The following is a 1,036,519-nucleotide window of genomic DNA, read 5'->3' on the forward strand; positions in this document are numbered from 1 at the left end:
CGTTTGCACAGGATAGGGTACTTTGGGTGAAATGGCTTTCTGGGACGGGGTACACTGCATGATGAAATACGCAAGTGGATTGAAACCCTGCTGCTTGCAGGGACATCATGCATAGATAGATGGGGACACAGAATACAGTTTTCTTTGTCATGATGAAGCAGTTTCAAACCCTCCAGCAGCCTGTTGTTAGGCTGGTGGAAACAAAAGCCTGAGAGACACCTGGTCCTCACTTACGCTGTGCTGTAAAAGGCGCAGCACTAACTGGGTGCCCAGCTCCTTCGCCGCCTCCTCGCGGCACCTATCCTCAGCCCGACGCCTGTCCCCAGGCATCTCTGAGGCAGCACTGCAGGCCAGCACAGCTGTTTGTTAGCACTCAGGTGGGGCTAACAGACCCAAATCAGCAGTGACTTGCTAAAAATGACAATTTCAGCCCTCTTTCGAGGGAAGGCAGCCTGGTAAACCGTTACCATGAAATGCGTTATATCCACACTTAGCACAGTGTGCTACTGTGACTATTTTGATTTAGCTTTCCCAGCCCTGAAAACACAGGCAGCGTCTGGCGGTGCAACAGCCATGCAAATTTGATGAGTAGGGAAACAGCAAATTTACGCACTTCACACCGACACTGGCTTAGTGTATGCTCTTGCTTGAAAAAAGGCCAGAGACAGAGAGATAGGAAATCCAGATGCAGCAAGCCTAAGGTAGGAAATCCAGAAGCAGCAAGCCTAAGCAGACTGGAAACTGGCATTTTCTGAATGATATGAAATAAAAAGATCCTATCACACCTTTGCCAGTGACATACAGCACATAATTACAGACAGTCCATAGGGTACTCCTATGTGGCATATCTCCCCAAGTAGTGTAATTGGGGATGCTCCAGTGGATGCCTGTGCCTGCAGGTCCCTGAGGTCGGCCATTCAGGTCCACATATATAATCCCCCATCTTCTGTCTAGACCTGACTCTACACAGTAGCAGACCAGGCTTTTGCCAGTTGATTTTGTGATTAATGATGGTGTTGCAGAGTGATTTACTTAGCCAAACTCATTAAAAAATAAAAGAGCCTATGAGAACATGGTACTACATAGTATAGCATACCTGTGAATACGCACCGTGACCAGGCAGTATATTAATGTAATTATCTTATTATGGCAATATTTTTTCCCTCATTTACTGATTGGTATTTAAATTTGTGAGAAGTTTACAAGGACCTTTATCTAAGTGCTCATAATACCCTTCCTAAAAGCTTCAGATGACAAAAGAAAAGAGAAACCAGACATTCGCAGGGCAGAATTGTTCCTTCTATTTTACAGCTGAGCAGAGGATTGATTGGGCGGCTTGCTCAAGGCCAGACATCAATGCTATGGCTGTGAGTTGTTGTAACAGAGGTCTTGTGAATTCCTATCCAACGCAGCCGCATCCTAGACAGTCAGCAATAGCGTACAAATGTATACAACAATTCCAAATATTATCCAGGGCAGCGTGTGTGCACAGAAATAGCAACGCTGTGAAGCCTGTGGAGATACCAATGAGAAAACCAGATTTTAAAAAAAGAAAACCCTTTGCTTTTTGTGTTCTTCATTTTTATAAGTCAGGGTTTATTTGTTTTCTTTTTTTCTTAGTTTGTGTTTTCCCTGGAGTACTGTCTTTTCATCTTTTCTCTCTGCAACCGAATATTTAGTTTTCAATAGTCTCCAGTATGCAGTTCCATCGATAAATCTTTTTGCTCTCGATGACTGAAAAGTGTCCAACAGCAACTCATCCATCCTGTTTGTGCATGAGAAACTTCAGAGTACTGATCTTTCAGGGCACAAGTAGTTATTATGAAAAGTAAATACTGCTCCTAATTTGGCCTTAACTTTTTGTAGCATCTGTGCCCAGTTACAACTTCCGGAAAAATATTGGCACCTATAGATTAAAACCTAATGATCTTGGGGAAATTTAGAAAGGAGGCTGATGAGATTCTTACAGGCTTTTTTCTTGTACCGAGACCACAGAAGTGCTGTAAAGGGTCCGCAGCTTTTAGCTCTGCTTTCCTTCACTGTCTTTAGTATTCCTGTCAGAAAAATACCATTTAGCATTTCTCTTCTCTTACATGTCTCATTTATTTGCCAGCGTTTTTAGTGATGCAAGTCTTGTTGATACTTGTGAGAGGAGAGCAATTTGAAGACTGGTGCAGAAAGTACAGTTGTAAATGATGTTCATGCTTTCCATTAGGCTGCCTTTAGTTCTGTCAATAAACATTAGTTATGGAGAAAGATAGCACACTTTCCAAAATATATAAAAAGAGCTGCATCAAGGCTACACCCTACTGTGCTGTTCAAGCAGTGAAGGGTATCGTCAGTAGGGGCTGCTACCTATGGAAATGGATTGAGCTCCTCAGAAGAAGCAGAAATGACGTGCTGCAAAACCATAGGAATGCATGCTTCCTTCTATTTTTGCTGTCTCTGGGGCCTTTGTGCATACTCTGAAACAGTTATAATAATAAGTAACTTGAGTCCCAGTATGCCTCATAGAGAAGGATAATGAAGCTGGCTGTTTAAAAGCTCATCCAGCCTTTAAATAGCTCCGCTGCAGAGCCAAGCACACCCTGCCCCAGGAAGGAACAGCCTTGTACACGTTTGGCTTTCCACCCTGCTGGGTGCTGGTCTGGGTGCCGCTTGCTTACACGTCCCCCCATGCAGACATCTCGCCAATGCATCTGAGGTCCCCAGGGCAGCACCATGGCAGCCCAGGGGGGACTGCAGCGTAGGTGGCACCAAGGAGGGCTGCACAGAGTGGTCAGGGTCTTCCCTCATCTCCTCTGACTTGGCAGCTGAACACTGGGCACATCTTTTGCTTAAGAGTTTCAGGGAACAACTTCCAAAGGTCCTTGGACTGAAAAAAACCAAACACCTGTAGAGGTCTCTCTTCACTTGGTCAGAGGAGATTTATCTCCGCTCCTCCAAGGCACTTGCCTAGAGAGCGTGCTCTGTGCTCCTCTCCAGCAAAAGCATGCACCGTGATAAAGCTTTCAGAAATATCATTTTGCAAGTTGAGTCAATTCATACAGAATCCTTACTATTCAATTTCTTCTGCCATTTTTGGACTGATGAATTCACAACATCCAGCATTAATCGTCAGGCAGCTACATCTAGACCATGTAATAGCTAGATGCTCTAATGGGAATTGACAGCTGACGTGTACCAAAAGTGTTACTTACCATGGCCTGAAATTGAGGGAATTATGTGACAAAATTAAATGCTTGCATGCTTCCAGGCAGCAGCTCCGATTTTAGTAAGGAACAAAGAAATACAATTACTGCACAAAAGATTTACTGTAGGTAAGTTTGATCAGGATTTTATACCTACAATATACCACTTCAAACTATGTCACCAGGTATGCAACTAAATACATTCATCTTGATGGATGTCACAACTTGCTTAACACAACCAATAATACAATGCCTTACAGCAGCAGTATCTTTGGGGAAAAAAACCCAACCACCCAGCTTTCTTATTCTTTTAACAGACAGCCATTTAAAAATACTTCTTTGTAAAATTAAGTTTAATTAAGCATACAGGATTCACTTAACAGGATTTTTCTTCCATCACAAAGATTTTGAAGGCAATTTTATCACCCTAATTTGGTAGCTCTGATTTTTAACTTTTTTTTTTTTTTTTTTTACCCTGTAAAGGCATTAATTTGTCAGATTCTACCAAATGGAATCTGCAGCAATCCTGTGCTCTGTTGCATGACAAGTATATTTTGTAGGTAAAAACGGTCTGTTTCTTTAAAAGGGATTCCTGTAGGTGGACTCCCCAGTAACTGAGCTGAGAAAGTGGAGGAATTCAATACGTGTCAGTCTGTTTTGCTTTCCAAACTGCCAGGTTAGCAAGGATCAGGTGGTGGTGTAATGCCTTATGCATACTCAAAATATCTTTCCAGCAGGGGGATGTAGAATTCCAGTTTTTTAATGTGTTGCAAGAGTGGCGGGACAATTATTTTCCTGTGTCAGGAACACCAGAATGGATCTATTTCAAAGACGAACAAAGTAAGAGCAAACAAACAAGCAAGCTGGTCTGAAGAATTCCCAAATCTGAGCAATTGTTAAATTGCTTCCCTGTTTGTAACCTGAATAAATGATGACCATGAACGCTTTTGAATCACTTGCCAGATCACTGCCGGGGAAATGACTGAGGCAAGTATTCCTAAATCTATTCAGAGTAAATTATGGATAAAAAGTGAGATAGCATCTGGATGATTTAGAAACTATTTGGCCGGTACGTGGCTGGCTGAGAACAATGCAAACTGGATCTAGCATTGCTCTGGAGCATGTTTTTCCCTGGTGTGAATCAAGTTAAAAATAAGGTAACATTAAAAAAAAAAAAAAGGTGACTAGGCACCCTAGAGCCTTTAGACCAACAAATATCATTTCCCTTGTTAAAGTAGCTAAACGCCAGTCACAGAGAGAAACCTGAGCCCAGGGGCCCAGTCCAGAGAAAAAAAATTTCCTTGGATTTTGAAAGACAAATTGAACATTAGCACCTGCCATTGAATCTCATCTGGACATCTGCAGCCTGCTTCTGTGGAGCCAGCCAGGATCCCTTCTCTCCAAGAGGACCATAGCATCTCCCCTCCTCAGGAACTTGCAGCTATGCCATGGCAAGGGTACTTTCCTGCCTGCTCCCCTGTTCTGATGAGAGAATGAAGGCTGGCTTGTCTTTTAGGGCATAGGACTTAAATCTGATTAATTCAATGAGGAGATCAGCCGGAGCAGCTCAAGGCAGGTGGGAGCTGAGCCAAGGGCTATTCCAGCAAACCGTGAGTGGGAGCTCCTCACCTGGTACCTGTGAAGGACCTGAACTTCAGCTTGGGTAGCAAATGTCTTCTGTTCACCAGCCTTCGTTTGTCCATCACTGGCTGGTGTAAGCCAACTGCATTACATTGAATCACACAGGCTTCAAGAGTACACACCTGTGAAGTGGACATCTGCCCAGAGCGGGGAGCGTAGGTGCAGCCTTTTGAATCCTTTTTGTTTCTACCTGAGCCGCAGACTTGGAAGAGAAATAGACTGGGTTAATTCTTCTTGAACTCCCAGTTCCCAGCCTGAATTCCCTCATCCTTGCATTTCCCTCCATCCAGTCCCTCACCTGCCATATTTCCTTCTTCACCCAGAGATTCCTGGCGCATGAAAAGATGCTTTTGCAGCATGCAAGTTGGAATTTGTCGTTTTGCTCGAAGGCTGCGTACTGTTCTCGTTGTATGTCAATTGAGGAAGGAAGCATTTCCTATTTAATAATAGAAAATTACATTCAGATACAGAATCATCACACAAAACAAAGTGGCCGGTTAAGCCAATTAAGAGATTCTAAATTTAAAAAAAAAAAAACAAAACAAGCTGTTGTCAATATACCAATGTCAATTCTCACCAGAGCTTTGAGTTATCCAATAATAAGGCTCTTTCAGGGGGTCTAGTCCTACTTCCACTGAAGTCAATGGCAGAACTCCCAATGATACCAGGGGGAGCAGAATCCAGTTAATAATCCGCAAGCTGCTGGTTCAGTAAGAGTCATAGTAATTACACAGATGGCCATATAAAGAAGTTCAGCTGAAAGTCATTTAGTGTTAAAAAAAATTAAAAAAAGATAAATATGGAATAGAAATTCTGTTGTAACAGAAAATTACTGAAGGCTTAGATTTCAGAGATAGAAGGTGATAAGTCATTTGACATTATAAAACATGGTGGACAAATTGTAACAGAATTCCATAACAGATATCAAGATGGGCATAAAGAACAGGTCTGTATGAAAGTATACCTTTATGTCGGTATTAAGATAGAATCTTACAGGTTTAATTACATGCTGAGGTTTGCACTGTTGGAAGCAACTGATTTCAGTAGGGCTGTGAAGAGTATAAATTAGTATATTACTGACTTATTCAGATTTGTGTTCCTTGAAATAGGGAGCTGGGTTCAAAAGGAGGGGAATAAAGAGAGGGAAATGTTTTTAGCCCTTAGATCTTAGGGTTAGAAGGAACCATTTTAAATTGCTGCAGGGGAATTTCAAGTTGAATTGGGAAATAGTTTGTCTCTAGAGGCTGTGAAATCTTTATTAGTAGCAGTCTTTAAGAGTAGGTATTAGATAAACATTTTCCAAGAATATCAAAAGAAGAACTTGGGAAGAGATTTGGGAAGAACTTGGGAAGAGAAGGCAGACTAGAGGATCTCTGGAAATCCCTTCCAGACATCTTTTCTATGATTCTATTTTTTTTTTTTTTCCTCCCAAACTGATGATTTCCTCTAATCTATAGGTCACATCATTTTACACACTGCTGCTGTGCAGATTGTAATGACTCCTATTTGGCTTCGCGTTTGGTTTTAAAAGCATTATAAAATAAAGATTGCCTTCATCACATTTATTACAGCAGTGCCTAATGACCAACTAAGAATGGTGCCACTGCACTAAGTGTAATACTCAGTGAGCATTAGGGGCTCAACGCCTCTGAGGCTTTTGGACTAAAAAGCCTTTGGTAGCTTGTTCAAGCGGCGAATCACCCTCACAGCACACAGTCTATGCGATGTCTTTCTGCTCCATTTGGAGAACTCTGTTGCACTTCCTATTTTCTACCTCTGGAAGTACTTACACTGTAATAAAATCAGTGCTTTTGGTCAGTGATGCAGGTTTGACTCTGTTCCCTGAGCATATCCCACTGGAACTGAGATGTTTATGTTGAGAGGTTCTTTACCTCCTCTCTAGATGAAAAGAAAGGGGGAGGTACCTTCAGGTGATGGTTTAAGGCTTGTGAGGCCTTGCAGACACGATTCCCCGCCTCCTGCCCCCTAGGGAAACTCAGATGTCAAAACCCCTAACCTAGGAATTTCAACCTGGTGTTAGGTTTTTAGATGGATTTATTCTTTAAATTTCCTCTGTAATATGTTTTCTCCATTTCTTCAACAGGTTATGTGGCTTCTTTCTTCACAGGTGATGTTTCTATTCTCAGTTTTTTCTTAGCAATGTCAAGTGCAGACCTTGTTTTTACCATGCCTGTCATGAAGACCCCACCAATGGATGCAACAACTGTCTTGAATCATCATCTTTCCACTCACTGCCATTTACATTCACTTTTACATGCACATCCTTTTTGGGTCTGGTAAAATTACCCAGCAGGCAGGAGCATGGACACTCTACTGCCATGCAGGTGTAAGATACCAAGAAGAGATTTTGCTGCCAATGGGGCCTTATCCCCATGTTAATGCCAGCAATGTGCCATCAATTAGGCATTTTCTTAGACGATAAAAAGTTGTGTGGGTCTTCCACTATTGTTTTGATATTCAGAGTTTGCTTTGAAGAACTGGGTTTACTGTGGGAGATGGTTCAGATCTAGTCCAGTACATCTATCAAATTTGATTCCTTGCTTGGATGTTTCCTTTTAGCATCCCTCCTTTAATGTTTTGAAGGAGGGTTCCCAATCTAGGCTCAACTTTTCTGAAATTATCCATTTTGCCTCTTGTGATGCAATACAGTAACGCTCATTGCACAAACTCACATAAATTAGTCTGCCATGAAACATGAGAGAACTATTTAATCTGCCGTGAAATGATTCATGGACATCTTACGAGCTTTTAGAAATTCAAGCCCGTGGGAAAGAACATTTAAGGAATTGATTAGTACATCCAACAGATTAAATATTTTTCTTCATTTTTTTTTCCCATTTTGTTAGAGTAAAGCTTCTGAAAATAATGATTTGGTTAAAAACAATAAAAATCTAGTGATGCAAAATTTTATTTTGCCTGCTTCCTAGTACAAACTTGTGTACACACACTGTGCAGTACAGCACCGATCAATCACCTGCAAGCTGATTCCAAATCAACCTGAAAAAATCTGGAGAAATGCTTGGAAACCATGGTATTCACCATTTGCCACAGCAGTTGAAAGAGAGAACTGTGAAACATCATGGCCTCAAAGAAAATAAAACCAAACCTCTACTGGAAGAGAGTCAGTGGGAGCAAAATAAAATACTCACAGCAGATCAGTTGGTTTTAATAAATACCAGCAAAACTGTAGTGGGCTTCTCTTGCTGCTAATGCACATCCAGTCAAAGCTTGGCCAATGCAGCCTGTGTTGATATGGTTTCACTGCTCTTAATGCCTGAGCTTGCAGTAAAGATAATGCAGTAATAACTATCCATGCTGGAATCACACCCTCAAATGCACCATAGAGCCTTCTAATGATAAAGATAACGAGCCATCAAAATTGAGTGGCTGGAAATTGTGAAGCCTCTTTTGTTGAAGGTCTTTAAATGGAAGCTGAATAAAAAGCTATCTGGAATGATGTAGTTACAGATGATCTTGCCTTTGGGCAGATAGACAAAGTAATTGACCTCTTGATGTCCTGGCCAGGCACATTTTTTACTTTATAATCTTGCATTTTCATTGGGTAACAAACCTTGCTAATCTGTTTTTCTGAGGCTCTTATATTGCCTCAGTGCAATGTTGATTCATCAATCTTCAGAGTCACATCTGAGCACTAGTAATGCCTGCTATTAGGTTTGCTTGCAAAATTCATTTCTAAAATGACATTATTCTAAGATTGCTCTGAATGTAGCAAGTCACCTCCCTTGTGCTGCTAGGGTTTGTAGATCTTTGGCTATCCTTTCATCCAGAGAAAGCCTTAAAATGTGAAGAGCTATTGTCAAGGATGGCAGCTCCATACTTTTTGATTTTAATAGGGGAAATTTATCTCTACTGTATAGAATTTTGTAGGCTGGTTAGGTGTGCTGACTGCATGTAAAGAATTCCTTGCCTTTTAGATTCTGCATATCCCTCTCTCCAACCTACCTACAGAATTTGCCTGGTTGCTTCATTTGGTTTTGTAACAAGAATGGCAGTTAAAACGATTGTTAGAGTATGACTCTAACAGATTTAGCTTTACCAAGTTCCAAAGCACTTGTTCAACTGGGTTTCTTTCTGATTGCTATTATAATTAATTAAAATGTTATTTGGCTGGCAGTCTGGAAAATGCTTCTATAGAACAATTCAGACAGAATAGATCCACACTTTCCTCCTGGACTCTGTTTTCTTTAGGTGTAGTGATCCATACATGGACCTTGACATGGCAGTGAATTCCTCCTGATTTCCCTGGGAAGAGTGGCAAGTCTGAGAACATTATATGATGATGTCTTTGAAATAAGTTCCATGCAAATAGACAGATTTTGCCTGCATGGGGCCCTGCTCTAGATAATGAGACCCAGGACCCTCCTATGCATTTCTTTCTGTGAGAGTGTATCTTCTGTTTAGCCAAACAAGTTTGAATTTATGCTTCGTTATGTCTTCTTATTAGGCAAGATATTCATTACATTATGTGATTTAGATGTAGCCTCTGAGTAGAGAGAATGTATTCCTACCTCAGACTTGTTCTTTCCTTGGGCATTTTAAGTAACTGTTAATATACAAATTTAAAATTTAAGTTAATATGGTATTTAGAATGTAACACTCCTTTGTGGTTTAACCTGTCATTATGTCTGATTATTCGACTACATTATGAGCTTACTCAGAGTAGAAGAGAAAAACATCTTGTCTTCCTGACAAGGCGAAGGAGAAGAAGAAAATGATTACACAAAGGAGACAGTGGGTCCCATTCTGATTGTGTTACGCTGCATTTGCATCACTGTTATTCCAGGCATTTCAGCAAAGTTATTCTGAATTTGCATCTGTGTCACCAAGGGCAGGATTTGGCCCACACTGTGTAAAGGCTGCATCCGGTTGTTATGGCAACAGGAATTCTAAAAATTGTGGAAGAAAAGAACACCAGGTTGTTGTGATAAATGATGCATTAAAAGTGACTGCTTTCTTATAGTCTCATAGTTTTAATTGATGCCTTTTTGTGTAGAATCCATTTTTATTGATGGATGCAATTAGCCAAAATGCTGCTGTAGTGGCTTTAACATTCCAGTGGCCAGATATCACACGGGAGATGACCAGGTTAGATTTTATAGCAAGATGAGTGATTGGTTAGCTTAAACTTATATGACAAACTTATGTTCTGTGCATTCCAACTGATGTCTGCACCAGCTGTCATGCAGCAGCAGGAATCAACCTAAAGCTAATGTTATCACAGTGACAAGAAGGAAACCACATTTTTAACATCTGAAGCATTCTATATTCTGAAACAGAAATAGTTTTTTGGGAAAAAAAAAGTTTCTGTGAGCTCTTTTACTTGTTTCTTTCAACATCCTTGCATGGATATAACACATACAATGCTTCCTGATGATCTTCTCTCTGGTCTGTGCTGGGCTGAACTTTGAGGTCTATAAATGTATCCCAGCCAGCCCTCTGAGTTTACAAATCATTGGCCTGGATTTGCTGATTGACTCCACCAGCCCTTCCCTGACAAATTAGCGTGCCAGCAGTCATGTCCTTGGGAGGAGAGACCTGGCTCACATCCTCCTGGAGAGTTAAGGGTGGCACCGATTAAGAAGCAGGCATAGAAAAGGAACACTGGGAGGCTAAAGGCAACAGTGAAATAAAGGTGAATTCAAGTTTTAATAATACAGCATATTATTATGCATATAAAATGGGATGCACTTCTGTTCCAGTTGACAGGCATCAAAGTTCAGGTGTCTGCGTATGGGTGTCAATATGTGCCTAAGCTTCCAACATAGCCAATGATGCCCAAGTCCGTGGTGTGGGACTTCTTTACTTAAATGTGTCACCTGCTGCCATATAAGATATTTTGGGGTATCAAAGACATCTAGGACTTCTGGGAGGTCCGACCATTTTTGAAGCAGTAGCTGGATATATCTAACATGGCACCAATATTTACGCAACTGAATCTTCCCATTATCTAGACTGGACAATGATATAGCTCAGATATTCAGCTGACACCAATGTTAGTCTTGTTTTATTTAAGCTGTATTAATCTGTTGTCCATTGACGGTAATGAGAGCTTAAACACCAACTCGCACATAGATACCTATACTGTAGACATCTTACAGTCTAAAAACTCGTGCTGAATTTTGTACTTGATTACTGTTTTCCAGTCATAACGTTAACACCAAATGAAACAAGGGAAGGCAAGGGTTTGGGTTTTTTTGCTTTTAATTACAGTCATTTCCCATTAGCTCAATTGAAATCAAAATAAAATTTCTACTGATGTCAGAGGGCGGAAGACAGAATGCATGTCATTTAGAAATATACCTCATTAATGATAACATCTGGGTGACTGTGGTTCCCAGTCTTCATAGCCTTGTTTTGTTTAAGTTGTTTAAACATAAAGTATCTAAAGTGGTATCTAGACTCTTTCTATTGTCACTGGAGGGAGAGAGAGACACCTCCACAGGGTCCCCTTCCCATTATTAACTAGTGAGCCTCACTCATGAGACTCGTGAGGCATTGTTTATGTCCAGAATAGCTTCTAGGTGACAAGAGTCAAGTGAGATTAATTGCCCTGAATGATTGCAACTAACTGGTACAACAGCTATTTGGGCGCTCCAGTAGCACCAGTCTGTAGGTAACTGGGAGTGAAACACCATGCTTACACCTGGAGAAACAACTTTGAAATATTCACAGGAATTTCTATTGAGAGCTTTTATCAGAGATATATAAATATGGAAAATAATTCATAGACTAAGTTTTCAGATGAAATCACTGTTGTGGCTCTGATTGATACATATTGATGATTAGAAAAGGGACATGAACCTTCTGTGAGGCTGGATTAGGCTCTGTGTGCCACACTCCTGCAGTGAGTGTGATCAGCAAATTTCAGGATACGTATTGATCAACAGGAAAAAAAGTCACTAAGATTCAAATTCAGCAGGATACTTGAGCATACAGATTGTGTTTTACTGGAATTTCTCCTGTGCTAAAGGTTAGGCACTTGCTAATCAGAGCCTAGGTTGCTGCAAATTATAGTTTGAGCCATAATGTTGTTCTGTTTTTCAATTACTCTACTTAGCTCGTTCCCTGGAGCTCATAGCAAAACATTGCTGAGATAAAAGGAAAGTTAACTCTAGTAAATTCTCAGTGCACCTCAAGCACTGTCTTGGAGAAAGTGTCTTCTTGGAAGTCAGGATTTGAACATCCCTCAACAGGCTATTGTGTCTGCGGCCAAGCTCCGGGGGATTCATGGATGAAGCTGCCACCCCGCCTGTGCCCTTGCTCTCTGCCAGAAATTACTGCCCTGTTGGAGGAACTGCAGAAACCAGCATGTCCTGACTCCTCAGCTCCTGCAGGTCCCTGGTGCGGTCACGGGAAAGTAGCCTGCACACCACCTCCTCCCACCATACCATGGTCTATGCACCAGGCCCAGATGGGGCAAAATGGCTGGGAAAACCACAGCAGCTCAGGCAGGAACGTGAATGAGACCAGCACGTGGGAGTGGAGCCCCAGAAACATGTTGTTAATAAATCAACCAACACCTTTAAGTTAAACTGTTGGATTCGAGCAGGTTTTTTCTGTGAGACAATGTGTACGTTCACACATATTCAAAGCAGTAACTCATATCTTAGAAGGCAACAAAGATGAAAACTACATTCCAGTGAAAATAATAATGGCTGGGGGCTGCTATAGGATTATCATCTTTATGTCTTAAACAAACAGTGACAGTACTTTCTATGCTGTAGAATAGTGAAGGTAAAATGTAAGTCTTGCTCAGATTAAGGTGCTGGGAAGAAAATACATAAATCTGCAGCTTTAACAAAAAGAAAAAGCAGAAGTGGTAACAGTCAGAAAAACACAGGGTCTTTTTTATTTATTCTGCTGAAACTATAGGATGTAGATTGAAGAAGTTAAATCTCACTGTCCTTGACTAGACTAAAGCTGCTTTCAGATTTGCAGAGCAGGTGATGGCTAAGCTTATTTTTAACTCAGGGAACTCCAAAATGGCATGAAATTAAACAAAACCCAGAGAGTGTACATAAAGCAAAAGAACCAACTCCTGCACATTCCTCCTGTCCTCACACTCAATTGCATAGATTCTGATAAAATCTGAGGTAGCATATTTACCATCTGATGTGTTGGTGGGAAGCAGTTTACTGTCTCAGGTGCTTCAGATGTAGCTCAAGAGAGGGGAGAGGGAAAAATGAGCAAGACTGGACTTAGCTAAGACAGCAACCTGCGAGCCCCTCAGCAGCAGCAGTTTAGCTGAAGTTTTGTTTTTCAAGGATCTTTGCTCTGAAGACAACAAGGAATCCAGGTAGTCTGGAGTAGTCAGAAAAGTCATAATGTTCCCTTCTCCTCTGGCAAACAGTCAGAAAGGAAAAATGGACCTGGAGGGTGGACATCAACCTTTCTTCTGTTCTCTCCATAATGGGAGGCGTTGACTGCAGCAGCAGTGTGAAATACTGCCTTGGCATGCAGAGTAAGCATCTGAGCTGGTGAGATCCCTCTGTGGGGAGCACAGGGACAACTTCATTCATCAAACTGTGTAGAAAAGAATAAAAAGAATATACATTATTTGCTTTCACGTTTGTGGAGTTGTTAAAAATTCATGGCCCCATTCTCCAAGAAATTCATCAGGCATGAACTGAATGAACTGAAGTGTGTTTTATGTTGCACATGTATACCTGGAGGGGAAGTGGAAAGTGGTCATAACTCATGAATTAAAACGAACTTTGGTGTGGCCAGCATACTACAATTCTGCATCCATTTCCATGGAAGTATATGTGAAGATTAAGCAAACAGAAGAGCCTTTATAAAAGCCCTTCCTGTCCCCGAGGGATGTTGTCAACAAAGATTAGGTTTAGCTGACCTGTTGCTTCACACGTTGGGTTAGAGCCACAGACCAGACTGGGGGTTTGAGGATGAGAGATGGGGTATGCTTATTTATTGCTCTTCATCTGTGGTCTGCAAAAATACACAAATAGGAAATTAAGCTAGATGATTACTGAGATCCTCAAAGGGTGTCCGCTTACACCTGCTGGTGGATTTTGTGTCTCTGAAATGAAAATGGTTGATTAAGAACAAAGCAGCATCATGACAGAAGCTGATGTAACTTCCTCTTCCTTGCTGAGAACATGCATTGTGACACAGAAATCAGGGAATTAACAGCACACGAAAAGGTACTTTCCATAAGGAAGTATATTATGGCCATTTAGCAAAGTTAATCACTGATACTATTAAAATACATAAAAGCAGACCATGGAATATATTAAATTTGTGCCATTTCAAATTTAAATTTCAAGACAACATAATGGGACCAAATATTTTGCTGCCAAAAATAAAAAGAATGCAAAATGTTACAAAATACCTGGAAATTTGTATATCTTACTAAGTTATGTCTTCTCCAGTAAATTTTGGTCAATGAAAATATTATGAGCATTAAATATTAAAAACGTCAAACTCATAAAAGCCTAAGATTGATACTTTTGAAAATAAATATAGAAGCACAAATTATTTTGAAAATTAATAAGTAGTAAGATGTTACTTTCAGTTATTTCAATGAAAACCTTTAATCTAACAATTGAATTCATTTTGCTGTTTGTTAGTTACCAAGGACATGATTATCACAAACTTGTTTGGAATTTGATTGCTCCTTTGTTGGCTTTTGACTATATTTTTTATTTGTGTTTTATTCATGCATTCTTTAGATATTTTCTGATTGTGTTCTTTTCATTTATGGTAAAGGGGGTCCTGCGTCTGAAGCCACTTCAGAATAGATATTTTGTAGAAATTTCCTTTAACTCTCTTTTTATTCCACACTAATAGCCTCCTCTTATTAATTTTCTTAATCCACCTAATGGCTGATTTGCTAATCTGAAAGGATGTCCTATTCCAACCTTCTCCAATCTTCTGAAAAATAGTCTTAAGACTTGGCTTCACCTAGAAGAAAGTGGTGTTTTGGAGCAATCATGACTGACTCTTCTTCACTCAGAACTTATGTTTCTGAAAGGTTTTAATCACAAGCTGTTTGGCCCCGGGTATCAGGATGAGAAAGTCATCCACCTGATAGTTGGCATACATCTGCTCTTCTTGAAAGAAAGAGCACAACATTTCTGTGAACAGTTGTGTAGACACTGGCAGTCTGGAGAGGGAATACTCTATTAAAATTATCTGTGGTCATAGGAAAAGTTAAGAGAGTCTCTGAATAGCATGCCAATTACCAGATAACAGTTAGGGCTTTTTCCTTGGAGTTTTCATTTTTAAAGATTTACTTGTATGTTTAAGAAGGTCTTGAGGACAATGTTGTAGTATTGGAATCCAGTGCTTCCACCAGGAAGGTCCATCTCCCCGTACAGCAGCAGCGGTCTGAAATTTGCATCACCTTGTTTCTTCCTGCACCACAAAGTGTCTCTTCTTTTTCTCTCACAGAACTGATTTTATCATTCACATATGTCAGAGACTGACCGTTGGATCCATCATCTCCTGCCAGTCAGAATTTCAATGATCGTGTTTGTTTAATTTAATTTATTCTGAGACATAGTTAGAGAGCACCATCCAAGATTTACAGTTTTCTGCTATTTCCTTCAGACCTGACGGAAAACATTATCCTCCTCCAAGCCCCGGATCAGACAAAAAGGGTGAAATATCCAGGGAGAAAATGTTGTTAGGTGGACTGGCAGAAGAGGCTGCAGACAGGTATCCTCATTGCTTCATAGGAAAAATAATAGCTGCTTTATGTCCTGCAATGGGACTCTGGAATGGTGGAAGGAAAGTGGTGGAAAGAGTGGCAATAAGATTTTGTGTCTGGAAGTGAGGGGAGAAAAGAAGAGAGAGAAGGTGTAAAGGAGCTTTGAAATCCACGCCCCCAGCACCGATTCAGCTGGGTGCCACCGCAAGGAGCTTCCTCGCAGTCAGCCCAGCTGTCCCGGCACGTATTTCGCCCACGCACCAGCTGGGAGCCAGGCTCCCCCTGCCCTACCCTCTCCATCTGTCACTGCTGCTTGGGAGGAGGGATGGGCACTCCTTCAAATGTGCCGCCAAAATGCTTTTTATTACTTTTAGTCATTTTCAGGAGAAAAAGTGGGGTGCTGGGAAGGAATATTCTGTTGTGAGGGGAGCTGGTTCAGGCTTCCTGGGGCAGCTCCAGTCCCAAGGGGAGCCCCAGCGCCGCCGCCTGTGTTGCGGGAAGCCAAAACCTCTGGGCAGTTTTATGGAGAGGGTCCTTGAGGAGAACCAAATTGTGTTCCTCCTCCCGTTGCCATGGGGATGGGAAATGCTCCTCTGCAGACATGGCAGCACACCGGCGACCGGGGAGAAAGATCTGAGGCTGCTCCTCTTTCCCAGACACAGCACATGCTCCTCTAAAAGGAAATTAGAAGTTTATTTTCAGCATATTCCTTAAACACTAGGTGAAAACATCCTGAGAGTTGTATGTTTCTTCTCCCAGATATCCATCCTGCTAATCAATAAATTCTACAGCTGGTGTTGGAAGGATGATTTATGGCACAGTACAGTATCAGAGTTACACTGCTTTGTTCATGTATTGATGCAATATATTATGGAGGCAATATCCTGCAGTGATACATTGATTCAAAACACGGTTGTAACCAGTAGCAGCATTATGAAATAGCCTACCTGTTTTTCTTTCTTTTTTATGTCCGTCAGATGAAAATGTTCAGGGTGATGTCATTATGGTATTGCCAGTCTTCTCAAAAAGAAAAGATCCTCATTTTTCTGAGAGTCACACTTAGACCAGCTGCCCCCTTCAGCTGGTGCACTGAAGATGTTGGATTATGTCCCCAGTGAGGGCAACCGAATGGTGTAGAGAGGCTCTGGCCACCACCTGCTTCACAGCTGGATGGACCAGGTAGCATTTGCAGCCTGGTTAATGGGGGGCTTCCAATGCCTCTGAAAGAGAAGAGGCTGCCTGACCCATCCTGTTGTATCAGCATGGTCTGTGTTTACTTGCTCCTTCTTCTCCCCATCAATGATGAGCAGTGTTTGTTTTCAAGTGGTTTTGCTTTGCCGCATTCCCAGTGAGCTAAGCGCATTGCAACCACCGGAGTATATCAAGCAATAAGACTACATTAAGAAAGCCTGCTAGGGAAGCCAGCGCACCGCGGTGTTGAAATTAGACAACATATTGTACAACACAGCCTCAGATATTCAGATGAACATTTTTCCTTGAGGTCCCGTAGGCAGATCCAAGTTTGAGCAGTGAAGAGTACAAACAGCTGCAATCCTCAGGAGCCAGTGGGCACACTGCTGTCACCAGCTACTGAAGTGTAAGTCAGTGACTTTGGCACACCTTGAGGAAAAAGTCTGGTACTCAAACAAAACATGATTTCTCATCAGGGAGTAGAGAAGTGGCTTGGAGGAGGAGCAGGATCTGACTGCAGAGTGCCACAAGGAGATTTGCAGAGGGGAATTAACTGTTCAGGTATTTTTCTTTGAATGTTTTTTTGTCTGACTGTCAGCACAGATGTGCTGGCATGCTCTGATGTAGTGTATTGCCTGCTAGAAAATTATAATAACTCCTTTTTTGGGAGAAAATAGCAATGAGGTATATGCAATAACTATTCAAAGCTTGTCGTAAATCCAAAGAGCCATCAAATAACTAGACTACCCATACATCTAAGTCCTCAGTGTGCCTCTCAGATAGAGTGATTTCTTTAGAGCAGATGGAAAACTGAGAAGACACCCAAAGCTAAAGGGAGCACCTGGCATCCTTTATAGGGACAGCATAACCAAGCATCTTTGAACTATGTACTTGTAGCTTGTCAGGGAGCCTTACAGGATGCAGCTAAAGGCATTAATGAATTCCCCTTCTCAAAATGCACACCTTACAGAAGAAGAAGCCAAGAAAGAGGGTCTGTTAGAAATCTTGTTTCTTGAGTAAGACACAAAGACAAAAATCAAACTGTGGTCTAGAAAAGGCCACATTCAGGCTGCTTACCATGTGTACCTGGCAAGTGCTGCAACTATTGTCACTCTCAGTTTCAAGGGGGTGATAAGAAATTCATGTGGTTCTAGGCTGAAGGGTCTCTACACCAAAAAACCGGGAAAGAGCACACATTCCCTATTTTCCACAAACTGAAAGTGGATCAATGAACTGAATGCTTCTGTGGAGGGTGATAAAAAGATCCGTAGTAGCCTGGATTACTAAGGAAACATAGAAAATGGAACAAAGGAGATGAATTAGATGTTATTAAGCACCTGCAATTTTTTTCAGTGAAAAGTGGTCTAGCATCCAGTTACCAAGCAGGGAACCACATACAGTACTATTCACTTGTTGGAAATTTTCAGACTACCTAAGAAATTCTGGTGCAGGTGTCACTACCTGTGTCTATTTCTGGCTATGTTGCTGTGCAATTAATCTAGAACTCTTTTTTTCTCATCTGAAGGGTAGGGTAGCAATAAGTGAAGATAACTGTACAGTACTTACTTCTATGAGGACATTAGCACTTGCAAAACATTTCCTTGCTGGAGTCTCAAAATATAATTTGATGTTAGTTATCATCTTCTCAAATGAGACAAAGCTTAACAGCAAGAAACTGATTTGTGGCTGAAGTTTCATCTTATTACCTTAAAAGTAGTGACAGAATCTGGCACAAGATAGTGTATATCCTTTGCAGCATGTCTTGATAAAAGTTTCATGTTGATTAGTTACTTGGGCAACTGGCCAGTGCTCTCTGCTAATTGTAGAAGACAGGACATTTATTTTGTAATAGACTGAAGAAATCCCTCCAACTTAAATTAGAAGATGCTAAATGAGAGTAGGTCTGACTTGTGTTTTGAAAGAAGAAAAAGAAAAGACAAAGCAGTACAGATGCTTCAACTTCAGAAGACCTGTATTTTCCAATACATTTTACGCTGGTTTCTTTAGATTTCCAAACCAGAGATCAGGGAAAGAATTTATCACTTTTCTGAATGCTTCTATTCTGGGGAATAGCCCTTAGTGGTAGAGCACAGAAAAGAAACATTGCTGCCAATATGTGCTGAAAATGATTTTTAACCAGACAAGAAATCATTGCAAAGTTTCTTTTTATGCAGAAAAACCACTGAAGGTACTGCTTGTCTTGGCACATTTGTGTAAAGTAGGTTTTTGCTTGTACACTTTTGCTTGTTTTGATTTACAGCTCTCTAGAGCTCTATGTACTCTGAATTTTTTTCCACAGTAAATCCTGCTTAAAGTAGAGCAAACTTAGATCTTCAACTGTTAGAATTAAAGATTCTTCTTTGTTCACTGGAGACTTTTTCTGGAGTCTTTGTTTCCTTTGAGCAAAATCTCAAAGATCAGACTCTAAATAGTGGGGCTACCTAGTTAAACACTGATACAGAGAAGTCTGCCCACATCCTTTACTAAGTGCTGTGCTGGAGTGTGGTGGCAAAGAGCAGCATCTTCTGCCAGGAAGGCAGAAGGCTGCTCACTGAGGAGGATTTTTGCCTTTGCTATGGCTGATTCCACCAAGATAATCAGCTAAAAGAGGCCATAAGACAACCCTGATTACGTCTCAGTCATTGACAGCCATAACAGCTTGTATGTACTATTAAGCAGTTTGTCACACATCACAGTATGCACTGAAAATATTGTGATAGATGGAGCTACTAGTGTATATGGAGCTGTCAGAAAATGGGAGATGCAGGGATTGTGCCTTCAAAAATACAGAAGTTCCCAGGCCTATTTCATCTAGCATGTTACTTTTCAGTTGAGGAGGAGTGTAATTCCTATGAAATTGTTCAGTATTCTTCCCCTCACCTTGCTTTTCCCTTACCTTAAGAAGGAAAGAGTAATCATCTAGCTCACTAAATTCACCTTAGTTTTAAGAGAAAAAGGTCTCTTGTACACAAGTGGTCTTCAGAAAGTCAGGATTATGGTAATGAACAAACAGTCAGTAGCAGGACCACGTAAAAGAAAGCTTGTTGAGGGGTGGGTTGTTGCAGAAGAGGAGTGCCGAGCTATGGACTACAAGAAATGACCCAGATTCAGAACAGCAGTCCTCAATTGAACCTTGGAGGATGATATAGTCCATCCCCATCCCAAGGCAGGATCAAGTACGTGTACTTTGTTTCTGATTAGTATATGTCTAGCCTACAAAGATGAAAACTCCACTGTCTCCTCAGGCAACCTGTTCCACTCCTTTGCTGTCAATATCATTAGATAGCTTTTTAGCAAATCTAACTTGTATTTTTCCTACTGCTAATAAGGCCTCTTACTTTTTGTCCTGTCCATCACATCTATAGACAGAACATTCTCCTCCTGTTTGTGCAGTCCTTTAAATATACTTAGACTGCTCCTCTGACTCTTCTCGTCTGTAGGCTAAACAACCCTGTTTCTTTCAGTTCTTTCTGCCGGTGTGGTTCTCTTGACCTATGATTATTTTGTAACTCCTTTCTAGACTCTTTCCATTTGATCTGTGTCATTCTTTAAGAATACCTATGGAAACTGGATACCTTACTGTTAAAAGTGTTTCCTAACAGAAAGTAGAGCAGATAGACATCAGCTGTTCAAAGCCAGGGAGCAGCAAGGGCAGCTGCTCCTCAAGGGTAGGGGAGGCAGGAGCTGAGCCATGGCCTCAGTCACAAACAGGGGGAGCAACCCAGGTCTGGCAACACTAATAAGGGTCAGGTCACCAAACAAGTCATGGTGATGAGGCAGGTCAGATGTCAAGCTGGGAAGTTAAGCCTGCGGGTCAGGATCATCAAGGAACATGGCAAGGCACAGGCATGGCTATAACAGAGCTTATTGCAATATGCAATATGTCTACTGATTCTGCTTTTTCTGTTATCTTTTTGTAGAATCTGTTGGTTATCACCAGAATAGGATGATAGAAGATTTATTCATGCAAAAATAGCATACTTTGTTCCAAGGACCGATTTTTAGAGAGCACCATTGGAGAAAGAAGTGTTCTCATTTAAGCTTAGAATATGAAAACTATTTGACTTAAACTGAAAATCTTCCATTTCTCAAATGCAATGATTATACATATGCCTCCATACAATCACTCAGGAGCTCATGTCCTCTCCCCAGCTTTCCTCCAGAACAAAATGCCCGTAAATGACTAGTATGACATGGAAAACACATTAAACAGGAGTCAGACTTTGGAGATTATTATTTAGAAAACACAAATCCATTTAGCCAAACAAACTGATGTTCCTGTTGGACTAGTCAAGTGAACAGGATTTTATATCTGGCAGGCTTCCTCAGATCTGCAATTTTAAAGTTTGTTTGGAAAGGCATGTACCCTGACTATGCTTCTTTGTATTTTTCTTCCAGACAGACCTGCCACTCCTAGACTGTCCTGCCCTGCTAAATCCTTACAGTGATGTGGGATGTGTACACTTAACACAGCGCTTGTTTTCCATTTTAGCAAATAGGTAGAATCATAGAATTATAGAACCATTAAGGTTGGAAAAGACCCTTAAGATCATCGAGTCCCACCGTTCACCTATCACTGCCAATTCCACCACTAAACCATATCCTCAAGCACCACGCCTACCCTTCTTTTAAATACCTCCAGGGATGGGGACCCAACCACTTCCCTGGGCAGCCTGGTCCAGTGCCTGACTACCCTTTCGGTGAAGAAGTTTTTCCTAATATCCAACCTAAACCTCCCCTGGCGCAACTTCAGGCTGTTTCCTCTTGTCCTATCGCTTGTTACTCGGGAGAAGAGACTGACCCCCACCTCGCTACAACCTCCTTTCAGGTAGTTGTAGAGAGCAATGAGGTCTCCCCTCAGCCTCCTCTTCTCCAGACTAAACAACCCCAGCTAGATCAGTCCTTGCAGCTCTGGCTCAAGGCCTCAGGTATCTCCTCATTCCTTCTCAGTGATTCCTCATTAACTTTCCTTTGTGAGCTCTTCCTCCTAGGAAGCACTCCCTGCTATGTCCTCAAGCAGCAAATTCAGCTGTATGATGCCAAATTTATGTGGCATAAAATCAACTGGTGATCTTCAGAAGCTGCTAAACCAACCTGAGCCTTTACCAGCAGGCTAATGCCTTTGCACCTGAATTTGGCAGGAGCATCAATATGCCCATCTACCACCTTGTATCATGAAGACATTCTCAAACTTTCTACAAATACCTCATTCTTTAATTCAGAGGTAAGTTTGTCTTGTCCTAAAATTATCCTACATAAACTACCTTAGAAGAAACTTCAATGATTCACTGCTGTGCTCTGAACTGCAGTTATCCAGGTACTCAAAGACATAGTTGATAATGACTTGTCCTCAAAAATGTTAGTGCTGAATTTATTGGCGTGACTATCAATTGATAGTCCCTAAACCAAATAATTTTTTCTTGTCATTCTTTGTGTCTCCAAGTTAACAAAGACACTGAAAAATAGTATAGGATTCAGAGGTAAGTTACAAGAATGAATCAAAATATGGACAAATGATGTTCAGTGAGACACTAAAAAGGACACTACGAGGCAACTTAATCACCTCCTATAAACATCTGCACTGGAACATAATACACTAATTGTCTTGGTTTCAGCTGGGATAGAGTTAATTTTCTTCCTAGTTGCTGGTATAGTGCTGTGTTTTGGATTTAGTATGAGAATAATGTTGACAACACACTGATTAGTTGTTGCTAAGTAGTGCTTCCACTAGATAAAGGACTTTTCAGCTTCATATGCTCTACCGATTGAGAAGGCTGGAGATGCACAAGAAGCTGGTAGGGAGCACAGCCAGGACAGCTGACCCAAACTGGCCGAAGGGCTATGAATTCATGCTCAGTATATAAACTGGGGGAAAAGTGGCTGGGGGGCCACTGATTGGGATCTGGCTGGGCATTGGTCAACAGGTGGTGAGCAATTGCATTGTGCAACACTTATTTTGTATATTATTTTATCATTACTATTATTTTCCCTTCCTTTTCTGTCCTATTAAATTGCCTTTATCTCAACCCATGAATCTTCTCCGCCCCCCCCCAATTCTCTCCCCCATCCCACTGCGGAGGGGAAGTGAGTGAATCGCTGCGTGGTGTTTAGCTGCCTGCTGGGCTAAACCACAACACTAATGAAAAAGACATACCGAGAAAGCAAGACTTGTTGCAGCTAATGGAATTTAAATGGATGTGATTAGAAAGGTGGGGTACAATTGCCATAAAACGATTTGCCAAGGGATATAGATATATTCTCAGTATTTTTGAGGTACTTTCTAGTTCCAGCACGGATTCCCAGGCTCTGCATGGGACCTGTGAGATTCTGTTGGCAAAGCAATGAAGGTCGTCAGGTTTGGTGTCCTGTAACTGTCCTCTTCCACTGTCCCATTTTAATCCATTAATCTTCATTTTTACCTGGCTTTAGTCAGTCTGTACCACTGTAAGCAGTGAAAATAACTAAATTTTCAAGTCTGGAATAGTAACACTTTTGGATATTCATTCTTGGAGAGAATATTGTTCTATCAGTGTCCATTTCACTTCAAGATTTGTGAGATTTAATAGGGAAGATGATTTATAAGGAGAGCTATTCCCACAGTGAAACCAATTTGTCCTAAATGCTCACCAGAGTCAGAAATGATTATGAAAAACAGCAGAAGATGATATATTTTAGACTTCTTCTAAGTCATAAGCAGAAGATAGGCAGGTGGTGTACGACTGCCAGAGGAAACATGGATGTGCATGTAAGCTGTTGCACTGTAGCTAACAGGAATATAGGAAAGGAATGAAACAGCCCTGCAGACACCAAAGTGAGAGAAGAGGGAGGGGAGGAGGTGCTCCAGGCACCAGCACAGAGAGTCCCTTGCAGCCCCTGGAGAGACCACAGTGGAGCAGGTTGTCCCTCTGCAGCCCACGGAGGACCACACTGGAGCAGATATCCACACTGCAGTCCGTGAAGGACCCCACACTGCAGCAGGTGGATGTGCCTTTTATCTTGACCCTGTCCTGTCGAAGAGGTGGATTGAGAGAGCAGCCGGGTGGGCATCCAGCAGTCAGCCAAGGTTAACCCAACACATTTAGCTAGCACTTTTAAGTTCTACCTGTAGATGCCTTTTACTGTAGGGTGTTGCAACATATATAATTTCCACAGGTGTAGTCAAAATAATTGCAGTTATCAATTCTTTCCATACCTTTACATGTTCCTGTTAGTTCAGTGTGTTAAGGCAAATCACAGCAAAGAGACCTTTAGGAAAAAGCCTAGTAGGATCAATTTGTCCTTGCAGTATATCTGTAAATATTAGCCAACTTCCCAATTCCCTCACATTGTGCTACATGGTTGCTGTGTTTAATTACAGACATTAATACATTTCTCAGTATGAAACACTCTTGTGACTTTTACCTTAGACACTAATAAGTTGAGTTTGATAGCAGGAAAAAGAAAAACCCCAAACACTAACATCGTTAAGGTTAATAACCCAGTAGTTTACCAAAGAAGCTCCATACCCTAATTTGAATTGATTATCTAAATAGTTTCATTACAGGATGCTAACTAAATCAAGCCCATTGTTTCACAGTGACCCAGAGAAATGACTTTGCTGTTCTATTTGTGAAGGTAAAACATCTGTACACTTTGAAACTTGCTTGTGACTCCTATCATTTTGTTAGGTAAATTATAAATGTGCAAAATATTTAAAATAAAGGTAGAAAAAGAGCCCAAGGACATAAATGAATCTTTACAATTAACAGGAACAGAGCTTCCAATTAGCTAATTCCCTCAAATGAATTCAATTTAGACGTAAGTACACCCTCTTACTGAAAAATTCTTGTAACCCTGAATTTGGTGTAGAATTAATTTTGCAGTGGCACGGGAAAGCAGGTAAATGTAAGGACGGTTGAAATGTTGAGGTCTTTTTACTGAAAAGTTAAAATAAATATTTCAAATGTCTTTATGTTTGTTTGTTTTTTGTTTTTTTTTTTTTTTTTTTTTTGCATTGAAATGCATGCAGATATTTCCCACACACTGTTTGGTAAAGTCTGTCACAGGGGGAGGATAAAACTGCTGTCAGAGCAGAGTGCCTGCTTGGCGCTCAGTGTGCGACCCTGAGCCGAGGATAAGACAGTGGGGAATGGGGGTCACCTGAAAGCCTGGAAGGAGATGTGAGGCTCACAGCACAAGGGGCTTCATGGTGATAATGTCTGGATCAGCCAGCATTTATACACTTCTGGGTTAACACATGGGGGGAAATTACCTGCCTGTAGGGATCAGACAGAACATAAATTTACATGGGGGAGAAGTCAGGTGGTGAGGCAGTTTTGGGAGAAGATAGAGAGGGCAAAAGAAGATGAAAATTACATGGGCTAAGCAGTAGGGCCACAGCAATCTCTAACCATTCTTCACGTGAATAAATCACTCCTTTCATTGAGTATTTTTTGTAAAACGTGGGCAAGTCCCGTGCAAGGGGAGAAGCTATGGGAGGGAGGTGAGCAGAGAAGGGGAGGCAGCGACGGCAGGTGAGACAGGGACATCCCCAGTGCGCTGCTGGGGTGGTGCTGGAGATGATGCAAGGAAATGTCCTTCTGTTTTCTTGCTACAGTGCCTTGTCCCTTCCTCAGAAACCTGTTCTCAGGTGGCTCGTACAGATGTTAAATACTGGCTGGAACCTCAATGTCTCTGCAAGTGCAAAACTACATGTGTTAAAATTCAGTGGCTGAAGCTACTGTCAGAAAAACACCAGTGCTCAAGTTCACTGGCTCTGAAATAAGCACTATCGTAGCCTCCTTAAAACCATCCTTGTATAAAATAGGTCTTAATTATGCTCCGCTCACTGGATTTTACAACAGACTCCTCCGGTAGTCCTCGCGCTAGACTGTAACAACTTCATGCTGTTTACGAAAACGTTGCCTGCTGGGAGGGCATGTGAAAACCGAAGGCATTTAATGAAGGGTCTCTAGCAACCTCGGAACAACAGAGTTTTTGTCTGCTTTAGATCACATTACACAACCTTCTTTATCTCGTCTCCATTTGCATCAGGGAGACACCAGCCTGAAGCGTGACCTACTTTCCTTGCAATATTTGCCTTGCTTTTAATTATAGCAATTATAGCGCCCTGATCACTGGCATAGTCCCCAGAATGTTGACTTTTTTTCTTAATGTTATTGTTATATAGATTACACAGACTCTTTGCCAGCATGTTGCCTTCTAATTATCCAGCTGAAGATGTTGCCAGTGCCACAGACAAGCAGGAGAGCTTTGTGTGGGATCTTTGAAGATTTCTCAGGAGGCTGCTGTGCAGCAATCGTTATGCATAGACTCCTTCAGGGGACAGGTAGGGCTGTATTTTGTTCCTAAACACCCTCTTCTTCTCATATTGTTCTCCCCTCACTTTCAGTGCAGCCTTTTTAGCAAAGGGTATTACACAGGTAAAGCAGCCTCAAAACCATCAAATGGTTGGCACGTCTCTCAGCCTACATATCACAGAACAATTTTTTACTGTTTTTAGATAGGTGCATTAGGAAATTTTTTCTTTATGAAGTTATTTTATGTCTTTTTATTAACTAGCTTATTAACTTTTTTCTGTCTTTATTCTGTCTTTATTAACTCATTTAACCTGAGAACTAACCTAGGCTAATTATATTATTATTCAACAACAGAACAATTTGTATGCAGTTCGAGAGATTAAGAGGGTGAGGGTGAACCAAGCTGAGCACAGTAAAACATGGTATATAACACCAGAGAAGAAAGGAATAATGCTTTATTTTCTGCTTCATAAACTGACCCAACATTTCCTGGTTTCAGAGTAACAAATATTTGGGCTTAGAAAAAAAGATAGTAGTAAAGATTACTTTTGCCAAAAATATACTAAAGAGGGAAAATATTCTTACATCACAAATATCATAGGAGTGATTGTATAACTTGATTAATTGGAAACTGTTTCAAGAGCTTCGCTCTGGTAGAAAATGTCGTTGTTACTGCATCAGAGCCCTCCTCCTTCCCCAGTCTCAGTCCTTGCACCTGCTCTGTCCTGATTCCTTATTAAAGGACCTCAATTAAACAATGAACCAGAGGCTTTTTGCTGAAAGCTGGATAAGATCTATGTTGTGTCCTGGTCTGGACAATCAGAAAGCCACTGGCGAGCCCAGGCAGGGAGGGCACAGCTAGTCACTGTCTGATTTTACAGGGGCCTTTTCTTATTGTCCTTCACTGAAGGAGACTACGTATGTGTGTGAAAATCCTTGGTCTTCTACTTCAACAACATTACTGGGCAAGAAACAGTTAACTGAGAATGTTTTAATATTCCCAGATGTAATTGAAAGATGTAGTAAATACATTATTGAAGCCAGAACAGAATCACTGGTACCTCTACACTGTCTAATAATTTAGTTCCCCAGTTCGCGCTTGTCCCATAATTGCACGTGCTGCAGAAATGTTAATTTGCTTATGGGAACTCTCTTTTGGAATGAGCTGATGTGTTCCCATTAATAAAAACAAATGAAAACACAAACCTGGGTTTGCTTCTGAGGGAAATTGAGCTCAGGGACTGCTGCCGGTGGGCAGCGTGGAAGAGTCAGTCCCAGGCTTGGCTCCCTCTACCCAACCTACCTCAATGCTATCATAGCAATTTTTGCACCTCCAAATACCCACCTGCCCTCATAACATGCCCCAGGGTATACATTACATACCCAGTATTTCATGCTATAAAAATATCATTCTGGTGGGCTGAAACACAGCCCATGTCATTTCAGAAATTTGCATCTGCAATAAACTGCACATAAAAAAATATCTGTGCCTGATGGCTAAAAGGATACCCCGCACAGCCCAGGAGTGACCCCAGCCTGTGTGCTTTACAACATGGATGTGACTGCTTTTGTCTGGAGGGGACTCCAAGGCACTCTGCTCTGAGTTGCTCCATGCCACTTGGCCAGGAGCTGAAAATCATTTCTGAGAGCAAACAAATTTTGTAGTGTAGGCGCAGGCAACAAGGAATCCCAGCTGTAACCCTGCCCCTGTGCCAGCTCTAATTCTTAGGCGACATGAGCAGGCCCTGCTCGTATAATGCTATTCTTGTTCTGGCAGCCCCTGGGATGGATCTCAGGTGCACCAAAATATCTTGCTTAGGGAAGGCGGGTGGCCTAAAACTGCCAGGTCATGTAGAGCTAGGTTCCTCCTGACAAAACCCTTCAGGTCCTTCCTTAAAGGATGTCCATGGCCACTCTCATCCCTTGCCCACCAGTGTCCAGGCTTTCACAGGGAGATGAAGGGACAGTTGTGGTTAGTATGAGCTGCGCCACCAAACCGTCTGGTTTTATGACTTGTCAGACTTCTGCCCCCTCTCCCTTCCTTTCATCTTAATTTGCTTTTATTGCTATAAATGCATGCACATTTCTCTACGTGTACACACCATGCGACATGTTTCCACTCATCACTGCACTGGCACAGCCAGTCCCTTGGTTTTTAAGTAACGATGTTATATAATAAACATTCAAATCCCATGAACGCGGCAGGAGGCTCCTGACAGTTGTAATTATATTCCACAAGGCATGAAGTTCTCATTGTGCTCTGCTCATGAATTTTTTCTTTTTTTTTTTTAAGCTGGAAAGGCAATTTTTTTGGTTGATTTCATCCATTTAAAAGCCCAGGAGGTGTATTCCTTTGGGGTGCTCTGAAAGGTTGACCGCCTATGCAGACATATACAGGGTGTGGGGATTAACAGGGGATTGAGAGGACATGGCTTTCTGTAAATATAGCAGAGCAAACACCAATTTTAAATAATGCTTTTCTTCACAAGGTGCTTAGGTAATGTCACAACACACATGTACAAAATAGGATAAATTCTGTTTGTCTCACAGCTTTCTTGCCAGAAGGAAAAAAAAGAGCCTCTACGGATACAGACCCCACTGTTACCTCTACACATTAACTAACTGTAAAAATGCAATGAAGGTAATCAGCATAGCAGAGGCTTTTCCCAGTGTTAAATGTTAAAATGTGTCAAATCTAAATTATTAAATCTCCATCTATACACACAGGTTTGGTCTGGTTTAAGTAGTGTGTGTGTCTGTGTGTGTATCATCTTCCAATTTAATGGTCATTTCCCTTTCCCTGCTTAACCTGTTTATGAGTTATTTAAGGACCACTGAAGTAAATAACTTTCAAGACAGTGCAAATGTCTTGTTTCAGTTTCACTAATCCAGTCTAAATTTAGCCCATATTTGAAATACTACAGTGCTCTTTTTGGACAAGCCTTATGTATTTAAGTGGGATAGGCCAATCTCTGCTTTATTTATGGATATGATTTCATTTGCTCCTAAAATAAAGTTATTTTAGACAAGCACTTGTAGCCAGACATACTTGAAAGTGTTATTTAAGGTGGGGACATTTCAAAGAGATAGGAAAAGTCTGAACTATGGCTCTGTTCCTTTCGTTCCAGGAACATTCTTCTGTGGAAGATCTTGTTGTTTCTGCCCCTTGATGGGGAACTTCACCACTGCCAGAGTCCCTGCTCCTCATCTGCTTTACCCTCGTGGGCTCACCTGGGCTTGACTGGTCTAATTTCTCATCACGGGAAGCCAAAGCAATTTCTTTCAAAACAGTGCAGTATTTATTCAATGGCAGAGGGAGGGTATTCAACAGTGTCGCTTTTGTATTTCTTTGCAATTTGGGGAGTTCTGCTCGGTTCAAATCCAAATTCCCTAACCCCAGCTAGGAAGAGGTAGGAAACCCCTGGAGCTGTATGTCAGTGTCTCTCTGCCTCTGACTGCTGTTGCCCACACACTGGTCTTTTTTCACTAGACCAGAAAATCCGATAGATTAGTGACCCTCTGACTCCAGGCATTGGCCTGGAGAGAAAAGAAAACTTTGTTAGCCTTGGCTGGGCTAGCTGACCAGCTCCCATTTAATAGCTATATTGTAAACAATAATAGATAACATTCTCGCTGGATGTACTTCATCTCGGTTATTCTTTTATTTCTTTTTTTTTCCCTCTCTCAAAGTCTAAGAGCCTACTTTCATTTCACTTTATGCTTTATACTTTTATAAAAGTAATAAGTTGCTCTCAGTTGGCACAAGAGTTATGGAAAAAGCAGGGGGAAAAAAGAGAAAGGGATGAAAACTGGAAGGGTCCTGAGCACAGCCTGGGAATGCTGAGAAGCTGTAGCTCAGCATGCATTCAGAAAATACAGCCCTTGATTGACATGGCACCCAAAAAACAGAGAACAGTGTAGATCCTGAAGCAGCTTTCAGAGAAAAAATGGTGGCTACTGAAAATTGTTGGAGAGATCCACCCCTAAGAATTGTTCTCCACACATCTGACAACTTAATTTTGACAAGACAATTCAAAGACGGTTGGAACATCTCATTCCTTCCTCACTGCCTCTGAAGTTTTAATGGAATCTCCAGAAGGAATGAAACTATGGGAAAGGAGACAGGGGAAGTTAGTTTCCAAATTAGTTAGATAGCATGTCCTAGTTTGCATATTTCTTAGCTCTGGCCTGGCTTGTGGCTGGGCTACAACAAATGCTCTGCAGGCTATTTGACACTCATGGGCTCTGTTAGCTCCATGTTGAAAAGCATCCTCAAGTGTGTTTTCCGACCTGAAACAAAGATGAACTTCCTCTGTGGCAGGTTTCCATTTCAATGGAGCAGTAACTTCCATTTGGTGTTTAATGATCCTGCTACTCTTGCTGCACGGCGGAGCCGGAGGAGAGAGAGGTTAAGACGTCTGTCGGGGATGGCGGTGATTTGAGTCAAGCCTCTCAAGTTCCAGTGTTTTTTAAGACAGCAAAGCATATATCCAAGCAGGACGTTTCCGAGCTGCCTCCCCACTGTGTGCAATGATTTCTTCCAGTCAGTATCTGCTAGCATGAGACTCCTAAATGGTACCCAATTTCTATAAGCCCACTTTTTCTAAAGCCTCGGTGTTGGCAGACAGTTTGAAGAACTATGGATAATATGTAGCTAAAAAGAACCTATAATAGTATGGGTTGCTGTAAAAATTTTATTACAAGTTTGAGATGGATGCATTACTCATTAGTGACAATTCTTAGACCAGTAGCTGGAAAACTTTTACAGCCCTTCACATCATCATATAATGTCTGTCCCCACAGGTTTTTGAAACAGGCATTAAAATCCAGTAAGGCCAGAGTTTTTGTCATTCTTTTCTCTCATTCATTTCTTAACTATTTTGGAACCCTTACTAATCCAAGGCAAGGGATGGTCACCACTGTAGTATGAAGTTACTGCTGAAAATGATGAATGCAATGGCCATTCTCTGGGAAATAAAGGTGTTCCTCGTGCTTTTGATGGGAACATACACTGTAACATAAGTAAACTTGACTAAAAATAAGAGCTTCTCTCTTTCTGGACAGAGTTTGAAATAAGTCATGGAAAATACCTTTTTATGTCTGGCTTTCTTCTCCCCATTCAAATTAATGGTAAGTTCATTGACATTGGTCAACTTTTACATTCTTCATACCTCCCCATCACCACTCATAGTAAATAGGGGACAATATAACTGTTCAGGGAAAATGGTAACAATTTAAAAGCTTTGCAATGCAGACACTGTGAAGGGAGGGGACTTGTCTCTAGCAGAGTGATAAATATTAAGATTAGTTTAGGAAGGCAGACTGATAGCCCTTCAGTTGACACCTCCTGCAGCCCACAACACTTTGTCCAATTTGCTCTCATCATCAACTCCGTTTATAAATGAAGAAGCCACATGCCTCAATATTTATAGGTCAGAGCTGCAGGTCTATTTAGTGACATTATGAATACTGTAAATCAAGTCATATCATAAACTATGAAGGAGACCAATGGTATAACAGTAAAAACAGAGGGAATTTATTGCCAGGTAGCAAAAAAAAATCTTTTAGATTAGTTTTTTCTCTCACCTAAAATGGATGTGTTGAGAGGACAGGAGAAGTGAGATTAACATCCTCAGATGAAGCAGAGCCTTCTGTGGGCAGCCAGGAGTGACGAAATGAACCATTGGTGTGATTCATTTTGACCATTTTTTTTTCCTGTCTATCTGGTAAACCTGCCCTGGAAATAAACAGTACAATGCCATCCATTTTTGCTAGAGGACACAGAAGGCAAACACAGCCAAAAGACCGGAGTGCCAAGCACTCGTGAGCTGCGGTGTAGCCCTTTTGGAACAGTTTCTTGCAAGCCCCTTAGCAGTTGACTATGAGCTCCTGTTTTAGGCTCATTTTAGGCCATTCGGTTTTGCTCCAGCACTTGCCAACTTCACCCATCAGCTGCAGCAAAACGGGTAATGTTATATGGGTCTTCCCCTATCTCTGAACTGTGTGTACCTGCACACTCTGAGCTACAGAATCACTGACAGTAACATGAACTACTGGATTTGAAGGAAAACTTAACAAGCCAAAATGGTCTGATTGATGCCTCCCTTTCCAGGTAGGAGTTTGTGAAGAAAGGGGACCAGCTAACTTGAAGCATCTCCTGAAAACTCCTTTTCAAAGCTCCTTAGGAGGAAACAACTCTCTGCAACAACACAGATGGTGCCTGAGGGAGGAAGAATAGCATTTGCTCTAGATTTTTCACTTGCAACTGCCTTTGTCAAGTTGACATAAACATGTGTAAGGCATGCACCTGGCCCAGGTGTTTTGTCTGAGGTAAAATGCTACGTGAGTCATCCTGATTATAATTTGTGCTGTCTGGATTTCTGGGCCACTTTTATTGCTAGGGGTCCTTTGAATTCAGTATTGCTCTTAGTTTTATTGCCCTGATTTTATGTTTGGCTTCCTGTGTCAGCATTCCCTGCTGTTGATAGGTATGAAAAGTTAGCCGGAACAGCTATATGACTTACTTACCAGATGTCTGCTGGAAATGCAATACAGCAGAGAGGAAACAGTCTAGGAGGCTCCTGGAGTGTGTGGAAGATAACTGCCTGACACAGCTGGTGAGGGAGCCAACCAGGGAAGGCGCCCCGCTGGACCTGTTGTCTGTGAACAGAGGAGGCCTGGTGGGTGATGTGGCGGTCGGAGGCCGTCTTGGGCATAGCGATCACGAAATGATAGAGTTTTCAGTTCTTGGAGAAGTAAGGACGGGGGTCAGCAGAACTGCTGCCTTGGACTTCCAGAGGGCAGACTTTGACCTCTTCAGGAGCCTGGTTGAGAGAGTCCCTTGGGAGGCAGTCCTGAAGGGCAAAGGAGTCCAGGAAGGCTGGATGTTCTTCGAGAAGGAAATCTTACAGGCACAGGAGCAGGTGGTCCCCATGTGCCGGAAGATGAGCTGGTGGGGGAGAGGACCGGCCTGGCTGAACAGAGAGCTTTGGCTGGAACTCAGGAAAAAAAGGAGAGTTTATGAACTTTGGAAGAAGGGGCAGGCAACTCAGGAGGACTACGAGGATGTTGTGAGGTTATGCAGGGAGGGGATTAGAAGGGCCAAAGCCCAGCTGGAACAGGGACAGGGAGCAGAATGAAGCTCCATAATCCAAGGGGAAATGGTTAGTGACCTGCTACACCATGTAGACACGCACAAGTCTATGGGGCCAGATGGCATCCACCGAAGGGTACTGAGGGAGCTGGCAGAGGTGCTCGCCAAGCCACTTTTCATTATCTATCAGCAGTCCTGGCTAATGGGGGAGGTCCCAGTGGACTGGAAGTCAGCAAATGTGACGCCCATCAACAAGAAGGGCTGGAAGGAGGATCTGGGGAGCTACAGGCCTGTCAGCCTGACCTCGGTGCCAGGGAAGGTCATGGAGCAGATCATCCTGAGTGCCATCATGCGGCATGTATGGGACAACCAGGGGATCAGGCCCAGTCAGCATGGGTTTATGAAAGGCAGGTCAATCATTGGAATAATCTCCCCAGGGAAGTGATTGACTCCGATATGCTGAACACGTTTAAGACTCAGCTGAACATGGTGCTGTGCCATCTCATCTAGACTGTGTAAATTCTTGCCTAGAAAGGTTGGACCAGATGATCCTTGAGGTCCCTTCCAACCTAGTATTCTATGATTCTATGATTCTATGATTCTACGATCAAATGCACCCTCAGTAAGTTTGCAGATGACACCAAGTTGGGTGGAAGTGTAGATCTGCTGGAGGGTAAGAAGGCCCTACAGAGGGTTATGGACAGGCCAGATCAACGGGCCGAGGCCAATGGTATGAGGTTCAACAAGGCTAAGTGCTGGGTCCTGCACGTGGATCACAACAACCCCATGCAATGCTACAGGCTTGGGGAGGAGTGGCTGGAGAGCTGCCTGGCTGAAAAGGACCTGGGGGTGCTGGTCGACAGCCAGCTGAATATGAGCCAGCAGTGTGCCCAGGTGACCAAGAAGGCCAATGGCATCCTGGCTTGTATCAGGAATAGTGTGGCCAGCAGGACTAGTGAAGTGATCGTCCCCCGGTACTTGGCACTGGTGAGGCTGCACCTCAAATACTGTATTCAGTTTTGGGCCCCTCGCTACAAGAAAGACATTGAGATGCTGGAGCATGTCCAAAGAAAGGCAACGAAGTTGGTGAAGGGTCTAGAGCACAAGTCTTATGAGGAGTGGCTGAGGGAACTGGAGTTGTTTAGCCTGGAGAAAAGGAGGCTGAGGAGAGACCTTATTGCTCTCTACAACTACCTGAAAGGAGGCTGTAGCGAGGTGGGGGTCAGTCTCTTCTCCCAAGTGGCAAGCAATAGGACAAGAGGAAAGAGCCTGAAGTTGTGCCAGGGGAGGTTTAGTTTGGATATTAGGAAAAACTTCACTGAAAGGGTAGTTGGGCACTGGAACAGGCTGCCCAGGGAAATGGTTGAGTCCTAATCCCTGGAGGTATTTAAAAGACAGGTAGATGTGGTGCTTGAGGACATGGTTTAGTGGTGGATTTGGCAGCACTAGGTTAATGGTTGGACTTGATGATCTTAAAGGTCTTTTCTAACCTAAATGATTCTATGATTCTATGATACTTTATCCTGGACGCAGCATCATCCCTAAACCTTCTTATCACTTCATGAGCCTTCACGGATAGCTGTGTAGTAGCATACCTGTGTCTTGCTGATAGCCGTACAAAAGTGAGTCCCTTGGGAATCCTATTGTTGTTTTTGTGGCAGCTGTATTGTATGTTTTTAGAACTGAGCCTGCTTCTATTTTTTGGTATTCCCTTTATAGAAAGGGATTTAATTGTCATGGGCATGGTAGTGCTTATATCACCCTAGAGAGTAATAGTTGTAGTTAGAAGTGTACCGTGCCTGGAAAGAATAGAAACTGAAGCTTTCCTTCTGTATTATTTCTCCAAAAATGATTAATTTTGGTTAGTTTAGACTCTACATTTTTGAATACTAACTGCTGCTGGCGATGGTTAGTTTCAGAGCATGTTGAGGTCTGGGAACACTTAAACATCGTATTTGTTTATTGAATGGCAAAGCCAAGTTGAGGAATGTCATCCTAATTGGTCACAGTGGAATCATGAGACATTGTGGTTTTCAAAAGGAAACTGAAAGTTGGTGAAGTTTAGCTAAATATGTGCAAGTAGGGTGTGTTCTGTCTTTGTTTAATAAGCAATGTATTGAGCATTAAATACAAGGTACTGAGTAGCCTTTAAGGAAGGGAGCCTTCTGTTTCCAAAGTGGAGCATGAATTTCATAGCTAATTACATGTTATTTATAGAAAGATCCTTAAATTTAAATTCATGTCTGGCTAAAAGTAGAAATTGTTTATGTTTGTGAAATACAACTTTGCAATAAGAGCTGCTGTGTGGTTATAGCAGAACTTTACTTCAGGTACTTAGCTAGCACATTTGAAAGATCCTTGAACTTTCTTGCAGACCATGTCAGCATTGAGCCAAAAAATATATCAGAAGCAACTGAAAAGTTTAATTCTTTAGTTTTAGTATATTCTTGCATTTCTTGGGCACAGAGCTGTATTATGAATACATTGGGCTTTGAGTATCTGTGTAACGGAATGTAAACCCAAAGGTGCAAACAAAGGGGAAAATTAAAGTTTTAGGGTGACGCAAGGCAAAACTAAAGAACATTAAGCAAAAGAAGAACCAAGACAAATAAAAATTTTCAACAGTGAGTTCTCCTAAACCATAGAATTTTCTCCCAAGTGAATCTGGGAGGAGAACACAGTGCTGAAGGCATCCAAAACTAGGCTGGACCTGTGTATTTCAATGCCATAGTGTTGCAAAGGTACCTGAGTAGGCAGTCAAGATACTTCTGTTCTGAGCACGCTCTCAATTTACAAAGAAGGAACTGTCCGAATATTGGACCTCTGAAATTAAAACTGGAAGATATGTCTGGCAGAAACTGAAAGCTATTATGTGCTGATTAACAGCAGTTGATACTGGGACAGACAGTGTTGATGATCTCCATAAACAATCTGGGCACTGGGAAGCAATGGACACTCACTAAGTCAGCAGATGACACCGTGCTGGGGGGAGATTTTGATGTGCTGTGCGGTAGAGTTGCCATTCACAAGAATCTCAACAGGGTGTAAGAATGTGCTGAAAGAAGCTATGAAATGCAACAAATTAAAATACAAAATCCTGCACCTGGGACAGGAAAACTCCATGCAAGAGTACAGGCAGGGGGTGAGAGACTAAGGAGCAGCTCTGCCCAAAAAGACCCAGGGAAACCTGATATACAGCAGGCTGAACTTGAGTCAGAATCATGGTGGTGAAGACTACCACAGACTGGGCTGTATTAGCAGGAACACAGCCAGCAAGTCAAGGCAAGCGTTTGTTCCCTTCTATTTGGCATTTTTGAGGGTGTGTGTGGGATACTGTGTGCAATTTTTTGCTTCCTCATGCAGGAAGGACATCAATAAGCAGAAGTGTGTGTGGAGGGCCACTGCCATGGCTGGGGAGCACATGATGAGTGGGAAAAGACTGAGGGGCCTGGGCTCATTCAGCCTGGAAGAAAGAAGGCAGAGAGAAGTCTAACAAATTTCCTTCACTATGTAAAGGGAGCTTAGAGGAAAAGAGAGAGGGATGCTTTCCAAAGGTGCAAGGACAAGAGGTGGTGGTCACAAGCTGTGGTAAGGGAAAGTTCACTCAGATATAGAGGAGAAAATTCTTCCCATGACTGTGGTTCAGCACTGCACAAGGTTGTCTCAGGATGTCATGGAACTGCTTGGAGACTTTCAGCGCCTGGTGGGAGAAGTCCCTGAGCCACCTCACCTAACTTTGAAGCCAATCAAGAGAAGAAATTAGAAACATGTACCAAATAATGACAGTCTAAGGAAGATGGATAAGGAGCTTTTCTCTTCTTGGTCTCATAACAAAAACAAGGACTGTCAATGAAATAAAAGGTGGTAAACTCAAAACTGATAAAAACAGAGTTTTTTCCTGCATTATGAATTATTAGATAAACCACTAAAGTTGCAGTTTTAAAAGATTGATATAGGTGTCTGGAGAGTTACAGAAAAGCAGAATAAGAAGAGCTATATTAGGTAACAGTGCCAGAAAAGGGAGATTTGAAGAGAGATAAACTCCACATTTTGGTTTTAAAGAAGTTCTAACCACCTGCAACTCGCATGAAGTTTTTATCAGGGCAACTTAGTCCTCAGTTGTCTGCTGTAGGATGTCTTCAGCAGTCCCAGACAGGAATTTATGCCTTAGGAAATCCAAAGCAATCCCTTCCAAAGCAGTGGAAAAATTCACACAATTGTTTATAAAACAGGATCAAGCTTTTCCTGTAGAAAGAGATGATATTCACATCTATGGAATATGTAAAAACCTAAAAGTATTAACAATGGCATCATCAAGTAACAATCAAAGAAATTTTCTTTTCTTACTTGCTAACAGCCATGCTCAGGAATTTTCCTTTTTCCATTAAATAATTGATTAATATGAAAGGACTGAAACCTCTCTGTTTCTCTTAAGGCCATGCTGAGACCATAAACCTTTGCTAGGAAATATGAACACAGGGATGTTGCCAAACCATCAAAATGTCATGTACTACTTGCAAACATGGCCAGCAGTGACATTTGAGTCTACGTCAGCATGAACTTTGCCCTTCCCAAAATGAACTGAGTACCTTCTCCTCTGAGAAACACTTCTGCTGACTCCACCAGAGCTCTGGGGCCTGGGAGTGCTTCCCAGTCCTGGATGGGGTTTCCTGACCCCAGGACATGTGGATGAGATCTGGGTCCTCAAAGCTCTCCAGGTTTTTTTAGCTTGAATTTTCATTAGGTGAAGCCCAGGTGTGGGGGCAAGGAAGGACAGGGGCATGCTCCTGCAGGTGCCCCAGTCTGCAGGGCTCCCCAAGACCACCACCAAGGGAGCACCCCCTGGAGCACATTTGCCTCAGAGGTAACAGCAGCCATTGTGAATTATTCCTTCCTCCAATATAAATATAGTGCAATTATTACTCAGTTTAGCAGAGAATTTAAACACAGCAAATTTATGTATGCATTTACATCTGAAGAGAGCATGAGAGGAATTTAAATGTAGACTAGGGCCATTCGGACAATTGATGTACCATTGCATACATGGACATTTCTTCATTTTTTCGTGTGCAAAGAACTGTATGAAAGAAGTATCAAAACAGAAGCCATTAACAAGTAATTTGATTAAAAATTGCAGGCTATTAAAAGCTGATAGGTCACAGTGCTAGATTCCAGATATATCTGAACAAGAAGACAGACAGTTTTGTTCTACTGATTTGCCACTACTACAAAAGGAAAACTAAAAAAAATGAAATTGGGTAGGCATTTGACCTGCAGCATTGATGTTCATAATTGCCCTCATGATGAAATACCACAAAATCTTATTGAATTTCATGACATTTCCAAAAATTCTACCATTATCTACTTATTTGCCTCAGTGAAAATTAAAAATGATAGAATTCAAGACTCACATTGGTATTTGGACCTTTTGCTCTGATGTTTGGACATATAGTACTGGTTTAATTAGCTATCTAACAGCAATTTCCATGCTTTAGCAAAGAGAGCACTTCACAAGAAACAGGCAAGAAGTTTGCATATGCACTTATGAAGAACTGCAAACATGTCTGGAAATTAATCTGTGCACTCCGCCACCTCCCCTACAAATGCTGTCTGTTCAGTCATACTACAACCTTGAAACCACTTCCTTTAGATTTGCCACATACTTCACTTCACTTGAATGAATGCATCTTTTCATAACTGGTGACTCATTTGTTTCCCATACATATTGTTGTTAAAATATCAGTTTTAGGGAAACACATAGCATTGCTTCAAGCGGAACAAACTTTCTCTGATTGTTCTGTTAGTGAATGACTCTATAGTAACAATGTTAGCTCTACTGAAAGATAAGGCAATACATCAGTTAATTTTATAGCAATTTCTTCAGCTTTTTTGCTTAATAGTCATGCAGAATTCTTTCACTTGTAGTTTCTTTTGCCCACCAATACGATAATCTAACATACACTTGTTTTATTTCTGTCATGTCCTCATTTGACCCTTATCAATATTCTTTTATCATTCAGTTTTGATTCTCATTGACTTATGAGACCTTTGATAAACTTCAGGATGCCAAAGGTTCCCAGTTTTTACTGAAGACGCTCTTATTTTTACAGTCCCTGTCCTTGTGGTGAGCATTCCCTGGAGAGAGATGTTTCGGGCAATTGGAAAGCTCAACATTAGGACATGCAAATGTTTAAATTATGGCTTGCAGATCAATGACAAGAAATAGGACATCTATTTCTGGTAACATTGTAGATTTATAGTTATGAGTCAAGGCTAATGCAAGGTGAACTCCTCCCTTTATGATCACTGCCACAAATGCATTAGCTCATCCGTGAATTTAAAAATCGACCTCCAGACAGTTAGTTGGCAATTTGGCACCTTGCTTTGATTGTATACAATTTAACAAAAGAACATCCAGCACTAATTCAACAGTAATATTGCTTCTGCCTTTCAGGAATGATTTATTCATTTGGATATGATGTACAAATTACATTTTCTTAAGGAAGGGTGTTTACTTTGTTTGTTTGGAGTTTATTGTATTACTTCTCAAGGACATGGCAAAAGTAAAATTGTTGCTACTGATTATTAGGTTAAATGTAAGTATGTCCTGAACGATGCTCCTCTGTACAGAAAACCCAGGGGGTGGATGGGTGGGTGGGAGGGCAGCTGTTGCACAATGCTTTCTGGCACTTTACAACATACCTCATCTGGAAGCTACTGTCCCAACTGTCATCTCTATAAAACAGACAGGGGTCTCGAACACCAGCATTGCAGTCCCCAAAGGATTCACCAGATCTTTGTGCTGCCTCATTCTTGCAGCTGTAGCATGAGCATCTCAGCACTTCTCAGGGATCACCAGGAAAGGAGCTTTGCCTTGCCTATGTTGAGCTCCCTTTTAGTGCTAAAACTGCAGCCTTGTGCTGTTGTAGTGTCACAGCTGCTGTTCGCCAGTAAAACAGGTTTGGGTTTGTCTAACCCCTTTGGTAAGCAGCTGCCCCCAGCTACACTGATGTACAGAAATGTATTGTACTGTATGTATTTCTGTGCAGCGGATCCCATCCTTACTCTTGTCCTAGAGGAAAAGGCTTGCCATTTGTCACCATTGCCTGCAATGGTGATGTAAGGCATGACGTACTATTAAGTACAATGTTTTTATTGTCAAGGCATAACTAAGAATTCAGACAGTGGATCGTTGTACTTATATTTTCAAATTGACAGTATGGTAACTGTTATTTTTAAATCACATCATAGTGTAAGTGTTTAAGTGTTGGAGACTCCCTACATTACTGACATTTCAGATGAACTATATCTTCTTAGTTATTAAACCTCTTCTCAGCTTACTTTTTCTGGTGAGGATTTTAACTGGGTTTAGCCACTTGCTGCCTAAATTGTGGAAATTGTTGCCTAAATTTCCTGTGGAAATTCATGCCTATCTGGTCAATGCCACTAGGACTGTCTTGGATGTGGGCACCCAAGTATGAGCTAACATTCATTCTTCTTGTGCTTTCTAGCCATAACCTTGCGGATATATGGTGGAGAGCATTTCAAAAGGATATTCTCTGAAGATGGTTACCTGCCCTACTAAGGAGGTCATGCAGCTGTAGGTCTAAGATGTAAATATCCCTGTAGCTGTGGATCTCACATCTACTCAGTGAGTGCTCAGCTCTCCCACCATTGTGTGTTGGGTCTGCATAGCCATCTGGACCTGAAACAACCAGCTGTGACTGCAGGTATACTTGATGAGAAAGGATATCTTCTAGGACTTAGTTATCTCCCTTTGTTTCCAGATCAGGCAGATAAGTAGCCCTATCAGTGAAAAAAAGCAGGTTAGTATCGCTATCTGACTCCAGCAAATCAGCTGTCAGTGCTGGATGATATAAGGTGGTCAAGCAGGCATGTTGTTATTTAACCACAGGCAGTGTTAGGGTTTCCAGAATAATAGCAAACAGCACTCCAGAGGTCTGCTGGGGCTATCACTGTGACACATGACTTGAGAGCCCAAGCTATAAATATGTCAGCTAGACATATTTATGCTCATTAAGTAAGCCTTGATCAATCAAAGAGGGGAGCTAACAGACATCAGTGTAATTTGGATGATGTCTCATGTTTTAGTGTCTCACGATGCTAAGGTGATCTAGCAATCTACTATTTACAGTGTGAGCAATCTGAGGCTTTCCTTCCACTGACTTCCACAGGCAACCAGTGGGGTATCTCTGCCCACTGGCCTTTCATTTGGGCTCATTAAGCATTTGATGGGAGGCTAGCTGGCAAGACAGTTTAGCTACCAACTCAGCTGGATAACTAAACTAACAGTTGCAGAGTGGTGGCAGATAGTATTTAGCTGGAAGAGTAACAAGATACTACTGCTCACGCACCTCTTTGAATGTCAGTCTGTTCAATGATGCTCTCATTACAGGGAAAGCTAAACACTGCAAGAATTTTAGTCTGGAGCAGACTGATATTTCTGCTGGTTTTGCAGGGCTGGTGTAGGTAACTAGCAAGAGGACATCTGAAAGGATACTGTGTCTGGGACAAAAAGGCAATTCCTGTCCTGGAATTGCACTGTTGCTGTACATGTTCTCTTTCGCCAATGGCTGCATGTGAATAGAGAAAAAAAGAATGTTTTCATCCAGGAGCACTTTTGTTTCCGTGGTGCATTGACTAGCTCCTTTCCCACCAATGCTGCTTATGTGTCAAGGTGGAGGAGAGTCCCATAAGGATAGTGATAATGTTTCATTTGAATCAGCTGAAAGACAGATTCAAATCACAGATAATGATACCAACAAATTTCATAATACTAAAATTTTCAGAGAAGGGTCATTGTAATTTTTTTTTTTTTTTTTAAAGGAGATTAGTGCAGGGCTCTCTCTTTCCCTGTCTTTCTCTCTCCTTTTCTCACTAATTTTAATTCTTTGCCCTTGGCTGAAAATCTGTGGGGGATTTCCATCTTGAAGGTAAATAGCATTGGGGATCATTCTCTTTCCCCTTTCTGCTCCCTGCCATTTCTCAGGATACCCTCTTTTACTCTGTAGCCTTCTAGTATCTGTAGCCTTCAAGTATCCAAAGCCTCCCCCTCCCCATAATGTGCATAATAAATCTGCATTGCTCAAAACTTGACTGGGGATATGTGAAACATCTGTCAGACAGGGGAGCAAAGAAAGACTGCCGCTCGCCTCGTACCCACTTTATTACCTTAGCTAGGAATCTTATAAACTACTTACTTACTTACATTTCCTCCTCCATAAAAATTCTTCTAAGTCATTGCACAACAGAAGATGGGGAACTCAGATGCAAAAGCTTTGCAACAGAAGTGCATTTGTAACACCCTGCCTTTGCCTTACAGTTCCACCAGCAAAAAGTAGAAAATGGACCGACAGTATCAGAGACTCTTCAAATATTATGGAATTGATACCTTGATTCCCTCTTCCACAGTTTTAAACCTAAGACCAGTGTGAAAAAAAAAAACACTACAATATTTCCATCTTCACTTTTTCTGCAGATGTCTTTTTATTCCCACACATTGCTCAGCTTTATATTGGCAAAGCCACTTCTGTGGCCACAGCCCTTGGGCCAGGCACAAAGAAGGCATCTCTGCCCTGTCCACCTCCTAAGGCAGAACTTTCTCCTGGATCCTTTCGGGTGCTCTCTTGAACAGGTCTTGAGGCTTCTGTATGAAATTGCACTGAGCTTCCTTGCCTTTGGCAACCACAGTAACTGCTATGAAGGTCTTTTGGTTCCAAAAACTCATCTCAAAAGTGTGAGAGGAGTGAGAGTAGCAGAGAGAACTCTCTTTCTCAGAGAAAGGGAAGATTTGAGAGGGAAATCCCAAGCTTGACTTTGGACTTTGGAATTGCAAGTATGTGTTCTTCAGGTTTGTTATTGATTTTGTGCCCTGAAGCCCAAACGAATGAAAAATTCCCTTCTCTGAAATCTGTTGGAGAGGACCTTGAGCTGATTTCAGGAATAGGACCCTAAATTATGCTCTGAATAGCCTCATGGTAAGGGTATACTAGGGATAATTCCACCTCCCAGGCACTTACTATGTGCCAATGATAATCTGGATTTCCTAGAACACGGCTTCTGTGTTAAAAGCTAACTGTAATGCTGAAAACATTTATTCTCTGCAAATTTAGTTAAATTTTGTCTTCTTGGCATGGATGTTAAATTTCCAGCCTCCATAATCAAGCATTTATTAGAATTGCAATCGGGTTATTTTAACCTAGAAAGGGATTTAGTAGACTATAAAAATTACTCTTCTCCTAAAGCAGAGCCAAAGATGACACTGTCTTTCATATTCAGGTAAAAATCCTGCTGAAATGAGAAGGAATATTACTTGTGTAAGGATTACAGTGTATGCTCAGGCTCTGGCAAAATGGCACCATTACTAGGCTGCTGGTTTAAAAAGGTGACCTGTCTGAAGGGGAATTAAAGTTCAAGTCCCTAAGCGCCCAACTTATGTGGCATGCAAGAAGGCTGTGCTGGATAACACTCTTCTCACAATGTTTTAGTTTTTTTGGAAGGTAACTCATCAAATAGTAGTTTGTTATTAAATCATTTGACTGTCATTTCACTGGGGACTGCACTAATTTATAAATTGTAGCGGCTGCATTTTTGGATTTGCCCAGCTGCTACCACGTATTATATTTGAAAAGCCTCTGGCACAAGTGAAACCAGTGTGTATTTCTTCCTAAGAACATTAGGTAGGCAAAACTAAAGTTTGTGTTTTAAGGAAAATGTGCTAAACAATCTTGTCACTCTCTCATTTATTCAAAGGTAAATCTTCTTTTGTATTCTACCATTGGTTCACTCTGAACATCACAGCCACGTCTGAAGATCTTGGTGGTCTTCTCAAACATAATACATTTGCTAATCTCACCACTATTTTTAAGTAATATTTATTGTAAAAAACTGCATTGGAGTAACAGTAGAAGTCAAATCTATTTCATGGATCATGAGGCTGTAATACAGAGAGCCTCACTATGCTGCTTGGACCAAGACCTCTTGTGTTAGAAGTCTTGCTGTACAGAGAGGACAGGAAAATGGAGCAGTTGAATTGATTCTTAAATAAGGTGGAGAAATGCTGTGTCATATGTCATCATTTTAGTAGGTAAATTCACTGTCCTCCCATAGCTTCATTTTCTTGCCTGCCATCTGTAGGTGTACTTATAACACAAATGTCGACAAAACTGTTATCAGAAAATATATCTAGATATTATTGTCCTTTAATCCTAGCAGGCTGCACTGCTATAAAATCAAATGTCTGTCTAATCAACCAAAACGAATTAAATAGCAACTTTAAAAATCATATTGATTCAACTTTACAGTTCCCCCACTTTTGTAACAAGATAATGCTAAGCTTAACTTTTTATATAACTACAGAAAAAAAGTGCTTCCAAGAGCTATAATTAAGTCAAAATAAGAAAATCCAGCTAAGCCTTTTGCTCACTTTCAGAAGGCCAGAGGTGCAAGTATAGATGGAGAAGAGCATTTTCTTCTCCCTCAGGAAACTTCGTGCCTAGAGTTCCCTCCACTGTTTGAAATAAAGTTTCATTGTAAATTGTGATTAGGTGGAGTCTGAAGTTGGCACAATGCTTGGGAAATTTTTAAGCCTGTTTTCTCTGGAATGAAAATCCACCTTTACCTTGATTGCAGCCATTGTTTCTTGGGATGTAACTACCAAGGGATACTGCCAGCTAGCAGAGGGAACAGAGCCTGATCGAGCGAAAATTCACTTTAGACCCCTGACATTGTAACAAACCCAGGACACCCTCTGGCTGCCATACGGGTTTGCTGGTTTGACAGGTCAACACTGCAGAGGGCTCAGCGGCAAAAGAGTGCCTAAAATTTCTACAAAAATGTGTGTTGTCACCTTAAAACTGGAGTCAATAGATAGGGGCAGGCTGTGAAGCTTATGCACAAGCGGTCAGCTACTTGCTAGCTTGTGTAAACAGGGAAGCTCTGATGATGGTGGTGCAATAAGGGCTGTTACTTGCATAGGGTGTCAGCAGAGCAGGATGGCTGAAAAGATCAATTCTTCCCTCACCCTAATAAAGATTTTCTTCATGCTAAGTGAAAACAGCTCTGTGATTCTTGACTCTGATTGACTTCATGACTTTGTTTCCAAAGAGGTTACTTTTTCAAATAGCAAAAAATGAAGAGAAACATCAAAGTGCAAGTCTCTGCAACTTGCATTTTTAGAAATATAACTAACACATAAATATACAAATATGTATTAAATAATATACAATATAATATGATATATAGCATGTATAATGTATATTGTGTATTCTGTTATATGATGTACGATTATATAATTTATCACGTATCATACCTCTTATATCATATTTAAAATGTTAATAATATGCAACCACGGGGCTCATTCTACACCTGATGGAGACAAGCTGGGCTGCCTAAAGGTGAGCCAAAACAAAAGCATAATATGGACGATGTAAATTGTTCTCTGGAAAAAGCTTATTTCTCCCCTTTGGAGAGAAAGGAGTGCCTTTCATTTCCTTCATACCTTTTTAAAGGTAAGATTTCCTTTTTACCAATTCCTTTTTAAATCAACATTTACTGGATATTGGAGAATTTAGTCCAAATTCAATCTGTGCTTGAAGGGAGATGGATGTTTCAAGGAATGCCCCAGCTTCTATCTAGTAGTGCTGTGTCGGCTAAAGGGAGTCTTTTTTTTTTTTTTTTAAGCCTTTCTGATTTATACCATGTACTTATACACTCATTAGAGTGAAGCCCAGGATGCAAGTCCTCCCCCCCACTGGATTGCTTTAACAATTAGCCTGTAGAGGCATCCACCCGTTCTCACTTGAGTATGTCAGTGATTCATTTTGTATGGTAGTGGGGGAGCTACAATGAGCAGGGTGGACACACACACCTCCCCACACACAACCAGGTGCCCCCAGCAGTCAGCTGGCAGAGCCCCGGCTCTCTCCAGGGTCCACCCCAATACCTGGCTCCTGAGCCCCTCGCCTCTTCACCGGCCTGTAATTGCCTGTGGTTGCATCTCTGCATACACACCCACAGCCCGCACCCCCTCTGTGTATCTGGTGCTGGCCCCATGGTCCTGGCCCCACAGCAGGGCAGGCACTCAGCCCTCCCTTGCATGGGCGCAGGGGATGGGGAGCCCTTGCCCAGGGAAACCATCAGAAACAGAGTTTAATGAGGAGACAGGAGAGGCTGTGCTGGCCAGCACAAACATGGCTGGACATATGGACTGACTAGCACTTGCTTACACGCCACCAGCCCCTTTTATCCCATTTTTACCTCTGTTTTCCCATACTTGTTCCTCTCCATTACCTCTTGATCCCTCCCTTTCACCACCTTTATTCCCTCCTCTAAGCATCCCATCCAAAATGCTCTTCCTCAGTACAGAGTCTTGTGCCTGCAGGCAGTCACCCCCCTACCTGTCAAGTGCCGTGGACAGAGCCTCTCCCATGGACTCATCTTGATGGGTCTCACCCAGCCCATGGGGTGACTGCTCCCAGTGACACCCCAGAGAGGCCAGGGCAGGGGACTCCACTGGCCCCTGTGGGCTTAATGGGGCTCACCTCCACACCCTTGGGCCTCCCTGCTCCTTTTGCAAGTCTTTTTTTATCATACAACTTTAGAAACTTTTGAATAGACCCAGTAGATGGTGGAAGCATGCCACGGCCAAGTTTATTTTGGCAGGTCCTCAAGGAGTTTTACGCCTCATTAGTCTGCTCTCTGGAAGCAGGCAAGCAGGGACCTGGAGACTGAGACCCCTTCAAGGAGTGGGGAACATGTTGTGCATGCCAGTCATATGTAGATGTTTGAGTTAGACACAAGGAAGCATTTAGCCCGTTATGGTTCCCCTGGGGGATCTAGAGCAGTTTGGGATCCCTCTGGGTGCAGGAATGGGAGAAGTTCCACCGGAGCCAGGAGACTGCATGGGAACAGGGTGGACTGCCAGAGGGAGAAAACAAGGCTCCAGAAGAAGGCAGTAAAAGCACTAAGGAAAAGCATGTTTTTTTGTATAACTGAGAGAAAATAAAAGTCCTTGGGCATTGTGAAAGCCTGCTATCAGGAGGCAGGTTTTGATAACCTTTCAGTATTGATTAATCAGTTGCTGTATTCATTTGAAACACAGCCCACGGCTTGTTTAGGAAGTGGCAGCATTGCAGCTTAGTAGTGTCCAAAATACCATATCGCTATCAAGGCTAATTTAACACTGATGAGATCAATAGGGTTCCTAGGGCTAGGAGTAGATGAGAAACATGGCTCATTACATGCTGCTCTAGTTCTCTGTTGGAAAGAAGAAAAACATGCAGTAGGATGAGAAAAAAGGGACTTGGAAACCGTGGAGTCCTGCAAATCAGGCAGGTACTTTGGGCTTGCTCCAGTGAGTCACCTGAAGTGAGGTCTCTCTGAACAGAAAACTGGGAGAGGTTCCTTTCTACATCCGACTTACTTAGGTGCGCCCCTTGACTGGAACATCCTTTTTAGGCTGCTGTTGTCAGTGCTTGCTCACTTTCCCTTCTTTCTCCCCCTCTCTATTTATTTAAGCTGCCAAACACACAAAATCCGAGTTTTCTCTACAAAGGTAAATCTCCATGCAATCCCATAATCTTTGGTGGTACCAACAGAAGCAACACTTTTATACAGAACTGCTTCTAGATATTGTCTGGTAAATATTGCCTCCTGGTATGAAGCTTTAGAGTTAGACACAAAAAAGCACCTGGAGTCTTGAAAGAGGGGTGTGACAATGCTTACAAAGTACAGCACAGCCCAGCCCCCTGGATGGCGTGCCACACGTGCCTGTGCCATGCAAGGCGAGAGACAGAGATGCCAGAAGAAATACAGGCAGCAAGCTTTCTGTAGCAGGCCTGCAGTCAGCATGATCAGTGGACTGGGAGTTAGGTATCTTTGCCAGCCCTGGAGGAAAGCACAGACCCCCGAAGGCAGTAGATATATTCTTTTGTTCAAAGTATCAAATAAGGCGAAGGGAGAGTGTGTAGCTGATTCCCTCGGCTTTTCACCGTTTAAAAAGGGAGAACCTCTTTGTATATCAGTTTAATAACTGAACTAGCAATCTATATAGCAGACTAATAGAGTGCTCAGCAAGAAACTGGGAGCAATCAATTCCTTTTCCTCCCTGTTGGAAAGACTTCAGCTTCACGTCCCAGCAGTGTGGCCAACCAACAGTGACAGGATCACATTCCTGCATGTCCCTTGTTCCTCCAGTCTTGAATTTTTTCTTGCAAGTGGCACCACTATGGTAAGACAGATTGGGAATTGCTCTTCCTTCCGTCTCCACCTCTAGTGCCATCCAAGAATAATCCATGTAGTCCTTACCTCTTCTTGCAATCACTAGGCTCTGTGACGTTTTGAAGGCTAAAGCTTCCTTGAATTCTAGTACCTTCTAGGTTAGACAAGCAAAGATGATCAGGAGGACAGCTTAGGTCTTCTGGTCTTTGTCGGAGGATGCTGGCACTTTCTGCACAGGTCCAAGGGTATGATAAGTTGACTGCCAGGCATTGAAGGGATTCACACAGCCAAAGTATTCCCTTCTGGGTTGCAGGTTTGTACCCAGCCTGTCATTGCAGAGATGAAGAGGGAACTTCAGATGGCCACTGAGTGATTTATTTGGGAAGTGTTTATTTATACATTCCTATCTGGCACATACATCATCGACAGTCGTATTTCACGGTGATGGGAAAGACACTGTGTGTAATTATCTCAACCAGGCAGTCATTTCCTCCTTTTAGAGAAAAGATGAAGAGTTCTGAAGTCAAAAGCATAGCAGGCCTTCCTTCCCAGAAGCACTACTCCTTTCCACGGTAAAAATTTATGTAGTTCATGTAAGAATCTTCCTGTCTGAGACAGCTAGCTGAAAAATGCATTTGGATTGCAATTTCTTTTCAATTGCCAAACACTCTAGCATGCAATGGTGGCAGTTCCAGGCAGTATAATATGATATTTTTGTACCTTGTTAGAGATGCTCTGTTTAACGAATTTTTTTATCCATCCCATTTAACTTCTCAGCAATGTCACACACTGACCCGGAGACTGGACTCAGTGACCTCAAGATCCTTTCTAGAAAGTTAGATCTACCAGGCTGGGGATGGGCACAGCACCAGGGCTTTGCCTCCCCCATTAACCCTTGTTTCCCCACTCCTCCCAAAAGCTTTGGAGCTGTACTGGAAGTTGCGGTGGTTCTTCCCATAGCCACCTCATGCCAAAGTAGCCCCACAGTCTCTGAAGCTCTGGGGCAGAGCCCCACATCAGCATCAGGGAAGTTGCTGTCAGCTGAATTACGCCAGGAGTGGCCAACTGCTGCATGCCACCCCCTGCTCCCAGTAATGCTGCCTCACCAGCTGTCAGCCCACAGGATCCTTCCCCACATCGAACCTCTGGCTGAAAAGGGGCTCAGTCTCCCCATTCCCACCATCCTGTGTATGTGACTGCTTTTTGAGTCTTTCCTCCTAACAGCAGCTCCTTTTCAGACCATAAGCATAAATATAGTTTAGAAGAGTAGGGTCCTAGGGACTGCCAGGGCCTTCTGAACACTGCAGCCATGGCACAGTATCCTGAAAGAGAAAAAATGTCCCACAAAAGTTAACATCAAATTGAATTCAGGGATGTATGCAGGAGTATAAGGCCTCATCCTCTCAATAATTTCCATGGAAGCTAACTTTCAATCAAATGGCACAGTCAAAGTTCAAGCCAAAGAAAATGAGCTCAAATAAAAAATGAACAGAGCTCAGCTAAAACTAGAATCAATACAGTAACAAACTTAATGACCTGTTCATCTTAGTATCATGTAATTGAGCCCAAATTATATTTAAGCAGAAAGAAAACTGGCCTTACCGTCTGTTAATAATTACTCACATTCCAGTAACAAGGCTACAGGAGTGTTCCTTTAAATGCATCTCGTGTGTTAACATTAGTACTTTACTCCAAGTAAGGGTAGCTGATGAACTCCAGCCATGAGAAAAGAATCAAATACAAATTAAATATTTAATGGCTTTAGCAAATGCAGTGGAAGTAGATACATAAATTACAGGGAAAAAAAAGAATCCCCAAAGTAAGGAGAACTTAATTCAGCAGCAGCCTGGTTTAAGGGTTTCCAGGCTCTTTTATTTTAGAGAGCTGCAGAACAATGACATATCCAGTGCAGCAGCTTGTGAGCCCACATTTATCAGTCAGTTTTCATGAAGCAAAAGTGTAAGTAACATTAAACAAAGATGCATTGCACTTATACAGTACAGTTTACATGCTTTTGGTCTGCAAATAATTTCATATACAGGTTTTAAGACTCACGATAGCTTATTGTAATTAGCCAGTAATACACAAAATTATGAAGCATTGTATCAAGCCACAGAAGGGTATTTCCTTGTTTAATCAATAGTGATTTTCAATGAAACTAACCAAATAATAATGCATGAAATACATAAGACTGATTAGGAAAAGAAAAAAATGTTTTAATTTTTGAAGAAAACCTATGCATCTGTCTAAGATGATCCTTTTCGTGATGACATCCTGCTTATTTCTGTCTTTGGAGGCTAGGAAGATAATGCTGAATCATGGTGCAATGGGAAGAATTACTTAAATTGTAGTAGAGTGGGGTTCCCCCCCCCCTTTTTTTTTGAGCAATGAACAGGTTTCTGTGTTTAGTTAGGACCAAACTGAAGCTTTCTGAGGTTAGCAAGCCTTTGGATTGATTCCAAGGAGGTTTCTGCCAGGGATTAATTCTGCAATTTCATTGTGTCACTGATTGAGCTTTCTTTCCCCTTTTTGAAGAATAACCAAAGTCTCCGCATATAGGGGCATGCTCAAAAGTAATCAAGATACAACCCCATAGCTGGAAGGCACTGTTCCCTAGCTGAGATGTAGCAACTGACTATGTTGGCCTTCAAAGCCCATTGGAACATAAAGTAAAATCGATTATTTAAATCAACAAGAGTCTTAATGGAACTGTTAGTGGAATATCAGATTTCAGCCATCTGTGACATGCAACATTTTGCATTTTGAATCACATTAAAAATGTGTGGTAAGCAAAATAGACGTTGTGACACGAGATAATCAACAGCAAACCATTTTACTTCACAGTGCTGCAGCCAAGGAAAATAGTTGGTTACCACTGAGGAAAAACAAACTTCTTGCAAGGAAAGCAACTTTTTTGGAAGTACTAATTCAATTGCTTGTGCTTATGCTAATATACCCATACCAAGGCATCAATATTTTCATTACACCGTGGACCTCAACAATCAATCATTGTATCTGCAGCACAGTTTCTCTTTTAAACCGTCTTTCAAGGTCTCCTTTCTCTGTTTGTCATATAGATTAAATATAATTAAAAGATAATGCTGCAGAAATGAGATTGCAGTTGCTTAAAAGTGTTATTCTATTAGTATCTGTATTCCTTTTCTTCAGCTGGTCTTCATGAAATTCAATATATGGAGGACTGATTCAAAGGACACGTAGTTATTAAACAGAACTAGTCTTATCAAATCAATTTTCTATTACACTTGCCTTTCAGTATGCTGGAATTTTATACAATGTTCATTTTGAAAGTCTTCACATTCCCGTAAATATTCTGATTGAGGCATGAGGCTAAGTCATTGTTACTTATCATTTGAACAATTCTCCATGTAGAAAGAACTTTGTTTATGTCTCCTTCATTTTATTATCCTGGATTTTCAACTTTGTATAGTATGGACAACAGCCAACAAGAGTGTTTTTCAGCATAGCTCTCAAATACAATCCTGTCTCTATTATGAAACACTTCTGTGGCAACTTTATTAGCTGAAAAAACTAATAATAGAGAAGTACTGAAGAACCTTCATATCCAAAACCTGGGGGGGAGAAGCTACCAGCAAAATGGCTGCTCTGATTTTAGTCTGAGTGACAAGGTGGAAATGAATGAGAAACTATATGTGGCATGTAATTTGGCTAAGTGAGACTGTGAAATGTTGGAGGTCACTGTTCCCAGGAAAGAAAGGCCTAAGGTCAGCAGAAAAACGTTAGAGAAATTCACATCTTTTCTGAAGATATGCAGAGAATTGGCTGGTAGACTGGGTACTTGGAAAGATCATCTGAGCTGCTTGGGAGTTCAAGTCCAGTTCCCAGGAACCAAAGACATCATAATAAAGCAGAGCAAGACATCTGAATTTTACATTGAAGGCTTATAGCTTACACTGTGACAAATTATATGTGTTGGATGAATTATTATTATATTTTATTTTATTTGAGTTAGTAGTAATAGGTTTTGTTTTCTTTTGCCTTGTTTTAAGTACAACCAAGCTAGGCCCCTTTCTGGCATTTCCTGAGTATTTCCAGCTCCTCTCTTGACTGGTGTCCTTGACAGAGGCTTTTCTTTCCTGTCTTGTCCAAAGGCATCAAAACCAGCTCCTTGTTCTAAGCTAGCTAGTACTGGACTGGAGAAAAAAAGTTGTATTTTGCTTACATAATATGTCAAAAGTCTGTCATGGGTTTTTGTTCCAGGAACTTTTGATGTGTAGAGGCCCTTGTCAATAGTCTTGTCATTAGGGCTCTTGCTAGCAGTAGGTTATATATTAAATAAGTATATTTAACTTTTTTTGCAGCATTAGGTTATGGAACAAAATCTTGCAGTTTCTGCATTGAGACGACTACTTTTTTATCAAAATCATCCAGTGTTTGTTCATTATAGTGGACCTAGGAATGCTCTCTGACATATTTTTGTCCAATATGTCACATTTCTATAGAAAGAATCTTTAAGTGAATCAACATTTGCTAGTGGAAAAAAAATCTTGTTTTTGAAAAATTCCAAGCTACAGCTATTTCCACTTTTCTGTAGACACTTTAGACATCTGCAAAACCATCTGGAAACAGGGAGAAGCAGGTGTTTTGTGATGAGTTCTTCTGAATAACCACAATATAATTGAACCATCTATTTTTACTGCACAACCTTCATAATCTCCAAAAGTGTGGGTGCTCCCATCAAGCACCCATGGTCCACAAATCACAGGGATTTGAAACAGTTGTTTAGGTAAACTGGTATAATTTGTAACATCTAATTCTTTGTAGGAGCCTTGAATTTATGGTGGCATTCACAAAATAAGCAACCACAATAGGTTTGCATATTATGGATGACTAGAAAAGGTGTCACACTGAACCTTATTTGAGTCATAATGCTGCTGGGGGTACTGGCAAAGATTTGCTGTAGAAAAGTTATGTAGCAGTGGAAGGAAAAGTACTGTACTTCTCCAAATCTTCCTATGTTCCTAGGAAGAGTTAACATTCCCTTTTTCAGGTGCTGCGTATAAACACGGGATCTGAAATCATGACCCAGCTCAAATCACTGGAAATGTCATTAACCAGGACGGAGCTCATATTCAGAGTTGAAAATGTATGTCCATCACTACCAAAATGTGCAGCTTTTCTGCCCAGCTTAGCTCATTAGTTGCACTAATCACAACCTGTCGGGCTAATATTGCCCTAAAAACAGGGAGGACCTGGACATGCCGAGGACTGACGGAAGTTCTGTGTCTTGATACTCAGCATGCTAGTGGCCCTGAAAAGCTTGCCTTAAATGGAAAAATCTGTCTATGAACAAAGCTTGAAAAGAAACAGAAAAACATTAAAAGTTAGAGAGGGAAGTACTGAAGATGCTTGGGCCTTGATTCAGCAGTCCGTTTTTATTGAGCAAATCTGTGAGTGCTAGTGCAGTGGGACTAATGAATGCATCGATGTGTTATGCTCCTTTGTGGCCTGAAGGAGATTCCTATTGCAGCATGAAATGAAGGCTGTGTTTGAAAAAATGTTTGAAAACATAAGTGGGTTCCGTGGAGCTGGATTTCTGCCCTCCAAGGGTCCATCCCACAGATTCAGCTCCATGGGAAGTGACTCTTACTTTTGGTGCTTCTGGAAAATGCTTTCTTGCTTTCTTCTGGAAATAGCAAGGAAGTGCTTCTGCTCGTCTCCTCCATCATTTTTGTGGCTTTCACTTCCGGCTGCATTTCCTCAGTGCCAGAGAGTAGGTATGAATCAAGACATCAGTCTATTCTGCTGACCAAAATGGAGGTGTTTTCCCCCCAGAATTTCCGTTCTCCCCTATCTAAACAGTCAAAGAAACAGTCTGCCTATTCAAATTGCAAAAGATAAAGTAATGGCTCAGGAACCATCCTAACTTTGACAGCACCCAGCATGATGGGTTATGGTCTGTGGCTTGGATTTAGGCATTGTCCTATTGCAAACAGTAAATGTCATGGAAAGTTGACTAAAATAGAATGAATTTGGAAAAAAAAACCCACCTCAACAGCATCTTTTATTTGTCCATAATGCATGAAGAAAGATTTTTATACAAATAATTTACTATAGGCATAAATTAGTGTCTAACACTCTTGTCAGGGAGAGAAAACAAATTTGCATGAAGCACTTTGATGTATTTGTTAACTGACCCGTTCCTACTTCCTTTAATTAGAATTTCATATCTAGCAAAATGTATCATTTGTTTCTGATTGCTAAGTACTGAAAGAGGAGGGGCAGAGTCATTTTAGAACAAGCATTCACACCTGGTCTATATATAGCTAAATATTCTACATCTATTTCATAGCTAGCTTGCAGAGTGGATTAAAAAAAAGATAAATTGCTGCACCATTTATCTGACTTTTCAAAACAACCAACACCTATTTCCATAGTGAGAAGGAGATGGAATAAGAGAAATGTAAGTCTAATTTGTTTCTCACTCTGTTTTCCTTCTCACATTGTTTCTCTAAAGACCTTCTGTCATCTTTGTACTATTAAGAAAATAAACGGGGAATTAGAGTTCATATGTATTACTTCCTTCTCTAGACACAGTTCTAGAAAGGGAATGAAAAGCCACAAGAAGGGCATGGACTCAGCATTGCTGCTGTCTGTCTCAGTGAGATGGTGAGTCGAGCAGACACTAGTGCTGAGAGGTGTCCTTCCTTTGTGCCACAGTGTCATGCTGTCTTAAAACCGACTCATGCCAGCTGCACAAGCCCCCTGTAGGGTGTACCTTGCTCTCAAAGAGCTGAGGCACCCTCCCACCTGCCTGCCTTGCTGCCTCCTTGCACTTTCTCCCTGCAGTAAAACCATTCACTATTGTGGACCATTTCATTTGATTATTGCTATTTGTAGCCCCAGGTTACTTCCAAATATACTTATTAGCCTGAGATGTGTTATTCTTAAGAAATAATGGCTGCTTCCATATCCCGTTTTTTCCTGGTTCCCCTGGGCTCTGCTTGGTGGCAACTGAAACTCAGCCCTCCTGGAAGAGGTGGAGAGAGGTTCAGGACACCTCAGCAGAGTATATATAAAGCCATTACCATAACACCTCTTGTTAAGCATAAACACTTAGCACAGGTCTTTGAAGGCTACCGGCAACCTAGTGCAAACAGGACACCTGTGAAGCCCATCTGCCATCCACTGAAGGGTCAGGAGCAAAGTTGCTATCAGATGGACCAAGCACTCAGGATAAAAACAGCAATGCAAGCTGTAATCAGCATCAGCCCAAACTGTCTTATTGCCTCTTGTAGGTAAGTCAGCCAGGAAAGGATTAAGGACAACCTGTCTTGCTGGCAGCCCAGGAGAAGTCGTCACAATGGAGACTGTTGAAATGATGAAAAGAGTGATGGCAGAGGCTATTAGCTCATGTTGTTTAGAGATTTTGCTTTGTTTTCTGCATCTATGGGCTCTGTCTTTGCTTGAAGCACTTTGAAGCAACTTGAAACAACCCTGAAATGGATGAGGGTTGACTTCTACCTCTTGGCTGGACAGTCATGTGCACTCTCACACTTACCAATTACCCACCTCATGATGGCAGTTTAACATGGAGGAAAAAAAGCAAGGAAAAGGGTTTCTGTGAATCTGTTTTGCTCAGCTAATAGACAAGAGTACTGCAAGATTTTAGCTTATTGGAAATACAAAGTGCTCTTGACCGTGTGCTTCTCCTGAGAAATCTTTGCTAGCTTTCCAGCACCAGTTTGTACCACTTCATAGCTGGTTAAATAGGTCTTGCAGAGTTTTGAGAACCTGTTTGGGAGTTTTGTCACCAGTGTGGTTCCTCTCCACCTGAGGCACCTGCTGTGTCTCTCTCTGGATGCTACTTACATCACATCACCTTCATAGAATCATAGAATCATAGAATCATTAAGGTTGGAAAAGACCCTTAAGATCATCGAGTCCAACCGTTAACCTATCACTGCCAAGTCCACCACTAAACCATGTCCCTAAGCACCACGTCTATCCGTCCTTTAAATACCTCCAGGGATGGAGACTCAACCACTTCCCTGGGCAGCCTGTTCCAATGCTTGACCACCCTTTCGGTGAAGAAGTTTTTCCTAATATCTAACCTAAACTTTCCCTGGCATAACTTGAGGCCGTTTCCTCTCGTCCTTCCAACATGTTACCTGAGTCTCATCACAATACTTAAAATGAACCAAGCCATACCAGGTATTGCAATATTTACCAGGAATGATGGCTCAGATCTCTGCAGGACTTTGTATCTGCTTTACTTGAGGCTTCACATCTCAGACACTCCACAGTGACATGAGGACCTTTCCAGGGGAAAAGCAGCATCCTATAAATTGTATTCACAGTCTTTCTGTTCTTAGTTAAGAGGACACATTTGTGAGGAGATACAAGGGTACACCAAATCTCACACAGCACACACAGGGCAAGAGCAGAGGGAGGGAGAAGAATTAATTTGACCTCTGAGTTAATTTCCCTCAGCTTTTGGCATGCCCAAAGAAAGATGGGCATTCACCCAGGCTCACTGGAGGGTGAATCAGTTCCTAAGTGCTGAACAGCCTCTGAAGGAGCTAATTTCTTTTAATTGGCGATACTGCGAGGCTGGGCTCCTCACAGAGGAGACAAAATTAGATGTCCAAAGATAAGTGGCGTGGGAAATCTGAGCCAAGGAGCCTGAGGACAAAAGCTTTATCAAATGATGAGGGAGGGAAAAAAAAAAAGTTGTATGAGGTTTTTGTAAAAAGCTGCCCATATGAATGGGTTTGGGGACTATGAAGTTAGACTGTAGAGATGGCAGTTCCTCTGTTTGAACCAGCTGTCTGTCTGATAAGGCTTTTATGTGCCTTTTATCTCCCTTACCTCCCAGTCTCTAGCAGTTGCAGTGCCTAGAGCTCAAGTGATGCACATACATTTTGAAGTTTGATGGTCTCATAAGGTGTGTGAACAGAAGATTAGGCCTTAGGCCCTGAAATAAGACCCAGCACAATCTGAGGATCAAATATTTTGGGGTCCTGGTTGTAGATTTTCTGTAAATCTTCTACCAAACACTCCCAGGAAATCTTTTCCAGTGGTGTTAACAAATGCCTGTTTTAGAAAGCTGGTCAGTTGACCCCATAGATATATAGATGGCTGTAACACAACAATATGCAAATAACCTTTCCTGCATTTTAAGATCTTTAAGAATATTTTGAGTGACCCTGTCATAATGGTGTAATAGACACACATTCACAATTACAATCTTTTAACTTTTTTGTACTCCTATTTATTGCACAAAGACTTCTCTTTTCAGAAATATTTACAGTGAGATTTTTAAATCCAAATTACTGCTTTGCCAACATTTTGTTGCATATTCATAACCACTTATGACATGATGCCAACTGCTGAATTAATTATTTAGTGAATATTTAGCGTGACACTTGAAGGAATGTGATGAAAGTGCTGGCTGTAGACCCTACTTTAAGAACTCTTGTTAATGAGTGCTAGAAGTACCTCAAGGTATGTTGCAGTCCTGGAGATCATGTAATACAACAAAAGAAAGTGGAGCAGCAAAACATTAAATTCCTTAATTTCCTTGCAAGATGTTGAGGAACCGAACTCATTTGGAGGGACCTTTGCTAGCTTGCAATAAAGAAAACTTTTTAGTCTATCCAGAAAAAAAGTAAATACTCCACTGACACATCTTTACACCAAGTCTGGAAATGTTAGATGAGAGATTCCACTTTTCAACCACGCACTTTCTACTTCATCCTTTCTTTCCTTTCCTCATTCCTTCTATGGACTATTTCATCTAAGTTTTGCAATTAGATATTGCAAAGGCTTATTCAGTCATCTAGTCCAAAGCCTTGCTAATTCTGCGTTCCCTACAATAAAAGGCATTTTCTAGAGGATCAAAGTTTAGTTCACTCCAGCACCAGGTGTCCTAGAGAGTAGATCTTCCACCATTTCCCATAGGAATCCATGTCTCAGTCTAACAGACCTTCTGTGATGTGCAGCTTAACTTTTCTCCCTCTAATTTCAGCTCACAGCTTCTGACTATAAACTTTCACAGCTTTACAGAATCTCTCTTCAGACTTACTGTCTTTACACTGCCACTGTTCAAAACACGAAGGGTTGATTTCTACTTGTCCAAGGCTCCTTATATTTAAGACAAGATTTTCTGAATGGGATATGTTAAGATAGGATTTTGAGATAGGATAGCTGGTATTCTCCTAAGTGCTCAGTATGACTGCAGGCATTGCTTGAATCTCAACACTGTAATAAACTCAGCAATCAGCCTTTGGCTGTTAATTATTTTTAGGCAGCCACATAATTTTCAGCTTTCCCTCAATCACATCTCTAGGGACTGATACTACAAAAGTGGACATCAGAGGCAAATCTTCTACCAAGTGAAACAGAGGGTGAGGGCCACTGTCATTTTTCATGCACTTTCTTGAGTTTCTTTGTGCATCCCAAACTTTTAGCTCTCTTTGAAAGAGAGAAACTCAATTTGAAAGCATTACTTAATTACATTTGGGAAAAAGTCTCTTGACCTGGTTGCTCGTTTCTTTCCAGAACTGATACTTTCCTTCCAACAGATGTCATTCATAACTAGAAGACAAGTGCAAAAAGCCACTTTTCATCCATTTTCCCATTTTCAAGTTCTGATGAACTTTAGTTTCATAGCCTTCATGGGTGTTTCTCTTGCTCCTGAGGGTTTTCTGCCACAGTCCAAAAGGGAGAGTACTTGAGGTTGTGATGTGAAAGGTGCTTAAGGCAACTTTAGAAACATACAGTAAGATTAATGTAATGGATTTATGCATACTTTAACTCCTTTGTGGAAGAAAGAGGGTACTATTTTAACAAACAATTTTCTTCTTTCAAATCTTGACATTTGAACACCTAGAAGTTAAAAATGTGTAACAAGATGTGTAAAATTAAAAGGTAAATCTTAATACAAATAGATTTTGACCTCTGTGTAAATCACTATCTGGACAAGCTCCTCCTGAACTGGGGTCCAGACAGGGTGAGGAAGAGAAAGAAACAGGACACTCAGACAGAAGACAGCTGTGAAATTCCCAGCATTGAGTATTTTTAAATCAACATTTGTATCAGTTCCACTGACTTGAATATAACTTTAAAATATAACTTTAAAAATATAACTTTAAAATATAACTTTAAAAAATAGGTTTGAAGAATGTAACTTGAAAGGTTTCTGCATCCTAGGAAGAAAGATGTTTAGAAACAATCTCAGTAGCTTAGCTTGAAATCCTGCGTCTGCAGACATCTGGAGTGTGAACAGATATTTTTGAAAAGTCAGGAATTTGAAACTTCTGGTAAAAATATTCTTCAAAGGTGATAACAGCAACTGTAAATGAATACGTAGAGATTAAATCCTGTCTGCAGCCACTAGCACTATTCCTTTAGCAGTCATTGGTATCTCAAAGAAAACTAAGTTTTTCTCTGTGACTGGGGGTGAGATCCTCCAAAAGTCCAAAGAACGATATTGATCAAGAAAGACAAACATACACACACACACACACACACACACACACACACCAAGTCTTAAAAAGGAACTGGTAGCTTGCCAATATTAGATAAATCTCTGTAAAATTTTCCGTCTCAGCTTTTTGCAGTCCTAAAAGAAAACGACAAGTTACTTTGCCTGGCACTGTCCCTCTCAAAACATCCTCCGTGTTAGACAGCTCTTGGGTTCTACTGGTCCGAAAGGTGTCCTGCACACCCATGGTCTTGGCTGTACCATGATGACAACATCCCTCCACTTAGCATGAGCCATGATTTCCCCCAGGTACTGTGAGCTCCCTGCTGGTTACAGGCAGTGAACCCCACTGGAGAGTTTTCAATGCAATCTTTGCTTCTCGGCATCTCTCTTGCCATGTCTGCTGGGCCTTCTCTGTTCCTGTGACTTGTCAAGATGATTGATATATTAAATAGCTGGTTAACTACCTCGCTGATGTTATACAAATAAAGGAAGGGAACAGGGAGAACATAATTTCCCAGGAAGCAACCTGGGACGATGTTATTAACTCCACATTATTATGGGCGAGCAACAAGTACTTGTTGCTTAATAAAGCAGGGGCAAATATTAACAGCTGCTACCAGAAGAGCGTACTGCTTGACATAATCAGAAACAAGCTGCTGATGGGCTGTGTAATAGAATTACAAATCAGTAAAGAAAAACTAGCACTCTCTCTGACAGGTTGGTGTAGGTAGAGATGAGATAATTATGACCAAATAAATACCACAACAATAAAAATTCACAGGGAGGGCAGTGTCAGGCAGAGACAGGCCACAGTGCAGAACTAATGAGCAAATTGTTGCTAAAATTCAACCCTCTTTAGCTGCAAAATGGAGATTAAATTGCTTTGTTATAAGGCACAGCTATTAAAAACCTCACAGGCCTACAAATACATTGCAGTGCAGAGATGGTGAAATGAGATTTCTATGTCAGATTTGTACTCTTACAATTATGCATGAGGCTTTTGCATATAATTTGAGAGGCTGAGATTATTAATGGTTAAGAATCATTTATATAGCCTTCGAAGTTATATCCTCTTTTACAAAATTGATTAAGATGTGCTTGCTTTCTTCTTTTCTCCCTCTCATCTCTTTCTCTCTCCTTCCAGACATGTCAATTAATGGACAAATATTGTTTCCTCCATTCATGACAGTATCCAATTGCATTTTTAGGGAAGTGTAAAAATCATATCAAACTGCCAACCTTTTGAGGTCCACTCATTATCAGACCAGATCATCTATGTTTAGTTATTACGAGGTGTTCAGAAATTTTTCAGAAATATTGAATGTACTTTGGGGCAAGAGAGTCAGCTACATAGGATCTGTCAAATGAAGAAGGATTGTATCTCAATGTCACATTGCCTTCCCAAGCCTTTGCCATATGGCAGACCAGGCTGGCAGACCTTACCAGACAGGCTACCAGAATCACAGGATAATTTAGGCTGCGAGGGATCCCCAAAGGTCATCTGGTCCAGCCTCCACTCAGAGCAGCGCTGGTTTCCATGTCAATGCAGATGTTGCAGGCAGCAATTATTTACAGGATCTCCCACATGAGGTTCAAGCCAGCTGCATCTGCATCTGGATGCTCCCCCCCACTTCGTCCTTGTGTCCAGCTATTCTTCTTGAATTCTTGGCTTTTTTTTCGTCTTCTTTCCTCACCACTTTATTTCACTGTATACCAAGGTTGACATCCCTTTTTGCTCTAGTAGCATTAAGTCTACCTTGATGCCACCTGCTTCTTTCAAACCTTTCGTGGTATATCGGCCACAGCTATTATAAATGTTAGTTCTGCTCCATTCCTTTGCCTTTCTTTGGTGTATTTCCTTTAGACTCTGTTTAGACAGGAAATAATCTGGGGCAGTGTCTGTCACATCTTAAAACCTCTGTAAAGTGTCATAGGATATCATGGTGTCATCCGACAAGCCGATAATAATGAGGATAATGACTTCTTTCATAGCTGTCAAACTTACTTTGTCAAGAACTCAATTTTTAAAGATACAGAAAATGAAATGTTTGTCTCAACTTTCTGTCAAAAACATAAAATTTCAAGTGGGTATGAATTTCATTTATCATCATTATTTTCACTCATTTATGTAATCAATCTGCAAAAATGTTAGATATGCAAAAGCACATTAAGTGACATGTTGTCAGTTTATAACTAGTTTCATACTGTTAAAATAGTGATTTATACTGTGTCTGCTGTAGCTCTCACGTTGTGGTGTCTCACTAATGCCTGCACTTAACTGCATTAGCTTAATAGCATTGCCTGCTGATTCAGGACTTACCTGTTTTCTCTTTGAAAGGTTTTTGTTCACATCAGTTTAAAAAAAATATTAAATTTTGTGAAAAAAATAATATCTTTCTTTTTTTTGCACTTAACAAAGTATTTTTGTTTAAGTATTTGTTTTTTCATAATCCATTGGGGGATAGTTGGGTGTCCCTAAGCTGAGGCAGTTTCTGGGAGCATTTAATTATAGGAATATACATACAGAAATATCTCTTTGGCTTCATGGGTGTAATTTCACTGAACTTCATGAGTTGGTTCCTATATAATTGAGAAAATGATATGGTCTGTAATATATATACATGGAAAATAAGCTTGAAATCATGAGTAAGACTGTTTACTACTCAAATAAACTGACAGTCTTCACAGAATCATTTGAACAGCTTGAAGAAAAATTAACAAAAGCTGAAGTACAAACATTTTGTAGCCCTTAAGGATGATTTTGTATAGAAGTGGAACACAATAACATCTGCCTAATAATTAAACATTCATCATTGTACAAAATACTGAGAAATAACTTCAAACATATATGAGCAATGGCTTATTCTAGCAGATGAAAACAGATTTTGCTGTTTTCACATATCTGATCAGCCATAAAGCATCTTACATAACAGGATGTAGGTACATTTCATTCTTTCTTCTGTGATTAGACACAGGATCATCTCATTATACAGCTGAGTGAAACCAGAAGAGGCTCTTCACTTCATTATAAAACTCACAGTAGGAACGCTTTTTTTTTCTCCTCTTGTTTCCAAAAATATATGTAAGCACATTACAAGAGACCTGGAAAACCTCTCTGCAGTCCTTACGCAAAAAATAGTATGTATGTGCGAACTAGGTATTTGGTGACTTTGCAAGTTATGAGCACTGTTAGAGTTGTACACACTACCTGTTCGAAGGCCTTCAGCAAAGAGCGTCGCCTGCAAACCCATTTCAGGATGACAGTGTTCTCGTGGTCTCGTCTGGTCTTAAAAAGTTTAACATGATTTTTGTATTGCTCAGGAGTTGTTCTAATCACAATCCTCCCACTTCATTATTTTGTTGTGTGACTAGCCACATTAATGAACTTGGTTCGGTCCTTCCAAGACATTTAGGTATCCATTTCTAGGCAGGCTTCAATCTAATCTACTGCAACTTCAGAAAAATGAGGCATCTAGATACAGGCTGGGGAATAGGCTTCCTGGTGCCTAATTTGATGAGGGGCTGAAACTGGAGGTCCTGACTGTCAGTGATGGAGTGACAGAGTTGGGAATGGAGAGAAGAGCCTTCCAAAGAGTATACTTCCTTCTTTACTATCTCTGGTCTACAAAGCTAGTTCTACATTATCAAATTAATCGGTGCCAGAAAGCATTGCCAGGCCCTGGAATGACACTTGGTGTACTGACACAGTCTCTGCCAAATTCCTGGGCACAGCTCAGATCACAGCATGGCCAAGCAACCATTCCCGAAGGGTGGTTTGCATGCAAACACTGTATTTTGGGAAGTAAGAGCGTTAATAGTGTGCACTTGGGCCACTGTGCCATTTGGCCTCAATGCCTGAGGGTGGTCCTTAGCATATTTATCTACTAGTATAGACATAGTCCAAATGAAACATAATCAATGGATTGAGCACCAGTTCCTTTTCCTTAGCCCAGCTTCTTGACCAGTTAACCAGAATTGAGTAAGAGCTTGCAACTGGTCTTTGCACCATTGGTTTCTAAACTGGTTACCTAACTCTTTTCTTTAAATGTTCCTTGGAGTAATATCAGAAGAACTGTACAAGTCATTCAGTGCTTAGACCATAAACCAATTCAGAGATTCCTGATATCCTATTATTTACAAATGAAAACTGACCAAAGCTAGATAGCGAACTCATCTCTCATAATGTTGAGAAATTACTCACTGAAAGATCCTCTTTGATTTCAGTGAAGCTGGTAAGGGAACAGGGACATGTTAAAATAAAGAATTTTTCACTCTTATTATTCTTACTAAAAGTTTGTGCAGCCCCTGCATATTAATTTAATATGACCCAGTGCTAAACTACAGATGAAATTGGCATTTTAATTAATACTACTTGTTTTGAAAGGCATATATGTAACCCTTTATATAACCTCTGAAAACAAATGAACACTCTGTTCAAGAATTAAAGCCAGCAATGTCAGATCTGCCCAGAAACTAAATAAAACCAGTGAAAGCAAGAACATTATGTGCCTTTTAAAACATAGGCAAGTTACTAGAGCATTATTGGATGAAATTTGAAGCCCAGCACTCTTTATATATACAACCTGGTTGGCAATTAAGTTCTTTTATTGGCTGTGTGTCTAGAAAAGCTTCCACCACTTATTTGTTAAGCCAAACAAGTTTTTTAGTGTTCCACATCCTTTTGAAACTGAATGTGTTGAGCCCCATCAGTCAATATTGACTCCTCTACCATTTATTGTGCTTACAAAAGCTGCTCTCGAAGCTGTCTCATGCTGTAGCAGAAGAACAACTTCAGCCTGTAAATCTCTTGCTAGCTCACTTTTAAGACTTACATATTAATATATTATGAATTATGCTTCTGGATTGCATTGTGTACTGCTCTCCAGTACAAAAAATAATTTATCAGCTTCTGTAGCCACCTCCATAATCTTAACCCAGATGTGATCTGCAGTATATTTACTTGTCTTATAACTCACTTGCAAACAGACAATCAATCTTGGTCCAACAGAAAAGTCTGAAGGTGCACTAAAGGCAATGCAAAGATTCTCCATATAATATTATATGCCCATTTTGTGCTAGATGAGAACATTAGGGAACAAAAAGTGTCCCAAGGTCTTTTTGGGTACTTATTGCAGGATGGTCGGTTTTGTTCTTAAAATGCCGCAAATATTTGCATGTAATAAGTCTATACCCTTTCCCTCGGAAATTTCTGGACTATGCTGTGCCTGTAGCTGGAAAAGATGATTTTTGCAAGAGCCATTAATCAGTGTCTAGCACCCACCCCACCTCATGCCCTACAAATTGAGCTTTATGGCTGCCTAAAAATCTCCATGTGATTGCTAAAGTCCCTTGCCTGCTCCTGTGCTTCACCATCCCACTCCACCAAGGCCTTCAACCTGGATTTGTTTTTTCTGGGTTCAGGTTTTTCTGGAAGTATTCTGCTGCACCATACACACACAAAATGTTTGTGGAAATTTGAACTTTTAAACCTAGAGTGTGTATCCAGCAACGGTTCCTATGAATGCATACCTCCAGTGAAGGGAAATCCATGAAACAGCTTCTTCAGTCCATTGAAACTGCTTTTCTCTTTCTTTCCACTGCTCTGGCTGTCACTCCTCCCCCTCCTCTTGCCTCCAGCTTCTTTGTGAATTTGGGATTGATGGTTACTCAATAACGAAGAATTAGGTGCCTTCAGGAAATATGCCACCTCCTTTATGAATTTGTTTTCACATGTACTATAACATTAAGTTTCCTAAAAAGAAGACATGCTGGAAAATAAAGGGATACAGCACAAATTTTAATTGCATTTAGCTAGTGCCCCAGTCCTGAGTGGATGGCTGGACTAGTCCTGCTTTTGGCACAAACATATGCTAACATCTTTGCAGGATCCTAGAGAAGCAAGCAGTGTGCTTGCATTACAAAATGTGTCCCAATATTGTATTATAGATTTGACTCTTAGCTTCTTGGCAAATCTGTATTTCCTGCTTCAGTTACATCAGTGTAAGTAAGAGGAGTGAGCAACAACTTTCCAGTGTTTGTTGAACCTTAGCCTTTTTCCTTCCTCTTCCTCACACCCTTCTATAAGGACTACATAGTCTTTATCAGGAAAGGGATCTTTTATATCAAGTCTCTCTTAATATCTTTATCACAAAAAAATCTTTACCATATTTCATAAGAAATATGTGAAAATTATGGAAAACCTTGTATGTGTTGGCTCATGAGTCATTACTATACACAACTGTACATAGTACCATTGTGGCACTTCAAAATGTTGCTGTTCAAGTTGGAAAATGCTCTTGGAAGTTACAAATCAGGTAAACAGAAAGTCAATTTTATACATAATTGTTAAAGCAGGCTGGTTTTCAAACTAGTAATTCATCCATAAAATGTATCCTAGACATGCACCAGAAATGTTCTCTTGTTATGATAGGGGTCTCTTGGCAGTACAGCACAGTAGTTAGCTGGGAAAAAAGCTATGCTTCATTTCTTTTCAACCAAGGGAACTGCAGCAGAACCTTATTTAAGTATCAAGATCAGCCAGAAACCAAGCATGCTTGATGTTCTTTCCATTCCCATGAACAAAGGCTCAAGTAGCAGCACTGAGATGCAATCTGTGCCAGGACACCTTCTTCACCTCCATTCAAAATACAAGCTGCACTTGGAATTTCATCAGCTGTATCAGTTTTCTTTCCTGGAGTTTGGTTGTAAGAGACCAAGAAGATGGGTGACTTGTTTATGTATTTCTGATTTTAAGCGTATTTAAATATAAGAATCACACCTGACTAAATAGAATCACTTTCCTCCATTATTAATCATGATGGAGGAAATAATACATTATTAATCATTATGTAGCTATATACAATATTCTATTCTCTTATTTTAAAAGTAACAGCTGAATTCTCACGTACAATAAGACAGGTTTGCAAAGTGGCCTAGTAAACGCAATATATGTAAGTTCAAAGGGTCCAGCAACACTTACATTGTTCTCTACAACAAGAGAAATGTTAAATTACCAGTATTAAACTAAATTATTTTTTAAATTTAAAGTTAAATTTAAATTTCCTTCTCTGCTGGGAAGTAAGAGGCCCTTCCCCTGAGTAAAGGAACAATAATCCCTCTTTAGAATTAGCAAAATAGGAATAGGGGATAATAAATGGGATAATAGCATTTTGGTTTAAAGATTTTTTGTATTACTGGACTGTCTACCTAGGAAGAAGTTCAGCTTATTTGTACACAGATGATGCATGTTTACCTCCCTTTTTCTTGTGATGCCATATGGCTCCCTTATGAACATTATGACTGCTGACACAGTCTGAGGGACTCAAAAATGGAACAGATGACTACTGGAAAGTAGAATGTATTTGTAACTAATTCTTGAGCTCCTGGTGGAGTTGTGCCACTGTAACTTTCTCTCCACCCTCACCCATCTCCTAAAAGAGAATATAAATGAACAGGAACTATAAGTTTTATGGGAGACAAGTTTATTCTGTTTACCACAGAGTTGCTGCATGAAGAGAAGACTGTAGAAATAAATTACTGTTGAGAGTGACTCTTGAAGTGTAAAAAACTAAAAATATTATTTCATCAAATAGTATACTTTGCATTTCTAGTGTTTGAACCTTTAAAGTTCACTCATAAACACTGCTTTTCACAAATGTCATGGGGGCCTGTCAATAATTTTTATTTCAAGACAAGGTAAACAGTTAATGAATTCAGTTGGTAGTTGTTATTTCAGATAAGGAAGGCAAGCAGACACATGTAAGAGTAAAAGCATGATCAATAGCAGTAACCCAACATGTAAGTAAAAAAGGCAGTGCTCTTGATTAGCAAGAATTATGTAAAGATATTGAAATCAACTTGGTCTTTTATTTGCACGTCTTGGAAAGTGGTGGGAAGAGACAACAACATGTTGTCACACAGAATTGTCCTTGGAAATCTCCTAACTGCTCCTGCCTTGCAGAAACATGTAACCCAGGCAATGCAGGGGTAAAGTCACAGGGTAAACTCTAAGCAAGGATATAGGGGCACAGCAGAAAGAGGCTTTACCCACAGCTTATATGAGAATGGTGAAAGAGTTGATTTACAGATGTAAAAGACTGTTTTCTCTCATCAGTGACCGGCTGCTTGTCTGCACTCATAATATATGGTGTACGAAATGTTCCTTCAGAATTAATTTTCTAAAACCAGACCATTACTGAATGAATAAGTTCATGTGGGCAGTTCCAAGGGGACAAGGATTTTGCCACCTCCCCAAAAAGATGCTTGAAAGGCAAGGAGTTTCTTAAATCAGATCCTACCACACTCATGAACCTTGCCCCTGTTGTTGGCAGATGCAAACTCTTCCGGAGTTGCACTGGAAAAGACAGCATCAGGTAGATGTAGTAGAGCCTGAGGACAGAAAAAAGACAAACTGGAGGAGACACGGTAGGCAGAACTACCGGTGATGCATTGAAATCAATAACACTGTAAAGGGAAAACATGCATCCAGCGCAGCTTTTAATTGTCAAAAACTACAGCTACTCTTATTATCAAGACTAAAATGTTGTAGAAGAATGATTGTAGCTATAAAAACCTACAGGAGGCTTACTGCAATATTTTTGGCTGGTAGTGAATAATGCTATAATAAATTTATCAGGCAAAAAAGGACACCCAAAGAAAACAGCTTTAAAAGATTAACGAGTTCAGTATCATATAGAGTAACAAACATCCGAAAAATATTCACACTTGATATTGAGACAATATTATGTAAGTGCTTTTGTTTCCACTATGGGAAATGAATGTTTGAGTTTATTATATTCTATATAGATGGTATTTATAGGGTTTTGCATCTTTCACTGAGTAGAACTGTGTTCTGGCATGCTCCAAAACATGCAGCATGTCAGTTCAGTGCTTTCTGTCTTTTTTTTTTTCCTTTGGAAAATGGAGCTTTAAAGTCTATTGCAAGACTTATCATTTTGCCTTGGGTTTGTAAAAATGATGAGATTTTTTCTTTTTTCTCTCCTAAGAGTTTTAAAAGATAGCTTATTTGAATGGATGTTGCTACATTTATTTGTGCCATTTCTTTGGTTTGCCCAGAATAATAAATAGGAACTTTTTTAAACAACTGTTCATACAGATACAGAATAAATGTATGGCGACTCTAGTCGTCTTCTTATGGTAACAAGGCTCCTGAGCTGCTTCTTGGTGGGCTATCCATCTCTCTTCCTATTACACCTCTTTGGTCCAACTGTCTCCATCCATGGTAGCACAGTTCCCCAACTCTGGGGCAGCAGCACTCCATTTTTCTTATACTACTGAGGCCTAGAGGTGGATTTGGGAGTGGGGCATCAATTGCCTCCCATTCTCCTCCTTTGCCAAAACCTGCAGGGCAGCAGCTAGATGTTTGTTCTTACTGCAAAGATCAGTTTACGAAGTTTCCATCATGAAGAACAAAATAAGCCTTAAACCAACAGTGATCTTACAGCTTCAGAACATGCTCAAAGGTGAAAGTAAAACTGAACCATTACAGGCGAGAGACCATAAAAGAGAAGCAATGAAACAAAGATGCCCATTCTGCAGGAGGGCCAGACTGTATAGAGGAGCCAGGAAGGATTCAGACGACATTAGAAAGCCAATTACTGGATCCAGCCTCTGAAACAAGCTGTGTAATTTTAATCAGATAGGACAAGACTGGAAAGGGAAGGACATCATGCAGTTAAAAAAAAAGAAAAAGATAGATCTATTAAAAAAAAGACTCTAGGAAAAAATGCATGGCGGAGCAGATTTATCATAGAACTGAGTCACAAAAGACTGAAAATGAAAAGAGCTTCTTGAAAAAGATGTCTTAGTTGGTCTTTCCAAGAAGATGACCACAGAGAGGATGGGAATGAACCGTACTTTAAAGAACTTCTGTAGCCACATGGAAAATTTTGCAAAATGATTTAGAGGTCTTTGATGTGCATTATCTTAGAATTTGAACACTCTAAGGCATGCAGTTTAATAGTAGGATATTCTCACAGAGTTCATCTCATGGATTACTGCTTACCCTCACCGGAAAGGGTGGTAACATAATAATGAAATAATTAATAATGAATTAATAATGAAATAATTAATTAATGAAATAATAATGAAAGCCTGAAGAGATGTGGAGTCCTCCTTCCCAATTTCAGTGCAATACATTCACTTGTTTACCTATTACCCCACATGCAACTCGCACTTGCAGCAGCAGATTTGGAAGTCATCTCTATCCCTAGTCTTGCTCCATAATGGACGTAATTAAGCTGCTTCAGAAGGAGCTGGTGTGCCTACACTGTCCATGTGCCACAATGCCAGTCAGACACTGGCTGGAAGCAGTGTATTTGTGCTTATAGATAGCATGATGCTGTCCTGCTTAATTAATTAATCCAGCTTCCCAGCAGAGGTATGGGCTTGGATTCTGAAGTCCACATGCTTGAGGGACTGCAAGGTGCCATGCCCATGCCTACCAGCAGGCACAGATGTCTCCCACTCCTCTGAACATTGAGGTCTTCACTTCAGGTTGTAAGCACTGGGGAAGAGTCTGAGGTCATCTAACCCAAACAAATAAACTTCATCTGACCAGATTTGAGACGTCTAAATTCTAGATGTCTATTTCAGAACAAGTAACTCTTTCTTATAAGTGGAAAGAAAAAGACATCTGGAGAAAGTGGTTCATCTGATCTACTTCAGACACTAAAGATGAGATGAACTGTACTGTGGAGGAGGTCTGCTTCTCTACAGTGGCCATAAAAAGAGCAAAGGGCAAGCAGGTCAGATGTAGATCAACCTTCAGATGCTTCGATCAGGACAGATGACTCATCTCAAGAGCCTATTTCTATAGTCAGTGAGGAAAAAAACAGGCACCTCCAGAAGATAATTCACCTCACATCTTAGAAAGGTGTTTTTTGTTTTCCTAAATGCTAAAACAGGGACCCAAAACCAGGTTAAAATAGATGCATACATTTTAGATAGCTAAAATGAGGTGAGATGACTCCTAGGGAAGGTGAATACATTCTTTTGTCCCTCTATACCAAAAGGTATAGTGGGAATCTAAGACTTTTCTTGTGTTTTTCTCAGGACATTTATAAAACTTGCATGTTCAAATTAACAGTTTTATACTCTATGACCAATATGCAAGCTTTAATAAATATGAAGTGATTGTTACTTACTGCAGATGCCTGCATGGTTATAAACCTAATGGCATAACATTACTTTTCCTCCTTACTTCATATCTTCATTCACCCACACTTTAAAATGTAATTCTGAAATATAGTGAGCAGTATAACCATAAGTTTCAACATAAATATTCTCTGTGTGAGAAAAGACATTGGAGTGCTTTAATGCTGAAAGATGGAAGGCAGTAGTAAGCAGAGATTTACACCCATGTCTCTAATGCAATATGATAGGATAAAAATCTAGTGTCATTTTGGAGATGGGTACCCAGAGGATTCATGAAGTAGGAAAGAAGCAGGCCTTTCATCTATTGCACCTTGACTGCTTTCTAATCAAATACCAAATTGCCAGAAAAATGTTGACAAACTGGAGGGGTTTCAGAGAAAAGGGCTAGAAAGGGTGTGAAGGAGTTAGGTGCAGTGTGGTAAAACAACAGAGGGAAGACAACAGTAGCAATCTAAGGAGGAAAGGAGTAGTAAGCTGTATGACAGATCCATGTTGTCTAGCGTTAAGTGTCCTATCAAGCACATTTTTCCCTGGGACATTCCACTCCTGAAAATTAGCAAGAACAGGCAATAAAAAGAAAGCAACTCTCTTTTATAAGTAAGGACAACCCAAATCTCTATTGGGGCCACAAGCTACTGCTCTGTTATCTGCTGTCTAATGTGATTTCTTCCTGTCAATGAGGTAGCTGGTTTATGGCTTTCTTCTTTACTCCAGTGGAATGACTGGGCTTTCTGCCCCGCTTGTTTCTCCAGTCTCTATACCTATATGACACATGCATCAGCAGCTGGCTAACTCCTTGCTTGCTAGAAAATAAGTAGCACTTCTCCATCTTTTAACATCAGTATGGTTAAAATCATACTCTTGCCCATAAGGCACAAACACAGTCTAAACTATAATAGGCAGGGTGGAGATTTTGGGTGTTTCCTCGAGGCAGATTAAGATGTCAGATTTTCCTCCAATGAAGACCAGAAACCTTGAAAAACTTGAGGATAAATTGCATAACTTAGTGAGCTGAGGTCAATGCAATACTACCAATATTAATTTTGTATTTTTCAGCCTTTTTTTTCTAGAGTTGAAGTTGGAGTGTCCTCCACACTTAAAACCTGGGATTGACAATAGGGCGGGGTTGATAAGTACTAAAAAAAGAGAAGAATAAACAACCCCTCTGGAAGGGAACTAAAAGTCAAGTTTCTAAGGACAGTCTCTTGCATGTTGCTACAGAACATAAATATTTACCAAACAGGACCAGTAAAAAATACTGGAAGGAAGCCAGAAACACAGGCTGCAAATATTTACAAAAATGGATATGCATCTTAGCAATCTGAAGTCATTGACCCTTTTCTCAATACAGCAAACAGTGTCTATATAAGCATTTAAGACTTAAGCCTCTTGGAAGATATGCCTAGACTTAAATATGATTATTGGTAAGAATTACCTAAAGAATTACCAAAGTCATTGTCCTGTTTTTGGCTGGGATAGAATTAATTTTCTTTCTAGTAACTGCTATAGTGCTTTTTTTTTTTTGATTTAGGATGAGAATAATGTTGAGAGCACACTGATGTTTTAACTACTGCTGAGCAGTGCTTACACAGAGTCAAGGCCTTTTCCTGTTTCTCACCTCACCCCACCAGCGAGGAGGCTGGGGGTGCACAAGAAGTTGGGAGGGGACACAGCCAGGACAGCTGACCCCACCTGACCGAAGGGATATTCCATACCACATGAAGTCATGCTCAGCATATAAACTAGGGGAAAATCTGACCAGGGGTGCACTGCTTGGGAACTGGCTGCGCATCAGTCAGTGGGTGGTGAGCTATTGCACTGTGCATCACTTGTTTTGTATATTTTTTTATCATTATTATTATTTCCCCTTTCTTTTCTGTCCTATTAAATTGTCCTTATCTCAAGCCAAGGGTTTTACCTTTTTTTTTTTTTTTTATTCTCTCCCCCATCCCGCTGGAGAGGGGGGGAAGTGAGCAAATGGCTGTGTAGGATTTAGCTGCCTGCCGGGTAAAACCACAACAGTCATTATAATGCACTAATTTACATAAATGTCACATGTCGCATGGTTTATGGTAAGCTGTGAAAAAAAGTCACATAAAACATACGTCCAGAGAATCATTTAAAAACATTGCTAATGCGGAACTGATAAACTGCAGTGGTAAGAACAAGACAAAACTTGTGACAGAAAGGGATATCACAGCAACACATGCACATAGATGCTGATGAATGTAAAGGATCAAGAGAATAGATGCCTGGGATAGGATTCATCTTGCTTAACTTTGGTGGCTAATTTTGAGCTCTCTTAGTTCCAATTAGTGCTGACAGAGATCTAGTAAACATAATCAGTGATATATAAGGGCTGGTGTACCTGGTGACTATTTTAGACTGCAATGAGTTGCTCTCTAGACTCCATTGACTGGTGTTGACTAGATCACTATTGAGTGGAGTGGAGCCAAGTCAATTGCTCACATGTAGGCATTCACCTTGTAGCTAACCAGGTTAAGACGAGATGAATTCAGTCCCTAATTTGAATGAATGCAAAAAAATGAAAGGGAAAGGCAAAGGTTGATATTTTTAAATTATGAAAATAAGATGAGAGAAAGTGTGAAAAAAACCACTTGAAATTAACTATGCTGGAGGAAAATAAATATTACTGTCTATTTGACACCTGTCTGGAATGCCAACTCCATTTTACTCATCAAGGTTATTTTAATGGAGATGTGATTATATGACTAGCTTAGCCATCAATTTTTTATACAATTTTGCATTTATATAATGTGCACAATTACATTTTATATAATTATAATTAGATACTTTTATATTTCTTTTTTGTCATTGGCTATATTTTATTAAAATTGAAGTAGTACCACAGCTTCATAAATCTCAGGAATTGTTCTTCGCTTTGATTTGCTTTTTTTTTATCCCAACACATTAAGACCTTATGCGTTTTTGTAGCTATTCAGAAAGGAAATAGAATCTTTGATGACTTAATAAAATTAAATCAATCATAATTACACCATTAGGCTGCAGAGTAGACAAGTATTATGAAGGTAACTTATCTTCTAAAGATAACGTTTCCTTTATATGGCTTGAGGTTTCAAAGACCAAATTCAGACCTCCTCAGGTGTCTGGTTGATGACCAATAATTTTCCTGCAAATTCTAAGGATGGTTAAGTTTAAAAACGTTTCCTTTGCATCATGCCAAAAAAGAAGCAATAAGAGAAAATATCTTATAATCTGGTCAGTAATTCTGAGGCAAGAGCTTTTTCCTTGAAAGGTGTTATGAGGAAGAGTATGGGCAATGAGTCTGCTCTGTGGGGTTTGTACACAAGGGGTACCCTCACACGCACACAACGAGCAGGGTGTTATTCTGCTGATGGAAAGCATAGCTCAACTGGTTCAAACCTGCCTTTTTCACTCCCCAGGGAAGTATAGCAGCCAGAAGCCCTGGACATGAAAAAGAGGTGAGGAGTATTCCCTCTGCCATCCAGTTCAAGCTGCATTTCTGTGCAGCAAACAATTTAAGAACTGACTCCATGAAGTAAAGTGAAGATGGCTCAACAGGGAGGTGGTGAAGGCTGCTGTCTGACAGGACCTTCTCAGGCATTCAACCACCTAAAGCATTTTCATGTTTTGCCATGAGGGTCAAAAAGAGGAAAAAGAAAAATCCAGTGCCTGCATGAAAGCTCAGAAAGGAGGTGGTTCCAGTACCACTTACAATCAAATATACAAACATGCTCTCATGAATAGCTGAGTATTTTTGACAGCAAGGCTGGGCACTATTGGCACCACAGCTATCACCTTCCAGGTCAGTCTATAAGGAAATCAATAAGGGAGTTTTGTTTGGGAAAAGGGGATTTGCACTTTGTGAGACTGAGAGGTCACTGAACCCATGCACACTGTTTCCTGGGTCATCTCACCAATACAGGTTCGCTGTTAGAGAAAAGATCACATATTTTTGAAAATTATGTTATAGCACTGTATTTCATTTTTGTGCCATTCTGACCGCTGTCAGAGTGAATTGTGTGTGTGTATATCAAACCCTGTATCATGGGCTGACTTCAGATGAGGTCAGATGTGCCTTGTAAAGACCTCAGCACCCATCACCATTACAAACTGTGTCTACACTAGTAAATGGTGTAATCCAAAAGGAACTGATTTGTATAGTGAGATAGGTGGTGTGGAGGACCTGATATCCATACTATATATAAGTTCTTCCTTACACTCGCTCTAGCCTCAGCCCATGGACCCAGTGACCATTACCAGCTGAAAAGCATTTGGTACATTTTGGGAATACATCTCCCAGTTTAATTCGTCTGAAAAGAATCTGCCTTGAGTGCCGTGAGACTCGTCCACAGTGAGAGGCACAGCCAGGAGATCACCTTCAAAAGTGCACCCCTGTCTGAGCTAATATGCTAATATAGATATACCCACAGAAGAAGAGGGTTACACCAAAAGCAAGCTTGGCCAGGCAACACCTCAGCCCCTGCAGATGCCAGAGAGGTTAGGTGGGACTTTATAGGTCACAGTTTTAAGCTCAGACATCTACATGTAGTCGGAGTCTGTTTTAAGTACCTCAGTATTTCAGCAGAGCAAGGACTCAGCCCCTCTGGGCCTTTGTTCCTCAGGTGTAAGGTGGAATGATGGCACATCTCCCTCTCCAAGGGAAATCATGAAGATGAGGAAAAAGACTGTGAAGTACTTTAGATGCTACGGTGATGAAAAATAAAGGTAGACGATCTTTTAGAACAGTACAGAAAATGCTTCATTAATCATTTTTAAAAGGCTGTCCAATAAAACGTTCCAGTACTAATAAACTAGAAAAAAAGACAAAGTGTAAATTACCTGGGGTGGATGCAATACACAAGGAAGCTGAAGAAGGTTCGCAGTGTTGCAAAGCTCAGGGAAGAGCTGTGATCTCCATCAGCAGTGCTAGCAGCACGAGGGAGAAGCTTTGGGTAGCGCAGGCAGGTGAGACCATGCTATTACTCTGCTTTGCCTGCTGAGAGGGCTGCACTCTTGGTAGCTCTGAAGGTCCCACATATACATATTGATAATTCCCCACTGAGAAAGATATGAGGCCACAGTGCAGAAAACTGTTTACTTAGACATTGCAAGAAGTGTGTTTTCTTTTGAAAAGACTGAAAAATTTCAGTACAGTCTAATTTGTGGAAAATAATTTTCAAATTCACCTTCTCCCACATGGTTGATTGATTAATCTTATCCAATATAGACGTGTACCATCAGGCCTTAGCTAACCATTACAACAGCTTCAACAGCTTACATAGGAGCTAGTGACCAAGACTCATGCTTAGACATTGCTTTACAGGTTCTGTGAATAATGAGACATTTAAGAGAGTTTCCTTGCAGCTGATATATCAACAACAAGCAAGATTTAATTCCTTGAGCTCTCAAAGTTACATCACAGACCTTACAAGTCAAAAACTTAATTCTGCTGGAGTTATTTCTTTCACTGAGATATTTTTGAAAGCAATGTGCCCTTCACTCAGAGATTAAAGCAGACAGCCTCTCTGTTAATTTAAATTTACAATACTCATTTGCTAGGCTATCACTTGTTTTCATTTTTCTAGACAAGCAGCTACTGTTCACCAGCCCGTGCACTTGAACTGCAGATTGTATCTGCATGCAACTCATAATTCAAACCACAACAGCATGCAAGAGCCCATTTGGAAAATGATGCCCATCAGGAAGAGATTCATTTCTCTGCATGAATTTTTGGCAACACTCTGTTCTTCATAATTTGTACTGCAACTGCTCTCATTTACTGGCACTACAGGTGTACCTTTGTGTGTTCATTTTTAACTGTACGTGACTAAGGAAAAAAAAATCCCTCAATGATAAGTCATCTGTTCCATCTTTGTCAGATTTCCTAGTGCTTGACTTACTTACAGCTTTTTCAGTCTGAGTCAGCTTGACTATGGTATTAATGAGAAAACCAAGCATCATCAACCCTAGATCTTGAAAAGATCATCAGACTGTCATTTGGATGAGAAATGAGTACTAGGGTCTACAACTGGATGTGACCAAACCATGTACCATATCTTCACAGCACATAACTTTTATGAAATAAATGCAAAACCAAATACATTTGCAAGAGTGGGACTTCTTTATCAAAAAACTTGTCAGTCCTCCTGGTCTCCTTAAACAGGGTTATTTAAAGATTTTGTGCAGGCTGATTTAGTCACACTTCTTCAGTGTTTTCACTCAGAGATTCCATATTTGAAAATAATTAACATGTCTGAGAAAGAACTTTTCCTTGTGTTGCATTCCAAGAAAAAGAAAAAAAAAAAAAGAAAAACCAGAACACGGAACTAAATAAATACTCTTTACTATTGATTCCTAGTAACTTATTCAAATGGTGTCATGGGGGATCAAAAAGCCAAATTCAAAAGGCACACCAGCATGTGGGGAATTATCATGTTATTCACAAGGTTATTCGCTGAGGTTAGAGTTCTCCTCTGTTGAGTGTATTTCTAGAGGGTCCAGCAAAGACAGAGTCTCAGGATGATGAGAAAAAATGCAGGCCACTTCTTTCTCTGAAGGTCTTCTAACCAAAATGTAGGCAAGTATTTAGACTTCTTTTGATCCAGTTATTGTGAGTGCTTGCAGTAAGGCAGCAAATATCTCTTCATGTATTCTCATTGCAGAAATGTAGAACTCTTGAGAGCTACCAGTATGATAAAAACTGATTATAATTGGATGTGTATTAGCAAACGTGAATTGGCACCTAAAGTAAATGCTGGCACAGCTACATTGACTAGCTATAGTCACCTGGGGAAAAAAAAAGTCATATCTTGTGAATAGATTATGTTCCTATCCATCCCAGCTACTTGTTGCTGAAAGTCTTTGTTCAGTTAGTACCCTTCCCTCTTGAAAAGGACAGATGTTTCAGGTAAGTGCAATTATACAAGTTAGAGAAGGAAACCCGTAAAAAGAAACTCAATATTCAGAGAAACGCAGCATAGATGCAGAGTATGGAAAAGATAATTCAGACCTGCATCCAAACCAAGCTTTTTCAAGGCTTATTTGGATATTTCATTTAAAGCAGAAGCTTCATTGAATCATGTACAATTTGCATGTTCTCTTTACATCTCATAAATTTTGTTTTTCTCATGGTAGAAAAGGAGTAGAAGTCTTAGCAGCAAATTACTTTTTGATGGAAATAATGCACTGAACTTCACTTCAAAACAGTGATTTTATAATACCTTATGAGCATTGTAAGTAGTCACATGTGAGGCTAAGTCACAGGTTATGTGACGGAAGGTTTGAGGGAAGAATGGGGAAATCCATCTGGATACATGTGGCTTGACGAAGACCTGCTAACTGGCTTTGAAGCGTAGCGGCACGCTAGTGCAGCCACACCGGCTTTGCGACCTGAGCTGACATCTCTGCACAGCGCTCTGCTATGCATACTCCTTTCCTTGGAGAAGCTCAAGAACTTATGAGGGGATGCAGCACCATAGCTTTGATAGCTTTCCACGCAGACATAGCTATGATTCTGGATGGAGCTTTGAACATGCTTAGACAAACTGACAGCAATAGAGGGTGGGATTTAGTTGCCTACTTGCCTTATCATGCCTGGCCTCCAGCAGGCCAGTTTAGACACCCTGATGTAGCTGTGACATCTGTGCAGCACTGGCAAATCTAACACAGGAGATGCTTTCCCTTTGGAGTGGCAACTGGAGGACAAGGGGGTTATCCCATGGCACCTAAGTGACATTAAAGACCTGTGACTGGGTCCTGGAATGCTTCCGAAAGTGTCAGTGTGCTTCAGAGCAGTGACTTGCTTTGAAATATCTCTAAGAACTAGCAGGAGAATTGGAGAAATAAAAGCACTATTAGGGTGCACTTTTTATCTTGCAATTTTGTACTTCTGTCATTATCATAATTCTGGGAAATGTCAACTTTTAAGAACATGTTGTTTTGTCCTTTTAAATTTGTCTTCTTAACTACAAGACAGGTTTTATTTTAAAATATTGGGGAACAGAAAAAGAGCATTATTAAAGACTGTCTTACAATGATTTGTGTTTTCTTTTGCCACCCCTCCCTCATTAATCTTGTACTATTCACTTCATAGTTACAAATAACCTGTGGAAGATTTGAGAAATCTCATTGTATATTTTGGCCTGTGTCCCAATGGACAGGACATGCTTGCGCAAGGAAGTGAACTTGGGTTTCCACTTCATAATTAATAGCTCTAACTACTTGGTTACGGTAAAAAAGGGGATCTGTAGCCCCTGCCACTGAAAGCACTGTGTCTTGCCCAGTTCTTTAGAAAACTGCTGGTAGCAGCCTGCTCTTACGAAGAAATCTGGGCTCTGGACTCTACATGAACAGAGCTCAATAATCCTTACCTAGGGTCAAAATGTGATGTTTAGGCAAATATTTGTGCTCGAAGGCTTTCCAGGTGTTTGCCAGTCTCGGGTACCCAGCTCCTCCCATGCACTCAGGCAGGACCATTTGCAGACAGCACAGTCTGATAACAGGAGTCTGAACAGTGAAACTAACGTGCAGTTGTACCTCCCTTTCACACACTTATGATCTTGACTGGACTGGCTCCAAATCCTCAGCAAGGGTCGGTCTTGTTCCCATTAAAATGAGTGAAAGTTTTCCCACTGAAATCAATATAATGAGAATCAGAGTAATTCTCATTAAGTACAATTCCCATAGATTTAAGAGCCCATCATTTTATACTGACTGCTTATCAGTCAGTATAAGAAATGGACCTCATTATGGAAAAAAACAGCATTGAACTTTGCATTTTCAAAGCATGGTTTAAATATGAACCAATTAACTTCAAAGTTTTCACCTGATGCAGTGACAAATCATGATGACAAACATGCTAGTGCTAGTTATGAGTCTCACTAACCCAGTCTCCATGCCTTGGAGTTAAGTCTATAAAAAAGTTTTGAAGAACCAAAGTTCTACAGTCATGGTTTATAAGGGAACATGAATCATTTATACAAAGAAAAATAATGAAAGGATTTTACTCAGAAAGGTAAGCCTTTATGTACCTTGATGTTAAAGCACCAGTAAGTTTATATGCTGCTACGAGAAATGAAGGGAATAGGACAGTTACTGTGGACATAAAAGAAGCTTTTTCTTATTCTCCTATAGCCGCCAGAAATTTTGTCACTGATATTTTGTAAGATGAAAAAAGAGAGAAGAAATCTACAGGTATCTCCAGAATTTACATTTTTTTTTTTTTTTCTATTTGATTTGTAAATGATATTTCATGTTTAAAATGTCTTCTCCACTGCTTGTAAGGTTGAATCTTCAGGGGGTTTTTTGTGCATGTCCCCCAAATGTCACCATCTTTAATGTAGAATGAGCATCCCTGGTCATTCCTTGCTTTTCTCAATGTTTTGGAAGCTGGATTAGGAAGAAGTAACTTCAGTGAATTGAGAAAACCAAACTGTAAGAACTAGGAAAAAACAGACACTTTTGAAAACAAAACAAAACAAAACAAAACAAAACAAAACAACACCCTAAAAAAAATGAGCCAAGACTTTCACTACCTCTTTTCCTAGACTAAGTTAAAGCTGGTCACTTATGTGGGAAGATTCCTGATGACTAGAAAAAGTCAACCATCACAGTCATTTGCAAGAAGAACAACATGTCAGCCTCACCTTAGTTCCGGGGAAGGTGGTGGAGCAAATCCTCCTGGAAGCCATTTCCAACCGCATGGAAGGCAAGAAGGTGACCCAGAAGAGCCAGGGCAAACCATGCCTGACCAACCTGGTTGCCTTCTGAGCCATGGGCAACAGGAAAGCAGTAGATATCATTTATGTTGACCATGGCAAGGTCTTTGGTGTAGTATTTTAACAGCCAAATTGGTGAGACATCATTTGGATCAGTGGACTATAAGATATATGGAAGACTGGACCACCCAGCTCAAAGGATTGTGATCAGCAATATAAAATCCAACTGATCACTAGCTACTAGTGATGTCTTCCAGGAATCAGCACTTGCCCAATGCTCTTTTAAGTCTTTATTTGAGATCTGCACAGCAGGACAGCATGCCCTCTCAGCATGTTTGTGGACAATGCTAAATTGGGTGGAGTGATTGGTACACCGGAGGGCAGGGCTGCTATTCACAGGCACATTGACATGCTGGAGATACAAGCTGATAGGAAGCTCACAAAGATGCTGAACGCTGAGTTTAGCAAAGCAAAATGCAAAGTCTTGCACCTGGAGGTGAATAGTCCCATGTATCAGTATAGGCTTGGGGCAACTGGCCGGAAGGCAGTTTTGCAAAAAAGGACTTGAGGGTCATGCTGGACAAGAAGTTGACCACAAGTCAGCAGTGTGCAGAGATCATAGAATCATAGAATATCTCGAGTTGGAAGGGAACCATAAGGACCAACGAGTTCAACTCCCTGCTCCTCACAGGACTACCTAAAACTAAACCGTATGACTAAGAGTGTTGTCCAGATGCTCCTTCAACTCTGACAGACTTGGTGCCATGACCACTTCCTTGGGAAGCCTGTTCCAGTGACTGTCAATTCTCTCAGTGAAGAACCTTTTCCTAATGTCCGATCTGAACTTCCCCTGACCCAGCTTCGTACTATTTCCATGTATCCTATTACGGTCACCAGAGAGAGGAGATCAGCACCTCCCTCTCTGCTGCCTCTCTTGAGGAAATTGTAGAGTGCAACAAGGTCACTCCTCTTCTCCAAGCTGAACAAACCAAGTGATCTCAGCCACTCCTAAGTCTTGGCCTCGAGACCTTTCACCATCTTGTTTGCCCTCCTCTGGACACACTCTAGTAGTTTGATGTCCTTCTTATATCAAAGTGCCCAAAACTGCACACAATACTTGAGGTTGGGGCCACACCAGTGTACTGTAGATCACCTCCCTCGACCAGCTATCTATGCTGTGCCATCTAGCTATGCTAGATGAAGGCTAACCGCATACTGGGCTGTGTTAGCAATACAATTGGCCAGCAGGTTTAGGCAAGTGATCCTTCACCTCTCTTCAGCATTTGTGAGACCACATCTGGAGAACTTTGTGCAGTTTTGGGCTCCTCTGTGCAAGAAAGACTTTGGCTTACCAGGACAAATGCAGTGGAGGCCACCAAGATGATCAGAGGCTGGAGCACCCAACAAATGGGAAGAGACTGAGGGAGAAAGGCTTCTTCATCCTGGAAAAGAAACTGTTTTGGGGGAACTTATTACTGTTCTTACTGACCTGCTAGGAAGGTGTAGAGAAGGCTAAGCCAGATTCTTCTCAGAGATGCACAGGGATAGGACAAAAGACCATGGATGCAAGTTGAAACATAGGAAATTCCAGATATAGGGGAAAAATTTTAAAGAAAAGGTAGCTAAATTTTGAAAGAAGTTGCCCAGATAGGTTGTTGAATTTCCATCCCTGGTGACATTTAAACTTCAGCTGGACACAATTCTGAGCAATATGGTCTGACTAGACCTGCTTTGAGTGGGGTATTAGAGTAGATGACCACCAAGCGTTCCCTCCAACCTAAATTATTCTGTGATTCTTTGGTGCTATGAAAAGAGGGCAGAAGATTGGAAAGGGATGGAGCACACCTTTCCCTTGAGAATAGTGCTGGATAGAGTAAACTCTTGTACCTAGGAACTGGGCACAACTTGCAGTTGAGTTATTGAGTTACAGTCCTACCAACTAATTTCCCCTACTTTTAGTGCATATCCCCTTCTGTTGACAATTAGGATTCTCTGGTGAACAAGCAGTTTGCAATGAAAACTGATTACACTGCTTCTGTGCTTCTATCATTAGTTTTTTCCACTTTGCTTTATCTCGTTTTCTCTGTGTTCATTCATTTTTGCAGCTCCATAAGAACAAAAGGGTTTGCCAAAGTACAATTTTCAGTTTTAGGTCTCTCTCAACCCACATTTTAAAGACCCAAATAAACTGCAAAGTGGCAAATAGACCTAACAAAGAAAGGGTTACATATAGCAAGATAAGGCAAATAAGAGGAAATGCAGGTATTATTACAGTGACAAGTTCTGAATGGCACCCACGAAAGCAGGCTGACAGAGACTGTGTTCTTATTTCCCAGAAAAGGAGCAATAACTTTATATTGAAGAGCAGAACAATCTAAAAAAATGAGGGCTCCTGTAATTTTACATTTCAATATGGCTTAAAAAAAATGCAACACAGAAAACCTGGAGCCTTTTTTGTTCCTTAAATTATAGCTTGTAAAGTCATTACCATGAATATCTTAATCTTTCTAAATGATCATTGTCTTCTTAATATTCCTTTGCGTAATGCACCATCAAAATTGAAATTCAAGAGTAAATTTTTCAGCTGTGAACCATTTTCCTGCCGAATGTCATGATCTGCAGTCTGTATACGCACCATTTTCCTGCTTCTTTCTCTCTTGCAGATGTGTAGGTGAAATGTAGTAATCCTTACTTTGCAAATAGTGATGTTTTTCTACTTGCAAAACCTTTTTTTCTCCACTTGGGCTTCCCAAGAGAAGCTGAAAACTTTTTGTAAATTAATATAATTTGACTTTGTTCTCCAAGGGGCTTCAGACATTTTAGAGCCTGGAGGTGCCACTAGGCTTGCTCTGTCTTGGAGAGAAGGCTCTTATATCCCATCCCTTTATCCCCAAATTGAACACTACAGTCTGTATTTAACTAAACTATTTCTTCCAAACAGAAAAGGCTTGATCTGCTAGTCTGAAAGGGTCCACCATTTCTTTTGGTACTTTCATCTCACGATTAAAAGTTTGCACCTGACTTCTTATTTAAATGTGTCTGATATCAGCTTTCAGCTACTAATATCTCTTACTCTCTATTAGATTAAGGAATCTTTTAATACATAACATTTTTCTTCCTGGGGTAGATCTTAAATACTGCAATCAAGTCACTTTTTGATCTCCTTTATGACAAATTTTTTGTCATATGCCGTATTACTGTGCACTTCTTTTTTTTTAAAATCTCACCCTAACAGGCCTTTGCTTCAGTCTCTTGAATAATTTTTTTCTCAGAATTCTCCAGTTCCTCATTGTATTTGACATCAGAAGTGGAGATTTTTTTTTTGATCTTACTCACATTTAATGCCAAGAAGACTGCTTCTATATTCTCGTTCATTTCTTCTTATGTATTGATATGAAGATCACATCAATCCTTCACTCACGTTACACAGTGATTTTGCCTGTACTCTCCCCAAAGTCTTCTGAGAATACTTACTTTCTACAGCAGCATCTCCCCTTCCCTATATTGATTTATCTTTCTTCCTAAATGCACAATCTCAGGGTGTATTCACCTGACCAAAGGTATTCTGATCAAATCTATATTTACAATGTACATGCCCACACTTGAACCACTGCTTACAAGATAAAGGTACAGACATTTCTAAGGCCCTACCACTCTTATCCTGAGGAAGGTGTTTAAAGTAGGCCAGGTGAAATCATGCCCTAAATGATGTATTCTCTATGTTGACGATAAAGGCAGCTGAGGTGGCTAGCTCTGATGTAGACAAATAGCAGGCATCTAAAATGAGGTAAGCGTCACCCATCATGCTTGCTTGCATGCACCTCACTAAGGAACCATCTTATGCTATATTACTTCTCCCCCTTCTTGTGCTTAAATGTGTATATAATATATATATAATTAATATATGTAAAATGATACTCATTTTCTCAGTGGTCTACAACACCCACAAAATGCAGTGGCAGTGATGTTATCCTTGCTTCCAGATGAAGCAGGAAAATTTGAGTACGTGCCTGAAGAATCACTGTGTAGCTGGGACTGCCCCCTGTTCCCACCAAATGTCATCAGGTCATGACCACAGGTACCGGGTACCCACCAGTCCCCCAGTCCCTCATGCAGTAGTGAATTTACTTTTACCCTTCACAAGAAGGTTTGGAAGACTTACCTTGTGTTGTGTGCAATATGTTTTTGACATGAAATGTAATGTCTTTCAGAAATTCATATGAGCTACTGGCTATATAAAATTGTCAGTATTCATCTCCAAATTGAAGCTCCAGATGAAGTTCATGTGATTTTTTTCCATGCATTACAAAGGATCGTTCAACCTCATCCCTGATTTATACAACACCTTTGCTGTGCTCCAGTACACTCAAACTATGAAACAAGAGCCTGGCAATTTACAAGCTCCCTATCCCTATTTAGGCAACAAAAATAACTGGCTCTATTTTAAAAGGTGATGACTCTTTAAATATTTAACCTAGTGATTGGTATAAGACACACATCTCTAAAGGACAGAGATAAAGAAATCTACAGTAGCAAATTTAGTGCTAGGAGATCAGACAGCATCTTTCCTGGTGAAGTCACTGAGACTTCTGTAACTTACACTCTTATTTATATGATATCAAGGGATAGTAATAGATGGATTAGTCTGAATGTTGCTTACATTTTTCTGGTGTTCAAATTGACATTGGTCACCTCTGGAGCACCACCGAGACTTTCTTTTTATCTGTTAAATCCTTCGTTCCACCATGGTGCTAATTTATGTGAGCTGCAGTGGGTTGACATTGTGGGTTGGAGTCATCTCACCTAACTTTTTAAAGCCTGCAGTGTCAATGTCCACACGTGACCATGTCTTCCCATGCTCAGCTTAGAGTCATTGGAGCTTGGTTCATGAATTAAATCACACATAGAAAAGCCTGCTTCTCTCTGCTGATGAGAAGTCCAGGACATGAAAGTCTACTGTGTAAATCTGGACATCTGGTTAGGTGAGTCCCACACAGCATGTCTGACTGTAACTGGGGCTGGCTGAAAGCTTTCTATCAGTGCCCTGCCCTGGGTGGTAGTGGGGACAACGGGAAGAAAAACACAGAAGAGGTTGCTTTGCTTTGAAATACTAACTAAATGCAGCAGTGAGTCAAAACAAACCAGTACAAACACATTCTCAGTGGAAAATGAAAACTATTGCAAGTCATAGCAAAAGTCCTCTCAGCTACTGAAACCAAAGGCTGTTCAGTTTTCAGATTCAGTTTAGAAGTAACATTTTCAGTGGCAAGTTTTGATTCAGGTAGAAGTCTGGGCTCATGTTATGTTCAGAATAAAAAAGTTTTCAAGTGATTTATTTAAATGTTAACATTTAGAATCCAAATGCTCTAACTATACAAAATGACTTTCGTGTATTTCCAAAATGTCTCTGAAAAATGGAACTGAAAAAATTCAGAAGGCAGCAACAGAGCTAAACCAGGCTATTCAAGCATGAATTATTCAGTTTAGTTCTAGGCGAAAAATATTTGTAAAACAATAGATATCACAGTGAAAAAAGCACATTGCCAGCATTTACTATTGCATAATCTTCAAACATTTGTATTGCTCGGAAGTGAAAGATAAGTTATGCCATCAGGCATGATCATGCACACATGGCCCCCGTTTCCCATGGCAAATGGCCTGGACTACAACAGCAGGTAAGACAGAAATGTGACAGTAAATAATGTGTGTGTACATGCATGTGTGTGTGGGTCTAACACCCTAACTATACGGAGGGCATTGTGCTAAAGAGGACAGTCTGCTGGATTAAATGTTAACCAGGGAGCTGCACAGACAATTTTGAAACAAAGAAGCAGGGTTGAAAATTACTATAAAAGAAGCATAAAATACTTGTATCAGAGGAGAGGGTGCTTGGGGTGGGAACAGAGCATCAGTGAAAACCTTGGTGGCCCTGCAGCTCCACAGCCCCTGCCCAGGCAGCTTCCCTGGGGGGACAGGGGATGGGGATGCAGGCAGCACCCAGAGGGGGTGACCGTGTGGGTGCAGTGCAGAGGGACCCACACCTCAGGGTGTGCCTGTGGACCCACGGGGGCTTCCTCACCATCATAGAGGTCTGTGGGGTGTCGGGAGCAGCGGGGGTGACATGCAGCCAGAGCAGCCGCGTGGGTGTGTGTGTGAGAGAGAACTTCCTGGGATCAGCTCTAGAAGGGCATTTAGAAATTTGTAGGTGTTTATTAACATTTTGTAACTGCCTAGTTTTGTGGTTTATCTGTTACTTTACCAATATTGATTTTGCTTATATGGTTCATGGATTGTGAGTCAATGATCTGTCATTAATAAATCAATAAACTGTTTCAATTCTGATCTAATTCAAACCATGTGAACTGAGCAGTTTTCCCCTGTGGCATCAGAAAGGTCTGCAAATAAACATTTCAGTCTATACTGCCATCTCTACAGTGTCTTTGTGAGCTGTTCCAAAATAACACTCTTGGCTCCAAAGTAAATGAGGTCCTTTTTTTAAAAAAAAACACATTAGAATTGCAAACATCATTAGCCCCGCAGTAGAGACTGTCCACAGAGGGAAACAGTGGGCTGCAGCTCCTGGAAGTGCAAGCAAGCAGGTGCATATTTACAAATGACTGGAGGCAGGTAGCTCTAATCTATCTTTCTGCCCTGTGCTTCTCTATTGGTTTGCCAGGGAGCAGCTAGTACAACCCAGCGTTGCCCAGATTCCCAAGGACTCTAGGAAGTATTTCTCCCCAGACACACTTGGTGTCACCTGGAATGACTCCTTCCACCAAGCCTGGACTGCTACCACAGAGCCTTTATGGTTGCATAAACTGTGGCCTTGTCATCAAAATGATCTACATAAGCAACTGAAAGCAGCGGTTTTGAAAGCATCCTGGGTTGGAGGATGCATGTGTATTTGGGATGGGGAGGACCCAGGCAGGGAGCATTTCTGGTGTCTCTGTACAGATGCAGCATCCTCCTGGGATGAATCAATTACAAGCAGAATCCCTTTTGCTTTCAGTAAAGCACTATTAACAGCCACTGCTTTAACATTATACTTATTTTTTGTATTCTTTCCTTTCTTCATTTCTTTTGTGACTGTAAGTGATTTTGAAAGGAAAAAGGAATATCAGCAGGACTCACTTTGCCCTCCAGCTATCTCTATAATGGAGGTAAGTGCACAGCCAGCAGCTAGTCCAGCACCTCACAGCTACATTAATAGGTAACAGCTTTTTCCAGGAAAAAATTATGCTACCACTAATGAAAAAAAAAAAAAACAAACTGTGGAAATACAGGAAAATTACAGCAGAGAAGCAAGTCAGTCCTGTATAATTCTGTAATTTGCAAAGGGAAAGCCTTTTGTCTTGTCTGGCATTATTCTGGCAGATCTAACCTCCAGGACTATGCAAGAGCTGTTTAAGGAGACCTGCTTCGAGACAGCCAGCGCAATGACCTCACATGATGGCCCTCTTCTCCAAGTGCAGTCCTGAAAGAAAACTCCAAACTTTCATAGCAGCACAGCTGGTGCACAGTCCCTGCATACACAGTGCCTACCAAACGAGCAGGGTAACTGACCCCTGCATTTGTCAACCAAATATAAGCAGTTGCATGCTTCTCTGTTGTGAGGATGTTTCTTCATTCTTCTCCCATAAGCATTTTCATGAAAGTAGTTGCAAGACCAAGGCTGCCCGCCTCGTTTCATACATATAGCTGTGCTGTTCCCAGCCTCCCCAGTCCTGGGGATTCCCAGGTTCATTTAAACCAGTCTAGATTTCATTATAACACAATGGCACCTATGTTATCTAGGTTTGATCAGTATCATCCAGAGTAAAAATTTATGGGTTTGACTCTAGGTGTTCCCAGCGGGAAGAGTAGGCTGCCAGGTCTGGGCAGTACACAGTCTCTACAAGCACAGCACACCAGCTTCTGTTCTGGTGAAACCCAGCAAACTCTGTTGATATCAGTGGTGCAAACTGACCTGACCAGAAATACACCGATACGAGTGCACAATTTGTAGCAATATTTGCTTTTGTCGCTACCTGGCTTTTCTGTTGCAGGTAAATTGTGCAGATGATGAAATCCTGACTTTCAAATCAGAGAGAAGAGAATGACTTTGTGGAAGCTGGTGGAGCTACTTATCTACACCGCGGAGAGCAGGAGAGGGGCTAGGACGTGTAAACTGGAGCACTGATGCAAACTGGGGCCCAGCTGCAGCTGGTTGGTGCATAAAGACTATCCTAGAGGTGCAGAGTTTAATATTCAGATGCTATGCTTCCAAGATGCCAGGCTCATCAGGGGAGATTAAGATGTCAAAAACTGACAGTCTAGACAATTAAATGCTTCCAGTACTGGAGCCCATGAAGTAAGAGGGAGGTGCAGATGGGGGGAGAAAAGGGAGGAGGAAGATTTAATGATTTCTTCAGGGAAATTAATTTCCAACATCACCTTTTGTATTTTTGCCAATTTCCGGTTGACAAATGCATGCACGAAAAGCAGGAATTTTAATAACTGTTTATGACAACGTTCTTTTGAATGAAGTTAATCATATTAACCTCTTGTGGACCCTAATAAAGGCTATAAATCAATAACCCTTTGTAAGTCTGTAAGGTAAAATAGCTGCATCTGGAGTGGGAGAAAGAGCATAATGCCTGATACACGAGAGGACTCACAGCACTGCCTTGATTATCACAGTGGCTGTCCAACAAATGCTTGCAAAAGGATTCCCCTTGAGACACATTTGCGAGTTCCTTAAAATGTGGCCTGAGTGTCTACTACAAGTCTTGTGAAATTGAAGTCTGTGCTAATTTTCCTTACTCCCATGAAGCACCCCATGGTCTGACAGGTATTCCAGTGCTGACTTAAATGGAGGCAAGATATTACTGAGATACTTCCCCACAGATTTACAGTGAAAGCTTTTTTCTTTTTCTTAGCATGTATTTTTTTTTGCCAAAACATATGTGCTTTTACTATTCTAATGTCAGGTTGGTGCTGCATTTTCTGAACAATTTAGTGTGAGTTTTGTGGTTTGATTTCAGGTTGCTTTTCTGATGTCCTCCGAGGCCTGCAGATCCCCTCTGGATGTCTCAGATCCTCCTCGCTGACCTCCCAGGAGAGCAGGCTCAACACCGTGGTGCAGTTTTCCACAGCATCTTCCTCTCACCCTCTGCTTGCAGTCTTTCCACTCTGTTCAAAGCACTTGAATACACCTAGGACCATCTATTCGCACCACAGCAGCCCTCCAGCTGGCTGCTTAGGGCAGCACCAGGGACACAGACCACCTGGGTTTCAGTCTCAGTGCCCTTGAAGAGTTACACATTTTGTGCATAGCTGAAGGGCTTCAGCAGAAGTGAAGAGCATGCTCCATCCTATATACCAAGCTGTCTCAGGATAAGGCTCTTTTCCTGGGGTGTGAGTTCAGGAGAAAGGAAGATTTGTGCTGGGGAGGCTGAAGAGTTTCAGCTGAGCTGAAGCTGTTCTCCTGGTTCCCCTTCCTCCTGGTGAATTATTTAACCTTGTGGGCTAAGGAAAAGTTAATTCTTTGCTTTGCTGTAACTAACAGTGGGGCCTGACTCCTATCTTACACCAACATTACCAGATTCAAAAGTTGATAGCTTTTTGCACTTAATTTCAGCCCTGTTTTTCTCCACGTCTCATGATCAAGAAAAGAGAAATAATAGAACAAGGTTAAAATGTTCATCCAATAATAGTTACATTTCTCTGACAAATTTTGCCATGAGGTAGCTATTGAAGTTATCTTTAAATGCAGTGATAGCCATTGCAAACATTATGTAGGAAAAAAAATCATATCTGGGGGCTCGAAAAAGATTGTTTATGTATCCTTTTTATCTATGTACTTGTTTTAACACCATTACCCCCCAAAATGCCAAAGTCCATTTTCTGAGATAGGGAATTCTCAAAGAGAAGGGAAAAGTAATTAAGGATGAGGGATTCTACACTGGAAATTAATAACTTCTCATTAACAGTGCCTAGTGAACCTGCATGGATCATATTATTTGGACTACATCTGTATTATTATTGTTATTGTTATTGTTATTGTTATTGTTATTGTTATTGTTATTATTACCATTGTTTCCTGGTCCAGGTTAGGGTCACCTAGCTGGGTGACAGAACAAAATCAGGCACATGTACGCCCACTTGCCTCATGATGTTGGTCCTTACAAGGAGGAAAGCCTAGTGTGGGGGCTGAGCAGATGCAATGGGGTGCTCCAGGAGATCCTTGGGGTGTGGAATCAGCGGGACAGAATCACAGAGAGCGTTGGAGTGAGCATCAGTAAAGCCAGGTATGGCTTTTGGTGCTAGCCACAACACTTGGAAAATGAGAATTACTGCTAGACAGTACAAACCGGAAGATAAGATGGATCAGCAGGGTGGTGGAAGTAGCATAAAAGTTTATTTATTGAATGATATTTATGGAACAGTTCTACAGATGTGGTAAGCCAAACGGTGGCAGGTGGCAGGACAAGCAAGGATTTCATTGAATTGCTGCAGTCGAGGGTAAATGATATTCTGAAAGCAAATATTTATAAAATAAAAAAGGAAATGGTTAAAAGGAACAGGTTTAAATTCATCATCCCCTTACACATGTAAAGTTTGTTGAATGGAGCAGGACATAACTACATACTGTCAACAGTTAAATCCTAGCCATGGAAGAAGTAGGTCATTGCATTTTTAAGTATGGACTCCTTCCCCAATATATGAGTGGATTAGCTGACTTAAGAACAAGTATTACCCTTTCGTTCAAGTCACCAGCCTGCAAGGGATCTGTGTGTACTTGACTGATGCAGGGTCATAGCCACGTAAGTTACGTGCTTTGACTTTCACTGGCTCTGCTGAGGTACAGATGGAAAGTAAGAGCTTGCAATGTGTCATACAGTGAGGCAAAGCACATTAGAAGGGAAGATTGAAGTGGAAATGTTGGTGAGTGGCTTGCTAGCTTGCTCGTAGAAAGGCCTCAGCCCCATAGGAATCTTCATAGCAGCTGTGGAGAAAACAATGGGAGAAAAATTGCAAGTGGCATGAAAGCTCTGGTACTAACAAAATAAAAAAGGAAAAAAAGAAATTTAGGGATACAAAATGAACCGCCAGCTTCTCAGTATAAGCCTGCCAGCTTTGGTGTATAGCACACATTGCACTGCCTTGGCTGCCTCAGACCAGGTACCATGGGGGGAAGCAAGGCCAATGGCCAATGGCCAATGGCACACACATTTTATTTGCTACAACTTTTGACTTTTTGTCATGGTGTATGTGCAGTTTTTCAAAGAGGTCATTTTATAAGCACTCATTCACTGGACATGTTCATGCAAGACTGTGGTTTGCTAACATCTCCCCCTTCCTAAAAGTGTTTCAGTGTCTAAGTAAGGTATCAGAAGTTGTTCCACGCACCTTGTGTGGTCACTGAAGGTGAGCCAGGGAGCAGCTGAAGTGGGTGAGACTGAACCATCTGCCGGTCTCCTCCCTTCTGGCTGCATCTCACCATTGCGCTGGAGAAAGGCTCGGCTTGGCCTGTCCTACGCAGCGGAATTCTGAATTCCTGCTTTGCTGTGGCACACCCTTAACAAACAAACTGGATACCACAGAGGGATCTCAAAGCAGATCTTTTCCAAATGGACTTTTTTCTCCAGCCTGCTAGCCTGGATAAGGTGCTGTACAGTCACTGCGCTGCTGAGCTGTGTGTCCAGCATTAACTATGCCCAGTGAAGGAGCCACTTCTCCTAACACATTGTTCATGTTTTCAGTCTCAAGAGCCACGTACCTAAGTCACGTGTACATAATTGTATTACAGCTCTTACTGTGGCACATAGATCCCTTTTTTAGGCTCAGACCTTAGGAGTTTAAGTGTGATTGACTTACAAAGGTACTTACAATCTGAATAGACTATTGAAAGTTTTAAACCAAGACTTAGAAGCCTAAGTTGTTTAGATGCCCTTGAAAATGTTACTGACAAATGACTCTGTTGATGTCAACAGAAGTTGCCAAACTGACACAAGTCTAAAATCAGACCAGAAACACAAGCATTCAGAGGATTCTCATTTTATACTGTCTCCCTTGTACTATTTTACTTCCCTAAGAAGAAAAATAGCAAAGAAAACTCACTTAACTCTATACTTGTTAAACAAGTATATATATATATATATTATTTTTTTTTACAGTACAATGGCACTCGTTGGATCTTTTTCTCTTCATCAGCTTCTCACAGATGTACCTGAATGTTGAGTGTGAACTCAGGCAGTTAGCGTCTCCTCACTGCCTTCTTATAGGCAAGCTGATATTGCCAGGCCCTGAAAAAAGTCAAGTTTTCATTGCAAAGAAATATCTTTAGTACAATATCACTTCACTATGTCAGCTTAGGTGCAGTTCCACTTGAAGTGTCAGAGTTAATTTTAATGGGCATCAGGTTCCCTTTAAATTTCTATTTAGAAAAGAAAAGAACAGCAAAAATTCACAGTCAGCGAGCAGCCCTGAGAGAGAGTGAAGGAAATCTACAGACCTGGGCTGGCAGTCTGAACCTTTCACATTGTGTCTTGCTGGCCAACCACACTGAACATTTTTGTCTCCTGACGAAGAAAGCCGTCGTCACAGCTTCTCTTCAAACCACTGCACCCCTCTCTTCAGACTGGAGCTGTGTGCGTGCAATTGTCCATACCTCCACAGCTTCTAGAAAATGAGGCTTTTTTTCATGATCAGGAGCCAGGAGGCAGTAACTGGAAGGAATGCAAAAACCTTTATGAGAAGCTGAATTTCCTATCCCCCAAATTTCTAAGCCTGGCATGCAGTAAAGGCTGTGTGGCCAGAACTGCCTCTGCTGTCAGGTTAAAGCTTGCAGATTTTGCTCAGTGTTTTACATTAATGAACCGGGATTAATTTTACTGAAGAAAGTATTAGTGGTATTTAGAGATCTCATGGGAGCAGTCATGTACTGTTCTTGGCAGAATTCCTTCATCATCTAGTTAATAACTTTAGTTTCCTACACTGTTGACCCAGAGATATCTTTGAGGGGAGATGGATGATGAAATTAATTTTTCTTCTAATCTTTGATTAAACACAACAATGGCTTACTTGGATGATACACATATTATAAGACCTGTTTCAAGGGACGAGGCCATGGGAAAGGATGGAATATCTTTCACTTACCAAGCTTTTCCTTATGTGCTCATGGTGAAACAAATTTCTCATTGTAGTAAGTAGTTACTTCAGGCTCTTACTCTAAACTGAATGTTAGCTTCAGGACCGAGTTTAATCAATAAACTACTTTGTCAAAGAAGTAAATCACAATTAATTCTCGTAAGTAGATTTTAGTAGTTTTCAGGAGTTAATACAACCTAGTGTAAGGAACTTCATGAAGTTACATGACAATAGGACTATTGTCTTCTACATGCAGTCTCTATTTTGAGATTGCCAGGTGCTAAGTTTGAAAACGATGTGAATTCTGCCTGGCTGAAGCAGAAACAAAAGCAATAGCCACTGGACACAAATTTTTGATGTGTTCTAAATCTGCAAAATGTCCTTCAGATGGTAAAAAAGCACTAAGAACTAGGATCATTTTACTTCTTTCTCTCTCTCTATATAAAATCCCTACACATCTGAAATACTAAGCAGGGCATTGTGCACAAACTCTATAGTAGCAGTCCCATCTGTTCCTCAGAGCTTACACTGAAAATTCATGTCAACTGAAGTGTCTGAGTGCAGAGATCCAGGTGACTCTGATCTTGCCTTTGCTGTGTTGGAATAACCTCTACTTTGGATAGACAGTGTTGGCCTGTTGGACACAATCATTCAATAAATTTGTCATAGGGAAGAGCTATAAAGGCTCTTCTTCTTGGGAAATTCTTAACCAATTATTATTTTTTATTTTGAAATACTGAATTTATTATATTTGTACCCTTTTTCTTTGCAATATAGAGGAGAATTGAAAGGATGTTACAAAATGTGTCCACTATGTTGTAATTTAAGTTTTCTGGTTAGCTTCTGAAGGCTCAGCCCTACAAATATATATTCTTGATCATAGAACTTGTAATGCAGAAAAAACCTGACAGATTGGAAGTAACATAAATGACCAACAGGATTTTAATAACCCTCCAACATCCTCTCTGCTTAGCATTAAGGATCGATTACTCTCCATTCAGTGGTGATTTGTCTTGCGTAAGTCAACACTTAAGTGAGCCACCTAATCTTTCAGAATCAATCCTTCCCAAATACCCAAATCTTCCCAAAACTAAAATGAAACAAATCTCAAAAATTCCCATGATTTCTGAAAGAATGATTAAAAATCTTCTATTAAGATTAGATCAATAAATGTATTAATCTTTGTACACTTAAAAGAAATGCCTAAAAAAATGAAAGTCCTTTCCAAAAAGATTGTAATAAGTTGCATCAACCTACTTTCCTTTTTTATTTCAGAAATAAACTTTCTTATTTTATTTCACAGATGCATTCTCCTGTACTCCTCTACATATTTGCTGTCTGAAAAGATTCACATTAAAGGTTTTATGTTATATTATTAGGCCCTTTCACTGCACTTTCTTACAGATAACATGTGATTGGAATAAACAATTCATGTCAATTAAAACTAGGGATAAGGACATGCAGGAAAGGTAAAAAACGTGTCTCATTTTTGTTTACAAATCATTGGCCAACACATCCTGAGACAGACACATGGTATTCTTAAAGCTGTCAGAATACTCTATGTGAGAAAACATTGGCACAGGTGTATATATGATTTATGTCATGTTTCATTTAAATCCTATTCTATTCTCTGCTTCTGGTTTGTGTAACTGTTGTAGGTTTTTTGAAAGCAAACCTACGAATAGTGGTTAACAACACAATTTGTTGGATGAACTCTGTATTAACTATTAACAATTTACAACCTAGAAAGATTTTGGAAACCAAACTAGGGATTGGTGAGTATTCAGGCCAGGTGCATGAAGTTAGATAGCTGCATTTGTGAAAATGTTAAAACTACATATTTTAATATATATGATAATTTCTTACAACAAAACTGGAGTGTAGGAGTCAGCGTGTGAAAAGCAGAAATATTTCAGGCATAGGGAAAATATGTGTGCAGAGAGAGATGCTTTACGTGGTCTCATTCACATGGCTGAGCAAAACCCTGTTGATGGCAGCTGGTTTCATTCCAGAATTGGCCATTACTCTCAGGCAAGGGCCTGAGCACAACAGCATTTTCTGCTGGAGCACCTCTGGGCACACACTTATCCCCACAACAGCTGGTCTTTTGAGGGAACATCTTTTGTAGCTTCTTTGTTCATTTTATAACAGTATAGAAGGGGACTTTTGGCCAGTGTAAGAATCTGCACCACCGCAAAACAGAGTAAAGGTCTGCCTGCCTGTTGTCCTATCCCCGCTTCGGTCAGGGTCAAATGCTTAAAATGGACGTAAAATGTGATTCTTTTCCTGTTACTTATGCCCAACTTTCAGCAAGAAGCACTTTACGAAGGGGACATGTTGCAAGAGCTCCCAAGGTACAATCCATTAGTCAGTCTTTATGCAAGTTCTTCTACAGCTCATAGCATTTCAGCAGAGAAAAAATTCAGAAAAGGGACAAAATACACTGTTGCTCCCTTTTCAGATGTCATACATTTTCCATAAAGCCCTTTCCCTTCCAGCATTTCCAAGAAACCCTGTTAAGTAGAGCAATATCCAATACTTCTGTTCTTCTGTATGCTGCTCTTTGTTTTGCTGAGCAACCCTCACCTTTTCTCTCAGTGCTTGCATCCTAATTAAGAGGATGTAGGGCACTTTTGGCCATGGTTTTAAAAACAACACGGAAAAGCCTTAGGATATCCATTGAAATGAGCAGGACAGTACCAAATGTTATGTTTGATTTACTTCTAATGGAGTACCTTTTATCATACATTTTGATCAAGAAGAGAACAATCATGGCAACAGAGCCTACTTAAATCTGTTCTGAGTGTATTTTACATCGGACACATGGCTGAAAATATTTTTTAAAATTAACATTAGCCAGAGCATTTACTTATGTTCAGAACCTTGCTCCAAGAATAACAACTGGGGAGAGAACAGCTTCTGCTCCTGAGACTGAGACAAGGAAACAAATGTAACTGCAAGAAGTCAGGCCATCTCACTGTGCTTTCTGTTTTCTCGCTCGCTTCATTTCAGTCACACAGAGTTTTGTGATGTCACCCAAATAATGTTACCAACATCAAAGCAAACAAAGGCAATTTCCTTATCTGATAATTGTGGCCTTTCTCATTCCCTGTTGTGTGCACTTCTTAAATAACCAGTGTCATTGACATCAGCAGCTACCAGTACATGTTGTCTCATTTGCACACCACATGAAACAGAGCTGGTAAGAAATGTTCCCAATAACTAGGAGGCTATTCATCATCAATTAACAACATACTTTAATGGGTTTCTTAGCAACATCATTTACTTTAAGCATACGCCCCTAAGGGATGTGTTCTGTGTTGTCAGACAAACAGCAAATGAGGGCAATTATTGAACCCTACCCTGTTGGGTGCTGAATTACAACATACAAGAATAACTATGTCAAAATGACATTTGGACTCAAAATGCTTATAGTGCTAGATGTTTCCATTAAGAATGAAATGTCCCTTCCATTCCCCCAGTGGGATTCACATCTAAAAGTATGATTTACTGAAGGGATTTCAATCAAAATTTGCCAAAAAAGTAAGCCAAATCTCCAGTCTTAAAGTTATAGAAACATAATAAAACTCCAATGCCTGCTGGAGAAGAGACTGGAGACCCAAGTGGTCCCCAAAGCTAGGTGAAAGCATTTAGTCAGAGTATTTTTAGGGAAAATACAGAAACAAGGCCTTGAAAAGCTTTCAAGATGCCATCAAGTTCTAAAAAAATTTACATTCTGGAGTACGCATAGTTCCAGGACATAACTGTTTTGCATGATGACAAAGTTTCTCCTGATGCTTCACATAATTTTACATCTAGTATTTGCATTTTCATCCATTTCGTATTCAGCCACATGAGCATGGAGGACTTCTCACTCTCTTCTTTTTTTTCAGGTATTGTTTTATGTTTTTGAAGAATACCACTTTTCTGAACTAAAAAATGCCATTCTTGCAATCTTTCCTCATGCAGCGTTTTCTAGACATCTAATCACTTTCATTTCTCTACTGAGCATTTTCCTTCCCCTTCATATTTCTTGAAGATGTTGACCAAAGTAGATCTAATACCCTACTGAGCCGTGACTAGGGTGAAAGCTTTGACTTACTACTGTACCTTAGAGTCAAAAACTCCTGTTAGTGTAACAACTGGGGCTCTGTGTACACCAACAGGCTTTGTAACCTCTTCCCTCTCCTCAAGGTCTGGCGGCATGTGCTCAGGCCAGCTCTGCTACGGCTTGGCTGAGTAACCTGGGACCAGCCTGCTTGGAAAGAGCTGAGGTGGAAAGAGCTGAGACAGAAAGAGCAGGGAGAAGTTTTGCCAGGGGCTTCCCTTTCTTGGAGCTGCATTTGAGCTCATGTCCTCTCTCCTTGTCCTTGCCCGTGCTATTGCTGTAGGTATGGCTACACCCAGACATGTACCTTATTGATCCTGACCTAAAGACTTGACTTCCCAGCTGGACCTCAGCCCTGCCCTGACACCATGGCCATGCCGAACAGTCACAAGGTTCTGGGTTTACCCTGGTCACCGTCCCTGGGCTTGCTCCTTTGCTGGGCCCTACAGGACAGTCCCTGGTGGGTGAGGGCACAGCCCTGCTGGCCTCCTGGCCACCCTGGGTGCCCTGCCTTTGTTGGGGCAGCTGGTCCTTGCCGTGCCCTGGCAGCCGCTCAGGACATTATTAACCCATGGGCCCCTTTTAAACACAATCTATCTCTATCTATCTATCTATCTATCTATCTATCTATCTATCTATCTATCTATCTATCTATCTATCTTCCCTACATTGTATGATGTAGTTCGCTGTTCCAGGTGCAATGCTTTTCCCGCTATTGAACTGACTAAGTTCAAGATACGCTAGCTGATATTTCTTCCCAGTTTTTAGGACCACTGTAACAGAAGGAAGTTACACAGATTTTCAGAGTGCTATTTTAAGGGGAAGTTGTTGTTATCTACTGCCCAGGCATGAAATTTCAATTAAATAAAATACTCATTTCAGCTAGTTGATGTTATTTGCTATATGCTTAATCAGAGGGTGTTACACATCTCTGACAGGTGATGCTTACTGGATCTGCCTTGTTCTCCAGGCTTATTCACAGGTGTCAGCAATGTTAAGCCTCATTTCCAATATTTCTTAAAATAGCAGTAGTTGTTTGGGCACTATTTTTGTTAAGTTTCAACTGTCCTTTTTCATGAATGCTAAAAGGTAACCATCAAATGGTAATGAAAATAAGCCAGAAATTGTCTTTAGATAAGTTCAAAACCAAGAATCATGAATCGACAACTTGTCTTCTCACAGGTGGATTCTTTTTTCAAGAAGTACTTCTTGAAAAAAAATGTACAATACAGTTCTGTACAAAAACTATACAATACAATGCAATTTCACTTAAAAAAGTGTACAATACAATCCATTTTAATGTTCTATTCATGTTTCCATTTTTGTCAAGTAGGTATTCTCACCAGGGTAGAAAACTGAGGTTAAAAAACAAATATGAAGGAGATCACAGCCAGCATCTACTTTGGTTTATTTTATCTTTACACTTTCTGGGCCAGTGCCAGGCCCTTGAGTGTCCTCACAGACCTCACTGTCCCTGCTGGCCATTCACTAAAACAAATAATTTAAAAGAATCTCTAAGTAAGTTAAGCATCTTAACACCACACAGAACAGTTATCAGATTATTCCTAAAAATGTCATGTAGGGTTCTTGTGGCTTAAAATACAAAATTGATCTGTGTGATTTGGCAAAGATTGCACAGTAGAATTGCCCTTTTTTCTGTGCATGGATGTCGGCATTATTTCAACTCGCATGATGTTAGCAAGTGTGAGTACACAAACTATTTCACTCTCAGTCTATTTGATAGTCATTGCTTCAGTCCCTTCCCAATAGTCTCCTCTTTTTTAATCCAGTGCCCCTGTTCCACTTTTTTGCCAGTTGAGAACAATTCTGGAACTTGCCACAGAGTTATTTTTTTCTTTCCAGTTAATGTGTAAAGTCTTGATTTACCCTTTTCTGTCACTCTCACTGGGCAATGAAGGGGAAAAAAAAGGTAAAAAAATGCAGAATTCTTGCATTTTGTTTATGTTCTTTAATTTCATCTTACAGCTCAGCAAATTGTATTTTGACCAAAAAAACTCTGTAAAACAAAGAAAGCTTCTTCTGAACAATGTCTTCTAAACATTGTCTTTCAAGAACCTTCCTCAAGTTATGAACGATATTTTGTTTTTATGAAGAGATGGAGTTATCCATCTCCCCACAAGTTCAGTTTACAAAACGGTTCTATTTCCTAGGGAGAGACAGAAAAAAACTTTCAAAGACAGTCTGAAGAAAACGGATCATGTTCTTTGAGTTATGAATCATTTCAGAAAGTCATGAGCTTTTGAAATTCTGATTTCTGCCTCTCATTTTGGATTTGTATTGCTTACAAAGTGAATCTATATTTCCCATTAATTTAATAATCCAGAAGTCCCTGTATTCTATGCATTTAAAGTTTTAGAGGCTGCAGAGCATATCCCCAAGAGACAGAAGTCAGCATAGCTCCAGGAATGTAATTCAAGCTCTATTGATTTATACCTGCTGAGGATATGCTGGTGAATGAGATAGAAAAAGGAAATACACTCTTTGAAAGACAGAAAAATCCTGTTAAGAAACCTGTTGAAGTTGCTACTTGCCAACAAAGTCCTTTTCTATTGCATTCATAGATAACAAGTATTTAAAAGATAAAGAAAATGCCACCTGGGGATATTAGAACCCTTGTCTTTTACCCTCAAGCTGCCATATGTATTTTCAAATATTTTTTAAATGATCCTTTGTGCCATGTGCCTGATTACTATGTTTGTGCCTGATTAGAAACATCTTAAAGCGTTTATTTTCAGAAAGCTAATCTTATAGTTTGTGCCCCCATCATCAAAAAAATCGAAAAATGTTCTAAGGGTATCTCTAGATTCTAAATCTGACTTCAGAAAATCTTGGCCATTCAGCTTAAATTATGGACATAACCATCAAGAAACAGGAGTCTGTTGGCTCTATCCTCTTCTCAGCTTCACCAGTCTTGTGCCCCTGAGCTTAAGAATTACAAGGGCATGGAAACAGAATTTGGCAGTCTCCCTCTTTGCCACCAAATCTGAAGGGTTTTCCTAACTCCGTTAGACCTTCAGCCTCAGTGGAGAATACACCCCACCAGCTAACTGAGGGAGCCCACATTCAGCATTGCCTTGCTCTGTTCATAGAAACTGCTGTGTTCGATGAATACCTGTGAGACAGGAGATTAGCAGGAAGAGAGTCTGAAAAGAAGTGGGGACTCTTCCTCAAGGCCAATCTGCTCCAAGAAGCTTCACAGAGGTAGAGAAGGAACGAAAAATGTGTCAATACGAAGGCATAATAGAGTATGTAAAGAGAAAGCATAAGGCATTTCATGTATTAAAGATGTGTGAAGAAAGAGAAGTATCAAGAAAGGCTGAATACAGTACTGAGCCTCCCTCTCAGATAAATACATGTTTGTTTCATAAGCTGGCCTCAAGACAGTGAATACAGAGGTGAAGAGAACATGACAGAGCCTCCTGGTGATGGGAAAAAAAAAGCTCATCTGAGTTTGCGTAAACTGAATTGAACTGGATGGAAGCAGTTTAATTTATGGCATGTATTTAACTGATAATCAGTGAGCTATACATTCAGGATCAATATTAGCACCAAAAAACATATAAGATGTGCCTTATGACCATCAATGCAGTCTGTCATGCACTAGGACAGGTAGAATGCTCTGAAATGTGGCACCTGTTTACAAACAGGGAGAACCTCAGAATGTCCTGAAGTAAGATCTTGCTCCCCAGTGTTGTGCTTTGACTTCTTTCCACATGCTGTTCTCTGCTGGGTTTCTCCTGGCTGCCTCACGTTTTTCTCAGAAACAAGGGAACAGCATCTGAAAGCTGCTTAGCATGTGGAAACAGGAGAGACAGTGGTGACAGAGTACAGGTATGGAGTGTGGTTCCCTAAAAATAGATGTCCAGGGGCTATTGAAATGTTCAAAGTTATCTGGCTGCCACTGCAGAGTGCTATAAATCTCTTCTAGGACAGGTAACCTAAGAAGGCATTGTGTCATATCTGACAGCCCGTAAAGATTTCTTTCCCATGTCACTGGATTCCTTACGGTTAGGTGACAGCACCAAGCCCAATCGAGCACAGGCAGTGGAGTTTGGAGACTCATTCAGCTTTCCCTGAAGTCAGTGCTTATACTTGGTGAGTTTGGGAAGAAACCTCCTAGTAATGCTAAAGTGAAGAGAATGGGTTTACTCTGGTGTGAAATAGCGCAAGACAAAAAGTCAAAATAATATAAGACCTAAGATACAGTAAGTGCCTTATGGTGTTAGAAACACAGCGGTATAATTTCATTTGGGATTCAAATTACTCTGGGGAAGAGGGAGAAATTAGTAAAACCCATTCAGTATTACTGGAAGGATTGTAGCTTCAAGGGCCCTTTCATTCCCTTCCACACTGTGAAGTAAGGGTTCCCATTTGCTGGTGTTCCCAATATCTTGGCTTACAAGGGAATTGCTCCTGGTTACAACATACCTTCCTTATCCTGATTTAATATCCCTATTTCATACTAGGATATTTGATTTAAGTGTGCCGAGTCCTCAATGATGTAAACTGGCTGAGCTACTGAAAAAGTTAGTCTACCCCAACTTTGTCAGCTAAAGATCTAAGCTGGACACATGCAATACCTTTAAAGTTGGTTCAAAGAAAAAAGTGCTCCCAGAAATGACTCATCTTATCTTAAAATAGCTGTCCAAGACAGATCAAGTCAACCGTCTCTGGAGGAGCCCATTTTTCTCTAATAACTGCAAAAGAAGCCTGCTGTGACTGGCCCAAGCTTAGCCATCTAACTTTGACACCTCTAGGGTAGATGAGATGCCATCTGCCCTCACTGACTTTGTGGCCTCTAATGGTGTGAATGAACGTCAAAGAAGCAATAAAAATAAGTTGCCCGGGAAAAAGAAGTGCCAGGTTTGGATCCCTCATCCTGGTTATCAGAATCGTGAACAATACCACAGGCTCACAGACTTTGTTTTGTTGGAGATGTTTCTGTTTTGAAAGCAGAGTTTCTGTGAAATGTCACTCATTTTTACATTTCTTTTTTCTTCCTCAAATCTTCAGGTGTCTCACACAGAAGTTCCCTTCTAACACTCCAAATTTACAGCATTGCAAAAGGAGAAGTAATCACTGCCCAAGTTGCAGTGTAGTTTGTGTCTTAGTCCTAGGTAGCATACACACCTCATCCACAAGGGAGTATTTATTCTCAGCTTCTTGCTTTGCTAGTTCTGAAGAAGAGTAGCTCTTATGCTTCTTTAGCTCTGGGGATTAAACTCTGGTATTCCAGCCTTTAAAGAGGCCAGAGAGCAGATACTCATACCTTGGGTCACTCTCAAAAGTAGCATTTCTTCGCTTCCTGTTCCCACAAGGTACAGAAGGCTTATTTGCCACTTTAGTTTTTCGGTAGAAAAACTCTAAAAGCAGTGGGGAGCTGACTCTACCCCACGAGCAGTAGACCAGGGAAGTATAACAATACAGAGGCAACTGTGTGGAAAGCCAAATATGTGTAACCATTTTTTACTTTTCTCAGTTACAATCTATATTGGTTTTGTCTGTATGAGCTATTCACATTCCCAGAGTCTGCTTTGTTTATGAAAACAAACAAGATTTATTTTAAATAAAAAGGAAGCTGTAACTTTTTCAGTGAAATGTCTAAATCAATGAAACATATTAGAAGAAAAACGTCACAGGATTTTAGCACAACTCCACCAGTTATTATTGCTTTGAAATGACATAAAAACAAAGACCATCACTTAAGTGACAAAGTCTCATTCAGTAAGAATCCCATGCCAAATTACAGAGATTCAGCAGAGGGACTGCTGCCCCGCAACATTGATTTAACAGTAAATCCACATCTTAGTACCTAGCTGAGCAAGGGTTTTCAGAGCAAGCATTTGCAGATTCACTATCAGGTTTCATTGAGCCTTAAGCTCAGCCGTGCACCCACTGGAAGGAAATCCCTGGGGGACTGAAGAGGCAGGGTGGGGTTGAAGAGGACATAGCCATATTTCAGAATCTCCAAATCTGGCTTCCCTTTGGAGAGGGTTCTGCTGCTCTGGGAACTCTCCACAGCTCTGCAGAAGGGGCTAAATCCTCTCTGCAGCATCTGCTCCCTTCAGAGAGCATGCAGAGGGAGCAAACACTGCAAGGGTGGACAAAAGCTGACCGTCTGTATCCCCCAGTGAAAGACAGATACTCTACTACAGAGGACAGAGTGTAGGGGAAACTAGGAAGAAGTGGCTATCGTATAATCACTTTCTGCAGCTTGGAGATGGCATGGTATCAAACAGACCTTCAATTTGTTTAAATTACACCTGCAAGAGTACCCTAGAATTGCTCCTATGGGTATCAAAAGATGGCTTACACCTGAAGCAGTTTATATACACATTAGGTAGGAATGCTTAGAAGGTTGTCTCAATAAGGGTATATATATATTATAATCAATAATGAAATATGATTTGAAGTATCCACAAAAGACTTTGAATCAAATGTAGCTCTGTGAGTGACAACTTGGAAGCTAATTTTTACATTTCCATCTCTTGATTGTTAGGAAGTTAATGTTAAATGGTAATGTTTACAGTTTTCACAACTGTAATTGTGTTAATCATGGGTTTGTGTATGTAAGTTCAGGCTTATTATGACTGACATTTGAAATAAATTTGTTTAACATTCACTAAATTACAGGTTTTACTTGCCAAGTCTATCAAGAAAATAAAACTGAGATAAGTTCTTTCCCTAAACTTGTAGGCTGGAGCCTACAATCTGATTAAATTAAAATTTGAGTGCTTTGATTCCCATCAATGTTTAGTAAATACTTTGAGCCTTTTTTTTTTTTTTTCCTTTCACTTGCTTCTTTATGGAAATATCTTAGAGCTAGACAGTAAGGAAAAGCCTGGCCACTGAATTCAGCATCACCACTCAGAAAAGGTTTTGAAGGTTCAGTGCAAACTATTGAAAACACTGTTCTATCAAAAGAAAGGTAAAATGGAATGAAAATAACTATTTTCACTTCTTTGGGGTCGTAGCAGAGCAGATAATCTTATAAATTTTGATTATTCTGAGCATAGCGGTTCTTGTTCCCATCTACATATGTTATCTGTAAATGTGAATTTTGTCTCTCCACCTGCTGCTTACCTGCTCAGATGAGTCAAGAAAGTTTCAAGGCTGAAGAAGTACATGTCCTAAGGCCTTTTTGGTGGCAGAGACTCCTGGTGACCCCATGATCTCTTTGGATACATCACTGCCATTTAACAGGAGATCCCTACTTTACTACAGTTTCCTTCCAGGAGCAAACAGGGCATCTGTATGGTCTCTGTTAGCCACAGCTCAGTGTGGATTTGAGTCAACAGTGCCTGTAGGAGTGTGATCTGAGTTAAAGTCCAACCCTGTGCACAAGGTTGTGTAGCATGTGGGTTGCTCACATCTCAATAAATTGAGTCATTGTCTAGGTACTAAGGAGGATCAGGATATTTAGGTTCCACCCTAAGAAAAAAGATGACATACATTTGCAGACCTTCCTTCCACTAACATACCTAGTGAGCGTGATGTGTGTCAAGGCTTCCAGTGCTGCTGAATTACTTCTTGTTCTACTAATTACCCTTCTTCTACCTCCCTCCCTCCATACTACTGCAATAGTGCTAGTATGAACTCCATCTGAGGCAACTATCCTGCTTTTAATTTTCCTTTCATTCCTGTAGTTGGCCTGTTTGCAGTATTTCTGCACAGGGAAGTACAAATCTACCCTTTGCCACACATTAAGATAATTAGATGTCACAGCCTGCTTCTTTGTGAATAAGGTCTAATAGACTATGTCCACATCCTTTTAATATCCCAGGCACAAACACAGTAAAAAGAATATGCATATATTTTAACAAAACCTGATCTTTCTTCTGCTGTTGTCTGCTCCATAACACGTAGAATAAATGCCTTTACAGCTTATCCGCTAGTGAACAGCGGGCCTCTTCCTCTCTGGAAGGTGCCAAGAGACCGCATGTAGCTAGCACATTGTTTGAAGACACAGGCTTGTATCTGGCAGCTCCAGTCATCAGGTTAAGCTTATTAGAAATAAAATCAAGCTGGGAATCCACACATCTTTCCTCCGTGACAATGTTTCTCTGCCTCATTGTGGCCACCCCTACTATCTTGCCAGCTCGTCATTCAGTCGTAGTGTTTCCATTTTCTAGCTTTTCACATTCTGGTCATGGTTCGATATTTTTGATTCTTTCAACAGAAGTTCCTTTACACACTGTGACTCTCATCCAGGCTTTCACTATCTTACATCTTCATTAGTACAAAATTGTTTTCACCTGCTTTGGCAAATCCCTCTTCCTGCATATCCATTCAGACTGCTGCAAAGTGCTGTTCTATGAGTCATTAATTTTGATCATATTACTCTTGTCTTGGAAGCTTTTCACTGTTTTTTTTTCTTTTCTGTTTTATCAGACACAGGCCACTTGTCATCTCTTTCAGGGATCTTAATATCTTTGCCTTTCCATTTCAGGTCTGTTCACTATCAAAATGACTTCTTGCAACTATTTTCAGCCTATGGCATCACCCACATTTTCCACAGAGTCCTCTTTGCAAAGTTACATCAAGATTGTCCTTCAGTCCCTCCTTCACAGTCTCTTTCTCTGTGAAGACAGCAAAGATCTTGCTTGACAACATCTAGCCTGCTGATGCGCTGGAGCCAATACCTCCAGTACTTTTGCAGCACAGCTCTTTCATTTACCTGATATGTTAGCTGGTTTTCGGCATGTAGCGTGCAAACTGGGGAAAGGATTAGTTTTTTTGTTCTGTGCTTGTATTTCCCAGTCGTGGTAGACTTAGTCCTCTTCCATGACTGGACATCCTAAGCCCTGTGGATTACTGCCAGACGGCTGTGTGACTTTTTTAAAGCAACATATATATATGCTGACATAAGCCCGAATGAGAATACAGCTATATTGGTATACTTTCTGGAACGGTTTAAGCAATGCTGGCATAAATACTTGGGACAGCTGAAACTGAAGCTTTTATTGTAGCTAAATAGTCAAAGCTGCAAAATGTCCTTATTTAGAAAACCTGTAGGTCTCTCTGACTCATTTCACCATCAGATACTGTAAGGGTGGAGATGAGAATATACTACTGTGAGGGGCATCAATATTATGACAATGAGGGCTAGAAAATAAATATGTAGATATTTAGTGTACAAGATTATACAGGCAACACAGACGTCAAATCACCTGACAGGACTAAGAACATTTTCTGGGGGGACGGCAAGACTCTCGGTTACCGCATCACCATTCATCTTGGTCAGTTGCCATGTCTATGAAATCTTCCTCCCCATTTCCCCAGTGCATGCATGGATTGGAGCCCTCAGAGAATTATATTTATTGCAAAGAAGGCTAATATTTAGAGATATGACCTTGTCTTCTTTTATGTTTTAATATTATTCAGGCTTCTAATAGTTCGTCATCAATTCCTTCTCCCATTGGATTTTCTTCCAAAGAAGCATTCCCAACATCAATTGCTCCAGGCAACATTACAGGTGCTCACAGCTTCTTTGCTGTGACAATGAAATGCTAAGGCATTTTTTCCCACAGTTGCAGTAGGTTTAGGCTGCCAGGAACTAATTAAGTCTATTTGATCATATGCCCATCCCTTAAGTTTAATAAAATAGAATAATGCAATCAGTCAGATCTGTTTAAAGAACTGGATTAAGAGTTGTAACAAGCATGTTAGCAGTAGAAGGTAGCAGAAGATAATTTTGATCTATTCTAAATGCCCTAGTTGAAAAGAGTGAAGACTTGATATATCTGAAAATAAATCCCTTCACCAGATGTCAGTCTCGGGAGCTGAACTGATGCAGCAACAAGATTTAGGAAGAGCTCAGTTAAGGCTGAACTTGTGAGTCTTTGTTTTCACAGGGAGAGGTCCTACCACACATCCCTGCATAGAAATATAGTTGGGGCAATACTCCCTGTAGATTATATAAAGTAATCAAGAAGCTAAGGCCCTAATTGAGCAACTCCTCTGTTCCACTAAGCACATGTTCAAGTTATAGGCCTCTGCCTTTCTCATGTCATGTCCTAATTAGTTACATGACAAGAAATGATATACAGCAGTGGTTAAGGAAGTTGAGAATTAGAGACTGTCATAGGAAATGATTGATAAAACCTTCTGCAGGGGTTACTCCTGCCAGTGTAATGGGGAAAAACGATTGGAGTAAAATTCTATTTACAGCAGCAGCTCCAAGCCCTCTAATTACTCCAGCTCTAATAGTGACACATTTGCTGCGAAACTTGGCTAAATCACTGGAGAAAGAATTAAGCCTAAGGACGTGGATCCAGAGCTTAGTTAGATACTAGAATACCATTTTTTCCCCATATGCATATGGCCTGAGACAGACTGGTCCTGGAACCCAAGTCTTTAGATCAACATATGTTTGGAGCATGGCATCTTTTTTTTTTTTTTTTTTTTTTTTTTTTTCCCCAGCCTGAGTAAGTATTTGGATTTACTTTCTCCGGACAGTTGACAAGAAGTTGGGCACAAGGGTTGGTGTAGGCCAAGTCACACTTGCGGTGAATCCAGGACACTGTTAAAATGCACACCATCATGCAAGAATTCAGGATTTCTCCTGGCCCAGTAATGTAGCCATTCCTCTGAATGGACAAGCACAGGCAGAGTGTGTTTGATTGGTCTGTGGTCTGAGCCAGAGGAGCCATCTCAGTCTGTTCTTGACTGTGGTCTATGAGTGCAAGTGATCCTATACATATAGGTTGGGTTCAGTCTTGAACACAGCTCAGACCAACATACTTCATTCCCTCTTCCTATGAGAAAAGAGGAAAATCATGTCTCTGAATCTCGGGGCGGGGGTGTGTGTGATGTGGTAAAAACACATCACTTTCAACATCAGCTTCCGACAAGCACTTAATCAGATAGGGATAAGTAGATTGCAAAATCAAGCAATATAAAGGCAGCAGATGTTTTGACTCTAAATAGAAGTATTTTGATAGTCAAATAGTGAATGGCAACTGTCCATCCTTCTTTAATGCAGAAAAAAAAAGGTTGTTTGACAGCACTACATCATTTGTTGCCTTTTCAAAATGCTGTCGTGTAAATGCCACTTGCATTGCAGTCATTCACAAGAAATGTCACTTCAGCCAAGCAAGCTTATGGCTGAAGCTCTGTCATTTTCTGTCCGGTTTGCACAGTGAATCAGGCTCTGCGATAAAGGGGAGCAGAAGGCAAAGTGAGGTAAGTGGGGAGACAGCATGCTGAGAAAGCTTGGCAAGACAATTTTCTCTCAGCTTTAACCAAACTGCCAAATGCTAAGAGAATGCCATTTACATGAAAACCGTGATCAGCTTGCAAATAAAGTTTGGTGATTCACAAGGTGCCTCTGTCCTTCTGAAACAATATTTGTAAGGCTGTGAAATACTGCATTTTCAATATAGTGACATTTAGGATACAATAACATAGGGAGGTTCTTGTGTTAAAAAATGCCTGCAATTTGCACTAGCCTAAGGACACCCAAAAATGGTTTTGTCACCACAGTTGCATCCCTATTTGATGCTGTGACCCCCACTCATCTGCTCCAATACTGTCCACAGCCCTTCCAATGCAACTGGAGCTCCCAGAAACTGCTGCTCCATTTTCTGTGAGCCAGAAGTTCTGCTGAATGGGACAGGGATGTGTAGACATCAGCAAGATGACTTCAGCCCTGCCTTTGCAGCTACTAATAGCTAGATTGAGCCTGGTTCTGGCCTTATTGGTGAGCCCAACACATAAGAAGGATTAGAGACTGTTTGCAGCTGTCCAAAAGGAGTGAGAGTTGAATGAAATAAAATGCTGGCTAAGGTCTTTTCTACCTCCCGATAGCTTAACTGTAGTCTCTAAGAAATCTGAGAGAAGAGTGTGTGGACAAGTTTAGCTTGCAAGACTCACCAAGCCAGCAGATTGGTTGATTGTTTAGGCTGCCTTCAGTGTCAGGAATTTATTGCCCACATGGGTTAAGCAGACTTTCTGAGGTCATGTCAATCACATGCTATCCAGTCAAGCTTACAGAGTTCCCCTGGTTATGTAGGACATCATTGCTACGTTTGTCCCTGCAATACTATAATTCTATAAATAAACTCTGGCTGGCAAGTGGACTTTGGGGGCAAATAAAGATCCTGCCATCAGTTTTAGCAAGAACAGAAATTAAAATACATGTGACACTAAATCCCTTCTCCCACCCCACTCCTGCCTAGTTGCAACCATCACCGTAAATGGATTGGTGTCTACATGCAGATGGGTGAATCATCCTCTAGGACTGTGTCAAGGGGCACAGTGATGCTGAAGTGATGGTAAAAGCCGGGATACAAATGGACTCATCCCTGCTTTAATCATCTCTAACATGAATAATTTGGGGGGTCAGCATCTGAATTCCAAAGGACTCAAAAATAAAAGTTAAAACTAGCAAGTTAATTTTGGCTTTTCTTCTAACTAGTAAAAGCTACAAGCTGCTGCAAGAAGTTTAGAGTGGTGAATTAGATGCTGGCTTTGCCATGAGCATTCTCTGGAGAACCAGTGCAGTAGCAGCTTATATACATTTTATTCATTACCTGAGTAGAACTTATCCCAAGTGTGAGCATGATAGGATTTCACTGAATGCAGCCAGCTTTGCTGATCAGAAAATGAGAGCCCACAGGGCTCAGGAAATAGCCTATGAGGGTGAAAATTATGTAGATGTTAATGATGTGGAGATAATACGGACCATTTGGATTTTGTAAGGACTACATATTCTGTTTATCACAGTGAGTTTTAGCTTGCTCCCTTAGAGGTAAAACACTTGTTTCACAAGTGGCTTTCATTCCAAAATGTTTGTTTTATATTTCTGCCGTAACTTTTCCCAATTTAAATTTAGAATATAGCAGTATCTACAAGCTGAATCCAGTGAACTCTCAAGCTTAATTCAGTGAACTCTCCTGATGGTGATATTGCCAGGGTGGATTCAGTCTGTTTGGAACATATGTAATGGATTCTGACCTTCAGGACATATACATTGTTACACAACATCTGTACAAATTAGCAACTCATCCAAAAATATTTTTTCTAATAAAATAATGCCATTTTAACAAACACCATCCTCTTAAGCCAACCAACACTTAGTATGGAGTTTATTATCATGTGGTATAGTTGAATTCTACCTGAAATATTTTAAGAGTAGACAAAATATTTATTTTTAATTTCCCAGAAGAAGAGGGTGATAGCATTCTCTTTTGCATTCTCTTTAAATTACCCGTAGTTTATTGTAAAGCATGTGCATCTTCAAGCCATGATCCAGCAAAGCTGGTTAGTAAACACATTTTGAAAGTAGATCACAAAACTACTTCATCCATGGGCAAAACAAGTTATCTCAACAGCATCAGATATTGGATTAGTTGGACTATTCCATACGAACAGCAAAATTAATCAAGCATGATTATAAAGAAATTTACCAGTTACCATCATATATATGTCTGTAATGCTGCATCTTCATTGGAACTGCAGCCCGCCCCCACACAAGAGAACCATCAATGCTATTTGGTGTTTGGATTTCCCTTAACAAAGAGAAACTATCTATCTCACCACTGCAGAAAGAGAGGGGACTTCAACTGATTAGCCACACAGATCTGCATTTGCCCAAGTGTACTGTCTACACTCCATTTACCACTGCACATCTCAATTTTACTGCAACGTGAGTTGCTTGACAAATTTTGTTGAGAAACAGAGAGAGACTCGGGGCTGTTCTATCAAGACAGTGCTCCAGTTTTCCTGCAGGATAACAGACATGGAGAAGATGAATGTCTGTAGGTAAATTAGTAAGTAAATTCCTGCCTTCTTGTAGCTGACTGAAGTAGTCACATGATGAAAACTGTGGGCCAAAACTAAGCAAAAGCACATTTCATAACCCACTAACCTCTTTCCTTGGGAGAGGGATACATGGGTGGGGTCTTCATACTGTGTCTAGGAAGGGTCTTGTTCTGGTGTTGAATGGGAGCACTACAATGCCAGTTATCAGCAAAGCAGCTGCTCAGTGTTGGCTTGGGTGTGTTTCCACAGAGCCTGCTTCCACAACACCTCTGTGCCCAGCTGTCAAGTTTAAGATATTGCTTTCTGTCTGGGGAAACCTTGGAGCAGATCATTGCAAAGTCAGGAAAACCAAGTTTCTAGTTCCCAATGAGGGACTGAAAAAGGGCAGGGGGAAGGGGAAAATGTCTGGAATCAACTATATCAACTATCTAGCAGCAATAGCACCAATAGGTCCCTGAGATGCACAAGCAGAGTTTGTCTGACCAGTGAGAATGTAGGGAACCAGACATCAGAAAACCACCAGGCTTACTTTGTGACCATAAATATTACACATTATCTGGCAGCCAGGAGACTCGTGAAAAGGACTTGCAGTTACTCTAGGCAAATAATGTGACAATGCAGCGCATGGCGCTGGCCTGGGAAGATAGCACTTGTCAGTGTAACAAAGGCACATTTGACTCACAAATTAGCCTTCTGGTCCTCAGCACAATTGAAGCAGAACAAGCTCCTATTTGCACTATAAAATAAAGTGACTGCTTCTGTGCTCTGTAAAGCCATAAATACTGTGCTTTATTTGCTCCTGTTTCTCTGTTCTCCCAAACTGCTCAAACACACTTATTTTTGTTAAAGTTTCAAATTTGTACTCACCAGAGAGTAAGCAAAGCCACAAGAAATCTAGACTTGTGGATCTTCAGATAAGTTGTGTGGTACTTTCTACGGAAGTGTAAGGTTTTGAGGTAGAATTAAATGGATATATAATAACCTCACAGTTCTTCAGCTATAGGTCTTCTATAAGAGCTCAGGCAACAAAAATTAATCATGTACAAAGAGGTATACAAGACTTTCTTTGGGAGACAGATATAGAAAATACCTCTGCCGACCTCGGCTCTTTCCTGCAGTCACACATTTATCATAGTACTAATTTGCACAAGTTATAAATAAATCCAAACGTGCAGTGCTTCAGGATGTGCTGATCCTCAAAGTTCGACCTCTTCAAATGTGGTAATAGTTTTAACATAGCCTGAAATAGTCACAAAGACTGTATGGTACACCATCATATTTCAGTTAGGTCTGCCTCTTGTGCTGCAAGCAGGTTAAGCACAATCATCCTGGAAAAATAAATACTGGGAAGACTGAACACATCCCTATATCCAAGTGCAAGGTCCCGCACCTGGGTCAGGGCAACCCCTGGTATCAATACAGGTCAGGGGATGAAGAGATTGAGAGCAGCCCTGTGGAGAAGGACTTGGGAGTACTGGTGGATGAAAAACTGGACATGACCCGGCAATGTGCGCTCGCAACCCAGAAAGCCAACCGTATCCTGGGCTGCATCAGAAGAAGCATGGCCAGCAGGTTGAGGGAGGTGATTCTCCCCCTCTACTCCACTGTGGTGAGACCCCACCTGGAGTGCTGCGTCCAGCTCTGGGGTCCTCAGCACAGGAAGGACATGGACCTGTTGGAATGGGTCCAGAGGAGGGCCACAAAAATGGTCAGAGGGATGGAGCACCTCTCCTATGAGGACAGGCTGAGAGAGCTGGGGTTGTTCAGCCTGGAGAAGAGAAGGCTCCGGGGACACCTTATTGCAGACTTTTAGTACTTAAAGGGGGCTTATAAGAAAGATGGGGACAAACTTTTTAGTAGGGCCTGTAGCAATAGGACAAGGGGCAAAGGTTTTAAACTAAAAGAGGGTAGATTCAGATTGGATGCAAGGAAAAAATTTTTCACAATGAGGGTGGTGAAACACTGGAAGGGGTTGCCCAGAGAGATGGTAGATGCCCCATCCCTGGAAACATTCAAGGACAGGCTGGATGGGGCTCTGAGCAACCTGATCTGGTTGTAGATGTCCGTGCTCGTTGCAGGGGTGTTGAACTAGATGACCTTTAAAGGTCCCTTCCATCCCAAACTATTCTATGATTCTATGATAAATCCTTGAAGATTACTTCGATCCCGAAAGCAGGTGGAAAAAAGAATGAGAGAAAAGTCCTTAAAGTCTGTACATGTACAGGGATGACATCTTTCTCAGGATGCCCCTGTGTCTCAGCTTATTGGAGTTGGGAGACTCTTCTGTGGAGATACCTATCTGCATGCCTTGTTCTTCTGCTCTTGACTACCTGTGGAATACACATCCAGGGCTTGCTGGGCTTCTGTCTGAGCCATGATGGCTCCTAATACTTCTATATTTATGCTTTGTCTTTGTTGATGTTTGTGAACAAACCAGTTCCAGTCCCCATGCTTTCTCCTCCTCAGGACAGCACATGCTGCTGTATGCGGGCATCCGCTCTGCACTCCAATTCAGTAGTTTTCTAGGCCAAAACTTTGTCCTCTCCTTCAGTGTCTGCCTAAATTCCCCCATCACAAACACAACACCAGAACTGCCACTCACATTTGCTTTGTTTGGGCAATGTAGTCAGCAGCAAGGCAGCACAACATTTGGCAGATGGCTGGCCGAGCAATTACCGTTACAACCTAAGTGGGCAGCTGTTAGGCTTCCAAGTCTCCCAGCCCTGCGTCCTTTGCATAAAATACATATTCTGCCCCACTGCCTTACATGCCTACTAAGTGGCTTCAAAGCACAGTTAGGTACTTGGCACACATACACACTCACCAGTTTGTTTCCTGACCATGTGCTTCACGTGAACATCCTTGCCATATTAGGAGCTGTTCCGGCTTGTAGAGACACTGTGGTTGAAACTGAGGGGTATCTGAGCACCTTCAGTAATGACATGTATACCTGAACTATTACACACTTCAGCCTCTTTCTGCATTTTTGGTCCTTTGCTCCGCCTGTCTGTCCCTGTAAGCCACCTTCATCTTTATCACACTGTTAGCATGCCAAAATTGTCTAAACAGGAAACCAGAGAAAGGCAATTTAAGGTAAAATATAGCAGCATGAGATGATTTGGCCCTTCCAGTTTTCCTCAGTGTTTGGCAATAATTCATCTGATATAATTCTTCATACAAAATCTTAGCAAAACCCCCTCCCTTACAGCAAGGTGTTTAACAAGTATTTTGATACTAATCCATCACACCATGGATACATTTCTTGAGGTGGAATTTTTTATCACTGCTCTTCTAACTTAGTAGGGGGAGGTTTGCTGTGCTTGGGTTAGGAGATCTTTCTTCTTGGACAAGTGCCAGGATCTCTTTGGCTCTGGTGGAAACCCTTCTAAATCTCTCCCATCTAATTTCTCAGTTAATAATTTGACCCCTTCACTTACATTTATGCTACTTATGGGGCCTCAGGCATAGACTAAAGTGCACATCCCTCCCTTTTTCTCCCACATGCGATGACTAGGATTGCTTGAGGTTAACTAGTCCGCCAACAGACCTGGTCATGGGTAATTGCTGGGGTTTCCTTCCCCTAAACCTGGCTCTCTTTCTGCCTCTTGATTTTTATTTTGTGACTTTCTGTCTCTGTCTTTCTTACAGACAGCATGTTAAAAGCAATAGCAGAAAGTGCACCAGCTGCAGCTGAACCAAAGTGTCACCTGTCATCTCCTTACCTTTTGTGGTTCCCCACTTGTCAGTGCTTCCAGGCAGCCACAGCAGCTATGAATTCAGCAATTAATGTTTCACTTTTCAAAACTGTTACAAGCACTTTGCAAGTAAACTCCTTATTCTCCTTATGAGCTGCAGCAAAACCTCTCCCAGCAGCTCAGTTGAGACTTGAAGTTAGATCATGGCATATAAGCATTTCTGGCAGGAAGGAGGCACCTATGAAGATACTAACAGTTCAAGGTGCTCCTGCTTTGTGAATACTGATTAAACAATGTGTATCCTCAGTGGTCACACAGTTGCATGCAGCATTTTTGGCAGTTGTCCTAGTGTTGTTTAATTGCCACCTGTCACATCAACATGTCAAGTACTACGCCCCATGTTCCCTATCGAGAAAGGCTGATTCAGTGAGTTAGAACAAACATGCCAAGGGACATGTTTTTAAATGATTCACAAGAGGCTTTGTTACTGTGGCTTTAGGCATCTGGGGGGAGAAGGGAGCAGAATCTTGCATTACCCAAGAGAACCAGGTGTTCTGCCAAAGGAGGTGAGTAACGGTAGGAAAACTTGTTATATTAATGCCAAAACAACACACAATTCTTTTGGTCATGCGTACATGACCATGCAAATATGTATACAGGGATGAGGAATCAATTTAACTTAATATTTTCTTAAGCTTTTTGTTTAACTATTAGCTCATTGCCTAACCCTATTTTGACCTCCTCAGACCGACTGTCTTCAAAATAGTTTTTCTGTAAGGGCACTATAAACCTCCCATTTGGCTATGGCACCTGGAGTAAGTCTTTGTCCTGCTTTTATCTAGCTCTGCAGACATAGCCAGAGTGAGCTGGGCTTTGAGGCTAATTGCTCCACATTTCTGCCAGTAACAAGCTTGGGGGGCTCAAGCTTGCGGAGATGGTGGTGAAGGAATGGAGGAAGTTGTAGAGATAAAAGCACTGAGAAAGAGTACTTCACATTGCGCTCTCATAGAGCAGCTGGCTCTTTGCATGCTATAACACTACTAGTGAATTGGAACAGGTCATGGACTGATCTTGCCAGCCACAGTGAGAAATGTCAGAACAGTGTGTTTCAGTCCAATGTGGGGAATGGAGAGACCAGGAGACTTTTCACCTTCCACAGAAGTCAGTCAGAATGAGAAAAAAGTCTGATTGATGGTAAACTCTCCACAGATTTTGGAAAAAAAAAATCTGTTTCCAGCTTTCCGACTGTTTCTAAACCTCACAGGAAACCATGGTTGAACCTGGAGCATAACTGAGGGAGGAGAGGTTAGGATCACAATTCCCTGAAGAAAAAAGCATAGGGGGCGAAAAATTGCTTGAAAGGAGATCTACAGTGCAAACTGCTGTGCTTAGCATGTCAGTGGTCCTGTGGCCCCTCAGAGAGGCACATCCTCAGGGTGCTTGCTGCACCTCCACCTGCTTGTGAAGCTTCCTGGCAGCACTGGCCATCAGAAGAGTGTCCCAGGCAGTCTGCTTCTGCCAGACCGGCCGCAGAAACTTCTGTGGCTCTCTACGTGCTCCAGAAACCACACAGATTTATGAAAGATTTTGTTCAGTCCTGACATGCTGTGAGGAAACCAGGAGTTAGCACAGATCTATAAACATGCTCAGAGGGAGCAATTACTTCTGGCATGTGAATGATAGGATCAATACATACACATTCTGAATAGCTTTTGCCCCGCCTGCTCAGTGCATAGGGGAGATTATTTTTAGTAGTGCAAGTTGTCTGCCAAGGTAGATTTTTCTACCTTTGCTAAAGTTACTTTAGCCTGGGAAAGGCCAAGGGAGAGACATCTGGTGGAAGAGTATCGATGGAGAGCAAGCTTGCTTCTGAAAGAGAGAAAAAGTTTGGACCAAGCTTGCAAAGCCAAAAGCTAGGTTAATTAAAATATTTCATCCTGTCATTCTGATGTTCATGGAAGCAAACAGAAATACTTAATAGTGCCCTTCAGGGTCAGACCGTGCTTTGCTTCACTTCACTTCTAGCTGCCTCTCCCACTCATTGTTAAGTGCAAGCCTCCAGCTCACAGGGACATCAAGCTTATTAATCAGATTTCAGATGAGACCACATTATATTGGTCTGGGTCCCAGGATCACCAGGTATTTTCTGCTGAGGACTGAGTCTGATACTTAGCTTGATCGTCCATTTCTGGGCATTCAGTGGAAACCATTTATCACAGTAATACTGATAAGGTATCACCAAACGAGGTACATCACAAGCTGTAAAAGATTAGCTGGATTTCATATTAACAGAAATCATTTTGGACTAACGTACAAGCACACTGAATGGTGTAACATGGAAGAGGTGTGTCTTGAAACAAACTCTTCCAATGTCCACAAGTGACCAGCAGGGAGGCTGCAATATGGAGTGGCATTAGGCTTCTGCTGAATCTATAGAATCTGTGCATTAATTTCTTCAAAGTCCTTAGAAAATCTTAAACTGAATCTCCCTGAGAAGTCATACATCAAATGATAGAAGTTGAAGACTACATTTGTTGCGACTTGAAGCCAAAATCAGTACCGTGGTCTCAATGGCATGAGAAAAGAGCAGAAAAGAAGCAGGAAAGAGAAGACTGCTCCCCCCAAAAAAAAAGAAAAAGGAAGATCTATCATGCTTGAGGAGAAGGCAAAAACAATTCCTAAACCATTGCACATCACAGCCACAGTGACACACTCAGGAGCCCAGGTTGCTCTTCTACGTCTTCCTCCTCAGGTTCTCCAAACTGTTCTGCCTTCACCCCACAGACAGTGCTAGCAAGAGGTGACAGCCCCCAGTATATTTGTTCAGATTTAACGTGACCTCCAAGCCATTCTTGCTGTGATATTGTTGGTAATAGGAAGTAAGTGTAGCGTAGCTGGATATTCTCAAATAAGTGATAGCACTGGAGAGTGGGACATAGCCACATTGGTGAGCTGAGGTAGGCATAAAAGCCAATGTTGCACCATTTCCAAGAAATAGCCTCTAGGCAAAAATCACTGGAAATGGATATATGCCAGTCAAGGTTTATTTCTCCAGGTTAAGGAGGAGATTATCTTTTTCCTGGAACAATTTCAGGGAATACACAGGAAAAAGACCTGACCTACAACTGCCACAGGTTAAAGAAGAGGTTAAAAATCCAAGGATAGATACCATCTCAAAAGGACAGATACCATCTTCTTTGCTGCCTCTCTCTATTCAGCCTCAGGACTCTTGTCTCATTTATGGAGGTTGACTGTAACTACATTAGTCCTGAACACATTCTCTATCCACCCTGAAATTGAAAATCTGTCTCTCCTTATGTCAGAAAGACGATTTCTTGCATATTTCCCAGTCTGTGAGGCAAGCAAAGTAAGCTAGATCCTTTCCTGGGCCACTATCTCTCCCTGGCTCATCAGTTATCACTGAGAGTTGTGATCTTATGGCTCAGCTCTTCTCTGAGCCTCATTTATCCACTTCTTTGCCTTCTCCTACTTCAAATTCCTTCTGTGAGTCCCTCTCAACCACCAACGACGACAGAGCAATACTTCAACAGGTGTACTTCAACAGGGCACCAGAACAGATTTTTTTAAAGAAAGAAACAGGAGGATTTCAAAACCTTGTTCCATTTGGTTCACAGCTCCTTCTGAAATGACACGATGTTATTTCCTGTTGTTCTCCTCATTTTTTCTTTATTTGCCCCTATCATAAATTAAACTGGAAACTCATTTCTTCCTCAGAAAGTAATGGAGAAACAAGCAACAGAAGGAGGAGTTGTAGCTCCATTTCTTTAAGCCTTCACGTGCTTCAAAGGAACAAGAGCCAGCCTCTCCCCAGCTCTGCATTACTGGGAGGAACAACTGCCAGAGGCACAACAGGTTCCTCTAAGGCTTTGCAAACACCACTAGAAACAAGAAATCAAATGTGAGCCTTTCCTCAGGTCAGACTGAGTCCTCTAGAGTCTTCTCTTCTTAAATAATTTCCTTCTTTTTCGTCTCAGCTGTCTGGCTAGACAGTCTCCAAAACTCAGGCTGAGGGGCCAGTGCGGTGTGGGGGAAGGTCCTGCTGTCCTTTCTGCAAGGCAAGTTATTTCCTCTGATGGAGGGGGAGTGTATTTGCCAGCTCACAAAATTCTTCAGCGTGGTCCGTTTTACTGAGTATTAGTGTAATACTCAGTATTTTACTATTAACGCCTTTCAGAAGCCTTCAGCAATGTATAGGATTCAATGCTGCCAACCCTCATGAGTTTATCCCATTATTTGTAAGTTTGGTTTCTGAGAAAAAATGATAGACCATGGTTTTGTTACCCTTTCTCCTTTAGAAAGCACAAGTCTTAGAGCCCTCCAGGTGCATACATAAACTCGTTTAAAGTCAGTCAGGGATATTAAGACTGATGAGAAGCTGAGGTCTGAAGCCCAGCCAGAACTGGGAGGAGGGTCTGGGGCAGAGAAGGCCAACGGCCCAGACCAGGAGATGAGATGTCTCAGGGTGAGGAGGTGGGAAGAGGGATGGGGGGCTCACAGAAATGGAGACTGATTCAGAGATCTGGTTGCTGAATGGACTGTGGCTGCTGTAGGGACGGGGAAGAGGAGGTAGGGATGAAGAGGTCAGTGAGCAGAGAGCAGGCTTGAGGTAAAAACATGTTGATAGTTTCAGGCTTGGGGCTGACATATGGAAGGACATGGAGAATTATATCCCCAAACTGAGTGTTGGTCTTCTCCAGCTGTCAACATAGGGCTGTGAAATGCACCAACAGAGTGCGTGCCTTACCGGGTCTTGTGGGGGTCCCTGCAGGTGGGGACACAGCACCCTTGCTGTTGTGGGGGCCTCCTCCAGCCCCAGGCAAAACAACTAAAAGTGCCAACCCTGTGTATTGCCGAAACCCGCGTCAACAGGACGGTACCTAAAAGAGCCTTGGATTTCTCTTCTATTTGTTTTTTTTTAAAAAGCTATGAAGATTTTATGCAAAACTACTGTAAAAAAAATATTGAAAGAATGCTGTTTTCAGATTTAATGATCTCAAAGATAAGCAGTGTCAGAAGCAGGTGCAAACCAGTCTTTGATGACATATATACTAAATGTTGCCAGTGTCATATGGAAAAGTAGTGTCTGAATATGTAAAGACTCTCTCCTAAGACATACACAGTAGAGGAGAGGTGTTACATTCAAATTACACAAGCAAATTTTGAGTTTTCCCAGCTCATGAGTGCTTTTTTTTGCAATGATAGTAGTGTTATTTTAGCTTCATGAGTTCCATGTAAGCCAGTGCTGAAGTTAATGAGAGGCAGTATACACTGAGCTGCATAATGACATCTATTTTTACTGTAAGAGTTTGGAGCATTAATGCCCTTTAAAGAGTTTATAGATTTTGCTTTAACTAGGTGTTTATTGCTCAGTCTTTCATATGTTTGAATTTAACCTCTGCTAAGTCTATGTACACAGTTTGTGTGTGTATGTATGTAAGCTTATGTAGATAGCTACAATGAAACATTGTTCCATCGGCTTCCTCAAATGAATGACAAATGGAACCCTACTTGCTGGTTTGTATAGAGTATATGTATGTGAATGGCATATGTGTACCTATGCTAAAAACATGCATATGCAGAGAGAGGGCATAGAAGGTTTTCTCAAAAAATAGCATTCTGCTGTTTGTGTTGCTCTATACCAGGAATGCATGAATGTGGTAATGGTTTTTTTTGTAGCTAGGTAACTCATTTATCTGTTTCCACAGCATTTTGACTTCTAGGAACCCTAATTGGTGTTCCACTAGGCACAGTGCTAGCTTCCCTTCAAACGAATATACCAAACTCTTCCAGTATGCATCATTACTGACTGCATAGCACACAAAATCATTCTCCATGAAGAAAAGACAGATGGTTTCTTTACGTTTTTAATATTGCACACACTCAAATCTTGCAATTGCTTCTATTGAATAAAATCATTTTGTCTCCTCTGCAGTAAGATGTATTCTAGCCTTTATGGCCTTGCAACTTATTAGATAAATAATTACAGAATTTCCATCTATCACTGAAGGCACAGATATGCTATAGATACAGATGGGACTGGAGTGTGTTTATGAAACTGATAGATCATCTTTAATCAGTGGGTTCCTGAAGTGACCTTCAGAGATATAAATAACTATCATCAAGTAGAAAACAGAGTAGGTAAGGCATGTCCGGAGGGCAAATAAGAAGAGGAGAGTCACTAAGGTACTCTAAATTGTTCTTTGAGAGGAAGCATAACTCTGCAGATTAGGTACAGTGTCTAGCAAAACAGTGTGAGCACCTAAATAAAGTCAGAGTTCCAACAAATACTGATTGAACCCTGCCCTCTTCCTTCCTCTGCTCCAAGGAGAGTAGGAAGTATCAGAGGAGAGATTATCTTGGCAAGTACTTTGGTTATAAAAAGTCTTCAGCCCCAAGGGGATCCTGGGCATCTCCTGCCAGCCGTGGTAGCTCAGGATCACCCAAGCACACACTCAGCCTCTGTCTTGATCTCAAAAACCTGCTGATTCTGTGATATAACTGGAAATCCATTTTTTAAAGGACTGTTGGAAATGTATTTACAGGAAGCTTCTTATGCCTGAAGATGAGGCAGAGCTGGGTTGTTTTCTGGCCATTTTCCCACCCTGTGCCAAGCACTGGGATGACATGAGGAAGGTGAGGTGGTCACCTCTCCAGCTAGAAGTTAGTGATCTGCTGTAAGACATTTACCTAAGCTCCTCTGTGAGTCAATGAAGGCAAAGAAGTGATTCCCTCCCCCCACCTCCGACACTGAGACACTTCGGTGAGAGACAGCACATGTGAACTGAAACTGAGGGGCACGTTATACTTTTCAAATCTTGGGTGACCTGTTGCAGTCAAGTAGTCGTTCTCCAGACTGTTGAAGGGCAAAACAAAAAAATAAATAAATCACCTTCCCTACTGTCAATAACAGCAAAAGCAAGAAAATAAAGGATGACAATCATTGGTACCCTAAATGAGAAAGGAGAAATTGAAGCAAATCACTGCCCCGCTCCACGGAGAGCAGAAGACCCTCATTAGGGAAGTCTCATGCAGCCTCTCTTTTGGGCACTGGCTTTGCTGTGGAACAAAGTTATTTATTCCAGAGGGACAAATGCACAAGTGTTCTGCATTGATACTTGCACCACAGGTGGCCCAACTTCAGGCCTAACCAGTGTCCTTGGACGTCACTGAGAATGAGGGCATCAAATGCTCGTCTGACTGCTCTGATCCCAAATCAGAATCATTGCTTTCTTTTGCAGCAGTATAACATAGGCGTAACACAGTTGGGCAATTTTTAAAATGTTGGAAAAGGGCACAAGGAATTGACACTGCTATTTTTGCAGTGGATTCGTTTTTTTCTGTAATTTTTTTGCATCCAGAAGAAGAGGAAGCTCAGGCCATCTGTACTTTAAGGGCAGCGTGGACAACAGTTGTTTCTTTTACATCAGTGATGAACATTTTGTTCTCCTCTGTGATTTGTCACCTGTTTTTTGTTTGCTGTTTTTATTTTTTGCTGCTATATTCTTGCCCCATTATGTCTAATTTTTCTCTGAATTTCAGGGGTAGAAATCAACAGTGAGTCTAATGAGGTCAGTGGTGCTGTGCTGACATGCAGACAGCATTTGCTGAGTGGAGGGCTTTGGGCATTGCTTCCTAATGTTGTCACACACTCTTCTGTAACCGTGCATGAGCTGTGGAAGCTAGTAATTTTCTGAACCAGCAATTTTAATATCTAGTTACAAAATGTAGCCATATGGTCATTTGTCTCTTGGTCCTAACGGTCCATACATATATCTTTGCATGCTTCCTCCACAGGGCCACCACAGATGAAGAGCACTCTGGGGACAGAAAACAACAATAGCAACAGCAATGCTCACTTCAGCTGGGTGGGAACAGATTCATACCATTCCCATGGTATTGCTGAGATCTTTCACTCATTGGGAGGTTTATAATTTTCACATTATGTAAGAAAAGCATGTGTGTGAAAGGGAAAGAGACATACACAGAGGGAAAATTCAATGCCTTTGTAAAAAATGCATTAACTGGAAACGTCAAAAAATGCTGTTTTGCCTCAATGGTATAAAATGTCTTCTCCATCTTCCCCTTGATGTACAAGGAGGCATTTAGGAGTCCAAAGTTTATCTGAATGTGGAGCGGTGACCACCATTTTAGCAACATCTATCTCTTTCTGTAAAAAAACCTGTTATCCATTATCCATTCAATTACCCTGCTACTGGCTTTGTTTCATTAGCACAACCTGTACTTAGGATGGAAGCCCACCGCAAAACCATTCTCCAGGTCAGTACAGCCAGGCAGTGTCTCCTTACACAGTGTGGATAGGCATGATGACTGCCTGTGACCAAGAGGACTACCTCTATCCACCTTTCTCTTTACAGCACATCCCATCTTCCTCCTTTTCCTCTTTTAGATTTGATTCCTCTCTAATTACAGGTTGGAGTACCTCTGAATGCCAACAGGTAAAGGCAGGAGATTTGTGACCCTCTTGCTTAAATTTGAACAGTTTGGTCTGTCCATCAAATTGAAGATGAATGTGCCTAAAGAACTTACTTAAAATTCAGGAAGGGAGATTAATAGTAGGTGGCTTTTTGTATCACGCTTCTCAAGAAGTGCTGTGTGTACCTATGATCTTTATTTACCTTTCAATCACAAACAAAATTGCTGTTCTATTCCTCACATCTGCTTACAAAAAATCTCTCTGGGCGATGCCTGATGGCTCTTCTCAGATACATAATTGAAGAAAGGGAACCTCTGAGGGAAAAAAGAACTTAATCATGTTTAACTTCTTGAATTAGATGCACAGGAGTCTTTGACCCTAAGGATGATCTCAGATATATCCCAAACAAGATAAATATTCAGGAAGGCTCTTGAAAGTGTTGTTTGTCTGTTCTCTAGCCTTCTTGAATTTCCCTCCTAGCTCAAACTAGTCTGTGTCACATTTCATGCAACTCGTAATCTCCAAGGGAAAAAACCCACTTAACCATGCTGTCAGGCTCTTACTTCAGGCTCTCAACAATTTTCTGCTTCCTCTGAACACTAGTGTATATGTATGAGACTTATAGATATTGTCTGACTAAACAAATCAAACCACCAGATATCTCATGGGAACTCCTGAGGTAGCTTTACTCCCCTACTCTTCAAAATGTCAGGATGTCTTTTAAATATGATTGAAAGTCTGCTAGAAATGCCATCCAAGGTGTAGCAGCTTGAAAACAATCAAATGAATGTAGGTAAACAAGTTTGATAACTTTGCCCTAATTAGATAGATTTTAGTAATAAGATGTTAGAAAGGTATATATACACATTTGTGAAATAATACATATAAAATACATTTTTATATTGTGTATATAGCAAGTATGTACATATATTGCATAGCAATGTAACACAATAGCATACATGTTGTTTTCCTATTGTTATGTAAGTCTAATTTCTAGAGACCCTGAGAAGTCTGGGGACTCTAAAGGAAGGATGTTTGTGTGACCAAGAATATATTAAATCTTCCTGAATCGCACATGGAAAACAACCGGGAAGTTACTATGTCTTAAAATATTGTTAATCTGCACCTGAAGTAAAACATTATTTGATGGATGTTCCACAGACAAGCAGATTACCTGGGAAAATGATCCACAGAAGAACAGGCTGTCTGAAAAAGTATACATTGATGAATGGTACACAGAATGGATGGGTTATCAAATTAACAAAAACAGGAACCATAACTGGGAAAAAACAATTAACCTTTTATATGGATCACATAAGTAATGACATGAAGAATCATCAAAGTTGACCACAACTAATGTCTTAGGTTGTGTGTATCAGACTCCATCACATACAGCTGAGTTGTGCAGACACTGCTTTTCTTCAGACTTGGGTGTGCAGAATTGTTGCCTCTGATATCCCCTACTGTAACACCAGGTATGTCAGTATTAGTTTAGTAATATTAAAGGGAAACAAGTTTCTGTTGCTGGTGTTTGGTCTGGTACCCCACTCTTGAGATGTGTCGTAATTTGGATGCCACAGAGGGATTCCTTCTGTGTTATATTCACAGTTCTTGCAGAGTCTATGGAACCACACACAGCCCTACAGAAATATAAAGGTGTCTGGACTTATTTTTCTTCCTTTCTTTTTTCACTTTCTTTTCTTCCGCACTCAGTTTTCTAGCCATCACTGAGACGCAGCTCACGGTTCATGAAGAAGTCTCAAACAGCCTAACAAATGGCACGAGAACAAGCTCTTGATGTGGTACTCTTGTACTCGACATCTCTGCACTGGCAAGCGCTTGCAATTCCCCTTGGGTGTCTCTAATTATAATGTATGGTTCATTAAAAATGACAACAGAGTTCATCGAGCCTGCATTCTTGTGATTAATTGCAATGTTCTCCTAATCAGTTGTTGTTATTTATACCTCCGCCTTTATGCAACTGATTATACTGTACATTTGCACCATTCAGAGAGTAACAGAAGGGACATGAAGGGCATGTTTACATGATGCAATGGAGCATGGTGTAGATATGCCTGAACTAGCGGTGACCCAAGCCGTGTGCTGGCACAGCACAGAGCTGTACAGTGCTAGAGATACTAGCCTGGGTCTCCATCTCAGAGCCACAAGGAAGCTATGCCAAGCTCATAAGCTCTGCCTCTCAGAAGGATTTGTTAGACTCTGTGAAAAGCTGTGGAGTCATGGTTTTTCTGGTCTCAGTTTCAGAGCTCATGCTGTCTCCAGTTGGTGAAAAATCACAGGCAGCTCAGTGCAGGTATTTCTCAGGAACTCCCTTTGAGTGTTCCTGCCTGTATGTGTGTGTATATATCAGATTTCAGCAACCAGAAGAAATCCTCCTTTAAGCCTCCTAAAAATATCTTTAAAATATCCTAGATCCACTGACTAAGCACTGCCGTGTATTAAAGAACCCACTGAACAAAATCTTAAAAAATATCTCTGAAAATCGGCTCCTGTCCATCAGGAGGAACAGAAATTTTGAGGGTACAAAACTCCATGTTAAGTTGCTAATAAGAAGGCTATAGTTTGATTCACCTTGAGTTTATATTTGTGTGCAGATGATTTCTGGTTGTTCTTTTATGACCTCAGCTAAGGTAGTAAGCAATTTTGGGGGCCTGTTATTGGATATCCCAAACTGAGACAGACACCAGTAATCTGATTTTTTGAGAAATTGCAGAGCAGCTATCTCTGAAGACAAGTTAGTCCCTCTTGGGTACACTGGATGTGCATAAAAAAATGTGATGTGCTAGGTCGTTTTTCAGAGTATTTTTGCAGGGAAGCTGCAAACTTCCTATGTTGTAACAGATCTTTCTTACGTCCTCCTCTTCCTTTAGTTTCTGCTTGCTACACATCTGCTCTGAAATTCTCCTGTTCCTCAGTTTCAGGCTTTTAGTTGCAATCTAATGCTATTTGCACAGCGTTATCGCCTGGAGGCCTAAGTCAACTTTGGCAAGCCTCCTACTGGCATGTTATGTTAATAACTGATTGGTTTTGTTCTCAGCGAGAGCAATTTGTTCCAACAACTGGGATTCATCCCACTTCTTTAGCGAGCACACAGCTACATTCTAGCACAAACATTAAAGGCCAAGATCTTTAAAAATAGAAAGGGAGGGACGACCAGCATCATTGCATCCAATCCAACAGCTGCAGGCAACCATGGAGTAGCTGCCTACTCCAAACTGCACACCCACACCCGACCCCACCATCACAGAGCCTTTCCCAGCTCCTGAGGGCAAATTTACATTTTTAGATTTCTGACTGAAGTTTTTGAGCATCCAGGCATCCCCACCAACTTCAAATATTTAGACTTTTTAGCCAGACAGTTGTTAAATCTTTGGCCCACGCTGGTATGTTGATGCTGCAGGAAAAATCACATGGATGAGGACCTGCAACTTACTGCATTAATTCATATACAGTAATGGGAATTAAGGTTGCAGAGACCATGCTTATCTGTAATGTATTTGCTTTTCAATATGCGTGAAGTATGTCCCTAATATTACAAGCATTTGTATTTGTCAATAGGAGGATGTATCTCCATAGTTTAAGCTAGGCATTTTAACTGCCTGGGAAGTTTAAAAAAAAAAAAATCCCCAGACAAACAGAAAATGCTACTCATGAGCAACAAAAAATAGTTCATGAAAATTACTTTGTCATCACATGCAATTTGCATTTTTAAAATGTGTCTGTGAAATTTTGCAGTCATTTGCATTTCAAGTCAGCAATTAGATTAAAAAAGCCCACAACTGCAGCTGTGACAAGTACTCTGTTACGTGAAAAAACATAAACAATCCTCTTGTCCTCCAGTAACAGCTCTGATGAGAATGAATTTTAGCGTAGCACTCAACTTTTGCCTCTTCAAGGCTTCTCTCATCCTTGATACAGTATAACTGGAAAACCTAAAAGAATTGGAGTCCAAACAAGATATGTATTTCATAATACAAATTGCTCTTGGTATTGCGCTTGACCCTTTACAGAACATCTTTTCAGACACCGTTAGGATCAGCTCCCTTCTCACCAACTCCCTGCCCCATGCTCAGCATCCTCCTTGGAGGGAGACGAAGAGGAGATGAAGGTCTCTGGGGATGGACATCCATCAGCTTCCCTGGAGCTCGGAGCACATCATCCTGCAGGAAGGGGAGCCGTGGCCAGACGATTTCTTCCCCGCCTTCCCCACCTGCCTTGTTGACAAAGACAGAAACTTTGAGGCTTTATTTAGCAAAAAGAGATACAAAAGAGTAGGACTGCAAATATATATCACCTCTTTTCCCCAGCTTCCTCAGCCCTCTGTACCAAAACTGGTACCTTCCTTACAGAGGTGCCTCCAGCTCATCCTGAGCATTGGTGCACCCAAGCCCAGGCATAGCAGTCAGTCCATGACACCTTTGGGGAGTAACAGATATTCAGTGTAGAGAGGACTGACCCTGACAATTTCCTTATTCAACAGCTGCTCAGCGATCGAGTCTCTATATTAAACGACCTTTGTCCTTAGCTTTGTCTTCGGCTTCTTTCTGTCCCATCAAGCAAAGCATCTCCCCATTTCGCACTAGAACCAGCAGGTCACGACTGGCTGCGGGATCACAGCTTCTCTTAGGGCTTGAATAAGATCTGATTTTCGGCAGGGACATTTTGGAAATCAGGTCGCCGTGCAGCCCTGAAAGCGGAGTACCAAAAAAAGAAAAGGAAAGGGCAGGCAGTTTTAGTCATTTTAGAAAATGTCAGCTAGTATTCACTGGTGGGTTTTAAGACACATCTGTGCATCAGTGGGAAAGCTCCTTTGGCTTTCTGAAACACCCCTGCTCCAGTGGGCTGCTGGCTGTGCCCACAGGGCGTGACCCATGCCGGGCATCCAGAGACACCGGCAGTTTGTTATAAGCGCAGTGCACCGCTCTGCTCCATGCTTGCTTGTTGCCGTTGCTGCCTTTTTTCCCTGGGTGGTTATTGATAACAACATTTATGACCAGTTTTTATGGTCAGCTGAGCTGGTGAGAGTAGGTGCTGTGGTCCACCACAGCCCTGTCCCAAGCACCTTGTTTCACGTGTGGACAGTGGCTTCAGTTTCAAACCCTGAGATAATTCAGTGTTTAAAGTCTTTTCCCACCAGCATTGGTGTTCACGCCGTAACAGGGGTGTTTTAGGTCTGACCTTGAGGAGGAAATGTGACGCCTTGGAAAATACCCATCAGCTGTTGATGTCTGGATTTCTCTGCACTTCAAAACCTATTCTTGCCTTATTTGTCAGTGGAACTGGGTGAAAGACACAGAAAACTCGAGCGCTATTATTCGCCAGTGAGATGGAATGCAAGCTTTCCCTTCAGCTTTAATTCAGGGCTTCTCCTTCCCTGTAACACGTGTTAACATGAATTCCCTTCCTTAGATCAGAAGGCAAGTGGATAGCAGAGGGAGAAGAGAATTAGAGACACAGAAGACGACTGAAAATAAATGATGAGCTAAGGGCTGGGCAGGGAAAGAGACTGACACTGGTTATGAGGAGAGTGTGTCCAAATAACACAAGGGAAGACGTGATCCAGAGGAATAAAGACAGTAGGAACATTATATTATATTTTGGTCATTTATGATCCAGAAAGAGAATTTTTTTTTTTTTTTCTGCAACGGGTGAGAGAAAGACTAAGATGGTGGTCGGGGACAGAAGAGCATGATGCGACTAAAAGTAGCTGAACTTGTTTTAGCTCAGCAAAGTGAAGGTTGAGAAAGATGTGATTTCTCTCTAGAAATATATCAAAAGAGTAAATGCCAGATGGAGAAAGGCTATTTGAGCTAAAGGGCGATTTTGGCAAAAGAACAAAAGGGGGAGAAAAATCAGCCATAAATACATTCAGCCCAGAGAGCTTTCTAACCATCTGAGCGGTGGGAGTCTGCAGCCTCCACTCAGCTGGAGCCACTGGGGCAATCTCTGGGTCTTAAAGGTAGAGCCTGATCACTGCATGAAAAGGAGTGAGTGACAGGGCTGCCTGGCTTTGACAAGGCAGGATGCTCCTAATGTTCAGGTCTTGCTCTCGAAAAAGCCAACGAAAATGGAAATGAGTGCAGGATTTGCTGGCAGCCTTTTTGTTAGCTAGCAGATATCAATAGGACCAAGTGCACTGAAAATTTCCACAGCTAGCTATCACACCCTCACCCAGTCCGTCCCCTGAAGCTCTTACCTTCATGTTTTACAATCACTTTACAATGGAAAAAGGTGTGTATCTGTGAAGACAGTGCTTCAGCAGTTATCAACAGGTTTTTCTCATTACAGCTGAAGCTATTAAATATGCCTCTCAAGGTCATTTGACATGCCAGTCAGCATTGAACTCCAAATGGGCCACCTAAATTTTAAACAGAAATTCCTCCAAAATTGCTACATTATCAGCAGCGTGACAGTAGCCCCCCTTGCCTCCCTGCATTCGAGGTTCTCATCCTTTGCAGCTGTCGTGATTTCTCTGTCCTCATTTAAACCCGTAGTAACTCACCCTCAGACTGCCGGGCTGGGGTCAGAGGGCAGGAAGCAGCACAAGAATCAGGCCCTCTTTTTACTTTTGTACATCTGAAAGCAGTTTCTGGCCAAAAATTTTTCTCTTCCTAAGTGAGAGTTGTCTCATAGCCTTGGCTACAGTAACCTGGTTCAACATGGTCAGCTCTTAGATAAGGTTTCCTTTTCAATGAAGCATGTAATATGTCTATATTATTATTAAATAACAATAATACTATTAATATTATATCAGTGTTTGTAGTAATAAAAAATAATGAGAATACCTATCTGTTGCAGTAGGACGTCAGCCTGCCTCTGGAGGTGGGGAGAGCCATCTGACCTGCCAGAAGTGACTCGCTTCCATTTTTTTGGGGCAGTTTGGAGGTTTTTTAGTTGGTTTGGCATTTTGCTGCTAAAGGGCACGTCTGGGTTTTGTGAACACCCATGGACAATTGAAAATGCAATCTGGCTATTTGTCATCTTACCAGTCACAATGTACTCGATTATACTAAAATCGCACAAATTTCTATCCCCTGCGGCTATTGCAATTTCAGGTTTCAGACCTCTATTGTATTTTGATCTTTCCCATAGATGCCTTAAGTTCTGGAATTTTTTAAGTCTTGAATTTTATGTAACAGTTAAGATGTAAATTTTCCATCAGTCTGGCTAGTATTAACTTCAGGTGATATGCAAAGCCTGTCGAAACCTCTGAGAGCTTTTCATTTGACTATAATGGGCTTTGGATCAGGACTCTTAATAGCAGTCATTTGTTTGAATCTATTCTAGTTTAATGAGTGATTAGCAGATGTTTTCTCCACTCTTTACCTAACAGTTGATAAACCAGAATCTGTGAGGAGCTGTGTACTAAATAATGGTATGATTTTACAACCCTCAAATTGCTTTAGCAAATAGATTTATAAATCATGCACATAAAAGTAAAGGATATTGACAAATTCTCTGCTATAAAAGAGGAGGCTTGCTGTGCTTTATGTGAGTATCTCAACAATAAAGTCTTACCTACCATGGGACACTGGGAAAAACTATCAGATCTTTATATGTCTTGGTGTCTTGGGTACCTCTCCTTTCCGTTCTCTTTTATTTGAGGTAATTTACATGTCTTTGGTACTCCAGCTCAAATTCCCACATCTTTTAGGACTAGATTCTTGTTTAAACAATGTTTAAACTACTCTTCGTGCAGGAAGAGAGTTGTGCAAAGAAAAAAGCCCTTGATTTTCCAGTTACTTGTTATTATTTTTTAAGTCACCTTCCAATCCAAGCAACATTTCTAACACTGAAAGATACCAACTATCAGGATTTGTTCTACTCGACCTTTCATGATATTTAGGCATCTGGCTTTCTAGCTCAAGTAATCAAGATGATAATTAAACCTACATCTTTGTGAATGTCAAAACTGTCATCTGCATTCAGAATGTAACAGGTCTACAAGAAATTATGATCAAGAGAAATTTAACAGCAGTGAGGTCATTAGGAAATTGTTCCAGCATTGGCTTCACCAAAAACTGCCTTGTCAAAGCAATTCAGTTACATGGAAGTACGTTATATGAACTGCCCATAGAGAATACCTAATCAGTGTCATTGTAAACTAAGCATACTTTGCAAATGTAATTGTTGACAGTATTTTAGATAATGCCCAAGTAGTAATAGCAGGTTATGGGTATCCTTTAGATTGTTTCACTATTAATAATTTGCACTATGTGCAGTTGTATACACTTCCAGCTTAGAACAAGGCAAAGTCAGGAGTGTTAAGTTCAAAGGAAAATGTGTCTTGAAATTGTTCCTGTTTGCAAATGAAGTCATGTCATAGTTTTCCAATCCCAATAAGCAATCATAAGTTATTTCCCAACAGCCAACATGATCCTGAGTTTCCAGCCAAAGTTGTAAGCCCACACTTTGCTCTTACCGATAACAAAGGGGAGGTGAGTGGGACAAAGTTTCCCACAAAGTTTCCCACAGCATTCTACTGGAGAAGCTGGCTGCTCACAGCTTGGATAAGTGCACTCTGCACTGGGTTAAAAACTGGCTGGACGGCCAAGCCCAGAGAGTGGTGGTGAATGGAGTCAACTCCAGTTGGCGGCCGGTCACAAGTGGTGTTCCCCAGGGCTCAGTACTGGGGCCGGTCCTGTTCAATATCTTCATTGATGATCTGGATGAGGGGATCGAGTGCACCCTCAGTGAGTTTGCAGATGACACCAAGCTGGGTGGAACTGTCTGCTGGAGGGTAGGAAGGCCCTACAGAGGGACCTGGACAGGCTGGATCGTTGGGCCAGGGCCAACTGTATGAGATTCAACAAGGCTCAGTGCCAGGTCCTGCACTTGGGTCACAACAACCCCATGCAACGCTACAGGCTGGGGGAGGAGTGGCTGGAGAGCTGCCTGGCAGAAAAGGACCTGGGGGTGTTGGTTAACAGCCACCTGAACATGGTGCAGCTGTGTGCTCAGGTGGCCAAGAGGGCCAATGGCATCCTGGCTTGTATCAGGACCAGTGAGGCCAGCAGGACCAGGGAGGTGACAGTGCCCCTGTACTCAGCACTGGTGAGGCCACACCTCGAGTCCTGTGTTCAGTTTTGGGCCCCTCACTACAAGAAGGACATCGAGGTGCTGGAGCGTGTCCAAAGAAGGGCAACGAAGCTGGTGAAGGGTCTGGAGCACAAGTCTTATGAGGAGCGGCTGAGGGAGCTGGGGTTGTTTAGTCTGGAGAAAAGGAGGCTGAAGGGAGACCCTATTGTTCTCTACAACTACCTGAAAGGAGGTACTTCTCCCAAGTAACAAGTGATAGGATGAGAGGAAACAGCCTCAAGCTGCACCAGGGGAAGTTTAGGTTGGATATTAGGAAAAACTTCTTCGCCAAAAGGGTAGTCAGGCACTGGAACAGGCTGCCCAGGGAAGTGGTTGAGTCTCCATCCCTGGAGGTATTTAAAAGACAGGTACACGTGGTGCTTGAGGACATGGTTTAGTGGTGGAATTGGCAGTGCTAGGCTAACGATTGGACTTGATGATCTTAAAGGTCTTTTCCAACCTTGACGATTCTATGATTCTGTGATTCTAAGTGTTGACTGTGATATGGGATCACTTGCATTGCAGGATGTCTTTTGTCATCTGCAACCGAAAGAGTTTAGTCCAAAACATTATAAATCTAGGCAAGCGTAGGAATTACTTCCATTTCTCTGGCCTTATTTCTCTCTTGTGCTCCCTGCCACATGCAAACTTCAAGCACTGCAACTCCAGCCGCAGAGCACCATGCAGCAGCACTGCTGCGCACACAGTTCCCTCTGTCATCACTCACAGGTTTCTCTGGAGACCGGTTTTGCAGCTAGTCAAAGAATTAAAACTAAAAATGTCGGCTTGGAACTCCAGATGTGGGCTGTAAATAGCTCTTGAGATTATAGTATGTATTTCTGTTGGTTATAAATAGGGTCTACAACGACTGAGGCACTAACTGGGTGCCTCAGATAAATGTGCCATGTGAGATGGAACGAATTCAGCCCATGTTTAGACAGCTCTGAAGGGCACAACAGCACATCCAGTGGGCAATTGTGCAGGAGCAGCAGCAGGAAACACAGAGCTTAGGGAGAATCTATGCCTTGAAGGCACTCACACGTATCTGCTTGCACCCAAAGCCTTTTCATGATAGGAGGCTCCCCTCCGTTTAAGATGTAGATGGATGCAGTGCTTTTGTCAGCTCTTTACATCAGAGGCAGATGCCCAGAGCACTTGCCCAAAGGGTGCTCTGGGTCATGTCCTGGGACCATTCTCAGCTGAGCTGGGAATTTCCATCAAAACTCCCCAGCTGCTCAGCCAAGAAGGAAGACCTCTCAAAGCAAGAGGAGCACAAGCGCCTGACTCCAGCCTAGCTCTCAGGCTGCCTGCGCTGGGAGATTTACTGTGTGCCGATTCCTGCTCCCGCAATTGTTTGTGCCTTTCACATTAAATATCCCCGGAAGAAAAAAGACAGAAAGGCTTCATTGCTAGCAATTTTAAATACTTTTACATCTACCTACATTACTGGTGTTTTGGACTGCAAACTCTTAAGAGTAGCCCTAGGCAGGAAGAATTTTGTACCAAATTACTTCTGTCCCTGTAGATTAAATGTATAACCTGAAGCAAAATTTGAGCCTGGGTGTACAGAGAGAGGTTCTTAATTGCCTGACAGCCTGCAAATTCCCCTTTTTCTAGTAATTTTCAAAGGATGGGAAAATGGGGTCTCTCGTGGCAGTGCTGGCATTTTAGATGGAGCAAGTGTGAAGCAGCAGTTAGTTGTTAGACTAATATAGCATCTGATCTGTGAGACACTTTCTAACAAGCGGGAGAGCTAACGGTACAGCTGAGCAAGTCGTCACTTGGCAGCACACGTCTGCAGGCTTCAGCTCTCCGTAACCTGTAGATGGCTAGTTAGCCTAGTGCAGGGGTAATGTAAACTCTGACCTGTGATATGGATGAAGGACGGAGGAAACGCCCAGGGGAGTACTGCTGAACAGACTTAAAATCTTTAGAAATCTCCCCATGCTCTCTCCCAGGCTCCCAAGTACATTCATATAAAAAGCATCAGCACCTGGAGACAAGTGTGCTAACTCTTGAAGGCTAGAGCATAAACTGAAATATATTTAAATAAAATATTAGAATGAATAACCTAAAGATTACTATGATGTATCATAGCCCCGAGTACACATGCTGTTTGCCGGTGTGCCTTCTGCCAGCTAGGATAATAGCTACTTTATCTCCAGGTTTTTGCAGCAGGAGCAATAACATCTGAAAGAAGCCAACCACTGATGGTAAGCTGGGGGGATAATTCAGAGTTTAGCCTAAGGCTCCCTCTGGAGTCAAAGGAGAGAGATCGGTGCCTCCAAGGAGGGATTCAGAGCAGGGACCTGAGTGGCTTTGGGGAGCTTGGTCTAGGGAAAACCCAGAGGGGTGCTCTCCCTGTGCCTCGCTGGAGGTATGCCAGTGCGGGGGCAAACTTGGCCTGAGCAGCCACTTTCTGGGTTTTCCCTTGTTTCCAGGGGAGAGCAAAGCCTGCTAATCTAAATTAGGCTGCAATGCTGGGACAAAGGCATACTGCATAGCACATTGCAAAGGTAAGGGACATCAAGCAAATATTGTGCTTGCTTAAGCATTACCTAAAGTTCAGTTAATTAGGCAATAATTTAAACTCTGGCTGATTTTAAGGGCAGTAGTTTTTCTTTTTGTACTATTACATATCCCATCCACATGGCTTTAGTTTTCAAATATGACAAGTGATGCTGTATGTTGGATAAGCTGCCAGAGGGTTTGATTTTCAGAAGGTGTACGTCTAAGTCCACAAGTCAGGCCCTCACAAGCTATAAGAACCACATAAATTAAACACCCAAAATCTGAAATAATTTTAGAAAAGCTTAGTCCCTGCATTTGAAGGAGTTTCAAGGCACTTATGAGAGATTCTTTGTTCAAAAGCAGTTCAGAGAAACCTTGGGATTCCCACTGCTTTTAGTTCAGTTTTCAGCTGTCTGCTGTACTTCTTCTATCAGCAGGTAGCATTTGCTCTTTTGACAGTCATGACTATAAAACCAACATCTGTGGAAATAGTCTTGATACTAATAGGACTGTATTTATTTGGGAAAAACAGCCAATCATTTCTACTAGAACCTGAATTCCTTTAATATAATGAGTAGCACTTAATCCATTAATTGATAATGTTTATCCATACATCAGCCCCAAAATACACAAAGAAATATATCTCTTACCAGATATTCCCAATCACAAAACTAAGCTTGGTACATCATTAATTTTTCCTACTCACAATATGGGCTGGACTGGAATAAATAGATTATAACTGTTATGATCGGGGAAGCGTTGGTAAAAGTGAGCAGAAACATGCTGAAATCAGGAGAAGCCTTTCTGTTGACTTCAAAGGTCTTGCAATCACATCTACGGTGCTGAATATTTTATCTGCTCCTAAAAGTTGTGACATGTATCGTTAGCTACTATGAGATTTAAGCAAGCGTGTGACAGCTTGCTCCAATGCAAAGCATGGCAATTGGGTTTAAGGACGGTCTGCTTTCCAAATCATCAGGGTATTTTTTGGTTTTGGGGGAAGGGGTTGGTGAATTACTGTCAAGATGACTTTAAAAACCCCTCTTGGAATCTGCCTGTATCCTGACTCCTTTAAAATAACTTACTAATACTTTGCAATAAAAAGTGTAATGAACACAATTAGCATTCCTGATACAATTAGCATAGCTGGAGAAAGTTTTTTTGGTTTGGTTTTGAAATATTTATGACTTGATTAATGAAACAAATAAACAGGACACCACTGTCTTGTTTTGATATCAAAAGCTCTTTTGCCTCCTGGGTGGGTACAGCTTTCATATAAAGCAGAGGACAAACTTTCTGCTCTTAACAGGCAATGCCCCAGCTTGAAGAGAGGTTGGTTTGCCATTAAGAATCTCGCTAAGTCAATGGGTGTAGTTTTTCCCTCTTCCTTAATCTACCATAGAAAACACAAGGAAATATAATAGTTTAATGCTTAAGAATCCCTTTTGCTACTTGTGTGTCGGTAAGAAAATGCTTTCATGTTGTTTTTTTCTTTAAAATTGTGTAAGACTAACCATTACCTGATATTTAACATGTAATTAAACATTAAAATTTAGCCAAACACACAGTCGTCATACTCCCTCCATCCCCAGAAAAAAAGTAAGCAATTAATCTTTAAATCCTTTTTAATAAATGAATACTCATTCATCAATATTTTCATAAAGCATCTCTTCATCATTCCATTTTACTATTCTTTTTTTTTCACTGCTGAAGAATACCAAAAATACATAGATGCGCCTTAAGCAAAAAAGACTGGGTTTTAGTTTACCTTTACAATGGGATGAAATCAACTTAGAGTTAAACCACCATAATATTTCTACTGTTTATTGACCCTTTGGGCTATAACACAAGATAGTTTCAGTTTTCTTTTTTTTAATGCCTTTTACAAACAAATGATGTGTAAATGTTATTTATAGTAGTGTTGAGTTAGAAAGGAGTTAATTAGCTATGAAATACATTGGTGCAATTTGGTTGAAATTACCATTTTTAGTCTTAAAGCCATCTATGGTTAAAATCATACACTACAGCTAGCATAAAGGGACAAGAGCCAGAAAATGGGAGGTCAAGGCAAACACTGTTCTTAACACATGGTTATGTGTGTGTGTGTCTGTGTGTAAGAAGTGGTGCTGGGACTGGAAGAAGGGAATTGGCAAAAAAAGGCACAAAAATGCATGTTAAAGATGAAGTGTTAATCTTAAGTGAGAATTTCCTGGCTTTTTTCAAGTCAAACCAAGACCTGGATTTGTTCAAGGTTCAAGCTGCGTGTGCCCCATGGAACTCAATTAGACTGATGAACATGAAATCGCGTGAAAAAGCTGAAACGTGCAACTGCCCACTTTTTGTGATGAGAGGCAAGGTGGGGAGTACGGTTTCATGGAAGGGGCTGCAGTAACACACTGCCCTCCAGTTGTGTAAAGGGTAAGAGAGGGAGAGTACTCAGAGACTCCGTTCTCTTGCCCATGCAGGGTCCTGAAAATGCACATTGCCTCTTTGCTCTGGCCAGACAGTAATTTTCCACCTGCTTGAAAATCCTGGCTGAAGCCACTGCAGAACTGATGTTAGTGGGGTTTGGAGTACACGTTTCTATCACAACTAAAAAGTCTCATCTTCTTGTTGAAGATCCCTGCCTGACCACACAATTTCTAGGAGCTCGGGCTTGAAGAAAAAGAGAGAATGGTGATTAAATCCTGAGGGTCGGATCACTCTCTTCTTGAATCCCATTTTTACAGGGTAGTTCTTTAGGGCACTTACTGAAAGACTTGCTCGAAGATAATTTTATTAGGGTAATTTTTCTAAAGCAAAGCCTACGATTTTTAATTTTTATCAAAAACATTTTTATTATTTCATTATAATTTGTTATTAGGATAAAAACTTGGGAGGGCTTTTCAACAATTCTACCAAATATGTACTTTGGGAGGGTGTTAATTGTTTAGTTACTTTGATTATAATGATGACAATGATGTGCTCTATAATCCCTTCACACTCTGAAGAGATATTAGAGACCTCATAATACATTGTGGCTTACCAATGGGAGCTAATACTGAGGAGCTTTTAAAACCCAAATTTTCCTGCTCCAGATATATGATTTCCTTTGAGGCTCTTCATACTGTAGAGTTGTCTGCAGATACAGTGCTTAAAAACTGCAGTTACAGCCACTTTGCACCACTGCCAAGGATGCAGCAGGACTGCGGTGCTGATCCTGCACACGCCGGCAGCCGGGGTTACGGTGATCCCCCAGCTGGGGATCGCATTGCAGCTTTGCTGCAAGGCAACTGCGCGGAGCCCATTCCTGTTCAAGGAGCAGCCCTGAGGATGGGATTACAACACAGACCTTGCCACCCAGATTCCTCTATGCTGAATTTCAGCCCAGAGCAAAGTTTCACAGTTCAGCTGCAAATAGACAGGGGTGGGAACAGTAACGGACCGTACATGGCTGTGCTGGTTTTGGCTGGGGTAGAATTAATTTGAGGGGTTAAACCACAATGGCAGCAACACAAGTATCATTGCTCTACTCACAGATAAATCAAGTACTAGTGAGAACATGGGTCATTACAGAGCCCAGGCAGCCTTTTCAGTTTCTTCCCTTTTTGGTGTTTTTAATAGATGCATATCCACACATTTTTCTCCCATAGATGTCTCTAACTAGCATCCAAAGCTCTCTATCTGCCAAAAATTCCCATCGGTGTCCAGGGGAATTCTACATGCAGAGAACTGGCGGGGCCTTGCCGGAATATTTTTTGTTTTAGATCTATTTATGCTACTGTATCTGTTGTTATTTGTGAATGTACATGATAGAAACACTGCTTACAAAAAATATATCATCTTCTTTTCTTTAGAAAGGTTTAGTTCTGACAAATAACAAATTAAGTTTACAGATCTGAAATTGGCATACCTTGACGACTACAATCTACTAGACTGAAAAAAGTTGGAATCCCGGTGAGGGAATGAATTCGGATGGAAACCAAAGTGGTCACATTTGCACGAAGGATGTGTTTGAACATATGAAACAAGTGCTGAAAAAAACCATACTGTTTGCTATCTCTTGTGATCTGTGACTGCAGCACACTAGCTTGGTAAGTGTACGTGTATATACTTTCAGTATATAAATAAAATATGAAAATGCTCCATTACTGGATCAAAGTATCGGAAGTGCTCTATTTGCTCAGTTCTAGAGAATAAAAATTTGTAACATCACAGAAACAAAAATATGACATAGCATGCGGTCACGATAGCAAGCACAGGGGAGAAAAATATTGAGAAAATATACTTATATGCATATTATGCAAATATATTTTACATTAACATACAATGTTATAAGAATGTTAAATAATGTGAATGCGTGTTTAAAAAAGGCTACAGCTAGGTGGTTTCATGTCGAAGTAGCAAATAACCTGAGACATCCTCTATGCTTTCACTGGAATAACAATCTTTAAATCTACAGCAGATGTAGAACACATTGACAGTAGTTGAGTTCTCAGCTAAATTATACTAAAAATGTGCTGTTCTCTTTCAAAATGACATGGCAGCTGGAACCAGTCCAAGGGAAGGAAAATGTGCTGTACATTTACAGTACTTACAAAAGATTCGTTTCACTGTTGATGGACACTTAAAATGCTTGTTTGAAATATTATGAACATGTATATGTCTCCAAAGACCTAGAGCAACACTCCCATGATCAGCTTGCTTACTGCAGAAGAGAAAGCAAGAGATCGTTAAAAACGATGCCCATTCAGGACTGGGAAAAAACATATTATGACATATATAAAACCTAGAAATTGTAGCAAAGAAAAATAAATTTGGCTTGATGGATCTGCAATATAAATGACTTATTTTAAACTTACCAGTGTAACTCTACCACTTTATGATTAGTGTGTATGGCAGCATTTACAAACAATGTTACCAAATACTGACTTTATATACGATTACAGCTGTTTGTTTGAAAATTTCTATGACAATCAAAAGTTTTGTAGTGATAATATACAACACTTACTTTCTCAAAGCTTGTTGTTTTGATGACACCTGCCTTTCGATTTAAAAAGTTCCTCTGAAGTGCATTCTATGTTAAAGTGTCCATAACCTCAGAACGAATGTGTACATGTGTGTGTGCATACATATACTTCTGCTTTGCAGCGTGTGCTTTTATATACACACAATTCTTTGCTATATGTATTCACACATACATGAGTATGGTCTACATAGTAAAAGTTCATATATATATGTATTTTTATATATAAATATATATATAAACTCTGCAGGCAAGCAGTACTTCACTTGTTGTAATTGAAGTCCTTTAAAAAAGTTCAGTCACTCAGTTAACATAGTATAGCCAGTAAATTAAGTTGAAAAGAGAAAATGTGAATGGGAACACCATTCTTGACCATCTGTCGATGGCATTCACATCTGTTAGATCAGGAATTTTTATTTTCAATTGCGAAGACCTTCTTCGTAAATGGCCCCTCTTGCTGTGGGAGCCTGTTCTTTCTGACGAACGCCTTCCAAGGCTTTCGCGATGTGAGCTTTGTTTTCTGTACTGGATTCCTGAGTTGTCAAAGGATATTGTTGAATTTCTGGCATCTGTAACGCTGGTGGTGACCTCGTTGCTTGCCACCTCGTTGTGAATTTCAAGCGATGTTAGCAGAATGTTTCCATGGGTGTCCACCTAGGGTGCAAAAATAGAAGTATAAATTGTTTCAAAAGACTTGACATCTATCAGCAGAATGTGGGTGTATTTAAATCTCCAAACCCATACATATTTTAAGAAAGCATGTATTCATTTTAAGCATGTGATAATCTTAGAAAAAAATGGCAAAATTCAGCTGCTTAAAATTAGACAAGTACTTAAATACTTTTACAAACAGGGTTATCATCGTACTACCAACATCCAGTACAAAACCGTATTTGGCAAAACCAATCATTTTCCTCTCCTGCTAAACCAGCTGCGTTTTAAAGGATGGCGTAGTTCAGTAAAATCTCTGCATTGCTGGCGGTGGGGGGAGAGGGTAAGGGAGGGATTCTTTTTCTGCTACCTACATGTGAAATTTGCTAAAATCACAAGAATAGTTCTGACCTGCTGAACTCTTTGCATTTTGGAATCACAGAGCTTATTTACAACTTCTCTCTTTTAAACTTTTCCTTCCAAAGTCATTTGCACAGTTTTACAATCATGGCGCTGCTTAACTGTGGGGCTCTACCACTTGGATAAGCGATCTGAAAAAGCAATGACCTTAGGCAAGGAAGAAAGCTGCTGAACTGAGGAAACAGGTGGCACTCTTCCCTGCCACCTCCATGTCCGAGAGCCAGTGAGCACAGTGTTGAGCACAGGTGAGAAATGCAATGCCATTTCCAGTAAATAAGTGGAAGGTTATGATCATTTAGAGTCCTTAAATTCTGGTCCAGACTCTCTAGTCCCCCTGAGTACCGATAGAGGAGGAGCAGCACAGAGTTGGGTATGGCTCCTTCAATGCAGAAAAACTTCCAGTTCCTATGAGTGGCAGTGATGGGCAGTCCCAAACGATGCTGTCTTAGTATTTGGTAGCTTCAGTGGGGGGGCACCACATCCCCTTGTGCCCCATGCCCTGCATGCTGGAGGACAGGCAGAGAAGACAGCTGATGCAGGGATCAGCTCCAATTTTCCCGCCTGCTTTTGGGAAAGGAAAATAATGTCCGCATGTAAAATAAATGCTCTGTCCTGGGTATTTTCAGCCAGTTAATGCACGTGTGATTATGTTCAAGTGAACTCGGTTCCCCATGTCAGAAATAGATAGTGAATCATGGCATACAGGATAATTTCCAGGTTTATGTATACAATTTATTCATCCACAGTTCATCTACAATTCATATATTTTTCTAACCTGCCACATGATCTAGCTGTGTTAACTGTGCAGCAGTTGAACATCTCATCCTAAAAGCATCTGTTTAAAAGCGGTTGAGAAAACACACTATTGTCATGGCCTTTTGAAGTTTATACAGTCATCCGATACCACGTCCTTTGCAAGCTTTGTTCAATGCATTAAAAGTATGCATAGCTATGTGTCTGTCCATATGCATTTAGCTTTTTTCAATCCTGTTACAATTCTGTAAAATGGATATTTCTTCCATCAATTATTGATGCTACAGCTTATCTTTTCTCAGTGAAAACAATTATGATAGTATATCAGTAATGCTTTGCCCAGCTTCTTGCAAATGGAAAAAGAATATAAAATACTATGAATGACATACAGGCAAGTAGAAAAAAAATCCTAAGGTATCCAACAAATTCTGCTGTTGTAGGCAACAGTATATTATGCTGATGAGGGCCTATAAATAAAAATAAACAATGTGAACCAAAATAATGGGGTGGAGAAGCCTCAGTGGTGATTAAGAACAATTTATTTTCCCCACGGCAGAAACCCATTGGGTACAAAAGTACGAGCTTGAGGTTTGTAGAAACAAGTTCATGCTGTTGAGCAGTATCTGTAACCAGGGAATACACACAGCTGTAAAATACAGCCATGGATATCATCACTACTTATGGTGGTCTCTGAAAAAAACTGATTCAGTTTTCTATGTTTTTTTTTTTTTTACAGAGAGTACAAATTATGATCAGGATTTGTAACAGCATTGTGTAAAATACCTCCACAATCTGCATTTTCCTTATGAAGCTTAAAACTAAATCTCTCATCCAGGCCCCCACAGCGTCACATGTCATCTCCTTTCCCATCTCCTTCCAGGCTTTGAGAAATGTCCTTCAGCTTACTAAAAATGCCCCAGCAGAGACCATTTTGCTGGGCTCCACCCTGGCAGCACTGCCTTCCCCTTGCAGGTCTCTACTCCCTTTCCGTCCACCACCACAGATGTCAGCTGCTCTTTCCCTCAGGGCTTCCTGATCTCTCCTGATTCTGTCTGTCACCTACATGTATACAGACATTCGCCTGTCCACGGGTACTTTGTCCTTCTACACCACACCCTGGAATTTTGTAAGTGAGGTGTCAGCTGAAAGCTTGTATTCTGGAGGGTACATCTGTGTGTTCAGGCTTCTCCTGCCCAAGGAAAGTATTAATTTGATTCCACTTCTTTCATCACACTGCATAGCCTGCTTCACCTTATCTGCCAACCTGACACGCCACCCTAACGTAGCTTCTGCCTCTGATCTGCCAATGATGCTGCCACTTTTCACTGCTCATCACTGCATCTATAAATCAAATCAGAAAGGTGGTCAAGAAAGTTGCGACATCTGTGTAAATGCTTTTTCTGAACATACCATTATGTTCTATGAGGTTGTATGACATCATATATTTTCTCAAAATATCAAATGAGACATATTTGGAAACATTTGAAATGCATCTCTTTATTAATAGAGCAACAGACTTGCATGTCAACTACCAGGAAGGAGCAGATGGAGAGAAGAAGAGGTCTTGCAGAGACTGAAATCAAGCTTCTGGTCTGCAGATATTCTTGAGACCTATTCCTGCAAATTGTATTGATTCCTTCAGAGGTTTTGGATAAACCACCTAAGCTCTCAACGAAGTTAAAGCAATATATGCTAATGCTTTGTGACAATCTTAAGGTGATGTTGTGAAGTATGAATACTTAATGTAGGCAACATGTTAAAAAGTATTTGCACATAAGCATGACTTCTGAATGATTTAAGCAATGATTTAAATGACTTTGACAAATGTACACAAGCTCTTTCAATGAATAAAGCAGCAAACCAATAATGGCAGGGTATCCTGTGCAAGTCGACTCATGTTTGCCTGAATATACAGGTAAGGCAAAATCCTCCATGAGTCAACATGTGTGACAGGGATTTGGACTCGATGATCCTTATGAGTTCCTTCCAACTTGAGATATTCTATGATTCTATGAGTGCAGATCGGTGGCTCCAGGGAAATTGTTAGTCCAGGTACAGATACAGATTAAGAAAAGCAGCTGAACTGATTACAGTCATGACTACACATGACGAACAAGGCCAATGTCTTTGATAAAACTTTAGTTTTACTCCTTATGAGCCTTAGAATACAATTTTATCACCTGGCTCAGAAATGTCACTGTCTGTGCACTGGAAATTCTCCCCAAAGTGTTAACGCCAGGCTTTGCTCTCAAACCTTGTTATAAATCAGAGAGATGACATTGTGTATTCGGCCAATTTCCCCTCACTTCTTACGGCTTTAACCTAAAGATTTTCCTTTTCTCCCTGGGCCTCCGTGCTTCTTGTAGTCTTCTTTCTGCCTGACCATGGTTCCACATGAAGCCATTCATTCCCGTTTCCCCACTGTGGTCTCCACTGCCGGTGCTCCCATCTCCTCCCTGACACAAGCCAGGGCTGGTTGTTTCCATGGAGTGTTTCCCAGTGAGCTCATCAAAGCAAATGGAAACATCTGAGTACCAAATCATTAATTAAGTCCCTGCTGAATCAGCATGGATCCAAATACGCAAAACTGACGCTCTTATCCAAGAATCAATTTTAATCAAACCCCATCCCTCCCACCTCTGAACAACTACAGCTCCTGCACCAAAGTGAAGTTACAGAATCTCACATAGCTCTGTTTGGAGGCTGAGAAGCATGAAATGATGTGAGATGTTTTATACATGGAAAAACAGATTCACTTTTGAAGGTTCACCATTTCTGAACCATACATGTTACAGTACAAAGAAAAAATCCAAAGACTCTAGCAGCCTAATGTCATCACACAAAAATGACCATAACTTACCTAACTGAATCCAGAAAGAGAAGAATTAAGATAAGGCTCACAAAGAACCTCTGGTCCTTGCTGTTGGAGGAACACCATGTCTCCAATAGGCTCAACTTGGATTGTACATTGTAGATATGAAACTTCAACACCCTTTTTACACCTTGAAAGTCCTGAATCTACTCCTTAATTCTAGACAAGATACTGGCTCGTTTAGATGTTAAGTAGTATATTTTTAAAGAAATGCAAGCCAAGAGCTGCTATTGAATACCTTTCTCCAATCAAGATTCTTGGAAAACTTCAGCTTTAATGCCAGTTTGGAAACACTTTACTAGGGTCGGGAAACTACCATGAAGTTTGATTTACTATTAGGTAGTGTCTGAATTATTTCAGGTTCATTTAGTGCTCTGTTTAATATTCCATAAATTTTAAGGAGTACTTTACAATGAAATCTCTTTTTCCTCATAAGTCATTCGCTCTGCTACACAAAAAGAAAGAGAGGAAGCATTTTGCTCAAACCCCATAGGTATGTTTAGGAGTTCATCAATCCCAAATTTTTAAATACCATGTAAACACTTTCCATCATATGAAGCAATATAAATGCAAATAGCATGTTTAAATAACAGCATGAAAAGCTGTCTCTGTAGTTAGTCTTGCATTATTTTACATCAAAATTACTATTCAAGTGCATTATCCCACAAAATAGATCTCCCCTTAAAGTTATAATAAAATGGAAATTATTTTTGGTAGAGATTGTAATCTAGACTCCAGCTACCCGATTCTCACCTGATCTGCCCTGGTGATGCAAGGGGAAAACTACCTGGTAGCAGTTTTCATCTTCTTTACTTATGTATAAATGGCTTTCCAACATGTAGAACAGTACATGATCAGGCCCTAAGTGTTATCTGCGCTTAAAGCAAAATTCATTGACCACATTATGCCTTTGATATTTTTATAATAATTTAAAAATGCAAGCACAACAAAAATGATAGTGTCAAGTGTTCTCCCTGAGTCTAAAAGTTGATACTTCTCTCACTACCATTTTTACATATTTATATTAATTAATAAGCCCCCAAAAATGAAGGAGAGAATTATGTTACAGCAGCCCAGTAGATGAGCCCAGGGTAGCCAGCAGAACTGGGAAGATGGAAAGATCTTGAAAAACAAGGAAAGTATGAAGAAGAAAAATAATTAGGAACTTTCATGTTAATATCACTGTCCACCAAGTAAGAATGGAGTCTGACAATTAACCTTGATGTATTTGAACAGAGGAAAAAAAGGAAATTAAATGTATGGTCCTCCCTTGCCCTGTATTTCACTTTGTCTAGATTCTTACAATCTCTGGGCTGTACTATGCACTGCAAGTACAATCCCTCTTACTGTCTCTGGATTTGCACCATTCATACTTGTGCAAAGTGGCTGTAGAACAAAATTAGCACACGCATGGGTGTCCCAGTGCACAATGGATGTCCCCGTCCTAAGCACTACAGGACTACAGTTCTCCCCACACGAACTGTGCTCGTCACCCGTGACAGAGATTTTTCAAAACTTGGCACCTACTCATCACACTTATGTTTCAGAAATATCCCACTGTTCAAAACAGCACCGAAAAAAGTATCCAGGAAAGATGAAGATGCACAGGAGTATACTGCCAGCTTTGCTATTCTCATATTTTCCAGTTTAAACTGAGTGATAATTCTGCCACAGCAGGCAAGATATTCATTCTCAGAATAAAATCCCACTTGTGAGAAGCCTTGCTACAATTAACAATTCTTTAAAGGTGCTAAGTAGATGTAAGTGGCCTGAGCCTCTATTCTCAGCAATGCCTGGTGGGAAGCTGCTGCCTTGGCTGACAGCGGGGGCTTGAGCCGGGAATCTCTGGTGCTAAAAAAACATGCAGGAACTGCCTGACAAGAAGGGCCTTTTTATAAAGGGTTATGCATTATTTTTGTTCAAAGGAAGCTCTACCCACATGTCTGACAGCCACGGGGGGTTGAAGCTTGAATGAGCTTGTGTGATAGTTACCCTCCTGATTGATACCCTGGGGCTCAACTTCTGGTCCCACCAAACTGAAAACGTAAATTGCCACAGCTTGAACTAAGAAGCAATATTTTTAGCAGGGGACTGTAACAAATCATAACCTCTGTGGATTGGCCCAGAAGGAGCAATGTCCAAAACACATGCTCACCAGCTGATTATGCCAGTAGCCTCTATCACAAGAGTGAACAACAAGTGAGAACAGGATTGCCTTAGAGCTCACTCATGCTGATTTAGTTGTAAATTAGGCTGTATCTGAGCCTTATTTAAAAGAAACAATTTATGCAGCAAAACTGAAAGTGCACAAAGTGCTACAAATGCAGCCCGAATCTGCCAATGCAAACAGGAGAAACAGAATTGATCTGTAACAATGGTGACCAATTTTCAAGGGAAAACATTTTTACTGGCCACCTATTCTTTTCTGACAGTTTTTCCACAAACAGAGGACTTTAATTTAGGCACCGATACCGTGGGCAGAATAAATACTTTATGAAAAATCAAGATTCGGTTCTTCCTTTATCCTAGAGCTTGTCCATACACATGAACCAGTGTATCAAAGTTTTCAAGAAAGAGCTTTCAATCCGAAACGTACATGTACAAAAATTGGCTTACACAAAAAAAGGAGCATCCTATGTTCGTCTCCAGTAACTGTCGTTTACTGGGAAAAGGCTGTAAAAGTTTAGCAAGGAATACTATTTACAGTGCATTATCTGAAATAAAATGTGATGCAAAAGCAGTCAAAAGAAGAGATGGTTATGTGTGAAATTTTCTTTGTAGTCAGCTGCTGATCCACAGATGAGTCATTTGTAAAAGCTTTCCCAGGTTTCACCTCATCACCAGCTCTGAATCTTCTGAAACCATTTCCACAGATTCAGTTTAGTCAGACATGCCTCAGTCATCGTCCCACCTTCAGCAGTGCTACACGGGAGAATATAGGGCAGAGCTTTCCTCTCCCCACTGCTTTTCTTTGCCACCTCTGCAATGTGAGGACACTGGCTGTGCTGTTTGCATGCTACGAGGGCTCTTCTTTCCCTAACGCCTGGAGCTATTGGGCTCGTTGGCTTTAACACATGGGTAGAGCTGGACAGAAAGCCATAACGGGAGCAGTGAAGCCAACAGGCAGCTCAGCGGCAGCAGCTGGTGGAGCCCTCCTCAACACAGCAAGCCTCAGTGGCAGCGTATCAGGAACAACTCAGAGAGAAGTGCCTGAAAGCTTGGCGTTGGAGAGACACGTCCATAGCAGCAGCAGCAACATGGAGATGGCTGTGCCAGTTTCAGCTTTTCAAACCCGTAACCTCCGACGCAGGACAATGCAAATGCATGCATCAGGAAGCAGAGTTACTGAGCATGAACAGTGGCTGCTTTGCAAAGCAATTATCAAATAAAACACAAACATACCCACATCTGTGGATTTTGTGGCCTAGAACTTTTTTGTTATTAAAACTCTCCTGCTCTAGAATCGAATAAGACTAGGAAAGCATGACAAGCCCTTTTGCTGCTATAAGAGGAGTGTTTATAACCAAGCCTGCCAGCTTGCATGCCAAACATCAGTTCTCTGGCATGTAAAAAATGAACTACAATACCAGTGGCCACACTGGTTCTACTGCTTTCCACGGGCTAAAATGCTCCTGAGTGAAAATAACATGGCATTTCCCCTCATCCTCCTCTTGTTCCCTTTGCCTGAGAGACAGACTGCACTCCCAGTCTTGGGTACCATAAGAGCAATGCTCGAACTCAGGGCCTGAAAGCCAGGCAGTATGTTGTGCTGCCTCTGCTCTGCTAGTGCTGCCTCCCAACACAAACAAGCCATTTCCACAGTGCCGCAGCCCCTCCTGCCTGAGCACTGACTCAGGCTGGACCTGATACAGCACAGAGCTGTTCTGTCACTACACCCACAAGTTACAGCATCTGATGTGGATGATAACTGGACTAATGTTTATTTATTTATTTGGTTTGGTTTGTTTTTTGGTTGTTTTTTTTTTCTAGTGCCCTGAGCTAGCACTCTAAATCAATGACAGGGAGCTCATATACACACGGTTCGTATACAAGCAAATTCAATTACTAAAACAAAACAGCAACACAAATCACCTCAAAATGGTAGTCTTAGAGACAAACTAAAAATAATGCCTTCTTGCAGTTTTATATCTGAACCCTTTTCAATCTTCTTTCCAGCACAGCGTACATTTTGACAGTCATCAAATAGTGGCAATAGCTGCAAAGGGGGCTGCCTGTTTTTAGGTACTCTCCCATTCTTTAAAAATGTTGTTCAGTCCCAGGATTAGAAACCTTCCCTTTCTGAATGGAAATACACTCCACGGAAGCCTGAAGCCTCACCAAAATGAAAAAAAAACACATTAATTTCATTGAACTCACACAAGGTAGTCCCCATCTGTGGCTCTGAGCATCCCTTACTGTGCCGTATGCCCTCCAGTTTGTGAGCCTCTCCCAGGACATACAGCCCCTGAGTCCCAACTCTAAAGCAAGAAGTAAGCAAATGCTAAGCAGCTGCTATTTCCATCAGATTCAATGATCTTCAAGGGCCACCAAAGAACTGGTTGGAAATCAATGCCTCTTTATTGCCCCTGAAGAGATCAGAGCCAAGGTTGCAGAGCTTTCAGGTACTGTCTTCCATGGCAAGTACGTTAAAAAAGTCTGGCATGACCACCTGTCCTGCTACATCCATGGATGCCTGTACAGCATGGCACACTGTGGGCATGATCCAGAACCATGGAAACCATTTTTCTGCTTCAGGGCCATGGTGTTTGGAAGCCCTGGTAAACTTTGTCCAAAGTAGATCTGCTAGATGGATTTTCCCTGAGCTGCTCATCCTGAAAGCAATGGGACCTCCTACCTGCTCTGAGTAATCCTCTCTGCTTTGCATCTGCCAGTGTTTTTCAAATCAGAAATTCAGATTTGACATCCTACATCCACTGAATCTGCATTTTCTGTCTATGCTTTGTTTCAAAGGAAGATTTCTGGTCAGCTCTACCGAACGTCCCTGTCTTTTCCTGTTGTACGCTGGCACTGCTTCTCTGAAGGCACTGAATCCAGTGACTGCAATGAAACTCTGTTGGCTTCACCAGCTGAGGCCTGGAGACAAAATGTTTTCCACAGAGAATGGGACCATACCTCATTATTTATCCTAGATCATCTGAACAGCACATATTCACAGTTGGTATATGTGTTTCTATAAAGCATAGAGTTCCCCTTCACAGCTGGGACTACAAGGGACAAAGAAACACACTCTCTTTCAGCTCTGGTGTGCTGAATTTGGATCCTAATTTCATTTATGCCTGGTTGATATTAAACCAGCAGAAAAGTCAGAAAAGTCCACGATATTTTCTTAGGATGGTCCAGAAAGAAAAGGTTGTAAGTGAAAAGTGAGAAAAAACAGGGTTGATGATATATGGGATATAAGAATCGGGGATATAAGGTCTGGGATATAAGAATGACATGATCAGGGTATGAAAACCCCTCATTTTCATTAGTTAAGGTTCATATGCTTCTTTTGACGGTAGAGACCAACTGATCTCAAGATAGAACAGTCAGGCATGGGGTGCTATTGGGCCCACTAACAAGAATTGTACTGAATTATGTAAATCATTTAAATGGATGAGATTCACCAGATGGTTTCCATTGGGGGAACTGAACCTTGGCACATACATCTGCATTACCTGCTTGCAGCTAAAATCTTCTCCATTGCTTTCAATTCTGATATTCTTTTCTCCTCATCTGCATTTTTATTATTATAACTATTTATTTTTCCAGGAAAGGGAATTCATTCTTCCTGCTAGCTTAGTCCTAAACAGTGCTGCCAACTGTGATGAGAATTTAGTTTCATAATACAGTGGACAAAAATGAGTTTATTGGTTCAAAAATTATTTCACAGATATGAGTGTCAATAATTAGGTGTAGTTCTGCATTACATTTACTATAGCAGACAGAATCATTAGGATCAAAAAATACAGCTTGAAATTACTTCTATGATACTGGTATTTAATAAACAGGTAGTAGTTTTGTCACTGTGAACTCCTCTAATTTATAGCTGATAGAAAAAGCAGTCTTACTCAACAGAACTGAATGAAAAAGCCTCACTGGGAGCATTTTAGCAAAAAAACCCCCATGTTCTATTCAAACTGACATGGCTTGCTAACATCATACAGTGTTGAATGCCTTGAATTTTTCTTCCAAAGTGAAAAAAAAAAAAAAAACTCCAGGCAAGGAAATAGGCTGGAGCGTAATCAGCACAGACCATGCCAATACTGTGCTTCAGAAATCAATCTGAAAGTTTCTCTAGGAATTGTAATTTTCTGCTGGTCTTAAACAGCAGCAGATGACAATGCCACACACGGCAAGCAGTTCAGCTATGCTGGCCAATTAATTAGCATAGCAGAACTAATCCCTTATCTGTTCTCTCCCATTCTAAATATGTCTGCTCTAAGTGAAGTGAGAAAAAGTATGCTCAGATCCTGGATTCCCTTACATAGGTACTTAAACAAAATCACAATTAAATTATATTCGGTTTAAACAAATAAATGCCTTTGTAGATCTGGGCCTTTATTTTCAAGCTAGCTGCACTTCCATTGTTATCTTCTTGTTACAGTTACTTGTTATACAGATCATGCTCACTTCAATTTCTGCATGCCTAAATATATTCTTCTATGTAGGTTCTTGAATATAAAAATGCCAAAGTTTGCCCACAAAAAGGAGATGTCATTGGTAATGTTTTTACGCATGATTTTTTTGTTTATTTCAAACAGTTAGTTTTTGTAATAAAAGAGACGCTATATATAGATTAAAGAATCCTACCCGGTTGGCTTCAAACTTTGAGCGATCGTTGTTTGCCTTTGCTGATTTTTCTGCAAGTTTCTTCTGCCTTTGAGGGCCTTTTCCGAAGAAAATGTAGTTGACAAAGGCGTATTCAAGTAAGGCCAAGAAGACAAATACAAAGCAGCCCATAAGATACATGTCAATGGCTTTAACATACGGAATTTTAGGCAAAGTCTCTCGCAGATGAGTGTTGATTGTTGTCATAGTCAGCACAGTTGTAATTCCTACACGAAGGAAAAAAAGAGCACATATCTTACAACTCTAAGCAGATCACGCTTCAGTTTTATTTTCCTTTTTGGCAAATTTGCCTTGTCAGTGTGAAGAAGCTTAAAAATTTGAGAAAGATGTCTCACAGGTGACCTCACTGCGAATGACAGCAAAATTAAAGCTTGATGCATTATTATTCTGTTACAATATTTACTTCATACAATCAGGGGAACAGCTAAGAAGGGGGCCCAGCACCGCTGCTGTGAGTTACCATAGCTTCATGGAAGCCAGCGTAGCTGTACTGAGGGTCTCTTCCGTGACCCGAAGCGAAGGAGGGAGAGCAGCATTTTTATGGTGATCAACTGGACACTAATAAAGTACCTAGAAAATCTATAAGGTATGTCAAACCCTCATTTATTTACCTAAGGATGGACATACCACCTGAAAATATATTCTAGAGCACTGTTTTGAAAAGCTAGTAAGAAAAGCAAATTTATTGTCAGTCTGCTTGAATTCACAATAAACCACAGGGTTTGTATCTCTGCTGGAAATTTTATGGGAATTGCAAATCACAGGTGGCTGAAAACACTGATTTGTGCAGTAAGTCTACATCGGTAAAAGACGCAAGCCATTCTAGTAAGTCCCCTCCATTACTATTTTCTCTGATTCCATAATTATACCATCAGTTTGTAAGTAGTCACTAAAATGTAGGCAGAACAAAAATAAAGAACAAAAGAAAATTGCTGCCATATTAGAAAGCACAGCTTCTTTTACCTGAAGAGACAGAAATAGAGACAATATAACTCAAAATCAAGCTGTTGGTGTAAACAGTGTCACTCCAGGGAACTGTGGTAGTAGCCTATGAGGTTCTGTAACAGATATTTTGTGTATTTAGTAGGTCAGCATCATGCGGTTTTCAGTGTTTTTCCTCTAAACTGTGAAACAAGTGTGTGTTGATGTCAGATGTTTCACGGCTTGAAATACAGTGGAGACACACGCAGCACAAGCTTATTTAAAAATTGTATTGGGTATAACTCACCCAGCTCTGCAGTAGAATGAGGAGTACAGCTGACACATTACTTTTACCTAAAGAAACTTTGACAAAGTCCCTAGAAAACCTCCATGCCAGCACAAGGAACAGGGGTGAGAAGGGTGGAGGACTGCAGCAAACACTATCATATGTTTGCAGCCCAAGGGATTTCTCTAGCCTGAATTAGCTTCTTTCCTTGTAGGATCATCTGCTGCTGCTTCCCATAAGGGATTCAAAGAATTACCTAAGATCCAATTGATTCCTGCATCAGAAATCCCACAGATTCCTTTTAACACACCCTCGGCATCTCACTGTCATCCCACAGATGCTTACCAAAGCCTAGGTCAACAAGGGACTTAGAAGCCTGCCCCACAGGGGTTATAATGCCCACATTTTCAGTGCCTGTTCCCAGGCTGTAACCTAGATTCCAGAGATAGGTCCTTAAACACCACACAGGGAGAGTTTGGTGGCTCTCTTGGTGACCCAGAAGATTAAGCACACTGAACAGAAAGGTGGCTATCACTAACCAAAAGGAAATACGTCCCCTGGGAGATCCTGACACCCTGCAGGCAACTGCCCTTCTGAAGATCAACAATTTATTTTAAAGCACAGCTGGAGGAGAAGCAGCTGACACTCACCTGTCATATAAAAGTAGGGTAACCTTGTGATTACAGCCCTTCCCAAAAGTGAGAACTTTTGAGATTACTTTTCTCCCCACTCAAAGGACTGAATTTAGGAACTTCTAGAGCTAACTAGCAAAAACCCAGTTTTAAACAGAATTAATGGTTTTGAATATTTCTCTTGAGATCAGCCCTATATCAGCCTCTATCTGCAGCGTCTACAGCACATAGTCTCTAGAATGAGCTGGCTTTTGCTCCCTGCCTGGGTTTCTCTGCTGAGGGAATTACTTGCTTCAGTGCAGGCTGGAGCACAGACAGCACGTGCAGCGAGGGACCAGCGACAGGAGCAAAACATGGAAGTGAATGAACTAGAATCAGGCTCTTTCAGAGAACACAGGCTTCTTCCAGGGGTAGAGTAAAAGCTTGCCTCCATGTCTCTAAGGACTGCACAGGGAATTCTTCCTCTAACAAATACCTAAGCCAGCAGGCTTTATCCTCCCCTGAACTGAGCCTTTCAGAGCCACTTACATATGTCCAAAGGTGCTATATTGCCTTTAAACTTTGATACCATTTCATATCAGCTTCAGATTCATGAGTGGCTATAGAAAGGAACACAGGATTAGACCCATGGTACTAAACTTTATTATACAAACATCACAGACATAATCACCAAGGCACTAGTTGTTTTCTCAGAAGAACCATTTAGATGGATTTTCGTCCTCTCAAAAGGACTTTCTATCAATCGGAAATAGAACATCTGGGCTCCTGAGCTTGCCTTGAATGTACTGACTTTTGTTCTAATATTTGTGTTATCACAGTACGGTACTTGATGAACTTGTGCTACACAGAAATAGGCCACATGAGATGGTCCTGTTCCTTAAACAAGGAAAAACTGTGTGAACTCATTATAGAAGGGTGTGGAATGTCACCGGGTTTGGTAACTTCTGTCTGACCATCTGTTCTCTGCAGTCCTGGCCGGCATGTAAAATCTAGTTGCTGTCTGATGTGTTTGAAGTGCTCCCCTCACTTCGTCATAATGTTGCCAGGGTGGAACTTCAGTATCCAGTAGTCCATTTATGAATACATCAGAGCTGTTTGGACTCGATGTCCCACCTCCCATTAAGCTACTATTTAGCTGCGACCTGCTGAACATGCACTAGCTGTTGCGTGGTAATGCCAGATTGTGTCATGCCCATATGCACCAGCTAATCCACAGTTATCTGTAGAATTACTGTAGAGTAACTGCAGTTAATCTACAATATCCTCAGTTATCCAAGTTCAGATGCTAGGATGTAATATTATATTGCACAAAAAGGTATAGGTGTAGCTGCCCAGCCTGCTTTGGTATGGGGATCTTGGGAGGTACATGGTTCAGAGATGAGGAATCTCATGGGCATGGATTGGAGTCATGGTTTGCTGTGGTACATATCAGAAAAATAAGAGAACTAGGGAATATATTCCTGTTTTAAGAAGAGGAGAGAGCATAGCAGGAAGTTACACAGCATAGGCTTAATGTCAAGTTTTGGGAAGGAAGGTATGTGCTATTGGGAAGCACAGGGTTGAAGACAGGATTTGGGATGAGATGAGAGGCAGCAGTAGTCATAAGGATTATTTATGGGTCATTTAATATTCCTTGTCTCTAGCTATCCCTGAGTATGCTTCTGTAATAGATGAAATATTTCCTCTGAGATATTTTGAAGTCACCATCCCTTATCTAAAGGATACTTTGATCTGCAAAGGTCTTGGACTGGGATCACCAATCTGTGCTAAATCCGTGTTTTTCTGCCATGAGGTAAACGGCACTTTAAGCTGTCATAAAAATGCACTTAGCATACTGTGCATTTTGAGGGTGAGCCGTGATGTCATGGTCCGTAGCTGACGTGCCCCTGCGCTCTGAATGAGCACATGGTTCTTGAGGTCTGTTCCTGCCACTGTCTGCTAAAGCACCCAGGACCTCAGGAGGAGGCTTGGAGCCACACTTCTCTTCCCACGCTGAACTGGACTAAAAGCCCACGCTCAAGCCCGTGGAGTATGATTCTGGAGCTGGTCCCCTCGCTGAAGCTACTGACAACAACATTAACTTTGATGAGAACAAGGTGGGGACCCATATGAGCAGCTCATGTCAGAGATCTAGTGGCAGCTATGTTCTTGCATGCAGGGGAAAACTTATCACTTTCGAGGCAATACCGAATGACATTATTTTGATGTAAATGATTTTGGAATATCAAAACACTGACATCGCATTGCAGTCTCTAATGACCTCTGAAGGCTACATTCAGTCTGACATTTTAATGTCCCACTCATTCTTAGCACATACCAAGGGCAACTCTTGCTGCTGATGCATCATAATTGATCCAGAATGACACCCATGATAAAATGGTAATCAGTATGGAGGGCATGTAGGTTTGAAGAATAAAGTATCCAATATTTCTCTTCAACCTGAAGCTCAGTGAGAGTCTTGGATAGGCACCTGAGGAAAGGAAGGGGAAAACAGTGTTATTTATACTGAAGAAAAGACACTTGCAGATAGTTGTCTTCAGTTTCCGTAGAAAGCATGCACATTTTATGGGGTACTATGACATCTGCAGAACAGTAGGGAAAACGCCTTCACTGTATTACTGGTTGGTATTAAAAGAAACCTTGCAGTGAATATAGTGATAACCAAGCAATTTGTATTTGGGAAGAAAAGAGAGAGTAAATTACTCTAGATTATTGAACAGATGGGTGAGCACCGGTTAGTTCTTAAAAACAGATGCTTAGGTCTCCAAGTAAAATGCCTACCCGAATACACAGTTTTATGTATAGTATTTATATTGAGAGGATTAGTAATGTGCAAAGTTTTGTATTTACATGGAAGAGTTGTTCATGAGATGGAACTTCTTAATTACATCTGAACTATGCGAAACATGCTACCTGTGGTGTCAAAAATAAATTGTAATGACTCCCAGTGAGGAAAAGCCTTCAGACCAGATCCAAAGGCCTCTAACATCAATTAGAGCCGGACAGAATTTTTCTTCCGAAAATATTTTAAGCAAAAAACCCCGATTATTTTATATGTGCGTGTGTATATATATACAGTATACATATAGGATTCATGAATTGTTACAATTGGAGCAAATAAATAATGAAAAAAATTAATAACCTCAATGTCAATGTTTCAAACGACATTTTATTATTTAACTTCAAATTGGTGTATTTCAAAATTGGTGTTAATCTTACTGAATATATTTTATATATTTAGAAATCTCAAACAGTTAAAAAAATTGTGACTGCTTTCACCAAATGCAAAGAGGATTAAATCTGAGTATATCTGTACAAGAAAAAGGTAGTCATTCACACCACATTAGCTCCATGATTTCAGTGTTTTCATTACTAGTCTTAGATATGATACTTCTAATAGCTCATCTAAAAGCTCTAGTTACAGTCAACATCCTAAAAAACATTTCTGAACGTACCAAGGGCCCAACTAGATATCAGATCACATCCCACCCATTCTAATGCAAATATATGTGCAAGATATGAAAGACCACATCTAGAAACAAATAAAAAATTACAAACTTCCCTTTAAATTATGTTCATATGTTTGCATATGAGCATAAGAAATTACATTTGCCCATATACACAAGAATGATGGATTTCCTGAGAGAGAAAGCAAAAGAAGGAATAGAAAACTGCAGATTTCTTTTCATCACAGTCCTGATAGTTAGGTATACTTTGAGTCATATGGCAGAAAAAATGCTACACTGTTTCCAGGCAGCAGAAGCATCCAGGGAGTATCAAACTTTATGCAACTATCCTTAACTGTTTTATCAAACTATCTCAGAAGAACTATCACTGGAAAAAGACGTATCTGGTAGATGAATTTGGTTGCTGAGATTACTTCAATCAGTAGTAATTTTTTCCAGGATGAAATGCCTTCTAGTTTCACCAATAGAAGAATATTGGTAGAGTCAGAAGAATTTATTTCATCATGAAAATCAGACCAAGGTTTTCTGCAGTCTAAAGCAGTCAACATAGTTTTCAGCAAAGAACCATTTAGACTTTAGCTTGCTTAACATCTTCATTTTCCAATGAACAATGTTTCATTTCAAAAGACATATTCTCTCTTTGAAACCATGCCTGCTCTTTTTGCTAATAAAGCCTAACTTTTTCATTGAGCTACTTATGAAATGGTTTCCATGGCCTTGAGTCTGCAGACTATGTAAATAAAACAGGAGTATACCCTGCCATCATGAAATACATTAAAAATGTAGCAGACCTGATCACCTTTCTGCAATAAGAGTAGTGCATCAGACAGAAATCTTTATAAAGCTCTGTTGAGGAAAATTATTTCATATTACACACCACCCACATAAAGGATTCTCTATAAATCTCCTCCTTTCCAAAAGTCCTGTCTAGGTCTGTGTGTCTGTGGAATACCATTGATAGAGGTGATGACTGGAAAATCTCCCATAAAATACTGATTCTTTGATAAATAGGCTGAAGGATTCATTCAAGAAGGTTCAGTGGAACTGAATCACTGAATCAAAGCCTCTTCTTGGGCTGCTCCAGTGCCAAGGACCCTGGATGCATTGGGGAACCTCAGAGAAAGAAGAAAGAGAGCACTTTGCTGTTGATAAAGCAGGCAAAATGGTGTGGATGGAGGAGGTGTGTGTCAACAGTGGAGAGAAGTAATATGTCATGTATGTCAGTAATGTCCAGTAATGAAATCCTGAACTGAGAAACAGTATAACAGAGCAAACTTCAGACATTTATCTTGAATGCTTCGCCCGTGACCATCATCCATTACCTCATCATCATCTCCATCTAATGAGATAAGGTAATTACTGAAACTAGCGGGACCTGGCCTTAGACGTGGACTCTCCAGACAGGCTGTCTCAAGGCCAGAGACATCAACATGAAGTTGTTTCAAGCACCAGGTTCTTTGTCCTGAAGCTAGAAGACAGAACCCTAAGAACCATGCCTAGGGCCAGGGCTGTCAGTGCTGTCTGTCTTCCTGCTCTAGAGTTGGAGCTGGACTGGAACAGAGAGATTCAGTTGCGAATCTGAAGGTGCACTGTTCCTTTTGAGATGCCCCATGACATGTCAGACACCAGGCTGCAGCTGGTGGATATGACATAGCCCCTCTTTTTGATCAGCAGCTGGAGACTAAGACGACTGCCCTATGCCATCTCAAATAGCAATTGATAAAGCAACTCACTTGAACTGCATACACATGAGCTAGGTGTCTAAGCTCCAATTATATTTACAGGACAGTCAGTTCATCTTGTCAACCTAGTAAATGAAACCTAGAGAATTATCCATTTCCTCCTCAAATAGACTCCTACTGGTGGACTGAATTTGTCTGCAGACTCCGCAGACTGTATTGAGTAGATTCCCATCAACTAAGACACCTAGTTCATATGCAGACACTGAAATTATATTCACCTTAAATCAGAGCAAGATGAATCCCAGCCCTGCAAGTCTCAGGGTAGGTTTTGAAGGTCTGTGGCTCCTGGGCAATCTAACCAAAAGTCTTGCTGGCATCACAGCTACTTGCTCGACTTGACACATTGCTCAGTTTCATAGAGGTAAATAGAATGTCATCCTGTTTTGTGGTGATTTTCCAAGGTCAAATTTTATTGGGAGGTCTGGATCTCAGCAAATTTCAGAATAATTTTGTCTTTGCATAGTTCAGGTTGAAATTGAAACATGAACTGGTAGCTTTGTTTTTTCATACCATGCAGCCAGAGTTCTCCTTTAGGTAGCTCTCCCTGAGACTACCAAAGTTTGTATTACTTTCACCTGTATTGCTTTTATGCCTTCACAGATGATCTATTGGCCCTGTCTCCAGCCTGCCACCTCTGCTATAATATCTCACCTCCAGCAAACAGACCACAGGAATCTGTGGAAAAAAAGAATTAAAAGAAGGAACATTCCTTATTTCCCCTGCTTATTTCCCCCTCTTTGTCTGGATGGCTAAGGCTCAGTGAAAAGGATGGATCCTAACCTGCATGGAACAAAGATTGTAAGCCCAGATCTTCATTTATCTAAGAAGAAACCATCTTTTGTAATTTATTTAATAAAAATGGATTTCTTGGTGAGCTCAACAATTACATTGTTACTTGCCTGATTATGCTTGGATAATGATTTGTCAATTAAGGCTCAGTACATTTAGAGATTAATTACCAGGAAATTCTAGTTGTTAACATTCCATCAAAATTTGTTTTTTGCCTAAAGAACAGTGTTGCTGTTCAGGGACCAGATTTGTTACCCTTCCTCCCATCTCATATAACATGTTGATGTCTATGGGCTAATTTAAATATACAGGAATAACAGAATTTTGCCTGAAGTATTTAAATCTAACAACAGTATTGGGAATGCAGGCATGAAAACAAATACTTAATCAATAACTGAGCTCAAAATATTCCTCTTTCATATATTTGGGCACTTCGTAAAAAGTAATTACTTGTTTCTGTTTCAATTTCATTAAAAGCTAGCAAGCTGAAATATCTAGCTCCAAGGCTAAATTAGTCTCGTGCTGTTTTATCCAATATGAACTAAGATAACAGAGTTGGTCAGTTACAGAATTCTTATTTTAATCTGTTCTTCTGGGAAGGTTCTTTGGCTAATTGGAAATGTACTTTACAGATTGATCTTTCAGAATACAGCAAATAATTAATTTTCAAATCTTTCAAGACTACCCTTCTCTTACCAACAGGTTGCTAATCTGGCTCTGACTGCTATGCATCTTGAAGCTTTTAGGTGTTGTTTTACATATCCCCATTCCTGTTCAGTTTCTTATAATTTCTGGATAACAAACGTTTAGGATGCGGATGCAGGTCACAGGTCTAGGCACTTAATTTCAGGTGTTTGCATGCAGATATTTACACATGGATGGCGCATAAGCTCTTAGTGTAAACCATGGAGACCTAGACTTAGAGCCAGCTGATTCTAAGAGCGCGATTTAATTGCCTATATAGAGGTGTCTAATGCCATTTGAGATGCCTTAGGCTACTGAAGAGTAGAACTTATATAGTAGTTAAGTAACTAATACTGAAGCACTAGATTGGTACGTAGGACACAGGACTGTAAGACTCCGGAACAACAGCCTAACTGCTACGCAGGATGCTCTACAGCATCTCAAGAGGCACCAGAAACCTATGTTTAGGCAACTGAATAGTGTCCTAAGAGCTATTCACTTGACAGAATAGAGGTGTTCAAGAGCTGAATAGCTCTTTAGGCTCCATTGACAGCACTGATTTGATACCATTTGACTATGGGCTTAATTCAGTTACTGACACGTAGGCATCCAGTGCCATTTTACATGTCTTATGGCAGCCTGTATGGCCTTCAGCTGGTGTTAGAAGGATAGTCAAACCAGATTTTCCTTCTTCACAGCAATTTAAATACTCCTTTCTCTTCTTTCCATCATGCATAAAGAGAAGAGGCTATTTCCCATGATTTGCAGATGCCTGCTAGACACTTGAAGACTTTATTTCCCACCAAGTGTTCTCTTTTTTTAAACTACACGATCATACCTGGCTCTCTGGCAATCTCATGTGTTCCATTTTATAGACTTCATACTTGCTAATTTTCCCTAGACCCTCTTCTATTGCTCCACAACTGTCTTGAAGAATGCTACCCATGGCCACAAATATGCAGCTCAGGCCTTAGCAATGCAAGTCAGACTCCTTGTAGGATGTGTTTTTTGTTTGTTGTTCTTTTTTCCCCCAAAAGATGCTATTGGCTCATGTTCAGTCTGAGAACAATAGTAACCCCTAGATTTCTACACAAAGAACTCTGGCCTAACCTGGTATTCCCTGTCCTGAATTTGAATAGGAATAATTAGTTGTATAAATGTTGTATTTTGCACTTGTCCATACTGACTTTTATACTTTTTTTCAGACCCATTTTGCTAATTTGGCAAGATCATTTTTAACTCCAATGCTATGCTTCAACATGCATGCAGTTCCTCCAGTATTCTTGCAGCCCTGCACAGCTTTATGTCATTATCTATGGGTTTTTTCTCATGCTTACTGTTGCTTCTCAGTAGTAACTATGGGAACAGATTTTTCCATTTGCATAAGTTACACAAGATTATACAGCACTGTTCCTCATGGATGGAGGATAGGAGAAATGACTACTCCAAAAGCTGTTTATGGCATGACTCTGAAGTCTTCTTTTAGCTTTATACAATCAAAGCACACTAGTACTGAAATCTCTGAAATGTTCACTGAGATACTGAGCTCAAAGAACTAATATCTCCCCTTGAGACTTCAGTAACCTCAAAGCAAAAAAAAAAAAAAAAAAAAGCACGCCTGACTTATTTTCCACAAAAATGTAGAAACTGGCCCTAATTACTAGGACCATAAAGAAGTAGGGTCTTGAGAAGAAATTTGAAAAGAGTGTGCTGACTTTATCCATCAGATTCACTAGCATGCTTCAGACTTACAGTTAAATATGTGGTTTTGAGAAACAAATGTCATGTTTCCCCTGCATGGAAATACTTGTCACAAAATTCCACAATTAATCAAGTGTTTTCATAATGTCCTGTACCAAAATAATAGTAAATGCAGTATCATGTCTTCATCAGTGACATAAATTATATGCCTCTGAAAATGGTACAAGAAACATGGAGTAATCTGTTCTCTGTGACTGTCTCATCCTACTCCCTAATGTCAAGCTGTCTTAAACCCTGAAGTATGAGACTTTTTTACTCCTTCCACAAGTTTTTTTGGAACTGTTATGATTCTGAATATTTGGTCAGTCACATAAATGTCTACTCCTAGTTTTCATTCCCTCTCATATTTGCCTCACAGCTCTTTGGATTTCTCTTTTTCCTGAATTTAACAAATCTCTCTCATCTCTAAATTACTAAATCATCTCCTTACTGAAGTATGTCATACTGAACTAAAAGGTAGCTTTGGACTGTCATAAAAACTTCCCAAATAAGTTCTCTGTATTCTCACTGTTGTCCAAAGAGCCATTCCACAAAAGTATATCCAGTCTTGTGGCGGGGCAGGTAAGCCCTGGCTGCCAAAGGTGACACTGGCTGCAGAACGGAGGGATATAGGATTAGAGTATTGATTTCTCTTTAAAAAACCCCCACCCTTCCATTCACAACAATAAACAAGAACAGCAGCAGTTGGCAAAGCCCCTCATATTAATTTCAATCTCAGCAATATTTACATTTTGTTCTGAAATACAACTTGTGTTTCTGTGTACTTTGAAACAGATGCTGTGTCCAAAGAGTGGGTGAAGTGATGCTTACAAACATAATAGAGCTGTGCTTCATTTGTTCTAGTGCGCTGGGACAGACGGAACAGCACACTCCCGTGATCTGAAGAGTACTGAAAATCTGGAGGTCCCCAATAGTGGCCCCACACTTGCTGATGGCTTTCTGTGTTGCTTTGGTCTTGTCACACGTAACATTTTCCTATGTTGGCGTCTAACATTAAACAGGTACACCAACATTGTGCTTTGTCACCTGAAGACATCCAATGCTGTGAGTTACCAGTAACTTTTATTACATCTTCAAGGAAACAAGGAGGAAACCCAGGGATTTAATTTTAGCATCTTAACAATGATGACAAAAGCCCTGGCTATGTATACAGTACTATATACCCATCGGTGCAAATCAAGATATTAAAGACATTACATTCACTATACAACAACCAAACAGACATGCACTGAAAAGTTGCACGGAGGTGTTCATAAAAATGGTGGGGTTTTTTACCTAGTATGCCAAAACATACTTGTGTATGACCAGTAACCCTGTAGGCTACATTTAAACTGATGATTCAGAGGTGAATGACTTCATATTTATTTAGACCATAGATATTTAGGTGTCTGGTTAAGTATCTCACACACACACACAAGAAAAAGAAAGATAAACAAGAAATGCTACTTCATGGACTCCTGCCTCCAGGCTTTATCAAGTAAGTAATTTCTTTAGACAAACACACAACACAGACTATATATAGTTATGATTAATAATGATTAATTATGATTAATAAAACAGTAATTGTCATACACAAGGAAATCAAACAGTCAATGGGCAAATGACAATACTTGCCTGTGGCAAAGACAACATTCTTTGACACCAGTCTATATTCCACGATGGAGAACTGAGGAAGCTCAATCCTCTCCACCCCAGTGACCGCATTATCTCCACCTCTCCAGTAGAACTCTATGTCATCAGTTGTGTAGCCATCTGCAGGCAAAACAGGAGAATAACTCAGAAATAACAGCAGACTCAAATGTAGCTTCAAACACAGTACACGCGGTTTGTCATTTGAGACAACGAAAAGAATCAGAACATCTGGAATGGTGTACGGTATTTTGTTCTGTATGCGTGTGGGAAGGTCTCCCAAAGAGCTGTGCCATTACAGTTTGCACAGGAATCTGAGGCAATATACTCTGTTTTCTTTTTTTATTTTTGGTATCAGTCTCATAAAATTCATGTAAGGATTAATGGCCCCAACGAGACAGAAAATGCTACCCAATAATCTGCAAAATTGCAGATTAGCATGATTTAAGACATCATACGCATTTAGCACTGAAACCACGTGTATATTTATGCTGATGATAAGCACCAGAAGAAGGTAGATTATTCAATGAATACAGACAAACATAATTGGGGCAGATCTTTTCCACTCACACTAAAGAGTGTGAGTCACACCATTTCCATTAGCTGCTGTAGTGGAGAACTACAGCTGAATACAGAATATATACTAGTATTTTCTGTATATGGCCCACACTCTCCAGCCAATAGCAGAAATGGAGCAGGAACTATTGAAGTGCAAATATATATCTGAATATTGCAATCCTAGGACATGACTAGGTGGAAGAGAGAATCTGGTTCTGTTTGGAACACAATTGCAAATCATAAATGGGGCTGATCTGAAAGCCCAGGGCGGCTCCTGTGGCAAGACCATCCATGCGTAATAAAGCATACTGAAAGAAAATGATATCACAGTGTTTGCTCTCTCGAAAATGAATCTGATTAAAATATGAACATTCGTTCCCTTGTGTTGAAGATAAGCATCCAGTCACTGCCTCTGCCAAGTCAGGCTGGAGCAACAAATGACTTCATTCTGTCCTAAACCCATTTTTCTAGGATGTATCCATCCATCTAGAAATGGATGACCCCTTATATTTTTTTAAAAAGTCAAATAAACAAACAAACAAAAAATCCAAAGGGTGATAATTACATGATTCACATAGTGTTTATAGACACCAGTGTAAATATTACACGGTTCTATAAAAGGAAAACTGCCCTGCATCTGAACTAGGTTTTACATGCATTTTCTTATGTACATACAGCTTTCTATTTCCAGAGTACAGTTTTGTTCATCTAATGGGTATCTTCTCAAGTCCATCATACAAGCTGCAGTGGTTGTGATTCTGAAATGCAAACATCAAATAGAATTACTGTACAGCCAGTAATCCAGGTTTTGTTATTGTTGTTGTTTACTTTTCAAAGTGAGGACTCTCTGAAGAATAGCTTACGATAATTGAGAATCTGGTCCATAGTTTTACATGGAGCAGTAGCTGAACACAACAGCAATTACACTGACTGCAATGGAACAACTCACTGTGACTTACCCTTATGCAACCAGTCCCTTTGGGGTTCAATGGACCTATCTGCATATGCAAATATTACACAAACATTTGCTGAGATTAAAAAATATGACTTTATATCAGAAAATGTGAAGCAAAAAAAGTCTGCCACAAATGTCAAAATGATTAGAGCTGTGTGAATAACTGATTCCTTGGTTTTGTGGCAGCTCTAGAAAAAACCTGAAATGTTGAAACAATATGTCCTACATTCAGCAAAACACTTAATTTCAAAGTTGACTATATTTCTCTAGTTTTCAAAAGTAAATTAAAGAGGATTTTGTAATGAAGCGCCATATTAAATTTTAAATTTTCTCCCCAAATAACAATATATTTTTGCTTCTCCATTTCCAATGCAGGCAATTTAGCACAGTAAGAATTAATTTGCAAAACGTTTCACTATTGATGAATCTGCATTTTTCATCAAGCTTTTGCATATCAGGAGTGTCAACAATACATATGCACAACCAAAACAATTGTATTAACAGCTTCACACATAATCGGGACTTTATTTTTAAATTAATGGATTTATATATTTGTACTAACTTTTAGACAGATATAACCATATGCTCACAATTAATCTTCAGCATATTTCAGTGTTTTGCTGAATCACAGCCTTCATCAAGAGTATGTACATTATTATGCATAATTTTCTTTATAATGGCTTCATATAAATTTCACATTTAAATTATCTTCTGGGCCTGACTAGGTTCATTCCTTACTGATCCTTTTCTGATACAAAGAAGAGATGGACCTTGTACACAGTTAGTTCCTAAACAAAGAATATTCTGGTGATAATTTATGTTAATAATACAAGAGGGGAAATGCCTTAAATGTACCTCTAAAAACTGGAACCCTCAATGTTAAGGTTTTGTCCATGTGTTTTTTTCCATTTTGAAGCTTTCTCTTTAATCCTTTAACCTTCTGAAATTACAGCCTTCTAATATAATAAACTACTTTAAAATTCAGGGGCAACATTTCAGGAGGAGAAAAGCAGTTAGTTAGATGCTTTTCTTCAACTCTTTCACACTAAAAAAACCTTGCTGCTGTTATTATGAATGCCCTGTCCAATCTTCCAGAACAGAAGAATGCTTATCCTTAGCATATAGTTTATTTCAGATGGATAACCACATAATATCCAAAGGAAGGGATTAAGACCATTACAACTATCTCAAAGGACAGCAGGGGCCACCCTTCTCTGACTGAGAAGGTGCTTTTGCAAGAAAATGTTATGATTTCTTTGCACAGGGAGAGACAGTTGTATGAGCACGAAGGCAATGGATGAGCAAGGAGAGGAAAAAGCTCAAGGATCTGTTACTCAGCATATCTTCTCGCTTGTGTTCCTACCAGTAGTCAGTAAGAAAGGCACACAGCTGATCTTTGTCCTTCCCAGCCTTATCTATGGCATGATCATGTCTCTGCCACTGCTGTTCACTCTGGGTGTCCTCTGAATACCCTTATGTTGGTCCCACAGGCTTTCAGGTACCAAGTATTCTGTCACTGAAGGATACTTAGGTCAACCTTCCTCCAGATGCCTGCTGGGAGATGCTTTGGTTCCTCTGTTAACACATGTCCCAGTGGCCAGGAATACTTTACAAACAGCAATTCCTCAGCAGTTCAGAGGGACGTCTTCTCTGCAGTCAACATTTGCATGTGCCCTTCTGGACCCTCTAGCAAGGTGCTAGACACAGGGTTATTAATTATGGAGATGAATGTCTCCTCAATATGACGACTGCCAGCAGCTCTAGCTAAGCATATAAAACTAGGACTAGCCCAGGGTCTTAGAGGAGAAAACTTAGTCCTAAATCTGTGATCACTAATGAACATTTTAAATGACAAGGTCTTAGCAGTAATCAGCTTTACAAAGCCCTACTGATTGTGCAGTCAAATGATCTTGCTCCTGAGTCAACTGGTAACTGTAATCAAAAGTAAAACAAGCAGGCACACTTGGGCATTGCTACTATGAGGTTTCTATCCCACGTTTCAGTACATTCACCTACACTAATCTAGGGCTCATTTAAGATCCTGCAGCAGAATCCACATGAGCTAAGCTGATACAAGAGGGAGTGTGGTGCCAGGATCTTAACTATTATGTTGTATAACTAGCTTTAAATGCCAGCCATACAGAAAACATGCACTTAAAAATGATTAATTTGACAGAATTATTAAAAATTATGCAGCTGGCAAACTTTCATTCAACTTACTAATTGCCGTATGACTTTTTAAGGAACGTATTTTTATTTTGGCCTGTTCACATACTGTAATGGTTCTGTGTCACAAGTTCCAGTATGAGAAACTGCACATTCTTGCTCAAGTAACTTTTTCAACTACAGCAAAACATATGTTTTTAATTTCATAAATATCTACTAGAAAAGAAGATACAGCTAGATATAGATAGAAATAGATTTACCCCATTTACTCAAAGTAAGTTGAGTGCTCAGAGGTCCCTCCTGAATGAACATTCAAGCAACCAAATTTAACTTGCACAAATGCTCACCAAAAGCAAATGTTAATTGCTCAGGCTTATGCATGCTCCCAAGAAGAGCAGGTTTATTTTTTATGGGATGGGATGCTGCGTGACACAGCAGGACAACAAGGTTTCAAGAACTCATCATCACAGCAGTGATAGAGAAACAATTACAAGCCAGACAAAGATAAAGCGGTACACAGATACACATACATTTTGGGTGAAAACAATACACAAAGGGAATATTTTTAATTGTTTAAAATTCCCTACTCCTGTTATCTGTCCTCTGGATATAGCTCCTCTTACCCTTCCCCGCTACTTTATTACCGGGCTGATTGCCTTTGATTATCTGTGATGTGCTGGGAGGTGCTGCACAAACAACTGATGGATATTTTCTGTCCCCCAAAAGTTTACAGAATAAATCAGTCTAAGCAATATAAATACTTCTTATGTGACTAGGTCACAGTCCTGATGGTTAATTTGATCCTCTTTTCATCTTGACACAGAAATACGTTCATCCAAAAACGAACAGAAACAAGTGCAGTTGCCTTGTCTGACCGATCACAACTAACCTCTTCACCTTGCAAACATCCCTCATGTTTTATATACAGGTGGTAACTACATGAGTCCTTTCTGATAAAATACACATATTCCTGCATTCTATTTATTTATAACAGTTAGCATTGTACTGCCTGAGAACAAGAGGTGTATACATGGCAAACATACAAGCAGTCAGAAAGACTATTTTTGATCCCCAGTCTACAATGTCATATTTATTTTTCAGTGTACTATGAAAAAAAGCTGTTGTACCATCATATGTCTTGTATATTGTTCTGAACAAGGTAGAACAATGTCAGTATCATGCCCAAAGAAGAAAATTTCCCCAGAAATGGGTTGAACTTCAAAAAGCTACTGTCCCATTCCCCCACTCTCATAGGCTTTTGCTGCAGTAGCAAACTCTGAAGTAGAGAGAAACCTTGGATAACTGAAGGTCAAGTCTTTCGAAACTATGATAAATTCTACATTGTTCAGCAGAGAACACAGAGCCAGTGTGGCCTCGGGATCACTTTCGTTATATATTTTTTGAGAAACTGCTTTACTCTGTGGATATTCTATAATCGGTTGCAACCCTCCAATATTTCCCCTATTATTCTCAGTGACCCTGTGTTTTGTGGCACATAAAACTCCAGGTTCTGGTCTCAGCCCACAGGATGAATCATTGTCTCCAGACTGTGGCTTGAGGCCAATGCCGTCTGGATACTCTGAAGCCACAACACAAGAAGATAGGCTAGCGGTAGGCAACACAAAGCTCAAGTCTTTAAATCAATGGAGCTAAGGCTCAGGTGTTTTCTTCCTTCTGATCACAATGTCCTATATTTTTCAAAGATTTAATTTCAGACAGTTATCCTTCATTAAGTAACTCAGCTGCTTCACCCCATGGATATCTGACTCTGGATATTGCGTGCTTTCAGAGTAAAGGGAATGGAAAGAAGTCTGCCACACATGAGCCACTGGTGAAATCTCTTCTAAGCAAATATGATCAAGTGAAATGCAATCTGCTTGTGGACATTTACATCTTGCAGAAGAGGAAGCTAACTTATTCAAATACACTATTTTATGACAGATAATCCTCACCTGAAGCCAGTCAATGTAATCTTTTGGGATTTCAGTACAGCTTTCGATACTGTCTCTCACAGTATCCTCCTGGACAAAATGTCCAGCATACAGCTGGATAAACACATAATGCAATGGGTGTGCAATTGGCTGACAGGTTGGGCTCAAAGGGTTATAGGAAATGGGGTTATATCAGGCTGGCCACCAGTCACTAGTGGGGTTCCGCAGGGATCCATCTTGGGGCCAGTGCTCTTTAATGTCTTCATAAATGACTTGGATGCAGCACTTGAAGGACTACTATCCAAGTTTGACAATGACACAAAATTGGGAGGAGCTTTTGACACTCTCGAGGGCAGAGAAGCCCTGCAGAGAGATCTGGGCAAATTAGAGAGCTGGGCAATCACCAACTGTATGAAGTTTAACAAGGGCAAGTGCTGGATTTTGCACCTGGGACATGGCAACCCTGGATGTACATACAGGCTGGGGAACGAGAGGCTGGAGAGCAGCCCCGCAGAGAGGGATCTGGGGGTTCTGGTCGACAGCAAGTTGAACATGAGCCAACAGTGTGCCCTGGCAGCCAAGAGGGCCGACCGTGTCATGGGGTGCATCAAGCACTGTATTGCTAGCCAGCCAAGGGAGCTGATTGTCCCGCTTTACTCTGCACTGGTGCGGCCTCATCTTGAGTACCGTGTGCAGTTTTGGCGCCACAGTACAAAAAGGATACGAAGCTACTAGAGAGTGTCCAGAGGAGAGCCACGAAGATGGTGAAGGGTTTAGAGGGGAAGCCATATGAGGAGCGGCTGAAGTTACTTGGTCTGTTCAGCCTGGAGAAGAGAAGACTGAGGGGAGACCTCATCGCGGTCTACAGCTTCCTCACAAGGGGAAGAGGAGGGGCAGACGCTGATGTCTTCTCCCTCTTGACCAATAATAGAACCTGAGGGAACAGCAGGAAGGTATGCCAGGGGAGGTTTAGGTTGGATATCAGGAAAAGGTTCTTCACCCAGAGGGTGGTGGAGCACTGGAACAGGCTCCCCAGGGAGGCAGTCACGGTGCCAAGCCTGACAATATTCAAGAAGCATTTGGACAACATCCTCAGACATATGGTGTGAATCTTGGGGTTGTCCTATGCAGGGACAGGAGTTGGACTCGATGATCCTTGTTGGTCCCTTCCAACTCAGGACATTCTATGATTCTATGAATGACTCCAAGTGTTTTTAGAGCGTGGCAGAAAGACTTCTATACATTATTACAATCACAAGAGCTCTAATCTCCATCACTGTTTTGTTACATTGCTTGTGTGGATGGTTCTTGAGATAAAGGAAACAAAAATATCTTGCATCATTATTTGACATTTAACTACTTGCGGAAAGAATCCTAAACCTGCAGTGTTCCATATTGGGTCAATAGCATGCGAGATGAAAGCCTACTTTTGCTGAAAACAGTTAATTATAGAGACAACATTTCCTGAATATCTTAAACTTCTTTCAAGTTTCATAATAGGCTGAGTCTGTTCTTATTTTGTCTAGAAAGATTCGTCCAGCTGCAGTCCATACATGACATGTAATAGGAGCTAAAGAGATGAGAAGCCAAGACCCAAGTCAGGTGAAAAGTTCAACTGTTGATAAAAACAAAAGCAGGTAAACTAGTCATATAATCCATCTGCTCCACTTTTCAGATCTCATTCATTTTTATACTAGTGACTCTTTATCTTGCACTATGTATGTACAGCAATCTTGAGTTTTATCTATGCTTAAAAATACAAGAAAATTTTGATGATGGAAATGGAGCATTCACTGGCAAAGACTTATTTTGCTGGTACAGTTTAAACCACTGAAGCAAATGGAGTAACCTGTCCCAAGAAAGCAACTTTTTGATACTACTGAGTCTTCCATTAAGATTTTTGTTAGTGTAATTGTGTTTATTAAGGGAAGGATTTTTCAGCATTCCTAACCATAAAAGCTATGACATAAAACAAAGAAAACACAGGTCCAGCCTAAAATATGTAGAAAGTAGGATAATGTAAGGTCACTTTATACCTCTGGTTTGAAATATAACACATCGCAGTGTTGATCCCTGTTTGAAGAAGTCACTGAAGGTACCCATAGTCATGATCTTGACTCTGGCTGACTCCATTCAACCAGGGCTGCTTGTGGCTTTTTCCTTATAGACTACAGACACATCAAGCGACAACATAAGCACCCACGTTCAATCTTACCGCCTGTATTTTGGACAAAATTTTCAGGTTTACAATTAATGCTTTTCTGCTTCCTATAGCCACCGGGCTTTCCAGATATGGTGACTCTACAGAAACAGATAAAACCTGACTGAAGATGCTTCTGGCAAAATTAAGAAACATCGAGTGTGTCATTTGTTTTCTACGGGCATCTTTCGGAGTTACAGGGAAGGTTACATAATACACTACCCAATAACCTTGTACCAGGAAGCAAATATCAACAATACATAACGACAGTGATTAAATCTTCATCATGGAAGTACAGACCTGAGGCCGTAAAGCACTGTTCCGTCCGGGTGAAGGCGAATCATTCGATTCTTCACAGTAACACCATGCACAAATGATTTCTTGTCATTTAAGAAGTAAGTGTCAGGCACCCAGAGTTGGTCTGCCACTCGGTTATCAAGTGTGAGGTTGAGAGGTATGCCAGCATAAGCCAGCCTCTTATCTCTCCAGTACTGTTGAAAATACATAGTCAAAGTGTAATCCTGGTGAGGAAAAAGAGAGAAGCACAACAGTCAATCACACTTGGTGTAACTAGAAATTTTTTTTTCCTATCAATCACTAGCTTATTTTGCTGTTGGTTAATTTTAAATATTTTTTGGAAAAAAATGCTTAATAAAAACATTAAATATTCCTGTCACTTATTAAATAATTCTAATAATTCAAGTATCACTCTAATCAAATCTTAAGAAATTCAGCTATTATCGGTATGTTTTGTCCTGCTCCTCCATTTCTTTCATCTAGTCCCCCTGACAACTACCCAAAATTATGATGTTTGTGGAATGATAAAGTGGCAATAGGTAAATACTGCCATCTTCCCCGTTTTTAAAACTGATAGATGAATGGAAAAACATTCACAGTATTTTGAAGTAGTATGCAAAATTGTATCTGAAAACTAAGCTGCAAAGGTATTGTCTATACATGTGCCTTTGTGTGAGACTGCATCTTGCAGTGACATAAAGATTTTCTCATCAACAGGCTACATAGGTACTTAGAAGAACAGTAAATTGCAGTAAAATCCTACTAATGCCAATGTTTGGTTTTTATAACTTTGTCAGCTAAGGTTCATGGTGTCTGCTAAGTGCTGTGATCACTAACATAAGAGCCATAACATGGATCTGATCTGAATCTGATCTGAATTCTCTCAGTGCCAGGAGGCACACAAGGCGCGAACATCGTTCTTCCGCTTCGATCGGTCTGTGGCTGCGTGCTCTGGAGTCCCAAGGGCCACAGCGCAGTCTTCTGTTGGTTTTTTCCTCAAGACATGACCGATCCAGTTCCATCTCCTCCTCCTCACTTCATTACTGATTTTTTCCATCTCCGAGTTGATGCTCGTCGTTTCTGCAACTTTTTTTTTTTTTTTTTCCGGGAGGAGGTAGTTGGCCTCCTGCCCAACCCCCATGACTTGGAGGGCCAGCGGTTTTTCTGCCAGGGTGGCCTTCCCTTAGGCTGCGTTGGTTCGTGGCACCTTCTTCAGTTTTATCCGGTGCACCCTCCAGAGAGGGATCCCCTATCCACCACCCAGGGGACGCGCCTTCTAGCCATGCAGCCCCAGCCGAAGGCCATAACATGGATACAGAAGCCTAAAACATCCATTTTAAAATTCTTTATTTCATTTCAGAATTTGCTAACTTGACTTGGTCACATCATAATAATGCTATATTGAAATACTTTGAAAGTCCTATACAATAGGTCTCATTCATTAGCTTCATGGTATTATTAAAAAAAAAAAAAATCGGGAACCTTTTGAAGTTAAAAGTGACAACAAAATTGAAAAAAAAATATCACATGAAATATCAAAATTTCCTATTAGGAAAGAAAAGACAAAAGTTTTTCTTTCCCTCATAACTTTCAAAATGTGGAAGGACATTTTCATTTTTAGAAAACCTATTTTTATGCATGAAATAAAAAAGGTGAACAGACTTTCTCATTATATGGAAATAAATGTTTACAATTAAAGAAAACACTGGTTTTAGGTTTGATAATATTGCTGTATTTAACAATGAAAAAAATGAGACGGTAAGTACAGGCCATTAGAACTCTGATTTTCAAATTACAGAAGTGCTCTAAATGATAAAACTCTTCATGAAACTCTTCACAAAACACTGAGATATTTATGTGATCTCCAAACACATTTAAATATTTAGCAGCAGGTGTGCAAGCCACAGGATACCTGCATTTGCATCTGGTCCTACAAGCTGGTGATGCAAAACCCCTCAGGCTTACTGCTTGTTTGGGAAAAGGATGCTCAGGCTTTCTAAGTATGGCTGTTGGGAACAGTCCATTCTTGTAATGGGTTTCATGTGGAAACAACCCAATTTCAGGCACTGATCCTGCCCTGCTTCCCTCAAGCCCTACAGCCTTTCCCTGAAATCAAATGAAACTTGAGCATGACTTTTACGCTCAGAGCCTTTGCATTTTTTATTCAGTGATTCATTCTCTTTAACGAGGGAGCTGCTATAGCTTTAAGAAATCAATTTTAATTGCTTAGAAAAATAAATCATTATAGATATCAAGGACAAGCTGTTGCCATTTTAGGAAACTAGTAGGAGACTTTTTGAAAACAAAAGGGCCCGGTGATGGGAGAAAGGAGCCCGTGTGGACCTGCCTGGAAGGAAGCTCATTCTTCAAAACTCAAATCGAACATGACTACTCAGGAGAACATGCTCCGACCTTTTGGTCGGAAGCTTTCTTCGGTGGGACTAATCGTCCCTGCTCATCACTGAACGAGGTACATGCTACACTGGACGCACTTGCCTCGCTTCCACTAGCATGTCAGGAAGACCGCATCTCTCCTCATGTTCTCTGCAACCAATTTTCTGACACTGATGTATTAGAATGAATATCCTCTACCAGCTCCGTTTTGCCTTAATTAAAGCTTGTTTCTATTAACATTCAAAATTTGCTGTGTGCTTGACTTCTGTAACAGTTTGCACATCAGTGTCAAGAAATCCGGGATTATAAAAGCTGTGGACACATGAGCAGTACACCAAAAGCTCACTATGTATAAATGCACAATATATGCGCAAAATAATGCAAAACAGAAATAAAGAGATGGCATGGCACTGCACAGCATTGAAAGGAGTGAACCGGCCAGCCTTAAAATACAAGAGAAGCAGTACATCTGAGCAGAAGAGAGCTTTAGGCTAGGCTCCTTTTTACTTTGGCTTGAGATAAAATACATGCTAACAGCTATTGAATGGAGTAATTAACTAGCTAAGTGAAACATATGTAACAACACAAGCAGTTATTGTCATTTTATTTGTTTATTTAACTAAAATTTACTGTGGCAGGGAACAACGGAGAAAAAAGTTTACAAATTGCACACAGAAACAGCAACATCCAGCAAACATGAAGAACTTTCAGTGTCTTGACTGAAAGACAAACTTCCAAAATACATCCTTTAAGGTACAAATTTCATTAGTGTTTTCTCAATTAACCTTCACTTCTTATTTCATCTTAACTTTAAATAAAAAGAAACCCTTATCTATACATCTGCTAATGCATATGACTGTATTTGCATGTATTGAAAACAATGATACCCTGAAAAGTTATTTTTTAAAAAAAAGTACATTATTGCATGCAATATATCAGCTCATTCCCCGTTCTTCGCCTGGTATCTACTAAGGAAAATGCTCATGAAGCATCTTGTGCAATGGCAATATACTATCCAGATGCACCGACATGTCTGCCTAATCCCACTCTCTTCACTGAACAACAGACATAGCAGAAATAGGGTGCCCAAGAAAACATGTGTGCTACCACACACCTTGAAGGATCACTGTACATTTGTGCTCTGTCAGCCTGACCTGCTCTGAAGATGACGAGATAGAAAGGATGAATATGAACCATGCTTGTTCATTATCACACTTTTTATGATAAGCTCAAAGCAAAAAGCAGCAGCAAACTCATATTAGAACTGCACTGAAACTGCTTGGCTGTGCAAGCAGTGACAAAATGAGCAGGAAAGGCCAGTTCCTTAGGGCGGCTCTACCAAAGTCACCACCAGCAGAAACTAAGCTTATTAAAACCCATGAGGATGTCAGCTCTCATTCTTTGATTAGCTAATTTGCTAGGCTTTGTACCCATAAAAGAAGTTTTCCCCCTTTCTGTACTCCAGAGGAAAATGGTTTGAGTGTGGACTGGAAAAAATGTACTACGTATTAGTCAGGTAAAATGAAAAGATTGACTTCTACCCCCAGGTAAGTAGCCTGCAAAGTTTATTAAGGGCCACCTTCCTCCAGGGGAGCTCATGATGACTAGCTCTGATATAGAGGTCAAGAGGGTAGACGTCTAAAGCTAGAAGAGATTAATCCCACTACAGCTACTGTATTAGGGTGCTATTTTATGTCAAAGATGACACAGAGCTGCCAGCTTAAGAAATTCTAACTACCACACAGAGCAGCGGACAATTTCCTCAGCAGCAAATGCCTCCATAAATCATATTTTTTTCCCATACAATACCATGCCACATCCAAGGTCCCCCTTTCCCCTCTCCAGTTCCTCACAGTAATAGATGCTTCAGGTCAAGAATGGTGACAAAATCACTCAAAGCCCTGACAGAAAGACAAACATGGGGCTTCTGAAGTACGGGAGAAATGTCCTCAAAATGGGAGAAGCTGGAGTGCACAGGCAACATGAGCTTTCTTTTGTGTATTCAAAGACCATGGAACATCCTACAAGGATAAAGAACAGTGACGAGCATCCTTGCCTTTCTAGTACTGCAACGACACCACTAATGTAAGGAAAAGCACACATAAAGGTGTGACGGTGTTTTTTCAACATAGTTTTCCCTGGAGAAAAAAAAAAAAAAAGAAAAAACTCAAATAGTAGATAATACTTGGGAAGGAATTTAGATACAATAGTAAAGAGGCCTATATCACAACTTAAATAGAGCATAATATACCTGTATTCTTCATGTGTATTATCTGTGATTTCAAAACATCTTAAGCAAGAATTACAGAGACTCACAAATATTATATGGTGCTAACCACGTACAAAGAAATTTTTAAGTGTTTTCTACGTGATATTTGTCTCTCCACAGACTGAACATACAATGTGGGAAACACAACTATGATTTAACTAGAAAGCCACTTCAGAGAGGCAGAATGTACTATAGTATGCTACTGTACAGTACCTAAAGCACTGACTACAGGACTAATGAACAATAAATACTAATATGCTGTACTCTTAAAAGCAAATAATAATTTTTTTTCTACTACAGGATTTGTTATCTTTAGCTTTTCTCTCCTGCACTCAATAAAAAGGAAAGAATTTTTTTAAAATATAGTTTGTTCATCAAAATAAAATTAACAGCCTTATAGCAGCAATAATGCTCTAAAATTGACTATCACTGTTTACAGTCTTAGTGTGTTATGTATCGAGGATGTTAAAGTTTTCCATTAGCTGTAAAAATGTTGTTTCTTCAAAATGATGGCTAGATAGAGCACTATAATTAATAATTATGATGGAATACTGTTAATATAGCAATTAATAAAAAGAAATTATTTGTGCAAAATAAATAAATATATTGAAAATTACTGGAAATATTGGGAAAAGTTATGCAAAAAAGAACTATTCTACTGCTTGGGAGGACAGCCTTGTATCTACCTGATATGCAGATTTCTGTCTTAGATTTGCATTGGGATGTAAATTCACATCCTGGTTTTCTTGACCAACAGACAAATGTGATAATTACCATCGGCTTTTGGATTATTTTTTTTTGGTGAGTTAATAAAGTAATACTTATTCAGTGGATAAACAGATGTGTTGAAAATCCATGCCTTAGTCTCCGTATAACTTCATGATCCCTTCCCTCACCTTCCACATAATTCCAAAAATTAGATATGGCTGCTATAGTATAAGGAGCTATTTCTGAAGCATTGATGATTGAGTTACATTCTTCCCAATAAGCCCAAAGCGAGTTGCAAAGCCAAACTCATTAATCCTATGCTTTGACAACATAGCTGTAAATCTGTCCCCCTACTATACACAGAAGAGACCTGAGAAATGGATTCATGCACACATTAATTCACATAGTTAAATATGAATATAATAAAGACATATTCAAAAAGGCTGACCTTAGGAAGTTAGAATTTACCAGGAATACTAGTCAGTTGTGTGAGATGATCACTTAAACATTTTTCTCAGCATTCAAAAATTTCTAAAAGCTTCAGTAACTTTCATATTAAAAAAAAGGTTTTATTAAAGATTTATTACAGAAACTTTTATATTACATTTTACCTGTTGGCATTTTGATTTGCTCAATGCCTAAACTATACATTACTTATTTAATTGTCAGTGAATGGAGAAAATCACCAAAGTCCACTCTTCTGCAAAGTCTTTTATAAGAAAACTGCCTGATTAGAACCTCTCTGGTCGTAGAGGTAGTTCATGAGCAGCCTGAGTGAAGGAGATTTGTGCACACACACAGACACACACATATCCACCCTACCCCACCAAAGCACCTTCCTCTAACGTTTCTTGGTCTACCTGCTGTTATACTCAAGATTCATTTCACCCATAAGATCCTGATCCAGGCTTCTCTCTGGCATCACTCAAAAACCGTATAACAATGAACGGCTGAAAACATGGCACATATTTTCCCAAGCATGTGGCTAAAATACTCTTCTGTTAAGAAAATGCAATGCTAAAGCAGCTCAGTTACACTGGTTTCACTGTGGCCCTCCATATATCCATGTTGTCTTGGTATCCTTTGTACCAAATTACCGTGATTGTTTTCCTCTTCTACTGAAACACACAAGGATGGTGTTATAAATAGATAGAAGGAAATATTTAGCCTCCAAGAAACCATTTGATGCTACAAAATAAAATTTTCCAAACACATGTATGATTGCATGGGTCTTTCCTGCCCTCTCATAGCCTTTGGCACAAGAGTTTCCGTCTCCACCGCAACCACAGTGCCTTCTCCAAAGAGCTTGTCCCCCACCGAGCATCTCTGGGTGCTCCGAGGAGGGTTGCCATACCAACCAGCGCTCCGCTTTCTGCAGGCAAAGGGAGCATGGTTGACATAGCAACCGGCCAAAGCAGCTTCTCCCCAGCTTTTCAGGGACAGGTGGTGGTCACTGCAACAGAAGAGAAGCTTCTCAACAGGAATGAAGAGAGTAGCCGGGCACTCTTGGTGGGTACTGCCCCATGGCACCTTCCTGCCATGGCCATGGGAGCTTACTTTTCAAAAGCTGCATATTGGCTTTTCTCTTTATGTGCTCCTCTGCCCACAACAAGCCGATGGGGATGCCTTCCTGCTCTTCGGGTGTTCTCTCATCCGAACATCAGAGGACACCAGCTGACAAGGAAGCAAATGCTTGAGCTGAGCTTTGGTACGCAAATATGGAGAGAGACAGAAGAAAGTTCCTGCAAATATTTCAGTTCAGGGACATAAGTCAGGACAATAAGAAATCAGTCTGTGCTATCTAATCCCTGACAGATGCGGGTGGGGGGAGAATACTTAAATATTCCTTCTCTGATTCAGAGTATCACAGGTATTACAACAGTAATCAGGAGTTTCTATTCCCCAAGGACTGATCAAAGAAAAACTAACGTGCACCTTTACACATCAAGGGTATCATACTCTCTGATCCGGTGGCAGAAAGCTAGCTAAAGGAATTATAGTCTTTCACTACACCCCTGAAGATCTGTCCAAAGATTATGTGGCAAATTGCAATCAAAATCCACTTGATGATGGACAGATACAACATAAAATCCAACACCTCATGGAGCCTTCCTAAAAAAAAGGAATAGAAATGTCAAATGTTTAGCTGCTATACTTGAAAACTCTAAAAGAGTTCAAGTCAGAAAAAAACCCACCAAATATTCTTTAAAAAAAAAAAAAAAAGACTTATAAGAAAGAAAAATAATGTTAGGCTCAGTGAGGCACTGAACTTGCTTCACGAAGCACAAATTTATTTACTTTAGAGCTGACAGGACCTCAACAAAACAGGTACATTTAATTGCACTAATTGAAATCCTGCTAACAACCTACAGGGAAGAAAAAAAATCAACCTTTATCAGCTGTCAGCTGGTTCCCACGATTGAGGCAGCTGACCTGAGAGAGATGGGAACTGACAACTAATGGATTGTGCCTCCTACACAGTAGCGGGATGTGCCACCAGTGAATTGGAGAAACAAGCTAGTGCCCTAAAATCTTAAAGCTATGGGATTTTTTTTTTTCAGTTATGAGATATGAACAGAGGCTAAAAATTTGGGATCTACCAGGTACCCATTTTAGACAATGAAGGACTTCTCATACTTCTACTTTGGTCCTTCCACAAATATATCAACTTATATCTCTCTTTGGTATTACTTGAATTATCAATAAAAATCTGGAAGGAAAAACAAAACTCAAAGAAAGCCCTATAAGTTGATATTATTTGTCATATTTTTTCAGGTCTTCCTGTTTCTTAGACTATTGCATGCATAATTCTTTTAGTGTCTGCAAGGTGTTTGAGGACAGCAGTGATGGAGGTAGTTAAGAGTCTCCAGAGTTGGGTATACACAGATGTGTTTTAAATACTGTGACCATCCATATATAGCTCCATGCCCCTCTTATTTGCTATGCTTGAATATGAAAACCATCCAAAACAATTTCCAGTAAACCTGTATTTCAGACTGAAAAGACTACAGTCTTTTTGTCACCATAGAATTGTAAAAAGACCTTTCTAAAGGCACTCCAGAACTTGTGTGATATTTTTTTAATCACTCCAGAGGTAACAAATAAAACAAACCTATATTTAGGAACAGAAAACTAAGGGAAACATGCCCTTGAATGAAAACTGAAATACACGTCTGTTCCCATCCACACTTTTTGGTTGAAAAAAGGAATATTTACTCCACTGTGGTGAGAACTTTTAAAATTTTCTCACCTCCAAACCTATTCATTTGCTGACTCTGGGAGCCAGCCAATCACACTGGCAGTAGAGCCAAATTTCTACTTGCTGTCTGTGATTATCTGAACCACCAGATATTCTAACAGGAAATCCCATTCCAGACAGACACCATGAACCAAAAGCCCTTTGAGAAAGAGATAGCGAGAACACATTGGCCGTCAAATGCTTTTAAAACACGTAACTTGAAACATGACCTGTGTATTTTTCAACATCGTGGCACATGCCATTTGGGTGTGCCGGGCCTGGAGGGCACCCCCAGACCTTGCTGGTCCTGCCAGACCCTGGGGCTCCCCCCACCCTGCCCAGGGCCCAGGACCCCACGTCAGGGCTGTCAGCCCCTGTCCCAGCGATGCCACAGCAGGACCGGTCTCCAGCTCCCCACAGCGCTGCCCTGCTCGGCCATGGGCCCCACCGAGCCAAGCCCACCCGCAGGCCCATGTCCTGGCCCAGCCTCAGCCTGTCCTCGTCCCCAGGCAGGTGTCTGGTGCCCAGGGCTGGTGCTGCCCCAGCGCCCCCCAGCTGCCCTGCTCCTGGCTGGGGCTGGGACAGGCCCTGGCTGCCAGGCCCTGCCCTGCTGCCCTCCATGGGGAGCCTCTGCCACTACGGACACCTTGACAAGGTGTCCACAACAACTGTGGCTCTTTATATATAAATGGGCAGTTCATTGGGACCAGGATATTATGTGTTCATTTTTGAGTAAGGAAATAAATTAGAAGGGATTTCTCTGCAATGGCAGAGAGTTGGAAAGGTGATCAGTGAACTGCCCTGCGCAGGCTATTCCCTTTCCTCCAGATACATTACTTACGCTGCCAGCTTCCTTCACTTTGCCCTTTCACTCTATCAGTAACACTAAATCCAACTTACATCTTGCAGTAACAAAACTGGGATGCATGCTAAGTCAAAAGGAAAACAGCGCATTTTCTAAAAACTCATTACTGCGGGTAGGATAAACTCATCACGTGCCATAGCTATGCTCATAAAACTTGGTAAAGTGCACAGTAAATAAATGGGTAAAAAAAGCCAAACGCTGAATCCAAGAGGAAATATTACAAGCATACGCGATATTCAACCCCCACACATTCCTGTTGCTGTACAGAACTTACGAAAGAAGTGGAAAAGAGCATGTTCCCTGCCAGTGCCACTTAAAAAATTAGGCTGTGAGTGATTTTAAAGGGAAATGTCTTGCTGAGGGAATGTCTCCCCTCCTGCATGCGATCTGCTAATAGCTTGTGGAATCAAAATGTCTTGCAAAGATCTGCTAATAGCTTTTGGAATCAGGGAATCAAAACGTGTCACTGCATAAAGAAAGATGAGGAGGGTTTCAAACTGCAATGCTGCCCGACTCCTGAAGCCGCAAACAGGACGGTCTAAACAACCAACATGAAACATGTATTTAGCCACAAATCTTCCAAAACTTCCAGTTTCGGTAGCCAGATTTTTTAAAGCGCAGTTCTCTGATGACAGCGGGCACTCCCAGGGGTTTGTATCTACTTAGGATACATAGAGCAAAACTGATCCTGTGGTGGATAATGTGTTGGCTACTTTCCCCTTCGTGCAAACCTCATGAAGTTCAACAAGGCCAAGTGCAAGGTCCTGCACCTGGGTCAGGGCAAGCCCAAACATGGATACAGGCTGGGCGATGACTGGATTGAGAGCAGCCCTGGGGAGAAGAACTTGGGGGTACTGGTGGATGAAAAACCGGACACGAGCCGGCAATGTGCACTCGCAACCCAGAACGCCAATCGCATCTGGGCTGCACCAAAAGGAGCGTGGCCAGCAGGTCGAGGGAGGTGATTCTGCCCCTCTGCTCTGCGCCGGTGAGACCCCACCTGCAGTGCTGCATCCAGCTCTGGAGTCCTCAGCACAGGAAAGACATGGACCTGTTGGGAGTGGGTCCAGACGACGGCCACGAAGATGATCAGAGGGATGCAAGACCTCTCCTATGAGGAAAGGCTGAGAGAGCTGGGGTGTTCAGCCTGGAGAAGGGAAGGCTCCAGGGAGACCTTATAGCAGCCTTCCAGTACTTACAGGGGGCCTACAGGAAAGATGGGGAGGGACCGTTTATCAGGGAGCATAGTGATAGGATGAGGGTTAACAGTTTTAAACTGAAAGAGGGTAGATTTAGGTTAGATATTAGGAAGAAATTCTTTACTGTGAGGGTGGCGAGAAACTGGAACAGGTTGTCCAGAGAAGCTGTGGGTGCCCCATCCCTGGAAGTGTTCAAGGCCAGGCTGGATGAGGCTTTGAGCAACCTGGTCTTGTGGAAGGTGTCCCTGCCCATGGCAGGGGGGTTGGAACCAGATGATCTTTAAGATCCCTTCCAACCCAAACCATTCTGTGATTCTGTGATCTATGATCTACATATAGTAACAACACTTTCCTCAAGGCTATTGTAGGCTATTTTCTGACATCAACAATTATGTGCAATACAAGATACCTGCAAAGATGAAAAACTGTGAATGTATTTTGCCGTCTGTTCGCTTCAAGTAACTGAATGTAGAAGTGGTTACTTGTGTATTGCAACATTCCTCCTAATGTGGTACCAACTAGAAGGACAGAAGGCAAATATTTTTATTTCCTTGGAAATTTGGTGAAAACATTGAGAACTTAAAACTCAGTTTATATACTTCCCTCACACAAAGTGTTTTTCCCTCACTAGACAGTTACTCTGATGTATGTAATGCTTCTCCTGCAGCAAAATTACTTGTATAAATCTGTGCTAGGTGGACACACTGATTTCAAAGGCGCTCCTCGAAAACAGAATTAAAGACATAGACCAGTTATTTAAAGAACCGGAGTCTTCCCTACCACGGGTACAGGCTATAACCACTGCTCAATTACTTACCTAATTCATCTGCTATTGTCAAATACCTCAGAAGCAGCAAAGTGCATTTAAGAGACAAGAAATCATTTTCCCCACAAGGCCTTTGGGTGAACAAAACGTGGCTGAGTAAAGGAGCATGAGCAAGCTACATTATATACCATTGCTTTCAGCCAGAGATTAGTATTCTGCAGAGCACCTCAGTTATGATAAACAGATGGCTTCCTCAAATACAAAAATTATATCCTTGATCATCTACCTCTGCTCTTGCTCTGGCAGTGCTTTTTCATGATGGCTGGAGAATCAGTCCTTCAGACAATGGCATAGGGATGAAGGGTTTAGATTCATCAGGAACTGGACAAACTTTGTACAAAGTCTGTACAGCAAAAATAGGATTCAGGTAAAGCTGCTGGAACTAGAAACCAGGAGCGTTATCAGAGAAGGAGACTGAATTAAAGACTATAGGAAAGCCAACAGGTGCAGAAGAAAATCTGGCTTGGGGGATAAATCATGGAGGAGTGAAATTAAAAAAGCTTTATATCCCGGAGAAAAAAGTAAGACAGAAGCTGGTAAAACTCATTTAGGACACAAGTTAAGCTCATTCTGCACCCAAAAGTACCATTTAAAGATAGCATAGAAAAATAAGCAACCAGATCAAATGCATACATGCTACTATTGAAATGCTAGAAGTTTTTAAATAAGATGAAGGAACTAGGATACCTAGTTTTAAGTGAGAATATTGACCTAATAGGAGCATGAGAGACTCGACGGAAGGAAAGCAGTTGGTGGAAACCTGTAACATAAGACAAGCTACATATAGGCAAGAAAAAGAAGGATGTAGTGTATGTTAAAGAAAGCTTTGCATCAGATAGTTAACTGTACTGAATGTTACACATTATCTCTGTGGATTAAGATGCCAGGCATACATAAGTATTAGAGATAAGTTGTCACTGCCTAATCAGGATGACAATGGTGTCAGTGAGGTGCCAAGAGAGATTTAAGAGACAGCAAAAAAACAAATTAGTAATCAGAAACTTCAATCACCCCCACATAGACTGGGTAAATGTCAGGTTGGGGTGTGATGCGGAGACTAAATGACACCACAAATGACTGATTCATGGAGGAGCTATTGGTGAAAGCTGAAACAAGGCAAGACACTCTTGACTTGGTTCTGAGCAGTGTGCAAGTCATGGGTCAAAATGCTGTGACAGAACAACTGCTCCATAACCCTGATGGAATTGGGAAATCATCTTTTAAAACCGAGAAAAGTCTAAAATTACATACAAATAGTATTTAATTTCAAAAAGTACATTGTATAAAAATGAGGCAGCTCATTTCCAAGTTGGAGAAAAGATTGCTTATAGTCATCATAATATGAACTTCTGTATATCAAAAATAACTGTTGAGTAACAAACAAACAAACAAAACCCAGAATGCTTAAAATTTCAGGTAAACAATTTTATCAAAGGTAAAAAGATGCACTTCAAAAACAGAAAGTTACATCCAAAGGAGAAAAAAATAGAGAAGATAACCATAGAAAAGCAAGCCAAAAATACACAAGCAATAATTTGGTAAAGGCATAAACACTTACTATAAATCATCAAATGGTCTTAAAGAAAGCCTTGTAGAACAAGAAAGTAGTTCCTGCCAAGGATTAATGACCAGGTAAAAGACAAGAAGAAAACAAGAGAGCCTAGCAGTCAGTTTTCACAACAGCAGAGGTCACTTGCAGACCTGAATGGGGATCCGTGCAGGACTCCATTCTGGTCATCATCCTCACAAATGTCAGAGACAGGGGATGCACATTAAGGTGCTTATATTTGCTACAACATTTCCCAGAATGGTAAAAACGAAAGATGTGAGCGTGAGGAGGTGCAGAAGGACAGCAGCATTCTGAATGCCTGAGTGATAAAATAGGTAAAATTCAATGCTGATGCAAAGCAATGCATATGGGGAAAAAACAGTCCTAACTATGGGCCAAGTGGTAGGTCCTGAGCACTCAGGAAATAAAAAAATTGCAACATTAATCAGCAGTTTTATGAAGAGATCAGTTCAATATTCCGTACAGTCAAAATAACCAAACAGAATGTTAAGACTGTTTGGAAAAGAAATAGAAAAAAGGAAAAATCATTGAGCTGCACCATTTTAGTCTACTTAAATATTGAATACTGTGTGCAGTTCTGGTCCCCGTCCCCAACAGAGCATAACAAGGTACCAGGAACTGCAGCAGGGGGAAAGGCACAGAACGTCTCCCATACAAAGACAGACTAAACACACAAGGACTTTTCTGCCTAGAAAAGAAGCAATCAAGTTTGATGATCTTAAAGGTCTTTTCCAACCTGAACGATTCTATGATTCTATGATGTATTGCAGATATCTGTAATAATGTTGAGGTGGAGGCCAACAGCTATTCACACCTTCTCACTTGTAAGAAACAGCAGCAAAAGAACTTACCAGATGTTGGGCTCAAAACAAATGAAAGGATACTCTGTTTTCATGCATATGGGTATGGATGTGCATGTTTAAACTGGGCAGTTCTTACCCACTACTTGACACCAAAAATATGCAGAGGTCCCAGGAAGCCCCCGAGCAGTTTCATAGTTTGACATTGGGAGAATACCAAAGAAATACCACAATTTAGTCTCATTCTACTTTTATACTCTTCTTGAGCCTTCACCATTGCCCACAGTTGCAAAGAGGAGACCAAGAAAGATGGACTTCTGGTCTAACTTCATAACACCATTCTCATGTCCTTATCCTCCTGGAGTGCACTATGAAGTCATTTAGGACTCTGCTGCATTGTTGATGAGCTGATTGTGGTTGTCCTGTGGTATTAATAAGCATTGCTGTCGGGGCTAACAAGTTATCATTCCAGGGGGAAAGGAAGTAGAAGTTGTGGCCTGGAACACTTACACAATTCATTTTTTTATTCAACTGCATATGAAGACAATTTTGCACATGAGGTTTTTGCAAATAGCATAAATATGCCAATGTAGAATATTTAACTGCCTGTCAAAGTTCAGAAATTATTATAGAGTCACTTCTTTAATGATGTTGAGTGATAGTTATGTTCACTTTAATTTGTCTAACATCTGCTCCTGGCAAATGTAAGCAGATGTGTCTAATTATTACCTTCCGATACTTGTATATGCATAGCATGAATAAGAACATGAAAAAATCAGATTTTTGTGAAGTAGACGTAAAATGCCTTTGAAGCAAACGACATGGCAATGAATCAGATAGCTAAAATATCTATTTTATTGTTGGGAAGTTAGCAAATAAACACAAGAGATACATTATTCCAAGCGAAAATATTGTTTGAAGATGATACATACATTTAGTCTATGTGATATTTAAATTAGTTTGGAGCTCGAAGACAGAACTGTGTTCTTTCCAATTTGTGTTGATTGATAGGGCTAATACTCTTGACCTTATTTTCCAACTGCAACACCATTCACATTTTATTTGGTTTTTTTACACGTTGAAAGGTTTTTAAATTGGTTAAAACCCCAATTAAAGTGGTGCATTTACCCTTTTCAACACAACACAACAATTACATAGGTTTCTGGTCTATGTCAGGACACAGAAGTTTAACTATAAATCCCCTGCAGAGCAATTCTCCACTCAGTTATGTCTGTCTCCTCAAATTGGGACCTCCAATCCCACAGACCCTTGTTCAGCCTCTCCACCACTCTCATCTACGTTTGTAGCCCTGGATTTTGGGTCAGTTGTCGACAGCGCAGCTCTTGGGCTTGCTGCTGGGCCCAGGGACAAATTGCTGCCACCCAGCTGGCTGCCACTACCACGCAACTGCCATGCAAGCCTCCAGGCAGCCAACGTCGCTTGCCTGACGTGCAGGGTCTTGCTGCGGTGCAAGGAAGTAGCTGCTGACTTTACATTCGTAATTCTGACAGATTGCTGTCTGCCCTGACCCTGGCGAGGCTTCTGCTCCGCATGGCAGCACGCTGGAGAGTCTCTGGACTCTCTGGGGTTATAAAATGTATTGCAGAAAGAGGGCGCGATGGGTTTCTAGGGTGATTTGATCAGGAAAAGCTGAACTCCGACAACAGTTGCATGAGCAACAGAATCTCAGACAAATCAAGAAGTCGCACTATTCACACCATCTGCAAAGTTGGTTAGGTTATCACCTCTCACACACAGAGCACAGATCGTGCCAGTAAAGAAGGAAATATTTGACTTTAAAACATCTATTCAATCCACAGATAAATTCTTTTAGCAGTTTAAATTTTAAGAATGTTTGTTTCACTATTAAATTATCTGATTTTATTCACAGTATGTAGACAAAATGGCTCTGCTCATAACCAAATATCAAATTTTCTACATGGCACAAAACCTGTAAATAGTTCAAATTCTGCTGGATGAGAAAGACGTGCCTAAAACCATATTGCATGCCAATATAGATCAGTGGACAAGCTAAAAATAATTATTCATCCACCTTAGTGTGCTATAGTGAATTTTGATTCTGTTCCTATTTATGCAAACAGATACTTTTTCTACACAATTAACTGGTTTCTGTGATGACTATAATAAGTTTGTATTTTTTTCTAATTAGAATTGCAATTATCAGCTATTAGCGGAAACAGAATTACCAAATCATTAATTACATAAAACAACAACAAAAAGTAGACTGTATCTCAAACTCAGAAATGAAATGTTTGTGTGATTTGTACTTCAGGATATAACCGAGTTTTACATTATCTCTTTCATGTTTGTCCAGGTTCATCTCACAAAGAATTCATTCCTATATGGCCAGCTTTTCCACACAGACCCAATTCCAGCAGCTCGCCTTCAGACTAGAAGCTGCTGGACGCTGAGCACATTAAAACATCTGATGCTATACTGGGAAAAAAGCTCTTAGAATGCAGTCGTAATGATGGAAATGGATGCATTTGAAAAACATGGTTGATTGGTTATCTTTTACAACTAACTGTAACAAATGTGTTTACACTAATAAAAAAATTGACTTGCTTTGAATTCAGACCATGTTCCCCAGTGGAGTGATTTATTTTATGCTTAGAAAAAGCCCTCGCTAGAATTATTGATGTACGTCTGATTATTAGAATAACATGACATGGTAGAAATATTCCAAATGGATTCATAAAGTGGGTCCCTGATACTATAATAACTAAATACAAATATAAAGGATTGATTTTTCCTACCAGATACACAGATTATACATGCATTTGTATGTGCAGGCATGCAGGCTTTAAATCCTGGTTCCATGCTAGTGTACATGAGAGAAACATCCAGTGTCTTCATGTCACACTAACTCATATTTTCAGTAACACAGCTCCCCTACCTAGGCTTTAAAAAGCTAGTGGTTTATGGTTAATGTTACCATTTCAAAAAAGTAATTTCCTGATCATTCGCAAGCCATCTGAAATATATGAAGAGTCACTGCTTGGAGCTATTGTTTCAAAACCTTCACCTGAGGCCATGAATTCTAGAAGGCTAATTTAATTAAAATTGATTTTTAAAATATCAGTAGGTAATACTGCTTTTTTGGAGCACAAGAATTTCTTTTCCATACTTTGTGTTTTCAGAATTGGTTGACCTTCCTTTGCGGGAATATTCTTCAAATGACTACAAAATGTAATATCAGTTAGGTGTTTCCAGAAGTGACAAATACAAATTATATTGAAAAATGTAGGAAATTAGCCCCTGCCCTTCATAAGGCTAGAAATTCTTTGACTGTCATATGCTCAGGACACTCTCCAGTTACTCCTACTTAGTTAGGTCTCCTTTCAAAGGGGATGAAGCGGTTTGAAATTGGGGAACACAGAAGTGGAAAGTCATGCGCTTAGGGACTAAGAACAACAACAACGTTAGCTGATCAGTTGGTAGGAAGCGTGGAAGATGAAGCTGGGTATTTTGGGTGGTTGCAAGAGTACTATGAGTTGCTAGTGAAGCACATATGTGAAAGATACTATTGTAATCCTTGCATGCAGCAGCTGATGGAAGTAGCAGTGCCACTGCACAAGATATCAGTTATAATTTCACCTAAAATAATCTGTGAAGTTCCAGACACCTTTCCTCAAAAATTTAAACTGGAAAAGATGTAGAGAAGGGCTAATAAAAGTGCAAGGGAAGAGAGACCCTGTCTTATGAATAAAACACTGCCTTGTTTAGCTCAGTGACATGAAAAATGGAGTATATTATGACTCTCTCCCTGCACCACATACACCAATTTCTTTCAAACTGAGTAGCAGAAGATGAAGGGAACGTATGCACCTATGTCTTAGCACAACACGGTCAGGATGTATCTGCATTGTCTACCTTGATGCTAGGGAAGGAAATACTCCATGTTCAGATGTAATCTAGAACAGTTTACGACTGATTGCCTCGAGAACCACCCAGCCACACTCCTTCATCATTTAGCATTAACCTTTCACAGAAAGTCCTAAAATAAACTCCAACTTACGTAAAAATATAGGCAACAGGCCTTTTTTTTCAAAGGTGCCTAGGTGCAGTTAGGATGTGGGCTCCTAAATTACTTACAATCTTAAACTCCTCACCAAAGGTCTCATCAAATAAATTGTTCAAATTTTAATGGGAACTAATCAGAATAAATTAATCAGAATTTTTCCAATTTATTAGAAAAATGTATTAATTATATTTCGAAGCATCAGTTGCCTACTTAATGTTGATCTGATTTGTTGGTTGCTGTCATTGATTGTCACTAATGTAAGATTCAAAGTGTTTCTTTTAATGATTTACAGTGTTAAGAACAGAAAATCTTAACTAAACCTGAAGCTGTGGGACTTGTCCAAGTACACTTAGGGCTAAAGCCACAAAGCTATTTACATATCTTAATCCTATTCAAGTGCGTACTTCACACTACACACACACATCAGTGTGCATTTGGAAACAGAAACACGGACCTCAAGAGCACGTGAAACCATATGCATGGGGTCTTGGAGGGGTGACAGTGACAAGCTGCACCTCTGCAGCGTGTGGCGATGCCTGATGCCATCTGCTGATGGGCTGCCTTGTCAAAAAGAGATGTAAAGGCCCAGGAGTATGGGAAAGGGAGACAAGAGACTGCTTTGAGGGTGTAGTTTGAGTGACATGACAGGTCAGTAAATAGGAGTTGGCGACCTTGGTGCTTTTGTGATCTGAGCTTTGGAGTTTCCCAGGAGTGGACTGATGCCCCCGTATCAGGGTCCAAGCATGCCTGATGCACAGGGAAGAGCTCATGAGACAGGCTGATGGAGAAAGAAGAGACAAAGCAGAGGTAAAGCTCTGCTTTGGCAACCTGACACTTGGCAAAACCAGTGTGTAAGTTACAGCCCAGGTATAAGCAGTTGCTGCTTTCAGACTGTTTCCACATCATCATGTTAGTACTATCACAGATTTATTTTACATACGTTTATTCTTGCATTCAAGGATTATGTTCAATTTTGACTGGAAAAAAGCACTAAAAGGAGAAGATATTTATGAAAACCTGCAACAACAGTGACAGTGTGCAGTTTACATGTAACTACAGCTACTATTGTACTTAGGCAGGAGGAGGGCATATTCATAGCTTTAATGCACCAGACCTACAGCATGTCCATGCCCGGATAAGCATTCTCTAGAACAGAGTCATAGCAGAAGAGCTGCACATCTCAAAAGACTTCTGTTGTGTGATTCAGATTCTGGACTGAGCCCAGACGGACAATTTACAAACAATGGGCCAGGTGCAGCTAATGTGTTGCTATTAGAACTCTACAGGTTCTGATGGGGTTGTACTCCTGTAAAGGAGATTTACGTTTCTCCCAGTAAACAATAATATAATGATTCGTGTAGAATGCTATGATGCAAGACTAAATACAACCCAGAATTTAACAGGTATGCTTCCCTCCTTTCATGGCAAACACTGGCTTTTTCTGTTGGTTTCTGCCTGCAGAAAGAAAATTAAGAATTTCTTTCTCCTTCTATAAACTGAGCTTGTGCTCTGGCAAATTCTTAATTTATTGATTTTTTTTTTTTAGTATTCCACCTACAGTCATCCATTATATGGTCTACGCCACTGGAGCTTTATCCTCTTTGCCATATTTTTGTTTCTGAGCATATATGATTTGGTCTGTGCTTTTAAATGCATTCCTCCTTCCATGGAAATCGTATTTCTTCCTCTAAATGTATTCCCCCCATACTTGTTTCTGCCACTATGCACTTCTTAGATTACACTTGTTGTTACAATATTATCAGACCAGAGCAATAGATTCCTCATTATTTCTCTGCTGTGGATTTAGTCTGAATTCACGCAGATGTAACAGTGCAGAAACTGAAATAGAACTTTTTAAGATGTTGGAATCAGTCTTTTTAAACAAGCCAGCACTTGTATTAATGTGAATGTGTTTTAATAACTATTTCTCTTCCTTATAAATGTGCTGTGAATAACAGTCACGCAATTCTGCAGGGCTGGTCTTGGGAACTTTGCCAGTTGCTGTGTGTTGGCTCTTGCCATACTTCTGTGCATCAGCTGTGACTATTCACTGTTAGATGCAATCAGTTTAAACCTCACTAATCTAAACCTCTCCAAACCCAACAGGTAGCAAATATAACTCCTTGCCTTGGAAAGAATACAGATCATTGAAGCCACCTAAAAACTAACGATTTTATCAATATGCTCAGGTTTTTACATATGATCTGAGCCAGCCGGGCTCAAATTTACCAGGCCCACAAATTCAACAGACAGAAGGAAGAGGAAAACTGAAAGACTTGCAAAGTTCAGCCAAAAGCATTCTGCATTTCAGTCTAAGATTCACACGCAGGTAAAAAAAAGGTAACTTCGGCTACTGATCCCTCTTTTTCTGGCAGCTTCCACAGGCTGATATTGCTGTGTGTTTTAATGTTGCATTACAGAATGAAAGGCATTCACAGGAGAGACAGTTCATTCAGGTCTAACTACCTGTATAGTTATACCTAGGGCATTAAGGAAACGGCACTTAGTGATCAGGAGACTTTTCTCTTTGTTATACAGATTTCAAATCAGTTCCTCAAAGGGACCTCAGGATAACTGTTGAGAGTAATTAAAATAGTCATTAGCAAGGAGTGAATCACAATAGATTGCAACCAAACTCATCTGATGCAGTCATTGTATTTCCTTATTTGTTTCCCTCGGAAACAATACATATCACAACTTTCCCAGGATGCTCAAACTTCCTTCAGATGGATTAGCCAAACTATTTCTAAGCAAATCTTAAAACTCCCTTCTAAAAATAATTTTTAGAAATTTCTATTCTGAATATTGCATCCTTACTGAACATTTCATTCTTTTACTCTTCATATGCAGAGAAAAAAGCTCATACCTTTTACTCAAAACATACTCCTTAAACACAATACTTTAAAAAATATTCTGGAGTGTAGACACTTTCCCTTCACTGATCACTTTAACTGTGAAATTGTTACCAGAAAATTTTAATTAGAAAATCCTCAGCAATCTTGGTCCAGCAATGTTGTTAAACAAGCAAGTTTTTAAACTACTAAGTAACTTCCAAAGTTCTTTGCTCTTTTCTGTCTCAGAAACAAACTGGAACAATCATTAAAACATGCAAGTTCAGCCCTAACATTTGTTTAAATATGCAGTGCAGTTGTTAGTAGGGTCTCCAACCATACTGACGAAATCCCATTCATTTTGTGTAGCTATCACTCCACAAGAAGAAACAGCTTCGCAGAAAACACTACAACTGAGTTTTACCCTTTTGTACATGTATGATTTATTTACAGCGTAGAAATAATCCATGCAGCAGAGACGGAAACAATTTGGAAATACAAATGCTCTGTTGCAATGAAGTCAGACAGACTGGCTTGAGGGGTAGTGCTCTCCCTCGTTTGGCAAGAAAAGAAGTAAATATTTTGATTACCTATTACCATCACATGATATAGTGTCACTAGCTGATACATTTTAAACCAGTAAAAATAAAAGGAACACAGAATGACACCCATATGCAACAGAGATTGACACTAAAAATATTTATCTGTCATATACCTCTACTGAAGCCAAAGGAAAAAAAGCCCAAACCCTAATGCACCATCCTTAAGAAGCCTGGCAAGTACTTCAGTTCAAAGGAGACGCAATATTTGTGCAGGTATGCTTTTACCAGAGAACCCAGAGTTCCAGTGAAGGAACAGAAATAGCCAAAGTACCAGGAGGACAGCACCTTCCACATGATTCAGCTCAGCAAGAAAAGGTACGTATCATACCAGTGGCCAAGGGCAGTTTGAAAATGCAGATGCTGGAGATTTCGTTTCATTATAAAGATACATACGAAAGGAAGAAAGGACCACAGTAAAAACTGCACCATCCATGAGCAGAATGCTGTGTGTGCAGCCCTGGGAGAAAGCCAAGACCTGCAGGGGTTTTTTTGGGGGGTAGAGTGCTTCTGGCAATGACCAACTTATTTCTGAACACAAGGGAGATTCCTCTTGTTTATGCACAGTGTGACCAGGAAAATAAGACTTTGCAGATATTCTTGCCTTTGTGTGTTTCCTTTGTAAATAAACACCACCACTGGACGAAATAACACCAAACTCATTCATTTCCATTTCTCACCAAAAAGGTAACAAGACCCTGTATGTTATCAAACTGTGGGAACCTCAGCACAGTAATATCCACGTGCTGTTACAGTTTTAATGATTAATTAATATTCACAAAAACAATTTCATTATTTAGTATTTACAAAATTGATTCTGTCTGGAATACACATTATGAAGCACCAGATGATTGGAAAAGATGAAAGGAAACATGCTCAAAGGCTGATTATATATTAATGTGTTTTAATATGCCTGAAATATTTTTTAGTAAAACCTTTATTTTTCACTTCAACTTTGGAGATTTAAACCACTGTTGAAGTAAAAGTAATTGACACCCTGTGGATGCAGAACAAAGAAAGACATTGTTACTTTATACTTATGATATTAAAAAAAGGGTAAACAAATGAGTTCCCAATTGCCTGTGTATTGAACTCAAGGCTGAATCAGCTCATTTCTAGAGCTGCTCTGCCTTTCAGTGTTTCCAATTCAGGAAGACACCAGCCCATAACGAACTAGACTGTGTGGTTAAAATCCAAGATTTGCTCATTTCTTGCTCATACAAGATTTTATTATTATTATCTTTAGAAATGAAATTAATTTTAAAAAGAAGTTGTCTACTTAGAAATAGCAGGCCTCTTCAGCTTAATGCATTTGCTGGGGGTAGCAGGTGAAAACACCTCTTTCAGAATCAGTGACTGCCATTTCAGGCTGCAAAAAATAGAAAGCAGTAAAATGTCAGCTGACACAATGAATATCTGTATAAAAGCAATGATAGAACTCGGCTAACGCTAGGGAGATGTATGTGATAGCTGAAGACAGTAGAGCTGTCAGCCTGCTATGCAGATTTTATTGCATTTCTTGTAAAAAAAAAAAAACAGTAACACAGTTTATATTGTGCACTACAGATACAATATTTTTGCATTTGTTAGTGCTCACCTTCCTATCAGCACTTTTACTTTGTCACCGACATAAATCTGCAGTATTAGCAGCCACAGAATAAAGGTATGCAACAGGATGTAATGACTTTGTTAACTGGTATCTGTTTGTCCGCTTGTTCAGTTACATCAACTCAATGAAAATATTAAAGCAAACTTGATTAAAAAGTAACCTTATTTAGAAAAAAAAAAAAAATTACATTAATCAAACTAGAGCATCTGCCAAATTTCCATGATATCAGTTTTAGTGAAGAAGTAGCCCCAAACTCCACAGGCAGCCACTCCGATGCTTCTGAGGATATTTGATGTACACAAGTGGACATCATTTGCATCCTCATAAACATGAGATAAACACATTTCTTTCTTGCATCTGTCCTCTTCTGGTAGGTTTGGACTATTATGTGATCTCTGTCTACCAATATAATCTGGCTGGCACTAATTCAAAGAGTGTGTTCCTGCCAAATAGTTTTTCCTACGACAAAAATGCTTCATATTTTTCCCTTCTGTACTCCCACACATTTGCATCCATCTTTGATTGCCTGTGGACTGCTGGGCCTTAGAAAATGCTCAGAAAGTTTGCAGAAAAGAAACTATTTTAGCTGCAGAAAACCTATTACAGAACATTTTTATTGTCTTAGAAAACATTTTAATATTCACACTGTCCTCAGCAGTTGGTTTGCTGATGTTGCTCTCATTGGCAGTACATAAAGCCCGAGTGCTCACCAAAAAGAGGATGAAGATAAAGAGAGTACCCAAATGTCAAATAACTTTGGTAAAGTGGGGTCACCAATAAACACCATGGTGAAACCAGGATACGTTTTGCCGGTACACAATGCTGATCGGCCAACAGATACGAACAGTCAGACTGCTAGTAAATTACGTAAATCACTTACTACATCACAATCGCGTACTGCCAGTACAAGCTCTCCCTTTGTCTTTCATAAAACAAATGACAACGTATATAAACAGGATAGAAAACCAGTGGCAATGATTAGTAGAACACTTTATTTCCTTTTTGACTCTTAATGAAGAGACAGCACAACAAATTACAAATGAAAATAAAAAGGAAATTCTATTCAACAGACACTGTTTACTTATAGTCTGTAAAAATTTAACATAATTTCAGCTAGATCTATAATCCTTGCATTGTTGCTTTGATGTTTGTGTGTACACATCACTGGAAAGAATAGGTACATAAAACCAAAATTGTTTTTTTCCTGAAATCTATAGAGTAGTCATGGAAGCACATTTGTTCTGAAATACAAATATTACAAATATGAGAAAGCCTATTCAAATCTAGGAATGTAAATATTGATTATGAGATAAATTAACTTAGAAAGTGGGTAAGTATTTTTTTTTCCTTGCACGAACAGAATAAACAGTACTTATTTTACAAAGGATTTCTTAAGATTTTTTTCAGTGGCTCCTTACAAAATAATTCTAGTCCACAATATGGTCTTTCAGTGTGTTACTTATAGCTCATTTAGTGCTCAAGGTTTTGTTTTTTCAGAGCTCTCAGAATCTGGCACCCAAACACCAGCTTGTGACCTTGCAGTAGAGTAACCCATCTCACATCTTACAAGAAAAAGAACATTTTCACTCTACTGGATACTTGACACAAGATGACTCATGAACTGAACGCTTGAAAACTTTAAGCAACCAGATTAAAACAGCATTTTCTGAACCTTCTAGTAGCTTGCTGACTACTTAATAATAATTCAAATTTTCCCACTCCAAACCATTGCTTCTTTTTCCTTTACACTTGCCTTTTTCCTCTCCCCAATCCCTCCCCTCCCTTTCTGTAACCCCCGCTTCTCCTTACTCCACCTCTCCCCTTCCCTCTTTTTTCTTTTCTTATAAAAAATAACAAAAAGTTCATCATTTGAGCCATTGTGCAGTGAAGGCAATGAAAAGAAACTCAAGTGGATGTTGGATGACAACGTGAATGGTACCCCATGAGAAACTCACGCAGTATCCTCTGGCTGTATTTTAGTGCTAGTGTATCGCATTCTTAATTCTCCAGCCCTGGACCCCTCGCGAGCACAGACGCGTGATCATTTCTCAGCAGAAAGATATGATTGCATATTTCAGTTACAGCTTCCATATTCTGAACACTTGTGATCATTGAAAAATTCCTTCACAGCCAATAATACCAAATATGGCTGGATATTCAAGAGGCAAAAGCTTCCAAGGAAAGAAATACTACACGCTATAATAAACATCTGAAACGAAGCAGACAGTGTTTCTATATACAGGCTATATGACGACCACATTTTCTTTTTCATGAATGACACGAAACAAGAAAAAGAAAACATCTATTACTTCTTCAGAGCGCATAAGTCCTTAGGCCCAGGCTCAATCTATTGAATTTTAGGCACTTACATGAGTGAGATACGTAATTGCTCCAGGCCAGTGGAGAAAGACAAGCTACTCTAAAGGGCCATTTAGATCTTAGGCAAGGTGAAGCCTCTAGAGGTGCACTTTTTCTTTCTATTGACTGCATATGCAACTTAGGACAAATGCACTCATAATTTAGGCACCTCATGTGAACCCCAATTCAGTTTTCACAGGCAAGCTACTCAACTTGGACTAATTAGGGGTGAAACAAAGCCGCCTCTGAACTAACTACCTTAGAATCTATTTCAAATGTCTATTGCAAATGCAGTTTTAGCCTTGCTATTCCAATTTTCACCACATAATTGCAAGCAACTCTTGTCCATTTCAGCCCCCCATTATATTTCTAGAGCTGAGGAGCTGATATCTGTTTATAATAGGTTTAGAAAAAGCTTTATATTTCACTTTCCTGCTGCCTCCAAATGTTCTGTAAATAGGAGGGATCATCCATTGTCTACTCACTACTCAAGACAGTAAACAGATAACTAACCTCTTCTAGTACACCATAGGCCTCTATAAAAATTTCACATTTTCTTGTGGAAATAAAGCAAGAAATAACACACCTACATCAGCTAGAACTGGTTCTGGCAGTTACACTTGCCAGACAGACTCACAGACTACTGGACAAGCATTGGTGTGTTGCTGTCATCTTACAAAGACGCTCTAAATTTTCATCCCAAGGTGATAAATAAATTGTTTGTACACACAATCATTAGCTTAATTTTGTTAGACTATCATCTAAAGCTGTAATTTCACATTTATTAGAAACCGTTTTTTATTTACTGCAGGGAAAGAGAGGGTAAGTGAAAAAACAATAATAAAATAATTAACATTATAAAACAAATTTTGACCCACAGTCAGACCCTAAGCCCAACCTAGGTTTCTTTTTATTTCCAGAGAGAAATTAACTCTCAGTCTGGAGGACATATTAATCACAAGGCCAAGCAAGTATTTCCATATTAGAGGCACAATGTGGGGAAAAAACCTGTCTGCCAAGCAATTCACTACAATAGGTGTAAATATATAGAGGTGTATGGATCTCTGACACTTTTTGCACTCTGGTGGCTTTGGCAGATCTTGGTGTTATTTAGTCCTGTGCTTCACAACACCTCGTAGTAATGCCTTTGGCTGGCTTGGAAGCTGATTCACATGTCCCTTTGGTACCTGTGGGCAGGGTTCAGTTACCAAGACACACAAACCTACTCCTCTTGGGTATCTAAGATTTCTGCACAGGACCGCAGATAGGACACATGACCATCTGACGACACACGCCCTTCTTGGGACTCTACCTGGAGCCCAGATGGAATAACTGCAACAGCCAAAGGGACACTAGATACCTGTAATTGAGCAAAGGACTCCAACCCTCTCTACTACAAAATTAATACAGATTTAAAGAAAAATAAAGAAAGAAAAGAGATGAGCAAAAGTTGCAGAGACGTTAGACTGAAATAGCCAACCAAGTCACAAGTAGCAGGCAAAAGCATAGGCCACAAATTCTGATGTCAAACAAATTTCATGCCTCCTGTGTAACTTCTCCCACTTTCTGTTCTATTTTTCTAACTTAGTCATAGAAGAAGCCCCTGCTGTTTCTCTATCAGGGTTTCAATTTTTCTTTATAAATTAGTCAAAAGAGAAATGAGATAAAAGATGACAAGAAATACTTAACTGATTCAGCTCCTTTTCAGCCCATGTCTGTGATGTTCTTTTCCAACTTTTTCACCCAGACATCCTCAGAATAAGTTACCAGAATGGGAATTTCAACTCCCAGAGCTGTGAACACCTCCAGACAAACAATGCTTGACAATATATTCACTGACAGGGTAAATACTCATTTTCCTGAATGGCTCATTGCTAAAGTCTTCAAAGAGGGCAGGATTTTACCTTGAATAGGTAGACATATCAGTTCCTAATATCTCTATATGTACAGCAAATGACCAGCTAGAAACAGTATCTTCAAGAAGAATTAATCTTGCCGGTGTAGAATTAGTCTTTTAGAATTACATGCCTGGCATCTCTGCTTGTGCAACCGTAGTCTTCTTGTTCATGCACTCCAGCTTTTTCCAAGTACAAAAAGGAATCAAAATATAAATTAATCATACTGATATTACAGCTGCTACCTATTTTATGACCTAAACCCGATAAAAGTTATATGCTTAATTATTCAAGCATATGTATATCTGGAGAATACAGAAGCATTTATATCCTATTCATCTCTTGTGTACAGAAGTAATCTTTGAAAACTCACAAAGCAGAGCCAACAAGAACAGCAGGAAAAGATTCACTCATTCTCATTAATTCTACATCAAATTAATTAAGGAAGTTAATAGCAGAAATGTATCTGTCAGACATCACTCATTCTACAGTGTCATTAAAACTTGATGTAAGAAATATTGGATGGATAGCAGAAGAGCTGTATGATACAAGCTTTTAAACAGAACGGCAAAATCATACTCTATGCAAATTGTTGTCCAACTGAGGCAATTTTATATATTATTAATTTTTCGACAATAATTATTGAAGACCTGTTGAATAAACTTCTGGGATTTGAAAAAGGCAATATGATTGAGTTCTGGGACAAAGTATGACCCATACTATACCAACTGCACGCATCCTCATGAAGAAATCTAGTGAGCAGAAATAAAAAGAAGCCCATCCTATGGCAGCGACCTTTAGAAACTGGGAAAAGACATTCCAGCCATTCCTGATGGATTCCATATGTTAGCTAGGGGCATTTGCTCAGGATTAATGTACTGGAAGGATATGTCTGTGTTACAGAAGACAAGCATGAAAGCAACCCTCTATAGGCAAAGCTGCAGTACAGATTTTGCAAAAGATTCCGGCTTGCAACAGGTTCAGCACTGAGTTGACTTCTGCTGGTGGCTGCCAAGAGATTGAGAGAGAGACAGAGAGGGAAGGAGGGAAGGAACTTCAGTAAGATTCAGGCCATTGTAGCCAAGGAAATCAGAAGCTTCACGAAGTATTCCAGTGCCAGAGCTTAAAAGACTGTTAGTAATTCATCTCCTGTGGATGCAGGCCGATTTGGGTGACAAGCTGAAAATAATGGTGCCTGGTTTGGTGCTGTCTCACACTACAGCCACAGTATAACCGCTGCTGTACAACACTAGATATGCTTGACACAGGAAAGGGGAGCTTTCACTGGTTCTCTGGAGAGAAGAAGGGCTTAAAGCAAGTTGCTCCACCTGAAAACAAACCGAATGAGTATGCACAGAATCTATACATCAGAGTACAAGGCAGTTCTGGAAGAGCCCCCAAGGATAAGTCACACATCCCCCTGACGTATGCTTCTGCCCCTTTGCACAGGGTTCCCAGGCTGTCTGCAGTGCACAGAGCGGGCTGGCAGACAGCTGCCAATCTGGAACATTACTGTAAAACATGCAGATGCATGGGTTGCATCAGAGCACCTATGGACAGGAACAGCAACTGGCAGGACTGAATCTGAATTGTACCATTGTTTTCAAACACACAAGGAAAACCAAGACCAGCCTAAATACCAGCAGATGACTTTAGAACCTAGGATGCAATTTTAGCTCCCCAGGAAAACAGGTTAACATCAGAAGGCTTGCTATACTGACGCCAGATGGGCTTTTTCAAGCATCTGTAGATCAAACTGAAGGCTTCAGGCAAACCAGAGAGAAATACATGGCAGTGTTCATCATCCACTCATAAACAGTACCAGGGAAAACCAAACCAACCAAACAAGCAGATACAAACAAACCTGGAGGCAGGATTCCTATGTTTTAGGCATTAACTGAGAAGTGTATTGCTGTGATTTCTTTGTGGACAGCTACCCCAGCAGGGACATAAGGCAAAATTAATATAGCTAAGCAGGACTTAGAACCATTTTGATAGAAGTGTGCAAAGTATATGATCAGAAACAACCTGCTTTTAAGTAAAAACATAAATTTGTTTACACAGGCATGATTTCTAGACATGACCAGAAAACCATTTGTAAAATTATAAGTGAACATTTTTCTGCTCAGATTAGCCATGCTAAAGGGGTGATAGTTTTGCCCTTTCTCCCTACTTCCTCTTTCTTCAAAACTCGGAAGTTAACACAGTACCTCTTAATTCAGAAAAATATGTGAGAAAACGTAGGTCACTTGTGCTGAGGGACAAAAAAAAGAGACAACAATGGAATTAACCATTTTTATTAACAATTCAGCAAGAGAACCAAGAAATACAAACACTCTGGAAATGCCAAGATGGTACTTCAGAGCCCCACTTTGCCTTTTTCCATGGTCTACATATAAGGTAGTTATTTCAGGCTCAGGAAACATCCCTACGTATCACCTCCAAGTGAGGAGACCAGCAATTCCCAGCAGCAGGTGCTCTGCTGCAGACAGCTGCTTCTTGCTGCTCCTCCTGTGCTCCATCAGCCAGATGCCTGGGAAGGCTGGAACCAAACTTCCATCCACATCCTCCTCCCCACCCAAACTTGGGTGGAAGAGCGAGAGCCACACAGGTCTTGCTCTGCCTCTTTCTCTGTTCCAGTACCAAAATGTATGGGAGACTGCCCATGCCAGCATATAGGCCAGCAAGTTACATCTCTTGAATCTCCAACGGGGACTAATCAAACCAACTATAAAGTGATGATAAGAAAGGATGCTAATGAGACAATATCACCAGCCATTTCAAGCATTTTCAATACAAAGTAACAGAAGCAGGTAGCTAGACTTTTAACTACTCCTAGTACAAGAAAGAGGAAAGCAAAAAATGGAGGTGCTTTTTTATCCAGTAGGACATCTAACAGGGATGACAGCTGGCTTTAGCTGTAGATTTGAATTCAGATCCCTCAGACAAGTGTCCCTGCCAGGGGTATTCCGAAGGGTACTGTGAAATGTCTTTAAGCCACTCCTATCTTTAAGGCTTCTTGCTGTTCCACTAGGTTTTAAATACTCAAATACTCAGGGAGTCATTAGGAAGCAAACGTAAAGTTAACTCTGTCACCAGACGGCTAGGGCATTCACCTATACAATGAGCTCCTCGTCCTGCTCCAGTGAACACCGAAGTGTTACACACCAAGTACAACATTATCAAACGGGAGAGACTTGAAGGACCCCACGCGCGAGTAAGCTACGCTCATGGTTATGTCTTCCAAACATTAAATGAGTCAAATCCCACTTCAACAAAGAAAGGAATTGATCCTCAGATGTCCACACATAAGAGTGCCACTGAAGGCCTATAAAGTAAAATGAAACCTCTTCTATTTAATTATTCTGACTTAAATAGTCTTTTTTTTTTTCCTTTGGAAACTAATGAGTGCCTTCTGAATCAATCTCACTTTTTCCACACACACACAAAAAGACGAGTCTAATTCCAATATACCTAAAGAAGGAAAAAATCACCGCTCCAAAAGAAACCTATAGAGACCAAACCGAAAATTAGAAAGAAAATTAATCCAACTGGTTTACAAGTCAAAGGATATATTGGGAAAGACCATGATCCTCAATGGCCTTTCTTTCAAATCCCATAAAGAGCAATGTTCCACATCTGTTGGAAAACAAGGATTCTGACGAAAGGCAATGGCTGAAAAAGGCTCACTGTGGCATCTTCCTCTTTAACTGGAAGGTCCTCTGAGTTTATCTATGTATTTACACATATCAGCTAGTACTAATTCATGGTCTGCATTTGTTTCTCCCTGGTGTTGGGGGAGCGAAGGCAATTTCTGCCCAGCCAAACTGAGACCCTCTGTGGAAAGGAAAGTAACAACAGGCCAACTCTCTTACTTGGGGGCTGCTACATTATTTTCTGTAATTCCGAAAAGCTAAGTCCTCTCCGTCTCTGAGTTGCTGCAGCAAAATATAGTACTTCTGGAATCTGAAACAGACTCTCCAAGGAAAAAGATGTACCAGTTTCATGCTAGCCATGGAAGCGCTACTTCACCAGTTGTTTTCCAATGACACAGTCATAGTAAATCCCAAGCATGAGTCTTGCATAATCCTGCAGCTCATTCTCCCTTGTTTGTGGTTTTAATTATAGCTGGATAAGCTATTGCCCAGATAACTTAAGATACGGGAGAAAAAAAAAAAAACAATCTAATTTACACAGTAATGTAATTAAATTTCACAGTGCAAATGTATGCTGTTTGTTGCATTTGTTTAAAATCATATGCCAAACACTAACCTTCTCTCTAATAACTATCAACTACCAACACAGAAAATCTGCGAAGGATGTGCAGTTATGCTAAGTGCTATCTGGTTGAAACTTTAATTTGTGTGGAGGCCCACGTGCATGTTATGTAAAACTGTTGTTGAAAGGATACACAGGGCACAATGAAAGGAGGTAAAATGAGGCTCCATGGTCTGGGTTAGCTGTTTGTGTTTGGTACTCTGATGATGCTACAAAGTTGTTATAGCAACGGGCCAGAAACCTCTTGGGGAGAAAAAAAAAAAAAAAAACCAAAACACCAACACAAAGAGTTTACATGATATGTGGGTTACTGTGAATCTGTTTTGATTGACCAGGGATGGGGAACAGACACTGCCCCATTCTGATAACTCTGTACAGTTTTGAACTTCTCCTTTTGTTTAGTTTGGGACTTTATTGCCCGTTAGACTCCACAAACAAATGTGTACATCCTCCTTTAACCTAAATAAAATCCTACCTGGTCCAGTCAAGTAGAGGAAAACAGACAGCGATATTAACTTTTTCCTGACTGTTTCTCAACAGCTCTGAAATTCCTTAACTTTTCCTCTCCTGCCATTCATGCCTTCACCTTGCTTTCCTGCTTTTCTGACCGACAATAGCAGCAACCTGTAATGTAAGTGGTTTGAAAGGATTAGTGAGGTAAGGATGTTGATCTGACTTATATTGAGCTTGGAAGCACGGAAACTATTGAACTGCAAACAAGAATGTCAGACTCTTCATCACTGTTTTCTGCTATTCTCGTCTGCCTCCTTCTGACTTACCTTTGCTGGATTTTGAAACACTCAGCAAAACCTGACCATTCGTAACAATTTTCTCTTTCCCAAGAATAATAATTAGTGTCTGGAAATTTCAAGCAAATGTTTTTCTTTTTATCACTTAGTATTAAACAGTGATAAGGGAGAATTCCTCATTATACACCTATTTTTAATATTTAAATGATCTATATTTGTTATCTTTACTCTTTTTTCTAATTTCGTAAGAAAATGGAAAAATAAAGTCATTTAGCAATGCACCACAGGGAAAAAAAGTCTGAATTTTAATAACTTCAGCATCTTGAAAATAATCAAGAGAGAATTAAAAGGGTTATTCAGAAATGCATCCATTCTAACCATTCATTGCAGCATTGGTGGGGGGAAAGTCACACATCACCTTGATGTAGTATAGAAGTCTGGCTTATAAAGAACCAAAGCAACCTGGATAAATGTTTATGTTTTCACGTGTGGCATGTAGCATATGGCAATCTTTGGTTTATACTGTCAAATGTAGATACAGGAAGGGTAACATCAATTTATGACAACTACATTATTCAGATACAGCAAATCTAAGTTTCTAAAGCCTTCAGGGCTCTACAATATGTCAAATATAGTTACATTCTCGTGTTTAGTGGCCCTTAAATGTGTATCATCCTAATTATGTAAATACCTACATTTTACATAAAACTCCTCAAGGACTACTGGTAGGAAAGGGGACACACCTTTTGTATACACAAAAATACACCAGAAAGTGGAGTCCCCAATCTTTCAGCTCTTTTTAACCCAGGACTAGCAAAAGCCTGGAGGAAGAGATGAAGTGCTTGAGCTGCCATGAGCAGAGCAATGACTTTCCACTGATGCTTTTCACGCACTTACCAAATTCAAATAGGACATAAATGTAACTTCTTGCACTACCCAGGAAACTAAGATATTTTTGAAAACATATCCGGTTCAGCCTAGAAATAAATTAGCCACTGTACATTCAGCTACATGGGAATGTGCCGAGGATGACTAGCCAGCTGAGGATTATTCATGGCTGTGAAACCTGCTCTCAGCATTCACAGCTGATAAGCATACAGTACATGGCCTTTTGGCTGTCTATATTTGTACCATTCTGCTTAGAGGGCTTTGCATTCGCTTAGCATTGGTCAGGTCATTACAGCAGCCATCAGCGCTCCCCTGTAAAACAGAACGATTGCCTGAAGCGGTTTTAATCAGTTTGTAACTGGAAATGTTCCATACAGGTCAATGGCTATCAGTTGTTGGAGTGTGCATAATGTAATTAGCATGGGCTACAATTGCTATTTTTTACTTCAATAAGAGCCTTTTTGCTTCAAGTCCACAGCTTTATCTGAAAAGATACTGAACTGCCTCTTTCTTGTAGTAGTGGCACAGTCCACAGAGGCTTCATTCTCCGAAGCATGAAATTTGGACTGTTAAAGAAAACCATTATGCATAAATACTACTGGAGGGGAAGGGGGAGGAGGAGGAGGGGGCTGTTTGGTTTTCTTCAAGTTGATACTCTGCTGCCCTTCCTCTGCAGAATTTAGGAGTTGCCTTTCTCTTACTAATCAATATAGAATTTGTATTGATTAATACATGTTGGAGGGCATGAAAGTTGTTACTGCTGTTAGCACATACCTTGTAAAGCCCTCCACAGCCTGTTCCCGATTATGCCACGTTATTCACATGACAGCAATTTTGTCTTCTGAGTCTTTTGGACTCAGTTGTCTTCTTTCAGCAGAATGATGGAACAGTAGTTTCTGGGCTTCTAGGTGTCTACAGCCCTAAAAACGTTTGTGAGCTAAAAGGACACTACCTTTCCTTCAAGCTCCCTCCAAGCTTCAGGAGTTCCTGCAGCTCCTCCTCAGCTGAACCACTGGTTGGTTTCTGCAGCGCTCTCCTGTGTTTCTAGGTAGTTCGGTAATTAAACAGATCTGGCTTTGAGAGGCAGGCCATGCAATTACTCTGAGGCAAACAAGACAATTTCTTCAGGCTACTGATAGCGGCTGTTGCCCTCTCATTGCGTTTTACATATTTAAAGCCTAACTTCCATCACAAGGTAAAATCAGCACTGAAGCAGATAATTTTTTAAAGCATCAGTTCATAATGTTAAACAGAGCAAGTGACTTTCCCTTTGAATTTGCATGTTAACATCCATCCCCACAGTCTGTGTGTTCCTTGTTTTAAATGGCAATAGGGGGGGGAAAAAAAGCCAGGGAGGTAAAGCAGCAGCAAGCAGTAACAGTGAATTGAAATAGTATTTAGTGCTACAAAAAGTCTCCTTTTATTAAAAAACAACATTAAAGCAGTGCCTGAATATACTGGCTTAGGCTGTGTTTGGTAGGTCCTGTACAGAATAGACATGACTACAGTCTTCATTCTGTACAGTTTACGCTCTAAAAGACACACTGAGGTGCAAAAGGATGTTTGGGAAGAAATACAAATACAACCAATTCTACTGTTACACTAACCTCTGTGCATATTAAAATATTAGTCAATGATTCTTATGCCACCATCCTCTCAATGCACTTGAAAGCACTAAAACTTAGAGGTCTCTCATTGGCATTCCAGCAGAAATGGGTCATGAGCAGCCTGAAACCTTACCCATGATGGAGAATTGCATCAAAAAAGGTGTGGGCATTTTTTGTTTGAGTAGCAGAAGGGTGAGGAAGATGAGGATAGCTCCTGTTCTGGAGGGGTAGAGAACAATCTGATAAAATACAAAAATGAACCAGCCACGAAAGATACAGCTGTTTCCAGAAGATGAAACGCACAAAGTGAATGTGATAGAAGAGGAAGAAGGGGCAGTGGCAGGATTCCCAACGCGAGAGTTCTGAATTCAAACTTACTGGCAGAAAAAATTTGCTTGAGTGTCTCTACTTAAAAAAAGAAGGAAAAACGAGAAAGATGTGAGGAAAAACAGAAAAGGAAAGGCAACGTCACTAAAGGACAGTGAAGTAAGCTTGGATCACACAAGGACGTGTTTTAGAAACTTACTGTAGAGATGTATTAGCAATTACAAGCAGAAAGAGAAGAAATAAAATGAGTTGCAACCTTAAACAAACATGGAATATGAATGGAAAGGCAAGCCTGGGGCTACGTATTTATCTAAGTGTTGTTGAGTCTTGATTGAGGAAATCAAAATGTTTGGAATCCAAATGACACCAAAGATCAAATAAAAATATATTGACAATAGCTAGTGCTGGTTCAGACCGAGGCTAGAGAACTCATGAGAGGGTTTAACTACCCCATATGTACAAGGGGAATTCTTTGGTAATAATTATGGAAAGAAAGAAATTCAAGCATGGTAGCTTGTCTTAGTAAATGCTGAAGAAACATTTCCAGTCAGCGCAATTAGAACTTCAGGGGGGACTTGCTTGTTTTTGTTTGTGGTTTGGCTTTTTTAACTGCTGTGTCTCTGACATAATTATTAATTATTCAGTGCAGGGCTCTGTTGGAGAGAAATGTCAGTCTGTTTCAGATGACCAACCACTGGAATTACAGCCCATTGCTAATCATTTGTTCATCCTGCTTCTTTGCAGCCTCTATCTATTCCCTCTCCGTGATTTTTGCACACTCTTTTTGCTGTTCCCCTCTTCCCGTTCTTGGCAGAGAGGTGGACATTTTGATGGCCAAGCATGAAAGGAAGCAAGAGGAGACTACTTTGAATTCCCTCTTTCTCCCCATGCTAAGCTCAGCAGACAGTTTTAAGGCTTCTAACATGAATTCTCTACTTGCAACTTGGGGTACGCTCCCCTGTTTCTGGAAGGAAGAGGAGAGGGAAGGAGCCACTTGGACTGGTATCTCATGCCCATTCTCCTTATCTGTTTGTAGGCAAGGGTACCAGCGCGACGAACTTTAGAAATGTCTGCTGTTCACTGGCTCTAATGTCTGGGAGGGGAAAAAAGGGGATCTGAATAGCATTTCTACCCCAATAAGTCTACAGATATTTTGTTTCGGCTTAAATCTAAGTGTAAACTTTAAAAAAAAAAATCTAAACAAACAAAACTTAACGCCCTGTTCACAGTAGGGAGGCTCCACAGGAGTAATGAGTGTACTCCCAGATATCCTTGTTTATAATCAAGACCAAAATACTAAGCTTCATAGGCAAGGTCTATTATATAAATTAACTTAAACAGTTCAAGCTGGCTTAATTTGTATTGAAAAGATCCCATTAGTATGTACATTCTTCAAACAAGAAGAAATCTGTCTACAAGTGTAGGGTGTATTTATGTGTATAATTAGTGTAATTGTAATAGCTGCAAAATGAAAATCTGCAGAAACACTCTCGAAAACATGGAGTAACCAATAACAATTACCATCCCTACTGATATAATGTGCTAACTGGCTGAAGAGCTCCCTTCTAGAGACTTTTAAATGTCTTCAGTTTTAGGAAGAGCGTGAAAAAACGGACAGCTAAGATCCTTTGCACTGCAGGTCATTTGTCTAAATCCAATGCAGGCTACAAAAGCTAGACAGTCAGTCCCGTATCAAGTGTGGTTCAGAGCTTATATGAAATATTTCATTCCCCTTAATGAAGTCTTAAAGAGCACATCACAAACATGGTTAAGGCACCAACACTGAGAACTGATTAAGAACTTTTTTCTTAAGCTTGGCTAAATAAATTCATGCTGTCCAAAATATTTCAGTACATTCCTAACTTTGTGCTTGGGCAGAGGTCACACAGAAGCAAAGGGGACAACATACATGCTCCAGGTTGAAGACACACCTAAGTGAGCTGCTGAATAAGACCTAAATTATACCCTTGTGAGGAAGCTCAGCTGGGAGGCCAAAGTCATAGAGAACAAATTACCACTTTGCCCTCAGACATGCCTTCCTCCAGACACAAATAGAATTATATCAGCAGGGGCTGCAGAGAATTTTGCATTGGTGACAAGATAGGTGCGATTTTCTATCCAGCCTAGGGAGAGCGATAATACAGCAACCCCCTCCAATAGGCCTGCTGGCACTCCAGGAGACCTGGGCTTCTGAAATGAGCTCCTGAGGAGATCTCAGCCTGGCCCTCCAGCTCCTGTGTAATTATGCTGCTTTTCAGGATGCTAACGTCATGGTCCTTGATCAAATTAAAACTTGAAAATCCACAGACAAAATGCTGAATGTGAATTTTATTCTGGATTTGAAGAATTGTTTGCTGGAATTGGAATAATGTAGGAGGATAAAAACTCTCTCAGAAGAGCAGGATAACCTCTGCTAGTAAGACCTTTGGAAAGCACATACCATTCAGCCAAGTATCTAAGAGCTAAGGATAAAATTCTCAAGCAGAAATGATTGAATTGTATCTTGAGACGGGAATGCCACTCGCTGGCTACTATTTTCAGTGTAGCTGTTTCTTATGATGTGCTTACTCAAATGATATGGTGATCAATAAACTAACGGAGGTCTTCTTTAAATAAACTGGTTTTGGACATAAGGTCTTTTCAGCTAACAGTGTTCGATCACATCAGCAGCTGCAAAAGAATAAACCAAAGTATTTCCTCAGACATGATTCTCGCTTCAGTTTGGCCCCCAGCTGAGAAGCTGCTGATTCCCAGGAGAGCACAGTCCACCAGCAGATGGGTGATGCAGAACTGCTCTCGTGCTACTGGGGCTGAGCTGGCACCAGCGGGTCATACCCTTCCCTGACGCGGGGGTGGTGGACTTGGCTTCCAGGAGGAGAATCTTGCTATTCCTAGGAATCGGGCCCCTTCGGCTGCCTCCCGGCCTGGCACAGGACTGATTGCTGGTACCTGTCCGGCGCAGCAACAGGAGACTGCAACCCTCAGGGCTACCAGTCTGGTTCTGCTCCCTTCACAAGCAATGAAAATTGTTATTTTAAAACTATATAGATACATACTTATATATCCAAAGAAAATATGACTTTTTATGCTACTGATGAGTGGCCCATAGGTCACCCCACATCTTTGATATCTAAGATGACAATATCAATATTTCTATTATCTTTGAGAACCAGGGTACAGAGCTACCCCGAGGAGTTTTACACATTATTTTCTACACATTGTATTACTGGGTTTATATTCTAGTAGAAAACAAAAGTCATTCTTTTTCTGGCATACTCCAGCTTGTAAGAGGAGATCAAGCACATCATGTGAACAAGAATTCAGAGAAAAAAAAAGTAGTCTATCATCTGTTTGATATGATAATTAATTTACCATAACAAATAGAAAGAAAAAACATTTGGCAGGTGGCGATGGACTTAGTGTTGCTGCTAGCAAATTTTAGTTTACTTTCAGTAAGAGCACATTCACTGCATAGTAACCTTGAGTTCACTTTGCCAAAATCAGTGGAGAAACAGCCTGTCAACTGCAATAGATGTAGCTGGCTATAGGTAGCTGGCCTAGAGTACTCACTTTGAAGTGGTGAGTTGGCAAGGCTTGTCTTCCATTTCGGTGCATGGGACAGGGCACCACTGTTCATATTTGTCTTTGCCTCTACTCTGTGCGTTGTCCTCTATTCTTTACACAGGGCATATAAAATGCTAAACAGTAATCATCTAATTTTATCTGAACATTTATGTTTAATGAGGTCCGCATTGTTCCTTCCTGTACATCGAAACGTATCATTTGCCAAAAAAAAATAAATTCTTAAATGAAAAAAAGAAACAGGAAATGAGGGCTGAAGAGGGGAAGGGCTACAGAGTAAATATTAAAAGAAAAAGCACACAAATATGGCTTGATCATCTAAAACAATTCCCCAGCTGAGAACTCTTAGCTTCCCTACAAATAGAGTTGCTCCCTTGTAAGTATTTAATAAATCACTATTCTGCTGGCAAACAGTATGTAACCCGTTAAGCTCCTAGAGATGTTATATCTACATCAGAAAAGAATAGCTCTATTTTTAGCCACAAACATGTTCTGGTTAGAGAAAAGCAAAGTAAAGCCATGGCAATTAAACCTAATAGCTGTGCACAGCAGTCCTGTCAGGCTGCTTCTCTATAGGTGAATGGAAAATGCAGGGGGACTAAAAGCTCTGTAGCTGAAGGAAATTGCACAATTAAGATGCTTTTCTGATTTGGTGTTTTTAATCTGTTTTTTTGGGGGGAAAGAAGCTATGCATTTGAGATTTTCTTCTAACAAAGGGAACATATTTCAGTGAGATTTATTCCTTCGATCCTATACCTTATTCCTTCCAAGAATTAGAAATACAGTGAGTTTCAATTTCTTAGAGCATGTTCTGCTATAGAAGAGAGGAATGAAAGGAAGATGTAATCATTCACCATTTAGCTTTTGCTTTCCTTCCAGGGTTCTCAGCTCCACTGCTAGTCTTTAGATCCTCAAAAAAAACCCCAGGCAGACAAAAAACAACCCAAATCCAAAATACAAAAACAAAAGAAACCCCTAACATGACAAAATGCTCGTTTCTTTTTCAGATATTGCCAAGATTTGTCATTAGCAGACCTTTCTTTGGCCCAAATTTGAGAGTGCTTGGTAAAGCCACTTGTAAGATACAAGAATCGGGATAAATAGGTGTTAATTATGTTTTGAAGAGTCTCTTAGCACTTTTTGCCATGTTGCATCTCCAAAAATTGTCTGTTCTGGAAACTTCAAATAAACCTCATCTGAAGTGAGATGTAGCTGAAAAGGGCCATTAGAAGAAGCAGGAAGGCATTCTGGGATATTATTTGTTGGTAATTAGGAAAGTAAGAAGAATCTTACGAGCTTTGAAAGATTTTTAAAGGATGCAAAATGACTAAATAAGATTTGGAGTCCTAATCCTTATGCTTAACCACAGGTGAACACAACTTTGGAGGAAATAAGGGAGTAGCAAGATTGTTAAAATGGTGGAACTGAGCTCTCTTCCACCCTGTTGAGAGACATACATTTCTCAAGGCAACTGGCAAGGAAGTTTTACAGACAGCAGTGCCTTAAGAGGACATTTTCAGGATGACACTAGTGCCTGAATCAGAGAAGCTTCCTTCAGGTTTGCAGTGGAAAAATGTAATCCCACTGAACTGGAAGAGATTTAGCATGTCGAGGCTTGCATCCTATGCTGCATGGGGTATAGCGCATCCGGCCCTTTGCGTCTTATGTTTAAAGAGATGGACCAAAGAGCTCTTCCAGGTGATGCTACGAAGGCCAGAAAATCATCACGGCGCTTACCAGCTAGGCCCCTGAACAGGACGCTGGGGACCCGCGTCCAAGGCACGTCTTGGGAGTCTTTTCTCTGAGGATGAGCTATTGCAGTGCTTCTGCTCACAGACTTGTGATAAGGGTCAGCTGTACATTGAAAAAAATGGCTGATAACTGGCACATCTAACCGAGCTTGCAGCACCTGTGCAGGTTTTTCCTTTTTGGATCAGTAGCAAAAAGCTTCCCAATGTATGTTTATAGGGATGCTGGAACTGGATATTTAAAAAGATGAGAAAAAAGGATTTCAAAACGCAGCTAACACAAACATATAATCCCAAGATTTGCACGTTAGAGTTTCCTCTTAAAAAAAAAGGGGTAGAACCCACTTATGATTTCTGAACAAACCTAGGCTCTCTTTGAGAGTCTCCGTGCAGTCTTTTCTTTACACAACCACCTGTTCTTACATTCCAGCCAAGGTGAGCTTCATGGAGAGAAGCACCATTTCATATGACACTCTGTCTTAGTCAAAAGGTTCGCTTCCAAATCACTATCACAAAGATTTCATTTTTCTGCTCTTCAGAAGGCATATGCTCCTACCCAGTCAAACCCCGAGTCTGAAATATCTCTTCATCTATAATAAAGGCATATCACAGCAGTTACAGACACGGATGCTGTGTTAATGAACACCGAGGACCACAGCCTTATTTGTTACAGTTTTGTATCTCTGAAGGTCTGCAAGGAGGGAAAGCAGAAATCAATACATGCAGACGGCAGGAACACTGAGTAACTGCCAAGGTGGACATAAGCAGCTCTCCAAAGGCTGGGGGAGAGGCAGGGGAAATGGAAAATCATGAAGTCGTACACAGAACCCCTGGACCCATGAAAACTCCTCTTCAAATGTTTTGTCCCAGTGTCTTGCAGAGAAAATATACAGCAAAGAAGTTTTCTAGAGGAAAAAGTCTTTATTAAGCTAAAATCATAGTTCAGGACATATTTCAATAACTAAAGGTAATATAAAAGTATTTCACTCGCAGTGAAATAATCATTAAAAGAGGAGGAAATTGAGTGTTAAATACAATCAAAACTCAAAGACTCAAAAGCACTGAAAGGTGTGTTATTCAAACAGTTCTGGGTCTGTCCAAAAGCTATTCATGTGGAACAACAACACAATAAACAAACAACAAAATAAAACCCAGTTCAGTAACTCCAAGATATCCTTTTTCACCAGAACAAAACGGGCTCATTTTCATCAGCAATACAGTAAAATAGAACTATTTAAATTCAACTTTTAATTTTTTATACTAATACCAGCCTCTGGGATCCACAGAGAGCTCACAACAGAAGCTGTAACTTACATCAACTTGAGTAAGGGCTGAAGATGGAAGTCAACCTTCCACAACGTTTTACTGTGAACCCTTCCATTATGTTACAGAAGCTCAGTATGTCACACAAAGGCACTGAGGTTACGTGGAATAAGACTTGCACATATCTATAAAGCAGCAGAGGGAGAAAGAACCTGACCTTAAACTGTTAATTTAACAAAAATACAATTGTGCTTTTCAGCCTGAAGCCAGTGTTACATAAGTACAGTAATAGAGAAAAATGGTTTCCATGCAACATAGCTAGATAATCTATCTGAATAAGAAGCTATTTTTAGTTTTTAAGAAAAATTACTTCTTCAGATGAAAGCATCACTTTCACTATACTAAAAAATTACTTCTTGTAAAATAGTCGTAAGTATAATGTGTATCATTTATTTACATATTCTGCATAGATTTGATATTTTACCTGATACATTTCTTAAATGCTAAGTTCTATTAAAATACACATAATTTGTCCTTGATAGTAGAATTTTTATTAAAATGAATAAATACAAGGTGTTCCTTGAAGACAACTGCATTGTTATGTGCTGTGTATAGAAGTCAGTGATGTTTATGTGATACTAATTGTAATTTTTAGAGACACTGGTGTAATTTCCTTGTAAACCAATTTCTCACAACACTACCGTACAATAGCATAATAAAGATTTTTTTTTTCCAGCTTATCCTTTAAGGACCTCTCTTTGCCCATTTAAAAATTCTTTTGCTGTGCTGAATGCATGGCACTTACACGCAATGCTCATCACAACAGAACTCAGAAGACGCTATTAATTATGTCACTGATTTGTATTGAGGCTGCACTACAGGATTAATCTAAAACAGGACCCCACACCAGAAGTCTGAGCCAGTCCCTAAACCAAAGTACGTACTTACTACACCAAAAAAAGCTAAAGAAAAAACAAGCAGAGAGCACAACAGTGAGAGAAGTCATATTAGTGTCACACAGAGAGAGTGTCATGCTTTCTATATATAGATACATAAGGCAGGATGACAAAAGAAGTGGGAAGGCAAAAATGGCAGAAGAGGGAACACAACAGGAGAGGGAATGGTAGAAAAGAATAACATATGAAAAGCAATTAGCAATTGGCTTAGGCAGACAGTTAGTGGATGGACAGACGACTAAAGTCCTGCAATTCCAGTTGTAACTCAGCAGCTCAACAGTGATCACTCCCACCCCAACCCACTAGTGAAGTAAAACCATCTAGGACACCAGGCAAGTGGCTTTAACCAATAAAGTCTACTTCATGAACAGGAATGCAGGATTGTGAGTATGGTCACTTGATGCTGAGGTACCATCCAGCTTCTCATTTAGTGGAGCAGCTCCGTGTCCTCAGCAAGAGCAGTTGTTGGTTGGTTGAGCTAAGGACACAATCACCCCTGGTTTGTTCATGTATGCTTGTGTCTCGCGTTTACCAAGAGCTAGTGATGGCCACAGTGATGGTTCAGATTTATGTTTTTCCATGACGATCAGTTCTGCATGTGTGTGTTAGGAAAATCATGGACTTAGTTCATATATATTCAGAGGCAATAATGCAATTCAGCACTACCAACTAATTCTCCCAGAAAAAGGAACAGTTAGTTAGTGTAAACACTTTGTTTACAGCCCAAACTGAAAAATAATGCTGGCTAGCCAGCCGACATATGCCCAAAACATCTTTATGTGACAAAGGAAAACTCCCTCAAATGAGGACAACAACACAGTAACAAACAAGCAAATGAGATCTATTGCCCTCATAACACCATAATTAGGATGGGATTTAAAAATGGAAATACCTTTAAGGGAAAAATTGAGGGAAAACTTAAACCCAAGCAGTGACTATTTCTAGAAGGGAAAGCCAAAAACCAGAACTCCTAAAGATGGTGGATCCCAGTTCTGGGAAGCTTTCAGAAGGCTTTGCAAAGTCAGCAGGTTGTTCTCTTGTGCTAACTAAAACCCACCAAAAAATGAAAATTGAAATCATACTCCCATACACCTATAAAAGATTGTTTCAACTTTCTGTATCCATATTTCTCTGTCATTGCATGCCGTCCCTCGGCTGTGCCAATGCAATGGATATAGACCTGCTTTGTGAAGCACATTAGTTGAAAAAATAATCGACACAGCTGGAAAACACACTGCACTGCCATGACCACCGGCCTTGCACAGCTGTGGTGAAGGTGAGAGAAGTACTTGGGGCCACAAGGAGAAAGCAGCAAAGCCACCTTTGCCAATGGAGAAAATACCGACAATACAACATCCTCAGTTCCCACAGCAGTGCGTTCACTTTTCCCTGAAACAAGATGTCAATGTGTTGTCCTTAATTTTTAAATCTTTTGTGAATTCTGGTATTGCTTCACTAACACTAAATTCAGAAGGGCAGTATATGTTAAGCAATCAGGCCTTGGCTTCTGTTGAATAGATCACTAAGATAAATTATTATTTTCAATGGTTTCGATATCAAACACACAATGGAAGATTTTTTTTATCTTGCTTTCTGTTGTTTCATGTGTGCTTCAGAATAGAAATTCCTACTGAAGAAAATATCATTGATGCACCAAAACATTATAATACTTGTAATAGCAACATAATAAAATATCCAAGATAGATAAACCTTGAAGAAAAAGTAAGAAACAAAATTAACAAAAATACAAGTCGATTCATGAACAAGTAGAGAAGAAAAGAATAAAGCCTAAGGCTTTGGGGGTTGAGGTTTTTCTTCATTTTACAAAATAGCATTTAGAAAAATATGTAAGAAACAGATTAAATATGTAGAACACATACATTATCTCATCTGAAGAGTATTGCCTCCAGAGCCTTATCTTTAAGCATCAGTCTGGGATGAAGGATGAGCTCGACAAAGGATACATAGCTCTGCAACACAGAGGAGTCTGACTGCCACCTGAGACAGCAAGAGCCAGAAAACGCTGAATAACCATTTTGTGCATGTATGGGGAAATCTTTTTTTATGAGTAATGGGGCATTCAGGCAAAACCTTTTAGTGCCCTAACACCCCTGAATGCATACTAGGGTAACTAGTAGATGGGTAATGTGCTGGTCGCTGGGGAACCTCGAAAAATATGATCCATCTTTGTGGATCTTTCCCTGCAAGTCTTTTGCAGAATTCATAGCAAGACACTCCATCAAGAAGTGTGTGTCCTTATGATATACACAAACAAAACTTCAGTTAGTAGCTGTAAATTCTTTTTTGATTGCTAATATTATTCACCAGATCTTTATTTAAGGGCTTTCTGTTTGGTTTAATTCTATTTTTTAAAATTCAAACAGTACATCTTAGCTGTATTTCAGTTGGGGTCAGCCTGAATGCTGCTACAGCAATTGCTGGCACAGTTTTTGACCAAATGTGTTTGGACTGAAACAACGTGGTCATTTAATTTAATTAAATTTCTCTACTCTTCTTTCTTTTCCATTATGTATAATTTAAACCATGTGTAGAATCTTAGATTAATGCAGCAGTGAGAAAGCAAATCTTTCTACTGGCAATTTCTTCAAGCAAATCTTATAGTTAGCGTTAATAAAGCGAGTCAGGGACTGAATGAGAACAATCTTATGTTTAATAGTTTTTAAAACATTGTACATTTAGGGAATACTAAAAATTCTTTATGTTAGTATGTCAGTGGTGTTACTTTATACTATATACTCTTCAGCTGGCACAGTCCCCAAGCATATTGCTGATAAAGCACAATAGCTGAAATCATTATGCCACTAACACACTTAGGATGTTGGACTAAGCAAGCTGATTGCTATTATTAGCATTTGACTTTTGATGCAAAATAATAACTCAGAATATAATTCAGTGCTAGAGAAAAAAAAAACAAAACAAAACAATTTAAGCTGTGGCACAATTCCAGTGTATATACACGAGGAAGACTTTGGACCAATTCATCAACTAAATCTGTTGTATTACATATGTTCACTTAAGTGACAATGACTTTATTTTGAAAAGTGCTGAAGCTGCACAAAATAAGCAAAGAATCTGTATGCCGCAGAAATTGCAATTACCTGGGGCACTCCTTGAAGCTCCAAGTCAATCTTCTTTAGCTGTTGCACAGAGATTATCATGCAGGATTTTCTGATATTTTGGTCTTAGTAAAATACAAAGGCACACTGTGGGGTTTTGTGTTTGTCTGTGCCCTCCCCCCCCAGTTTTGAAGACTCCTATGTTCTATCATTCTGTTGTGATGTAAAAACCTTGCCTGTTGCTATTCTGCTATGTTTTGGGTTTCCTATTTCAGTCGTGGAGCAAATTAGTCTCCCTGCAACTACCCAGCTGGACTACACCTTTCTGATGAATACAGAGAAAATTTAGGGCACACATACATGCGTAATCACAGTAATCATGACAGCAGCCATTTTTGCCCACAACAAATCTTCTAGGGTCAAAGTTGTCTCCTTGCCTCCCATTTTTAAGGGTGGGAGTAATCTGTAAGCAGTATTCTGCATTCTGGCACAATTTAATTGGAAACCTATTGACTTCCTCTGCAACGTACAATTCAGTAACAAGATAGGCAGGCAGCATAGCCAAGGCTGAAAGGCTGTTCTTACAGTTCACTTAATTCCCTTGTGCACACATGTAGCCAATCCCAATTTACCCTTTAGAACTAAAAAAGAAGAAAAGGATTAGTCAAATACACACACATGCTTGTATTAAGAAAATAGAGAATGAATGTTACAACCAGTAGAAACAAATTCCATTAATATCACTGAATGTTTCTTAAAGTGTATAATTTTTACTATTCTATGTGTTAAACAACCAAAAGGATGTTTTAAAAAGAAAATGAAAATTACGCACTGTGCATTTATAGCATTAAACAGCATCAAATGCACTGAGGACATTCCAGCTCCGAAACAAGGGAAGAGCCCAAAACCAAAAAAGAAAAATCTGATCACCCATGATCTAACAGGCCCAGAAAATTTCATGGCAATATATGAAACTCTGTAGCTTTCAACACTGCTTGAGAAGAATTTCTGTCTACCAGAATGAAAAGAACAATAATTAAACTTATTACTGTGTCAAAAGTTTTCTATTTTTCATGCTATTGATTAACTGCTGGCAAAAATTAGTTTACATGTCTCGCACTTTTAAGAGCCATCTATGTCTACCGCCCTCTGGACAGTCTGGGTCTCTTAAATTACATCTACTGACTAAGAATTTTAATAACTGTTTCAGTGATTGATACTTTCTGGATCATTAGGATCTGAATACAAAGAAAGCAGCACTTCAGTGTTTACTATCAAACACTGGTTTTAAGTAAATATCCAAAAAGAGAAAGAAGGCTTCTTCAGCAGGAATTAAACTATCATCTGGGCAAAAATTATCTCACTTTTTTTTCTTTTTTTAACAAACCAGAAATTTCCTAATGGGATTTGGAAAAACTCTTCACAGAGAGCAACAGTCAAGACACTCTTTATATTCTGAACAGGAAAGCAAAGGTACACACCACAGCATAACGAAGTTTGAGAGAAGCAAAGTCTCTGATACAACAGTTTTGCTACCTGACATATACATTAGAAGGTCCTATAGAACTTGAGCCACCATAAGTATGAAAATCACAAAGTGATAAAGCTGAGGTAACAGAAACAGCAAAAAGATGGGTTAGAGCGATCTATCAACTGATCAGCAAAATACTCGACACAGATTCCAACACCTACAAAGGAACACAGCCTTGTCAAAACTCATGTTTATAATTTGAAAATCCGTCTTCATTTATGCAACTGCTGAGTTGGCATTAACTTCACCACTCCAGCTGGAATGGGATGCCTGAATCGCAGAAGAGTATGATTTACAGATTTTACCTCTTTTCTGGGTAACCAGAGAAGTTCCCCAGCTACAAGCTTGTTCTTGAGCAGGAATGGTGTGCAAGGTGAAGGATGCAGCAGCACACATTGGCTCATGCACCATGAAATGTTCTGCAAAAACTGTTTATTACACATAAACCTGTACAGGTGTCTGTGCATCTCATCAGCTTGACTCATTTACTGCCACACGGGCACTCTCAACAGCGAGCAGTCATTAAACAAACGTCATTCCTTACAGTTCACCCAGTGTTTTTCTATCATCTGTGGACTAGCTGAGAGCAACTACTGGAGGCATTTGCTACTGAAGATTCATTTTCCAAGTTGTACAGATCAGACTGATAAGCCAAACAAGCTTAGGAGAATTGTTTCTGGAATGGAAAAGCATGATTTGTATCAGAAGAACGCTTTAAAAACCTTGGGGTTTCCCTATGTGGCACAATATAATGTGTGAGGATAAACAATACACAAACAATCTCTAAAGAAACCCTAGCCTGGTTATTTGAAGATTACTTCAAGGCTACAGCTGCAGTTATAGGACTGTCTGTCTAGGCTAATTTAGCCTGCTGACATTTTGCTATGAAGATATTTTCAGCGTTTTGGAGTTCTGAGTCTCATGGGGGAAGGAAACAGTTTTCACGAGACACAGCAATTAAGCAAGATTAGCAAATATTCAAATAATTTCAGCCTGAATGCTGTTCTGTGCAGCCCTACCCCTGAAGGCTAAAACTATTATTTAACTCCTTACTGACCACATCCTCCTAACTTTAATCATGTTGCACACAGGGTATGGTGGAGTCCTTTACTCTGTAAATGGGTGAAATACTGCCTGCATTTAAATAAATTCACTGCAGATTTACGAACATAGGAACAGAGAATGGCAAAGTACCATCAAAGTTACTGAATGCCATCCCTTGCAATGGCAGAATTAGATGGAGTCACAATTCCATCTACTAAGGGAACCAAGAGTAAGTTACTAACCACTGGCATCAGAAGGGTAGAAGCAGGCTCTTAAATTAAGGTTCATCAGCCAAAGACTAGTAGAGATATTGTTTTTCCTACTGTACTACTAATCATCATGTAAAAGGCATGACTTCCAGTTTGCAAGCTTAATGTTCTTAAGCCCAGAGCATTTCTATGGACAAAACTTAAATTGCTTCAGTGCTTGTAGAAGGCACACACAGCAGGAGGATAAATACAAGCAATGCCTGCTCAGGTAAACAGTGCATCGCGGTAAACAGTGCCTTCTCCATGAGCTCAGGAACCTCACTTCTGATTTTTTTACCTTGGGATGGAACCATCAGCCTTTGAGAAGTATTTTAGACACCAGTTAAACTGCATCTGACATGGGCATGAAAATAGACGAAAACCCACTGTCATAACCAGAATCAAAGGTCTCGCATACAACGCAAACTGTTTGACATATTTTGGGCAGGCACCTCCTGATCAGCTTCAGGACTAAAATGATCCCAGATTCATCTCCTGATTGTGTGCCAGGGGTGTGTCTTTAACATCCCAGTAGACAGTCAATGAAAGCTGACAGATAAAATTTGGCAAATCAAGATCTGCTTGATTAGGTCATTTTAGTGTCTATATGCAATGTAATGCATTCCTATGTATTCAAGTTATCAACAACGTTTGAGTAGGTCTGTCTCCAAAAGTAATCTGATGGACTGCAAGAGAGAAATTGTTTAGACATGACAGGTTTTTCTGTGTGGTAAGTGACACACAGGAGGACTCAGTAAATCCAGCAAATACACTGTACAAATGAGAACAGAGAGTTAAAAGGTCCCGCAGACAGCTGTCGTGCCCATGGTACAGCAGTAGGGCTGCATCATGGCACAGCAGTACTAGCTGAGTCCTGAAAACACAACAGCTATATCGGGACGGCAACACCATCACTCCAATAAGCTCAGGCACTGTGTGTTTTAATATGCCCTTGGAAGCACCCGTCCCATTGAGATTAAACTTCACGGAGGAATACAGCCTGTTCCAACCAGTTTTGGTTTGGATGACTTGAGGAAGTTCACCATATTGAAATGGATGGCTGCAAACGTAGCACAAGCTATTTGCCTCCCAGGTTTGTTTTTGAATATGGGGTATTTGCAGGAAAGGGACATTAATGCTCTAGCATTTCTGGTTCAGAACAGTGAAGTCTGAAAAATTCTAGTAGAAAAACACTCTGGCATTTTACCAAGAGGGAGGAAACTGAAGAAACAAAAAGCAGAAAACTGCACTCCAGAAATGTCAGAGAAGTATTCTGGTGAAAGAAAGTGGATGATATGAGAAGGCGGAGGTGGCAAAGAAAATGAAGACAAAGATGAAGAAAAAGGGCAAGGGCCCTAGGGTCATTTTTTTAACCCGGTTTTTGTTCATTGCAGCAGAAATACAGGAGATTTCTCTTGAAACTTATCTTCTGCATCTATACTATTACTGCACCATTCATTTGGAGTGTCCTCTAAGCCAAAAGCTATTACAAGTACGAAACAAGAAACTATATCCTATGGAGTTAGGTAGCTGTATTTCAGCTGTGGAGGAAATTACTGAACCTTTTTATAATTACATAAAGTTTAAAAAGGGTTTTGAGATGTCTAGTACTGTAGGATAGTGGCTTGCACATAGTATCTACAGCCAAGAACTTCCAGGTTTTACCACAATTTTTTCATCATTCACTCCATTTTAGCAAGCATACCACTTCAGCCAACATCTTCCTAAACTGGACAGAGCTAGGCACTTAAATATATTTTTAAGAACATAGGTAAGTGGTTTGATGCCTCTCCCCTGCAGTACGCAGCAAAGTAAATAAGACCTGTTGACTAAACATTGAAACATTACTAAACATTTCAGGAAGAAGCTGTTGTGGTGCGGTGCAGCAGAACTGAGTACGCTCCACGTCACGGTCCACTGCCAGACTTCTCAAAAGAAGGCAGCTCAGGCTGAATGTTTTTGAAGGCAAACATTTAATACCTAATTACGTTTTATGAGGATACAAATGATGGCACCATATCCCAACATTACTAAAAGGAGTACAAAGATTATAGAATCATCTGTACAGCTCAAAGCACTCCATCCTTATTTCACACACTCTTTTGCAAAGGCAAAGTAGGCAAAGAAGACATTTTCATCTTAACTAATTGAAATTCCAGCCCGGCATAAGCAGGGTAAGTCAAAGCATTATTTCCATGCAGTCATTCAATAAAAGCCTACTATGCATCTCAGGAGGACTGAAAAAGGAGTTCTGTACTTAAGACCCAGGTGAAATATTTGCCACATTTAATCCAACTACAAAATTATTAAAATCATAAGTTGTGACAGGTATTATCATTATCATGAGTAATTCAGGTTGATGTTTACTAAAGTGGGTTTGTTCACCTCAGCATGTGAAAATCTGAAGTGGAATTTGTGATCCATCTTTTGAAAGTGCACAGCAGCACTGACAGGATCAGTAAAAATAAAGAAGGTTCATTTTACTTTAAAACTGGAGCATCAGTAATTGAGGTCTATGTTCAAGTTCTCTTCCCTAAACTGCAAAAGCAGCCTTAGTCCTGTACTTGGATCACTGAGATAAACTTTCACAGTTTGATCAGCTTAATATGTAGAAACTCACAAAGTTTAAAATAGTTTTTTCTACATTCTCCAAATCAAAGAATTTGTCCCAAATACAATCAATTACCTTAATTAAATATGCTAGAATCTATCAGGCTGTGAAGTGGTTTGGCAGCAGCTTTCCATATAGACTGAAACCTCTGCAAATGCCAAGCACAATCTTTTCCAGCTTTCCAGCAGCTATCATCCCATCCCTTATTTTTCAAAGAAATGGGGACGGACATCAAATAAATGGCTTGAAGTAGTCCTGGTAAAATTACACTCAGGCTCAAAGTGGCAGACAACCCAGGTCACATTTGTGCTCCCTTCCCTTAAGCTTTTCATTAGACAGCCAAGTTTTTCTTAAACATGCCTTGCAACCCCGATTCAATTTAATTATGCTTTAGCTGTTATCCAAATAACTTAAAATGAGTAATTTTTGTGATCAACAAATATAGTAGGATTGCAACTTCCAAGCCAGTTTCATTGCATATCGTATAATTTCAAATCTGTTCAATACATACACAATTAGTTACATCACTAGCAGTTCACTGAGTGGACAAACACTGAAGAGTCCACTGAGGGGTAAGCACTGACTCTAAATACGCATGACATCATAGGCATTTATCGGTTCTTAATCTGGTTTCATTGTCTGAAGAAAAGGGAGCCTATTGCACATATGCAAATAAAATTCTCAATTATAACAGAAGATGTCTTCAAACTCAAGCATGCCATGTTGTAGCCAGGTTTCAGGTAATAATGACACTAAGCTACTCTGTCTATACTCTTGATAAACACCATGTAGACATTACAACTTCCTATGAAAATACTAAACAGTGGGAGAATTATTTATTGTGTTTTCTCAATAATATATGGGTTAAAGGATTTCAGTGCAACCTGTCATGTTGCCATTCTCTATGAAGTGTCTGAAAAATTAAATGAAATGGCTGAGCTGTAGAGCTGTCTGGCCAGAGAGGACTCACTGGGAGAAGGAATAATGAACTATGGTATCTTTCAGATAATTTGGAGCCCTTCCTTCTCCAATGTTTTCAGATATGCTTATTATAGATACACAGCTACAAATACCTCTGAGAGCTATGGGCACATAGCTGGTAAGTAAAACAGCTACAAAATTAAGGACTATCCACTCCTATAATCAAATCTTTCAACCCCCTACCAGAAGGAAAAAAAATGAACTTTGCCTCATATACAAAGGCCTGGTGATAGACTGAAGAAACTTAGCTACTACTTATTTACAGAGCCTGTATAACGTGCTTCTTTCAGTCACTTACAACTTACTCACATTATTCCAAATTCATGTCAAGAAGGACTTTGTAGGGCCCTACATAAAGACTTTTTAAAGGACCAACCTCATAGAGAGAAGAATCAAAAATAATGTTTCCTTCACTAAAAATGCAGGGAAAAATAAATCCTATCAAAATCCTGTGATTTTTAGAAAACACTTTTTTTTTCCTTTCCTTTTTTATGTATGATGAACTCTTCCAAGTTCACCCCTGCAATGCTGCTTCTCAGTCCTGACTACCTCCCTCTGATTGCCTACTCCATCGATAGGCTTACGGGCATATAGTCTTCTGGACTAGAGAAGTTCTGTTCAGAGGTATGTACCTTTACAGGTAGGAGTTCAGCATAAAAAGGAAAGGTACAGGAAACAAACTGGTTTTGGAGTTATATAAATTACAGAAGAACTCCAGATTTTTCAGAAGTTTCTAGCCCTTACAGTTGCAGGGAAAAAAAAAAAAAAAAAAAAGAAAAAAAAAAACATTAAAAAAAGTGAATTCTCACTGCTCAAAACCCCTAAAACAACAAAACGCCTTACAAATTGGTTTTATATCTGACAAGCACTAATACAGTTCAGCTTTGTAATCAGTTTCAAGATGCGATAGCCATCATTAGACTTCGCATACAGCATCTGGCCATAAAACAGAGCACTGCCACCCTCCTGCTCAGCACTGAGCCTTCTGCCAGATGATCCCTGCCCAGCCCAGCCCTCCGCTCCAGTGCTGGCTCTCTCATTTAGCAGTGAATATAGATTTCACATTGCCCCAGTTCCACACTAATTCTTGGAGGTTAAGATCATATCACCAATATGATTTAGACCTCGATTCAAAAATCTATCAAAGACAGCAAGTGTTGGATCAATTCCTCAAAGGCAAATATTAGAGGTCTAACACTTCTACATTCTCAGTCATTTGGCAGTGCTCAGGATCACAATGGTGTTGAAAAAATATGTTTTACTCAAATGAGGTATGTACACCCAAAATTATATCATTCAAACTTACAAGGCGAGTTTAGAAAACAAAAAGATCTGAATGCTATCCAGTTTCAGACACAGCCCTGAACTGACCGCCCTAAAGCTTCAAATCCCTCCTGAAGATTTTTTTAAGGTGTCTGCTGCTGTTTATTTGATTTCACTCCCGATTTTAATAAATGGATGAAATTTACTGATGCCTCAACCTTGGAGCCAAAGCCAGCCAGAAGTGCAGACCACACTCTGCCTCACTTGTAACCTGCACACACAAACCAGTTGAAACCGAATGAAGGTACACAGGAAAAGAGCATGAGGCAGACTATCTTGTAAGGGCTGAAAGAACAAAAAACAAATATGAAAAATCCTGTTGAATGAAGTGAGATTTTTTGTTTGTTTGTTTACATACATATCTTGGAGATGGCAAAAGATACTGACTGATCCCGCTAATCCTGTCACTTAATGATTTGAAATTGCTTCTTCCTAAGCATGTTGGTATGCAATTTACACATGGAGACTTCCACTAGTTAACTGTAAATATTCTCCACAGCCTAACATATCCCACTGACCACCTCTCCCTCACATTTGTTCTAAACCACCACCCTATAGATTATTTGTATGGTATGTGTACATTGTGTCTCCTCTAACGACTCTGAATTGCTCTTCATTTTTTCAATATCCGTGCACTACAAGGAGAGATTATCTCAGGATTAGGGCGTTAATTTAGAGCGTATCAGGTGGTCAGAGAAACTATTCTTGTGCTTGATCTGATGTCACCTAAACCTTAAGTCAATTTGCCATTCCTTCATTAAGAAGTAAACAATTTCTAATTAATTATTAGCAATTATTTTTACTTTCTTTTCTGATCTTCCTACAGAATGTTCATTCTGGTTTTTAAATTTAAAATGTAAAAAATATTATGCAGCATAAAACAAAATGCCAGTTAATACTGTACACAAGAATGATGTTGCACTTGAACTAGCCAAGTATGAGAACAATGTAAAGCAAAAATAAGGCTTTACTCATAAAGTATGTTACTCTTTATCTTAAAGTATAATGTCATGTATCAAATTGTATTTTTAAATGGACCATGAATCTTGAAACTGTATCTATTAAACTCTTCCATAAACAAATCATTTACAAAGCATTTCTTCCCCAATTACAACACCCAGTCAGAAAAGCACGTTTATCCACTTTTATTTAGCAAATCATTTAACATAGGAGCGCCTTTAACTCTGCTGACCAGAGCATGCCCCACAGCGAAGCTGAACCTAGGCCTTAAAACATCATTGCCAGTTTGAACAACCCTGGCAAGGCTCTCCCCTTGTTCTCCATCCTTTCTGCATTGCTCTGCCGTAATGCCACTGCAAACCAAGTAGAAAGGACTCCTGTGACAGCATGACTGGAATAGCCAGGATGCTGTCATTTCCGAGGTGGTTTTCAATAGATGAACCGAAAGGAAATTCCTGCAGCCAGATTACAAATTGTGGGCCTTCGGGCTGCACTCCTTCAGAGGCTAAGCATGCTTCAGCAGAGCAGAGAATACTGACTACGCTGACCCAGAGCATTCACGATGTTTCTTTTATTTTTTCCTTCCCTTTGCAGTTGGCAAGCTCTCTTTGAAGCGGGTACAGGGGTCAGTGCTGTCAGCAAGAGGGAAAAAGGGTTAAAAGACCACAGCTGCTGCAACATCCCATAGCCTGCAGTGAGTGGCACTGGTCCCCAACGGCGGAGTGACCAGCTCCTACTGCGATTTCTCAAATGCATTAACTGGGAGAGTTAAGTAGTTGCAATTTGATTTAATCTAGTGGCTCTGGGGGGACGGTAAGTATTTCAAGCTCTATCTAATTTCTGGTGGAAGCAGTAGATTTAGGATTGAAGGAAGAATAATTTATTTTTTTTCCCTGACTTCATTTCTCTGCTACTTCATGATATAGAAAATAATAAAAATAGCAAGACAACTTTATCTTTTAAAATAGCTTCTATTCCCAAAAGGTGAAGCTGCATTTGCTCATACTTCCACTCAAGAACACGATAAAAACATTTACGCCAAAATGAAGAATTCTAGTCAGAAATCACCCACACTTCTAACAGATGACAACAAGGGATTAGGAATTTATGACTATAATCAAGGTAGGTTCTCTACAGTAAAGAAATCAGTTTTAATTAACTGAGCAGAAAACCTACCCAGAGCCTCCAGAGACTCTTTGGGTTGCTCTGGGAGTCTGGAAGTCACTCACAGCTTATTTAGAGGATTTTTCCTCCAGTGGCCGCTCCGCTGCATTACGATATACCCTACGTGTCACTACAGTACAAGAACTTGTAACAAACTTCATTGACACAAGCATTAGAAATTTATGATGAGCTCTCCAAGTATAAAAGACCATTTAGAACAACTGACAGAAGGGAGAAGGTTAGATTTGCTATTACCTAATTTGCTATTACCTCTAAAGTATACCTTAGAGTTTTAACTGCAATATGTTAATAAGTAAAAGTCTACAGCTGGTTTAAAACTTTAAATATAATAGTGAAATTGCATGAAGGAAAGGAAGAAATACTTTTTTTTTTTTTCAGTACTACTTCTCTACATTTGGCTTGCAGTCATCCAATTTATTATTAAAAAATACTTAGCAACTGTGGTATAAGGAAATACATATCAAAATTAACACATTTTTATCCTATAATCTTACCCAAGTAAGTACTTGGAAAAAAATGCTCACAGTGGGAATGGAAACAGGAGTCAGTTTTACTAGCACCAAAGGTCTGACAGAAGGATACCCTTTAAAACAGTATTATTTAATGCACAGGAACATAAAACAGTGTTGAGTGAAACAATACAACATTTAGTGTTGGTTCATCTTACTCCTCTGAGAACACAGAGTTACCCATGATTTTACCTTTCTAAAATGTAAACTGGATTTGCAGAAGACTGAGTGCAACACAGGACTGTACCTTCGAGGCAAATGCCTACCTTACAAGGAGAAGCAATTCAGACACTACAAAAATGCATATGAACTGTTCAAGCAGAAACACAATCTGTACAAAAAGCAACATGTCATTTTGAAAAACTAAATGACAACAGGCTACGACACATTTAGGTAAAATGTTCAAAGTCTGTCTTTGTTTATTTCTAAAATTACAAGATATCTTAAAGGAAAATAAAATGAAAACTCAGATGACTAATGTTCTATTAAGCAATCAACAAGTTATAAATAATTACGAGCTTGTCTATGCACTATTACATGAATAATTTTTACATTTATTTTTATCCTAACACGCACACAGTACTGGAAGTCTAATGCATCAGTTAAGACACAGTCAAAATTATACGAAATATTTTTTTATGTTAATGCATTTTTAGTAGCCACTACAGAGAGATTTTTGAAGTTGGGATTTTTGTCTGCCTATTTGACTGTATTCCTCTGTGAAATGATTCAAAAATTGACATGTTTGTAAAATATTGATCCTAAGATGTGTTTTGCAATTGTCATTCCAGTCAATTTAAACAAATTATATTCCCTATACATATCTCTAATAAAGGTTAAGTGATGCCATCCTGACACTAAATTATTTCACATGCAAAGGAAGAAAATGCAACACTTGCCAAGAAGAATAACCTGAACAAAACCTGGGCGTTCCACAGTGGGGTTGTTAATTAGATCCATAACTTTGTTCTACTGCATCGAATTTAAACTGAACTAGTGAAATGTAGCATAGTAAAATACTATTTTATTTTCATACAGCATCTTAAAAAAACCCCCTAATTCCCAATTGATATAAAATGTCACAGTACTACTAACTTCAGAAGTGAGGTATTGCGGATAGAGGCACGCATGCTGGGTCATGGGGATGATTTCAGCAAAGAAACGAGTTTGCCACCTGTATCAGGTGCATGACAGAGGAAGCAGGCAGCGTCTGAGACGCGTGTCACGTGTCAGCACCAAAAAAGAGGAAAAAAACTTTCTGCAGCAGTTCAGGACGTTCTTGCAAGAAGGCAGCTCATTGCTTGCTACAAGCAGTCTCACTGGAAGACATCACTGAAAATGCTGCAACTTCCAGTTTCAACTGGAATATTTACTTTCCTCCTTACTATAATTTACTACTATATATAGCTACATATGTTACTGCAGATATAAAATATATACCTTCTGTGATAATTAAAATGTAAAAAAAACTTATTAAATAAATCTATCGCAAAAATAAATGGGCAAATTATGCATCAAACAGGAGATTTGGTCTCTATTTTAGAGTAATTTTGAAAGCTGACTTGCTGCTCTGGTAGCAATCACTCTAATGCAATGACATGGTCTTCACAAATGCCACATCACTGCATGCACCTGGAGCGACTTTCCTGAGCTTGGACTGTAAGCATGACAACAGGATCTTGAGGAGTATGAAATTATCCCAGTATAGCCCCAGTAATAAGTCTATCCTGAGAATCTAGGGCTTTCTGTGATTTTTGTGATACCCATGGTCTTACCTAGGAATTAATAGCCCAATCTAAGCATGCATCAGCTAGTGACTTTTACAATCCCAGCGTAGAAAAACACTGAGTCAGACTCTGCTTCAGCTCAACCAGCTGACTGCGTGTTTGAGGATACACTGTTATATCTGGACACACACCGTTGGCTGGTATAACCAGTCCTAATGCTACACCTCTCATCCTAGACTTCGTCAGGCCAAAGATATTAACACCCCTTCACATCTGCCCCTGTCCAGAGTGAGAAGGACCAAATACTGACCCACACATTCTTCATATACTCATTCAGCTAACTTAATAGAGCAAATAATACTCTAAAATCAGTAGACCTTTTTTGAGCAGATTGAACTTTACACAGGATCATACAAGTCTGCCTGATAGGGTATATTCATACCCTATCTTTTGAGATTAGTTGGTCAGAATTGATCGTAACTATAAATCCTCAGAGAAATATTTAGTAGGTATGTAATGTTTACTTCTCTGAAAGTATCTGATGCAACTGGATCCCACTGTGAAGGACTGAACTGTTCCACAGAAGCCTCTTTGGCAAAAAGTTAACAAAAAAATAAACAAATAAATAAATAATGACCAAACATATCTATGCAATAAATTGATTTCAAGCAGAGATTTGCTAGACCATGACATGGAATATAGTTACAAAGCAAAGGTGTGGTCATCATGTGCTAAAACACTGGTGTTACCTGTGCTGTCTAAAATAACAGTGAAAATAAGAACTTGAAAGCTCAGGCTTCAATGCACTTCTGCAGACCTGGAGTTAGCTCTGCCGTTGCTCCTACATGGTAGTAAGTAAATAAAGGATATTTTAAGTCTTTATTTTCCCACTTGTACTAAAGTGATGCAGCAGGCACACAGATGCCAGTTTTGTTACACATGCACTTTTACTTTGCTAGGAGCGCTTAGCACCATAATGAGTAGATTCCAATAGCACTGTAGTTGTTTCCACATTGCTAAAAAGTACTATGGCATCAAAATTATACTTTGTCTGCCAGAATATACTGATTTTGACAAAATGTCAGTTAGAAAAAAAACTGTTTGAAGAAAATAAATGTTTTGTTGCGATATTTCAGTAAATATTTTAGTATAGCTTCATATTAAATTAGCACTACATTGAAAAAAAAATCAGCGTTATGATAAAAAACATTTTGACTGCTCTATGTTCTATTGAAAATATTTAAATATTACATTTTTATTGATTTTAAGCTAAAACAAATGTGTAAATAATAAAATTGCTATTAAGTGGATGGTCTGGTTCCCACACACCTCAATTAATGGTTGGCATCTGGAAGTGGCCTCAAGAGAAGAGTTCACATCACAGTAAGTCTACAACTTGGTGTCCTCTTCCCCTACACTCCAGACTTCTTTTGGAAGGCTTCTACAGGGATTCTTCATATGCTGCAAGAATAAGAGCTCTAATTCCTTGAGGGGCACCTTGAGTCTGTTGTCTGCCTATCTGATCGTAGCAGGAATCCACACTGGAGTCTGACAGCTCATGGCTGTTGCTAAGAAGGGGTGGAAAATGTATATGCACTTGTGACTTCTCTTGCACCATCTAGTCATTCTGCCAAAATAGTTTTGGAAGACCTTGAAACAACCCACTAGAGAAGAATTCAAGCAGTGTGCAGCACCACAACAGACTGAGAAAACTGTTGTGAGGATTAGCTTCTCCCTTTGCCCACTATCCATCCTCCTCTTGCTTGTCAGCACACCTGAGGCTACAATGATTGACTTATCTGGAAAACTCTATACCGGTTCCAGGGTCGATAACAGTGAAGAAGATGCTGAGGTGAAGAATGCAAGAAAGTACATACTGAGAAGTTAAGACTGTCGTGAAAGGTCTGTGTGTGTGTAGTGGGAACCACAGATTATGTCTAATCTGAGACACCTGGGAACTCATCACCAACTCCTGAATAAGGGTGTGTGTCTCCAGGCACCATACCTCAAGCATGCCCTGACCACAGGAAAAATATCCTGTTTTCCACCTTTTTATGATGTGAATAAAAATTATATTGCCCATTTCAAGAGATGCAGTATTTAATCCTGATCTCTATTTGATTTTCTGTCCTAGATTTCACAATGACTTAGTTCTGAAGCTTTATCTTTTTGGAAAGGGAGAAGTCATGAGCTCTTGAAAGAACACCGCATCCGCCCTCAATTCCTATTCTGCATTAAAAAATACAGATTTTAACAGCTTTCAAAATGTATTACAATTTCTTTTTTCAAAGTTTATTGAAGTCATCAGAAACTCTCATCTCAGGGATTACACACTCCTATACCTTACACTGTAGAACTCAGTATTGTAGGCAAAAGGAGCTTGAGGAAAAGTAGTCTCAGACATAAATTAATCCATGACTGAATATCCAAAGACATTCGTATTTTCTTCTTGAATTCCCAATAGCATAATTCAAACATTACTACAGAAAGATTTTTGAAGACTAGTGCAATTTAAAGCAAATGAACTGCTGATTTGAGATTTCAGGACTGGAAAAGTCCAGAAATTTGGGGGAGAGTTTACGGTTTTTCCCCTTTACAGTCTCAGACACACACTGCTTTATACTGTTTGTATATTAAAGTTTTCTGGCATTCAGAGGAAACCGTTGGTGAAAGCAAGGAACTTCCAGAAATCTGCATGAGTGCACGGAGGCAGAGTTCACTGCAATGTCAGTGATTAACATTGGACAGTTTTGGGGATTTAACAAGCACAACTAACAACGATGATGACACACTTTATAACAATATGTTGTAGAAAGTATGATCTACAAGGAAAAATGTCACCAAAAACTATATAGAGAGATATCCTTCATCTAGGTGCACATTAGCTAAATCAGCACAATCATTTATTTTAATATCCCTTAGCTTAAGCATTAAGAAACCAACTGCAACCACAAATACTCCTGAACTGAAAATCATGGAGGCTGGGAGATTTTTCTGGGAAAGTATCACTTTTTTGTGCTATTCATTAAACATCTGATACTAGCCCCAGTCAGAGATATGATACTGGGCTAAGAGACATTTGGTATGAGCTGATACAGCAATTCTTACACCTGTTTACCACTGTTTCTCATGAAAGGAAGACAAATGAGAATAAAGATAAAGATGAAGATGTCACTTCACAACCAGTTTCTAATTAAGTGATGAATAAATAACACATCAGATGGGAATGTGCTTCAGTGTCCCAAAATGAAATGACAATTCATTCTAAAAATGGGTCAGTATGGCTTTGAGTTATCTATATTAGCACTGTCGTTCAAATCGGGAATGTGCTTTTGAAGTCAATCATCTGCCAACAGCGCCCCCTTACTATACCTTGGTTCACGCTGCAAAGCTGTTTGGGAGCATGCCAACTTTACTCCTTTTGGACAGACCTAAACCAGAGGTGCTCTGCATAAGCACACCTGAAACTCCAACTGTAACTTGTTATGCAGCCCACTGAACCAAAACAGAACTACTTCTACAAAGCAAACTCCCAGCAGAAGCATTTAATGTGGACATCGGCCACCCAGCTGCATTCTGCAGATCTGCACCTACTGGGCTGCACGGTATCAGCCTTTGTCTCCAAAAACTGGACCAGTAACTAAGAAAAGCAGGGTCTGTCACTGGTCTGTTGAAGGATGTAGGACATGCTTCCTCTCTTGTCTGTGGCCCCACACCATAAGACTAACTCATTTAGATGGAACTTTGAGGCCTATCAATGAAAAGCAATTTCCACAGTTACTTCAAATGCATGGTTAACATGACATTCTGGTAATCAGTTCCCTTTTACAGACGTACGGTATTGTACCTTGGTTTTGTAAACCATCTGTCCCTGCCCACATCTCACTTGTCAGGCTCTTCACTGGAGAAGAGACGCATTTAGGCAGAATCAGACCCTCTGGCCCCCATCAGCGGCTCAAAGGTCCGCCTGCAGAGCACACAGGTAGCTCTGATCAGCTCAGTGCAGAGAAGGCATTTTTTAATGGAAATCTTACAGGTTGCTGCTATAAATGGAGATGTCAGTCAGCTTCATTCTCCACTGATGTGTTTCCAAAATAGACAGTTTCACATTTTTGTTAACATAAAGCCTGCAAAATAATTCTACCTAGCATTAAAAAAAAATTACCTGGTTTGATCATTTCGCATCAAACATTTTATCTGTGTTAACTTTATTGACATTTTCTCCCTCTTCTCTCACGCACACTGAACATCAAATATTTCTTTGGAGCACTACAAGGGAAAGTGGAAGGAAAAGTTTGCATCACAGAAAGGCTCTAATGGTGCCAAGGATGAAAAGTATAGGGTGATGGCATCCACACAGCTGGCCATCACACCCAACAGGGACAACCTGCCAGTGCAGCATCAACTATAGGTCTGAGGCTTGTTGAGTCTGGAATCATGCATTTCCTTCAGAAAAAAATTCTTTGGGAAAAGCTGTACTGCAAACATCACTGGAGCCTCCTGCCACAAAAAACTGTGGGGAATTTTCACTAGCTCTGAATTCCTGCTGAGAATTCACCTTCGTTTAAAAGTTCAACAGGTATGGCTTACTGAGGATGTTTAATAAGGCTCAATGCAGTACAGCCAGTACATCTGGTACAGAAAAAAGCTGACTTTATTAGGCCTACAGGTCAGTATATAAATTTCTCAAAGAGACTCCATGGCTATGTCTCTACTAGTGAATTAAACGTGACTAGAATATTAAACATATACTCTGGCACTGAGGCCATCTGGCAAGAACATCTCGAGTCCTTACTCTCAGACTTCCTCACCCTCCAAAGAGGGGTGGCTGTAGGCTAGCTGGGTATCAGAAGTGTCTCTGGCCCGTGCAGACTCCTGAGCAGCGCCTGGGAAGCCTCTGAGTGAGCACCAGCTGGCAGGGGCTAAAACCACCCCATGAAGCACTCCAAGAATTTATTGGTAGGGTTGGTTGGACTTCCAGTACTCAGGAACATTTTCCAAAACTGTTGTGAAGTAGCCTATCGGCAGCGGTGTCTGTGTGTTCCCCCTGCCTTTTTTGCGTAAGTCGAGAGAAGGAGCCAAGAGTCGTGGTGGAATGGCAGAAGAAACACAGACACACACACAGACGTATGCATGTCAGGGAAATTCAGTTCCTGGGGATATTTCTTCATGGTCCAACAGTAACTGTTGAACTGTAAAGTCTTTAATAATTTCTCTGGGATGTACACTAACTCTAAATGACACCGAGTCTCTGGAGATTATTGAATAATGAATAAAACATTTTTTCTCCCCTTTTATCAGTGTCTAATGTTCTAGTATGTTTCTTCCCATGAACGGAAACCAAGAAAAAAATGGTGTTGGACCTGCTGGTAGAAAGCAGACACTGAGTCAAACAAAACTTTTTATTCAGTTTCTGTATTTTTCACTGTTTTGCTTTAAAAGTATTAAGAAAACAATGTTTTGAAAATGCACTGATTGGATCTTCATCAGGTAGAGTTTAGAGTCAGAACAGCTGAAGGGAAAAATGGGAAAAGTTGTCTTAAATCAGCTTCTTGTTCCTCTGATCCCAAAGTGGTCAGACTGAGCCAGCTCCCAGCATGAACTGCAGCAGAGCAAGGACTACAGAAATACGATGCTGCCGAGTCATCTAAGTGTCAAATAGACCCCGTTGTACCCAAGTTCTGCCCTCTGCTCATCCTGACAAGCTTCTCTCCATATCCCACCTAGATGGAAAGGGGGCGTTAGCTCCAGGAAGGTATTTCCAACAGCATTTTTCTTCCCTTCTGCCCGAAGAGAATCCTCAGCTTCTTATTTACTCTCTTGCACTGAGACAACAACCAACAGCTAGACTCTAGAAAAGGATTTGGCTACTTCCTAGACCTCTGGATTAAAAAGCCCCTTTTCATACATAAAACTTACAGTACAACACTAGACAATATATCAGCATGAATCATGACTGGCATTACAGTTGGTGGCCACTAAAGAGAACACTTGATTAACAACAACAAAGATAAGCCGGAGAGCGATTAATGCAAAAGGTCAAGTTTTAGAAACACATCAGCATTTGAGAACGCCAGCCAATATTCTTGCAAAGCTAAGGAGTAAGTAATACTGTTTGCATCTGTATGAAGATGTTGAACTGAATACCAGCTGCAGTTCTGCTACGTGTTTTGCTGCTTTTAGAAACAAGGAGAGGGCAGAATGAGACCTAAAATTTGTACGGATGATGGGACGACCAACAGAGGTAACTTTGAAAGAAGTTTCTTCAAAGAAATGAAGATCCAAAGTATTTTTGGAATTTAGTCTTATAATTATATATAATTCTTCTGCTGCTTTTAACACACTCTCCAATATTCACAATGCTGTAGTCCTAGTTTTTTTGGGAATATACACATGATGGAAGGTGTGGCCACTTCTCCCCCTTTGAAGCACCTAAAAATTCAGGCTATGATACCTAACTGCTTAAAAATTCTAATCTTGGCATGAAGGTCTGTGTGTCTGTAGCTTTTGTGCCATCCTACGAAGACAAAATGGGATAAGCTGATGGTCAGGATATTGGCATTAGCACTGGATTGCTTTGCTTCTGCCAGTCTGTGTGACAGCTGATGGAAAATGGGCCAAAACCCCTTCCCTTTGACACCACCGAAATTGCACCTCTGCATGTAATAGCCAAATCTGACACTGTATTTTCCCTAGAAAGGAAAGAAAAACGTGTTGCTCGCAAGTCTGATATGACATAATATGCTAAAATAGCCTCCTCTGGAGTTTTTTCAGTCAATCAATAAGTGTCTTGGAGGAATATTGAATATATGGGTTTGATCACGTGGAGACTACAGCTCCTTCTGAATAACTGCCTATTTACCAACGGTTTTTGTGAAAAACAATAAACATACCCTGTCCCTGATGAGCAATGATAACCAAATAAAATCCAACTTGCTCTCCACTACAATCTTATAGTAATCTAAAAATTGAACAATTCCTTCCCGCCTTCCTTCCCTGTGTTCTCTAACTCCACTAGAAACAGTCACAGTTTATAGTATGGCTCCCTGCAGCAAAAGCACAGGTAGAAGTAAACTGGAGGATTTTTTTGCAAAGGTCTGGTCTCTCAAGTCTTCTAAAGATTTAACCCTTCTTATATTTATTTATATGGCACAAATGTCTGCTATTCAAGTAAAAATAAACAAACAAATAAGACATAGCATAACAGTGTCATTAAAAATAAACACTTTCTGTTTTCAAAGAAATTAACATGCCTGTACTGACAGCCATGCCACACTAGTAGAAAAGGAGGCACAGAAAACGATTTGAAGCCGAGCATTAAGCGATGAGGCAGGGCAGCCAGCTGTAGGCAAGGGCGTCTTGAAGAATATGAAAATGCCTAAGTGGTAGTGGGTTGGTTGTGCAGCAAGAACTGATGAAAAAATATTGCACTTCTGACAAAAAGATGCCCGGAGAGTAATAGACATGAAGATTCAGCAAGGGACAACAGGCAGAAAAAGATGGAAATATACTAGTAGTCTCAGTAGAAGCTAGGACAAAATCCGGTTGCAGTGATAGATGACCACAATTCAATGACAGATTGAAAAGCAACCCTGACACTTTCATCCTTTGATTGCCTTCACCAACATTACATCTAGTCAATTCTTCACACCCATTATTTCCATATATCTGAAGATTTATCACTCATCTTGGAAAGGTAGTATTTCATTTTGTGTCCTCTAGAAGCAATTAAATAAATCCATCTTCTGAATCTTCAGCATTGTTACTGCATTATTGCTGTGTTTTAATCAAATTCCTCCGAAGTGATCTGCCATTAACTATAGATTCATCATAACATTTTATTTCAGGTTTGCTTTGATTTTATCATTGTGAAGGAGGTCACAATAACATATCAATGTATAGAGACATAGGGGATTCAACAGTGCCACACATAGTAGGGTGCAGGTAACATTCAATATTGCTCTGTAAGTGTTATAATCAAACAGCATATAGTGTTGCAAAGAATTTTAGAACTCATTTATTACCATGCTATGCAGTAGCAAGCATCAGCTACACTCAAGCTGAGAAGGACTAGCTAATTGTGTGCCAGAAAATAGCAAGCTACATTTGTATTTAGCTTAATTCAGCAGTGTTTTCAGGGAGAGGGAGGGCTCTGGTTTTCCCACAATAGATTTTTTTTTTTTTTTTGGTAGACTGCACACCTTACAAAAAGAACTAGAAAAATAACCATCAGAAAATGCAGCCTCCTGCTTCAAAGCACAATAGATGGGGATAATCAAGAGTCAAAAAGGAAGAGAAAGAAAAATTGCAGAAGATTCATACAGGAGTCTCATGAGATTTGGTCACTTTCTTGAGCTAGTTAAAAAAACCATTCAGGGACTTTTAGAGAAAAGTAGTAACAAATTACTAGGATTTCTTTCTCAAAGACAGCTGTTCAGTGAGCACCAGCAGTCAAATTAACAGGTATACTTATGTGAGTGGAATAATTCTTTTTTCAGTCAAACCACTTTGCACATATAGAAGCCTTTGTGCCAGCAGGTTACCAAATGTCATTATACATTTGTCTCTGTGGGCAAATTAGAGGAATATAAGGCAAGATTATAAATTAGATCCTTTTGGATGTGACTAATGAAGGAAAAGGATAACATCACAAGTGTTAGGGCTAGATTATTTCTTTAGGAAGACTAAGCAAAAGGGATCTTCTTCAGAGGTTGAAATTTATTTTTTTTAACGTAAAGATGAAAAAATACTTCACTAATGGATAACAAGATTACTTTATGCAAATTTCTGGCTTCCCTTTCCAAATTACAGCATCAGCATCCAGTTCAAAAGGCACCTAATACCACATAAATGGGTATGCCGGGAAAGACGTACAGTATCAACCTTGATGCAGTACTTTACAATCAGGTTAATAATATATGAGCATGCGACTAAAGTGGGTCTACTGGAAAGATAAGCTGATCAACTATCTTAAATGCATCTTCTAATTCACTGCCCATTTTTTCCTTCCTCTTTTTTTTTCCTGTCCATTTAAGGGGGAGAGTTTATAAAAAGAATTGTAGGCAGATAATCAACATTTTTAAAATAGCTAATCTATTTTGAAGTTAGCTCAACCATTTTTCTGGAAAAATGGAAGAAATGCCAAAGCAGACACCATTTTTTGATTAAAAGGAAATGAAATATTTCCTCCTTAAAATTGATTTCTCTTAATCACCTCTCTTTCATCACGCAAACACACAGGTACTGCTAACTACTTCTCTTCACATTCCATAATCCCTTACTGCCCAAGGACAACCTGCTTTCTCTGCCACAAGAGGTAAAGGTGAAGTCCAGTCCACCTCCTCTACACAATTAACTTGCATTTACATTCTAGGTGCCTAACAAAGGCTGCGTAGGGGACTCTGGTACTTTCTTTAGTTTGTTTTCATGAAGAGAGGTAAGTACTCTGGAAATCCTCCACAGAAAGACCATTATCTACCTAAACTGAGGTGAACAACATCTCCATCTGAATTTAAGTGCATGTTAACTGCCCAGCATAGCTGGCTCAGATGCCACCTCAAGCACCTTCTTCTCTTCATCTGTAGCTGTCGCTCATCTACCAGAGCTTTCTACTCTGTGATGCAGCTCAACACGCACCTTTCAAACTGTGTGGGAAGTCACTGTCAACAGGTATGAAGCCACACAAGACCAAGAGACAGAGCTCATCCATGAGAAACAAGTTTGCAACAGCAGTTACCCAACATGCAGAGAATATTTGTCCACCTATTTTATCTAGAAAACACATTCTCAAAGAGAAACAAAGAACCCTTAACAGCAGGGCTGAGTCAAAAGGACATGCAGGTGGCATTCACTTCACCTATGTCCAGAATTGTAACAGACGGGCATTTGGCCCAAGCCATGCTCGCTGTACAGAGAATGGAAAGAAACAAGCTCTCTACAATAAGTTATATCTTCTAATACAGGCACTGCCAGTCAGATAGGATCTATCACCCTCCGGAGAGTCACAGCTCTCTCACTAGAAAGGGTGACTACATAACTTCATATGGATGCAATGAATTGCACTTTTTGGATATATCCAGCCTAGCAAATAAACTGAGTCAGGGAGTTTTCTGGTCTGAAGGACAAGTGGCATGGTGTGGCATGGCACAGCTTGTTTCTATCTAGATTAACTTATTTCCCAGCACAAGTAGCTGCATCCGAGCTGCCTACTGGGCAATGGACCTGGCATGTGCTAACCTCCAGAGAGTACCCAAGCATCACCTGGGAAAATTCTGGGCCAAATCCATGGCAACGATTAGCATACGATGGGTGCCTGCCTGAGCTCAGGTACCGTGCTCAAGCACAGAAGTCTTGACATTCTACAGATTATCAGGAGCATCTAACTCTTAAATCTAGCAGATCCATATCTTATGGGGTCCTTTCGAAAACAAAATCAAGGGTCATATCTATTCTACAAGTCCTGCAAACATTTTCCTACACAAAGTTTCAGTTTGTTTAGGAGATGTTTTTGTTATCCAAATAGAAAGCCTATTTTACATGATTGGAAAATGCTTAGAAAGGCCAAGTGTTGTTATCTGAATAGCCTAGGAGGTCAGAAGCTAAAGCAAATCACTGCTGATGCAGAGAAACACAGACATGTCATTGTGTTACATTACAAAAAAAGGCCTAAGTTCATCTTTTGTGAAAATGAATAACAAGACTTACTGCATTACTCAGTACTCCCATCTTGAGTTGGTCTATTTTAAAATTCAGAATTTAAATGCATTTTTGTATTGTCTATTATTTTCAACTTCAAAATTTCAGTGCATTTTAAAAGGCACAGCAGCATCACAAACCACCAAGAAAAATAGCTATCGGCTTACAAAATAACTTTTGGTTAAGTAGCAAAATGGTTTCCACTAGTTTACATCTTAGCATTCTAAGTCTGGCAGATTTGATTTCTTACTCTTCCAGACTTATCTCCCCACTGAAAAATGTGAGAGGGGCTCAGCTTCTCTGCATAGCCTAGCTCAGCTCCTGGAAGGGGAAGCCCTCAGCTCTTTGATTCTGCACCAGCCCAGTTCCAAAGAGTGGAGGACCCTGCCCAACCAAGCTCATGTGGTGTGTGAATTGGATTACACCTCAACATTTGAAGTTATAACTAAGCAATGAGCTCACGTGCTAAGCCTATGATGGATAAGTAACCATCTGAATGGGAGATGTTAAAATATCCCTCATGGGATCAGAAAATAGCCATGTGTGACTCAAGGGAATGAAGCTCTTCCTTTCAAGTAACTTTAGGGTTAACAGACCTGCAGAGTATGATAGTGGGGCTATCTTACATCTCAATTAAAAGAACAAGGGATGAGCTATTTTTAATCACATGGATTTGAGCTTGCTTGTAAAGGTTATCTTCTCTGTCCTACATCTATTTCAATTCAAGACTCATACAAAGTCTACCTGAAAAACCCTCCATAGTTCAAACTGTTACTTATACACTATTACTTAGTGCTGCTAACAATCAACTGTGTACCAGTTCAGCAGAGTCTTCTACTTACCTTCAAAAAGGCAGGTTAAGGAGGAACAACAGGTGGAATTCATCCCAACATTAACTAAAAACTGAGCATCTATCCTAGGACAGTCAACTCCGCTTATTGTCTCTTCCGTCCCATGACCCTGTTAGCACTTCTAGACAGGCATTCTGGAGGGCCAGACATCTGTACTGTCTTAAATACTTGTCTTGGAACAAAAAATATTGTCTTATGGAAGCGCTTCTCTCTGTTAAAGGGAGCTCTGATGATCAGCTCTGGCTGGATGCTGGTCATACACTGGATAACCTATTTAAAGCTTGTGAAACAAGCGGTATTCAAGGACCTAACTCCCACTGATACAACCATCCTGTACAGAGCTCTGTATTGACATAACTTCACAGGTTCCAGAAACTGTACTAGCTGCACCAGAGGTACCTCTGGCATCTCTGCAGAGTGCTGTATTGTGCCATGGAGACATACCCATGAACTAATGAAAATTCAACATTCATATTAGTATCAAGAAAAAAGTCATTAACTGCTATTGAACTGCCAATTATCCAGTGTAACTGCAGACCTCCCAGCACAGCTGTTTTACCTTCCCTCTCTGCTGTATGCAATATTACATTCATATTGCAGGTTACATTATCATAGCAACCTGTAACCGGTTCCTAACTGCTGAGAGAACAAATTATTTTGCCAAAATTATTGGTTCAAATCTGTAATGGTGAATAATGAATTAGACATGCCTAGACTTTGTATTTTTTCCTTGCAATCTCTGTAGTTATAAGGAACTGTGAAATTCAACTACAAATATTAAATGAACTTTCCTTTTGAAATGGTTCTTCTTCCAGCTATTTTTTATGACTCTGGGGGGAAAAAAGAAAGTAAGTTTGTCCTGAATAACTAAAACCCCTAACGGTAACTAAATATTACTCAACCTTTTCCACTGAAAGTTTTTATTATCCTTCAGTATTGATGGATTGCACTTGATACTACCAGAGTTTAAATTCTTTATATAATCAAATCTTTATTAAAATGAAAATTGTGGGAAGAAGTGTATCATTACTAAATGATCCTAATGCTCTGGTAACACTTAAACAAAAAGTACTCAGTGTCTTCAACTCAGGAAGTCTCAAGTTACTAATCATGGGAGGTTACAAGAGTAGACTAGAGAAGTATTAATATGTGTTTATTTTATTCTTCCCTAAGCGTCCACTACCAGCCAGTATCAGAGTCAGGACACTTGGCTGGGTGGACCTTTAGTCAGATGTGTCATGGGTGTTCCTGCGTTTGTATGTTGTCTTCTGCCAAGCATGAGATTGTCCGCCATGCCTTTATCAAATTGCTAATCTTTCTATATGACTACAGACATTAAATTACCTGAATAAGCACTCTGCATGAATAAAAATCATCACATAAATAACACTCTTTCCTTTCTTTCTTTTCTTCTGTCTTCAAAGGAATGAGAAAAATTGCTAGACATAGAGTAGGTATAAATCCATAAAGTTTCTGTGAATTTTCCACTCCTGTATAAGTTAAGTGAGTGCACTTCTTCATTATTTGGGCATGATGAAAGGCTGTCGACAGAAGTAAAAAAGTACTCATGGTTACATGCATAGAAATCCTGACCTTGTACTTTACGACTCCTTTTTTTATGACCAGTGTATTTCAAAGGACATACATGCGACGCCTGTTGCAATCAATGCAAAGATACTGAGAACATGATGAAGATACATACACAATGTTGGTAACTAATGACATCTCAGATGGCGTGGCATATCCTTATGACACTGGCATGTATTACTAACGACCTACAGGAGACTCCTTCTGCAGCATCAGCACAAGACCAGCAGGGGCATCTGAAACCACACCAAGACACGCTTGTGTGTACAACTCAGGGGAACACTGACAGAAATTATAATTAAATCAGAGCACAGATTCACAGAAATACAGTTCTTGAAAAGATCTCAAAGCACCAGCTAGCCCAGCCTCTCCAGAGGCAAGAGCAACACCATTGGAAGAGCTATTTTTTTAGTCTCTTCTTGAAAACCTGCAATAAAGAAGACGCTATAACAAAGGTAGTTAGCCGAAAACTAATCTGAAATCAATTAATTAATTTCTTCAGGTCTTACTTCAATTGGTTCTAAAGAGCAGCTCATCATCCTCCTCTCACCACCAGTTTCCTACATATTGGGAAATTTATGTCCTCTCTCCATCCTATTTTTCAGTGCTAAACAAATCCATTTACTTCAATATTGCCGCATACGCCCTGTTTTCTAATTATTTTAATTAGAAACATTTGTTTCCCTTCCTCACACCTCCTGTTCATTTCCATCTCCCTGCAAGTCAGTGCAAAAACACTGGACACAGCATTCTTGCTCAGGCTTCACTAATGGTGGACAGAGAAATCCCTGTGTCTCGTGAAGTACACTTCTATTTATGTACCCGAGAGTAAGATGCGTCTTTTTTCAATTGTATTGCACTTGTGACTTGGAATAACTTTTTCACTTGCTTTAGACTCTCATCCAGTAAAACCTCCATGTCCTTTCTTTCTGCACTGCTGCTTTGCCAATTCTTTCTCATTTTAAGTACTGGCTTCTCCCTTCCTTACAAAATCTAGCACTTTGTGCTTGCCCCTTCTTTATTTAGGGCCATTCCTCTAATTTGTAAACATAATTTTGAATACCTTTTTGTCCCCTGAAATGTTTGCAATTATTCCAGATTGATGTCATCACAGATTATATCTATTTCATCATCCAAGTCAGGATGATTCAACATTGGCAGCTGGAGTTGGCTTTTAAAAAGCCTATTTCCACCCCCCAGCAACATCACCTCCTTGTCTCTGCATAAGCAGGTATTTCTTCCCCTTCACAGCAGCCGCTTTCCTCTGCAGATAAGCAGAAGCCTGTCATCAATTCCCTTGTCCAAACAGGAGTCATTCTCCTATCATGCCGTCTGCTACAAGCACTTCTCTCTCTGTCAACAGGAACTATGAAACATGACAGGAGTGGAGAGACAGAGTGAGGCAGGCTGGGGGAGTTCACGGGTACTGTCCTGAGGAAGAAAAACGGATGGGGCCAAGACAGAGGATTGGAAGGAAGGATGCTCTTCTTGCCAGCTGGCAACTGGAAGGCAGGTAACCTGCTAAGATAGACTGTCCTCCAGGAGCAGTACTCATGCTGCCATCTCCTAGTGGATGGCTGCTGGCTCATCACCAGGACAGTGATACCACTCTTTGCAGGGCTATGTTGGCCTCAGGAGATGCTTCCCTGCTTGGGCAGTATTTAATTCTTCTTCTTTCTTTTTTTTTTCCCCCTATATTACCTGTCAAACACATACATACATACATACATATATACACAAAATGATTTATATGGTCTATCTGCTGTATCTATTTAGTATGATCTATTAGTCTCCCTACGTACATCAAATTATAAAATATATAAAAGCAAAAATCAGTATATAGTTATATACTCTATTTTATACTCTTGTGATCAAGTTATAAGCACTGCACACATGAATCTTCTAGCTAGAAAACTTGTGTTTGCAATAAAAGTGATTATGTAATCACTCTATTAGTACAACTCATTTAATTTCCCCATCTCAATCTTCAAAGCAAAATATGTCACAACTCAAGTCATGCTTTCCTGCATCAGGTAACTGAGATTCTTTTTGCAAAGTATTTAGAAAGTAGCTGTTTACGGCAGGAAATATAAGCTACATTTATAATAGAAAACATAGGTTACATTTCACCACGCCTAGCTGCAGCCACCCAAAGACTAACCAAGTTGCCTTGGCTCTCTCCCTAGCCACTCAGGAAAGATGGACACCTCCCAGAAAGATGAATTCTTCCATCTTAAAAATACCCCCCCCCCCCCACACACACACAGATGTCTAAGATAGCTCTTACAGATTAGCGTCTATCTCCTGATTCCAGAGGGAGCCTGGAAGATGAGATTTGGCTGGACACCTAGGGAACAATTCACTTACTTAAGCAAAGGCATCTGGTGCTGTTTTGGATGCCCTGGATTATGCAGGACCCTGGCACAGGGCTGGCAGGTACAGCACAGGATCTGTGGGAGTCCCCTACCCTCTGGAGAGGCAGCTGGAGTCCAAACGGGATACCTTGAGGCAGCTAAAGTATCTAAGAAGCACTATTGAAGCATCTTCTTTATTTTAAGAGAAATAGCTCTCTGGATTCCATCACCTGTATTGACAAGGATAAGACTCAGTTGTTTAAACTTCAGGATCTCGTGTCACATCTGACACACATACACAGAGCACACAGACATGGCAGAGGACTTGCAAGACATCTGCACCAACCTGGACTGGAAATTGGAGGGCAAGTATGATACCTTGAAACCGAAATGACAGTAGACACCTTTGCTTAAGCAGCCACATCCTGATCTAGGTCCCCATTAACTACTGTTGTAGAGCTCAGCAATCCAACTCACATGTAGACATCTAATTGTATACATCTCAATTAACAAGAACTGAATCCCACCCCATTTTTTAGGCATCTAAAGCTAAGACGTGACAAATCTCATCAACGGAAGTATGAAGGTTCTGCACCTTCAGTACTTCAGGTGAAGTACGAATTAATTCACCTAAAAATAATTATATATGCATCACTATCTAAGGAAGGTAGACAGTATTTGCCCTTGGTGAGTAAAAACTTTAGTTAACCTTAAAGCAGCAACTAAAACACAGTTTGTCAGAAAGTTGTCAAAATTGCTTTGAAAAATCAGCAGGCACCCAATGAAGTCCATATACATACCTGCAGTTTTATAATGGAACATACGCAAAAATAAAAAATTACAGTGTTAGCATAAGACAGATTACATCTTTTTCAGAAACAACTCCTAAGTTTTATGGTCTGACTTTACATCAAACTAATTTTCTGAGTACAGTATTCTCAAAACAGCAGGATGACTACACAGCCAACGATGCCTCCTGGGTTTTGCTGGTTTGAGTTTAATTTTACCGAAATTAGAGCCTTTGAAAAACCCTGGATGAACAGCTCTGAAGTCCCCTCTATACACAAAGAGAATGCAGACAGCACTTTAGAGAGCAGTAGCACAAGTTTCCTTTCTTACGGGAGATCGTACTATTCTCTGCAAAACATTATCTCTAAGGAGAAAGGTTCATTTTTGCACTGATCCCCTTGTTTTCTCTATCCACTTTATAGCTTTATACCTCCCATAAACGATAAAACACATCTTAAAATAATGGGAAAATGAAAGCAGAGCACCTTAGTCTTCCAGCTATAATAATGAGTTTAAAGAGGGGGTTATTTGGAGACTCAATGTATTGATTATTTAACTTCCTAAGGATAAAAAGCTACGGGAGTATTTGGGTGCTTGAAAATTATATGCCTGGAACTAACGCATTTGATTCATAGACCAAATGCTGAATAAGAATCGGACTATACAAATTCACAAATTGTGGATACTGTCTGATCAGAAATAGGATGACAGACTAGTAAAAAGCATGAGAACTATTTCTTTTTCAGTTCACATCATCCAAGCAAAACATACCTCTAAAACACAGAAAATACAGAACACAATCAACCTAAATCAAGTAAAATGATAAATTATAAACTACTGCAATCTGACAACTGTAATCTTCCATACTCTTTATTTGTAAAATGACTTACAGTATTTTCTCAGTATTACATCTGTTATTATTGATTAGTATTTTGTTTGGAGATGTACATTACTGTACATTTACAGGCATTTACAGCAGTTTTAAATGCAATTATTGGAAGTATGCACTAAAATAGGTAGGTGGTTAAGTACCCAATTACAGGAATAATTTGTGAAATAGGCAATTAATAATGGGAAAGCATGCACAGGTAAAGCAGGGAAATAAAGCACATGTGGAGATATATGTATATATGCATATAGAGAGAGATGTGAAGGTCATTAACAGACTGTAGCCCTTCCTTGAAAAATGCACTTCTTACGTTCAACTTCATTAATTCATTCTTGCTTCCATATATATAACTCCAAGTATAAATATCAAAGCATATTATTTTTACTTCATAAATGTTTAGTATTTTCAGTATGATGTAAACAGTATAGCAGAGTAACAATTTCAGTAATGCTACTCAATATTTTCAAGATGTTATGAGATCAGATAGAAATTGCGTGTTTAAAACTTTTCAGTAAAACAAATTGATGCTATGCAGTCTTGATACTTGCATCAGTCCTCCTGATCCAGCTTAGCATTTGAGCATCAAAAGTAAAGAAAAATGTTAACTGTTCCATGTAATCTGAGGAAGATGCACATTACTATTCAATAAGTCTATTCTCAAAAAAATAGCTACAGGTAGTCTGGATGTGCAGAGGGCAAAGGATTTTTAATAATTTTCAACAGAAAGACTAAAAATACACAAATAAATTTTTAAAATGCTGGAAAGCCAAATTAATAACTAGTAACTGAAGATTCATAGAGGAATATATTATATATAAGCCTACAGTTTGATTAAGAAAAAGAGTATGATACGAGCTGTAATTCTTGTTACAAAGAATTGTCATCATATCACTGAAAGCTACATTACAGGCTGCCTAGAAGGCAGTATAATAAAACGTGCTGTAATAACTTTTTATTTATATTCATAAAATTGAAGAATGTTAATTCTCTGGTTATTTTATTTTTAATATAGAGATGAATTTTAACAAGCTAATTTATAAAAGGTTACACCACTGTCTAGCTTTAAATCAAAGGAATTAAAGTCCATACTACCACAGTTCATAAGAGAGAAATTCTTGTAAGACATTTCAATAGTAGATGAGGCTAAAGGTCAACGCTCACAATATCTGCTTGGAATTAAATGAAAGAATATGTCAAAGATTAAAAGTTTAGTTGGTAACTAACACGAAGTTCAACAGCCATGCCTCAGGTCTTCAAACTAACTGTGACTTTTTTTCCCGTCCAAATTACTGTCTTAGAATGTATACTTCAGTAATCTTGAAGAGCTCCTTCTGTTCATCCTCATTCACCATTTCTTGATATTTACTCAAGAATCTTTGCAGATCAGTATAAAGTCACCTAAAATAAGTGGAAGTAATCAACTCAGGCAGTACTTCAATATAGTTGTACTTAGTCAAAGATGACTTCTTTCACAGGGAGCTCAGCTGAAACTCTGGTTGTACTAAGGTGTTCACCAACCAGAAGCCCTTTCTGCTCATTTTTCCTAAATTAATACAGTTTTTCTAACAATTTTTGTAACAATTTTGTAACAACACTTTAGCATTTCCCTTCAGAAACATGTATTTGTTTTTGTTGCAAGATCTGTATGGATATTTTTCAGACTTTGCATTGCCCCATGAGAGGGCACAGAAAAAAACTCTTCACTTCTTTAGAGCTCTGGCAACTAATGGGAAAACAGCGGGCACTGATTTGTGGGGCAGCTAGAAACTAAAGTAACTGTTACGCTGGCTCACTCTCTGGGAGAAACAGAGGGCACCCATCCTCTTGAAGAGCTCCTGTCTTATTCAAGATCTAATTACCCAGTCTAGCAGCACAACAAGCAATGTAATTACTTACTTTTCCTTATACCCCTGCTACAGTACGTTGGACAAGTTGTTATTTAAACCTAACAGGCTTTCCTGCAGCTGGGGGGAAAAAAAAAAAAAAGGCACAAAAAGCACCATACATACCCTCATTTTCTTCCCAATCTCAGTCTGCCTTTCATTGATATTTATTGCCTATGTGGCACTTCACACGCACAAAGTGTTATATATTAATTTAATGCATAATGTAGTGCTTGCCTAAGTGTGGAGCATAGCCAAAGGTGGGGAAGGTGGCAGTGGGGATAGTGAAGTCAGACTTTTCAATGACTCTTCAAAGACTCAGCTTCCATTTTTGAGAAGCAATCCTACAGAATCCTACAGAAAAGCCTGTGGAATATACAAGGTGTCTCTGCAGCTGCCTGAATTTACGGGAAGCCTAAAATAAATTCTTGTAAGTAAGAACTATCTCATTTGTCCCTCCTGAATTAGTAGAAAGGCAGATGTCAGGAGCACTTTTAACTGCAAACAGGTAACTGTACCTCTGTTAAAACCATTTTTTAAAAGATCGTGAGTAGAGCAAGAAGTTTCTATCTCAGAATTTTGGGTAGAGTGGGTGAAAGAAGGGGCAGGGTTAATGAAAACACAGAGATCATCTATAAAGCCAAGCTATGCCAGCTTCTAACACTGCAACAGTGCATTGAAGGAGGGGTAGTGCTGCCCTTAGTGCCATGTTTACTAAAAGAGAGCTCAGCTTCCAAACGTGCGGAATGATTTTTAATGCCATAAATGTAACTAACTACAGCATTGCAGAGTAAGCTGGTCTTTTACCTCAGGTTTGCAAAAGGAAGAATAGAAGGAAAAGATCCGAGATAGAGGGGGAACGAGTAGTTCGCTCAGAAACATGAAAAATCCACCTCAGATTTAGGATTAGGACAAGAAACAGCGATTCAACCTTCAAGCCCTAAACTACCAAACTGCACAGACCGGGGAACCGAACCGCAGAAACACGCTAAACAGCTCCCTTTTCCCCAGTGAACCTGACAGCTCCCGAACAGCACCACTTTGCGAAGCAAAATTACAATTCCTCCCAAGTCCATAGGCAATCGCGCCTGCTCCGATGCCCAACGATAATTAACACGCTCGCACATGTCAGAGTTTATCCACCGACAAGCCGCGCTGCTTTGTTTTTCTTTTTTCCCCCCTGAACCGCGCAAGAAGCGGGGAGATGCCGCCAGCCGCGGCCCTCCGCCACCGGCCCCGGGAACCCCATCGACCGCCGCCAGCCCGCTCCGCTCCGCACCCCGCCGGCGGCGGGGCCGCGGCAGGTGCCGGTGGCCCGGCGGAGCCCCAGCGAGCCCCGGCCGGCGGCGCCCGGGGAGGGGAAGGGGAGGAAGAGGAGGGGGTCAGGCGGCCCGGCAGCCCCGGGCTCCGCCGGGCCACGCACGCCCGCGGAGGCGGCCGCCGGCAGCGAGCGGGGAAAGGGGGGGAAGGGGGAAAGGGCGTCCCCGGGGAAATAAAGTTTTCAGGCGGAGAGGGCAGCGCTCGGAGCCCGGCGCAGCTCGGCCGCCGCTCGCCCAGGCAGCGGCGACTTCGTGCGAAGGGCGGGAGGGAGAGAGGGGGAACGGGCGGCTGTGACCCGCCGGGCGGCAGCCCCGGCCCCGGCGCCGGCCGGGCCCCCCCGCTACTCACCATGTTGACTTCGGAAACCATGTCGATGCTGGCGATGTCGATGTTCATCCCCACGCAGACGGGCGGACCTGCGGGCAGAGGAGACTGTTACCCGCCGCCGCTCCGCGACCTGGCGGCGAGAGGGGCCGCGGCAGCCGGCCCCGCCGTGAGGGAGCGGCGGCAGCCCCGGGGCGGGGCGGGGGAGAGCTCCGGGCGGCGAGCCCGGCCAGGGCGACTCACCTCCGAAATCCGGCCGGAGGCGGATGTCGTAGCCCTTCAACAATTTATCCACAGTTTCTTTCACGAAGGACATGTTGCCGGGATCGTTCACACTGTGGGGGCGAGAGACGGGGGGGGGGGGGGGGGGGTGTCGGGGCGGGGGAGGCAGAAGACGGGGTGCGGGGAGCCGGGGGCGACGGCGGGAGAGGGGAGCAGGGGCGGGGGGAGCGCATCAGCTTGTTCCCCTGGCGAAACGCATCCCGCCCTGCCGCCGCCGCCGCCGCCGGGGCACGCTGGCTCCTACCTCTGGGCGCAGCAGACCACGGCCACCAGGACGGGAGCGGAGAAGATCCCGAAGATCCTGCCTCCCCCAAAGCCCCACATCCCTCCGCTCCGCGCTCCCTCCGCGCAGCAGCAGCAGCAGCCGCCGCCGCCGCGATCCGGCTGCCCCGGCTGCCGCTGAGGAAGAGGCGGAGGCGACAGTCCCCCGCTCCCCTCCCGCCCCCCCCCCCAAAAAAAAAAAAATCCCCCACCCCCTGCCGCAACACCGCTGCCCGGCCCGCGGGAGCCGCCCGCGCACCCGGCTGCGCCCACCCCGCGGCCGGACGCCGCCGAGCCCCGGAGGAAGCCGCCCCCCGCCGGAGCCCGGCCGCCTGCCTCCCCTCCGCCCGCCGTCCCCGCACGCCGCCGCCCGCCCTGCCGCCTTCCCGCCAGGCGGGAGGGGAGGGGAGGGGAGGGGAGGGCGCCGCCGTCCCTCCCGGCGGGGAGCCCGAGGAGGGGCGCCGGGGGGAGCGGGGCTCGCCGGGGCCGGCAGCAGGGGGCGGTGGCTCCCCCGGCGCCGCCTCGGGGCACGCCCGCCCCGCCGGACCCGCACCCGGGCCCGCGGCACCCGCCCTGAGGCGGGGGTGCCCCCTCGCAGCCCCCCGCGGGGGGCTCCCCGCAGCCGGCTCCTTCTCCTCGGGAGGGCGAGGGGATCCCCGGGGAGGGAGCGGGGCCGCGGGGCCCGGGGACCCCCCTGGAGCCGGGTGGGAGGGGGCTGCCCGGTGCTGGGCTGGGCTGAGGGGGCGCGGGCCCCGCCTCAGCCCTGGGGCAGGCCGCCCTCCCCTGCCCCTCAGCCTGCCCCAGGCGGGGGGGACTGCGCCCCCCGGCCCCTTGGCGTGTCCTGGGGGCGATGCCAGGTGGGAGGCCGCTGGGGCAGGGGAGGGAGCTGGGCTGCGAGCCCGGCCCTGACCCGCACGGGGCCGGAGGGGGTCCCTGCCACAGCCAGGGCTGCGGTGTGCACGTACAGGTACTGGGCCCGAGGCTCCCTTCAGCCGTGCCTGCGAGGATGCCATCAGCACAGATCTAGACTGTCGTGTTTTGCCCGGCAAAACCTCCGCTGGCTTCAAAGCGTGTATAGCCGGGCTTGTTGTGCGGGACAGTGATGAAGGGAAACTGCACTGGTGCCAAAGGGACGCACAGTGAGAGCTGTCAGCTCTCTGCTGTGTTGCCTGCGAGCTTCTGGGTGCTCTTAACTCTGTATAAAACATTGGTTGGGGTGGAGACAGCAGAGTTGTTATTATTGTTAACCTCCTTCCAGGTTAATTAGTCCTTTCAGCAGGACTAATTGGCATGGAAACAGAAGCACGCAGACTTGGCTATATTGCTTTTGGTTCCAGAGCCAGCTCCTTCTTAATGCCAGACCTCTTCACCATGCTCTACCAACAGTGTAAACATGCCCTTGGCCAGCTCCTGATTTCTGGTTCCATTGCAATCGGTGGCCACTGCTCCATGACAGAGTACAACATTTCACTAGTCAAGGGAAAAAAGCAATGTCTTTTTTCACACTTTTTCCCTTACCACCTGTTTTTCCTTCTATATATCCTCTTCCTTTAGAGAAACTGCTAGGAAAAGCATGGACATTTGAGGAATGCTGTGGTGTCATGTACAGGTGAGAAAGCATGGATGGCTTTTCGTCTCTCCTCAACAAATTCTTGAAAAGACAGACAAGTGCAATCCATGGCGTACGTCGTGACCTTGTTGCTGTTGCAGTTAATAATAAAGCTCCAATAAAAGAAGGAGCAGGCTCAGTTTTAAAAACAATGTAAAACCCCTATAGGCAATGAAGAAAAATACAGAGAAACTGAGTGTTGCCAGATCTTGTGATTTCATTTTAAGTCTTGCAATATTTAGATTTTTTAATAGTGCCACAATTACTATGATTATAAAGTAAGTGAAAATCTTAGCTTTCATTTAAAAGCTAATAAGGCTTGTGATGAAAGGTTGAGAATTGTGACACAAAGCATACGTGACTCAAGGGCTCAAAAATGAAAAGTCAAATAATAAATACATATATATATATATATAAGTGATTTGAAGTCCCTGGATCCTGATTTTTTTTTTTTAATGCTATGGATTATAATTTGATTTGAAATTATTTCCATCAGTTCTATGAAATTATTTCCATCATTTATCAGCAGTCCTGGTCAACCGGGGAGGTCCCAGATGACTGGAAGTTAGCAAATGTAATACCCATCTACAAGAAGGGTCGGAAGGAGGATCCGGGGAACTACAGGCCTCTCAGCCTGACCTCGGTGCTGGGGAAGGTCATGGAACAAATCATCTTGAGTGACATTATGCAGCACGTGCGGGACAACCAGGGGATCGGGCCCAGCCAGCATGGGTTTATGAAAGGGAGGTCCTTCTTCACTAACCTGGCCTCCTTCTATGACAAGGTGACCCGCTTAGTGGAGGAGGGGAAGGCTGTGGATGTTGTCTACTTGGACTTTAGTAAGGCCTTTGGCACTGTCTCCCACAGCATTCTCCTGGAGAAGCTGGCTGCTCACGGCTTGGATAAGTGCACTCTGCGCTGGGTTAAAAACTGGCCGAGTCCAGAGAGTGGTGGTGAATGGAGTCAACTCCAGTTGGCGGCCGGTCACAAGTGGTGTTCCCCAGGGCTCAGTACTGGGGCCGGTCCTGTTCAACATCTTCATTGATGATCTGGATGAGGGGATCGAGTGCACCCTCAGTAAGTTTGCAGATGACACCAAGTTGGGTGGAAGTGTCGATCTGCTGGAGGGTAGGAAGGCCCTGCAGAGGGACCTGGACAGGCTGGATCGTTGGGCCGGGGCCAACTGTATGAGGTTCAACAAGGCTCAGTGCCGGGTCCTGCACCTGGGTCACAACAACCCCATGCAACGCTACAGGCTGGGGGAGGAGTGGCTGGAGAGCTGCCTGGCAGAAAAGGACCTGGGGGTGTTGGCTGACAGCCACCTGAACATGGTGCAGCTGTGTGCTCAGGTGGCCAAGAGGGCCAATGGCATCCTGGCTTGTATCAGGACTAGTGTGGCCAGCAGGAGCAGGGAGGTGATAGTGCCCCTGTACTCGGCACTGGTGAGGCTGCACCTCGAGTCCTGTGTTCAGTTTTGGGCCCCTCACTACAAGAAGGACATGGAGGTGCTGGAGCGTGTCCAGAGAAGGGCAACAAAGTTGGTGAAGGGTCTGGAGCACAAGTCTTATCGGGAGCAGCTGAGGGAGCTGGGGTTGTTTAGCCTGGAGAAGAGGAGGCTGAGGGGAGACCCTATTGCTCTCTACAGCTACCTGAAAGGAGGTTGTAGTGAGGTGGGGGTCAGTCTCTTCTCCCGAGTAACAAGGGACAGGACGAGAGGAAACGGCCTCAAGCTGCGCCAAGGGAAGTTTAGGTTGGATATTAGGAAAAACTTCTTCGCCAAAAGGGTAGTCAGGCATTGGGCCAGGCTGCCCAGGGAAGTGGTTGAGTCTCCATCCCTGGAGGTATTTAAAAGACGGGTAGACGTGGTGCTTAGGGACATGGTTTAGTGGTGGACTTGGCAGTGCTCGGTTAACGGTTGGACTCGATGATCCTAAGGGTCTTTTCCAACCTATTCTATGATTCTGTGATTCTATGATTCTATGATTCTATGATGGGCAGTATTGAAGACTAGTTCTTCCAAGGACTTCAGAGAAAATTAATTTAGGGAATGGTACCAACTCAGTTCTCTCCCCTGAAGTGCTGAAGGAAAATATTAACACTGAGGAAAATATTTCTTATGAAGAATTTAACATGGTTTAAAAGTGCATTTAAGCACTAAAAACTTTTCTTAAGTAGATTGTCATTTTTATAACAGAAATAAAATATTTTAGAGAACAACTACTACTGATTAATGCGCTATCCTGGTACTTTGGAAACACATCTGAGGTAGGAATGAATCAACAGTGCTGTAGAGTCTGTCACATTTTATCACTTCATTTAGGTATTTGTCTTCTTGATCTTTCAGAGCAACCGTTTCCATTTACTTGTGGGTAGTTTAAAGATAATCCATGTTGGAGCTGATGGGACAAGGAAGTAGTTAGGGGGTTATGGAGCATTTGTTCCTTGGGACTTTGGATTCAGTTAGGCTTAGCAGTAACTGAAAGACATTAAAAATTATAAATGATCAATGAATTTCACGAAAGGTAAAATCATCTCAACTTCTCAGTGATACGGCACTTACAGTGAAAATGGCACTTTGGGTTTTGTCTGCAGGAAAGACTTGGAACAAAGCTTCTGTGGCAACGGTCTGGAGGTAAGACCCAGCAAAGCCCTGCACAGTTCAGAGTATTTAAGGAAATAATGGAAGCAAAGACTTTTGGGGAGCTATTTGTTGTGGCCAAGTCTATCTCAACTCCTTGTACTGCCCCAAAATTCGCCACCCTGACTTTTCTCCTGGAATTAGTCTCCTAAACATCGCCTTTCAAAAAGCAAAGAGGTTATTTCAAGGCATGGCAGGAAGGAGTCTGGGCACTTTTGTTCACTGAAGCAAAGCACCCAGTCAGAACCTGCAGGTTCTCCATCCAAGAAAATCCCAAGGGTGTATCTCCTGAGATCAGCCCAGACTACAGGACCTCGGGGTAAGGTTTTCATCTCTGTTGTTTGAAATGTTCCACTTTTCAGCAAATAGTTAAGTAGAGGAAAGAGGGAAAGAGTTAACATGACTCTCTGGCCTAGTGGTTTGGCTCTTATCTATGAAGTACTGTTATTTCATAAATAATCCAGTAATTCATGAATTAATTGCTGGATAAAATAAACCAACATTCAGTGGTGTAAGGAACAGAACCCGATTCTCTGCTCCCCGTAGGTGCCTTCAGCATTCCTCATTCTCACTCTTGCTCTTTTTCCAACATACAGTCTTTCTGTCCCAGTAAAATTATCCCTGTAAAAGATGAGACTTCGAATGTTGTACTTCAGGGACTAAAATTCATCACTGTTTCTACTACTTTGGTGAACGCGCCAGCCTCCGGGCCACTGGACAGTTACGATCTATGCTCCCGATCCAATTTTGTTCAATAAGGTAAGCACAGCAATATTCTTTTCTTCCTTAGCATTGCCCGTATTGGTAAAGGCCACTTCAAAAATGGATAAGTCTAAACTGCAAAGGCAAGCATTATGTATGAAGGAGCAAAAGGACTGTCCTCGGGCCGATGTAAATACACGTGGAAGAATACTCCTGCCAAGTCTACACATGAAAGAAGTCCTTGGGGTGAGCGGGGTTACAATGGATTCATCGGCTATGTCTGGGTTAGCAAGCACTGAGGCTGGTCTGTAGAGCAAAACTGCTGTGCTGAGGACCTGATATCCACGCCGTACATATTTTGTTGTTTGGTTTTTTTTTGTCCCCTTAGGAAAAGTTCTAGTCTGGTCCCATAGACTAGATGCTCATTAGTGGTTCGACCACATTCAGTGTGCTTCTGGGGTGCGTTTTCCACCTTAGTTTCGTATGAAAGGAATCGAGATGTGAACCAAAGCACAGTAAGTGGGAATGATCAAATGATTTGCTTCACAAGCACAGTCCTGATCTGCACTAAAATGCTATGTAGATGCACCCATCATCTCCTTTCAGCAGGAGCTGGAACAGAGCACACGCAGCCTTTGTTAAAGGACAGAAACTGTTGAAGGCAGTGCGAGTGGAATGAGGAGCCACTCAAAATTTCAGAACAAATTCCAGTTTTCTTCATCATTGTCAGTACTAATGGAGATACAGAAGAAGAGGCAATGACAGGAAGGCTAGAGAAGAGGAGAGGTCTGCTCACAACTGATGCATTTGCAGTACTACCACTATCAGTCACCATACTGTAGGAGAAAGACTGGCTTGAGAATCAGGGAAGAAGTATTTGATCACACCATGCAATACATCACTGAGCTCTTGCACTGGAAAGTGGTACTGAGGGTTTGCCTGACAAAATGAACATAACCCAACTTACACGCTGAGGTCAGAATCACTTATCAGAACATTTTCTTTTTCATTTTCTACTCTGGATTGTCTGTCATTTAACTGATTTTGACAAAGATCCAGTCTTATCCTGAAGCAAACTGCAATCACAGAGGGTTCAGAGATACAAAAGAGAGAGAGACAGAAACTGGAAAAAAAAGTGGGAAGAATTGCTACTACAGCTGAAGTGGTATCTTCTGAGGAACACAGGACATTAATCTTACTAGGCTGAGATGCATGCTGCTGCTTACCTATTCTGCCTTGCAGCAATTTTAATAGCCTGCTGGTTTAACCTGCTGAGAAGGTGTAATTAATAAAACTGGCTGGGAAAAAATCCACAAGAAATTTTTCAACTCTTTTTTTTTTTTTTTTTTCCCCAAGCCTGACTTTTTTATTTACTTTGTGAAATCCAAAGTTGAGGACCATTTTTGCCAAAATACCATTGAACAGAAACCTAATATTTCCTTCAGAAAGCTCAACTTTCTTACTTGCTGTCCTACAGTATCTCAGCAGAAGCAGAGTTTTAGAGTGACAGGAGGATGCTGTAGAGCAGATCACGCGGCATCACGGCTTAGGGAATACTCTTGCACTTTGACAGTTTCATACACTGTGTTTTGCCTGTTCAGATAATGAGCAGTGGTTGCTGAACATACTACGTGAGGAAAACAATATTATATTTATCTACTATGTACATTTATCAGGAAGCATATGTAATATTTGCTAATGTTGAGTAATACTCAACAGTTTATGCTGAGCTTATAACTGACAATGAGTTTATACTCATTGTCCCCATGTCTGTCAGGCAGACTGCAAAGAGCGTTACATGAATCCATTTGCTTCAGTTGCATAATTTGCTGGGTTTCATTTCATTATACAGAAATACTAATGTTGTTATGTCAACAGTTCTGATGTAGTGGAGATCTGAATGTTTCAGTGGGCCACATAAAGAATAAGGTATTAATATGAATAATGGGGACAAATTTGCCTTTAATAAGAGGCTTGACCCAAATTGTTTTGAACTGTTGTTTAATTTTCAGATGGCTATTTTTCTTCATATTCAAGCAAATAGAACAAAAATTTGCATTATCTGAAAGAATTTAAAAGAGTATTCCTGCAATATTCCATTCTTTATGCGGCAAAACCTCTGGATTATGCACCTAATGAGTCAGAGACATCAAAATAAAAATCCATTGACACTTTGTCAGAGGAAGAAATAATCAAGGCTCTTTATAACTCACATTTTTTCATTATAAAGATTAATGATTATGCACTGAAATAACACAAATACATTAGAGAAGCCTGTGGCGCTTTAGAAGTACTATTCTTTAAGTCTCTGTCCTGATGCAAAAACAGCCTGTGTTTAGAAAAACAGACAAGTAATTGAGTTATGATTTTTTTTTTTTTTACTGTAACTGCAGTTGAGGAAGAGCTATTTTACATAGGACTTCTTTGTTAAGAGTTTCTACTTGAGTGTTTTCATCTAAATCCCTTTGTCAGGAGCACATTATTCTTAACAAAACAGTATGCAGCAGTTAGTTACCTTTTTTCTTTGAGGTTAGATAAAGATAGAAGGATATAGCCCATTTCTTTGTGTTTTCGTATTTATCAATAACTTCATGAACCTAATTTCTGATAATTATTGTTTATGCAATTTTTTACTACAGCAGCCAGAATTTCAAGTCAAGACCCAAGCCTCATTGCACAGGAGATTATACAGAGTGAAGAAGACAAGCGTGAGTTGTTTGAATTGCTTATATTTAGTATTATGTATATTTAAAGGAAGACCAAGTCAGGATCCTAACGGATGCGTGTGTATAAGGACTAGCTAAAACACCAAGAGATGTTGGTTCCTGACATTTTCATCCAAATGTCCCTTTGAATTTCAACAGTGGAAAAGTAGAAAGACAAAGAATAAACACTGGGGGGAAAAAAGAAAGCCATTTATACATGCAAACATTCCCACATAAAACAGGACAAGCAATGAGAAGGAAGTGCAGTGAAATGGTTTGGCATCAATCCTAATTTGCTAAGATTAGGAAGAATTCTGGAAGCGATAATCCAGGGTAACAAAGAAAAAGCTATGGGTAGAATAAAGTGAAGGTCTGATGTACGTCTTGCTCTTATCCTTTGAGTAGGTTTTTTACTTATGCTAAGGATTGCCCTTAACAGGAAAGAGTCCATGAAGGATGAGGGGAAAGGAAATGCTTCAGAGTGTGGAGGTGTGTTTATATAGAGGCTGTATCCACAGCCGTGCACTGCCAAGACACAGCGCTCTGCTGGTGGAAATGCCTCTTAGTCTTTTTAAATGCATCCTCTTTTCCCAGGGCTGTGCCAGCTAGCTCTTCGCACTCATTCCCCAAACACTGGCATCAGAAGCAGCCACGGTTAAGCTCATCATACTCAGATCAGGATCGTGGGCCATATTCCATCCGTGGAATAACATGTAAATTAAGCTGCCTGTGTAACTACATTTCTTTGTCATATGCACTGTATACAAAGGGAAATCACTATATATAAAGGGGAATCATTATTAGGTAGATACAGGATTTTGTGTACGATGTGCCTTAATTTAAAGATTACTTTGTGGCTGAGGAAAAAAAAATATTTTTAAATAGATGTTAATAATAATTTTTACCATTTTAAAGGGTTAACATTCCATTTACAGATAATAATCACGTACTTCTTGTTACTCACCTTGTGTCATAAATTGCATACAATTTTTTGTTTTCTTCAACTGCATTCCTAAAAAGAGAGAAACAGAGAATATCATTTGCATGCCCTGTGTCCATTGCCAAACCAAAACATCGTTTAGGGCCTTGAACATTTTCAGACCATCATTGTAGAATCTAGGGATGGGAAAAAAAAATCTATAAATTGACTTGTTCAACCCCTGACATGACAAGATTGTAATAATCTTTTGGAAATTGTCTAAGTGGGTTTTTAATTATAGATCCATGACTCTGTTGCCAAGAAATGAGAAAGGAAAAAAATAGTCACTGCTTTTGTGAAAAACACAATGCAACAATATGGTTTCCATAGAGCTATGTGAATAATTTTCAGAAAAGGTTTCTAATTGGTCCAGATGAACCTTATCCAATTCAGTTATTTCATTATTTTTTTAGAAGCCAAACTAAAAAATACATTGACGTCTAATGCAGTGTATTCAATGTAAAATGAAATACTTTATCTCTGATGTTTTGAATACTTTTATGTGTCTTTAAAGACTGAGGTTCACATAAAAAAGGCCTATTGGAAATTTGAAGCTTAAGTCTATATTTCTGAGCTTTTTCAGTTGAAATCCATGTGACTTTGCAGAATACATTTTTCATTTTTTAACTAGAAAAAAGAGATTTTTTCCTGAAAATTTTTGTCAGACTCTTTCAGAACATGTGGGAACAAAGGACTCTTCTGAAATAGTGCTACTGATTTAAAAGAGAGCAAGAGGAGCTGTTGTCTGAAATGTGTCGTCTTTGCTGGAATCAGCAATAAAATATAAGTTTTAGCTAAGTAGTTTCTGAGAAGGCGTGATGAATGTAAGGGGCACTCCATAATAAGTATTGATTTGTATCTTACAATCTGATTTATGTCTCTGTGCATTACTCTACCTGTCTGCTTAGAGAAGTTAAAGAGAAGCAACTAAAAGCATGGGGTAAATGATGGTGAGTTTGAATGCATTAAGCTCCACTTACATGGGAAAGGTAGATCCTGGGGTTTGGTTCCCATTCCTGGAGTGGTTATGCATTTTACATTAAATATGCACTGGCTAAAGGATGTTAACAGCTGAGTATTGTGAATGTCCGACTCCCTTGTGCACTGGGTAGGGAGATGTGGGGCCTCTCTCATGTCTTGGATCCCCTTGAAATAGCCAGCCACCTAAAACAGAACTGGTAGGGCTGGGTAGGGCTCAGGTTAGATGCCACCATCTAGTCCATTTCAGATGCCCTGAGTTACTGGAGACACTGCACAGAGCTGTCAGTTACAACACAGGACCTATGCGATACCCACGCTCTACTGGAGAGGTAACTGGAGTCCAAGGGGGATACCTTGGAGCGCCCCAGTGGCTCAGGATGCTTGCGTATGGGTACTCGGCTGAGGCTCTCAGGTCAGATTCCACCCAAGAGAAGGATCCCCAGCTTTCTATACATTGGCTCCATTAACTGAGTTGACTAGATCTCTGTTGACATAATGGGAGTACCCAGTTCTCATGTAGACCCCGACATCTAATCTTCAGATGAATCCTACTCCAAACTTCACAATATCTTATGTTCTTTTGATAGTTCTAGGCATCAGGATTCACAAGCCACATCATTGCTCTGGATTTAAAGATCTTAGTATTGCATGTCTGCAACCATGCCTGAACATGCTATTTTGTGGTTTGATTGATATTCTCAAGTACAGTTTTGTCTAGTGTCCACACTTCTTAGTTTTTTGGTCCACTGTGACTCAGTGGAGGCTTGGGGTAATTTCTTGAGCTCAGCAAAGGAGAGAGGAGGGGAGGAAGAGCAGAGAAGGGGCATCTGAAGCCTCAACACTGACCCAAATATATCCCCTGATTATAGTCATATATCTCATATCGGTAGAGTCACACAGTCAATATTGAGACGAGAAGATGGCTGGGCTCTTTTCTGAAGCGCGCATGGCCACTTGCTGCAAGGTATTGGACATCTGCAGAGGCTGGATATAGACAGTCAGGGAGCATGCTCAGCCTTCGTCTTCCTCTAGGACTGTGCTCCCAAACATAGACAATGATACCTGAGAGACAGAGTCAGCTCACCCTGTAACCATGACAACTGGCATGTGATTTATAGCAAATTAGCTATGGGTAGAAGAGGGCACCACTTCTAAATGAACATGTACAATATAGATGGAATAAGTGTCTGTCTTCAATCCCCTTACCTAAATATATCCATACCCATAAGATAAAAATAAACTTGCATATACTAACAGTTCCTGTTAATATATTTATTAAAATTTTCAAAAGAGTGAAAAACATCTTGTATAAACACCTTGTGTTTATAACTTTTGACATCCATCAGCAAAAATGCCAATGGCAGGATAGAATTAACTTAGCTTCTTTTTTGGAAGAGAGAGAACAGCAAAGGGAGATCAGGAAAACAATTAGGCAGATGTAACAGGAAAGAATCAATTTTCATCTTTTGAATGTTGAAGTTTCACAATGGGCTTTTATTCAGAGTGATAACACACTCAATTTTTTTCTTCTCTTACAAAAATGTAGACACATCTTGATGTTGAAATTCTCTTATTCAGCAGAGTGGTAAAATCCTTTGGTCTCTGCATTGAAAAATGCCTTCTTGTGAATGATGAGTAAATGGAGTTCATCTCTTACAGAAGTCTCCTACTGCTGCTGCCTGCCTGGCACCAACAGAAGACATGCTTCGGAAAGTATTACAAAAGTAATTCCCCCATCACAAAAGCGCCACATTAAAAGTACTTATATTAAAAGCACTTTGTTGTATATGAATATCATTATATAATTGATTATTCACATTAAAATGCTTTGCATCCTTATCACAACTTTAATAAAAGAACAAAACTGCTTTGAATATTATACATGCACTTGCCTAGAGCCACTATTAAGCAGAAAGGCTTTGTGTGCAGCCAGGCAGTCGTTGATGGTAAATCACATGGAGGACATATGGTTTCAGTATTGCTGCTGGTGGAGTTTTTGCTGCTAGAAAGAGCTAATGTTTTGCATTTAGAACTATTAAAGTAACAAAAATAGTAACTCATCTTTTCCCCCTTTTTTTCTCCCCAGTTGTCTTGAAGGCTCACTCAATATAACACAGGATAAGATACCATGAACAACCCATACTGGTATGTTAGGACTTTCCTGAACTGCAAAATAAGAACTTTGTGTGCTTTTCTAAAGCCTGCACAATTTCTGGATTATACCACGGCTCAGAGTATCTCTGGTTGGGATTCCTCCTTGCTGATGTAAGCATCAGAAATTAAATGTGTAAGTAAGTCTGAATCAGTTACCATAGGCTACTGTAATAATCAGGGCGGGGTGGAGGGGAAGCAAGTCCAAAGACTGAAAGAAACTCCAAACACTGAAAAAGACTAAAATAACATAGATGAATCACTCTCCAGAAGTACCTCATAACTATGAACATAGCCTATACCTAGCTAGATGTCTAACTTTCAGGTATGTATTGCATAAGATAAATATCATCCATGGTGATTTAATGGGAAGGAAGGCTAGATCTGTCTCAGTATATTGAGCATATTGCCCTCCAAAAACTCATCAGACAAAGATGTCTTATATGTCTTTAGGTTGGAGCTCCATGAAGAATATCTCTGCTAATGGAAAGTGGACAGCAAAGAAACAGGTAAGCTGTTAAGCTAGTACTATATTTCTGGAATTGCTAGTCTTTTAACTAAATGTAAGTTAAATTTTAAACATTGATCATCACTTTGTGTCACACATTTAAATCCTACAAGATCATGTAAAAGCAGAAATCAAGTTAAATATCATATTCATTTGAAAATAATCTGTAGGAGAGTGAAATATAATAGCCCTTTCTGGATTAAGGCCAGGACACAAAGCAATGCTAGTGAATCACAGAATGCTTAGCAAGTACTCTTGATGTTATGTATCTAACAAAATGATTCAGCATGAAAATATAGAAACAAAGGCTAATATTTATAGCTTGGAAGATAATGGTAACAATAAGAAAGTGAGATATTTCAGCTTCAGATTCTGAAAGCATCTGAACATGGAATGCCACTATTGAGAAAAAAATACTTTCTTTTTCCACTCTGGAAAGAACTCTGTACACCTCACACAAGCCATTTACAAACAGGAAGAAAAACAAATGTGATGCTAAACTCCTTCTCCACAGGCTTGGAGAATGCACACCTCATTATATCCGAGCCTTTTTCATTTTGAAGTGAAGAAAATACCTTTGTTGGTTGACCCAGCATACACAATAGAGACCAAATCAAGCCTGTACGACATGGCTTTGGTGCAATAACTATTGGTTGTAACAGCTAGATGCAAAACCTCAATGTAAATCTTCCTCTCTGGAACAGCTGCTTCTGGGCTTCTACCTCAAGATTGCTCAGCCCACCTTGCAAACCCTTCCTCCAGAAACTTCAGAAGCAGTGAGGCACCAATGAGTCAATAAAATTCACTTTCCCTTTTCCTAGGAGGTTCAGCCCATGCTAACCAGGTTAGGTATTCAAAGGCATCATTGTCACACAGTGTGATGGCACTAAGGAATTATTTTTAGTACCTAGAAGCCTATCAAGAAAAGTAAGAAAGTACAGACTGAAATGCCAAATGCAAAAATGGGAAACTGTGTTTAAAACTCCCAGGATATTATAGACACAGTTATTGAATTACCATTGTAGATCTGCTGAAACCTTGGTAAGCAGCAGACGATGGAGGTTTCTGCTATAAATATGATTCACATAGCTATCTCTTATTTTTTAAAGTATAAATTAAGTGGATGCAAGCCAAGTTTTCATAAATAATGCCAAAAATGTTTATGTATGAGAAGCTTAAACTACGTGGCTCTAGCTGAAATAAATGTTTCAGTGAACATGATTTTAAACATGATTTATTCAAATGTTATGTTAAGTAAGCATTCAATATGCTTTTATGTAATGCTGATGCCCAAGTTACATGTAATTATGATGACATTATAGCATCCTTGATCTTTCATAACCTCTCCAGAAATTCATTTTTCCCAGCATCAAGCTCCACAAAGAGTATGGAAGTGACAATGTCACATAGTATAAACAGTTACCAGAACAATACTTTTCAGGTCCAATTCTGTGAGGGCTAGCCAGTCTTGAATCCTTTTGACATCAGCCAGAGCTGGGAAGTTTAGCATTGCTCAGAAACATGCCAATGAATTAGTAAGTCTACAAACCCGTTTGTTGGCATTTAAGAGCAAGGTAGGAAGGATGAAGTGAGAATATGTCAAGACGTAGACACCTGTTTACTCACATTTTAAATCACTGATATTCTTGAAGGTGTCTAGTTCTAGTTCAGATCCAATAGGTTCTATGCCATTATTTTAGTCCACGGAATTTCTTTTCTTTTTCTTTTTAGTGCATTCTATTTCCAAATATAAACAATAATAGGCAGAAGGAAAGCTGTCAAAATACACACAACAGCAGTGCATAAATTTGCCATTATCCTTACAGTAAAGATCTCAGGGTCACTGCAGATAGACAGTTCAGTGAAGGTCCCAGCTTCAAGCTCAGCAGAGGTCAAACAGGTAAACAAGTGCTAAGAACAATCAGGGAATTAATAGAACAAAACAGGATCTGTACAGTATTGTAGAAATCTGTGGCCTACCCACATCCTGTAAACTTCATGCAGGTCTCTTCCATCTCAAAGAGCTTGCGAGCTAGATAAAGGTATAGGAAAGAGCTACAGGGATGGTTAGAAGTATAAAATGGCATTGGTAGGAAGAGAGAGACTTAGGCTGAGACTCTTAAGTCTGGAAAGCAGATGAGGGAGGAGAGAGATGATAGATGTATATGAAGTCATAGACTGCCTAAATGATTTTTTGTTAGTGCTCAAACTATAAAGAACAAAGAAGCACTCAGATGATCAGGCGGTTGGTTTAAAGCAAGCAATATGAAGTCCTTTTTCACACAATGTATAATTAAATTGTGGAGCTTCTTGCCAGAGGAAGCTGTGGAGGCCAAAGTTATAAAAGGGCTCAAAAATCCATTAGACAAATGCATGAAAGGAGCTCCATCAACGGCTATTAAAATCAATGTTGCGAATGCACCCTCTGGCTGAGGAAGTCCATAAACCTCAGACTGTTTCAAACTGAAAGGTTATACCTGGGGAAGAATTACTTTCTCTCTATCTCTCTCTCTCTCCTGTTTCTTATGCTCCTCCCAAAGTATGTGCTGCTGCCTGCTGTCAGAGGCAGGACAACTTTGGCTTGACTCAGTATGGGATTTTTTATGTTCAATGCGATCAGAAATACATGTTTCTGGTTTACTGTGACCCAGCACTATAACAATTTTCAGATCTTAAATTGTTCTGTTGTTTTCATTACTATACTCTCCACAAATAAACCACTGATTTTGCTTCTCTTCCTTCAGAGGAGGAAGCACTTGCATACATGCCAGGGTCATAAAAAGTTTGCCAGTGTCCCTTTTAACCCCCGCAAGCAACTGGAGTGCTGTTGTAAAACACATGCTTTTTTTTTCAGAAAGAAAAATTTTCAGATGCCGTTAGTGCTCATAAAATCCTGTAGAAGAAAACTCTTTACACTTTCACAGACCAGAATATATGTTTGATAAGTGTATCCATATTACAAAAGACATGAAATCTACTTCTTGGTACCAGGATTGTGCACCTGTAATGTATATTGGAGTGCATTTCAATTTTGGTGGCAGGAGAAATTATGGCTTAGAACGAAACTTACTCTCTCAGCCTCTTCAATTTCGTTTTATTCTTTTAAGTATTTTTTCATTTTCAGAATGAAAGTTAATAGTCTGAGTAAAATAAAAATTAATTCATGAAGAATAGTTGATGCCACTTCTGAAAGGCTCATGACTGAAAAGACCAGCTCCTCACAGAGGGATTTAGGTTTTCCCTGCAAAGTTACACAAGAGGCAGAAGAGAGCCTTGAGTTCTCAGCCTGGCATGCTAGTGGGCATTGTATATGTTATTCAATGACCTGTGCTGCAAAATGCAGAGGTCACCTTGGCCCAACATTATGACAGTTTTGAATCAAAGTAGGTCTCGCTAACATGCTCTGTGCTGAACTCAGTGCTGGGGCGTAATAGCCATGCCAATCAGCACATCTATTTGACAGGGCCCGTTAGGTACCCCTCAGGTACTTTTGCTGCAAAAATTTAAGGTGCCCTTGGTCTCCAAAGAAGTTAGGGTTTCTGTGGATCATTCCTTGGATTTTGTAGGCACCCACAGAAAACAAGAAGATACTTTCTTTTGTTTTGTTTAAAAAATAATATTCTAAAAAAAAAAAACCAGGAGAGAAGGCATTTCCACAAAACACTCAAGTATTTGAGTTATTTGAAAAAATATCATGAGGAAGAATAATTTCTTGATCCATTCTAAATTGTATATATTATTATACACAAATACATAAAAGAGGGCTAGGAATCCCCCTGACACACACACTCCCCAACTGCCTACTTGTACAGACAAAACTAGTCTCCAAATTGTGCATGGAAAAACAATTTTAAGATGATGAAAATATGTATGATCAGATGAAATAATCACCTCAGTATGTACATGGTAATACTTTCTCATGGGTTGCTACTGCTTTGTAAGTACAGATCAAAATAATTATTCTAAGTGATCTTTAAGCTCTTTTGGTTGTTTAGATAGGAAGTCTTTATAAATTCAAAGGCTGTCAGCCTGCAGTGTGTCAGGAAACTTGAATTTAAGAGCCCAGCCCTAACATTTACATTCCTAGGTTATGTTTCAGGGTTGGTTGTAGATGTTAAGAATATTGCCTTTGGGACCTTTAAGTGCATTATATCATAGCCTCAAGCTGTACTTTCTTTTATCCACAACTCTTCTTTAAACATCAGAAGTTTTGGTTTAAAAGAGAAACAAGCTGGTAGCAGAGCATATGCATCTCTGCATTTTCCCTACTTCACGTCAAGTCTGAGAGTGAGAGAACTGCAAAGTGTACTTAAGTAGTCATGGCAGTCTACGAAAAATTGGAAATGTTCTATGAGTTGGAAAACATGGAAATGTTCTTTGCTTTAAAAATGAATCAGGAGAACTAACACCATTTTTATTTTACAGGTTTTTGAGATGTGAATATGTACACTTAAACTGTCCTGAATATACTGGGACGTCCCACCGTCTGTTGCAGTAGTGCTTTATTCTAATTCAGTGTTTTTAATAGGGCTCGGTGGAACTTTGGGAGCTAAAACTTTTCTTTTTTTTTAATGCAAAATGAACACCCAGTGACACTGGAATACTCTCAGCTCTCCTCTTGACTTTGCTAAAAAAGAAAACATTGAGTTTTTAAGACTGAAATGGTTTAGATATTTTTATTCAAGTGATATTTCAAAATTCCCTCCACCTTTATTTTAACACACTGTGAAGTACTTAAGTCTGAAAAAAGACTGCTGAAATCCAAAGCACACGTTTCAACACCTCAGCTTATCAAGAATTTTATAAACAGTTTTGGATAAGCCTGAAATACTTTTCTATCACCAGTAAAAAAAAAAAAAAAAAAAAAAAAAATCTTTTCATACTCCTTTATTTATTCATATTCATTCAGTGTTTATTCATCCACTAGAATCTCCAAATTGCCTGGCTTTGTTCGTCATCATCTTTATAAATTGTGCTATGCATGCAAACTGTCTAAAAGGCTCTAATATAATTTTTAACTATATTTTGTGGTTTTCTTTCAAAGTTCTCAAATGTTATGTATACATATATTATTAGACAATGTAAAATTGAGGTATCTGAAACCTCAGAGAAGAGAGTAGTTATTCATCTCCATTTAAAAATCCCACTTGAGGAATATGGGACAAACACCATGGAATTAAATCATTTATCAATGTCATGCCGTGAGTCCTGGTTATAAGGTTTCCCTGGCAGGTAGGGAAGAGAATGTTAGTCTCCTAATACCCAATACTTTGTTGTAACTTCTAGGAAGCGTAAGTGCTATTTTCCCCTATTGAAAGCAGCTCTACGTGCAATGGTGCTTTAGACAAAATAAATCAGTTAGACATCCATTTTACAGTATTTCAGACATCCTAATACCCTTCATTTTGGCATGCATAACTCTTATTTATAGATTTATTATATATGATTAAATATAGATTAACTTTTAACTCTAAACTGCAGATTGCTGGAACTTAGGAGTTACGGGGGAGTTGACTACCCGCTGAACGTTGGGTGCCAGGAAATGCAATTTTGGCCCTTGAGCAAATGAGATACTGAGTCCTCTATCACCAGGAAGTTTCTCATTACTCCCAAGCTACCTCCTTTTTTTTTTTTTCCTTTCACCCTCCCCAGCCCCTTGAAATTTCGAAAAGTGGACCCCAGGCAGAGTGGGAACTCCGACAGAGACCCAGAGCAGACTGGGACCACGGTGGGAGGGACTGTGAGGCTGGACCCCTCTCACAGCCTTCTCAGCCCTTCATTGCTGCTAAGCACAAGGGAACTGCCCTCTCTTTTGGTGGCTCTGTAAGTACTTGCCCTCTTCTTACTCAGTTTCTGTAAGTTTCTATGAGGAATCTCTGAACAGGATATTTTGGTCTGATCCATTCTTATGTGCTTATAACTGTACAGGGATTTGCCATTTCACTAGGTGTCTGTACATTTAGCAGCAGTTTTAAATCTTAACAGAATCTCTCAGCAGAAATGTCTATAACGAAAATAAGCTATAGTTCACTGAACTTTAGAACCCATTTCCTTTTTGCTGTAGAAATCAACATCATATTATGCTTTACACATTTTCTTGCTTTTCATTCAATGCATACAATCTAATAACTTTCAGAAAGTTTAAAACCTCATTCTTTAAAACAGTAGCAAATTGAACAAAACACATACTTTGTCAACCTTTATTCCCTCCTTAATACGATCCCTTCAGTATGAAATGAAATTGCTACAAGTCCACTGTAATTGATGCTAGACTGAAAGAGGAACCGATGAAGCTGACAGCTTCTACGTTTCAATGTGGTATGTTCTGGTGTCTTTTCCAGTTTCCCTCCTGGAGAGATTAATCTAGCTCGTGTAACATAAATCATTTTTTAAAATCATATTTCTTTCTAATCTGTTTTCATTGACACTGATGCATACAATCCACTTAGAACAATAATTAAAAAGCAATAATCCTTAGAAAAAGAACACATCGTTCTGAGTAAGAACTTACTCTTTCTTTTTCTGCTAAATTAAGGGGATTATATGAAACTATGGGCCAGATTGTGCCTCACACAAACATGCCTACTCTGGAGGTTATGGCAAGCTGCACAGCCCGCTGGGAGCTCTGGAGCTCCATCAGGCACAGCAGACATGTGCCAGATGCTGTACCTTCTCAGGCCTACCACGTGCCCTCTTCTGGGGGTTTGTCCAGGGTAGAAGATGGATAGCTTTTATTTTCCCATCTTCGAGGATGGTCGATCGATAGAATGGGAGTGCAATGCAGACGCAGCCCTCAGTAAAATGCACGACTGCCTTGGAAGAGCGTGCGAGCATACACACAGGTATGCGTGTGCCCCCACACGCGTGCACACACCTCACGTGTTGTAGTCACCTTCCTTGTGCCAAGGGCCGGCTAGCATTACATCAACCTTTCCTTTAGGAAGTATCTCTTATGGATGCTTACGAATGAATAAAAGTGCTTGAGATTCCCATCAGCTTTAAACTGTGACAAAACCAGAGTGTTTAGGGCTTTATCCACATGAGGGTGGCACCATTTTTAAATTTGATGTGACTTCATCTGTTGATAGTCAAAGAACATCCCAGATTAAACTGAGAAGTGTCCTTAATACTGCCTCCCTAAGCTCAGAAAGCTGTGAGCCTGCGTAATGCCATGGGGTGCACTGTCGAATCTGGGGGCACACCAGGCCCCAAATCTTCTCTTCTTGTTCTCTAAAAAGTATTAAATGCCAGGACATGAATTCTGTGCTGCATCCAGCCTCTGAGCTGCTGCTTAGCCCTGAACTGCTGCCTAACACTTCTGTAATTAGAAGGGTGCTTAGGTATGAAGATACAGAAAACTCAGGCAAGGAGGAAGGGAACTGCTTGAGCACTCTGGCCGTTCCTGCATAGGGAGCTGGGATGAGAGAGGGTAGGGAGCTAGTGATATTCCAAGTGAAAGAGAATTTGGTGCAAGTCTCTATTTCATCTGTGCATCTCAGAGAGATAAAAGGGGCCAAAAAAATCTGCGTAAGTCCAGACTTCAGGAGAGCCAACATGGAGGAGACTGCATGATGGCTTAGCATGGGTACAAGAGCCATTTTGCCAATGAATTCAATGGATGGACAAATTTACTTTGTTTCTCCTTTGGAAAGAACCCCACCATACTGTGGTACTGGATAGCAGCATCTACCAACTACCGTAAATAAGTAGGTTAACCTGAGCTGTGGGGAACCCCAGTGGTCTTTGAAGACTCTCATGTACCATCTGATATGGAAGCTGGGTCATTTTCCTTACAATTAGATAACAGGAAAACTTCATAACATGGGCAGCATAGGATATTCTAGGGTTTTTATTTCATATATTCATTAGCAGAAGTCAGAAGATTTTACCAAGAACAGCGTTTATCTATCATGTAAGACAGACAATTTAAATTTTGTGCCCTATCAAACCACACAGCTATCCTTGTTAATATTTCCTTCCTATCACTGAGAAAGACTTGACCACATCACAGGGTGCTCTGAGGATTAATCCATTTGTTCTTATAAGGTGCTTATCTATTTCCATGGGTAGATGTGCACAGTTTACACCTGAGTTTGCTTTTTTCCCTCTCCTACTAATCTGCTCTACTAGCTAGCTATGTACTGCTACTATTAAAGGACATTTAGTTCATTATAACTGACATTTTCATTAGAAGGGTCTTAAATAGGGAGTGGATAATTCAATTTTCAGCTAAGAAAAATAATAATAAGTAAATAATGCTGAAGCCATCTTCTTGTTCTTCCCTAATGGAGGTTAATCATTACTCTTTTAGCCACTGGGGAAACAGATGCAAGGAAAGATTGGGGGGAAAATAATAATAAAAAAGACTGAAATGAAATTACCCACATTAACAAAGTTACCAATATCATGTGGTGTCTACATGCAATAGAGAGAATGGCAGGGAAGGCTTTAATTTTTTCTGTAGGCATCTGAAGGCCTAAGAGCCATGTAGTAGCAGCCATATCTATTAATTTTTTTAAAAGACAGGAAATCTTCTGAATGATTCAGGCCCTTTGTATAACATGGAGCATTGCTCAGGTTTCCATACTATCACCTGAGTCTGGCCTTGCAAACATGCTCAACTCTCTCCGTGCATCTCAACAAAAACACTTACATAGCAAAACATACAGCATGACCTCCTTCCCACATTAAATTCTTGTCTTTAAAACGTAAACCTGTGTGCCGTCATAGCTTGGTTAAATAAGCCACAATTGCATAGTTGCTGCTTGCCGCCACAGATTTTGTTGAGTTTAGGCATCATTCTTATTGTAATCTCACTTGCGGTGCTGGCTCACAGCTCTACATTACATACAACAGGTCCTGGCATGGCGGTAGATGGTACATTCTCCCTCCATTCCGGTTTTCCCCTGGTCTCATTGTGACCTTTTCAAAGTACATTCTGTGATATGAAAGATGACAGTGATCTCTCCTTCCCCTTAATCTCTTTCCCTGACACCAAGAAACAGACATCAGTGTTTCAAATTGGTTTTGATTACAAGCATCAGGGTGCTATTCCAGGAAGACGAGAGTTTTACGTTTAACTCCAAGTACAGCCAGGTTACAATCATTCTGATATATTCTAGCACTGAATTCTTTATATTTAGCATGGTCCCTGCTGAAATTCTGCTTGTTGCAATTATGTTCATCTCCTACCACTCAATAGTAGCGTTATTTCAGTGGCCACAGTTTTTGCGGGAGATCATAGGAGGAGACTTCTTCCAGTGAGCATCATCAGTGGTTAAAGAAAAAGGACATTTTCGACCGGCCTCTCTTTCATGGGGGAGCCTACATGAAATCTCACATTCAGATAACCACATTCTAGTTACTTGGCTATATTTTCTAATAGCTGGGTGTCTCAAAGATGTAGACCTAGCCAATAGGAAAAACTAAGCAAAAGATACTAAAAGAAATTTAGGCCATCGAATTCTGTCAGACAACAATGCAAAGGGTGACGTACTTCGGGCAAACTTTTACTGAGCAGCAAGGCTGCCGTGTTCACAACAAGCTAAAGATTTCTTCACTGAAATCTCTTTTACAGTCATTCTTTTATATGCAAACTATTTTTAAAATGTTTTCAATGTGAGACAGCAGATGTTTAATTCATAAGTGACTAGAGGTAACAGCCATCCCTGACAAAAATTCTGTGCCTATTGTTTGTATCCTGCTCATAGCCAGTAGCACTGTTTGTAAAGTGAAAAGTAAAAACCTGACGGACAGAGTGTTGCAAACATTTTTCTACTGAGTTAATCACTGCAATAACTTTGCATGTGGGTTCAGTTATGATGAATTCACATGCCCAGAATGAATCATGTGTGTAGTTACTAAGATCGGGGTCTAAAAAGAGACATTTGTGGAAGTAGTTTGCTCCAAAATATTTGCTCATGAAGGTTCTCAATATAAGTAGCAAGAAGAAATACTTTTAAGATATATTTTTAAAATATCCCTTGAGGTCATATATTGCTTTCTTTTGTGCAGCATATTCTTTTTATCTCAAGTAGACCTCACATGTCACAGATAAGAATATCAAGTAAATGTCTAGAAATGTGTAGAGTCAGAATACAATAAAACATGCTCCTTTATTAGACACATTAAAAGGCTGTAAGTATTATGCAGTGGATGATTCCCTTTTATGGCAAGACTACTTCAAATATCACGATTCTAATTCAATGTATCCTAATTTTAAATCTAGCATCACCAAACTGGGTGGAGATTAGACCAACAAATCTGGCATATTCTGTCTTGGCAGAGTTTAGATCTCCTTACGTATAGAAAAGTAGCATGACTCCAACTCTACTCAAATGAGCCCCGCCAGGGGACTGCTGCACTGACACATCGTACACACAAATACAAAATTGGGAATGACAATACAGATCTCTGAACAACGTAATTGTAAAGGGACATTTGGCAGCTTGTTTTGTGGATTGCGCATGCTTTTCACAGATGTGATTGCAATGGTCTAATAAGCAGTTAAATCGCAGGATAAACATGCTCAGATTACTCTAATAAAGTTTGAAGTGAAGTGTTGGCATAGACCACTGTGTACGGTGGTCTTCATTGTTTTCCTTGATATTTTCAATAGCAAAATCTGTTTGTCAAAACAGGAGCCCTTTGGGGGGATTTTATTTGTATACAAAAGAGAAAGCCACAGTGTGAACAAATTGAACAGGTTGCCTATGCTGCAACTAATATGAGAAGCCAGAAAACTGCAATATAAGAATGGGAATGTGATGGTGTGATCAGAACAGACATTAAAAAAAAGAAAGCAGATTTGTTCTTCCTGGTTTTCTGACAGAAATAATTGCACATGAAGAATGAACACATGTGCACAGTGAAAATGCTATTTCTGAGTAAAGCTCTTATGGCAGGGTGCAAGTTACAGACCTAATCATGTGCCTGCGCAGAAGACAATTGCCTTAGAAGAACATCATGATGGTTGCCAAAATCAAGTGCTTTAAAGTTGGAGAACACTAAAGCGTAAATGGACAAAAAAATCCTAATTGTGCTTTCCTGTAAATCAGTATTAAGATTTTTCTTGAAATGTGTCTTTGCCTCCCCTTTTTTTCCCCCGAAGAACCCTTTATCATTCATTACACAGGATAAGTAGGTACTGATTACACAATACCTACTGAATAAGCAGCTACTTAGAAAAGTAATCTTCACCAGCCAGTTAGCAGTGCCTTATTTACTGCATACCCAAAGCCTGCAGTAAATACAGAATTATTCATTTTTTCATGGTCTTTTCTGGGCCACTCATCACTGTAGTATTTGCATGCCTCAAGAACACAGATGAATTCATTGCTGCCGAAAGATAGAAGACCATTATTATTATTCCCATTTTACAGCTGAAGAGATAGGGACTTGCCTGGAGCTACACAGTGAATTAGTGGCAGAGCAAGGATTAAAATTCATGGCTTGCAACCCTGTGCACTGGAGACCGCACTGCCTTGCAGTCAGGTGCTGAGAAACCTCACCGACTTCATCTACCACTGCAAGTGCTCTATAAGCCTTGGGCAGCCCATGTTGGTCATCCATAAAAGAAGACACACAGTTAATAGTCCACTGCCAGAATATTGGGTTTATCGTCACATTCAGAGACTAATACTTGAGTCCAGTGTTTACAAAAGGGTCTTGAACCTGGTTCACCCATACCTGGGTGAATGCCTGAGCTACTGGGATGCTGGTGGTTCCAGGGTGAGTAATGTACTTGTCCGTGGTGTAGGTGCTGGAACTCAAAAAGCGGTGATAAAAGCATCGTAATCTGATTTCAACAAAATGGTACTTTATGATGAAACACATTTAGAGTAGAAAACTAACTGACAGGCTTAAGGTCTCTTCTCTTGGATTATTCACCTGAAGCTCATTCCCTCCTGCTGTCTTGAGCACACCCAGGATTCTGCCCCAGCCCTCTTCACACAAAAAGCATCTGATTAACATTTGATGGCTCTTGTTTTGTTCTTTTTAGTAAACTGGGAAAACACCAGTAGATCAAACTGCAACCATTCCAGCAGTTATATTTTATTTAAGTCACTTTTTTGTCTTTGAAGCTATCCTTTTTGATCATCTTCTGTGCACCTGAGATGCTATGTTCATTGACCGTTCCCACTCTTTGGCTGGTAAAATTAACATGGGTGTTAGCTCCCAGGATCCACAAGTGATACTGTTTAGACAAGCAGGTAAAGTATACAGCCCTAAATTTGAAACTAATCCACCAGGCTTCAGTAGCTGAAGGTGAAAGGTATGATGATAAACCCAGCTCATCTTACTTATGCAAGTAATGCTGTTTCTCCAAAATTTGCAGCCAATGGAGTTGATATGGACTTTAAAGAAGGACCAGACACAAGGAGTGTGCAGCCTGGGGACCTGGACAGAGTGCGCCGTGCTGTCCCTCCAGTCCATGTGCCTGTTTAGTTCCTTCAAAATCTACAGCACAGGTAGTCAAGGAAAACACTCTGCACCCAGGACTGAACTTGGATCTGCTACATCCTAAATATGCAGCTTGGAAGTAGGGTGCTTCCCTTCCCTCCAGGCAAAGGTTTCCTTGGCCAGGGCTGGCGCACAGGTATTCATCTCCACTGATAGCTGACCCACTCAATCAATTCTGTAAAACTGGAACAGTGTATGAGGAGAGAACAAGGAAAATCCATTCAAAGTTCCCTATATCCAAAAAGATAATGGCTGCCCATAGCAAAGAGTTAATCTGGGTTTCTCACAGCCAAAGGCAGTATCCAAAGCATGGGTTGTATCATGACTCCTCACAGCTGTTCTTAACTCTTTCTGCAGCTATATCCTCCTCTTCCATCCTACTGACTTTTTTAGAAATATTAAAACTAAATTGCTCAATATCGCTAGTGTTTTACCCTACTTTTTTTTCATTGACTAATACAAATTGCCAAATTTTAGCCTGCTCTGCAGTTGTTTTGTGAGTAAGCCACCTACATTTTTCATTGGATAAATTACTTACCAAAAGGAAAAAAAAAAGCCCCTACTTAATAAATAGTTGTGCCAAATCTCATTCTTCAGATTTAAACAAACTGTCATTGACTGAATCATAATTACTGGGTCACACTCGAGGCATAACCTCAGCTGATGTATGGGCATAGTTCTGCTGCCCTTCGCTTACCCAATTTATGCTACATGAAGATCTGACTTATTGACTGATATACATAATATATGTTATTATTTTTATCTTTCTGAATTCTACTGCACTGGGACTGGCAAAATATTTTCACACAAAGCTGTAGGACTGACATCACCTGCATTGGTGTGGTATATTATAATGCTTGCTGTAGTTCAATCATTAATATTTAATATTCCGTAGTGTTATCTATAGATCATTGTGAAACCTCCATCAACATCTTTTCCAAAACAGGGCATTTTCAGGTTATTTCCTTTTTCTTTTTCTTTTTTTTTTTAGCAGCTCTGTCCAATTTCTGTAAATGTTAATTCTAGATGGAACAATTTAAAAACTCATTTTTCTTGAAATTTTGTTAATTATAGCACTTGAATCTATATAACAGAAGTCCCATTTAATGGGATTTGGAACTGCCGAGAACATTTATTCCCACCTAACCCTTGCCAATAAATTCAGCCTGAAAAGCAGTATATTGCAAATCCTAAAATAAATGTAAGTTGTGTCTACAGCTTTCCAAATGGTATTTTTTGTAGCAGCAGCTGATTATTATAATGAATCATTACAGGGTGACTTGAAAGCATTTGTAAAATTTTACAAAAGTGGAAACAAATATTTGTTGGTATCTTTGACAGTTACCTGTGTTGATCAGAAACAGAAATAATGAGTTCTGTCAATATGCCCAGCGCACATGTAAACAACACAGAGAAATGCAGTAAATATGGAAACTATAGCAGCCAAAAAAGACCTGAGTTCATTGTAACAACTTCAAACGTGTTAATCCAATCTTATCTTAGCATTTACATAGCCAAAACCCAGTTGACAGGTAGACTTGATATGTACATACATGTATCAATAGGCATAAATATTTATAGCATATAACCTAAATATGAGAGAGATATATACATACATATGTATGTATACTAAAATTCAGAGATGTACTGTCAAATGGATTTTGGTACCTCTTGTCTGTAACCAATTTCTAAACTTCAAATACTCTGTCCTCTTAATACATCATTAAGTACATTAGGTTACTGTAGTCCGATATTGTCTATGGGTACAGTCACCTTCCATCTATTATGAATATTTGAATGTATACTTAATGAAGAATTTATCAACATCAATTCTTCCATCTTAGTTCAATGAATTTCTGTGTTGTTCCTTCTGAGATTTGTTCTCTCCTTCCTGTTATGAAGGAATTACATATACGGTAGCAGATGCATAAAGCCTTGAATATTGATGCAGAACTTGTATGCTCTCGTTTAAACCTGATTAATCTTTCTTTATGAATCATATGTATGAAACTGAATCATTGTGGTTATTCTCCACAAAGTGCTTTCTTACTTAGGTGCTTCAGAACACAGGGTAGGTTGTTTTTTTGCTCAGCTGTATCATTAAAGGTGTGCTCTGTCCTCACAAGGAGCACACCATGCAGTGTCGTACTTACTTATAGAGAAGATGCACCCAAATCACCAGACTGGAGGACTAAGGCCTTAAAGATCATATGACCCATTATTTTTCGAATATAGATATAACTGCTAATCTAGCTAGCTAAAATACTAACCAGTAAATGTAGCCTTTTTGAAGAAATTAACTAAAGGTATTGTATATATGATAGGATCATAAATTTCCAGTTTAGAGGTTTTCTGAGTTGGTGCTCACTTGTGTGCAATAAAAAACCCCTAAGTTTACACAGAAAACTGTAACATTTTATATGTAAGCATGTATCATCAGTGTTTAACATAGAATAATCTACTTGAACACATTACTTACAACTATCTTATGTGTTCAGAGAACACATGCATCCTTTACATTATTATTTCTTTCTATGCAGAAGTATGGTTTGTATATTTCATGTTGAAAAGTTAAATTCTGGAGAACTGGAAGATCCCCAGGCAATTGCCTGGGAATGTCAGGATACAATGACTGCCACCGCTGAGTAAACACACAGACTGAGAAGACAAAATGTGCTTCTCTTTGCTCCATATACATCTAACATTGGCTTTTGAATACATCTGCTTCTCACTGGGCCTGCTAAGAAGCTTAAGTACATCTATTTGCACTGTCATTCACATACTATTAGCACAATTTTTATGGTTGCAAAGCAGGGAACCTGTAATCGGTTCAGCTCAGAGATGGGCAATATGTGAACTTCACATCTGTATCCACTATGTCCATATAGGTACATGAAATCAATTTGTTAATTTGGCCCAGGACGTCAAATCTAAGAGATCTTCGGGTTATAAACGTTGATTGGGTGACACCCATATTTCAAATCTCCTTCCACTTGGAATGCCAATCTTACTAGTCCACAATCTGATTTCTGCTAAAAACACTGTGCCAACAAGAGAAGAAACCAGGGGCAGATCCAAGGTGAGAGAACAGCAGGCACTTGTTTTTGAGATATAACACTCACGGAGGAGGTGACTTGCTGCAGAGTTCATGGAGTTCAGAAAAAAACAGCCTGTATTTTCACAAAGCAGAAGGAAAGCAAAACAGAAAGTCACAGTTTATACTGCTATGGAAATTTGTGGACTGTGTGGTGGAGGAGGGACTGCTGCTAGGTAGCCCCTTCTGTCCCCCTGAGTCTAAGACCATGAACTAGCAGTTCAGGACGTGTTGCAAATCCCTTTGGCTTTCATAGTTTGTATCTCAAGGGCAGATTTCAGTAGACTCTGCAGGAACAGGGAGAAGATTTCACACCTGAACCTTGCAAGAATGTGAATAAAACCTAAATTCTTCCATGGGAAAAACATCTGTGAGCAGGTTTGGCCCCATGCTCTGACTTTGCATTGCTGTCCACTGGTGTAAAGGAAATTCTCTCTTTTCCGGGGCAGAGGAGAAAAGGGTTATCTCACTGGCAAGCTGAACTGATATGAGTGAACTATCAAAACCCGCCTGTGCTCAATGTTTCCATGCAAAACCACTGCAAGGGCAGTGCCAGGCCTGAACCCCAGCGTTGGCCCTGGCCCCGCGCTCCTCAGCGACCAGCTCCAGGCTTTCAACTCACCTCAGCCACACAGGTGGAATTTAACTGTGCAAATCTGGACGAGCTGGGTTAGCCTGTGGGGAGGACAGGATCCATAAGGGCGAAGGGAATTTTAAGGAGTCAGACAACATGGCGGGTTTGGGGAAAAAGATGGAGTGCCTTTATGTGCCTTTATGCAGAGAGGCAGGGACATTGTTGTAAGTAACAGACAATGTTTGCTTCAATGCTCTAATCCAAGGATTTAAAACCTTACACTAGACTGAAAAATGCTGAAAGTGTTCTCCACACCTTCGGGGGGATACTAGGTACCGTTTCCCTGGTCTAATGGGGCAAAGTGTCTAATACAGATCCAAACTCATTTAAATTTCCTGCCAGCCACTTTTGAGAAATAGGGCTGCCAGCACCCGAGGCTCTCATCTCAGAGTAGGGACCGCTGTAAGGTGCCTAGAGTGGTTTCTAGAAACACTGTGAAGCTTAGGGCATGCTATAAATCCATGACAGCAGTGTTCAGGCATACCCTCAATGTTCGCTCAGCTGTTAGTCCACTATGTGGAAATGAACTGAAGCATAGGTTGCCCATAACAGAGAGGATAAACTGCCAAACAGAAAATGTAGCCTTTCATTCATTTCTAAACTGAATGTGTGCAGAAAGCAACCTGCTCAGGATTAGCTTCGGATGAAGTTTTTAGACCTTTGAACCTGCAGATTTGGGAATCGCAACAAATGGCACGCAGAAGCATCAGTGTCGCTTGCTAAAGCTGTCGCTTTTCACAAGCAGCTGGAATTTTGCTGGGACGGGGAAGGCGGTCGCCTGCCTCTCTCTCCCAGTGGCACCACTGATGTATTCGGTGTCACGCAACAAGGGACCAGCTCTGTCTCTGAGCAATCCTTCCCAACGTTACTCTGCCCCCGGCCGCCTTTCACAAAGCTCCATTAAGTAGCTCTCTATTGCCGCCGGGATGCACAAAAAACCCCACCAAAACACCAGGTCCTAAAAGCAGTTCTGTCTGCAGCGTGGCCTGTCAGACAAGTGAAATGCAGGTCACTGGTCATGTTTTATGGGTGTCCACGACATTGTAGAGTGGGCACGCATGAGGGAAAGAAAAGGCTTTTAATATCCCTCCTTATCATTCAGAAATACAGCAAATGCTTCAAAGTCTATCAGACTCTAATCCCTCTCACATCAGCAAAGTTATTTGCATCATTTCACTACTAGATACAGTTGTGAAACAGTTTGGGAAAAGTAATACAGGGTTTCACAGGATGACACTGTTTTCATAGGTTAGAGGATCACAGGATGGCTGAGGCTGGAAGGCACCTCTGGAGATCAGCCGGTCCCACCTCCTCCTCAGGCAGGGTCAGCTACGGCAGGTTTCCCGGGATTGCTCCCCTTCAGGTTTTGAGTATCTCCACAGACGGAGACTTCACAGCCCCTCTGGGCAACCTGTTCCTCTGTTTGACCACCCTCAAAGTAAAAACCTGTTTTCTTGTGTTCATATGGGATGTCATGGTTTTTAATTTGTGCCCACTGTCCCTTGTCCTGTTAGTGGGTAGCACTGAGCACAGCCTGCCTCACTCTTCTTCATTCCCCCCCGCATCAGGTATTTATACAGATGGATTAGGTCCCCCTGAGCTTTCTCTTCTCCAGGCTGAACAGCCCCAGTGCTCTCAGCCTCTCCTCATAGGAGAGATGCTCCAGTTCCTTAATAATCCTCTTGTCCCTTTGCTGGACTCTCTCCAGTATGTCCATGTCTCATACTGGCGAGCCCAAAGCTGGACCCAGCACTGCAGGTGTGTCTCACCAGGGCTGAGTATAAGCCTCTTGACTGTCATCTCTACAAATACTGAGAGAGAAGGGAGTGGAAATGAGACTTCCACCCTTTGTTCAGATCCAGTCTCCGTGTTGAGAGTGGTCAAGCTGGTGTTAACTGGTGGTTAGGGATTCATGCAATGACTGATGAATTCAGACTGCTCTCTATTGGAAAAGGATTTGTGTCACCAAAATCACTGTCCCAAGCACTGCCTTTTGCAGAGTCTTAGCTAGGAGGCCAAAGGCAGAAGATTTCAAGAAAACAGGCAATCCTCTCCACCTAGATGCCAGAAATGAAATGTTTTGGCAGAAGAGAATGCCTCTGAAGAGCCACGGCTTGGGTCAACACCCACAGCACGTTGCACCTCCATGCAACCTCATGAACTTTCTGTAGCTCTCTTGGGAGAAGAAGGAATGGCTTGATCAATGACAGAGATGCCTTTGGCTGTGGGAGAAACAGGCCATTTTCCAACACGGAGCGTCACAGTGTTAGGACTTGGTGAGCATTTCCCAGTGAGCGCCCGAGTCCGTAAGTACTCATGTGTGCCATGGTAAAAATCACAGCCCGATTTGCCTGTACTATTGTTTCAGTCCTGTGTAGAGGAGGGTCTAGCTCAAATGCACTTATCTCTGCAAGTAAGCAACATAACTTAATGAAGCAGGGAGGAGAAATGTCAGAGAGGGACCATGCAAAACCTCCGAAATATGACACGGCTTCTGGTAGGCTGTGTCGGCTTTTGCTGAACACCAGCACAGAAAACAGCCAACCAACCAAACCAAACGTTTCCTTGACCACAATAAAAAGCAGTTGTTTGACACACTAAATTCAACACGTCCTCTACAACCGCACAAGGAGGGTAAGAATACAAATAGGGTAAGTGTGAATCACAAGGGAGCGCCTGAAAAACCGCACAGCGGAGGACACATGCACTGCAAAGATCTCTCTACTGCTTGTTGTAACTCTGCTATCACAGGTCGAAGCCACCATTCTACAGAATCATAGCATCATTTAGGTTGGAAAAGACATTTAAGATCATCAAGTCCAACCGTTAACGTAGCGCTGCCAAGTCCGCCACGGAAACCTACGCAATTAATGTCTGACAAGCTCTCAAGAAAGCACCTTTGCCCGGGAGTTAACACCTTGCATTATACACACCACGTTTCAGATCTATTGCGTCATTAGCTGTAATTAGCTGGCAGACAGGACCGGATCTCTATTCCGCTGCTACCGCACAGACGAGGCGACAGAAACCAAACCAACCCGAGGCCGCCGGCCGCAGCCACCAGATGCGCTGCCTCGCGGGCGCGGCCGCCACCAGCCGTCCCTCGGGCACCTTTTCCCCCCCGCCGCTTTATTGCCGCCCGACAGCGGCCTGAGCGGGCACCCCCCCTTCCCCAAATCACCCACCGGGACCCGCCCGCCCCCGCCACGACCCGGGGCCGCCGCCCCCGCCCGCCGCCCGCCCGGCTTGCGTGGAGCGGCGCTGCCCTCTGGCGGCGGCGGCGCAAACTGCAGCCCCGGGCCGGGGTCGCCCACCCGGGGGACGGGAACACGGGGGGGGTGAGCGGGGGTGTGGAACCAGGTGGGGCTGGGCGCGGCGTGGGCGCAGAGCGGCGGTTTTCACGGCGAGCGCGGCTTTCTGCCTGCCACTGGTGTTTATCAGCTCGCCGCTTCGCCGAGTAAATGCGCTTTCTCCTTCATTTTTTTTCCTTTAGGTTTTTCTTTAACATTTTCTTGCTATTTTGCTTCCCCGAGTCTTAAATGCTTTCTCCCTTTGGTTTTGTGAAGCGGCTCTGCAGCGTACGGCTTGGCGGAGAAGATGTAGCAAGGCGGGGGAATGAAGGGTGGGTTCTGCTCGCCGGAGCGAGCAGCCGGAGGGTGCGCAGCTCTCACCTGCTCGCACGGAAAGTCTAGGCCAAGAGAGCTACGGCTTTCTTTTGTGAAATTATTTAAAGGTCATATATTTTTACAACATCACCTATGCAGAGATATAAATAGTTCATACTAGAAATCAAAACGCTGTAAAAAATCTGATTTAAACACTCCTAGGCAAGAACATTATCATGAGGAACTACCGGCGCTTCATACTACTTTACTCAGATATTTTTAAGCACCGGGAAAGCTATTCTGATAGCAACATTCATTCACAACTTCGTATTTACTGAAGTCACTAAGGAACAACGAGGAACAACGTATGTCATTGGCTCTGCATTTCAGATCATAAATCATTGCTGGAAAAGCTGAACGCAGCTAAAGCACCACATATAACCAAAAACCTGAAAATTTAAATTCATAAGGACGAGGTTTCAATTCAAACCGTGCAGACCGTGAACTAGGCACACGTATAGCAGCACCCTCTATGGCAATGAGCTGCAGAATCAATATCGATTTCAGTGGAGGGATTAATTTCATAGAGCTTTTTTATGGATATAGGAAAAAGACAAATGCTTCATCGATCTGTAATGTTGCCTGAAAGACAGGCATTACCTCGTTAGATCTGTTAATTTAATAACTGAGTTTGGAGTATTATTTCGAGGTATGGTCACAGCAGTATATATTGAAATCATATTTATGACATGTAACATGCCGGTGTTACGAAGTGTTGCATGCATCTCAAGGAATCCATAGGAACTGGGACTATGCGACACTCCTTTCATCTTTTGAATAGTTCAAAATGCACCGATCCTTCCCCGCCTGCAAGCAGTACATAATAGATGGGACCTGGCCGTGCAGCAAGTGTAAGGCTCCCTACATTGAGGCTGGGAAGCAGTGCATCCATTTCTCTGGAATAACGCTATATACAGTCACAAGGAAACCTCGAAGTTATCGCAGGTCTCCTGGAATTTTTAATACCGATAAAAGCCATGGGTGTGTAATAATGGGGACGTACGAAGAGTTAACGTTGCGGGTACAAATTCCCGCTTCAGCATTTAGGAGTTTTAATGGCTTAGATCGGGTCCGTCGGCTGCAGAAGAGGAATATAGATGGGGATCTATGCGTGCATGGGTGTGCGTATATAGGCATGCTCACACGTGCGTGTGTAAGGGGTCCGCACACCGGGCAGCCTGGCCGCTCTTGGGGATGCCCCTGCCCCACGGCTCCGCGGCAGCTGCGCGGCCGGGCTGGGGCCGGGGCTCTGCCCGCGGAGGGTCGCTGCCGGCCGGGCCGGCCCAGGCCCCCGCCCCGGGGGATCCCGGGGAGCCGCAGGACCCTCCCGGGGGGCTCCGCGCTGGGGCCCCCCGAGGGGCGGGCGCGCCCCGCGCCCCCAGCCGCGCTCCCGGCCGCGGGGGCGGTGCGGGCGCGGGCGCGGGCGCGGCGCTGCGGCGGAGCCGCGCCTGGCAGCGGCGGGGAGGCAGCGCCGCCGCTCCCGCTCCGCTCCCGCTGCCGCTCCGCAACTTTCGGGCAAACACCGCCCCCTCGCCCGCGTCCACCCCGCCGGCGGCTGGTAAGCGCCGGGCTCCGGCGCCCGCCCGGGGCCGGTGGAGGGCGGCGGGGAGCCCCGTCCCGCAGCCCCCCCGGGGCGGCCGCCGCTGCGCCCAGCGCCGCGCACATGGCCGCGGGAAACTTTGGCGGGCGGGCGGGGTGGGGGCGAGCCCGGGGGCGCCGCGGGGACCCGAAGGGGAGAAGGGAAGGGGCGGCGGGGCGGGCAGGTGTCGCCCGGTGCGGGGCGGTGCGCGGTGCCCCGGTGCGCGGGCGGCGGCCGGGCAGGTGCGGGCGAGCCGGGGCCGAGCGTGTGCGGGCGGGAGCGGCGGCCCCGCGGTGCCCGGTGCGGAGCGGAGCGGAGCGAGCGGGACCGGCCGCGGGGCAGCGGGGCTGGGGCGGGGGCAGCCCCGGGGGGCGGCTTTTGGTTCGGGCTTTTCGCCTTGCTGCGCCGGCGGGGAGGGGAGAGTAAGTTGCTGAGCGGTGTAGCGCGGGGGGCAGAGGGTTCAGGTGGAAAATCCAGGCGGCTCCCCTCTGGGTGTGTTTTTGGGGGTTGTTCTTGGTTTTTTTCTTGGTTTTGGGGTTTTGGGTTTTGGGGTTTGTTTTGTTTTGTTTTTGTTTTTGTTTTTTTTTTACTAGGGCACAGAGGAAAACCTTAGTGCACAATGCTGAAATTGGTGATCTGGTCGCTGAGGCAGGTATCCGAAAAGCGGCAGTCGCTGGAGCAGCTACATTACTGTCATTCTCCGTGCTAGCGTGAGGTTTATGTGCCTTTGCGAGGAAGGTCACTTTTTACCCCCCACCCCCCCCCATCCCACCCTCTTTTTGCTAAGCCGTGCATCAGCAGCGTGAATTCCAAGAAGCAGTAGGTGTTTCTTGGCATTTCAACTGGGATTTTGGAAAGGGAAGCCGGGTATTTAATGGGAAAAAATCGCGATGGAAGGAAGGGATGCGGAGGCTGCACACAGCGTTGGGTTTGCAGGCGTGTGGAAGTTGTTGAAATAGGTAAAGGGTCGAAATTGGCATTTGGAAAATGGTGACGATTTCTTTAGTTACTTATATGATGGACGAATATAAGGGAAAACGGGGCCACTAAGAATTTTTCCTGTGTTGCAGTTTGCTGTCAGCAGAAGGTAAAACATGTCCTTGAAGATATACAATTTTACATAAACATCTGATGTTTACATAAGCCTAGATAAGTTTGTGAAAAACACAGATAGCAGAAGATGCAGTGTTAGCTGAACTCGGCTATCCTGCCGTTTGTTCCTGTAATAATTTATCTTTTTTTGGTATTATTGCAGCCTGAGAAGAAAGTGAGCAGCTGCACCTTTACCAAAGCAACCACCTGCGTTCCTCCTCTCCTCTGGAATGGACAATGGGATGGCCTCTGGCTTTATCATGATCAAAAACTTCTTCCTCTTCTGCGTTTCCATGAGTTTAGCCAGCCACTTCGGGTGAGTTGCCAAACGCCTTTGAATTTTTGCTCTGGGTTTTTTAAGGAAATGGAAAACCTGGGCTCCGTGTGGTGCGGAGCAGCCAAACAAAACAAGCGGGCTTTGCATTTCATCTTAACGTGGTGGTGTCAGGGGGAAGGGAGCCGTTCGCTTTCCTGCTCAAATTTACTGTCTCATATCGGTCCTTTACACCCGTAACGCTTTTGCGGGAAGGCTTGGGGGGCACGGGGAGCTCAGAGCAGGCCTACAGCCGCTGAGTGCTCTGACCTGGGCGCAGCGCAGCTGGGGGCTGCGGTGCTCCCTGCCCCTGTGGCTGCGGTGAGGGGGGCTTGCAACCTTCCCTCTCACCTGGCTGGTGCAGGCTATAGGCAGTAGTGCAAGACTGCAACAGCAGGGACTCGGTGCATGCTGCTAGCTGGTACAGGCTTTCCTAGTGAGTAAGCTGAGATCGTGACTGCTCAGAAGGATGGCCGGGTTTGAAACTTGCTAGAATATTTAGAAATTGCGTTTCCCTGAAGCATATAGCAAGGAATCGTGTTTCCTTATTTTTGCTTTGGATGCTTTCCTGACGGTGATATTCTGAAAACTGTATTGAAGAAGTACTCCTACTATAGCTCTTAGAAAAAAAACCCCAACAAACAGAAAAACCCTATTTATATGGTTTTTTTCTAAACCCAGAGATCTTAAGAACTTTCCAAAATCGGGCTATGCAATGGAGTCTAGAAAAAGCAGTTTGCAAGTGCTCTGGAAACGTAGGTTGATTCTTCTTTGTGGAGGAGAACAATTATTTATGATTTCACCAGGAAAAAATGAATCCTCCCAACGTGCTGATTCACAAGCACACCCATCAATCCCTTGCTATACGAAGATACAAAATGGAGATGCAAATCAGCTTCTGATTTCAGGCACAGTGATTTTTTCCAGATTGGAACGAGGAGAAAGACCAAACTTTGAGTGATGACTGTCTCTGCTGTAAACAAAACTTAGCCCCGTCTCCAGCATGTGTTCTATGTAGGCAGGTGGAAGCCTGTGACCACAGTGGCGTATATGAACGGTTGTAGGACTGCACTCTACAAAGGATACAAATAGCTGCACACTGATTTATTCACCTTGGAACAGCTTGGTCCTGCTTTCACCACGGTCTAAGGCAAAATTCTCCCTGGACTTTGTGATAGAAATGAAGTGGCCATGGATAGTGTGGGACTGGTTTTAAACTTGTCTTGAGGTGGTTGTAATTTGACAAAGTATTGCCACGCTGAGAAAATCTTGAGGACCATAACCTTAAGTCCTTCCTGATTGTCCATCAACCCTGCAGAAGGCAGCACGTTGCAATAGTTGAGCATGACCTGTTTGGTGTGGGGTCTTTTAACTGTGTTACTCCTCTAACAGAAGAATAGATAGGCGAGGCTGCAAAAAAAGAGAGGGTTTGACTCTCCCTTTCAACTCTGAAGCAAATACTGAATCTAAGTCCCAGGTAGGAATTGGTGTGACCTGTAACCTGGCAGATAATCAGAACAGGATAGTTAGGGAAAACTAGGACACTTGTTTTCTGCGAGTTACTCAAAAAGCTTCTGTGCACTAAAATGAGATCGTCACGTAACCTGCCCCCCCCTCGCCCCCCATTTCTGATCTAGTAATTTTAGTCTGGGCCTGCAAAGATAAGCAGCTCCAATTCGCTGCACCATTCACACGCTGCCTTAGGGCAGAGTTTTGACCCTGCTCAAAAGACAGAGGATGCTCCAGCGCTTCTGTTTCAGAGGCAGAGGCAGTTTCAGAGTGTAATTTGCTAAGTGCTTTGGGACTGACTCTTCAGGACAGAACGGTACAATTTACATGTAGGCTGGTATATTAACTGAAAGAATCTAATATGGATAATACTTGCTGTTGCTACTATGTTCTTCTTTATTAGCTTCATCCGTGTTTGGACTGCGTTGTTACATTGCAGTGCATTTTGCAATGTGCTAGATAAAAGTGATTGGTCAAATGAGCACAAATTAAAAAGCAAGATACAGTAGGATATTACAAATGAAGGCTGAGATTTGTCTATGATTCTCCATAGTCATTCCATATTTATATTAAATCATAAATACGGTTTTTGCTGACATAGCCCAAGCCACCTTCAGGGATTTTGATGCCCGATGCCTGGTAAAATAAACAGGAATTATGTATCTCAGTCTCCTCGGCTACTTCAGAAATCTCAGCAAAAGTCTGTGATTAATGTTTAACATAAACGTGGAATGACTATTGAGAGTTATCCACATCAATAGGCAGTAGAGAAGGACTGTAGGCATAGTTGGTAGAAGTTATTTAAAGAAAAATCACTGAATTAAAATTCAAAGATACAGATGAAAAGAGAAGAGGATGCGAAGGCCCCCACCGTTGTTGGTGTAACAGTTTTATGAGTCTACTTCTGCAGAAACAGTCCAGCACGAGTCAAGGCTTTTTCAAGCTTGCTTGAATTCAGCCTTGAGTGGTATAATGCTCTAACGAGTTACGGTATTTTACTGAAGCGTTTCAAGATCGTTCACAATAGTCTTGAAAGTAAACATTAATAATAGAGCTAGGGAATAATTAAAAGTCAAATATAACCGTGAAGAGTATTTTCAGGTGAGACAAGAGGCTGATTCCTCTCATTTGTTTTACATGAAGGACTGTGCTGAATTCAGTCACGGTTTCATGAGTGCAAGGCCCCCAGGGTCAGGCTGACAAAACCAAGCAGAAGGTGGGTGCTCTCCTGGCAGGGGGTCAGTGGAGATGCAAAATAATTCAGACTCTGCTCCCTTTCGACTGGTGCCCGCAAGAGCGACGCTGTGAGGCTGAGCGCATCAGTTGAGGAATGAAACCAACGTGCGCGGGGTCCTGTCCTGCCAGACTCCGCGGGTGCTGTGGCACTGCCCAGCATCTTGCCCTTTCTGGCCCTCGGGGAGCCCATGCAGTTGCAGCCCTGTGAGGGTCGGCGCGATGGGTGCCTGCCTGCACCGAGATCTCCCTGAGGTGAGGTAGCGCATGGTTGGCCCCGTGCCGGCCAACCTTACTGCATCCTGACTCTTTTTTGCAAGCCCCAGACTGTCCTCGGGGACATCTCTGGGGACATGCTGGTGACGCGCAGTCCCTGTGTGTTTGCTTTTTAGACGTGCAATTTCAGAAATCTGTCTGAGAGCTGAAACCAGCGCGAATGGATGTTGCTGGTGTGACCATAGTTTGGTTGCCATCTGCTAATAATACTTATAATAGTAGAAACACGGAAAACAGAAGATCCCAATTAAATGTAGCCAACGCAAGACTTCTCTGTACACTGTAAGAATTCAGTGTGTGGCGTGTCTGTAGTTTCACATACTTTTCCACTAGCTCACAGTCCTTATCACTAAGACTATAATCCTGCTATTTAGGCTAAACATACCTCTCCTTCAGGCTGTTATTTCAAGTTAGACTCTGCAGCCCTCAGCAGTTAGTTCTGCTGGGTTATCCCTTTCCACGTACTTGCAGATGCTAGGGAGTTCCTCCTCATGTTTTTAAGACTCATGTTGTAAGAATTATCATATGCTTATGCCGTCATGATTATCCATTTTTTCTTTTATTCTGTTTTCCTTTCCTTCTCCATGTCTCCAGATACCTTTTTGAGCCCATGAGACAATTTTAATAATTGGAAAACTAAGTGGGTACCTAGTACTGCTTGGAGGAGGCAGACAGGCATCAGTCGATCCCTCTGCCGAACAGAAAGCTACGGCTTCAGCATCTCTGTTTCGCTTGGCCTGCTGGCTGGCCAAATGGCAGGTGCGTTACCTGCAGGCCATCCAGCACGTGCTTGGTGCAGGATCAGCCCTGGCACACGTTGCCTCCTAGTGAAGCTGCAGGTCGGTGACTTGGGGAGCTAAGAGTACTGGGAGGTGTTTAATTACTGGGAGAAAGTCAGGATATTGAAAGGGGCGTTAAGGTGCAAGGGGGTGAAGACGATAAAGACGTCGCCCTATGAAAAACAGGCTTTCATTGCATTGCTCACAAATTGCTCGTTCCCAGAAGGCAGTAAAATACTGCTCTTGCTAAATGAAAGAATTAAAGTATTCTTTAAGGATCTGCCAAGACCATTAAAGTTTCATTATTTTCAGTCAGTCCTCTCCCCTATCCTAATGATGTGGAAGAATTGAATCTTCATTGCACAAATTCACAAAATATCAGCATTTTCGTATCTCAAGAATCTGTAAGAAAGGGATGGTAAGAAGCTAACTTAGAGAAGTAAATCCTTTGGTGTCTGGCCAGCTGACAATATCCAAAAGTGTGTAAGTGCGTTCTCCACTGTCTTTTCCACAAACTGTTAATTTGTCTGAAGTTCTGGTGTAATTCCAATCCTATTAAAGCAAGCTATTGGAAACTTTACTCTTAAGAGAGAAAGAAAAAAAATACAACTTTCAGTCACAAAATACTCCTCAGTTATTTTTCCCATGTCTCTTACTTTTTTTTTTTTTTTAAAGTTTTGGGAAAATCATGAGATACCTACCATACGTTTTCCTCTTATTTCAACTAAGCTATGAATAGTATCTGTCATGATTTTGACTAGATGGCAAAAAAGACAGTGATGTTTAAAATGGTAAACGATGAACTCCTCGGAAGAGGTAGCTGTGAATCTTTAGAGAGTTATTACATTTTACACTGATCAGCCCCTTCTGTGGCTTCTGATTTTTTCAGTCACCCTGAAATTGCAATATTAAATAAATGCGATGAGAAGTATTCCTGGTTGGTTTAGTTTATGTTCAGTAATGAGCTTTAAATGTAATTATCTTTGAATTTCCTTAGCGTTTTCCTAAGGTTCTTTTCTAGGTTTATTTTTATCCATAACTGAAAATGTCTGCCATAAAAATATTTTTGGTTGCAGAGAGGCAATAATGTGGTACCCACTAGTATGTTGATAAAACCTAATATTTAGCTGTGTGGAAATAATTTAGGTTATCACCTGTTTTCTGACTATTCATAAAGCTGTAGTATCTAATACATGCATGTAACATTGCAAGTACAGTTTAAAGGTCTCATGTCATAAAAGACAACCTCAGCACTTACTCCAAAATGTGAGTTACTATTTCACCAGCAATCTCAAAAATGTAAATTAAACGCTCACTTTTCTGTGAAAGAAAAAGTGTCGTTTGCATTAATGGCAAACAGTAATCCATCCACAAATGCAACTTCACATGATGCTGACATTTCTCCAAAATTCGGCATCAGATGCCTTCTTTTTTGGGTGAAGCGATCTGCCAAATCTGAATCGGATTGCAGTTTTGCAGATGAAGTGCAGACTTTTTATGAGTCTTCACCCTAGTTGTTTCTCCATCTTTTTCATCTATTAATTAGATTTTCTTGTGGAGATATAAAAGTATTTCAGCATTCGAGGTGTGTATACTAGTCTTTTGAAAGATGTACATAGCCGAGAGAGAAGGAAGCAGCATCAATTACTCTTGTTAGATTCAGAGGAGCAGTTATGAGAATTAAGTATATTTTGTCCCATCCCCACAAAAATAGTTCAATGGAAATCTTCCCTCTGAGTTCAGTTGGCTTTGAATTCAGCCATAAGCACTAAAAATAACAAGCTTTTTCAAGAGCAGAGAAACTAGTGAAGCTTTGTATCCCGTGCCCCCAGCACCGTACCTTTGCAATAATTCTGGCTCCGCATTTGGCATCCCTTGTTCCCATCTCCCATTGCAACACCTACATTTTACCTCTGCGGTCCTTTACTCCCAGGATCTTTCCTAATCACCCTGCAACTCTCTTCTATATCTCTTAATTAGCAGAGAGGAGGTGGGCTAGTTTTGCTGAGGCTGTTTCTGAGCTCCATGCGTGCTGACTGGCCCAGTCAGTGAGCCAGAGGGAAGAGATGACTGCTGACCTCACATTTTTACTTAATGAGGCACTAATTTAGATCGCTCTCCCCTTGTCTAGTCACTGCTTCTCATGAAGCTTGTAGGAATGAAATGAAGTTTGATCTCTCTGCTTCTTTGTGAGATGCACTGGAAAATGAAAATGGGGTCCTACGTTGATAGGGTGAAGGAGGCAGACAACACGATGCGTACCTCTTTCTCATGAAAGAAAGAAGCTAAAATAAATGAGAAAAGTTTAAAGTAATATTCTAGGATTTTACCAAAGCGTTAATTATGGTTGCTGCAGATGAAGAACCTCTGTAACTTCTGTCTCCTCCTTGTATTCACTAGGCTGCCGCTTGTAAATATTTACCTTTACATGGTGAATCGCTTTGATGATGATTGACAAAAAAGTATAGAGTCTTTTGTCTTGAATGGTGCGGCGTGCAAGGATGTCTAATGTTTCTGTAATCAGTTTGCATCTGCTGGATTAACTGTCTTTCATTACAGTCAAACATGTCTGCAATGTTTTTTCTGCCTCAGTTACTCACTAGAGGTTGTGGTCACAGCATAGAAAACAGAATTAACTTGGTCTTTTGACCATGGAGAGAGGGGATGGCCTGAAAAATGGTCAAGATTTGCAGCTATACCTCCGCCTGCAGCAAAGGGGAGCTCCCTGGTGGCCTTGGGCTCTCCAGGGTTGAGCTTGTTGAGGGTCACAGCAGTGCCAATGGCACTTGGGCTGCGAGGAGCCTCCTCGGCCAGGTGTTTGCAAGTGCTTCAGCATTCCTGGGAATCGGACCCGTGCTCCCACCGCCCGGCCTTGCTCCCCTTTCCTGAGGGGCTTTGCAATCCTTTCCTTTTCCAGCAGAAGCACACAAGCTGTAAAGGGAACAGGCGCAGGACTGGGGGTCACCATGTCTGTGAGGGGCTACGTGGCCACCAGCAGCTCGTCCTGACCCAGGTCTCGCATCACTAAAACTTCCAAACCCATTACAGGGGTGTCAGCAAGGTCCCATTAGTGTAAACCTTGTGCAGGTAAAACCAGGTTGAGGTCCCTTGTCTTTGTATAAATCCTGTTCTGTTAGGTAAGCCTGACGCATATGTTACAAGCATTCTGCAAGGCAAGCTGTTCAGAGGGATGCTTTGAGGTTCTCTATTTATTTACTGATTTATTTCCCTGGGGACTGGTAGTAAATAAACATGGATTTTTTAATTTTTTTATCTCCGGGTGACTGGCTCGCGTCGAGTTCAGGTTGTTGGAGTGTAAGTGATCCAGTCTGCTGGCAGGGTGCATGAGGCAGGGTACGGTTCCTAGTGGGGCGATGTGCCCTGTCGCAGCTGGAGCATTTGCTGGCGATTTTAGGAGAGACTGAAACTTGAATAAGCACTGAGTGTGAGCAAGCTTGCTGTCTTAAGAGATGCTCGTTGCTTGCTGCAGGTGAAACATGCTTGTGGAAACTTATGTGTCTGTTCTTTAGGTAAGCAAAGGCATTAGTAGGCAGGGGATTCTCCTAAGCATCTTTAAATGAAAATCAAATGGACTTAAAAATGCAAGTTATAGTTACGCTGTGAGCATGGGTAAAATGATGAAATAACAAAGAGTTCAGAATAAAAACAAATCTGGCCCAAAAGATATGGAATGAGGCCCACTACACATTGCTGTTATTTGCATACTACAAGGGAGGACTAATTTATGCAAAAGAGAGAGGAGGAATGAAGAACTGTGTTTTCTGTACTGCAGTATGTTTTTTCAGATACCCCAGTGATCTGGGGTGGGATTTTTGAATGCAATGGGAGTTCGTTATCCTCAAATAAGGTTAGAGTTCATCCTTTGTTCTGGCAATAAATTACATAAACTGTGGAAATTAGAAGCTGTTTGGCATGTAAGGATTAAAGAGTACCTTCAGGCAGGCTTGAAGGAGTGTCCCCAGGCAAACTCCTGCAGCTCCCCTGCCAGCTGATGCAGTTCCCAAAGACTGGAGAGCTAGCCTGGGGAAAAACCAGTAACAGCTTTTGCTGGCCCTGTGAGGTGACCTGGCTCCCTGCAGGGGACGGAAACATGCCAGCGCCGGGGAAGTGGTGGGGCTGAGGTGGGGCAGGGCAGCGTGGGGGACTGGGATCTCCCTGTGCATTACGGCAAGAGGGTCAATGGGCTTAGGTGTCCCCTGATCCAGTACCCCAGGGCTGTACCTCCATGGCATGGGCCCTTCCTTGGGTCCTCCTCCTCCAGGGAGAGCTATTTACAGTTGCTTATAGCAGTGATGAAATTGCCGTGGCTCCCCATGCCACTCAGTGGGAGCTGCAGGAGAGGACAGAGGCTCGGAGGCTCCGTCACAAAGTTCCCTTGAGACTGAAGCCCCTTGAGGCCAGCATGGCTTTTGACCTGTTTCTTTTCGTTTGCATAAAATAGCTTCTCGCAGACGCCAACAGCATCGGGAAAAGAGGACGCCAATGATAACATCACTATATTCACCAGGATCTTGGATGGTCTGCTGGACGGCTACGACAACCGACTGCGCCCGGGACTGGGAGGTAGGATAACACGTTCACTGTGGCTGGTCCCCTCTATGCAGAACCATCATCTACATGATGCCCTCCTGAATGGGTACCTGCTCTTGGCACGGGCCTCGATGATGGAGTTGTGTTTCGTTAGCTAAACGAAGCCCAGAAAGTAGATCTGTCTCCTGGCAAACAGGGCAAAATATAAAAGTCACTGAAAATCGTCTTCTTTCAGTCAATGAGGTCATCTGAGGTTGGGTTAGGAGAGCATGTGTGATGCATTTTTTCTGTAACTGAATACAGTTTGGGTTTTTTTTCTTTCTGGTACTCCCTAAGGTGAGTGAGACAGGGTGCTAGCAGGTTGCTGCAAGGTTCTCTCACTGGTCAGCATGTATAAAATTATGCCAGTGAAAAAAATCTCTGTTAAAAACAGATCTCCAAACCATCCATTTTTAGATAGCTACAGCAAATCTGTATTGATATGTCATTTTGATAACCTCTACAGCAGCTATTTTAAAACCATAACATGTGAATAGTTGCTTGCCATCCTAACCTTGTTGAGCCCTCCTTCAGCTCTCTATCCCCCAGATTTCTCTCATCTTCTACCCATGTGTAAACCATCTGTTATGTTTCTTCCTGGCCCTTTTTTAATCTGGCTACCCCCACCCCTTCCTCTTGTGAGACCAACACATTGCTTTCATCCCTTTCTCTCCTTCTCCTCTCACTTTACACAGAGATGCTTGAAAATAGGGCTCGATGCTCCTATCTTATGTAACGAACTTCTGAAATTTCTGCCCTTAAATTAAATTAGTCCTGGATTTGAAAAGATGCCAGAAGGACTTAGAATCTTGAGGGTAGAATTAATTTCACCTAACTTTGGACATCTATAATATAGATGCCTGAAATCGGGCAGATCATCCAAGCCAGCGGAGGGGAATAGGTCCTTCCAAGATACATTTCATCTCATCCTATAGTAGGTATCAAATATGAGCCAGCAATGGGCGCTCACAGCCCAGAACGCCAACCACATCCTAGGCTGCATAAAAAGGAGTGTGGCCAGCAGGTCAAGGGAGGTGATACTCCCTCTCTACTCTGCTCTTGTGAGTATTGTGTTCAGCTCTGGGGCCTCCAGCATAAGACAGACATGGACCTGCTCAAGCAGGTCCAGAGGAGGACCATGAAGATGATCAGGGAGCTGGAGCACCTCGCCTGTAAGGGCAGGCTGAGAGAGCTGGAGTTGTTCAGCCTGGAGAAGGGAAGGCTCCAGGGAGACCTTATAGCAGCCTTCCAGTACTTACAGGGGGCCTGCAGGAAAGATGGGGAGGGACCCTTTATCAGGGAGTGTAGTGATAGGATGAGGGGTAATGGTTTTAAATGGAAAGAGGGTAGATTTAGGTTAGATATTAGGAAGAAATTCTTTACTGTGAGGGTGGCGAGAAACTGGAACAGGTTGCCCAGAGAAGCTGTGGGTGCCCCATCCCTGGAAGTGTTCAAGGCCAGGCTGGATGAGGCTTTGAGCAACCTGGTCTTGTGGAAGGTGTCCCTGCCCATGGCAGGGGGGTTGGAACCAGATGATCTTTAAGGTCCCTTCCAACCCAAACCATTCTGTAATCTATGATCAAAACCTGTCAGTCAGAGGAATTGCACCCTTGAAGGGCCTGTTTCTTTCCACTGATTGTAAGAAGAGACCCTGGGCTGCTAAAGGTTGACAACTGCATTTGATCAGGGATGAAATTCCTCCTCAAACATCTTCTTAATTTTAGGCTTTTGGGGATTTTTGAGTGATTCAGAAATTGTTAATAGAGAAATGCATCACAAGCACGTATCTCCCTCTTAAAGCGATTACTAACGCAGAGTCTATATTTATTACAGAAAGAATAACTCAGGTGAAAACAGACATCTATGTTACCAGTTTTGGTCCTGTGTCAGACACAGAAATGGTAAGTTTGAGCACATCGCTGCCAACTCCATTGTATTTACTTTGCTAAAGTCATTTTTGGAACCATCGCTTCTATTCAGATCCTGCAATACCTCGACTGTTTCTTTGTGCCAGGAATACACCATTGATGTTTTTTTCCGACAAAGCTGGAAAGACGAAAGGCTGCGATTCAAAGGACCTATGCAACGCCTCCCTCTTAACAACCTGCTTGCCAGCAAGATTTGGACCCCGGACACTTTTTTCCACAATGGCAAGAAGTCTATTGCTCACAACATGACAACCCCAAACAAACTTCTGCGCCTGGAGGATGACGGCACTCTGCTGTATACCATGAGGTAATAACCGGGATTGGTTTCTTCTGATGCTGATTCCCAACCAGCTCTGCAAATACTTGTGGGGAGCGTTGCTTCCCCCACTCCTAGTAAAGCCAGGAAACCAATCTTTCACATATATTTACGTGAATATCAAGAAAAATGGAAAACATAATCACTGCCTACAAGTACCAATTAATTTGTAGCTTCTGAATACTGCTAGTGCTTAAATATTTCCTTTGATTAAATGGAAGGCATATTCTCAACAGATTTGATGATTCAGTCCAGCTTTTTTATGAAGATCTGTTCTCTCTTACTGTTTGTATTTGTAGCTGCAGTGCTGATTGCAGGGGAACAGTCTCCAAGGCCAGAAACTGCAATCTTGTTCTGGGGCAGTACATCTTGAACCCTTGGAGCTTTTGTTATTATTTTTTTCGATTTCACTAATAGTGCTAAAAGGCAAATCATCATAGGGATAAATGAAATAAGCTAGCAGCACTGTGAAGCTGCTTTAGCAAGTACTTTCCTGAAAACAAAGCTGGCATATTATATTGGCAGAGAAACAAATTGATGTCTCAGATCTTCAGGGTCATGCTCCTCATCTGCTTAGAGGACACTGTCAAGCTTCATCATTGCATAACCTAGATATAAGATATAATATCAGTGATGTTAGAGGATTGCCTGAAATTCTTCTCAGGCCAAATCCCACATCGAGGTACGGCAATTTGCTCATTAAAGGTAATTAGCCTGTAGTAATTAAGACTGCCGTCTATCTTCAACAGGGTTTTCTCCAAGAGCGTAATCATACGGACAGCACTTGAAAAAGAGATGAAAGGAAAAACCTACTGAGCAGCAAAGTGTTATTCTGAGCTTTTCACATACGAGCCCAGAGTGGTGCCTGAGACCCAGCCAAGTGCTCGGGAGCCGAAGTTTAGGTGCTGAGAGGCCTGAGTTTTCAGCAGGCAGCCACCAACGAAGCAAGGAGGGAGCTGAGGTCCCGCCAGCGCCCGGTCCTGCTGCAGGGCTGGCTCTCCCTGCAGAGCTGACAGACGCCCAGTGCCACATGTTGGGAGGGCGAGCCCCAGGCTTGCTCCTGGGCCCGGTGGTTAAGACTTGTTGGGGCTCAAGGAGATTATGCTTTCATATGCAGGCACCTGGAGCTTCCCAGATTTTATTTCAGGTGTTTTCAACCTGTTTTACTTATTTATTTATTTTGGCCCTAGCCTTAAATCCCTTCTTCTGAAAGGAAAAGAGATTTAGGAGAAGTAAGGTATCCTCATGTAAGTCCTCACAGATTTAGACCATCACAGTTGTAACTGCACTAGTGCTAAAAAGACTTAGAAATGACAGTCATGTTTAAAAGAAGGAAAAAAACCCTTCATTTTCTCTTCTGCTATGTGTATTGCTGTTCTTACTAGCCCCAAGCTAGTGATCTCCGCAATAATAAACTGAAACAATGTGAGGATACACATACATGCTTAAGTGAATAAAAGTCAGAATAACTATCAGAGAAACTGATTTGCACAAAAATACTTGTAACGTTGGCCTTAAAACCAGTCTCACTGCTGCTAGGACTATGCTAGTACCACTCCATAGACTGCTGCAGAGGCGATTCCTGATTATCTGTGTAAATTACGTGTGTAAGTAAAGTCCAGATCAGGCTCGCCGTCAGCCTGGAGCAAAACATTATGTCGTGTGGCGGATTCACAGCTGGCATGCTATTTCTGTGCAAGTACTGGGTTTTGCAGTGTTTTAAAGAAATGCAGCAAAGTACCGATTCATGAGGCAATGAGCTGAGCCATCCGAGGTAGCGAAGTGAGACCTAGGCGAGCTCACCACTGAATCTGAGTTACTCTGTCAAGTGCCTCTCCTGTGACCATGGCAGAGTATTGTCACATTACGTGCCACATATATATTGAGGAAAAGACAGTGCCCTGCTCAGCATATGCAGCTGGAGAAAATACTGGGTTTGACACAGACTTTCTCATCATCCCACTCAGTCCCTTTTCCCCTGGTTTTCACAGGGGAAAAGCTCTTTGGGGTTGATGTTTCTGTAGGCTACAGAAAGACACAGAATGCTTTTGTAACCTAAAAAACCATGCAACATAACTTTTTTTTTTTGGTAGAGTATTGTGTGTGGGTGTGCATGTGTGTGGAAATAAATTCCCACGAACCATGGTGTATGTGATAAGAAATGGAGCGCAAAGCTTTTTAAATAGCTTGCCTTCCACTATTGCAAGTAATAACTTTAAAAATAAACGAGTGTCTATGCTATTCTGTTTAAACACAAGTCAGGAGACTGCTTTTGTAACGTGCATGGCACTGTGCTAGTTTAGGGATAGCAGTTTTTCGTGATGGGCGTTTCAGCAGCATGAGTGATGCTCCGCCGCGAGGTGGCTCGAGGATCCTGTCCCAACCTGTGCAGAGGTGGCTGGGACATGCGGCCAGCCCCTTCAGCTGCCGCCCAGCCCTTGGCAAGTCCCCACGAAGATAACAGCTCATCAGTGCTACCTAGCATGGCTTTCTGTGAGAAGATAGGCAGCACTGGACTTTTTGAGGGGAGAGATGGTTATCGGCAGTGGTGCACTGGTTGAAGGTACTGGGTCTTAGCGGAGGCTTGAGCCCCATCTCCTGTAGCTCCCATCAGACTCATTTGGTTCTCAGGATCTGGAGATGTGGAGACAACCCTCTGTTAGCTCTGCATTCCCCTCGTTTCCAAGGAGGAATTGCGAGCTTCCCAGACTGTACGTAGGAGTAATCCGTGTGGGGAGGATTGGACCCTCTGTCATTGACAGAGATGCCTGAATTGCTTTTGCAACCTCGCATCTGGCTGCCTGAATGAAGAGGAGGAAAGCAGCCGAGCCGATGCTGACCCTCCATCTTATTTGACTTCCAAATATACCAAGTATGATCAGCTGAGCAAACTTCCACTTAGCACTTGTCAGTACATACATTTTCATGATACATGTGTTTACTTACAAAGAGAAATGTATTCTTGGCATGTTTCATTTGATGATATGTTGTCTCGGTCAGAAGTTGAGGGGGATATATGTTGCTAGGGAAATCTAATACATGGGCTTCTGTATATGTGCAGTATTAAAACCCTTCTTCATGCTTACAGGAACACAACATGCTCTTTAGACAAATCTCATAGGCAGCAGCGTTCTCTGCAGGGAACAACTTAATAATTCTGATTGTCTTGGATTTGGTAGGCCCTATTTGTTTTATTTTGCTAATGTGGTTTACAAATTGTACACTGATGAATTGAAAGTTGCAGATTCCGAATCGAAAGTTGCAAATTCTGTTTCTGCCCCTAGAGGGGAGTATTGTCCGCATCGCCACTTTTAAATGATTTATTTTTTTTTTTTTTTAGTAAGAGTGCTGTGATCAAAAACACTAGCAAATGTACTTCGTATTTCCCTAATCTGTATAGAAAATAGCTTTGTGAATGGAGGCAAAAAGTTGATTCTTTCCCTTTAAAAACTTAAAAGATACTTAGTTTATCCTATCTGAGAAATAAATGTTGTAAGAAGCATAAAACTTGTTTGTTCCATGAAACTATTCTGAAAAATGCGTTTAAGAAACCTTTTCAGGCTAAGAGAACCAAAATGTCTCGGTGAGCGGCATTTTTTCACTCAGTGGGAATTGGCTTTAAAGACAGAAGCTCTGATAAACTTTGCTGTAGGATGCCAGAAAAAAGCTGCGAGTCTGCCTTGTTTTTTTTCCCAGAACTTGTATGAAGTAGAGCGTGCTCACTGGAGCTAAACCTTCGGACCATAACTGAACTTTTGGACAGCAGATCATAGAGAGTTTTGATGATTTTCTATCAGTTTGTAGATACTGAAAAATCTTTTTGTGTCATCACAAGGGCTAGGCGTCTTGGAGGCGTGCTCTCACCATCATTTTGAAAGGACTCCAAGCCACTTTTGCTACCACTAGAGCTGCCAGGCATCTGATATAATTTGGGATTTTAAATATGACATGGTCATACATCTGAAGAGTGTACAAACAGATTTTTCCTGTGTTATTACAGCAAGTGAAGGTTGCCAGAGATCCTGAGAGTGTATACAGTTGAATTTGTGCCATTAATCTGCAAAAGCATAATTTATCAGCTGGAGACTGCAGACATTTGTTAGTACAGTGTTTAAGAAACTCCAAAAATTTTAGTACAGCCCTGAAATACAGTTACTAATGAAGCATTTAAAATTCAGCCATGTGTAAGATGGCTATCCACTTGATGGCAGCATAGCCCCGCTGCTTGCTGTCGGTAGCGCATACACAGGCTTATCTAGGCGGAAAATACTGCTTCTTACATTAGCACTGAGCATTAAAATTGTATCTGCAAGTGTACACATGTCCTGGGTGCATGTTAGCCCAAAGTGTGCTCTTACATGAAGCACTTCATGAGCAAGCTAACCATTTTATGCTGTAGAGCTATTGATTATAAAACCAGTTGACTGGAAGATACGGTGCTGTTTTCAAGATTTCCGTTGGGAAACCCAGGTTTTGTTTGCTTAGCTTTTTTTAAGGGAAAATTAATATATGAAAAATGTGTGGGTTCTCAAGTGCTGACTTTGCCAGAAGGCAGCCGTTCCCAGATGCAGGTTTGCTTGCGTGGCCCTGAGCAAGGAGTGACCAGCAAATCTACACTTCAAAATGAACCCTTAGTTTTCAATCAGCCAGCCGTCTAGATCGGAACATTTCTGTTCAGTTTGGAACATTTCTGTTCAGTTCTGTTCAGTTTTTTTTTTTCATTTCAGTTGTTCTTCTTTCAAAGGGAAGATTTCACTTATGCATCCATTTATATTTACAGAAAGGGATCTGGCAATGCTTTTGGGCATTGTATAAATATTGCAAAACTAATTAGCATCTATCTAGCCATACAAATACGCATTTCCTTTCCCCGTGTTAGTCTTGCTGCCTTTTCTTTCATATTCAAGCTTCAAATTGCCTGAAGCTGGAAGAAAAAAAAAAATAATTTCTTCACATTGGTCTGAATCTTGCAGAGTGATGAAAAACTGCCGTGGTGGCAAGGACTCTCAGCTGCTTTTCATCAATTCAGATTTTGACAGAGTGAGAGAAAATAGGGATATATGAAGTGAAGGGCCCTTCCCTGAGGATAGCAGCAGGATTCTTGTTTTAACACCAAGCCTAGCGGTTCCCGTCTCTCTCCTTTGATTGCATATTGCCCCATTTCGCAAAAGTTGTCCTTCAAGGAACCAAAATTTTTTGTTTTGAAAAATCCATGGCTGGAGTTACCCACAGAGAGAGAAAGGCATCAGAGGAGACTGTGGTGTAATACATTCAAAACAGGCAATTATGACCTGCTCAAATATAGTCCCTATGTAGAGTGCGTGACAATAGCCTATTCTGCTGGTAATAAAAGTGGGCAGAGCCCCGCAGAGATCTCCATCACAGAGACAGAAACTCGCACAGCAAGGGCAGAATTGATTAAAAGACAAAACCCAAACCAGAACCAGCCTGTCCTTGGATGAGGGAGATGTTTCCCTGGACTTTGAGGGGTTACAAAAGGTCCAGCTTTAGTTCCAGGTCTGTGCTGAGCAGACCCATCTTTCCCTTGGGGTTAGCTGGTACAACTTCTGCCAGATTCCCTTGTGCTTCCCCCCGCTTTATAACCACGAACCGGTCGAGGTATCATTCACTTCTGCAGACGGGCTGACCCGATGTCAGGTGTGCCAGGTGTGCACGGAGGGGATGGGGTGACCAAACAGAAACTGGAGGGAGGTGGTGCCCTGACAGGTACCCCCCAAGCACTCCCAGGAAAGCACAGCTGCATTGGTGACTCTATCTTTGCCCAAATTTGCAGATGGGTCGCTGGGGGCTTTGGAAGTACCTGGTAGATGCTGAAGAATTGTTATAGCTGTGCTATCTTTTTTTATTACCAGGGGAGGGTGACATTACAGTGAACTCCATAGTCATTTCACTTAAACTGAAATTAAAATCTTCATCTGCCTAATCAGAAATACCGTCCCCTGAACTACACTTATGTTTGTGCTGAAACATCAGACTGCCAAAGAGCAATCTAAAATATGCTGTGGTGGAGTGCATCAGGCAGGATGGGTGGGATTCACCTCAGCTAATTTTGCTCATCTGTAACGTTGATGGCTGCAGCTGAGCCTCTTGTCTCAGAATTGCTCCCAGTGCAGGGGAGAGACTTTCTTAAGGAGTGAGTTGTCTGCATTATTTCAGACGTCTACTTTAGTATGAAAGATGCTTATTTCTCTCTACTCCCACTTTAGGAGGTTCCTGTTTTTTTCACAGTTTCTTTTTCTCACATAGCCTGGAGATTGGTAGTGTGCGAGCTGCCTAAAGCTATGGGATGTCCTGGGCAGCAGCTGGTCCTGTAGCTGTGTTGTGGAGGACTTGCACAGTTTCTTCTCCATGCAACATAAAGCCCAGGGCTGTGCAAGAGCAGCACATGAGAGTGCACTGTATTTGGGTTCAGTCCTCCACTTTTGTCTAGGGGGGCGTAAGAGGGAATATAATGCACCTTAGGAGGAGTCAGGAAACCCCAATAAATTGCAATCCTGCCTTTGCTTGTTTAGATGAAGGGAAGAGCCCTTGCAGTGCATATAACACAAGAATTTTGTTGGCGAGGAAAGGGCAATCTAGCGAGAGATGCCAGAGGCCAACTAGCTGCTGGTGGGTGCCCGGTACCTGTGGCTGAGTCAAGAGCAGAGGATCATGAAGATGTATTTGAGGACTTGGTTGTGATAGGGTTTTGCAAGAAATGGGGGTAGAAGGGTTTTGGGGAGCAGGATACTTGATACTGATGATGGTCACTGAGGAATAACTAGAAGGTACTCCAGGTTGGGATATAAATATCTGAAGTAGTCAGAAAGTAAAAGCATGTGTGTGAGGAATAAAGGGCTTAGGGAGGCTGGAGAGCGGCACCAAGCTACTTCAGAAAAGAAGACAGGAAGGGCCTTGTCTAAGATGCTTCAGAAACGTCTGATCAGATGAACATATTACGGTGGGGTCAGAAATTAATCCTGTATTGTGTTATACCACAGTTACCCTGTAGGAAATTCTTGGTAATTTGCCCTTCTCTGAAAGCTTCATCAAATCAAAATACCGGTATAGCTGAGTAAAGATGTGCAATGGGCATGGGTAAGAATAGTCTTCATTGTCCCATTCCACTCCTTTCTGCTTGGGTTCTTCAGCCTTTCTACAGGAAAGTGTCTTGCTATGATGGTGCAGATGAAAAAAATGCACATGGCTTGTCATTTAATGAGTAGTCCACTGGCAGTGCCTGTTTCTAGTCTTTTGTCTACTCTGTTCTGTAGAAGTCTTAAGACATTGCCTTTGGAGACCTCAGTTACTTTCTAAGAGATCTTGTTATGTTAGCTTATCTTACATTGATGTTCAGCCTGACTTACTCCGTTTTCTACTGTTAAATTAAAATTTCCTGAAACCACATACACAAATTTGTATCTTACAGTCTCTTTTATATCACTCAAAAAATTCCAAACTGTTATTTGTATCTGGTTGCTCTAAATGATGAAGCAAGTCTTTTTCACCAGGCTCTAGCTAAAATCCTGAGGTTGTGTCCATTATATGCACTATATGCAGTATAAAAGCCTAGGAAGAATTTCTGGAAGGAAGGCTGGCCTTCCCTTTGCATACTCCTGTCAGGAATTTGGGCCAGGAAACTTTTGGACCAGAAGGGATGATAAAACCCTGGATTATTTCAATGGCTCAGTCAGACTTCATAAGGTAGTCTCTTTGCTCCACAGTCATCTCTTCAGTGGCTAATGCATTCATGTGTCCTGTCCATGTAAAAAAAGTAGTGTGTTTTGACTTGGGGGTTCAGCTAAAAGATAAGGAAAATTAGCAAAACCTCCTTAGTCAAAATAATACATACCTACTATGTTTTTGCCATTAACTGTATGTCTTAAAAACATCATTTACGCAAATTGATTTCAGCATCAATTAAACTCAAACCACTATCTCTAGGTTTGCTCAGTCCAGTGGTAGAATATGTATCATCTCACCCATTCTACCTGCTTTTGCTTTTCTGTCTCTTCTGAAGGTGTCACCGAGGTGACATGTCACTGAGGTTAGGCACAGCTCCATCGTCCCCATTTGCATGCAAGGGCACAGGGGTGCATGCCCTGGGGGAAATAGTACCCCACTGATCTTGATAGGAACAGGGAGCTCCCATCCAGCTTCATAACTGCGTCTTTGTCCTGGGGAAATCTGGGTGGAGAGAAGGAGCCAAGCACATTGTTGAACATGGTTTAGCATGGGGACAGTCAAATGTCACTAGGAGATTCGGCCCTTCCTTCTCTCAAGCTGCACTAGCAAACAGGTGCTTACGCTGTAGCAGATGCTAGTGCTGGTGTTGGCATAAATAGCAAACAGATGGTAAATTGAGGCTTGTTTAATGACTGTTTATGGTGTGAAACAGCTGAGGGATCAGAGGGTTCTTTCCCTGGAGCAGCGAGCACCCACAGCCTGCTGCTTTACCTGGCACTTCATGGCTATATTGATCAGGAGTGTGTAGCATTTCAGAGGCAAGGCAAAAAAAACAGATAATAATACCCTGCTTGGATGGCTAAACAACCTCTTCCATGTACCAACAGGGTTACATACAAATAGGCACGTGCACATGTTTCCCTGTGAAGGAGCATATCATCAAATCACTTGATGCATGCCCCTTTCACACAGAGGTGTGGAGGAGCATTGAAGTTACACAAAAGGCAGGACATCTTGATGAGAGGTGGACATAGAAATGTGAGGTAAATAAGAAGAGGCTGGGGTTAAATGCAAGTTGCTGAAAGGAAACTGTGGTGAGATGTTTTGGAGCTCTAGATTGTTCATCTGAACTGTGGAAAATAACCAAGGATGTCAGCTCTGTATTTAGGGTTGCCAGATCATAATCCCTCCTACCTACCTTCCCGTGTCTGCACATCCCAGCCTAGATGTGAGAGAGCCCAAATGGGCTGCTGCTGCCCAGCCGGTCCCCCCCACCCCTTATTACTTTCTAAATCCAGCTCATTTTTCTCTATAGAAAATACTGCATGCAGTTTTGTGCCTGTCTGTACAAATACAAAGGTTGTGTGAACTGGGAGGAAGGAATCGGATGGCTGTGCAGCCAAGTAACCCTCATCCAAGGGGGAACAGGTGCCATACTGACAGGCAGAAATAGAGGAACAAAAGCCCCTTTGGCCAGTCAGAAACCTGCAGTGATCAGATCGTCTAACAAGTGGTAGCAGAATTGGAGGACGGGTGCACTGTGCCGTGTCCATCACAGTCTTAAGCCTCCATCACCAAGGGTGCCTGCAAGAGCTTTCTGTGCTCGCTTCTTCCTTGTGTACTTGGGTTTTCTCCCGCTGAAAGTAAGGGTCGGATGACCCCCTGTGCGGTTGGGTGGCACCGGGCATTGCCTTCACCGGCTGATTCTGCCAGTAGCTGGGACTAGCCTCTCTTGAGAGCCAAAGAGAAGCCCATAGTTCAGTCTTACGCAGCACTGCAAGAACAATTGTATTTATTGCAGTTAGCACATAGTTGAACATGCCACCAAAAGGCTATGTTGGGAGGTCATAGTCAAAACGTGTAGCATGTGCAGACTCGGGGAAATGAGTGGCATGGCATAATGAAGTGTGGGCTGGTTGAGATGTTTCCCATTTTACCTGCATGAACGACGGCATCAGCTTCTCAGCATTGCTAGTACTAGTTAGATTTTCGGGTTTTAATTCAAGAATTCAGTAAAAATAGAAGCTACTGTGGAGGAGAGATTTGAAGGCCTTCCTCATGGGGTGTCAGGGAGGGTTCATCGTGTACAAGGGACCAGCAGGGAGAGAAAGCTTGGAGAGGTTTTTAAGTGAAACTGTCAAGTAGATGAGTGCAATATTGTGCTACAGCATTCATAGCTGCATAGCCATATTGGCCTAAAGTTTCTTTAGGAAAGTAAGGTTTGTAGGCAGAGAGCCTAATGAAGGAGTTGACTGCCAAAAAGCTTGTGTTTTTTACTGCATAAAGCTTCTTCCAGCTAGTTTTACCGTGCTCATGGACTTCATTAGACACCTTGCATGGCAAGAATGGATAAGCATAAACTCAGTGCTCCATCCATTGCTTTCATCCATATTAAGGAAATACTGTAGAATGAAAGGTATTACCTCTACTATAAACTTCTACCAGGAGCTGGAAATGTGATTCTTTCTATAACCCCCCCAAATCCCTATCAAAGATCAGATAGTTTAAGTGTCCTCTTGGCTATGTCATTGCCTTTCTCAGTTCTTCCTGTGTCTTGAGGCTGAACATCCCCCCTGCCCCCATCTAAGAGTGTGCTCTGGGTATGCCAAGGTACTCCACATGCAGGGAGGTCATTCCTATAGTGGTGCAGCTTTTGAGATCAATCCTGTCCACCTCAGATCATCTCAGGATAACCCACTCTTGAGCACCATTAATCTAGGCAATTAAAGTCTTGTTTTCTCACTTCAACATAAGCTATGCTAAGGGTTTGGTTTGCTTAAAATGAGAGTTTTGCTGTCAAGTACACCATGCTTCTGAATTATGTATTCACAGCTCACAAAAACATCAGTAACCGGAGCTCTTAGTCTTCCATAGCCCCTTCCCTGTGGGATTTTCAAAGCACGTTTTGGTGTCATATAAATGTAACACATCTCAGCGTCACAGGAAAGTTGGGAAAGGGTAGTATTCTTTGGCAGAGTGGTTATGAAGGAAAAATGGGCTAAGAGAGAAATTTTTGCACACCACCTCACTCCAGCTCCTAGCTTTAATTTCTATTCTGTGTTCACTTTGTATGGTGGATCCCAAGGAAACGAGCATACAACCAGCATTATAAGTAAGAAGCAGTGAACTGCCTCCACATCCCATGCAGAGGTGCAGAACAAGGCCTTGAGTCTGTATTTTGGCCTCTTATCCAACACAGTGACGGAGATTCTTGAGCAAGGCAGTGTTTGAGTTACCGAGAATAATCACTTCTCTCCCCTGAGCCAGGCTGCAGACTATCACCCAGCCAGGGACGGGTTTCAGGGTGACACTTACAGCCATTGATACTGTGACTGAATGTGTATCCACATCCTAACACTTCTGTGCTGTGTTAGGTAACCCACTGCCACTACCATCTACAGGGTTTGTTAGGACTGTATGGGAAGTGCTTCAGAACCAAGAAAGGTCTTTGCATATATATATATACACACACATATATATATGTATCTATGTGTATATATATGCTCATATACTTAAGGAACACAGGGAGACATCTGTTCATTGGACTACGCACTTGCTGTGCTGGGGTCTGAAGCAAGTCTTGCTTTAAAACCCTTTGAAAGGAATAACAGTTTGGTTATAAAAGTGCTCCCAAGACATTACAGTGGGAGAACAGAGTGAATAGTTGCGTCCTGAGTCAAGGCTAAATGAGTAATTTCACAAACCTAACAATGCGTTCACAGTTTGAAAAAAAAACAACCCAAACCAGCAACTCCCTGTTACTCTGTTATCCGCATGAGCATGTGAAAGTGCGTACTGGAGATGCCGCAAGGGCTCAGATTGTTCCACCGAGGTCTGTTGGAGCAGGTACCCAGGGAAGCTCCTCCTGGAGTTGGCTCCTGAGAAGGGTCTGACCGGACCCTGAAGTCTCCCTTTGCAGGGAGCCAGCCAGCCCCTTTGGGTGGGACACAGCTTGGGTAAGGCTGGATCCACTTAACTCTTTTTTGCCATGTTGGGGAGATGTTGAGATAGATTTGAGATTAGTTTCAAGCAAACATTTTGCCTTTTTTTAAGGAAAATGGTGATGGCTGGCCTCATGCTGGGAAGGGCACTTTGGCTCTTCTGCACCCATTCTGGCTTGAGCCCCACAGCAGGTACTGGTTGCCAGCACAGGTAGGGCAGGGCATTAAAATGGTCCCTTTAATCAGGGGCAAGAGCAGTGCACAGAAATAAACAACTAAGAAGATGCAGCTGGTTTGAGGATTAGGGCAAACAGGCAGAAGAGCTTTGTATCTCTCTGGCCCCAATACCTCAGAGCCAACAAAGCTTTCCTTGTGTCTCCTTCATCAGAAACTCTTGTTATTCAACACTTATCCTGAGTTAATTTCTCCCAAAAGCCACTGGTGACTCTGCCTTTCTGCTCCCCTCTCATTCTAAAGCTCTCTGTTTTAATTTGTTTGCATACTAAAGCTAGTAGCTGATAAGAAAAAGCAAGTTTCTGCAGCTGTCTGTTGGCTCCCCGGGCAGGTGACTGCCCTCACCTCCTGCCTGGCAGCTGCAGATAATACTCCAGAACATGTTTTCTGCACTTCCAGGGTAGCAGAGAGATGATAGCTTTGCTCAGTCTCCCAGCTCTTTTCCCATGAGTAGGAGCAGATGCTCCTTGCATTGAGGGAAATCATGGGAACAGCGGGGAGGTCCCTGCAGCCCCCTAAAACAGGCTCTGCCGGGACAGAGTGCCTTGTGCTCTCCTCGAACCACACTTGCTGTGGATGTCCGGCTCACAAACATCTGCATTTATTTCCTCGCCACATCTGTGACTTTAACACCTCCTTCTCCCCCCGCCTGTTAAAAAGCAATGGCCTCTTGAAAGCGTTGTCTTACTTAATTCTCCAGTGGAAATGGTTGAAGGTGACTTTTCTGGAGTGAAGACAAATTGCTGCTTGCATTGTTGTGCTTTTCTTAGATAGCTGTTCGCTTGTGTGTCTATATTTTGTTGAAAGAGAACATAGGTAATCACTTTATGTGCTTAAAGTAAAGGCTATACGTAATGAAGCTTTGATGAAACGGTCATGTACAATTATGGATGATAAGTGAAATAATTTGTAGACCTAACTTTTTTTCAGATAGTTAAGGTATGCTGTAGCATTTTGTTGGTTGATTAACATTTGGATAGCATGTATTTGGAGCATTATGAAAGTGAAATTTTGTCATTAATAATAAATCAGCAGCTGTAACCAGGGTTTGTTACATATTTTGGGTGAATACCGGCCCCACTGAAGTCGGGCAGAATTTTACCATTAACTTCAATAAAATCAGAGTTTCGTCCTCCCATTGTAAAGGACCTTTAACAGCCACTTATAATCTTGTCAAAAACTCTGTTTGAGTGAAACTAATCCCATAGGGCTTTTGTTAAGACAGAATGATGGTGGAGGAGGGAAGCTTTTAAATGCTTCTGTTGGAAAGAACTGCAGTTTGAGCAGTGCTTGTTCTGTGACAGAAAAATCCTGGTTTGGAGACTGTCTATAGATCAGATAACTGTGCTGCAATGAGCACAGCAAGATTGTTCTGGAGTGACCATACTAAAAGTATTAGGCAAAGGCCGTTTCATATATGCATGCCAAAGCCTCCTTTCTCTTCTTTCAATAAATGCAAACTGGGAGTCATTGTGTTATAATCAGTTGTGTAAACTAGGGTATGCAAAGGGTATCTAAGATTTGACACTGTGTTAAAAGCCAAAGTGTGCAAATATCACCCCAGGTGATATTTGAAGGAGCAGACCCAAATATCGATTTCTTTGTGACTCCTGGACCTATGATGTGAATATATAGTTTGTACTGTGCACCTAGGAGCAAATCTGTATGCAGTGACCCATGCTTCCAGCCCCCAGAGTGTAAGAGATGACTTCTGTGGTGCTTTTTTTTTTTTTTCTGTATGCAGTAGAAAATCAGTCTCTTTGAACCAGGAGTCAATTTAGTGACTCTGTTTTTCAGGTCCTCACACAGTAATGAAAAACAGCCACTGTTGGGCACAGAGTGCTCTGCAGAAATTCAGGGTGGTGACATTGATGCAGTGTATCAGAACCCACAGTCAAGTTTTCTGTTGTGTTGCCCCTTACAAGGTGCTTCACAAGCCTCAGGTAATGCACACTTCGTGAGAGGTAGCTAGGAGAGTGTTCACTGAGCATTTTAAATTTACGTAAGAGGCTCAGCTACATACTTTTTAAGAATAGCATGTAACAAATAGGTATAGCCAATTCATTTGTTCAAGATGGCCAGACTAGGAGTAGCCCTAGTACGGAGGCATGGGAAAAGGAAAGAAGCATGCAGATATCATTAATAACGAGCAAAAGGAACTTCTTCATCCAAAGAATTCATGTTAATGAAATGAAAGGCTATACCCAAGCACATTTGCAGCTGCTAAACTTGGTTCTCCCTACCCCTGGCCTAGACCCAGAAGACTGCACCAGGCACCCTCCTTTTAAGGGATGTGCTGCCTTTCACTGGATGAGGAATTCAGAGGGGGCACAGGAGTGGCCCTGCCACCACCAGGGTCTTTGCGGCTTCTGAGACAGGTAGTGGCAGCCAGGTGCCCTCCAGTCTTCTGCGCTACTCTTTCATTTAAGACAGGCAGAAATAATTTCTGAAGGGACTGACTTGAGTTCCACTGGATCACAGTCTCTGCACCTCATCTTCACTTCTCTTACACATTTATGGTTGAGGAATGTCTACAGCCTTCCTCATTGTGCACAAGGGTTATTTCCAGAGATGCAGGCAGCAGGATACAATTCATAGGACAATCAGATGAAACAGAAGATCTTATTCATAATTCTGCATTGAATCTTCCTTCACTTCCTGATTCCACAGCTGCTCTCTTGGTAAGATGGATATAGAGATCCCTTCCTCGGAGGTTTGCAGATGACAAGCATGCGTATTAAAAAGTTTTCAAGCTGCAGCCTTTGAAACAACGTACTTGAACTGTTGGTAGACAGACAGGAGATGGACTGCAGTAAAACATGTCAGCTTTCTTATGGCACTTGGAGCAAGGTTTTTGAATTTATCAAGAAAATTAAATTTGCAATACTTAGTACAGAAAATATAATGATGCACTGGAGGGTTGGCAGCCTTGCTTTAAAGTACCCATTAGAGTGATTTTTATGAAAAGGATGAAGGTTCTGGACAGGATGCTACTAGAACCAGCTTGTTAAATTCATCCATGTAGCACTCTCAGTGTCTGTGGCTTTGCTGGCTTTGATGTCCAAGGGCAGTTCTACTGCAGACAACTCCATATTTTAGTGATTTTAAAATGTCTTTTACAAAAATAAAGTCCAAGAACAGTTTTGCCTAAGGGCAGGTATCTCAGGCCTCAGTCATTTCTTTTCTATATTGTAGACTTCCTGTCTGTTCTTACCAAATGATACATTATCTCTGCTCTGAACTGAATTATTTTTTCTTTTGCTTTATATGTTGTATTATCTTTATATTTTCTATTGCTGTTTGCAATGTGCCTTTTTCCCTCCCTGTTTCCCAGCCCATCCTCATGATACAATCTCTAGCCAACGATACTATTGCATTTCTCTGTGCTTATTTTGCCATTTCCAGCTATTGGTAAAGCTCCAGAATTTCTGTGTGTTGGCAGAGAGTGGAGCTGTTTCCCCCAATTTGTTGTCCATGTAACTGGAGTGCCCCAGCAAGGCATCATTGTGTTGTATTGAATTGGACTGGCTGAATGCTGTGCCATCTGTACACGGACAGATTGTTACCCTTTATGATCCCTTTGGATAGAAGTTCTTGTAGCAAGAATACTCACTTTGGTGTGCTAATATGAAACGGTGAGTATATATAGCCGAGGAGCATGGCTGCGTGCAGCTGTTGTGATAGGAAGGGCTACTTTTGCATTCTGGTAGTAGGATGTTGTGGATTTCTTTGCAGATTTTTGCCCCCCAGGCAGCAGTTTGGTGAGGAACCAGGCTGCCCTCCAGCAGAACCCTGCATCACCCCAGCACCGGGCAGTCTGGGAGGCTTTGAGTGTCTCTGGTCTGTTGCCTCTGAGGCGGAATAGCAGCATAAAATGAGAAAGGCATAAGGGTATTCATAATGTAAAATGAGATTTGCATCCTCACTGTCCTGAGCGAACCATCTGTATTATGCAAATATCAAAACGGCCTAATCAAAACCAGGTTCTCATTGTGCTATGTGCTCCGTGCACCTAGAAAAGTAAGCTTTGGCTCTCTATATATTTGATACATTTGATGTCAATACAACTGATGTTGCACTGCTCAGAAATTTACCTTAGATTTTTCTTTGTGTTCAGCTTGATCTGTCTGTCATACAGAACATCCACCGGGTATGTCTGTTTTTTTTAAGAGTTTTTCCTTCCCTACCCCTATGTTCACTGTAGCTCAAGAATTTCCATATAGTGACAGTGCGGTCCAGGATAGAATTGTTTCCCCAGGCAATATGCTGGGGAAAATGACCCTGGTGTTTTTTCCTGACAAGGTGCCCAGGTAATTCACAATTGGACTGCCCTGATGCTATGTGGTTTCCACAAAAACTAACTGTAGTGTTACATAAAGTCATATATAGATGTAGATATAGATATAGATATAGATATAGATATAGATATAGATATAGATATAGATATAGATATAGATATGTAATTTACTTTGTATATGGCTTTTTATATAGATATAAATATTAATTTGATATACTTTTATTTATTTAAATATATTTATTTTTATGTATTTAAATAGTTACATCTATACATAAAGTCAGTGCTTCTTTATGTCTGTAACTGTGCTATACTCAGAAGTCAAATTCCTAGTCTAGTCGCAATATCTACAGAAAGCAGATAAGAATAAGATGCATGGCAGAAGCTCCAGCACAGGAGTTCCTTGACGTACTAATAAGAAAGAATGATCTTACTGAAGCAGCTTATATAAATAAAATCAGTTCATGTGTCTCAGTGTTACTAGATAAGGCCTGCAGCATGCACGCACAGTGGTCCACCTGGCTTATCTCACACTCAGTTTAACAGGGGGTTGCTGTGATTTCAGCAGGAGCAAGGAGCCTTCAGGAAAAGCTCGCTTGTGTCAGCACTCATGCATTGCGGTGAGAGGCCTAAAGGGAAGGTACCAAAAAAAATGATGTGTTTTCTTTTTACTTCCCCACAGATTGACCATCTCTGCTGAATGTCCCATGCAGCTTGAAGATTTCCCCATGGATGCACATGCTTGCCCATTAAAATTTGGAAGTTGTAAGTTGTCTTCTGAAATAAGAACTGGAAAAATCTGTTGTTATCTGGCTTTTCATGTTCAGCCATGTCTTGTACGAATCATTCACCCTTAACCCACCCCCACCCACCCCCTTTTAACATTGCTCATTAGAACCCCCAGTCTGCCACCCTTCCTGCTACCCTCCTGCTCGTTTTCCATGAGTGTGCTTTATCCGGCACTGCTGCTTTTCAGCTCATGCTTGCATGCTCTGTGATGAATGGTGAGCTGATGGGTGATATGTCTTATATATCCACATCAAGCGTAACAGCCACTGTTAGATGGAGTAGTAGATGCAGACATCTAAGTTGATATCTTGGTTTTATATTTGAGGAAGAATGGAGCTTTCTTTGGACAATATCAGATTGATGTGCTGTTGTGGTACTTAGGTGAATCAGGCTGCAGTGCAATATCTACATCGCATATATTAAAAGGGATCTAGAATATTAAAGGACGAAATATCTTTCCATTTGGCTTTAATAAATCCAGTCCTGTATCTTGTTACATCATGTTGCATACGCATGTATTTGTATATATGCACACATTATTCTAAACTGTATGCTGAACGATGATTTTTCCTCAATTCCAAGCCTCTAATCCACCACACTGCCGCCTTGCCAGAAGCTTACTTTAAAAATAACCTCAGAGGATCAGGTGGTTGTATCTAGATACAAAGCTCTTAATTAAAGTACAGATGAGGCTACTACAGTAGACATTTTTTATTTTGGTAATCAAATCAGAGGTGCCAGGTGCAATCAGTGTCTCTAAAGACTTTTGAAAATTACCAGGCAAGGCATTTTGCTAGTCCCTGAAGCCACCTAACTTCAGCATTTTTCAATGTTTTTTCAGTCGTATCAATTTAGAGTCACTAATCCTAGCAAGATTAAGCTTTGCCTTTATTGTCTGTATCTGCCCTGGTTTAATACTGGCTATGCATTGTCTTCTAGTGATCGTACTAAGAAGTAAAAACACTGTTTACAGTAATGATTACCAAATTACCAAACTTAAGATTAACTGCTTTCCCTTCCCTCTTCCAATCCAGATAGACCCAGTTTCATCTGAATAGCCACCAGTATTTTACAAGGTCACTGCAGGTTCAAGTGTATCCATTTACTTCAGCAACATCAGTTTACAGCAAAGCCAATATAAATCTGAAGGTCCATCCACCTTTACACTCAACTTAAAAAAATTATATGCAAACCATCCATTTCATTCCGGACTTTAAAATGGGAAAATGTCTCACAGGAAAGTGTAATTATTTGTATATAAGGTTAAACAAAAGCTACTGGAAAGAATTAAGATGAAAAAGAAAAATAAGTTGTCCTTCCTGGTATTACATATATTACATATTCTTTGCTGTATTGATAGATAAAGTTGAAGTCACACCTGTCGGTCTCTAGTGCAGACTGTAGAACTGGGATGTTGGGTAGTTTTATGAAATCTTGCAAAATATGCAATATAAAACTAAAAGATACATGTTTAAACAAAGAGCCTGATGCAGCAGAGATCTGAAGCTCAACATTAAAGTTACATGAACGCTTCAATGCATTAGTAGACTAGGTGCAGTAAGGTACAGGTTCTAACTCTCTATATAGTAAGACAAAAAAAAAAAACCCAACCGTGCAAGTGCAGAAGAGATAACATTACTAGTTAAGCTACAAATGCTTAGAAGGAGTACAGTCTTCAATAGCGTTGAAAAACCCCAACAATCTGTCTGATTGCAATTATATGTTCTGCTTGTGCCAAATGTGTTACCTATTAATCACCTATTAGCACACAGGTAATTTTCACCCAGGCAAAAACCAACACTGAAAAGTCATATTTTAGGTATGTGAGGGCTGAATACGGTTTTAGTTCATGCTCCTTGCCTGGCTCAGTATACAATCCTAGAGTATATTTTATAAGCTACTACAAGTCACCTTTAAGTTCTTCCACAGTGTATAGACATGGAGCCATTTGTCCTGTGCTAGTCCACACTGGTAGCCTCTGCAGTAAACAAACATATAGGGCCAAGCTATAGACAATCTTTCAGCCTTGGAATATCTGTATTACTGATCTGACAGCTCATTAGTAATATATTGTGATTTAATATGTAGGTATTTGCACAAGTAGCAGCCAGTAAGTCAGGATTTATTGAATTAGCCCAGATGTATTTTAGGAGAATACAATATTTATTCCCTATTTACAGCAATACGGGTTTGCATTAAGTCATCTTCAGGCTTGCAGCAAGACAAAGCCTACAAGGGTATATTTAACACAAGCACATGACCTTTCTGCTTTAGCTTTTCTCCCTGTCTTTCCCCAAAGGGTTTCTTTTTAATGGTCTTCTTTCCAAGAAGGACTTTGAAAAGCCTCAAGGAATACCATCAAAGTAAATGTTAAACACATTATCAATAGAGCTGGGAGGGGGGAGGAGAGACGAGTGCTAACTGGTCAGAGGGTGGAGAGAGCAGGGCAGTGAAACAAAGCAGCCAGTGCACGGGCGGATTGGCAGCAGAAAGGATGCCAAGAAGCGATCGGTGCCACATCAGTGGCAGGAGCAGGTTATTATTTTTCTGGATGCATGAGCGTTCACTGCACTTGCTATAATTCAGCAAGCAAAAGAGAAAAAGCCCTGACATTTCCTTCAGTATTAAAGAGGAGTGTTAATCTTGCTCACAGAAATAAAGGTAAATGCTGAATTCTTATGTCCCGTTTGACTGGTTTCTTGCTATATTAGAACTGTGGGAGATTTTATGGCCCTAGGCAGCATTATATGTAGCAACAGAATATTTTGTAGAAATAATTAAAAGCAAGGTCGAATATCGGAAAAGAGGTATTAAGTTACGTGCGCACACCACCAGCCTAGGTACCTGCTGGGCAGTTCAAATGCCAACTACAGAAGTAGTACTTAATGCCCTATGGCATGTCATGAAAAGCTATGCTGGCTAGAGGCCAGAAGTTCAAGGACGGCTTCTAATGAACTAAACAGAGTAGGTTTTAGTTGTCCTTCTCTTAAGTACAATGCCCCAGTGCTCAGAGATGGCAAGATCAGTTGGGTCTGCGCCAGGAGGTGCATGTACATGGTTACTGTCCATCCAAGCTTGCATCCTTGCTAGCGATAAGGCCACTTGTAGAAATCATCCCGCAGAAATGTCGTGCAGAGGTACAAGGGAACTAGGGATGGTGCATGAGCGCAGGCTCTCGGGTCTCTGCAAACAGGCTCCGCTCCCTTCGAATAAGGGGTGCTCAATGGGGATGGCCGTGGCAGTCTGTTCATTACCTGACGGTAGCATGGGAAGGATGCTGGTTTCTTCCATGGCCGAGTTTAAAATAAACTTTCCATCACAATTCTAGGGCTGACCTGTACTCTAAATAAATTTGCTGGTCAAACAGGATCTGATGAAGTTTCCTGATGCCTGCCACAGTTTCGCTAGCAGTGTCTTTGCCTAAGAAATTCCTCCTTACCCCCAAGCTATTTCTGGTGCGTGGAGGAGGAATTAAATAAGACAGCAAGGACATTAAAGCTAGGAAGCTTTACTGTTTCACCTCGTCCACTGATAGGCCTTAAGAGTACATTAAAAGTATCGTTTAGTACAGTTTCCAAACACCCATGTGTCACCGGGTAGGTAAGCATCATTATCTCTAGGGCAGCTGAGGCAGAGAAGTTAATTGACTTTCCGTAAGGTCACACAGCAAATCAATGTCAGAAAAAGGATTAGACTCAACTTCTTTGGCTGGAGAGACAGATGTCTAATCCACTAGACCATGAAGGCCTCTGCCCAAGCAACTGACTGAACTCCTAAATCTCATTTTACTCATGCGTTAATTGTATCAGTTTTACCTAGCTCACAGGGTTGCCCTGAAGATGAATTAGTTAATTGCTATTAGTGAACATTAACCAGTGCTTTGACAATGTCAAATACTGTAAGGTGGAGTCTATTTATGGCAACTGTCTCTTGAAGGCACAGTGTCTGAGTACATGTAGTTATCAGATCTTGTATTGTGGAACAGATAAATGCATGAATCTGCTGCCCACTAGTCACTTGGCTGAAAAAAAAACCCTACTATTTTTAGAGTAAGTAGAGAGTCTAATGAATATTCTAAAAATAATGACATCCCCTAGCTCATGAGCAGGGGAAAACCAGGCCTGGCATTTATTCCTGATGAATTTAATTCAGCCACGTAGATGGCGAAGGTTGATCACTGTAGATCAAAAAGGGAATTTCCTGACCGTTTGTGAGAAAACAGCACTAGGTAAAATTTGTAGCGTGTGAAGGAAGTAGTTAACATGGCTATGTACATCTTCCTCTTTAACAGCTCAGACTGAGTCATGGTGTCTGCTGTGGTCTTTGATAAAGGAAAGTGCACAGGCTATTTCTGTAGCAGGAGACGTGCCCAAATTATTTTCCTCTAAGACGACTGGTGAACTCAGAGTAATGAGGAGATAGTAACTTCACCAGTAGCCCAGAATTTTATTGCAACACTTAACATTAAGTCACTTGCTGTTCACCAACTATCTATGCACTTACAGCTACTGAGAAATTTCTCCAAAAAAACGTGTTTTAAGAAAATTCCCCTTATGGTGAAGTTTCTCTATAAAGCTGAGAATTAGCTGAGATAGCACTGAGGTGAAGGGCGTTTCTTGATTTTGTGCTTCCCCCGATTAGCACCTGTGAAGCTGGAGGAGAACTGCAGGTGGGGAGGCAGGACTTGAAAACAGAGTCCCTCCAAACAGACTCTAATTCTGGTTTAGTAAAATGTGATAAAGAATGTATTCAGCCTCTCAAAACGTGTGGGTAAAAATCTTGTGTAAGAATATAACTAAATGGATAATAAATAAAGACAAATTTTAATTTTGGGACACTTTGAAAAGGGGAAATGGCTCTTTGGTAGGTTTTCTTGAGTTGCTCCCAGGGAGAGCTGGAACTGCAGTCTCACATGTAGAGGCAGAGCTTTTCTGTTACTCATCTCTATCAGCTGGCCCGAAGAGGCTCCTGAGTCCATTCCTTGAGAGCAGAGACAGGCAGCACAGCTTGTTGACTCTGCTGGTAGGTGTTAGTGCCTTCTTTATGAAAGGGCACATGGAGAGAGCCAGGGAGGTTCTCTGTGAAATGCTGCGTGGCCAAGTTCAAGACTAAGTTGTGATTTTGCAATTTAAGGCAAAAGCCAGATAATATAGAAATGATAGGTTTGGCCTTTATGCAGTGTATAGAAGCTTTCCTTGAAGTCAAGGGAGGCGTGCTGCTTGCTCATGTAACATCTTCTCTTACATTTTCCTAAGGTTTATCACTGCTTACTTAGGCACCTCCGTTGCAATGAACATCTGAATGACTAAAATAAGGTGAAGCTAGGTGAATACTAAAATTCAATATTTCTAAGACGTTTCATATATTTCTCTGCTCACTTCTCTTGCCCCATGTTACCACCAGTTACCAACCACCACTTTGGTTAGAATTTTTCTCCCCTAATTTTTAGCTGTTTAGAAGCTAGGTCTCCAGACGTGCTGAAAGAGATGCTTGTGGCAGCATCAGACAGGCAGTCTAGACAACTAGCTTGGACCAGGGGTGTAATTTTACTTAAGTTTATCTAGTAGAGCATAGGCATCTAGCCTGAACTGATTTTCCATCCAATCCATAGAATGAGTGGAGGAGGTGGAGACCACCTAATGGTATTGCTGTTATTTGCCTCTAGTTTCCTTGAAATCATGAACACATGGCTAATCGTGGGGCTGCATTGTTTAAAAAATTAAGTCTTTTAGTTCAGAAGTCCTTAATACACAGACTCCTCACTGAAAACTCACTCACAAAATCATAGGGATTCACTAGAGCCACAAGGCTCCCCTAGACTCCCCCAGATCTGCTACGGCTCTTACCTGTTCTGGGACATGGAAATGCTCTGCTGCAGAATGAGCAGGGTGGTTTGGCCCATATCAAAAGCCTTGCATTGACAACAAAGACTTGGAAAATGGACAGGATGGATCTGTGACAATTTTAGATAAACAAATATGTCACAGTTAGTTATCTAGACTCCCTTTATGGCCACTGAAAGGAAATAAGTACTTCTGTAGTGTGGTTCATTAGAGCTATTTTTGATAACTGCCTAAAGATGAGATGAATAATATTTCAGAAGTTCCGATTTTTCTGCAATACTAGCTCAGATGTAGATGAGTATATTGTGCCCTGGTCAGAGTAACTTAGAAGTCTGTTTTTCTCTACATTGCTAGCTCAGAAATACGTACTTCTGTTGTACTTTGTTCAGAAGAAACAGTCACTGCTGTGGATGTCACTTAAGTTGGTGGCGAGCTTTTGTATCTCTTCTAGGTACTATTTTAGCTATTTCTGCTGGAAGTCCCATTTTTCAAAGGATCTTAATAAAAGTCAGTAGGGGTCTTCAGTATAGAGACAACATTACCATTTCTGCAAGAATCTTGTATGAGCTGTGCTGTTCCTCCTGCATTGAGTGGAGTGGGTTATACCAAGAGATACTTAAGCCATCTCACAGGTAATGCAACATAGCCTGTACTCATTTCAGATCTGCATCTATAGCAATATGGACACCTCCTTAGCCAGCATTCTGAGCAGTCAGTGCTGCCAGCAGCTTTATCCTTGCATTAAGTCCCCCAGTCAATACAAAGCAATGCAGCCTGGAGCTCCCAAAGGGCAGGAGATTCAGCAAGCATGGTGTGTAAAAGAAAATACTGTAATATTGAAGTATTTCAGAGATCTAAGATGCTTTCTTAACAGGAATCTACTTAGAAATTAAAATGTAGGATTCTGGGCCTGGACTGCATGGTGCGAGTTTCTGCAGCAGCTGTTGTTATGGGACCTGAGTCTGCATCAGAACTTGCAAATGAACACGACCCTAACTTCTCACTCATCTGGTAGGTTTCCCATAGAAGTGATACCTTTTAGTGTGACAAAAAGGAAAAGGGCCCTTTCTAAAAGCTCCCTAAAATTATCAGATCAGTCAGTTTTTCTTCAGCCATTACAATGACACATATTCAGGACTTTCCAGAAAAGGCTGGAGAAATTGTGTTAGTATCCTCTTTAAGCGTTTGCAGTCACTGTCATTAATTACCTTTTCAAAGACTTTGTCACGTATACATGGTTACTGTTTGCACTGAGATAATTTTAAAAATACATTAAAAGTGTGGCGTTTGCTACCGTCCTATCCTCTGGGTGCGTGATTGCTTCCCTGTGAAACACTGCCCAGCTCTGGGTCCGTCGCTTCCTACTTCTGGTCACCGCCTCTTCAGAAGTCAGTGAGTTTTTCCCCCTTAGTTCATAACAGTACAAAAAAGGGAAGTCAGAAAGAACAATTGCTCGCACAGGATCGCCATGTGATGCAAAAAAGCTGTCGTCTTGCAGCGAGAACTAACCCCAGGCTGCAAACTCTGCTGACGTGCAGCGGCCGAGGGCTTGGCTCCCTACCAGCCGGGAGCAGCCACCAAGCAGGCAGGATTGCCTTTAATTAAACCCTTTTTTGTATCAGTAAGGAGTGCTTCCCTGGGGCACTGGAGGTAGCTTTTGTAGCAGCTGCAGAGAGCCCCTTGAGCGGCCGTGGCTGAAAGGCTGCGTGCCGCCTGCCTGGGGAGCAGCCTCCTCGTCGGGAAGTGGTCCATGTGCATCAGGCTTTTCGGGGGGAAAAGCTCAACTGGTGGTGTTTGCGAGCTCAAGGAAAGAAAAGTTCAGGCAGGGGAAGGAGTTGGTGTGGAGATACTCAGCGGTGGTTTTTTTCTTTCGCCTGAAAGAGGTCTAGACATGATTGTGGCGGAGCAGTGTGGAGATCCAGGTGCTTTGCTGATGGTACAAACATCAGCATGTTTCCCACTCTGGAGATTTCAGCCTAAATTTAAAGGCTGTGCAACTGCTTGATTACGGGAAAACGGTGATTCACTTTGAATTGTCAGCAGTAGAAGACAAAATGGAGAGACTCTGTGCTTAATGTGCTTAAGCTTTCAAATGACCCTTGGGTGCAAACCTGCAAAGACATTGCTGGGCCTGTAATGCCCCAAAAGGCACAGCGAGGGCTTATGGTTGCCAGCCATGGATCACAGGTTTATGCCACTGGTAAATGGGATATTATTTGTAAATGCGACAAATGGGTAAATACTGCTCCGGTGCTTTACAAGCCAGGTTTTTAATGGGTGTTATTTTCTAAGGTGGCTGTTTCCATGGCTTGTAAGCATTTCATAAATGTTTCTGAAATCATTCTCGTGATGCTGGTGTGAGGTTGGTAGGTCTCTGCTGCCTGCATTTTGCAGGTGGGGATAAAGGAGGCAAAGAGCAATTACAGTCTCTTCTGAGCAAAGATAGAGTGGTTCATTACCTGCTTTTATTGCCTCTGTCATTATGGGTCCCTAGGTTCAATTAGAGCCTCCCAGTTCTACTGCAGTAGATTAATGACAAAATTACCTGCCTAGGGTTTTTTTTTTGGGGGGGGAAAGCTGCAAGACACTGCTGAAACTTGGATTTCAGTTTCCAGTGTGGCAGGTCTTTCACGACACTTCAGCCTCTGGTGGAGTCCTCCCTCTGCGTTGCTGGATCCCGCATTAGCCTCCTCCCCTACACAGAGAGCCAAGTTAGCCCCAGCTGTGATCTAGCCCTGCTGCAGTCCCAGCTCAGCAATCTTCTTCAGAGGAAACAGTTGTTTTGTGTTGTCTTCCATGAAGAAACATGAGGGAAGTAGGAGTAGGAAAAAGGAAAGGCTGAAGGGCCTTCTGTTTTTCCCCCATTCCTACATCGTATCCACTGAAAGTCTCCTCATGGCCAGCCTGTGCTAGCAGCTAGCCGTTTTGCTGAAAGCATCCCAGCAGTAAATCTGTCAGCAAAGCTGGAATTCCTCCCTCCTAAATTTATATCTCTGCAGAGTAAATATATACAGCTGAGCTGATCACTCTCACCCTCTTATAGTCAGGGGAGAGAAGTAGATATTTTTAGGCTCAGGTTAATCTCCTAAAGCAGACGGCTAAAATAGGTCAGCTGATGGCTGTAAATAAGAAGATGTTTTTACTTGTGCACAGGGAAGGTGAAAGCGTGCGCACCTTTGTGCCTCGGTCTCCGTGACTGGAAGGGGCCGGTTCCCAAAGAAGGGACATGTGCCTGAGTGCTGGGACAGGCAGCAGGCGAAATGGCACTGCCTCTGGTAAGCAACAGATCACCTCAGAGAGGCTCCTTCTATCCATCACTGAGGTTGGGCAGTCTGAACCGATGGCCTCAGGAGGTTTTGTCCCCTTAGCTTAAATACGGGGCTGCACTGCGACCCACGGCAGGAGTGTATAATCCCACTTCTGAGTTTTAGATGACTGCACCTCTGGTGTAGGGAATAAGTTCTAGTAATTGCAATCTCTGAGCAGTATTAAAGTGTTTGAATAATAATATTTCAGCCAGCTATCTCTACATACCTATGTATTACAGATTCACACAGTGTTATTAATGTAGCAGTACTTCTGAGAGTTGTAAATGTCTTCATTAAGGGACCAGTTTCAGAAACAAAGGTATATATTCAGTTCTGCAAGTAGTTCCAATCACCCTTGGCTGGTTTCAGGTCATACTGATTTATAAGTGAGGATGCTTTGAATGGTAGCTCAGCAGATAGGCTGGCTATGATGGGTAAGTTCCTGCTGCCACTCAGGTGGGTGGGAAGAATGTCTGTTGATTACGATGAGGTCACAGTTTCATTCTGTGATGTTAGATGTGGCTGAAAATGCCATGTTAGTGAAGGCACCCTTCACAACAAGATCAAATGGAGTATTTTCTAAAATTCACTCTGCATTTCTCAAAAGAAACTTCAGTGATACTCCTGGAGAGCTGATCGCATTAACTTTGCTGATATTAAGCGGCAGCTTGCAAAATGAGTGGACCACTGCAATCAAGATTGCTTAGAGAGTAAGATACTACGCAAAGTGAGTAATGGTGTCAGTCACACTTTGGAGGATACTTTTGTTTGCCTTGCAAAAAGTAAATTAAATCTCTAACATCTTCCTCATGACCATGCTGGTTTTTCTAATGAAGCAGTTAATATAGCTGCCTAATATTGTGATTGCAAATTTGAAGTTCATTAAATGTTAGTACAGCGCTCAAACTGGACGACTGATTTGGAATTACCCTATGCCTGGCCTACAAAGACCAACACAGGGTCAGGAAAGTCCCAGGATATTTCAAATTTTTAAATGTCATCCCAGCACATCCTACTGCTCTCTTGCTCTAGTCCTCTTGCAGCAGATATTTATACCGACCATAACAGAAAAAAAAGAAAGCATCAGAGGCTGGAATACCAGATTTTGACCTGTTCCATATGGAAAGCAATTGTGTAGCCACCATTAAATGTGGTGTAAAATCAATTCTCAGATTAGTTCTAGGTCGAGACAGCTACTGCTAAATCTGAAAATAAAGCAAGAAGCTGTGTTATAAATACTGACTGCAATGAGAGGAAGAAACGGGAAGAGGTGAAAGAAGGAAGGCATCACCTGCTCCCTAACGTCAGCTCTCAGATGAGAGCAGGGACTTTGGGAACATGAGCTGGTGCTGCCTGGTACCTCAGAGCATCTGGATGTGCCCCGCAGCAAACCCTGTTTAGTCACCTCGTTCAGTCAGCCTGTGGCAGGCATCCCACAGTGACGGGTGGCACAGTTTAGTTGTCCATACCTGCGCATCTGTTGCCGTTTGAGGTGCTCCAGGCTGCCCAATGGGAAAACTTTTTCTTTGCTGGTTTTTTTCTGTTCTTCTGAGTGGAGCCTGAGGACCTGCTATCCCAGGACACACAGCTCAGTCCGGTGTGCTGTGCCTCATTTTTAATCCAGGTGCCTATATTGTCAAATTTCACAGCAAGGAGTCAGTCCTAGTCACGGTGGTCCCAGTGCTTGTGGAACAGATGCACCGCTCTGATTGCTCCCCTGTGGCCACTTGGGTGAGCAGGATGGGGCAGGGAAGAGCTGATGCTGTCACCAGTGATACTGTTTGCGTGGTGGCAAATATGCACAGCTCTTTAAGGGGCATCGCTCAAATTGCCGTGCTGTCTCCACAATCGTCCTTGAGAGACATTCTGTATTACTCTGCACAGCTCCTAGCTCAGGGCTCTTCTTAAACAGTGTAATAGCATCCTGTGAAGGTACTGTGTCTGAGTGAATTATCAGGACAGCTGTTCATTAGCATTCATGTTACGTTCATCATTGGTATGACTGTGATTTACTGTACCAGCTTGCAAATAGTCAATTTATTGTATTAAAGCAGTCAGCAGCCTTGCCTGTGCTAATCATGAATCACACCTCCAAAATCACGAAGTTACTTTCAGGCAAAATCATAAGGGTTTTTTTTTTTTTTCCTTTGCTTTATATTTCTGAGCTCTAAGTCAGGTCACATTTAGAGTTTTCCCCCATGAACTGGAACTTCTAAAATTAAGCAGGACCTTCCACCTGTCGCTTGCTTTGAAAAGCTGAAGAAAATGGCTTTTACAAAACTATGTGTCTCAAAATCAATTTCACAGGCATCCTCAGTTCTGTATGTCTCACTGCCTCGTGGGTACAGTCTCTGCTTCCATTTCATTTCCAAGCCATAGACACTTCTATCACATTCCTATTCCCACCTTTTCCTGAGATGACTTATAAATTACATTCTGAAACAGAGTCATTTTGACCTAACTTAGGGCTTTATTTTTTTTAGTAATGATCAGTATAGTATATTGGTGTTGCTTAGTAATGAAGTCTCTTAAGACCCGTCTGGCACATTTTTCAGAACATCCTATTCTATTCTCTGTGGAATATGACAACAAGATCAAATAAAACTGTGTATCAGGAAAACATATAAAATACTGCCTATGTTAACAAATTATATTTTTATTTTAACTTCAGGAAAGACAGAAATGATCATTTTAGTAAGGCTGAACTTCCTACTGCCCGTTTCAGAGCCGATGGTGTCCTATTGTCTTTTGTCATCAGTTTTCATACAAGAATTGTTTCAAGTCCATGAACAATTTCCTCCTTGGATGTCCTCCATTGTACCATCTAGATGATAGTGTGCCATTCCAAAAACATTTCATTCTGAGCATTTCATTTCTACTCACATCTGGAGCACTGTGTCCCATTCTGAGCTCCCCAGTGCAAGAAAAATATGGACTTTGTGGAGTGAGTCCAGTGCAGGAACACAAAGATCATTTAAGGACTGGAGCATCTCTCCTATGAGGAGAGGCTGAGAGTGCTGGGGCTGTTCAGCCTGGAGAAGAGAAGGCTCAGGGGGACCTAATCCATCTGTATAAATAGCTGATGGGAGGGAATGAAGAGGAGGGAGCCAGGCTCTGCTCAGTGGTGCCCAGTGACAGGACAAAGGGCAGTGGGCACAAATTAAAAACCATGACATTCTATATGAACACAAGAAAACATGTTTTTACTGTGAGGGTGACCGAGCACTGAAACAGGTTGGTCAGAGAGGTTGTAAAGTCTCCATTGGTGGAGATATTCAAAACCTGACTGGACATGGTCCTGGAAAACCTGCTTTTGGTGTCCCTGCTTGAGCAGAGGGTGGGACTGGGTGGTCTCCAGAGGTGCCTTCCAGCCCCAACCATTCTGCAGTTCTGTGTGATACAAATTTGTAACCCCATGTATTTATACATGTTACACTTCTTGTCCATGGCACACATGTAAAATCATGCACACTGTTTATCCATATGCTGTAAGCTCATGCCAGTTTAAATGATCAGTCTTAATTCTGATGATTTCAGGTCCCTAAAGTAATTTCCATGACCCTCAAATTCTCCCAAGAACAGCAGAATTCATCACACTATGGCAAAGTCTTCATTTTAGGCTCTTAGTCATTGAATATATGAATACATTTCTCTTAGTATTTAAATTGCTATTTTACTTTAATAACTTACTGTTATAAAAAGCTATTTCCCCCTAGACCCAGCCCATGCATATTTAGAACGATGTCTTGTTATTTTTATATTGAAACTTACATTTTTACTAGATCTCTGTTCCACTAGCTCTTCCTATAGAGTGTTCTCATTTGTACATCGATTCATTCTTATCAACTCAATTTAATGGGAAATTCCAATTACAGAGCTCAAATCTGACCTCCGTTACATAGGCGCAACCATTGACAGATGCTTGGGTTAAAAAGTATTTGTGCATAAACCCAAAGAAACCCAGCCTGACTCTTAGAATTCAAGCTGGTACACGATGGCTTAGTAGCAGCACTGTTTTACTGCCTGCAGAAGTCTTTGGGGGTTGTAATCTGGATCTCTACTGAGTTGTCTAACAGCCTCTAAGTGAGTCAAACACATTAATGGATAGATAAGATAGAAAGATAGATATTTGTATGCGCATTCAGATTGTAATTAGAGCTGCTAAAAAAGCTGCCAAATTATGCACATCTTTCGCAATCAACAGGCTTTGATGGGGATTAGCAATGCTCCCAAGATTAGGCAGTCTGATGATCCTGTGGCATGTACTAAATATCACGATGATAAAGGCTAAGAATGTAACTGCACAATTGTAATGAATAAAACAGAAAACAAGCCAAAAGTCATCTTTCTACAGTATCTCTTTAAGTTAATTCAGCCTCTACCCAGCATAATTCTGAAAGAAAAGTTCCAGCCATGGTTTGTGGATAAACGGTTTGTTTAATTGTGGAATGCAACTCATGCATGCCAGGTGGGCACCTGTACACGCAGATCCCACATTTCACAGGTTGCCTTCACTTAATTATGCAGGTGCTTCTTTTATGGCTTTCTGTGAGGTCTGTCAAAGGGTTTGGGGGGTGTTTTGGAGGATTCTTTTTCCTAAATTATTTTATGCCCTGCCTTGCAGATATGGAAACTTACTGGCAGACATCAGCGTTGATCTTTTTTCATGGGTTATAGCTTCAAAAAATCAGTCCTAGAAATACATCTGGTTCCCACAGACTCAAAGTTTGGACTCAGCCATCTACATTTGGGTTTATTTGACTTAAGGAGCTAAGAAACACTTTTTTTTTCCTTTTTTTTTTTTTCCCCCTGGGGTTTATTCCAATGAGGAGGAGAAAGAAAGGCAAGAAGGGAGAGTGTCTGTCAGTAGCCACAGGCACCACCACTGCCCTGTAGTGGGGGCAGTGGCAGGAGAAGGCTCCCTGTTTGTGGGCTGCTTGTTGAATGTACAGGAGGATGCTGCACTGCTCAGACTGTTTCATTTGCAAATGAAAACAGGGAAAACAGGGCACCCCTCAATGCCAAGGCGAATGGCAGGGATCCTCCAGGTCTTACTAACTGGCTGCTCTGCTTTGTTGGACTTTGTCTTAATGTATTTTCTCCCTTTGGCTGTGGTCACTCCCCTGCCCTGTGTTCACTGGTGTAAGAAAGACCACGTCATGCTTTCCTTGCCAGGCATACAAGAGCAGGAAGAAGGTGGGAGAAGAGCAAGGGAGATCTTTACTGATTTTATATTGTGTGGTGTGTGTTGGATGTTAGAACGTAGAAAAATGGATCTGCCCATCAACAAACAGATATGAGAAGAAATTACTTATTTCATCATTCTGGCAGGTGATAAGCCTGCAGCCATTTATCAAGTGTCCACTAGAAATAAATGTCAGTTGTCATTTTCTCACTTTTAATAATGTTATACCTCTCTGTAATTTTAGCTGTTCATCTCAACTGCTACCTTTTTTCTTTTTTTTTTTTTTCTTTTTTGAAAGAGTGAGCTTAGAAGAGAAAGACTAATTTAATGAGGCTTCCCCCTTTCTTAGGCAAGCCAGCAAAATGATTGAAAGAACACCAAATTAATTATTTGGATTCATAAAAATAGAAGCAGCCCACTTGCTTAAAGTAGAATAAACACCAAGCAGTCTCACTTGGATTTTCAGTGGCTTTGAATTTGAGTTTGCTTTTACAGCAACACCAGCAGTATTCTCCCAGCTTGCTAACCCAAAGTCTCTGCTACATTTTTCTATCAATCACCCTTTGGGAGACTCCTTGTCCCTCCTGTGTGTACCAGGTTGGGGAGGTGAGAGCCTTATTCCCTTATCAGCTGTAAACCTTTCTTATAACTCTAGAAAGCATGAGCTGAAGTTTTTCAGTCCTTCAGCAAGCATGGCTGGTAGGCAACTTACTGGAAGCTTTACTTAAGTGGAGGAAGGTTTTTACACAATTTGGTATGACAGTGAATAATACCAACTCTTCATTAGCACCTGCTCTATCCCAATAGCAAAATAACATTATTCTAGACTACTCCCACACTTTCAGCTTTCAATATGACTGTGCCTAATTATACTGCATGGGTTATCAGCAGCAGAGCTGGAGCTTTTGGTAGTCAAGTTTGGGATTATTGGAGTTTGAGGTTTCTGGAGAGACATGGCAGAACGTTTGAGGTAGAAAGACAACTACCTGCTACACGTACACAGGTTTATCTGCCTGGAGGTTTATCTAGATGACCAGAAAAGAGATGATAAGTGGTTCAGCTGCAACACCAAGGTGCATGGGGTGGCCTTTTCCTGACAGAGCTGTGAGATTCTCTCGAGGGTGCGTATGGACTGAGGGGGTGGCTGTATCTTTTTACATTCACATTCATGTTTTGACATTTTCTCAATTCTTCTTTTTCTCCCAAGGAGGCTTAGACATTCAGAGCCTGGCCCATAGTGAGAAAAGGAGGCACTAAGCCAAAAATCTTACATTACAGCTTTTTAAAATACAGACCATGCTTTCTTACGTTTGCATGGAAAATAGATGAGAATCGTACCATATATGTGATCCTGCATAACAGATTATCTCTAGACTAGGGTAAATTCATATTATTCCTAATGTGAGAGACTTCTTTGGAGGGAGGAAAATCACTGCGGGCTGCATTGGTTTGGGGTGGGCTCCACAGGGACACATCTGTCACCCTACTGTGTCTGAAAGCCCTGGCTGTAACCATCCTGCTCCTGCACAAGAACCTCTTCTAGCTGGGCTGTCCTCCTTTCTCCCATAGATACTCTACTCCTGGCCAAGCAGTGGCACAGTTCTCTGTCTTGTAGCCTCGCAACAGATATTTTCCCATGAGAGAGGACCTGCAGGCTGGAAGTCCTCCTCCCAGGCAGGGACTGGCCTCAAGCTCTGCTCTTGCCTGCCTGAGTGCTCTCTCTTCTCACCAGCTGGCCTGGGGAGGACAGCCTCCCTTCCCTGCCATGGTTTCAAAAGAAAGCATCCTCATGAAGCATTGTTTGAGCATACCCGTGAGATCTGGGTGGAGTTTTGGCACCTTCTGGCCTCTGTCTGAATTACAGATTTTTCTTTTACAGGAGGAGGTGCTGGGCTTCTCCAGGAAAGGAGCCTCCAACCCTGTACCAGTGCATGTGTTTAAGGACCCATTAAAGGCTGCAATTCAAAGCAGAGGCACTGATTTATTTTAGGACCCCCAGGCAGAGCAGAGAACTAAAGCGTCTGACTACTTGTTAAGCCTTACAGGCGTATGTTCCTGTGTCGTCACAATTTCAGTGGCATTTGGTTACAGTGCTCTCACCGGAAAGCATCTAGTCGGGCTGAATTATTGTATATCACTGGCAGAAAACAGGACAAACCCAATTATCCCAGTGCCTGGGATCCTTGCAGTAAGAAGGAACTGCTGAGGTGGGATGCATCTGGATCATCCCAGCAAGAAGTCAATTTTTTTTTTTTTTTTTTGCATAGGAAGTAACATGGGTAAAAATCAAATTCTCTGAATCCCAAGTCTGCCTATACAAATCCAACATTAACTGGGGATATCAGCACATGAACAACATATACTAGATAAGCATTTAAAAAGGAGGCCTTTCTGCAGCACCTTTTTAAATGTACCTATCTCCTCCTACTTACCTTCTCCTGATCTGGCTTCAGAATTATTTACAACATGTTGTGAACTTGTAATCATCTCTGAGGTGAGAAATTAGCTCTAAAAGGAAGGTAAAATTCCATCACTTTTTATGATGCAAATATTTTGAACTAGGGAAGAAATTCCTTCTTAGCCTTTCAAAGTGGATCATGAGATGTAATTACAATAATTTTACTGCATAGATACAAATAAAAGCACATGGAAGGCGTGTGGGCAGTCCTGCATGGCTACATGGCTAACAAGGGATGGAGGATTTGTAGATCCTCAACTTCCAAACCCTGGATCAGCTCCAGCCCTGTCAGATATGTGACAAAAAAGGTCGCATCCCATCATTATCTTTCTAGTGATAGTAGTCCATATTTTTTTTCTCAGAAGGTTATCCACTGTTTAATTACCCCCCTCCCCCAGTTAGGAAATCATGTCCTGTTCGTCATCTGAACCTGCCTGAAACCATATTTCAGGCACTGAAGTTTTCCTTTTGTCAGTAGTACAAGAAATTTAGATTTCTATATGCAAGTACCTATACTCAGCACTTGAGTCATGTCTCAGCTTCTTATCAATAAGCTAAATAAGTTGAGCTCCTTAAGCTTCACATCATGACTTGTTTTCCAGTCCCTGGAGATACTTGTGACCCTCTTTTGAACTCTCTCACCCTCTCTGTCCTCATTATTTCCATATCTTTTCTGAGGTGTGGACAACAATGTATGAATAGCCATAAACAGCCAGACCAAAGGTGTATCTAGCCTAGTGTCCTGCCTCTGGCAGCACTTCCCACAGATGCCACGGGAAGATTAACAGTGAAAACAAGGTGCTGCTTTCTTCCCTGATACCCTCCAGCATCCAAGTGATCTGCAGCTCGTTGTGCCACACACATATGCTCTTAACCTGAACTGGGATCACTTCCCATTTTCTGCTTGATGTTCCTGGTTGTAGGGAGCCAGGGACCGCCTTAGCGTATTTCTTGCCATTGCAGTGCCTCAGAAGCTCATGTCTGTGAAATTTTTTAAGTCCTCCATGGAGCTGCAGCTTTCCAAGACACCTTACTACCTCTAGCAAACAAAACTTGCAGTCTGATGGAGCCAGTACACACAATCCTCCTGCCCTTGACTCTCAAGTCCTTATCTGGAAAGCCACCATGTGTTGCCTCCTGCACAGATTGCATTGAACTAGGATGTGAGCTTTTCCAGAAGGAAATATTCTGCGCCCCCAACTTATAAGTTACAGAGTGCAGAATGTGAGATATTAATATTTGACTTCAGACTGCTTCCAACTCTACATGCTTTTCACCTCCTATTCGGAGAGTAAGCCTTGCCTGCTTTCCAGAGATTTTAGAGCAATGGACTCCAGCCTACTGTAATACACCTGCAGTAATGTAACCTGAAAGCTTTCAATGATCGAGGTGTTTTAAAAAGTGAGAGCTACTTAAATTAAATAAAATATATTTAAATGTATAGTCGGCTCTTGGATTTTTTGAGACTACCTGCAGAGAAGACTTAAAAAATAAAACCAGCATTGACTGTCTTTCTAAAAGAAAACTGAGATTCCCTCATAATAGCATAATTACTCCAGGTGTTAGGGCATTAAAAATAACAGCAACATTATAGAGGAAGGAATGAGTTGGCAGTACTGCCGCCACCTTTATTTCCTACAACTTCCAAATGAATATGAGAGAAATCTTATCACATTCACATCTCCGCGTGTGCAGGTGTTTCCACACCACCACCCGTTCGCTCTGGTACGCCTACCCCCCTCACTCCTGCACTCCTTCGTGCAGTCTCACCCTTGAATCCTGTCTCTGCTCCTCAGTGTCACAGGCACAGGCAGACACAGCCCAGCTGCCTTTATCTACAGCCGTCGCCTGCATGCAAGACCTACCCCCTCATCCACGCGTACATATCCCAAAGTCAGCGCACGCGCACCAGACCCCGCACTTGCACACGGCATCACTTAGTGTTTTGTCCGGGAGAAGGGATGAGACACAGAGGGTCCCCGCTGTCCAAGCACTTAAGGTGCCCGAGTCCTTTTGAGGGGCGATTTCAGCAAAATGCCTTTTGCAGCTTGCTGGGGTTTAGGAGCTTCCAGATAGGTGAGTATGGGTCTGAGCTGCTCTTTCCCAAATTGAGTGGTTGTGGAGGATTATATTTATACCTCCACTGTTCCAGCCTTTGACAAACCATCCCACACATCTGTTATATTAGATGGCTTCAACCTAATATTTTTTGAGCTATGCATATGGGAACACAATTATATAATCTTTATTTGTTTTTCTCTATTCACTCTCACTCCTCCATTCTTCCCTCTCCCCACCATGTATCTTTAAGGATCCGCTAAAATATTACACAGTGTTTTTTACTCATCACCGTCTTTTTCTTCCCCTTGTCAACAGATGCTTACCCCAATTCTGAAGTGATCTATGTGTGGACTAATAGCACCACAACGTCTGTGGTGGTGGCTGAAGACGGTTCACGACTTAACCAGTACCACCTGATGGGACAAACTGTAGGAACTGAAAACATCAGTACCAGTACAGGTAGGGAGAATATTTCCACCCTATGGTTGCTGATCGCAGGAGCAGGAGGGGAGATCCACCAGCTCCAGTTATTTTGCAAGGAGGCTAGGGAGGCATCTATGGGACGTGTGGTGTTGGGGAGATCCTGTGCAGGTTCCTGGCTACTTAGCAAAGGCACTGAAACACTGAGAGGGTTATATACTGGCTGTTCGGTACATCGCAAGGCTGTTGCTGAAGATGCATCCAAGGCCCTGCTATTTAACGGGAGCATTGGAGAAGCTGCATGCAGCTTCTTGGCGACCGCCTTTGCTGAGGCTGCCAGCACTATTGCTGGCTTATTTCCCTGTGGGAGGAACCACCCCGGGAGGCAAACACCACCCACGCATTTGATCCGTTTCAATCATCGCTTTAAAATTATTTGCTTGATGAAACTGCACAGGGGGGAGGGAGTGGAGGGCAGGTGGGGGTTGTGGCTGTGGCATGGCTCTGCAGCGTGTCTGGGGAACCACGTGGCTGGAGAAGAGGTGCAAACCCCGAGGATTCCCATTTCCTCCCGGGCTGCAAGCGGAGGCGCCAGATGTGGCAGCATTAGGGAGGCAAAGAAGCTTTAATCCCAGGCTGGGCACCCACGTGAGCCGTGCCCCCCTGCTTCTTAAGGCTCCCACGCAAGGGCAGCCCTGGGCACGCATTGGCAGGGGGACTCCCGGGGGGGTCGAGGCGGGGACAGGGTTCACGTGGGCTCGGCAGGATGGGGGCTTAACCAGGTTACACAATGCACTCGTCTGGAGAGCATTAGTGGCACCCAGCGTTGAGGCTCCTCAGCCTGGAAGCAAAATAGCCTGCCGTGAAGGGAAGGGGGATTTCCACCACCGCTGGTTGCATGGGGCTTGGGGAGGGGAAAGGGGGCAGCCTGCAGCAACACGGCTGGAAGCAATTCCTGCTGGCAAAGCACAACAGAGTCTTCTGGTGATGCACTGTGTCCTTGGTGAAAAAGGATGGGCTCTGAGCCGAAAGCAGGATTGTAGAGGTCAAGGTGTAGATTGAGTTAGGAACCTGTTACTATCTGCAGGAAATTTAGGAGATTTGGAAACAGGTACACAAACACTCGCATACAAAGTTAGTTGGACTGAAACATGAAGGCGCGTAAAGCTTTCTGCTCAAACTGTCCAAACACAGCAAATAAAGAGGGAGGCAGCTGAGCTTGCCACTTGACTCTCCAAACAGGAGACAAAGTGAGGGAAAGCTTGCCTCGGGTAGCACAGGGGAGCCACCAACCACAACCGCCATCTCCATCCTATAGAGCTTCACCCCCTCCCTTGCCCGTTTCAGGAGACACAAAGCTGTTGCTAAAGCAAAGATACCTAAAGTCAAGAGAAGCATATAGGCAAAGTCAGAGCAGCCACTACTGCAGAAAAAGGATGAGTATGCTATCTCCCATTAAAGAGCAAAGACACTTTTTTCCTTACCAGTTTACCATCATAGCCGCGTTGTTTTCTGCAATGAATGGCAGCTCCCCTCTCGCCTTCATCATTGCCAAGAAAAAGATCCAGAGGATGTACCGGGGCATCTCCTACAAGCTCGTCCTCCTCCTCAGAGCAAGAAAACCATCCAGCCCAGGCACTGAATGCTCCAGCGTGTCAGCTCTGGGCCACTTCCAGTTTGCAGCTTTGCCTATGAAAGCTCCTTGTATTCCTCAGCCCAAGGAAACGGGACTCTTCAGACAAATCCCAAAGTTTCTGCCCAGTAACAACCTCCCTCCTGTATCCTAAGATTTAGGCTAATAAATGCTTGTTTTCCAATGTCAAGATTTTATATTAATGTCCCGGGTTACATCTGGGCTGGCTGGATTCTGATTGCAGGGTGGATCACAAAGAGCAGGGCACAGATTGTAACTGGGGATTAGCAAAATACAAAAATCCGATTTTGCACAGGGAAAGCATCAGTCAGCAATGGATTTTCTGGACTTCATCAAGCTCATAGGAGGCCAGTAATCAGGGTTACTTATGAACGGCCATCTAAGGCATTTCTTCCTTCTATTGAATTGTTGAACGTGAAAAAGAAAAAACAAATAGCTATCGCACAAATCCAAGTGCTTGGATCTTTTGTGGTTTTTTTGACACACAAGTCAAACTACACAGCCCTTGCAGTTGCATAGGCAAAATGTTTGTGTATGTTATAGGACATTTAAGCTCTCCTTTCTAACAGATTTTTTTTTAAATGGAAATGCTGGACCTGCACCAGTCCCTTGGGATTCTGCTGATTTTGTAGGCAAGCTGCTAAGTTTAGCTGTCTTCTCAGAAAAGATATCCTGGCACTCCCAATTCACTAACCAATCTTGAAATTGGGAATATTTTAGCCATGCCACAGAAAATATCTCTGACATGTGCCACCTGTTTGTTTGGTTTTTGTGCTAACATCCCCAAATGTCGTTCCCCCAAAAAAGAGGATATTTGACTACTCACACTGCTTCCAACAAGCCCAACATCTGTTATGTCCTGGTGGTGCAAGTGCTGAAAACAATCAGATACGGGATTTGGGTCCAAGTGGATCTTGCTGCTTTCTGCAAATGGTTGCCCAGTTCTGTTTCCCATACCCAGAATCTCTCATCGCTAACTTAGGATCTGCAGTGCCACAAAACAAAACAAAAACCCACTCTTTTATCTTCTACCAGCTGGAGCCTGAGCTCTGAAATATCCAAAGCCTAAATAATAAAAGAAGCATTCAGCCCTTCATTTTGCACCAAATAATTGTGATTTTTCCTTGAGATGAATCTTTCCCATGCATCACTATGAAAAGGACACAAACATTTCTCAGGGGCCAAAATATTCTGGGTGTCAGTGTGGTCAGGGACTGTGGTGTCACAGACCTAATGTTAGGATCTTGCCAGAACAGTTGTTGATACACCTGAGTCCAGGTATATCCAGTAAACAAACAAGCCTGGGAACTGGCTCATCCTCATTAAAATACTCTATTGAATCCCAGCCTAATGGCAATGGAAGAATGCGTGTAAGATCCTGGAAAATTTGTAAGCATGATCTCCAGAACTCCATCATCTAGATACCAGAAAAATACTGTGGCAGCTTTTAAAGCATAAAAAAACCTAACCTTAAGACCAGCAGCAGCATAGTAGCATAGCTCTGTGAAGAAATGCAATCATTCCTGCTCTAGGGCTTTTCACTAGTGCTAAATTTTTACTAAAACTGTTTTGTGCAGTAATGAGTGGACCCCATCAGGAACAGGATTCTCTTTTAAGTGCTACATAAACCTATAACAAAAATTAGCTGTTGCTCAAGAAAGCTTATGGTCTAAGGATAAACAGTGGCCTTACAGAAGTAAAAGGGAGCTTTGCAACTCCAATAGAGCCAGGATTTTGTTCTATATAAACAAAAGGCCAACTCAGGCAGCTTTTAGCTTTACTTTAAGCAGTGGTCTCAGGGCATTAAAAACCAAGCTGTGGGGTTTTCTTAAGCCCTAAGTCTGCTGGAGGAAGCATTCCTAGTGTAGGCATTTTTGAAAAGGACAGCATGGGAAATCAGAGAAGATATCGGTTGGAGGAAGAGCAAGTACAAAATCAAGGTGATATCATTATTTCAGTGGAGACAAGAGCTTTGATACGTTAAAGAAAATAATAAGGTAAAAATCAGCTGTGGAGGGCCATCAAAATGTAGGCATTCATTGTCTGCATTTACAAAAGGAAAAAAGAAGGATCCTGTTGCTCTGCTGAAGCTGCGTAGATTTTTTTTTATTCCAACTCTGAAAGCATACTGTCAAAATCAATAATGCACATCGTCACTCCTTAGTGCGCAGGGAAACTGTGACTCAAACACATCCCATTGCAGCAGCAACTCAGAAACAGATTACAGGCACATAGACCCTGCTGCTCCTGGTATATTTTATGGGTAATCCACAAACTGAATGCTCCTAAATAAAGAGCAAGTGGGGATCCTCCTGAGACCACAGCATGTTTAGCATCCCTGGTTCAAAATTACACTAAATGGAAGGGAATTAGATGTTGCTTCACAGGGATTTTCTCCCCAGTTTCACAGCATTGCCTGTCCATCTCCACATCCCTCTTCAGGGAACCGTTTCACCAGAAAATCAGACTCCAGAAGAAAGTCATAAAGATTGAGGCAGGCTGTCAGGTAAGGTATTTCTGTGCTATTCCAGTCTTTTTATCTAAAATCCTCAGCACGGACAAGGTCTGTAAACTTCATCCAGGATAATGGAGCTCCTCTAGCATAACGTATCAGTGCAGCTATACCTGCAAAAGCCCTTTCACTGTAGACCTGTTTTCTGCTAATTAGCCATATTGTCACTTAGAAATAATCTGCCAAATCTAACTGCTTAGCAATGCTGGCTGCAGCTCAACTCGGGCTATTCACTCAAGGCAGAATCAGTCTGTTATATATTTTCCTTTTGTGGCTGGTCTACAGAGACTAAGAGTCAAGTCTTGCAACAGAGATTATAGTTATATTTGTTTTCTTCTTGGAGCATATTATATATTTCAGAACAGGCATTACACTGATTCATCAGTACCCAGCTAAATGATACATGCTTTTAAAATAATGTGATATCAGTGTGAGTGGAGATCTGTTAGGGCTTGAAGGGGTTGGTGGTTTTTTATTTTTACATTTTGTTTTTACTCTTATTTCTCCTAGGCAAATAGTAGCCTGTTTTTAGCTAGCAAGATTTTGGCTTTGGGGAGCAGTTACCATCAATGAATAGCCTTCAGTAACAACTATGTGGTTTTACAGGAACAGTCTGAAAGAACCAGTTAAGTTTTGATTTTTTCTGAAACATTAGGGACGGTGACAGCTGGTCTGTTGATTTTGGAGTGCATTTTTTTAGGCTTTTATTGAAATTCAGAGGACCTGACAAAAGCCAGATTAAGGCAATGCTGTGAATTTGGCATATGAAAAAGACATGGAATTTAGCACTGCTGTGGCAGCTTTCAGTGAATTCTCCATACAGGCAGTACAATATTCATTGCACAAGTGAACAAGACATGGCACAATGTCTATCCAGAAACAAATTCCAAGGGCTAAGGTGATCCAAATTCTAGGAAAACTGCATGCACTAGGAGGATTTTTTTTTTCTGGAGAAGCAATATCTGATGGGTTTGGGTACTCAGATCAACAAGACCTCCCAGCACTGACACTGGGACAGGCAGTCCCTAAAGTGCGGTGCAGAACCCATTCTCATTCTTGAAAACTGATGGCTTGGCAGTAACAGTTGCCCTAATGAGGTTAAGTCCTGCTGCTAAATCAGGTTTCTAAGAGTAGATGTCCTTAATCGTTACTCTGATAAGACAGTTTGTAGAACTGAGTCAAAAACAGGCAGGACTTGGGCAGTGCCAGCAACCTGGATTTTTTTAAGCCTGTGAACATCAAGACGTCCCAGGTGCATAAAAGGACCGCAGCTTTTCAGTGCAATAGGAGCAGTCAGTCATTGTCTTCTGCTTTTGGGGACTGAATGTGAAGACTAGCAGGATCTAGCAGCACCTCTGTCTCAAGTCCTGGTTTTCCGCAGCACAGAAATCCAGACATTTTTCATGCAATTAAGAATGGCTGAACGGTATCCTCAAATGCGGGGGTGGAGCTGGCCTGCTTAAGTCCCTAAATCAGTAACCCTCCTTTATTTTACCCACATGCACATTTTTCTCCTTCTAGGCGAATATACTATTATGACAGCCCATTTTCATCTGAAAAGAAAAATTGGTTATTTTGTCATCCAGACGTACCTCCCTTGCATTATGACTGTGATCTTATCGCAAGTGTCGTTTTGGCTAAACAGAGAATCTGTCCCTGCTAGGACTGTCTTTGGTGAGTATCCCACTTTCTCCCAGCACACAGAAAGGAACGATCTGGCTTGTGGAAGTGATTTGCTGTAACAAAACCACAGTGCATTAATGCTTGTTTCTGCTTGAGATGTTCTAGACATTCCCTTGTTCTCTTCCAGTTTAAACTCAAAATCCTTTTAAAAGCACTGCCTGGGTTTTTTTGGTAAAGTTACGACAAAAATTGCTCAAGAATCAATTATATGAAGGTTAAGGACAGAAGACAGAAGAATCAGATTGGTGTGCTTGGTGTTTTTTTTTTTTCCACTCGGGTAAAATACTGGATGGTTTAAAACAAAAAAACATACGTATTATCATATTTAGTGTATACTCTAGCTAAGCATTTGAAACAGATTTCACTTCAAGACATTTTGTTTATTTCTATTTTAAGATGTTTATCTGGGGAAACCATGTAGAGGTTAATTAGTGACAATTATCTCTATTACCACCAAACAAATTAATATGATTTTGCATTTAGAAAACATATTTACTACAGAAGTTGTCATGGAAAAATCCTTCGGGGTTGCTTAAATTACTCAATTTATCACTAGAAGATTGCAGAAAATAAACACAGTCTTAAGTGAAGGTTGATGAAATACAAAATTTTCACTAGATGAAAAATGAGGGGAGCGGGAACAGTTTATTATGTAAAACTTTGTTCAGCTGTTCTTAAGAGAGTCATTCTTCTGTGCAAACCTACCAATATCAGTCGGCAGCTTCAATCAAAAATCAGTTCAGCAAGCTGGATGGGGAGAACACAGGTACCAGCATTGCTTTGCTGACGGGTGGCACCCATTCTAGGTTTACAAAGCTGTAACTGAGAGTTGAATTCTGTCCTATTGGGGGCATCCTTCCACAGATGAAAGTAGTGGCAGCTCTGTCATTTACTGACCTAGGTGAAAGGAGGAGCTGCAGTCAAGGAAATCAATAACAGCCAACAATTTCATACATAAAATCTCCATGTGAGAAAATAAAATCCATAACCCCACTTTTATTGTGCAAGTTACTGCTAAACGGGTTGCTTACTGTTTCTATAATGTACCACTTAATGAGGGACACTCTGTACATACTGTGCATCAATGTACAGGGATAAAATACCAGTAAGGTTTTGGTTTATGTAACAGCTGGGTTTGTGTTACTCTGAAAAATACTTATTTAGATACACTATAACTAGAGATAACCAGAACATCACAGAAGTGAACACCTGAGGGCAGAGGCATGTACTTTTTCTTAGTGAGCAAAGTATCTTACTCTTTTGGACCGTAATATGCAAACACTGACTGACTGCATGTGGCCTTCTTAGGTATTAGGCTGAATTGGGGCCTGCTCATAACTCATTAGGGATCTTGTAAGGGCTACCAAACTGATCTCTGCCTCTTTTGTTTTTTCCTCCTTTCCAGGAGTAACAACAGTCCTCACCATGACCACCTTAAGTATCAGTGCCCGTAACTCTTTGCCAAAAGTGGCCTACGCTACTGCAATGGACTGGTTTATAGCTGTCTGCTATGCCTTCGTATTTTCTGCATTGATTGAATTTGCAACAGTCAACTATTTCACCAAGAGGAGTTGGGCATGGGATGGCAAAAAAGCCCTGGAAGCTGCTAAAATCAAGGTGCTTACCTTACATTTTTTAAATACCTAGAATAAAAAGCCGTTACTCAGCATAGCTCAAATAACTGAATGGACAATTTTCAGCTTCTTCGTGAAAAAGGTATTTAATTACCTCATGACATACTTTCACCTTCCTATAGAGGAATATTTGCAAGGAAATACGCCGCCGCCTTTTCATGGAGATGGTAGACTATCAGTCTCCACCATCTGTATGGAGTGGACTGTTTTCAGAGGGCTATAGGGCATTGAGTGCACGTGGCATGGGATCTCAGTGACCAGACTTCTGATAATAGCAGACAGATACTATGAAATGTATCTCTGAAGAGCACTCCCTATGCGCTCTCCCAAATAAATGACAAAGCTCATGTTGAGCTCTATGAGTCAGGGTCCCACCGCAGTATCCCCAGTAAAAAAAGAGACAAAAGAGCAGTTCTGTGAAAATGCAAACTTTTGAGTATCGCGCTGAAATTAAAATTTTGGAATAGGACTGATTCTTAGCAAATGATCTCCTAGAGAGAGCTTGCAGGCATCCCAAAAGAGCAATACAAAGAGAGGAAGCTAGCAGGGGCAATGAGCCCTTCACCACACTCCTTGCTGCAGCCAGGAGGGTGAGGTTCGTGTCTTGGCAGCTGCTCGTGGGGCAGCAACCTCTGCAGGTGCAGGACCGCGTCGCCCTGACAAAAGGAGCTGCTAATGCACACGCCAGGTGGGATCCGGGTCCAGCCGGCCGGTCTTAGCTTTCTCTGGTGTCAGGGAAAGTTTCACCTGAGTAAGGGCTATAAAATCAGAGCAGAAACAGCTGTTCAGGAGTCAAAGTTGGAATAGCCAACAGGCATTTATTAGCATGATTGATTACAGCACTTAGATTTTTGGGTTAATATCTCAAGAACGTGTTTCCACTTTCTGTTCCTGCGGTCTAACATTTTGTTCTTTACCCTGCAGAAAAAAGAGCGCCAATTGCTGGGAAATAAATCAACTAATACTTACAGCACTGGGAAGATGACCCCTGCACCAAACATGCCAAAGGACTCAGGCCCATCTGTCATCTCAAACACTGCACCTGCTCCAGTGAAGTCTGCAGAAGAAAAGCCTGCTGAAAGCAAAAAGACTTACAACAGCATCAGTAAGATTGACAAAATGTCCCGGATAATTTTTCCAGTGCTGTTTGGAACTTTTAACTTAGTTTACTGGGCCACATATTTGAATAGGGAGCCTGTTATTAAAGGTGCCAATTCTCCAAAATAAACTGAAGGACTCTAAAGCCACATGTGAGCCATACTTACAAAGCAGATGCTACCAAGGAAAATTTGAGATCCAGATGACTTTCTACATTTGGGCAATATTCTTCAGGAAGTTTTTTGCATGTTTAATAATATGTACAAATAATATTGCCTTGATTGTTTCTACATGTAACCTCAGATGTTTTGGAGACAATTCTATTACTTACAGCAACAGATCTTTATAAAAGATCAGAAGACATTGAACATGGCTTCTTTGCTGCTGAGTATCTTGCGTTGATAGTTTACAAATAAAATAAGTTATATTTTTTAACTGTTAAAGTGTACTACATATCGTGGTTTTTATACTTCAGATGTACAGTCATACAAATGTAGGCTTAACCTATATTTTACAGAAGAGCTCCACTATTGTCATCTGATAGGTTACTGAGTAACGCCAGTTGTAAATGTGCCAAATTACTAAGTGTAGGGCTATGTTTGAGCACCTTTACTGGTTATAGGTAGTGCATTACTCCACAGATAAAACTGCTCACCCAATTTTCATTAGAAGTTAATACAATGCAGTAAATCCTAATGGGGCAATGCTGATTTTCACTGCTTGAGCCTCTAGCTTGCAGTGAAATAACATAGGGAGTAGGATGCTATTTGTGTAAATAAAGGTGGTGGAATTTTGCCCTTAAAAGAAAATATGAAGGTTTTTTTGATTTTGCATTCCAAGGAATTTTCTCGAATGATTCTCAGTATTTATTCCAAAAATTAGAGATATATTGCATGAAATTAACATAGATTAGGAACATACTTGTGCAAATAAAACTTTTAACTACAGCAGTAGACATTTTTGTTAGGGTAAAGTAAATGATGTTTGGATGTTTTCCCAAGAAGAAGATTGTGTTATATTACCAGAGATTAACAGTGAAGAATTACAGTAATTCTGAAAGAATTATTACTTGTTTCCCATAGTGAAAACCAATCAGCCAACACTAAGAAGTGTGATCAGTAAAAAAGATGTGCTTCATGACAGCAAGGTGTTTCAGTGACAATATTGACAGAAAGGTCTTTGTACTGTCCATCTGAAACTTTTCTATCAAACGCCTTGCTGCTGCCAATGTGTTTTGCTTTCACAATGAATGAGAAAATGCAATCTGAGTTTTCAGCTCTTTCCTCCTTGGCATCTTTTCTTTGTTCCAGAAGCTTTTGTAATTTAATCTGAATGTTTAAATAAAAAATGCATTCAACATTTGATTGCAAAATGTCATTCTTTTACTGGTTATCCTTTTAGAGAGACTAAAAAATCACCACAAGAGCTGGAAGAATTAATTGGAAAGCACGTATACAAGCACTCGATCACATCTGTGTGCATGACGCATCCTCACTGTTGCCCAGGAAGGTACATATTGAGTGAAGACAGTGAATCGGGGTGTTTCAGAATTAAGTGTTATCTTGCTATGGAGCATCAGACCCATGTTCTGTTTGGGACAGAGAGGAGAGTCCATGCTTCACTTTGAGGTGAGGGTCTGGTCCGGGACTGGGGAGCTGTCTGGGCTTCTTGTGTGTCTTCTCTTCATCCCCTTCATTCCTAAACATTGCCAAGAAAAAAATCTCACACAGCTATTCCTTTTTGCAGCTTTTCTTTTGGTGTTGTGGAATTAGAAATTTGCAAGTTCTCAGTGGCCACAGAGAAGGCACAGGACTGAGCGGGTGACTGGAAGCTGATAAAGAGGTGCAAGGGAGGGGCATGCCTATCTATTAGTTACAGTGCTATCCTGAGCCAAGGTGAGGATTTGGATCTCTGTTTTCATGTAGGCTTCCCAGGTGGCTTTGAGCAGCCACACACCTCCTTGTTCGTCATTTCTTTGTTTTTAAAAGTGGGATAATGGTATCTGAATGCAATGAATCTGGCCCTTTGGGGATCGAAAACAGTGAAAAATTGCAGAGCCTATTGGGAGGCAAAGTCCCATGGCTATTTCTTTTCTTGCATGCAGGTTATTCCCACCAAAAGGTGGGAGCCAACAAGACCTCATGTTTTCTCGGTGAAGAGCACATAGCTTTGCCCAGTCCAACAGGGATGCGGTGCAGTGAAGTGCACACGCATTGTACTGAGTGTCCCCAGTGATTCACTCACTGAGCACCTCTTAAACAGCTAAAAACACCTGGGGACTGGGCAGAGGTGCACAGATCTTTCTGCATATGCAAGACAGACCTTCTCAGTTGCAGCCTCTTCTACCTCTTCCTATGGCCATGGAGATGTACGATGAACGCAGTGCTAGGCTCCTGGAGGCTGAATATCCAGTCAAGGGGAGGTGAGCCCAACACACTGTCAGGGCTAGCAAACATAACAGTTCCTCTTAGTCAGGATGTGCACACCTGGGGAACTTTTCTAGTAACCATTTGGTATAGGTGCTCATTCCTGCCATGGCCAGGCAAAGTGACCATGAAATGAGTAGCATGGTAGGGTCTTACTGTTAGTCACTGAGGGAGACTGCCTGCAGATGAGTGTTTGCTCTCTGCCCTCAAATCTTTTCCTGTGGTTGATGATGATAAGGCCTGCCATTGACACTCATGGCAGATGGATGTGTGTTGGGTAACACATCTGGACAAGGCTTCTTGCTAGGAATCAATTTACTAACAGCTTGCTATTTCTACTCTCACCAGAATAACAGATGAGATGTAACTCTTGCAACATCAGTGACATAGCATAATGCATCAAACTAATCTTGCTCAAGCAGGTGTCTGAGGATGATGGGTGGACTGACGAGGACCCATCAGGACATAGTCCACGTGATGACTTGCCTTTTTTTTGACCACATGATAGCATGCTGCCATGCTGTTGGCACATGCTACCACGTTTTTGGCGGGTATGTGTCAGTACCTGTAAGCTCAATTCTCTTCCCAACCATTCTCGTGGCCTACAGATGGCACAGGCTCAAACTTCTTTATCACACATTTTTATTTATGATAATATTTGCAATTGGAAAAGGCACACTGGATTCTGTTCAATAAGGATATTCCTTAACGCTTCTTCCCCTCAGATACCAAACGTTCCAGTTACATGAAAAACATGCTGGTTTTGGTTTTGTTTTTTTCCCACAGAAAGATTAGGTAGTTATAGGGTTTTAAAATAAAAACAGTTATTGACCAATGATGTACCAAACATTAAGGAACTAATGGGACAGTCACTGACTAAGGCCAGGTTCTGTGGGTTCAAGTTCAATCTGGAGCGTGGGACTTTGGCACAAATCTCTAAATAGATTGAAAGTATATCAGGATCCTGAGACACTGATTGCTAGAGGAGTACTTGGGAGAAATATCATATATACATGCCCTGCTCCTCTTCCCAAAAATCATCTGCTTCTGGCCACTTTCAGAGGAAGGATACTGTGCTGTCCAGACTTTTTTCCTGACCCCATACAGCTACTCAGCAAATGTTCTTCTGCAGGAGAAGGCTGGAGCGCAGGAATGCCTAGTCAGACCCTAGGCTACCGAGCATTTGTGAAAGTGGCACCAGAGTGCTTCTGGGACAATATGGAAGCTGTATTTACCACACTGCTGAATACTATGAGCAACCTGTGAACCTCCAGAGCGCACCATGCATGGTAAAAGGATGTCTGAATACACATGAATCTCAAAACAAGAAAGAGAAATAATCACAAGAAGTTGCTTTACACTTCCCTCAAACTTCCACAAAAAGTCATCAGTGTGAGGCTTTTCCCTACATGGACAAGAAACTCAGAACCACTTTTACAGCATCATCTCCAGAGCTGTTCTGTCTGCCTCAGAGGGTTTTCTGTGCTTGTTTTATTTGCTTACACTCAAGTATGACTCTTACCCTGAATGGCTCAGCATCATTTTCTGGTCTCCATTGCAGGACTCAGTGCCAGGGCCTCTAAATCTGACCAATTTTACTTACATGGAGAGTCTCCTTGTCTTCACTGAGTATGGAACTACCTGCAAACAGTGGAGTCGCACGGTCACAGGATCAGGCTCTTTGCTTTATTTTGGTAAACAGTTTATTGGAGTTTATCTATTTGATGTGTAGAAGACCTGATAATTACCTGCCAAAGGCATATGGCACCACAGACATGTTTTACATAAATCACTTCCAGTTATATTGACTGTTGCTTTGTCTTTGAAGGTAGAGGCAGAAACTAATGATTAGAGCTCATTCTGTTATCGTGGATATGCTAAACCAGGTTGAAGTTTCCTGAATAAACTGTCTATCTTATGTTTCTTGGAGAATCCCACGCACTCCTAATCCTCGCTGAGAACTGCAACGACAGAAGAAGCAGCAGCCACCTCACAGCGTGTGCTCCTGCCTGAACAGTAGGTGTTGTCCTATAGTTTGGGAGATGCTTCAATAAGCCGATCGATTCCAGGCTAGAATACTTAAATGCCACTGCCTCGCACTACACAACACCTAACAATTTAAATCTCTCTGCAGTTAGTGGAACTGTTTGTGTGGGAGACCATTACTCATTGATGGCATCTGAACTGTGGGAGATGGGAGCATTTCCCAGATTCTGGCTCAAAGTAAACACCTTGGCTTTGTCCTGCTTGGCTGGGGCGGTATCTGGATGTGCATCAATCTCCTCTCGTTTCCCCTGGAAGGAGCCTGGGCCTTCAGGAGTGGGGTGAGCTGTGTCGCTGTCCCCAGTATGGGTGAGCTGGGACTCTGCGGGGCACATCTACTTCACAGCTTAGTCATGGCCAAAGAGAGTAATAAATAGGAATTGCTTCTCATTGTGTTTTTCCTGTATGCTTTCATGAAAAAAAGAGTTGAAAAGTGAATTACAACAATTCAGCATGGAGAGTAAGTGTGTGCAGTTCTACTGCCAAATTTCCTCACTTGCGCCCATTAAGAATAAAAGAACAAGTCAAATACAATGGCAAAGGTTTTTATTTCTGATATTTGAGCTATGCCAGCTTACTCCAAGGATGAATTTAGGCAACAATGTATTTTCTACAGCTTAGCCCTCTTCTGTTATCTCGAATTGCGTTCTGCTTTTTTCTAAATGGAATATGCCCTCTATGGAATAACTGAACATATTTGTACAAAACTGAGAAAGAAATGATTTTATGAAATAATCTTGTCTTTCAAAAATTCTTGCTGAACGTATAAATTAAACTTTCAAGAAAACTGAATGAAACTGCTTTGCTATTCAGTTTATGCAGACAAGATGAATGTAGCACTTGCACAGCTATTTGTTTTTTAAATCTGGAGATAAAGTTCTTTGTAATAAGGATATATTTCCCCTAACACCCTTCCTCCTCAGATTGGAATTGACACTGAAATGTTCAGAGGACCCTAAATTATTCTAAAGGAGTGTTTGATCAAATGGCTTGAATTCTTATGTTGTTATGTCACTTCAATATGGCCATCGCATAGTGACAGTCTCAGATGACACCCTCACCTTACCAATTTTGCATCTTCCACTATTTTGTTATGGGCATTTGTTCAATTTTGAGAAAGACAGAAAGAATGGAAGTCAGATTTTATGAAGCCTGAAGGACTTCTGAAGGAGCTTCCTAGGATTACCACTAATTTAGACTCGAGCATGTGTCCCATTCTGTGCTGCATTATTTGCCTTTTCATTGCTGTCCTCAAAAGCAATTACCACTTCTCACAGTCATCATGTCTTAAAAGTTGCTATTTAAATTGGCCCTGGCGAAAAACAAAGTGAAAAGGAAATTAAGAATGTTGATTGAAGATACCAACTCATTTCAGTTAGAGGAATTTGAAGAGTTTTTGAGAAATACCGATAGATTGCAATGCACTGGACCAACAGTGATAAGTTGCATATGTAGGTGGGAAAAATTGATGTACTACACATAGGACAAAAAAATACCACATAACTTGTCACCATATATAATAACAAACACTGGAATCAGCCACCCACAGCAACCTTGGCCTCAGTGGATCTGGGCTCAGTTCTTCATTCACTGCAGGCTGGTGTTACTGACATCCTCAGAGCAACTGCTCAGGGGTCGTCAGGCCCCAGAGGTCCAGGCCTGCCTGCCTGCGATGCCCGTGCTTCTGCAAGCAAAGCTGCTGAAGAGCTGCGGCACGGCAGCATCAGGAGGGATTTTCCATATCCTGCTTGTGGGCCAAAGAGAGTGGTGAGCCCCATGCTGAAGGACAGAGCTGAGGGCACACAGAAAGTGTCTCTGAGGTTCAACTTCCTACCTCAAGGCAGATTTAATTATTTGTACAAAGCAGAGTGCTCCCAGGGGGAGCGACAGAGACCTTCAGCCAGAATAAACTGGCTCTAGGCTCTAATAAATCTCTAATAAGCCTCCAGCTGCAGGACTCCAGGAGCTGCAGGAGACAGGTTTCGGGCCCTTTCCTGTTTGTCTCAGAGCAGCCCCAGTTCCCTCCTGTGCTGCTCGTGGTGTAGGTGTCAGCCTCAGTCACTGGGATGCCAGGAAAGCCACCAGTGAGGACTCTCCTTCAACATTTAATCACAGAAAAGTTGAGGTGCCCAATTTCAAGAACCTGTTCAGTGCTAGAAAGGGAGCACCCAGTTCTAGCAAGTGAGACACTTGATCTGTGAGCCCCATTCCCTCCCTCTGCATTTCCCTTTTAGGTATGGTAACTAGCTCCCCGCACAGCTGCTTTCAGAGGCTCTTTCTTCCCCTCTGCACAAGAAATACCACAAACGTATCCCTTTGGTGTCCCTGAGGTTGAAATGATAGTTGTCCACTGTGAAAATGCAGTGAAAGGTAAGTTAAAATGTGGATCCGTTTTATTGCGCTAGAGAATACAAACATTTTGGTATTATTACAGGGTGTGATAAAATGTTCTTTTGTTAAAGCATGTGCCAGGTAATCATGATCCTTACCTGAATACACGATTTGAAAAGGCTCAGCAAAGGCAGAGCGTGTGCTTGAAAGTAAGAGAAAAGTATGCGAGTATGAAGAAAAGCACGCGAGTATGAAGAAAAGAGGAAATGTAGGCATGACCGAGGGATGAGGTATAATAAAGGGTGGTGCTGAAGAATTCCTTTGGCATTAACACATAGCCCACCGAGGACAACAGAAAGAAAATCTTAAGCATTACATTTTCTTTTTCTTTGCAGCCTGAGGAGAAGGAGGCAATAATTAGTGAACCATAAAGCTCCACTCGAGCCTTGGGGCTTGCTGTCCCGCTGCAAGGGCAGGGAGGAGCAGTCAGCCTACCGCTGCGAGGGTTTTCCCGGCGGGCTGGATGGCTCGATGACTGCATACAGCACCGGTCACCGAACGGGGTAACCGAGCGCTCTGCCGCTGGCCGGAGGCGGGGGCACACAACCCTGTCCCGTCCCGTCCCGTCCCGCCGCGCTTCCCGCAGCCGCCGCCAGAGGACCCCGCCGCCGCGGCAGGAGGCGGCGAGGGCGGGGCGCGGCTGGCGGGCGGGGGAAGCGGCGGAGCGGCGCCGGGCGGAGCCGCCGCTGCGGGGAAGCCACCCCCGGCCGGCAGCGGAGGGGGCCGGGGGTCCCCGCGGCGCAGGGCTGCCGAGCGCCCGGCTCCCCGGCCGGGGAGGCGGCGCTGGACCCGGGCTCGCCATCGCTCTTTGCAGATCGCCGCCGGTGTGTCTCTCTCCCCCGGGTGTTTTCCCCACGGTGCCATCCGGCCTCCTTACGCCGCCCACCCGGGCGGTGGCAGGGGGGGAGGCGGCCCCTGCCCCTGCCGCGGCCCGGCCGCCCCAGCCGCTGCCGGCAGAGCCCCCCGGCCGGGCGGCCGCAGCCCGCTCCGCCCGGGACCGCGGCGGCCGCCGCTGCAGCATCTCCCCGGCAGCTTCCTCTGCCGCGCTCGGCGGCAGGGGCGCCGCGGACGGGTTAGGCTTTTATTTATTAGACTTGAGTGTGTGTGAATACACGCACTTTGATATATGTGGCCAGCGCGGGGGCAGCAGGCGATGGCGAAACCCCTCTTTGTTCGCAGGGCGCTTCCCGTCCTTGCTCTCCAAACGCGCGGGCGTTGCGAGCCGGGACGCGGGTACCGCGACCCCGGAGCCCCGAGTGATGTTTCCGTAAGCACCAGCCTTCAGGAAACCTTCGGGTGCCCGAAAACGTTCCCGGCCGCAGCGAGCAGCGGTGCCGGCGGCAGCGCGGAGCCCGGTGCCGCCGGGCCGGCACCGGCGGGAGCTTCTCTCGTAGCCGAGAGGCGGCGGCTCCCCCCGCTCGCCCCGTCCCGCCTCCCGCACGCCCCGCAGCGCCGGGGTTTCTGCAAACTTCCCACCGGCGGCCCGGCGTGCTGCTTAACCGGCCGGCGCCTGAAGAATGGCGCGCCTTCACACAGCTGTTTCTGGTGAAATCCAGGCAACCCCCGAGCTCCCGCCGTCCCGTCCCGTCCCGTCCCGTCCCGTCCCGTCCCTCCCCTCCCCTCCCCTTCCCTTCCCTTCCCTTCCCTTCCCTTCCCTTCCCTTCCCTTCGATGTTCCAGCCCTTATTTTCTCAAGCCAGCAGGCGGTCTGGAGTCCACCTGCATTTCTCTGCTGGCGACGGAAAAGAGCACAAGTCTTGTAGCAAGTGATTATTAGCAATTCACAGTAACTGCAATTAGCCAAAGTCAACACGAAAGAACTGCTGTATAATCTAGTAAAGAGACGTTCAGGTTGAAAAAAACCTAAAGTGCATGACTGGGAATTAATTGCCTGGCTCACAGCGGATTTTCCCTAAGCTGCCTCGTTCCTTCAATAAATAACTTCGGGAACAGAAGTGTCTCTAGCCAGCTCTTCTAGGCATCATGTAGGAGTTATTCTAAAAGCAAGACTGCATCTTCCAGCAGAACCTTTTTTTTTTTTTTTTTAATGTCATAATTAAAAACGACTCCCCCAGAACTTGGAAATTATGTCTAAGGGAGGAGGGAGCAAAGGTTTGTGCTTCCGAGATTTCTGAGCACAGTAAAACGGTCACCCATTGTACCGCTAGCAGGGTTTTTTGTTTCCAGATTACCGTCATGTAAGTGAAATTTTGTCATTTCCGATTCTGAAAGCAAAGGGGAATATTCTCATTACTCTGACGCCTGGTGCAAAGCTCCACGCACCTGGAGAATTGAAGTCGATAAAAATCACACCTGTGCCGTTCTTAGTGGAGTAGAAAGACACACGATGTCCAGACCCAAACTATTTTTGCCCTGAATACAGTTGGCTGCCGTCACATTTCCGAGTTCTCACAGCAGAAAATCCTCATTTGTTCTAAAGTTCCCAATATGCACATAAATCCGTGTCGCCCGGTCTACTGCATTTCCCTCTCTGTGTACACATTCTATAGGCGTACCTTATGCATATATATGCGTATCCATGCATTCGTACAGAGCACGCAAACTTCTACACACATACAGCCGGATACAGAGCCCTACACACGCACGCTGCGCTGTGTATGTTTGCCTGGCTGTCTGCGGAAGACTGTACTGTAGGTCCCTCTCTGTAGCCGCACCGATTACATGCGTCCGCGTCTGTCTGTACATCGGGATGCCCGTGGCTCCGATCACCCCGAGACCAGACGCAGCGCCGACCCCTCTCCCTCCGTCTGAAGAGAGCACCTCCAGGGCCCCATTCGGCAAGTGAGCGCGGGGTTTGGGGCCGGGGGCGCCCCCCAAAACAGCGGAGCCGCCCCCTCGGGGGCATCGGGCTGGTGATGGTGGGAAGAAATCCCCGCTGCCGGCGAGTTTGCTGCTCCCCCTCTCCCGTGTGCGCGCCCGCCGGGGCGGGGGCAGCGTTCAGTTCCCGGCTCTCCCTCCCGCGCCGGCGAGGCGGGTACCTGTTGGGCAGGGAGCGGGAACGAGCTGCTCCCCGATGCGGGGCGGCCCCCGGCAGCGCTCCGGGGCTGGCCGCCGGCCAGGCGCTCCGCGGGGCGGGGGCCGAGGTGCGCCCCTTCCCCCCCGCCCCAGCCCCAGCCGCAGCCCGCCCTCCGCCCGGCCCGGCCCGGCCCGGCGGGGCCCGGGCTCCGCCGCGCTGTGCACAGCCCGGGGGGCACGGCCAGCGCCAGCCGGGGGAGCGGGAGGGGCCGCGCCGCGGCTGCTGGCAACTGATTGCCGGGAAGGGGGAAGCGCCGCAGCCCGGTGCCCGCTGAACACCTGTCAGACCGCGGAGCCTGATTTATACCTGGCCCTGGCAGCCGCTCCGCTGAGGATTCCCCCTCGTCCCACTCCTTCTTCTTCTTCTTTTTTTTTTTTTTTCTTCCTTTTCGCCTCCCCCCTCCCTTCCCGGAGCGGTGTGAAAGGGGGTATTTTCTTCAGGGTATAAAGCTGAGAGTACAGAGGAAGAGAGGCGGAGAGCTTCACCTCATTGCCTCGCTCTCCCTTTGAAGATCCTGCAACGTTGCCTTCATCCTGCCGCACCCCTCACCTGGCCGGCGCTGCCCAGATCATGTCCGCTAAGCTCCTGCCGGTTTTCTTCCTCCTCTCGGTGTTTCACGCCTGGTAAGTCTGCACTCCCCTCGCCTCCCCGCACCCCCTCTCCGCTCCCCTCGCACCGGGGCTTGCGGGCTGCAGTCCCGCTCGCCGGAGTTTGCAAAATACTCGGCGCCCGGCAAGGACAGCGGGCTCTTCCCCCGCCTCCCCCGCCCCGTGCCGGGGCTTCATTCCCAAGCGCGGCGTCCCCCGCTCCCTCCCCGGGACCCGCCGGGCTCCCCGGCCGGCTGCAGCCCCGCTGCCGGAGCTGCCGGCGCGGCGGCCCCGCCGCTGTCCCTCCCGGCCGCGCCTGGAGCCGGAGGTCGCCCGCGAGGGCTCTGTCCCGAGCCGGCCCGGCAGAAAGTTTTCCCGCTCCGGCGGCTGCCGGGGCCCGGCACCCGGCGGGACGGCGCCCGGCGCTGTCCGGGCTCCCCTCCAGGCGCGGGGCGGCCGGCAGCCCCGGCTTCCCTCCGCGCCCCGCGTCCGGGGCGCCGCGGACGGGGCCGGCGTGAGGAGGGAGAGGGCAGCCGCGGGAAGCGTGAGCCCTGCGGCCGGGGCCAGCTGGGGGTGACGGCGGTGCCCTGGTGCCTGGGGGGCGCCGGCAGCGGCTGCCCTAAACCGCCTCGCCTGGCGGGCGTTAACTGCCGCGGAGGGGCCCGGGAGGGGCGCGTGTGGCGGGCCGGGCCGGGCACCCCCAGAACCCGCCTCAGGGGCGGGGAAGGGTCTCCCCGGCGGCGCTCCTGTAGCGGCGGGCGGTGAGGGACCAGAGGGGGCCAGCCGACAGCTGCAGCCGTCACCTTTTGGACCAGGCTCGCCTTCGGTCCCGGTGGTTGTCCAGGGTACTGGGAAGGGCCCCAGCCGCATAACCCAGCCAAAGGTGTCACCTCAGCGTCCCCCACAGGATCCGCCACAAACCGGGCTGCAGGTGTGCTCAGAGGCCCTTCCCTTCCCTTCCCTATTTATTAACCGTGTTCTCCTTCTCGGTAGCCTGCCCCACACCCGAGTGGCATTTCTCTCCCAAACCCTCACAGGAACTAAAGGCTTCTTCAGGCCAGCCCCCAAGAGCAAGTCCTGGGCACACGTGTTGCAGGAAATAAATCCTTTCCCCACAACTTCTCAGGGTTTTCCAGCCTTCCTCCTTTGCAGTTTGTGCACTGCCTCCTCTCTCACAGGATCTAAACTAGTGGCCCCTGAGGGGGCTGGGGAAGGTGTGCAGCCCTTCTTCCTCCCCAGTTTGAGAAAGGCCTGCCATTATCCCGTGCTTGTTTCTGTGGGTAGCAGGAATGTGCTGGGAATTTGGCAGTCATCAGTAAGGCTACAGGTGAAAATGCAACCTCAGGTGCCTTCAAGTTGCCTAATTGTGTAGAGGCAAGCAAGGGAAGGGAAATAACAAACTCTTAAGGAGGAAAACAAAACACCTTGCAAATACGTATCTAGTGTATTAATCTGGTTCACTGTGAAACCTCTCACACCCCCAGTCTTAATCTAGAAGGTGGGTAGGAATTTACATTGCCTGGAGGTACTTTCTAGGAAACAAGCTGCTAGAGTGAGGGAATTTAAAAGGTCTGTCAGAGCTTAGACTCTTCCTAGTGACTGGTTTTAAAGAAGCAGCTCCTTGAAATGGGAATCTTGATCCTACCTGAACTCAGTTCTCACTTCCACGTGCAGTCTGAATGGCTCCAGTAAAGTTGTGGTGGGTGCAGCAGAAAAAGACCTATGATTTGTTCTCCTTTCCTATTGGCAATTCAGCACGACTGCAGCGTTTCAGCTGTGAAATATCAACCACGTATGTTTGGAGACGGTGCCTCCTCTGAGAATGGTTCTGTAACTGCAGTATTAAAACACAGGGCTTGTCATGAATCTGAGGGAGGGAAAAAAAAAACAAAACCAAAAAATCCTCTTGGGGTTTTTTAATGCTCATTGCGTGAATTAGACAAAAAAGATCAAGTTTTTAAAAAATACAACTCACTAACAGAGAAGGAATGCTCGTCTATTCGAAATTTCCCCTAAGTTTTCTCTACTTTTGCAACTTGGTTATATGATCTCTCTCTGTAGAAAGTCCTCAAGGGCTAGGTTTCACAATTATTTTTATATAGAAATCGTACCTAGAGCACTCACAATTTGTGAGGCCATGTTAAGTGATTCATGGCTGATCCTTAGAGGCGTATTGGCTGTAGAGCAGGTTCAATTAAAAGTTTCATTAAATGCTTGAATGGTGATCTACAAGCAATGTTGAGGGTTGATGATGCTCTGTGATTAAATTTTTATACTTTTGTTCAATTTTTTTTCTGTTACTATAGAATGTCTATCAAGTCTTCTGGACATCTGAGATATTTTTAAAAGACACTAGTGTCATTATGGAGAGGAGAGGGAGAGAGAGAGAGAGAGAGAAAGGAGGTTGCTCTGATGCACGTAGCACATCCCATGAATAAGCAAGGCTTGTGCCTCTGATTCTCCGTTGCTTTGCACCTTGCATAATTATTGACATTTTTGTAAAAACGTTGCGAAATGATATCGTATCACCAGGGCAATTGCAGGTCGAAGCAACACATGATTACTGCTGTAGGTTCCACCACTGAGGTTATCTTTTCTCCTGATAACTTCATCTCAGTTTAACTGTCATAGATTTTCTCCAGGCATCAAACAGATTTGGTTTCTAAGATACCAAAAGATACATCTTCAAATCAACATTTTACTGTTCGTGCACAAAAAGCCACACAAATGAAATTAGTCTTGCGTGAAAATAGCTCTAGCTGTGATTTCTGGGCAAACTGTAGTTTCACCACCTTTGTATTAACATGCTCTTAAAATAAAAATAATCCACCTGTGAAGGAAAGAAGTTGCAACTCTTGGTCCAGTACTGTTTTTTTTTTTTTTTAAATGTTATTAAAACTGCAGGGAAATTCAGATTAATTTATGAAATTTATTTGTGTGCTTGTGATAATTCATCTTAAATTCAAGGAGCGAGCTCTTAATTCTAAGCCTTGTAATATATTAAACTGAAATTCAGGCACTGAGAATATAATAATTTATTAATAGGATAAAATGATCAGGAAGTATTAAAAGATCTGAATTTTTAATACTCTTATTAGCCTTTGTGCAAGAGATGAATCAGTTGTCTTGATGTATTAATAAAATAATACTGCAGATGTTCACACTTCATAAGAATGTATTGTAAACTAACCAGTCAGGATAGGTTGGTTAAAATAGAGGATATAAAATACTACTCTGATAGCTGTATGAACTCCCAGAGTATATTTTTTTGAGAGCCTGGCAGAAGACAATTTCTAAATTCTCAGTGATGACCTATCCACAGATACTCAACAACTGTTAATGGTAACATCCTGTTGCAAAAACAGCCTCAGGCTGGGTAGTTGCAAAGCCAAGGGAGATATTTAAAACTTGTTCTGATCAGTGTGGAGATTTACCCAGAATGTAAATTCAGATTTTAGTTATATAAAATAACATCTATTTGTTTGATTTGTTATTGCAGTTCTAGAAAGGTTGAAGAGGATGAATATGAAGATGGAACAACTAACCAAAAATGGGTTTTAGCTCCAAAAACACAAGACACAGATGTGACTCTCATACTAAACAAGCTGTTGAGAGAGTATGACAAAAAGCTACGCCCAGATATTGGAAGTAAGTATTTCTTTCTGCACGGGTGAAGAAAAGCATCTATGGGTGCAGAAAAGACGTCGTATTATGTTTTGGTTAATGTGCACAAATGTCTGTGAAAGTGGAGATTAAGTTTTTTAGGCTGAAGTTCATTTCCAAGTCAATATTTAAAAAATGCTAATTCTCACTAGAAGATGTGGTGGTAACTTAGCGTGCTGAACTCCGGTTTGCTTGTACAGACCTTGTGTAGAGATACGGAAGGGCTAGCTCTAAAGTATTCAGTAGGTCTTTGGCAGAGTTAGGAACATACTTATCTCTTTTGTCATCCAATCCATGCATATGAAAAACTTACGCCCTGAGGAGCAATCAAAAACTCAGCATATTAAAAACAAAAAGTAGGACACAGCAAGAGAAGAATGTGCATCTACTCCCTTCAAAATGTGATCACGAAAGTTATGTTCCTTAATGCTGAGAAGGCGGCACTAGGATTTGCCTGTGTATAGGGCAACTCCAGAGATTTTCTTCCCCGAATGAGCAGATCTTATCTCCAAAAGACATCTGATAGAATGGAAGTGTCTGGTGAGCAGTACTACTACATATAGGTATAAAATTTACATAAGAGCCAGTAGATACCTGCATATAACCATTCTGAGCTATTTTCTTTTCCTTTTTGTATAATGAGGTTGTGTGTTTCAAACTGGTATTTTTTTTACCTTTTGCCGTTATGCCCTTTTTGCCTTGTTTGCATCCTTAGATCAGAATGGCTATAGCACAACTGCTGTTCAGTTTCTTCACAGCAAGTTTGTATGACAGAAATCAGAGACAATTTGTCATTTACATTTACTGCACCTTGTATGTACTTCAGAATGAACTGGGAACAGGAAAAGCTCAAAACAACCACCTAATATAATTTGCTTTTCCTAAATTTTTGCAGAGATTAGAGGGAGAATTCCTACCACTGATTATAAGTAAAAAGAAAGTGTTGGTTTTTTTTTTTTTTTCATAGCTATTACTTTGATTTTTCCATAGTATTTACAAAGATCATATTTGATAGATGTGTCTGTTTTTAACACAGAGTGACATTTATCTCTCTCTCTCTCTCTACTTAGTTTGTCATACTGGATTTAGCTGATCTTTAATATCTGATGGAGAAGTGCTTTAATGCAGTTCCCCATCCATATCAACAACTGGAAGACATTCTCAGACAAATTTTTTATTTTACTTTGTACACAGTGTCCTCAGATCACTGACTTCAGGCAGAGTAAATTATATTATGCCTATGTGGGGGCAAAGTAATCATTCAAAGTCCCCACGTCAGTTGCCATAAAATCAGTAGAGGTCAGACATATCTTACAGCACTGGAAAATCATCGTTACCAAAATAATTCCTTTTGTCTCTCCACAAACTTTCATAAATCCTGTTTTAGAGAAAGGAGTTAAATTACACAGCTCCTCATATATCGTACCAAACAGAGATTTTGGAGTTCTCAACTACATCTGTCTGCTTCTATCAAGCATCTCAGTCCTAGGCCATTTTTCTCTTTGATAGGAATCTGGCTATTTCAGAACTTGAGCTGAGTGTTGTTCAGATGCTAGAGAAGTTAGTTCACCTCTGCTTTGTTCGCTGGTCCCTCTTCCCTCCTCTCCTACCTTTGATGGAGATAAATAACATTGCTCTTTTGAAGGCGAGGAGCTGCTGCATTTGTCAAGGAGGACACGAGGGGAATGTTAGAGAATCAGGCATTATATCTAACTCCTCTGAATTGCTGGCTGGTTCCTCACACACAAGCACATCTTCCTTTCCGTCTGAGAGAAGGAACCATCCTCCAAACTAGATGGTTGACTTGTCCTGGCAACTGAACTGTGTTCCTGCCCTGAATGTCCCAGTATTAATACAAATCAGTTAAAAGCATAATACACATCAGTTAAAGCACTAGGAAAAAAAAGCAGTGGACCATTTATAGAAAGCATAGAATAAACCGGTGGAGGAAGAGAGAAGTAATTCTCAGAATCAAGTGGAAGTGCGGTCAATAAAAAACCTTGAGGGTTAAATCCAGGAGTAACATGCAATCAGCTACTTATTAGGGCCTTACATTTGTGCAGTGCTGCCTGTAAGCAAATTGGCTGTCCCCCAGGACAGGGGACACTCACCGTTTCATGCCACATTGCTTTTCACTCAGGTTTCCAATCCTTTATTGCAAAGCCACTATTTCTAACAGAGGATAACTTTAGCATTGCTCCTGAAGAAATGATCTTCTCTCTCAATGCAGTCAGAAAAGCCTAGGAAGATACTAACTTCTTTGCACTTTCAAAGGTTAGGATTGCAATTTTTTGATCACTTGGGAACACACTTCTGTAAGCCAAAGGCCATGGGGAGAAGATGACTGTGGCAAATAGAAGGTATTGAAGTGCATGCTGGCCCAGGCAGTGACTTTTCTGTGGTCTTTCATCCTTCCCAGGACAACCGATGTTTCGGCTAGCTCAGGTATGTCCAGGTGCTACCTGGCACTGTACAGGCATATTCTGAGTGCCTGCTTGCCATATTATGGGCAGAGTACATCAGTAATCACATTACGTCCAGGCCAGGAGTATATCCATCAGTGAATGATACTCCTGTGAACAGACACTCAGCCACCCTTCTTCCTCCTCCCCTGCCCAGCCTCTCTAAACCACTGTAAAGAGTGTGTATGTCAATGCTAAGATGAAAAGCAAGGACTTGCTCTTTCCTTTCTTTTTTTTCTTATGCGGGCTTTTACTTAGCCTAGGCTTTCATGTAAATGACTGTTGGTCAGATCACATGCTCAATCTACACTCAGCAGCACAGGCATTACCTGCAAGGTTCCAAGCCAGGATTTTGAAAGAGTGGATTGAACAACCTATGTATTAGGCAAAATAGTTACCCTGTGAAGGCTATCAGCAACCTGACACCTTAACAGGACCTGTCTAGCTAAAAGGGGCCTTTGGTCTTTGGAAACAAAGCAGCGTACTACCAGCAGGGGAATGTCTGACTGCATCCGCAGTGGCCACACACTTGGCAGAGTTCTTGTCTCCATAAATATCACAGCTTGTGAGGGTTTTCATTTTAATGGTAGCATCTGGCAGTTTTCCATTATACCACAGAACATACACTCCTTTTGGAATTAAAAAAAAAAAAAAAAATAAAAAAAGCACCTCACACCGAACAGCTTATACCGGTGTACTGATTAGATGAAAAAGAAAAGTGTTTTACGGAGACAAAGCATCTTTTCCACTCACTTTTTACCAGCTACAATTACAGGGCTGAGAATCATGGGTCTGTTGCGTGCTATAAACAAGGTTCAACAAGGCTCAGTGCTGGGTCCTGCACTTGGGTCACAACAACCCCAGGCAACGCTACAGGCTGGGGGAGGAGTGGCTGGAGAGCTGCCTGGCAGAAAAGGACCTGGGGGTGTTGGTTGACAGCCGCCTGAACATGAGCCAGCAGTGTGCTCAGGTGGCCAAGAGGGCCAATGGCATCCTGGCCTGTATCAGGAATAGTGTGGCCAGCAGGAGCAGGGAGGTGATAGTGCCCCTGTACTCGGCACTGGTGAGGCCGCACCTCGAGTCCTGTGTTCAGTTTTGGGCCCTTCACAACAAGAAGGACATGGAGGTGCTGGAGCGTGTCCAGAGAAGGGCAACGAAGCTGGTGAAGGGTCTAGAGCACGAGTCTTATGAGGAGCGGCTGAGGGAGCTGGGGTTGTTTAGTCTGGAGAAGAGGAGGCTGAGGGGAGACCTCATTGCTCTCTACAGCTACCTGAAAGGAGGTTGTAGTGAGGTGGGGGTCGGTCTCTTCTCCCTAGTAACAAGTGATAGGACAAGAGGAAATGGGCTCAAGTTGTGCCAGGGGAGATATAGATTAGATATTAGGAAAAATTTCTTCACAGAGAGAGTGGTTAGGCATTCGAACAGACTGCCTAGGGAAGTGGTACAATCACAGTCCCTGGAAGTATTCAAAAAACATGTGGATGTGGTGCTTAGGGACATGGTTTAGAGGTAGACCAGGCAGGTTAACAGGTTGGACTCGATGATCTTAAGGGTCTTTTCCAACCTTGACGATTCTATGATTCTATGATAAAAGGCACCAGTCCCAGATAACAAGTAAACCCATTCTGAAAGGTGAAGGTCTTAAAATCTCTTCCGTAGGCAGTTACTCTGGAGTTTGTTTCAAAGTCCTTTGAAGTGAAGACCCGTTCAATGGATATGCAACATTTTCTAAGTGCAGTAAGGCGTACTACCGTGCAAGAGTGATTCCCTGCCTTCCCGCTCCCCCCCCCCCGCCCCCCACCATGTCACACTGGCTTAAGTTCTGATATTTAGTAGGACTAAGTTCTGGCCCTGAAATTTTACTTCCTCTTTTTAAATAAAATGAGAACAGAAATAATAGGCAAGCCAACAGGCCACAGAGTAGAATGATGATAATTACAGCTAGAAAAATCTCAGTCTTACTTAGGTTCTATTAATAAACCAGGTTTTTGCCATTGCTCTATTTTTGATTAACTGATTTAAAATGTAAGTAACATTAAAAAAAACCCAAAACAATGAAGCAAACCACAAGTCAATTAAATAGCATATGACAAAACATATTTCGTTCCAAGTCAGTTTACTTTAATGAAACCTTCCCTCTCACCTTCCTTAATGGATAGCTTAGCCCACAGTGGAGCCCTGGAAAATAAAAGCTACTTTTATTATCCTGTGTCATTTTGTGCTTGTCTTCATATGGAATGTAGGTTGCCTTAAACAGACAGGAAGTTTGTCACAGTGTATTCTTCCAAAGTAGAAAGTTTTGCCAATCACATTCCCTGAGTGAGCTTTACATGTGGAAGATAATATGCTATCTTTTTCTTTCATTGTGAAAGTCACCTTACCCATCAAAAAAGTTAGTATGTGAGAGGTTTCTGAAATGTGACATTAGTAGTAGGGGGAAGAAAATCTCACCCTAGACCAGGCTCAGAGCTGCAGTACTCATTTGGAGCATAAAGAGCATTAAGTCTTAAGAGTTGCCTTTCGGTAGCTGGTTTGCTTACCTCAAAGAAAAGATCTTATAGAATCATAGAATGCTTTGGGATGGAAGGGACCTTTAAAGGCCATCTAGTCCATCCCCCCTGCAATTGGCAGGGACATCTTCAACTAGATCAGGTTGCTCAGAGCCCCATCCAGCCTGTCCTCAAATATTTCCAAGGATGGGGCATCTACCACCTCCCTGGGCAACCTGTTCCGGTGTTTCACTACCCTCATTGTAAAAAATTTCTTCCTTATATCCAGTCTGAATCTACGCTCTTTTAGTTTAAAACCATTACCCCTTGTCTTATCGCTACTGGCCCGGCTAAAAAGTCCATCTCCCTCTTTCTTATAAACCCCCTTTAAGTACTGAAAGGCCGCAATAAGGTCTCCCTGCAGCCTTCTCTTCTCCAGGCTGAACAGCCCCAGCTCTTTCAGCCTTTCCTCATAAGAGAGGTGCTCCATCCCTCTGATCATTTTTGTGGCCCTTCTTTGGACCCTCTCCAACAGGTCTACGTCCTTCTTGTACTGAGGACCCCAGAGCTGGACGCAGCTGGTGGGGTCTCACCAGAGCAGAGTAGAGGGGCAGAATCACCTCCCTCGACCTGCTGGCCACGCTGCTTTTGATGTAGCCCAGGATACGGTTGGCCTTCTGGGCTCCGAGAGCACATTGCTGGCTCATGTCCAGCTTTTCGTCCATCAGTACCCCCAAGTCCTTCTAGGCGGGGCTGCACACAATCCCTTCATCCACCAGCCTGTACTGATATCGGGGATTACCCCAACCCAAGTGCAGGACCCTTCGCTTGTCCTTGTTGAACCTCATGAGGTTCACATCTTTTTGCCTCTTGTTCATTAAGAAGCAATAACTAATGTGGGCCAAAATTTCAGTGATGGCAAGGCAATGGTAATGTTAAGATTAATTCATAAACTGAGCTAAACTCCAAGCTTCCCTCTTTATCTCAACCTGCTCATGTGAAAGCAAACATTTTATTTCACCAGTAATTTTTAGAGGAAAAAACTATTCCCTGAGCATCTCTAACAAGCAGTCAGTTACATCAGCACTCTAATTAAAGTGCAAAGGATATTCTAAAACATACATCCTGCAGTCTGACCAGGTGCTCTCCAGCCTTCCTGTGATTACCTACCCTTTTCCCCAGCTCCTGAAATACCTTCCCCAGAACACAACAGGACTAGACTAAAGAGTTATACACACTTGTTAGGTACAAACAGACAGAACGGCTGTCCGCTACTTTCCCCATGATGTTCCTAATGTGAGAAAGTGGTGTTAGGAAAGTGATAAATTTCTGTTTTTTAAAAAATGCCTACAAAATCATAGAAAAAACCATAGAGATTATTTCCCCTGCGTTTCAGGCTGTACCAATGATCTTTGCAGTTATTTATATTCTGCCAGGGAAAGTTTAATACTTTCAGTTAATTTCTATTTCAGAGGCTGGAGCAAAATAATGCTGGTAAGAGAAAAGCCAACTAGAAGGGATGACACTCTAGTGTACTCAGACTACTCAGGGAAATTGAAAGTAGAGTGTGATCATAAATATTAGAAATAAAGCTAAAACAAGATAAAAACCCAAATCAAGGAATAGAAATTCACAAGACAGAAGTTCCTGTGCCTCAGAGATACTTAGCTGACAGCAAGTTTTTCAACTGATACTTCTTGTAATGGTCAGCCAGAACTGAAAAGGCCAAATTCCATATTTAATGCAATAGAAGTCTTGTATAAATGTGGTAGTTTATTGTAGTAATTTATTTTTCCTATATTTTCTAGCACCTGGTTTCTAAGCTGCCTGCCTTCTTACTTAAAAAAAAAAAAGTCAAGCTGACATCAAATCACACTTAAGGCAAGAGCATTATGGGAGAGACAGAACAAGCATGAATAATACTGATTTTACTGATATTATTCACTGTAAGGGTAGAAAAGAGTAGTAAGATAATTTTTATTGCATATTTGCATCTTCCGTTTCTCAAATGTATCATTATATTAGGGAAGGCTCTGAATTGCACGTGTTGAAGAAAGCTTCATCAGCTTGTGTTCTGAGGTGCTTTCACCACTAATGCCTGCTTTTCCCTCCTTTTTTTTTGATTATCCTGCAATAACTCTTGGATTCCTCTTGGATTTTCTAGATTTATTTGATCCCTACAGCCTCTAGTGGTCCCTTGTATTTACTGTGTATTTATAAGCCCAAATAAATTCACTTTGAAGTATTTAAGTGTATATGCATATATGTATATATGTGTATATATATGTATATACACACATACGTACACCCACTAATTTAATGCCTATGTATCTTTTGACTCCACCAGTTCTAGCTGTCTTGAGAGTCAAGCTGGTTTTCTTTGCTCCCCAAGTATCTTTATAACCATTAGCCAAATTTCTCAAGACCAGAGCAGTCTCACAAACAGCTGTGCAGCTCTCAGTACCTTGAGTAGGTTTGTACCAGTGTAGCTGGTAGAAATAGGTGGGCTTATTTGTATCGGCAAACACAGAAGACTAAGTTCTATCTCACGTGCTTTACTGTGCTGGTTGGGTAGCGTTTAACAGCAGTTCTCTTTTTAAGCAGTTAAAAGTTCTCTCTGTCACTAATTTAAGCAGTTTCTCAGTGTATGCAAGGAACAGATCTGTTGGGTGAGTGGGCACAACTTTTATTCTGTTGCTTTTTAAAGGAGATGTGCATTTTCAAGCATAATCCTAAGGAAAACCTTGAGTTCTGAAACAGTATCACAACCTTTCTTCTGTCTGACCTGCCTTCCTAGCAGACTACACAAAAATGAACCCTGAAGTGCACCACAGGCTATTACCACTGTGGCAGTCATGTTATTTTTGCTAGCTGCTGATTGCCACACCTGATACTCTTTAAATTAGCTCGAGCAAGGTTTCCCTATATGTGGTGAGAGAGGGTTGCTTATTGCCTCACAGATCAAAATATTTCCCAGATCATAGTACAGAGAAAGCTGTAAACTGTCATGCAAGGTCAAATTACTACTTTCTGCTGTAAGTCTTTTTTTGTGCTAGCCTACGAGAGACAGTATCAGATGTAACAGGAAGCAGTGAGAGAGACAGTTGTCACTCAGGGATTGATTATAGACAGTTGTACCTGTAGAGCTAACCAGTGTGTAAAGGTAGTACAACAATGGGAAGGAGAGACGGAGTGACTTGTGCTTGTGTTATGGCAGCACTCAGGAGGGGAAAGCCATAGTCCTGGATCCAGCTTCTGTGGTATTGGATTGTGGAAGAAGAATTGTGGAGGAAGAAACTTGAATAACCCATTGGTGAGGATGCAGAGTGCTGTGGCTAAGACTCAGCTAGGAAACACGGCTGAATATATTGAGAGCTCAGGAGTTGAAAAAGATCATAAGAAAAAAATCAGAAATATTTTAATTGTTCTCATTAATACTTCCCTTTCTCTTTTTTTGGGGAAAGTGGATTGTCTTTATTTCAGAAAACTTTTGTTCTGATTCAGCCACCGAACTGGAAATCCATTAACTGTCCATTTCCATGAGTAAGACAGTAAATATGAAGACTGTTTTAGTGCCAGTCATCTCCCATGCATTATGTATAAGCACACCTATGCGAGGAGAGGAATATTCTTGAGAAAAGGGTTGGTATTCAATGCAAACGAGAACAATCTCTGTTCTAGGTGGGAGGATAGAAGGGATTTCTTAATTGTCTGCAGGAGTTCTAATTCTCTAGCATCTGCAGTAATTCATGCTTTCTTTTCATAGAATCATACAATCATTAACGTTGGAAAAGACTCTTAAGATCATCAAGTCCAACCGTTCACCTATCACTGCCAAGTCCACCACTTAACCATGTCCTCAAACACCACGTCTACCTGTCTTTTAAATACCCCCAGGGATGGGGACTCAACCACTTCCCTGGGCAGCCTGTTCCAGTGCCTGACCACCCTTTCAGTGGAGAAGTTTTTCCTAATATCCAAACTAAACTTCCCCTGGCGCAGCTTGAGGCTGTTTCCTCTCATTCTATCCCTCGTTACTAGGGAGAAGAGACCGAGCCCCACCTGGCTACAACCTCCTTTCAGGCTGTTGTAGAGAGCAATGAGGTCTCCCCTCAGCCTCCTCTTCTCCAGACTAAATAACCCCAGTTCCCTCAGCCGCTCCTCATAAGACTTGTGCTCCAGACCCTTCACCAGCTTCGTTGCCCTTCTTTGCAGACTTTGCCATGAACATTTCTAGAATATTAATAGCAAGGCTAATAAGTGAGGGGTAAGCTACTCTATGGCCACTCCGAAGTCCCACTTTTAGATTTTGAAAACTGTGATCCATGTTTGAGTTTTAAAACATGACATAAATAAATAGATTGGTTGCACCTCATCCTCGTCTGGTGCCAGTATAGTGCATCAAACATAGGCTCTTTCAAAATCTATCATGGAAACATTTCTGATTAGGATAGGCTGTGACAGAGAGTTTTTTCATGCCTACGTTCTGCTTTTCTAATTGCTTAACCATAGAGCTGAGTAAAGGGGAATTTCTGACTTTAGTTTCTGACCTGGTTTGGTTCATAGCTTTGCAACTGTCAGGGGAAACACCCTATATTTTACTCATCCTTCTCTCAGGTAGAACTCTTAATGTGTCATACTAAAAGAATACATAAAGAAATTTTATTCCAATGCAGTGACTCTGAAGCCCTCCTATTTAATGTTTCTGCTTAAAAAAAAAAGCATGTGGTTTTATTGTTTCAATTATTTAATGGGTTTGTTTTTTATTTTTTGCTTTTTGTTTCATTTTTTTAGAACACCTAATTTAAATCAACGCTGGAAAGCAACACTTTAATTTGAAGCTTACAGTACTTCGATATATAGAAATATTTCAGTATTCAAACACTTTGTTTTTCTGAAACTAATCTCGTAATTTAAGCCAAGTAATACAGGTCTTTGCACATAAAAGTGCTGTTTTGTCTCATTTCTAATGAGCCACTTGTGTCTTTGCAATACTTATGTCTTGCTTGTAGTCTGTTGGGTTGACAAAGATGTACTGGTTTTGTGTGGGAGAGAGAGGCCTTTTACCCGAGCGCTTAACAGCAAGGTCCCTTACAATACAACCTTCTCTTTGTGCATGTAAATAATTCATTTACACAGATAACCCTTATGTAGAGTTTTATTTCCTGACAGTCATTAGTTGCTGAAATGGCTTGATACAAACTCAGACTGAATATTTTTCTTGAGTGGCATCGTGGGAAGGAAAGTTTGGTTGACAGTTAATGTTTGCCAAACTCTTCATCTAAACTGTCGGACCCAAAACTGTATGTAGCAGCTGCTAGTTCTTATTTTCTCTTCTTTTCCATAACTTTACCTACGAAATCTGAGTTGGGAGTATAGCGTACAGACTTTCGGGGCGCCATCATTGAAATTTAGGTAAGAGTGAGGAAAAGTCTGAGATATTAATTACATAATTAGTTAATTAAATTACCTTTCTTCTCTCTCCTTCCTTCTGCGATTACCTAGGCTATGCTGGCTCTTGCAAGTGTAGAAGTGTATTTAGAAGTCTTTTTTTTAATAAAGAGGGTTCTGAGCAAGTATTTGTAAATTGGGCAGATGTACAGTGCTACAGTTGCCATTTTGAGGTTGTGGCACAAACTAATAAATTATTTTGTCATCTTTAAACAAGGAAAACTTATTGTTGCTTTTTTCTGTGATTGTATGGTTTTCTTATGACTGCTATTGTTCATCCAGACCTTGGTTGCTAGCTTGCTAGATTTTGCAGGAAAAAATTCTATTATTGTTCAGTCTTATGATATCACATAGGAACTCCCCCCTCCTATGAATATAAATAAAACAAAAATGGAAACTTTAGGGATTGATTGTAAAACCAGCCTAACCATTAAGATCTACAGTTTTCATTCCCAAACAACATAATACTGGAAAAATTACAGCTTGTGCATTAGGGAAAGGTAAATGAAAGATAGAAGTGCTGAAGGATGATTGATGGTGATGGTGGGATATGAAAAATAAAAGTGATTTGTAGTGAATTGAGGGAGCCTGTTTATGTGCATGCTGTCATTCATGCTCCCGGACAGAATGGCTACAAAATCTAGTGTGTGAATAAAATACACTGTTCAGAGGACTGTGTTCTCATCTGGGTATTGCTGTCATCCAAACTTTCTTTCAAGTCTGCACCCAATTTTTGATTATCCTTTTGATTTTCATTTGCAGTCCCGTTTTGACAGTTTGATCCTGAAAACATAGGGATGACAGTTCTGTGAGAGTTTGTCTGGCTGTAGCAAGTGGAGGGCTTTGACCTCTATCTGTTGTTCAAGCCCATTCTCTTCTATGCAGGAAGAATGAGTCTTTTTTATTTTCCTCACTGATACGTTCATAGAATTATAGAATAGAATCATAGAATAATTTAGGTTGGAAAAGACCTTTAAGATCATTGAGTCCAACTGTAAACCTAACACTGCCAAGTCGACCACTAAACCATGTCCCTAAGTGCCTCATCTACACGTCTTTTAAATACCTCCAGGGATGGGGACTCAGTACTTCCTGCTACTATGTCTTTCTTCAAATGTGGTAATTTGTCCTAAAATATAGAAGTTTTAGCTGACCACAGTTACCCCTGAGAAGTGACTTGTTAGTGTAGCAGGTTTTTTTACAGGAACAAACAGGTAATTAGATGTTGCCTATAAGGTCATGTAGGAAAATATTAATAGTCATCATCACTAATGCAAAGTCAACATTAACACTATAATCACTACTACTATGGTTACCGATAACTGTGTAATGATTTATTACAGCTTTATCCCAATTTAAAAATAGCAATTTATGTGCTAATGAGAGAACGTAAAATATCATTATAGAATAATTTCAAAAAATATCTCATTACCGTAGAGCCAATCTTATTAGTCTTTTGCATTTAGAAGTCTTGTGGAACTTAGACAGAGTTTAAGTGGCTATGTATTTCTGGAATAGAGCTCATATTGTGTTTGTTATGTGGTTGCGTGCCTTCTAAAAATCTAGTGCTAATTGCTTTGCTTCTATAAATATGTGTATATTGATCTATAACATTTTTACCACTGCTGTTTGGAGTAAAACCAGAATAATTTAGACCTGGGAGTTGCTTGAACAATGTAAGAAAGGTTAACTCTCAACAAAAATTAATTTTAATTTTATTTTAAAATTTATGAGAGCTCAGCTAGTTCTACTCATGTTTAAATTAGCTTCCAATAAAAATATTTCTAGACATTAAACTTTAAAAAATAATTCTAAATATTTATTATTGTTCAGGAACATAAATGCTATTTGGACAGACTTCAAATGTGGAGGAAGCTTTCTGTAGGAAGCAAACAAAGTGGTTTCATTCATGAAAGCATCAATTCTGAGTAGCAGAGATCTATCAAAAATTAAGAGCTATTTTAAAAGGACAGGATAATTTAAAGTACTAAATAAGCATAATAAAATGTCAGGAACTTGTTGCAGATTTTTTCCCTTTGTGACTTGTGAGATTATATAACAATCCCTTTGTTCATTTCCTCAAAAGTCTTTTAAAATTGTCCTGATTTATCTGCCAAGTTTTTTACACACATGATCAGCTTGCATATGTCCAAGAATAAAGTATTCGTGGATTTTATTGGGATTAGAGCTCAAGTGCTGTTTTTTTCACCAGTGTAAATCTATAAAGCAGGACTACACAAATCCTATAGTTGGCCTGCATAGGTATTTGTGATCAGGGCATTATTCTAGCTGTTTCTGCGTTTTGTTGTTGTCCAGACATACCTGACCTAGCTTTACACTAACTGTCTAAGTGTTCACCTGGCTTCTTAAGTGAACTTTGCAGGCAGCCTTGAACTTGAAACTCCTGTGGCTAGGCGTCTTTTGAACTGTCTAAAGTTTGTAGACAAATTTCATTCGAATGTGTCTTTGCAATGGGATAGTCACAAGGCTGACTGGAGTATAACCACTCTGTCTGTCTCAAAGCCATGGCATTTGGATCAGATGGGGATTATTAGCTAAATACTGGCATGACCTTAGTTTTGTTTGCAAGTATTTTGATTGGTTTGAAAAATCCCCTCCTCAATTAAAACCAACATGTTTGAAGATTAAATGATTGTGATAAGCAGTTAGCTAACCTTAGATAGCACCGTGTAGCAGCATAACACTGCAGTTACTTGGATGTGCTTACATTGTCTTTTAGGGAAAGTTAACTACCATATATTAAAGAATATTTGAAAGAACTTTGAGAAGGTTGGTACATTTGTTGACAACCTTTAATTGCTCTTCTGCATGTGATATATACATTGTTCTGCCAGTAATTTTTCTAAGTTTCTGACATATCTTTAGAACAATTTTGGGCTGATGCCAATATCAAAATGGTACTGGAGCTGAGTATCCATTTGTAATCTTATTGTCAACTTTTAGTGAGGTATTAACATTTTCGTTGTTCAATCAACAAGGCTGTGAGGAGTGGAAGAAAAAAAGCTCCATCTGCAGCTCAGCAACTCCATGCATGGCTTAAATCAGTCCATGAACTGAGTGTTCACAAATGCATGTAGTATACAGAAAAACTGAGCAGGCCTTGAAATAATTGGTAATGTAACTATTGATGTCTTCCATGAAACTTAGTTTATTTTGAAGACTGGTGGAGGGCGAGTTCTTTCTAATAAGACACGATAACTTTAAGACTCAGTTATTTTCATTTTCATAATGCATTTTAGATGAAGTAATCTTAAAATCTTTGCCTCATTAAGGTTGATATTTTTAAAATAAAATCCCATGATAATTTATACCTGATGTTTCTCCCAATTTATATCTGTTTATATCCATGAGAGACCATGTGCAACAAGAACTGTACTCTTCTGTCTTTTCTTTCAAAACCTGAACACATATTTACCATACAATCGTATTACAATTGTATTTTCTGCCTCTGCCTAGGAAAACAAAACATCATTCAAAGGAACTTTCGGTCTTTTTTGTTGTTGTAGTGATATAATAGCTTACCTGTAATTTTTTTTTTTTTAATTTTTAATTTGAATTTCACTGGGAATGTCTGAGGCTAGATGCTGATTTAATTTGACATAAGAAGTGGCTGCTGCTTAGTTTTCTTCTGTTTCAAGATTAGATCTTTACTGTGAGAAAGACCAAATTCTCTTTAGCATTAACAAGCAGTGCTTCATTTTTCACTGGAAAAGAGTTTGGCCCAGCACATTCAGGAGAAATTATCATCTCATAATCTATTTATATACTTAACTGCAATGATTAAACAAAAATGGATTCCAAGCACTGTGTTCCGGTTCTGAACTTTGTCCCTGATCCTGCCAAGATTCAATTGCATGCCAATTTGCATCACTAAGTCTAGTCCCATTAATGTTCACCAGAACTCCTTAGTGTTGAACTTCCAGCTACATATGTGCATAAGCCCTAAAAAGATCAGACCCCTTTATTCCATGTATGCTATCTTGGTAAAAGAGCTAGCTGTAGTTCCCCACTATTATCAATTCCTATGTAATGACATTTATTACTGCATTTTGAGGCAAGTCTCATTACCAGAAGCTGCTAGACTCCTATTTAGTTATTAGCTGGGTACAATTACAGTTGCATTAATCAGTTGTGCTTTGTCAGCTGAGTTCAGATTTTCTTTTGCTGAAGGGAAAATTCAAGTTTATAAGACAGTACTTCAGACAATTTGAAACCATGACCTTAAATAACCCTGGATGTTCTGACCATATGCAGTCAAAGAAGTGTGTGGTACTTAATGAATTAGAGAGAATGGTTATCACCTTTAACCATTTTTACCCACTTTAATGTCTGTTTTTGCAACATTAGATCTAGTCTTCCTAATGATATGTACATACCAGAGTCTTACATGACAGGCCAGCCTGCTTGTTTTTTCAGAACCATCTAACTTTTCAGGTACTTTAAAACTCCTCAGCATTCCACTATTAGTCTGAAATTTGGGGGATGCAGGCAAAAATTATTCATCTTTACATGTGAAGATTCCTGTCTATTTTCAGCTTTGTGCTGGATGGCTTCTTAAGCTTTAGACAAATTAACTGTTATCCACCTGAGATAAGCTTCCCACAGAACCGTAGCATTTAAGTGTTCCTTACTTCTCTGCTCAGTAGCTTCCCTGAGGAAAGCTCTCTGAGTTTTGAGTGGCTGATGTACCTGCATTTCCTCATTCTAGGGGGTTTGGGAGCTGGTGCAAAAAGTCCCAAGTTCAGCATAGTTCCCAAACTTCAATGGTTTGAATTGCTCTCTGGAGATTTTTGAAGACCATGGAGAGGGGAAGGTGCCTCTATGGGAAAGGGAGATGTATAACAGAAGCTGTTGGCCTACTAGGGCCAAGTTTGTGACAGTTCTGACTATGCAGGTTAGAATAGGATTTATACTTACTTAGTTTTGGGTTGGCTAACCCTGGAGAAAGTAAAACACCAATTTAGATCTCAGTTTAGAGGTTAATGTATACCCTGTGGGGTCAGAAGGAGGGCATTATAAGTAAAAAAAACCAACATGCCTTTCAGTGTAAGAGTGGCATTATTTTAGAGTTAGGCTGTGTCACCAGTAAGAGCTATCTGAATAATGTTCAGCAGGTACACTGACACCAAAGATGCTAAAAGGAAGATAAATCCTGGTGGCCTCAGCTAAAGAAAGGAGTACAGAGCTTGTCCTGGCCTATTAAATCCTGGAAGTCTGAAAACATGGAAGATCTTGTGAGAAACTTGCATTGACTAAACCAAATCAAATTCAAAAACTTTCGAATGAATGAGTGCAAAGGCAACATGAGATGAAGGGAATGAGTCTAAATTGAAAGGAGAAGAGTTGCTTAGGTTTAGTTAAATGGATTTCATAGTGACTTTACTCTAAGTTAGGATGATTTCAGGGCTGATGAGATGAGAAAATCTGGAAAGATTTTTTGGTGTGGAACAAGCACGCTAAAGGACCTGCATGTTGAGGCAATGGGAAAAAGTGATATGCTGCATTATTTCTAGTTTCATGTCAGTCATCTTAGGTTTTGACTCTGAGCCACTGTGCTTAGCACTGAAAGTTACTTTAACAAATTGCTGCTGAGATATATGGGGATCATGATGATAAAGTGGTACAGGCTGTAATTTACGGCAATTTTTGTTGGGTAGGAGGAAAAGAACCTTGTCTTCCTGAAAAATACATAATCCATATTTCTCAGTAGTTCTACCTGAAGAGTAGATGTTACAGGTATTGGGGAAGAAAATATTTGAAGCGATTACTTATGTTTTCTGCAAAATAATATTAAATATTTTTTTTTTCTCCACAGTAAAACCAACAGTTATTGATGTTGACATTTATGTCAACAGCATTGGTCCTGTATCATCAATAAATATGGTAAGTGACTTGCTGACAAAGATTTTTATCTGGACTGCCGGTCATGGCATCAATACTAGCTTTTGAAAGAGACAATAAATACCACTGGGATAGGTTATTTTGATTGCTGATTTAGTTCTGTTTTCAGCTATAGCTCTGTTTTTCGGATTGCTCTTTTGTGTCTGTTCAAGAGAAGAACAAACCTACAAGCAATATTATGCTCTGTGTTGTCTACCACAAAATGCTGGTAGATCTTGAATGGTAAAACACCCATCCTAGGAAAAAATAAGTATAAAGCAAAGCTATTTTCAAGAAAATTCTTGAATTAATGTTTCAAGGGTCAATTGAATATACAGAGCTTCATAATATGGAATTAATGAGAGTCGTCACATACTATCAGTATATTTATTTGAAATTCATCATCTCTTCAGTGGTTACTTTTCTTTCACTGAGTTATCAACAATCTTTAGCCTTAAAGTATAATTTTGAAGAAGTTGTACATAGCTGTACTGCATGTATAAAGGCAGCAGAAACAGAAAGAGCCTGTGTGATAGTGTGACGGTAGTGAACCTAGCAAAACGTAACAGTTGGTCAGTTGTTGTTGTCTTCTTAACTCCAGGACATTCCTCAGTTCTGCAGCAACGCATTCAGATTTAGAAAGCAAGCTGGTTGTTTATGCAGCTATGGAGGTATGGGTTACTGTGGCTGCTTGTGCAACTTCAAGTTTGAATTCAGCACAGTATTCCTCTTTGTAAACTAGGCTGAATTTTTTTCTTAATACGACTTGGAAATGCAGGACCTATTAATATCGTAATTTACTTAAAGCTCTTATACTAACTTCTTCAAAGCAATGACTTTCTCTTGTTCACAATGACATTCAAAGGCTGCTGTGTACAATGGTCATATAAGAATCTAATAAATGCACTGCATGTATGTTTTGTATTTTTGGAACAAAAGCTCCTGAATTTGAAAGGTGGTCATTCTGCCTCATTGTTTGGTTTTGCCTATGTATATGGGAGAAAGTAAATTATTGCAGCGTGTCAAATACTGGGTGGTCAGAGACTCCTATGCCCCCTGGCAATGGGAAATCTGGCAGGAGAAGACAGAACAAATTATGTGCTGGGAACAACTTGGTGACATATTCAAAGAGTGTGAAATGTATTGGTCATATTTTATGTGAAGCACTGAATGTCAAGCAATGGGAGTACCTGCTTCATTCTTGAACTAATAAATAGCTAATTATCTTGCCCTTCCCTGACTGCATACCAAAATGACTTGTCTAGGGAATGATTTATCAGAAGATCTATCCTGCTTACAGTCCTCTGGCTTGCATTTATGTATACTTTGGGAATGGATACTCTGTTCAAAAGCAATGGGGACAATGGTAAGGATGCTTACTTTTCAAAGTCTTTTTGCTCTTTGCCCCTCTGAATTAGCTTGTAAGTAGCATTTCGGGGTAGTGGAAATGTACGTGGAATAATAATTAAGAAAGCATTTGATTGGAACTGCTCCAGGTAGGAAGAAGGAAAAAATAATAATAGAAGGAACCAGTGATTCTTGGAAGATTGTTGTGGCACAGTCAAAATGTGACTTGTTTACTTACCCCTTAACTTTGAGTTCAGGATATCTTATGGCACCAAGATGGAAAGATGCAACACAATATCAATTTAAAAAATGAATACCGTATGTCTTTGATAGTAGAGACTCTTATTAGGATAGTTGATGAGTGTATGGCATAGAGATATTTCTCAGTTACAGATGAAAAAAGCAACTACGTATAATCTGTAAGGGCAGAATGATAAATAAAATGATGATGAAATATAAAATGTAGGTACTTGAAGTTTTTAGGACTGAAGTCTGCTTAAAGCTATATTTAAACTTTTGAATAGAAGTGGACCTTTTTTCAGATGTACTTGTGGACAGTATATCCCACTCAAACTGAATCTGAACTAGCTAAGCACTTTTGAGTTTTACTTCTGTTCTCAAACCTAGTTATCAATACAGGAGATTAACATTAGGCACTCAAGTGTAGCAAACTTTTGTCCAAAAGCTTCATTTCTCCTCTGTTACTTTGGAGTTTGTCCAAACTTACATGAGAGAGCAGAAATGAGCTCGCAGTCTCAAATTTACAATGAAGATGGGAAGTCCTCCTCACAAACCTACAAGCTATGGTGCTGTGTGATAACTTGTCGCTCCAGTGGCAGAACTGATTGAGGAACAACTTTTCACCTCATTTTTGTTATTTCAACTGTTTGGCTACAGTATGCAGTAGCTGTGTGATGCTCTGCTGGAAAACAAAATTAAACACTTTTTGGAATTAAAAATTATAATTAAAAAACATAATTTAATTATTTTTCAGCAAGCAGTTTTTCATGTAACCTGTGAACTTCTGGAGCATGGGTACACAAACAGCTGAACAGAAACAGTAGCTGGAAATTACCTGTGGCAGAGGAAGAGGAAGGAAGGGACCATCTTCAGTCTGATCCCTGTCATATAGCTGAACTCTCAAAGGGAGAGGAATGTGTGTGAAAATCATGTACAGAATTTAGAATAGTATTCTGGGAGAAAAAAAAGAGTATTCTTGTGAGAATCTGCATATGCTATATTTCTTAGCAGGACAGGAACTTTTAGCTTTTCTCCCCTAAATTATTGTTAAAAGTCGAGCTATTCTGTCAAGGCAACTCGGCAAGATGGTAGTTGATTGAACCAAAAGGAAGATGATTACATTGATTTCCATCTCTTCTGTTTCAAGAGTGAGATCATCAACATGTACAAGGAGGACTTCCCTGCTGTGTACTTCCAAACTTAGCCCTTAGCTCTCTAACTTTTTTCTTAATCTGCAGCACTTCTGAGGGAAAATCATGTGGAGCTTCTCTAGAGGTCAAACTCTGCAAGTGTATTTTCTTATCAGTTTTTGTCAGCGTTTTTCATCCTGTGGGTGAGAACTAGGAAGTAAAATAATTTACTTTATCTATTCAATGGGTGTTCAGTTGAATGTTCAAGCCAATTTTGTAGAGCAAAGCTTTTCAGATGTCAATAACTTCGTTGTCATTTTGATTAGACTTGAGTATGAATATTAATATCTCATTGTTTCTTTAACAGTCAGGAAAAAGGCAGTTGCTACCAGACACCTACCTACAGCAAAGATAACCTCAGATGAGCTGTATGTGAATACTTGTGGCCCCGAGGAAAAAGAAATCCTCTTAGACTGAGGCTGGAAGTGCCACAAGGGGAAGAAATGTTAGGGATCCCTTCAAAAAAGCTTGCGGTCAAGGGAAAAGTAATGTTCTCTGTGACAAAAATGGTGTAATCCACAGGAATATACGTCTGACCCTGCATTCCAGACTGTTTGCAGAGGGTTTATGCCACTTCCCCTAAAGGCCTTAGCAGTGATTCATTTCCTAGTTGCTTTCAAAAATACCTATTTAGAACCTCAAGTTTTCCAGAAAAGATAGGTGTGATTGTGAGAAGGTAATGTAGATGCTCTTCTATTAGAAACTCATCTTTATAACATCTTTATGATGACAACAGAAACTTGTTTTCTGGATAGACAGTGGTGACTCTTCCTTTGTCTGTGGTAGTCTCAGGTGGCAGTGGCTTTGAAGAAGGAAGTAATTTCAGCATTTTGAGCTATGGCATGATGTTATGAAATGACAGAAGTGGTTGATACTAGACGAGAGTATTTTGAAATTTAAAACTCCGAGATGTTTGAATGCCCATTCAAAAATTTTAGGGTGGCTTTTTAACAGATAAAAGACGTCTATTTTATAAATATCTTGATACCTGTCCTTTATCAAAAACATAATAGGATGTGAGCTTGGATTGATTTAAAAGAAACATAAACTGGTTGATTTAAAAGTGAAGGACACATGGACGTTCTGAGCCAAATTAAATCTTCATGTGTGCATATTATATCCCTTTGTCTTGATTTTCATCTCTTCATAAAGTAAGTTACAGAAGTTAAAGAAACTTGCCATTTCATGTTACAATGTCATTAGAGACACTGATTTGTAGGATGCAATATTCATATCTATCGCAAGATTTTATTTCAAACTTTTCTGTATTTAAAAACTTTGTTATATCTGTAATCATAATGAACATGATTCCACTGCTGTTAGGGATATTCTAAGTGGGTTTTTTAAATTTGAAAATTCATCTTCAATCTTGTTTTTATTTTTTCCCCACACTTTCTATTGTCAAACAGGTGTATGAATTCCAGATAACTCAGTTTTCATATCTTAGTGTCTTTTTTTTTTTAACACTTCCCATCCAAAATGGTGTCCAGGAACTATATGCTTTTGCATTAAAATCCATGCTCCAGTTTTTGTCAACAACCCAGTTCTTGTCAACAACAGCAAAGGTTTATAAGTTGCTTTATAAAACTTAGATCTTAACGTGGCTTACTGTAGCCTGCTTTTCTACAGATAAGCAGTACTGGCTTGTGTATAAAAGAACAGAAAAAGGAGAGAGACCATGTCAATATGCAAAGTGGGAATCAGATGTAACTGATGGGGAAAAAAAAAATCCCCTAGAAGTAAGTAGTTTTGTGAGAAAGAAATGTAAACACACTGAGATTACATAGACTATTAAATCTCAATAGCATCAAAACTGTGTGCACACTGTTTGTGTGTACAGTCTTAACTGAGTAGATACAGGAATCTGAGGCTGCAGCACAAGTTGCTGGTGAAGGAAGAATTTAACACCTATATGGTTTTAGCAACTGGAATCTCATTTTAATGCAGCTGTACAGAAAGTATGTTGAAGAGAGTGTGAGAAACAAGCTTATAAACGGTACTTACCTATTCATAAAACTATTAATTGGTTATCTGCTGGATATGTGCTCATCTCTTTATTCTCAGGTAATCTGAAAAGGTAATTCATAGAGTGTTTCTTTTGTGTGTTTCATCACTTCATTCTTTTGTGTCCACTTTCTAGGCTATGTCATATATCCTTATGGATGCTGTATTTCCCTTTTGTTCAGTTAAGTGTTGTAGAATAAAAGCAATCTTTACTCTTTTTTGCCCCTTAATGTATTGATAGACTTCTTTGAACTTCAGTTTCAAAGTCCCCACATGCTCATTTTGCTTCTCCACTAGAGATGATAGGTATTTAAAAGAATAGTCTTGATGTGGAGACTTGTCTAAAATATTATTCAGAGCTTATAATTAAGTCTGAATTTCTTGCATATTTTTAGTCTCTATGTCCTTTTACTTGATAGTTAAAACTATTATTGGACCATCTGCAATTATAGAAACGTAACCTGATGATGAACCTTTCCATAATACGGCAAAGCTAATTTAAATCCAGATTTCATCTTTCACCCCACTGTGTAGCCCCAAATATTTCCTTTACAGGTTTCTTCTCAAAGATAATGCAAGACACTATTTGAGCACAAGCCTGATATCCTGTTGTTCATTGTTACCTTGCAGTGTTTTTTTTCTAACTGTATCTCACTGTCTTACCTAATCTATTTGTAAGGCAATTGTGTAGGGAGGTGGTTTCTGTTATTTTTGAGGGGTGAGTTTTTGAGTTGGTGAGTTCAGATCATCTCTAAAATAATAGAATGCCCTGGGATGTTTGTATTTTTCCCTACCAATTTTACAAGCTTCTTTTTTGCTCTGTGACCTAAGAGAACATTCAAAACCTGGATTAAATTTTACTTTGAGTGGGTCTTGTTCATTTATGAGGACTAAGATACTAGTCATACACTTAAACATTTTGCTAGATTATGATCAAGTTATGATTCTTGTTTCTAGAGCATATTTATATACTGTCATTAAGTTTGGATCACTCATGATAAAAAAGCCATGAATTATAGAAAACTTTTGAGCTGCATGGATTTTTGCTGAGAAATCAAATCACCTCACACAGAGACTCATTCTTGTTGCTTCAAGCTCTGGCCTCGCTATGAAAATGTTTCTGGGAGGCAGTAGTTAGTAATAAGCTGAAACTTGAGTCCGTTTATGACTTCTGTTCCACCATTGAGCTTGTGAGAGGCTAATATAATCTCAAAAGCGAAACAGAGTGGAAAAGAGGAAGCTGGATAGAAAAAATGAGCATGGACTGATTTTTTTCACATATCACCTTGGCAGCTTCTATTTTTGGTCTCCTCTAGAGCCCCACTTTGTGTAACTAAAATATGACCTAGCTGATCGACACTTGGAGAAAGGCCTTAGGCTGCCCTTGTTTGAGGTGCAATGGAATGGACTAGCATAATATTCATTTTTCTGCAATGAAGCTTGTGTACTGTGATGCGTAGCAGTAAAATACTTATTGCTATAATTTACTACATCAGCAAGAAATCCAGTTTGCTTCTTGGAGGAATGACAGTTTCTGTCACAAGTCTTTGGTAATGGATTGATCTTCCATCTGCTGGTCTGTCTTATCAGAGTTCAAGCAGGTTGTCCAATATGGATGACTTAGCCTTAGCATTGTCTCGAGAGGTGTACAAAAATGAGCAATTTACTTTCAGTAATATAGGAGAATGAAATGTCTCATCTGCTGAGTAACGGGCATTGCAAAAAGATCGGAAGAACAGCTGGACTGAATGTTTTTTCCATAGTTGAACTGTGCTACAGTATCTAACAGGTACCCCATCTTTGAGCGAATGAATTGGCCTTTGTACAAAGCATGGAAAGAAACTACTTTCCAGCCTGATGCCAGTTCTTATGCTTGATTTCTCCCACTTCAATAATCTGTTTCTTGGGCCTGCAGATCCCAGGCTTTAGAGTAAGTGTACACACTGTTACAGTGCATTTAGAAAGTAACAGTTGCCTTTCTTGTCTATCTAGTGCTGCATAACTTCACTTTCTTTATTCCCAACATTTGGGAAAGTTAATTTAGAAAAGCTATCGTTAAATTGCTGCAAAGGTTATTGAATTACTTTAGGGTAAATTGAGGGTCTCTTTACCCAGATCAGTTTAGTTTTTAAGTGGTCAAGCATTTATCAACTTTGTTTTAGAGCTTGAACTTTCCATGATTGCTCCATGAAAGAGTAATTACTTTTGTGTTGACCTGTTTATTGGATTCCTGCATGATATTGACATAATTTAAACCATGGTTTTGAGCGTTTGGTCTTCCTTAGTTCTTTCAGTGATGGATTTACCCAAGAAGCAAATGAACGTTGCTGATTGGTTCCATAAATAACAGAGAAATCCTAATGACAATTTTTTGTAAAATTTCATAGTATAAAGTTTTGGGAATGCAGACCCAGCAGACAGCATCCATAGAGTGATTCCAGTGGCATTGTAAATGTGCTTGTAGTTAGGAAGGAACATCTGCATACAATGTGACCCTGTATAATCCCTAATTGGCTCACAGAAGAGTCTTCATGTTTCTATAAGGTTTTTTGGTTGGTAAAAAATGAATACTGTTCCTTAGTGTCATTTAAATATCAGAACAATGCCCTTCATTTTTCATACCATTCTTACAATGAATAAAACCCAGAAGAACCCACATACCTTAGTTTTTTTCCACATGAGAGCTTGTCATCAGTCTAATTGGACATAATTTCCTTTATTGTCTCATTGCTGAAAAATAAGGTTGAGAGAATTGTATTTCCTTTCCCTTCAAGCTTTTTTAGTGAAAAAAAAAGTGGTGTCCCTTGACTCTTAAGTACTCTCAGACATGTTTTTTCTGGTACAGACAAGGTATTTCTGCTGAGTGACTACACAGAACTGAAGAATAAAACAAATGCTTGGTTTCTGCAATTAAAAAAGTCTACAGACTGCAGGGATGTATCTGTATCCTAACACCTCCATGCTTTTGTTAACATCATACACTTTTCCCCTTTTAAATCACTGTAGTCTTCATTTATTACTTTCTTGATCTGGAAAAGGGACTCTTATGTGGTCAAAAATAGTGATATTCTAGGTTCTTCATATGTTTTTGTAGGTTTCTTCCTCAAAGCTTGCTCCACCTTGGCCTTGTTGTGCGTCTGCTTTTCATTAGACTTGAAAGATACAGGTGGTTCTGCTACATACTGTGTTGGGCAAGCTGTTTTCTGCCCTTAAAACTGCTATCTCCTCCAGAAACTTGTGTCTCTTTTCCTGCTTCCACAAATGACATTTGCAGCCCTTGAATGCTGAAGAAATTTGGCGAGAGGAAGATGTTTTTGTAACTGTTCTTAGCTTTTTGCATGCTACACAGAAGTGGACAATTTTGACTGTAGAGTTTTGGATGTGTTTTAATTAAACATCTTAGGTATTACAGTGAATTAGAATCACCTCCATTAAAAATAGCAACAAACATTTTAATGTTAATATAATAATGTTACTAGGTGTTTTTTTAAGTTTTAAATGGTACAGAAGGAAACTGTTCAGGGGTTGAAGAGATTAAATTCTCAAGGCTGTTGTGAGATTCTTAAACCAAAGAAACTGCTACCTTCCTTTCTGACAGTTTTCTGTGCTTACCCCAAAGCTAGCTGTGTATGCTTGGAGCTCATCTAGGAAGCTGCATTCCTTGGAAGACTTGGGAGCAGGGATAATTGACTCTTGCTTTCTCTGATTTGCATTTGGCGTATTTTGCAAGGAGAACAGAATTTTCAAAAGTGCTTAAGGAACTTAGTCATGGGAGGTATTAAATACTTAGCTACATTAACCTGTGGTAATTCTCATACATATGACTTGACAAATTGAGGGCCATGTTCACAAAGGTATGAAGGTGTCAAGCTGTTTATTACAGTGCCTAACTTACCATAAATTTCAATGATTGTGAAATACTTGTATCAGTCTGAGCTCCACTGATATTTTCATTGCGTAGATAGTGAATACTTGATTTAGGTGGGATTAGAAATTTAGAAGAAATCTGTATAATTCTTGGTACTTTCTATAAGTATTCTTCCACAGGAATTCTGGTCTTAAAAAAAAAATGTTGTAATAAGAGGGTTGTTTTACCTGTTGTGATTTGAGATTTAAAAAAGCAAAGTTTGAAAGAAGGGAATTAGGCCAGCTGTTATAAAGAAGGTATATTTGGAAAAATGGAGAAACCCTTGGTCATGCAGACACTTCATCATGTTTGACATAGACACAGTGATGATTACACTGTCATGTAATCTGCTTGTGTATTAATATTCTTTTATGAAGCTAAAAGTTCCTGTGAAGACTGTATGGGAGAAATAGAACAAGTATGATGCATCACAGTGAACTGTAACAGAGGAGGAAAGACAAAAATGGTTGGTTACTATTTTGAGAACATTTCATAAGACAGCCATGCTATTTCAGACCTCCTGGTCCTTATCATCGAGAGAGATTAATAAAACCTTCAAAAGAAGAAGCCTGGAAACCCAATTTCATAATTGTGTTGAATATGGAAAGGCACAAGCTCAATAGTGGCGTTGGTTTTATGTCTCTGTACAACTTGTGCTCCTGATAAGCTCTGCAAGTGGTAACTACTTGTCACCTTTCCTCTCTGTTGCACCTTTTCCTGATTCATTTGTCCATACTAACCTTTATCTTGACTGTCCATTGATTAATGTAACTTATTTTTACCCAGGACATATTCATCTCTACAGGCTTGAAGTTTGCGATGTCTCTCTCAGATCAGAAAAAGGGCATGTGTGCCCAAGATTTTGTGAATGTTTCTGGCTGTATTGTTTACCCAATAAGAATAAATTACCTCTGTTTTCAGGCCTTGCATCTCAAAATCATTCTTGGAAACAGTAGCTAGTGGACTCAAGGGATAGTGAGGATAGTGAGCTTTGGCTGATAGTTCATGTTTGGTGAAGTGTGTCGGATAACTGAGACAAAGAAATAACTGCCATCTGCTTACACACGCTCCATATAACAGCCTCCGATAGTTCTGTGCTTTCAAATGGCTTTTCAGGTGGATATTTCCCCAAGGTATATTTACTGCAGCGTGCACAGTATGTTTTTTTCATTACCTAGAAGGCCTATAGATTGAGGTTGAATTACAAGGCAATCAAAATTGTGAACTGTAGAAAGGTATGGCCTTATTCTTTCAATTTATAGAGATTATCATGTTGTAATAAAACATCTTTTTGTCTAATAATGTCTGTTAATTTTACTGCTTTTAGTAATTGAAGAATTGAGATCACCAAGCTGTTTGCTGGTCTTCCCCGCTGCAAATGGAAATGAAAAATTTCCTCCTCTGTTACTTATCTGCCTCAGTCTTGGTCTTCATTTCTCTGGGTGAAATTGTCACTTGATCACATGCTCACTAAACATCTGGCCATCTTTAAGGCAAAGCAGTTTCAATTTTCCTAAATTGGACTTCATGCATTATGCAAACATTACTTCATTAGACACTGAGATGAGCTATCAAGCTATATTGTTTGGTCAGAATAATGTAGGCTTGCCTCTCCTCTCGATGCTGGTTTCAAATCAGACTAACAATTTTGGATAAATTCAGTTCGTGCAATCATTTTTGCTTGTGATTCAATTAGGGCATACATAGGGATCTAGGTAAATGCAGTCAATGATTTTGTCTCTGTTTCTGACTTATGCTGATACCTATGTGCAATGTGTGAAATGGCATAAACAATAAAAGAGCTAAATTAATCTCTCAGGAACTGAATGGAACTATGCCAAGCATAAATTTGAGCCACGTTCTCCTAAAATATTCCACACTGGGAGGCTAATAATAAGATCGAAAGTAACGCAAAGTTCATTTCGGTAGTAGAACATATTGGATCCTCACTGCCTTCTGTCTTTTGTTTTAATTTGCACTATTGTGGAGAGTGCAATGTGAAACACCAGTAAATTGGGGAATTTCTTCTGCGCTGGATGGGGCCGAATAAACAGGTGATATGTACAGCAGTGAAGGATCTGCCTGGTGCCTAATGTTGTGCTCTGAATTCCACAGGGGTCCCAGGTTCTCACCTGACAAAAATGGCTGACTGCATCAACATAAATGGAAATGTGCTGACCTGTGCTAGTCCATAGGCTGCTGCTATCAGTTTTCTTTCTTCCTAAGTACTTTTCATTGTTTCCAGATTAAGAGGTTAGGTATTAGGAGGGTTTTTTTGCATAATACTATAATCTATTATATCGTTCTTTTGTAGAGTGTATTAAAAAAAAGGAAAAAAAGACTGAAAGATTGTCTGATTGCACTCACCTGAGAGCTGCTAAGTTTATCTTCATTATTTTCCCTGCAATGTGTTCTCTAACTCTGGTGTCTGAAACTGTATTTATGTAAATATGGCTGAGTATTTCTTTGCCATCTGGATGGTACTGTAAGAATGGTATAAAGAAAAGGAAAGTGAAAACAAATGTAGGAAGCCTAGGAGAACGCCTTAAAAAGATAAAATTGGACCTATATTTTGGGAGCTGCCTAACTGGACCAGCACACAAAGCTTTTGACAGATTGTGGCACAGCTAGATTAGCCAACTGTAAAGAGGCAGATTAACAGAATTATTTAGGAGTTTCTTTTGGGTTTCCAAAAAGTCTGGCTAAACTGGTATCATGTAAATGTTCTAGCTAATGGGAGCAATGATAGGTGATGCATTGAATGGTCAACTTGTTCTTGGGTTTAGCCTAGATCTATGCAAGAAACTTTTGCTGACATAGCAGTGTTTAGGACTGTGACTTCTTTCAAAATACCTCACCAGAAAAGACATCAGCTGGAGTATGGAGTAAAAGTGTTTTGCTCAAAGCTCACTGTGCTTGGAGAATCAGCAACTGGGTACAACTCTTGGGTACAGAATTACCTGTGCTGGCAGTTCCATTTGCTGGCATTCTGCACATAAGACAGTATCAACAGATTGAGACAGTAAGCTTATTAAGTAGGAAAAATATAAGCATCAATTTACGTCTCACACAGAAAAAACTCCATGCTTTCCTAAGTCTCATGCACCTGGAAATGCTTGGTTTTTGCTGTTGCTAATATATCTTAGCCTGTACATTTATATAAATGTTGTGATAACAGATTAGCATCTCTCAAATTTTAAACTCTCCGTAGGTCTAGAGCTACAAGGGTCTTTGTAAAACTCTTTGAATAAAATGACAAACAAACCAGCAATCAAAAATTTAATTAAATAAAAATGAGGGACATGCCAAAAATCTGTTAGCTCCTAAATAAGTGACCTGATTTATGCCAAGTATCACATGGAAGCCAAAGTCAGGAACTGGATTTGAAAGTGCTCTTTCATTATTTTTATGTCTAATTGAACTTTACAAGGTTCAGCTTCCATTTTCATTCAGAATCTGAAGCCCTTCCATGGGCTAAATTTCCAGTTGTTTTAATTAAGTATTTTCCAGGATGAAATGCAGGAGAGGGTCAGTTTTACTTAGAAAACTGTAGATAATTTTAGCCTTACCTAGTAATTTGTTCCCATGGAACTATCCTGGATTACAAAATTATACGAAAAATTGTGATATAAGGGAGTAAGTACTTGGGGTTGATGTTATAATCTAATTGAACATCTAAGTAATATTTTCCTTTATAAATACTGGTTTACAGCTGAGTATTGTAAAGATTTGGGGTAAACTTTTCAACAGCAGATATCCATCACAAAAATTTTATTTGCCAAAAGCCGTTCAGACAGCAGTCTGACTATTTCTGAAACAAAACCAGGAAGAATCATTTTTTTCACATTCAAAAGTGAGTGACCCTCTGCCTCTCCCCAGACTTTACTACCTCATGCTAGTTAGAAAGGACATTAAGTTTTAAGGCTTTGGGGAGGAGGGAGAGAGAGAATGGTGCATTTCCTATATGTCAGAGATGCCTTCTGTTGTCACTGTGAAAATCTGTCTGGAAGTCTGTTTGCACATGCTCTACAGAGAAAAACAATTTTAGCAGCTTAAATCCCTTGATTCCACCTGTGTTCCATATGTTTCAGTGTCAGTATGGGCCAATTTCCTGGAGAGCTTACATTTGAGCTGCTGCACCTGATGTGAAAGAACAGTATCTGTGCTCCTAGTGATCTTGCTGCACCGCACCAGCATGCAGGAGGGCGTTGCCTGATTGCAATGGACAAAGGGCTAGGGGTAGTGTCAGGTGCTGGAATGCATGAAATAAATGTGAGAAGAAATGACTGAGACGTGGGTGTTTTGAAGAGGGTAAAAGACTGAGGACTGGCTGAGTGTAATGAATAGGAGTGGACTGAAGAGTTGGGATGTGGAGAAATCAGGGTTGGAGGTGAAAAGAAAGAGCAGAGTGAAAAGAAGAGGGGCATGCCAGTGAGAATCGATGGGAAAATCTATTAGTAGAGCCTTCATGCTCCTCTGAAGTCTAAGAGGGAATTCAAGGCCATGCTCGTATTCCTTTTCATAGCTGTGTGCAAGTTTGGATATAAGCATCTTGATTGTTATATTCATATTGCCTATGGGGAGGGCTATCGGCTATGAACTAGCGTCCATCTATTTTGCCTTATCTGGGCAGCCAACTGAGTTGCTCTGAAGGTGGAGTGTGCAGGGCCAGTGTGTAGCTGGAAAGATGACCACACCAGGTAGGCTTAGGCTTGGATATGCTTAATCCAAAAGAACTGTACAGGTGTAGCCCCAAATTCCTTACCATTCTTACGCTGACATTAAACCTTTGTGAAAGAACACTGGCAAACTCTCCTCAAAGGGAATGGCAAGCAATAGTTAATAGTTATTGGGAACTAAGATGGTCTTTTAGGTCAAACAGCGCTCACTATGATGGAGCTAGTATTTTGAACTCTGTTTATTTACCTACAGAAATGACGATATGGTGGCAGGTAATAGATTGTTTTGTATGTAAAAAGCTAGGAAAGTATTAACAAAAGTTATATTTAAAGACTTTTTGGGATTGAAAAGTCAAAGTTACATTTGACTTTTTTTCTCACTTGCACTCAAGCATGATAATGCAGTCCTGCATTTCTTGATAATCCATGTTTATGCAAAAACAGTTTCTCCTCCAGCATGCACAAAACTTCTCTGATCTGGGACTCTTTGTTCATTAAAGGACATTTCTCTTTATTGCTATTGCAATACCAGTGGGTGTTTGTAGGGAGACAACAGGAAGGTCTTGAGGCTGAAGCAGCAGAGTGCTGCTCCAGTAGAACTAGATCCTGCTTCTGCCAAAGAAAATTTGGTAGGACGAGGGACAAGATTTTTATAGCAAACTTCTCAAAATAGCTATTAGTTGGATGTTCCTCACTTTAGGAACCTAATTTGACACTCTGTGACCTGATATAAAGCAGTGCATTGGCACTGAGCCAATGAGTGTTAAATATAAATCCTATGGTATTATATATTACCTAATAGAAAATACTCTGGAAAAAAAAAAAAAAAACCAAAAACAATAAAACCTTGTTTCGAGCACCTAAAAGTTCTGTGAACTTTTGATTTAATCTCTACCTCTGAGATTGAGAGTATGATGAGACTTTTCTGGAACTCCTTTTCTGAGCAAACATCTAGGAAGATGAGTGAGTAGTAGCCCACTTGACATACATTTCTTGGCAGATATCAAAACTAAGTGGATGGAAAGGACCTTCATGAAATTCTGGACTTTCCTTATATTTCTTGCTGTAAAGTGACATCAGCTACAAACTTCATGGGCTCTCCTAAGAGAACTAGAAAATAGGGGCTTCCAATTGGTCTTGCTTCCATGCACAACTGAGGAACACTCTGTCTTGTCCTCATTTTACCATCTTCTTCGGTCTGCAGCTGAGAGGTATAAGTTCTTCTGTAATGAGGCATGATTTAGGTAAGGCTTAATATCCTGTTGCTGTTTAAAGAAAGTGTTTTGATTTCTTTAATAGCTCAGTCATGATTTTCTGGGATGGCCAGTGAAAGTAGCTTTGAGACTTAAAGGGCATCCTTCACTGGTGCTGTATCAGATGCAGGTGTAGTTCCATCTTTGGTGAAACGCTTGAATTAATATTAGTTTTACTACATAGCTTTTTCGTATCCGTGTAGAGGAGGTGTTGGAAAAGGCTAGGGACCTCACTTTCTGGTGGAAGTTCCGTTTTTTTTACGCAGGATCCACATACGCGTTACCTGACAAAAAGTTTTTGAAAGATGGATTGCCTGCATGCTGTTTGACTACGTCTGTTTCAGGACTAGTTTAAAACAGACAAATAAACTGGACAAAACAAAGTTACGTGAAACTCACCCAGACACTGCTATGGTTAACAGGAGATATGCCTGCAAGAAGTGTGGCAGCCTGCTCTTGGGCAGCAGGGCAGCTGGGTGTGGGGAGCTGGTTGATGAGAATGGGCACATTGCTTTTGTTTTTTAAATAAACTGTAAACTGACATTTTTCTTGTAAAACCTGTGAGTTTCTAATAACCTTTCAAAGAGCGATTTTCTACTCAGGAGTCAGGAGGTTTTCTTGAACTCGAAGTGGAAATACAGTGAGCAAAGAAATAATTTAGAGACCTTTCAGTTGGAATGGAGGAGAATGCAGATCAGTTTTTTTGTCCTGCCTGGAAAAGAGGCGGGACTTGAACTCAGGAGTTTACTACTGAATGCTACCAAAACTGCATAATTAGTGGCTGATGATTAGGTTGGTTTGGGTTTTTTTTCCTACTCTGCAGTCATTTTCGTGAATACTTTGCACGCCTCTTAAGTGATTGTTGCAGATACTCAGAGACAAAGGAACATCATCTGTGTTTACTAAAAAGACATAGTATGACTAATTCACAGTGATAAGAAAACTGGATGAGGAAAGTAACCCAGCTCATATTTTGAAGGGAGACACTCTGATACACTTGAAATAACACCCCATAATCTATTTTCATATAATTTATGAAATGCTGTTACTGGGGGTTGGGGGGAGGGGGAAAAGGTTAACAGAAATCTTTCTTTCCCCCTGAATATTCTGATATAGTTAAGCAAGGAGAACTTCTTAAATAAAGACAATAAAGGCTTAGGTGGAGGTTCAATGTAATTTGCCTGAAGGCATATGACATATGGTAAATTGTACATCATGTTAGGAGAATGCATTTGTTGGAAGTAAGGCTTTACAGCTTTTTGGCAAGTAAATTAACTCCCTGCTCACTCGTTGATTTAAAACTAGTGCATTATGAAATCAGCCTGTAATTTATAATGTCATTCCCGTGAATGGTCAAAATCTGTCAGTCTGTAGATGCAATCTTCTATTTTCTATAGTAGGTATCTTGCAGAAATTTATTTTAATCAATGAATTATTGATTATAATACTTGCCAGTAATGCTTGCTTATGTAGCAACAAAAGTTTGAAAGTAACAAACAAACTTTTATATCCAAGATAAGATTGTTTGGCTCTGTTTTCCTTCAGATAACCAGAACTGACAGACCTATCCAATCCATAGCTTAAAGGCAGAACCTGAAATACAGTATGAAATGCTGCTTCTTTTCTGCTCATTCTCACAACAGATTCTCAGCAGATCAGTGTTATTTTTCTCTTCACCTGAATTTTCCTCAACCCATTTTTTCCTCTCAAAAATTGTGTATATTTTTAGAAAGCCTCTGAAGTAAATACAACAGTGTTGTTTTAGGGTTTTTGTTTTCTCCAGAGGACAATTGTGTGGTAAAATTGCTGTCTCCTTGGGTTGTTGTTCCCTTGCCTCGCCTCACCTCACCTCACCTCTCTCTTCATTTTCTTTCTTTTCTTTTTCCTTCATGGCTAGTTTCTCCATGACTAGTGTTAGTCATTACATTTCAAGCTGTTACATGTAAACAATTGTCTATTTCCTCCTCTGTGGAGGAAAAAGAGAATGCATTTCCAAGATGAGACCATTACTGTCTTGCCCTTCAAGAAAACAATGCCATTCGATCAGGTTCCCATATCTTTGCATGTCATGCTAAGCCTGCCAAACAAGTTAACTGCTAAAAGCAGGAAGAGGGATCTGATTCCTCATGAATACCCCACTTTTGCTCTTAATATAGAAAGTTGACATATTTTCTGGAGTTCTCAGGTGGTTTTGAATCTTGAGTGTGTTTGACTTCTTCTGATGTGATTCAACTGTGCAGGCCAGTGGCCTGATTCCAATTTTTAATGGATCAGGTGCATGGCAACATGGTCCTTTCTACCCCTATTATGCTATAATTCTGTTAAGCTAACAGACTCCAAGAGCCCCGCTGAGAAGATTTGTTGATTTGCCTGTGGATGTTGGAAGGAAATGACAGAATCGCTTTGTACCTGCAGTCTTCCATCTCTTGTGTTGTAATAAGCAATTTAGTGCTGCCAATTATTCCCTCTATAGGCTGTGGCCATAAAATTTTGTCAGATCTTTTCTTCAGCAAGGAAAAACTAGTGGGAACATTGAAGCTATTCTTATGTCAGGTACGCAAGACACAGTACAATCTTTTTAAATGATTCAGGTAGGGAGGTGTCACTGCTGACTGAGAGAAGTCATGAATGGAAGAAGTATTGGTTGTTGTCCTAGACGTAATACAGGTAATGCTTCATGATGGAGGGAATAACAGATGTGCTATAAAGAAAAGAGAGTGTTGCCATTATTGTGGGATTGCTAGATATGTCTTCAAGCTAAGGGATATTTGTGCACCTTGAATGCTCTGATAGGCTCAGTTGGCTTTGTGACCAGAAGGACCTTTCTATATCATGCTCTTATAAAGATTATAAAGTTGCAGTTACTTTAATTTATAATTCACAGTAGCTGTCCTGACACTTGCTTTACAGACCACAGAATCCTATGTTTGTTTGTAACAGCTGTATATTGATTGGCTAGGTCTTTGTTGTTAGTGAATACTGAGTGGAAAATGCCTGTGCTTTTTGCAGTGCGTGCTACACTGGGAATACAATTCCTGCCAGAGATTTCTTGGTCCAAAGAGAATAAAAAGACTCTGTTACGGGCAAAGAATAACTTGGTGCCTGAGAGGGGGCATTAGGTATGTAATAGCAGCAAGCAAAGCTAAATTATTTAAAGAGGAGGAGAAATCTCTCAATAATTAGTAACTGTAAAAATTTTGTGGGAGAGCTGGTTTGTAGACCAGACAATGGACAAGTTTGCATAAAACCTTAAAAAGCCGTGCATGAAGGCACTATTTATTTATGCCGGACAATAAAAGCCAAAGTTGTCCCCTGTGTCACTGAACTGAGTCCATGGTGCTGTAGGAAGCCATGTAAGCTAGTCCTTTTCATCTATCCTTCTTTAGGAACCTAAACACTTGTTTTCTAATTCTGTGGATTGGCTGACCAGATTTTTCAATTTAGATCATTCTGATGAATGCAGAGATTAGCATCTCCTTCTTTTGCTGGGCTAGTGAAGAAGCACGTCATACACAGTGTAGAATGGGTTTTCCTTATGTTTCTTGTATTACAGGAGAGCAGGAAATCTAGGCTGCCAGATACACTGTGCTGGATACAGTAAATGAACAGAGGAAGAAATGATCTGTACACAAAAAAACCCCACAATGGTGGGGGGAAGCTAGAGGGAGAATTAGTCACTTTCTGAGTTTTAATTCATACAGTCTGTCATTGGTAGAGGTGGAAAGAAAGCCCAGACACTCTGGCTATCTGTCTTGTCTCTCTTAAGGGATACTGCTGCAAGCTGCTGGCATTGCATGGCTAAACATAAATATGATTATCTTTAACATAAGAGAAGCACATAATCAGAATACCATGTGGAAAGAGTGAATGGAAGAGCTACTGAAATCCATTACTGATGTCATATTACAAAGGAAAGGTTCTGTGTTCCTCTGGTTTCATTCACTGTAATTCATCTTTACTCCAGTTCTTTCTTAATTTCTTACTCTCATTTCCCTTGAAAAGTCCTATTTCTGCCTCTTCTTTCCTTTCCCTGTAGCTTATCCTATCCTAACTTATGCCACTCCACATCTTCATAACATTGACTTCTCCCTTCCAGCAGAACTGTTGCACAGTTGGCTACCCTTCTCTAACTCATTCTGTGCAAGATTTTGTGTCTTCTTTCTGCCCTTGTTCTGTCATGCCTACCAATTCTTTAGGACATAGGACATTTATAACAGTGTGTACAGCAGAATTGTAGTGTATAATTGCTCTCTAATAAGTATGATTAATATTAAATGCCTACTATTAGCCTAATATACAGTCTGTACTGAAATTAAAAATATGAGGGATACTTGTATAAATGTCAACTCTTACAGTTGTAACATTTTAAGATTGCAAATGTCAGTGTATGCTATGTAATGGTGTTTGCCTGTGTGTGAAGTACATCATAATCACTGATGGATGAATCTTAAAATTTTCCAAAGTTCACACAAGTTAATCAATCAAAAATTCAGGTGCTTTTACAATCTACTGAATTTTTTTCAACATGCAAATGGAGTGGAAATCAAGGTGGGTCAGGATTAACTAAGAAATGGCCAAAGCATTCAAAATGAAAATTCAAACTCCAGGGGATGTAGGTGGTAAAGCATTGCTTAAGGTGTGTGATTGAAGATTCTCATCAGTTTAAACATCCTTATGTGGTCATGGAAAAAATATTAGCAGCAGAGGCCTCTCATTCATTATACAGCAATTACAAAAATGGCATGTGAAAGAGATCAAGGGGGGATGATTTTGACTAATCAGTGAGCTAGTTGAAAAAGACTGTAATGAAATTCAGGTTTCCCATATTTATCTGCTCAATTTCTTTCTTCTTAAATGGAAATCTTTAAATCGTGATTGCAAGAGCAGGGAGCGGTCCTTTCCACAGGTAGTGTTTTTTGGTTTTTAATCCTGGGCTTTCCAGGTGATAGACCAAATATAGGAAACATTAAAAAATCATAGTTAAAGCAGAGTGTATATCTAGTGATTCCTTTAGATTTGAGCAGAGAGAATTTTGACACTCAGTTGCTCTGTAGTCAGAAGAAGTCAGACTTGAGTCAGCAGAGCTGGACACCTGAGTAGTATTCCAGTCTAGCATACAGGTTGTTTCAGTTGCAGGGTCAGAATCAATATCTTGTTTGTTATTATTTGCCACTCTGTCCATTTTGGTGCACATTTGATTCAAACAATGCATGAATGCATTTTTCTGCATGTCCTTAGAATGAATGCAATTTGTGCTTTCAATCTTAAATTGAGTAGGAATGTGTGAATCAGCTGAACATGGGCTTACCTTGGATGAGAAAAAGTGGTAGTTAAGTTTAAATACTTGTTATTAAATAAATTGTTGGTGTTGTTTTGCTTTTTAATTCACCAGCAAAAACACATGATTACGTAGCTACTGATAGGAAAAAAGTAGGAAAAAGTCATTCTGCATTCATGCTTAGAATCATGGAATAATTTAGGTTGGAAGGGACTTCTGGAAATCTAGTCATCTGATCATCTGGAAATCCAGTCATCTAGTCGAACCCTCCACTCAAAGCAGGTTCAGTTAGATCAGGTTGCTCAGGGCTTCAGCCAGTGCAGTTTTGAGCATCTGCAAGGATGGAGATTCCAGAGCCTCTCTGGGCAGCCTGTTCCAGTACGTTTGACCACTGCCATGGTTTAAGAAAATGTAATTTATATCTAACTGGAAATTCCTGTGTTCTGTCTTGTGTCCATTGCCTCTTGTCCTGTCTCTGTGTGTCTCTGAGAAGAGTATGGCTCTGTCTTCTTTATGTACCCTCCCTTTAGGTAGCTCAGGAGCTCCCCTTAGCCTTCACTTTAGGCTGAACAAATCCAGTTCTCTTTCTTCATATGTCATACTTTCCAGTCTCCTGACAATCTTGATGGTCCCCTGCTGGACTTGCTCCAGTATGTCAACGTCTTGTACTGAGGAGCCCCAAACTGGCACAATGCTCCAGATGCAGTCTCACAAGTGCTAAACAGAGGGAAACAATCATGTCCTTCAACCCAGTGGCTATGCTCTTGTTAATGCAGCTCAGTGTGTGGTTGGCCCTTGTCTCCACAGCAGCGTACTGCTGATACGTGGTCATCTTGTCCACCAGAGTCCTGAAGTCCTTTCCTGCAAAGCTGTTTTCTAGCCCATCAGCAGCCAGCCTGTCGCATGGAGTTATTTCATCCCAGATGCAGAACTTTACATTTGTCTATGTTGAGTTTCATGAGTTTTCTGTCAGTTCACTTCTCCAGCTTGTCAAGGTATTTCTGAATAGCAAGCCAGTCCTTCAGCATGTTGACTGCCCCCCTCGGTGACATGCACACTTTCTGAGAATGCTGCATGTCCCATCACTGAAATCATTAATAAAGATGTGAAAGAATATTGGATTGAGCTATTGAACCCTGAGGGATGACACTAGTAACTGGCTGCCACTTGAACTTTGTACCACTGATGACACCCATGTGAGCCCAGTGGTCCAGCCAACTTTCCATCCATTATAGTCTGTTTATTGAATCTCTGTCTCACCAACTTGGCTATAAGCATATTATGGGAAACCCATTCACATAGCATTTGTTTCTCATGATACCTCTTAGAATTCTGTTTTTCCTTTTTACGTTATTCACATTGCTATTAATCAGGGTTTAACTATTCCTTTAAGCAAGACTGACATTCTTTAGAAAGTGCACAACAGATCAAGGACACTTTCTTAATATTAAAATTGACTGTGCTTGAGTCAGACAAATATGTGATGAATTCTGTGGCACAGTTTTAACCTAGCAATGTGTGGTTAGTTATTACAGGGTAAGACTGGCCAAGACATGAAGAACAGATATGGGGCCTCACGACTGGTTTGTCTTTTTTGGACTCTATGTAGAGGGGCAAAAAATGGATGGGTACCTCTTCCTTTCTTGATATTTACGACAGTGGCTGATTGCTGTCATGGAAGGATACGTGTTTTAATTGATATCCTTTAAAAGTTAATTTGAGGTTTGGGAAGAGGAGTGTGAAAGGGCTGCACAACAGGCTGTCAAAAACTCTCTCACTAGAGATTATTCAGAATTTTCTTTTCAATGGCCTCCCAATGCAGTAACTGATCTTGCTTGATAAGTTGCTACAAGTTGACTGTAGCAAAAGTGAAATGTTAACTGTGCAATACCTTTATTAGTTGAATATTATTATTGAACTGTGCAATACCTTTATTAGTTGAACTCATCTATAGATGAAAGAATACTTTCCCATTGGGGAAATACTGGCGTAGCTACCTGTAATTGCAATATTCTCTCAACCCCAATTGATTTAATTTAGCAATCAGACAGAACTGCAAGGAAGCTTCTTCCCAGCCTTTCTGAGCTTTGATTTATCTTCATTTGGCTGGCTCAAAGAATGCTGACTATCTAATCCACATGTAGAGACTGCTCTATTTTTAAGTCTGTGTCTCTTTGTGTCCAAGGCAACCGTTTGAAGCCAAGGAAATCCTAATATCTGCAGAACTTATTCCACACATGTATGAGTCCAGCTACAGCAGGCTATCTCTCAGGGCCTGCCAGTTTATCACCGGAAACATATAGCAATGCAGATATCATCAATTTGTCTCCATGGGATTAAAGCTGGCAACAGCTGTTGGGGGTTTAACAACACTGCTGATGTTTAAACATAGAGAGCTGCTTTTTCTTTTTGCAATAATTTTTCACTTCCTTAAAAAATAAGTTGTTTTTTATTTCCTGGGGTTTAGCTTTTATTAATAGATTGGCCATATTAATCACAGAGCTATTCCAGCTTGCACAAAGTGTTACTATAGTTGAGCAAAGTGCAAATGTACATGCATGTATTCAGTCTAATTAGGCAATTCAGTGCTTCATTCCTGATGTTAACCATGGCTTCGTGATCATCAAAAGAGTGTCAGCAATGTGTCCTAAAGGCATGTTTGATGCCAGGAAACTAGGGCAAGATGCAGTCCACAAACTCCTGGACAAACTCATTAAAAGCATTGTGAAGTACCTGCTTTGACAACCTAGAAGTGATTCATAGGCAAGACAGTGTGGCTGTGTGCTTCTCAGTTTTTTTCCACTTTTCATAAAAAAAGAAAAAGAAAGTGTAGCTATGCACGTATGTTAAGGTTCACAGCAATTCTCCATGAGCTTATGACCTTATTTCTCATGTTTTAGAGGTGCGTACGCTAGGTCTCAGAAAAAGTTTCATGACAGCAGGCTGCATCAAGATCCTTCTCAAACCAAACTGGAGAGATCGAGGGAAAAGACCCCAGCATTCTTTGTGACTTAACATTACATACCTTGTAGGTAGTAGATATGTGACAATCTCCCATTTCTCATTTTCTTCCTCTTACCAGCTGCTCAGAAATGCTAAGTGTATTAAGATATTTCTAAACTAAATTCCCCAGGTACTTCCCAGTTGCACACCTTGATCACACTGTGACTTCAGGCTGGGAGGAGACCTCAGCCTGCATCATCCTCAGTGTGCTTTGGTCTTCAAGGGAAGAAGGTGGTGTGCCTGGGCAGGAAGGGATCTGAGGAAAACTGCAGCTTTGCCCCATTGTGGTGATGGAAGGGTGTTTCCAGATCAAAGGAGCTTCGACTCAGCAATATGCTTATATTGTGCTGAGAAGCTGAAAAAAGTGATCATCAAACTGTACCTTGCTTATAGCAAATAGCGCATTACTCATCGATACAAATGTTCTTATTTGCAAAGGCTTGCTTTAGGTTAAAGCTATGACTATATGTTGTAATTAATATCATGAGATAGATGATGAGAGATCTCATGAAAGATTTCTTTCCAGAAATCACCATGTGATTTTTATCTTGAATTCAACAGAACAGTGCAAAGTAATTACATGGTAGGACAAAAGTAAAAAATAAACCAAACCTCTGTTTCCTTTTTGCATTGTTAAACTGCTTTCCAAACATGGATAGTTGCTTCCAAAGAGGTGATGGAGGTCTCCCCATTCCTATGGAGTCAAATCTATTCAGGAAATGTCTGAGACCTCTTTGGAGGAAACTGAGTTGTCCTAGTAGAAATACTTGGAAATTAATTCAGTAAACAATTAGAGGAAGTAGAAAGGCAAGAGAGAAGACTACTCAACCTGTTCTGAATTCTTGTTATTCACCTAGCAATTTATTGGAGTTGATTCTTATTTGACTTTCTCTTTTGGATAATTTTTTATTTGCATCTGTGCAAAAAGAAAGCATTCTGATTTGGAAGTGACTCTTGCATCCATCTAGCATTTACTTTTTTCACCATTAATGATAGTGTAGTCAAGAAAGTAGGAAATAAGTCCCATTAATTACATTTCTCTTGTGTTGAATTCGTGACAAAAACGGCAGTGTGTGATATTAGTGTTCTTATACTTCCTCTAGTTTCTTGGAGCAGTTTGTCCACAAGTACTATGGGTTTAGTTTTATAAATAAATAATAAAAATAATGTTTAGTAAATTGATGTCTTACACTCTTTCCTACTAACTCCTAGCATTTTTATTTATCTATATGCATTTGCCAAAGTTAGTTGGCTTCTGTCTGAAGTTTTGCCACTGCATTCTGTTAAACTGTGAAGGTCATAATTTTGTTAAAAGTAATCAGAAATAATAACCCAACACAAGCTCAAACCTGCATGTTACTTGTTAGAAGCTGTTCATGATCCCTGTTCTTTCTGCTCCTCTATAAGCTGAGTTTTCAGCTGAATATAACTATTTTTTTTATGGTACCTCAGGCTCAGAAAGGTTGTGGCAAGAAGGACCTAATTGAGAAAGTCCTTGGAGTTTAACTGTCAAATATTAATAGCTTTCTACAGATCTTAGGATCAAGGTAGGAAAGCTAATACGTTTTTATAACGTTAGCTGTGACATTCAAGCCAGTGCCATACCAGAGTACCACTTTTTGTTAATAAGGAATGTTGAATAGAGTATTATTCAAATAAAAATGGTCGAATTTGGCAAACTTGTTTCCTATTTCCTTGTCCTGCACCTGACTATCCTAAGTAACCCTTGATAATTCATGGAGATCTGACTCTCATTACCATGCAATGATGGAAGGAATTTTTAAAAAGACAGTAGATTAATTTAAGGGTAGGACATAACGACAGGGGTTTTGAGTGTACGAGAGTAGCATAAAAGGCTGACAAAACCTTCCATACTGTATCTAAAATTCTTGAAACTAGCTGAAAGAGAGGCTTTTAAAAGTTGCTGGAAATCTGCTGGTTTTATTTTAAAGATATGTTCAGATAATTGATGTAGATTTTTCTCATCTGTATTTCATTTTTGTAGTTTCCATTGCTTGAGTCTGTTCTTGCTTAATATTATTTTGCTTTTCTTAAAGCAACTTATTTTACAGTTGCCTTGTCCATCTTTATGTGGAAAAATTGGTCTTGCTTCTTGTGTGGCTTTAGAAAATTCTGCAAGTCTAATAAATATTGCTATGAACTATACAAGAGCAATTTCATTGAATTATCAGGATAGAAACAAGTTGGGTAAATAACAGGCTACAAGATACTAAAAGCTGAAATATTTCTATTTTTTGGAATGGATTTCTGAGACTTGGCTCTCATCTAAACAGATTCTAAAGTTTGCAGGTTAGCTTGCAAGTATAGCCCTAATGGTTTAGCAACTTAATTAGGCATCTTTAATACAGTAATATTGGCTCATGTTCATCAGAATTCAAAAAAATTAGACACTTTATAAAACATGAAACTGCCATGAAATAGCTAACATAAATTGGCTAAAGCTGTAGTATTTTTACTTTGACTGACAATTTGCAAAGCCAAGTATTAATTTCCAAAAGCTTTTCATTGTAATCTTGACCTGAGTGCAGAGGAAGTGCGAGAATGTTCAGTTTAGTTCAAAATTTATCACACCGAATTGACGTGGAGTTGAGAAGAGAGCACTGGGAAGGGGCTTGGACCATTTTGATTGTATTCCAGGCTCATTACACAATTTTGATCAATGCATTGCTCTTCTTTCTACTTTACTTTTTCTTACCTTTCCTTATAGGTGAGTAGAGACAACAGAGTGCAGTTGTGACAAACTTGTTTCCTGTATATTTACCCGTATGTCCAATCTAGCACATCCTTAAAAAGTCATGGAATCCTAAAGCACTAATGCCTGGTACTGTGCAAGCAACAGGGCTGTCCCAAGGACATTATAGTCTACATGCTAATTGCTTCTTCCCGTATTGCTGTCTGAAAGATCCAGAGAAAATGTTGCAGAAATGCTTTTCTGTAGAAAAGTAGAATATTTATCGGTATTTTAATACACTGCGTGCCAACAGATTAGGATATTGTGTACTTTGGCAGTTAAACAGATTGATCCATTGGCTGCCAAACCTTTATTGTCCCTAAATTGATCTGATCAGCTGTATGCATTTTCAATATCTAATCCTAACAAATAGGGTCCTAATGGGATCCTGTATAACCTAACCTGAAATAAACAGGACATTTTGATCCTTAGCATGCTAGTGGGAATCTGTATAAGATTCCTTGGAATGTTATGGTGCTAAGTTACTTTTGTTAGTATGAAAAAAATTGGCTTAAACTGAGCAGCCAAGACGAGAGAAGTCAGCAGATGAAGGAATTTATTTTGGATGCTTTGTTTGAAGAAGGTTGTCTTAAATTTTTGGATGTCAAACCTGTGGGACGTCCTTGTACTTGTACCTGGTGAAAGCTTTTTGTTCTCCACAAAGCTTTTTCTCCCCCTCCCCCTGCCTCCAAAAGAGAGGATGAAGGCCTAAAATGCAACTGAAATGTTGCTGTGGTTTATAGGGTAGGATGAAAATGGAGGGAAAGTTTTGGGTACCACTCAAATATTTGCAGCTGTCTACAAAAGAAGAGAACATAAGAGACAGATTTTGGACTGGGACTGTAATGTGTGGAAATATATGACCATGATGACAAAGTTGAAGACGAAACCAAGAATGGAGGAAGAGATGGATATATTGGAAACAGAGGAGGAAGAGCTGTCAAAACAGAAGCCGAGGCAAGCAATAAAGGCAAAAGAAAATATATGGGGGATTTTTCCTTCTGCAACAACAGATAGAAGTGTCATAGACCTGGGACAGTTTACTGAGAAAACTGTTTGTTAAAATGGAGACTTGAGTGATATGGGGAACCTTCCAGTCCTAAAGCTGACAATGGGCTGCATGATTCAAAGATGCTCGTTCCACTAGTTGTTCCAGGATTTTTATGACAAAGCCTCCCTACCTTTCAGTGGGAGGCATGCTGACTGGCATCAGTCTCTTCAGAACAGCTTCCAACAGCTCCAGAGCTTGTGAAAAAAGACATTTTACAAAAGTGAGAGATTATAATTGTGTAGAACACAAATGCTGGTTGTTATGTTCTATTAAGGGAAGATCGATCATGTTTTAATAGCTTTGTTGGTTGACTATGGGGTAGCTCCATAACGAATTCATGTTAGGGATGGAATAGACTTGGTTTGAATGCCCTTTTGCTTTTGTGTAGAGTTGTTTTTTGAGGTTTTGATTTTTTTCTTCTGTTTTGTTTTTAAAGAACTCCCCATATAGGATATATAGAATATCCTATATATCCCTAGGACTGGGTTTTATTATGAACAGAGATTTTCGGAATAATGCTGTGAGAAATTTTTCTAGGAATAGTATCAATGTGTGAAGTTAAGGTTTCCCATAACTATAATGGAAAACTTATTGAGAACTTTTTAATAGGTTTAAATATAGTATTTGGTATAAAATAATATAAGCAATTGCTTGAAGAAACAACTTGAGTGCCAAATTATTGTTTAATATTATTTTTACTTTATGTAAAGAGAAGATGGTACAATCATATATGATTGCTTTCTTGAAACTCAGTTGCCAATTTAGATAAATTGCCTATATAAGTAATTGCACTATTAATGTTCTTTGAAATAATCATTACTTTTGGTTTTAAAGATTTACTTTCTTTTTTAGACTCTTATTTTCATTCTGTCTTTAGTTAACCATCTTTTGCACCACCTTCTTATCAGTGTAGCATGTCAGATCTGATATGGCTCTTTACCCTTGCTGTCTATACTGCATAATTAAGTTGTTAACTTCAAAGAATTTTGCTTTTTTGCTGAAAAAGTCTGGTCACTTTTGGGCCTGTAATTTTCTCTGCTAATGTGTGAAGGTCAGCATAAAGTTCAGTTGTTCCTGGATGTGATAGCAGTCTGACTTTTTTACTAAATAATTACTGGGCCAAAAAACTGTAATCTTTGGTTTTGTAAGTACTGAAAAAATTTAAAAAAAAAAAAAAATAAAAAAACCAAACCTGTTAGATTAAGGAGTTGCACATCAGTTCAACTTAACTTTCACTTCAAACCTGTTTTGATTTTCCTTCCAGTTGATTTATTTTAAAAATCAAAGTTTGAGAAATTTAAGGGAATTCTTTAAGGAAGTCAGGTTGATTGCACAGGACAAGAAAATTAACGTTAAAGAGGCTTGTACTTACTTCAGAGTTTAAAACTGACTTTCATCCCAAGCAAAAGGAAGAGTGGGATGGAGGTGAAAGGGATAACGAAGGAGAGGTCTACAGAACTAAGTAAAATGGAATTAGGAGTCAGCAAAGAGCCTGTTAAGAACGGAAAGTGGATTAATCAATGAAATTCAGCCCATTTGTCAAAAGTGCCTGAGGATAAAGTAATGCAAAAGGTAAAACACTTTCCAAAGAACATTAAAACTCCTAGTACTTTAGCTGCCAAGTGCCAACAGAATATGGACAACTGGGGCTGTTGTTCACTGGCAATGTGGTATGATCTCAGTACTAAATGGATACCTGCTCAATTGAATGAGAAGGTTGTGCAAAGGAAGAATAGCTGAGAGGAATGAAGGAATATAGGTAATAACCGTGAAGTACAAACACTCAGTCGTGTCAAGGGATTAGCCACTCTCTACCTCGTGCATAAAATTGCAAATTTACCACCAGCAGGTAGGGCTAGTGATACTGTACAAGGTGGGATGAGACTTCAGCTGAAACTCTTTAAGATAACTTCAAGATGGAAGAGATGCAGATGCTACTAAAATCATAAGGAGGGTGGGGATTTTACTTTCTAGGGAAAAGAAAACCCACAAAAGCTGTTAGACAAGCCGTTCTGGCTGCAGTTGAGCTGGGTTCAGATCTGTATGTATGGTGCTTAGGTGTTATCTACCCAGTTTCTCTCAAAAACCCTCCAGAAGAAGAATGCTTTAATATAACTTTGACAGAACTAGGAGAAGAAATGAGCTGACATATAGTTATGCCACCTTGTTTGAAGAGGCAGAGAAGATGATCTGGAGATTTATATTCTGAAGGTTTAACCTAGTGCAACTCCACCAGAACAGTACAGCTGAACAATGTAACCAAGTTTGACTTGTTTAGTAAAATGATGTTTGATTGCTGGTTATGTATACTCTTATGAGGCTAAACACCAGGGGTGAAGAAGTTCAAAGGACAAGGTTACTACAAATATGCGGTTATAGAAATGCAGTGATTCATTGTGGGCTGAAAATAATATTTCTAACTGTCAGAACAGTGAAACCAAAATGGTCTTCTCTAAGGAGAGGTAAGTGGGTTTCAAGAGTGAGCTTGTTAAGGGATTGTATGTTGTTGTCACAAGCCACAACATAGGACTAAATTTGATTACCCAATTCCATCATTCCAGGTGACAAAACCAATCACAGAATCACCAAATTACTTACGATAATGAGTTCAATCAATTTTCTGTTCCCCAGTGCTTGCTTCTACAGCTCCATTATTTATTTCTACATTTACAGTGTAATAACGTTCACTATGATTTAAAAAGGGTCTTTTAACTTCAGGTTGTTTCCGGTTGAAAAATATGGCATTTGTTTTTAATCCCTCAGCCTATCTGGTTTATTAAAGTAGGTCTACGGTCATCTCATAGAAGTACTTTGAACAGAATCTTTAATCTGCTTCCAGGAAAACCTACATTTTATTAGAGACTTGACAGATCCTTAAGAATGTTCATACGCCTTCAGTAAGGTTTTAGATAATGTGATTTTCTTTAGTTCTTCTTTTGGGACTTTGCAATATAGATATATCTAAACCACAGTGATAGATAATGAATTAATGATTTGTAAGTATTTTTAATGTAAAAAGTTTCAATGTAGTAAAAAAATGCCATTTTGTTTCCCCGACATCTGAGGCCAGTAGTGGTCCTTTCACACAAATAAATAAGGCTTAAAAAAAATGTGCATTACATCTTACCATTACGTGTGAGCAATGGAGTTTAACTGACAGATTCTGTATAAGCAGAACTTTCAATTTTCTGTTGCTGTTTTAGGTTGAAATTGTGGAGAGTTTACACCAAAATGTGACATTTTACAAAGTTTTTGATTTTTTTTTTTTTTTTTTTTAGTGTGTGGAGCTAGATACCAATAAGCCAGAGCTGTCTGAGATTTTGCTGCAAACAGGAGTGGTGGACACATGTTTCTTGTGTCCTATACCTTGGTAACAGGACAGATATTTTAATTTATATCTACTTTCTCACATTTGATCTGAATTAATTGAAATAGCCAAAGTACAGGAGAGGTCAGCATAGCAAACTAGTGAATATATGGAAGTGCTGCTGTGTCTATGCAAATCAATGTTCCTCCAACATGCAATTCTAGATCAAAATATTTACCTGGTTCTTCATGCAGTTGTTGCAAAGAGAGTCATGGATGGTGTTTTTTAGAAAGACAAACTAATTTATTGGGATCTTAATATAGAGTAATGGTCTCATGAGGAGTCAAATTTATTGAACAGGAGAGTTAATCAGTGTCCAGATGGTGAAGGGAGGCTTCATTGCAGGGTCCTTGCAGCAGCATTTTCATCTGGATGAGATGAGACTTCCCGAGCCACTGCTCTGCTCAGCTCTAGCTGTGGCCCCTCACTGACGACCCAGCACATGCATAATTCATTGCTATTATCTTAACTATATACAAAACACACTTTCTAATGACTATTTGCAAATGTCTTACCTATGTACAATGTAATCTATCTTGCAGCACGAACTACTTAAAGGAGTCTTTGGAGGAAAATGCCAGATTCTCCACCTAGGATTTTAATCAACGTATTTAAGTATCCAAATTGCTCAGACCAAGCACAGCAGGAGCTATCTGAGGGAAATCTCTAGAACTGTACAAAGGTCCCACCCAGAGAGGTCCTGTAACAATCTGTCAAATCATTCCTGTAAGCATCAGCCATTAACTCCCTGGGTCATCTGTATGACTGACGTAGCTGGACTGGCCTAGGGTAACAGACAAACTTGAAACTAGGTGATCGTCTGAAGCTTCAGTGGTGATGGGGCTGCAGCCAGGGCAGGTTGGTATTTCAGCCTGCAGGTCAGGGTCAGGATCAATGAGATCCGTGGCCAGGCAGAGGCATCACTGCATTACAGCTGGAGACCTGCACTCTTATGAGATTGCTGGGGCAGGGACTGATGGCCCTGGTGTGGGCTGAAATCAGACCCTGGGGCTCGTGGGCAGAGGGTGTGGGTGCAGGCCCCAGGTGAGGCTGATCAGGGCAAGTAAGGTCTATTAGTGCACTCATAGCCCTGACACAGAGGTACCACAGACCCCTTAGACTAGACATCTATCATATGGCTGCCTGGGCTTGATGAGCGCTGGAGCAACACTGAGAACTAAGGCACAATAATCCGTACGGGAATCCTGTGCTACAGTTAATGATGGCATTTCTAGTACCTGTGATTTATCGTCTCATTTGATATGGTGCTGCCTTTGCCATGGATCAATTCTTAGCCTCCTTGCAATGGAAGCAATAATATAATGTATAGAAGTTTCATTCAGGACCTCAGACTGCCAATGATGGCTTCTTTTGTTTGTTACATGCTACTCAGTTGTGCTTATGCCCTTACCATTTTTTAGCGATGTTGCTAATTGTTGCTCTGATTATGCAACTGTCTTCATGCTGCATTGTGGATTTCATAATGTCCTATTAGAGCTCTGGTTAGCCAGCAGATCTATCTTGCCACCAGCTGTAGGAAAACACTTTCAGAAAAGTGCACTCCCAGTGGAAGTTATTCAGATTTTAATGAGCAGCATGTTTTATGATCTTTGCTAATAAAAATGAAACTGGAAGAGAGCACTCTTTTGCCAGAATGTGTTCTTCTCCGTATTGCCAAAAATTGCAGGCTACGCATAAACTGTTGTAATTCAAGGCGTATTCTGTCAGAATATGAATATGTATTATTCAGTTAAGTGTTACAGTATGACCATATAAATAGTAATAATACTGTGTGCTGAGATGGGAAATCCCATCGTGTATAATAATACCACCAACAGAATAGAATACTAATGTGTCTTCTTAAACATTCAGTGAAAAGTAGTTAGTGACCTCCCCACTCAGCAGCTCTCTTCAGGCAAAAGACCTAAACTATTTCAGATTCTCTACCTCTTCTTCCCAGCCCCTGAATTCCCAGAAGAACAGCATATATTAAGAGCTAACTGCCTACAGCTTGTGGGCTTACAAAATACCACTTCAGTTTTTTTCTTCATGACAAAAGCTATTTGAAAGCATTCTTTCACTTATAAATAGAAATAGCCTGAACAGTTAATACTTATTTTAAGATGTATTCCTGAATTGACAACCTAAAACAAATGCTAATGTAAAATTTAGTCTGGCTGTTGAAAACTATATCCAGCTAATAAATTAGAAAAATAATGTTTGAGATAGGAATAGATTTCCTTTCTGCCTTGCCTTTCCCAGCCCTGAGGAAAACATATTTAAAACAATTATAATGTACGTGCTAGGGTCATACCCCTAAATTCTTTCTGAACAGAGTTTGATTGATCTTGCTGTTGGAGCTGAGCCATGAGTCTATCTTGCTACTTTGCCACACTGTCTTGGAAAACAGCAGACCTGGGATATGGGAGAATAGAGGTCTTTAATAGGCACTGCAATTAGCCTAGTAGGATGCTTTGCTATCTTCTTAAATGTTTCTTTACTCTCATTCTATAAAACATAGTATATTTTCTATCCTGGAAAGAAGTTTGAGCACCTGCCATCAGTATTTTTCAGTAATATCTATTTATCATTCTTATTTGGATGAATCATGACCTGTTATTATCTGGAAGAGTTTTTATGATGTTTTGTCTGCACCAAGATATTAATCCTAAAATACCTTACAGCATCTTGTATGTTATAAGTTTAGGCTAGGACAGTTATGTTTTAGTTCCTTACGTTGTCATCTAGTAGGTACCAGGGGTTACCTAGTAAGTAAGACGTATTTGACATAGTGGATGTAGGATGAGTACAGTTATGGTGAGGCTATTCAGAACAAGTCAGGTTAAGGTGGACATCATCATAATCTGTCAATAGTGGAGAAACAAGAGCAACAGTATTTGTAGGTAATGAGGTATATATGCTTTCACAGAGGAACTACTTGAGCGTTCTATATCCATAAGTACTCTAGTGTTAGCCTAATGCTTCTTTCTTCCTTTTTTTTTTTCCTCTCCGTCCGTTAGCTCAACAGTGATAAAGAAAACCAAGTTAAATCTAAAATATATCTAAAACCTAGCATTTGGCCATAATTCATTGATCAATGTCTATAGTACAACAATACACAAAGATTGTGTATTTAGCTGAAGGACTGGTCTGGTAACACTTGTGTTTGTTGACTGGATGTATTCGTTAGGGTTTGCTTAGGTTTGGATTAATTTTTCAGTGTATCCTTTTCTTAGTGATAGATTTTATTTCAATAATCTATATACTCTGTTGTGGTACAGTAATCTATATTGTGTTTTGTGGTCATGTGTAAAGGCTGAACCATTTTGTATGACACAGGAGGAGCTGCATACCGAGCAGCAGGATGTAAGGCCTTCATCCTGAGGACGCCAATGGTGTGGATTAAAAGAGGTAGTAAACAGATTCATTTCCTTATTACTATGCTTGAACATGAGAGTGAGAGCTGAAGGAGTCTTAACTATTTAGAGAACCATCATGGTGTTAGGGTTTACCTCCAACAGTGGAGCTGACCTAACGCTAGAATTTATTTCTGCTTTTGCGGTAGGTGTTTAGATGCAGAAATCCCCAGTATTTAGGTTTGGGGTTTTGGTTGGGTTTTTTTTGTTTTGTTTTTGGTTTTTGTTTTTTTAATTGCAGATATATACTATGTTGTTTCAGGGTTATATGAAAAGAAACTTGTATTCCCACCCACAATTTGCTTCCAAGAAAACAGACCTAAGGAAATATAACAGGTTGGAGAATCTAATGTTAGATTAAGTTGATATGCACTGTCAAACATTTGTCAGAATCACATCTAATTTAATATGCTTCAGCATGGTGGCTCTGGGAACTTCATTTCTTTCAGATGATTTATTACATCTTTGTGTAGCATTCAGTGTTGAACAAAACTTGTAATCAAAATTGGGCTAGTAGTTTGCCCCACATTCATTTTTTTCTAGGGACTCTTCCGAGTTGAAAAGAGTGAGATAGAACTGTAGAAAGAGTGTTTTATTGTTTCAGCTCTTGCTTTGATACTGTGCAGCAGAACATGCTGCTCTGTGGGTGGAATCGTTGTAGTCAGGAACTTGGTTCTTTTGTTTAGAAATCTTCTCCAGGTCATGTAAAGATAATTCCAATTGATCACAAGTCTGCTGCTGTCTGTACTTCTGAAATGGTATTGATCAAATTATCCCTTTCCAGGGAAGAAACCAACTTCAGCTCTTTCACTCAAAATGTTCAGTCTGCAGGAATGTGTATGTCTGAAAATCATTTTCTTTTACTATCATGATCATATCTGAGTATAATTCTAAAGAATAAGGGGTTCAGATGGGTGGTTGTAGACTTGACTCCTTTGATGGCAATCTTCATGTAAACCATCTGTTAACACTTGGGGAGAAAAAATGTGCAATATACTCCACAGTGGTCAGTGGATTACATGGGAGTTAATCTGTGCAATGTATTTAATAGCATCAGTCAGGACTCATCTGTTTACATTATTGAACAACTGAAGGTAGAGGCATATTCACCACTTGCTTTAAATTGAAACTTATTCCTAATGGAAGTCTTTTAACAAAGGGAGCTCCTGTTTACATGAGAACAGAGTAGAGACATGGGAAGGGAGAAGAGGGAAGGAGCACTGGAGTTTTTCTTCTCTGCATAAGGCTGAAGCTGAGAATAATGGAATTTCCCAGAAATAGAAGAGAGAAGACAGTGTTCTAGATGCAAGAGTCACGAAATGATGAAGGAACTGCTGATCATGGGATTACAACAGGAGAAAGGAGCATGTCACGTAAAAGAAAAATCCAACTTCTCAGGCTGACTAGGTAAGGATGAAGAAAATTTACTGAATAAGAAATGGCCTAATTTATAGAAATAACAGCTAGATGCCTCTCTGGCGAGAAAAAGAATATAAACAACAGACATCTTGGAGGATATCTGAAGACCCTGTGCTCAAGAATTATTTGGGAAATTATGTGTGTTGTTTTCACTTTGCCTAGAGTTCCCTTTTAGCTACAGCAATAAAACTGGGGAGGAATTTGTATGGAAAGCTTCAGTTAGACTTTGTCTGATTTAACTTTTGACAGCTACCTCTGAATTAGTAGCAGTATTAAACAGTAGAGAAATAAGTATTTCTGGGATTAGGCATCATTTGATCAAACATAGACATCTAGTATAGGATAAGACCAGTTGCACCCTACAAGTGTGTATTTTTCTCTGCTGGTTTTCAAAGGAGACAGTCTTTTAGTTCTGTGAGTCTGTCTCCTTTTAGCACTTGTATATCCTGGAAGACTGAATTGTAAACCTAGAGTGAGGATGGAGGGGAAAAACTATAATTAAACTACTGACCAATATGGAGGGAGAGAGAGTACTGAGGAAGGTGGGGAACTAGCTGTTGTCCTGGTGGCCTGAAGGCCTCATGGTTGCACAGGCTCATTTCCATCAAGGGACAACAGAAGGTGTTTGCGCCCTGAAAATATATCAGAGAAGCCTATCAAAGAGACTGTGCTTCAACTTAGCTGGGTCTAACCAACGGAAATGTAAGACTAGATGCATTTCTGTTCTCAGCTTCACATTTGAAGGCTGCTTGTGTGTCTGTGTGTATATGTGAGTGCATGTGTTTCTAGTAGAGGAGGAATCTGCCAGGCATATGACAGTTCAGAACAGATTATTTTATACCCTCCTCTGGAGACCTAGTGCCCTCCACAGCTGAATATTGGCTGTACCTAGAAGGAGTGGCAGAAATACCTTGATTGTCCAAATCAAGGGTTACTTCAGATTATTTTGTGGCTCCTCTCCAGTTCAACTACCTTGGCCCCTTCCTGCAGAAGCCAAGACCAAGGGGCTGAGAACTGGTTTGCACTTGAGTCCTGCCTCAATATGGAGTCAAAAGAAAAGCACCTGTATGTGCACCTGGATGTGGGAGTTCAGCAGTGCTTGGCCTACCAGTGTTGACTTAGTCATATCAACTTGAATGGTTAACTGGGTGGGTCAGGAATGACATAACAGACATGAAACACTCTTACGTGACTTAATAGAGGTTAAGGTAAAGTCCACATGTTCTTTATTGTTTTTATTTCTTGGGCCCAAATATCAAACCCACTGTAAGATTTTAGCAAAACTATATACTTACTGTAACTTAAGTTGGATAAAAAGGTATTGATTCAAATGTTTTTTCTCTTACAAGTCTCAGCCTTCTAATACCCCTTGGAAACACTGCAGGCTTTGCGAACACAGTGTGGTATAAATGGTTTCCCAAAGTGATTACAATAGGTTCTTCACCCTGCACAAGCAAGCTTGATATTCCATAGAGAATGCACTGAGGTCGGGTCCATTACTTAACAAGTCCTACTGAGCCAGATGAGTCTCATCAAAGTGAAAACTGAATCGATGATTCAGGATCTAGCTGAATGGGAAAAGGTCTGAGTCTTTAGCTGAAGACAGGAACATAAATGCAACAAAGGGATGTTGAAGAGGAACAACCTTAGATTTTTTTTAATTTAAATACTTATCATTATACTTGTGCTCTGCAGGTGTTGCCAGGTCATAAGCAGGCTATATAAATGCACTAGAGGCTCAAAATGAGCTTTAATAAACTTTTACAAATAAGTGAAAGAGATTTTGCTCTGTTTCAGTAGCATATAAATAAAAGTGCACAGGGTAGCTCTGTCTTTCAGAAGATGATGATATTCAAAGTATCTTTTATTTTTAAACCCTCAAAGTTGATCAACTTGTGGATGTCATTGAGGTCAGGAGGTAATACTGCCAGTGAGGATGGCATATTGACCTTATCCTTGGTGTATTAATCTTTTTCAAGATCTTGGTCAAATAATTTGATTCATATCAATTAAGCAGTAACAGGAGTGCTTTTTCTTTGCAGAGCACTTCTTAGGATTTTGAGGGTCTCAAACAGATCAGAGGACATTTTGAGGAGTGCAAGCTGTGACAATTTACTGACCTCTTGGGTTCTTCGTAGTAACTCAGTGGTCAGCAAGCAGTAAAATCCAGCAATATTGCTGTTACAGTTAACAGTCCACAAACAAACGGGAGCCTGAGATGGCAGAGGAAGGGTGTTAAATCTGAACTAGTTCCAAGTCAGCAGTAATTGCTTCTGGATTCATGATGATAACTGCATTTTTTTTTTAAATAGAGATGATGCTGTGCAACTGTTTCTCTGGTAAAAATAAGCGGGGTAAAGACACAATTGTATCCTTCCCCCAAAACTTCAACTCTTCACCCTTCCCCCCCAAACACAATGCTCCTAACATTTTTTCTCCTTTTTCTTCCCTCTCCTGCTTTCCCCTCTTGACTCTTTTCTTTACCTTATCTACCTTTCAGCCTGTGTTTGTCACCTCTTGAGTAATCTGAAGCCCAACTTGCCAGTCCCACAACTAACGTGCTGACATCGCTTCAGCACTGCAGTTAAAGCTGACACATTTTTAGTGAAGGTTCCTGAAGTGTTGCTTACCTGGCTGTGTGTAGCCAGAGGAGCTGTAGATCATGCTAGACCTCCACTTAGAATCATAGAATCATTAAGGTTGGAAAAGACCCTTAAGATCATCGAGTCCAACCGTTCACCTATCACTGCCAAGTCCACCACTAAACCTTTAGATCTGTTGCTCTCACTGTTGGCAGAATCCCCTCACAGGTACTGGTGGGATTCTTTTCCTGGCTGGCAGCTTCATAGCTTTTTTTTGTCTAGAGGGTATTATAACAGGCAATCAAAAACAGTCAGAAAACCTCATACTGTGCTGAATGCTGTTGTTACCTGTAGAAGACCATACGTGTACCAATGGCTCTGGATTTTCTTCCCACAGTAGGAAGTCTGTTTTGTAGTAGAATATATAATGGATCAAATAAAACTCTGATAAACCTTAAAACCGTAACTAGACTTCCATTATATATGGCTACATGAATTTAAAGAAACTGTGTGCAGCCACTGCTCCTCCTGCTGGCTCTCTTATTGAGCATCTCACTCACATAGTGAACTGTCACTGCTTGAATCATGTTAAACTAGCAAACATAGAAATGCTTGTGAGCTTGCCAAGTCTGGGTACAGGCCTAGCCAGATCCCAATACTATAGTGAGGTAAAACCCCAGTGCATGGTACTCCCGCAACCCACCCTTCCCTTCCCTTTCATTTCATTGGAAAGATCGTAATGGAGTAGTAGTGTGCTGTGGTAAGGTGTGAGGTCTGGATGACAAATGGCTGGGGCCATGGAGGATATTGTGATGTGTGCTACTTGGTCTAGCAGAGAAACCTCATAGGGTTTGTAACACATACTAGGTCAGCTAATTTCCAGAGAGGAGGGTAGCAGAGCATTAGGCATTCATTGCACATGTGCTATAGTTAGCTAATTCTTATTGCATCACAGGAGACAGGAGAAGACATGGTAACTTTATTTAGCAATAGAAAAAGACATTTTGTACACTGCTGTGTTTAGTATTCCAAGGCCTGAACTACAGATGCACAAAAAACTTTATTTCTGTCTAATAGCTTAATGTTCTTGGTTTTATAGATTGTGAGGTACTTTTCAGACTAATGAAGCTATGATTTAGGGGGAGAATTCTTTCTTCCCCCTGCCCCTTCCCACTGGGGATATTGCTGGTTGCACTAATTCTGCCAAAGAAATAGAACTTACTAGTTGGAGACAAAGAAGCTAGGAAAAGTAGGTATATGTATGTAATTGTAGTTTTTTGAAGGAAAAATCTTTGAAAAAAGCTAATCTGCTTTCTGCATATTCACAATACTTTTGACTGATCATTTGAGGTGATGCTCAAAATAAATACAACAAACGCGGATTTCCAAAAGTCATCTAAGAGTTTGAGTTCAGTGCAATTAAAAGACATCAACATTAAGCTCCTTTAGATCAACTTCTTGGGTGTCCTCTGTAAGTTGAGAGTCCTGGAAGAATAAATCTATCAATGCAAAATTGAGTAGCTTTCGGTGCAGGTGTATGCATAAATATTTAAAGGCAAAATGGGTCAAATAAATAACAGAGAGTTTCTAGAATGGATACATGTGCCTAAAGCAGGAAAGTCATAACAGAACAGGTTATTACATACCTTTTTGAAAAGCCTGTTAACAAGCTACCTAAATAATTTCTTTAAGGAATTGAGGTAAAGGACAAAAACAAGAGCTACAAGAATAGCTCAGCCTGCACTGTTGTGACATGAAGGACGCAGGAAAAATGAGCCCAGGATAGGGCTGTGCTGGTGCTGTGACTTCTGACTTATGGCCACTGTGTTTCCAGAATCAGAGGCATGATGAAAGTACACAGGTCTGACATTGCTGTAGTAACTGGCTGTTTAACCTAGGGAAGTGAAAAGAGTGAAGGGGCCATGGGAGAACAGGTATTCCAGCACTACAAATCTGAGATGAATACCTAAGTTTGAAAATACAGTTTAATTAGTTATCAGAAATTCAAACTTTATAGTCCACGTGAGAGCGTCCTACATCCAAAGGGCATTGGTCAACTGGCCATAATTATGCTTGTAGGTCCCGGATGTTGCTTGTTATACTCTAAGAATCTTTTCATAACATTTTAATTCTAACTTTTGCCATTGTTTGAGTGGCTCTGGATAACTGCTAGTGATGTTAATTTACGTTAACATCTCTCCACAGTTTAATTACCTTGGAGACCTGTAGGCTTTGCTGTTATCATAGAAGAGGAAGCTGCTTGGGTGGCATGCCTCGCATTGGATCCAAGCCATTTATAAACCCTCTAGATGACTGATCTGAGCTAATCATCTAGATTCTTTGTAGAGCCAATTGAGAGAGAAGATGAATTTCTCTCAAGGTATCCATTATAGACACCTGTCTTAAGTATTTGCAAGGAACAGTTTATGCTAACCTATCTCTTTTTTCATTGACTAAGAGGCATATAGGTGCTAAAATTCTCAGGCAGCTGAAAGAAATTAACCCTTGGCTACTACTGTTTCTGCAGAATGCTATGGAAGTAAGGGAGGATTATTTTTGTAAGTAGAACTTGCAGCTACAAGCAATCACTTAATATTCTCAGTCATCTCTTTGAAAAGAGCTTCTTTCATTCTGAAAAGATGGCCTAAATGTTTTAAGGCATAAAATATGAAAAGCTTTGGATGCTTTTCAAGGTTAAAAGATACTTCAGATGAGCATGATACTAAATATGTTGCAATCTCTAAATCTTGGCTAGTAAGCATTTTAACTTATGCAGACTTGTTTGTGTAAGCCAGAAGCAATGATGAACAATATATATGATTGAGATGAACAATAATACCTTTGTGTTTGAATTAATGTTTAATTATAATATAACAGATTGGAATTTGCTTAACTTTAAACATTTAGAAGTACTACAAGAGACCATGAATGCAAACATCAGTAAATAAAGAAGTTATCTAATTGAAATCAAGAGCACACTCTATGGCCATATAGGTCATTGGAAAACTATAAATCTGAAGAGCTAGACTGAAAACATGATGAGAAATTAAAGCTGAATTCCTGAAACTCCAAGGGAGACCATGTAAAATGAGAGTAGTGTTTCTTTCTTAAAATAGATTGTTCTATTAATAGAAACCTAAACTGATGCTTCCATACTGAAATGCTTTGGCTTGACATCAAATGTAATTTGCTCTCTGACATTTGGAAATATCTCTGAAAATGATGGTAATGTTTAGACTTAGGATGCATTAGAAATTCTTTTCACTAGGATGCTTCTGATGTATTTTTGCACTCGTTACCTAGGAATCCACAGAAGAGAGTATTATGAATAATAAGCAAGGTTTTATACTAATGTCTGCATTGTTTTCTTTCTACCAAGGATATAAAAATGTATCATGAGACAGCAGACTCCTACAGAACACATTTAATTAATTAATTTGTAAAATTACCTACTACTGTTATATTCAGATTAATATAAATATGTATCTGAAAGCATAAACACAGCTGTGTCTGGGTCTTTCTAAAAAGATTACCTAAGAATTTTGCAGTGCAAACGATGGATGGTTTCCTCCACAAACAGAAGTGTGCTTTTCACTTTTTTCCTTTTTCATTGACCTCTCCTAAAAGGCTCTTGAAGATATTAGGTTCAGCTCTGACAGCTCTGTTTCTGTTACAGTGCTGCCAACTACAGAAGCATTTTACTACATAACTTTGAACTCCTGAGCTTTGAGTGACATACACTGCTTCTACATTCTTTCCCATTGCTGTCTGTAATGAGGATATTTGTGCATCTGTAATGTTCTTCTTTTACAACAAAGAGAAATACTCACTTTTTTCAGGGATATTGCAAACCAGTGTTCCAGCTGTGTGGTTTTTTTTGCCTTGGTAACTTTTGATGTGTCCAACCAAACCTTTTACATGGTAAGTGTGCTGCTATCCATCGAAGGCATGGATTGGTGAGGACAGCCTTCAGGATGTTATGCCATGATTGCTGTCTTGCAGGTCAAATATTTAGATAATATAACTTTTTCACCACAGAGGGCTTGATTAAATAGAATAAACAGTTTTTTGTTTTTTTCTTTTTTGTGGGCTTAACAGTTAACAGTGAGATAAGACACACAGAACACTTCAAGTGCAGTGCTGAGACTGAAGATTAATTGAAGAATACAAATGGCACGGCTTGTTTCATTTTACTTTCTGCTTATTATTATTATGACAGTCATTGTCTGGGGCTACCAAGTGAGAGAGGTAGCCTTCTGCCTCTGCTTCTCTCTTGTGCATGTGATATCACCATGAAGGGAGAATTTAGGCTCTGGCAATACTCACCATATGTTTTTATCACAATCTCAATAAAATGCCTGGAAAATGCCCATTAACAGATGCTAATTGCTCTTAGTGCCGTGAGAACTAGCATGCCACAGAAGACTTGTCTTGCTGAAGTTTGATACAAATTTAGAGCTGTTTTAGGAAACATACTGAAAACTGTAGGCTATGCTGTCTTTTGGTCCCGCCAAGAAAATAATGTAGATCAAAGTTTGAGTGAGGGCACAGGTTCTTTGCCATGATGCCCACAATCTCTTATGTTGTCACTTTTTTTGTCCGTAAGGCTAGAAATACTCCCTCCACTTTCTCCATTTTTTTTCCCTCTAGGAACATGTAGCATCAGAGAATTAGGATGATGAGAGGAAATCTTGGCAAATGAGGGCCTTGCAGAGACTTACTACTACGGTGCTGAGGACAGCAGGAGACAGTCCGACACCTGTTTCTTTCAGGAGTAGTATTGTTCTGTGCTTGCCAGGAACATTCCTCCTTTCGTAATAGGTGCTTCTGCATGTCTACTAGGCAATCCAGGTCATTCCACCTCAATGCTATATAAGAGAAAATGTTTACTGCTAACATAAAGAAAAAAAAAAACAACATTAAAAACAACTTGTAGACCTTTTGCTACAGAATTAGTACTAATTATGAAGAGTAAAGAGAACATAATCCAGGATCATACTTCATACTACCTTGTTTGTGCCTTTTCCAGAAATCTTCACACTGTCAAAAATTTCTAACAGAGAGAATTAGGATTAAATCAAGGCTGTTTTCCACTAGCACCAGTGGACTTTGAATGTGACTGTATTTAATGCTGTGTGTGTATCTAAACACACTTATTTACATAGTGTGTAAAGGCAGTGTTATGTTCCGTTCTCTAAGCACTACAATGGGAAATACCAATTGTACCAACTGTACATATTAGTTAAACCCAGTTTAAGTCTGATTGAGCTGTTAATTTCCATGTTAGCAAGAGTCTGTTTTTCTGTTATGTTCTTTGATTACCAAGACTTCTAGCCTTGCAAGACACTGACTGTTACTAAATTGCTTCCTATTTTTCTTCTCAGAGAGGCTAAATCTTGTTAAACCTGAGAGTATTATGCCTGTACTTTCTCTACTTTCTGGCTGAAGTGCCACCTGCGAAAAAGACTGTCTAAAAATATAGCCTGTAGCCTTTTCTATTGATTGCAAGGGTAAAACTGGATTATCTCAGTCTTGTTTTGTCAGCTCAGTTTTTCACTTTTGTCTTTCATCTTTAATCTTCGCATTCTGTTTTCTCTGGTTTGAATTTCCTCAATTTGAAATCATCTCATTAGGAGGCAGGTCATAGACTAATAAGGCATTCTCTCATGCTTATTTCCATCTATTAAGCATTAATTTGGAGTTAAATGATGAAGTATAGATCCCTTGGAAAAAGCCCATATATGCAGCCAGTTGTCATCCCATGTAACTCTCCCGAAAGACCCCTGTGGTAATCACAAAACCTTAGAGAAATTGACAGTAGGAAAGTGATTGACACAAATCTCATTTTGGAAAGCTCTTTATGCTGAATAATAACACCTGTTAGGTGTTTGTAGGATTGCTAGCAAGCATCCTCAGTGTCCGGGAAAGTCAAAGTGGTTCTGAGAGATTCAATTCCTGAGAAGACTGGAGAAAGAGTCTTTTTTTTTTTTTTTTTTTTCTTTTTTCTTTTTAAATAAAGTTTTTCCTTTCCTGTTACTGTTAGAGGTAAATGCATGTAAATGATGTCTGATCAAAATGGAAGTCTATGCCATAGGCTGGTAGCCTGCCAGCAGATTAATTACTCATATTGGATTTTGAGGGTTGAGTACTGCTAATTATTGGAATTCTCTTGCAAAAATGACCAGTAGCCATAATTTGGCTCTGAAGTGTCAAGCTTATGGCTGTGACATCAAAAGCCTGAAAACTTCATTGATTAAAGCTACTGGTGCTTTAAAAGACTGCGACAAATAGCTCTGGTTTCTTTCCCTTAAAAAAAAAGCGTGCAAGCACACAAGATTTTAATTAAATATTGATGTACTACTTAAACTGTTTTCTTGTTTGAATTTGAAATGAAGACATTGAAAAGGTTTGCACCTCCAAAATGAAATTCTGTATATTAGAACCTGAAAGGATGTCAGAAATGTAAATGTGTAATATAATACATAGAGCTGTTTTCAAAGTATTGTTTTCCCAGACACTGTTATTATTCTTTAACTTATAACATTTCTTGGAAATCCATTTATTAGATTAGGATTGGACTGATATTTATTTTTAATTCCTATAGGAATATCAGCTTTTCCTTCAGATATTGTTCTTTCACATTGCATTTTTTGGGCATAACTCTTGATTTGGGCTACAAGATGCATATGACAGTGAGAACAGGAGTCTGACCATGCGCTCTTTGAAGTCTGGAAGGACTCAAGGCTCTTACTTTTCTGACTCTAGCCCCACAAGGCTTAATAGCAATTTACTGATGGAATATTAGCAGTGAGTCAATATCTTCCTAGGGGCAAAAGAGGGAAAGGATGAGGAATAACAATGCATACAAGTTAAACTACTGTAGGACTATATTTCTTGCTGGTTCATGAAGGATACTGCTTATCGATCAATTTCAGACTTTAAACTGTCTGAGACGAGTTAAAATATCAGCCAATGGGCTACAGCTAGAAGAAGAAATGTTGTTAGGGACAATTCCCATGAAGTATTTACAATTTTATCAAACACTTGCTATATTTTTCCTTTTTTTCTAATGGAAAAATTTCTGATAGGAATGTGATGTAAAAAATATTGGCACTGGAAAAGATTGTTTGAGCATTTTAAAGAAGGGAAAACATCAGACTTTGTTGGGTTTTTTTATATTGTTGCCTTCACTGAATGAAATTCAGTTTTTATACTTGATAGAGTGGTACTGCAGTTTCAGATTAACTCTTCAAATACAAATTCTTAGTGACTGTGTATTAAGCATCTACTAAACAGGTTCTTGCTTTAACCACAAATTTCAGAATAGCTTTTTTTTTTACATTCTGTGTAAATAATGAGGAATAATAAGTAGGAAGCGTTCCCAGCCAAGCATCTGACCAACTATTTAGCATGATTTATAGGCCACATTTATTAATATTTTTGTGTAATGAGTAGTATAGTGGGGTTTTTTCCATGTCTTACTTAAACAATGCTTCTAGAAATCCATGACTCATGACTTTCTAGGACAGTGATGATACGTACCGGTAAAGTCTAAGGAACAACAGAATCCATCTGGTCAGCCTAGTCCTCATCAGCAAGCAAAATAATCCTGTCAAAATAGAGCAATGAATATTAAAATGGAGAAAAGATAAACTGAGGACAATAAATTATTGTAAAAAAAAAAAAAAAAGGAGCTTTATTCAGGGAAATTTAGGAAAGTTTGAATGTGGAATGTCACAGAGAAACCACTGGGGAATCAGTAATTCACCTATAGTTAATGGTTTGTCTGCTATAAATAACATTTTGTAGAGGGTTAATCCTCATCTTTTCATGGTCTGGCGGCTATTTCTGATGACTTACAGCTACACGTGAGTACAGACTTGGGAGAAGAAAATTTGCCAGCTAACAGCATATTTTCTTTGTAGAAGCTGGGGATTCTGGTGAAAAGAGATCATCCAACCCTGTGATGACTTGGGGGAGGGGGTTCTGCCCAATTTATTCAGTGCAGTTAAGGATGTGAAACTGTTGAATTTTTTTAATGTTCTGTTATTCAGCCACCAGCCAACACAGAATTTGTCACATACCATCTACTCTGTCGGAAGGAAGATAGAGAACTTGTCAGAGAAGTTAATTCTCAACGACTTCGCTCTCTAAAGGCAATATGGATGTCTGAACTGGGACACCATCTGTTCAGCTGAGGCGGTTTCTAAGCCAGGCTGTGACTATGCGCTGTAAAGACCTGGTCAATGCAAGTTATGACTCCTACTCATCTTGTGTGGATGGGTTTCCTGTTGAAAGACACCAGGATTTAGGCAAAAGACTATTATTTGCTTGAGTGCTGCTGTACTGTGGGTGCAGGTAGGATATATGCCCAGACCCAGAAGCTTGGAAGCATTCCCAAGCTCCCAAATTTACATCCTGCTGGAATTTATTATCGAACAACCAATAGTTTCCCTCTACCAATACCCAAGCCAAAGAAGAACAGAGTGGTGAAAAGGTTGCACAGGCCATTTTGGGGAGTTTTAACTATGATAATAGTCACTGTTAAAGGAAATTGAACGACAGTTTGGCTGAAGTGGAGGATAAGGAAGACACGAGAGACACTCCTTGTTCCAGAAAAGCCATTAGCAGGAAAGAGACCAAAGGAGGAGACCTTGACCAATGGAAACGTGTCAACTATATCTTAACATGTTCCAAAAGAACATGAGAGAAACTGGGACAAGGAATGACACACATGTTCTGTTCCTTTGCCTAAATTGAAGCCATTCTTATGCTGATTGTAGTACAGAGTGATTACTTTCACACTTCTGGCAAAGATTTTTAACTGTGCATACGCCAAGTGTGTGAAAGGCTGTGTTTCACTGTGTTTGCCTGCAAATTTAAATAGGCAAATGTGGTGGCACCTCAAAATTTTCACATTCATTTTGCAGGATTTCCCATTCATTTTACAGAAAATTCAGTGAAGTTCACAAAAATGCCTCTCACTTTCTCCCCTTCCTCCTTCCGTTTCAGTCTTTATCCTAAACTTCTTGACAGGTTTGGAAGCCTATGGTGGCAAGACAGTCACAGAACACTCTAGTGCTTTGGTGAAAAATCACATCTTCAAATGTCAGTGGTGCCCCAGTATGCTCATCAGCGTGTCTCCATGTGAAATATGGTAGAGTTTTTTGCAGGAAATGGGCTTTTTTTAAGGCTAGTTGCTAGGTATTTGCCATATTCTGTGCGAATTTGGTATAGGCTAAGTGTATTAGCTCAAAATTTTATTGTGTGAAGGAGATGTTACTTTCAATCTTTAGGCTTAAGTGGTATTTTCTGTTCCATTTCTGCTAGGGTATATTGTAAGATTTGCTGTGCTTTAAGAGTGTGGAAAATAGCATGTAACAGACTGTTATTCAAACACAACAGTAAAATTTGAGAAACTGAGATGTAGGAATTTGTCAGTACAGTCCTGTATTCATAGTGAGAAATATAATCAGTGTATTGGATTTTTTCAGTGGCATGTCCAAGGGGATTAGCAAGATAACTTTGTGTGACATTAAACTGGAGATTAACAGCCTTCCTTGCACAGTGATACTGCCAAATACTGTGTGTCATTGAGGGAAACCTCCTGAATTTACGGAGTTTGAAGACATGCACTTATTTAAATACTTGTGCACCTTTTCACAGTAGTGACATTTCTAAAGGTAGTCAATAGAAATATATTGAGAAACTTTTTTGGTTTTTTTTTTTTTCTCTGTATAAATCTTAGGCTCTGTCTCTTCCTGTGTGAAAGTATAAGTTCTTCTTTCTGTAGATAACAGAAATTGAGATGCTAGGATATAGTAACTAAACTAATTCAAATAATTTCTGAAATACCATTTTCAGGTAAAAAAGTTTTTTCATTAAATTGGAGATATTAATTACTTTTGGCTTTCCAGCTGGCAACAATCTGCAATACAAAATCTGAGGAAATTGCTAGTATTTGTAGCAATGAAGTCTTTCCATGTTTGGGATATGAGCTTCAAATTTTTATAACCTTCAGATTCTAATAGCTGAAAAGAAGCTCAAAGAAATAATTGAAAATTATTTATAAAAACATCCTTTAAGCTCTACAAGTGGTTTACCTAACCTCTGACATAAATAAAGAACCCATTTTTTTCTACAGAGAAAAAATGTTGACCACCTTGTTGATCTGGTAAAACAAAACAAAACAAACCTGACCTCTCCTACCCCAGCCCATTTATGATTGAGTATTTAAGTAGTACTCTTAGCAAGAATTTTGTCCTATCATTTCAGTTTCAGTGCCTCCTCTTTTTTCTGATTGATGCGTCTATCTAAAAGAAGAATTCTTTGGACTTCTTTTTCTTGCCACAGGTTTACATAAAATAAAAAGAAAACAATGTGTTTCGAACGAGGTGGAGAGGGGTAGTGCTTCTTTTTCACTCCCAGTATGAGAAGATGTACTAGTGCCACTCAAACATGTTTAATGGTGGTCAACTTTCCAGCAGTTTTTGCCAACTGCCATTCTTCATTGCTGTAGTTTTAAGTCCTCTTTGGTTCATCGGGAGACTAAACTGAGTATCTGTGACAAATGTCAGGAGCAAGAACAATTGCATTGCCAGATAGAAACATAAAATAAGCAAGAAGAAATCAGATTTGAAATAGAGTTGGGTTTGAAGCACAAAATGCAGATCTAGGACTGAAAACTACAGAAGCTTTGAAAACTGTTCAGCCTGTTTATCGAGAAAACTAAGAAAGTCCTGCTTTAGTTTGGAAATGTTCCTGCATAATACATTTAATTGTATTTTGATCAATGCTGACTTTTCACGCTTGCTAGTTAAAAAAATTTCCTCCAAACTTCAGCTTCTTGCTGGGTGTAATTGTAGCTTTGGAACATTTGCATTTAATATTAGTAGGCGATGTATCCAGCAGCAGCAATGATAGCTAAACCTGAAGGAAAACAGTTTAAGAAATAAATACGGTTTTCGGAGCTTTGGTAGTTGAAGCTCTTGAAATAGGCTGACTTGAAATTTTTTTGAGCTCCAGAGACTGTGCTTTGTTTATTTGTTTTTCCTCTCCCCCTAAATGGATGTTAGCAAGAAGACAATGTGCCAGAACTACAGCTTTGGCCATTAAACAGACTTTCAATATCTGTGCCCTTATAATCCAGAATAAAACTTTTAGATGCTTTCTTTTATCACTGAGAGTCAATACTGAATGTACCAATTGTAACAGGATTACACTGCTTTTGTTTTTTGGTTTGCTTAGGGCTTTTTTTGATCCTCTGACAGTCTTCTGGCATACTGGAATGTAATATGGGAGAGGTTTCTTACCTCTCTTAACTAAGTTCCAGATTCACCTTTCCTAATCTTTAACTACATGTCTCTTCTCCATTATAGTCCTCATATAGTTTGTCCTTTCTCTCTATGTGTTAGACTTACATACTTGGACACTTGCTGCAATGCAGTCATGCCATGGCAAAAATATGCTTATTTCTCCATGTATCATTATTTCAGGTTTACTGGTCCTAGGACACTATGGAGTTCAAAAAAACCTGTGTCTGATTTTTAGCAGAATCCTCCTGAATTTTGTCATTTTAGCAGCAGAAAAAATGCGAGAATGTAGCAGCTGAACAGTGCTTAAGAGTCGAACACACAACTTCTAAGGCATCATTACATCTGAAGTCACAGATCCCTGCTCTGCTGGTAGAAAAGAGGGACTGTCACTGAGGAATGGTTTTGCTCTTCAGGTCAGGAATGGTGCTTGTCATTGCTGATGAAAACTGTCTGGGCAGCTGACATGACCCAGCAGTAGGCCCTTTACTGCACGAAGAAAGAGCTTGTGAAATCCCATATGGTGCTTGACCTGTGGGTCCTGTGTGCGTCTGTGGAGAGATCCTATTTCTGATGCATTAGAAATGTTATAGGGATGCTTTTCCCTTTATTCCCATGAAATGTGAAATGGGATCAAAATGCCCATAGCAAATTAATATCTCTATCAGTTGCTATGATCATCAGAAAGACTCTCAAGCTGCACTTGAGCACACAAAAAAATTTATGTTGGGAGAGAAGCTGGGTTCTTTCAGACTCTCCTGCTCCACCAGCTTGCCTGCAGCAGAGTATGATGACTTGCAATGTGGTGCTACTGGCTTTCAGCAAGGAGAAGCAAATAAAGGCTTGTTCCTCCCTCAAAGTGTCCTTACTGTGAGCTAGTGCTACTAGTAATCAGCTCTGCACAGTAGGCGTTTATTCATTAACTTTTATCACAGTCCTCTGCATAGGACAGCGTGATTAGTTCAGCCATAACAGGGGCATACAAAGAAAATAATAAAACATGGCACAAAAATGGGAGAAGTATTGAGGTTATTAAAAATTAAAAATGGGCTTTAATTGTGTTATGAAAATAAAAGTGCATCTTATAACACTAGTTAGTTAAAAACTGGTCATGGAAAGGCATTAAGAATCTTTTTGTGCTTTTTGTTTTTTAATTTGGAATTATTTTAAAACTAATATATATATATATATTTTTCTGATTAAAATACTCTCTCTCTGCACCTGTGTGTATGATCCTGTTAAGAAAAATCCTTCATAGGTTCCTAGTAGGAGTTCTGATATTGTGGTAGATTGACAAATGTGTAGACATACCATTCTTTAATTATGAAACTTCAAGAGCTTCTAATCCTCCCAGGATTGTAATCAAGAGATGTTGCAATCAATTTCTGTTGTTCTTGTAATGATACATGGGATTTTAATTTAAATTGGTAACTTGTCCCTCCAATCACTTGAAAGGAAAGCTGGCACCATGGTCAATTAAATTCAGACTTCTGTAAATTATTTTTATTGCTCATCATTCATGCAATAGCACCTTGATGTACACAGGCAATATCCTGCTAGGCTTTGGGGATGTGGATTTTAATCACTGCGAGTAGCCAAGGAATTTAATGACTTAATGACAAGTCCACCCATTTTAATGGGAACTGTGTGCTAATTAATTGGTAGAGGTAGTTTGTCAGCTTCTTAAGAAACATTGATAACTAGGCTGCATTTGCCCTTTGGGAATGTGAATAACTGACTAAGTTTAGCTTCCAAATCAGTTGAATTGGAAAACCAGTTGAAGTGGAAAGATTGCTGCAAATTAACAAAATTCTATGATTTTTCTTTTAATAAAACAAACCCCCAGAGTTTTATGTTCTGTTAAACAAAAAAGAGCTTCATTTAGTCAAATCCAAAATATTTAATTTCAGGTATTAACTTTAGAAATAGGAGTGAACTAATGGAAAATAAAAGTCTAATTTTACTGTCCTGTTGGAGAGGAGGAAGCCACCTTCGTTTTCCCTTTGTCTAGTAACTGATGAGGTTAGAAGTAAGGCTTGTGGCAAGACCCTTCCAGGGTGTGATGGCTTTTGCAGGAAGGATATGGGAAGATTAACCAACTGAAAAGTTACAGAAAACTCTGGTCTCTGAACCTCTCTACCAGGACTTAGAACAGTACTTTGCCATAGGCACAAACCAAAGTTGAGTTGTAGCTCTTCCATGAAAATAAAATTGATTCACATTCGCAGTTGTCACTTCTATGTACAGATGAGTTGGTACCTGCAGGTTTATTACCAGAATACAGTAGATACTGGAAAAGTTCCTTTGATCTGCTTATTTTTTATAAAATAATTTGCTTTGAATGTTTTTCTTCTTTAGTCATGTGCTTGATTCCAGCAGATCCCAGACTAACACTCTTCGTCTTGGATAAGATGTTATTTTCTTTCTGGAGTTTTTCTTTCTTTCATATAATCACAGAATGGTTTGGGTGGGAAGGGACTTTCAAAGATCATGTAGTCCAACCCCCCTGCCATAGGCAGGGACACGTTTCACTAGATAGGTTGCTCAAAGGCCCATCCAAATGGGGCTCAAGTCTCTTCACTCTTGAGACTTGAATGGGGCTTCAAGTCTCCTCACCTTTTTTGGTTTTGTCCATGAATCTATAAAAAATATTTTCCATAAGGATTCCATTGCATTTATCTACTGAAAGTGAGGTCAGGGTGAATACACCAGTGTCCCAGGGGAAGAAAAGGACCCCAGCACTTCTGAATGCGGTAGGATTCTTGAGTGAAAGATGCTTTGTGTTCAAAGTTTTCAGTCCTGACAGATTTTTCCAAGACAGACATATTTTTAAAATTGTTGCTATGCTGCTCTAATACTGACTTGACTCCAGTTGAAATCAGTAGAAAAACTCTTACAATTTAGGAAGACATTATAAGAGCAATAATTGGTTTCCGTGTAAAGTTTGGCAAGAGTCTGAAAAGCTGTAACCCGAAGTCATTTGTGCTGCTAGCTGATCCTCAGATTGTTCTGTTTGTAGCTTATCTTGCTGCTAAGAAGTTTGTTTGTGCTGCTTGTAAGATGTGTTTGTTCTTCATGCAAATCACATGCAAGCATAAATATTCAGTGCTTTAGCTTGCTTTTATAATAGTTTGTCATTCAGCGTTGCAACCAATGAAGATATCTATGGTGTAGCAAAATATAATCTAAAGTAATTATTCTTGGAACCTTCTCCTACAGTATTTATTAAATATTTACAAATGGCAGCTAGCTTGTGGGTTTTCTGCTTGTTTTTAGATCAGAATGGGAAAGCAGAGGGGAAAAAAGTCTGAAGGTTTTGCCAATACTGAGTATGCGTACCATTTTTGATGGGCAGATAAAGCATATGTTGTCGAGAGAAATCTCCCTATATTACCTAACATTTAAAAACATGAAAAATGATTTGAAGGTGGTGCTCTTATAAGAATGTATATGGAATGAACTAAAATAGGGGTTTAATTTTTTTGTCCAAGCACCCAAGACAGAGATCATGTGTTACCTGAATGAAACCAGGAAAGAGCTTCCATTGATCATGAAGCAGTCCCACTTGCTGAGCCTGGAAGTGTAAAGATTCTGCTAGTGTGGAGTGAATTAGTCAGGAAAAAAATAGTCAGCAAGAGGGCCCAAGACGATAAAGATCTGTTGAATATAAATGACTGCTATGTTGCAGGTCTGTTCTTGAATGCTCTATTTTTACATATGTTGTATCACTTTCTCACTTTTGTGAAATGCTGTTGCCATTCATGCTCATTGGTTCTTAGAGACTGTTGCTGTCAATGTTTTGTTTTATTTTTTAAGATGCCATTGCTTTTTTGTAATAGCAAGGTGAGTAAGTTGTTATGAAGTCAAAACATAAAAAAAGGGAATATTATTTTAGCTGAGGAACAAGCAGTAGACAAACGTACTCCTGAGTGACACATCAGCTGCTTTTTATGAAGCCCTTTAAAAATAAAATAATCTCAGTCACTTTGGAGGAAAAATACAGGTCTTAACTCTTTTTGAAAAATGTGCTTGGGAATACTATCTATAAAATAATAACAACAAAAAGCAAAATCAGAAAACAACCAGCAACTCTGAGAAGATAGTTGTTATTTCTCTCCTTTATGTTTCTGCCTTTTTATGCAGTATTGGAGCAATGCAGCTACTTCAGACCAAGAGGGATAGTGAATCTGGTTTGACAAGTAATGAAGGTTAAATTATTTAAGTACAATCTGCATGCTTTGAATTCTTTAGCATGCAAGTGAAAACAGACCTGAGTGCAGATAGAAATGGAAAATTTCAGTAAAGAAACTGGCTTTAATGGGAGATAATGGTCAGTAATTTTGAAGTGATGTTAATCCCATCTCTTAAACTGTCTCCCTGTATGAGGACAAGCTACTTTCCTCTGGTTTTCCAGTTTGTTGTAATTGTTCCAGTCTGATCATGCTTCCTCATCCATCTTACTGGACTGCAAGGCGCTGTTATCATTACCTGGAAGCATCATAGCAAGGATGAGTTAAGAAACTAAATGCTACCATACCTGTCCTAGAAATTGTATTCAGCCTACTCTCTTGCCACCTCCATTTGACGATCTGTTTTTGAACTGCGGAATGGACAGCAAAGCAATTGTAAGGTTCAGAAAACAGAGATGGGAAGAGTTGCCTCTGTGTGGGAGAATATTGCCTCAAGGATACCTTTGTTGTAGATCTTGCCTTTTGCCTCAAAAAATCAAATGCATTTAGAAAATATGGTGCATTTGTGTGTAGTCTAAGTAGAGAATGCTGGTCAGGAAGATTTTGGGAGATGTTGTTTAGCGGTTGCGAGTGCAGAACCACATGCAGGAAGACCATGTTGGTGTTGCTGAAGGCCATAAATGTAGCTATGTGGAGTAGGAGGCTCTTTGTGAGAATCATTCATTTCCCTATAGATTTCCTTTGTCTTTATGCTTGTCTCCTAAGCTCAACAGGCTGGTAAACCTCCCCTTCAATGCTAGCCCATGCAATCAGAGATCCAGTAAGGCTGGAAATCAGAGATGTAGTCCATCTTTCTGCTCACCACATCAATACTTGTTTTATCAGTTATTAAACATGCAAGAATAGAGATTCTCCAGCCTCTCCACATTCCAGTGCTTCATACCCCTTACTCTTAGGAACTCAAATATCCCTTGCTGCCTTGGGCACTGTAAATGTGGAGAGCAGATTGCAACAGCCTTGTATATACTTGAAGACTATAAGGTTTTCCGAGTTCTTCAAATTAACATCTCTTCCCTCATTCCACAGCTCATTCAGTCTGTCCTAGTAAATCTTAGATCTTCAGTTTCTGTGATCCTACTCTATGTTCCCTTTGAACTTTCTGACAGCCCATGCCTATCTTGGTTTCATGCTTGCAAGTAGGTCCCAAAATAATTTTCTAGGTGAGGCCTCACCACTGTCACGTAGAGCAGAAGGATTTTTTTATGTACCCTTCTTGTTTGTGTAGCTGATGACAGTGACCTACATCTGGAAATTTACATATGTTCCTTCAAATTTCATCTAGTTTTCTTCCAGCACATTCTCCAATTTTCAAGTTCATTCTGAATTCTCGTTCTGTCCTTTAACTGCTTAAAGTCACTCCCAGCTTGATGTTACCTGATTTTTTTTTTTTTTTTTTTGGGTGGTGGTGTTGTGTCTGTTTTTTGTATAGTTAATAAAACTATTAGATAATTCTGGATCAAGATTAGACCCCAGTGGAACCTTGCCTGATTCAGCCTGCCAGTTTTTGTGGTCATAATCTACTAAGAGGCAAATATAATGAAGTAGTTTTCCATTACAACTTAGAATCCTAGAATCATTTAGGTTGGAAAAGACCTTTAAGATCAAGTCCAACCATTAACCTAGCACTGCCAGGTCCACCACTAGCTTCTTGTTACTATGTTCATATACATCATAATCCACCTTAGTAGTGGAAGTCTAAGTGTTTGAGAGAAGAGGGAATGAGGTTCTCTGATATCCAGTCTATTTCCTTCTCAATTAAAACCTCCTTATCTCTCTTTTCTCCAGCCTCCTATAGCTAACGGAGGATGCTTAACAGCAAAGCACACTTGTACAATCTTTTAAAAGCATGGAAATGTGAACTAAGGGAAAGCATTTTTTCTCTTTTCAATGTGCTAAATCTATCTGGGAAATTTTTTCCTATCATATTTTTTTTCAGAATAAAAAAAAAAAATGTGTATTTGTTTTGAGACTTTCTGAAAGGAAGCTATTTAGCAACAACATTTCAATATGAAAGGATTTTCATTTGGCTAACACTTCCACTTAAGTGGAAAAGTCAATACAGTTTGGGCAAAGAGACTTCAACACCTACTCAACCCATTAACTGTTGCTAACAAACATGCCTGGAAGAGTTCTCTCTATGGGTAAATGCATAACATGCTACTTGCATAATTCTCTAGACTGTGTATGGTTAAGTTCTGTTCATATCATTGTAGTGTGCCTCTTGCCAAAAAATCTGAGATGCTTCCAGGAAAGTGACAGCAATATGATGTACCATCTGACACTTTTTTTTTTGCTTTCTTTTTTTTCTTCACAAGGAGAAACTTGCATGTGAGATTTTTTTTAAAGGAAAAAAATGCATGGTGTGCTAAGTAAAAGCACTTTGTGTCCTCAACAAAGACTCCTAATGTAGTCTAACGCAGTTACTGCCTAACTCACCTTGGTATAAGTCTGTAGAAGGTGTCAGGGCAGTGTTGAACTTTCATTTATCAACAGTATAGTGTTTGGCTCGGACGATTGGAGTGGAACCTTCAAATTTAATAAAATAAGTTTCCTTTTTTACTTAATCTGAATTTCATATGTGCTTCTCAGGCTCAATAACCAAAATCAGTCTTGTAGAAGATTCTCAGCAAGGATACATGTTTCCAAGCTAGCCCCTAGACATTTCCAACACTCAAATTCTTTTACTTGTAATACATCTGTCTCCTGCAGCCATACGGTCTGTTTAGTTGATCTGTCAACTTGCTTCTTCAGTTGGTCTAACTACTTATTTTTATGCAAAGTTTCCAATTCTAGCTGTTCTCTACTGATAGAGGGAAGTAATACATGAGATTTGCTTTCCATTAACAGGTTACAAAAGACAATCAGCCTTCTAATAGCACCATGTGATAAACCAATTAAGCTAAACCTGGCAAATACAGATGTAACAAATGCTTTTTCCTGATGCTTCTGTGGACAGATTTTTACCCAGCCTCATTCTTCTCTCTCCCCATTTGCTAGGATACAGACTGAACTGCAAGCTCACCATGATCTTTTTTTTTAAATCCTCATTTAGTGCCTCAATCAAAGTAGATTAGATCCTGCGTATAAGCCATTGGTCTGGGCACTGTAATCTTGGTTGTGTCCAGATTTATGGGACAGAGTGAGGTTTAAAAAAACCCTATAACCCTCCTGCCACCAGCACACTACCAAACTATGACTTTGTTTTTAAAAATGGAAATATAATTATGGCATCTTGATGTTGCATCTGTTAGAAAGAAATATTGAGTGGTTTATCAAACACTTTCAGCACCACTGGTGCCGGGGAGGAACTTCTCAACATCCTCTCAGCTTGTAGATTGTTTCTCAACATTGGAGAGAATTTTTGCTATTTTTCCTTTTGGTTTGGGGTAATCGGATTAGTAGAGGACAACGGTAGTCTTCTACTGGCTTGGCCTGCAAATGGAACATTACTGAGACTTGCCTGAAACTATTGCCCCATGCAACTCAAATTTGAGTGTGTTTATTTCAAGCTGTTTTAGTTAAAGTAGGATCACTGCCTGTATGAATGCGTTTTGATTTAGGACTGCTACAAACTGGTATGAGATAGTGAAAGTCAGCTTAAACCTGCTCCTATATTTTATCAATGTAAATGATTCTTAAACTGAAGCAGGCCTGTTCTTTTTTATTACTTATCCATCATTTCCAGATGGCTCACTTGAACTGCCTGTGGGGTTGCTATGTTCTGCAGTACTGAGGAGACTTCTTTGCTGGAGATTTTTCCACATTTTAGTGACAGTGAGAAGACAACATAAGACAAGGCTGGCTGTTCCCATGCCACTTTAGTAACAAGGGAATTCTGCCTGGAGGAGGTTTGCTATTCATAAAAACAGTCATGTTTAGTGAATGGGGTCAGAATCTGTAGATAGCTAAGGGGTTTGTATCTGCAGGAAAGCTGAGGGTGGATTGGAGAATAACTTGCACTACATTTATGAAGTAAAGACTCCACAGTGAGTCTGAACCAGTGAAGTGTACATACGGCACGTTCCTGGTTCTTGCTGCTGTTTGTTCACACTTGTTGCATTCTTGCCTGTAGACAGTCCACGAGCCGTCTGTGACAGCAGTCATCTCCCTCTCTGCTTGCTCAGTAAGGCAAGAGTGCTCACTCTTTGGACAGGTCCCCCTCACAGAGATGACGAGGGTGATGACGATTTATGTATTAGTTCCAAGTAGCTTGACTTAGAATCAGGTCAGAAATACAAAGCTCCTTTCTTAAAATCCAGGAGTCATTGTAATCCTTCCCGTCAGAAATGGCGCATGGCTGTGAGTGGCTGCAGCATTCCGAGGCAAAGGATGAAAAATACTTTCAAAACCCTCCCTGCAACTGATTATTCTTGCTCTCCCCCGTTACCATTCTCACCATAATGTGCTGCCTTTGCCCTTGCTTCCAACTAATAATCCATGCTTACTGATGGAGGTTAAATGTGATTGTTGAAAGAAGCAGGTTAAAAAGAGTGGCAGCCAGTTGGGTCCATACTGATACAATAAAAGCAATTACACTTAAGAGATTAGAAGCATTGAAATGGCAGCTAAAGCAGCTCCAGACTCTGGGGCTCAGTAGGAAGTTCAAATGCCCTGTTTTTGTTGTAGTTTTGGATGGAGTTTTTCAGAGGAGCGGATTATAAATGGCTTCTACTGGGAGAGCAATTAGAATTAACTGGTCAAATAAGTTGGAAGTAATGACATAAGTACAAAGCTGACAAATTTTGTTACTGAATGGTCAGGTGGGAGATGAACAGTGGTTACCATATCGAAGGAAATAAAAGCTACTGCAAATTAAAAGCTGAATTGGCGTAACAAATTTTAGTTAGGCTTGTAGATTCAAATGGGCTGTGCTTCCAGACTGTGAATGTAAATCAGTGGGAAAGTGCAAATGGTTTTAGGTCTTATGCATATTGTTTCATGGTAAAGAGTCTGTGATTTGGGGCCAAATTTTAAAGGTCCATAAGTTCAGAAAGTAGAGAAGCACCAAAGTGAACAAAAATGTCAGTAGATTTCTAATTCCCGGTGTTTCATTGACAGTTAGGAGCTACATAGCTTCTGGAAATATTAGTGGGAATCTGCATCCCTTTTTCAAGATCTAGGCGATAGCAATACATCAGGATACAGAATAGATCAGGATACAGAATACATCAGATGACAATAGATCAGGATACAGAATACATCAGGTCAGGACTACTCTTATGATCACACTTAAGTCAGCGTGTGCAGTATCAAAATCATCCTGCCTTTACATAACGGCAAATCTCAAGGCTTTAGAAAAAGCTATAAATATGATAATGGCACTGCAGAAGAATACCAGACTCTGAATTTCCGTATTAGTTGTAGTTTGGACAATATTCACAGTGCCTAGAATAGAAGAAGAGAGAAGTTAAGAGACAACATGTCTTGACTTGGCTGCTTGTCAGAGTGCTATATGTAAGTAAACCTACGTAACTCTGTGCTGTGCTGAAGACAATTCCCAACTCCGTTTGTAAGTCTGGCATTGCCCCAACATGAGTTCTTTCCATTTGCACACTTCTGCTTTTGCAGACAGAAGAGGCTTTCCACGCTGAAATTATGAAGTGATGAAAAAGATCATTGTAAAGTGAATCCAGCAGACAATGAAAACCTAGTGTCTTCACTTGCCTCTACTGCTGCATTTGGCAAACTCCATCCTCAGTGTTTTACAGTTCTGGTTGTGGTATGCCCAGTTTCAACCACTGCAGGTTCACACAGGAACATCAGCTGTGCGCATGCAAGGGAGAAGAGCGTACTGTCAGAATTTGCTTCTCTTGTAGTTTCTACCTAAATGCTTCTAATGGCAACTTTATCTCTCTAATCTTGCTCAAGCAAGTTTTATTTTTCCATCTTATCACTGTCTTTAATTATTTTTTTTCATGCCTACACCTAATCTTGGCCCAGTCTTAAATGCAAATTTTTTTTGTTTGCTTCTTTTACTGGCACTTTTAGTCCCTGTAGGGTTTTCTAACCAATTAGTCACTCAGAATATAGCTGTTAGGTAGAACAAGAGAAGATTCTCCAATGTGCCTCCCAGTGTCAAGAGAAGCAGAGGCATCCTTGCAGGGGCAGTTCCTCACCAAGAGCAGCACTGCTGTCACAGATGATAAGTAAAAGTGAATTCATAGTTACTCCTCAAGGATCACTCCTAGATGCAATTTACTGTAAAAATGACAAATATAACTCCAATGTTCTTTGAAAAATTCAATTTTGTTTTACTCCCAGTAGAAATATTAACGTGAAATCTTCTGTAAAGTAGCTTTTTTACTGCTTAGTACTAGGATGTGCAATTAGTTGATTGCGTATGTACCTTTTTTTTTCACAATCAGGAAATTAGTATCATCCAAAGCAAAGAGAAGTTTTTTTTGTCAAGTTGATCTATAGGTCAATATCTACAGCAGACCAGAGAGCAGAGGTTATTGGCATAGGTTGTTTTTTGGGGGGGGATTGTTTTCTGTTTGTTTGGGGTTTTTTTCTGATGCACACTGTTAGAACATCTCACAGACCAGGTTTATACAGGAAAAATGAAAGCATTAAAACCTGTGCAATATTGTTCTTGGTGATGTTCTTGTGTGATACCTAACCCGCCAGAGGTGCAATAATGTTGTGAAAAGCAAGCTTTTGCTGAAATAGTACTACAGTTTGTAGGGAGCTGGGGCAAACTTTTTTCCTACTGATAGGTGGATCAACCAGTCATTTAAATGTCTTTTAGGACTACTAAGAATCCTTTTGTTAGGGTTATTTACCCCAGACAATTTTTTCCGAGTGTACACCAGACTTTACACGTGAAAGCTCAGGGTACTCCTATGGAACAGCGGCCTGTGCAAAGGCACTCAGAGCTGTGTCAGTGTGCGTTTGTACTTCAGGGTGGCACGGTGAAACATCCAGTCCTTTCCAGAGCTATTTTCTGTGAATCTATGACTTCAAGAGGAGCAGCCACATTGAACTAAAATTAGGCCTGTGCTTAAACATGTACTGAATTGAAACGTAAAGCTAATGTTCTATACAAGTAGCTGTATCCCAGTAAAATAATGACTCTTTCTTTTCAAATGCATTTACTCAGCTCGGTAGGAATATCTACACCTTTATCTTAGGCAGTCCATTTTTAGAATGACTTTATCTAGCAGAAGATTTTCAGAATATGCTCATTGCTGGAGAATATGTGCTGATTAGAAATCTGTGACACTGCTTCTGGACTCTGTTCTAATACAGGCTGTAAATGTCACTGAGCCAAATGCATCTGGAGCTTTTAAGTAGCAGTCAGGTAGTTCTGGCAATCTCACTTGTTCATAAGAGACAGGGCCAAGATATAGAATTCAAATGGTGATATTGAAGTCCATAAACTGAGTATGTTAATACTGGGGGGAGAAGAAGTTGTGACAGGATTGCCTCTAAGTTCCTACATGTATCCAGTGCAATACCAGTGGTTCTGATTATATGATTTACTGGGTTTTTTGTCATCCAAATTCCTGTTTAGTTCTGATTTCTCAAAAAACACTTTCATACTCTGGAAGGATGCTGCTGCTGCCCTTCTGCTGGTTTTCCACTGAAGTAAAGTTAACTTTCAGTCTAATTTTTAAGGCCTTTCTTTACTGCATGGGTGTATACTAATATTTGTTGTCTCTAGAGATAACTTTTCCAACAAACACTTAGAAAGCTTTTGTATAGAGGTAGTATTATTAGTAGTGACCTGGTGTTTCTGTAGTACCATATTTGTTCTTCCAGGTTCTGTTGAACTCCTTGCGTGAGGATTGGCAAGTCACACTCACCCCAGGGCAATGACAATATCCTGTCATCATCTCCCTTACCTTTGTAACACAAACTTTTGGGACCAGGTTCTCTTCTCCCTGTATATATTTAAGAAGACATGAATGTCTTAATCTATCATGTTCCCAAACTTTGTGGTGGGATTACTGCAGCTTTAGCATCCAGAATAGCGAACAGTTTTATATATGTAATAATACATTTCAGCCATGTGTATTTATACCAATATGTTTTTCTACGAGACCCTCAGTATTATATTCTTCATTTTTAAGCAAGTGTCTGAGCCCACTGCCAGTATTTTCAATTGCAAAACTATAGTAATCTGTTACATTCAAGTTTCACTGACTTTCTCATTTTTTACCTGTATCAAAATACATAGAAGCTCAAATGAGCAAATGCATGTCGTGGTTTAACCCCAGCTGGCAACTAAGCACCACGCAGCCGCTCGCTCACTCCCCCCCGGTGGGATGGGGGAGACAATTGGAAGAGTAAAAGTGAGAAAACTCATGGGTTGAGATAAAGACAGTTTAATAGGTACAGCAAAAGCCGCACGCACAAGCAAAGCAAAGCAAGGAATGCATTCACTACTTCCCAGCAGCAGGCAGGTGTTCAGCCATCCCCAGGAAAGCAGGGCTCCATCACGCGTAACAGTTACTTGGGAAGACAAACGCCATCACTCCGAATGTCCCCCCTTCCTTCTTCTTCCCCCAGCTTATATACTGAGCATGATGTCATATGGTATGGAATAGCCCTTTGGTCAGTTTGGGTCAGCTGTCCTAGCTATGCTCCCTCCCAGCTTCTTATGCACCTGGCAGAGCACAAGAAGCTGAAAAGTCCTTGACTAGTGCAAACTCTGCTCAGCAAGAACCAAAACATCAGTGTGTTATCAACATTATTCTCATCCTAAATCCAAAACACAGCGCTCTACCAGCTGCTAAGAAGAAAACTAACTCTATCCCAGCTGAAACCAGGACAATGTATCATGTTAAAATTTTTTGAATCTAACTCATAACTTTCCAAGGCTCTTTTAAAATGAAAGAAATTTGTATTATTTCATGATACTGTGTTTTACTTTTCTTGTTTTCTGGGAGCACCTCCTCACAGTGCAAGTGCTTTGGCCCCCTGACAGTCTTGGCAGCCCATTGCTAAACTTGCTTTAGTGGATCATGGTCTTGTATTTGAGGACCCAAAACTGAACGTCATAATCTAGATGCAGTCTAACAAATGCCAAGGAAAGGAGGATGATTACTTTTCTCAGTTTACTGGCTGTTCTCCTGTTAATACAGCCCAGGATGTTGTTGGCCTTTTCTGCCAGGACACGCTGGTGGCTCATGTTCAGCTTACTGCCTACCAAGACTTCTAAGTCCTTTTGCACAGAGTTGCTCCTCAGCCAGCTAGTCCCCAGCCTGCATCATTACCAGAGGCTCTTCCTTATCAGGTGTAGGACTTGGCATTTGTCCTTGCTGAATTTAATGATATATCTGTTGGCTCATTCTTCCAGTCTGTCCAAGTCCCTTTGGATTGCAGCTGTTCCCTTGAACATATCGACTACTCCTCTCAGTTTGCTGTCATCTGCAAATTTGACAAGAATGAGCTTTGTTGCCTCCCCCAGATCCTTGATAAAGATGTTAAACAGGTCCCAGGATAAACCTCTGTGGCAGATAGAGTATGACCCATTGACTGTTACCCTCTGAGCCCAGTCATCCAATCGTTTTTTTTTTACTTATCTAGTTGTCTGCTCACTCAGATCATATAATTGTAACTTGGATACAAGAATACTGTGGGAGACAATGCTGAAATTCTTGATGAAGTTGAAGTGAATGGCATCCACTGCTCTTCCCTCACCCACAAGTCATTTCATCATAAAAGGTGATCAGATTTGTTAGGCATGATCTGTCCTTGGTAAACCGATGCTCACTCTTCCCAGTCACCTTCTTGTACCCAGAAACGTATTTCAAGAGGACTTGCTCCATGATTTTCCCAAGAACCAAAGTGAGGATGACTGGCCTGCAATTCCCTGAATTGACCTTCCAGCCTTGTTTGAAAATGGGTGACAATATTTACCTTCATCTAGTTGTCATGGATCTCCCCTCTCGATTTCCTATAAGTTGAAGTTACAGTTTGCAGTTTTCAAACAACTAAAAGAAGTGATCTTTCTGTTTCCAGCAACTTGCCCACCCAGCCTTTTTGTGGATTTAGGGAACTGATGTTAACATGGGACGTCGCCAGAACAACAAGGTTTTACTTTTGTTTTAATCAGATAGTAATCTGAGTATGTAGTCGCTGTTCTCCTTTTTTTCCCCCCACAGTCAAAATCATTTGTAGTTTTTCCTTAAAACAACTCAATACTGTGCTTTGAAGTGCTCCATTTTGATATAGACCTCAGATGGAACCAAGTTTTTCCTCTAATTATGCAAACACAATGTCTTTGACTGAAATGCAGCAGGAAAAAAGAATTTGGGCCCAAAGAAATGAGAAACTTAAGCAAACAATGTATTTCTGGTGTAATACTCCATCAGAGACTCTTGGGTCCCAAGCAGATGCTAGGACTTAAGATCTCTAATGGCTGCCCAGTGCCATGGATATCCAGTGCCTTGTTATCTAAAGGCTGGGGAGGAAGTAAATGTAATTGCAGATTGCACCTTGGCCAACTGTCTTTGTTGCTTCCTTAAGAACAACATTGTACTTCAGATTAAAAATGCTTCAGAGTAAACCTGTGTTTTATAAAATGTATTCTGCTGCAGAGCTGAGAGGAAGCTATAGTTCTCATGCAGGTTTCTCGAGGAAGCAATGTCTCTGCTTATCTAGTATTCACTCTATCACTGAATAGCTTTCAAATCTACTTGCTGATACTGAATTAATACAACAGTGTAAAAATCTCGAAGATTTAGTCACTCTTACAAATTCCATTAAAATATGGAAATACAGGGTGTAGAGAAGAGAGACACTATACAAGTGTCCAGGTAAGAAAAGAACTATATTATTAGACACTAAGGAGTCCTTAATGAAAATAATCAAAAACTTTGTAAGATTATAATCTGGCCTGAGAATCCAACCACTGCACATATGCATGTATAGAAAATCAGGCTTCATTAGTTACTGCTGTATATGGAACTCTTTGTTTGAAATAAGAAGATTCATGGGGTGAATATTTCTTTGGATAAAAGCCCTGGAATTCTTTCAATACTGTTAAACACCCTTTAAATTAGTTGTATACAAACATTCTTGGGAATGATTTGCCCCTAAGAATGCTTCTGAAAAGCAAAAGTCTCTAATTAGTTAGTGTGTTCCTGGAGAGATTAATGATGGGAGTATCTATGCTACCTCTTCTGCAAAGATTTTCATTTTTCCTGCCTCCTCTTAGTCATAGAAGTTAATTTACCTCATCAGGGAGCAAAACTAATGTGATGCAGATGATCACACCTTGCAGAGAGCCAGAGTATCATCCTCTTGATTAAAGTTCCAACATCTTCTGAAGTCCAGATGCAGAAATCTGAGTATTTGGCAAACATTTATAAATAACAAAACCAATGAAAATAAAGCTGTTCTCAGAGGAAAAAAAGGCTAAACTAATTGAATAAATACGAGATTACAGTAGCACATGTAAAACAGTAGGTACAGGTTGTTCTGCAATTATTACGTTCATTGGTAATTCTGAAAGTTAGTCTCTCTGTACTGGTGGTTCAAAACTTTTGGTGTTACCACTTATTTGTGTACACAGATGCAGGCTTGGTGAGATACAAAAGACCTATCTGAATTCCATAAGGACATTTGGTTAGCCTAAGGATTGGACTAGGAAATGAGAAGCTTGGAAAACATTCTTTTCTCTCTTTTTAGCATCAAAGATGAATGACTAAGATTAGAGGGCAAAGTTATAAAATTGTGTTTTATTCTCTCTTAAATTAGTTCCTGTCAGTTTTAAAAGCTTCATAGAGTCATTATATCACTATGTCATAATGAAACTCACCTGAAACATCACAGTTTCAGTCAGAAAACTAACAAGTTATATCATTTAGGAATTGGTTTTCAAACTGGCCTAGAAACTCTAGTTTCATTTCCAGAAAGGGAGACTTGGTTACTAGAAAGAGTTTTTTTCCTTTAAAGTGCAATGAATTTCTGAAAGAAACTCTCTGGGGTGTGGTGGGATGCTTATGAGCAGAGGTTTTGAAGACTAGACTAGAATCTGACTGCATCAAAGTGGGTGTGCTTTGCTGCCTGCAAACTGCCTGTGTGCTTTGCTGCTGTGCAAACTGCCTATGCTGGAAGAGGAACTGATTAGTGTCTTGAGGTCCTCTTCTAAGATTATGCTTTTCACATTCCTCACCTGTCCCATATATGTTTCAGTGCCATACATATTATGTAATGATAAAACAACAATGTTTATCCTGTGAAGCACTGGTACAGCATGTTCTCCGAATAAGTAACAGTCTAATCAGTATTAAGCTCCTGCTCCTGCCCTTCCAGAGTTTTGGGCTGGGGGTGGGTAACTGGAGGCTCCCCAACCTCTTGCTTCTGTGGATTGATACAAAACCAGAGAAACAGGAGGACAGAAGGAAGGGTTTTGTCTTCACTCAATCTTCTCTGCTGCTCCAGAGCAGAATTTTTCATTCTTAGGTAAAGCTGATCAGAAGAAGGACCCAGAATGAGACATCCCTCTGAAAATACTGTGGTGAAAGCATTCTAGACTAATTTTAAGATGTTCACTAAATTGGGAGGTCTGTGAGAATCAATGATTAACATGATGTGTGACATGGTACTATTTCTGTTCTGTCTGTGTGTCTGATTTTCTGTTGGGGGCAAGGGAGATGTTGATAGGAGTAAGTGAAGAAAAGAGCCTGTAAGACGGCCAAAACTTTCCTTAGTTTCTAGTGAAACACCTACCAACTGCTACTCTTCTTTTTGCACCAATAATGCCAATGCTGTCAGCACAGATGTGCTTCTAGGAGGTTATAATGATGTTTCTTGGCTATCCAGTGCTCCTGAAACAGGAAGGAATGTCAACAGAAAAAGCTTGAAGGGTGAACTGTACAAGGAAAAAGGGTTAAACTAGTTTCCTCTTTGTCCTTTCTATCTTACTATTAATTTGTTGGATCTGTTATAGATCACTCTAGTTTTAATGGACAATTCTCTTCTATAGAGAATTGATAATGTAAAGCCCTTTAGGGCTAAGCCTTGCCTGCAGGTCTCACTGTTAAAGTACAATCAGGGCTAATAGAAGGTTCCTAGAATTGAGAGAGGATGGGAAATAAATAATAATGTAATGACTAAGCCTTCTGAATTTCTGGGACTTTATAGTAATCTAGGTCCATATTCTGCTAGTACCTTTGTGCTTGCTAAGGTTATTTACACTATTTTGGAAACCAGTTAGCTTCAAGAACAGAGTAAGACCTGAAGTGCAATGACAAAGAAGTCTAGCCATGGAAGACTTACCTAATGCTTGGCACCATGGACTGAGAAATTTTACAAGAAACACTATCTTGTGTTTCTATAGATAGTATTATCAAATCTTTTAACTATTCATATAAAAAATTGCCTTCAAAGATGGATGTATGAAAACTATTGGTGCTTCTTGTGTTGAAGATTTTATCACCTTATTTCTGATGAACTACAGGCGTGCTCTATCTCATGCTCTGCTAGTGAAGCAGCAAGACACTATGTGCATGAAACTAGATGAAGCTACAAAAGTAAACCAAATGGCAATACTGGAAAAACTTTTGCCAGGCAAAGAATCATGCAAGTGAGAGGAAGAGGGTGACTTCTGTTATAACAAGTGGTGCCACACTTCCCAAAATGCTCTCCAAATCCTTTGCATATTTAAACATTTCTTATGCAGAATTCAGATTTGGAAAAAGCTAAAATTTGCATGTGCAGTATGGTAATTCATCATTCCAGCTGAGGTAAAAATTCAAGCTCTTTTTGGAATTTTTTCCCTTGAAACTTGTCAACATAGTTTGGGACTTTTAAAACACTTTTGGTCTCTGAACTGTGAGCTCGCTAATGCTTTTATGGAGTCCATTAAACCTAGGAAAGATTATTCAATTGTTATGGGAGACTGGAAATGCAAATAAAAGTCATGGAAATAGTCTGCATTATGAAAGAAGTGTTTGAAAATTAGTTTGAAGAGAGGACATATTTTTGTCTGTCTCTTCTAAAGTGAGCAGTAGGAAAATGCCTCAACCTCTTGTAGACAATATAAAACCCATTGATGTGGAAAGCAGCAAAGGCAGAAAATTGAATATGTCATAGATTGTAACAGAATGAAGTTCAAACAGCCTGTTTGGATAATAGACTGCCATAAATATATCTATGACATGGAAAGCATGCCAGCTGAAATTATAGAGGATTTTCTTAGTCTGAGAAATGCATATTCGAAAGATTGTTTCTGGTCTAGTGCTTTCTATTCCAGGAAGACTTAAATGGTGAATTCAAAATATATTTGTAGTTCCGTCACTACTTTGATGTAGAATATTTAGCATGGGGTATTCAGGTGGATGCTTTCTCTTGTTACACCTTACTCCTGTCCTTTCTGTCTTTCTGTCCTTTTTTCTGTCCTTATTTTTAAACATTTTTCTGCCCTTTATTTTTAATCTGTCCCCTTTCTTTCCTCGATTTTTTTTTTTTTTTTTATGCTTTGAAACGGTCGATTGGAGAAGGGTCCTTGTATGGATGAACTAGAGCTTTACCTGTTAATCTAAATGTCATAACATTCAGAACTGGGACTTTAAGTTGATTTTAGTTTAAATTATTCATGTCTTCTGTCTATATGAACAATTATTCTCTTCCAAAATCAACTGAATATTGCCACTGTCTTCATCAGCAATCTCTGCTTTTACAAGTGAGCTTGTCTGTAACAATGGGAATGAAAATAGGAACAGTGCTACATATATCAGTATAGTCTCTAACCTCTTTCTCCTCGAATTTTGTGCATGTCTTTGCATTAGCTCTGACTTTTCAATATCATATCTAAAATGTGGGAACCAGAAGCCTCTGCAAAGTGATGAATAATGTCCCATTTTCCTTTGTGAATATAAGCAGTGGTTGTGTCAACCTTTTTACGCGTCCTGGAAGTCTGTTGCTTATCCACCATGACCCAACTGAAATTTTTTGCAGTCACTGCTTCCTGGGTCAAAGTACAACCTCTGCATAGGGTGTCTTATTGCATGTATATAAATGTATGACTTTGCATCATTTGATGGTGTGGAAATGTGTTTTATGTTTGAATTATCATAGCTTTTGGTATGCCAGTCTCGTAATCATTGCTTACCAGTTTCACCTATAATCTCTACATGTAAAGAACAGACCATTGTAAATATAAAGGTTAGACTACTGTCATTCACATGGTTTGATGGGAGACTATAGCAGGCTGCTTCTGTAAATTTTACTAAGCCAACTCATGTGACTGGTTTTATTAGAGTAATAAATATGAGGTGGCAAATAGTGCACTCTTTTAATTGTCTGTATTTTGTATTTTCAGCCACAGTTAATTTCATACTTAGTGTTCTCCAGAGACTCAGATGGGGTAACAACAATTAAATATGTCACATGCAGCCTCCCAAAAGATATATTTGTGTTTTCTAATGGTAAAGTTTGTTGGAAGTAAATAACACAGCAATCATTGGTGTTTTATTTTCATCCTCTGTGTCTAAAGTGACAGCTATTAAATTTGTTGCTGGGTCTTTTAAGCAATGCTCTTTTATAATTTAAACTTAATTTGCCTCTTTACTACAAAACTTGATTTAATGTAACACAGATTTCTATGCTAAGATTCATTAAATTCCTAGCTTAATTGTGTCTGGGCAAAGAGCAGGACCTGACTGCAGATTGCCACACTTGCAGATGCAGTGATACGTCATAAACTTTTTGCATTAGCTTGTCCCTCTTTCAATGACACAGTCCTTGGAGAATTCCCATACAAGGGCAAGTTAAAGCACAGCACTGACCATTTGAAATACACATTTTTTTTTCCCCCAAGGTAGTTTTGAATTTCTCTTTGCATTGCTATAAAACACAGTGTTTGAATTTAGGGTTTTTTGTTTGTTTGTTGATTTATTAGATGCAAGATCCATTTATTGCCTAGTTTATTAACATACAATACCATGTATATAATATAATGTGGTGGTAAGAAAAACTGAATTCGGATCTCTAAATACTGCTAGAAGACATAAATATAATAACTTGATTGCTTTTTAAAGAATAATTGCTGGATTGCTGCTTCTGTTGTTAGGTAGGTATACTTACCACCACCCCCAAAAACTCACGTACATGCGTGCACGCACACACACGCATACCCAAGTTGACTTCCCTCTCATAGAGGAAGATGATTTTTAACCCATGTAGATGATGAAATCTTCAGGATGACTAATGAAAATCACCAGAAACTCTGGGAATGAGATTCAGTGAGTTAAAAACAAGTCAAGAAACAAAACTTGTCATGTTATACCTGAATTTAACTGAGAGTGTGCAAATGGTTTGCTAGGGTTTGAAACTACTTTTTCAGATAAAATACTGGACAGAAGGCCTGGGGAGGGTCTCCCTAGAGGGTAGCTCTAGGTAGCCCGTCCACTACCAAAAGGTGTTGCCTCTTGGATCATGCAAGGCTCTGTGGAGGACCTCCCCTGCATGGGAAGGCCACCATGCACTTGAAAGGATGCCCTTTGACCGATGCTGCATTGCAGGGGGTCTGCATGCCTGCCCTGAGTCATGAGGAGCCACCAAGTTACAGCTATGGCTAACGCTACCTTTTTCACATAAGGTAGCAGAACAGGATCTTTAGTTTAGACTCTGACAAATTAAAGGGGTTACTGAAGTGAATAGTAATTCATTTTACTTTGACTTCCAGCCCGCCATCAGCTAATAATGACTTTGTCACTAATGATTTGGTGGGAATGATTTCTTTTTACGTAACACCTGTCATCCAGAAGCATCCCAAAGTGCTCTATAGCCTAATTTACTGATTACTCAGAAATTGCTTCCTTCACTAGTAAAATCCAGCCTTGGAGTAAAGGTGGCAACTGTGTGCTGCACTGCAAAATCTACTTGCCAGAGATAGATGGGAAATGAAAGTGGTACTTAGTAGGGTACAGGGAGAACTATCTAGTCCTGGTAAGTGAGAATTTAGCTACAGCTAATAAGCTTGTAATCTGTGCTGTACAATCTTCTAGATGAGGAGGGAGACCTTAGGAGAGGGGTTTGTGGAGAGACAGGGCAAAGCTAAGGGAAGGTAAGATTCTGGATGCAGGGGTATCTGGGTTGTGGAATGGGAAGCCAGGCCAGAAACTGCTTTCTAAGAGAGACCATATCCTAGCAATTAAAGTTATGGGGTTTTCTCATGGAGGAAGTCTCATACTGCAGTGCCATATAGATTACTCCTCATTTAACTTACAATTACTTTTAAATTACAAGTTTGCTAACTGGAAGATTCAAAGGTGAGAATTACAAAATATCTGTTGAAGAAAAACACAATGGAAATACATAAATTTACAGTTTTATTCTTAACAAAAGACAAGGGGGAATTTAAATTTCTCTTCATCAGACTATAAGATTCTAATGTCAGTGGGGAATGATGGAAATAAGAAAACCCTCTACACAGTTGTGAAATGCTTATAGTTTCTTTATGGGCTGGGTTTGAAAGAGGAAGAGACTATACACTGCAAGTTTCTTCTTGACCGATTTCTTGTAAGGGCCTTCTGCACTGAGAGAAATATGATCTCATGTAGAATATAGGAAGTTCCAGTTATGATAATAATGATTAAGAGATGATTTGACACTGTAAAATACTGTACAGATAAAGACAGGTCATTAAACTGGAGGATACAGGGGACATTGTTTAAGGTCCTGTGATTGCATCTCCGATATTTTAAGCCTGAAATTTTATTATTTGTTGTATTGATATGCCTTTCAACAAATAGTTGCCCAACTTACTAGATGTTAGTGTAATACACTAACATACACTAAATACACTGCTTGTTTGTTTGATTGATTTTTAATTTAAATGCTTATTTTTATTTCTGGGTTTGTTTTGAGACAAATATTCCAAGGCTTTTTATACACTGTCCTGATGGATGAAGAACCTTGATGTTTCTGTTTCACATGTAATTGCAGAATTACAGGATGGCTGAGGCTGTAAGGCACCTCTTGAGATCATCTAGTCCCACCCCCTGCACAGGGCATGGTCAGCTGGAGCAGGTTGCCCAGGACCGTGTCCAGTTGGGTTTTTAATAGATCCACAGATGGAAACTCCACAAGCTTTCTGGGCAGCCTGTTCCGGTGTTTGACAACTACTGCAGTAAAAATGTATTTTCTTGTGTTCAGATGGAATTTCAACAATAATCTCCATCACAAGGTGAACAAAGATATTCCTTAAGTACAAATTGCTTTGAAAAATGGAAATGATTACTCCTGTTCTAGGAAAGGTCAGGTAAATTCAAAGGATTTTTTTTTTCCTTTTTATGCAAACCTGAATGACTTTTTCCCTATGAAATTGAAAAAGTTGTTCTAGAAAATAAGAAAAAAAACTCCACAGGAAGTATTTTAGACAGGATTTCATTTCTTCAAGAATTGAACTCAAATAAGGGTAACTTAAAACATTATAGAATAAGAATGGATTCTAGTGTTCTTGGGAAATAATTCACTCAGCAGGAGGATAACAAAAGAGTTTTTTCAATAGTGTTCAGATATGGAGTCTTCTCTGAGAAACGAACAGCACCATTGATAAAATCATAATTGTTAGGATACTGACTATGCCTATCGTGTAAGAAGGGTATTTGGAAACCTGCTGAACTGTTTCGAAAAGTTGTAGGAACCAGATAAGATTTTTTTTTCTATGATGTGATGTCCCAGAAATGCAAAGCTTTTGCAAAGGAATCCACTTATTTAGTTGCCTGAAAATACATTATGGATGCTAACTGCAGCTATCAAGTTTGTAAATACTGGTTTGTGTGAATTGTATTTTTCGGCTTGTACAGTGGTAGAAGACTGTTTGAATTATTGTGTCTCATTGGAGCACCAGTCTTGGCACCAGTGACGATAACAGTGAAAGTAATCTTCAATGAGATCTTGATTTTACCTTGTGACCAAACAAAGGAGTGCGTGAAAAGGTGTATGGTAGGAAATCATGTGTAACATTGGGTGATGGACAAGAGAGTATGAGAGACAATTTCATCATAAATCTATTCAATATCAGTGTCAAGGGAAAGAACATGTCTGACAATCCCACATCTGAATGATTTCAGAGTGTCAGAGCGATTCTACTTCTTTTCTGTGTGCTTGGACAGCACTCCTTCAAACTTAATTACCTGCAGTTAGGCCTATTTAGAAAGCTGCAGAAAATAAGTAGCTTTTGTTTGGACTCTTTGAGCCCTGTAACTATTATGCCTGAATGCTTTTTTGTTATATTTTTCCTGTTCATCCTCATCAGTCCCATAAGCAGTTGCTAGAACTCCTCGGGCAAGACATTTACACAAGCCCCCCCGACAGTTTATTTATTTATTTATTTACTGTTTACCTAGGTTTTCAAATTATGAAATGGAAGATAGATTTACTTAACGAAAAACCCAAACCCCCACACCATCTGGACTGAATCAGGAATTTGTCAGCTTTACTCTTCTAGAAAATTGTTTTATATTTTCCTCTTAAAACTTGTTCAAAGAGAGACTGACCTTTCTAGAGAAATCAATTATGTTTAGAAACCCAAGCCAATGTTTGGATGCTCTAATAGTTCCTGTTGTTAAAAAATATTTTGGAAATATTGACCCTTCTGTAATGCACCGTCAACTGTGGGAGCTGGAAGGCTTCATACTGACTTTAACAGCTGAAGTCGCACAAGATTATGCATTATGCTGATTTTCATTATCATATTTTATGTGGGTGTTTTTTCCCCATCAAGAAGCTCAAGTAAATAAAACCCAAAATAAGATAGTTTTGCACACAAAGTATGCAGAGATTTGGAGTGGACATTTTATGTTTATAAGTAAAAGTTCCCTCTGAATTGTTATGTAATATAAAAGCCTCCTGACTTAGAAAGCAAATTGGATTACACTTTTCTAATGTATTTTTCAGTAACATTTGAAAACTGGTTCCTTTTCCAAATGATGCAATAAAGAATATCAAGCGACATCTTCTAGAACATGAATTTTAATAGCTCTGCAAAGTTTTGATGTTAGAGATTCAGATCATGCTTTTCTTTGAATGCAAATTGGTTTTACCTAGTCTTGAAGGATGTTGTTACTCTGATGGGGACTTTTAAGAGAAGTAACAGAGAGAAACAATGTACATCCAAGAGGAGAAAAATGATTTTTCAGAACAACAGTTTAGAAAAATCCTTTGTGATCTCAGCAGTGATGGTACTTAAAGGCTAGTATTATTTATTCTTCTTGTTAAAATTTATTTCATGAGACTCCAAGCGAGCATGATATGTGTGAGTGAAATCTGGAAAAAAAAATAAGAGTTCCCCAACTAAACCTGTAGCTCTAAAAAAATAAGTACAAGCCCCCCTCACTCTGTCTTCACCGAGGCTCTGTGATCCATGTAAGACAGTTCTAGAGAGAAATATTTCCAGTATTCATTATCAGGGTGTTTTTTACACTAAAAGTTCCAAAGACAGTGAGAGAGGGCAGTGGGAGGAGGGACAGTAACTGCTGTTGGAAGCTCCTGGAGAAGGTACCCTGCTAGCTTTGTCTTTGAAGAAGTACTTTACTGCCCCCACTTCCCCCACTTTCCACCCTTAGCACAAGAGATGGGACCTAAATGAAGAAGCAGCTTTGGAAATAGAACTTGTTTAAAATGAGCTATGAATGGCAATGGAGACATATGCTGCATAGTTATTGTATAGAAGATGTGGTGTGTATTGGTTCTCAGACTGTTGCCTTCGCTATGCCATTGCCATGCCTTTAGTAATGACTAACATCTGTCACATGTTTATTCTTTTCCCTATACCCCAAGGGAAGACGTGTGTGCAGTGAAATATTTTGTTTGTTTTATTTTATTAAATTTGTGCTGCATATATTTACTGTAAGTTTGTTATATGAAGCAGAGTCAAAGAAATGTTCTTTGAAATTGAAAGCTCAAATTGTTATTGCCTTTAGTCCTTTGAAAGATCTCTCCATGGCCATCAACTGTCCCTGGAGAAAGCTTATCTTTATCAAGGACAAACCTTTACCCTCAGGGTAGACAGTTCAATTGAATGTTTAAGCTAAGAAATACCTGTTTGTATCAAATATTGTAATACTCAGTGAAACGACTGATAATAGCACAAGTGAATTAAAAAGAAAAGACAGCATTGCATGGTAACTCAAATAAGGTTTACATAAATACAACTCCTAATATAACTAGACTCCAAATTACTCTAAAATAAGCAGGGGAAGGAGTAAAAAAAATCTTAATGTTGGAAAAGCAGTCCTAAAAACATATTGAACAAAACATTCCATTCAATACTATATAAACCCCATGTTTTTTCTAAAGTTGCATTTTTGAACAGTATTTGGTATTTAAAAGAAATATTTGTGTATCTCATTGGAAAATTTTCAGTACAGAAATAACTAAGTGAATTTTTAAACACCACTTTTAAATACCTGATTTCAAAGAGAAAATAGATAAAAACAAATAAATCATTGTAATGAGATTAAAAGACAAAACCCCCAGGAAGGCTGTTTATAATGCATGCTAGAACAAAGAGTAGGATTTCCCTTAAAAGAAAGATTAGTATATGCTCTAATTTCCGTGAAACTGAAAAGTATTGCTGCTGAAAAACTAATGGGTAAAATTCTGTAAGAGATATTATAACTCCTAATAAAGCAGCTAAGTGGACAGAAGCAGGATAACATCTCTGTTTCTCCAGGCTTCACTAAACAAGCATTAAATCCCTCTTAACACAGACTGGCAGGAATAAAAAATGGTTGCTGTTCAAACGAGTGAAGTCACATCCTCATAAACCCTTAAGGGGATACAGGGTATGAAACAAAATGGAGGTTTTCTGGTTCTTTTCATGACAACTCATGATTTGTACAGCAGTGAGGGTGATTTGGAAGGTATGGAGTAGAGAGAGATTTTCCTTTTAAATGAATATGAAATAGGACCTATGCCTAGGAGAAGTAAGAAAGCTGGTCAGTGAACCACAGTAAGTGTGTTGCTGAGTCTTTCACTGAAGCTTCAACTGAGCCTGAATCAACAAGATATTAAAAGCAATGTAACCCAAATAGGTTCATACCCAGACTCTGGTCTTGTGAAAACCTCTGTCTCAGTTGGTGGTTTCTGGAATTTTCTTGATGTATATAGTCTAGCTTTCAATAGCTTTTAAATATAAGAAGGGTAATTGGGGAGAAGGAAGAAATAATTCAGAAAGATCCAAAGTCCCCTCCAAACATTTCCTTTTGCTATTCGCACTGAAAACCTTCATTGCCATTATACTGGTGGTAAAAAATGACAGACAAGATGAGAGAGATTTCTGAACCAAAGTAATTTGCTCCGCCCGAGAAACACCTCTTGCTCTGATAAGTACTTACCCCAAACTCAACAGAAGCTTTTCCACTGACTCTAATGCTCTTTGCATGGGTCGTAAAAAACACAGGTGCTGGGCTAAGAGACTTCTTGCACCTTGTTTGTCAACTGGAAACAACTGTATTCTATTTTTAATGCTGTTCAAAAACTACATTATCATATGTAAGCATCTAAGTCATGCAGTCATGAGCATGATTTTTTGAATACAGCTTTGATTTTACTTTGTGACCTCATGCTTTCAGTCATCCTCAGGCAATGAGCCTGAAGATGTGTTTGGAACGCAGACCGCATTAAGTGGGTGCTCCCATGCCATTGGGATCTGAATGCTGAGCACCACACTACTTGCTGACGTCATTAATAGACATGTTAGCTAAGAGCAAGCATGATGTGGACTGAAATGGGGCAAAGGACAAGGTGATACCTTTGGTAAATATTTGATGAGGATGTGGGAGTATTTCTGTGAGATTATTGGCTGCTTGATGCTTTATCTGTGTAATAACATCACCATAATATTATTAGTTTTGCTGGGGATGGATTGGCATAGTTTGGCCTTGCTTTACCAGAATCTCCCATTTCAGTTGGATGCAGCCAACGATGCATGCTATTTGCATGTGAGGCAATCCCTTTGCAGCCAATGGAGGAAAACAGGCACTTCTAGATCATAAAGCACTTTGTAGTCTCCAGTTCTTCTGTCAATCCACAGACTCAGTCATGGTCTTATGCTTTTTAAGTACATGAGTTCATCCCTTGTTGCTAATGTCAGTGCACTACTAGAGTCATATTTGAGGCTTGCCACCTATTGCGTTACGTTAATTAGTCCTTTTCTTGCCAGCACCCAATCTCTTTAATTTCTTACTTCTATTTTGCTGGGTGCATTAAGAAGCACTTCAAAGAAGCTCTTTCTTTGCTTTCAAAGGATTCTTTTGAACCTGTATAAAGGGTAAGCTTTTAAGTTGTAGTCTTTGCACATAAAAACACATTTATAGAGTGCCTAATCTTTATCTTTGCACCCTTCAAACTCCTTATGTATCATTGTTGTGACATGCACAAATAGGCTGCCTTGGATGTGATGTTGTCTCGGGTTATTAACCTCTGCCATTGAATCTCTCTCAGTTGTTTCTCAGTTGATTGTTGCATAGCATAATAGATAGAAAACTGTGTGTAAAATATATTGATTGCCATAGGAAAACAGCTGCACTTATCCTTCAAAACTTAGTTGGCTTATGTTTGGAAAGGAAAGGCCTAAAGATTATTTTTGTTCAAAAGTTTTCATCAGAGCTCTCTTTACAGATCTTGTTCTTTTATTAGAAACACTAGAAACTTGTACTAATAAAATGTAACATTAATTCTTATAGTGTTCCCATCAATGAGGAATCTGTACATAGGATTTTCATGCAGATGGACCCATACCAATGTGATTTTTGATATATTATTGAAATGGGGCATCATTTCAAAGCAGCAGTGGTCAAAGCAATGAGAGAATTTAATAAATAGTGAAGAATTGGTTATTTCCAGCTGCCCCACTCCAACCCCTTTCTGCTATGGAAGGACTTAAGAAATGTACCTCAACATTTCTTAATTTTCCTTTTCTAAGATGGGAAAGAAACACAAAGAAACAAAAACAACTTCTTTGCTGCCAGGATGGTGTGGACTGGCCATACTATGTTTCACTTTAATGTTACATTCAGTTCCAGATTAGAGAAAAGCCAAGAGTAACAGATTCTTGACACAGTAGTGCTCTCCCCTGTTTCCATTACATGGAATAGAAGAAGTGGCCAGTTATTGGAAGAGCTGTTAATCTTCTCTCTCCCTCTCTCGTTATGCTGTCAAGGAGAGCACAGGGTCCTGCTGGGTCACTTCACCGCCCAAAGAGCTCTTCTTTCTACATCCCTCCTGACAGAAAGGACTTCTTAACTGGACTGTCCCATAGTACTTAGCACAACGATGATAATGCTTTTAAAATAATCCCAGATACCAAATAACACCAACCTTCATAGGTCCCGTGGCTATTTCAGCATCTACTGCACTAACTTTGTGCTTCTCCCTGCTATGCTTCTACCTGGGGTTGGGCTGCCTGCCTTGCCTTGGCTCTCCAGCAGTAAGAAGTAGAAAGAAGGACAGGCTGCTTCTCTCCCCACTGCTTGGGGATGCTCCTTTATCACTACTCCAGAAAGAGCAAATACTCTTGAAAAGAGGTTTAGTGAGGGTGGAGGCTCTCACAACTTCACCCAGAACTGACCTTCTCTTAAGCGTAGAGGTTGATTAGTTTTGTGGTATTTGGATGTGATGTTCTGCTTTTGACGTTATAAAAAAGACTATTTATCATCTAGGCTGTCCTATTTGAGGAGGGGACTAGGCTCACTTATTGAGTCTTTCCTGTGTTAAAGTGAGTGCCGCTGCTATGTGAAGTTTCAGCCTAATGTGAAGTTGTAGCAAAGCAAGAGAAAGTAGGGGGCTGCCTTTTCAAAGTACAGTGAGCCACTTGGTAAAGGTACATCCAGCAAACATAACTCTGAAAAGCATTTGTAGGCAGTATGGCCAGATCACAAAGCTCATCACTCTGATTCCTTTCCAGGTGAATGTAGGGAGACATAACCAGAGCTGCCAGAGAAATGCAGTGCCATGTTCTGTAACAGCTGCAAATTTGGGAGAATACGGGGGCTTAATGTTGGTCAATGTTAAGATGATAAAGACCTCTGTAACGGAGGATGGGTCATGTGCCAGTAAGGTAATTTCCTGGCCAGCTGAAGAAGGTAGGAAGTGCTGCCCATCTGCGTCACTCTGTGGGAGCTTAGGGTCAACTGGGAAGGCAGAAGCACTCCCAGTTGCTGGCTAGACTGTCTGATACACTAATTTACGTCCTGTTATTCCCCAGTTCAACAGTCTATTGCATCTGAAATAATGGGAGTACTGTGGAAGAAGGTATTGCTAGCTGATGTAGGGACAGTTACATCAATACTACTTATACTACTTCCATGAGTGCTTGCTAGTTGCTCTGCTCTTTTAAACTATACGTATTCCAATTAAAGGTGCGATTCAGTCGGAAGCACTGCATATCTTCTTTATTATCTGAGTTACGTTTGTATTGTAGATATTTATAACAGTAAAAAACCCCTCAAACCTAATGGAAAATAGTATGTGCCTATATCATGGTAGAATTCACATTGATTTAAATAATTGATAAAGCATTACTTTATCACTTTAGTTAGTGGAAATTCAGTCTGTGATTTTATTCTTACCTTTTTTCTTTATTTATAACTCAGTTACAAGAGTTGTCAGGGGTTGTGGTAGAACTGAGAGAGACAGCTTACAAAATCACAGAAACCTATTATTTTAAAAACAGTTTCTACCAAATCTAAAAGGTATCGAAGAGGAAAGAAGTGAAGTTAACTACTTATCCTTCAAAACTACTGTAGTGGAATAAAAAATTAATGATAGATGAATACCATTTGCACATAAAGGTCTTTATAAATAGATCGGAGATACAGGAAGGAAAGGAAGGAAATTATGATAACTCAATAGAAAAAGCAATGTTTTTTTGCTATTTTGCTTAGCAAGTGAAAACACAGTTCTGGCAAATTTATTTGTGACTCTGCACACACTTTGAAATATATTTTAGCTCCCAACTAAGGCATTCAATTATTTTTGAATGATGTAGCAAGATGTAGACTAAGCAGAGTGAAACAATGAAAAACAGGGAAGATGTGCCATGAACAAGGCTTGTGGCAAGCAAAACAGGTGTAAATTCTACTGTGAACTCTAGGTACCAATTTATAACCCGTCTAGCACCCAAGAGCTTGGTTGTCTCTATGCTTTGATCTCCGCAGCAGCGCAGACTCCAAGTGGAAGGTGTTCAGAGAAACTAAGGAGATGTTCTGCACAGAGCTCATTACAAGTTTGGAGTCTTATTATTACTTTTATTTGCAAAGAAGGAATTTTAAAGTTGTCCCAAGTACAGTTTCTTTTAAAAGAGCTAGAGGAAAAAAATCAACTTCTTAGGAAGATATAGAATAAAATAATAAACCTTCATTACATTTATACTCATGCACACATTGCTTAGGAATCAGGAAGAGGATGCATGTGCAACTAGGACAAAATGCACCCCATGCTGTGCAACACAGTTTTTCAAAGTGTGTTTTGTTTTCTTGTTTTTCTCAATTAAATGCTGCCTTGCTGCATAATGCCAGAAACTGTATGGGAGGTATGGGCAGAACTTGGCAGGATTTGACCCAGAGGAGGAGAGATTGTAGAACTGCTTTCATGACAAACCTCTGTATACAGAATGAGAGGAAAACCCAGTGATGCTGAAAGTTCCTAGCCACAGAAGTGGAAACTATTTCATGACAGTTAAGACACTTGCTTTACAAACACTGCATAAAAGGCAGGTGGTCTCATAGTAGCTGTAGTAAGAAATAAAAAGATTCAGTCTTGAAAGAGCTTTTCATTATTTTTTTTTTTAATTCTAGCCACCCATGAGAGTCGGGATGAGATCTCCTGTGCTAGATGTTTTGAAATTGTTTTTAGAAGCAGGTTGTAATTTAAAGACAATAAAGCTGCTGAAATGTTCCGATGCTTTGGCTGCTGAATATAACCTGTTCCAGAGTCCCCTGAAGTCTCTGGGCAGTTGTAAGGACTTCTGGTGCTGTTCCTCTGTGCTCTTTTAGAAGTAATGCTCTTGCCAAGCTATGAACCACACAGAAACCCATAGTTCATGCCACATAAAGCCGCTGACGGGACTGGAGATGAGTGAGTGACTTACAGCCTGAGACTGTAAAGATTTGTGCATGCTCTGAAACCTTGAACCACAGTGAGAGTCCTGCCAATGACTGAGCTGTCTTTTATTTGAAGTTGTGCATTATGTCATATTGGACCTAGAGAAGAGACGAGCCCCTTGCTTCTTTTGCAGTGTTGAGTTACTCTTGAGGTCAAAGAAGGTGTGAGGAAGTGGGCTGAATTTTTCAGTTCCTTTTGCTGAAAATAGGTGATCCAGCAGGTTGGGCTGGTAGCTGAGTGTTAAGTCCACAATCAGTGCCTTCCCAGTAAATTTTGACCTGGCACTTTTGAATTACCTTGTGGCTATTTGAAAGGAGAATGTTGGGTTTACTTTTCATGACTTTTTGTTTAGTTATTTTTTTATTTTCTGAAGGCTGTTTAGTGCAGCTCATGTCTGCACATTTGCAAGGAAGGCACTAATGTATTTAGGAAATTGTAAAATGCAAAAGGAAGAGAAGAGGTTGCACTGTAACATTAACAAACTGTGTGGCTTTCAACAGGCACTCAGGGAGGGACCATTTGCTAATGTCAGGATAATTTTTAAGATAGCATGTAATTTTGCAATTGGCAATTTGAGGTAAAACAGTGAACACAAATACACCTAGTTCAGAAAACAAAACTACAATGACCTAACGGGGTTTCAGAGCCTCTTGACAAAAACAGTTGTGGCAGGACTTGTCAGCTCTGAAAAGAAACAGATTCAAAAATGACTGCTTGAGCATTTTGGCAAAGAGCAGAAACTGTTGAAAACAAGTCTATATTCTAAAAATGTTAAAAGGCTTTCCAGTTGCCAGGAATGATAATTAAATTAAGCTGCGAAGGAGTAACTTCTGCCTTTAATGACCCCATTCAGAGTTAATTGTGACCGGACTGTCTGGTTTTGTGGTATGATTCTGACAACAGTGTTGAGTAAGGACAGCTGGAAAAAAGCCTGCTTTTCATCTTGACATCAGTTTTTCTAGCTAATATTTCCTTCCCTGTTTTTTATAGAAATGGGATGTATGTTTCAATTTGGCTATCTATTTTGCTAGCGGCAGCTTTTTATGAATATGTCAGACATTTCACACTGAATGTGCTTTGCATATGCTATGCCCTTGAATTTAGGCTCCCATCCTTCCCCTGAGAAGTAGGAGAAAAACTCCACACAACCCACCTCTTGTTCTGAAAAACTATTTTCAGGAAACTTGAAAGGCTTTTAATTCTGCATGGGCTCTTTCTCCACTCCACTCCCCCTCCGCCCCCCCCCCCCTTTTATTTCTTCTTTCATAGCCATCAGTGCCACAGTGCTCCAATAAGTATTTCTAAAAATAAAATCTGCAAATTACAGGCCTTGGTTTACCACAGTGTTACAAACTGTCATTAACAAACAGTTTTCAAAAGCCACTGGCTCTGCAAGCCATGAGGTAGCTTGAGTCCATAGAACTGTATTGTTCTCTTCCAGCACTCCCAGTCACTGTATATTTTAACCATTTTTAAAAAAAAAAACAAACTTACTGTTGCTTGAAGATGCTGGGTTTTTGTCAGCAATGAATTGATGTCCTGTCTATCACTCCAATTGTTCTCCAGAGGATATATGACTTAGAGGATGAATAATCCCCAGGATGCGCTCTTATTACAACTTCAGTGAAGTTTTGGCACCTTGTGCATGCTGAAATTTAGTGCTCAGCTTCACACACAGAGTAACATAGCAGTGGTGTGTTCTTCCCCTTGCACCACACTATGAAATCCAGGATGGGGTGATGCATAGCTGGCAAAGAGATCAGAAATATCCTTTTCTATGTGCCCTCCTTTTCCCCACCCTTTATGTGATTCGTATGCAAATTATGTGTAGGCTACTTTTCAAGGCTTTTCTCTAAAGTTGGCTAATTTTGCTTATCTAAGTAAAGGTGTGGGTAGACTTGAAAAGGTGGTGTCGGTTACTTCCAGCTAAAAATGACTTTGCCAAATTGCTCTTTAGCTTGGGGTTAAGGCCACCCGGTCCTCTTCGGCAGGCAACCTGGTGAACTAGTCAAGTGCTGGGACTATGACTGGTTGCATTGACATTGAATGGTTTCAGAGAAGCCATAGGAGCCATCCATAGGAGCCTTTTGAATTCAAGAACATTCCCAAGATGTAAACACCTGCGTCCATACTCTGTTTTATAGATAGCTTGCACAGACCCAGAGATCTTGCTGCTTTCACATGCCATCTACCACCACCTGCCAAGGACTATCAGAGCCTTTTTAAGAGGGACCTGAGGGCAGATGGTTAAACACTGCTGACATTGATTGTACTGACGAGCAAAATTGGGCGTGATCTTGGAACTCCTGCTTTGAGGACTGTTATTCTCTACTCACAAGAAGTCTTGTGGTTTGCATGCCTAACCTCTCAGTATACAGTTTGTATGTTGTCTTTTAAAACTAAAATTTCATTTTCTTCTGTGTCAAATTTTACACTTCTGCAGCTGTAGTCATTCTCCTGGAGGTGTTCCTGACCTGATTTGAGGAAAACACAAAGAGAGGACGAGATAGCATTTAATATTAACTAAATGATGAAGAAATGAATCAAATATATGGGACTTAGATACCTGAGTTGAAAACCTGGATGCCCCAAGCTGCTATTCAGTCGCTGCAAATTCCATGTGCCAGCATGGGAGGATGAGGGGGTGTGTGCACATTTTTTTTTTTTTTTCCTAATAGCCATCTGTTTTATCAAAAATATATGGCTTTCCAAGGTTTGACAGCCAGTCCTCTTTACAAGTGATTGCCTTAACCGCTAAGCTAGAGCACTGTCCTTCCCTGGAAGAGTGCAATATATATATAGTGCATACAAGACCTAATAGCTTCACTAACATCAATTACTGACGTATCTCGTTGTCGAGTCTGGTACCTGTTTGTCCTCCTGAGACTGGGTTCAAGCTCTCCAAGGAAGAGGAGGGAATTAAACTCAAGTCTCTTGTATAAAGCTATAGCTTTAACTGTTAACCTATAGAATAAATTTTATAGGTGATTTCCATTTCCTTTTCTACCATATTTGGAAAGACAGGCTGTGACCCTTATAACTGCCTCAGTAACTTTTTTGTTAGTTTGTTTTCTAAATGAAGGGCTTTTTAAATGTTTACTTGCAGGAGGAACTTTGGAGCTGTGAGTCGTGAATAGATGCACATGTGTCATTATGATAGGAAGTACTTCTTCTTTTGATAAGAGCGGGGCTTAAAAACAAGTCCTTCTTCTAACCTTCTCTGTAGTCAATGCTCAGTCAGCTGATGAGACTCTTCCTGTATTATAGGAAATGTGAGTGTCTAATGCAAAGTAATTTAATCCACTATCTGGCCAGGTTGCTTCAACATTTGGAATTTTGGTGCTGAAGTCCCTTTGTAGATCTAGGCCTTATTCTTAACTGTTCAGAGACTGTAGAAAATAAAATGCAAATAGGGATCGATTTGAAAAAGCAAACTAAAATTTAGTCTTTTTCTGAACTAACTTTTGTTGAATCACAAATTTATTATTTAATGAGTAGCTACTATATATTGAATTCTTATGAATCCTTACTATTAAGAAAAATGAGGAGTGGGTGATGAAATATAATATACCAAACACTAGACAAACTATTTCCCTTGAGAGCTTTTCAAGTAGCCTTATTCCAAGAGGACACTGTGAAATATGCCATTGTACTTTATCAATGTGTTGTTCTATAATCCCTAGAATATATTTCTTTAAAAACAGCACCTAATGATGAAAACTGGAGAGAAGAAGCATTCACTGATATTGCTTCTTCAACTGTGTAAGTATTTTTTGTTGTAATCCAGAAAAAAATACTTGACTTTTCTTTGGAGTGCGCACATTAGTAGTCAATGGGAGTACTAGCTATGTAACGCTTAATGAAGTTTCATAATTTGACTTAAGAACACATTAGGGTTTTTTAATATGACTTTTTATTAACACTATATTCTGGTTGCAGTGTTTTTTCTTGTTTGTGTAGAGGTAGATTCATATCTATCTGCACATATCCATACACTTTTGTATAGGTAATAAATAGCCACATAGGGTTGTACTGAAATAATAAAATTGATACAGATAGAACAATCGTGCTGTCTCAAAGGAATGATTATGTGATTCAATTAGCTATGTTTCAATTGGTGAACATCTAAAGCAAACAGATACTTTCTAATTTGGTGATTTGAACACCAAAATGTTTAAGTTATAATGGGTATTATAGTACAGGATGCAATTTATTTTGAATTAGCATCTCTTAACATAATATTTTTATTCCAGTGTATCAATAAATTGAATACTTACTTCTCTTTAACATGAATGATTCTTGGCAGATTGTAGGAAAATTGACAGTATGAAATAATTAGCAAACTTCAAAGGCTACACTGCAACAGGAAAGATGACTTGAGCACATTTCTGATTAGACTAAAAAGATATCTGAATGTTGATCACTGGTTTTACATTAATTTGAGAATGTGAACAAAATAATTTGATCCATCTTATATACTAAAAGCCACTTGGCCTTAAAAATTAAAATTTAAAATCAGATCTATGAAGAGAATTGATACCCATCTCAGTCAATCACTACAATAAGTTCAATATGGTAGGTGGAAAAACTAACACTTATGAAGCTTCAAATATTTGTTTGAGTGTTTTAGAGTAGAAAATGCAATTTACTGAGCTGAAAAATTGTGTTCGCATATTTTGCAGATAGCAAGGCATCACCAAATTCACAAAGGTATTCTTTAAATTCTATCTGAATTATAAGTAGACATTCTCTTTTTCAACTCTAGGTATTAATCACATGTATAAAGACAAGAAAGAATTGCCTGAAACTCAGGTAGGGAGACCTTGTAGCACAATATATGAAATTCTTTCTGGGTTAATGAAAAATCAATGCAGTATATTTGACTTTAGAATTTTTGTTTCCAGAATGTTTCCCTTTTTGATTTTTGCATGAAATTCATGAAGACTTGGAATCATGTCTTAAGATTTTCCTTGGGTGAGAGAACAGACTTGTAACCGAGCACAGAATGTTTTTCTGCTCTACCATGTGTGTAGCTTTTGAAGCACAGCTGGAGCTGCAACGGTGTAGATAGCTAGCCCAGAGAAGTTGTGTAAACACAGAAGAGGAAGAAAACCCAATTTCTTAGTGTTTTGCTGGACGTGAGGTAGTAAAGCACCTTCTTTTCACCATCTACTTGAGTACAAATGTAGACTCCCCATTAGCAGCTTAAAAATAAATAAATTTTAAAAAAATCATCATGGGGCCTCTGTAAGACTCCACACCTCAGTCCAGGTCTACTTTCTGAGAGTTAGAAAGGCATTTATTTCACTCCAGCACAAAAGGACTCTTTTCAGCAGGGTACTTAGAAGCATGCAGAAATCATTTTCTGGCTGCTTAACCGTTCCTGGTCCTGCCAAGCATAGCATCCAAAGGAGCATGGAATTCAGCAGGGCTTCCTGACAAGGTTAGACACCTACTAGCCAAAACTAGAAATTAGCAGGCTTCTGGAGGCTGGGCCCCTGACACTGAAATTAAGGACGAAGTTTATTTTTCTTCACATAGTGAGGCATCCATCTATGTGTGAGGAGGCTTCTTTGCCATCCCTGAAGTTTTCACAGAACCATAGAATCATTTAGGTTGGAAAAGACCCTTAAGATCATCGAGTCCAACTGTTAACCTATCACTGCCAAGTCCACCACTAAACCACGTTCCTAAGCACCACATCCACACATCTTTTAAATACCCCCAGGGATGGGGACTCAACCACTTCCCTGGGCAGCCTGGTCCAGTGCCTGACTACCCTTTTGGGGAAGAAGTTTTTCCTAATATCCGATCTAAACCTCCCCTGGTGCAACTTGAGGCCATTTCCTATTGTCCTATCACTTGTTACTAGGGAGAAGAGACCGACCCCCACCTCGCTACAGCCTCCTTTCAGGTAGTTGTAGAGAGCAATAAGGTCTCCCCTCAGCCTCCTCTTCTCCAGGCTAAACAATCCCAGCTCCCTCAGCCGCTCCCCATAAGACTTGTTCTCCAGACCCTTCACCAGCTTCGTTGTCCTTCTTTGGACACGCTCCAGCACCTCCATGTCCTTCTTGTAGTGAGGGGCCCAAAACTGAACACAGTACTCGAGGTGCAGCCTCACCAGTGCCGAGTACAGGGGCACTATCACCTCCCTGGTCCTGCTGGCCACATTATTCCTGATACAAGCCAGGATGCCATTGGCCCTCTTGGCCACCTGAGCACACTGCTGGCTCACATTCAGGCAGCTGTCAACCAACACCCCCAGGTCCTTTTCTGCCAGGCAGCTCTCCAGCCACTCCTCCCCCAGCCTGTAGCATTGCATGGGGTTGTTGTGACCCAAGTGCAGGGCCCGGCACTGAGCCTTGTTGAATCTCATTTCCATCTAAACAGGTCCAGAATAGACGCATGATCTCTGGGTTTTTTTTTGTTTTTTTCTTTTTCATTTTTGGTTTTATTTATACACTCTAACTCTTACTACTATATCTGTAAACACTTGGGTTTTCACATTTGAAGCATCAGTTTACAGTTATCGTGATACATATTGGAATTATAGAGGTACAGATTAATGTTCACTATATTTCTACACCGTAAAGTTTGAAAAAGAAGTGGCATTTTCAGAGTGGGGAGGGGAGAGCTTGGGAAAGTCCTATGTTCTTGTAGATTTCTGACTACTCATTTATTATTTGCAATACCACCAAAGAAACAATAATATTTATCTTTATTTTATTTTGTTAGATTGTTATCAGTTTTGTTGTCCTTTATACGTTCTGATCTCCCTTGTGTTCTCCTCCATTCTGTTGCCTGTTTTTTCCATTGATAAAGAAATTAATGGGTATTTTCATGTTGTGTGAGTTCTTCTCTCACATGCCTGGTCTTCTAAAAGAATTGTGACAGCACTGGGTACGAAACCAGAGATCTGACACATTCCTCAGAAAATGTATTGGATATCAGAGGTGGTATGCTAGACCTGGTGATGATTTCAAAGCTTTTTAGTCTTGCCCATGCAGTATCTACTCACCTTAAGTATACACTTAATGTATACACTTTTATCTCTATGTAAATAGAGATAAAAAAGCACACCCAAAAGCTTCAGGGTTTACATGTGTAATTGTGTGATCAATAATGAGTCAAAATTTTTAATGAAGATTTTCCAGCAAATGTATATTCTTTAGTTTATCTGGAATACTGTGCAGTCATGGTCATCAAAATATGGTAGATCTCAATTTTCATTATGGTTATACTTGTACTTTTCTAGCAATACAAGCAGCAGGATAGCTTGTCTCAATAATTTGCAAAGGTGGGAATGGCTCGCTGGTCCATGTGTTCATTTTTACCTTTCTCACCTGCCTGTGGAGGACCATTTCACTCTGTGCCACTCTGAAAAGAACTCAGTTCTTTTTCTGCCTTTCTCTGTCCTGCTGTAATGCATCTCTGTTTGGACAGCAGGTGAGCCAGGCACTTTTATAGGCAAGTAGCTAGCAAGGCCACCTAAATCCCTTTGAAAGCAATGGGAATTTTTTGCATGGTCTTAGGGTACGTCCTAAAAGTGTAACTGGCTGTACTCATATATATGAATACATGATTTACTGTATTTGAATTATACGTGTGTTTGCCCAATGATTTATGTAGTGATGTGCAAAAAGTTTCAGTGATGTGAATTTCTGAAAATATAGACAAATTCCTTTCTTGATCACTGACGTTCATTTTCTGGACTGCCATTTTTTGCTGGAAAAGTGTTTCAAACCAGTAAGTACCTAGAAAAAAAAATCATGCTAGGTTGAAATAAAAACTCTTGATAGTCTTTTCACAGTATTTCCCACTACTGATGTACCAGAGAATGTAAAATTATAAGCAGTTTTCAAAGCTCATAAATCTAATTTTCTAGAACTGATAGCTTTAAAAGTATAGTTTATATCAGTCCAATTTTAATAAAGGCTGCTTACTGTAGTTACAGAAATAAATTTATCAGTGACGCTGTGTTAGCCCTCTCAAGGAGAACAATATTGTAGTGATAATTCTGTCTTTTTTTTTTCTCCAATTAATGTATGTCTGACCTTTAAAATTTCCCTTTATGAGAGAGGGAACTGTTCAAGGTGAATAACATTTACAATGCAATGCATCCTTATGCATTTTATTGCTCACCTGACAGGAGAGAAATATCCAGCATTCGTATTTTAGTCTTATACTTAATTTTAAAACAATCTTACTTAGATACCATTGGTGATACCTTCAGATGGTCTATACCCTCTACTGTCTGTCAGTTCTTACTTTTTTCGACAGAGTGGCAGAAACCCCCACTTTTTTAGTGAAAGGCAGTTAGAGCAAGGCAAGGGGTTAGCTCATTTCCCTTTCCTTCTCTTTGCAGTTGCTTCAAGTTTTTAGATCACATTTGCTGGGATCACATCATGGGACAGGTGGATCTTCACAGTCCTGATCCCCAGGTTAGAGACATGGGCCCACTGATAAAATTATACTTGTTTTTACAGACTTCCTGGAGGTTTCATGTTTTTCGTCTCATCTGATGTATAGTCAGGACATGGCTGCAGATTACATTTGGAGGCCAGGTCCATGTAGTGCATCTTAAGTCATCCCTAAGCTGTCCAAGCATATCAAAGATCATATAGCTCTTTCCCAACACCTCAGATCTGTGTACATCAGAAGAGCTTTTAAAATCTTGGAAAGTATTTAAACTTTTTGCAGTAGTTTTTCCCTGCTTATTTCTCCTTTGTATTAAGAATGGGTAGTGTACTGACATAGTGGAAGTGGCGCTGCTGGTGAGGAATTCTTAAACTAGAAACCGGTCGTGGTGAAAATCTCACAAGAATTGCAAATTGTCACGTGTTTTCTGGTATAATATTTCAGATCCCAGATAAGTTTAGAAGAAGTTCAGGGCAAGCAATGTTTCTATAGTATTATATTCCTATGGAAGCATATTTACTTATGGTTATCTGGATAAAAGAAGAAAATAAGAAATATAGTACCATAGCACTTAAATGAGGAGGCTGTTGATGTACTGTGTCATGACAGCTCTCAGAGTGGCTGTGCTTGCTTCATGGTTATTCAGATCTTTAGAAATTTTTTATCAGAAATTAAAAGGTATTGATGTTAGTACAAAGATCCCAATCCCACAAATGCTGTCTGTACACTGCCGAAGTTGAATATTTGAGTATCTCCGTTTAAATCCACTGAATTACTTATGGCAGTGAAGTTACCCACAGGTATGTATTAGTGGAAGCAGGCTAAAGTCTGAATTGCCAGAAGAAAAAGCTGTTGATAAAATATTTTGACTGAGTAGAGACCAAAGAGAAGTTCATCTGAGAGGCAGAGGCTGTCATTAACATGTCAGTGTGGGAAAAACCTCATCCACAGCGATCCATAATACAGCTTTTATGAGCTAAGCAAATGCTGCATGCTTGTGAATAAAGAAGACATGCTCTTGGTACTGCTTCTAGTAGTAGTTTTAGTTTTGAGATGAATGGTTAACACAAAATGCTCCTCCACTAATGAAGACTTAGATCAGTGGGGACCCCTTTCCAAGGTCGGGACCTTGTGCACAGCGAGAACGATGGGTATTCATGAGCAAATGAATGGCCACTGCAGATACTTCCTGTGACTGCAGTCTAAACTTTCATGCGCCAACTCGGTTTCACAGAGGTTATGTATAAATATATAGGTCTGAATATGCTCACATGTGTGCATATATGAGCATCATAGATGCCCCTTTCCCCTTTCTTTTTCTTTTTTCTTTTTTCCCTCTGTGTAGATGTGGTGCTTTCAAGATTTGCAAAGGGCTTTGGAAATACTAATGGCAACTATTGTTTCTGCTATGATATAATTTAGCCTTTTTGTCCACTACAGCTGCTGAGGGATTTATGCTCGGATTTTATTTAAGGAATCCAAATACTTCACGGTCTTTAGTAAATATTGCTTCATTCAATGCTCTGTAATAAATATTTGTAGGATCTCTTAAAAGTTAATTACAAAAAACAGGTAAACTTGAACTTCCTTAGTCTCTCTTCATTATAAACAAAGGAAAAACAGGTAACTTCTGCTGCCTTTATAATTAGAAGTGGTCAAATTTTCTTTACAAGTTTGCACTTTTTGATTTTTTTTTTATTACTTGTTAAATGTGTGTTGAGGTTTCAACCAGTTCAGTTAATATTTAGAACAATAAAGATAACCATACCATTTATACCTACAACAATTCTAGTGTTATTTGTTTGTCGAGTGGCAGCAAAAATTTAAGGCTTCCTTCTGATGCAGCAGAGCTCTGCTGCCTTTGTGTTTGTGCTAGAACAAAAGTTTTCTTAAAGTCCTGCAATATTTTAGGTACTCAAGGGGTCTTTTTTTTCTGTTGTTTACTTTTTCTCTTTCTTTACTACCAGCCTGCAAAGTTGTTCCTTTAATATTTTTGGCAATCAACAAATGAAAGTCATATCAGTATCTCAAGGATATCTCTGTTCAGCCTTGGGTTTTTTAAGACTCAAGCATCTTAAATAATTCAGATCTGTGGAGCTTTTATGTAGCTTGGTATGAGTCTGACAATCCTGTTGAGACTGAAGTGTTTAGAGACCTTGACAATTACTTTTCAAAAATTCCCTAGTGCAGGGGGGCTCCTGTTTTTTCCCTCTGGAAACACCAGTTATGTCCAATGCCTGAAGAGTGGCTACATGCATGCTTCCCAACTTCTTTTTTTGCCAGCCACTCCGACCACTCTGTCATGTTGTAATCTTTTATCTGATGGTTAGGTTTTCCTTTAATTTTTTTAAGCTATAAAAGTTCAGAGCATGAGACTCTCTTGTCAGGCTTTCAACATCTGATGTGCTGTGCAGCTTGGAAAAGGCAAATCTGAGGCTGTGGAAGGGGTAACTCCAACTTTTCCTTGTTTGTCTTCTCTCACATACTGTTACTGGGAGAATGGAGATAATTTGGCTTTTTTATAAACTTAAATATTTCCCAGTCTGATTTGGGCTGGGGGTTGTATAGCACTGCACATTTCCTTGTAGGTTGCTTGGTATGAATAGATTAGTGTCTACAAGCCTTCCGCCAAGTGGCTGCTATCCTTATGTTTCTTAACTGTGGGAATATTTTTGGTGCTGCAATCTGATAGCAATTTCCAGCCAAAATAGAACTGATTTATGTTGCCTTCTGGATGCTCTTTTGTCTCGTATATGTTGTTCATTCTTACAGAACTGGTCCAACGGCTCTCAAGTAAGCACCAACTTCATTTCTCACTTGGAACATTAACTAAAGTATTATGATCTGTTGAATATAGATGTCTGCTACCTGCTTACACTTAAAAAAAAAATTAGCCTGTAGCTAATTTCTGGTCATTTAACTCTGATCAGTTTCAGTTTCTTTTTTCTGTAGAAACTATTCCTGTTGCATGATTGAGTGGTGTTGTCGTTTAACCCCAGCCAGAAACTAAACACTACACAGCCACTCGCTCTGTCCACCCTGGTGGGATGGGGGAGAGAATCAGAAGAGTAAATGTGAGAAAACTCATGGGCTGAGATAAAGACAGTTTAATAGGGAAAGCAAAAGCCGTGCACACAAGCAAAGCAAAGCAAGGAATTCATTCACTACTTCCCATCAGCAGGCAGGTGTTGAGCCATCCTCAGGAAAGCAGGGCTCCATCACGCGTAGAGATTACTTGGGAAGACAAACACCATCACTCCGAATGTGCCCCCCTTCCTTCTTCCCCCAGCTTTACATGCTGAGCATGACGTCATATGGTATGGAATATCCCTTTGGTCAGTTGGGGTCAGCTGTCCCAGTTGTGTCCCCTCCCAACTTCTTGTGCACCCCCAGCCTCCTCGCTGGTGGGGTGAGGTGAGAAGCAGAAAAGGCCTTGACTCTGTGTAAGCACTGCTCAGCAATAAAAAAAACCCTCCCTATGTTATCAACACTGTTTTCAGTACAAATCCAAAACATAGCCCCATACTAGCTGCTATGAAGAAAATGAACTCTATCCCAGCCAAAACCAGCACAAGTGGTTCTGTATTTTTAGTAGTCACATGGGAGTCTTGGGCATTAATGGAGTTTGTTCCTTTTGCTTGCTTCTGCACACACCCACATTACTTCTGAGAATGCCCTCAAACACTGGCTGGAAGTGCAAACCCATCTCAATCTAATTATCCGTGGCAAAGGCATGCTGGCTTTCTCAGCATTATGCTGATCTTTCTAGTGCGATGGTAGATGAGTTTACAAATCTTACTCTTTATGGTATGGATGTTGGCTTTATCCTGCCTAAAACTTGTTTTTCTACATAGGTCAGCAGTCCTATAGCAATTTCATCTCTCTCATGCCGGAACAACTTTCTTTGGTAGTAAAATCCTCTTTTTCCCTGTTGCTTTAGCTTCTGATCAAAAAAAAACCATAAAACCCCCCCAAACTGTGCTGTGTTATAGCACTTCATATATTGTGTTACAGGTGTGGGAAAGGGAAATTTGTCCCAAACACTTCATTACTATAAAAGTGTAGTCTGGTTTCAATTTTATACACTTTCATTATATTTGCTACAGTAGTCATTTCATATAAGCTTTGTTCCAACAAATGTCAGTCGCACACAGATTTTTGGGGGCCAATTTGTTCAAATCATTTCAAGTAAAGCAACTGCAACAAAGTGTATATCTGTCTTAGTGGTTAGTCAGACAGCAAAGTAAAGCCACTTACCTTAGCTTTCACACTTTTACCCAAATTCCATGTCAAAAATAGGTGAATTGTACACCTCTGTGGTTATTTTCCCCTTTGGGTGGGGATGGAACAGCATACTCCAGTCCTCTGGCATGCCTTGTATAAACTCTTCCTAACCACTCTTATAAATGTAAATTTTATGCTATTATTCTCTGCTTCTGCCAGATTGCTTCTGTTTGGAATATGAACTAAGTTCCTACTGACTGTACTTTTAGCTAACTCTAGGTGGAAAATAGCTGGGCACAAAGTCCCATGAAGTGTATGAATAAATATGAAAGAATAGAAGACTTTTCCTTCTCTGAGTTCATGTTTTAGTAATGTTCAAGTGTTACAAATAGAACTAGTCAGCACCCAGTTTTAATCTAACTATGATTGTTAGTTTATAGTGCTCTTTTAAACATTGCAGTCTTTTTTTAAAGAAAAGTGAAGAAATCTCAGAGTGTTGGAAAATCTAACAGTGCTTGGAGGGAGCAGAAAAGATACGCGCTTTTTCTGAAAGACACATGAACTCATAGTAAGAGACTGCAAAGCCGTACTTGAAATGTAAATATATAACTTTTCTCAAAAATGATGCAAATAGTGTGAAACAATGTGTCATTAATTAAAGAGCATGAATAGTCAAAAGCAATTAGAACTTACCTTTAGAGGAAATAAAGTGGATCTGCTCTATAAATCAAAATTGAGTTGAGAACTATATCGGCACTATGGGCACTTCTGTCCAACTTAAAGAGGTGAATTTATGGAGCATATCAGAGCGTGAGTTATAGAACAAAAATTATTTGGAAAAACAGAGCACTTGCCTACTGTATGAGATATATAACATTAAGAACTGTTAGTTACAGTTGTGAGACTGGAAAAAACAAGTAAATGTATTTCAGTACTTATTGCCTAGAAACACTACCATGTAATGGCTGTATCTTACAGAAACAGAGCAACCTGATGCAAACATTGTGTGAACCATGGGGATGGTTCATTCTCACTTTCAGCCATATTTTTGGATCCTTCGTAAAGCAAAAACTTCAGTGCTGGTTTTTGCTAGAAACAGTATTTTCAACAAACTAGATACATTAATATTTTCCCCTCATTTTTCCTTACTGATACAAATTTACTTCCATTCTGATTCCTTTGTCCATTTTCCCCTCAGATTTTTTAGAAGGAAGGGGGAGAAGATATCTCATGATATCCATAGTATCTTGAAGTTTTCCAGCTGATACTCACCTGTTTCACATGGAAGATGTCTGGGGGATGGCCTACTTTTTCATTTCACTTAAGGATAAAACTCTTTTTGCTGAGATAAAACTCTGACCTCACCATACCGATAAAAATATGACCGTAAAGGTCATATTTGTCACTGTTAAATGTTGCAAGGGTAGACCATCTTATTAGACAAAAGTTCTTCCACTTTCCTTTAGTTAAATTGGCAGAAGGTTAAATCTCTGCAAGTTTAGAATCACCTTGAAAAAAACACGTCTGTATATCAAGTGCTTGACAATCAATTGGCTACTGCAGTGAGTATGTAGGTTACCTTGAATATAGCAGAAAATGCTACCCTGAAGTATTCTACCCTATTACCTGAAGGATAAAATAGTAAAATAGCTGAAAAGGCTCAAAATACAGTAAAGGGAAATGGCTTGTTTGGAATGTGGAGATGACCAAACCAATTACCAAAGTCTGAAAGCCAGATGCAGCAAAGCTTAAAGGTTATTCTAATTGGTTATTAAACAAGGAATATGAATGCCTGCATAGCTCCAGTATCCGGAGCTGTTAAGAGGTATTTTTATGTTGAGACATATTTTGGTGTCTCAAAATTATGCAGCATATTTCTGCCTCTCCCAGAAATATAGGGAAAATGAAATCCCAACAAAAAGAAAAAAACCAAAAGTAACTTACCTTGATAAATTTAAAAGTGTAAAAATATTTGGGTAAATCTATGCACAAATTCAAAGTGGTCCTCTGTATAATCCTGTATTTTTCCTCTCATTAACATCACTGTATGCATTCTAGTCAGTTATGGGTCTGATTCCTCCCCAAAGGTCACAACTGTAGATGTCAAATTCTGAAAAAGGAATCTATACTCCCTGGATATTCAAGGGAGAAAAAAACCCAGACGTTTCTAGAGTGTTGTCATGGTTTAACCCCAGCCAGAAACTAAGCACCACACAGCCACTCGCTCACTCCCCCCAGTGGGATGGGGGAGAGAATCAGAAGACTAAATGTAAGAAAACTCGTGGGTTGAGACAAGAACAGTTTAATAGGCAAAGCAAAAGCCGCGCGCAGAAGCAAAGCAAAGCAAGGAATTCATTCACTACTTCCCAGCGGCAGGCAGGTGTTCAGCCATCCCCAGGAAAGCAGGGCTCCATCACGCGTAACAGTTACTTGGGAAGACAAACGCCATCACTCTGAACGTCCCCCCCTTCCTTCTTCTTCCCTCAGCTTATATACTGAGCATGATGTCATATGGTATGGAATAGCCCTTTGGCCCGTCTGGGTCCGCTGTCCTAGCTATGCTCCCTCCCAGCTTCTTATGCACCTGGCAGAGCACAAGAAGCTGAAAAGTCCTTGACTAGTGCAAACTCTGCTCAGCAAGAACCAAAACATCAGTGTGTTATCAACATTATTCTCATCCTAAATCCAAAACACAGCACTATACTAGCTACTAAGAAGAAAATTAACTCTATCCCAGTTGAAACCAGGGCACGTGTAAATGGTTTAGAGAACCTGTTTTTCTCCAGGGTAGCCTAGGGCGGGTAGTTGACATGTGGACAGCTACTTCGTAAACAGCTAATGTTGAATAAGATTAATCCTACCTGAGATATTTATCTTCAGAGGGGCTTCTCTCTTCTTAGTCTTACTGCTGCGCTAGATCTCCCACTCACTGTATCTTGACAGTATTTCAATACCTTCATTCTTTTGTAACATTCATCAACCTTGCTTTCTTCATCCTTTCCCACTCACCCCCTCCTTCTCTGTTATCTCTGGTTAGTTGGCTGTCCTCTGGGAGCGGAAGTGACCTCTTCTGCATGTTCTCCTCCCCCCTTAGAAGGTACCCACTGACCTAAATTGCTGTTTCTGTGGCCATCTATCCCACTGTCAGCCACAGGAGAAGAAGAGCAGCTTGCTAGTTGGTAAAGTCAGACGGCATCATAGATCTGTCATGGTAAGTTGATAAGTAATCTAGGCAGCACATACCTTTGCACACTCTTGTTTGAATTCTCTTGACCAACACACTACGTGCTGTTTTGATGTTTACCTTTCTTGTGTAAGAAAGTACATTGCTAAAACAGATGCCAAGTCAGACACTCTGGTGCAGTATTTTCAAGGGGTGTCACCTCAGAGTAGAGTCTGATGCATGGAACATCTTTCAAATGCTGGATGTACATGGATGCTTGGCAGTGTGTTATGCCTTGATGAGACATTAATTTGCCTGGGTAATTTTCTGTCCCACTTGTGCCAAGGGGTTTACTTGGAGGGAATTTTAAACCTTTCTCAGTGTGGTTACATACCGATTGTGGCTTTTTGTTGTCATCTGTGATTAATTGCTAACTTGACTGGAAGTCATAAATACTGCAGTATATAAGCTGGGGGGAGTTGGCCAGGGGGCAGTGAGCGCTGCTCAGGGACTGGCCAGGCGTTGGTCAGCAGGTGGTGAGCAATTGCATTGTGCATCACTTGCTTTGTATATTCTATTATTATTATTATTATTATTATTAACTTTATTTTATTTCAATTATTGAACTGTTCTTATCTCAGCCCATGAGTTTTCTCACTTTTACTCTTCCAATTCTCTCTCTCATCCCACTGGGGTGGAGGGGGAGTGAGCGAGCAGCTGTGTGGTGCTGAGTTGCTGCCTAGGGTTAAACCACAACAGGAGAATTTCTAGATTTTCTTTTAAAGGCACATCTCTCCCTTGGAGGTTTTCAGGTGTACAAGCTTTTTCACTCCGAATCTAAATCAGCCAGCTACTTACCTTTGTCAGAGATTGACAAGACCTTCTGAGTTCAGTCTAAAAATATTCCTGCATTGCAAAGGAATTTTGATCAGGGCCTGTCCTATTGTTTGGTTTACCTTTATACCTAACAGTCCTAAGGATTTTATATTTTGTCACTGTTATACGGAAATGATGAAATTACTTACTTTGTACTACAATGTCGTAAATTACATCTTGCTTTCATAAATAGTTTTGGGAGGGAAGGGGATGTCTGCTCTGGAGATTATTAGTCATTCTTCTGGAAGTGGATGATTGTATTCTACGAGACTTTTTTTCAAAAATTGGCTAGCCATGATTTGAGTGGTTTCAGCTATTCAAGATGATTGGTGGACAGATATGGAAGACGCAGTAGAAACTGCCATTCAGCGTCATTCTGTACTAACTCTTCAATTAGAAACTTTCCTTCCTTTTTGCTAGCAAGTCTTTGATACAGCAACAACATCTATGTCAGCAAACACTTTCCCTGGATTACTTCACCAACTTTTTTCTGTTTCTTTTATCAAATACCTAGATATGAACTGCATGTCCCTATGTAGCGCTATAATACCATCAATGCTTTGCTTCTCATTTGGTACTCATTATGAGTTGTAATGGGGTGTATTTATGTATGTAGGACTTTTTTGCAAATTATCAAAAGGGGTTGTATCTCATCAGCTTCCTAATGTATATGGCTGAATGAGCATGCCAACCATTTCTACAGTGAATTTTAAGCCACAAGCAAATACTGTTGCATTAGGTATACTTTTAAATTTTTTTTCTTTTTCTAAAATTCTAAGCACTATCACCTCTGGGTCTACTCTTCAATTTGCCTTGGTACAGTATCCCCACTCACATTTGAGATGTTCAAATTGGCATTTACTGTGTAGGTATTGACACCAATGAAAACATTTGCATATGAAAATTGATGCTTGGGTAAAGCAAGACCTTCTGCTTCAGCATCAAGTGACACACTATAGCAGGATAACCAATGTGTATATATTTGTACTTCATTATATATTCCTCATTTTCCTTTCCAGTTGTAACAACATGGAATGGAATACAGTATAATGAAAAACACTACAGATGATGAGTGCATTTGTTAGAAGTACTAGACATTGTATTAAAATGAGTACTGCAAACTGTTATTCTCATTTAGTCTGACTTGTGATCCTCGCATGCTTGCATGTGATATTGTGTAAGAGACTGAGATGTTGGATTAGGCTGCTCATGGACATGTCTTTTATCTGCTGTCTTCCTCGAAAAGAGTTAAGGAGTCAGCAGACATTACCTGTGAATTTTTCTTTTAAGAGAATTTACATTGCTTTAATAAATAAAACAAAACAAAATCTCAGTAGGAGCTTGAGTTTTCCTAGTGTCTTGAAGTGGTACTAATTTATATTGCCAGGCTTTTCAGCTAATTGTGTTGTGATAAATTGCCACACCTTTAATATAATAGTAGCGATTCGGTTGTACAGTAAATGTTAAATGCAAATCACCCACTGCTAATGTTTTGAAACTGTGTTCCGTCAGAAGCTTTACTGAATTACAGCTATCAACCAATTCATAATTGCTAATGAAGGTTAAATTAAAGTTTGGGGAAGCATGTTCAAAAATAATTCTGCCTATGCTATCACCTCTGCATTTTGTAGCTACACAACGTAATGGCTTAGAAGGTATTCTGTGAAGATGGAGGAAGTGGTGATGATACTAACAGGGAACTGGGGTATACCTCAAAGCTAGCAGTTTCACAGCACTCTTCTGTCCTCAGTTTTCCCATCTCTAAGATACCAGTAAACCACTGCTGTAAGTTCTGTACATTACAAGTTCTGTGTAAATGGCTGAATAATCAAATTTTGGAAAGTCTTCATAAATAAGGAAAGGCTTAATGGCAAATACAAGACTTACATGAGGGAGAATACTTACGGGAGTTTTTATGTTATGCTATTAGTGTGTCTTTATTCTATTTTCACTCTTTTTAACTAATGTTTGGAAGCTGCTTTTGGCTGACTGAGCTGCTTTTGTTTTCTGGTTATTACATATATTTTATTTGTTGCGTTGGTTGGACACTCACTATCAAATAGTTATGCTTACATTAATAGATTAAAAGGAGAGAAGGATCTTTAGATCATCCAGCTGACCTCAGGTATCACAGTGACCACAGAAGCAATGCTTCTTCCAGTGCTTAATTTAAGGAATTAATGTCGAATCTACTACTTCCAGCTTACATGAGATATACCCACTATTGGGATTCTGAAAACAGGCTTCTTCCCTTCATTGCTAGGTTCTCAAACCAACTCACCTGGAATACTTGTGGTATATAAAACCACACTTTAACCCCCAGGAATAGAGATGGACTTGGTTAGCAGATGCTCATAAATTTTTAAACTTAACATTAAAAAGTGCATAAAATATTAGTGCCTGGGGTTCTATAACTCTGCACCATCTTGCCGTACTTCCATCTGTATATACTTATTTTTATAGCAACTGGCTGTAAGGAAACATTCAGAGACATCTGCAGTGCTAAAAGCACAGTGATAGCCCAGGAGACTGCTCCCTTAAAATACAAAATATTTTCCTATAAATATTAATCCATTGATAGCAAAAATTGCCGAAATATTTCCAGTCCAACAGCAGCTGCTTGGGGAATTTATTTTGTCTTGTAGCAGGCAAAATGAAAGAAATGCAAGATAATATTGTTTATCTGCATATTTTTATATCGATTTTAATTATGCTTTAATACTATGACATTTGGAATAACCTTTACTAAATGTAATTTTTGACTTTTCTGAACAGCGGGTAGTGGCTTTATTGTTGCTAATAACAAAACTATAATTTAGTCATTTCCTTTCCTTAGTATGTTATTTGAGTGTTTACACTTCCTTCACATTACAAAAGATGTAGGCAGATACTATTTTACTGGATGGAGGAATGGGGACTTATGATTTATTTTCAGTCACTAAGGCAGTCAATATTAATCTCAAATGGATAGTTTTAGCTGTCTGGTTTTGTGTATTAATGCAATCACTTCCTTGTCCTATCCAGGTAGTTTTAAGAGTAAAATGACTGAAATTATGTACATATTGTGAACTTGAGAGTTTTGTCATAGTTTTTCATGTTGTGAATAAAGAATACATTTCTACCCACCTAAATTTCTGGCTAGCTGGTATAAGTCAGAACACAATGTTAGCTATCCTCAAACCTGCTAGTGTGATTTTAAGTGGCTTTGGCTTCCTCCATTTGGGTCCAGTACCTGAGTCAAGCTGAGATGAACTAGACATTTAGAATGCAGATTTCCCAAGTCCCATTAAAACCCTTCTTGATAGTCTTTGTGGGGGAATGTAAGTCCAAAAGCAATAAGCCATTTAAAATACCTATACTTAGAAAGCCTGTGCTCTTTTCCTTTGAACGGTCTTGTTAATTCTTACTTGTTTTCATGATTTTTAGTGTATCTATCTCTGAAAATTTTAATTGTCACCTGGCTGTATGCATGTCACAGTGTATAACTTCAAATAATGACGCCCAATCTCTTCCTCCCCAAACACCAGATTCAATATATGATCTTTTGAGTAACTTGTGTATGCTCATGTTTAGCTTTTTGTTTTACATATCTGTATATCTATCCATTTAAAATCATAGAATCATAGAATAATTTAGGTTGGAAGGGAACTTCAGAGTTCCATCTAGTCTAACCCCATGTTCAGAACAGGTAAGTCAGATCAGGTTGCTCAGGGCCATGTCCAGTCAGGTCTTTAGCACCTCCACAGATGGTGATTCCACAACCTCTCTGGGCCCCTTTTCCAATATTTGACCACCCTCAAGGTTAAAAATCTTTTCTTTCTATATAATCATAATTCCCCATGTTCCAGCTTCAGTCCTTTGCCTCTTATCCTATTGCTGTGCACCACCAAGATGCATCTGGTTCTGTCTTCTGATCAGGTAGTTGTAGACAGTGTAAAGGTCTCCCTGAGCCTTCTCTTCTTAAGCGTGAACAGCTGTCTCAGCCTCTCCCTGTATCTCTCGTGCTCCGGCCTCTGACCATCTCGGAGGCCTCTGCTGGATTTGCTCCAGTGTGCCAATATCTTTCTTGCACTGGGGGGCCCCAAACTGGACACAGTTCTCCAGACGTGGTTCCGCAAGCACTGAATAGAGGTGAAGCAATGCATCCCTGCACCTGCTGGCTGTAGTCATACAAATACTGTTATACCTTATCAGCATCTAGCTGACTAGCTACATCTATTTCTGTGAAATGAGTACAGTTCAGTGGAAGAAATGATAGAGTGGGGCATTTTCAGGGCCACCTCGATGGCTAACATCTATCTCAACTATTCATCGTATGTGCACTCAAAAACATTCCACACTAAATTAGGTATATTTAAAATAATTTGTTCTCACATTCGCAAGGTTGTGTCAGGAAATGAAAAATTGTGGAGAACATGTTCACGTCCAGTATGTTGTGGTCAGGTGGTTTTGTTCCATGAAAGTACAGTGACTGACTTTAAATATTTTTATCAGATTTTCAAAAGCATACCCATACACTGTGTCATGTTCTTTGTTATCATTGTGTGTTTAGAGTAATTTAAGAATGTATTTCTTTTGTCTATTGAGCAAAAACTTTGTTTCAGTGGGTTCTTTCAACTGCACTGAATTAAGTTCTGTCTGGAAAAAAAATTTCTATAGATTGTGAATATCAAAAAGCACTGATCAAGCTACTTCTGTCCCCAGGGAGCATGCCGGAGTTCCAGTTGCAGTAGCAGCTTTTGGCACTGCTGCAGTTCTACCTCACAGTAGCAGAACGGCAAAAGACCCACTATTCACAGCAAACACAATACTGAAGCTAGTTTTCTTTTCTATGTCAAGACATTTCTTTTTTCATGGAGTATAGACTATTACATGAGCCTTTTCACCCTACAGATTACTCACAAATTATTTTCTGTGACTGTTCTTGATTTGTTATTCATGCTGGGATTGCTCAGCTAAGTCATATAGTTTTAGTTTGTTTTGTAACTGGATGACTCCTAAACCCATCAAGTGCTTCTAAGTTAGCAATATGAAAAATTTTGCCTGAATACTAATGTGAAGTTTTGTATAAGCCTTCACAGCCACTTAATGCTTTCCCTGATCTCCTGTACATATACGAGCACTCCTAGGAGACAGACTGCTGGCTGCAAATGGCACAGAAGCATATCTGTGCTTTACCAAGGACTGGATGCAGCCATGATGTGACTTGAGTTGCAATGGTATGGTGGTACAGTGGCTGGCTTGTCATCTGACCTGGAAGATGTGGCATACCAGGCAGTGTGGATGGTGAGGAGACAGCCATGGCTTCTTGTTAAATCTCTTCTCAGTTATCCTGAAGAGATTTGAGGATGATCCTTTTGTTGTTGCATTATTGCCTTACTTCAAAGAGGGAGTGCTTCTTTCCATTCAGCCTTCAGATCATTAAGGCTCCCATCCGCCTTGATACGTATAGTTTGGGATACAGTGTACCTAATGATTATGCCATTCTCTTCATAATTCTATTAATTTTCCTGTGCAGCTTCAGTGAACTTACACTATTTAAACCAGAGGATATTTTTTTTTTATACTTTGAAGACTGAAAAATCCCATCTGTAGAGTGTGGTTGACAATTCATATGCATCATGTGGATTTTCTCATACATTTGCATAGTCTACTTTTAAAGATATCTTGTAAATTATAATACCATATAAAATAGTATATATCTATTATGATGGGCTCTTAGTTGTCATTTTAGCTTATTCTTAAACTATAGCTGTGGAAAAAAAGAATGAAAAGCTGCATAGAAATGTCAAATATAAATGTATCTACTTTTAAACTACATGAATCAATTTACAAATATGGGTGCGTGCACCCTGTAAAGGAAAAAAAACCTCATTCTTCACAGCTGTAGAGTATTTGCCCATAACAGGTGAAATCTTTATACTAAGTTACAATGTATGCTGACTTAAAAGATGACTTGACCAAGCTAACTGGCAAGTCTCTTTCCAAGATATTTTTCTTAAAATTAATTTAAGTAAGTTGAATTCTTGGCATCTTTTAGAATCAGGGCTGATTCTGCCTGAAAAATTAATATGGTACAAAGTTAGCATTAATAGTAGTGTTGGTGAACTTTGCTTATTTAAAATGAAATTTAGACTTTGCATATGACTTCCATTAATGTAGACACTGTGCTTCCTGCAAGCGTTTCCATTTAAAAATTATTTTGTTGTGTTAAAGTGGGCAGAGAAAGTAGATAAAAGGTGATCCTTTTCAGGCGCTCTGTGCTTTACCCAGTGCCTGTTTGTCTCTACAGAGCTAACAGCAAATACTTCTAAACTATCCCATGAGTAAATTCAGGATGTTTAATATTTCGCATGATTCACATCTCAAGGAAATGACAAGAAATTCCATATCCCCAATGGACTAATAAATTTGCTTTAATTGACTCTACACTAAATTCCCATCTTTAATTGTTTCCCAAAAAAAAGTCATCGTTATTTTCTAGGAAGCCATTTTCCATCTTCTCAGTGATTCCACTAGAAAATCAATATCATTAGAGGATATCTGTAAGATCCTCTAATTTCTGAGATATTTTCATCCCATTCAAACTTTCTGAGAAGTTTTGATGTTACTTTTGTATTAAGTTGTAAGGAGGGTTAGCCCATACTAAATTTGTAATGGGCTTGTATATAGAAATGACCTTCACACACAGGAATGAAGTTAAGGGTATATTAAATGCTGAAATTAGCAGAGGTAATGGATACATTTTGTAAAATATTTTAGGTCAACAGGGTGTTATGTTAGCAAGCTTCCTAGATTGGGGATTACCTAGCTGCTGTTCTAGACTGCTTTTCATGCTTTCAGCATAGAAGTCCATTGATGTTCTTTGGATTCATATTGACTGGGTGTCCTCCAGCACCCCATTTTAAAGGATGGTAGAATGCTACGGTTGAGTGTGTTTCCAGTTCTTGGTTCCTGGGGTTAAAAACATCATGTTGTAGTTTGCATTATGGCACTCACAGGTGTGTAGAGTGCCCTGTGCACCTGCCTGGGGCTGGGGAACTGGTCATTGGTGGTGTCTCCTGCACTCTGAAGCAAAGGGTCAGGAAGCCTTTGAGCATAATCATCACAACAAGGATGTATTCGAAATCAGTGCTAAAAAGATGCCATTCCAAACGAAGGTAAGGGAGTCTATGCTGGTTTATAAGAAAATTAGAGATGGCACTTTACTTTCTTTTATTACAGAGAATGGAGTATGACCTTGCTCAGAAGTAACATCAATTTGCATTTTATTGTTCATAACACCAGATGAATGGAGCCACTAAGGATTTCAGTAGTAGCCAGGACATCAGTGAGGAATAACACTCTTTTCAACAAAAGAAACCCAAGACCTCTTGACAGGAAACATCTACACCTAGTCCAAAACCTTTAGATACCCTAAATTAAATTTTATCACACAGAACTCATATCAAATATTTTCATAAGTGTCTATTAAATACCACCACAGTGTTTGAACATTGCCTAGTGGCTATTTTGCTGACTGCATCCATGATCAAATGGCTTGGTAAAGACCAGTCTTCCCTCTTTCCCACCTGACATCTGCCACAATTCCCTTTCTTCCTTCACATGCTTCTAATCATGATGTTTTGCTGCTATTCTTGAAATATTCACATATTTCCTCCCTCCTTTTCACTACCAGATGTTGTTTCAATTGCCTGATGCAGGAAATTTTCCTTGTGCCTCACATCTGAGGGGCAGCCTTGCACCACCCGTCATCTCTCTTTTGACATGTCAGATTTAAAAAATAAAACCACATATTAAATCCTGTGATGAGCAAATAGAGCTTAAAACTAATTTGTCCAATGCACTGCTAGGACATAGAGCTTTTGCATTATCAGATACAGTTTATAATACAGTCTGAAATGTATTCTGAAGGATTTTCATCATTCCTTATGAAGAGAGAGGTTTTACTGTGTTCTACCCAGACATTTCTTCTTGGCATCAAAAATAGCATTCAAACAGTAAATAAACTGATTAGGATACACATGAAAATGCATTCAGGTAGTAAGGCAGCAGTAATGTGAACCAGAGGATGCCCTGAACCCCTAAGGCTCCAAATAATTATTATAAAACTCCATTTCTTTCACAGCAGACTTTCTGCAGGAGACACAAAATAGATTTTAAGGTACAGTGAGTGCTCTCTTTTGGATCAATGGGACAAGACAAAGCTGCTTTGTTATTTTGTTTACATTTGTCCTTTAATCCTTCAGCTGCTCATGGAGGGGGGGGGACCATTCTGGTGAATAATATTAATTCACCTCCTGTTGAGCTTTCCTTTGGTTTCCTAAGTGGATACTTCCTCTGTTGTTTGGTCACAGGAATCAGCAACACATCATCCGAAGGAAAGGCAGCCATTAAGTGCACGTGCAATTCTTAACATTTTTCCTCTCAGCCATCCTGTTTCTAACTGCCTTTGTTTTTTCTAAAAACTACAACATGAGATGCAAAGTAAAACCCTATCACTACCACCCTGGACAATTCACTTACTTTCCTTACTCAGCCACTCTCTTAGCCTGGTTAAGATGTGGCACACCATGACCCTCTGCAGCAGCACTCTGTGGAGAAGAAAGCCATTCATGCAGATTATCAGTTCTGGGAGAAGACTTACAGTTATGCCAACTCAGAATTCATCTGAACTATTTTTTTCTGCCCTAAAAATAGGCAAACCAGTTATTACTTGCTAATTTTCTCTTCTTTACCTGAGCCTCAAGGACAGAAATTTGATCAACTCCCTGATGCCTGGAAAATCTGAGGGGAGACAAAAGGCAAAAGCTGTACATTTGGAGAACATCTCTTCCTGTGGTCAAATGAGTGAATACAGGTTGACAATAGAGGAAATTTCCCAGTTCTGAAAAGGATTAAAGTCTGAGCAGAGACAACCTTACCTTAGCAAACATCCTCCTCTGGAACGACACAGCACCTGAGAAATTCCCGTGTTTCACTTCCCAAAAAGTCTGCAACAAAAAAGCAGCAGCTCATACCAAGAAGTCTTAGCCACACCTCCCCTCCCCTGCTGACTGTTATATTAAAAGAGTATATCCTCTTTATATCATTAGCTGTGTCATAACATTCAGAAGACACCTTCTGCCTAGTCCTCAGCAGCTGAACTTATGTTGTGGGGGAGGTATACTCTGCATCAGACCCCTTCTCCCATCAAGTCAAGTGGGAGACCTACAGCAACTTACCATCACTGTCATCCTGGCATGCACCTGGGTTTCCTTCCAAAGAAATCGGGAGCCATGAAGGTATGATGTGTAACCAGATCTCATCTTGTTGTGCAATTATAATATGGCCAGTGTGAACTGCTAGGGACCAGACGGTGGAGGGCACCATGGATTATAATAATCTTCAGTGCACTCACATTACGTGAGGTTTTCTCACTTATTTTGATTTCATGCTGTGTTTAGCACAGCATCCGTCATAACACAAGACAGAGATTGCTCAGAAGCCTCTCGTTCCAGACATGAATGGAACGCTGAATAAATATATGATCCTGAATACATGCTCTACCATGATATGTAGGCAGTTCTTTTAATACAGTCTAGTTGGATAGCAGATAGCCTCATCAGCCAGCACAGAAGAGCTCTGGAGGTTTCCAGAATGTAAGCTCCATTAGTATTCACCATCGTCCTGGAATTAACTCACCCTGGATATTATTTCATCTGGTATGTAATAATTCGCTCTGATATAATTTGTGTGATCAGCCCAGGCTCAATTAAAAAAAAAAATGCCCCTTTCCATTTTTGGTATCCCAGACTGGCACAGGGAATATGGTTCCATAAATGGTCTGAGTCAGATCAGGAACTGCTTTTAGCCTATACCAAGTATACCTTTACATGTCATGAGGAACGTTGCAGTAATCTCTCTGCCAAGAACAAACTTGTTATCTTTTTGCCAGCAGCAAAGGAGGTGTGTCCATTGCCAACTAAAAGCCTTTTTCCCAGATGGTTAGGAAAGTTTTCATACCAAATACTGATAACACAGCAGATGGGTGATATCCATGGATAACTCCAGACTTAGACCTGCTATCATGCTAAAATGCAGCTAGCTCTCATGGTTAGCCAAGACTGTATAACTTCCTTCATTCAAGGCTTCTTTTATGTACCTAGAAATGATGTTATATCAAGAGCAGCTGAAGTTCCTCAGCAGGTAGCTAATACTTTTCCTCCTCCTTCTGCTGCAGTGAACAAATGCTGCAAGGTCTAGTCCTGGTCTGGGGCTGGACTTCCACGCTGAAGAGGTGTTACGTACTTCTCCCCAAACCATCTCTCACTCATAGTGATCAGGAATACAGTGCATTGTATTTCTGTTGGTTAAGAAGCATCATTTTCAAACCTCTACCAATCACTGTGGACTAAAAAGATGCTTCAATAGGACTGCATGCAAAGCACTAGCAGTTAGACCCCTGAGCCTACTGGTTTTGTTGATTGTGAGAGGCTTCTGATATTTATCTTGCAAAACACTGTAGTGTAAAAATGCATATCCTGCAAAATGCAGTTCCCAAGAGAACAGGACGGGGATACCCATTCACAGTGCTGATAGCTCACCACTATGAAACCAATGATTTGGACTGAAGTCTGGTCATTTGGGCAAGTTTGTTCCAGGACATTTGAAATGTTAGTCTTTGAATCACAGGTTGCTGTGGGGCCACCTGAGCCTAAGGCTTGTAGCTCAACTGGTTTGGGAATGAGTCTTGGTTGTTTTCACATGATGTTTCTCCAACCTCTCAACAGGTGATATGAAGCAGGTAGAAGAAACTGTGTGCATACGTTCATGCATGTGTGCGAGTGCACAAAAATGCCTTTTGAATTGCTTTCTGTATAAAGAACTCATAAAAAGAACCATGAGGATTTACTTACTAGAATATGAAAAGCTCTTTCTCCTAACAAACTGATTTAGGAATAATAATGTTGTTTCAGATAATTTTGTGTAGAATAAACTTGATTCATTCCCTGTTTCAGCAAAACATACAGTGTATTACTGTCACTGATTTCCTTTGTCATAGCATGTTAACCAGTATTCTACAATATGCAAAATAATCCCATACTCAAAAAGCTTTTTCACTTTCCAGATTCACTGTGAAATGCTAAAATTCAGCTGCTTAGGAAGAGCGTCTTAGAAATCTCCACCAATTTCCACAGTTTGTGTGGTGTGCTAAATTTTGGCTCTCTATTGCTTTTTATTTCCCTTTGCCGTCTTCTCTGTGGTAACAGAAGCAACTGCTCTTTACGTTTCATTGCTACTCATTTTTATCACTAGACAAAAGCACATGATCGTACTTAAAAAAAAAACCCAAAGAGCACTACAAATATGATCATGTGTCCAAGAATAAAACCAAGGAGTCTTTGAGAAATTTAAAACTGCAGCAGCTTTAAAGAGAGCCAATATCTCAAGAGCGTACAAAAAGCTGATCTCGGTTCTAGAGAGCCTGGACAATCCAGTGGCTCCAGCAAGTTGTTCTGAGTCAGTGCAAGGTATTAGTATTGACACTACTAAAACTAAATAAAGAATGAAAAGCATGACTGTGAATCACTGTTTTGAGTGAAGCAATCTAGGTTTCGCAAGTCTAGCTAGCAAGCCTGTAAACCCAGCTGATTTTGCAACGGCTGGGATAACACTATCTACACTGTGATTTGTCAAATCATATTCATGTAATGCATAGCATTTTTGAGTCTGTGGGTTTTTTTTATTTGTTGGCTTAATATTTATTACTTCGTTTAACCTTTCAAGTAACATGTTCCACCATCCTGATGTAGCTTACCTTGGAAGCGTTATCTGATCTTTTATCTTGTGTTTCCCTAGCTGTTGGTCTGTTTCCTAGGACTCTGACATCTGTTAAAAGTAAGCTGGGAGAATAAGGTGCCTGTGGGCTCGAAGGAGAGCATGCTGAAAGGATGAATTTCTTTTCTCCATAGGTAGGCTTCACTCAAACTAAAAAAAACCCAACAAAACCAACTCTAAAGCTGCCATTATCAATTTTAATGATGCAGATAAAGAGGTGGTCTATTAAAGAGAAGGCATTCATTTGTTGAGAGAAACCTTGAGCTGCAAAATGTGAAAAGCCCTGGAAATAAAAATGTAACAAAATAAAGACAGAGAACTTGTCTAACACTCTGACAGAATACGAAAGGTCAGGCTTAAATTCAAAGATAAGGAAAAGGACAAGCCTCAAAGGTAAAGGAGAGAGGCAAAAAGAGAAGCTTAAAGTCAGAGAAAAAACCCACAATGAGAAAGCAACTAGAAAGCTCAACAAACACTGGACAGAATAATCTCCTCATAGGCTCAAGATGTGGATAATTGCTCCTTTCATCAAAATGACGGGCTTGTTAGTTGGTGGATGCTGTGACAAAAACCGCCAACCACCAGAATAAGCGAGTAATCAGGATCTAAAATTCTTCTTGAAACTCTGGTGCTTGCCTGCATTTAAAGTTAGTGAGGAAGAGGTGGCTGTGACTCTGAAGAGGTGTGTCTGAAACTGGAAGAGATGAGATATCGCTCTTTTCAGGGCTAATAATAATAGCTGCTGGACCAAATGCTTCTCTGGGGCCATGTCAGTTTCTGTGCACCACATTCCTGCTTGTTCTGCAGTATGGCTACCTCTGTTTAAAATGTCTGATGTGCCTGTATTAGTTAACAGAGATGTGTGTAAATTGCTGTGATTGCCTTCTGTTGTAGCTTCTGCTGCTCTATTTACTGCTGTGTCAGCAGTATCATAAAATTTACAGTAATCCAAATCCCTGATGATAAATTAGGTATGGCTATTTGGAAACTGGGAGAAAAAGAAATAAGGATGTCAAGTCTTTGTAAGCAGCAAATATCCAGATCTCTATTTTTTCCTCAAAAATAGCAATAATCCCAAGGGAGTCCCATATGCTGCAGTGGGATTGGTTTTGCTTATTTGTTTGCATCCTTTTCGTAATGCAATGGTAATATTTCTGTCAATCCCAATGATAATTAGAAAGAAATGGTTACTGATGCTATGCTGAAGCAAGATGTGCCTGTTTATCAGGACAAATGGCAAAGGCAACGAACCTCCCGCTTCATGTGCGCTGAGGTAAAGCCATGACTTCTGCTCTTCAGTTTGTATCTGAGGAGATCAAATGGAGTCAGGCTTTAGAAACAAAGCTTGTTGCACAATTATCTATCTTCATGCTTAATTATAACACTTGCAGTTGGACTTGTTTTACACTTCATCTGCATAAGTAACTACCCAAATCACTTGCTATAGGTTTTCCTCTTCTCTGGTCATTTTCTTTTCAATAGCAATAGTTGGTGCAGGTCTGACGTGTCTGTAAATCAGAGTTGTCTACTAACAGAGCAGAGGGAAATCACCTGAGAGATTTTCAGATCTGTTTTAGAGATATCTGACTACAGAATAGTATTTCAGCCTGTGCCTCTGACCTGCTATATGCAGCTTAATCTACTAACAGGAAGGATTAATTAACTTGCACAAGCTAAAATGTCTTCCCACACGCTACTTCAGCTAGTATAGTTTAAGCCAGAGAATGTTCTGTAATTTGCCTGAACACAAAGCTGGATATAGGCATATTTTTGAAACTCTTTCTCAGATAAGAGAGCAGTCTGGAAGCTAGCTAGACGTTTTACTTACCTTGTTCTTTGGTATATTTAATGAAAATAAATCTATTTGCTAAGCAAATGGCAAGTGTTTGCTTTTCCATTTAATAGGATTTTCTTTTCTTACCATATCTGATTGGAGGGGCGGCAAAGGTGAAGGAGGGTTTTGTGGTGGTTTTTTTTTTTCTTAATATGACTTTTTCCCTCACTAGTGTACAAATGAAATCGTCAGGTCACCATGTGTTATACCACAGCCCTTGGCTGCTGCTCCCCAGCAGCAAAGCTCGTGTCCCGTGTGGCAGTGAAAGCCCTCACACCTTGTCATCTGCCACAATCCTAAACTCTGAGCTGTGTGGCTGGGCACCTTACACGATGCATGGGAAGAGGTGGCTCAATCTGAGGGGGCGCTGCCTAAATTGCTCAGGGAAGAAATACAAAGGAAAGGGGTTAAAAGAACCAAGAACTGACCTTTGCACAGAGGTCAACTAATGTTGGAGTGGCAGATACAAAATCTTTCCATTAGGCGTTCACAGTCAAGTTAGTCAGTGCTGTGCTTCTCCACCTCATTTTTGAGAACATGAGGGTGCTCAAGGCCAGTGGTGGAATAACCAACAATGTAGGCTTTGGTCGCTGACCTGGAGCAGGAGGAGACTTGAGCTCTGTTCACATAGTCTTCCTAATCTTTTTAGCTCCCTGAAGCTCTTCCACATGCTATTGCTGTTTGCTCATAGTAAGCATATCTCAAAGCCTAGGCCAGACTGTCTTGTAATTGTAAATGACAGCCACATTTATGTAATTGAACTGTTCCACCAACAGTCTTCTCTCTACCTTGTCCATCCTCATAAGTGATCCAGATTCTTAGCTTTGCTTCCCAGGATTTTCCTGAACTCTGGTGAAGTTTGTCCTGCCTGTCATTAGGTAATAAGGAAATACCTTTTCATAAGTTCAGCTACTCAAAGCTGATTTCCAAAAGGCAAAGGCAGTCTTTTTCCTACCTTATTTCTATTGATGAACCCATGCAAACTTTGAAAGGTAACAGCAGTTTGTTTGTTAGCATTACCCTCACATACAAGTCCATGGAGGATGACTTGGGAACTTGGGACCTTGCTGCTTGGAAAACTTCCCATCTTGGATTTTGGAAGCAGACCATGTGCTTTGATATTCACATGCCCCACAGGAGGGAGAGTAATAATGGTGAGAATTTCCCAGGAGCTTGATTGATGGAGACATCAGTGACCAGCTGAGCTCAACATAGGTCTCTGTGTGCTCCCAAGGGACAAGACCACAGCTCACATTAGGAATCAGCTGTCCTGTAAGTGCACTTCCATGCATGATACAGTCGTATAATTCAGATTGAAACATAAGGTATTTGAAAATTAAGTGAAAACTCAAGAAATACATCATACGTTCACATACACAAAGCGTTCAGCTCACTCAGAGGAAGAGGCAGGTGTCTTAGGCAAATGTCTGAAGCTCAGGCAATCATGTATTCTGAAGTGTCTCTAGATCTTTTGTTCTAGAGCTCTCTCAGTTTCATTTTGTTTATAGGCAGTTTTACAGTTCTATAGCCACATAGCTTGTCATGCTGCGTTTTGGTTAATAATCTTGGCATTGAGTTCAGACAGAGCGTGCTATCATTGCCTCCAAAAGTCTGTGTAGATGTACTGAAAATATGAGAAGAAGCTGCAATAGGACTGTATATGAGTTTATATCTTTGCAGGAAGGATTTAATTCTGCTTCTATTCAAAGTAGGAATCTTCAAGAGAAGGGGGGGAAGGGAGAGACACCATAGTATATGAATGTCCTAATGACAAGAGTACTTTGTGAGTAGGGTTTTGAATCTAGTTTTCCCATATTCCAGTTTGGTACTTTACCTAGGGCAATATATGCGTGTGTTGTTCTTTTCATTGTCTTTTACACTGGACCTTAGGCAAACTCTGAAACTGTTCATGGGTCTGCAGGTCTAGAAATAGGAAAATAAGATTATTCTCTTCCTTGGTTTCTATTGGAATACATGAAGTTTATTCTCAATATGGGAGTAACATAAGACGAAGAACTTTATAATCAGAATTCAAAGGCTGGTTTTGATTATTTAAGATTTTTTGGGGTTCTTCCTTCTTAGAGTCTGTGTTAACTTAGGGCTCAGACTGACTCTTGAACCCAGACCCCATATCCTGATCATCTGCTTTGCCTCTATCTTGGCTTTTGAACTTCTGCTCGTATCTGAATTAAGTCTGTTGGCAGCACCCTGTCTCACACAGGAAGGAGACTGGCTCCAATTCTAGTGATGCTCTGAAGGCATTTGAGATGCACCTGTGTTCTTGGAGGGACAGAGGAGGTAGGATAGGATTCACTATAATAAATAAATGTCCCCTCTTCCCCTTCTCTACTGTTCATTACTGAGGAGGTTAAACTCTTATATCTTTAACCTTGCATCTTATAACTCAATTATGCTCTTATTGTGTTGTCTAGAGGCCTCCAGAAAGCCCTATGGGTTCTGTGATCCATAATAATTACAAAGGCAGTGGTAAAGAAATAGACCAACAGGTTCAACAGGCCAAACTACTTTGTAGCATTCCTTTCACAGGCTATAGTTTTTATTTGTCTAGTGTCAGTCTGTCAAATTCCTGCTGGTGTGAAAGATTGAAAGGTGCAGGGCAGAAGTTGCAGGGGACTCATTATTTGTGTGCTCAGAGAGCCTTGTAAGAGAGCAACACATTAACAGAAAAAAAAAAAAAAGATAGGAAATTTGCCATCTTATAGAAAAGAGATAAGCAATGAAAAGAACTGCTCACCACCAGAAACAAAGGAGCAGGAGGACACAACAAAGAAAAAATCATATTTGCTATTCTCATTTAAAGGTGAGAGAAACATCAAAAGAGCAGCTGACTGGAAAGATATCCACAATCATCCTCAGGAAGCTTACCAGAGCACTTGAAAAAGAGGTATTTTAAAAATCCTCCTCTGTCACCTCTTTTTCCTTTTTTTATTGTCTAAACAAGTGAACCGTAATTATCTTCAGCCACTTTCATTATTTGTTATGAGTTCTGTAAGTGTTTTAATACAGAAGAGATAAATAAATAATAGATTTTATGTAAATACTCGTTGCTAATGATGCTATCAAGAGACTGGAAAGCAGGAAATGGGAGGAGTTGATGAACAGGAGAGGTTAATTGAAAGTGCTATGCAAAGCTGGTTTCACACATGGCTCTTGGGTGAGGATACTGTTGTGTTCCTGCAGTTCATCCAGGCAATGAATATATTTGATTATTTGATTAAAGGCTAGTGTACTGCCATAAGACGAGAGGAATAATGCACCTAAGAGGTGATGAAGAAACACACCAAAGACTTCTATCAACTATCAGAGATCTAAGCAGCTCTCTTTATGTCAACCAGGTGATGTCAAGACTTTCTTCACTGTCAGATACAGGTCTGTGTTCTACCTTGTCTTATTTATCCCACTCTATTTGGCGCTTGTCAGGCCACACCTGGAATACTGTGTACAGTTCTGGTCCCCATTATACAAAAAAGATGTGGACAGGCTGGAAGGCGTCCAGAGAAGGGCCACGAAGATGATCAAGGGTCTGGGAAGCCTGCCGTATGAGGACAGGCTGAGAGAGCTGGGTTTGTTCAGCCTTGAGAAAAGGAGGCTTAGAGGTGATCTCATCACCATGTACCAGTACTTAAAGGGGAGCTAAAAAAAAGATGGAGACTCCCTTTTTACAAGGAGTCACATGGTGAGGACAAGGGGTAACGGGTACAAGTTACTCCCAGGGAGATTCCGATTGGACACGAGAGGTAAATTTTTCACAATGAGAACAGTCAATCATTGGAATAATCTCCCCAGGGAAGTGGCTGACTCCGCTACGCTGTACACATTTAAGACTCAGCTGGATGTGGTGCTGGGCCATCTCATCTAGATTGTGCTAGAAAGGTTGGACCAGATGATCCTTGAGGTCCCTTCCAACCTGGTATTCTATGATTCTATGATTATTCTTCCTCCATAGGAGCTCCTTTAAGCCCTACCCTCCTACCACATTTTATCATTTTCTGCATATTTTTTTTCCTTTGCATGAATGTGGCTCATCAACTGTGCTGATATTCTCTGAAGCCCAAAATTAGAATAGGCCTGGAGCAGAACAGAATCTGACTAGAGCATAAAATACTGGGAAATCTGACCAAGGCATGCTTATTTAGACACAGAAACTACGTCTAAACAGAGCAATGGAACTATGGAGTTAGAGAATATTTCAGAGATTAGGGATGTGGTGTATAAAAGCTGGAGTAGTATTTGGGAACTGTTATGTGTTGTACTTCACTGGCACTAAATGCACAAAATGACCCAGAAGTACTTAGTTTCATACTATGAAATAGGACTTCACTATCTACCAAAAATAAGGCTTTCATAAATATTAATATAGAGGCCAAAATGTGAGAGATGAGGAAGCTGAAAGAGATTGAAAGGGTTCCTGTTCCCAGACAGATATTTCTATATTGGTATAGAGATGCTGATTGAAACATAGCTTCTGCAGAGCAAATGGATTATCTGGCAGTTGAAATGGCAAGATATTTTTTCTCCTTTATTAAATTACTAATGTGTAAAGAAGACAAGACATTAAGACAGCTCAAATTGAAACTACTCCAATGTTATTGGTTACCCCAGTGGGACTGGTTATTTTCATATATCACTTGTCAGTAACACATGTTGTCCTGGCATAAATCATGAACGAACAGAAAGAAAGGTCAGCTCTGAAGAGTATGGAGTTAAAGTAAAAGGTATTAAGAGAGAGAGAAATTCCAGTGCAAATCCTAAGTGAATAAGATAGGTGAGGTAGATTACATATTCATATATACTTTGAATAAAGTATTATCTAAATAACCACCATGACTGAACTAATTAGAAATAACTCAACTGAGTCTGAGTACCTTCATAACAGAATTAGATAAGTAGAAAAATACTAATGCCATCAAAACCCAGCCCATGTTGAAGAAAGTTGCAGCTGAATTTCTAGAAGAAATTGTGCTGTTATCAGACAGAGAAAGGTGATAAAAACAATGGCTGTGCCTGGGGGTGATTTTTTTTTTTCACTTGCTCTCGGCTGTCAGGTCTTTGTAAGTAGAGCCAGCACTGCTCAGCAGGTTCTGTTAGTCCAAGATGTCTTGAAAAATGGTCTAAACAAAGTCTCTGTACCATTGTGTGTATCAGAGGTAGTATTATTTTCTCCACCATTACTATTGGTCATACGGACACCTGTGCCGTGTTTCTAAGTGAGGAAAGATAGATAGACTGATTCTGTAATAGAGAAGTTGGTGGTATCTGGTTTTGGTGCATTGTAAATGTGATTGTATTTACACATATACCAGTTCTGAAATTAGATGGTCAAACAGCATTAATGTCATTTTTTCTAGTTTATATCTGGTTTCTAGGAATTAATTGAACTCCCAGAACAGATTCTGCTAGTGCACATGAACCCTGTTCCCAATAAAAGCTTAGCCTATTTGCCTCAGCAAGCTGCTGGGGTTTTTATCCAAATTAGTGCACGGTTGGGTCCTGCCATTTAGCAGGATGATGACGACTGGTGTTTTCAGCTAACTTGTTTGACTTTCCTCTGAAACAGGCTAGAAATATTCTCACCGTTGGTTACAACAGAGAGGTGGTGTTAGACGCTGTTCCTTACTGAACCTCAAGTATCTCACCTCAGGTTTCTTGTGTTGCATGTTAGCATTCTTGCTCACCACTTGGTAGCCAGTGTTTGTACTTTCTTCCAATAACTATGATCCTTTCTCACCATTGTGTCCCAGCAGATCCCAGTCTGTGACCTGGTCTGGGAAGCAGCCCCGGGTTGGAGCGTTGTCAGTAGCTGACTATGGTGACATGAGAATGTCACCCAAGAGCCTTCAACACCTAAAGCCACCCAACGGTTGCGGGTCCTCCCCAAGCCCGGCTTTTATTTGCATGCTAATATGGCGTTCGAGACTATGTGAACAGTGACACTTAGTGGCAACTGCCAGAACTATACCTTCCGGAGTGGAGGCTGTGTTTGATACAAGAAGAAAATTACGAAGTTGTAACATACCTAATTGGCTAACATATCTAGTTAATCAGAAAGGTCGACAGCAGCCATTCAGCTTGGCTTCCCAGTGCATATAACGGTTGGACTTGATGATCTTAAAGGTCCCTTCCAACTTAAATGATTCTATGATTCTATGATTCATTTATGTACCAGTTAAACTCACAAATGGGAAAAAATGAAGGAAAAGAGAACATTAACTTCTGAGTCTGAGTAACATTAATTAATATAGGTGGTGGTGTTTGCATGTGTAAATGCTGTTCTCTCTATACTGCACATTAAAATTATTTGGTCTTAGTACCTGAAAAAATCAGGAAGTCCTGGTAAGGAGACCAAGTTCAATTACTTCTAAATCCTTTTCAGTTCTGTCTGCCCTTTTCAGTTCACCTGCCCTTTTTCACCCTTTATAGGTAGTGCTTTTGTTGGCTACTTTATGTCTAGATAAGATAATAGTTGGAGAAGTATATTTGACTAACTTGCACTTATGGAAATCAAAGGATGAACTTCCATTATTCTTCTGAAGACTTGTATTTTTGTTTTCTCCCTTTCTTCTTTATTTTTCCCGTTGACTCTTGCTTAGTGTTACTGGTTTTCTGCATGTCTCAAAGCAGTGCCACTGCTGAACAATTGCTTTCCTTTTGTAAGAAAACTATTAATTTGAATTGATGCCAGCAATGTATCTCAAAAAAGAGGTGCAGCCAATTACCTGTGGTTGTGATTTCTCCTTGCATAACTGGAAATATCCTCATTGTTGAGTGCTGATCAGCTACAGAAAGTGGGGAATTGCCTTGGACATTACATTGCTCACAAGGCAATGTGATCTGTGCTGTCATGTGCACTATAGAGTATTGTGTCTCGCTACATTGCTGCATAGCTACATAGCCTGAGGGGTATCATGATGTGAAGAACAAGATGACTGAGGATAAGATAGAGACCTTCCACTTGGCAGGCAGTGTGGCTAGCTGCCTGTATCAGTTATTATTTTTGGTTTCTGCCATGGGTGAGGCAGAGTGAAAAACAACCCATAGAGGATCTGGATGCTGGGAATTATTTAAAAAACAGCAAGATTATATTTGATTGTCTCATGCAATCATTTTCACCCTCCTCAGTGCTGTATTTGACAAGTCTCAGCTTCCCTCCCCAGCAGGGAGATGGCTGCTGGTCTGGGCAAGTGGGGCAGGAAGCTGTGTCAGTTTGCGCTGTGCAGCTCATCGGCTGTTAGTGACCTGTCTCAGCTGACAGTGGCCAGGTCTCTGGGGGTCCCTGGCATTTGTTTCCACGCAACTCCCTGATCTCCAGGATCTTCCTCCACCTCCAGGGTCTTTCCTCCACTGAGGATCTTCACCTTTTAGCCCTTCTTTTAGCTGTTGGCCCCCAGCTTTCCCAGAATCACAAGGCATGGTCAGCCTCCTACTTGGCAGTACTGTCTCATGTGTCTTTATTAATAGGAGGATTCAGAATACAGCACTTCTGTTTAGGCTTGGTGTTATCAAAATTTACAAACAGCCCATACAGGTTGCACACAGCAAGTTGCACATATGTACTTGAGAGTTCAAAAGTTCAATTTTGCACATTTCCTCCTGCAAATACATCCAATTATCTATTGTCTATAAACATTCACCTTTTTTTTTTTTTTTTTTTTCCCCCTACAACAGTCTCAAAGCACAATTTTAATTTTATTTAGAGATACACTATCCACTTGCCTTTTAGCTGCAGGTAACTCAGTTCTTGCCAGATCTTTTTGACTTCCCAGCTCTGGAGTTTGTTCGGTTCACAAGAACTTTTTTTTTCTACACAAGAATTTTTAATTTGTAACTCTCTGGAGATTTCTGGAATTGCTCTGGGAACATTCTGGTTTGGCTGAGGTGAGAACAGTCTGATTCAAAATCTTACTAGTTTCCTTCTGGGCCAGGTGAATGTCCCTATAATGTGTAATACAGACACTTCTCTGTGCAGAAGTGACATAAATGTACATTTTGTGTAACTTGTGTTCTTTTGGGAAACAGTGAGAAGAAAACCATGTGGAAAGCAGATGTCTAACTTTCAGCAAAAGAGACATTTAATTCCTTACTAACAAAACATATATTTTGCTCTTGGGATTTTACTGGAGACAGAAGAAAAAAGATCTGAATCCCAAAATCATGATGAGTCATTCACATTACGTTATCCTGAATCTTCAGACATACTTGGAGAAAATGCTCGTCTAGTGCCTGAAGAAGGCCAGTCAAATCTTATAGTGGCTGATTGAATTTTATGACTTGTAGTGATCCTAAAAAGAAATAGTGAATTTATACAAATTTTTCATACCAGAGTAGATATTTCTCCAACTAGAACTCCAGATAACACATTTAATAGCAGAGGAAAGGAATACTGCAAGGTAGGAGGAAGGATAATCATGTTGTTTCATAGTCTGCTTGGCCAGGATTATAGAAAAAAAAGACCTCTGAGTCCAAAACAGAAGCACTATAAATGGAGCTAATCTTCTGGTGGTGATTTTCTTAATCTTTTTTGAAAATCAAAACCTCTTAGGGTATCTCTCATCAGAACCACAACATGGAGGTGTCACAAATCACTGGCTACTTTGAAAAAACTGTAGCTTTTAAATAAAATTAATTATTGTTTCAAAAGAATAACAATCAAAACAGTAGAGCTGATTAAATGAATTTTGAAGGAACAGTATTCCATGGAATTACATGTTTTTATTGTAATCACAAATGGTAAACTTATTCAGAATTTGGTATCAAAGGAAACTAGAAAACAGGTTCCGAGCTATGTAGAAATGTCACTTTTTTTCCTGCTGTTTGCTTTAAAGAAAACATTTTTAATTCCTTTGTTCTGAAGCAAGCTTCAGTTATAGTTGTGTCTAGCTTGTATCTGATAACCTCATAATGTAGAATTATTACATGGACTGGAAGGGGCCTCTGGAGGTCCTCTGGTCCAACTCACCATTCAAAGCAAGGACAACTTACACCAGGTTGCTCAAGCTGTTGTCCACTCAAATTTTTAATATCTCCAATACCATCTCTTTGCAGACTATTCCAGTGCTTCATACTCTCATAGTTGTTTTAACATCTAAAAGCAGAAACTTCATTGCTGCAACTTGTACCTGTTTCTTCTTGTCCTGCCACTGTACTCCTCTGAGAAGAATCTGGCTCCATTTTCTCCAAACCCTGCCATTCATTGAAGACATTAAAACACTTCACTTTGCCTGAAGAAAATCTTTCCATCAATAAAAACAAAAATGGAAAGATTTCTGCTGGCTTTCTATGAGACCGTTTTCCTTTCAGCACGCCTCTGGATAAAAAGAAGCATTCCTGATGTTTTTTGTGTGTTTTGTAACCCCAATGACTGAGGAAGGAACAAAATTAACACAAATCTTGAAACAAAAATAAGATTTCGAATCTGTAGAATTTGTTAAAGAGTAGTAAATTGGTAGTACAAAGCCATATTTGAAAGAACTTTAAATGTAAACATTTGCATCCTGAATAGACATTTTCTATTTCAGAATATTTCTAAAAATACTAAATCTTGGAAGGTGTAAAAGTGTAATAATATGAAATTCTTCCTTATATGTTTTTTTGTCCTGATGCTGTATATATTTTAACAGAAGAATGGGTGCAGTTAAATGAGTCGTCACCCCCCATGCTTTTGATGCTGAGCTGTTTCACAAGTGTAGGCTCTTAACAAATTTTACAAGGCAAAATCTGAGAACCAGTATATGTTTTAGGTTCCTGATCCTAGAAGGATCAGCATTAGAGTCTTGCTGTTCAACAAAATAGCATTACTTTTCAGCTCTGAACTCTGTATCTGCATTTTCTCTGTGTAGTCTTTCGCTGAACACCACATTGCTTTCACTTCCAGGTATTCCTGTAATTGTGCCTTCCAAGTGCAGCATCACAGCTTGATGTGATTGCCTGTTACGAACTGTGATTATGATGGAAGTGTGTTTCCAGCTACATCACCCTATTACTCCTCAGTCAAATTCAATTTCAGTTGGAGGGAGCTCTGCCATCCCCTGCCCGTCATTTGCTATTGTCCTCTTTCATTGAGTTCAACCTGTTGATGTTCTGATTGCCAAAGGCGTATCATTTGATTTTGAAAAGCCTCCTCCTCGGTGAACGCCTCGGGGTATTTTCAGCTCTATTTAGATTTGTGCATTACAGTTTTAAATTGCTACTTTGGGCTCTATTAAAACAATTTTCAAAAGGAAAATGTCAGTGTGCACAAACAGGTAGTTGAAAATAGCACTGCCGAGGAACAAATACGGTTTTCCTGCAGATTTCCTTAGCTTTTGTTTAAAATCACAGCATTAGTATTATGCTAGTGTTTTTTTTTATTTGGTACAAGTGCTAATCGTGATAAAATGTCATTGGCTTGGATAGCTGTATAATGCTTGTTAACATATCTATTTGTGCAAGAACAAATGATCTGTAGGAGTTGTGGTGCACACAAGTAAGAAATCCCAGGTACTAGTCCATTAACCTCAGGAGTACAGTTCCCATTAGTCTATGAATGTTCATTATTATTTTACAGCATAAAATACTTTATTCATTCCATGCACATTCAGCTTATAGTAGTCTAGTGTTGTCTGTGAGTGGTAAAATACTCAATATTCAGCATTCTATAATCATAAAATATTTTTATTCTGGAGTCACAACAATAAATCTTTCAACTCTGGCAAACTGTATAGACTGCATAGCTAGTATCTTGATGTCTTGTGCCTTCTGAAGTCATTTAGACCAGTGCAAATAATTATGCACCATTTTATCAATTTAGCCTCACTTTGCCTTCCTTTTCCACCTGTGTAAATTCTATACAAAGACCAAGACATTCATTTAGCTTCAGTGGGAGCAGTATAGATGAAGGTCATAGAAGAAGCTTGGAGAATTGTCTGTGACATTGTAGATTAAATTTTCTTTAACAAAATTTTTAAAGAACGATTGCTACTTTCAGCTCCAAAACATTATTAAAAAAATTATTCCAAAACATTGTTAAAAAAATCTGTTGGGACTAAATTGGTGTGTTTCATCACTAATTTTCTCCTGGAGCTAAGAAGGCTCTGTAATTCTCAGGCTAGCATTTTCCTATTGTACATGTGTTATTGACAGGATATTAGTACTGAATAAAGCATAGATTTCTACTGAATTTCAGTAGGCCATTTAATTTCTTCTACAGATGGGTTCAGGTCTATCATAAAGCACTGCAGATGTTTAAAGCACTCTTCTATGTATCAGCCAGTGCAATGCAGTTTTCTGTATTACATAAAATAGTATGAATGCATGATTCCACAACTTAATCCCCTCTTTTCTTCTGGTCAAGTCAACTCTGAGTCCTTCACTCAGTGCAGATGTAACTGGAATAGCAACCTTCCTTGGTAACAAGTTGTCCTCACTATTTCCTTGTGCTGTCTCAGCCCTCTATGAACATGAAAATTCTATGTAAAGGAAAGGAAACCTGTAAAATAACAGAAAGCGAAAAGCATAATTAAGTTGCAAATGCTGCAGATGCTCTCAGGAAGACTTAAGGAAGAGTGAGGGACTTTTATTGACCTAAGCATTTTGGAAACCAAAGTCAACTGATTACTTCAGTCTGTGGCATTAAACAGATCAGCTCTGAACTATCTTGATAATATCACCCAGGACTGGCTGTTGGAAGGAGGCAAGCACATTCTCTGCTGCTCATCAGCTCCTTCTTATTGCCTTAGACGTCGTTTGATGTTTGTATAGTGCTAGAGTGGCTCTACGTTTGTTGAACTTCTTGGTCTTATAAGATTTACTGTTGGTATAAAAAATGGGGAGGTTGATCTTTGGAGGTCTGAATTATTGAAATTGTGTTCACTTCCAGTTAGTCTTCGTTCATTTACAGATGTCTCCCAAAGAAGGTAAATATGCCTTCTGAATCAGTGTCTCTTTGACAATTGCTTTTAGAATAAAATCCTTGCTGATCAATGTTGCTCACATGTCCACACGGGATCCATATGCTCTGTTATGCAACAGGTTGGGAAGGGATCTGCTCATGGAGTGACAACTACATTTTGGGTGTGTTTCACCCAGGGATTTGCCCCCCAGTTGCTCCTGTGCCCAAGTTAATGCCTAGGTAAGCATTTTGCCTCAGCTGGGCTCTGATCATGCGGTTTACGGTGCTCGGATGCTGCATGCAGAGCACCCATGGGTTAAGGTCTGTTTGGCTTTGCTGGAGAGCGAGTCAGGAGCACTTACTTTGTCAGCTGCAGCTGAGAGGCAGTTGAAGAAGCAGTGACGTGTGGCCTTTCGGCTGTGACTGTCAGCCTTGCTGTGGGGCTGACCACCCGGGTGGCGTGCCTACCGTAGTGCAGGCTCTTCTGGCACCCTTGCCTGCTCTCACACCTTCCTCCTGACCGTCCTCCACATTGGGTCCAAAAGAGCTGCAGCACCAGGAACAGCCAACAAGGTGCTCAGGCCTGCATGGAATTGGGTCAGAGCACCTTCTTCACAAAACAGGCAAGCTTTCCTCACAAGAGGGGCAGCAAGGAGCAATGGTGGCTGTGCTCACATTTTAGGTAGCATGAGGTACCTGAATGGCAGAATCATTCCAAAGTCCTTGTATACTGAAATAAAAAATTTTTAGAAGCCAGAAATATGTTTACAATGTATAGGTATAGACTCTAGCGCAACTGGGGGGCACAATGGGGTGGGAGGGAAGGAGCTGGAACATCTAGATATTACTATACTATGCGTAGTAATATCAGAAATTAAATGTGATTTCCTCAGCTTTATTCTGCTCCTAAGCCATTACTCATCTTGACTGCATTGTGTATTATGCATGAAGACAAACTTAAGCTTTGTGGAAAGAACATTATCTGGGGATTTCCCATGTCCAAAAGTGCATGTTGTTTAACCATGTGTTTAGACAACTTCACCTTCAATCTAAAAGGATTTTGTGTTGATTTTTGTTTGTGGTGTCTGTTACCCTGTTACCCGCACAAGCACGGTCACACACACGCATATGAACATAACAACCTGCAGGGGGAAAAGGGAAAACCCCAGTCTTCAATGAAGATAATGAAAGCTTTTTTGAAGGCAATATTGTCAAATACAAAAGTGGATAAAGAGGAGCAGGAGGCAAATATTTAAATGTAACTACATCCATTTCTACCAGCTAATAAAGAGAGCATTTTCTTTGCTTTCTCTAGTGGGAAAATAGAGAAAAAGAACTTCCTTTAGCACTAGTTTCTATAGTGACAGTATCCTCAAAATCGTCTTTATGCAATAAAAAATAAGTTGATAGTACAGTGTAGAAATGGAGCTTAATCATTTTTCTGTCCTGCAGAAAACTCTTAATGATCTTGAGGAATGAGAAATTAAATTGCACAGAACATTAAATTTTTCTAGTTTAGTAATTGAACGTTTGTTTCCTCCTGTTAATGAGGTGAGAGATGGCAAAGGCCATCCTCCCCAGCCTTGGAACCCCAGATGTCCACCATGCTTTTGTGTTTGAGTCCACAGGTGCTACATCTACCCATTCCTTAATTTTTCCTTGGTCTGGGTGCAACTGAGCTCTCTGATTTTCCTCGGGGTCTGTGGCATTTCTTCTCAGCACAGACACTAGGGAGCTGAACCTGACTTCAGGATGGATGAGGAGCGGCACAGCTCCCTTCTGATGGCACGGACCCACCTTCACGGCTGGAGGTACAAACCCACAGCCCTCCACCCTCTCCTGCCCTGGCACCATCCCCTTCTGCAACTGGCATCTCCTTCCAGTAGTCAGCCCTTTCTTCCTCCTCTCTGCAGTCGGTTTCTCCTTCTTCAGCTGCTCCCACAGCCCAATCAACAATGAAAGCATGTCCCTTTTCTTACTCACTTGCCCCAAAATTCCTTTTGTTTCTGTCAGCCCCACTCTGTAATGTACACCCTGTTTTCCTCTTTGAGAATTTTTCAAGTGTCTCCCACTTCTGTTTCTAGATAAGGACCAAAGTGGTCATCTTTATTTCTTTTTTTTTTGGTCTGGCTGTAGAGTTCATCCAAGCCCTAAATATTTCATTTAACTTCTGTCTTTCATTATCTTTGGGCTCATCCTCCAGACAGAGTGGGCAGTAATTTACAAAGGACTTAGCTAGTTCATGGCTGATTCATTACACGCTGAGGCATTAAATATTGAGCAATTTTACATAATTAACCAGAATTCCTAAATTGCATGCAGGCAGGTTCCTCAGCCAGTCACAGCTGATTATGCTTCAGTTACTGATGAATTGTAGCACTAAAAAAAATGATCACCTTCTTCCCAGGATTGTTTTCACAAGCGAGTCTGTCTGTCATGATGCAGCCATTCCAGCAGTGTGCTTATTTAGCTACTTAACTGATTTTATACTCGGAGTTGCAAGATATTGTTAGAGGAATAGTTTGCTCATTTCCCACAAAGTTTAATTAAAAAGCATGATACCATTATATTTTATGCATATCTATTATGTGTATCTATTTTAATGTCCTCTTGCATATCAGGTTTCATTGCTCTTCATGGTTTCTGTTATTTGTTTTGCAAACACACAAGTCAAGAAATAATTATGAATAATGTAGGTCACTCAGGAGAGCTGAGGGGGACAAATCATCGAGTTGTTCTGTTCCTGGAAAATCAGAGAGAAATGTTTGAGCAGTGAAAGCCTCTAAGGTAAAATATGCCTTCTGCTCAGACTTTTGGACATGCCACTGGTTACACCACCTTTGAGGTGTAACTAGTTCTGGGAGGTCTGTCACCCAGGCATGCCTGTTGTCCTCTGCGGCCGGAGCCTGTAGGTGCTTGTGCAGCCCTGGTGAGGGGCCAGGAGCAATGTTTGTCCCTGTGCCCTCCCTGCTCCGTGTTCAGCCCCTGCTCCCAGGGACCACGGTCTCTCTCTTGAGGAGCAGTTGCTGGCAGCTGTGCCTGGGGAAAGCCAGGGCCTTACTGAATCTGTACTCCCTTCCTCTCTGACAGTGCTGCAGATGGGCTTGCAGGACTGTATTGAGGAATATTCCTGGCTGAAAGCTTTAAGAAAACAGCAATTGCTCTGAATAAATACCTTGCCTCTGCACTGCTGTTTTGAAAGCGTTATTTTACTTCCAGTGAAGCTGCTGCAGGAGGCTTCCCTGCAGGATGAGGCTTCCCCGCATTTTGTTAAAGGTGAGCAGTGTCTCCAGCTCTGACTTTGCACCTGCTAGCCAAGTGCCAGTCCCCTGGGTTGCCCTTCCTGCCTGCTGTCATTCAGCAGTGCCGGCTGGGTGCCATTCCCAATGGCTGAATGTACTCCATTGCCATTTGACTCAATATTTGCTGAGGGAGCCACTTGGAGATATGGAAAGCAACCTAAGAAATTCTGATATTGAAGAAAATACCCATAAAATCAATCCTCTTAATCCTGCAAATTAGCCTAAAATGTAACCACTTGCATTCAGACCTAAATCTTGGATAAATATTTATTAATTTAATGATTAATATGTATTAATTCAACATTTAGTCTGAAGACATCGAAGACAATTTGAGTTTGACTGCTCAGGTTGCTTCTTTCAAGCTTTGCCAATTTACTTATGCTTGTCTTTTTTTTTTAGAAGTGTTGAACTTTAAAGCCTACACTGGTGCCTAGCATGATACTGGCGTATCTTCAAATCAGAGATAAGTCAGTAGGATAAAAATAAACCAGACTGTTTTCTTGTCTTGTATATTGTAATCCATGGTATAATATTCTTCCCTTTTCTCTGTTAGAGATCTGAATTATCAATGACCCCAAGGCTTTTTTATTCATTAAAATAATTGGGTTTACCTTTCTGTTCTTCTAAGGCCAGTGAATTTGAAATTCTTATAATTTTGCCTAAATGAAAACATATATTATGCAGTAGGGAAAAAGATGCATATGTGATTAGGCTATGATTATCTTGCTGTTAAAATAAATCTAAACAAATGGGATTTTTATTGTTCCAGTGCAGACTATCTGGATGGTAAATTATTCTAAATTGGTCATAAGCCACAGCCCATTCAAGTTTGTTCAGAGAGCGTAGGCAAATGTGTAGCTTTTATTATTTTTAAATATAGTTAGTTTTTTCCATTCTTGATGACTTTTTCTGGTTATAGGTAATAAATGCAGCTATATATTACTGCTTTGTGCACCTGATATGTCAGCATGATGTTCTTTAAAGCATCAATGATACAATTTGATTTGAATTTTTAATAACTGGGCACCTTGCAGAAGCCACAGTAAGTAAATGATGGTTAATATTAGATAGACACATAGAGTAAACTCAGTGTCAATTTGTCTTTGAACTCCAGATGCTTACCGTGAGAGGCAGCAGTGCATGACCATGCGATGAATAAACAGTGTATGCTGCTTTAATGATGGAGAAAGGGCAGTGCATATATATATAAATGCACATATATACATACATACATATACACATATATATACATATATATACACACACAGAGATTCAGAGAAGGTGTGAGTACAGACCTTCCTGAGTTGACTTTAGGACATCTTCTTTGGGGAAGGTGAAGCAATGAAGATGCAGAAGCATCAACTTTAGCCACCTGATCTGGATCTGGCACTGCTGCTGTGCCTTCCCACTAGCTGCTGTGTTCACGCTTAACACAATTCATGCATCACCTCAGTCAATGTGCCGTGGCCTAGAGTGAATGAGATCTGCATTGCTCCTTTTTGCAGGTACATTACCTTGCAGAAGCAGCAACTGCTTCTCTCTTAAACAATCTGAACTAACTGGATCCCCTTTATTCAGTTGCCAGTATGGCAGAAAATAGTATTCTACCTTGTTAAAAGGTTGATTTGGCTTGCTCTGCAGTTACATGAATATCTGAGCTGGCATGGGAAGCAGCAGATCTGAGGAGGTAAGGTAAGATAGAGTGACTAAAGGGGACCAAGCCCAGATCTTTTCAGGAGTTTAATAACTTAACAGTATTGTTTAATCTAGTAGAAATGATAACTAACTGCTATGTAACTAACTAACTGCAATTAGTAACTAATTGGTTACTACTATTTACATTCTGTGGCATGTTATGATGCTTCTATAACCTAAAAGACAATGTTATGTATTTGGTTCTCTTATTATGTAAATTAAATAAGTTTTTTTCAGGGAGACATGAAAACTTAGCACATAGCACTCCTATAGTGTTCAACTGGAAGGAACAGTGTTGTGCATGCTTAGAAGCTGGTTAATTCAGTGCCTCAGAATGTCCCTCTGCTGTTAGAGGGGTTAGAATAAAGGAAAATAATTTCCCCAGCGTGGACCAGTTAGCAAAATGTAATAACTCACATTTTGCTATAGAAGTACAAAACTGGTTATTCAACCCTAAAATACCAAGCATTGGGATTACAGCTTCCTCTTCCAGACTGTAGCTGGATGGGGTGGAGGCGTTGTCCGCTATGAAGTCCTGGTGTCACCTCTACAGCCAAGCCTGTAAGGTTTGGCACAGTGATTGCAGGAGGCCATGTGGACAAATGGGTGATATTTTGTTCTATTGTATGGAAGATGTCAATCTCATTCAGTTCCCGGTTTTGCTACAGGTGACCTTGTAAGTTTTCATTTACTGAACAAGTAAGTTAATGATGTTGCTTCCTAAGGCCAGGGAGAAAATTTTCTCATAAAAACTTTTTCTACTGGAAAATGTTGATTCAACTAAATCAAGGCCTTATGAGGGAATATAACTTTTATTTAAAAGGAGTTTTGGCAAAATATTATAGAGGTTTTCAATGTTCTTGAAAGATTTTTAATGTATTTTTATGGATAAACTATTTCTAGAAGCTTGAAAAAAATTTTGGAATATTTTACTTTGTGAACAATTCTGATATTTTGATTTTTTTCTTACTGATTTGTGATGAATACAGTGTTTAATACCTTGGAGATTTGAAATACATGGACAGTATCTTTTTTGGCCAACCCTGGCTAACTATACAATGACATTTGATAGCAGAGGGAGTGACATACACACATACTAAATATAATTCTGAATTAAACAGCTGAGGCTACTGCTGACCTCATTTCCTAATTCAATGTGCTTCCTTCATGGAAATAAACAGTTCCAAGATGGAAGTCTCCATGAAACTATCCCATGGAGATGAGTCCTATTCTGTTAACAAACTCCATGAAGTGATGACTTGTACATAAAAATATATTTTTTCCATCATAACTCAGAATCAGACAAATCCTTGCCTTAAGCTAATCAGAGGTCAATAATGAGAAGGAAATGTAATACGGAATTTTAGAGGGAGCACTTGTATTGCCAGGATAATGCTCTCAGGAGTTGTTGGTGCTCTTCAAAATGTGGCACAAAGCCTGAGCAACTCAGACCTGTATTGCTGCCTATTGCTGCAGCTCCAACAAGTACAGTGAAACTTGGTATTACACTCCAGTGAAAGACTTAATGTAAGATGTTTCCTCCTTTGCCTTGGGAACCACTGCATGCCTGGAAAACTGTTGGATTAGGCTCTAACATACAACTGACCTCTCTGGGTGTTGCTTTTTTTGCTTGAAAGTACTTACAGCAGGGACATGTCACAGGTTTGCAGACAGATTTCTTCATGAGGGCCATTCTGTTCTGTAACTGACAGTTCAAGTAACGTCAGTATGATCTTCTTCAGATGCTTTTCTCCCTGCTGTTGTCGTGCAGCCAAGGAAGCTTGCATGAGCTTCGTCCTGCAGTAAACGCTCCTACTGCGAATTCAGCTGTTCCCAGTCATGAGTGAGAGTCGCGGACCTCCACCCCAGTGAGCAGGACTTCTCCTGCCTCTGGGCTGTCGCAGCGCTCCAGCGATTCCCCCACTGTCCCCGCAGTGCTGCTGTTTATCAGAGAGCATGGGAGCTGCTGGTTTATGATTCAGTTTTATTTTCCTCAGTGGGGTTCTCCCTAGCAATGTTCAGTGTTTTATTATCTGGCCAATTTCATGTAATACACTTGCCACCTCTAAAATGGATAGAGTTCTGCACTATTTGTTAGTCCAGCTGAGAGCTATCACCGAAATAGTAAAATGTCTGGATGATTTCTAGACTTCTCTTCATGCCTGTATTCCAAATGGAGTAAAGACACTAAAGAAACACCCTGAAATACATGCTTCATATATAAAGTGAAATGACTCCCCATGTTAATTCAGTGTTAAATACACCAAAAGGTATAAAGTTGGATGCCCAAATTTTGGCACATGACATCATATTTATGCAGGCAGATGCATAGTCCAGTCTTCAAAAGTATGTACTACTTTTCTATGAGTTATCAGCAATTGCTTCACATGTGATGTGTCGATGCCTCACAACTCTGAAAAACAAGATTCTTACATGGTGCATTACTACTGCTATAGGACCTACACGCAGGCAACAAAGCCTGAAACCACTGATCGCAGATTTACACTTAAATATTTTCCAGGAAGCTTATGGGGAAAATTATGTTTCCACCAAACAACAGTGTCTTATCTAGAAATATATTACAAGAATATAAACATGGACTTAGTTAAGCACTTGTGTAAGGATATGGCAGCATTTAAATTGCAGCCTCAGTAATCATTGTCTCCTATAGTTTCAATGTTTCAATTTTAGAGAGGTCTGTTATAAAAACTCTGCCCTTGTTTTAATCCACAGAGGACCCATAACATTGTTTGGAAGGGCATTCTGGAGACTGCCTTTTGCAGGATAAGCAGGCCTTTTGTATAATTAATTGATCAGTCTGATAACATAATTTTTGTCCGAGCTGGCACTTCTGCAACAGAGCAGTTCTAATTTGTGGCACTGAAGTGAATGCTTGGAATAAACCTAACAAGTGACATCAAGAAAACGTGTCGGGCAACTGCTTCAGAGGTAACACTGCCTTTGCAAATGCAGATGTAGGCACTGCTTTAAGAATGTGGCAAATTTTTCACAAGGTGATTCAATTTCAAATTGAGTCTTTGGTAACAGAAAAGTCATGTACTTTACATAGCTATTTAATTCATACCATAGCGATTCATTTTTTCCAGATGTACTGATTGATATGAAGATCTTAATGTCAGAAATCATTATGTAGTACTTCGAAATTATTTTACTTGTTGCATCAAAAATACATACGGTACATGTAGAAAACCAAGACAGTTAGGCTGTCTCTCTCATTTTGTACCAAGCTGCCACCTCAGCAGAACTGATATTTTAAATCCTTTTTAGCAACTTATAGAGGATAAATAAAAATATTCCGTCACATGAAACATTTCACTGAGTTGATATGGTTGTATCACCTATCTGTCCCAAAGCAAAGGGTCACACTGAGTATACACAAGGTGTTGTTACACCTGAGATGTATTGTTTGGGTTTTTTGTTGTTGTTTTTTTTTTTTTCAGAGCTGTACTACAAATAAGCTGTTTTAAATAGATATTACTGATTAGGTAGCTGATCTTAAGGAAATTAAATAGTTTAAGACTGACAGATCCCTTTTCTATGATAGCATTTGAGAGAGAAAGAGAATAAATTAGCATGACGCACAGGCAGTGTTGTTCAGAGCGTGGTCACTGTTTAACAAAACGAAGAACGATCCTGCCTTTACTCCCTACAGACACAGAGAAATACAATACTCTAGTATGCTCTTTACCCTTTAGAGGTCTAAGACAATAACAAATAAAAGAATAGCTCGACAGTGAAAGATACACTGTTGTTGCAAATACATAAAGATACAAATCTTACCTGACAATCAAGAAATGACAGAAAAGGCAGGATAAAAAGGCAAAGGAAGGCATCGATACGTTATAGTAAATTCTTGGTTCTTATCAAGAGGCAACTTTGTGCCACTGATCACCACCCTCTGGACCCAACCATTCAGCCAGTTTTCAACCCACCTCGCTGTCTGCTCATCCAGCCCAAACATCAACAGCCCATCTATGAGGATCTTAGGGGAGACAGCCTCAAAGGCCTCACTGAAGTCCAGGTAGACTCTGCTCTCCCCTCATCTACCAGGCCAGTCATGTCATTGCAGAAGTTTATCAAGTTGGTCAAGCATGAATTCCCCTTGGACAATCCATGCTGACTACTCCTGATGATTTTCCAGTCATTCATATGTCTGGAAGTGGTTCCCAGGACTAGCTGCACCATCACCTTCCCAGGTATTGAGGCAAGGCTGACTGGCTTGTAGTTCCCTGGTTCTTCCTTCTTGCTTGTCTTGGAGATAGGAGTGACATTTGCTTTCCTCCAGTCTTCAGGCACTTCTCCCAATCACCATGATTGATCAACGATTATCCAGAGTGGCCTTGCAGTCACATCTGCCAGCTCCCTCAGCACTTGTGGGTCCTGCTGTTCTGCCAGTGTCTTACTCTTGGCCTGGCAATCTCTGCTGTTTTACACTCCCCGCAGCAGGTATTGAACACCAGTCTGTACTGTTTCATAATCAATTCAAGAGCTGAATTTTTGCAGACTTTGAGGGCATCTAAGGGCACTGTACTCCTGCAGAATTCAGTGGGGTTTGAAGGCACGCAGACTTTCTTCATGGACAGACCTCTAAAACAACACTCTTGCTTTTGCTTGAGCCAGAGCTTGATTCTAGCACAGAGGTACAACCATCAAACATACAAATTCAGATGCAGTGCTAGTGTAAAATGACACACTGACTGTTTTATTTTCAACTGATAAATTAAAAAGGAAAATCTCTACTGAGAGCCAAGCCCGGAGTGCAATCTTGAGATAAATTTTGCAATTTACTAGTTCCTGTTTAGGTTACAGTGAACTACAAAATGTTTAAAAGCAGATAGAAGAAAAAAAAAATTGCTCAGTATGTAAAAGACAAAAAAGAATAGCACCACTAATTGAGAACCTGAGGATCACAAATTTTAAACAGCTTTAGAAATTATATAGCATATTTCTGCAGTAGTCCAGAGACAGAACATTGATATATCCAGTGAATTTATAGAATGGAGAAATACCCTGATAAAAATAGGAACTGAGCACAAGAGGTTCAGAATGGAACTTGGATTTCTAAATTGAACCTGTAATGAAAATTCTAAATAGGTATCTTAAATTCTGTTTATTGTGCTTTATGAATATCAGTTAGAAAAAGAAAAATAATGTTTAGCATATGCTGAGAGAAAAAAAGGAAGAAAATCTGAGTGAATGTGTGGGTTTTATGCATAATGGGATGGTCAATTCAACTTACTTTTATCAAACATGAAATCTCCATAGGTTTTGCAGAAGCAAGAATGCTTTATAAATGTCTTCAGTTATTGTTGCTGTTCTGGTAAAGCCCAAAGAATTTACTTGTACATTTTCTGATAGACATTTGGGTCTCTCTAAATCCAAAATTGCTACAATTTTTCTCAGAAACCTCTTCATGTCCTACCTTTATCCTTCCTTTTCTAGCATTTTTCAAAACCATGTGCTTATCAGTCAATATTTTACTCAGTTTGATTTATAGGTTTTATTGCTATAAAAGTCAATATTTACCTGCAACAACATGGCAGTATACATAATTTTGGAATATCTGTATACATAGACACAGTGATTTCTCCATGTCATATTCCACTGTAAATAACAAAGAGTGAATATGCTCTGAAATACCTGGTGTGATGCAATGATCTCAGTGAAATTGTGTAACTCAAAAGTTAATGGAAATTCTTTCAGTCAAGTTCTTTTCTCCATTTTCTCTTTCATCTGATTGAGAGTGCTGCAATGAAGTTTTGCTGAGTTCTGCTACGGTGTAATCTGAAAATACTCTCCTCCACCCACAGTGCATGGAAATAAAAGAATGTGCAGGTCAGAAAAGACAGGATATTGGCTTTTTGCTCTGTAGCTAAGACCTCAGTGCTTCAGAGCAACAATTACAAAGAAAGTCCTGTTTACTGCCAACGGAGAAAATTGTCTATTTATTTTGGACAGATTCTCTGGGAAATTTAGCTGCAAGGATCTAGAAAATTTCTACCAAGAACATAGAATCATAGAATCGTCAAGGTTGGAAAAGACCCTTAAGATCATCGAGTCCAACTGTTAACCTAACACTGCCAAGTCCACCACTAAACCATGTCCTCGAGCACCACATCTATCCGTTCTTTAAATACCTCCAGGGATGGAGACTCAATCACTTCCCTGGGCAGCCTGTTCCAATGCTTGACCACCCTTTCGGTGAAGAAGTTTTTCCTAATATCCAACCCAAACCTCCCCTGGTGCAGCTTGAGGCCGTTTCCTCTCATCCTATCGCTTGTTACTAGGGAGAAGAGACCGACCCCCACCTCGCTACAACCTCCTTTCAGGTAGCTGTAGAGAGCAATAAGGTCTCCCCTCAGCCTCCTCCTCTCCAGACTAAACAACCCCAGCTCCCTCAGCCGCTCCCCATAAGACTTGTGCCCCAGACCCTTCACCAGCTTCGTTGTCCTTCTTTGGACACGCTCCAGCACCTCCATGCCCTTCTTGTAGTGAGGGGCCCAAAACTGAACACAGGACTCGAGGTGCGGCCTCACCAGTGCCGAGTACAGGGGCACTATCACCTCCCTGGTCCTGCTGGCCACACTATTCCTGATACAAGCCAGGATGCCATTGGCCCCCTTGGCCACCTGAGCACACTGCTGGCTCATGTTCAGGTGGCTGTCAACCAACACCCCCAGGTCATTTTCAGCCAGGCAGCTCTCCAGCTGCTCCTCCCCCAGCCTGTAGCGTTGCATGGGGTTGTTGTGACCCAAGTGCAGGACCCAACACTGAGCCTTGTTGAACCTCATACAGTTGGCCCCGGCCCAACGATCCCGCCTGTTCAGGTCCCTCTGTAGGGCCTTCCTACCCTCCAGCAGATCGACACTTCCAGCCAGCTTGGTGTCATCTGCAAACTTACTGAGGGTGCACTGGATCCCCTCATTCAGATCATCAATGAAGATGTTGAACAGGACCGGCCCCAGTACTGAGCCCTGGGGAACACCACTCGTGACCGGCCACCAGCTGGAGTTGACTCCATTCACCACCACTCTCTGGGCTCAGCCGTCCAGCCAGTTTTTAACCCAGCGTAGAGTGCACCCATCCAAGGCGTGAGCAGCCAGCTTCTCCAGGAGAATGCTGTGGGAGACAGTGTCAAAGGCCTTACTAAAGTCCAAGTAGACAACATCCACAGCCTTCCCCTCATCCACTAAGCAGGTCACCTTGTCATAGAAGGAGACCAGGTTAGTGAAACAGAATCTCCCTTTCATAAACGCATGCTGGCTGGGTCCGATCCCCTGGTTGTCCCGCACTTGCTGCATAATGGCACTCAGGATGATTTGTTCCATGACCTTCCCCGGCTGCGAGGTCAGGCTGGCAGGCCTGTAGTTCCCCGGATCCTCCTTCCGACCCTTCTTGTAGAGGGACGTCACATACAGACTGTGATTTGGCTTTGTTGTTTGGTTTTTTGTTTTGTTTTCTTTTGGTCACAGTTTGGGCAGATTTTCAGCATAAAGACCTGTTTTCTAATGCAAAGCTACCCTTCTTGCAACTTTTGCGTTCTTGATCTAAGTTACAGGAACTTCTCTCAAGAGTTTGCAAGAACTTTTTTTATAATGTTAAATAATATGATGTTGCTATTATAACTCCATACTCAGAAATGTCTGTACTTTTTTGACTGAAATAAAAACAATACTTATGAAGTCGGTCTGAGTCATTTACTAGACATTGATATTGCTTTTGGTATATGTACTGAAAATAGATTTCTATAATGGGACAATTCATATCCAATAATGTCTGGTGACATTAAGAACCTCACCTGCAATATACTAAAACGATTTCAATGTAGAAACTCTTAATCACATAATAGAACTGTATTTCCTAATAAATTTATCTAAATTGAACCTTGTTTCACTCCCAGATTTGGGGCTTTTAGCATTATAAGTCTGGGGTTATAGTTTAGATCAACCTTATGCTGAGTTGTCCATGTGGTTCCTAATGTTCATTATAAGACTTCCTTATCCATCAACGTGTGGAGTGCAAGTCACTTGGATGCACATATGAAAATATTTCTGGCAGGAGTGGGGGCTTGCTTGTGATTAATAGATTTAATATTTGGGTCCCTGATAGGAACAAAGATGATGCTTCAGGTTATTAATATACTTCTAACATAGATGTCATCTGTGGCAGCAGGTGTTACACTTTGATCATTTACTTCCATTTGCTTGCTATTCATCTTGATCAGTTTAGGCTATTTGCCATTTGATTACATTATCTTTTGATCTACTTCAGAATTCTCACCCACGTAAATGTATTTTAATGTCACATCAGCTTTGTGCCCTTATTTCTAATTTCTTTAGTTTTCTCTGTAAAATCATGACTGAACTGTGTCAAATATCAAGTTTTACTCAACTGGCTTGAATGGCTTTTTTTATTTCAGTCTTTGTTATGAGAAAGAATTGATTTCCGAAATAGTATGGAAACTTTCAAGTTGTGGTGCCCTTTTTCTGCTATGTGTCCTGACCTATTGCAATGACTGTCAAATTGAAATGGGAGGACTTAAGAGCTGTGACATACATTCCAGGCTTGGGAATTCATCACCTATCTCTGGGAACATAATCCATGCACTTGACTGACTCCCAGCCCGCCCAAACACCGGGAAAGTTCTGAGATTCGTTCCTATTTCAGTATTTATAATGGGCACTATTCTGAGTTCTGGGATACCTAAATGAACAAAAAGTACACTTGATGGAAGAGAGCATGCTTTGAAACATTAACTTTTGCATAGACCTAAATACCTCTGTGAAACTGGGAGTCGGGGCCAGAAAGTGCTTTCTTAGACAGGGTTGGAGAACTAAGAGAGAAGGACAAAACTTCAGCACATTATTTTTCTTTTTTATCCAGTAATTGTCTAACATGAAGTGTGTAAACTCTTGCTCATCTTCCACTCTTCAGCTAACTTTGCAAGTAGCAGTAGATTGCAGTCAAAGCAACTTTTTTTCTTGTTCTGGCTCTGTGAAACTTAACTTTTTCTGGTGACACAATGACACATCTTCAATGGAAGCGGTTAAATGTGCTGCCAGAACATTCTTCTCCATCAGCCTGTACCCAACAATATTCTGTTCTGGGATGTGGGAGCTCTGGGTTCAAACCCCTTTGGCTCTCACCTGTCACCTCAGCTATCACATCAGGCTATCATCTCCTAAGGTAACTCACCTGTCACCTCAGCTAACAGGGACTCCACTGAGTTTGCTCCATAGCATATCTTTAGGCATTTAAGACATCTGAAGCACTTCAGCAAATTTGGTCAGAGCTTTCCTGAGTTGTTCTCCTGAACTTAAGCTTCTTAGAGCTGTTAAAAGTATGATGTGGGTACATAAATGCTTTGAGAAATGTCTACCTGCCTTTGCTGACCCTCATCTAGACAAAGATTGTCATGCTTTGGAAAAATCCATCAGTTGTACATTTAGTCTTCATTCTTTAAAACACAGTCACAGGCAGTTTTCTTCAATTTTAGTTGCATTCACCAGTATAACACTGGCAACTGTCCAGAGTTTGTCCCCTAGGAGCCTTTTTTTTTTAATTTGTAGAACTTCAAGTTTTTTTCTCACTTGCAGAGTAATTAGTGTTGGCTTATTATCAAAGAACATAAAATCAGGTAGAACAGTTCCCATGTTTGCTGTTGTGATTGCTCAGTCCCATTCATCTCTGAAGCACTCCTAAATCTGTGTATTGTAATAAGAACGAGATGAAAAGAACGTGAAATGAAGGTTCAGATGAGAAAATTCTTTGGTTTAGTATTTGATCATTCATTTTTCCCAGACTGGTAATGCCACTTTTATTATGAAGGTCACTAAATTCAAATGAGCAAAGTTGCAGCAGGTGGCCATTTTGCAACTCTGATGAGTGTTCTTCTTTATGGGTTTAGAGAAAGAGAGAAACTGCATTAGGATTGCTCCTCAAGCTTTGTTCACTCTAATGACAGCTGACTTATATGTATGTATTTATCAACTAGGACTGATGGTTGCTTTTTAAAAAATGTATAATTAAAAATTCAGTTGTTCAATAGCTGCTTTCAAGAATTCTCACATTCTTTAGTTATTTTTTCACGCAATTATTTCCTCCAGAACAATTTCAACGATCTTTCTTATGGCTTTCATTCCACATTTTAAGAATGAGAAGAATCTACTTCAAACAATTTGTACTTTGGGTCCTTTGTTTTCATTCTTACTGTTATGCTAGGAAATTAAAAAGTAAGGATTCACACAGGGTTCCATTAGCAAAATGCATGTCCACTTCTTTCATGTTATTCACAATGGACTAGTTTTTGGTATTGAAACTGCTATAATAACTTTTCCCTTTCATAGGCAATTGAAATGTATATTATGAATTGTTTCATGAAACACTTTTAAAGTGAAACTTCACAGCTGGGCATTATGAAATATGTTTTAGAGAATAACAGTGAAATAGAAAATTGCCATGGAAAAGACATCTCTTTTTTCCTGTATTGGCATAAGTTGTTGTCGAATTAGAGCTGAGTTTTTCCCTCCTGCTACAACAGCACCAAGTTTGGAGGCGCTGAAGTGAAGAAAACAGCATGAATATGTATTAATATGAGGTAAAAATGGAAACCAGTGTTAGCCCTTGGACTTCCAGTTGTCTTCTTGCTGGACTTCCAGTTGTCTGCTACTTACAGTTCAGCAGTGGGATAGACCATGAAAGATTTGTCCTGTTCCTCTGGTGAAAGGATCTGTAATAATCTGGGAAAGTTTAAAGCGGTTAAGAAAAGTTCAGAAAACTTGTGCCAGAAAGCTTACGAAATTTGTTCTTTGCAGCAGAAGATGTTCAAGGCTGGAGAACTTTTAGCAGGATTCAGAGAGAAATACTGTAAGATCCTGAGCAAAACCTTTACTTTCATCTTCCTTCTACTGAAATTGGGAAAAACAAAAACAAAATAGAAATAAAAATAAAACCTCTACCAGTTTAAGAACAGTATTCGGAAATGAAAGAAATGCAGACTGAATAAGCCAAAATACACTGAGTTAGAGAAATGTGGCTGGGTCAATATTATTGTTTCTCTTCTGTTGGTAAATAATACAAGGGAAAAAATACTGGCAAAAAGACTGCTCTAGAGTTAATTATTACCAGTGACGTTCACTGCTGGACAAAGGATCAGCCTGAGTCCATGTACCACAGAAAGTGATGTACAAGCGTTATACTGACCCCATGACTTTCCTCTATAGCATAACCCTGCATGAGTGCATCCAAACAAAACAAACAGCACCTCCACAGCCTCTTCTGTCTGAGAGAAACCGGTGCTTTCCCTAACATCTCCCTGTGTTAAATTTCCAGCTGTGCCGTGCTGACAGCAGTGCGTGCCCTGAGCCAGTGGCCAAAGGATGGGTGGGTGTCCAAGCGGGGCTGCGGGCCGTGGGGGGATGCAGGGGTGGGAGAAGGGGGACCGATGTCAAGTGGTTACCGCAGCAACGGGGAGGGGACCAGCAGTGGGGGGGAGCAGAGGTCGCAGTGTTACCACGGCAACAGATGGAGTGCCTTCCTCACTTGGGTTGGAGATGGGGCTGTCCTTACTTCTAATTACCTGCCTGGTGCTGGGGGATTTAGGCACAACATATCAGGAGTGCCTATGTTGTCATCTACATATATTATCTTTTTCATTTCTAGTTAGAAAGTGAAACTGCACTGGAGATAAAGTATTTTTCCCATGCAAGCTATACCTATTTTAATCTCTTTTGATTGACAATAGTATAACCAGTTCACAAGTAGTAGCAGAATTACATTTTATTCTTTCTAATATAGTGTAAAAAATTATATTCCAGTATCAGTTATTAATCCTGCAGTGCTAGAAGAGATGCTGAGTTAGGGAGTGAGTTTAAACTGTGTTAGGGAGTGAGTTTGTCATACACATCATTACATGACTATATTTCCTTTTCCCTAATGAGCTTTGCAAGATAGTTCTTACCATTTCTTGTTTAGGTTCATTCATTATTTTTTTGTTCTAATGACATCAGGTATTGAAAATTTCTGGTAGGCTCCTTTTGAATTTCCCCAACTGGGGAGTGATGGATTTTGTGAGTATAAGAGGAATGTGCTCATATAAAACTGATAGGAACAGCCTGAACTCCTGAAATTGCTATCATTGAATGGCCCAGTGAATGGCAATCAGCCATCTGCCATTTCATCTGGTGTCACTCTTCCCCCAGACTAGGGACAGTGAAGAATTACCAATGTCAATAGGTGATTTAATATGAGTCTCATATCAAAAAAGAATGGACTGAAATCTAGGGGGAACTGGAATTCAATCAACTGTGGCTTGAAAAGTAGGGTCTTAGAGGGAGACAGAGCTATTTTGAGTGTCAAACCACCTAACACAAGAAGGCTTGGTAGGAAGTATGACCTGGATGCATGGAGCCCAGGGGTTACCTTGGAACCACCCACAAAAACCAGATCAAATAAATAAAAAATATGCCCAAGAGGTGAAGAAACTAAGGCAAGGATAGGCCTCCAGACACCTACCCTTTTGAAAGGTCTGTGCTTGTGTTGTGCAGCCTAGATGAAGCCTGAAGACATTTGCCTGCTGTATTTTCCTCTGAAGTGGTAAGCTGTGAACCAGAGTGTCCTCAGCTTGGAAATGTGAGAAGGCTAGGCTCAGCCTGCTGAAGGCAACCAGCACCGTCTTAGGGACTATATATTTCGAATATGGAGTCTCAGCCTCCACTCGAAGCATGCTTACAGTAATGCAGAAGCAGAGAGGGGTCTGGTTTTGCCTGAGCCAGCAGTGCAGAGGGGTGCAGGGCTGCCCCGGCTCCTCTGGAGGCCAAGAGCAAGAAAGGCTTGAGCACAGCTGAGACTCTCATTGCAGAGTGTTTTTCTGTGCCTACGTGGCAAAACAGTCTTGTTCTCATTTTTGGAGCAGCTAAACATTTGCATTTCCCTCAAATGCAAATGAAGGCTTCTACAAATGAGCTTTTTCTATTACTTTGTGCACAGTTGGCTTTTTCATGTATCGTTTTGTTTAATGACAGTAACACCTATTCACATCCTGTGGATACAGGATATAACTCCCTCACTCACTGTTGCTTCATTTATTTACTTGATTTCTGTCATCCAGCACTTCAAGCTTTACTGTTGGATCCTGTTTGTGTTGTAATGAATTTAGACTTTGTGACCTAGGTATGTCTATTCTGCTGAATCAAAGATGTCCAGGGACCAATACTTGTCCCCAAGACTGAGTGGCACCAACTGGTGTACATCTACATTTCTTAGTTTTAGCTCCCTCTGTGGCAGATTTACATTGGAAGGAACAGGCTAAGGAAATCAGCTGGCAATGAAACAAGGTGAATGACTGGGTGTGTGGTGCTTGAGCTATGTTCATAGTCTCCCTTTACTCAGCTGTGGGGATGCAGTCATTGAGTTAGTGCTTCTTTTGAGGAAAAGCACATCAAATGCAGAATTGTATGTGTTTATTTTGACCCTTGAAAATGTTCACTGATGCGTGATGCACAACCTACTGCAGAAGACACCAATGCCCTCAGTATCTCAGCTTCTGAGAAAGAAAAAGAAGGTTATAACTTTCCCCCCCCCCCCCCCCCCCAACCAAAGTGTTGTAAGGGTAAGGGAGCAACTTTCTGGGACACTTATATACTGTAGTAGAGTGCGATGTGGGTTCTTAAGATATAACATAGCCTCAGGAGATACCCTAAAAATGACACTGGAGGGGAACAGTGGGAACAGGACTCTTACCCATCTGATTTTGCCACCTGCCTCCTTGCAAAGTGCTCCATGCCATCTTTCCTCTCGCTCATGATTCTGTGTGAGACCCTCACTGTACCTGATCCTTCAGCCTGAGATGAGTGTCTTGTTTTTACACCACTGCCCTGTCTCCCATTCCGTTACAGCTGTTCTTGTGCTAAGAGTGACAGTGGACATAAAAACATCATGGTAACCTCTGCTTTTCTAGCTTGCCAATGGCATAAAAGATGTTTCAAAATGTTTTTCCACTTCCTTGGCCAAAAGGCCCTCTCTCCATCATTAAAAGAAACTCTTTAATATGGAGATTATGCACATAAAGACTTATTGTGTGCAGTCTCTGAGAGTGAATTTATTTCCATGAACAGGGAAGTTTAGATTCTGTTTCGAATAAGCTAACGCCTCAAGAACTATGCTTATAAAGTTGATACATCTTTTGTTGTAATATGTGAATACTACAGAGGATCTTTATAATTTGTTTTATATTTTTTTCAGATATCAAGTATTCTTAGGAGACCTTAATAGTGTACTTTATTATATTAAGTACAGCGATTAACATATGTTCACAAACTTAATTTTCTCTTTCTTCATTTCTTCTGTTCAGTGATTATTCATTTTTATTTTTTTAGTATTTCCACAGGGGTTAAGCTTGTCGTGTGTTTGTCTTACTAAATTCACAAGTTAACAACCTTGGTTTCTTACCACATGGAATTATGCATTTAGAATACCTCTCTCTCTCTTTCTCTCTCTCTGTGTCTCTCAAATAAACCCCACCTGTCTGCTGTCTTAGTAAAGCCTTAAATTACAGGTCAGAGTGGGCACTGTACTTTCTCTGTCAATCCCAACAACATTGTTTCTTCCAGCAACAATCTCCTTAGGAGTGACTATTCTGATTAGCATTTTGAGTCACATTGCCCACCAGATAACAGTGACCACAGTCTGCCCACCGTATCGCCCACCTCTACTTCCTTGAGACTTCCTTGCATGCTTTGCACATCCCTTTTTCTAAAATGGCTCAGTTTAAGATCATATAGTTATGGCTCATCAAAGACAGAGCTTCTCATCAGGCCCTGTCTGCAGCAGGACATGAACCCCAGCCCTCTTGACATACCAATAGAAGAGGCTGTGGAAGTGCAGTTGTGGCATGATCATAGCAATCGGGATGTCTTTGGGAATGCTCTAAGAGAAACAGAAGCCAATAGAAGAGTCCCAAAAGAAAAGAGAAGCAGTGATATTCAGCAAGAATGAAGAGTCTTCCACCAAAAGGGATGGGAAGAGAATAGATCTACAGCTGTTTTTCTAAACCGAGCTGCATTCCTTCTAATTTCATGCTGTGTTTCTGATTGTGGAATGGTTGATTGAACCAGAAGAGATAATCCATCAGTGCAGAGCAAGGAGGAGGTGTGAAGGGATCTCTGGGGATGGGCCAAGGCAAACATCTCCAGCCCTTCCTTTAACTGAGTGCAAGTTATTTGGAATACAGCAGTACTGGAGCTAGCCTCCAAGGAGCCAAAATAGGTGCAGTGAGACAGATGATAAATGTTTTCTCAGGGAAAGGAAATGCTACATGATAAGTGCATGTTTTGTTTTTAGTGTGAGGTTAGCTGTCTCTCACTCTTTATAAAAGCAAGAAATCAGTGAAATAATCTCCTAAAGCAGGCAGAGGGCAATGCTATAGTGAAGAAGGCGAGCTTCCATCCTCTTTCTCCAAGACTCCTGCTGAGGCAGTGATGAGAAGAGCTTTTTTTTTTTTTTGACTCTAAGTGTTCAGCAATGGAGACGATTGTGACTGCTTGCTGAAATATTTTAGCAGTGTTAACCTGAATAGCTATTATATCCGTGGTGACAATCTCAATGTCTCAATGTTGACTTTGCTTCTTTCATTGTATTTTCTCCATGTAACCATCATGCTTGTGACTTTATGAAAGTATCAAAGCAAATTCTCACAAAAGAGCAAGTTATTCAAAGTATTTCTAGACATAAAACAGTTTGGAAAGTTTTCAAAGATATATATTTTGCTACCACTGTAAACTTAATCTTTTTGTGTTTTTGTTTGTATATTTATTTGGGGAGGTCTTTTGAAGGTACAGCCTCAATGCTACTAGGAAAGATAAACTCAGATTAAGAAAAGAAAAAAGTGCAAAGGTGGGGAAGTGTTTCCTGAGCTCTTCCACCTCTTAGAGACTAATAGCAATAAAGGTAGGAGCTGGAGGGGGAGCAAGAGCATGGAGAGTGGAAACAAAGGAGGCTGGCAGAGAATGGGAAGGTGAGCCATGATATGCCATCCCTTAGGCCCCAAAACCCAGTGTTGTATGTAGTGTGAAGTAAATCCCCCACATTTGGCTGCTGAGCAACCTCTGAAAACATGAAGCTCCATGCCGGCAGAGATACTTCAGGGAAAGTTACAGACAGCCCTAATGGTGCTACTCCACTCATCCCAAGCCTGAAAGCAAGGCAAACTTTCAAGACACACGTGTGAGAATTATTGTCCTCGCAGAAGACTTGTGTTGGTCTTGATGATACCGCAAGGGTTTTGAATATACACTACACATGAAATACACTGTTTATTTTACCAAGTTTTCTCCAGGAGACTTCATTTATTTCTTTCTGCATTATTTCCACAAAATGAGAGTGTGTAGGATTCAAAATAGCTTTGCTGGAAAACGGTAGACTGTTCCACTACTTTCAGTTCCTTCCCACAGGATAGCTGAGAGATTTTTGCCAATTTTTGAAACTAGAATGCAAGTTGCATACATGGTGCAAAACCAAGCAGTATTTGTCAAGGAGTAATGCTAAGGTAACATTTTAAGCCTTCCAGAATCGCCATAATTCCTGGCTTTTTATAATCTGTACACTGTGCAATCTGGGGAACAAACAGCATACATTATGCAGCAATTGCTGTGGGAGTATTTATTTCCATCAAGATCAAAACTAGCCATGAGCATGGCCCATACGTGTTCAAATGATCAAAAGCCTGTTCAGAAGATGTTCCACCTAAACAAAGGACAATTCTCTCCTCCTTCTAGCCCACTTATCCAGGGTAAAATATGACAAATCAGGGAAACTAAAGGTGGCCTGTGCTCCGCAGAGTTACTCTTTGTGTTTTGGTATAAGGTGTCTGAATATTCTGGTTCAGGAAAAAGGAACCACTCATCCCGTATTTCAGGGAGCATTTCTTCTTTCACTCATTTGTCACACAACTAAAGGGGCGGCTGAATCAATCACACAGCCCTTTGCAAGGGCTAATCAACAACTGGTAATTCAGTTGTTGATTAAACTTTCCTTTCAGCAGTGAGCTGGGCTAGAAAAAATATTCTTTTATTGAAAATGAACTTCAAACACTGAAAAGGTTACCCTCTCTTAATGTTCTTCAAGTGCACCAAATTGCAGACTAAATAAACAGACATCATGGGCGTCGCTTTAATGTTTGGGACATTTCCTATTAAAACACAGTATCTCAAAGCCTTCTCTTTGTACTTTTGATCTGAGCATGGCAAGGGCATAAAGAAAGAACATTTCTGGGTGTGTTCACCTATGGTCTGTGGCTGAGCACAGAAAGAGGGACACTCCCACCCTTCAGAGGTTTTGCTCCCATTTCTCTCTTGTTTCCCTGAACAGCTCTGTCCCATGTCCCAATCTTAAACCATAATGCTTAACATTTCTGTGATGCCGTTTGCATGTAAAGAGTTCTACTGTTATTAATTTTTTTTAAGCATACTTCATACTGAATGGTTTGGACTGAAATATAAAAGGGAAGTTTAATACTTATTTCCAGAAAAGTTTAAGAATTAGGAATAGTATTGCCCACTTTGTTGAAGTCAAGCCTTTTGGTAACTGAAGGAGATTTTATCCCTTACGCAGTTTATTAGACTAGTTTCAAGCTTATGGGAACAGTGTTTGTGGTGTGTTGGAGTGATATACAAGAGGTGCCGATGGCACAGAATGATCGTAATCTAAACTGGACTCTAATTATTTAGACCTTTTTAGTTGATCGAGTACCAGCCTCATACAAATCCCAGTGATTGATAGATTTAAACAAAAACAGTCTCACTCCATCAACGATCAAGATATAGGGTCTACAATGAAAAAAAATTAACATTTTGGAAGACTTAGAGAAATAGCTCTGAATCAATCAGAAAAGATAGCAATAGTTGCCCAAAGGCTTCCTACAGTATAGGAAAATGGAGTCTTGAGGTGATGGTGCATTGTCTGGTAGGCAGTAGTAAGAACCTGGAAAGTATCATGCAAGAAATTCTTGCATTTGTTCCAAGGACAAGACTCTTGAAGTTGTTGTTGTTGTTACTGTTGTTGTGAGGAATTGTGAAAATGCAGAAAATGAGAAGGCTGCAGCAGAAGCAACAAAGGCATACCATACTATTATCCATAGTCATTCAAATAGATCACCCGACTGTGACAGCCAATTAAATCGTATTTTCCAGGATTAACCCACAGCTAAAATGATACATCATGGTAGGAGAAAAGCTTCATGTATTGCCAACAACATGTTAGCTCCTCTTTTGACTGAGAAAACAATGAAAGACTTGGTTGAAAAGCATGTATTTTTCTCTGTGACTACAGATACCTCAAACCTTTCAAGGTGTTTCCAATCATTAATCATTCCTACACAGCTGAAGGACAAATAATTCACTGCTGGCTTGATTATTTTCAAGGCACTAATGAAACCACATTAGGAATATTTGAAAATGCGAAAAATATGCTAAAATCAAGTAGTTGGAACCTTTAATATGTACAGTTATTTGCAGCTAATACTGTTAACTCTGGATTATGTCCCCCTGTCCACAAATCAGTAGAAAGTAAGAAAGAAAAATCATCTCTAGTTTATTGCTCTGTACATAACCAAAAAACAGAAAAATACCATCTAATTAAATCATCATTTGATTTAGAAAAAGAATAAGTCACTTTTCCTCATCTCATTCAGTCATTTTTCTCAGCAAAAGTTTCAGATTTAAAGGAGAGCTTATAAAATTTGTATGGGAAGAAATGTTCTCCATGAGACAATTGCATACTGTACAGGAAAAAGGACCATAATCTGTTTTCTTGGTTTTAGAATTTACTTTGGAAGTTAAGTGAGCATTGTCAAGCACCAATTTTAAAATCCCATTTTCAAAGATAACCTTGTTGGAGGTGATAGAGAGGTTTTCAGTGACAGACTTACTTACTTATTTTCAGATTTTACTGAACGTTTCTTAATAAGTCTTGCAAGTAGAACAAACTGTCTTTTTACATGATGAAATGTGTAAGATATCACATTCATTTAAGGGTAAGTTGCAAAAAAGGATTGTTGACAAATTCTTTGGTCATAAGCTAGTCATCATGTGGGAAAACAAAGAAAACAAAGACATTTCACTGAGAGGTACACATTAGCTGCCAGAACCGAGGTTTTCTATTTTCATATGATCAAACAAAATGCAAATAAATTGATTTAATTTTACTGAAAAGCATTAGTCTTTCCAGAAACAGTAAAAATCTTTGATAATTTAAAATTTCCTAAAAGGCCTGATGTTAGGTAGTTAGAGATTCAGCTGCATATTTGTGTATGTCAGAAGTCTTTGATTTGGAAACATTCTCATATTCTAGTTTGACATTTTTGCTCCTTCAATTTCTTAAAATTGTTTCGTTTATTTAAAAACCCATTTTCCTTATGTAATCAGCTTTGGACAGATTGTGGAGCACTCAAACTGTTTCCATTTCGATGAAGTTTCAAAGTGTGGGGAATTTAGGTTATAGACATAACATGCTTTTTGAATTTACTTTTAAAGACAAACATAATGAAATCTATTAAAATTGATAATAAATTATTCTTCTATCAATCCCTTCAAGTTTAGAACTGAATTTTGCATCAGAGAAATTTAATACTATTTCAGAAATATGTGATTTATGAAAGGAAATAAGATTTCCCTAGAATTTCCCTTCATGTTAACATGTTGATCTATTTTTCCCCTTAGGGTTGGCCCTTACTTCTTCCCAAGGAGAATGTCTTTTCAGAAGCGTGGCTGCTCTGGAGCGTAGCTTCAGTTAACACATCCAGGCACAGTGTGAATATGTGGTATAAGTAGGAAAAATCTTGAGTCTGTTTTGGTAGCATGGCAAATTAGGTGCCTGTAAGACAAGAAAACTTAGTGACAGAACAGTTTATTGTACATGACCTTGGCATCATTTCATGGAGAACATAGTTTCACCTTTCTGATGCTGGGAAGAAGTCTTACTGAGAATTTTGCTGGTTTTTATTTCTTCCTGTGTTCATTATAGTAGTCAATGCTTACTGCCAAAAAATAAAAAGGGAAAGAAAGAATCACAAGGACATTAACAACATTTCTGGTGCAGTGGTAGTACAGAACATAAAGAATATAATTAGAGTTGTGGGATGTTGCTTCATCTGAGGCATCACTTCACTGAAACCTGATGTCCTGCCTGAACTTTCTAAGTGCAACCATTACATTTCATAAAGAAAGATCTAAAATGACAGGTATTAGCTAGCAAATGAAAAGTATTCCTATGTTATGTTATGTTATGTTATGTTATGTTATGTTATGTTATGTTATGTTATGTTATGTTATGTTATGTTATGTTATTATATTATATTGACCTGTATATGAGACCAACATAGAAACCTTTCTTCTGGTAGTTTCTTGTTGGATACTGTGTGTTGGAGATCACTGTACCAGCTTTGTGCAAAGCTGTTGACTTCACTGGGAACTGAGTATCTCTTGTCAGTGAAGATAAAGGTAATTTTCCTGAAGTATGCACAGGCTTAGCTCCATTAGAAGTGAAGAACTGAGTGCCAGTTTCGAAAGTGACCTCTGTCCCTTCCTAGTAGAGTGAATGCATGAATATCATACCCCATTATCTGCTTGGTTGAAGACTGAAGCAATTACAAAGATTAATGTAAAGGATGTACTGATCTAACATCCTCTTCTAAAAAGAATTAATGGAGAGAGTATAAAGGATGAAATTGCAATTCAGGTATTAAACAGAAATGTGCATTTATTTTTACTGGGAAAAATTTGTTTTGTAGTTTGTACATTCTGACTGAACATTGTACACACTTTAAATAAAAAAAATAGGGGTAAAGTGTTGAAAAAGTCAGTGCAACTAATTTCAAATATCTTTGATTGACTTTTCTTTTAAAAATGTTGCTTTACTTTTTATGACCTCAGTTTACAAAAAGAAAAATGCGTTTTTTAAAGAACGAAATAATTTAGGAGATCTGTGAACCATTTAATTTGAGTTGAAAAGTTTTTATTAAAGTGAATGGAGTTACAGTGATCCATTGCAGACATATTTTGAATAATGATCATTGCTGGCATGTTCTAGTTGCAGTAATAAGTAAAGGAAATGCAAAATGGGTGTTGGACAGTGGTGTTAGCATGGCCCTTCTTCTAGGCTAATGTATCTGTGTCTCAGCCAGAGTAGTTTACCTGGATGGAAACCACAATGATACATCTATACTGCTCCTGATGCCCGCTTTGCTCAGATCTAGCTGCAGTAGCTTCTCAGGACACTGTGTTATGGAGCTCAAGGTCTTTCTTTCCTTTGGTGGGGTAGAAATCCTAAAATCCTAAATATCATTAAATATGTACAATATGCTAGAAGGGAATTATGGCTGCTCCTAAATTTAGTCAAAATAAATATTCATATAAAATAACTTCAAATATGAATATCATGCAAAAACTTGTCCTGTAAAAAGACAGCACTGTCATTAGCCAGCTGTATACAAATGGTCTTTGATTCTATAAATACTGATTCTCACATGTGAGCAAAAAAAAGCAACTCTACTCACTCAGCATTTGGAGAAACCCATAGACATGTCTGGCGTATTCTTCTCTATAGAAGCTGAATGTGCCAAACTCTTGCCACTGGACTTTCAAGGACTAAAATGATACAAAGTGAAGTGTAAAGAAATAAGATCAGCACTCTACCATCTTAAACATGGTGAATTAAGGGTGTCCTTTTTGAATAATAAGGGTACTCTGTGTACATTACATTGCATCCTTTAAGTGTGCGGAGATGTGCAACTTTGTGCTTATCGAGATGAAAGACAAGCCTCTTCAGATTCAAATCTGTCAGCTTCCCTGAGAAAATAGAGCTAATAATACAATGAAAACCAGTAGTGAGATAGGCTATGAAGAAAAATGGTCCTTAATGCCTTTGGTGGCTAGGCTTTAATTCCTAAGGTGATCTATTACCTGGTGTTTGGATACATGCTAGCACCACTTACGCACCTGTTGATCATTTGCCATCTAGAGATGAGAGGCCCAGAGTGCGTTTTGGACTAGGATTACAGTGTCAGTGAATTAGGTTTCCTGGTGTTGTAACATCAGCTTTGGAAGGATGATCTGCCAAAAATTTAATAGTGCAGGAGAACAAGATGCCTCTCAGCAAAAACACTGTCCTCAGTTCAGACTACAAGCTCTTGTAACTACCTATAAATAAAGCAAAATACAATACTGATTGTATAATAGCATTTCTTTTTACACCTTCCCTTTTAAAACTTAGGAATAGACGAACAGAAATGCAATGAAAGCAAGTTCAGACTGGTCAAAGGCCACATACCAGACTTTCCACACAGCCTTAATTCTCCTTTGCTCACCAAGAGTGCACTACCAGGGGACCTAAGGAGATGGTTTCCTCCAGATTATCCCCAGCGTCTCTATTAGCCTGTGTTGTAGAGCATACGCTTTGTGTGACATCAGCAAACGTCGTCCCTGTCATGGCTGCAGTCAGCCCTGCGATACTGAGAGAGTCTTTCATGACACAGTCAGATGGCTGTTTCCACAGGGTTCATAGGTAGAGCAGCCTAGGAAGAGGGAAAGAAACATAAGCAAATGCAAACATGACCTTTCCCAAACTCCAGTGGCTGAAATTCACAATTCAAATATTGTTTTTTGCAGTTTCTTCCATGGGGTATTAAATGCACAAATTAGTGTGTTTGTATGTTCGCCTATATAATTGTGTCTGTTTGTCCATGCTTACCTACAGAAACACAGCAGTAAACATGCAGTGAAAGAAAGGATGAGATTCATGTAAATTATGATATTAGCCTATACAGGGCAGTAAGCTAGTGACCGCTCAGCTCTTAGCATTTGGGGCACATGAGGTGTCTGTAAAGAAGCACGAACATGCTTTTTCAATTCTGCTGTAGTGTGACCTGAAAATGAGTGGCTGAACAATTGGTAAAAAACAGAGCGATTAATTTATTTATTGAATTTACACACAGCCCCCCAAAAGGCATTTCTATAACATGGGGAATTTATCATTCATGTGTGTTGCTCCTGCTCATCTTTTTTATCAGTCTGCCCTATGACAAAGAAGTATCTGCAAATTGTATCTTGTAGCTGTGACTGTTCAGAGACAATGGAAAAGCATGTGCTAGTGCAAAAACTGTTATGGCACAGGACCAAGGCAAGTAAGGTGTTTGGCCTGCTTTCTAAAGTAGCTAGAGGAAAAAAAAGGAAAATAAAAAGAAAAAAAAAAGGAAAAAAAAATATTTCCTCAGGCAGTAAAAAAAGGAAACCTTCTCCATTGGCCTGAACATATCCTGCTGCGCTACACCCAGATAGACCTTATCAAAGGCCAAATAGTAGTGGGAAAAGTGGAACTGATTTCAATTTGCATATCATGCTTTCATTGCAGGAATATCAAATTGATATATTTTTTGCCCAGACGTGGACAGATAGCCGTCTTCGCTTCAACAGCACCATGAAGATACTGACTCTGAACAGCAACATGGTTGGCTTGATCTGGATCCCAGACACGATATTTCGTAACTCGAAGACGGCGGAGGCTCACTGGATCACCACCCCCAACCAGCTCCTCCGCATATGGAACGATGGCAAGATCTTGTACACCCTCAGGTGAGCACTCAGTGGCATGCAGGGCTGAAAGCTTCTCCCTGCTCTGGCGTGGTAGTAGTAATTTTCAGTGATATCTTTGTTCTCCTCTGCTGTTTTGTTCCTGATGCTTAGCTGACCATGCTTGACAAATACTGAAATATTCAGGCATAGGTACTGCAGAGTTTAAAAACCAGTCTTGTCTTTCTAAAAAAGAAACCATGAGAATCAGAAATAGGGCTGTCTAAATTGTAGAATTTGGGCTTTTTAGTGCTTGTAATAAAATCAGGAACACATAGTCCCATAAAACCTGTCAGAAACCTTTCTGATCAGAGTTAGATGCAGGGCTGGATAAAGTATTTCTAGATTCATGCTAATGCCAATACTTGATTCTTCAAATAATTCACTCTGAAAGATAGTCTGTCACATCTCATCACACCGGTAAATTGCTGGAGGAAAGGCTTTTAGAGTTTTTCTAATCTTTGTGATACCATCAACGGTATGGTATTAGAAATACTATATATATTTGCATAAAAAAAAGCCTGTGGAAATCAAAATATGTGTTTACTTATGGAAGAGATGAATTGCTCAGAAGGGAGCTTTGCCATAAGCCATATTCCACATGGCAAACTTTTTCAGAAACATCCCTTTCATACTACATTTTCTTCAGCGATTGTGTTCAGCATATTCTGATCATACTTGCAATTGCAGTTGGGCTCCAGTAGCAAGTCTTTGGCAAACAATAAGAAAGGAATTAAATAGCTGGAAATGCTTCTGACATTTCTGGTGCCCTTCCCTTCTTAGACTTGCTCCACTGTGACAGAGCTCTTGCTTATTTCAGTAACCTTTAGCTAAAGACTTTGGTGATTAGGATGCCAACTCCAATACCCTCTTGGTTTGGTTGCTGGTGTTTGTTCTGTTGTTTTTTCTCTTAAGTCCTGTGTCAGTATTTCAGGGTAAGTTAAGTATCTACCTAATAGTAGACTTTCATACCTATCACTAAAGAAGCTATTTGTTGAATTGACTGCAAAATTTGTCTGAAACAGCTAAAAAAGGGGTAATACTTGACCCGGTGGATTGTTTGAATAAGCATTTTTAGTTTGTGAAAGATGTTTTGAGTCCTTTTCACCCACTCACATCAGTCTCCTTTTTACATAGGAGAAGCTGTTAGAATGATCATTGTTCATTGATAACACCGTGTGAGTCAAAAACAATTTATCTGACTTAAGTGAGCACACAGAATTGATATGGCATGGAAGCGGTAACTACTGTATGTCCTGGTACTGTCAGGTTTTGATGAGTGTTCTGTATTCAGGAGAAAGTATACGAGGTTCAGTCATGCTCCATGCCTTTCCATCCTCTTCCCTTCCCACTTTTGGGTGTGAATGACTCCTGCTGTAACACTGCAAATCCTCTTCTAGTGTCAGTGCAAAAATGCTGTTAAGTTCCTCACAGGTGACCTTCTCCAAGACAGGGGTTTTCTCTGTGCCATCCTAAATCCAAGACACAAACCTTTCCCCATCCAGTTTGTTAGCTTTTGAATTAGTTTAAAAAACAAAAGAAAAAAAAAAGAGGCCAACAAAAAACCCTCATGCCCCACACTTGCTGCATAAATTCAGGCATGCAATTAATGTGTTTGTTTCCTGAAAAAGACTGTATAATAAACTAGCACTTAATGCAATCTACCTGGTAAATAGATTTACTTTGTAAGCTATCAGACTGAAGATTATCTGTTTTTAATAGTCATTTTAAAATCAGCTCCATTCATAGCGTCCTTTGTGTTAGTGATATCACGTAAAACAAGCTTTCAAGTGGGGCTGAAGACATTTCGACTAATCTGTTTATTACCCCTGTGCAACTGGAAATGGCATACAGAGATTTATTAAGTTTTTGAGAAACAGCCCAAAAATGACTGAAGGAATTTTAAGTTCACACTATAAGTAAATGCAGAGAATATTCCTTATAAGATTCTTTATGAGGTTTTAATTTTGTGGAATTACGTACTGCCACATCAGCCATATTTCTTATTGTTTTTGTAAAGAATAGTTGTTTCCATCCCATGTCCTTCAATGATGAATTGCTAGAGAAAGACATATGTGCAGATTTCTTGGGATCAAGAGACTCTTAATGATGTGTCTGAAATTATTTGTGGTTTTAGATAACTATTATTGTTTTGGATCAGGCCTAAATAGCCAATGAACAATCTGCAAATATAGTGCTTTCCTTTCAGGCGTTACTTACGGATGTCAAAGCGCTCTTACATGATACCTAACCCCTGCCTCGTCCTCTGACTGTTCATTCTGCTGATGTGTAGTAACAGACGCTTGGTTTCTCCATAGGCTTACCATCAATGCTGAGTGCCAGCTGCAGCTGCACAATTTCCCAATGGATGAACACTCGTGTCCACTGATATTCTCTAGCTGTAAGTACTGCTTTGATGCCTTGGTGTTGTATACGACTAGTATGCAGAGGCACGAGTTGTTTAATTCTGATTTCTGTCAGGTTGTTCAACCATTCCACAACAGGTATAGGAGGTTTAGGTTTACTTAAGTATTCAGGGGATTTTTGTTTTCCTCTCTAGCACTCCTGGTCAATGGACTTACTCCATGAAGCTTTCTGTAGATTTACTCTGTATTTTTGCCAGAACCAGCCTTTCAGTTGGTACTATAGTCACACTTTCAACAGGAGCCCATGTTCATGCCAGTCTGTGCTATGTTAATCTGTACAATCATGTGACATGCAAATAAGAATAGAAATTGCAGTTTTCTTGTCGAAGTGCACAGCTTGGGGACAAGCCCAGCCATCTCTGAACATCTGAGTTTGTAACGAGTAGCATGGTAATGCCTCTCTGTTCCATAATAAAAGTAAATGGTGTAACTACTGTAAATCTCATTTTCCTTTTATAGCTCAGCTTGTCCAGTAGTCCCAATGTTGTATTGCACGTAGTGTCGTTGATATATTTAAAACCTACATAATAGGCAAAACAAATACATTGGTGAAATGGATGGAAAACAAAAGTCAGGTGAGTTAAACTTGAGGTCCCGTATTTCTGTGAGGAAAAGTTATCTTTGTGCTTATTCATTTGAAGTAGCTTGAGAGCTGTCTCCTCATGGGTACACCTGCACAGTTTTGTAATCCAAAGTCACACAATGCAAATGTTTTACAAACATTTTTAAAAGGGTCTCCAATAAAGGTTTTTCTTTTGATAAACTCCAGGACTCAGGATCTGTGTTCTCCAAAAGTCAATGGAAAATGTATTGATTTGTCTTTCTATTTAGAAAATAGCATTTTCTCCATCACCTCTTAAAAAGCGATAGAAGAATAACACTATTTAATATCTTCATAATAGATATGCTGTTGTGATAGTAGGGTATTGATTTCCATTTATGAATAGTATACAAACAGTGATCCTCAATCAGAAACCAGATTTGAATTTCAGCTGATGCGGGGTGTATTCTTCTTTTTCCCCAGGAAAACGTTTTAAAAAAATCTGCCAGTGTAAACATCTCCCTTTCTCCCAGAACATTATCACTACGTTGCCATTTTTTATGATCTGTGTACATAAGTGAGCCTGGGCCAAAATACACAGTGGTGTGTTTAATTCAGATATGTGGAATATATGCGTACTCAACTGAACAGGAGGCAGATACCTCCTGAATGAGCTTTACTGCTAATGAACACTTGTCACTGAACTATATGCACCTCAGCAGTCTTTAGTTACTGCATGAAGCTACTTTTACCTTGTGGTGATCTGCTATTGATTTGTTGAGGTACTGGGAAAGGAGTGTGTGATCTTAAAAATTAAATCCCAGTCCAGAGATACTAATTAAAACTACCACATCAATTTGATAGGTCCTGTGCTAGCAGTATCCAAAGAAGGTGAACTCTAATAGACAGGGAAGTTGCTTCAAACCTTACATTCCCTAATAGCTAGACAGTTGCTGAATGTAAATAAATGATGCTCTGGGTTTTTTTATTTAATGAGAGAGGATATCAGTGTGAACTTCAGGAGGCTCCACTCCATAGCAAAGTTTCAAATACATCTTGATTTGCAGAGGTTCCTCCTAATTTAGCTCTATTAGCTTAGAGCCCTTCTGCCCTTGAAAATGTACATGTATTGCCATCATACCTGTACTACCCTCTAGGGAGATGGAGATTGCATAGGATCAAGCAGAAGCTAAATGTGTCGCAGTTTCTATGGGTGTTCTTTACAGTTTCTTGCCAGATGGAAAAACCCATGGAGGAATATTAAAATAATGTTTTAGAGTTTTGTCAACATTTTTGGTCATGTTGATAGCAAGAGTGTACTTCTTTAGGTTCATATTCAATAGCGTTCTTTTCCTTGAACACTTTTAGCACTGCTGTTATCATAATAGTAGGACATCTCCTGTGTGATTTGTTTGTTTCATAACTCAGTTGTATTTTTAGTGTTGTGTACATTCATAGCAGTCTCAAGATACATGGCACTCAGTGGGACTTATGAAGTGAATGACTGAGTGAATGCCTGAATGATTTATTACTGCCTGCTATGACAAGTTTCTGAGGGGACACTCTGATTACGGATTCCAAGATGTATGTCTTTGAATAAAATAAAAATGGTTGTAGAATTCACAGCGCAGCACTGCTTCCCTCTGCATCCCTTTCGTTTGCTCCCTGGCACACAGACAAATCTTCGCAGTTTCCACTGTAGACAAGCACAAAAAAGCACAAATTTCAGGCAATATTTCCTGCATCTCTACACATACATGAACAAGGTTAATATTTGAAATGTCTTACTTTTTCTATAAATTTCCCTTGATATTTCAGAAATGTGAAACTAATCTCATTGTTTCTAGAGTATTTTCCTCTAGTGCCAACTAATTCACACCCTAACCCTGTTGTTGCTCTGGGGACAGTTGTTATTCCTTAGGTGGGAATACTGAGCTCTACTTGGTCTGATTGCCAGGATGAATAAGGAGAAAACAGCAGCTCATAAACAAAAGACATATCTCAGTGTGCTGACAGTGGTTAGTAAAACCTACCTACCCCTTCCCGTTGAAAATCTTGTTCAAGAATGGTTCCTGGAGCTCTCTAGTCCCTTTGCTTATAGGAAATAGAAAGTCTTGAAATAATCTGAAACCTCTTTACTCTCTGTGCAAGTTTTGTCTGTGCTTCAGGTGACATGATGAGATGAATCATCTGGCATATTAGGGCACGTGGTAGGTGTGTGTCTGTTGTTGCAGTCCTTATGTAGATGGGCACTTAGCACACTGCTTATGTGAAAAGTTAAGCCTGATGGCATAATGCAGAGCTGCTATGCAATGCGACAGCTCTTTCCCACTCCGTGTACCAGATTGGTTTGATCAACTACATTTGGCAAGCAGGATTCCTTAATACAGAGATGCTACAACATTGGCATCAATGGAGGAGGCTGCTGTGCTACTTTTGGTACTCAAGCAGCATATTAAACTGTCTTGGTTATCTCTATTCAGCACTGATCTGAGCATTGTGGAAATAACTTAATTTCAGGACTCTGCCATAAAATTTAGTTTATTGAGGTAGTTAAGATTCACATAAACATCAGTAAGGAAGAAGAGGTATTCTGCCTGAAAGACAATGTCAGCACTAAACAAATAAGACACAGGCAGCAAAATGCAGGCTGGAAATGAGAAGTTAAGCACAATTAACTGTGGAACTCCTACCATGGGATACTGAGGGTGCTAAAAGTTTATAAGGATTCAAAAGTGTTTGGACGAATTATTGGAAGAAAAATGCATTGGTAGCTATTAAGCATAACGAGATCATTCTGTACTAATGGCCACTATTTTTTTTATTCTGAGGGAGTGAGAGTATTTCAGATTAAATAGTCGGCAAAAGTGACTGTATGGCTAAGCACTTGAAAGAACTCTTTTCCATTAGAGTTGCCACGTGGCTGGTTTCCAGCTTGCCTACATGGTTTTGGTTTTAATTTTTCAGCCACTGTTGGGACAAATGTTTTCTAATTTCTTAATTTGGGAGGACTAGGCACACTGCAGAATAATGTGAGCATGTTTGCACCCATGCCTGCACAACAGTTAATTATTCAAGGTGTTCATTTTTCAGCTCAGAAACAAACCTTCACCTCCTCTCCCCATACCTGTGCTCAAGATTAACTTAAATTCCTGACACTCCTTCCGGTGATAGCATATGACAGCCATACCAAAATGAAGCTGACAAACCCGTTACACCTTGTTTAGAGCATCTGGTCAACTAACTTATTCATTATGTACAAGCAGCTTTATGGTGGGAATCTGTGCTAGCTGCATACCTGAGGTCTGAAACAATCTATAAGGCCATGCTTCAGGCTGCACCAGATGCAGTAATATCGAGCTGCAGTGCAAAATGCCAGAATAAAAATAATAAGACTGAACTGATTAATGGGTTTTCATTGCTTTATTTCTCTTGCTGCTGTTCTGATCAAAGTGCAGACACTGTTGTTCATTTTAAAAAGCACCTTAGATATTTTTGTAGCCAATTACTTATCTTTTCCCTTATTTTCCCAATTTTCCCAATTTCCCTTATTTTCCCAATTTTCCCAATTACTTGTCTTTTCAACAGTGTCCCGAGTTGCCCATTACTGGAGGATTGCTGCAAGGCAGGAAAAGGTGGACATGCCCAGAATGCCATTCCTACTGCAAACGCTAAAATATACACACGAAGGTTCATGAACAATTCAAGTGTTGTCAGTTCAGTTGAAAACAGGGGAAAGTCAAATTTCCAGCTATTGATAGTCCAGTTTTCTCAGTCAGGTCTTAAAACATGTACTTCTAGCCTTCTGAAAGTTCAAATTTTGTTTTTAAGTTATGTACAAAAGCATGCAAAGTATTGCAGAAAAAAGTAAGGAAATGTGAAATGCATTTAAAAGAAATTCTCCAAATCTAACATAGTGCTTGAAAGAAACAGATTCTGTCTTTCTAAATATAAACTCAGTTCAATCAAGTGTTACCCCTTTGAACATGAAACCTCTTATGGATATGCAATCAGTACTTTGAGCCTCATATCATTAATTTTCCAACAGAACTAGCTGTCATCGCCAATTTTAATATGTTTCTCCTAGCCTAGAAAAGTAAATGCTGGTTCTGTGGAATGAGCTGTGCTTTGTTTCATCTCATGTATCATCAGCAGAATCATTAATAAAGTCTGAGGACAGAATTTTACTCCTGATGAAGAACACGCTAGAAGCAACACAGCTTAATGTTCATATCTCAAGAGGAGTTTCATTAAAGATGCTGGGAAGGCATTGCAATGTGCAGAGAAAGCTTTAATCCACATCTGAACTTCCCATCTGTGCTCTCTGTAATGGGCTGAACCGGATTGTGGGGCATCCATGGAATTCTTGATTCAGGTTTTGTGACAAGCATATTTTAGGCATTGTAGCTTTTTCCTCTTCTAGGAAGGTAGAAATTAAGGTACCGGGATGCATCCATCCTTCTCTTCAGAAGGCTGTCTTTTACAGAGAATAGTCAACATATAGAGTTCTTATAGAGAGGAAAAAAGAAATATATTTATGGAAAATTTAGCCTTTGAAAGTTTCCTCCCAAATCCTGTACTTAGCATATGACTTGTGTCATATGACAATTCATGAATACAATGCGTGAAGCATATCTGTGATAAATCCCTCCTCCTGTTCATGTGCTAGTCCCTCTCATACACAGGCATTTCCATATCTTCTTATTTCTGTTGCCCTCTTTTAGACTTTACTGTTTTCATTACACATTTTTTCAAATACCTTGGCTGGTGTGCAAGGCAGTATTCAAAGGCAAGTTGACCATTCCAAAGATGTATGAGTGCATGATCCTGTAGGGATCTTCTTTGCTTTTGTTAACCTGTAAGCATTAATGTTTCTAAGCATTTTTTTTCCTGAGGTACCCACAATAACACCTGGATACAGTGAATTTGAAATATGTTATAATCTTATGTGAGTAATTTAAGTTCTTCATTCCAATAGACATTCTGAGTGTAATCTGCTACTGCATTGCTCAGTTGTTAACTTTCCTTAGGTTTCCCTAAAATTCCCTGCAGGTGTTTCTTTTTTATCTATCATAAATAATGTATTGTTTCTTAGAGAGTCAAATATTTACCTAATTCCTTGACTACGCACTACTGGCTGATTCACTACTACTTTTCTGTGTGTGACTCAATACATTTCTCAATATGTAAGAGACACTGCGTTAAGTGTCTTGTAGATTTTTATGACTCTATTTTATAGCCAAGCCAAGACTCATAACAATTTTACAAGTTAGTTTGCATTGGAAGTTCTGCTAATTTTTATCTAATTGCTCCAATAGGATGTACTATATATCTATGGAATTGGTCAAATTCATCCATCATATAGGTACCTTCACTGTAAAGTTAGACTTTCTAAACCTGGTTTATGGTAGATTCATGCCAAAGTAGTGCATATTGTAAGTGTCAGTGTGGCACTACTCTTTGTGTTACTCTTCTGTCTCATTGCATGAGGTATATCAGAGACATCTTTCTAAACATTTACAGCTATATGGTTCAGTGCTGATTCCAAGTTTATACAATATGTTGCGATACAAGAGTAATAGACTTAAAACAATCTGATATTAGATCTGATAGCGACCAATACACAAATGATCTCTGTTTTGTAGAAAAAGCAGTGAAACTACCCTGAGGTTGAGGGTTGTCCATTGCCTCCCTGATGATCAAGGAGAGCTGATGGCAGTGGTTAATTCATGTATTATCCCTTGCTCTTCTATTCCTCACAAAGAGCTAAGGTTTTGGCCTCATAGTAGACCAAATGTCTCACTCCTTTTACAGCGACTCTTGAGATTTTTCTCCATGAGATTGAAGGCTCCTCTGGAAAGGCAGCAGCTGCTGTTGTTACTTCCAGCAAAAATGAGACCCTAGAGTAAAATTACAGCAAGTGCTTATTAGTGAAGCCTAAAATGCTTAACTAATGATATCTTGGGTCCAGCAAACTCTTCCTGAGACTGTCTGGATTGATGGTAGGCTATTCCAGGAACCTGGCATCTACCCCAGTTTTGCAGTGGTCTTCCAAGGATCCTTGGTGTCTCCGTTTACCATGCACGGTTGCCTGAGGAAGATGGGAGGCCTGCATCACGGTGCAAACTCTCTAGGCAATCTGCTGCTGAGCCAAAAAAATGCTCTTATTCCAGGATCTGAAGATCAGGATAGGTGACAGTATTTCAGGGATAGGACCCCCCAGGTCTGACTTACATTTAAACAAGAAGACTGGAAGTCCCAAAAATCCCAAGTGCAGTCTAGGGTCTCAAAGCAACCAGTCTTATTTCTTTGAATTTTCTATTAGCAAGATTTAAAAAAAAAAAAAAAAAAAAAAAACCAGTACCAAAACCAATTTTAGAAAAGACAAAACCTGCCTGCAAGCCATTTTTTTTTGGCAAGAATATATGTAGCTGACTAAGTTATGCTTATGGTGTCAGGAGAAATTAAGAGAAAATGCTGAAGCAAGGCAGGTGGCTGGTTGCCTGTCTGACAGCTGAAATGTATCAGCAAAAGGCCCTGCAGTCTCTGCCATGTGACAATCATTGTTAGTTCCCATGATTTCATCACAGATCTCATGATATTTGGTGTTTACTTGAACCCAAAACCTCTTTAAGCATGTTATCATGTGCCAATGTGGGCTTTCTTTTTTTTTTTTAACAAACATTCCACAGTGTGACACAAATGCACCAAGGCAAGAAGAAAAGGACTTTCTCCCTCAAATGTAATATAACACCTATGATATACTATGTACTTATATTATTGTTATTTGCTTATTTAGGTATGTGATAACTGATTTGCAAATGAATCTGATCTTTATGGAGAGGCTGGTCCATAACTTGTAAACTCCTGGCAGCCCTGTGTTTGTAAGTTCGACCGTATAGAGCTCGTCTTTGTGTTATACAGAGCATCAAAAGACAGTCACGCTCCTTTGCATCATATTTTTTAACACAAGAAGGAATGACTGGTTTTAGCACTCTGTAACAATTGCATCACAGGACAATGTGGGGATGCTCTGGAATAGAAATCATTGCACTCTCTTGCTTAGGGAGTCATAGAAATCCATTCTATAAATAAAGAATTGTCTGTAAGTAAGATAAAAGTGCCCCTTTATGGGTCTTTTATTTCAACATAAGAAAGCAGACTGAATGGCTTGCATGGTGCTGCCCTTACAGGCAACACTCAGAGGTGGATCGATAGTCACCAGTGGCCAAACTCTTTACAGTGCTGTGCATAGCTCAGTCGGGCAGATTTTGATCTTGGGCAGTTATCTTGTTCCTAAGAATAAACTTCCTAAGGCACCTTCCAAGATGCATGCTCCATTTGTGTGCACAGGTGTTACATCGTATGCTTATTTGGCGTTCCTTTCTTTTGGAGTGTTAGATTTTTACAAATGCAGATATAACTACACATGTTTATTCCTTGTAGCCTCCCTTGATGTAACTGAAATGTACATCACAAAATATAACATAAAACGTGAAAGTGCAAGTCAAGGTAACCCACCGCCAGGCAACTTAAAAGCTGCAGCAGTTCCCTTCTCCCACATTTATCTGCACATTTGCAAAGGCAGGAAACAAGCTTGCTTGAACCCAGGAGGTTCAAGCTATTTTAGGTCCCTAGTAGGATATGTGACATATTTTTTAAGAAACAAAGAGCATATAGTTTTCTAATTACTTTAGTTGCTGTAATGAGTAGATTAAAAAAAGATTGTATTATTGTCTTCCATGGTCACCTCAGTTGCCACACTGAAAGTTACATTAATGCATCTCCCAACTGTGAGAACTATGTGCCTGAACTCACTGGTGTCCTAAGAGAAATGAAGAATTGCTGCAAAATTGCTTACAAGTGTAGAGAAACCATTTGGCACTTTGAGAACCAAGAAGAATTGAACAGGTGTCAGAATCAGAACAAATACCAAGTAAAATCGCTGAGGAGGAGAGAAAAGGAGAACGAGGAGAGACCAGAATCGCCAAGGTCAGCCAGGTAACCTGCAGTATGCCACTGAAGTTTAACAAAAGCAGTGACTATTGATTCTCAGATTAAACACACCTAGGCTAGAGCCCAGTTGATGCTTGTTACTTTTGCTAGGTTTGGCTGACCAGTGATAATGAGGTTAGTAGAAGCCATCAAAGGTTTACTTGTAAGAGACTCAAAAACCAGAATGAAAACATCAAGTCCTCAACCTGTTAGCCTTGTCTTGTCAATTTTGTTTACTTTTAACACAGCCTGGAAAAACAAGGTAGCCTGGAAACATGAAATGTTACCATGAGACGATTCACTTCTGCTTCTGCAAAATTAACAGAAAACCAAAGACATACCGCTAGTGCCCACAGACCTAAGAAAGGGAAGAAAGTAAGGCAGTCATTCAGCTTTGAACATTGTTTTGCTATCAGTGCTAGAGGACAATCACGGAAATGTGTTGTGTATCTGCTCCTGTTAGAGGGATGTTGCTGTGGTCTGCCTGGCTGGATCCCTTGGTATGAAGGGCAGGTCTATCTCCTTAAAAGGTGATTAACTTTGTGTAACAGGCATGCTATATGACAGATGATAAAACTAATCCTTTTTCATAGTTGGGTAGCATATATGTCTGTCAAAACAAAATACGCTAGGATTATGTGTCTTACTATCAGATAACTCCTCAGACAGATAAACAAATGAGTGATAAGATTTAGACGGGAGAAAGCAGAAACACAAATTGAGACATCAAATTTAATTTTGACTTTCAAGTAAGTATTTTTATATTCTCCTATATGATGTAGATTTTCAATTGATTCTTCTTTAAGAAGCACGGCAATTTTGTGTATCTAAATACGGAGATTATTTCTGTGGAATGGAAATTAAGTTATGATTTAATGTTTGCGTTAGCCATGGATATTATAAAGTAATTTATTTTTTCCCTATTTTTTTTCATAATGTGACTTCTGGCAGTTTTACCACTAATCTATTAAAGCTCAGGAAGAGTTGACTTTTCCACAAAACCTTTCTATCAGTCCTAAGAAAGAAAACATAGGGAGGCACGTAGATTGAACAAAAGGTGCATACTATTCTGGGGCAATTGGCTGAATCAGAGAGCTTGTGCAGAAGACACTGAAGCTCCTTTCTAGCTCCTTCTACCTGAGTTTCCCAGGGAAACCAAGGCAGTATGGGGAGGGCTGGTGTGTGACTTTATTATGTCCTGATGGAGGGTAGGAGCATCCAGGAGCTCAGAAGTTCTGGCTCCACCAGTTGCGATGTAACCTTAATCGGACTTGTTGTTTCCTCTTGTCTTGCTTTTGCTGCCACTTGCATTGATGTCTTTTGGTGAGCACTGGTGAGAAAGGTTAGCTGCACCTGTCTCCTCTGCTTGGTCAGCCCTGAGTGCATCAGTTCAGGGGACATCCCAGTTAGTGTCTCTTTTTTCACTCTGGCAGCCTGATTTGACATCTATGTTTCTTCCCTTTGGAAAACCACCACCAGTGAAGAACCAAGAGCCTCATTAAAACAAATCTGATTATCAGGAAGTGGAATGAATTGCAGTTCACAGTATTTAGACCCTTCCTCAATATCTTTCTATTTTTATCCTTAGTAACACAGGTTACTAGAAAACCACCTCAGAACTGTTCCATGCTTGACATAGGCCTCTTATGCAATGAAAAGATGAACAAAGTTCATGGTCTGGGTCCCTAAGATCAATGTATTCCATACCATGCCCCAGGATATATTAAAGCCATCTAAATTCCTAATTGAAACTGTTGCTTGACTAGAACAGAAGAAAATAATATGTGTGAAAGGCTGATATGAAGTTAGTCCTTGATTTGTAGACAAACATCTTAGAAAAGAAGATCCATCCTGATTTCACCATCTTCTGCTCCATTTTTTTCCTCAGTAAAAACACAAGCAACATGAGCATAACAACAACAACAAACCTCCCAAAAGAATCTCTGTTCTTTTCTCTCTCTCTCACAGGCATGCATCCTTCTGCCCACACCCACTCACATACAGATACACCTAGAAGAATAAGGATGAGAAAACAGATATGCGATAGCTTTCAATCTTTTCATTACTGGCAGGTGCTCAGCTACTAAGGCAACAAGCAATATGCAAGAAGCTGCATAGAATTAAACAGGATGAAGCAAAAAGAAGAACAAATCCTACTGTAAATCCTCTGAAACAAACAAACTGACTGTCCTTTAACTTTTCTTAATGGAATATATGTTAAATATTTAGTTATGTCCTTGAGGCACTCTGGTGCTGGTAAGCTTATAAATCTTCTCTTTATCTACTTTAACTGATTTGACATTTGAATGCACTTTTCCTATAATTGTGCTTTAAAAAAAAATCTATTAATATTATAGTCTTCATAGGTTGCAATGGTATACTCTGCATATCTCATGCTGTTTGAACTGATGAAGGCTGAATGTCAGAGCTGACAAAGAATTTTTAAGGATTTTTTTTTTTCCTTTGGAAAGAGGTTATTCCTGTGAAATATAAACTTTTCTTTTTGAGGAATATACATTTTAACTTTGTTAAAGATTTTAGGAATTTTTGGTCCTCAACAGAAAGAAGTATCCACCCTACAACATCCTGAGGCACCCGAAATCTGAATATGTGATGCTTAATTTTAAATCTCATCTTAAAAGGACAATGGAGAGGTTCTCAATATACTTTTTTCATTTTGCCTATAAGTGGCCTGATCACACACTGGCTATTTTACAGTTTTTGAGTCATTTCTGACTCTCAGAAGGTGAAGACAATATGCTTGTTGTATTTCAAAATATACCACCTAAGGGAAAAATAGTAGCTATTTTGTACTTACAGTACTTTCTATGCATTTATGTGAAAGGGAGCAAAAATACCACCCCATTTAAGAAAAAAAATGGTAACCATTTAGAGCAAACAGTCAATGTTGTCCACGTTTTAATTCTGGAAGGTCAGTTGCTCTTCTCAATTTAAAAAGAAGAAAAAGCAGCAAGAATTGCGTGAAAATACCTTACGGGTATTTTCTTCCTGTATTGATTGACTTCAAATGAAGCTACTAGACCAAATGAGAATGGAAAAGTTTGTCTGCAAGTCATGACTTTTAACAGAAGGGAACTTTGAGATCTGAATGGTGTATTTGTTCACAGCAGTTGTCTGAAAATCAACATTTCAATAAGACAACATTGCTTGCCTCTGGCAGCCAGAGAAGGCAACCACAAGCTCTTGGATAAACGTCTCTTATGATTAAAAGGAAACTGAGATATCCAAGTGTTTCATAACATGGTATTTCCTTTCTTTCTTTTTGTCCCCAACACCTTTCCCCAAAGTCCATATTGAAATCTTTAAAGCTTTTCGTGTCTAACCAACACAAGACTGCAGAGAGGAAGATAAAAGGCTGTTCCCAGCAACGTGCAAACTTCAAAGTTGTTTGGAGGATTTGTACTGTAGGTTTCTATTGATTTATGTGCAAAATATAGCAGTATTTCTTATGTCAAGGCTTAGCAGAATTGACAGCCAAAAATCCTGCTCTGTGGTACTATCAGATTTCAAAAGTTAAGCAAGCTGAGACTAGTCACTACTGGTATGGGAGTTTCAGCAGGAAAACTGAAGTGTTTCTCAGATTCCAGAATTACAATCACACTTCTTTTATTTATAATTGTGTTCACCGTGATTTGTTACAGCCACCAAAGGGTACCTTCCTGCTAATATCTTACATAACTGTATGTACCAAAGTAAAACACATTAATGACCAGTGCATGATAGTAATCTTTAATGTTTAGATGCTATACCGAAGCGCATGGTGGAGTAATGTGACAACGGTCATTACCTGAAGCAGGGGAGGTTCTGACTTGATAGAAGGAAAAAATCACCAAGGACAGTCAAGCATTGGAGCAGGTTGTCCAAGGACATTGTGAAGTCCTTGGAGGTTCTCAAGACGCAACTGGATACCTGGCCTGAATTCAGTATCAACCCTACTTTGAGCAAGCATTCAAACCAGAAACATCCTGAAATCCCTTCCAACTTGACTGACTCTACCATAACACATTTTTCACATTCAAAACAAGATTTATGTTAAAATATTCAATTTTCCTTATAGAGAAATTTGTTCATATTCAGAGATAAAAATCTGTGTTTGTGAAAGCCATCTTTCCTCGACAACTTTTTAAAAGAGTCAGTTTTTCTTAAGGAACTCCCAAAAAGGGAAGGGGCGGGGGGGGGGGGGGGGGGGAAGAACTGCAAATTGTTGCAGCTTTCCCTTCGCAGTTTATTTTTCTGAATAACTGATTATATGTCCTATTAGAAATTGTGATGTTTTTCTGTATATTTTCGTTGCACAATGGTTGTTACCACCAGGAATCACTGGTATATTAGTTGCAAATAAGGTAAACTTTTGTTGATCAAGACCTGGGGATTCTTCCAAAGACTAATATAATCAGGCAATAAGTTCAAAAGTCAAGCAAGATATAGAATTTGTCCTCTTATTTCCCTAGAGCTCTCCCCACTCTGTGTAGATTCCAGGAATTGATTTTCAGGTTCCTGGCATACTACTGTGAGAGCTCATTTTTCCACCCGTTGGCTATCAGCATTCGCACCACAACAGTACACAAGGACTCTGACACTGACTCCAGCAGCTCCTTACACTCTGCTCAAATTAGACACTAATTCTGGTTCTTGACACAGGTCAGACACATGAGATCTGTTTCCCCTCCTCTCCACTACCTAGTTGGTCCCCACTGAATCACCTCCTACCTTTCACAACTGTCTTTAGAAACCTTTTAGCTGTCTCTATCTCCTATAACCCTTTCCTTTTCTTCCTCCCCCCACCCCCCATTTTTTCCCTTTTTCCTTCTTTCCTTTCTCCTCTATTTCCTTTCTTCTCATTTTCCCTTTTTCCTGTCCCTCTCCCCTTTTTCCCCTTCATCCTATTGTCTTCCACCCATGACTATTTCCTTCCTCCACCTACTTGGTCTTTCTTTGCATTCCTGCATGGACTGGCTGTGGCCAGAATTCCCTTCCTCAGGTCTGTCAAGCGAAAATGTTCCTTCCAGCTTCTTCATTCTTTGGCAAGAAACAGAAAGGAGTTGAGAGGCTGAGCTCCACCTGTGAAGCCATAAGGGTAACACCTAGAGAGTATCATTTGTTGCTTGGAAGTTCAGGGTGGCCTCTGCATAGGAGTGACAAGTCTCAAGTGACATTCAGATGGACAATTACATACAATAAGGGAGGGAGAAATAAAGAGCTGAGAGAAGGAGCCCGGGAACAAGAAGAAGATATAAGGACTAGAGAATCTTCTTGTGATGCAGATGTTGACAGAGGGAAATGGATAGTCATGCCCATGTTTGAAAAGACAGATCCAAAAAATTGATGATGTAAGGTAAAACTCACAGAGGAATAGAAAACCCAAGAACTCTGACTGAATTTCAGGATAAGATATTCACAGTGACAGGAAGCTTGGAATTAGGAAGTAGAGATAACATAGAGAGCTAGTATACAAAGTAGACCAAGACTAAAAAAAAACAGAGCAAGAAAATGTGTAATTATTTTACTGTTCAGAACTCAAGCATAAAAAGACATTAAAAAGTGCCATATACATACCTAGCACAAAATTCATACAGTTTCTGTGAATTTGTTTTTCTAAATTCTGTTTCATAAGCATCAGTTCAAATAATTAACTGATCTAAAATTTTTGTCCTTTACTCAAACAAACTGACGAGCTTTTGCAGTTCACTAAAAACCTCAGTACTTACCTTTCCAGTAATTTCTTATCACATACTGTTGAATTTTTTTCATTTTAATCTGAACTTGGAGCAGAAGTGCTGAAACACTGTAAAAAATATTCTCATAGCATTCTTCTGATAAAGAAAGGCAGGGCATAGCAGAAATTTCTCGCTGGAGGTTTTACCTCTGTAGAATTTCTGGACAACTGTAATAACTGAATGTGAGACTGAAATCTTGTTCAGACAGACATACATACTTCTCAGTGATGGTCAGAACAAAACCTTTTGAAGTTCTGGAAAGAACTCATCATACAAATACTATTGTGAATGACTGACTGCAATTCCAAATCTGCTTCATCATTTTCATCTTGACTTCACTTCAAAATGATTATCCATCGCAGGCTTAAAACACTTCTGAAACCATAGGAAAAGCTAATACCTGCAGTAGTCAGAAAGTTCATAACAACTGTTAAAGTTAGAGAAACAAGGTTTTAGAAATCTCTTAAGGAGATTTTTGAATGTTCTTTGAAATAGTATTTAGTTTCTTCTCACCTCTCAACTCAGGTGTATAAATTACTACTTTTCCAACTCTATAAGCCCTTGAGAAACTGAAGAGGCCTTCATTAACTGAAATAAAGTACTTATGTACTCCATTAAAGTGTCAGTATTTTCAAGATCTTTTTATTAAGCTATTCTGTCTATAGAATATGACTTTCCTTTCCCACCTTGGAGGGTTTTAAGATGCTCAGTATCAAACTTACAGAAACTTTATACCTAGCAAGATTATTAGAATTGCAAGAATTAACTTATACTATACCAGTGTTCGCGTGTGGATAGGAGATACTGCAATCACATTTATAGAATAGTAACATATGAAATGAATATTCTGATCTATCTATCTCAATCAAGAGGGAAACAATGGAAGTTGTTTTTCACAATTCCTTATCTTTAATTTTTAATGAATAAGTCCATTTAAAGAAAGTTTTCTTTTGTTTTGTTTTTAATGTAAAGCCAGAAATTGAACAGTTGGAGTGATGTTCCTTATATAACTGATAAGCTTTTCAGGTGATGACTGACATATAGTAGATTTTAGACCTAGACCAGAGTTTCATGTAACTTTTGCGGTCTTTTTTCCTACTTTCTTAAATGTTGCCTGTTCTTTTGTTCTTATACCATTGTTAATAGCATGTAATCTTATAATTTTAAAGTACAACAAACCTACTAAAAAAGTCTGAGCAGAGATCTAACAAAATGCGTATGAACACATTGAGGTTTTGTAGGTGATATTACCTGCATATTTCTTTTTAGTAAAGATAACTTGGATTTCCTACATCTTATTTTTAAATGTTGTTCTCATGAAAACAATACTTGAGCATTAACATCAGATACGTTTAGCCTTACCTCAGGTTTAATATGATCAGGCTTTGTACAAAAGTAAATAAATCTCTAATGTCTTTGCTGTGTTTATAAGATGTCAGTGTGTTAGTTTGGACAGCTGTGTTACACTCCAACAGTGTAAGACATCTACAAGTCTCTGTAGCGCTAACAGTTCAATACCAGAGACTTCAGGTTATTAGGTTGGAGGAGGTGTCATGGTATGTTGCAAACCAACCCAAAACTCATGTGCTGTGATGACATAGAGACACAAAATTCACATGCTGTGATGGCATAGAGTTGAACCTTAAGAAGTTTAGTGCTGTGGATATCTTCTTGGCTGTATGGCAAAGGATATCTGCTAAAAATCTTTGAATGCCAAACTAGCTGGTCTATGAATCCATGCAGGGTTGTCACTAATACCTCAGTGCCTTTCCTCTTGATGCCGTAGGCATTGATTAATTAGTTTAGTGTGCACTGCCAACACCAAACGTAAGAAAGTTGTGCCAGGTACCTAAGCTATCAGATGAGAGGAGACAGTCCAAAGGATTTCTGTAATCGCTAAGTAATAGTTTCAGTTGTCTTCCTGCAACTGTGAGACTTACTTAGAAATTTAATTTTAAAATGGCCACCTGGGAATGTGCATGTTCTTCTTGTTTCCAGGAGCTGGGTTTTTAAGTGAAATAGCAACTCTGCCAAGAGGGTTTTTATACAGCATGCAGTTGGAGTTGCCAGATAGTAAAGAAAAAGCATGGGACTTCTTCCATCACTGGCTTTGGTATTTTTATTTCCTTAGTGTATTGAGTTTTCTAGTTATTAGGAAAGGGAATCTGGTTTTTAGTTGGAAGAAAAACATCTCACCAAATTACTATTTCTCTTCTATGTTGTCCCAGCCTAGGATTCCTCTCAGTTTTGCCTCTGTGCACATGACATAAAATATAAAGTGATTCCTAAGTGTAACAGTGTGTAACTTCACATGAACTACTGGCCTATACATTAAGGAATGACATTTTTAAACTCATCATTAAATATTTAAAGGCTGTTTGTGGCCTGAGATAAATCTGGGGCTCTTGCTGTGGGTCAAACCATTTGTGAACTGTTATAAATAGGTACCACAATCAGTACCCTGTGAGAACAAAACACGTGTTCATCCAAAACATTGAGGCTGTGTCTCTACCAGTAAACTAAACAAAACCAGAGTATATTCTTAGGTGCTGGAACCAGATGGCATGACTGGATTGTTGGAGCAGCCCCTTGGCAGGGTCCTGTTCTTTGCTTATTGACCTTCTCCCGTTTTCTAGGCGTGGATTTGGGAAGGTGAGGGTTTGCACTTTATGTAAAGGAATAGCTTAAATGCATGGAACTCTGCTAGGGAATGAGTGACAAGCACCATGAGAGCTTACAGCTAAAGATCAGACCAATATGGGTGACATCACATCAGGCATCTGATGCAGATCACCTGATCAAGAAGACGAAGACTTCTTTAGGTAGCTGGAAGAAGCTGCCTGATCACAAGCCCAGGCAGTCATGGAGGACTTGAAGCACTCTGATATCTGTTGTAAGGGGAGTATGGTTAGACATTAGCAATCCAAGAGATTTCTACAGTGTGTTGATGACAGTCTCTTAACACAGGTAACTGACACGCAGACTAGGACATCAGTTTCTGGTGTACTTATTACACACAAGTAAAGAAGAACTGTCTGAGGATGTGGGAGTCAAAGACAGCCTTAGCTGAAGCTACTATGAAGTGACACAGTTAAAATCCTACGAGAAGCAAGACAAATAGTGGAATCACAACTCTGGAGTTTAGGAAAGCAGACTTCAACTTGTTCAGAGACCTGCCTGGCACAGTCCCATGAGACTGCCCTGGAGGGCAAAGGGGCTGAGGAGAGCTCGTTGACCTTCAAGGACAGCCTCTTCAGGTGTGATCAACAAAACTCTACAGTGGAAGAAGACTTAGAGGAGATGGGCAAGAGTGATGAGATCAGGGAAGGTTGTGAGGAATGAACACCAATTATCATCAAGATATCTGAATTTATCTCAACACAAAGGAGACTGGAGGGTGACCTTTGTTTTCGATATACAGCTGTACCAGCAGGTTGTGGTTGTGTAAACAGCCTTCCCTGAGATAATTAGTAGAGAGTAATGTTTTCCTGAGCTAGCCAGAGGGCAGCTAGCATGGAGGGCAGAGAACTGCATATGTGATTCAGCCCAACGTAAAGTGTAAAAACTGAACAATTAACAAAATGTACTTTGAAGAGAATAAAGGGCTTGAGCTGGCTTTAACACACATATTCCTTCCCAGTGACTGGGGAAGTTCAGCATCATGATGGTGGAGTATATGGAGACTGGTAATGGGAATCATGTTTTAATTGTGATTCAACTGCATATTACAACTGCTATATTGTGCTTGTGTTGTCATTTCAGTACATTGCCGTAGCACTCTGCTAATTCAAAATCCTGTGTAACTTCAAATACCTACAAATAAGTAAGTTTGATATTAAGCATTAAGCCCTCCTCATGTGGAGCATATAGAAGAACCTAGTCAGAGACTAATGGGCTCTAGCATCAGGGTAAAAGAAGAGTCTGCTCCAGAGTGCAGGAAGTCAGACAAATGTGACAGTAGGCCAGTGTGGATGAATGAAGAACCTCTGACGGAGCTCAAATGCAAAAAGAAAGTACACAGAAGGTGGAAGTAGGAGGAAGCTGCCTGGCAGGAGTATAGAGACATTGCTGAAGCATGCAGAAATAGTTAGGAAAGTTGAAGAGCATCTAGAGTTGAAACTAGCAAGTGATGCAATAGTAACAAGAAGAGTTACTACAAGTACCTTGGCAGCAAAAGGAAGGCTAAGGCAAATGTGGGCCTGCTACTCAATAGGGCAGCATACCTAGTGACAAAGGACGTTGAAAAAGTTGAGGTACTCACTGCTTTTCTTTCTCACTTTTTTACTGGTGAGGACTGTTCCCACGTCCCCAAACCTATTGGCAGGGTCTGTGAAGTAAACTGTGAAAGACAGAACTAGGAAGCACTTAGACCAGTTGAATATACATAAATCCATGGGACCAGGTGGAGTGCATCCAATGGCCACTGTCATTGTGAAGACACTTTCTATCACCTTTGAGAGATCACTGTGTTTGAGGCAGATTACCGATGGCTGTAGAAATGCAACATCACACCTGTCTTCAAGAAGGAGGATCCAGGTAACTACAGGCCATTTAGCATGACCTCAGTCCCTTGGAAGATTATGAAGCAAATCCTCCTTGAAGACATCTACAAGCAGAGGAGGGACAAAAAGTTGATTGGCAGCATCCAGCGTGGATTTATCATGGGCACATCATGCCCTAGCAAACTGATTGCCTTCTGTGATGAGATGGTTGGCTTTGTGGAAAAGGGGACAATAGTGGATGTTTTATGGACCTTTGACATAGTCTCCCATAGTATCCTTGTAGCCAAATTAGTGAGATATGGATTGGATAAATGGATTGTAAATTGTGTGGAAAATTATCTGTGCTGTTAACTCAAAGGATCTGTGGTACAAAATCTACCTATGGCCACTTACTAGTGGTGTCCCTGCGGGATCAATACTGTTTAATACCATTATTAATGATCTGGATGATGAGACAGCATGACATCTCAGCAAGCTTGAGGATGATATACCAGATTTAAGGAGAGGGGAGGTAGTACACTGGAGGCCAAGGCTGCCACACAAAGGGACCTTATACAGGCTAGAAAAATGGGATGACAGGAACCTTTAATGAAGTTTAATACAGGGAAGTGCAAAGTTCTGTATCTGGGATGGAATAATCCTATATAACAGGGGGTGACTGGCTGGGAGTTGACTGGCTAGAAAGCAGCTTTGCAGAAAAGGACCTGGGTGTCCTGGGTTACTTTCTATAGTTGATGAACCCTCAGTAAAAGATATCATGTGTCAATGGAGATGAAATAATTTGAAAAAATATTGCAGAGTGGGAAAAAAGCCATAAATCTCAGAATTTTTTTAAGAAAGCATTTATTGGCAAACTAAAATCAAGCCAAGTTATTTCAAGTGCCAGTATATGAATGAAATATTTGACAGTGAAACAGAAAGGGGTGGGAAATGTAATAATTTTTTGGGGGAAGTAAGTGCAATCTTGGTATCTAGATTTAAGTTCATTTGCAAATCAAATACTCCCCATGAAGGCACACAGTATTCAAAAGAGGATTTGAAAACTAGAAAATGCTTTCTTATTTCTTTTTGGCTAGCTTGAATAATGTACATCAAAAGGTTGCATCAACTATTATTTTTATGGTCTGTATTGAAATTAGATTCCGTACATCTATTCAACAAATTCATTCAGCTATTGAGTCTTCATCAGTTGTGTTATCCTCCACCTCATTAACCAAACAAGAGTAAAGGAGGGAATCAGGAAAGAAAATCTTCAAAATTTATTCTGATATTTCTATAGCAAAAAATATTCTTCATTTTTCCACAATGTCAGTAATGATAGTATTGAAAGAGAAATTGAGAAAAATACCTGGTTAGCAAATACAATAGAGAATGTCAAGATTCACAGAAGTCTTTGCTTCAAGTTTAAAGGGGATTCTGCATAATACCTTTTTTCCTCTTTACTGAGAAGAACATTCTATAATGGTGTACAACCCAGATAATTGTCGACAAAGTAAAAATGACAGGAGTTTCGGGAAAAAAAACCAAGACAAACTTGCAAAAAAATTGATGCCCCTGAAAAAGTCTGGTGGAAATTTTTCCCTAGTTCTGTCCCCAGAGAATGTTTACTCTCCCTCAAGATCCCATTATTGTACTCTCATTAGGACCACAGCAACACCTATTTTTCCCTCTTTCTCATTTTCCATGGTCCTATGTCATGCATTTACTGCCATCTCTCCCTCTTTGTTTATTTGCCTTCTTTGCATCTGCTTCCTCTTTGTTTTCTCCATTACCCTGTAGTCAGTTTGATATTCCCAGCCATTACCTTCAGGCTGCTGCCTGGATGTTTCTGGCTATGCCACCTCTGCTCTGTTTCGGTATGGACTCAATTGTCACAGGTGAAACATTCTGCCTACAAAATCAGCATAGCAAGCAAATGTGGGAGCATGGGACCGTCGGTCTCCATAGTAATTGCCACCTGTTACCATGGAGGAAACACCGGCTGCCTTCCCATTCTGAATATGGTGCTTTTCTGTGATGAGGTGGGCATCAGAGAATTGGTGCTGTCTATGTGTACATTAAATATAGGCTTACAGTGCTCTACAGCTGCTACTTGTCTTCCCTATAATGAAATTCTTGGATATCTTGCATAGGTTTTGCTCTAGGGTGTAGTTGTTTTTCACTCTGTTTTTTTGTCGTTGTTGTTTTCTGAAGCATTTTCCACAGCAGTCTGTGTGCCTGAGTTAATTTTAGAAAGAGAACTCACAGACTCCTAAGGTAGTGTTCACGGTTCTTCAGTGCTTCTGATTTTCCAGATGTCAAATAACATTGAAGGTTATTTCATCTTCTCTAAGCCAAAAGTCAACATATCAAGAAGCATCTGGCCAAGTAGTACTAGTTACTCAAACATCGTATTGCCAGATGTAATCCTTGTACTTCTGGCATACATCAATGCTCAATATCACCTTCTGTCTGTTGTCTGCTGTATTGAGTGGCAGAAAAAATATTCTTATCTCATCAATATATATTCTGTATCTCAAATTCAACCAAGAACCATGAGTAAGAACTGATAAGATAAGCAATAGTTCTTCTTGGCAGATATGTACTTCCATTTGTATAGTATTCTTCTAAAAAGCAAGTAGAGGCAAATATCTTTTCAAAACACAGACCAAAGGACAAAAACCAGAAAAACTGTGTATGCATACATGTTCAGGGAGAAAAGAGTCTCTCCTGTCCCCAAGTCAGAGGAAGTACTGTTTGTCATCTATTACTTCACCTAACTTTTAGCCAACATTTTTATCATTGTGTTTCATCTTTAGGAGACCTTCAGCCATGGGATCCATGTAGTCAGAGATTCTTTAACCATGTTTCTCCTTCAAGTCACTGTTGCCTGGCTAGTGCACTCTTTCTGCCTTAAAGAAGCCTTAAATACTTAAGTCAGAAGTTGTGTAGGGGCGAGATATTACCTTACCATGTGCACATCTGGAATTCCACTTGTGTTGTACTTATCCTAAACAAATTGCTCACTTCATTTCCATTTCTCCATGAGTGTCTTCTATGCATTCCATTATTTAAAACTAAATACAAAATGAATGCATAGCAAGATAAAAATAAATCTATGTCAATTCCTTTGACTGTTACAAGGAAGCATAATCTGGACAAATGCCATTGACCTAATCTTGAATATCAGTGTTTCAACTATCCTTCAACTCTTAGAATTGACACAGCCCATGAGAAAATGGATGGCTGCTCTGAAGGGTGCCTACTATAAGTCCTCGGGCTCAATCAGCCAGTTGATGAGCTGGACACATTGGCCTAATCTTTACAAGGACCCAGTGTGGCTACACCGTTCTTAATACAGAAACTAGTTTTTTGCAGTGTTTTCAACCCATAGGTATCTATGGATTCTGAACTAGTATATACTCACAGGCCAATCACAATTCATTGCATTGAGTGGGGGTGTAGAAGAAAAAACTTTGACCACAGAGTCACAGAATCACAGCATCGCAGAATGGTTGAGGTTGGAAGGGATGTATGGAGGTCATCTGGTCCAACCCCTTGCCTCAAGCAGGGCCACCTAGAGCTTACTCTATCCGATGTATCAGTTTGTGATTTTCACATTCATTGTCTACGCAAAATGTCAAAGTTCTATTCTATATCCAATGCTTTTTAGTATCAGTTGCATGGTTTTCCAGAAGTTAACCTTATCCCTAACTAATAAGCATACGTGAGATGACCCTGACCACTTCCTTCCTGTGCGGAGAGAAAAAAACTATATGCAAAACCCTCCATTTTCTCCTGACAGGCACAGCTGGTCAGCCACATAGGTGATTAGTAACATAGAAATCTGTGCTTTCCATTCTTCTTCATAGATACAGAACTTAATTGCTTAAAATATATATATTGTTGTTATATATTATATATTTGCTTAAAATATGAACTGGTTTTCTAATCTGGGCTCTTTTTGAGAGTCTTAAAGTCCCTAAGGTTGTTAAGACTAGGAAAGAATCCACATCTGTTCTTCACCAATAATGTTTTTCCTTTCTTTGCATTTCTCCCAGTTTCAACAATGAAAATAGCCTGCTCAGTTTTCAATTCTGTTTATATTCGGTTCTCTCCAGCTGTCATGAACTATGACAATGGTACTAAGCTTTCCAAATAGACAAGTCTAAAGAAATTCTCTCCTAAAATGCTTGACCATGGGAGCTTCTACAGAAATTTTCAAGGTTTTGGAAACATTGTGATTTTCTTTTTCTTTTTTTTTTTTTTTTTTCCTTTTTTGACAGATTTTATTTTAGTAAACTCAACTCTTTGATCTCTTTATTTTTTTTAATTTTTTTTAGGTGTCTCATAGCTGGCATTTTATTTAGTTTAATGGGATGCAGTAATTGAAACACTTAAATAGTAGTGCTTTGTTCACATTGTTTTGTGTAAACCATATGCTGTGGCTTAATCTAGCCTTCAAGAACACTATGTCCTGATCTGACGTAGAGATGTTGCTTTTAGAAGAGCACCTTCCCCACACACACACACATACCAGCAAGCATAAAAGAGGTAGCAGTAGTTCTTCAGAGAGCTGTGAGAAGGAGTGAAAAATGATGCCTGTTTGTCTACATGTAGCAGTGATCTGGTGGTAACCACCTATGACTAACAGGGACAACTCAGCCCAAGTCTCATAAAATCTACTCTGTGGTAGTTTGTGGATGAAGAAACTAAAGTAAGGCAGCCTTTGATCAGGCTATATGAACGTCAGGAAACTGGCAGTGCATTTAGGTTACTAATAGGAAATACTTTCCCTGTAAATTGTTTTTTTTTAATAAAAAAAGCTTTGTGTGGATTCCATTAGAGATGTCTGAACAGTATTCAACTCAAAAGACTTCTGGCTTTTCTCTGTTAAAATTAGACAAGGATTCCTATTACGTCTTTCTTAGGCATTAGCTAGCTAATCACAGCCTTAAATTCCACTGTCCAGAAGGACAGTGAGGATGGGGTAACTGTCTAAAACTAGGTGAAATCTAATCTAAACTAGTCAGTTTAGACTAGCTGTTTCCAGAGGGCAGCTCATCCGAAAAATAGGATAAACTGCTTTAGGGCTGAAGTATTTTGTATTCATTTTTAAAAATCTGTATATGGAAAATGTATTTTTTAAATATTCTGGTGGGCAGAGCATGTTCTCAAACTATATAATGTCATCTTACTCAGTACTAATCTATTCAGATTTCAAAATGGGGGCAATTGGCAAACCTTTTGTTTTACTGTGTTCTAATTCAGAGAGAATTCATCAGGTAGTGAATGTGATTGTACTTAATGTAAAGAAAATGATATACTGGTACGAAAAATAATTCACAGAGCCATCAGGGTTCTTTGCTCATTCTTTGAACTCTACCTTTTACAGATTTAGTAACTTAAATAGTAGGGGTTTTTTTTAGATAATTTTTAACCTTCTCTTGGTCTCTCACTGCAATATCCTCCCTTGCCATCAGCGAGACATCAGATTTTCTATATTCTGCATTCACAGAGGGACTGGAGAAATCCTGACCTTCAGCAGCAGCAGGAAGAAACCTCAGGAGCGAGCATGGCTGTTAAACCTTTGTTCTGCTTACTTTGACAGTTGAATTTCCTGGAGTGAACTGAGATTTTTTTTTTCCTCTTCCACATCTAACCTGTACCTACATGCTTCAGACTGGGAACCTCACTTTTTGCCTGAGCAAGCTGCATACTTTTTCATGTGCGACAGTTTGCTGAATGACCCTGGCTGTGTTCGATACAGAGACCAGGCAGATTTGCAGAATGGAAAAAGAATGGAAAGGGATTTGAAGCTCTGTTCTATCCCCACTCCTGTGTCAGTGGACATTATGTGTCACGCTGCTGAAACAGTCTGAGTAAGGTCAAACTTTGCCAGGCACAAGGTCACCTTCTCCTTTAAAAGGTTATTTCAATACATCAGCATGTGGATTTTAATAACTCAGTAGATAAGGGAAAAGTAGTCCTGCTACAAATCAAAACACTGTCAGCCTGTTCCCATTTAGCCATTTATCAAGGTTTTTTTTTTTGCCTGTGGCTCTCTGTTTGATATCTTGTCTGGATAGCACAGGGTTAAATGGCTTTGTTGTTAATAAAGCCCATAAACTGGAGGGCTGAAATCTGTCCGATTTAGGATTTTACAATAAAAATAAAAAATTAGAGGCAAACGAAAGTGGTATTGGCTACACCTTATGCAAATTTTTATCATCTGAACCTTGTGATTATTTTTTCCTTTTGTTGGTGTTTCATTTTCATATTATCCTGATTAGACTATTGTAATTTCAGATTAGGAGTACAAAAATCTCATTTAAGTATTTGTGATTGGATTTTACAATTTGAAAAGAAAAAAAAAAAAAGGGGTGTGTGTGAAAGAAACCTTTTGTTAGGTCTCTTTGGGACAACATCATCTGTTTTCCAAACTCTGTCAGATAGTAACATTTTAACACTTTTCTTCAATATATACCTGTCCATATCTTCTAAAACCTCTTCTAGGATTGCTTCCTACTTTCAGTTTCATTTTAAAAAATGCCTCAAGATTGTTGCTAGTGATGTTATTGTTATTTGCAAAGCTTGTGTTTTCTAATGATGCTGTCCCCCTCACTCTATTTTGCTCAATTTATGCCCTGTATATGAGAACAGTGATGTCTTCTTGTTCTCAAGTCAGGCACAATCTATGGCAGGTATCACAGTGACAGTGATTCCCCATGACTCACATAGTTCAAAAAGTTTCCCAACAACATACAAACAAAATAATGAGATCATCTCTTCTTATGTTATTCTGAGCATGGGTACCCACAGTATCGTATTGTGCCTTAACAATATCTAAGTGCATGCATCACTTTTGATGATTTCACTATTGATGGCAATATCTCTATGTTTTGAATAGAGATAGATAGATTTTTTCCAAACCCAACTCACATCTAGAATGTCTAGAAGAAAAGCAAGCGATTAGTTAAAATGGGTTATCAGGATATTTCCAGGTTGGTCTATGGAAAATTTTTTTTTTCTTTTTTTTTTTTTACCAAAGGTATGATCTCTGTAAAGTTGGAGTGTGGGCAGAGAACGCTGAAAAAAGAACAGGTCTTCTTCAGGATTTGCTCAACAGAACACTTTAACACCTGAATCTACCAGCATTAAAGCTGGTATTTATTGTAACTCTTAGAGGTGCTTGGGATTGAATGAGTTTGTGGAAGTGCCACTGCTATGTAAGGAGAATTTGTGGGAAGTTGCTTACCTGATCGCTTGTGTTGGAGGTACTGCACAAACTGGAGGATGAACTCCAGAGCAGCTTCAGCTAGCCTGGCACATAGGCAAGATATCTGAGCTAGGAAAATAACCTGTAGTTTCATGCTCATGAAAACTGAGAGGTCAGGAATCCCTTTGCACTTTTTCCTGACTCCTGGCTTAGCACAGTAGTCTACTGATTGTTCCTTTCTGCTTTGGCTCTACATCTCTACACTATGGATGCACCTTCCTAACTCCTCTTTACTTCCCAGCACAAAGCTTACTTACACAGATGGTGTGCAGTACCTATTGTACTAGTTGCATAAATGAAGACTTCAGCTGGAAACAAAGAGCAAAGGTTAATATTGTTTCCATTTAGCATGGACGGAAAGAGCCATTAAAGGTTATTTTTTAGCCTAATTTTAATTCTGAAACTTTCAAATAACAATGTTTAAATTCTTCACAATGATCACTTGCCTTTCCTTTTACAATGGCCTCTATACTTATTATTAAACTAGTTACAATAATATAAGTACCCCCTAACTATTCCTCTTCTTTAAGCCCAGCCACAGAGAGATAGATGGTGGAGAGACTGATTGTTTCAAATCACAAGTGTGAGGGAACAATTATATGTCTGTTAAAATGCTGTAGCGATCCTTTAATTAAATTATAGTTTTCTTTCCTGTTCTTCAGTGCTGCATTGAGTGTTTAATATTGTATCTAACCATCTGGAGAGAAAAGAGAGAGTGAAAGTAGATATGCTCATTGGCTTCCTGAATTAAAGGTGGTTTGATTAGTTTAAGGCACAATGACATTTTCACTATAAACTGAATGTATCACAAGTCAGAAATAGTTTATTTCTAAGTTAAAAAAATAAATGAGTAGAGAATACTTTTCACTGCTTTGGAGGAATGATTTGGAGAAAATAATTTGAGGTAGAATGAAGAAAATCCTGCTGCACACTAGATCACAGCGTGTGGTGCATTGAGAACACAGGCTGTATGTACCTGAGAAACACAAAACACATTCAGCAGTGCCTCAAGCATCATGTCATGAGTATTGCCACTAGTAATAGAAGATCATCTACTCTGAATGTAAATAAATCCTTCCTCTTTTCATATCTCTAATAGGACTACATTTCTGATTTATTTACTTTCATCCCAGCATCCACTAACATGTTAATTGTTACTAGGGCATTTTATGACTCTGGCTAGGCTGCACAGCGATAATGGGCAGGGAGTATCACAGCATGGTTGACTCTGGAAGGCACCTCTGGGGATCATCCAGTCTCACCCCCTGCTCAGAGCAGGGTCAGATACAGCAGGTTGCTCTGGACTGTGTCCAGTTGTGTCTTGAATATCTCCAGAGGTGTAGACTCCACAGCGTCTCTGCACAACCTGTTCCACTGTTTGACCATGGCCATGGTAAAAAAAAAGTTTTCTTATGTTGAAGTGGAATTTCCTGTATTGCAGTTTGTACCTGTTGCCTCTCATCCATTCATTGAGCACCACTAAGAAAAGTCTGTCTCCAGTTCTTTACTGCCCCCGTCAGGTATTTATACACACAGGCAAGATCCCCCCAAGCCTTCTCTTCTGCAGTCCGAACAGTCCCAGCTCTTTTGGCCTCTTCTTGTACGTTAGAAAGCTGGTGGCTTGTCTGGATGGAGCTGAATCAAACAGGCTGGAAACTATCGCAGTGGCTTGCAGGTAACTGCATCACAGTGCAGAGATAGACTCCTGAAATTGAATTTGTCCTCACATTCCCCCTCTGCTGGGACTGGCCTTTTTTATGTTTTCAGGGCAAAACTATGACAGATTCCACCTGTCTGATGCATTTGGTAAATAATTTCTTTCACCTAACCAGCATCTGTTTCTTGAGCATAACATCACAGAGCAAAAGATGGGCTATGCTCCTGTAAAACAGTCAGAGTCCTCTGGCAGGATCATGTATGAGATACACACAAGAAGGTGGAATTTCCACCTTTCACAGTTGCTGTAGCCCCCATCCATTTCATTGTCTGTTATACCGATGTCTCAATGGCTGAAGCAGAGGAAATAGAGGGATTTCTCTGTTGCCTTTGGGCCAACCGATGTTGCCAACGATGCTAGAATGACCCCTCTGTACTTTCAGATAGCTGCCATTACAATGGCATCCATTGCGTGGATGCAGGAGGGTCCAGCAGGACATCTCTGAACACCCATTGTACCCCCAGAGTGCCTCTGTTATAAAGAAGCCCTCTATTCATGCTTGGAACTAACACGCTTTTGTAGCTACACAAGTAATGTAAAAGTAATTACTGCCATTCAGCATCTCGCCAATGCATTAAGAAAGTGAGGAGAAGGAAGGGGGCATGTTGCAGCAAATCCTTCTCCCAGATCATGTACTGTCCATCATTTTATGGTATGCAGGTGATTCTGACCACAACTCTTCCCTGTCACACATGCTTAGCTCATCGTTCCTACTTCGATTCACTTGGAACAAAGACAGAGCTTGACAAAACAGGAAAGTAGAATAAGTTAACTGTTCAGTCAAATTATTTGCTTCCCTCATTAACCATCTCCTCTGAGTTGTAGGTTAACAAGAGTAGATGTTTAAAAATATTGCTTTTTCATTTCTCAAAGTAGAGAAGGGTGTACCACCTGCTTAGAACAAGTCTGCAGGAATTACATCAGTATCTATGAAGGTATGCCTTGCACAGTAGAGACCAACTAATTCTGTTAAGGAGTACTAGAGGCCCTAACAGAGGAAGCAAGGTGGCTTCTCTTACTCAAGTATCTGGAAAAAAAACCAAAACAAACGAACCCTCTTCTGAAGATAATGGCAAACTCTCTTTGGCATCACTAAAGTAAAAAAAAGTTCTCTCTTCTGAAGTCCTCTGACATTCATTGAGTTTGGAGGGAGAAAATGAATTGTAGCTCTGGCTTTGTTCGTTATTGGAGTGGCATAAAATCTCAATCATATGCAAGTTGCCTTCAGATTTGCAGGCTATAGTCTAATGGTCTAAAAGCATTATACATTGTGACATTACGTGAAGAAAATGTGTTTTGCAGTTTCAGTCTGAATTCAAATATATATATTACAGGTCAATTGCAGCCTTTGGCAGAGCTGTGCAAAAGCCAACATTTTTCCTTTGAAGGAAATTCATGGCTGACTTTTTAGTTTGTGTTGCTGTAGAAATCAGTGTGTTCCTGCAGGGAAGTTTGGTTCACTGACACTGTTTTTTTCTGATAGAAAAATGTTCAGGTAGAAAATTTTCAGTTAGTTCAAGTATTACCACTTACAGAGAACATCTTTATGAGCAAGCCCCAAATCTTATTTTAGCCTGAATCAGTATTTTAGCTGTGTCTAGATTTTAAGGTAGGTGCTTTCTGTAATTTGGCCCCTAACGGCACCCCACCTGAACATACTTACTGGCCTCATTCTCCGTGGACCCAGGCACATTGCTTCCTTCCAGTGGGCACAGGCAGAGGTAGATGTCATCACCGTGGCTAGGCCGTACAGCAGGGTGAGGGAAGGGAGAAGTGTAGGTGGCTCCCCAGTTTACTTTTTATACCTACAAGTATTTGAATTATCTTACTGCATTTCAACCTCTCCAAGGATAACCATGCAGTTTGACAGGTGGTGCCCCCATCTTTTCTACCTCTACTTACTAAGGGAAGAAAGTGGTGTTCACCAGAACTAGAAGCATCACTTGATAAAGTATGAATTATGTTTTACATTTGAAATGACTTGAAGTATAACAGAGGTCTAACAAACCTTTTCCAGCTGGATATTTTCAATATCATTCACTGATGTGCTTGAAATGCTGATGTTTCCTGTGGAAACTGATACTTAAAAGCAGTGGCATTGAGTATGTGAAGACATCAGCGGCTTGAATTCTTTGGGAAACCAGCAAGAAGGTTAGGTCACTGCAGATTTACAAAGTGAGTTCTTTACAAAGATTGATTATAAAGATGAGAATTATTAGAAGGGATTATTTGACAGTTACAAGAGCTGTCATCTTTTGCAGTGGTTTAAAGGCCAGGTTCTGATTTGTAGGACTCTGAAGGAAAGAGCTTTTTCAAATGTTAGGCACTGAAATGGGACAATAAAAACAATATAAAAGTGCATGCTCTCAAATTAATTTGAGATTAATGCTTTCTTTTGTACGAGTCTTTGGAAAAGGTAATTTTCTAATTCTACAAAATTGGTCATCTAATTTATGTATACTTCTTTCTCTAAGAAAGTGCCTTTAAGACTGTTCTGCATACCCTGGTATTATATCTCTCTCCCTTATGGTGTTCAGTTCTGTGCCCTAGTCCTTCATGCATAGGAGTAAAAAGGCACAAGTGGAGCATGCATTTGTTCCCTTAAGTATTCTGCTTAAAATACTGTCCTTATTCTTTCCACGTCTCTCAGAGTTCTGGGTGAAAGAGTCGATTATTTTACTTAGCTTCCCTTCAGTTATTAAACTATATTGTGTAATGACAACATAGATGAAGCAGTAAATGCTGAAAATGTCCTGTGGGCTCTACACAGCATTAGTCTGCTGTTCTTCCATCACTGCATCCTCTCTAAAAGTTCTTAGGTATGAGCTGTATGTATATATGTGTGTGTGGGAGAGATGGAGGAGAATGGGGAGATTTGCATAATCTGATTGAACCACCAAACATTTGAGCCAAGATTCCCAAGGCAATCAATGGAGAGAGCTTGGCTCTTCAACAGGGTGATTCAGAGCACCTGAGCTATACAGGCTGCTTAGAGAGACTACAAATCAGATATTTTAAGTCAGATGGTATAAATAATCATTCCTCCACCCCCAAGTGTTACATTTGCCATATGGCCAAATGTAGATTCATGTCTGGATAGTTGTAAGCTAAACTTCTGTCATAATCTTAATGTATTTCAACCAATTAAGTATTGTTGAGATAGCAACTCAAGTAGTTATTAGTCATCTGTTAACCTTCACCCATATATATTTATTTATCCCTTTGTTTCACAGAATGTAATCAGGCAGAGGTATTGCTAAAAACAAAATAAATTTTAATAGAATTTGTATCAATGTATCAACACCTGGGGGTGTTGGTCGACAGCCAGCTGAATATGAGCCAGCAGTGTGCCCAGGTGGCCAAGAAGGCCAATAGCATCCTGGCTTGTATCAGAAATAGTGTGGCCAGCAGGAGCAGGGAAATGATCATCCCTCTGTACTCAGCACTGGTGAGGCTGCACCTCAAATACTGTGTTCAGTTTTGGGCCCCTCGCTACAAGAAGGACATGGAGGTGCTGGAGCGTGTCCAAAGAAGGGCAATGAAGCTGGTGAAGGGTCTAGAGAACAAGTCTTACGAGGCGCGGCTGAAGGAGCTGAGGTTGTTTAATCTGGAGAAAAGTGGACTTGGGGGAGACCTTATTGGTCTCTGCAACTACCTGAAAGGAGGTTGTAGTGAGGTGGGGGCTGGGCTCTTTTCCCAAGTAACAAGCGATAGGACAATAGGAAATGGCCTCAAGTTGCACCAGGGGGGGTTTAGATTGGATATTAAGAAAAATTTAATCACTGAAAGGGTTGTCAAGCACTGGACCAGGCTGCCCAGGGAAGTGGTTGAGTCTCCATCCCTGGAGGTATTTAAAAGACGGGTAGACGTGGTGCTTAGGGACATGGTTTAGTGGTGAACTTGGCAGCGCTAGGTTAATGGTTGGACTCGATGATCTTAAGGGTCTTTTCCAACTTAAATGATTCTATGATTCTATAATTTACCTAAAAAGTGGCATATTCCCTTGGGATACTATGGAACTGAACTGAACCCTGTGGAATACTGTGGAAAGTACTGTTCTACCAAATCCTATGATCACATCATGCCCTTAGTTGAACTTGTTCAGTGTTTTCCATATGTAATTCTCAACAGAATTTGGTCTTGATAATTTCAGTGGTAGTTGTCTCTATCTCCTTTTTACTGCAATTATGCACATACTTTACTGGACAGAAATCTCCTGAAAAAGAAGAAACTGCATTTCTCTGCTAGGGTTCTTTTCCTGGGAGTGATGGAGTATGCAGTCTCTCACCGAAGAAGCAAAAAGAACTACCACTACATTCATCAGGACCTTGACTTTATTTTCAAAAGGAATTGTATGGGCCATTATAACACTCTAAGTCAAATATATGAAGTTTGTTGCCTTACAGCTTCACCCTAAGTATTTCGTTTGGTTGGCTCAGGCTTCATGTTGCTCCTATTAATACAATATACTCATGGATCTAGACAGCAGTCTCAGGTAACTGAAGGTTAAGAATTAAGCACATGTTGCTGTAGAGATAGATGACTGTGCTATGAAATTCTCTCTATTCAAAGCATTAAATAACCTGTCTAGCAAGAAACATGGACTACTTGTTAAACTATTTTCAGTAGAAAGCCATGTTAAATGAATTCAAAGCCTGTCACTGTTAAAGCATAATTCCATACAGACTAATGCAATGGAGCATAATAAATACAATAATATTGCGTTCAATGGACATAAGTCTACTACAGGTGTATGGAAGGCTTTAGCAAAGGACAGATTATACTTTGAGCAACATAATTATAGAGATTCAAATACTGTTCAGATGACCTTACAAGCTTGGCTAACTTGAAAGCCTAATAACAGTGACAGGTCAGAAAATTGCTGCTAATTTTCATTGTATATTGGTAGTCTGAATTTTCTATTTTTTCTGCTTCTTTGAATATCAGAATACATGGTCTATAGGAATATTTGTGCAACGCTTCCATCTTCTAATGTAAACATGTGAGACATTTCATTACATTGTTTCAAAAAGGTAGTAAAATAATTGTATTTGAATTTTGGACATGCTGCAGTTCTTCCATAAAAAATTCTCAATAGAGTACATCAGCTGTGATCTAAAAAATGATACACTTTGTTATGTTGCATTGCAAGTTTCTTTCAAGCTGTTGTATAAATATAGATATATATAGTGTCCAACATTTGAATGATATTTACTCTTCATATGCTTGAATATTTTGGAAAAAAACTCCAAATTCAAGGAAACGACTTGATCATTTAAATCCCAAGATACTACTTTCAAAATGACAAAACAAAGTATTCCTTACAGTTCAGTGCGACATAGTAATTCAGTTTTATGGTTTTTACACTGTTGTTATATACATGTTACATCCAAGGGAATTTAGCTTATGTGCTAAAAGTTTATGATGAAATTTCAGGTATAACACATGATGGTCCTGGCATCGGTTGAAAGACAGACAGGTGCAAGAGCAAGCAGTTACGTGGCAATTTAGAGAGGGATATTTCCCTATATGTTCTAGAGAAGAATAAGTATGTATGTAAACATCATAAACTAAGCAGTTATCAAAAGAAAAAGGTAAAAATTATTTTGGCAAGCTAAATATTCAAAGAATATTTAAATAATAATAATAATTTATTTGCCACTGGGTTATTACTATAGAATACAGCCACCAAGGAAAATATATTCAAGTATTTGCAAACAAAACAAAACAAATAAATGTAAAACTTTGTTAATAGGGGTGTCTTAGAGAAATTAACCACAATGGTGTATTTAGTGGTATAAATACCTCCTCTTTTGGATTAACTTTGCTGTATTGAGTGAGGATTGTTACAGGGGGAAGTCCTTAGCAAGAATGACTGGATGAGCTAAAATGAATCAGTCACAGATTTCTAGTCTTGATTTCTGGCTTGGGAGTTTGGGATTTCAATTATGCCTGTCTTAGCTGTACCACTATCCCATCATATATGCATCTTCAACTCTTTTTAACAATGGGGCACAAGTAAAACCAGATTGCTTGTATTATAAAATAATTTTTAGCTCTCTATTAAAAAACCCCATATTTACAAATGTTTACAGAACAAAATATCATTGCTGTATTTCATCTGCAGGCATTTTTTTTGCCAGGAGTTAGAGATAATCTATTTTGATTTAGCAAATTTTCAGCATCTTTGAAGCAGAATATTTTCTCACAGTAAGGCTGCTGGTAAATACTGTGGAAATCGGATTTTAAGTGGTTCTTTTGTGAACAAAGCAGAATATTTCATAAGAAAAATTTCTGAACATCATCCACCCATTTGGCCACAGATTACACACTGTTAAGCAAATTAGGCGACAATTAAAGCATGTATATTTGCAGAAAGCTAAAACAAAGATTTTCCCTAAATTGTAAAATTTCATTGAAACTCTGCCAACTCATAAATTAATATTTTGAAGATTAGGAAAAGCACAATAAGCATAAGTACATAAAATAAACAAGGATAAATCTAACTGGTTTTCTGTGTAACTGAGGATTTTGTAGACTGAGATGATGTAACTTGGAGCATATTTGTTATATAAGTGTAATAGCCGTATTAGGTTTATTTAAAACCTATTGTCTTTCATTCCTGCATGATCTTAAAAGAATTGACAAACATAGAGGATTGCTCCAAGCATGATTTTAAGCTGGCTATGAAATGCAATCAAAATGCTTGGATAAGGGTTTGTGCAATATTGAAACAAATATAAAATGAAACCCTAGTTTCTCCAGGGCAGGAGTTTGAAAGTTTCAAGGAAAGGAGACAATATATTATTCGTTCATCTTTGCAAGCAGGTGTTTCAAAAACATATGCTTCAGTCAAATTATTTGTAGGTAAACCTTAAAATGTTGTATCTTTTGTGAATTCAGTACCTTTATCATGTCCCTGGAACTGTAGTAGTAACTAATGATGTTGTCAGTAGGTTTCTCAGGCTACAGAATTATAGTTCCGCTGAGCTCATGATCCAGTCATATTGTGGAACTATTCTGAGCATATCTAGTCTTGGGACAAAATAAAAGTAATTTGTGATCTTTGCATGTAGAGTGGAATCTTATATTTAGCCATGTGATTCCTGGGCTAGCGTTCTTCTAAGCTCACTGCAACTCCTTCCATTCTCAATGAGCTAAGAAGGTGGGAAGAGCAAATAAGAATAGACCAGTCTGACCGTAACTTTTATCTTCCCATAGACTTCCATCTTTGCAGCCAAAAAATATGTGGTTATGATGGTTGAGTGAGTGCTTATTCGAATACTGTACTTCTGATCAAAAGAATAAAGCATTTAAGTTCCCCATCATATGGACTGTGTCCCTAGATTTATCCTTATTTCTTTTTTGTGTACTTTGAGTGGTATCTGATAGGAATTTAATAACCACTTTAGTGGATCTTCCTACTGAATGTAATACTTGTGCAAGGCAAACATTCTTTGATATTTTATAAGCTGCCTCAGAGAAAGATCTTTCATAGAACTAGAATGTCAATTCTAATGTGTGTTTTTAAAAGAAGCTTTTTGAGCTTTACATCTATTGCTAGACAAATTGTAAGTTCCCCAAGCATACAGATTGGTACAGCAAAATACATTAATCACAGCTTTTTGAGTGTTCTAATCATCAATCCATGCTTAATATACAAATTTGCAGAAAGCCAATTAGATAACTAATTTCAGTTCCTGTGCCAAAGGATGAACTATAATAAGCTTTAAGTAAATATTAAGTGGAAAAGATTAACATTTCTGAAGCTGAGCCTTAAGCAATTAAAACTCAGTGAAAGATTGTTGAATTTATACCCGTAGTCTAATCACTTACCCAAAAGTATGTCATCACTGCGACAAGAGAGTAGAACAAGGATAGGGGTCAGGTTTTTTTCTGCTGCCTTGGTTTATCTCACGTCATGAAGTGGCAGTGTGTCCCCTGTTGTACATGGGCTGGAAATTCACTAATGCAAGCCACGGTGTCAGGGCACTCGTGTAGTAGTACATCACTGTGTCACAATACAATACAGTGTTTTGAGCTCCTAAAAGCATAGCTTCTTGGTGTATAAATGTTACAAAAAGAACAGTATAACATTTTATCTAGGTACGTCAGGAAGGTTATAAGTGCATTTACTAAAATAATTTTGCAGTGTTCAGGAACAATACTCATAATAATATTATGCTATTTTCATAACTGCAACCAAGAACTCCCTTGCATTTTTCTGTTTGTTTCATGACCTAAATGTTAATTTGCTAGTGGGAGGGGAGTATATTCCTTAATCTATGCAAAGGTGTTCTGCAAATGCAAAATGAACCTTCTCACAACAACTGGCATGTGAAAAAGTTACACTTCAGAGGGTGGAAAACAAAGAACTAAAAAAACCAAACAATTTTTTTATATATGTATACAATATCTGACAATTAGAAGAGTGACCATTTCTGAATAACTGCAAAGTGTGTGTCAAGTTTTCATGAACTGTAAGTCAACCATAGCTTATGACAGGAGACGAGAGAAGTTTAGATCCTAACACAGGATTGCTTATACTGAACTTTGGAGATCATATAAAAGAAAAGTTTCTGGATTCAGCTGTCAGAGTGCTGTCAGAACGGCTACCTGCTGGTTAAGGAAGAGTGAAAGGTGGCATCTCATCAGAAGGGCCTTTATTCACTGCAAATAATGAAAAACATGCACACGACTTCACCATAACCTTCCAGCTGACAAATGTGACTTGTGCTTTATTCATGCGTTTCTATGGGAAGGTGTTCTGAAAGGGCAGTGTCCTTCCCACCCCAGTTTTCAGGGACCTTCTCTCTCAGAGAACTTTGTCAAAGGAAAAGCTACAGAAAGACTGAAGGAGCACCAAATAAAAAGCTGAGATATTAAAAAAATACAGTTCTGTGACTATAACTCTTTCTTCTACAGTGATGACACGTCTGTTGTCGCTGTCTCCCAAGAAAATAAAGAATTGAATGGGTCAAATTCTGCCCTGTGTTCATATTGCTCCTCGACCTCAGTAAGAGACATGTTATCACACAGATGCATTATCTGAGGTTAATAACTCAGTGGACGATTCCCCATCTCTCACGCCAGGCGAAACGGAAAGCCCTCTGAAGTGGGTGTCAGGCACGGGCAAAATACGTGAGTGTGCACATGTGTGCCAGAGGTAGTTCTGCTGATGGAGCAAAACATCTTGCTGCTTTATGTAACGGTGTGTTAAGATACTTTGTGAAATACTATTAATGAAATATTAAGCTTTTTACCAGTGTATCAGTAGAGTGATGGAATTTAAATGTTAAGGTTCCTGAAGGGGCATGCCTCCAGCCTGATATAAATCTAATACAGCCTCACTGACTTCATCTGAGCGCTGACTTTTGGCAGTACCTGAGGGCCTGCTGCTTTCAGCTTATTTTCTCCCACATTTCTAATTAGAACTGAGATTTAAAAAAATAAATAAATGGAGATAGTCGCTTCACCAAGAGCATCTTGGCAGCTCATTGAGAGGGCAGAAGCAGACACATCACAGTTGCACTTTGTGCTATGTGATGCAGAGAGTGTGAACAGCCAGTCTTTTGGAAAAGGGTATAATAATTAACTCCAAGAGTCAGGGCAGTTTTCCTGTGATGCCACGGTGCCTGAAGTGATGTATGTCAACACCACCTGGCTCACATGCCTGTGCATGTATCCTGTAGGTGAGATAGGTGACACTTTCATGTGGTGGGACCTTGAGCAGACCAAACCAGGGTAAGAATTTCCCACTCCTAAGCTGCCTGTCACTTCTCCCTTTCTCTGTCACAGCTTACAGACCTCTCTGCTGGCGCACAGGTACGGGTTCACCTCACTGATCAGGTTCAGAGTGAGGACGCGCTCAGCCAGGGAGGTGTAAACCATGAGGAGGGTGTGAAAGCAGAGGGAAGAAATAGGCTTTGTCTGTGTGGGAGAAATCAAAGCACACCTGTAGTCATAGACATTTTCTACAACTGTATCTATCTCTGGTACTCCACTGCAGATTAGTCTGTGAAAGCAGCCTAAATAAATAGCATATGCTTGATTTAAATGTTGCTTTTTATTTGAAGTAACATTCCATTTATTTCTGGGTTTGAAGATATTTAAATCATGTTTGCGCCAGTCAGTGTTGTGTTATGTGTACTGGAAGGCAACAAAATGCTTTGGCAGTTAAACAGAGAGGATAAGTTTTGAAGAAGATCAAATCATTCTGACATTAGTTTCACTAACAGGGAACTTTTAGTTTTGTTGAAGTTTTGCAGAAAGTCAAAGCTTAACCCTTGTCAGGTATAACTGCTCCCATAACTTCAGAAACAAGTTTCTCTCCTCTCCAGGTTATCCATCGTGTTCAGTTCAACACATGCTTCATTGCTAGTCAAACTGAATAGAAGCTGAAAAAAAGTGGAATGTTTATTTTTGTCTAGTAATGCAGTATTTTAATTTGAGATACAAGGAGATGTGAATTAGTTGCCCTAAAATCTTGGCTAGGATGGTCTGATATAAATTGTTCAATTAACTAAGTGCAAATAATATTTCATTTCTTCAACAAAAGGCTTATGTTCAGATTTAGAACATGTTTTAATAAAGCTTTTTTTCTATGTACAACATATTTGAGGCATTTTTATTTAAACTGTAAATGCTGGCTTTGTTTATTTAAAATTGAATCGCATTTCCCTTTAAATACAGCTTGATGCAAATCACAAGTAAAATATGAAGTGTGCCCAGTAAACTATTTACACAATCTTTATGTTTAGTACATGATATTATAGCATACAGCAAAAGAGAGTCCCTGCCAGTGTATCCAGACCCTTAAAGTCAGCGGCCTGGAGTCAGATTTGGTCTGACCTGTGCAAACAGTGAAGAGGGAGCAGTGTAAGGAAGGACTTTTCTTCCTTTGTCCCATGTCTGGTGAACAAAAACCACACGCAGATCTGGACATCATACATGCCAGAGAGTGACTGCTACCCGGTCTCTGCTGAAGTGCTCTGTCTTCAGTCCAGTTGTGTTGCAGCAGGGATGCCTTCCCTTGGTGTGGATACAAGTACAACAAAGAAATAATTATAATGGGATTACTTGATGACTTTTGGTTTTACTAACCTCTGGAAATTCCAGAAGAGTTCTCATCTCTGAACCGTGGTGTCGTTTCATTCACAGTGTATTAGGGCACTTTACAAATTACATTTCCATGGCAACAATGTTCACAGTTACCCTAACCTGAAATACTGTCACCAAACATAAAATACGCAAAGCTGAAATATTGAATACTCAGGTTTCCTTTTTTAAAGTCCTTAGCTTTAACGTTTATTTGAAAAGCCATTCCCAAGTATTGATCTAAAAGTGATGTCAGCACTAAATTATGAGTGGTGTGTGAGCTCTTATGCCTTAACGTTTTCAGTATGTGGAAAAGTGTCATGTCTTCACTTCAGGTGTGCTTCTCATGTCTCTAGAAGGGTTTCAGTCTCCCTGGTGTGCAGGGAAGATAAGGCTAACAACACGTTAGTGTTTGTACTTTAAATGCTGGTGTGTTGCTCCGTGCTGAGTTCAGGTTTACAAGTACATCGGTGATAGTGGAAAGGCTGGCTATGGTCCTCACTGTCACCCTGCTCCTTCTGGGGGCAGAAGGGAAGAACAAATGAGCTTTTTTTTAGTCCTTGTTTTGAAGGGAGGAAAGCCAGGCGTTGGGACTGGAGAGGAGCCATGTCATGGCTCAGTAGGTCTGCACATCCAGAGGACGGGCAATGCCTGTGCACCTCGCACACACCCAGCGCTCAGATATGGCTGTCTTTATCAGCGCTTTCTCAGGACTCAGCCCACGTGTAGGCCTCAGAAAGGGGGTGTTCGTCTCTCTGATGTTTAAGGACTCAGTGGTAACATCTGAAAAATAATAAGAATAGCACTCTGGAGGCTTCACAGTATATTGGAGTGTGAAGTGCCAATTCATTTTCTGTTACTGTAGCTGTCTTAAACTTATGCCTTTCAGCAAAGAGCTGACAAGAACAATCCATCAGTTTGTTCCCCCCCCTTTATATTATAACGAGTCTGGCTTTTTTTTTGTTTGTTTTGTTCAAAGTTGCTTTGCTTTGTTTTTCAAGCACTTATTTCTTAAACTTGTGAAAAGAGGCAAACAAGCAGTCAGGCAGCGCAGCACTGAGCAAGGAACTGGCATATGAACTAAAGGCATCACTCAAGAGCCTCCATGGGGAGGATGCATTTCCTTCCAGGCAAGAAACAAAACAAGAGGTGCAAACTTAACACAGCTCCCAGTTATGGAAGAAAATGGAGGTGGAGGAAGCCTAGGAGGTCCAAGCCCAACCAGGTGTGTGCCGTCCCCATGAACACATCCCACGCCTGTTGTTTAGAGCTTCCATTGCTGAAGGCTGAAACCAGCCTGCCCAGGCACGCCGTACCCGTGGCTCACTGTCCTTACTGTTAGGGCTTGATAGGTATTGTCTTGATACCTGACTGAACTCTTCTAGTGCAATTTAGAGCCATTACTCTTTGTTCTGCCCATACAAGAGATGGATTTATTTGTTTTACACCTGTCTTTTTACAAAGTTGAAAGATCTACCTAGCTTTCTTATACCCTCCATAATCTTCTCTAAACAGCCTTTTCTAGTTCACATGCTTTAGACTGTTCTTGTTATTCCCCTGTCTCTAATTACTTTACAAATTTTTAAGTTCAAGTAAAAACACAGTTTTCCAACCAGCTCAGAGTGGAATATCACAGGTTCAGCATCTCTGTTGTTTTCCTCAAACCGTTTCCCCAGTCTGTTCAGTTTTCTTTGAATTTGATGCCATCTGAAAGTTTAATTTAGGTTTATTTCTTTTCTGCTAGTAAAAATACTGAGTAACACTGGATCCAGGACAGATTCCTGTGGAACCCTACCTCCTGTTTTGGCAGCAAACCACTGATAAGCACCATTGAAAGACAGAGTGTGTATTGCCCTTGCACTCACTCTTCCGTTGGAGAACCAGCACATTAGCACATTGTCAGCCTAAAACTATTTCAATTCCGGAGCTTTGCACAGGCAGGCATCTTGCTGTATTGTAGTGCCTGCTATGTGATGTACCAGCTCAAACTGCTGCTACTTTAAGGTGCTGGAACATAGGATTTTGTAAATGAAAGTAGATCAGAAAGAAATAATATTATTTTGCAAAGTTCTTTGAACAAAAATTCTGTGCTAGGAGTCAAACATTTTTTTCATGACTGCTACAATAGATGAGAACATGCATGAGCTAAGACTAGAATTAATGTAGTTGTAATCAAGCTGCTCTCAAAGTCATTAGATATTTTAAGCTGTTGAGCCATTTTTCCAGCCCATTAACTTTATTTAGACATAATTATATTTTTTAACATGTTAGTCCAGATAATGCCTTGATAGTAGTTTTACATAAGCTACAATGCAGTAGACGTACTGCACAACAATGTATCTTGGTTTTGGGTTTCTTATATGGCCTCAGATATCTGATGATGAGTTTTGTGTTTGGTTTTTGTTTTTTTTTTTTCAGGGGGTGGGGGCAGGATGCTTTGAGGTGGTGGTAGGTTTTTGTTTTGTTTGCTATTTGCATTTTTCTCTGGAGTTTTTACATTCTTTGTCAAGGCTGTGATTGCTTCTCAGATTGTTGCTCCTTTTCCTTTCATGACTACTGTAATTACACCCCAGTTCTTGTTTCACAGTTGGCATCTTGTTTGCCAAAGATGATGGTATTACATGGAACCATTCCAGAATTAAGAGAATCCCTATTTTACTAAGTTTGCGGAATTGTTGTGGGATTTAAAGCTTCATTTACTGCTTGGTTTCTGGTGAAAATTATTAAACAAGAAGTAAGAAATTGGCCAAGTATTTTTCCCTGCACAGAGGTAACCCTCAACCTTTTAACCAGGAGCACCCTTGCTTGATGGATGGAGATTGATTTGTGACTTTGAAATACATGTGTCACATTTTAAGGAAAAGCAACACATTTTGCCTCTTAGGAGGATGTTAGGAAATCTCTGCCTGTGGACAGGAGTCGTTAAGGAAGGTTGAGGTGCTATATTTGGAGAGTTTCAGGGAGATAAAGATTCAGGGACAGTTTCATTAGTTCCCTTTTGCTTCGTGAATGCTTTTGATTAGAATAGAGGAGCATTCCCAGTCCTCCCTGATACTATGCTCTGTTACATAGGCACCTCCGCATTAGTTAACAAGGCATCTTAAATCAAGCAGAGAGTCTGCATTAGATCCAGCAACATGCTTCTGAGTTTAAAATGAGGCAGCTTATCCCTGCAACGCAGTCCAGAGCACATCCAGGCTGTCTGGTCCCCCATGCCAGCAGTGGGGGTAGTTCAGTACAGGCTGACGGGATCCCCACAGGCTGGTCCTCAGAGCTGGAAGCTGCTAGACAAAGTAAGGATAGGGATGTTTAAAGACTGTTTCTCTTTCCAGTCCTTAGGTGTCTTAGCCAAGGCTTCAGAAAACATCTGCTATTGATGCCCTGGAGTCTCTTTTGAATTAGGTCTAAAGAACTTAATATAGGGTTTGTGCAAGTGGTACGGAACAAAAATATTTTTATCCCTAGCATGTAAGAGCTTTTGCCCTAGAGATAAGAAAACTGGGTTCAGCTCCTTCTTCAGCTTCAAGGGCTTTAAATTCCCACACACAACGCTGACAGTGGAAAAATACAAAAACAGATGTGGAAACAAAGACCAAGACGGTCCTAACCACAGGCCGTGCTCTTGATTTATCCAATGAATCTTGCGTTATATTTGGCCTGTCCTTATTGGAAGACATGGAAGTCCTAGTCCATCTAACCCTGTCTACAACACAGAGCAATCCTGCAGTTAGTGGATTGTGTGGATTTGGATACCCAGAAACTGAGTGAGGAATTTTCTCACAATTTTTCTTATCTTCTAGACTAATAGTAAGTGAATATCACCTCCCTCTAGTCTCACCTAAATGCCGTATGAATCTAACAGTTTCAGCTGCTATCGCTTAGGTGTGATCTGAAAATGTCCACCAAAATGAGCTCTGAGAGGCAAGGTGTTCCACTGCAGAGGTTTTGGGCTCTAATCAGGTTTAGGTGTTCTTAGTCCAAGCCACCTTTTGGTCACAGGCAGTCTCATAATGTGGATCAAAGTCAAGCAGAGAAGCACCTCATGAATTCAGGCAATTCTCACATTACACAGGGATAAGAGAAGGATTTGGGGAGTTAGGAGAGGAACTGATGCACTTCCATTCCTCTTAGCACTTTGGTGGATTTCGCCATTTATGACTAAAGTGAAACAAATCATCTCAATTATAAGGATTGTATGAAGAGATGAAACTCACTGATGAAAAGTGGGTAAGCTACAGTATTTCATTAATGGGTTTAATTACCGCATCTAATCATTGTGTTTAATTAATTACTGTGTCTAATTAAGATAACATTAGCTATGAATAAGCTATGTTGATCTGGATGGAAAACCATCTCTCCACTACCAGTCTCCCAGGGAGAATCTGCCATTACACATTGAACTCATTCTTTGGATATTGCACTCTGCCTCCCATGTGAAGCAAGGAGGCATGCTTGGAGGGTGAGCTGGGCTTTAGCTGCAGTTATATAAGGCTTGTGCTGCTTGACACCTTTGGCCCTCTCTCTTGTTTGTGGATTATAACTTCACTCGGCTATGACAATTTCACTGCTGGACTTCAAAGGTAGCCACATAACTCTCCCAAGAGTAAAGAGTCTGGATTAAGTACCTTGGAGCCAGGTATTGTACACATGAAAAGTACTGTACAAACTTCAGTCACTTCAGTGATGCATAGTATTTTGCATTTCTTTCTGATCTTTCTAATTTCCTCTATTGTGCTGCTGTGCCTGTAATTACAAGTAATATTTTCTGAAGGGTCTTTTGCATATCAGCATTGGAAATAGTACGTGTGTGTGTTGCAGACCACCAAAATGATATTTATATAGACTGCAACAAAGGGTTTGTATTGTATGACCAGGGTTTGACATGGGAATATATAGCAAGTATCCAAGGATACAGTTTGCTGGGATGGAGCTGGAAGACTGTGTAATGTGGAAAGGGACAACCCTGGCCTACATTTATCCATACTGACTGTTAGGAGTGGTCCCTGGAGAGAATCAAATCCGTAAGAGTCCTGGATCTTCGTCTCAGAGGATATTAGTGGTTTTACTTCAAAGGGGAGTTTCGAAGTAAACTCACACAATATGGACAAACAGGGGCCCAGGCAGTGGGCCCTAACCAGAGAGCTTAGTCAACTGCCAGTAGATGTATCCTGAGATTGCCTGAGGCTACTGCTAGCAGTGGTGGTTTGTTACTAGATGCTGGTTGAGTTCCCCATTTCCACAGCCATGGCTCCCCCAGCAGCCACCCTGCGAACAGTCCAGCTGTGTGACAGTAAAGATAGCAGCTCGTTGTGAACGCGAGCATTTGCATACTCTGTTTAGGGAACTTTGATTTCTTAGGACTTGTTTCTTTTGTTTGTCTCCCAGAGCATTTCTTTTGAGGGGGGGCAGGATCTGTCCTAATAATTTGTGTTTTCTCTTGAGAATATGTAGTTTGTTCTCGGGGATGGCTGTTGTAAGTGTTTGCATTATAAGAACTACCTATCCAAATGAAGTATCTACTGCAGGCATAAACTGAACTACCTGTATAGCACCTCTGCTCAGTAAAATATACAAATATATAGACAATTTTAATAACTCCATCATCTATGGAAGTACACTGCCTTTACAGTCAGAACACTCATCTCCCCTTTTGAATCCCCAGGAAGACCATGAGAGTTATGATAGTCATCTGTATATGGAGCTCGGGCAAAGACAGAAACATACATTTCTGTGGGTTTTGTAATGAATGAATAAATTGTATTTGGACTCATTTTTCTGTAATATTGAATTATGCATCCTTCAGCTAACAGGCTTCAGAAGGCAAGGGTATTATTTTCTCCTTTTGTTCCTGAAAAACAAAGATTATGTCCAGTGGCAAGAGGTCATTAGTTTTCAGAGGAAATTCTGTTTCTTTTGGTATTTCACAAAGGCTTACAAGACTGCCATATTTTCTCAGAAGTTTCTCAGGTGAAGAACAGCTGACTGAAGGAAGTTTGCAGCTATTTTTTGGTGAAATTCTTTAGTGTTTCTTCAGTAGATTCTCTTACTCAGTTATTTGTTGTAAAGTCGAGGGTACAGCTGAACAAATAATGTGAAGAAATAGAATGTGTAGAATCTGAATTTCTCTCAAAAGTTCCCAGAGGAATTGCAAGCTTTGAATAGAACAGGTATAAAGAATGCTGGAAAGACTATGGTTCAGCACTCCTGACTTGTCTTTGAACAAAGCAAAAAAGAAAAAAAAAAATTGCAATCATTTAATCTAATAACTGGAACTAGCAAAACTGGTCTGTCACTTATTTCTATAATGACTTGCAGTTTTCACTTACAGCCCTGCAAGTATAAAGTCAATGTTTCAGTTCATAATATTGTTTTATTTCTTTCTTAAATATCTAAAGGATTTCCTATATTGAATTCTTAGGGAAATAAATGAACGGTTCCGGTGGTATTATACCTCTCAGCTTTTCTTGGAAGATTTGCATCCCAAACAAATGCAAAACTTCTTCCTGAAAGCAATTTGCAGAAACACCATGCACAAAACATTCATTAAGAGCCACAGTAGTGACAGGAACCAAATTAGAACAAGAACATTGCCATTACTATGCATGTCCAAACTTGACGGGCAATGAGAATAAACATAAACACAATTTCAGTGAGTGCCTTCTTTACTTGCAGAGAAATAGCTAAGACGTAGAAATCACATTTCATTCCCTTGTACTTACAGCTGGGAGAGAATAGTCACTGTCTCTCAGCCTTTATAGTCAACTGTGCTTTTAGGTGAACCGCTACTGATATCGATTGTAACATAAGGTCACAGATGTAGCCGAGGCTATTTCTCTTTTAAGTGGACAGGAAGGATAAGAAACAGCTTCAGCGGCGCAATCATTTGCTGGCTGTTGGAGGTGAGGGAGGCAGAGGGCAGGCAAAGAACATAACCATCCAGTTGGTACCAGCACAGAGATATCAAATACTTGCAGCTGTGTATTTGGTGCTTGCATCTTGCATTCCTGTGCTGCTTCTCAAATTAACTTTGAATTTCCAGCTGAAGGCTTAGTTCTCCACCACTGCCATACAGAAGCATAGATATGTAAGGATCTGGTCAATCAGCTTTCAGGAGGGTGAGGTAGAAATTTTGTTGATGCAGAAATTATGTATGGACTGCTTGAAAATTTCCTTTTATGTTATTTGCATGCTTTTGCCCCTAGGCACTTGCATCAAGTCTTCCTCACTGGGGAAAGCTGCAGTGCCTCCAGGACTTTGGTTGCTCACTTATCCAGGAGACTTGCTCACAGCATGTCAGAGTCCTCTCTATACCCATGGGTTTTCTTTCTCTGAAAACCTGAGTGCAAGTGGGGCAGGTGAGCACCCAGATCTTGGCCTAATATGAAGATGTCACACAGTGGGAGCACAAATGTAGATCTGGAAACCTGAAAGTGTCCCAGAGTCAGGCATAAACATAACTTCGTGGGTGTGAGGAACTCAGCTGTTACCCCTGGAGTAACAGCTCACAGACAGGACACCAGAAAGCCTCCAGGTGTGGGGAGTTCGTCTCTTTTCCCACAGGACCTTGTGAGAGAACCATTGCTCCTTACTGTCAAAAGACACAGGCCACCTCGACACCGTCCTGCTCCTTGCAGTGCTGTGCACGTGCCTTCTTGCTGGTGGAGTCCAGCTCCTTTTAGACAGGCAGTGACTGCTGGAAATCATCTCCAGCTTGGTTTGAGAGTCCCCCACCAGCATCTTTGTGTGATCTGTCTCACAGATGAACAACTATATACTTTTTATTTGAAAGACAGAATAAATGAGTACAGTTATAATTTCTCTTATGTGCTGTTATTAAATAAGACTGATAGGTTTTTGTTGTTTGGATTTCTCACCCTCCCCCAGATTCAGCCACTTGCACTCAGCTAAGAATTACGGTTTAATTTATTTTAAGTAGAGATGTTCTGTTTTCAATTATTTTCTGTTACCTCCCAAAGGACTGTTCTATCTGGGTATTTATTTTTTAGCTGGAGATTACTGTTACCATCCTTGGATCATTTATTAGCTGATGACGGTTCTTGCTGACTTGGTGGAGAGATTGCCGAGGAAAACTAATATACTAGCCTTCCTACTATATTAAGGACTTCAAGTTGGTTTTACCAAAAGTAAGGGAAAGAGGTTTTTTCCCTTCACATTTTAGCAGAGATTAAAACTGAATCATTTTTTTCATCCTGAAATTGAAAGTGACGTCTCTTAAAGAAAGTTTAGCTGGAAAAAAACTGCAGTACTGTGTTTCCTGTTCTTGCTCTAAAAACCAGCACACTAAATCCAGTATTCATTTCCATATCAGTTACCTTAGGAATGTTATCTGAATGTATCTGGCTGACATTTTGTCTGTCACATTTCATTATTGGAGATACTGCTTAGATTTTGTAAAGCCAGTCTAACAACTCAGTGATCATTTAATTGTTGCATCAGCCTGGTTGCTTATTTGTTAAAGTATCTAGTGAGGGAAGCGTAATAAAGTACTTGAGCCACTTTGAGCTGAAAATAAATTGAGAAGGTAATTCCCATCATTTTAATAAGTTTACTTTTTTTGTTGTTGTTGACCTTAAGTACTTCATGATCACAGCAGAGTAAAACGTATACCAAACTGTTGCTTCCAGGAATGGTAGCCATTAGTCTGTTTATCAGCATAGCATATATGTGTGTTAGCATATCCCCTTATCTTTTGGCAGCCCTATTTGTATTGTTCTTAAATGACATTTCAGCTGAAAGCTTTAGAGCAAGCTGTGCCTCACAGAATCAAAGAAAGAGACCCTTCACTTTTCATTCAGTCCCACCCTCTTCCATTTTTCCCATTTTCCTCTGTATTCAAAACAAGAAAAAAACCCAAACAAACAACAAACTACCAAGAAAGAGGCCATTGTTTTTTAACAGAGACCATTTTCATTCCCTGCTTTTGACCATACCTTCTCTGTATTTCTTCTAATAACTTTTATGTAATTAGAACTATGGACTCTGATGGAGTCTTGTGTTCTGTCCTTTTCATTGCCAGAATTTCAGTGTCAGGAGGACTCTCACCACTGGCTAGCACAGATTTTGCAATACAGCCCTGACAACCTGACTGGTCTTGAATTCAGAGTCACAAGAGGAGCTGCCTAACAGATATTGTGTGTTGTAAATGGGCTGTCAAAGGAATTCCTCATTTTCTCCACCCCCCAGCACTGTGCAAGTGTAAATAATAACCGTAAAGCTTTCTCTGTAGGGCTTTCTTTGGTTAGAGGTCCTCAGCAATCACACAATCTGACATTCACAGAATGCAGGAGTAGAGTTTGTGGATTAGAGTGATTTTTTAATATTAAAGCCATTTGTGAATACACATATAAAAGCATATGTGCATACATATGTCTACTTTGGGGTTACCATCTGCCCATGACATAGACATGCTAGCTGGCATTTTGGAAAAAGCTGAATAATCTTTTTTTTTGGAATTAAAATAACATCTATCATTATGCACGTACCCCAGCTCAACAGGCATCCACTGGCTGATTCTGAAGATAGTGAATGCACGTAGCTTCTGTCTCTTTCGTAATACATTAATCTTTCAGGTATAATTTAATGACAGACCATTGCTTGATTGCTGTTTCTCTCTCTAGATCCCTCAAGGATGTTAATCTGCAGTGTGATAATGAGCAAATATTTTTTAATGTCTGGTATTAGTGTTCCACAGGGTAATACCACAAGAGGTAATTTCCAAGTAAGATATTCCCGCTGAATAACCAGAGTAGCCAGAATAGTAGAATTCACTAAATAGCTACATTAAATAGGCTTTTTTTGTTTGTTTTTTGTTGTGGTTTTGTTTTTTTTTTTTCTGAGCTAGAACTACAAGCTCTTGGACTTGCTTTTAAAGAGCAAATACTGTTAGTATGTGTACTTTTGATACAGAATAGCTGTGAATGACTGCACTGGAAGCAGAGAACACTTACTAGTAGATTAGATAAAGCATTAGAAAGGACTGATTCACTGCCAACATAGACTAGACCATATAATGGTACTGCCCAATCTTCCACCACAAAGAATCACAGGGAACCAGGAGAGTCACAGATCTTATGACATCAAATAAGCATGTCTTCTGTAAGTCACTCTTCCAGTGTGACTAACTCACTGCCAAAGTGACTGAATGCCAGGTTTATGCCAGGTTTATGCAGATTTCTTTTAGCTGGGATAGTAAAATGTGTATCTAAAACCCTAAAGTAGCTTCCACTCAGAGAAATCGTATTACTGTCTCTGAAGTCCTGTGATGAATTAGGGAAAATCATAATTAAAAAGCAAGTGTTTTAAATAGCAATCTATCACTCCCTGTAACAAATGTACAGTACTTGGGTTGCTAGTTATATTTTAGCAACTGCCCATGCTCTTTAAATGCAGCCTGTTCTGACAGCTACGATAACAAATTCATAGAATCATAGAATCATTAAGGTTGGAAAAGACCCTTAAGATCATTGAGGCCAACCGTTAACCTAACACTGCCAAGTCCACCACTAAACCATGCCCTCAAGCACCACATCTATCCATTCTTTAAATACCTCCAGGCATGGAGACTCAACCACTTCCCTGGGCAGCCTGTTCCAGTGCCTGACCACCCTTTCGGTGAAGAAGTTTTTCCTAATATCCAACCTAAACCTCCCCTGGTGCAGCTTGAGGCCGTTTCCTCTCGTCCTATCACTCGTTACTAGGGAGAAGAGACCGACCCCCACCTGGCTACAACCTCCTTTCAGGTAGTTGCAGAGACCAATAAGGTCTCCCCTCATCCTCCTCTTCTCCAGACTAAACAACCCCAGTTCCCTCAGCCGCTCCTCGTAAGACTTGTGCTCTAGACCCTTCACCAGCTTCATTGCCCTTCTTTGGACACGCTCCAGCACCTCCATGTCCTTCTTGTAGCGAGGGGCCCAAAACTGAACACAGTATTTGAGGTGCAGCCTCACCAGTGCTGAGTACAGAGGGATGATCATTTCCCTGCTCCTGCTGGCCACACTATTTCTGATACAAGCCAGGATGCTATTGGCCTTAACCTAGCGCTGCCAAGTTCACCACTAAACCATGTCCCTAAGCACCACATCTACATGTCTTTTAAATACCTCCAGGGATGGAGACTCAACCACTTCCCTGGGCAGCCTGGTCCAGTGCTTGACAACCCTTTCAGTGATTAAATTTTTCTTAATATCCAATCTAAACCCCCCCTGGTGCAACTTGAGGCCATTTCCTATTGTCCTATCGCTTGTTACTTGGGAAAAGAGCCCAGCCCCCACCTCACTACAGCCTCCTTTCAGGTAGTTGCAGAGACCAATAAGGTCTCCCCCAAGTCCACTTTTCTCCAGATTAAACAACCTCAGCTCCTTCAGCCGCGCCTCGTAAGACTTGTGCTCTAGACCCTTCACCAGCTTCATTGCCCTTCTTTGGACACACTCCAGCACCTCCATGTCCTTCTTGTAGCGAGGGGCCCAAAACTGAACACAGGACTCGAGGTGCAGCCTCACCAGTGCCGAGTACAGGGGCACTATCACCTCCCTGCTCCTGCTGGCCACACTATTCCTGATACAAGCCAGGATGCCATTGGCCCCCTTGGCCACCTGAGCACACTGCTGGCTCATGTTCAGGCAGCTGTCGACCAACACCCCCAGGTCCTTTTCTGCCAGGCAGCTCTCCAGCTGCTCCTCCCCCAGCCTGTAGCGTTGCATGGGGTTGTTGTGACCCAAGTGCAGGACCCGGCACTGAGCCTCGTTGAATCTCATACAGTTGGCCCCGGCCCAACGATCCAGCCTGTCCAGGTCCCTCTGCAGGGCCTTCCTACCCTCCAGCAGATCGACACTTCCAGCCAGCTTGGTGTCATCTGCAAACTTAGTGAGGGTGCACTCGATCCCCTCATCCAGATCATCAATGAAGATGTTGAACAGGACCGGCCCCAGTACTGAGCCCTGGGGAACACCACTCGTGACCGGCCGCCAACTGGAGTTGACTCCATTCACCACGCTCTCTGGGCTCAGCCATCCAGCCAGTTTTTAACCCAGCGTAGAGTGCACCCATCCAAGCCGTGAGCAGCCAGCTTCTCCAGGAGAATGCTGTGGGAGACAGTGTCAAAGGCCTTACTAAAGTCCAAGTAGACAACATCCACAGCCTTCCCCTCCTCCACTAAGCAGGTCACCTTGTCACAGAAGGAGGCCAGTGAAGCAGGACCTCCCTTTTATAAACCCATGCTGGCTGAGCCCGATCCCCTGGTTGTCCCGCACTTGCTGCATGATGGCACTCAGGATGATTTGTTCCCTGACCTTCCCCGGCACCGAGGTCAGGCTGAGAGGCCTGTAGTTCCCCAGATCCTCCTTCCGACCCTTCTTGTAGATGGGTATTACATTTGCTAACTTCCAGTCATCTGGGACCTCCCCGGTTGACCAGGACTGCTGATGCATGATGGAAAGCGGAAATTGTTCCAGCGAGCCATGGAGCTAATAAAACCCCATTTCCAACACACTTTGTCCTTTGTCCCCCATACCTACAGCTTGTGCCCCAAATGAATCAGCTCCAGCACCAATTAACGTTTCATCCAAGAATATTAAGATTAAGCAGTAATAGGAACATCAGAATGATTCAAAACTGGGGGTGGACTTTATTTTCTATTTTATAACAGATGATTGCCCCTCATTGCCTAGGATAGATTGTTCTTTGACTGCTAAACATATAATCCCATTGCCTTTTGATTACGTGCCTTGCAAACCTCACTGTCTTCAGTGGGGCTTCATTTTTGACAATAAGGGCAACATTAATCTCAGAGGGATGATTCGCAGAGCAAGATACTACTCAGCATGAACAAGGCTGTGCATTAAGGGAAAGCTGGTCCTACAGGGGGGTTAGGCTTAGCTCCCTCTGTGATTAATCATCTGCCTCCTAGCTCCTGCTCTGATTTTTATTAGTACACTCCAAATGCAAACAAAGGCACAAATATACCTGGAGCCAAAACCAGCTCACAGCTTTCAAAGTTGTTTTTCAAACACAAAACCAGACACAATTTTTAAACAGAGATATCCCTACTGTTATTTGCCTCAGTATCTCTCAGTCCTTGCCCTGCTAGTTATATAACCAGGCCAAATTTATTCCTTTATCGTATAGGTAATAGTCTGTTTCACTCACCTCAGTGGACCTTGTCAGTGCAGCACTTATACATCTGCAATTAGAGAAAAAAAAAGAGACTTGGGTAAATTAAACATAAAATACTACTCCGTTGCAAGTTCCCACACCCATTTTCTCTTACAGTCACAAGACGTATTAGCAGAAAACCTTATGGATATTTTTAGGTAAAAGATTTTAGACGTGTTTACTGGAAATCATTCTGGGACTAAACTGAAGTATGGAGGGAAAGCCAGATATAGCCAGAAATGTAGCCATTGCTTCAGGCTAAGAAGTAGGAAACAAAGAAAAACGTATTGCAAGGTCTCACAACACAAGAGGTTAGCAGTGAGGTCTCAGTGGGAGATCTACTGTTTAACATATTCATAAATGACCTGGAAAGGGAGATGAATAATGAGGTTAGAGAATTTGTGGATGCTACCAAATTATTCAGGTTTATTAAAAAAAAAAAAGATTGCAAAGAGTTGTGGAAAGATGTCATGACAGTTTTGGATGGATAATGTACAGCATATTAAATTATCAGTGACCTAGGGAAAAGAAAAGATTACCCTGTGTTTCTTCTAATGTAAGAGCTCAGGAGCATCGAGTGAAGAAACTGGGAGGCAGGTTTTCAACAAACAGATAGATTTACTTTCCTTTATATGCCATGCCATTTGATTTTTAAACTTTCTGTCACAAATGTTCTGGAGACCAAAAAGTATAAATGGTTCAAAAAGCACTTAGCCATGTGGCTAGACATTGAGAAAAACCTATCAAGAGTTATTCAACATCAAAATAAGGATATAAAATTAGCTAGCTCTAGGAAATTGCTCCCACAGCAGAAGGCACTCCCCCAAAATCCAGAAGAGTTAAAGTCTAAAAGAGAGAAGAAACAATTTGTTTAGGAAGAAGAAAGGAGCTTGCTATTCTTTTTCACAAATTATTCTTCTGTCTCTATGGTATCTCTTGCCAGTTCCAGGTCCAAGTCGAACCTCCATTGCTGAAAAAGCCCCAGTGCTTTACATTTCCTTTCCTCATGGTTGGTCCACTGGTCTAAACAGGGAGATGTTAGTCTGCCATTGGGACCTGGCTGCATCCCCTTATGAGTTGTTGTGGGCCGAATTTCTTGGCATCCTCACAACTGAAATAGCCATAGCAAATGTCATTAGATGGTGAGAAGAGAATCTTGTTACCATTAGCCTCAATGTGATGATAGTCCAACAGACAGCCAAGCCAGAGGAGCCACAGCAAAGAGGTGTCTTACGCCTGCACGCAGAGAACCATTAGCCCTGTCTCTGCACTGACACCTGCATGAACACCTTTTGAATACAGAATTTGCCATGCTGAATGAAGCTGTCCAAACTCCATGATGGGGGAGTACAGTTAATTAATATTCATGTGTTTCAAGGACAAAAGCTTTTCTTTAATCCGCAAAACACTAAAACTTCCTGATAAATTTTCCAGCCCAGGCTTCAGGGGTTTTGTATCAGAGGTGCCAACAAGTATGAAATGAGCCTGCTCTTCATTATGCTCTGCAAAGCAAGCACTGTTCAAGTCAGTGTTCATAGCAACTTCCTTAACATAATTTATCTAGACGAGGGGCTCTTAGTTGTGCAAGGATGTGTTTTATGCCTGTCTTTCTAGACAAGATGGTAATCCCTTTTGTACGGAGCATCACACACTGTTTGTTAAATACTCTAGCAAAGAGTTTTGGAAAAGGTCACTGTCATAATCTTTCTAAGTCTAGAGAATCTTCTTTGCTCACAAAGTTGCTTCTTCCAGTTGTGATAAGACGGTGATCCTCAGACCCAGTAGCATTCCTAGTACTGTGGTGGCCAAGTTCTGTACCTTTCACACTTTCGACACTTGTCAGGGAACACTGATTTGATACTCCTCATCTGCTGGGTAGGCTTATCCCAATTCCACGAGCAAGAAGCAATGCAGCATCCTTAGTCACTACCTCACTTGTCAAAGTGATCTGGAGAATAGGAGGGCCCTAAAATCAAGTCCCTTTTCTGTTTAGGATTTCCCTAGACCCTGCCTATGAAGAGGGGGAAGTTGAGTAAACTATTCCAGGGAACTCCAGTATCTTGACTGGCTTTCTTCCACTTTCTCCCTCTTAGTCCAACATTATTGTGAGTGAGGAAAGAAAAATATAATACCACAGATGTAAACTTTCGCTTCCAAAAGTTCCTTTAGGAAAGTTGAAGAGTCAGGTCAATTCCTTCATTCAGTCAGGCTTCGTTACTTGGTGAATATGGTGTTGGTCCAGAGAACAACAAATAAATTCATCAGCGTACCACAGGAGGATGTTAACTTGGATCTGTCTGTTCAGCCAGGCAGATGAACCCACGTTTCCCACATCTAGCCCCTCAGTAGCCAGTGAGTAGAAGCTTCCTTCCAGAAAGCTTTTGTAAAAACGATTGTTTATCTTAGTTTTTAAGGAAAAAAAAGTGTGGGGGACTCGTAGTCCTTCAGAGAACACTAAGGGAAAGGAGGTGTTTTTTCTTATACCAGAGAAAACTGCCTAAATCCAGAAAGGCAAGGCTGAAAATGCAAGTCTTCTCTGCAGGATTTCTCATTGTGACTCTCCGCTCACTATTACCTGATTTTCCTGTCATCCTGTGACACGATCCCTAGCTCAATCCCTAGAGGTCATCTTGCACTGTGGTTCCTATTGCATTGGCAAAAAAATTTCTTTGTGAACTCAGGCCTGTTTGTTCTCTCAGCTGAAAGACTTTGACACGTTGAGGATAAACATCTTCTCCTACCCAGTGTACTGCTCCAAAATGAAATGGACCAAGATGAAATGTAGCCATTAGAGACCTATGGAACAGAATTATTACAAAATCCAGGAGCCTTTGAAACTCACCAGATAATTGTTATTTTAAATTCTTCCATATTAATGTACTTGTGAGGTCATAGTGTCAGAAAGATTAAATTATAGATTTTATTACTCATGTACAGCAGAAATGTTTGTTTTATATATATTACTTGCATACAAAACAGAAAAAAAAAAAAGAAACAAAACCCAAACCCAAACAAGAGAGGCTCTTGGAGACTTACCTTTAGCTAAAATAGGCAGGTTTAGATATGATTTAAGAGGCTTATTAGCATTCAGTGGAGAAACCAAAGAATTTCCAAAGTATGTCTATATCTTTTCTTGGATATGCTTCAAAGACAAAGGATAGCCTATAGAAGAAAAGATGAAAATGCAAGGTAGAGAGAGCTGCACTTGTGGTCTTTTGTGAAAGGGCAAATATTTTATGTGATAGGGAAGACAATAATACCCTATGTTCTTTATTGTGATGCTAAGTCTTATGAGAAATGTTCAGTTTATTTTTGGTCATCACTGAATTCAGTTCATTTTTGGTACTCTGTAGTGACAGTGTTTAAAAAACCCCAAAGTGTGATATAACACTAAAATTGGTCACTGAGTTTGGTGTTATAGGAAGAAATCCAGTTAAATAATACACAAATTTTGAAGTGAAGTGTGCAACCAAGAAAATCTACACTCTGCTTATGTTGCAATGATGTCCCTCAGCCTCTGTTAGAAGTTCCTGCTGACTTATTGCAGGTGGCTAGAGACTGGCTGCTCCTCCTTTCCTTCTCAGTAAGCTCTTTTTTAATGTGTATATGGTTATCCAGTTTATCAAAAGTCTTCTGTAACCTCTGCTGAAGCCTGGAGTAGTTGATTTTGATGGGCTGCTGCTCTTCAGATGCTGCATGCTCTTTGTTTAATCACTGTGGTAAGCAGTTTTATCATTCAGCTGAATTGCTCTTTTAGCTTTAAAAAAATTGATTACAGGGTATGCAGTGACACAGCATTCTTTTTTAGACTTCAAAGCTGCATGCAAGCCCCCTCAAATATCTGGCTTCTTCTTTAACCTTTTCCTGCAAAAATATGTAATGAACAATTGTATCGCATCCTGAGGCCCAGTGTATTTAACGTGGATCCTGAACTGCAAAACTTTCAAAAACTTCCTGTGACTTCTTAGCCCTTTTTTCGGTTAATTCTCATCCTTCAGGTACGTTTGATGATCTGTGACACTCTACCATTGGTACAGTATGTGTACTTCTGCTGGCTTGCATTTCCAGTGCAAGGAGAGATGAGGGAATGCAACTTGGAGAGATGAGGGAGCGTGGCAGACAACAAATGCTGCGGGCTCTAGCAACATGATGCCAAGGGATGGACCAGCTCAAACACTGCATGAGTAAAAAGCATGAGAAGCAACCAAGACAATGATTTCAGAACATCCTTGAGAGTATGGTGACTTGCTGAAAGAACTTGTAACTACAATGGGAAGATGAAATTCATTCAATCATTTGCTATTAATTATTCACTGAGCTCTCATCTCCACTTAATGGGAAATTGAACTAAACATAGTGACCTTTGGAACAATTTCATTAATGCCTAACTGCTTTGCAAAACGGTTTCAAACCTGATTTACTGAAGTAATATTCTCTGTTCTTGTTTAAAGAGCATCTCTGAGGTCTGTTTTTAATAAAGGGTTACGGAGCTCTTGAAGATAATACTAGAACATGCAGTATGCAAAGAACTTTCACAGGGAATATTTAGAGTAATTGTGTCGTGTAGTTGTGTTTATAGAAAGTTGTCAGTCAATGGCAGTAGTTTTCCCTAGGCTTTCACTTGCGATCTTTCTCAGAAAAGATGAAAACCTGTCACCCTTAAGTAGGGATATTCCACACAATTCGAAGCTCCTCTTCAAGGAGTATATGCAGTCATAGTGGGTGCATTCCCCTGGTTTGCTTCCCAGATATTATGTACTAGATGTGTTTTGAAATAAATGTGCCCCACAAATTCAAACACAGGAGATCACAAATTAATCTGGTACCTAACAAAACAACGAAAAGTAAAGGTATATTCTGTCATTTCCATGGCCAAACTGTAAAGTTAAAGAGAGTGCAAATTAAGACTGTTTGCAGGAACCAGCAAAATCGTAGATTGGGGGATTATGCCTAGTTTAGGCCTGTCTGCTCTATATTATTCCAGTTTTATGTTGCTGTAAAGTGATTAAAATTAGCAGGGTTAAACTGGTTTCAAAATCAAAGTATCACAATAAATGTATGCATGAGGCTCCAAACTGATTTTCAGGAATAAATTTTCTGTACTGATACATATTTTTTTCTGAAAGTGTACCAGTTAAACCTGCTTAACAATGACACTAAAGCTCAGCTAGAGACCTTGCAGGCTGAATAATACCGGTGTGTTTATGAGACACAAAATACTTAACAAATGAGCCCGCAGTACCACTGGATACTGGAGATAAAAAGGTAAATAGTTCCCAAAGTATTATTAGAGCTTTTGTTTATGTGGCTGATGTTTCACCACCATGTATTCCAGTTACCATGGCAACTCTGCCCGACTGCCAGAGCCCTATAAGGCATTTTTACTCCGGCAAACACAAAACCTGGTCAGCTGGCTACAGGGATGCTGGCACACCGGGGCATGCTGGTGAATAGCACAGCCTGAATATCCCTCTAGGGATTAAGAACCAGAGTGGCACTAAACAGTCATCCTTGCCTTGACTGCAATTACGTCACATCTCTTATGAAAAGGGAGTTATCCTTAAGATGTTTTGTTCAGGAAAGAAAGGTTTCACCGCAGAGATAGAGAGGGAAAAATAATTTCCTAATCAAAGTCGTAACTTTCCTGAGCTTTTCCCCATTGCAAATTCTTACTGTTTTAATACTCAAACAGTGAATGGCTAGGTACGAATAAAAAAGATATTAAGAAAAAAAGAGAAGAAAAAGATTTTTCTTTGGCTACTTATGAAAGAGAGAATTATTTACCTGTAACTTCAGTAATGAAGTTGATTCAAATGCCAAAGATCTGCTAGCAGACCTCTGGTAGCAACCATCCAAACAAATATTCTCCTCTGACTTGGTATCTTATGAATTGTGTTGATAATTAGAAACTTTTTGTTCTCCCTGGAAAAGGCTGTATCAGCTTGATTATACTCAAATGCGCATCTGAAAAGAAAGATTTTTCTTTCACCATTGCTGTGAGTGAACTTACTTCTTAGGAGGAGTAAAAAGCTGGCACCTATAAAAAACTGGCATCTATTAAGTGGCTGCTTCTATAGGGACTTTAACAGCTCCAGATGTCTGTGTCCCAGGAATGTCACCTTTTCATAGCTGGAAAGGAGTGCTTCTGATGGCATGGAGACTTTGAGAGTGCATTCTCTTTATAAAAGGCAGTAGTGCTTCACATCACTAAAGCATAGAAATGTAAAGCTGGAGAAAATTTCAAGAGGCCATCTAGTATCCTTTGCATTAAAATAGGGTCAAGGACACCTACATCAACCTTAACAGAAGTTCATTAGGTCAGCTGTAAAAAAAACTGTCAAGAGGAAATTCTACAGTCTACGTAACTTTTACTAAAACTTTACTGTCTATTTTTTTTTTCCCCCCCAAACTAAACAAATCAAATTCTTCCATCCTTTCCCCATGCTTCTTGAACCTGTTTTCAGTCTACTTTTCTGAAGGACTCTCTGCAACTTGTCTGCATTTCTCAGAAAGGGTCGTACACTGAATAAATACACGTAGGCCTTGAATGATGTTCATGTCTTTTTCTGCAAAGCTGCTGAACAGCCATTGCACAGCTACTCAGTTAATACATTTATTTTCAGCAAGTTGCATCTTGTTTATTTTGGACTCTACTGACCCTACCTCCAGTTTATCCATATAATTTGAACTCTGATCCAATCCAGAGTGTTTGCAGCTCTTTTGAAAGCTGATGTCATTTACAGAGTTTTAGTGTGGTTTTTATTCAATGATTCAAGTCATTACTAAAAATATTAAATGGAAACAGATTTAGAAAACAGTTGTAGCAGATCTTGTTTGAGATTTCTCCCAGTGATACTTACAGGCATGGAGTAGAGTAAATCCTTTTTTTAGCAATACATTACAATGGCCTGTGCTGGGACAGCTAGTCACAAGATGTCACTGGCAAATCAGGGCATTTCGGGGTCCCAAGGACATAGGTGTGTATGGGTCTTGCTCCCTGAAATTTGTGTTAAAAGTACATTCAGAGTGGGCCACCAGAAGAGAGCAAATGCTCCTTTGCTGCACACAGAGCACATGTATGTAGTGGGAGCAGAAGGAGCCAAGCTCCCCTGCCCAGGTTTCCAAGGTGGCCACCTCTGGTATGCAAACTGGATGCCTGAGCAACGCAACATGCATCTGCTAACATGGCCTACTTTCCTGCTTAGGTACTGCGCTACGGTAAGCGTTTATGGCTGCATCTACATTAATGTTTCAGTTCAGATCAGCTGAGTTTTCCCTTTTGAAGTGGATCTCCCAATTGCTTCCCCTTACTGTGATTTGGTGACACCATGGAGTGATCTCAGAGCTCACAAACCAGATTGCTTTAAGATGAAGATGAACTGGAAGCTGTGCTCCAGCAGTATGCCAGAGCAAGACACTCCAACTGCAAAAGGGCACTTAGTCCTTCGGCCACACTAACATCAGCCTAAAGGAAAATTGTGGAAATGTTCAGACAACACTAAGAGCTGTTTACTGTAATCCTCAGCACTGCTGTAGCTCCTCGACCTGTTTCTTGTAGTCAAGGGGGAATCCTACTGTATTTCATGGCTTTCTGCAGCAAACTGAATTGTCAGAGGGCAGACTGTTTGTCTGGTACAGCAAAAATAGAGTAGAGCATTCGAGCAGGTTATGAAAAAGTCTTTTTTCTGAATTGCCTGTCATAAGAAGGATCAGCTTATACAAGAAATCCCTAAATTGCATTTAGCCAAGTCATCCTCTTGTCACAGAATGGGAGCAAAGAGCAGCTAAAACCCAGAGTGAATGAAAAGCTCAGAAGTACTTTGGCAGGCTAGTGTTGAATCCACTGGATTGAGATTCTTGATCCTGCATAATTTGGGCACTCAGATCACCAAAATATAGGATTTTTCTTTTTAGCAAGTAAGCTTTTATTTTTCATAAACTACAAAACTACAGAAGAAATGCCAATGCTTTGTGAAGTACTTACACATGCCCACAAAGATGGGATGTCAATGCTAGCATGTAATAAGGATTTACATAATAAATTATGCATTAGTGGCTCGTCTATCAGCAGTTAGGTATTCAATAGAGATTTCTAAAGCCAGTAGGAGGCTTTTTGAAAGCAAAGTTTTGAAAAAAATGTAGGGAAAAGCAAAAGAAAATTGACCTGAAACAAGGTTACCTGCGCAGATTTCAAAGATACAATCCCCAGGAGCACAGCAAAAACTTTGTTGTTCTTGTAAAATAAGACTGATGTCAAGTGAAAGATTGACCAAGACTCAAGGAGTTTGTGATTCCTTAGTACACATATAATACTAGGAAGGATTGCCGTGTCATCCTGTAAACACTTGGAAGCATAAATCAACTTAAGTTTTTTTCATGAAAGCTTTGCTATTTCCAGCCCACACTCCCTATAACCAAAAAAATCAATTCATTTTCATAAACTGAGTATGGCTTTTTTTTATAACTCCGTAATAGTAGATACTAATTTTTTTTGTCAGAATCATTCCTTAAGAATCTTCTCTTTGTAGACCTTCATGACTGAAATATGTTTATACTAAAATAAGCACACAGTGATTGCACCATGTGCCAACACACCCTGCTCAACAGTAAGAGTTATTGTAGGGCTCTTATTTGATACCTATGTTATCCAATGGGATGCACGGCCATTTGACGTAGGTGATCGACTCTATAAAGGTGGAAGAAGATTCAGAACAAAAGATTCTGTGCAGGATCTTAAATTTCACAGATTTACTGTTCATGATGTATAGATGATATGTACAGGATTGGACATAAAATATGACATGCATAGGGGTTGGAATATCTTTCCAAATAGTTTGAGCTCTAGAAATACAGCTTTGTTGTTCCTGTTTTTGGTGCTGTATTGTAGTTAGCAACTGGCATGAGAACATAAAGAAAGGCCACACAAGGCCAGTCTGGAGTTCTAGCTCTGTATCCTGTTTCTAACTGTAACCAAGAGCAGATGCTCACAGAAGAGTATAAAAACGGAAACTTTATAATTTTCCTCTTCTGTGCATTCTCCTGTCCTCTATATATCTTCAGCCCAAGGACATCTTGAGCTAAAGATGATATCTTTGTGTTTAATAGCTTTTATGAATTTTCCTTCCATAATTTTTCTTGTGGCTTTTTAAACTTTATGTAACCTTTTAGCATCTACAGCATCCTGTACCAATGAATTCCCTAGTTTAACCATGTTTTGGGGAAAAAATACCACCTTCAGTTTGTTTTGGAACTGTCACCTGCTAGTTTAATTTAAAACCTCCCTATATATATGTGTAAGATCTATATGTGGAATGGAAATCAGATAAACTATCAGCTAACAGTCACTCCAGCTGCTCTTAGAAAATACTTTGAAACCTTGCTGAATCTCATTGACAGCTGAGTGCTTGAAGATGCTATTGAAAAAGTGCATCTTGATTCTGTCAGCATATGTATAACGGAGGCTTTACCTACCACTCTAGGGAAAAATGAGTCATGATGCAAAAGCAACATAGGTCTCGTTCTTCCTGAAGCAGAGCTAAGACAAGCTTAAGGCAGCACAGACAACTAACTACTAAAGATACTACCATTCAGGCAACCCAAAATCACAAGGGCTTAGACAAATGTCTTCTTGTGAATACTGGTGAAATGGTTTTTATCTCAATGTGTGCCCCTCTAATAGCAGTTTAAGTGAATATATTACTTATTTAAGCTAGATGGCTGAGAAATTCAGCTTCCTTCTACTTCTTTGTTTCATATGTGGCAATATCCAGGAGAGAGATGATGCAGGCAGGTATGGGGAGAAATGTCTTCAGCTCCCTCACTTTGATTCCCCAGTAGATATCTCTGAGTATCTTTGGAGACTGGAGTTACAGACTGGCAATAAATCTTGCACTGACAGGAAGTTTTTAAGAGATTTCGGGAAGAACCCTATTGCTCAACCCGTGTCCCCATTCCTGTGGTCTTGGTTATCTCTGGCTCTGCAGGCTTCAGGCCCAAAAACACTTCTTATAGGGTTTGCTTGCAGTTTAACTCCAGCAATGCCTTGTACTGGTAGGTGCAGATGGCAGTTTCCCCAGGCAGTGGCTTGGTTGGTCTTCCCCACAGCTTAAGGAGCATCTGGTCTTATACACAATATGGGGGGAACACATTGATTAAACCTATTCTGACAGCAATGGTATGGGGGAAGATTAAGGGACATCCAGGAACATTCAGGCTTGGCACAGACTGATTAAGTTGCAGCTCTGCAGAGAAAATCTTGGGTATCTTGGTGGATGGCAAGTTGAACATGAGTTGTCGGTGCACTCTCACAATACCTGCACATGGGGCCGTATGGAGAAAGTGGAGCCAGCAGATAAAAAGAAGTGATTATTCCTCTCTGTTGCTCACTGGTGAGACCAGTTCTGGGCACCTCAATACAAGGCAGATGTCAGCAAACTGGGCAGAGTTCAGTAGAAGGCTACTAAGGTGGCTGGGGGGAAGCTGAGGGAGCTGGGTTCATTCAGCCAGGAAAAGGGAAGGCTAAGGGGGAATGTTGTTGCTGAGGCCAAACAGTTCTCAGAAATACACAGCAAAAAGACCAAAGCAATGATTATAAGTTGCAGCAAAGGAAATCCTGGCTAGGCGTAAGGAAAAAAATCCCTGTCAGAGTAGCTAAATACAGGAACAAGTGCTGTGGGAGAGGCTGTGGGATCTCAGTCGGAGATTTTCAAAACTCAGCTGGACCTAGCCTGATGTAACTTTGAAGCTAGCAATGCTTTGAACAGGGAGCTTGAACTGAAGGACCTCCAGAGGTCCCTTCCAATATTAATATTTCTCTGACTTTATGAATATGACTTCTTTGAAGTCACAATTTCTTCTCTTCATTGTATGGCCTGCAGTCAGGTTGCTCTATTAATATTTTAAAAAATGAAATAAAAAGGCAATAGTCGTAATTCTTAACACCCAAGAATCCCACTGCAGTTAATGTGAGCTGAGGGAAAATTTCAGAATACTCTAAGTAAGGAATCCCAGCCACCAATATGGAAGACTTTCCAGATAAAAATGAAACTGTTTTTCTTTTAGCAAAAGGTTTTATTTTTCTTTTGTCCTTCAATATGATATAGCATATACCATATATTTCAATACATATGACAAAGGAGAAAAGTAGTTGCATGTATAGGTCATGAACCAAAAACCAAATGGCATACACATTTGGTCTGAAACTCCAACCCAGTTTCATAACCAGATAAAGCCCTACCATCTAAAGAAGTTGTCCTTTTTTTTTTTTCTTGTCAACCATTTTGAAGCATTTTTTTAATACAAAAATAAGAGAAAATAAGGTCTCCTCACAAGCAGTGCCCCTTCACTACTGCCTTCCATTATCTGAAGCAACACAGTAATTGTAAATTGTAAATTGGCTTCTGTGTTGTCAAAGAGATGTTAGGAGTGTGACATAACTCCTCAAATGTAGAAAGCTCAAAGAAAACCCTTGTAGTCTTGTTCCCAGTGCAAGTTAAAAGTGTTATTAACTGTACAAGTATGAATGCCTCCAAAAGTACTGAGCAGACTGACAGGCCTCCTAGCTTGTCAATGTACTGAGTTCCTCATGCCATTAACAGAAAGGATTTAAAACAGGATTTTGGTTGGAGAAATGTCCAGACAAAAATATTGTAAGAGGCTGTCAAGTGTATTACAATGGTGGTAATAGTACACAACTTTCAAATTAAGATATATTTTTTTTCCATTTCAAAGCCTGCAATTTCATCTTGGCATCAGATCCAAAATATTTCCCTCCTGCCTTTCTTATTCTCTCCAGAAATGGATCCTTCAAAAATTCTGTTTTTCAACATGATTGAGGAATGGCGTTGGAAACTACTAAATTATTCTGTTGCTCACAGTAGAAAACCCGGCTTTATCTTTCCTTTCTGTGTGAGCTTTACTGTGCTACTGGGAACATGCATTACTAAAAAGTTATTTGTCAGTGAAGCCAATGGAAATGAGTTTGAATTCCCATGAGGACTGTACCTGTTAAGCAATAAAGGCCTTTTCTTATCTGGTCTTTTTGCACAGTAGCATCACACACTGAAACCAGTGAAAAGTGCTACTCGCTCTTTTTTAACATAGGAGAGTGCTGTCTGTCAGAGGTAACTGTGTACTTCATGCAAGGAAAGGCTCAGATCTACTCTTAGATGAAGTTCATTTATGAGCAAGGCACTCTGGAGCTTGTTATACAATGAGTCTGGATGCTTCAAAGAGTATTACTTCTAAACACCAGTGTACTGACCCACATCCAAACCTCCGCAGTCTTTGGAGTGGCTACTCAAGCTTCCGTTTTCACTTTGAATTCACATTTTCACTGAAGAAGCTCAGTTTATATGAAAGAGCAAACTTTTCTTTCAACTCACATATTGCCTTCTCAGACTACAGCTGAAGGAGCATGTTTTCTATCTGATGGCTACAAAAAACACTGCCATGACACCATTTGTGCACTGTGACCTTCCCTTCTCCCGCCAAGCATGCACAGTTCAATGAATATCTGAGTGTTCTTTAAAAATGGTGTCATTTTCCTGAAACATCCCTTAGCTAGTATTCAAGTCATTAATGGAGGTGGCTTGTTGCCTTAAACAGTTACCAAGAGATGACAGAAAATACTGTAACTTTACTGTAACTTTATTGGGTGGACTGACCAAAAAAGTCCCCAGAAGAAGAAAAGTCCAAGACAAATTTCTGTATAAATTTTGTGAAGAAAGCTTGAGCTGTAGTTAAAGATTAGTTGTAGGAAACTTTAACTGAGGTATAAGAGTCTAAAACAGTTTTTTTTTCCCCTCAGTATAAGAGTCTAAAACAGTTAACGAAGAAATAAATGCAGTCATAGATCTTACAGGATACTTTGTGTAGTGTATCAGTAGATTTAATTTATCTATTTTTTACTTTACACTGTAAAAAACATGTATGTACTAAAACACTGACAGTGATGGTACTCTTCATATTCTCTATATATTTGTAGTATTTGGTGTATTAAAAGATAATTTATTGGAGACATACATTTAGGCATGTAACAAGCTTTAACATCTTAATTGAATGAAAATATGAAATCTGTAACAGCTTTTACAAAGTCAAATTTCATAAAGCTCTGAGTTCAGGTTTAGTTTCGAGTTTGACATCTTTAAGTTGATAATTTAGCATTATCACATTTAACATTGCATATCTTTATGTTTTGTAAGGATGTTTGCATTTCTCCATCCTTTCGGCTTATAAGAAAAGAGAAAATGATTGTACACGATCTAGAAGCACTTTGATATTTCATCAACCCTGATCATGTTCACCAAGAAATGCAATGCAAGCAGGAAATTACTACTTTTAATTTTTCTTTGGCAGCTTGTATATCAAAACACTGACACTTAGGATTGTGACTGATCAGTAGCTTAGCATAAGCTCAGTTGATTCCAGTGCTAAATTTGGCTGAATATTTATACTGATCAAAGAGCAATTATTCTGATCAGTTTAACTTACCTAGATGTCAGTTCATCTCTATGTCCCAATAAAATGTGACCTGTGGAGTCATGTTCATCAGAAACATATTGTAGATGATTGGCATTTTTTTTACATCTGACATTTTTAAGCTCCAGCTGCCTGATAGTGCTCAGTAATATGAAGTGTCAAAAACTATGTCTGACGTATATGTCGGTTAATAGATTTCATAGCATTCACAACAGGCAGTTTTATCAGTGGTTCTTCAGTTACCTTCTTTGAATACAATATATCTACAGTGTGACTGAAAGCCAGATTGGCTTCTTGATCTGATACAGAGCAGAAAAAAATTAAGATTTTAACTTGGTGAACAAGAAGCCATCCCCCTCCACCAAGCAATATTTCTTGGTGCTGTACATAGTTTGAATTTAACGTAACAAATTGTCTTTCACCAGTGTGAACCTCTTCCAACATTCTTCCTTTTCCAAGCTTTCTTCCTCTATCTTCTCCTCTGCAGACTGAAAATCTCACATCCTGCTTTCTGACAGTAAAGGTATTGAATGTCTTTCTCTAGCATGGCATTCCAGTTCTGCATACTGTAGCAGATCATTTAATCATAACAGATTAGATATTGTGCAAATGCTGGCTAATCAGCAATGGGAGAAATTACAGATATTTCTAACCAAAAGGTAGACTAATTGGCTTAAAGAAAGAAGTACAATGCAGTACTGATGCAGATATCTATATCTATGTAACAGTAGATAGGCAGACGGATGGTTGGATGGATGGCAGAATGGATGGATGGACATGTGTCACCCAAATGAAGTAAAGCCATCCACACTGCAAATGCCATTTCATCCTACCTATTATACAGTAACACTACTACTCCCTCTACAATGCCTATGATACATGAAGGCAAATGATTGTAAGCACAATTACTGAAACAGAGCATTAAATGATGTATTGCAGAGCTGAGTATAAAAGGGATTTATTCTACATACAGATTGTTCTTCTTTGGCTTTTCTACTAAAATCAGACAGCACTAATTAAAAAAAAGTAGTTGCAGGCAGATTGTTTGTTAACAAAATAAATAGCCAGGGAATAAGGACAGCAGGAACAAAGAGATAACAGAAAACCCACTGCAAAAGGTGACACAGAACATGCACCTTCTGTCCCTTCTGTTCTCCTTCTAATTAAAAACAGAAGCAGGAAACAAATTAAGTGTACCAAGCCTCTGCTATGTGCAATTCGCAGACCAGACAAGGCATGCATACCTCCTGCAAAAAAGTACACGTGATGGGTGGCATCTGATGGGACTTTAGGTCCTTTTTCATCCCATTTCTATAGAACTGTGGGGCAATGCAATACTGAACAAGTAGGCGCGCTTATACCGTCAGCTTGGTTTGCTCCCTCTTTTGCTCCTGGCCCTGATTTCCACGAGCCTATATTTACATACATCAAACTTTGCCTGTAGGCTTCAGTCTGGAGTGCACCAAGTTGGTATAGAGGTGGGAAAAATCTGACAAAAAACAGGTGATTATTTGCTCTAGGGTCTCTTCTCCCTACCTGCATTATTGAACATGAGACAGTCCACACCAGTTAATCTGCAGAGCAGGCCACGCTCCTTGGCACCAAAACCAGGTCCCCTTACCAGTACAGATGTACAGAAACACATCCAAATCTCTTTGCTTACAGCACAGGTAGACCTAGCATGAGAATAAAATGACTAATGTATTTTAAACATACAATTTTTTACTGTCTTTGAATTTTTGGACTCTGAGGATGGAGTCCATCTCACCTACTCATAAATGGAGGAAAATATGCACCTCCAGAATATGCTTCATATAATGCGTGTTAGAAAACTCTTAGGACATGCTGAAATATTGTCTGGATAGTCTGAGATGACTAGCTGAGAATTTGCTCTCTAAGTTTTGGATACCTAAATTGAGGCAGATGAATCAGAATAATATTATATTGGGAGATCCTAGAATTTACACTTTCATACATTTTCATTCCTTTTTTTTAAAGGTAGAAGTTGCTAATTCAATATATGTTAGTGCTAATTCCTTTCTAAAGATCATCTGTCTGAAAGCAGACACATGGACCCATGTCAAAGTTATTTTCTGTCCTTTCAATGTGTATGGGAACTAAACATGTCCTAACTGATCTACATTTGCATTTATTTCTGAAAAGATCAGCTGACAAGGAAGGGACAACAGCAGCAAGGTTAAGGTGCTTCCAGATTTGGTAAAATTATATAAACGCACAAAAAAGTAGAAAAGTCGTTTGGCGATATTTTATTTTTTCCTACAATCTAGTGAAATAATGCCAAAAATGGGATCTTGGGGCGGAAAAAATATTTTAAATCTGAAGTCTGATTTGAAGTTATCTTTTAAGAAAGCTGAAAAAAAGTTCTGTTTGTAACAAATGACTGTCATAATTCCCATCTTGTCCAACATGTCACTGGATGAACAGGAGACCTGCAGCTGGAAACATGAGCTCCTGCACCTCAGACTACACCTTGCTTTGGGCTGGAAGCAGGTGTTGTTGCCCCTTTGGCTGTTGACACTTTGGTAAACTCTGCACCAATGAGGACCTTTAATGTACACATATTCCAGGTTACATGAACAGTCATCATTAGTGTTATTAAAAGTTAATTTTCCATCATATAGGTGAACATTAAAATCTATGTTACTTGCACATAGTTAGAGATTCTGTATATCTTCCTAGGGTTTCCCAGAAAGATGTGCATCCACATGTCCTGAACCATCTGTGCCCTTCTTCAGCACACTATGACACACAGAAACAAACACACACAATTTTCTCCTGCTCTCTAGTGAGATCTGTCGTGGTTTAATCCTAGCCAGCAACCGAACACCACCCAGCCGCTCGCTTACTCCCCCCCGCTGGGATGGGGGAGAGAATCAGAAGAGTGAAAGTGAGAAAACTTGTGGGTTGAGATAAAGACAGTTTAATAGGGAAAGCAAAAGCTGTGCATGCAAGCAAAGCAAAACAAGGAATTCATTCACTGCTTCCCATTGGCAGGCAGGTGTTCAGCCATCTCCAGGAAAGCAGGGCTGCATCATGCATAACAGTTACTTGAGAAGACAAATGCCATCACTCTAAATGTCCCCCCCCTTCCTTCTTCCCCCAACTTTACGTGCTGAGCATGACGTCATATGGTGTGGGATATCCCTTTGGTCAGTTGGGGTCAGCTGCCCCAGCTGTGTCCCCTCCCAACCTCTTGTGCACCCCCAGCCTCCTCGCTGGTGGGGTGGGGTGAGAAGCAGAAAAGGCCTTGACTCTGTGTAAGCACTGCTCAGCAGTAACTGAAACATCCCTGTGTTATCAACACTGTTTCCAGCACAAATCCAAAACATAGCCCCATACTAGCTGCTATGAAGAAAAGTATCCCAGCCAAAACCAGCACATTCTGGTGGTGTGCGTATCTTTCTCGGTCAATTGAAGTCACAAACAATTCATGGGTTGGCCACTGTCATTATCACTGTGCCACTGATGTAGTCTTTGCAGATTACAGGGTTCTGGAAAGGAGAAGCCGTTGCTCTCTAATAACAGCAAAGAAAAGGAACCTCATCTGCAGGAGAGTGTTAATGTCCAGGATGCACACAGAAGCTCTGGGGCTAATCCAAAGAACCAGAGAAACTAACAGTTGTAGAAAACTCGGTGTGCCTGGCATGTGTATTGAGGAAGTACCTCTGTCCTTGGTTAAATACTGAATAAAATATGAAGCTGGAGGCATTCACAGTTTGAAAGAATCTGTTTCATAGCCTTACAATGTGCGGCAGCTTCCATTTTTTACTGTGGTGTTTTCAGGCTTTTCTCAGGGATGTTGTTGCACATCAGAAAAGTATTAGAGTGTAAGTCCTCAGGTATTTCATTCTGTTGCGGTACGGGTTATTATCAGTCTTCAGAATATTTAGCCCAGGAAATTATTTGAAGCGGTTGCACAGCAAGTAATATGCTAGATCTGTTGCTGTCTGGCAGCACTCAGTTTTAGGTAAGAAATGGAAAGATACAGAAAATTCTAGTATATGCTGGAACGTAACCCTCAATAGATTATTTTTGTATTAAAAAAAAAAAAGAAGAAACCTTACAGCTGCAAAAATAATCTTGTAGGAATATTTGGGGATCAGGACTGGGAGGATTTGCAGAACAGCGGACTGGAAGTTTATAAAAGTCCTCAATCCCCTTTCAAGTGCGCTGTTCACTGCACTGCATAAATGACTTTTGTGATTTGGTGAGACCAAATTATATATAAATTTAAATTAAAAGAGGTTATATATGTCTCCTTATGGCACAGGGATGTAGTCCTGTCACTGAATACCTCCCGGGATGAGGAGTGTGTACCCAAGTGCATACAGTTGCTGAGCTCTTCCATTCAGACTGTAGTTACGTCTGCCCCAAATATTGCCTTCTGGGATTGTTTTTTTGGAGTTCAGCTCCAGGGATTCAGAGGATCCCCTTTTCGGTGCTAAGCTGGAACTTTGAAAAAGAGATTCCATAAAGTACAAATAATCATTTTTGTATTTCTGTTTTTCTCTTTGTATGAAGTCCTCTGTATCTCAGTTTCTCCAGCCGCCTAAAAGCAACTCGGGACAGATTCTGGAGTGTCAGTTTAAAAGTACACTTTCCTAATTACTTTTTCTGCACTAACAATTGATTCCCCACATTATTTTCTTTTTCTCCTGCAGCAGGTGTCATCTTACAAAAGTCTCTGCAGCAGTTAATGACAAAGTGGAATATTCTGGGAGTTGTAGTCTTTCAAACAGAGCTTCGCAAGGACATACCTGTATTGGAACACTACAGCTCCCTGAACTTCCTCGCATCACTGCCTAGGAAACGTCCTGCAACGTGACTAGTTTGGGGGGGGTGGTACTCATGGACTTCCAGCACTGCAAATCACACAGCACCTTGCATCTGTGTATGGGGCAATTGGGAGCCGGAATGGACACCTGTGAACCAGTGCACGCTTAGGGTGGGGAACAAATAAAGACGTCTGGTATGAGGCGACATTGTCATTTGAAATATTGCACTTTAAAAAAATATTCAACCCACTTTGTGCCTTTACCACAGAGCTCTGCAGGAGCCCCGCCACTTGGACACTCTCCAGACACCTACATTTTGGTCGAATCATGTTGCACTTAGCTGCTTTTAGACTTTTCTTTGATCTAAATGGCTTCCAGTGCTGGCTGTTTCCTTCACCTCCTCTGGCCCGTGCCCTGGGAACAGGTTGTCTGTCTGCAGTCCCTGAATAGAAGAAAGGCTCCGGGGCCACTGCTGCACTCCCAGCCCCAACTCCTCCATTGCTTAAAAACTTTCTAACCCTCTGAGAACTATTTTTCGTTTTCTTTTTTTTACAGCTTAACTCTCCACACTAGTTCATTCAAATAGACACAGGCTTTGGAGGAATTGGAAAAGCAATCACTCTACCTAGATGGAGATACATAAAGATCTAAATAAAAATATTAAAAACTTGGACATATTTCTTACCTCTGTTTCTTTTGGCAATTCCTTGGCCTTGGCCCTATCTCCAACTTGCCTAATGAGCCCAGATTTAATCAGACCCATATTATTCCTGATTTAAGAACTTAGGTACAAGTTACGTATTTCCTGACAGCATATGGCCAGCTCCAGACGTAGACTGTATTCATTGACAGAGCAACTGGAGAGCTTTACTAGAATTTTTCAAGTTATTATAAAATGAGAGTCCCCCAAACTGCTCATCAGTTAGTAAACCTGTGCTGAAACTCCTACAGCAGCAGCTGTGCTTGTGCTGTGAGCATTGTTGGTTTCTGCTGCTGAGCAGGTGGTGTTAGAATAGCCTCTTTCACTGCCTTTTTGCATTCATGATCCTAGCTGGAGACCAGAAGGTGGGAAAAAGCATAAAACTGTAAAATAAAGAGATAGAGATAATGATACTTTCTTTCTCCCCAGGGGTTCAATTTCAGTTTAACTTCTGAGCAATTGTTTTGGGAAATCTTATTTTAGCTAACCAGCCTGATCCTCCATCTAAGTCATAGTTTTGGTTTATCTGTACTATCACAAACTTTCAGTGGCTATGCTGTAGAAAACCTCATTTTCAAGTCACAATATTCGTTCAGACTATTATATAATTTAAATTCCATGGAATAACTATACGCATGCATTTATATAAGTATATAAATATTTGGAAGAAATATTTGGAAGAAAATTTCTAAATATTTGGAAGAAAAATGGGATTTTCATTTGCAAAAGAAGTATACAAGCCCTGAGGAGAGGAGGAATAGAAATGGATGCTGAAGGAATCAGCTTCCACAAAGGTCATTCACTTCACAAGAAGGAACTTCAATTAATTGAAAAATGTTATGAAATACATGAGAAAAGTACATACTATTCAAGTTAATGACTAGTTTTATGCTTTACAGTCTTTGCCTTACATGCACAAATAAATTCTGTAACCATCCAATACTTAGATCTGGCAGAAGATGTATTTATAATTAATGTCTTGTTGGACTGAGTGATGTTTATTTGCAGATTTCGCTAATAAATAACATGTTTAACACATTCCTAAAGCATGCCAAGAAATTCATGTGAGGTAAAAATTTAACTGTATCTGGGCTGCTTTAGGGAAACTCCAAATGCAAAGTGTTCATGGATGCTCTCTTTTACCAGAGGAAATATACATTCTGATTTTGAATATATGCTACCACCTGGTCCCTAGCTGTGAAAAAAGACAAATGGATTTTTCTGAGGTGAAGTCATACAAAGAAAAACAAACAAACAAACAAACAAACAAACAAAACAGGGAAAAGGTAGTGGTTGAATAATTCTTTTAAATAATATATTGCTGCAGAGGACAAAGATGTTTTATTATCTTTATAGTAAAATAACTTTCTAATGTTATGTGACTTGCTATTCTTCAAAAAGCAACAGTCTTTGTTATTATAATCCCCACCAACAAATAAAAAAGAACAGATGTATTTTGTCTTCAATCAAAATGTAATTCTTTTAGTCTTCTGCAATAAGGAACACTTGCATGAGACCAGATGCTTTTGAAGATGTACATACATGTTAAATTCAAGATTATTCATTCAATTAATTAATTCAATATATTCAATTATTTATTCTATTAATTTATTCAATGAATCATTAATTAGTTGTTGCTTATTTTAAAAGGTTCAAGACATCCTTGAGCAATTCATGGACCACTATATCAGTGTAATTAACCACAGGCTGCACTAGAAATACAGTGAATATTTTTCATCTACTGCTTCCAGTGGATGGAGGTGCTGGTCCTTAATGGGCTGTAACAGACCTCTTTTGAGAGCACTGCTGTCACTCTGTACTGCTTGCTGTCAAAACACACAGAGAACAAGGAAATGCATAATCATAATAACAGCCCCTCTTTCCATTGTAGGGCAATACTGAACAATGAAAAATGAATGCCACAATTCAAACAGTCGACACTACAGGCTAGATCTTCTCAATCTGTCCTTGGTCCTAACCAAAGGAGCTACCTCCAAGGTCAAACATTGCTTATCAGGAACAGTGTCAGGTAGTGGTCAGTGTTTCAGGAGCACTAGGTTCCAAATTTGTCCTGATCCATACCTATGTGGCGTGGAGTTCAGGACCAAATTTAACTATTACAGTGAAGGAAGGCATATGTTTACCCAGTAAAATTCAGTGTTAACCCAGAGACATTAATTAGACTGCATTAATATTACCATACATTACACAACTGGTATCAGTTACATCCTCCAAGTCTGCTGCTGTCCTTTGAGGTACCCTGGATTTATACAGCAAATTTGCCCCAGTGTTTGTGTCAATAATACAGCATTTATTTACATTCATTATATTTTTGGATAGTACAGCAAGAAAAACATCAGTAAGTGCTATTAGCTGTTTGGGCAGCAGACCAGGAAAATGGCTATCCCTCAATAAAATTAGCTTAAACCATTTGTTAGGAGATCTAGAATCATGAACTAAGGGTAAACCAAGATATTAGCTGTTGAACTGGAGACTCACATTGGCCTTTTGAAGTTATAGAGTGGGGATCTTTTTGTTTGGTTTTGACTACATCACTGAAGAACTGGTGATTATTAATGTAAAAGAGATTCCCTACATTTCAACATGGCTTTGACTTTTAAAAATAATTCAATAATATATTTTCATTTTTATCAGTATGCTACTTGTAATAGTTGATTAATCCTTTGTGCTAATGTATATAAAAGAAAACTTTTACTTGGGAAAAGCTAACTGCATACCTTTTTTTTGTACATAGCCATCTCAGCATTGATTTTTCTTTCCAACTGGATGCCTGAAAATCAAATAAGAAGTGAGAAATCTAATGTTTCAGCTGCAACCCTTCCCATTTGCATGTGCATCAACATTAAGCTTTTATTGTTATATAAACAGTATTTGAATATAAAGAGGTTACTCATGTTGGTATTTCTGGGAAGCAAACAGGTTTTGTTAGAAAAATCATGGAAGAAAATCTTTTGAAGTCAATCTCCAAACCTCTTTTGTGCTTTATTTTGAAATGCCGATTAAATGTACTGGTTCATGTCATTAGGCTGAAAGTTTGCTGATAATCAAGAATAATTTATTAATCATTACACATTAAAATATGTTAAGATGTTTTTCAAGTATTTATATAAATTTGCATAATTATTATTTATTCATATAAGTGAATTTGCAACTGATTATATGTAGGAGGCATTGTGAGCATGATCAGTTCAGTGATACCTCTGATCAGTGATTCCATTTAGCTGTGCGTGGTGGAGAAAAGACCACATACTGCTGAAGCCAGTCTTTCCTTTTCCAAGAGAAAGTTCTAGCTTTAATTATTCATCAGCTGAACCTTTACAAATATCTTCCACCTGAATTTTGCTTTGTGACCCAGGCAAATGTGTTCCAAAGTCTTTTGGACTTCTCATTAACCTTGAGGTATTCCAGGGACCTCATCTGTTGAAAATTAGGTATATGCTGAAGTTTGTCTTTCCTGGGAACTACACACATGCATATACTTTAGCATATGAGCATTTGGTTTTTATCTTTGTTTTTAATTAAATTTAGAGGAAGTACTGATCAAAATTATTTGATTGAAAAGCAATCATGTTTACATGATTTTTTTCTAAAAAGCTTTCAATGAATTCAAATTTTTAAAAAAAAATAAATTCATTTTCCCAAATATTTTAAGGGGCATTTTTAATGTTTGCTTTGCATTAAAACTAAGAAACACCCTAAGCCTAAATGTAGTTGCTGTGGAAAGAATTTTCAATTAATATTTCCTGAAAAATAAGCAGCAATTTTCTACAGACTGCAGTAAGTATTCTTAATTTATTAGAGCCTTGTAATACCTGTGACATCAGTTACAACTGTTCTTATTAAATGTTTTGGTATATTTTTCTATGTAAAATTAAGCTTATCCAGAGAGATACTAAATGCCCTTTAATTTTTCTCTTCTAAACAGAGTAGGTGTTTTGTATCTGTAGACAGTAGGAGATCTAGAAAATGATAGCATTGCTGTGTTTCAGGCAATTCCACTTGCCAAAACTACACTTTTAATGTTGTTGTTGTAGTTGATGTATCATGCTGATAAGATAACAAAAGCAGACCAAAATGCTGATACGGTCCAAAAGAAGCAGAGAGCCAATCATTGATATAAGCAGCATTACTGAAAACTGTAAATTTAGGCCACAGCAATGTGATTTTGACTTCATGTTGATGTATTGAAAGTTATAGTATCACAGAGAGCTATGGTTTGGTGATCTTGTAGGTAGGCTGTGAAAAATATAGAAGGTAGTAAAAACCTCCCACACCAAGGTGTTGTGCATACACTCAGTGAGATAGTAACTGTGGGCAGCAGGCTCTGCGGAATGGCAGATTCAGCTCAAGGCGGGGGTGCGAAGGGAGATAAGGGTATACGTCATCCTTCCTCTCTTTCTGCCTTTTCTTTTAGAGTCAAATCTCCTTTTGCCTCCTTCAGAAGATACACAGCAAACATTCAAAGACTTAAATTGCATTTTATTTTCCCTTCATGAATATCCTGTACAGATCCTCTCACTCTTCACTTCTCATGCCTTTAATATGATGCTGTTCTACAGCATAAAAGTATAAACCTCTAGCATTTACAAAGGTCAGGTTTTTTTCAAACTGCTAGCAGCACAGTTGAGAAAATTCTTCTTAACATATATTCTCCTTCTGATTTTCAAAGAATAGACTTATTTTCCCTCTCCCACATCAGGTCAGTGGTAAATAATGTACAATTCACTGAAGTGACTGATAGTCTTTCGAAGACCAGCTCGTATACAGGGAGGTGGAGGTATCTTTAGTCATGGTTTGGGTTGGGGATTTTTTGTTTATATGAAAATATACTGTGTATGGGGAGGAGGAAAGGGCATTGGTTTTAGATTGATTTTTAGTCTTACTGAAAGCTGTTTGGCTGACAGCAGTGGAGAATTGAATTCTCTGCCAGCCATAGAAATAGTATAATATAAGCAGTGGAGCTTCGTTACGCTGCCAAGTATATAACTTCCACCTTCATCAGAAGGAAGAAGGCCAAAAATCCAGCAATGACAAAAAAGTCATTGGCCTCCCCACCGCCACCATGGCCCCATAGCCCTGCAGTACCTGGCAGATAAAATAGCTGGGACTGTGCCAGCTGTGAGGATGCAGAAAGCAACTGAGAAGGACTGATTCATGTTACGGACCACAGAATCACAGAATCATCACAGAATCACAGAATCATCGCAGAATCACAGAATGGTTTGGGTTGGAAGGCACCTTAAAGATCATCTGGTTCCAACCCCCTGCCATGGGCAGGGACACCTTCCACAAGACCAGGTTGCTCAAAGCCCCATCCAACCTGGCCTTGAACACTTCCAGGGAGGGGGCATCCACAACTTCTCTGGGCAACCTGTTCCCGTGCCTCACCACCCTCACAGTAAAGAATTTCTTCCTAATATCTAATCTAACTCTACCCTCTTTCAGTTTAAAGCCATTACCCCTTGTCCTATCACTACATGACCTTGTAAAAAGTCCCTTGCCAGCTTTTCTGTAGGCCCCCTTTAAGTACTGGAAGGCCACAATAAGGTGACCCCAGAGCCTTCTCTTCTCCAGGCTGAACAACCCCAGCTCTCTCAGCCTGTCCTCATAGGAGAGGTGCTCCAGCCCTCTGATCATCTTCGTGGTCCTCCTCTGGACTTGCTCCAACAGGTCTATATCCTTCTTATGTTGGGGGCCCCAGAGCTGGATGCAGCACTCCAGGTGGGGCCTCACGAGAGTGGAGTAGAGGAGCAGAATCACCCCCCTCAACCTGCTGGTCACGCTTCTTTTGATGCAGCTCAGGATACAGTTGGCTTTCTGGGCTGCAAGTGCACATTGCTGGGTCATGTTGAGTTTCTCATCAACCAACACCCCCAAGTCCTTCTCCTCAGGGCTGCTCTCAATCCTTCTCTGCCCAGCCTGTATTTGTGCTTGGGATTGCCCCGACCCGTGTGCAGGACCTTGCACTTGGCCTTGTTGAACTTCATGAGGTTCACACAGGTCCACCTCTCAAGCCTGTCAAGGTCCCTCTGGATGGCATACCTTTCCTCCAGTGTGTCAACGGCACCACACAGCTTGGTGTCACCGGCAAACTTGCTGAGGGTGCACTCAGTCCCACTGTCTATGTTGCTGACAAAGATGTTAAACAGCACCAGTCCCAATACTGACCCCTGAGGAACACCAGTCATCACTGGTCTCCACTTGGACATCGACCCATTGACCACAACTCTTTGAGTGCAACCATCCAGCCAATTCCTTATCCATCGAGTGGTCCATCCGTCAAATCCATGTCTCTCCAATTTAGAGACAAGGATGTTGTGCCGGACAGCGTCAAATGCTTTGCACAAGTCAGTTGCTCTTCCCTTATCCACCAATGCTGTAACCCCATCGTAGAAGGCCACCAAATTTGTCAGGCACGATTTGCCTTAGTAAAGCCATGTTGGCTGTCAGCAATCACCTCCTTATTTTCCATGTGCCTTAGCACAGTTTCCAGGAGGATCTGCTCCATGATCTTGCTGGGCACAGTGGTGAGACTGACTGGCCTGTAGCTCCCCAGGTCTTCCTTTTTTCCCTTTTTAAAAATGGGGGCTATGTTTCCCCTTTTCCAGTCAGTGGGAACTTCACCAGACTGCCATGACTTCTCAAGCAACTTCATCTGCCAGTTCCCACAGGTCTCTGGGATGCATCTCATCAGGTCGCATGGATTTGTGCACCTTCAGGTTCCTTAGATGGTCTCAAACCTGATCTTCTCCTACAGTGGGCGATTCTTCATTCTCCCGGTCCCTGCCTTCTGCGACTTGGGTGGTGTGGCTTGAGCACTTGCTGGCGAAGACTGAGGCAAAAAAGTCATTGAGTACCTCAGACTTCTCCATATCCCAGGTAACCAGGTCTCCCGTTTCCTTCCAGAGAGGGCCCACATTTTCCCTAGTCTTCCTTTTATCACTAACATACCTATAGAAGCTTTTCTTGTTGTCCTTGATGTCCCTGGCCAGATTTAATTCTATCAAGGCTTTAGCTTTCTTAACCTGATCCCTGGCTGCTCGGACAATTTCTCCGTATTCCTCCCAGGCTACCTGTCCTTGCTTCCACCCTCTGTAGGCTTCCTTTTTGTGTTTGAGTTTGTCCAGGAGCTCCTTGTTCATCCATGCAGGCCTCCTGGTGTTTTTGCCTGACTTCTTTGTTGGGGTGCATCGCTCCTGAGCCTGGAGGAAGTGATCAGTGAATATTAACCAGTTTTCCTGGGCCCCTCTTCCCTCCAGGGCTTTATCCCATGGTACTCTATCAAGCAGATCCCTCAAGAGGCCAAGGTCTGCTCTCCTGAAGTCCAGGGTAGTGAGCTTGCTGTGCACCCTCCTCGGTGCCCTAAGGGTCTTGAACTTTACCATTTCATGGTCACTGCAGCTGAGGCTGCCCTTGAGCTTCACATTCCCCACCGGCCCCTCCTTGTTGGTGAGAACAAGGTCCAGCATAACACCTCTTCTCGTTGGCTCCTCTGTCACTTGGAGAAGGAAGTTATCATCAACACATTCCAGGAACCTCCTGGATTGCTTATGTCCTGCTGTATTGTCCCTCCAACAAATATCGGGGTGGTTGAAGTCCCCCATGAGGACCAGGGCTTGTGAATGTGAGGCTGCTCCTATCTGCCTATAGAGGGCCTCATCCGCTTGGTCTTCCTGGTCAGGTGGTTTGTAGCAGACCCCCACTATACTGTCACCCGTCCCTGCCCTCCCTTTAATCCTGACCCATAAGCTCTCGGTCAGCTCCTCATCCATCCCAAGACAGAGCTCCATGCAGTCCAGCTGATCACTGACATAGAGGGTGACACCCCCTCCTCGTCTCCCCTGCCTGTCCTTCCTAAAGAGCCTGTATCCTTCCATTCCAGCACTCCAGTCATAGGAGCCATCCCACCACGTCTTCATGATGTCAGTAAGATCATAGCCCTGCAGGCATGCGCATGTCTCTAGCTCCTCTTGTTTATTCCCCATGCTACGTGCATTTGCATAGAGGTATTTAAGTTGGGCCCCTGATGAAGCTGACTTACTGGCTGGAGTGGCTGGAATTCCTTTATGCTGCTCTTCAGGTGGTCTCCTACTGACCTGTGATCCTTCTCCAGGCTCTGGGAATCTATTGCTGGCACTGATATCAAACTGGTAGGAGTGGGATGGATTAAGGTTCCCTTCCCCTGGCAACTTTAGTTTAAAGCCCTCTTCACCAGCTTGGCAAGCCTAGGCTGAAGATGCTCTTCTTCTCTGGCAGATGGACCCCATCAGCCACGGTAGACCAGGTTTCTCACAGCGAGTCCCAGTTAAGTTAGTACTTAGTTAAGTAGCTAAAGCCCTGACTGTGGCACCAGTCCTGTAACCATTTGTTGATTCACCAGATTCAAATGGCCCTTCCAAAACCCTTCCCTTTGGCTGGAAGGATTGATGAAAAAGCTGCCTGTGCTCCAGAGTCCCTTACCACCACTCCCAGGGCTGTGTAATCCTTTTTGATACTCCTCAGACTGCTCCTGGCTGTGTCACTGGTGCCCACGTGAAACAACAGCAGCGGACTGTATGAGGCTTAGTAGTCTCTCCGTGACATCCCTGATACGACCACCCCCGCACACCTCTCTAGAGTGTGCATCAGGTCAGCAAATGAGTGCCTCCATACCTCTCAGAAGAGAGTCACCTGCTACTATCACCCACTGCCTTTTCTTAGTTGTGCTGGTTGTTACACGGGGAGCAGGTAGGGCTGCCTTACTCAGCTCTAGCGTCTCTCCTGATGGGTCAGGTGTTTCCTCTTCAGTCTGCAGAGTGGTGTAGTGGTTCTGCAAGGGCACCTCAGGCTTTGGGGGGAAGTCTCTTCCTTCTGCTGGTCCTTGCCATTGCAGCTGTCCATTCTTCTGCAGTATTGCTCCTCCTTCCTTCCGTGCATGATGGTGGGGGAGTTTTTGGCTGTTTGGCTGTGGGCTGTAGGTCCACTGCAGACTGCGCTTGGAGCCAGCTATCTAACTCTTTCTCAGCCTCCCTGATGTTATGCAGCCTTCTCACCGCCTCCTGCAGCTCAGCCACCTGCTGCAGGAGGTCCTCCACCTAGGCACACCTTTTGCAGGCAGGTCTGCCACCTGTCCCTGCCCCAGGAGAAAGGTCTAGACACATCCTGCAGCCTGAGGTCTGCACTGCAGCCTCTCCATTCAGCAGCTCTGTCTGGGTGGAGGCATCAGCCATGGCTGGGGTAGATGGTGCAGACCCCACAGCCAGACCTGCAGCCGATGCTCTCAGACCAGTGCCCACCATTCTGCCTTGAGGGTCAGGTAGGATAAGAGCCCTTGACCTTTGCAGATGGTCACAGAATGGTGCCTGGTTGCTGGGTTCTGTGTACTTCAAGTCTCCCACTCGGCCGGTGGAACGCCCTTCCTTTGGAGGTGCGCCCTCTCTGTGCACCCTCCCGCGCAAACCGCCGCACCACGCCCTGTTTGCCCACCCTGTTGGTAACGCTTCTGGTCGCCAGCACCGCCTGGGGCTGCCTTTTGTGGGAGCGGGGAGTGGCCGCTGTTAGTCCTGTCCCCACCCAGGCTTCGTCAGCCGCTCTCGTGAGAGCTGACGGCTGCTGGCAGGTCTCTGCACCCCCCTGGGGTTTCCCCAGCTTAGGAAACCCCCCTGTGCTCCACGATCCCCCACTCCGCTGCGGAATGTGCCTGCACTGGAGTTGATCGCCTCTGCCAACAGCCATCAGAGGGGAGCAAAGGTTGGTCACAGTTTGACCTCTATTTAAACCAGCGACTTACAAAGGCAAAAGGCTTTACGTGCCATTATCAGTTCCCAGAGTCATCCAGTCCTCTCATGGAAATTAAATTTTAGCTTCAATATGGCATTCCTGAGCCCTAGTCGAGAGGACAGCAGAAATCAAAGCTCCATGCAAGCCTGTCTTTAAATTTAACTATATCTCCTGGAATCTGAAGGAAGCCATTTATCACCGGGGTTTAAAGACAGAATTAGAATTTGATTTTTCTTTCCAGCTGCTTTATGTGTTTATGTGTATGAAATATTTTATTGAAAAATAATTTAATACTTTTGTAATAACCATGTTTCTCAAGGAATGCAACGTTGCTATGCCAGAGTCCCTGCTGTGTTCTGCAAACTTTGAATTCATTACTGAGGAAAGGCTATCAATATTTTTTCATTATTACAGTATCCTTTTGCTCTGAAATTATCGCAAAGCAGCAGGCCAGATGCCATTTGTTTTCATTGACATCCCACACATTCAAACATCTCTCATGAAATTCCCAGAGCGGCCCTTACTCCTTGACTGGTTTTGGTTCCTTCTGAACCAAAGTGTAGATTTTGCTTCGTCTTCAAAGGAAACATGCAAGGAGAAGGAGCTCTGAGAGGATATCTTACAGTTTACCCTACAAAAAAAGTAGGAGCAGTAACTGAGCTCTTCCCTTAAACTACTGCAGGTGGAAACATGCTGTAAACTGCCAGCCCCTGACTGGCGAGCAACACCAGTGCTAGTGGTAGTTACTAACCTTTTGGTGATGCCTCAAGGCCTTTTCACATTAATGTGATTAGAATTGGGCTCTGTCCTAAAGTATTTAGCCACTCTGGAGTAAATGGAGTCCTTTAGCTAGGTGTCTGGGAAATGGTATTACCCAGAGACAACATCCTAAGTGGAGCCTGGAGGTGCTTGGGTCTGCTCTAGTACCATAGTCCACTTATGCTCCTGGCACCAGCTAGGAGGAGGCTGTGAAATGCTTGTTCTTTCATGCATGGTCCCACCTCAAGGACTAGTGGAACATGGCATCCAGTTCTGGCTGTTATGTTTCTTAATAACTTGGGTGGATTGTTAATGAAACAGCTGGAAAAAAATCTGATGAGGAAAAACTAGCCTTCATTTTTTTAATGCTTAATCAGAAAAAAAAAAAAGTCAGCAAGAAATGCCAAACTGTAGAGGAAACTACTCTACATGTTCAGTTTAGCCAGATATATGTGCTGTGTTATGTGAGGAAAGATGATTGATAACATAATTTATTTTTTATTTTTATTTCTTATGAGCGAAGTTTAATTAATGATATGTTACCATTATGTAAATCCCTCAGATTTAATAATTGCAATGGATGGCAAAAGCCTAAGCTTTCCTTACTGAGACATCCATTGTATTTTAAGATATTCTGAGCACAAAAAACCTGCTGTTCTACTAACAAAAAAGGATAATAATATCACCGAGGAGCGAGGGTGATGCTGTTGGCCTTGGCCCATTAAGCTGGTTTCCAGGTCACATACAGAAAGAACTGTTAGCAAGTTTAACAGTAGCCAAACAAAACAATGTATTCAAGGCTATGAGCTTGAATGTCAAGAGACCAGGATAGTGTATGAACCTTAAAACAAGCCTACCCTAACAACAGGAACGTTTTGAAGGATCATCTCAAACATGCAGCAGTACATTCAGAAACCCATCGGGATAAGCAGTGCAATGTAGCAGATGTGGCTGGAGACACTGGAGCCCTCAGTAATTCTTCTACCTCTGTTGTTGGTCAGTACTTCTTCTGACTTTGTTGTTGGTCTTGTGGGACAATCTGCAGCCAGTCGCTTCTCCTCTATGTTGCTTCCCCTACTAGTCTGCGTCCAAAACAGGGAGGAGGTCCCAGGCTGGTCTCCCATGCCACCAGGGACCGGTGCTTGTCTGCTCTGCCCCTCTCCTCACCTGAGAGCTAAGATGTGGTGGACATTACCAAAACAGGAGTCAGTCCAGAAATGCAGTTACCTTGTGAAATTTTGAAGTCTTATTCCTCTATATTGTGCAGCTTTATATTTGTAAAGTAAAAATTAGGCTCCATTCTTCCATAGCAGGTAAGGAATTAATTCTTGGGTTCCAGCTGCAAATATGAAAATGTGCAGTAAGGAGACATTTATTTATTTGAATTATCTAAGAAGAAGTAAATTTGTAAGACAGGATCAATAGTATGTCTGTGAAAGCTTTAATTTTAAAGATTTTTTCTGGGTACATTTTTGTTTAATATTAATACCAGAGATTAAATCACAGGACAGCTGTTCAGTTTTTTCCTCTCTGGGACCATACTGTAGAGTGAACAGTACACTAGTTAACTCTAGTTTTGTCTGGTGCAGAAAATGGGATGGTAGCCACATCCTATAGTCAATGTTCAAGGGCACTGTGATTGTCAGCCTCTTAATACATAGCAGCTTTATAGTAATCATCATTTCAGCAGCAATTGACCTTGCAAATATAAGGTCCTGAGGCAAAGAAATGATTTACAACATAGCTGCTGGAATGGTGTCCAGTGTAGAGAGCTCAGCAGAAGTGCAGCAGCATCTAAGACTGATGACAAAAGGGGGTATATTTGTTTCCCAGACATAAACAAGAAATGCATTATCAGCAAAGTGTGAAGAACACTAAAAGAATGAACGTGTCTCCAAGCTATTTTGGAAAAGGACTCACCCTTTTAGCTCTACTTAACATTGCGAGGAAGAAAATTATTTTGGCTCACACCTCATGAGTGTACAAGGACAGCAGAAATGGAGCATTTTATTAACATAAGTACTCTGTTGTTAAAAACACAAAAATTGCTAGATCAAACTGGACCCTACATCTAGTCTAGCATCATGTTCTAGCAACAGGTCATACCTGAAGTTTCTGAGAAACTCTGCAAGAGAAAATTAAATTATTATTTTGTTAATTTGAGAAGCTGTCTGTGTGAAGTTTGTGGATTCTACATAGGTCTGAATCAGACCAAAACTCCAGTCAGATCACAAGGTGATCTGTGCTGGCTCTTTGTCTTGCTTTTGCCTTAAATTACAGTTCCTGAAGGGTCCTGGAAGATGGCAAACATCTGTTGGTTGTTGCTGCCACAGATACACAACAGAAATATCAATAGCAACCTTCTCTCCCTCGGAAAGTTTGGGCTGCCAGGTGGAGCTGCTGTGGCAATGCTATATATGCCACCTCCCTTCAGCGGGGTTAAATGCTGGGATCCCCCCTGCAGCGGCATCCCACTGCCCAGGGCTTCCCATGGACTCCCTGTGCCCCTTTGCTGTGGGATGCCAGGATGGGGTACCTCCAAACGAGGCTGTCCCCAGAGCCTGGGTGGCTCTTTGGCAGCTGGCTCAGGCATCTCTGCATCATTTCCAGGGCCAGAGAGCATTGCTAGGTTGAGCATCTCTACCTTCCCCAGATTAATCACCCAGCAGCCAGAGACATATCAGAGGCTAAGCCAGAACAAGACCATCGATTTCTGCTATTTCATGCACCTCAAGCTGAAATGCACTGCCCAAACTGGCAATCTGGTGAGGAGGGGAAGACTCTGCGTCCATCAACACTGGTAGATTTCCTGGCAGCAGCTATGGTAGCCCTTCTGCCTTCCTCTCCCTGTGGGTGACCCCATCACTCCTCCCAAGATGGAAACTTTCTTTCCGATGCTCTTGGGTACAGGTCGAGATGCCCTGAAAGGGAATGAGGGTTTCTCTCTTTCCCAATCCCTATTTCATTTTTGGAATTCCTAATGTACACATCCTGGTGTCTTAACTGTAGGCTTGTTTAGTATTTTTGGAGGTTTTTTTAATGATAGCTTTGATAATAACCATCAATGGGCAATAAACTTTATTGTCTGATTGTATACTTCATTGCAAAATAATTCTACCTTTTTTTTAATTTTCTGCCCTCTGAATTTAATAGCAAGCTCTCTCCTTTTTGTATTCTGTGGGAACACATCTAGAAGCACTTGATGTCATGCATTATTTTGAAAGCCATTGTCAACACCTCTTTGTCTTTTTTCCTAAAATAAACTGTCCCAAACTTTTCAGCCCCTCTTCACACAAAGGTGGTTTCTGAATCCAGCAATTCCCATCCTTCATCTCTCAGCTCCCTCTATTCTCAATTTTTTAAAATAGGACAGCTGGAGATGAGCACTGTGTTTCAGGTGACAGTGTACATTGTAATGGAATTGTTACATTTTCAGGATGATTTTCCCATTCTTGTTAGTTCTAATATTTAATTTGGTTTGTGTTTATTTTTTCACTACTGCAGCCCTTTGGACAGCAAGGTTTTCACTGAACTTACCTGGTCTTATCCTAGAGTTGTTGTTACAGCTTTAATTTAGAGCCTGGGATGCTGTTTGAATAACTCAGTGTCTTCCACCCAGTGTGCATTTTGCTGGTCAGAACCAAAGAAGTGACAGGGATCTACCAGACCATTATTAGAGTTGTTGCAAGGAATCACAGATGCCAAATAAGCTTGTGGTAAGTGAGATGTTTTACATTATCACCACTGAGTAGTAGGGTAGGTGTGAGATGGATAAAAGAATTAAGACACTTGGCAACACGGATTTCAAACACCTTCCATTCCTCCTGCACACCTGAATCTCCTAGAGGAAAAGGTCTGGAATAGCTGTGTAATTCCCTGTGGCTGAATGGCAACACTCACATCGGTGAGATCTGTTCTTTGTGGAAGGGGCCTAAGAATGTGAAAACTTGGAGGGACACACTGGAGCTGAATGGGATTGACATTGTTGTGGAGAAAAGCCATTCTGTTCCAAGGACGATCATCTTTAGCCGTGCTGTAACAGGCACGGCATTCTGCCGTGTGGCTCCCAGGCTCAGTTATATCTCATCAGTGACTAGATGTGAGACATCTAGTCTCATGAAACATCACGTCCCACTAGACATGAGAAAACTTGAGCAATATCAGACATTGACCCATATAGATTATATACCCCCCAAAAATATCTGCTTCTCCATTACAGCAGTGTGCTTTTTTCTTAAAAAGTGGTTAATCCAATGGCACATTGCAAGGGGAAAACAAGAAATCTCTCTCAGATCACCTAGAAACTTTAATGTCTTGAATCACACCTAACCATAATGCCAGGCTATTCATTTCAAACAATATCTGACATCTCATCGAAACAAGCTGTTATGCAAGCAATGATAATCTCTTCAAATTTAATGGAGTTTCTGAGTTTAGTACCATGTGTCTGCATTGCCACCTCATCTTTTTTTTCAAAAGCAAAGATTGACAAAAAAATACAGAAAGGAGCACCTTTTTGACTCAGAATACTAATCTAGGTGTCAATCTGTTTGAGCAAAGCACTACATTTTGAAGATTTACAGAAGTGCTATATTTTATTATTATTTAAAACACAGTAGGCCAGATTGATAACTAGTGAGATGCAAATTAAAGTAAAATATTAAAGATCTGTGTACAGTGGAAGGACATAAGGATATAGAAAAATTATTAAAGTTTGTCGTGTAGTCTATGGACTTTCTTGTTGCTATACTAATTTGGTATTATGCATATTTTCAGTACTGCTGTTCTACTAACTCCCTTTTCTTGGCAACGTTCATCTTACAAACCCATGGAAGGGAATTCAGAAGCCTTTGCTCATACTGTGAGCGTTATAAATATCAGCTACCATAGTGTTTAACTTCAGCTGCGTTTTTTTATATTTCAGCAATCATAACGACCATGATGGTGTAGTTTTGATGCGTGTGTGGGCTTCCTCTGCACCCAGCATCTGTATCTACATAGGGGACCTATTGCAGCCCCTGGAAATGGAAGCTGAGTGTATGATTTGCATGGAAATCCAAATTGAGGTTGATGTCAGGCTCCCTGGGCGAGTTGCCTGCACAAGTAGGGAAGAAGGGAGAGGGAGAGCAAATCCAGCATAGCCACGTTTCTGTATTCCACCCCAGGGACAGGGAGCAGGTGAGGGCTTTACTTTGCCTTCTCACCCACTAACAGAGCTGGTGTGTCAGAAACAGCAGATTTAATCAGAAGTATGTGTGGCTGCCTCCTCAGCCAAAGAGACCAGGGAACTGGATCACAGTGGCTTCCCAGCCCTGGCTGTGGTACAGCACGGTTGTGCACTTCCTTCCCTGCATCTCATGACAAAGTCATAAGTAAGTCTTAAAAATCTCCTGAGGATATGAGCTGCATCATCACTGCCAGAGCCCTAACTCTACCATTAAATATCCTGCGCTCCAGCCACAGGACAGTTTTAGTTTTGCAGCTGCACTTTCCTGACAGTGTTCTGATTATATATTGGATGTAGAAAGAATGCAAGGAGTACACGAGAGACACATTTCCTCTGATACTTAAAAACAGGCAGTCAAGTCAGTCACTGCCTTTAAAGTCACCAGGGTTTTTTTGTTGTTGTTGTTTTTGGTTTTTTTTAAATAGAGTTTTAATTGAAAATCTATCAGTATTTGGCTGACTGGAAAGAATTTCTCCCTTCAGCCCTTATCTCTTTATGTTTTATACTCTGCTATAAGCAGTCTACATTAAGGGTTAGACTTTGAGGTCCCTTTTGTAGTTAAAATGTACTTCATATTACACTTACACATAGCAACTACCTGAAGCAATCTGCTAGGCAGCCTATGCAGCAGCATCAACATCTACCTCTCCATATGTCATAACTCAGTTTCAAAATGTAGCCAGTTTTGAAGGGCGTTGCTTGGCTTTATTATAACACAGATGAGCAGCAGGTGCCAGCTCATTATGAGATGCTGAGTCTGAAAAAGTGAATTTTCACTCTTAAAATTCTCTTGACTTCTGTGCAGTTATAAAGGAAACGTGCCTTATGAAATTATCTCTTCAAAGCATCTGTAGCCATTATAACCTCCTATAAATAACTCTCACCAATATCTTAATCTCATAAAAAAGTAAGGAGAAATATAGACCCAAACTAATTTCCCAGAGACTGGGTGACATTTTTTAGAGAGAAGAAGATTAAGGGGTCTCCAAGCACCAGCAGCATCTACGCCACCAGAAAAAAAAGCTATGACTGCCTTTTCACATAGAGGGAGGACATTTGCACGATGTCCTCTCACATGTGCCATCCTGTGCTGAAGTGAGGAGCACTGCAGCTAATTAGCATCTCTGACATGCTAATTACCATCTCTGGAAACATGAGAAATCTATACTTTTCTTTTAATGATACAATGGCTTAGAGGCTCAAAATAGTTAAGTATCGCAACAGGAAGCATTGCGGAGCAAATGGCAGTGTATATAGAGTGCTCAGGAAGAGAGGAGGATACTGAAGTTTTATAAAGGTGCCAATAAACACTTAAAATACCGGGCACTACTCTCATGTTCTTGCCAAGATAAATGAAGCATAGTGAGCATCCCACCTTCTCTCTACCACTGCACAGCAGAAGGCAGAGGCAATTTCTCTCTCTCATTTAATTCCTCAGCATGCCATTTCTCTGATTGTTTGCACCCAGATATGGGGGTGGTGAACTGAAGGGTGAGTCAAAATAAGTTATATATGTCTGTTGATTTAAAAAAAAAAAAGAAAAGAAAGGGAAATATAAGGTGGAAGTAGTGCTTTCAGGAGACGATACTCTTTCATCCCAGCCTACTGTGGAAAAGCTCTGTGTTTTCTCGTTTCATTTGTCTAATTTGCCTAACTGTGTTGCTGGTAGCAAGCATGGACTTCAGCCCCATCTTCACTCCTTACCTAACAAACTACCTCATTCATGGAAGTCCGCTGAACCTTTTTCAGATGAGAGGACGGTTACTTCAATGCTGGGAGGGCTGCTGCATTGTTTGCTTTGCTGTGTGATAGCATTACAGTTACTGTTGTTGCTTTCCTTTGAAAATTTCTTTTGCCAAACCAGCTGAAAAGCCAGGACAGTTATTATTCTGTGCATGTGTTTATTTAGGCTGCCAAGTTAGCAGACATGGGAGACTTTTTGCAGAAAGGAGCAGGATTTGTCACATACAGACAGATGGTTTCATTACAGATGGTGTAATTTCTGTGCAAGGTGTGGGGACCTTTCTGTGAAAGGTGTGGTGACCCTGTGCAAGCAGCCCTGGGCTTTGGTAACCCCTTTCAAAGGAAATAGGAAACTGTTGACAATTAGGAGAGGGAGTCTTGTACAACTAGATACACTGCTGTAATGAGTGGGTGGTGGAGCTGCTTCTCCTTTCTTTAGCTGAGACACATGATTTTTATTATTGCTAGAGTTGAGCCTGCATAACAGCTCCTGGCCTATCATTCAAGAAAGGCAGCTCATACTTTCACAATATTTAATCCTTTCTTGATCTGGAAATCTTGTAATAGATGCTCACAGGTTTTCAACATATTCAGATTCCAGCTTGAACTTTAGCCTGTTCCTTTCTCAGTGGGGTTCACTTCCAAAGAGAAAAGAAATGCCCTCCCCTGTGCGCATCTCACCTTATATTCTTCTGGTTGATCTGGCATGCAAAGTATAAGTCAAGGAGCATATTTTGGGCTGTAGGGCTCTCCTTGCTCTCGTCTTTCACTCATGCATTAATTCTTGTCGTCTTGATTTCCCTGCTTTAAAAGCCTGCTCCTGGCAAGCATGCAGAGGCAGCACCAAGACAGGCAAAGTCAGCAGTAGTCTCCAGTCTGGGGCAGCAGCGTGCATGTTTCTGCTGAGCCTTTTGCCCATGCCAGAGCCTTGGAAAGCTTGTACAAGACTTAAAGACTTAGACCAACCATCTGAGCCCCTTGCATGTGAATAGCTTTACCCCATGCTTCTGTGAGGGCTCTCTCCCCTAGGACATGGGCTGTGTGTTTTGGAGCTGGGCTTCCCATCCTGGCGACATTTTGAATGATAGCTGCCTTTAGCATCTTCAGCAATCTGTCCTCAGTGAACGGACAAACAGAATGAAGATCGCTTGCAGTGGAGTTTTAAATACCCAGAAAGAGTAGGGAACAGATGGGGAAAAAGGAGATAATTAAAACATATACCTCTTCCAAGATACTTTCAAGGAAAGGCAATGCTATAGGCTGGAAAGAAAATTCAGGACTAAAATTTAAGATAAAGATAGAGGCCCAAAAGGGTTTAGGTAACGTGAATGGAGAAGACTTGGTGTCAGCGGTGATCTGGTTGGGGCACATTTTGAATTGTCTTCAAATGAATGTAATTGACATGAAACAATAGCATGTCACGGCAAAGTCAGCCATTACAGTTGAAAAACCTATGGTTGCTGAGAAGCAGAAAGCAGTGTCCAGGAAGCCTCCTTGATGGGAGCTTTTCGCCTGCTGGTAGGCTGAAGGATGAGATCCCCTACTTGTCAGTGTCCTTGGGCAAAGCCATTTGAGCAGTCTAAGACCCAATTAAATATAGCATCTGCCAAATCACTGGGTGGTAGCAGGGAAAGATCTTTTGAGGGTGATGCTAAAATAAGTAGCGCTGCTGGAGAAATATGTGATGAAGGCAACACAAAGGATATAATACAGAAAACGTCAGGAGACATGTTGAGACTTTAAGCTCCCTGTTCCTCTCTACTTTTCTGTGGGACCAGTCCTCTCAGCCCATCGGAGTAGTGCAGTGTTCCCGGCATCAGCAGCATTTTTGATTGCAGGAGCAGTGAAACTAATGAAGACCGGTATCCCAAGGGCATATGACTTGAGGATGAGTGCCTGTGGCCTTTCTCTGATCCTTAATAAGGTTGCAGCATTTTCCTCCTTGGAGGGCGTTATTAAGAAATGTCTCCCCTGTTTGGGAGCTTCTTTTTACAGAATATATAATATCTGAGTCTTACCTTCTTCCGTCAGATTTCAATGAAATTGGTGAATGGGTGCAAAAGTTATTGAAGCAAGGACAGATAACACGCACATAAACATAGACAATGAATATAATTACATAAGCCTCATTTCCTAAGAAACCAAGCTAAAAAAGATTTAATTACTGTAACTTGGCCCAGAGACACATGAAGCAAAAACTGCTGAGGGTCTGATTTTCTGACTGGGGATTTTTTTTTTTTTTAGTTGTCAGTATGATTTATACAGGGCCTGGAATAGCTGTGAAATGGCAGCCGTGCACTTTTCAGGAGAACAGTGTTCAGACTGGTGCTGGGATATGAGGAGTAACAAGAGTGCAGAACAATGGGGAACTTGGGAAGAAACTAAAATTTGACATCTCCCAAAAATTCCAAAAAAGGAATTTTCACAGATAGGATCATGCACAAAGAGTCTCACTGGTTTATAATGACTTTTTTTTCTAAATATAAACACACAAAAACCCACCTTTTAGAAAGGGTTTTCCATGAGCTGGATATACAGATAATATTTTCTTTCAGAAACATGGGCACACATTTTGCGAGAACAAATGATTCTGACAGAACCTGGCAACTGCTTTGTGAAACTGGCATCATTGCCATTTTAACTGCCACAGGAAAGGCAATTTCACTGTGAATCAGCCAAGGGCCGGAAAGCACCTATGTCTGGGACAGGGCTGCCAGGCTCCCAGGGCTGCAGCTTGGAGCACCCTCTGAGCCATGGCATTTGGGGTTTTTTGAGTGGTAGCAGCTGCCTGGTGCCCTGGAAGGACTTGGGGGAGCCGTAGCCTCTGGAGGATTCAGAGCTATTGGAGGCATTTGTGTTGTGTGCTGATGCACAGTACTGCTGCTTTAAAGCTTTAGCAAAAAATGAAGCATCAAAAAACTATGTACAGTTGGTACGTAGACTTATTTTGGATAGTACTTTGTTCTGAAACAAGGCACTGAAGAACTTGTTCTTAATACTTCTCAGTTAACTACAGGCAAAGCTATCTATGAATCTAAGAGCTGAGGAATACTGCACCACAAAGAAAATTCAAATGCATGAGAGAAGTACAGCTGATATCTTTGTTTTATCAGGCAAAAATACTAGCGAGTTGGTTTCTTCAGCCTTACCTCCACCACAGCTCTTCAATTTTAGAGCAGTAACTGATCATCTGAGGAGATTTAGATCATGATTAGTGTCTGGGACTAGAAATTGAGAAAGAAACTAGACAAAAGATTAAGGCATTGAGATACACAGACGCATCACAGAAAGATCACTGCGATCAATACATGTACCTCAAAAGGTTAGAAAAGGACATAAAGAATACTTGGACTGGTGTACTACACAGGAGCATCAGCTAATTTCCATCGGCAGTATCCTGAGAGCAAATGAGATACAAATACTAGAGTTTTGGGGAAAAAAAAGGCATTAACTGGAGAAGCAACAGCCCTGAGATGCTTGGAAAGTAAATGACAAACCAAGGCATTGAGAAATGCTTCCAGAGAAGAGGAAGGCCAAATTTAGTGAATACAAAATTAATGTATTTACCAATTCATCATAACACTGTTGCTGATGTTCAAATGAAAACAGTGCAGTTCTCTCACTAATTTAATTGAGTGTGACTATAAATATGTCAGACTCAAGAAAGTGTCCTGTTCATCTGAAACTTCATTTTTTCAGATAATTTCTGATGAGCTGTTATTAAGAAAAAGGAGATTATGTCTTAGCCATGACCTTTCCAGGAATTACTCTTTTTGTAAGCATGAGACATAAAAAAGTATGTTAACATTTATCTTTGGTTCCCTAGTCTTGCATGCTATGCCAATAAGGTGCAGACAAGTCCTAGGGAGCTAAAATTGAAAACTAGCAAAATATTTAAAAAAATAGAAATCTTTTTGTTCCTTCACTTTACAGAGCTATAAAAACTTTTTTTTTTTTTGTGAATTTTATTGTCTGTGTGAATAACTATAAGTATGTGTAAATGACAATAAATCTATGTACAAAATGATAATAACTACATGAATAAGCGGATAGCACTCCTTTCTTTGTAAATACCTGATAGACTGAAAAAACCTGACTAGAAGAACCTGGTCGTAACTAACTAATTTTGATTTTCCAGTGTCAGTTTACATGTTAAGTTACACTGTGATGCAAAACAGAGAAATGAGTCTTTCAACAAAAGAAATGTTTGTATGGGCTTTTCTTTTTCAACAGCAGCAACACTATTTCACAAGTCTTTTAAAAGCTAACCCTGCTTAATCTCAGGCCTAATGAAATTTTCTGTTTGGTTTCAAGTTTATGCTGCAAATTGTGGTTTTATTCAATGAAATAGCAGTACTTAAAAAAGATGCTGTCCTTTCAGTTTTGAATGTTCTGGTGTTTTACCTTTTATCATCCATTCATGGCGCATTCTGAGAAGACCTATAAAAAAGTCATAATAATCTTGTACAGAAATCTTTAATTCGTAACCTGCCTCCATTAATGCTATGTTGACTGAGCATAGCACATTTCTGATGGCTTCTGTAAACCCACAGGCTTTGCTGGTGTGGCTCCTGTCAAGCCTGAAATGGGTTTCATGGCAATTCAGAAAAAGCATTTTTGATACTTAAATTTCCATTTTCTTGGGTCTGAAAATGTACAGTTCACGCTAGTCACAAACACTATGAACTATGTAAGCTGAATATATAACTACAATGACTTTTGTAGTTGAAATTGGATAGAAAATCTCTGTATGTGGGACAATGTGGATAGGTTGTAGTGTATTTCTAGCCTAAGAAGTTGGGCACTGATAAACAGGTAGATGCTAATACTTCTGTGGATGCTATTACTATTTCATAGTAACAGCTGCCTTCAAGTTATGAATGTATTTTTTAACCTATGCTTCCTCAATTTTTTTTTTTTTTTTTTTTTTTGTATGAGAATACAAAGTCTTCTTGCCTGTCTTCAGAAATGCAGGCTATTCCTTGTCAGTTCTGTTTTATATACTTTGTATAACAAATAGCTTATTTACTTATATTTACATGTTGATAATAGTATACTTCTAATCATAATATTGTATTATTTCACTCCTAATGCATATTCCTCTTTTAGTTGCAGTCATACTTAACATATACATACTAATTATTGAGTAGCAGTTGGAAGATAAGGATTAAGCATGTTTAGCATAATCTTTAAATACTGTCATATCCGTGTAAGAAACACAAAGCGAGTTCTCAATGTTAAAAAAAATCTTCATGTCAACCGTTGAAATAAAAAACTTACATAGATTACGTGTCAATGAAAGGAAGAAACCTGTAAGTAAATTACCTTTTCTCCATTCCTTCCCACTTGCATGGACTAAAAAACTTTCCAGATGTATTTTCTTTCATTTCCTGGGCTACTTATGGCTGTGTTGTTTACTTTACTAGAGCTCTGAGTCTCCATCAGAGTCTCTGCTTGTTCATTATATGTTTTCAGATGAGCCAAAACACATTTTCTCAGCACTTTGTCTAACAAAACAATAGATGAAGTAAACAATGTTATCTTTCTCATCAGGATAGTCTTAAGGAAATCTTAATCTTAGAAATCCTACATGGAGGATACAACTAATTATTGCCATGAAATGGGTAAAGGCAAGATTATGTTATCTTGTAATATCCAGTACAGTTGAAGTTGATACTGAGCATTTATGGGCTATTTTTAATTCAATTCACATATATTTTTGTTAAAGATCTTTGATGGAATTTACTCTGTTTAATTTACACAGCTATTCTGCCCCTAGTTTTGAGGTACCCTATACAGTCAGTAGAAAAAAAAAAGGGGTATTTTTGAAGTCCTCTAGAGAATGATATTCCACTCTTGCTGGGTTGTTTGAACTCAGTTGTCCAGCATCTTTTGGTGGCACTGCTGTCCATCCTAGTCATAAGGAATTTAAGCAATTGCTTTAGAAGGGCTATGTCACTAAGCATCTTCAATATAAGTGCAGTTTAAATGAATGGGAGAGGAAGGCTGCATCCTGGCTATAGAGAATGTCAGCAGACTGAAGAATTACAGATTTGACAGATATTCCTTTAATAAACTGAGAGGTTTATGTTCTGCTTTAACTATTTTATAGCTTTGTTTTCTAATTTGTCCAAAGCAACCGCAACTAGGTTTGGTTTTAAATTGTGATGCCGGGAGCTTTGACTTGCTCTGGTTTATCCAAATATTTTTCATCTGCTCTATTGCTATGATGTTGACTACCTCTTTTTCATAAGGCTGAATTAACAGTCAACTTCTATACAGAAAATTGTGAGTGATTGCCATCACCTACATCTGCCTGAGATACTGCTTAGTATGCAGCCACTCAGACTTCACACATCTCAGCAAAAATCCTGGGAAGCACCTCAAAATTTGCCCTCAGCACATCCAGCACAAAATTCATGTTTAAATAGACATGAGAAAATCTTGCATGCAGCTTCATATTCTTTGATAGTTAGTTACAAACTATAAAGAGAAGTGATTTTTCTCTTCTCACTTGAGTTCATGCAGGCAGCCAAACACAAAATTTTAACTGCTAAAATATTCATTCTGCACTGTTTGTTTTCTGTTACAGAACTCAATGTACATATTTAACAGTACAATAATGAGGCCGATCTCTCAGCAGTAGTACATAGGTCTTGAATTCTCAGCATCATTCAGTCATTATTGTAGGCCACATGAAGTCCATGTAAAAGAAGAGGCTGATTGAATCTCACCCCAAATCCTCCAAAGAACAGCAAGTGCTCAGGTGAAGCCTCCCATCTCTGTGCAGAGCTGGCCATGGTATATAAGATCTAGAGCAGGGCAAAGCAGCAGCACAGGATCCCAGCAGACTGCAAAGGGCCGTCTCTTTGCCATACATTTCTGAAAATTTCCTCTTACCTAGAATCACCATCTGCAGTCTCACAGCCAGTAGAAATGTGAGACTTGGACTACATTATCAAAAATTATCTAAACCACATTATGAATAAAGTCTCGGACTATTCTTTGTCTGTAATGACACACAAATATGAAGCATCACAAGGTCATTATGAAATAGCTATGTTAGCAATGAAAAATCAGTACAGGGAGCTAGAAAATTAAATTCTGTCTCTAACTGGCATCTTTGTTTATAAGCAGAAAACATCTAAATATGTAGAGAATAGAATGAGTACATATTCCAGAATCATTCAGATCAGGAGAGAACCTGAGCTAGAAAAAACTGTTTTAGAACTTTCATTTTTCTCTGCAAGGCATTGGTATTGCAGAAAACTGAGGGTAAAATCTTCACGTTGTTCCATACAAAACAGAACAGGACATTGGGGTGAAGTATCCATTCTGTGAAAAACATGAACAAGACTGCATAAGGCTAGGCAAGGTTTCAGTATATGTCCTGAGTGCACCGATCTATGCAAGAACGCTCCTCAGAGAAAATACAATTTACATCCAGTAAGCTAGGAGCATGATGAGCCCATTTACCATTAATGATGTTAGGAATGGGGACGCAATATAGCTAAATCAGAGGAATTTGAACATTTATCGGGTGTTCTAACTACCAGCGGAATAATTTGTGAGATAATTTGCTGGCCAGAGCAATGCAAACAGATAGGTAAAAGCAATTGCTGCATGCGAGGCTTCTGAAAATTGTCTTCAAAACAAAACTGTTAGCAAGCAGTAAAAATAAATATATAAATAAAAACACATAGCAAAACATTAAGATAGGCTATAATATGAGACTGTTTGGGGGGGGCTTTTTTGTTGTTGTTGTTGTTTTTTTTTTCCCCAGAAAAGATGAAGGCATTTGCAAGACAATAGAAAAGTGTAATTATAGGGACCATACATGATAAAACTAACCATTTTCAAAAAAAACCAATCACTCTTGATACCAGTTGCAAATGAATCAAAAGGAAAATTGTTTGGTGAGTGTAAAGACAGAGTACAAAGGCATGGTGATGCAACAGAATTGCCTTAATTTCTTAACGTAATTTCAAGCTATTCCACCTATCCTTCCTGATACTTGGAACAGGGATTTTTCACTACTGGGGCTGTTTGTGACAAAATTATAGCACTCCTATAAGAGAAGTATCTGTTAGATTTTAAAAGAAAACTATGACTTTTTTCAGAAAGTGAGCCCAGGGAAATGCCACATTGCAAAACCTCTTCAAGGAAAACTTCTGTCTCTCGTTTCAGTCCAATCCTGTTCATTCTACTCTGCCTTCCTTCTTTCCCTTCTCATTTTCACCTTTCTATTCTTGTCTCTGTTTTCTCTGAGCCAATATTACAATTTGCCTATGAGCAGCAAAACATGAGGAAAATGTTTACCTCCTACAAGAGCTGGTTAACAGAAAATCCTTCTTTTGGGACTCACTTCTTTGACAGCAACACTTCTCTTTTCCTCCTTTCTGTTTTGAAGGCCCAAAAGATGCATTGATGCTGCAAGTTCCTCCCAAAAGCTATGCTACCATATAATGTATCAGTAAATTGTATCAGCGTTCTAGTGCTTCTCTCAAAAAAACATAATTAGTCCCAGGTAAAAGGATAATTATGCATTACTGTTGATGATGGTGACTGAATCCTCTAGTTCTTAGCCGAAGTGATATAACAGTCATATTAAAGCACATTTTTAGGTAGAAAAACTTTGTTCTCTTCAATGGGAGGTGAATCCTTTAACTTCAGGGCAGTATTAGATCCATTATTCTGCAGTTATGGTTATGTTGGTTGACTTTTTTTCGTCAGCTAATGTACTGTTAATAAGGTGTCAATTACCAATGCAAGCAAACAGGGCAAAGAATTATGTGTATAATTGCTGTAGTTATCACCTAAGTGCAATTATCTACAACTGCTGAAATAAATCACTTCAGGTTTTAAAGCTATCTTTACAGCATTCACGTTTATCTTTTTTTATTATAGTTGCCTTTTAAAATACCTCATTGGTTTTCTTCTTTTTTTTTTTTTTTCTTTCTTTTTTTTTTTTTAAATCAGTGAGTGAGAAAAAAGCTAGTCACCTTCATTTGTGGACAGAGAGAACTCAGTATGCATTCAATTACGAGTATTGTTTTCCATAGGTCTTAAGTAAACAATTAAATGTCTCCATGCTCTTTCCCTATTTCTGTTTCAGTCTACCCTGATGGGTTCCTCCTGAAAAGACATAATGAATTTTCTATATCCCCTAATTTTTATTTTGTTTTATTTTAAATTAGTTGAACTGAAACTTTGCTCTTTCTGCCATCTAATTGTGCTTAATAACTGCATACAATCATGAAATCTAAGGTAGTATCATTTTTAATACGGGAACTTCCAGGATTCTCCTAGTTAAAAGTGCACACACCTTCTGAGAACAAACACCGGACAGATACAGGAACAGATCACTGAGAAACCTCTTCCTCCAAAATGTGGAGAAGTTTGGATTAAAAAAACAGTTTGCTTGCCAACAAAGAAGCATTTATAAAGACTGCAAACAAGAAAAAGAGACCAGGCAGCTTCTGTAGAAGCATATGATTTGTCATCCACAACATGGCACCAGAGAGAGGTGCATTTCTGGACTTCATTATAGTCGTCTGGCTGGGGCTGTGTTGACAAGGGTCTCCCTCTTCCTCTGACTGGAGGCTGTGTTGACAGAGATCTCCCAATTAGCCTGAAGAAGAGTTTACTAGGCAGCATCTGAGGAAGCAAAGGATGTCTGGAAGCAGCTGGCTGTAAGGTGTAAAGGGCTGCTCATCTCCTGCCTCTAATTGTGTCAGGACATCCTTCCTCTCCTGACCACCTTCATCAGCAGCAGTTGAATCTACAACACTCCCTTCATGCCTGTGGTGTAAACTCTGACCACTAGCTGATGGCGACAGCTTGTCCTTCAGATCATGCTTTCTTCTGACTTTGAGTGTATATCTAACACCGCTGGAAAAGCAGAACCTTCCCAGGATCCGGCTATGTCTTTCAAATATATACTCCTGTCACAAACGTCAGCCCCCTGGCAGATACTTAACTGAACGGATCCTTTCTTGCCTGCTTCCCCCACACTTTCAGCTTTGCTGCTGCTTTCATTAACTCCTCATTGCATGCTCTGAGCATACAAATATTTCCAAGGCTAGGAAGGAGAGTTGAGCTTCCTTGTTGCATTATTTCTCCTGCTACAAGCTGGGTCTGCCTGTGTTGCATGTGAATACAAAGTGTGGGGAATCAGCAGTAAAACAAACTGATTTCACAGAGGGGAAAAATATGTCTGAAGAGATAAAAGAGGTTGGGTTTTTAGCATGCCTCCCTGTCTTTCCATGTCTTGGATACATTTCTAAGGAAAGTTTTTTAGACAGTAACTAGTTCTTCAAGTGGTCTATGTCTTTTTTGACATGATCCCCTTCCTGCTATCTTCTTCCCATCTCTACTCACTTACTAAAATGGACCAATTACCACAGAAAAGAAGGTGAAACAAAGAAATCAAACATTGCTCTAAGGTGCCCAGACCAACAACAGCATTGAGGAAATCAACGTTAGAGGCAGTACGCGCTAACAGGCATGGGTACATCAATGGTTGTATTATGGAAGTTGCTGATTTTCCATCAGTGTTGACTCCTGTAGCAGACGTGTTTCAGGGCCGGTTGACACCAATTCTCATGCCTATCTTGTGATTGCATGTGCCTCTCATCAAGCCTGGAGATGTTTCTGACCTTGATCATTTTTGCAGCAGTTTGGTGAAGGCTTCTGCACAAATCACTCAGTCTCCCTAGAAAGTGAAGTAGTGTGAACATGAAGAATGAAGTTTAAATATTTTTAACCTGATAGTTATAAATTATGTGGTGGTGATGTGAGAAGATGTGGTAACATGAGTTCAATTATTCCAGTAACAAAATCCACAGAATCTCACAGGTTGTCATGACAATTTGGCTTTCTGTTATAATAGGTTCACCTCCAAAACAGCAAAAAGTGCATTTATTTTTTATCCATGTTTGCATTATTGGAGTTAAAGTCAGTGGTACACTTTGAAAATGTGTATGTTTAAGCCTATGAGTAAAGCAACAAAGGTACCAATCATTTGTATTAACTGGAAAAAACATTAGTATGTTTGGTGAAAGTAAACAGGAGATATTACATGGATACTTTCTACTGGGCTCTTAAAGAAATAACTTCAACCAAATTTGTTCTTGACTTGATTTTACAAAGGCACGTAGTACCAGTCTTACAAAAAGCCAAATGGTCGAGGTGCTCTCTGAAAGTCTTTGACATAGTAGTATATAAATCTAAAACCTGCAGAAGATGTGAATAGCTACAGCACAGCCTACAAAATAATCACCAGGCCAAAAAACAGGAGAATTTAAAGGCAATCAAGTAGATTCATGGGAGGGAAAATGAAGGTGTTGACATGGACTTTGGTTGAGAAGCTCCTGAGTTGCAGGTTGCCAGAACTTAGATGGCTGTAACAGAGAACACACACTTGGTTGTCATGGTTGTCTTCTTCCCATGCTGTCCCCCTCTCCATCTTACTGGCACCTGCTGGAAAGCCTCCAGGACCTCCTGGAGCTTTGCCCTGCTGCAGTATGGATATTCTTACATAACCTAAAGCAACCTGACAGGGTAAATACACTTGATAGCAATTTGTTCAGCATGGATGACTTGAAGCCACAAGGTCAAGAATTTAAGGTAATTTACTGCCATTTGTCATGCTGGGGAAGTGAAGGAAAACAGACATTTCTGTAGATAATACACTCTTAGTTGTGTTGTGGGCTGAACAGCAGAGGTTGCATTTTCTTGTAGAAGTACTGGAGTCTCCAGTTCTGATATTTTCTGAAATGAAGCATCTAGAGAGCTAGAAGCAATTAGGCTGTATACAAGAAATATTAGATATCACTGAAAGAAGCAGCATCATGAATAGTCCATTCTGCAAGTTAAATGAATCCTAGGAGTGATATACTGTCCAAGTAGAAGTGTCATTATTCCATAACAAATATTATATCTTTTAAATGAATTGAAAAGTGAAGTCACCTGGCACTGGAGCAGAACATAATAGCAGTTATTTAACAGGTTGAAACAACTCCCATTGAATCACTAGTACTTATGTCCGTTGATGTAAGTAACCCAGCCATTGTAAGAGCAGATGTCAGTGACTGTGGATTAAGGGGATTACTATTGAAAGGGCATGATGGTCTCCTGAAGTCAGTTGCTTACTATTTAATGATGATGAATAATACTGAAAGCAGTTATTCTGAAATTGCATGTCTCTCTTCTTAGTCAAAAATATAGGAAAAATCCTGAAGAGTGAGTGTCTCATGAACTTGTTCCTGACTACATGCTGCTTATGCCAGGATAAACAGCTATGCCTTGGATAATATGATAGCAAGCTTTCAAGCCTACTGACAGTGTAATGGAGCCAGGGGATGAAAAAAAAAGCAAAAAAATCAGGGAGAAATTGAATTCAAGACTAAAATTGACACAACTTCTTCAGCAAAATTTGGAAAAAAAATAAAAATCCATTTTGGATCAATTTAAAATAATATATTTAAAAAAACAAAATCTTTGTTTCTTCCAGGATATTTGAAACATTTTTACTTGCAATGATTATGGTGAAATTTACCTGAAAAAAGGGGTCCCATCTACTGCCTGCTACAAAATCTGCAAATTAGCACTTGGGGCCACAAGTTCTGCAGCGGCAGCTAGTGTAGGGAGTGCAACAGGGCAAGGGTTTCCTTTCTTCTGTTATCAGGATGTGGTTCTTAGGGACATGGTTTAGTGGTGAACTTGGCAACTAGGTTAACGGTTGGACTCAATGATCTTGAAGGTCTTTTCCAACCTAAATGATTCTATGATTCTATGATTAAATGTAGGACTTTCTGTAAGAGGGAGACATTATTCGGTCAGAAATGTGATCAGAGGGCTCAGCCAAATAGGAGCAAGGCTTGAGAAGATTTCAGAAGATACAGGGTAAGGCTTGGATGCCCTGCAAAGCCTGACTTCTTTCACTGTACCTCTGCATCCTCTGACATAATCTGCCAGCCAAAATAAATTAACCTTTAGATCAATCTCACAGACTGGCACAGCAGAATTGGCAGTGAAATCTGCTTGGCGGCAAGAGTTCTCGTGGAGAACGGCAGGGCTTGTGTTTGTTACTCAGTTGGGTCCTTCATGTGTTATTTCTTTATTTACATTGATGGGAAATATATGAACGTGGCGTTTTGAATTAACACATAGTCATTTTCTACAGATTAGAACTGAGGGACTGGTGGGTACTTTTCATGCTGTGTTAGTGAGAGGGATAAGTGAGGCCAGGCACACCTTATAGCAGTGCCCCAGCAGGGTGGAACGTTAAACAAGATGAAGAAGACACTTACAGGAGGAAAACATCAAGAAAATAGCACCATGACCAGAGAAGTTGTTTTGTAATGCAAATATCAAAATTTATCTGTATTCAATTACAGCTGAGACAGTTATATTAACTGGCTATTGTTGTTAGGCTTTTAATTTGCCTTGCAATCTACATCTACTGTATTAGTTAATAGACGAATAGGCATTTATTGTATTATGCATTAGAGAACAATCTAGTTTTAACTAGCATGGGCATGCTGTTGTTTTCCAGATGGCCTGTTATTATGGTTTGGGCTAGTTGAAGATTTGTTGTTGGACTTCTATTGGAAACTACCATTCTCTAACAAAAAGGAAATTAAATATTGGCATGAGGATTAATTATGACTACTAAGTGCTAAATTGATAAAGGAAGACTTTCAGAAGCTATTTCAGCTGTAGAGATCAGGTGATGCCTCATTAAATACCACAGCCTTTAGAAGTAATGTGATGGCATAATCACTTTTAAAATTCCATACTAATTAAAAATTTGCTTTTTTTGCACTGTATTGAGCTCATTTCAGAAGTACAGTAGCACACACTACATTAGAACTATTGTCGCTTTTAAAACAATCTGTCCTTTTCTGTTGTTTACATCCTACACTGACAACTCCCGCCCCACACACACTTTTTTTACATTCTATCGGTCTGCACAGCTTCTTCAGAGCATATGTAAAGCAGTATACTTCTGTGTCTGGACCTCAAATTAGTACAATCAACTGTATCTTTGAAGAGATCTAATTCTGATAGAACCAATCAGAATTTTTCTCCATTGGAAAAAAAAAAAAAAACAAAACATGATTGTGAAAAAATCATAGTTTTGCCAGGATTATGACTCTATTTTTGTGTGCCATACAACTCTTTAGCTGAATTATACCACCAAACACACGGAGAAAGCATCAGATCAGAAATTTAGGTGTCCCCAAATAGCTCTAAATCAGTGAACAGATACTGTTTTGCAGTACCTTTTTTTATGAAATGCAATATATTTTTATATGTATATGTATATATATTTAATTTCTAGATGGCTACCCTAAAGAGGAAATGATTTACAGATGGAGGAAAAATTCAGTGGAGGCTGCTGACCAGAAGTCTTGGAGACTCTATCAGTTTGACTTTATGGGTCTCAGAAATACTTCAGAAATTGTGAAAACCTCTGCAGGTAAGAGTGATACAGATGGTAGTGCTTGTTTTGTAAAACAAATTATTTCAAAATATTTGTTCCAAGTTTGCTTTTGTTCGAGTACAATTTGATTTCAATGTGTACCAATGTTCATATTAAAACCTATGAAGTGCAGACTTCAAAACTATTGACTTTTTCTAGATTTTTTATAACTTCTTCTCTTTTTATAATTTTACAAATTGACAAATAAATGCTAATTTGACATGGCTGTTTGTTATATACTTGAAGTTACTACATGATTCTCATTTCTCAGCTAAATTTGTTAAGTTATTCCTGCACTGAGACATAAGTTTTCACCATAAATTAAAGAGAAAATTTTCGAGCACAATGGCAGAGTTAGTTAGTGAAATTAGACAATTTCAATAGTAGTTAATCATTCAGCCACAGGTTTAGTATTTTTCTTAATATTTCAAAGGCACTCTTTATTTCTCAGCTGATAAGTGCCTTTTTTAGTGACCTTACCAATTGATTGTAATTAAAATCTAATGATGCCTATTTTATTTCTTCAGAAATCTTGCTGTTTCTTATAATAACAGCAACATAGGGAAAAAAGATGCATAGATAGAATACGTTATTTGAACTGGATAAATTCTCATAAAATTCAAACAATGTCTAAACTTTATACATGACTCTGCAGTAAGCTCCATGATTACCATTTGGTAAGCATTCTCCCAGCTGCAGAAGGAACATGCTAGAAGCAATCTTCTGCTTAACTGGTGGTGAATTTCTGAAAAATCCAATTAATTCTTTTAAAAATGTGTGCAGAACTATGTTATTCTTTTGGAAACACTGAATAATAGTAATAATAAAAAATTATTAATCTGTGAAACTACTGCTGTTGGGTCATGATCCACCCACTAACATCAGTAATGTGTTCTCAGGACTGGATAGCAATTTTTGTAATGGAGTCACTAAAGCTTTAGTGAATATTTTGGGCTGGTAGTTTAGCAGAGCAAAATGTTGCAAACAGCGCATATGTAAAAGCTACAAATCCTTGTAGTCTGTAAGTTTCTCAGGAATGCAAATTTCTCAGGTGAGTCAGCCATAAGTTGAACCAGGAGTTGGTGGATAACAATCAAGTACCAAACACCAAATCATTAAAGTATCTGTGTATGTAGGCATGGAGATCATTGGAAGGGGTGGTACCAATAGGAGAGAAAGCCCTGCTCTTTCTGCTTTGCTCACATCTGGAGTGATGCCATCCTGAGTTTGCATCAAGAACTGATAAATACACATGCAAGAAGAATTACCGAGTCAGCCATATTAAGATGTTGACAGTGTCTTGATAAACAGATCTATTAAACTCTTCCTTTGCACAGGACAAAGCTATTTTTATAGAGGTCTCATTCAAGTGAGTCAATGGTTAATGTGGAGCAAGGGAAAATATATTTTCTATGCTCTTTTTAGTATGTGTCCAGTTCTTAATAAGATGAGTGAGCTGACAGTATGTTTTTCCTATTATTGCTATTGCTGCTTCTGCCCACCCATGTTAATGAGTGCAAAACCCAATAGCAGTGTTGAACTGAACCTACTGGAGTCATCATGACATTTCTATTCTCCCAAAGGCATCACAGTACCAGAAAGTTGCTGGCAAACTGAAGTTTATTCAAACACTAAAAAAAAAACAAAACAAAACAAAACAAAAAAAAAAACACCAAAACCCAAAACAACCCTCTCAGGATGTTGTGGAAACTGACTGGGAAGAAACAATGTAAAATGTATGGGTCGGATTGTCAGCTGTGTTTTCAGGTAGAAAAACAAGTTGTGTATATGGCCCATATATTCTGTCCAGCAGATGGCTGAGAAGGGGCTCTCATTCAACAAATGTATGAAAGATGTGAAAAATAAAACCCTGAGTTTGCATGTGGACCTGAATTTGCATAGAATAGACTCTCTGGCTGTATTTACACTATAGTTGAAGGTACTTTCAAGGCCAGATTTACCGAGCATCAACTGTATTTACTGTCAGGAGCAAACCCAGGACAGGACTTGGGAAAACTAACTGGTACATTGGAAAACCTTGAGTATGCCCTATGCTATAGAGCAAGGATTCCCAAAATGAAGGGAGAGAGGCATGACACAACCCACCTGGGACTGTGCAGTGTGCCTCAGAGACAAAATTTAAGATAATTTTGTGACTACCTGCTGTGAGCATATAAGCATATGTGAACAAGTAGGATAAAGAGACAGCCATGCTGTTGTACATGCCTATTTACTGAAGAAAAGTAGCCCTATCCAAAAAGTTTGAGAATTAGGGAGCCCCCAAAGCTGCTGTTTCCTACTGTGTGGACAGTCTCTGGTGAAGGGAGATGGCAGCTGCTGCCTACAGGTATCCCATCTCCTTTACAGCCATGCCACAGAGGCTACAGGTGGTCAAAAAAGACATGCCAGGTTCTGTCAGGGAAGATCTGGGGCATATTTACACTAAAGCTGCCCGAAGAGGGAGACTGCACTGGGGCTGCCCCTAGGATGCTATAGGACCACCCTTGACTTCAGGCTGCTCCCCAGAGAGACCAGTTCCCACTGACTAGCCTCTGGGACTGTGTGGTCCCTCTGAGCCATGCAGGGGCCTATAAAGTTCCCACCAGCCTCCATCCCTTTGCAGGTTCAGGACAGAAAGGAAGAGCAGCGTTGGTCAGAGTGCTGCGCAGGGAATCATTCAGAGTAACGAGATGGAGTTAGGCAAAGGGAAGCAGGCAGGATACCAACAGCAGCTTCCTGACAAAGAGAGGTACCAAACATCATCTTTTCCTCCCAAGGGAAATTGTGGAACCCATTGTTACACAAGGCATTTAAAAGCAGACTAGGCAAAGTATGAGAAAATGTACTGCAGGGAGCAGTCCTCCACTAGCAGGACATGGATTCAAAACCCTAACCTCTTTTTTTGCTTCTGACTTACACCTTTCCGCTGGTTTATGACACTGTTACTTCCCACTAGATTGTGTGTTCATCATATATATTATGAGACCTGCTGCAGCATTATCTACCTGTGTCCAGTTCAGGGATGCCTTTTTTAGCTCCTTTTCAGCAGTGTTCTGGCTAAAATGAAGAGAGGTCATACTGACCACACGGCAACACACTGCTGTTCTTCCAGCATTTGTGTAAGGCCTTTCTTGGTAGTCATTTTCACCACAAAATGACTAGACTTAGTACTCAGCAGAGTTCTGCTATTTGATATTCTTTCAGTCTTTCCAAACCTTTTTCAGACATCTAAATAACCTTTATGTTAATCTAGGGCAATTTCAGAGGTACACAAGTAGGAAGCCAGCTGTCACAAAGGCTGTATTTCTGAAATCTAAGCAAGATGAGAAATGTTGTCATCTCTTGCCTTGAATGGCTGAAAGCATTGCCACAGTGGTATGCTTTAGTCTTGCAAGAAGACTATCTTCTTTTACAATAATCTGGCAGCCAGAGAAAGCTTTCGTTGCCATCTGGAAGAGGTGTTCAGCTTTTTCTTGAGGATTTTTTTTTTTTAATTTCATGCTAAGATACAAACACAACCAGATAAATATCTACTGCATATGGTGATTACATGGCATACACAGCAGAAATCACTGTGCCGGTGCTGTGGTCATGAACCTTATCTTACACTGTAAGTAAGCTCTTACTGTCAGGTGATACCAAACCAATTTACAAGTACTGGAGAACTCCCTTGTTGCCATCTGGCAAGATACTCAGATACTACAGCAAAAGCACTTCTGTTGCTACAATGTCAAATAAGGCTGACAAAGATAATTAAAGTAGAGGGAATACTAAGCCACCTGGCACTGAGCTGTGAAAAAAGGAGGAACTGCATATAAGGAGAAAATTCTCAAATTTTAAAACTGCAAATCAGCCAACGGAAGGGTGGTCAGGAAAACAGGAGAGAGAAAGGAGGAGAACATCAACCTTAAAAGCACTCTGTGTATGTTTGCAGTAAACTTCAGGTTTCTGAGTCCCAGCCTTTCCAAGTACACTTAGGGGGGGAAAAAAAGAAAAAAAAATAAAAGAAAAAAAAAGAAAAGCAAAACCCAAAAGAGAACCATGAACGAATATATGAGTAAAGCTCATGGAGTGAGCTGTAGTGTTGCTTGCACTTTTCTGCTGACATCTCCCCCAGGGAAAGTCTATTCATTCTTTTTAAACCACTCAGTTTTTTACACTGCTAGATAAACACAAAGAGCTTGTAGCCACTGAATCTAATTTTCAGTTACTTGAAAACTTCTTTGCATCATACAAGTCCTTTTTGTGTTCTTCCTCAGATGCTTTTAGCCTGAGAGATTTTTGCAGTCCAAAGGAGCCTTTGCATAAGTAAGTTCAAATAACTCATCAGAAATAGAAAACACCGTAAAAGTGCCCTATTTAAAAACTTTAATAGCTGATCATTACAAATGAAATATACAGAACCACACAGAAAGTATTGTTTCATACGTTCTGAATAACCCCAAGCATCAATACCCAAACCCAATAAATAGCCATATCTACCACCATAAAAAAGTACACCTTTGCATACATACCATGGATGGGTGATGGTTAGTGGAGGCTGCCTGTCATTCAAATTCTAAATTGTGCTTTATATTTTGAAATTGCTGTCTCATCAAGTACCTCAGCTTACATGATGCTCTCAGCCCTGTAATCACAGGGCTGCAAAGCACGGTTAATATCTGATGTCACATATTCAGATAAATCTCTTTGGGACAATCGTAATAACAACACTATTTAAAGCACCTACTCTGTTGCAGGGGACTCAGTAAATGGCAAGTAAAAAACTACCTTAGAACAAAAGTAAGAAAGCTTATTTTTTAAGAAGATGAAAAGACCTACATAAATGGCTATTAGCCGAAGAAGAGAGCAATAGACATGTTTTTATAGGGAGGCCAAATTTCACTGAGGGAGACCTCATCAGGTCAAGGGATGGGTCAGGTGGAGACAGGCATTAGCTGATGTTCCTTAACTTTGTCAGAAGACCAACACACTCCCAGAGATTTATCCAGAGGAAAAGATGCTCATGTGCCTAGCTCTTCTACTAGGTGAGCAAAGAACACCTGGCTTTAGAAGCCATTTCAAAATCAGCACTTCTCTTACTTTTCACTGTTAAATGCTCCTGGATTGCTTAGCTGCGAGCACAGAGGGCCCATGATGAGTACCTACATAAGATGAGCCAAGCAGCCCAGTGGCAATACAGGGTTCAGCCAGCAGTCCAGCCATCACCCCATAGGTCTGTGTTGATGGGCAAGACAACCACCCAGCCCAAACATCAGGTGGGCAAGGCAAGGCCAGGGTTGGCAGCAGGCAGCTAAGCCTCTCAGCTTGGGGAAAGGGTTGCAAGGGGGGGTTGGTGGAGAAGGATGGTCACAAGCTGATCAGGGCAACTGGAGCCTGTTGGTGCACTCATGGCCCTGACAATGAGGGGAAAAAAACTGCACAAGGTGCCATAGTTGCTGAATGTAGTTCTGCCTGTGTGTGTTTGCTTTTAATGATCTGGTTCAGTCACACAGTCTCCTGTACCAGCTAACTGATCTGAAGACATTTTTTTAATGATATTCATGAAGCTCTTTTCGTTTTTAGTGTCATTGACATTTTTTAATGTCCCACTGAGTCCTGATGGCACATCAGAGAGTGCTTGTCATCTGTGTGTTCTTCCCAGGAAAAATGTGAATTTGTTGGTTTTTTTTTTCCCTCAAATACCAAATTCAGTGGGATCCAGCACACACTACCTCAGCTGGCTGTGCTGTACAGACTGTCTTTAATCAGATGGCATCCTGAAGCAGAGAAGTGGAGACTCAGATAAATGCATGCGTCGTTTGAAAACAGTGCCTATTTTTACCTACCTGGCATTGCAGGAGCTTTGCCTCTTTCAGCCAGGGTATCACATAATCTCAATTGCTTTAATGGTTAGGCTTTGGTTTACAGCCTTCAGCAGACATCTACTCTGAGTTCCCATCATTCCAGACAGTGTCCACTCCTCTTCCAAATACTGCACCCTCCTCCCCTTATCCTGTCCTGCCTGACCCCTAACATGAGTGCAGAAGTGGAGAAAGAGAATTTGCCTTTTTTTTTTTTTTTTTTAACCTGGCACAAGTAGAGTGGGAGCTGGCTTCCAGCATCTCAGAACCTGCTTTCTCCTAATGCCAGACAATATCTTCTGTGTGTCCAGCATTTGTGTGTGGAAAAAGTCTAACACTCCCCAAAGAGGTAGAACAGAAAATGGTTTTGGTGGGAGAACTCTCCATTGCTCTGCTTTCTGGCTCTTCAGTTCCCAGACACCTCCCCTTGCCTTTAGACACTTCCAGATACAACCGATACTCAAGGTCGTTGGGTCTTCCTTTGTATCAGGTAGATGTAATTATCCTTGTAGCTGTCCTTGGGTTTTTGAAATTTGTGGTCTGAATTTTAGACCTTGCAAACCTACAAACTGTGCTTACATTTTTTCCCAAGGTTCATTAAAACAGGTTTGGGCTTTCAAAAATCTGTTTCTGTCATTTAGGAGGAAATCCTAAGAGGTTAGGAATCAAGCTAAAATTCTGTGTTGCTAAAATCCTGTATTGAGTCTTGAAGCTGAATATAAGTTTATTTTTATAGGTGGTAGACAGAACCATACAGGGGCAGTTGATGCCAGAGGTGCCACCCTTTACCAGAACCTGCTGCCCCCATCACACTCCTTTCTGCTTTCTCACCTTACCCACACAAACACACACATACAACTTCTCAGAGTCCTTGTGCATCTTCTGCCCCCATGGGCCCTCATGTCCAGCAGCTCTAGCATTGCCAAAGTAGGAGGAATGCACCCTTCAAAGCCCTTCTTGCCCAGCTGTATAGCTCCAGTGCTGAAGGTTACCTCTGCTTGCTGCCTTCACACAGGCAGACATGCACACTGTACTAGCACTTGCAACCTAGTTTTCACTCATCTTTTCTTTCTTATCTGCAGCTTTCTCCACAACTTTGTCCTTAATGAAATCCATCAGACCTGGTGCAAGAACATAAAATCCCATTTAGGACTTCAAATAGATTGAAAACACTACTTAGTACTTGAAAATAATGCCTAGTACTGACCCACAGAACTGACCTATGGGATTGTCATGGTTTAGTTCCAGTCGGCAACTTAGCACCACACAGCTGCTCGCTCACCCTTCCCCCACCCCCCTGGCGGGATGAGGGAGAGAACTGGGAAAAAAAGTAAAACCTATGAGTTGAGATAAAGACCATTTGATAGGACAGCAGAGCAAGAGAAAATAATAATAATAATACTAACAATGATAAAAGAATATACAAAACAAGTGATGCACAATGCAATTGCTCACCACCTGCTGACCGATGCCCATCCCATCCCTGAGTAGCAGTCGCTACCCCCAAGCCAACTCCCCCCAGGTTATATACTGGGCATGACGCCATACGGTATGGAATAGCCCTTTGGCCAGTTGGGGTCAGCCCCCCTGGCTGTGCCCCCTCCCAGCTTCTTGTGCACCTGGCAGGGCACAGGAAGCTGAAAAGACCTCGACTAGTGTAAGCACTACTTAGCAACAACTAAATCATCAGTGTGTTATTATCAACATTATTCTCATCCTAAATCCAAAACACAGCACTATACCAGCTACTAGGAAGAAAATTAACTCTATCCCAGCTGAAACCAGGGTAGGTATATATAATGAATTCACTCTCTTACTTTTTCCCTGTTCATTTTTCATAGTTCATTGTGAAATATGACTCCAGGAACACCTATAAATCCAGAATGTTTATACAGCTTAAAATTACTTTGCGTGCAGCACCAAATACACAGCCTGGATTTGAATTGGCTATCATTCTTTGGCTCCTTTCAGAGAAACAGAATAATACTGAACGTCCTTGCCACTGCAATCATCTCTGGAATGAGGGAATATCATAGGACTTTTCTTCTGACAGTAAACACCAATTTATGTGAAAATAGAAAACTAGCCTGATTATAAGAAGATTTCGCAATAATCTTTTTGTTGACAGAGTTTTTATATCTGATAGAGTATTTGCAATAAATCAAATCACAGTTTAGCAGAGATAATCAACAGTGGCTGTATTGACTTTTAAAGGATATTCACATGTCAAATGATAATCGATTAGTATAAATATTTTGAATAAGCCATAGTTTTTCTAAGAGAAATTTCAATTTTTACTTTTAACAGCAATTCATCTTGCACTGATATTGTAAACTTCATATAATGGTCTGATAATTTTGTCATTAGCCACTCAGGTTAGAAATGTAATAATTAAATACACAATTACTAATAATACTTCTGTTCTGTTAAAATGTTTTCCTATGTTGGTTACAAGTTTGACTGACACTTATAGGACTCAAAACTTTTATATTGCCCTGCAAATCCAGCACTTGCCTGTCTTGTTACAAAAATATCTCACAAAGCTCATAGTAAGACAGCTTCTGAAGAGAGTGATTTATAACTTGATCAATAGCCTACTGCAGTTAATGGAGCTTTTCCCTGATGCTGGCCTGGGATCAGATCCTGAAATGTGGAAGCCTGAAACTGGCTATTTAATGTGAGTAACTCTTCAGTCACTAGAAACTAGAGAAAGCTCAGTTTATCGATATACCAGTGGGGTAAGTATAACATGCTCTAAAACCACCTTTCTTCCATTTATGACTATTACAAAAGATTATTAGAACAAGAGGAGTGGAGAGGATATTATTCCTCTCCATATTTTGTAAGTTTTGTAGAACTGCATATATAACTGGTTTCATTCTTATGCTTTGCCTTGCAGAGACATAAATAAAGTTACTTTACTTTGTGGTAAAAGCAAAAGTAAAACAAATAGACAGTGGAAGACTTGGAGGCAGGTCTTCACCTGCATTTTTTTCTTAAGGGAAAATTGCAGTAGTAAGCAATTTTTCCCTAAAAAAATGTGTAGTCTCCATTAAAAGACCTCAAGTTGTCCTTTTTAAAGATTTTCATATTGTATGGAAAAAAACACACAATCTTTTTCCATTAGGTTTTTCTTCAGCTGAGGTTTTTAACTGATTGATAGTTCCGTATTTTGGAAGTTTTGTATCTGTCCAACTTTAAGAGGTTCTTGAATTAACGTCCTCATTCACTCATCCAGTGGCAAAGTTGTATTTGTCACTCCTCTTTGTACATGGAGTCCTGATCTCCTGCTCCCTTCTACTGGAGCTACATCACTTTCCATTCCAGGATAATTCACCGGAACAGGAGGACAACAGAGTTGACTCTGTTCTCCAGTAGCCATAACCTGGAGCTTGGCGTTATTGACCTGAGCTCTCCTCTGAGCTTGAAAGAGTGATTGAATATTTAATAGCAATACCAAGAACTAAGTGAACCCATCTCAGAATTTAGCATGAAGGCTAGCCAAATCACTCACTTGAGAGGTAGGGACTTTGGTTTCACATGTCCTGGTGCTTTAACCAGTAAGCCACAACATAAAAAGCAGAAGGCTGCTGTTGCTTCCATGTTTTGCTAGGAAAAAGATTTTGGTTCCTTACTTCAAAAGAACAGAGTTGTGAATTCTTCATAGCAACAGAGGCCTTCCTAGCAGCCACTTCTCCTCATCTGCACTTTTTCATGCCCAGCTTAGATGACACCGTGGTGAGCTGCTGGCTTTCATGGATTCATTCTGAGATGCCCAGCTCCCCAACTTGCTGCAGAAAGCCATGGCAAAATTGGGTCTGTGGGGATGATTGTGTGGCCAGGGATTGCCAAGTGAGAAGTTGTACTGCCATGTGCATGATACCCAGGCCCTTAGAGGTACAACCTGTGGTCTACTGGACTACGTTTATAAAGGCAGTAAGTAGCATGCTGTCTGTAGTAACAAAAGCAGTAAGGAGAGAGGGAAGTATTTCCATAGAAGAGACACCGTGACTGCAGTCAGAATGGCTTTACAAGTGTCTTTAATACACAAGATACAAAGCAGAATTAGATTGACAAATTGTATTTACTTCTAAAAAGGTACACAATGCAGACAGAGTATTTTGACTCAAATTGCAAAACATATCTTGAGATTTTTTGACCTACAATGCAGATTGATGGTCAATTTCTGGTATTAGTATCACCGTAACGGGGATGGAAAGATGTATTATATAAGAACTGTGAACCTCTTTGCATTTATACAGCTGAGAACAACTTTCAAGACTCTTGCTATTCCAGCACCTCTGGCTTTTGTTCCTACTTCTGTGTCATTACACCACTGTATTGGTGATTTATGGTTGGCTCAATCAAAAGATTTGTATTAATGCAAACTGTGAAGGTTTGGCCTTTGCTCAGGGTTGCTACAATGTTATCTAAAAGTCTTTCACAAGCAGAAATTGTACTTAATTTAAAACTCGCAGTATTGCACAGGATATTTTATATTTTATTCACTGCTGAATTTACAATCTTAATGAGAATTTTAAGATACAGAATGGGATGACTATTCACATGTCACAGAAAGGTGCTAAGTGTCTTTTTAGATTTTAATTTGCCATACCTTAGAAAAAGTGCATCGCAGAGTAGTTACGTGCTAGCAAGATCTCTAAATTTAGCCTTTACTCTTTCATACTGGGGTCATGTTTCCAGATTTTTTCCATGCGGTCATAGAGGCTCTGTGCCTCTAGGACCCTTTTCTGAAGCTAATATTCACAACATTCAGGTCTTGTTCATAATAATAACAACTCCACTTCAGTCAACACCTTCTGCTTCCTAGTTACACAGGCAAGAACCAAAATCTCTTCTATGATTAGTTGCCTGATGCTAGATTTATCCATCGCCTACTGAAGCCAGTATGTGTCTTACCATTACCTGCCAGAGAGTCTGTCAAGTATGAGCTATGCTGTCAGATAGCTAAGGAAATAGTACAGTACAAGAATAAGTGTTTAGCAAGTTTCCAGACCTTACAGCAAATGCAACAAAAGTAATGATATGGGATAACATGAGAGAGCATTCCTGAAATCTAAGGAAGCCTGCCATGACCAGGGCTACCACAGCATCCCACAGAGAACCAGAGGTGAACCCTTGGCACTTGGGTGTGGCAGTTTGGCAGTGACAGAAATCTGAGCTGGCATCAGTTATGATGCATTGTGGTGTTTACAAAGTAATTTTGGCAGAAGACACCAAATAGACTATCACTTATTACATCAGAGAAAGTTAATCATAGTCAACTTGAGACAAACTGAAGGTGTTGACAAGAGTTTCATTGCTTCATAGAAGTAAAATATATAATCCCAAGAGTACAGGAAGGTGGTATTAGGACAAGGATCTCAAAACACTCAAGTGACTTTTACTAAGTTCTGCCAATGTCCTTGTGCTTCTGAACAGATGAATCCTCTTGAATACATCACCTTCTTATATGAGCCTTGTAAGTAAGTCTGTTTAGCCTTTTAGACCATTATATAAAGCAGAGGTAGAACTATAATAGTAGACAATATCCTTATATAGGATAATTCTGCATGATAGTGGGGCGTGTTAGCCACTCTTTCAAAACCTTTCACTGTTTGTCAGAATTTACTGTGTTGTGTTTATCCTCAGTGGAGAGGATTCTGACATGACCCCTATAGACGGAATTTGGAAGACTACATTTAGCTATGCTGAAGATTTAGGTTGCTCCCCAATGCAAGGGTTTCACAATACAATCTACATTATATTTCTTTAACAGAAACAATCCACAGCTACTCCTGTTTTAGTTGTTTTAAGTGTCTGCAACTGCAGTAAGTTCCCTTTAGCTTGTACAAATCTTTCAAATTTGTCCTGGACCTGGAGACACCCCCCCTCCAGCACCCCTTCCTCTGCACACCCCCCCCCCCCCCCAAACAAAACAAATGTATGGTGTTGTATCGAAGGAGAACAGCTTGTTTTTAGATAAGTATAAAATATACATTTTCATCTGAGAAGTACAGAACCACCACCCACATTCTAATTCAAGTCAGTATCAAAGTTAATTGCAGACCTCCTACAAGTAGGAGCAGTTAGAGTGAAAAAAAACATCTGAAGAGTTTTCTGCTCTTCGTGTTCACAATTTCAGGCATGTCTTCTGCATACTATAAAGAGTGTGCCAAATTATTCCTTCAGTGCTATTGGTTCAAAACAGAAATTTTCTTAGAATAACAAAGTAGGAGAATCATAGAAGAATTATAAAGCAGCTTGAAGAGAAAAAGTAATATGCATCTTACACATTGTTCACTAGATGCAGGTTGCTATGAAGCACATAAAGATGTTAAAAGTGTATTGAAATACCCATCCATCTTCCTATTGTAGTTAGACACTTGTCAAGATAATGCAAATCTTTAGGCAAAGCTGAAGCCAAACTTGTAGATCATAGTTTTAATCTGTGTCTTGGTCCACTTTGGTTTGAATTTCTCTCTGTCTAGTCATTTTTTTTGTAAGGATACCTCCCAGAAAAAAAATACTGTTAAACATATGTCTATTAATATAAAACATTGATGAAAATGTCTGTTGTAGTAATACCAGTTTACACACTCCCATTCCAAACTCTCTATTTTATCCTTATTCTTCCGTTCCTCCACTGAGAGAGAGTACGTCTGTCTATTTTTCTAAATGCTTCCTTCAAAAGGAGGAAAACTTGGTAAATGTTGCCTGTGTTAACACAACAGATAAAGACAGAAGCACATTCAAATGTGAAGAAAACCTTGTTGGAGCTTATTCTTATTTATATGAATAGAGAGATTAATTTCTAAGGACACATCCTGAGCAGCATGTCTGAAAAAACTGTGTCCTTGAACAGGTTTCCACAGTGCCTGCAAGGATCATCTTGGCAAACTCTGAACTTCAGGTCACCCCTGGCTTACACACCTGGAATTTTTTTTTTTTTTTTTTTTTTTTTTTTTAATTCTCGCTGCCTCCAGGCTGTGTCTGCTTTTGAGACAGGCATCACCAGAAAACCTCAAGGAGCAATCCTGGGCTATATTTTCTGGTTGAAGTCACCAGAAACATTGAAACAAGAAAGCTGCATGGTGTGGTGGCACCATCACCTTTGCAATGAAGTGCATCCTTTAAGGGTACTCTCAATACTGAGCTGACGAAAGCTCCCTCCATCACCCTCAGGGAACACTAGCAGGGGTGCAGAGCCTACCTTTAGCTTCCTCTAGCAGCAAATAAAGTAGCTAGAAGCTGTTTTGGTCTAGACATTCTGCACTGAGACTTACAGGTGTAGAAAGTTTGGGTTTAGCTGTGTCATCTGAGATAACAGAAGCCCTTTTAGCTCAGTGGTAGTCTCCTAACTCATTTCAGGCCAAGGCCCATTGCAAATGGTGCTTCATCCCATCCTCTAACATCATGTGTTTAAAAGTCAGATTCATCGTGAGTCGTGCAGAGAACAGGATTACAGGATGCTAATGAATACCCTATCATCTAGGAATGGAGGATTTCTTAAAACATAATACAAAGTTTTCCCATTGTCACAACCTTAAAATAAAACTCCACCTTAAAAGGATTTAATTTCTTTGTGCAAAACCTGACAATTTTATGGCATAATAACTTCTTATGACAGGGGAACTCCAGAGTAGCTCAGAAATTATAGCAAACAATACATTTTTCATTGCTCCTGTTCTCAGTAACTTCTGATTGTCTTTGATATTGAACTGCCAATATACCCCTTTCTTGCCCTATACTCAAAACCATTTCTAAAATATGATCACTGCTGGCAGTTATTCTACATCCAGGCTCAGTCGTCCTAAGGAAAGAAGAATTTACTTTTGTAGTTTTGTCTGAGGTTGAACCAACAATAACATCCTGAAACTGTTTCAGTCCTCCTAATACCATATTAAGCACTGCATTATAAGGTAACTTGTGAACATTTTTTTGTAGTTCCCAAATTCATACATAAATGCCCATTTTCCTCCACTGCTTCTCAAAGTGTTTAACAAATTGACAGGAAAAAAAATCAGATCTCAAGTGCTGCAACTTCTGGAAGTAATAGTTTCTTGAAGAATATTGTAAACTTCGCATACTTAAGGACAATTGGTGTTTCTACTGCTGAAAAAAAAAGGAATTTTGAAAACTGCAGTCCACCATTTTCTTGAGGTAATCTCTCTTTGACTGTAAGATTTTTGTGCAACCCTATAATTAGTATTTGGAAGTGGTTTTTAGTACTGTTACTGGCTCAGAAAAAAAGACAGAAAATGAATTTATTGTATGCTTATTGTAAGCTTCAAGCTGATCCCATAAAGTTGATGTAAGATGCTGTTATCATTTTCAGCTTTTCTTCAGAAAGCTACTCTGAAAGGCAGTGACAATGAAGTAACTTTAGCATTATGCATTTCAGAAACACCTTCATCTCATATTATCTCATCTGAATCTCTTTAAGTAAAGAAGGCCATAAGTCATTCCAGAGTAGAATTGAGTAAGAAAATGAAAAGAATAATGTTGAAGATTTTTTCATTGCATTCATGTTTTTGATTCATGTAATTCATAAATCTTGGAGTACATTAACACCTAGGTTTGTCATTTTTGTTACCTTGGTTTTACTTTGTTCTTAAAGTCATTTGTTATTCTCCCATTTAGGAAAGCTGTCATCCAGTTAAAGCACAGAGAATGCAGTTTTGGTTGATAGATCATAAAGGGCTTTTTAATAATTGTATTGTTAAATTATTTATTGAAGCCATTCAACAAATACTAAACAAATAACAACAAATCCATTTGGCAATACTCAACATCAGTTTGAGAATGATATGTTAATCAAAAAGGGGATGAAGTCTTCTTTAGTCCCTCACATTTCTTAATTACAACCTTAACATTTTAATCATGGGATGGGGTTCAACAAAAGTACAGTTTATGGCTCCTGATATTGGATCAAAACCACCACAGACACACTGTAAATAGTAGCAATCACTTATAATCTCACTATGATGGTTTAGATGTGGACAAAAATGTGGGGTTATCTCTACTTTGACCAGTTTTATGCCATTTCCACTCCAACATGTCAAAGCCAGCTCGCCTTTCCATACCTAGCCTTCAGGCCTCTTTGCTTGTTTCTTTTTTTCCCTTCCCACTTCTTCGTCCCAAAGACCATTTTCTCTTGGTACTACTGTCCTTCCATTTATGCAGGGTTGGGGCTTTGCTTTTACTTTCATTTGAACACATGCTGGAATAAGACCTTTATTCTTTGACCATTTGTCACAGACCTCTTGCCTTGTTCTTGGCTATTGGTTTTTTTTAGCTCAGACCTTGCCATTCTTTCCCTACTCAGAGGCATGACACCATCACCTAACGAGGGTCATGCCATGTGAGAGCCACGCACATTCTCCTGGTTCTACCTGCCACCCTCCAAACTCGATGTGGACACAGGCAGTGGATTTAATAGGGCTCTGGAGTGTTCAGTATCCCTCACTGGCAACACATCAATATGGCTTACTGCAACTTTTCTACACAAATAATCCAATATGGAGATCCAGGGAGCTGGAGCAATGCAGGAACAGGGCTCTGAGAAAGGTCTCAAAGAAAGCTCATTAATGAACTATTGATGAAGGATTCCCAACATTAGTATTTGGAATGAGGAGTCATATGAGGATGAGAAAATAGTTCTGGAATGCAGCAGAAATATATTGACAAAGTATCTAGGATTCCCTTTTGTAAAAACCTAATTCTACTATTCTAAGGAGGAAGAGGGGTTCACAGATCATTAGCAGATCTTTGTGAGAGCAGGAACAATTGCAGAGTTTGAGTAAGTTCCCAGGAATCAGGTCCCTGTAAAGATCAACTCATTTCAGTATTTCAGGAATAACAGGATCAACAGACTGCCCTCTCCTTTATGTCCCGTATCCACATGGTAATGCCAACCAAGAACCTCAGGAATAACAGATGTCACCTTCTGAATCACATAGGTGGCTGTTGTCTTTCCAGATACAGTCTGCTTGCACTCTGCAGTCAGCAGAGTGATGGTAGTCAAGCATTGCCAGTTTCAAACTCAGCAATGCAGATCTCTTTTTATACTTAGTAGTATATTCCCCTTGGCCATCTGCAGCATCAAATAAGGGTTAAGGTCAGCACGGATCTTCATGAATGTTGTCTTCTCCTGTCTGAATTTCCTCCTGCTCTGATAGTTGTTCTTTCCACATATTGCAGGAGAGCAGTTTACTTCCTTTCCCTTTAGACTCTCATCTCCACTGGATTCCCTGCCCTGTGCAACTTCCATGGTGCACTGGACCATCATGCACTCACTCTTTTGTGCCATATATGAGCCATACAGAAACTTGAAACATTTTTGTCACCACTTCAACTGCAAGCATGAATAGTGTTGCTGTATGGTTGCATGACATGTACATGCAGTGCAGGAAATAAAGGGTGTTACTTCTGCAGGGGCAGCTTCACCGGGTAGAGGCATGGCATACAGCAGTCTATGAGACTGTTTCTGTTTTGAAGTCACAGCCTCGAGGCTGTCTCTCTTCTGCTTTTCTTCCTCCACCTTGGGTTGATTCCAGAGTGCACAAAGCTGTTATTGTAATGATTTAGCAAACCACAGCACATGGAATGTCTTAGACCCATTTTTGACTCAGAGTGAATTTTTATCTTAAGAAAAACAGCTCAGTTGCTTTTGCACTAGAGGTAATGCAAAATTACAGGATTGTGTTAACTTTGGAAGGATTTATGGACATCGACAAAGAGATTCCCTCTACCTTAGAGAGAGTTTCTGCTGTAGAGGGAAAAGATAGACAAAAGCAGAACAAAGTAAATTTTGCACAAGATCATGAAATGTTCATCAAACTAAGAAGCAAAATTGAAATGAGTTGCCCATAAATGCAAGTAGTCAACAAAGCCAGAAATTGACTCTAGCTTTAGTGATCCCTATTTTTGTACCAGGTATCTTCTGAAAGCAATCAAAAGACATCCTGGTGAGGAGTTAAGATTCAGTTTGGTATTATGCATCATGAAAGGCTTTCCCTCTTCCAATGTAGAAATTCTCTTTTTCTTATTTACTTTTCCTGTCCCCAGTCCTCTTCTGCTGGGGGACTGTGATCACGGGGTTACTGCTATTCTGAATAACTGACTCAAACTACTCACAGTTTGACAACAGGTAAAACCAGCAATATTTCAATCCAATTCACTTTCTTCAGGGTGCTTTGTTTTTTCCCCTTGCCTGCCCTGTTCCTCACCAGTTCATATTATGAGACATCCAGTTATCAACACTGGATATTTAAATTACTTTTTATCAAAAAGAGAAAAGCAAATGTATTTTTAAAAGGTTGCATTAGAAAGTGGACTTTTAAAGGTTTTCTTCCCTCCTTTTTCTTTTTTTTTTTTTTTTAATTTTTCTCTTCTGACATCTGCAGCTTTTCATGCTGTAAAATCAACTTGGCAAACTGCTTAAGAGGTAGATTGTCTTGTATGCTTATACTACTTCTGGGGATATTCATGGAATGTGATCTATGGATAGATATATGTTCTAGGAAGACCACTAAAATCAGGCAAAGAAGAAGAAACAGAAGAGACTGGGAACATGTTCTCTCTTCCCTTGAATCTAGTGTGGTAACTTACATCAGTTTAAGCGGAATGTAAAGATATCAGACAATCAGTATGTACTATTTAAAATTATTTTACCAAGGTTTACATGAATTCATAACAAGGCAAGAAAACATTCTAACTATATATGATTAAATGCACAAATTTCCTTCTATAGGCCTATTTATGCCATTTTTACTGCAAAAAACAAACATGAAATGATCTACATAATTGGAGACTGAAGGAAGAAACGGGGAGAGGAAGGATTTACTTGTTCATCTGCAATATATAAACCTTGAGATTTGCATCTAGTGCCAGTTAAATATGCTTAAAGAAAAGAGAAAAAACAAACAAACAAACAAAAACACAACAAATAAAAAAACAAAAACAAAAAAAACCAGGAAAACCTCTTTATAACAGTGTCTGTGGAATTAAACATGTACTGTTTTTATTGATGATAAAACACAGTTTTCTCCCTTTGCAATTCCATGTAAATGCAGCCTCAAGCATTAGTATTACAGGATCTCTGATGATCTCCAGCTTTGATTTTCCAATACAGAGTTTTTACTAAGTTGACAACCTTAGCATTAATAATGAAAAGCAGCAGTTTTATTAATCAAACATGTTCAGCCACCCAAATGTCATTAAAACTTGATACAATCTTATGGTGAAAATGCTTAAGCACCTGGAAATATTTTCAAGAAATATTGACTTAATGGTAGTAAGTGAAGTGTCGAGAAGATATCTAGCTCTCTTCTCCCTTTTTCTTTAAATATGTAATCCAACAATGTAAATCATAAACAGGCCTGCCCTGATGTTTATAAGACTATGGTCCAGTCTCTTGTCTATCCATTCAAGTAGCTAAATTCTAAGCAGTTTTAGTCAGTTAAATATTCTGTTTAATGCTTTGCTTTATGCATCCAAAAGATTTCACTCCATGAGTAAAACAAGAAAGAGCTCAAATAATACAAAATTGTGGAAATAGATTTATATTGAAATAAATCATTTTGAGGAAGAGGGCTAGTTTAGTTTAAAATGTCCTCACTCCACCTGCATGAGGTCACCCTGTGAGTTAAGGCATGCAAGGAAGAGCTTGTACCTTAGAGTTAATAAATCCAGCATGACACTTTTCCAGGGAAAATACCTTGACTCGTTCTGTGTTTGAAGAGTTTGTGGGCCCAGTCCAGGCTCCCTCTGGTCAGGAGATCACGCTGAAAGAGAAACATAAAAATGTCCTGTAGGTCTAGGAGGAAAGAAATCCTCTCTTCCAGGTCATGTTTTTCTCCAAACTTAATTAACCTAAAAGCATGCCTCACTTGGTGATTTTTGCCTCATTACTGTTCACAGTTCACTAATAAATTCATTAAACAATCTTAAAAGTTTCCAAAAGAAGAAAGAGCCTGGAAGTGATGAGAAACTGGAAGCTCAGATCAGGGTCCAGGACTGGTTGGACAAGAGCAGTAATACCCAGGGAGGCGAAGTGGGAAAGACGGGACTAGGAGCCTGTGAGAGGAGGAAAATAAAAAAATAATAAAAAATAATAATAATAAAAAAAAAAAAACCAACAGAGAAAGAGCTTGGGGAAGGCTGGACAAGAAAACTTCTGAAGTAGGAAATGGAGTCCTGCAGCATAGGAAAGTCCGGGGCACGGGTGAGAAAGGAGATGGCAGGGGTGAGGAGGCTGGGACTGGGATGAGAAGCTGGTGAACTCGTGCTGGAGCTGATTGCATAAAACAGCTAGAAAGTCAGAGCTGTGAATGGACAGAAGCAGAATATATTAAGCCTTGTGGAAAGACTACATTGCTGTTCAGAGCCTGGAAGGGAGTCCAAGACCCTCAGATCTCACCAGTTCTCTGCTGTCAACAAAATGCTTATGAACCCAGGGCAAAATATCTGTGTTTTGTCCTTTTCTGGAATTGGGTGCTACAGTATCAGTCACCGAGCCCAAGTATCCATAGGGCTGCAGGGTGGCCTGCAAATAAAGTAAGGAAAGAAAATGTTCAGGGGAACCTTTTCTCAATCAGGAAGTGGATCGATTCAATAGAGGCCATTGAATCTAGCAAAACTTTGGATGAAAATCAAGAAATAAGGCTGCTTATTTCATAACAAACAAACAAACCAACCAACAAACAACCTCCTAAATGAAAGAACCACAAAGCTTTGACCATTTTGGCTTTTGTCATTCATTGCTATCTGGAAGAAACTGCCAAAAATGTAATATTCCCTGTTGGCAGGGCTTCGGGCTTTGTGAGACTTGATAGGCTCCTGCGGGGAAAATCAAGGCAATCTACATTAACAGTGCACTGCTCTGTACTGAAAGACCCTTGCAGAACACAGGGAACAAAAAGGAAGGTTTCAGCTCTTAACATTGTAGTCTGCTGGTTTTGATGTGAACCTGTTTAAAGAATTACCCTATACAATCACTGCGAGAGAACCTGCAGAGCCCCATTTAGCAGGACAGGCTAACATAAGCGAATGGCACTTTTCTTCAAGAAAAGTCTTACAAGGGAAAAGATGTGCAGCCAACAACTGAAAAGAGAACATGCCAGGTTTAGAGCTTTAGATTTAGTTTTAGATTTAGATTTAGTTTTAGATTTAGAGTGTTCTTGCTTATATCCATCCAAGTCTCTTATTGTATTAGAAATATCACAGGTACATTAGAAGCTCCAGATCCTGGACTGCCTGTCTCTAGTAAGGAATAATAGACTGTCTTGACCTCATCTTTTTTCTTTTTAAATCTGAATGATTATGGGGTTGTATAGAAATCTATTAAAGTATGGAGTAGATGTAAGAATATCAATTATTGCTGAAGTCCATTACTGCAAGACTGAGAGGGTGGGATGGCAAGGAACAATATATATACACCAAGTTTAACCAGATAATAATCTTACAGTCTTGAGCTTCTAACTTCATGTATTGCTTCAGTCCTAAGAGTTATCTTTAATGTTTATGTATTTTCACATCTATGGAATTGTATCAGAAATGTTTTTGTAATATTGTCTACTACATTAAACCATGCAGGCCTTGATTAAAACCACTTAAAATTAATAATTCATGGATAGTATCATAAAAGATATCATGAGAATAGGAAAATATTTCTAAGTGCTCATGGGAACTAATTATGTTTGCCATTTCTGATGGAGACATGTATGTTATCTTGCAAGAGTATAGGTCACTCTGGCTGGTATTTAGACAACAGCATTATTTATCGGTCCCATTGGCTTCATCAAGAAGCTGTGTTTAATGATTATTTTAAAGAACAAATTGCATTTTCTGACATTAAAATTCAACTTATAGAAAACTTGAAGTGATAATTTCCAAAGCAATTCGTAGACTAAGAAGGAGTATGCTAGAGAAAAAAAAAGTGTGTGATATGTTGAGATGGAGCTCAATTGTATATATCTCTTTGCTTAAAGTAGGAAAAGAATCATAATAAGGAAATAATGAAACAGAAATGAAGACTGCCTGAGGAGAGGTAGCTCCAGCCGAAATAAACCAGGTAGAAGAAGGCTGATTCAAGGAGAAAAGCATGGAGAAAGTGTTTAGAGGTTTCATATTTAAATTGATTTGAAGATATTCTCAGAATAAGAAGGGATTTGGTTTGGGTTTTCTTTTCAGTATTGTGGTTATTTAAATGTGCTGTTTCCAAAATAGCCAAAGCAATTAGTTTGTGTCAATCATCAATTACAGTACTTGCCAAAAATAACAGTTTAAATCAATGCAGGTTATGAATTCTACTAAGAAATCTTTAACCAATGGAACAACTTTCTTCTTTTTTTAGGGTAATCTTTCTGAAAGTTCTGAAAGTAAAAAGCTCCAAGGCTGCAGTATTGTTTGCTAAAATTCATTTCTGAATACATTTTCACAGATGACCCATGCATCCCTAAAAATTCTGGGAAATGCTGACCAAATGCAGCTACACATAAAAAAATATAATCTCAAGGCAGTGCTCATAGGTGATCTGTCATGTTCAGTTTCATATGTATCAGTATTGTTGTCCTTGTCCTAAAAATACACTTAAATATTAATGGAAAAGCAACCTACTTGCATCCCAAGTGATTCTTCAGGCTCTTACAGGCACTTAATTTTTAACAGTCCCTCCTATTCATTTTCTGACAGTTTAAGGAAGTTACACCTGCCATTAGCATCTCATTAACATTTTATTTATGTACAAAGACCCAAAGTTTACCATAAGTCATTGGCAGTGCCATAGAAACCTAATTCCAGGGTCTGAACCATGTAGGGACTTAGCATGATAGCCTTTTACCCGAGCAGGGCACAAGTCTACTGCACAGCCTGGTACGAATTGGAGATAATGGCCAGCAGAGGTCTAGATGTAGAATAAAATTACCAGTAGTCAAGGCTCAAATTATGTAGTCAAAGAAAGAACAAACTGAAGGAAAACTAATCTTAATATCCAAATACTCAAGCTGTTTGCCTAAAGTATTAAGTTTCACGTGGAGCATCTTGTCATAGTCAGGCTCATCAATAAATGAACAGTAATTGATCAGTGGTAACTCGGTTCCAGAAGGCACTTCTTATTCTATAAGGTATAATCTGCACACAGGAATTGGCTCTCCTTGTAAGGAGCAGTAACAGAAAAAAAAAAAAAAAAAAAAAAAAAGGGAAAGGAGAAAAAGGAATAGGCACAATGTTTGGTCCTTCCCCAGGCTTTTCTTGAAAGCACTTCTTATTGGAACAAATGTACATAGCAAACTTTACTCCTTGTTGACAGAAACATCTTGAGCACCTATTTACACAGTGCCAACCTCTACCCTGGTCTAATCTAATGCCCTTCTTAAATATTGAATATGTTGCAAATCGTTGAACTGTCAAAAGCTAGTGTTCAGTAAGCCGGTGCTGTCAGCACAGATCCAGCCATAGCACTCGGTTACCACACCCTTCGCGAAGTGTAACTTAAGACTAGTCTTCTCCCTTGAGCTGACTCTTCCCCTCAGGCTGATGCCTACTAAACATCGTGAATATTAATTGTCTTGCTGACACCTGTGACCAACCCGTGTAAATAAGGTACTTCGTTCTCCAGTCTGGTGGTTTCTAAAATCAGTAATGTTATTGGGGAGAAATACGAAAAACTTGTTTATCCTTCTTTCCCGAAGAAGACTGTTGCTCAGGTAGCTCTTAGGCAAAGTAGGCCTCAAATGTGATGGCTGTTCTGTATGTGGTCAGGTTGCAAAGGTGTGTATGCTATTTAATGGGAACCTAACTATTTATGAATTTCCTGAGTTTCCTTCTCACAGGGCTGAATCATATCTCCCCAGCTCGTTATTTCTAACCTGTTACCATTTTGTGCATGTGGTATTTTCTCTTTATGTTGCATCCAGATTCATCTGTGGAAGCAAATCACAGGGCAAAGAGACTGCTGGCTGTGAAAAAAACAAATCAGAGGCTTAAATTATGACTGCCATTGAAATTTTTTGGCTGCCCCTCAGGTATCTCATTAAACACTTAATTTTTGCAGTCCTAAACCCTTCGGAAATGGAAACGTTCCTGCACTGTCTTCTTCAAAAGACTTAATTTGAGTGAAATGTAGATAATGTAGGTCCCATACTCTTTTCATTAGATGACCAGTACTGACAGATTCTGTTTGCATATGTAAAACCAATGTACTTATGAGAGAACTCTCAAAAGTCCCTGTTGGTCAATCTGTGGAGTGCATACAGTCATGAGGGACCTTGCATGCAGCAAATGCCCAGTAGCAGTGGTCCCAAGTGATCCCACTAAGACTGGCAATCCATCAGTATTAGCAAGGCATTCATATAGCTGCAACATGGGCTGGTGCCAGAGCACGCTGTGCTTAAAGCCTCCCTCATGTTCATCCAATTATCTTGTAAAAATGTGGCATAACTGACTTAGAAACCTCTACCTCATTGATTTCCAATAGAGTGAAATGCTCTTGAAATTGCTACTGCTAATATTTAGGCTGCAGTCAGCAGAAGACATCCACTGGGCTAGAGTTCGCACCTAGTTGTTTAATGATAGCAGGGCATGGTTACAAATCCCAAGCCTGAGAGGTCCAGCAACAAATGCTGTTCATGCTGAAAACAAGCAGTGCAACCAGAGGTATGCAGGAATGATGAACTGCCAGCCTCCAGCCTTTCCGTAGTTATTCCGTTCCACCGGTGTAACTCTTCAAATTTTTAACTGAGTCCTTTCACATGAATGAAACAGACTTGGCCCTTTCAACTAAACATGCATGAAAACTTAATATTTTACAGACATGTGGGAAAAATTAACCTTAAATTGCACACTCTGCTCTTTGCTTCTATATGCAGACTGGAGATTCAGCCACAAGAGCAGTACAGTCATTAAATAGTTAAAAAAATTAATAGATTCTCCCATATTTAGCCATTCCCAAATTGTTCTCTTATAAATAGTTGGTTGAAGTTGCTGAATTTTCAAAGACTTTGTAGTGTTACAGTCAGTTAGGAATAATCTCATGTTCCCTTTTAATTTGCACATATCTGACATACAGTCCTCTTCACACAGACCCATGTGAATAGATGATTAATAGTGGTTCATGGGTTAAAGTACAGCAGGACACTCCACTCCCTCCCCAAACTCATACATTTTTAGATAATTGCATGGGTGTTTGTAGTTGAGGAAAACCGGATCCTATAAAATAATAATCAAAGATATTACCATATGCTCTTCAAAATTTAGCATAGTTGAAAAATAAATCCATAGTTTGGTCTGGCTTCATTACACAGAACTAGTTTTTTGTTTGCCAAAAACTAATTAACTTCTGGTATCAGTGGATGTCGATATCTTCCTGCACTATAATTGCTCCATTCTACAATTAACTATGAATTGTGAATGAAACATCACCTTCATGTCACTGAACCACTTATCTTGCTCATCCCTTTCTTCAGAATTTTACAGGAGTCCTTTCTTCTCTCTGCAGTTCTTTGTGGCCACTCTTCCTTTTCTGGATGATGCAGGGAAGATGTAGAAAGACATGTAGGCTCTTGCCCAGGACTGAAAAGAATGATTAAAACATGTTACTGAAAGGTACTCGGGCAAAACAGCTCTATTTCTTCATTTGCAACAGGGATAGCACTGATAGTTTTTCTGACAGTGTGTAATTTAACAGGATTCCCTTAAAAAATCAGTGCATGTTATTCTCCTGTAATTTAAATATTTCACACTGCAGAATATCAGATAAAGAGAATTCAGATCAGATGAAGCAATTCCCTAGAGACAGCAAGGAGAGCAATATCAAGAGACTTGGGCTAAATCTCTGATTTTATGTCTTTAACAATTTTAAGCTAACACTATTGGCAGGATAAAGCAAAGTTTATTACCAGTTGAACTAAAAGAAGAAAATACTTCCGATAAAAACAAGTGAAAGTTTGAGCATGGAGTTCTGAAATGAAAAATAGTACTCATAAATAGAGATGAACAGATGAGAAGTAGTTGGATTTGGATGAGATTTAGGCTGGCTTTTTCATTCACCACAAAGGAACTGGGCAGTACCAAACAGACCAACTAGACAGTCCAGGAGGGCAGTACGCTAAAGAAAAAAGGCTAGTAGGAACAGGAAAACAGGAAGCATTTATTTGGAACAAAATTGATTTATTAACAGCACATTGCAACAAAGGCACTAGGGGGTGTGAAGGAAAAAACATCACATGAATACCAGAGGTACAAGCTAGGGAAATTAATAAAGGCAATAGTCATGGCTAGCTTATGAATATATATTTGAAACGGTGATGCCAATGGCATTTGAAGAGACAAAATAGTCATTGTTGGGAATGTAAGAAAGACTGATAATAATCAAGTTGGAAATGCTTGAGTAGGCAAAGAAGGAGCTAAAATAACACTCGATCAGAAGTGGCATTACCTCTTTCCAGCTGTCAAATGTCTTGGAAGTAAATAAGTGTGAATGCACATGGATCAATATTTTTCTTTATTCTACCAGATAAAACAGCAAACAGAATGCAGACTTGCATCTTTTACACACTACCAAATACCTCTGTAGAAAAACAAAACACATCTACCTATAATGTGAAGTGAGAAATAGCTGTGCCAGGCAGCTTTAATCTGAGACTATACTAGAAAACACTTTCTGCCAATACTAGTATTTCTTGGAATTTCTCGACCTTACCCTTTACAATTGCTTAACTAAAAAAGCATTGTATCCAGAACGCAGGAATTTGGTGTGAGATAGAAAGTTAGAGTGTAAAAGATAAACTAACTCTTGCAGGTTTTTTGAATGCAGTTAATCACTTACTGGTTTTATGTGTGGAAAATAGAGAACACAAGGGTGTGAAGGTACTTGAATGCATCCAGAGGAGGGCAGCAAAGCTGGTGAAAGGGCTGGAAGGCATGTCCTGTGAGGAACCGCTGAGGACTTTGGGTTTGTCTAGTTTGGAGAAAAGGAGGCTGAGGGGTGACCTCATGGCTCTCTACAGCTTCCTGAGGAGGGGAAGTAGAGAGGGAGATGCTGATCTTTTGCCCCTGGGATCCAGAGACAGGACGCATGGAAATGGCTCAAAGCTGTGCCAGGGGAGGCTTAGGCTGGACATTAGGAAGCATTTCTTTACCGAGGGGGTGGTCAAATGCTGGAACAGGCTTCCTAGAGAGGCGGTCGATGCCCCAAGCCTGTCAGTGTTTAGGAGGCATTTGGACAATGCCCTTAACAACATGCTTTAACTTTTGGTCAGCCCTGAAATGGTCAGGCAGTTGGACTAGGTGATTGTTGTAGGTCCCTTCCAACTGGAATAGCCTAGTCTAGTCTAGTCTAGTCTATCCTATCCTATCCTACCCTACCCTACCCTACCCTATCCTACCCTATCCTATCCTATCCTGTCCTATCCTATCCTATCCTATCTTATCCTATCGTAGTCTATTCTAATTTTACCAGCCACTTCCCCAGCACAACCTCTTCATTAATTCCTTCTTTACTTAACATACCCTTTTATTAAGTTGATAACAGTAGTCTAAAGAGCTGACCAGGGATCACTAGTGCCCATTTGTAACAAGTCCTCAAGGAAGGCCTGAGGGGAAATGAAACACTTTTTTTTTTCCTTTTTTTTTCCTCCTCCCAGTTTCAAAAAACTGTAAATAAAATGACCAAAGTAATTACAGGCTTTTCATCCTGGCATTGATGTCGAGCAAAGTTATGGAACAGCTGATCCTGGAATAGATTAATACAAATGTAGAGGATAATATAATTAACACAAATAAACATTCATTCATAGAAACTAACTCCTGTCAAACTAGCTCAATATCATCTTCCGAGCTTATACATATCTGGTGATATAATGTACATTTGTAAGACATCTCACTTGATGCAGTATGACATTTTGATTAAGAAGCTACAGTGATAAGAAAATCATTGTGGCACACATCAAATTATTAAATTTTGACTACCTAGTAAGATTCACAATGTAGCTAGAAAAACCATTATTCAGCAGGACCTTCTGTCTTCTGGCTTGATGCTATTTAATACTTTTTGTTAATGATGGAGAAGCAATCATAACATTAAGACTCATTAAGTTTATAGGTGACACAAAGGTTGAAGGAGTGGTCAATAATAGATACAAGTCAGGGTAAAAAGCAGTTCAGATAGCTTTGTAGCCTGGATTCAAGTGCCAATAGGCATTTCTGTATTTCAGAACATGTATTCAGGATTGAAGCATGCATTCAGGATTAGAAGCCTTTGGATTTTGCTTTCCCAGAATTGGAGACCTGCCTTTCTGGGTGCTTCAGGTCTAAAGGCTCTGGGGTATTTCTTGTCAATGAATAGTTATTTTAAAATATACTCCTTGTTTGAAGGTATGGCCAAAATACCAAGCACAGATTTTGGATATGTATTCAGAGAAAGACTATTCCCTAGAAGGGCATTTATATTATCCCTATATGTTATGGTTATGCAGCTGCTATTAAATAAACCTAATTCTGATGGCTGCACTTCAAGAGTTATTTTGAAAAGCTGTGGAGTGCACAAAAGAGCCAGAAGATTTATTAGAGACTGGAAATAATTCCTTGTGTTAAAAGACCATAAGTGTTTATCTTGAAGGACAAAGGCTAGCTGATTACCGTCTCTAAATACCTGCATGAGAAAAAGAAAACTGGTTAAAAAGAGTTCTTCAGTCTAGCAAAGATGTATTAAGACTCAAGGTCTGAGTTGATGCTAGATGACTGCAGATTAAGAAAAACCCACCTGTTTTTCACAGTGAGAATAACTAAGCATTGAAAGAACTTCAAGGGTTACAGTGCAACTCTATTGCTGGAAATTTTTAAATGAAGATAGGGTGCCTTTCTAAAAGATGTTCTACTTTATCCATAACTTTCAGGTTTGCAGCATTGATTACTTTAGAAAAATCTCATACCATGCAGAAAGTGCAACCCAATAATCACCGTAGTCTCTTCCAGAATGCAACATGATAACGGGGATGGGCTTCCAACAGTGAGATACTATTTAAAGCTTTCAAAAGATTATAAGGGAAATCGGGCCACAAGAGCATATGTTAGGGACAGTTGAGGTGGACTAGACATCAGTACGGATAGGAAGAAACAGGTTACCCCATTCCACAACTATATAAACGATGTCACAGTACAGTCACAATGGTCAGGCCAAACTCACAAACGTTTTATTTGAACAAAAAGAATATCAGGTCAAGCAAAATGTTGCATTTTTATTATTATTTTTTTAAATGTGTAAAATTAAATTCTGAGGAAGAAAAAGAGAGCAGTCTATTTGAAAATGTTGAAATAGGATTTTTTGATAGTTAATTGAAAATTATTACAACTGCTTTTGGAATTACAAGCTCAACAAATCCAGTCCTGTGGGACTTCATAACAAACTTCAGTACAAAGGCGCCTCCTCTCACAAACAACAGGTCTTGTGAGTAAGAAATTCTGTCCTAGAAATAAATGAGAAGTGATCAGCATTGACAGATTACATTAACCTGGGCGTTCCTAGGCATGATTTGGTGCTTATTAAAAGCAAAAGGAACGCAAGAGTCATTAGCATTGTACATTCTCAGACCTCCTACAGTATTTGGTGCTCTGCGAAGCGTCAGGAATGTTCTGTTCGAAAAGCATTGCACAGCTACCTGTCAATAAACCCTCTCTAAAAAAGATTCCTATATAAACGACACCCATTTTCACTCTGATCTTGCATCTACTTTCACTGACACAGGCAACTATGGTAATTTATTATTGTTTTTACTTCATCTGTTATTGTTCACTTTTATTCTTCAAGCACAAAAGAAAACCTATATATGGCAAATAGCAACACTTAGTTGCTATAAAGAAATAGTGAGCAATGGATCATGCATGCTATACCATATTTGTGTATTGATTTTCTCTCAGATTGATGCATGAATGCAAATGGAGATTATGTGGGTAACTTTTCTACTGTTAAGGCAGAAATCGAACTGGACTGGTAATCATGGATCAAAGTCTTGCTTATGGTATTATACATTTTTATTCCCATTATGTAGCTTGATGAAACTGCATTTTTTGGAGGATTTTCCAATATTACTTGTACCTTACAACAGCCAAATTAAAAATCTATCGTTTTCATTAGTACCTCATTTGAAAAAGCATATGAAATGATACTTCATGTTGTAAAATGAAAATGTCATTATGCCTAAAGATAATAGGCCTGAACAGCCCGAGAGCAATTCTGATGCTCGTAATACCATATAGATGAATGAGATGCTATAACTTCACATAGGTTTTGTTGGAGGACAGTAGTATATACAGTAGTAGGACTGGGAAGAAAGAATAGATGTATTTGGCAGGACAGCTTGTGTAAGTATATAAACACATAAGTATACAACACAAAGTATAAAGTATATAAACACAGAAGGATACAAATAAGCAAAACATTCTTGATCATGGCACGAAACACTATATTTTTTTTTTTTTTTTGCAAAGCTTGTATTTGTAGAATTAATTTTGAAGGTCAATTGTGTTCATGGATGTTGATCCATCTCCTGAGCACATTCAAAGCACTCCAGACACTTAACAGAAGACATAGGCTACAGATATAGACAGTGAAATGATTACAATTGAATCAAAACTAACCGTTTTTGAAAGTGCCAGTATGGCATATAATGAATTGGTTAGGGCACAAGAAATATTGACTAGTAGGTTTCAAATGACTATGGGACACAATGAATTTAAATGTTGAAAAAATGAGTCTTTTATTTATTTAATTTCAGTTCCTCATGAAAAGTTCCCGTATATGACCTATGTATGCCAATAATTCTGAAAACAAAAAAAAAATCAATACAAAGAAATTAGATCTTTGAACAAATTCATTGGTTTTCCAGATTTAATACTAAATGCCAAAATCAGAGGATGAAATAACTTTATGTGCTGGAAACATAGTCATTAACTTTTAAAAGCAGGCAATAGTGCATTTAACAAAACTGTCATTTTGAAAAAATCTTTTGAAAACGCTGCTTACATCAAAGAAAATGAAAGTTCACTGTCTAAGGAAAAACAAACAGAATAAATGCAAATTTTTTGATTGTGATGAAAAAAATTGATAGCTTCAAGTACAAATATGTTCCTCAGTATTATATTCTTCTTGTTATTACACAAGAAAAAAACCCTAACTTAATGTCTTTCGGTTCTGATAAGTTAGGGCAAAGTCTTGGTCTTACTTGACTTTAAAAAATCTGTTGCCTTCAGATAGCCTGGGATCTGGTCTTTGCTTTTCACACTCTAATCTGTCAATATTTTATTTTTATTATGGATGCTTATGAATATGTATATACTTATAATTGAGCATGATTTCTACAAGCACAAACAATGCTGTTGGCATTTCTTTTTTTTTTTTTTTTTCCACTGTACACTGGTATAGTAATTTGTTTGTGATAATGGGAAACTTAAGCAATGAGTTGGCACTCATGGTGTGCATGCATTTCTGGAAAATTTGCTTTTTCAAGTGTAAGTGCTGAAAGCCAAATCTGGGCTACACTGTACTTGTACATGCATGCACACACACACAGATACACCCTGATAATGCCAAAGGCAATTATGAATTCAAAACCAGAGATCTTAGGGACACAGAAATCTTTTTTGTTCTCGTTGTTCAATATCTGTTATATAAGACCCTTACCTGTGACTGGGCGTCTCATAGCCACTACAGCAATACATATAAAAATGACACCTCTGAAGACCTGTATGCATTTCTTGTGTGGTTAAACATGCAGCTTATGCAGAAGTTATGTATGTAATGAGTGCCTGTTACCACTCCAAGAATGCTCAATTTATTTGGGATGAGGTGCAAACGTTTCTCTGCTGTACGCATGCTTCCATCCAAGCATGGTATCTTGGTTATCTAGGTATCACCATGAAGATACTTAAATGCCAGAGCAGCATAGGGAAATCTAAGACAAGCCCTTAAGTGACAGCATGACCTTGATCATTTTGTTCTTCGTTTTGGCTTGGAAGCATTGGTCCTAGAGTGCTATGGAGCAAAGATTGCTCCTGGAAGTGAAAATTGTTGATGCATGGTGATTGACACATTTTGGAGGAGTCAGAATAAGCCTGCAATAAGCCCGCAATTTTGTATCAGGAATAGTGTGGCCAGCAGGACCAGGGAGGTGATAGTGCCCCTGTACTCGGCACTGGTGAGGCCACACCTCGAATACTGTGTTCAGTTTTGGGCTCCTCACTACAACAAGGACATTGAGATGCTAGACCGCGTCCAAAGAAGGGCAACAAAGCTGGTGAAAGGTGGGTGATGTGATGACTGGAGGCCGTCTTGGGCATAGCAATCACGAAATGATAGAGTTTTCGATTCTTGGAGGAGTAAGGAGGGGGGGTCAACAGAACTGCTACCTTGGACTTCCGGAGGGCAGACTTTGACCTCTTCAGGAGCCTGGTTGAGAGAGTCCCTTGAGAGGCAGTCCTGAAGGGCAAAGGAGTCCAGAAGGCTGGATGTTCTTCGAGAAGGAAATCTTATAGGTGCAGGAGCAGGTGGTCCCCATGTGCCGAAAGATGAGCCGGTGGGGGAGAGGACCGGCCTGGCTGAACAGAGAGCTTTGGCTGGAACTCGGGAAAAAAGGAGAGTTTATGAACTTTGGAAGACGGGGCAGGCAGCTCAGGAGTACTACAAGGATGTTGTGAGGTTACGCAGGGACAGGATTAGAAGGGCCAAAGCCCAGCTGGAACTTAATCTGGCTACTGCTGTAGAAGACAACAAAAAATGTTTCTACAAATACATTAGCAACAAAAGGAGGGCTAAGAAGAGTCTCCATCCGTTATTGGTGTGGGGGGAAACACAGCGACAGAGGACAAGGGAAAGGCTGAGGTACTCAATGCCTTCTTTGCCTCAGTCTTTAATAGTCAGACCAGTTTCTCTCAGGGTACCCAGCCCCCTGAGCTGGAAGACAGGGATGGGGAGCAGAATGAAGCCCCATAATCCAAGGGCAAATGGTTAGTGACCTGCTACACCATGTAGACACGCACAAGTTTATGGGGCCAGATGGCATCCACCCAAGGGTACTGAGGTTGCTGGCAGAGGTGCTCACCAGGCCACTTTCCATCATCTATCAGCAGTCCTGGCTAACGGGGGAGGTCCCAGTGGACTGGAAGTCAGCAAATGTGATGCCCATCTACAAGAAGGGCCAGAAGGAGGATCCGGGGAACTACAGGCTTGTCAGCCTGACCTCGGTGCCAGGGAAGGTTATGGAGCAGATCATCCTGAGTGCCATCATGCGGCATGTATGGGACAACCAGGGCATCAGGCCCAGTCAGCATGGGTTTATGAAAGGCAGGTCCTGCTTGACTAACCTGATCTCCTTCTATCACAAGGTGACCCGCTTAATGGATGAGGGAAAAGCTTTGGATGTTGTCTACCTGGACTTTAGTAAGGTCTTTGACATGGTTTCCCACAACATTCTCCTGGAGAAACTGGCTGCTTATGGCTTGGATGAGTAAAAAACTTCGCTGAGTAAAAAACTGGTTGGATGGCTGGGCCCAAAGAGTGGTGGTGAATGGAGTTAAGCCCAGTTGGCGGCCGGTGACAAGTGGTGTTCCCCAGGGCTCAGTACTGGGGCCAGTTCTGTTCAATATTTTTATCAATGATCTGGATGAGGGGATTGAGTGCACCCTCACTAAGTTTGCAGATGACACCGAGTTGGGCGGGAGTGTTGATCTGCTGGAGGGTAGGAAGGCTACCTACAAAGGGATCTGGACAGGCTGGATCGATGGGCCGAGGCCAGTTATATGAGGTTCAACAAGGCTCCGTGACAGGTCCTGCACTTGGGTCACAACAACCCCAGGCAACGCTACAGGCTTGGGGAAGAGTGGCTGGAGAGCTGCCTGGCAGAAAAGGACCTGGGGGTGTTGGTTGACAGCCAGCTGACTATGAGCCAGCAGTGTGCCCAGGTGGCCAAGAAGGCCAATAGCATCCTGGCTTGTATCAGGAATAGTGTGGCCAGCAGGACCAGGGAAATGATTGTCTCCCTGTACTCGGCACTGGTGAGGCTGCACCTCAAATACTGTGTTCAGCTTTGGGCCCCTCGCTACAAGTAGCACATTGAGATGTTGGAGCATGTCCAGAGAAGGGCAATGAAGCTGGTGAAGGGTCTAGAGCACAAGTCTTATGAGGAGTGGCTGAGGGAACTGGGGTTGTTTAGCCTGGAGAAAAGGAGGCTCAGGGGAGACCTTATTGCTCCCTACAACTACCTGAAAGGAGGTTGTAGCAAGGTGGAGGTTGGTCTCTTCTCCCAAGTAGCAAGCAACAGGACAAGAGGAAATAGCCTCAAGCTGAGCCAGGGGAGGTTTAGATTGGATATTAGGAAAAATTTTGTCACTGAATGGGTTGTCAAGCATTGGACCAGGCTGCCCAGGGAAGTGATTGAGTCCCCATCCCTGGAGGTATTTAAAAGACATGTAGATGTGATTCTTAGGGACATGGTTTAGTGGTGAACTTGGCAGCGCTAGGTTAACAGTTGGACTCAATGATCTTGAAGGTCTTTTCCAACCTAAATGATTCTATGATTCTATATCATTTTGTATTTTTAAAAGATTTTCTTAAAATAACCAAATGCATTCTGCTCAAACATTTCACCATTAAGGGACTTGTTCTTGGTGCAGTGTAAGCAAAATTCTGGCAATTCAATCAACCATGCCCTTAGTCTTCAATAGACAAAGGAAACAGGCTATAGTTTAGCATTGTTCATTAAAATCCATAGCAGCTATTCCTTTAAAAACCATTACTGTTCTAAACAGTGTTCTACTTTCAAACTGAAAAGTTGAACTAATATAAATCCTATGGGTCACAGACAGCAGTCATCTTGGTTTCATGGGAAGCATTGCTACACTATTCATATTACTCCAGATTTGCTCCCTCAAGATGCATCTCTTGTTCTCATTTATAGAAAACTGGACGGGCACTATTTTGCCTCAAGGTAATTTTCATTATTTCAGTGAACTGATGGTCTGATGGTTCAGTTAAAAGTTAGTTTGCCCTCCCGGGAAATTATTTAAGTTGTTAAAAAATAGAATTCCTCTCTGAGTTTCAAAGTGAAGTTTTTTGGTATTAGCTATTCCAGTGCTCCCTAGCTAGGCAGTCATCATGTGATTACTTTTAAACCAAGTACACTGATTTAACGATATGCAGTTTGGAAAGAGGTTTTTCCCATCTTGTCTGCACTGCGGGACTTTGTCACACAATCAGCCCCAGCTCCTCTTCTAGCAGTGGCAGTAATGGCAGGTGGAGCTCTGAAGGCTGTCGAAGGAGCAAGAAGGCACTGTGCAGAGTGCTTGAAAGCTTTTTGTCTCCTTCGAGTTGCTCATGCCTGCAGGACATACAGAATGAATTGTAGGTCAAGTTTTTTAGAAGAGAGGAGAGTTTCTTTGTACAAATTATTTGTGCGTATAGAGCAAGTCAGAAATGTATGTACCATGGTTGCATTCCTTTAGGCTGCAGACAAGTGCTTTCAGATACATAGAGAATAATTACTTCTGGAAGGAGCAATTTAGACTATAATAATAATAATGCAGTTTGGAGTAGTGCATCAAGGAAAGCAGCCATAGTACATACATGCTGGCTCTTCTGAATGCAAAGAGACAATTCAGGAGTCTCAACAGAAGTTGACTTGGCTGAGGATAGAAGAACCGAAGTAGTAATTTAGTTGAAAATTGTAATTTACTGTAGCTATTAAAAAAAATGCATCCAGTACATGCTATACGGAAACATACTTGCCTTTGACAGCAGTCACAACATTGGTGCTTCCAGCTGAGGGTCTGCATTTCAGCAGTGTTGATTCACTAAGCATTGTCATCAGCAATCATCGTCTCTAAGCTGTGTCCTTTCTAAGCATGGTTAGAGTATTGTAGGAGAACCAGAAAATTCTCCTCTTACTTCCATTTTGCATCACTAATTCCAGTGAATGAAATTGTTCTCCCAATCTCTTGGTATATTATCTGTCAGCATGTTCCTGTAAGTTATAGTACAGAAGGTACAGTATGTAAGTCCATATGCACAGCTGCTGCCTGTATGACTAGGTCTGCCTTCTTCATTGTGAGAATTTTTATATGGATTTCAGAAGAGAAAACAGGTTAGCGGATAAATGCATGCAGCCAATCATTATCCTAGGATTTCATTTTCATTGGATGCTTGTTAGACATCTATGGGTCTTTGTTGGATACTTGGGAATTCGCAGCTCCTTGTAAAATTTAACTGAGTCATGGTTCCTTTATTTAGCTTGCTGGAAGGATGTTCTGCAGAGAAGGGCTATCTAGACAGGTTTTAAATTGGGATAAAGAAAAATTGAATAGTTCTGTTGTTCTGTTGTAATAAAGAGCAGGGGAGTGAAGGAAGGAAGGAAGCCAGCCAGCCAGCCAGCCAGCAGAGGAGCAAGCAGAGAAGGAGTTGTGCGTGTCCCCAAGGATGAAGGCATCAAGTTTAACCATGAAACAAAGGAGGAAAATAACTAAAATACTCTTTAAAAGGTTAAGAAGGTTATTATATTTAGGTAAAATATCTTTAGCACCCTCACAGAAGTAGCCCAATTTAGCTTTCACCATGGAATCAAGGGGTGTGCGTGACTCCTTGGATCATCTGCAAGTGTCTACAATGTCTTTGTCCACCTCTGAGCGAATTGCTCTCCTTTTTTAATCACTGGAGAGAAATGGAAATGTTTTGGGCACATTCACCTCCTTCTAAAGTGAACCTCTAAAACAAATTAGACAAACATATACTAAAAATACCAATTTCTCTTCATTAAGCATAGAAAGGAGGCCACAGTGTGCAAGTCATCTGTAGAATCTACCTTCTAGGTATCTAAAATCAGGCGAAATGAATACTGCCTGAAAGATACAGAATCAGCTTGTGACTAAATGGGATGATGGACTCTCTGTGTCATTTAATCTCTGCCTCAGTTCCTGTCTGCAAAGCAGTTGAAATGCTCCATAATTTTCTCCTACTCTCAGTTTATCAGGTTTATTTCAGTAGAAGACCTTGGAAGCAGGGACTCTGCCTTACTAGCCAGTATCTCTCTCTCCAGTACATAGCCCCACTCTCATTTGCTGTGCTGGGTATCATGGTGATACTATTCAGAGGAGCAGTGACCTGTGTGTGTACTTGAATTGAGTGTATCATATATTGTTGTACACAATGAGAAGTCTGCAGGTTGCTTTGCTTTATACCACTCTCAAGCAGCTTATCCATAGACGTGTAGTTCTAGATACAATAACTCAGTAAGGGAAATGTAAAGGCTTGAAACATTTCTTACAGAGGCTTTGATTTCCTTTTTTTGCTCATCCTTCTGTCTTGACAGACAATGTTTGAATCATTATCAGCTTTTTTCCATGGTTGTTGGGTTGGTTCCTGGCAGTAGAAGCACTGGTTTACAAAGCCTCTGACGCCTTACTCCCATTTCTGTGAAATTATCTCAGTTGCTGTGGTGTAAATCTTTCTTCAGTGAAGCAAATCAGATTAGGGAGCTGATGTAGTCTCAAAATAAACCAGCAGAAACAATGGTTACTAATCCACATCAGTTCCCTGGTGCCATTCCCTGCACGGAGAAAAGTGCTGGGTATTAGTGGAATGAAAATAACCCTTAGACTGTGAACAGCCCACAAGGCTCACTATATCATGATGTACTGCAATACTTCCTACTTCTAACAGCAGCGAGCTCTCATTAAAGCTCTGTCCCATTATGCCAAATACACAAGGCTTCTGAAATGACTGTCCAACTTCTTGGGGTCACATGCTTTTTACTGCTACAGGACTCACGAAAATGTACGTATTCATCTAACAGAAGCATGATGAAAGCACCCACAGGTTTATCAACCTCTTCCAAATATATCTATCTCAAAACAATGTACTTAACACATAGAAACTTCTCCTTTTGACTCATTGTTCTAAGTTTCTCTACCCAAATCCCACCCTCAGATTTTTACTTACCTTTGACTTTGTAGTTTATGGTAGTTCACTCATTTTACAGTGGCCTTCAGGGATTCTTTGGGTGGAAGTTATTTTTACTGAATTAATTTCTTTTCTATGTAATATTTAGCTATAGTCAAAATATCCACTGTATTAAATGCTTTTGTTCATATGCTCTCTGTTACTAGAAGATTAAGCTTTAATTTGTCTCAACTCCTAATGAACCCATTGTGCCTCTACTTGGGTGAGTTGCATGTACATTCCTTTGGGGATTAATGCCTCTGTGCTACCAATTTCTTCAGTCTTCTGATGGCTTGCTGTAACAGGCCAGACTTATCTACCTATTGCAAATGATGCCTTCTGCAAATATATTCTAGAAAGTCAAGGTTTGTAATAAGAAGCAATATAATTTATTAGGTCAAGTGTGACATAGTCAGACAATACGCCATAAAAGTTCTCAGGCCTATAAACTCTTCACACCTGAAATGGAAGAAACATACTTCAAGCCAAGTACAGAAATTGGTCTCAGTTCAGTTTCATTATTGTTAATCACTGTGACTGTCTGAGAGAAAAGGGTAGTTAACATCTACGAAGCTGAGGGAGCTGTTGGTAAGGAGAGAGGTAATAAGGTCAGTAGCCTCTACTGGAGAGAGAGGAACAGATTATTATCCCCTGTGGAGTCACGAGGGTTAGCAAAAGAGATACTGTGAAGAAAACTATATAATGTGAGATAAAGTAGCCTTCTTACTAAGCTCTTGATTTTATGAATCAGAGCAGAATAATAAACTTTATATCCAGGCTCACTTTCTGAAGGTTTATGGATACTACAAGTGACCACAACTGCTTTGAAATGGAGAAATGCTGACAAAAAGAGACTCTTGATTTTCAGTGATGAGTCCTTTAAAAGTTTGCAGTCTGACATGTCTTGCGAGCATTGAAATTCCGGTGTCTATAAATGACTTCTTATGTAAAGGCATACTCATGTGCATGCTACGCTTGCCATAAAGACCCCTACTGCCTGATTCATATCTCAAAAGAAGATAACAGAAGTCACTCAAACCTGAAATTAGGGTAGGGAAGACACAGCTTGCAGAAGGAGTGATTTTGTGTGGCTTGGTTACAGAATCTGGTGAATGATAGTAGCTTCATGTTTGTGGTCATGGAGCCATCCAGAAATATCAAGTCTGGAAAGCCAAGATGCCTTTCAAAAATTTACTCATCCAGAATGATTACTGAGATCCTCTGCTTTTCCAAATAGGTCAACATTTCCACAGAGACCTAAAACTAAAGGCAATTAGAATTGAAAGGTTTATTTGAATTCTATTTCATGTGAGTATTGCTGCACAGATGCTCTCAAAACACTAAGAAATATTTCATATGCAGTGTTTTTATGAAGCTTAAAAAATTAGCAGCTCAGTGAACAACTGTCTGTATCTCACCACAATGTCAATTTATTTTCTATGCTATTATTGCAGGTGATTATGTAGTCATGACTATATACTTCGACTTAAGTAGAAGAATGGGATACTTTACTATTCAAACATACATTCCCTGTATATTAACAGTTGTTCTTTCCTGGGTATCCTTTTGGATTAAAAAAGATGCCACACCAGCAAGAACAGCATTAGGTAAGTTGTTAATAATTCCCTTTTCTGCTCTCTTTGTGTAGTTTCTACACTATCATTCGAAAATGTCTGTTTCCTTTCAAAGAGACCACTAGCTATATGCTTTGGATTATCGCTGCCGCATCTTGCAGACCCAGATCTACTTATCACTGAAGCCTCGGGTTTTCTGCCTTTAACAGGATAATTAAAAGTAAACTACCCTGACCCTTTGGAATGACACTGCCACCTATTTTGCATAATATTCTAGAATTAATGTCTGTCTCCTTGTTCTCAGTATGATATTTTAGTGACATTTTTAAAGAATAAATTAATTGCACTGCTGGCTTCCCTCCCTTCTGAAACTCTCCCCCACAGGGCATTATGTCTCATATATACAGAAAACTGTGGGATATAATAATATTAACTCATGCAAAGTGTTTTAGCTTGCGTGCTTGAAGTTAAGCTCCACACTAGGTGTACAGATATTTTTCATAGTTTGTGGAGATTTATGCTGGTGTAGGTTTTCCAGCAGCTCATTTATGTCGGGACCAGCATGTGCATTTTGGCATTGTGCTTTAGGATACACTTAGAAATGCTGACCATGTATTCTTATGTCTGTAAGAAAACCTGCAGGTTTTGCTAGCATCAAGGGCATAGGGCTATATACTAGCCAATTATAGGTGTACATCAGAACCAAAGGAAAAACAACATTTTAGTCCAGGCTGTGGTTGCCAGGGCTGACAATACTAATTGGTTCAGAAATCTACCAGTCTAGTAAAAAAGGAGAGGCTATGTCAAGGTTTACATGTCTGTTTTCAAGCGTGGACATTACCATTCCCACCTATTCATTGCTTTCTCCTGCTGGAGTTTGTTACCATCTCCAGTTAACCAGATGGACTCTCTAAATCATTTCAGTTTGAAAGAACAAATTATTAAAAACTGACCCACCTGAGCAACCCATCTGAGCAACCACCAATTTTGAGGGTGCTGTGATTTCTAGCCTAAAGGCCCTGAAGTGAAAAGTAAAAATGAAGTGCTAAAGAAACTTTGAAGTCCATTCACTCTGAATGATATTTTAGCTGCTAAGTCTCTTGAACTTGTCCAGGAGTCTGATCCCACATTCTAAATCCTTACAAACATTTTTCCTCCCAAAACTTCTAATGCTTCAATAGCTTAGTAACTTTCAGCTGAATGATAGAAGAAATACATTACCAAAAATATCCTCTAACTCCCTCACTAGCTACAGCTTTATTTAAGCAATGAAGCTATATGCCAGCCATGCCTGATTAATCTTAGGCATCTTCCTAGAGGGAGGTTCTATCAGCTTTAATTCTTAGTGAGTGGTGAGGGGCATCCTTTCAAACCAAGAGCAGCTCAGTAACAAGGAGCTACGCAACAGGATCAGTAGAAAGAAAAGTCCCAAACAACCTGTAATAAGAAAACTGCAAGCAGCCAACGCTGGTTCACACTTTACAGATAATTCTGTATTAAAACCCATTTTGCGTGAGGTCAGCACAAAACCATAACCTGCTGGATTTGCTCCAGGAGTTTGTAAAATAACAAACGTAGCACTTCTGACCATTATAAATAAAAAATGAACATTACTCTCCTTTGTCATTCCATCTTAAGCTCATTCACTAGAAAAACAAGCAAATGATCAAAACAGGTGCCAGATCAACAGGTGGAGAAATAAAGTTTATAAACAAGTGAGAGCATGGTTAAAAGCAGTACACCTTTCCTCCAGTGTCCCATCAACATATCCTTAGGAAAATAAGAAAAAATTAGCCTTGCTGACTAAAGAGTTTCATAGAATCATATAATACCAGGTTGGAAGGGACCTCAAGGATCATCTGGTCCAACCTTTCTAGCACAGTCTAGACGAGATGCCCCAGCACCATGTCCAGCTGAGTCTTAAACGTGTACAGTGTAGCAGAGTCAGCCACTTCCCTGGGGAGATTATTCCAATGATTGACTGTTCTCATTGTGAAAAATTTACCTCTCATGTCCAATCGGAATCTCCCTGGGAGTAACTTGTGCCCGTTACCCCTTGTCCTCACCATGTGACTCCTTGCAAAAAGGGAGTCTCCATCTTCTTTGTAGCTCCCCTTTAAGTACTGGTACATGGTGATGAGATCACCTCTAAGCCTCCTTTTCTCAAGGCTGAAAAAAACCAGTTCTCTCAGCCTGTCCTCATACGGCAGGCTTCCCAGACCATTGGTCATCTTCGTGGCCCTTCTCTGGACACCCTCCAGCCTGTCCACATCTTTTTTGTATAATGGGGACCAGAACTGTACACAGTATTCCAGGTGTGGCCTGACAAGCACTGAGTAGAGAGGGATAATGACTTCTTTATCTCTGCTTGTGATGCCCTTTTTGATGCAGCCCAGCATCCTGTTGGCCTTCTTGGCCGCAGCAGCACACTGTTCACTCATATTGAGCTTCCTGTCCACCAGGAACCCCAGGTCCCTTTCCCCGGAGCTGCTCTCTAGCCAGGTGGTTCCCAGTCTGTGCTGCATTCCTGGATTCTGTTTTCCCAGGTGCAAGACCTTACACTTGTCCTTGTTAAACTTCATAAGGTTCTTGTTAGCCCACTCTTCCAGCCTATCCAGATCTTCCTGCAGGGTGGCTCTCCCTTCCAGAGTGTGCACTTCCCTACTCAATTTGGTGTCATCTGCGAACTTCATCAGGCTACCTTTGATCCCATTATCCAGATCGCTTATGAAGATACTGAATACCGTTGGGCCCAATATCGATCCCTGGGGGACCCCACTTGTGATGGGTTGCCAGTTTGAAAAAGAGCCATTTACCACCACCCTTTGGGTGCAGCCCATCAGCCAATTCCTCACCCACTGAACAGACCACTTGTCCAGGCCATAATGCATCAGTTTCTCCAGGAGGAGGTCTGTGGGACACCGTATCGAAGGCCTTGGAGAAGTCCAAGTAGACAACGTCAACCGTTTCTAACAACTGAAGGTCCTGCTCCTGACAACGTTTCTAACACTGAAGCTCCTGCTACCTCACTTTGCATACTGTTGTCCAGTAAGGAGCTTTCAAACAGTAATAATTTTAAATAACTCTTTAGACCAATGATCTAAAGGTTAAAGTGTTCTCATGCATTATGTATCCCTGCATCATTTGATCTCCCAGACAGTCCTTTTTGATTTACCACACAGCATCATTGGTATGGAATTTGCTCAAAGAATATAAATGTCACAAAATGGTATTTATACACAAACTTCTAAGCTCCTGCTTACACCTATCTACCTGGAAATTTTTAAGCCAGGTTAATTCAAAGCTGTCCTTGGCTGATATTAAAATTCTGTTGAAACAGACAGTTCGAGAGCACTGTGAATTTCAATAACAGATGCAAAGCTCACTTTACCATACGAGCCCCCCCCAAAGTGAGAGACTTAACAATTTCATCTGGCAAAGTTTATTGCGTTTGAAACCACTCAACAAACTGAATTTTCTTAGCATGAGATAAAATGAGCTAAGGGTATGGAATCTAGATATTCTCTTTGTAAATAATGGGTGCTGCATTTTATTCATATATATGCATATCTGTATATTCTGACTTGTAAATGTATAGGAATACAAAACTCTATCATCTGGTGCACCTTCTTTCTCTTTGCTCTCTGTATGTATCCCCATAAGACTCATTTTAATATTCTAAAACTTGTGCCTATGTGTCAGATGTAAAATTGATACAGCAGGTAGAATTTTTATTATTTCAAAAACTCCTTGCTTGTTTTTGGTGTGAGCTGGGATCCAAGTTCAAGACTCAGCTTAAAGGAAGAATGATGCTTTTCTATTGGATTTCATATTATAAAAATATTTTGCATAAATAATAGAAGTAAAAACATGTTTGTTTGACCTTTGGATGTTTCTATCTATGTGCTCAGCAATCTTATCTCATGCCCTTGCCATAATTTGAAATGTGACAAATAATCCAGAAACTATGATGGCTTGTGATAATGCTAAACTTTCCATTCCCCAAGGTTTTATATTCTGGTAGCAAAATGTGATTTGTTGTCAAAGAGACTGAGGATAGACACTATTAATATCTTAAAACCAAAATAAATCTTACACCATTGCTGTGTCTATAAATTTAGTAGAATCTACTTTGTTTCAATCAGCTAAAATTAGTCCAGAGCTACCCAAAACTCACAGATTCTGTATCAGTGAGGCATTTACAACATGATTTACTGGGCTGATTTTGCTTAGTTCTCACCTAGGTTTTCACAGTCTCAGGCATGATTTGGGTAGGCATTTCACATTCAGGCTTAAGGCACAGATATAGGACTCAGGCTGAGCTGGGGACTTCTGTGCTTAAGTACAGAGGCTAATGGTAATTTTTCTTTCACTTCTCTGCCTTCTGGTCCATAGTCACTTTGGCAGCTGGTTGTCATTACAGATACCTGCACAGTATTTCTTGTCACAAGTTATACATCCATTTCAGTAAAAATAGAGGAAAAATAGTACATTGTCAATACAACATTCAGTAGAAAAATTGCAGAGCTTTGCAAAAAATGTTTTTGAGCATTGCAAGCTTTTTTTTCCTTTTACTTGTTTTTTGCCTTTTAATAAAAAAAGTTCACTTAAGTAATCTGAGATCCTATCACAGGATGAGTGGGAAACAAAAATTTGTCCTTGAGTCCAGGTAAAAAGGACACTGTATATTGTGCTGGAAGAAGACTACAGATTTTGAGGAATTTTTTAAAGGTAGTAAAATATCTGAGAACAGGTGCATGTACATGTGGCTCTGAAAAGGACAGATTTGTGTTAGAAATCTAAATGTGGGTTAGAAACTCTTGAAGAACTTAATTCCATATTGTAGAGTATGTCATAGTCTGGATGCAGTTCTTCTGAAGTTAGTGACTCCCAAGGCCTCAGTCATGGTCATACAGAAAGACTAATTAACCTATAGTTAGTAAGGGCTAAACCACGGTTAGTGAGTCAACACCTTTTGCAGTTGGACGTCTTTGCAGTTGACTGCTGTGATGAATGCCTAAGCATGGGGTTTGTCTCTGGAGCTTTTTCAAAGCATCAGCTAGCTACAGAACTGCTGTTGAAGGGTCTGGAGAGGTTACCGGACCATGCCAGACACATGCTTCTATTGGGATGTGGCAGAGCTGACAGGAAACAGAAGTATTTTCCCCATAGCTTTTAGATGTCCAAGGTACACACAAAGTCCACATTTCCCACTTCCTATCAGCATTACTTTAATCTTGATTATTGGGTTGTGTTTTTTCAGTAACTTTTTTTTCTGTTTTTGTTTGTTTGTTTGTTTGTTTCTGGCTAGTGGATATTTAAGGAATACAATTAGTATTAGTATTCATTGTAGAAGAAGGTCGAGGCCCAGGCTATAATCTGCCTTCTGGGTCTTCCAGGGACTTTCTGACAGTTTGAATGGGGAGGGTTATTCCTGTGAATCGCTGCAGTTTCTATCAAATGCTACAAATCAGAGGTGGGCATTCCTTCATAAACAGAAAGTAGTCAAAAGTAATCCACAGATACTTCTTTCTCTCCAGAGTGCCATTTGTGGGAAGTAATTTTACTATAAGGCGTAATTTTACTATAAGGCATAATTTCAGTCATCCCCTGACATTTCAAACACTGCATACCATTGCAAAATATCACTTTAACTATAAAAAGAAAGATTACCTTATGGTTATCTTGTTTTTAGAGCAGGTTCTCTCTTGAGGCTTATTTGAGTGAGAGCTTTATTTTTCTTCCCAAGCCATTGAGGAGTTTTATTTTTTCTTTCAGAAGGCTTGCAGTTCATAACAAATGATTAAAAGCATTATTCCAAAGTGGGAATGAAAAGACTTCTGTTCCTCAGGAATGAAAAGAAATTATATGAATTACCAGCAGCCAAATAACTGACACCCCACAGATTTTGTTCTAGGACTAGTTTTATTGTTTCAGGATATTTCACACTAAGTAACTCCCATCATATTCATTATTACTAAATCAATCTAAGATGTGATGCTTTGTATGAATTAAAAAGGCTATTTCCATTAAGGTTACATCTGAAGTTTGTATGAGAGTCTGTTTTCCCTTACTCAGAAGGAAAATAGCAGTGGAGGACTCCCAAGGAAGCAGTGGTGTGAAAACATATTTTCAAAATTCATGGTCAGAACTTTGCAGCAAAATTTCTTTTCTTCCCCGCCCCCCGCCTTTTTGTCTTTTTTGAGCACGAGATTTTTCATGAGAGCAGTACTGCTGTGTAAAAGACCATGTTTCCTTCACTGTTTTCTAGGTTTCTTATTTTTTATTTTTCTAGGTTTAGTATCTTTTCTGCTTCATACTTTTCTTCAAAAATTTCTTCATTGTCCCCTTCGCCCTCACTCCCATCTCCAACCTAACTGGGACCAGAAAAAGGAAGAGATGAGGAAAAGCATATTGAGAGGCATGGGAATGCCACTTTTGCAAAGCTGAATATGAAGAGCTGAGGAAATCTTTGTTTACAAAATACTACTGGCTCTACTGATGTTATTTTTCACTATTTTTTATACTAACAAATGAAATTAATGAATTATTTGGGTACACTTTGAATTTCTGTTTTGTATGTTTGTTTCCAAAGATTCTTCTGCGACATGGAGAAATGATGTTGCATACAATTAAATCAAATTTCTCTCTGCAGGCATCACCACAGTATTAACCATGACAACTTTGAGTACCATCGCGAGAAAGTCATTACCCCGTGTCTCCTATGTTACCGCTATGGATTTGTTTGTGACTGTATGCTTTCTATTTGTCTTTGCTGCTCTGATGGAGTATGCAACCCTCAACTACTACTCAAGTTGCAGGAAACCAAACTGTACTAAGAAGAAAAAGTCGGTAAGATGTGAGCATTTAATTTCTTTTCTAGCATGTGCCTGGCTCAGAGAGCAGAGAATCATTCACTAACAGCCTGTAATCCCATGATAATCTGCTCCTCCGAGCTCTTCCCAGTTTGTGGTGTGATCTGCCCTGAAAGCTGATGCAAAATAGTTACCCGCAGTAACAGCAGAAGCAGTTATGTGCCTGTTGAGTGAGGTGTGTTCCTAACAGAAGCAGCCTGCTGACCATGAAGCAGCAAGCCTGTCTACGTGTCTTTCATCCTCCAATTACTGTGCTGGTAGTCATAAAGGACTCCCACTGAAACAGATTGCATAGCTTGTTATACAAATATATGGACATCGATGTATATTCAAAGGCATCTGCTATTTCATGGCTTAACAGGTCTAGAAATATTTATGAACTTTACAAACCGGATTTCAATGTCTCCACTGGGAACCAGCACTTGGTTTTAGCTCTATGCACAAAGGGGCTTTTTCCTAAGTACAAAAACAGAGGAAGTCACTTACAAAGGTTTTATACATGGCTGCATTTTTGGCCAAAAAGACAATTCCAGAAGTAACACTCAGACACACACAAAAGCTGTTTACTTAGAATCAATTAAAACAGTCATGCAGGAAGAATTGCCTGGTGTACTTTATAATTGTCTACAAGAATGAGAGGGGACAGTATAATGAAGAAAAAAATCTCAGTGTAAACAAAGGGAAGGGGAAGTGGGTTGTCCACTCAAGAGCAGTGGAAAATCTTATGTGTTTAAGATCGATAGTTGGAGATGTTGGGTGCCATTTTGTTCAATGGAGGAAATAAGGACATTTGAAATCAGAAATACAAAGCCAAATAGGAAAAATGTGAAGGAGGAAATTGAAGAGAGAGAAGGCTAAATTCAGGGAATAATAGGTCACGAGGTAAAAAGGGATTGAATGAAGAACTATAGAAAATGATTGAATGAAGAAATAATCAAGGAAAAGCTGAAACGAGTATGGAATTAGAGAAAGCCTAGAAAGCCATAGACTTAGTCAATGAAAACTCCATTAAACCTCTAATAGCTTTTTGTAAAAATGCATTGCACACGAAAGGCAAGAGAGTGTTACCAAAAGAAATGTATGAGACAATCAAAATGAACTTGCTAATGATCAAACTAAAATTGCCATCCTATAGAAAGACTGAATGAAGAAGTCATGAGTATATTTGTGAGCAGGATGTATTTCCAGACATGTGTATGAATATAAGGGAAAGCATGCAACATTGATGAGATTTAAGTTAACACAAGAACAAGTGCTCGCTTACCTATTGTTTGTTAAATAAATAAATGTAATGGGTTGAATAAAGATTTAAAGTAGATGGAAACTAGGTGTGCATTCTGCTGAGGTTTAATGCAGTTTTAGAGTGTACAGAACATTATGCTGAATATCTAGAATACTCAGCATGAAGTGTTTTACAGAAAAATACATTTAAAGGTTGGTTTAAGAAATACTATTGAACATTAGATGCATATGAAGCAATAAGTATGTTTTCTTCTGAATAATTCTTTTGTTATCTTTATTTAAGCTACCTGATGTCAGTTTTGGTCATGTGATGGTAAGTAAACTATTTTATTCAGTGAGAGCAATGGAGGCGTGAATGTATGGTTGACATTTACTTGCAATAATTCTCAAGAAAGCTGTAATGCTATGTTATGCTTTACCTTGACTTCACTATAAATATTGTTTTGCTTTTTTGTTAAAAGGTCAGTTTGTTTTTGGCTGTGGCAGAGGAACATAGCTGCCTCTTTCTATAAGGACTTATCAAATGATTTGGGAGGGAGAAGGGTCAAGTGTAGAATATTGTGTGTTATTTTTACCTCAGAAATTTTGTGTGTCTTCTTTATATAATACTGCAGTTTCTCATTACATTTTATAAAAAAGTAATAATCACAAGTTATGTCATAAACTTATACGGAGTTTTAACTGAGTTTCATAGAAAATAATTCATTTATGCATATCTGTAAAATCTTTAGCAAGCTTTCAGGTGGATTTTCAAACAATTCAGGCACACAAGTTTAACACAACTAGTTGTACTATATCTACAAATGGAATAAATTATATTCCCCAAACCTCTCAATAGCTATTTATATACGCACAGTGGTAATAAAGTTAAAACTGAGCACAAAATTGTATCTCTAAATTGTATGAAATCTGAAACTGGAATACGTACTATAATATATATAAATATAAAGCATGCAGAGGGCCAGCTAATCAGCTGGTTGGATGGCCTGCTTCCCAGCTATCAGATCCAAATAAGAACAGGGACAGAACTAAACCATTGCTTTTACATTTTTTGGTTTGGATATGCTGAAGTTTATAATTTACAACTGCTAGCTCCATGTTACTAGCTTACCTTTTACAAATAATGTTATACACCTCCTTTTTTTTTATTTTTAACATGAGTTTTCTGACGTATTTAAAGAGCTCATATGGCATTGAAAGTCTGCTCATTGACAATGAATGGTTCACAGCAAGCATTGCATTTATGCACTCACTACTACTGTCACTCCTCGGACAGACTCTTGTGAAAGATGAAGTTAACAAGGCACGATGAATGGGTAGTGGCACTTTCCTTTTTCCGATTAAAAAAAAAGGAAAAAGGTACACAATTAAAATGACAATAGGGTTTAACATTCATAGTCTTTGTCTAGATCTAGTCAGTCTGATCATTTGCTTAGAAAGTATCTGCAGCCTTTTTGAGTTTTTTACTCAGTCTTTTCTCTTTTCATTATAAGACAGATATGGAGCAGGGCCTTGTTCCATACATAAACAACTCCCATGTTCAAATTGTAGCATAAAGTCAATAAAATAAGCAGTGTCTCTGACTCTCAAGATATCATCTTGTCTTTTCCAGACTTGTAGTGATGCCATCTAAAAGGTGAAATTTATTAATCTTAGTAAATTCATGTTGAGGTAATCCCACCCTTTGTTTTTCCTCCTAGAGAACACACTTATACCTTGTCTGAAATAATTTTATTAAACGTGTTTAACACTGCATCTGAACTGCCTTGTCCAAGGCACCTGTGAAGTGCCTTGCCTTGCCAGAGCTCTCAGGTGGTACTGGGCTGGCGCCCACTGTGCGTGCACCCCTCTCCTCCCAACACCAGCTCAGCAGGACGCACAGGACACAGTGGGTACCATCCACCTTCATCTGGTATCCAGTCACTTCAGGACCCCTCCTAGCTGACAGAGATTAAAGCAACCAGATTAATCTCTCTGTATTATCAGGGCATTTCTTTTATCTTCTGTCCTGAGTAGATAGTTGATACAACAAAACAACAAGAAAAAACTTCAGGCTATTGATGCATGAGAAAGTTTCCTTTGCAGAACCAGGGCACTTATTTCTGTTCACTTACCAAAATCATCTGGAGAGATCTAAATCAGCTTTTTTTCTTCTTAACATAAATATTGTAGCCAGGCATAGGAATTTTTCATAAAAGTCTGCAAGAAATGAACAATATGTGACACGGTGGTATAGCAGAATTCCATGTATACTTTAGTCACAGCTTTTTTTCTCTCCAAAGTGCTGCAGTCAAGAAATGATTGTTTGTACAATAATCTTAGACCTTTTCCATGTGGCAGCACATTGTAAAGCTCTGATGCCAGCCACCTGAAACTTTACAAATGAGAGAGAAGACCATGCAAGCATAACTTGTGTCATCTAATCTCAGAGATAAAGTCATTCACGACAAATAGACTTGCAATAATCTGCTTCTAAACTGCAATCTGTTTACAGTCCACAGCACAATGCACCTGAGAGATTTTAGCCATCTACTTATGATGAGATGAATTGTGTCCTAGAAGTAATTGGCTGGATACCATAAGGCACTTGTTCAGATGTAGTTATCTATGTTGGAGATGCCAACATCTGAGCAGAGGGATGCCACATAAAGATCTTAGCTCAGGGACCAGCAATTTAATGAGATGCATAATATTACATGCCAAATCAAAGGATTTGCAGAAAGAAAACAAAGTCAATAGAAAAAGGAAAATTTCCCATAAGGCACAGCAGTCATATCACTGATCTGTTTCACATACAGAGTGAAAATTTTCAGATACGCCCCAACACCTTCAGCAGGAAATGTCGCATATTTTGTATAGCAAGTGTGGAAGCAGGGGCCCATAGCACCCTACAGAATACAAGCAGGCATGATGCAGAGGCATGGCTAGCTTGGAAGTACATACCTGGCATCTTCCTGCAGGCAAAGGCAATGCTAAGTGCAGTCACAGGGAGAAGAAGGGCCCCTGAGGTGGAGAAACCTATGCTGACAGGGCTGGAGTCTGCTTTGTCGGGGCAGTGCAGACAGGCAGTGAAGATGATGGGACCTTTCCTAGTGATGCCAGTGGAGGAGGTGACATTTGTGAGGATGGAACGTGTAGCTTAATAAGAGAGGAGACTATCATGAGAAAGCACCTTTCATGAAAACGAAATGGTGTGACAGAAAAGCTGACAAAGTGTAAATAGGGAGTACATTGCAGGAGAGGTCTGTAGGCGTGAGTGGTACTGTCAGGATATGAGATATCAAAGAAGTGCCCTTTTTCTGAGCATGGTTAGTGTGGTAAGCACTAAGGGGACATGCCTAGGGATGGCATTTTGAAATCCTGTACTGAAATCATCACTATCTGTTGCTGACCATATCTGCTTTTATAAATCATGGTAAAGTTAAGAGGCAGTGAATGCAGCTATACGAAGTGGAGATCGTTGTGTAATTAAACGGGGAGGGGGGACGTCTTCTTTATTTTTCAGAGTCCATTCTTAAATGTAGTAGCTGCAAGGGTTTAAAGCAACTTGCAAATAATATTCTGACAGGCAAGTGAGCTCCTAAGTGTGAAAAAATTATTACTAGGCAATATATGCTTGAGTAACCCAAGTAGAAAATACACCTAGAATTATTTAACTTGCCACGCCACAATCTCTCTATGGAAATTCATCTGAAAAGGCATCTTTTGAGGGAAAGAAAGATGATCCCCAAATCTAGAATTCCTATAGTATTGACCTCTTATTCCTAGCTTCTGTGATTTTTTCCCGTGATTATTAATTGTGATCTGCATCATCCATGGAAGTTTATCAAACTGTTGGTTTCTTTTTCTCTCTTCAGAATTATTCTGTACTTGATATGAGACCACCAACCACAGTCATCACATTGAACAATGCCATGTATTGGCAAGAATTTGAAGATGCGTGCGTCTATGAATGTCTGGATGGGAAAGACTGTCAGAGCTTTTTCTGTTGTTATGAAGAGTGTAAATCAGGCTCATGGAGGAGAGGACGAATTCACATAGACATCTTAGAACTGGACTCTTACTCTAGGGTCTTTTTTCCTACATCCTTCTTGCTGTTTAACCTGGTCTACTGGGTTGGATACCTCTATCTTTAAATGTTGCCTGTAGTGGTGAAGACTGCTGTGTTTTCACAGTGCGGAGGGATGGTGAAAGTGCAGAAAAAGTGAAGGACATGGTCAGTTTCATCTCAAATTATAAAGGCCACATTAACCTTCACCATCACAGAGCCTGATGAAGAATTTTAATATGTAATTGCCTCAAAAAGAAAAACATGGAAGAATTCTCTCCTTACTGCTATTCATTTTAAGGAAAAGATTCTTACAAAATTCAGCTGAATTTGTAGTGTAAGCGATGTTTATGAATAATTATTGTATATTAGAATCTTTACTATTCTCCCTTGGCATAGAAGCTATACACAATTCAGGCAAAAGTTAAATATATCATTTTTGTTCTTCATTTCCATACTTTTTTCAAAATGCTGCCATATCCCTGAGGCTCAGAGCAACGTACACTGGCATTGGCAAATAAGCCAAAGCCAACGAAACCACTCATTTGTATTTGAACTTGCTTGAGCGATATCCCATAGGTTTTGGGAAATATGTCATTGATGATCTGCTTGCTATAGAGAAACCACCAAAAGACAGTAAGAAATGTCTCTGGTGGGATCAAAACATGGACGTTATTTTCTGCAAAGGTCTGGGATTCATGGAATTAGCCACTTACGTACACATATTGGTTTTAACTTAAGGTGAAAAGGCAGAGTTATAAGAAAGCTATTATTTTGATATAAATAAAAGACTTGCCTATCTCTGAGGCAGCTGTAGGCATAACTTCTACAGTTTTTCAAGCTTTTAACTGTCTTTTTTATGACTGGTTAAACACAGGATGGTCATTGATTTCTAAAGTACTCTACTTGAAGCAGAACAAGATTCCTGCTTGTTTGTGTCATTGTAGCAGATCATAGTTGATAGGCCATGAGTAAAAATCACTATATAATAGCACTAGGAATATGTTACTTTGTTCAGATTGCAATTTACTAAAAAGTGCTCTCATGCATTCTTATTTTTTCTCTCAAAGTTATTTTACAAAATTGAAAAACATGTGTGCCAAAGGACATTTTTTTTTTTCCTTCCATAAAGTTAAATATTGCAGTCCTTATTCATGGCAGTTGTTCCCTGGGTCTGAGCTGAAGACTAAACTCTTTTGACTTGAATAGTGCATTATGGGAACTCAATTGCCACACTTGGATTAAACATGGAATAGTTGCCACGTGTAGATTCATTTTTTTCCTAAACTACCAACAATATTTTAGCCTAAAAAGCTATTTTGTATTTTACAAGCTTTTAACCATTAAATTCTTAAACTACCCATTTTTTCAAAAACTAGTTTTACAGTGTTAAACTAGTTGACATCTTTTACAGACTGTCTCAATAATTTTTATTAAGCAAACAAAACAGATTCAACATTAAATAGCAATGGCTGTTCACTGCCCTTTGGATGACAAATGGTTACAAATGATTAAAGTTAAAACATACCTAAAAACAAAATTCTATTTTTTTTTTTTTTCTCTTCTGGAGGACCTGATAATTTTTTTATCATCTCAAAAAATGTGTGTCTCTTGCACACAGTATTTAATAAAAAATGAGTAGTAGATGTGATTGAAGAGCAGTTCCTTTTTTCCTCAGACGGAAAATCCTGCAAACAAGCAAGAACTAATGCAATGGTAATTCTAAAGGAAAAGAAATGCTGTCATGTTCTTTGAATCATCACTGTCTGTCATTGCTGTTTCTCTGTGCTTCCAGTGAGTATTTAATTGAAAAAAATTACTAACACAAAAGTTAACTGTAGTTATTCAAAGTACTTTCTCCTGTTTTTCACTTGTCTAACATATCAGAGACAGAGGTGGGTGTAGGTGGGGGATGGGAATCAGTTCTCTAAGGACTGAAAAAATTCAAATTAGAAGCACAGAGAAGAAATATTTTGGGGCAGGATCAAAACCTTATTTTTAGCAACATCTGCCCAGTCTGATGTCTTCTAAACCAATGATAACCTTCTGATTTCAAAATACATGTTGAAGCTTTTGCTAGCTCTCAGTAGCAAATTACTGTGTAAAATCTATTACTCTGTAAAACTCTGTGTCTTGCACTTGGAAGAATGGATTTTATTCAAGGATGAGAGTTATACTTTCAGCAGTACAAGAAGGTGATTGAATTGAAGTTGAATATCCTGGTCACTAATTATGAATTAGTCTACTCTAACAGCCACCTTCAGCCATATTTTGCAAAAATACTAGAAATATTACAAGCCTAAATAAAAGGATGGAAACAGTTATCCTTTAGGGGCCTGATCCTGCAAACTCTCTGCACAATCAATTGATTTTGGTGGGAGTATTGAGACAGATGAGGCACAAGAAGGTGCCTTCCACCATTATATCTTGAACAGGTAAAGTGAGGTTTATTTAGCAATTGCACACTTGAGTGAATGTCCTAGGAGTAAGTGTGGAAGTGGAACATTCCCATTTTAGATGATGAGCATATACTTTTCTTACACTTCTGCTCATGACTGCCCATTGCTGCTAAAAGCATACAACCCCTTCAGATACTTCCTTGGAAGACTGATTCTGCTAAGTCCATTCATATTGCCTCCGTTTTCTGAGTGCTTTCATAAAGAGAAGTTGGAAGAATATAATTTCCACAATACTAACCAAGAAAGAATCTTCAGACACTACTGGCTTCTGCTCTAATACTGACAGCAGAGGATATATTCTACTGTGTAATATATTCTACTCTGGGGTTATGTGCAAAAAATTTATTTGTATGCAAGGTGAGCGGCCGGTTCCAGAATGCATTCCTTTGCTTATTCCTGGTTGCTTGGTTTACTCTCTCTGCTTCACTGCTCTGCACTTTGGCAGCCACTGAAAAACCATAGAGATCAGGGAAGATAAACTTCCTAGGCTCTGCATCATTCAAACTGCAATCATTCTAGATACCTAGATAACGTGGTCTACATATATCTATGGGCCATATCCTTCTGTAGTAGTACGAATATCCTCCATTAACCTCCATTAAATTCTTTTACTTCTTTTGCAAATTGAAAAAAAATAACACTTCTGTGTACTGTCCCATGAGAAATGTAAGACTCACCTTTTAACATTTTCGAACATTTTCTTATCAGGTAATTTCATATTCAAGACTTACATTTATTCAACTACTTCTTTTTATTATTTAGTACTTCTTTTTACCCTTCCAAGGAAAGGAAGGGAATGGAGGAAGGCAAAAACAAATGACTAGAGAAATGAATGCATTTGGATATGTATGTAAAACCACAAAATCAAGTATCTTCACATTACATTCTTTCCTTTTTGAAGTTACAGAAAAGATTGTGAGGAATTGTGTAGATAACCAACTTTTCCCCGGAAGATCTAAAGTCAAACCTCTTATTCTCTCCCTTCAATTAAAGCTTGATGGACAGTGTTTTCCTGCATTGAGGGCAGCATTTTCAAGGCAATTAAGAATGTATAAGAATACTGTTCTGCTTAATTCAGTCTTCTCAGTTCTTCTGGCCCTGATGCTTAATGTGCTGACAACTCCTTCTTTTACAGCCATTCTTCCAAGGATAAGTGTATACAAACTTGTAGCCAGTTTATGTTGTCTCCATGTCCAGCAGTAATGTGGAACTGAAGTACACCACATGCCACACAATTTTAATGTAACTTTCTCATCAAGAAGTATGGCTGTAGATTAAAACACCTCAGGCACTTTGATAACATTTCTTCTCTTTCAGATGCTCATTTTCTCGGTCATCAGCTCTCAACTGTATATTGGTATATTGTACATATCAATAAAAATGATAAAAATTACAGCAGGAAATATCAAAAAAGCCAGAACTGTCTTCACAGAGACAGCGATGAGTAGTGAAGATAAAAGAGGAGGAAGAAATTATTTTTTTATTGCTGTGCAGTTCTTATCTATCCCCTCCTCTTATTCAATTCTTCCCACCAGCTACCCACAGCTAATTCCAAATCATCCACCTGGCGGTTTGCACATTCATCAGCTGGAACAGCAGTGACACATGAGCCTTTAGCTGATAGGAAATTATATTTCTGGAACTGGAGGCATCCTGCCAAATAACTCAGATAGATAGCTATCTCAAACACTTTGGCAGCCCTAATGTGTCTCAGAGTCTAGCACCTTATGTTGCTGCATGAATTTGTCACAGCTCACCTTACTTGGTTGTTTCATGAAGGGAAGGATGCTTACCTCCTTTTTACACCAAATTTCACCGTACATTTGGAAAAATGACTCTACCCTGCCCATGCTCCATGTGACCAGGTGCAAGACAGCTGTGGAAAGACCATAGTTGCTGTACTGCTGACTTTGTGGGAAGGGATACTCAATATTTTATGACAGATTTCATTAGCCTCACAATCTGGAGGGTTGGTGTTACCTTCTAAGCTGTAAAACAAAGTGCCTACTGCAACTTGTAAAGGCTGTCCATAACAGACTGTACTTTTCCCACTGGCTGCTCTTTCTGGGTTTCCATAAAGCACTAAGAAAAGGCAAACCATATCCCATAATCTTAGCTGCCTACACAATTAGATTATTTTTTCAAGGTATATTCTATTTCTTGCTTACAGCGAAATCTTTGTGCCTCTACATTAGTGCCTTTAGCATTTCTTGATATTGAAGGGTATACTATTCCTGGCCTGAGAGTTAGAAAGAGGGACAATGACCTTGCTGGAGTTCTTCCTGAGCACTACAGTGTTCTATATGTCTTCAACCTACACATTGAGCATTTGTCTGATTTTTCTTTATTTTTTAAGCAGTCTGTAGGTTTCTTAATTCCTAAGTAGCAAGAAAACTGCAGTGGGATTTCAGCAGTTTAGCAGGACCCTTCCTTCTTCACTCAGCAACTTCATTCCACCAAGAGATGCAGAGCATAAACACAAGGCTGATGTTTACCTCATTCAGGTCACTTCCCAGAAGACTGTTTAAAATAGGCAAAAACCAAACTATGCACTGGGGATGCATTTTCACAGCTGAAAGGTGAGGTTCTTTTTCCTTGAGAGCTTTTTTTTTTTCCCTGAGTTCATTTTAGATCCTCCCTCCCTCCCTCCCTCTCTCTTTTCACCTATACAATTGGCAAGCACAAAATCAGTTCAACTTACACACTGAAAACTTATGTTGAAGCTTATACTTCCATACTGAAAAAGAAGCATAATGTCATTAGTCTTATACTATATTTACATGCCTACAAGCTCCTTATGGTTCACCACATTCTCTTCTTGAAGGGTTCCAGTATATGTGCAAAAAATGAAGGCCTTCCTTCAAGACTCAGTGGCCTTAATAGTTTTACTTTTACGCCTGGGATTCGTGGTTTGTCTGGAAAACAACAACAACAAAGAAAAAAACCAGAGAATCTACTTTCCTCATCATTTAGGCCACTGTTTTAGATACTAAAACCAAAACTATGTTCTATATCTAAAGTGAGATGATGTTTTAACAAAAAAAAAAAATCATCTCCACTTGAACTGCATTTCTTTGACAAGTTAAACAGTAAATTTTTGTACACTGTAACTGTGATGGACAACTCAAAGAGATATGCTACCCTATAACCCTATCTAGGACTAAGTCCGGAATTAGGGATAAATATTGTTCTAATAATCCAATTTACCTAGCAGCTGTTTCTTTGGAAATCCAAATTACTTTGGATTGTGACTGACTTTAAGCACTTGGTTAGTGACCGCTGACATTCCTCAAGGAGATATCCAAGATCTGTGATGATTTATTCCTTTCTACAAACTTCACTTTCTTTTATTTTTTCTTTTCTGTTGTGGATCCTCAAGCCGGTGTCTCTATGCATCTGGAGTCCTCAAGGGTTTTCCTAGAATATATGTGAAATTAGACAATAAAATTCATCAGGAAGTTTGGTGCCTCAGAGTTGGACACCTGAGAATTCTCTGCTTTCTATCAAAACATGCATTTTGATCTTCTAATCATTTGCTATTTATGAAGGAAAAAGTAAGACAGCAGAAGACATGTGGTTATGTTTATTCATATCTGGGGGTAGACTTTCTCAAGGACTGAGCCAGGCAAACCAGGCACTCATAGTTATTTGCCTTGTATTCTTTTATCTAGGTAATGAATGGCACTAGCCAGAGGAGTCACAACAGCCTGTTTGGTGTCATGGAAGCACTCATGTAACTCAGCTTTACTTGGAGGCCTAAACCAGCCTGTAGAGCTTCTTATAGGGGAACACAGGTGCTCTCTTTAGTGTTTAATACAGCACTTAATACTCTCCTAATGTCTCTGTACCTTCTTGCAGCCTCTGACAGTGCCTGGGAGAGATGAAGCTGTACTGACAAAATATATTATAAAATACAAAGAATGAAATATCCATAATGAAGCTGGTGATGGCTTGTTATTGAGACTGTGTTATGATAACAAATTTTAAAGAAAAGGCCTCTACGTCTGAGTCAATTACTTCCTCATCAATCAAGACCATTGACTAAAAGAGGGGTTTAAGTTAAAATAGTCTTAGAAACAGACAGGAAGAACTTTGGATCATATTCTGGTGGGGTTGACTATCCATTGACTGGCTTCAAAGCTTGTGGAGAGCAGTAACTTAAGTACTTAAAGTGAGAATTGTGATTTATGTACATAAAGTGAGGCCTAAAACAGGTAAATGCCAAATTTTCTAAATTGCACATTAATAGAAAATGGATGAAGAGAGCAATATTGACAACATATTTTTAAAAAACTGCTGACGAATGTGGAACAGAGCATGCTACAGTCCATTCCATACTTACAGACCACATGGAATCCTTAAAATGTGAGCTGCTGTTGAACTCATGGAAAGCTGTAAAATAATTGCATCTGACAGTATTACACAGGCAAACCAGGGAAGTATGCCACTGCCAGACAGAGTGCTCTAAGGGAAACAAAATTTCAGAATAAGCTTCCACAAAACAGTGCTCCTCTGAACAACAGTGGGAAACCTTGTGCAGAGAGATTACAGTATCAGTCCCCCATATTCTCTTTTGTAGTTACTAAGGAGTCCTGTGACTTTACTGTCATCTATGCTCACATGCAATACCAACCATAAATCATGGACCAACAGGTGGCTGCCACAAGTAGGAACACTAGGCTGGAGGGAATCTGAGCCCAGTCTGTGGCTATCACAGGCAGTCATCAAACACCTCATGTAATCCTGTTTTAAACTCTCAGTACTCTGCTCTCAAAACATTTTTTCCCAACATGACAACATATGGAATTTTTTTAATTTTAAGTGAGTGCAATTTTAGGAATCACGTAAAAACTGCCAACTATGTGCCAAATTGAACTTTCTTATAGAACACAAATAAAATTTTAGATTTCTAATTATCCTTCCTTCCTAAGTTTTTCTTAGGGGTGTGTGATTTCTTTGCTAGCAGTGCAGCTTGTGATGTCATAGTGAAATGAAAGTACAATTATGTGCCCAATGTGCCTTGAATAATACAGGTAGCACTAGTACCAGTATGTCATTCTAAGTTAGATAGCCATCCTAGTGATCCCCCAGACTGACCTAACCGGAAAAGTCAAACACCCGTGTGCTTCATCTCCTCAAGTTCTCAGACAACGACTTTCCCTTATCGACCACATCCATTCCACTTTACTTTGTGTTAAGGAGTAGGGCTGTGCGTCTAGAATACTATTTATATTCGTATTTTGATCCCAACATTTGTATTTCTGGATACAAATAAATACACATTATCAGAAAATGCAAGTATTGTGTGCATATATTGGTGATTGTATTTTCTTATGGAAGTTGAGAGCTTAAAAAAAACAGAAGAGACATCTGAGAATCTGCCTAAGAGGCATAGTGTATTACCTTTCTGATAGAGTGTTCTTGAAAGGAGTTTCAAAAGAGTATTTAAAAATATTTTCAATAGAGAGCATGAGCAGACAGTAAAGCAAAAGATTTGAGAGTGAAGTTTATCCATGGGGCTAACATAAAGTGGGAAGAATATCCTACAAAATTCAAAGAGAAATCCAGAAATAAGCTGTGTCTTTAGCACAAACTACTTGAATGTAAAGAATTCATAATTTAAAAATTGCAATCAAATTTCATTTCAAAACTTTCCCAATCCCAACTTTTTCAGTAAACTGAAAGCTAGTTCTTTGGATCTGCTTACACAATGAAATTTACTTGTGAAACTATACTCTGTATTTTTACGAATATAATTTCTTTGGCTGCCATTTACTGTTAAGAGTGTCCTCTTGGTTTATCCTCTTTGAATGCAGTTTAATTCCCACCTCTGTACCTTCATGACCACAGAATTGCCAGTCTCGACCCACTCCAACTGTGAAATCCCTACTCCTTTTCAGGATTTCAGACCATTGTAACACTGGAGCTGACAGCTGGGCCACAGATAATGCAGAAACTTCCCAGATTTCGCATGATCCCACAGTTCCATAGGGATTTCCCTATCTCACCTTGTTATATTTATGCTTTCTTTATGTTCCTACCACTAACGCATTTTTTTCCAAAAGACATTTTATTTCACAAACAACAATTATACCTAATTCTTCCATAGTCTTTCATTAAGTTTTCACTAAGAAATCTCTTTTCCTTTCAGGAACTCCACTGTTTTCACTTATTAGTTTGATATGCAATTCATGTTTTACCCCCATTTGTGTTTCAATAAAGCTAGTTGCTAGTACTGACCTTTCTACTCAAAAATAAACATAGATTCTGGACTTCCCTAACAGTGGCTGACACTTGTTATACCAGTGTTTGACACACAGTAACCAAGGAGATGTGGTTATGCCCCACGAAGCAGAATAACAGGTAAGCATAATTGTTGGCATGACTATTTGCCTTCTGCACATTAGTCCTTAATGCATACCATTGCCACCGCGTGAACACAGTGCCAGCTGTACTCCCTCGCAGAGCTTAACCCGGACCGCCACCTATATTCTTGGAACCATTCAGGGGGACTGAACGTGAGTTGAGCACCTCAGCCCTTCCAGAGATTTAAGGTGCTCATCCTGCCAAATTCAGAAGGCTCTGATACATCTTCCAATTTGATAACTTCCTGCCCAGTAGGCTCAAGTGTGCAATAAAGTATGATGATGAATCATGCCAATAAGTTCTGCCTTTTTATGTTACCCTCTGTCTCACCACCACAAATCTAGTTAAGAACTGAATTACTGCTTGACAGTTGTAGTTAAAGTAAACTCAGTCTGTGAAATGGAAAATGAGCAAAGCTGAACATCAGGGAGCTATCCAGAAAGTAAGGAATAAACAGAATAGACGTTTTCCTACTGACTGATATTAGAAGACCACTGTCAGATAATAGCCATAGAAAATAACCCTCACGTTTTTAAAGTTGGTTTAGAAATGGAAGGCATCTGCATTAGCAGTGCAAAATAATTGATATATGCTAAAGTTTAATATACAGCAATATGTTCCAGTGGAGTTTTTTTATTTATTAATTTGCATGTTTGCTTATTTTTATTATCATTTATTATATGTTCCTCCAGACTGCCACAGTACTGGTCTTAAAAGAATTTTTCATGCAAGTAAAATCTGGGCCAATGGGACTTTCCTTAGCCCATCCTTTAGTTTTGTGCAACCAGTGCACATCACAGACACACATTTTTACATACTATAGCAGCTTCAGCACCTAGGTTGCCAGAAGTTGGATTATTTTTTATAGAGCCAATCTTAGTCTAGCAGCATCATGGGTCATAGTAGAGCTGGAAAAGTACCCTTTGCTAAGGTGCAGCTAAGTTTTCTGGGGTCTTGTAGTTGTCAGACAACAGCCAAAGCTCCACCAGACCACAAAAATAAGGCAAATCAAGAAAAAAAGCAAACTCTCGCCCTTCCTAGGTAAAGGAGTGAGTCCTTGCTATCCTGTATGTTTTTTCACCCCTAACATCCATATTTTTCCCCTCCATGACTAAATAGCACTGTTTGAGTCAGATAGGGCAAAGCATTGCTGCTAAGTATCTTCACAGCATTGAGGGCACTGCAACCTGTGCCAGCCCAGGTACCACAATCCTGCGTGCATAACAGCATTGGATCCTATAGAGCTTAGTGTGATGGTCACCTGAAATACATGAAGGAGCAGACCCTAAGACACACAGGAATGGAGGCTGTGACAGTTCATACATCAGGCATCCTCAGTGAAAGCAACCATTAATACATTAATGAAAGACTAGATTTTATCAGAAAATATTAGATTTGAATACATGTAACTGTTGGTCAGGGCACTACAGAACCCAGTAGAAACTGAATTGATGAAGTTCATACTCAGCCAAAACCTTACGTCCCCCAAACCCTGAGACATTCTGTTTCCAATATTTCTGACTATGAAATACTGTTGTTTTAAAGATACTCATGCATTTTCTACTAGAAAAACTTGGTAAATGTCAGGTCAAATGCTTTGACCAACATTTTTTGATAGAACTCTCCACTCAAAACAATGACAACGATAAAAGTTAAATGCAAAATTCCCATCAACTCCCCTACTTTCTAGTGTCCATGCTAGATGAAATGTAAATGAAAGCTGTAATGCTTCTTAATTGACTATACAGAGGATCTAACTCAGAATCCCTCAAAGACTCGTAGGATTCATACTACATGTATGCTGTCATTATTACAAATTGAAAATGCAATTGACAACATATTTCTGAATAAGTCCAGTGAACTATAAACTATTCAATGGTCCACTCCTGGTCCTTAAGCTGAGGATTAAAGAGACAGAAACCTCATAGATTTCTGTAAGAAAAAGTGTAACACTGTACCAGAGCAGACAAACTCCATGCATCAATACAGGCTGGTAACCAGCTAGCAGAGCAGCATGAGAAGCCAGTGAAGATTGCTGCAATTGCCAGGCTGAATGCAGGGTAACAATATGCTCTTGCCACAGCTCATGCAACTCTATAACATGCTATGCTATGGCTGTGTCCCACAGATCAAAGAAATTTATCACTGCCCTGTACTCAGCACTAGTGAGGCCATGCATGACATATTGTGCCTGGTTTTGGCCTGTCCTCCCCACCCACACAGTCAAGGGGGATACTGAGAAACTAGAGGGGACCTTAGGCAGCTGCTAAGATGGTCAGGAGCCTAGAGTAGATGAACTGTGAGAAGTTGAGGGAACTGAGCTCATTTAGACTGATAAAAAGCAAGCTAAGGGATGTTCTAGTTGCAGACTACAACTACCTGAAGGACAGTTACAAAGGCAGCAGAGCTAAACTCTCAATCTCTTCTCAGTACTGCTACAATATGGCTAGGGGCACAGATTTCACCTTGGGAGGCTCAGGTTGGAGATGGGAAACAGCTTTTCCACAATGCAGTGCTGCAAGGAAGGGGCTGCCTGGCAGGGCTGTGGGAGCTCCCTGCACAGAGGCTTTCAAGACCCGGCTGGACAGAGCCTGGCCTGCTGTCAGTGGCAGTCCCCCTTCAGGCACAAGGTTGAACTACATGACCTCCAAAAAAACCCCCACATTCTAATCGACATTTCTATGATTCTGTAAAAGGAATTTTTTCATCAGTTACCTCTTCCATAAATATTTAACTAGATACAGAGCGAACAATGACATAACTAAAAGCAACATGCAAGCTATCTGCTTTGGCATTGCCACTGTTGTTCATGCTCTGAACAATTTCTCTTTTTATATAGCACATAAGCCATGTCAGGAATCACATTATGCTTTCCCAGTGCGACCTCTCAATGCCATCTGGAGAAACGGATTTTTTTATGACTATGCAAAATCCCAGTTTGAACATGTCATTTATGTCAATGAATTTTTTTAGTGTATATTGCTGCCCCAGTTCTGTCAAATAAAATAAATTTGTTTATTATGCAACTTTTTAAAAAAAGCATCTGATACCATCCCAGTCTTGTTTTTTCCTTGCAAATTGGTAAATTATACTATTTACATATTATGCTGCATGACGGAAAATACCTAGCTGCTTTTAGTGGGTTAACCAACATGCTACGTTTCTACACAAATCCAGGCTGCAATAGGCAAAAGTATTCACTTTGAACATTGACTGAGTAATAGGTTGACTTTTATAGAGGACCTACGGTGTGGTTCAGCTGTGTCTGTAAATGTAGGAAAATACTTCAATGTATGAAAAAAACAAATAAACAAACAAACAACAGAAAAACACCCCTAACAAATTAATGACATTCCTAGCGCTTATTGTAATGTAATGTGTAACAGATCTTCCAAAGGCATAACTGCAGTCATTTCAGCAACTGATGGACAACAGATATATATTTTTAACCTCTTTTTTTGTGTTACATATACCAATAAAATAACCTCTGTCTGCTTGTGTTTTGCAACTAACATGAAGTTATATCCAAAAGGGTGAAAAAATTGGTTCTCTACAAGGTTCTTCTTGTTAGTTTCCTCCTCTTTGGCCATGTACAGTGCCAACAATTCACAAGTGGAGACTGTATAGATAGGTGAATATGGAAAGCTTAGAGGAAGGTTAAGGGGTTAAGCTAGTGAGCACATTTCTAGCTAGTATCTTTGGTCCAAAGGTTGCTACTCTATCTGTGTTATATGCCTACACTTGTTTGCTTAATAGAGGCGTTGAACTCAGTTCTGCACGTGTGGAACAAAGCTAGATTGAAACTGATGATCGTATGAAGATCTTTCCAGTACAGGTATTAATTTCATGCAACTATAGAGAAACCTACAGAAACAGATAATCTCAGCTTTGTGCAAATCAAATCACAGCAGCATCTGCTACGCAGCTGATTCTAGGAAGGGGATGGTTTACACAGTTCATTCCAGGGAAGAGGTATTGGAAATACCAGGGTGAATGGTTCTTGGCAGTAGGATCATTCAATGTCCTCATCACATGGCACTGAGCCTCAGATGAAGCAGTGAAGGGCGGCACCTGCACAATCAACTTGGTGCAGAATATATCCTAAGGAGAGTTGAATTCACAGCATTAGCTCATCTACAGTGCACCTATGTAAGCTACTGAAATGCAGCTTAGAGTCGCAGAGTGGATTCCCACACACAGGCAGTACTCCCAGAAATGCAAAAGCCAGGAAGAGCTTAAACTGTAGGCAGTAGGCACTTGGGTGATCCATGAAGTGCTATCAGCCTTTTCATGTCAGCATGCAGGACAGGAGAGAGCTGCCTGCTACAGCTCTATGTAGGCAACTGGGACTGCAGTTCTCCCACCACCCCCAGTGCCAGGTGACAGAGAGCAATGCACCCCAGACAGAAAGGGGGGCCTTCAGGTTTAGAAATGTTGAATATCCAAGACATTGATAGCCCTGGGAGATAATCTGCATAGTCACAGGCTTTGCTCCTTATTCTATAGGCCCACAGGTATCACTACCACTTCAGACCTCCCCCATCAAAAACTGAAACCCCACAACTCTTTCCATGGTGTGAGAGTAAATCTACAAGAACAGGAAAAGAAAAGACCCTTCCAAGCATCCTGTTGCTTGAGTTACTGTTACTGAAGGTGGCTATCGGGCAAAAATAAATCCCTATTTCTATATTGCAAGAGTCCAGTCAAATCAAATCTCAATGGAAAAAAAAAAAAAAAAACAAACAAACAACCAAAACACACACCACAGCAATATACACAAAGCAAAGTTCATCTGACCAAATATAAATATTGTAGACACTGTCACTGGAGTTAGTAATCTAAATTCCCTTTACAGCTGATGGAGAGTCACAGACACTTCTGGAACACAATGCATCTTACCTTAGACATCTGAAATTGGAGTCATATAAACCATACTCTAAAAGAGTTAATTTATTTTTCAGCATATATAAAAGAAGTCTAAAGGGAGTCTAGCCTAGCCATAAACATTTACAATTATGGAAGACGAATCCCACCCACATTATCTCTTAAACAGCAGAAACAGGGATGCTGCACTGAGGAACGCAGAACAATAATAGCATATGAAAAGTGTGTAAGCAATAGTAGTTACGAGGAACAGAGCTGGATGTGGGGATTTCCCTGTTCTTTCTAGGAATAAAGGAAATTACCAACACAACTACAGTATCTACTACATTATATTGTGCACATTGTGTGCGTGCGGTATCACAGTGCAGGCTGCTTGCATTAGCACAAGTACGTGGAGCGTTTTCGGTCTGGTAGCACAGAGCTGTGTGTGAGATCACCCACTCTACTGCACAGGGAGCGTTGGGCTAAAGGATTTGGACTATTTCTCCAGTTCAAGCCAGCTGAAGAAAATCAGCTCAAATATTTCTAGATTTCACCACAATGTGCAGCAGTTTCATACCCAAAGGTACCTATATAAAGAAGTATATAGCACAGTGGTCTTGAAATGTCATGGTCAATTCTCTGTAACACAGCAACCAAGTGTCCCAACTCACTTTCCAGTTAAGTTCTAAATGATCTCAAGCCTTTCTAAACAGGGTGATCATCAAAAGACAAAACAAGTAGGAAAAAAAGATGACATGGAACAGGAAATAATTGTATTCTGGAGAAAACGCACAGCCTTGTGCTTTTAATGTTAATGCTACTGAACTTGCAATGAGCTCTTCTACATGAGGAACACTCAAGTAGGGTGAGGTGCTGTATGTATGTATATGCACACCTAAGTACATATCAGACCTCAGGGGAAAAACTTCACAGTTTATGTCATTTTTCTACTGTCATTTTGGAGGTCCATCATCAATCATTTCATATTGTGCCCTGCTAAATGCTGTCATAACTGTTTTTCCTTCCATCAAGACTACCCTGAGCCATCCAGTCATACTGAAGTGTTCCTGCCAAATACCTGCTTGTGTTAAAATAACTGCTGAGAACATAGATACAGTAGGCTACAATGCAGTATTTCACTAATATACTGTTTGCGTATCACATGAACACTAGCAGAATTATGCTGAGAATGTTGTGTGTGGCAGTAGCATCCCTCTTGCCTTTGGTCTTCACTCGTGCCATGGAAATCTTGCTTTTTTGAGTAGTGTTACTGGAATGAGGGAAAGACCTTATTGCCACAACATACTGACATACTGTCCCTGTGTGTTACTGTCCCTGTGTGGTTGAATTGTGTGTACTTCTTAAATCCCTGCATACAGTCTCCCCTTCTATTGAATAACTAACCATCACGCTTTCCAGGAACACATTCTCTGTGGATACAGGGTATGCCTGTGTGTTGTGAAAATACTGTCACATATGAAAAACACCTGCCAGTGAAGTGTGGAGGCAAAGTGATCAGCATGCACATCCACAGAACATGCAGATTCTAACATCCATATGGTCCGTAGCGAGAGGTAAGCTATCCTCCCTTTTTGACTTGCATTTCATCCTGTACTTGGCACAATGTGAAGAATAACTTGGAGCTGGCAGAGCCACATGAATGTGAATCCTAGCCAGAATGGATTTTTAGACTTCTCTCACACACCATCCAACAGTCTTTTGACAGAGACTGGCCTCCGTTCACAAACAGGGATGTGGCCATTGTTATTGGCATAACAGGGAGTAGGGCTGCACTTCTGTCTGGCCATAATTGCTACAGAAGTTGTATGAGACAGACAATGGCCATTGCTGCTTAAATGCTGGTTCAGTGTGACTCACCAGAGGCAACCGGCTGCTTTAATTTATCCCACAAAAGCTCATCTGCCAACAGGGTGGCCCTGCCATGCCTGTTCTCCAGCTCCAGTGTAACTGTTCCCCCTCGCTCTATCGGCGTCCAGCTGCAGTAGGGCCGTTTTCCACTTTTGGTCCCGTCCCCCCCCCGCCTTTCATAATGTGAGGAGACCATGGAACTTGGTTTGACAGTCCTCTGGAGTAAACAAAAGCTACGTCCCTCTGTTTTGGAAAACAGTTACGCTGCTTGTTTAAGTAGTGCTCCTCAAGGATTAATAAAAATAGTTTTCATTAATTTCCCTGGCGGAAGGGAATTCCTTTTCTCTTCTCATTACTATTTGCCCACTCTCTACCTGTAATCAACCTGGCAAACAAAGGCAAGGGAGTGTAAGTACTTGTTTCTGCCAGTTGATAGGTAGGTAGCAGCATCTTATCATATGCCTCTTGGCCGAGTCAACAGAGATACCCAGGGCTCCTACCCTTCGGCTTAGGTTCTTCAAGTCAAACTTGAGGCACATGGTTAGAGTCATATGGAGTATTTTCACTGTTGTTCTTCAGCTCATACCCTGTTAATGGTTAAGTAAATATAAATTCAACAATTGTAGTAATATCAAAATTCATTTGAAAAGAATATACTCAAAGACACAGTGGGTACTTTCCACACAAACCCTAGAAAAATTCTAAGTAGTTCAGCACTTTGGAACCTTTTTCAAAACAACACAGGCATTTCAGTGAGAATGTTCCTGAAAGTCAAGTGTTGTAACTGTGTTAAGAGTGCTTCTCCATTCTCTTTGATAATTTCAGGTTCGTCAGTCAACAGTGTAATTTCATTATTCTGTAAGTATTGGACCAATTTTTCAGATGAAGTTCTATAGTGAAAGGTGTTTTTCCTTCCTATTGTACTATCCTTGTTCTGAGAATATGGGGTTTTTAAATGATGCATTAAGACTAGAGAAATTTATTCTAGCCCTGTAATTAATCTCACAGAACATTTAAATTATTCAAGTATTTTGCATATTAATAAGTATTAACTTTATTTTAGTGCTACATACATAATTACAGATTTAGTCATATACTTTATAATCATGTTGTTTTAATATATAAACAAAGAACAATATGTAATAAAGATGCATATTACATCTAACGGCACATCACAGCTAATGATATAGCAATATTACATACGTTGCTTATTGGTAAGCATCAACAGGTTTTTGTTCATTTGGTTTTTTCATAGTGCTAAATACTGATCTTGACTTGTAAACATCTATGTGCTTCAGTATTCCCAGAACAGGAAGGACTTGCAGAAGGAGTTATCTGATATTTTTAAAAAATTGTTACTGTTAACCTAAGTCTACAGCAAAAACTCTCATACCCAGGGTGGGATTGATCTCAGTTTCAGGTGGCTAAATCTAATCTAGACATCTAACACCCTTTGTAAATAATGAAAATAAGTAAGAATAACCCTCTTTTAGGGGTTTAACTCTTTTGCTTAGGCATAGCATACAAATCCTTTGCTCACACGTAAGCACCCTGTGCCAATGTGGGCACAGTGGGATGCCCAACCTTGCCTCCAGCTGCCTCCAGATGTGCACAGGTCTCCAGAAGGACCTGTGGCATATCTGGCAGACCCAAGAAAACCCTAGATAACCCAGGGAGTCTCAAATGAGATTAGATATGTATGTATGAGGCACTGAATCAAGCCCTAGATGTTCACCTTGGAATGAGGTGACCTAGACATACCTTCTTCTCTCACCTCATATAAAAGGAATCAAGGCAACCAGAGCTAGATTCAGTACCCAGAGAACTCACGTCGGTGACAGACATGACACAGGACATAAGGGATGCCTGTGTCCATGGAAGTGAAAGCTGCAAAGAGCCATGTTATTCTGTGGCACGTCCTATATCTCAGGAAAGATCTGTTTAGGGCACTTGACTGAGAGCAGCAAGAGAACCTAGTGATTTGGGGACTGAAAAGGGTTCCAGTCACAGCATTCTAGTTTCACAGTGTGGCCTTTGCCTTTGAAGAACAGAGTGTAAGGTAAAGGCTTTTCTCCAACTTTTCTTATAGACTAGCCCATGCTGGCATGAAGACCAGCTCAGGTGCAAAAACCTTTCCTATTTATCATATAAGGACCTTGTTACCCAAGTCACTGTGTGAATAGTACTTCCAGAACCAGGCTTTTAGACCTGCCTGTTATTCAATTATACGTGGAATTGGGGCCATCGTGTTGCAGACCTGTGTATTTATTTAGCAAACTGCTTTAGCCCTTCATGTGCAAAATGAAAATAATGCCATTTCCTTAACTCAGAAGCACTGTGAGAAACAGTACAATAAAAAGTGTGAGCAAATATGGTAACAAGGCTCTTCTAAGTAGCACAGATGAAACCTGCTTTTGTTCCTTCCGGGTGCTAAAGAAGCTGATACCATCACACCACAAAGAGGGTGAAATCTTAAATAAGAAGTTAAATCTAGCACTGTTTCTTTAGGCCTAAACAATCTGTGAACGTAATAATGTTTATTTGCAAAAAAAGCCCTTTATATGGGGGAATTGGTAGACAGCTATTTAGACATAAATGAATTTCAGACTGGAGCTGTGTGGGTTTTGCTCTGTCATTCATTTAAACAAAAATGTCCTATGCTGTATGGTGTGAAAATGAATAAATGCACTGTAAGTATCCTGAAACACACTTCAAACAATCTCACAGTACATGCACTTCTTCTTCTGAAGTGCTTGGATACCATGGAAATTAATACCAAAGAAACGCCCGTAAAAATATCAGTCCAGCATCTTAGACAAGCTGAATTCTGAACCTTTATTGTGAAGTAGATTTGAGTAACATTGTAAGTAGTTGTTCTGAGAAATGTCAGTGTATCAAAACGTTTATTAATGAATAGCCTTGTATTTATGCATTTCCTCTTTCATTCTTCATCTTTAATTGCCTGTAGTGCTGTTGCAAGGTTTCTGGTTGATGGCTCAGGGATCAAAATTACCTACTTGCCTACTGAAATGTGGTCAAAAGGCTAACGAAATCTTTGGATGTCTTAGCAGGGGAGCAGTGGGTAGAGAAGCTACAGCAGTGTTGCATGTGCCAGAGGACAGTCTTTACTTGAATAAGTCACAGGACAAGGAGACACCTTCTTGATCATGACCAAACTTATTACAACCAACCATGTCATCCTCATCCATCTCAGAAGTCAGCCATGATCCATCTTAAAATTAGCTATTTTCTCCTTCATACTGTTGGAAGGTGGTTCCAGGACATCACTAATTGGATATTTTCTTCCAGTACCCATTCTAAATTCACTGAAGACCACTCAACCATTTGGTCTGAAAATTCTGTATGAAATTCTATTATTCACAATTCAAGACAATGTATATACATTGAAAGAAAAAGAAAAACAATGAGATTGGCCAAAGGATTGAAATATGCTTTAGAGTGCCAAGGTGGGATTAACTGCAAAAAAATCCCACGTGGCCAGGTCACTTGTAGACAACAATTTTGTAGAGATCTAAGTTTCACTAGATGAATAATGGAGATTAATCTATTTAACTTATCAATGAGAAGTGAGGAGAGGGCTGTGTGGGGAGGGAGGTTTGAATGGGGAGGTTGCGTGTGCTGCCCAGCTTCAGCCCAGCAAGTCAGGGACAGAGCGAGCCCCTGAAGCGGGGACACTATCCCAGGCCATTGAGAGATGCTGGGTAGTTGTGACATTTGCTCCAACCAGGCAGACACAGACCCAGATATTCATGGGCCAAAACGGGAAGGAAATGCCATTGGCTCTAGGCAACAGTCCCACAAATCTCAGGAGCTCCAAAGAGGGTCCAGCATAAGGAGGTACCTCAGCCACTGAGGTGGATCTGCAGGATGTGAGCCAGCAGTGCCCAGATGCCTGCCCCCATCCTGAAGGTGTGGGGCAGCCTTTGGGGGCCCTGAGCATATCTCTGAAAGGGCAGGCTGCTGTACGTTTTCCAGCACCACAATCCTCCTCCTGCCAGCACTGCTCCACCATACAAGGAACCTGCTTGCTCTGTCCTCCAGTGACCCCTCCAAACGCCCTCCCAGAGCCAGGTCCAGGACATGGAAGGCTCATTTATGCCCCCTTTCCCCTACTGTGTGTGGGTGCTGGAGAGAAGCCAGAGGCTCTGCCCACAGGAATACCCTGGAAACCCCATGTCCCTGGGAGCTTGGGATATATTCCTGTCTCACGGCTGGAAAAGGCCTATATTTGTCCCACTGCTACTACTCACACGTAAGAAATGAAAAATCCATTGAACGAGGGAGTTGGTTGCTGGTGAGGCTTTTCTAGGCTTTTTCATTTTTCTTTCAAACTCCATTGCCCCCCTATGCCGATTCTGCTTTCTTTGCCTGCTGAAATCCCGGGCAGGAAGAGGAAGAGGTCATGGCACCCTTCTGTCTGCTCCCTCCTCAGTCAGTCACATGCAGATTTCTGACATATATACATATATATTTATATCTATGATTAATTCCTCTTCCAAAGGAAATGGGCAGCCAATCAGAGGGTGCTCTGAGCTCATGTGAGTATGATGTGTTCAAAAAATTAGCAACAAGCCAGTCTCAAAGCAGGGTGAAAACAGGTGGGGAATGACATCATCAGAAATGGCAGCCTCTGCGTATGCAGTCAGGGGCTTCCTGTTCCAGGTAAACCAGAAGGGGTGGCTGGTCCTGCCAGGCAGTCATGGGGCTGCCTGTGAACACGGGGAACATGGCATTATCAAAAATGGTGGCTCCCTGCTCTAAAAATGATGGCTGAAACAAAATGGTGGCCCTCTTGTATGCAGTGGGAAAGGCCTTCCCGCGCTGATGTCCTTCTGGGTAAAGTGGGAGGGGCAGCTGGCAGCCAATCACAAGGCTGGCTGTGAACATGTGGGTGTGACATATCACACAGTGGATACCTCAGGGACAAAAAGAGGTGGAGTCAGCAGAGCATGTGACCAGAAGATGGGTGGGACTTCCCAGGCAAGTGGGTGATGCAGCAGCTATTACAGTGGGGCTACAGCTGAATTCTTGTTATTCATCGACTTTTGCTTAGTTCTACCTAGAGGTCAAATATTATTACCTGCAGCAGGGACAATTTCAAGTCTGATCTTTAAGGAATACTTTCTTTTACGGTCTTCCTTTTTATCCTGATAATTCTACTTTAGTCAACTCTGTTAAGCTTGGATTCTCTTTTATTGCCACCAATGATTTCCTATGAGCATCGGATAAAGTACTTTATTTAAGTACAAATGGATTAACCCACTGCATTACCTGTCTCTGAAAAATCTCTTATCAATAGAAAGGTATTTGAGCAGACTAACAGCTCTACCTTTGTTATTCAACTTCTCATTAGACTCCATGTCTATATCTCCGTTTCTTTTCTTTGAAATCTCTTCCAAGTTTTTGTAAAATACTGATGTCAAAGTAAGACAACTCTGCTTCCTTGAATCACTTACTTCACTCCCACACTTTTACTTCTCCTTGCTACTACTCTCCAGGTATCAAAATAGTCCTGAAATAAAAGATTCAGAAAAAAATAAACCCAAAACCCAAACATTCATTTTGCTGGGTTTGCAATTTCTTGTGCCAACTCTCTTCACAGTCTAGGGCAGAGGTTAGCAAAACTATCTGGTATTATATGCTTTGTAATGCTAACTGAAGTAAGCTTTTCTGTTAACCTCAAATGTGGTCATTTGAACTATCATTCTATCCCAATTTTTTTCACAATTTGGAAGTAATTCAAAAGAGGGCACCCTATTTTTTCTTTCTAAGAAGATTTCATAAGGATTATTCTTGTGAAGTTTAGAAAATTAAATTCTTCCTCATGAGCCTGAATTCTATAATTGTATTCATCCTCTTTTCATACATGTAGCTTCTGCATCTGTGTCTTTAATTATCTGGCTCAGTCTTTTCTTTTTTCTGCCTCCCTTGCAGACTCAGTCTATTTTCTCTCCAAACTTCTGGGCATATGTTGACAATACTTTTTAAATGGTCACAATCTGAGAGGAACTATTCTGAAATGCAATTCAGTTGATTGTTAATAGTAGTCATCAGAATACTTTGTAATTATTCCTGTGAGAATACTTGTATAGATTACATGAAAGGATGATTGCAGAGGAAAATAATGGCTGTCTTGAGTGCCTGTTATTTATCTGGAAAGCATTTTTTAATAAAGGAAAAGTTTCTGGCATACATTACGTAAATGTTGCATTGTTTCAAGTCCTTGTTCTTATCTTCTCTCCTATCCAATTTTCTAAAATACTTGCCATTGGTTTTGAGTGCCACTACATCTAGAAATGGAGAACTCTAGCAATTGGTGACAACTAGTGCTAGTGGAGAAAGCATAACCATGTGATCTGGGAACTTGTCATGCATATACTATTTGGCTTCTCTCCTTCCATTAATGAATGATAAATTAATTTCTTTCATGTTTCAGTCTGACATATTACCACGTATTTCCACACAATTCCCCAGCATAGATATGAGTGTTGGATGGCAAAATGAGTTAATGAGTTAATATAGAAAGTTTTCAATATTTTTTAATTTACTCAACCTAAGGCTAGAAAATGAAAATATATATTGCCTATTTTGTTCCCTTTGCAATGTGACCTAAAAATGCCTTCTTTTCAGAGAAGTTCTAGAACAATAACATAATGCTAGTGGGACTCATCCTGTCTAGTCCCTCATCTCTACTATTATCTGACTAAGGGGTAAGGTTTTTAATGACATGCCATGCAGAAAATTTCACACCTGCAATGCAGACTGGGAGAATGGATGGTCTGGGATAGATCCAAAAGTGAGTGATGGTGGTGCCTCCAAAACAAGAAAGAGCAGCCTGGGAAGGGAGGTTCTCACCTGCTTTTCCACTGGGTTAAATGGTCTAGGCTTTTCAGGACTGCTTGAATTTATGAAAGACTTGCTAGTGTGTGGTGAGCATTTCCAGAACAGAAAGAAAGCTGAGCTTTCCAGATCTACTGTCCTCTGTGATTTCTGCAGGTCCCAAATTGCTTTGGGACTTTACTCCTTTGTATGTTACAAGGTAGCAAAAAGAAGCTGGCATGTCATGTCTATTCCTTTATGCGACCCATGCTACCCAACAAATGCCTTTGTCTGACTTGCTCTGACATCTGAAGTACAACAGAGATTTACAGTGATGACAAATGAGTTGGATTATTTCCATGTTCATCCAGTTTCATTTAAAGAATGTTAAAGGATACCTTACTAATAACATCTCAGCTTGGGTGCACACTGCTTTCCTGCCCTATTTGCAAATATCAGCCTTGGTGTATTTGCACGTAATTAACACATGCCTCTCCTTCACTCACCATCACAATGCTGCCATGTAACTGAATGATATCCTGCTCACTGTTGCCATCTATAGGTGATTCTACTTTCTTATCCTTTTTCTTCTGTCTTTTGAGACAGGAAGAAAATAAATCGTGACCTGAGATGTGAAAGACCCACAGGAGAAAAAAAAAAATCATCAAATGTGTGTGTACAAGTTGAAGATGAATAAACATTTAATCTATTTTGGACTTCTCCACTGATTGCGAATAAATTATCAGTTAATAAGTTAAGCCAGTAGGAAGTTCTCTGCAATGTTCTATATTATTCTTCTATCTAGTTCTCTTTGGCTTAAAGGAAGTTCATCAAAGGCTCTCTCATTTTGGATGGAGATATATTTATTTCCATCAGACTTTGCCAGCTTGTCCTTCTGTAACTGATCACACTCAGGTATGCACTGCGGTTCAACTAAACTTAAAAATTGTAAGGGAAATGTGATATTTATCCTGATATGAAAGAATTGGCTTATATTCACCATTCCCACCCTGGAACCTGTTATTGCTGAGTAAATCGGGTTTGCTTCTGCCAGCAAAGCACTCAGTCAGCCTTTCTCAGGGCTAAATACAGTGCTCAGGAGAGTTTGATTTATCCTTAAAACATGGCTATTTCCAAGCTACAGGGAAAGGTCCTTCAGTTTTTCCTCCTTAAGAGCTGGGAAAATGGGATCCTGCTCTGGTCCAGTGTAATTCCTCTGACTCCTACAAGACTCCAGCTAAGCACTAATAAGTCCTGTGGGCTTGGATAAATGGTATCCCTTGGATAAATGGCAAAGATATGACAAGCTTCACAAGTAAATCCGTAATTAAAAATTAAACCACAGTTATATGCCTGTCAGGTTTATCAAGTCAGCTTCTTTCTAATGGAGAAAGAAAAAGTCTGACACATTTTAAATGATCTTGAGCCCACAAAAGCATCAATAAAAAAACAGGATCTATCTTCTTACAGAGGATTGCTTATACCTTACATTTTTGTAGGCAACAGCAGCTGTGGCCGGTAGAGTTAAGGATCTGGACACTTGCCATTGTAAGGCTTCATTTTCACTCATAACTTTTAACTATGTAGGCAGAAATTTTCTAGACACAAGGTTTGCCTCAGTGTGACAGCCTTTCTTTAAAAAGTTAAGAAAAAGGTTTGGCTTTTTCTCAGGGTGTGGCAGTCTGTATGGTTAGGAAGACTGGTACTTTGTCAATGTTCTTTGTATTTAATTCTTACAACACTTCCTTCCTTTTTCCCCAAGATGCCAGGGGTCATGTTTCCTGCTTTGGAAGGAGAACTCTGGGGGCAGAAATAGGGAGAAGGTTTCCCTGGTATCTGTTACAAACATGCTGTCTGGGCCATTTTTGGCAAAAAGACATGCATGTCAGGTGGTAAATTATCAAGCAACACTGGGTAGGTTCTGAAAGCTGAGTCCTTACATGCAGCATTTACAGTGAATATGCTGCAGCAAAAGGTCAGAAGAGTGGTAGGGCAATTTGCTTTTGGCCCTTCTGGTGGAGGCTGTAGTAGCTGTGACTGTTGGAAAATAAGGCATGAAGGCAGGCAGATCTGGGAAAGGAAGGAAAACGGGATATAGAAAAAATTAGACAAGGGTGAGGAGTTGAAGGACTGGTGAGAAGGTATCTATGACTGTGTGAAAGAGAAGGAGTCCAGAGTGACATCTAGTTACTGCTGCAATTAACTCCAATGGCAGAGGTGTGTCAGAAATCCTCCAGATTTTACCTGCCAGAGGCAGCACCTTTGTAGCCATTAGTGAGAGAGGCAACAAGAGTGGAAAATAAAACAGTTGGTGCCAGGGCCCTGCCATCTACCTTAGACTTACTTCAGGGCCTTTTTCACTTCAGACTAGCTGTAAGTCATGGACTGAATGCCTGTGTGTGGTTGTGGTGTGTTCTGCATAGTCATGAAACACATCATCCTGTTTAGTCTGATACAACAGGAATCTCATTCATGCTTTCTGACACTGCTCCACAATGCAAACCAAAGAAGTTTGCAAACCCACAAGAGGTGGGGCTGTCCAGGAGATTCACTTAAAAAACCCAACCGTACCCAACAGTGGATACCTGGGGAACAGTGCAGGAGCCACCCTGTTATTTTCTCTTCTATGAGTTTGTCCAGCTGGTTTTGGAATCCACATAAGCTTTTAACGTTTTGTGCCAAGGTTTTTCACAAGTCAGATGTGCAAAGGATGAAGAAGCACCTTTCTTTGTATGTTTTAAATCTGCCATGTGCCACCTATTTCTTGCACTGGAAGAGACACTGAACAATTTTTATGTATCCTGTCCTGGCTCCTGATGATTAAACCTCTACCATATCCTTATTCATTCATCTCTGAGCAGGGCTGGTACCTGCTACAAAAGAGAGATGGCCTCAAAGGCTTCATCTCAGTTTTTACATATTCCAAGTTTAGAGGCTTGATTTGTCAGTGTTAAGGTTTCGTTTAATCATTTTTGGATGTAATTATTATTTATATTACCAGACCCTCTACAACACTGAATCATATCAGAGTTGTAGCACTTCATTCATCCTCTAGGCCTGAGGAATGTGTAGAACTGTACAATCCTAGCTCTGAAACACTCACTCTCTAAAAAGGCAAAGCAGAGAAGTGAAGAAGGGAAGCACTTGTTATTTGCAGAATGGGTAGAAAATTGAGCACAGACAATTTGCCCAAGGTCAGGTCGAGAGAGGCAGAGCCCAGAGTGGAGCTCCACCTGCCAAGTTATGAGTTGCCTTTCTCACAGAGATAGTGCCAGTAAATCATGTGTACAGCAGAAATAAATGTAGTAACTACCCTTAGAAACTAAATATGTTTTCTTACCACTGGGTTAGTTAAAAATAACTCACACGAACACAGGTTTTCTGGATTGATGGTTCTCTTCCTCCAGTTTTATTGACTTCTCCCAGCAGAGGTATGGTACATGGCTTCTAATGCCTGTCCTCATAGTCACCCCATTTACAAAAAACATGTCAATTTATCTTCACAAGATGTGTCAAGGGAACATTTTCTCTGAATCTGAGGAGGCAATAGTTTTTATTGAGCTGTATGTTTACAAAAAGTTTAATATTAAATTAATACTTTAATGTTCAGTTTTGTTAAGTATTGAGGATAAATTTCCTAAATAGTTAGCTCACTCTTAGGCAGAGGAAAAAATCTCTACTCGTACAAGGCCTGTCCATCCCTACAGCCCTGACTTCCCAGGGATAAGGAAAGCTTTTCAGGTGCTTATGGATGTGGCTGCAGACCTGTTTCCTTTTCAGAAGCACCTTACTCATGTAGGTATGTCAAACTTACCTGTCTGTTCAGGACCACTCATAGACCAAACTATAGCTGAAAGGCAGTGTGAGAATTTATCTCACAACTGCCAATGCCCCTTAACTGAAATGCAGTTCTTGCCTTTTGTAACATGGACTGGAATAGGATAAGCAGCAGAAGCTGATCACAGAGGTCTGTGATGAACAGAGATCCCTCCCTGCCAAATATGATGCAGAACAGACCTTCCCTTACCCTTAAACAAGGGTTAAACTCCCATCAGAAAAGGAGGGAAACTTTTATTTAAATGAGTGAACTATGCCCAGGCTGTTTTTTCCACAGGGAGAGATATAGTATATTTAAGCTTCCCAAAGTGTGGGACTAACTATTCTATTCTAACTTGGTTTATGAGCTTTTCAAAGAAGCGCATAGCTGGGTGACAGAATTTACTGATGGCATTTATGTATATAGGGTAGTAAAGTCAAGGTCTGATTGCAAGAAATTGCTGGAGATGCAGTGCGTGAGGAGGAGGCAGGGGGAAAGGCAGATAAAATTGAACCTAGCAAATTCACAATAATGTAGAAGGGACAAATGAATCCAGACTTCACATGTAAAATGATGGACTCTGGGCAGACCATTACTCTGTAGAGGATTAACATGAAATCTTTATTTAAAAATATGACGAATTATCCAGTTCAACAGAACTATTATCATCTGAGTCTGTGGTTAATTATCCTCTGAATTTTTTTATACTTGCTTTCTGGATATGTCCACTTTCAGCCCCAGGTCATTAGATACTTTTTTTCCTTTGTTTGCCTCTGTTGCCAAACATTTAATTCCTACATTGTTAGCTATATGAGCAGTGACCAAATAACCACTTTCTCAGGCCCTTGTTGAGGAGGGGATGAGCCCTGTTCCCAACAGATGGCGGGCTCCTACCTCCCCCCGCCACTGGTCAGGGCCGCTCGCGGACCCCCCTGATGGCCCCTTCGCCTGGCCACGGGCAGAGAAAAGAGCCACCCAAGCAGGGGCAGAAAGGAGATGCAGGAGGAGGTGCAACTGCAAAGGGACTTTGCCCAGTGGAGAAACCCATGCTGCATTTGTTTTCCTCAAACTCCACTGTCCCCCTATGCTGATTCTGCTTTCTTTGCCTGCTGCAAGCCTGGGTAGGAACAGGAAGAAGTCATGGTACCCTTCTGTGTTCTCGCTCCTCACTCAGGCACATGGGGATTTCTGGCACTTTCCAGGAGGTGATCAATGGCACAAGCATAAGGAAACACATGCAGTACTACCTTGTACCCTGTGTAATGGTCTTACAGGCAGCTGTAAGTGCCCCAGCAGCCGTGGGCAAAGGGAGCTCCCCCCACAACCTCTGCGTGAAACTCTCCTCAAAATACAGTTTCTGATTCATGGTCCCATCAACGAGTTCTTCTGATTCACATGGCCTTTTCTGGGAACCCCTCTGGGGCTTTTCCTTAATTGTCCCCAGGCACACTTTTTTCTGAAGTTGGCATTTTGTTCTGGTTTTCAATTTGTTTTTTCACCATGCAGCTTTTCAGTTGTTTTCTGAAGTTGTTGCTTGTGACGAGGAAGGTGGCTTTAACAAAGAAGAGTCTTCTTCCAGTTTGTATACAATCTGTAATATGAGGCATGAATATTCCTTCCCTATCTGAACCGCATCCTGAAAATCAGCCTGTAACAAGATTTGAATAAACTGAAGCTAAATGACCTTTTTTTCTTTTGGGTCAAAAACAGTTTTCCCAACAGTTTCCTACCCGAGATCTCAAAATAAGGAGACATAAGGAAATACAAAATAATAAGTTTGCCTTGTAACTCGCAGAATCTTTATTTAAACAAGGTTTTCTTTTTTATTTTGAGTCATACACTTAATCTGTCTGAAGAAGTGGGGACTGCAACCAAACATCAGTTCTTTGCAGCATTACACTTTGAGGAGCTAAAGATTCAAATCCAGCTTGGCATCCCATGTCCATTTCAGGGCTTTTATCAGTGACATTCAGATGCATTAAAATGCTGGCCTTGGTTGATCTTGGCAGTGAAGCAGCAGTGTCAAATAGTTAATCATTACCAAATGGATATGATGAGGAATTATAATCCAAGTAAATTATACAACAGGAATAAACAGGTGAAGGGAAAATGAAAAAGGTAAAAGATATAAGAAGTTTGTCTAATGATAATGGCTGTGAATTGCTGATGTCCATCCAAAAGAGCGTATAGCAGTGCTGCAGAGTCGCTGGCAAGCCAGCAGAGGCAGATAAAAATAAATGAGACTTAAAAAAGGTAAATGTAAAGTAGTATATTTATGGAGAAAAAATAAGTGGCAGAGATAGAAAACTGGAAATTGCTGTTTAGAAGAGCAGTAATGTAGAAAACCAAACCCAGAGCTATAATAAATATATTAAAAAGGATCTCACAATGAATTGTCATTGCAGTGTAAATAAATGCCAATCTGTGCTGCAAATAAATGAAAAGGATCCCTTCTAAGACAGAAGAGGTAATCATAATTCTGCTCAGTCCATCTCTGACTGGCAGCTACTTATAATATAGTTTAATTTTATATCTCTTTAGTAGACCCTGGAGTGTAGCGTATAAACTAATGGCACTGTTGTTTTTTTTTAAAAAACAGACTAGTGTCATACATATATGTCTATGTTTATCCATATATATATATACTCAGCAATATGGCAGAAAAAAAAGGCACTGGTAGAACTGTAAGCACTTCTTTGGCAACATTCACAGGCAACTTTGCGATAAACTGATTTTGAGGGACAGTGACATTTCTTTGCTGCAGAAGTTTAACTAGAACCAGTGTACTAAATCTGCTGCAAAAGTTTAACTAGAACCAGTGTACTAAATCCTTGTTTAACATAAAAACTTGTAGCAGACAGTCAAGGAACTAGTGACGTTTAGGCTTTCTATCTAATAGTTCTATTTCAGTGTCCTGATAAACCAAGTGGAATCAGTCAGTCAAAGATGCAGTTAGCAGAATATATTGCTATTCGTTTCCTAGGTAAGATTAGAAGGCAAATAGGTAGTCACAGTAAGCTCCTGAAATTTCATGCCTTCCACGTGGTACCTAAGAGGGGATCGTAACCATGGTAAGCAATCCTGCCAAAAAAAATTTTGAGACAGATTCCAAAAAAACGTATCCTGATACTTGTATATGTGACAAGGTTATTAGACCTTGGACTGGGATCAGTGTGAGTGCAGAGGTTTGCAGATGAGGACCCAAGGTCTCTTCTCTCTCTGCTTTTTCTATGCTAGCCAATCTGATTGCAATAAGTGCTTGTGATAAGTTCCCAGGGGATTTCTTCCCAAGGAGGACCCTTCTTGCTCTGAGGAATAGGACTGCCATCTCCAATATTGCCCCTTTCTGGGATTCTGTATGCACTGCTGTTCCCTGCTAGTGCTTTGCTTGAAAGGAAGAGGAACACTGTCACCAGAGGAGGAAGAAAGGAAGAGTGCAAACTCTCCTTTCCCTCACCCTTGTAAGTGAAGACCTCATGTAGGCAGCACCACTTCAAGGGATGGGCATGGGGAGAAGAGAAAGAAGAGGGAGGGATGCCGTGCACAGAGAAGCTTCATCAGATGGTATGTCACTAGTATGGGAACAGCAGTACTACAAGTAGTACCAGGTACATGAATCCCCATTATCATTTCATGCATTTATAAATACCAGTGGGAAGGGATATTCAAAAATCAATACAAAAAAAGACAAAAATTTACTTATATATAAAAGCTTTGACAATATACATTGACACAAATAACTAGACCCACCATCCACCACTGAACCTGGGGGATGTACAACTGTTACAGCCTAAGTTTAATTCACTGGGTTTTGGATGCTTTTCTTCTCTAGTCTCAAGTGTTTGCACACTGATTCAGCTCACGCCACCCATGACTCTCCCATCTCAGGTTAGGCCATATGTTATCTGCAACTGTCACAGAAAATCTGTGATGTTTTCTCCCCTCTGAAATCAATGACAGTGGAATCCCGTCCAAAGAGCTTTCCAAAAGCAACATCTGGGTCACTACACCAAACACTCTGAAACTGGAGCGTTTTAGAGAAAGGCATCTTAAAAAAAGGAAGCAGACTGTAAGGATGCCCCTAGGTAACTATATGCCTATACCTATGCCACTGGACTTTCTATTAAAAACATAATTTATAAGCTTTGGTTGATCCAGTCAGTATCTGTAGATAAAAACTCTTTGCATGGAGAGTAAAAGAAACCTGCAGCTTAACAGAGATGGGGCATGAAATATAAGAAACTGGCATTTTCTCCATTGCTGTTTATATATATATATTTCTGGATGATTTATCTGGATCTTATCCTATTACTCTCTTGCTTGTTCTACCAAAAAAATCTATTAAGTAAAAGTAAAACAGACATGGAATAAATATTGTTCTAACTGCAACAAGACTATACAGTCTGTCTCCATAAAAGAATGAAGTATTAATGCAGTGTTAATGCAACTATTAGATAGCCATCTCATGACCATTACCTCTAAGGTCACTTAATTTTCCAGAAGGCATTTATCATTTTCTATTATTATTTAATATGTAAAGATTTCCCCCCTCAGTTACGACAGCTAAAGTTTGAGCTTTTATTTTTTTTCCCAATGGTTGAGCTTGCTTCTCCTTGAATTATTTTTTTAACATAGTAGAATTGCAGTGACATGCAGAAGCAGCATAAGAGTGAGTGTTTTTGCACTGCAGATGCTCTCTCTCTCTCATCCCATGTATCTTTTCTTCTCTGCTGTGCTGTGCACACATCTGAGCACAAAGGGTTGCCTCTCACCTTCCTGACAAACTTTTCCAGTAGTGTCTTACAACACATAGGTAGATAAAAGCACAACACTCTTGCCATCAAGATGTCGAAGAGGCCAGTGAACTCAGCTCAATGGTTTCAAAAGAGAGGTGCAGGCAAGGATTTAACTGAGGTGCAGAGGTCTGACTCCCAAGTGGACAGAAGCACTTTTGTTCAAGGTCTCAGTCAAGTGCCTGAGCTCCGGAAAGAGCAGGAGTTCAAATGCATCTCAGCCATTCAGTGTGAGGATATTTCAGACTGTCTTTTTAAGATAGATGTCTACACCACACTGTGCCCTTGGTGGGGAATCTCTGGTCATCTTGCTTTAGGCTCCAATTTTTATCCTGAGCGCCAACCACTCTGAAGTGAGGTATTGCAGCATGTAACTCCCAAGCATTTAAATTGCCTGCGAAGATCCGTGCTCATAAAAATAACTATCGTCATCACCATTATCAGTGGATCTTTGCTACTGCATTTTTAGGGATCCTGATTCCAAAACATCCTTTTAGATGCACGACTTGTTTCTTTTCCTGCATATGTTAGTGCTTGCTGTAGTTTTGATGTCAGGGATGGGCTAATGGGAGATGTCCACAGTGACAACCTCTTCTAAGCTAGTCACCTTCAGATCTCTATAGTCAGTGGTATGAAAAAGGCCCTGCTGGGGCATGATTTATCTGCCTTATTCTACATGGCTACTTTGGAAGGAAGTCCAGAAACACCAATTTCTCTCCATTGCCTGTAACAGGATTCCTAGCTTAAGTGGAGACACACACGTTAGGTCAGATGAATCTCACTTCACAGTATGTCCCTGATTAATTTGTACAGACATAAGCACAACTCCATGGCTAATACTTTATAAATTTAGACTCAGGAAACAAAAAATTAACAATTGATTGTTCTTCCTAAGAGCTCGTGCGCTGAAGGTTTGCTCACATGGCTCCATATGACTGAGTTACGCCACTTTGTGTAGGTGATGACATTTTCAGTGGCAGGAGAACATCTATATCAGATGAGAAATGATATGTTGCTAATCTCAAAACTCAAGACTTGTGATCATGTGAACTTACCCCTTGTTAAACAGAACTTGCAGAACTGCTATAACAATGCCATATGTTGACTACTAAAATTAGGACTTGCATTTTATTTCTGCTGTTTTCCTCCTCTATTTTGTGTCCTCCCTGCAACAGCATATCCAGTGTTTATTCCTTCTTAGAATGTATTGGATTTATTATTTTATCAGAGGCTGATTTTTAACCTGTTTTCTTTTTCTCAAATGGTCATCTTCATGCTGACCATAGTAGAATTGACATGAGTAAACCCTACTCTGTATGTGTAGGTTCCGGAAAGCTAAAACATTATATTTGGCCTGAATAATTTTATGAATGAAAAATATACCTCTCACTTTCAGGATGGAGAGTTCTTTCTCAAAGAATATGAACATGTGGAAAAGGAAGATGTGTGCACATTTCAGGAGGAAGCTTTTTAGTGTGCTCAGGAAAAATATGCAACTTCTGTGTCAAACTTCTGGTTAAGGCATTGTGGTTAGGCATTCTAGATCCATAAGAAAGTTTGGATTATTTTTTCAAAATGCAGTTCCTTTCTTCCAAATTTGAGTATCTATCTATTATTTCTGTTATGTACAAGATGAATATTCCACTTTGAAAATAGCACTTGTAACAACGAATGGAATTTTGGATGCAGTCATCTCAATTTTGATACTTTAAAATTTCTGACTGTATTTACAAAATACAGCAATACTGTTCTGTATCTGTTGGCATTTCCTTTTTGCACCATAGAATAATGGAAATAATCTTTTAATGACATCGTAATTAACTCTCCACTGTAGCTGGTTACAATGGAATCAGCTATGTTTCTCAGGATTTTCTGGCCTAAATCTGAATTATTTATTTTTTAAAACCAGTAGTATATGTCGCCTTTTGCTACACAGAGGAGTCTGACTCTTCTGAGTAAATTATCACAAATTAACAAAGAAATAATAATTTATTTCTAGATATACCAAGGAAGAAGAATTTCCAAACATCTCCAGTACACTGGTCAGCTTTTCTAACCAGCTTGTAAACCATATGTTTGCAATCTAGGGAGTGTTAGCAGTGCAACAGAGATGTATGAGTGGATGTGCTGGTGAGGTGTTTTTTTCTCTTGTGCAGAAATTGCAAAGCCAAGATGTATCATAGAAAGTAGTTACTTTAAACTTTTATACTTTCAGAACTGTAGGCTTCTCTGTCTGTATTACCAAGCATCTGGTCACTGAAATACGTTTGATGTGAATGTCAAATAGATTAAGTATATATACCTGCTAAGAAAATATATCTTCAGAGTGTTGCATATAATTGAGATAATGCATAATCTTAGAAAGACACTGGCCCAGGATTTTTTTGTAATCACAAACCATTTTCTGATATCATCTCAGACTCATTTGTTTTAATCACTACTTCATTCATGTCCTTGAAATTGTAAACATTTTCTGGCAGATCCTGTCGTTGTGTATTTATATGGTATGAAACACTGTCTTGCCTCTCATCTCCACTGAGAATATTTAATAATAATAATAATGTTTAACTTCAGCCATCTACGAGCTAGTTGTCCACTTGTTGTAGTTGCTCAGAGCCTTTTTGCAATTGGTGGAGAAAGCTGGTGCCTGCAGGGTTAAGTCTCCTTAGATACCTATTTCAGTTTGTGAGGAATTGCCTCCTGATGGTATCTCCACTGGCTGTTGAAGGAGGCAAAGACTATGTGGGAGGCAGCCCGTCCACTGAATTCCATGAGGATTTTATGGATAATATAGCCCACTTAGGAGCTCACTGCAAATTCAGAGCAAGGCTTACTGGTGATTGAGAGCAAAGTCAGACAGAATAATTTTTGATCCACTAAAATCAGTTTCTTGATTTCCTACTGGTCATGTCTATACTGCAGATACAGAAGCAGGCTGTCAGGACCCCACAACCACCCACTTCAATGATTATCACCCATTGTCATAGTTCAGCTGAGATGGAGTTAATTTTCTTCTTAGTAGCTGGTAGAGTGCTGTGTTTTGGATTTAGTATGAGAATAATGTTGATAATAACACACTGATGGTTTAGTTGTTGCTAAGTAGTGCTTACACCAGTCAAGGACTTTTCAGCTTCCCATGCTCTGCCAGGTGCACAAGAAGGTGGGAGGGGGCACAGCCAGGACAGCTGACCCCGACTGTCCAAAGGGCTGTTCCATACCATATGGCATCATGCCCAGTATATAAAGCTGGAGGAAAAAGAAGGAAGGGGGGGACATTCAGAGAGATGACGTTTGTCTTCCCAAGTAACCATTACGTGTGATGGAGCCCTGCTGTCCTGGAGATGGCCGAACACCTGCCTGACGATGGGAAGTAGTGAATGAATTCCTTGTTTTGCTTTGCTTGTGTGTGCGGCTTTTGCTTTACCTATTAAGCTGTCTTTACCTCAACACACAAGTTTTCTCACATTTACTCTTCTGATTCTTTCCCCATGCCACTGGAGGGGAATGAGTGAGCAGCTGGGTGGTGCTTAGTTGCCAGCTGGGGTTAAATCACGACACCTGTACACATAGCATCCAATTTCACTTTGCAAAAAAGCATAGGTCAGGAGTAAAATATTCTACAATCCCACGTTAAAGTGAATCCCACGTTAAAGTGAATCCCACGTTAAAGTTAAAGTTCAGTCTTTACTGAAGACTGTCCTTACTTTAGATATCTTGCAGCAGGCTAAGTTTGCACAAATTTGCACAAACTGGGTTGATTGGCCCAGACTGGATGAGGGTGCTTGGCCTCTCTTGTTTCAATTAAGGCTGAAGCCTGGCTAAAGTCCTCTTTTGGGTTTGCTGTTAACTATATAGAGCTAGTGGGCAGTTATATCTAGAAACTCTGCTTGCTCACAGCTCTTACACATTGTGTTCCTGTTTTATGTATATTTCTCTGAGCTTTCTCTTATTGTGGTCCTCTGCTTTAGAAGCAGTCATCAAGACTGTGGGACTGTCATATACTTTAAGCTATTTGTAGAAATACATGAGTATGAAGCTTCATGCAATTACAGTGCTGGGTTTCAGGAAAGTTTCCAACCAAATTTTTTAACTTTTTCACCCCCAGAAGTCGGTTCTCAAACAATTAAGATACTTTTGGTTTCCACTACTGCAAGAGCAATACTGTTCACATCAATGATAAATCCGATGTTCTGAATTCCTTGTTCATTTTTTTGCTTTACTGCTCTTGGAAAGACAGCAAAAAGCAGAGTTGGAGCTAGATTCATGGAAGTGCTTGTTCCTTCCCACCTGTCCACTGTTTGCCCTGCAGTCTGAATGAGTCCAAGGGGTCTTCTCATTACCTGGAGTCCAGAGCAATTGCCCTTGCTGCTGTCCCCCAGAAGACCACACCAAAGAGAGCTCAGGTTGCACTACCAATGAACATTAATTCTCCACCTAAGATTTCTGTCGCCACTTGAGGGAAGTTTTGTACTTGATTAACAGTAGTTGGCATGAGGAACAATTACCATACGTAAGGATGGCTGAACTCAGAAAGTGATATTTGCCAGTGTGTGACTGAAAACTCACAAAGCTGAAGAGAAGAAATTGAAGATGACTGGAGATGAAGCAGGAAAAGCAGCTACTGAGGTTAAAAGAGGCATTACCAGACTCAGAGAAAGGACTGGAAAATTTTTAAGAGTTGACAAGAACGAAGAGCCTGTGGCTACTGTGGACTTCTTAATCCTTTGAACTTAAAGAAGCGGAACCTGTGGGAGCCTTGATGTACAGCAGCTATCTGAGAGCCCAAGGATACCTGGTGAAATCTTGTTTATGAGGACTACAGATCACTGCTTCGTTCTGCACAGTAGTAGAGGTATCCAGTGGAGCTTTTCTATTAGAGGACAGACTGTCTTTGTCTCAGCTGCTGACTGCTCAACTGCTTGCTACCCAGATTTATCACTTTGGCAACAGTGTGCGTGCTGAAGAGTTATCCAAGCATTGGTTATGTGCTCATGGTTCCCATTTTCTCTTCCCTCATTTCATTTACAAGAACCACTTGAAACAACTTAGCTCAGCTGGATAACGGTGATTTTTTCTGTCTTTTGGTGTGATGTATGGACCTAGTCTATTGCTAAAATTTTCCATGACAAGCACTGGCGGTACCCCAAATGCTATTTTGTGTTCAGCCCTTCAGGTCTCAGGATCCATTTTGTTCCCCCAAAAACTTTCATACCAGTAAGCTGAGGTCCATGAGTCATGGTTCAATTATCTGTAGTTCAACTCCCTCCCAAGCAAGGTATACAGCACGGAGGGAGAGAGTGCTGCACAAAGAATAGATAGGCATTTATGATCTACATAAATTTTAAGAATCACACACTTCTCTTCAGTCATCATGCTAGACTGGTTTGCAGTGTTCTTTGATTAAAGAATTATTGCAAGCGGAAAAAGAAAAGCTTCAAACCAATTAGAGCGTACATACTTTGTAAGTTGTATTTTTTCCTAATAATTTTCCTACCTTTGTCATATGTCTGAATTAATACAGACACTTTTTTCTGTATATACCTGAAGTGCCACAGAATGTGGTAGTCCACCTTTTAGCTTATAAGGCAGATTTCAAATTCAGAGAGAATTTATTATCCTGGTCCCAAGCTGTCACATTTCAAGTAGGCTATTCCGTGGGCTTCCAACCGGAATTTAATATTTTTTCTTCCCTCAGACTTCAGAATTTGGAATTAAATAAACTGCAAGTTGCATAGGCTAGAAGTCCTTTGGGATTTCACTAAGAGTTAGCTTATGCCATGCTATGCTATGCCATGCTATGTTATGTTATGTTAAATCACCTGTTGCATGGAAATATGGATAACATACTTCTGAAAATGCAATCTATAGGTTTTTTTGATTCATGAGAATGAATTGAAAATGAACAATAAAATTTTATCCTAGAAGCTGGTACATTAGCATCGTATGCCAAAATCTATGTTCTTACATAGCTGAAGTAGGTAAATTCAGGGGACTCAATACAGTTTCTTGAGAGGTATACAGTTATGTAATTAACAATTAAATTACATCTTGTCATCTTTCAAATACTTTATTTCATTATTCTAGCTAGCTTGCATAATAGGAGGAAAATGTTAGTTTTATCCTAGCAGGTGAAGTTCTGAAGTGAAATAGGAGTGGGGATACTTTGGCTGGGAATCAGCAGAGGTAGGTATCTGCATCTGAGCTGCTCACCCTAAGCTACCATATCAGACAGGGATGAAAACCTGTAATGCTCAAGGGTGAACCTTTAAACTCAAATGTACATCTCTGTATCTGTTCTGAGGATTTATGCCTCTGAGTGTGCCGATTTCTCTCCATCGCATATCAGCGGACCTCAGATGTAGATGTTTACGATCGATATATATAGATAAGCATGGTGAACCGTACAGTATGTTGGTGACAAATAAGTCAAATGTCAGTGAGTTGTAACTCCGATAGAGTGTTTTCATGCTCAGTTCTCCTGTGGGAAGACATATCCTTGCCCACCAACTTTGGATACAACTGGGTTTGAAAACTCCATGTATGCTAACCTAATTGCTATAAAATCTACTTGTCTTTGCCATACTTATTACTTAAATTTTAATAAGTTTTTAATTTTTCCTGACAAATAAGTCCAAGGAATAAGCTTAGAAGCAATGTGAGCAATGGCCCTGAAACAAGCTACTGTGAATATGTAGCAACTAATACTCCACCATATTCTGTGCCTTTGTCTTTGCTGACTTACACTGTGATAACCTGCTGAGCATTAGAAAAATCTGTGACTGTCTATTAAGATAGAAATATGGATTCTCTCTTATCATATTGACCAATATAGAGGAGGACATAAATTTGATTTATTTTAATTTGTACGGGTTTATATTGTTATTGCATATTTAGACTTTCTCTTACCTTTTTGGAGTGAAAGAGAAATTTCACAGCTCAACCAAAGATTAAATGTTGCTTCTTTTCTCCCTTTCCCTGGCCTAATGTAAACTTTCATTGAAAAAATATTGCTACTGACCTTTTGGACTTCTCTTGTTTAGGAAAAAGGAAATTACAGGTCAGTGTCATAATGGTTTGAGAATATCTAATTTTGCGAAATCTCACCCAGTCCTGTGAGCTTGCAAACAGTCAGAAGCTACATTTCACATTTGGGTAGCATCTGAAAAGTGGCTTCACATTCACAACCTCATTTCCAGAACCAGTGTCACCCCTGCCTGTTTCATGGCAGTGTGCTCAGCAAACTTGCAGCCATGGGTGAGCTTTTCCATCATGGATGAATGTCAAATAGGGTGGCAAATAATCTCTATGGAGCCATGTAACTGTCTTGTTGTTCTAAGCTTTTATTCCATGGGTTCTCTGTCTCCTAAAATATTCACCTGAGTCATATGAAAGACACACAGATCAGATCGTGCATCTATGTGACTGGAGCTGAGCTGAGAGGGTTTTGCTTTGTGCTCCAGAAAACCTTGCCTGTTCTCTACCACATGGAAGTACTTCACAGAACCAGAGGATGTCTGAGGTTGGAAGGGACATGGATCTGGAGATCATCAAGTCCCATCCCCTGCACTAGCAGTGTCATCTAGAGCAGATGGGATAGTCGATCCCTACTCCCTATCCCAGAAGGGGCAGTCTTTGCTTGGTGTATTGCAGGGCAATAAGGACAAAAAGAAGTAAAAATATAAAGGCCCAATGAAAATTGTGTAAACATGTAGAGATTCAAGTTTAAGATATGGCACAAACCTTTGAAAGCAAGTATGATTAACCACTGTGAGAAAACACTGAGAGAAGTAGCAATGCCCTCATCTTTTGAAATCTTCACATCAAGGCTTGATGATATTTCTATTTAGCTAAATACAAGCTATTCACCTCAGAACAGAGGGAAATAAATCAAGTGTAGTGCCTGTGTTATTCAGAAGCCAGACTAGGTGCTCTAATGATGCCTAGTGGCTTTAACCGTCTATAACTGACACTGTGAGCTCTTCTTGATTTGGGGCCATTAATACTGTCAATGGTCCAGAATTCCTCTAAGCAACGAAGAGCATCACCCACCCCATCTCTTTTTCTTCCTTGTCTTTATGGAGGGGAAAAAAAAAAGAAAAAGAAAAAGAAAAGAAAAAAAAGATGTTCTTCACATCTCTGAAAGAAAAAAGCATTCTATGGGGCGAAGAAAATGGTGAGTAAGAACACCCATACAATGCTAAGTGCTCCCTTGATTTACAGAAAAAAACCCTGATTCTATACCCACTGGAATCTCTGACATAAGATAAAAGAGAGATTTTCAGCATTTTCATCATGTGTGTATAGCAGAAGATGTGTTAAAACAAGAAAGGGTAGTAATGATGTTATTAGGGGGAAAATGAGAAAAAACTATGGTCATTCTTTTCCCAAGATTTGTTCTAAACTCTACTCTTATGTTATGGCAATTGCTGATTAATTTCATCCAGCTGTCTTTCTTCTGATTTAAGGCACTGACATGAAAGCAAATGCAGAATTTATGTATTCAGTACATAGCACATACACCTATACAAATCTGGTCCACAGCGAGCTGCTAATGCTCATATTATATTTCCTAATAGCATCTAGAGCTTTAAAAGTCTTATCTTCTGTTGTTTGTGAGAGATATGACCCATCCTATCCTGGCATTCCATCAACTGTGTAAAAATTCACTAACGCAAATCATCTTTTGCCAACAGCAGTATGATTGGCAGCCTGCTGTTTTCATGTCCACAAAAAATGCCAACTTTTTATTTAGTGATGAGAACAATTACCATAGTGGAAGTTATTTTGCTTCATTTTACTGTGATGGAGTTGAATCTGAAATATTTAGTAGAGTTTTCTAACTGCAGCTCTTGAATGAATAGTGTTTATTGTCGTCGTTTGAATGAGCGAGCAGTATTTGTATCAGATTTACCACTTAACGCTGCAATACATAAGTATATCCCCAGTCAAGTTCTTAATTCCAAAAACAGAAATGCTAATAAAGGTGCTTGAAAAGCAGCAATAGAAAGACAGATCTTCTCCCGTTTCAAATAATTGTCATTATTTACCAGAAATGCTCTGTTCCAAGTTTCTAGTGTAAATTCTGCTTCCCCAGAACATGCACAAGAAGCATATTATTTGCTGAAATTCAGTATCTAAGCACGTAATATTGAAGTGGTACAAAATATTAATAAACAGCATGTGGTCAGATGCTGAAATTTCCACAATATAATCAACTTTAGTGATAACAGTCTAAGCTTATAGCACTCTAATCTTTTGCCAGAGGCTGGAAGAACACAATCAAGCTTCCAGGAAAGCCTCTCTTGACATTTAAGAACAAATAATAGGTATACTACAAAGTGCAGTTTGAATTCTATGGGCAATTCATCTATTCCAAAAAGGATTTGAACAGAGAACTCCTAAAAATGTGATGATAATGGCAGGAGCCTTCAGAGGTATTAATGAGTTAATTAATTAACTGTTTAAAGTGGTGCATGCATGCTATGACTGTGAGCATGACTCAACAGAAAATCAAGGGCTTGTTAAAACCAACGGTAACAAGAGTAGTTGTATTTTTTCCTGTTCCTTATTATTATTGTTGGTGGTGTCATTGTTATTTACAATAGATTTTCCAATGAGGACTGGGCATGAAAAAGCCAAATGTGACAAGCTGTTCCCAGAAGAGGATTTCCCTGTTCGAGAGTGCAGAGCCCTGAGGTTTCCAGAGGGAGCAGGCTCCTGCCTGCTGCCTGGCAGGTGGGGTGCTGGGGCTGGGGACCAAGCAAGCCCCAGCTGGTGCCAACTGAAATTCATGCAATTCTTCTCAGTCCCATTGCTACTCAGCACTGAACACAACAGAAAGGAAGTCTACTTTATTCCATTATTGGAATACTGAAGTCTGTGCAGCTGTTGAAGTCCCCAGCTTGGTAAAAATTGGGCACTTAAACTGAGCACAAACCCCTGAAAAGAACAAGTCTTTGCTGCAGGTAAGTTTGACTTCAAAGCATCAGCAAATTCAGTGCATTCAAAACAACACAAGAGTAATGCTTTTTTTTTCCAGAATTTTTCACGTCACTTTGCTCTTGACCAAGCCACTGAAGTTGCCAGTCAAATGAAGCTTAAGGCAGTTTTACTTTCTAGGTCATTAGTTATGGAAAAGGATGTCTTCTTGGGAAAAATCATCAGTCTGAAATGTTGATAACAATATTTATCCTTTCACCAACAAAACAAATGCTGTAGGCTGCATGTAAACATCCCTTTGTTGTTTAATATAAGTCAGTAATACAGGGATTTATAAAGAAGGTATCTGTTCTTTAACTTCTAATAGTCTTAGAAGGTGCTAACCTTCATGTAAATGGACAGAAGTGGTTCATTATGAATATCTGCAGCATGAGTGACCTAATCTTAAATGGGTAACGAAGGAATTCTGCGTTTCCCAAAGATGAATATGACAGGAAGTATATGTTGTCTTTCACAGCTGGAAATATCATAGGGGGATGCACTGGAGTTCTGATGCAGCTCAGTCTGAACGATTTTTCTTCCTGTTCCATTTAAGACATCGTACACAGTCTCAAGCAGTATTTTAGCACCTTCAGGGGCTAAGGAATCAGAGAGAAAAGCCACTTTCTGTAATACAATATTCCTAATGGGGAAATGAGGGGGAAAAAACCCTACCAACATAGAATATCTTTTTTTCTAATTAAGAAATCTAGCTAAATGAGGGCTTGCAGTCTGTTTCTCTCACCCATCTTAAAATTTCAGCTTCCCTTACCTCTTTATAGCATTTATATGCTTCTGGTACAGCTTAAATAAGCAGTACATGGTCCCTCCCCTTCCTCCTGTATGAATGCTCTGTGCCAAAAAGGTGTATTTGGCAGCAAACCACAGATACAAAGAGGAAACTTCCTCAATGCACATCAAAAGAGACAAAACAGGAAATCCACTTGATTCCCTTACCCTCTGAAATGCCCAGGGGTGCACAATTCAGTGCACAATTTCAGTGACCTGCCTTCCCTGCAGTAGCGCTGCTTTATGCAGGTGCCAAAGGTATGGGATTCACAGCACCATACACCTTGTGCTAGTAAACACCTGCATTATCTAAAAAGACTAATTCAAAGTGTGATGTCCCCCGCAGTTAATTATAGAAACTTTACGAGAAAAAATGCAGACTGAGCGGCCAATTGCCGTGGCTGGCATATTTTCAGGATGCTGCAGCACTCAAATGACTTTTGAAGTAGAATAATATGATTCTGCTGTTTTGACACTGTGTCGCTTGAAGCTAGTAGAAATATTTGAGTGATGTCACCCCCGTATGAGATCTACCTGCCACCCCCTCTTTTTGCCAACAGCAGAAATCTTGGATTTTTTTGTTTCCTCTTAGCAAGAGACAATTGAAACATTTCTAAAATTAATATGTAATAAGGTACAACCTCCCTTGCATATAGAGGAAGACTGCATGAAGTGCTGCAGATGGTTCGTGGATCTTAACGTGGCCCAGATGCTCCTCAATAGCCCATTGATATTTTTATTTTCTTTAAATCCATGTTATGCCTGCCCTTTCTATGTTTGTTGGCTAAATGATTAAGGTCAGCCACTTTTCAGCCCCAAAGACACAAAGCAGTTTGTTTGCTATTGTGCAGTTAATGTTTTTTTTTTTTTTTTTCAGTTCATTGACTTTGTTTTTTGGGTTTGGTTGCACTATTAACACTCCCCCTGCCACAGCAAACTAGATATGCTAAGTAAGTATGCACAAAATCTATTTCTTCTATCTAGGAGATAACAAAAAAGTGCAGACATCCTTTCTGTTAGTTTCTATCCAGAATAAATTTCTCCTAGCAAGTATGGATCACCAGAAATTTTAGCCCAGGTTGAGAAATCTTGTGAAGTCTTGCTTTCTGACAGGTGATGCTCAGCACTTTCTCAGGATAAGGACCATCAGATACTCCCTTTAAGGAATCTCATATTTAGAAACTGAAATTAACAGATCCATTGGGAAAAAATAGACTTCCTTGGTTTTGCTGAGATTTCTTCATTATTATTCCTCAAGCCTCCTGAAAAGGTACAGTAGCCACAAGAGCTTGCCTTGGATGTTCACCCTGTTGTATATCTGCAGTAACCTACAATGCCTTTCTCAGTTTTGACAAGTAGTTACAGCAAGCACTACAGCAAGATTGAGCACCAGCCAGTTGGGCTTTTGACTGGCCTTGTCACTGCAAATTTAATTTTCTGCAAAGAGAGCAAACAGCCTCCTGGACAGTTCCTTAAAATACCTGAGATGTCCAAGCAGTGAGGCAATCACTGGGCTGATGAACAGGCATAGGTAATCTAGAAGAGCATATGCCATTTTACCTTTCTAATTTTTAGTTAAAAGACAATAATACTTTTAATTTCCAGGTGTATCTTAAGTTTGGTTTTTTTCCTAGGAGTCTTTTTCTAGAAAGCCTCTGAGAAACATATGTCCTTCAAGGATATGAAACAGAAAAAACAGGACTATCAAGGCAAAAATCAAAATCAGACTCAACTTGAAAGTCACCAGTACTCAGCATGACAATCTCCAACATATCAGTCAGACTTCAAGATTATTGTCTTAACATAAAATAGCTTATAGGGAGAAAAACAGCATTCGCATGAACTTTTACTAAAGTTAGCTTGATGTTCTGTGGGACTGATGGTTAGGCAGACTGGCGCCTGCCGATTGTGCTATCACTTCAGTGCGTGAAACCAATTTGCTTGCAAGCAGTCCATATTTCATTAGCACTGTAAGTGCTACAAGAAAATAATTAGCTTCTAATGCACTATATAGCTAAATCACTGGAGCAAAAGTGATCAATAAAACAGTCAATAGCAAATCGCTTGGTCCCATTTTTTTGTGCTGTTTGAATTCATGCACTTTCCAATCTACGCTTTATCTGCACATCATGAGAGGTATTTCATGTCATGCTACAAGTTTCATCACAATGACACAGATCACATATCTATGCAATATAGTTGACAAAATCCACCAGCTATCTAAATCAGTAGGTGTCTGGGAAATCACTAATTTTTTACATATGTAAAATTTAATCACAGGGTATTATGAGACTCTTTGCTAACAGATCTAGCCAGACAGAAGTCATATGGGGGAAGGGAGGGCATTTAAAACCAAGTGCCAGAGGCCTTATCAGATATGACAGAATAAATGGTATATCTCAGGATTACTATGAGGCATGAAGGCTCTGCAATCAGCAATCCTGCGGCATCCAGAATTACTGCCTTCACATTTCATATTCCTTGGAGCTGTGGAGGTCAGATGTGTTGGTGACCCTTTTTTTCTATATGATTAATGGCTCCAGTGTTCATGATTTTCGTCCAACAGAATCACATTGATTGGAATTGCAGCAAATAAGATTGCACATGAAAGTCTGCACATAGCCTCTGACTATGTGTATAAATTTGCATTTACATTATATTTGCATCTGGGGAGAGCCCACATACTATTTTTTTAACAGTGCAGCTGCAGTGTCTTCAGAGCCTGGATGCAGTGGTTGAACATCTGTCACTCAGTGCCAGACTGTTTTAGATCTTTAAAAAATCATGAGGAACTGATTAGTAGATGAATTAAATAGTGCTGTGTTTATTTGTAACTATAGCACTTCCTCTTCTTCTTGTTGAGCCATCATTTCATATTAGGATTGAAATCCTAATTTTAGTTGCATTTACAGGCAAAGCACTGACTTAGGAAGACAGATTTTAAAAGTCTAAATATGACTGGGTCAAAAAGGTGACAGAATAGTTAGGCAAAAGGAGAAGATGATAAGCCACACGAGTGTATGATGAGTATTTCAAGAGCCAGAAGACACTGTTAGGTAGGGACATAACAAGGTACCACTTCTTCAGTGATGAAAATAGAGAACTAGTGAAAGGCAGATGAAATACAACATACCAACGCACAAAAGGCAGTATGCTAAAGCAAGCAGGACACATGTTTAAAACAGCTACTGAATGGTTCTACTAAACTTAAAGGAAAAGACCAGAAAAGCATGTATCTGAGAAAATAATCGTTTTGTGGAAATGAGTGTTAGGAGAATTCAGGAAGTCATGACAGGAGCTGCTGCAGCTTTTACTCTCCCCTTGAGCATCAGAAGGTTTAGTCAAAATGACTATGAAAACATAGGTCAAAAAATGTCTTAGTCTTTGGTCTGGCTTTCCACTGAAAAATGGTGAAAAGGTCGTTCTTGACATCACTGGAAACTAAACCAGATAAACCAGCAGAAGATGTACTATTATTTAATAGATAATCCCAAAGAATTTTGCTGTCCACTCTCTTCTCAGATAGATAGAGCTAGGTGAAAAGGGATTTCCATTATATACTTTCCAGATTGGTGATTTTTGCAAATAGGAGCAACCAACAGGAGCAACGTCATATTTCTTGTCTGGTAACTAAAATTAATTGGGAAAAGCTAATAAAAATGTAATATTGGATAGTAAATATCTTTAAGCTTTGCCATAGCTTTACCAAGGACTTTCTGAAGGTGATTGTTGTCTATAAAGGGGATGCAATTTCTCTTTTACTCATTAAATTTTCTTGATTTTTGGTAATTTCAAATGAAAATGTCACTCTTCATTTCAGCTTATGTCAGCTAATAGAGATGAAACAGCACCATGTTCTTAATTGCAAAACAGTCTGAGAAACACAGGGAGCTTTAACATATTGGACTTATCGGAAACAAATTCAGAGCTCAACAAAATGCTAATACACCAAATGCTGGTGCAACAGTATAATAGCTTGCAATTCTGAAATTATTTTAACATATTAATACGTCATTGTAGCTACTTATCTGTGTCCTTATTTATTGGCATTATGTACACCTTCAAATCACTCATTACTGCTGCACATCGCATGGCATGATGCAGGCTGGTCATCACCTCCCGAAACAGACAGTCCCTGGGCCCCCCCCGGGTTTACTCCATCTCCTTGCCTCCCCAGCACCTTGCCCAGGAGGAGGGCATTGCCAGGCTGGGGAAAGAGCTGAGCCCCCACTCCAGACCTGCTTACTGCTGCTTCACTCCCTCCTCTCATTCCTCCTTGTTTACTTTATAAAAACCAAACAGTGACTGACAAAAGACACCTTGGGCAGGAATATGATGGAGCATCTCATGTCATGAGACTTTTGCAGTGAACCTTCCCACCCTCCTGGAATCTGTGCTCTAGGGAGCATCAGAAGGAGTGGTGGGGTCCTTGTATTTCAGACCATTCTGTGGGATCTTCTCCCATAACTTCATTTGGTAACTTTGAAGACCTGTTAAGCTAGTACCCTCAGCACTTTACTGTAATCTTCAGTTTAATCATGTGTTACCTGGAGAGTCACTTACTTTTTGCTGTTCTGAATTTTCCTCCTGCTGGCTTACTTGGAGGCTGTTTAGTTCTTACACTGGAATTGTTTCCCACACCCTTGCCCAACGCTGGCAAAGATTTTATAAACCTGTATCATATGTACATTGTCAGTTGTCTCTTTTTCAGGCTGAACAGTCTGTATCTATTTAAGTTATTCCTTGCACAGAAGCTGTCTCAAAGCTTTGATCATGTTTTATGTGTATTGAGTTTCATCTGCTATTTTATCATCTATGTCATGTCATTAGGGCCTTCTGCAGTTCTCTATTATCTTTATACCTTACCTTTACCCTTACCTTTTTTATCCTGAATGACTTCCTTCACAGATTACTTTCTTCAGCTTGAATCCTGAGCATTTATTCCCCTTTCTCTTTATTGATATGAGGACATGTCCCCTGGTTTCACATTACCTTCTTTAAGAGCTTTTGGTTAGGAACCTTGTCAGATGGGACTTGCCTTTACGAAATCTGTGTTGATTCTTCCCAAGTAATTAGTATGTATGCATGTAATTCTTTTCCTCATATAAGCTTATTGCTCAGTATTTCATTGCATCTAACCTGGAATCCTTTCCAGAAGTGGTGCCACAGTAGCCTGGTACTGCAATACAGAAGCAATTGTAAGCTTAAGGTTGTGCATTAGTTCAAACGTTCCACATTTTGAGAGCTCTTGGGTGAATACCATCAAGACCTTGCAATTTATTAATATTATCCCTGATCTCTTCTACTGACATTTTATTCTGAGTTAGAACCTTCACTGTGTCTTCCAAAGACTCCTGGTGTGGAAACCTTCCCAAGTTCCTCCGTAATTGTGATGGGTTAACCTTGGCTGGATGCCAGGATCCCAACAAAGCTGCTCTATCACTCCCCTTCCTTAGCTGGACAGGGGAGACAAATACAAAAAGCTCATGGGTTGAGATAAGGACAGGGAGAGATCACTCACCAATTACCGTCATGGGCAAAACAGATTCGACTTGGGCAAAAAAATTAATTTATTATCAATTAAATCAGAGTAGGATAATGAGAAATAAAACCAAATCTTAAAAACACCTTCCCCCCACCCCTCCCTTCTTCTCGGGCTTAACCTTACTCCCAGTTTTCTCTACCTCCTCCCCCCTGGCGTCACAGGGGGATGGGGAATGGGGGCTGCAGTCAGTTCATCAGACGTTGTCTCTGCCGCTCCTTCCTCCTCAGGGGGAGGACTCCTCACACTCTTCCCCTGCTCCAGTGTGGGATCCCTCCCATGGGAGACAGTCCTCCACAAACTTCTCCAGCGTGAGTCCTCCCCATGGGGTGCAGTTCTGCATGAACTGTTCCAGTGTGGGTCTCTTCCACAGGGTGCAGTCCTTCAGGAACAGACTGCTCCAGCGTAGGTTCCCTGCGGGGTCACAAGCCCTGCCAGCAAACCTGCTTCAGCCTGGGCTCCTCCCTCCATGGGTCCGCAGGTCCTGCCAGGAGCCTGCTCCAGTGCAGGCTTCCCACAGGGTCACAGCCTCCTTCAGGAATCCACCTGCTCCGGCACGGGGTCCTCCACAGGCTGCAGGTAGAGATCTGCTTCACTGTAGACCTCCATGGGCTGCAGGGGCACAGTCTGCCTCAGGATGGTCTTCACCATGGGCTGCAGGGGAATCTCTGCTCTGGTGCCTGGAGCATCTCCTCCCTCTCCTTCTTCACTGACCTTGGTGTCTGCAGAGTTGTTCCTCTTACATATTCTCACTCCTCTCTCCAGCTGCAATTGCCATTGTGCAGAAACTTTTTTTCCCCTTCTTCAATATGTTATCCCAGAGGCACTACCACCATTGCTGATGGGCTTAGCCTTGGCCAGTGGTGGGTCCATCTTGGAGCCGGCTGGCATTGGCTCTATTGACATAGGGGAGGCTTCTAACAGCTTCTCACAGAAGCCACCCCTGTAGCCCATCCCTGCTACCAAAATGCTGCCACACAAACCCAATACAGTAATCAAGGTAAACTAAAAAAAAATCATTCAGCTTTTCCAGTATTGCACCTAGACCCATGAAATAATGTGGTCACAGTGTGGTTTTTGATTATTGTGGTCACTATTTTACAAGGAACACACAACAGCTACTATAGGTATGAGATACAGGAACTCTACAAGGCCAGGTTTGCAGACCAGCAGTAATTTATATATGTCCCCTGGCCACCTGATGCTTTTTTAATATGAATCTCTGTACAGCACAGATAGAGTCTAAATACTTTGGTTTACATATTAGCTAGCACTGGCTTCCTCAGCTGTATTATTATTTTCACTTGTCTTTGACCAATATAAGGAGACACATGACAACTCAGGATATGTTCCTAACTTTTAAAACTGTTTCCCATTTCAGTGCAAAGGTAAGTGTTAATCTAGTTCTGTTATTAACTTCTGTAACTATTTTCTGGTGTAACAAAATATATATACTTCTAAATAGCAGGTATGGCTGTCCAAATGATAGCTGACATCATGGTGGCTGCAAAATTCATTGGGGAACTACCGGTCTAGCAATCCATTACCATGATTGGATTTTATAGCTTCCTTTCTGTTTTATCTCCACAGGAAACTCACTTAAAGACAATTTAAAGGCTAGATGCTTCCTTATACTTGTGTAACTGAGAGCTAAATACTGTTGTAAGGGAACTGTGGCTTAAAATGACTGAGCAATAACAAATGAACATTTTCTACCTCTCTTTCTGCAGAAAACTATGTCCAAGTGTTACTATAAAGTTGATTGAAATCATGATGGAAGCTTCTGCTAGAGATTAATGGCTTCATATGATAATATCTTTTCTTGTAGCAATACTACTTTCAAACCCACCCTAACTGGCAGTCCTTCCTTGTTGCTATCATTGATGTAATAATTGTGTTTTCCTTCTAACCTAGGGAAAAGGTTGCACTATTTAGTTTTATTTATACTCCTACATGTTATGACCCAGTATGGCATGGAACATGACTTAGCAATGATACCATTTACGGGCAATGGTTATAATAACAAGACAAACAGTACTTACTGGTAATTGAGGTCCTTAATTAATAACATTTTAAATCCTAGGACAATCTGTTCATTAAACATTGCAGTAAAAGTGCTCAAAATTCATGCCTTCTATTCAGATTGTACCTGGAGTCATTGCTCTGCTAACAGGTTTCACCAGTCTTTCAATTAAATCTAACAAATATAACCTGCTTTGCCATATAGTTAGAAAAAAAAAAAAATCAGAAAAAAAAATCTGTCTATTTCAGAGCCTGTTGTAATCCAGGCTTTTGAATCTACGGCCTGGTTCAGCTGGTAGCTGCATCACTACTAAGCCTCTCTGTTGCATCATGGCAGGAGAAAGAAATTACATGGCCATTAGCCTTCAGGAGACTTGCCTCCCAGGCATCAAATATCACCCAGAAGGATTTACAGCACCTCCTTACCACCTGGAGCAAGCTCAACAGCAGGAACATCTTCTGGATGTGACCCAGTTTGGCTGAAGAATAAGGAACAGCACCTCAGTAAGTGTCTGTCACTGGGAACTGCAGCTCCTCTGGGGATCCATAAACATCCAGTGAGCTGGGGCTTCACTTTAGTGACAGATCATGGCAGGGAGAACATAGTGGAGAGGTGACGGGAAGCAGCTCTAGTGTGGGTTTGTGTCAGGTCCTGGTTCGCTGCTGTATCAGCCAAAAACTAGGAACTGTTACGCAACACTTGGTAGCTAAAGAGCGTCTTCTGGGGAAGCTGAAGGCATTGCAGTTGCCTCTCGGCCCATCTGTGCTAGCACATGCTCCAGCTCACAAGGCAGGGAAGAGTCTGGTCTTCAGCAGAGCATTTCCACTTCTGTCAGTGTTGCAGAGGTATATCTGTCCTGTCTGTCTTCTGCTTCAGGGCACTGTAATTCGAGAGTAGCACTCTGGCACTGAGGACTGATAGTTGTGATTGGATAAGTGCTAGAAATGAAGCCTGAAATGAAAGTCCAGCTAAATTAAGAAATGTTTGCAGTCAGGAAGGTCTGCCTCACACCTCTAGGACTCTTTCTTTTTCTTGTCATTTTACACCAGAAATCTTTTCTAGGTAAGTACTTGCAGTTCACAGTTAAGATACATCTTAATCTTTCAGGTAAATGCTAAGTGATTTTCTTTGCCTTTTGACTACTGGTGCTTTTGAAAAGTCAGGAACAAACAATCAAATGTGTTTAAATGAATATCTGGACAGTGCCACCTAATGGTCTGTCATTTTGATTTGTTATGGTGAGACTAAGTTTTCCTCCTTTGTCTGTATTATTCACAAAGATGGAATGCCTTGCATTTAGAGCACTCTCCTGTCATGACAGCACTGCAATATAAATTTTCCACCTGAACCCAGCCATTCTGTTCTCAGTTCAGATAACTTCTGTCAAGGACTGTGGGTCTTGGCAGTTTCAGCTGAAGTCTTGGTGAGGGAAAACATGACTGAAATACCACATAAAAAAAGTTTCACTTTAATTTTGAGCGGTGTACCAGGACCTGACAGAAACCCACACTAGAGCTCTAGAGCTGCTTTGGTCTCTTTAAAATTCTTTTTCACTTAAAACATAACCTCATACAAAAGTTCTATTGCTTTCTATGGTCATCTCGATGTTGATGCTTTGGCAAACTTTTCATTCCAGCTTTTCATACATAGCCACCTTGAGCCAGTAAAAGACTTCGATGCCTTTAAGTTACCAAGTTTACATTTTCAGGTGCCTGAGCCTGAGCTGTAAGGCAAAACATCTACAGTTCCTAGTGAGTCCATGGAGAGCACATTAGGTTAGAGGTGCTCCAAAAATTTTCGAGGCAGGTAGGGAAGAACGTACAGCTAAATGCTAAACCCTGGAATAGGTCAGAAATCTTTGATCCTCTTCAGAGCATATGTGAATTGGGACTGCAAGGCATCCTTCTCATGTCATTCAAAACCCAGAGCTGAAAACCCACCCCTAAACATTCCCGGGAAGAATGAGCAGGTGCTGTTTCCTCCTTATCCACAGTAGCCCACCTCGTAGAGCAGAAAAGTTCAAAATCCTCAGCCTGCAGACCAGGTAATTCACATCATTCACTTCCACTATCAAACTGGAAAGAAGACAAGTTAAAGGAAGTTTCATGAAGGAAGTCCACTGACCCCACCTATTGGTAGCTGGCCATTAAGCAGTTAAAAATAACAAGATTCCCAGGATTAGGAATTCTGAGAATTCCCAGGAAAGCAAACAAAAAGGATCTGTGTCCAGTGGTTCGGACACACAGTAATGGAAAGAGGGGGGGAAAAGGCCGATCTCTACCTGCAGAGCTTCTTTATATTCCTGATTGTATTATTCATTGCATAATTAAAAATTACATACTGTAAAGTCAGGGTAGCTAAACCCAATCTGGACCAGCTGTACTCTTAGAAATCACACGATAGCAGTGAAAAACATGAATTGGGGAGAGAGGAATTTTCGAACATACATCCCTGCTTCTGGCATATAATTTGCCCTCTGTTAATAGCAATTATACTATAAAACTGCAATCTCTCTGCAGGCATCAGTAGCCAGACCTCATGGCTGTGGGTTTCACAAAGCAGGAGCTAAGCATCTAAAGGTTAAACACTAAAATCAAATTAACTTGGATACCAAAAATTCCTCCCTTTGAGAAATTACAAAACATACAGAAAAAAGAGATTAAGTGGTAAGAGAAAGGAATATAATCTATAAGAGACTATTTAGGATAAGTGAAAAATGGTCTTTATATAAATGCACATTTATATAAACTTCAGTGGCTTCAGTTTAATTAGCATTTTAAAATTGTGTTGTGATTCTAGAAGGGAGAAAATGTGACCTTCAAGGGTAAGAAATGTCTTGTTAATCTTCAAGCAGCTAGCCAGCCCACACTAATTCTCACTTTTGAAGGAGCTAATTTGACAACTGTCATTAAATCTATCCAGATTAATTCTGAGATGTACACAGATGTTTGCTAGAGGTAAAGAGAGTGAATGGGTTATTGGGCTGCTCTTTGGAGGGGCTGCTCGAATGCTGTGCTGGACCACCACATGGTGAAGTGTTGTTTTGTCACCAGTTCCAGAAGCGGATGTGAAACTTCACATCCAGATCTTAGGTTCCTTTCTCCAAGATTCACCTGATGTCTTTCCTTTGTTTGTAGAAGGAAGTCAAATTCGGAAGATATGAAAGAGATGGGTGCCTTCAAAAGGGATTTCTGTAATTAACCACAGATTACAATGTAGTCACTATACTGACATCAGGTTCTGTTTCAGATATGTGACATCACTATTTTACTAAGGACCAAGGAATTTATTGCAAAGTGGGGTAAGGATGAACCATCCACCATACACTAAGTTCCTGTGGGGCCTGATGTGCCTTTCCAGGCACGAGCTATGACTTTGTTACCTTCCCTTCCAAAATCCCTGATAGAAATGAGAGCGCTAATTCTTCAGCCTGAAATGGGGACAAAAACAATCTAAAGACACTTTCCAGTTCAGAAAATGAACATCAGAAATATATCTAACTGCAATGGAAGTTCCCCATAGCAAGTAGGGCCACAGCTGAAATGTATAATATCTTTTTGTATTAATTATTTAACTCTGTTTTTTTGGGGCATTCTTCTTGGAATCCTTGTAGCTGCATAGGAAAGCACCAGAGAATATTTCCATACTAAACTAGAATGCCTTCCCTTCCAAGCAAACATTGTGGTTTTCCTAGGGTTTTGTCAGTTTATATTCCCTGGGAGAGAGGAGAGGAAGAGCAGGCTGATTAGCATCTGTACTTGATGGTGAACTTCCAAGAAGAGAACATTAATTGGCTTCTGAGATTGTAATGTAGATTTATGCTCATTTGCTTTTTATGCTAAAATATTTACCCAGCTAAAAATTTATGCCACGGCTGTAGTTGATCGTGTTTTGGAAGTAAAAGAGTGGATACCTCCCTGAACTTCTTGCTTTAGGATTTAGGAGTGATTATTTGCAGTGTTCATTTGGTGGTTTTGACTAATCTGAGGACTTGCTGCTAGTGGTGCTGACAAATTGTTACATAATTTTATTTTGACCATAATTTGATATTTGCACTGATTAAGTCCTAACTGATTTGGAAGTATTTGTAGAAGGCTTAACTATTGTGTCCTCTTTAAATTGATTCCTGCTTATTTATTACTTTTAATAAAATTCATGAAAGCATATTCAGTCACTTTTTCTTTGACACATGGCTTAGCCACCGAGACTGAACCAATTACTTTCATATGCCTTAGACTGACTCTGGGTGGTTTAATAAGATGAACAGGAGGGAATTATCCAGGATCAATGAGTGAATGCATACTGGTTCTAAGTGCTTGGTAACTCCAGATATCACTTGGTAAAAACAGAGATGATACCATTAATTTCAATTGTACTCAGACTGGCCTTTTCCAGTATGATTTCCTGTCTCAGAATGGCCAATAAAACAGAAGTTTCAGTGCACAAGGAAGTTTTTGACATATGATCTTAATTAAAATCAGATTAAAACCAACTTCTATAAAAATTTCCTATGAAGCAGAAATTCCCCAGAGTCAGTGCCCCGGTTTTGGCTGGGATAGAGTTAATTTTGATAGAGTTGGCGGGGGGGAGCAGTAACTACTGCTGGGGACAGGCTTGGCATTGACTGGTGGGTGGTGAGCAATTGCACTGTGCATCACTTATTTTTGTATATTCTTTTATCGTTATTATTTTTTCCCTTCCTTTTCTGCCCTATTAAAACTGTCTTTATCTCAACCCACAAATTTTATGGTTTTTTTTTTCTTTTTTTTCCAATTCTCTCCCCCATCCCACTGGGTGGGGGGAAGGAGTGAGTGAACAGCTGTGTGGTGTTTAGCTGCCTGCTGGGTTAAACCACAACAGCCAGCAACTGTTATGTGAAAATGCCATTCTTGTCAGTTTGACTAAAAATAGACGTAGCATTGATTTATGAGAGCAGTTACAGGGGGTTTCAGTATTCTCCTGCCCACAGCAGATCTGTTGGTGGAATGCCAAGATGCTGACCCTGATGCTCCCAGGATCTATAGCTCTGGGATAGGCCCAAACCTGTTTTGGCTCCAGAGGAACTGTGCTGAATCTGAGATGCTTTGAATGAAGTATTTCAGGCTCACTGAGCTAGTGGTTCCAAGCAGAAGTTTTTCTCTTCACAAAATGTCTGAAACTCCTGAAGACAGTTATGAGTTGCTCAAATGTCCTGGTTTGTCTTGCAATCAACTGAAACAGCACAGTTTGTAATACCTATCAGTTGCATATCTCACCCCTGGGCTGATCTGATTGTATTGCAGCCTAGCGTTCATTTTGGAAATTAAGAAGTTTCAAAATGTCCCCCAAATGCTTTCAAAGACCCTTTTTTCCAGCTGAGACTGCAAAGACACTGAAACAAGAGCTCTGAGAGCTGAAGTCACCCTCTGGTCTCTTTTGGAGGGTTAACTGGAAGAGGTGGAAGTCTACCAAGCCACATGTTCAATGGACCCCATCACTGTTACAGCAGAGAGTTACCTGCAATGATAGAAAGAAGCTGCAGATCCAGCTGGTCCCTCTGCTCCCAGCTGTCCTGGTACCTCAACAGAGAGGAAAACCCAAGCTACCAGCTACTGCCTCCCATGTGAAGTGTCAGCACGTACTGTATTGTACTGTAATGTACAACCTATCCAAGCTCTAAAGCAATGGAATCTACCACTTGATTCTTGCTGCAGCCTGCAGTTAACCCTCTGCATCTGCTGAGAATGGAGAACAGGGAATAGAGAAAACAGCAATCTAGTTTTCCAAAATGGAAATTTTGCCTTCCAGGGCAATAACCCACAATGGGAGGAGCAGAGACAGCAGCTGAGCAGAAGTGGTGGGGGAGCAGGAATTGCACAGTGTGTTCAGAAGAGATCAGTTTCTGTCAGTCACCTTTTGCAGGGAAAAAAAAAAAAAAAAAGCTGAAGGTGGGATTCAGATTCAAATTTAGACCCCTAGATTTAGTTTTCAGCCATGTCAGCCTACAGCATATGAACCAGGATCAGAGTTCAGCTGCTAAAACAGAAACCTAGTGCCATATGACATGCCTTAGAGCATCTGAAATATCTGTGTGTGGGTAGTGGATGTGACAAAGGGCTGGAGCCTTTGGGACAACATTTGGGGGCCCAGTGGGATTTCCCATAGTTCCTAGAAAGATGCTAGCTGACTATCTAGCAGTAGGCAACTGATTTATACCCTGACCGTTTAAGCTCCCATGATAGCCAACAGAGAGCTTGAGTCATTTGCCCACATTTGGTGCCATCAGAGGTGCTCTGGAGTGAGCACCTGAGACACCTGCAAGGCACAGGCAGGTATCACACAGGACTGATGGGTGTCACACACATCCTGGAAGGGCATCTGGAGATCAGGCAGGATGCCTCGGAGCTGCCTAAATGGCACTGGACATCTACAAGTGAGCAACTGATTTCAACTTGGAAGTAAATCACACTTCCTTGAAGTACAGAGACCTGTTCACCTCACTAAAGTTAAAGTTACATTTGCTGAACTGAACAGCTCTCCATATGCATTACCTGTATCCCCACTGTCTACAGAGATTAAAGATCTTGTTCACAAAGTGGACATTGTAGGTTCACCTACATTTTCATCCCTGGAGCTCCTACAGAACATGTCTATAGTCCCAAATAGGGCTGTTTTGTCCAGGCACACTCAATCCCCTTGTTTTACATACGAATGCTGGATACCCCAGCTAGATAACTGCTTCTAGGAAGGCTGGCACCTGAAGGTTAGGTGCTGCAATGTGCTGCACTGCAATGCTCAAGTGCCCATGGTGGATCTGAATGTCTATCTGTATTTAGGACCCTAAGGAGCTTTATAATTTCTTCCCTGATGGATTTAAAGGAATAGACAAAAGATAAGACTGAGCTTCATTTTTCCCAAACTGTGTAAACCACAGATGCTTTGTATTTAATAAAAGGTACCACTTGATGTTGGCTTCCTGTGGTCCTTTTTATTAAGTGTTATTTCTAAATGCACCCTATGAGAGAATAATAATAAGCCTTGCCACACTTGCTGCACAGAACCCATTAAAAACATCATCTGTCCTTACCCTGTGAGAATGTGCCCCTGAGAGGTGGTATGAACATTGATTTTCAGAAAATAAAGAAGAAAATTACCAGCCAAAGAAGCTTCATACTTTACCTTAAGTAAAAAAAAAAAAAAAAGAGCAAGTCTACATTTCAGAGGTCACATGCACCTTTGTGGTACTTTGGCTATCACATTACAAAGTTTGGTGATAACTGAAGTAACCTGACTGATACTTGTCAAACTGAAAATTCAAATGCCTATTCGAATGCTCTCTGATTTCATAAAATTGGACCCAAAGTTGTCCCCCCTCATGTTTTGACCAGAAACTCAGAAACTCTTCAGAGAGTCAACTCAAAAAAATTTAGTCCAGAGCACATTAAATGTCATCTTCTAGTGAATCTGAACTAGCCTAGGAGAATGGTGAAAGTCTGTCTTTGTTTCTGTAACCGATCTGGTGAACAGCCCTGGGAAAATCCTCCTCCTCTCAGTGCTGCTCTGTCCACAGCTACAGTGAACAGTGTTGTGTTTGACCACAAAGCGCCTTGAGAGCTGTAGGTTCAGCTCCAAGATTTGGAAATGTTGTTACAGTACATTATTTCCAACAGAAGTGATGGGACCAGCATCACAAGAGACCTAACATGACAGCTAGATACAGCAGCAAACAGGTAAAAAAGGGGCAGGGATTTGAACAGTGATTTTGGTTTGCTTCATTCCACAGCAACAACTACCATTAAAAATCTTGAAAAGTCCTATTAATAATGCAAGAAAGGAATAAAATGAAAAAGGTTAAGGCTGTGTTGATACAAGGTATTAAGGAAAGTTTTTACTTTAATGATATCCTTAATCCTTTTCTTTTTCACTGAAAAGATTTATAAGAAAAGCTCGTATGACTACATTCTAGACTGTATTTGAAAAGACTAATTCCTTACTTTTAAGGGGAAAAAGTAGTTGAGATAGAGTATAGCTCCATTTGCTGCTGCTAAACCTGCTCCCTTTGAAGCCAAGTGAGATCAACACACAATGTAAGAGAGAACAACAGAGCTGCAGTTCTTGTCTCTGGTGAAGCTGCAGCTTTTGTCTCTGGTGATGCCTGCTGCTTGCAAGCCCGCTGCTGGAGGCAGCCTGTGCTGCTGGCAGCTCCTCAGTCACCATGCCGATGCTGGTGCTGTCCCTGTACTGACAGTGCTCGCTGGCCTGTCTTGATGCACTGATGATTCTCGTGGCACCACTGCCTGTGACCACATCGCTTTGCAAGGCCATGCTTTCTGAGTCCAGATTGCTCTGGTTGCACTGAAGGAAGTTAGAGGCTTGCACTAGGTTGCTGCCTTTTGAAGGAAGTTATTGGAAGGAGTAATAGTGCTCGGTGCAAAGAACCGAGAACAGGCTCTTAATGAGCTTCTTCCAGGACTGGAGGCAAAAGCACCACTTGACTGAGTTCAGTTTACAAGTCTGTTAATTAACTCAGATGAGGCTAGTTAGCACAGCACCACAGCGCCTGGCCATGCTTCTTGCAGGGCCCTTAAGAATTTGTTTGTCCAGTCGTATACCCTGTGGTGCTGCCTCGCTGCAACTCCACATTAAAGCTTGAGAATGTCTCCCAGTTTGGCAGGAATCAGGGTCCTCCGAGCTCATGCAGCAGGTAGGTACCTGCCGTACTGACAGGCCAAGAGCTCACGCTTCTCCTGCATCTACCCCCAGGCCAGTCACACCCACCATTTGTTATATCCGGTTTGATGTAAAAGACGGAGATGGATTTTGCTGCCTTGAAAACTGCTAAGTACAGGCCATTCACAGAAGAGCTTAGACCTCTCAGATCAATGCTTCTCCTTATGTGCACAGAGATCAATAAACACAGGTTGTGTTGTTCCAGGTTGAAAGAGTTAACTGCTTTTCAGCTGATTCTAGCATCTCCATTTATAGGTAGTGACTTATGTTTGCCTGAGTTGTAAGACAGTGTGTCATTCCTGTATTAGTCATAATTTAGTTATACATTTCTGCATAATTTTAATGTATGTCAAATATGATTCATCTGGGATGCTACTTCTACTATCACGCAGCACTTACCCAACTGATATTTCAGGATAATGTAGATCTTGGGAGACCCTTAGAATAGGAAACATATTAATGCTCCAGAAGAAAAAAAAAAGGTGGGAAAAAGTCACACCAAGACTGTGAAGGTGAAGGCTGTGATTAAAAAAGGACAAAAATGTGTAAATGAACAGGTGCTATGTGTGCAACTCAAGCATTTTAGTCAACAGTCAGTCATCTGGGGTCCCACAATATTAACCTGTGGATACCTTCACAGAGAGAATCATTGCAACTCAGGACAGGCATCTAAAATAAATAAGAAAAATTGCCCTCTTGAGATACTCTTTCTCTCTCTTTTTTACAATAAAGTGAGTCTAGACAGCTAGTTACATTTTCAGAAGTCAAGAGTTCAGCAGATAAACCCAACTTACGCTAACTCAAAATGGAAAGGACAAAGACATATGTTAAATCCCATTCCTATCTTAGGCTTTCTTCAATGTTTAGAAGCTGTGAACAAATAACACACATGCTGCTCAAACACCCTTTGTTTCTCCCACTAACCAGCATACCTGGAGGAGGCACAGGTGCAGCAGCCACCAGTAACACTGCTACTGAACAAACCAAGCCTGAGTCCTCCAGGGGATGCATGAGGTGGGAACTTCATGAAGTCCAGCAAGGCCAAGTGCAAGGTCCTGCACCTGTGTCAGGGCAATCCCTAGAATCAGTATGGACTGAGGAATGAACAGACAGAAAGCAGCTCTGTGGAGAAGGACTTGGGGACACTGGTGGTTGAAAACTTGGACACAAGCAACTGAAAGAGGGTAGATTTAACTGTACATAAGGAATAATTTTTATGACGAGGGTGGTGAGACACTGGAGCAGGTTGCCCAGAGAAGTTGTGGGTACCCCATCATTGGAAGTGTTCAAGGTCAGGTTGGATGGGGCTTTGAGCAACCTGATCTAGTGAAAGATGTCCCTGCCTATGGCAGGGGAGTTGGACTAGGTGATCTTTGAAGGTCCCTTCCAACCCAAACCATTCTGTGATTCTGTGCAGAGATGCAGAGCCCCGAGTGTCCCACCTCAGTGATGTACAACTGATTTCAGAGACACCAGGAATGCCCAAGGATTCAAATTCCCTGCTTCACCAGCAGAACAAGCCATTAGCTGTTTAAAGCATCACTGATTATCTCAAAGCATCACTTGACAGTTATCCTATGCAGCAAATTCTTCAGTTCTGCTATGTGATGTGTAGAGATGCCAGAAGGCAGACAATGGCCAACAGTTTAATACACGAGTTTTTTGAAAGCCAAGCCCAGTCACAGCTCTTGAACATTTTGCAAATGTTATTAAGCCTTCCTCCACCTATGCTGCCACAGGGATGAGCTTTCTGTGGGAATGGTCAGAGCATGCCTCAGTCGGGGATATTTCACCCACAGGCAGAAGGACAGCACTATATCCATGTAAACAAATGGCAGAGAGACAAAGTAAACATCTGGATAGATAGATTAGTAGATAGACACAATTCAGTTCAAAAGCTTTCTCTCTGATTTCATGGAGGGACTTTAACATCCCTGTGAGTGCACAGAGCAATGGGATTACAGATGCCCTTCTCTCTTTCTATCCAAGTGAAGGTTGAATTCCTGATGCAAAGTGTGATGCTCCAGCAGGAGACCCTGATAAAGCCCCATTCCTAATATGCAATACCCAACATATAAACACTGTGGATTCAGGTTCCCATATTGACTCAGACAACACAGAGATTCTCTCAAGCTGAGACTCCATCAGCAAGGTATGATGTGATGTGTGGGGGTAAGAATCCAGGCATGAACACCTGAAATGGCTGGTAACACTGATCTGTTTCAGTGGGAAGATTTGGTGGGCAAATATGTGTGGAAATGTTAACAGTTATAACTAATTTCTTTCTTGGTGGGTCAGCGCTGCCCATTTGTTCTCTAGAATAAAGCCCAAAGGCTCTCTTTAGAAATGGACTGTCTGTGACAGCTCTAATGAAAAACTGTACCATGACTAGAGCCATTAATCACAGTGTGACTGTAACACCTTAAAATGAAATCAATCCAAAATAATTGAAGCCTTTCTAAAGATCTGACTCAGGTTCTTGCATTGATTCTGGTCATGTCCAGCTGAGATCAGATTAGGGAATGACGACTTACTCAATTTATCTACTTATGCTCTATGTCAGCTCAAAAAAAAGGTATGCATGCTGACAATTATTTATGCTTGAAAATCCTTCTTTTAAATAAAAGTACTTAAAAATTGCACCACCAATAATAAATTAAAATCTTATCCTTCCTTCATGTAGATATAGATACAGAGCTATAGTTCCCAAAGCATGGGACTGGAAAGCACTTAGATCACCCATTCCCTGTTCCTCCCCAAGGCAGGTTCAGCTATACTTGTGTCAGTCTTGACAGATGTTTAAAGACTTATCACTTTTTGTCCTTTTCACAGAAAATATGGGGAAGACCTTATTCCCTTTGTCTTTATAGCTAATTTTTTGAAATGTGATCTCATGTCTGCCTTAAGCTATTTCTTTTCTAAACCAAAGAACTCCAAGCCTTCCTTTAGCTTTTCCTCACTTGGCGTTTTCTAAATCATACTTGCCATGCACTTCTCTCCAGCTATGCATATTTCATTGAAATTAGGTGATAAACACTGCTCACAGGTCTGCTCACGTATTACCAGGATCAAATAGGAAGAATTATTTCATGTCCCTCGCACATAATAGCCCTGTTTATACATCCAAGAACACCTCTTTTATCACAGTGGCACATTACTGCTTGCTTGCCTTGTGTGCCACTGTAATCCCTGTGCCATTCACAGAGCTGCTGTCCAGCCAGTTGTTCTCTACCCTGTATTTGTGCAACCTACAGGTCCTGCCTGCAGGTTGCATTTGGTTCTTGCTCTCGAGGAAATGTGCCCTGTTCGAGTTGCCTCATTTCGTCAATGGGCCTTGAGGAGCTGGAGTTCAGATCCGACCCTCTGACCACCCTTCCTGGTCAGTGCAGTCCCTCACCCAGGCCACTCAGAAGGATATTGAAGAACACAGCCCAGAGGAGATTCCTGTGGATTTCCCTTCAATGCCTCCTTCCCATCTAGCAATGAACATTCAATAATTATTCTCCAAGAAGTTTTCCAACATCAGTCCATCCACCTAAGAATTGTTGTATATTTTCCTGGTTTGTCTTCAAAAATGTTAAATGAGATAGCTGTAAGAGCCTTTGCAACACAGAGCTTGCTACTGGGTTATGTTAGAATGGTTTGATATATGTTTGACAAAATATATTTGCTGAAAATTGACTTTCTCTTATCTTCTAGGTGTTTACACAAGGTTTCCTTCATTTCCTTCATTATATTTCAATTTCTTTTTGGAAATTGAAAGTATCTCAGCTCATAATTCCTTGGCTGGGGGCGGGGGGGGGGGGGGGGGGGCTTCTCCTTTTAAAAAGACAGGCATTTTTGTTGTCTTTTTCCAGTCTTCTGGAAGCTTAACTCAGCTCCAGCTCCTTCAGATTTTCAAAAGTAACTACCTGCAGTTTTGCAAGTCCTTCAGTCACTCAGATGATGTAGGGTAAATTTTTGTGTCCTCTAACTTGTGCTTTTTAAGCTAGCCACCTGGTTAAAATCAACCTTTTCAGTGAAGACTGTCACCAAAAAGAAAATGAAAACTCTGACCTTCTTATTGTCATCTGCTAATATCTTTCCATTTCTACTGAGCAGTAGTCTGATGCTTTCCTTGCTTCTTTTCTCCTCAGCTAATTCACTTTCTAAGAATCTTTCTTGCCATTCTTTGCTTATGATGTTTTGCATTTTTCCCCTTTATCTTATGCTGATCTATTCATATTTTGATTAAGTTTCTTTTGTTTGGCAGATGAGGGGGGAAAGGGGGAGGAAAGAGATACTTTCTTCCTACGCTTGTGGTCAGTGAAGAACCAATGAATGATTCAGTCAGGCTTCTCTCTTACACAACTTCCAGACTGTGGACTAAACTGCTCTGTGGTGCTATCCTTGTTATGATTTTGGTTCACAGGTACAAACTAGCTGATGTGGCTACTGCTGCATAATGTTAACTGAATATTTTTGTTGGTTTTCCTTTTACCGGTAGACAAAAGCACAATTCTCCAACACACTGTGCATGCAACCAAAAACTGCACTGAGATTACCTGTGGGATAAAACAACACAAAGATAAACCAGTAAATACAAGGGAGCAATGCCATTACAAAACAGCATATGTGACTTCTGAAATGGGCAGCGACATATTACCTCTTACCCAGACACAGGTCTCACCTTGGAAGTAACAACTTACTGCTGAGTTGATTCAGTCAGTGATTTAAGGTGCCCATAATTCTGTCATCATTTGTGCACTCCCAAATCACCCATAAAACATATTTAGCATGATGAAAAAAAAATAAAAAAACAAAACCAAACAAACAAAAAAACCAACCCCAAAAAAACACAGCTCCATTTCATTTTCTAGAGTACACAGTCCTGGCAACAGGAGGATGGATGTTACAGACATCATGCAAGTTCACATGCTCAGCAAGTGCATTTACCATGCTCTTGGCTATACTAGAACTGTTGCTCCAGAAGAGTTCAGCTCTGTGGCTTATTTGCCAGCCTAGATGCCTGAGATATCCAAGGACATCTCAAGTTGTACTAGATGCCTGTGGTTGGGCAACCAAATCCCACATTTAAATTTCAGTGAGAGGAATCCCATCCAAAGTTCTAAAATGTGGTTTGAATTCCAGACAAAAATTAAAAGCTGGATGAACATTTGCACATGGGAACTGAAACTGTAAAAGACATTATTAAGGCCTTAAAACATGTGAAAGTAAAAATTGTGCTTGAAAAAGAACTGCCCTTTAACCATTGCAAAATTCATCCAGAAAACCTTCCTTTGCAGTGAAAACAAGAGCCAGGTCCCCACAGGACTCATAAGGACTCCGGAGTATGCCCATGAGGAGAGCAAAGAGCATTTTTGGAGTATCACTGATTAGAACACAGGAGGCTGTTCCTCTCTGCAGTGATTTCAAATTTGCCTTTAAGGCTACACAGCAGGCAGATTTTTTAAACTTAATCTATACTTGAGAGTGGTTTTGTTTTGTCGGTTTATGGACAACATGTTTTTAAGATTGATGAGGTCCAAAACTGTATGAAAGGCAAGAATGAAGATAATGAAGAAAGAGGGCTGTGAGGGTAAAAGAAGTCTAACAAGCGATATAAGGAAGTGAAGCCCAGCATGTACACCCTCCTTAGTTGTCAGCTGCTTTCCAAAGGCATTAAGGAAAGTAACTAAGAGGCACCTGGCTCCAGGGAGACTCTTGTGGAGTCAGTCATACTCAGTACATCCTTCCCATTCAACTGTGCTCTCTAGGGGTGCATTTTACTGTAACAGGGCAATGCCTCTGTATGCTTTTTCATATTTATGGAGGGATGGATATATATATATGTGGATGGTATAGGCAGACACGTGCTTCTCTGCCTATGTCTGCTTCCAGCCGGTCAGACACAAATTAGCTCTAACACAGAAGTCATATGGTGTTTACACAGGATCCATGTCAGCCAGACCGATTGGCTCAGGCTAAAAATTGTACACAGCATCTAGGTTGGACCTGGCTCCTTCCTAGATAGCTCAGAGAGTGTCAGCTCAAGCTACACTGAGCTGTAGGTCTTCCCACTGTGTTTAGAGACTAAGTGGTGTCCTTTGAAGTGGTGCAGGAGCTCCTCATCACCGATCCCTGCCTTGTCTGCATGGGTAACCTGGCACAGGTAACCAAACCTCATGCATTTGTACATGGCAAAAACTACAGCCTCCTGGAATCCCACTCTGCAGGGCTGGGCTCCTAATATTCTTCACATTGCATAAACAGAAAAGCTGCAGCCCTCACGTAAATGAAAAGAAGCAATATTATTCCTATTCATGATAATCCAGTTAACTTCTGTTGATGCCATGCCCCCATATCAACCTCTTTTAAACAAAGAGGCAAACAGACGGAAAGAGAGCTTCCATTTTGATGCCTGTTTCTTGCATCTTTGTTTCCACATTCATTATTGCCACAGAATAGACGCCAAGTTAAACAATTGTTGCTTCTATTTGTTCATTTGAGCATAAAGACACAATTCTGTGGCCTTGCACAGATACTTAATTATTTTGAATAAACACAATAGAAGTGAAAGTAACTGCAAAAAAGTCAATCAAATCATATAGTTTTCACCCTTTTCATTGCTTCATTAATAGTTCATTGGGGCAGAGTATAGTGGATATACTTATTTTGATCTCAGAAATTACCTTCCCATCACTCTTTTTTTACAGTACTAGTATGTACACATAATTTATTTTAAGTCTTGCATTGTATCACAATGGATACAGGCAAATAGACTATGAGGGGTTTGAGATTTGTCACAGAGGGTGTCAGTCATTTGTGAGTAGGGACCTAAGAAAAATTCATGAAACATCTTCCAGCTGCATAGTGTCTTCCCAGCCTCGTCCCACTTCCATCTGTACCTCCACTACCTACATACTATACACTCTTTTACTTTATCATGCTGAGACAAACCTGCTCAGACAGATGCTGGGCTAACCTGGGGAAAAGCACCTGCCAAATGAATCCTCATGGATTCTGCAAAGGTACACATAAACACTTCTTACACATGTGAATTGCACACACTATTCAAATAATGGTGACTGGAAGGCCAATCTGTAAATGACGCTTTTCCTGTGATATAATACAGGTCAGAATAGGTGACTTGGGAATCCCCTGTGGCTTTAAATTCAGGAAAAAAATCTCAGTATCACAGAGTACCCTCTGCTGGCCTTCTGTACTGCCATGAATTTCAAGTCACCATGCCCATTTTTATTTCACATAGGGTAATTATTAAAAAGCCAGACATAAAATCATAGAACACACAAAATCCTCTGAGGGAAAACACTCAAATAGGCTATTGTATTCTGTAGGTTCTTGTTACTTCTTAAGTACATTATTATTCTTTATTAAGAAAACGTATCTGGGACGACATAAAATTCAGCTCAAGGGTGACTAAACAGTGTCACCAGTCCAGACTTTAAGAATATGTCTGTTTCTACCTAAAGCTACTGCTGATGGAAGAATATATTGGTCTTGACTCAGAAATCAAGCCCTTCCTATTTATGTTGCTGGTGCGTAACCTAGGCATTCTAGGATTTATGAAGAAACACGTTTGGGGTTTTTTTGCTGACACACATTTAGGAATAGTTCTTCAGCACAAGACAACAAATAAAAACATGTTATCTTCTGAAGTGGTTTCCTTTTACATTTTTAATATTCTTACTCTACAATGATTAAAGTTACACCTGAAATATAGTTGCAGGAGTTGGTTTCCTGCACTGTCTTCTTTGCTTCAGTGTATATTAGAGAAATCATTACCTGGAGAAATTATCATAATTCATGTTTCTAGGCTGTAGGTTTTGAATTTTAAATTAGTTGAGTTAACCTGTAAAGGCAATGACTGCATTTATTGCAATGTCTTTCATATAGTAGGTTCTCTTTATACACCGATAGTTTGCTGATGAATGTGTTTAGTATGTTGTTTGCCAGACAGCCATTACTGAAGCCCTGGGAGAAGGAAGTTCTGTCAAAGTGACAATTTTTTTTGTGAAAATAGGATTTATAAATAGAATACATGAAGATTTTCATTCTGTTTGGGAAAATTCTTTACCTCTATAAGCATTCTTAATCTAGGGAAGAAACAAAAATACAGTATGTTGTGTTTTCTGCTCCCAGATTGTATAAAATTTTCCTTTTCTTCTTAAATGTTGTGGAAAAAAAGAACACATCTATAAATTTTTAAAAGATTCAAGAGACTTCTAGGTGTCCACTGTGAAACAACTAAATTGACCCTGATTTATATATTCAAAAAGCCATTCCTTGTGCAACCTATGTAAAATGGAGGTCCTTTGAAGTAGCTCAGATTGGCTTTCACAAATTGAGACACTCAACATTTTAGAAAGCTTGGACTAATGTACCTCTACCCATTAAGAAAAAGTAGGTTTATGCTCTGAGGAAAGATCTTAGGCCTGATCTTGCAAAACCTTCCATGCATAATTAATGTTAACCCTTGCTACCACATGTGTATTATTGGGATCAGAGTTTCATTTGTGTACAAGCTAATTCAAAGACCTTTTTTTCCTTCCCACAACAGAGAACCAGTGTTATTCTGGAATGAATGATGAGCAATGGGATAGTAAGTAGTGACTCATTTGCACTTTGAGTGATCACACTGGTGCACTTGACCTGTACAGCTAAATAAAACCATACAATTCAACCTAACAATGTTTACGTTCAAGCATAATTGTCCTGAACACTTTATCTGAAAAATGTCTATCAATTACAGAATGAATCATCCAAAAGGAGAAAGAACTGCAGAAATATAAATAATTAACTAGAATGTACTTACACAGGAAGATGTCCGCAGCAAAAAGTCTTTCATTGGAGCCTTAAGGCAGGTAGTGATGCGGTGAACTAGTGCTTGAATGCAGTCCACTGTGTATTAAGGCTTAGTCCTGGAAAGACTTATGCCCATAGTCAGCTGCAATCGTAAAACACAAGCCTGTGAAAGTCAATGTACGTGCCCAAGCACTTAAAGATAAGCCCCTGTACGTGCCTCCACATGACTATAGGGAGAAAAAGACAGTTTTGTTGAGAGGTCATCTGTCTGAGACTCTGAAGTCAGGATTCACTTTCCAGCTTTGCCACCAATTTGCTTGTGACTTTTCTTTTCCTCAGTACCAAAGTTATAAAATCAGAGTAATGGAACTTCCCTAATACGTGAGATTGTTGTGATGAAACAAATAAAGACTGTGAAGTAGCCATGTACAGCAGTAAACACTAAAGTGCATTTTAAAAGCAACTGACAGAAGAATCTACTAATCAGAAAGTGAATGAATTTTAGGCCATCTTACATTTTTCTTTTAATGACATAATAGTTGTCAAAACTGGATTTAATTTTACTACATGCTATAATTTAAGAGAAGAGCCTTAGTAATATAAATAATTTATTTCTGCAAGATAAACCTTGTCTCAAAATACAGTCACAGAGAATTTCAAATACATCTCATTTTTTGCTTTAAAAGTGCCTTGATCCTGCAGAACTTTGGCGTATATGCTCAGCTGTTAGATAGAAATAATTGTATTGACCTCATATTCCAGATGGCAGTACTTATAGAACTTCAGATGAAATTAACTATACAGAGACTGTGACCACGATTGGAACCAGTGGCTGAAATGGCTCAGTAAACACATACATGTTATGCAAGTCATGTATGTATGTCAAGCGGGAATATGAGACAGGAATGCCAAAGTTTCTCTATCTATAGGTAACCTGACAGTCATGACATATTAGGATTTTTTTTCCCTTTGGGGGAACTTCCATGAAATATCCTACTGGTACGTCTAAAGTCTGGCTTCATTCACTACTGGGGCTGTGGTTCACTCTAGTGGGATTTTCCCCCACACATAACTTAGTCAACAAGCACACATTTATTTGTGAGGAGGAAAGAATAGGATATTATAAAAATAATAACTTTTGTTAACCCTTTCCCTATGCTATTTCACTGTAACTATAGAAGCCCAGTGGTGGTAACCACTTTCAGACACACATCTTCTATTTACTCCAATACCGACTGAAAACACCAGCTTAGTCATCTACAGCCTTTGTTAGACTATGCTGCATCTTATTCTTCTACAGGCTTGCAGTGCCAGCACATCCAGCATGTCCCAACACAGTACCATTTCCAGGGAGCTGTAATCCCTTGTGGTGCAGTTTCTGGAAATAACAGTGCTTGCAAACTTCCCCGTGGGTCCACAGGCACCTGAAGAATTGAACTTTTTTCTCCTTTGTGCTCCTCCAACCTTCTCCTCTTGCACCCCAATGACACATGAGAAGCAGATGCAGGAAAATGGCCCCTGCAGAGTTCTTGAGGGCTGCCTAACAGAAGACTTCCTCCCACCAGGGACGATGTAGCCTACACAGGGTAAGTTTGAGGAAATTACAAAACAGTCTTGGTCACGCTAATGTTTGAAACACTCCTCTTTGACTTTCTTAATATTACAGCTATTAGCTGTGCAGCTCCAGTCTTAATAATAAGCCAGTTATAGCAGTGTTAATGTCTTCTGTCTCAGAAAAGGTGTCTGGCCAAACAATTGTGAAAACCTTGACAGATTTGCAAGAACACTGCCATCATTGTTCTACTCAGTGGTAGATTTTCACCTTTATACAGAAATGGAAATATGAAGAAAAGGACTCAAGGCTTAGGGGGAAACGTGAGCAAAATTTTAACAACATTAAGCATCATTAGGGTAAAAAAAAACATTACAGGCTACCTATTCTAGTGGGAAAGGACTACAGAGTATAAAAATTTCATCTACAAAGACACTTTGGCTAGCATTTTGTATACCAAGCTGCTGCTTATTTTTCTTACGAGTGGGGTTTTTTTAGTGTTTTGTTGTTTTTTTTTTCTCTTGGCTACTAACAGGAAACTTTTCTGTCGTCATTACTTGAGTTCCCACTATACTGGTGACCCATGCAGGTTAGCCATTTATGAATGTGCAACACTGAACATTTTACAAAGTTCATTAATCTTCACTGCCAAGTAATTAATGTCAAAGAGACAGCATATTTTTATATGCATGTAATTAATGTAATTATAAATGGGGGAGTAAGGGAAGGAAAAAGCAGCGAGCAAAGTAAATTAGTTCCGCAGAGGTCTGGGAGATTAAATAGTAACCTTTTATTGCTTGTTCAGGAATATGTGAAGCATCCTCCTTCAAGAGAACATGAACACAAAAATTAATGAAAGGGTAGAAGGGCTTGACAGACTCCAAAGAAGTTGATAGACTCCAAAGCAGTTTGCCAAGTAGAGCACCAAAATAAAAGCTTCTTTAACTTTGAAGGAATGTACAAAGCAGAGGACATTACAACCTTCTGCTATGTCTCAAATACAGCTCCTGTCAACAGTGAATTTACATTTTAAAACTAATGAACATATTGTATCAGACTCTGCTGTCGCTATTTTCCTGGTGCTGGCTCAGTGAAATATAGGAGATGGCTCCAGCACAAAGAGAAAAGGGCTCTCAGGGGGAATAACCATAAGCATAGAGATAAAAGCAGCCCTGATATGCTTTCCCTTTAGTCATTGGGGTATGGAGGAATTCTCTCAGTAACAAAAGGCAAGGGTGTAAAATGTACACACAATAGACAATTGCTTATAAAGGATTAACGTCCTGTTGCTGCAGCTAGATGATATTTTAGAACTGGTCTAATCTAATTTTGGATGGAGAAGGGATTTAACTAGATCATTTGACTAGTCACAAGTTCTGCAGACTTTTAAGGTTTTAATGATCTTGCAAGGAAAGCTTTATGTAGCATCAAGCATCACTTGGCTTTTAAACTAGTGTGCTTGGCTAAAGAAAGGGATGCTGATTATAAATAGAAACACAGTTGCCTGCAGAGTCTTGGATGTCTTTCCTCAGCACCTAAAAATAATTGTCCTGGAAGATGTAGTCCCTGGACCTATTGTGTCATACTCTTATCTAGTCATCAGTCATCACACAAGAAGAGATCAGAAGGACACTGCAGAGAGAGAAGATCCACATGTGCTTTGAGACTCACATGGTATTAACTGATTAAGATGCAGCTTGCATGAGAGAAGTGTATGTTTGCCATGAGCGGGTTGATCTCCTTGAGTTTGGACATGCCTACATTGTGACTTTGCCTATTTCACTCTTTCCCACACTCTGTACCCCAGACTCTTTCTTTTCAACACGGAATTTTTGAGAATTTCTCTAAATAGTCGTTGCAACAAAAGAGTTCCCATTTCCTCAGTGACACCTATCATGTAAGGCAGTGAAAAAAAAACTAATTAGAAGCAGTGGAAGCTTAAACTTCAGTATTTGGCACGTGTAAAGGAAGATATAAACTACAGTAGTAGATCTGAAAAAATTAACAATGTTACTGCAACACAAAAATGAATTAGAAAACACAGTAGGAATTTTTCATCACTAAAGTTTATGATTTTCTGCTCAGAACACTAATCACCACTGACTTTAAGTTCAATTTAAAAAAATTTTCATCAAATCCATTTGACAGAGGTACAATTTCTCATGAGAAAATTCCACTCTACAGTATTGCCAAGACAAAGAGCTCAGAAGTAACAAAAGCAGTTTAAAAACTGTAAGTCCTTTAAAAAATAGCTTGTTATATTAAGGCTAGTTTAATTTCTCCACATTATTTAAAAAAAAAAAAAAAAAACAAAAAACAAAAAACAAACCTGTCTAGAAAAGCATTGCATTTACCTTGAAATTCCACTCGCTAAAACTTTTGTGTGACATTCAGGTCATTATTTGAGGTTAGTTTTAAAGGCTGATCATTTCATTCAGCCTTGGAATTTCACCAGAGATGTCTGAAGGTTTACTACTGCAAGACTAAGATAAATGTCCTATCTGTAGAGAAAGAAAAATATATTCAGATACATACCTGTATCAAAAACTCTATATGACTCATTCCTAATGTACATGGACTAGAAATATCAAAGCACTCTGGTAGCACTGCCACATTCCACTGTGGTGAGGACACATAGAGTATAGAAAAAATGCAGCTTGAGTCATATGATCCAGACCCCCAATCGTATCCATAATTATTAATTATATTTTTAAATTTTTATTAGTTTGTTCTATAAATTGTTATATTGATCGATAACTTTGTCATTTTATGAATTATTAATGGTAAAATCAACTAAATACAGACTGTAAATACAAATTTATAAAATAACGAAAACCACCTGGATTAATCAGCAAAGAATATAACACAAAAAAGCAATGGGAAACATAGGGACTGATTCTGAAATGAGCAGTCCACTAAAATAACTAAAATGGCACAAATAATGCTGTTGTTCCAAGCTGTATTTTGTGGAACAGGCTCAATGATTTTGTTAATACGGATTAATTATCTTGACATCGGTCAACTTTCTCTGGTATAAACTGGTTATAAATAGACTGATTGCATGCTTTCTAAAGATAAAAGAAACATTTCCTGCCCCTACAGGAAGTATTGACCCAAACACTAAAAGTCAAAATTGGCCTAAGCTACTTGGTGACACCAACAATGGTCTTTAAAATTGGAAAGAAAAAAAAGGACTAAAAAAATGGTGTGAAATACAATAGGGTCAGTTCCAAAGTACTTCACTTGGGCTGAAGAGTGAAGGACTACTGAGTGAGCAGCAGCTCTGCAAAGGAGGCTCTTGTGATGATGGGGATCCCAATGTGAGTAGGAGTCAATAATAACCCAGTGTTAATTGACTTAGTCAAATGTTAAGTTGTCACAGGCTGAGCATATCTGGCCGTGTCTTATTTTAGGAGTTCAGCTGTCCGTGCTACAGTACATGAGTCACCCTTCACGATTTCTGTTTTTCATGAACTCCTATTTCAGTTACTGCCAATTTGTATCATATCCTCACAGCATATGTTCACAAAGCATGCTCTGAAGAAGCCCACCCTGCACATCCTGCATTTGTCTAGCAAAACTTCTAAAGGATGCCTGGATGTTACTGCAGAAGGTTCACTGGAGTCTTCTCTTCTGGTTCATCAATGCTATAACATATTTCACATATCTTATTTAGAGAAGGAAAATATGCAACTATATTCTGTTTTTTCAGGGAAAATTTGTTTTGGGTATTATAGTCCATTTTAACAAAAATCTGTAAAAATAATTTCAGGTGTTTTCTTGCCTTGGATTCTCTATGCCCATTTCTTTCCTCATATAAACATATTTTCCTACTTTGGAAGTATTTTTTTCTTCACTGTTGCTGTGTGAAATGTAAAACTGGCGATGGAAATTGACTTCAGGCCCATTCCTGCAAACATAACAATGAAAACTAAGTACTGACAAATGCATAAACAACTTAAAAAAATGAGTTTTATTTCTGTAGTCTCAGACAAAAGAATACCTAATTCAGCTTTGCCTATGCAAAGGACTTCAGAATTCAGACTTTGGAGTATTTAAAGTGGACTAACATTCTGCTCTTTTCAAAGTTATTTATTTCTTTGTTTTTATCAGCTTACAGAAGATCTGCAGCTATACAGCTATATCTGCAATTTTATACTTTTTTTTTCCAAACATACAAATAGCAGGAAGTCTTAATATGCATCGTCCAGATAAGTGCTCTTTGCTCTCCTTTTTGGCTCCTCCTTTTACTGCTCTGCAAGGGTTGCATATTGGGCTCTACCTTCATCTTCTCATTTTCTATGCCTCACATTATCAACCCTTTGCATGTTTTGGTTGAATATTTGCAGTCATTTCTATGGTATCTTCTGGTGGAAAAATATACTTCATCCAAATACATGTTCATTATGTGTTAGTCACAAAACAAGGTCTTTGTAAAGTAGTAAAAGAAGCAGCACTTCAGTTCTCAGGGCTCATTCTTGTTTGGGCTTTTGGTTATTTTCTTCCAGTCTTCCCTTACAATTTCCAGAAATTTAGAATTAAGAAGGTGATTTTTGTCCGAGCTGTGCAGAAATGGTGCCATGGCCAAGTCTAGAATTGTGACTAAATGTTGCTTGTGTCAGGTGATAATGGAGGGAGAGTAAAAAATATCATCTTCAGTAGGGCTGTAAAAATAATTGATTTTTTCTATTTAACAGCCACACTGAAGAGGAAAAAAAGTGGTGCTAGGATCATTTAAAACTTTTCAGTTTTCAATTGGCCTAAAATGAAGTATTTCATTGATAACGAAGAATGGTTAATCATTTAGCTGTACATCACCTCAGTGAGAAAATGCTTCCAGGCAGCACAGCTTGTTGACATGATGCCAAGGCCTGGATTAATATTAATGCCTGGAAAGATTACTACCCGCTCTACTGAATTATGCCATTTCCTGAGGCACACAAATATTCTTTGGAGAGAATTCCTCCAGGTGAAACAGGCAGCCCTAACAGCACTTATTGCAGGACAACCAGAGATCGCGGCGACAGCTGAAAGGTGCAACAAACTCAGGAGGAGTCAGGGAATTTAGAAGCAACAAAGCTGAGCGCAGCAGCAGCAAGGAGCAGTAACAAAGGAAGCCAGATGGAGAATGTAGCAGCTGCTTGGGAGGACACAGAAGAAGGCAGCTGAATAAGAAGTAGGTGAGGAGTTTTGAAAGCCCAGATGCACAAATTGTTACTCATTCTGCCTCTGAAGTCATCTGTTGTCAAAAAGTTATGATAGAGCCATTTGCCTGTAGTAAATGGAAGATGAACTCACATACTGAGTTTTTAATGGTATAGAGCAAAGGCCCCTGATCTTCACAGGCTAGTGGGAAGGACTGCAGAGGAATAAACGCTCTGCAGGCAACAGCATCATCTACTTTCTTTGACGCTGTAAAGAAACGTGTACTTGCCTGTGGCTGTACACAAGTACTGAGGGTGTCTCAGCTCTGATTCAGACTTTCAGGGGACTGCTTTGGCAGACTTGTTCGCAGAAAAGGCAGACTCCACAAAGTATCCTGGCATGCTGCAACAGGCAAGCAGGATATGTCAGTGCCATTATTGTGGTGCTCTCAGTCCACATGCAATTGATATGAGTGCATAAAGAAGATCAAAGCCACAACTCCATCTCATCTGCTCCCCTCAGTCTTTCAACTCCTTACCTTCACTTGGCAGAGGCAGCTTCAGTAGTTAATTTTAGAGTAGCAATGCTCTGTTTTGAAAAGGATGTTGAACTTGCCCTTTGCCATGCTGCTGGCAGGATTAATGGTAAAAAAGATCAGGAAAAAGCAGGGGTGCACCCTGGGACCTTTCAGAGGGCGCTGTGGAGTTCAGAGTGCTGTGTTTGCTATGGGGATAATGTTCAAAGAGCCTTTGTTCCAGGTAGAACAATGGGTCCTTTAAGCCCACAACACTAATTAAGTCTATTCGTTCCAGTTTCCATGAAATAAGTGTTTATCCAGAGGCAATTTCATTTCTTCTTATCCATCAGCATGGGTAGCTGCCAATGTGTACTGCAGGATTTGGAATTGTCCAACAGCTTCCAGGTGTCCTACACAGTGAGCTCTGACCTGGTGGGCATGGGGTAGGAGGAGATAGCCCCACACTGCTGGAGCACTGCTTGTGTTGAATAGACTTATATTTGATAGACAGTACATTTCAATGGATGGATTTTGTTAAATAATAAAATCAAAGGCATGGAAGTCACTTGCACCCCCAGTACCCACTGATCCTTTATTCCTGACTCCAGGAGGTCCAGAGCATCACGGACTAAATTAATCAGGAGGCTATGGGGAGGGTTTATTTAAATTAACAAATTAATGTGTTTCCTATCTGTATTAATCTTTCTATTCACCCTGAAAGGGAGACTTCTAATAATTACTGTATTTTTCTGTGCATATACAGTACTGCAACCACATGATAACAGCATACTTTGATTATCTGAAAATACAAATTTTGTTCAAAAAATGAATCATTATTACTAGGGGAAAAGTACAAAAAAGAACACACACAACTGTTAATTAAAAAGTATCACTTACCTCATCAGGAAGCATACAGCTACCATTGACTTCAATATCTGAACAAATTTTCCCAGCTACTGCTGCAGGTTTTGGTAGAAAAAAAGGCTGTTGGAATTATCATTGCCAACATGGGCGTAATGCTCATCAGTGTAAGGATGTGCTTGTTCCTCTACTGCCATGGCTTTGTTTTGGAACGGTGAAAAGACAAAGTTTTTGGATCATTGCAATTTGGCGGCTTCATAAAGCCGCCTGGCTTTCCCAAGGAAGCCAGGCAGTTCTGCTTGTTGGGTCACAGATGGAAAGGAAGGCAGAAATATTTTCTGAGGAGAGAACTAGATTCACAAGGTAGGATTCATAAGACCACATTAAAGCATCTATATGGGATCTAGTGACCCCCCAGCTTCTCCTACAGTCAAAGGAAAAAAAAAGGAACTCATCCTGAATAGTTACCTGAAACAGTTAGCTTAATAATGGTACTATTTTAGATAACGAAGTGCCTGTTCCTCTTCATCAGCTACAAGGGGAATGAACATTAGAGTGAATAGTTCAGAAGAAGACAATCTGTAATGTCAAAGCAGAAGAATTTCTATGATCCTTGATGCTTACACCTGCCCATGATGAATCTAATTTTCTCTAGCTTAGAGGGAACAATGCTTATCCCTGTGTTATAAAGCACAGACTAGTATTTTATGATGACATGGCTGATCTCTGCAGAGGTATCTTCTATTGGCAGAACTGGAGATCAGAAAAAACATTTGAGGGATGCATTGTTCTACAGGAGAAATACACTGGGGACTTCTTTTAAAAAGAGAAGGGTCAAAAACTTAGGACTCCAGGTCTTTTGCTGAAGAAAATTCTTGGCTTAACTTGTGCTCAAATTTAAATGAAAGGCAATTTTTAGTTCAGTACAACAACTTTATTGTTACTTCCAGCAGTCTGAAGCTCAGTGCAAGCAGAGACAATTATTTCATTATTCAGGAGTGACTGTTTTAATGGGAGAACAAACTGCTGAAATGCCCATCCCATCCAGCGGTCTCCCCCAGTGCCAGTCATTTATCCAAGAAGATCGACAACTCTTATCAGTTTATACAGAACAGAGAAATACTAGTTAGTGGTAAACACTAGCTTTTACATAGGTCAATAGAAAGTGAAGACCTTTCTATCACTGTGTACCAAATAAATAGTTTGCAATCATGATTTTGAACTAAGGTAGTTGTCATTATCTGCTTGATAAAACCATACCACTCAGAGCCCCAGACAATTTTTTTCTGTAGGATTTCCTATGAAACTCAAACAAATCTGCTGGGAAACCCATGGAGGATATCCTACTTCAGATACACCATGAACATTCATAGGATACAACAAAATCTAAACCAATCCATCTTTTCCATCTAAGAACAAAGGAGAACCATACAGAGCACATACAAATGTACCATGGGAAGAGCTGTGTGGAGTCAGACTGAAGCTCTGTCTAGCCCAGTATCAAGCACATAGTGAAGAGTGTAAGGAAAGAACAATTTATTTTTTTTTAATTTATAGGAACAGAACAGACATTTTCCCAGAATAATCTCACCATTCCCAGTTATTTGTGGCTCAGGAACATCCTGAAACAGAGCTAATCACAATGGATTCTTCTACCCAGAGTTTCCCAGGCTGATCTTTGAATCCACCTAAATTTCAGAACCCACTGGTCTGAGGCAGGAAGTTCCTCAGCACTTTGTAAATGGGTATCACAAAATATGAAAAAAAGGTGCATTTTTTGCCTGTTTGGTACTCAAATGTTCTCCCTTAATATACCCCTAAAAGCTATCGGAGTTAAGAAGATACTATGTAGAAGGAAGAAGGATCCTCATTCTAGCATGAATCAACTATCTGCTAACAGCAACTTCCCCCCAAAACGATCTTTTCTCTTTCTTTACCTTTCAGATATTGTTAAGCCACCAAATACATGTTATCTTGTGTAAGTAGATAGAAGTAATTTCTGAGAGAGCTTTTCATTGTCCTTCAATCTAAAGAGAAGCATGTGTCTTTCTCAGACACTTGCCATTGTCATCATTATTTCTTTTGATGTTTGCAGTTTAGGGAATTGAACACACATCCCAGTTGTGTGCAGCTTTGGGAACTTGACAAAATAACTGTGTTTTACATCTTTTGCTCTTTAGGTTTAATTACCTTTCAGCTGCTGACATCAGTCTTTTCATTCAGTTCCACAAATTCATGAAAGTTTGTCTCTTTCATTAGGAGTCAAAAACAGTTCTGTTCATTGCTCCACAATTGCTCTTAGTTTTATATACCACAGTTTCAAATTGTCTTTCAGACTCTATTTCTACCTATGCAAAACTGTGTGCAGAAATCATTTACATTTGCAAGACTCAGCACACTTAATTGCACACACACACACACACACACACAAAAGGAGATCAAACCCATAGGACATTTTTACCTCCTATGTGTGCTGCATGTGCACCCCCTTGATTGCATTTGGAAAGTTTTAAAGACCTCATGTAAAACCCTGATTTAATTTAAATCAATGACAAAAATCTTCCTAATCAACGGAATCAGAACCAGAATTATGCATCCTATTTTTTTACGTTCATGTACAATTATTTGATTGAACTGATGAAAAATTACACTTAAATTCTACCAATATTGAGCCAGAAACCTTGATGTTAGGCTATTTTCCTTCCTCAACATGCCTTAAACCAAGAAATGAAAAAGCTTTAAATTGCAGAAATTCTCCCAGATCCCCCTTATCATCTCTAAACTTCTACCTGGTGACATCTTTTTCTCTCATGTACACATCATACTGACTGTCACATGTTCATTCAACGAGAAGGAAGAAAAATTCCATGCAGCTTTGGCCAGAATGAGTCTGATATCAAACACTGTGGCTTCATTATCTGCCACAAACCATTCACAGAAAATGACACAGTAGGGAGAGGGGAGGAAATGACAGAAAAATATTGTCATATAATAACAAGTAAATTCATGAGTCATAAATTACTTGCTGAAAGGAACATAAAGAGCAAAATTGTGTTTTTGCCATTGACTTAATGGGAACACAACCAAAAGTATTAAATTTTTTGCTCTGACTTACAGGATTGAATCTAGTTATGAAAAGCTTCTAACTAGAAATGGAACTTGTATGTTTTTTAGCAAAGTCAAAAATGAGTTTTCTGCTAAGCCATTGACGTACTTAGGCAGTAAATTAACACAATCCTATCACTGCAAAGTTGAGGCTTCTGCTACAATATGACTGTATATAACTGATGTCACTTGCCGAAATTTATCAGATTAATGTGCTGGTGCTTTGAAATATGAAAGGTCTCTGCACACGAATCACTGGAACTGTCAGCTGGAGACAGCGTGATTAATTTCCCATGACCCAAGTATCCTGCAGCTTAGTGTGTGTGTCCCTGTATAAGAGATGTAAAAGATCATTCAGGCGTCAGTCTTAAAATTTCCTTCCTGTCCCCCTCCTGAAATTTTGCAACTACAGTCAGGATCCCTGGCATATGATTCTTTCACAAACCAAAAGTACTCAGAGGAACTGTATACAAACCTAATAAATAGGAATGTGAGGCAGGATCAGCTAAAAGCTCCTTATTCTCCTGTGAGCAGGAGTAATTTGGGATTATCACTCAGCTAGTAGGATTAAGGTACATGATTGCAATGCCAGATTCCTAGTATTTCTTCTCCTTTCCCCCACCCCTAGAAGTATTAAGCCTTGAAAAAGGCGCTGTCACCTACTGAATATAAAATGAGGGAAAGGGGAGACTATTTCCACCTGATTCATGCTATGATGACAGGTATGAGAGAATTGTCATTTGTGTTACCAAGATTAATTTTTTCTGAAGCTCTGTCAGCTATTGGCAGTTTCTGTACGATGGGCAAAGCCATTTTTGCCCACAGATTCATGCTACCCTTGAATTATTCCCACAGGGCTTCACATGCCACCACCTGCAAAGGCAAAAGATCTCAGAAGCTAGCTGATTTCAGTCTGCCATACAGCTCTCAGTGTAAAGAGCATGGAGAAAGGGTGGTGGGTAATTGCAGGCATTTCAGATACGAATGATCTCATTTAACTCTGTGGGCAACTGTATTACAGGCAGCTACAACTGAGCTATTCATCTAAACTTCTGATATAGCCGGTGGAGAAAAACATTCTTATGCATGATCCAGACAAACTATTTTAGACATCTGCCTTCAGATAAGATTAATGTCTTCCCAAAAATGTCTCTTTCTTTCTGTCAGTTACAGTAGGAATCTAGACGAGTAGCCCAGATATAGGGATCTATGCCATACATCCTAACAGTCAGGTGATTTGACTTTCACATTTTCTTCGTCATCCAATGACAGGAGACACTTCACTTCACAGAGGATGATAGAGAGAAACAACCTGAATGCAAGCTGCTTCCCTGCTGAAAAATCTGGAAAGGCTGCAGCCCAGGAAATCTTGGTTAAAAAAAAGTCTAGAAAGAGAAGCTGCTGAAAGAAGATCATAGGACTGATAGGAAAATTCATGTTGAAAGGCATCTTGGGACATCAGCTAGTTTAAAATCCTGCCCAAAGCAGAGCCAGCTATGAGATCAGACCAGGTTGCTCAGGGTTTTGCACAACTGGGTCTTGAAAAATTCCAAGGGTGGACACCAGCCTCTCTGGGCAACCTGCTCCACTGCCTGACTGTACTCTCAGGAAAATGTTTCTACTCTCTTGTTTCAACTTGTGCCCATTGTTGCCCTTCTGCCATGCACCACTGCAAGGAGCCTGTCTCCATCTCCTTGATGACCTCTTGTAGGTACTGGGGGAGCTGTTAGGTGTCCCCAGAAACATCCCTTCTCCAGGCTGAACAAGATCAGCTCCCCCAGCGTCTCCTCATGGGGCAAGTATTCCAGCCCCATCACCTTTGGGGCCCTCCACTAAGCTTCCTCTAATTTGTCCATGTCTTTCCTATTTTAGGGGTCCAAAACTGGACACAGTATCTAGATATGGTCTTTGCATTTGTCCTTGTTGAATTTTATGAGGTTTCTGTTGGCACATTCCTCCAACCTGTCTGTGTCCCTCAGGATGGCAGCCCAACCCTTGAGCATATGACCATGAAGGGTCTAGGGAGCAAGTCATCCAAGGAGTGGCTGAGGGAGCTGGGGTTGTTTAGTCTGGAGAAAACGAGGCTGAGGGGAGACCTTATTGCTCTCTACAACTACCTGAAAAGAGGTTGTAGCGCGGCAGGTGTTGATCTCTTCTCCCTAGTAACAAGTGATAGGATGAGAGGAAATGGGCTCAAGTTGCATCAGGGCAGTTTTAGGTTGGATATTAGGAAAAACCTCTTCACTGAAAGGGTAATCAGGCACTGGAGCAGGTTGCCCAGGGAAGTTGTTGAGTCTCCATCCCTGGAGATATTTAAAAGACGGGTAGATGTAGTGCTTAAGGACATTGTTTTGTGGTGGACTTGGCAGTGCTAGGTTAATGGTTGGACCTGATGATCTTAAAGGTTTTTTCCAACCTAAACGATCCGGATTCTGTGATTCTGTGATATCAGCTGTTCCCCGAACTTGGTGTCATCTGCAAACTTGACTAGAATGCACTCTGCCACCTCTGCCAAGTCATTGATAAAGACATTAAACAGAACAGGTCCCAGGACAGACCTCTGAAGTACTCATCACAGGCATCCATGCAGGGCACAACCTATTAAACACTGATAATCCAAACAGCTTTTTACCTCTGTATTTGCCCACCCATCCAGACCATTAAGTCCTAACCTGGCTACAGATGACAATTGCTCCTTCATGTTCTTAGCTACAGGGGCATCATCTGATTGACCAGACAAGAAATAGCCTCATCCTAGAGTCCTGTTTGGATCTTAACTCTGTCATCAGAACACTTCCTCAGTGCTCTCCCATGAGAGATGTGAGGGTTGTGCGGGACCAGTCCCTGGGTGAGTGGGCCAGTGACTGTGTAATTGACTGCTCTGTATGGAAGAAGGGATTTAGCTAATCTACCTTCCATGGACCTACACAGTCTTGCTTCAAAGCTGCTCTGCATACCAAAATGAGTTGCCAGGGGCTCCTCTCCAGGTTTGCAGAGAGGTTCAGCGCTCAAGACTGGATGTGGTCTTTGGGAAGGTCTGGAAAAACCCTTTACAGGCTTTCTGCCTCTATAAATTATCCTGGAAGGTAGAATACAAAGAGTCAATGCACATGTGGTATGTGTCAATAAATGTCGCTGCTGTCTACAGTTGGCTTCAGTGAAGACAAGAGGGTTTCTGTTTCCTGGTCTCCTACAAGAAAGCAAAGGGGATATTGTAAGATTGAGGAGTTAGAGGAAGTCATACCTTGTCCAAAACTGATGACTGACTGTCTGCATCCTCACTTGTCCTTGTCAAGGAAGGATGGCAAAATTTAGCTTTGGCCTGACTTCAGAACGGTGAAGCAGAAGTTGAGCACAAAAACTGTACAGTTATTTCACAGGGTATCCCCCAGGATCCTGCTAGTTTGCAGGGAGGTATAAGTTTCTTCTGTAGGTTTAAAATACAGGATCAAAAGCCACTAACATGACAATTAAGATTCCTACAGAGGACTATGGCTTTGCTCAGCTGTACATCATGAATTACTTGCTCTGGTTAATCTAGCACCTTCTGTGAATAAGCAAAGCAAGTAAAGCATCAGTTGTGCTGTGGAAGCAATCACCTCCTCCAAGTAGACAACCGGTTTCTCCAGGGCTGATCCAAAGCCCATGGAATCACAGACAGAAGATTTAAATTAGTTTTATGACAGACATTTTCAAGCTAGCTTGTGGCAGCCTGCTTCAGGAAATTCTGCAACGTCCTTGTGCAGCAGAGAAAAATACAGAAAAAAAGAGCAATGCACAATAAACAGAATGAAAAAGAGCATACCAAAAACCACAATTTATCAGAGCTGATGATTAAATAAGTACTAAAAGTAAATATTTTTCCTGTTTTCCACTGATGTGAAAAACCACTACCACTTGAGATGCTCCTAATTATAAACAACTATTGGAAACCATCCCAGGCTTCCCAAGACATTCAGCCAATTTCTCATGGAATAACAGAATGCTAGCATATACATCAGAAAAATAGGCTTCATATGCATGAACTGGAAACCCAAGCTGATCCAAAGTAAAAGAAAACATAGAGTTACAAAGACAACACAAGACAACCTTCACTAACCTAGGAAACTTTTTTCCAGCTCCTGCTGGTATAAGGAAACAAACAAAATGTTGATTCATACAGAGTTCCCCAAACTCTTTACTCCCCAAGCTTTCTTGTCAAGGTTATCTGTTTCAGAGCAAATCTATTGGTATAGCCACCATCTGATATGAAGACCACAATATAGAATAAGAAAGTTTTCATGAGAACACAAGTTCACCAAAAAGGATGGAAGGGTGGGATGTTTCCTTTGTTTTGGGGGGATCATGGGAACATTTACATAGAAGGAGATGTGTGTGTTCTGTTACATGGAGTGTTTACAAAAAGAGAAGTTGTACATTACATAATAATTTTTCCCTAAATATAACCTTTTGCAAGTGATTTTTTTTTCTGTTAAATGTTCTAATTTTCCCCCATTAAAAGTGAAAAAATTGTGTGTATATATTAATTTGAAAATGTTTGGATACTCACCAAAAATAAAAAAAAAAGCCAAAAACCACCACAGATTAAATGATGAAGGGAGTCTTTAACTTCATGACTTGAATGACTTTAGTAGCATATCCAGAGTGTTTTTCTGTATGTAGAAAAGATCAATCTCATATGCTTCTGGCTTTAGTGTAGGTTAAAGACGTTCCTCGTACATATCAGAAATATTGTCCATTTAAAATTCTTCCTATGCATCCCACCCTAAATGTGAAACATGAGTAGCATTACATTATTTGGGACTTCTGTGCTATAAATATTATTTTGTCAACGTGTCACATGTTTGTATCATATTTACAGATGAATGTTTCTTCAAGAGCTATCTGCTCCTTTTCCTCTTCACTACTATAATCAATAGATACAAATTTTGCAGATGCCTAATTTTACACTCCAGTTAAAACAGTAATTGCTAGGAAAGAGCTAGACTCAAAAGTCAAGCACCACATAATCCTTGGCACAGAAGCTAGGAAGTCACTCAAATTTTTGAGATTTTTAATATCCAAACAAAATTCTAAGAGTGGGTTCATTTCAAACTCTTTCTAACAGAGCTTCAGATGTCTATAACAAAATAAACCTTGCAGAGGTTTCTAACATAGCACTGTCCTTTATTAAAACCAGAGGAGGCAGGGTTGCTTGTTTCACTTCAAATTTCAAAAAAAAAAAGAGTGGACTGGAGATTTTAAGATAATGCTTCACAAAAAGTCACCTCTGTGAAAGTTTTTCTGTATTAAAAATGTTCTTACTGCACAGCATGTTGGTAAAATAGAATTACAAGCTGATGCACCTACTAGATTTTAATATTCAACTCAATTAGAAAAAAGCTTACTGTAAGTTAAATACAAAAGATGGTATTAATCTGATTCAGTACAGAGACTGGATCTCAGTGAATGCCTCTATTCTCCCTTTATTGTCTGTGCAACTATTTCTGTGGTTCACTTCACCTTATCCTGAATTAAGCACTTCCATTTGCCAAAATGACTTTTGCTCTAAAAGCACACATTGCCTGTCAAGGAGTCCAAAGGGTGCTAGCTCAGGTGTCTACACCGGAAACATCTAAGATTCAGTGAAAGGAATCTCTATCAGATCAGCTAAGAAATATGCATACCCTGTACATTAGGGTTAATTTGGATGTCCCAGGCACTCAGACTGGCTTGATAAAGTCAGCCTACTACCAGCTTGTCTATGTCTGATACCTATATTGCACCACAGAGAGTGTAAAGCCTTTTTTTTCCCTAGACCTCAGAAAATAAGGTCTCAGGAAATAAGAGTTTCTTTTATGTTTCCTGGTCTCCCATGAGCACTGAGGCCTCCCACGAACACTCCCATGGCCTCTTGTTTGAGACAGGCTGTGGAACAGCTCATCATCCACACAAGCAAATAGCCTGTTGCACCTGTCCCTGATATAACGAAGCCTGACGACTAACTAAGGAGGAAAAAGATAGGCACACGTCATGGTGTCCTTCTGTACATGGATTCTGGCTAAGGAGAGGTGGTAATTTGGGTTTTGGCATTTTCTTGAGCTCAGTCCCCAGCTGGAGTGAAGTAAAACGCACTTCAGTGCTTCGGAGTGATGCAGAGCTGATTTACCCAGGGTGACTCACCCAGTTAAGCATGTTCCTTATCTGTAGGCTGACCAGAACTACCAGAGAAGCTGCAAAGTTTGTGAGCGATGTGAATAACTAAAAACCAAACTCTTCAGAACTTGTAAAGTCATAATTTTGTCAAGAGATACCGCACCTCAGTTTTGCTGGCACAGCTGCTCTTGGGGTGCCCCGCTGCAGGCAAAATGATCCAGGATAGTTCAGGCATCTGAACAGTGCTCTGAGAGGGGCAGGGAGGGGAGAAGAGCAGATGCAGAGCACTTTGACAGGACAGTATTAGGGGGAACTGCTTGTATAAGAAATATGTGGGAAATCTCAATTTTGTACGTTCGGTCTAGTGGGAGGAGTGAAGAGGAGTGGGGGATGCTGAGGGTGACAACCTTTTAATCTGGCTGGTTATCAGCAAGAAGACAGGCACCTGCCTACAGCTTTGCCAAAGCAAGCACACAGAGCACCCGCCTTGCAGAGTGATTAATTCACAGAACAAGCATAACATAGCACTAAAGGACAGCTTTATCATGCAATTATCTCATTTCCTTCAGTGTGAGATGTTTGGGTTTTTTTTCCTCTTTCTCATCATAGTTTTTACAACTTTTAAATTTCTCAATTAACTTTAATTAAACTCTCTTTAGGCCTAACAGCTCAGAGAGCCCTTGAACTAGCTAATTCTGCAACTTGTTTGTATTTTCTTCTTGGACTTACCACTTCATTTTCAAAGTCTTCATTATAGAGATTTAGAGTGAGAGTTTTAACTATTCAAGTCATATTTTTTGTAGATAAAACATCATTCCACCTCTTCTGAGATCACAGCCAGTTTTCTTTGGTAGGAAAGGATTTTTTTCTTAAAATAACAGGTTTTTTCCCTGCTTTATAACATGAGCAGAACATTTAAGGTAGGAATATGCTGAAAGTTACTTCAATAATCCAGAAAATGAGGAGCGAGCACCACAGTAATTTGGCTACGGATTTGATTTATAAAGTCCAAAACGGACCTTTTCACAAAACCAGTTCAGAACTAATGTTGGGTGTTCACCATTTTTAATTGGATAAAGAAAAAAAAAAAGGAAGCAAAAATCAAAAGAGAAAAAAAAATAACAGCGGGCATATTCCAGTAATTTATTTATGTATAAAAGGCTGGATGTGATTTTTGCTTTATAAGAACCACATTTGTTTTCTACTGGTAGCATATGTATTGTACAGTTTGCAGCGCAAATGACATTAAGAAAATCTTGAAAGTCATAAAACTTCTGTTCTGCCTGCTGTTGCTTGCCTATTGTTCTGTCAGAGAGAAGAATGTATTACCCACTTCCCTGTGAAGGAACAGCAGTTGTTTGCACATGGAAGATTAGCATTGCATGGGATGCTTCCCTGCTGGAGTGTTGAAGGTGTTAATAATCTACAGAGTATGAACAGCTGTTATCTTTACAGTAATTAGCATAATATTTCCTGATTGACTACACTATGCATTCTCTTTTTTTTCTTTTCTTTAATTGAAACTGTTATCAGAGTAATCCATTTATTCAATTTCTGGGATTATTTCCAATTTATAGACTAAGAAATCTCATAAAATGAATATAAAATCAGAAAATAGATGTAATGACTCACGAGTTCTAAGGTTCTGTATGTATTGTCTTAATATGAACAGTATGGACGATAGCGTTAAAATGTAAAGAGCTACAACCACAGAAGATCTCATGAAAGGATGAGAGCTGAAAAAAACAATTTTTTGAGCTTCCCACTTACTCGTGGAAACTTAGGTACCAAGTTTGGGAGGCCAGGTTCTCTAGACAGTACAAGAAGAGCATTGAGCAACTTACCAGATGTTTATATTACCTGGTAGAAAATACTGAAGAGACAAGTGGATTCAACATTAGACATCCCTGAGGTAGCTAGATGTCAAGTTTCAGGCCCAAGGAGCCCACTTTTGCAGCTCTTATTCTTACAAGAAATCCAGTTTATTAAATCGCTCCATTGCCTCAAATAATGATTTTTTTTAAAAAGGGAGTAGGAAAAAACTTACACTAAAAAGACTTCTTTCTATTTATTCGCATAAAAAGTGTTCATAAAAGGGTTCAATTTGTCCAGGTTTGTTTTCCAAACTTTAATTAAGCATTAGGTAGCTAAGGCACATCTATACTAACATTTATTTTGGGTCAAGGGAGTGCTTTTGAAGAAAAAACTGCTTGCCTTGCGATTCAGCCAGAACTGTGTAACTGAGAAGGAGGGAAAGAAGATTATCACAGGTCTCATGGGGAAGACCAAAATTATTATGGGTTATTTAAAGGAATGGTGGGAATACACAAAACTCCAGAAGGGTCAAAGGCAGGGAAAGGTGAGGATAAAGGTGGATCAGGGAGGAACAAGCACAAGAAAATGGAGAGGAGGGAGCATAAAAGGCACCAGTTGCATGCAAGCAAGCTGCTGGTCAGCACAGTCACCTGGCAAACCCTGCCTCTGATCACTGCAGTCTGTCATGTCATCTTACAAAATCCTGTTCCCAACTGTTTGCTGTGTTACCCTGCTCCCTCTTCTGTGTGCTTGTATTTGTGTGGTGCATGTGTAATTCCCTAGTGACCTTCAAGCCGGACAAGCTGGTGAGTAGAAAAATATTTTATTTGTATCAGTGTCTGTTTCCTTCTGCACCAAAAAGGAGCAGCTGGATTTGTTTCCTTAAAGTATTATTGAAGCATTATTATATTATTAAGACACTTACTCAAACATATGTGTATTTAAACATATTTAAACGGTAAACCAAATCCAGCCTCTCCGTTCTGGGGGATACAGAGATATAACCTGAAGTGAATGCAATGATCCAGATCACCCATAGGAAGGGTCTAGAGAGGACACTTAACTTCACAGCATTGCCAGAAACAATAGCCATCATACCAGTCATGATGGTAATACAATAATTGTGAGCTATATCTTATCGTGATAGTCCACCACAGTCATACTGGCATTTCATCTGTCTGAATGTGTGTAGGCATGTTCAGCGTTAATGTCTGTATCTGGGCAAGTCAGCTTAATTGTCCTTTATAGTTAGAATTTGAATAGTTTCATCTGTGTCTGTATAGGAGATATCTAACATGAATGATAGTTTAAAACTATCTTCCCCTTTACTAATTAACTACCATGGTCAGGTATCCCCTGTGCAGTGCCTACAAGAACAGGCTTCCCAGCAGCTTGAATCATGGCAAGCAGACCGTCAGCTGCATGGAGGCCATCTGTGCAAGGGATGGTCTGCTTCACTCAGGCTTCATCAGCATGTAGGAGAGAAGCTGAAGTTGCAGAAGCTCTGCAAGACATGCTTGTCATAAAGAAAGATGATCCTGTATTCATTGCTTCTTTAGATGACATTAACCTCTGCCTGTTTTCTTGAAGAGCTAGAAGGAAAAGGCAAAATGGAGAATAAACAGAGATGCTGCAGTGAGTTCTTGCATTCTTCTCAACTGGGGACAATGCCTAGTAAGTGGTGCCAATTGTGTCCTGGCACAGAACGAAAACTAAGGTGAGATTTTCTCCAGTAGATATACATCATGAGAAGTGTCATCATATTTAAATAAATCTAACAAGATTTACCAAATTATCAAATATTTATATATAAAGATGTTATCTTAATGTGCTTGATACAAACACGCCCATAAATACACATGTGGCCTTACAAACAGATTACATGGAAAAAAAAGGAAGAGTTCTATCTTCAAGGAAAAAAAAATACCTAGAACTTACTCCCCAGATGGACAAATTAGGAAACCCGCTTAGATTATACAAGAGCTTCTGTGCAGCATACAGGTTCCGGTTTCTTTCTGTTAAGACTGAGATACAGCAACTGGGGAGGAGGTGGGGGAAAAGCTGACTGATATTCATTATACTGCAATACACTGATTACATTAGACATTTACTTGTGATATGGTTGCAAGGTATCCAGAGTGTCCATCTGGATATCAGCCTAGCTAATATTGCCTGAATGCACCCTTGCACAAAATGTATTTCCATCAAAATAGCTACATTTGTTAAAGCCTACTGATCTGTGTGTGTTTTGAGAGACACTTAAGAAGAAGTAATGGAGCCCACTTTTTACAGTAAGCACTATAGAGTAGTTGACAATGTAACACATAACTAATATGCATGCAGAAATTCTAGTGAATTATATTCTCCACTCCACATATCTTTTTCTAGTGAATTAAAATTCAGTGCTGAATTACTATTGCGCTGTTGCAATAGGTTGGAGGGTTATAATGACTGCATCTCCCTCAGTGATTCATGTTACTGCTCCTTATTCTAAATAATTAGATTTTAAATGGTAATTTGCAATGTTCTATTTTTCTTCTAAGCAATCTTTGAGTCTTATTGTCCTGAAAATGTTTCCTTTTTAGTACCTGATTCAACAAAGCACTAAACATCAGGTTAGGTTTGCAAACCTGAGAATAAATCCATTTACTCCAGCTGGAACTGATTGAACATACAGTGTGTATTTTAAATGCTGTACTGGAAATGGCAAGAAGTAGTTTCTCTATTTAAAGATGAGCACATACTAACCATTTTTCTTATTTTTTTCCTTACTCATCAGCAATAATCTATCCCCACTCTGGTTCTTATTTTTATTCCAATTCATCTCTTTAATTTCACAAAAAATGAACTTATTACTTAGCCTGACCTCAGTTCACTCTGTCTCTTCCCTCCAGTTCTTGGTAGCTGTGCCTTGAATTACACTAAGAAGCATGATAAATCTTGTCCTACCCATTGCATCCCCATCTGGCATCTCGCCTGTAGCACCAATTTCACTTGAGAGGCTGAGCTTGGAGGAGCTAGCACACTTGCTTTGGTGATATTTTGGATTGCACAGCATGGAAGATGACAGCAGAACTCAGCACTTATGAATTAGCCAGCTCTAAAGTAACGAGAGAGGAAGATTTATTCTATTTCAGAGACTCACAGGTATTACAAAGCTTCAGTCTGCTCTCACTGAAGCCAACAGGAGCCTTTCCTTTGATTTCAGTAGGAGCTGAATCAGTAGAGAGAATGAAAGGAGAGCTATAATTTCTCACAGTAATAACCTTCTTTCGCTTGCAAGGATAAACTATTCAGCTTTCAGACTCTCTCTGCACCCTTGTAGGTCTCAGCATTTTCACTAGCTTGAATGGCATCCGTTTCCATTAAGTGTTGTATACAGCGAAGGGCCATTTGATTTTTCATTACCACAGTGGTATCAATAATATAACTGCTCATATGAAAATATAACCCACCTGCACAGAATTCAGGCTGGTGACAGGCAGGCATACTAATGTAAAAATTTATTGAATTAAAGAATCATTTATGTAGGGGCGATCCAGAGACAAAATACATTAAAGTCTTAGCTTTAAGCTAATAAAAGGACATTTTCCAAATCATATATCTTATAATTGACATTAAAATATTTAATTTAATCTTAGAATTAACTTTACATTGGTATTTGCTCAGCTTCTTGCTAATTTATTCAAATTATCACATGTTCAACCTAGCTAAGAGTCATGTTTCCACTACAGCTTTGGAATAGATTTAAGCAAAGCAGCCAGTAATAAGAGTCAAAGGATGTCTTCTTTAGAAGCTAACTATGCAGTGCTGCAATACTTAAAAATCAGGAAAGACTGGAATAGAAGGTGTCAGTGGACAAATTGCCATAGTCCTTTCACTGACCCTAATGAAATGATGTATAATTTCAGATATAAAAAAACATTTACTATACTTCACCATACTTCAGAGAAAAAATTGTATTGCAGAAAACCAGCAAAAAAAAAATAGGCTAATGTACCCTGCAAATAACATTACTTTTTTTTACAATTCTCATTGTTATTCATCTTAACATCTCAGCTGAAGATAAGTGGCACATTATAGGAAAGAAATGAGGTAATTGGTTCTTGCAGGTTCTGTGTCTTCCCTTTGACCTCTTAATTCATAGACTGTTTACTCTACAGCCATCTATGACTTTGAAAAGGACTAAATAATTTGTTTCAACCATCTCAGCCACTTACTGATAGACAGATATTGACCTGTATGCTTTTTAGACATATGGGAAAAATGCCCAGAAAATTTTGAAGGTCACGGTGCTTGTGAACAAAGACAACAGGCCATCAGAGCTTTCTTGCTGAGGTGTTGCTTTAATATAACAATGGTGCAATTATTTTTTTAAATAACTATTGGTTAACGTGGAAAGACTTTAAAAAATATATACATAAAAGGGAAGTGAAAAGCTACCAGCAACAATTTATATCAAGTCATAGTCTTTACAGCAAATGAGGCAAATATTTAAATCACTCCCACACAAAAGTCCATACTCACCTCAGTAAAAGATTATAATTAAATGACCTTTCCAGTTTAAGCAAGCTGTGTGTATTGTTGTTGTACAATTCCACGTAACACATTTGCCATGATTTCAGTGTCAGTCCATTCAGTAAGTACAGGACATGTATAGGACAGCTACATATTCAGAGGACAGCAAATACTGACAGATTTCAATTCCACAGAAGTCTCAGTTCAGTAAAGAATTTAAAGATGAGATTAACTGTCAACATGTAAATAGACTGCCTCCAGATTTACAAGCACACATCCAAATGAAGGCATTTGCATCTGAAATAATGTAAATTATTTGTTTTGCCACTGAAAATTTGATAGACTATATGACGAAACATAATGAGAGAGCAGGGAATCCCAGGACTCTCCTGCTGCAATTTCATTGGCCGCATCACAGCATTTGATGTTTTACTTGAAGGTCTGGCTAATAAATAATGATAGTATGACTTTATAAGGGTGTTTCTATACATGCCCTCGTGACGGTTTGAACTCCAAGCAGTAAAACATTAAAGTAACACAGACTCTTCTGCCTACCAGATGGATATGTTTATGTACACAGAGCCAACACAAGCTCTGCATATGCATTCTGTCTCATCAAAGCCCTATTTTGAAGAGCTGAGGGACTTTAAAAGTGCCGAGACCTTCCTTGCCTGAATTAGTATGAATTTATCCCAGAATAAGAGTATATTGAAAAATGGGATTATTCAAGAGTTCTGTGTATCGCTAAGGATATAGCCCCACGCCCATTGCCAAAATCAGATGTATTGATTATATTTACTTTTTTTTCCCCTCAGGATAATTGTATCAACCCAGACATATTAGTGATTGCATTTAGATATCGGTAAGAGTTGTTCCCATAGACCCGAATAAAAAAGAAAAGCTTATTGGCTGAGGAAAAAAAACATTTAAAATTATGCCTATGGTAATAAGTGAATCATACATATCTTCAGTTACCTTAATTTTGGCAGAAAGCCAAAAAATGGCTAAAAATGAAAGAAATAATGAAGTTTGCTTTGTTAGTGTATCCAGTGAAAATCAAAAGATTCATTTTCCATAGCAAAGGAAAAAGTAGAAAGAGTAGATATAGTAGTGTCGAATATGCTAAAGGTTTTAGCTGATTTTTTTATTTCTTCAATAATTTAAAGCAATAGTTGATACATCAAATAAAGAATATAATCAAATCATAATCATCCACCATTTCATAATTTTTTGTAAATTAAAGAAATTATTCAAAGTGCATGGCCTATTCATGTGACCACACACAGTCCTAGCATGTACTTGCATTTCTCACAGATTTATAACATGACAATACATATTAAATATAGCTGGGTTCTGTTTCTACTTTCTAGTTTCATCTCATTTCCTTAGCAAATTTGTTGGGGTTTCATTTTTACATCATGACCTTGCCAAGATGAGTCTTGCATTTGTAGTCTGAAGAAATATTGGCCCAATCCTGCTGCATTCTGTCGTTCCATTATAGCAAAATCCTTAAGCACATGCTTAGCCTTCATGTAATTCAGACGGTCTGTATCAAGGTTAAATTTTTTTAAGATTTTTCTTGATTTGGAGTTTAGATATATGGCTGAATTAAAGACCAAACCCTTCATTATAATTATTGTTTTCCACTCAAGCACATGGAATTGCAAAGGTTTTATATTTCATGTGTATTTCTGTTTTATCTCTAGTGAATACCCACAAGCCTTGAAACACTGGCAGCATTTAAATTCAGGTGTCTCATTTCAAGGTTCTCTGTCAACTTGCAGTAACAAAATGCCCACTGTGGCTTATCTACTGATCTGAGTACAAGCAACAGTATAAAAACAAGGCAAACTCACAGCTAACCATAACAATGTGTCTAAAAAAATAAACCAGACTGCCCAAGTCTTGTAGGACTGGCCTGTTCCAGGCAAATTTGATTGTCCAAACCAATTTGTCCAAAGCAATCCAGCCATGGCATCAAGGAGTCACACACATACAGGGTAAACCTGGCTGCTGCCATAGCTGAAATCAGTTTGAATCCCCACATTAACTTCTTGAAAGCAAGTCTGGCAATCTTAGCCTAACAAGCCATCCTCCTGTGTAGCTTTGGAGCAAAGCCATTGCCAACCTGAATTTCATGTTGCTCAGGAGCACAGAGAGGCATATAACCCTCTTCTTTTTATACCCTTTTTACCCCAAACTAATTCTAGATACTCTGTGAGTAAGTCCTAGTAAACTCAGCATGACCTAAGGATGTGTTCATCGATGAATAAAGATAGTGTGTTGAATCATATTTGTGTGTACCCATGCAAGGGCTGACAGGCATAGGATAAACAAGTGATGTGCAAAAAACACACTGGAGTAAAATTGTGAACAAATGATATAGCAAAGCATATATTGATTCTCTGATGAGAAAATAAAGGAGGTGAGGGCTTTTTTTAGCCTTTCTCCCGTAAGAAAACAAAGGTCTCTGCTTGAGTTCCTATTTTCATAACTATAGGAGCCTCTTCCAATCTGTCAGTGTGGACGAATTGATCTGTAGTTTAAGAGTTTTCCAGATCATACACAGACAGAAACACACCATAATCTTGTAAGTTGCATTTCCTTACAAAATCAGGCTAAAAATCAAAAAGAGAATTACAGAAGAGTGAAACGTTAAATTATTGAAACCGAGCAGAATTCTGCTTTGAACAGCACCAAAAATCTCACTTTAGACCCATTCCTCCTCTGAATGAAGTGAGTGGCAACATTTCCAGTATTTCAAATTTGTGTTATAATTTCATTGATGTCAGAAAAATGCATTAACTTATGTGGTTTAGGAACTAGCTTCAGAACCTCATTTGTTCTTGACTCTAAAGAACAGAATGTGTGCCTGAAAAAACTGAAACCTTGGTTTTTGTGATGAAGGCATGATGAGGTTATAGGCACCTCAGTGCAGTGGGACACACTGACTGTGTGAACCCAGAATTTTTTGAGTTTTGACACTTCTCCTGACTTTCTATGGACTTAGCTGTTTATCCACCACTTAAATAGGGATATTAATTCTGATTTACTTACTTTATTAAGGTATTGTAATCAGTTTATATATATCAGTTGTACTGCTCAGACAATAAAGCAATACAAAGAATTGTTATTAAATTTTACTTCTGAAGCCCTGAAGCCATTTTCCAGTTGTGCATGAAAGGGTTAAAGGCAAAACTCTATACTCAAACTGTTTTTCTTTCTGTTCTCCTATTTGTCCATAAAGATAGCTTTAATTAGTACTTGCCTGGAAACAATTTTTGTATATATTAACTAAAAAGTGTAATCAGTATGAAGAGAAGCTGATGAATAGTTATAAAAATAGCATCCAAACATCAAAGTCCCTTTCATAAGAAAAATATTTTTAATCTTTGTATGAGACAGTACAGAAGTGTTGCCATGTCGCTAGGAAGTGCTCCATCTGCATGTCACATTAACATGGCAACAGGAGCAGTGGTCACTTCTTATTCAAGACATATTTTCAAGATGCATACAGGGCAATCAAAGCTAAACCTTATGTCTCAGTATGAAATTTCTTTCCATCTTAAATTTGTGAACTATTTCAATTATACTCGCCCCATTTCCCTAAGCAAAGAAAGAAAAATGAACAAGTAGTTACATTTGCTCAATACTTTAGCTACATTGCCGGATTTCAAAATCTTATCATAATTTTTATGATAGTGGGCATTGTCTTAAAATCCTGCTCCTACAGTTAAGTGATCAAATGAGAATCTACTATTTTTTTTATTAGCACGTTTCTTGCTTTTGGTTGGGAACATATTTGAATATGTGAAGTTGTATTCCAGAAAGACAAAAGATAAAAAATAAGAGTGTGTGTACGTAAAGAAAATCTTAAATGTATATAGGAAGTGTGTGTGTGTCTGTGATTAGTAATCTTATCTCCTGACTTTAAGCAGAATGGGGTGCTAATTTGGGGGACTGGGAAAACTGCATATGTCAACAAACACTAGCTCACAGTATTAAAAACATCACCTAAGGCAACATGTGAACCCTTTCTTAGTAAGTGGGAAGGTGTAGCAGACAACAAGGAGTGACAGGGAACAGGGAAGTGAACTAAGATGACCATGGGAGGTGAGCCGAGGGGCTGAGCAGGAGGGAAATGGAAAGGAGTGACAGCACAGAAAGTAGCAGGACTGTGGTGGGCTGGAAGGAGACAAGGAAAACTGTGTGCCGAGTTGGCAAAAGGAAGGAAAAAGGTAAAGTGGGAGCAACAGACAAGGTACAGAGCATTACAAGACTCTGATAAGCACAGTGCTTGAAAGGGTATGTGGCAAAATGTTTGGGCTACAAATCTAAGACTTGATGCAGATAATCATAAGCAGCTGACAAGTGCCAGAGTGCCAAAGCAAGTCCCCTGACCCTCTCCACAAGATAAAGAGCTAAAATTCAAAGAGCTAATACCTTTTATCTCAGCTCATAAAATATTAAATATACAATACCCACCGAAAATAGTATATGAATTATTAGCATCTTGTTTGGGAGATGTGGAGAGGAAGTTTCAGAAAAATGAAACGCAGCCTAGATCAAGATACCATCGAATTACATCCTGCCTTTCTTCTGCTCAATGGAAATTCAGCACAAACTTGCATGGCCATGAAGATTAAGTGAAGAAAGGCACTCATAAAGAGCTATAAAGCAATGATTTTAGGTTTCTTACTAGAAGTCTGACACTCACGAAGGGAAGAAGCATGCATAAGTCCTATGCAGTAGAGACATCTGCCTCTTTCCACAGATGATCTGGGTTCATTAATGGTTCAGACTGTGCCCTGAGAAGATGCGAGGAGACCACAATGAGCTACCTCCAACTACCTACTGCTTTTCACAAAGGTAAGTCTTTAAAGGAGATGGATTGAGGTGTGATATTGGCTGTGGTCCAATAGCCACATCGCTGTGTTAATGCAGTGCCGCATTTGAGCTAGTAGCCTGCAGAGAAGGCATGTGGTTAAATCTTTACTCGGGTCCAAAGTTAAGCAGTGCATTTATATTCACAAGATGCTAAAACCACTCTAACAAGAGCTGATTCTGTGTAGAGCCGGCTTGGGTGCTTATGCACCATGCTCCCCAGTGCCTACTGGAGTGCCTGTGTTATCCAACAGTTGCAAACTCTAAGGAGAATTACCTTTTTATCTTAAAATAGATGTCTAAAATGATATCCTGAGGAATGTCCATTCCTATACCCCGCTACAGAGGAAATCTATGATGACAAGGACCTGCTTTTCAACCTGCTTTGAAGAAAATGTAGTCCCAACAAAGCCACTGTATGTTGTTACTTGTAATCCTTCAGACTTTGCTAAAATTCAGTGTAAATATGATGAAAATCATAGTCTTCCCAGCATTTGCCTGACCCATCTCTGTCATGAAGCTCTTGCATTAACAAATCTTAGAGGTGTCATTTTGAACTCCCATATGAGATGTCATTTTGAACTCTCATATGAGAAGTCCCATATGTGAGTGGACTTTTTCTGATCAGCCTATTCTTTAAGTTAATCACACTGAAATATTTTGTGTTCCTAAGGATAATGAGTAAGCTTTTTTCCTGGAGATCAGACACAGCTCAGGCCCAGGCACCAGACACTCTCTTATTTACTCCTAACTGTATCACCCTTTTTAAGTTGTTGTTGATTACTAAGGAAGCCCAAGGACAGAAAGACTGTTGTAACATCCATACCAAAATCAGTTTTATCTCTTTATAGATCATCTTATGCTGGCAATCTTTGACACCCCGTGACTGACACTGTCTATGGGTGGACAGTGTTTGGCACAGATGGTATGATCTCTCTGAGTTCAAACAAATGCTGTCTAACATATCTTTTGCTACACCTGCAAAACTTTCTTCAGTTCCATTTTGTCTGAGGAACTCAGTTCGCCATACAAATAAGTGTTTTTAATGGGATTTCCTCTTGATGACCAGTGGGCATATCTGGCAGGTAGAAGCCATGCTCAGTCATGTTAGACTTATAACCTATTGACATGCACAATTTGTGCTATAACCGGACTGTGAAATTATTTTTAGTTCTTTGGTTTGGTTTCTTTTCAGTTCACACTCCCAATATTAACTCTTTCAGTCATCTCAAAATGCCTTTCTACTCTTGCAGAACTGAACAGCTATCCAGCCTTCCACCTCAAACATACAAGATTCATGATATTTAACATCTCATGTTTTTAATTTTTTGGGGTGAATTTCTTTCTATCAAGTGCATTATGAACTTTGAAATCCTAGGCAACTTTAGGAAGCCTGCAGTGGTTGCTTCTTTTTCTTCTTCCTCAGCCTTGGCCATTCCCTGACAAGGTCTGTGACTATGGCTTCATTAGCAAGCAATGCAATGCAATAGGAGAGGACCTGTAGAGAGGCAGCTGATACCGAATACTAGACAATCCCACTATATCCATTTCAGAAGGGGCTCCTTCAGGCCAGCTTAAATGGTTCCTCTGAGCTGAAGGCACATTAACAATTAGCAATGGGTTATCCTTTACTTTAGTTTCACTTAAAAGGAACCCAGTTTGCCCACTTGCATTTTTCCAGGATATGAACTACATCAAGGTAAATAGAGACAAATCAGAGATTTTTCTTGAAAAGCACATTCTGATCCAAACAAAGTAATTAATACAAAACCTTCTTTCAGCTTTTGCCCACTACAGAGAAACCATGGACAAACCCTATTGAGTCTCGTGTCCTTCTGAGGAAGTTAGGAGTAAAAACAGCACCAGCCCATTTTCATCCCTGGTTCTTTCTCTTTTGAGTTGTTCACTGTGTAGCTATAACAGCACTACTGAAATTTTAAACTGAACATCTAGGTCTTAGTAGGGCATATTGCAATAGCTTTCCCCTCACAAGCTCAGAACACATTAAAATAATAAAGTCATGATACATGTCCTTCTCGTCTCATATTGTCTCCTTTGGAGAAATTGTTTTGTTTTGAATATGAATACTGGAGAGAAGCAGAATCATGAACAAAATTTCCTCTGGACACAGTGTTGTATACTCAAACACAGGGAAAGTGTAGTTTGCTTTTGAAACAACTGATAAAAGGCACTGCAATGCAGGGTATATTAAGCATGATGAACCAACTGGATGACGTAACATAATGATGATTTTTGTGCCAGCTGCTGTTCTGGAATAGCAATTTTGAATTGATCTTATGCTTTTATTTTAGCATAGCCATTGAGAACTAGTGAAAATTAGAAAAAAGAATTACAGGAAAATATGTGAATGTGGTGATTCTCCTAAGTCCCAAACTAATCAAATTATAGTCTCTTGAGCTGCTCTATAGATTCTCACCAGTGTAATTGGAACTCATTTTACAGCCATGTTTTAGGGGTGACAGACAAAGATTAAAATGAAACTGTTGGTTGTTTCAAAATTTTAAACAAGCTGGAACCTTAATCCACAGTGCAGAGCACCTCTGGAGTTGCGAGTAACTAGGTCCATCTCTACTTAGCCGTTCAGATCACACAAGCACTAGCTTCACACAGACATATAAAACCATTTTAAGCTTTCTTAGCAGATGAACAGTGAGCAGCTAAAAACACTTCCTAATTACAGTTCATCTGATTTGGTGGGGAAGCTAGAAATAAGAATCAATGCATGCTACAGACTGTAATTTGTGATGTCCTAAGCAGACTTTGTCAAAATCAGCACATAGCTTGCATCAACAGCTTTTAACACTGTCAGCACTGAACAGATCCTATGGTTTTTGGGAATGTTTCCTACCCTTGCCTTGATGTTAACTATTCACAAACTGTTTGTGCTCTCATCCCAGCTGAGGAATACATTGTGCTTCATTAAGGTGCTCATTATGTGTTTCATAAACATAAGAACAGTCGTTCCTAGCTTCTGAGCTGAGGAACTGCCTCAACCATCTTGCACAGCTTCTTCATTGACAGTCAAATAAAACTGAGGCTGAAGTTTGAATTATTAATCTTTTGCAGTTTTTTCCCTTCTGTTTGTTGTTTGTGGGCACTAGAGCATGTGTACATGTGCTGGTTTTGGCTGGGATAGAGTTAATTTTCTTCATAGCAGCTAGTATGGGGCTATGTTTTGGATTTATGCTGGAAATGGTGTTGATAATACAGGGATGTTTTCATTATTGCTGAGCAGTGTTTACACAGAGTCAAGGCCTTTTCTGCTTCTCACACCACCCCACCAGCGAGGAGGCTGGGGGTGCACAAGAGGTTGGGAGGGGACACAACTGGGGCAGCTGACCCCAACTGACCAAAGGGCTATTCCATACCATATGGTGTCATGCTCAGCCTATAAAGCTGGGGGAAGAAGAAGGAAGGGGGGATGTTTGGAGTTATGATGTTTTGTCTTCCCAAGTAACCATTACACACGATGGAGCCCTGCTTTCCTGGAGATGGCTGAACACCTGCCTGCCGATGGGAAGTAGTGAATGAATTCCTTGTTTTGCTCTGCTTGCGTGCGTGGCTTTTGTTTTACCTATTAAACTGTCTTTACCTCAACCCATGAGTTTTCTCATTTTTACTCTTCTGATTCTCTCCCCCATCCCACTGCAGGGGAGTGAGCGAGTGGCTGTGTGGTGCTTAGTTGCCGGCTGATGTTAAACCACGACAGTGCGGATCCATTTTAGAGGGGTGAGATTTCCAGTAGTTTTGTAGAACACCTTATATTGTCTTCTGATTCACCATTGTCCTGAAGTTGAGTGACACTTCACTGGGATCCCAAGAGATGCATTGCCTTAAGCAGCTCCTAGTAGGCAGCTACAGCATTTCCAGGCAGGCTACTTAGCTTTTCCCCAAAACACTGTTATATTTTCCAGTCTAAGATCTGTATCACTGGTTGCCAGTTCTTTCCCCAGAAACCAAATGTTTAAATACACCAAAAGCTCTTGTTGTTTTGAAGCCTCAAATAGTTACTCTTATTAGCCAAGATTCTGCTTTGGTTTGCTGCACACTCTGCTGCCCTGAGGAGTTATCTGTACACAAGGTAATCTTTTTGGAAGGGTACTGGAGGGACACTCATATTTAATTTTTTTTTTTTTAATTTAAGCGGAACTTCCTCTGAAGAGTTTTTCCTGTTCTTTTGAAGTAAGGAAACAGGTAGAACCTACTTTGCTGCCAGCTGCTTCATCCCAGCTCTGTAAGATGCAGCTCGTCATATAAGAAACCATCCAAATTGGATGCAATTTAATTACCCAGGCTTTTCAACTCTTGAGCATAATCATTACATTCATTCCAGAGGCAAAAGAAATCTGTTTGCTTTTCTAAAGAGAAATGCTGCAAAATGCTACAAAACATACATGTAAATTAGTCTGCTTAGACTTGATCTATTCCAGACAGTTCTGCTTATGCTTCATGAACTGATGGATTTTGTTAATATGAAAAACTTATAGAGTTCTGTGTTCCTGTTTTCCCTTTTCATTAATCAATATCGCAAGGGAACCCCAAAGCTTGCAATAGGATGGAAACAGGCCACCTCACTTAACAGGCAGAATGGAAAGTAACTGCTTAATCAAATAAAAAAAAAAACCCTGCAGCAACTAACTAGGATGATCAATAAAAGTCAAAAGTGCTCTTGGGGGGGGACAGTTTATAGTTCAGAGTCAGGAGTCTAAAATACAGATTTTGCATTCTTTCCCTGAATTTACTATTTGGACTCAATATACTGACAGGTACCTGGAAACGGTTGTTATTTCCCAAACTTTTCATTGCACCAAAGCAGTGGAGTGCTGGATTTTTTCAAAGACAGAATATTTGATATAATTAACATGACATAACAATTTTTTTTTTTTTTTTTAGCAGACTTCCTTTCTGGATTTAGCCAGAACCATCTTAGTAAAATTTACCCCCATTTCTACCAACACATATTCTCATGAAGTACTACTTTTTCTAGATGGAGGGTGAAAATCCCAACATTCTTTTGGCTGTGAAGCCTTTGGGGTCAATGGTATTGGACTTGCTTGTTCCAAGATTCAGTCCAACCTGGGAAGTTGAATGGTATGGTGAAATTTTGTGCAGCTACCAGACTGTCATTAATACAACAGTGAAAGCAGGCTCTGTGTCTTCTTCCTATTCCTTCTTTCTTCTTTATTATCTAGCTCTGATATATTCTCAAAAATAGTGTTAGATTGAACAGAAACACAGCCGTCAACAGGAAACTATGCTAAAAGAACATGAACAGGTCTTCTAAACAGGCTCTCAGGTGTTAGGAAATGCCCATCACCATTTCCAGCAGCCTTTTCAAATCCTCCTCTGTTTTGTTTTTCAGGCATAAGAGGGTATGATGTGTTGGAAACCCAAGAATTCTGAGTTATAATCCTGTCTCCACCAGCCAATGTCCTCTGCTGGTGTCCTGAGTCACTGAATCCCTCTGCTCCGTTTCTCTCTGTGCGAATTAGGAATAATTTTAGTTACATTTTGTACTTTAAAAGGATGTCAGGGGCTTGATTAGAATAATATTTTTACAGCAGCATGAAGGGGAATGGTATCTGAGATCATCCCCATTTTTGCTGGCACTTTAGTTACGCATTATTTCCCTAAGTTTATTTGCTTTCTTTCCAACATTAGTTCCGTGTCTTAAGATTTTTACTACTCCCTTGTGCTGAATGACAGGTTCCTGCATGTTCCTTCATGCTTGCTGCTCTCCAGTGTTTCATTCACATTTATTTCTCCACCACCTGGCAGACATTCCTGAATGTTAAACTGCAAAAGCTATGTTACAACTCACATCCCTTTTCCAGCAAGTTCACATTGACAGAAACACTGTAGTATATCCATCAGAAGGAAGCCATGGAAATTCCTTTTCCCTCATCCCATCCTCTTGCCTCTCTAGGTATTCAATGGCAACTGTCCTGTAAAAGGCCTGTGATTTGCTGTATTGTCTATTAAAAATACTACAACATAGTGTTTATCCTGATCAGCAGGTTTGGCTTTTCAGTCTGTAGTGGCTTATTCTAGGAAGTTAGAATCACCTTTGCGGCCCAAGGAATGGCATGAATGCACCCAAAGAAGCCAGGTCTCTTTCTTACAGCCTGCAGAAGTGACCGTCCTGCTTACGCCTACTCCTGAGCAGCCCAGGCTGGAGAAGACGAAATTTGCTCTGGTGCTGTCAGAGATATGCAAGAAATAAATAAGTAAAAGTAGATTTAGGAACAGAAGAAAACTGCAATTTTCTTTTTAATGAAAATAAACAAAAACTTAGCTGTCAAAAAGATCCCTGTATTTGAAATTAAGACTTATGAAAGCCAAGTGAAAAAACCTACAGTACTTGGAAGAAGTAAGTGGAGAAGACAGGTGAACTTATATGTATGTTTATGTAAGATTAATCAACAGGAATTATGGTGAAGAAGGAGACTGTCTAGCTAGGTATGGTGTAGTTCCTGACAGTCAGCAGAACAGTGTATCCATTGTTCATAGGTTATAACTGTTCATAAGCTATAACTGGAAAGGAGCAGTTGCTTTTCATTCTTCTAATGTTCAGTCAAGCCAATGACAATACACAGCGTCTCCAGAGATGTTTATTAAACTGGCATTTGCAAATGTCATACATTTTATTATCTCTACTGGGCACCCAAGTGTTTCATTAAAGCCATCAAGACAAGATAAGACAATGAGAAAAAACAGGAACATATAAATAAAATATAAGGAAGCTGTCCTCCCCAGGATGTTTCTAAACAAGATGGGGTGGCATTAATTAAGATGCAGGGTCCCATCCCAACTCAAAGAATGTGGTGCATTTTATAAATCAGACTGAGAAGATATTTCAAATAAGTTGTGAGAGAATCAATCGTATGCATCAGTCTTCTTTTCATGGCACAAAAAACAATTTCAAGAGATTTTTCTGTTGTTATTGGATGGAAGCTTTCTTAGAAATATTAATTTCACTACATCTCCTACATTAGCTGCATTGTAATGGCACCTCTCAACTTTTGGTACACTAACACTCCTTTCCCACCATTTTTCCCTTTTAGGACCCTGTTCCTGATTGGGATGTATCTGGAGTCTCCCTCTCAGTTTCCCTCCCATTTAGCTGTATGGGAAACAAAATGTGGTAATGATCTTCATCTTAAAATCCGAGAAGGTCAAATACTTTAACAATTTCTGGCAGGGTAAAAATGTTCTGCTTAGCTTCACACATGAAAAGGGGTTAACCTCAGATTACTTCCACAGGGCTCTGAAGAAAACTGACAGAACTGAAAAGTTATTGTGGAAAGTCACCTCTGCTCGTACAGTTATGGCTGTGTTGTCTGTATCTAAGGAAAAATTAGGGTGGTCTGTCACAGGAACAGGCTACCCAGGGAAGTGGTCACAGCACCAAGCCTGTTAGAGTTCAAGGAGCATCCGAACAATGTTTTGAGTTTTATGGTTTAGTTTTAGGTAATCCTGAGAGGAGCAAGGAGTTGGGCTCTATGATCCTTATGGGTCCCTTCTAACTTGAGATGTTCTACGATTCTATGACATTCAGGCAGTATAATCTTTTCACACCTGGAAATCCTGCCATCTACTGTGTAAAAACACACTGCTTTACAGTTATTCACATCTCATGCCTCAGTAATGGTGCTTGCTTAAACATCATCACAGAAACAAACTTTAGATGAGTGAGATCAGAAATAATTTTTACCTTTACTAACAGTGCAAGCAACACAGTGGATCAGAGAGCATGACATAACGTCAGCATAAGAAATGTCAGTCTATCTTAGACTATTAAGCTTTATTAGCTCACTGCTTTGGAGGTTATTGACCTCTCCAGTGCATATTTGGCACAACAGTAATATTTATATAGTCATGAAAGCCATAGGTGACTCATGTTATCACCTCTTCAGACATCTTTATTCCTCTTTACCAAAGTAAATAGATCTAGAGCTGCATTCAAAAACATCCTGTGCAAGTTCTCAGGCTATGCTTTGCATGAACCAGAACCTCTTACAAAACCTTCATGTGGAAGTATACCTAGTTTGAACAAGCTACAGGTACTGATATTGTTAAAAGAATACACTCTGTAAATTTATTTTTCTTAGGCAGTATTTAGTCAGAAAACAGAATGCAGATGCAACCTCACTTTCTAATGGCATCCTTGCTTCACAGTTAAGATGAAAGTGGGAAGCTCCAGCCACGTTCATCTTGCCTTGCTTTAGACAATTCCAATGTGCATGTCTGCTTTTGAGCTGTGCAGAACAGACATTTGTATTGAGATAAGGCATAGCACACTTCTAAGAGGGCCTATTTCCCTCTATAGACTATAAAAGAAGTATGGGTTGGCTAGCCTAGATATAGACACCTGGGATGTGATTCAGTTGCCTAAACACAGGTGCCTATTACCATTTTAAATCTGCAAAGTTATCTCAACTTGTTTCCAGACCTGTCCGTCTGTAGCTCCTGTATCATACCTAACTGGCCTGTGCAGAAATCTCAGATGATACTGGGTGTCTGAAATGGCCCTACACAACTATGGTTGGTAACTGAAACCTGCTTCTACACTTTGAGCCTCTGAAATTTGATGAGATGAATCCCATCATTTGCCTTACAATTGCATTGGTTGGACCCTCAGAGAATGGATACCAGGGTATATGTGGAGCAAAGCACCAGGTGCCTAAACAAAAATATCCAGCACCATTTTAGAGATCATGCAGTGTCCAAGATGTGTGGGTGAGGCTGCCAGAAATGGCAGAGGAGTGAGTGTAGGGCTATATCTTCCAGAAATGGCACCTAGCAGCCAGATGGATATTTCCAAAGAGCTGGAACAGGAGTAAATACCGATGTTTAGACAACTGAATTATCACCTGTGGGGAGCATTAGGCCTAAGGTTCAGACATCATCACGTGTCTATGACACAGATATCAGCCTTTACACTACATGTCTAAGTTCTCATTATTGTCAATGGTGATCTAGATCTTCACTTGGTCACCTATAATTAGGCCACTGAACTGATCAGTAAAGACAGAGAAGCCTAAAGATATCTGTTCAGGTGACAAAACATTGACATCTGAGCCATCCTTGGAGTTGAGATGGGCAACTCACTAAAATACATCTCCTGTACTGGCTCCATCCCAGGAGCTTAGGCATCTGTCTCACATACGGACACCTACCGTACCTGGAATTCATTGTCTCACTCCAGAGCTGAATTCGACCCCCTGCTTTGGAAGGTTTTCTGGGATGTCTTTCTAGTTTCATGCCTCTAGAAATGGATAAGAGATCAACTTTCTACATCTAAACATTAGTGTCAGCTCTCCCAAATCTCTCCCGAATTTTTTGTGTAACCCATTTTCCTCTAAAGCTGAGAAAATGTCTCTCCACTCTAGTGGAGTAAATGCATCATGTAGCCTTTTCTGGACAATCTGCAAACCAGTACCTCTCACCCACAGAAAGGCAGTATGGAAAAGCAGCAGAATAATATAGTGTAGTCTTACTTTCTGGGAATCCCTAAGAGATATTTCTGTTGAACCTCTCAGCTCCACATTCGAGCTTTCACCCTGCAGAGCTCTACATTCTCCTTCCTCAAGCAGCAGTGGGAAAGTCTTCTCCTTTACACCCCTGTTTTCCAGGGTATTAGGTGACTTCTCCCTAGTTTATGAATTCATATCCCTCATCCAGGCACTTCATTAGTTGATTTCTTTGGGTAAAAATGTGGAGGAGCAGGTCCTCTGGACTTCAGCTGGTGTCTTATGATGCTGGTAAGAGGTGATCAGCTGTTCTTGTCTTTGCTTCGTTAGCCACCTGTTATCACCACTTTAAATCCCTGTCCAGCATGAGATACATGATAGAAAGATAACTGTGCTAGCAGAGAACAATTTGATGATTATAAAAAAACCAGAATTTTTAATTTGGTATTGATAAATCTATACAGAAACATTGGTGTGTTGCATCTGATATACACACCTGCTCACACATTACATTGATGGCCACAGTAAATGAATCTTTGTGCTACAGAGCAGGAATGCTCAAATATTATTCAATTACACAGAGAGTAAGTAACCATGCAAAGTTCCAGCTCATTTTTTCACTTGAAGGACTTGTGTGTCCCCTCCATTTCAACCCCATTGCTCTGCAAAATGAAAGAGAAGTCATTTTAATTTTAAGAATGCAAGGTAAGTGTTGCTTGGCAACACCACGGGTAATAGCTGGTCTCTGTCTGGCCTGGAGCGTGCCTCTTCAGAAACACTTTATGTAGAGTTATCCCTTTATTACCAAGGACAGTTATTGAGATTTTTTTTCTCCCTGGCCATTTAATTGCGTAAGTGTTCTTTCAAAAGCAACACAATTAGAGGAATCTTTTTGTTTAATTGTAGGAAGTAAAGTGTTCGTACTTCTCATAGACCTGATCAGGGGAAAAATTCGTAATAACTCCCCAATGCACAGTTATTAGCACAACCACCGCAGCATACAAAACTTCCCCAATGAGGAACCTTTGCATTGTTATGTGCTCTGACTTCTAAAACCAATACATAGTTTTTCATGCATTACCACTAATTATTAATGCTATGGTTTCTGTCCAAAGCTGTGTCTTTTGTCTCCACTGATAACAGAACCATTATTCCATTCTTCAACAATTTGATAAAAAAAAGAATGTGGCCTAGGTGATTTCTGTGAAAAAGTCGGCACATTTATTTCAGTTTTTAATGAAATACTATTAAGTGTATGTGAATTCCAGACATGTATTTTGTGAGACCATTTTTTAAATTATTGACCTTGCAGAATAGCTCAAGCTGAAAAAGATAATAGAGAGTAGCTGGTCTAGAGCTCTAGAGAAAAGCTCTTGAGAAAAGTGTTAACAAGAAGGTGCTTTCTTCCATGAATACCAAAGACATTTTTGATTTAACCTCAGTTAGGGAAGGTGAGTCCTCAGAGAGTGGATATTCACTCTATCTAATGTGGCATGTACGCATATGCTAAGAAGCTGGTCTGGGAATTTGAGCCTCCCCTATTAATGTAGGAGTAGATTAAACTAAACAAGCAGGTCTGCAGACACTACAGGAAATATACCTTGAGACGGAGAGATTGATATGTCTAAAAACTACTATCACTAAACTTACAAACAGTAACAGTCAATCAGTCTAAAACACTGTATCCAAGAAACGGTTACTTTGCAGCCCAAGTCCTTAACTCATGAAGTATCTTCTCAACATTAACCAGAAAACTTTTCCTTACTGAGTCTCTCCTTAGTCTATTGAGAATCCCTCCCAGCAAGTCCTATCTGAGTGAGGAACTTACCAGAGCAGAGTGCTTGCCCAAAGGTTGGAGATATATTACCACAGGGGTTATAGTCTGAAACCTTTTTCTTCTTCTTGAGTATCTTCTCTCTAATTCCATATTTCAGTTCATCACTTCCACTACAGGATCAGGTCTGAGCTTCCATCCTTTTTACAGAAGATAAACTGGGCCTAGAAAAACTTTGCGGTGTGCACTTCATTCTCATTGAAGTTTTACTAGACTTCTCAATTCACAGAAACAAAAAGAAACAGATCCACTCCTAGTGCAAAGTAGTTGTGCATATTGATTCACCGTTCAAAGGGGTTTATTTTTATTGTACTACAGTCATTTTTTAAAAGTCCATAATGGAATACCTTTTGCTGAATATAGTTTCAATAATGCATTCTCCAGCTTACAAACTACACACAGCTGGAAACTGTGGACTTTGAGTAAATTAGAATAGAAGTCTAAAGATGAGGCTAGATTTAAATATCAGATTTGCACCAGTGTCTGTTGCAACATCCTTAATGTGTCTACAGGGCAGAACAAACTGTAGTTATTCTGCACAGTTTTGAATAAAAAGCCATGATTATCAAAGCAAAATAATCTCATTGAAAGACAGCTATACTTTTTTCACTGTCCATCTATTTCACTCAGAACCTCAGATAATCTCCACATGGAAGTCAAACATAACATTACTTACAAGTGTAAGTCATACTATAACTAGTTAAGGTGGCATTATTTTCCTTGTGCTACAGAAAATTAACAATTAACCAGGCAAGAAAAAAAGTATTTAAAATTCTTTTGACAGAAAGGTATTTTACTTCTTATCAAAGAATTCAAACATTACCCAGTAAAGCCTACTAAAAATAGCAATATAAGAAAATGCTGGTCTTCTTAGCTATTATGGCATACAATGCATCGTGATTAACACAGAGGAATATGCACAGGGTCAATTAGCCAGTGGGATGAGTAACCAAAATTAGCAAGTGATCATTATACCATTTTTACTGCATCCTCTTTCCCCCATTTTCCCCTGTAATTATTATTCAAGTTTCTTTAAAGTGTTTGTGAGATTTTTTGGAAGCTATTAGGATGCATTTTTTTCAATAGATTTTTTTATTACTTTTATCAACACAACTTTATAACTATGTTTGCCAGGAAAATTATAAGCTGCAGTTCTCCTTAATCATTTATTCCTTTCTATTTGACAAGACAAATATTGCAAGACATAGGACAGTTTCACCTCTCCATCTCTCACAAAAAGATGGACTCTGTAGTAGGAAGGGAGCCAGGGACAAAGCTCTGGAAAGTCTAGTCACTGACACCATAAATATGTGCAATCAATGCAAGGTTACATATAGTAAAGAGAAATGGTATCTTAAGATGCTTGAGGAGACAGAGAAATATAAGTGCTATTTCAGTACTGGTTACACGATTCATGAAATACATACATTTCTTGTCAGCTGTGATTAGAAAAGATAAGCTAAATTTGGAAAAGGTGCAGAAGGAGATGCTGAGATGGTACGAGAATGAAGATTATATTATCCAAGAGGAGATTAGAATAATTACTTGATCTGATCTGATGAAGTCAGAGGAGGATGAAGTCCAGGAGGAATGCTGGTGAAAACTTACCAGAGAGGCAGAAGGACATGTAAGGAAGACAGAAGGACAATACTGGCACAAGGAACAGATGGGTTTAAACTGATCATGAGGAGGGTGAGACTGTAAGTTGGGAGAATGATCCTAAATATGGGAACAGCAATACTCTGCGGCAAACTATCAGGAGGGAAAGGTGGGGGCAAGACCCTGAATAAATTTCAGATTGAGCAGAACAAGCTTATAAATGGGAGAAAATGGTATGGCTGTCTCTCCTGGCTCTGTATGGGAGAAGAGCCAGAAGGTGCGAGCCCTACTTCCCATCCCTGTGTTTTGAGGTTGGCTCGGGGCATGGGCCCGTCGCTATGGCTGTCACACAGTCACTGTGCTGTTCCCTTGCTAAGGGCAGGGCTACAGTGCAACAGCAAAAGGTGGGAAGGGTGGCCCCAGGACTTGTTCCCTCATCTCACGGTGCCCCGCTCACACCCAGCACCGAGGCATCTCACTAGCTTCGCAGGTAGAGCGCGGTACGGGGTGGCACTTCCAAGGTTCACGGGAAGGAGTGAAGTAATATGTGAGGAATTTACAGGGTGGGGTGGTCCCACTGCAGCAGCAGTTTGGGAGGGTTAGTCTTTCATGGTCAAAACAGAAATTACTTTCAGTCCAGCATTATATCAACTTGAAATTTTCTGCAAATAAAAAAGGTGACCCAGTAATATATTTTCGTTGGCATCACTGTGATGGGTGAAGTAAGTTTACACAAACCAGTGAGTATATTATTGTCACCTTAAAAAGAAAAAAGACTACTCCTCTTCAGTTGACCTCACTCAAGTGGCAAGTTCAGCCATGAAGAATCAAACAGTTATTTAAACACAGAAAAGCTTTTTACAGCTGTATATATGAAAATAATAGATGTATACCAGAAATGAAGCAGAGATAATGTTGCACACTGCTATCAATGCAGCTGTTTTCAGTGTCTTGGCCACATTCAAACCTGCTCAAAATGCTGATGTCATTAGAAAAACTCCCTGTGTGAGTGACAAACTCTTGTTTGTCTTCTTAAAAAACATGAATACAGGTGAGCACTGCACTCTAAACTGTACATTACATATTTCAGCTAAATCCAGTTTGGAGTATAGTGTTCATCTGGCTACAGTGCTTGGATAATAATTGCCCTAACATACTTGCACAGTCCAAACAAATTTGAGCTGTTAATTCTTAGTTCACAGCATTAGATCTGATATGCATGGATGGGTTTTGTTTGTCTCCCCTTGATTAATCTCTTTGGTCAAAAGTCATGCTGAACATCTATGAATATGGATGGCTTTTTTAATGAGAGGGTGCTAGGAGGGAGTAGAAGTCCATCGCAGAAGAACACCCACAGGAAAGAACATTAAAACCTTGTATAAGGTGTCATATATGTTTTACTGGATAGTTAAATTAAAATATGCATTTAACCTTAGCTACTAGTATTATTCTTCCCCTAAGAACACAATTATCTATTTAGTTTTATAATCAAAGAAGCCTAACTTTACTTAGTTGAAGTAAAGTTGCTAAAATTTATTGCTCAAAATTTATTTTTCAGAAGTTTTAACAAAACTATAGCTATCCTCAGAGAAGATCCTCCCTTTCGGGGGCCAAAGGCCAGAACAAGGTCTGCACACTTGTTCAGATCTCCAAAGAAGGCTCACATTTCAGTTTAAGTGTCACATCACCGTTTAGGGAGCTTTGGCACAGAAATAGAGCATGTCATCTCCTTGAGAAGTCAAAATAAAGAATGTAGTTATTTCCATATTTGTAATCAATTCATGACAGCCTTCTATCGATTATTAACCTCCACACAAAACTGTCTTAGAGCGTTTAAGAGCTTCTCCTTGAAGTTGTCTGAAGTATGTGATCATTTTTCTGCTTGAGTCCTCCTTGTGTGCCTTGCCGACACACCACATGATCTGTCAGAATCTGTCAGAATCTTTCTGTAAAGAAAAATTCATCAAGATGAAATCAGTTTGCCATCACTATAAGGATTTTGAGAGGCACACATTATGCCTAAGCACCCATTTATGATCAAAAACATGGGTTTTGGTTCTTTCTGTTTATCATTCTTGTTTAGCTCTTCTTTAACCATGATGTCCTAATGTTGCCACTCCATAAGTCCTCTGTGAATCATTCAGTGTAGACTTCTCAAATATTTAACCTCCACACCGAAGTCCCCACTCTTTCAGGGTTTTTCTGAAAGACTTGATATATGATTTTAGAAAATCCTGTCTTCCTAGTATAACTAACTGATTGATAAATCCGTGTTAGAACTAATTTTATAGTTCTTATTACCATCTCCCACCATTACAAATCAGACACAACAAGGTTGTTCAAGCATGGAGCAGGATACACAGAAATGCCAACATTCGGCACGTACTGTGCATCCTCTCAAACCTATGCAAGCATGTCCAGGATAAAATTGAGGCATAAGCTTCTTACCTTTATCACACCTGTCAATAGTTTTTGTAACAGGTTTTGCACAAGATAGGCTAAGAAAATATGCTTTTCTCATTCTTTAATGAATCAGTTTCTGAAATATGAGTCCCTAAGTAGCATGTGTCTCCACAGACCCATTTGAAAATCCTGATGTATCACAGAATTTGTCAATGCAATAATAACCCAAAGAAAGTGTCAGCACAATTCATAGTAGCTTCCAGAAGTACCTGAAAAAAATAGACCATCAGTCCAGTGACACCACTTCTGTCCTCTATGTAACTGTCCATATGACCTAAGAGCAAAGAAAGAAAACCATTGCTTTATTGGTATAGCACACTTTTGTTCACTGGAAGTTTATAATTCCTTCAGTGGGTTCTTCAGAGACTTCACCTCTTTCCATTTTCAGTGAACAAGATTGAATGATTTGTTCATCTCTAATAGAAAATATCAGGAGTCAGTTTCTCCACTGCCTTGTATCTTCCATTGCAAAAGAAATACAACCAACGTCATTTTTATTTAATGTCATTTTTTCTTTCTTCAAAGGGCGTGAGCATCTTAAAAAGGCTCCAGGGAATCTAATGCTATATATTATTTATCTAGAGAGAGTTTTCAGTTCTCTGAGTTCTTATGTCACAAGCCAGAAATCAAGAGGCAAAGGTGTTAATTATGCTCCTGTTTCAAGACTAGACTTTCTCTCCAAAGCTGAGCCAGAACTCATTTAAGCAGTCTATGGGAGGAGATAAATAATACTTACAAATACTATAGGAGGATAATAATACTTATAAATACTATGGGAGGAGATAAATAATACTTATAAACCTAATGTTTTAGTAATTAGTAAAACTAATAATACTTATAAAACTAAAACACACAGGGAAATTTAGTTAGCAGGTAATTCACTGTTACTTCATATGTTACTTCATATGCTATTATTTTGCAGATTTCCTTTATTCAGCTGTGACCTGTTTTCCCTCTCTTTCTTCTATTTTTTTTTCCTGGCCCAGATGTCCACCAAAACACAGCACAATGACAACAAACAGAGGGAACAAGCAGAGCTCACTCAAGCGTGCAGAGAAAGGGTTAGAAGCACAAGCAGTGAGCATTGGCAACATTTCTCTGAGCTTTTTGCCCTGATTTCCAGCATTTTAATGAAGTAAAGCAAGTAAATCTTAGTCATTAAATAATTCTGGAAATAGCTGAAGCAAGCGTAATGGATACAAGGATGTGCCTTTGACAATCTGTGGAAAGCCTTGCACTATACCTTTGAAAAAATGGGAAATGTCCCTTTTTCTGTGAGATGCTGAATCCATTGTCCTTACGTGGATACTTCACTGTCAATGTTGTAGAAAGCTACGTTACTCTTGCAAGATGGAAGAGGACTTAAAAATCTGTCTTGTATATTGTGATTTATATCTCATTTTAATGTCAGAACTCCAATATTTGAAAAAAAAGAAGTAAGAACTTTTCTCTGTAGGGAAGATGACAAACCTAAGAAATCTGACATGGTCCCTGAGCATCCTCAGGCCACTGCAAACAGAGTCATTACGAAGGAAGTAACCAGATCTACAATGTCATATTTTTTAATATCTATGCAGTCTTCCAAGGACAGTATTTGATTTTGACAACTTTCTCAAAGCTTATTTTGTGCACTTAAAACTTGTAGGGTAATCAATGCCCTTTTCCAGGTTTGCACTCTACAGACTTTCAAACCAAATAGGAAAAAAATTGGTTTTAGTCCTGTATCTTCCTTATGGATTTGGGGTGGATTTTTTTTTGCTTTAATTCATACAAAACTCATATAAGACAGACTTACAAGGGACCTCAAGAGGTCATTCAGTCTATCTGTTTCTCCTCACAGTTGGGCTTGCTAAACCTATGATGTTCCTAGAAATCTCCAGTAAAGGAGATTTTGTTATCCCCTCTCAGCAATCTCCTCCAGTGCTTACCTGCAAAAAGTACTCATCAGCGGGTTTAGTCCCTTAAAAAGGACACCTTATAAGTGGTAGACTGACATCCTGAAAAAATGAAGTTTCTGTTTTTATCACAAGAAAGTTTTAAATATCCAAGTAATAAAGAATGTATTAAAACAACACAAGCAGTTGGAATACAAAAGTTTCCTAACCTGCCTGTTATCCTATATTTATGCTCCTATTTTCTTTACTTCAACACACCACAAGAAACACACAAAAAAACAGGCTCCATGTCCAAATTACATCCTTTGTAAAGATAAAACACAAAAATGGGGAGCACAAGGGGCAAAGGACCTTGTTACATACATAAGATCTCATTGCCTGGATGTAACTCTTATGTTTCCTTGTTGACACTAGAGCTGGCCAGGGTCTGTCAACTCAAGGTCAACTCAAATCACCTGAATACCATAGCAGGTGTCATCTTCGGCACCACGGCAGGTGCTCTGAACGCAGCTTTAGGTGCTACAGACACCCAGGATTTAAAACACCAGTTGTAATCAATTGACAAATGTAATTTATTGGAGTGCAATGAGTATGCCCCAAAAGAATACAATCTGAATGAAGAATGTGAAGGGAGTAAAGTGCAGTCAGTTGGACCTTGGTTGTGCAGATAATTAAAAGGACCTCCCAGCATTCCCTGAGGATGCAACTCATTCCATTATCAGAATATGGCTGTCATAAACCTGCCCCCGCCCCGAGTCTTTAAAAAAAAAAAATGGTATCAAATCCTTTGAAACATGTGGCAAAAACCCAGTTATGCTCTGAAGTGCTGGAAGACCATGATAAATGAACAATGTAACTGCAGAATTACTAGTGCCTTTTAATAGCCAGCAGGGACATACTCAGCAAATCTCGGATATGCGATTCTTGACATGCCATGGGCTTTCAAAACAAGGAAAGGTCTGTGTGAGTTTTTCCTGGGTTTTAGGGGATTGTGCTTCAGTCTTTTCCACCATCTAATGAGTCTGGCTCAAAGCTTATGGAAAGAAATATGGCAGCCATTAAAATACACATGAGACTTGCTTCCACCTCTCTTAGCCTTTAAATTGGGGCTTAAAAGTTACCTGTATGTGATCTCCACTTTTTGCAAAATGCAAGAGTTTATCTGGAAGGGAAAAGGAGAAAGGCTAGAACCTTTGGTTGATCTTCAAGTTAAGACACATGGAGATGATTTCCATACAAAAATACAACAAAACTTTCTATGATTAAATAGTTTGTGTCTATTTAAAAATGTATGCTTGCTGTGCAACAGGCTACAACACTCCTTATTTAATGAAGTAGAACTGTCGGTATCCAGGATAATTATATTTAAGATGCCTCTGGATGGTGTGAATAATTCAGCTGACAGGACTCTTCCTTCTGACTCAAGCTCAAGATTACTGTACTGTGGAAATCTGTGGCTAAGCTGGGGGTCTACACAGCAAGTCTACCCTGAAGCAGGATGGGTCCAGGTGTGGTCCTCTGGGACTGAGCTGCGGCACTGCTCCCCTGGCTGCCAGCTGCCAGTGAAAGGCACTGAGCAGCATTTGCAGAAGAGTTTGCTGAGTGTTTTGTGACCTGAACTCTGCTGACTTTCAGGAAGTTTAGGGCAGCTCAACACCCAAATAATTTTTAAAATGGAAATTGAATTCTAAGGAACATATGGTCTGTCCACATCATAAAATGAATGTGGCAGATTTAGTCTAGATAGCAGGGGCAGCAACAAGGATGGGATAGTTTCAGTGTTAACATGTGCTGCTAGAAGGCCACATACAGAGTCAGCTCCTGGAGCTAAAAGTTTGCACCTTAGCAGCTACCTCAGATAAATCCTGAGATGACCTGTCTTCACTACTTTTCTTACACCAGCCATCTAAACTAGCAAATATGTATGTGCAAACAGCATGGATACATTTATACTAGTGAATTAAGCAATGCAACCTTCTGTATGGTTAATAGGTGGACTCTGGGACTGTTCTGACCTAAACCAGTCAGTGTGATACAAATGACTCCCAGGTATGATTCAGCAGTCGGCACATGGCAGGGACCACGCCCAACGTGCATGTAGTTTGCAGGCAGGCAAACTGCTTGGGGAGAGTAAGACAGTTCCTTTGCAGAGATGCACACCACTCAGTACCAACTGACATCAATGCCCAGATTGTTCCTAGGCACATTTTATTTACTACTATAAACATAGCCTTTGAACACAGCATTTTCATTTTGATCTACGGGCATGCTAGACATTTCAGACATTTCTTAAAGCATTTACTCCTTAGTGTTTGCAGAGTTTTGTCTCTTCATGTCTTGCTGCAACTTTGCTTCACCCTGAAGGGACAGTTGTGATCAGCTTTCATCTGTCCAAATAACTCCCTATTTAATTGTTATTATGTACCTCCAGCTGCAAAGACAAGTCAGTAACTCACCTTATAGACACACAGAGCAATGCTCTTCCACAGAAGGACTACTTGTATGCTATGAAATTTGGGAGGGCTTTCCAGGGGTTAAAATTCCTTGATGTTCCCAGCTGTACATTACAAGAAGACCTATACACATGGCCCATACAGGAACTACAGTGTACTCTTGCAAAGTGTCAGTCCTGATGAGCCGCTGATTGGGATTTTGGATCTTGAAGCAACTCGCAATAAAACTAAAGAGATCAAGGGGATGTTCTTTATTCCTTTTTTTGTTTGGGGACCAGAAGAACTGTTTCTTGGTATGACCAAGTTTAGAGGGAAATTAGAACTACAACTTATTAATCATCTTAAAGCTCCTAGAGACTCATGAAAGGCAAATTATACTGCCTGAAAATGTTAAAATCATCTCCTTCTATTTTATATGAAAGCATGGGTATAAAAATGGAAATAATCTCCTCAGGACACAACCCAGGGAGAAACAACATGACCCTGAGTTATAAACAGGAAGAGATTTTCAATGTACTGTGGGGGATTTAGTGAAGGGATCCCCATTAATGTTAATAGGAGGCAGAGGGATGAATCCTACGCACTGAAGTGGAAATTCAGCCCTTCATGTCAAATGTTCTGAAAACCAGGCAGCTTGCTGCTGCCTGTGCATCCAGCCAGAAGCAGGGATGAAAACAGTTAATTGCTTTCTGATGTTTGAGTTGAAGTGAGGACACAATATAAGCATAAGGCATCTGGAAATAATGTTCCTTTTAAGAAATCTGGAAGGTAAGTGCCTACTTTGCTGCACAGACATGAGATCCCTTGCTCTGCAGCTCTCTGGCAAAATCTAACATGAGCGTCATTTAGATTAGAAGAGATTAACCTCAAACTTCATTGCCCATGCAAACAAGACAATCTAAGTGCACTAACATATATGCTAACCATTTTTATCAAAGCATAAATGCTTCTCTCTGCAGGGCTTTTAAGCAAATTACAAGCCAAAATGAACATAAAGTGCAAAATGAGCTATTCTCTTGTAGAGGTCTTGTGTTTTTTATACAATTTCTGAAGCTTTTTATGGTTTGTTATGTTTAGCAATGTAAACTATAAAACATTCTGGTGTATTCTTCATTCACTGCATTTTCTCAGCTGAAGTTTGTCTTTTTATAACAGAAGAGCTGAAATATCAAAGGGAATGCTGGTCTCCTGAAGTAAATGATTGATTTCTCACTGTTTTGGAAGAAGTTCAGATTTCATTCACTTCCTTCTTGTGCATCAAAAAGTGAGGGGAGACAAACAATGGAAAAAAAAAATTAAAGTCAGTGGAGGGAATAATGGCAGTACATAACAACTGGAGATCTGACCCTATGTTTAGTTGTGTGAATGCATGGTTGTAAAATATGCCACAAGCTCCAAGACTGCTTTTTCTCTCTTGTGATTAGGGAGTACTACCTACTCCTACTGACATCACTTAAGGAAAGGGAACAGGTTAAGAGCAACATTTATGCAAATTATTGTGATTTACAAACTGGGGGGTGGGGGGGTGGGTGAGTGGCTGATAAACTGGAGGGCAGGGCTGCCTTGACAGGCTGGATAAATCATCTGACAGGAACCTCATGAAGTTCAGCAAAGACAAGTGCAAAGTCCTGCACCTGGGATTGCACAATACCAATGCACCAGGACAGACTGGGGGCCTACTGGCTAGAAAGTAGCTTTTCAGAGAAGGCCCAGTGGTCCTCATGGACACCAAGCTGAGCATGGGTTAGCAATGAGCCCAGATATGAAGACCAGCTGCATCCTGGGTTGTATTAGTAATATGACAGTCAGCAGGTCAAGGGATGTTATTCTGCTTGCTGATCATCTGTGGGGTCACTTCTGGAACAGTATGTCTAGTTTGAGCTCCCCAGTGCAAGAGAGACGTTCACAAACTCAAGAGGCCAGAGACAGTAAGTGAGGGGAGCTGGAACATATGAAGTTAAAGGAGCTGGGCTTATTTATCCTGAAAAAACAAGACAAAGCAGGGATTTAACTACCATCTTCCACTGTTTAAAGGGGGGTTGCAGAGGAGATGGGACCAGACTCTTCTCAGGTATGCTACAAAGAACAAAAGGCAACAGGTACAAGTTGCCACAAAAAATCTGACTGAACACAAGGAAAACAGCGTTCATGGTGAGGACTGTCAAATACTGGAATATCCTGCCAAGAGATTTTGTGTGATCGCCATCCTTGCAGATTTTCAAAACTGGACTGGAGAAGGCTCTGAGCAATGAGATCTAGCTTTGAAGCCAGCACTGTTTTGAGCAGGGTGTGGACTAGAGACCTCCAGAGCTCTCCTAACTTAAATTACTCTCTGATTTTATGTGAAGTTTAAAATATTGCTCAATTCCATAAACAATTCTGCAGAAGAGACATTACTATAATCTTTTTAAAGGTCTAGCCTGAGCCAGGAGGCCACTGTGTTTACAAATGGATAATATTCAGTCAGAAAGAGGCTCAAACTCACATGCAGGGATCCTTCCTTACCTTTTTAATCACTTTGCACCTGTACTTCAGGATCACATTACTAGTGCAAAGTAATACCTATCTGTAACACCAACCTATCCTATTTTGAAAGGAAAAACTCAAAGGATTTACCTCAGAAGCTCTTTCAAATATTATTTAGGAGCTTTTCTAAGGTGAAATTTCAGCACATAGGAAGTTCTTTGATATAGTTTCTATTCCTTGTTTCATCGACATTTTCCTGGTGGGGAATATGAAAGGCAAGGTGGTGTAGGTGTTCCTCTCTGTACCCCTCTGTAACTTGTCCCAGGCGTGCCAGGAATGGGAAGCTCCCCACTGGCATGGCCCAGCTGCATAACCTTGGCTCAGACTTCTGAGGTAATTGCTCAGTTTGAGAAAGTGTGAAAAAGTCTGTAGAGCAGAGATAAGGAAGATAAAATTGCAGACAGGTAAGAATTCTGAGACAGGATCATTAGTAGCTCAAGGATTGAAGAAGGAAAGCACTGTCATGGAAGGGTATAAAATCCTAAAAAATAAAAAACAAAGGCAATGCTGAAGGATAGCAACTCAGCAACAGTATCTATGCCACGCAGCAAAGCAGTTCAATCCTTCTCTTCCTGACTAATGCCTGCCTGGCCTGCAAACACTCTTTGAGTGTGTTATCGGGGTGGGGAGCGTAACAAACCACGTGGCTTGTTAAATACAGGCTATCTTTTGTGTGTGTTGGCTAAGACATAATTGCCTTATCCTTTAAAGCTGTGTATACCCTGCTTGCAGGGTCTCTGCACAGGGCTAAATATGCTGGAACAAGTGGCCCAAAGAGACACTATCACAGAAGTACAGTTTTGAGCTTTGCAGTAATGTTTGGGTTTGCATTTTGGGGTTGGAAAAAAGAACTTTTTAATCTGTCGTCTTATTAGTTAAGTTGAATTGGTGCAAAAGCATGCAGGTTGTGTGGACAAAGCCCTCAGGAGTATTCATGTTATTGTCACTGACAGCTTTCTATGTGGTTACTTTGCCTGGATATTTTGTAATTAACGTCATTCCCAAATAGGCACTTGAAGACTAACATTTCTCAAGGGTTTTCAATGCAGAGCCATTCTTCTTTTTAGAAACTTTGAGCACTGAGCCATGAAACTGAGAGTAGCAGCATGGTTTTAGGCAATTTATGCATAATTGATTGCAGTTTTAAAATTATTACTCTTAAGCAAAATTGCCTGCATTCAGTTTATAGTAGTGGAACTCCTAGAACTTGAAAATATTTACAAGAAAGAAGTAGTAGCAATGTCATTTCAACTGCCAGAGACTGAAAAACCTACCAGTATATACTGCACACTACCAGGGACCACCACAGTCTGGTTCAAGAGCATCACATCATCCTCCAGAGAAACCACTCTCCATATCTTCAACCAAGTTCCTCTTGTGCTAGAAATTTCCGCCAGGTGCTTGTTCATTGTCAAGAAAGCAGCATTACAAACAGACTCCTGGCTGTTAGCTCTTTTACTCTATCGTATTTGACTTTCCAGATTTTTGGCTTACATACCCATTAGAACTATTGATGTTAAGCAACTAATCATGAAATTCTCTTGAGAAATCTGTTTCACAAAACCTGGACAAGTTAAACAAGGATGCTGACTTGTTAAGAAATCCTCCTGACAATACTTCCCTTCTTCAGTGGGTCCTCAGATGGTCAAAATGATGGAGGCTTTATAAGACCTGGCCTGAGGTTAGTTACAGTTAAAGCATTGGCTGACCAAGCAGCTGGGACCCTCACTTAGTGGAGGGAGACACCTTTGCATGACAGCAGATTATGGTCATGAAAGCATCACAGGCTCAGCAAGCCCTAAAAAACACAGAATTATTCTGGTTCCAAATCTCCTCAAAGAGGCTACAGTTCCACATCCATCAACAATAGCTGTTGGCATATTTGCCATACACCAAATATTTCCCCCCTTCCCTGCAGCAGTATATTGCCCATGGAGGGGATCTAAGCTGAAATCTAAATTCCTCAGTTGAAGTTGTCAAGCTGGCTTCTTAGCAGTAACTTATAGAGCCAGGTATCATTATTGCTCTAAAAGATGCAAGGGGAGGAAACTGAGCAATTAGGGGAGCTTGTAAAACCCTGTCAAGGTGCAGAGTGGTCTCTTAATTTCCCTATTGATCTTGCCTTTCTTTCTTTGAGGAATAATGACTGTCTCATCAAATTCCTCAAGTTCCCCGTATGGCACTGTGCCTTAACCTTTGTAATGCTAAATATCTCAGATTTGCAATTCTGTAGTCTGTCTTTCACCCTGTAATCTTTTACCTAAATTGCTGTGGCGATATTTTTCCTGCATTGCTCTCCAGCTGTTATCCTTGTGCTGTTATTTTCGTGCCCTTGCACCTCTAAACTCAGGTATCAGATTTCTCATAGGAGTTGATGCCCTGGCATGACAATTGCCCCTTCTTCCTTGCTTTTCCCTATACCATGTTGTTTAAATTTTACTTTAGTTATATATCTGATAAGTATTATTCACTAATATACATGGACAGTGCTCAGCCAATAACTTACCCTTCTGTGAAGATGTCCCAGAAACAAGCCTGAAGTCAGTGTTCACATTATAGGCTACTCAATGAAAGCCTGTTTTAAATTTATTTGACATATGTTGCTGGCATTTTTAATTTTTAAGGAAGCTACAGGATATTGTGAAGCGCTTGAGACAGGAGTGGTGTTTTCCGATGAGCTAGTTCAACACTAAATGTCACGGGCACTGAATGTGACTGTAATCAGCCACCCCAGAGCTAGGGTAACAATCTGAGCATCATTGACTTTCTATTTATCTATTTGTCTTAGGTTAAAAGTATTATTTTACTTTTATAACCTTGGGTTTACAAATACTTAAAAAGTTCAGAGCATTTGAAATTTGAAATCCTTTCTAAAGACATAATTTTTAGCATAAATAGCACCTTATTATTTCCTCGTGGGCTGGCTGCAAGGACTCAGGCGACTGTGGTGTTGCAGGTCACTCAGATGTCTTCCTGTCTCTGCTGTGAAAAATCATGGCACAGACAAACCTCTGCTCACCAGGACAGCTGCACTCAGTCAGCCACATGGGGTACTCACTTCTACTACATAGTTTGTGTATATATATCATTGGGATAAAAAAATGAACCTTGCTGAGGACATTTTGTCACAGCAGATATATCAAAAGCAGGTTGAATGAGAGAGCTAACCTAGTTACTTATAGTCCCTAAAAATGTTCCAGGCCAGGTGTTGACATGAACAATGTCAGAGTGACCAGCTCAGCACTTCAGCATACAAAGCCCTGCCTCTGGGCTACTGGGGCTTGAGCCAAATGAATTTGCAGAAAGCCTGTGGCTTGCAGACCTGCAGGTGCAGAGGAGAGCCTGGCACAAACAGAAATGAGTCTCACTGGGAGTCAAAGAGTCATGGAGGAAGGTGGAGGGAGCTCAGGATGCCCATCTAGCCTTTCTGTAGGTCAGATCAGCCGGAATGGTGTCGTTCCTGACAAATATGTATCTAACACCATGGGTCAAGCTTTGATACATTAATACTTTCTGAACTTTTTTTTTATAATTTTGAAAGAAATGACTTAATTCCACCTCAGTAGAAACAATGGAACAAGGAGAAAGGGAAATCTGAGTATCTGTAGATTATTCAGTTTTGCATTTGAAAAGCGAGGTCTCATTGATGAGTTAAATATGCTTGGCTGGCAGCATTTTAGATGACCTCAAGCCACAGCCTGATGCCAGAAAGGAATAAATACATAACTAAATAAATATACGTTTATCTTATTTCAGTCTTAGACTTTTCTTAATTTGTTACTCAGTCACCAGAATGAAATATCTATTATTTGCCCAGTTAAATTTCTGAGTAGAAAACTTATATTCTGGCAAAGGAAATCTAGGCCACAGTGGTCAGCTCTTCTTCTAAAATGATATCTGTGATGAAGAGAGTTTGTACCAGAAATCTTGTTTGCTTTCCTGAATTTTTTTGTGAATTGAAGCCTTATTTTTCTTTCAGTCATCCCTGGGTCAAGACAGCTGACCTACCATAGCTGAGCTTGTTTGCAATTCTACATAATAAGCAAGAATAAAAACAAAAAAACTTCTTTTTGTATGCACACATATATGAAATGACAGATGCCCTGTTGCAATACGCAGAATTATGATTCACCACACAAGATGGGCCAGATTCTCTGATCCAGTGTCATCACTTTGCACTACATTGTAAACATAGTCCAGACCTAAAGCTTTGTTAGCTGACATGTTGAGGATTATCCCATTGCAAAGATAATCCTTTTGGACACAGAACAAGCCTTAGAGTTCTCCTGGGACTTCTTCCTTTGCCATAAGTATAGCAAGGAAAGAGGGGTGTTGCTAAACGACAAGAAAAAATAATTAGTGCCTTACCATGTCACACCAGGCAAACCCTTATGATGGTTTGTAGCCTGCCGGAAATAGGATTGCCAGAAGGACTTCCCCCAGATCTAGTAATGTGTGTGCAAGGAGGTGGAGGAGATTGAGCTAGATAGTATAAGCCTTCTCAACTGACTAATTATTTTCACTGTCCGGGAGTACCATGTTTAATCTGATTCAGAGTCTCACCTGAGTCCCCACAGCCAGTCTACAAGGTAACAGTATGGTAATACTTACACTAAAAATGCAGTCTACAGAAAGGACTTCAGATTTTGGACACTCTGAACTTTTTCAGTATTTGTAAACTCTAAGCAATAAGTATGTATCATGGGATACTTGGATAAAATAAAAAGAGATCTATCAAAAAGACTGTGTATTCAATAATGTCTAAAAGATTTTGCCAGCACATGTTCAGGACACTGTAACAGAGACCAAGAAATGGCAGCCAAAAATTATTAGGTACAATATATTGAATTAAGGAGGAAAAGAAAGGCTAATGACACAATCCCCAAAACCCAAGACAGTGTCTTCATACCCAGTAAGAAGACAGACAATCCTGGAAAGAGAGAAGGGGCAGTCCAGACTGGGTTGGCACCACCTCGGATCCTACTCCCTGTCAGTGGGGCTGGGCTGAGCTTATCACAAAAGTCCCTGGAAAACAGCCCCCTCTCTTCACAAAATGCAGGCAGCGTGCTGCCCCTGAGCTGCTAGCTGATATTAGTAGCAGGAAGATTAGAGGTCAATTCTATCTTTAGCTCTCTTACTATGCAAGATGATGCCAGGCTTAGAGAGCAGATGATCATTAGCAGAGAAATGCATGAGTCAGATATGGAAACTGGATTCCTGAGTTGCAAATTGTTCTGAATTTTCTCTTTGGAGATGGATGAACTTGCAGATAGGAGACCAGAATGGTGTTGGAAGAGTCCAGCTCTCCCTATGGACTCTTGTGTGAGCTCAAGCAAGTCACCCAGTCTGTTTGCCAGTTCTTTTACCTGTAACACAGCAAGAGTAATCCTTTGTTTCCCACATCCTGTGAGCACACATTGCTCCATTTTCTGAAACAAAGACCATACCAACTGTGAGCCGCGCTGAACACAAGGACATTTTGGGTTTTTTTATTGACATCCAAATAATAGCAATAGCAACAACAGACTGGTAACCCTGGGATGAGTTTCAAAGCAGATAAGGAGAGGCCACTTAAACCATTTTTCAGTTTAGATTGTAATATGATCCCATCATAAACTGACCCATTAGTTCTCCCTAGTATGGAAGAATAAAAATATAATCCAAAAGATATGCATAATCCAAGAGATCCTCCTAGGCCAAGGACTTTGGTAGTATGAAGAATTCTTTAGGTGTTAATAGCAACTGCAGTTTACGAGAGCAGTTGACAGGTATGTCTGGGGCCTCCTTGACTATATGGAAAACCTTCTCAACCTTTCTAACACATGAGATTTCTTCACACTTGTATAAAACATGTGAGGTTGTTCTCTTAAAATACAATTGAATAATGTTCACATGGTTCTTGTCTTCCACTAGCGTTAAGCAAACCTTTGCATTCAGTGACCCGTATACCTACCATCTGAACATTAATGTCCGCTCTGGGCACATACCATTGCTAAACTCATTCTCCTATTTGGGGAACATAATAAAAACAGTGTGTGTGGGTGTTGCTGCTCAGACAGCCCATGTGAAGACAGCGGCAGTGCTCCTGGGTGTACGGCATCTGAGCAGACTGCCAGCGGGCACTTCACCAGCGGGGCCCCTGCAGAGCCCTGCAAAAAAAACCCTGTAAACAACATGCCTGTTGTGTGGAAACCAGAATGGTGCCTATTGTAAGGGTAATGTCGTTCATTAACTGAATTTTTAAGCATTAAAACTACAGTACCCCATTTTCTTGTATAACTACAGTTGAAAGTAGTTGAGCTAAAAAGCAGTTTTAACTAAAGTTGGAAGTACCTCAGCCAATATTTTCAGGGAGGCTGTGGCAGTATGTCTGAGCTGCCGTATGCATTACAGCAAATGGCTGAGCTGAAAAAAAAATGAAGAATTGTTATATGAAGCCCATATACTACATTATCCGTACTGACAGGCAAAATCCAGCTACCTTCTCAGAACTGATTTTGTGCCAACATCAAGTGTCTGTTTAGGAAATCCCATTGCAGTACACATTGCAAAACCTTTGCTGGTGCTGGATCACTCTGGTTGCCACAGAGATGCTTTTTTCCACTTATATGAGGAATTTGCTGCCCTGTGCTACCACCTCATTTTCTTTAGACACTTATAGAGCTTCATAAGGTCAGCATGCCTGTGACATTTGAAGAATTTCTGCTCATGTGTTTATTTCCTAGAGGTATCTGTGAGTGAAACAGTGGACTGAAATACCTCTTTTGCTCTTTACCTCTACAGCAATGGTGTAAGAGTGATCTTGGTAATTTGTTCTTCATTTTCACATGAGTAAGTACCTGTTACCAGATAAAACAGGGACATTACTGGGGAATGTAGTTTGTTTGATAAACATTCAGCTTTGGCCAAATAAGAAAAAAATAAAAGTCAATATCTTGGTTTTGCATTTCTGAAACTAAGACTGAAGTTCCATTGCCTTAGTGTAGGTGCCCAGAGTCATCTGAATATCCCACTTGGCCCCCACTGAAGAGCAGCCTGGGACCTATCTCCCAGCTCTGTGTGAATAGTTCAGCTATCCTAAGACGGATCAAATGGCATTAGACACTTATATTTACACATCTGCATCCCATCCTCAATGTTTTGCTTTTAAGGACCTGGACTTCAATGCCATGCGCAAAAATAAGGGAAATGAGGTGTCATTGTTTCTTCTCCCTCCCTGATAGCCCTTGAATCCGGCTTGGTGAGTCAAAGCACTTGTCAGAGACATGAAAGATCCAGATTCAAATCCCCATTATGCCTGATTCAGAGGAGGGATTGCAACCCTCCCCAAAGACACCTAAACTATCAGGTAAGCGTAGGGTATCTCCTGTTGCACTTTATGTAAAATGAATATTCATAGAAACAGGGATTCAAACCTACATTTTGCAGTAAGGTCCTTAATTAAATTACCACTGAGATTTTCTTCCTCTTTCTAGCTTGAAGAGTATTTAACAATGTGAAATGTAACAGCTATAAGTGAAGAGCCTTATCCTGGAAGAGTTTATAAATGTTTGCAAATGTTTCATGTCAGTGGCCAAATCAGAAATTCAAACAATTGTACAGCTCAGATGTTATTGTTGTCTCAGCTTTATTGTGGTCTGCTAAGGAAAAGGCAATAGCAATAACTGATTATGGAAAAGCCCAGCACATAATATATGCAAAAAATTCAGTGTGGAGTGTGGTACACTCAGCACCCACATAAAATCATGAGGGTTGTATTAGGAAGGAAAACAATTTTCTTTATCTAAATATTTATTCGCTTTTTAGTATTCTGTAGCAAAAGAAAAGTCAACAAACCCTTCTGTTCTTTTCTATGTCCTTTCCTGAATGAGACTTTTTGATTACAATTTTTTGGCACAGTTGGTCTTACTACCCACTGCCAATGGAAGATGTCACCCTGAGGAAATATCTTACTATATTTAATGGGATTAGCATAGTCTGCATTCATCTTTCAAAAAGCTAAATAGAGGGCCTGGTCTAGCTAGAGAATGAATGTTCAAGGGCTTGTGGACTACATTTAACACCCAGGTCACAGGTATCGACTTTTCTGGTCTAAGGTCTTCCAGGTTTCTATGAGTGATTCTATATTGGTGTTTCACCAGAAGTACACTTCTGAAGCAGATTTCCCTGTCGTGCTTTGGGTCACATTGCTGAAGTGTCATCAGAGTACACAAACTAGGTTACTCTTGGAATAACGTAAACTAGAAAATGCATGCCAAGAACACACCTAAAGCACTCCAGCTCCTAGCTGGCATGTAGTCCACCAGAGCAAGCAAGACCTAGTCCAAAATAAACTCCCCTGAAAGGCATCTCTCAGGTCTTCACAAACATGTGCTTTGGTCTGCAGACCTGCTCTTCTATTTATTTGTTGTATATACAACACGAATGTAGCCTCTGTATTTTACCTGGGAAACAGCACATCCTTGCTCTGGAGGGAGCAGTCACAGTGGTGAGGACAGGGAAGATGCATGTTTGGGCAAAGGGCACTTGGTGTCACAGGGTGGGAAGAGGTGACAACTCCCCAATGCCCCTAGGAGGAATGGCAGGACCCCTTGTGCACAGGGTGAGTGCTTCCTTACCTGCCAAAACTTGCTGTCCATTCAAGAGACATCCAGGAACAGCTGGGTCAGGAGCTGGCCGCTCCTCACAGGACTCAAGGAAGCCCAAGAGAGTGGGGACACACTGCCTGCCTCACTGGGAGGGACATAGACAGTTTTGAGAGCAGTAGGAAATGCTGCTAGACATGGGATCTGGGTTATGGTGCAGCTCCCTGTGCCAGCTCTGCATGTTACAAGAGCTGGATATGCCAGACGGGGCGTCCTGAGGGGTTACATGGGTTGGTGGTGGATGGGATGAATGGTTGCAGTGTTTGGTCAAAGGCTCTGCAAAGGCTCCTCAGAGCAGCATCAGCCCTGAGAAGTCTGAAAGACACAACCAGATGGCTTGGAAGGGCCCTGCTGATGTCCTGCCTGGATGGCACGTGTCTCCTTCCCAGCCTTCCCACAGATCTCCAGACGACCCAGCCAACCAGCTCAGTGGCAGCCCTGTGCCTGTCAGCAGGCACTGCTCTTCTGAGCCCTCATCCAGCTCCTCACCCCCATGTCTAAACACAGCACTACTTGTGAAGTCTGCAGCTCAGGCCTATTGCTTACAGACAATATAAGAGATGCAGGTATGCTGGTTTTTGGCAAGTTTCTATCCCCTTTTCTATTTCAAACCATGCTTCAGCTTTGCAGAGTGTCGTTTTCTCTCTCAAGTTCCCATGGCTGTCGCCAAGGGCAAGCCAAACACCTTCATGCTCTTACAAACCCAGTTTATCATCTTCTGCACTTCTACTTTCCAAATAACTGCAAATTCCTTAATTTGTGCCTAGATTGAAAGACTGGCTCTGCTTCCTTTTTTCTATACAAACCGACATCAGCAGGTATGGCTGGACTGTCAGCCACACCAGCCAAGAACAGCCCCCTCCGCTCGTCCTGCGCCCTTCCATCACCACTGCCTATCATGTTGCTGTCACCCCTGCAGGATGCACCTCTGAGTGTAGTCAGGTACAGGTGCATCCAGCTAACACTGAATTCAATTCTGACTTTTAGAGACAGAGATGTACACGGCAGTAAAATTAGGTTTTTTTAAAGAAATCTGCATAGAGTCTCTTGCATGGGTTTCATGATGAAGTAGGAGACAAACTCCCTTTAAAACACTTCCCCTATGTGCTGCCTTCTTTTGAGGGCAAAGGAACGAAGCAGGAGAGCACTAACATTAAACTACTGGCACTGGCAAAATTAAACTATTTTTCTGGTTTTCTTCTTTGTTCCTCCATAAATGGGGATGGTGCCTACAACTTGCCAGATAAGGAAAATCATGTATTTAATTTATTGTGTAGTATGCATTAACTTTGAACAAGTGTCCTCATCTTTACTGGTAATGGAGAAAATCAGTTGTCTTTATTGCTTCTGTTTATAAAGGCCCCTTTTATCAGCTGAAAGAAATACCCATCTACTATGCATTTTTTTCTCCTGATGTTAGTTGTCTGCCAAATAGCAACTGCTCATTGATGGGCAGATTTAGGTGTAAGAGAAATCTTTATTTAGACATAGGGAAGCCTCAAAGTAGGAGGATAGTAGGTAGCTATCCAAATACTTTAGCTAAACAGAAGACTTCTGAAATAGCAGGCATCCAGTATTTTTAGCTGCCAGTGGGAATTCAGTAGGTTGAAAAATGTGTCAAGTAATGAATTTCTTCTATAAACTAAAGAGCAATGTTGCAGGGAGCTATTACGGAATTGAAAAAAATTATGTCTAATCACATTTTTGTACTCTTCTGGAAATTTCAGCAGACACCTACAGAAAAACCTGCAAAAAGATATGTATCCTGATTACAGATTATTTCAACCCAAATCAGGAAAGTTCCATGCATTTTTTTTTTAATTTAATGTATACATTAATTAATTAGCAAACAAAAGGAAAGGACTAAGCAGCAAAATCACTTGGCTCTTTCTAATCAGTCTCTGGCTGCACAGTGCCAATTGCGTGGTATTAGCTGCAATCTGCCACTGACAGATGTATTCAGGTTTGGAAGCTGTTACTTAACCTAGAGGCAGTGACAGTGTTTGGATAATTCTGATGTTATCCTGAGAGGATTAGGATACAAACACAAATTTAAACTCTCTTTTCTAATGCGTATTTGAAGATGATGTACATTTGCAGGGGACCGGCTGCCACAAAACTAATTTGGCCTGTGTTTTTATTTGAACATATGTGGTTTCTCAAAGGAAGTGGATTGTAGGCAGAGATGAAAGCAATGCAGTGCCTCTGATCTCTGGGATGTCATTTCCAAATGAGATCACCTTTACTGCACATTTTCGTTTTCTGGCACCGATCTCAGAAAAATTAGAGAACTACAAACACACTCTCTTACTTTCAGAGTTTTAAAAAATGAGACTAGATACTCATTCATTTATTTTTCTTCAACATATAATGCATGTCATAGAAACAACTTGGGGCTTTGTTGTTTTCAGGGTAATGTAATTTCCTGAGAACTGAAGTAAACAGTATTTTCTGAAGACAGACACAAGGATACCACCAAAAAGCTTCTGTTTCCTTCTTAAATCTGCAACAACATAAAGTGCATCTAGAAGCCTTTTGAACTCCTTTTATTGTCCCCACAGAAAAATAGCAATGCAAGGAAACTATACTTTTAGGAAGAGCATCACCACTTTTCAGAGGTCAAATGTAAAAGCTAGACTTGTATTTTTGTACACAGTACCCGAGATCAAGTTTTTCCACATCAGAAAAGTCAAAAGACCTACTGCTGCTCTTATTAGAGACACAACAAAATTGTCAGTTTCTATTTCATCTTCTATTTGTCGCAACATTTTAATAAGAAACACCACAGTAAGATCCACCTTTCAAATGACAAATTGAGATAGAAAATATCACCTCTGTTGCTATATTGGCATTTCAGTAGATATCCTAATTGTTAAGTGCTTGATTTCTTACATCTCGCAAATGTATTGTGATAGCTTCATGCACCTCATCTTCTCAGATCATTAAGGGGGAAGTACTTTTAAAAAGAAGATAAGGAAAAAAGATATGGTATTAAACCTCTCTAATGGAGTTCCTTACCCCTTAGTGATTTGGCTTGTAAAGATTAATAACTATTACTTATAGACATATAGCACACTAAAAATGTTAAATAACACCAAGCATTTCCACACTTCCAGATTGTGAACAAAAGTTTTAGAAAACAGGGAGCTTACTAGAATGGTAGTTTTTCCTGGTGTGATGCTTACAGAGCCATATGGTTTTCAATTTTATTTTTAGTAAGTTATTCATTTCCCAAATAAAACAAAGAGAGAGCATTTGTCACAAGCATTTGCTATAAAACACAGATTTGCTAAAAAGGAAGGTATTAGCAAACAGCATCTAAACTACATGCTATGCCTCCAAGTCAAGTCCTCATTAGGCACCACTTGCCATTAGGTAAAAGAAAAAGATGTTCCTAAGGGTTTGTAGAAACATGAACAACAGCTTGAGTGTAAAGAGCTGTTTAGTATTTACTGAGCTTTGAAAATGCTCTGATTTTACTACTCCATATTCTGCCTTGAAATGTTATTTCTGTATGTTAGGCATAAATACTGATTGTATAGTTCCACTGATGACCGTAACTACAGAATGCCAAACTGAAAGTGCGAGAGAATTTGGGGCTTAGCCTTACGTGTTCTTAAATGAATTATGAAAACAGCTACTTTTTTTCCTCAGCACTCTCTCTTTATTTCCAGCTGAAATAAACTGTTATTTTTGCATCTCATTGTAAGGTTGTTTTCATCATTGTAAGGTTGTTTTCATAGCTTTTGAATTGCTTGTCCTTGGAGTCTGCTGCAATTTTTTAACAGTAATTCACATTAAAAACTTGTTATATTGCCTCTGTACAACACTCTTGCGGCTATCCAGATTTGATGTATTATACCACAGAAAAACAATGGAAGAGTTGAGTGTGAAAATAACAATATCTTTTTTAAAATAATCTATATTTTACTTACTTTTATTCTTATTCAAGTTGCCACATTTCTAGGTTTGACATCTTCAAGTTTCTCTCTGCAATGATGAAAATTAAAAAATGAGAACCAAGATTCTGGGGCTTTAAGACAAAGACCAAATGTCAGGGAAGTTAGCAACTTTGCTTACAAGGACACAAGAAGTGTTTCACATGGAGGACCTTTTGCTTTGTGCAGATGACCTCTGAATTTCTCGGGAATTTTTTAAGCCTACACAGAGCCCACTGAAGTTGATAGGGTCCTGTTTAGACAGAAACCTTCAGCCTTATAGGTCATTTCCAGAATCAGATTTGTACTGTCAGTATGAGTCTGTAGAAAACTGCAGGAAGAATATTTCTCCTGGTAAATTGAGATTAAATCGTGAACCAGAAAACACTTATTAAACTTCATTATTGTAATGTTGACTTTTAGAAGGTTTACCCTTAAACTATTTAGCTAGTCTGTTGTAAATTTGGGCTTATGCCATTGCATGAAGAGAAAGTCTAAACTTTCAAAGAAGTCAGATTCGCAGAGGAGGGGGAGGAGTTATAAAGTCAAAGATGGTGCAGTAGTAGGAATATATTTATTTTTAGGTTATGTGATAAAAGCTTGTCTGCACACCCTCAAAGGAGCACAGTGGGGAAACCCACATGACACCCTGCTCCAGCTGCTCCCAGGCCCATCACAGGAACCATCAGCCCATCAAAAACCTGTCTCCACAAGCCCAGGGGAGCAGGTGGAACCCCAAATTAAGGACTCAGAGGAAGGAACACTCTGTCCAGACACTTCTCAGGGCTGACCAGGGAGACCCTCAGCCCCATGGCCCAGGTGTGAAGCCCATCAAGAGGAGTCAACCCCGAAGCACCTTTTGGACTGAGGGAGGTTGCTTTCTAGGAGTGTAGGACAAATAATGGGATGAACGGCAAGAGCATTTTGGAATTGCACAAGGCTTATTATCAGATGTTTAGGGAAGAAGCCAAAAGTGGAGGAAGTGATGGATTTAGGCTATTTGAGGAGGAACAAGTGTGGGAAAATAGAGGGGTAAGAGGTAAAAGAAGCTGGTCACCTGTAAGTACTTGGTTGGTTGGTACCCTTGTCTGGCCATGCCCTGTATGTGTATGGGGGTCTGAGCTTAGCAACTGGAGCAAGTGTGAGTGTGTAAGTAAGCATGTGATGGCTAGTCAGGATCAAGCCCAACTAACCAGTGAGTAGATTACTTGGGAGCCAGAGCAAGATCAAGGGTGTGTTGGACAGTGGGGACCAGGGGAGTCCCAGCCAGAGGGACATAAGAGTCTAAGGTCTCTAGGAGTGAGTCTCACATCTCTGTGTGTTGTGTGCTCAAGGGTCTGTACCAGCAACTGGAGGGTGGCTGTGGCTTTGGAGACTCATATGTCCAGCCAGGAGCCAGCAACTGGGCAGACTCGAGTGTCTGAGCCCAGCTGCTGGAGGCATCTACATTGTACAAGTGTATATATATATTTGTACTAGTGGATCTCCATCCTGCTCAGCCAGAGAGGGAGGCAGGATGAGGCCATTGGTGCTGTCTGTGCTGATGTGAGTGTTCTATGTCTCTGTCTGTGATCTGTGTGGATGGCCATGCATATGCATGTATATATTGTGGTGTATATATGTGCTTTTTGTGCATGTGCCTATTGGAAATGCATCTTCAGCCACACTACTGGTTGGACCTGGGACATGAAGCTGCTGCAGCCTCACCTCTCTCAGACTGTCAGATGCAGTGCATTATGTTTTTCTCCTAACATTTATGTACCACTTCATACAGGCACAAAAATCATGCCTATTCTCCCTTCATTATTGAACAGACAAAAATTAGACTAATTCAAAAACAGGCACTAAAAATTTTCACTTGTCTTTTAAGCTATCGAAGGAACCTGTTGCATGAATAGCTCCAGGTGAAGTGTTCAAGGTTCATATGTGGAAATTAAATATGACCTCATTAAAAGGAAATTAATTGCAAGGTTCTGGAAGGACACAATCGGTCTTTATATAAAACATATCCAGAACCCAAGGCTGCCTGCAGCCTTGGTGCAGCTCTTTCTGCTCCAGTATTCGCACCTGGAATACTGTGTTCAGTTTTGGGCCCCTCACTACAAGAAAGACGTGGAGGTGCTGGAGCACGTCCAAAGAAGGGCAACGAAGCTGGTGAAGGGTCTAGGGCACAAGTCTTATGAGGAGCAGCTGAGGGAACTGGGGTTGTTTAGCCTGGAGAAGAGGAGGCTGAGGGGAGACCTTATTGCTCTCTACAACTACCTGCAAGGAGGTTGTAGCAAGGTGGGGGTCGGTCTCTTCTCCCAAGTAGCAAGTGATAGGACAAGAGGAAATGGCTTCAAGTTGCACCAGGGAGGTTTAGATTGGATATTAGGAAAAACTTCTCCATGGAAAGGGTAGTCAGGCACTGGAACAGGCTGCCCAGGGAAGTGGTTGAGTCCCCGTCCCTGGGGGTATTTAAAAGATGTGTAGACGTGGTGCTTAGGGACATGGTTTAGTGGTGGACTTCATAGTGTTAGGTTAACAGTTGGACTTGATGACCTTAAGGGTCTTTTCCAACCTAAACGATTCTATGATTCTATGATTAATAATAATGGGGTTTCACAACAGCGCCTTTAAAATATTTTAATTAACATAGGATCCTTTTGTTATGAGATACCATACAACATGATGTAACATGGTAGGCAGCAGGCCAAGGTATGGAAAAGACTGATGGGAAAGCAACAGTCCCAATATGTAATTACATTAATCTTCTTAAAAAAGACAATAAAATGACATTTCTGTACAGTTGAAAGAAACTACAAATGTCTGTGTGCAACTTAGAAAAGCTTGAATCAAGAGAAGCACACAAAAGGCAAGTCCATCATACATTTCTTCCTGTTGTAAACATTCAGTCCAAACTTTATATAAATGCAAGTGAAGTTCTCACTTAGATTCTGTCTGCTCTTCCTTGTCGTGGAGTCACTGAGCCGGCAAGGCAACAAAACTCACTGCATTTGCAGAATGCCCATCCATTAAATGTGGGCTAGAAGGAGTCCTCTTTGTCCACAGAGCTGAAAAACAGCTGGAAAAATACCGCTTTCAAAATTTTAGTCTCACAGCGATAACATGCTGGTGGCTTGGGGGAGTATCAGAACATGTGTACTTCAGATCTTAATGTGGACCTTATCATTTGAATAATTCTTCAACAGATTCAGTGATTTTGTTACACTTTCAAAATTTTCAATGAGTTTGGCTCTGCTTTTAACCACCTGCTAGTGTGACAGAATCTGTTGTTTAATTTGCAATAATGCATGCCATCTCCCAGAAGTCTGAGAAATGCCACTTGTCATTTCAAAAGCTGTGATTTCCAGCATGAGTTTGTCTCCACTCTTTTTCAGCAACTTTGAAATATCAGGATCATAATCTGCTCAGAAATAAAAGCAGCTGAATAATTTTGCAACTAATCTTCCCATTATTTTGGATTTATTTCTTGTAATGATCTTGTATTGGAACTCTGTTCAGCAAGATATCATCAGTTACTTAGCATTTACAATAGGAACAGACTTCTTTCATCAAGAGGTTATTGAAAATTTAGGATGCTATTTGTATTCTTTTGACGAAGACCAACTTCTTCAGATTTTGAGAGTGTTAGTTCCCATCTCAAGCATTTTTTCAGTTAGGGAATCCAGACTGTATGAAAACTTCCATATATCCCCAGTCAGAGGCAGCTTGTCCCTAAATGCTATGCAACATTAAAACAGCTGATATCAGCTGACGTAACTGGTATCAGCATGATGGAACCATTGAAATTGCTGGACCTGAATGAGCATGTCCACTTTCCAAAGTGACTTACATGGAAAGGCATGACACACTTGGTGAAACAGTGAGAACCAGAAAAGTTAACTTGCTAGAAACAGAGCTTTTTCAAAAATTATTTTTCTTTCTTGTTCTTTGCCTTCTTTCCAGTTAGGCATGGTTTAAACTATTTTGTTTTAACACCTTGGAATTCTTCATCTTCTTTGCACCCCACTCAATCACTACTCTGTCAGCAGAACTTGTGCAGGCTTGAAAGACAGAAACACAGCCAACACTGTCTGAAAAATGGAAATTTTTACCTGGCCTCTGGGTTTTGCAGCTTCCCTTTTTTTTCTTTTTTTTTTTCTTTTTCTTTTCTTTTCTTTGAAGAACATAAAATTAAGGAATAGTCTAGACTGCATCACTGGGAGGAGATGGAGCAGAATGAGCATAATGCAGTGATAATTTGAGATAACTGCTGTTTTCAGGATTCTGCTAAGTAAAAATACTCTGTCAAAAGATGCTGTAACAAAGAAATGATTGAAGTTTGACTAACAGGCATGACAGACAAGTTAGAGACATCCCAGGCTTCGGGTCTTCAACAGTGTCTGGCTTCTCTTTTTTAGGTGAAAGAATCAGACAGGGATGGGAGGAACAAAGAGGGGATGAAAGTCAGTGGGGAGACTTGGAGACAGTCTCAGAGAAATGGCAAGGCAATATCTCAGATGTTCTGAGAGCACTGTGATGTTCTGTGAGAGCACTGCCACACAGAGTGATGAAAACAAGTAGCAAAATTTATGAGAGAAGGAAAGAAAGTGTTTGCTATGCTTCAGGAAGTGTGTGTGTGTGGGGAAGCGCAGGCAAGGAGAGGGGAACAGGCAGCGACAAAGACAATCCAAAACACAGACAAACGGGCCTCTTGGGGAGTGATTTTGTAGTCAGGGAAGGAAGGAAACAGGTTCCCCCGCAGACCAGTCTTCAGCCCTGTCAGCGGCAGCTGGGTGGGCATCCATTCTTCTGAGTGTCCCATAGGATGTTGTTTCTTCGTCCAGAGTTAGAAAGTTTAAAAAGCTATTCCTTTTCACATCTGTCCTCCTGTTTCCCTAAAGTAGTAAAAAAAGGGAGGGAAGCTATGTTTCTTCTGCTACAGAGACAGCTGTTTCTTCTTTGTAAGAGAGGTGACCGTACTATATTACCTGCAAAACACTGGTCGTGTCCATGCTAAAGGTAATCTTTATTGTGCTCATGACTTCTGTTTTTAACTGCCTCTTGTTCCTTGCTTTCCTAAATTGTTTCTGTTTCCTCTAAGATTTTTGATAGGGCCTTTGAAAGGCCCAAATATTGATTTCCCTCATGTGAATAAGAGATTTTTCCAGTTAATAGGACTGGAGCAAGGGGATCTGACTGCTAACTATGCTGTCGTGGTTTAACCCCAGCCAGCAACTAAGCACCACACAGCCGCTCGCTCACTCCCCCCCGGTGGGATGGGGGAGAGAATCAGAAGAGTAAAAGTGAAAAAACTCCTGGGTTGAGATGAAGACAGTTTAATAGGTAAAGCAAAAGCCGCACGCACAAGCAAAGCAAAGAAAGGAATTCATTCACTACTTCCCAGCGGCAGGCAGGTGTTCAGCCATCCCCAGGAAAGCAGGGCTCCATCACGCGTAATGGTTACTTGGGAAGACAAACGCCATCACTCCGAACGTCCCCCCCTTCCTTCTTCTTCCCCCAGCTTATATACTGAGCATGATGTCATATGGTATGGAATAGCCCTTTGGCCCGTCGGGGTCAGCTGTCCTAGCTATGCTCCCTCCCAGCTTCTTATGCACCTGGCAGAGCACAAGAAGCTAAAAAGTCCTTGACTAGTGTAAACTCTACTCAGCAAGAACCAAAACATCAGTGTCTTATCAACATTATTCTCATCCTAAATCCAAAACACAGCACTCTACCAGCTACTAAAAAGAAAATTAACTCTATCCCAGCTGAAACCAGGACATATGCCTTTGGATAGCATTACTATTTCAGGTACCTGGATATCTAATCTTTCAGCACTGAGCAGTAATGACCTAAAATGTAGAATATTAAAAAAAAAAAAAAAAAAAAAAAAAGAGGGAAAAGGGAAAAAGAAGAAATCCACTGGTCTTTGAAAGATCTTACACATCATGGAAAGGAAAAGGCAAAAAGCCACTTTTCTGCTTTCCAGTCCACCTTTGAAGTATTTCAGCTACAGATTGTGCTTGATCTCCAGCTGCTCTCTTGACGTGTCATGGAACAGTTACTTGTAATTCAACTGTCCTTAGAGGCAATCATGATTTTCTCCTGAAAATCGCAGGCCTCCCTTGTGCACTGAATGCCTCTATAGCATTCCCCACTGTATGACAGGTCTGCAATTATCATTCTTGCAAACTATTATTTAAAAAGCTCCAGCTTGCTCCTGAAGCTGTTAAAGGATATGAATTATAGGACCTGCAGCAAGAGTGCGCCAGAGAACATTTCTGTCAGTGTGCGGACAATTGTGAATCATGTTTCAGCTCGATGGAAATGCTCATACATTGCACTGTGGTCAAATGATGTGCTTGCCTCTTGATTTACAATTTACTATTTAAGCTTTTTCTTTTCCAATCAGTTTCACCTTTTAAAATTATGACCTGGCAGTACAAGAATTCAGGACAACAGAATAGGGAGAAATACATTTAACTTTCTTTTTCTCTTGTGAGGGATACAGGAAGACAAAAAGGAGAATGGCTGTAACTTGTGAAAACTTAGTTCAAGGGAGATGTTGCAAAAGAAGAAGATATTGTTCTTTGAGATGAAAAACTGGAAAGTAATTTCCAGGTATGGAATAAATCTATAAGATCCACTCCAGGACACAACTCTGCTGCTAACATAAAGAATTCTCTCAGGACAGCTCATGTTTTGCAGAAAAGAAAAACAGATGAGGCAAAGGTACAAATGCAATTACTTGGCATGAAGAAATATAGAAAACAAGGAGAATACTGAAGAATGGTAATGTCAACAATGGCTTGGTGCAATAAAAAGTGAGAGCAACATCTTGAAGACTTGAAGAAGACATAGAAGTCATCAGAAAGCAAGCAGCACTTGAAGATACCATTCAGATTCAGAAGTCTGGGTTCCGCATCACCTCTGTTCTTTTTGTTCCCTCTACTAGACTTATGAACCACATCCTTGATTCAAAGGCCAAAGAATCTCCCCTTAGGAAATACATATGCTCCCTGTTGCCAACAATCAGCTGCACCCGTGAGAAGCTCAAGGACTTAGATGCCCAAAGCCCTTGCTTAACCCTTTAGGACACAGTTGGGATTACTTCAGAAAGGCAGTGGAAAGCTTTATAAGTGGGTTTGTAGATGACCCCATAAACTTTCCTGCTCTTATCCCAAAATTATTCTCTAAAACTTAGCTGAAAATAAGGTTGGAATACTGTATGACTAAAACATGCAGAAGGAAAATTACTTTTCCTCTTGTAATGCCCAGTTACACAAAGCATATGAATAACTAAAGAACACTCAGGCAGATACATGGCTGTAAAGTAGGAGCTGAAAAGATCTATTGACCCCATCTGACATGCTTTGCAAAGCACAACTCCAGCTGAGCGGAGTGGTGCCATTCAAAGGCGGCTGATAAGAGGTAGCACAGTGTCCTGAGGGGACCACACTTTGTGAACACAGACAGTGATTATGCTGAAATAATTAACACCTCTAATCAAGCAGAGAAGATGCAAGGTTCAAAACACTGATTTTGTTCCTTTTATTTAAGAGAAAGAAGCTGTTCTTTTATCCTAAACACTGTATCAGCCCTATGTTCACACAGCTACAAGTCGCAAAGCTCTTATTTTTTACAATCCACTCTGAACACAACAAACTGTGCACAGCATGAACTGATAAAGCTTGACTTGAACATTTTTTTCTGAATGTAAATTGCTGTAGGCTTTAAAGGATTCCAGATCTCCCTAGGGTAGGTACACACTATTTTTAAAATGGATTTGATACATCTGTTTTAAAAGTCAATTTGAAACAGAATATGTCTGTGTGCTAATGGGAGTAAATGGGATTGTGAAACATATGCTGCAGGCCTTTTTTTTTTTAAAGAATGCAAGAATGTAAGCCCACAAATAAAAATAAAGGCAATACTAATTTACTGTGTATTCCAGTCACTCTCCATACACATCCAAGTGCATTGACATCACAACAGATACATACCAGCCAGCTGTCTGTAAATCATGCAAACTGCAGCTGAATTCCACGCTAAGAGCAGCCAGTGCATACCATTGGAAAACACGGGGGCAGAGAGGGTTCCCTCATGGAAAAGGTTATAAAAACTATTCTATATGCAGACATACACATATGTACATATATATGTACATACTTATATATATATTTATGCACATATATATACATGCATATATGTACGTGCACACACGTTTTGGACAAGATTTCTACAGAAGATTTCAACTTCCCAGCAAAGTGTCAAAATACCAGCTGTTGCCCAACAACTGATCTATTCCCATCTTGAAATGTCTCTTCTCTCATCTGAGCTCCCCGAGGGCATTAAGCATCCCCTGAGGCACACACATGCCTGTAACAGTAAGGTAAGGCAGTGCATTAGGCAAGTTTCTCATCTCCAGGGGAGGCAGCAGCTGTCTGAGGGAACCCACTACATACAGAGGACAGGAGTGCAAGACCCCCACACTGTCAGTCCTATGAGATTCTGTAGCAATGTCTATTTGCAAGAGAAATCTTTGGAAAAACACGATAATGAAAAGAAAACAGATCTGTGCATTTTAAAATCTGGTGGCAAAACTTCCATTATTTGTAATGGAGCCAAGGATTTGCCACCTTTATAAAAGCAACATGTCTAAAGTATTCCCCTGCTGACTGTCACCACACAGTGGTGGATGGAAAAGCAAGCAGCAATCTCCCACCTGCATGACTTCTCTGCCCTTGTACAGGAACTGGGACATGTGGAAATTGTAACTTCAGTTGGTGACTGCTTCTGGCTCCAATACCATCCATGCATCCTTTCTCTGCCAGCATCTGCAATCCCAGTCTGCCAAACTCAATTCTCTCAAAAAAAAAGAATAGTATTATCTTTTCTCAAAGAAGAAAAAAAAAAAAAAAAAAACAAACAACCCCAAAAACCACAAAGTAAAGAACAAGAAAAAAGAGAGAGGAAAAGGGCACTTTGGAATATCTTAAATAATTACATTGTCAAATTTACTCTGAATCATTTATCTCATAGAAAATATCTATCTGTACTCATCAGTTTGTTCTTTATCCTTTATGCCACTTCTACAAAACTATGCTACAAAAACATGGGCTTAAAATGACTGTCTCAGTCATGTTTTATGAAACTGCATGAAGCAATCAGTCCACCTGGGTAAATCCCTGTGACAAAAAAAAAAATTAAAAAAAAAAAAAAAGACACCATGCTACTTTCTTGGAAGAGAAAACAAACCAAAGCTATGATTTTTTGTTTTGTTTTGTTTTGTTTTTACTACTTAAATGCTTTAAATGTCTGTGCTAGGGGTAGGATTAACATGTTCAAAATGTTATCTCTGTCCCTAGTTTTGTATTGGTGGTAGGTCTGTGGGTTCCACAACTCCTTAGGCATTTCTCATCTTGGCTAGAAATTTCCCAGAGAGCTTGTTTTGACTTGCTTATAACTTCTTAGAATTGCCCATTGTGTGGAGATGGACATCCATTCCCTTAGTCTAAACCTTCATTACAGTGTAGGCTGAGATGAATAGGAACCTGAATGCGATCTAGGTTTGTCACCAAAGCATTAGAAGTGATCAGACCTATAGCTCTTGTAGTAGCAACAGCAGCGTTTAAATGGTAACAGGAGCATTTAAGCAAGCAGCCAAAGTTGTCTTTTCTTCCCCGACAGAGAATTTAAACCAAAACCGTGGTGCTGAAACTTCAGTGTCACAGTGCCTAAACAAGTCTGGACTCCACCACAGAGCATCAGCGGCATGACAGTAAAAATTCTTCCATTTCTGAAGTGTAAGGGACTCAAGACTGGCAGCACCCTGAAATGCAGGCTAGTACCACACGTTACCTCTTACCGTCAGTATAGGAGAATTATGAAAGAACCTGATCTCAAAAGAACGTACGGGTGGTTATGAAACCATATGGTAAAACAGAAAAACATCCCTGTAGGCAAAGCTGTCAAGGCTACGAAAATCTGAAAGTAAAATTGGTATAGATAATTATCTGGAACCAATGAGGCAAGAAAGACAGACAAATACTGTCAACAGAGAATAAGGTACAAATTTAAAACCCAAGCTGCAGCAAGTGAGACACATGAAAGCCAACCATTGCTGTAAAGTACAAGATATGAGGAACAGTGCTGAGGTGATTCTGTTCCAGTAGAAAAATCGTACTCTTAAAAACAGTTAATCAAACCCAGAATATTCATACATTGGTAGTTAATCTAACTTTACTTCTCAAGTGTTCTTGTTTTCTATTTTGAACACAACTGAAGAAGATGAATATGTAGATTAATCTAATCCTGGAATTAATTTTCATCTTAACTGCTGAATATTTGTACACAAATACCATATTGCTGAAACGCACCCTTACACTTGTAATTTAATACCGTGAATCCATGAATGCCTCTTTGGACTGAATTAGTGGAAACTTTTAAAAGGTTTATACTCTGATGTCAAGAGCTACACATAAATGTTTCCAAAGGGAATGCAAGAACCACCAAAATGAGGTTATCTGTGCTTCACATTCTTATTTTTGCTGGCTTACAAAACCCTTGCTGCAGCGCAAGCCTTGGGGCTGTGATTAACCTTTATCTAACAGAGCTCAACCTTTCCTACCTTTGTCCTTCCTGCCCTGGAAGGCTGAAGAAACATCCTGTACCTTCCTCACAGACATGCTAGTCACTCAGGACAAATTCCCACACTCACCTTTTTTCTCCCCTCTCCTTCCTTCCTTCTCCTCCACCTGAGATGAAGCCTTCTTGCCTAACCCCTGAATCCTTGCACAGGCTTCTGCTGGTTACTTGTAATGAACCTCTTGGCCATCATGGGGCTCCTTCCCACCCCACTCCCAGGCTGCCTTTCCTGGGTTCTGAACCACAGACTGAGCGCAGTGACCACCACCCCCCCACAGCTGCTGACATCCCCAGGGGCCACCTCTTCCCTGTTCCCTCTCAACATTTGCTATTTCTGGCTTAAAAGATTATAAGGCCTACGACCAGCTGGATGTCAAACAGTAATAAACTCTCAGATTCATCGCTATACTCAAAATTGCCCACACAAGCAACTATGGAAAGGAGATACTTACGGAGGTGGGGGGCAGGGCCTTTAGCATCCATTCACATGAAATTCAGGAGTTACAGCAAATGGAACAGAAAAAAATGTCTTCTTCCTTGCCAAGACCTCCCAGGCAGGGAAGGCAAACAATGAATATTTTCTCCTCTCTGTACCTTTGCAAGACATTGTTGAAGGCATTTGGCCTCTGAGAAGACCCAAGCTTACAAAAGCAAGAAGATGCTGAAGGTCACAGAGGTATTTCTCATATCCCTGAGGACAGCAGCTCTGCCAACGGACAGAAAACCTCATCTCTCTCAGCTAGCAGGGTCAGTGCAATTTTGACACTGTACCTCCATGGTGCTTGTTTTGGCCTCAGCTTGAAGGCAGAGAAGCCATTTAGATCCATCTCACAATACGCTACATTGCATTGCAACTAAATATGCATCCATACACAATTGATTAGACTGCTGTGATGGGAATGGTTAGGAGACTGACAAACCAGGCCAGAGTTAAACTGTAAAACAAGCCACTACCAAGTTTATTCATTAACAACTCCTGCTAATGCTGTTTTGCTTCCAATTTCGTTACAAGGATTTGCTTACATGTTTTCCCGTGCCTCCTATCTGTAACTACATAAGTTTTTCTTTGTCCCTTAGTGGTCAAATTACTCACACACCTTTGTAAAATGTTTAAACATTGTGTCTTGCGATCACATTGTCACAAAATACTTACATGCTGTTGTAGATCACACTATTTTAGAGCACTTATATTTGGGTTCAAAGCAAGCAAATATTAATTATATCCTGATTAGTACATTTATAATTTATAGACGTCATAGGCGTCTTCTGGGACTGCAGTTGCATAGTTTGCATATTCTCAAGACTGTTTTTTGCTGGCATTTCTTTGATTTTGTACTATTGTTAGACACAAAGTTTTTCTTAAGTGCCACTGGGATCATTTCCAGCTTATAGGGTACTGCTGCATGTGTTGTTTACACCACAGGACATTTGTCCTGCCACAAATAGCTTTTCTATTTTTTAAGCTTTTCTTCAGAGGAAGGTGGCAGTCATATGAAAACAACAGTGTGAGAAATCCACTTTTAGAGACAGTGAGAGGATAGTGATTAATGGTGTTATAAACATACCTGCCACCACTCAACAGTCAAAATGTGGCACATTGGTTTGTGAGATGTAACATCCTCATTTTTCTGTCTGGGATTTCTTGGACAGAAATGTGTGCCATACCTGTACCATGCATGCAATGTAGAGTTGAACAGACCATACCAGACAAGTGGCCAAAATCTTCTTTTGCCTCAAAGTTAGGAGAGAAATAGAAAAAACGGCAGGGTGATAGATGGCTTGTAAAAGTAGTAACACTTTTTCCCTTCCTTCCCTCAGAAAGAAACAGAGGCATCAAACATACATATCTTTTTTACAAAATTAACCTTGAGTAGATACCTGAAACAGTAAAAAAAAAAAAGACAAGAAATAAGCAAATAACAAAATGGGCCAATTTCCACTCTCAAGAACCCTATAAATATATTGGAGAAGAGAAGGGGAATAACTGTCAGAAAGAGATTAGATAGATAGAAATGAAGGAACAGATGGAAAAACAATGGCAAGGAGCTAGATGAAGTTAAGCAAAAATAAAATTCTAGGAGATAAAACAAGAGGGGAAAAAAATGGAAGGCAGAAATGGGAAATGTACACACCTTAGAAAGGAAAATTAAAAAAAAAAATTAAAAAGGAGGAAAAGTAGGAGAATTCTAGTGAGACTGAATCATCACATATCTGAGGCAAAACAGCCTCAGGGAAAGAATAAGGACACAAAAGTCGTATTGCTTTAATCATGCTATGTAGTTACACTAGTAAAACCTCCTGAGCATAGACTCAGCAATGTGGATCTAAATGTCTTTTTATCAGTAGAGCATATTCGTAAAAGAAATGGAAAATCTGCAGGGCAGGAACACAGCTAATAGCAGCAAAGGCAAAGCAATGGTCGGGTTGGAAAAAAGAGATAAGGAGTTGCACATCCTACTCAGCAGTAACAACAGAGCAGCATTTTCATGGTGCCTCTTAAGTTTTATTGCAGAAAGGTTTCACTTCTGCAATCAAACAATAAATTCAGCTTTCAAAGAAAGGGTTCCAAACCTCACATGGTTCCCTTTCATGCTAAGATACTTCAGATGCAGACTTAGACTGCACACTTTCTGGTATATTTACTTTGCAGAGAATATTTTCATCAGCTTAGGCAATTGCATTTGCCCCTCGCACACATGGTTGAGGTTCTGGGGGAAGACTTAAAGTTTTGGGCTTCTAACTTTCAGTCCTCTTCATTGCACGTAAACTGAATGCTGAAGGCAGATGGCAGGAATACCCATACGCTGCACAGGGATCAACTGCAGTCAATACTGTATTCTGGGGAGGTAACCCAATATTTATATATTTTGAACACATTTTCAAATGCAGTTATGAATCACATCAAAGAGAACGAGATTGCTGTACAAACTAATCCTCTTTTCTCTTGAGTTTCAGAGCAATTACACTGCATTTGAGGCACCATGGATTTCAGCTGACTGAACTAGTGCCGGGGTGCCAAGGGCATCTTGGTAGATCTGATAAGCCAGATAATTCATGCACAGCTGAACAGCAGTTACTGCTATGCTCGTCCCTTTCTACCATTAATATTTTTGCAGCTGGTTTGCTTTCTTAGAGAATAATAAAGATTCACATGATACAGATCAGTCTCTCTATTATTAGTATGCAAAAGCAGCCTTCATTAATGTCTACTGACAGCATGACTACTTAAGTGATTCAGTCTGGTGTCCTCAGTCACAGCCTCTTGAGGGCTAAGGCTTTCTATATAGCAGCAGGGACCACTTCTACACCAAACACTGATGTGTAGTTAATACAAGTTCTAATTAATTGTTTTCTTTTACTGTGTATTCATGTCTAAAAGGGATTTTTATATCAATTTATCACATTTAACAAACCAGTACACAACATAGTTAGAGCTGTTGTAATTATTATATTCTTTTTCACACCAAGTGAATACAGAGCATTCATTTTAATTCTAGTCTGAGCAGGGACATCACCACAGAAACCTGTCTTGATGCAGGGATCTGGAGCAAGATCCTGCATAGGTCAGTCTTAAAGACAGGGCTCCACTTCACTACATTATGTATTAATAAACCCAGTCCAGCAGAGCCAGAGAGGTTCCTATATTACAGAAATGTCCATAATGAAGCATAATCAATGGAGTTGAACTCATTAATAACAGAGCTAAGCCTATGTCTACATGGTAACAGGTAAGCTAATAATTATTAGAGAAAAGATACTGTTGGAGAGGCAGATTAGTGCCTCTATCAAGCTACTAACCAGCTGTTGTCTCAGAGATATGTACAGAGGGAGGGTTACATCTCATTCCCCTTTTTTCAAAAAGACAGGTTCTTTATAACACAAGTACAATATATTTACCAGCCAGGGTTTCTCTGGGCAGAAAATACAGGCTGATCTTCTACATTTTGAGTCACAAAAGTGTTGCCATCAAGTGTGACAAAGGTAATCTCTAATTAGACCTTCATGTGTCAGCTTTCTCTGACCCCTCTTCTGAGTTGCCTGTAGATGTATATGCAGACAGACAATTTATGTTAGTATATTGGCTTGCGTATCTCATCAGGAGAGCTCTTACGTTTCCAGAAAAGAAACTAAATTTCAGTTCCAGTTGGTGGCTTAGGTTTCTAAGTATAATTTCATTTAACACTAGCACAAATCTACAATATTTTCAAAACTACTGGCTTACCAGATGAGATCATTTGTTTAGGAGACATTAAAGAGTTACCTGTTTATACTGTAGAGGTGAGAAAGCTGCTGGAAGACTTGGGAGGGTTCCTCTTCCTTGGAAATAAACAAGAGGAATCAAAAAGCTCTTGCTACATGTGGAGAAAATAAGCATTTAGCAAAAATTTTCAACGGGACCACTTCAGGTCTTCAGATACTCAGCTAAGCCAGGTTTAAAAGGTCAGGACATAAAGTTGTTTAGGGAAAAAAAAAAAACTTCTAGTTTGCTCGGAAGAGTTAGAATTAGAATTAATAGGGATGAAAACATCACCTAAACAGAGAGTGCTACTGAGATATGGATTGCACTAAGCTCTGTGCATGCTAAAGTACTGCCTCAAAGCTATTTACCCAACTCATAGTCATTTGTGTATATACTTGCTAGACTTATTTCCAGACTTGAGATGGGCATACGCTATGAGCCATCCTTGTACCACAGGAATCTCTTTTTCCGTCACAGTTCCTTAGTTTTATTTACCATTTACACTGGCCCATCCCTAGATGCATGCAGAGAAAGAGACCCAATTCTGCACAAGATTTTATGGGTGATAAGGGAATTCATGGGCTTCTCATCTCTGCACAACCATTTAGTCCTGCACAAAACCAGTATTAAAACCCACCTAACAGCATTTGCAATGACATAAACAACTATATAACTGCTAGGGTACCCTGCAGGCCTTTTGATCATGGCTCAGTTACCCTTTCCCTTCCATATCAGTTGTGGCATGACAGAAGTTGCCTTAAGAGATACTATTGCTGGCAGTTGCTTACAGCCATGAAGCCTCATCTCACCCCACCCCCCCCCCAGCCTCTGTAACAGAGAGCAGATCCTTCCAGAAAGCCAAATGATTCAAATAATTTCTTTTTAGGAAACAGAGAGCACTGTGCAGCCAGAACTTTATTGGTGCTTCTCTTGCATCAGTCTTCTCCAGGGAGCTTTTTTTGTGTTTGTTGCTTTTTGCTTTTGGTCCTGCGACGGCCCCCTTGGCTGTCCTGAGCAGATGTTTTGAGCTGTCATTGGAGGAAATGACTAATTATAAAGTTCCAGCAAAATGGAAAACCTCAGTGTGAGATGAAGCTGCTATCAGGAGCCACTGGGGTCTGTGACCCTCAGGACGGTTTGGTGGGGGGTGGGGTGTAGTATTTTCATGCTACCAGTCAGAACTGGTTCCTGAGCAGCACACCGACAGCAAAGTCCTACTTCTTGCTCCATTGCAGCTTGGAAAAATCCATTGCAGAGTCCTAAATCAGGTCTCCTGTGAGGGGGAACCACAAAGCCCACCAAAATGCAGGTGCAAACATGTCTTATGTCAGAATTGATGGCTCCATCCTGAAGGGCTGGTTTGGCTTGTGAGTGGGGCTGAAGAAATCCTCTCTTCTTTCATTGCCTCCCTTGAGCTTTGTCATCCTACAGTTACCAAAGCAAATGTCACTGCTGTGCTGTTTGAAGCGGCTCTGATTAATTCATCTCCCTGATATAATGATGATAAAACCAATAGAAGCAAAAAGCTCACAACCAGCTGCTAGGCACTGACTAACTAGAAACGCAGAAAAGAGAGCAGGTCTGACTCTAACTGCCCTGTTAAATGGCATGGAGATTGCAAGCTGAGCACACATTTCTTGTCTGCTGCATCAGACCTCTTGTCATCCATTTCCTCTATCCTCCTCTGAATTGCAATGAGACAGGGTGTCTTCACTGCCGCTTACCTCCTGCGACTACAAGACATTTTCCTTTTAAGCACATTGAAGAGCTAGATGTGTATTTATGGTATGCAAGCTAGCTTGCTTAGCATTATAGAGGAGAAAACTGTATGAATCCCTTTATGTTCTATTGCTGGGATATGTTTATCATTCCACAATCAAATGTAATGCAAGTTGGCATCAATTTTACTAAGAATAATAAGCCAAAATGTAATGTGAATACATAAAAAGTGTTGTTGACAGCTTGTTTACAAAATCCAGGACCTTAATGCAGATTTTGTTTTAGCACAAAACCAATTAACATAACAAGAATGCTGTCTGCTTCAGACAACCCCTTATCCTCAGCTGCACTTTTTTGGAGAAGTCATACTTTCTCAGACACCCTGAAACTTTCCTTACACACAGTCCTCACTGCCTCTAGTCCCATGGATTTCCGAAGATTTTATGAAAGTTTCTGTACCAATAGATATGGCTGTTCTTCCTACTTCTCAGGGCAGATGATAGGCTTATTTTATTAAATGCTTGTACTTTGGGGACACAATATTTTGTAAGCCTCCAAATTTAGATTTGCATGTACAAAGGGGGTAATTAGACACACATTTCAGTGTGTCAGCACATTTTCAGGGACAAACTCATTTCCTCTCTCCAGTTGCTGAGGGTCAAAGTAATAAAGATAAATAAACCAAGATAAATAATCTTAAATATTCAATCTAAACCCCAGCTCAGGAAAGCAGATAAGCAAGTGTTTCACCATTCAAGAAGAGCACAGATGCTTTTTTAAAAACAAAATATGCACTTAAATATTTCATCAACAAAAATGTTTTCCTGAATTAAGGACTTTCTCTGAAGAACATCTGCTTAATACATGAGGTTGGGAGAAGCCGCTTCACAGGAACCTACCTGAGCTTTTTTTAAAATCTGGTATCTTTATTATCCATTATAACAGAAAACATAAACCATGTATTTGAAATCCAAGGAGGAGTGTTGCAGGCAACACTACACAAAGAGGATAAACACAGCCATCTATCACAAAGGTGATATGTGATCACAGGGCTCTGTTTTAGCTGAGGAACAAACACAAAGGAACAAACCTAAGCTTGAGTGTATAACTTTTATTTTGGTGTTTTCCAGCTCCTGAGTGCTTGCCTTGAAAACTCTTTTAATGTTTGTGTATGAAACAAGTATATGCATTGTATGCATATACCCATCCCATGAATAGAAAAATGCGTCGATGGATTGATTCTTAAATTTGTTCCAGTGCAGAGATGCCAAGTTTGATAAATCTCTTACAAAGGCAACAAAAAAAAATCATGTCTAATATAGTCCATAGAAAAGTAATGTAAAATTTAATTATGCTAAGGGAAACTTATAGTAAAAGTTTAAAAACACTTATAACAAATGCTAAATCTAAAATATAAATATTTATAAATTTAAATACTTAAATATCTCTTGTCTATTTATATGCAGAATATATAACATATGTTCTCTGGATTTTGTTGTTATCTAAAGTTGTTTACAGCAATTGATAAAAAGATATTTCCAGTTTCTGTTGGTACTGTATTTATATTAATTGTGAGTCTTTATTTTGAAACAAATTTTCAAATTTAACCTGCACTGGAGAAAATCTGAAAATCTGAATGCCTACTTATTTGCCAGTCTGACAGTGGAATAAGATAACAGCAAGTATTTTATTGCACACAGGAACAAGAAAGAATTTGCAAAGGCTGTAGAGTCAAGAAATATCAAATTCAAAGTTTTTCATTCAAGTTAAAGGCAGCTCCTTTATTCATCTACTTTATCACACAGTTTTCACTTTCATGATTACATAATTTTTTCATGAAAAATACAGCCATCTTTAGTCAGCAAGTGTTAAGAATATCTGTTTGGCATGTTGCTTTACATCAATTCATGATGTAGCCACACATTATTCATTGAATGTTGTTCAAGCTTTTTTCTCAAATCAGAATTGCAGATGTCCTCATAGCCATCCTTGTATCAATCATTTCACAAACCTCACTCAACTTCTTTTCACGAGAGCCCTTTAGTGGGATAGATGAAGTGAGACAAGGAAAGTTTAGCAGTAAAACTGTTCACCAACTTGGAGTTTACAATTTGCAACTGTGACTAATCAGCATATCAGAAAAATCAGGTAGTAAATACTCAGGGGAAAGCCTTGCTCAGCCTCCACTGGCTGCCAGATGCACTATATACACGGCAGATGCTATCTTAAAGGTTTTAACTGCCAACCTAAGCGGCAGGTAAGATTTTTCAAAGGCTTACGACAAGGTCAGCTTGGAGGATTTTTCTTATAGGACACCTAAAACTATGTCTATGACAGTACCTCAGTCTCTGACAAATTTCAAACCCTGAAATCTCTCTCTGAAACATGAGAGCTCTAAAGCTCTTCAACAGAAAGGATTGTGTGATAATGTGTTTAATATTCATCTTCCCTTAATCTTGTTCTTAACAAATAATTTGAACTGTCAAGTAACCTTATTTACTGGCAATGCTGAAAACTGTGTCTATAATGACAATATTTATTATCTGGAATGTATCTTGTCAAGATTTTGCTGGCACTCACCGTACATGCTGTGCATGCACACACTTTACATCATATGTAGTAGTTTAACAGAGGTCTTTGAGCTCAAGCAAATTACATTTGGACTCTTCTTTGACTTCAGCTGGTATGGTACAAAACCTCAGTGTGTTATTCATATTCTTCTTCAGTCTCACATTAAAACTTCTTCCCATTTTCATACAGTCAAGACAGAAAAATGTCTTCTTCGCATGCATTTTTATCAGTTAAGTCACACTGCTTGGGCCCAGAGCTGGTGGATCTACAAGCATTTTGCTCAGAGGTCAGAGTATATGCCCACATTGACCTCCAAAATTGTTTTTCTGACCAGCTCTTAAAAATAAATAATCAGTCATGTGTTTCCTGAGATCATGGACTGATTTTTACCTATGGAAATGCACATACCTTTAAGACAGAGAATGTATGAAATAGATTACTTTACCCACAGCTTTAACCACCACTAAAAATCTGGATCAAAATGAAATAACCTATGTGCTATAATCAAATTAGTAGCACAAAGTTTGATATATTTCCATCTAGCGGGTAAGTTACTCCTTAATTATAAAACTTAAAAAAAAAAAGGATTATACTTCAGAAGTTTCCTTTTCTCAGGCATTCTAGGAGCTTAATAAATGAATTCACTGGCTATAATCTGTAGCCATCTGAGCTCAAAAGTGAATGCAGGAAAGACAATGAGAAACAAAATATCCTAAAGCATTAACACTCCTGAGTCAATTTGAGGAGAATCTTAAGTTTTCAATTTATGTTCACGAGCCCCAGCACTGTCAGACTTGCTGTGATTTTTTACTTCAAATTGATGTCTGTAAGTCTTTTCACAGCCAATGCATAAAATGCACACAAGAGGTTATAAGTTGGAAAGTGCAATAGGTGAATATATTAAATAGAAAGATGAAGAAAAAAAAGGAGACTGCACTGCTAACTATGCTCATCACTGACATCAGGAAATTTTGGAAAAATTAACCTTTTTCCTTATTCTCCTTAACATTGTTTGTTAAGTACGAGGGGTTTTTTTAAACTTTATTAAGGATAAGTAGGCACTGGCCATCTGGAGAAAGCGGCTGGAGACAAAAAAAAGAGTTAGAGTTTTGTTTGGCAACTGGTGTACTGGAGGAACAGAATGTGAGTGAACAAGGAATAAGGTTCAAAATAGCAGATGCCGATAAAGAGAAAATATCTGGTGGACAGCAAATTCAAGAGGGAAGGGGGAGACATGGGAGGAAGCAGGAAAAAGAGAAAAATCTGTAACTCCCCACTGATTGCACCTCTTGTTTATAGCACTCTGCAGCTCCCTTCCTCCTGTTATCTTGTACAGTTAGGGCAGCTCCTACATCATAGACAAACCAATGTGTGTTGATTTTCTTAAAAATACCAGCAGGTCTTTTACTCCAGCCGGGATAATAGTAACGATGGCCAAAACCACATCTTGAGAGGGCTTTCTTTCCATTACTGATTCATTAGGCAAAGCACTAATTGAAACTACTGCTAATAAATCACTGCTGCCTATCAAAGTTGCAACAGCAGCCTGAAAAAAGAAAAAAACAGCATGTGATCAACTTTAAGCATAGTCCAAAACCCCTTTTTCTTCTTATTATTTCGAGTAGCCCTAGGACATTGCTAATCCTATAATATTCTGCCTAATAAGAAACGTGTGAGAAAAGGTTTCTTCGCTCATTCTCTCCCTCTAGAGCATCTATGGAAGAAGATTTTAATTCTCTCAATAAATCTCCAACACTTGTTGATTTCCTGTTGTCCTTAATCAATCACTCAGGTTTTCATATGCTGACTTCATCTGAGGTGGTTAGCACTTATTCTGAATTGCTAGGATTTCCTATTGTAAATTCACTTCAGAAATATTAATTTAATGCTTCAGCTATTTCATTATTTTTTCTGGCTTAGTTCCCAATCATTTTCTTAACATCCCATTACAACAAACACAGAGGCTCATGCTTAGTATATTTATTTTCTGTCTATTCCAGGTGGCACTGATTTTCTGCCATTTGGAACCTATGAATTCTTTAATGGTGGTTAATGTAGGGAGTAACCATCTGATAGCTATTATGCTGATGTTTCCACATTTTTTATTAGTATCTTTAAAATAATAGATGGTGTTTCCATATTAGTCTAATGCCCTGCTATTTGATCAACAGTATTTATTTCTTTTGCAAAGCCCAAAGCATCCATATAGAAAATGTACCTTTTTAAAGCACCTCAGAAAGTTGGGTAAAATCGGGAAACAAATACATAAACAAATCCATTGACTGTAAAAAGCTACACAGAAAGCTATCAACACAGCAGGAAATAGAAGCCTTTTCTTTCTGAACCTATTCCCATATATTAAATATAAAATCATTCTGAGCCACTGGAGGAAGTCTGCAGTGCAAGTCGTCTGAAGACAGTTTTTGCAAATACTTTGCAAATAACATTTGACTTCTTAGATGAGACCTTCCTCTTTCTGGGTGGTCAAACAATTTTCTTTTCTAACTGTGGGTTTAAAACTTGGTTTCTTAGAAACAATACACTGCATTTTGATTTTTGTTAAGAAAACCGGAATTACTTACTAGGACTAGACTTGATGTTAACCGAGACATGGTACAAGTAGCTTTATTACAGTCTAAAATAAGCTTTTATGAGTAGCTGTGGAACAATCCATTCAATTAGGCAAGTTTACTTTTATAGATATGAACTGGAGTTGGCTTATTCCCCAAAGAATAAATCATTATATCTTTTTCAAGAGAGTTGGCAGTTTCTAAATCCTACAGTTTAATTCAAATATTCTCATAAAAATGAGAAATATTTTTTCAATCATACCTCAGTAATACCTGCTAGCAAGATGTTCACAAAGCTCACTGTGCTGTACAGGAAAACATTTCCAGTTTTTAAACTCATTTTGATTTGATCTGTAATTAAGATGATAGAGAGTAAATTTATCCAGTCAAACAGCTCTTAAAGAAACTAAACTACCACAGGATAAGCATTATGGCCCTTCCATGAAGCTCTAGAGGGAGTCAGGCTGGCTCTGCAATGGTCAACATATTTTCAGATGGTCTAGAGTTTGAAGTAAAAGGTTAAATGTGAAAGTCTATGGGTTATTCAGGTTAGCAAAGACAACAGTTAATAGTAAAGAATTACAGAAAACCCTTACAAGAGCAAGTGACTGAGAAAAACTGACCTGTGACATTCACTGTGGACAGTTGTAAAGTAATGTAGATAGAGGAGCAAAAATCTTAACTTTACCTACTAAACAATGTGAGCTAATAATTATCACTCAGGAAATGCAGCTTGTTATTGTAAGATGTTTTATAAAAATATATTCCTCAGCCTATTTGTCAATAACAGTTCAAGAACTGAATTCGATCTTAACAATTATTAGGAATAAAATGGAAAAGCAGAAGAAATTAGCAGGCTGCTGTGTAAATCCATGGTGTATTTGTGCCTTGGCTAATGTTTATACTTTTCATCCTTTCAACTCAAAAAGGCTATAGTGAAACTTCAGAAGGTGAAAAAAGGGATGAGCAAAGATGTGAGAATATTTCCATATAACACATGAACAAATAGACTGTGATCTCCAGGCTGGAAATAGGTCTATAAAATCATGATTTAGAAAAAGGATGGCTGTTCATTATCCCTTCCCAACCAAAAGATTTGGGAAAGGTTTTGGGGGAGAGGTGTCATAGAAATTAAATTAGTGAAGGGCAAGTTCAAAACAGACAGCTGGAATATTTTTCCCACAGTGTATAGTTTATCTATAAAACTCCTTGTGACAGATGTTGAACTTACACAGGTTCAGCAAGGAGCTGGCTAAGCTTGCAGAAGGACAGTCCATCAGGCGCAATGCAATATAAAGATGCCATCTCTCATTCAAGAAGTCTCTGGATCACAGAAATCTCTGAAAGCTGGGACAATATTCTGGGAAAACATCATTTTATGTTTGCTCTACTCTTGTGTTCTTCACAGGCACACACTATTCCCCATTGACAGAGACAGATGCTGGGCTGGGCAGACCCTTGGCCACTCTCAAGGCTATTCTTTGCTAGATAGCTCAGTATTTGGCGAAGTTCTGGTATGTCCCTGTTTCTTTCCTTGCTTTCAGTAATTGCCCTGCTTATCTACTGGAGACAGTTTCTTTTAATGGGCTTTGCTTACATTGCCGTGTAGTGCTATAATTCATATACTGCTGTCTTACTGCATTTTACACCATTCAGAAAGGGTAAATGGATCTCAGAGTAGCCATATATTTGTACTTACTCTATGGCTTAAAACAAACATCACCGAATAGATTAAAGGGATGTCAATGAAAATGAGAATCCTGTCCTCTGAGATCAGCCATGAGCATACCAAAGATGATACACTTTTACATAATTTATTACTTAACTAATATTTTGTTCAGCCTTTTAGAAAGAGTTTCACTGCAAAAATAAATTCCACCCGCTCTTCAAATTCACTCCATTTTTATGGGATCCTATACACTAGTTATGTCAAGGATGTAGTCACTGTAACTTGTGCCCTTCTGATGTGCAGATTACATTGATAACTATAATGGAAGTCAATGAAAAATATACTTCATTACCTTGAAATGATCTGAAGTACCTGGGTAATTTTCATTTTAGCAGATTGTCTGCTAATGTGAGAAACAACAGCAAGAGGCCAGAAAAACATGTTTATCACTGTTATTTCTTTGGTTATTGAACATTAGATTACACTCACGTAAAGCCCTGTGCAAACAAACAACTTTATCTTCTTTTTACAATTTGCTTTGTCATATGAGCTCTCACTGAGCTCTTCTTGTCTGTGCAAATGAAGCAACAAGATTGTTTAAGGAAGGAAAGCCAGTTTATTTGAAGGAAATCCTCAGGAAAACAGTATATCACAAAAAAATTTCGTAGAAGCAGAATGAATTTAGCCTTAAGTTTGGTTGCCTAAAAGCACGATCAATATGATTTTGTACTCCCTGTGCACTACTTGCCTTCTTTTGACAGGACAAGTAACATAAGAGAAAGAAAAATCTCATTTGAGTCCTGTTGATGTATCACTTCCAAAGCCCGCGAGATCTCTCTGGCACCAAAGTGTTCCAGAGTATTTGCTAAGATGAGTGAATGGAAATGAATTGCTGCGCTTCTATCTTCCTCCTTCCAGCAAACTGTAAATGCAGACATGCATTTTCATGTCAGCTAAAGTGATCCCATTATTAGCATGAGTTTGCTTAGGGTTGGCAGGGGGTTTCAAGGTCTCAGGAGCAGAATTAGGTTTTGCTTAGGTTTTTTACCCCTTAAAAAGAATAATAAAAAAGAATTATTAAGTTGTGCTGTGGGACCATAGTCTCATTTTTATACTCCTAAATGACAACATGGTTTTAATGAAATAGAAAGAAAATAAAATGTTAAATCATGTGAGTGAAAAAAAAAAAAGGAAAAAAAACAATCCCCCAAAACCAGATAAAAACAAATGTGTTTTAGCAGAGCCTTATTTTGCATTTTCTAGGGCTTAATACAACAGTTCTTGCACAACCAGTGACTGCACCATGATTGCTCCAATGTAAGAAATGGTGAGAGTTATAAAATATTTTGTGAATATTTTTAACCAGGGATCAGTGTTAAGCTGATTAGCATAAATGTTTCTTTAATTGAAACAGAATTCCAGTTATTACAGAGGAAACTGCTCTTACAAAGAAAACATGTCCACATTGAGAGTGAGACAGGCCAAATTCAATTTCAGACAAACTGTTTGCCAGAGTGACTTTCAAGCTCATCTCTTTGTGTTTTGCTTTGTTTTGATCCAGACTTTCTGCAGGGTTTTGGTTTTGGTGGATTTTTTTAATAAAAAAGGAAGTGGAGGTTATGCTGGTTCTTGGGAGAAGACCTTGTGATCTACAGCTCGTCGTTGTTAGAGCAACCTCGAGGTTTCTCAACAGTGCTGCAAAACTCAGCCCCACCACAGAAGACTTCACCAATGCAGGGGGCCTGAGCGTGGATGGGGCTGGAAGTCTTGGTGGGAGGTTTTGGTGCAATGGAGAGAGCTCTTCTGCTCCTGCTCCACACACTTCCTCTGCTACCACTGAATCTACAAGAAGGGGTGGGAGCCAGCCTTTCTTTGAGTGGGAGCCGTGACTCATTTACATTAACCTCTTAATATCTTATTTCAGGCTTAAAAAAAACATCTAGATGAGGGATACAACATGCATATGAGTAAAATGGGATGTATGATTAACCTCACACCCTCTGCTTCTCTCTCATTTACCAGGTTATCTCAAGTACTAAGCACAGGTGAAAGCCAGGTTTGATCATCTCTACCAGCTCCCTGTAATTCAGCCTTGTTCACCTGGGTTGCACTCACCAGCTTGCCAACTTCGCTGACTCAAGATAAAAAAGACCCACCAGTAATTCAGACCTGTCCCACAAAAGTAGTGGAATATGGGGATTGAGACCTTGAATGCCTCACAGGACTTAATATTCATAATGAAAGTTTGACCTGTTCTGGCAGCCAATTATACAAAACAACGTATGTGGTTTAACACATTATTATCAGAGAGAAGGAAATCAAAGCCAAAGTATGATCTCATTCTTCCATATAGTGTATTAACCTACTAAAAGATTTAGAGTACTCCATCACAGAAGTGAATTAATAATTAAATGGAAGATGTCTGGTGCTTTATCACATTTTATGCCCATACTTTGGGAAGAAGAGGGACATTAGTTTATTTTAAGAAAAAAAGTAGCTTAACGCTGATTAAGAGCTTTAAAATGAAAAACAAAGCCTCCATAGAATGCAATCCCAGTTCCAAAATAATAATTCCTTCCATAGCACATTTTCAGGAGATGTGTTTATTTTTAAAAGTAGATAATGATACATCCTTCATGTGTACAGACTTTCTGCTTAACTGTCTATTATTACAACTTGAATATTAGTTACTTTAATGCAAATAGGTAAATACATTGACAAAGACAAATGAAGCCCTAAAAAGAAATTACTGAACATCTGCTATTGTGAATGAGTTTTTCATCTGTGACTATACTCAGATTGTGTCAATACAAACTTTCAGGCACAACATATTCCCTTGTGATGGTACCTTTTCATCTGCACAATAACTGTATTCATAATTAAATATATGGATTCTTTTAATTTTGATTGCCTAGTTCTGCAAATTGTTCACAAAACAGAAGGTAAAGAATGACCAAACTTGATGCTGATGCTGACAATTATTTTGACTGATACCATATGTTGGGGTTTTACACATCTTTTTCCTTTTATATGTCTTCTTAGTGTTCTGATATATAAACTAAATGAAACAGAAAGCTTCTTTGAGTCTTGAAAGTATAAATTACTATGAGTTCCAACCTACTATGACATGAGCAACAAGAAGATAGCACATCCCGATGGTACAGGACACAATCATCATGGGGAAACCTAACCTGAAACAACAATAAAATAAAGGAAAGATCAATAAGGATACAACAGTTTGTTCTCCAAGCAATTTAAGAAAAGGAAATTTAAGTTATTCTACACATTCCAAGCCTTGAATATGCTTATAGCAGTGCCAAAAGCATGGATGTACTACAAGTAAGACAATATCCAGGAGTCTAATATTCAAGCTCACATTTCTACTTCTGGCCCATTTAAGAGATAGGTGGTCAAAATTAGCATAATTTAATTGGTTTCAGGGCATCTCTTCCAATTTACTCTGTCCCAGAATCTGGCATGCCTTGTTGTTTCATTTGTTGTTTGTTTGTTTTGTTTTTTTTTTTTTTTCCCCCAGACAATATGCAATTATACTGGTAAAACAGCAATACTTACAAATTATGCAGCATTAGAATAGATTATCCAGTGTGTATCATTTCAGATTAGGTGTGTAACCCTAGTATGGCACTTTATAACTTAATCTATGGCTGAAACCCATTAAATTGTTTCCATGTTGATCTGTAGTCACATACAGCTAGTATTCCTCTTCCGTACCTCTCACCCGGTGTAACAGACTTGAATGGACAGTTGGAAATAAACCCCAGGCAGCTGTAAAGTGCTAAAACTTTGCTGTTCTATCAAAAATTAAACTTCTCAATGACTCACTGCAGTCTGCTCTTTCTACTTGTAGCTGCAACATTACTCTAAACCTTGAGATCCTCATGAATCATGTTTCTTTCATTGCTGTTTTGTTGAAAAACAGACTGAGGGAGGCATAGGTGTGACCAGCCAAACAGAGGTGTTTTCACCTTAATAGCCATTTATTCAAGTTACTGACAAGGGAATTTACCAGGAATGAGGGTCACTGCAAACATACAAAAATAAACAGCCCTGACCTATAACGTTTACAGACTAATTAGGAAACTAATAAAACTAATAAAACTAAATAACAATAATAATAAATAATAATAATAAATAATAAAAATTAATAAAACTAAGAAAATCTAATAAAACTAATAAAAAATAAAAAATAATAATTTGATGGCTAGCCAACTGCTTCTCAGACCCTTTCCTTCCTTCTCTCAGCAAATCTGATCTCTGTCCCTCCCTAATCTCACTTAGATAAAAGCGTCCAGATAGGACAAAAAAGCAAACCAGCAATGGCTGCAGGAATAAAAAAGCATGGCTAAATATCCTCCTATACCCTTCAGTATATCTAATGAATGGTCCCTGCAGCTGTATCCATGATAGGCTGGTGAACTGGAGATTGCTACAACTCTCATAAGAGAACCGGCTGTTGTTTGACGGAAAACAGAATTTTATTGACCTCACAGTTAGCAAACAATGAGCTGGTATCAGGAGGAGTGAGGACAGCACAGATCTTAATCTCTACTAATGCAACATAACAAACCTCCCTGAAGAACACGCAGCAGCTCAGCAGTGAATGGCAATATAACACCTTTATGAAGACTGGCAAGGGGAAGGAAGGATCCAAAAAGATTCAATGGTTACTCAACCATTGAAAAGAGAACAGAAAAGCTAGCTCCAGCTTGGAGGAGGTCCATGCAAGAAAACGGATGAGTTATACAGGGCCACATATAAACATTCAGGAATTCTAATCATACCCCCGCTATCACAGTGCCAGTCAAATGTGTAGCTGGAGCCAGACACAGTCAGTCTGGGGAGGAACCTCATTTAATTTAGTGTGGATGCTTGCACAGGGCACAACTACGAAGCCATTATTCTCATTGCATGGACAATTACCCCTCAACTTGAGGCCTGAATTTCAGGCCCACTGGCCTGAGCACTAATGTAATTGGATTAAATTCAATGTCGAATATGTGTACCAGAGAGAGAGGAATAATAGAATCATAGAATGGTTTGGTTTTGAAGGCACCTTTAAAGGTCATTTAGTCCAAATCCCCTGCAATCAGAAGGGACATCTTCAGCTAGATCAGGTTGCTCAGAGCCCCATCCAACCTGACCTTGAATGTTTCCAGGGATGGGGCATCTACCACCTCTCTGAGCAACCTGTTCCAGTGTTTCACCACCCTCATTGTAAAAAATTTCTTCCAGTCTGAATCTACCCTCCTTTAGTTTAAAACCATTACTCCTTGTCCTATCGCTATTGGCCCTGCTAAAAAGTTTGTCCCCATCTTTCCTATAAGCCCCCTTTAAGTACCAAAAGGCCTCAATAAGGTGTCCCTGGAGCCTTCTCTTCTCCAGGCTGAACAACCCCAGCTCTCTCAGCCTGTCCTCATAGGAGAGGTGATCCATCCCTCTGATAATTTTTGTGGCCCTCCTCTGGACCCGCTCCAAAAGGTCCATGCCTTTCCTGTGCTGAGGACTCCAGAGCTGAGCGCAGTACAGGAGATAAAGCTCAGTCAGTAAGTATTAGTTACCGCAGAGTTAATCGAATACTTGAGTTGGTTCAGTGCCCTATTATTCTATTACTCTACCCCTTGCTCTCCCCCAAAGGAAGATACAGCTCCTGTCCCAGGCCACATACAACACAATGTTTAGGTACCTATATTTTCTTTAGTTATATCAAATTTAAGAATGCATTTTAAATAATGTGAAAACTACTTCCAGCAACATTCATTTTCAGCATACTCCTTGGAGTCAAAAAGCAGCATGTCATTCAGTTGCTCCTGCCCAGGAAAAAGGATCAGCACAGTTTAGAAGTCATAAAAACCTTTCTTGCACTAAAACTTCAGATTTGTTAGAAACACAAATTAGCATCTTTGGCATAAAAATGCATTTTTATGTGATCTTGTAACAGCATCTGACGTTACATTTTTATACACAAACTAAGGGAACAGGGCAGATGGATCCCACACTGGACAGCCTTTTCTTCCCTCTGCCTCTCTGCAGAGAGGAAGATACACATATACTGCGTGGTACAAAAGGTTCATCCCAACTGAGGGAGTTTTCACTGCTGCAGAGGAAGCGGGGTCAGACACAAGGAAAGGATGGATGACAGGATCTGGCACTCCTCTTCATACTAGAAGCTTACATGTAAAACTGAGATCTAAATGAAATTGCACAGCTTAAATATACACAGCAAGCAGATGTTAGTTCAGTGTGAGGTAGTGAGAGCATTTCAAGCAAGAGCCCCAGGGATTTGTCTTGGACAAAGTTTTACTTATTAATAACTTCAGCAATGCAGTAGTGAAAAACTTGCAAATCACCCCAGCACAAGAGAGATGCCAGACTCTGTGGAGAACAGAATTCAGCATGTTCTTAGCAAATTAAAATGAGAATTTGAAATGAACAAGAGGAATCTCTGTGAAGGTAAGTGTGAAGTATGTATTAGAATTCAAACGTGGGCACAAAACCAGCAAGGAAAATGAAGCTTTTCACTGGTAATGACCTAGTTATTTCTGATCCTGCCTCGCTGCAAGGTTTCTGGCCCTGTATTTACTTAGAAGAAAAGGAAACTGGTGTATGATTATTCTGGGAATAAATCCCATTTTTATTGAGTACCTACAGATGTGAATATTAAAGTTTTCTTAGATTACTAGTTTATCAAATATTATTTGCTAAACAATAATAGTGAAGCCTTTGGGGTCTGAATTGAATTTTCCTGGACAAACTGATCTCCTTGCAGCACTATTTTGTGATGCTTTAAGAGCCAGCAGGACCTGGGATGTACAAGACCCAGGTTCAGTGCCCTGTTCTGCCTGATTTGGGACATGACATATGAAATGTTGTCACTCATAAAAATCACACCTAAGGCACTGCCTTCCTTGGCAGCTTATAATGTGCATCCTCAGGGGGATCTGTGGAAGGTTTCCTCCAAGGAAACGGGGAACCTTCAGTGATTCCTCAGTGGAAAAGCAACAGCAGAAATCTCCCAAGACCAAACCACTGGCAGTGAAAGAAGCCTGGTGGTAGCCAGGGGTAAGAGTTAAAAAAGAGTTAAACCTAACTTCTGCTCCCACTTGTATTTTCAATTTAATGTACAGTTTAAACTCGTCTGGTGGAGTTTGCATCAGAATTAAAATTTTTCTTTTCTCGCTTCATACCAGTTTCATACTGCAAGTTCTGTAGAAGATATAACCTCAGCTTTGCAGAAAAGGACCTGGGGGTCCTGGTGGACACCAGGTTGAACATGACCCACTGATGTGCCCTTGCAGCAAAGGCGGCTGATGGTATCCTGGGATGCATTAGGTAAAGTATTGCCAGCAGGTCAAGGGAAGTGATCTTTTCCCTCTACTCAGTTCTGGTGAGGCCACACCTGGAGTGCTGGGTCCACTGCTGGGTTCCCCAGTACAAGAGAGACAGGAACATACTGAAGAGAGTCCAACAAAGGGCAACGAAGATGATTAAGGGACTGGAGCATCTCTCATGTGAGGAAAGGCTGAGAGAGCTGGGACTGTTCAGCCTGGAGGAGAGAAGGCTCAGGGGGAAACTCATCAATGTGATTAAATGCCTGAAGGGATGGTGTAAAGAAGACAGAGTCAGGCACTTCTCATTGGTGCCCAGTAACAGGACCAGAGGTAATGGGCACAAACTGAAACACAGGAGGTTCCCTCTGAACATCAGGAAACACTTTGTTACTGTGAGGGTGACCGAGCATTGGCATAGGTTGCCCAGGGAGATTGTAGACTCTCCATCCTTGCAGATATTCAAAAGCCATCTGGACATAATCCTGGGCAACAGGCTCTAGGTCACCCTGCTTGAGGGGGACCTCCAGAGGTCCCTTTCAGCCTCAACCATTCTGTGATTCTCACCCACCAATTTGTTCCTCTGTTATTCAACACAGGATAAGAAAGCATCGTCTGCACACCTGAAGATTGGCATGGCATCAGAAAATATTTAACAAAGGACAGATGACATAGTTCTTCTCATTCTTGGACAGTCTCTCATCATATGCAATGCTTTGCTCTGGAAGTTTGAGAATCAAGCTTATTTTTAAAAGAACATCTAAATGCCTCTGAAAACAGCCTCAAAAAGGACACTCAGGTGTCGCTATACTTAGAAGATACATAAGGTTATTTCTAAATGAAAGGAAAGTTACAGCATTTAATGAAATTTCATAATTTGATTTGCAAAGGAACTCATTTATGTTTCTTTTCAACAAAAGGGTATAACCACAATGTTCATGGATCTCAATGAAAAGAATATATCATAACCCTCATGAACTGAACTCCAGAAGGGTATTTTTTTTAATGGAAGATAGGACAATTTTACCTTGGTGAAGAATAAAACTCAACTAGTTTACAAAAGTTATATAGGTCTGCATAGGTTGTAGGCTCATGCAGCACAGCTCTGTGAGCAAGTACGTTTTCTGCACCTCAGCTAGGATTACATAGCAGAGTGAAATCCTTTTTTTGGGGAAAAAAGGGAGCGGACAAAAATACTTTTATAAATGTAAGACTTGCTTGTGAATATTGTAGTTTATGAAGTTCTCCATGTTTTTTCAGCTTTATCCAAAACAATCTATAAATTATTTAAACTAACAATCTTAGAAATATAGCTCATTTTCATTGTGATTATTTGCTGCCAAATTCTCCCATGGAGATATTTTCACAAAAGTTTATTTTGACTTTTCATCCTAATTGTTAAAAAAAGAAAACCTCAGAATTCCTTGGAAAAAAAAAATCCATTTTTATTAGCTCTATAGATTAATTCCCTACCTTTTTTTCTTTGGCTTTGGGAAGGAATGGAAACTGAAAGGAAAGATTTTTAATTTGTTGTCTGCCTTCCTTACTCTCAAAGCCACTAGGAATTTTCCTCTTGGCCAATTTCTCTGTTCTTATTATGTCTGTGGTCATTTTCCTGTCATCTTATTTCTTTTCTCCCTTTCTTGCAGACCACCTTATGAGCCTCCTGTCATTTTGGTTGTGTCAGCCTTTCCATCATTCCAAGTCTTTGACATACTGATCCAGTTTACCTGAAAGGAAAGTATGGTCTTTACTAACAGCTTGAAGAAAACAGATTCAAAATGTTTATCACGTGCCCATGACTCCTTCAAATCCAGACACCTGTTGTAGCTCAGAAAACAGGTGGCTAAAACTGCAAGTGATCATTAATTCAACATTAAATTGCTGTGAATTTCATATAGTCTGGAATTACATAAAAATTACAGTGTGGTTACCTACTAGTTACTATACACAGGAGTTACTGTGTAATTTAAATCACAGAACAAAACCTATAATCCTATTTTCTTCTGATTGCTAAAATTATAATAATTTCTCATGATATTCTAACTGTTTTGAGTCTATGCTAGGATTTCCCATAGAGCCACTGCCAGGAGTGAACCTGAGATAGGGAAAATCAGATCCTGAGTGAGAAAAAGTAAAGGTGTTAGGTTTTGCCTCCCACAGTCTAGAACATCCTTCTGAAGGTGTTTTGCTGTAACATCAACACTTTTGCATGTGGAATGAGCAATGGGCTTTTTCTTGGCCTTCCAAAACTCTGATTATCTAAAGAAAAAAGTGCAAACTTTCATTGTAAGAGAATAGTTGGTCTGCGTGCTCCACCTGGCAGATTCAAATGACTATTGATAGAATATTTGTTGCAGTATCTGTCTAGGTCTCTATGGTACAACCGAGATGAAATACAGGACTGTCAGAACAAGTGACTCTGATAACTATCCAAAACTTATTCGTACACGGTAAGCTAGCAACCTGTATGAAACACCATAAAAATAATTGAAAAGCACATCAATTTTAGTCAAAAAATACTGTAATTGATTATTTTAAAAATCAGCAAGACACTAGATATTACATGACAATAGCATCTAACATTTTTTTAGAACTAAACATACAGTTCCAATAGGAAATGGTGAAATCCTGCAGACAGCTAGGAAAGAACAGAGCTCAAGTTCTGAAAGCACAGAACTAACGGTGACATTTTACTGGGGAAGAGCAGCATAACACTGAAAAATTTGTGGAAGTTATTTTTCCCACTATGCTTGTGATTCTAATATCCCTTTAAATGAACAAATTCATATTAATAATTTGGCAACATGCCCAAGGTGTTCAAAACCTTATATCTAGGTGACAAAGGGGGAAAAAACAGTAACTCTCCACATACAGCCTTAAGGGCCACATGGTCAACATAAATACCCCATATTTAAATGAGAAAGAGAATGACTTCAGTCAAGTTCATTGCTGTCAGTGGATGTAAAAGAAGCTAGATTCTGACCTTTGCACATGTTGGGATGTGTTTTGTTAAATTTATATAGCACACTCAAATCCAGATTACCTGGCTCTATAGATTAGGCGCCAGTGGGATATTATTTTAGAGAGAGACATGCACAAGCCAATGGCCTGAAAAATATCTTAAACTTGAATCACTTGTTCAAGCATAGGAATAATTGCATCCTAACTTAGAAAACACATTTAAGTGTCTTGCTGGATCAGGAGTCAAACAGAAAAATCAAGTGACCACAGATATCTCATCTGTAGTCTTTTCTGGAAGATATCCAAAGGCAGGAAAGCTGATCTAATGATAAGACAATATGATTCCCCTGTGTACCCATCTTTGCTTCACTCATCTATCTGCCCTATGGCATGAAACACGCCAGTCTCCAACAGATAAGTTGCAGCTTCAAGTAAAAATCTAGTTACTTTTGACATGAATGATACAATTTCCCAAAGCAACTCACAAGATCGCCCCAAGTTAATTGCTTTCTACCTGACTACCAATATCTAGAGCGAACCAACCATGTTTGAACATGTCAGGTGCATCCTTTTCCCAAGAATGCTTACACCAACCAACCTTCAGCCCAGGTGACAGCCAGGAAAACAGAGAGCAGAGGAAGCTCTGCTCTATATAGTCTGTTTAAAAAAGTACATTATCTCTTCCATCAACAGATACTGCCAAGAAACATACACTATACAATGTTAAAGCTCCAAAGTGAGCTGTCAAAACTATAGAAGTTTATCATTAAGCAATAACTCCATTCTTTGCCAGGCAGTGTCGTTGCAACTGTTTGAAAACAAGTGATTTTATATGCTGTATGTTGGCAAAAAGGAATATGTCACAGACTGAATTTTATCTCTGTCTTTAGTCAGATGTTTTTTCTTGGTTTTGCAATGTAACATACTTGATTTTGTTTCTAACATTTGTGCTCCAAAGAGACCAAAGCATTGCAAACACAGTGTTTATTGTTAGTGCCAATGTGCAGCTAGACAAATTGTTTACCATTACATTTACTAGAGCTGAGGTAAATTCTGCAAAATTAAATATGAACACTTTCTAGCAAATTCTACTGGTAAATTTAGTTTAAATAGTTTCAATTCACATGAGTTTCTTGTCCATTAATGACAAAATTATTTTTTTTTATTGCCAAGACTATTTGAGTCCCCAAAAAGTCCCTAACAATCCATCACTTGGTGCTTCAATATGAAAATCCTAGAGACAGAGTAGACTTTCCATTCATTATTAGGGGAACGTGTTTTACATAGACAGGTAAGTTCCCTTCCTGCCTACTGAAGAAGTAGGACATGCCATGATAAAGTGTGGCATAAAGACTCAAGATGATCTGCTAGATTTTTTGGGTTTGTCACCACTTCATGTCACCCTTGGATCTACCATTGTATATTAGCAATATATTTGCTGTCCACATCCTCCAGGCAGACCCCAAAACAACTTTAGTCCTCAATTGTTGCTTCTGGTTTTGTTATGAAAGCTTCACACCATTCTAAAATCTAGGAAATGCAAATATATTAAATTGATTCAGGTCCTTGGGAAAGCCATGCTTATTCCTCTCCCACACATCTGTGTAATGAGGTGCAGTTGTGAGTCAGCTTAAGATGATTAAAATCATCATGGACGACTAGCAGAGAAAATCAATGAAGTATGTCTCCTCTGACAGTGCTTTAAGAGACTCATGTACTGATTGTGAGTACAAACCTCAGTATTCCTGGCAGTGAATTGTTCTCATGAATTTTTTGAATGGTTCTGATACAAATATTCTACTAATGAGACAGATTTATACAAAACTAGTGAGATTTACTGTGAAAAAACAAATGCATTAGGACTGCTGAAATAGGTTTTTCAATGTTTACAGTTAGTGTTTCTGTATTTTATGAAACATTTAACATACTGTAAACTCACTTTTGACAATTATATGCTTTTTGCTTTGCAAAAAGCAAATTTGAGGCTTAGCCACATTTTTGTTAAAGTACCTTTTTATAGCTCAAACCTCTCAGAGAAATTTCTCATAAAATAAAGTGTTTTGTCTATTTTTGAAACAAACAATCTACAAAAAATTTTTAGGCTACATTATTTTTCTACATGGTCTAAACAAACCAAAGATAACAGATATGGCAGAAATTAACTGTGATTTATTTTAGTTCCAAAATGTTTCAAATTAAATAACCTTTACTTACCCTGTATTATCTTGCTTTTTCTCAGTGAGGATTCGGGAATGGAAGTTACCTGAATGCTATTTCCATGAATGTCCTTAATCCCAGTGCTCACAAATGGTATCTTGGGACACTTAGTTTTATTTTTTTTCCCCCCCAATGTGCTCTTTTATTTTGATTAAAGCACAAGATAAAAGGAAAATGACATTTTACAGTAAAGATCAATCAGTCAAGTCTTTAATAATTTCAACAGAGCACTCTCAACTATTATAAAAGCCCTGGACTTTGCTAAAAAGCCAGATGCTACATAAGAAAGAATATGTTCCACCCCATTGCCCTCTCCTCTTTCTCCCTGCTTTGAGACTCCCATTCATGTGCCATAGAATGTGATGACAGAGAACTCATACACAGCAGTTTACCAGGACAAAGGAGCAATGTAGTTGCATTTTGAATTAAAAAGTAGAAGGATGTTTCCTGTGCACTAATGATTATTTTCATTATGAACTCAGCAGATGACTCTTGATTAAAGGTTGTTGATGTTGTAAGGCCACTAAACTTTCCACAACAAACCCTATGCTTTAGGCCACCCAGTCTAAGACAAGAGCAGAGGGTGCAGATTTTCATTCCACCACGGTGCACTTGGAGGCTTTTCTGCAGCCCACCATGAAATGCCAACCAAAGGCAAATAAGGGGGCAGCTGGAACCTCCCAAGCCCTCTGTGCCATCATGGTGCACTGCAGTGTACAGTTCTTCCTACCCCAGAGAAGCCACAGATCTGAGCTCTTACGTGCTTACTACAAGGAAAGTTTTTGTTAACCACAGGTCTAATTTTAAGTGCACTGGCAAACTAAGCTTAAATAAAGTGAATCCTATTCTAAGTGTATCAGTTCCTCAGCATGTTAAAGCTCCCATAAGTATTAGACAAATAAATACTCTACAAATATATCCCTCCAGACTGTCACAGATATATACCAACATTTCTTATGAGATGAAAGAGGAGACCTAACGGATGGACAAGATAGAAAAAGTGTAGTATAGAGAGGCAGATAAGTACCACTAGCAGCATGTTTTAACATGGGTAGCTACATGACCAGTTCACAGGTGTTGCAAGTCAATCAGAAGCATCACCTGGGGTTCACTGTCTAATTGTTATAGATGGCAGATAACCCTTAAGGTGCTTCAAGTTGAAAGGTCAAAGCTTGAGAAACTCCAGTTCTCTACTCCTAAAAATGAATGCACTAAGTTTTCAGAAGTTTCTTTGAGAAAGACCACATCAGTCCCAGTGTTCTCATCTAACCCACACCACCATGAGCGTTATTCAGGCCTGCATTGGCAATAAGGATTATAGAGTAACTGAAAGGAGGGGAAAACAGGAATAAAGTAATTAGATTTTTTTAAATTCTGAAGACATCCTAATATCTTCATATTTTCAACAAGTGGGTGAAAACTAAACTAGTTGCTTCACAAATTTCTGCCTCCCTCCTTCCATCTCCATCCCTGCAGTGGAAGAGCTGGATTGCTGCTCCAGGAATGCAAGGGTGCACCAACCACCCACCTAGGAGGCATTGCTTCATAGGCCTACCCTTAGCTCATAACATGACGCAGGAGTGTCATGGATGTTCCATAGCAAGTGAGGTATGCAGGAGACCACATGGTCTGGGCCAACCATTTATACCAAGGCTACATGCACCATAGTCTTCCTCCTTTATTGTTTTAGTTGTTTCATTCTCTTTTGAACAGCTTGGACAATGAAATGGTTGGTTTTAGTGTCGTCAAGTGATTCTGAACCATTCCTAAGTCCTACCACAGGATCACATTATCTTTCTACAACATCAGGATAATTGTTTCGGGCATGTTTATGACGTTTTTCATTTTAGTTTATTTCTCTGAATTTGGCCTTTTCAGCTAAGGTCAATAGACTTTTGAATTTTCTGTCTTAGAAACAGAAGGTACAGTGATGCATTCTGATGCATTTCAGCTGTAGCATTGTGAAACAAAATCGTAAGCAAAACCTTGACATTAATATCCTTACAGTGCTAGAGATGGAATATGAATATTTCTTGACTGTTTGGAATAACTGAGAGGGTTTTTTTTTTTTTCCATTTGCCTTTAGAAAGTCTATTCTTTAGATAATTTCCATAGTACTAGGAAAACAATTTACCTGTATGGATTCCACTTAGTTTTGAGCCTCTAACAGTTTTTGTTCAGCCTTCATTATCAGCAAGTGGTAAAGAAAAGGCTTAATAAGAAACAAACTCAGGGAAAAAAAAAAACCTACAAATATTTTAAAAATTATTTAGTAATATAAGTTACACAGTACTACAAAGGAAAAACCAAACAAACAAACAAACAAACTAGAATGCCTTTTCAACATTTCCTGGGATGAATTTTTCCCTTTTTTTTTTACTAGACTTTTTCAAGGCAAGTAGAATGAAATGAATCTTAACAAAAAAAAAGAACCTGCAAAACCTTATCTATTTTTCAAGAATAGGTTTTGTACCTTCTCCCAAAAAAGCAGCTCTTAGTCACTATCATTTTAAAACTGATGTCATTGCATAGCTATTATCATTTTAGCCTATTGAACTACTACAGATCTGCTTAAAACTTTAGAGTACTCCTATTTAAGTAACCCTCACTGAAGCTGAACAACTGCAAGTGTTGACCAGGAAATTGTTATTCTAGTAGCTTATTAGTGATGTTTAAATTAATGCAGTACCCCTGAGTGTAAATATGATCAGGAAGATGATAATTTTTAAAAGCTATCAAAAATCACTGCTAAGTTCAAGCACTAAAAAAGCAAAGAATATACTAAATACTACCACATCTTTTGTGTGAGAAATAATATCTAGTTTACACAAGAAAATAAAAATTTATTTACTATCCCATGAAAAGCACTACTTCCTTTAAGCAGTTCTATTTTCAAATGCATTATAATGAAAATAATATAAGCATTAAATCCTCCTTTCTTCTGATCATGTTGGGAGACACGAGGATAGCCTGTTTGACACATTATTTAGTAACAGAGGGAAAATCACCTTGCTAGTTCTATGAAAAATATCAAATTATTTGAGAAAATGCCATGTAAAACTATGATTCTGATGTAATTTCAAATGTCTGTATGATGCTTTGGCAAGCAAACATGAAGCATGGGATAAAGCAGGTTCAAGCTGAGGAGAATTAATATACTGTCTTGGGAAGGCTTATTAGTCAGGGTTCATATGGCAAATGTATATAAGCTTCATACTGACAGCGTTCTCTGAGTTTCCCAGACTTCATGTCTCTTCCTGCCATTTAAGTTACCTTTGTGATTGGATCTCTTGCAAATTGTTTTTCAAAACAATGTTTAGAGATACAGAATTTCTCCAAGCAAATATTCTCAATCCAGCACTTTCTCACTAATTCTGGTAATTGCTAAAGTACCGTATTTAATTAGAAAATCACTTTCTAATTTCAATAATCTTTGAATAAGACTCTTGTTCAGCAACTATAGTGACTGTCTAATCAAATTGAGCATGTTGTAATTAACTGGAAACTTGACACTTGATGTAATAACTATATGAACCTGCAAAAAGTAGGATTTTTTTGGATAACAAAAACTATTTATACCAGCACATATGACATTACACATGTGAGAATTCAAATATGTCTTGCTCAATACAAACAACTGTATGTGAATTTTATATCAACTCCCAGGCGGAATAAAAACAGAAACTGAGTTAATACGGTTTGGCTTTTTATCTCTCCAAGTCAAATTACAAAAAGCATGGAAATGAGCAAGCACTTCCCTAATTCTTCTCTGCTTACGATCATCTCTACTTGGCTGAACTTTTTCCCTTCTCAAACTCCCCTTCCTCCTTTCTCCCACCAAGTCACTTATGCCCAGCTTAAGATGCACATTTTGTCAGAACAGGACTATCTTCCACTCGTCTGTTCACAAGCTCAAACCCCATTGTTGCTGGACATACCGCTCATAGTCTCTGCCCCTTACTGAAGGCAGTGGTGGCCTCACGCCTTCCCATAAAATACTTGATCTTCCAGTAATCAGAAAGGCCAGTGGTGGCAATAACCAGCCAGGACCCACAAGTGGATTTAAAGATTGGTTCTCCAGCTAGGGAATGTCATCCAGACTGAAGTGAGAAAGGAGATTTTCAGTCCAGTCTCAAAATCATGAGTCACACCTGGACTCATATAACTGTGCTCTCATTTCAGGGAGTAGTAGGGTGACTGACCAGCTACTTGTTTCTTTAAAATCCAAAGACACAAATGATCAATTTATGTTTAACTCTAATTAACAATAAGCAGCTAAATAAAACATTCTAGCCAACTCATCATTGCAATGGCATCAGTTTCTTTATATAGAAGCTCTTGGCCACAGTCCCTCCATGTTAACCATTCCTCCCTGCATCTCCCTAAAGCTGAGTGCCATATGTGCTTTGCTGCCTGCTATTCCCCAATTATTTTGGTTTTGCCTTTTGATGCTGTCTCTAATAAAGACCACTCCACACCCTCTCCTGTCTCTTTCACCGCAGCTATCCTTACAAAGCCAATTTGTGTATATGTGAGTAAAGAATTTATGTTGTGGGACACACCTGTACAAGTCTGCATCTGAGTTACTGGCTTTTCTAGGACAGAATTTGTTTGACTTTTACTAGTTGTTTGTGTTAGGATGAAATGAATCACTTTCTAAAAGTTATTTCTTGCCATTGACTGCAATGAGACCTGGATGTGGAAATAAAGATATCAACACTGTAGAATGGAAGAGTGAGGTGAGATGAATCTTTACTGACAAGCAGCTCTATGAACACTTGAAAATAATGAAGCCTTATTTCCTACCAATTTGTGTCTTAAGTTTGATTGACTTTCTGTCTAAGCAGAAAGCTCCAACTGAAGCTTTCTTCCATAGCTTATAATGACACTCACCTGCATGGATTTTTTCAGTGTGTAAAGAAGTGTGGGCTCAGACTGCGCTTTCCCTCAGTGGGAATACTAATAGGGTTTCTTTTTCTCTTTCCAGCTATCGACTTTGATCACATTTTAGGGATTTTAATTATATTTGAGAAATCAAGCCTTCTTTCCCCACCATCCTTTCCCCTGTCAAAAATATTTGATGTTGATAAGCATATTCAGAAGTTATTAGGTGGGAAACACAGAACACATTCACAGCAGTATGATTGCACGGGAAACCTGGTGAAAAGCTAGGCTTTGATAGAAAGAGAGGAACAAAAAGCTTTTCAAAAGCATTCTTTTTTGAAACATACTTGTTACAAGCAGCTAACTGATCTTGAGATGTGCCAAAGGCTTACCTTGATATAACTCAAGAATGATTAGAGAAAGGGATGTAGCTTTGCATGTGCTTACACTATATAGTTCTAGTCTCCAACTTATTGTCAGAATGCTTATAGGCATGGGAAAGTAACAGGGAAGAGAAAAAAATGTGAAGTTAAAAGTTGGCATGAATTAGTATACATTTTGATTTGAAATTTCATGCAATCCCTAAGGATTTTTTAAGTTAAATATAGAAACTAAAATTCAGTTATTATGTTACAAAAAAGAAAAATTATTATCACAATTCAATTGTAAATTTCAAAGCGATCTTAACTAGTGTGCTGCTGATGATGTTTCCACAGTACATATCTCAGACGCCAATAAGAAACAGAAAAGTGAAGTTCCATTTACCAAAATTCTTTAAAACAGCTGTATGACTTAATAAATGATCTCTAACAAAGTTCAAATAAAAGGACCATTTTAATCAGTCTACTACTCAGACGTATACCTACTGAACATGAAAATATTAATGAAGTAGGGAATAGTTTATTATTATTGCTCAAAGTGATAATACTTCTGCATGCAGTTTGTATTCTGAATAATTACATATCCTGAACACTGTTCAGAAATCTCAAAAAGCCAAAAATTAATATTCCAGCAGTGTACCTCATAACTGAAAAGCCAAGTTATTCTTATGATGAAGAATAATATCTGCCAAAATGCAAAGAACAAGTGAGCTGCTTGTATGTGTTGGTTGAAATTATTAAACTGAAAAATGTATTTGAGTTTTTTTTCTAAATGCAACTACATCATTAGTTTGCACCAAATATACCATGCTCTGGTAGCTACAATGGAAATAAACAACTTGCACAAGTGTCACTGAAGTAATTTGTTTAATTATCAGCTTCAGCACATATTTAGTATTTCAAATTCTTCTATGCATTGACATACTAATAGCTAGCACTTCAAAATATACACTGACTAAATATACTTTGTGTCAGAAGAATATATTCACTAGATTTTCTGTACAATATTCAAAACATGCAATAATCTTGGTAACCATTTAAGTGAGGAGATATTTATTTTGCAGTCTGACTAGTACAATGAGAGAACATCAAAGTCCATGTAAACATATGAAGTGATTGCACGTTTAACCAATGGCTTTTTGAATGTCAGCGTACCAGACATAAAGCTTCTTTTCCTTGGTATGCATGTACATGCATTTATGGCAGGGAAAGGAAATTCGTTTACCCTGTAAGACAAAAAGCCCTGCAGGGGCAATGAGAAAGATATACATTGCCTGCTGCCTATTTCTCCTTGTAGAGCATAAATCTTGTACAATATTCACAGCATCTGGTGGGGTGAGCTCTACACTCTAATGCAGGTCATGTAGTTCTCCTCCGTATTAGTGTATACATATGTATCAAAAAATAGGATTTTCCTCAACTAGGCTGTAAACTACTACAGTCAAGTGCAAATTTCATTTCGGGCCTCAGCTTGACCCTCAACTTATTTCTTTTTTTTTTTCTTCAGTCAGTGACAGAAACTTGCATGTTTTTTCCAACTATACTTAGTAAGTCTGATAAAAGAGATTACTTCTTTCTACAGGTCTTGTGCTTGCTATGTCCCCAAAACATGTAGCAAGGTCTCCCAAGAGTACAAGCACAGGATGACAACGGAGGTCCCACACGTATAAACACAAATCACAAAAGGTCAGTTATTCATGGCTGAAGGCAAGCCACCCTCAGGGCCAGGCAGAACTGGGTTTTGGGCATAATAAATAGAGCAAAGAAGATGTATCCAGTGTATGTAAAACACCATACGTATGGTTAAAATGCAAAGGATGTAAGAGAAAAGTATAAAAAGAGCTACAGCTCCAATATGCATGATAGCAAATGAAGAGCAGAAAGAAAATTTCTTCAGCATGGGATCCCCCACATCTGATCAATGCCACCATTTATCTGTAGCAGGTCCTTCCTCACCTTCAGTAGAGAAAGAGATCTGTTCTTCTGTTTGCCATTAAGAAAGTTTTGCTGCCACCTCTCCGTAATCATTTGTAGCGTATTATCTTTTACTATATAACTGGGCTAAATAAATTACAATTCTAAGGAGATATGGTTTGTGTTCCATCCTTCCAATTTGATACCGTTACTGATATTTTAGTCCTAAGCTAACATCCATGGAGATACAATATGACATCTATGATAATCTTCTGTTTATATTGACCACACAAGAGGTACACAGCAGGTTAAACACCTCACTTTAGTATCCTTAGGTGAGATGAATACTACTTTTTGTATTTATTATTATTGAACAATCTTTCTCAGATTATAAGTTGGCTGGATAGGTACCATTTTTTGATCAGCCCTTTTACAGTGCCTTGCCTTTTTACTGTGCTGGACCTTGGCAAGGACTTAGCTCTGTGGTAACAGCAGCTGCACAACAAACCCAGGTAGAGTAGGCAGCTCTAGGTTGAGAACATGCACATGAATGTAATCCTCATGAAACTGCCTGCACAGTAACCCCACCTTGTACTAGCACAGCATAAATCAGAAGCACAATATGTTTCTAAAGGAAGCCAAAAGAAGGGCTTACCAGAAGAAACACAGTGGTCTTCACAAACTCAGTTGATATCAAAAGAACAATGAAATATTCTGCAATGTGGAAAGATTTTGCCTAGACTGTTTCAGTTCACAATCCTGGCAATCAAGAGCAATTTAGTTACCAAACATCATGCTAGCCTAAGGAACTGATAGATAACTCCTACAGTCTGGGGAAGTGAACTTCTGTTACATGAATTTATATACCTGCATCTTATTTGGTAATGTATGTTTCTGTGAATTACATTTAAATTAAACAAGCACTGAAAGAAAAAAAGGTGGTATTGGCAACGAACAGATGCAGATATTGCTAGATTAACCAGGTCATTTTGGTCCCGAAGTTAGACAAACGGCCCAAGAGCCGTTTGCTATTTTATAAGCAGCCTTGTAATCACCTATCAGCAAGGTACAGCTCCATCTGGCAGAAGACAATTTCTTTCATTAGATTTCTCATATCACCTCCTGGCTTACACTACATTACTGAAGCGTCTCATAAACTCTGTATACAATCCAACAGTGCCTACAGTGACAGCATACAGTCTAAATGTTTGCATTAAGAAAAAATGCGGTCTTTCACAGGAAGAGATAAAACAAATGTACAAGAGATTCTGGAAATATCATTAAACCGCAAGGAAAATATTTTTTCTTGTTCAACACTAGCATTAGCAGGACTCATATGTGCTCCATAAATGCCTAACCCTTAAAGAGGCATGAGCAACAGCTGAGTTTTTCAAAAGGGCATGGGCTGGCCTGGTTCTGCCCTCCCCCAAACTCACTGAAGAATGCCTATTAGCTTCAACTGAGACATATTAGACAACCAATGTATACTTTCAGCAATCACAGCCCTCACTGTTTTGTTTTCAAAAATGAGACAGGGTCAGCCTTGGCAAAAAGAACAACAAAACAAAACCAATTCAGTCTCTGATTTTTCCATCTATCTCAGAAAAAAGGATAAGAGCAATGATGTGTGACATAGACCTCAGCACAATGAATGAAACGGAGCTCCCTCATCCAGAGCACATGTTCCATCTTCTCTGTGCTTCAGCCAGTCCAGCTCATGGGCCCTAGTCCTCCTGATTCATCAGCACACTTAGAGCCTGAGGCTTACTGGGCAGTGGTAACAGCTGTTGCCATAAAATATTAAACCCATCCATCTCCCACACTGAGGGCTCCTGAAAAACCAGGTATCCTGCCAGTCTGAGGATTTGTTCCATTGTCTCTGAAGGTGCTTGCAGGGTGTGGAAACATTACCAGTTTGAGTTTTCCAGTGTTTGGCTCCAGGGTCCTCGTCCCTGGATGTATACTGGTTGACACATGTGCTCTCATCTAAAGTGAATCAAATCAATCCTTTGGCATGAAAACACAAGGTTGTTGGTTTTCCGCATTCTGCCATGGCTGGATTTTTTTTTACAGCAAGATAGCTTTCTTGCTGTCACAAGAAAGCACAGTCAGCACAGTTACACCAAAGATCATAGCACAATGTAGACAGTGTGGACAGGGCTGAGGTAGTGTTACATCTGCAGAGGTACTAGCAGCAGTCTAGTCCCAGCATCATGGAGCTCAGTGCATTCAGCTTCATTAGCCATGTAATTGTGATTACACTGCTACAGCTGATCAAGGTCAGGAACATCTGCATTACACTGAAGTCACCTGACATGTCCTGGACTGTGGGATTCAGCTCCAGAATCAGCCACCAAAACTCAGATGCCTACTATGTAGACATCTACATGGGAGTTGGTTAAGTTCTTACTGCCGTCAGTGGAGACCAATACAGCAAATGGAACCTGCAAAGGCGTCCATCTCATCCTGCTCTGCTACCTGTATTTTGTAAGATGAGGAGCTTATTACAGATAGCCTGAGGAGAAAGAGATTTTCTTTTTTTTCAATTGTTTAAACGGACTGACAAAGTTAAACTTGGAGGTATTTATGTCACCTTTCCCTATTTTTCTATTGTTAAATCATGCCCTCCTTCCACTATGAGTTTGTGTAAAGATGCATAAAGCACAGTCTCTCTCTTTATGAAAAAACACCTTTTATGGCAGTGAAATTAAAAGATAAGCCAGACCACTGCATTCTCACCCACTGTCACCACAGCCAAGTGCCCCTACTGTTATCTAAGACTTACTTGCAAAGCAATCCCATTCATCACTCACCCCTAGAGTAGTAAACAACTCTTTTAACCCTTTTAAACTTAGATATTTGGGCTTCTTTTAAAGCAAGGATGCCTTCATTTTGTAACTCTACATTTCAGGGATTTTCTTGTGTTTACTGTGAAATACATACTTCCTGATTTTCTGTGATATACATATGGAGCACTGGAATTGCATGAGGACCAAAGATTTTCTGGCAAATTTTCACTGGGATGCTGAATTAATTGTATCTTTGTATAAAGTAGCAAGTTCTAGGCCAATTCAAGTAAGTATGCATATGTTAGCACTGTTAGAAAAATCAGCTGTTAAATGGAAAGCTAGTTCCAATATCTTAACCACTTTTGCATGACACTTCCTGCATCAAATATTCATGGAAAATAAAAATGAAATCTTTTTTTGGATAAATCCTGACCCATAGTACTAAAAATATTTTTAAAATATGTATTAATTACTTGCTAGCAAAATATTCCTGTTTTATTTCTAGCTAATGAATTATAAATATGTCAAATAGACTTTGCTTTTAATTGGATAAAATGTTTTAAGAAATGAGATGCCAGGTTGAAATAATAAAACAAAGTTGATCCATGGATATATTAATGTCTCCATTAAATTCTCTAAGGATATACTTTCCTTCAGAGCTGGTCAAGTGAAGAGAGGGTATTGTCAGAGATTCTAGGAAGAACAGATATTTTCATTCCAGATTATCATTTTTACAACCCAAAATAGCACAGCACCTAGATAGCAAAACATACTTTGTGGACACTAGTATGTGGAAACCTTCCCAGCTGAAGAAAATTTAAAAGACATTTTTAAAAAAGAAAACTGGCTGAACAGGCAAACATCATAAATTATACATGCTAAATTGCAAATTCAATATTTACTTTATTAAGAGTCAGCACTAGCAACTGCAACAATGATACAGAAGGAAACTACTACATGAGGAAGAAAATTCTCCTCTTATTGACTAACAACTTCCTTGTTCTTGTGGAGCATTTTAGGAGGCTATTTGAGGAGGTCACAAAGCTAAAATATTACCGAAGGAATCATTAGACAATTTTTATGCAAAACCCACCAAATGAAATATTTCACTGATGTGGCTAGCACAGCATGTAGGGAAAAACATTTTTAAAATGTCATGTATTTCCCAATTTATATTTTTGGCCCCAGTTTAGTAAAGTACTTAAACCACCTGTATCTTTTTGATTTTAATGGACTGTTCCCATGCTTAAAATTAGGCATATTAGTGGGCAACCATGGGATCTAGGACTTTTCTTATTTTTGTGCATCAGTAGGAATTTGAGTTATGAAGACAAATGATGTCATGCAATCTATATGACTAAGCTCATGAGAACAGAAGAACAGATTAATTTCAGATTTACTTTTGACTTTCAGCAGAGCTTGTGTTGAGAGGACTTGCTCTTAATTTCAAATTCTTCCAATTTGTGCTTTTTTTCATCAATTTTGAAAATATTATGGAAATATTTCTGGTTATCCTGGGTTTAATAAAAGCAATCTTCATTGTAGTCACAACCTAGAATGACTCGTGAACCTGAACTGTCTGTAACAAGTCTTGGCGATGGTAAAAGAAAAGAAAGATCACAGTTTACGTCATTAAGACCCTGGGAAATAACCAGACAGTATTTGATTTACTTTTCTTGCACCAGGAAGTTTTTTATAATTTTAATGTTAAATGTCAATTAAATCCCTAACAGCTTTGCCATTTGAATACATATCTGTATGTGTATAAAGACAAAGTGTTCCCTTTTAACAAACATCATGCTTCTATGAATTCTGTGATTTATGACAAGTATCAGCACAGACATAGCAATGAGAATATTTTCATTTCAAAATACTGTATAATTTTCAACAGGAATTTATTTCTGATAGAAAAATTTCAGCTGCTTTCAATGAAATAAGAAGTTATACATAAACAGTCATATTTAATGGTGAAATCTGCAAACATTAGGTTCATATCTGGAGTTTAAGTGACTTGACGATCCTCATCTAAGGAAAAATAATAGACCATTTCTTCAGAAATTTAACAAGGGATGTAGGAAGCCAGGCAAAGAACTATTAAAAAGGAAAGTCAGGGTAAAAGGTATAAGATTACTATGAGCCTCATGGAGAATAATTCTTCTGGGACCACAGGTGTCTCCATGAGCTATAAACATAAACAGCCAATCTTGCATTTCTTGTGCAGCAAAAACTCCCACTAGCCAATAAAACTTTAAGGTCCCCATTTTATGCATGATCAGACTTGAAAATTATACAGATTATCTCTATCAAGAATGCATGATTCTTACAGAAGTTACTCTCATCAAGTTTGAAATTTGCAGTAGGTATGCAGCATGAGCTTTTTATTTTAATATATTCTCGTCTAAATCTGATAAATGCAGAACTTAAATAAAAATACGGTACGTGACAACAGAAGCATGAAAATGTATTCAAAATTTTCTCTGGGATGAGAATCTTAAGGTGAAGCAAACACAGCAAAAGCGTTATTTCCAACACACTAAATGGCTGACTGCTAAAGAATTGTAGGTTGTTAACTAAATATACTTTACATTTGGGAAGGCAAAATCAAGTCAGTGTCCTTCCATTTTTACCTCCTAAATTCACGGGACAAATGATGCCTGCTTTCTGCACATATATTTTTTATGTAAAGTGACACACCACGACTGTGACTGGCCACCTAAGCATCCATGCGCAATCATCACCGAGACCGCACCAATAAGGCACAGCAGGAGAATTCCTTTCAAGTCCCCGTATTCCCAAGGAATCAGACCTTGATCAGCCTATGGTTGCACTCCCCTATGAACTGCCCTTTTATGGTCATTCCAGTGTTTGGGGGGAAAGTGTACACGGAGAGAAAGCAACGCAAGGGAAGGAGAGCCGCCCAGTCCCGCCCAAGCCCCGGTCCCGTCCCGGCCTCACCCTCCAGCACCAAGGGCAGCGCCCTCCCCGCCCTCCTCGGCTCCGCGGCAGCCCGCGCCCAGCGACCCAGCGTCTTAAATGCAAAACTCGTAAGAAGACCATCAGCCCCGAAAGAGCGGGTGGTTGGCTAAAGAACGAGGTTACCATCTAAAGTCCCTTTCATTTACTTAGCCAGATGAAATATAGATTTGAACCCGTCTTAGGCAGATCTTGCTGAAAAGTCCTGACCGTTGACCCAACAGCCTTTCTTTTTATCTCTGCCTTTCTCATTATTCTCATACATCTCTATGGGAGAGGAAAACACTACCTGCTACTGGGCAGGAAATAACAAGGGAGAAGATATGAATAGAGGGACAGTAAGAGACAAGAAGAAAGAGAGAAAAATGAACATAGATGAATGTGTTGCAGTATCTTAAATTGAGTTTCAAGGTATATGTTTTTTCAGTGTACATACTTTCTACATTAATATGTTTCTGCCTAGGTTATTGCTTGTTTTTCTCTTTTGCATTTCATTTGAAGAATTTTTGCACTCTGTCAGTATATGCATGGTGAGAAACCTATGCTGTGATTCAGCTCCAGATTCAGGCACATGCAGATGGGAACTATACGTGAAAGTTTTTTTTGTCTAAGTTCCCACAGTAGACTGTGGGAAATCTAGTTAACACAGTAAGCAGTGTGTAGAACAGATGTGTCTACTGCAGGATGAAACAAATAGCATGTTAGATTCCATTGAGTCGATTGTGAGATGCTCCAATCAGTTGCCTAAACAAAGGCATGCAGTGCCATTGAAGATTGTCCCACTCAACTTCCAGCTGCCACTTGAGGATGCCATGGGTCCATGTATCTTATGTCATATCTATCAGACCCATGAAGATGTCCTGGATACAGTACTAGATAAATATGTGTGTTTAGGCAAGTGAATAAAGCCTTACAACCCCACTGGGACCTCCAATGGGAGCTTAAATGATTAGCTCTTATCACATCAGGTATTTTAATTGAAGCTGAATCCCATCTTAAGGTAAACTATTGTATTGAGAATCAAGATACTTTTGATACATGAAGATTAGTCAGCACAAAAAATTGTATTAAAATAGTGCATTCATTCACTTTTTTTGTTCTATACTTTTCTGGAATAAAAATAACCCAGAAAATTTAGTGCTTGCATTGGTCAATAATATTTGAAGACTGCATTAGAATGGTTTGAAGACTAAATTATTTCAAAATTGATGTGGGTTTGATCTACTTGTTTTTCAGTTGAAGTGTTAATTAAAAATCTGAAATATTAACTTTTAATTAAATACACCATATTAATGTAGAATTACTCTCAGTTACTCTGCCTTTCATAGACATTCATGCATAAATTCTACTAAAAATTGTCAAGATATAAATTAATAGTATTACCTTTTAGCTCTCATGAATCAGGAAGTAGTAAAAGTAATGTGTCGTGTATCAGTAGTTCTTTTGTATATGTGCTATAGTGGAGCCTTTATCTAAGAGCTGCTAAAAATTAACTATATATATGGTTTACCTAAGGTACAATTTGTATTATTTAGATTTAAGACACAACAGTATAGGGTTATTTTTAGTTATCATCTGAAAGAAAGGAACTTCCAGAAGGTAATTCTTCCTATCTCAGGATATCCTTTTAAGACGTCAAGACAAGTCTTCCCTTTTCCTCTCCGCTGACTGCAGAAGGAATATAAATGAATAGGCTGAATTAAATGGATGAACTCAGGTGCAATGAGTCACATTTCAAGTCAAGTATCCTTTTTCTAACAGTTGTCTTGTTGTTTACAAGGAAAATGCAGAAAATTCTGCAGTAACACAACCATAAGGAAAATCTGTAACTTCTGTGAGGTGAAGGTTCACCCAAAAGGTGACCCGAAAAGTCACTAACCCAGCTAAACTTCTTTTAAGATAATATCACATAATTCATACTCATGAGTTTAGGTATATAGTTTTTTGTGCTGTGCCTTACTACTCAATATATACCAGACAGAACAGCCTGTAGACACTGGCCCTGTTGGTAAATCATCTGATTTTCAATTACACTGCAAAACTTCCATAGCCCTGAGGGCACTCACAGGCCACACTGTCCTTGCACAGCCTCCCCAGAGCTCCTCCACTGCTCATGGACCAGGCACCCCTTCCACCCCTCTCTGGGGCCCCTCCACCCAGATGTTCTTAATGTCAGAAAACCATGTTGTACATGAGACAGCAGTGTGTTTCAGCAAACGGTGGATTTTTTTTAACAGTCATCTGCATTAAAAAAGAAATTCAATCATTTTTCTATACTACAATAGTTCAGAAATTAACAGCTTTTCTGAAAAGTATTTTTGAAATTTCTACATAATCAGAAAACTTAAACATTTCCAAACCTGTAATTCTACTCCATCTGCAACAGTAATTACAAGCAGCACTGGCTTATCACGTTTTTCTTAATTATTTCAATAATGGTTGTTGATTGTATTTATTAAGAGTCATATTCACTGTCTCAAAACTTACAGAAAAGCTGACCACTCATTTTGAATTAAGTTCTGTCTCTTCCTATCTGAATAGTCAGAGAAATTAATATTTTTATGACAGTTTATTCTGTGCATACAGAAGTGTCAATTATTTTTAACCTCTAAACTAAGAGAAGGTACATTGTCTGTCACTGAACTTTTGAGTTTGACATCAATTAAAGCTCTCCCATTAAAAAGGAATTATTAGAACAACACGAAGACTTACACAATCAATCTGTCAAAAAGATATTCCTGTAAAACCTTCAAAAAGAAAAGCTTTCTTGTCAAACAGGCACAATTTGTGGGTGGCAGGCTTTAACTTCAAAATTAAAGCCCAGAGATCCCAAAGGCCCTACTTTGCTCCCATGTCCATGACAGATAAGAGCAAAAATTTTTTCTAAAAAATACTACATTTAAGTAACAAAATGTGACTATGTACTATACAGGAATACTACCATGTTTCTCATCATATTAGACACTAGGCCAAATAATCCATATAGTGATAGGTCTAAAAATGAGACATAGTCTAAGCTGCCTTTATTCTCACACAGTTTATTTAACTGTAATATAGAAAATATTATATTATATTAATATACTAATGACCACCTGCTGGTTGCAGTAGTAAATGGAAACAGTGCATGGAAATACTACTATCAACAACAATCCAAAGTCTTCTGAATTTAAATAAAAGACACCACTGATTACAATGAGTTGTCACTGAAGCAGCAAAAGCAGAGGACGCCATAAGCAATAAATCTATATTTGGCTGTTCTCCCAGTCACTGCAAATACTCTTTACTATAAACAGCCTTCATCGATATGTTATATTTAAGAAATAAAATGGGATTTTTTTTTTTTACTTTTGCTGGTTTTTGGCTTTTGCTGTTTTGGAATGTCCCCAATTTTTTTCTCTCCCTCCCTGGTTTGATTATTCATAGCTATACTGCTCACCTTCTTTCTTTTAACATTTCATTTATCACTATCACTACACACAGACCTCCTGCTCTTGCTGAGAAAAAGGACACTTTTCAGACTTAAAAAGCTCCTCATTACACTGGGAGAAGTAAAAATGTAATTCAATCTATTCCAAAGTGAATCCCTTTCAAGACACACGAAGTCTCAGTCACAATGAAACGAATCAGTAAACAAGGCTCCTATGAATAGTGGGGACAGCATCTGAGCAGCAATCAAATTAATTTTTTCAAACAGTCTGGCCAGCACCTGGGTAAGGCAAATATTCACAGTTATTTAACAAACTAAATGACAGTGTTTCAGTACAGCTTCTGCATTTGCTTTTCAAAAGGCCAGAATTTAGGCAAAAGACAGCAATTTAGAACCTCCCTAGAAGTCACTGCAGGAATAAAACAAAAATGGTAAGATCAAGAGAAGGACATGCAGTAGCCTCTGTCTTTCTAACAGATAAATTGGAAAAGAGATGAAAAAAACCTTAAACATATCAAAGTCATGAAATACACATGGCTGTGAAACCAGTGTAAAAAGACAAAAAGGCTTCCAGCAAGTCCTGTTCCATACACAAGCCTGTACACAGAGAACTTGGAATATTTAGCAGGATTATTATTAGCTCATTTTTAACTGTTTACAGGTGGGCTATTTGCACTGGCCTGAATGGCCATAACACACAGCTGCCCAAAGGCAGAATCTGATCTGACCACGCAAATGACAGAAAACACAGCTCTTAAGCTTTGCATAAGAGAAAGAGCCTTGGGTTCAGCCATACCAACTCCAAAGCTAACCTCAATATGATTAACTACTTTTGGACCAGGTGTCACTCAAGAGCAAGTAACTAGCCACAAACAGTCAGATATTTTACTTGTCTGTGAACACATGTTTTAACCTACAGGATAGTATTGACTATAAGACCCCAACAAAGATGGAATCCCTTCCAGAAAGTCAGAGGGAGAGGAAAGGGCTTTGTACCTCACTGAAGCCCTTATTTACTGTTGCATCAAGCACAGGAGATGGATGACTCCTAGAATAACAAATACCATGGAAGGAAAAAACCTTGTACTCTAATTCAGGGAGTAACAAGATTATCTCCTGACTAAAGAGAGAATAGGAGTTTCCAATGAAAAATAAAGCCAGTCTGGACTAGTTGAACCCTGATGGTCACAGGGAGAGGGGGCACAATAGCTGATGTGATTTCAGAAGTAATCTGCACATTCAGAAAACTATAGTCGTAACAGCATGGACTTGCTCTTTTTTTTATGGTTTCTGCTCCATTTCTTATAATATTTTACCACTGCTGTTTAAAATACACCAAAGGCTTCCTGCATTTGTGGCAAACATCTCCTTTTTATAAATTATAAATTATATATAATATTTATATATATCATTTATATAAATATAAATCTAAAATTTACAAATATTTTCTAAAGAAAATTAACGAAGATTAAGATTTTGCGTTAGATTTTTTTCCCCGTACAGCTCTTTTACCACTACACAGCACACAGGCCAATTGGCATCACATCTATCAAAAGCAGACCCTTTCCTTTTCCACGTACTACATGAACTGAGATGGTAACAGGAAGAAATTCAACCCAGTTGTGAGCTCCAAGACCTGGGGGCGGAAAGCAGCAGACTATTTCAGTCCTACTTGTCTTCTTGCCAGAAATATTCCTCTAATCTCAGCTAGCAAAACAAGCTGGCGACATGAGGTGGGCATGATCATCAGTGAGTAGAGTCACTCGAAAGAGACTGTAGATACTCTCTTCTCACGTGGACCTACTCACGACTTGTAAGGCACTAGCAAAGCTTTCATTTAATGATCTGCAATGAAACACGAATGCTAGACCACAACAGCAGCAGAGACGTGGACTCACTAATTCTTGACACATGGCCCGCATTCTCATTAGCACTACTGACATTGATGAATTATCTATGAAAATAATGCACTGACCTCTTTTAACTACAGAAAATCTTTCTGATTTAATAGGCTCCAGGGTTTTTTTTTTAATTTTTAAATCACAATCATGACAAGCCTAACAGCATAATGGTACATATGACCTTCATTTTGTGCATTTTAGCATTTAACAAAACCATATTTACCTCAATGCAAAAGTAGAAAGGCTGCATATTAACTCCTGCATTGATGCTGTAGTATAATCAACTACAGAGCCTTCCTCTTTTCACTCCAGATGCCCCTAAAACTGAATAACACCTATTTCAACTAGCTAACCATGAAATTCTGTACATTTAGACAATACCAATCAAACTAGTTTTAGAGGATCTGGTGGAAATCAAACTTAGTGAAATGAAAAGTTAGGTAATTTACTTACCTTTTAAAAGCATGTTAGAAAAGTGAATATTCTCAGTTGATTTCAGCCCATATTAGTGGTGGTAAAATATGAATCCTCATGGCCAGACATGTCAGCAAAGAAAGAGTTTTTATTTAAACTCCATCACCTACCAGTGAAAAATTGTTCTCTGCAGATTTTTCTAGTAATTCATTTTTTTAGTTTTTACATGACTACTACTTAAAGAAACACTGAAAAAGCACTACACTGTTCTTTGGAGCAGACATTCTGATTTTAAAATCCACTTTTCAGCACAAATCATAATCTGCTACTGAAATCCTGGGCTTTGGAGATACTTCAAGAATCTTTTCATAAAAATATGATTCTGTTCATTTAAAAAAAAAGAAGTATGGTGTGAAAGTTTCACAAAGCACTTCCCAAAACCTATCATCTATCTCATCCACCTAAACGTAGCAAGACATCTGTCTCTTTGGTTTCCTTTACAGATTGTTAGAAAAACAAATGCAAAAACATGAGTAGTCTAAACAAAAAAGTCTATAAATAAATAATATCTTTCTTACTGCAATATTCACTTATGTAACAACCATCATAGCTCTGTAACTTGAAAGAGGAATTAATTCAGAAAATTTACACAGCCTTGTCATAGGCAAAAAGTCAGCCATGGAAACAACAGCATTAGAGTCGAGTCTAAAGAAAGACAAGATTTTAAATCTTTCACAAATGCCACGTCAAGGCAAGAATGAACATCTCCTTCACAGATATTGTTTAAATCCCCATTTTAAAAGAGAGAATTTTCTGTTCAGGACTGCTCTAATAAAAAGATAATAAGTATGATTTCTTATGTATAAGTTAAAATAGGAACCCATGGAGCAAGCTAACTGTGGGTTAGCTACAGGAATCATTCCATCCTGATGCACATATGATTTAGTTCATGTGTTTCAATATTCATCTGTATGCCAAAACTCATTAAATTTAACAGTTCAACACAATGGCAGTAGAGAAGATGGCCAGGACACATACAGGTGAAGAACAAGAAGCTAGGTGTCAATAGCAGTACAAGAAGCCTTGCTCCAAGAACATGAGCAGTGTGAGTCTCTCAACGGGCTATGTTCTAGCCATGTACCAGCTCCAACCTGAAATGAGACCTGAGTGTACAATGGCCTCTCCCATCTTTCCTTCTCTCTCTTCACCTCTTCTCCCCCTCCTCCCCTCCTCCTGCCCTGATTTCTATAGGAGGGATATACAAATAGGAATTCCAGACTGGAAATGCAGCACATTCCAACCCATTTCTCAAACTGGAAGATTCAGGGACAAGGACACAGGAGTGGCAGACCATGTTACCTTACATCTGCACCATCCACCTTTAAGTCACTTCAAGTATAGTCAAGTTTTTCTCTAGGACTCAAAAAATTACAATTTTGTTCTTTGTCCTAGTTTTGCAGCTGGCCTATCATTTCAAAATATGAACTAGGCAAGTATGAAGTTTTCTATGAAGCCAATTTAACATTTTTGTTTGCTCTAAGCAGACACAAGCTGAAGTTCATGATAGGAACACATCTTTTTCTATTTGCTTGGATCCTGGTGATGGGTCCTGGTAACAGGAGTACCACAAAGTAGTGGAGAAGATGGAACAAGAAGAAAGTAGTCATTAACTGTGCTGGAAGTTAAAGAAAGCCTATACATGTTTGAAAGTTGGTGATATTGGCCAGAGGTTAGCTAAGCAGACGAATTTATTTTCTATTATTAAAAATGTGATATAATTTCTTCAAAATACTTTAGAAAAGTGTCTGTTACAAGAAGCCAAAAGACATTGCTGTCATGTCCTTGCCTTTTCCACTCTCAGGAAAAAAGGACCAGTATTTTCTTGCTGGACTGCATGAAAGCTGTCCCTTCATGTTTCCAGAATGCCTCAGCATAACTCCCAGTTTCTTTAATCTAACTTTTTCCTTCCTACTCTCTAGCTTCCCCTTGCCATCTGTACTGAACATGAAATAAAATTAGAAAACGTTGGTTGGAATAGACAAGAAAAGGGTTCATCTTGCCAGACTTTACCTATGTAGGAGTTCCAGACTCCCTCTGTACTCAATACAGCTGTAAGTATATACACAGAGAAAAATCCATCCCATGGATTTTAAAGACAAAGCCTGGAATGTAATGCTCTCCAGGTGTGCTTAGGCATATTTGTTTAATGTAGATTAACACTGTAGAATACTATAGATTAAGTAAATTAAGTCTAGAAAGATGACTCCTATCCCAACAGGTTGTATCAGCCTAATGACATAACTAATACAGATGCATTGGGGGAGAATTTTATGTCTTTTCTTCCATGAAGGAAGACACAATCCAAGATATCTTCAAAACCTTTGCATAAAACAGTTTTTATAGGAGTAGAACTGTACAAAACCAGCAGGATATCCACTTTCTGATACTGCCAAAAATATCTAGAAATCGTTACTGTTAAAATTATTTTCATTCCAAGTGCTGTTGGGAAGTTATTAGGTATTGATTCAGTTGGTAGCCTGTATTTAGAAAAGGTGACTAAGAATGGGTTATGGTCAATGTTACAAAAATACAGATATATATTACATTTACCACTCTCCTCACTGTTCATTGATTGGTTTTAAAGTGTTAAATTACTTTATACTGTTTGTGACTTATGATATCCATTGCATGCAATTTCTAACAGAATACTCTATAAACATGATCGCTCCTATAACCTGTACATCTAGTAGAAGCACTAGTGTGACCATTAATTCTCTAGTAACAAACCTAATTCTTCCATCCATACTGGATGCAATACGTTGGAACGGAAGAATACAGGCTCTTTAGGAAGGACAGGCAGGGGAGATGAGGAGGAGGTGTCACCCTCTATGTCGGTGACCGGCTGGACTGCATGGAGCTCTGTCTTGGGATGGATGAGGAGCTGACCGAGAGCTTATGGGTCAGGATTAAAGGGAGGGCAGGGACAGGTGACATTATAGTGGGGGTCTGCTACAGGCCACGCAAGCAGGAAGACTGAGCAGATGAGGTCCTCTGTAGACAGACAGGAGCAGCCTCACGTTCACAAGCCCTGGTCCTCATGGGGGACTTCAACCACCCCCGTATCTGTTGGAGGGACAACACAGCAGGACATAAGCAATCCTGGAGGTTCCTGGAACGTGTTGATGATAACTTCCTTCTCCAAGTGACAGAGGAGCCAACGAGGAGAGGTGTTATGCTGGACCTTGTTCTCACCAACAAGGAGGGGCCGGTGGGGAATGTGAAGCTCAAGGGCAGCCTCAGCTGCAGTGACCATGAAATGGTAAAGTTCAAGACCCTTAGGGCACCGAGGAGGGTGCACAGCAAGCTCACTACCCTGGTCTTCAGAAGAGCAGACTTTGGCCTCTTGAGGGATCTGCTTGATAGAGTACCATGGAATAAAGCCCTGGAGGGAAGAGGGGCCCAAGAAAGCTGGTTAATATTCAAGGGTCACCTCCTCCAAGCTCAGGAGAACATGGACCTGTTGGAGTGAGTCCAGAGGAGGGCCACAAAGATGATCAGAGGGCTGGAGCACCTCTCCTGTGAAGACAGGCTGAGAGTTGGGGTTGTTCAGCCTGGAGAAGAGAAAGCTGTGGGGATACCTTAGAGCAGCCTTCCAGTACCTGAAGGGGGCCCACAAGAAAGCTGGAGAGCAACATTTTACCTGAGCATGTAGTGATAGGACAAGGAGTAATAGCTTTAAACTGAAAGAGGGTAAATTTAGATTAGCTATAAGGAAGAAATTCTTCACACTGGGGGTGGTGAGGCACTGGAACAGGTTGCCCAGAGAAGTTGTGGATGCCCCATCCCTGGAAGTGTTCAAGGCCAGGTTGGACAGGGCTTTGAGCAACCTGGTCTAGTGGAAGGTGTCCCTGCCCACAGCAGGAGGGTTGGAACCAGATGATCTTTAAGGTCCCTTCCAACCCAAACCATTATATCATTCTGTGATTCTATGATTCTATTATGTTTTTCAGAATAAACTAGGATCAGTATCCTGCATATCAGCTAACAGTAAAAATTAAATTCTCAGCTAGTTTTAGTGTGATCCAAAACAGTCTTTCTCTCTATGCTCTATTTTTATACGTGCATTTATTTTCCTTACTTACTTTAGTGATATGTAATGTCAGTAAACCAAAAATATCTGCAAGAACTGGATGGATAACTTTATGCATATTATGTACACATATAATATTGCACAAGAGGAAAAAGGTATACCTGCAAATACACCAGTAATGTGAGGAGTTTTCATCTATACAACATTTAGGGAAGAGCTTTCAGAATTACATTCATTACTCATTTGCATGATAGACCAATATTCTTTAAACCTTGTCCTGTAATCCTCCTGAATTTAACCTTTCAAATTGATGAATTTCTGAACACCTCAAAGATTCTGAGTTCCAAAGAACCACTGATTTGTAAAAAACCCCAACCTTCTCCACAGATTGTCACTGTCCCATTTGGTGCAGACTTTCTCCCAATTTACACCATCTTGAAACCCACACAAGCAAAGTTCAATACACAGGTTTTGAAGAGTCGGTACATATGCAAAATAACAGACTTTGGAATGCAAGGGGTGGCTTGGACTTTTCTCTTTATTTTTTCATAACCGTTTATATCAGGGAATAGTCTGAATTTCATGGCTAATATGCTGTAGTCATATGAGGCTAGAAACAGTAGCTTTACACTAGTGTAAGGGAAAGATATCCTGAAGTCCTATAAGGCAATTCAGAGATTATATGTGCTGGTTTTGGCTGGGATAGAGTTAATTTTCTTCATAGCAGCTAGTGTGGGGCTATGTTTTGGATTTGTGCTAGAAACAGTGTTGATAATACAGAGGTGCGACTGGGGAGCAGCTCTGCGAGAAAGACAGGTCTGCAAGTGGTGATATGCATGTGAGCCTGTGGGAACCCCAGCAGCAAAGGCATCCAACAGTTTCCTCGCTTGTATGAAAAGGGGAACAGGACTTAGATCTAGGGAAGGGATTGTTCCCTACTACATAATGCTCATTAGACCATATCTAGACACTGCATTCAGTTTTGAGTCCTCCAACACAGAAAAGACATGGACAAACTGGTAGGACCTCACAGAAGGTCCCCAAGGCAGTGGGGGCTGGAGCACTTGCCCCTTGAGGAGAGGCTGGGGGAGCTGGGCTGGGTCAACCTGGAGAACAGACAGCTTCAGGGGTACTGGCAGTGTGCCCAGCACCTACAAGGGGTGACTGAGAGGTTGGAGATTGCTCCTTATGGTGGTGCGTGGCAGGACAGTAAGAGAAAACTGGCACAAGTTGAAACAAGAGAGGAGAAATATTTTCCCCATAGAGACAGCAGGCAATGGAACAGGTTGCCCTAAGAGGCTGTGCTGTTTCTGTGCAGTCCATAGCTGACTCTGCTTTGAGCCCAAGGCTGGATAAGAGACCTCATAAGGTCCCTTCCAACCTGAATTTTTCTGTGATTTTTCTATGATCAGATACTACTTCCACAAGCTTACCCCATAATATTAGAATTATATGTACACATCTGGAAGATCAGTGTTTCCTATGGAGCCCAATGAAACATGGGATCATTGCAATTGCATTTTAAGTGTCCTTTTTCAAAAACTTAAAGGATGAAACACACACATTTCATAGACTTTAAAAGATAAAACCATAATAAAATTTTAATACCTGAATCACATAACCTTATTTTAAGCTGAGTAAGATGATAAGTATTTAAATCCCATTTACCTTTACTGGAAACTAATTTGCTGATCCAAAAGACTTCACAGCAATAAGAGAAGAAAAAAGCAATAGTTGTATGTCCACAGGCCAAACAATTCAAAGATATTGGCTCTACTTAGAAGACATATGAGCATTCTAAGCTCCATGAAAAACTTCACATGATACAGATAAATCCTATTTCAAGTTGGAAAAGGAAATATCCTCATATTCAAGGGCTCAAAATACTATTTTTCCCTCTTCTTCCTAAAAATAAACAAGCTAAACCCACATTCATTTACATTTCCACTTACAGTGCTTCTTGACCTTAATATCAAAAGAAACATTAAAAAAAGCCCACCCGTAACTCAGGAATTATTCTTAAAATGGTTTGCACCACACTATTGCAGGAATACTTACATTCATGGGGTTTGACACAAGCTATGGAACTGTTTAAAATAAACAGCATTCACTTTCTTCAAATGTCACAGATGTCAATGGAACATTTGTTTGAGAGCAGTCGTTAGATCAACACTGACATTTTAAAATCTTGCAATGATTGTTCTTGGATAGTTGAAAGAAAACTGGCATTCTTCTTAACAAACCCAGCCTAGAACCTAATATTGAAAGATGAATACATGCTGAACTACCTTTCTACTTCTTTGAGTGATCAGCTGAAAATTAAGATTGTCTATAACTTTGCCCTTCCTAGCATAATAGTGAATAGGATGTTAAAATCTAAATTACATTTGTTAAACTCGGTTGCCTAAGTCTGAAAATAAATAGAGATTTTCACACGTAATTGGATTTTAAATTTATGATTAAAATGATCTATTTTAAAAAAAAAAATCCTAATATTTTCCTTACACATGTAAAGAAATCAATGTATACATGAAAATAAGCTGACGTAGTAAACCTAAAAGATACGGATTTTTAAAGAGAAATTTTATGAGCAAAAGTTGTGAAAAGTTAAAACTTGCTCAAATTGGAATTGTACATTAACACGTGTTTGTTGAGAGGGCTTTGCTCAAGTGTTGCATTTACACTTATTTGAACAGAAGAAATCTGTTATCATGTCAAATATCAACATTTAACCCATGATCAATTACTCTTCCTTACAGATCCGAAGAATAGTGGGAAATGAGGTTGAGCTACCTTGTGTATCATAATCATTAAACCTTTACTCAATAGTTCACTGAATCTTCGTTAGATACTTTGCGCATCCCAAAAGTCTATCTTCTGGAGCTGCAGTTGATCAGAAAGCCCACAGGTGAATCGTGTTCAGATGTTTGGATGCCACATTGCTCAACTGAAATCTCCATCACGAAAATTCACACCCAGAATTGTAGGGTTGGTTTTATTCTGATCAGAATCAGCCTTAAAACAGCAACAGTGTTTGGCATAGAGTGGTGTTAATAGCAAGAAAAGAGGAAAAAATGACACTAAATTAACAGGAATGAAAAGGACTACAGCTGTCTAACACATTCAAGTAGAGGCATTTATATGTCTTTACAGAGCCCAGTGTGTTTTTAAAACAGTTATTTTCAATAAGTTGTGTAAATAGGATACACAGGTGGTAGCAAAGAACATCACATTTGTCCTCCCACATGCATGAATGACAGTTCTCACGGGAAGGACTGTTTCACAGTCTTTATGGGTGAGTGCTCTCAAGCAGGAATAAATGGGATATCCTACTGTAAATATTTTTGCTGTGAATATCTCCCAAGACAAATTCTATGATGAAAACAAATTCTTTCCTAAGCTGTTATCAGAAACCAATATTTTTTGACACTTCCAAATTATTGTTACTCCCAGAGAAGACACAGAATATTAATTCAGCTCTTCAGATTACATATAAAGGGAGAGAAATGACAGAAAAATGGAAAACCTGAAAATATGCACAATGCTTTCAGGATCATGCCCAGCTAACTTTACGACTGTAATCTAAATTAAGTCCTTAGGCTCATACCCTGTTCCTCTGGGAAGAATGATTTCCTCATGTATTAAATCATCTCTCCCATATTCTTATCCCATTACATAGAGTTATCCAATCCATTCTTCTCTTACCTATATATCCCACACCATGATATATTCACAGCCAGGCAAAATTTGCTTGAAATAAAATTAGATTATTTCCCATAACACCCACTGTTTTTTTGTGTCAAATAGGGTCAGCATTTATCTGTGATTTTTTTTTTAATCACATCATGCATCACAGACACACAGGGGTGATTGGTATTGAATTACAAATAGGATGAAGGAACATGACATTTTATGTTTGAAATACTATGTATCTTTATAAGGTTATAAATGTTTCACTTAAAGAGAAAATTAAAATCAAGCTGGCAATTTTATTAGCAAGTGGAAACAGATAATTAAAGCCCCTACAGCAATAAGAACTTCTTATGCTATGAAGCTGGAACCAAATTTTTCATTGGTAACAAAAAGATTTCTGTGGGTAGTTTTCATATTCCATAGGGTGGAGTGACCTAGTGGAATGCTATATTGCAACAAACAAACTCAGATATATTAGTAAAAATTTAAAAACTAACATGAAATGAAGCATCTAGATTAGAAGAGACATCTGCAGTGCTATCTCTTTTATCTTATTCCTCGAGAAAAATAGAGCTCTCTTGATTATTCTACAGTCTTAATTGATATAAAATCACTATGTCAACCTCTGGAAATCATTCAGGCAACAAGACTATACTGTCCTTATCTGACCATTTGCCAAGAGAAATAGTACTGTCCTACATTTGCAGTTTTCCTTTAGGTTAAGCTCTTATTTATGAATTAATATTTCTCTGATAACTAGACTAAAAATCATAATATGCATATTATCTTTCCCTGCCTTCTGCTTACTAACATATGCTGTCCCTGAGCAATTACCTTCATACTATTAAGACATCTGATGTTTTCTAGAGGGTCAAGACTACCAAAAAATTGCTCGTCTCTCCAGAGGCATAATGCTCATTTATTTGCACAGTTTATCCTTGACCATGTACAGCAAATATCCCACTGCTCTCTATCTCCTTCTCCAAACCCCACAGACTCACAATTATTTCTATTTTTACCACTTAAATATTTGCCCTTGTGTCCATCCTCCAATTCACTTACTAGATCACATAGCACACCAGTTCCCTTTTATCTCTGCCCATTGATGATATGTCAATTAGAAACACAATGTAGGAAAAGTAAAAGAAATCAGGGTAGATGGGGAACACGACACCAGATAGACTCACACTCAAGTAAGTAACATGAAAGCTGAAAGAGACTTGGATTTAACAGTGAGTAGTGAATTAAACAGGAATTTGAAATGGCCTAGATTAACAACGAAAAGGCAAATAGCTCCGTATCTTGTATTTAATATTATCTTTGTAAAATGGGAAAAAATAAGAGGACTGTGCCTGGAATATTGTGTTCAGCTCTGCCTTCTGAATTACTAGAAGGATAATGAATTAGGGTACATATAAGATTTTTTCCAGGAGGAAAGATTAAAACACATAAATACAGTTTGATGAGGAAGTTTCCAAGGTGGAAAAGGAGTGTAATTTGGCTGGACTGACTCCAAAAAATGCAAGAGCATCTTTAAGCAAGTTGCTACTTCTGAGCTTGATCTTCCTAGGACTTTCAATTTTCTTTTTGTCTTAACATTGCTTCCTTTTCTTTGAATTTGAGGTAGTCCCAATGAATCATCCAGTGGCAGTTATTCATTATTTGCCTTCAGATTTCTGGGGCTGATTAAAAGCTGAATCCCAGAATGGCTGAGCTTGGAAGGCACCATTGGGGATCACAAGCTCTCTGGGGAGCACCACTAGTGACTGGCCTCCAGCTGCACTTTGTACTGCTGATCACAGCACTGAGAACCTCTGCCTTCTCCATGTCCTTTGTCAGCAGGTCATTTCCCCATACAGTGGCAGGCTCACATGTCTCTTAATCCTCCTTTTGCTGCTGATATACCAGTAGAAGGCCCTTTCTGTTGCCCTACAACCGTGTATAACAGATTCAAAGGTAAAAACATTTTCATGGTGATAAAGTAAGTTTACTACAGTATTTGTATATTCTAAAGGACATGGGAATCTTATTTCAGTGGAACATAATGAAGTATCAAGAAAAGCTCACGAAGGCCAGAAACACCAAGTTGAATTCATAGCAACCAAAGGATCTTTTCTCGCAGGCAATCTTGCCCTTCCCCTTGTAAGCACTGTTCAGAGACAACTGGTTTCTACATGTGTTCATGAGTAATGTGGGAGAAGGGAACAAGACCTGAATGCATTCTGGGTAAGGTACTTGGTGACACTGGCCAGCACACTTGCAACCAGGCATGTGTGGTTGAGACTTGGTATCCCCTCAATCAGCAGTGTATTCTGGACACCAGGCTGCTTTAAGGTGCTTCAACACAGGGAGGGAGGATCTATGTCTTTATCCCTCCTTTCTCAGTATAATCTTTCCTACCTAATTGCCATCCTACTGGGACCTCCTTACAGGCACAGCACTTCCAGCACATGGGCCTGAGTTGCTTGGATGGTGAAGATGGGACACCAGGGTTGGCTGTCTTCCCCTTATGTCTGGCTATGTCCAGCAGTCTGGAAGGAGATGAGTTCCCCCAGGTTCTTGGGGAGGTAGGACTCTTGAACCAGGGAAGGAAGCAATTAGATGTGGATCTGAAGGGGCACCTTCCCCAGGATGCTAGATTTCTGACAGACTATAGCATTCATGGTCATTCAGGCATGCACCCTCCTGGCACAGGATTTCTTCTGCTGAAGGCACTCCAGATAGAAGCACATCAAGCTGGGCAGACCAGGGCATTCAAGGCAAGTTATCACACCTGGCCACCTCTGGCTCTGCCTGGGCAGCAGAACAGCATTGTACAACACACCAGCTGGGCTGCCACTGCTCCCCTTAAAAAAAAAAGATAAGAGGAACCTCGAACCTCACCAAGTGCCACTGCGCAAAATCACACACGGGAAAGGTCATGAGCCCATCAGCCCTCTTACAGGACACAGAGCCTGGTTCTTGCCTTTTCCTTTCTCTCCCTACACAGAGTCATCATGATGCCTCTCACCACTAGGCACCCGCGGTCTCCAGAGCCTCTCCACCCCTGTTGTGTCAAGGTGTACTCACCAGACACGCTTAGCAACCCTGCCCAGAGTTCCTCCTCAGACCACCATGCCAAAACATGGTTCGTAAAAAAGCTGTTTCTAGCAAAGGGCCCCCTTAAACATAGTTGCATAATTTTGGCTTAACATGCAGGTAGGGAGGAAAGGTATGGGAAGTAGTGTACTGTGCCCTATGACCCCAGATGCCACCCAGGACAGACATGTCATGGGTTTCCTGCACAGAGACACTTGAGAAGGACAAAACAATACCAGCCCAGGTTGCACTGAAGACACCTTAGCAGAAGTCAGGCAGCAGAGGGCCATCATCTCCCCATACATGGTATCCATTATTTTTTTCCCTGGTGACTCACAGGGGTTTGCAAGATGAGAGAGTAACAATCTGTCTCTGCACCAGTAGAAGCACCACAGAGGACCCTGAATACGGATGTGAAACCTAATGAGTGATTTTGGGCAGATAGGGAAGAAATGGAGAAAAATCACTTCATGCTTTGAGACAACCTTCATAAAGTAAGCAATATCAAAATCCTCAAGGGATACATGTAACACCTCTTAATGCCAGGAGAAGCCTCAGAAAATATTGAATTGTGGCATATTTGACTGAAATAAATATTTTCCTAAGACAAATTATAAAGGAGCTCTTGATCTGCCAGCTCGGTGATTGAGAAGAAGCCAGGGAAAGTGGGCTTTTATGTTCTTTCTGCTAATTAATATCCATTGCGATCTTCCTGTGACCACTCTGGATTCAGTTCTCACATCTTTGCTCACAATGACTACAGCCTTCCCCAGTAATCATCTCCACTGAAAGCATAGGTATAGAAGGTAATTTCAGAACATTTGTGTATTGTCTTCAATATTCCCAAAGAATACATTCCAGTGAACACTGCTGAAGAGACTAGTCAGGCTTTACATCCTTGTTTCTGCTTAGGTACTCAGTCAGTGTCACGGAAGCTTTAAGAACATCACATTACAAAATCTGCATACAAGACACATTGTTAATGCTAAATACAACTTAAATCCCCAAAGGACAAGCTGAACATCTGCAAAACATGAACAGAACAATCCACAAGCCCACTATTGCTGTACCATCTTTTTTGTACAAAGGCTTGACTTCCAAGAAATCTGTTAGCTATCACTGTATACTACATAAGACTGTACTGCAGTCTCAAAGGTCCTGACAACCAAAACTTTGATTTGATAGGCATTCTGTCTTTCTGAAACATATCATCAGAAGACTATGGATGAAGAGATAAACTGTGTTATGAGCAGCACATGCTCATAGCAAGAATTTTAGCAAGAACAGTTCGGATCATCTTTCTTTTTAGGGTTATCATTGGCTCTGCTCCAGACACTCTCATATGATTAATCATATTAATTACACAGGTTTGAAGGCTTTGAGGTAAATAATATAAAGGGAAACTGATAGAGCTGAGAAATTAAAATAAACAATGTAAAGAAAAAGGGAACAAATCATTGGTGTGAACTTAACAGTATCCTTTGCCCTAAATATGTAGAAAAATAAGCAAGGGATTATGTTTTAGTTAAATCAACTACATTTTAAACTTTAACTTCATGTCTAGTCCTCTATTTGCCAATTTCCATTCACATCTTTCAACCACAGTCTCAAAAACTGGAAGTGTTTGAAAAAATAAACTGTTGTATGCATTAAGTACATTAAGTACGTCTTGTCCCTTAAAAACCTGCTGATGAATGACCTGCAGAGGAACTTCCATTATTAAACAACAATTCTTAATTATTAATTAAACAACTATTAAACAACAACTTGAGCTGTTACTAGTTGCACATCACACTTTCACTCATAGCTGCTAAGCAGCTGGTCAAAAGTAATTGCTTTTAGATAAATAGGTTTACTCATGGGATCATGGAGTAAAGTTCTACTCAGTCTAAACTAGGACATCCCACTTTCTCCTGGTGATGGAACATAGGTGAAAATGTGCAGATAAGAAACTATGTTTAAACTGTATTTAACAACAAAGCAACAATTTAGTATCACTACAGAGCTGAAGATAAGATTGAGGGTGATCAAAGCACGAATTTCTGAGGCTTTGTTTCTCCTGGGATTCCACTGTGCTCCCACCACCTTTATGCATTCTATCCACAGTATGCAAAAATAAAGTGATCTGCCCTCCACCCACATTTCAGTTGCCAAAAACAAATTAGGAACACAGGTCTATTTTATAGACGCTTTCTCCAGATTCTCTCCTTGGAAGATCCATTTTTTGCCTAGAGAAAAAAAAAAATTACAGATTTAAGGTAAGAAGTTTAAAATTGTACCTGAAAAACTCCATGAAAGAGAAGCCATAACCATGCTGTTCAGCAATTCCTGCACAAACAACATTCGCGGATGCTCCAATCAATGTTCCATTACCTGCAGTTCAGAAAACAAATACCAGTTTATAGTTGTGCTCTGTTGCTTACCCTTCCTCTGTTTATTCTGTGCTAAAATCCTAAGACGTACTAGTTAGAAAAGAAAAATCAATTTCTGTTGCATAGGCTTGAAAAGAAACATAGAGACAGTATCTCCACTTCCTATAAATAGCTTCACGCTTTGAAAGATAAGCCTGGTATCATTCTCTGATTCTACATAAGCCAGAAAAATAGGGAAGGAACATAACACCAATCTAGCAGTTGTCAAAATGACACTAGAGACTTGCATTCAGATAAACTTGCTGATTTTTTTTGTTTTACATACAAGAAAGTGCCATCAGAGGATCTGAAAACAAAGGATGAGATAGTTTCAGGGTGCTAAGAAAAATGGATCCCTTTTTTCCTTACACAAAGTTGACATCGACAAATTAGTGTCTTTTTTATAGAGAGGGTAACTACTTGCTAAGATTTTTTTTAACATAAATTTAAAACACAGTAAGTGGGACAATGGAGGGGAATGGATCTGTTTCACATCTCTCTGCTAAGGCAAAAGGATCACCACAGATACAAAGTTTGCTTACCAAACCACAATGGTTCTTTAATGCATAAAAGAACATAACTTTATTCAATGAACTTCACCAAATAACATTATACAGGTCCCCTTAAGAGAGGAACATATCAAAGGAAAATGATATGCCATGTTTATAATGTGCATCTATCTTCTTGGAAGAACTGCATACTTTTCTCATAAGCCTTTTCCAGTAACTAATTTATTCCTGTGTTTTCTCTAAACTTTCAACAATGTGGCAATGTAAAGAAGTCAGGTATTCAGAGCTCAGAAAGACCAACCCATTTTCTGTAGCTTTGAAATGAGTCACACCTCAGACTTAAGAAGTGTTGTATACTTGACTTAAAAATGCAGATGTCTTCAGCAAATATTTCTGATCTTAAGCATGACTTGGGAAGTGACAGTGACTCCCACATTCTGTTCCTTAACTGAAATTTTGAACAAAAGAGGTAACAATCTAGGAGAAATTTTTTTTATACTATAGCGAGTCATCTCTTTTGCCATACATCATTATATTAACAATCCATTATTCTAAGCACAAGTCTTCCTTTGCTCCCTTTGGCACATAGTTACTCTTCTCATTTTGGCCCTGTTAAATATTAGTGCTCAGTGGAGACCAGTCTTCTGGTCTGACTTTGAGAGAAACAGATCAGAATGTAATTAATGCTCCCCTTAATTGCTTTGACTTAGTAAATGTTTCAGGTCACACAGAGATCGGTTTGCCAAAGAATAGGTCAGAATAACGGCAGAAGGATTATTCCCCTAAGTATTCACACATGGTACCCACATGGCCTTCTGCACCTGAAAGTGCACACAAAATGAGCAGACTTCTGAAAATATTCTTAAAAAATAATAGAACACTCTTAAATTCAAATAAGATGAAGTGACGGAGTTCAGAATTAAGGAAAAGGAGAGAAAAGATGTGATGTGGAAACATTGGAGGAAGGAAGATCTTCCTCTTCTAATAAGAAAAAAGGAAGCAGAAAGAGCTTGATTGCAATAATTTTGATCCTAGTTTGGATTCAAAGTCATACCAGAGTCAGTGGATACTGACATACAGGTTTTTGACTGGTCATTCTAGGGACAGGGCAACAACTTTGAGAAACAACTAAGCCCCCAAAAGTCACTCAACTTCTTTTTTAAAAAGTTGATTTCATGGAAGCCAAAGCTCTCCAAGAAAAAGCCCTTGTGTGGTCAAGTTAAAATTTTCCAATGGAGTTCAAAGTGAAAGCATGATTCTTATTCACTCCAGGATGGTCGATTATCATCAACACAAAATAAGCAGTAAACTGAGATTTTCATCCTGGAGTAGAGATCTGAACATGGATACCCGTTATCTCAGGTGAGTGCCCTAAACAACACCTATTAAGAACGGGAGACTGGATTTATTTTCTCATCAGAAGCCTCAAACAGCTTGTGAGCTGATCCCACTATAGAACAAGAAAGAAACTGAAATCTTGCAGACAATGAGAGATGAGAAAAACATTCCCTCCCACTCCCTCCAATCCCAAATAGATATTTTATTTTATATCTTTAATTGTCCCGTTATTCTTTTTTCATTCCTATTTTTTCTGCTCTCCCAGGAGCTACGCTAGGTGAGCTGCTTCCTACTTACACAGTTTTTAAGGCTTTGACCTTGCAAAGGAGCTGGAGCCGGGTGCAGAGGTCGTCTCTGTCTATGAGAAGCTCTGCTGATGTTAGTGGAACCACACGTTAATAGACAGGTATATCCCTATGGACCATAAAAGCATCATGCAGCATTCTTGTGAGACACCAAGGGCTATTTGTGACCTAGGCTTCTTGTCATACACGGTGAATCATGCACCCGCCCACACATGCTTCAGGTGTGGAGAGAACGGATTATTAACCTTATCAGAGGGCCAGAAACCTTTAAAAAATGGTGTCTAGGGTAGCACTGGTCATTAGGAACTGCACAGGTCATTTCCCTTCCCCTGTCTTTGCATCAAAACGTATTTTAGTTATTTTAATGCACGTTTAAAGATAAGAAATTGAACTTGGAACATCAGCATTTGTGGTAGGCTCTGGCATGAGAAAGCCAAGACACAAAGCATGTGGCTTAATGCAAAAACAGAACAAATGAATACAGCTGATGTTATTAGAGGAGTCAGGCAGGAACACTTAAGGAATTTTCAATTCCAAAACTAATCAGTAGTCTACAGCCTCCAAACATTTCATAAGAGGTTTCTGCTCTACATGTAGCACAATCAGACATCACATTATCAGAATAATATTACTGTAGACAAGGAATATAGCTCTGGCTTCAAATTAAAGAAACAGGACTGGAACTGCACTTGTCCCATGGCAGTCACTAGATACAGTCGAGATCTCCAAACAGCACGAGCTCTCCTATGCTGTACATGGGCTATAGCAATGCCTTCACATAATGAAGTATTATGGAAAGAGTTTCTGCTTCAGCAGTGAATTGACTTCCCCAAGTAGATTTCACTTGAGGAGAAATTGTCACCTTAAATGTTATCTGAAGGGAGCAGCATTTGTTTTTCAGTTGTTTGGAGCATGTGTGCAGTTTAATAAGGTATCGGCTCAGCAGGCTTCAAAGAACTACGCTGAAATTAACAACAGAGGCAAACTTTTGTTTCTCCTCCCAGAACATCTGTCTCCAAGGCAGACATTTAACTCAGTAGTGAAACAGCAATACTGTGACCTCTCAATCATGGAAAACCTCAGACTAGGTTAGTATACATGGAAACCTACACACATTAAATTCATTCCAATTGACGCAAATGAAGAATAAGCATTTTCTAGGACTTTACCCAATCTTGACTTCATCTTCACATCATCTTCAACCTTAAAAATAATTAAGCTTAAAAAGCATAGCAAAGACTCTTACTTGCTTGTTTGTATGTTCAAAATGTAATAACACACAAGTCAACTGTATCAAATAATAACATTGTAGTAACCAATCTGTTTTGATGACTCCTATTGTAACTTTTTTTGATAACTCGTACTGTAACTCATCCTTTATCAAAGGCAGAGAGTTATTAAGAAACTGGATTCATTACAATGAATTAATTTCTAATATCAATAGTATGTGATATGTATGAGGTAAGCCATACATTTTATCCTGCATATCTATTCTGCCTTTTATTTTTGGTAGACTACAGGCATTATTGTCAATACTAACTATGCTTAATAATTCATAAGCAGGAAATCAAGAAAGATCTTTTTCTTAATGCAAAAAAAAATTCTCACTTTGAAGTGTGATCATAGAAAGATACAGACGTTACCTAAAGAGCTGCTGCTGTCTAGGCTACAGAGAAGAAAATGACAGAGGAATCCTCATGGATCATACTCATTTTCCCATGGACCATACTAATATTCCCATGGACCTGCCCTGGCTTTGCACAGTCACTGCAGAAGCAGAGTAGAAGGTCTTCTGCTATTTCTGTCCAGAAAAGGTGACATAGAACTATCTTCCTGATATTTCTCAAGGTAAATTACTTTGAATATCTTTAGGGAATGTGAAATCAACTCAAAGTATAAGAAAGTATTCAACAGTTTTAGTTAATAAGAATAAATCTACCAAGAAAGATCCAAACCCCACATATTAAAAGGTGCCTTTGCATCTCCAGCTAACTTAGAGGTACAAGCAGGAAGATGTTGAGGTTTGTTAAGCCTGATTTGATACCTGCCGTATTTGACACCAGCCCTGCTTCTTCCAGCCTTCTGCTTCCATTTGTAGCTACTTCTTCTCAACCCAGAGTTCAGTTATCACCCTCTGCTACATTGCTCTTTCAGAAACTGCCAAATTCAAACCCAGAACCTGCACACCACACATAACGCACTTCCCTTGGGCTCAAACAGCCTCTCCCTCAGTAAACAGAGTTTGCCCAGGTGACTATAATCTGCAATGCACTGAAAATCAATGCTGGGAGAATGGATTAAGTTTACTAAAGGAAGGGGCTGGGAAATTGGGGAAGAGTTTTTTCATAACAAGAAAAGGGAGAGAGTTTGCATCAATAACATGTTTCCTGTCACTTTAAGCCTCGTTCTCAGCTGCTAATTTTTACTTGTCAGCAGCACATCTATTATATCTAAATACCATTTGTTCTAAGGTGTCTCTTTGGTATTGCCCCCTCAAGAGCAAGTCTAACGCTTGGGTTTGCTGCATTAATATGTTTGCTGAAGAATTACCTCAAAGTGCCTGGCAGGATTAGTGTTTATTACTCAAAGCACTGAGAAATCAAAGGGAAGGGATTATCACTAATAAAGCTATTTGCCCTAGCTTGAGTAGCCTTCATAAACAGTCACTTTCTCAAATATAAAGGAGGTATTAACTTGTGCAACAGCAAGCTTAAAAGTGGATTGCTTACAGAAAGTCTTGCTTTTGTTGTGAACATTACAGACCACTTCCCCTCCACATGCTCTGACAGTAGATAACAAGCAAAACCTATGCTTAACCTCTAGACTTTCTGCATTTTCTCTTACCTGTATCTCTGGCTAGCTAATGCAGAAGCAGGAAGTCTACCCTGTTTTCATGTCAACACAAGCCCTAAAAACAGCTTTTCCCTGACCTTGAACGAACATCTGTGCAAGGCCAGTTTGACACAGGCACAGCTGTTTGCACTGCTTTGTCCCAGACGAGGGCTCTCACTCTGAAACCAGGAGTTTGCTACGGAATCAGGAATAATTTTAGGGTGAGGATTCTCAGCCCTGCTTTTTCCTGTAATCAAACCATTCCATTATAGTGTCAAAGCAAAATTTATTGAAGGAAGACAGCTCCTTGCTTCCCATCCATTTTCAAAAGAAAACTCTGTGCAGTCTCTCATACACTTTACATTGTTAAATGTAGGTAGACTGACATGTGCGGCTTCCTTCCCATAGCATATTCCATTTCTCTACTTAAAGCACAAACTGAGCAAATGTAATAAATCTGGCTGCAAAAGTGAACACTGAATAGTTATGGTTTTGATTAGCCTTACAGGAGACAGCCTTCGTAACTTTCAGAAATTTTCTGTTTCACACAAAACTAATCCAGATTTGCCTCATTAAACAAAGCCATTTATACTCACCTGTTAAATGTCTACAAGTCCTGAATATCTTTTAATATTTTTTATGTGTAAAGATTAACAAGCCCTGGATAATCAAACTTTGCAGTCAATAAACAGCTACAGAATCAAGGCCAATTAAACCATTAACAGTCCCTAAACTAACAAGGAACCCCAGGTCATAGGCAGTAAGGGGGTGGAGGCATGCATGAACTCATTCAACATTGTTATATGTTATAGATTGCAGTTGTACGATATCAACATTTTTTAATTTTACCCATTTGGAAACATTTTGAATGGGATGTTTCTGCACAACTACATACACATGGAGTTTATAGGAAAAAGAAAAAAAAAAGAATTTAAATTAAAGTTTTGAGTTAATTTATCTAAAACACTCATTGAATCGCATTCAATCCAACACTTTTAATCAAATGAACTTTACCATTTTTTGTCACCACTACTATTCAACCAGCAGGACAGTTACTGTAAATATTGCACTATTCAATGGTCATTGCCTTCTTTTTGCTATGAGAGGAAAAGGTGAAATTTAAATTTGTTACATTTCTACCAGAAGTGTGAAATAAATGAGGCAGGTTGCTGAACACCCTGCACTTGTTACTTTAATGACATAAAGAAATCCATAAGCTTCTTTCAAATCCAGACATCTGTAAAGGAGACATAAAACCTGAGGTGATCACTAAGGTCATCTCTCTCCTCGAAGTCAACTTACCCAGTACAAGGGTAAAATAAACTAGTATAACGAGGGATAGTGTCAGCAGTGCACTCTGACATGCCATTCCCTCATGCCCTGAAACACATATTCAGGTAGGTTCCATTTAAAGCCTTTAATGCTGCACACAAGCCCCAGCTTACACATTTTTTTTTTAGATTCAGAGGCTAAAACTATGTCAGCTCAATTTCACAATTACTCCACACATGGCAATATTAGAGACCAAATATTGAAAAATAGTTCCATGTATGGCATAAAAGTACATTATTCAACTTTATCATAACTTACTTTGAAGCTGAGCAGAACAAGATAATATTACTCAAAAAAAAAGTGTCCCACCATTAAGTTATTTTAGAATATCCAGCTGCTTTAAATTCAGATTCCAACTTAATTCAAATTGACTTTCAATTGGAGCCTACCTGTTATGTTTTGCTATGGTTTAAGTGCCTTGTTTAAAACAGTTTCATAACTCCTGCTAGTGACCCTCTGGTTTAGGTGTGCCAACTGCAACTGTGCTATATATATTTATTAATATATGTATAAATAATATCTAGGGCATGGTTATAACTTTCTTCAGCATCATACAGAGTCTGATTCATCAATATGAATCAATATGAATACTGCAGATTGAGGGATTTTTTCCCTCCTCTCTGCTGCACCACTCAAGGTGCAGAAAAGGGGGTATTATCTGGAAAGTGTCTGCAGAGGAAGGAAAGCAGCTAAGTCAGTATTACCTTCTGCACTTAAGTATTTTAAAGCTTGCTATAGCTTCCTTGTCTTGTTCTGTCTGATAGTTCAAATGCCACCTTCTAACTGAATGTACCTCTTCTGCTGACAGCTGTGCAGTCTGTATCTTGTATTGCAGCAACTCACCAATACAACATAATGAGTTTGAATGTTCTGTATTATTCTGAAAATAGAAGTGGCCAAGGTTTCTAGAAAGAACTTTCTGTAATTTAGGATAAACAAATGCACAAAGCAAGTAAATAAAATTAAACAAAACTCCACATGTGCTTTGTAGGAGTCTCCGATGTCATCTCTGGTCATTATCCTATCTCTAATTTGCAGAACTTTATAACATGCAATTATTTTACACAGATTGAAAACCATTAATACAAGCATTTCAAATTCACCAGTAATGCAAGCATTACAATCAAGTGAGCTTGATGTTTGGTATAAATTCTTTTTCTAAATCAATGTAAAATAGAATAGAATTCTACATATTACACATAGCTCTCTTCTTTTCCATTTTAAAATCTAAGATTTACCATCCAAACTATAAATCCTCATCAGTACAGCTGAAACAGCATCCTTTACCCCATGTACTTCATATTTCGCCCTTAATAACATACATACATCTATATATGCATGTCTGCCAGGGTAACTCTTTTCAAGCTTAGAAAAATGGCCTTGCTGAGAAAAATTGACTAGGTTCAATTTGGGTTTTGTTTCCATATTAACTCAGTGTCTTAAAGCCAAGAAGGCGTCTGATATTGCCTTAATACAGACAAAGGTATGTCTGTCAAATGTACCCACTCAGTTTTAGCCATTTTTACATTTTACATTCACATCTTTCTTCTGTATATCTTCTATGCCACAGAGGATTATCTTTGGTAATCTTAAAGATTAGAGAATCTCCTTTGTCTGCAGGGGCTCTGGTAATGAGCCTGGCTTTCACACTTTGCAACACTGCTAGACTTTAAGAACTTGATACTGAAAAAGCGTGAAGATGGTCCAGAGTTTGAATGTTATGAATAAGCTAAGGAAAAGAGCAGCTGGGTTTTTATAGATGGTTACAGATTCTGACTGTTCCAGAAAACAGCAAGAGGACAGTTCGGGCACTCGAATGTCAATAGAGAGAAGAAAAGATTCTTTGTGCTTATATCTGATGATGCTGTTCTTTATGCTACAACAAAACCCAAAACTTTCAGTTAACACCAGAATGAGTTCTTCATTAAGAACGTGCAAGTAGCACTGCCATTTAATGGATGGCAATCACAGTTTATGTCCATGTTACTTATTTCTATTATTGCAAACATCCTAGAAACAATGCAAAGTATACTCAGAAAGTTAGATATTAGTGTAAGACATGCAAAATACCTACTGTATTTTGCTTCTAGATCTGAACAATTTAGAGGCATGATACTGCTAAAGACTGCACTGAGGTCTTTAAACAAAAACTGTGAGACTTTTCCTAAATTTCCTTATTTGTTTTGCCTGCCTTTCAAAGTCAAGAGCAGCAACATCCTTTTCCTTTCGAAAGATCTCAAGTCATTCTCATTCCCTATAATACCACTCTCTGATTTGGATTTTTATATCCATAGACAAAATACTTATCTAAATCAGGGCTGTCTCACCCACAAGACATAAAACTGAGCCCCGGGATTTCTCATCATTAAAAGACTTCTTTAGAAACAATAGGAACTTTCAACATCAGTGTCCTGGTTAAAATCAAGGTCAGGTAGGTATATTCTCTCCACCAAAAAAAGCTCCTACAGTTTCAATTACATATTGTATACAACAATTAAGTTCATTAACAAAGCTGAACAGTGCTCCTCTTTAATAACTGCTATATTTATATGCCATATATTTGGTTCTTGATAGACCTTTTGAATCTTTCAAATTGAAAAGTGTTATATAAATTTATCTATTGTAACTATAAAAGAACTTCAAAGGATCTACAGCTATGCTTTTTTCATAATATTAATTATTATATATTTTAATCCATTTTACGCTTTATTGAAGGCTATCTCTTTTCCCTCATATTGCAAAGAAGGAGGGTTGGTTTAGGAATATAAACAATCTTTCTAGGTTTATACCTTCAGTGTGTCTGAAGCTTTAAAACTAGTTTAGGATTTTATTGAGCAGAATCAGCAGGAATAATAAATCAGTGATACTCCACTGTGCAAGGCCCCATCGGCATCATGGACTGAAGGAGGGGTGCCAAGAGGCAGAATAGCTATAGCACTGGATCACTGAGAGAAATCTCGCTGTTTAGCTACACTGTGGGTTGCACTCCTTTAATAGCTGTAATTAGCACAATGTCCTGTGGATAATGGATTTTATTTACACCTGGGTTTTGACCCTGTAAGGTTAGAAGAAAGTGCCAGCAGCCCCCTCCTACCTCCTTTCTTAAGTAGAGCCTACAGCCTACAAACTGTGTGGCTGGAATAATACAGTTATATGCATCCTAGAGATTGCCTCTTTCTGCAGAACTGTGACAATGATGACTTTCAGGTGTTGTTGTCCAGGAAAATATACAGCAAAGAAAAATAGTGCAAAACTATAAACTGCAGAAAATGCCCCCTTTGGACCACAGCAATAGTCACTGCAGCCAAGAAATACTTTTTGCACTTTTCTATGTTAGCAGCTGAGAACTCAAAAGGTAAGGACTTCCGAATATGAATTCAGTCACTTTCTAACTCAAGTCCTTTTTTTTTGTCTTTTTTTCAAAAGCATTCTTTTTATAAATCATGAAAAAAAAGAAAGATATGAAAAGACAAATAAATGCCAGCTCTTTAAATGTCAAATGTACAAAACCCCTTCAAATAATATCTTAGCTATAACCTCTTCAGCTCAGTAAAGAATCTAGTTCTACACAATTGAACAGTCTTAACAGGTGGATTTCTGACTGTGCACTTACTCAAATTGAGTTGAATCCATGTTTCATGTTATTTTAAAACTTATGAGCCAATAGAAGCAGTGCAATTAAAACTCCTCTTGTTCTGAAATTGCTGGAGATAGCAATCTTCATTTGTCCTCCAGAATTTCAGGGCAGCATTCCCTAGACACTATTGGAAGGTCTACATACAAGCCAGTCTCAAGAGGTACCATAATTTCATCAAGTACTAGAATAGGAAGCATTAATGAATAATGCTTTATTCAATGTCCTCTGCTGCAAAAGAAATACAGATGAGGATTCATCAGAACACCACAGAAAACAAGAGAAGTTGCTTGCTTGTTTGTTTCTTTTAGTTCCTTTTAAATTTCCTGTTTTCTTTTCCTTCATGGTCAAAACATAATTGAAATACTAGCAGATAGATAGTACATAAAAAACCCCATGAGCAATACAATTTTTCCAGCTACTACTTAATTACTACTACCATTAATGCCAAGACATACAAGAACTAATAGGGTCATCCAGAATTCAGAAGAATTGACAAACCAAAAGGCCCCAAGGTCCAAATTCATTTGACCTGTCTTTGAGGACCCCTCTCAGCTACTAAAGTTCAGCTGGTTAGGGGCTCCAATGTGCTCTGCAGAGAGCATCTGGCATTTTTGGTGGATGAATAAACATCTGCCTCCTGCACATGCCGGTCTCCCCATGACCAAACACAGAGCCTGGGACAGCCAGACTCCTAACTTACAACTTAATTTGAGTTCTAAAAGATATCTGGGGCAAATATAAACCTAAGTTTCCAGAACCAGATACCCTGAAAAATTACCATGTTTATTTCTTAACTGTGTAAGACTGACCCGACCTGAGCAAAACTTCTGCCAGAATAGAACCAGCAAACTCCAAGGAACACCCAAAGATTTCAAAATTGTGACCATCTCAGCAGGAACTGCCCATGGTCATCACTGTCCTTGGTTTCCTTGATTAAGAGACAGGATTTTTCATCCCTTCTCACTTTCAGAGACACATTTTACAGAGCAAAGAACATCTACACAAAATTCAGTTACTCCTTATGTCTGAGCCCAATGCCATTGTCCTGGTTTCAGCTGGGATAGAGTTAATTTTCTTCCTGGTAGCTGGTTTAGTGCTGTGGTTTGGATTTAGCATGAGAATAATGTTGATTATTGAAACAGTGATGTTTTCGTTGTTGCTGAGCAATGCTTACGCTAAGTCAAGGATTTTTCAACTTCTCATACTGCCCTGCCAGCAAGGAGGCTGGAGGGGCACAAGAAGCTGGGAGGGGACAAAACCAGGACAGCTGACCCAAACTGCCAAAGGGATATTCCATACCATATGATATCATGCTGAACAAAAAAGTGAGGGGAGTTGGCCAGGGGGTGTGGCTGCTGCTCGGGAACCGGCTGAGCATCGGTCAGCGGGTGGTGAGCAATTGCATTGTGCATCACTTGTTTTGTATAGTCTTTTATCACTATTATTATTTTCCCTTCCTTTTCTGTCCTATTAAATTGTCTTTATCTCAGCCCATGACTTTTACCTTTTTTCCAGTTCTCTCCCCCATCCCACTATGGGGGGAATGAGTGAATGGCTGTGTGGTGTTTAGCTGCCTGCCGGGTTAAACCACGACAGCCATGAAAGACAGAAATTTAATAGCAGCAGCTTTGTCTTTTGGGAGGCACTGCTGAAGATGACAACAATGTGGCAGTTATACTGGCAAAGGTCTCTTCATCTTGCTTGAGACTGACTCAATCTTTCTTTCATTTCCAGGACAACAGCTAAAGCAATGAACGAAAATTACTGTCTTTTCTCATCCTATCATCTTCCAGCCCCATAGCTGCCTGTGCACTTTGTGACAGTAGAAAAAAGTAATTGCACCCACTGGAAATTTTTCAGGACAAAATGTTGCACGGCATTTTCCAAGACAGGCACAAATGCTGACACTCCCTTCACAGACACATAAGCATATAGCAGTGTTTACCCTGAACCCCAGAAATGCTATCAAATTACCAGAATTGAAGCTCTGCATTATGTAGTAAACAACTAAACCTAAAATAGGTAGTTATAATGTGTTATTTCATCAGACTCTTCTACAAAATGTCGTTTGCCAAGTTCCTTGGGTTGCATGAGCAGTGATAAGATCCAATCTTTTGCCTTAAGCACCAGGCAGTAATGATATAATTGTCATCTACCTCTTCCACAATGGGATTAGCCTACCTTGAGAATTCCTTCACACCACTTCAGTGCTGATAAGACTTTTCTTTTGGAAATAATTTTTAAAGGCCATCAACACTTTCTTTTTTAAAAAAGAAACCCCCTTTTTCCCTCACTTTTGGGGGAGCTATGACACCTTTTAAAACAAAAGCTTTTCCACACTTTTCATTCCGTAACAATAAGCTTTAGTTTTGACATGGTAAAGTATTATTAATACTACTACTACTAATAATAAAATAAATAATAATAAGCATATTAATTTTCAAGCTACCACGCCTATGAAACCTTTGCCAGTACAATTTAGCATATGCTCAGCTTTATTCTAATAGAGCACAGTCCAGAGAGTTTAAGCTTTTGCTAATAATGATAATGATCTAACTTTTTATCCAAACATTTGTATGGAGACTATCTGAACACCTGGGCACATCCTATGGATCTGTAGTGATTTTAATTCAAATAATTCCCATGGTACTGTTTATATTTTCTCTTTTGTCTCATACTGAATACACACAGAAGTCTCTGTTAAAATCCCAGCAGCACTTCACCAAATCAAATTAAAGGAATTTGGGTTAAGATGATAACTGATACTTTAGGAAAATCATCTGAGATTTGTAAAGGCTCCAAGGCTGGTGAAGTGCCTCCCACTCAGAATATGTCAGTGTAATCTGGCCAACTTTATATTCCTTATGCTTTTTTTTTTCTTTAATCTGAAAGTTTAATGAAATCAGAGTATGTTTGGTGATTAACAAATTGTGAAGAAAGACGATATTTTTATGGCAAACATCTGTATAAAGATATGCTGATTATTCAAATCACTGGTTTTAAAGAGGAACAGATTAAAGTCACAATATAATGATGAGTAATGATGAGTACAAAAGATATTCCTCAAATGAAGAACCGTTGTTTGGTATAAATTGTCCTATCTTTGCAACATGCTCTTAAAATTCAATCTGTAAATTACATCATTATAATCTTTGTTAGGCATTAAGGTCACTTGTACTAGCAATCACTTAGTTAAATAAACAAACCAGAACCTGTATTACACACAAAATTGGTTTTAGTTTTAATCTCTGTAAAGTCAAGGAAACTATTTGGAGGAGCATGGAGAGGGAGAAGGGGTGGATTCATTGCAGAATGCCATTTTATCCATTTTAACTTTATTTAACTTAACTACATAAATATATAGGCATCAAAACACAGCCCAATACAATGTAATTAGCATTAAAGTTCTCAATAGTAAAAAAATAAGACTAACTTTATTTCTCATTAAAAACATACAAATTTTAATTGCACTTAGTACACTTGCTATTTGGAAATGTGTTGTAACATCTTCATAAGCCATTTGCAGATGTGAAAAAAAAAATTAATCAAGTATAAACATTAATTTAAAAACTACCAGATGGCTATTCTCCTTTATCTTTATAATAAATAGAGAGGAAATCCTGGGCCTACAATACATACGCAGTACATTTTCAATGAAAAAAAAAAGAAAAAAAGTAATGAAACCATCTGCTTCTTTTGTGCTAAGGCACTGACAATACAAGAAATCCCAGTTAACACCAAGATGGGCACTAAAAGAATGGCTATTAGCTTTCATTATTAGAGGTACGTTTCCGAAAGACTTCAAAAAGTCTTTCCTTAAAATGAGGAGTGCTAAATAGGTCAGCAAATGGATACTCACGCCATTTCCGTGAACCAGACAGAAAACTTCCCAGTGACTTCAGTAGACTTTGAATCAAGCCTTCAGATCTCAGCTGTTATACATTTTCTGCATCTTTTCAATGAGCAATGATGGGTCTCTGCTCTGAAAGCTAAATGTGTCTTTGTATTTTCTCTCAGAAAAGATCAGAACCCCATAAGTACCATCTGGACTGCTTCTTTGTGCATCTGTACTTTATGCAAATATGGTCTTCAAACATGGACTGCAAAAAGCCTGTTGTAGCAGCAGACAGTGACTGGGATCCTTATCCAGGAGTCCTCTGAAGTCAAAAGGAGCTGGATGAGGCCCTCCCTATGCTTTGCATAATAAAATCATTGAACCTATTGTGCCAGTTTATAGATGCCATAATTGCATATCTATTACCTTATGACAGCTTTCTGACATAAACTCTTACCTCCAAGGCACGCACCCATGGCCAGCGAGAAGATTAATGGTTTCATAGGCAAGTTAACATCAGGATCTTTACTGAGGTTGAGAAGCACAGGAATCTGTGGTTTAAGAAGAGGAGAGAGATTCAGGCCATATTAGCCAACCATCAGCACTATATAAATAAAATTCATTCAAGTAAACAACTTAAAACACCAGAAAGTCCAAAGAATAACTTGGGTTATTTTTCTTTTTTTTAATTAGTATCTTTGCATATATTCTTGTTCTGTGCTCACTTTTCCCCACCGGCTGTGCTAGTCCCACAAGCCAAAGAGAAGATATTGGCAACATTAGGCCAAACCTGAGACAGGTACTGCTGACAAAACTGAGGATCTCTTAAGGTTATGAGTGCCTCCCATTAGATACTTCTAGTTCAGTGAGAAACTGACAGTGACTATAAATCAATTCCCCCTCCATTTCTTGAAACCTAAAGGACAAAGCTATATCCCCTCTTCTTGCTGGAAACAGCTGTAAAAGACCTTCACAATTAAGATGGCTGTAGATCAGGTGTCAGTAACTAAAAAAATTCCTGAATCCTTGTTATAATCAAAATTGTCTGATCTGTTAGGGAAAAATTGAGAAAGATCAATGTGGCAGGCTTCTGAATTCATAAGCAGAGCTGAGTTATTTTACTTATTCTAACATGATATTTACCAGATAATGTAGATTTAGTTCACTGGGGAATATCTGAAAGTTTTATGAATATAATTTAATCATTTTAGCAAATAAAATAAAACAAAACCCCTGAAAAGTCAAATGAGGCTTGTAGGGAGACACAATAGACATCATTAGGCAATTGATATAGAGCCCAAAAATTCAGTAGGCAGGCTTTCTAGTAGCACCAGATCTCAGTCAGTAATACCCTTCAAAGCTAAACAACTTTCACCTTAGTTGGGAAAAACTGGTCTGAGTTCAGCTTATTTGTGTAACCACTTGGTTTGAAAGGTGTAATCGGTATCGGTGGAGAGAAGGTCATTAGCAAGGGGAGAGGTGATAATGTTATTAACCTGTTTTTAATGTGCACAGATGTTAATGGGACCAAAAGGGAGAGAGAAAGAATAAGCAAACATGGAAAAGCAAGAGAGCAAGCAGGAAGGAATTTGTGAAAATAACTGTGAGATGCCTTAAAATTAATGTTTTCTCAGAGTCCAGGATTTTCAGCAGTGAATAGTTATAACCTTTAATCCTCCATTTGTCATTTGAATGTATTTCACAGGTTCCCCCTCAAGGGGTATAATCTCAGAGATGGAGCAGCTGCTTCCTGAAAAATATTTTCATTTTGATGGCTGAGTGATGCTCACCTTTACTGACTCCGTGTGTTCTTTTGGTATGGAGCAATATATAGGCTTTATGAAGAATTACAACCCTTTCCCCCTCCCTCCTGTCAGTGGTGCTAGTCATCCCTCTTAAATCCTCTAACTGATTAACCTAGATAAGTTAATGTCTAAGCAATTATTCTTGAATTGTACATTGCCTGAAGATGTCTATTTCTATTTTAAGGCCTAAAGAAGAGTCAGCATGCCCAATATCTTGTCTTTTTTTTTTTTTTTTCCATGAAATAGGCATGAAAGATTTCATTTCTCCCCACAAACTTTGTTTCTCTCAAACCATCACTGCCAGAACACGATATGCAATTCAAATTGGAGAAAAGGAGACTCAGGGGAAACCTTATTGCTCGCTATAACTACCTGAAAGGAGGTTGTAGCAAGGCAGGGGTTGGTCTCTTTTCCCAAGTAACAAGTGATAGGACGAGAGGAAATGGCCTCAAGTTGCACCGGGGAGGTATAGATTGGGTATTAGGAAAAATTTCTTCACTGAAGGGTGGTCAGGCATTGGAACAGGCTGCTCAGGGAAGTGGTTGAGTCCCCATCCCTGGAGGTATTTAAAAGGCGTGTAGATGTGGTGTTTAGGGACATGGTTTAGTGGTGGCCTCGATGATCTTAAAGGTGTTTTCCAACCTAAATGATTCTATAATTCTGTGATCTGCAATTAACTCATCCCTGATGTCAAAAATACAGCAAGCACTAACATATGCAGGAAAAGAAACAACTCATGCATCTAAAAGGATGTTTTGGAAACAAGACCTCTAAAAATGAAGCAGCAAAGAGCCACTGATAGTGGTGATGATAATAGTTATTTTTATGAGCCTGGATCTTCTCAGGCAATTTAAGTGTAGATGTGGTGCTTAGGGACATGGTTTAGTGGTAGACTTGGTAGTGTTGGGTTTGTGGTTGGACTCAGTCTTAAAGGTCTTTTCCAACATAAATGATTCTATGATTCTATTTTATATTTATTTCAAAACAATGTTGTATTTCAACATAAAACAAAATTTAAACACAAATACTGAAATCACAGGATAAGCCATCTTGCTCAACCTAATTAAAGCATTTTTTCCTACTATATATTTTTGTCCAGAGAACTAAAAATGATTATTTAGTTCCTCAGAATTATTTGCAAGTATCCTGATGTACTACAGTAACTCACTTGTTGCAGGACACAATCTTGAACTATGCAGACTAGCAACACCTTTTTAACTTAGACTCCTCCTTCTGCATGTCCTGCCCAGCACAGAGAAGGTGGGTAGGTAGAGTGGATTAAAATGATTATCCAGTTTTCTTGCTGTTGAGGTCAGTCCTAAAGCTGTTGCCAGCCAGCACCCAAGTGCAGAGCAAGTAATGCCATTTTCACACCCCACTAGTTGGAACCATGCAGAAAGCAGAGCCCTACGGCCCTCCAGGAGCCCCTTCCCTAATTACAGCTCTGTGAAGGACCGGGAAAGCAAGAAGCAAAACAGAGATCCCAGACAGAAAGTCCATGAGGTAACTCTGCTAGGTATTTGCAGCCACATACGCATAATACTCCCATCAGAAAATTTGGTTCTCTGTGTAGTGAAGGAGCTCAGCATCAGGAGCTCTCAGTGTCCTGTAAATCTTTACTGATTGAAGACACAGAAACCCCCTGGAAGAAAGTCATTGAAGAAAGGTTTCAACTCACTGCGTCTTCTTTTAAACACAAAGATACATTGCAATGTATCAAGAGAAGGTGCAATTGTGTAATGTGCTTGAATCTCCATTTCTTAATTTTTTGAACCCAAAAAAGTATTTTAGAAGGCCAGATACACATTTGACCCCACTGGTGTTATTGTTATCTCCTTGACATAACACTGCTTTTCTTCCACTTAGAAATACTGTGAATTCTTTTGAAAAGGATTCATAATAATTAATTTCCTAATAATAATGGGCATTTCCCATTGCTTCATCGTCTCCTTTTTAAATATATAAGGATCATGCACAGGGTCAGTTATAAAGGAACCTGCCTCTCTGTTTTCTCCCCAAATCACCTTTAACACTTTTTGTCACATTCACTCATGCAATTACGTGTGAGGCAACATTTTTGCACTATCAATACCTCAAACCTCAGCTTTTTCTACTGTTATAGTTAACCCGAGCGCTAAAAAGAGAAATGCAAAACTTTAAAGGGTTAGAAGGAAACTTTTCACTGCAGTTTTCAATATTTTTGAAAAACTGAATTGGTTCTACAACTCTGTCTGATTCAAGCCATAGGCATTTACAATAGCATCAAAAGCACTGCAAGTTAGGATACTTTGCAAACTGAGATATAGTTGCCTGCAATACATACTGTACAAATACCTTTGTCATATTGATTTAACATATTTGGAATGCAGATTTTTTTTCACAGTTTTATGAAGTGCTACTCCCTAACAGAGAAAAAAGCAAAAGTTAAAGCTTATGAAGCCTCATGTTTCCTTCATTATTCCCTCTTCAGATTACGTAAACAGCACCCTTATCAATATTAGAAGGAACATAATAATGTCTTATCAGGAAAATAGATTTCATTTCTTATGCTGTTTATTTCAATAACCTTACCAGCATAAATCTTTGTTTGACTAGCTTCTAGAAAACTTGCTAATTTTGCTGGAAAGTTCGATATTGAACCACCCCACATTGCTGCTTGATTGGCAGGATTCAGATAAAATGAGTGATATAGCTCAACGGAGCAAAGCCAACTCTCTCTCACCTACCACCACTGTAAGACTATCTGCCTCCAGTAAAACAGAAAAATGCAACTGTAGGAAATGACGACTGTACCTGGAAAAAGGAGGATGTCCTCAAAGACTTGATACAGAAAGGAGTCAGTCATTAATCTTGATTCTATATAGGGTGTTACATGAATTATATATATAGGATGTAAGCTGATGCACAAAGAACAATGCAAGTGTCTACAGATGTTGGCACATTTGTCTTTATAACTATCCTAATTGAAATCAATCCCTGTGATGAAAATGTTTGTTTATACCATATACTGTGGAAGTACATAGGATGTGTTACAAACATAAAAAGAACAAAAATGGAAATGTATATATTTTCATCTTTTACACTGTTTTTAATCTTGAATCACTTTTGCAAGCTTTTAAAAATGGAATAGGATTTTATTACTGTTCTAAATTACCCACCTTCCCTAGAAAACGTCATCTATTAACAATTAATATTATAAGAAATTAATTCAGATTCAAAAAAATATGATTCTGAAGGACAGCATATTTCTTCTCATCCCTCTTAGCTCACTAACATCCTCAAAATTTAAGCCAGATAAAACAATCAAAAAGAAAGGAAGTTCAATTTGTACTTTAAATGAAAGCTTTGAAAAAGAGAAAACTGAGAGATTTTAACTAGAATTATATACACCAATTACCACTAAGCCAAACTTCATAAAACACTGTTAATTTTCACATAACAATCCTTGCATTTATATTGTGGCATGCAGTCCCTTTTTGTTGAAAGTGACTGGTGGTGATGTTTGCACATCACAATTTGTTATCTACTTGACAGAGGGAGCCTACTTGGCATCTCCCAAGCCTTGTTCCTTCTAGCCCTGTTTGTACGAAAGTGGAATGGAGGGCCTTGAACATTTTGTTTTCGCATTTATTTAATCTTATATACATAAACTGCATTCCTTGTAAGCAAAACCATGACCAAAGAGCTAACATTTTCACACCTTGCTGTCACAGCCTCTTTTCCAAGACTCCAAATTACCCAAGAACAAGTTGAATCAAGACCCAAGACCTTTATCCTATTCGCCTATTTTTACGACAAAACCTTCTCGTGAACATGGCTTTTCACCAGTCAAGGAGATGAAGAAGGAAGACCTTCTTCTGAAATACAAGCAGAAATAATGATTTAGCTTTACTAGCTGTACCCTGGATATGAGGAGAAGAGACCAAATTGGAGGGGCACTGGTCCTGCTTTATCAGTGAGTGTCTCCTCCGGGGATGGCAGGCGACTTACAAGAAACAGCAGGGTGAAGCGCTCTCAGCTACTTCTGCTTCCCAAAGATAACACTTGCACAAGTAATCACACACCCCCATTGTGCAAGAAGGGTAACAGACAAATTTCTCCTGTACCTATGCAGTGCAGTAGAAACCATCAGGTCATATGGCCCATTTTGTCTATTTGTACAAAATGACAATGAAACAGCAATTCACGTTTTTATTTTAGGGACTCATTGCTGCTCTACACCATGGGATTTCATGGCACACACTTTGCTAAGAACTGCATGTGGTAAGTATGTCTTCTGTGAAAAGTGCAGAGAATATGCATTAAGACAAAAAAACTCTTTGTAGTTTCCTAAATGGTTGATGATTGTTCTATCTCTATGGCTCTGGCCCAGTTTTACACATTTATCAAGCACTGAAATGCAGGGCATAGAAAACTCTGGTAGGGCAGAAGGCAAAGAAGATCCAAAAATAAAACTGGCACTAAGAACATGAAATACATACAAAATATTCAGTACTGCAAATGAAAAGACTCTGATAGTTTTAGAGGCAATAAATAGTGGCCAAAAATTATCTGGTTTCTAACAAAGACCTGTCAGAGACTAAGTCACCTTGCCAGCCAGGTGGTTAATGGAAATTGTTTGTTACTCTCTATTGAGGGAATAGTGTTTAAACTCAGCTAAAACAAGGATTTACTATAGCTATATTTTTAATTCTGGTAATAAAAGAAAAATATAAACAGATGGCTCCAGCATATGTGGCTGATAAAACATGTCAATTAAACTAAAGAGCATACTGGTAATAAAATCATGTCACCTAACACTCTAAGGGCAGAAATCTGTGGCTATTTAAATGGCAATACTAGGAAAATGCAGGCCTTAAAAACAAATAAGTCTGCCTGTCAAGGAATGTAATTGTGAGTTTAGCTTGTTGAAAAAAGAGGAAAAATATCAGAGGATTAATAGAATGATACATAGAGCATCACTGCCTGATTCACCACATTTATTCTTCAGACAAAGAAAGCTGGATAGCCAACATGAAAAAAAAAACGTGTCATTTGCGAATTAAAATGTGTGAGACTTCATAACTAAGCTCATGGTTTATTAATTTTTTATGCACAGAACATTTTGTGGGTGTTTTTTAAGCAACTCTCAGGTATATTTATATATATTAGATTTGCTGCTGGCAACATAGTCTTTCGCATACAGTCAGAGTTCACGGAGTTACCCACAAAGTATATCTCAAACTCAAAATATTTTGCTATAGTACGTTTTTTACATATTGACAAAAAATTATTGATTTTCCTACCACAATTGCCAGGCATGCTTATGCAATGAAGTGCAATAAACACTCACTCATATAAACATCTATTTAATTAGGGAGCTGGATCTTCACTCTCCAATGCTTAAAGGGAAAAGTCTTGGGATTACAGTTCATCAAGCAAGTTTCAGTCTCATCTTGTTTTGGGGCAGTTGATGATCTTTGCATTCAGGACAAATTACATGAAACAAGCAATTGGAAGATACTCTGAAGACTGTTTTGTCTTTGTGCGGCTCCAATGTTTTATTTTAGTTTAACACAAACAGAATTTCACCAAGACAGAAACAGTAAAAGTAATCAACCTATGATGAGCTAAGTGCCCTCAGAAACTCATTCCACTGTTTCATGTACGCAATTATCATTCTACAGCATCCTCTGTAGCATAAAATACTTGCTGTGTTCTGAGCTCTTTACAGAGATTTCAGTTTAGCGACCTCTGTACATGAATTCCATATGGTACTGACATATTTGATTGTGGGGTTATACCAGATTTACTCTTGTCTAGAGCAAAGAAGAATTTGACCAACAATGGTGTTGCACTGAAAAGGTATTTTCAGGGTAAGATGCTTCAAATACTAAGTTAACCTGATTTTTGTAATTTCAGAATTTTTTATTAAGGGAAAATTCTTCTCCATGATGCTGGTGCTGAAGGCTGCTGAAAAGCATGAATGTGTCCAAAATGTTTAAACACATGAATATTTTGCACCTTAAAACATTTCCATCTTAAAATAACTGAAAATATTTAGGTTTTGTTCTTAAGACTGCAGATAATGTGTTGTGTTTATGTTTTAGGATAAGCAAGAATCCTAACTTGTCTATGTAGATACTTAGCAATTCTTGAAAATGCTTAGATTTTCTTCTAGGAAACCATTCTCCTTATCTGTTTTCATTACTTCAATTCATAAAACAATATATTTCCTAGAATTCTTTGTAATGCTGGCTCAGTTATATTCATATTCTAATTACCTTTTCAAAATATTGATCTACAGCTTCCACTTTCACATCCTGTTAAGGTAAGAATCAGCCAGCTATGAATTTTAATGCTGTCAAATCTGAAACTTAAAATGGACCAGTCCACTTTATCCAAAAGTGAAATTTTTAGTCTCAAGATCCATTAATTAGGCATTCACATTTTTTTCATTTTTATTTTTTCTATACACAAAGAAAGTAATTATGAATCTGATCACCCTGCTAGTACAAAGAAGCTGAAATGAAAATTTGGACAACCATCCTTCAACTTTTTTTTTTTTTTTTAAAGAAACACAGTATCACAGTTACTGAACTACCTGCAGGTTTTTCTCTTTTTCTCCCCTCCAGCTATGTGCCTTGTAAGTCAAGCCTCAGGCCTTTTTACATGCTATAGTGGAATTCCATATTTCTTACATTTCTCAGGCAGGTCCTGGGTCAAAATACTGTACATATCAATTGTATGGGCTACTTCTACATTAGGGTGAAAACACTCTACATATCAATTATATGGGCTGCTTCTACATTAACAAGTAATGTGTTGTAATAGGAGACTGAAAGAGTTGGAGCTGAGTCTCTTCTTCTACGTTGCCTTCAGTCCAGGTGGGGGCAGTCACCTCACATTGGAGACCCTTACTTCTGTCCACTCTCATGTCATTTCTGAGTTACTACACTGAGTGTGTGTAACCCATCCCATCTCCTTGCTCCAAGTCTGAACAACGTGCACTGCACGGTGTTGTAGAGGATGAACGGAAGACCTTATCCAGCAACACAGAGGCAGTGTTGGGGACATCCCATGAATGAACTAATGCTTGTCTTCTTGCACATTCCTACTGCTGAGGAGCAATGGAATGGAGCAATATGACTTTCTAAGCACCCTTGCCATCACAGTAGTTTTGCCCACAGTCAGCTGGAGACTGAAAAGCAGAAGAGCTGACACTGGCAAGACTCTCATCCATGGAATATGGGACAAAAAGCACTGGATACTCACCTTTCTAAGGCAGAAGAGACTCTGTTAGTGCCCTTGACTGTAAGCTGCCACCAAACCTTTCACCCTCTTTGCATGATATTTGAGGAATCCCTATCCAGGTACAAGTCAAATAGATTATCACCCTGTGAGCCCCATTTCCCCTAACTCCTACTGTGGCTCACCACCTTGGGGTGAGCAAATCCACTATTGGCAGAGGTCTCTGATGCCACCCTCCAAACACTCTTTTCTTAGTCAGAGCACACATCTGATATCTGCAAAACCACCTAGATTTTTTGTATCTGTAGGCTCAAAACATGGGAGGAACTTGATGGGTCCCATATCCCTACCCAGTACTTGGTCCATCAAGACTATGACTGCAAAAATCACAAGAGCTATTGCCCCATTGTCATACAGACATTTGTTCACCACTGAAGGAGATTTGTGAACCTCTTGGAGGGCTTCACTGGAGGGAGTCAGTATATCTGCATCTTCCATAATTACGAGTGCAGGCTCAGCTGTGAAGCTGGCACCTTTTGCCAAGAAAGGACAGGATCATTCATGGCTACACCATAGCAGGTGCCCTATACTCCAATATCACTAAGGCATATGAAACCAAACTCATATATAGAAGCATGTCAGCTGGGTAACTGTGTGAATGTGTCAGTGAACTCTGTGGCTGAATAAGTGGATTTGCTGTGTGGATGGTTTTCTGCTATTACTAATTACAGCTTGTTTCTGTAAATAGCAAGTCAATAAATAAAGAGAGATCTAAGAAATAGCTGTTGCACCGTGTGTTTATTACACGCACACACACTCAGTCCCTGATTAGCAAAAAGCTATTCTACAAAAGAGCTGAGTTCAATATATGTGATACTCCTCAGCAGCAGTTCATAACTTTGACATATGTAGTGATAAATACCCTTCCAAAACCAAATATTGCTTGTTTTGACATTAGGAACCCAGTGCCAAAGAAACAAAAAGAATTTTAAATGAAAGTTTATACAATCTTACGTAAGAACTTGGGACTTAGTTATTTAGGAATTTTCTGTCAGTATTTTCTAATGTAGAATGACAAAGACCAAAGTCCAAGCCCATTCATTGAGCTAGATGATGCTAGGTCTCCACTTTAGTCTGCTGTATAACACATTAATGTCTTAACACCTCAGCTAATGACTGCACTTGCACAGGTGAGAATATGCCTGCATTTTTCTTTCTTCCTCTTTCATCTCTCCACCTATTTTTAAAGAAAAAATAATTGTAGCAGTCTCTTAGGTTCAGCCCAGAACAGGATGAAGAAGATATACATTTGAAATGTCTAAAATCTTGCCAGGAATCTCTTCCTTTCCATCCATATTTCACTCCCTCAAAGACACAAAGGAAGTGGTCTTCAGGCATCCCAAAAGATTCCTGTGTTTCCGTCCCATTCCCCAAAACATACTTCTTTAAAAGAGGGTTCCTTTCACAACTTGTAAAAGACCCTTTGGTTGATGTGCATGCAGATGTCTTTTGGTATTGTTCCAAACCAATTTTCATAGACTAGCTGGATGTGAGGGAAAATCATTGAAGCTATGATTTCTGCATTATTCCTTAATAGTCCTCAAGTGTTTGCTGGGAGGTGACTCATCCTGAACCAATCTTTCCCTTCATGCCTATTGTTTACAGTCTGTTGCTGTTAAATCAATATAATTCCACAGGAAACACCATGGCAATCAAACCAAAATACCATATTAACATATAATTATAAGCAGTTGCAAATTTGTCCAACGTATCTTATGACCTATAAGAAGTGTCTTAAACCTTGACACAGGTTAAACGTGGACATGACCACCCAATAACAATGGAAGAAAAAATTATACTTAGCTGAGAACAAGCTCTAACAATGAATCATTCCTACAGTATAATGAAGGGATTATTGCACTTTAAACAGAGAACTTGATTGAATAAACCTGTTTGATCATGCCCTAATTTGTTATAATTTGATATTTTTCTGATATTAAAACTCAGCTGCTGATACACATTTGTTATGATTACTGTTATTTGCTGTTTTTTAAACTAATTACATAAGTAAGATAGCAATAAAAGGTTCAGGTGTTAAAAAAAGCATTAGTGTAACTACGGTGTGCATAGAGGGAAAATGTTGACAGCAGCGGGTGGTTAGTGACAGTTTCCATCAAAATGACAATCTTACTTTTCAGCTACAGATGTGGATATAACAGGCAAAGTGCAAAAATACAGCTAAAACAGTGGATCTAGTTACACAGCACACTGCAACTGCTGGCAGCAATGGCCAGCTAGATGTCTAAATGGTATGAATAAGTTTGTAATAATGATTCAACCTTATGGGATAAAATAAACTACAACACAGCAGAGGCAAAAAAAAAAAAAAAAAAAAAAAAAATCGTAATCAGCAAGCTCAGCTCCCTTGCCAGCACCAGAAGGAGGATGTGCAAGTCCTGCACTGACCCCTACCATTGTAGCCGTGAAGGGGATATTGTCGATCACGGAGGAGGCCAAAGCAGACACCCAGAGCACTAAAATGATGGCCACCGCCAGGCGCTGGTCCTCAGGAACCACCTGGAATTGAGAGAGGTCAAATTACAACTTTGATGAGATCAGTGTTGCTCTGTGTTTCCCCCCCCCCCCCCCCCGCCCCGATGGCATAATTGCACGTTCTCCACAGTGTTAATTTATCAACATTTATTATTCCTTCAGGCTCTGAGATAAGAAAAGCATCTAAAGAAAATAGTCTGACATTTAGTAGCATGATATTGTTCTTTTTCCAAGAAAATTTGAACAAATAGAAATACAAAGACTGATATAGTAATAGTATATAGTGATATATAGTCATATATATGACTATAGTAATAGTCATACTTACATTTCACACAAATAAACTGTGCAACTCTAAATTTTCCCCTTTTACTCTTTATATTTTTCTTGGGGTTTTTAGACTACAGAAAAGTCTTCCCGTTTGCATTTATGGCTATGTTTATTCTGGCTGTGGACAGATATATACATATTAAATATCACCCATGCCAAAGTATAACATGCTTTCTTGATATTGCTGATGCAGGAATGCAATCATTAACATTAAATTTAAAGTGAAAGTATTATTCATTATTCTATTGGACTAAAACTGTTTTCCTTACCTGTTAAAAAACTGTCAATATTTTAAACATACCTTTATTAACAAAGCTGTCTGCTCTCCTATATAGTCTATTAAGTGCAGATGAGCCAAAGCCTACCAAAAAAAAAAAAAAAAAAGACATTGATATTCATTAGTGAAGTACCTGATGCAGTTACATTTTTTTCAGTGGATATAAGCAAATACAACAATTCCTTCCTATTCACAAGATATCGATATTCATCTCATGTAGCTTCTACAGCAACTTTGCAATTGGTAGGAAGAAAAGACACGGCAGGAGTTGGTAGCTATATTTGCAGAAGTGGGTTCATTGTGCTGGAATGACTGGGGGAATTACTTAAGAGTGTGGGGCACAGGCATCAGAGAATGGCTGAAATTTAAAGATGCCATTCTTCAGTGGATACATGCTTTCTGAAGACCTGAACACAACTGATTTTAAACCTACTTCCCCAAAACCACAATATAGATAGTAATATATCATGTCTTTAAAAGGTCAGATGAAATCAGGCATCTTGTGCTCAGTCTCAGACGAAGAAAAGAGAAAGCAAAATACATGTTTCTGTTAAACAGCTTTCTCAGACCCATAAAAAAGCAACAGTACCCATCTGCTAAAATGAGCCCAGAGATCTTGGGTGAACAGAAATTGGCACAGAGGCAGCAGCACCTGAAGGGCAGAAAAACCAGCTCTCCAATCCCCCTGCCAGGCGCCCGAACTGAGGAGGCGAGCCCTGTAAACACTGGGCCCCGGGCAGCTTGGACCAGAGTGCTTTGTCCTCCCTGTAAGACCCATTCCCATTTGTACAGGATACTCAGATAAAATCCCATACAATCATGGTCACTACCACGGATGAAAAGACATAGCAAGACTCCAGCCTAGTGGTGATGGCTCTGATCTCTCCTTGGGCAGACAAGAGAATATAAACTGAGTTATTCACACCCCGGGAGAATGATCTATTCCCTCAAACTACAAGGTAAAAGGGGAATTTTAACTCACGAGAGCTACCCTTTAATTCACTTTGGTTTTGTTTTCTTTTCTTACAAGTGTCCAGAATGAAATACTATTTTCAGATTGAATGGGGTATATCTGTTTTATGACTTTTCAGTTTCTCAGGGAAGAAAATCACCATTTTTGGTTCAGCCTGGACCAAGTTGATTGACTTTCTTTCATTTTTTTCTGCCATGACAAAGAATCAGTCAGCTGTGATGCCTCACTTACTGACTCCATTGTCACACAGAGCCACAGAAGTCAGTATTCACACAACACAATTCTGTATAACCTGCACACCTGGCAGTCAGACAGAGCCCTTCAGAGATATCACTGCAAAAATACCATTCAACTCGCACACTGTCAAATTCCATGACAGAGATGGACAAAGATCCTAATAGGCACCGATCAGTGTGGTGTAAGACACGGTAATGTCAGAGTGACAACGGGGCTGTCATTCAGACCAGCAATTCCTGTACCTGCAGCTCGTTCAGGCAGCAGCTGAGGGCTGGTGGTTTGGGTATCACCACATATGACATTTGGCCCAGAAACTATATCTCCTTTTAACAACGCATTGCACCAGAAAAGGTATATCTACATTTAAAGACGCAGCACACAGAAAACAAGTGATAAGAATTTTAAATACATACACATACCCCTTACATTAAAAAAAATGGCCATTTTTTCATGACTTTAAATTCCCAGGAGAAAGTTTCCTAAGAAATGAATTCTTGGTAATTTTGAGTTACCATTTTCATTCTAAAAGTTATTTGTGTTGCTTTGTTAACTCAAAGGTTATGGAAGTGACTTTCAAAATGTATGTAAAAGCAGTATTTTTAATGAACTGTAATTTTTTTTCTGTAATTGCTTTGCATTCACACTTTTAAAATAAACTTTTTAGCACATAGCTGTCAGCAATCAGAGCTCAGAGTTACATTCAGCTAACACTACTGCCTTAGTACTTAATTATCTATTAACACAACGTATTACTTTTCAGTAACACTTGAAATTTGTTCTGGAATCCAGACATGGTACTACAAAAGAGATATTCGGGAAAGAATATCCCGATATTCTGCCTGACCAGCCTAGTGGCCTTCTATGATGGAGTGACTTCATCAGTGGACAAGGGAAGAGCTATGGATGTCATCTATCTGGACTTCTGTAAGGCCTTTGACATGGTCCCCCACAATATCCTTCTCTCTAAATTGGAAGGATATGGATTTGATGGGTGGACTGTTTGGTGGATAGCTAACTGGCTGGATGGTCACATCCAGAGGGTAGTGGTCAATGGCTCGATGTCCAGATGGAGACCAGTGACAAACGGTGTCCCTCAGGGGTCCGTACTGGGGCCAGTGCTGTTTAATATCTTCATCAATGACATATATAGAAAGCGGGATCGAGTGCACCCTCAGCAAGTTTGCAGATGGCACCAAGCAGAGTGGTGCAGTCGACACACCTGAGGGATGGGATGCCATCCAGAGGGATCTGGACAGGTTGGAGAAATGGGCCAGTGTGAATCTCATGAGGCTCAACAAGGCCAAGTGCAGGGTCCTGCACCTGGGTCAGGGCAATCCTCGGTATCAATACAGTCTGGGGGATGAAGGGATTGAGAGCAGTCCTGCGGAGGAGGACTTGGGGGTACTGATAGAGGAAAAGCTGGACATGAGCCAGCAACATGCTCTTGCAGCCCAGAAAGCCAACCGTACCCTGGGCTGCATCAAAAGCAGCGTGGCCAGCAGGTCAAGGGAGGTGATTCTGCCCCTCTACTCTGCTCTGGTGAGACCCCACCTGCAGTGCTGCGTCCAGCTCTGGGGTCCTCAGCACAGGAAAGACATGGACCTGTTGGAGCGGGTCCATCTCCTCTGGAGATGATCAGAGGGTTGGAGCACCTCTGCTATGAGGAAAGGCTGAGAGAGCTGGGGTTGTTCAGCCTGGAGAAGAGAAGGCTTCAAGGAGACCTTATTGCAGCCTTTCAATACAGGGGCCTACAGGAAAGATGGGGATAATCTTTTTAGCAAGGCCTGCTGCAACAGGACAAGGGGCAGTGGTTTTAAACTAAAGGAGGGTAGATTTAGACTAAACACAAGAAAAAAATTTTTCACAATGAGGGTGGTGAAACACTGGAACGGGTTGCCCAGAGAGGTGGTAGATGCCCCATCCTTGGAAACATTCAAGGACAGGCTAGATAGGGCTCTGAGCAACCTGATCTAGTTGAAGATGTCCCTTCTGATTGCAGGGGGGTTGGACTAGGTGACCTTTAAAGGTCCCTTCCATCCCAAAGTATTCTATGATTCTATGAAAGAGGGAAGGGAGTGAAGGACACGCACATCACTCCTGCAAGACAGTCAGTCTGCAGGTAACCCATCACTTTAGAGATGATGACAGTACTAACCACATAACCAACTTTAGGATGTCTCTATGATATCCAGGCCTATCGCCTGCAGGCGCCTAAGTGAAAGTCAGCAATTAGCACCCTGCCACTGGCCTCCCCTGGGTGTAAACCGCACAGAGGTTCTCCTGGATCTTCCTGTGTCATCTAAGAGGAATAAGTACTACTGCACTAATTGGTGCCTTCAAGCATACTAGCTCCTGTCTGACAGCTCAAAATATAGTTTTACTACAGAAAAACATCATGTACCATTTTAGATCAAAGTTTAATTTATGTACAAAAATTTGCATGAAAACCTCTTATGGACAGCATGTCATTATGACTGTTGTAAATAAACTCTGCCTGAAGGGATTAAGGTAAAATGTCAATTTTTACTATAAAATTGAACAAAATACTCTATCCCTGAGAGGCACAGGAACTTATGTCACAAAGAGACAAAAGAAGCAGATAGATTTTATAGCCTGTAACAGCCAGTTGTGAACAAGGACTAAAGAGACAGTTGTAAAGATGAATTACCCGAAGGACACAATAGAAAACAAGTGAACTCCAAAGGATTTCCAGCTTTTTCATTGCAAAAAATCTACCAGACTAGACCAATAGGCAGCCAAAAGCAATACCTCCAAGAGTTCCCCCATGGCTCTGGAACTTAATTCACATTTTCCAAAATGACTTGCAGCCTAAGTCCCACACAGGTTTTTAAATGTGCCTTGCCATAGGAAAGGGAACATTTATAGCAGTAGGAAATAGCTTCATACTGGGAACCCTCTAAGGTGAAGGATCACCAAGGGTGACCCACAAGAATATGAGCTGACAACTGCTGAGTGTCTAGCTCATGGAAAGATTTCTTATACTTCAATGTATGTCTGTCTTTGTTTTGACTGTTTCTTCTTGACATTGTTAACCTAAAGGAAATAAAAATGCCTTGGCAAGGACTGTCATCTCCTGCTAATCCAAAGGGCAATAGATTCAGATCAAAATTAGCAGCAGTGATACTTAGAACACTTTCTCATTCATTTATGGGGAAGAATTTAGTGTCTCTCACTTTTTTCCTTGATTATATGTACAAGTTTCTTTCATGACCTTAAACTGCTGTTATTCTACAGAGCCAGGAAAAATATTCTTTTGTTAGCAAACTATTCATTGGTGACCTGAGAAACCATAAAAATGAAGTTCAGTGAATTGCAACAGCCATATCCAAAGCCTGGCAGTAAATGGTAAATAACTTCCTGCATGTTTTACTATGTTATTGTGCTGTCACACAGCACTCAAATCAAAAGCACTCAATCCAAGCTAAAACAATAAATACATTAGGGGTAACAACTAATAAACTGCTACAGCAGCAGCAGACAAAATAAACATGGCTTCAATACGGATTCCCTATCAGAGCTAGAAAACACAAGGATATATAGAGTGCGGTAACACAGAGAACTAAAAATTGCCTGTACTAATGGGTGGACAATAAATCAACATTTCCTGATGAATTTTAGGCCTACTACCTTGCAAACAAGCCTAAGAATAATCAGATTTTCCATCCACCTTCTCAGAAGTTACCAGATTTTGATTTTGACTTCCAGTTTGGCATTAGAGTTAGTTGAATTATTCACTGTTTGTATTTGCTTCAAATTTTGCCCCTTTTACTGTTGGTGATTTTTTTTAATAGATCCCAATTTACAAATTCTTGGTCTCTCTGCAATTACTGGGGGGGTGAGGAGGAAGGAGGCTGTGTGAGCAAATTTGTTATTACAGGCTTTTCCCAAGCTGGTCACTCAGACAATTCACTAGCCGTGGCAGTGCCAGTGGTCGCTTGGGTTTTCTCAGTCACGTTTAACATTTAAACCCAACAAATAACAACAGAAAAATGTCAGCATCCTGGGGAATGTACAGAAGCTTAATTAACAAGTAAATGTGAGTACTCATAGGAAGAATTATCCAAACATTTGGGGTAAAAATAAATCCTCTCAGGCTATACAAAAGCATCAAACAGTAAATAAAATGGGATACAAACATGGCTGCACTGTTTCTAATAGTCAAGCAGACAAACACAAAGAAACTACACAGCACGACATCCAGGCATTTCAAGTACTGAATATCTTTTTAAATTACACTTGCAAACAGAAATTCAGTGATATTATCCTTTCAAACCATATTCCCGTGAAATCTCTTAGGCCATTTGGTAGCCAGCATGTAGCAGACAGCATTAGGATCAATTTTCAACTCTAGTTTATTCTTCTTTTATTTTTCCTACCACTTGTCTAAATAATTGCAAAACAAACACAAAAATACATATAAAGTATCTGCACACATATACGGCTGACAAACCTGCAAACTAAAATTCCACTTACATGAAAATGATTGTGTCAGATACATTCAGCAAATGCAGCAGAAGGACAGAGAGTGAGACCAAGATTACAGTGAAAAATTAAATCTCAAAGAGGTCCAGCCAACTTCCACCACTCTGCAATTTCTCTCTGTACTACCATGACTACATTCGATCTTCAATATTCCAGCGGGATTGAATCTGCAGGAGGCCTTTGTCCAGGAACATAATTCACATTTTAAGTCAGTTGTAACTCTTCAGGCTTTAGAGATCAGAGAATCTTACCTCCATGAGAACAAACAATGCTGCAAAGAAAAGTAGCGTTGCCCACTCAACTCTGTTCAATATCATCTCAAAATCATGGATGTCTGCTAGCACTAGCAGCCAAATGGCTCCCAACATGGCAATCCAGCCTGCATTAGAAAAAACAGAAGAACAACACTTTACACTTCACAGACTTCCTATGTGCCAGCAACATAAGAGTTACAGTATTGCATTTTTCAGGGCCTTGAAGACTCACTGGCTATGTGCTCTAGAAGATAAACAGAGGAAGGGAAAAGCTCTTCAAAACAGAAGAGGGACTGACTTTAAATAGAAAAACAGGCTCGTTCCAGACAGGATCCCTCTATACATCCTGAAGTGTTTTAAGACACATATTTTGGTAACTGATTAAGAGAAAATGCAAATCAAATGCACAATCAGCCCGAGAACATAATCAGCAAATCTCCTGGCCGAGCAAGGCTCACTTTCTCTCTGCACAGTTAAAATGCTTTCTGGAGCTGTTTGATTCCTCTGACAAATTTATCTTAAGCAGTGGAATGGGATTTCAGACATGAAACAAAAGGGGGTGGGGTGGTTATTTCCTCAGAATGATGCTCCTCTTTCTGCCTGTCTTTTATATTTTTTTACTAAATAGCAGATTTATTTTTTTTTAACACAAAAAACTAAGATACATAATTTAAGGTTTTTTTAATGACATGGAAATAAATCCTCCCAGCTCATCAAGTTATTTCTCTCTTTGCTGTGACTATTTCATACAACTTATGCTATTTCATATATTCACAGTTGGAAAGTAACAGATTCACAAAATTGCAGAAAAAGTGAGGAACAAAGAATAACAATCTTTGCTGGCAAACAACTTTAAGTCACAAACTTATAATCAAATAACAAATGTAACTTAGGTAGAATAGGTCCCTGCTACAAAGCAAGATAGATGAGTAAAATGAGCGCTCTCCAAAAGTCTTCAAGAACCTCAGTTGTAAGAAAATTCAAAGGTAGGAGATGAATTCAAGTTTAGGGCATTCAATTTACAGCTTGCATGTAAGTGTTTTTCTGGTAGGTTAAAAGAAGAAAGAGATCCAAAGACATTCAACAGTTTAAAATCAATCTATATCCCATTTAAATCCTATTTAAATATAAAAGAAATAAAGAGACCAAAGGTTCTCCCTGTTCATGAAGCTTTAAACATCAACTATTTAAAAAAAAAAACAAAAATGTACAGTGTCACATAAATATTCCCTAAGTGAAGAACACGTTTTGCTTTCTCAAGTACATTTTAGGAGTTTTCGGTGACGTACTGTACTCTTTAAATGAGAATTTCAAGTTAACTGTGATCGGTAAGGAACATCTGCTGAAAATATTGCAATGGGGCAACCTGACCTGCCCAAAAGCTGAAACCAGCAGCTCAGGAGTTACCCTGGCTGGTCTGTTTGGTAAGGAGAGCTAAACCAGCTAGCTTGAAACTACCTCCAGCTTTCATGCTCTGAGGTGGTTTTATTTTCTGCTGTCGTATCTGCACAGCAGTGAAATCATGCTTCTTGCATTTTTTGGCTCCAAAACAAAAACGCTCTCTGTGACACAAACTCTTCAGCTGATGACCCATTTCTTTCCTCTGAAGCATCTCCAAGTGCCATCTCCCCGATTCAGCTCTATTCTTGATGCCCCTAGTCTGGCTTCTGTCCTCTCTGCTTGGCTGAAACCATGTTTTCCAGCACTACAAATGACTTCTCCCTTCCCCAGGCCTCTCCCCATGATCCTTCTTGAAAAGTTCTGACACAGCTTATCAGTCTGGTCTTGCTGTTTCCTTGATAAGTGGCTCTCACAAGATTTTTTCTTTAGTCTGGTACAAACCTGACCTACAAGGAGATGCAGGGAAATCCTTGTAAGGAAATAGGTATGAAGGACTAGGAAATTTAATGGTTTGTCAGCAGAAATACCACAATATATGTTGAAACAAAGTCAAAGCTAAGCAGAGAGCTGAAAACTGAAAGAATTTTGTATCCCAAATTTCATAGCTGCAGCTCCTACATTATTCCTGATCCAGATTTTGATTAAAACCTGATCCGAGTGCCTCACTGGATCCAAAAACCATGTCTCACAGCCAGCTCTGATCACCTCCAAAGACAGAAATGCTGCCATGCTGCAAGCTGAGCAAGTCTTTTCACTGCTTTGGTCACAGTGATCTAATCAGATTGTGTGGTCAAAAATAGCTTATGCATGAGCATCGTACTCCAGGGGAGGAGGAGAGCAAAAACAACCACAAGAGAGCAGGGTGGGAATAGCTGGTCCCAAATTTTCTTGTGAAGAATGACTTTTTTACCACCCACTGGAAAGAGGCTCCAGGACTGATCTAAGAGTGGTAATACTCTGTACTACTCAGGATGAATGCTGGATTGTGGCATAAACTGAAAATGTGTGAATTTTTTTTGGTGTACCAGACTCTGGGTATGTGTATAGACTTCGCAAAAAACAGTTAAAAAACACAGGGACAGGAGTGCTCCCGGAGTTCACAAACTAGCAAAGAAAGTGAGGAGAGAACTGTCAGTTCCTCTCTACCATGTCTTTTTGCTAGCATAGTCGATACACTACTGTCTTTCCAAAAACGAAGTGAATCTGTCCATGCAAATTAGATAGTTATTTTCTCTGAATACAAAGAAAGGTGTTATGGAAATGCACTGCCTAATTTTCTTCTGACTGTTGTCTTGGCTGTTCTCTGAATTCCAGTTAAAGAACAGTGGGCCCAGCTCCTCCTTCAATAAATAAAAATGATGGCAATTCCTGTTAGAGGAATACTGCAAGGGGACATAGATGTGTGCAGATCAGGAGTTTAGCAGCAGAATTTTACTGCTATTTTGTACAAATGTAAGTGACAACATTGTCACATACATTTTGTATGTAAGTACAACAAAGTGAAGAATTAAAGAACAGAAATTTCTCAAGAGTTCTGAAACGATCTATGATAATTCCTTGGCATTATTTCTACCCTCCTGCCTCCAACGAAAACAAATCCACTTGAACATGCTGTATGAAGATAACAATTATTTGCTAAAGCTAATCACATATAATTGAATTGCGCAAGAGGTGGATAGAACCAGGCATTTTCCAGCACCACGAGTGTTATCAGCATGCATTAGCTCCATACATGCAGCTTTGCATGAGAGAACAGTGCCTTGCTTTTAAAATATTGTTCCCTGGGAATGTGGACAGGCGAGGGATGTGTCCTCCTGCAGTGCTCTGGCAAGTACAGTTCTCTGGAGGCTCAAGCACATCAGCTGCCGGTTCTGGCTGCACAGAGCGTATTTCAGTCTACACACACAGTCTGTTCAGAGTATATTTGCTTTCCTGGCTATGCCTGCAAAGAGGAGATACAGTTACCCATCTCTCAGAGGAAGGACACAGGATGGGAGTGCAGAAAAGAGGAGAGGACGGAGGAAGTCTCTCAAGGAATTTGGGGGACTTCATGCAAAATCTCCGTTCACAATGCTTTTTAGTACCACAGTTTGACTTCAGGCACCCTGTAGCCGGATGAGAGTAATGTCTTCTTCTGAAGCCTGAAGGCCACAGTAGTTAGTGTATGCCATAACTGCTTGACAGACTGCTCCCTGCTGAACTGTTCATCAAAGTTAACTACAACGTTAACGAACATGTGGCAGCCTGCCTTACTAAGTGGGCAGGTTTTCTAAGGCTTTTCCAAGGCCTAAGTACGCTCATGACTGTGAACATACTATATCAGTGTTTTATATACTTGGGTAGCTTTGCATTTGCCCTGGATTCAGTTTGAAGCTATTCCTTCCTTTTTGAAGAATTGAAAGTACTAGGATACATTAAAGACTGGCTGCTCTGTTCATTTATTTTCTAGTTTACTGGGCCACAAAAGATAGACAGGAGGAAGATAAATAATAGAAATAATTTCAAAAAATAACTTCTCATTACTATAGTGAAAGCAAAGCCCATTTATAGTTCCACAGACCGCTTACTTTACTGCCTTTTATTGCCTCTGTTTCACAACAACTGATGTTCTGGAAATATAACATGGAGAGAAACTGAATCTAAATTCCATTTCTGCACTGATATGGTACCTGTTGAAGACAGTGACAGCTTATATTTATTTTAGGAAAAATAAAATGAAATTTTATTACAAAATGCACCTTGCAAATTTATAATGCATTCTTCATAGAAAAGATTCCCATGTCTTCTGCTTGGGAGCAGAAAAAAGGTACAGTAGAAATAGCTTGAGTGCTTTGCTTTTCTCATACACTTTACCCAGTAGGGTAAACCACCTTTGGAACAATAAATAGCTCATGATGAGCAGAATACAATTGCAATCCTACTCAGAAAACCCTTATTTTGAAATTATCAAGCAGAAGAACTTGAAAACAGAAAACAATCTAATAGAATCAGAGAAGTCTACAATATGTGGGAGGAAGATAGGTGAAAGAGAAAGAAATGAAAGAAATAATTACTGTATAATCTGTAGGACTTTCAAATGCCCATTAAGAAAAATTTGTATTCCTTAGTAAAAGTAATTTTGTCTGACCTACTACCAGCTGAAAAGCTAATAAGCTTCCTCCTAACAATGTGAACATGTAGACACTGTATGTTCACTTTACGTGCACAGAATTTGAAATAATGTAGTTGTTAATACTGAGAGTACACAGAAATTCCACTTTTGTGGAAACTGAAATGACACTTGAGACATTTGCACTGAAAACCACAGCTGGGATAACATTGCACAAACTCGATGCTGGCCTGGTCAAAACAGAGCGCTGTTCAAGAGACACAGGCACAGGGTACTACATTTAGGTAGGAAAAGCTAAAACTGCTCAGATCCAGGGGGGGAAAGCAACTGGATCCCTAACAGTCCTGCAGAAAAGACTCAAGAAATACAGTGGATCACAACTGAACATAATGGCCCACTGAAATACAGAACCAGGACTACACATGGTAAATCCTATGAAGCAACCTCTGCTCTAGTCGTCCCTGGTAAACCCTGAGAAGATATACTTTAAGTAAGATGCATACCCTTCAGGAAATCCAAGGCAGATAAGTAAGCACAATCAACAGTCTGAAAAGTTGGCTTCTGAGGTAAAATTTAAAGAATCCAGGATATTTAGCTCAAAGAGGAGAAGATAAAAGAGGTCCTGGCAAGTTTTTGGGTACGTATCAGGCTGCTCCAGAGGGCAGAGAGCAACCTGTTTGTGGTGACAGTAGTGGGTAGGCCAAGAGGGAGTGAGGAGGAGGTATAATAGCAGCAAGGAAGATTCAGGCTACACAATATTGAGGGTCACATATTTATAGTGGTTTTGAAATAAGTAGAGTTTTTTTTAAAAATGGGCTAGACCAGCTTCTGCCAGATGAGAATATAATACTATCTGCAGACAATAGGATGGGCATCCCTCAAAATCATAGAATCATAGAATCATTAAGGTTGGAAAAGACATTTAAGATCATCGAGTTCAACCATTAACCCAGCACTGCCAAGTCCACCACTAAACCATGTCCCTAAGAATCACAGCTATATGTCTTTTAAATACCTCCAGGGATGGGGGACTCAGCCACTTCCCTGGGCAGCCTGTTCCAGTGCCTGACTACCCTTTCGGTGAAGAAGTTTTTCCTAATATCCAACCTAAACCTCCCCTGGCGCAGCTTGAGGCCGTTTCCTCTTGTCCTATCGCTTGTTACTAGGGAGAAGAGACCAACCCCCACCTCGCTACAACCTCCATTCAGGTAGTTGTAGGGAGCAATAAGGTCTCCCCTCAGCCTCCTTTTCTCCAGGCTAAACAGCCCCAGCTCCCTCAGCCGCTCCTCATAAGACTTGTTCTCCAGACCCTTCACCAGCTTCGTTGACCTTCTCCGGACACGCTCCAGCACCTCGATGTCCTTCTTGTAGTGAGGGGCCCAAAACTGAACACAGGACTCGAGGTGCGGCCTCACCAGTGCCGAGTACAGGGGGACAATCATTTCCCTGGTCCTGCTGGCCACACTATTCCTGATACAAGCCAGGATGCTATTGGCCTTCTTGGCCACCTGGGCACACTGCTGGCTCATAGTCAGCTGGCTGTCAACCAACACCATCAGGTCCTTTTCTGCCAGGCAGCTCTCCAGCCACTCTTCCCCAAGCCTGTAGCGTTGCATGGGATTGTTGTGATGGAAGTGCAGGACCTGGCACTGAGCCTTGCTGAACTTCATACAATTGGCCTCGACCCATCGATCCAGCCTGTCCAGATCCCTTTGTTGGTAGCCTTCCTACCCTCCAGCAGATCGACACTTCCACCCAACTTGGTGTCATCTGCAAACTTACCGAGGGTGTACTTGATCCCCTCGTCCAGATCATTGATAAAGATATTAGACAGAACTGGCCCCAATACTGAGCCCTGGGGAACATCACTTGTCACCGGCCGCCAACTGGGTTTAACTCCTTTCACCACCACTCTTTGGGCCCAGCCATCCAGCCAGTTTTTTACCCAGCGAAGTGTATGTCCATCCAAGCCATGAGCAGCCAGTTTCTCCAGGAGAATGTTGTGGGAAACCATGTCAAAGGCCTTACTAAAGTCCAAGTAGACAACATCCACAGCCTTTCCCTCATCCACTAAGCAGGTCACCTTGTGATAGAAGGAGATCAGGTTAGTCAAGCAGGACCTGCCTTTCATAAACCTAGGCTGACTGGGCCTGATCCCCTGGATGTCCCACACATGCTGCATGATGGCACTCAGGATGATCTGCTCCATTACCTTTCCCGGCACCAAGGTCAGGCTGACAGGCCTGTACTTTCCTGGATCCTCGTTCCAGCCCTTCTTGTAGATGGGCATCACATTTGCTAACTTCCAGTAGACTAGGATGTCCCTGGACAGCCAGGACTGCTGACAGATGATGGAAAGTGGCTTCATGCAAAATATACATTCTGAAATCATGCTGAACGTTTATAAGTAATACTTGCTGTCGACTGATAAGCACTCTTTTATCTTTAATATTCCTTTTTTATAAAGTTGCCCTCTTACAAAGCAACTTGCTGGTCTTTTGAGCAGTCTCTTTTCATAGACTTAACTTCATAGAAATAATTTTCAGTTGTTCTGTGCTATTTGTAGCACCGCAGTTTAAAGCTACTCCTTGGGGACAGAACTGTGATGATGACAGCCCAGGATAGCTTGCACTGCAACAGAAAATACTTGGTACAATACAAGAGGATTAAAAGAACATGAAAAAAGTTGGTGGATACTATAACCCCACACAAGGCAAAATAAACAGAAACCTATGCTGATAGAAGGTAATTGCGATGTTAAAACCCAGAAGTGTAGCATAAAGCAAGGACTAGCTGCTCTGCAATCACAGATCAGCACATGTGCATTAGGAAAGGATGGGCTGGACTTTGTTGCATAGCTGTAATACCATGAGGTATGCAGAATGCATATTTCAGAATGCAGAAATCACATTCACTGTTGTATTGCAATGTCAACACCTAACTTCGTTAATTGTCCAAATGCAATTTCATAGATGAGATAGGATGGCATTCAAGATAGAACACTGTAAGGACAAAACCCTGGTTAGAGATTGCTATAGCTAGGCACTGCATCTACAGGGAAGATGTGTTGACAGATACATAGTCGTGTATATTGCACCAATCCATAAGTCTAAAAAATTTAGAGTTATCTCAGTAAAGGTCACTGCAAACAAACACACTCTATTGCCATAGCCTCATTGACTCTTGTGAACCAAAAACAATTTGAGAAGATGCAAATATCAAGATAGAGGAAAGGTCAACTTTTCCAGAAGTAAGCAATAAAGCACAAAAGCTGCAATAGCAGATACAGCTGTTACTGGTTCTTGGTTTTTTCTCGTCAAGCGTATGGGCAGCTGCAAGGACAGAGGATATTTGCCATGCTTAATTACATGTTTGTAAAGAGGACTGTGCAATTTCAAGGGCAGAATTTTTTGAAAACTATCCTAAAAGAAATTAAGAAAGACTGTGAGGATCATGGAAAGCAGATTTCTCTTATTTTCAGGAGCAAAGTGTTATGTTGGGAAGAAGGAATAAGTAAGATCTGGACAAGACTTTCTGAGTCCAAGTCAATGCTGACTGCATCAGTTTAGCTCTATTCCAACATTCTCATTATTACAAAATAATTGTCAAATTTATTTTTAACTCATATTCATATACATTGTACCAGGAATTTTTTCAACATCACTGTGAATCAACAATGTACTAAGTCTCTTAAATACAGTTGTGTCCATTCTCATTTTAAAACAACAATTCGTATCTTCATGGTGCAATCAAATCTCCATACTTCATACTCAGAGGCGAGCAGGCCAGTCCCATGCAGTGCTCTTCTTGACCTCAATGTAAAAGTACTAGACAACTTAAACCACCACTACTGCATGCCAGAACAGATAAAATAGTAGATGAATGAAGAAAAGGCAGGGAGGCGAAGAGTGCTAAATGAGGACAAATATGCCAAACTCCACTGACAGTTGTAGCTGACACCACCTGGGGAAAAGGGCTGCAGATCAACCCCTGCAAGCACAACTGCAAGGACCTGGAAGGGTGTCCAGAAAGGGTTGAGAACTTTGAAAGAGAGGTGCCTAAAAACACAGCTCTAATCTTACTAATCTTACTACATTAGGCTGGACACTGTTGTAAGATGCTACAATTTGTTGCTCTGTTTACCATTATCGGGTCAGGAAATAAAAGAAACTAGTCACGGAAACCAGTGTCACAGCTTCATGCAGGTGGAGCATTAATGGAAAACTGTACGAGAAGAAAAAAATTGCCACAGACAAGAGTGCACAGGATGAGTAATTGCAGCTAAAAAGGGATGCATAGGATGATACCAAAGGCCCCAGGTTTACCAGCAACTCAACAATGGTTAGTTATAGGTGACAGAGCAAACTTAGGAGATGGTCAAAACCCATTTTAGGGGTAACAAAAAGCACAAGAAACAAATATGTAACAAACATACATACAACACACTGCATATGATAAAATTGGGTATAATGCAGACCCGAAGACCAAGTTTGAAAAAGTGAAGTGTAAAGCTTTAGAAAATATATAAAATCGGCTCAAGTGGACCCAAGCACATGGAGGAAGAAAACATCAGCATGAACACTATTCACCTCCTGGTAAAGAGGAGGAAGACATTCCTATCACACTCATCCCAGCAAAGACCTGAAGATATCAACACTTTGTTGTGGCTCCTCCCAGCCTAAACTCGTGAACATTAGCACCCTGCAGAGCATCAAAGGGTGACCCTAACGTCAGAATATAAGGGGGACATACTAGAAGTATTTTGTTGGGTTGGGTTTTTTTTTTTGGTCATGTTTTTTTGTACAACAGTTTTAACTGTATATTGTTAATGAGTTTTGTTTTGTATTAATTAGATAATTTGGACTGTAAGTATTAGTATTATGGTAAGAGGAGTAACAATAACTGTTTGTTGTGGTTTGTTTACACTGATACAACTTTAATTAGACTAACAATAAATTCTTACCTCCAGGTATAAGAAATGGTCCCCTTTTTGCCCACAATATCACAAGCATAACATCACCACTGATACTTTGAAAACAAGAGCTTACTGCCATATACAGAAAATGCATCCCTAATCCGAATGTTTTGGGGACCAAAACCATCTACTTTACTGAAATGTGTGAAGGAGTTTCCAGGCAACCACAGAGTATTCCAGATGATATTTTTAGCTGTATAGAAAAGGTTCATAAATGTTGCTTACCAGGCTTTGCATCTGGTTCCTTAATTTATCAAGCCATGTTGGAAAGCTTTACAAAGTAATAAAATAAAATAAAAATACAAGGAGAAAAAAAAAAGAGACAAGGAAAAGAAAATGTTGGCTGTGACAGCTTTAAATACAGTTGATAATTCAGTATCATTTGAGCCATTACTTAGCAGTCAATACGTACAAGCTCTCCTAGCTAAAACTGATTAATATCACAGATTCTAGATAATCTAGAGATAAATGTTAGATTCAGTGACAAATTAAAGAGTAAACGTGCACTTTTTAAAATGAGGATATAGTGATATAAGACATGAAATATAAGATGTGCTAAACTTAACAATGTGGCTTTTGGCTTTAAGCCTATGTTTTCTTAAATCTATGTCATTCACCAGTTTTTATAGCTTAATAGCTGTCTGTCTCGCCAGGATTTTCTGTTTTCTTAAGCACTAAACAATTATACACCAGCTTATTGAATTGATCTGTTTTTTCAAACATTTTATAATATAACTCCTCAGTAATACTGAGTAGCTCTATAATGAACCTTTCATTTTAACTACTGCATAAATTAACCTGAAGCCAAACATTTCCAAAATATGCACACTTCCTCTTTTCCTCCCTCTCTATAGGTACAAACACTTAAATTTTTAGAGTCAAGTTTGTTTGTTTCTGCACATATAATTTTATTGTTCGTAAACAGTGTCAGATTTATACAACTCCACTGTCATACAGGATAGTAGCATAACATGGTTTAACCTATTTATTGCTGATAGCAGATGAGAAAAAAGTTCCAGAATAACATTTTAAAGTGTAAAAATAAGAGCCTTGTGGATGCTCCTGTGTTAACACCCCTTTCAGACTAATGGGATCTGTCCACACCTTTCTCAGCCTCGTGCTCCTTCTCCATGACCATTTATAAAACTTTTGGACCCGAGAAGTTCTGCTGCACACTGTGAGGCAGGATCTTCTTCGTGGAGCTACAGGGCAGCAGTTCAAGTTTAAAAACATTTTCACCATTCTAAAGAAATCTTTTAGCACAAGTTCAAATGCACATATATACTCTGTCCTAGGCCCCAGATAAAAGCTGAGGGAAAAAGTTATTAGAGTTCTTCTTAGGCAGCTTCCTAGGCTGCACATTCAGAACTGCATTTATTTCACTTATGCAACATTAGTTCTTTTTTAGCTTATACGATTAAATAATTTAGTCGAAGATCTCTAAGTTTAAGGTTTCTGTCTTTGGTTACAGCACTGCTAAATCCCGTGCAAGCTTTTACACATACTGACCCTGCAGATCTGTCTCAAAGTTGTTAGGGAAGAATCATTGCTGCAGTGAGTTCCTTATTGAAAATGTTGCAGAAAAGAAAATGGATGAAGTTAGTTGTTAAAATCTTAGTAGGCTGCAGTAATGGAAAACTAGCTTCAGTGTTTCTAAGCCAAGTAAAGATTGATATGGAACTTGCGACATTCTGTGATTCAATAGCAAATTTAAGCAAGTTTGTGAAGCTCTCTAGGGCAATGCAGCCCTTTCTTCACCACTAAGCAAGCTACCAGACAAGTGCCACTCAGTTCCAACTCTATTATAATTATTGGTTCACCTAGGTAAATTACAGAGTAAACTGAAAATTGTGCATATCCACTTAAACAAAAGCAGGATGAAAATCAAGAGAAATTATATGGGAGAAACTTCAGATCCAGTCCACTTCCCTGAATTTGAGGTGTCACTCCTCTCTGCAGTTTAAGACAAGTTTTTTTCTAAAATTTGCATAACGTTCTCTGTAGACATAATTCGGAGGGGGTTGTTCTGCCGAATCCCTTTCCAATTAAGGTATTTAATTTATCGTGTGAATTCAACAATTTTTCTGTAAATTATGGAAATGAGTCAGAAAATATGACAACTGGTAGCCAAAGGAGTGACAATACAACAGGAGTCTTTTGCATCTGCAGAAAATGAACACATTTCTCCTTTAATGCTCTGGCAATAAAATAAAAAGGAGCTCTGCATAACATGGTCTACCAAACAAAGACAAGTCAGTTTAAATTAAATGAAAACAATTATTTCCCTACTTTTCTGTTATTTCAGTCACAGTTTTAAAATGTTTCAATGATGCAAGATACAACTAGTTAAGATAAATTGCAAAAAGAGAGTTTCAGATCCTCAAAAGTATCTGCAGCAGAATTTACAGACCAAGCCCACAGTCAGAAGTTAAACCACAATGAATATAGAAGGCAAGACAGAGTTTTCCAAGAGAAACTAGATTTAACTACATAAATGAGGTCTTATCAAACAAGATAACCTTTGTCTGTAAATATTGAGGGATTTTAGCTTTAGAGAGAGGACAACAGGGAAAATTTAGACCTAGGATGTTTGCTTGACAGAAGTGACATGGAGTGCTGATTTATAGAATTTGTCCTACTACCCAGAAAGGTCATAGTGATTACATTAGTTAGTTAAAAGAATAAAACTATAAATTTTTTAAAAAGTTCATCAGTTTGGGGTTTTTTGCTAAAATTGTTTTTGTTAATAATACCAAAGTTGATTTTAGTTAGAAGTGAAACCTCCAAATGATCAATTATCCAGCCAAATGTCCATCTAGCTGTTATGCTTTTTGTTTTTAAGTATCTATGACTAAAACTTGGTATAGCTTGAGAAGATGCCCTCTGGCATATAAAGAGTGAAGTGATATAGGGTAAGGTGAATCATTTCATGAATTAGACCTTTAACATAGGTCAGATGAATCACAGCTGTTGATCACCTCCACGGCTTATTGACCTCCTTCAGAGATTACTTTAAGGGCAGCTGAAGGTAATTACCTTAAACATTGATGTCTGAGGGATCACAGATCACCAAAGGTACCAGAATGGGCTCAGGCAATAGTGTGAAGACATAACCCCTCTGCAGAAGCAAAAAAAAAAGCCAAGATAGCTCCCTCAAGGTTTATGATTTGAAACTCTGTCTTCTGCTGGGGCTGGAGCAAATAGCAGTCCGAAATTATAGAAGAATTCAGTGAGTCCAAAAATCTGTCCCTGTCCCCTTGCAGAAATAATTAATTCATCAAAGGAACATGAGAACAGCCATAGATGGTAATACCAAAGGTTCACCTGTGCAAGACTCCTGTCTCCAACAGGGAAAGTAGTGGCAATAATGTGGGAATAAATATACAAATAAGGCAAACATACAATTGCATTTCTCCTGGCATACCTTCCCAGCTTCCAGCAGTCTGCAGCCAAAATAGAGACAGTAGCTCTTCTCTGAAATAGGCAATATTTCTTTTGTTTGCTCTTGGGTTTGCACCTTGTTTCTTGAAGATGAGAGCAGCAGAGTCTGTTGCAACCTTCTAAAAGGAGGAGAGGACCTTCCCCTGCCTCAGAAACTACTCAGCCTGGCCCTGGGAAAGAGGTGTCCAGAGGTGGAAGAGAGCAAGAACGTGGGGGTCTGCAAGGAGCGAGGTGCCTGCATTGTGTGCAGAGACCACTGAGAGGGGCAGACTAAAGCAGGGCCACAGAGGTGATGGGTCCCTCTTCGTGGATACTAGAAGGAACTGCACAGAGTTCACAGCAGCTCAGCAACTCATTGAACTGACTGAAACCAAACCAAGGAGGAAGGACCTGCCCCACAGAAGCAGAAGTGGTTATAAAGTGATTTTGTGCATTCTTTCTGAGCCAGTCGTTTTGAGCATCCTCTATTAAAAAAAAACCAAAACAAACAAACAAACAAAAACTAGTCTAAATTTCAACAAGATCTTGCTTTATTTTACTCTTTAAATCTTTTCTCTCTTTTGGGAGATCTCATTACAGTTCAAAGCTCTAGACATGCTTGCCTAAGAGTTAAAGTCAAAATAGGAGACAGGTACAATCCTCAAAGGGGCTTTACTTTCACCTTTTTCATCTTTTCTCAGATGCTTTATCAATGCTTTATCAATAAAGTAAAATCACATGGGGCCAAATGAAAGCACTGTAGAAGTCCTAAAGTTTGCCATATCTGTTTATTTAAAGTCTCAGTACTAATCTTTCATTAACATAGATATTTCATAGAATTAGGCTAAATAAATTGATGAACAGGTACAAGAAAACTAAATAGGAAAGCGTTCTGCATTTTAAAAGGCAGCTAAGTATGCAAATTTTATTATTTAAATTAAAATGTCAGTTCCCTCAAATTATATTAATGATACCACGTTCGTAATGGAAAAATTGTATCAAGGCTGGGGACTGATAAAGAATTCCATAATCTTTTAATTGCATTTGGTAGAGTGAATTAGAAAGTTATTAGATTTCTAACACTTAAGCCTCTGTATAAAACATTATTCTGGTAGAAAATTAAACACTGAACTACAATCTACTTTCATTTTTATGAGAAAAACATATTGAACAAATTTACCCAAACCATCAGAGTACAAGATGTACTGTATTTTAGGAAATTCATTTCCATGCACTGGAGGACTAAAATCCATAGAGACTTACAGCAGCACTACTTCAGTAATGATAAATAAGCGACAGCTACCATCAAGATAGTGGAATTCAGGAATCACCAATGAGATCTCAGTAGAAGTTTGCAAGTTCCATTAATTGTTAATAGAAATTATGTGTATGCTTTAATAGCATTTATTCATTAATCTGACAAGTTTGCCATGAATACAGAAGAGGGAGAAATCATACAGAACAAATACAGCCCCTATTTACTTTCAAGGTTGCAGTTGAAGATCAGCCAGTGAATAATAGAAACCTGCACTGTCAACAATGCCATTTGTTTTCAGTTATTTTACTGACATAAAGTAGAACAAAAACCAATCATCATCAGTTATTAAGTTTCTTTTAGTATTGACTCCAACTGCTTTGCAGTTTCAAAAGAATATCTTACCGGTAGCATATGCAACCAGTGCTATGTGGTCTTTACTGACTGTCTGTGGCTTTTCAAAAACACTTATAGGTGTTGGGTTTAATTCAAGAAATCCTACGTGGTTCAGCGCCCACTTATCTGAGACAGAAAAGCAAGGGTGAAAATTGATTTCTTAAATTGCCGATGTGAACACCTTCCTTATGTTCTTAGCCACTGTGACTTCAAATGCCTTCAAATGTCTTCAGTTTCTGCATCGTCCTACACCTTAGTAATATAGCACTTTTGTTGTTATACTACATCAGTAACCTTTTAACTTCTTAACAGTCAATAATCTTTATGGGCTGAAATCACCCATTTCCATGGCAAATGCTCTGGAACAAGGAAGCTGCCACAGCAGCTGTGAGACTGGCTGAAATGGGGAAGAAAGCCTGGCTGACATGGCCCCTTTCCTAACCTCATACTGCTCCAGGGCACCAGGACTTCCACTGCATGCCAACAAGGTCTTGCTGGCTGTATCAACACTGTTAGATAACTGCTTAGCCCAAGCCCACAGCAAGGTCCTGGTCCCCCAGAGTCCCCCCTTGTGTAAGTGTTGCTTTGCTCCCAGACTCCTTTGCAGCAACCCAGCTTGTTTCATCTGAGATAAAAATAAGCCAAGGTGCAGTTCTAGAGACATTCATTTCAGGGATCACACCCAAACAGCAGCATGGGTGAGTCTGGATCAGGTTTGGGTCCCTCTGCTCTGTACAGTTACTCCAGTGTTATCCCTGGTGGCTTCATGCACTCAAACTCCATCACATGTACCAGATAATGCAACATACGCCCTCAGCCTCATAACCTTAAAACACAGTTCTGCTAGGCCCTCACTGCAAACCTAAAAATTAACCCGTACATACAATGTCAAGAGGAAACACAGGGCCAATTGTTGTGCTTTGGAGATACGGCCAGTCTGCTCTGAAGGGACAAGGTCTGAGCAGTGTGGACACAAGCCATTCTGGACCTCTAAGGCCTGAGGGCTGGGGATCAGTTCCTGGAACAAATGTGTTTAGTAGCAAAGCTATACCTATTAAAACATGTTGCTCCAGACACAGTAGCCCATATCCTCCCACTGGTGACGGCAATACACAACACTGGTGTTTCCCTAGGTCCCAGCAGAGAGGACAACCTTCTGCTACTGGTACCTTTTAAGGCAGTCAATACACCAGAAGTGGCAGCGGCAGATATGGAAGGGCTTGTTTACAACTTGATCACTGTTGTACAGCTATAACTTGCTCTATATTCTGCATAACGAAAATGGATTTCAACATAGTATCTGTGTATATGATGATTCGATCAATGATTTATTGATCATGAGTTATTCCTCTTCATGGCTGTTGCATCTTTCAGCCACTGGGATGGATGTACACAGTGCGGGAATTCAGATTGCATGAAAAAACATAAATCTGAGATGCCATAACGTTCAAGTGCTCAGCAGCCAAAAAAATATTTTTAACTTTTTGTAGGGCAATGCACAGGTAGGTTTTATGACTGTCCTTCAGTTAAATATGAGCTTTAATTTTGTTCTGTTTTTAGGATATGCAGAGCCTGTCCTCATACAGATATACAACTATCTATATAAAAATCTGCACGTATAGGTATATACATAGAAATTATGCATGCAGCTACTTTCATTTCACACATATACAGTGTCTTCCTGATTTTATTTTGGGAAATGATTTATTCTAGTGATAAAGTAATAGACACTGGAATTTATACAAAGAGTTATCTATACTTAAGAAATGATGCCAGACTAGTTTTTCTTCCATGGAGTGATTATTTTCTGATCTCAAAAATGCATCTTGGTCATTCACTCAAACCTACAGTTCAATGATGCCAAGGTCAAACTTGCTCATTCTGTAATGTTTAGCCAGCTCATTAGTATCGGGAAGTCAGAAAAATGAAGTCACGAGCACTCTGTTATTTCTCCTGGGGTGACTGGGACGTGACTGCATTTTGAAAACCTGTTCTGAGAAACCGCTGTTCTGATTAACCTGGTAGAATTGTGAGGCCAGAGACATACAGGAAAGGGCTTTCTGAAAACATCCAGACTCAGAAAAAGATTACTGTTTTTTTTTTGGGGGGGGGGGGCAGGGGTGGGTGGTTGTTTTACTTAGATAGAAGACAACTAGGAAACTTACCAAGATCTAGGTAGATGCCTGGAACAAATGAGTTGAGAAAAAACATAAGAATAACACATCCCAGCACAGTCAGGCATTTGATGAGAAGAATTTTGTCTGTTATTCTGTGCTGTAGACAGGGAGAAAAAAAATTAATAACTGTATTAAAGTTAAAGGAGCTATCTATTATGCATAGAGTTCACAAAAGGATGTGTGAAGCACAAACTTCTGTTCTTGTATAGTATATTCCTCTCAGCAAAAAAGACAGAAATATTTAAATTGAAGAATTTCATGCATACCTATGAAAAACACAAATATGTGGCCCAATGTGATTTAAGGGACACAAGTAGCTAGCACCTGCTGCATACATTCAGCTATGTTCAGCTACCCCCATCACAACTTCAATTCGGTAGGAGTAGGGTTGAAATGCAATTCCTACTACAAAGGGCACTCCAGGCACTCTGGAATTTCATGACCTTGGACAAAATCACCCTTTTTTGCATGTTTGCTTTGAAAACCTATAACCTAGCCCAGAGGTCAGATCTTTCATGCCTCCTGTACAACCCTCATGGACATGCCAAGCCCATAATCCCTATGCAGCTGCTACAACCCAATGCCCAGCTCCTGCATCCCTGTGCCGATCTCCTCATGCTCTCATTCTCAGACCCAGTGCTTTCCGTCGTGGCTCTGCTTCTCTGCTCTGATCCCACTTTCGCCACCAACCCAGGGAATAACCTTCTCCCAGCCTGAGTCCCTCTCTCGTTTCCAGTCTCTCTTCCACACAGTTTAAAGCTCTACTGAAGTACAAGTAAATCTCTGTTCTTTAAAAAGTTTGTCTTTTATGCAATGCCTTGAAAAAGGTGTAAAACCTAATAAAAAATCCTGTTGATTTTGGTCTGTTTTCATGTGACATGTAGGACAGTGATGTCCCAGTCAAGGACTTGAGCTCCCAAACACAGGCCTGCATTCATTAGTGATGCCAGTGAGGTGGAGAGGATGCGACATTTAGACAAATTTAGGTGAAATTAATCCCACTACAGAGTTTACATCTCATCAGACCAGCTTCAGCATAAAGACTTAGGCAGTCTTAATGTGTGCACAGCAAAGAGAATAGGATTTATCCAAGTGGTGTATCCCTACTTGAATAATAAAGCAGGCATGTCACAGACAGTGTAGTAAATTAGAGTCAGTATTTGGTACATCAGCAGGAGTGTACTCTATCATCTTGCATCACGATTATAAACAACCTATTGACACCTTCTGACTCTTTGTGGCCATGGATTAAAAATTTAAGAAAACACTGCTGAATCATTTATTGATCCTTTAAATGATATTTTTCTAGGGAACAAAAGTATAAAACCTATCAAAAACTCACAATGTGGTTCAGTAACCCCATCCCATGGAGAAGCCAGCTAGCCTGCCTGCCAGCTTTTCTGCTATCATGAGAGTTACTAAATTTGCATTAGATTCAAAGCACTCTCTGTATAAAGGCATAGGTCCACTTACATGGACACTGAGAAAAACTGCCATCTACTTACTTTTTTCTGGAGTTCCTGAATGTTTGTTTCCCAGTTTTTATCTTCTTGTGAAATTTGCCTGAAAGAAAATGACACCTGCTTTTTTCCAGAGTGAAGTTAGAGCTCTGCCAAGGGTGTCGGAATAAATCCCTCTCATCACAAATAGATCACCCCTTCCCCTGTATGGAGTAATTCATATCACAAAGGAGTCGTGGCCTTCTTATGGCCAGCAGCAAAATTCCCATGAGCATTCACTTAAGACTCCACTTTTGTAACATGCTCCATTTATACACAAACCCTTCAGTTCATGAACAGTGCCACAGGCTTAGAAGGAGTGAGCCTCCAACGTATGGACCCCAGTATAGGATCTGGCTATATGCAACATGTAGCCCCCTAAATAGTTTCAGGAGTTGATGTATGCCCTGTTATGAAAAAACAAGGGTCGTGTGCTAATATCAACAAGTCAGAACACATATTTTACATTTGCATTTTATAATGAAGTTTTTAAGATCTGAATAACTTCATTGTGTTATCAGCATAGTCAGCCCTCCAGCAAAAAGCCTTGGGGTTTGCAGTTCAGTAGCACTGTTGTTAATGCTAATGAATTTTTACATTGCTCTAAATGTGCTGTGCTGGAGGAATCCTGATTTTCAAGATTAAATATACAATTTTTATTTATACTTCAGAAGTATCTCTTTAGAGTGTTGTAAAGTGTAATAATCTGCTATAACCTTTTAAAAAGGAGGTGATTTTAACAGCCTTTTTTGTCTTGAAGTACTAATATGGTCACTCCATTCAAAGTGCGCAATATCAGCAAAAATTATACAAAAAAATCATCTTATTACTAGAAGAGTTTAAAAAAATCATATATTTACATGTCCTTTTCCATACTGTCTATTTAACTTGTTTATTAATGAAAATTAATTCTTTCACTTTCACTTCAGTTTAGTCAATTCATTTTCAGAGTATTTATCGCTGCTATTCCCAGTCATCAAGTTCTGTAGCATAACAGTTGTTTTTTCCAGAATATAAAGAAAATAAGATTAACATTTTTCTTAGTCCTAGTTTATAAAAACTTCTCCTTTTCTATACATAAGCAGTGAATTATGCCTACAGTCAGATTCACACTGAATATTTGATTATGAAATAATTTTAAAATGCAGCAATTCACTGGTGACATATTTTTCAAAACTCAACAGTTCACTGAAGAACACTTGAATTTTTCAGTAAAAAAAAAAAAAATATAGCATTTTACTACACTGAAGCCACTATTGCAAGAAAAAATCTAATGGTGTATTTCTGATCTTTTTAAACCAAAAACTACCTGAAAATTCTAGGCCTTGAAATTTGGGTCATATCGACATATATTTTCCAGGTCTTACACATCGTTTTTGTCCAAAAATACTTTGTCTTTTATTGAGGCTGAGGGTGGCTCTTCATATCTGCCCCAACACCCATCTGATCAAGAGACAACTAAGAATATAGGTCTAGTCCCAGAGAAGATCCCTGAAAGCCTTCACTTTCAGCTCTGCCTAAAATTACTAGAGGTGAGCCCTTGGCTCATTGACCAAACAGAAATATTATCCCTGCAGCTTGTCCCCACCGAGGATCGGAGCAGGGGAGGTGGGACACGCTGGCCCCCGCTCACCTGTGAAATGTCCTCAGCTTCTTCCTCAGGAGCATCTCCAGAGTCAGCACCTTCTGCATCAAGAGGCATTTCACGGCAGTCTCCTCTCTGCTGGCTGGGTTAATGCGCTGCGCAGTCAGTCTCCAAACATAGATCTCATGTTTCAGCTCTAAAAAGATGCAAAATCACTTGTCTTAAAGCAGGTGTAATGCATATGAAACCAGAGACACACAAAATATGTGTAACTTGCCCTGGACTCAAACCTGTTAAAATGATTGGAATAGCTTCCCCACAATTTTCCACTTAGGAAGCTGCTTTTACCATTCATTTTGCAGAGCTGAAGGGAATGAAAAATAAATAGAAACTTTTCAAAATTTTAAATAAATTAATCTCAAAGTCCTTTTCCAAAGAAAAAGAAGTACTGTCTTCAAATGTTTGCAAATGTCTTCCGCAAGCTTTAGTTCTAAAATCGTATATCACATTCATTTTTCATCAGAAAATAAATGGCCAATATACATTATAGTGCTAACAGGATACTAGTCACTTTGTAATTAGGAATTACAGCAAATGCTCCTTCACCGTATTCAGAATGGACAACAGGTTTCCATTCACTCTATATTCATACAAGCAATTTTATCAATGTAAGGCAAAACTGAAAATTAGCACTGTCTTATGGAGTATCATTCAGTAATATTTTTTAAAGGTTTCCTAAGAGGACTTAATTCTTAGGCACTGAAAATACCCATAAACACAGCTACCATCACTTACATGCAGACCTGAATGATATCTGATCCTGCATAAGTTCAGACAGACTGATAAACACTTGAAATCAGTCTCCAAAATCTTTTTTCAACACTTTTTGATTTATTTTTTTCCAGTATTGTCAAGGCCTTGGAGAATGACTGAAAGGTGTTTGTTCCTGTTCAGGAAGGACCTTACACTGGACATGTCAAAAACAAGCTTTGGATTTTCCAGGAAATCACTAAAGAAATAAAAGCAGAATTTTCATTCAGTAACTGTCTGCACAAATGCTTCCTGATGAAGCAACAGGATGTTTCCTCACCATTTTTTTCTGTTCTCCTCAAATTTTATGTCATTGAAGACAACGTGTCAAGAATTCAAGGCTTTATATCTCAAGATCCCTGTTCAATCAGCAAATTGTTCTTATCCTAAGAAATGGACGTGGAAGTCTTTGCACCATGTATACAAACTATATGCATTATTTATAAAAAATAAATTATGTAATAACATAAGAAATATTTAAACACATTTTGATGCAGGCAGTGATATTAACATTTTCTGCTGCAAATCCCTAGTGGTTCATGGTATCTATCATCAAAAAGAGTACTAAATGTGTTTAATTACCCCCCTTCCTTTGTGACCAACTATTTATAATGACAATACGGAGTGAATCATGTAAAGATTGACCATAAGAGGAAATTAGACTTGATAGAACTCAAACATTTAAGAGCAAAAGTAAGCGTGTCCAGAGCCTGCACAGTTGACACAAAAAAGGAACCTAAACAGCAATTGACTCATACTTTGTATGGTTCATGTCTATAGATGAGCACACATCATCAAAATAGTAATCTTTGCCTGAGCTTTACAGCGCAAGACCAGAAATGTAAATTCACACTATCTAAAGCCCAATGACTGTCCCAGGTTATTAAACAACTAGTGCTCAGCTAAAGCTTTTCTTCCAAGAAGGGATTCATACCTGAACCCCAGAACCCCAGATAGAGGTGCAGAATATACCACTTTGTAATATATTTGGTGATTCTTGCTGGGATCATAATCTGACAGTAAAATATATTAAAACATGGACATGTTTTAATATATATAATGTTATATAATATATAAGGTCATGATTATCAAATGATCCACATGACTTTGTGCAGACACTCTATCCTGGCCATCATTTACTTTTTCATCAACATTTGTGACACACGACTGTATCAGCCGTGATTTTCTATTCTCTTCCAGAACATAAACAAGAAAGCAACAAAGCTTTAGGCCTGATTTTCTGTTCCCCACAGAAAAAAAAAAAAAAAAAAAAAAAACCAAACCAAAACAACAACAACAACAAAAAACCCACAAAACCAAACTCTCTGAGGATTATAGTTGATGGGATCTGTGCAAAAAAACTTATTTTAAACCTCAGAAATGGTGGCATTTTTTCATTCATAAGATGGCAAGATTAGATTTTAGGTCTCTGAATTTGTAACCACTGTAAATAGTAATTTCTGAAAGAAACTAGTGACCACATGCTTGCAGTCTGCTTCAGTTCCACAATTTCTGGTCAATGGGGCTACAAGCTATTTCGGTTGGCAGCTTCCACCTCATAACATCTACCTTGAAACTGATCTGAAATAGTAAGCTGGGAAGTTGTTCCTTCCCATAGAGATGAGCAAGACTAGATGGAGAAATGTTGGAATGTGGCTTTCTTGCACACTCTCCTGTGCAACTTCCGAGGCAAAATTTTTTTTTCTTTGAAGAAGTTTCCTGAGCCCTTTGGGTGAAAGAAATATTTCTTATGATCCTACATGCTGCCCTGGCCTGAACGAGATAGAAACTTTTGTATCTAATTGAAGCAGGCGAAGGGGGAGAACTCCCTCAACAGGTGAATGGCCGTTCTGTACTGCTCTCTCATGCAATTTTCAAGTCAATTGGAGTGTAACTTTGAAATTCTCATCAACAGTCCAAGAGAAAGTATGTGGTTTTGTCTTTTTCTGTGGCAAACACTCATGAAGCATGATTATCCAGTTTGCTATCCTGCTTTCCGATAGCTTATCTTTGCTGCAACACCTTTTCTGATCATGTCTGTTCATCCTGCCATAGCATTTCCTGCCATCCTTTCCAAGTGAAATTTCACCAAGGGTTTTGCTGATGGAGGAAAGTTGAATCTTTCATCATCTAACTGAGAGGCAGATCTCCAGCAGGTATTTTCCTACAAAGAATCTTTATCTCCTCTCCTTCAGAAAGGGGCAGCTAGCATCAGTGTAGCTGTGCCACAAAAAAACCCACAGAGCAGAAAGCAGCATGATTTGCGTTGTACATTCCTGTTTCACGTCTGAAGTGCCGTGGGGATAATCTCCAGGTTCAGCAATGTCAGCCTGGTGCTTTCTGGTCTATGTTAAAAAAAAATACGTTTTCACATGGTTTTTATCTTGCCTTTATGTACAGCAAGTGCATGCTTGATTGTTCAGTCGTTAGTTTTCTAAACATCCCAAGGATGCGAACATTCAACCTGCTGCGGAATTTACTTCAGACCAAAATGTCCTTTGAAAATTAGAACAGTTGCTACATCCTTTATAGTGTGATTCTTATTGCAGTAAGAATTTGTGAAGAGGTTTTCTAGGTCATCCCACAGAATATTTCTCCTATTTCTCTTTCATGCACACTCTTATTGTGATAGCCTGTTATGGCATCAGGTGATACATACGTATTAGCAGTAGGTTTTGTTTTGAAGGAAATATAATGCAGGACCCTTGAGGTCAATGAGAACACTGAATCCGGTCAAAAACCTTTGGGCCTTTCTATACTTCTCACATTTCAGGTCTGCAAACCCATTTAGGCAGCAACACCTAGAGTTTGGGAACATCTGATATTCTGTGACACATTATGTTACACATTATGGACAAGGGCTTAATGCACCTGCAGGGTCTTATCAATCACTTTGAAATTATGGCTAAGGCAGCATAAGGGCAGCATTTGGCTGCCCCTGAATGGGAAGGTCTCGCACCCTGTTTCCGCATGTCCATAAGTTCCTGTCCCTTCCTCAGAGGGGATCTAATGGTCATGTTACAGCAGGGTGAGCTCACTCTACTCACTCGTCCAACAAAACCCATCTGCGGGGTTTTCACAGGGTTAGCTTTATGGTGGATCAGCCTGCTAACCATTTTATCCTACCACTGCTAGGTCTATTGCTAATAATTGAAATGGCATGTGTGTGTGGCATGTACCTTTCATGGCAGTTTATCATTAAAGCACGTAAATTAACATTTAACTGCAACTGTAGTAGCAGTAGTTAAAGTGATATAAGCAAGGCAAAGTTTAGTATGCAGTGATCTGGAGTAGATGAAGACAGGAGAGCTGCAGCTCAGTCAAGGAATTCAGCCCATTATGATACTAAACTCTTTGTGAACACAGTAGCTTCATAAAGCCCAAAAAGCACAACAGCAATATACCTAGCATTATTATTTCACAAAAATTTTCTTTTTTTCTTTTTCTTTCTTTTTCTTTTCCCCCAGAAATTTAATTTCCAACAAGACAAGAATCATTTTTTACTTAGTTCTAGGATCAAATAAAGGATCAGCAAACCTGTAAACCTTATACTGCTAATCTGTTCTGGTTTTGCCATTTATCATATTTTACTATGCAGACTGCAGATATGACATCCTGGACCCACTGAATTTAATGGAGTTTCAGCTACTTACCTGAGCTGTAGAAAACATTTTCTGCGTCTTAGAACACATTAAGTTTCATTTTAAAATGCATATTCTTTCTGCAATCTGACAATTAATAGTCAGATTAATTTTCACTTAGAGTAATCACACATTCCCTCCCACCTGACTGCCAATAACAAAGAAGACATCCTCAAAAACTGAGTGTAATTAATTCCCAGTCTCAGAATCTGAAAAGGCCGGTCTTGTTAATTGAAGATACTCAGAAGAGCATGACCAACCTTGATGAGATGATAAGAATTATCATAAAATGGCAATTTTTACCTTGCAAGTGCACTAAATACATTAACTACCTTTCTGCAAGCAACACAAGTTTGCACTGCTGGGGTGTGACTAACGACATGCAAAGCATGTTCCTCTGAATGTGAGGGGGGGGTTTCTCTCCACATGCTATTGTAGCTTAACATTTTTCAGTAATTTTTCTTAGCTAACTTCTCAGAACAAGAATAATTCTGTTTAAATGTTAACTGAAAAGCAAATTAAGTACCATGAATAATAGCCTAAGCTAGTAATAGTAGTATCTATAACTTTTAATAATTTTTTTAATCCTTGATATTATGTAATTAATCCTCTAAGCATTATTAGACAGTAAGTGTCATCTCCATTTTAAAAACACAGAAATTAAGTCAGAAATGTGAAACACAAGTGTAGAAAGAATTCACTTTGAGGGATATTCCAGCTCAACAATTCCTGCCTCTCCTAGAGGCACCGCCCCTCAACAGGACACCAACATAAGGCTGTAATTCTGAAAAAAATGCCTGAAATGTCCTTGTCTTTATTCCCTTGAGTAGTCCAGTTTATTGATCATGGATAAAGATAAGCAGAGGCATAAACACTGTAGGGTCTTCAAAACTGCAACAAAACACACTTTGCCTTATTCAGCTAAATACTTGCAAAGGCATGCAAGAAATCTGCACAATGCTGCATAAAGAAATATGGAGCATTTATATAAGCTTTTTGATTCAAAGTCCAACAGCTGGGGTCCCATTTGGTCACCAAGGCACCTAATGACAGTTTGGTTGCCCAGCATGGGATTGCATCCATGGCACAGGACTTACAGGTCATCCTTATCCCTGCAGCAAAGCAGCTGGAGCCCGGGCAGAAATCTGCAAAGCTCAAATGGTGCTACACACCTAAGTCACCTCACAGGAGTTTTCTGTAATGTAACTGGAATTTTTCCTCACTGCACTTTGGGTTTCCCACGGTAATTTTAGCTACTGAAAGAATCTACAACTCTACAAGCCTACCCCTGCATTTTATAAGGATTTATAAGGGAAATTTAATACCTCTATGATGGTCACATAACACTCAGATGGAGTAATCTGCAGATATTAAAGAAGAGGGTTAGATCTCTCATAACATTTTAGGATGGTTGATAAAGACATACATTACTCTTCAGTTGGTTTGTCCCTGAACGAGGGATGGGATCTCTCTCAGGTGATATGGGCTCTGTTCCCATCTCTGGGTAAGTCGGACTTCCAGACACAAAGTTATTTCAGTCCTTGCAGTTTTGCCCCTTAGTTTCCTCTACTGCAGCTCCCCATCTTTTAAAAGCAGGACTCTGAGTATATTTAGGTTTCATGTGCACTCATTAGCACTTGCCTAACGTGATCACAATACTCTGTTCTGTTACGCTGAGAATGGCCCAGGGTCATGGGAAGTAGAAAGTCAAGTATTTTGAGCATTCATTTATCTAAAATTCCAGTGTAGTTTGTTTCAGAAAATTTTCATCAGGTTTGAAATCTAGAAAAATAATTCCTGTTTACTCATTACCAAAAAGTTTTAACTCAGACTGCCAGACTTAGCAATGAAAACCAATTTATCCAATATTTTCCATTAAAGTCTCACAATTAAAAAAAAAAAAAAAAATCTCTGTTCAATTCACTATCCTTTTCTCAAAAGTGGATAGTTACATTCCAGTCATAAAATATTTTGTACCACACAACTACTGCTGAGGTCCTTTCAATACCGGGGGGGGGGGGAAGTAACCACTTAAAGACGGTATTCTCAAAGTCCTATTACGGAAAAAAGAATCATGAAAAGATACAGCATGAAGAGGACAACTCCCATAAGCCAAAAGATAACACCTCATCTAATGCTTTTAATAGGGTAAAATGAAGACCAAAATAATGAAGCACAATTCAGACTCACCATATCTTTTAGCAACTGGTTTAGATGTAAAAATGGTGACTAATAAGTTCAGCTCATTTTGATAAATAAAAATGGCAGGAATAATTTAAAATCTGTCAAGGTTACACTTTTATTTGAAATATCATCACAGTGAAAGCTCTCTGCAGCAACGAGATACAGAGCACATGTTAAATTAACCTAAATTGTTCTCTTAAGCTCTGTATATCAGGAAGATCTTATGAGCTTCAGAACCGTCAGAGTAAAGTGAAAAACTTTGTCATAGCTTCACCAAAACACTGTCAATGCCAAGGCCAGGTCTTGCCAACCAGTGTATGTTTGTACAATCATTCCAGAGTTGTGGCATGCATCCAAAAATATCCAGGGGGACAAGTGCTGCAAAAGAAACAGGAGGTATCTCTTCCTAAGTTTTTACCTCCCATCAGTGATTTTTCTGTACTGATTCCTTCCATGAAACGTGTATAATAAAACTGTGTAGGGCTGTTCTATTGATTCAAAATGCCACTGTATTATACTTTCTTTCTGCATAAGGCAGGTAAAGTAATATTACAGCTGCCTTCTTGTGATGGCTACATTATCAATGCACTAAGCAAATAGTATGAGATTGTCATATTTCCCTTATTCTGCAATGTCAGAATAATATTTTTATCATCTGAAAACACGAAAAGACAGATGAACATTTTCCTCTTTCCAAGGGGAATATTCCATCAACTCTAAAGCACTACAAAGGACATATACAGGATTTTAAACACAAAATGATCTAAAATGTTTAAAAATATAAAAATCTTGAATTTGTGTAAAGGAAATAACTACACTTATTTTCATTCCTGATCATTAGAAGAGCTATTAAAAGTACAAATAATAAAAGACAGATTTTTTTTTTTTTTTTTTTTACATTTTCCAACGTAAAACCATGACACTTGTGGATCCTGATATATTATCCAAAAAGGAGTATACACAAAGTCTGCAGGGACCATAAGACTACCTAGTTCCTTTGAGACTGAAAGTCTTACAGTCCTTTAAAATAAAAGACACAATATGTACCAGAAAGATATGATCTTAGATCCCAAGATGATTCATGAGAAAGCTGCATCTTTTATTTTAGCATGTTCTCATTCACAGTAAGAGAGTTAAAAATGTTAAATATTCATTGTTAATATATAAAACTGGATTGCAGAGAAGAGAAAAAGAAAAAAACAGAAAACGTTTTCCTGTTGCACATTGTTCTTCAGGATTTAAAAATGCTTCCCATATATTCCCATGAATTTAACATCTTGGGTGAGGATGGCAGAATGCAATGCATATTGCAAACCTGCCATCCAGATTGAGCTTGGAGTTGAATGTTTGAAAATATCTTGAAATATCCTTTTCTTTGGACATTATTCTCTGCATAATCTGCCTGCTGGTTTTCTCACCTGAACTAATTTTCAAGTGAGGACAGCCCACTGCTTTCAACAGTTACATTAAAATACCAATAGTGCTTTACTAGCAGTAAGTGAAGTACCTACATAGGTATGGATGCACCTCAGGATTGAGATTTATCAAGGTACTTAATCCAGCTAGGTACTTGATGTACCTCTAACTGATTCTAGCAAGAATGGTTCCTACAGTTACAAATACATTATTAACTAAAATAGGGCTAAGGACTGTTCTCTGACTCCGAGCAGCGAACGCAGCTGTATTGATGCTACATAATACCTTACCCTGGGTCCTCTCTGTGCCCCTGCGGTGTCCTTGTGGCCCTGGACATGATTATTATTTTGCATGGGGTTTTTTTCAATTCAAAGTGTCTGAAGCAGCACTGGGGTTGTCTTGCAAGTCATCACAGTAGTTCTTCCCCAGCATTAAACTGAAAGGTTGTATGTCACACCGCAGGGCATGGTGTGGGGGCACGCACCAGTTAGAGGATGCAGAGGCCACCCGGACACCCCATGCCCTGAGAAAACAACAAAGCTCTTAACCTTTTAGCCACGGCCACCTGCCCTGGGGAGCATTCCCCCCAGCAGGCATCTCAGCTATGACAGGCACGAGGGTTCACATGGAAAAAATAATAATGACAGCACTGACCTATACCTTGTGTTCAGCTACAATTACAATTGGCAATGCCTGTGCTTGGTCAATCGTGTGCGGCACAAAGTACTATAACAGACATTTGCAGTCCTTATGGGACACAGAGGGGGAAACTCACCAGACATTAAGTGCTAAATGAGTTTTTCAGTTTTACCTAGTTTTCTCTCTTGACCTTTACCTTAGCTGTGGCATCCTTTGGACATTTTCATGCAAAATGAGGCCCAATGAGAGCAGTACTTACTCTAAGTCCAGGAACAACGCCTGGACATCTTGGGTCTGCAGCCAGCACAGTCCTATCAATCAGTTGCACGTCTGAACCTTCAGTTATCGCTCCCCTACTTCTTTCATCTTCTAGACTTTCTACCTTTTCACTGCCAGTTTTGTACATCTTTTTCCCCTCCTCCTCTCCCATTTCTTCTGAAGCAGCTGTAAAGCTCCACATGGAAGAAAGAAACAGATTTGCGCACTCATCTGGTTACCACATTTCACATTGTGGGAAACAGCACCGTGTTTTTCACACATTAAGCACTTACACATGACTATGATTAATTAGAAAATTCCGTCTGTTGGAGGCTTAACATACTGACTATCATACTATCATAGAAGTATTTTTCTCAGCTGCTGCAGACAGTGAGCTACACCAGAGGGAATAATGTGCTGCCACCTCTGCTGGCATCACCACTCCTGCTTCAACACTGGGTCTCTCTTTCAGCCAACAAAACCATCAGAAACTGGAGCAAGCAACGCAGGAGAAATGAGGAGCTGGTGCCAAATCTGTTGTCATGCTAAGAGAAAGCTCTTCCTCTTTGGCAAAAATGGCAATAGTAATACTTGTCACTAGACCACGTGCCACACACTGTCCTGGGGATAACGACCTTCCCGAACACTGAGGTCCACATTTCCACAGCTTGATAGCTGAGACATAACAGTGTATTGTCACGCTTCCCAGGGACTAAATAATGTATTGTTAATCCTTAAGGGAAGTAAAAACTGTGGTTTCAGGTTTGGGGGCAGGGAGGGAACAGCAAGTTTAATTCCTCTTACACTCATATATTATTATTTCCCCTTACATATTCTTTTTGGAAAGTATATATATATACACTTATATAAACACACACTTTTTAAACCTTCTCAGTCTACTACTCTAATCCTGCCATCTTTTTCTGCATCACACAGAACAAGGTACAAGTTTATCAGCTGAAAGTCGCACTCAAAAAAGTCCTCAAAATACCCCTTCATTCTTAAAAAGAATTTGATTTTCTCTCTCGTGGCTGAGTTCTTCAGATTCTTTTTTTCTTTTGTAATATGCCTCGCTTCAAGCTACTGCAGATAGATAGTGGCTCCTGGGGAAGGAACATGCCTTTTTTCTGCTACACAGGTGCTACAGCTCAGTCTGAAAGCCGACAATTTAAAGACACTGGTAACACACAGCATTGGAATTAATCTGCCAATGTATCATCAGAATAACAGCATTGTCTCTTCTTGAAAATTAGTGCTTATCCATTCTCAAAAATCTGTGTAGCCCAAAGCAAGAGAAAAAAAGCTTAAAGCACATGGCATACAGTGAAAAAATTCTGGGGAGAATAATATACCAATTAAGTCTCACATATCTTGTTTAATTGCTAATTGGGGGCAGGCTGAGGGAAAGCTGGTATTTAGTCAATTAAAACAGCTGCTTCAAACAAGCTATTTGAAGTTATCACAGAATCATTGCAACCTGAAATGGAAGGACCCCTGAAAGCACCTTCTGCAAATACAAATCACGACGGCTACCTCCTAATGGAGCTGTCTTTATCACTTTCTCTTCCCCTCTCACAGAAAATTTCAATATAAAGAGTAGCTCTTCAGCATTTGCTCTAATTGAACAGCTACTGATTAGCTTCACAGCAATGGAGGAGCAGCTGATTATAAGAACACATGGTATGCTGAAAGATTACCAAGAGATGAACTGAGGGAAATATGCTAGCCTCTTAAAAGTGTACAGTGTTTCACTAGCAAAAATATTGTGTCAGTGAATAAATTGTACTATTCAAATTAATCAAAAAATTGCCATGCGTACTCGATTTCTTAAAAATCCAAAACATATGCTTTAAAAGTTTATAGATGAAAGAAAAAAAATAGCAATTCTATTTTCTAAAATGTATATTCATAAAATAATGCTATTATGTCAGGATCAAAATTGCTCACAGTTGGCAGAATGTATTTTCTGACTGTTTAGATATTACTTATCTCAAGACACCTTGCAAGCTGGCCCTTTTAAAGAAAATTTAAGTATATAATAACTCTAGTTATTCATGGAAATGTCTATAAAGCTATGACTTTTATTAGAAAATAAGAAATGAATAAAAGCAAATTAATTCTTTTTAGACAAGAAAGTTGGGAAGTTACGAAAAAAAAAAAAAGCTGAATACCAAAGACTTAATAATTTACTTCCAGGCAACAAAGAAAAGGAATCATTTTTTATAATGATTCATAATTACAAAGGGTTTTATCTGGGAGTTTGCAAGGATTCCTTTCCTCCCCAACAAAAAGATAATTCCTTTCCCAGAGATGATCTCTTCCACAGGGAATTCTCATTCTTGAGTCCTTTGTAGAACAGGTAGGAACTTGCTCTATATTTAGTATTTTGATACAGAATCATAGAATGGTTTAGGTTGGAAGGGACTTTTAAAGGACATCTAATCCACCCCCCTGCAATCAGAAGGGACATCTTCAACTAGATCAGGTTGATAGAGCTCCATCCAACCTGACCTTGAATGTTTCCTGGGATGAGGCATCCACCACCTCTCTGGGCAACCTGTTCCAGTGTTTCACCACCCTCATCATAAAAAATTTCTTCCGTATATCTAGTCTAAATCTACCCTCTTTTAGTTTAAAACCATTATCCTTTGTCATATTGAAACAGGCCCTTCTAAAAAGACTATCCCCATCTTTCTTATAAACCCCTTTTAAGTACTGAAAGGCCACAATAAGGTCGTCTCGCAGCCTTCTCTTCTCCAGGCTGAATAACACCAACTCTCTCAGCCTGTCCTCATAGGAGAGGTGCTCCAACCCTCTGATCATTTTTGTGGCCCTCCTCTGGACCCGCTCCAACAGGTCCATGTCTGTCTTGTACCAGGAACCCCAGAGCTGGACGCAGCACTCCAGGTGGGGTCTCACAAGAGCGGAGTAGAGGGGTGGAATCACCTCCCTCGACCTGCTGGCCACGCTGCTTTTGGTGCAGCCCAGGATATGGCTGGCATTCTGGTCTGCGAGTGCACATTGCCAGCTCATGTTCAGCTTTTATTCCACCAGTACGAAGAAGAGAAGGAGCAATAGGAACATGAGCCAACTCCCCACCTGTTCAGATTATGCATTTCAGTAGTCTGTTGGGGACAACTTGGGAATAGATACTGTTTATCTCATAGCTTTTTTGCCTCTCTTCAAAGTACTAACTTTGACCAGACAAGTAGGAAGATCACTCACCCATGATACACAGTTCGCAATGCTTACTATTAAGTTTTTTATGGATATTTATTTTAGGTATTGATGCATTCCCACAAGACAAAACACAACATTAATTATTTAAAAATGACAAATTTAAGGCACATCTATGGCTAGGGGAGGAGAGCATCCCTTTCTGCAATTTTCAATGACTTACCTTCTCTAAAGGCATTCCTGGAACCCAGGATAAAATTCTAGCTATTTTAATGGAAGCTGACACAATGCAAACTGAGGTGAGCCAGAAGTGTGCTATCTTTTTTGCCTGTTGGTAAATAAAGTCTTTTTTCTCTTTGACCCAGAAGTATATAGTCAATAAATTTATTTACCAGGTAAGGAAGACCTCTTGCAACACCTTCCCTCGTACAAGAAGGTAGGAAGATTCTTGATGGCTTTCTGAAAAACCTTGCTTTTTGTAGTGTCACAGGGAAATATCTAGGCATTTTAGGAACTAAGTTCATTGCTTTATTATTTCTCTTGCTCTCAGGATCAAATCTCTAAGGGTGCAGAAAGCCTCAGCTGTTGTACAATGGTACAGTAATGAAAATGCATATCTCATGCCAAGCAAATATATAGAAGGAAAATTCTCCTTAATTCTCATAGAAAACAGTTACGTAGTATCACCTCTAGAACAGCTCAAAAGCGCTTTTGTTCTTAATACTGGGAAAGACTTTGACCCCTAGACCTGTGAACAGGTAGGCTGAGCATGCCTTGTGCTGAATGGGCACTGAAGTTCCTCAAAACCAAATGTCTGCACAAGAGCCAACTTTCTAAGCAGTGAAGCCTCTTCTCTGACCTTTCTATCAGATGGGATTCAAGAGGCATGGTACAATTCACTGAGGAGAGGACTTTCACTTCTGTCTTTTTAATAAAATCCTACTCGTAAAGATAATTTTCCCTGGAACAAGGCCTTGAAAGTGGTACTCATCTTGCCCAAATTAGGTACCTATCATGAAGATGTCTACCACTGAGTTAGTCACCTTGGACTTCCCTTGTACTCAAAAGAGAGAAGTAAACTTTTGGGGGATGCAATATGTCTGTTCTATTGTAGACAGCTATATTAGTCTTTAGAAGTGCTGATCTTTCTCCACGGATTACAAATGGAGCCAAGTTATATCAACTATATCAAAAATTATCCTCCCCATGCTAAACAGACACCATGCACACAGGTTCAGAGATGTCGTACAGCACATTAAAACATCTGTCACATGGTCAGTGGAAGCCTGCATCCTAAGTCTGTTGCAGCCACAAGTGAAAAAAAACCATCAGTCCCAGGGAAGAAACAGTTAAACTCAACTATCTTGGTACAAAACTTACTTGCTAAGAAATTATACTTAGTGAATTATTTCTTACCTCATAAAGAAATTGTGACCATTTGGGGTTTATTATTAAGTTTTACCATTCAGACAGAAGCCTGAGAACAATGATGAAACCTTCAAAGCGGCTGAATAGAAAAGCATAAAAGCCTGAAGACAAAACGGGACTGACAAACAGCCTTTAAAACAGCTTTACCAAAACTTCTAGAGACTACTGATGCCAGCAACCTAAAAAGGACATAGATTTAGTCCTACTGAATTATAAAAAATATACACCAGAGAAATTTAGGGTTGGAAGAGCCACAGAAGCAAGATGGAAAGAACTTGGAAAGTTGTTCTACTCTTGATGAAATGTCCTTTACTGACCACAGACCAGGAAAAGATTGCTGAAAAAATCCAGTGGAAGAACACTAGCAGTGTGGGAATGCATCAGTGCACTACACCTGTCATAAGGCAAACCTGGGACATTTCTAAAACTAGATTGTGAACTCGGCACCTTGAGCAGATATTATCTGTTACGATACAGAACACCCTGGTATTCAAGCCTATGGCTATAAATGATGCAAAATATCCCTATAAATTTTGAAAGGTATTTAATAATTCATGTCAACACCTCAACCTTAGCACCAGAAAAACATTCATTTCTAAAAGTCAGAAAATATCACGACTTAAAATAAAATCTAAATTATTAGTTAAAAAATTAATGTTCAGAGACTGAAGGAGAGTGGGCACTTCCATCTGAGGACAACATTATAGTAGGCACTATTCAGTTTCTATTTAGCACATATTCAGTGTAGTGATAATAAAAATGTTTTCACGCTCACACTTACCAACAATTTCACTCGGCTCCTTATTATAAAGTTTTTTGTTCCAGTAAAGAAGTCTGAGAAAAGGAAAGGAGACCAGAACAACAAGGCAGATGCCAACAAACATATGCCCCGTGAAGGCTGCAAAATCCAATCCCTGGAAATAAAAATGAAAACCTAAATTAAAAATCAGCTATTTTCCCATATTACTTACAGGGAAAAGTATTCAACTATATGTACTTTAGCAACCAATAATAAATATAAAGCAATAAAGTTCCAAGTACAGTATATGCTGTATTTAATCTGTTTCAAGGGGACAAGCCACATTACAATTTAATTGAGAGAATTAAAAAATAGCATTACAAGTTAATATGAAATATATTTAGTGTTCCTGACACAGATAGAAAAAAAAAAAAAAAACTGAATCATTAACTTTCACTTTCAGCACTTAAATCACTGTAAATTCATTTTAAATCACACTGAATCACAGAAACAGTTACATTTTAATGATCAGCTTTTGTTTTAAACTGATGACAACATGGATTTTTACAATAATTCTATCTGAACAAGGATTTCATCTAAATTCACAAGTATTCTACAATAAAAATATTATATGTCAATATTCTGTTTATTTTTCTACCTGCTTAATAAATGGACACATTTCTTTACATTTTACATAATGAAAGCCTTTAATGAAGGGGTTCTCAAAATGTTTAGGTAGAATATATTAAAAACCTACTGTTTTAAGCAATAAGATTGAATAGTGACACCCCTCCCTAAAACTTTGAAGTTAGCAATGCTTTGAGTAGGACGTTGGACTAGATGACCTCCAGGGCCCTTTTCAACTGAATTATTCCATGATTCCGTATTACACACACTGTAGTGGATCAGGGTTAGCCTTTGGGATGGGATTTTCTGAAGTACTCACAACTAGCCTGTCCAAAAGAAGTTGTCCGTGAAGCTCCAAGGGGGATCACATCCAAGTACTCTGGTAGCAAGGAACTGTCTTATATTCACAGAGCAGAGGTTGTCTGAACTGGTGATCCCAGCAGAACAGCTCTGTGACACTTGGAAGAAAGCTTGGTCCAAGCCCTGGGTAGCTCAGGTTGTCCAAACTGAATTTTTAGGGCATCCACTGATTTCTCAGAGACTCTAGAAAGTCACTGGATCTCCCTGTGCCACACCTCTATGTCTTTACAAGGATAATAGTGACTTGCCTTTTACCAAATACCTGTGTGCTACCTATAGACCCTTCTGTAATGCCAAGACAAATTAAAAACAGCTATATTCCCTCCTACTAAAAGAATTTGTAGGAGGAAAAAGCCGAAACATCTCTGGTTCAAAAAAGGAAAAAAAAGTTTCTCCATTGCACCACAGGGCATAATAAAAAATACACGACAAAAGAAACTGATTAAAGTAATAAAGAACTTTCGTAGCCAGATAAAGATTAGTGTTCTTTTGCAAAAAATCTATAGTTTCCAGACAGTTAAATAAATCTCAAACATAAATATGCAGTCCTGGGATTAGAATTTGATCCTATGAAAAATACAGGTTTCAGCTTCATGAGCTAAAGAAAATAATCCTTAGTTGCTATTTAATAGTAGATTCCTTACCTGTTCTACTCTCTAGCCACTAAAAGGTGAAACTGTATACATGTTCATTCACTGGCCTTTCATTATAACTCAGCTACTGCCATTGCTTTTATGAAAGTAGAAAGAAGACTTCATGAATTGGAATAAGATTATTTTAAGAATCAGACAGAAAAACATGATAGCACAAAGGAAAATAATATACATTCATTCAGTTTGCCTACATAATAGGTCAGCCAGTCAAATGTCTGACATCTCTGCAAGGCAGACTTTAAAAGTCAATTTTTATAAATACTCAGAAAGATTGGCCTCTGGGCATCAAGTCAAAATTCAGAGCTACAGGAGACATTTCTATGAAGGATGAAATCAACATTCATAACCCTGGGAAATTTACAAATAGCAATGAGAAAAAAAAATAATTTAAATTCTGCAAAGGCTCAATGTTTGTAAGACCTGCCCCCAAAGTATATAAAGTCCATATCCCCCATGTATATTTCCTTAATTATAGCCATTTAAAACTGACTATAAGTCTAATTTATATATGGGTTGCCTCTAAGATTATAGCCAAAAAGAAAAATCAGAAAATTTTGGCCAGAAAAACCAGAATCCTTAAAAGCACAGTGAACTGGCCTTGGTTTGGAAATTGCTCAAGTATTGACAATGTGCCATTAAACAGTTCAGGAAGTATGGAAAATAAGTTTTCAGTTTTGTATAGTCTATGAAATGACCTAAGGAGAGATAGGAAGCCTCAAGGAATTAAGCTGTAAAAACACTGAAGCTACACCAGCTAAAATAGCAATGCCTAAATCTGACTGGAAAAAAATTTATCCTCTGAAAAATGAAATGACTGGGAAACAGCTAGCTGAAGAGCAATAAAGTAATTAGAGGTGGTCAGAATATCCTCAACCCTGAATTACCAGAACCAGGAAAATTACTTTTGCATCCAGCTTAGTCTTAAAAAGAGCAGTGGGTGTGAAGCTTTTCTTAGGCTGGCAGCAATGTACCCACATCATGAAGAAGGACGCCAGCTACCAGGCAGAGCATACCAGCAGAAATTCTCTGCAGAGATGCTCAGACATAAATCTAATTGCTAATGTAGGAAATAAAAAAGAGAAACAGGAACCCAAAGAATCCTTGGAAACTCTCAACTTTAAATATGTAATGTTTCCACCATATGTTAATGGAACTTGAATTTAAGGAAGTGGCTTATTGCAAACAAGCACAAAGATTTACGAAGTCACTTGCTTCTAGGTTTTGAATATCACACCAATTTCAGAGCAAAACAATTGTTCTTTGCTACTGCAATGCCACAATGCAGAAGCCTCTCAAAAAAAAACAGCACAAAAAAATGTGCTGCTTGAAACCCACAAAACTAATTTCTCTATGAAAAGGAAAATCACATCAACCTAGAAGGCAAACTAAAATGCTGAAATTAAGAAGGAGGTCTCAGGTCTGACTGCCAGTTGAAAGGAATTTAAATGAGATGGAGATCACAATACTCTTAAAACAAAAATCAGGATTAACATAGCTTCATGACATAAGAGCTGACATAGATGAGTCTTAAAAGTGATTTGGAGACACCATCACAAGAGAAAAAAATTGTCTACTAGATTTTTTGGCATCCCATCCAGTGGCTTACCCAAACTTTTCAGAGAGGGTAGCTGGGCTGAGATTCAGGATTTTGTTAAACTTCATAATATCACCCCATTGATCTTTCTTATTTCTGAGATCCCTGGGGAAAAGGAAAACATGCTGCTCTGCTGCAACTGCAGAACAGCTTTCCGAGTCAGCTGAAACAAATAGTTTTCTAACACGGAGTGTGCTTATTTCAGGTAAGAGCTTGCGTGACAGTATTGCCTGTGATAGTGCAAGGCTGGATTCAATTCACTTCCCATCCCTTGCTCCCAGCTTTCCTCCCTGTTTCCTCCTTGTACTGATCCACAAGAGCCAGTGAGTGAAAATGAATCCTGACAATTGCTAGCCTTGGACAAGTTGTACCCTGTAGCCATGAGGAGGCTGAGGACTGCCAAGCGCACTCCTTTTTATGGCTGATAGCAGACAGGCTCACGGTGAAAAACAGTTCACTACCCACCCTGATGCTTTGCTGCTCTCTGCAGCAAACAGAACATGCTTCCAGGGAAGGAGCAGGCAGATTTCACACCTGGCACTACTGACTAGTAGTCAACTGGCAGCCTCTGGAGAACTTTAAGAGACTAAAGGGTTTATGTTGCACCACAGATATGAATGATGCAGCAGAGGATACCAACATGGTGGCACCGTTACTTCATCAGGTGCTCCTGCTCCCTTTCCCACACCCTACAAAGGGCATGCAGCATCTCCACAGAGCCTACATTCAGCCTTTGTGGCTGTGGATAACACATTTTATACCTCCTGAGTCCTCTGCACTGCTGGGGCCAGGATTCAGCATTGTAAAAACACATTAAAGTGCTCCACATCTGCTGCATACAACAAAATGTCATTTTCATAAAGATTTTCTTTTTCCTGCACAATAGACTGAAATAGAATTGACATGCACAATAGGCAAGAAATACTTTTCTCCCAGGAGCTTTCAACCCATCAGATAAATGCAATACATGCTTCAAATGTCCCTTACTTGAGGCTATGCTGATTGTGTTAAATTTCTCCCATTCCCCAGCTGACAGAAAATCTAAAGATTTTGTTTATCAAGACAACAGCCTAAAGGTTCCACTGCCTACAGATTCAGAGCTGAAACAGAGTGGGCATCTTTCCTTGGTTTATAGTTTTAAATGCAAAGTCAAATATATCAATTTCATATATAGAATAAAGTATCATACAGCTTTCCTAAAATAGTAATTTTCTGTCATCCTGATTATTTGAGGTTTTTTACTGCTTTTGGAGGTGTGAAATTAACTTCGAGTAATTCAGACCTTTCCAGGGGAAATCTGCCATTTTAGAGCAAAGAGAAAGCAAAAATTATAGCTAGGTGCAGCAATTCAGGGAGCTGCAAATAATGTGCTTCTAGAGAAAATGCCCTTTACTTAGTATTTTAAAATTAATAAAATGAGGAAGAGCAAGAGTAATTTATTATTTCTACTTTAGTTTAAACATCCCTTCTGGCTGAGTGACTGAGACCTATGTTGTCTCAGGAGGAACTGCTCATCACGTCGCTGAGCCAGAACTCACTGATGGTCTAACAAACAGAGTTACATGAAAATAATGCTTATCTGAGACACTGACAAACCTACTTTTTTGTCTTGCACTGTACTCTTTAATGGTTACTACATGTAGAGATGGGAAAAAATCTGAAATCAGTCATAAACCCATAAATTTTATTTCATATACCTTACCTAGGATTTAATTTTTTTCTTGAGAAAAAGAATCAATGAAACATTGACAGAAAGGGCAGGAGTTTTGAAAATTGATTAAAAGTTTTAACAACCTTGTATCCAGCAAACTCAACAAAAATAGCCTAGTAAACTATCAGAATCCATTTCACAATCTGCCAGTGCTTGAAATACCTTTATGGATTCACATATAGGATTTTCTTTCTTCCATTTTTCAGAATTATCTACTTCTATGCATAAATTTTTGGTACCACAATTTTTCATGAAATATAACCAACTAATATCTCATCATGCTAAATTTCAGCATGAAGGCTGCAAGTCTCCAAAATGCAGAACAGGATAACCTGATGGCTGTCCATTTTCCAGGGAATTCCTGTTAAATGGCAGGAATAACTCTGAGTGGGATGCTGAAAACCCAAAATCCTCAGCAAAAATCAGATTAACAGTACAAGCTTTATCACATACTAACAAAGACAGTAAATAAGAGGATATAATACAACGACTAGCACATGCTAAAATTGCCTTTGCTCTTATCATTACCTCTTAGACAGATTAAAGCTAGGTACACTAATGAGCACTATGTTCACACCATCATTTTGCTCTGGAGACCTATTCACCATCCATTCTCTAAAGATCTTGTAATCACAGCCTAAGCTTGGAGCACAAGCAACTTCTGATTTCAAAGGCGTGACTGTAGATACTTGTGAAGTTCGCAAATATAGAGGACTTAACGTTCAACCTTTCTGAAAGCAATGACCATTTCGAGCCAGTTCATGCCCTACTGTGCATATAAAAATGGAGTTCCCAAAGTCTGAAGCACATATCTCTTCAAGATAAAAATATAATTTTGCTAACAACGGCCACTCAGTAGCAGTACTCTGAAGGTAATAAAAGATTAAAAAAAAAAAAGTTTTGTATTCACTGAATGAGTTTTCCATTTGCTCTTAATAAAAACTCTTATTTTCTTTGCCTAATATCACAACATAAATGTTATTTTGTGAGACTTCTTCCAACTCCAACTAAGAACAAGCAAGAGAACAACAAATCTTCCTCCCCTATTATGCAAATGTTCCACTGATTCCAGGCATGATGGTAGGGAAAATGTCAGTACAATAAATTAAACACTGCTACAAAGAAAAAAATCATTTTGGCATCCATTTGCATCTCAACACAAATAAACAGACTTATCCCTACATTTTAATGGGTAAACTGTAACAAAAATCTTATTTATTCAAACATACTTTAAATAAAATATTCTTAAGATGACATGAGTTTTCCCCAGAACCTAGGGAGAAAATCTCTCCAGCACTACAGTAAACAAAGAGTAAAGCATTTCTAACACTATAACCTAATAACAGCACCCAAAGTAACAAGGCTGCACTTCATTTTGTATGGATTTGAAATCCAAGGTTTCCTAAGAAAATGTAAACTTGCATAACATCTTACTAGGCTGCTTTTAGGAGTTGATGTACAACAGTAAAAGTTCAGGAAGATTGATAAAATTCTCCTCCTGAAGGCACCTAAAAAACCAGAAAAAACAATCATCTACATAGTGCAATAAACTATTCAGCCGCCTACAGGGGCATTTGTCCAAGTACTCCTGTACTTGCTACGAAAATATAACACTGAAAAAGAAGTCCAAGAGGATGAAGAGGGGAATTTCAATGACAATACCAAGGAGAAAAATTTCCTAGAATCGCAAAAGCATGGGCATAATGCTAAAAAGAAGTAAAAAACAGATATCTTCTGTAGAAAACATCATAATAGACTCTATAAAAAATACTACATGAAGTCCTATTTCCAAAATGCCATTATTGCATTCAAGAACTTTTACCTCTGTAACACTTTAAAAAAAAAAAAAAAAAAAAATTTCACTTGGTACAAATTTAGCAGACAACCCATGCATTTTAGAGGGAGATTTGGGGCTGATCATATAACCCTTTGTCACAGCAGCCTTTGCTCGAAGTAGTTTCAGAAACAAGATAACAATGTCTATGTTTCTTCTTCTGAATAAAAGAGAGCATGCTAGAGCAGGTGGACAAAATTAGGAATTGAGCTATTAGTTCAACAGCACAAACTGTAAGAGGCCAGATGGTCCACTTCCCTCCCTGCCCTCACTCTTGGCTTTATCCAGTTACTCCTGCCAGCGCTTTCCCAGGCAAATGTCCTTTATGGGGGGGAGCCCTAAGCAGTCAGGACATAAGCCAGCCCATGCCAATCAGCCTCAGAGCCAAGGATAGATCTTTGACCCTCTTTTATTTATATATATAGAGAGAGATAACAGATGAGAATACAGGAAAGAAGTAGTACAAGTCCCATGGTCCTGTGTTGAATCTGGTCTCTTTTATTATGTCCTTATTTCTGTGATGCAAAAAAAGATCAGAAAACAATGCAGAGTGAAAACATTTGGAAAGTTTTTGTTCTTGTTTCAAATACAGAATTTGCTATGATATCACATTTTCTAGGGTATTTATACATCTGAGTCCTCTTAAAATTATCAATATCTCATTGAAGAGAAATGTAAAATTGTTTCCTTTCAATATGATTGCTTAATTGCTTCCCATGTTTATAGCCACTTCTAAAGGTTCTACAGAGATGATGAGTTTCTGAGTATTTAGGAAAATGACCTGCATGGCAGGTGCTAATTATTGTTTTAGAAAAGAAGTTTTAAATAGTTGCACAGATTTCATATTTAACGTGAAATTTAGCTATCATCAAGTCCTCAGCCAGGAATATTACAATCTCCAAAGTCATCATCCTAACAAACTAATTGCAGCACATTTCAAATATATGGAAGGTAAACATTCCATTTATTAAATACTATGAACTTTCAAAGACATTTTTCAACCTGGACAGTACTTAATTAATTTGAGTGTATTCAGTTAATTAGAAGAGATCCTTTTTTCGTACAGCAATAGAAACATAACTGACTCCAACTAAAAAAAAAAAAAAAACCCTAGAATTTTATACTACAATTCCCTCATCCCACTTGCACAAGTATTTTCACACTAGCCCATACACTACATTGAATTCCTTTAAATTTATTTATTTGGGGGGTTTATGACACCTGGCCAAAACAACAAACACATGCCTCATGTCCCTACAGATGTGCCCATTACATTTCTGCCACTTCCATCGTGCTGTTTGGTGGTGGTGGTGCAGGGGCAGGAGAGCAGAGCTGCCCCATCACAGGAGGGGCTGCCCCTTGCATCCTGAGCAGACTGCCTTCCTGGTGCCCCCAGCACACCAGAGATGGGTGACACACCAAGGGGTACCAGGGAGACAGTGTCAGAGGCAGAAGTGGAACTTGATGCCCTCCTGTTCAGGGGTGGCTGGGAGAGCTGAAAGCATGGAAAACTCACGCAAACACCAGCTCCATGCAGAAGCTGAAGGCTGCAAGGTGAACACCTGCCAGCAGTGGCTCTGCCTGTCCACGGGGCAGAGAGGGCCATGTTGGTGGAAGGAGATGGTGGGACAGGGACGGTCCCGCTGGCAGGTGTCTGGAATCCTGCAGTCCCACCCAGCACCAGCCACCGTAGCCTTCCCTTTGGCACCAGTTAACCAGCAAAATGAAACAATAGAAGAGCCAAGAGTTGGAAGTTAAAATCTGTCATTGCAGCCTGCGGACACCAAACTGTTGGCAGGAGGTGGGAGCCAGCTGCGGCCTGTGCTGCATGGGAGGAGGCGCCGCTCTCCTCTCACCCCCCACATCCCCTTGGGCTGCGGCCGAAGGACAAAGTCTCTGCCTGCAGTGGAGTCATGTACGACATGGGTTGATGGGGGCAACGCAGCCTCTCACATTGTGGGTTTTTGAGTCTGAACAATTATTTCTGGTTTGAAATTTCTGAAAAGGAATCAAATTGTCTCAATATATTTAACTTTTGAGAGAAAGCCTATTCTGAAAAAAAGGGTTGGATTTTCATCTTCATTTTCACATTTTTCTTTTTTTCCAACTTGCTGCCCTCTCTTTACAGCCCTCCATTGTTTTGCTTCCTTCTTCACTTTGCCATTGACAAGGAAATCCTCCCCACCACCACCAAAAAAAAAAAGGAAACCGGTATTCTCTGTCCATATCAAAAAGTATATTCTGCATCACAGTTTTGTCCCCAAAAGATCACTCTCTTCTGTGTGATCATCCTACTAAGAAAGAAATAGCATAGCAGAGAAAGTGGATCATGTTCTGTTTATACAGCTGTCTGTGCGAAGAGAAGGTTGAACACTCAAGATCAGTACTTAATTTTAGTAGCCAAACGGCTTGCAGTACATACCTTCTTTCTCAGCTCCTGGTTTGAAACGATAATGACATTTGGAGGATCCCCAACAGCTGTGGCAGCCCCCCCAATATTCGTGAAGATTACTTCTGCAATCAGGACATGTCTAGGATCAAGATTAAGTACTTCACAGAGCCTGCAGCATAAAGAGAATGAAATTAACCTCTTACCCTATGACAGAATTACCTTAAATCTTAAAATTTATAAAATTTACACAATACAGTCATTTCACTGAAAAAATTGGAGGATTTTAAACATAATATTTTTGTGCGAGTATATCATTAGTTTTAATTGTGCTACATTATATGCGCTAAAGTAGTTATAGCAATATAAATGCAAAAATGATAGTTTTTTTACGTTTATAATGCAATAATTAATGGTTACAAAACTGATGAATTTTACAAAGCATTTCATGAAAAGTAATCAACTACTGCAAGAGTTGGGCTACAGAGAAAATAGCATTTCAAATTTTCAGCATCATAGAACTTTTTAAACCATGGTCCCCAGGCTACACTGACCTATGGAAAACTATTCTGGGCAACCACAGGCTCTGCACTCAGCATCAGTTATTAACTTTCTTGTGGGGAGCAGTGGTAGAGGATTGCGCAGGCAACCTATTAGCCATGAATCATCTATTAGAGACCTCAGCTTTCAGCCTAGGTTTATCTGGTTTATTCTGTTCCTATTTTTCCCCTTCTCTAAAGCTTGATCATGAGTATTTCTATTTGTAATGCAATAAGAGTAAAAAATACACATTCCTCATTATTAAAAAAATCTCAAAATGCTTTTACCAGTTCAAAAATATGTAATGATGCTTTAGTAAAACGCTTCTTTAATAAGAAGCATCTTAAAGTGTTCTGGCAAGTACTGGGATTGACTCAGTAACCTCATGATCCATTTCAATGCAGAGCCCACTTACACATAGTAATCTTCACAGAGATTACTTCAACTCACACAAATTACATTTACGCACAGATCTGCACAATCCGCTCATTTCTGAAGTACACGTTTGACTTTAAACTTGGGCCATGGTATTAAAGACTAAAAGTTAAAGTCACACCTAAGTACCTTGGAATAAGGGACGACTGCTTTCTGGCTCGTGGCTTATCAAAACATTGCTCCAGTGTGCAAAGATGGAGGCCATGCTTAAATTATTGCTCCCTCTGCCTAATACGGGACACAGGGAAGAGTGGGCAGCAAGAATGCTTTCTCAGGATTGCTTTCCCCGTACTGCTGTCACACGTTTCCCTGAAGGAAGAGTTGAGCTTTACCGCTCAAAGACTGTATTATTAAAACCTATATTTCAAAGAGAAAAGAGTGTGTTGCACAAAAGCTTAACTTGATACACTTACGCTGTCACCAAGAGTGTCAATTTAAACGTCAGAAAAAACACTGTCAGATGAAACCTATGTTAGCACATAAAAAATCCAGAACAAAAACAACTGTGCAAAAATACACTCTTTCCCCAACAGCATAAAACTATGCAGTTAAAAGGTACTTTGTAGTACAACTGGCCCAATTGTATCAATTGTGGTACAAGACCACAATTGTACTTGTAATTTTAACTTCATCACTTCTTGATTTCCAAATGTTTCAAAATATAACCTTAAGTTTTCTTTAGTGATTCGTTCTTTTTGATGGGCCTAGTGGTAGCTTGAAGAACCATTGGCATATGCCAAGAAAGGCCAAGCCCAAAGTATAAAACCATCAGAATGTGTTAGCTATATGGTAGGATTAAACTCTTTAGTTTACTTACCCTGGTTACATAATTCCCCATGTGAACAACCATTAGCCTTTGCCAATTCCCAATAACAAAGTGTCTTGAAAATAAACTATAGCTAAAAAGGGGTAGTTATTAATTTTTGTTTTATCAGCTTACTACAAAATGCAGAGTGAAACAAGTATCATGTTTTATGCCTTACTAATGGAAATATAAATCCTTATATTCGTAGAGTCAGTAGGATTTTCTGCAAGCTTTATCTCCATGGCAATGACAGCACAGTGCAACACAGTGAAGCTGTAGACAAGGGCTGAAGGCAATAGCAGTAAGATAAAAAAAAAGACCCCTAGCATGAAGCTTTCAGAAATAAGCAATTATTTGGTTTTATTAGGCAAGATAAAATTTTATTTTAGCTTTGATAGTGATTCAAATGTATCCTGCATAGAGTTTCCCCTTCTTCAGTGTTACAAACTCATTTAGTATAAAACTAAAGTACTTATATACATTTAGTATAAAACTCCAATATTTAAAGGGTGGCTACAAAGACAGAGGCTGTCTCTTCACAAGCAGCCACATGGAGAAGACAAGGGGCAACAAGTACAAGTTGCAGTGGGAGAGATTTCATCTCAACATAAGAAAAGTTTTTTTTTATGATGAGAACAACTAGCGACTGGAACAACCTCCCCAGGGACATGGTAGGGTCCCCATCACTGGAGGTTTTCAAAACATGACTGAACAGGGTGCTAGATAATCTCATCTAGACTCCCTTTCCCATGAAAGGTTGGACCAGATGGTCTTTCAAGGTCCCTTCCAACCCAGGCTATTCTATGATTCTTTGAAAATGGAATAAATGCTGCAGTAGCTCTGCCTGTGAACAGTAGTTCATGATGCCTTGACATCTAGATTTCAATCCATTCCCAATTATAGTTAATTCAAAATATTCCGCAACACAGCTAAAGAAAACTTGGTGTTTAATTGCTCCAGAGTTGCTTACTGCTAGAGGTGAAATTATTGATTTGAGTAGGGCAAAGTGATCTCCTTAAAATATAATCGGACAGAAGACAAATAGAGCTTTCATTCACCAGCTGTTTCCCAATCTAGAATAAATTCCACTTGCAAAATTGGGTTTTACTGCTTTACACTACATTTTAAAGTGGGACCAATATCTTAATAGAATTTTGTGTACTTTAATGTGATAATGACTACAAACATTACATCACTCAGGATCATTTTAAAAACACACTAGATCTTTCTGAAACTGAACTAGATTAACTAGATTTGCCTGGCCAGACACAGGTTAAATTCAGGTTAAACAGTAATTTATAATCACACCTTGAATAAATGTAGTTGCAAATCACATGTTATTAATTTACAGAAATCTGAAGTAATTACATTCACCGTTCTCTATTAAAAGTTCCAAATATCTAATCTCAAATTGTGAAATTAACCAGTGGCTGTACCAATGTCATGGTGACCAGCAGGAAGAAAATTCAGAGTTGTATATTCTGAAACAAAGCTTTTAGTTGAAATCCGAAGATTTTTTAAATTTATTTGTCACTAGTATTAGAAGGAATAACAACTTCACTAAAATATAAATTTCTGCTTAAAATTGTATATGGATATTAACCAGTAAAGGACAAGGCAGCTTTAATTAAAAAATTTTCCCTGCTTAAAGGAAAAAAATTTCATCTACTAGGGAGCATTTGGTGCAATATGTTATTGCAGTTCAAATATGGAGACAAACCAGAATAGTTAGCTGCCAAGGCAATATAACAGGCTTCAGATATGTGCTTACTATTAACACAAAGGGAAAAGGCAACTGATCCCTTTGAAAACATTAGCTCTTTACCCTACTACAATAGGAGTATTTGAAGTTTTGATTTCCATTTAGATGATCAAAAAAAGTCCAAACAAGCATTTTGCACACATGTCTACTACTGATTGCTGGCTATAAAAGACCAAGGCCAAAACTATAACAATAAAGTACCTTATGGTTACTGGAGTAAAGAGCAGCATAGTGGTAACGTTGTCCAAAAATGCAGAAAGAATTGCAGCAATGAGGCACAGAAACATAATCATGGCCCACACCTTGCCTCTAGAGAATCGATAAGCCTAATAAAACCAAACAAATAGAAATAAAATTAAGGGACTAGACCACTTCAACTTAGTTTTCAAAAAATGATAAGTAAAACAACTTCACCACAGTTAAGGCAACAATGAGCTCAGAGCGTTTACTACTCCGTGTACCTCCCACAGCACCCTCTCCAGTATTAATTAATTTAGCAAGAAAACATTTTGTGGAAGTGGGCAAACATTTCTATCATGCAGAAGAAGAAACAAGCCTGAAGAGACACCATGCTCTGCTGGCAGGCATGAAGGGGGTCTGTGGCAGGAGCAGGGCTGAGCCCCTATCTTCTGCCTGCATGCCCAGGTGGACTAACATGGTTCAGACCTCCCACCACTTCCACACACTGGGACACCTTCCCCATCCTCAGAGCAGCACTGCTGGGAGTACACAGCCTGGACATCTATGTAGGCAGGGGTTGTGCCCACCCATGTTTTGTTTAGGGGTTCTGTGCTCAAAGCAGTCCTCCTTGTCACTTTTGTTTTCTTTCTTTCCACCCTTCTCGAGAAAATTAAGCTTTGCAGCAGGTGAAGGAGTCCCTCACCATGGGTAATACTTGCTTTACAACCAATCCATCAGAATTACCCTTTTCGTGTAATCATTGTTCTGCTACTGTGCAAAGGCCTGTGGCCATTTTTCATGTGTGATCGTAAAGTTAATGATAGTTCCCATATCTCCCCTCTCCCACTGCCAGGCATAAATACAGATTTCAGCTACAGTGGAGCCGCAGTCCTGGGGAAGTCAGTGGAATAACTCAGCTTTATATTGTCCATATACCTGTGTACCCTACTGGGGGCCTTTACCTTTCTCCTGTAGAAACAGAATTGCCTTAAAGGCTTCCTTTCATCCCTAAAAGATTTTTCAAAATTACAAGTTGACCACTGTCATTTCTAATGTGATAGGTATACACTGTCCTAAGAAAGGTTCTTCAAAGACAGTGCTTGGTGTAACAGATCTGATTAAATACTAACTTGATTAATCCAGTAATAATTAAGAGTATCAAAACAAGCCTACCTTTACTGCACAGTAGTCAAAGAATCCAGTCTCTGAAAATATGGCCACCAAAACCATCTACCAAAAGATAAAGAAAAAGAGAATAACTTGCAACCGAAGTATTACACAAAACCAAAATGATGTAGTTTGTGATCCTGATGAAAGCCCTTATCTGACACAGCTCTGAGAATCTGATCACCTTCATATTAAGATATCCACTACAGCTGCCAGATACCTCTTGCTAATGCGTCATATGGTGAAATTTAGTTTTCAACATAAACAGTCTGTAAATGTCATACTAGTCTGGTTGAATTTTATTTGCAGTAACTAAGTGGGCATCATACATTAAGTACTCAATGTATCTCCCTTATGTCATTAATCAAGAAAAGCCAATAAGTGTGTTTGCTTTCTGCAGTAATGCTCTAGAGAATGCAGAAGATAGAGGCTCCAAGAATTACTTGCATTTTCCCACATTTCTGCGAGGTTTCCTGTCTTTCCATCTTTGCTCCCAACAGATTTTTTTTGCTTTCTTTTTCTGTGGGGAAGGCAGGGAGCAGGGAGCAGTGTCAGGAAATAAGAAAAGCTCAGAATGGCAACAAATAATTGTAATTTTGTCTCTGTATTTTGTATATTTTGTGTTAGAGTTTAATAGCACTTGAACAACTCTTTTTACCATAAATAGCTGTGGGCAGATTAAAATAATATACGAGTATAATCTAATCATATATTTCTCCTCTATTTCTGGTTTGGTTTTTTTTGGCTCCAAACATAGCACTGACTAAGATAAAGAAAACCACTTTTCCAGTAGAGTGTGTTTGAGGAAGGTTTTGAGTAAACAAAATTAACAAGATAAATAAGAGTGATAATACTTGGCACTTAAACAGGTCTTTCCACTTATAGACCTCAAGGATGTTTTTAGTATGTTATCAACATGATTTTACGGATTTTCAAAGAAAAAAAAAGAAAAGAAAAGAATCAACTTTTTCAAAAGGCTCCTTCAGAGGTCTGATCACCCTCTTTATGATAACTCCCTACAGGACCAAGTTTTCCTCATAACATGTCTCAGTAAAGTACAATTAACAAAAAGTTTAAAAGGGAAAATATCTCTATATTGAATGTGAGCATTTCAGCACATTTAGAGCAAAAGATACTTTTTAGTTACCATTCCAAACAGCAGTGCCAGTGTCTCATAATCAATCCACTCCACCACTTTGACGATAGTTGGCCTCTGCAATCAAAAAATACAATTACCAGTGAATGCCATGAAACACCTAACTTGTGATTAGCTATAAAATATAAACTCCCCTTAACTGATGAGCCATTTAAATAAGCTGTGATGGAAATTAATAAGTGTTCCTACAAGGTACACAAAAAGGACTCTTTATTACCATTGTTACTATTGTTATTACTACTACTACTATAATTATTACTAATTTAAAGTACTGCTGGCATCCTAAGTGGGTCATTATCAAAAGCCTACGTTAGGCTATTGATTTATCTAGTTGTTCCTTATGTAGCATAACAGAAACAAAAGATAACTGAATTATGTAGTACACCCCAGTTTCCTTTTTGGTAAGAGAACAAAAGCATACCACTTCACCTGTGAACAAATTGGAGAGAATTTAAGGGAACATAGCATTGATGTGGTGATCAGTTATGAGAAAAACAGAGAAAATCTATCAGAGGTTTCACTAAATATCAACTAAGAGTAAGCAGGGGAGAAACAGAAGGATTGGAAGGTGTAAGCATGAGGTGTAATTATTTAGGGTAGTATAAGGCAATGTATTTCCATTTAGGTTTGCTTGGTAACCTAACATTACTGAAAATAACAGTGTTAAAGTGACTCTGAATTAAGCTGGAAATGGTTGTACTCAGCTTCCTACAAATCAGAACAAAATAGCATCAACTGACTCTTTTTCTACTCTTCTTGTCCATACCCTAGGCTGACTCATTTTCCCCAAGATGCTTCCCCATCCCAATATCTGCCCCACCATCTCTCTAAAAAATCACTGCTCTGTCATGTGCCCAGTCACAACAGGGCAAACGCAGAAATTTATGATATCATACCCAGAAACAAAGTGAGCACTTACAGTTTGATAACTCACCTCCCCAACAGCAGCTAAGGTGGCTAAAGCTGCCAAAGAGCCCAGCATTGCCGCAAGAGTCCTGTGAACAATCTGCAACAAAGGGTAAGAATTGACCAGAGAGTCCTCTAAACATCTCCTTACTATTAAAAAGGAAGAGGGAAAAGGAGAAAAATTCCTGTAGTTGATTCTTTTCTTGTTTTGTTTTGTTTTCCCTTATTCCACACCACCCCCCTTCAAAAAGACCTGACCAGATAATGGCTGCTTAGTTTGCCTCACTATAGGATGTTATTAAAAGAGAAAAAAAAAAAAAAAGCCATGCCTATGCATGGAACCCTGCAGAAGTCTCAGCTCTAATCTCAAGGCAGAGAAGGGACTTCAGCACCAGTTTCTTATATTTGTCAATGGGTGACCCAAGAAGGAAAGAAATTCATCTTCCCTCACTTAGGGATCAAAAAGCCTAGTCCTGTTGGCTTCCCTTCACAGCCCATGGAAAGAAGACACGTGCCAGGGGGTGATCCACCTCATTCTTTGTAGGTGCTTGTTTATCTCCAATGTCTACAAAGCAACTCCCAAGCAAATAGCTCAGACCTGGTGCAGATGCATCCTACACATACACAGATGTACTCGACTTTGAGTTTCCAGGTCCAGTTTGTGGTCTGGGACACAGATAGATCTGTCAAGCCTCTTCACCTGCTTTCTGTCTCACACACACAGAGTCTTCTTCCTTCATAAAGTGTTGGTTTTTTTTTTTTTTTTGACATCAGCTTTTTCTCTACAAAGTGTTTTGGCCTCAAGAAAGCCATATACTTCAGCTAAAATCTGCTGAACACCTTTGCCGCAGTCTCCTCAGTTCCTCAAAAGCTGCTTTCACCAGTGTATAGACTAACGCAGCCTTGAACGGTGCTTCTCCTTCATCTCTAATGTTTCTCTAGCATACAAACAATGCATCTGAAAACAGCATCCAAACCTCTGACCACAACACAGACATTAATTTAATATTGCAACAATTACTACACTATATGGACATTTGTCCACTTCTATGTATCTAATGAATAAATTAAACTTAAAATTCTCAAGGAGAAAGTATAAAAGCAAGCATGCCCTGAAAATGTGTTTTTTCCTCCAGGAGCTCATTTGTAGTTATTTAATCCACCATGTCTGGAAGATCACAGAGTGTGTAAAATAACTCAGAGTAAGAATGTAATTAATGAAAATCACACTACAAAAGACCGAATCTAATTAGCAACATTTACTATTAATGTGTTTAAATACTATTCAGACACAAGTCAGAATTATTTCTGAGAAAGAAATAAGGCAGTCTAGAAATATTTCATTTGTTGCTAATTTCATAAGAAATATTTTGCTGATAAGAAACAATAGGATGTGGACATCTCAAGGCCCGTCTGCTTGCTTGTAAAGGAAAAGAAAAAAGGAAAGATTTGGCTTTGGTTTTTCCCCTTGAACAGAAATTTCTAACAGTAATGGTAAACAACTAAGCAATTTACCAAATTACTAGAAAAATAAATATATAAATGACTAATTTAGGAGTCAAAAGAAAAATCCATCACATTCTCCTATGGTTTTCTTCAGAATGAACTGGAGAATAACCTATTCATAGTGATACAGGACACCAGACCAAAGTTTTTATGTCCTAATGACCTAAAAGTACATAGCACAGATTACAGCTCCCACAGAAATGTGTGTGATAAGTCACTGTTTCATCTTTGATTTCCAATTTCAGAGTGTTGATATGAAACACACGTATGGCCCTTCTGATTCTGTAAAAGTGGGGAGCATTCGATAATGTTCGATAGTTCTTGTAGCTGATGACGGGATGCAGCAATTAGGCCTTAGAGTTCTCTCCAATAAAAGACACAAAGCAGAGATGTCAGTTAGGGAAGGAGATCAGCTTCTTGCTATGGCAAACTAAGTTCAAGGGTAAGCTACTGGGGAATCCTCAGCCATCCTCAGGCTGGAGGCTTTCTCCTCATCTAATCACCACCCATGTCAGATAGCTCTTTTGCAGTTCTCAGAAAGATATCATGAGTTTTCTGAGATTTGATTGGCTTTAGATTTTTTTTCATATTTGCACATAAGCATTTTTGCTGTCACCATTGTATACTTAATTGCATACATTGGGTTGACTGCATTTTCATTTTCCAAGAGTTTGCTGTCACCTATGGGTGAAATTTGCTTTAATTTCTACAGAAAGATGGGGAAAATTGTTGCACAAATGGAGCCACCTGTCAGTTCTTTCATCCTGGTGATTTTTCAAGAAGGATATACAAAAGTATATCCTGAAGAATGAACATAGACTATTCAGGTGCAAAGCTCTACTGCAAAAAACTTGTCAAATATACAACTCTTCATTTCAGCAAACTATCAAGTGGAAGTTATACAGTAACATAAAGCCTAGAAAGCACACTTATGTAAACTCCGAGACATGTAAATATTCAGAAGTTGAGATTTGAGGAGGTTCAGGAAAGAATGGATTACTCTTTAATTTTCTTTTCACATAAAGCAACCCAAACAAATAATATATTTGTAACGGCATTTTTTAAAGTTTATAAATGGAGAAATTAAGAGATATAGGTTATAAGCTGTGACACTCTTTGAATCACAGTTCCCTCTAATGCAAATTTGGAGGGCATTATATTAGGTAAAATTGCATTATTATTCTTTTGGAAAATAGTATGGACCTGATCCAAATCCTTTTGAAGCCTGGAAGAAGGATGAAAATAATTTCAGGATGAATCTCAGAGTGTATCCATAAACAAAAGCTCAGGTACAGAATTGAAAGAGCTCAGAAATAAATTAACACAGAGATTAAACCCCAGGAAAGCTGAGAGATTTGGTGGACTTTTGACTCTAAAGACATTTTGAAAGATGATCTGTACTCATCTGATCCTTCTCGTGCTTGAGAAAGTGCCCACCTTTGTGCGTTCTCTAGTAAGCAAAGACGATTACAAGAAAAGAACCCCGATTCATAACGGGTTTCTCTTTCAAACAGGAATTGCCTATACGATCATAAATTTGGTTTGGCTGTATCAGCCTGACTGGGTAGAGTTTTCATTTTATAAGCTAGGAACGGAAGCAGAAGGAAATGATGGGCCAAAAGTTACTTCAGTAACAAGGGCAACCAAACTCAGATAGTAAGTCCAGGGCTACAGCCTTAAGCGCTGGTCAATCCAGCCACTGTAAGCAGACTTCTGGTGTCAGAGATAACAGATTACGGCCTCCTGGAGCAACTCAGAGATTTATTTCCATTTCCACTCTCTTGCACATCAATATCTCCTCACATGCTCCCATCCTCTCTGGTGCTTCTCATTCTGTCAAAGCTACATGCCAAAGTGACCTCTTATTTTCTTCTCACTCATTTCTTCCATCCCACAATTGGATCCTCACATTTCAATGATTCAATCAGCTTTAGCACACTGTAAAATGCACTTCTTGTAAAAGTTCCTTGCCTCATTTCCTGGAAAGGTTTCTTAAAAAAAACAAGGAATGGCCATTGAGACAAAAAAGGCAGACAAGGAAGATACAAAGGTTTTATTCTATCAGTTTGCAAGCTAGAGATCCCCACCTCCCAACCCAACTACAAACCTTATAATCTCTTCACAGAAGGGGTTTCTTCACCATCAACACCATCTTTATTTTTGTCTGAAGAATGCCTAGCAGTGCTGACTTAATGAAACAGCAAAAGTTGGTGCTTGCCTTTTACAAAGGGACAGCTATCTCAATACAAACTGCTACTGAAAACAATGCATCCCAGATTTCACTCTTTACAATGCAGGACTCAGTCGTAGAACTCACTGATACAGGATATCATTTGGCTGAGAGCTGAAGAGATTTCAAAAAAGGGAATGGATATTTACAGAATTCTATATAAGTAATGCAAACACCCAAAGCTGCAACAATGGATGCTATTAAAAATAACATCAACAATGTAGGTGTGGTGATAGCAACATCATAGGGTCATGCTATAGGGTCAATTCAGAACAGGCAAAGATTAGGAAAAACTTTTATGGCTATTTTGTTTCATAATTATCTGTAGAAAATTTGTCTCATGATTGCCTGCTGTGTCATAAACACAATGTGCTGGATGCTGGTTCTGTATGACAGTTTCCATACTCTTAATTCAGGAGTTAATTTTAAGGTAAGAAATGAAAGCAAAGCAAATCATTTAAGCCACAAGTCTCTGTGCTTGATATTATTTAAAAATATACATTTCCAGAGCTATAATGCAAACTGGATTTAGACAGCTTAGATCTCCAGATTTAAATTTTTTTATCTATCTGAAAGTGCTTTGAAATGTTTGCACAGAGTTCATTAAATCTTTTGGTATAAAAATGATTCAAAATTCCAAACACTTTATCTTGTACAGTGCTTCAGAAGGTAAAAGGAAATTATTTAGAAGCCAATTGAATGGTGACCTGTATGCTATTTCAGAGCATACATTTCCCAGCTGAAATACAGGGCATGCATATTTCCAAAATGTGCTTCTGCAGATATTTGATAAATGATACATCATACCAAATATTTTATTTCCACAAGTCCTTCTTTATAAGTGATAAATGGCAGTTGAACGATGACTGTCAGTGACTTTAATGTAAAGCTTCCAATGCAGCCTCCACTTCATTTCTTATCCATTTTTTCTCCAGTGAAGCCTGTTGCATTAAACTACTTCTTTTACTCAGAAATTAGTTTTTATTTGATAGAGTGGCAGCATTGCTGCATTTCAACAGGAGGAAGCTATTCCCAAGCCTATATCCACATATGGGTTTTATGCATTTTCCACCTGCCTCCAGAGCAGCTGAGACCTTCCATATAAAATCAACAGCCAAATCCCTCTTAAACTTTATGAAGTCTCTAGTTCAATTATTTATTCTCAGGGCACGGGGATGGAAAGAACGGGAGTAAAATTTGCTCTAGGATATCGTTTTTTTCTGACTTGATGTTTTATATCTATTACTTTTTGTGTTTTAATAAGGGTTTATTGGGGGGAAAAAAAAAAAAAAAAAAAAAAAAAGATATCCTCAGCAGTGGAAGGGTTTTTGTCAAAGACAAAGAGTTTGTTTTTCCTAAAGATAATCAAGACATTATTAGCCTGACTGCCTCTGGAAATGTGTTCCTGAGACACATCCCTTGATGGAGATATCTTATAATTTGCTGTCACTTTATAAATTTTGGTGGTCTGCATTGCCCTGGACTATTCCAGCTGTTTTAGCAGGATACAGACAAAACTTCAGTCTTTCATGTTACACATATTTGATCCACTTACAGTTTGGAAAGTTAACGCTGAAGCCTGAAACTGGCATTGAAGCTGAAATCAAAACTGAAATTTGTAGAAAAGCAATGGTAATTTAGCTAACTAATTTAGGTAGTTTTTCCTAAATCTGTCAAGCAACATAACTGAAAATTTGGGCTTATCTTAGAAAACAGCAAGGGTCAAAAAAAGCCTTGCAATATTTTGAACTCTGCCCTGCAGTAGATCCACTTCAAAGCTGAATGGCATCAAATTCTCAGTTCATGAGAAATTGCACAATTTGGGCAGAATATAAACCAATAGACTGGAAATGCAGGACATAGTCAGGTACAGAAGAGATCAGAGCAGCAGAAAAGGAAGATCAAAGGAGCCAGCCGTACTTACTTGATTTTCTTCATGCTCGCCTATATTAAGGAGACCATCTAACCAGTACAAGTTAGTGAAGGCATAGCCACATACCTCCCCTTCAGCTGGTGATGGCAGCTAATGCTTTACCTCCACGCCCTCCTCCCCTCTGTTTGCTCCCTACACAAGCTCTGCAGAAACAGTTCTGCAGTTTCTTCAGCTGCAGGGCACTCTTCCCAGCACATGGGAACCCCTTACAGGGGATGTGTCTCAACAGGTAGTGCAAAATGAATGATAACAGAAAAATAATTGCCTTTTAGAATTACTTAGTTAAGCAATAGCAAGTAAACTCTGTAGGGATTTTAATGAAGGAAAAGGGAGTTGCTTGACACAGTTTAAAAAGTATGACTTATAGTGATGCAGTATTCAGGGATGGACTAAAGCAGCTCTTGAGACAAAAACGTAGGGTACAGCTGCTGAAAGATGATGCGCATCTTGAATCCCAAAGTGACTACAAGCATCACAAAAAATCAGTGACAGCAAGAACAGCTATTTATGTCTCCATCTGCAGATTAGGACACTACCTATATGTATTCTATACATGCAGACATGCGAATCATAAAATAAGATTTTACACTAGGTTAAATTTTTAGAAAATCTTGTTATTAATCTCAGTTTTGTAAGTTGATATATGTCAAAACCGCATCACTGTACATAAGTATGCCTTGCTTGGAAAAAAAAAAACAAAACAAACCTGGACCAGCAGCTTACTCATTTTACAAGAATTCACTTGTGATTCAGTATAATAGTACTACCATATGCATGAAATATGTGCCCAAGATCAGTTAAGAGCACGGACCGGACAGGTCTGTGGACTTGGAAACATTAGCTGCATATTTTAGTACTAACATGCATTCTTATTAATTGCACAATAAATGGCTGATCCCTGTAACTCTGTGAAAATCACATTCCATATACATTCAATAACCTCTTTTTACAGACAAATTCCCAACCCTAAAAGACTTGGATTTTTCTTTTTAATAGAAACTTTAGATTCTATAGCAAACTGTGTAATTCCTGAAGAACATCTACATAACCCCAAGGTAAGAAAGCACCCATGTATGACATTCTGTTATAATATCCGTTTTCACTCAGGTAATGTGCCAAATTACTTGTTCTGATTCAATGTCAGTGGAGAAAGTCATGGTATAAACAACCCTGCCTTAGGGAAAGGCATAGAAGGCAGCAATTTGCCACTTCCTAATGCAGAGTTTCAAAATATAAGATGGCACTACATAAGATGATTATCTTAAATAGAAGGTGGTTAAAAGTAATACTATATGGTATCCAAGACAAGTTAATGCCTGTGCTAGTTTACTTTTATTCCTATAGTATGTTCACTGAGCAGGCTAAGAAATACAAGGTAGGGATATCGTGGGAGTTTTGTCTAGGAAAGATAGCCTCGATATTCTATGATTAAGTAATTACATTAAGTTTCACCAGCTGACCTCGATTCTTTCTATATGTAAAACACAATGCATAAAAGGGGGGGGAGAGAGAGACTTAAGGAGATCAAATTATGTTCTGTGAATAAATTATCCGAGTAACTCATTCCCCTCTTCTATATAGAAAATCTATAAGCCAATTCTAGATTCCACAAGGGTATTTGTTACTCCATAGCTCTATCAAAGGCTTTGAATCAACAATGTGCACAATTTGCAATCTTTTCACCGTCTATGAGCTTTCTTCCTCAGCAATATCACTGCTTGCTGTTTGTAAAAAAAACTGGATGGACTAAAGCTTCATGCTGAGATGGAACATTGAATTAACTGTTTCCAAGTAGCCCTCGAATGATGCAATGATAAACATATCCCTACTGTATAAGACGAACAAAACTATTGAAACCCTTGTGTTTTCATTCCTTGGAAACTTGAAGGAAAAGTAAAGCTGAAGGAAAGAGCATAGAGCCAGGAAGGAAGCAGGAAAGCAGCATTTGTACAGATGTTGGCCAGAGGATCCAGAAGAGGGTTTATTCCTACGTGATGAGGGTTGAAATGACTGCTTGACTTCTAAGTAGAGTCTGGTTTTGAAATAACCTCCCACCTCAGAGTATTGCTAATGAGAACTAGGGATAAAAAGGTATAGCATCATACCTAGTAAATATTTCTATTGGATTCATACAAAAAAAGAGGAGTCTGCCATATCTATATCATTACAGCCACAGGTGGATGTTTTCCAGCCTCTACCTGTTGGGATGGCTCTGATGTAAGAAAATTATTTTTTTACACCTCCAGGAAATGCCAGAGGGGGAATATCCAGTAACATCTGATCATTTGAGAGCCCCTCAGAGTAAAATTTTAAAAGTTAGGCTTTTTATTTGCTATGAATTTGGCAGTTTTGTCTTAATGTGAAACTGGACAGAGGCACACAGAGATGAATGAGCTGATGTTCTGTAAATCAGGGCCTTGAGTCAGGTCAGATTAACAGAAAGCAGAGCCCTGTGGAAAGACAGGACGGTGATCATTTTTATGTGCCAAGGCACCTCACTCCTGTAATATTTTAGCTACAAAAAACATTTGCTCTGTGACTAAAGTAGAGAGATCTGGTCACAAGCCAGTAAAGGACTGATGTTGCTACCTAGAAGATGATAAACCAGACTGCTACTGTGGCCTGACATGACCAAAGCTGTTGTATATAGACAGGCTGGCCTGGCAACAAGCTTTCAGTCTTGCAAGATCCTTTTGCAAGACCCTTCTGCAAGGGTCAATCCAGTCCTCAGCAGGCTTTGCCTCCATCCACTCCACGTGTCTTGATATCATTCCAAATGCACACGGTCATTTTTGTGTCCTCAAAGCATTATTCATGGGGACTGCAAGACCCTCATTATACTTGCAGTTCCAGAGCATTTTCTGAAACTGAAGAAGGTGCCACCATCTGTATTTCCCCAGTTATCTCAGCATTCTCAAGGGTAGTGAGATTGTGAATTTCTAGTAAAGAAATTACATGGAGCAAATCACAAAAGCAAGGGGTAAACCTGTTTTACTTTCCCTGTGTGAATCTTTGTCAGCCTTCTTTTAATATTAGGGTAATATGACCATACGGAATTACAGCCATGCACTATGAACAACAGTACGGCAAACTGCAGCACTCTCATTACCTTTACAGTGAGCTCTCTGCTCTAGCCAGCAGTTCCTCTGGAGAGTCTTTCATCCCTGACATCTCGTCTGTTTCTCACTCCAGTTTTCTTCTCTGGAGTTTTTTTCCTCTTTAGATAATGCCATTGTATCCCCCTCCAAGCCTGCCCCCTACACTCTCTCATGTTTGTTCATTCACTTTTGCCCTTGCTCTTGCTGAAGGAAGACATCATTTGAGGTCCCAAAACAAGCTGAGTGGTTCTTGTCCCTGTTTGTGTGCATTAGAAGCTTATGTGTGTTCTAACATCTTGTTAAAATGTTAAGACTTCATGGCTCTCTACCCCTCTGGTTGCCATAGGCAGGGTAGAAGCTGAACAGCAGCGTTCAATTAAGCTAATTTAATGTTCTATTGCCTGTCTCAAACAGAAAGGAAAAAAAAAAAACAACACACCCACAACATGCATAGTATGCAAGGCAGGGCAACACATTTGTGCTTGACAGTCTTTCACAAATTGAACAAAATACCATTCAAAATTAGTTTTAAAAGGCAATAGAAAATAGCAAATGGACATTTGGAAATTAGTTTTTACACTTAGTGCTGAAAATATGACTCCTATTATTTCAAAAAATAGCATTCTGTGAAAAGTGGAGTCTGGGTGACAGCATCTTTTAAAGCAGACAATCCTATCAAGCCCTTAGAATAGCAAGCAGCACCGTCCAGTGGCAATTTTTTCCTATTACGTTCTTAATTAAGGCCAATTTACATATTACAGAAGTACCATAGCACCCAAAAGAAGATATTTTTCCTTAAAGCACACATACTCAGAGCAGAGCCAGACTTCTACCAAGATAGATCTAACAATTAGGCAGGCAATAGTCAGTGTAAAATCAATATTCATATTGGATTAATAATACAAAAGCTTTGTTATAACATATCAAGCTGGGATCCAGCTGAGGATTCAGCTTGCTGTTATACTGTATTTTTGTTTGAATTTAAACTTATCCTGTCCCTGTCTTACAGCACTCTTCTTCCTTTACACTTCCTTTGTTGCAGTTACGGCAGGTAAAAAATGACTGTCGTTTATCTAACAGGTGCTGGCTCTGTCCTTTTGGAGCCTCCTCGTTGGTGGCAGTGGCTCTGCTGTATCCAAGTGATAGAAATCCCAGCACCTCAGGGGTACTGATCCAATGCTCCCCATAAGGAACAACTTGTAATTCTCCTGCACAGCTGCTTTAAAATCATTTTGACCCTCTTAAAATGCACGGAGGTCAAAATGCAGAGGTCACACCTTCCTCCTAAATCAGAGAAAGGCAGGGAATGACCGTAAGCCTTGATAGTCCATACTGCTTAATTGCTAGCTCAGTCACAGGCTTTTTTCTCTGGGAGAACATCTAGGGTACTGTTTGGTGGATATTTCACTCTGGGGGACAGGACAGATGGATCCATCCTGTGTCTGGATCCCCTTGATCAACCCAGTCCTCCAACACCTATCTCAGCAGGCTTTGCTGCCTCCATCTGCTCCACATGCCTCGATACCATTCCCAATGCATACCCTCAGTTTATGTCCTCAAAGCATTATTTGTGGGGACTGCAAGACCACCCTCATTATATTGCACATATTCAGCTGGGGGGTGGGAGGGAGAAAAAAAAGAGTAGACTTTTGAACGGTAATGGTGCTTTTGGCTTATGGGGACTTCAAACCAGACCCACAACCATGTGCTGCCCAGGAAGGATGCAGCTTGCCTGCACCAGAGGGAGCTAGATTTTTCTTCAAGCTGAGTTTTTCTACTGGATTTTATGGTTTGGGTTTCACTATGCCGGATTCAGGCTCTGTGCAACCCTAGAGTCACAACATTTATGATTTCTGCCTCAGTCTGGGAAGTTCACTCTCCATGTCCTACCTCTTGGCTCCATTTGTATCTCACTGTAAAATGCTGCAGGTAATCAAGGCAATATCAAGGCAACCTTCTCTTTCCCCTGGTCAGGACCAGTAGTCTCTTAAGAAAGGATAAGTGTGCAGGAGAGCATCCTTGCCCTGCTGGAAGCTGGCCAGCACATGCAGGGGCACTGGCTTTCCCACTATGCCCCGATCTTTGGCTCTTCTGCTCCCTCCCACTCCCAGACAGGAGGGCAGATGAGGGCAAACTTTTATTCTTGCCCAACGAGGTATGGCTCGGACTCTTCACCAAAGAGGATAGATGGTTTGTTCTGATAATCTGCCCCTAATTTTCTGCCAACTCCTACAGCAGTGATTTAATTCCTCTTTATAATTTTTCCTTCCTAGCACAAATGAAAGCAATAGCAGCAGGAATACATTCTCTCCCACAAAGGCCAGAAAAAACAGCAGCTACAATTTTCTTTTTTACACCATCTTTTCCAATAAAGGCTATGGATTTTCTTCTCCCTTTGCTACCAGTCTTTTGGTAGGATATATGTGGAGGTGGGAACACTCTAATCCACACTCTTCTCTGTCTATATTTAAAGACAGATCAATATGAGAATGGATGGGAAGTGAGAAACCATGCTGAGTAAGCTGATCACTAGTTTCTGTGACTTCTCATCTGAAAAATTCTCCCTTAAGATTAGCCTATTGCCATCACTTAGTATTATGTTTCATATACCAGTGAATATGTCTTCTGTTTTCCTATTCCCTCTCTGAGGAATAATTTCCCATGTGCAAATAAATAGCCTCATTACTGGAAATAAGCAAAAACTGGACTGTGTGAGTGTAGACAGTAGTAATAATGAACATCTTATTTCATTTGTAAAAATGCTTCCTGTGAGGAAACACTGGTTCAACCAGCCCACAATGCGAGAAAAATGGTCAGACTGAACCACATAAAACTTTTGCTGTCTGCAGCTTATTTCTGCTGGTTAGATGCTATTAAAAATCACTCTGCTTTGAGTTAAAGAAATTAAGCTTAGGGGATATTTATTCATAATTTAAGCTAGTTAATAATAGAAAAGTACTATGGAGAGAAACTGAAATTCTCCATTTCCACTAAAGTAATACAAATTGTGATTATAAGCCCATACTTCTTGCTAGTAAGAATATGGAGCCTTTAAGGCCAGATCTTGCACTTTCAAGTATTTGTGTTAAGGAGAAATACAGACATGTGAATACTATTCAAGATGTCAGATCATTAAAATGCCATTTGAAAGATCCTGGGAAGATCTTTCTTAGGGCTACCTACAAGACGCGATATGAAACTAAATGATAGCTCCTGTGATAAAACAAGCCCTATGGTGGCTCTCACAGAATTTCCAGTACTTGCTGGTATCACTTTTCTGCCATTTGATGTGCTATTGGTATCTCTTCCATTTTTTTTTTTTTAATTTAATAAAATGAATGTTATTCTGACTTTTCTCCTGACTACATAAAGTGTTTTATAAAATAGCTTTAAAAAGGCCATTACCTTCATATTTGTTTCTGCTGGCTCATTTAAGTATCATAAACAGCTAACACTCTATTTTAACCCACAACACAAAACAAATATATTATTAAAGGAAAATATTGGACAAGTGCACACAATAATTCATTCAAATTAATGAGCTCTGTCCTTTAATAATAAATGTTTAACATTCCTCCTTACATATTCCTAATTAATGCAACTCCAACATAGCTGCAAATATGCAGTTAATAATTACTAATAAGAGCTTTACCAACTCAAGAAACTTTTCTAAATACTAATAAAACTTTATAATATTAACAGACATTTTAAGATACAGATAGGCAGATAGATAGATTTCTTTTCAGGGTAACCAGTGTATTATCCCATTCTCTGTGTATACACATACAGGCAAAAGGTAAGAAATCAAAAATATCTTACTGTATTGCAAAGAGGAAACAATGAGATTTTATCCACACTACTTTTCCTTGACTATGCTGTACCACCAGAAACAATCATACGCCATTGCTTATTGCATGTGAGTGAATGAAGTGTAAATAGTCACTTTAGTTATATACATAGAAAAAGGCTTTGCTGGAGAAAGAGTTGAAATTAAAGACGGCAAAAGACAAAATGCACTCTTAGCTGAATGAACAAAGATGTTTGGAGCAGAAAAGTGTAAAAATTAAATTTTCTAAGATTTTTTTGTTTGATTCCTTTTCTCAAGTTCTCAATCAAAAGAGGCTACATATTTTGAGGATCAAAACTAGAAAAAGCCTATCTTGAAATACATTATGAATTAATTTAGTACAGCATCAGTGTAGAACTCTCAGCACTTTACACCAAATGTCCCTGTAGACCAACGTGAAAACATACTTATAGCCCATCTTACCTATGTTCTTCAATAATCCTGAAGGGTCAGGCAGCAGAGGGGAGATCAACAAAGGTAAACCTGGCACACTTTTTTTTTTTAAACATACGCTTGTTTTAATTTCCTGTGCAGTGCAGCCTTCGAAGAACAAAATGAAATACTTCACTGTTTTCAACAAGTCTATAAAATAGTGTAGATTAGATTAATTCAAAAATACCACAAGCAGCAGAATTTTTTCTCTTTTCTCCTCTGGGAGAAGGGAATGGAACAGAAGACTGAAATGCAAAGAGGGAACTGATCAATATTTGAAGAAAAATCAATTTCAAGAGAATGAATGTCTAGTCACTGAAGGAAAGGATGATTACATGGGGAAAAAAGAAAAAACGCCACAGATTTCACACTGAAAATGTAACTAAGAGATGTCCATCTAAAGAGATTTAAAAGCAATATACCAAAATTTCAAGGGGCAGAGTAGGAATGTGAATTAAGAAAATATTCATATTTGTGGTAAGCATTAAAAAAATCATTAGAAATTAAAGAAAATTTCTTTTACCAGAAACATATTTGTATTTTATTAATGCATAACACATAATCAGTTTCAAAAGAAACAACACTTAAAATAAATGTCTGAAGAAACAAAGTTCAACAGCTTTTCTGAAGAACAAGAACATCCTGAGACAGTAAGTAAGACTTCTCCACCAACAAGGACTGGTATTGACATACAATGACTTCCTAGAAATTTTATGCCAACGTAGAGGCAAACAGCTGCCTCAAAGTAGAATTTAGCCTGTGTCTTTACAGTGGTGCAAGTTTGGAGAAGATGACAGTTTGCAGTAAACGCACTTGGTTTTTCGACTGGAACCTCTTACTTCATCAGCTTTTCCCATCATCTGTATCTGCAGGAGGCAGAAGCTCTTGCAGCCTGTTCTCCTGCATGCTCCCTGGTGACTGAGGTAGCAAAGAGCAAGGGGAGAAGGGGAAGGAAGGATTAAAAGATGAGGACAGTGGGGTTGAAGAGGTTGTGGGCAGAAGAGCTACAGTTCGTGTTTGGGAAAAAGGGCTGTGCAGGAGGAGCAAGACACACGCCTTCAGGTGGCTTTTGTGAGTTGTAATAGATAAAATGTTTCCTCTTTCTTCATCGTGATAAGAAAAGATGTGAAAATATAGCTCTAAAACTTTGTGTGTCCACGCTGTCTGAAGTTGAACCTGTATTGTCAATGATAAAAAATAAAACACAGGAAACTAATAAAGACTGATAAAAGATGGGGAGCAGCAACACTGAAAATGAAAATCCATGAGAGATGACTCCTGCAGCAACACCAATTGATTTCTCTAACAAGGATGACTGCTAATGGAATAGAGAGTGCAATGTGTTGAGAAAGCAGGACTTCGGGCACTGAAGTTATAAATACTGAATATAAGGTAAGCCACTATTACCTATTCTAACAATATTAACATCCATCTCTTGCAAGAGATCCATGAGGGAACCAAACAACAGTCAAGTTTTGTTTCTATGATAGTTATTTCCAGCTTACATATTTATATTTTAAAATTTACTCTGGTTGTAGTATTTGTCATTCCTAATGACGCTATGGAGAAAATAGCTAACGTCAAGACGCAATAGGTGACTTTCCACATTTTAAAATTCAAAAAAGTTTACTTATAAGTATCTATTTCTACCTTTGAATTTGCAGAAATATTTTTTCTGCCAACAACAGAAGTGTTTCCTTGATCTTTTCACAGAAACAATAAGCTAATGAGTTGTTTTAAAGCTTTTACTTAGAAACAACAGGAAAATGCATGCTTTCCTTGGCTTTGCTTTTCAGTTTCAAGCCTTTATTTCCTTTTACACATGAATTGTTCCAAAGCAGCTTTTTAGGATGTAAACATGAAACCACCCTTTACATACATTAAAAACCTCATCTTTTTGCAATTGCTAAAGTTGCATAGTTGGGTTTTTTTGAAAATAAAAGCTGCATATAAAAGTATTAAGATTATTTTGGTGCTGTGCTGCGTGTTTACATATATTTATAGTAAAATCTAGTCCAGTCCTCCTCCACACTTAATATTATACCTTTTTGCTCATTTATAAAGTACATAGATGCATTTTTAGCTTCATAAATAAATCACCATTGCTGAACAACATAATCTAAATGTCTAAAGCATCTGTCATGTTGTGTGCGCCCATTATTGATACTTGATTAGCAAGTGTTCAACTGTCTTACCATTTCCATGGGTAACAGGATGAAAAGCTTAAAATACACAAGAGATGTGGAAGAAAAATGAGCATGCTGGACATATTTACTATGAAGCACCCTGTAGACTTGATTTGATTCACTTCTCTGTTTCATACTACTGTAAATCAGGTTTGATTCAACTTGGAGAATTGATTGACAGTGTTGGCCGATTTTCATTGGGTTTGGTACCTCAAGGCTTTGGAATGATGTTGCAATATATGTTTAAAATTCCCCATCCCTTGACTTCTTCATGTTAACTCAGACTCCATTTCCTCTTTAAATAATACAGTAAGAGAATTTCCAAATGTCACTCATTAAAAAGTGTGTTCAGTTTAACCTTTTAAAAGTACACTAAATTCTTAGCTTGACATGCTTTAGAGAAGGGAATAACCAAAGCTTTTTTTCTTTTACCTTATCTTAAAAAATAATTAACTAACTTAAAAACAGATTTTCTGCACCTTTTATAACCCAGACTTATTTTCAGTCTCACAACTAAACTATAATCCTGTTGAAATATTAAAACACTAATAGGTTCTAATAGAAAAATAATATAAGTCGCCAAAATCAGTTACAATTCAGACCAAATTCCTCGCACATATCTTACTCATGCCATTAGCAACACTGATGGTACAGCAAGGATTCATATACACATTTTAAAAGTATATTATAAAGCCCAAGAAGGAAACCCTTCCTTGTGCTCCACTTACAGTGTAGGGGAAAAATAAAATCAAAGTACAAAACTGGCTTACTTCCAGTATGATCAGCACGTAGACACCTGCTAAGATGATGGATGCAATTGTTACTTGTGCCTCTATATTTGCATGAAGGTATTGATGCTTCATGGAGAGAGGAACACTTCCAGGCTCCTGTAGGAAAGCTCGAATGTTTATGAAGATGGTGCCTCTGGTGAAAGAAAGAGAAGTTTTGCTTATATCTGGAATGAAATACCACTAATTTTATTTATGCATTAATTTTATATTGAGTACTTATAAATATATATATGTGTTACATCTTTACGATTGCAAGCAACTTTTCAAACATTTTCACTCTATCCCTCTAAATAGCATTGCTTGGAAAGTAACTCAAGTACAAACCAGCCTTGTAAATCCATTTAAAAAACAACAAGAAGTCATCCTTTCCTGCCCCTCTGAAACAGGCAGGGACAAATTATTTTTAAAACATTGTCTAGTCCTTCAGAGTCAAGTCTATGTAAACTACTACTTCAATGGATCATTTCTCAGTCTCTTAGCCAACCTGTTTGGTATCTGAAAGGTTCTAGTTGTGATGCTTTGCTGATTTCTTCTCGAACTTAAGGGTAGAGACCAGTTGTATACCACCTGCAAAAGAGTCGTATTTGGCAACATTAATAAAAGCCAGTGAATCATAGAATCATAGAATTGTCAAGGTTGGAAATGACCCTTAAGATCATCGAGTCCAACCGTTAACCTAACACTGCCAAGTCCATCTATACCATGTCCTCGAGCACCGTATCTATCCGTTCTTTAAATACCTCCAGGGATGGAGACTCAACCACTTCCCTGGGCAGCCTGTTCCAGTGCCTGACCACCCTTTCGGTGAAGAAGTTTTTCCTAATGTATAACCTAAACCTCCCCTGGCGCAGCTTGAGGCCATTTCCTCTTGTCCTATCGCTTGTTACTAGGGAGAAGAGACCGAACCCCACCTCGCTACAACCTCCTTTCAGGTAGCTGTAGGGAGCAATAAGGTCTCCCCTCAGCCTCCTCTTCTCCAGACTAAACAACCCCAGCTCCCTCAGCCGCTCCTCATAAGACTTGTGCTCTAGACCCTTCACCAACTTCATTGCCCTCCTCTGGACACGCTCCAGCACCTCCATGTCCTTCTTGTAGTGAGGGGCCCAAAACTGAACACAGGACTCGAGGTGCAGCCTCACCAGTGCCAAGTACAGGGGCACTATCACCTCCCTGGTCCTGCTGGCCACACTATTCTTGATACAGGCCAGGATGCCATTGGCCCTCTTGGCCACCTGAGCACACTGCTCAGGTCATAAAAGCCAGTGAAAGTGATATGTCTCTGATCTAGGGTTTTATTCCTTTTTGTTCTCTCTCGTGTCCATTTAGGAGAATTTTTTGTGGACAGGGCATAACACACACCAGCCTAAAGTAATTCCACCTGATTAGGTATGTTACAGGCACTCAGGTTGGAGCAAACTCATCCTCATTCCCTCACTCAATCAATGAAGTGAGAGGGGTGCTCCAGAGAGGGGATGCCAAATCACACCTTGAGTTGACTATAAGGAACATCTCAGGCAGCTAGACTCAGAGACAACAATATGGTTTGCTCCCAAATACTGCCTGGAAAGAAAATTAACATACATGAGGCACAGACAATGAAAGGCCCAGGAGCAACGTCATACCCTGAGACATTATGAAGAGGACATGGTAGAATTTCAGTAAACAAAATTCCTGTTTGCTGATCTTCTAGCAAAAACAAGCAAAAAATCTTCCAAAAATAAACACTTTCTGAAACTTTGTCCGTTACTACAGACTGATATTCATGCAAGTTTAGCCAAATGTACTCTTTAAATGTAGATATGGTATTATCTCTTTTTTTAAAGACGAGGAACTTAAAAAAAAAACTTCAAATTTGGTTAATTGCAGCCTAAGTCCTAATCCTGTCCTGACCCTGTATGCTACACAGTGCAGAAAAAAAAGCAGCTTAATCAGCCAGCTTGGAACATCTGGCACAGGGAAACATCTGAAGAGCGTACCAGCAGGGAAGGTTGATTTGGCTACCTAGTCCTTTGGTCATGTCAGGACCACCGCTGGTATGCCAGCAGAGGTGGGCTGCTGCAGCCAACTGTGTGTTGGCTGCCCCACAGAAGCACAAAGGCTGCTCGGGGATCACTGCCAGCAGCACAGGTTACAGCAGCCTCCTCATCACAGGGGTGGGTGGTTTAAGAGAGTATCTGCCATTATGGTATTGTTCGCCATGCCGAGGCAGTGGGACTAATCTTTTGCTGTAGACTGTGAGGTTAGGTGTAAGCAGGAATACTGATGGCATTGTTCAGCTATGCTGTCACTGGTAGAGGCAGGCCATCCTGTCATATATACAGAATGGGAAGCAGTTGTTTGTATGTCAATGCTATTTATTAAATGATGAAGCTTATTTTTATTTTTCAGTGATATACAATGACAAGCTGTAAAAGATTCTCCTTCACAGAGTTCTCTGGGAGACAGCAGCAGGAACTTGTTTCAAACAACATCAACAATGAGAAAGCCCTAAGAGAAATAAAGCCAATAAATGTGACACGTTTGAGAAAATAATTTGCAACAAAATGTGAAAATGTATTTCAGTGAGTGCAAAAAGGCACTTTGCACTTTTTTCTTCCTTCTAAGACAGCTTTTGAAATGTTGCCAATTTTAAACACAAGAACTTCCATGCTAAGTATCAGTCAAGGGGCATAAGTTTTGCAACATTTTAATATATGAAGCTAAAGGAGGTCTTATAAAGACAAAAGAAAATGTAACTTTACTCTTATTAGAATAAGTTTTGTAATGCTGACATTGACACACTTCACAGCAGGGAAAAGCACAACCACTTAATCCACACAATGGTGATGGAAATACAAATGATAAAACACATCACAGAAAAAGTGAAAGAAAATTTGAAGACCATCACCTGCTGCTGGCGTCTCCTCCTTGATCCAGCATCTTCAGTCTGGCTGATTTGTACTGCAATGTATTCCTCTGTTCGCTGATCAACTACATCTGCTACAAATGGGCCTCCTATGTCTAACTTCAACAGAGCAGAATCATGAAAATCGGTCAGATTCATAGCTGTGAATAAAGTTGTTAAGGTGTAAATTTCCAGTAAAAATGAGTATAGGCTGTACAAATTCCAGAAAAAAAAAATATAGGTTAGTCAACTTATATTGAAAAATACATTTTTCAGCTAAAATGCTTAAGAAACTATGAAAAGAACAAAACAGATGTCTACTTCCTCACCAAGTACCACAGTTTTGGCCAGGTTTCCTAAGGAAACAGGAGTTATGGGTTCAGAACAAATACATCTATCAATCACTAGAAAGCGACTTTTGAGATCACCGGTGCTTTCAGCTGACACTGTAAACGTAGCAAAGCTCCAAAATAGCATACAGAAATGCACAGAGAGGCAGAGAAGTAAGGCTCTTTAAGTGCTTGTACTAGATGAAAGTGCATCATTAGCTCAGCAATTCTAACATCACAGAATTTGTACTGGGGAAAACACTGTGGAAGCTCCATCCCTGGGGAAAATTAAACCAGAATCAACATCCTATTCATGCCAGAGGATTTGCTTTTTGGTCAAAATTTTACTCACAATTTTTCAAACATCTGAAAGACATGTTTTCAAGCTCCTCTCGGTTGGAATACTCACAGTCTTTCTCCTCCAGCTCCCTTGTCTACTCTTTCTTTCTCTCTTGGATATCTAGCATGAGGTGTGGTCCAACTGCATTCCTAGTCTAATATAATTGAGAAATCAGCCAACCATGATCCACAAATCCATTGGAAGTCTGGCTCTATTAGTCCCAGTACATCTAGGACTATTTAAACTTAGTATTGTGAGAGTCCACTTCTGGCATGAGGAGCATTGAGAAAGAAACATCCCTGTGGATTTGGGGAAGAGGAAAGCCTGAGCTTTTAAACAGTTCACAGTCCGTTTGTTACTATAATAGAACAATATTCTAATTGTTTTATTCCTATCTGTGACCAGATAGGAACCTAAGGCATCGCCAACAAAAAAAAAAATCCTAAGAAGGGAAGAGACTTGATTTTACACATACACAGTCTGTTGAAATCATGCAACTTAATCACATGCTTGAGTATCTCAACTGTTTTAACATCTGACATTTAATTGAGCATACTACAAAGAGTGAATCTGTTGTAGAAAACTGTACAAGATCATACACCTACCAGAAGGATTTTCCTAGAAACATGTTTTGTTGCCCACAGAACTCAGAGATTTTAACAGGAGAATTAAAAACACAGTATAGTTAGAGGGGAGTCAGGGCAGTGCTGTGCTGTGCCCTGCTTCCCAATGAGCCCCAGTAAGGCCATCCATGGTAGACCAGTCTCTAACGGGGAAAGCTTTGTTACATTATGCAGGGGCCCTTCATCTTTAAAAAAGTTGTTGCATCTGTCCACATTCCCAGCAGGAGAACTGGTTCAAGAAGAGAGACATCTCTCACAGTAACCCAAAAAAGACCCTAGTGGATCCACTGGCAGGTAAGCAGCCAATGCATTGCAAAGTAATATAAATGTCACCCCACTTAACATGGCAAGCAGAGCAACCTCCACCAATGTCACTCACATGCCATTCATTAAGAATGAACCTCCCAAGCACCTATTTGCTTAAAGGAATCACACAGGAAAGGATAAAAAGATAACCTCAGATGCAACAGATCAGGAGACCACCTCCAGTCAGGAGAATTTACACACACAGCCCTTAGCAAGCGTAAATACAAATTACAACAGTTCTGGTTCTGAAGGTTTTTAGTGTGATTTGGCATCACAGTTTTTCTGTGTCCTAATTAATACATAATATTAGTCTCAACTGGAACTATAGCTATACTTTTAACTAGAGATAGTAATTATACCTTCTAAAAGGCCTGCTGACCTGAAGTCATTAACCCAATGATTTGGGACACCTCTTGACAGTCTGCCTTTTACTAGGAGTGTAGCCAGTAATTTATGTCTTGAAAAGCTTCAGGTGCATATAATTATGGCAGCTTCCTTTAAAGCAATACTTTTAAAATAAATCCTGTAATTACCTAGATGACACATTCAGGAGCTATTATAAAGGATGCTTAAAATTAAAGGGAGAAAAATTAAATCTTATTTTCAAGAAGAGCAGTTCATTCCTTCTTTTCCTATAAAGATGAGGATACTTAAGAAGTTTTTCCATTCCTTTCTGTAGATTTATAAAACCATCAGAAAGTGCCCTAGCAAAACAGGTTGTCCCTTGATTGCAGGTGGAACTGAATATCATTCACCAGTCTGCATTGAGGCTCTGAAATCCCATCAGAGTTATCTTTCTCCAAACAATATTTAGAGACTCTGTCATAATTCCATTGTTAGACTGCAGCAGATCACAACCTTTATGAAAGACGGACTCAAAATAAACCAGGAGAAAACTTCAGCCACGCTTATATGAATCAAAATGCAATTTTTTTTTATCAAGCTGCTCTTCAGAATATTTTTGTTCTGCCTTATCTTGGTTTTATATCTCCCTTAAATTGCCAAAATGTGATTTCCTCTATATTTTAATCATTCAGATGTGACTAACTTTGGGAAAAACTATCTTTTTACTTCTAATATCCCCTTCTTCTCTGCAGCTTAACCACGCTGGGACTTTTTGTCTTTTCTGAACTTTTTTTGTAATGTGGCCACCAGTGTGTGCCTTTAAAGCAAAAAATCTCCCTGAGATTTACGGCAAGAGCTGTTGTTTTTTATTTCACTTCAGCTAAGCTGCCTCATTTTTATGTAGTTCCATTCTTGAAATTATATTATTGCCGTGAATTATCCTGTCAAGGGATTTGGATTTCTGTATGCATTGTGCACCATTACACTGTGGCTGTCTGTATTTACATCTGGCATCAGATTGGGTCCACTGCTCAAAGCTAAACCAAGAGTTGTTTTTACTGATCTCAGTTTTCTGACTAGCTGCTCCTAGAAGATATTGAAGGGTGTGCGAGAGTCACCTCATGTCACTTTTTACTTTTTTTGTAGCTTATATAGACAACATGATGGAATGGGATGCAGTGGCTAAACATTTAAACTAGTATCCATTCACCACAGTTTATACTCCTGTCCTGTGGACATCTGCATCTGAGTTGGTTACTCCCTTAAAATCACTGAAAAGAGGGTGTTTTTAAGATGGAATTCATTGTTTCATTTTAGACCACCACAGAAAGATGAGAGGAGTCACTCATGAGAAGCATCAGTTCTATTAACTACAAAGAGAGCCTAGGATGACTAATTCAGGTGTAGCTGAAATGAGTCACTCCCTAAATACGGAGTCCCTGCTCTACCCTCCATCATGCCATTAATTCAGTCTGTACAGGGCCATCTGAAAAGCCATGACTGACAGAGATTCTTTGTTATATCTGTATGCAGATGGCTGACCTTATGCTTTCTTTAACATCTACTTGTATCACCTACTCTGCCTAATGTAAAACGTACATTATGTCTATTGATTATTTTTCCCCAAGCTTCTGAGGTGCTTGTATACTATTGATCCTTAGTTATGACCAGGTCACTCATGCTAGTTTCTCTAGGATATTATCATTTTAAAGAAAGCATTTTGGCTGGATCTTAGCATCTATTTTTACATGTTGTACTTAACCGGGATTATTTATGCATCACTCCTTGCAGTTTTATCTTTTGATGTCCTATTCCTGTTTGTAGCTTATGAGGCTGTTTTTACACCATCCCTTCACTATATACCAGGTTAAATCACATGCTTTTCTATACCTATTGGTTGCACCATCTGAAGAATGCTCCATAACTTTTTGTTTGTCTCCTTTTTGGAGTGTCAGCAATCTGGTTCCATTTTTGTCTACGTTGGATCCATCCTTTCTCTCTGTGCTCCATCAGTTCTAGAAGTTTTGTGAGTCCTTAATAAACCCTCTTTTCTACAACATTTTCTCAACGAAGCCTTGAGATTCTGCTTCTTTGCCTGCCTCTGCACATGGTCCTGGTCTTCATCCATCTACTTAGCAGCTTGAACATTGCATGCAGGCCAAAATGCTTAGTACGTTTCCAACAGTATCAACAAACATAAATGATTTTTATATGTGTTCTGCAAGGAAAAATGATGGAGAAGTGTCTGACCGTAGAAAACTAGAGTTACAAAATAAAAAAAATTCAAAGGGGAGAAAGAACTAAAGGAATTAGGGAGGCTATTTCATTCATTAAGTTAATTTATGCTCCTTGGGAGAAGAACCCATTTTAGGACCTCTGTGGAAGCTCAAAAAGCTGCTAAAATCTGACTATATTCTTTGCCTCACAGTCTTTCTATATATACCTCTAGTTCAGGAAGCGGGAAAGGTGGTTTTCAGTGTCACTAATGGTCATGGCATGATTACAAGTTTTCCTAGTGACCTTTTCTTGCTCCATGATTAACACAGTTACACCAATCATTCAAACTCATGCAACTTCAGCAAGGAATTTGATAATAAGGTCAGCACATTTACCCATCTTATGTCTGCTCGGTTTAGAGCCTCCCCATCAACTTCGATATGTGGAATTGTTCTAAATAGTTCCACTGAATCCAAAGTGAAATGAGAAACCTAGCCTATGATGTAAATTTCAACACATTATTGCTATTGAGATACATCTTCTACTTTCTGAATTTGAGATCTTAATCCTGGACAGGATGTGATGAAATCTCTCAGAGCTACTGAGGAGGGAGGTAAATCAGTGAAAATGACTGCTGACTACTCGATTTGATATCTCTGGTTTTGTCTGATTTGGACTGACAGGAGACCCGTTCAGCCATGCCTTGAGATGGTATATTTTCATTAAGTTTTATTTTGCACATAAAGAACACATGAGTAAGGAACCCTTCACACTGGGTGCTGTACAAATATATACCTTGCAAAATGTCAGCTGACATTTACTGAGGAGATATCAAACATTTAAAACAAACGATCAGATCAGGACTGAAAGGCTTTAAAATATATTTATTGAAGTGCAAGATCCTTGGCCAGACTCAGAAAGAATTCACAATCCACTCCGCAGCTATTATCAGATTTCAGGTCCAAGAGAAGGAAGTTCTGACAATCAGTCTGAAAAAGGAAAATGAAATTGCTTCACCTAGACTGATCTAACTTTCCCTCACCTATAACAGGAACTGCCACAAGTGCAGAGGTTCAGAGGGAAGCAAACAATATTGTTACCAAAACACTTGTCAGGTACAGAGTAATGATGGAAATTCACAGCTCAGTGAGGTAGGTATGAGATCCATTGCACAGAAATGCACTGGAAGAAGATCTACCTTTTCTTGTAAAAAGAAAATATTTCTGCTATTGAGAAGTGTAGAAATAGCAATAAGTGTATCAGGTACAGTGAAAGAAAAGAAGGCACTGTGTGAGGGAGACAGACACTTCTTTAAATGACTCCGAAATAGCATACAGTTTGATTGCATAATTCCTTAATAGCATCCACGAATCCCCATTACTTTTTAATTTCATAAAGCCTAGCTCAATTCAAAAAGCTAGTGCACAGTTCTGCTCCAGCTGTCTGTTCCCCATTGCTGGAGAAAAATTTAAAATTCTGCCTAGATCAGGGCAGAAGTTATTAGAAACAAAGGAACAAACACAGAGTATATTTAGCATTTCAGAAGATTCTTCAGGTCTGAAAACCTATGTAAGTTGTGGAGAAGAACAAGAATATTTCTCATTCGCTCTTTGGTCAACCAGTTAATGGAGAGAAGTTACCTGAAGGTTTGAATGGCCAAACAGTTACAGAAAATAAAAATGTTCATGACTTAGAGTAGGTACATGTAACTAAACTAAGAAATGCTGGAATTTATTCAGACTCTATATCTCTTCTATTTTTACAATCTGCTTTCCAAAGGCACATCATCTTATTAATTATTGATGCTCCCCACTTAACACACAGCCTTTGAGCAAAAGATCTGAAAATGCTTCACACATTTACATCGATAGGGCTATTGAATCTTGCTTCCTGCAGAAAAGGGTCCTCTAGCCAGGCTTCAGTATAAACTTACTTCTTCCTGGTATTAGAGAGCTGACTGTTAGAATTCATAAGCCAATAAATCCCAAGTGTTGTCAAAAAGGAACAATATTACCACTATTTTGAAAAATTATACTAAATCCACTGAATTTGTATCTGGCGCCGATAGGGAAATCAGTATTAAAAAAAAAAAAAAAAAAAAAAAAACACCCCAACCTTACAGACTCAAAAAGCTTTTGTTAATTCACGGGAGGCAAGATGTTGTTTTCAGAAACTGCAGCCAACACACCTCAGTGCTATGTGCCATGTTTGTACCCATGCGGATGGGCAAAGCAAAGGGAGATAGAAGTGGGCTAATAAAAAAGAAGCTAATGGGAAGAAAAACAGCTAGAGTAAATCCAAACAAGAGATAAGGGTATAGAAACATAAACAAATAGGAACTAGAACAAGTAGAAAAGTACCAAAGGGATGTAATATGAAAAGCAGGTCACCCCCACGCCAGCTGATGCGGGTCTCTCCCACCACCAGAGACAGAAAGTCCTGCCTCTGAGCAAGCGTGAGATCTAATGGGCATGACAGAACAACCACAAATATCTAAGTGACACAAGGATGACAAAGGATATGAAGTCCAAAGGGGATCACTCAATGTGGTTTTTAAAAATATTTCAACTTTGTTTTGATTTTTCTAGGGTGTGCAGACACATTGTATGCATGAGCACACATCCATAACACACATATCAATGTGCATGGGCATTTCTGGAAAGAAATAGAAATGAGAGGAAGGAATTTAAAAAAAAAAAATATATAGTGGTTAGTACCCATTCAACATTTCTTAACAGCTTTTGACACATAAGCAAGAGGTAAAGAGTGTTCATTTGCATAATTTGGCATCATATGAGCTGAGAGACTTATTTTCCACCCAAAGCAGTCTCATATAATAACATCTAAGGGTTTTGTGACAAGGACTACTGCAGTACACCTGCCAGCCTACCATGAAATTCTTGGAGACATTCAGAGAGTAGCGCCTAACATCCACTGAGAATACTGCAGTCTGTTAGCCAGCACAAATCGCATCTTCAGCACTGCTGTGTGAATGGTTAATGCTATCCAAGCCTAGCCAAAAAGGTGAATACTTTCTTCACTACGCAACACAGAGGAAGACAAGCACGTGAGCTTGCTTCTGTGCAAAAGAAGACTGGCAGCAATAGTGAGATGACATTCGGAATTGCTCGTGCCTTTTCCAAAATTCATTTAGAAATGCAATCTTTCTCCTTGACCCTTCTGCTTGAATTACCACGTCACCTTGAAAACAAAGCATGGCTTTGCTGGATTGCTTGCCTCTCACTTATTTTTCCCCAGCTCAGTGACCTCAGGTAGGAATGCAGGTACAGAACATCCAGTTTTCAACACACATAACACAAACTAAGAAGCTTCAGCTCCAGGTTTGTCAAGTAAGAAAGGGAAATGCTGTCTTCTGACTGTTTGATGGCTATTTGGTTCAAAGCATCCTGACATGATAGGTAAAATGTGAAATATGGGAACAATTGTTTGTACTCAAAACCCAGTCCCTCCAGCACTTCCCTGAGACAAGCAAAAGGAATAACTGTCAACGAGTACAAGGCAGCAGCTATGGTTCCAACCCAAAATCTGTGGAAAGAGAGCAAATACTCAAGTTATGCTATGACAGTAGACTAAAACTTGAACTCAAAGACTTGCTGCCAATACACCCTCCTTCGGTGGACTGGGTCATGACTGCCTTGGTGCTGTTTGAGACCACACATATATAGGAGCTTTCAACAACAGTTTCAAGGAGGACAAAAATATTGATGTGAACGGGATACTGATGGGAGTTTACAGTTGAAATTGTCACTGGTTCTACTAAATGTTCTTTCTACTAAATGTTGCTTTCTTCCAAAAAGCAATCTTAACTTTTAATTAGAAATGGTCCTCAAGCACTAACCTTTTCTTCCTCATTTACCCTACTAATTGTTGTGGTATATTGTGTCATTATTGGCAACAGTAAGAATACTAATAACCAAATCTATTTAAAATGGATTCTCCCTGATCACAGCTATGGAACTATCCAGTTAAATAGAAAAAAATCAGCATTTCAAAAATTAAATCCTATTGCACCTTTTCAAAACAAGACACATGCCAGGAGCTTGTGAAATATATCTATAGGGAAATCATCCTCTAACACTAGTGAAATAAGAGCCAAGTAGATTGGGTAGCAGACTGATTAAACTAGAAATATAGTGGGAACAAGAGATGTAATTTATTTACAAAAGTTTTTGTTCATTTACTAACTGAATGCTCATCCCTGAAAGACTTTTTACATTCAGGTCTGCATTCACCTGTGATGAATCATTTTTATTTTGGGTTATTCTATTGCTTGTTCTTTTGGACAGTTTCTTGGCAATCTGTGGACTTAAATTTGCTACTGAGCAATTTTGCATGGAAAATTTGTAAAGGAATCTGCACCTCCACTGAAAAATATTTACAGATGCACAAAGCCATACATACGGCTGGGCTAAGCTGTTCTGCAAACATATCCATGAATTACCTCATTTCTTGCTTTTGAAGGTGTTCGCTGGGTAGCATCATGGTCCAAGTATACACTACAAATATGTTACAGATGACAGTATACAAATGGCCTGGGGTGTAGTTGCTGCAGCTGGGTGCATGTTCTAGCCATGGTCCCAGCTATTTGCTGGGCCTTGATCCCGCTGTCTCTGCAACCCAATTCCACGCTCTTGCCTTCATGCAGAGACTGGACACAGGGACTTCATGGACACCACAAGGTGCCCCAGACAGGCATCATTCAGTATGACTTGGCCAGGGAGCATGACTGTGGCCTGCATTAAAGGATATGTCTACATGGAGCCCAGGCTCTGAGGACACTTAGTCCTCTCAGGGTGTAAGACAGAAAACACCCACCCATTCAACCAGTTTATCAATGAAACTTCAGTTCTTTTTTTTTTTTTTTTTCTCTCAATGAAAGAAGGATACAGAAACTTTCCAGAGGTGACACAGCCAACATCTGCCAGGACACACCTTGATCTGGATAAATGCTAAATAAAACCTAGTGCAAGGATAAAAACCAAACATTCATTAATAACACAAAAACTGAAAAATACCTGCTAAGCCTATCTCAAATACTTAAAGAAGAGTCTTTTTAACTGCACATTAAATTGTAAGATTGGTTTTTCAAGTATGTTTCCAACACAGCTGAAAAGCAGCCCTGGGATACTTAACAAGGATGACTAATATTCCTTCTGTAAACTTACTGCCAAAGTCACATATTCAACATATTTTATCCAAGTGTCTCTTAGGACAGAGTTGTAATCTTAAGGATCTATCCGGAAAGCAACATCCACATCTGAGGAAATACAGAGTGTCTTCTGTTTTGTCTCTGATGCAGAAGCCCCACTAGCCAAAAAAGGGTTCCTCACAGCAACCAAAAGGAAAAACTCCAACTTTTTGAAATGTTTCTCAAGTCTTGCAGTCTAAGATTTTGCTGATTTTGAAGATTTTCGTAGCAGAGGGCGGCACTCTGGCAGCCCCAGTAGGGAGTTGCCTGCTTCCTCATAGCCTTCTGCCTTTCACACCATGGAGTGCTGTGATTGCTGGTGCACCCTCCCTGGCACGGTTTTTCCTGTGAACGATCCCCAGGTGTTAACCAATATCTAAAGACTCATCCTACATTCAACAAGGAACCATTAAGGACATACAAAGTTGAGTTTAAGCTGTCTCCTCAAACTCAACTGCCTACCCTACCACATTGTCCAGGGTGGTGGCCAGTGCACTGAACAGTGGTCTGATTAGGCATAAGGCCCTGCACAGTATTTTCACTTTTTGCCTCGAGAAAATTTTTTATTAGCTAAGACCAAATATCACATCTCATTTTGAACTAATTCTAAGGAATTGGGGCAGGAGGGGAGGGGTGTTAATTCAATACTTACAGAGCAAACAACTACAAAGACAAAAAGGCCTGAAACTTTTAGGAATTTTAGACAGCATCTGAAACATAAGAAACATGTATTTACTCTATGGCTAGTTTAAAACAAATTTCTTTTCTCTTAATAGCTCTGACATTTCAGAAGCATCATGATGAGCACTTATGGGTGATAATATACCGAGTCAGACTATGGACACCACTACATGGGGTCAGCAGAGGCTTGGGAAGCCTTGGTGAGTATAAGGGCCTCCTGGCCCAGGTCTGTTGCCAGACGGGTCTCATTACACAGGAAGGAGGTTTTACCCCTCAGGCTGCAGCATGAGCTGGTGCTGGGACCTGGAGCCACTTTTCTGCTGCCACTGCCGGACCCAACAGACCCAGAGCCCCATCAGCTCACCCTGGTCTCTCCCAGGGAGGCAAAGAAGCATTGCAAACACAGGGAGGTGGCACGGCTGAGCAGAAAGCACAGGGTTGCATAGAGGGGTGGTGTCACAAGTGACCTCCTCAAAACTGGACTTCTGATATACATACTGAAAGTTGTTGGGAAAAGACAGTTTGAAGATGAGAGCAAGCTTTAAGAATCTCCCGGTTCTAATAGCGTCTCTTTAAACCAAATATACTTCATGAGCATCTCTAGATAAACCAACTAGCAAATTGTTTTTTTTTTTTTCTGTAGCACACCTGCACCCTTTGAAGGATTCAAAGATTCTCCAGTTCTGGAGATCTGATGCCATCAAATTTTCTGAAGTGTCAGAGCTTACTACTGAGTGGGTTAAGCAAGAATAACTCCAAATTAAATATGGATGTTGAAAATGCATGCTCTCGAGTAAGAAATCTTAAGATCAAGCACTTTTAAATTACCATTTTTTTATCTTACCATACAGGGCAACTCTTAACTAATTATTTTCTTGCTGCCCATCAGTATGTTACACAAATGTCTTAATTTACAGAACTCTCTTTGGTGATTTGCCCTTATCACATCTTTTCATTAATTGAAGACATTGATGTTCTTATTCCATTTTATCAAAAGTAAACATTCAAACATTGCTTTTCTGACAGAATGACAAATGTGAGGTTTGATTTAAGCCTGATGACATGCAAGAAGGAAAACATTTCAAGTTACTAGGATAATTAGTTGGTAAGGGAACAGTGCAATAAATAGCCACATTGACAGGTACTATAGAACAAAATATTAAAGCAGAGTAGTCTGAAAAGAGTCAGAAATAAATTTTAATCACAGTGGAAATAAGTCCCTAAATCAAGTTCATTGACTGAAAACAGCATGAGTGACTGGAGACCCATTTTTTAGAGACATTGTTTTCTAAAGAGCTTTTCCTCTTTAGAATTCTCCAAAGAGGCAGGAAAAAAAAAAAAAAAAAAAACAGCAGCTGATAAAAATATGTTGCCACAGACAAACTGGTACAAAGGGGTTACAATATCCTATGAAATACAAGTGGTAGCGACTTTATGCAAACTTTACACAGTATAGAAATCTAGAGAAGGGAGAGGAGCAGGGGAAGCCAGCTACGTGGCTTCTTCCAAAATGCCAGGTAGCTCTGCTCTAAGAAAAAAACAAAGTGGCAAAGAGAGGGAAGAGGATAATAAAGGCTTGAAAAGAGAGGAATGACAACAAAAGCCATTGTCAGCACCTCACAACTGATAACTTCTTCTGCTATTGTGTGATTTATGGAAAATGCCTACTGCCAGCTTAGTCGTGTATCCTCTATTTTACTTGCCTATTCTCCCCATCTCTACATTACAGTTCTATTTTGGTATTTTTGAGAATTTGTTATGTTATGAATTATTAAAGCCCAGTCCAGATTGGTTTAGTTTTAATGTACTTGATATTTTCTGTTTGCAATTCCAAATTCTCATTTCTAATAGTAATAATACAAATTATTATTGAAAAAAGAAACATCAATAACTTGATTTTAAGACACAAGAGAAATCAAAAAGCTTTAATTAAGCCTTTATAAATTCATAAGCACTTGTCTGTAAATAACAAACTCATCTAAAGGAGCTGGCAAGATATAATACAAAAGCTTTTTGGAAATGATTATTTTATTAAATGTAGAATTTAGAACGCTCTTTTCCTCCCATCTGTTTTGGTTTTTTTCATGGCATTTTGTATTAGGGAAGCAGCGTTTTTAACGGCTTACAGTTGAGAAGTGATCAGCCTTTGACTCACCTGCAGTTTGCAATCTGTCTCTTCCTGCAGCGCTAATCTGGCACAATGATGCAAGTACAAACCCCGTGCCAAATCCTGCACTGATATATGCCTCCAGCGCAATCCTATTTGACTTCAGTGGGAAATGCATGAAGTATAAATCTATGAAGGATTTCACCCCCTGTTCTAAACCAAATGATTTTTAGTCTGATCTGCATGTGGTGTCGGGCAGTTTAGCACCATTTATTATCTCAGCGGCATTATGCTGATTTACAACAGCCAAGGAGCTGGCCCCACATGTACAACCCGCACTATAGCAATGAAAATATTTCACAGGAAGTTCTGCCAGAGAAATGCACTGCTCCCCAGATTATAAAGCTACACTGGATTGGAAACAATGGATTCTACACTCCCGCTCAATGCCTTTGTTCCACCAAATACCAGGGAAAGCTACCGCAAGCATGAAGACAGACGCCTGCCAGACTTCTTCACATCTGCTCATACTGCACTAATTGCAGCCATTGAAATTCTCCTGCTCTATTTGTTCAGCAGCAGCGCAGGAGAGTGGCACTCCACACAATACCGTACGCACGATGAAAGGAGGAAAACAATTGGGAAGTGATGAGCTAAGACAATGTACAGATTGGGAAAAGAGGCACGGAAATCTCATTGGAAAGACTCCGTGGATCAACATGGAGATGCAGAGGTGCAGTGCTGGGCTCCATGCAAATCTGCAGAGCAGAAGTCAAACCAAACTAGTAAAAACTGTTGAAATTCTGGAAGGGGCAGGGAGAATTAGTATCCAAGATTAAAGGGTTTGCTAGTTAAATCCCAGGCAAAAATATCCTGAGAAAATTTGAATTGAAGCTCTTATCACATTGGTATCTTTTAATATATTAGCAGATTTAGTTTCCTCCGTGCCTAAATGAGGTGAAAGACTACTTTGAGGTAAAGAGTGAAATATATTAATATACTTAAAGAGAGAAAAATGCTCAGTTAGGTTTTGCATTGTGTACATGTGAAAATCTACTATAATGACTGCAGAAATATTGTTAGACACGTGTTTTAATTGAAGGAACTGTTTCATAAAAGCAACAAAACACTTAAGAATAAAGCTGTGGAATCAACCAAGGGGCTTTTAAGAAATGGTTTCGAAAAAATGTTAAAAGCTATATAGAAGGTATTTATTAACAAATTTAGAGTAGGTGCTATGATTGATGTTTGTAAGAACAAGGGGCTACTGATCATTAAGTAGAGGCTGTAATCAATTTCATCAGGGTTCATTTATAAATTACCAATGGCAAGATACGGCCTAAATATGGGGTTTTATTTTATTCATTTGCAGAAAATAAGTAATTTTCTAGACATTTGTACTTAAAAACTAATGCCTGCAGAAATTTTAAAAAAAGAAAAAAAAAATGGACAAAGAAAGAAATGAATGTTTGAATTCAGACCTCATCTTTGATAAATTGAACTTGACAGGGAGATTGTCCAAGATTTCATATTTCTCAGAGGAAGCAGATCTGGACCAACTTGTAATTTCACTTCCCAGATGAAACCTTTGCTCAAATTCTGCAGAGCTGCTGTCCCATGAATCATCATCTGTGGTAAAATCTGGATTACGAAGAGCCATGCACTGCAACCTGCCACACATTTTCAGTAAACATAATAAAACAAAACAATGGTTTATTTCAATAGATAGTAGATGCAACTGACCTTGCATATCCTTAGGTTCACTGTGACAGATTTTAACGGAAAAATTCATAGAAAGATATTTATTCAGTACAGACTGAGCTCCCCTTGGTGACACAGCTGGGTAGACTGGGGAGCAAAAACAAAGACCCCATGACATTTAGGAGCACCTGGGAGAACCAACTCTCTGATGCACCAGGCAGATGTACCTCAGGATTTGGTCCCCACATAGGGACCCTGCATATAGCTCTGCTGTGTCTTCCAGTGCAGTTGATGTAACACCACGTGGAAGAAATGAGAGCACATGACCTGCAGTTGCCTGTCCTTAGGGCTCTCTAATCACCCTGACTTCAGATCTTACATCCTTCCCTTCCCCATTTACAGCCCCTTCTTTCCACTCAAGCTCCTCCAGAGTAATTCTCTGCTCACAACCCCTGCCATTCACTTTATTTCCCAGCAGGTTCGATGTCAGGATATAAGAAAGAGCTATGCACAATTAAATAGAAGAGAGTTTAGAAAAAAAATATTTCGAGCAAAATGAAAGTAACTCACCCATTTTCCTCTGAGGAAACCTTCAGTAGTGGTGTCTTCTCTGTAAAGCCAGTATTTTTTGACCTTGAGCTGAACAACCTGGAAAATTTGAAGGGATATCTTTGAAGAGGAGGGGAAAACAAAACAAAAAGTAAGTCTGCAGTACAATGATTCACTACAGTTCTACAGAATATTTTGCTACAAGTGCATCTAACTAGTTAAATATTCTTTAAGAATGGCATTCACCTAAATTAAGGTTTTCATTAAGTTTGAACTAGTCATGGTAGTTACTTCCTTATAGTCATGGAGGACTCTACTGCATAAAATAGGAGAAATTTATCTTACCCTAAAAGTCGCATCTAAAATAGTCAATTAAATTCCCTCTGAATGCCAGAAGAGCAATAGATACCTAACTCACACTCACATGCTTATATTTTAGAGAGCTAAATTTACAGTGGAACAACTGCACTGTAATATTAGCGAGGCAAAATTCTTAAGATAAATAATTACATATATTCATATAAATTCACATTAATATACTTCATAAAACATAAAATAATAGGATAATTTCTGTCCCATAAATGTCATTTGAGACATGGATCACCAGAAATCTATTAATCTCTACAACAGCCTCAGCACCCTTCGTATTAGGGAAGAAAGCTTTATCTGAAGTACAAAAGTACTTCATTCCTTCAACACAATCCCTTCCAAAGAGCTTCTGTTAAGTGTTGGTCCTGGTGCTGCAGATAATTAACAGAGAGTAAGCTACCTCTTGCCATATTGCAGCTTAAACATTGTTAGGAAATCTTTTGCTAAAATTTAAATCCCAAATCTTAAGAAACAGCTGAAGAGAATCAAGCACAATCACAGGGGTCTAGCTTCGGGGCAGGCTTCTGCAAGAGGTTAAATAATTCAGCCATTTAGAGCACTCTCCGAGACCTGGCTCTTCCAGAGACATTTCTCACCAAAACCACCATTATTCAGACATGTTCAGATTTATTCCATTCGAAACCGAAGGCACCCACCACCAGAAAGTCCCAAAGAGGTCTGCTAGACATACAGTCAATAAGCAGATCTCATTACTCCCAGAGACACTTAGAGGAAACCTAAAATGTCTTCTGCTATTGCTGGACTGTGAGGGGAAACAAATTATAAAATCATAGACAACTAAATAAATATACAAAGGTGACCGGTAATTCAATCTTCTAAATATAAGGCTAGTCCAAAAAGAAGGATCTGTGTGTTTAACTTTATAACACAATGGAAGACAGTGGAATTTCTTGCAATCTGTAAAGGTACGCGTGAACTCAGATTTTGCAAAATTAAAACCTCCAGTTAATGCTTCAGCTTGCTTGTTTAGTAGTGTTATCATTCAGAAGCCATGCTAGGTGTGGAGCAGCTGGATATAGTTATTTCAGCCTTGAGTGGCCACAATGCTCATTCAAACTGTGCTGTAAGCACCGTATTTGCAGTCTCAACAGAAGAGAATGAATGAGTTAGAGAGATGGAATTATCCAGTACCTCGGGTCAAATGTTGGGCAGACTACGATTCAGGTGCTACATTGCACTGACAGTTCATCTGTGAAGAGATGATTGCATACTCTGAAGCTATCGAAGTGCTTCCTTTTTTAAATAGGAGAATATCATTCACACAACAAGTTTAAGTGGAGAAACTCTGGTATTTTGAAGCAAGTGTTATTCTAATCTCATCATAGCTTTAGATGAAAAAGATTACCTAGAGCTTTTACAAAATAGAATCCATAAGGATAGCAAAAACACTATCAGGACTTTAAATGTGTGCTCACTGAGCACTACTGATATGCTCCTGGCTAATCCCCGCATCCCACTACATTCAAAGTTTGCATCCAAAGGTAACAATTTTAATAAAAATTCTGATGGTGGACCTTGGACTTGTACATTCAGAAATTTAACTCACACAAAGACCAATTAGCTTTTTCTGCTGTTAAACAAAATGGTGCCACTTGTTCCACAAAAAAGGCTCCAAATAATATATTCTATATGCTGTTCTGATCTAACCTCACATTGCACACACCATTAACCTTTCCACACTTACTTACTTTTCTTCTTTTCCTCCTAGGACATGGGCAAAATCTGAGATTAGTAACCGGAAAACTTTCTACAAAACCTTCAATTTTCTTTTAATTGTTAGAGGTTGATACCAACACTGCTGTATGTTATGTAGGCATACATATATCTGCTGACACTTTGCCAACTCAGCAAGTCTTCACCATCACTGTAAGCGAGTGACCAGTCTGCAAAGAGTGATGAAGGGCAAAACCACTGCAGCAATGGCAAACCAGAAAGAGAGGATAAAGGTCTGGTGGAAGACAATTTAAATTACAGAACCTGAAGTGAAGGATCCAGAAGGCTAGTTAAAGACATCACCTTCACTTTCTTTTTGTACATTTGTTATCCTCCCTTGCTGGTATAGGTATTTCCACTTTTAAATAGAACTGTAGAGCTTCACAGATTGCCAAGAATGGCCAATACAGTAAAACCGGAAAAGGTCTTCAGATAAAGTGAAAACAATTAGTACATGACAACATCAATTTGCACAGAGTAAAAACACATGGACAAGAATAAGCAGCAGGACACAGCGAGGCTTGACAAAACAAAAATAATTAGAGAAAAAGCAGAAGAGCCTCAACTCCCCCGTGATGTGATTACTCTAATTAGAGAATGAGAGTAATATAAACAATAAAGCTAATTAGGGCATAAAAGAATCTTGAAGGCTGAAAGCTCTAGAAAGAAAAGTTGAAAAAAATCATGAAAAAATAGCATGGATTATAAAAATGAAAGTCATCCCTGAATGGAGAGCCTAATGCAAGTTCCTCTGTGCCTCTCATACTTCTGCAGAGACACGACTGGTGCGATTCGGTCATCGACTTCATCAAAAGATAACAGAGATCATCTGCAAGCAAAACCTAGGAAGGCCCAAAGACCCCCTGTTATTAGAGGAGCAAGCCTGCAGTGCTCAGAAACCCTCTCAGCATCATTCTTGGTACTCCTCAGCCCTGCAAGTAGCTGGCAATTATGATACCATGTAAATAAGGGAGACATATCTGTGTGACACATTTCAAAACCTAGGATCAGTTTATACTTTGAATGTTTCTGCACCATCAAAAGAGCTAGAAAGTTTGGTTATACCTACATGCTAGAATGGAGTGCAATCTATCTCTGCTGAGCAATTTGGCAACATTACCAAGGAGCCAGGTCAGCCCATTAGCCCCTTGTGGATAGACTTGTTCATAGGATCAGGAAAAATGATCTGAATTTATACTGTGTGAGGAGCTGGTAAGTCGGTCACCAGTTGTGTCCAGTGTACTTCTATCATGATCCAGACTCAAAAATCATTAGCATTTTATACATGAAATATGAGAAGAGACATGAAATAATTGCCTTTACATATGTATACCTTTATATGTTGATATGCACATAGATATTCAGACAACAAATTAACATTCTCATTTCAGTTTCATTCAGAAGCAACGGGAGAAAATTAAAACCAAAAGCTATGGGAAGAAGTGTTTGACAAGGACTTCAAAGACGTTGTAAAAGCACCACTCATGCGGAAAGATCCATGTAGAACTGACATCAGAAAAAGAAGCACATGTCCTGCCTCCTGTACAACCACAGCTGTGGCCACATTCATTCTCACATTTGCTACAGCTGGGCATGTTTTTTTAATTAAGAGAAATCTTTCAAAGAGAAGACTGTGTTCTTAACCACTTGCCTGCTGCTGTGACAGTTGTATATGCAGATTTTGGCTGTCTCTGCAGGAGTATAGGTCTGTTCTGAGGAAGCGTGTTTCCTGAGCTGGTTACTTGCAGTCAAAGTCATACTTTCCCATTGCTAATCTTTCAAGCAATTACAATTTCTGACTGTCTCCATAGTAACCTAGAAGAGGAATCAGCATTGTAGGAGGGCTGTCCATGCTGCAGATGATACAGCAGGTTCTGCCAAGTCATGGAGGTATCCACAGATGAAGCTCCAGCTGCCTGAGAGCAGCTGGAGAAGGATCTCACCCACAGGATTAAAAAATACAAGGATCTAAATGCAAACCCTAGGCATCTATTGCAGAAGCCCCCTCAATCTGTGGCTGTGCCACTGCTCCCACACATGAGCAAGGTCCACACTCTTTTGGTGGCAATTTGTACTTCTCTACAGCTGTACAGCAGAGATACGACCTTCAACCTCCTACACTCATTTGGGCAGTTCAAGGAGAAGCAGGCTTCTCCTGGCCACGTGGAGAGGTACAGGGAGAGCAGGAGAGGAAAGGAAGAGATGATGAAGTCAATAACTGGCTCAGGAGTTAGCAGGCCTCATTGAGAGAGCTTTAAACTAGATTCGAAGGGGGAAGGGAATAAAACCAGGCTTGCTAGGGATGAGCCCACAGGTGGCATGCCTGTGTTGGAGAAGAGATCAATAGCCCAGCTGAAGTGCATTTCCACCAATGCATGCAGCATGGGCAATAAACAGGAGAAGCTGGAAGCCATTGTGCAGCAGGGAAACTATGATGTGGTCACCATCACGGAAACATGGGATGACTTACACAACTGGAGTGCTGCAATGGATGGCTACAAGCTCTTTAGAAGGGATAGGCAAGGAAGGAGAGGTGGTGGGGTAGCCTTGTACGTTAGAGAGTGTTTTGATCGTCTAGAGCTCAATGAAGCTAATGATAAGGTTGAATGCTTACGGGTGAAGATCAGAGGGAGGGCTAATAAGGCAGATATCCTGGTGGGAGTCTGTTATAGACCACCCAACCAGGATGAGGAAACAGACAAAGTATTCTGCAAGCGGTTGGCTGAAGTCTCACAATCTCTAGCCCTTGTTCTCGTGGGAGACTTCAACTTACTAAATACCTGCTGGAAATACAACACAGCACAGAGGAAGCAGTCTGGGAGGTTCCTGGAGTGTGTGGAAGATGATAACTTCCTGATGCAGCTGGTAAGCGAGCCAACCAGGGGAGGTGCCCCACTGGACCTGCTGTTTACGAACAGAGAAGGCCTGGTGGGCGATGTGGTCATCAGAGGCTGTCTTGGGCTCAGCAACCATGAAATGATAGAGTTTTCAATTCTTGGAGAAGTAAGGAAGGGGGTCAGCAAAACCTCTACCCTGAACTTTAGAAGGGCAGACTTTGGATTGTTTAGGAGTCTGGTAAACAAAGTCCCTTGGGGGGCAGTCCTGAAGGGCAAAGGAGTCCAGGAAGGCTGGATATTATTCAAGAAGGAAGTCTTAAAGGCACAGGACCAGGCCATCCCCATGTGCCTAAGTCGAAGAGGCAGGGGAGAAGACTGGCCTGGCTGAACAGAGAGCTTTGGCTGGAACTCAGGAAAAAAAGGAGAGCCTACCACCTTTGGAAGAAGGGGCAGGTGACTCAGGAGGACTACAAGGATGTTGTGGGGTTATGCAAGGAGAAGATTAGAAAGGCAAAGGCCCAGCTAGAACTTAAACTGGCCACCGCCGTTAAAGATAACAAAAAATGTTTTTACAAATATATCAGCGACAAAAGGAGGACCAGGGAGAATCTCCCTCCTTTGTTGGATGCAGAGGGAAACATTGCCATGAAGGATGAGGAGAAGGCTGAGGTACTTAATGCCTTCTTTGCCTCAGTCTTTAATAGTCAGACTGGTCATCCTCGGGGTTTTCAGGTCCCTGAGCTGGGAGATGGAGATAGGATGCAGAGTGAAGCCCCAGTTGTTGAAGAGGTGTCAGTCACTGACCTGCTCCTCCACCTGGATGCTCACAAGTCCATGGGGCCAGACGGGATCCACCCGAGGATACTGAGGGAGCTGACAGGGGAGCTTGCCAAGCCACTCTCCATCATTTATCAGCAGTCCTGGTCAACTGGGGAGGTCCCAGATGACTGGAAGTTAGCAAATGTGATGCCCCTCTACAAGAAGGATCGGAAGGAGGATCCGGGGAACTACAGGCCTCTCAGCCTGACCTCGGTGCCAGGGAAGGTCATGGAGCAGATCATCTTGAGTGCCATTATGCAGCACGTTTGGGACAATCAGGGGATCAGGCTCAGCCAGCATGGGTTTATGAAAGGGAGGTCCTGCTTCACTAACCTGGCCTCCTTCTATGACAAGGTGACCCGCTTAGTGGATGAGGGGAAGGCTCTGGATATTGTCTACCTGGACTTTAGTAAGGCCTTTGACACTGTCTCCCACAGCATTCTCCTGGAGAAGCTGGCTGCTCACAGCTTGGATAAGTGCACTCTGCGCTGGGTTAAAAACTGGCTGGACGGCCGAGCCCAGAGAGTGGTGGTGAATGGAATCAAATCCAGTTGGCGGCCGGTCACAAGTGGTGTTCCCCAGGGCTCAGTGTTGGGGCCGGTCCTGTTCAACATCTTCATTGATGATCTGGATGAGGGGATTGAGTGCACCCTCAGTAAGTTTGCAGATGACACCAAGCTGGGTGGAAGTGTCGATCTGCTGGAGGGTAGGAAGGACCTGGACAGGCTGGATCGTTGGCCTGGGCCCAACTGTATGAGATTCAACAAGGCTCAGTGCCGGGTCCTGCACCTGGGTCACAACAACCCCGTGCAATGCTACAGGCATGGGGAGGAGTGGCTGGAGAGCTGCCTGGCAGAAAAGGACCTGGGGGTGTTGGTTGACAGCCGCCTGAACATGGTGCAGCAGTGTGCTCAGGTGGCCAAGAGGGCCAATGGCATCCTGGTCTGTATCAAGAATAGTGTGGCCAGCAGGACCAGGGAGGTGATAGTGCCCCTCTGCTCGGCATTGGTGAGGCCGCACCTCAAGTACTGTGTTCAGTTTTGGACCCCTCACTACAAGAAGGACATGGAGGTGCTGGAGCGTGTCCAGAGAAGGGCAACAAAGCTGGTGAAGGGTCTGGAGCACAAGTCTTATGAGGAGCGGCTGAGGGAGCTGGGGTTGTTTAGCCTGGAGAAGAGGAGGCTGAGGGGAGACCTTATTGCTCTCTACAACAGCCTGAAAGGAGGTTGTAGCGAGGTGGGGGTTGGTCTCTTCTCCCAAGTAACAAGTGATAGGACGAGAGGAAACGGCCTCAAGCTGCGCCAGGGCAAGTTTAGGTTGGATGTTAGGAAAAACTTCTTCACCGAAAGGATAGTCAGGCATTGGAACAGGCTGCCCAGGGAAGTGGTTAAGTCTCCATCCCTGGAGGTATTTAAAGACGGGTAGACATGGTGCCTGAGGGCATGGTTTAGTGGTGGACTTGGCAGTGATAGGATAATAGTTGGACTCGATGATCTTAAGGGTCATTTCCAACCTTAATGATTCTGTGATTCTATGAACTCACAAGATGTGGGAGACTCCAGTTGCTCGCACTGATGAGCTGATGATTCCTCGGATGTTATTCAGAGTTGGTGGCTGAAGACTGCTGCAGGTTCCACCCAGAACAAGCCACTATCTTCCATTACCTGCAGGTGATAGCTTCCAAAGTCTTCAGGGGACTTTGGATGAAGTCCAAAGAGAGAACTCAATTCCTGCCATTGAGCAACAGACCTGCCCCCGACCACATTTTCAGGCATTTCCTAATGTGTTTACACATGCCGCTTTAAACAAAAGGAAAAGGAAGACTTTGTGGTAGGAAATGTTGTTCAGCAATAAGCAACCTTTCAATCCCAAATACACTATAGCAGAGGACACCAAAAGAAGGAAGCATCCTACAGGAATCTGGGGAAGAGAAAGACCATACTCATCCTAGTTAGATGACAAACACTTAAAATAACCACTAGGTTTGGCTGGAACCTTCTGTTTAGCCTTATATTGAAAAGGTTAATCATGCCACACAATGCCTAAGTTTTCACTCCCTATAATAAAATGCATACATTTTAACCATCAGCTAAGATAATGCTTCATCTGCCACATGTTGTCATGCACGCAACTATCAGTAGAAGAGCTATTTCTATGACAACATAAAGCAATAATTCTCACTTCTACGGAAAGGATTTGGTCAGAATTGAAAAAGAGGTGAATATGGAAGCATACGTATTGTGCAAGAACATCAACAGTTTTGAGCATAACTTATTGGAAATTTCACTATATAAAGCATTAAAAGCAGAATCTCTTCAGGAAAAAGAAAAGTTAGCATGCTTCCCTGAATTAGTAATCACTAAAACCATTGTAAGTGTGAGGTTGCCTCTTAAACAAAGGTCCGGGAATACTACAAAGAGATTATAATAAATACAATAAAAATTTAAGCAAATTTTCCTGGTGGAGAAGAAGGCCTGAGTAAGAATATGAGAGATAATTAATCATGCAGGAGACTAATAACAACTGTAAGACTTTAATTTATCATTTCTACATTCTTATAGACTAAAGGCTAATTTCAGAAGCACCATCTTCACTGAAGAGAGAACTTTTATACAAATCATATGTACTGAACTAATTACTCTTATCACAATTGTAAACAAGCACAATGCAGAAATAAATTGAAAAACAGAGAGGTTTTTACGAAGGAAAAAAAAAAAAAAAAAAAACACAAAGAAAACCCCACACCAGTTTTTGACTGCACTTGAAACATATTCTTACACCAGATTTGGTATTTGTCAGTTTCTGATAAAGTCTACTTTTGGACAACAGTTACATGGTACAAACTGTGCTGACCAACATTACAGCATTCAGCTTTTAAACGTTTACTGTGTATTAAGCAGCTGTATACATACATCCGTCAACATCATGATATATACATGCCCACACGAGACACAACCCCCTGTCATGTTTTCTCCTCAGTGGTAGCACGTCATGGGGGAACTGTTATGCCTACCCACTGCAAATGAAGTATGGTCAACTGATACACTAAGAGTCAAGGGAAGGATCAAAGACTCCAGAGCTCACATCTCTAAACAGGCTCCAGACATTTTCTGATGACTGCTTTATGTAGCTTCAACTAAATCAGCAAATAACCTCTAGACCTTTTAAAAGCATGCACCATTAAGATGTCAAAAAAATTTAGCAATGAAAACATTACTTAATACAGACTCATTTTCTCTTTGACTTTCCCAATTTTCTGTTAGTCGGGACTGTACAGGATTCCCCAGGGGACTGCAGCGCTGACACTACCTGACAGCAAGACACTGTAAGAGGCACAGCCAACTGGCAGGTCTCATATTGAGAAGCGTCTGCCATACTAAGACCCTAGGCAAATAAAGAACATGCTTAAGAAAGATGTAGTGGAGTGTGTGCCAAGCTTTTCCAAGACAGAAATGGTTCCTTATATAGGACATACACAATGTGCTTGTTTCATTCACTTCTGCAGTATTTGGAGAGTGAACATGTCCTGCAAGAGCATGTGGTAGTCGTCTCTCCTTCATTTGTGCAATATTCTGCTATTTTAAGAAGTAGAGCAATTTTAAGTTCAGAAATAGCTTGGAAAATAGAGTGCTTCCTGTATTTCCTTCTTTTAAATCAAATCAGGCTTTGCAAGGTTATTGTACTTCCCTGAAAAATGAAATTTTCAGATACCTCCAGGACTTGGTAGCTCCTTTTCCTCAAGAGTCTTTGCCTGCCTCTGTCAGGGGAAGTCTCTATCAAGAAGGCATCGGGACATGGTCAATAACTTAGACACACCAGGACTCCACTGCAATGGGTGAAGCTAAAAGAAAGTACTTAATCCTTAAGCTGCCCTGAAGATCCTCTGACTCTACCTAACAGGACTAAGCTGTCCTCCACACATTTTTCATTCCTGTGTCAGGGTGCCATGAGGACTCGTTGCCCAATGGGAGGGAGCCAGGAGAAGAGGGTGGTCATGGGCCTGGCAGGGCCATGCCCTCCTTGACCAGGACCCCTCTCACAGCACCCAGCAAGGGAGTAGGCATGGGACTGGGACAGGGACGGGGACCAAGGCCAGCCCAGAGCCTCATGACTACCCAGAAGGGCCACAGTGATGAGGCAGGTCCAAAAAGCCTACCCTTTGAAGGACTGAGAAGTTGCACTAAGAAAGCTTAGATACTGTTTCTTCCTCTCCATTTTCTGCTTCAGCAAAGAAAATTGGAAAGCTACAGGAGAAAGCATGCAAAAGCTGCAGACAGTCTGAAGGAGAAAATACATTTCAGGAGCAGGTGCTGCCAAAACAGTTTAGCTGTTGGCAACTGCCAGCAAGTTGCATATTTGAAATAGGCAGCAGTAGCTAGTAGTGGTAGTGGTCCAAATTCCAAAACCCCAGTTTCTCTATGGATTACACAGATAACCTGTTAAGAGGTATTATTCTCAAATGCTGCAGAGCACACTGAAAAATGAATCTGCTATAGGGAGGCAATTTATCAGCAACACTTTAAGCATGGCTGCACTTGTAATGCTTTAGCATATTCTGCAAGCCTCGCTTTTAAATGCCAACATTTGTCTTTGGCATTCACAACGGGCTTTTAGCTTAACCAACTCTGATGCTAACTGAATTTATGACAAACAAAGGGGGGGGGCACAATTTTTTCGTAGGTTGTGAGGCAATTTCAAGAATCTCAAAAGTTAAGGAAGTGGTGACAACTTAATGTTTTAACTTTATATCTGACCAGACTCTCTTAAAGATGCTATTTGGGGCACTGGGATGACAGAAACATGAACAGAAAAATAGATTTGAGAAACAACTGGACAATGTGACCATCTCTAGAGAAGGTTATTCTTCAAGCATTGCAGTGATATGATGTTGTAGTCTCAAAGGATTGGGGGAATATATGTTGAAGTATGAAGATTCACTTTCAGACCAGCTGAATTTAAGGATGATGCAAGAAAAGAAGGATGATATTATTAAAAGAAGACCACTGACCACTTCCCAGACGAGGGAATACTTTCCTACACAATGATGAGACAGGATTATTTTGATACAATTTTCCATAATCCAAGCCATGTACTGACAGGCTGTCACACATTATTATGCTTCTGGCCTTGCATAGTCCTATAATATACTCTTATGCCACTCACCTCAGTTTTGGAGATTGCAAAGAGTAATTAGTGAGCTAAGTTCCATATTTTTCATTCCAAGAATTTAGAGGTAACATTATTCATACCTTCAAATTTACAGGAAAAAAGTAACTTTGTCACTAAAAGCAAAGCGTCTCCATTGCTTAGAGTTAAAAAACGCCAGACAGACGTACAAAAAAGCTCATTAACAACATGAAAAAATGTGACTGGCTTTTGTGCCTGGAGAGGTGTTAGAGAGAGGAGGTGAAGACAAGCAGCAGGCCACTGCAGGGCTTAAAAAATTCAAGTTGTCATCAAATTAAGCTTTGTTTTAAAAAAGCATATGATGGATCCCAACTATTGTATGCTTGCTGGGACTTGTCTTTTGTCCTTTGGTCATAATAAAATGAAACAAAGCAAGTTCAAGAACCCTCATATCTGGTAAACAGTCAGATTCTCATAAGGTATTGCAATATAACTAGGACAACTTATGTGGCCTTTACGTAGATCCTGATCTCAGTGGGCTGGTCCCAGCAAAAATGCTAAAACTATCTCCAAAGCCAGGGCATGAGACATAGTAGTCAGAGTAGGCAGAGAAGAAACAGCAGTAAAATTATAAAGATAAATAATTTGTAGGGGGAGATATAGCTATCATATATTGAAATAACACTATTAAGTTGATAAAATAATGGGTATTTTTTCACTATAATGGAAGCCCTTCCATTATATTTAATTTCATCATTATTTTAACTATAATGGAGGTACTAAGATTTCCTTTTCAGGTTCTGCCTGACCATAAGACACTGAGGTTATTCATACCACTTTTGCCACCTAAAAGTCTGGTCTAGGATAGTTACAGTCACTGACAAGAGAGAGACCTCTTCAAATCATTTTCATTCTCCCCATCTCTCATGTTGACTATACAATGACCCTGGAGAATTATCTTTGAGGTAACAGAAAGAGTTCTTCGGTAAATAATGTATAAGCCTCACACAAGCAATGTCTATATTACAGTGTACCAAAAAGTACTTTTTTCATGTACTTTTGATTTGCTCTTAGGTGAAATCTCTTTTTAGTACAGAAGACTTTTCACCGAAAAAGTTATTCAGTGTTGATTAGGAATAAAAATAGCTATGAACAAATCCTTCCAAATACGATTTCCTCATAACTTCCTAACAAGTAACTTCCAATACAGAGTAAATCCACATCCTTGGTCATTGCCTTCTGCCTCAAGTTATATCAGAGACAAAAATATTTTAAAGCACTGAAAATCCCAGAGGAACAAATTAAAGAGACCAAACAGAATAAAAAGGTAGCTGATAATAATACAGTATTTGCTCTTACATTTGGAGAATATTCAGTGAAACCGTTCAAGAATCAATGCAGTTTTATCTCACAAAGATGATGCTCTTCCCTGCAATAGCCCTTCACCAAGATCACTGTAACATGTTAACACATGCAGTGTCCAAGCCTCAGGAAACTCATTCCACAGTGCTGGGTTCTGTTTTGCCACCAAACCCCCTGCTGACATAGCTGCCCATTGTCATCAGCTTCTTTCTGTCTTCTTCCCCTCATTAAGGCAGAAGGCTCCAAGAGAGACAGATGAAAAAAAAACCAAACAGCAGGTCCTTACGAATGAACCCCATTAAAGAAGCAAAACAGGTACGTCTCCAAAAGTGGAAGAATTGAGACAAAGGATCTCTGTTACTGGTCCCACCCTGGCAGAGATGCCATGGAGCACAGATAGTTTAGACAGTTAAAGACAGAAGAAAGTTTACAAATGTTTTGTTTCTTCAGGCAGATATAGCGCCTGAATAATCTATTAATTTTCAATAAAAAACACTTGTTAGCATTTTAAAAAGCATGAAAAAACAGGCCTTTCATCAAAAAAAAAAGCAAAGCTTGTCCTTTGCTATGTGTTCGACCAGGCAGTTATGCAGCTATTTGATTATAAACTGAAACAGATCAAAAAGGTTTAGTGCTCTTGAATCAACAGCACCTCCAAAAAAGAGAAGCCTGAAACACACATCAGATGCCTGAAAGTTGGATAAAGTATAGTACTAACAAAACACAGCTTCTCACATACATCTTTTGAATAAAACAACTCCGGAAACTGTTGCCAAGATAAACAGCCACTACACTAACATATGTCTTTTTAATACAGTCTGCACAGGCAGCCTGCAAAAAGAAATTATCAGTAGAGTGTGACATAGCAGGAAAACTGAAGAATACTCTGACAATATGGAAAGGCAAAGGAAAAAGAAAGCTAAGTGGATACTCTAGACAGCGGAGCAATAAACAAAGTAACAAAAAAGAGAGAAAGACGAGAGAGAGACTGAAATGACCATAACCAGACGTCGTTCTGAAAAGTTAATGCTGTTCTGCACCTCAAGAATCAACACAGAATAATGCTTGTTCCTCTACACAAAAATAACAGCTTTAAAGCCCCAAAACTGGAATCACATTTGAGTCATGGCACTTCAAAGTAGGTTACCGTTGCAAAGAAATGTTTTAAAAACAAACAAACAAACAAAATGTCTCTGAGAAGCAGAAGTCCATAGCACATTGTCACAGAAAAAAAAATCATTTTGTACTATTTTAAGGTCATGCAATGTGAAAGTTAATCAGAACAGTGGAAGAACTAAAGCTACAGGAATTATCTCCTCCAGAAGCATTAGGAAAAAGCGTGGGCTGGAGAGAAAAAAATATCATGACACATGGCAAAGCTAAAAGAACAAATTTTAACTTAAGACAAAAGCATACAGACATATTAAATTTTAAAAGGGCCATTGATATAGAAAAGAAGGATGGACTCCTTTAACATTTGTTCTTCATTGCAAAAGGTATGGTTAGAGTCTCAGCTCTGCAGTGTTATACGACTTTATGCATTCATTTATTTTAGTCAATAACTAAACATTATAACCTCAATAGGACAAGATATGCTCCTACTTGCAACTTTCTTGTAAATGAAGACTAAATGTGATGTAGACCATGATACCATGAAGACCTCATCCCTGAAGAGATAGGTATGCAGCATGGGTAGGATCCTGATGACTAATTCTGCATACAAATAAATAAATTCCATTACATGTAAGGAAGCTGGTGTCAATACTTAATTTCAATTATCTCAAAGCATTATATGTATGACCTAAATCTCCCCAGATTCATACAGTGTTTAACAAGTATGAAGAGCCAGAGTTCTCTTTTCTCCATCCTGTCTGCTTGCACCTAAAATACTTGTTGGATTGACACATCAAGAAAATTAAATTATAAGTCCTACTCTAAATCGTAAATAAATAGGTACATGTTGCCTGTTTTGATGTGGAGCTCTTGTGTGTTCCGCCTCACAAACATCAGATTTCCAGCTGAGGAAAAGCATGACAGGTCTAATGAGATAAATGGAGCTTTTTCAACTTTTGTTGACAGACCTATAGGTTAAAAATTGTGATTAGCATGACACCCATACTTACAAATCCTTATGAGAATCTATCATTCTTTTTTGCCAAGGATAGTCTGTCTTCTGTCAAAACAGGCTAGTAGGAATATTTCTGGCCATATAATCCTCTTCAAGACTGCTATACAACTATGAACAGGTTTATAATGGTTGCTTGTTGCCATTTTATTTGTGGTTAAAAACAATAGTTTTCCACATGCTGATGTTCAAAATTTTTACTCTGAAACATCACTATTCCTTACAGTTCCGGTTTAGCTCATTTTTGAGTACAGACTACAATACGGCAAGTAGACATAGCCAAAAACATTGCCTAAAATGCACAAATTCCATTGTGCCACTTCTGCGTAGAGCATTTGCTCTTGTTGGCCCGCTCTGGAAAGCGCTCGGAGGCTTTCCATAGAGTACACAGAGCATCATGGCAAAGAAGCCACATAGTGTCAATGGATGCAATAAAAGTGTGTATTCATCAATATTACAACATAGCCCTGCTGTTTTAGCTTACGCAATGGAAGACACATCAGAGAAAACAGAAGTGCATTCCTTGTTACCCTCCATTCTGTGTTTACCATTCCTTTTATCAGATGGATTCACTAAATTCAGGTTCATGTTTTTGACTCTAAGAGGTTTACATGATGAACCAGCTGTCAATAGACTCCTAAAGAGGATTGCAACTCATATGTCATTGACGTGGTTGAGGAGGTAGAGTTGCTCCTATCACTCCTAGAAAGATTAGAGACAAAAGACTATTTGAAGCTGCTTTTACTTTTGTATGTTTTAAGCAGCAGAGAAAATAAATTACATAAGACCACAAGAGTGGGTGGAGAAGTCACTGTGAAATATTTACCTACCCTATCCAAGGACATATTCTATTAATCCAGGACTAGACTTCTTACAATAAATTCATCAACAGCATAGCACTTCCTCCTCAAACAGCAAGTGCAATGCCCTGCCAGACATACCAGTTCAATATACCTGCCAGCTTGGCCATCCGAGAGAAATGATTTCATACTCCACCATTGCCAGAGCTTCATTCCAGGCAAGGGAGTTCTTACAAAAACTCTGCTCAAGGATACCAGGGAGTGAGTGGCAGATGGACTGTGTCTACTCTCCTTACTGACTAGCATGGAAAAGGGAGTACTTCAGAAAGTGTGAGCAAAACCTTCAGCCTTTCACAGCTGCTTCTGAATGATGCTAATTCACAGACAGTACTGAGTCAGTATCTTCTGCTGCACTTCTGAAAACTGTGGGTTGCTGTAACTGCCAATCTGTTTTCTATCTCACCCTGCTCAAAAGAAATCATATAAAATGTGTGCAAAGGGAAAAAAAAAAAAAAGAAATCCAAGTGCATTAATTCTGAACCTACCCAGTTCTGACAGACCTGGCTCCAGCTCACTGTGCTGTCCTTGACTTAGCTCCGACCTGCTGTGGACAGAGCTCTACGTGGTCTCTGACTTCTGCTGGTCCATTAGCACAATTATTGCAGGTTGCCCCTGCAGTCCCATTAGTACCTCTCAAGCAGAGAATTGCTTGCTTGGTCACTGTCTGTAAGCATTTTGGTGACTCATTTATCAGCTTTTGCTGTATTTCAGAGAGTAAATCACTTGAGCTCCTTACAAATAGCAGGTTTTAAAAAAAGCCATATGATTTGCCAGACTACAGACTGTGACCCTATTTTTTTTTTAATTCACCGGCTAATTTATTCCATCTGCATTAATCCATTTTTCCATCAACTACATTGAATTTAACATGAACGTCAGTTCTTAAATGTATGACCACCACTATCCTGGAAATTTTTGTTGTGGCTGAGGAATAATTTCCCATGCTTGTAACACAAGAGGATAAACCATTCTGATGCTAATTAATTCTAATGGGAGAGACATTTAAAGTGTTGGGCAGACTGAAACACATCTCTATCACTAGGCAGAACTATGCTTTAAAACATCTGCTCCTAGCAGTAAGCTATTTAAAAAAAAAAATAAAAAAAAAAAAAAGAAAGAAAGGAAGGAGAGGTTTCTTTCTGTACCCCTTGCAGGGTGGGATTTTTATTTTTTGAGGGATCATGGCCTTCCATGTTTTTATCTTGTTAACACGTCTTGGTTTTGTTTGGAAGATCAAGCTGCAAGCACTCACTAGTGCAAGGCATTCAGGGTAAGCAAGAAGTGCCACTAACTCAGCTGGCTCACTTCAAGGTTTGGGACTGACAGTTTTGTACTCTTTTGTTAACTGCAGCTTTGTGTGGAGTTAGGACTTTTTTATCATAACTGAGGAATGATTGCATCAGAGTCTGGCGTGCAACCATGGCATTAACTTGCTTTTATCTAATTCACTCCATAGCTCACTACAGCCTGCTCTCACCCCATATTTCACACAGTATTTCAGCTTTACCCAGTGTCCCTCTGTAGCCACATGGAAGGGTTTCCATTCATCCTTCTCACCATTCCTACTGTCTCTACATTTTATTTATATCTCACCTTCCAGATGCTTCCCCTTCTACCCCTGTCTCAGAGTCCTCTCTCCGCCCTCCATGCTTGGCAGCAGCTCTCCAGTAGTCTGGGAAGAGGCTGAGGCAATATTTTTGGGCAAATGCTCAGTATGAACTAAGCTACCCAAGCTCCACCTGACTACCCTGACTACTAGGAAAGACAGTAGCCTGCAAGCCCTTCCTCTCCTCTTTCTTCAGGCCTTTACACTTTCAACAAAATAATAGTCGCTAGAAGAAGAAGCAAGAGGAGGAGATAAACAAAACAATGCTGATTATCAAAAAATTTACTGAGAAAGTAGAATACCTGAGTTAAAGTTGCTGTTTCAATTGATGTTTCATTATTTATTTAGACTGATAAATTGAAAGAGTAAAGAAAAAAATAAGAGTGCCTTGGATCCTGGTGGCTCATACACTTACTCAAGAGTTAGGAGGTATGGACGAGAGGAAATGACCTCAAGCTGCGCCAGGGGAGGTTTAGGTTGGATATTAGGAAAAACTTCTTCACCGAAAGGGCAGTCAAGCATTGGAACAGGCTGCCCAGGGAAGTGGTTGAGTCTCCATCCCTGGAGGTATTTAAAAGACAGGTGGATGTGGTGCTCGAGGACATGGTTTAGTGGTGGACTTGGCAGTGCTAGGTTAATGGTTGGACTCGATGATCTTAAAGGTCTTTTCCAACCTTAACGATCCTATGATTCTATGTGTTTACTATCCCTCAGAGCAGAATGGAGATTGTACTTCCACCTCCTACAGGACTTTTACAATAAGGGACCCCCACTGACATTACTTCTTTTTTGATTGGACCATGAAACCAAGCTGCCCTTGTCCTGTGCTCTCTCCTCCTATGCTCTGCAAAGTTCATGGGCTCCTGCCCTACTTCAGGCATACTGAGGTTCAAGCCGTAAAGCTAAATGGTCCAAACTCACTGTCAAACATCAGATCCCTCTCCATGACTCCCTTTCTCAATGACTTTGGCTGCACTTTCAGGTTTTGTCTTGCTCTGCCCTTCAACCGCAGGGCCTGGGCCCATGGAAAAGTTGCCACGTTATCATGCAGACCATTTACCACCCAACAGCAGCGCTGCAGTGGCTGCCTATCTGCATGTCCACCTGATGCAGCAATACATGTAAGAGCTGTGGATTTCCAATGCTTTGTTTTCCTTCCCCCCAGACACTGTCAGAAAAGACTCAATTGTTCTTCCCCACATAAAGCTTTTGCACACCTACATGGTGGAAAATTGGGACAAAACTGAATTCTTATTAATTAGTATAATTTGACCACCTGCTAGTGCAAAGTTCTGATTCCCATGAATCGTTTAGTATGTCAGAGCTGCCACCTGCACATAGGCACATCAGCCAGGATTGAAGCATATGGAACAGTTTTTCAAAGAAAAATCTTCACTGAGGGATACTGAGTAACTGAGTTATTTGCTTCATCTTACATTGATAGCTACTCCTCACGGCAGCTATTTAAGCCCCATGCATGCCCTCCTGCTCAACTGTGACTGCCTCTGTGCAACACATTTCTTTTCAAAGTCTGGCTGTCTGGTTGGCTTAACCCTTCAACCTTATAATGTAAAAAAATCATTGCTGACATTAAAAGCTTTCCCATGTTTAAACAGAGGTTTACATGAGGAAACAGCTGTCCAACCCCAAAGAGGATTGAAGTTTGTATGTTACTGGAATCTTTCCAAAATTGGCCTAAGAGGTCTAACGAAGATGAACCCCACATAGCCATATTATTAACCATTAGGAAGAGAGCAGCTGCTTGCAAAATTCAACAGTTTTGTGCAATGTCACAGCAACTCAATTGAAACATTTGGTATTTGGAGGTTAGTACATTACAAATTTTTCACTCAGTGCTGAGTTCACTTTTTAGCCTGACAGTGAGAAAAGTGTGAGGCAGTTAATTAGTACCCCCTAATTCTTTCAACAGAGCACTTTTAGAAACAAAAATTAATAGTGGTGGATTTTTGTTTACCAAAATGTCCTGTCAGAATCAAAAACCATTTGAGTGGCTACATGGGAGTGCTATGGTTCTAGTCTGCTCATGACAGAACAGAAATTGGAGTACATGACCAATCTGAGATATTGTGAATAATTATAAGAAATAAGCACTGAGATGATGAATAGTACACAACAACAGAGAAATTAAATAACTCTGAACACAGGGAAAATTATCACAAGTAAGGTCTGTGTCTGTATGTTTCATTAACAGCAGAAACTAAGTTAAAATCAGTCTTTTGCTGAACACACATCAAATGTAGCTCAAATGAAGCCAAACACTCTCCTTAAGTTACGCCATAGAACCACATTTCAGTCTTCCTTCCATTACCGTTCCAAGATGTTTTTTTTCCAGGAAATGGGGAACAGCGAGTTAGAAGGGGGCAGCAGAACTTTCCAATAACTTATTTATTTGACTGTTGTGCATAATGTCTTTCTGTTATACTTCCTACCATTCAAGCTAGAGGCTTGCTAGAGCTGCTTATTGCTTTTTTTGAGTTTTTCAGGTTTTGAATGATATTTTATGATGCAGTAGGGGCAACAGCAGGGAGCTGTAATCTGAGCTAAGAGAGTTTCAGCAGTCCCATGCCCAGCTTGCTCATGTTGCAACCACATGCCTCCATATTAGCAACAAATGTTGGAGAGAGTATATTCAAAATCAAATGAACCAAATTAAATCAATTAATTAGTAGAGTTGTGACTTTAAAACTTCTTTGATATTATTTGTTCACTGCAGTGTCACAGCATTTAAAGACTCTCAAGGGGAATCAAAACTCAGAAACATTCACTACAAATAAGAACTGGAAAGAAAGACAGAAGTGTCACCATTCAGGCAGCAAGCAAGATCACCAGAAGCCACACGAGAACGATGAATGTGACAGTTTGCTGTGAAGTCATCTATCTGTCCTGGACTCTTCTCTAATATTTGTGTGATTGACATGAAAAATCAGAATGGTTCCTACACAAACATGCAATTATGATGTGAAAATAACTGCTTTCTCTGTTTGACTGTTGAACAGAAGATGATCCCATTTTATTCTAATAGCCAAAGATCAAAATTAGTCTTAGGACACACAAAAAATGTATTTTGAATGTTTTTGAGTTCTTTTTTTCTCAGTCTTTTTCCCCTGTCTGAAGAAGCTTTTAAATTGTCACATAAATTTTACTTATTTAGACAGTAACCATGTCTTCTTGACATCTAATTCTAAGTCTCATAAATGTCCTTTAAAAGTAACAATACATCAACATAATTAAAAATCAAAATTGATATTTATAATCCCTTACTGCTAAAGGCATAACTTCACTTTCATATTGACTTCTCACTATACAATAGCTTATCCTCTCCCAGCTTCTCCAGCTAACAGGAAATACAATTGCAATTTTTCTGTTGTGTTGCTGCAAAGCAAGAACTCAATAGACATTTTTAACTCACTGACTTTCTCATTGCAAACCAATCTCCCTACTGTTCCTGGGACCACAGATTCAGGGCAAAGGAAGAGCTGGATTTGGTTGATTGTTTTTACTTTTTCTTACATAAGTGAGCATTACATAAGTGAAACTGAGAGACAGGAGAAATGCTGAGAGAAATAGTTTTGCTTGATGAAACACAAATTCAAGCAGATTCAAAAAAAGATGTTATTTTTTGTTATCTCAGAGATTAATCTTCTCAATGAGGCACAAAGATTAAAGAAAAATACTTTCAAGGACTATCATATTAAATGACTAGCAAATTCCAGGGCCAAATTCATCCAAATATAACTTCAGTGGAGTAATGCTAGAGCTTGGTTTCATCACCTTCCTTTCACAGCCTAATTTCTCATGAAAAGTTCATGACATAATGAATGCACAACTGCCAACCTTTTTTTTTTCCTGAGAAGATAATGTTATGATCTGACCCCCTAAAAGAGGTACAGCCAGCAATTACATCAAAGAAAGAAAGGGACCAAAAGGCAATATGAAAAGAATGCCACAGGGTTTAGTTACTCTATTACCCCTCTCTTCCACCACCTCCCGCCACTTTTATATTCCAATTAATGCCCTTCTTTTTTCAGTAACATAGTTTTAAATAGCAACAAAAAGTAATTGGTTACATGGGATTAAGAATTACTATTCATCTCATTTCTATAGATGGCCTTTGAGGCTCACTAACTCCTCAGTGGAAAACAGCTGACTTCACCCCCTTCCTGAGGATCACAAAGGAGGATTTCAGATTTCATTGATATAAAGCCACAGCGTTAGGCTTTACCCATGGAAGTAGCACTGATGCTGATGAGACCAAGGCAACCGAGGGGTCTTTTTTGTGGCCATATCCTGTACGTGCAGAGACATGATGAAAGGAGATGTCAGGGCTGACCTGAGGAGCATTGCCCATGCAGCCACAGAGCAGCATGAAATCTTCCTGCAAGGTAAGGGGCTCAGGAAGGTGGCTCGGACCAATGTCTATTAACTGCAAAAGCCACTTTCATGTGACTGTAATGAAAAAGAGCCTGGTCAATCCATTGTTTAAAGGCTGAGGAGAATGAGAAAAGTGCAAAATCAAAACCCAGACTTCATTGTCATTTTGCGCTAGTTTAAAACCTGTATCTCCAATAGACCAAACTACACTGCATAATGCAGTTCAGTGTAGACGGACAGCTAGGCCAGGTGCATTCCCACTAAATGTCACTGGAGCTCATCCATCGTCCATTTCAGACACACGCCTGCATTTCCTGCAGTGAGCAGGACTGGAGGAAATATGTTGCTCACAAGAAGACTGGCAGGCTTATTTCAGGGCAAAGGATGCTCTGGACAGACAAAGTCATTAGAGTGACCACTGTGGATGGTCCAGACCTCCTCACACAGAGCCCAGAGAGCCTAAAGTAATGCAGTAAAAGCTGGAGTCAGAAGGTACTGTTCTTCAATATGCAAAGTAAATGAGAAGGCATTTTGACAGGCAGGCAGCCTGAGACAATACACACACCAACCACAAAATACCTGCAGGATTGCACTGAAGTCGAATGGAAATGTTCAGTCCAGAATAGGGTGGACATCTGTCTCCCTGGGAAAAGGGGCCCGGTTAACTCAAGAACATTTTCTTAAAGGTAATTTTAGCAACTGAGATAAATCCCCTGTTCTGTTAAATAGATTCTTTGGAAAGTCTTGTCTCAGTGTATGTTTGAACAATTTAGAGAACCTGGGAATCTTATCCTTGAAATATAATTCAGCAATTTAAGTTAAGTATATTCATTAAAACAAACCATACAGACATGCCAATTTAGTGAACCTCTTTGCAGAAAAAGAAAGGATTTGGTCTCCTCTTTTTTTTAATCATTAGTAGTTTTCTTTGCAAGCAAAAGAACAATTTACATTAAAAGCTAATTCTCATTCTAATGAAACTAATCAAACAACTCGTGAGTCTGCAAAGGTTTATCCATGTTTTTATCTGCATTCTGTTGAGTAGTTCCAATGATTTAAGGGTAATTACTCATACTAGAGGGGTCACACAGACCACATCAGTATTTTAACTACACCTAATGTACATTGGCTAAAATACATGCTGAGAAGAGCCAGATAAGATTCATCTCCACGCAAAAAAAATCAGTATTGGAGGAGCAAGAGAGGTAAAGATCAACAAGGAGAAATTTCAGGAGATACTCTCCTGACCCTAATATATTACTATAGAAGATTAGATATACATTTGTCTGTAAGGGGGCATGGGGATGGCTCTTTAATTGTACATCTATTTGTAAATCACACACAGTGACTACAGTTTCCTCAACAGGAAAATGGTGTTACCAAAAGACCTGGAGCTACTGCCTGCACTTGCAGGAAGGTGGGCTCACCCATGATTTGGTATTTTTCATCTCTGGCACCTGTGACCATGATTTCCAAACTGTGGTTCATAGGTTCACAGTAAGTTCTGTATCACCGGTACAAAAATTCCTATCATCCATTGGAAAATAACAGGAAGACGTTTAGCCAGAAGGGTAAGAGCTGCTCCATAAGAACACAATCACGGGTTTTGTTCCTGTACCAGGATCATTAATGGGACAGCAAATAACACTGGCAAACACACCTGTAGCAAGACATATATGTGAATCCACAAGAGAAAAACCTTATCTCCAGATGCACTCAGTCCTTCCTTTCCCCTGCCTGCCTCTCATCCTCACATACATGTTGTACTCTACTGTGGTCTTTCAAAACAAGGTGACAGCAACTCACTCCTGCCACATGCTGAACTGAAGAACTTTTACAAGATTTCATTCTGTCAGTAAAACCCTTAGTCAACACAACAAACCTTCAAATACTCCAAAAATCATTTCTAAAGGATTTACATGGCTTTTGCGGTCAAGCTGTCAATTTGATTATTTTTTTAATATTTGGAAAGCATAGCTATAATGATTTCCAGTTCTCACTCTGACAGAAATACTTTTGGATGCACAGAAAACCTTGACTTGGTTTGCTGTAGACTTATAGGGCACACTTACACTGTAGGTAAGTAAGGGGTGCAGCAAAGATCATCCAGCTAGCCTGGCTCCCCCTTGCCCAGATCAGGGAACTTACCAAAATGCCCCAAACATCCTTTGCTCCCCGTATAAGCAGATTTCCTTCTAAATGAGATGCAGGGGCACAGAACAGACCTCAGCCCTTCCCAGCAATTCAGGGATGTGACCACGATGTTCAGAACTGTGGGGAGCCCCTGGGACTGCACATCTCACCCTACCCAAACAGCCATGGAAAACCACAGGAAGAAGAGGGAGGGAGAAAAATAAAAAGAAAATTTTGTTCTTTCACTGAAAAGTCTAGCTGACTACAGGTAAGATTTAACCAGGATTCTGATCTGCATTACACTTCTGATCTACTTTAATTAAGCAATTAAATAAGTTGTATTTTTATGTTTAGTTAATTTTTATTAATTTTAAAAAGTAATCTGATTTAAACATTAAACTGCTTTGAAATCCACCATGTTTTTTCCTGACTTGTAGCAGCACAAAGAAAGTCTCCAGCATCAGGTTCTAGAAATTGTGCTAGCACTCTACTTCACCATTGCAGTGTAAGCCATCTTGCTCTGTGCAGAATTTCCCAGGCAGCATTTCAAGGCCTGTGCTCTGCAGGAGCTCAGATTAGGTACAACATTGCTCTCGCTTTAGGCTCTGTCAAGTCACCTCTACAAATTCTCAAAACTACTCTAAATGGTTGACAGTCCACCCTGGCTGCCTTTCATGTGCTGTGATTGCTGCTGGTGCAAAGCTTGCTCCATCCTGCTACCAAAGGGGTTTAACAACTTGAATGTGTGAACAAGAAAGGTTTAAAAAGCCATCTGCAATATTTTGGGGTTTATAAAATATTTCTAAACACTTACAAATATAATTGCTGATGTTGTATCTGTCGCAACAGGAAAGACTAGCACCCCTGCCCCCAAACCTGTACCTTTGCTGATGCAGGAAAGGATACACAAGAAGCACACACTCCTTGTACACTTGATATGTGGTGTGTCAACTGTCACGGTTGCATTATTAGTGCCATTTTAGTGTTCCCAGTCTTAGCCATAGTGATTCAGTTTACGGCCTTACGATGCATTTTTCTGAAAGAGGTGAGGGGTGGAACATGAAAACTTCTTTATCTCTGTGTTTTATGACACTTGGTGACACCAAGTAGGGAAGAAAAGCCATGCGTCTGATCTTGAAAACACAGCAAAATTGGCCCATGGCTGCTATTAAAGCTGAGATTAGGTCAGAAATCTGGTGATCCATGAACCCCCATGGCAATTAAGACTGCTCTGATGTCCCATTAAGCTTCCTGTTCTCTACGTGGGAGAAAAAACATTCACTTAATGAACATACATACCTGCTCTGCAAAGAAATAAAAATTTATTTAGATTAGGAGAAAAAATATTCTGTTTGTCCTTATTCTTTACCTTCCCTCCATGGGTACAGAAGTGAAATCCTTCCTCAGAGCAATGCAGCCATCCCCGCCTATTGCTGGTTTTTCACACAAGGTCTGTGGCTCTCCAAGACTCGCTACCATGCCATGATATTCTTTTAATAGCCGCAGCTCATTGCAACTTCTGGTCACCGGTTTCGCTGCCGCCTTTGCAGATAAACTGGCTTGATGTAAAGATGTCCGATTCAGCTCCATCTCTTGTTGTCTAGAAATTGTACTGTCATCTTTGTTATCCAAGTACATCTGTCCCTGGGGGGTGTTCTCCTAAAGAAAGCGAAAACAAATATATTAGGACTAAATTGAATTGACTCGATGTTTACTTCAGTACAAGCGTGTTAAAAATGCCAAGCAGAAGATTTTTTGTGCACCTTTGGATATTTCTCTTGTTTTATTTCCACTAAGAATAATTCCAATGTTTTAAACCTCTCTGCAACTTCAAAATTAGCCATTATAAAAGCCATTGAAATACATAAAGAGATGGCTTTTCTACTTCTTCCATGTTTACCATGATTTTCTCCCATAAATTTTCCAGAAACTTGCACTGGCCTATCCCATAGAATAAGCCAAAATCATCTCCGCATTGGAAACGTAAGAGCCACTGGTGCAGAACATCTTCCCAGCTTATAACAGCACTGTTTCACCACCATGACACAACTTTTCTCCATGGCTGCGGTGGCAGCAGCCCTGCCAAAGCCACCGCTCTCCTCCCAGCCCACAGGCTCCCTCGGAAAGCCACAGTCTCCCTGAAGCTTTGCCACAGCTGATGGCCCCTCGTTAAGCAGAACAAGAACTCGAGTTTTATGAAGACAACATGCCATTTCAGCAGTTGCCAGTGGCATTTATGAAATGTGAATCAAACCTTGATGAAAATTAGATTCTATTATATGATTATTAATGATGATTATAATAAAATTTAGTGCATAACAGTCAAAAAGCTTTTATACTCTCATCATTAAAATTCAGCGTGAAAAGCTATAAAAAACACTTCAGAATCCCACAAAGTGCACAAATCAGATGCAAAGGCTGAGTTAAAGCCTGTCTTAAACACACGCTGTGGAGTCTAATCATATGAATATTTCAGCATAGTGTCAAAGCCACCGCAGAGGACAGCACAAGCTCAGGAAACGGGCCCGTCAGCCTCCCGACGTCCCTGCAGCAGGGGAGAGCAGCCTTTTTGGAGCACATACCTGCTCCTCCCTGCAGAGACCTCAGCACAGGACACGCCAATAGACCTGCAGGGCTGTGGGGCAAAAATAGCACAGTAATAGGAAATAGGCTCTGCTTTGGTCCCAGCAGGAGAAATCACTAGAAGCAGAAATAACAAAAAGCTAATGATTACTTTGTGCAGCTTTGAGCTCTTATGGACTTCTGCAGGCTAGAAGGGAACGGAGGTTCCTAAGAGAAAAGACTGAACATACAAGTCACCACAAATGCAGATCTTGGTTCCAAGCAAAGGCAGACTTGCTAGCCAGATCTAAATCATAATTTCCCCAGGTGGCATTTCGTTCTCCAGTCCTGCATTTATTTTTCTTTCTATTCCCAATGCCCTTAGTTCTCATATCCTAATCTTCTTCACCTGTCTTTACAAGCAGATTGACTAACTTGACTCTTCCCATCATTACACAGTAGCTGGAGTACTGTGTCTGGTCCCCACAATTCAAAAAAGATGCAGACGGAACGGAGGGAGTCCAAAGGAGGGCCATGAAGATGATCAAAGGGCTGGAGAACCTGCCCTGTGAGGAAAGACTGAATGAGTTAGGTCTTTTCTCCCTGGAGAATAGAAGGCTCAGGGACGACGTCATCACAGTATCCCACTACTTCCCTGCAAAGAGGACGGAAGCTCTCTCTTCACAAGGAGCCACATGGAGAAGACAAGGGGCAATGGGTACAAGTTGCACCAGAAGAGGTTTCATCTTGGCATAAGAAAGAAATTTTTTACAGTAAGAACAATCATTCACTGGAACAACCTCCCCAGGAACATGGTAGAGTTTCCATCACTGGAGGTTTTCAAGACATGACCGAGCAAGGTGATAGATAACCTCATCTAGATTCCCTTTCCCACGAAAGGTTGGACCTGATGGTCTTTCAAGGTCCCTTCCAACCTGAGCTGCTCTATGAGTCTATAATAAGCAGCCTGGAAAACATCATTATAAATAAGCCTTTGCTTACTTGTTCTTTCTTGGTTTTCTTGAACGGGAGAAAAAATAAAAGGAAGGTAGAGAGAGTGCTCTTTCAGTGTTACTGAAAGAAAGAAGGTGACAGCTATTGGCTTCACAGGGCTCCCATTTTTGAACATAGCTGGCATACATCAAGAAACACTGAAGATACTTTAATTTTCAATGGATAATAGCTCTCCCTCACATATTTTCCTAAAGGGACAAGCCCTGTCGTCACCCGGTGTAAGGAGCACAGGCAGAGCTGATGTAATACCAAACACACTGTCACTGAGCTGGTCCAGGGCTTGTCTATAGCCTGGAAAGCCCTGAATTTTGGTGATCCAAGACAAAATCCTGACTCAAGGTCCTGGAAAGCCAGGCTTGCTGCTCCTGCACTGTGGGATCTGAGGCTGGAGGTGTTGTGAGGGCCAAGGCACACCATGTGGGGGCCACCACTGCCCTACCAACACCTTCTTGTCACCTCTGATAGCCTGCTGCCCTACCAGGCAGCCAGTTTTGCCTGTGCTAAAATCCCAATCTGCCTTCTGTCCTAATACATAACTTTGAAATGCAAATACTTCCAACTCCAAATGGAAAAGATAATTGCTCTTGTCTTCAACCTCACTTTATATGTTTACATACTGGTTTTATTAAGACACTGTAAATTATAATTGAGATATCTCCCTGCTTATTCCATTTTTCGTACCGTTGGGTTTGTCTGAGTGCCTGCTGTGAAAATACACAGATTTTTAAATGATGTCAGGCTGTGGAAACATGAGCAGCAAACCCACAGCAACTCAGACGGTACTAGTTCTTAAAAGATGAGAACCTGAACATGACCTCTAAAATTGATCCTGCCTCACCCCAAAAGTGGGAAATTTATATTGAGGTGAGTAAGGACTAAATTAGTCAGGCTTTCATATGTATAAAGCCTTAGCATGAAAGACATTTATTTTCAGACTTAACATCAGTGAAAAAATAAAAGAATGCCAAGGACAAGAAGCTTGAGAGAAAACCTGATGCCTAGATACAAAATGATAAACCACATTATTGCACATTCACAAAAGCTTTGCAAAAAAAAAATACAGCATCATTTTGCCACAAGAGACAGGTTTGATTATGATTACCTACGTAGCTAAAACATTGCTAAGGCAACTATCACCATGGTATCTAAGCTTCTAAGACATCAATGCATTTACCATTCAAGAAATTCTCAAATTATCACATTTCTATGTAGTTACAGAACTTTTCTTCGCTTTTATTTCTTCTTCCTTTTTCTTATCTTGCAATACCTCCATCAGCAATGAGACATAGGTGGGATATTATCATATGAAGGTGAGGAGAGATTTTAGCCAAGGAAAGTTCATTTTGTGTTCATCTCTACGGCACCATGCACCAGCAAGGGGGTTTTAGCCACAGATAGCAATTGATCCAGCAACTACCCATCCAGAGTTTGACTATAAAAGGGCTAATACAGTATTTAAGACATTTTTTATCCCTTTTCATCCCTTTCATCCCAGTCCAAGCAGTTGAACATCCACTTTTAAATTACTAGTACAGAATTCATTTTTTCTTCAACTTTTCAGGTGCTAATAAGATCAACAGGCTAAGTTATTCTATTTAAAAGGCTTTGTGTAGCCTGCTTTTTGGTTGCAAAACAAAATGCTGGAGGCAAATGATGTGGCTGGTAATCATCATTTAAAACATTATTTTCCTGAGTATCAATAAGCACAGCATAGCATTTTTGCAATCAAAAATGAAGCAGAATTTAATCTTAGAGGCCATGAGGCTACAAAATATCGCATCTGCTCCAGGTAGTACCCATAAATAACGTTTCCTGTCTTGTGTATCTTATCCATCAAAGCCTTTCTCCCACCAAGACTGGAAAAAACATTACCTCTGCACTAATTCACCTTCCTATTACCAGGCAGAAACCCAAATTCTAAAAAATAACTAGCTGAAGAGCAAGGGTGCGGTGGTACCGGGGGAAGGAGAACGTGGCTCTTGAAGCAACACTCAGGCTCAGCCCCCAGAGCTTGCATCTGCCAGGGAGCCTCTCTCTGAAGGAAATTGCAAGCCAAATCTCACCTGCCTGGGAAGTCTCCCTATAGCATCTGAGACTAAATAAACTTGTCTCCTGCTCCGACTCCTCCCCTGTGCCAGGAGCACTGCAGAGGAAACAGGTACAAGCTGCTGCGAGGAATCTCCCGCATCCTCACGCTGACGGTGTGCGCCAAGGCAGACATGCCACCCAGACACCTTTCTATATATCCATCTCCCTCCAGATATGCATCTCCCGACAGCTTCCCCGCAAGTCAGACAGGTGATGTTGTACTGGCCTCCTGTGGCAAAGACACTTTAAAATGGTCTTAGCAGCAAGTTGGAGAGTCGTTATTCTTAGCCTGTGGCCTGGAGAAACAGAGCAGGGCTTCAGCACTACGTCTCAGAAATCCTCCCATTGCAGGCTTGTCCTTGCATGGCCGTTGCTGCACATATCCCTGACCCTGCCACCCTAGGGATGGTGAAGAACCATTCCCAGGACTGACAGAGGAAAACTCAGCTGAAAATCTATCCCTAGAGCTGCAATCTAAAAGCAAGTCACTACATGCGCACACATGCTCCCACACTACCACTGCCAAAACACACTTATTTATTTATTTTGAGTAAAGGAAGGGTAGTGCGGTGTCTAATGCTGTGATGTGCAAGCAAGAATTCTCAGTATTTCTTAACTGGTGTGTTTTCTCTTATAAATAGAAAGTGTTTCTAGCTGTAGGAAGGAGGTAAGACTGGTTTGGGCATACTGGGTGTAACAAATTACTTCGACATCCAGGATTTCACAGTATGTTCCAGTGCAGCTGTTTTCCACAAAACCCCTGCCTATCCTACATATAGGATCCCCGTTATCCCATAGGGCAGTGTTAGGGATTGCACAGCATAACGCTGCGCAGAGCAGCCCTCCCTTGCATGACCAAGAGAGAAGACAACATGGGAATCCAGCACCACAGCTTCACCTGAGGACTCCAAACTTAAGAGGACACAGGAAAACCCCTGCTGCGCTGAGTCAAAACCTGGCCTCTGCAAATGGTGGAGTCCCCAGTCTCCTCTGCGCTCAGCTGGTGCTGCTGCAATCCAGCAGCTGCTGTGCCTGGAGACATGGCCTTGCCTCCTGGGGAGTGGCATTGACTAGACAACCTCAGAGCTCAGGGGAGATATGGAAACAGAGGCCTTGCAGGGCAGAGGTCGCTCGCCGCGGTGAGGTGGTGACTGGGCTAGAAAGTCCTCAGTGGGGAAGGGAAGGGGCAAATTGGGCTGGAGAGTTAGAATGAGTAAGTGGGAGGTCTGTGCCAGGGGGAGTGGTGAGGGAAGCTATGAGGGAATCATAGAATCACAGAATGGTTTGGGTTGGAAGGGACCTTAAAGATCATCTGGTTCCAACCCCCTGCCATGGGCAGGGACACCTTCCACTAGACCAGGTTGTCAAAACCTAAATGAACATGGCCTTGAACACTTCCAGGGATGGGGAATCCACAACTTCTCTGGGTAATCTGTTCCTTTGCCTCACCACCCTCACAGTAAAGAATTTCTTCCTAATATCTAATCTAAATCTACCCTCTTTCAGTTTAAAACCACTAGTCCTTGTCCTGTCACTGCACTCCCTGATAAAGGAAGGCTGCTGTAAGGTCTCCCCGGAGCCTTCTCTTCTCCAGGCTGAACAACCCCAGCTCTCTCAGTCTGTCCTCATAGGGGAGGTGCTCCTGCCCTCTGATCATCTTTGTGGCCCTCCTCTGGACCCGCTCCAACAGGTCCATGGTCTTTCCTGTGCTGAGGACCCTAGGGCTGGATGCAGCACTGCAGGTGGGGTCTCACCAGAGCAGAGTAGAGGGGCAGAATCACCTCCCTTGACCTGCTGGCCACGCTGCTTTTGATGCAGCCCAGGATATGGTTGGCTTTCTGGGCTGCAAGTGTACATTGCCAGTTCATATTCACGTTTTCATCCACCCGTACCCCCAAGTCCTTCTCCACAGGGCCACTCTCAATCCAGTCATCGCCCCGCCTGTATCCATGTTTGGGATTGCCCTGACCCAGGTGCAGGACCTTGCACTTGGCATGGATAGTGACAGGCTGCCTAGAGGAAGTTCAGGGGCTGGTCATGATGACCATGGTCATGACCGGGAGGGCTGCTCAGGGGACAAGCTTATTGTACAGACCTGATTCAAACAGCTTAATAGGGGAGACCATTTATAGGCCATGAGACAAAAGAAAAGTAATGTGGAGAAACGACCTGCAGGCCACTGGCAAAAGAAAAAACTTTGTGTTATTTTCCTTTTTAACATGCAACACCACAGACAGTTGCATCAATGCAGCTCTCTGGGCAGCAAACCACAGCACAGGAGCAAAAGCAAGCAGCCCAGGTGGAACCTCCTTGAGGAAAGAAAAAGTGCTGTTTAATTGCAACCCAAGAAAGCATAAAACCATCAGGCTGCACTGAGTAAGAGAAGGAGCTGGGAAGTGAGTATGGCAAGTAAGCATGCCAGCGCAGAAGTAACAGAGAGAGAAAACAGTGTTGACACAACGTGACAACACTTTTAAAAACCGTCCTGCCAGCAAAGCATCTCCTGAAGAGCCTGTCTTCCCTGGGTCGCATCTCAGCGCCTGCGTCCGACAGGAGAGACTTCACGCATGATGCTCAGGCGCGCAGAGCTGTGACAGCAGGACTCTGCCTTTCCTGGGACCCTTTCGGGCTGGTTCTGTGGGGCGGCACTAAACATCAGCAAAAGAGCTTCAGTGCCTCCGACAGCCGGGGGTATTCGCTCAACGCGGCCGCAGCCGCTGCTCCCCGGCCCCAGCCCCGGCCCCGGCCCCGGCCGCAGCCGCGGCAGCCCGGCGCATACGCGGGCCCAGGCTGACCCCTGCCGGCAGCCTGACGGCCGGCCAGAAACGGGTTTTCCCCGGAAAAAAAAAACCACTTCCAGGAAAGCCCATTTTTAAAGCCGGGTGTGACAAGCGGGTCCGCCACCCCGGGACGCCCTAGCTGCGGCTTTACTGTGCGGTTAGCTGGCGGGAGGAGGACCTGGCCATCGCCTGGTCTCCCCCGGCGGCTCCTGCTGCAGCATTCCCCTTAGCATATGTGGACAAAACATCCGCAATCAATCAGCAGAAACTGTTTCTGCATGCTCCGGAATGGTCTGATAGGGCAGTCCTACACAGTTGATCTTGTGGGTTGTATGTATCTCAAGATAATCAATAGCAGTGGGTCATGCACAGGCTACAGCGGTCAGGCCAGCTGGATTTTAAGAATTTGCCCCCAAAAAACGGTTTAAGGAGTCTCATCCAGTTCAACTGAAGATGGCATTGACACAGAGACTCTCATCGTCATCCAGGCAGTAAGTGATTGTCCTGCTCAAGAAATTCAGTTCCCCCTGTAAGCCTTACCCTACACAAAAAATCCCCATAAATTAGGATTTTTTTAAAGAAAACACTCTGTCCCTGAATGTCTGTGTGCCAATGCCCTGCTCTTGCTCACTGCTTAGTCTAGAATTGGTTTGGGGAGCCTTTTATAAGGAGCATTTGCTGAAAGAAGAATGTAAGTAAGTGAAGAGCTATCAGCTGGGTTGTTAGGATCAGGAGCACTGCAGGCACAATGATAATCAAACAGGCCAGCTACCAAAAAAAAAAAAAAAAACAAAAATCCAGATAAAACAGTCATTTTCTTTTTCCTTTCTTATTGCATGTGTCAAAGAGGTCAATCCAAAGCCCACTCAAATGAATAGGAAGATTTTCAAAGTGTCTAATCAGATCCAGATAACTAAGTTGCAATACATTGTAAGGTTAGTCCCACCACCACCAGCATCTTTGTGTCCTAGGTCCCTGTAGAGCCCATGGAGAGAGACAAGCACTGACCGCCAGGCCCCCATCCAGCTCATGCTGCAGTGGACCCCTGAGACAAGGTCAATGCACCATGCTCTGGAAGTGCCTGTACCTCCCCCTGACTACCAAGGCACCTGGGGCTGAGGGAGACGTGTACTGCAAAGACGTATAAGCTTCAGTGAGCTAATTCCCAGCAAACGTCACTAGCTTAGCATCAGGGACTGGAGTCCCTGGGAACTTGAAACCTGTAGCACCGAGTAATGCTGTACAGTTACTGGGACCAACTCTGGGGCTTGGCCATTTGAAGACTGACTTAATGCTGTCACATCACTGAACCAGTGCATACAGTGAAGGAGATTTCTTGCTGGTAAGCTGAGCAAGTAAAGGGGGAGGGAGGGCGAACATCAATATTAACACAACAAGCCACTGAACGACTTATTCAGCCAATGCTGCTCAAGTATCGGCAGTTGCGTCATCTGTGCACAGGGCCTGTGAGGCACCCTCTCACTGGAACCAAAATGGTGCCCACATCTTAGACAAACAGGTGAGAAAAGCAGCTAAGTACTAAACAGCTAAATACTATCTAAGTTTATGAGCCCGGAGATTCAGGGGGCTGTGCTAGAAGCAGGCTGTATCAGAAGGAAAATGGTGTAACTTTGAAACAGACTTTTTTGGATTTAGGTCTTACTTTGGGAAAAAAAGAAAGAGACCCTAAAACAGACTTGCAAAATACAGCTGGAGACCATTCAGCATATGCAGCTTGCTCTGATTAAGAGATGCTGAGAAACCAGGCAGGTTTGAAAGGAAAAACAGCCTCCTTCCTGTCATGACTCAAATGTAAACCCAGAGAGGATTTTCTTCTCTCCTTAAGCTATGCGAGTTGCTTTTTATGTCATAATGTTTCTGCATTCTCTTAAAAATTAGATCAACAGCAAATACCGTGTATCAAGAAAGCTAAATGGCATGCTGAGATGCCCAAGGCCTTTCATGGCACCTCTCTGCAAGAACGTGAAATGATTCACGCTGATGAGTAAAACTCCAGCACTATAGCCCTGCTAGAGGACTTCTGAGAGCTTGATACTTCTCTATTGTACTTTTATAACCCATCATTACATGGTCATGGGAAAGCAATGAGATTTCACTTTCTCGGATCACATTGAAGAACTTCTGTGGGTAACTGCTGAGGTCTCAAGGCAGAGACAGGCAAGAAACACGTGGCCCTGCAGCCCCTGCGAGGGTCTTGGATCTCCCCAGCTTCTGCAAGCGAAGGCAGCACAGGATGACAACAGCCCAGGCAGAAAAGGCCGTTAGGAAAGAGTATGCTGAAATCTTTAATGTCTTCCAATGGGTTTTAATTGATTATTACAGATTGGTGGTGGTGTTATTTTTATTTTGGGTTCTTTATCCTTCAGACATGTCACACTAAGTATACAGTGGTGGTCTATTCTGTTATTTGGTGCGTATAAAGGTCTTTATATCTTCCTTTTTTTAGTAATGAGCAAGACAGTAGGAAGGGGTTGATTAATTGACAATATATTTTGAAATCATTAAAATAAGCATGGCTAGTTTCAACTCTGCTTCAGAAAAAAAGAAAATTCAGGTTGCCAAGTGGAAAAGGAACACCAGTATCAGAGATATTGGGTTTTTATTAGTTTTATGCCCATACTCTCCTAATAAATGTTACAAGTTCTTAACAGATTATTCTACAGACTTTCAAGCTGAATACCAAGCTCCCTGAAACAAAGTGCAGAAAAAATGTGTTATTGCCCCCCGAATGACATATCTAGGTGATTGTTATTGACACAGTGTCAATCATTCTTACATCTAACTTGATAAACTGCAGGTGCTTGAAATTGCTGCAGCAGCTAGAATACTGATAGGCAATAAGTGTTCGTGTCACATGTCTCCTGTCCGCTGTTAGCCTAAATTTACTTCATAGAAAAGATGATGATAAGGAGTCTGTTTGCACAAAGGAATTAGAGCCTCCATATGCCTCAGCAGCTGTACCATGGAAAAAGATAATACCAACAGGTGCAAAAGAGCAGAGTTCACAGTATTGCTGGTTTCTCCTTTATTCCAAACATGCAGAAAAGCAGAATAAAATAGATCCTTTTCCTACAGGACCCAAGTGTAAATGGAGGTAGCAGTGAGATAGACTTGCAGTTTTTAGATGGTCTCTTTGTCCTAGTATTACCAGACCGGAGTTTGGTTTGTGAAACACCCTTTGGTGTAACAATTATTTCAACTGGCAAACAAAGCAGCGTACCGCATACGATTATACTTTTCAAAATGAATGGAAATTTTTCATAGCCTGCTAATATGCCTGGAGTTTTTACTTCACTGCAGGTAAAAATAATGGCTGCATGATTTGTTGACACTGGCCATAGTACATCCAAGACAATTAAACCAAAGAGGGGACATTAAGGGAGCTAGTTAAGTATTTCGTATAGATCCATTTCCGTATTCAGTGCTCAAAAAAGTTGGAGTTTTTCTTTACTTTTAAAAATACATTTTTATTTATTTTAGAAATTGTCTCCTTCCTGTACTAGATGTTTTCATGGCTATAGTCAGAAATTAATCATCACCACAGGACAAAACTATTGCCTGTTTTACAAAGCAATGAATGCAAAAATAATACTCTTCTGAGACAGTCATGGCAAACAGCAAAGCATTCCAGGAGCCAGACAGTGACCATGTAAACGGATGTAGCTGTACTGTTTTCAGGCATCATTAGTAGTTATTCTTCTTTCCAGACAGCCAAAGGGATTTGGTTCTGTTCCTATCAAAGTTTTGCTTTGATTTTAGCTGGGACAGGGTCAGACGTGATTGAGCTAATAAGCCTCAGTTTGGATTAGATATTTCAGTGCTATTCTAATAACGTGCTCTGGTATGAATTAAAAACTGACTGAGCCTACTCGGAGCAAGCAAGGGTAAAAATGAAAACAGACATATTTAGAACTTTCTTTTCTGGATTTGGGTACTCCATTAGTGCCCTACTGCTGTATGCAGCTTTTTACCTGCCTCAAGTTGCAAATGAACCTGCTTTAACATACATTCATACTTCTTAGATGTAAACAATCATGCACTAGAAGGAAACACAGCATCTGCAATGAAAACTGGTGTTTCCATGCTATTGATGCCACTGGTTCATGTTATAGTCCTGACAAATTCATTAACTTCTCTGTCAGCTTTAAAGCATTCTTACAACACCAAGAGGCTGAAAGTACACTCTACGGGATGTAGATTTGTGAAGCTGGCAGCTTCTGCAGTGTTAAAGCTTATGAAAATCCAAATCCAAGCTAAAATGTATGGAATGTGAGCCTCGCCTCGGGGCTTTATCCAAAATGTAGCAAGGCTAGTAAGAGTCCTTCCACTGACTTCACTCAGTGTTGGACCAAGCTCTTCAAAGATGTAAAACAGGCTTGAAATGCTTAGCTTGTGAGAGAGATTTGGTTAGAAACAGAAGGTGCCCAAATCCGTGACTCTGAGGGGAAGGCTGAACTATGCAACCTCAGGGCCAGAAGGTCAAAATCACACAGAGAGACTGCAACCATCATGCTGCCTAGCTGGCCCCACGGGCATGGGCAGAGGAAAGGTGGGAAGGGAAGGACAGCAGACCAGCCCTGATCCACAGCAGAAGAGGAGGTCTACAAACAGCAATGCTGCAGCTGATGCATTTCCATTTTCTGGCACTGCTCCCTGGAGACCCCAGTGTTTCCTCCTCTCTCACCCAAGCAGACACTCTTTTCATGTTGGTGGGAATGTGATTATGAATAATTTTATTTACCACAATATAAAGGAAGAGCAAAAAAATCTCCCGAGTGATTAAGCAATGTAAGTGTTCCAGCAACCGGGGATTGCTTTAAGCGTTTAAGAGGAGGGGATGAAGCTACAGCCTAGTGGCTGCCACCAACAGACAGGATTTCTGTTTCCTGATTTACTGACTGTTTAAGCTTGTCTCAGGGCTACAGTGTGCCTTGTCTGCTAAATAACATTTGTCCAGTGGGTTTCATTCAGCAAAGATGTAAATTATTTTGAGGAAGCACATTTTAGTAGTAACAATAACCACCTTTGCTCATCAAAATGTTTTGACTATGCCTGGGTGTACACTTGAGTATGTTTCCCTGAAAGCAGGACCAAGGGTGGCCTCTCTGTTTAGATTATCTTAAACAAACCACGCCTGATGAGTGATTACGTTCGTTGGCACTGGTGGAAGACAGTGCCTTCCTGGGCAGAAAGTTCACTGCACAGAAGAGTCATTAGTGAGCCCTTCTGTGAATCCCTTCAAGTCTCCAGAAGGTCTGCAGCAAGAATGCATTTCTGAAGCAGCTGCTTAAAGATCTGAGGGAAACTTGGCTGGAAGAACAGCCACATGATCCTTCAGTCCCTTGAGAATTTTTGGCTTTCAAACGCTAAGTCCAACGTGACATGACAGCCTTATAAAATCAAAAACTCACCATTGACTGACAGAGCAAGCGACATCATAATGGTTAAACAGAGGGGGAGAGGGAGATGTGCATCCACCTTTCCCTTTCTTTCTTTATTCCCTTTCAAAGTTTTTCAGCCTCTAACAGCTCAGATGGAAGTGAAAACTTCCCGCAGTGACTCTGGCTGTCGTGCCAGGCAGCACGCTGGCTGCGAGCGAGTTGCCCTGAGCATGCGTGAGTATCGTGCTCACCTTGTGTCAAGGCAGACCCATGAGCACAGCCAGCTCTGAGCTTTTGAAAAGTTTGGATGATTTTGTTTTGTCTCTAACTCTGGCCCTCCATCATCATACTATCCCTTTAGAAATCCCTATTGAAAAATAGACCCTGAAAAATATAATTTGTAGGTTGCAGAGCTCAACAGAGGGCTGGAAGAAACTATCACCTTGTTGCGTGACAATTGGCTCCACTCTGCTCTTGGTCCCTATCCTTATATTCTGGAGATGACACCCTATTCCCACTGTGGGACACAGGTACAAATAAGAAGGGGAAAGGAGACAGAACTGTTGGGCCTGACACACACACTAATGACTCTTCTCCTTACCATAAAGCTAGAGCAAGATACATTTGCACTTACTCCAAATCCTCTTTTCACAGTCAAAGCAGTGTAAATGAATGCTAGGGTTGGTGGGAATAAGGACTATTATCTTCAGAGAGATAATTTGACCTATCTAAACTTCACAGCAATTTTGCTGGAATACAGAATTTTCTTTACTCCGATACAATTTGGAAATCTCACCCTAGCAGTCATAAGAAAGTGGAAGACAATGACTAGATAATTTCGTGCATCCCGAAGTCTGTAATTTAATCATGGATCGTACTTCAGGAGACATATTATTCAAAGATATGTATGAATTTCACATCAAACTGCAGACATTTGTTTCTTTTGCTTCATACAAGATAATTGCTAGATTATGGATAATCATTAGATAAAATAGTCTTCATTTATCAAAGTTCACAAAAGTTACCTCACAGCAGAAATAGTTCTGAGTTAACAGAGCAACAAAAAATTCTAAATTATTATCTTTCTCTGGCATCCAAGTAGTCTGTATTGCAAAGCTAAATATCAGTTATTTGAAAGTAAATCAAGTCTCTCTGATGCTCAGAGTTATAGCTCGACTAATTTATTGCTTAGTAAAGCCCAAAAAGAGTTATGTTTATTCCATTCAACTTTTCTGAAAGTGTTCATGAAATGTGTCACATTTGATATGTTAAACATTTTTTCTGATTTATGGGACTTTAAAGCAGTCTGTGGGTAGAGGCAAAATTATTTGTTTACAAAAAAAAAAAAAATTAATTACTCCACTGTTTCATTAAAGCCAAAATGTTGTACCTCTGGGTTTATTTCTAGAGCAGAGAATAAGTGGCTAAACAAAACCAATTCACATGAAGAGGGAAAAAGGTGTCTATAATCTGTGAATGATTGATAAACATATGTAAAGCGTTTGTAAAAGAGTGTATAACTTTGATCCTTTCAAAACGTAAGGAAAAAGAGTAACGGCTGCTTAGCCCAAGTATTGCTGGAACTAGTGTGAGAAGTTTCCCTTTGAAAATACAGACACCTTTAGCTTATTGTTATGCTCAAAAATTATTGAGATAGATACCTTTTGCTTAATGGACAGCGTTGCCATTTGAATTTATGATTATAAACTGTTTTTAAGGCAGTCATCTGGGCCTGTTCAGAGCAAGCATCTCTGCAAACAGACCTATGAAATAACAGGTCTAAGAACAAGGAATGCAGCCTACTTACAGAAAATGAAGCTATATAGCAAGGAGCCGTGATCCTGCAAAATGCTCCAGCATTTAACAGACAAAGAAAGCCTACGATCTCCTGCACCATGTAGCAAAAAGGACAAACATAATCCTTGAAGGCGTAAGTCCAAATAGCGGATAGGAATTGAGATTGTTGTTTTCCCTCCATGTAAGAATTTGTTACACACCAAGTGCTGGGGCTCTCCTTTTGGAAAGGCATTTGGAAGAAGGGAGGCAGTGCAGAAAAAAAAAACACAATGAAAATAATTCAAGGGCTGGAGAAATGCCTTACTGCAAGAGAGACCAAAGGTATTTGATCTGTCCCCTTTTTCAAAGAAAAGATGGAGCAATGACTCAGTTACTAGGCCACCTTTACAGAGGGAAAATAACTGGTATTAGAAGTTTCTTGAACTTAATGGACAAAGCATGACATGAACTGATGGCTGGAAGCTGAAGCCAGATAAATTCAAACAGGAAATACAGCACAATTTTTATGACTTCTTTTTTTTTTTTTTTTTTTTTTTTTTTTTTTTTTTTTTAAGTTGTCACATTGATTAACTACTGAAACAAACTACTGAGGACAGCAGCCTGGCAATGTCTTCTCAACTAGAGTTATCACTGGGACATCTGCTTAGACAAGGCACGCCGCTCAGTCCAATGCTTGGAAAACTAGCTGAGAGGTGCAAATGTGCGATAAAAGTGTAAGAGTTGGAGTGGAGAGTCCCCTTCGAGCCCCAAACACTATGAAAGTCTGGCTGTGCGAATTTTCTTTCAGTCCATGATCTCAAAATCATTTGGGCTTAATTTTCCAGCTCAGGAAATAAATCAGTGTCAGTATCAACAGAAATTTTGGGGTTTAGATCTTGGCTTTGCAGATCTTTGATAACAACCAGGGAAAATAGAAATGGTTATCATCACAGTAGAAAAAGTTATTTCAAAAATCCTTACAGCAGTCTGTTCCTTTTGGACCTATAACACCTTTAGGAGGCTTAGGAAAAAAAAAAAAAAAAAAAGAAATCTGGTTATTGAGATTTTTTTGTACATTTTCATGCTTAAAAAGCAATGCTTCTGCCAGCAATTTTCATTGAACACTGTTATTTATAGAGCCACTTCAGCAATGAAACAGGAAGCTGTAATCACGCTCTACATGCTTTGGCAGCCCTTGACATGGGCAGGATGTCTGAGAGGTACTGTATTCAGACTATTTCTTTCCTTTCTTAATGATAATAAGAAAGATAAAAAAAAAAAAATCTGTCTTCAGAGCTTCCGTATAAAAGGGGAGAACTCATTAGCTGAGAGACACACAAAATGCGAAGAGCTCATTATGCTTTTGCGATGAAGATACCAAGTTCAGCCAGACATTGTATTTTAATTGGATTTTCCAGCAGTAAGAGCAGAAGACTCTCAAAACAAATCCTCTGAGTGAGGAGAAGGAGTGACTCTGCTTTCCCTTTGAGCCCTTGTAGCCAAAGCGACATCTCCAGGTCTTTGCTCTTTGTGACCCCAGCCCTGGTGGAGCAGACCCCTCACCCACCCTGCAGAGGAGGAGGCTGCCAACGATGAGTGCTGGTGCCTGCAGCCTCCTCTCCCAGCCCCAAGCCACTGAACCTGCAGAAATGCCTTCCAATAGGCCATGCCAGAGAGGGGCTTAGTTATGTGCTCCTCCAGTCAGCCCAACTCTTGTTTCAAACCTGAAGTGCTTAAGCCCCTGCTTCTCCTTGGGAAGCTGCTAAAATGGATCCTTGCGCCCAAGGGGAGCTAAGCGGAGTCGGTGGGACCCACAGGCACTAGCCTTGGGCAGCTGCACTGCCAGGAGGGCAACCTCACTTGTCCAGGTGGGCTCCTGTCCCTCAGCGCCCGCTCATGCACACGTGCTCTCCTGCAGCACAAGCAGGGTCTGTCCAACAGCCTTGCAGAACATGTCACTGACTCATGCTGTTGTGTTAATTCACTGTGTGGCGTAATAAGGGATTCTGGAAAATGAACGTAGAGTGACTTTACTTCCTTTTAACACTCAGAATACAGGTAAAAATCTCACAGCAGGCTGCTTTCTCACATAACTATGTGATACACAACATATTAAATAATTCAGGTTGGAAAAGACCTGTGGAGGTCTTCTAGTCCAGACCCTGCCTAACCAAGGCTACTGCCAGACTGAGTTCCGGTTGCTCAGGACCTTGTCCAGCCAGGTTTTGAATATTTCCCAGGATGGAGATTCCTCAGCCTCCCTCTGCCTGTTGCAGTGATAACCCACTCTCAGTGTGAGAAAAAATTCCTTATATGCAAGCATACTTTTTCCTTATTGTAGCTTGTGTCTGTCAGCTCTTGCCTTTTACCATGCACCTCTGAGAAGAGCCCAGCTCCATCTCCTCTGTACCTGCCTTTGTTGAAGACAACAAGATCCCCTCAAAGCCTTCTCTTTGCTAGGCTCTCTCAAGAGAGAGGGAGACCATAAACTCAAAAAGACTGCACATCACACATTTTGTATCCCTGATACCTGTGTGAGAAGTGAGTGTCAACTGGCATGTGCAGCCTGAGGAAGCGAGGACAGGGGGTTAAACTGGAGCCCTACCAGCCAGAACATGTCACCTCTGGTCAGTGCCACTAACGTCTTGGCTAGCCCCAAGAAAACCTTTTAAAACCTCTGTCTCAGATGTCCTACATGTAAACATTGCATCAATAAACTTTAGCTCATCAGACATTTGAAATTTGTAGTCATTTGGGATTAAAACAGTGTTAAGCCACAGCAGTATTGCAGGTCCATTAGCAGCAACATTGTTTGTGGTCAGCCAGGCAAAGAATAAAATAGTCTGTTGTAAATTAAAAATGCATCCCAAGTACACTTACTCCTGTTTGCACCAAGCACATAAGGCAAAGAGACAGGACTGCCAGTCCAGCAGCAGCCCCATTCCTGCCTGCTCTAAGCCCAAGGGATTTTGTACAAGGGAAACAGCTCCAAAGCCCAAGAGCTTCATGCTGTTACAAGGCTTTGTAGGACTCAGACCTTTTTTTGCAGCTGATCAGAGAAAGAAGCTACAGGGAAATGGCTTACTGAGGCCAATATCAGACTCCCTGTGCGTTTATCCATGAGAAATGAAGCATCTCCAGAAACATTTGCCTAAGAACTGGAGCATAAAATCACTGCCATCACAACAACTACCAGGTAAGGGGTGCCTCCTGATCGGCTAGCATCTGAAGCTAGCAAAGGAGAAATCCCGAGCTATGTGATGACAGTCTTTGGATGGGAACATACAAGCATGTTATCACTGCGAACCTGGAAGCGTGGTCGTGATGTGCTGGCTCTCCCCACAGCACTACTCTTCTGACCATCCTCACTGGGACCTCTGTGTCAGACCTGGAGATGGGTAATGAGAGGGGGACCTACTGGAAAACACCAGACACATTCAGTGTCACATGGTAGCTCTTCCTCTGATTACTTCTTTGGGTATTCATATCCCAAAGCTGCTTTAGAAAAACACTTTTTGGATTAAACCTTTGTTTCCTTGAAATGAGAAGACGTGTCCTTATTGAAGTGGCAAATATTTCCTTCTTTGTACCTCTGGCAAAACAGAAAAACTTTTGAAATCAAGATGAAGCTGTTTGTGGCTTCATAGTTTCAGCCAAGCTGCAATGACTTAGCTTCATTGTGGTTCCTACATGCGTGCAAATGAACTGGTTTACTATTCTTTAATTTGAAGCATATAAGTTAGTGAAGCTGAAGCACATCTTGTGACAGAGTTGGGACTTAAGCTCACTTAAACCATAAATAAGAAGATAAGAATGAAATGTAAAAAGTACTATGAGAAACAGTGAGAGAGAACGGACAAAACAGAATCGCTGCTGACATCCTCAGTCATAAAATCTTCAGTAGATGCAGAAGTTTCATCAGGATCTTGGACATGTCGCCTAGGATGATTTCCTTACAGACACTTTGCCAAATACATGGGGTTCTAGCGCTCAAAGAGCCTGTATGTCCAAGACAAGAAAAGGTCCACGTAATAAAATCTGATGCACAGCAAATGTTAGCAGAAAGTGGTATTCTCATGGCATTATGACTACACAGACTTTATAAAGATATACACTCTGAATTTATAACCTTCATATATTTGGCACATACGGGTGCTAGAGTGTGTATACGCAACACCAAAGATGTTGCCAAAGACAAGTGATCAAGTGATGCACTGCATAAATTAGGACTTACCTGCTGAGGAATTCTTTGAAAACAGAAAAAGGAGTGTATGAGGAGCGTCTCCTGATACATCAGCTCCCTGCTCAACCCCAGACCAAGTTAGGTGTGATATTACGCAAAGTTACTCTAGTTTTTTGATGGCCAGTTACCATTTAGATTACTGAGAAAGAGATTTTCTGGCCTCTAGTTAAAGCATCCAGGGCTCCTGCAAAGCATAGTTTGCCTCATGAGGAGTTTCAGAGACTGCTTTTCTATGAGAAGTTGAAACACCAACTGCATTTGAGTGCATCACACACAGCCAGTCTGAAAGGGAAGCAAAAGCAGCTGTCAACATGGCAAAGAGAGATATTAGAGAACTGACCTAATAAAGAGAGAAGAAGCACAATGTTTGTGCTGGGCTGGAGAAACACCGGGAGAAGGCAGGAACAGAAGCACATTACGATATCTCATGTATCACCCTGCACTGATTCTATTGCCCCAAATAGTAATAAAAGAAGACAAAAGTACTCCCCAAGCTCTCTGTGGCTACATCTGTGTTAGTAAGTAGTGTGGCACAAGAGGAATGGATCTGTAGGGTGAAGGATTGGTGCTGATGACCTAAAGTGCACACTATACACACCCCAGAAGGTT

The 1,036,519-nt window shown here is 40.0% G+C and overlaps 4 protein-coding genes across 5 annotated transcripts; 2 read left to right on the forward strand and 2 right to left on the reverse strand.

The window, feature by feature from the left end:
* Positions 1 to 140,825: 140,825 nt before the first annotated feature.
* Positions 140,826 to 334,670, reverse strand: GABRB3 (gamma-aminobutyric acid type A receptor subunit beta3; the record flags this gene model as incomplete). Of its 2 annotated transcripts, XM_082330611.1 has the most annotated exons (10): positions 140,826 to 141,176; positions 152,032 to 152,276; positions 156,227 to 156,379; positions 163,967 to 164,104; positions 165,215 to 165,297; positions 172,092 to 172,312; positions 250,605 to 250,672; positions 250,824 to 250,915; positions 259,742 to 259,789; positions 334,570 to 334,670. In XM_082330611.1, the coding sequence occupies 10 exons, from the start codon at positions 334,668 to 334,670 to the stop codon at positions 140,826 to 140,828; spliced, it is 1,500 nt and encodes a 499-aa protein (XP_082186737.1). The 2 variants fall into 2 exon arrangements, with proteins under 2 accessions (XP_082186737.1, XP_082186738.1); XM_082330612.1 differs by lacking the exons at positions 259,742 to 259,789; positions 334,570 to 334,670 and adding an exon at positions 251,107 to 251,186.
* Positions 286,153 to 341,795, forward strand: GABRA5 (gamma-aminobutyric acid type A receptor subunit alpha5; the record flags this gene model as incomplete). Its single annotated transcript, XM_082330632.1, has 9 exons — positions 286,153 to 286,238; positions 294,495 to 294,616; positions 296,456 to 296,523; positions 296,637 to 296,857; positions 313,704 to 313,786; positions 332,981 to 333,124; positions 338,773 to 338,925; positions 340,340 to 340,551; positions 341,493 to 341,795. 9 exons carry the CDS (start codon positions 286,153 to 286,155, stop codon positions 341,793 to 341,795), a joined length of 1,392 nt encoding a protein of 463 aa, XP_082186758.1.
* Positions 341,796 to 352,132: 10,337 nt separating this feature from the next.
* Positions 352,133 to 679,157, forward strand: GABRG3 (gamma-aminobutyric acid type A receptor subunit gamma3; the record flags this gene model as incomplete). The annotated part of the gene is made up of 10 exons (XM_082337813.1): positions 352,133 to 352,185; positions 355,649 to 355,797; positions 372,051 to 372,118; positions 522,872 to 523,092; positions 525,408 to 525,490; positions 628,365 to 628,502; positions 666,785 to 666,937; positions 673,560 to 673,756; positions 675,305 to 675,334; positions 678,879 to 679,157. 10 exons carry the CDS (start codon positions 352,133 to 352,135, stop codon positions 679,155 to 679,157), a joined length of 1,371 nt encoding a protein of 456 aa, XP_082193939.1.
* A 156,654-nt stretch (positions 679,158 to 835,811) lies between these two features.
* OCA2 (OCA2 melanosomal transmembrane protein) lies at positions 835,812 to 1,017,683 on the reverse strand (the record flags this gene model as incomplete). The annotated part of the gene is made up of 23 exons (XM_082333762.1): positions 835,812 to 835,899; positions 877,058 to 877,151; positions 891,435 to 891,528; positions 902,485 to 902,589; positions 903,197 to 903,256; positions 909,137 to 909,264; positions 925,861 to 925,969; positions 927,378 to 927,435; positions 929,005 to 929,152; positions 943,291 to 943,423; positions 952,450 to 952,588; positions 956,160 to 956,284; positions 957,312 to 957,368; positions 958,453 to 958,518; positions 959,396 to 959,467; positions 975,370 to 975,523; positions 975,875 to 975,957; positions 978,278 to 978,435; positions 987,343 to 987,415; positions 988,296 to 988,353; positions 991,913 to 992,101; positions 992,703 to 992,801; positions 1,017,415 to 1,017,683. 23 exons carry the CDS (start codon positions 1,017,681 to 1,017,683, stop codon positions 835,812 to 835,814), a joined length of 2,559 nt encoding a protein of 852 aa, XP_082189888.1.
* Positions 1,017,684 to 1,036,519: the final 18,836 nt, after the last annotated feature.

This window comes from Platalea leucorodia (assembly GCF_965183815.1).
Source record: "Platalea leucorodia genome assembly, chromosome: 2".
In the NCBI taxonomy this organism is placed as follows: Eukaryota; Metazoa; Chordata; class Aves; order Pelecaniformes; family Threskiornithidae; genus Platalea; species Platalea leucorodia.